The following is a 1,153,433-nucleotide window of genomic DNA, read 5'->3' as shown; positions in this document are numbered from 1 at the left end:
TCTTCCTTATTCTGATGTTTGGTCTGAACAACAACCGAAACTCTTGACCGTGTCTGCGTGCTTCTCTACATTGAGTTGCTGCCAGATGATTGGTTGATTAGATGTTTACATTAACGAGCAGGTGTACAGGTATAGTTGATAAAGTGACCACAGAGGGGATGCATCATTTCATCCTTTCTGCTTTAGCAGATGGATTCGATATGACGGGTTGGCTCCCAACTCCGGAACAACATGCTGTTTTGAATTATGCAACAGAGAGCTAATTACAAAATAATTCTCAGAACTTAAAGTTGCTATTAGGTGTAATATAGACTCCATGTCACCATTCAAAGGAGCTGTATGTATGTAGTGAAATAGTTGCATTCCTCAGTAAAGGATGAGCAGTAGTGATTTTGAGTGTGTACCTGTCCCACCCCGTGAGACAAATGAACAAATCTCTGTTAGACTAACCGGAATGGCGGCTCTTTACTTGTCACAAGCTGTGGGGCTCTGCGGCGTACTGTAAAGTGTTGGACTTCTGAGTTTCTCGAGCACCTGTAGGTATTAATTGTTGTCTTAACTAGAATCATTAAGCTCTGGAGATTTCTGTGGAATCTTGCCAGGTTAATTGTGATGGGCAGAGACTTTTTGCTTTCTATGATTATTTAAATTGGACTCTTAATTAATGCTGATCCTTGTGTGTTGAGAGTGAATTGTCTTGTGGAGTCACTCGGCTGTGCCTCAGATGTTACGTTGGTATTCCTCTGTGGAACCTACTGCTTACTTCTCTACATCAGAGTCTGTTGTTCCTCCACACCTGGGTCAGTCATTGTCAGTACTCACTGTGACAGAGTGTCATACCTCCACACCTGGGTCAGTCACTGTCAGTACTCACTGCGACACAGTCTGTCGCTCCTCCACACCTGGGTCAGTCACTGTCAGTACTCACTGGACGCAGTCTGTCGTTCCTCCACACCTGGGTCAGTCACTGTCAGTACTCACTGGACGCAGTCTGTCGTTCCTCCACACCTGGGTCAGTCACTGTCAGTACTCACCGTGACACAGTCTGTCGCTCCTCCACCCCTGGGTCAGTCACTGTCAGTACTCACTGTGACACAGTCTGTCGCTCCTCCACCCCTGGGTCAGTCACTGTCAGTACTCACTGCGACAGTCTGTCGTTCCTCCACACCTGGGTCAGTCACTGTCAGTACTCACCGCGACACAGTCTGTCGTTCCTCCACACCTGGGTCAGTCACTGTCAGTACTCACCGCGACACAGTCTGTCGCTCCTCCACACCTGGGTCAGTCACTGTCAGTACTCACTGGACGCAGTCTGTCGTTCCTCCACACCTGGGTCAGTCACGGTCAGTACTCACTGCGACACAGTCTGTCGTACCTCCACACCTGGGTCAGTCACTGTCAGTACTCACTGTGACAGAGATTGCCATTCCTCCGGACCAGATTTCAGTCATTGCCAGTGCACACTGTGACTTTATTCCTCTCCATAGATGCTGCCTGACCTGTTGAGTTCCTCCACCTGTTGTGTTACTCTGAATTTCCAGAATCTGCAGAATCTCTTGCAGAACTTGTTTGAATGAAACAGCTTTGATAACCAATTTGCACAATCACAACTGCTACAATAAGCTCCATTTAAATTAATCTATCAATTAATCAGATATTACATACCACCGATATCTGTTTGCACAGCTTGGATAAAACAGGCAAGTAACAGGGTGGGACTAATCAGGGTTGGACTTATACTGTGATGGGTTGGGCACTGTAGAGAGTGGTAATACAGAGGGATTTGGAATTACAGATCCATAATTCTTTGAAAGTGGAATCACAGTTCATTTGTTCATACTGTGCTGTGTCATATGACATGTCTTTTCATGAATATAATTACTTTTGGCTAATTTTTCAACAAAAGTGTTTGCCGTTGCATTCTTCTGTGCAGTGTCTTTACAAGATGGATGACCTTAGCTATTATCAATACTCTTCAGAGATTGTCTGCCTGGTGCCAGTGGTCACATAATCAGGATGTGTGATATGCACCAGCTGCTCATACAACCATCCACTACCTGCTTCCATGGCTTCATATGGCCCTGATCGGGGGCTAAGCAGGTGCTGCTCCTTGCCCAAGGGTGACCTGCAGGCTATCAAAGGGAAGGAATGCCTTACACCCCCTTTAGTAGAGACACATCTCCACTCAGGCACCAAATACAGATGGAAATACAGATCTATAATTCCTTCAAAGTGGCGACACAGGTAGTTAGTGTCATAAACTTACCTTTTGGCATATTGGCCTTCATAAATCAAAGTATTGAGTACAGTAGTTGAGATGTTATGTTGAAGTTGGTGAGGCCATATTTGGAGTATTGTGTGCATTTCTGGTCACCTACATACAGGAGAGATCGATGAGCCAAAAGGCTTGTTTCTGTTTTATGACTCTAGGATAAACAACACACAGTTCTATTTTTGATCCCTGACCTTCCTTTAAATATTTTGAAACTTTTGTTTATGCATTTAACTCCAAGTTCCTAAGTAATTAGTGTATATCTCTTCCACAAATTCTAATTGATCAAATATGAACTTCCCGTTCACTCACCTCCAGTCTTCAGTCTAAACTTCACTGGAGTTCAGAAGAATGAGATGGGATCTCATTGAAATATATCAAATATTGAAAGGCCTAGATAGAGTGGAGGCGGAGAGGATGTTTCATAGTGGGGCACAGCCTCATAATAGAAAGACGTCCCATTAGCACAGAGCTGAGAAGGAATTTCTTTAGCTAGAGAGTTGTGAATTGGGAAGTAATGTTGAAATTGTACAAGGCATTGGTAAGGCCAAATTTGGAGTATTGTGTACAGTTCTGGTCACCGAATTATAGGAAAGATGTCAATAAAATTGAGAGAGTACAGAGAAGATTTACTAGAATATTCCCTGGGTTTCATCTCCTAAGTTACAGAGAAAGGTTGAACAAGTTGGGTCTTTATTCTTTGGAGCGTAGAAGGTTGAGCGGGGACTTGATAGAGGTGTTTAAAATTATGAGGGGGATAGATGGAGTTGACGTGGATAGGCTTTTTCCATTGAGAGTAGGGGAGATTCAAACAAGAGGACATGAGTTGAGAGTTAAAGGACAAAAGTTTAGGGGTAACACGAAGGGGAACTTCTTTACTCAGAGAGTGGTAGCTGTGTGGAACAAGCTTCTAGCAGAAGTGGTTGAGGCAGGTTCGATGTTCTCATTTAAAGTTAAATTGGATAGATATATGAACAGGAAAGGAATTGAGGGTTATGGGCTGAGTGCAGGTCGGTGGGACTAGGTGAGAATAAAAGTTCAGCACAGACTAGAAGGGCTGAGATGGCCTGTTTCCATTCTGTAATTGTTATATGGTTATATAATTTGTGGAATTTATGGCCAGAGACAGATATGGAGACCAAGTCATTGGGTATACTTAAAATAGAGGTTGATAGGTTCCTCATTAGCAAGACCGTCAAAAGTTATAGGGAGAAGGCAGGAGAATGGGGTTGAGAAGGATAATAAATCAGCCATGATGGAATAACAGAGCAGTCTCAATGGGCAAACGGGACTAATTCTGTTCCTACATCTTATGGCCTTATGGTCTTACATATTGAACTCATTCACCGTTCAAACTCAAAGATCTGTGGGCTTGTGGTCTTGGTCATAACTTCTTACCTGAGTTCAGTGGTCCCCAACCACTGAGCCGCAAAGCATATGCTACCAGGTCGCGAGGAAATGATATGATTTGGCGATATGAAACAATATGAGTCAGCTGCACCTTTCCTCATTCCCTGTCACGCACTGTTGAACTTGAACACCCCCCCCCCACCCCCCACTTTGGCCGGTCCGCAAGAATATCGTCAATATTAAACCGGTCCACGGTGCAAAAAAGGGTTGGGGATCCCTGGCCTAGTTCACTGCTACCAGAGTATGGTGCTGGAATCCTGTGTCCTGGACAAGGTTTAATCAACACGATTTGTGGATTGGACTCTGCAGTTCATGCTATATGGGTTTCTGGTTTCTGGTTACTTTTTTTATCTGGACTATTCCTCTTCTCACCCTGTCTCTTGCAAAAATGCCATCCCCTTCTCGCAATTCCTCTGTCTCTGCTGCATGTGCTTTCTGGATGAGGCTTTTCATTCCAGGACGAGGGAGATGTCCTCCTCTTTTAAAGAAAGGGGCTTCCCTTCTTCCACCATCAACTCTGCTCTCAAACGCATCTCCCCCATTTCACGTACATCTGCTCTCACTCCATCCTCCCGCCACCCCACTAGGAATAGGGTTCCCCTGGTCCTCACCTACCACCCCTCCAGCCTCCGGGTCCAACATATTATTGTCCGTAACTTCCGCCACCTCCAACGGGATCCCACCACTAATCACATCTTTCCCTCCCCCCACCTCTGCTTTCCACAGGGATCGCTCCCTAAGTGACTCCCTTGTCCATTCGTCCCCCCCCATCCCTCCCCACTGATCTCCCTCCTGGCACTTATCCTTGTAAGTGGAACAAGTGCTACATATGCCCTTACACTTCCTCCCTCACCACCATTCAGGGCCCCAAACAGTCCTTCCAGGTGAGGCGACACTTCACCTGTGAGTCGGCTGTGGTGATATACTGTGTCCGGAACTCCCGATGTGGCCTTCTATATATTGGCGAGACCTGACGCAGACTGGGAGACCGCTTTGCTGAACACCTACGCTCTGTCCGCCAGAGAAAGCAGGATCTCCCAGTGGCCACACATTTTAATTCCACATCCCATTCCCATTCTGATATGTCTATACATGGCCTTCTCTACTGTAAAGATGAAGCCACACTCAGGTTGGAGGAACAACACCTTATATTCTGTCTGGGTAGCCTCCAACCTGATGGCATGAACATTGACTTCTCAAACTTCCACTAATGCCCCACCTCCCCCTCGTACCCCATCCGTTATTTATTTATATACACACGTTCTTTCTCTCTCTCTCCTTTTTCTCCCTCTGTCCCTCTGACTATACCCCTTGCCCATCTTCTGAGTTTTTCCCCCCCTCCCCCTTTTTCTTCTCCCTGGGCCTCCTGTCCCATGATCCTCTCATATCCCTTTTGCCAATCAACTGTCCAGCTCTTGGCTCCATCCCTCCCCCTCCTGTCTTCTCCTATCATTTTGGATCTCCCCCTCCTCCTCCCACTTTCAAATCTCTTATTAGCTCTTCTTTCAGTTAGTCCTGACGAAGGGTCTCGGCCCGAAACGTCGACTGTACCTCTTCCTAGAGATGCTGCCTGGCCTGCTGCGTTCACCAGCAACTTTGATGTGTGTTACTCTTTTTTTATTGCTATTTTGAGAGGGGCAGACTGGCTTTGCAGCCTGTAGTCAACGAACAACAGAGTGCTGAATTGAACTGAACTGCACTAAACAGAATATTCCTAGCGTGTTTCAATGGCTCTGCAGTTTGAAAAGTTATGCTCTGCATGTTTTTTGCTCATTTACTGATGTTTGAGCGATTTGTGCTTTTTTTTGCGGTTGGGTGTCTGATGGTTCTTTGTACAGATTCCACGGTGTTTCTTTGCTTCATGGCTGTCGGAGGAAAGATGAATCTCAGTCTACAATATATGTAGTGTGCATACATTGATAAAAAATATAATTTGAATCTTTGGAAAGTCTTGGATTCAAAGCTAAAGTTCATCAAAGGAGAAACTCTTTCTCCCAATTGTTCTAATAAACTTCTCTGGTGCTGGGGGATTTGGAAGCAACCACATATTGATTAGCTCAGAGAGAGTGACACTAAATATCTGGCCTGCAAATCCATGAGGCTGCTGCAGGCGAACGAAGGCGACCTGTTCTGGGTTTAGAAGACTGTGCATGTGTGTGGGTGGACAGGTGGGAGGGGAGGAGGAATGAGGCTTGCTTTGCTGTTGTTGCTTTATCCATTAGTATGTTCTGTTTTGACATGTTCTGTGTTGTTCTACCAAATGTGCTGGGGATGCTTTGTTTGTGCTGTGATGTGCAGTGACACCTGTGGCTGCCCCAGAACCTCCTTAGGTGTGTTGGTCATTAACACAAATGAAACATTTCACTGTATGTTTCAATGTACATGTGATAAATAAATCTAAGCCTAAAATCTAAATCTGACCTCATGATACATTAATACAACACTGGATGAGATCAGATTGCGTGTTTTTGTTCCTTTTGATGGGGGAGGTATCTGGTCAGGACACCAAGGATAATCATCTTGTTTTCCTTCAGAATAATACCAAGAGAGTTATTTTTTCCCTGGCTTTAACAGTAACGGAACTAGAGTTCCTCCAAGAGGTGTCACAGCCACGGATTCGGCAGTGCAGTAGATACGGCAGCTGAACTTGTGAATATGCACGTGTCAGCTAATTATTATTTAATTGTGGTAGTATTAAACTCCATACTTGTTGTCGTAGTGCTTGTCGAGACTTGGACAGAGCACAGAAACGCTTCGCTGCCTGTTTGCTTTCAGCCTTCCCTGAGAAATTGGACTGTCGAGTCAACTGACTCTGAAGACTAGTGGTATTCTTTAATGTTTAGATTTTCTTTCAGCCGCAGTGTAGGCTTCATTTTCCATTTGAGAGTTTTAGTTAACGGCCCTATTTGGCCTAGCATTTATTGTTTATTTTCCCTTTAACACAGCTCGCATTAAAGTTTGTGAACTATCGACCTGCTTCAGTGTCTGTTACTCAGCACTTGGGCCATATTCGAACCGGGTGACAAGAGGACCACAACCTTGTCATAGGGTTTGAAGTCATGTGTGTCTCAAGGACCCAGAGAGCTATGTTGTCTAGATTCAGGGCTTTATACTTTGGCTCTTGATATATGCCAAGCAGATCAAAGGCTAGTGGCCAGACTAAGAGTGGGCCCACCAGTCCTCTAGGTTTGGGGGTTCAGCTCAGGGCTAACAACCCTGACTGGTAAAACAAAATTGTTACAGAAACAGCAGTGAACAATCCTTCTCCATCTGAGTGTGACGGTATTCCTGAGTCTCCACCTGGGACTTGCATGACTGACAGTAGTGAAAACTGAGAGGAAGCTACTGACATGATGAAAGAAGCCCTGAGCACCACCAGAGATGAAGGATCTTCATTGCTGCCTTAAATGCCAGCAGCATAACAGGCAGTAATAAGTAAGTAAACCAGAGTTAAGATGAGGGGAAGTTGAAAACAGAGCCTTAAATCTGATCCTTTTAGCAGCGAATAGTTCTATTGGCAGTAATAATGTTGTTTCTTGTTACCCAGGCACTCAAGTAGCCTTGGCATTATGCTTCCATGTATAATCCTGCATCTAGTATAAAACCTTCGCTGATTATTCATGATTTCATAACTCAGCATGCTATAATGTCACTTGAGCACATGTTAGTCATCTTTCAAACACTGACCTCTTGTGAGAGATCATTTTTTGCATAATAAAGCATTTTAATTTGGATTCACTCGCAGCATGAGTGATGTTATGTTTTATAAATTCTGATCCGTATGTAAAATTTCTCGTCAAACTCGGAACTCCACGAGGACACTACAAATATAATTTAAGATGAGAATTTGCTTTTGTGCAGCCCATTAAACATATAACTGTCTAAAGATACGAGGGCACATTGTCGAGATCACAAGCCTTGTCTCATTGATGTATGGACTGTTGATCTCACAATCTACTTCAATATGATCTTCTACCTTATTGTCTCCCTGCACTGTAATGTGTAGTATATGCACTTCATTCTGCACTTTATCATTTTACCTTCTTCTATCTCACAGCACTGTGTAATGATTTGATCTGGATGAACAATATGGAATACATCTTTTTCAGTGTACCTATGCTCATTTCTGGTCACCTTTTACTCTAATATTAATCTTGCCCCTCTCTCCCACATAGCCCTCCAGTTTTCAGTCATCCATGTGCCCATCTAAGAGTCTTTTAAAGTCTCTGATGTATCTGCCTCTACCATCACTCCTGGCCACGTGTTCTGTGCACTCACCTCTCTCAGTGTGAAGATCTTAACCTCTGAAACCCCCCTACACTTTCTTCCAATCAGCTTAAAATCATTGTTTTAGCCATTTCTGCCCTGGGAAAAGGTCTCCAATGTGCCTCTGATCATCTTGTGAAAAGTCCCTTCTCACAATATATTGAGATATTTAGTTACTGACAAGTTGACCTGCTGCCCCTTTTTTGGCAAGCTGATGAACCTATGTTATGCTTGGAAAAGTGCCACCTTTCGTCAGTCGTCAGTCGTCAGCACCTCTCCAACAAACGCAACACTCTAAGACATGTGCACCTATTCAATGCGGCCACAGATGTTTGTGCCAACCCTCTGAGTGGATGGAACACCATCAATTCGAGAGGTAGTTATTAATCCCATACTGTACACAACCTGCCTGTTATACGTTGCCAAATGAAATTTGCTCCTTTTTTAAAGTCATTATGGATTTGAGCATTATTGATACACTGGCTATAAATAATAGAAAAATCTTCAGTTCCTTTTGGAAAATTACAGGCAGCAGATGTGGGCCTATGGCAACTGTTTGATGTGCTGGTAGTCTCTGCTGCTTGATTTCACTGTTCTGGGGTTTTTTTCTGACCTTTTTTCTTTAATCTCAGCTAATTTAATTGACTCATCAGATTATTTTTTTAAACAGAAAAGGTTTTCCCAGGTGGATGCTGAAAGTGCGTCAGTAAAAGTGCATGGCTACAGGAAACCTACGGCATTCATAATTACTGAGGCAGAACGTGCAGTCTACACGGAGCTGTGTGCATACACTCTGAATCTCTAAGGTAAATGCACAATTGTCTAGTGCGATTCTCCCCCCAGCACGGAGATGCTAGAAAATGTTGGGCATAATTCTTGAATCACTTTGTTTGATGCTATGCGCTGTGTTGTATGAATTTCTAGTAAGATGGCAGAGCGTATACATGCAGTGGCCAGTCGGTGGCCAACCAACGGTGTTTTTTCCTTGTTAAATGTGTTTTATATACAGTAAGACTATCCTTGACTCCAATAACTACCTGTACAACAGGTCCATTGCAAAGGTGAGTTGCTCATTGTTTGGAGTCGCTGGCCGGGGTGTCACAAGAGCCAGCTGGCAGTTCGGAGAAGGTGAGCCGGCTTGTTGGACCGGGGAGGTCTAGATGGGCTGTTGGGCCAGGAGGGTCGGGTCGGGGCATCGGTCCACAGGAGAAGCTGGATAGGGTTTGGAAGAGCTGACCCGGGTGGCAACTGGACTGCTGTGTGCTGCTCGGAGGCACCGGAGTTGGCGTAAAGGCAGCGTGCAGTGAAATCGTGAGTCTTGGACGTTTCTCTTGCAACTGCAGGACCCTGCTGGACATTGATTGCTGCAGGCCTGCTTCCACCTTTTTGGTGGGCGGGCAGGCAGCGAGGCAGCAGTGTCACCTCAGTTGTAGCTAGGACTATACCTCAGTCTTCGGGCTTGCGTTGTAGCATGGCATCTGGGCTGGGTTGGAGGGAGGGGGTGGTTTCTCCTGTAGGTGCTGCCCTCCTGTGTTGGACCAGTGGAATTACAGGCTAGACTGCCGGGAACCATCAATTGGTGGGACTTGGCACTCAGGGGCTTGGACAAAAGATTTATTTGCTTGCGTGACTATTTTTTTTTCTTTTCTCATTATTTTGAATGCACGCATATGCTTTTGCACCGTGGCCCCAGAGGAATGCCGTCTCATTCAGCTGAATCCATGTATGGTTTGATTGACAATTAAACTTGATTTGATTTGATATGGGCGGTCATGGTCTTGACCATGATTTTTCAGGTAAATTTTTCTATGGAAGTTGCTTGACATTGCCTTCTTCTGGGCAGTGTCTTTACAATAGACAATAGACAATAGATGCAGGAGTAGGCCATTCGGCCCTTCGAGCCAGCACCGCCATTCACTGTGATCATGGCTGATCATCCACAATCAGTATCCAGTTCCTGCCTTCTCCCCATAACCTTTGATTCCGCTATCTTTAAGAGCTCTAGCCATCTCTTTCTTGAAAGCATCCAGAGACTTGGCCTCCACAGCCTTCTGGGGCAGAGCATTCCATATATCCACCACTCTCTGGGTGAAAAAGTTTTTCCTCAGCTCCATTCTAAATGGCCTACCCCTAATTCTTAAACTGTGGCCTCTGGTTCTGGACTCACCCATCAGCAGGAACATGCTTCCTGCCTGCAGCGTGTCCAATCCCTTAATAATCATATATATTTCAATAAGATCCCCTCTCAGCCTTCTAAATTCCAGAGTATACAAGCCCAGTCGCTCCAATCTTTCGACATATGACAGTCCCGCCATCCCGGGAATTAACCTTGTGAACCAACGCTGCACTCTCTTGATAGCAAGAATGTCCTTCCTCAAATCTGGAGACCAAAACTGCACACAGTACTCTAGGTGTGGTCTCACCAGGGCCCTGTACAGCTGCAGAAGGACCTCTTTGCTCTTATACTCAATTCCCCTTGTTATGAAGGCCAGCATGCCATTAGCTTTCTTCACTGCCTGCTGTACTTGCATGCTTGCTTTCAGTGACTGATATACAAGAACACCTAGATCTCGTTGTGCTTCCCCTTTTCCTAACTTGGTTCCATTTTGATAATAATCTGCCTTCCCGTTCTTACCACCAAAATGGATAACCTCAGATTTATCCACAAGACAGGTGACCGTGGCCATTGTCAATACTCTTCAGAGATTTTCTGCCTGGTGTCAGTAGTTGCATACCCAGGACTTGTGATGTGCATCAGCTGCTCATACGGCCATCCACCACCTGCTTCCATTGGCTTCACGTGACCCTGATTAGGGAGCTAAGCAGGCGCTACACCTTGGCCAAGGGTGACCTGCAGGCTAGTGGAGAGAAGGAGCACCTTACACCTCCTTAGGCAGAGATGTATCTCCACTTTGCCACCCAAGCACTTGGGGCACTGCTCATCAGAATTGTTTTCTGTAACATTACAGAATGGAGGGTGTGGTCGGTCAAGGTAGGGGAGGATTTTGGGGCAGGTGCTGGGGATGCAAAGAGGTAAAACAAATGGAGCTACGGAAAGGAGAAGCAGCTGGCTTGGCACCACACACAAAGAGCTGGGTGGATGCAGCAAGTCAGCACAGTAATGTAATGGTTAGCACATCGTTTTCTCGTGTAGTGTAGTGTAGTGGCTAGCACATTGCTTTCTGGTGCCAGCTGTAAGGGGTGTTGATTCCTGTCATTGTTTAAAGGAGTTTATACATTCTTTCTGTGACCTTATCGGTTTCGTCTGGGTGCTTTGGTTTCAAAGGATTCAAAGTACTTTTATTATCAAAGTTTGTCTACAGAACACAGCTCTGAGATTTGTCCTCCCACAGGCAGCCATGAAGCAAAGAAACTCCATGGAACAAGAAAACATCAAACACCCAACACGTGAAAAACAGAACAAACTGCGCAAATGGCAAAAAGAGAGCGAACGACACTCAGAATAGCAAACGTCAAACCAGGAGTCCAGTAGTTTTCGGTTTAGTTCAGCTCAGTGACAGGCTGTTAGCCCTTCGCATGCCGCAGGTTCATTCTTCGCCAAAGCACCTCAGTCCACATTGAGAAAACTACTCAATAACAGAAAAATAAAAAGTCACCAGAATCCAGAAGCATGGGCAACATGAATCTCAAAGTCCCCTCAAATGAGTTCACAGCCCCGCCAATCAATCCTTGCAGTGTGGACCCTAAGACTCCTGTACTTCCCAGAGCTAGCACGAGGGAGAGGAAGTCGGATCAATAGCAGGCGGACGAGGCCGACCATTCGCCTGTCCTCTACTGTCATCCTCGTTGACTTCAACCTTGCTGGATGCCTCAATTGAAGAGACGTAATGGAGCTCACACCCCCGTCTCCAGGCTGCACACTCTGCTCTAAACTTCTCCGAACTCCCTTGGAGATGGCAAAGCACCAGATTGCTCAATCAGCCCAAAAACACCATTGAAATGTAAACCACAGCGCGCAGATTGGAAAAGCTTTTACCTGGCCTAATCCATTTAGACCAGACTGGATTTATTCAACAAAGACAAACACAGGACAACATAAGGAGAACTCTGCACATATTAGAACAGGTTAATAAGAACGAGACAGAGATAATGGTAGTAGGATTGGACGCTGAGAAAGCTTTTGATTCGGTTAGTTGGGCATTCCTATACAGAGTGTTAGGAAGATTCGGCTTTCAAGAAAGGTTTATTAAAGTAATTCAGACTCTGTATGACAGCCCAACAGCCCGAATTAAGATAAATGGGGACCTCTCTGACTCCTTCATTTTAGAGAGAGGCACTAGACAGGGATGCCCAATTTCTCCTCTCCTTTTTGCGCTATATATTGAACCACATGCCCAACTAATAAGACAGAGCGAAATCGTAAAAGGTATCAAGGTGGCAGGGATTGAACAGAAAGTGGCGTTATTCGCAGATGATGTTTTGGTCTATCTGAGTGAACCAGAAAAATCATTTATAGGATTGTTTACACTGTTGGATGACTTTGGGAAAATATCAGGTTATAAAATAAATGTAAAGAAAACGCAGGTTATGTCCCTAAATTATACACCATCCAAAAAATTGCAGGATACATACGATCTTAAGTGGGAAGCTAAATCATTAAAATATTTAGGAATAACCCTGCCGAAGGATCTTTCAACACTGTCACAGGTAAATTATGGGCCATTAATCTCAGAGATAAAAGCAGGTATGCATAGATGGAATCTTATCCCCTTTTTAAGTTTAAATTCAAGGATAAATACTATAAAAATGAATATTCTTCCTCGGTTATTATATCTTTTCCGTACTTTACCAGTGGAGGTGGATGATAATCAATTCAGGGAATGGGACAAATGGATTTTCCGCTTCATTTGTCAAGGAAGGAAACCTAGAATTCGATATAACACCTTACAGTTAGGGAAGGAAAGAGGAGGTATGGTTCTTCCTTGCCTGAGAAATTATTTTTATGCCTCACAGATAACCTCTCTGTTATATTGGTGTAATAGGGAATATAAGGCTAGATGGAAGGAAATAGAATTTGGATTAGTTGACAGTTTTCCTCTTCAGGCCTCAATAGCTGACAAAGGATTGATGGCCCAGTTGGAAAAATTTAATAATGCTTGGATAAATCTTACATTAAAAGTATGGCAGAAGGTGGTTAATTCATGTGGAATTAATAACATGCTAAAACTCTTTAGATGGTGTGCATATGATACCGAATTCCTTCCCAACAGAGGAGATAAAAGATTTGAGCTATGGATAAAGAAAGGTCTTACAACCTACCTCTCATTTATAGATAAAAGAGTATTACAAAGTTTCCAAATCCTGCAGGACAAACATGGCCTAGAACATAATGACTTTTTTAGGTACCTTCAAATACGAAACTATGTTAACCAGAGTTGTAGATATACAGACCTATCAACAGTAGAATTAGAATTTTTCAAGATTCTGGATTCGGCTTGCAGTTCAATACCTAGTAAATCAGTTTCTCGCCTACATAATGCACTCTCCCATGCTAAAAATGTAAATACACTGTATATTAAAGAGAAGTGGGAGAAAGAAGCGGGGTTGGTACTTTCAGAGGAGGCTTGGGGGAAAATCTGCAGCTTTCAATGGTCCTCGACTAATTCTTTGACTTGGAGAGAACATTGTTGGAAAAACATTATAAGATACTTCAAGACCCCATATTAGGAAAAATATAAAGATACAAATGTGATGTGTTGGAGAAGGTGCGGCTCCAAGGAGGCAAATCATTTTCATATTTTCTGGGATTGCCCTAAATTAAGTCTATTTTGGGAAGGTATTCATAGAACATTAGTTAAGGTACTTAGGTCCCAGATACCTCTGAACTTTGAGACGCTGTATTTGGGGCATGTATTGTTCCTTGAACAGAAGGAAGATATAAAGTTGCTGCAGGCCCTCTTAGCAGCAAGTAAGAAATCAATCACTAGAAAATGGCTAAATCCAATACCACCTACATTAGCAGATTGGTACGAAATTATCTTGGAAATATTTAAAATGGAAAAGTTGACCTACTCCCTGAGAACTCAAAAAGAAACATTTTATCAAATCTGGAATAAATGGATTGAATATATAACCCCAATGCGAGCAGACTTTAGATGACTCTCCTAATGATTTATATTGCTCTTCTCATCAACACAGTAATATTGCTAACGTAAGCACCCCTAGTCTACATGTTTGTTGTTTTTTTTTGGAAAATAGAGAATTAACACAAGTAAAGGGAAAGATTTGGGAAAGGGATAAAAAAAAATGAAAAAATTAAGTAAATAAGTACATAGGGATTGGATAATTATGTCTGCGGGCAGGAACAAGCACGAACAAATTGGGATATAAACACCTACAATGGTTGGTATATAGGCTTGTATGCAACATTTTGGACCAGTGGAAATGGTCCAGAAGGGTTGTATGGAAACTATTATTACCATTTTTCTTAACAACTAATTTCATTACTTAGCCTAATAGGTTAGATTTACCACAGTACATAATTATCTATTTAAATGTTTATTTTGCTTTTATATCATCTCAATGTGTACTTAAGAATGTATAAATAATTGTAGTTTTATACATATAAAAAAATGGAAAAGGTTATATGTGTGAAAAAAGTACATGATAATTGTGAACTCCTTATCCAAATAAAAATAAAATTAAAAAAAAAAGAAATGTAAACCACAGGTTTCAATCACAAAGGCCACATTCCAAAGTTGTATGATTAGCATCAGTAAGTTGTCGGCATGCTAAGACACAGGAGCAGAATTAGGCCACTTGGCCCATTGAGTCTGCTCCAACATTCAATCATGGCTGATCCTTTTTTCCCCTCCTCAGCCCCACTCCCTGGCCTTCTCCCAATAACCTTTGATGCCAGGGCCAATCAAGGACCTATCAATCTCCACCTTAAATACACTCATCAAACTGGCCTCCACAGCTACCTCTGGTAACAAAATCACTACCCTCTGGTGAAGAAATTTCTCCGCATCTCTGCTTTAAATGGATGCCCCTCTCTCCTGAGGCTGTGCCCTCTTGTCCTAGACTCCCCCCGCTACTGGAAACAGCCTTTCCACATCTACACTGTCAACAATCAAAAGGTTTCAGTGAGATCCCCCTCATGCTTCTAAATTCCACTGAGTACAGACCCAGAGTTATCAAACGTTCCTCGTATGATAACCCTTTCATTCCCGGAATCATCCTTCTGAACCTCCTCTGGACTCTCTCCAATGCCAGCACATCTTTTCTCAGATAAGGAGCCCAAAACTGTTCATAATACTCAAGATGAGGCCTCACCAGTGCCTTATAAAGCCTCAGCACCACATCCCTGCTCTTGTATTCTAGACCTTTTGAAATGAATGCTAACATTCACCACCAACTCAACCTGCAAGTCAACCATTAGCGTGTTCTGCACAAGGACTCCCAAGTCCCTTTACATCTCAGATTTTTGGATTTTCTCCCTTTTGGAAAAGCTGCTTTTCATATTGTTTGTCAATGATTTAGAAAAAGTAATTGATGGGTTCGTAGCAAAGTTTTCAGATGATACGAAGATAGGTGGAGGGGTAGGTAATGCTGAGGAAATCCCAAATTATGAGATACAAAGGGACATGAGGGTCCCTGTGCAGAACACCCTAATGCGTGTGCAGAACACCCTAAAGGTTAACTTGCAGGTTGACCTGTCTAAGTCCTTCTGCTGCCTTCCTGTTTCCTCAACACTACCTGCCCTCCACCAATCTTCATATCATCTGCAAACTTGGCAACAAAGCCATGTATTCCATTATCTAAATCATTGACATGCAGCATAAAAAGAAGTGGTCCCAACACTGACCCCTGTGGAACACCACTCGTCACTGGCAGCCAACCAGAAAAGGATTGTTTTATTCCCACTCGCTGCCTCCTACCAATTAGCCAATGCTCTAACCATGCTAATAACTTTCCTGTAACTTTCTTAAGCTGGTAAGCAGCCTTTACCTTATGCCCCCTATGCACATCCAGTTCAATACGTAACACCCAATCCAGTATAACTAATCCCATGGTAGGCTCAATGACAAACTGCACTAAAAAGCCATCTCATAGGCATTCAACAAACTCACTCTCTTGAGATCCATTACCAAATTGATTTTTCCAACCTATCTGCATGTTAAAATCTCCCATAACTGTCATATCATTGCCCTTTTGACTCAACTTTTCTACTTCCTGTTGTAATTTGTGGTCCACGTCCCAGCTACTTTTGGGAGGTCTGTATACAACTGCCATCAGGGTCCTTTTACCCTTGCAGTTTCTTAACTCAATCCACAAGGATTCAACATCTTCTGATCCTACGTCACATCTTCCTACTGATTTGATGCCATTCTTTACCAGCAAGCCATGCCAACCTTTCTGTCGACCTTCCTATCCCTCCGATACAATGTGTAACCTTGGACATTCAGCTCCCAACTACAACCATCCTTCAGCCACAATTCAGTGATGGTCACAACACCATACCTGGCAATCTGTAATTGTGCCACAAGATCTTCCACCTTATTTCTTATACTCCGTGCATTGAGATATCACACTTTCTGAGTGCTGTATTTGCTACCCCTTTTGATTCTGCATCCCTGATGCACTGATGCTCATCCTGCAGGCTGCAATTTTGTCTTATAATTTCCCTGCTCTTCCTGACAGTCTTTTCCATCTTTGCTTTTTTACTATGTGTCCTATCACAATTCCCTTCACTCTGATTCCGATTCTCCCAACAAATTATCTTAAACCCTCCCCAACAGCTCTAACAAAACTGCCCTCTGGGATATTGTGCAACCCATTCCTTTTGTACAGGATCCCAATGATCCAAGAACCTGAAGCCCTGCCCCCAACACCAGCTTCTCAGCTACACATTTGTCTGCCAAATCATCCTGTTTCTACCCTCGCTGGTGCTTGGCACAGGCAGCAATCCAGAAACTACTGCCCAGGAGGTCCTGCTTCTCAGCTTTCTACCTAGCTCTCTAAATTCTCTTTTCAGGACCTCTTTGCTTTTCCTTCTTATGTCATTGGTACCAGTATGTACCAAGATATCTGGCTGCTCTCCCCCCCCCTCCAAAATGTTGTGGATGGGATCTAAGATGCCCCTGACCCTGGCATCTTGGAGGCAACATACCATTCGGGTGTCCTGTTCACATCCACAGAATATCCTGTCTGTTCCCTTGACTATTGAGTCTTCTATCTCTAATGTTCCCTTCTCCCTCTTTCCCTTCTGCACCACGAACCCATGCTCAGTGCCAGTAACCTGGTCATCCCCCACAACTGTACCCAAAACAGTATATTTATTATTAAGGCGAATCACCACAGGGGAGCTCTGTGCTAACTGCCTGTTCAGCTTCCCATTCCTTCTCCTGCCTGTCACCTGCAACTTCGGGGTGACTACTTCCCTGTGACTCTGGTCGATGATCTCCTCACTCTTCCGTACAAGCCAAATGCCATCCAGCTGCTGCTCCAGATCCCTAACACGGTCTTCAAGGAGCTGCAGTCAGATGCACTTCACACCGATGTAGTTCCCTGGAAGACTCTCCGACCTCCGGCATGAAGAACACACAATGGCTATTTAAACTACACTACGTATCCCTGATGCAGTAAGAAAAAAGAGAAACTTAACAGAAACTCATCTGGACAACTTACCCAGAGCCAACGTCTCTTCCAAGCTGAAGCCTCCTTTGAGCCAAAGCCCGACTCTCCCGCTCTCACCACTGGCTCACTCCCAACAATGGCCACTCTGCTTGTCCCTTCTGTACTTTTACTTACTCCTCCCTGTGCTGTCTCACCACTGACTGGGCCACTGGAATGACACTGAACGCCCGTGAAGCTCTCCCTTTAAACAAGCACGACCAACCCGCGAGAAACCTCCTCGTTGTGCTCTGGTGACTGGGCCACTGGCATTTCACTGGGTGTTTGATTGTACATATGACAAATAAAACTAATCTTCATAAGGCATCATCTATGGAGAGAAATGAAGAGTTGACATTTCAGGCCTCAACCCTTCAACAAAGCCTAGTACATTTACAGTTTATTCCTCTCCATAGATGCTGTCTGACCTGCTGAGTTCCTCCAGTGTTGTTTGTGTGTTGCTCAAGATCTGCAGAATCTCATATGCCACTGGCTAAGCGATACTCCCAAGTGGAACAGACAAGACATTGAAACACTCTGCATGTTGTGGAATATTTTGCAGACTTAACACCTTACTAAAAGAAAGAAAAGAATGTATTCAAGTGAGCTGAATGTAGAACGTTTGAGAAAGCCCTAATCACTTGTGAACATATTTAATTACTCAAAAAATCTAAATTAAGAATCTTTCGGTGATTCCAAAGAAAAGGAAGATTAAAAGTACATTTTAAAATTATATTATATCTGAAAAGCAGAAGAGATTCTGCAGATTCTGGAAATTTAGAACAATACACACAAAAGTGCTGGAGGTCATACAGCAGCCCAGTTGCTTGACTTGCTGAGTTCCTCCAGCATTTTGTGTATATTGCCTGTCTGAATCTTTATACACGTTAAAAAATCTTTATACATGTTAAAAAATATCAACATCCTGAACACTTACAATCATTCCCTTCCTTTGAATCCAAGCAGAATCAACTATTGGTACGATTTTGCAACTGGTACAGAGTTCAGGGTAAACACTGAAAGTCAGGTTTATTATCTTAGGTTCAAGAACAAAATCAGAATCAGGTTTAATATCATCGGTGTGTGTCATGAAAATTGTTTACTTAGTGGCAGCAGTACAATGCAATACATGATAATATAGAAGGAAAAAAATAAGGAAATCAATTACAGTAAGTATATGTATGTGTTGGCGCGTGGCCAAGTGGTTAAGGCGTTCGTCTAATGATCTGAAGATCGTTAGTTCGAGCCTTGGCTGAGGCAACGTGTTGTGTCCTCGAGCAAGGCACTTAACCACACATTGCTCTGCGACGACACCGGTGCCAAGCTGTATGGGAACTAATGCCCTTCCCTTGGACAACATCAGTGGCGTGGAGAGGGGAGACCTGCAGCATGGGCAACTGCTGGCTTTCCATGCAACCTTGCCCAAGCCTTAGAAACATTCCAAGGCGCAAATCCATGTAACTACGCCTAACGGATGCCTATATAAATTACAGATGCCTATATAATTAAGTATATGTATATTAAATAGTTAAATTAAAAATAGTGCAAAAACAGAAATAATTTTAAAAAAGTGAGATGGTGCTCATGGGTTCATGGTCCGTTTAGGAACCGTATGGCAGAGAGGAAGAAGCTATTCCTGAATTGCTGAGTGTTTTCCTCAGGCTTCTGTATCTCCTTCCTGATCGTAACATTGAGAAGATGGTAACATGATGGGGGTCTTTAATAGAGGATGTTGCCTTTCTGAGGCACCGCTCCTTGAAGGTGTCTTGGATACCGTGGAGGCTAGTACCCAAGATGGATCTGACTAATTTTACAACTTTTTGTTGCTTCTTTTGATCCGGTGCAGTAGCCCCCCCCACCTCCCACCCCCCATACCAGGCAGTGATGCAGCCAGTTAGGATGCTCTCCACAGTACATCTATAGACGTTTTGGTGACAAGCCAAATCTCCTCAAACTCCTCATGAAATATAGTTGCTGTCTTGCCTTTTTTACAGCTGCATTGATATGTTAGGACCAGGTTAGATCCTCAGAGATCTTGACACTCAGGAACTTAAAATTGCTCACTCTCCCTATTTCTGATCCTTCTATGAGGATTGGTTCGTGTTTCCTCGTCCCACCCTTTCTGAAGTTCACAACCAGCTCTTCTGTCTTACTGACACTGAGAGCAAGGTCATTGCTACACTAGCCGGTATATCTCGCTCCCATACACCCTCTCATCTCCATCTGGAACTCTGCCGAAAATGGTTGCAAATTTATAGATGGCATTTGAGCTATGCCTAGCTAGACAGTCATGGGCGTAGAGAGTAGAGCAGTGGGCTAAGCACACATCCTTGAGGTGTGCCAGTGTTGATAATCAGCGAGGAGGACATATTATCACTAAACCACACAGGTTGTGGTCTTCTGATCAGGAAGTCAAGGATCCAATTGCAGAAGGAGGCCCAGTTTCTGTAGCTTATCAATCAGGACCTTGGGAACGATGGTGTTAAATGCTGAGCCATACTCAATGAACAGCATCCTAACATAGGTGTGTGTGTGTGCTGTCCAGGTGATCTAAGGCCGTGTGAAGAGCCAGTGAGATTGCGTTCTGCCATAGATCTATTGTGGAGATTGGCAAATTGTAGTGGGTCCAGGCCCTTGCTGAGGCAATGAAAATTCTCAACGCAGCAGTTTCACAGGCACCTGGCATGATATAAGCAGCATTCACAAGAAAAATAAAGAGTAAATTAAACATAAATCATGCACAAGTTTTACCAGAGAAAACACGATGAGAACTTTGAACTTCAAAGAAAATGTCCATTGTATGCAAAGTGGTCATTGTGTTTCCATCCCTAGAAAGTGATTGGGAAAAGCAGTCCTGACGAAGGGTCTCGGCCTGAAACGTCGACTGCGCCTCTTCCTATAGATGCTGCTTGGCCTGCTGCGTTCACCAGCAACTTTGATGTGTGTTGGGAAAAGCAGGTTGGTTCAAGAACCGAATGGTTGAAGAGAAGCTGTTGTATGTGAACCTGGGTGTAGGACATCAGGCTTCTGAACTTCTTGCCCATTGGTAGCTGTGAGAAGCTGGCATGGCCCAGCATGGTGGGAATTTTTGATACTATCTGTTGCCTTCTTTACACAATGCCTCCTATAGATCCCACTGGTGGTGGGCATTGAGGTGAGACTTCTACTCTCAGCAGCTTCTACTATTCCTGTCCACACCAACTGCCATACCAGACCACCATGCAACCAGTCAGGATAGTTTCACCGGTCATCTGTAACAGTTTTGTTAGTATGTTCCATAACACGCCAAACCTCCTTAACCTTTTAAGAGAGTAAAAATGCTGGTGTGCCTTCTATACAGTTTCATCAGCGTTCTGGGCCCAGCACAGGCCATTCAATAAGTTCATATGCACCTTCTATATGATTTCACTGGTGTTCTGGGCCTAGCACAGGCCACTTGATTTGTTCATTCCCAGTAGGAGAAATGGAAGATGTCCTGCTGAGAAATAATTTATTGGCTCCTGTTACCTGGGTTGAATGAGCTGCAAGCAGGAACACAGATGTGAAATAGTTAAATAGGGTGAAGAAACAAAGAGAAAAGCAATCAGAAGCAAATGGGGGGAGGAGAGAAGGGATCAGAATCAAGTTCGTTATCACCGACATATATTGTGAAACTTGTTTTGTGGCAGTTGTACACTGCCATACATAAAATATAATTAAATTGCAATAAGAAATATAAATATAAAATAAGTAATGCAAAAGTACTGTGGTAGTGGTCATGGGTTCATTGCCCATTCAGAAATCTGATGATAGTGCGGAAGAAGCTGTTCCTAACATGTAGGGTGTGTGTCTTCAGGCTCCTGTACTTCCTCTCTGACGATAGCAATGAGGAAAGGGCAGGTCTTGGGTGGTGGGGGTGTTTCACTGGATTCATGGGTGCATGGTTCATTCAGAAATCTGTTGGCAGAGTGGAAGAACCTATTCCTGAAACACTGAGAGTGCGCCTTAGAACATGGAACATAGAATAGTACAGCACAGTACAGGCCCTTCGGCCCACAATGTTGTGCCGACCCTCAAACTCTGCCTCCCATATAAGCCCCCACCTTAGATTCCTCCATATACCTGTCTAGTAGTCTCTTAAACTTCACTAGTGTATCTGCCTCCACCACTGACTCAGGCAGTGCATTCCATGCACCAACCACTCTCTGAGTAAAAAACCTTCCTCTAATATCCCCCTTGAACTTCCCACCCCTTACCTTAAAGCCATGTCCTCTTGTATTGAGCAGTAGTGCCCTGGGGAAGAGGCGCTGGCTATCCACTCTATCTGTTCCTCTTATTATCTTGTACACCTCTATCATGTCTCCTCTCATCCTCCTTCTCTCCAAAGAGTAAAGCCCTAGCTCCCTTAATCTCTGATCATAATGCATACTGTCTAAACCAGGCAGCATCCTGGTAAATCTCCTCTGTACCCTTTCCAATGCTTCCATATCCTTCCTATAGTGAGGTGACCAGAACCGGACACAATACTCCAAGTGTGGCTCCTGTTCCTGAAACGTTGAGTGTGTGTCTTTAGGCTCCTGACCCTCCTTCCTGATGACAGCAATGAGAAGAGGGCAGGTCCTCGGCTGGATTCCATCCCATTTCATTCATTCTCTGACGTGCTGTGCTACTTGCAGGATCGTTCAATGTTCACCATGTTTCCCTGCTCTGAAGTCACTTATTGGCCGGGTAAGAAAGGTAGATTTCTGACATGAAAAGCTATTTTATGATCAACATTATTGACTATCCCTATTAGTTCAGATTATTTAATGAATCGGATTTAAATCCCTCGGTGTTTTGGTAATACACTCATGTCCTCGATTAGTTCGCCCAGGAATCTGGGTCAATGGCATAATGACTCAAGAATCAGGTTGTTACTCCTGTACATTGAGTTGCATCATATGCAAATACATTCAGCCCATCTGCTATCCTTCTGAAAGTGCTATCCACTTATAAACATACCTTCCAGCACCTGCTCCCCTCCCAATGCCTGAAATGCTCTCCAAAAAGATCAAATTTCCCTTTGGAGTATGTTTTTCAATTTGCTTCAACAACAATGTCAAGCAGAGTATTCCAGCTGACAACAACAATATGTTTAAAAATGCCCTCCTTATCTTGGCAATCAAAGTCAAAGTAACTTTATTATCAAAGTGAAGACTGCAAGTCCGTGTCTTTATTGATGCTTTGCTGCACGCTTGAGTGCTCGGTGGAGGGGTCAATGTTTTGTTGCTGGTGGAGGAGGGGGATCGTTGTTTTGCTTCTACTTGTGCCTGGGAGGGGGAGCTGGGGGGGGGCTTTGGGGTTCTAATATTTAACTGTCATTCATTCTTTGGGGCACTCCTCTGTTTTCATGAATGTTTGCGAAGCAAAAGAATTTCAGGATGTATATTGTATACATTTCTCTGACATTAAATGTACATTTGAAACCTATTGAAAAGTACATGTAGTGTATGTCACCATACACTGTACTACCCTGAGATTCGTTTTTTTGCTGGCATCAACATAGAATAAAATTTAAATAATACGATAGAATTTATAAAGAAAAACTATACTGCACATAAATAAATTTTTCATTTCAAAGCTATGATCTGAGTCATCAAACATCCTGTTTCTCTCTCTCAAACACCGTTATCCTTGCTGAAGTGTGGTGTTCACAAATCAACACATTCTTGAGATTAGCAATTTACAAACGTATTAAATGACTGTGCAGAGGTCTTAGGCACATGTAAAAAATTTCTGTAAAGCAACGATGCTTTCAAAAATAATGAAATGAAAAGTTTCTACGTATCAAAAATACTGCTATAAAGAGCAGTCTGAGGCCCCTGTTGGTCAGGGTTGACCATGAACGTTGTATCCTAGCTGTCTAGACACTCAAGCCTGGGCAGTATGATATGGAGAGCAAGCTGTTCCCATGCAGGCTCCCCTTCTGCACACATCTGCTGAACCCAAAGGAACGGCCGAGACTAATACAGTTTGCTACCAGCAGTGTTGCAGGAGTTGCCAGTCAGCTTTGAACTCAATGTAAGACTGCCTTAGGGACTCCAGCTCTGGATTTTTCTCTTGGGGTTTACTCCTGAAGCCTTCCTGTCAGGACGCTGGAGCAGGGATCCAATCGCAGACCCAGCGCTGTGCACACAGTGATATTAATTGAGTAACAAATCCTGAGGTGTGAACAAAGTTGGCGTCAAAGTTCAGGCAAAGATCAAAACATCCAGAGAAATCCAAAAACCAGACTCGGGAAACAGGTAGAGTCAATATTTGGATGGACAGAGTACAGGCACAAATGCTAAAAGGCTCAGGAAAACTCACTGGCACAATCTGGCAACAAACAGGTGAAAACACGGGACTGAAATACACTGAGCAATAAACAGAGAGGCAGATGATAGGTGGAGCACGATGAGACACAGGTGGCAGCAAAGGTAATAATGAGAAGCAGGTGAGAGACGGAGAACTCAGTAATACAGGGGCCGGAGTAGAGCAGGAGCAGGGACAGGAGCACATGGGGCACAAAAACAAACAAGAGCACATGACAATACAAACCACAGACTGACAGCTCGGGGGAAAACACACAAAAAGACAAAGTTCAACTGGAGGTACTGACACTTCCCCATGAGTGGCTATGGGTGCAAGTGAGCAGAGGTTTGAGATCAGAGTTTTCCTTCTCCTAGATGAGCTGCCAACCACGGCTGATGACCCCCATCTGCTCACAGCAATTGGTTTTAAGGAGCCAGTAACCTGTCTTTGCCCCTTCTCCTGTCAGTAGAAATGGTTTTGCTGGGCTTAGTAGCTAAGCCACACGTGAAGGCCAGGAGCTGGACTTGGTTGTCAGAGGCTATTTGAGACGCAGGACATTGGGAACATTTAATAGGTAATGGGAGCTTGTCCCCATTACCGCCAGCTATAACAATCTCAAGGAACTATAAATACAGTAAACAGTAAAAAACTGAATCAAATCAATATTTGGTGTGACTACCCCTTGTCTTTAAAACTGCATTAGAAACTGCCATGCAATTTTATAAGAAAATCAGCTGTTAGGTTGTGCCAAGCATCTTAGAGAACTTGCCACAGTTCTTTTGTATGACTTTGGCTGTCTTGTTTGCTTCTGTCTCTCCAGATAATCCCAGACATCCTCGATGGTATCGAGACCAGGACTCTGTGGAGGACATACCATCTGAAACCAGATAAAAAATCAAGGGTGCCTAAGAATTTAGCACAGTACTGTCGGTGTATCTCCTTCGTTGATCAGGAAAACCAACCTTTATGCAACATCTTCATTAATTTTATATGTTACCTTGAAACATATGTGAATGTGAATCCTTTTGTTTCCCTGTCACTGTCTATCTCCTCGTGTCCATTGTGAAACACTGCTTCATTCACTTCTATATTAAATTACATCTGGTGTGAATCTACCCATTGACTCACCCTGTCTCTGTTGTCTTGTGGTGTCTGCTATTATCTTTCAAATTACAGTTTCAAGCTTTGTGTCTTCTGCAAACATGGAATGTGCTCTATATATCCTGCTACAGACTATTAATATGCACTCAGTGACCACTTTATTAGCTACACCTGTACACCTGCTCGTTAATGCAAATACCTAATCACCCAATCATGTAGCAGTAACTTAATGGATAAAAACATGCAGATGTGGTCAAGAGGTCCAGATGTTGTTCAGACCAAACAACAGAATGGGGAAGAAATGTCATCCCCATTTTGACTGTGAAATGATTGCTGCTGCTAGATGGTGTGCTTTGGGCAGCTGGGAAACTGCTGATCTCCTGGGATTTTGATGCATGACAGTCTCTGAAGTTTACAGAGAGTGGTGTGAAGAGCATAGCAACATCCACTGAGCAGCAGTTCTGCGGGTGAAAATGCCTTTTTAATGAGAGAGGTCAGGGGAGAATGGCAAGACTGGTTCAAGGCGATCTTCTCTGAATGTACAAAATGTCACGGCAGCATAATAGTCAGCACAACGCTTTACGGTACCAGCAACCTGAGTCCAAATCCTGCTGTTGTCTGTAAGAAATTTGTACGTTCTCCCCGTGAACCCCAGGGTCTCCTCCGACAGTCCAAAGACATACTAGTGGGTAGGTTAATTGGTCATTGTAAATTGCCCCGTGATTAGGCTGTGGTTAAGTCAGGAGATGCTGAGTGGCATGGCTCGAAGAGTCAAAAGGGCCTATCTTGTGCTACATCTCAATAAATAAACCAACAAATAAACCTTGTAGTGTATGGGGTAGAGCAGCAGAAGTCAATGAGCATATACAGTACTCATTGGCCGCAGTATTAGCTAAAGGAGGTACCTGGGCCAGGCCACTGATACAGATTGCTCTTTCAGACAGATTGTCTGAAAGAGCAATGGTCTTAGTACCAATGTCGGTCAGAATCAGGATCAAGTTTATTATCACTGACCTATGTCCTGAAATATGTTGTTTTGCAGCAGTGGTACAGTGCAATATATATTAAAAAAGAGATTAAAGAAAACTATTTATCATACTTTCATCTAAACATCAAAACATACAATGAAATGCAATTTTTTGCATTAATGACCAACACAATTTGAGGATATGCTGGACCTAGCCCCCAATAATCACCAGATTTAGATTAGATTAGATTATGAGAACACTCAGTCCTCTTTTATTGTCATTTAGAAGTGCATACATGCATTAAGAAATGATACAATGTTTCTCCGGAGTGATATCACAGAAAACAGGACAAACCAAAGACTAACACCGACAGAACCACATAATTATAACATATAGTTACAGCAGTGCAAGGCAATACCATAATTTGATGAAGAACAAACCATGGGCACGGTAAAAAAAAGTCTCAAAGTCCCCGAGTCGATTGACTCCCGAGTCCCCGATAGCGGCAGCAAAAGGGAAAAACTCTTTGCCATAAACCTCCAGGCACCGACAACTGCCAGTGCCTTGGAAGCAGCCAACCACAGCTGACCCTGAGTCCGTCCGTCCGAAAACTTTGAGCCTCCGACCAGCCCCTCCAATACAGTCTCCTGAGTGCCACCCTCTGCCGAGCGCCTTCGACCTCGCCCCGGCCACTGAAACAAGCAAAGCCGAGGATTCGGGGCCTTCTGCTCTGGAGATTCCGGTTACAAAGTGGGCATTTCAGAAGTTTTCCAGGTGTTCCTCCGTACTCTCATGTCCGTCTCCATCAAATCAGAATTGTGCACAGTCCCCTTCTTGACAGATTACAGATATCATTCACCGGAGAGGCCGCGCGCGCTGCTTTCGAGCCGCCATCTTCTCTTCCTCCATAACTAGAAAAGAGTTCTTTCAGCGCCAACATAGCATGCCCACAATTTACTAACTGTCCTGGATGATGGGAATCCTTAATGATAGATGCCGCACCCTTTTGAATACGTCCTCGTTGGTGCAGAGGCTAGGGCCTGAGAAGAATTCGGCTCAGTTTACGACCCTCTGCAGCTTTTTCCAATCCGGTGCATTGGATCCCCCACACCAGATGGTGTTGCAACTGGTCAGAAAGCTCCTCATGGCACATCTGTAGAAATTGGTTAGAATCTTTGCTGACATATCAGAACTTCTCAAACTCCTAATGAAATATAACCACTAGTGTGCCTTCTTTGTAACAGGTCAATATGTTGGGCTCAGGATAGATCTTCTGAAAAACACCCAGGAAGTTGAAGCTGCTCACCCTTTCCACTGCTGATCACTTGCTGAGGACTGAAGTGCGTTCTCCCAACTTCCCCTTCCTGAAGTCCATAAGCAGTTCTTTGGTCTTATTACTGTTGTGTTACGGCACCACTCAATCAACTGATGTATCTCACTCCTGCACACCATCTCAGAATCTGAGATTCTGCCAACAATGGTTGTCTCATCAGCAAATTTATCAATGGCATTTGAGCTCTGGTCAAACACAGCTCTATGTAGTGCTATGTGACCACACACCCCTCCAATTAAAAAAAAAAACAGCTTTTTCTACTTCTGTCTGTGCAAGGTTTTGCACGTCAGTAGGACCAGCCAGGGTAGTTCTTACATAGTGCATAGTAGGGCACTGAGGAGCGTGGTAGAAGACAAGGATCTGGGAATAGAGGTCCATAATTCGTTGTAAGTGGCGACACTGGTAGATAGGGCTCTAAAGCAAGCTTTTGGCACATTGGCATCATAAATTAAAGTATCGAGTACAGAAGGCAGGATGTTATGTTGAAGTTGTGTAAGATGATGGTGAGGCCTAATTTGTGTGCAGTTTTGGTCACCAACCTACAGGAAAGATGTAAACAAGGTTGAAAGCATGCTGAGAAAATTTACAAGGATGTCGCTGGGTCTGGATGACCTGAGTAATAAGGGAAGATTGAATAGATTAGAACTGCATTCAGAATGAGAATCAGAATCAGGTTTATTATTACTGGCATGTGATGTGGAATTTGTTCACTTAGCAGCAGCAGTTCAATGCAATACATAATATAGCAGAGAGAGAGAGAAAAAAATAAAATAAAACATAATAAATGGAGGAGGGAGGAGGAGAAGATGGGAGCGTGACGCAGCGCACAGCAGCCACTCCGGTGAATGATATCTTTTATCTGTCAAGTAGGCTGCCGTGCACAATCCTGATTTGATGGAGACAGACGTGAGAGCACGGAGGAACATCTGGTGAAACTTCTGAAATGCCTTTTTCGCTTCCGCTGCTACTGTGTGATCCAGAATCTCCGGAGGAGAAAGCCCCGAGTCCTTGGCTTTGCTTGCTGCTCGGCGGCCGGGATGGGGTTGAAGCGCTCGGCAGAGATGGTGCTCAATGCTCAGTGTCGGCGAGCTGGTTGGAGGCTCGAAGTTTTCAGACGGACTCAGAGTTGGCTGTGGTTGTTTGCTTCCAATGCATCGGCAGTTGTCGGTGCCTGGAGGTTTATGGCAGGGAGAGTTTCTCCCTTTTGCCGCCTGCTATCGGGGACTATCAAGAGTTGATCGGAACTTTGAGACTTTTTTTTACCGTGCCCATGGTCTGCTCTTTATCAGATTATGGTATTGCTTTGCACTGCTGTATCTATATGTTATAATTACGTGGTCTTGTCAGTGTAAGTCTTTGGTTTGTCCTGTTTTTTTTGTGATATCACTCTGGAGGAACATTGTATCGTTTCTTAATGCATGCATTTCTAAATGACAATAAATGAGGACTGAATGTCCTCACAATCTAATCTAAATCTAAATAAACAAGTAAATCAATTACGTATATTGCATAGTTTAAAAAAAATGTGCATAAACAGAAATACCATATATTAAAAAAAAGCGAGGTCGTGCCCAAGGATTCAATGTCCATTTAGGAATTGGATGGCAGAGGGGAGGAAGCTGTTCTTGAATGGCTGAGTGTGTGCCTTCAGGCTTCTGTACCTCCTACCCAATGGTAACAGTGAGAAAAGGGCATGCCCTGGGTGCTGGGTGACTTTCTGAGACACCGCTCCCTAAAGATGTCCTGGGCACTTTGTAGACTAGTGCCCAAGATGGAGCTGACTAGATTTACAACCTTCTGCAGATTCTTTCGGTCCTGTGCAGTAGCTCTTCCATACCAGCCAGTGATGCAGCCTGTCAGAATGCTCTCCACAGTACTGCTATAGAAGCTTTTGAGTGTATTTGTTGACATGCCAAATCTCTTCAAACTCCTAATAAGGTATAGCCACTGCCTTGCCTTCTCTATAACTACATCGATATGTTGGGACGAGGTTAGATCCTCAGAGATCTTGACACCGAAGAACTTGAAGCTGCTCACTCTCTCCACTTCTGATCCCTCTATGAGGATTGGTATGTGTTCCTTCATCTTACCCTTCCTGAAGTCCACAATCAGCTCTTTCGTCTTACTGACGTTGAGTGACAAGTTGTTGCTGTGGCACCACTCCACTAGTTGGCATATCTCACTCCTGTATGCCCTCTCGTCACCACCTGAGATTCTACCAACAATGGTTGTATTGTCAGCAAATTTATAGATGGTATTTGAACTATGCCTAGCCACACAGGCATGTGCATATCGAGAGTAGAACAGTGGGCTAAGCACACACCCCTGAGGTGCGCCAGTGTTGATCACCAGTGAGGAGGAGATGTTATCACCAATCTGCACAGACTGTGGTCTTCCGGTTAGGAAATCGAGGATCCACTTGCAGAGGGAGGTACAGAGGCCCAGGTTCTGCAACTTCTCAATCAAGATTGTGGGAATGACGGTATTAAATGCTGAGTTATAGTCAATGAGCAGCATCCTGACATAGGAGTTTGTGTTGTCTAGGTCTAGGCATTCCTTAAATCATAGAAAATTGAGAGGAGATTTGACAGAGGTATACAAAATTATGAGGGGTATAGATAAGGTAAATGCAAGCAGGCTTTCTGCACTGAGGTTGGGTGGGACTACAACCAGAGGTCATTGTTAAAGGTGAGAGGTGAGAAGTTTTAGGATAACTTAAGGGGAAACTCCTTCACTCAGAGGGTTGTGAGAGTGTGGAATGAACTGCCAGCACAAGTGGTGATGCAACCTCAATTGAAAGGACAGGCAGGAAGGCAGAGGGGGTGGCATTGCTCTGTTGGTAAAAAATTAAATCAAATCATTAGAAAGAGGTGACATAGGGTTGGAAGGTGTTGAATCACTGTGGATAGAGCTAAGGAACTGCAAGGGTAAAAAGATCATGAAGGGAGTTGTATACAGATCCCCAAACAGTAGTAAGGATGTGGCCTACAAATTACAACAGGAGGTAGAAAATGTATGCCAAAAGGTCAATGTTACAATAGTCATGGGGGATTTCAATATTCAGGTAGATTGGTAAAATCAAGTTGGTGTTGGATTGCATGAGGGGGAATTTCTAGAACCCCTACAAGATGTCTTTTTAGAACAGCTCATGACTGAACCCACTTGAAGATCAACTATTCTGGATTGAATGTTGCGCATTGATACAGAATTAATTAGAGAGTTTAAGGTAGACTTCGAGTAAGTGAACATAATATGATCGAATTCACCCTGAAATTTGAGAAGGAGAAGCTGAAGTCAGATGTATCAAGATTACAGTGGAGTAAAGTGGAGTGAGGATTTGGCCAGAATTGATTGGAAAAGAACACTGGCAGGGATGACAACTGAGCAGGAATGGCTGAAATTTCTGGAAGCAATTCGGAAGCCACAGGATATATATATCCCAAAGAAAAAGAAGTTTCTAAAGGAATGATAACATAACCGTGACTAACAAGAGAAATCAAAACCAGAGAGAAGGAATAGAATGAAGCAAAAACTAGTGGGAAGTTAGTGGATTGGGAAACTTTTAAGAACCAACAGAAGGCAACTAAAAAAGTCATTAAGAAGGTAAAAATGGAATACAAAAATAAGCTAGCCAATAATATTAAAGAGGGTACCAATAGTTTCTTCAGATACAAAAAGTGTAAAAGAGAGGTGACAGTGGATATCGGACCACTGGAAAATGATGCTGGAGAGGTAGTAATGGGGTACAATGAAATGGTGGTTGAAATGAATAAGTATTTTGCCTCAGTCTGCACTGTGGAAGACACTAACAGTATGGTGCAAGCTCCAGGCGTCAGGGGGCATGAAGTGTGTGAAGTTACCGTAACTAGAGAGAAGGTTCTAAGTCACCCAGACCAAATGGTGTATACCCCAGAATTCTGAAAGATATGGCTGAAGAGATTATGGGGCATTTGTAATGATCTTTCAATAATCACTAGATTGAGGAATGGATCCGGAAGATTGGAAAATTGCAAAAGTCCCTCCACTCTTCAAGAAGGGAGAGAGGCAGAAGAAAGGACAGGCCAGTTAGTCTGACCTTAGTGATTGGGAATATTTTGGAATTGATTGTTGAGGTCTCAAGATACTTGGAGGTACACAATAAAATAGGCTGTAGTCAGCATGGTTTCCTGAAGGGAAAATCTTGCCACACAAATCTGTTGGAATTCTTTGAAGACAGACAAAGGAGAATAGGTTGCGTACTTGGAGTTTCAGGGAGCCTTTAACAAGGTGCCACACATAAGACAATTATTGCAGAATTAAGCCATTCAGCCCATCAGATCTGCTCCACCATTCCAACATAGCTGATCCCAGATCCACTCAAACCCAATACACCTGCTTTCTCGCTGTATCCTTTGATGCTCTGACTGATCAGGAAACGATCAGTTTCTACCTTAAATATAAGCATGGACTTGACATCTACCGCAGTCTGTGGCAGAGCATTCCACACATTTACTACTCTCTGGCTACAGGAGTTCCTACTTATCTCTATTCTAAAGGGTCACCCCTCAGTTCCGAGGCTGTGCCCTCTACGTCTGAATCCCCTACCATAGGAAACATCATCTCCACATCTACCTTATCTAGTCCTTTCAACATTTGGTAGGTTTCAATGAGATCCCTCCACGTTCTTCTAAATTCCAGTGAGTACAGGCCCAAAGCTGCCAAACGCTCCTCATTTGTTAACCCCTTCATTCCTAGAATTATCCTCGTGAAACTCCTCTGGACTGTCTTCAATGATAACATATCCTTTCTGAGATATGGTGCCCAAAACTGTTGATAATACTCCAAGTGCAGCCTAACTAGTGTCTTATAAAGGCTCAGCATTATCTCCTTGCTTTTATATTCTATTCCACTTGAAATAAATGCCAACATTGCATTTGCCTTCTTTACCACAGTCTCAATATATAAACTAACCTTCTGGGAGTCTTGCACGAGGACTCCTAAGTCCTTTTGCACTCTGATATTGGAAACGTCTCCCTATTAGGTAATAGTCTGCACTATTGTTAATTTTACCAAAGTGCATTATCGTACATTTCTCAGGTAGAGTGGATGTGGGGAGGATGTTTCCTATGGTGGGCGAGTCTAAGACCAGAGGACAGAGCCTCAGAATAGAGAGGTGTTCTTTGAGATCGGAGATGAGGTGAAGCAAACTCGATGGGTCCAATGGCCCAATTCTGCTCCTATATCTTATGGTCTTATTTCAACATTGAAACCATAGAAACCATAGAAACTACAGCACAGAAACAGGCCTTTTGGCCCTTCTTGGCTGTGCCGAACCATTTTCTGCCTAGTCCCACTGACCTGCACATGGACCATATCCCTCCATACACCTCCCATCCATGTATCTGTCCAATTTATTCTTAAATGTTAAAAAAGAACCCGCATTTACCACCTCGTCTGGCAGCTCATTCCATACTCCCACCACTCTCTGTGTGAAGAAGCCCCTCCAATGTTCCCTTTAAACTTTTCCCCCCTCACCCTAAACCCATGTCCTCTAGTTTTTTTCTCCCCTTGCCTCAGTGGAAAAAGCCTGCTTGCATTCACTCTGTCTATACCCATCATAATTTTATATACCTATATCAAATCTCCCCTCATTCTTCTACGCTCCAGGGAATAAAGTCCCAACCTATTCAACCTTTCTCTGTAACTGAGTTTCTCAAGTCCCGGCAACATCCTTGTAAACCTTCTCTGCACTCTTTCAACCTTATTTATATCCTTCCTGTAATTTGGTGACCAAAACTGAACACAATACTCCAGATTCGGCCTCACCAATGCCTTATACAACCTCATCATAACTTTCCAGCTCTTATACTCAATACTTTGATTAATAAAGACCAATGTACCAAACGCTCTCTTTACGACCCTATCTACCTGTGACGCCACTTTTAGGGAATTTTGTATCTATATTCTCAGATCCCTCTGTTCCACTGCACTCCTCAGTGCCTTACCATTAACCCTGTATGTTCTACCTTGGTTTGTCCTTCCAACGTGCAATACCTCACACTTGTCAGTATTAAACTCCATCTGCCATTTTTTAGCCCATTTTTCCAGCTGGTCCAAGTCCCTCTGCAGGCTCTGAAAACCTTCCTCACTGTCTACTACACCTCCAATCTTTGTATCATCAGCAAACTTGCTGATCCAATTTACCACATTGTCATCCAGATCATTGATATAGATGACAAATAACAATGGACCCAGCACTGATCCCTGTGGCACACCACTAGTCACAGGCCTCCACTCAGAGAAGCAATTCTCTACCAGCACTCTCTGGCTTCTTCCATCGAGAAGAGAAGCATTGAAGAGAAGTTGGGTCAGGTACATGGATGGTAGGGATATGAAGGTCTTTGGTCCCAGTCAGATTGATAAGAGTAGGCTGCTTAAATAGTTTTGTCATGGACTAGTGGGGAGAAGGGCCTGTTTTTGTGCACTCAATCTCCTTTCTGTATCATAGCCAAGTTCATATCATTTTCCCATGTGGTTCAATATTGTTATTTTAAAAGCATTTCTATGTCAATGCATCAAAAAATTGTGTTCTATCTGCTCTGTGATGTATCCTAGTTGGAATTACTCAAGATGTATAGGTTGGTTGACAACATCAGAAGTTTTCTGTGGGCTGCACAATTCTTCTTTTCTAGATACAGTGGATTAGTAGAGAATAAATTCAGCACTAAGATATGTTGCAATTTATTGGAACTTTAAGAGTTGTTTTTACTTGGATAAGTTCCTTTCGCAGATTTTAATGGATAGCAGATTGATGTCCCTGCTTAGAGAGAAGATGAAGATGAAGATGAAGATGAAGATGAAGATGAAGAATTTTAAATCCAGTATGCGCCAGCAGAAGGTAATACAGCCATATCTATCTGTAGAAATTTCCAGGTATCGTTGGGGTCTCTTTTCCAACCATCCAAGATATTTATCAGTTGCGCTGAGTACACAGTGCTTTTAGCATTGTCAATGTTCCCCCCTATCCATTCAACAATCTCTTTGACCCCCTACCATCCTGCAGGAGATACCATAGAATTAGGGCAAGGACTGTTAGGATTGAAAACAGTTTCTTCTCCCAGGCCATAAGACTACTGAACTCCCTGCCACCACCCAGGTCTCATTATGTATGGAGCCCCAGTAGTGTTATACAGGTTACTTTTTAACTTGTGTCATAAATGCACTTTATTATTTGTTAATTTATTTGTGGGAATATTGCCTTTGCCTTGTGTGTGAGTTATATGTACTGTGTTGTGCATCTCGGTCCAGAGGAATGTTATTTCTTTTGGCTGTAAACATGTGCATGGTTGAATGACATTTAACTTGAACTTGAACTTGAAGGTTTCCTGAGTTGAAACCTGAACTAGCGCCTCTTTCCACAAATGCTGCTTTATTTATTATGTTCTCTTGGCCACATGTTGGCACGTGGCCAAGTGGTTAAGGCGTTCATCTAGCGATCTGAAGGTCGCTAGTTCGAGCCTTGGCAGAGGCAATATGTTGTGTCCTTGAGCAAGGCACTTAACCACACATTGCTCTGCGACGACACCGGTGCCAAGCTGTGGTCGCTAATGCCCTTCCCTTGGACAATATCAGTGCTGTGGAGAGGGGAGACTTGCAGCATGGGCAACTGCTGGTCTTCCATACAACCTTGCCCAGGCCTGCGCCCTGGAAACCTTCCAAGGAACAAATCCATGGTCTCTTTTCTACTCCAGGTAGTTCCAGGTGTATTTCTGTTTCAGTCAGAGTATACAGTAAAAACTTGTGGAACATCATTGGTATTTAATTTTCACAGGGTATGGCCACTGTTAGACTGTCTTCTCAAGAAAAGGAACTTGTAGAATGCATATGCGATGGTTTTTTTAGAGCAGCTTGTGTATGAGTCTGATTAAGGAGCTTATGGTAAAGAAACCCTCAGGAGAAAGTGATCATAATGTGATAGAATTCACTCTGCAGCTTGAGGGGGAGATGCTAATATTAGATGTATCAGTATCACAGTGGCATAAGGGAATTACAGAGGGTCACATGGGCACAGCCTCAGAATAGAGGGACGTCCATGAAGAACAGAGATGAGATTGAATTTCATTAGCCAGAGGATGGTGAATCTGTGGAATTCATTGCCACAGATGACTGTGGAGGCCAAGTCACAAGTGTATATTTAAAGTGGAGGTTGATAGGTTCTTGATTAATAAGGGCGTCAAAGTTTATGGGGAGAAGGCAGGAGAATAGGTTTGAGAGGAATAATAACTCAGCCACAATGGAATGGCGGAGCAGACTTGATGGGTCAAATGGCTAAATCATGCTCCAATGTCTTACTGTTGTATGGTCTACCATTGATTGCCCACCTTTGGCACCATTCAAACAAAATGGAGGAACTCTTCTTTCTGCAAGGTTGAAAGAGTACAGAAAAAAATTTCAAGGATTTAGCTGGTCTGGAGAACCTGAGTTATTAGGAAATAATTGAATAGGTTAAGACTTCATTCCTTGGAATGTAGAAGACTGAGAGGAGAATGGAGAGGTGTACAAAATTATGAGGGGTATAGATAGGGTAAATGCAAGCAGGCTTTTTTCACCGAGTGTGGATGCGACTACAACCAGAAGTCACAGGTTAAGGGTGAAAGGTGAAAAGTTTAAGGAGAAAATGAGGGGAAATTTCTTAACGTAGAAGGTCACGAGAGTGCGGAATGAACTGCCGACACAAGTGGTGCATGTGAGCTTTGATTTCAACGTTTAAGAGAAGTTTGGATAGGTACATGGGTGGTTGGGGAATGGAAGGTTATGGTTCTATTGCAGTTCTATGGGAGTAGGCAGTTTAAACGGTTCAGCATGGACTGGATGGGTCGAAGGGCCTATTTCTGTGTTGTACTTTTCTATGACTCTTTGACTGTATGTAACATTGCCATTTGTCTAGTGAAGGAACCACTTATAATGTTGTTTAGTAAGGAATTCAAATTTTGGTTCTTTGCAGCAAAGGGACATGCTCCCAGAACTCACAAACCAGCTGTTTTTTGGGATATCAGGGTTCCAAGGTTTTGCGGCCTTGGGGATGAGCAGATTCTAAGCTGGTGCTACCGAATGAAATATCGTGGGAGAAAACGGAATATTGAGAACAGCGGATCAGCTGTCAGACTTCTCTGTACACAGCGAACTGATCTCTCATTCTCTCTGTATCTTATTGGTGGAGGAGTGTCTACTATTGATTCTCGAGTTGGAAAACTCGGGAAAAAAAAGGTGGATGCGGCAGACTTCAACATTGAAATTAGAGATTATGTTTTGGTCTTGTTACTCTCCCTTCTCACTGTGTGACACCTATGTGACACCTCTCTGTCCCTTTATTAGGGAGAGAGAGAGAGAGCCTGTCATATGTTGAATTGTTGAGTTTTTGTTGTACTGCAGATCATGGTCTTTTTTGGTGGCTTTGCTTTTGTTTGCTTGGTGGGTAGAGGGTGCTGATGCTTTTTTGCTGAATTAAGTGTGGGAGGGGTGAGAATCGGTCTGCTGTTGCTTGTGCATGTGAGTGGTGGAGCAGGGGAGCTTTAGGATTCCAATGTTTTTACTGACACAATCTCTGGGGCACTCTTCTGTTTTACGGATGTCTGTGAAGAACAAGAATTTCAGGTCGTATATTGTATACATTCTCTGATAGTAAATGGAACTATTAAGCTATTGTATGACCGCAGTATGACCATACAGGAATGGAGATGCAAGTCCCAGTTGTGTTGTACTTTGAAATACTATGTTCCCATCCATTTACTGATCTTCGCATTCTTTGATGGAAATTGTATGTTTGGGAGGTTTTGCTGAAGATTAGAAAAGGGACATACTTTGTCCTTTCTTTGTTTTAGAGCATTATAAATTTTATCTGTGACAGTTGGTCACTGATGGAATGACCACGTTATCCAAAATAATTTAAATTAGTTATTAAGATTTGTTTAAGCTGTTATTGTAAAATAATGTCCATATTATTCTCCATATGTCCATATTCTCTAATTGGGATTGGGATTGGGATTTTGAAAGACCACCTTCCCTCCCTCCACTCAATGTACGAATCAATGCAGAATTATTTTAATTTTGTTTCTAGGCACAAGAGTGGACAGAACAGATAAGCATCTGATCAAGGTTAAATTAGAAATTTAATGCTAATTTGCATTAGTTAATTAATGTTAGGCCACACTTGCCAGATTTTGTAAAATGTGTTATACATCATTATGAAGGAGCCAGCCCAAAGAACTGAACTCTGCAGCCACAAGAGATCTGTGCAAAAGCTGTGAAAGTTCTTGAGAGTATGATTCTCTTTTACCTGTCAATCCTTGCCTATAGCAATTAAACAGAGAAAGCAGTAACTACATGTTAAAGGACACAGTCTACTGTGGCGAAATAAAAGGAAAGATTAATAAAGTTCTGACAAGTAGTTGTCTGAGAACTCTGAACTGTGCATTGTAGATTGCTCCCTCTCCCCCTTCCCTCTTCTTCCACAATAGCTAAAAGTTCTCAGTAATTAAATAAATGTGGAATAAATGGCTAACATCTGTAATGATGACCACAAAACCATAAGATGGTAGTTAAGTCCATTTGGCTTATTAACGTACATCAGAGAAGTAAATTATCACTTTTTATGGTCTGACCTCTTTGTGACTCAGATGTGGTTGAATCTTAAAAGTTCTTCTAGAATGAGAGGGCAAATCCCATAGTTCTAAACCAAGTAGAAATGTTCGATCAATACTGGTCCTATCTCATTCCATGGATGATATCTAAGATCAAGGTGCACAATTCACCCTCCTGCTTTTCCCATTTCCATTCCACATTCTTGCATCCACCTTCTCAATTCAAGTTTTAATTGTCCTTCAGGCATAAATGGATATCCATGAATGCAACCAAATGGGACCCTGTTATTCTGGGCCAAGGTGTGAAACACAGTACCAGCAGTATCACAAAGCACACATAGCACATACAAGATAGAAAACACATGGAAGATATCAGTAAAATACAGCCATGGGAAAAAAAGTAGTCCAGACCCTGTGTCCACGAATGCTGCAGAGATCTGCAGTCAACCACAATCCAACTTGCCTTCTGCCGAGTGAGCACAGGGGAGGCGGCACTGACTTCAACCTGGATGTCTGGATGTTGTTCTGCAGCACACCGCCCCTAGTCGAGCACAATGGTCTTGACACCTCTCTCCAGGCAGCTGTAAGCAGCTTGAGGCCTGGTCCTCGCTATGAGTGAGATCACACAGCTCTCCGCCGTCTGACCCTGCCTTCTATCAATAAATCAGTGAATTGGACTTGCAGCATTCCACACTAACATAGTCCAAAAGGATCATGTGATCACAGGAAATGAGGCTAAGATGGTCATTCGCTATTAAGCTGCAGCCTGCTCCGTGCACTGGCTCCCCCAAAGCCCTTCTGAAGCAAACAGCATCACAATCCGCACCAAGACCAGCTCCTTCAGCTTCTCGAGCAAAGAGCAACTCGCTGATGGGGTAGACCTGCAGAACTCTAAGCTCTTAATGTCTAGCACGATCCCGTCATAATAAAAAGTACATTTTTAAAGGACGGTAGCACTCTTTCTTGCCCCGTAGAAGCTGCTGTGATTGAACACACTGCCATCTTACCGGAATTCTCCTCACTTGACTATCACCTCCCTCTGTTGCCCCTCCTCCTGCCCTTTCTGCCATGGTCCACTCTCCTCTCCTGCTAGATTCCTTCTTCTTCAGCCCTTTACCTTCCCCACCTATCACCTTCCAGCTTCTCTCTTCACCTTCCTCCCTCACCTGGTCTCACCCGTCACCTGCCAGCTTGTACACCTTCACCATCCCCTACCCTCTTATTCTGTCTTCTTCCTCCTTCCTTTCCAGTACAAATGCAGGTTTTCAGCCCGAAATGTGATCTGTTTATTCCTCTACATAGATGTTGCCCGGATTTCCAGAGCGAAGGCATTTTACTGCTCGGGGTAAAGAGAGGCAAGACTGCGCAGGCACATGACGTCAGCTAGTAGAGCAGGAAAAGTTTAAAAAGAAGCCCGCCATATCCAGCGGGACGAGGTGAGGTAAGTTTACCTGTGTTAATTGCAGAAAGGATGTATGTGTGTGAGGCCAGTGTTCTGTGCTCGGTGTCATATGTGGGAGGTCTTGGAGTCTTCCAGCCTCCCGGATGGCCATATCTGTACCCGGTGTGTCGAGCTGCAGCTCCTAAGGGACCACGTTAGGGAACTGGAGATGCAGCTGGATGACCATCGTCTGGTCAGGGAGAGCGAGGAGGTGACAGAAAGGAGTTATAGGCAGGTGGTCACACTAGGGCCACGGGAGACAGAGAAGTAGGTAGGGAAGTGGAAGAGTCAGGTACTAGAGAGTACCCCAGTGGCTGTCCCCCTGAACAATAAGTACTTCTGTTTGAGTACTGTTGGTGGGGACAGCCTACCTGGGGGAAGCGACAGTGGATGTACCTCTGCCACAGAGTCCAGCCCTGTAGCTCAGAAGGGTAGAGAAAGGAAGCGAAAGGCAGTAGTGATAGGGGACTCTATAGTTAGGGGATCAGACAGGTGATTATTTGGACGCAGGAAAGAAACTCGGTTGATAGTTTGCCTCCCAGGTGCCAGGGTCTGGGATGTTTCTAATCGTGTCCATGATATCCTGCAGTGGGAGGGAGAACAGCCAGAGGTTGTGGTACATATTAGTACCAATGACATAGGTAGGAAAAGGGAGGAAGTCCTGAAAACAGACTACAGGAAGTTAGGAAGGAAGTTGCGAAGCAGGACCACAAAGGTAGTAATCTCGGGATTACTGCCTGTACCATGCAACAGGGAGAATAGGAATAGAATGAGGTGCAGGATAAATACGTGACTGAGGGATTGGAGCAGGGGGCAGGGATTCAGATTTCTGGAGCATTGGGACCTATTTTGGGGCAGGCGTGACCTGTATAAAAAGGACGGGATGCACTTGAATCCCGGGGGACCAATATCCTGGCTGGGAGGTTTGCTAAGGCTACTGGAGAGAGTCAGGTCAGGTGTCAGATCTGTCAGTGGGAGAACATTTTGGAGATAGTGATCACAATTCTATCTCCTTTACAATAGCATTGGAGAGAGATAGGGACAGATAGCTTAGAAAGACATTTAATTGGAGTAAGGGGAATTATGAGGCTATCAGGCAGGAACTTGTTAGCTTAAATTGGGAACAAATGTTCTCAGGGAAAGGTACGGAAGAAATGTGGCAAATGTTCGGGGGATATTTGTGTGGAGTTCTGCATAGGTGCTTTCCAATCACACAGGGAAATTATGGTAGGGTACAGGAACAGTGGTGTACAAAGGCTGTAGTAAATCTCGTCAAGAAGAAAAGAAAAGCTTATGAAAGGTTCAGAGAGCTAGGTGATGTTAGAGATCTAGAAGATTATAAGACTAATAGGAAGGAACTTAAGAAGGAAATTAGGGGAGACTGAAGGGCCCATGAGAAGGCCTTGGCGGGCAGGATTAAGGAAAACCCCAAGGCATTCTACAAGTATGTGAAGAGCAAGAGGATAAGACGTGAAAGAATAGGACCTATCAGGTATGACAGTGGGAAAGTGTGTATGGAACTGGAGGAAATAGCAGAGGTACTTAATTAATACTTTACTTCAGTATTCACTACAGAAAAGGAACTTGGTGATTGTAGAGATGACTAGCAGTAGACTGAAAAGCTTGAGCATGTAGATATTAAAAAAGAGGATGTGCTGGAGCTTTTGGAAAGCATCAAGTTGGATAAGTCAGCAGGACCAGATGAGATGTACCCCAGGCAACTGTGAGAGGTGAGGAAGGAGATTGCTGAGCCTCTGGCGATGATCTTTGCATCATCAATGGGGACGGAAGAGGTTCCGGAGGATTGGAGGGTTGCAGATGTTGTTCCTTTATTCAAGAAAGGGCGTAGAGATAGCCCAGGAAATTATAGACCAGTGAGTCTTACTTCAGTGGTTGGTAAATTGATGGAGAAGATCCTGAGAGGCAGGATTTATGAAGATTTGGAGAGGCATAATATGATTAGCAATAGTCAGCATGGCTTTTTCAAGGGCAGGTCATGCCTTATGACCCCAATTGAATTTTTTGAGGATGTAACTAAACACATTGATGAAGGAAGAGCAGTAGATGTAGTGTATATGGATTTCAGCAAGGTATTTGATAAGGTATCCCATGCAAGGCTTATTGAGAAAGTAAGGAGGCATGGGATTCAAGGGACATTGCTTTGTGGATCCAGAAATGGTTTGCCCACAGAAGGCAAAGCGTGGTTGTGGACTGGTCATATTCTGCATGGAGGCCGGTGACCAGTGGTGTGCCTCAGGGATCCGTTCTGGGACCCTTACTCTTCGTGATTTTTATAAGTGACTTGGATGAGGAAGTGGAGGGATGGATTAGTAAATTTGCTGATGACACAATGGTTGGGGATGTTGTGGATAGTGTGGAGGGCTGTCAGAGGATACAGTGGGACATAGATAGGATGCAAAACTGGGCTGAGAAGTGGCAGATGGAGTTCAACCCAGATAAGTGTGAAGTGGTTCATTTTGGTAGGTCAAATATGATGGCAGAATATAGTATTCATGGTAAGACTCTTGGAAGTGTGGAGGATCAGAGGGATCTTGGGGTCCAAGTCCATAGGACGCTCAAAGCAGCTGCGCAGGTTGACTCCGTGGTTAAGAAGGCATACAGTGTATTGGCCTTTATCAATCATGAATTGAATTTAGGAGCCGAGAGGTAATGTTACAGCTATATAGGACCCTGGTCAGACCCCACTTGTAGTACTGTGCTCAATTCTGGTCGCCTCACTACAGGAAGGATGTGGAATCAATAGAAAGGGTGCAGAGGAGATTTACAAGGATGTTGCCTGAATTGGGGAGCATGCCTTATGAGAATAGGTTGAGTGAACTCGGCCTTTTCTCCTTGGAGCGACAGAGGATGAGAGGTGACCTGATAGAGGTGTATAAGACGATGAGAGGCATTGATCATGTGGATAGTCAGAGGCTTTTTCCCAGGGCTGAAATGGCTGCCACAAGATGGCACAGGTTTAAGGTGCTGGGAAGTAGGTACAGAGGAGATGGCAGGGGTAGGTTTTTTACTCAGAGAGTGGTGAGTGCGTGGAATGGGCTGCCAGCAACAGTGGTGGAGGTGGATACGATAGGGTCTTTTAAGAGACTTTAGGATAGGTACATGGAGCTTAGAAAAATAGAGGGCTATGGATAACCCTAGTAATTTCTAAGGTAGGGACATGTTCAGCACAACTTTGTGGGCTGAAGGGCCTGTATTGTGCTGTAGGTTTTCTATGTTTCTGTGTTTTTATGACCTGCTGAGTTCCTCCAGCACTTGTGTGGGTTACATTGTAGGTTGTTAATACCTTCTCAGAGTTCTCCTGATGCTCTCAAAATACTAAAAAATATGAAGGTTAAGGGTACCAAGTGACATATTTAAGGGGAACGCAGGAAGGAATATGTTCACTCAGAGGGTAGTGTGAGTGTGGTTGAAGCTGCCGGTGGAGGTGATGGATTTAGGATCAATCTCAACATTTAAGAGAAGTCTGGGTAAATGTATGGATGGGAGAGGTTCCAAACAATTGGTTTATTGATTATTACAGAATAATGTGTCTATTGTGCTTCCCGCTCCTTCCCCTTTTCCCAATCATGATTCCCCTCTCCCTGCCCCCTTCCCATTCTCAGTCCACAACAGAGACCCATATCAGAATCAGGTTTATCATCACTCACATATGTCATGAAATTTGTTTTTTTTGCAGCAGTAGTGCAATGTAATACATAAAATTACTGCAGTGCTGTGCAGAGATCTCAAACAGCCTGGGACTCTTACACAATACGGTTCATACAGAAGCCTTAAAGTTTTTTCTCTATAAGATGCCTATTGATTCTTGTATTTGACAGGCAAATGAATCAATCAGGTGTCACCCCCTGGGAAGAAGAAAGAAAATATAAAATTAACTTGTTAAGGAAGTGCTCTCTGCAATTCTCCCTCAGTTTGGCCAAATAAAAACTGTATTCCTCTGTTAATGTGAAGCTATCCACTGTGCAGTTTTACATCCAGAAGGACAGGACATGGACTCTGTTGGTAGGCCTGACCCTGAAAATGAAGCTGGAATTATTTATATTCGTTTATTGTTCATACGTTGTCATGTTCCAGAGTTGGAGTTCTGCGAGGGCAAGACGAACAAGTTCCAATGACCACCTGGATTCATAAATCGGTAGTACTGGAATTTGAGGCCTAATGTTCAGGGTTGCACTTATCGGTGAGTCTGGAATTTGAAGCCTAACATCTGGCGATCAGTGTCTCCTGGGATCGAGACTTATGGGTCTAATCAAAAGTCCAGAGGTCCAGGCCCATTGGTTAGAGCAGAGTTTGCAAACCTTTGTGAGTCTGCATGTGGGGTCGAAGCCTGGTGTCTGCAGAGCTGAGCACATGTCCGCTGGATGCTGGAGGCAAAAGAACCCTTAAGAACTGTGCATGTGCAAAGATGGTAGGAAGGAGTGGGGCTTGTTTTTGCTGTTGTTTTGTTATTTGCTGTGTTTGGTCTTGTTCTGCCAAGCATTGTGGGGATGTTATGTTGGTGCCAGAAAGAGTGACGACACCTGCCCTCAGCACACCTCGATTGTTATGCTTGTTATCGTGAATGATGTATTTCACTGTGTGTTTGATGTCCATATGACAAATAAACTTGAATCTTGAATCTTATTTTTTAATCCATCCAGATACAGTATGAAGAATGTACGAAGCATTTTGTTCATTTGAAAGCTATGGCTACCAATTTTGTTTTTATTTTCTAGTAGTTTAAATTAAGCAATTTGTACACTGTTGCCCTGTAGGTGATTTCACACAATTTACAGGACCCACACCACCAGGTTCAGGAACAAGTTACCGGTAAAGAAAACTGACAAAAGTGACCTGGTGTACCGGATCACCTGTGGAGACTGCAACGAAAGCTACGTTGTCCAGACAGGACGTAAACTCTCAACTCGTTCACGGGAATACAGACCGGTGGTACGGAGACATGATCCACTGTTGCTGATCTTGGTACATGAATGCCAAGAAGGACTCCGCTTTAACTGGGACACCCACAGAGGTTCTGCCGCAGACGGACACGAGGATTTTTAAAAGTGTGGTTCTCTTCTGATAACCCTGAACACAGGCATATTGAAGTAGACTCCATCTATAAACCCCTAATGCAATCCAATAGAATTTTCAAAGGTCAACTGAAGAGGTAACCAATCAGTGTCATGTGAACGTGGGTGGGGGTGCGGTGGGCTATAGAAAAGCGAGCAGTTCCAGAGGGAAACACAAACAACTGCGCACAGCGGATGTCACCTCGGCTGGTGATGAAAGGTCTGTAAGCTATTTGCCGAGCTTGGCAGATACCACACCTCAAACAGTTATTGCCCCTCAACTGTCAGATTCTTGAACCACTGGGGATAACTTCACTCAAATTCACTCGCTCCATCACTGAACTGTTCCCACAACCTATTAACTCACTTTCAAGCACTCTTCATCTCCTGTTCCTGATAATCCTGCCTTATTTATTTATTATTATTATTTATTTGTTTTTTTCTTTTGTATTTGCGCAGATTGTTTGTCCACCCTGTTGGGTGCAGTATTTCATTGATTCTATTATGGTTCTTAGATTTACTGAGTATGCCCGCAAGAAATCAAATCTCAGGGTTGTATGTGATCATGATAATAACTTTACCTTAAACTTCGGTATGGTTTACACCGGTACGGTGGCTTAGTGGTTAGCACAATCAGGTGACCTGGGTTCATTTCCTGCCACTGTCTGTAAGGAGTTTGCATGTTCTTCCTGTGACCATGTGGGTTTGCTCCGGGTGCTCCATTTTCCTCCCGCAGTTCAAAGACATACTGGTTGGGAGGTTAATTGGTCCTTGTAAATTGTCCCGTGATCAGGAGATTGCTGAGTGGCACGGCTCGAAAGGCTGGAAGGCCTATTCTGCGCTGTCTTAATAAATAAAAACAAATAAAAACTTTGAACTTTGAACAATTTCATTTAGAATTAATATAATTACAATGAAATAACTCCACATTAAGAACAGTAGGCTGAACTATAAATGTCCTGCAGCAGCTCTGCTGGTGCGTTGAAACCATGATTAATTCATGAAAATATCACCTGACTTTTGTAGCCTTGTTACCCCATTTCTGGTTACAAATAAGACTGTAATAGCTACAATCTGCAAAGGATAATTTGTCTCATACAAGGCTTTGGTGAGGCCAAATTTTGGAGTACTGGTCACCTACCTACAGGAAAGCTATCAATAACATTGAAAGAGTACAAAGAAAATTTGCAATTATGTTGGCAAGACTTAAGGACCTGAGTGAAAGGGAAAGGCTGAATAGATTTGGATTTCATTCCGTGGAACGTAGGGCAATGAAGGGAGACTTGACAGAAGTGTACATAATTATGAGGGATATAGATAGGGTAAATGCAAGCAAGTTCTTCCCCACTGAGGTTGGGTGAGACTAGAACTAGAGGTCACGTGTTAAGGGTGAAAGGTGAAATGATTAAGCGGAACCTGAAGGGAAAACTTCTTCACTCAGAGACTTGTGTAGGTGTGGATGAGCTGCCGGTGGAAGAGGTGGATTCAGGTTCAATTTCAGCACTTAAGAGAAATTTAGATAGGTATATGGATGGGAGGGGTATGGAGGGCTATGGTCTGGGTGCAGGTCGATGAGACTAGGCATGAACTAGATGGGCTGAAGGGCCTGTTTCTGTGTTGTAGTGTTCTATGATAAAGGACTGAATTTTGATTTTTTTCTTACTGATTAGTCCTTCCAGTGAAAGAGTTCTGAATACAGTTCAGGTCTTCCACAATGCCCTATGCATCATAGTTTTGTTTTCCTCTTTGTTGGTACAATTAATACTGGTTTTCACAAAATGGTCTGAATTGTGCACTGGCTTATCAATTCGGATCACCGGCATGATTAAGATTTCCTGCGCATCTTCAATTGCAATTCCGAAGGATTAGTTGCCGATTTATTGTGTCCTTAATATTTAATGTTTTAAGAGGATTGTGAACATTTCAAATGTGGGAGGGAAGTGTTAGATTGATCTTGAAGTAGTTTAACAGGCCAGAACTGTGATAATTTTACATATTACACTGTTCTGCTGCTGCAAAAAAAAATTACATATGTGAGTGATGATAAACCTGATTCTGATACGGGTCTCTATTGTGGACTGAGAGTGGGAAGTGAGCAGGGAAAGGGGAATCATGATTAGGAAAAGGGGACGGAAGAGGGGAGGAGCAGAAAGCACCAGCGAGACATTCTGTAATGACCAACAGACCAGTTGTTTGGAATCAAATGACCTTGCTGATGTCTCACGGCTGGATGTGTCTGCGCCCACATGCGCCCGACATGCTCTGGGACCTACAAATAAGTGTTATTACAAAGAAGGCAGAACAACAGTACTACTTTCTTAGATGTTTGTGCAGGTTCAGCATGTCATCTAAAAGTCTGACCTGCTATTGAAGCACAGTAAAGAGCATCCTGACTGGTTGCTTCACGGACTGGTATGGTCAAGAATGAAAAAGCCTCCAGAAAGTGGTGGTTACATCCCAGTGCCATACAGGAAATGCCCTCCCCACCACAGAACACATCTACAAGGAGCATTGGCGCAAGAAAGCATCATCCATCATCAAAGACTTCCACTATTCAAGCTGTGCTCCCTGCTTGATGCTGCCATTGGGAAGGAGGTACAGGAGTCTGAGGTCCCACAGCAGCAGGTTCAGGAACAGTAATTACCCCTCAACCATCGGGCTCCTGAACCAGCGTGGACAGCTTCACTCACCTCAACTCTGAACTGACTCCACAACCTACGGACTCACTTTCAAGTATTCTATCACTCTTGTTCTTAGTATTATTTAATAACTTATTTGTTATTATTATTATTGTATCTGCACAGTTTATCTTCTTTAACTCATTGGTTGCCTGTCAGTCTTTGTCATTAGTTTTTCATTGATTCTATTGTATTTCTTTGTTCTACCATGAATGCATGAGAGATAATGAATCTCATGCTTTGTTAAAAAAGTGACTGAACTTTGAACTTTGTAGTACAATATCCAACACAAAACCTTCAATGTCAAGCTAGTAAAGGTTTAAGCGCCCCAAAGTTATCCACCTGGAAGGGAGATGACCCCAGACCTGTGCTCCACTCTGTGTAAAAGTGTGTCTAGTGGTCTCATTTCTGAATAATAAACTGTTATTTTACAGCACTGCTCCCATGTTCCGGATTTGCCTACATCAATCATATTGAATTCTTTGCCAACGTGACTTTCAGAAAGCTTCTCAATTCTCTGCAGAGAGACACATGTGTCATAATTATGCATGAATTTATAGGACTCTGGTGATGAAAGACAAGGGATATACACTCAGTTGCCACTTTATTAGGTACACCTACTCACTAATTCAAATATCTAATTGGCCAATCATGTGGCAGTGACTCAGTGCATAAAAGCAAGAAGCAAGTCAAGAAGTTCAGTTATTCAGACCAAACATCAGAATAGGGAAGAAATGCAATCTAATTGACTTTGACTGTGGAATGATTGTTGGTGCCAAATGGGGTGGTTTGATTATTCCAGAAACTGCCGATCTTGTGGGATTTTGCACACATAACAGTCTCTAATGTTTACAAAGAATGGTGTAAAAACAACAAAAAGCATCCTGTGAGCAGCAGTTCTTTGGGTGAAAACACCTTGTTAATGAGAAAGGTCAGAGGGGAATGGCCAGACTGGTTCAAGCTGAGAGGAAGGTGACATAACCTTGACTCTGTGGTTAAGAAGGTATATGGTGCATTGGTCTTCGTCAATCGTGGGACTGAGTTTAAGAGCCGGGAGGTAATGCTACAGCTATATCGGACCCTGGTCAGGCCCCCACTTGGAGTACTGTGCTCGATTCTGCTCACCTCACTGCAAGAAGGATGTGGAAACCATAGAAGGGTGAAGAGGAGATTTACAAGCATGTTGTCTGGACTGGGGAGCATGCCTTATGAGAACAGGTTGAGTGAACTCAGCCTTTTCTCCTTGGAGCGACGGAGGATGAGAGGTGACCTGATAGAGGTGTAAAAGATAATGAGATGTATTGATCGTGTGGATAGTCAGAGGCTTTTTCCCAGGGCTGAAATGGCTAGCACGAGAGGGCACAGTTTTAAGGTGCTTGGGGGTAGGTACAGAAGAGATGTCGGGGTAAGTTTTTTACGCAGAGAGTGGTGAGTGCGTGGAATGGGCTGCCGGCAGCAGTGGTGGAGGTGGAAATGATAGGGTCATTTAACAGACTCCTGGATGGATACATGGAGCTTAGAAAAATAGAGGGCTGTGGGTAAGCCTAAGTAGTTCTATGGTAAGGGCATGTTCAGCACAGCTTTGTGGGCTGAAGGGCCTGTATTGTGCTGTAGGTTTTCTATGTTTCTATGTAACTCAAATAACCACACGATACAGTGGTGTGAAAAAGAAAATCTTTGAATGCACATGTTGAAATTTGAGAGGTGAAGGACCATGAAGCTAAGTTTTATGTTGGGATTGGCTTTGTCTTGCTGGTGACAGAGGTCAGAAGATGCTGAAATGCAATTGAAAAGGGAGAGTATAATAAATTTTTCACACTGCATAAAATTCTTAAGAATGCCTGAATGTGGACTGCAGTTCACTGTCTTGATTGCAATGAGATCCAAGGATATGCATGCCTTTTGTCATTTTGCAGTAGGATCATTACCTGCATCCATTAGGAGTTTGAAAAGTAGCCTTACTCAATTTCATACCCAGTGTGTTTTAATTAGGTACTGAATTTTGCTGTTAATATGTGAATGTGGGATATTATTCTGAATAAAATTCGATCTAACTATGTGTGAAATTTTCTTTGAGAGTGAGCTTTACACTCCAGGCAGCTTTTTCTTTTATTCTACTGTCTCTCATTATTTCCTTCACGTGTCTATACTTTCCAAATATTCTTCATACAAATTAATGTAAAGTTTCTTTTTGTCAAAGTTCCCTGTACAATTCTCAGTAAAAAAAAATCAAGACCCTAAAGGAATTGCTTAAAATTTACGAGATTCCAATTTTACATATATTCTCGAGGCGTAATTAAAAAGGACTGACATTAAGTTGAATGGGATTTCAAATATGTTTCATTTTAAAACCATGGAATCACAACAAATTCATTAATATTTCTAAATTTGACAATTATTTTCAATAGAATTTAGTGATAGAAATATAATTATTTCAAAGAATACAGAAATGTCTGCTTTGTTAACTTTTGCACATTGCAGCCAATTTTCATCTTGCTGAATTGAAAAAAATCAGGCCCATGAAAACCTTCAATTAGTTAAAAAGAACTTACAGAGCAACACACAAAATAAGACCATAAGACCATACGACATAGGAGCAGAATTAGGCTATTTGGCCCATTGAGTCTACACTGTCATTCCATTATGGTCAGTTAATTATCACCTCACAGTCCCATTCTCCTGTTTTCTTCCCGTAACCTTTGACACCCTGATTAATCAAGAACCTATCAACCTCCACCTTAAATATACCCAGTGACTTTGCTTCCACAGAATTCCACAGATTCACCACCATCTGACTAAAGACATTTTTCCACCCCTCTGTTCTAAATGGATGTTCTCCTATTCTGAGGCTGAGCCCTCTGATTATAGGCTACCCCATATTAGGAAACATCCTCTCTACATCTACAGTATCTTGGCCTTTCAACATTCGATAGGTTTCAATACGATCCCCCTTATTCTTCTAAACTCCAGAGAAAACAGGCCCAGAGCCATCAAATTCTCTACCCTTTCATTTCTGGGATCATTCTCATGAACAACTCTGAACTTTCTCCAATCCCAGCCCTTATTTTCCTAGGTAAGGGGCCCAAAGCTGCTCTCAATACTCCAAGTCGGGCTTCACTAGTGCTTTATAAAGGCTCAGTGTTACATCCTTGCTTTTATATTTTAGTCTTCTGGAAAAGAATGCTAACATCGCAGTTGCCTTCCTCACCACCAACTCAACCTGCAAATTAACCTTTAGGGATTCCTGCACAAGGACTCTCACTCAAGTCCCTTTGTACCTCGGATGTTTGATTTTTATCTCCATTTAGAAAATAGTCCATGCCTTTATTCCTTTTACCAAAGTGCATGATCATACACTTCCCCACACTATATTCCTCCTGCCACTCCTCTGCCCATTCTCCAAATCTGTCTAAGTCCTTCAGCAGACACCCTGCTTCCTCAACACTTCAATTCCCCTCTACTTATCTTTGTATTGTCTGCAAACCTGGCCACAAAGCCAGTAATTCCTCATCCAAATTATTGGAAAGAGGCAGTCCCAACACAGACCCCTGTGGAACATCACTAGTCACTGGCAACCAATCAGAAAAGGTTCCCTTTATTCCCACTCTTTTTCTCTTGAACTGGTCGGCTGTGGTTGTTTGCTCATTTAGGTCTCAAACCTCTGCTGACTTGAGGCTATACCCACTCATGGGGAAGGCTTCCAGAGTAAATTCCAAGGGAAAAACCTGGAGCTGGAGTCCCTAAGGCAACTCCTGCGATGCAGCTGGTGCCAAACTGTATTGGTCTCTGCTGTTCATTTGGGTTCATCAGATGTGTGGGGAGGAGAGACTGCTACATGAGCAATAGCTTGCTCTCCACATCACACTGCTTGCGTTTCCAGACAGCTAGGACGCATCATCCATAGCTGACCCTGACCAACTCTCTCCTCCTGCCAATCATCCAATAATCTACCCATGCTGGTATCTTTCCTGTAATAACCTGGGTTCTTATCTTTTTAAGCAGCCTCATGTGTGGCACCTTGTCAAAATCCTTCAGAACATCCACTGACTTTCCTTTATCTGTCCTGCCTGTTATTTTCTCAAAGACTTTCAACAGAGTTGCAAGGAAAGATTTCCCCTTAAGGAAACCATGCTGACATTGGCCTATTTTGTCTCCTGCCTCCAAGTACACATGACAGACGCTAGTTAGAAACTTCAGCAGCATAGTGTCAAAGGAAATCCATTTAATTTCTTGATTAGTTTTTGTTCTTTAACAGTTTTCCCAATTAAATGCCTTCCCCAATTAATTGAAGGCCCAATTAACTGGAATGCACTGAATTCAGCAAATGTGAACAATTTTATATAGCAGAGGATATGTGTTCTGTCGAGCCGTCAGTATCACTTCCTGCGTGAAGCTGGTGAAAATTAAGCAGAGGTGAAGGTTTGTTACTGTTGCACCTTCAGAGGATCGCAATATGGATGTACAGACAATCTGGAAGGCAACAGGAATCACAGAGGGTGATAAACCTGCAGATGAAGCATATAGTATGCCAGTGAAAAGGCTTTGATTGAGCCCCCCAAAAAACCCTCAAAATATCCAGCGGTTGTGCTTTTCTTATATATAAAAACATAGAAACATAGAAAATAGGTGCAGGAGTAGGCCATTCGGCCCTTCGAGCCTGCACCGCCATTTATTATGATCATGGCTGATCCTCCAACTCAGAACCCTGCCCCAGCCTTCCCTCCATACCCCCTGACCCCTGTAGCCACAAGGGCCATATCTAACTCCCAAAAATCACTGCTTTTTGAACACAAACACATGCAACTGACCCTATTTACCAACTGTTTGCTCTAAGCATGGTGTAGTGTTTAACGTCCATACAAGTGACTGACACTAGTTAGACACTTCAGCAAGTCTCCTGTCCCCAGTTAAGCAGCATACTGACCCAAGTAAATGATGGGAATCCCAGCTCTTTCTCAATTAGTTTTTTTTTCTTTAAGATTTGGTACAAATGAGTGGCCCTCCTGACCGATGGTCCAATTAACTGGAATCCTCTGTATGTACATATGCAGTGTCTTATGTGCATGTAAAAAAAAATCTGTAAAGCAAATACTTTTTCAAAAATAACGAAATGAAAAGTTTCTAAATGTCAATAAATTTACTATAAAGAGGAGTAAACAGTAAAAAGCTAAATCAAATCAATATTTCAACCATGAAAACATCGGCAGATGCTGGATATCCAAAGCAACACACATGAAATACTGAAGGAACTCAGCAGGCCAGGCAGCATCTATGGAAAAGAGTAAACAGTCAACATTTCAGGCCACGACCCTTCATCAGGACTGGAAGGGAATACGGAAGGACTCAGATTAAGAAGGTAGGGGGAGTGGAGGAAGAAATTCAAGGTGGTAGGTGATAGGTGAAACTAGGAGAGGGGGAGGGGGTGAAGTAAAGAGCTGGGAAGTTGATTGGTAAAATAAATAAAGGACTGGAGAAAGGGGATTCTGATAGGAGATGATAAAAGACCATGGAAGAAAGGGAAGGGGGAGGCATACCAGAGGGAGGTGATGGGCAGGGAAGAAGAGTGTGGCTTCCTCATTGCAATAGAGGAGGGCATTGCCTGACATGTCAGAATGCGAATTGGAAGGAGAATTGAAATGGGTGGTTACTGGGAAATCCCGGTTTTTGTGATGGACAGAGAGAAGGCGCTCGATGAAGCAGTTTCCTAATCTACGTTGGATGTCACCGATATCTAGGAGGTCACACGGGGAGCACCAAACATTGTAGATAACCCCAACAGATTTGCAGGTGAAATATCACCTCACCTGGAAGGACTGTTTGGGACCTGAATGGTAGTGAGGAAGGAGACGCAGGAGCAAGTGTGGCACTTGTTCCCCTTGCAAGGATAAGCACTAAGAGGGAGATCACTAAGGAGCGACAAGTGTCAAATATTGATCAAATCAATATTTGATGTGACCACCCTTTGCCTTTAAATGCATCAGTTTTCTTCAGTACACAGTCATACAGTTTTATAAGAAAATCCGTCGGTAGGTTGTTCCAAGCATTCTTGGAGAACTTGCCATTGCTGTTCTGCAGACTTTGGCTGTCTCGCTTAGTTCTGTGTCTCCAGGTAATCCCAGTCAGCTTCAATGATGTTGAGATCTGAGGTGGCCATACCATCTGATACCATCAAGATAAAAAATCTTGGGTGCCTAAGAATTTTGCCCCGTACTGTAAACACACACACATATAGATATATATAAACATCTCAGTGCTTAAAAGTAATACTCCTCAACTCCCTTGACTTCAACCAATTACCTTAAGTCTGAACCTTTTCAATATTGACTTCTCCTGCAGATGGAATCATTTTCTGAATACTTACAATATCACGTGGCATGTGGCCAAGTGGTTAAGGCGCTCGTCTAGTGATTTGAAGGTCACTGGTTCGAGCCTCAGCTGTGGCAGCATGTTTGCGTCCTTGAGCAAGGCACTTAATCACACATTGCTCTAGTCTGTGCGAGGAGTGGCGCCCCACACAGACTTCCAATCTGCGCCTTGCAAGGCATGAAAGTGCCCGATGCAGGCCCCTCATGGTCTGAGTCGACGTTCCCTCCCTCCCTACAATATCAAAATTACTTACAATGTGGTACAATTTGGCTTTCCCAGAATATCATTTCCTGTAGATAAGTAATGAGGAGTGAATGAAATTTTGATATTTGGGTGGAAACATCAAAATAAACCAATCCTATTGCGACCTGATGGGATTCACACATACATCACTTCAATTTTTTGCTTCTCTCTAACTTTGGAGACCAAGACTATCGTGACATTCTGACAAATGGCCTGGGAGAATCCCGGGAACCAGGCTTTCCTGGCTTAAAGTTCTCAGCTTAACAAATGGAAGCATTGAAGAGCTTGACACAGAACTTCAATCAAAATCTTTGCAGAACTTTTTCATGAATTGGAATGCACACATTTGAAGAGAAAAATAATGAGAGTGGGTACAATAATGAGATGAATGTGCCTTGAGTATCATTACTCAAAGTGACGACCATCCATCATTTGACTGAATTTATTCTGGGAGCCTTCTGCAGAATGGCACTGCACAATCATCAGTGTTAACAAATAACCAGAGGGGAGTAACTGCTTAGAGCTTGTCTATTTAATTCTGAAGATTATATATTGTATTATGTGCTTTCATGGTCCGTACTCTACGGTCTAATTCTGACTTTTCCTGGAGCAGACTGTACTTGTAAATGAAATCACTTAAGATCCAAAACTGCACTATTCATTTTAACGTGCTTGACATTTTCCTAGCATCAGGTGTGCATCAAATGACACTATTATCTAAGTAATGGGCATTTCCATCTTTAGAGACATAAATTTAAACTGTCTCAGAAGATCTTGGAGTTCATATTAATTTGTTGCTTTTCTGGCTATTTAAAGAGACGCACTGGTGAAGATGGAAGAACTGACTTGGCTCTTTCAGAAGGCACTGAAACTGAAAAGATACCTTTCTCAGATGTACAACAGATGAGCACAGTTTTTGTTTAGTTATCATATAGCTGCTGATGCCAGTTGCTCTGTGTGTGACTTCAAAAAGCTGCAGAGAGCTGTGGTCGCAGATTAGCTAATCATATAGCAAGTATTTCCGTTATGCACTCTGTCTATCCTTCTCTTTTACCTCAGTAAAGCAGCCAGCATAATCAAAGACCCCACCTACCTCGGACGATTTCTCTTCTCCCCTCTTCCATTAGGGACCATCATTATGTGGCATGTTGTATGACATGGGCGGTCACAGTCACATGATCATGATTGTCCTTAGTAAATTTTTCTACAACTTTTTCGACAACATCTTTCGCTAAACAGCATTTAACCAACTGAGGTGTTCTAAAATCCCTGCACGGGCCAGAAGAACTCATTAGAGTGCATGATGGGGTAGACACAATGAGAGATGAAACAACTCAAGTGGTGACAGTGTCAGATGAGAGAGGAAGGGAAGGTTTGTTAATCAGAGTTGAAGGATAATATCAGAGTTGAGAAGAAAGAAAATTTTAAAAAATTACAAGAAATATGAGATATAGTGTGACTTGTAATTCCTCATTCAGGAGTCCTTAAAGGTTAATTTGCAGGTCAAGTCAGTGGTGAGGAAGGCAAATGCGATGTTAGCATTCATTTCAAGAGGATTAGATTATGAGGACACGCAGTCCTCTTTTATTGTCATTTAGTAATGCATACATTAAGAAATGATACAATGTACCTCCAGTGTGATATCACAGAAACACAAGACAAACCAAGACTGAAAACCTGACAAAAACCACATAATTATAACATATAGTTACAACAGTGCAAAGCAATACCGTAATTTGATAAAGAACAGACCATGGGCACGGTAAAAAAGAAGTCTCAAAGTCTCTTGAAGGACGAGAATATAATAAAAAAGATGTAATGTTGAGGCTTTATTAGGCACTGTTAAGTCCTCAGTTGGAGTACTGTGAGCTGTTTTGGGTCCCTTATCTAAGAAAGGATTTGTTGATATTTGGAGAGAGGAAGTTGACAGAGGAAGTTCATGAGAATGATACCGGGATTGAAAGGGTTACCATAAGAAGACTGATTGGTAGCTCTGGGCCTGTATCCACTGGAATTCAGAAGAATGAGAGGGGAACTCATTGAAAACTATCTAATATTGAAAGGCCTCAACAGAGTGGATGTGGAGAGGATGTTTCCAATGATTGGGGAATCTGAGACCAGAGGGCACAGCCTCAGAATAGAAGGAAGTCCATTTAGGCTGAATTTCTTTAGCCAAAGTCATAGTCATAGTCATAGTCATAGTCATACTTTATTGATCCTAGGGGAAACTGGCTTTCGTTACAGTTGCACCATAAATAATTAGTAATAAAACCATAAATAGTTAAATAGTAATATGTAAATTATGCCAGTAAATTATGAAATATGAAATAAGTCCAGGACCTATTGGCTCAGGGTGTCTGACCCTCCAAGGGAGGAGTTGTAAAGTTTGTTGGCCACAGGCAGGAATGACTTCCTATGACGCTCTGTGTTGCATCTCGGTGGAATGAGTCTCTGGCTGAATGTACTTCTGTGCCCACCCAGTACATTATGTAGTGGATGGGAGACATTGTCCAAGATGGCATGCAACTTAGACAGCATCCTCTTTTCAGACACCACCGTCAGAGAGTCCAGTTCCATCCCCACAACATCACTGGCCTTACAAATACGTTTGTTGATTCTGTTGGTGTCTGGTACCCTCAGCCTGCTGCCCCAGCACACAACAGCAAACATGATAGCACTGGCCACCACAGACTCGTAGAACATCCTCAGCATCGTCCGGCAGATGTTAAAGGACCTCAGTCTCCTCAGGAAATAGAGACGGCTCTGACCCTTCTTGTAGACAGCCTCAGTGTTCTTTGACCAGTCCGGTTTATTGTCAATTCGTATCCCCAGGTATTTGTAATCCTCCACCATGTCCACACTGACCCCCTGGATGGAAACAGGAGTCACCAGTACCTTAGCACTCCTCAGGTCTACCACCAGCTCCTTAGTCTTTTTCACATTAAGCTGCAGGTAATTCTGCTCGCACCATGTGACAAAGTTTCCTACCGTAGCCCTGTACTCAGTCTCATCTCCGTTGCTGATGCATCCATCTATGGCAGAGTCATCAAAAAACTTCTGAAGATGACAAGACTCTGTGCAGTAGTTGAAGTCCGAGGTGTAAATGGTGAAGAGAAAGGGAGACAAGACAGTCCCCTGTGGAGGCCCAGTGCTGCTGATCACTCTGTCGGACACACAGTGTTGCAAGCACATGTACTGTGGTCTGCCAGTCAGGTAATCAAGAATCCATGACACCAGGAAATTATCCACCTGCATCACTGTCAGCTTCTCCCCTAGCAAAGCAGGGTGGATGGTGTTGAACGCACTGGAGAAGTCAAAAAACGTGACCCTCACAGTGCTCGCTGGCTTGTCCAAGTGGGCGTAGACACGATTCAGCAGGTAGACGATGGCATCCTCAACTCCTAGTCGGGGCTGGTAGGTGAACTGGAGGGGATCTAAGTGTGGCCTGACCATAGGCCGGAGCAGCTCCAGAACAAGTCTCTCCAGGGTCTTCATGATGTGGGAATGGTGAGTCTGTGGAATTCGTTGCCATAGAAGGTTGTGGAGACCACGTCATTGCAGATATTTAAAGCAGAGTTTGATATTTTCTTCATGATGGGCTATGGGTAGAAGGCAGGGCTGAGAGGGAAAATGGGCCGGCCATGATGAAATGACAGAGCAGACTCAATGGGCCAAATATCCTAATTCTGCCCCTATTTCTGTGGTCTTATGGTCTTATAATGCATTGTAATTGTTAGAAAAATGAAATAAAATGCTGGGAAGACTCAAGAGATGGTGTAACAACTGTGGGAATAATAAGTTAATATTATAGGTTGGTGACCTGTTACCAGAACAATCCTGTTGTGATACAAATGAGAAAGTCTGCTTTCTGTCTGAAATTGTTTAATTGACTGTATGTCAATCATGTACTAACTTAAACAATGAGGTGATCTTCCTCATTCACCATGACTTTCTTTGGGTAGGAAAGTTGAAGTGAGAGCAAGATGGAGAATTAAAATGAGGGCAGGAAGGCTTATTGGCTGAACAGAGGTAGTCTGAAAAGTGGTCACCCAATATGAGTTTGGTATCCGCAACGCAAGGAAACCACCAGACAATCAGCTCGAAGAACTCAACAGGTTGTGGGAGGAAAGGAGGTGTCAGCATTCGGTTTTCACTTGAAGCATCAATATTTCCTCTTACAGCTGCCACAATCGTATAGCAGTTGGTGTAACACTAAACAGCGCCAGCGATTGGGGTTAATTTCCCACCACTGTCTGTAAAGAGTTTGTACATTCTCCCTGTAATTGTGTGGGTTTCCTCCCACATTCCAGGCATACCAGTTGTACCAGACGTACAAGTTGTGGGCATGCTATGTTGGCGCAGGAAGCGTGGCGACACTTGTGGGCTGCAGCCACTCAGCACATCCTTGGATTGCGTTGCTCATTGAATTGAATGATGCAGGTGTATGTTTTGATGTGCAGAAATCCTTTTCTTGAATCTCCCTGAAGTTTCTGCCACAAAACAATAAATTTCACGATAATAAACCAGATTCTGATTCTGATCCAAGTTCAGCTATAATTATCATCCAACTATACAGCTGGACGAATCAGTGTTCCTCTGGGGCCAAGGTGCAAAAAACATTACCAGCAGCACACAGCACAAATGGCACATACAGTATGGTTACAATTTCAGATAAACATAGTCACAAATTACAGAAAAATACGGCCCTAGTCCCTGAGTAATCCTGGTCTAGCATGTTCTTTCACCAAGTGAACACCAGTGAGCAACAGTGAGCAAGCACTCGAGAGCAGCACCAACAGGTGGGGGCCAGGCCTCAACTCAGTGCAGATTCCAATGCACCCCAAAGAGCCTCTACCACACCGCCTCGACGTATCCTATCCTGGGCAGCTCCAACAGGTGAGCCCACGGCTTTGGCCTAGTCCTTGCCACAACCAAGGCAATATAGCTCCCTCACAGATGGTCTTGCCAATGAATTAGTGAATCGGACTTACAGTATACTACATTAACAACGTCCAACAGAGTCTTGTGATCCCATTAAATTCTGATTCTGACCTGTTGAACTGTTCCAGCAGGTTGTCTCTTGCTCCAAGTTCCAGTATCTCGCAGCTCTGTAGACAAGATCAAATTATGAAAACTGGATGTCATCCATTAGACTGGAATGAGCAAAGGTGAATTCCTGCTTCACCTGTAAAGACTGTTCGCTTCCCTCGCTGGTGAGAAGAGAAGATATAAAGTGGTAGGTGTTTTAGCTCCTAAATGATGTTCCCGATGTTGGGGAAGTCCAGAACGAGGGGTCACAGTTTGAGGATAAAGGGGAAGCCTTTTAGGACTGAGATTAGGAAAAACTTCTTCACACAGAGAGTGGTGAATCTGTGGAATTCTCTGCCACAGGAAACAGTTGAGGCCAGTTCATTGGCTATATTTAAGAGGGAGTTAAATATGGCCCTTGTGGCTACGGGGATCAGGGGGTATGGAGGGAAGGCTGGTGCAGGGTTCTGAGTTGGATGATCAGCCATGATCATAATAAATGGCGGTGCAGGCTCGAAGGGCCGAATGGCCTACTCCTGCACCTATTTTCTATGTTTCTATGTTTCTAAAGGATATAGTGTGATTTATGAGGAAAATAATGATTCTTGTCTCATTGATTGTCAGTAACTAATGCTACTAGGAAAAAAGTACAGGAGCACAAATTAGTTTAATGATTTCTCCTTTCTCAATACAAACTACATGCAGTGACCACTTTATTAGTACAGTCGTGGAACCCCCTGTGGCTGTAGCCCATACACTTCAAGGTTTGGCGTGTTGTGTGTTCAGAAATGCTCTTCTGCACACCACTGTTGTAACACTTGGTTATTTGAGTTACTGTCACCTTCCTGTCAGCTTGAACCTGTCTGCCCATTCTTGTTGTGTCTGTACAAATACATACCAATTAAATAAAAGCACACACTCAGAGGTGAGATTAACTGGTATATTTACTTTGCAGAGAGAGAGAGCAACAGATCAATGCACATGGGGAAGTTATCAGTCAAAGTAATGCTCAGGGGAGTCAGTGCGCAAAAAGCAATTGATCCATGCATTACACTTCCTTCCCCTATAGATTAATGTAACGTAAAACTGTATATGCAGCAAAACACTCAAAATTGTATATGTAACAGAAGATTCAACTTCCATTTAACAAACCATATTCAAATAAACATGTTTTCACATTAACAGTCCACAAGTAGCTTCACAGTTGTAAAGTTTCAGTCTTTTGGGTGGTGCACTGTTTCTTTCAGGATAGCACCCTTGGACCTGTGGAGGGGCACCAAGCCTGGCAGGTGCCTTGTCTAAGACAACTTTCTCTGTTGCTGGAGTCATGTTGCTGTCGGTAACATGATCATCACCATGAGGCAAGTCCAGTGGCTGTAATGTGTCCGTCTTGATGGATGCAGTCAATTCAGGTGTATTCGTTGGCTGAGCATCCATTATCTGGTCCACATGATGTCTCCCTGTCTGATCTCCAACATCCACTGTGTACATCAGTGGTCTGGTTCTTGTAGTTATCCTACCGGGTATCCACTTGTCTTCTCGGTAATCATGTGTTAGGACTTCCTGTCCAATCACGAAGCTCCTTGCTGCTTCACTTGGCAACTGGCTGAACTGTTTATTCCGTACTTCCCTCCGTAGATTTGGTTTCAGGGGGTCAATGCAAGATCTCAGGTTTTGTTCATGAACAGCATTGCAGGTGTTTGATGTGTCATCGCATGAACAGAGTTCCAATACACTAAAAGGAAGTTGTCCACCTTGTGCTGTAGTAGAGAAATGTCTTCCTTGTCCATTACTTTAATGGATTTCTTGAAGGCTTGGATAAACCTTTCAGCTAACCCATTCGCTGCTGGGCGGTGAGCAGCTGACTTGAAATGTCAGATGCCATTTTTTTTCCATGAATACTCTGAACTCTTGTGACATGTATTGTGGTCCATTGTCACTCAAAGTTTGTTCAGGTAAGCCATTTCTGGAGAAACTGTCCTCAAAGCGGAAGCAGTCTTTTCTGATGTGGTTGACTTCATTGGTCTGACCTCCAGCCACTTTGAATGAGCATCCACAGAAATCAGAAACATGGAGTTCATGAATGGGTCAGCAAAGTCAATATGTACTCTTTACCATGGTGAGGACAGCCACTCCTGTGGGTGTAATGGTACTCATGGGGGGGCGCATTTGAACTTTGTGGCATGTCGAACATTTGGTCAAGTCTTTAATCTTTTCTATCTGCTCCTGGCCATTGCACGTTGCTCTGGGTGAAAGTCTTCATCTTGACTGTACCCAGGTGTCCTTCATGCAGATTTTCCAACACTCCGGTGTGCAGTTTAGAGGGAACCACAACATGAGATCCACACATCAGTGTTTTTTGACATACCGACGATTGGACTTGTCTCGCTGTGAACCCTGGAAACAAAGGGTTACCATGAGTTGGCCGTCCTTGCATGGTGATTTCATAGACTTTTGATGTCTGCTCATCCTTGTTTTCCTTTGTATTTCGGAATTTGTTACCGGTAGCTGGTCTACCAATGTGTTGTGGAACACTTCTGCTGGGTCACAGTATGAAGACTTTTCTTCTTCAGTTGCCAACAGTGGAAGACGTGACAAACCATCGGCATTGCTGTGTTGTCTGGTACCCTTGAACTATGCATCATGAGAGTGGGCTCCTAGGAACAGTGCCCAACGTTGTAACAGGGTAGCAGACATCAATGGAATTCCCTTCCTGGGATTGAAAATAGACACAAGGGGCTGGTGATCTGTCACTAGTGTAAACTTTTGTCCGTAGAAGTAGTGGTGGAACTTCTTTATTTCCCATACCAGACTAAGGGCCTCTCGGTTGATCTGTGCTTAGTTGCATTCTGTACTTGTCAATGATCTTGAAGCAAATGCAATCAAATGTTCGGGTCCATCTTTCATAGTGTGTGACAAAATGACTCCAATGCCATAAGGGAACACATTGCACACCGGTGTGAGGGGCAGAGATTGGTCATAATGGGTGAGCAGTTCATCAGATGTTATTGGACGCTTTGCTTCCTTGAATGCTCTTTCATCTTTCTGACCATTCTCACTTTGCTCCTGTCTGTAACAGTGTGTTCGATGGATGCAGCACTCTAACGGTGTTTGGAAGAAACCCATGATAATAGCTTACAAGGCCCAAGTATGACCTGAGTTGTGACACATTTTCCAGTTTGGGTGCCTGCAGCACTGCTTCAATCTTCTTGTGAATTATGTAATCCAATGGCACGTCTACAATATGAGATCTCATTCTTGAAAAACTCACATTTCTCTCTCTTTATGCTCAGACCGTACTCACTCAGCCTGGTAAGCACGTTACCAAGGATCCAGGGATGCTCTTCATCACTCTTGCCAGTCACGAGGATGTCATCAGGGTAACACTGTATCCCTGGGATATCTTGGAGTACTTGGTCCATTGCTCTTTGCCAAATTGCTGGAACTGATGCGATGCCAAAGATGAGACGATTCTACTGGAACAGACCCTTGTGAGTGTTGATTGTGAGGAACTTCCTGCTTGACTCCTCAATCTCCATTTGCAGATAGGCTTGTGACAAGTCAATCTTTGAAAACCTCTCCCTGTCTGACAAAGATGCAAAAATGTCTTCTATTCATGGTAGAGGATACTGCAAAGTACACAACGCCGGGTTGACGGTCACCTTGAAATCCTCACATATGCGAGCAGCTCTGGCCTTCCCTTTCTTGATCATTGGGACAATGGGCATGGCCTTGGAGAGAATGCCAGATGCCTCCAAGCTCTGAAGTTCAGCATTCGCTTTAGGACATAGTACATAAGGCACTGGACATCTTGCTTTTGCAACTTCAACCAGTTCAACTCAGGCTTTCATGCCTTTGAGTTTACCTATACCCTTCTCAGACAGCTTCTCATTAGCATTAAGCAGTTGTGCCGGTCTCTGGTTAGTGCTAGCATTTGGGCTGCTGTTGCCTGTTGATGCCACACTGAGAGCTTTGATTGTGTGCCAGTCTAGTTAGACTTTTCTCAACCATTCATGTCCAAAAAGTACTGGCCCTCCACTTTTCAACACATAAAGCTCTAACTGCTGTATTTTGCCTCTGTATGTCACATTTACTTTCAGTTTGCCTTTGGGAGACACTTTTTCACCTGTGTAGATCTTTAGCATCACTGAGGTATTTTCTAATAGCAGCTTAGCAAAGAGTCTGTTGTCGTCAGCCTCTGTAATTACAGACAAAGCTGACCCTGTATTCAGCTCCATTTTCAGTTTTACACAAGGCATATCTATTGTGATCTATGTGATTTGGCAATCTGCTTCAATAATGCTATGCAGTTCCAGGCATGACAGTTCATCTTTGGCAGACTCTGCATTGTCTGATTCAGTTCTTCATTCAGACACTTTGTGCATTTTCTTAGTTTTGTGTTTGAAACTATTCACTCTGTGTGGTTTTTCTCTTTGGTTGTGCTTTTTGAATGACTTGCACATTATCTATATGTGACCTTGTCTCTGGCACTTTTTCGTTGAACCAACAGGTCATTTACAGGTCGGATTTGCCACATCGATAACATTTTTGGCTTTTTTCACCATTCAGGGACATTTTGTGCATTTCACATTCTAAACTCTTTTTCTGTAATTCTGCTGCATCCTTTCCTGTTGCCTCCATTGATATTGCAATGCGCAATGCCCATTCTAAGGTTACGTCTTTTACTGACTGTCAGTTTTGAGTGCCTTGTCTATGCATGCCACATAAAAGCCTGTCCCATAATGCACCCTTTTGTAAAATCTAAATCTCTGAGCTATTTCTAGCCATTTAGGGCTCAAGTGATTTTGTAAAATTGTAACAATTTCGTCAAACATCTTGCTTGCTGGCTTTTCAGGAGTTACTAGGTTGCGTAAGTCCCTGTAGATTTTAGCACCCATTAGGCTAAGAAGTGTGGATTCTTTCTTTTCCTCTTCCACGCCATTGTGTGACAATACAGTTCAACCCTCTTGATATACGAATCCCAGTCCTTATCAGATTCGTCAACATTTCCAACTAAGGCCCTCATCATGTTACTTACACTTTAACTTTGCTCACTGTGCGTCTCTCACTGTTACACACACATCCCTTTGTAAGGTGTCCAAGATGGCTTTCTCCATACTGATTCACTCTTTCCTCTTGTTGTCTCTCTCCCGTCCTCCAAATTCTGTCATCTCATAACTGTCGGTGCATTTGGTGATGTTCAATAAAAAGAAGCACACACGTGGAGGTGTGGTTAACTGGTATATTCAGTTTGCAGAGAGTGAGAGGGCAACAAATCAATGTGCATGGCAATAATTAGTGCTAAGGAGAGTCCTTGTGCTAAAAGAAATAGATCCATGCATTACAATTCTCCTCTAATCTCTCTCAATAAGAAGGCATTTTCACCCACAGAATTGCCGCTCACCGGTTTTTGTTTTTCACGCCATTCTCTGTAAACTCTAGAAACTGTTGTGCATGAAAATCCCAGGAGATCAGCAGTTTATGAGATACGCAAACCTCCCCATCTGGTACCAACAAGCATTCCACGGTCAAAGTCACTGAGATCCCTTTCTTCCCCGTTCTTGTTAAATGATAATAATCTTCACTTGACTTGATTCTGATGTTTGGTCTGAGCAACAACTGAACCTCTGGACCACATCGGCATGTTTTTATACATTGAGCTGCTGCCTCATGATTGGCTGACTAGATATTTGCATTCTCGAGCAGGTGTACAGGTGTAACTAATAAAGTGGCCACTAAGTGTAGAGTGTGAATTATTGGGAAAGAATGATACTTGCCTCATTGATTGTTGATAAATATTGTTACTCAGAGCAAATATCGGAGGACAAATTAGTGAAAAAAGTTCATTAATGATTTCTCCTTTCTCAATGCAAAGGATGTCTCTTGCAGTGCTGAAGAACAGATCGATAGGGAACATTGCCTTCAAAAATAACTCCTGCTCTCGGATAGGTGCTAATGGTCTCACTCTTAAATGTTGACTGTTTATTCCCCTCCACGGATGCAGCCTGACCTACAGAGTTCCTCTAGCACATTGTGTGTTTGTTACTCTCGCTATTTCCAGCAGTTTCTGTTTTACACTACTTTCCCCTTTCCTCTTTGCTTTTTCTTACCCGCCTATCACCTCCTCCTGAGTCCCCTCCTCCTTCCCTTTCTCCTATGGTCCACTCTCCTCTCTTACCAGATCCCTTCCTCTCCAGTTCTTTACCTTTCCTACCCCCCTGGCTTCAGCTATCGCCCTCCAGCTATCCTCCTTCCCCTTCCCCCACCTTTTTATTCTGGCATCTTCCCCCTTCCTTCCCAGTCCTGAAGAAGAGGCTCGGCCATTGACTGTTTATTCATTTCCACAGGCCCTGCCCGACCTGCTGAGTTCCTCCAGCATTTTGTGTGTGTTGCTCAATACAATGTTTAATGATTTGATCTGCGTAAACTGTGTGCAGAGCAAGCTTTTCACTGTATATTGGTGCAGCTGACAATAATAAACCAATGCTAATACTTGAACTCCAAAGGCCTATAATAGTAATACAGGCCCATGAGATCAAATAATTAATTAAATCTGGATTATCAAACACAGAGGCAGTAATACTACAGAAAAACACACACAACTTGATTGTTATAAAAGCTAATGTTTCAAAGGGAATATTATTTCTTCCACTTATCACTTCCCAGCTTCTTATAACATCCCCTTCCCCACCCTTACCTGGTCTCACCTATCGCCTGCCAGCTTGTGCTCCTTCCTCTCCTCCCCACCTTCTTATTCTGGCTTCTTCCATCTTCCTTGTCAGTTCTGATGAAGGATCTCAGCCTGAAACGTTGACTTTTCTACAGATGCTGCCTGACCTGCTGAGTTCCTCCAATATATTGTGTGTGTTGATCTGGATTTCCAGCATCTACAGAAAATTTTGTGTTTATGACTCTTCCATTCTGAGCTGTATTTTCCCTGGCCCTCTACTTTAACTTAGGCAGTGTTTGCTTTCCAGAACCACCTTATTCATTCTGTATGGGTGACCTTGGGCTTCCAGTTGTTGTCAACTTAATTCTCCATCTATGCTCGTCATGACCTCTCTGCATTTGGGCTCCTATATTGCCCTCCCTCTTCGACTGTTTCATCTCGCACAAAAAAAAAGAGAAAGATTGAAGGACATGACCAGGAGTTTAGGTTCCTGCTTGACCACCCGTCCAGGACAACTGAAATAAAAAGCCTTGTGATTAATTAACATCTGCATCCACTCTTAAAAACAGTCAACTCGCAAAGAGATGGAAAGGGTTAACAGACCACAGAGACAAAGAAATAGTCAATAACATGAGGAAAGGTAGAGTGTGAACCTGCAGAGTGGGATCGGACTCAATACAGAATATGAGACAAAGAAATTAACTCACTGGATAACCTTTTAAATTCAAAGATTCAAAGAACATTTACTATCAAAGTATGTATACAGAATACCACTCTGAGATTTGTCCTCCCGGACGGGCAGCCACAAAACAAAGAAACACCATGGAACCCATTTAAGAAAATATCAAACACCCAACGTTATTAAAAATTCAAACACAAATTGTGCAAAAAGCAAAAAGCTAGCGGACAACACATCAAATCCCAGTGCGGAGTTGTTGGTGTTTCTTCCTGTGCCGTGGGAGTGCTCAGGTGCTCAAGTTTATATAGCTTCCCCCTGCACCCATCTCACCCCCCCACCCCGCCACCATTGCTCGTCCCAGTGCTGACTGGCTACTCCTTCAGATGACTTTTGAATTCTATTGTGTTGCATTTTTTGGTAAGCAAGCAGATGCCTGATGTAAATGTGAGCAACAACCCTGATGAAGGGTCTCAGCCCGAAACGCCAACTGTAATTTTTTCCATAGATGCTGCATGGCCTGCTGAGTTCCTCCAGCATTTTGTGTGTGTTGCTTTCAATTTTGAGCATCTGCAGACTTCTCATGTTTATGAAACATCTGGAAGCTAGTTGCCAAGCTTGGATAACATTGCAACATCAAACACCTCAACCTGAGCTTCCAATATTCACCACCATCCTAAAAACATGAAATATCAAACATCAAACCAGAAGTCCAGTAGTATTTGGTTTAATTCAGTTCAGTGCCATCCCACTAGCCCACTGCAAGCTGCATGCAGAGACATTCTTCACTGAAGCGCCCCAGTCCATATCGATCGCCCCATCAAATAAATGTGGACTTGCAGGCGATACATTGGCATAGTCTAATTGTCCACCATATGGTGTGTGTAGTTGCAATTCTGCTAGTCTATTAGTTAGTGCCATGCTATTACAGGGCTAGCATGTACTTACTTCCTCCCATTGGTGTTTAGGGCAGCAATGAAGGTCCTCCATCTCTGGTGGTGTTTAGGGCTTCCTTCATCGTGTCAGTAGCTTCCTTCATCATGTCAGTGGCTTCCTCTTGGTTTTCACTACTGTCAGTCATGCAGGTCCCAGGTGGAGACTCAGGGATACCATCACATTCAGATGTAGAATGATACTTCATTGCTCTTTCTGTACCATTTTTTTTAATGAGTCAGGATTGTTAGTCCTGAGCTGAACCCTCAAACCTGGAGGACCAGTGGACCACTCTCAGTCTGTCCTCTACCCTTTGATTTATTTTGGCATGAGTGATCCTACTAAGAGCCAAAGCACAAAGCCCTAACTCCAGCCAACATAGATCGCTGGGTTACTGAGGCACATAAGCCTCCAAACCCTACAACAAGATTGTGGTCCTCTTGCAGGAACAGCGGCAACAACTGATCACTGTAAGGAGTTTGTATGTTCTCCCCGTGACGCTGTGTGTTTTTTCTGGTTCCTCCAGTTTCCTCCCCCATTCCATAACACATGTGGGTTAGTTGGTTACTTGGTCACAGGGGTGTAATTGGGCAGCTCATGGTCATTGGACTGCAAGGGCCTGTGATTGACGAAGGCCAATACACCGTATGCCTTCTTAACCACAGAGTCAAGCTGCACAGCTGCTTTGAGTGTCCTATGGACTCGGACCCCAAGATCCCCCTGATCCTCCACACTGCCAAGAGTCTTACCATTAGTACTATATTCTGCCATCATATTTGACCTACCAAAGTGAACTATCTCACATTTATGTTGAACTCCATCTGCCACTTCTCAGTCCAGTTTCTCAATCCCATCAGTGTCCCGCTGTAACCACTGACATCCCTCCACACTATCCACAATACCCCCAACCTTGTGTCATCATTTCCTGTCAGAGTCACCTTGTGTATAGACACTCCTATACATATCATGACTTTATGGACATACAATCAATTTATCTATAGAAGCTACTTTATGTATTTATATTTATTGTGTTTTTTATAATTATTATTTTGAGCAGATGGGGCTCATCAATTGTGGTTTGCAGCTCATCTAGGAGAAGGAAACCTCTGATCTAAAACTTCCACTGACTTACGGCTATACCCACTCATGGGAAAGGCTTTGGGAGTAAAACCCAAGGGAAGAATTTGGAGCTGGAATTCCTGAGGCAGGCCTACATTGAATTCAATGCTGATTGGAAATTCCTGTGTCACCACTGGTGACAATCTGTATCAATCTCTGCCTTTCCTTTGGATTCATCAGATTTGTAAAGATGGGGAGCTTGCTACATGGGCAATATTTGCTCTCTGTATTGTACTGTCCTGACTTGTGTATCTAGACAGCTAGGACGCACCCTCAGTGGTTGACCCTGAGCGACGGAGGCCTCATTATTATTATTGTGTTCCCTATCTTTCATGGGATCAGGAGTAGCAATTATTTTGTTCTCTTTTACTCATGTGTACTGGAAATTACATTAAACAGTTTAGAATCTGGAGTTCTGAATTCAAGATCCGGGGTTGTTTATTGTCAATCTTCAGTATATGGATAGAAAGGACAACAAAATGATTGTTACTTCAGATCTGATGCAGAATAAAAAAAACGCAAAAAGCATAATGAACACAATAAAAAAAAACAATAAATATAGGTATAAAAATAATCATATTCAACACAAAGTACATGTAACTGTTATATACAAAGACTGATTGTACATACATAAAGTGATGCTAGGTGACGTATATGTAGGATGGTGGGATGGATAACTGGGTGGAGGTGTTGATTAGCTTGACATCTTGGGGGAAATGTGAGTCTCATAGCCCTGGTGTGGATGCTGCGTAGCCTCCTCCCTGATGGAGTCTTGAATCTGGAAAAATGTATGCTTGGTTACCAGGTGCCTTTACGCAAACTCTCTGTTAATGGCCCTGGTTCTCATGTAGTTTATTAAAATGTTTTATTCAGAATCACTAGCTATGGTTTTAAAGTTCTTCTCGTTACTAAGGATGCTTAAAACAGTATATCCCTTCAAGCGAGGCCCTTTCTTAACCTGCTGTCCAATTGTGACATGCGAAAGTGAAATCGTCGTGATGACAGCAGTTTGACAGAGGAACGACACAAGGTGCAATTTTTCAAAGTCTGAAGTTTTCCCTGGAGTATAAAAAAAAGCTATCTGAAGGCTGCACTAATTTGAAGTGAGTCATGAGGTGATGCTTCTGACGAAGAAGTTGAGGTTGACTGTTGCTGTTTAAGAGGACTTAAAGGGTACAGCAGAACTGGGAACTAAATCAGGCCGGATTTGTTCTTGGTATTATTCAACGGTCATTGATGCCCCATTGGGGAAGGTTAAAGCTATAATTGGCCCTTGTCTGAAACCACTCAAGCTGTAGAATATGTGAAGGTTAGTAGGAGACTTCAGACTAATTACTCCCCTGAGAGTTAATCATGAAATGATACATATTCGCACAGCAGTAGGCCACGTCTCATTTACTTCTTTTGCAGTGACATTTCCAAGAGATGATTAGTATGTCATTTTCTGCCACTACCTCATTGTCATTCAGACGTACACTTGCTAGATGTCTTATTCGCTGCCTTAGAATACAACATGAAAATACATTTGTATTTCCCAAAGTCTATGGCAAAAAAAGAAAAATCTTCAGTTGCTATTCTGTTGACTCCTTGCAACGACTCATTGTTTCTGTAGAACTAATGTATTCAAATGATAGATATATTAGAAAATGTGCAGCGGGATTATCACAGAGTAATAGACCATGACAGCATATCTCTCACATGTTCTACTTTAAAGAAGATGCTCTATGCTTAGAATCATTTATCAGTAACTTCAGGGGCCTCAGGACCTTCCTGAACAATCAATATCGTTTATTATGCTCTTGTTTGACTTTAACATACACAAAATGCTGCAGGAATTCAGCAGGTCAGGCAGCATCAAAGGAACAGAATACAGAGTCGATGTTTCAGGCCGAGCCCCTTCACCAAGATAGGAAAGGAAAGGGTTTCCAGCATCTGTGATTCTCTTGTGTTTATGATTTGCTGCTCCACTGCAAAGACTCTTCGAGGGATGCCTACCCTGAAGGAGTTAAATCTTCTCTATGACAGTACTGCGAGTCTCACTGCTCCCCTGCTTTGTGATCTCTGCTAGCTTATATTCCTTTCCCTTCCCCTCACATTATTATTATGGCTTCTACTCCCCCTTCCTTTTAAACCCTGACGAAGGGTTTCAGCCAGAAAAATCAACTTGCCATAGATGCTGCCTGACCTGAAGAGTTTCTCCAGCATTTTGTGTGTGTTACCCTGGATTCCCAGCAAGTGTAGAATCTCTTGCCTTTATCTTAAACTTCTAATAACATATTCAATTACTTCAGTTGTCATAAACATGTGACACATGCTCGGAGTGATACGGTAGTGAGGCAGTTAGTGTATCACTGTAACAACGCCAGCGACCTGTGTTCAATTCCACCACTGTCTATATGGAGTTGTATGTTCTCCCAACTGACCATGAGGGTTTCCTCCCGGTTCTCCAGTTTCCTCCCACAGTCCAAAGACGTATAGTTTATTAGGTTAATTGGTCACGTGGGTTTAATTGGTCAGCGTGGGCTCGTTGGTCCAGAAGGGTCTACTACTGTGCTGTATCTCCACATGAGGAATAAAATTTCACAATTGGCTAAATCAGTGTTTCAGAGCATATTTCCCAAAATATTTCACATTCAAATACAATTTTCTACGAAATTACTTAGACTACTGGACAGATTATTTAGGGATAAATTCATCTGCTGGAATGCTTATTTTCTGAGCTTTAATTTTAAATGATGAAAATGGAATTATAAAAATTAAGGAGTTCTGATGGTCCTGGCCCAAAATATCAACCGTTTATTCACCTCCATACCAGCTGAGTTCCTCTGCAATTTTGTGTGTTTTGCACTGTTCCTTCAGCATCTGCAGAATCTCTTGTTTCTATGGGATTATTCTATGGAATCATTACTGCCTGCTTCATGTTTCTTCTAAAGATTTTCATTTGCATGATCAGTGCCATCATAGGTCACATTTTCCTTGTTAATGCTTTAAGCGGGTGGCGAGGTGGGGATACATCTCTACCAAAGGAGGAGTAAGGTATTTTCCCTCCTTTACCCTGCTGGTCACCATTGGAGAAGGTGTGGCACCTGCTTAGCCCCCCCGCATCCCGATCAGGGTCATGTGAAGCCGTGGGAGCAGGTGGCGGGTGGTTGTGTGAGCAGCTGGTGCATACCACAAGTCCGGGTTATGCGATCGTTGACCCCCAGGCAGGCAATCTCTGAAGAGTATTGATAATAACTGGTGTCACCCAACTTGAAAAGACACTGGCCAGAAGAAGCCAATGGCAAACCACTTCTGCAAAGAACATTCATGGTCATGGAAAGACCACGATCACCCATATCATACGGCATGGCACATGACAGACGAATGAACAAACGGTTGAAGGAAAACTCATTAAGTGGTAACTTCCAGAATCTTTAACTTTGTGGAAGCAGTGCACTTCTACAATGTAAGGAATAACAAAATATGTTGACAGAATTAGCAAAAGAAGTCCTCACCAGTCATAAAGAACCTTTCCTTGTTTATTAGCCTTTTCAATGCAATTGATAGATGATAATCTCTGCAAGCTGTAGATAAGGATAAGGTAGATAAAGGAACGCTTCCAACTGTACTATGAAAAGTTGACAAATAGAAGTATGGTCGTAAAAGGACCATAATTAAGTAAGTCAAATTTCAAATCAGCATTTAAAAGTTGCCCAGGAAGTAAGTTGTGCAGAGGGTAAGTAAAAGCCAAAATTGTAAAGGTAATTTCAGAGGCATAAGAGTGTATTTTAGTTTTTTTTAAATATATTCTGCGTTTTCATCCATTCTTTCTTGTTGCTGTTTGGCGTGATTTGTTAGTTTTATGTTGTGTTGGGGGGTTTTGATATTCTTGCCGCTTGTTTTTCCTTGTGGGAGGTGGATGATTGTGCTGCAAGGTTTGCTTTTCTGTACCATGGTGGGGGGTGGGGGCGGTGTTGATGTTTTTCTTTAAATGACGTCCATGGTTTACTTTGTTTTGTGGCCATCTGAAGACAAATCTCTGAGTTGTATTCTGCATACATACCTTGATAATAAATGAACCTTTGTGTTGGCGCGTTGCCAAGTGGTTAAGGCGTGGGTCTAGTGATCTGAAGGTCGCTAGTTCGAGCCTTGGCTGAGGCAGCGTGTGTGTCCTTGAGCAAGGCACTTAACCACACGTTGCTCTGCGACAACACCGGTGCCAAGCTGTATGGGTCCTAGTGCCCCTCCCTTGGACAACATCGGTGGCGTGGAGAGGGGAGACTTGCAGCATGGGCAACTGCCGGTCTTCCATACAACCTTGACCAGTCCTCTGCCCTGGAAACTTTCCAAGGTGCAAATCCATGGTCTCATGAGACTAACGGATGCCTATATGAAAATGAACCTTTGAACCTTTGAAATCACAGGAATTTGGAGTGAGGCAGATATGATGCTCTTATCCATTTTAAATCAGTAATTTTAACTTCTGCACTGGGACAATTAATGAATTAATCAGAGAATTACACACAGGCTTATAGAAACTCAACATAATGATAGAGAACTGAGTTCATTAACTGAATTTTATCCAGGTTTTTTTTTGTAAAGAAGTCTTTGAAGCTGGCAGATCATGCTTGTAATTCATACTCTGATTCCTCCAGAACCTGATACTTTGACTCCTACAGAGGCATCTTTCTGAGCTGATGATTTCTTGAATTAACATAAGTGATGGGCCCAGCATGTATGTGCAATTACAAAAAAAGCATGGCAGTGACTCTCCTTCCTTAAGGGTTTGCAAAGATTCAGCAAAAACTTTGAAAAATTTATATAGATGTGTAGTGGGGAGTACATTGAATGGCTGCATCACAGATTGATATGGAAGAATCAATGCCCTGGAACGGAAAATCCTACAAAAGTAGTGAATATGGCCCTGCCCATCACAGGTAAAGCCCTCCTAACTATTGAGCACATCTACATGTAACACAGTTGCAGGAAAGCAGCATCCATCATCAGGGACCCCCACTATGTAGGACAAAGTCTTTTCTTACCGCTGTCATCAGGAAGAAGGTATGTGAACCTCAGGACTCACACCATCAGCTTCAGGAAAAGCTATTATCCCTCAACCATCAGGCTCTTCATCTCAAGTTCTTGATATTTATCGCTTATTTTGTTGTTATTATTTTTCTTTTTGTATTTGCACAGTTTCTCGTCTTCTGCATTCTGGTTGAACGCCCAAGTTGGACAGTCTTTCATTGATTCTGTTATGGTTATTATTCTATAGATTTATTGAGTATACCCATAAGAAAATAATTTCAGGTTTGTATATGGAGACATATATGTACTTTGGTGTTGGCGCGTGGCCAAGTGGTTAAGGCGACGGTCTAGTGATCTGAAGGTCGCTAGTTCGAACCTCAGCTGAGGCAGCGTGTTGTGTCCTTGAGCAAGGCACTTAACCACACATTGCTCTGCGATGACACTGGTGCCAAGCTCTATCAGCCCTAGTGACCTTCCCTTGGACAACATCAGTGGCGTGGAGAGGGGAGACTTGCAGCATGGGCAACTGCCGGTCTTCCATACAACCTTGCCCAGGCCTGTGCCCTGAAAGCCTACCAAGGCGCAAATCCATGGGTTCAAGAGACTAACGGATGCCTATATGTACTTTGATAATAAATTTACTTTGATTTACTTTCAACTTTTAGAGATGCAATGTGCTGTTGGCTAACTTCTATGCTGAGGGTCCCTGTTTTGAAATTAGATAATGAAACATAGAAGAGTACAGCACAGTACAGGTCCTTCAGCCTACAATGTTTTGCCGACCTTTTACTCAAAGATCAATCTGACGGTACCTTTCCCTACCACATGGCCTTCAATGTCCATCATGCAAGCGCCTATCTAAGAGTCTCTTAAACATCCCTAATTCCATTTCTACCAAACACCCTGGCAGTGCGTTTCATGCACCTGTCACTCTATAAAAAAAACTTGCCTCTGGCATCCTCTTACACTTCCCTCCAAACACCTTAAAGTTAAGACCTCTTAAATTAGCCAGTTCACCCTGGGAAAATTTATCTGGCTGCCCACTCTATCCAAACCTCTTATCATCTTGTACACCTCAACCGAAATACCTCTCGTCCTCCTTCTCTTCAAGGAGAAAAGCCCTTGCACACTCAGACTATCCTCATCCAGGCAGAATCCTGGTAAATCTCCCCTGGACCCTCTCTAAAACCTTCCAGAATTTAAATCAGGTTTATCATCATTGACATACGTTGTGAAATTTGTTATTTCTGAATCCAGATCCATCTTATAATGAGGCAACACTATCCGCCAATTGTTGTCTAACTAGAGTTTTATGGTGCTGCAACATTAACTTGCAGGAATTCAGGCCTATTAATTAAAAAAGTCAGTACAATCCATGCCTGTGAACCCTGACTCTAATCACTCAAGGGCCATGTGGTTGCTGGGATTTCCACACACAGCAGTCTCTAGAGTTTACAGAGAATAGGGCAAAAAACTCGCAAAAAAACATCCAGTGAGTGGCAGTTCTGTGGGCATAAACACCTTGTTAATGAGAGAGATCAGAGGAGAATGGCCAGACTGGTTCAAGCTGACAGGAAGGTAACAGTAACTCAAATAACCGCACGTTACAACAGTGGTGCGCGGAAGAGCATCTCTGAATGTATAACACAGTGAACTTTAAAGCGGATGGGCTACAGCAGTCAAAGACCATGACTATAGACTCAGCGCTACTTTATTAGGTTCATCCTTGGGTGTGTTGGTTGTTAAAGAAAACAATGTATTTCACTGTATGCTCTCAGGTAACATGTTTGTTCATTATCTTTCCATGACCATGATTGTTTTAGGTAAATGTATCTATGGAAATGGTTTGCCATTGCCTTCTTCTGGGCAGTGTCTTTACAAGACAGGTGACCCCAGCCATTATCAATACTCTTCTCTGCCTGGCGTCCGTGGTCACATAATCAGGACTTGTGATCTGCACCAGCAGCTCATACGACCATCCACCACCCGCTCTCATGGATTCACGTGACCCTGATCGGGGGGTGAAGCAAGTGCTACACCTTGCCCCCAAGGGTGACCTGTAGGCTAGAGGATGGAAGGAATGCCTTACACCTCCTTTGGTAGAGACATATCTCCATACTACCACCCAAGTTTCAATGAACATGTGACAAATAAAGCTAACCTTTAAAATACTTGTCTTTATCTGTAGATAATTACCTGAATAATAAGGAAGCATCAGGGCTTCAGGGAGCCTCTTCCAGTTTAAAAAAAAAATCAACTGATCTCAGAGCCTGAGTGAGATGATTGTGATGTTTTGCAGTTTTTAACCACTTCCAAATGCAGGTTTGATCACATATTTCTGACATAGTTCACATGTAAAACTAAACTTTCCTTCACCTACGGAGATAGATTGACCTCTTTGGGGAGGTCGTTTCTGAGTTGCAGTAATCTTCCATGTTGATTACCTGCTTTTAAAATCTCAAGTTCCAGCCCATATTTGCATATGAGTCAATAGATTAATTAGTTGCATGGGTGTAATTGGGCTGTGCGTCTCTCTGGGCTGGAAAGGGCTTTATTACATAAAATGAGACAATCTCCATTCGATACTTTCCATCCCCCATCATTCCACCCTTGTATATATGGTGCGACACTCCATTTTACATTGTAAACTTATTACCTCTTTTATTCTTTCAGAGCTCTTGCAGGATTTTATTTTTCTTTTTGCAGTTTGCTATTTTACAATCTAAAAGCCCATTTGAAAGTGTTTGCTATTTCAAATTGACCTTCTGAAACTAGAAGTTTGACCTGGCAATGCTATAATACAATCGTTGACAGGGTTGTCTCCGTCATAAAACCTGAATCAACACAAGAGAATACCTTGTCCGGCTCTCTTTACGTTCTCAATTCTGACTCCCTTCTTAGCTCTTACCTCTTCTTCTCACCTGCCTGTCACCTCCCCCGGGTCCCCTCCACCTTCCCTTTCTCCCTGAGTCCACTCTCCTCTCCTAACAGATTCCTTCTTCTTCAGTCTTTTACCTTTTCCACTTATCACCTCCCAGCTTCTCACTTCATTCTTCCCCCCCCACACACCCACCCACCTTCCCCCTCACCTGACTTCAACCTGCTGGCTTGTACACGTTTCCCTCCCTCCATCTTCTTATTTTGCCTCTTCCCTTCCAGTCCTGATGAGGGGTCTCTGCCCATAATATCAACATTTTTCCCTTCATAGTTGCTGCCTGACCAGTTCACTTCCTTCAGAATTTTGTGCATGTTGCTCTGGACTTCCGCTATCTTCAGAAGCTCTTGTGGTTATGATTTGCTGCAGAGAAGTTTTGAATCTTTAAGAGCACTAAAGTCAACTTGGACACTTACTGTCATAGAGGGGGCGGCGCTGGGAGTGGACCCAAATGCAAGACACAGACACTGAAGTACTAGGAACTGGACTGGACTAGAGTTAGGGACGGGACAGGACACAGACTAGGAGCTGGGACTTTGGGTGGGAAAGCGGGACCAGGACAAGGAACTTGGAACTAGCAGCCTGGGATCGGACTCCGAGCCAGAGATCGGGCAAGGACCCAGAACCTGGGTCTTGACTCGGGCTCGGACCCCGGAACTAGTTGAGGACATAATAAGGCTTGGGTTCTTCAGAAGGAAGGGAAGGGAACAGTCCAGCCAAGCATAGACCCAGCGACACAGACACCGTCATGTTATTCTCGCCATCCTGGGTTCTCACGTTTTGAATGCCCCCCCTCCTGCCCATGTCGTCCATAGTCTGGGGAAGCCTTTTGGGTCGCCAGGAGGCTCCCATAGCGGGGAGGGGGTGGGGTGGTACTGTCACGGTCCGGTCCGTGAAGTCCGCATTCCAGTTCACGGTCCGGTCCATCGTTCCTTATTCCAGGTTTTCCGGTTTTCCCTTGTTCTGTTGGGTGCTCTAATTGAGGCACCTGATTCTCATTTTGGGCTGGACTGTTCTGTCATAGAGGGGGCAGTGCTGGGAGCGGACCCAAATGCAAGACACAGACACTGAAATACCAGGAACTGGACTGGACTAGAGTTAGGGACGGGACAGGGCACAGACTCAAGCTGGGATTTTGGCTGGGAAAGCGGGACCAGGACAAGGAACTTGGAACTAGGAGCCTGGGCTTGGACTCTGAACCAAAGACTGGGCAAGCACCCAGAACCTGGGTCTTGGCTCGGGCTCAGACACCGGAACTAGGCGAGGACAGTCTCATCTTGTTCAGCATTCTGTGTATGAGTCCCAGCCCTACGTCTTGTTCCCAAGGAGGGGTCCCAGCTCCGTGTTCCATGTTCCTATCTCTCAAGTCCAAGGCTCTGTGTTCCCATGCTCTAGACCAAGGCTCTGAGCGTCCAGTCCTTGTCCAAGGCTCCAAGATTCCTGTCTTCCAAGACCACGTCATGTCTTTGTCTAGTTCTGGAGTCCAAGCCCGAGTCAAGACCCAGGTTCTGGGTCCTTGCCCAGTCTTTGGCCTGGAATCCATACCCAAGCCTTGAAGGACCCAAGCCTCGTCATGTCCTCGCCTAGCTCGGGGGTCCATGCCCGAGTCAAGACCCAGGTTCTCTGGCTCGGAGTCCAAGCCCAGGCTCCTAGTTCCAAGTTCCTTGTCCTGGTCCCATTTTCCCAGCCAAAGTCCCAGCTCCTAGTCTGTGCCCTGTCCCGTCCCTAGCTCTAGTCCAGTCCAGTTCCTCGTATTTCAGTGTCTGTGTCTTGCATTTGGGTCCGCTCCCAGCACTGCCCCCTCTATGACAGAACAGTCCAGCCCAAAATGAGAATCAGGTGCCTCAATTAGAGCACCCAACAGAACAAGGGAAAACCGGAAAACCTGGAATAAGGAACGATGGACCGGACCGTGAACCGGAATGCAGACTTCACAAACCGGACCATGACACTTATGAATTAATAATTATATGACATCGATCAATGAATGTTCAAAACATCTGAGGTGAAATGCAGGCAACAATCTAACCGAATGGAATGGCTAGCATTGATTTCCACCAGTTAATACCGTGCAATTGTGTCACAACTGTGCAGACCCATGACTAGCTGCATCACAGTCTGGTATGGGAATTGCAAGGCATCTGACAGTAAGACCTTATAAAGGATTGCTATCATGAAGAGGGAGGTACAGAAACCTGAAGACACACACCACACACTCAGCATTTTAGGAACAGCTCCTTCCCCTCCACCATAGGATTTCTGAATAGACAATGAACCCATGTACACGACTTCAGTACTTTTGTTTTGATCTCTAGTTGCACTACTTATTTAATTATGTTTTTATACAGACAGTGTTTCTTATTTTAATTTATAGTATTTTTACTATTATGTACTGCACTGTACTGCTGCCACAAAACAACAATTTTCATGACATATGCCAGTGATTCTGAGGATCATCGGACATTTCTTTTTCTCATCTGAGATATGGTAGACCTGAGGAGAGCTAAGGTACCGGTGACCCCTGTTTCCATCCAGGGGGTCAGTGTGGACATGGTGGAGGATTACAAATACCTGGGCATACGAATTGACAATAAACTGGACTGGTCAAAGAACACTGAGGCTGTCTACAAGAAGGGTCAGAGCCGTCTCTATTTCCTGAGGAGAATGAGGTCCTTTAACATCTGCCAGACGATGCTGAGGATGTTCTACAAGTCTGTGGTGGCCAGTGCTATCATGTTTGCTGTTGTGTGCTGGGGCAGCAGGCTGAGGGTACCAGACACCAACAGAATCAACAAACTTATTCGTAAGGCCAGTGATGTTGTGGGGATGGAACTGGACTCTCTGACGGTGGTGTCTGAAAAGAGGATGTTGTCTAAGTTGCATGCCATCTTGGACAATGTCTCCCATCCACTACGTAATGTACTGGTTGGGCACAGGAGTACATTCAGCCAGAGACTCATTCCACCGAGATGCAACACAGAGCGTCATAGGAAGTCATTCCTGCCTGTGGCCATCAAACTTTACAACTCCTCCCTTGGAGGGTCAGACCCTGAGCCAATAGGCTGGTCCTGGACTTATTTCCTGGCATAATTTACATATTACTATTTAACTATTTATGGTTTTATTACTATTTATTATTTATGGTGCAACGCTAACGAAAACCAATTTCCCCCGGGATCAATAAAGTATGACTATGACTATGACTATATTTATCAGGAGTCCTGTGTACACAAGGCCCTACGTATTATCAATGATCTTTCCCATCTGTCCAACAATCTCTTTGACCCCTTACCATCAGACAGGAGATACCATAGCATTAGGACAAGGACTGTTAGGATGGGAAGCAGTTTCTTCTCCCAGGCCACGAGAGAACTGAACTCCCTCCCTGCCACCACCCAGGTCTCATCACATATGGTACGCCGGTAGTGTTGTACTGTTTACTTTTTAACTTGTTGCTGCAAATGCACCTTATGCTAAATATTAATCTTCTGGAAAATATTTTATTGCTTGCTAATTTATTTGTGGCAATACTACTTTATGCGCTGTGTGTCAGTTATGTATATCGTATTTTGCACCTTGGTCTGGAGGGACATTGTTTTGTTTGGCAGTATACATGTGTACTTTTGAATGACAATAAACTTGAACAGCTTTCAGTTGTGACGGGAATCAGATGATTCTGAAAGCCAAGGGACTGAATACAGCACACTGCATCAACAACACTCGCTAATTTTGAGCCAACTTTGAAAACTGCAAAGAGTGTTTTGCCATGAACAGCGACTAATAAATTTGTATTACCTGTGATATTGCATTACATGCTTTTTAATTGCTCTTTTATAAAAAGGCCATTATGTTTTGCTTCAATAATAGATATCAGACTGAAGGACCTATAATTATTAATTTGTATTTCTGACCTTCTGTGCAAAATGGAACATTGGCCATTTTTGATTCATTTTATCACTGCCAATGTACTTAATGAGCCACAGCTCCCAGAATTTCTAATTGTCATTTTGTTAAATACTTCTGGATAAATTCCATCTGGTTCTGTTTCCTTATGAATATTCAAATAACCCAGATTATCTTAATGGTCATCTCATTATTAATTCCCTGTGCAACTGTTGGCTCTAATAGATTCCTTACTCCTCTGACTATGAAAAGTTTTGTAGTTGAGCTTTTTTAAAAATAAACTCTACTTCACTTTTTTCTTGTTCTGTTGTTTCATTGTCACTGAAGTGTCAGGTTTGTGCTGTACAGACATCCCTTTCTTATTCTTGCAAGTCTTTGGGAGAATTTTCGACTTATTTTTAGCATTTTCTCATTACATTTTCTGTGTTCTCAAAATATTGCTTTTCTTCCGACCTTCACAGATTAGTGCTTTGGTTTTCCTGTTCTCAAACATCCTTGAGTTCAGGTCCATACTGGGCCCTGCACCTCCCCAACAAACACTTTGGAACCCATCAAAGAAAGTTAATCACTTGCTGCACAGAGAGGAGTGGAAGGGTGGAGATACTGCACGTCTCCAGCAAAGGAGGTGTTAGGCTCTCCTTCCCTCCGTTAGCCTTGGGCAAAAGGTAGCGGCTGCTTAGTTCTCCCCCCCGACCGATCAAGGTCGCTGAAGCCACGGGTCCAAGGACAACCATAGTCAAAGACCATGATTGCCCAAGCCCTATGACCCCGTGCATAATGATGATAATGCCATTGAATCATACAGTGAAAAGTGTTGTTTGTATCAATGATCTGTACAGGCTGAGGATGTGCTGGGGGCATCTTGCAAGTGTCACCGTGCTTCAGGTTCCAACACAACAAGCCCACAACCTACCTATAGTCACCCAGCACTCTGTGGCGATGTGCCACACATTCCAAAGGCCGATACATCATTGGAATGTGGGAGGAAACCAGAGCATGCTAAGGTCACGGGAGCACGTACAAACTCCTTACGGACAACGGCTGGTATTGAACTCTGATTACTGGCACTGCAAAGCATCGTGCTCTCTGCTATACCGCTGTGCTGCTCCACATGGTTATAGTACCTCAGCTTTTTACAGAAATAGAACAAACATTAGTAACATGCATGAATTAATATGCACTAGTGAAACACTGCCTTTAAGAATAATTGGTTGTCAAAACTGTCTTCTAATTACATAATTACATATAAGCGGTGTGCTAGTGCCCAGTGACATAATATTGATTTTATAAATTCATCTTAATGAGCCTCAGCCACTCAATGAAAAAGAGAAAAGAATATCTGAGTAAAATATTTCAGTAGATCCAAAGTTCAAAGTACAAAATAATGTTATTATCAAAGTGCATACAGTATGTCTCAGCCTTGAGATTCATTGTCGTTGTAATGAGCCCTTCGGGCCTGTGTGTGGTGCCAGAGAGCATTGAGTGCCAGGGTTTTTAACAGCGCCTGAATCGGTTAAGTGTTGTTTAATAAGGGTCGCTGATCATTTAGAGTTCCTTGTGTTTTTTCTCGAGCGACTCACTCTTTGTAATGTGGTCTCCTGGTGCTTTCTGTTTAAACTTGTTCAGTTTATATTGATAGGCTTAGGGATTCTGTGTTATTTGTGTTATTTAAGTGGATGCCTGATTAGCATTTATCGCGGGATCCTAGCTTTGAGAATTTTACTTCTCATGGTGTTGTTCGGCCCAGTCACCCAAGTTCTTTGGGATTATTATGAATAAACTATTATGGGTGGTGGGATGGAGATTCATCTCTACCAGAGGAGGTGTAAGGCACTCCTTTCCTCCACTAGACTGCAGGTCACCCTCAGGCACCTGCATAGCCCCACCCCATCCCGATCAGGGTCACATGATACCATGGAGCAGGTGGTGGGTGGTCGTATAAGCAGCCAGTGTATATTACAAATCCTGGTTTTGCGACCACTGACACCAGACAGACAATCTCTGAAGAGTATTGGTAATGGCTGCAGTCACCCATCTTGTAAAGACACTGCTCATAGTCATAATCATAGTCATACTTTATTGATACGGGGGAAATTGGTTTTCGATACAGTTGCTCCATAAATAATAAATAGTAATAAAACCATAAATAGTTAAATAGTAATACGTAAATTATGCCAGTAAATTATGAAATAAGTCCAGGACCAGCCTATAGGCTCAGGGTGTCTGATCCTCCAAGGGAGGAGTTGTAAAGTTTGATGGCCACGGGCAGGAATGACTTCCTATGACGCTCTGTGTTGCATCTCGGTGGAATGAGTCTCTGGCTGAGAAGGCAATAGCAAACTACTTTTATGGAAAAATTTGCCTAGAGCAAGCAAGGTCATGGAAGGACCATGGTTGCCTATGTCATGCGACACAGCACATTAAAAATGAACAATGACTAACCTCTGATCGCCGTCTCTATATGAGCGTCTGTCTGTTCTCCACACATTGTGACAGTCTTGCAGACATTCACAGTAGAACAAAAATACAATAGAATCAATAAAAAAACTACACAGAAACAAAAGAAGACAAACTGTGTAAACACAAAAAATAAGAAATAATTAAGCAAATAAATATTTATTTTTGAGACTTTGGTCAGTATATTATTGATATTCGCAAACAACAGGAATTCTGCAGATGCTGGAAATTCAAGCAACACACATAAAAGTTGCTGGTGAACGCAGCAGGCCAGTCAGCATCTCTAGGAAGAGGTGCAGTCACCTCTTCCTAGAGATGCTGCCTGGCCTGCTGTGTTCACCAGCAACTTTTATGTGTGTTGCTTGATATTATTGTTATTGACAGGACTGAAGCAGAATGGAAAAGTGTCTGGATCCCGAACAAAACAGAGCTGCAGTGTTTTTGTGGTTTGAAAAGCATATTCTTCACATACAGGCGATTACTAACAAGGAAGCTTCCTGATTTATGCACTAAATATACAAGATGTTATCATGGATGTACTGTATTTGTCAGATTTTGTGATAGTTCACCACCTAGTTATCTGTTGCAGAGAAATCGAATGAAAAACATGATCAAACCATTCCATTTTAATGGACAATAGACAATAGACAATAGATGCAGGAGTAGGCCATTTGGCCCTTCGAGCCAGCACCGCCATTCACTGTGATCATGGCTGATCATCCACAATCAGTATCCAGTTCCTGCCTTATCCCCGTAACCTTTGATTCTGCTATCTTTAAGAGCTCTATCCATCTCTTTTTTGAAAGCATCCAAAGACTTGGCCTCCACAGCCTTCTGGGGAAGAGCATTCCATATATCCACCACTCTCTGGGTGAAAAAGTTTTTCCTCAACTCCGTTCTAAACGGCCTACCCCTAATTCTTAAACTGTGGCCTCTGGTTCTGGACTCACCCATCAGCAGGAACATGCTTCCTGCCTCCAGCGTGCCCAATCCCTTAATAACCTTATATGTTTCAATAAGATCCCCTCTCAGCCTTCTAAATTCCAGGGCTTACAAGCCCAGTCGCTCCAATCTTTTGACATATGACAGTCCCGCCATCCCGGGAATTAACCTTGTGAACCTACGCTGCACTCCTTCAATATCAAGAATGTCCTTCCTCAAATTTGGAGACCAAAACTGCACATAGTACTCCAGGTGTGGTCTCACCAGGGTCCTGTACAGCTGCAGAAGGACCTCTTTGCTCTTATACTCAATTCCCCTTGTTATGAAGGCCAGCATGCCATTAGCTTTCTTCACTGCCTGCTGTACTTGCATGCTTGCTTTCAGTGACTGATACACAAGAACACCTAGATCTCGTTGTGCTTCCCCTTTTCCTAACTTGGCTCCATTTAGATAATAATCTGCCTTCCCGTTCTTACCACCAAAGTGGATAAACTCACATTTATCCACATTAAACTGCATCTGCCATGCATCTGCCCACTCACCTAGCCTGTCCAAGTCACCCTGCATTCTTATAACATCCTCCTCACATTTCACACTGCCACCCAAGTTTGTGTCATCTGCAAATTTGCTAATGTTACTTTTAATTCCCTCATCTAAATCATTAATATATATTGTAAACAGCTGCAGTCCCAGCACTGAACCCTGCGGTACCCCACGTGTCACCACCTGCCATTCCGAAAGGGACCCGTTAATCGCTACCGTTTGTTTTTTGTCAGCCAGCCAATTTTTAATCCGTGTCAGTACTCTTCCCCCAATACCATGTGCCCTAATTTTGCTCACTAATCTCCTATGTGGGACTTTATCAAAGGCTTTCTGAAAGTCCAGGTACACTACATCCACTGGCTCTCCCTTGTCCATTTTCATAGTTACATCCTCAAAAAATTCCAGAAGATTAGTCAAGCACGATTTCCCCTTCGTAAATCCATGCTGACTCGGACCAATCCTGTTACTGCTATGAAGATGTGTCATAATTTCATCTTTTAAAATTGACCCCAGCATCTTTCCCACCACCGACATCAGGCTAACCGGTCTATAATTCCCTGTTTTCTCTCTTCCTCCCTTCTTGAAGAGAGGGACGACATTAGCCACCCTCCAATCCACAGGAACTGATCCTGAATCTATAGAACATTGGAAAATGATTACCAATGCGTCCACGATTTCTAAAGCCACCTCCTTAAGTACCCTGGGATGCAGACCATCAGGTCCCAGGGACTTATCAGCCTTCAGACCCAACAGTCTATCCAATTTCCTGCCTAATATAAATTTCCTGCCTAATATAAATTTCCTTCAGTTCATCCATTACCCTAGGTCCTTTAGCCACTATTATATCTGGGAGATTGTTTGTGTCTTCCCTAGTGAAGACAGATCCAAAGTACCTGTTCAACTCATCTGCCATTTCCTTGTTCCCATAATAAATTCACCCGTTTCTGTCTTCAAGGGCCCAGTTCTGGTCTTAACTATTTTTTTCCTTTTCACATACCTAAAGAAGCTTTTACTATCCTCCTTTATATTCTTGGCTAGTTTACCTTCGTACCTCATTTTTCTCCGCATAGTGCCTTTTTAGTTACCTTCTGTTGCTCTTTAAAAGTTTCCCAATCCTCCGGCTTCCCACTCGTCTTTGCTATGTTATACTTCTTCTCTTTTATTTTTATACTGTCCATTACCTCCCTTGTCAGCCACGGCATCTCCGTACTCCCCTTAGGATCTTTCTTCCTCTTTGGAGAGAACTGATTCTGCACCTTCCGCATTATTCCCAGAAAAACTTGCCATTGCTGTTCTACTGTCATCCCTGCTAGGGTATTGTTCCACTGAACTTTGTCCAGCTCCTCCCTCATAGCACCATAGTTCCCTTTGTTCAACTGTAATACTGAGATTTTCCCTTCTCCCTCTCATATTGAAGATTAAAACTTATCATTTTATGGTCACTACCTCCTAATGGCTCTTTTACCTCAAGGTCCCTGATCAAATCCGGTTCATTGTGCAACACTAAATCTAGAATTACGTTCTCTCTGGTAGGCTCCAGTACAAGCTGTTCTAAGAATCCATCTCGGAGGGAGTCCACAAACTCCCTTTCTTGGGGTCCAGTACCAATCTGATTCCTCCAGTCTCTTTTTACTCTTTACTTAAGAGTAAAAGATTAAAAATATAGTGGCTTTAGGGCTGTGCAGAATTTTAAAGATAAGCTTTATAAGACTATATGACCATAAGATACGTACGAGCTGATTAGCTTTGCCTGTCTTATATCAAAGCATACATTGAATTACATCATGCGTGTTAATGACCAATACAGTCTGATATTAGGGACCAGGACACCTTTTCCCTTCTGCACCCATCCTGTTGACATCAATAATATACTGAGTCATACAAAATGCTGGAGGAACTCCGGACTGAAGAAGGGTCTTGGTGCAAAACGTTGACTTTTCATTCATTGCCAATGATGGGCGTGACCTGCTGTGTTCCTCCAGCATTTTGGTGTGTGGTGCTTAGAACTTCCAGCATTGGCAATCTTCCTCATGTCCTCAATAATATATTGAGAAAGGTCTTTAAGGCTTGTCAGATCAATGGTTAACTGTTGAAAAATTGTAAAATTATAGAAAAGTATTCACTGTCAATCTAAGTGACAGGTGTGAGAACATCCCAAAACACACTCGATGGCCATTTTGTTAGGTACCTCCTCTATTTAATACTGAATGTACATCTCTGGTCTTCTGTTGCTGTAGCCCATCCACTTCAGGGTTCGACATTTTGTGCATTCAGAAAAGATCTTCTACACACCACTATTGTAACATTTGGTTCTTTTGAGCTACTGTTGCCTTCCTGTCAGCTTGAACCAGTCTGGTCATTCTCCTCTGACCTCTCTCATTAACAAGCCATTTTCACCCACAGAAGTGTCCTCACTGGATGTGTTTTGTTTTTCACACCTTGCCTTGTAACCTCTAGACACTGTGCATGAAAATCCCAGGAGATCAACAGTTGCTAAGATAGTCAAACTATCCTGTCTGGCACCAATGATCATTCCACAGTCCAAGCCACAACAACAACCTCTTACTCAATGTCAATAAGACCAAGGAGCTGATTATGGACTTCAGAAGGTCCATGAGCCAAGTCTCATTGGGAGATCAGAGGTGGAGAGAGTCAGCAACTTTAAATTTTTCAATGTTATCATTTCAGAGGATTTGTACTGTGTCTAGCACGTAAGTACAATTATGAGGAAAGCATGGCAGCACCTCTACTTCCTTAGCAGTTTGTGAAAATTTGGCAAACTTTGATAAATGTTGTCAGGTATGCAGTGGAGAGTATATTGACTGGTTGCGCAGTGGTCTTCTATGGAAATACCAATGTACTTGAATGGAAAATCCTACAAAAAGTAGAGGTTATGGCTCAGTCCAGCGCGGGCAAAGACCTCAACACAATTGAGCACATCTACACGGAGCGCTGTTGCAGGAAAGCAACATCTATCATCAACGATCCTCACCACCAGGCCATGCTCTCATCTCGCTGTTGCCATCAGGAAGAAGTACAGGAGCCTCTGGACTCACACCACCAGGTTCAGGGACAGCTATTACCTCTCAACCATCAGGCTCTTGAACCAGAGGGGAAACTTCACTCAACTTCACCTGCCCCATTACTGAACTGTTCCCACAACCTATGGACTCACTTTCAAGAACTATTTATCTTACTACTATTTGTTTTTTTCTTTTCTATTTGAGCTGTTTTATTTTTCTTTTTGCACATTTGCTGTATGTCCTGTGGGTATGTGGTCTTTCATTGATTCTGTTGTGTTTCTTGGATTTACTGTGTATGCCTGCAAGAAAATGAATCTTAGTGTTATATATGGTGACATAAACGTACTTTGATCATAAATTTACTTCATACTTCGTCATTTAGATTGCATTTCTTCCCCTTTCTGATGTTTGGACTGAAGTACAATTGAATCTCTTGACCATGGCTGCATGCTTTTATGCATTGAGTCACTATCACGTGATTGGCTGATTGGTTGTTTGACTTCTTCCACTGAGGTTGGGTGGGACCAACCAGAGGTCATGGGTTAAGGGTGAAAGGCCAAAAAGTATAAGGGGAAACATCTCCACTCAGAAGGTCAAGGGAGCATCGAACAAGCTGCCATCAAAAGTGGAGCTTGATTTCAACATTAAAAAGGAGTTTGGACAGGTACATAGATGGTAGGGGTATGGAGTGCTATGGTCCAGGTGCAGGTCGAAGGGAGTAGGATGTTTGAATAGTTCAGCATGGACTAGATAGGCCAAAGGCCCTGTTTCTGTGCTGTACTTTTCTATGACGTAATAAAGTGGCCACTGAATGTAAATTTAACGACATATTTTCTAATGCAGTTAAAAAATTTGAAACAGGTATTTTAATTAGGTAATAATCTAATTAAATAATTACCTTGTATTATTGAACACATCAAGATAGCGATCAAATGTTTTGGTTTCAAATAATGGTTTTAAGTACAGGTTTGGGAATGTGTAGAAAGTGATTATGTAGCAGGGAGAATTAAGTTTTCAACAATAATATAAGGTGCATGTTGTACCTCCAATCAATGAGACACTATCCTAGAATTTAATACACGTCTTTGTAAATATGATTTAAAAATCCCATTTTGTTGTGCTGTTCTATTTACTATAATCCTCTCTAGATTTATTAAATGTAGATTAGATTTATTTTGCAAGATTACATTTCAAAAATTTCATCATTATTTATTAATCAGCCATCAAAAATAATTGAATTTACTAAACAAAAGCAGAGATTTACTTCTGCTGTTTTGAGATGTAAAGACATTGAGATTCTCCACAAGTATCGAGACTAACCAAGATTACTTTTTTCCCATTTCAGTTCTATTCACTCCTGTTTTGTCTGATCTTTTCCAAAGATTCATTTTCTGAAGATTAAATCTATATTGTAGGCATGTGATCTATGTCTCTCTGCATCTGCCCGGTTCAGTATGACCTGGAAGAAAAATTCTTATTGTCACCGAATGTATTCAATATTGATATGTGTTATATGTAACATCAATAATGCAATGTGTTCCAGCTGGCCAATATCAGTTGCCATCTTTCATATTTTGCAGTAGAATGATGTTTTTATTTATTTCGAGCTACAGTGTGGAACTGGTCCTTCCAGCCCAATGAGCCATTCTGTTCAGTAACCTGCTCATTTAACCCTAGAACAACCTACGAACATTCAATTAACCTATATGGTGATATCACGTGTTACATGTAAGAACATGATTGGACAGACTTCTAAGCATGCGCAGAAATGAGAGAATGATCTAGAAAGCATGGCTGTAGGAAATGTGGTTGCTGTTTGCTGTTGTAAATAGAAGTTCTAGTTCTTATTCTCCCAGAATATGGTTTGTTCTTAGTAACCCACGGTACGTATAAAGAACATAACATGGTGTCAGAAGTGGGATACAACACCTAGTCCATTTTTCCCTCAGTCCAATGGATTGGTTGAGAAGTCAGTAGGAATTATCAAGAAACTGATGCACAAAGCGAAAGATAGTGGAGGTGATTTTTACAAAGCTCTGTTAGCCTATCATAGTACTCCAGTTGAATGTGGATTTTCACCTGCTCAGCTCTTGATGGGACGCCGTTTGAGATCCAATCTACCAATAAATGAGAGCCTTCTGAGAACAGGGGGAGGTGAACAAGTGAAAAGATGGAAAGATGAACACAAAGCAAAGCAGAAAACATACTTTGACAGATGTTCTCATCTATTACCTGAACTGGACCAAGGGCATGAAGTGAGGATACAAGACAAAATGAACACATGGACACAGAAAGCTACAGTACTTGAAGAACTGCAACCCAGATCATACATGGTCCAAACAGAAGAAGGAACAGTGTTAAGAAGAAATCGCAAAGACCCCAAGAAAGAGCCAATTTCAGAATTTCAGTTAATTGATGCAGACCAGACAAAACATGAAAATAACAACGAAACACAAGAACTGTGAAGTTCTACTCGTGTTCGTAAACCCCCAGAGAGACTGATAGAGACATGTTAAATTATGCATTTGTTTGTTTAATGTTGCTAATTGTTTTTCTTTTTAAAGAACGGAAGATGTGGTGATATCAGGTGCCACGTGTAAGAACATGATTGGACAGAGTTCTGAGCATACGCAGAAATGAGAGAATGATCTAGAAAGCATGGCTGTAGGAAATGTGGTTGCTGTTTGCTGTTGTAACTAGAAGTTCTAGTTCTTATTCTCCCAGAATATGGTTTGTTCTTAGTAACCCACGTTACGTATAAAGAATATAACAACTTACTAATTGGTCAGCCTTTGGACTGTGGGAGGAAACCCACTTGCTCAATCGAAGGACGTACACACTTATTACAGGGGACACTAGAATTGAACTCGGAACTCCAACATCGCGAGCTGTAATGGTGTCGCGTTAACTGCTGCGCTGCCGTGGCACCCTAATGTGATGAAGTTGTAATTCCGGTGCAGTCTCAGTTCAATGTGGATGAAGGGACTGAAGAAAAGTGCGGCACACGGTAGCATAGTGGTTAGCACAACGCTTTACAGAACCGGTGACCCGGGTTCAATTCCTGCCACTGCCTGTAAGGAGTGTATACGTTCTCCCCATGACTGCATGGTGCTCCAGTTTCCTCCCAATGTCCAAAGGCCTACCAGTTGGTAGATTAATTGGTCTTTGTAAATTGTCCTGCGATTAGACAAGTGTTAGATAGGGTGATTGCTGGGAGGGACAGCTTAAAGGACCAGAAGGTTCTGCTCTGCACTCTATCCCAATAAATAATGTTTTAAAAAACTCTGATGTTCCTTTTAAATGTGTAAATGGAGTATGAAATGTTTCACGTGTCTGAAAGTTCAAATATTGACATGCTAGAGATTGGATTTGGGATGAGCTTACGCAATTCATCGAGGACACTTGTACATACCACACAAGAGTCCTGATGAAGGGTCTTGGCCTTCATCATGTCCACCCTATCGTGGTCTCTCAGTATTCAATAGGTTTCAATGATATCCCCCCCACTCCATTCTTTTAAACTCCAGCAAGTGCAGGCCCAGAGCCATCAAACACTCCTTATGCATTAATCTTTTCATTCTCAGGATCATTTCAGAAAAGTCTTCTGGAACACTCAATGCCAACTCATCCTAAAGTCCATGTAGGTGATTGGTGCCTATCGCACTCACCTCAATTATAAACAAATGCTTTGAGAGGCTGGTTAAAGACTACATCTGCAGCATGCTACCACCCACACTGGACTCCCTACAATTCACCTACCGACGGAACCGGTCTACCAATGATGCCATAGCCTCAACACTACACACCGTCCTCACTCATCTGGAGAAGAGGGATGCATGGAAAGGGTAGAGAGTTGGAATCTTTTCCCCAAGAATGTAGTGTCAAACAGGACATTGGAGTGGGATGTTTAAAGGCAAAGTGTGGTGTAAGCGTTCATGCAGAGAGTGATAGGTAGCTGGAATGGATTATCAGGGTTAGTCATGGAAGCAGGCAGTCAAGTGGTATCTAAGAGGTGTTTAGGCATGAATATGAAGGGCATGGAAGGATGTGGGTGATACACATGAGAAAGATATTGAGTATAAATTCATGTTCAGATCAACACAACATACATTAGCATACTGTTCCTGGACTACAGTTCAGCATTTAACACCATAATTCCCTCCAGACTTGACAGGAAGCTCAGAGACCTCGGCCTGCACCCCACCTTGTGCAGTTGGATGCTAGACTTCCTATCAGATTGCTGACAGGTGGTTAGGATGGGCTCCCTCACCTCTTCCCCTCTGCCCTTCAACACAGGTACCCCCAGGGTTGTGTCCTGAGTCCCCTTCTCTACTCCCTTTACACGCACGACTATCCTGCCACACACAGCTCCAATCTGCTGATCAAATTCACAGATGACACAACTTTGATCAGCCTTATTTCTAGTGGTGGTGAGACAGCCTACAGAGGAGAGGTTAACACCCTGACACAGTGATGCCAAGATAACAACCTCTCCCACAATGTCCAAAAAAAACAAAAGAGCTGGTTGTGGATTACAGGAGGAACGGAGACAGGCTCGGCCTGATCAACATCAGTGTGTCTGCATTTGAGAGAGTGAAAAGTTTCACGTTCCTCAGTGCACATATCACCGATAATCTCACCTGGATTGCACACACCGGCTTTGTGGCAAAAAAAGCCCAACAGCATCTCTTCCACCTCAGGTGACTGAAGAAGTTCCACATGGGCCCCAAATCCTCAAGATCTTCTACAGGGGCAACTTTGAGAGCCTATTGACTGGCTGTCTCACTGCCTGATAGGGGATCTACACCAATCTTGAACGCTGGGCACTGCAGAGAGTGGTACAGACAGCCCAGCGCATCTCTGGATGTGAACTTCCCTCCACTGAGGACATTTATAACAGCAGGTGCAGAAAGGCGGCCTGGACACCAGTCACCCCAACCATAAACTGCTTCAGCAGCTTCCATCTGGCAAATGATACCGCAGCATTAAAGCCAGGACCAACAGGCTATCAGACAGCTTGTTTCTACACGCCATTAGGCTTATAAATTCACATGTCTGTACATTGCAACTGAGTCACAATGCAAAGATTTTTACTCCCTCGCATTGTGGGATGGATGTAAGATTTTAAGTAATTTCAAATTCAATGCCACCACATTTCTGGGACAGGATTTTCCCTGCTCGAAGCGATGCTGACTACTTCAATTAAATCTACACATCTAAATGCAGATAAGTTCTGTCCTTAAGAATCTTCTTCAATAATTGTGGCACAGCAGCACAATTCCAACACTTTCAAACACAGGACAGAAACACCTGAATGACAACATTTTAATAAAACTACTAAATCCTGATGAAGGGTCTCAGCCTGAACCATAGAACCATAGAACACTACAGCACAGTACAGGCCCTTTGGCCCTTGATGTTCTGCCGACCCATATATTCCTTAAAAAATTACTAAACCCACACTACCCCATAACCCTCTATTTTTCTTTCATCCATGTGCCTGTCCAAGAGGCTCTTAAATACCTCTAATGTTTTAGCCTCCACCACCATCCCTGGCAAGTTATTCCAGGCACCTATAACCCTCTGTGCTGGGTGTGTTCTGCCTACCACTGCACTCCTGCATGCTTCGCGGCCCGGTATTGGTTGGCGGCCTGGAGGTTGGGGACCATTGGCATAGATAATGCCCGACTTGCTGAGTTCCTCCAGCATTTTGTGTGCGTGCTCTGGATTTGCAGTTCTCGTGTTTAGTACACTCTGCATTTGGCCTCATCATCCAAAGGCAAGACAAGGGGAAGGAACCTCTCATCAGCATCTTGATATCAATTTCAGAATCAGAATCAGCTTTATCATCACTGACATACAGTATGTCATGAAATTTCTTGTTTTTCAGTAGCAGTACAGTGCAAGCTGTGAAAAATTACTATAACTTACAATAAGAATATATAAAAAGTAAATAAATAGTACAAAAACGAGAGCAAAATAGCAATGTAGTGTTCATGGGTTCATGGACTGTTCAGAAATCTGCTGGCAGAGAGAAAGAGCTGATTGTGGACTTCAGGAAGGGAAGGGAAAGATCCTCATAGAGGGATCAGAAGTGGAGAGAGTGAGCATGGGGTGGTAAATTGGATTAGTAAATATGATCTGGATTAGTAAATCTGATCTGGATGATGGGGTGGTAAATTGGATTAGTAAGTATGCAGATGATGCTAAGACAGGTGTCATTATGGATAATGAAGTAGGTTTTCAAAGCTTGCAGAGAGATTTAGGCCAGTTAGAAGAATGGGATGAAAGATGGCAGATGGAGTCTAATGAGAAAAAATGTGAGGTGCTACATTTTGGTAGGACTAATCAAAATAGGACATACATGGTAACTGGTAGGGCATTGAAGAATGTTGTAGAACAGAGGGATCTAGGAATAATGGTGCATAGTTCCCTGAAGGTGGAATCTCATGTGGCTAGGGTGGTGAAGAAAGCTTTTGGTATGCTGGCCTTTATAAATCAGAGCATTGAGTATAGGAGTTGGGATGTAATGTTGAAATTGTATAAGGCATTGGTAAGGTCAAATTTGGAGTATTGTGTACAGTTCTTGTCACCGAATTATAGGAAAGATGTCATTTCCTGAAGTCCAGTACATTATGTAGTGGATGGGAGACATGCCATCTTGGTCAATGTCTCCCATCCACTACATAATGTACTGGGTGGGCACAGGAGTACATTCAGCCAGAGACTCATTCCACCGAGATGCAACACAGAGCGTCATAGGAAGTCATTCCTGCCCGTGGCCATCAAAGTTTACAACTCCTCCCTTGGAGGGTCAGACACCCCGAGCCAATAGGCTGGTCCTGGACTTATTTCATAATTTACTGGCATAATTTACATACTACTATTTAACTATTTATGTTTTATTACTATTTATTATTTATGGTGCAACTGTAACAAAAACCAATTTCCCCAGGGATCAATAAAGTATGACTATGACTAAAATTGAGAGAGTACAGAGGAGGTTTACTAAAATGTTGCCTGGATTTCATCTCCTAAGTTACAGAGAAAGGTTGAACAAGTTGGGTCTTTATTCTTTGGAGCGTAGAAGGTTGAGAAGGGACTTGATAGAGGTGTTTAAATTTATGAGGGGGATAGATAGAGTTGACGTGGATAGGCTTTTTCCATTGAGAGTGGGGGAGATTCAAACAAGAGGACATGAGTTGAGAGTTAAAGGGCAAAAGTTTAGGGGTAACATGAGGGGGAACTTCTTTACTCAGAGAGTGGTAGCTGTGTGGTACGAGCTTCCAGCAGAAGTGGTTGAGGCAGGTTTGATGTTGTCATTTAAAGTTAAATTGGATAGATATATGGACAGGAAGGGAATGGAGGGTTATGGGCTGAGTGCAGGTCGGTGTTCGGCATGGACTAGAAGGGCTGAGTTAGCCTGTTTCCATGCTGTAATTGTTATATTGTTATATGGTTATAAGTCCCTGGGTGTCAAGATCCTTAGGGATCTAACCTGGTCCCAACATATCGATGTAGCTATAAAGAAGGCAAGACAGCGGCTATACTTTATTAGGAGTTTGAAGAGCTTTGGCATGTCAACAAATACACTCAAAAACGTCTATAGTTGTACCATAGAGAGCAATCTGACAGGCTGCATCACTGTCTGGTATGGAGGGACTACTGCACAGGACTGAAAGAATCTGCAGAAGGTTATAAATTTAGTCAGCTCCATCTTGGGCACTAGCCTACAAAGTACCCAGGACATCTTCAAGGAGCGGTGTCTCAGAAAGGCAGTGTTCATTATTAAGGACCTCCAGCACCCAGGGCATACCCTTTTCTCACTGTCACCATCAGGTAGGAGGTACAGAAGTCTGAAGATACACACTCAGTGATTCAGGAACAGCTTCTTCCCCTCTGCCATCCGATTTCTAAATGGACATTGAAGATTTGGACACTACCTCACTTTTTTTAAATTTACAGTATTTCTGTTTTTGCACATTTTTAAAAAAACTATTCAATAAACATAATTGATTTGCTTGTATATTATTATTTTTGTTTTATTTATTATTATTATTTTTTTCTCTGCTAAATTATGTATTGCATTAAACTGCTGCTGCTAAGTTAACAAATTTCACGTCACATGCCGGTGATAATGAACCTGATTCTGATCCTGAAGCAGTTGCTAAAATGTTGATAGTGTGTTCATGGCTGAAATGAGAGGAGGTCAGGACGCAAGTCCTGGAAGGTTTGGGTCCTTCACGATGGATGCCGCTTTCTTGAGGCATAGTTTTCTGAAGGCGTTCTCAATGCTGGAGATGCCAGTGGCATTGATGGAGCTGGTTGAGCTTACATCTTTCTGCAGCTCTTTCTGATCCGTGCAGTGGCCCCTCCATAGCAAACGATAATGCAACCAGTCAGAATGCTCTCCATGGTACGTCTGTGGACATTTGCCAGCATCTTCAATGACATACAAAATCTCTTGAAATCAGGGTGGATAAATCCCTAGGGCCTGAGAAGGTGTTCCTTTGAACCCAATGGGAGACAAGTGCAGAAATTGTTGGGATCCTAGCAGAGATGTTTAAAACATCCTTAGCATCAGGAGACATATCAGAGGATTGGAGCATCAGCAATATTGTTCTGCTCTTTAAAAAAAAGGCTCCAAGTATAACCAGGAAATTATAGGCCAGTGAGTCTGACATCAGTTGTGAGAAAGTTATTGGGAGGTATTCTAAGGGGCCAGATATATAAGTATTTGGATAGACAAAAGACTGAGTTAGGGTAGTCGGTATGGCTTTGTGCATGGCAGGTCACGTTTAAGCAATCTTATAGAGTTTTTCAAGGAAGTTACCAGTCAATGGATGTTGTCTGCGTGACAAGGCATTTGACAAGGTGCTGCATGGGAGGCTGGTCAGGAAGGTCCTGTTGCTTGGCATTCAGGGTGAGGTAGTAAATTGGATTAAACACTGGCTTTGTGGGAGAAGCCAGAGAGTAGAAGCCTGTGACTAGTAGTGTGCCACAGGGATCTGTATTGGGTCTTTTGTTATTTGACGTCTAAAGCAATAATCTAGGTGATAATGTGGATCAGCAAATTTGCAACGAACACCAAGATTGGGGGTGTAGTGGGCAGTGAGGAAGACTATTCTGGCTTGCAGAGGGATCTGCATCAGCTAGAAAAATGGCAGATGGAATTTAATGAAGACAAGTGCGAGGTTTTGCACTCCAGTAGGACCAAGCTGGGTAGGTCTTACACAGTGAATGGTAGGGAAAAGGGATCTGTGAATACAGGTCCAAAATTCGTTGAAAGTGGTGTCTCAGGTAGACAGGGTCATAAAAATAATTTTGGTACATAGGCCTTCATAAATCAAAGTATTGAGTACAGAAGGTGGGATTGAAGTTGTATAAAATATTTGTGAGGGCTGGTGTGGACTACAGTGTGCAGTTTTGGTCACTACCTGCAGGAAAGATGTAAACAAGTTTTAAAAAATACAGAGAAAATTTACAACGATGTTGCCAGGTCTGGAGGACCTGAGTTATAAGGAAAGATTGAATAGGTTAGGACTGTATTCTTTAGAATGTAGAAGATTGAGATGAAACTTGATAGAGGTATACAAAATTATGAGGGGTATAGATAGGGTAAATGCTGTTAGGCTTTTTCCACTCCTAAAAGAAACAAGAGAAAATCTGCAGATGCTGGAAATCCAGAGCAACACACACAAAATGCTGAAGGAACTCAGCAGGCCAGGCAGCTTCTATGGAAAAAAGCAAACAATCGATATTTTGGGCCGAGACCCTTCACCTGGACCTGATGTACTGTCTCAGCTCGAAACATCGACTGTTTACTCTTTTCCATAGATGCTGCCTGGCCTGCTGATTTCCTCCAGCATTTTGTGTGTATTTTTCCACTGAGGTTGGGTGGGACATGGGTTAAGGGTGAAAGGTGAAAAGTTTAATGGGGTCATGAGGAGAAACTTCTTCACTCAGAGAGCCATGAGGCAAGCTCGATTTCAACATTTAGAAGAAGTTTGGATAGTCACATGAATAGTAGGGTTATGGAGAGATGGTCCAGATGCAGATCAATGAGAATAGGCAATTTAAATGGTTTCAGCATGGACTAGATGGGCTGAAGGGCCTGTTTCTGTGCTGTACTTCTGACTCTATGACTCTTACTGAAATATAACTGCTGGCTTACCTTATTCATAGTTGCATCGACATGCCGGGCCCAGAATATAGTGCCAGTGATGCTAACACTCTCGAACTTGAAGCATTCTAACAACTTGTCCAAATTATCAATTGTCCTCCATTTACTGAGTGAATGATGAAACAAACAGATGAGTGTAACTACACGAAGAAGACACACCATCAATATATTAGAACAATATAATTGGTAGTTCTCTTCACAGACGTGTCCTGATCTTCTGACGTTGGTGGCAGTTTCACTTCCTGTTTCAGATTTCCAACATATTTTCAGAGTGATCAATGGGGTGTGAGCAATGCAGGCAAGACCTGCAGGTGTGGATATCCCTTGAGAAGGTGGTGAGACTTGCTTCAGCATTTCTGAGGGATATTTACCAAGTTAACAGTATACTACCTTCATTTAGGATTCATCCATTAACTTTACCTGCAGGTAATCCAAGCTTTCCAGAATTCTAATACCATGCAGCCATCTGCAGGCATCACCAGCTCTCCAACCTGCGGACGCTGTAGAGAGCTGGACTGTGCACATCTATACTCAGGTCATTCTGCAGATGAGCAGTGGAGAGCATCATGACAAGATGCATCACTGCGTGGTCTGGAAAGTGCACTGCAGGCTCCACAACGGGAAGTCAAAACTTCCCAATGCATCACTGACACCAGCCTATCCAACATCAAGGACGTATGTACAGAAAGGTACCGGAAAAGGGCCAGTAACATCGTGAAGGATCCCACCCACCCTGCTCATGGACTGGTGTCCCCTTCTCATCCACACCAGGGCCACTGGACTCAAAAACAGTTACTTTCCCCAAGCACTGAGGCACCTTTACCCACTAACTCACCCCTCCACTACTATACATATTAGATTAGATTATGAGGACACGCAGTCCTCTTTTATTGTCATTTAGTAACGCATGCATTAAAAAATGATACAATGTTTTTCCAGAATGATATCACAGAAACACATGACAAACCGACTTAAAAACTAACAAAAACCACATAATTATAACATATAGTTACAACAGTGCAAAGCAATACCGTAACTTGATAAGAACAGACCATGGCACGGTAAAAGTCTCAAAGTCTATCGAAAGTCCCATCATCTCACGCAGACGGTAAACCTCCAGCGCCGCCAACTTGCTGATGCAGCATACTGGAAGCATCCGACCACAGTCCAACACCGACTCCGTCCGAAAAACTTGGAGCCTCCAACCAGCTCTTCGACACCGAGCACCGAGCACCATCTCTGCTGAGCGCTTCGACCCCGGCCCTGGCAACAGGCGATAGACAAAGCCGAGGATTTGGGGCCTTCGTCTCTGTAGATTCTCGATCGCACAGTAACAGCGGCAGCAAAGCAGGCATTTCAGAAGTTTCTCCAGATGTTCCTCCGTGCTTCACACGGCTGTCTCCATTAAATCTGGATTGTGCACGGCCCCAAGTTAACACATACGATATCATTCGGAACGGCCACGCACGCTGTGTCGCATCGCCATCTTCTCCTCCCTCCTATACAGACATGCCTATGCCAAGTGTCACTTTATGGACATAACAATCAATTTGTATACATATAGGCTATCATTTACATTTATGGTAATTGGGTAATTTATGGTAAAACTTCCACTACCTATTACGTACCTCCAATGGTGTGCCTCTCAAATAGGCTTTGACAATCAAGTCCAGCTCCTGGGCTTTGCGTGTGGCTTAGCTACTTAGCCCAGCGGAGCTGTTTCTACTATCAGAAGGAGCAAAGGCGGGTCACTGGTGCCTTAAAACCAGTCACTTCGGGCAGATGGGACTCATCAGATGTGGCTGGCAGCTCATCTTGCAGAGGAAAACTCTAAACTCAAACCTCTGCTGCCTTGTGGTTTTATGCACTCACGGGGAAGGCTTCAGGAATAAACATAAACCCTGGGGAAAATCCAGAGCTGGAGTCTCGAAGGCAGACCAACAGTGAGTTGAGACCGCCCTGACACAGGTGTCAAGAAAACAATCTCCCCCTCAATGTTGCAAAAACAAGGAGCTGGTTGTGGACTGCAGGAGGACTGGAGGCTATTGATATCAATGGATCTGGGGTTGAGAGGGTGAACAGCATTAGGTTCCTCGGCAAACACATTGCCGAGGATCTCACTTGGTCTGTACATACCAGCTGTGTGGTGAGAAAAGCACAATAGTGCCTCTTTCATCTCAGATGGTTGAAGAAGTTTGGCATGAGTCCCCAGATCCTAAGGACTTTCTACAGGGGCACAATTGAGAGCATCCTGACTGACTGCATCACTGCCTGGTATGGGAACTGTACTTCCCTCAATCGCAGGACTCTGCAGAGAGTGGTGCGGACAGCCCAGCGCATCTGTAGATGTGAACTTCCCATGATTCAGGACGTTTACAGAGACAGGTGTGTAAAAAGGGTCTGAAGTATCATTGGGGACCTGAGTCACCCCAACCACAAACTGCTACCATCTGGGAAACAGTACCGCAACATAAAAGCCAGGACTAACAGACTGTAGGACAGCTTCTTCCACCAGACCACCACACTGATACAATTATATTTCTATGTTATATTGACTGTCCTGTTGTACATACTATTTATTATAAATTACCTTAAATTGCACATTGCACATTTAGACGGGGACATAACATAATGTAAAGATTTTTACTCTTCATGTATGTGAAGGATGTAAGAAATAAAGTCAATTCAATTCAATTCAACGCTGACTGGGAACTCTGACAGCGGTGGTGTCAAACTGTATCGGTTTCTGCCGTTCCTTTGGGTTGATCAGATGTGTGGAGAGGGGGATTCTGCTACATGGCCAACAGCTTGCTCTCCGTATTGTACTGCCCTGCTTGTATATCTAAACAGCTAGGACACAACATCCATGGTTGACCATGGCCCCATGTATTTATATTTATTCTCTTTTTATTATTGTGTTTTTTATCTTAGTGATTTTTTTTGTGCTGCATGGAGTAATAATTATTTTGTTCTTCTTTACACCTATGTACTGAAAGTGACATTAAAAAATCTTGGATCTTGAATCAATCTTGAATCATTCTCGGCTCTTAGTCAAGAGTTTGGACATATTTAAAGTCATTAAAACTTTCAAATGATGCACAACAAATCTAAACACTGCCTAGGATGAAACTCTCTTCAGCTTTGATTTGACCATGCTAACATTTCGTGAGCTGGCAGAGGTTCTGAAGTGACCATCAATTATAACACGACAAACAAAAAGGACTGATACTTTCACTTTGTTCTAACTGTGCTTTCATTATGAAATGATATTTCATACATCTGCTTGTAGTTCAGTGACATGAAGGCAGGAAGTGTTCCTCCATGAACTCCTTTTATCTGCCAATTATGAGAAGTTTTATAAATAAATACTGTAGTTGTTTGTATTTTTTCAAAAGGGCAAAATATTCATTCAGTCAAACTCCTTTGTAGTTCTGATGGAGAGTCAAGTTTAATATGTTCACAAGGAAAGACAGTTATCACAGCTAGTGAAAATGTAAATTAATAACAAAAGAATGGTAGTTGGCAATGGGTAGTTTGTACTGAATTATTCTAGATCTTTTTGCATTCCTTAGTTTAAGCTAAAACTGTGTTGGGTTTAGAGGACTGTGTATGTGTGTGGGTATTGATTTCCCCTTCCAGTAAAAAAGAAATGCCCTCTCCTTCCCCTCTTACTCTATTCCCTACTCTGACCTTTAACCTCTTCCCACCTGCCTATCATTTCGCCCCTGGCATCGTTCTTCCTTCCCTTTCTCCTTTGGTCAACTCTCCTCCCTATCCGATTCTTTCTTCTCCAGCCCTCAACCCTTCCCACTCACCTGGTTTCACCTATCACCTTCCAGCTTCCCTCCCCCTAACTTTTTATTCAGACATCTTTCTCCTTCCTTCTTCACACTGGAGAACAGTCTCGGCACGAAATGGTGACTGTTTCTTCATTTCCATAGGTGCTGCCTGGTCTGCTGAATTCCTCCAGCATTTTGTGTGTATTGCTTTGTCTTGATGTTGTTGTTTTGTTGCTTGTTGTGTTCTGTGTTGTTCTGCTGAGCATGTTACGTTGGTGCTGGAATGTTGTGTCCAGCACACCCTTGGGTCTGATCTTTGCCCTCACAGACGTCACATTTCATGTATGTCTCAATGATAAATAAATCTGAATCTTAATATGATCTGTCGTGCCAGTGATTATTAATGTTCTAAACAGCCGATTATGCAGGGAACAATATTCAGGAGAAGCATTAAGCAGCCAGTAACAATTCCATAGAATAATCCCATAGATACGAGAGATTCTATATTCCATAAAGAATATTTACACTTGTTGCTACACACAAAATGCTGGAGGAACTCAGCAGGTCAGGCAGCTTCTATGGAAATGAACAGACAGTCGATGCTTCGAGCTGAGACCCTTATTCTTTTTAAAAGAGTGGTGTCATGTATCGAACACAAGTGTCTCAGTTTATTTCAGCTATTGATTTATTCGTGTTTTTTTGACAGACCTCTTGTTTTTGGAAGACTACAGAATAACAACACCAGATTTTAACTAAATCTTTAAATGCCAAACAATGCAGTTCACCATTATAATGCACTGCCAGATAGTTTGTATTTTCACTGAAGTCTCTGCTCTCTGATCCCTAAAATGGATCAATCCTACATCATTGCCTTGTGATGGTTTACTGATATTAAATTCTGCCCCAGCAAACTCCAAAGTAAATTTATTTTCAAAGTAGATACATGTCACTATATACAACCCTGAAAATCATTTTCTTGTGGGTGTTCACAGTAAATACAAAGGAACGCAATAGGATCTATGGAAAAACTGCACACAAGGTAGACAAACAACCAATGTGCAAATGACAACAAACTGTGCAAATACAGAAAGAAAAACAAAATTATATAAAAACAAGTAGTAAGTATTGAGATCTTGAGATGAAGAGTCCTTGAAAGTGAATCCATAGGTTGTGGAATCTGGCTTTAAGATTCTCACCCTTATACACTCAACCTGGAGATTTGTCTCCTTACAAGCAACCACAAAATAAATGAACCCATTCAGAAAAGAAGGCCATCAAACACCCATTGTACAACAAAGAGAACCAAGTCATGCAGACAATAGGAGGTACGCAAGAGTTCAGATCTGCCGCCTCGAATCAGCCTCGAGAGTGAGGAACGAACCCAGCTTTGGCCAATTTAAGAGCCGGGCCAGATTGGTAATGTTAGGGTGTTGGACCAGAAGCAAAGGACAGGCCGGTGTTCAGCTCACTGCTCGACGAGGTTTACTCATCTCTGCACTGAACTGAGGCTGTGGTCTGCAACTGCCGGGCTCCTGGACAGGCTGCAGTGATGAACTGGCTTCATGGCGGTGAAGGCATTTTTGCCATTTGAAGATGTCCTGGATACCGTGGATGCCCGTCCATTTCAAGGTTCAACATACTGTGCATTCAGAGATATTCTTCTCCACACCATTGTTGTAAATCATGGTTACTTGAGTTACTGCCGCCTTCCTTTCAGATTGAACCAGTCTGGTTATTCTCCTCTGACCTCTCAAGGCATTTTCACCCACAGAACTGCTGCTTACTGGTTGATTTTTGTTTTTTGCACCATTTTCTGTGAACTCTAGAACAGGGGTTCCCAACTTTTTTATGCCGTGTACTAATACCATTTAGCAAGGTGCCCATGGACACCAGGTTGGGAACCCTTGCTGTATGTGGAAATACCAGGAGATCATCAGATTCTGAGATACTCAAACCACCCCATCTGGCACCATCTATCATTCCATAGTCAAAGTTGCTTAGATCCCATGTCTTCCCATTCTGATGTTTTGTCATAGTGGAGGCATTGGGAGCAGACCCAAATGCAAGACACAGACACTGAAGAACAAGGAACAGGACAGGACTAGAGTTAAGCAAGAGAAGTGGGGAAGAAAGGACACTGGACATGACACAGGCCCTGGATGAGACAAGGATACAGGGCTTGGGCTAGGACTCGACTAGGGTAGCGGAACCAGGACACGGAACTTGGAACTAGGAGTCTGGGCTTGGGCTCCGAGCCAGAGACTGGATAAGGACCCAGAACCTGGGTCTTGACTTGGGCTCGGACGCCGGAACTAGGCGAGGACATGATGTGGTTACAGGACTGGACGTGAGACTCCCGGATAGGGCAAGGATACCCCAGCACAGGACGAGGGAACCCCAGCACTGGGCTGGGCAAGGTACTCCTGGGCTGGACAAGATGCATGGACAAGACAGGAACACAAAGCCGTGGCTTGGACAGGGCAAGGTTCTTGGACCGCGGGTCGGACTGGACGAGACCCCGAAGCCCTGACTTGGTCGAGTGAGAGACAACAACGCAGAGCCTTGGTCAAGGGAAAGACAGGAACATGGAACACAGAGCCGGGACCCCGCCTTGGAAACAGGACGTAGGGTTGGGACTCATACACAGAACACAGAGCCGGGACCCCTCCTTGGGTACAGGATGTAGGGCCAGGACTCATTACACAGAATGCAGAATAAGACGAGACGGTTCTCACCACAATGTAGCGGCAGATGGCCAGACCTACCTAGCCAAGGCGTGGATACAGAGACAGTTCAAAACAACAATAGGCAGTTCCTTATCTTGCTCTGGTGATGGAACTTGACAGCAGTGCAGGCGAGGGTTTCAGGCATGGCTTCTAACTTCAGGCAGGGCTCGGGGGGAAGGGGAAGGGGAAGGGTTGGGTCTTTCCCAGTCTCTCCTCACATTGAAGTTGCTTAGTCTCAGCAGCATGGTGGAGGTATTCTTTGAGCTGTGCAGTCCCCTCATAGACAGTCCTTTTCCAGCTTTCCCTATCCCGTGCTGATTTCTCCCATCCATTCAGGTTGATGTGACACTTCCTCAGGTGGGTCTTGATATTCTTCTTGAAATGTTTTTTCTGCCCTCCAGGAGTGCACTTTGCATCTTTGAGTTGATCGAACAGGAGTTGTTTAGGGAGGCAGGAGTCAGGCATATGGATGATGTGGCTGACCCATTGCAATTGGTGTTGAGTCACAACTGTGGCTATGAAGTTAGTGTTAGCTTCCTTCAGGATGCTGGAGTTAGTACGCATGTTCTTCCAGCTAACACTCAGAATCTTTTGGAAGCATCTTTGATGGTAAGTTTCTAGGGATTTTTTGTGCTTGCTCTATGTTGTCCATGACATATAGCAAGGAGGGGAGGACCATAGCTTTATAGACCAGAAGCTTACTGTCGGTCTTGATATCCTGAACTTCGGAAACCCTCTTTCTCAGCCTGGCAAAAGCTCCACTCGCACTGTCTATTCTGCAATTCAGTTCAAGGTCAATGGTGGTTCTTGAAGAAAAAAGGCTGACAAGGCATGGGAAATGATCACTGTTCTCCAGAGGGATGTTGTCAGTTTGGATGGTTGGAGGTTTAGGAGCTTGATCTGGAGCAGGTTGGTGCAGGACTTGGGTTTTCTTGATGTTTAGATCAAGTCCCTGGAGCTTGTGTGCTCTGACAAAAGCTGCATTATGCACTGCAGATCCTCCTCTGACTGAGCTGCGATGGTGTTGTTGTCTGCATATTGGAGCTCCATGATGGAAATCGTTGACACCTTGCTCTTTGTCTTGAATCTGTTAAGGTTAAAGAACTCCCCCCCCCCCCCATCTGACCTATAGAGAATCTGGTCTCCTTGTGGGAGGTTTTGGCCTGTGAGGTGAGCAATGGTTGCAAGAAGAATGGCAAACAGAGCTGTGGAAATGATGCACACCTGTTTGACCCCGGTCTCACCTTTAAAAGGTGCTGTTTCAGAGCCTCTGTTGCACTCATATCATTGTGTAAGAGCTGCGGGATCTTGAGGTATTTCTCCAGGCACCCAATTTTGGACAGTACCTGCCAAAGGGCAGGAATATTTAGAGTCAAATGTTTTTGTTCCTGGGCTTTCTCCTGCAATTGATGTGCTGTAAAAATCATGTCAGATGTCCCTCTGGCTGGACGGAAGCCACACTGAAAATCAGGCAGGAGATCTTCCGCCAGAGGTGAAAGTCCGTCACATAAAATTCCGGTGAGTACCTTTCCTGTTGTAGAGAGGAGGGAGATGCCTCTAGGAATCTCCTCTTGGTCCCAGATCTTGACAAGCAGGTCATGGATATGATTTAGAAGATCTGTGCCACCTTCCTTGAGGATTTCTGCTGGAATACCATCAGACCCAGTGGCTCTGTTGTTTCTTAATTTCTTGCAAGCTGTCTGCAACGCTTTAACACTAGGAGACTTACTCATGTCCTCCTTCATGTGTCGTTGTGGGGGCTGATTGATGACTTCAATGTCAACAGTGGTGTTACGATTAAGTAGTTCCTGAAAGTTCCTTCCATCGAGAATTGAATGCATCATTATCCTTTAGTAGCCTTTGTCCATCTTTGGAGCGAAGGGGATTGAGGCCATGATGGTTTGGGCCATACACTGCCTTGGTGGCAATAAAGAAACCCTGATATCAACAGATTCAGCAAGCTGCTGTATTTCTAGGACCTTCTCAGTCCACCACTGATTCTTTATTTCTCTTACTCTATACTGGACTGGAGCCTTAGCTTCAGAGTGGGCTTCTCTTTTTTGTCGTGCAGTTGATATCCTTCTGCCAGGCACGGAAAGTTCTCCTTTTGTTGTTGATTAGCTTTTCTATTTCATTGTCATTTTCATCAAACCAGTCTTAGTTTTCCCTGAAGTTGTATCTGTTTTCTTCACTGTGGTCCATGTGTTTCAATGTCCGCTGGATACTGCTTTGGGAGCCTTTCAGAAAGGGCAGCCTGGAGATGTTGTACCTTCACTGTGTCTTTTGGGCCGGGACAGCTCAGCTTCTTTTGCACTCGACTCTTCCGCTTGATTTTGATGGTTGTTTGTGAGTGAATAAGCCCATGGTCCATCCAGTCATCATCAGCACTGATCATGGCTCTTGTATTCTTTACATCTCTGCGGTCCCTCCTTTGAACAATGACACAATCTATAAGATGCCAAGTCTTTGAATAGAGATGCATCCACAAAGTTTTCATCTCATTTCCCTGGTGGAACAGGGTGTTGGTGATGGTCAGGTCATGTTCAGCACACTTGGAGAGTAAGAGCACTCCATTGGAGTTGATGCTGCCAACACCTTCCTTCCCAATTGTGGCTTTCCAGGAGTCACTGTCCCTGCCAACTCTAGCACTGAAGTCTCCAAGAAGAATGACCCTAGCTTCCTTGGGAACATCTGATAGAATGCAGTCTAGGTCAGTGTAGAAAGTCTCCTTAATGTTGTCTGGTGAGTCTAGAATCAGAGCATAGGCACTCATAGCTGTGGCCATTTGGCTATTAGTGAGCTGAAGGTGCATGGTCATTGTTGCCAACTGGCAATTCGGAGAAGTGACTGATGGTATTCCTTATGGCGAGTCTGTGGATTCTGGATTCATCTGCTAATTTCCCATTCCAGAAGAAGGTACATCCACCCTTCCCCTCCTGCAATTGTCCTTCCTCAGCCAATCACGTTTCAGAGAGGGTGGCAAGGTCAATTTGGAATCCTCTCAGCTCTCTTGAGATGATGGCAGTACGTCCTTCAGGACACTCCCTAGTTTCATTGTCCATGAATGTCCGTCCATTCCAGGTTCCAACATTCATAAGCTTTTTGTTTCAGACTGCAGTTTGGTCATGCCATTGGACACGCTAATCCAGTCAGGAGTGAAGAGGCAGTCTGTTTTTAGGGCACCTTTCCAGCCCCTTCCCCATGTGGGGTGAGCAGAACAGGTCCCGAATAGGGCTGCTGATTCTTGGGGGCAGCTACCGAAAAGCTCCATCTGCCTTAGTCCAAGAGCAAGACACTGTATCTAACACACACCACCTGTGTGAAGATCCCAGCCTTCACTGCCCTGCTCCTGTCTCACTTCCTGATGACCACAGGGCTTTGTCCAAGTTGGCTAATTGGACTTTCAATGTGGGGAGACATGTCACAAGCAGCCATCACATGGTCCTGGACAAAGAAAGGGCCAAATTCCCATGGCATGGAGACCAAGACGATTGGGGGCCCTCTTTTGCTGCAGTCTTCCTCCCTCTTTGCAGCCATTGTGGTGGTCCTCATAGTTCTCAGATTACAAAGACACTAATTTAGCATCATCTTCCATCTGCACCACTGTTGAGGTCCTGGTTGGACCGCGCTTCGTCTGGATCCTCCCCCGCATGGGAGACCCTAGCAGGAGCTAAGCTCCATACGGCATCAGTCCAACGTTCTCGTGATCACACAATCCTCTCTACCACGACAAGCTGGCGGTACCCTGGAGAGGGATATTTGCATTAACAAGCAGGTGTACAGGTCTAGCTAATAAAGTGGCAACTGAGTGTATGTGACAATTGCTGAGGAACCATATAACATATAACATAGAACAGCAAGCATTACAGAACAGTGCTGGCCCTTTGGCCAATGGTGTTGTGCTGACCTTTTAACCTTCTCTAAGATCAATCTAATCCTTCCCTCTACATAGCTCTCCATTGTTCATAGTCCTAGTCATACTTTATTAATCCCGGGGGGAATTGGTTTTCGTTACAGTTGCTCCATAAATAGTAATAGTAATAGAACCATAAATAGTTAAATAGTAATATGTAAACTATGCCAGGAAATTATGAAATAAATCCAGGACCAGCCTATTGGCTCAGGGTGTCTGACCCTCCAAGGGAGGAGTTGTAAAGTTTGATGGCCACAGGCAGGAATGACTTCCTATGACGCTCTGTGCTGCATCTCGGTAGAATGAGTCTCTGGCTGAATGTACTCCTGTGCCCACCCAGTACATTATGTAGTGGATGGGAGACATTGACCAAGATGGCATGCAACTTGGACAGCATCGTCTTTTCAGACACCACCGTGAGAGAGTTCAGTTCCATCCCCACAACATCACTGGCCTTACGAATGAGATTGTTGATTCTGTTGGTGTCTGCTACCCTCATCCTGCTGCCCCAGCACACAACAGCAAACATGATCGCACTGGCCACCACAGACTCGTAGAACATCCTCAGCATCGTCTGGCAAATGTTAAAGGACCTCAGTCTCCTCAGGAAATAGAGACGGTTCTGACCCTTCTTGTAGACAGCCTCAGTGTTCTTTGACCAGTCCAGTTTATTGTCAATTCGTATCGTTCTATCGTCCATGTGCCTATCTAAGAGTCTCTTAAATGTCCCGAATGTATCTGCCTCTACCACCACTCCTGGAATGGCGTTCCGTGCAGACCACCGTGTGTGAATACTTACCTTTGGCATCCGCGCTATACTTTCCTCCGATCACCTTAAAATTATGTTCTCTTGTGTTAGACTCTTCCATTCTAGGAAAAAGTCTCTGGCTGTCCATTCTAATCATACCTCTTATCTTTCTTGTACACCTCTGTCAAGTTACCTCCCATCCTCGTTCACTCCAAAGAGAAAAGCACTAGTGGGATCAACCTTTCTTCATAAGATACGCCCTCTGGTCCAGGCAGCATCGAGGCAAATCTCTCCACCTTTTGTAAATCTTTCACATCCTTCCTATAATAAGGTGACCACATCTGAACACAATATTCCTTGTGAGGTATAACTCTCCTCTATGTTCAAGGACAAAGCGGAAATTGTCCTGAGCTTGTATCCTTTCCCAGTCATCAATTTAACAAAAGAGAATATAATTATGGAACTTTTCTGGGATGATCTCATAATGTCACTAAAACAAGAAGGATTATTGTAAATTTATAAACATAAAAACTCTTCATTCATATGTCTATGATATAGCAGGTAAAATGTTATAAAGATTATTCAACAACAAATACAATATGAGCACAATATTGTTAGCCTTGTGTTGGAAAGCACTGTGTTTTTAATACCTAGATGAATTAATGTAAGTCTAAAGCTATAATTTAGTCAATTTTACCTTTTAACAAACTCATGTATTTTTCACAATATGTGGTGGTCATTCTAACTTACTTCAGAAAGTGATATAATAGTTAAACTAATGGGTTATCACCTTGCTCATTTTTTATTGGCTAAGTGTTGGCACATTACACAGGTGATATAATTGTGCAACCAGTGATTGGTTTATTGTATCTAAGGAATTCCTCTTATCTCTATTATAAAAGAGACGGGTTTTTCAGAAGCACCATCTTATTCTCTTCACTTCTTTTATCTTTACCTGCTTTGCTGATCTTCCATCTTAGCTACATTTCTCAGCTTTTTATTTAGTATTTGTATGTTTGTTTGTACTTTAAATAAACGATCATTAAGAATTAAGACTGCTCACCATTCTTGACTCCCGGAAGAACCCTACGGATCAGAAAATAAACAAAGATTGAACAATGAAAGAGAATATAATTATGATCTCATAATGTCACTAAAACATGAATCATTCCTCAGAAACTGATTGGAAAGCTGAGCCTGCTGGGCCTGAACACATCCCTCTGCAACTGGATCCTAGACTTCCTGACTGGGAGACCTCAGTCAATCCGGATTGGAAGCAGCTTCTCCAACACCATCACACTGAGCACGGGGGCCCCCCAGGGCTGTGTGCTCAGTCCACTGCTGTTCACTCTGCTGACCCACGACTGTGCTACAACATACAGCTCGAACCACATCATCAAGTTCGCCGATGACACGACTGTGGTGGGTCTCATCAGCAAGAACGATGAGTCAGCATAGAGAGAGGAGGTGCAGCGGCTAACGGACTGGTGCAGAGCCAACAACCTGTCTCTGAATGTGAACAAAACAAAAGAGATGGTTGTTGACTTCAGGAGCGACCACTTTCCGCTGAACATTGATGACTCCTCCATAGGGGTCGTTAAGAGCCCCAATTTTCTTGGTGTTCGCCTGGCGGAGAATCTCACCTGGTCCCTCAACACCAGCTCCATAGCAAAGAAAGCCCAACAGCGTCTCTACTTTCTGCGAAGGCTGAGAAAAGTCCATCTCCCACCCCCCATCCTCACCACATTCGACAGAGGTTGTATTGAGAGCATCCTGAGCAGCTGCATCATTGACTGGTTCGGGAATTTCACCATCTCAGATCGCAAGACCCTGCAGCGAATAGTGAGGTTAGCTGAGAAGATCATCAGGGTCTCTCTTCCTGCCATTACAGACATTTACACCACATGCTGCATCCGCAAAGCAAACAGCATTATGAAGGACCCCACGCACCCCTCATACAAACTCTTCACCCTCCTGCCATCTGGAAAAAGGCAGAGAAGCATTTGGGCTCTCACAACCAGACTATGTAACAGTTTCTTCCCCCAAGCCATCAGACTCCTCAATACCCAGAGCCTGCACTGACACCAACCTACTGCCCTCTACTGTGCCTATTGTCTTGTTTATTATTTATTGTAATGCCTGCACTGTTTTGTGCACTTTATGCAGTCCTGGGTAGATCTGTAGTCTAGTGTAGTTTTTGTGTTGTTTTATGTAGTCATTGTTTTGTTTTTACTGTGTACTCTACCAGCAGTTATGGTCAAAATGACAATAAAAAGTGACTTGACTTGATTATTGTAAATCTATAATCATAATAACTTTTCATTTATTTTTCTACAATATAGTGGGTAAAATGAAAAGATTATTCAACAACCAATACAGTATGAACACAATGATATCTTCTAGAATGCTTCTAATACCATTCAATACCAAAAGGATTCCTATTCCCAGAAAAATTGAACTACTCATAATGCCTTAATAAAATAGACACCTTTCACCACCTTCTTTAGCCAGCGTGTGGTGGATCTGTGGAATTCACATTGCTGTAGATGGCTGTCATTAGTTATCCTTTAAACAGAGGTTGAAACATTCTTGATTAGTCAAGGTGTCAAAGGTTACAGGAGGAAGGCAAAGGACTGGGGTTGAAATGGGATAATAAATCAACTATGATGGAATGGCGGAGCAGACTTGATAGGGCGAATGGCTTAATTCTCCTTCTGTGTCTTATAATCTATGGATTTATAATGTAAAATAGAATATAATTATGGAATCCAGCTGGGATGAATTGTAATGTCAATAAAACTTGAAGGATTATTGCATACCTATAATCATAAATATTCATATTTCTACAATTTAAAATGGCATATTTATTATCCAACAACCAACACATTATGACCAGAATGTTACCAGCCTTTCTTGCTTTTAATACAATTCACTGCCAAGATGATTCCTATTACTAAAGCAGGGATCTTCAGTCTCATGTAGGATAAGGAAATTAAAGTTTAGTAAAATAGAATCCAGATAGGGAATTGAATCTAGAATGGTCTACTTTATTGACTGGGCCAGGTGACAGGAGGGCATAGGCTTGTAATATCACCAGCATATGTTGTGAAAATTGTTGTTATGTGTTGGCAATACATTGCAGTATATAATAATTAAAAAGCTGTAAATTACAGTAAATATGTATATAAACTTAATATACATAAATAGTGCAAAAAGAGAGAAAAATGTAGTGTGGTAATGTTCATGGGTTCAATGTCCATTCAGAAATTGGATTGCAGAGGGGAAGGAGCTGTTCCTGAATTGCTCAATGTGTATCTTCAGGCTCCTGTACCTCATCCTTGATTGTAGTAATGAGAACAGGGTGTGTCCTAGGTGATGGGGGTCCTTAATGATGGATGCCGCCTTTCTGAGGCATTGCTCTTTGAAGATGTCCTGGATGCTGGCTAGGCTAGTGCCCATGATGGAGCTGACTGAGTTCACAAATTTCTGCAGCTTCTTTCGAACTTGTGCAGTGTGCTGTTCTGAAGAGTGTGTTTATGACAGCTGGCAGGAAGCCCTTTTTCAGAGATATCAACATATGGAAGGGTGGCTGAGAACAGGACATGAGATTAATTTACGGAACGGCATATGTAGTAAAAGGAAGATGATAAGAGCTGATAATTTGGAAAATGCAGATGAAATGGATTGAAATGCTTTCTGTGTAACAAATCAGTCTTAGGATCTTCTGAAGTATTTCCCATAAATAATGGACATGACAGAAAACTTTTGGCAAGATTTTTCAATATATTAATGCAATATCTCAATCAGGCCCTATGATTTGAGTGTTTACATGGAAAAATAGCTCTAATTCTAAATTAATGATTTTTAAAACTTTGGAATCAGAATCAGGTTTATTATCATAGACATACACTCAGTGTCAGTATCTCCTCTATCTAATAAATTGGCCACTGAGTGTATGCTTGTGGTCTTCTGCCGTTGTAGTCTATCCACTTCAAGATTCAACATGTGCATTCAGAGATGCTCTTCTGCACACCACTGTTGCAACATGTGGTTATTTGTGTTATTGTTGCCTTCCTGTCAGCTTGAACCAGTCTGGCAATTCTCCATTAATCTTTCTCCTTCACAAGGTTTTGTTGCCCTCAGAGTTACTGCTCAATGGATTTTTTTTGTTATTTTACCAGTACCCGTAAAGCCTAGAGACTGTTTTGCATGAAAATCCCAGGAGATCAGCAGCTTCTGAGATACTCAAACCACCCCGTCTGACACCAACAATCATTCCATGGTCAAAGTCACTTAGATCTCATATCTTCCACATTTTGATGTTTGGTTTGAATAACAACTGAACTACTTGACTGTATCAGCATGCTTTTATGCATTGAGTTGCTGCCACATGATTGGCTGATTAAATATTTGCATTAATGAGGTGTACTTGTGTACCTAATAAAGTGGCCACAGAGTGCAGCTTGTATATGAACTCTATGTCAACTGTACAGTACATCTACAGAATATTTTTATTATCTGTTAATAAGATGACATTAATTTTACTTTATGAGCTGTGTGTGATATATATAATGTGTTTTACACCTTGATCCTAGAGAAAGGTTTTTTCATTTATCTGTGTACATGCAACCGAGGAGGTGTACAGGAGTGCCAAGTATAGTGGCCAATGAGGATATGTTGTGAATTTGGTGATTTGTGGCAGCAGTACAGTGCAAAATGTAAAAGTTACAAAATTAAATGAATTGTGCAATAGACAAAAAATAAGAGATGCTATTTTTTATGGGGTTCAATTTATTTTTTGTCTTGCTTCATTCTTGCCTTATGCAGGTATTAAGAATGTCAAAAGATTTGACAATTTTTGAATGTGAAAAGATTTACAATCCTTTGACTGCATCGGTTATTGATGCAGAATGATGCATTTCACTGTGCTTCAATGTTTCGATGTACATGTGGCCTTTGAAAATCTCGGGTTTAAATAGAACTCTATAAGGTCAATAAACACAATATAAATATGAGAGATTCTTCTGCAGATGCTGGCAATCCGGAGCAACACACACAAAATGCTGGAGGAACTCAGCAGGTCAGGCAGCATCTATGGAGGGGAATAAACAGTCAACGTTTCAGGCTGAGGCCCTTCATTGGGACTGAAAAGGAAGGGGGAAGACACCAGAATAAAAATGTGGGGGGAAGGGAAGGAGGATAGCTACAAGGTGACAGGCGAAGCCAGATAAAGGGCTGGAGATGAAGGAATCTGATAGAAGAGAGTAGACCATGGGATAAAGGGAAGGAGGGGAACCAGGGGGAGATGAGAAGTAGAGGCCAGAGTTGAGAACAGAAGAGGGGAAAGGTAGGGGAAACAAAATATTGCGATTTGCTTCCCCCAACTTGCTATCCCTACAATAAGCTGCACCTTATAAAAACTATAACCAGAAATGCAGAACAATTTCAGTCTCTGTATTCCATAAATTGAAAAATTCTCTCCTATCCTTAGGGAACATAATAAAATCATAGGGAGAAATAAAATGACGGCAGTACTTTTTATTCTTAACTGCCAAGCATTCTAGTTTTCAATTGCAATGCAATTATCATTTACTGCACAATATCTGAGATGGCATAGGATCATTTAGGATACCAATAAAATATTTCAAGTTTATTGGTTTGAAATATATTTATGTTGCACTGGACAACGGGGAATATGAATACAAGTAAAAAAAAAATCATCTGCTTGCAGAACCTTATAAAATTACAGGGCAGTGGGAAATGACAATGTAATGATAAGCAGAGTTGGTGCCATTAATTGCAAGTATTTAGTGTGATTGTGAGGCTAAGCACAGCTCCAATGCAGTACTCATGTGTGCTGATAACACCACTGTTGTAGGCGTAGGAGGGAGATTGAAAATCTGACTGAATGGTGTCACAACAACAGCCTCTTATTCAATGTCAGCAAGACCAAAGAGCTGATGGTTGACTTCAGGAGGAGAAATCTGAAGGACCGTGAGTCAGTCCTCACTGGGCGATTGAGAGGGTCAGCAACTTTAAATTCCTCAGTGTCATCATTGCAGAGGACCAGTCCTGCGTCCTGCACGTAACTGCAATTACAAAGAAAGCATGGTAGCACCTTTACTCCCTTTGGAGCTTTTGAAGATTTGGCATGACATTTAAAATTTTGACAAACTTCTATTGATGTGTAGTGGAAAGTGTATTGACTGGCTGCATTACAGCTTGGTATGGAAACACCAGTGCCCTTGAACGGAAAATCCGACAAAAGGTAGTCAATATGGCCCAGTCCATTAAGGGTAAAGCTCTCACTACCATTGACCACATCTACATGAAACACTGTCGTAGGAATGCTGCATCCATCATCAGGCATGCCCACCAGCCAGGTCATGCTCTCTTATTGCTGCTGGCATCAGGGAGAAGGTAAGGCGGCCTCAGGACTGTTCAGAAACAATTACTACCCCTCAACCATCAGGCTCTTGAACAAGTGGGGATAGCTTCTCTCAACTTCACTTGCCCCATCACTGAACTGCTCCCACAACATATGGACTCACTTTCAATGACTCTTCATCTCATGTTCTTGACATTTGTTGCTTACTTATTATTATTATTTCTTCTTTTTTCTTTCCTTTTGTATTTGCAGTTTGCTGCTTTTTGCACGTAAGTTGTTAGTCCTATTGGATGCAGTCTTTCATTGATTCTACTATGGTAATCGAATTTATTGAGTATGCCTACAAGAAAATGAATCTCAGGGTTGTATCTGACATACATGTACTTCAATAATAAATTGACTTTAAGCTTTGAAGTCATTTTGTGGATAGAGAGTGATAAATTACAAGATTTATCAGCCAAACTGAACTGATACAAATATCAACATGCATAATTTTAATGTATCTTTTCCTTTTCATTAAGGTAATTAATCTCAAGGTAGTGTATTGGTGACATATATGTACACCGATAATAAATTTACTTTGAATGTTAATCAGAAATCTTGCCCTTACAGAATTCACAGATCAACTTCGAGGTACAGAATGAAATTCACTCTCATGAAATCAGTGTGAAATAAAAGCAAATAATTCAAAGCAAAATCCATAAGTACAAGAGCCAATGATCAACTCCATTTCACTGATTAAAGCTTCCACTCTTTGCCAATTAATGTGATGAGGAGGACTGAAACATCCAGGCAAACGCAGAAGGTGAGCGAGTTCTCTCTGCCTTTTGATCCCTCTGTTGCTTATGGCTTATGACTTGTGTGGCCTTTTGCTGAGCGCAGAGAGAAGACCTCCATGCTCAAGCCATGTATCTCTCTTTCTGTGATGTTGGATGATGTTCCTAAGGTTCTACATTTATGGACTTGGACTATGGACTTTTTCAGATTTATGGTTTTTAGATTCTGTGTTGCCGCCCATTATTTCTCGTCGTTTTTTGTGTGGGAAGTGGGGGTTTGGGTGTTGATGTTCTTGTTGCACTTTTGTTAGTTTTACTTGTGGGGGGGGGAATCGGGGGTCAATGTTCTTAATCTGTTTTTGTACAGGGGAGGGTTTTTGGAGGCCGATGTTCTTGAAACATTTCTGTTAGCTTTTTGTACGGGGAGGGGTGGGTTTTGGTGGCTGATGTTTTTGTGCAGAGGAGCTGGGTTTGGGGGGGTTAATGATTGTGTTGCCATTCTTTTTTGTGTGGGAGGATGGGTTTGCTGTTTTTCTTTCAAATTACTTCCATAGTTTTCTGTTTCATGGCTATCTGCACAATAAATGAACCTTTGAACCTTTGAAATCTGCAGATGCTGGAAATCCAGAGCAACACACACTAAATGCTGGAGGAACTCAGCAGGTCAGGCAGCATCTAGTGAAGGGAATAAAGAGTTGACGTTTAGGGCCGAGACCCCTCATAAGAAAAATACTTTTTTCTAACTCATGTTTCTTGACACTCTTAGCACAGATGCAGATTTGTGTTGTAGAAACTCCCCATTTTCCAAGAACACAACTTTCTAGTAACACAGGAGTTTCCTGTATTAATTTCTGCATGCTAATTTTTACTAATGAAACCACCTTGGTTTCCTTGGCTGCATAAGTCTAGGAACGACAAATTCCGGTCTGCCAAACTCCGTGCGGTTGAGGCGCGCTTAATCCCAGCCCAAACCCAGTTTGTGTGGATGCTGTGTCATTTGCTACCCTGTTACAAATCACTGCCATGAAATAACAGATGATTACATTGCATATAATTAAAGGAATTATATTTATGAACCTTAACTGAAGGGTTAGTAAAGAAAAACAAAAAGAAAAGAGCCCATTCTAATTAAACAGTCAAATGTGCACAAGTTGGAGCTCATCTTGAAATTCTCTGTCACTCACATGCTGGGCCCTCGGTCAACGTGAAAGCACACACCACCTTCCGAACGTCGCTTGCAATCCATCTCGAACAAACAGGACTCCCACCGGATCATATGCTACAATCAGTTCTCCCCAGCATCTTCTCTCTCCGTCTCTTCTTGAGTGAAAGCCCCAAGCCCAACCTTAATGTCCCTCACCAAGAAAAGCTCCCTCTAATTGGATGACACACATTCCACATCATCCCTTATCTTCAACAATTACCCAAACGGGCTGAAAACAGAACAGCAGTTAAATGAAGCACCACAGCATAACAGTAAAGATATGAACCAGGGCATTACACTAATTAAAATGATACTGCAGATTGCTTGCAGAGCAAGTGTTAGATAAAGACCAACCAAAGGAAATTGGTAGGTTTCTTCTGATTTCAGTAAGTTATGTTATGTCATTCTTTAAATGCAATTGGTTAAAACTATGCAAGATTACTGCAAGAAATCCAAAATTCTATCCCAATGTATCCCAGCCCTTTTAGGCCTGGTTCCTACCTCATTCTACTTTTCCAAATGCAGCCTGGCATCCTCCTTGAGATTTGATCAGGTGACATTTGTTCACATGGTATTCAATCATGTGACTGATGACTCATCACAATATTGATAATATCTATTAAATATTTGCAAAAGTTGTTTCAAAGTTAGTTGCATGTTGCAATGTCATTGAGTTGAACAAAGTATTTGACTTGTCATTATATAACCAACATGAATGATGTCATAGACATAGAGCACTACAGTACAGAAACAGGCCCTTCAGTCCATCTTGTGAGTGTTGAACTGCTATTCTGCCGGTCCCAGCATCCCACACCTACATCACTGCCTTTCATATCCCTTCCATCCATGTACTTACCTAAATTTATCTTAAATTTTGAAATCAAACCTCCATCCACTACTTCTGCTGGCAGCATGTTCAACATTCTCACCACCCTCTAAGTGAAGAAGTTCCTCCTCAGGTTCCCCTTGAAGATTTTACCTTTCCCCTATAACCTATGAGTTCAAGTCTCACCCAACCTCTTTGGAAAACCCTGCTTGCATTTACCCTACAGGGAAAGGTAATGGGCGGCAGATGACACATATTGTTCATAAGAGAAACTGTTCTACATAATTCACTAACACCATCATTGAGTTGTTGTATTCACTTTAAGTGATGAAGTCTAATGTAAAGATGTCAGTATAGGGCAACTTATTTTGGATTTGGTCTTACTGGAATTGAAGTGCTGTGACTTTTGTTAAGCATATAAAACGACTCTCAAATGTTTTATTCGTATCAAATCTCCCCTCATTATCCTACCCTCCACTCCAGAATGGCCAGTGTTTGAAAGGATACAGGGAGAAACCAGGAGACTAGGCTGAGAGAAAAAAAATAAATCAGCCATGATGAAATGGCAGAACAGACTCGATGGGCCAAATGGCCAAATTCGGGTCCTATGTCTTATGGTTTTATGAAATAAAATCCCAATTTATTCCATCGTTCCCTATAACTCAGGTCCTCAAATCCCAGCAACATCCTTGTAAATCTCTGTACTTTCTCAATCTTATCAATATCCTTCCTGTTGGTAGGTGACCAGAACTGCACACAAAATGGCGTCAGAGGGTGACTTCTCCCAGCTCGTCGGTGGAAGAGTTTAAATTCTTCTTCTTCTAATGTCTCTATTGTCTTTTTCAACGTGGTTGGGGTCCTGTCAGAGTCCATGATCTACAGTTGCACTCAGACTGCAGTATTGCACGGTGGCGTGTTCTCATTCTTGAAGCTCGCGGCTTGGTTAAGTTTTTCTAGAAGACAGGCACCTTCGGAGTGTAGCCTAATACAGCTCTGCGGACCCGATTTCTTGCTGGTGTCACGAACTGAAGCATCACGGGGAGCCGGAACATCGAGACAGTCAGTGCGGCTGTTGGAGGCTACTGCACTTGCGTGATTGCTCGATCTCTCTCCCTCTCTCTCTCTCTCTCTCTCTGTCTGTCTCTGTCTCTCTCTCTGTCTCTGTCTCTGTCTGTCTCTCTCTGTCTCTGTCTCTGTCTCGATGGTGAGTGAGAGTATACATTCTCTGATGTTAAGTGGAACTATTGATCCATTGAATATTCCAGATTAGGCCTCACCAATGTCTAATACAACTTCAACATCACATCCCAACTCTTGAACTCAATACTTTGAGTGATGTAATTGTCAATTCAATTGATAAATTAATGCAGACAAAGAGCAGAAAACCTCAAACCTTATGCAATGTTTGAATAGATATTGTTTCTTTGATGTTTCAGCAGAATCAATGAAAACCCTGATTCAACAAAACTTCATTATAAATAGAGTCTATCTTATGCTTTTGTATGATTTTAAGATAATTTACAATCACAGTGAATTTTATAAATAATAAATAAAATAAAACTGAACCTAATTCAATTCACCTCCACTCTGAAGTCAAACCATTAAAGCTAAAGCTTTAGGGAGGTGAGGTTTAACCTTCGATTTGAACTGTTAAAGTCAAATGCAATGATAAAAGCACAAGGTATATTGTTCATCTCATTCCCACATGAACTCGCCCTCTTACATTTCTCCCTCCCCCTCCCCCTCCCTCCCTCGCTCCCTCTCAAACACATACACACAGTCTGCAATGAAAATTATTTTAAAGTCCATCCCTGTGCTTTTCTAATTCAGCAAGGGAATTTCACAAATATATTCTAAACACGAGAGAATCTGCAGATGCTGAAATCCAAAGCAGCACACACAAAATGCTGAAGGAACTCAGCATCTATGGAAATGAAATGAATAAACAGTCAATGTTTCAAGTCAAGACCTTCTTCAGGACTGGAAAGGGAGTGGAAGACATCAGAATAACAAGGTGAAGTTGAGGGAATGCAGGAAAGCTGGAAAGTAAGAGGTGATACCAGGTGGGTGGGAAAGGGAAAGGGCTGGAGAAGAAGGAATCTGGTAAGAGAGGAGAGTGGACCATAAGAGAAAGAGAAGGAGGAAGGACACCATGTGGAGGTAAGAAGCAGGTGGGGAGGGGAAGGAGGGGAGGGAGGGAGGGAACACTGACTCAGACACGGGCATTTTCATGCCTTACAAGGCGCAGATAGGAAGTCTGTGTGGGGCGCCACTCCTCATACAGACTAGAGCAATGTGTGGTTAAGTGCCTTACTCAAGGACACAAACACATTGCCACAGTTGAGGCTTGAACTAGCGACCTTCAGATCACTAGACGAACGCCTTAACCACTTGACCACGTGCCCAACACATAAGCAGGTGAGAAGAGGCCAGAGTGGGGAATAGAAGAATAGGGGAGGGTGAGGGATTTCTTTTAACCAGAAGGAGTTATCAATATTCATATCAGGTTGGATGGAATATGAGGTGTTACTCTTCCACCCTGAGGGTGGCCTCATCATTGCACATGTTGGAATGGGAATGGGAATTGGAATGAATATATTGAGACACCACGAAGTTCCGCTTTTGGGGGATAGAGCAGAGGTTCTCAACATAACGGTCCCCCAAATGGGTCTCTCCCTGTAGAGGAGGTCACATCGGGAGAACCAGATAGAATAGACAACCCCAGCAGATTCACAGGCGAAGTGCTGCCTCACCTGGAAGGACTGTTTGGGGACATGAATGGAGGTGAGGGAGGAGGTGAGTGGGCAGATGTAGCACTTCGGCCTTTGCAGGGATAAGTACCATTGTAATTGGTAACAGAGTTATGTGCTCTAAATATTGCCACCACAGCACTCCAATTCCTCTAGTTCCTCAGCACCTAGGGAAGGGGTTCCCAACCTGCGGTTTACGGACCCATAGGGGTCCGTGGCATAAAAAAGATTGGGAATGCCTTATCTAGGGGACCTATCATCCACATCTGTAGACTCCTACCTAAAATGGGAGGCTTGAGAGTCCTAGTGGAAACAAAAACCTATCAAGGAGCACAAAACTTTACTTCTGAGACAATAAACTATTCTAATTGAAACATAGGGGGGTGGGGTGGAGATATTTCTTTACCAAAGAAAGTGTAAGGTATTCCTTCCCTCTGATCGCCTGCAGGTCACCCTTGGGCAAGGTGTAGCACCTGCTTGCCACCCGCACCCTGTCAGGGTCACCTGAAGATACGTCTCTACTGAGGGAGGTCTAAGGTGTTCCTGCCCTCTATTAGCTTGCAGATCACGCTTGGGCACCTGTTCAGCCCCACCCTCCAATCAGGATCACGTGAAGCCCTGGGAGAAGGTGGTGGATGGTCGTATGAGCATCTGGTCCAGGTTATGCAACCACTGACATCAGGCACAGAATCTCTGAAGAGTATTGATAATGGATGGAGTCACCCGCCCTGTAAAGACACTTGCCCAGAAGAAGGTAATGGCAAACCACTTCAGCAGAAAAAATTGCCAGGAACATTCATGGTCAAAAGACCATGATCACCCACCCATGTCACATGACACGGTACATAACGAACAAATAAACTTGAACAGATAGAAACAGAGTCATAGACCGCTCATCATAGTCCTGGTGCTGCCTGGGTGCCCAGGCTGAGACGCTGGCTTCGATTACTGAAGAAAACTAGGGAATATTTGAGAAATAAGATGCATTCTGGGAATGGAGATTCTGAGAATGATTTGGGATGCATTAGATTCATAGACAGCTAAAGCACAGAACCAGGCTCTTTAGGCCATCTTGTCCATGCTGAGCAGTTATTCTGCTTTGCCTCATCCACCAGCACCAGGACTATAGATCTTTAAACCACCCCCCCCCCCACCTCGCATTGTCGTACTTCTCCAAATTTTTCTGAAGTGCTGAAATAATTTTCAGGAGGAGAAGGAGGGAGGAGAAGATGGCAGTGTGACGCAGAGCGTGGGGCCGTTCCCAATGAATATTGATTATGTGTAACTAGGGGGCCATGCACAATCCGGATTTGATGGAGACAGCCCAGAGAAGCACAGAGGAACACCTGAAGTAACTTCTGAAATGCCCGATTCGCTGCCGCTGCTACTGTGCGATCGAGAATCTCCAGAGACGAAGGCCCCAAATCCTCGGCTTGCTGGGGCCGGGGTCGAAACGCTCGGCAGAGATGGCGCTCGGTGTCGGAGAGCTGGTCGGAGGCTCGGAGTTTTCGGACGGACTCGGAGTCAGACTGTGGTCGGATGCTTCTGGGATGCTGCATCGGCAAGTTGGCGGCGCTGGAGGTTTACCGTCTGCGTGAGATGATGGGATTTTCGAGAGCCTTTGAGACTTTTACTGCGCCATGGTCTGTTCTTATCTAATTATGGTATTGCTTTGCACTGTTGTAACTATATAATTATGTGGTTTCTTTTAGTTTTTAAGTCGGTTTGTCATGTGTATTCGTGATATCATTCTGGAAAAACATTTTATCATTTCTTAATGCATGCATTACTAAATGACAATAAAAAGATACTGCGTGTCCTCATGATCATAAATCATTGAATCAGACAAACCTCAGATAGTCAGGATGGACAGCCACTCCTCCCTCCCATCATCCTCCACACGGTTGCCCTCAGGACAGTGTACTGCGCCCACCGCTGTACACTCTGCTCACACACAACTGTACGGCCAAACATCCAAGCAATCCTAGTGTCAAATTTGCTGATGATGCGACAGTGGTGGGGGACATCATCCATAACAATGAGATAGCCTACGGAGAGGAGGTGGAAGAACTCCAGGCCTGTTACCAGAACTCCCTCCCTCTTCCTCAATGTCATCAAGGCAACAGAGATAGTTATCAGCTTCTGGAGAATTTGCACCATTCGTCCTCCCTTTTCATCGGCGGCACGGCAGTAGAAACTGAGAGCAGTTTCAACCTCCCTGGAGTGCATATCTCACACAACCTCTCATGGTTCCAGAACACATCCTACAGAGTCAGGAAAGCTCACCAATGCCTCTATCTTCTGAGGAGATTGAGGGAGCTGGACTTTCTACATTCATACTCACGTCATTCTACAGTAGGTCCGATAAATAAACATAAACCTTGTTGTTCCTTCCCAGTTTAAAACTCTTGGGCACCGGTTTAGCAACCTCCCACCCCACCCCCCTACCCACCACCGATCAGGGTCGCGTGAAGTCATGGGACCTAGTGGTGGATGGTCATATGAGCAGCCGGTGTATGTTACAAGTTCTGGTTATGCGACCATTGACACCAAGTAGACAATCCCTGAAGAGTGTTGGTAATGGCTGGAGTCACCTGTCTTGTAAAAACACTGCCCAGAAGAAGGCAATGGCAAATCACTTCAACAGAAAAATTTGCTAAGAACAATAATTGTCATTGGAAGACCATGTTTGCCCACCCAGAAGTTAAAATTCAGCTTCCTGCATCTCCGAGGTGTCTAACAAAATTGCATGATGCTAACTGCTCCCAGTCGGCAGGCAGGCAGGATTTGAAATATTCCCTTTTATACTGTTACATAAAAATGTCCATAAGATGCTGACAATGTAGTCAAAGCATCAGAATGGTAAATCTGCTTGTAAGAGATTGCGGAGCAGAAAATTTGACTTTAATATTCAAGGATTCAAATACACAGGGATGTGGTGCACACTAATCAAACTGCAAAGTGCTTGGATATGAAAGAATGTCAGGTAATTCCCTGAGAGAGACATCTTTTCTTGTTCCAGAGCCCTGCAATGTTTGAAATATGTTATTCCTTTTAAGCAAACTTGCAGTGCTGCATGAATAGTTTGACGAGATTGTGCATAAATCAATCTATCTATGAACAGTTTCCAAAATGCCTTTGGTGTGACACTGAAGCTGCAGTAATGTACAACTGCAGTAATATACATATCACTTTCCAGGGAATAGGAGTACCATGGCATGCTTTCAATCCCAGCGCAGGTGTACTTCCCAATAAGATATTGCTTTGGCTGAGAAGCAAGTTTATTATCACTGACATATGTCGTGAAATTTGCTTGTTTTGTGGCAGTAGTGCAGTGCAACACTTAAAGAAATTGCTTTATAAGTTGCAATGAAATCAGAATCAGAATCAGGATTAATATCAACATCATTAATTAACTTAGCGGTACAAATCAATACATGATAATATAGAAAAAACTGAATTACAGTAGGTATATATATGAATATTAAATAGTTAAATTAAGTAAGTGGTGCAAAACAGAAGTAAAAGACCACTAAGCACATCTTTCCCTCCCCCCCCCCGCTTTCCACAGGGATCGCTCCCTACGCGACTCCCTTGTCCATTCGTCCCCCCCATCCCTCCCCACTGATCTCCCTCCTGGCACTTATCCGTGTAAGCAGAACAAGTGCTACACATGCCCTTACACTTCCTCCCTTACCACCATTCAGGGCTCCAAACAGTCCTGCCAGGTGAGGCATCACTTCACCTGTGAGTCGGCTGGGGTGATATACTGCGTCCGCTGCTCCCGATGTGGCCTTTTATATATTGGCGAGACCCGACGCAGACTGGGAGACCGCCTTGCTGAACACCTACGCTCTGTCCGCCAGAGAAAGCAGGATCTCCCAGTGGCCACACATTTTAATTCCACATCCCATTCCCATTCTGACATGTCTATCCACGGCCTCCTCTACTGTAAAGATGAAGCCACACTCAGGTTGGAGGAACAACACCTTATATTCCGTCTGGGTAGCCTCCACCCTGATGGCATGAACATCGACTTCTCTAACATCCGCTAATGCCCCACCTCCCCCTCATACCCCATCCGTTATTTATATACATTCTTTCTCTCTCTCTCTTTTTTCTCCCTCTGTCCCTCTGACTATACCCCTTACCCATCCTCTGGTTTCCCCCTCCCCCTTTCTTTCTCCCTGGGCCTCCTGTCCCATGATCCTCTCGTATCCCTTTTGCCTATCACCTGTCCAGCTCTTGACTCCATCCCTCCCCCTCCTGTCTTCTCCTATCATTTTGGATCTCCCCCTCCCCCTCCCACTTTCAAATCTCTTACTAGCTCTTCCTTCAGTTAGTCCTGACGAAGGGTTTCGTCCTGAAACATCGACTATACCTCTTCCTAGAGATGCTGCCTGACCTGCTGTGTTCACCAGCAACTTTGATGTGTGTTGAGTGAGGTAGGGTTTGTGGGTTTGGTGTTTATTCAGAAATTGGATGGCAGAGGACAAGAGGCAGCTCCTAATCACTGATTGTGTGCTTTCAGACTTCTGTACCTCCTTCCTGATGGTAACAGTGAGAAGCGGGCATGCCCTGGATGGCAGGGGTCATCCAGGATGATGAACTCTGCTTTTCTGAGGCAAATTGAAGATGCCTTGGAATCTGTGGAGGCTAGTATCTGATGGTGTCTGAAAAGAGGATGCTGTCCAAGATGCATGCCATCTTTGACAATGTCTCCCATCCACAACATAATGTACTGGGTGGGCACAGGAGTATATACAGCCAGAGACTCATTCCACCGAGATGCAGCACAGAGCGTCATAGGAAGTCATTCCTGCCTGTGGCCATCAAACTTTACAACTCCTCCCTTGGAGGGTCAGACACCCTGAGCCAATAGGCTGATCCTGGACTTTTTCCTGGCATAATTTACATATTACTATTTAACTATTTATGGTTTTATTACTATTTAATTATTTATGGTGCAACTGTAACGAAAACCAATTTCCCCCGGGATCAATAAAGTATGACTATGACCATGACTATGACTAGTGCCCATGATGGAGCTGACTAATTTTGCAACTCTCTGCAGCTTACTTCGATCCTGTGCAGTAGCCACACATCCCATAATATATAATAAGTACATAATGCAAAAGGAGAGCAAAACAATGAGGTAGTAATCTCTCGATTGCTGCCTGTGTCATGTGCCAGCGAGGGTAAAAACAGAATGACTTGGCAGGTGAATGCGTGGTTGAGGAACTCGTGTGGGGCAGCAGTTCAGATTTCGGGAGCATTGGGATCTCTTCTGGGGAAGATATGACCTGTACAAAATGGATGGGTTACTCCTGAACCTGAAGGGATCCAATATCCTTACATGCAGGTTTTCTGGAACTGTTGGGAAGGGTTTAAATTAATTAGAAACTGGAGTGATAGGGTTGAGGATGGGCAGTTGGTGTGCAAGTAGATGCTGTTCGTAGTGAGACTGTGTGGAAGGACAGGCAGATGATAGGGCAAAATCACAGTCAGTGGGATGAATTGCAGTGTAACATGGGTATAACGTCATAAAGGGTGATGAATATAGAACTGAAGGTGTTACATCTGAATGATCATATAATGCAGTTAGAAAGTGGGAGCTGTGCTGTTGTGGGCATCACTGAGTTGTGCCTGAAAGAAGGCCAGAGTTGGGAGTTTAGCATCCAAGGCTACACTTTGTATCAAAAGAATTGGCAGGTAGGGAGAGGGGGTGGCATAGCTCTGTTGGTAAAAGATGAAATCAATTTCTTAGAAAGGCTGAAATAGGGTCGGAAGATGTAGAATCCTTGAGCGTAGAGTTAATAAACTGCAAGGGTAAAAAGGAGATGATGGGAGTTATATGCAGCCCCTGAAGAGTAGCAAAGATGTGGTCTACAAATTACAAAGGGAGATAGAAAATGCATATAAAAAGGGCAATGTTATGATAGTCATGGGAGATTTCAAGTTTGGTAGATTGGGAAAATTAGGTTGATGCTGGATCCCAGGAGTACAGATTTGTAGAATGCCTACAAGATAGATTTTTAAAGCAGCTTGTGGTTGAGCCATTCTGGATTGGGTGTAGTGTAATGAACCAGGTTTGATTAGGGAGTTTAAGGTAAGGGAACCATTAGCAGACAGTGATCATAATATAATAAACCTCACGCTGCAATTTCAGAGGGAAAGCTAAAGTCAGATGTATTAGTATGACTGTAAAGTAAAGGGAATTACAGAGGCATGAAGGAGGAGTTGGGAAAGGTGATTGCAAGGGCACACTAGCAGGGATGACAGTAGATTGATTTGAGTTTCTGGGAGCAATTTGGAAAGTGCAGGATAGATACATCCCAAAGAGTATTCTAAAGGCAGGATGACACAATCATGGCTGACAAGAGAAGTCAAAGCAACATAAAAACAAAAGAGGACATATAATAGAGTCATAATTAGTGGGAAGTTAGAAAATTGGGAAGCTTTTAAAAATCAACAGAAGGCAGCTAAAGAAGCCATAGAGAGGGAAAACATGAAATATGAAGATAAGCTAGCCAATAATATCAAAACGTATGCCAAAAGTTTTTCAGATATATAAGAGTAAAAGAGAGGAGAGAAGATATTGAACTGCTAGAAAATAACACTGGGGAGAGGTAGTAATGGCGGAAGAACTAAGAAAGCTCTTTGCATCTGGACTACACTCCAGGGTTCTGAAAGAGGTGGCTGGGCAGATTGTGAAGGCATTAGTCAAGATCTCTCAAGATTCGTTTAGGTTCTGGCTTTATTCTGGAGGGCTGGAAAATTGCAAATGCCACTCCACCCTTCAAGAAGGGAGGGAGGCAGAAGAAAGGAAAGTATAGGCTACTTAGTCAGACATCAGTGGTTGGGAAGATGTTGGAGTTGACTGTTAAGGATGTGGTTTCGGGGTACTTGGAGGCACATCATAAAACAGGTGTAGTCAGCAAGGTTTCCTAAAGAGAAAATATTGCCTAACAAATCTGTTGGAATCCTTTGACAAGATAAAAAAAAAGGGGTAGACAAAGGAGAATTGGTTTATGTTGTGTAGTTGGATTTTCAGCAGGCCTTTGACAAAGTGACACACATGAGGCTGCTTATCAAGTTAAAAGCTAATGACAAGAGCCCATATATTACAGGAAAGATACTTGCATGGATAGAGGATGGGCTTATTGGTAAGAGGCAAAGATTCAGAATAAAGGGAGCCTTTTATGTTTGTCTGCCAGTGCCGCTGGTGTTTCACAAAGGTCAGGACTGGTTCCTTATACATTAAATGTCAATGATATAGGTGAAAGAATTGATGGCTTTGTGGCCAGTTTTGCAGATGATACAAAGATAGGTGGAGGGGCAGGTAGTGTTGAGCAAGCAGGGACTTAGGCAGATTGGAAGAATGGACAAAGAAATGGCAGATGGAATACAGTGTCAGGAACTCTATGGTCATGCACTGTGAGAGGACTAGAATATAAAAACAAGGATGTAATGCTGAGGCTTTATAAGGCAATGGTGAGGTCTCACTTGAAGTATTATGAGTTGTTTTGGGTCTCTTATGTTTGAAAAGATGTGATGACATTGGAGAGGGTTCAGAGAAGGTTTATGAGAATGATCCTGGGATTGAAAGGGTTATCATATATGGAGCTTTTGACTTTTTGGGCCTGTACTGACTGGAATTCAGAAGAATGAGGGGTGACCTCATTGAAACCTATTGAATGTTGAAAGGCCTCGATAGGGTGGATAAGGAGAGAATGATTCCTATCGTGGGGCAGTCTAAGACCAGAGGACACAGCCTCAGAAAGGAGAGATGCCCATTTAGAGTGGAGACCAAGAGGAATTTGTTTAGCCAAAGAGTTGTGGATCTGTGAAATTCATTGCCACAGGCAGCTGTGAAGTCCAGGTGATTAGGTATATTTAAGAAGGAGGTTGATAGGTTCTTGATTGGTTATGGCATATGAGGTTAGTCAGGGGAATGGGCTTGAGCCAGAAGTAGATCAGCCATGATGAATTGGCGAGCTGATTCAATGAGCTGGATGATCTAATGCTACTCCTATATTTTATAGTCTTATTTCACATTCCATTCCCTCTCTTACCCTTACCTACGCCTCTTACTTGAGCAACACACACAAAACGCTGGGGGAGCTCAGCAGGTGAGGCAGCATCTATGGAAAAAGGTACAGTCAACGTTTCAGGCTGAGACCCTTTGGCAGGACTAGAGAAAAAAAGCTGAGGAGAAGATTTAAAAGGTGGGGAGAGGGGAGAGAGGAACACAAGGTGATAGGTGAAACCTGAAGGAGGAGTGATGAAGTAAAGAGCTGGGAAGTTGATTGGTGAAAGAAATACAGGTCTGGAGAAGGGCAAGTCTGATAGAAAAGAGCAGAAGGCCATGGAAGAAAGAAGAGGGTGGAGGAGAACCAGAGGGAGGCGAAGGACAGGTAAGCAGATTAGGTGAGAGAGGGAAAAGGGGGGCATTACAGAAGTTTGAGAAATTGACGTTCATGCCAAAAGGTTGGAAGCTACCCAGATGGAATATAAGGTGTTGTTCCTCCAACCTAAACGTGGCCTCATCACGACAGTGGAGGAGGCCATGGATAGACATATTGGAATGGGAATGGGAAGAAGAATTAGAATGGGTGGCCACTGGGAGATAAACTCTTACCCCTTCTCTTCTCACCTACTCATCACTTCCCTCTGGTGACCTTTCTCCATCCTTTTCTCCTATGGCTCACTCTCTTCTCCTATCATATTCCTTCTTCTTCAGACCTTTGCCTTTTCCACCTATCACCTCCCAACTTCTTATTTCATTCCTCCTCCCTACCCAACTACCATCCCACTCACTGGCTTCACCCATCATCTGCCAGCTTTTATGCTTTCCCTTCCCCCCTCCTTCTTATTCTGGCTTCTTTCCTGTTCCGTTTCAGTCCTCATGCCTGAGACGGCAACTGTTTATTCCTCTCCATAGATGCTGCCTGTCCTGCTGCTGTTGATTTTGAGAGTATTTGAGAGTTAGTATTCATGGGTTCATATATTCATAGTCATATATTCATATGTTCATATATTCATGCTGAAGATCCTGAAAGCTTGCTGAGTGCCAGACCATCTACTGAGAGCAATAGAGTCCAGCTATACCAAAACCATGGCGAAAGTTGTATCACCAGACGGAAAAACAGCAGTGTTCGAGCTCCTAGCTGGTGTGCTGCAAGAAGACACTCCGGCACCCTACATCTTTATAATCGTCCTTGATTACGCTCTGCGTCAAGCTACCAAAAGACCAGGGCAAACCAAAAGGGTCAGACCAGTTACACTCACAGATCTCGATTTTGCAGATGACATAGTCCTGCTCTCTGACCAGATGGAGGAAGCACAGCAGCCACTGACAAAAGTGGAAATTGAGTACAATAAAGTTGAACTTCACCTAAACGCTAAAAAGACAAAGTACATGGCATTTAACTGCGATGAAGGTACTCTCAAGACCGTAAAGAATGATACCATTAGGAAAGTCTTTGACTACAAGTACCTCGGGTCAAGAATGATGAGTTCGGAGAAGGATATAAAGGTACGGAAGGCGCTGGCGTGGAGGGCTATGAACGACATGAAGGAAATCTGGAAGTCGAACCTGACCAGAGGACTTAAAAAGAGGATCTCCATAGCAGTCATAGAGTCCATTCTCACATACGGATGCAAGACGTGGACACTCACAAAGACGATGCGAAAGTCTCTAGATGGTTGCTATACACGAATGCTCCGGATGGCTCTTGACGTGAGTTGGCAACAGCACATGACGAACGTCGAATTCTATGACGACCTACAGATGCTCACCACTAAAATCGAGGGGAGAAGACTGCAACTAGCGGGGCACTGTCTACGCCACCCTGAGCTACCTGCCAGCCTAGTCATCATATGGGAGCCCAAGCACGGGAGGATGAACCCTGGGCGCCCTCCCAAAACTATGGTCAACACGCTCCTAGAAGACAGCGGCGTGGCTAATGTAGATGAACTGAACACACTGGTGAGGGAGAGGGAGAAGTGGAGAGTCCGTCATCATGCCCGACGCCGGCCCCCTAGGCCTGAGTCGACGTAATAGTAACTGTTTAGAAATCTGATGATGGAGGGGAAGATGCTGTCCCTAGAACATTAAGAGTTCATTTTCAGACTCCTGCACCTCCTCCCTACCAAGGTCTAGAGTGGTGCTAGTTGCTTCTTTGATTTTGCATTTTTGCACTGCAGCATGGAAGCCAACAAGAAACTGAAGTTCAGTGACGGAGCAGAATACCAGATAAATGTAGCGACTATGCCACACTTGACTCCCGTTCGTCTAGGGTAAACTGGCGTTGACCCCACCAACTCTGTAATCACATTGGTGTAGATACTGTGTGATTGCCCACGACATGAAATATCAGACAGTACACGATAGGCAAGTAAATGATTACACTTTATGATTATTTCACGGTGATTGGTTAGTAGAAACAAATAAAATAAAGGCACCAAATCAGTAAATTTATCAGTTTTGTGCACAGTAGTACGTTGGAGCTCACGAAATCCGGTATCCTTTCCTCCCATCGATCTCCTCCGAACTCTGTCGACCCTTGGCTGGGATCACTCCCAGTGATCTACCAGAGCGCTCAACTCACGTCCCACCTCTTCTCTTCTCCTCCACCAAAAGCCCGCACTTCTCCTCTGGTTCCCGCACATACAGATAGAATAACATGACTTCCATTGGCTAGCAAATGAACACAAACATGTTATAACCCAAACACGCTGCTACAGAGAGCCCCTTACTCAGCACAGTACAGAGAAGCCATTTTGTCAGCCTTAACAATTAACATTACGATGAGTATTTCTGAGAACCCTACATAAACATGATGTTATAAAGGTAAGAGATTTTACAGATGCCGGAAATCCAGAGCCACACGTACAAAATTGAGGAGGAACTCAGCAGCTTAGGCAGCATCTATTGAGGGGAATAAATAGTCAATGTTTTGGGCCAAGAAACTTCATCAGGAACAGACACTTTTGCTTTGGTCGCCTGAATATATGTGACTTTTGGTTCATTTCTCTCAATGGCACAGAGGAGATCCAACATGGGTGTTGAACACACAGTAATTCTATTCACGTAAACAGAGTCACCGACCTTCAACAGAGTAATGCCAGCTAAATGTTTCTTTTTTTAAAATTTTGCTTTGTATTAATATTATTTATTAATTTTAGCATGCATGTGGCTGTCTCTGAAGAGCGTTGATAATGACTGGCGTGTCCTGTCTTGTAAAGACGTTGCAAAGGAGAAGACAATGACAAACCATTTTTGTAGAAAAATTTGCCAAGAACAATCATGGTCATGAAAGACCATGATTGCCCAGATGATGTGGCACGGCACATAATGACGATGAATTTAAGAATGTGTACTATAGTATTCACAAAATGCACTGTTTTCTATTTTCCTACTTCTTTCAATTCTTTTATTTTTAAATTAACTGAATAACATAAATATTTAGAAACTGAGAAAGAAGGCATGGGTATGGATTATCTGTCAAATGCTATAAAGTTTTTACTGAAAATGAAACCAGCTTCCCCTGTCTGAGAGTTGGTGGTCACTCAATTCCCCCTTTGCTTCATGTCCCACTCCATCTTCTGACTTGTGGGAGGGCTATTGATTCAACAACAACACCTTTTTTTTGCACAGATACATTTTAGCATTTATGTCAAGAGGACTAGAATATAAAATAGTGAATATAAAAGGGAGGATATAATACTGGGGCTTTACAGTGTAAGGCATTGGTCATATCACAGTTGAATTGACTTTATTTCTTACTTCCTTCACATACATGAAGAGTAAAAATCTTTACATTATGTCTCCATCTAAATGTGCAATGTGCAATCATAGTAATTTATAATAATTTATAATAAATAGAACAGTCTATGTAATATAGGGTGTTGTGTTCTTTATATTTATACATACTGTGGGTTACTAATACAAAATCATATTCTGCAAGACATAGAACTTTTATTTATAGCAACAACCAAACCACATTTTTACAGTACCATGTTCTTGATCATTTTATCATTTCTGCGTATGGTCAGAACTCTCTCCAATCACGTTCTGACACGTCATACCACCACATCTTCTTTTCCTTAAAAAGAAAAACAATTAGCAACATTGACCAGAGCAAATGCATAATTTAACGTGTCTCTATCAGTCTCTCCGGGGGTTTACGAACACGAGTAGAACTTCATAGTTCTTGTGTTTCATTGTTATTTCCATGTTTTGTCTGGTCTGCATCAGTTAACTGAAACTCTGAAGTTGGCTCTTTTTTGAGGTCTTTGCAATTTCTTCTTAACACTGTTCCTTCTTCTGTTTGGACCATGTATGATCTGGGTTGCAGTTCTTCAAGTATTGTAGCTTTCTGTGTCCAAGTGTTCATTTTGTCTTGTATCCTCACTTCATGCCCTTGGTGCAGTTCAGGTAATGGACGAGAACATCTGTCAAAGTATATTTTCTGCTTTGCTTTGTGTTCATCTTTCCATCTTTTCACCTGTTCACCTCCCTCTGTTCTCAGAAGGCTCTCATCCATTGGCAGATTGGATCTCAAATGGCATCCCATCAAGAGCTGAGCAGGTGAAAATCTACATTCAAGTGGAGTACTGCGATAGGCTAACAAAGTTTTATAAAATCACCTCCACTATCCTTTGCTTTGTGCATCAGTTTCTTGATAATTCCTACCGACTTCTCAACCAATCCATTGGACTGAGGAAAAAATGGACTAGATGTTGTATGAACAAAGCCCCACTCATGAGCAAAATGTCTTATGCATTCACCATTGAAATGTGGACCATTGTCTGTGAAAACTTCATCAGGTACACCATGTCTGGAAAAAACTGATTTCATGCATGTAATTACGTTCTCTGCAGTTGTTCTGCTCAGACCACACACTTCAGGATACAATGAGTAGTAATCTGTTATTAATAGATAATCTTTGTTGTCAGTTACAAAAAGATCAATGCCTACCTTCTGATAAGGTCTCTGAGGACTAGGATGTGGATTCAGTGGCTCCTTAGGGTTGCTAGGTTGGTACTTAAGGCATATTTGACAAGAAGACACCAATTCTGCAATTTTGTGATTCATCCTGGGCCAAAACATCACTTCCCATGCCCTTCTCTTACATTTTTCAATACCTAGGTGGCCTTCATGAATTTTCCCAAGCAATTCTTTTCGGAGACTTTTAGGAATCACAATTCTGCTATCTTAGGACAATAACTCATCCACAACAGAAAGTTCTAATCTGTGGTTCCAATATTCTTGTACTTCTGAGATACAGTCATGCCTATTATCTGGCCATGCATCCATCACCACTTGTATAACCTGACTGAGAATTTTGTCCTCTCTGTCTCAAGACACAGCAGTTCCAACTTTTCAGCAACAACAGGTACAGTCTCTATGATCACATCAACAAATGCCTGAACATCAACAGTGTCCCTGTGACTGTTTTTTGTTGTTGAATCCACAGCGCTGGAAAGTGTGTCAGCTGTGTACATGAATTTTCCAGATGCGTGTGACACATTCAATGCATAACTTTGCAATTTGATCATCATTCACTGAATTCGCAAAGGACAGTCGCTTAAAGATTTGTGAAACCATGCAATCAGAGGCTTATGATCAGTTTCAACATCAATAGATCGCCCTGACACAAACTGATGAAATCTCTTGCATGCAAACATAATGCTGAGAAATTCTTTTTCAATTTGGGCATACCTTGTTTCTGGATCAGGTAATGAACGAGATGTGTATGGCACTGGTAGCCATTCCTGATCATGTTTCTGGAGTAATACTGCCCCTAAGCCTGCTTGAGATGCATCACATGAGATTTTGATGGGTTTCCCAGCATCACAGAATTTCAAAACAGGTTCTTTAGTGAGCATTTTCTTGCGATTTTGCCGTGCCTTCTTCCGTTCATGATTCCAGCTCCATTTGTTTCTCTTTTCTGTTATCTGCCTCAATGGAGCAAGCTGTTCCGAAAGATTGGGTATGAATTTTCCCATGTAGTGGATCATTCCCATAAACCTTTGAACATCCTCTTCACATTGCGGTCTTGGCATGTTCTCAATAGCAGAAACCTTCAATGGATCAGGACGCACGCCCTCATTGCTGAAGATATCACCCACAAAGGTAAGTTCAGTCACTCCTAGCTGACATTTGTCTTTATTCAACTTCAGGTTTTCCTTGCGTGTTGCCTCAAAGACTTGTCTGAGTCTGGCGTCATGCTCTTGTTTAGATGATCCCCAAAAAATAATATCGTCCATGGATGTATCCACACCCTCGATGTGCTCATATAGCATGTGATTGGTTTTATGGTGCACTTCAGGAGCTGATGCAATTCCAAATGGAAGCCTAAGAAAATAGTATCTGGCAAAAGGCGTGTAAAAGGTACACAACTTTGAACTCGGTTCATCTAGTTTAAGTTGCCAGAATCCAGAGGATGCATCTAATTTGCTAAAGTACTTTGCATTAACAAACTGTGACATAATTTCTTCATGAGTAGGCAATTTGAAATGCTCTCTTTTAATGGCTCATTTCAAGTCTCTTGGATCTAAGCAAATCCTCAGTTTTCCATTTTTCTTATCAACAATGACAAGCGAATTGACCCACTCAGTCGGTTCATTGATTTTTTTTAATGACTCCTAGCCGTTCCATTCTGTCAAGCTCTGTTTTCAGTAGATAACATAATGCAAAAGGTACTTTTCTACATGGATGTACTATGGGTTGCACTGTGTTGTCAATTTTAATCGTGTGCTCTGCTGGAAGACAACCAAGCCCTTTGAACAAGTCTTCATACTCTTTCATCAAGTCACTGTATTCTGACTCTGTGTCGCTGTCCAGAATTAAAATTCTTTTCACCAAATTCAGTCTTTCACAGGCAGATAAACCCAGTATTGACTGTATACTATTTGGCACCATGACAAATGAAAGTGTGTGCACAATATTTTTGTGTGATACTTTTGCCACACGTTTCTTTAATTGGAATGTCTGCACCTGAATACCCAGTCACTTTTATATTTGTCTTATGTAACTTTGGTCAGGCTTTAATGCATTAAACTGAGTTTCTGCAAGAACATTTACTTGTGCTCCGGTATCAAGTTTAAACAGAACATTGTTTTGGTTCACTTGCAATGGAATAGTCCAGTCATTCTTACTTTGCTTTTTTTTTTCACAATGCACATCTATATAAAACTCCTCAAGTAAATGCAGTGCTTGAAAATTCAAGCACTGCATTTACTCGTTTTATTTTCTTTCTACTTCCATAACAGCGTGAAAAATGATCACTCTTACCGCTGTCGTTGCTCATTTTCCCATACGCTGGAAGAAGCTGTCCTGGAGCCTGTTGGTCCTGGCTTTTATGCTGCAGTACCATTTCCCAGATGGTAGCAGCTGGAATAGATTGTGGTTGGGGTGACTCAGGTCCCCAATGATCCTTCGGGCCCTTTTAACACACTTGTCCTTGTAAATGTCCCGAATCATAAGAAGTTCACAACTACAGATGCTCCGGGCTGTCCGTACCACACTCTGCAGAATCCTGCAATTAAGGGAGGTACAGTTCCCATACCAGGCAGTAATGCAGCCAGTCAGGATGCTCTCAATTGTGCCCCTGTAGAAAGTTCTTAGGATTTGGGGGCCCATACCAAACTTCTTCAACCGTCTGAGGTGAAAGAGGGGCTGCTGTGCCTTTTTCATCATACAACTGGTGCATACAGACCAGGTGAGGTCCTCAGTGATGTGTATACTGAGGAACTTAAAGCTATTTACCCTCTCAACACCAGATCCATTGATGTCGATAGGGGTTATCCCGTCTCCATTTCTCCTGTAATCCACAAGCAGCTCCTTTGTTTTTGCGACTTGGAGTATTGTGAGCGGTTTTGGACCCCTCATTTAAGAAAAGAGGTGCTGGAATTGAAGAGGGCCCAGAGCAGGTTTATAACAATGATCCTGGGAATGAAAGGGTTAACGTATGAGAAGCATTTGATATCTCTGGGCCTATTCTCGCTGGACCTTAGATTCTCATTGAAACCTAGAGTCGAGGACCTGAGGGCACAGCCTTAGAATAACGGGACATCCCTTTCGAAAAGAGATGAAGAGGAATTTCTTCAGCCAGAGGGAGATGAATCTGTGGAACTCATTGCCATAAACGGGTGTGGAGAACAAGTATTTGGGAATATTTAAAGTAAAGGTTGATAGGTTGTTGATTAGATTAGATTAGATTATGAAGACATGCAGTCCTCTTTTATTGTCATTTAGTAATGCATGCATTAAGAAATGATACATTGTTTCTCCAGTATGATATCACAGAAACACATGACAAACCGACTGAAAAACTGACAAAAGCCACATAATTATAACATATAGTTACAACAGTGCAAAGCAATACTGTAATTTGATAAAGAGCAGACCATGGGCACGGTAAAGAAAAGTCTCAAAGTCTCTTGAAAGTCCCATCAACTCACACAGACGGTAGAAGGAAGAAAAACTCTCCCTGCCATGAGCTTCTAGCGCCGCAAACTTGCCGATGCTGCACCCTGGAAGCACCCGACCACAGCCGACTCCTGAGTCTGTCTGAAAACTTCGAGCCTCTGACCATCCCTCCGACACCGAGCACCGAGCATCATCTCTGCTGAGCGCTTCGACCCCGGCCTTGGCAACAGGCAAAAGGCAACACCGAGGATTTGGGGCCTTCCCCTCCGGAGATTCTGGATCACACAGTAGCAGCGGCAACGAAGCAGGCATTTCAGAAGTTTCTCCAGTTGTTCCTCTGTGCTTCTCATGTCTGTCTCCATCAAATCAGGATTGTGCACGGTACCTACTTACAAATACAATATCATTTCAGAGCGGCCGCGTGCGCTGCGTCTCGCCAACATCTTCTCCTCCCCTTTCTCAGTGAGGTGGTCAGTGGTTAGGAGGTAGGAGAATGGGCTGGGAGGGTTAATAAATCAGCCATGATTGAATGGTGGAGCAGATTTGATGGACTGAACAGTCTAATTTTGTTCCTGTGCCTTATGGCCTTATTCCCAGATGGGAAGTGGTGAGTTAAGATGCCCCTTCAGAGCACATGATCTCAAATCATCAGTGCTGTATAATGGGAGGACTGAGCAGCAGAAATGGAGGACATTGAGTGTGCTTTGAGATTCAAATCCTCCTGAACGTACAACGAAGTGGCAGAAAAGGGCCAATAATGTCACAAGAGATCCCTCCCACCCTGCTCGTGTTCTGTCCATTCTGCTCCCGTCAGGGTAGGAGGCTAAGTAGCATCCACATTAGGCCCACCAGATTCCCAAACAGTTACTTTCCCCACGCACTAAGGCTGATCGACAACAACACCCACTAACCCACCCTGTCACCACTACATACATTTCACTTCCCTGGATTTTCAGAAAGCACTTGATAAGGTGCCACACATGAGGCTGCTTAAACAAGATAAAATACTGTGGCATTACAGGAAAGGTACTGGCATGGATAGTGACAGGTAGGAGTTAGTGAGTGGGAATAAAAGGGGTTTTCTCTGGTTGGCTGCCAGTGACTAGTGGTGTTCCTCAGGGGTCAGTATTGGGACAACTACTTTTCACATCGTTTGTCAGTGATTTACATAATGGAGTAAATGGCCTTGTGACAAAGTTTGCAGCTGATACTGTCACGTGTCCAGCAACAAAGGATATGAAACGAGTCAGGTTATATAAACAAACAATGATATTTATTAACCTCTACTCAAAACATCGAAAAGTAAAGGAATGAATAACTTAACCGGAAGTTAACAGGCGACTATATCGAACAAACAGTCAAATTTATAAACTGTTCTTAACGAGTTCTCATCCAAGCACAGACTTCAAGTGGTAAATTCAAAAGGCCATGTGATTTATACAGTCATTAAGGAGAGACTTCCCCAAAACAACGATTTCTTCGAAGCGATGATGAATCTGTCGATCTCAGCCGAGAGATGCCTTGTCCAAAGGAATCACGAAGAAATAAAGGAACTGACCTTTTGACTGGAGGGTGGTCACTGCACAAAACTGTCCCGCCCTGGCAGGGGTTTTTCTCAAACATGCATGCCACAATTCCCGAACGAAGATTAAAAAGGTCGATCATTCCCAAGAAGCTGAACGACATTAACTTTACCCAATCCTTTGAACTCGGATAACTCTGGTAATGCCTTCTCTCTCTGATAGTGGACCGTAAGGGAAAAATAAATGTGCAGCAAAAACCGGTGGTGTTCCAAATATCCGACCAACAACAACAGCAACGTTGCACTCAAAATAAAAGTGAGAACTGCATCACCGTGGCTGGCCTTTTCTTTTATACCGTGCCATCACGTGACATCACATCACCCCACGATCATGAGACAACTACATCATGCCCATCACGAGATAATGACATAATGCTCACAAGACAATTACATCATGCTCATGGGATATGCAACAATACGAAGATAGGTGGAGGGGTAGGTAGTGCTGAGGAAGCAATGTGATTGCAGCAGCGCTTAGACAAGTTGGAAGAATGGCAGATGGAATACAGTGTTGGGAAATGTATGATAACGCATCTTGGTAAAAGGAATAATAGTGTGGACTATAATCTAAATGGGGACAAGGTGCAGAGGGACTTTTAGCTACTATTTAGAGGCCTACATATGAGTCCCATAATGGTTTTTCACCCACCCACAAAGATTCAACATTCCGTCACCTCTTTCTAAAGATGTAATTCCATCTCTTACCAACAGATCCACACCACCGTCTATACCTTGCTGTCTGTCCTTTGGATACAAAGTATATCCTTTGACGTTAAGCTCCCAACTATGGCCTTCTTTCAGCCACAACTCGGTGATGCCCACTATGTCATACCGACCAATCTCTAATTGTGCCACAAGTTTGCCCACCTTATTCTGAAAGATATGAGCATTTAAATACAGCACCTGCAGTCCTGCATTCTTCACCCTTTTGAATTTTGCCTCTGTGGTACAATTTATCTCTTTGCTCTGTTGGCATTTGTACCCAATCATTGGCTTCTCCTTCTTTACATTCATGTTACAACCACCATCTACTTCCTTACATTCATGTTACACCACCATCTACTGCTAGGTCTTCCTCAGCTCTATCATACTGGTTCCCAGATCCCTGCCATATTAGTTTAAACCACTCCCAACAGCTCTAGTCAATCTGCCCCTCAGATGCAAGTGCAACCTATCACTTTTTACAGGTCATACCTGCCCCAGCGAGGTCCCAATTCCAGAAATCTAAATCCCTGCCCCTGTTCCAATTCCTCAGCTGCACATTTATCTGCCATTTCATTCTAGTCCTACCCTCACTGTTGCGTGGCACAGGCAGCAATCCCAAGATTACTACCTTTGAGGTACTGCTTCTCAGCTTTATTCTAATCTCCTGGTATTCTTTTTTCAGGACTTCCTCCTTTTTTCTTCCTATGTCGTTGGTATCAATATTTACCATGACTTCTGGCTGCTCACCCTCCCTTTTCAGGATATCATGGATGTGTCCAGAAACATCTCAGACCTTGGCTCCTGGGAGGAAAACTACCATCTGTATTTCCTTCTGGTGCCCACAGAATCACTTATCTGTCCCCCTGACTATAGAGTGACTTTTCTCCAAATAGGTCCCTCCCCAATAGTGCTCAAAATGGAGTACATATTGTTGAGGGGGATAGCCACAGGGATGCTCTCCACTGATATTCTCCCTTCCCTCTCCTGACAGTTACTCATTTATCTGTCTCCTGTAGCTTTGGGGTGACCACCTCTCTGTAGCTCCTGTCTATCACCTCTTCACTTTCCCTAACAAGCTGGAGGGCATCGAGCTGCAGCTTCAGTTCCCTAACATGGTCTCTAAGGAGATGCATCTTGATGCATCTGGCACAGATGTGGCCATCGGGGAGGCTGGGAGTCTCCCGGAAATCCCACATCTGACACCCTGAACAGAACACTGGCTCTGTAGATATAACCTCTATTCTCTCTGGAGTTGAATAAGAAATAAGGAATGAACTTACCTAGTGTCCACCTGTTCTTGCCGAAGCCCTGTTTGAGCCAAAGCCTTACTACTCTGACTCAAGACTACTCCAATGATGACAGCTCCCACAATAACCGCTCCGCTCTTTCGTAAAGATGGGGATTTTAAAAGCTCTTTGTCAGACTTGTGCAGGAACGTTGCTGTTGCATCTGCACAGTACTCCAATCAATGTCTCCCATGGAAAACTTGCTCCTTTGTATACCGTTACATCTGAGTGCGATGGTGTTCCTGAATCTCGGCCTGGGACTTGCGTGAAAACTGAGACGAAGCTACTGACATGATGAAGGAAGCTATGAGTGCTGTAAGAGATGGAGGACCCTTTGTTGCTGCCCTAAACACCAGCGGCGTAACGGGCAGTAATAATAAAAATAATTAATCTTGTCGATTTGAGAGTGCGCATGGTGTCGTGCCCAAATCTATTTCTTCAATCAAAACAAACAATTTAGTCATTCACCCTTTTTCCGTTTGGCGAGTCCTCTGTGGAAATTGATCAGTGTATCTGCTGACAATCTGCGCACTTCAAAAATAATGTATTGATTGTCGAATGCTTTCCATGAGCAGCCTGCTAGTTGTGAACAAAGGCAGCATAAATACATGTTCTTCCTTTCAACAGATCTATGCTCCATAAGAATATCATCTTGAAGTATCCAAAAGCACACCCCTGGGCATCAAAAATCATTTAAGAGCAGCTTTAATCAGTGGAGTGTGTTCTGGGTTTACATTAATGTGTTTAAACATCTATAATGTACTGAGTTAGTGAGGATTAGGATTGCAGAGTGGCGGTGAAGACCCGCAGTTCGCTGCTTTCAAACTGCCTTTGTTTATCTCTGCTGCATTGGACTTCCTTTATCATGTAAATTCCAATCTAATACAGACACTTTCTGCAAATTATACCACCATTACAGTCACCATGGTATTGTTGATTACTGACAACATCATATCACCTTCTGAGAAAGCACATTACTGCAGATATAATTTGGTTGTTTTCATTACAGGAAATGATTTAGGTCATTCTGATTCGAGGCATTATGCAATCAGCAGAAATGGCTTGTAGAATGCCACAGGGTACACAGTCTCACTTCTCAGACACTTACACGAGAGAAGACTGTTAAACAGTGCTTACGCAGGGTCCTTGGTATTATCAGGGATCCCACCTGTTGTGTTCTTTATACGTACCGTGAGTTACTAAGAACAAACCATATTCTGGAAGAATTGAAACTAGAACTTTTATTTACAACAGCAAACAGCAACCACATTTTCACCATACAAGTTTCTAGATCATTCAGTCATTTCTGCGCCTGCTCCAAACTCTGTCTAATCACGCTCTTACAGGTGACATGTGATATCACCACATCTTCCTTTCCTTAAAAAGAAAAACAATTAGCAACATTGATCAGAACAAAAACATAATTTAACAAGTCTCTATCAGTCTCTCTGAGGGTTTACGGACACGAGTAGTCCTTCTAAGTGGTTCACATAGTTCTTGTGTTTCGTTGTTGCATGGATGAACTACAACAATTGTTAGTAGGGAAGTGGTGTTAGGTAAATTGAAGGGATTGAAGGCAGATAAATCCCCAGGGCCAGATGGTCTGCATCCCAGAGTGCTTAAGGAAGTAGCCCAAGAAATAGTGGATGCATTAGTGATAATTTTTCAAAACTCGTTAGATTCTGGACTAGTTCCTGAGGATTGGAGGGTGGCTAATGTAACCCCACTTTTTAAAAAAGGAGGGAGAGAGAAACCGGGGAATTATAGGCCGGTTAGCCTAACGTCGGTGGTGGGGAACCTGCTGGAGTCAGTTATCAAGGATGTGATAACAGCACATTTGGAAAGTGGTGAAATGATCGGACAAAGTCAGCATGGATTTGTGAAAGGAAAATCATGTCTGACGAATCTGATAGAATTTTTTGAGGATGTAACTAGTAGAGTGGATAGGGGAGAACCAGTGGATGTGGTATATTTGGATTTTCAAAAGGCTTTTGACAAGGTCCCACACAGGAGATTAGTGTGCAAACTTAAAGCACACGGTATTGGGGGTAAGGTATTGGTGTGGGTGGAGAATTGGTTAGCAGACAGGAAGCAAAGAGTGGGAATAAACGGGACCTTTTCAGAATGGCAGGCGGTGACTAGTGGGGTACCGCAAGGCTCAGTGCTGGGACCCCAGTTGTTTACAATATATATTAATGACTTGGATGAGGGAATTAAATGCAGCATCTCCAAGTTTGCGGATGACACGAAGCTGGGTGGCAGTGTTAGCAGTGAGGAGGATGCTAAGAGGATGCAGGGTGACTTGGATAGGTTGGGTGAGTGGGCAAACTCGTGGCAGATGCAATTTAATGTGGATAAATGTGAAGTTATCCACTTTGGTGGCAAAAATAGGAAAACAGATTATTATCTGAATGGTGGCCGATTAGGAAAAGGGGAGGTGCAACGAGACCTGGGTGTCATTATACACCAGTCATTGAAAGTGGGCATGCAGGTACAGCAGGCGGTGAAAAAGGCGAACGGTATGCTGGCATTTATAGCGAGAGGATTCGAGTACAGGAGCAGGGAGGTACTACTGCAGTTGTACAAGGCCTTGGTGAGACCACACCTGGAGTACTGTGTGCAGTTTTGGTCCCCTAATCTGAGGAAAGACATCTTTGCCATAGAGGGAGTACAAAGAAGGTTCACCAGATTGATTCCTGGGATGGCAGGTCTTTCATATGAAGAAAGACTGGATGAACTGGGCTTGTACTCGTTGGAATTTAGAAGATTGAGGGGGGATCTGATTGAAACGTATAAGATCCTAAAGGGATTGGACAGGCTAGATGCGGGAAGATTGTTCCCGATGTTGGGGAGGTCCAGAACGAGGGGTCACAGTTTGAGAATAGAGGGGAAGCCTTTTAGGACCGAGATTAGGAAAAACTTCTTCACACAGAGAGTGGTGAATCTGTGGAATTCTCTGCCACAGCAAACTGTTGAGGCCAGTTCATTAGCTATGTTTAAAAGGAAGTTAGATATGGCCCTTGTGGCTACAGGGGTCAGGGGGTATGGAGGGAAGGCTGGGTTCTGAGTTGGATGATCAGCCATGATCATAATAAATGGCGGTGCAGGCTCGAAGGGCCGAATGGCCTACTCCTGCACCTATTTTCTATGTTTCTATGTTTCTATGTCGTTATTTCCATGTTTTGTCTGGTCTGCATCAGTTAACTGAAACTCTGAAGTTGGCTCTTTCTTAAGGTCTTTGCAATTTCTTCTTGACACTGCCCCTTCTTCAGTTTGGACCATGTGTGATCTGGTTGTACTTCTTCAAGTGCTGTAGCTTTCTTAATTCTTCCACTTCCAATTGTAATGAAATACGAATCTTCTTCATCTAATTCAATCATTAACTGTGTAATCTCTTTTTTATGCTGAGACTTCATCATTTCAATAAAACTTCTCAATTCCTTCGTGCTTTCACTTCTTCAATTTGATCCTGATTCTTGTCACTCTTTGGCTTCAGATCAGCATCGTACTGTACCTGCAAGTTTGGTCTCTGTATGACTTCATACTCTTTCATCAAGCCACTGTATTCTGACTCTGTGTCACTGTCCAGGACTAAGACTCTTTTCACCAAATTCAGTCTGTCACAGGCAGATAAACCCAGTATTGACTGTACATTTTTTGGCACGATGACAAATGAAAGCGTGTGCACAATATTTTTGTGTGATACTTTTGCCACACATGTTCCTTTAACTGGAATGTCTGCACCTGAATACCCAGTCACTTTTATATTTGTCTGATGTAACTTTGGTCTTGGCTTTAATGCATTAAACTCTGATTCTGCAAGAACATTTACTTGTGCTCCAGTATCAAGTTTAAACAGAATAATGTTTTGGTTCACTTGCAATGGAATAGTCCAGTCATTCTTACTTTGTTTTTCTTTCACAAAGCACATCTATATAAAACTCCACAAGTTCATTTTCCAGCACTGCATTTACTTGTTTTATTTTCTGTCTACTTCTGCAACAGCGTGAAAAATGATCACTCTTACCACAGTCGTTGCACATTTTCCGATACACTGGACTCATTTCTGGTCGGTGCTGCCACCCACAGCGATCACATAATTTTTTTCTTTCAGGTGATGTCTTACTCTCTGTTAGATTTGTTGTAGCTTCATTATTTTTTCTAATATGTTCAAGCTTGACAGTGTCTACGTTGCAGTTCTGAATGAATGTTTAGTGCAGTGAGAATGCCAGGCAGGATGTTGGAATGCTCCTTTTGCAGGATGTGGGAAGTCAGGGAGCCCTCCGGTGTCCCTGACAATGACACCTGCAAGAAGTGCATCCAGCTGCAGCTCCTGACAAACCGCGTTAGGGAACTGGAGCAGGAGCTGGATGACCTGTGGATCATTCGGGAGAATGAGGAGATTATAGATCGTAGCTACAGGGAGGTAGTTACGCCAAAGGAGCAGAGGACAGGAAATTGGGTCACTGTCAGGCGAGGGAAGAGGAAAGGGCAAGCAGAGCAGGGTTCCCCTGTGGCCATTCCCCTCAATAACAAGTATACCGCATTGGATACTGTTGGGGGGGTTGACTTACCTGGGACTAGCTGCAGTAGCCGGATCTCTGGCACTGGGTCTGGCTCTGCAGTGCAGAAAGGAGGGGGGAAAAGAGGAGAGCAGTAGTGATAGGGGACTTGATAGTTAGAGGTACAGATAGAAGGTTCTGTGGTCGTGACAGAGAATCCAGGATAGTTTGTTGCCTCCCGGGTGCCAGGGTCAAGGATGTCTCTGATCGATTGCATGACATTCTGAAGTGGGAGGGTGATCAGCCAGATGTCGTGGTGCACATCGGTACCAATGACATAGCAAGGAAGAGTGAAGAGGTCCTGGACAGTGAGTATAGAGAGCTTGGTAGGAAGTTGAAAAGCAGGACCTCCAGGGTGGTAATCTCAGGATTGCTACCTGTGCTAGGTGCCAGTGAGGGTAGGAATAGGATGCTCTGGAGGAGGAACAAGTGGCTGAGGAACTGGTGTAGGGGGCAGGGTTTCAGATTTCAGGATCATTGGGACCTCTTCTGGGGCAGGTGGGACCTGTACAAGAGAGACGGGTTACACTTGAACCACAGGGGGACCAATATCCTTTCAGGGAGGTTTGTTAGTGCTATTGGGGAGGCTTTAAACTAGATTTACAGGGGTATGGGAACCAGAGTGCCAGAGCTGACAGTGTGACTGGGGTGAAAATAAATGATGTTGAAAGTTTAAGCAAATCTGCTGATAGAAAGGTTGTGAGTGGTGGTAAAAATCTTCTGAGGTGTATATATTTCAATGCTAGGAGTATTGAGGGGAAGGCGGATGAGTTGAGGGCGTGGATTGACACGTGGAATTATGATGTTGTAGCAATTAGTGAAACTTGGCTACAGGAGGGGCAGGACTGGCAGCTTAATATTCCAGGGTTCCGATGTTTCAGATGTGAACGAGGCAGAGGAATGAAAGGTGGGGGAGTAGCATTGCTTGTTAGGGAAAATATTACAGCAGTGCTCAGGCAGGACAGATTAGAGGGCTTGTCTACTGAGTCCTTATGGGTGGAGCTGAGAAACAGGAAAGGTATGGCCACATTAGTGGGATTGTATTACAGACCACCCAATAGTCAACGAGACTTGGAAGAGCAAATCTGCAGAGAGATAGCAGACAACTGCAGGAAACATAAAGTTGTGGTGGTAGGGGATTTTAATTTTCCATTCATTGATTGGGACTCCCATACTGTTAGGGGTCTAGATGGTTTAGAGTTTGTAAAATGTGTTCAGGAAAGTTTTCTAAATCAATAGACAGAGGGACCAACTAGAGGGGATGCAATATTGGATCTCCTGTTAGGAAACGAATTAGGGCAAGTGACAGAAGTTTGTGTAGGGGAGCACTTTGGTTCCAGTGATCATAACACCATTAGTTTCAATTTGATCATGGACAAGGATAGATCTGGTCCTAGGGTTGAGGTTCTGAACTGGAAGAAGGCCAAATTTGAAGAAATGAGAAAGGATCTAAAAAGCGTGGATTGGGACAGGTTGTTCTCTGGCAAAGATGTGATTGGTAGGTGGGAAGCCTTCAAAGGGGAAATTTTGAGAGTGCAGAGTTTGTATGTTCCTGTCAGGATTAAAGGCAAATTGAATAGGAATAAGGAACCTTGGTTCTCAAGGGATATTGCAACTCTGATAAAGAAGAAGGGGGAGTTGTATGAAATGTATAGGAAACAGGGGGTAAATCAGGTGCTTGAGGAGTATAAGAAGTGCAAGAAAATACTTAAGAAAGAAATCAGGAGGGCTAAAAGAAGACATGAGGTTGCCTTGGCAGTCAAAGTGAAGGATAATCCAAAGAGCTTTTACAAGTATATTAAGAGCAAAAGGATTGTAAGGGATAAAATTGGTCATCTTGAAGATCAGAGTGGTCGGCTTTGTGCGGAACCAAAGGAAATGGGGGAGATCTTAAATAGGTTTTTTGCGTCTGTATTTACTAAGGAAGCTGGCATGAAATCTATGGAATTGAGGGAATCAAGTAGTGAGACCATGAAAACTGTACAGATTGAAAAGGAGGAGGTGCTTGCTGTCTTGAGGAAAATTAAAGTGGATAAATCCCCAGGACCTGACAGAGTGTTCCCTTGGACCTTGAAGGAGACTAGTGTTGAAATTGCGGGGGCCCTGGCAGAAATATTTAAAATGTCGCTGTCTACGGGTGAAGTGCCGGAGGATTGGAGAGTGGCTCATGTTGTTCTGTTGTTTAAAAAAGGATCGAAAAGTAATCCGGGAAATTATAGGCCGGTGAGTTTAACGTCAGTAGTAGGTAAGTTATTGGAGGGAGTACTAAGAGACAGAATCTACAAGCATTTGGATAGACAGGGGCTTATTAGGGAGAGTTAACATGGCTTTGTGCGTAGTAGATCATGTTTGATCAATCTGTTGGAGTTTTTCGAGGAGGTTACCAGGAAAGTGGATGAAGAGAAGGGAGTGGATATTGTCTACATGGACTTCAGTAAGGCCTTTGACAAGGTCCCACATGGGAGGTTAGTTAGGAAAATTCAGTCGCTAGGTATACATGGAGAGGTGGTAAATTGGATTAGACATTGTCTCGATGGAAGAAGCCAGAGAGTGGTGATAGAGAATTGCTTCTCTGAGTGGAGGCCTGTGACTAGTGGTGTGCCACAGGGATCAGTGCTGGGTCCATTGTTATTTGTCATCTATATCAATGATCTGGATGATAATGTGGTAAATTGGATCAGCAAGTTTGCTGATGATACAAAGATTGGAGGTGTAATAGACAGTGAGGAAGGTTTTCAGAGCCTGCAGAGGGACTTGGACCAGCTGGAAAAATGGGCTGAAAAATGGCAGATGGAGTTTAATACTGACAAGTGTGAGGTATTGCACGTTGGAAGGACAAACCAACATAGAACATACACGGTTAATGGTAAGGCACTGAGGAGTGCAGTGGAACAGAGGGATCTGGGAATACAGATACAAAATTCCCTAAAAGTGTTGTCACAGGTAGATAGGGTCGTAAAGAGAGCTTTTGGTACATTGGCCTTTATTAATCGAAGTATTGAGTATCAGAGCTGGAATGTTATGATGAGGTTGTATAAGGCATTGGTGAGGCCGAATCTGGAGTATTGTGTTCAGTTTTGGTCACCAAATTACAGGAAGGATATAAATAAGGTTGAAAGAGTGCAGAGGAGGTTTACAAGGATGTTGCCGGGACTTGAGAAACTGAGTTACAGAGAAGGGTTGAATAGGTTAGGACTTTATTCCCTGGAGCGTAGAATGAGGGGAGTATAGATAGAGTGAATGCAAGCAGGCTTTTTCCACTGAGGCAAGGGGAGAAAAAAACCAGAGGACATGGGTTAAGGGTGAGGGGGGAAAAGTTTAAAGGGAACATTAGTGGGGGCTTCTTCACACAGAGAGTGGTGGGAGTATGGAATGAGCTGCTGGACGAGGTGGTAAATGCGGGTTCTTTTTTAACATTTAAGAATAAATTGGACAGATACATGGATGGGAGGTGTATGGAGGGATATGGTCCGTGTGCAGGTCAGTGGGACTAGGCAGAAAATGGTTCGGCACAGCCAAGAAGGGCCAAAGGCCTGTTTCTGTGCTGTATTCTCTATGGTTTCTATGGAAAAGCTCTTTAGCCTGCGAGGTCATGGTTTCCGAAGCTTTTCAGAGAATCAAAGCTTTTTCCAAATTCACATCTTGTTCTCTTAACAGTCTTTCTCTCAGACCATTATCCCGAATGCCACAAACAATTCCGTCTTTAATGAGAGAATCTGTCAGTTCTGCAAACTCGCATTTTTACTCTGGTTTCTCAACTCTGTAACAAATTGATCAATCGTTTGACCCGCTTTCTGCTTAGATGTGAAAAATTTAATTGCTCATATGTTACATTGTGCTTCGGTATACAAAATGCATCAAATTTATCCATTATTGCTTTTAGATTCAAATTATCTCCATTTTCAAAAGTAAAATGGTTATATACCTCAACTGTGTCGTCACCCATTATGTGGAGTAGGATTGCAGATTCTGTTTTATTATCTGCTCCGATCGCCGATAAATAAATTTCAAAACGCTGTTTAAATCTTTTCCAGTTTGCAGCTGCGTTTCCAGTCAGCTGAAGGGTCAATAGGGGTTACAAAATTTCCATTTTTAAAGCCGTTAGCAAACAACGAAAAAGATTGCGCTCTTTTTTTCCGATTATCTTCGTCTCTCCCGTGTTAGCGGAACGTATTATTCTTCCAGAATGACTTCTGACACCATGTTGGGTTCTTTATACGTTCCGTGGGTTACTAAGAACAAACCATATTCTGGAAGAATTAAAACTAGAACTTTTATTTACAACAGCAAATAGCAACCACGTTTTCACCATACAAGTTTCTAGATCATTCTGTCACTTCTGCGTATGCTCTGAACTCTGTCCAATCATGTTCTTAGACGTGACACGTGATATCACCACACCACCCATCCACCCACAATCCTCTTTGACATTCCACCAGCAGGAAGGGGACTCCGATGCAAAACGACAAGAACGGTCAGGATGGGAAACAGGCCATTGGTCTTTTGAGCTCCATGCTGCATTGCATTTGAAGTCTCAGTGGTTAATCTGCACCAATAATAATTATTTTATGCACTTTACTTTATTTATTTAGGCAGCTTTCATCTGTAGATGTTATCCTTACTTTGGTAAGTTATTGTGTGTTACGTATACTACTGTGCTTTACACCCTGGTCCGGAGAAAGGTCTCGTTTGACAGTATATGTGTATGTAGCTGAATGGCAATAAACTTGACTTGACTTGAAGAATATTGTGTTCAGTTCTGGGTGCCTCATTATTGGAAGGATGTGGAATTTTTAAAGTGTAAATTTACCAGGATGCTACCTGTATTAGAGAGCATGTCTTATGAGGAATGGCTGAGTGTGAGGTAGGCCTTTACTTGAAGGAGGATGAAGACGACGATATAGCTGTACAAGACAATAAGCCGCATAGGTCGAGTGGACAGACAGAGACATTTTCCTAGGGTGGAAATGGCTAATATGGGGGTCATAATTTTAGGGTGATTGGAGGAAAATATAGTGGGGGGATGTCAGAGGGAAGTTTATACAGAGAGAGAGGTGCATGAGTGGTCCACCCTGCCAGAAGATGTGGTAGAGTTGAACATATTCAGGACATTTAAGAGACCTTTAGATAGGCACATAAGTGATAGAAAAATGGCGAGCTGTGTGGGAGGGAAGGGTTACAGTGAGGGTTACTCTATCTTAAAGTAGGTGTAAAATTGGCATAACATTGTGGGCTGAAGGGCCTTTACCGTTTTTCATGTTTTGTGTTCCATAGCCAATCGATACTTCTGCTCTTTACCCTCTTCAAGAACAGGTGCCCTGCCTTGTTTCTATATGCTTTATCATTCACTCCTTTAATTCCTTATCTAAACTCTTTTTAAAGGTTAATACTGTTTTTGCTCCAGTCATTAATTTCACAATCTGACATCCATCCAGGTAAGAAAAGAATTCTTTGTTACTGGTGGCAGGGCTGTGCATGTTGTACTCAGACCGAAGTGATTACGTGGGGAGGTTGTGGCAACCTCTGGCATTTCCTCACCTCTCTGCAAAGCGCTTTGGGATTTCTTTGAGCACACTTGCATGGACTTGCAAGTCCCAAACTTCCTGATAGCTGTTAGCTGATGCTGTGCTGACAGGGCTCAGCAGAAGAGCCAATAATGTGTTCCTGCCCCTGAACCTGTTTGGGGCAGCCTCTGTCAGGCCGGACTGGTGAATGTTGACAGATTAATATAACTGTCATCCTCTGTAGAGTTTTCAACCTAGAACATCAAACATAACAGAACAAACCCTGGTCTTCCTCTGACGATGTTGTGCCGACCTTTTAACCTAACCCTTCCCTCCCTTTAAAGTTGTTTTGCTCAAATGCTTGGAAATACTTTAAGCTGTTACAGTAATAGTTTTTAAAAGGCTTTTAAGTCTGTATGCAATTTTGAATGTTTTTGAATGTTTATTCAAAAGTGTGAGGTAAAAAACCCATATATTCCAAAGTGTCGAACGATGACCTCTGGCAGACTAGTCTAATTTCTCCTGTGGAACATAGAACATAGAACGTTACAGCACAGTACCGGCCCATGATGTTGTGCTGACCTCTTAACCTATGCTAAGATCAATCTAACTCTTTACACCCACAAAGCCCTTCATATTCCCTTCATCCTCCCTTCATCCATGTGCCCATCTAAGAATCTCTTAAATGTCTCTATCACCACCCATGACAGCACATTCCAAGCATCCACCACTTTGTGGGTAAAAATGCTGCCTCTGATGTCCCCCCTGTACTCTCCTCCAAAGATCTTAAAAGTTATGCTCTCTTGAACTGGCCATTTCCATCTTGTAATGTCAAGAATGTAATGCTGAGGCTTTACAAGGCACTGGTAAGATTGCACTTGGCGTATTGTGAACAGTACTGGGTCCCTTAACTGAGAAAAAGTATGCTGGCATTGGTGATGGCTCAGAGGATGTTCATGAGATTACTTCTGGGAGTGAGGTTGTTAATGGATGAGGAGCGTTTGATGGCTCTGGGCCTGTACGCCTGTACTCAGTCGAGTTTTGAGGAATGAGGGAGGAATGCCAGGACAAATAGGTACAAAAACAGTTTCTTTCCGTATGCCATCAGTCTTATGAACACTTGAATTTTAGTCTATTATAAACCAAGTCCACCTGTACATACACAGATATACCTCATTGTATATAGTTCACGATTATTTGCACAATTGTTTGCTTTTTGATTCTGTACAGCGAGAGCTCAGGGAAACTGACATCAAATTCCCTGTATGTGTTCACATACTTGGCGATAATAAAGGATTCTGATTCTGATCTCATCAAAGCTATCAAATATCGAAAGGCTTAGATAGAGTGGGTGTGGAGAAGATGTTGGGAGAAATCTAGGAGCAGAAGGCACATAGAACAGACTCAGAGGGACGTCCATCTAGAACAGAAATGAGGAGGAATTTCTTCAGCCAGAAGATGTTAACTCTGTGGAATTCATTGTCACAGACAATTCTGAAGGACAAGTCATTGGGTATACTTAAAGTGGAGGTTGACAGTTTCTTGATTTGTAAATGTGCCAAAGGTATGGGGCGAAGGCAGGAGAGTGGGGTTGAGAGAGATCAGAAATCACATTGAGGATTGGCAGAGCAGACTCAATGGGCCAAGTGGCCTAATTCTGTTCCTGTCTTATGCTCTTATCATAATGCTGCAAAGGAATATGGGACAGGACTTGACATCAACGTGTGTAGTAAGGTATTTGACAAGGTCCGCCACGAGAGATTCATCCAGAAAGTCATGAGGCATGGGATCAGTGGAACCTTGGCTGTTTGGATGAAAAATTGGCTTAAAGGAAGAAAGCAGAGGGTGGTAGTGGAAGGAAAGTATTCTACCTGGAGGTCGGTGACTAGTGGAGTGCCGCAAGGATCTGTCCTGGGACCCCTGCTCTTTGTGATTTTTATAAATGACCTGGATGAAGAGGCAGAAGGATGGGTGAGTAAGTTTGCAGATGACAGGAAGATTGGAGGAGTTGTGGATGGAGCTATAGGCTGTCAAAGGTTACAAGAGGATATAGACAGGATGCAGAGTCGGGCAGAAAAGTGGCAGATGGAGTTCAATCCGGATAAGTGTGAGGTGATGCATTTTGGAAGGACAAACCAAAAGGCTGAGTACAGAGTTAATGGTCAGTTACTTAAGAGTGTGGATGAAGCTTGGGGTTCAAATCCATACATCCCCCAACGTCGCGCACAGGTTGCTAGGATAGTTAAGAAGGCCTATGGGATGCTAGGCTTCATTAATAGAGCGACTGAGTTCAAGAGTAGAGAGGTCATGTTGCAACTCTACAAATCTCTGGTGAGACCACACTTAGAGTATTGTATTCAGTTTTGGTCACCTCATTATAGGAAGGATGTGGAAGCTATGGAGAGGGTGCAGAGGAGATTTACCAGGATGTTGCCTGGATTGGAAAACAAGTCTTATGAGGCAAGTTTAGCAGAGCTGGGACTTTTCTTTTTGGAGCGTAGAAGGATGAGAGGGGACTTAATAGAGGTCTACAAGATTATGAGAGGCATAGATAGGGTGGATAGCCAGTACCTGTTTCCCAGGGCACGAATAGCAAACACCAGAGGGCATATGTACAAAGTTAAGGGAGGGAGGTTTAGGGGAGACATCAGGGATAAGTTTTTCACACAGAGGGTTGTGGGTGCCTGGAATGACTTGCCAGGGATGGTGGTGGAGGCTAAAACTTTAGGGATATTTAAGAGCCTCTTGGACAGGCACATGGGTGAAAGAAAAATATATGGTTACAGGGTAGTGTGGGTTTAGTATGTCTTTTTTAAGGAATATCTGGGTCGGCACAACATCGAGGGCCGAAGGGCCTGTACTGTGCTGTAGTATTCTAGCGTCTAGTGTGTAACTGATGTAGAAATCACACCAGAAGCTGCAGGGTGATAATCAGTCATATTTAGGGACTGATATGGCTATTGTTCACTCTGAGCAAAATTGATATTTGAAGTCCAACAATGGAAAGTATACTGGTGTGGAATGTTGCAAGTCTAATTCATTGGTTTATTGGCGATTGACGGGGGTGGACAGTGGGGGAGCTGCACAGCCTCAGGCGACTAGGCCTCAAGCTGTGGAGTCGCCTGTTTGCAGCTGCCCAGTGGGAGGCATTGGAGTCGGGCACTGCGTTGGAATGCCGGAGTCGGTGTAGTACGGCATCCAAGCTGGAGTTGGTGCTGCCCCACAGTGTGTGCTCTGCAGAGGACAAGCTGTATTGTGTTCAGCTGCAGATTTCTGCAACATTCATGGACTCAGGGTCCCGGACTATATATCTTTGTGTGTGACTGCTATTTACTGATAACTTGCATGTGTTTGCTAACTTATATGTGCTATGTGACTGTTGGTACTGTGTTTTGCAACTAGGCTCCAGAGTAATGGTGTTTATTTGGCCGCATTCATGGGTATTTAAGTGTGATTGTATGACAATTAAACTTGAACTTGAACTACAGACTCAATGCCACTTTATTAGGTGCAGGAATGGAACCCAGTGTGTTCATCTACTGCTGTAGCGCATCCACTTCAAGTTTGATGCGTTGTGCATTCTTGACCATGTCTGCATGCTTTTATGCATTGAGTTGCTGCCACATGATTGGCTGATTAGATATTTGCATTCACGAGCAAGTGTACAGGAGTACGTACTTAACTGGCTTTATAGAACTTAGAAATCTACAGCACATTACTGGCCCTTCAGCCCACAATGTTGTGCCAACCAGGTAGCCTACTCTAGAAACTGCCTAGAATTTCCCTACCGTATAGCCCTCTATTTTTCTAAGATCCATGTACCTATCTAAGAGGTTCTTAAAAGACACAATTGTATCTGCCTCTACCACCTACACTGGCAGTGCATTCCACGCACTCACCATTCTCTGCATGAAAAATTCACCTCTGACGTGTCCTCTGATGTTGAATCCTTGTGGGATGAGTTAAGAAACTTAAAGGGTAAAAGGGTCCTGATGGCAGTTATATACAGGCCTCCCAACAGTGGCTGGGATATGGACTACAGATGACAATGGGAAATAGAAAAGGCGTGTCAAAAGGGCAATGTTATTAAAGTCATGGGAGATTTTAACATGCAAGTAGATTGGGAAAATCAGGTTGGTAATGGACCCCAAGAAAATGAATTTGTTGAATGCTATGAAATGGATTTTTAGACCAGTTTGTCATTGAGACTACTAGGGGATCAGCTATACTGGATTGGGTGTTATATAATGAGCCAGAGGTGATTAGGGAGCTTAAAATAAAAAAAAACACTTAGGAGGCAGTAATCAGAATATGATTGAGTTCAGCCTGAAATTTGATAGGGAAAAAGTGAAGTCTTTTGTAGCAATATTTCTGTGATGTAAAGGACATTACAGTGGTATGAGAGAGGAGTTGGCTAAGCTAAGTTGGAAGGAGATCCTGGCAGGGATGTCAGCAGAGCAGCAATGGCTTGAGTTTCTAGGAAAAATGAGGAAGGTGCCACATAGATGTATTCCAAAACAAAAAAATACTCAAAGAAAAATAGTACAATTGTGGCTGACAAGGGAAGTCAAAGCTACTGTAAAAGTGAAAGGAAGGGCATACAACAAATCAAAAAATTAGTGGGAATATAGAAGATTAGGAAGCTTTTAAAAAAACTACAGAAAACAACTAAAAGAATCATTCGAAGGGAAAAGATAAAATATGAGGGGTGATTGATAAGTTTGTGGCCTAAGTTAGAAGGAGATGAGTTATTAACTTAAAACTTTCTGCATTATCACTCAAAGAGTTGAACTGAGTGTGTAATGAGAGCGTCTTGGACCTCCAGGTGGTCCACAGCAGGGATGATTGATAAGTTTGTGGCCTTGGGTAGAAGGAGATGAGCTATACAGCTCTCGTTACATGCACTTGCAGTTCAACTCTTTGAGTGAAAATGCAGAAAGTTTCAAGTTAATAACTCATCTCCTTCTACCTTAGGCCACAAACTTATCAACCACCCCTGCTGTGGACCACTTCCTGGGGGTCCAAGAAGATGCCGAATTCTACAAAGAAGGGATCCGTATGCTCCACGACACTGGACTAAGTGTGTAAATGTAGGAAAAATAAATATGCTAGGATTTCTAAAATTGACTCCTTCTACTTGAAACCACAAACTTTTCAATCACCCCTCGTATAAAAGCAAACTAGGAAACAATATCAAGGTGGATGGAAAATGCTTTTTCAAGTATATGGAAAATGAAAGAGAAAAGAGAGTGGATATAGGATTGCAAGAAAATGAGGACGGAGAAAATACAACGGGGGACAAGGAGATGACAGATGAACTAAGTGAGTATTTTGCATCAGTCTTCACTGTGGAAGACATGAGCAGTGTGTTGGATGTTGAAGGGTGTGAGGGAAGAGAAGTTGCGCAGTTACAAGGAAGAAGGTTCTCACAAAGCTGAAAGAGCAGATGAACTGCACCCTAGGGTTCAGAAGGAGGTAGCGGTGGAGATTATGGAGGCATTAGTAATGATCTTTTAAGAATCATTAGACTCTGACGTGGTTCTGGAGAGCTGGAAAATTACATATGTCACTCCGCTCTTTAAGAAAGGAGGGAGGCAGCAGAAAGGAAATTATAGAACAGTTAGCCTGATCTGTGTTTGGGAATGTGTCGGGGTCAGTTGTTAAGGATGAGATGATGGAGTACTTGATAACTCGGACAAGATAAGACAAAGTCAGCATGGTTTCCTTAAGGGAAAATCTTACCTGACGAACCTGTTGGAATACTTTAAGGAGATTACAAGTTGGATAGATAAAGAGGGTGCAGTGGATTATGTATATTTGGACTTTCAGAAAGCCTTTGTCAAGTATACACACATGACGCTGCTTACCAAGTTAAGAGCCCATGGTAGTACAGGAAAGTTTCTGACAGATTTGTGAAGGAAAAGGTTATCAATTGAGGAACATTTGATGGATCTGGATCTGTATTCGCTGGAATTTAGAAGGATAAGAGGGGATCTCATTGAAATCTTTCAAATGTTCAAAGACCTAGACAGAGTAGATATGGAAAGGATGTTTCCCATGGTGGAGGAGTCTAGGACAAGAGGGCACAGCCTCAGGATAGAGGGACATCCATTTGAAAAAGAGATTCAGAGAAATTTCTTTAGCCAGAGGGTGGTGAATTTGTGGAATTTGTTACCACAGGCAGCTGTGGAGGCCGGGTCATTGGGTGTGTCTAAGGCAAAGATTGATTTGTTCTTGATTAGCCAGGGCATCAAAGGTTACGGGGAGAAGACCAGGGAGTGAGGCTGAGGAGAACAGAAGAAAGGATCTTCCATGATTTAATGGTGGAGCAGACTTGATGGGCGAAATGACGTAATTCTGCTCTTATGTCTCATGGGCTTATATACTAACGAGGAACTGACATTCTAATGAGGAAGCAACATCAATTTTTTTAACATAACTACAAGAAGAAATTTAACCAATGCAAAACAGCCTTCTGTTTTGTAGCAACATGCACAAAGGAGGAACTCAGCAGGTCAGGCAGCAGCTGTGGAAAGGAATAAGCAGTTGATGTTTTGGGCCGAGACTCTTCTTCAGGACCGAAAAGGAAGGGGGAAGATGCCAGAAGAAAAAGGTGGGGTGGGGAGGGGAAGGAGGATAGCCAGGAGGTGATAGGTGAAGCCAGGTGTGCTGGAGTGAGGAAAGAATCTGATGGGAGAGGAGAGTGAATCACAGGAGAAAGGGAAGGAGAAAAGGACCCAGGGGAAATTAATTGGCAGGTGAGAACAAATAAGAGGACAGATTAGGGAATAGAAGAAGAGGGGAGGGGAGGGAAAAATTGTTTTGTAGGAATGGATTTGGTTGTGCAAATAAATATCATAATAAAAATAATTTACCAGTGGAGGAGCAGGAAGCATTAGATCCAGTTAGACTTATGGAAAAATGTACATTCAGGCAAGGCTGAATTCTCTGGAACCATTTGAGGAGCTGTGCATCAGTTATTAATGCTCTGTGGAGGGAATTAATGTCTAAAGTTATCAATTTATTTCACACGATGTGGGAGGACCATCAATGATTCAAAATGCTCTGCCTGTGAAATTGACGACAACAATTGATTTCCAGAGTGTGGATTCATTGTAGGTATGAATTAATTGTTGCCAACACTCTGTGCACAATGCTCCTGTACTTTTAGCAGTGACTGATGACCTGTTCTAGAAACTAGCAGTTTACCCACTGTGAAAGTCTGCTCACTGGGTTTTTATCCATAATATTTCACTAACCCTTAGTATGAAATAGGATAGCAAATTGATGTGTTTGTGACTAAGCTCATTAACGACTGATTATAAATTTTGGTCTAAAATTTGCACTTTTCTTTTGAAATGAAAAGCATTTTTCATTTTTAAGCTGGTTTTCCACTGAAATTCAAGTTTTAATTTACGTGGTTGGCTTCCCATTTTGTTCTCGTGCCAGCCAATGAACAGGTACCTGTTTCTGCCTCCTTGACCATTAATTCCTTTTGAACACTTGGACATATGATCCATATGTTTAACGCGGTCCATAAATAGAAATCAAAATAAAACTGCCTTACCCACCCCGGAACATCCAGCAGTCAAGTGTCATCCATGTTATCTGCCGAGCCAAGTTTCTGCCAACATCCTGGTAGCAGTGTACATTCCACATCTGACACTGGGCCAGCTGAATACCATGATTAGCAGGCATGAAACAATGCACTCGAATGCCTTCCTTATCATTGAGGGGGATTTCAACCAGGCCAGATTGAAGAAGTCTCTTACCAATGACCATCATGGGCACTAGCCTCCCCAGCATTGAGGACTTCTTCAAAAAAACTATGCATCTAAATGATGGCATCCATCATTGAGGAGTCCCATCAACCCAGGACATGCTCTCTTCTCATTGCTACCATTGAGAAGGAGGTACGTGTTGTACATTTAATATTTCAACAATATTTGACTAATATTGTAAGTATACTGTTTGATTAAGCATTCTTTGTTTGTTTAAATAAATTAAGATGGGCTATATGTAAAAGTACGTGAATGGCCTACATCATCACACCACCACGAAAAAATATTCCCAGCTCCGAGATTTTCTTTCAGTTAGCTTTATGCTCTGGAGTTACAAAATGTAACAGCGGCAATAAGGAATATTTAAGCTAATCTGAAACAACTACTTAGCATTTGAAGCACATCAAGATGTTCGAGATTAAAAAAAGCGCAGCAAAAAAATGGCTAATTAAAGAAAACAATATGTGCTTCTTTGGGAAGGGACAGAGATTGTTGAGATAAAAAAAGGTAGAAAATGAACCAATTCATGGGTTCATAAATGATGAGTACTGAGTGATAATAATTATAAAAAAGTAGAAATGGCTGGCTACATCAGAAATATAGACACACTTGATTTGCACAAGAGATAACTAATTGATGTATACTGAGTGAATTATGTAGTATTTTGAAGCAAATGAAATACCTAAGGAAAAACGAATGGCAGTTTTGCTGAGTGTAATAGGTGGAAGAGCATACAGTTTGCTTAGAAGTTTGACTGCTACAACCAAATGTGATGAAAACATGAATTGTAACTTTGGGGGACTCGTTGACACAAACGGCTGTGAAGGGTATATTTAAGGTAGAGGTTGATAGATTCTTGATTAGTCATGATGGGATATGGGGAAATGGCAGGAGATTGGGGCTGAGAGGGAAATGGATCAGCCATGATGAAATAGTGGAGCACACTCGGTGGGACAAATGGACTAATTCTGCTCCTGTATCTCGTGTCCTTATGGAAATTAGCTCTGCTGATATAGTGAAAGTAATGCAAGAACATTTAGAATGGAAGCCATTCTTGATTGCAGAAAGCTTTAGGTTTCATAAGCAGAGTGAAAATGAAGGGGAGACCATTTCAGAGTATGTAGGTGAATTGAAGAGATTGCCTAAGCATTTTCAATTCAGTTAAGGGCTTAATGATGCACTGAGAGATTGGTTACTTTGCGGAATCTTACAAGAAAGCATTCAAAAGCAGTTGAAATCATTGTGTCAATGGAAACAACGGACAGTGAAGCAATTGAGTTGCATTCAAGAATGAAAGTGAAGACGAACAAAATTGTGATGCCTAAACAGAAACGGGCCTGGCCAAACAAATTGTGTTACCATTGTAACAGAGGCTCATATACACCAGATTACTGCAAGTTTAAAGGCAAAATTTGCAGAAAATCAAACAAAATGGGAGCCATACCGAGACAGAAATATAAAACATCAAGTTGCAGTTTCAAAAAGAGCACTAATCTGCATGTTACTGATGAAATATCTGATAATGATGAGAATGGCAGAGGACTGGCTATCCTTGAGATTTGAAAACTAACAATAGATAAGCCATATGTCTTACACCAGAGGTGAACAGTAAATTAATTAAAATGGAATTGGACACTGGGTTGGCTGTTCCTGTTATAAAAACAAAATGTCTTTGAATGGCATTTCAAAGATACTGAACTGAAGCCTGCAGATATCCAACGAAGAACTTACACTGGTGAAAAGATAACTCCAGTGGGAATGACATTCATAACAGTCAAATACAGCAACCAATAAGCCACATTTGGCTTGTATGTGGTAAAAACAGGAGGGCCAGCATTTTGCAGTGGTGAGTGGCTGGGACAACCACAACTAGATTGGAGATCATCCATCATTTGTATGCCGCACCTCCTGAAAAAGAGTCAGCTGAAAGCATTTTAAGGTTCCACATGATGCCACATCAGTGTCCAAGGATGGCATAGGAAAACCCAAATATATTAAGGGTAAAACAGTGCTAAATGAAAATGCCATACCCTCAGTTTAACAAAGCCTAACTGGTTCCTTATACCATCCATGATAAAGTAGCCAGTGAGCTAGGTCGCATGAAGGCTGGAGGAGTTCTTAGCAAGGTTGAGTGGAGCCCATGGGCAATGCCAGTGGTCCCAGTAGCCATGAAGAATGAATTGGCTACTTTGAATTGGCTTTGTGAAGGGCAGATCGTGTCTAACAAGCCTGATAGAGTTCTTTGAGGTGGTGACTAGGCATATAGATGAGGGTAGTGCAGCGGATGTGATCTGTATGGATTTTAGTAAGGCATTTGACAAGGTTCCATACGGTAGGCTTATTCAGAAAGTCAGAAGGCATGGGATCCAGGGAAGTTTGGGCAGGTGGATTCAGAAATGGCTTGCCTGCAGAAGGCAGAGGGTTGTGGTGGAGGGAGTACATTCGGATTGGAGGGTTGTGACTAGTAGTGTCCCGCAAGGATCGGTCTGGGGCCTCTACTTTTCGTGATTTTTATTAACGACCTGGATGTGGGGGTAGAAGGGTGGGTTGGCAAGTTTGCAGACGACACAAAGTTTGATGGTGTTGTCGATAGTATAGAGGATTGTCAAAGATTGCAGAGAGACATTGATAGGATGCAGAAGTGGGCTGAGAAGTGGCAGATGGAGTTCAATCCAGAGAAGTGTGAGGTGGTATACTTTGGAAGGACAAAATCCAAGACAGAGTACAAAGTAAATGGCAGGATACTTGGAAGCGTGGAGGAGCAGAGGGATCTGGGGTTACATGTCCACAGATCCCTGAAAGTTGCCTCACAGGTAGACAGGATAGTTAAGAAATCTTATGGAGAGTTAGCTCTCATGTCGAGGGATAGAGTTTACGAGTCGCGGGGTAATGATGCAGCTCTATAAAACTTTGGTTAGACCACACTTGGAGTACTGTGTCCAGTTCTGGTTGCCTCACTATAGGAAGGATGTGGAAGCATTGGAAAGGGTACAGAGGAGATTTACCAGGATGCTGTCTGGTTTAGAGCGTATGCATTATGATCAGAGATCAAAGGGAGCTAGGGCTTTACTCTCTTGAGAGAAGGAGGATGAGAGGAGACATGATATAAGTATACAAGATATTAAGAGGAATAGATAGAGTGGACAGCCAGCACCTCTTCCCCAGGGCACCACTGCTCAGTACAAGAGGACATGGCTTTAAGGTAAGGGGTGGGAAGTTCAAGGGGGATATTAGAGGAAGGTTTTCTACTCAGAGAGTGGTTGGTGCGTGGAATGCACTGCCTGAGTCAGTGGTGGAGGAAGATACACTAGTGAAGTTTAAGAGACTGCTAGACAGGTATATGGAGGAATTTAAGGTGGGGGGTTATACGGGAGGCAGGGTTTAAGGGTCGACACAACATTGTGGGCTGAAGGGCCTGTAATGTACTGTTCTATGTTCTATGTTCTAATCTGTAAGGATCAGTGGTGATTTTAAGGTTACTATCAACTCAGTACTGAAATAGATCAGTACCCTCTTCCTGGGATAGAGGATATATTTGCAAACCTTTCTGGAACAAATCACTTCAGCAAAGTGTACTCATTTGAGGTCTACATAAGGATGGAGATGGAAGAAGAGTCCAAAGTGTTTCTCACCGTAAATATTCATAAAGGGCTCTATCACTATAATAGGTTTATTTTTGCAGTATCGTCTGCACCTGCACCCTGGTAGAGATTTATGGACCAGGTGCTGAAAGGCTGCCCAGGCACTCAGTGTCACCTGGATGACATTGTTTTTATCGGCGAAGATGACAAGGAACATCTCCAAAATCTCAAGACGGAATTAATAAAATTTGAATATTGTGGGGTCAGAGCCCAATGTGACAAATGTGATTTTTTTTGTGCTTACTCAACGAGATGCACAAGAATTACGCAAGAGTACTGTGGAAATTCGAGCATTGGTGGTTACCCCAAAGTCAAAAGCTGTGTCACAGTTGAGTTCCTTTTTAGGATTTGTTAATTACAAAACAGGTTCCTGCTAAACCTGGCTACTGTGCTCCACCCCTTGAACTCATTACTACAGATCAGGAAGAAATGTCAATGGACAAAGCAGTGTGAGGAGGCTTTCCAAAGAAGAAAGGAAGGTGTGATACCAGACACCGTACTCACACATTATGATCCACATTGTCCAGTGAAACTTGCCTCTGATACCTCGCCTTATGGCATAGGTGCAGTCATGTCACATGTTATGAGTGATGGAGTGAATGCTTCATAGCCTTTTGCATCATGTTCTCTTATTGCAGCAGCAGGGAAAAATTATGCAGAGGTTGATGGAAAGGCTTCTCCTCATAACTGATCTCTGACTCCTCATCTTTTTTTTTCTCCAGTCCTGATGAAGGGTCTCAGCCCGAAACTTCAACTGTTTACTATTGTCCATAGGTGCTGCCTGGCCCGCTGAGTTCCTCCAACATTTTGTGTGAGTTGATTGGATTTCCAGCATCTGCAGACTTTCTCTTGTTTGGAAGGGCTTTGAGTCTGGTGTGGGGTATAAAATGCTTCAGCCAGTACTTATACGATTATCAACCCTGACCATTTTCAATCCACAAAAGCGTGGATTTAGAGATACAGTACAGTAATAGGATTTATGGCCTCTGCCACCCATTTACACCCCTGTGACCAATCAATCTACTAACCAATGTGTCTCTGGACTGTGGGAGGAAAATGGCACACCTCCAGGAAACCCATGCAGATACGGGGAGAACAAAACTTAAAGACAACAGCAAAGTGAAACTGAATGTAGTATACAGTGACATGCACATACTTTGATAACAAATTTTTACTTTGAACTTTGAGAACATAAGAGGTCATCGTCACCAATTCCAATGCAATTGTAAATGAGTTTGCTATCTGCCCATCTTGCCCACTTTGTGATTTCCTTTTAAATCTTCAAAGGCAGCTCTTGCAATTTCCCCCTGCGTACTCTTTTAAGTTTGTGTTTAATCTTGTGCAATATCTGAACTCCTAAACGCTGGCCTCAGCATAGTCAACATTCAAGTGGAACTTGCAAATGGATTTCACTGCCCGGCAAATTTCTCTTAGATCAAAAAACATTGATCTCCAGGCTGATCTTTGTGTTCAAATAAATCATATTTTGCAAGTTCAATGTTGAGAAATAATTGCAGTTTGTGGACTGCATCAGAAAAGCAGATCAGAACATCATTACAGAATGCCAAAATAGCCACACGCTTTCAATAACAGTTGAAAAACTAATCTGATTTCCACCAGTAACCCACTAAGCTCTAATGACTAAAGCTTGCCTAACTTTATGAAAACAACAAGGACTTAATAGTTTGCCCTGATTAAGTCCCATGGGCTAACTCAAAGTCTATCTAAGATGAGGTTATCAAGTTAATGGCTAATAATCATCCTTTCCACATTTGGTTGAGGAACATCCCCAGTTAGAACTTGTGTTTTCTCTCCTCAGGGTGAAATGCCGATTTTCTCGAAAGGCAGGTATGATTCCTTGGGGACGATAGTTATCAGCTGAGAGTGAAAGCTAGTGCAATAAGCACTGTGGAAGTGTTCATTTCATTTAAATTAAACATCTTCATGAATTGGCCAACACTTTCCTTAACTGCGTAAACCAGTGACAGCGTTAAAGAAGCCAGACGCTAATTAAAAGTAATTAAAAAAATAAGGAAACAGTTGAAGAGATAAAAGAGCAACCTTTCTATTTTTGAAGAATTCCATTAAATCCAATGAGGTAAATAGTGATTAACTTTGATTTAATTCCAGAGCCTCAGATTCGTTTATTGAGATCACATTAATCACACTTCATAAGAAGATGGGAAGTTAACATATGCACTCAGTGACCACTTTATTAGGTAGACCTGTACACCTGCTCATTAATGCAGATATCTAATCAGCCAATCACGTGGCAGCAACTCAATGCATAAAAGCATGCAGACACTGTCAAGAGGTTCAGTTGTTGCTCAGACCAAATATCAGCATGGGGAAGAAATGTGATTTGAGTGACTTTGACTGTGGAATGATTGCTGGTGCCAGATAGGATGGTTTGAGTATTACAGAAATTGTCAATCTCCTGGGATTTTCACACTCAAAAGTCACTAGGGGTTGCAGTGAATGGTGCAAAAAACAAAATAGAAATCCAGTGAGCAGCTGTTCTGTGTGGGAAAATGCCTTGTTAGTGGGAAAGGTCAGTAGAGAATGGCCAAACTGGTTCAATTTGATAGGAAGGTGACAGTAATTCAAATAACCACAAGTTTTAACAGTGGTATTCAGAAGAGCATCTCTGAATGCACATTTTGAACCTTGAAGTGGATGGGCTACAGCAGCAGAAGACCATGAACATGCACTTAGCACAGGAGATACGTAATAAAATGGCCATTGAGTGTAAAGTTCCCAAACAGATACTTACCTACCTCAGGATGATCAGATGTGGTATTGAGCATAAGACAAGTTGGTCTCCTACAGCCTTTACCAAGACTGTGGCAGACTCACAGTCTGTTCATCACAGGTAAAGCATTGCAGCAAATCGACAAGGAGTGCTGCAACAAGAAAGCAGCATCCATCATCAAGGATGCGTATTGCCCAGGCCGTGCTTTCTTTGCACTGCTGCCATTGGGAGGGAGGTGAGGGAGCCTCAGGTCCCACACTACTGGGTTCAGGAACAGTTATTACCCTTCAACCATCAGCCTCTCGAACCAGTGGGGACAACCACTCACCTCAGCACTGAACAGATTACTGAACACAATCTATGGGCTCATTTTTAAGAACTCCACAACTTATCTTCTCAGTATTATTTATTTACTTATTATAATTATTATTTGCTTTTTTGTATTAGTACACTTTGTCTTCTGTTACCAATGCATCCACGATTTCTAAAGCCACCTCCTTAAGTACCCTGGGATGCAGACCATCAGGTCCCGGGGACTTATCAGCCTTCAGACCCAACAGCCTATCCAACACCATTTCCTGCCTAATATAAATTTCCTTCAATTCATCCATTACCCTAGGTCTTTTAGCCACTATTACATCTGGGAGATTGTTTGTGTCTTCCCTGGTGAAGACAGATCCAAAGTACCTGTTCAACTCGTCTGCCATTTCCTTGTTCCCCATAATAAATTCACCCGCTTCTGTCTTCAAGGGCCCAATTTTGGTCGTAACTATTTTTTTCCTTTTCACATACCTAAAGAAGCTTTTACTATCCTCCTTTATATTCTTGGCTAGTTTACCTTCGTACCTCATTTTTTCTCCACGTATTACCTTTTTAGTTACCTTCTGTTGCTCTTTAAAAGTTTCCCATTCCTCCGGCTTCCCACTCGTCTTTGCTATGTTATACTTCTTCTCTTTAATTTTTATGCTGTCCATTACTTCCCTTGTCAGCCACGGCCTTCCCTTACTCCCCTTAGGATCTTTCTTTCTCTTTGGAACGAACTGATCCTGCACCTTCCACATTATTCCCAGAAACACTTGCCATTGCTGTTCCACTGTCATCCCTGCCACGGTATTGTTCCATTGAACTTTGGCCAGCTCCTCCCTCATAACACCATAGTTCCCTTTGTTCAACTGTAATACTGACACTTCCGAATTTCCCTTCTCCCTCTCAAATTTTAGTTGTATCAATATGTGAAACAGCAGCAATGAAAGATGAAAAGTAGCCACGGAGAGTGTGTCTGTGAGTTGGGAATTGGGGAGGGCAGGGCGTTTAGACAGGGAGTATTGGGGGGGTAGCAGGGTGTTAAGAAGTCTAACATCCTGGGGGGAAAGGCTATTACCCTGCCTGGCAATCTGGTTCATGTGCTGCTGTACCTTCTGCTGGATGGCAGGAGGTCAAGGAGATTATGGGAAGGGTGGGAAGGGTCTTTGACAACGCTGGGGGCATTGGGTATGTAACAATCCTGGTATATAGTATGTCCTGAGATTGTGCATTTGAGATCTTAGAAACACAGAAACATAGAAAACCTGCAGCACAATACAGACCCTTCAGCCCACAATGCTGTGCCGAACATGTACTTATTTTAGAGATTACTTAGGGTAACCCATAACCCTCTATGTGGAAGGATGTGGAAGCATTGGAAAGGGTACAGAGGAGATTTACCAGGATGCTGCCTGGTTTAGAAAGTATGCATTATGATCAGAGATTAAGGGAGCTAGGGCTTTACTCTTTGGAGAGAAGGAGACATGATAGAGGTGTACACGATAATAAGGGGAATAGATAGAGTGGATAGCCAGCGCCTCTTCCCCAGGGCACCACTGCTCAATATAAGAAGACATGGCTTTAAGGTAAGGAGTGGGAAGTTCAAGGGGGATATTAGAGGAACGTTTTTTACTCAGAGAGTGGTTGGTGCGTGGAATGCACTGCCCGAGTCAGTGGTGGAGGCAGATAAACTAGTGAAGTTTAAGAGACTACTAGACAGGTATATGGAAGAATCGAAGGTGGGGGCTTATATGGGAGGCAGGGTTTGAGGGTCGGCACAACATTGTGGGCCGAAGGGCCTGTACTGTGCTGTACTATTCTATGTTCTATGTTCTACGTTCTATTTTCCTAAACTCCCTGTACCTATCCAGGAGTCTCTTAAAAGACCCTATCGTTTTCGCCTTCACCACCGTCGCTGGCAGCCTATTCCACACACTCACCACTCTCTGCGTAAAAAATTTACCCCGACATGTCCTCTGCACCTTCTTCCAAGCACCTTAAAACTGCCCTCTCGTGTTAGCCATTTCAGCCCTGGGAAAACGCCTCTGACTATCCACACGATCAATGCGTCTCATTATCTTATACACTTCAATCAAGTCACCTCTCATCCTCCGCCGCTCCAAGGAGAAAAGGCCGAGTTTCTTCTGACTCCCAAGACAAGCTCTCAATCTCTCCCTTTAGTAAACTCTTTCTCCCTCCTTCTCTTTCCATTCCCATCTTACCACTTCTCAAAGTTCAAAGTAAATTTATTATCAAAGTACATATACAGGTACTTCAACATACACTATGCTGAGATTCATTTTCTTGGAGGCATTTACAAGAAATAAATACAGAAGAATTTATGAAAAACAATAAATAACAAAGACTGGCTCTTATACTGACCTTCTGCCTGACAACAGGAGGTCAGGGAGATTGTGGGAAGGATGGGAAGATCCTTTAACAATGCTGGGGGCACTGTGTATGCAGCGCTTCAGATATATGTCTGCAAATCTTTGAGAGGTTGATGATGGTAAAGAGAATTCACCTCATAATAACTTCCCTGTAGTTTTCAACGTAGGTAAGGGCTTTCTCCAAGGACATTGTTGGAGCTAGTGGAGGATCATTAACATTAACACTAATGTCAATTTTGATAACGTAAATGACTAAATACATTTGGCAGAAGGCCATCATTTCCTGTACAACCACGACCTCTATGCATAATTGATTATGAACTAAGTACATATTCTCCTTTGTTATAAGTAATTTAGAAGTGAGCATAGTCCTGTTCCTAACAAGAAACTTCTACTGGAACCTCTCTGAAGCATGTTCCTGGGATGTTTGATGTCACCTCTTAGGTGATCTGAGGGGGAAAACCAAGTGCCTGAGCTGTGAAATAACAGTTTCAAGCAGCCTAACATCCAGCACTATCATATTCCACAATTGCTGGAAATCCAGAGCAACATGCACAAAATGCTGAAGGTCAGACAGCATCTGTGGAAATGAATAAACAGTCAACATTTAGAGCTGAGACACTTCATCAAGACTGGAAAGGAAGGGAGAAGATGCCAGAATAAAAAGGAGGGAAGAGGGGAAGGAGGATAAGCTGGAAGGTGATGGGTAAAGCCAGGCGGGTGGGGGAGAAGGATGAAGTAAGAAGCTGGGAGGTGATAGGTGAAAGAGGTAAAGGGCTGAAGAAGAAGGAATCTGATAGGAGAGGAAATCAGTCCATGGGAGAAAGGAAAGGAGGAGAGGACCCGGGGAGGTGATAGGCAGGTGAGAAAAGAGGTAAGAGCTAAGAAGGGAGCTAGAATGGGGAAATGAAGAGAAGGGGAAATAATTCTGTTGTTCTGTTTTTCTGTTGCTTTTCTTTGGGGTTCTTTTCTGGTTTTGTGGATGTCTGCAAAGAGTAAGAATTTCAGGTTGTATATTGTATACATACTCTGATATTAAAATGGAACCATTTGAATCATTTGGAAAAAAAATTAATTAAGTAGGGCAAAAAAGAGAGCGGAAAATACTGAGGTGGTGTTCATGGGTTTATTGTCTGTTCAGAAGTCTGATGGCGGAGGGGAAGGAGCTCTTCCTGAATCATTGAGTGTATGGCTTCAGGCTCCTGTACCTCCTCTTTGGTGGTAGCAATGAGAAAATGGAATGCCCTGAATGATGGACGCCGTCTTTGTGAGGCATCGCCTTTTAAAGGTGTCCTGGATGATGGGGAGGCTGGTGCCCATGATGGAGCTGGCTGAGTTTACAACTTTCTGCAGCTTTTTCCGATCCTGTACAGTGTCCCCACCCCCATACCAGATGGTGATGCAACCAGTTAGAATGCTCTCCATGGTACATCTGTAGGAATTTGTGAATGTCTTTGGCGACATATCAATTTTGCTCCATCTCCTATTGAAATATAACCACTGTTATGCCTTCTTTGTAACTGCTAGCATGATTCTTCAGAGATGTTAACCCCCGGGAACTTGAAATTTCTCACTCTTTCCATGTCTGATTGCTCTTTGATGGCTGGTGTCTGTTACATTGACTTCCCCTTCCTGAAGCCCACAATCGATTCTTTGATCCTACTAATGTTGAGAGTAAGGTTGTTGTTGCAATACTATTCAACCATCTGACCTATCTCACTTGTCACCATCTGAAATCTGCCAACATAATAATAATAATAATAATAAGGCATCCATTAGTCTTGTGAGACCATGGATCTGTGCCTGGAAAGTCTTCACTCTCCAGGGCACAGGCCTGGGCAAGGTTGTACGGAAGACCAGCAGTTGCCCATGCTGCAAGTCTCCCCTCTCCACAACACCAATGTTGTCCAAGGGAAGGGCATTAGGACCCATACAGCTTGGCACCAGTGTCATCGCAGAGCAATGTGTGATTAAGTGCCTTGCTCAGGGACATAACACGTTGCCTTGGCTGGGGCTCGAACTCACGACCTTCAGGTCACTAGTCCAATGCCTTAACCACTTGGCCACGTGCCCACAATAGCAAATTTATAGAAGACTTTTGAGCTGTGCCTAGCCACACAGTTGTGGGTGTAGAGAGAATAGAGCAGTGGGCTAAGCATGCATCCTTGAGGTTTGCCAGTATTGATAGCCAGCTGGGGGGGATGTTATCTCTAATCCGCACAGACTGAGGTCTCCCAATGAGGAAGTCAAGGATCCGGTTGCAGAGGGAGGTACAGAGGCCCAGGCTTTGGAGCTTTTTGATTAGAACTGAAAGTATGATGGTGTTGAATGCTGAGCTGTAGTCAATAAATAGCAGCCTGGTATATGTATTACTATTTTTCAGGTGATCCAAGACTAAGTGGACAGCCAGTGAGTTTGCATCTGCTGCAGACTTATTGTGGTAATAGGAAAGTTGCAGTGGGTCCAGGTCCTTGCTTAGACAGGAATTGATTCTAACCACGACCAACTTCTCGAAGCGTTTCATCACCAGAAGCAGCAGTGCATAATAAGGCCACGCTGACCAATTAAACCCATGTGACCAATTACCCTAGTCACCCATATGTCTTCAGAATATGGGGGGAAAGCAGAGCACCCGGAGGAAATAAATGCAGTAGCAGGAAAATAACATAAGAATATAAGAAATAGGAGCAGGAGTAGGCCATTCAATAAGATCATGGCTGATCTGTCCATAAACTCAGCTCCATCTACCTGCCTTTTCTCCATAGCCCTTATGTCCCCTACTATGTAAAAATCTATCTAACTGTATCTTAAATATATTTAGTGCCGAAGCCTCAACTGCATCCCTGGGCACAGAATTCCACAGATTCACCACTCTCTGGGAAAAACAGTTTCTCATCATCTCCATCCTAAATCTTCTCCTCTGAATCTTGAGGCAATGTCCCCTAGTTCTAGTCTCACCTACCAATGGAAACAACTTTCCTACTTCTATCTTATCTATCTCTTTCAAAATTTTATATGTTGCTATAAGATCCCCTCTCATTCTCCTGAACTCCAGAGAGTATAGTCCCAGGCGACTCAATCTCTCCTCATAGGTTAACCCCTTCATCCCTGGAATCAACCTGGTGAACCTCCTCTGCACTGCCTCCAAAGCCAGTATATCTTTCCTCAAGTATGGAGACCAGAACTCCAGGTGTGGCCTCACCAGTACTCTGTATAGTTGCAACATGAACTCCCTGCTCTTGAATTCAATCCCTCTAGCAATGAAGGCCAACATTCCGTTTGCCTTCTTAATAACCTGTTGTACCTGCAAGCCAACTTTTTGCAATTCATGCACAAGCATTCCCAAGTCCCTCTGCACAACAGCATGCTGCAATCTTTTACCATTTAAATAATAATCTGCTCTTCTATTATTCCTTCCAAAGTGGATGATCTCGCATTTATCAATGTTGTATTCCATCTGCCAATCCTTGGCCCACTCACTTAACCTATCTATATCCCTCTGCAGACTCTCCACATCCTCTGTTCAATTTGCTTTTCCACTCAGTTTAGTGTCATCAGCAAAATTTTGCTACGCTACACTCAGTCCCCTCTTCCAAATCATCAATGTAAATGGTAAACAACTGCGGGCCCAGCACCGACCCCTGCAGCACCCCACTCACCACTGACTGCCAACCGGAGAAACACCCATTTATACCAACTCTCCGTCTTCTATCGGTTAACCAATCCACTATCCATGCCAATACACTTCCTCCAACTCCATGCAAATTCCTTACAAATATACAAATATATAAAAATATACAAATTCCTTACGGGCTGCGGCAGGAATTGATCCCCTGTCACTGATGCTGTAACAACATTGCACTTATTGCTACGTTACCGTGCCACCAACCAAACACTGGACTTCTTCCAGAATTTTGTGTGTATATTGCTAGGACCAGGTTTGAAAAAGACAATATGTTCTGTAGGCGATAAAAACTAAAAGGAAATTTAATAACACTTTTGAATGAGTTGAAAGATAGTGACAAATTGCAAGGAAACACTTGTTTTACAGTAAGAGACAGACTTGGAGGCAACTCTTCCTGTAGAAGTTTGTTGTAATGTATATTGTTGTGTTATACATGATACATTCAGTGGCCACTTTATTAGGTACATCTGTACACCTGCTCATCAGTGCAAATATCTAATCAGCTAATCATGTGGCATCAACTCAATGCATAAAAACAAGCATGCAGACATGGTCAAGAGGTTCAGATGCTGTTCAGATGAAAATCAGAATGGGGAAGAATGTGAATTTGACCGTGGAAAGATTGTTGGTGCCAGATGGGGTAGTTTGAGTATCTCAGAAACTGCTGATCCATTGTTATTTGTCATCTATATCAATGATCTGAATGATAATGTGGTAAATTGGATCAGCAAATTTGCTGATGATACAAAGATTGGAGGTGTAGTAGACAGTGAGGAAGGTTTTCAGAGCCTGCAGAGGGACTTGGACCAGCTGGAAAAATGGGCTGAAAAATGGCAGATGGAGTTTAATACAGACAAGTGTGAGGTATTGCACGTTGGAAGGACAAACCAAGGTAGAACATACAGGGTTAATGTTAAGGCACTGAGGAGTGCAGTGGAACAGAGGGATCTGGGAATACAGATACAAAATTCCCTAAAAGTGGCATCACAGGTAGATAGGGTCGTAAAGAGAGCTTTTGGTACATTGGCCTTTATTAATCAAAGTATTGAGTTAAGAGCTGGAATGTTATGATGAGGTTGTATAAGGCATTGGTGAGGCCGAATCTGGAGTATTGTGTTCAGTTTTGGTCACCAAATTACAGGAAGGATATAAATAAGGTTGAAAGAGTGCAGAGAAGGTTTACAAGGATGTTACTGGGACTTGAGAAACTCAATTACAGAAAAAGGTTGAATAGGTTAGGACTTTATTCCCTGGAGCGTAGAAGAATGAGGGGAGATTTGATAGAGGTATATAAAATTATGCTGGGTATAGATAGAGTGAATGCAAGCAGGCTTTTTCCACTGAGGCAAGGGGAGAAAAAAAACAGAGGACATGGGTTAAGGGTGAGGGGGGAAAAGGTTAAAGGGAACATTAATGGGGGCTTCTTCACACAGAGAGTGGTGGGAGTATGGAATTAGCTGCCAGACGAGGTGGTAAATGCGGTTCTTTTTTAACATTTAAGAATAAATTGGACAGATACATGGATGGGAGGTGTATGGAGGGATATGGTCCGTGTGCAGGTCAGTGGGACTAGGCAGAAAATGGTTCGGCACAGCCAAGAAGGGCCAAAGGGCCTCTTTCTGTGCTGTAGTTTCTATGGTTCTATGGTTCCTGGGATTTTTAGGCACAGCATTCTCTAGAATTTACGGAGAATAGCGTGAAAAGCCAAAAAAAAACAAAATCCAGTGAAAGGCAATTTGGTGGGCAATGAGAGAGGTCAGAGGAGAGTGACCAGAATGGTTTAAGCTGACAAGGAGGTGACAGTAACTAAAATAAACTCATATTCCACCAGTGATATGCAGAAGAACCTTGATGTGAATGGGTTACAGTAGCAGAAGGCCATGAACATATACTCAGTGGTTACTTTATTAGGTACAGGAGGTAACTAATAAAGTGTGCACTAGATGTAATTTAAGATTAATACATTTCTTTAAGACTATAAGACCATAGATATAGAACTATAAGATATAGGAGCAGAATTAGGCCAGTTGGCCCATTGAGTCTACTCCACCGTCTCAGCATGGCTTTCCTATTCAATCGGACAAAATCAATTGGACATGGCTCTGCCCCAGTCTGCTGCCTTCTCACCGCACCCATTCATGCCCAGACCAATCAAAAATCTATCAACTTCTGCCTTAGAGATACATAAAGACTTGGCCTCTACAGCTGCCTGTGGCAAAAATTCCAGATTCACCACTCTTTGGCTGGAGAAATTACTCCTCATCTCTGTTCCAAAAGGACACCCCTCTATTCAATTTGAAGGAAATTCAGAGGAACACTTCTGTGCTGAAATCAATCGGACATTTAGATTTATGTTTACACAAACAGACTAAGTGGTTGGGTGCCACTTTCTGTACAGAGTACAGACAATGACTGGAGGCCCAGTGGCAGCCAGTCCTGGGGTTGGAGCCTTGGCCGGGTGTGACTGTGGGTGAGAGGTTGTCTGGGTGTGAGCGTGGGTGAGCAGTTGTCTGGGTGAGAGGTTGTCCGGGTGTGAGTGTGGGTGAGTGGTTGTCTGGGTGTGAACGTGGGTGAGCGGTTGTCTGGGTGTGAGTGTTGGTGAGCGGTTGTCCGGATGTGAGCGTGGGTGAGCGGTTGGGTGGATGTGAGTGTGGGTGAGCGGCTGTCCGGGTGTGAGCGTGGGTGAGCGGTTGTCTGGGTGAGTGGTTGTCTGGGTGAGTGGTTGTCCGGGTGTGAGTGTGGGTGAGCGGTTGTCTGGGTGTGAGTGTGGGTGAGCGGTTGTCTGGGTGAGTGGTTGTCTGGGTGTGAACGTGGGTGAGCGGTTGTCTGGGTGTGAGTGTTGGTGAGCGGTTGTCTGGGTGTGAGCGTGGGTGAGCGGTTGTCTGGGTGAGTGGTTGTCTGGGTGTGAACGTGGGTGAGCGGTTGTCTGGGTGTGAGTGTTGGTGAGCGGTTGTCTGGGTGTGAGTGTTGGTGAGCGGTTGTCTGGGTGTGAGCGTGGGTGAGCGGTTGGGTGGGAAAGATGGGAAAGAGACTTTGGCACGGTACTGTATTTGTCAACATGGAGTTGAGAGCGAATTTATAAGCCTGGTGGGAGCAAGCAATGTTGGAAATGACGTGGGTGGAGTGCACAGGAAGGGTGTGGGATAGGTGGCAGAAAAGGAATGTTGGGGGAGAGGGTGGTGAGGGTGCAGACACCATATTGGTTTATAGATCACTGCAGAATGTCTCTCTGGTGCTTCCCGCTCCCTCCCCTCTGTCTTCTCCTTTTCCCTACCATGAATCCCCTCTCCCTGCCCCCTTCCCACTCTCAGTCCACAACAGAGACCCATATCAGAATCAGGTTTATCATCACTCAGCTGTCATGAAATTTTTTTACAACACCAGTACAGTGCAGTACATAAAATTACTACAGCACTGTGCAAATGTCTCAGGAACGCTAGCTGTATACTGTCAATGCGTCTAAGATGTTTGCACAGTATCGTATGTGTAATAAATAATCTGAATCTGCATACTGGAGAAACTCACAAAGCTGTCAGTGGATCATAAATACAAGAGATTCTGCAGATGCTGGAAATACAGTGCAATGCACACAAACTGCTGGAGGAAATCAGCAAGTCAGGCAGCATCTATGGAGGAGAATAAACAGTCGTTATTTCGGGACAAGACCCTTCATCAACACAAGCTGTCAGTGGAGACCTTTTTACATGTTTTAGCACATATGAATAGTGCAGACGTGCTAAAATATTTATGTGTGTAGGAATAATCTACTTAAAAATGCAAGAAGCATCCAGCAAGTAAAACGTCCAATGGATCATACCATTGAACCAGGCTCCAGAAAATCAGTTCTCTGCATGGAGTGCAGCATTCTTACCAGACCAAATGGCTCAGCAGAACAGACATTGTGGTATCGGAGACATTGTGCTGCAGCTGGCAGAGCCACTGCCTCACCACGCCAGAGACCCACGTTCAGTCCTGAGCACTGCCGCTGTGCGTGTGAGGTTTTCATGTTCTCCCAGTGACGGCTTGTGTTTCCTCTGTATGAGCAGAGAACATTACAGCACTGTATGAGTCCTCTTGGGACAATGTTGTGAGGTACGAGCAGGAACATTTCAATAGCTAGAATAACCTCACAAGAATCAATGGCTTTTCACTGAATGGACCTAATTTTTAAGCTGTACTGTTCAATGTTCTAAAGGCAGAAGAGATTAGTTAGCAGTTTGATTACTAATATAATTAGTTCAGCACAACTTTACAGGCCAAATGGCCTGTTCCGGTGCTGTACTATTCTTTGTTGTTTATTTATTATTGATTTATCAGGATATAGCGAGGAGTAGACCCTTCCGGTCCTTCGAGCCGCACAGGCCAGCAATTCCCCAATTCAATCCGAGCCTAATCACAGGATAACTTACAATGACTAATTAACTTACCAACTGGTACGCCTTTGGAGTGTGGGAGGAAACCCATGCGAACACGGGGAGAACACACGAACCCCTCACAGACAATGTTAGAATGGAACTCCAGACTCTGATGACCTGAGTTGTAAGAGTGTTGCGCTAACCACTACGTTACAACGGTGACCCTAAAAAGAAAGATCTACCTCCAGATTATACTCCCTACTTAAAATTAGTAAAACAGTTTCCCAATGGAAATGAGTAGGTACAACTCCTTAGGGACCGCGTTGGGGAACTGGAGATGCAGCTCGATGACCTTTGTCTGGTCAGGGAGAGTGAGGAGGTGATAGAGAGGAGCTATAGGCAGGTGGTCACACCGGGGCCTCAGGAGACAGACAAGTGGGTAACAGTCAGGAGAGGGAAAAGCAAGAGTCAGATGCTAGAGAGTACCCCAGTGGCTGTCCCCCTTAACAATAAGTTTGAGTACTGTTGGGGGGGAAACCTACCTGGGGGAAGCAACAGTGGCTGTGCCTCTGACACAGAGTCTGGCCCTGTGGCTCAGAAGGGTAGGGAAAGGCAGCAGTGATAGGGGACTCTATAGTTAGGGGGTTAGACAGGCGATTCTGTGGACGCAGGAAAGAAGCACAGATGGTAGTTTGCCTCCCAGGTGCCAGGGTCCAGGATGCTTCTGACTGCATCCACGATATCCTGCAGTGGGAGGGAGAACAGCCAGTGGAGATGGTACATATTGATACCAATGACATAAGTAGGAAAAGGGAGGAGGTCCTGAAAACAGACTACAGGGAGTTAGGAAGGAAGTTGAGAAGCAGGACCTCAAAGGTAGTAATCTCAGGATTACTGCCTGTGCCATGCAACAGTGAGTATAGCAATAGAATGAGGTGGAGGATGAATGTGTGGCTAAGAGATTGGAGCAGGGGGCAGGGATTCAGATTTCTGGATCATTGGGACCTCTTTTGGGGTAAGTGTGACCTGTATAAAAAGGACAGGTTGCACTTGAATCAGAGGGGGACCAATATCCTGGCTGGGAGGTTTGCAAAGGCCATTAAACTAGAATTGTTGGGGGGTGAGAACCGAGGTAAAGAGATGGAGGAAGAGGCAGTTGGCTCACAAATAGCGAAAGCTTGGAGGCAGTGCAAGAGGGAGGATAGGCAGGTGATCAAGAAGGGATGTGCTCAGACCAATAGATTGAGATGTGTCTATTTTAATGCAAGGAGTATTATGAACAAAGCGAACGAGCTTAGAGTGTGGATCAGTACTTGGAGCTATGATGTTGTGGCCATTACAGAGACTTGGATGGCTCAGGGGCAGGAATGGTTACTTCGAGTGCCAGGCTTTAGATGTTTCAGAAAGGACAAGGAGGGAGGCAAAAGAGGTTGGGGTGTGGCACTGATGATCAGAGATAGTGTTACGGCTAAGAAAAGGAGAAAGATGTGGAGGAATTGTGTACGGAGTCTCTGTGGGTGGAAGCTAGGACCAGGAAGGGCTTAGTAACTCTACTGGGCATTTTTTATAGACCACTCAATAGTAACAGGGACACCGAGGAGCAGATAGGGAGACAATTCTGGAAAGGTGTAATAATAATATGGTTGTTGTGGTGGGAGATTTTAATTTCCCAAATATCAAGTCAAGTCAAGTCAAGTCACTTTTTATTGTCATTTCGACCATAACTGCTGGTACAGTACACAATAAAAATGAGACAACGTTTTTCAGGACCATGGTGCTACATGAAACGATACAAAAACTACACTGAACTACGTAAAACAAAACAAAACTACACTAGACTACAGACCTACCCAGGACTGCATTATGTGAACAAAACACTGCAGGCACTATAATAAATAATAAACAAGACAATAGACACAGTAGAGGGCAGTAGGTTGGTGTCAGTCCAGGCTCTGGGTATTGAGGAGTCTGATGGCTTGGGGGAAGAAACGGTTACATAGTCTGGTCATGAGAACCCGAATGCTTTGGTGCCTTTTGCCAGATGGCAGGAGGGAGAAGAGTTTATATGAGGGGTGTGTGGGATCCTTCATAATGCTGTTTGCTTTACGGATGCAGCGTCCGGTGTAAATGTCTGTAATGGCGGGAAGAGAGGCCCCGCTGATCTTCTCAGCTGACCTCACTATCCGCTGCAGGGTCTTGAGATCTAAGATGGTGCAATTTCTGAACCAGGCAGTGATGCAGCTGCTCAGGATGCTCTCAATACAACCTCTGTAGAATGTGGTGAGGATGGAGGGTGGGAGATTGACATCTCCATATAGTGAGGGGTTTAGATGGGGTGGAGTTTGTTAGGTGAGTTCAGGAAGTTTTCTTGACACAATATGTAGATAAGCCTACAAGCGGAGAGGCTGTACTTGATCTGGTATTGGGAAATGACCCTGGTCAGGTTTCATGTCTCTCAGTGGGAGAGCATTTTGGAGATAGTGATCACAATTCTATCTCCTTTACCATAGCATTGGAGAGGGATAGGAACAGACAAGTTAGGAAAATGTTTAATTGGAGTAAGGGGAGATATGAGGCTATCAGGCAGGAACTTGGAAGCATAAATTGGAAACAGATTTTCTCAGGGAAACGTATGAAAGAAATGTGGCAAATGTTCACAGGATATTTGCATGGAGTTCTGCATAGGTATGTTCCAATGAGACAGGGTAGGGTACAGGAACCGTGGTGTACAAAGGCTGTTGTAAATCTAGTCAAGAAAAAAAGAAGAGATTACAACAGGTTCAAAAAACTAGGTAATGATAGAGATCTAGAAGATTATAAGGCTAGCAGGAAGGAGTTTAAGAATGAAATTAGGAGAGCCAGAAGGGGCCATGAGATGGTTTTGGCGGACAGGATTAAGGAAAACCCCAAGGCATTCTGCAAGTGTGTAAAGAGCAAGAGGATAAGATACGAGTGATTAGGATCAATCAAGAGAGAGATGTGGAAACGTGTATGGAACTGACGGAGATAGCAGAGGTACTTAATGAATACAGTTCTTTTGTATTCACTACGAAAAAGGATCTTGGCAATTGTAAGGATGACATACAATGGACTGAAAAGCTTGAGCATATAGACATTAAGAAAGAGGATGTGTTGGAGCTTTAGGAAAACATCAAGTTGGATAAGTCACCGGGACCGGATGAGATGTAATCCATGTTACTGTGGGAGGCGAGGGAGGAGACTGCTGAGCTTCTGGCGATGATCTTTGCATCATCAATGGGGATGGAAGAGGTTCCGGAGGACTGGAGGGTTGCAAGTATTCTTTCTTATTCAAGAAAGGGAGTCGAGATAGCCCAGGAAATTATAGATCAGTGAGTCTTACTTCAGTAGTTGGTAAGTTGATGGAGAAGATCCTGAGAAGCAGGATCTATGAATGGGCCGAAGGACCTATATTGTGCTGTAAGTTTTCTGTGTTTCTATGTTTTAATTCTTGGTGTGGCATGGTAGCCTAGAGATTAGCACAAAGCCTTACAGTACAGGCAACCTGAGTTCAATTCCCATCGCTGCCCAAAAGGGGTTTGTAAGTTTTCCCTGTGACTGTGTGGGTTTCCTGACACAGTCCAAAGACATATCAGTTAGTAGGTGAGTTGTCCATTGTAAATTGTTTTGTAGTTCGGGAAGGTTTAGGTAAGTGGGTTGCTTGGCAGTGCGGCTCATTGGGCTGAAAGGCCTATGCCGCAATGTACCGCTAAATAAACAAACAAACAAACAAGCAAACAAATAAATAAATAGACAGATATTTTCTCTTCAGAATTCTTCTATACAATTTCGGAGGGACAAGTGGAATTTTCTCCCATATTCCAAAGACATACTGGTTGGTAGACTAATTGGTCATTATAAATTGTCCCATTGTTAGGCTTGGATTAAATCAAGGGATTGCTGGGTGGTGAGCTCAAAGGGCAGGAAATAAATAAATATACTCCATTCAAATATAATGTGAAATAGAGTAAATATGAATAAATACAACATGATTTTCCAGTTTATTCATTACATAAGGACAATTAGCAAATCAAACTTATGATTCAAACTTATGATCAATTGAATAATTACTTTGGTTCTGTCTTCACTAAGGAGGACATAAATAATCTTCCAGAAATAGTAAGGGACAGAGGGTCCAGTGAGATGGAGGAACTGAGTGAAATACATGTTAGTAGGGAAGTGGTGTTAGGTAAATTGAAGGGATTGAAGGCAGATAAATCCCCAGGGCCAGATGGTCTGCATCCTAGAGTGCTTAAGGAAGTAGCCCAAGAAATAGTGGATGCATTAGTGATAATTTTTCAAAACTCGTTAGATTCTGGACTAGTTCCTGAGGATTGGAGGGTGGCTAATGTAACCCCAATTTTTAAAAAAGGAGGGAGAGAGAAACCAGGGAATTATAGACCGGTTAGCCTAACGTCGGTGGTGGGGAAACTGCTGGAGTCAGTTATCAAGGATGTGATAACAGCACATTTGGAAAGCGGAGAAATGATCGGACAAAGTCAGCATGGATTTGTGAAAGGAAAATCATGTCTGACGAATCTCATAGAATTTTTTGAGGATGTAACTAGTAGAGTGGATAGGGGAGAACCAGTGGATGTGGTATATTTGGATTTTCAAAAGGCTTTTGACAAGGTCCCACACAGGAGATTAGTGTGCAAACTTAAAGCACACGGTATTGGGGGTAAGGTATTGGTGTGGGTGGAGAATTGGTTAGCAGACAGGAAGCAAAGAGTGGGAATAAACGGGATCTTTTCAGAATGGCAGGCGGTGACTAGTGGGGTACCGCAAGGCTCAGTGCTGGGACCCCAGTTGTTTACAATATATATTAATGACTTGGATGAGGGAATTAAATGCAGCATCTCCAAGTTTGCGGATGACACGAAGCTGGGCGGCAGTGTTAGCAGTGAGGAGGATGCTAAGAGGATGCAGGGTGACTTGGATAGGTTGGGTGAGCGGGCAAACTCATGGCAGATGCAATTTAATGTGGATAAATGTGAAGTTATCCACTTTGGTGGCAAAAATAGGAAAACAGATTATTATCTGAATGGTGGCCGATTAGGAAAAGGGGAGGTGCAACGAGACCTGGGTGTCATTATACACCAGTCATTGAAAGTGGGCATGGAGGTACAGCAGGCGGTGAAAAAGGCGAATGGTATGCTGGCATTTATAGTGAGAGGATTCGAGTACAGGAGCAGGGAGGTACTACTGCAGTTGTACAAGGCCTTGGTGAGACCACACCTGGATTATTGTGTGCAGTTTTGGTCCCCTAATCTGAGGAAAGACATCTTTGCCATAGAGGGAGTACAAAGAAGGTTCACCAGATTGATTCCTGGGATGGCAGGACTTTCATATGAAGAAAGACTGGATGAACTGGGCTTGTACTCGTTGGAATTTAGAAGATTGAGGGGGGATCTGATTGAAACGTATAAGATCCTAAAGGGATTGGACAGGCTAGATGCAGGAAGATTGTTCCCGATGTTGGGGAAGTCCAGAACGAGGGGTCACAGTTTGAGGATAGAGGGGAAGCCTTTTAGGACCGAGATTAGGAAAAACTTCTTCACACAGAGAGTGGTGAATCTGTGGAATTCTCTGCCACAGCAAACTGTTGAGGCCAGTTCATTGGCTATGTTTAAGAGGGAGTTAGATATGGCCCGTGTGGCTACAGGGGTCAGGGGGTATGGAGGGAAGGCTGGGGCGGGGTTCTGAGTTGGATGATCAGCCATGATCATAATAAATGGCGTTGCAGGCTCGAAGGGCCGAATGGCCTACTCCTGCACCTATTTTCTATGTTTCTATGTTTCTATGTAAACAGACCTTGACAATTTTTCCCCTTTATGTTGATATAGATTTATTTGGTTGCATTAATATGACCAAAGGAGCGCCTGAAGTTAATGACTGTGTCAACTGATGCTAATTCAGCTTCAGTGCATTGATAGATTCAGTAATTTCATAAATCTATGCCACCTTTATACAGTTTTAATATGAACATTTTTATTAAAATGTCAACAGAAGTGTAGAATAATATTCATATGTACTGCATAGTACCCAATTTATTGTTTGAATGAGGAAAGATTTACAAATATTGGATGATAACTGGAGATATTTTTTATGATTGAAATAATTTTTTATTGAATCACTTGACATGTCAAATGTTAATTGGTTGAATACACAATTGCTTCCTCTATGAACTTAAACACCTAATTTGTACATTTTGTGTATTGCCAAATGCTCCTCCAATGCCCAATCACAAGATTTTGTCAACTCAAGTAGAATTCTTGAATTCTAGATGTCGGCGCGACGCAGCGCGCAGCGGCCACTCTGGTGAATGCTATCTGTAATCTGTCAAGTAGTGTGCCGTGCACAATCCTGATTTGATGGAGATGGATGTGAGAACACAGAGGAACATCTGGAGAAACTTCTGAAATGTCTTCTTTGCTGCCACTGCTACTGTGTGATCCAGAATCTCCGGAGGAGAAGGCCCTGAGTCCTCGGCTTTGCTTGTTGCTTGGTGGCCGGGGCGAGGTCGAAGTGCTTGGCAGAGGATGGTGCTTGGGAGGCTGTATCGGAGGGGCTGGTCAGAGGCTCGAATTTTTCCGTTGGACTCAGAGTCGGCTGTGGTCGGGTGCTTCTAATGCATTGGCAGTTGTCGGTGCCTGGAAGTTTATGGCAGGGAGAGTTTCTCCCTTTTGCCGCCTGCTATTGGGACTATTGGAAGTCAATCAGAACTTTGAGACTTTTTTTACCGTGCCCATGGTCTGCTCTTTATCAAACTATGGTATTGCTTTGCACTGCTGTAACTATATGTTATAATTATGTGGTCTTGTCAGTGTTAGTCTTTGGTTTATCCTGTTTTTTTTGTGATATCACTTTGGAGGAACATTGTATCATTTCTTAACGCATGCATTTCTAAATGACAATAAGCGAGGACTGAGTGTCCTCATAATCTAAAATCTAATTCTGGAGTGCAGAAGAATCTGCCTTCCGTGAGGTCAATTATGATTCAGTCATATCATCATCTCTTGCCTCAGCTTTCTTCACCATGTTGCAGTCTTCTTCACACCAATGACCCATTCCCTCGGTCTGAAAATTGATATAGTTCTAACTTGCTTCATTTCATTGACCAGGAAGTCTAACTCCCCACATGCGGTATCTGACCCGTTCATTATGTCAAACATTTATTTTCATTTCAGACTTCCAGCAACATAGTTGTCATGTTTTGTAAATTCAAAACATTAAACTAATTCAAAGTAAGACACGGGAGTCCAGGAATGCTGGTCTAACTTTTTGTTTACCTATTAGTGAGGCACACACGTGTCACGTGGTAGTGTGGTGACATATTTAGTTCACATATTTATACATATAACCGATAATGAATTATTTATACAAACAAGAATGCTTAATCAAAAAATATATACACAAGATCACTGAAATATTAAGTACACACTAGTCATGGAAACATAGAAAACATACAGCACATTACAGGTTCTTCGGCCCACAAAGCTGTGCCTAACATGTCCCTACCTGAGAACTACAATGGACAATAGACAATAGATAATAGGTGCAGGAGTAGGCCATTCAGCCCTTCGAGACAGCACCACCATTCACTGCGATCATGGCTGATCATCCACAATCAGTACTCTGTTCCTGCCTTCTCCCCATATCCCTTCACTCCGCTATCTTTAAGGGCACTATCTAACTCTTTCTTGAAAGCATCCAGAGAATTGGCCTCCACTGCCTCCACTACCTAGGCTTTACCCATAGCCCTCTATTTTTCAAAGCTCCATGTAGCCATCCAGGAGTCTCTTGAAAGACCCTATCGTTTCCATCTCCACCGCTGCCGCCGGCAGCCCATTCCATGCACTCACCACTCTCTGCATAAAAAAACTTACCCCTGACATCTCCTCTGTACCTACTTCCAAGCACCTTAAAACTATGTCCTCTCGTGCTAGCCATTTCAGCCCTGGGGAAAGGCCTTTGGCTATCCACACGATCAGTGCCTCTCATTATCTTGTACACCCCTATCAGGTCACCTCTCATCCTCCGTCGCTCCAAGGAGAAAAGGCTGAGTTCACTCAACCTATTCTCAGAAAGCATGCTCCCCAATCCAGGCAACATCCTCGCAAAGCACCCCAGCATGTGGTGAAAACTTCCCAGCGGATTACTGGCACCCAATTGCCCACCATTGAGAACACCTACCATAAACGCTGCCTGGGCAGAGCGAAAAACATTATCAAGGATGCATCTCACCCTAACCATAGATCTTTTACTCTCCTCCCATCCGGTAGGTACTACAGGAGCCTCCGCTCCCGCACCAGCAGGCACAGGAAGAGCTTCTTCCCTGAGGCTGTGACCCTGCTGAACCTCACATCACAGCGCTGAGCAGTATTGCACCCATATTGTACTGTCTCAGTACTTCTATATTTGTGTGCTGTAGCACTTTTTATTCACAGTTATTTTGTAAATAACACTATTCCTTGCATTTCTGGTCAGATGCTAAATGAATTTCATTGGCTTTGTATCTGTACTTGGCACAATTACAATAAAGTTTAATCTAATCTAATCTAAATCTCCTCTGCACCCTTTCTATGGTTTCCACAACCTTCTGTAGTGAGGCGACCAGAACTGAGCACAGTACTCCAAGTGAGGTCTGACTAGGGTCCTATATAGCTGCAACATTACCTCTCAGCTCTTAAACTGTCAGCCTTGCATGGGATACCTTATCAAACACCTTGCTAAAATCCATATACACTACAAATATGGCTCTACCTTCATCAATGTTTTATTATTTCTCCCAAAGTAGTCTCATTTTCACGTATTTTATTTAGAGATACAGCACAGTAACGGGCTCTTCCGGCCCCTCAAGTCGCACTGCCCAGCAACCACCGATTTAACTCCAGCCTTATCACAGGGCAGTTTACAATGGCCAATTAACCTACCAACTGGTACATCTTTGGACTGTGGGAGGAAACTGGAGCACCCGGAGGAATCTCATGTGCGCATCGAGGGAACGTATAAATTCCTTACAGACAGCGGCGAGGATTTGGATTGTGGGAGGAAACCCACATGGTCACAGGGAGAATGTACAAACTCCTTATAGACAGCGGCGGGAATTTGAAACATGGGAGGAAACTGGAGCACCTGGAGAAACCCACAGAATTATGGAGAGAATGTATAAACTCCCTAAAGACAGCGACAGGAATTGAACTGGGATTTCTGGCACCATAAAGCATCATGGTACCGTGCTGCCTATGGTAGAGGTCATTTACGTTAATATGACTCATAACTAGTCAGTCAGCAAACTTTCTAACGGCGTCTTCTTTTATGTTGCATACTTATCTCCCCACATTCGCGGTCTGATCTGCTCAGCAGTTCCTACAGCTCTGACTTGCATTTCACAACTGTTACACGATAACTGCCCTCATTACCGTGGGCACCACGGGTACTCTTGTTTCCTCAAAGATGTACCGGGTAGATAAGTCATAAATGGAAATGCAAAGTAACACACACACACACACACACACACACACACACACACAATGCTGTAGGGCCTCTTTAGGTCAGGCAACACCTATGGAAATGAATAAGCAGTCAATGTTTCAGGTAAAGACCTTCTTCGGGTCTGGTGCTTGAAAGATAATAAAGGGTAGGTTAACTGATCATTGTAAATTGTCTCGTGACAAATTAGATTAGGGTAAATTGGGGTTGTGGGGTTGCTGAGGTGATGTGATTTGAAGAGCCGGAAGGGTCGCCTCTGTGCTGTATTGCTAAATAAATAAGGAAATAAACAAATAACCTTGCCAGCCAGATGCTTTCGTCACCAAATTGCTCCCATAATAACCATGATGTCACCTTCACAGAGATATTCTCTTTGGATACATTTCTATCACCAACATTTCGGCAACTTAAGCAATCATGTTTATACACTTTACCTCTTTCAGGCTGAAAGCACTTAGATCATTAACTTTGAACTTTGAACTCTGTTTCTCCTTCCACCTATGCTGCCTGATCATCCAAGCGTTTTGAGAATTTTCTATTTTTAGTTCAGATTTCTAGTGTTTGCAGTTAATCATCTTTCATTTAACCATTGCGAAAGTAGGTCTAAATATTTAAATACCTGTAATTCTGTCAATCCTGGCCATGCTGTCACCTTACTGCTGCCATTCAGAAAAAGGTCCCACCCCACCAGGTTCAGGAACAGCGTGGATAACTTCACTCACCTCAACACTGAACTGATTCCACAACCTATAGACTCACTTTCAAGGCCTCTATCACCTACCACCTTGTAATTCTTCCTCCCCTCCCCCCGCCTTCTTGAATTATCTTCTCATCCGTTTTTCTAGTCCTGATGAAAGGGTTTCAGCCTGAAACGACGACTGTTTACTCTTTCCCATAGATGCTGCCTGGCCTGCTGAGTTCCTCCAGCATCTTATGTATGAATCCTGGACAGGTGCGTGGAGCTCATAAAAATAAAGGGCTCTGGGTAACCCTAGGTAATTTCTAAGGTAAGGACATGTTCGGCGCAGCATTGTGGGCTGAAGGGCCTGTATTCTGCTGTAGATTTTCTAAGTTTCTATGCGTTGCTTGGATTTCTAGCATCTGCAGATATTTTTCATCTTCTCTACAACACAAGTTCTCAGTATTATTCATTTAATTTTTTTTTGTATTTGGACATTCATTCTTTGTCAATCTTTGTTCGTGTGTAGTTTTTCATTGATTCTGTTGTAAAGTATTTCTTTGTTCTATTGCGATTTCCTGCAACAGAATCTCAAGGTAGGATATGTTGACATATACACATTTTGAAAACAAAGTTACCTTGAACTGTGAACTACACAATTTATCCATTCATTACAGAGATGACAGAACACAGAATAATACCGTACAGGAAAAGATCATTCCTCCCATCGTGTCTGTGCACATGGCCTACATCTCTCCATGAATTGCCTATTCGTATGCCAGTGCAAATGCTTTGGAAGTATTGATTTTGTATGTGTTTCAGCACCACCTCTGGTAGTGTGTTCCAGGTGGCTACCACTCTGTGTTAAAAGCTTGCCTTGTATACTTCCTTTAAACCTTCACACCTTCACCTTAAACACATGCCCTCTAGTAGCTAATATTTCTAGCCTCAAAATTGGGTTGTGAGGTGGAGGTGTAAGGAGCTCCTCCCCTCTATTAACCTGCAGGTCACCCTTGGGCAAGGTGTAGCACCTGCTTAGTAACCGGCCCTACCTCCCCCCCCCCCCCCACAAAATCAGGGTCATGTGAAACTCGTATGAGCAGCTGGTGCATATCACAAGTCCTGGTTATGCCACCACCAAAGCCAGGCAGACAATCTCTGAAGAGTATTGATATTGGCTTGGGTCACCCATCGCGCAAAGACAAAGACACTGCCCGGAAGAAAAAAATGGCAAACCACTTCTGTAGGAAAATTTGCCAAGAACAATCATGGTCATGGAACGATTATGTCCCAGGTCATATAACACATCACATAATGAACAAGTTCTTAAGTGAACTACATAGAGGTCATTATTGTCACAGAAAGGCAGCGTCCATTGTCTCAGAAAGGCAGCGTCCATTATGAAAGACCTCCAGCACCCAAGGCATGCCCTTTTCTCACTGTTGCCATCAGGTAGGAGGTACAGAAGCCTATAGACACACACTCAGCGATTCAGGAACAGCTTCTTCCCCTCTGCCATCCGATTCCTAAATGGACATTGAGACCTAGGACATTACCTCACTTTTTAGAAAATATATAGTATTTCTGTTATTTGCACGATTTTTGATCTATTCAGCATGCATATACTGTTTAAAGTTCCATGACGCTTGCAGAGACCGCCTTCTTGACCGTTGGACCTTCCGCTGGTCTCGTCCGCTCAATCCGCCGGAGTCTGTCTTCACATGCTGGGATAGACAACTCCCTATCACACCGAGGGTTTCAGACCTGTCGGCTACCCTCACCTGGTTTAGCCGGCTTGTCGAAGCCGTTGCCCGGGGTGTGGCCGCTGTCGCATGCAAACAGCTACGGGGAGCCACAGGGAGAGCTGAGTGCCAGGTGGGGACCAAAGGTGGACTAACTGCCCTGAAAAGGACGTGACATGTTCCCCCACCAGAGGTGCTACCCCTCCCTGACACCCCATATACCCCTGGTCATCCACTGCGCCTAGTCCCATCTCCAGCCGTCTAGACTCTGTCTTGCCATTGGACCCAGATGGGAATTGGGAAGAGAGAGTGAGGCTGACACTGCGCAACTCTCCCTCACTTAAATCCAAATCACGCGCTAGTCTCGACACCATCATTATGGTGTCGAGGTCCTCTTCGACGTCAACGATGGACGAACAACAACAACTGTTTAAATATACTGAATAAGATTTATTTATTTATTTATTTGTTTGTTTGTTTATTATTACTATTTTATTTTTTTCCTTCTAGATTATGTATTGCATTGAACTGCTGCTACTAAGTTAACAAATTTCACGTAACATGCTGGTGATAATAAACCTGATTCTGATTATTATAAAGTAGACCCCACTGTAAACAGAAGAGTCCGAAAGTTGCTAGAAATATTGAGCCACACACACACACACACACACACACACACACACACACACACACACACACACACACAATACTTCAGCTTTTTAATACTTTGGTCAGACTTGAAAGATGGTGTTCAGTTCTGGTCACCTCATTATAGGAAGGATGTGGAAGATTTAGCGAGAGTACAGACGAGATTTACCAGGATGCTGCCTGGATTAGAGAGCATGCCTAATGAGGATAGGTTGAGTGAGTGAGGGTTTTTCTCCTTGGAGTAAAGGATGATGAGAGATGACTTGATAGAGGAGTATTAGATCATATGAGCAATAGATAGAGTGGACAGTCAGAGACTTCTTCCCAGGGCTAATATGAAGCAACATAATTTCAAGGTGATCGGAGGAAAGTATAAAGGAGGTGGCGGGGGGTGGATGTCAGAGGTAGTCTACTCACACAGAGAGTGGTGAGTGTGTGGAATGCCCTGCCAGAGGTGCTGATAGAGGCAGGGTAGATTAAAAAGTTAGCACAAAATTTTGGGCCAAAGATCATGCGCTGTAATATTCTACGCTACGTTTTCTGTAAACAGTCAAAGATTCCAGCCAAGATCCTTCTTTAGAACTCCTACTGTAGGTGCATAGGCTCGTATATATGCATATTGCAACAAAATAAATAGAAAGGTTCTGAAATCTGCTCATATCTTGAAAAGTTGGGAGATGGCGTGTACTCATGAAAGTCAAACCTTTCACTCTTTCAATCTGCATATAGATGACTTTCTGAATTCTTCAAAGTGTCTAGTGCATATCTGTGTGCTTCTGTTCCTTCCTGAAATGTCTTTCCAGAAATGTCATTGTCATATCTGGATCACTGCACATTCCTATTCTCACAATAAACTTTAAAAATAGAATATCTAGATTTTTTGAGACACTCTTTGCTTAAGGAGACACGATTTCTGTAATTGAGCTTTGCATTATGCGGCCTACATCCTGACAGTGTAGATTTTTGACCTTCCCTATACTAATGCGAGACAAATAATGCAGTGGGATTAAAGGAAATACCAACGGCAAAATTCCCACTTCAAACATGAAGCATAAACTGAAACTGGTTCACACAAGGGGGTTTTCCTAATCATGGTTGTAAAAGCAAAGAATGTTTTTCTTTTAACTGTTCCAACTTTCAAAAGGAAGCATTTTAAGTAGAGATTGAGGTAGAGGCATTTTAGAAGAGTTAATCTATAAACTAGGTCCCTGGTTATGCCTTTAATATTAATTTGTTACTGTTGTTACTGTGAACAAAATCACCAGACTGACAGTGAAGTTGGTGAAGGTAGAAACCATTATTCCAGCAAAATGAGAAAACAGGCATCACATTGGAGACATTCTTGGAAGTAGAGGCCTTCCTGACCCACTGTCACATGACATTTTTATATCCTAAAGATCAAAAGTAAATAGAACAATTGTATAGGAACATGTATTTACAATGCCTCTCTGAATTATGTATGACTTTCAAACTCCTCCATCTTCGCACAAACACCTGAGACACCCAAAATGAATGTTAATCAGCATCGTCTCTCTCTCTCTTTGAATTCATGCAAATGTAGGCACCAAGTGAATGGGTGTTTTGGTTTGTAATCAACCCCAATCTGAAGCTCCAGGGAACATAGAAACATAGAAACATCGAAAACCTACAGCACAATACGGGCCATTTGGCCCACAAAGCTGTGCCGAACATGTACTTACTTTAGAAATTACCTAGGGTTACCCATAGCCCTCTATTCTTCTAAGCTCAATGTACCTAACCAGCAGTCTCTTAAAAAACCCTATCCTATCCGCTTCCACCACAGTCTCTGGCAGCCCATTCCAAGCACTCACCACTCTCTGCTTAAAAAACTTACCCTTGACACCTCCTCTGTACCTACTTCCAAGCACCTTAAAACTGTGCCCTTTTGTGTTAGCCATTTCACCCCTGAGAAAAAGCCTCTGACTATCAACACGATCAGTGCATCTCATCAATTTGTGCACCTCTATCAGGTCACCTCTCATCCTCTATCGCTCCAAGGAGAAAAGGCCAAGTTCACTCAACCTATTCTCGTAAGGCCTGCTCCTTAATCCAGGCCACATCCTTGTAAATCTCCTGTGCACCCTTTCTATAGTTTCCACATCCTTCCTGTAGTGAGGTGACCAGAACTGAGCATGGTACTCCAAGTGGGGTCTGACAAGGGTCCTATATAGCTGTAACATTACCTCTTGGCTCTTAAACTCAATCCCATGATTGATGAAGGCCAATGCACCGTATGCCTTCTTAACCACAGAGTCAACCTGCACAGCAGCTTTGAGTGCTCTATGGACTCGAACCCCAAGATCCCTCTGATCCTCCACACAGCCAAGAGTCTTACCATTAATACGATATCCTGCCATCATATTTGACCTACCAAATGAACCACCTCCCACTTACTTGGGTTGAACTCCATCTGCCACTTCTCAGCCCAGATTTGCATCTTATCAAAGTCCCACTGAAACCTCTGACAGCACTCCACCCTATCCACAACACCCTCAATATTTGTGTCATCAGCAAATTTACTAACCCATCCCTCCACTTCTTCATCCAGGTTATTTATAAAAGTCACAGAGTAGGGGTACCAGAACAGATCCCTGAGGCACTCCACTGGTCACCGACCTCCATGCAGAATATGACCTGTCTACAACCACTCTTTGCCTTCTGTGGGCAAGCCAGTTCTGAATCCACAAAGCAATGTCCCCTTGGATCCCATGCCTCCTTACTTTCTCAATAAGCCTTGCATGGGCTACCTTATCAGATGTCTTGCTGAAATCCATATACACTACATCTATTACTCTACCTTGAACAATGTGTTTAGTCACATCCTCAAAAAATTCAATCAGGCTTGTAAGGCATTACCTGCCTTTGACAAAGCCATGCTGACGATTCCTAATCATATTATGCCTCTCCAAATGTTCATAAATCCTGCCTCTCAGGATCTTCTCCATCAACTTACCAGCCACTGAAGTAAGACTCACTGGCCTATAATTTCCTGGGCTATCCCTACTTCCTTTCTTGAATAAGGAACAACATCCGCAACCCTAAAATCCTTCAGAACCTCTCCCGTCCTCATTGATGATGCAAAGGTCATCACCAAAGGCTCCTCAATCTGTCCCCTTGCTTCCCACAGTAGCCTGGGGTACATCCCATCCAGTCCCTGACATCCAACTAGATGCTGTCCAAAAGCTCCAGCACATCCTCTTCCTTAATATCTACACACTCAAGCTTTTAAGTCTACTCTAAGTAATCCATACCATCGCCAAGATCCTTTTCCGTAGTGAATACTGAAGCAAACTACTCAATAAGTACCTCTTCTATCTCTTCCGGTTCCATACACTCTTTTCTACTGTCACATTTGGTTGGTCCTATTCTCTCACTGTTGTTCTTCATATACTTGTAGAATTCCTTGGGGTTTTCCTTAATCTTCCTCACCATGGCCTCTCCTGGCTCTCCTAATTTTATTTTTAACTTCTTCCTGCTAGCATTGTAATTTTCTAGATCTGTATCATTATCTAGTTTTTTGAACCTTTGGTAAGCTTTTCTTTTCTTCTTGACTAGATTTTCAACAGCTTTTGTACACCACAGTTCCTGTACCTGACCATCATTTCACTGATTCATTGGAACGTACCTGTGCAGAACGCCATACAAATATCCCCTGAACATTTGCCACATTTCTGCCGTACATCTCCCTCTGAACATCTGTTTCCAATTCATGCTTCCAAATTCCTGCCTGATAGCTTCATATTTCCCCTTACTCTGATTAAATGTTTTCCTAACTTGACTGCTCCAATGCTATGGTAAAGGAGATAGAATTGTGATCACTATCTCCTAAATGCTCTCCCACTGAGAGACTTGACACCTGACCAGGTTCATTTTCCAATACCACATCAAGTATAACCTCTCCTCTTGTAGGCTTATCTACATATTGTGTCAGGAAACCTTGCTGAACACACCTAACAAACTCCAACCCTTCTAAACCCATTGCTCTGGGGAGATGCCAATCAATAATGGGGAAGTTAAAATCACCCATCACGACAACCCTGTTATTATTACATCTGTCTCCCTGTCTGCTCCTTGATGTCTCTGTTACTATTGGGTGGTCTATAAAAAACACCCAGTAGAGTTATTGACTCATTCCTGTTCCTAACTTCCTCCCATAGAGACTCAGTAGACAATCCCTCCCTCCATGACTTCCTCCTTTTCTGCAGCCATGACACTTTCTCTGATCAGCAGTGACACACACCCACCGGTTTTTCCTCCCTCCTTGTCCTTTCTGAAACATCTAAAGCCTGGTACTCTAAGTAGTCATTCCTGCCCCTGCACCATCCAAGTCTCTGTAATGGCCACAATATCTTAGCTCCAAGTACTTTAATGCAAGGAGTATTAGGTGCATGATGAACAAAGCGGGTGAGCTTAGAGCGTGGATCAATACTTGGAGCTATAATCTTGTGGCCATTACAGAGACTTGGATGGCTCAGAGGCAGGAATGGTTACTTCAAGTGCCAGGCTTTAGATGTTTCAGAAAGGATAGGGAGTGAGGCAAAAGAGGTGGGGACGTGGCACTGTTGATCAGAGATAGTGTCACGGCTGCAGAAAAGGATGAAGACATGAAGGGATTGTTTATGGAGTCTCTGTGGGTGGAAGTTAGGAACAGGAAGGGGTCAATAACTTTTCTGTTTTTTTTCGACCACCCAATAGTAACAGGGACATCGAGGAACAGATAGGGAGACAGATTCTGGAAAGGTGTAATAATAACAGGGTTCTTGTGGTGGGAGATATTAATTTCCCAAATATTGATTGGCATTTCCCTTGAGCGAGGGGTTTAGATGGCGTGAAGTTTGTTAGAAGTGTTCAAGAAGGTTTCTTGACACAATCTGTAGATAAGCCTACAAGAGGAGAGGCTGTACTTGATCTAGTAATGGGAAATGAACCTGGTCATGTGTCAGATCTCTCAGTGGGAGAGCATTTTGGAGATAGTGATCACAAGTCTATCTCTTTTATCGGAGCATTGGCAAGGGATAGGAACAGACAAGTTAGGAAAACATTTAATTGGTGTAAGGGGAAATATGAGGCTATCAGGTAGGAACTTGGAAGCATAAATTGGGAACAGATGTTCTCAGGGAAATGTATTGAAGAAATGTGGCAAATGTTCAGGGGATATTGGCGTGGAGTTCTGCATAGATATGTTTCAATGAGACAAGGAAGGGATGGTAGGGTACAGGGACCATGGTGCACAAAGGCTGTTGTAACTGCAGTCAAGAAGAAAAGAAGAGCTTACGAAAGGTTCAAAACGCTAGGTAATAGTAGAGATATAGAAGATTGTAAGGCTAGCAGGAAGGTACATGGTTCGGTCAGTGAAGTCTGCATTCCAGTTCATGGTCCGGTCCATCGATCCTTATTCCAGGTTTCCCGGTATCCCTTTTCCTGTGTGTGCCTTAATTGAGGCACATGATTCTCATTTTGGGCTGGCTACATAAACAGCTCCTGGGTTCAGCTTCAGTTGCTGGACTGTTCCCTCCCCTTCCCCTTCTTTCTGAAGCCTCACCTGCTACCTTCACCTGTGTCCTACCTGCTACCTTCGCCTGTGTCCTCACCTGCTACCTTCACCTGTGTCCTTGTCTATAACGCTGTCAGGTTCAACCGCCAGGGCAATACCAGGGCCTTGCTGTGTCTAGATAAGGACCTATCTTTCATTGTTTGGAACTGTCTCTTTGTGTCGTCGCCTTCACTAGATAGGGCCGGCTCTTTGCCACTACCTTGTGTTGTGAACCATCTGTGTCCACGCCTTTGCTAGGTAGGTCCAGCCGTTTGCTGCTACCTTGTGTTGGGAACTGTCTCTCTGTGTTCTGTATATGAGTCCCGGCCCTATGTCCTGTTCCCAAGGAGAGGTCCTGACTCTGTGTTCCATGTTCCTGTCCCTCAAGACCAAGGCTCTGTGTTCTGCATTCCTGTCTCCCAAGACCAAGGATCTGCGTTCCTAGGCTACTGTCGGAGGCAAAGGAGGAGGTTGCTGAGCCTCTGGCAATGATCTTTGCATCATCAATGGGGACTAGAGAGGTTCAGAAGGATTGGAAGATTGCTGATGTTGTTTTATTATTCAAAAAAGAGAGTAGAGATAGCCCAGGAAATTGTAGACCAGTGAGTGTTACTTCAGTGGTTGGTAATTTGATGGAGAAGATCCTGAGAGGCAGGATTTATTAACATGAGCCTGATTGAAGTTTTTGAGGATGTGACTAAACTTATTGCTGATGGTAGAGCAGTATATGGATTTCAGTGATCTGAAGGTTGCTAGTTTGAACCTCATCTGAGGCAACATGTTGTATTCTTGAGCAAGGCATTTAACCACACATTGCTCTGCGATGACACCGGTGCCAAGCTGTATCGGCCCTAGTGCCCTTCCCTTGGACAACATTGGTGGCATGGAGAGGGGAGACTTGCGGCATGGGCAACTGCCGGTCTTCCATACGACCTTGCCTAGGCCTGCACCCTGGAAACCTTCCAAGGCGCAAATCCATTGTCTCACGAGACTAATGAATGCCAATATATATGGATTTCAGTAAGGCATTTGACAAGGTACCCCATGCAATACTTCTTGAGATAGTAAGGAGGCATGGGATCAAAGGAGACATTGCTTTGAGAATCCAGAACTGGCTTGCCAGCAAAAGGCAAAGAGTGGTCGTAGAAGGGTCATATTCTGCATGGAGGTCGGTCACCAGTGGTGTGCCTCGGGGATCTGTTCTGGGACCCCTTCTCTTCGTGATTTTTATAAATGACCTGGATGAGGAAGTGGAGGGATGGGTTAGTAAATTTGCTGATGCCACAGATGTTGGGGGTGTTGTGGATAGTGTGGAGGGCTAACAGAGGTTACAGCGGGACATTAACAGGTTGCAAAACTGGGTTGAGAAGTGGCAGATGGAGTTCAACCCAGATAAGTGTGAAGTGGTTCATTTTGATAGGTCAAATATGATGACAGAATATAGTATTAATGGTCAGACTCTTGGCAGTGTGGAGGATCAGAGGGATCTTGGTGTCCGTGTCCATTGGGTACTCAAAACTGCTGCGCAGGTTGACATTGTGGTTAAGAGAGCATACAGTGTATTGGCCTTCATCAATCGTGGGATTGAGTTTAGGAGCTGACAGGTAATGTTACAGCTAGATAGGACCCTGGTCAGACCCCACTTGGAGTACTGTGCTCAGTTCTGGTTGCCTTACTACAGGAAGGATGTGGAAACCATAGAAAGGGTGCAGAGGAGATTTACAAGGATGTTGCCTGGATCGGGGAGCATTCGGAATGAGAATAGGTTGAGTGAACTTGGCTTTTTTTCCTTGGAGCGATAGAGGATGAGATGTGATCTCATAAAGGTGTATAAGATGATGAGAGACATTGATCGTGTGGTTAGTCAGAGGCTTTTTCCAAAGGCTGAAGTAGCTAGCATGAGAAGGGACAGTTTTAAGGTGCTTGGAAGTGGGTACAGAGGAGATGTCAGGGGTAAGTTTTTAATGCAGAGTGTGATGAGTGTGTGGAATGGGCTGCTGACGACAGTGGTGGAGCTGGATACAATAGGGTCTTTTAAGAGTCTCCTGTCCAGGTACATGTAGCTTAGAAAAATAGAGGACTGTGGGTAATCCTAGGAAATTTCTCAGGTAAGGACATGTTTAGCATAGTGTTGTGGGCTAAAGGGCCTGTATTGTGCTGTAGGTTTTCTATGTTTCTATGTTCTACTGGTGCCCTCTCTAAGCTCATCCTCTTTGTTTATGATACCCCTTGCATTAAAATAGACACATCTCAAACCATTGGTCCGAGCGCATTCCCTCTCTATCATCTGCCTATCCTCACTCTCGCACTATCTACAAGCTTTCTCTATTTGAGAGCCAACCAACCCTTCTTCTGTCTCTTCAGTTTGGTTCCCATCCCCTCGGAATCCTAGTTTAAACTCTCCCCAACAGCCTTAGCAAACCTCCCTGCCAGGATATTGGTCCCCCTGGGATTCAAGTGCAACCCGTCCTTTTTGTACAGGTCACGTCTGCCCCAAAAGAGGTCCCAATGATCCAGAATTCTGAATCCCTGACCCCTGCTCCAATCCCTCAGCCACGCAATTATCCACTACCCCACTCTATTCCTATACTCACTGTCGTGTGGCACAGGCAGTAATCCCGAGATTGCTACCCTTGAGGTCCTGCTTCTCACCTTCCTTCCTAACTCCCCGTAATCTGTTTTCAGGACCTCCTCCCTTTTCATACCTATGTCGTTGGTATGAATGTGTACCACGACCTCTGGCTGTTCTCCTTCCACTTCAGGATATCGTGGACACGATCAGAAGCATCCCACACCCTGGCACCTAGGAGGCAAACTACCATTCGTGTTTCTTTTCTGCATCCACAGAATCACCTGTCTGACCCCCTAACGATAGAGTCCCCTATCACTACTGCCTTCTTCTTCCTTTCCCTACCATTCTGAGCCACAGGACAAGACTCTGTGTCAGAGGCGTGGCCACTGTTGCTTCCCCCAGATAGGTCGTCCTTCCCCAATAGTACTCAATCAGGAGTACTTATTGTTAAGGTGGACAGCCACACAGGTGCTCTCTCGTATCTGACTCTTGCCCTTCCTTCTCTTGACCATTACCCACTTATCTGTTTCCTGAGGCCCTGGTATGTCTACTTGCCTAAAGGTCCTCTCTATCACCTCCACAGTTTCCCTGACCAGATGAAGGTCATCGAACTGAATTTCCAGTTCCCTAACCCAGTCCCTAAGGAGCTGCAGCTCAACGCACTGGCACAGACGTGGCCATCTGGGAGGCTTGGTGTCTCCCGGACATCCCACATCAGACACTCAGTACAGAACACCGGCCTCACAGACGCTTCCTATTCCTCAAAAGTAACTTACCTCGCCTCAACCCGATATCGGCTAGCCCCATTGAGCCAAAGCCCTCCTACGCTGACTTCCTCTACTCTGACACCTGCTTTATAAAGCTGTCTTTTTAAAAAAATCCTCCCCGCCAGTCTAACTCGCAGACGCCTACGCATTTGCACAGTCTTGCCATGATAGTCGTGCTTGATAGAAAGACTATTGTCCAGAGTTGCATTTTAAACTTAATCTACAATGTGCATTCAAACCTGAAGACTGGTTGCTGCTGAAATTACTATTTACTATATACCCTAACTCCAGAATATGCCCTAACATTACCTCTACAATTTCTTTACTAAAATCCCATGATGAAATTGTTTTTTGTGCTTGCTTGTTGTGTTCTGTCTGGTGTGAAAAATATGACAGTTCTAACATTTCTTTTCTGGTAATGCTGTCAAAGACATTATTGTAAAATTATAATATTTTCTCGGTATACCATGGATCAATACCATTACTCAAAGGGTTGATAGGCACCAGTTGGGAACCCCAGTACTATGCTTAGGGAGCTTTTCCCCAATTGTTTTAAAGTTCCATTTCTAATTTCCAAAGTATTTGTGGATATTCCTTTTCTGATTGTTCAAATAAAATTAAAGTTCCGGAATATAATGTTAACACAATTCTGTAGTATGACTACATGTATGTGATGTGGAATTAAATCTAATGTCAACTAGGTTTTAATATCTGCATTGCAGATGTACAAGGTGTTACTAGGACTGCAGGACCTGAGGAAAGATTGAATAGGTTAGGACTGTATTCTTCAGAGTATAGAAGATTGAGAGGAAATTTGATAGAGGTATACAAAATTATGAGGGGTATAGTTAGGGTAAATGCAAGCAGGCCTTTTCCTCTGAGGTTGTGTGGGACAACAACCAGAGGTCATGGTTTCAAGGTGAAAGGTGAATTGTTTAAGGGGAACATGAGGGGAAACTTCTTCACTCAAAGGGTCATGAGAGTGTTGAATCTGTTAGCGCAGTAGGGCATGTGAGCTCGATTTCAATGTTTAAGACATGTTTGGATAAGTACATGGATAGTAGAGGTATGTATGGCTCTGGTCCTGGTACAGGTCAATGGGACTAAGCAGTTTAAGTAGTTTTGGCACAGACTAGATGGGCTGAAGAGCCTGTTTCTGTGCTGCAATTTTCTATGACTCTATGACTCACTGCTCTTTAAGAGGTCAACAAGTGCAATCTAACAAGTGCAACAACAATCTAAGTTATAAATTTAGATTCATGATATAACGTATTCTATAATGCTATCTTTTCATTAGGAAAAAGCTACAAAGGTAAACTAATTCTCTTATTCTTTACAAAGCTAAATTTCATAGCATCAATTTTATATGCTTAGTTTTTTCTGCTATACTATAAATAATTATCATTGCAAAATGTGCATGTAGATATTAATTGATATGATAAATAATTTATATTTAATCACATTATTATTTCAATTAAGATAAGGGCAGATTGCGTGTGACAGACAATTTGAGTGTCTGCAGAAACTGAGCATATTATCATTTCTGAAGCTAATGCGTTGCCCTTAACGGTGAAAAATATTCATTAAGGTTATGAACAAAGGCTGATAGCAGAGAAGTTAGTTCTTGTATTTCAAAAATAGCTTCAATTAGGAATATTTTCATCTTGCACAATGATTCTCAATGTATTGAATAAGCCAGTTTTGGGGACAACCTGGTAGCATAGAGATTAGCGTAGGACTAGCAGAGTGCCAGAAACCCGAGTTCAATTTTGCTGCTGATATAAGGAGTTGGTATGTTCTCCCCATGAATCTGTGGGTTTCCCCCAGGTGCTCCAGGTTGTTAGGTTAGTTGGTCACATGGGTGTAACTGGGCAGCATGGGCTAACTGGGCTGGATGGCCCCGTTACCCTGCTGAAAGTCCAACTGAAATAAGAATGAACCAACATCACTAAATCTTGCTTTTGTTAAATATTGCTTTTCCTGTCAAAACACAAAGTATTTTGACATTGAGAAGTGTTTTTAGATTAGATTGAATTTCATTGTCATTGTGCCGAGTACAGAGCCAATGAAATGCATTTAGCATCTGACCAGAAATGCAAAGAATAGTGTCATTTACAAAATAACTGTGAATAAAAAAGTGCTACAGCAGATAAATATAAAAGTACTGAGACAGTACAATACGGATGCAATATTGCTTAGCGCTGTGATGAGAGGTTCAGCAGGGTCACAGCCTCAGGGAAGAAGCTCTTCCTGAGCCTGCTGGTGCGGGAATGGAGGCTCCTGTAGCGACTACCGGATGGGAGGAGAGTAAAAAGTCCATGGTTAGAGTGAGATGCTTTGATACTGCATTGTTTAAAAAAATCCTTTATAAGGTCATGATCCTGGTTAGTACATAGGATTTCAATTTTGCTCCAGTAATTTATCAGACAGAACTCTCACAGAAATCTGGCATCTTCTAGGTATCTAAATGGTCCAATTAATATAATCCAGAAGAAATTATCAAAACCAAAGAAAAAATCTGGTGGATTGTAGTTCAGGAGCCTCAACTTATATTGAAAAATTTACTTGTTTAGTTTATCCAGGGTAGACAAAAATGCAATGAGGAAAGAGCTCATAATTTTAATTAGTGTCACCTTTTAAATAAATCATTAAATTGAATTTCCTGTCTGCATATCCCATTGGACAAGTCGAGTCTCTCAAAATTTAGAAGAATTATCTTTAAAGCATATTCCTCCTTATAGACCAGAAAGAAAACAAGATTAACCAATCCTGATAAAGGGTCTCAGCCCGAAAGGTCGGCTTATTATTCCTTTTCATAGATGCTACCTAACCTGCTAAGTTCCTCCAGCATTTTATGTGTGTTACTCTGGATTTTCAGTATCTACTGAATCTCCTGTGTTTACCACTGGCCTGTCATTCTGTGTGAGAGACCTTATTGTACTCCAACTGTGCGTTACAATTGTCACACAATAGGATTCTTGTTTCTTGTTAAAATGCCGTAGGAAGTCTTGAACATTTGATATATATACTTGTAACTATTTCTCCTTCTGGTGAAATAAAAATTCCCTATCCCTTCCCTCTATTGCCCCTTCTGACCTCTTACTTCTTCTCTCCTGCCTATCACCTCCCCCCAGTGTCCCTCCTCCTTCCCTTTCTCCTATGGTCCACTCTCCTCTCCTATCAGATTCCTTCTTTTCCAGCCCTTTAGCTGGCTTCAACACTCAACCTCCAGCTAGCCTTCTTCCCCTCTCCCCAACTTTTTATTCTGGTGTCTTGCCCATTCCTCTACAGTCCTGAAGAAGGGTTCTGGCACAAAATGTCCATAGATCCTGCCTGACCTGCTGAGTTCCTCCAGCATTTTGTGTGTTGCCCTGGATTTCCAGCATCTGCAGAATTTCTGTTTTTTTTTGATATATATTCTTCTGTGCTTTCCTCCAATTTAAATTTTCTTTTCATCTTTTTCTTCTATTGCCAAGCCCTTGTTTCTTTCACAGCACAAACCTCTCTTTGGTTAGAAAATCAAAGTCCTAAAGTTTTAATCTTTACTCTGTTTGGAGAAGAGTTGGCATTTTACCCTATGAAACAAAACTTCAAATTATCTTGACAGTTCAAGTGTGTGGAATTGAAGTGTTGCAGTGTGTTAACTCAGCTGCCTTCTCCAAAGGACACATGCTGATTGGTATTGAATCATTTCCAAAAGGTGACACTGCTCCAGTTGTGTGTTCCTTGTCTGAGTTATGCAAACTGAAAGCTAGAAGCTGAGCAAGATTCAATACATATTTCATTCAAGATTGCAGTAAGAATTTGAAGTGACTTTCTAATACTGAGTGGCTTAAACCTTAAAAGTAACTGCATGTCAGGTTAGCTGCAGAATGCATGCTGATGTTGAAATATGTGATGATGAAAGTTTATTTCAAGAGAGGACATTGATCTGGATCCAGGTTAGATTTGAACATATTGGATTTTGATTATGATGTGTATATATGGGAAAAAACATGGGGAATTATTCATCATTTTACAGATCAGTATTTGCAAAATCTAGGTATCTAAAAATGGAAGGCACGTGGGAGAGTTAAAGGGTATCTGAGGACATTTTCTCCCAGAGGGTGATTGTAATCTGGAGCACACTGGCTGAGTGGTTGATGAAGGCAGGAATTCTCATCATACAGTACTGTACAAAAATCTTAGACACACATGTATAGCTAGGGTGCCTAAGACTTGCTCAGAACTATTGTCACAGTGTGTGCTGACAGACGACTGAACCCAAGTGCTGAGATACCACAGACTCCCATGTACAGACAATAGCAAGAGTTTATTCAAAGAAATTCTAATAAAACATCGGTGGCTTGAATGAGTGACAATCATTCTCAAAACAAAGGGATCCCGCGATAAGCGCTAGTCAAGACTCCACTTTAAATAATCTCTGCATTTTGAATACCCGTGCCGGTCAAAAAATAAACATGACTAGATTAAACAGAAAGCACCATGGTTTAACAACTCCCGATATAACAACAATTAACAGTTACCGGTGCACAGGCCCATAGGGCTTATGACAACTGTATCTGTCAATGTGGAGCAGAGAGAGTTTCTAAATCTGGCAGAAGTACAAGATATTGAGAATAGCAAGGGTGGATCACCACGGGAGGGGTGCGGCCATGCAGGACAGGTGACAGAGAAGGAGTACCAGGTGCGGGGAGTGTTGTGGGTGCAGACACACCCAGCTCTGAGACACCAGGCAAGGTCATTTGATTCTGAACAACTGGTTTGTTAATCATTACAGAATGTCTGTCTGCTGCTTCCCACTCCCTTCCCTCTCCTTTCCCCTTTTCCCAACCATGATTCCTCTCTTATTCCTCTCCTCCAGCTCCTTTTCCACTCTAAGTCCATAATAGAGACCCCATATCAAGTAAAGGTTTATCATTCTCATATATGTCATGAAATTAGTTTTTTTGGTGGCAGTAGTACAGTGTAATACATAAAATTACTACAGTATTGCGCAAGGATCTTATGTACCCTAGATATATGTGTGCCTAGGAATTTTGTACACTACTTACTTAGATAGACACATGAACCAGCAATGGTCTAAACCCTAAGCTTGGGTCAAATATGGTAAATGGAAGGAGTGTTAATAGAAAGCATGCAAGTGATGGTCCGAAGGGCCAGTTTTGTGTGGGATGACTGAAAGAATCCATACATTAGACAATTGTCTAGCTTTTTATTCCATCAGAAATTCAATTTATCTATCCATGGTTGAAAAATTTGAAATTAGCACATGCATCGACTTTGCTGACAATTGATAGAATGTTTTTCTAATGGTGTTTTTGTATTTTCTTTCAGAATCAGAATCAGGTTTAATATCACCGGTGTATGTCATGAAATTTGTTATGTGGCAGCAGTACATTACAAAAGTAAGAAGTATGCTGTATATATAGTTAATTTAATTAAATAATGCGAAAGGAGAGAAAAGAGGTAGCGAGGTCGTGTTCATGGGTTCAATGTCCATAAGACCATAAGACAAAGGAGCAGGTCGGCCATTCAGCCCATCAAGTCTGCTCCGCCATTTTATCATGAGCTTATCCATTCTCCCATTTAGTCCCACTCCCCCGCCTTCTCACCATAACCTTCGATGCCCTGGCTACTCAGATACCTATCAATCTCTGCCTTAAATACACCCAATGACTTGGCCTCCACTGCCGCCTGTGGCAACAAATTCCATAGATTCACCACCCTCTGACTAAAAAAATTTCTTTGCATCTCTGTTCTGAATGGGCGCCCTTCAATCCTTAAATCATGCCCTCTCGTACTAGACTCCCCCATCATGGGAAACAACTTTGCCACATCCACTCTGTCCATGCCTTTCAACATTCGAAAATCATCTAAAAGTTGTCACAAAAAAGGAACAACCAGAACTAGTACTGGAGCATGAAGACATCATAAACCTGAATTAGAGACCAAATCTACAATTGGCATCAATTAGACCTTGCTCTGCTCCCATCTGCCGACAGCATCGAGGGAGAGAGAGATCACTAGGAATCAAGGACCTACTCTCGGGATCAGTGAGCGAGAGAGGGCAGGAGGATCCATACAGCAGAACAAAGAAATGCAATAGAATCAATGAAAAACTCCAAAAAAAAGACCAAGAGACAACCTATGAGCAAAAGAAGATAAACGGTACAAATATAAAATAAAGTAAATATAAATAAGGAAATAGACAAAACTGAATATTATCTCAGTAATAGGTTGGCTGGTGATGTAGTGGCATCAGCACTGGACTTCAAGGCATATGGTCCTGACTTGGAATCCCAACCTGGGCAGCAGGAGTGTCTGGATGGAAGAAAGTTCTGGAAACCTACGTCCATATCTTGCCACGAAAACCCTATCAATAACTACATTACCCATAGGGTCGCCATGAGTCGACGATGACTCAACGGCACTCAACAACAACAACAATAGGTTATAGAAAGTAATTGTGAAAATATGCTCATTGGATTATAGAGAAACTCTGGAGTTCACTTGGACTACTGCTTTCCATAGAAAATCTTAATAGCTTGGACTTGGGTGTGCAGGGCAGAATTTTCAAATCCGTAGAAGAAACCTGGAGGCCCAGTAATGCCATAGATAAGGTAATATTTTGCATGGTTTGATCAAAAAAGCTGGGGATATACACTGGGCTTCTGCTCAAGATGCCATCTGTGTACCATGCTCCTTCAGTTGACACCTTCTGGATAGATCATGAAACCATATATTTCACTTCTTTTATGTCTGTCACCTTTGTTTTTTGCCTTGAGTCTGATTCTGGAACTATTGGAGCCTGTGAGTTGTAATTTGGAGATTGTTTGGGTGCTTTAAGTGCTTTGCAGTCTCTGACAGGATTCCAGGAGGCAGAGGCAGCGTGTGGAAACCTCGTGGTAAGAAGACAGCAAGCTGATATTCGATTCCATTTCCCCAATTAAAGCTTCCATTGTTTGCCGATTAAAGTGACTTTAATCAACTTTGAAATATCGATGTAAATGCGAAGGGTGAGTGCAGGTTGCCTGCCTTTATATTGCTGGGGATCACTCTACTACAAAGATAGGAGGCTGCCTTTTTGATTGCTAGTGAAATCATTCTGCTACAGTGAGGGAAAGGCCTGCTGCTGGGACCAGAGAATGTTATCCAGGGTTTCTCCATTTTGGATATGGTCTTGAACTATAGACTTTATTTCAGTCTTACAGTTTTTTATATTCTGTGTTCTTTCCCTACCTTTCTTGTTTTTTTTTGTGTGCTAGGGAGGGGGATTTGAGGGTGAATGGGCCTGTTCCATTTTTGTTTGTTTTTGTGTGGGGAGGAGGGATTTGGGGGTTGATGATCATGCTACCATTCTTTTCTTTTTTGTTTCGTAGCTATCTGGAGAAGAAGAATTTCAGAGTTGTGTACCTTGGTAATAAAATAAATCTTTGAACCTTTGGTTGTGAAGACCAAAAATGTTTAATCCTTCCAAAATATGAGCTGGAAAGCTTCTGAATTTCATCAGTGAGTTCCAAGCAGTGCATGAATACGCTGTTTAAATTTCATAATGGGTTTGTGACATAAGCAGAGTAATTTATTTTTTTTCTTGAAGAAAACTATTAAGAGAGTTTTTAACCATATTAATAAAATAATTTACTGTTACTAGTTATAAAGCAGTAGAAAATTTAAAAGGTTGCTGCCAGAAGATGTTATAAAAAAAACTTTCAGCCATAACATTCACATTATCAAATTTATCACATTGTCTTTTTTCTTACCTTTAAAATTTTGATCTTTAAATCACCAAGTAGTAAGAATTATTCTCTGAAATGGAAACACAATTATCTGTACTGAATACATTTGTTTGACCTTTATCCATCTAAAACCTGAAAAATGTTTACATACACCGTGTTGTTTTCATTTCCAATTGACGCAGTTCTCTCTGTCCTTCCCTTTCACATCCTACATTTAAATATTTCATTTGTACATATCCTCAGTTTTTATATTTGTTTATGCTTTATATACCAGGTTCTGCTGAAAGGAAAATAATAAAAGGAAAAATAAATACCACAATAAACTAGAGATGTCATAATCATGGAAATCTGCAAAGTAGGGATGGAGCCAGCGAACATTGCTCTCAAGGGCAACATCCTGAAAACTGGTCACAAAGCAATTCTTTTCAACGTTTTTACATTTTCTTTGTATTTCAGATGTGGTTCTCCTGTTATTGGACCCTGTTATGTACATTCTGACAGTGCGATTTCGGGTTGATTGGTTGATCTGGCGCTTTGCTGTCTCTGAGAGGGTACCAGGAGGCCGTGAACAAAGTGTGCAGCGTGGAGGCCGGGAAGCCTGGAGACGAGGCAAACCCATCTCTCGCCAATCTCACCGACTAAAGCACCGAGGAAGACAGAAGCTTGAAGATGGGGCAAACCCATCTCTCGCCAATCTCGCCGATTAAAGTGCCAAGGAAGACAGGAGCCATTGTGGTAGATGCAAAAGAGAGTGAGTGTTTAGCACCATCTACTAGCCTCTCACTCTCTGCTCCTGAGGGAAAGTCCTTGTGTGTGGTTGAATGATCTCTCCTTCTCCCGTGCCGGAGCAAGGTTTAACCGATACGGTTTGTGGATTGTGAACTCCAATTCACATACGATGTGTTTCTAGTTTTTCTGGCTGCTCCTTTCTCTTTGTTGCTAGTTTGGCTGATTATGAATTAGGGCAGCCTGTAAATATTGAACACTGAGCTGGGCTAAAATATGCCTTCTGATTTTATGTTTTATATTCTGTGTTTTCACCTATTTTTGATGCTGTTTGTGTTATTTGTTTTTTTTTTGCACTGGGGTTGGTTGATATGTTTTCTTTGAATAGGCTCTATGGTTCTTTGTTCCATGGCTGTCTGTGGGAAGATGATTCTTAGAGCTGCATACTGTATACATACTTTGATTATAAATGTACCTTGAATCCTTTGGGAAGACAAGTCCATCTGTGGTAACTATCGAGGAGGCTCGCTGTGATCAGCATAAGGAAAGGTCCATCTAGGCTACCTCAACTGACAGTATCTTATCCCTGGCATTTCAAGTTTTATTCTTTATTAGTTCATTTCTTCTTTAGCAGGTTCAACTTTTCATTTCCAGCATCCAGAATCGCTTGGCTTTATTATCCTGCCTGCGCTCTTGTAATTCAAGCTGTTCTTGAATGGGATCCTCCTACTTACCTGCTGGAATTCTGTTGTAAATAAGGTTTGCCGCCATACATAGCCATTTGAATGTTTCGTCCCTTCCTTAAAAAACTACATGAAGGAGTTGGAGCTGGAACTGGGTGAACTCTGGATCATTTGGGAGGCGGAGGGGATGATAGACAAGACATATGGAGAGGCAGTTACACCCAAGATGCAGGACACAGGAAACTGGGTGACAGTCAGAAAGGGGAAAGAGGTTAAGGAGCCAGTGTAGAGTACATATGTGGCCATCCCTCTGTATCACTTTGGATGGTGTTGGCAGGGGGTGCGGTGGATGACCTAACAGGGGAAAATTGTAGTGATCAGGTCTCTGGTACGAGTCTGCCTCTGTGACTCAGAAGGGAGCAGAAGAGGCACCCTGTAGTGCTAGGGGATTCATTAGGTAGGGGAATGGACAGGAGGTTCTTTGGGCAAGAATGAGGTTCCCAGATGCCACGTTACCTCCTGGGTGCCAAGGTCTGGGATATCTCGGATTGAGTCCTCATCATTCTTAAGTGGGAGGGCAAACAGCCAGAAGTCATGGTCCATGTAGGTACCAATGACATGAGTAGGCCAAGTGATGAGGTTCTGCAAAGGAAGTTCAGGGATTTAGGTACTAAGATAAAGGGCAGGACCTCCAGAGTTATGGTCTCAAAATTGCTACCCATGCCACGTGCAAGTGAGTCCAGAACTGGGAAGATTATACAGTTTAATACATGGCTAAGGAGCTGGTGTACGAGGGAGGGCATAAGATTTTTGGATCATTGGATTCTCTTCCAGGGAACATGAGACTTGTATAGAAGGGATGGCTTGTACCTGAACTGGAGGGGGACTAATATCCTGGCAGGAAAGTTCGTTAATGCTGCATGGTGGGGTTTAAACTAGAGTTGCAGGGGGCTGGGAACCAGAGTGCCAGAACAATGAGTGGTGAGGTTGTGGAGGCAGATGTTGGTAAGACCTTGATGAAGTTAGGAATCAAAAGGTTGAGAATGGTGTGACTGGTGTCCTGAGCTGCATATATTTCAATGCAAAAAGTATTGTAAGAAAGGTGGATAACAGTGCTGACGATGTAGTAGCTGGTTTACAAACAGATGCAATGTGTAGTGATGAGAGGGTGATGATAGTGCAAAATTGCAGTCAACAGGATGAGTTGCAACGTAAAAGATCGACCAAATCGAAAAGAGTGAATACAGGACTGAAGGTGTTGTATTTAAATGTGTGCAGTATACGGAATAAGGTAGAAGAACTCGCAGCACAGTTGCGGATTGGCATGTATGATGCTGTAAGCATGACTGAAATATGGCTGAAAGATTATACCTGGGAGCTTAATGTCCACGGATACACATTGTATCAAAAAGATAGGCAGGAAGGTAGACGAGGTGGCGTTGCTCTGTTGGTCAAAAATGAAATCGAATCATTAGAAAGAGAATACATAGGGTCAAAAGGTGTTGAATCATTGTGGATAGAGGTAAGGAACTACAAGGATAAAAAGACCCTGATGGGAGTTGTATACAGACCCCCAAACATTAGTAAGGATGTGGCCTACAAATTATAATGGGACATCAAAATGCATGCCATAAGGGCAAAATACAGTAGTCTCGGGGGACTACAATATGCAGATAGATTGGAAAAATCAGGTTGGTGCTGGATTACTGGAGAGGGAATTTCTAGAGTGAATACAAAATGGCTTTTTTGAGCAGTTCATTGTTGAGGCCACCAGAGGATCAGCTATTCTCGATTGGGTGTTATGCAATGAACCAGAATTATTTAGGGAGCTTAAGGTAAAAGAACCCAAAGAGACAAGTGATCATAATATGATCAAATTCTCCCTAAAATTTGAGAAGGAGAAACTAAAGTCAGATGTATCAGTATTACAGTGGAGTGAAGGGAATTACAGAGGCATGAGAGAGGAGTTTAGACCATAAAAGCATAAGATATAGGAGTAGAAGTAGGATATTCAGCCCATCGATTCTGCTCCACCATTCAATCATAGGCTGATTCAGTTCTTCCAGTCATCCCCACTGTCTTGCCTTCACCCCATACCTTTTGATGCCCTGGTTAATCAAGAATCTATCTATCTCTGGCCTAAGCACATACAATGATTTGGCCTCCACAGCCGCTCATGTCAACAAATTCTACAGATTTACTACCCTTTGACTAAAGTAATTTCTCCACATCTCTGTTCTAAATGGACGTCCTTGAATCCTGAAGTCATGCCCCCTTGTCCTAGACTCCCCTACCATGGGAAGTAGCTTTGCCATATCTAATCTGTCCAGGCCTTTTAACATTTGGAATGTTTCTAGAGATCCCCCTTCTTTCTCCTGAAATCCAGGGAATACAACCCAAGAGCTGCCAGATGTTCCTTATACGGTAACCCTTTCATTCCTGGAATCAATCTTGTGAATCCTCTCTGAACCCTCTCCAATGTAAGTAAATCTTTTCTAAAATAAGGAGACCAAAACTGCACACTATACTCCAGGTGTGGTCTCACGAGTGCCTTATGGAGTCTCAACATCACATCCATGCTCTTATGTTCTCTATCTCTAGAAATGAATACCAACTTTGCATTTGCCTCCTTCACCAGCAATTCAACCTGGAGGTTAACCTTTAGGGTATCCTGCACATGGACTCCCAAGTCCCTTTGCACCTCTGCATTTTGAATTCTCTCCCCATCTAAATAATAGTCTGCTCATTTATTTCTTCCACCAAAGTGCATGACCATACACTTTCCAACATTGTATTTCATTTGCCACTTCTTTGCCCACTCCCCAAAACTATCTAAGTCTCTCTGCAGGCTCTCTGTTTCCTCAACACTAAGCACTCCTCCACCTATCTTTGTATCATCAGCAAATTTAGCCACAAATCCATTAATCCCATTAGTCCACATCATTGACATATATCATAAAAAGCAGTGGTACCAACACCAACCCCTGTGGAATTCCACTGGTAACCTGTAGCCAGCCAGAATAGAATCTCTTTATTCCCACTCTCTGTTTTCACCCATTCAGTCAATACTCCATCCATGCTATATAGAAACACAGAAAAACCTACAACACAATACAGGCCTTTGAGTCCACAATGCTGTGTTGAACATGTACTTACTTTAGAAATTACCTTGGGTTACCAATAGCCCTCTATTTTTCTAAGCTCCATGTACCTATCTAGGAGTCTCTTAAAAGACCCTATCGTATCCACCTCCACCACTGTCACCAGCAGCTCATTCCATGCACTCACCACTCTCTGCCTAAAATACTTACCCCTGACATCTCCTCTGTACCTACTTCCAAGCACCTTAAAACTGTGTCCGCTCGTGTTACTCATTTCAGCCCTGGGAAAAAGCCTCTGACTATCCACGTGATCAATGCCTCTCATCATCTTATGATCCACTATCAGGTCACCTCTCATCCTCTGTTGCTCCAGGGAGAAAAGGCCAAGTTCACTCAACCTATACTCATAAGGTATGCTTGCTAATCCAGGCAACATCCCTGTAAATCTCCTTTGAATCCTTTCTATTGTTTCCACATCCTTCCTGTAGTGAGGTGACCAGAACTGAGCACAATACTCCAAGTGGTGTCTGACCAGGGTCTTATATAGCTGCAACATTACCTCTCGGCTCTTGAACTCAATTCCACTGTTGATGAAGGCTAATACACCGTATGCCTTTTTAACCAGATAGTCAACTTGCACAGCAGCTAAGAGTGTCCTTGGACACCAAGAACCCTCTGATCCTCCACACTGCCAACAGTCTTACCATTAATACTATATTCTGTCATCATATTTGACCTACCAAAATGAACCACCTCACACTTATCCGCCACTTCTCAGCCCAGTTTTGCATCCTATCGATGTCCCACTGTAACCTTAGACAGCCCTCCACACTATTCACAGCACCCCCAATCTTTGTATCATCAGCAAATTTACTAACCCATCCCTCCACTTCCTCATCCAGGTCATTTATAAAAATCACAAAGAGAAGGGGTCCCAGAACAGATTCCCGAGGCACACCACTGGTCACCAACTTCCATGCAGAATATGACCTATCTACAACCACTCTTTGCTTTCTGTGGGCAAGCCAATTCTGGATCCACTAAGCAAGGTCCCTTGGATCCCTTGCCTCCTTACTTTTTCAATAAGCCTTACATGGGGTATCTTAATTGAATGCATTGATAAAATCCATATACACTACATCTACGGCTCTACCTTCATCAACGTGTTTAGTCACATCCTCAAAAAATTCAATCAGGCTCATAAGGCATGACCTGCCTTTGAAAAGGCCATGCTGACTACTCCTAATCATATTAGGCCTCTCCAAATGTTCATAAATCCTGCCTCTCAGGATCTTCTCCATCAACTTACCAACCACTGAAGTAAGACTCACTGGTCTATAATTTTCTGGGCTATCTCTACTCTCTTTCTTGAATAAGGGAACAACATCTGCAACACTCCAATCCTCCGGAACCTCTTCCTTCCCCATTGATGACAAAAAGATCGTTGACGGAGATGTAGCAATCTCCTCCCTCGCTTCCCAAGTTCTTTCCTGATAGCTTCATATTTCCCCTTACCCCAATTAAATGCTTCCTAACTTGTCTGTACCTATCCCTCTTCAATGAGAGGAGATAAGGAGATAGAGTTGTGATTAACTATCTCCAAAATGCTCTCCCAACTGAGAGACTTGACACCTGACCAGGTTCATTTCCCAATACTAGATCATATACATCCTCTCCTCTTGCAGATCTATCTACAAACTGTGTCAGGAAACCTTCCTGAATACACCTAACAAACTCCACCCCATCTAAACCCCTCGCTCTAGGGAGATGGCAATCCATATTGGGGAAAATTAAAATCCCCCATCACAACAACCCTGTTATTACTGCACCATTCCAGAATCTGTCTCCCTATTTTCTCCTTGATGTCCCGGTTACTATTGGGTGGTCCATAAAAAACACTCAGTAGAGCTATTGACCCCTTCCTGTTTCTAACTTCCACCCACAGAGACTCAGTAGACAATCTTGCCTTGACTTCCTCTTTTTCTGCAATCATGACACTTTCTGTGATCAGCAGTGCCACGCCTCCACCTCTTTTGCCTCCCTTCCTATCCTTTCTGAAACATCTAAAGCCTGGCACTCTAGTAGCCATTCCTGCCCCTGAGCGATCCAAGTCTCTGTAATGGCCACATCATCATAGCTCCAAGTACTGATCCATGCTCTAAGCTCCTCTGCTTTGTTCATGATACTCCTCGCATTAAAATAGACACATCTCAAACCATCAGTCTGAGCGCATCCCTGTTCTGCCTCAGAGGGCAGTGGAGGCCAATTCTCTGGATGCTTTCAAGGAAGAGTTAGATAGATCGCTTAATGATCGTGGAGTCAAGGGATATGGGGAGAAGGCAGGAAAAGGGTACTGATTGTGGATGATCAGCCATGATCACAGTGAATGGTGGTGCTGGCTCAAAGGGCCAAATGGCCTACTCCTGCACCTATTGTCTATTGTCTATTGTCTATCACCTGCCTATCCTCCCTCACACACTGCCTACATAGTAGCAACTTCCCTGTAATTCCATGGGCTCTTATCTTGCTAAGCAGCCTCATGTGTGGCACTTTGTCAAAGGCCTTCTGAAAATCCAAGTACACCACATCTACTGCATCTCCTTTGTCAACTCTGCTTGTAGAGTTCGCCAGAACTAATTGGAAAAGAACACTGGCAGGGATGACAGCAGAGAGCAATGGCTGGAATTTCATGAAGCAGTTCAGAAGGCACATCTCAAAGAGGAAGAAGTATTCTTATGGAAAGATGACACAACCATGGCTAACAAGAGACATTGAAACCAACATAAAAGCCAAAGAGAGGGTATTTAATGGTATATAATAGCGTAAAAAATAGTAGGAGGATTGGGAAACTTTTAAAAAGAGAGGTGAGAGTGGATATCAGACTGCTGGAAAATGATGCTGGAGAGGTTGTAATGGGGGACAACGAAAGGCGGACGAAGTGAATAAGTATTTTGCATCAGTCTTCACTGTGGAAGACACTAGCAATATGGTGGGAGCTCCATGTGTCGGGGGCATGTAGTGTGTAAAGTTGTCATAACTAGAGAGAAGGTTTTTGGGAAACTGAAAGGTCTGAAGATAGACAAGTCATCTATACCAGATGCTGTACACCCCAGAGTTCTGAAAGAGCTGGCTGAAGAGATTGTGGAGGTATTAGTAATGATCTTTCAAGAATCACTAGATTCTGGAATTGTTCCGGAAGACTGGAGAATTGCAAATAACCTTCTACTCTTCAAGAAAGGAGAGAAGCAGAAGAAAAGAAACTATAGGCTACCTAATCTGACCTTAGTGGTTGGGAAGATGTTGGAGTCGATTATTAAGGATGAGGTCTCTGGTACTTGGAGGCAGATGATAAAAAAGGCCAGTCAGCTTAGTTCCCCCGGGAAAACCTTGCCTGACAAATCTGTTGAAATTCTTTGAAGGAATAACAAAGAATAGACTAAGTAGAATCAGTTGGGTTTTCAGAAGGCCTTTGTCAAGGTGTCACACATGAGGCTTCTTAACAAGCTATGAGCCCATGGTATTACAGGAAAGATTCTAGCATGGATAAAGCATGGCTGATTGGCAGGAAGGAAAGAGTGGGACTAAAGGGAGCCCTTTCTTTCTGTCTGCCAGTGACTAGTGGTGTTCCAGAGTGGTCTGTATTAGGACTGACTCTTCTCACATTATATGTCAATGATTTGGATGATAGAATTGATGGTTTTGTTGAAAAGTTTGCAGATGACATGAAGATAGGTGGAGGACAGGTCGTTTTAAGGAACTAGAGAGTCTAAAGAAGGACTTAGATAGATTCAGAGAATGGACAAAGAAATGGCAGATGGGATACAATGGGGGGAAGTGTATGGTCACGTTCTTTGGTAGAAGAAATGAAAGGGTTAACTACTTCCTAAAAGGAGAGAAAATACAAAAAAACCGATGTGCAAAGAGATTTAGGAGACCTTGTGTAGGTTTCCCTAAAGGTTAATTGGCAGGTTGAGTCTCTGGTGAGGAAGTCAAACGCAATGTTAGCATTCATTTCAAGAAGACTAGAATATAAAAACAAGAATGTAATGTTGAGATTTCGTGAAGCATTAGTGAGGCCTCATTTGGAGTATTGTGAGCTGTTTTGGGTCCCATATCCTAGAAAGAATGTGCTGAAATTGGAGACAATCCAAAGGAGGTTCATGGAAATGATACCTGGATTGAATTGCTTGTCATATGAAAAACATTTGATGGCTCTGGACCTGTATTCATTAAAATTCAGTAAAATGAGGGGTGACATTATTGAAACTATGGAATGGTGAAAGGCCTTGATAGAGTGGAGATGGGGAGGATGTTTCTTATGGTGGGAAAGTCTAAGACCAGAGGACGCACCCTCAAAATGCAAGTGCGTCCTTTTAGAATGGAGATGAGAAGGAATTTCTTTAGCCAGAGAGTGGTGAATCTATAGAATTCCTTGCCATAGGCAGCTGTGGAGGCCAAGTCTTGATGTATATTTATTGCAGAGGTTGGCAGATACTTGATTGGTCAGGGCATGAAGGGATTCAGGGAGAAGACAGGAGATTGAGGCCAAGAGGAAAATTGGATCTGCCATGATTAAATGACAGCACTGACTCGATGGGCCAAATGGCATAATTCTGCTTCTTTATCTTATGGTCTTAATCAGTGTAATATCCCTAATGTACTTGCTTCAAGAACGATACTTCTTTTCTAAGCTCCATGTACCTATCCAAAGTCTCTTAAAAGACCTTTTGGATAGGCACATGGCGCTTAGAAAAATAGAGGGCTATGGGTAAGCCAGCAATTTCTAAGGTAGGGACATGTTCGGCACAACTTTGTGGGCCAAAGGGCCTGATTGTGTAGTAGGTTTCCTATGATTCTATGACATAGCTCCCCAAAACGGTGGGGGTCACACTCTGTTCCCCCAATGCTACGTAGGTCAGTCTATCTGGTGGTCTCCTAATTCTCTGAAAACTCTGTTCCCTCTCACCTAACTCTTCAGGTTCAGACACTGCTGGGGATACTTCCAATCTACCTGGCGAGGCCTATCACTCATGCCCACCTGAAACTTGGACCACTCTGTCCCATGGCCAAACCCTGCTTCATCTTTTGCAGGGTCCCGCTGCAAACCAGGCTGTCCACAGAGAGTCATCCCCCCACTTCACCTGACTCAGCGGGAGAAGGGTTGGAGGTCTCTTCCTCAATCAATGGGGAGTTAGCAAGAGGCAGAATATACCACACATCCAGGTCCCCAACCTCCGAATCAGTATCCCTCTCAGGGGTGGGGGCCGGCTTAACCTCTGTTGACCCTGCAGTCGCCCCGCATTTCCACAGAGGTGTAGGCTCCAAGTCGGGCTCTGGGTCTACCTGCACCATGCTCCTGGTAGGGTCACCCATGGCGGTAAGATCGAGGGTGAGGTCCCTGACAAAGAACAATCCAACCAAGACCTTAACGGTGGAACAGGCGGATGAAGTTACTTCGAACTCAATGGCTGTGAAGGCGGATGAAGGCTGCAACAAATCCATCAGTCCAATCGTCGTGGTTTTTATTCCATTGGAATCAGTTGGTTGATTTGTGAAGTATCGTGTGCTTCTTGGAGTGCAACATCAAGTACACGTTAAACAAATACACGCACAGGCGTCTTCACTCCGTGGGCCACTTCTTCAGTACGAAGACCATCATCCTTGACCTCGAGGGATAGTCACGACAACTACCTGCACTTCTTGTCCCGGGGCAGCAGGTGGTTCCAGTGAAGAATCTTGGCAGGCCCATTCCCATACTCTGGTTTCACCGGAAAACTGGTAGGTTTGGTGACTCTCCACCAGATAGGGCTTAGCCAGCCAGTGGTCATCCAACTTATGTTTTCCCGGTAGCCCCAAATTCCCTATGAGGACTCTGTCTCCCGGCCGGAGCTGGGACAACCTCACCTTTTGATCATACCTCCTCTTATTTCCTTGACTCTGCTTGGCAGCCACGACCCGAACTAATTCATAAGCCTTTTTCAGCTCTCTTCTCATGTCAGACATATACTTCAGCCAAGTCTTTGGTGGTCAATTGCCCTCGTCAGTCCCAAAACAAAGGTCAATGGGCAAACTTGCCTCGTGCCCAAACATCAGATAGTATGGCGTGTACCCAGTAGCTTCATTTTGATCCAGATGTCCAATATGTTGACTCCACCGGCCCTTCTTGCTGATCTCCAGGGTCCCGAGTATGTCTAGCAAGGTCTGATTAAACCTCTCGGGCTGGGGATCACCCTGTAGATGTTAGGGTGTGGTCCTTGAGGCTTGTCCAGTAACTCATGGATGAGCCTGCTCTCGAAATCCCATCCCTGATCACTATGTATCCGCCTTGGAAGGCCGTCATAGATGAAATCCTTCTCCCATAACACTTTGGCCACTGTGGATGCCCTCTGGTCCTTGGTAGGAAAAGCCTGAGCATATCTGGTATAGTGGTCCGTGATGACTAAGACGTTCACCATGTTGCTGGCATTGGGTTCTATGGACAGGAAATCCATACACACCAGGTCCAGGAGCACCACACTCTACAAGTGGGACAAGGGAGCTGCCCACGTAGGCAGTGTCTTCCGCCGTATGCATCAAATGCACGACTTGCAGTATTCTTCAACCTCTGACTTCATTCGGGGCCAGTAAAACCGGTCTCTGAGGAATCCATAGGTCTTGTCCACCCCGAAATGTCCAGAATCATCATGAAGTGACCTCAACACAATCCTCCGATACTTCTCAGGCAGAACCAGCTGGCAACGCCGAGGTTGGTCCGGGGCTGACGTGACCCGATGTAGGATCTGGTTCCACAACTCCATCCGAGGCCATTCTTTCAGTAATGGAGGCACGCCGCGTGTTTTGTCTTCTCTGCCTGAGCCACGTCTCACTTTTCAACCTCTGATCAAATGGTACTGATGTCTGGGTCGTCTCGCTGAGCAGCTGCCACTTCGCCAGAACTCAATTCCGGCAGCTGGTTTGTCTTCAGAGCAGTCAGGTTACAGTAAACTTGGGGAATGGCGTCATCAGAAGCTCCCAGTTGATCCTGCCTCCTCACAAGAGGAGTGTTGGTCCCCACTGATGTATCAAGGATCTCAGACACTCCTACATCAGCCTCCGAGAACTCCAATTTCACTGACAAATAACCGTCATGTGGATAATCACTAGCACTAAGCCCCCAGATCTCCAGTGCCCTGAATGGTGTCAATGGTAAATGCTTCAGATACTGGTTGTAAAATGAATGATACAACAATATTACCTGCAATCCGGTGTCGAGTATGGCGTTAGCATAAATACCCTCTATCAATAGCGACACACTGGAGCGTGGTCCTACTAAGCCTTCAGGAATTCGGCTTTTTGCTTCTCGGGGTTCCTTGGTACATTGCTGGGAACGTGTTCCCCCAGAGACACCAGGCCCTTCCCTCACTGGGTCTCCGCTAAGTTTTCCCAACGACTCTCTCTGCTTAGGTACCCGGGGTTCACTCTCCTTCTCACGTGATACCTGCTGCCAACAGCCCTCCACGTTGATCGTCCCCTTAAGGGATCTGCTCCCCAGCAGCTCCATCATAGGGGGGGGTCACACCCATTGATAACAGCCAACATATCTCTGTTCTGAACTCTGCCACAATCTCCTCTACAAAAGAGTGGGGGTGTGTGTCTTACGAGACATTTGGAGATCCCAAGCAATCAGGTCCTGGGACTGGGCGCCCCTGGCTATCTGGTCCATTCTTAGCTGATCCATATAAGCAGAAAGCTTCTCCCCCTTCTTCTGAAACCCCACCATGAGCTCCATTGGGCTTCCTGTTGTACCAAAAGCATTCTTCAATGCTCGCATGTAACCACTCACGGTTGCAAGGGGATACCGTAACCTGACGACTCTCACAACGTCAGCAGTCCGCCCACTCAAACTCTCAACCAATCTCTGTCACTTTACGTCATCAGAGCACTGCCACTCATCTAACAACTGAGAGGTCTGCCCCACCCAAGTCTCAAACTCCTCCTCGCCTTTAAGGGTGGCCGTTATTCCAGAGAATACACGCAGCCTACCGTAGCTGGGACTTTGAACCTGGGCATTTTTCCATTTATTCGCCAAAGAGGTAAGGGTGGATACTAACTGAGAATTCTCACTCTTCCCTGGGGGACGGGGACTAATCTGACATTCCAAATCCGACCACTCCTTCCCCTCACCTCTCAGAAACAATAGAACCCTGTCTTTGAACTCTCCACCCCCCGGCTACGGAAAACTCAGCTTGTGATACGGCCTGCTCCGCTGCTGCTACATCAGCACTAGTCTGGTGATGTAGCAGCTGTGCCCGCGCTTTTATCAAACCTTCCAACCCCACATTTGTAACTTTAACAGTATTTAACAGGCGAATCAACAATTCATCCGGAGTACGAATATCTACCCTGCTGGTTCAATGCTCAGAATGATCACACAGCATCCAACAAAATCAATACTGGAAGGATACATCCACAATTGTAAACCTCAGGTTTGGCTAGCGGCGTAATCTAGGTGAAGACAGCCTCCAGGCCAGCCAAACTTGAGAAGAACAACAGGAATTCGGCAGATGCTGGAAATTCAAGCAACACACATCAAAGTTGCTGGTGAACGCAGCAGGCCAGGCAGCATCTGTAGGAAGAGGTACAGTCGACGTTTCAGGCCGAGACCCTTCGTCAGGACTAACTGAAGGAAGAGTGAGTAAGGGATTTGAAAGTTGGAGGGGGAGGGGGAGATCCAAAATGATAGGAGAAGACGGGGGGGGGGGGGAGGGATGGAGCCAAGAGCTGGACAGGTGACAGGCAAAAGGGGATACGAGAGGATCACGGTACAGGAGGTCCGGGAAGAAAGGCAAGGAGGGGACAAACTTGAGAAATGCTGTTTGTGTGGATGCTGCGTGATGTGTTGTCCTGTTACCAATCAGTACCACGAAATAACAAACAGTACACAATATGCAGCTTTATAATTCTTAATTTGACTATCAGTTAGTAAATAAACGAAAAAAGAGAAAGGGCCCACTGTAAAGAAACAGTCTAATGCGCAATGTTGGAGCTCACGCTTCCATCCATTTGTTCCCCATCAACCTCCTCCGAGTGTCTCAGACCCTTGGACCCTCGCTCCTCATTCCACTCTGTCTGGCGACCTACCAACTCTCTCCACTCGTGTCTTCTCTTTTCATCTCTCACTGCCAAAAGACCACAATATCCCTTCTCTCAGACCCACAAGAAAGAACAACATGCCTCTCATTGGATAGCGCACATTGCAAAGCTCCCGTTATCTCTAGTCATAATCCAAACATTGCTGCTACAGAGAAACCATTACGCTATCAGTGAAACATTACAGTGCGTTACATATGGTTTTCTGTATTATGGCTATCCGGAGATGACAAATATCAGAGTTGTATCCTGCGTGCATACTTCGATAATAAAATGAACCTTTGAATCTTAGTATACTATTCAGAATCCTGTGAAATATAATTTTGATTAATAACCCGTGTTGCATCTTATCGCAGGTCTTCTGGAAGTCCAAATATGGCATGTCCATGTTACTCCTTAACTATTGTACCAGTTTCAACCTTTAAAAGAATTATATTTGTCAGACTGAGCTCCATTTCATAAATTCACCTTAACTGCTAGAGCTATTATGAGTATTTACGTGTCCTGTGAAGATTCACTCATATATACTTTTATACAGTTCCCCTGCTGTCACTTGCTTCCTTTCCATCTGTGGGTATGTTTTATTTATTTATCTAATGCTTACTTTGAGATACGGCGCAGTAACAAGCCAATCCAGCCCAATGTGCCCAGCCACCTATTGGTAACCGGTATCTTCATTGTGACGACTTGCTTGAGACTTGCAAGCTGCAAGTTAAAAGGTTAGCTTTATTTGTCACATTGACAGTACTGTGCAGGAGTCTTACACAGACTTATATATATAGCTAGGGCACTTAAGATTTTTGCACAGTCCTGTATTTGCTAATGTTGGGTGGAGAGCAAGTTTGTAAATCTAGCAGGAGCAAAGGATGTTGGGAATGGTGAGGGTGGAGTGCCATGGGGGGGGGGGCGGTGGATGTGGGACAGGTGGCGGAGAAGGAATGCCAGAAGACAGAGATGACACACGTACCAAAACACCCTGAAACACCAAGAAAGGTAATTTGATTCCAAACAATTGGTTTATTGATCATTACAGAATCTCTTGCTGGTGCTTCCCACTCCCTCCACTCTCCCTTCTCCTTTCTCCAACCATGATTTCTCTCCCCCTGCCCCCTTCCCTCTCTCAGTCCACAATAGAGTCAGGTTTAGCATCACTCACATATGTCATAATTTTTTTTCACACTAACTGCTGCACTACCATGCCAACTTTTAAGGGCTCATGTGGATATCAATGGGTGACCACACAAGATGCTGGAGGAGCACAACAGATTTGGCAGCATCTACTGAGCGAAATAAACAGTCAAAATTTCTGAGAACCTTCATCTGGACTGGGCTGGCTAGGTGGGGGAGAGGTGAACTGTCAGGTAGGAGCTCTGCACTGCGAGAGGTAAATATGAAACCATAGTGCAATGCAGCTTTCCTTTGTGAAGATCCAGTTGTCATCCAAGTACCTGATAATGGTTGGTTCCAGAGGAATGGATCATAATATGGGGAGTAACGTCCCGTTGCTATAGAAATTATATCAAGCAACTGTGATTAGAGATGGAAGACCTGGTCAGATTTCCTGAGTGGTGTGATTCCCAACTGAAAATTGGTCACAATTGACCTCTACTTGAGCTGTACAGTCATAGAGCCAAACAGCACAAAAATAGGCCCTGAGGCCCATCTTATCCATACTGACTGTATTGTCTAACTGACCTGCTCCCACTTAGCTGCATTCAGCAAATACAAAACAAAAAAACTCTGTCTTTAAATTTGTTTTGAAAACACAGGATAGAAGTTGAAATTACTCAACTTATTCATGGCTCCGTCTGTCTAAATAGACAATGGATGGGCCCAGTTCTGGGGCGCAGACCTGGGCGATGAATATAGAAACATAGAAAATAGGTGCAGGAGTAGGCCATTCGGCCCTTCGAGCCTGCACCGCCATTTATTATGATCATGGCTGATCATCCAACTCAGAACCCAGCCTTCCCTCCATACCCCCTGACCCCTGTAGCCACAAGGGCCATATCTAACTTCCTCTTAAACACAGCCAATGAACCGGCCTCAACAGTTTGCTGTGGCAGAGAATTCCACAGATTCACCACTCTCTGTGTGTCTCTCTGTATGGAGATCCTGGGCTGCCCAGACATCAAGATCCCCCTCTCGGCCTTGTGGATGTGGTCCAAATGAATGCAAAGCAGTACATTTGGCATCAGCTTGGCTGCAGGAGCTGCTGAGAGGTGACGTGATATGTCATCCAATCGCCTTCGGGGCTCCACTCCGGATTTGTGCAGGGTTTACTCCTTTGCCTTCTCTTCTCCTGAAGATACCCACAAGGCAGTGGGATCCGTAACCCTGGATAGGGGCCCATACCGGGTACTGTCAGCCGGAGCCAACTGAGCCCGGGACTCGAGTAAGGCAGGGTCGTCACGCCCTGTGGTAGTGACATATGGAGCCACTACACACAACTTATTATTTTTAAATAAATTTGAAAAATTTTCATGAACCTCAAGCCTTCAAAAATGGAATTCAAAAAATAAACCAATCAGAATACTGACTGGAAAAAAATAACTGTCATGCTTATGGTGATGGGTTCAATGTTTTATAGTTAGGTAGTTTCCCTGCCTAGTTTCACATACATTGCTGAATGCTTTTGAATTTAAATACCATTTTATGACACATTTCTGTCTCTAGGCGAAGTCAGCTCTTAATACTTTAAAGTCAGTCAGAAGTTTAATATCTCTGTGAACATACAGGTCAAATTTCACCATGCTTCGTGAAATCAATTGATTCAATTGTATGACATTAATAACTTTCTCCCTCCAAGATGACCACAACTTTGTCATAGGAGTTGGAGGCCTGTTTGCCTCAGTGACTCAGAGAGATAGATATTGACTGGAGTCAGTGCCTTGTGCTTTGGCTCCTGGTAGGATCACCCATGCCAAACAGGTCAAAGGGTAGAAGCTAAGAGTGGTCCACCTGTACTCCAGATTTGAGAGTTTAGCTCAGAGCTGACAAACCTGACTGGTCAATTTTTTTTTATATGGAAAGAGCAAAGAAAATTCCTTCTTTGCAGACATCCCACCTCTCCCGGAAGTTCCTGGAGTCTCCCGCATATTAATAGTGGCTCCCTGATGCCTGTAAATTGTATACAATGTCTTGGAAATTGATTTTTTTTGAGAGCGAGCGTGAGAGAGTGTGCGAGAGAGAGCGAGAGCAAGAACGAGACAGTGAGCGTGAATGAGAGTGACCATGAACGAGAGAGTGCGAGCGAGAGAGAGAGCGAGAGCAAGAGCGCGAGTGAGAGAGAGAGCGAGAGAGAGAGCGAGAGCAAGAGCACGAGCGAGAGAGAGAGCGAGAGAGAGAGAGCACGAGCGAGAGAGAGAGCGAGAGAGAGAGTGAGAGAGAGAGCAAGAGAGAGCACGAGCGAGAGAGAGAGCACAAGCGAGAGCAAGAGCGCGAGCGAGAGAGAGAGCACGAGCGAGAGAGAGAGCGAGAGAAAGAGCGAGAGAGAGAGCACGAGCGAGAGAGAGAGCGAGAGAGAGAGCGAGAGAGAGAGCGAGCGAGAGCAAGAGCACGAGCGAGAGCAAGAGCATGAGCGAGAGCGAGAGAGAGAGTGAGAGCAAGAGCACGAGCGAGAGCGAGAGAGAGACAGCGAGAGCAAGAGAGTTCCAAAAAAAGTCAGAGTGGCAGCGTGTTCCAAAAAAGGGAAATATAAAACGTACGTCACCCCAGACTACACTGAAGTGTACCCCTGCCTAATAGGGGTCAAAAATAATGACAGTGTTGCTCGCTGCACTGTTTGCAACAGTGACTTTTCTATTGCCCATGGTGGGTTAAGATTGTAAAAGACATGTTGAGGTGAGTTTAACAGGTGTCATTCATTCATTAGCATAGTTAACGTTATTTAAACTAGCTGGCCAGCTGCTAAGGAGCTACTCTATTGCAGACATCCCACCTCTCCCGGAAGTCTCCCGCAAATTGATGGTGCTACCTCCCTGAAATGAGTGGCATGTCTGTCTTTGTGGCCAAGGTCATACAAAGATGGAGGACCTTCATTGCTGCCTTAAATGCCAGCAGTGTAAAGAACAAGTAATTAAAATAATAATTTTGTCAATGCTAAGTGTTTCTAACCAAAATAAGAAAATATGAGTGAGGGGTAATACATAGATAAAGAAAAATACACCTAAAATAACATGACATTCAATTATATAAAATTAGGTTAAAAATATATCTTCACATTTCAGGACAAGAAAACCAGAATACATAACACAACGTAGATCTCACATGATGAATGGCAGGGCACCGAGCAGTGTGGTAAAATGGAGGATCTGAGAATATAGATCCATATTTCCTTGAAAGTGGCATCATAGGTAGATAGGATTATAAAGAAAGCCTTTGGCACTTTGGCCTTCATAAATTAATGTCTTGAGTACAGGAGATATGATGTTATGTTGTAGCCATGTTAGTGATTGGTGAGGCCTAATTTGGAGTATTGTGTGAAGTTTTGATCACCTATCTACAGGAGAGGTGTAAATAAGATTGAAAGAGTGCAGAGAAATTTACAAGGATGTTGCCAGGACTTGTAGACCTGAGTTGTAGGGAAGGGTTGAATAGATTAGAACATTATTCCCTGGAATGTAGAAGATTGAGGGGAGATTTAACAGAGGTATACAAAATTATAAGAGGTATAGATAGGGTAAACATGAGTAGGCTTTTTCCACTGAGTTTGGGTGAGACTAGAACTAGAAGCCATGGGTTAAAGGTGAAAGATGAAATGTTTAAGGGGAACATGAAGGGGATCCTCTTCATTCAGAGAGTAGTGAGAGTGTGGATTGAGCTGCCAGTGCCAGTTGTGGATGTGAGGTTGATTTCAACATTTAAGAGAAATTTGGATAGGTACATGGATGGGAGTGTTCTGTTGGCTATGGTCCGGGTACAGGTCAATGGGACTAGGCAGATTAATGGTTCAGTACAGACTAGATGGGCAGAAGGGCATCCTTCTGTTCCGTGACATTCTATGAACCTAATGATTAAAGTAAACGATCTGCTCATGAGATGTATTAGCTAGCAGTCCGAAATCAGAAGTGCTCCTGTGCACATTCAGAAGTTACCAGCCTTCCAAGTAACTTGACCTCCCCATTTCCCCTCAGGCTCCTCGAAGAAAATTTATGCAATATATAATGTCAGAAATGAAATTGATTCTTGCTACAGAAATGCAAATGGATTGTGTACATGTGTACTTCCGTGAAACCCACCTGTGTCCCTGTGTTTCTGCTTTCCCTGGACTGTGCTGACCAACATTATGATCACTTTATGTCAGCCAATTGCTTTCAAATACACGGCCGCTCGAGAGTCTTGACCTTGAGAGACACTGTTAGAACGTCATTCATTAATTTTAATAAAGTACTCATTCAAAAATACATTTTTATATCTGCTGACTGCAAAGTTACTAAATTAAACAATCCATCCACAAATTGTGATATTTGAACAGCGTCTTTTTTTCCACTGTTTATCAAAGCATCATCCCTGAAAATTATTAATACTGTGATTTCACATTTACATCATGAATATTATAATTCTGCCATCAAAGAGCAGATACATAAGAATATTAATTCCCAACAGAAGAATACTTCTGCTACCTCACTGATCCATGTCGGCATGCTGAATTGGTTATACTTGCATGTGGGCTCAGCTCATCTCAAAACTGTTCACAGAGACAAACCGATCAGTTCCAATGTAAGATGATCCACCTGAAATCACGTGTGGTATTTTTTCTTCAATAGTTGCCGTAAGGCGGCTACTCTTATTCCCTCCCTGACTGCCCTCATTCTTTTATTAGCTAGATAATTCCAAAGGCAGTATGTCAACTGGACAACCCACACAATTATAGTAAATCCACTTGTTCTTTTTTTCTCATTTAGAGATACTACTATTATGCTGACTCAGGCATCGGGCACGATGACGGACTTCCGGAACAAGGTAACAGGCCCTTCCGGAACAACATGCACGTGCTGCCCAATATCACCCATGTGACTAATTAACCTTCTAACCTGTATGTCCCTGGGATGTGGAGAAAATCAGACACCCGGAGGAAACCCACGCAGTCACAGGGAGAGCGTACAATCTTCTTATGGACAGTGGTGGAAACATCAAAGGCACACTTACAAAGAGCATTGCTACGAGAAAGCAGCATCCATCATCAATTGTCGCCACCTTCCAGGCCTTGATCTTGTCTCAGGTAGGAGATCCAGGAGCCTGGGGTCCAACACCACCCAGATCAGGTTTAATATCATCGAAATGTGTTGTGAAATTTTTGTTTTTTGCAGCAGCAGTACAATGCAATACATAATAATAGAAAAAAACGGTGTAAGTATATATTAGTAAATAGTTAAATTAAATAAGTATGCAAAAGATGGAGTGAGGTACATTTTTTGTCCATTCAGAAATCTGATGACAGAGGGGAGGAAGCTATTTCTAAATTGTTGAGTGGGTGCTTTCAGGATCTTGTACGTTTTCTCTGATGGTAATCAACCAGGTACGTTTCTGAATGTATTGACCTGAGTGTGGAGCAATGGAAAAAGTAATTTAAATTTCTGACCAGTGTGGTTATTGTTGCTAACCTTCATGAATGGTAGGGCTGCTCTCTACTCCATTGTAAGGAAATGCATCACTTGACCTCCTCTCAGTCACCTGTAACATTAACAGTTGAAGATCTCTCCTTGTCTTTCTACCCCTGGAGCCTGCACTACAGAATTGTTCTAAAATCTTCTATTTTTGTTCATTTTAGATTTCCACCATAGGCATTTTCTTTGTCTTCATTTTTAGGGGAGGGTGTATCAAAGATACTTTTCAGGAATTCCAATCTGTCCTGCTAAAGTGTCTCAGCTCAAAACGTCGACTGTTTATTCCTCTTCATAGATGCTGCTATGTGACCTGCTGAGTTAATACAGCATTTTGTGTGTATTGCTCTGGATTTCCAGCATCTGCAGAGTCTCTTGTGTATACATATTCCAATTCTTTGCCAAAAAATCCATACATGCTGATTACATTGGACAGCAATTTTTTTCAAAAGTGTTGCTTCCTCAGAATTTTTTTTGTGGTTATGATAGACCGTTTGAAGCTGAACACAAATATAATTTCAGGCTACTTGAATCACATTCATAATTGCTCAGTCGGATAAATAAAAATTTCACTTGAAACATCTGAATGCAAATGATTTTAAATGAAATCCAAATTATAATGGCATATTCCAATCCTCATCTTCTACAGTCTTGATCCTAGCTATAGTGTTGTGTGAGAGCATTAAGCAGAAACCATTCTCCTGCAGAGACCAAGGAGGAAGCAAATGAACTATTTTGAATCTAGCAGTAGGAATCTGGGAGTAGGTTTTGCTCACTGCCTATCAGAACCTTGGGACAACTGGGGGAAGAAATATGAGGAAAGTAATTACCTTAAAATATGGCTGCTTAAATGAACGCAATAAAGGGTAATGGAATGAGACTCATTTCTCTGGGAGATACAGTGTTTCACTTCAGGGCCATGTTGGGCTCCAAATCCAGATCTAGACTGATTTAAAATTATACAAGAATGAAGCAAATCCTCTTAGTGCTGACATTATGTATGGAATACACACACACCCCTGACTAAGGGTTGGCTTCAGTGAAATGTTTTAAACTATTGTGAGAACGCATAAAGAGGAGAGATTCTGCAGATGCTGGAAATCCAAAGCAACACATACAAGATACCGGAGGGAGCATCTGTGGAAATGAGTACGTGGTCAACGTTTTGGGTCAAGACTCTTCTTCAGGACTGAGAAGGAAGGGGGATAACATCAGAATAAAAAGGAGGAGGGGGGAGAAGGAGGTTACCTGGAAGGTGATAGGTGAAGCCAGGTGGGTGGGAAAGGTGAAGGGTTGAGGAGGAAGAATCTGATAGGAGAGGAGGGGGGGAAGAGGGAGGGGATCCAGGGGGAAGTAGTAGGCAGGTGAGATGAAGTAAAAGGTCAAAGTAGGGAATAGAGGGTGGGGAGGAGGGGCGGGGATATTTGTGTAGCAGAAGAAAAAATCGATATTCATGCCATCGGTTTGGAGGCTACCCAGAAGGAATGTAAGATGTTGCTCCTCCTTAATTAAAGTGATAACTTTAATTCGGACTGTAACTGTATTACGAACTTCTCCATATAATTGAATAATGATTTCAGAACCAGAACAAGAATAATCACATCTGGACCACGGAATATGGTCCTGGTGAGAGGTTTTGGACTGAAATGTCGACTGTTTATTCACTTCCATTCATGCTGTCTGACCTGCTGAGTTCCTCGAGCGTATTGTCTGTTTTACTCTCAATTTCCAGCATCTGCAGAATCCCTTGTGTTTACAATAATATGCATATTTGTCTCAAAAAATTTGATAGGGCAGTCAAACAAACCATTGATCTTTCTTTTTTTTTGCACACTGCATTGCCTTGAACGTTCAGCGATGCCCTTTAGAGAGAATCAAATATCTGTCTACAGTGTAGTTCAAACGATATACTAATCATGGCTATAAAGATAGTGTATTTGTCACTGTTCTCTCCTGAGTTAGTTGTGAATGGACTGTAATCAGATTTCTTTCTAATTTGTAGGGAACTAAGTGCTAATATGGGTCTGTACTCACTGCAGTTTTAGAGTGAGGGGGTAATCTCATTGAAAGGACTAGATAGAGTGGATGTGAGGAGGGTGTTTCCTATTGAAGGAGAGTCTAGGACCATAGGGCACGGACTCAGAATACAAGGACATCCCTTTAGTACCGAAATGAAGAGGAATTCATTTAGCATGGTGAAATTATAGAACTTGTCGGCACAGCCAACTGTGGAGGCCAAGTACAGGATCTTGATTCGTAAGGTCATCACAGGTTGCACAGAGAAGGCAAAAGAATAGATTAGATTAGATTCATTTTATTGTCATCGTGCCGAGTACAGATACAAAGCCAATGAAATGCAGTTAGCATCTGACCAGAAATGCAAAGAATAGTGTTATTTACAAAATAACTGCGAATAAAAAGTAAGTGCTACAGCACACAAATATAAAAGTACTGAGACAGCACAATATGGGTGCAATACTGCTTAGTGCTGTGTTGTGAGGTTCAGCAGGGTCACAGCCCGAGTGAAGAAGCTCTTCCTGTGCCTGCTGGTGCGGGAGTGGAGGCTCCTGTAGCACCTACTGGATGGGGGGAGAGTAAAAAGTCCACGGTTAGGGTGAGATGCATCCTTGAATGCTTTTCGCCCTGCCCAGGCAGCGTTTATGGTAGACGTTCTCGATGGTGGGCAATTGGGTGCCGATAATCCGCTGGACAGTTTTCACCACACAGGAGTACTTTGTGGTCCAATACGGGGCAATTGCCACACCACACTGAGATGCAGTTGGTGAGTATGCTCTCAATGGTACAGCGGTAAAAGTCCGTCAGTATCCTGGGACAGAGGTGAGCTTTCTTGATGCTCTACAGGCAATAAAGATACTGTTGCACCTTTTTGATCAGGATGGTCGGGTTCAGGGACCAGGTGAGATCCTTGGAAATGTGAACACCAAGGAATTTGAAGGTTGATACACGCTCCACTACAGCTCCGTTGATGTCGATGGGGATGTGAATGTGGCTCCTAGCATGCCTGAAGTCTTCAATGATCTCCTTAGTCTTTTGGGTGTTAAGGGCCAGGTTGTTGTCGGCACACCACGGGACCAGATGCTTGACCTTGTCTCTGTAGGCCATCTCGTCATCCCCTCTGATCAGACCAACCACCATGGTGTCATCTGCGAACTTGATTATGGAGTTAGAACCACGTACAGGAACGCAGTCATAGGTGAAAAGGGAGTACAGAAGAGGGCTCAGCACACAGCCCTGAGGCATGCCGGTGTTCAGGGTAAGAGTGGAGGAGGAGAGGTTGTCTAACTTAACTGATTGGGATCTGCTAGTCAGAAAGTCCAAGGTCCAATTGCAGAGGGATGAGCTAATACCAAGCTGGCGAAGTTTGGTGATCAGCTTGGAGGGGATCACAGTATTGAATGCTGAACTAAAGTCAATGAACAGCATTCTGACGTAAGAGTTGGGGCTGTCCAGGTGGGTCAGGGCAGAGTGAAGTGCCGTGGAGATGGCGTCCTCTGTTGACCTGTTGGTGCGATAGGCAAATTGATGTGGGTCCAGGGTAGTGGGCAGACAGGATTTCAGATGTGATAGAACCAGTCTCTCAAAGCACTTTGCAATGATGGGGGTGAGTGCAACTGGGCGGAAGTCATTCAGGCCTGTGGCATTGGAATGCTTCGGCAATGGCACAATGGTGGTAATCTTGAAGTTAGTGAGGACAACTGCCTGGGCCAGGGACAGATTAAAAATGTCTGTGAAGACCCCGGCCAACTGCCCTGCACAGACTCTGAGCACGCGGCCAGGTATTCCATCCAGACCAGCTGCCTTCCGTACATTCACCCTGCTCAGGGTGGCACAAACATCGGAGGTGGAAAGTGAGAGAGGCAGTTCACCAGGTGGTAGATCTGATTTGAGGGTGATCTCCTTGTTCTCTCGGTCAAAGCGAGTGTAGAAGTAATTGAGCTCATCAGGGAGGGAAGCAGAACTGGAAGGGGGCACAGTACTAGGTGATTTGAAGTCTGTAATGACCTGTATGCCATGCCACGTGGGACAGGGGTCCGAGGAGTTGAAATACTCCTCGATTCTCTGTTTGCATATGTGTTTAGCCTGAGAGATTCTCCTCCTCAGGTTGGCCCTGGCTGAGCTGTAAGCTCCCAGTCTTCAGACCTGAAGGCTGAATCTCTGGCTTTGAGCAGGAGGTGAACCTCTCTGTTCATCCATGGTTTCTGATTGGGGAAAACTTTTCTTTGTTTTTGTGATGTTGAGAGGGTTGACAGGAATAATAAATCAGCCATGATGGAATGGTGGAGCAGACTTGATGGGCTGAATGGACCATTAGACCAATAGATGTAAGAGCAGAATTAGACTATTTGGTCCCAATACTGACCCCTGCAGAACATCACTAATCACCGGCAGTCAAGCAGAAAAGGCCCCCTTTATTCCCACTCTTTGCCTCCTGACAATCAACCAGTCTTCTATCTATGCAAGCACTTTTCCTGTAATATCATGGGCTCTTATCTTCTTAAACAGTCTCATGTGCAGCACCAAGTCAAAGGCATTCTGAAAATCAAAGTACACAACATCCACCAGTTTCCTTTCTTCTGCTTCTCTCCCTTCTTAAAAATTTGAGTGTCATTTGCAATTTTCCAGCCCTCTGGGACCATTCCACAATCTCTGCAGCCACTTCTTTCAGAACCCTGGGGTGCATTCCATCTGGTCCAGGTGATATATCTATCTTCAGATTTTTCATCTTCCCATGCACTTTCTCCTTAGCACAACACTTACTTCTACCCCTGCTAGTGTCTTCCATAGTGAAGACTGATGCAAAAAACTTATTAAGTTTCGCTGCAATTTTTTTGTCCTCCAATACTATTGCACCAGCATCATTTTTCACCGGTCCAACATCTTGCCTCTCTTTTACTCTTTATATATTTGAAAAATCTTTTCATAGTCATAGTCATAGTCATAGTCATACTTTATTAATCCCGGGGGAAACTGGTTTTCGTTACAGTTGCTCCATAAATAATAAATAGTAATAGAACCATAAATAGTTAAATAGTGATATGTAAATTATGCCAGTAAATTATGAAATAAGTCCAGGACCAGCCTATTGGCTCAGGGTGTCTGACCCTCCAAGGGAGGAGTTGTAAAGTTTGATGGCCACAGGCAGGAATGACTTCCTATGACGCTCTGCGCTGCATCTCAGTGGAATGAGTCTCTGGCTGAATGTACTCCTGTGCCCACCCAGTACATTATGTAGTGGATGGGAGACATTGACCAAGATGGCATGCAACTTGGACAGCATCCTCTTTTCAGACACCACCGTGAGAGAGTCCAGTTCCATCCCCACAACATCACTGGCCTTACAAATGAGTTTGTTGATTCTGTTGGTGTCTGCCACCCTCAGCCTGCTGCCCCAGCACACAACAGCAAACATTTTGGTATCCTCTTTGATATTATTGGCTAGCTTTCCTTCATATTTCATCTTTTCTCTCTTTATTGCTTTTTTAGTTGTCTTCTGTTGGTTTTTAAAAGCTTCCCAATTCACGAGAGTGACGTAGTTAATTCAGAAACAAAGGTTCTGAACTTAAAGAGGGGTAACTTTGAAGGTATGAGACATGAATTAGCTAAGATAGACTGGCAAATGACACTTCAAGGATTGACGGTGGATATGCAATGGCAGGCATTTAAAGGTTGCATGGATGAACTACAACAATTGTTCATCCCAGTTTGGCAAAAGAATAAATCAAGGAAGGTAGTGCACCCGTGGCTGACAAGAGAAATTAGGGATAGTATCAATTCCAAAGAAGTAGCATACAAATTAGCCAGAGAAAGTGGCTCACCTGAGGACTGGGAGAAATTCAGAGTTCAGCAGAGGAGGACAAAGGGCTTAATTAGGAAGGGGAAAAAAGATTATGAGAGAAAACTGGCAGAGAACATAAAAACGGACTGTAAAAGCTTTTATAGATATGTAAAAAGGAAAAGACTGATAAAGACAAATGTAGGTCCCCTGCAAACAGAAACAGGTGAATTGATTATGGGGAGCAAGGACATGGCAGACCAATTGAATAATTACTTTGGTTCTGTCTTCACTAAGGAGGACATAAATAATCTTCCAGAAATAGTAAGGGACAGAGGGTCCAGTGAGATGGAGGAACTGAGCGAAATACATGTTAGTAGGGAAGTGGTGTTAGGTAAATTGAAGGGATTGAAGGCAGATAAATCCCCAGGGCCAGATGGTCTGCATCCCAGAGTGCTTAAGGAAGTGGCCCAAGAAATAGTGGATGCATTAGTGATAATTTTTCAAAACTCGTTAGATTCTGGACTAGTTCCTGAGGATTGGAGGGTGGCTAATGTAACCCCACTTTTTAAAAAAGGAGGGAGAGAGAAACCGGGGAATTATAGGCCGGTTAGCCTAACGTCGGTGGTGGGGAAACTGCTGGAGTCAGTTATCAAGGATGTGATAACAGCACATTTGGAAAGCGGTGAAATGATCGGACAAAGTCAGCATGGATTTGTGAAAGGAAAATCATGTCTGACGAATCTCATAGAATTTTTTGAGGATGTAACTAGTAGAGTGGATAGGGGAGAACCAGTGGATGTGGTATATTTGGATTTTCAAAAGGCTTTTGACAAGGTCCCACATAGGAGATTAGTGTGCAAACTTAAAGCACACGGTATTGGGGGTAAGGTATTGGTGTGGGTGGAGAATTGGTTAGCAGACAGGAAGCAAAGAGTGGGAATAAACGGGACCTTTTCAGAATGGCAGGCGGTGACTAGTGGGGTACCGCAAGGCTCAGTGCTGGGACCCCAGTTGTTTACAATATATATTAATGACTTGGATGAGGGAATTAAATGCAGCATCTCCAAGTTTGCGGATGACACGAAGCTGGGTGGCAGTGTTAGCAGTGAGGAGGATGCTAAGAGGATGCAGGGTGACTTGGATAGGTTGGGTGAGTGGGCAAACTCATGGCAGATGCAATTTAATGTGGATAAATGTGAAGTTATCCACTTTGGTGGCAAAAATAGGAAAACAGATTATTATCTGAATGGTGGCCGATTAGGAAAAGGGGAGGTGCAAGGAGACCTGGGTGTCATTATACACCAGTCATTGAAAGTGGGCATGCAGGTACAGCAGGCGGTGAAAAAGGCGAACGGTATGCTGGCATTTATAGCGAGAGGATTCGAGTACAGGAGCAGGGAGGTACTACTGCAGTTGTACAAGGCCTTGGTGAGACCACACCTGGAGTATTGTGTGCAGTTTTGGTCCCCTAATCTGAGGAAAGACATCTTTGCCATAGAGGGAGTACAAAGAAGGTTCACCAGATTGATTCCTGGGATGGCAGGTCTTTCATATGAAGAAAGACTGGATGAACTGGGCTTGTACTCGTTGGAATTTAGAAGATTGAGGGGGGATCTGATTGAAACGTATAAGATCCTAAAGGGATTGGACAGGCTAGATGCAGGAAGATTGTTCCCGATGTTGGGGAGGTCTAGAACGAGGGGTCACAGTTTGAGGATAGAGGGGAAGCCTTTTAGGACCGAGGTTAGGAAAAACTTCTTCACACAGAGAGTGGTGAATCTGTGGAATTCTCTGCCACAGCAAACTGTTGAGGCCAGTTCATTAGCTATGTTTAAAAGGAAGTTAGATATGGCCCTTGTGGCTACAGGGGTCAGGGGGTATGGAGGGAAGGCTGGGTTCTGAGTTGGATGATCAGCCATGATCATAATAAATGGCGGTGCAGGCTCAAAGGGCCGAATGGCCTACTCCTGCACCTATTTTCTATGTTTCTATGTTTCTATGTTAATTCTCTAATTTCCCATTAATTTTTACTCTACTACATTCCCTCTCTTTTATGTTGTCTTTGACTTCCCTTGTCAGTCATGGATGCCTCATCCTTCCTTCAGAGTGCTTCTTCATCTTTGGGATATATCTATCCGACTCCTTTTGAATTGTTCGCAGAAACTCCAGCGAATGTTGATCTGCTGTCAGTTCTGCTGGTGCACCCTTCCAATCAATTCTGGCCAGCTCCTCTCTCACGCCTCTGTAATTCCCTTTACTCTACTGTAATACTGATACAGACTTTATCTTCTCCCTCTCAAAATGCAGGGTGATTTCCATAATATTATGATCACTAAGGGTTTCTTTACCTTAAGATCCCTAATTAAATTTGGTCCTTTATCTATTATTTATTTATTTATTGGGATACAGTGGGGAAGAAGCCCTTCCAGCCCTTTGAACCACGCTGCCCAGCAATCCCATGATTTAATCCTAGCCTAATCACGGGACAATTTACAATGGCCAATTAGTCTACTAACCAGTATGTCTTTGAACAGAGGGAAGGAACCCATGCAGTCACTAGTAAAACATACAAGCTCCTTACAGGCAGTGGCAGCAATTGAACCCAGGTTACCTGTTCTGCAGAGTGTTGTGCTAACCACTACACTGCCATGCCACCAATAACACCAAATCCTGAGTGAGCTCAAACACAAGCTGCTCTGGAAAGGCATCTTGTAGGCATCTTGCAAGTACTCTCTCTTGGGGCTAATCTAATTTTCCCAATCTACCTGCATATTGGAATCCCCCATGACTATAGCAACACCTACCCTGTTACCTACCTTTTCTGACTCCCATTGTAAGTTGTAGCCCACATTCTGGCTACTGTTCAGAGGCCTAAATATAACTTCCATCAGGGTAATTTTCCCTTTCAATTTCTTGACTCTTCCCACAAGGACTCCGCATTTTCCAGTCCTATGTCACCTCTTTCAAAGGATTTGATTTCATATTTTACCCACAAAGCCCCACCAATCGCTCTGCCTACCTGTCTATCCTTTCAATACAATGTGTATCCTTGGATATTAAAGTCCCAGCTGTAATCTTCACTTAGCCACAACTCAGTGATGCCCACAACACCATATTTACGAATCTCTAACTGTGTTACAAGATCATCTACCTTATTCTGTATACCATAATGCATTTGAATACAACGCCTTCAATATTATGGCCTTAGGGTCTTATGATTTGTACATTGTGCATTACAGCACAAAGAAATTCTTTCTAATTGGAGATAGAAAGTCATTACCTACATTAAATCATTAAATATAGAAATAAATGCAGAACTGAGTATCGTTGGCCAGAAACTTTAACTCGATTACTCTCTCCTCCAATGCAGTTTGTCCTGACAACTTCTTCCAGTGTTCTCTATACATTTCAGAACCCAATTGTTTTCATTAGTTTTTGAAATAAATCCAAGCTTATTCTGCTCTAGATGTAACCCAGATGTACCCCCCATTTAAAAGAATGATATATTATCACCACGACAACTTTAAAATGATATTTGACTTCAATTTATGAAAGCCCTGAATAATTAGTGCTCTGTACATTTTGAAACCATGATTATTTTAGCACATGCCTCCTATATTCCCTGAAGGGCAGAATTGGAGAAATATCAACTGACAGCAACTTCAGGAACCTTGAACTACTGTTGACAGATGGTAAACCAGCATCTGCTACTATACTGGATTAATTTCCTCTGTGTACTATTTTTAGTATAGTGATTAACCAGTCCCTTTTAAGAATCTCTCTGTGCTATTTTGGCACTGTAATTAAGTCATAATAGGATTTTGGTATTGGCAATTGAGAATATTGAATCGCCCTTCTAAAAACCAAGATGCCATTGAATAGATATGAATATCTTTGTTTTTATCAGTCCATTTATTTAAATCCTCATGGTAATCAGAATTAGAATCAGAACCAGAATCCGGATCAGATTTAGAAAAAGAGTCAGCGTCAGCACCAGAATCTGACCAGAATCAGAATCACTTTAATCAAAATCATAATCTGGTTTAATATCACTGGCATAAGTCATGAAATTTGTTGTTATGCAGCAGAAGTACATTGCAATACGTGTAGCCCCCCCGGCCGCCCTCAGGGTCGCTCGGCTCGCTGTCGTCTAGGGAAACAGCCTCGGCCCTGCCAAACTGGGTAATTCGTTTGTGTGGATGCTGTGTGATGCACCCCACCCCGCCCAAATAACAGACAATACACCAGATACAATTAAATGATTTACAGTTTATAGATATTACTGGAACTATATAATTAAGAGAGAATAAAATATAAAAGGAAAATAAAAGGCACCACACTTATCAAAGTTCAATCTTTTCATGCACAAAACCGTTGGAGCTCAAGGACCTTCTTCACCCTGCGACCCCCTCAGACCACCTCGACCGGCCGCCTGGGACCAACAACGGTGGTCGACCAGACGCTCCACACGAGTCCGTCTCCGTCTCCTCGCCGAATGCCCTCCTCGGGGTCCGACCCCGTTAGCGGACATCACAGCACCTCGTCCATCCTCTGTCTCGCTCTCCCACCTTCTGCTCCAAAACCCCGCGCATACAGTATCTTCAAATACACCAAAACCATAACAACTATCCCAATTGGTTAATAGCGCTCTCTTATCACACTCTAAAGAAAAACAAGCTGCTAGCCCAAACTTTCTCAGCGTTTAACACAACAAAGCCACATTCCCCAGATTAACATAACAAAGACGCCATTTCAATTAGCCTCCGCAGTAATATAAAAGTCGAAACCCCCTTACATACGTAATAATAGAAACTGTAAATTATAGTAGGAGGTGTGTGTATATACATATATAGATAGATAGTTTTATATATATATATATAGAGAGAGAGAGAGAGATAGATAGATAGATAGATATAGATATAGATATACACACATACGCACACACAAAATAAGCAGTGCAAGAAGAGAAGAAAGTGAGGTAGTGTTCATAGATACAATGTCCGTTCAGGGTTCTGCTGGTGGAGGATGACGCTATTCCTGAATCATTGAACGTGTGCCTTCAGGCTCCTGGCCTCCTCCCTGATGTCAGAGGGCATGTTCAAAGTGATGGGAATCCTTAATGATAGATGTCGTCTTTTTGAGGCATTGCTCCTTGAAGATTTCCTGGATGCTAAGGAGGCTATCGTTCCTGATGGAGCTGACTGAGCTCACAACTTTCTGCAGGTTATTTTGATCCTGTGTGTTCCAAGTACCACCCTTGCCCCCACACAGACGGTGATTCAATTCAGCCAGTTAGAATGCTTTCCATTGTACATCTGTATACATTTGTGAGTGTCTTTGGTGGCGTACCAACCTCCTCAAACTGCTAACTTGGTGAGTAGGTTTCCACTTACACCTGTTATCAAACGGGTGAACCAGAATCAGTTTAATATCACCGGCACGTCGGGAAATTCGTTGACTTTGTGGCAACTGTATAATGCAATACAGAATAATCGAAAAATTGTGAATTACACTAAATAGAAATTAATAAAGTATGAGGTAGTGTTCATGGGTTCAATGTCCATTCAGAAATCTGATGGCAGAGGGATGGAAGCTGTTCCTGAACCATTGAGTGTGCGCCTTCAGACTTCTGTACCTCCTCCCTGATGGTAGCAATGACAACAAAGCATGACCTGGGTGACGGATGCTGCCTTTTTGAAGCATTGCTCCTTGAAGATGTCTTGGATACTATGGAGGGTAGTGCCCATGATAGAGATGACAAAGTTTACAACTCTTTGCAGCTTATTTCAGTCCTATGCCATAGCCCCAGTATACCAGACAGTGATGCAGCCAGTCAGAATGCTCTCCATGGTATATCTGTAGAAATGTCTCAGTGTTTTTGCTGACATACCAAATCTCCTCAAACACCAAATGAATTATAGGCAGTGTCTTGCCTACTTTATAGCTGCATTGATATGTTGGGACCAGGTTAGATCCTCAGAGATCTTGACACCCAGGAACTTGAAATTGCTCACTTTTTCCTCTTCTGATCCCTCTATGAGGATTGGTGTGTATACCCTCATCTTACCCTTTCTGAAGTCCACAGTCAGCTCTTTCGTCTTACTGCCTTTGAGTTCAAGGTTGTTGCTGCGACACCACTCCACTAGCTGATCTATCTCGCTCCTGTACGCCCTCTCGACACCATCTGGAATTCTGCCAACAATAGTTGTATCAGCAAATTTGTAGATGGCATTTGAGCTATGCCTAGCCACACAGTCATGGCTGTAGAAGGTAGAGCAGTGGGTTAAGCACAGACCCTAAGGTGTGCCAGTATTGATTGTTAGTGAGGTGGAGATGTTATTTCCTTTCCATAAAGATTATGTCCTTCCAGTTAGGAAGTCGAGGATCCAGTAGCAGAGGGAGGTATAGAGGCCCAAGTACTGGAGCTTTTTGATCAGAACTGTATAAATGACTGTGTTAAACGCTGAGCTGTAGTCAATAAACAGCAGCCTGATATACGTAGGCATTTGTATCGTCCAGATGACCCAAGGCCTTGTGAAGAGCCAATGAGATCGCATTCGCTTAAGGCAAATTGCAGTGGGTCCAGGTTCTTGCTGAGATAGGAGTTAAATCTAGCCATTATGGAATAGATAACTTTGTGGCTAAGTTTGCTGACGATACGAAGATAGGTGGAGGGGCTGGCAGTGCTGAGGAAACGGACAGTCTGCAGAGAGGCTTGGATAGATTGGAAGAATGGGCAGAGAAGTGGCAAATGAAGTACAATGTTGGAAAGTGTATGGTTATGCACTTTGGCAGAAAAAATAAATGGGCAGACTATTATTTAAATAGGGAAAGAATTCAAAGTTCTGAGATGCAACGGGACTTGGGAGTCCTCGTACAGGATTCCCTTAAAGTTAACCTCCAGGTTGAGTCAGTAGTGAAGAAGGCGAATGCAATGTTGGCATTCATTTCTAGAGGAATAGAGTATAGGAGCAGGGATGTGATGTTGAGGATCTATAAGGCACTGGTGAGACCTCACTTGGAGTACTGTGGGCAGTTTTGGCCTCCTTATTTAAGAAAGGATGTGCTGACGTTGGAGAGGGTACAGAGAAGATTCACTAGAATGATTCCGGGAATGAGAGGGTTAACATATGAGGAACGTTTGTCCACTCTTGGATTGTATTCCTTGGAGTTTAGAAGAATGAGGGGAGACCTCATAGAAACATTTCGAATGTTAAAAGGCATGGACAGAGTGGATGTGGCAAAGTTGTTTCCCATGATGGGGGAGTCTAGTACGAGAGGGCATGACTTCAGGATTGAAGGGCGCCCTTTCAGAACAGAAATGCGAAGAAATTTTTTTAGTCAGAGGGTGGTGAATCTATGGAATTTGTTGCCACGGGCAGCAGTGGAGGCCAAGTCATTGGGTGTATTTAAGGCAGAGGTTGATAGGTATCTGAGTAGCCAGGGCATCAAAAGTTATGGAGAGAAGGCGGGGCAGTGGGACTAAATAGGATAAAATGGATCAGCTCATGATAAAATGACGGAGCAGACTCGATGGGCCAAATGGCCTACTTCTGCTCCTTTGTCTTATGGTCTTATGGTCTTATAACCAAACTCTCAAAGCACTTCATCGCCATAGATGTGAGTTCTGCTGGTCGATAGTCATTAAGTCAACACACACTGCTCTTCTTGGGCACTGGTATAATTGTTGCCGTTCTGAAGCAGGTGAGAACTTTTGACAGGTAGCAATAAGAGATCAAAAATGTCTCTGAACACCCCTGCTAGTTGGTTGGCACAGGTTTCCAGAGCCTTTGTGGGCTTACTCAGCAAATCTATAGAATAGTTGCTATAGCAGGATCAGTGAAAGATCAGCTGGAGTGCAAAAGGCAATGAACTGTGCAAATGTAAATATAAATAAACAGCAATAATTAACAAGAACATGAAATAAAGAGTCTCTGAAAGCGAGATCATTGGTTGTGGGAACATTTCAATGATGAGGCAAGTGAAGTTGAATGAAGTTATCCCCTTTGATTCAAGAGCCTGATGGAGATTAAATCCGAATTTATCTGATCAATGTTTTCGGTGTAATCAAGAAATTGGTACTTTCTTATGTTCTGCTTGGTCTTGTTTCAAAATTCAACCTTTTTGGATAAATTTAAGAGTTTTATTGGAACACAACTTCCACATAACCCAATATTATTTTTATTAGGTGACATTGAAGGGATAAAACCAAAACTTAAATTGAATAAATATCAGAAAGAATTTATAAGAATTGCTTTGGCAGTAGCCAAAAGGGCTATTGCAGTTACTTGGAAATCGGATTCGTATTTAAGTATGGATCGTTGGAATAATGAAATCTTTAGCTGTATTCCACTTGAAAAAATTACTTATAATTTAAGGAATAAATATACATTTTTGAGTATTTAGCACCCTTATTTATAAAGGATAGGGTTGTATATATAGATGCTCCAACGATAAAGATGTTGGTCCTCTGGGGAAAGAAACAAATGCATATATTAAACTTATTTTGAATCTCATGGAGCATGTGGAGACCTTCCAATATCCAGGCAGTCTTTCTTTCTTTTTCTGTTTTTTTTTTAGGTAGGGGTATGTTACGGGGCGAAGGGTTAAGGGGAGGGAGGAGGGTAGATATTATACTATGTAATTATATTTGAAAATTGAATTAAAAAAAAATTTTTTTTTAAGAGCCTGATGGTTAAGGGGTAGCAGCAGCTCTTGAACCTGGTGGTGTGAGTCCTGAGACTCTTGTACCTTCTTCCTGATGGCAGCAGTGAGTAGAGAGTATGACCTGATGTATAAAGAAAGAATAGCCATGATCAAATAACAATTTCACTTTATTGGATGTGTTTTTTTTAAACCTATTCACATCAAACCCAATGTTTCAGGGGTAGCTTCTTCCCCTCTGCCATCAGATTTCTGAATGGACATTGAACCATGAACACTACATCAGTATTACAGGCATTCAGGAGCAGGTGTAGCGATGTCTGAATAAAGTGGCTACTGAGAGCAGGGATACAGCTAGAGAGAGAGACAGTGCAGTGCAGGCAGTCAAAGAAGTTGCAAGGGTCATTTTGAGATTGATTGAAAGAGTAGGAGGTACTTATTGCACAAGGCATCTATTCCATAGTCTTAATTTTGAAAAGATAAAATAAAAACTCACCAAAGCTACAGTATGTAATTCTTTTCTGCTATAAATTTCTGTAAAAAATGCACAAGATGCTTAATAAAAGTTAACAACGTGCCATTTTGAAATCATTTTAAAGATTTAAAGATGTAAGACTTAAACATTTAAAGAATAGCTTGATTTGTCGTATGTGCATTGAAACATCAAACATCCAGTTGCATGCGTCATTTGTGTAAACGTCCAGCGCTGTCTGAGGGTGTGTTGGAGGCAGCCTGCAAGTGTCTCCATGTTTCCGGGCCAACATTCCATGCTCACAATTTACTAACCCTAACTCGCATATCCTTGGAACGTGGGAGGAAACCAGAGGACACAAAAGAAACCCACATGGTCAGGGGGTTCATTTGTTATGTGCCGTGTCGTATGACATGGGTGATCTTCCATGACCATGATTGTTCTTGGCCAATTTTTCTGCAGAAGTGGTTTGCCTTTGCCTTTTTCTGGGCAGTACCTTTACAAGATGGGTGACCCCAGTCATTATCAATACTCTTCAGAGATTGTCTGCCTGGCGTCAGACTAGGACTTGTGATATGCACCATCCCCCACCTGCTCCCATGGCTTCACGTGACCATGATCAGGTGGGGGCAGGGAGGGGGCTAAGCAGGTGCAACTCCTTGCTCAAGGGTTGCCTGTAGACTAGCAGTGAGGAGGAGTGCCTTACACCTCCCTTTGGTTGAGACATATCTCCACCCAGCCACCCAAAGGTCAGGGGGAGAATGTACAAACTTCTTACAGACAGTGGCATGAATTTTCATTTTACTGAAAGATGACATCTTTATGTAAGTTAGAAAAGTGATCTCATCTCCAATCTGCTGTTGAATACTTGAATAGTTGTTTGAAGATCTATGTTCATTTTCGGGTAAAAGGGCAAATCCATTGGTTAGAATTTAGAAAGTTATTGCACCAACTTTCAAAGATAATGCTGAATTCACTACATGGAGAATTATGCTTATGATGTGTTAAGCCTTGATTTTGAACCATCAGCTTCTACATCTATATTCTATTAAGTAAATCAATGTTAACATATGAAATGACATGAAGAGCCCACATAGAGACATTCACGGCGTGGTAGTGTTTTGGCTTTTGGCAATCGCATCCATAACAGATTGGGGTTTGACTCCTGCCACTGTCTATAAGGGACTTACTTGTACGTTCTCTCTGTGACTGTGTGGGAGTCCTTTGTGTGTCCCAGTTTCCTTCCACATTCCCTAGATGTACAGCTCGAGTTAGTGATAGAGTTAGTGAAATGGAAACATGCTGGGTTGGCACTGTAAGTGTGGCCACGCCTGCGAGCTGCCCACAGCACAATCCCCAGACCGTGTTGGTCATTGAAGCAAAAATGACACATTTCACTATAGTAATACGCACAAAATGACAGAGGAACTCAACGGGTCAGGCAGCATCTATGGAAAGGAATAAGCAGTTGATGTTTTGGGTCAATACACTTCAATGGGACTGATGAAAGATTTTGGCCAAAACATCAACTGTTTGTTCCACTCCATAGATACTGCCTGACCCGTGGAGTTCATCCAGTATTTTGTGTGAGTTATTCTGGATTTCCAGCGTCTGCAGAACCTCTTGTGATTAGCATTTCACTATGTTTCAATTTTTGGTGTTAGTGTGACAAATAAAGCCAAATCCAATTTTTGTCTCTTTTAACAACTGTCAAGAATAATTTTAATTTTATTAGTTCCCTTCTTGATCTTTTGCTGTATATATATTAAAGTGAGATACTTCAGCAACTTTGGACAGAGTAACTTCCTACACTTCAGTCTGTGGTAGAATGAAGCATTCTCAGACTATACAAGATATAATTAGATATAAAACTCCTACAGTGTATCTCACCTCACAACAGCCTCAGTGAAGAATCCTGGATCTGACACCAACAATCCCAATTCTTCCTCTCATTCAAAGCTTTCTAACAATTTTTTACCAACCCATTGAGTCAAGGCACATTAAAAAAAGATTCAAATTCAAAGATTCAGAGTATGTTTATTCTCAAAGTATATGTGCAGTATACTGTTGTGACTATGAACAAAGTCACTGGAGAGACTCTGGAGATATAGAAGTGTTTATTTAGCAAAAGAGCATACTGCAGACAGTTTTGGAAGAAGAGGCCTGTTTGACCCAATATTACATGAGATTTTATATGCTAAGGATCAAAGGTAACAGCAGGACAATTCTATAGTTGCAATGTGTCTACAATGCCTCCTTTGAATTACATATAATTTTCATACCTCCTTCTTCACACCCAAAACCAGACACCCAAAATGAATGTTAATCAACATTTCCTCTTTCTCTGAATTCATGCATATGCAGACATTAAGTGAATGTGTGTCTCCTGGTTTGCAATCAACCCTAGTCTGCAGCTGCAGGAAGACTATCGTTCAGACCTGCATTTAAATTCAATTTATCATCCACATTCAGATCTGCAAACTGGTTTCTGTTGAAATTACTATTTGCTATATACCCTAACACAAGAATACACCCTAACATGCACTACCTGAGATTTGTGCTCCCACAGACAGCCACGGAGCAAAGAAAACCAGCATAGCTTGTTCAAAGAAAAACATCAAATCCCCAACGCCCAAAGAACAAATGGCACAAAAATTGAGTGAAAAACATCAAACCATAAGTCATCAAAACAGTTCAGAAATATTCATTGCAGCTCATTTCAGTTCAATCCAGTGTCGCATCATTCATTGACTGCAGGCCACACATAGAAACAAAAGAATTTATTGTGAGAAGTGTTTTATTGCTTTAGGTCTATTAGATATGAATAATCCAGAACTAATAATTTGACTCACCGTGTAACAAGGTATCCGGAATAATGTCAAATAATAAACTAGTTTATTTTCTACTTTGCAGATGACAAAATTCTCATTGCAGAATAAGTTAAATTTTTTTCAAACTGTTAAAAGTTCCCACACAACTTTTGCACAAGTGGGTTTAAATAGTAATAGAAGAGAGGGAGTTAGATATGGCCCTTGTGGCTACGGGGGTCGGGGGTATGGAGGGAAGGCTGGGGCAGGGTTCTGAGTTGGATGATCAGCCATGATCATAATAAATGGCGGTGCAGGCTCGAAGGGCCGAATGGCCTACTCCTGCACCTATTTTCTATGTTTCTATGTTTCTAAGATGCTGTATTGTACATGAATAGCAATACAAAGAATTACTGCCATCAACTCAGGGTCACACAAGCTCTTGATGTGAAGAGAGGTATCCGTCTTCACTTCTGTGTGATTTCTTTGAGAGTGCTGCCAAGGGGCCAATACATGGCAACTCGGATCAATATTGATTTCAAATATCAAGACAAGGCAATTTCAACAAGAGCTCGATCATGTCATCCAAAGAAGAAAAGAAAAAGGCTGAAAATGAGGACAATAAAAAGGGAGACAAAATCTCCTATTGTATAACACACACACAAAATACTGAAGGATCTCAGCAGGACAGGCTGCATCTACGGAGCGGAATAAATAGCTGACATTTCAGGCTGAGACCTTTTATCAGGTCTGATATAGACTGGTTGAAGCTGCAAAAGAAGAGATGAACTAATAAAGAATAAAACCTGAAGGAACAGATGAGCTGAGATAAGATAGTTCAATGTACTGTTAGTTGAAGTAGCCAAGGCGGACTTTGGCAATGACAGTCCCTCAGGCTGATCACAGGGAAAATCCTCGATAATGATCACAGATGGACTTGTCTTCTGCCTTGCAGATTTTCATCATTAAAATATCCCTAACTTACTGTGGTATTTATTTTTTCTTGTATTATTTTTCTTTTGGCAGAATCTGGTCTATAAAGCCTAAACAAATATAAAAAATGAAGAAATGAACAAATAAAATATTTAAGTGTACAATGTGAAAACAACAAGGTGTATGAAAGCATTTTGCAGGATTTAGATGGGTAAAGGTCAGACAAATGTATTCAGTGCAGATAATTCATTGAATTCTGGGTTTATGCATAAGCTACTGCAATAGGTGCTGCGAACACAAGGAATTCTGCAGATGCTGGAAATTCAAGCAACACACATCAAAGTTGCTGGTGAACGCAGCAGGCCAGGCAGCATCTCTAGGAAGAGGTACAGTCGACGTTTCGGGCCGACACCCTTCATCAGGACTAACTGAAAGAAGAGCTAATAAGAGATTTGAAAGTGGGAGGAGGAGGGGGAGATCCAAAATGATAGGAGAAGACAGGAGGGGGAGGGATGGAGCCAAGAGCTGGACAGGTGATTGGCAAAAGGGATACTAGAGGATCATGGGACAGGAGGCCCAGGGAGAAGGAAAAGGGGGGGGGGAACCCAGAGGATGGGCAAGGGGTATAGTCAGAGGGACAGAGGGAGAAAAAGGAGAGAGAAAGAAAGAATGTGTATATAAATACATAACAGATGGGGTATGAGGGGGAGGTGGGGCATTAGCAGAAGTTAGAGAAGTCAATGTTCATGTCATCTGGTTGGAGGCTACCCAGACGGAATATAAGGTGTTGTTCCTCCAACCTGTGTGGCTTCATCTTTACAGTAGAGGAGGCCGTGGATAGACATGTCAGAACGGGAATGGGACGTGGAATTGAAATGTGTGGCCACTGGGAGATCCTGCTTTCTCTGGCGGACAGAGTGAAGGTGTTGAGGGAAATGATCTCCTGCCTCTCATTCCCTAATTTGGCAGGGGGATGGGAAGAGGAGTGAAGAGACTCGGGATAGGACAGATGGTTAAAAAAGTAAAGATAGCATGCAGTCAGACTGTCAGGAAGGACAGGCAGGTGACGGGACTTAGTTGCAGCCAACTGTGGGTTGAGTTAAGAATTTGCAAGGGTAAAAGGATATTGCTGGCCGTAAAAGTTTTTTCAAGTATGCTAGAAGTAACAGAGAAATGAGAGTGGACATAGGACCACTAGAAAATGAGGCAGGAGAAATAATAATGGGGGACAAGGAGATGGCTGATGTACTTTGCATCAGTCTTCACTGTGGAAGACACTAGCAGTATGCCTGATGTTGTAGTGTGTGAAGGAAGGGTGCTGTTATTATTATAAGAGAGAAGGTGATCAAAAAGCTCAAAGACCTAAAAGTACATAAGTCACCTGGACCAGATGAACTGCACCCTTGGGTTCTGAAAGAGGTAGCATTAGAAATTGCGGTGGCTTTAGAAATGTTCTTTCAAAAATCATTGGACTCTGACATGGTGCCAGAGGAATGGAAAATTGCAAATGTCACCCCACTCTTAAAGAAAGGAGGAAGGCAGCAGAAAGGAAATTATAGACCAGTTAGCCTGAACTTAGTGGTTGGGAAGATGTTAGAGTCAATTATTAAGGATGAGGTGATGGAGAACTTGGTGACACAGGACAAGATAATACAAAGTCAGCATAGCTTCCTTCAGGGAAAAGCCTGCCTGACGAACCTGTTGGAATTCTTTGAGGAGATTACAAGTCTGATAGAAACATAGAAACATAGAAAATAGGTGCAGGAGTAGGCCATTCGGCCCTTCGAGCCTGCACCGCCATTTATTATGATCATGGCTGATCATCCAACTCAGAACCCAGCCTTCCCTCCATACCCCCTGACCCCTGTAGCCACAAGGGCCATATCTAACTTCCTTTTAAACATAGCTAATGAACTGGCCTCAACAGTTTGCTGTGGCAGAGAATTCCACAGATTCACCACTCTCTGTGTGAAGAAGTTTTTCCTAACCTCGGTCCTAAAAGGCTTCCCCTCTATCCTCAAACTGTGACCCCTCGTTCTAGACCTCCCCAACATCGGGAACAATCTTCCTGCATCTAGCCTGTCCAATCCCTTTAGGATCTTATACGTTTCAATCAGATCCCCCCTCAATCTTCTAAATTCCAACGAGTACAAGCCCAGTTCATCCAGTCTTTCTTCATATGAAAGACCTGCCATCCCAGGAATCAATCTGGTGAACCTTCTTTGTACTCCCTCTATGGCAAAGATGTCTTTCCTCAGATTAGGGGACCAAAACTGCACACAATACTCCAGGTGTGGTCTCACCAAGGCCTTGTACAACTGCAGTAGTACCTCCCTGCTCCTGTACTCGAATCCTCTCGCTATAAATGCCAGCATACCGTTCGCCTTTTTCACCGCCTGCTGTACCTGCATGCCCACTTTCAATGACTGGTGTATAATGACACCCAGGTCTCCTTGCACCTCCCCTTTTCCTAATCGGCCACCATTCAGATAATAATCTGTTTTCCTATTTTTGCCACCAAAGTGGATAACTTCACATTTATCCACATTAAATTGCATCTGCCATGAGTTTGCCCACTCACCCAACCTATCCAAGTCACCCTGCATCCTCTTAGCATCCTCCTCACTGCTAACACTGCCACCCAGCTTCGTGTCATCCGCAAACTTGGAGATGCTGCATTTAATTCCCTCATCCAAGTCATTAATATATATTGTAAACAACTGGGGTCCCAGCACTGAGCCTTGCGGTACCCCACTAGTCACCGCCTGCCATTCTGAAAAGGTCCCGTTTATTCCCACTCTTTGCTTCCTGTCTGCTAACCAATTCTCCACCCACACCAATACCTTACCCCCAATACCGTGTGCTTTAAGTTTGCACACTAATCTCCTATGTGGGACCTTGTCAAAAGCCTTTTGAAAATCCAAATATACCACATCCACTGGTTCTCCCCTATCCACTCTACTAGTTACATCCTCAAAAAATTCTATGAGATTCGTCAGACATGATTTTCCTTTCACAAATCCATGCTGACTTTGTCCGATCATTTCACCGCTTTCCAAATGTGCTGTTATCACATCCTTGATAACTGACTCCAGCAGTTTCCCCACCACCGACGTTAGGCTAACCGGCCTATAATTCCCCGGTTTCTCTCTCCCTCCTTTTTTAAAAAGTGGGGTTACATTAGCCACCCTCCAATCCTCAGGAACTAGTCCAGAATCTAACGAGTTTTGAAAAATTATCACTAATGCATCCACTATTTCTTGGGCCACTTCCTTAAGCACTCTGGGATGCAGACCATCTGGCCCTGGGGATTTATCTGCCTTCAATCCCTTCAATTTACCTAACACCACTTCCCTACTAACATGTATTTCGCTCAGTTCCTCCATCTCACTGGACCCTCTGTCCCTTACTATTTCTGGAAGATTATTTATGTCCTCCTTAGTGAAGACAGAACCAAAGTAATTATTCAATTGGTCTGCCATGTCCTTGCTCCCCATAATCAATTCATCTGTTTCTGTTTGCAGGGGACCTACATTTGTCTTTATCAGTCTTTTCCTTTTTACATATCTATAAAAGCTTTTACAGTCCGTTTTTATGTTCTCTGCCAGTTTTCTCTCATAATCTTTTTTCCCCTTCCTAATTAAGCCCTTTGTCCTCCTCTGCTGAACTCTGAATTTCTCCCAGTCCTCAGGTGAGCCACTTTCTCTGGCTAATTTGTATGCTACTTCTTTGGAATTGATACTATCCCTAATTTCTCTTGTCAGCCACGGGTGCACTACCTTCCTTGATTTATTCTTTTGCCAAATAAAAGGGATGTAGTGGATGTTGTATATTTGGACTTGCAGAAAGCCTTTGACAAGGTGCCACACATGAGGCTGCTTACCAAGATAAGAGCCTATGGTATTTCAGGAAAACTACTAACATGGTTAGAACATTGGCTGATTGGTAGGAGGCAGTGAGTGGGAATAAAAGGATCCTTTTCTGGTTGGCTGCCAGTGACTAGTGGTGTTCCGCAGGGGTCGGTGTTGGTACCGCTTCATTTTATGCTGTATATAAATTTAGATGATGGAATAGATGGCTTTGTTGCCAAGTCTGCAGATGATACAAAGATTGGTGGAGGGGCAGGTAGTGTTGAGGAAACAGGAAGGATGCGGAAGGACTTAGACTGATTAGGAAAATGGTCAAGAAAGTGGCAAATAAAATACAATGTTGGAAAATGCATGGTCGTGCACGTTGGTAGTATAAATAAATGTGTGGAGTATTTTTCTAAATGGGGAGAAAATCCAGGAATCTGAGATGTAGAAGGACTTGGGAGTCCTTGCAGAGTATGCCTTAAAGGTTAACTTGCAGGTCGAGTCGGTGGTGAGGAAGGTAAATGCCATGTTAGCATTCATTTCAAGAGGTCTAGAATACAAGAGCAGGGATGTGATGCTGAGGCTTTATAAGGCACTGATGAGGCCTCACCTTGAGTATTGTGAAAACGTTTGGCTCCCTCATTGTAGAAAAGATGGGCTGGCATTAGAGAGAGCCCAGAGGAGGTTCACAAAGATGATTCCAGGAACGAAAGCGCTGTCATACGAGGAATGTTTGATGGCTCTGGGTCTGTACTCACTGGAATCCTTTTGAGTGTTGAATCCTTTTGAGTGTTGAAGGGATTAGACAGTGTAGATGCGGAAAGGATGTTTCCCATGGTGGGAGAGTTTAGGACAAGAGGGCACAGCCTCAAGATGGAGGGGCGCCCTTTCAAAACAGAGGTGCAGAGAAATTTCTTTAGCCAAAGGGTGGTGAATTTGTGGAATTGTTTGCCACATGCAGCTGTGGAGGTCAGGTAGTTGGGTGTATATAAGGCAAAGACTGATAGGTTCTTGATTGGACATGGCATCAAAAGTTACAGTGAGAAGGCCGGGAACTGGGGTTGAGGAGGAGAAGAGAAAGGATCAGCCATGATTGAATGGTGGAGCAGACTCGATGGGTGAGATGGCCTAATTCTGCTCCTCTGACTTATGGCCTTATGTCCTCTAATTCAGGCAACATCTGGTAAAACTCATCTCCACCCTCTTCCTTCCTATAGTTAGGTGACCAGAACTGCATGCAATGTTCTGGATGCGTCTCTATTGTGACTAATTCCAGCCTGTTCCAGGCACCTGTCATGCTCTGCATAAAAATATACGATGGACTTCCCCTTTAAACTTTCCTCTCCCCCACCTTAAACCTATGCTTTCTGGTATTTGACTTTTCTGCACAGGAAATTACTCCACCCTAAGCCTCTCTTAATTTTATGAACTTTTGTCAGGTAAACATTTCCTCTCAGCCTCTAATGCTCCCAAAATAATAATCAAAGTTTTTTTTCTAACATCTCTTTATAACTAATACCATCTAATCCAGACAGTATCCTGCTAATCTTCTCAGAGTTATGGAAGACTACAGCTCAGAAATAGGTCCTGTGGCCCATCTAGTCCATGCTAAAATGTTATTCTGCCTGGCCCCATCAACCTGCACCAGGACCATAGCCCTCCCTCCTCCTCCCATCCCTGTACCTATTCAAAAATCTCTGAAGTGTTAGAATCAAACCTGCATCTATCAGTGCTGCTGGCAGCTCGTTCCACATTCTCACCACCCTCTGAGTGAAGAAGCTCCCTCCTCATGTTCCCCTTAAATATTTCACCTTTCACCCTCAACTTTTAACCTTTAATTCTAGCCTTAACCTCTGCCTTATTACATCACTTATAATTTTATGAGACACTTGCCCAGCAGATCACAAAATAAAACAATGACACCACACCATCAGCGTGTTTCATTGGGTGTTTTGATGTTTCAATGTACATGTGACAAATAAAACTAATCCTAGTCTCAATCGTACTTTGGAGAGAAAGCAGCAACAGGAATGCCAAAATTCCAGATATAGCCGTTAGGAATTAATCAAATTTTCTTTAATTGGTAAAAAGTCGGAAAGAGCACATATCAGCTCGACATGGACTCTCTAATTATTCTCTCTTCAAATGTTGCCTGATGTGTTGTTTTTTGCACTGACTTCTATTACCTGTATTGACTCTATCAGTGATCCTGTGCACCAGCGGGTGGGTTGACTAACTGGCTTTGACTGAATACTGAGCTGCATTGTTTCAATAACTTGGTAATGAGTGAACTGAAGTGTTTGCATCCATGTTATGTCCTGAGTAACATGGAAACACACCCAAATGAGCTTCCAGCTTGGTTTAGTTGCACTTATGTCAGGTTTTATTTTTGCTTTTTATGTCACATCAATTGGAACTGGAGCCTCAGAAAGAACTCAAGCACTTTTATATTTTGTTTGGGGATTTTGACTGTGCTTATTTCCGTACTGTGCTCTGTAACCCTGTTGTTAAAGAATCTGCCTGTATTTACACACTTGGTGGCCACTTTATAAGGTCGCTCCTATGCCTAATAAAGTGACTACTGTGTGTATGTTCAAAGTTCAAAGTAAATTTATTCTCAAATTACATATAAATAGCCATATAGAACCCTTGGATTCACTTTGTTACGTACATACTCAATACGTCTATAAAATAATAACTATAACAGAATCAATGAAACACAGCACAACTGGGATGTTGGTAGTCTTCGGCTGCTGCATCCCATTCACTTCAAGGTTCAACATGTTGTGCATTCAGAGATGCCCTTCTGCACACCACTGTTGTAACATGTGGTTATTTGAGTTACTGTCACCTTCCTGTCAGCTTGAAACAGTCTGGCCATTCTCCTTTCCAAACAAACACTCACAACATGCTGGAGGAACTCAGCAGGTCGGGCAGCATCCATGGAAAAGATCAGTCGACGAAGGGTTCCGGGCCGGAACGTCGACCGATCTTTTCCACGGATGCTGCCCGACCTGCTGAGTTCCTCCAGCGTGTTGTGAGTGTTGATTTGACCCCAGCATCTGCAGATTATTTTGTGTCTCCTTTCCAAACAACAAGGCATTTTCACCAACAGAACTGCTACTCACAGGATTTTTTTTTTTGTTTCTCGCACAAGTTACTGTAAACTCCAGAGACTATTGTGCGTGAAAATCTCAGGAGATGAGCAGTTTCTGAGATACTCAAACTACCTCATCTGGCACCAAAGATCATTCTATGGTCAAAGTCACTTAGGTCACATTTCTTTCCTATTCTTATGTTTGATCTGAACAACAACTGAACCTCTTGACCGTGTCTGCATGCTTTTATGCATCGAGTTGCTGCCACATGATCTGCGAATGGGATATTTGCATTAACGAGCAGGTGTACATGCGTACCTAATAAACCGGCTACTGAGTGCATATGCATCTTTTATGAGCATTGTATACACCAAAGCACTTCACAGCTAACAAAAATGACCGCTATAATCTTACAAAATGGCACAACTATATCCTGTGTGCAGTCACATTCCAGAAACTGCATTCAGATAAATAATGAGATAATGTGATTTGTAATTATTGTGATGAACAAATCTCACCTGAGAGTCCAGATGAGGTCTTTGTGTGCACTCCCTCTGAGATGTGCTCAGTTCCCTGGAGCAGAACTTGTCAACATCTCCATCCGAAGGCAGACTATTTTTTTTTATTTTCTGGGAAAATGCTTTTTATTTCTTAATACAAAATTGTTTTTCTGGATCTGGAAAACATTATTGAAGCAACACTTTGGTTTTGTGGTTTTTCTAATGGAAAGTTTTGTTTTTCTTTCAGATTCTTCAAATGCTTCAAAAAAGTGAGTGTGAACTCCCCGAGGGCCAAACAGTGCCTAATGTTATTGCAGGTGTAACAAGATAAGAGTTGTTGACTACCCAGGTCATGCTGTTTTCTCACTGCTGCCATCAGGAAGAAGGTACAGGAGCCTTAGGACTCACACAACCAGTTTACGAACAGAACTTCACTTGTTCCATCACTGAACTGGACTCACTTTCAAGGACTCTTCATCTCATGTTCTGAATAATTATTTCTTATCTATTTATTATTAGTTTTATTTTTTTTGTATTTACACAGTTTGTTGTCTTTTGAACACTGGTCACCCACCCTGTTGGGTGCGGTCTTTAATTGATTCTATTATGATCATTAGATTTACTGAACGTAACTGTAAGAAAACAAATCATAGGGTTGCATATGGTGACATATATTTGATAATAAATTTACTTTGAATAGGAAACACTTAATAGTATTCTTCGGGAAGAATATGATATTGCAGAGGTTGGACAAATTTATTGAGCAGATAATTGAGCAGCAGTTTGTTCATTTTGAGCCGTGTCATTAAATGTGGATGATCATGGTTGTTCTTGGCCTTGACCATGACTGCTCTTGGCAAGTTTTTCAATAGAATTGCTATTGTATCAACAAAATAGCAGATTTGCTATTACGTTCTTCTGGGCATTGTCTTCACAAGACGGGTGACCCCAGCCATTACCAATAATTGTCAGAGATTGTCTGCCTGGCATCAGTGATCGCAGAACCAAAATTTGTGATGTGCACCAGCTACTCAAACAACCATCCACTACCTGCTCCCTTGGCTTCATGTGACCCTGATCCAGGGCCGGGGGTGGGCGTGGGGGGAGGAGCGTCTACGCGGGTGCTTCTGCTTGTTCAAGGTAGGACAGTTAGAATATCAAAAGGAACGACTGTGCAGGCACATGGATGTCAGTGAGTTAGACCAGCAGGAGGAGTATAAAAGGCGACCATTTTTTCTTTGATCAAGGAACGACTGCGCAAGCGTGTGGACGTCTGCGAATTAGACCGGTGGTAAGAGTTTAAAAAGAGCTGTATAGAGCAGGTAATATATAATTATAGATCAATTAAAGACTGCACCCAGCAGGGCGACCAGTGTTCAATAGACAACAAATTGTGCAAATACAAAAGAAAAGCTTACGAAATATTCAAAAAACTAGGTAATGATAGAGATCTAGAAGATTATAAGACTCGCAGGAAGGAGTTTAAGAAGGAAATTAGGAGAGCCAGAAGGGGCCATGAGAAGGCCTTGGCGGGCAGGATTAAGGAAAACCCCAAGGCATTCTACAAGTATGTGAAGAGCAAGAGGATAAGATGTGAGAGAATAGGACCAATCAAGCGTGACAGTGCAAAAGTGTGTATGGAACTGGAGGAGATAGCAGAAGTATTTAATGAATACTTTGCTTCAGTATTCACTATGGAAAAGGATCTTGGCGATTGTAGGGATGACTTACAGCGGATTGAAAAGCTTGAGCATATGGACATTAAGAAAAGGGATGTGCTGAAACTATTGGATAACATCAAGTTGGATAAGTCTCCGGGATGGATGAGATGTACCCCAGGCTACTGTGGGAAGCGAGGAGGAGATTGCTGAGGCTCTGGCACTGACCTTTGCATCATCAATGGGGATGGGAGAGGTTCTAGAGGATTAGAGGGTTGCAGATGTTGTTCCCTTAGTCAAGAAAGGGAGTAAGGATAGTCCAGGAAATTATAGACCAGTGAGTCTTACTTCAGTGGTTGGTAAGTTGATGGAAAAGATCCTGAGAGTCTTGGCAGTGTGAAAGATCAGAGGGATCTTAGGGTGTGAGTCCATAGGACACTCAAAGCTGCTGTGCAGGTTGACTCTGTGGTTAAGAAGGCATACGGTACAATGACCTTCATCAACCCTGGGATTGAGTTCAAGAGCCGGGAGGTAATGTTGCAGCTATATAGGACCCTGTTCGGACCCCACTTGGAGCACTGTGCTCAGTTCTGGTCACCTCACTACAGGAAGGATATGGAAACCATGGAAAGGATGCAGAGGAGATTTTCAAGATGTTGCCAGGGTTGGGGAGCATGCCTTATGAGAATAGATTGAGTGTACTCGGCCTTTTCTCCTTGGAGCGGCAGAGGCTGAGAGGTGACCTGGTAAAGGTGTATAAGATGATGAGGGGCATTGATCGTGTGGATAGTCAGAGGCTTTTTCCCAGGGCTGAAATGTCTAACACGAGTGGGCACAGTTTTAAGGTGCTTGGAAGTTGGTACAGTGGAGAAGTTTTTTACGTAGAGAGTGGTGAGTGCGTGGAATGGGCTGCCAGCAATGGTTGTGGAGGCACATACGATTGGGTCTTTTAAGAGACTCCTGTATAGGTACATGAGTTTACGAAAATATTGGGCTCTGGGTAACCCTAGGTAATTTTTAAAGTAAGTACATGTTCGGCACAGCATTATGGGCTGTAGTGTGCTGTAGGCTTTCTGTGTTTCTATGTTTCTATGTTTATTGAAGGGATTAACAAATGTCTACAGATATACAATGGTGGGCATACTGACTCATTGCATCACTTCCTGCTACATTGCCTCCAATGCACAGGATTGAAAGTGGCTGCAGAAGATTACAGAATCAAACAGCTTCAACATGGGCGCAATCTTCCTCAACATCAAGACATTTGTGAATCAGTTAGCTTAAGCAACATTAGAAAATTTTTCATCAAAACTATGGTCACCATGCTACCTCGTTCAGGTCCTCTAAACATCTCAAGCCAGTTTAGTTGGAAGAGCAACCTCTCTGATTGCATAACAACATAGAAAATAAGAACAGAGTTGGCATTCAGCCCTCATGCCTGCTTTCCCCGCTCTTCCAATCTTACATTCAATATTTAGAAAAGCTTCTTGTCTCCATTATCTGATTTCTCTACAGTCCATGAATCTATGAACACGACCTTATTCGCTGTTTGCACTATTTTAAAAATTTGTAACTCGTAGTAACTTTCACGCAAATTTCTACAGATGCACGATGGAGAGCTTTCTGACTAGTATGGAAGCTCCAAATTGCAGGGTTGAAAGTGGCTGCAAAGGTTTGTTTTCTCAGCCAGCTCTGCCATGGCCACAATGTTCACCACTATCAAGGGCATCTTCAATAGGCAGTGCCTCAAGAAGGTGGCATCCATCATTAAGAACTCTCACCATCCCACCCCCTTCTCATTGCTACCATCAAGGAGGAGATACAGGAGCTTGGGACCCCTACTCAATGTTTTGGGTACAGTCATCAGCTTTCTCAACGGCCCAGGAACCTATGAAAACCACCTCAGGCTTCGTCTTTTGGTCTGTTTACTCATTGTATTTCTTATAGGCACATGAATGATAGAGGACTAGAGGACTAGAGAAGTAAAGGGCTATGGAGGTTAAATTGATCTTCGAGTAGGTTAAAAGGTTGGCACAACATTGTGAGCCAAAAGCCCTGTAGTGTTCTAATTTGTTACAGGTAGATAGTCTTAAAGAAAGCTTTTGGCACATGGGTCTTCTTAGATAAATGTATCGAGCACAGGAGCTGGGATGCTATGTTGAAGTTGTTTAAGACACTGGTGAGGCCGAGTTTAGAGTATTGTGAGCAGTTTTGGTCACCTACCCACTGCAAAGATGTAAATACGGGTGAAGGAGTACAGAAAAAGTTTACAAAGATGTTGCAGGGGCTGGAGGACCTGAGTTATAAGGAAAGATTGAGTAGTTTAGAAATTTATTCCCTGGAATGTTGATGATTGAGGGGAGATTTGATAGAGGTATACAAAATTATGAGAGGAATAGATAGGGTAAATGCAAGCAGGCATTTTTCCATTGAGGTTGGGTGGGAGGTTAAGGGTGAAAGGTGAATAGTTTAAGGGGAACAACAGGGGAATCTTCTTCACTCAGATAGTCGTGGGAGTGTAGAACGAGCTGCCAGTGCAAGTGGTGGAATCTATTCCAATTTCAACATTCAAGAGAAGTTTGGGTAAGTACATGGATGGGGGGGGCGCGTATGGAGGGTTATGGTCTGGGTGCACATGGATGGCACTAGGCAGTTTGAATGGTTCAGCAAAGACTGGATGGCCAAAGCCCCTGTTTCTGTTCTGCAGTTTACTATGACTCCACATTCTTTGTTCTATCTAAATTAGAGCAAATTTTATGTCTTGCACTGTACCCTTGCCATAAAACAACACATCTCACAACACACTGTTTGCCACTGATTCTGATCCTGACGATCTCCATGAAGTGATGCTCAACATAGTATTGACCCATAAAACCCATTACTTGGTGCTACGTGTGATGGATCACTGATGCAGAGTTCACAGCAAACTGCAGAGTGATTGCTCAGAGGGCCACTTAGCTCCAGGTCCTCTCCAATTCTTTTCCGATATCCCTAAACACAAAGAATGAAAACATTTTAAAAATCCATATCAATCTGAAAGTCGTACACACATATCTTCTAAAGATCCATAACATGCCAAATACATAATTGTTGGCCTGTTTTCTCAAGCACTGCTCTAAAGTTCAATACTGTCAAATCTTCCCAGGCTGGATGTCAAATCTTCTTCCATTCCTGTGGAATGACCTACAAGCATGAATTAGGGAAGTGTTTTGAGCTGCTGGTCAACGAAATCAAGTAAGCATCCTATGGATGGGGCATCTTGGTTCGTGCAATGCTTTACAGCATCACCTGTAAGATTGAGGCTCAATTCCCACCGCTGCTGTCTGTAAGGAGTTTGCATGTTCTCCCCATGACCACATGGGGTCCCTCGAGGTGCTCCAAAAGGTTAGTGCATTGTGGGCCTGCCTTGTTGGCTCAGAGAACAAGGCCACACTTGTGGATCTCTTCCAGCATCTGTTCAGATTGTGTTGGTTGTTGACACAAACAATACATCTCACTGTGTGTTCTGATGTTTCAATGTTCATGTGACAAATAAAGCTAATAAGACCATAAGACATAGGAGCAGAATTAGGCTATCCAGCCCTTCGAGTATGCTTCACCATTCCTTAATGGCTGATTTATTGTCCTTCTCAACCTCATTCTCCTGCCTTCTCTCCATAACTTTCCAAGCCCTGACTAACTAATAATCTATCAACCTCTGCTTTAAATGTATATTCAATGATGTGGCCTCCATAGCTGCCCGTGGCAAAGAATCCCTAAGATTCACAACCCTCTGGCTAAAGAAATTCCTTCTCAGCTCTATTCTGAGGCTGTGCCCAACTGGTCCTAGACTCACCCACTATTGAAAACATCCTCTCCACATCCACTATGTCTAGGCCTTTCAATATTCAATAGGTATCAGTGAGATCCCCCGCTAATTCTTCTAAAGTCCAGCGGGTACAGGCCCGGAGCCAACACACACTCATATGTTAAACTTTCATTTCAGGAATCGTTCTTGTGAACCTCCTCTGGATCCTCTCCAGTGCCAGTAGATCTTTTATTAGTTAGGGGACCCAAAACTGCTTACAATATACTAAGTGCGGTCTGACCAGTGCCTTATAAAGCCTCAGCATCACATCTTATATTCCTGTCCACTCAAAATGAATGCTATACATTGTATTTGTCTTCCTTATCAGTGTCAACCTGCAAGTTAATCTCCAGGGAATCCTGTACCAGTCCCTTTGCACCTCTGATTTTTGTATTTTCTCCTCATTTAGAAAATAAAACACACCTTTATTCCTTCTACCATGGTCCTGGAAAACGTTGTCTCATTTTTACTATGTTCTGTACCAGCAGTTATGGTTGAAGTGATATTGTAAGTGATTTTAACTTTCATAGAAACATAGATAATAGGTGCAGGAGTAGGCCATTTGGCCCTTCGAGCCTGCACCGCCATTCAGTATGATCATGGCTGATCATCCAACTCAGAACCCTGTACCTGCCTTCTCTCCATACCCCCTGATCCCTTTAGCCACAAGGGCCATATCTAACTCCCTCTTAAATATAACCAATGAACTGGCCTCAACTGTTTCCTGTGGCAGAGAATTCCACAGATTCACCACTCTCTGTGTGAAGAAGTTTTTCCCAACATCGGGAACAATTTTCCTGCATCTAGCCTGTGCAATCCCTTTAGAATTTTATATGTTTCAATAAGATCCCCCCTCAATCTTCTAAATTCCAGTGAGTATAAGCCTAGTCGATCCAGTCTTTCATCATATGAAAATCCTGCCATCCCAGGAATCAATCTGGTGAACCTTCTTTGTACTCCCTCTATGGCAAGAATGTCTTTCCTCAGATTAGGGGACCAGAGCTGCACGCAATATTCCAGGTGTGGTCTCACCAAGGCCTTGTACAACTGCAGTAGTACCTCCCTGCTCCTGTACTTGAATCCTCTTGCTATGAATGCCAGCATACCATTCACCTTTTTCACCGCCTGCTATACCTGCATGCCCACTTTCAATGACTGGTGTATAATGACACTCAGGTCTCATTGCACCTCCCCTTTTCCTAATTGGCTACCATTCAGATAATAATCTGTTTTCCTGTTTTTGCCACCAAAGTGGATAACCTCACATTTATCCACGTTAAATTGCATCTGCCATGAATCTGCCCACTCACCTAACCTATCCAAGTCACCCTGCATCCTCTTACCATCCTCTTCACAGCTAACCCTGCCGCCCAGCTTTGTGTCGTCCGCAAACTTGGAGATGCTGCATTTAATTCCCTCGTCTAAGTCATTTATATATATTGTAAAAAGTGGGGTCCCAGCACTGAGCCTACAGTACCCCACTAGTCACTGCCTGCCACTCTGAAAAGGTCCCATTTATTCCCACTCGTTGCTTCCTGTCTGCCAACCAATTCTCTATCCACATCAATACCATGTGCTTTAAGTTTGCACACTAATCTCCTGTGTGGGACCTTGTCAAAAGCCTTCTGAAAATCCAAATATAGCACATCCACTGGTTCTCCCCTATCCACTCTACTAGTTACATCCTCACAAAACTCTATGAGATTCGTCGGACATGATTTTCCTATCACAAATCCATGCTGACTTTGTCCGATGATTTCACCACTTTCCAAATGTGCTGTTATCACATCTTTGATAACTGACTCTAGCATTTTCCCCACCACCGATGTTTGGCTAACCGGTCTATAATTCTCCAGTTTCTCTCTCCTTCCGTTTTTAAAAAGTGGAGTCACATTAGCCACCCTCCAATCCTCAGGAACGAGTCCAGAATCTAAAGAGTTTTGAAAAATTATCACAAATGCATCCACTATTTCTTGGGCTACTTCCCTAAGCACTCTGGGATGCAGACCATCTGGCCCTTTCCACATATTGACTGGGAAATCCCACACTGTAAAAGGACTAGATGGGTTAGAGTTTGTCAAACGTGTTCAGGAAAGTTTCATTCATCAGTATGTAGAGGTCTCAACAAGGGAGCCTGCGATACTGGATCTACTATTAGGGAATAAGATAGGATAGGTGACAGAAGTTTGTGTAGGAGAACACTTGGCATGCAGTGACCACAATGCCATCAGTCACAAGGTAAATATGCAAGAATATAGGTCTGGTCCGTGGGCTGAGATTCTAAATTGGAGAAAGATCAATTTTGATGGCATCGGAAATGTTCTGGCAAGTTGGATTGGAACAGACTGTTTTCTGGCAAAGGTGTACTTGGAGAGTGGGAGGCCTTCAGAAACGAAATTTTGCAAGTACAAAGCTTGTATGTGCCTGTCAAAATAGAAGGCAAAGATAACAATGTAGGGAACCTTGGTTTTTAAGAGATCTTGAGATCTTGGTTACTGGAGAGAAGGAGGTGCTTGGCAGGTATAGGCAAGAAGGAACAAATTAATTGCTTATGGAGTGCAAGAAATGCAGGAGAACACATAACAAAGAAATCAGGAAGGCCAAAAGAAAGCATGAAGTTGCTCTAGCAGACAAGGTGAAGGAGAATCCTAAGGGATTCTTCAGATGTATATGAGCCAAACAATTGCAAGGGACAAAATTAGTCTGCTGGATGACCAGAATGATAATCCGTGTGTGGAGCCAAAGGGGGAGATCTTAAATGAACTCTTTGCCTCAGTATTTACTCAGAAGATAGGTACAGAGTCTATAGATGTAAGGCAAAGTGGCATCAACTTCATGGACCCAGTACAGATTACTGAGGAGGAGGAGTTTACAATGCTGAGGCAAATAAAAGTGAATAAATCATCAGGGCCTGATAAGGTGTTTCATTGGACCCCATGACAGGCAAGTGTGGACATTGCCAGGGCCTGAGCCAATATACTTAAGACATCCTTAGCAACCGGAGAGGTACCAAAGGATTGGAGAATAGCCAATGTTGTTCTGCTGTTTAAAAAGGCCTCTAAAAATAAACCAGGAAATTATTGGTTGGTGAGCCTGACATCAGCTGTGGGAAAGTTATTGGAAGGTATTCTAAGCGACTGGATATATAAGTATTTACTGATTAAGGATAGTCATCATGGCTTTGTGCATGGTAGGACATGTCTAACCAATCTTATAGAGTCTTTTGAGGCTCTGTAAGATTGGTTAGACATAAAGTCGATGAAGGTGAGGTGTCTTCATGCACTTTAGCAAGGCATTTGTCAAGCTCCTGTATGGGAGGCTGGTCAAGAGGATTCAGTCGCTTGGCATTCAGGATGAGGTGGTAAATTGGTTTTGACGTTGGCTTTGTGTGAGAAGTCAGAGAGTGGTAGTAGAGGGTTGCCTCTCTGACTGGAGGCCTGTGACTATTAGTGTGGCGCAGGGATCGGAGCTGAATCCTTTGTGGTTTGTCATCTATATCTGGATGATAATGTATTTGACTGGATCAGCAAATTTGTGGATGGCACCAAGATTGGGGGGTGTAGCGAGCAGTGAGGAAGGCTATTATGGCTTGCAGAGGGATCTGCATTGGCTGGAAAAATGGCAGATGGAATTTAATGGAGGCAAGGATGAGGTTTTGCGCTTCATTAGGACCAACCAGGGTAGGCTACTGAGGAGTGTGCTAGAACAAAGGGATCTTGGAATGCAGGTCCATAGCTTGTTGAAAGTGGTGTCACAGGTAGATAGGGTCATAAAGAATGCTTTCAGTTCATAGGCCTACATAAATCAATATATTCAGTACAGGAGAGACAATGGTGTGTTGAAGTTGTGTATGGTTAGGCCACACTTAGATCTCCTCCAGTTTGCCTACCAGCCCTGACTAGGAGTTGAGGATGCCATCGTCTACCTGCTGAACCATGTCTATGCCCACCAGGACAAGCCAGCGAGCACTGTGAGGGTCACGTTTTTTGACTTCTCCAGTGCGTTCAACACCATCCGCCCTGCTCTGCTGGGGGAGAAGCTGACAGCCATGCAGGTGGATGCTTTCCTGGTGTCATGGATTCTTGATTACCTGACTGGCAGACCACAGTACATGTGCTTGCAATACTGTGTGTCCGACAGAGTGATCAGCAGCACTGGGTCTCCAAGGGGACTGTCTTATCTCCCTTTCTCTTCACCATTTACACCTCGGACTTCAACTACTGCACAGAGTCTTGTCACCTTCAGAAGTTTTCGGATAACTCTGCCATAGCTGGATGTATCAGCAAGGGAGATGAGGCTGAGTACAGAGCTATGGTAGGAAACTTTGTCACATGGTGTGAGCAGAATTATCTGCAGCTTAATGTGAAAAAGACAAAGTTGCTGGTGGTAGACCTAAGGAGGGCTAAGGCACTGGTGACCCCTGTTTCCATCCAGGGGGTCAGTGTGGACATGGTGGAGGATTACAAATACCTGGGGATACAAATTGACAATAAACTGGACTGGTCAAAGAACACTGAGGCTGTCTACAAGAAGGGTCAGAGCCGTCTCTATTTCCTGAGGAGACTGAGGTCCTTCAACATCTGCTGGACGATGCTGAGGATGTTCTACGAGTCTGTGGTGGCCAGTGCGATCATGTTTGCTGTTGTGTGCTGGGGCAGCAGGCTGAGGGTAGCAGACACCAACAGAATCAACAACCTCATTCGTAAGGCCAGTGATGTTGTGGGGATGGAACTGGACTCTCTGACGGTGGTGTCTGAAAAGAGGATGCTGTCTAAGTTGCAAGCCATCTTGGACAATGTCTCCCATCCACTACACAATGTACTGGTTGGGCACAGGAGTACATTCAGCCAGAGACTCATTCCACCGAGATGCAGCACAGAGCGTCATAGGAAGTCATTCCTGCCTGTGGCCATCAAACTTTACAACTCCTCCCTTGGAGGGTCAGACACCCTGAGCCAATAGGCTGGTCCTGGACTTACTTCCTGGCATAATTTACGTATTACTATTTAATTATTTATGGTACAACTGTAACGAAAACCAATTTCCCCCGGGATTAATAAAGTATGACTATGACTATGACTATGGTGAGGCCTAATTTGGAGCATTATGTGCAGTTTTGGCCATTTTACCTGTGGGAAAGATGTAAATAAGGTTGAAAAATTACAGAGACTGAGTTATAAGAAAAGATTGAATAGTTTAGGACTGTATGCTTTAGAACATAGAAAATAGAGAGAAGGTTTAATAGAGGTATATAATGTTATGAGGGGTTAGATGAGATAAATGCAACCAAGCATTTTTTCACTAAAGTTCGATGGGAACTACAACCAGAGGTCATGGGTTAAGGGTGAAAGGTGAGATGTTTAAAGGAAACATGAGGGGAAATTTCTTCACTCAGAGTGGTGAGAGTGTGCAATGACCTGTCAGCATAAGTGGGGAAGTGGGGCATGTGAGCTCGATTTCAATGTTTAGGAGAATTCTGGATGAGTACATAGAAGGCAGGGGAATGGAGGGCTATGTCTGGATACAGGTCAATGGAACTAGGCAGTTTAAATAGTTCAGCATGAACTAGATGGGCTGAAGGGCCTGTTTCTGTGCTGTACATTTCTATGACTCTATATGTCACCATATACTAGCCTGAGATTTGCTCTCTTGTAGGCATTCACTTCTTCACTCAGAGAGTTGTGAGAGTGTGGAACGAGCTGCCAATACGACTGGTGCACGTGAGCTCGATTTCAGCATTTAAGATCTGGATGGTACATGGGTAGTAGGAATATGGAGAGTTACGAACTCAGTGCAGGTTGATGGGAGTGGGCAGTTTGCATGGTTTTGGCATGGATTAAATAGGCTAAAGGGCCTGATTCTGTGATGTACTTCTCTAGGACTCTGTGACTCTACACCAGCGGTTTTTCCCCTCAATACTAAGTATATAACTTTGGATACTATTGAGGATATGACCTACCGGGGGTAGTCATCTCTCTGTAATGTATTGTGTGAGTATTCGTAGCGTCAGAGTGCGTATGATGTCAGGACATGGAGAAGTAAAAATGGAAGTCTGGTGAATAAACGTGGTTGTTCAATCTACAGTGGTGTCTGAGTCACATCAACATTACATGGTGTCAGAAGTGGGATCCAGGCAACGTCCTTGTAAATCTCCTCTGCACTCTCTCTATAGTATCCACATCCTTCAGACCAGAACTGAACACAGTACTCCAAGTGGTATATCTAAGGTCTTGTATAGCTGTAACATTGCCTCACGGCTCTTGAACTCAATCCCACAGTTGATGAAGGCCAACACACCATGTTCCTTCTTAACGACACTGTCAACCTGCGCAGCAGTTTTGAGTGTCTTGTGGACATGGACCCCAAGACCTCTCTGATCCTCCATAGTGCCAAGAGTCTTACCATCGATATCATATTCTGTCTTCAAATTTGACCTTGAAGATTCTACTCTTCGGCCTTTTCCCCACTTCCGTATACTCTCTCTATATATATATCCATATAACAATTACAGCACGGAAACAGGCCATTTCGGCCCTTCTAGTTCGTGCCGAACTCTTACTCTCTCCTAGTCCCACCGACATGCACTCGGCCCATAACCCTCCATTCCTTTCCTGTCCATATAGCTATCCAATTTAACTTCAAATGACAACATCGAACCTGCCTCAACCACTTCTGCTGGAAGCTCGTACCACACAGCTACCACTCTCTGAGTAAAGAAATTCCCCTCATGTTACCTCTAAACTTCTGCCCTTTAACTCTTAACTCATGTCCTCTTGTTTGAATCTCCACAACTCTCAATGGAAAAAGCCTATCCAGGTCAACTCTATCTATCTCCCTCATAATTTTAAATACCTCTATCGTCCCCCCCTCAACCTTCTACGTTCCAAAGAATAAAGACTTAACTTGTTCAACCTTTCTCTGTAACTTAGGAGATGAAACCCAGGTAACATTCTAGTAAATCTTCTCTGTACTCTCTCAATTTTGTTGACATCTTTCCTATAATTCGGTGACCAGAACTGTACACAACACTCCAAATTTGGTCTTACCAATGCCTCGTACAATTTTAACATTACATCCCAACTCCTATACTCAATGCTCTGATTAATAAAGCATACCAAAAGCTTTCTTCACCACCCCATCCACATGAGATTCCACCTTCAGGGAACTATGCACCATTATTCCTAGATCCCTCTGTTCTACTGCGTTCTTCAATGCCCTGCCATTTACCCTGTATGTCCTATTTTGATTAGTCCTACCAAAATGTAGCACCTCACATTTATCAGCATTAAACTCCATCTGCCAACTTTCAGCCCACTCTTCTAACTGGCCTAAATCTCTCTGCAAGCTTTGAAAACCTATTTCATTATCCACAACACCATCTATCTTAGTATCATCTGCATACTTAATAATCCAATTTACCACCCCATCATCCAGATCATTAATATATATGACAAACAACATTGGACCCAGTACGGATCCCCGAGGCACACCACTAGTCACTGGCCTCCAATCTGACAAATGGTTATCCACCACTACTCTCTGACGTCTCCCATCCAGCCACTGCTGAATCCATCTTACTACTTCAATATTAATACCTAATGATTGAACCTTCCTAACTAACCTTCCATGTGGAACCTTGTCAAAGGCCTTACTGACGTTCATATAGACAACATCCACTGCTTTACCCTCGTCAACTTTCCTAGTAACCTCTTCAAAAAATTCAGTAAGATTTGTCAAACATGACCTTCCACGCACAAATCCATGTTGACTGTTCCTAATCAGACCCTGTCTATCCAGATAATTATATATACCATCTCTAAGAATACTTTCCATCAATTTACTCACCACTGACGTCAAACTCACAGGCCGATAATTGCTAGGTTTACTCTTAGAACCCTTTTTAAACAATGGAACAACATGAGCAATACACCAATCCTCCGGCACCATCCCCGTTTCTATGCAAGAACTGTTCCCTATTTTTACTGATGTTATTTTGGGCACTGTGCACCGTGATCTCTGGCTCTTCGCCCTCCCTCTTGCGAATCTTCTGCGGCCATTGACGGACTTACCCTCCAGATTCAGAGGAGTAGATTTGGGATGGAGATGAGGAGGAAGTACTTTTCCCAGAGAGTAGTGAATTTGTGGAATTCTCTGCCCAATGAAACACTAGAGACTAGAGGGTAAATATATTTAAGACAAGGTTGGATAGCTTTTTCATAGTAAGGGAATTAAGGATTATGGAAAAAATGCAGGTAGGTGGAGATGAGTCCATGGTCAGATCAGCCAGGCTCCTGGAAGGCAATACACCATCCTGGCTTTTGCGGCCATAGAATTTGTTTTCCATAAGATCATAAGACATGGGAGCAGAATTAGGCCATTCAGCCCATCAAGTCTAATCCTGGAGCTGATCCATTATAGCTGACCTGAATCCCACTCATCCGCATACACTTGCCTTCTTGCCATATCCTTTGATACCCTGACCAATAAGGAAATAGTCAACTTCCACCTTAAATCCACCCATGGACATAGCCTCTACCAGAATCTGTGGCAGAGCATTCCACAGATACTCTCTGGCTAAAAACATTTCTCCTTACCTCAGTTATAAAAGTTTGTCCCTCAATTTCGAGACTGTGCCCTCTAGTTCTGAATATCCCCACTATAGGAATCATCCTTTGCACATCCTCCCTATCCAGTCCTTTCAACATTTGATAAGCTTCAATAAGATCCCCCTGCATTCTTCTAAATCTCATGAGTACAGGGTCAAAACTGCCAAACGCTCCTCATATGTTAACCCTCTCACTCCTGTAGTCATCCTCGTGAACCTCCTTTGGGCTTTCTCCAATGACAACACATCCTTTCTGAAATTTGGGGCTCAGAACAGTTGACAATACTCCAAATGCAGTTTGACTAGTGTCTTATAAAGGCTCAGCATTATCTCCTTGTTTTTATATTCTATTCCCCTTGAAATAAATGACAACATTGCACTTGCCTCCTTTACCACAGTCTCAACCTGTAAATTAACCTTCTGGGAGACTTGGATGAGGATTCCTAAGTCTGTCTGAAACTTTGATGTTTGAGGCTTCTCCCCATTTAGATAATTTTGCACAATATTATTCTTTTTACCATAATGCATTATCATACATTTCCCAACACTGTATTTCATCTCACTTTTTTGCCAATTCTTCCAGTTTATCTAAATCCTCCTGCAATCGCACTGCTTCCTCAGCACTACCTACCCTTCCACCTATCTTCGTATCATCCGCAAACTTTGCCACAAAGCCATCAATTCCATTATCCAAATCACTGACAAACAATGTGAAAAGTAATGGTCCCAATACTGACCCTAAGGAACATCACTAGTCACCTGCAACCACCCACAGAAGGCTCCTTTTATTCGCACTCACTGCCTCCTGCTTGTCAGCCATTTCGCTATCGATGCAAGTATCTTTCCTCTAACACCATAGGATTTTATCTTGTTAAACAGCCTTATGTGTGGCACCTTATCAAACGCCTTCTGAAAATCCAAGTAAGTGACATCCACTACCTCTCCTTTGTCCACCCTGCTTGCTACTTCCTCGAAGAACTCTAATAGATTTGTCAGGCAAGATTTCCCTTCACAGAAACCATGCCGACTTGGACTTATTTTATCATTAGTCTCCAAGTACCTCAAAACTTCTTTGTTAGTAATAGACTCCAACATTTTTCCAACCACTGAGATTAGGCTAACTGGCCTATAATTTCCTTTCTTTTGCTTTCCTCCCTTCTTAACAAGAGGAATTTTGAAATTTTCCGCTCTCCTGGGACCATGCCAGAATCAAATGATTCTTGAAAGATCATGACCAATGCATCTGTTATCTCTTCAGCAACCTCTGGGATGTAGTTTATGTGGTTCAGGTGACTTATCCACCTTAAGATCTTTGAGTTTGCCCAGCAATTTTTCCTTTCTAATAGCAATGGCACTCATTCCTTCTCCTTGACTCTCACAGACGCACACTGCTAGTGTCTTCCATAGTGAAGACAGATGCAAAGTACCTATTAATTTCATCTGCCATTTCTTTGTTCCCCCATTACTACCTCATCAGCATCATTTTCCAGTGGTCCAACATTAACTCTCACCTTGCTTTTACTCTTCATATAACTGAAAACAACTTTGGTATCCTGCTTTATATTATTGGTTGGTCTGCCCTCATATTTCATCTTTTCCCTTCGTATAGCTTTCTTAGTTGCCTTTTGTTGGTTTTTAAAAGCTTCCCAATCATCCAACTTCCCATGCACTTTTGCTACCTTATATGCCCTTTCCTTGGCTCTTATGCAGTCCTGAACTTCCTTTGTCAGCCAATGTTGCCTACATTTGCCATTTAAGAACAACTTCCTCTGTGGGATACATCTATCCTGCGCCTTGTGAACTATTCCCAGAAACTTCAGCCATCTCTGCTCTGCCATCATCCTTGCTAGTATCCTCCTCCAATCCACCTGGACAAGCTCCTCTCTCATGTCTCTGTAATTCCCTTTATTCCATTGCAATACTGATACATGTGACTTATGCTTCTCCCTCTCAAATTGCAGTGTGAATTCAATCATATTATGATCACTGTCTCCTCAGGGTTCCTTTACACTAAGCTCCTTAATAAGATTTGGGTTATTACACAACACCCAACCTGAGATAGCCTTTCCCTGAGTAGCTCAAGCACAAGCTGCTCTAAAAAGCTATCTTGTAGGCATTCAACAAATTCCCTCTCTTGCGATCCGACATCAACCTGATTTTCCCAATCCCCTTGCATACTGAAGTACCTCATTACAATTGTGACAATACCCTTTTTACATGCCTTTTCCAGATCCCTTTGCAATCTCAACTCTATATCTTGGCTACTATTTGGAGGCCTATATATGATTCCCACCATGGTATTCTTACCCTTGCAGTTTCTTCACCCACATAGATTCAACCTTCTCTGACCCTATGCCACCTCTTTCTAAAGCTGGAATTCCATCTCTTATCAACAGAGCCACATCACCACCTATACATTCCTACCTGACTTTCGATAGAAAGTATATCCTTTGATGTTAAGCTCCCAGCTCTGGCCTTCTTTCAGCCACGGTTCAGTGATGCCCACAACGTTATATCGACCAATTTCTAATTGTGCCGCGAGTTTGTCCACCTAATTCCGAATGCTATGCGCATTTAAATACAACACCTTCAGCCCTGCTTTCTTCACCCTTCTGAATTTTGCCTCTGTGGTATAATTTAACTCTTTGCTCTGCCTGTATTTGTATCCAATCGTTGGCTTGTCCTTCCTTACATTCATGTTACACCCATCACCTACTTGTAAACCTGCTGGCTCATCCTCAGCTCTGTCATACTGGTTCCCATTCCCCTGTCATAATTATTGAGTCTCCTATCACTACTACTCTGCCAGACTTTACCCTTCCCTGCTGAGCCTCGGAACTGGCCACAGGGCCTGACAGGGCCTGGCTGATGTTACTGATCCGTGATAGACCATTCCCCCTCCCCCAACCCCAGCACTATCCAAGGGGGTATATTTGTTACAAAGGGGAATGGCCACTGGCGAACCTTACACTGTACTGGGTACTCCCTTACCTCTCCATATGGTCACCCATCTGCTATCTGAAGTCTACATTTTATCTTTAATTATTCTGTGGCATTCTCTGCCAGCTATGACAAATAGTTGGCTGTTGTAGTTTTCTGTGATCTTGTGAACAAAAGTGCCTCTCATCCTGCCACGTCCTCTACTAACCCTCCAAAACGTCTTGAAAAAAATCAAAAACACAAGAGATTCTGCAAATGCTGGAAATCTTGAGCAACACACACAAAATGCTGGAGGAGCTCAGTGAGTCAGTCAGCATCTATGGAGAAGAATAAACAGCTGATGCTTCTGGGTGAGACCCTTTATCAGAATTAAGTCCTGATGAAGAGTTTTGACTGAAATGTTGACTGGTTATTGCTCCCTGTAGATGTTGCCTAAATTTAAAAATCATCCTCTTGGAGTCTTCAGCAACTTCATTAAGTTGCTTTCAAACAAAGCTGTCATTACTTTAAGGAGCACTGATTCTTTAAGATATGAATGTAATCATTAAATGGAAGAAGTTATCCTTCAGGTGATGCCAATACCCCACTAACTGAGATGTTAAAGAACAGACACGGAGCCCTGGCAACTCATCATCTCCACTTTAATCGGATGTGGAATCTGAAACATTTATTTTATTGCTCTGACTGGTTACTTTCTAATCCATTGTCTGCCATCCTTATGAAAGGAGTTTTGGATCTGAATCTAAGGGGTGATCGCCCAAACTAAAAGCTACAGGGTCTCCCCAAGACTAAACTCTCCTGGGGAAGGTTGACATTTGGTGCTTCGAATCTGTTTGTAAATTCAGGATTTCTATTCTTTACAACACATTTTTGAACATTCCAGATTTGTTTCCATTTATATAGAAACATAAAACATAGAAACATAGAAAACTTACAGCACAATACAGGCCCTTCGGCCCACAAAGCTGTGCCGAATATGTCCTTACCTTAAAACTACCTAGGCTTACCGATAGCCCTCTATTTTTCTAAGCTCCATGTAGCCACCCAGGAGTCTCTTAAAAGACCCTATCGTTTCCGCCTCCACCACCGCCGCCGGCAGCCCATTCCACGCACTCACCACTCTCTGCGTAAAAAAGACATCTCCTCTGTACCTACTTCCTATATGTAGATAATACAGTACTGTGCAAACGTCTTTGGCACACAAACTGTACATATAGCTCAGGTAAATGGTAGAACTTTTCCACTGCAGTGAGTTTACGATGTGAAATTGTCTTTTGCCGTACATTAAATTGATCAGGTGAGATACTGTTCTCAAAATATTAGAAGGTGTCAGATACTGTGCATGATCTGGAGACTGATATAAACCTGAAAGTTCCAAGTAAATTTATTATTAAAGTACATAAAATGTAAGTCTCCCTGAGAATCGTTTTCATGTAGGCATTCACAAGAGATGCAAAGGAACACAACAATCCCAAGGAGACATTGGATTGCTTCGAGGAAGAGAGAGTTTAAATGCAGTGCGTGGGGATAGTCCTGAGGAGATAATGGATTGTGCATTACTAGCCACTGAGCAAGATCCAATAAAAAGAAATTAGATTTAAGTGGCGTGGCAATTGTATGAATGGTCCAGTCCTGAAGTGGAGAGTTAAGGCTTTAGCTCATCGAGGATTTAGTGAGGAGAGGCTAGGGAGTAGGTAGATTTTTTCCATTATTTATTCTTTCTTTGTTTCTTATTGTACAAAGGATGTACATTTAGATCAGTGGTTTTGCCAGGTGAATAGCTAAATGCTCCTCTTGCAGGATCTGGGAAGGCAAGGAGACCTCCAGTGTCCCTGACGACTACACCTGCAAGAATTTCATCCAGCTGCAGCTTCTAACAGACTCTGATAAGGCTTTGTAGCTGGAACCGGATGAACTCCAGATCATTCAGGAAGCTGAGAAGTTGATAGACAGGACATACAGGGAGGTAGTCACACCCAACGTACCTGGCTGACCTTCAGGATGGGGAATGGGGATAGGCAGCCAGTCAGCATACCCTTATATTTATACCTCTTAAGACGTGGGATACTGTTGGGGGGGAATGACCTAGCAGAGTAAAGCCACTGTCGTCTGGTCTCTGGCATTATGTCTGGCCCTGTGGCTCAGAAGTGAAGGGAAGTGGGGGTAGAAGTGGCAAGCTGTAGTGATAGGGGATTCTTTGGTTAGGGGAACACAAAAAGAGGTCCTGCGGACAAGAATGTGATTCCCAGATGGTTTGTTACCTCCCGGGTGACAGAGTCAGGAAGAATGAAGTTCACAACATTCTTAAATCAAAGGGTGATCAGCCAGAGGTCATGGTTTACATCGGTACCAATAACTTGGGTGACGAGGTTTTGCAAAGTGAGTTCAGGGAGTGAGGTGCTAAGTTAAAGGGCAGGACCTCCGAGGTTGTGATTGCAGGATTGCTACCCATAGCACATGCCAGAAATGGGAAGATTATACAGTTTAACATGTGGCTAAGGAGTTGGTGCAGAAGGAAGGCTTCAGGTATTTGGATCATTGGACCCTTTTCCAGGGAAGATGAGACCTCTACAGAAAGGATTGTTTGTACCTGAACTGGAGGGGGACTAATATCCTAGAGGGAAGGTTTGTTAGTGCTGCATGGTGGGGTTTAAGCTAGAGTTGCACTGGAGATGGGAACTAGGGTGCCAGATCAGGGAGTGGAGAGGTTGTGGAGCCACATTGTTAAGATCTCAGACAAAGTTAGGAAACAAAAAATTGAGCACGATGGGACTAATGTTCTGAGCTGTGTATATTTCAATGCAAGGAGTATTGTAGGAAAGGTGGATGAACTTAGGGCATGGATCATCATGTGGAACTATGACATTGTAGCTGTTATTGCAAGAGCAGCGGGACTGGCAGCTCAATGTTCCAGGGTTCTGTTGTTTTAAACGTGATAGAGCGGTAGGGTTTAAAGGGATAAGGGTACATTACTAGTCAGGGAAAATGACACGACCATGATCAGTCAAGACAGACTGGAGAGCTCATCTTGAGAGGATTTATAGGTAAAAGTGAAGAATAAGAAAAGTACAGTTAAACCATGTTAATGGGATTATATTATAAACACAGGATTATGTTACATTATATCCACAGGATTTAGAGGAACAAATATGTTGGGTGATCGCAGACTGTTGTAAGAAACATAAGGTTTTTGATAATAGGTGGTTTTAGCTTTCCACATATTGACTGGGACTTCCATACCGTAAAAGGGCTGGATGGGAAGGAGTTTGTTAAATGTGTTCAGTAAAGTTTCCTTAATCTGTACATTGAAGTCAAACTAGAGAGAGTGTCATACCAGGGAATGAGAGAGGGCAGGTGACAGAAGTTCATGTAAGGGAACACGTTGCATCTAGTGATCATAATGCCATTAGATTGAAGGTAATTATGAAAAAAGGATAGATCTGGTCAGCAGGTTGCGATTCTAAATTGGAGAAAGGTCAATTTTGATGGTATCAGAAAGGATTTGGCAAGTGTGAATTGGGACAGGCTATATTCTGGCAAAGGTGTTTTTGTTAAGTGGGAGGCCTTCAAAAGTGAAATTTTGAGAATGCAGAATTCTTATGTTCCTGTCAGGCGAAGATAAAAGGGTTAAAGAAACCTTGGTGTTCAAAAGATATTGAGGCACCTACCTGCAGAAAAGATGAAAATAAGATTGATAGAGTGCAGAGAAGATTTTCAAGGATGGTGCCAGGATTTGAGGACCTGAGACATAGGGAAAGGTTGCATAGTTTAGAACTTTATTCCCTAGAATATAGAGGATCGAGGGGAGATTTGACAGAGGTATACAAAATGATGAGGGGTATAGATATGGTAAATGCAAGCAGGCTTTTTGCACTGAAGTTGGGTGAGACTAGAACAAGAGGACATGGGTTAAGGGTGAAAGGTGAAATACTTAAGGGGGAACTTGGGGGTGGTGAGAGTGTGTAATGAGCTGCCAGGGCAAATGTTGGATGCGTAGTCGATTTTAACACTTAAGTGAAATTTGGATAGGTACATGGATGGTAGGGGTATGGAGGACTATGGTCCACATGCTGGTCAGGGGGTCTTGGCAGATTAATGGTCTGGCATGGACTAAATAGACCAAAGGGTCTGTTTCTGTGCTACTGTGTTCTGTGTCCCTATGTCTCTATGACTCAAATGAGAAGCTACACACAAATACAGACAAACAACCAATGTACAAAAGACCACAAATTGTGCAAATGCTAAAAGAGAAATAAATAATAACTATAAGAAATCAATATTTATTATATACAATATTATATTTATTATATCAACTATAGTATCTGCAGCTTAATGTGAAAAAGACTAAGGAGCTGGTGGTAGACCTGAGGAGAGCTAAGGTACCAATGACCTCCTGTTTCTATCCAGGGGGTCAGTGTGGACATGGTGGAGGATTACAAATACCTGGGGATACGAATTGACAATAAACTGGACTGGTCAAAGAACACTGAGGCTGTCTACAAGAAGGGTCAGAGCCGTCTCTATTTCCTGAGGAGACTGAGGCCCTTTAACATCTGTCGGACGATGCTGAGGATGTTCTAAGAGTCTGAGGTGGCCAGTGCTATCATGTTTGCTGTTGTGTGCTGGGGCAGCAGGCTGAGGGTGGCAGAGACCAACAGAATCAACAAACTCATTCGTAAGGCCAGTGATGCTGTGGGGATGGAACTGGACTCTCTCACGGTGGGGTCTGAAGAGAGGATGCTGTCTAAGTTGCATGCCATCTTGGTCAATGTCTCCCATCCACTACATAATGTACTGGGTGGGCACAGGAGTACATTCAGCCAGAGACTCATTCCACCGAGATGCAACACAGAGCGTCATAGGAAGTCATTCCTGCCTGTGGCCATCAAACTTTACAACTCCTCCCTTGGAGGGTCAGACACCCAGAGCCAATAGGCTGGTCCTGGATTTATTTCCTGGCATAATTTACATATTATTATTTAATTATTTAAGGTTTTATATTGCTATATTTATACTCTATTCTTGGTTGGAGCAACTGTAACGAAAGTCGATTTCCCTGAGGATCAATGAAGTATGACTATGACTATGACTATGTATAAATACTATTGAGAACACGAGTTGTAGAGTACTTAAAGGTGAGTCTGTAGGTTGTGGAAGCATTTCAATGTTGAGTGAAGTGCTCAGTCCCCGAGATTTTCCCAGAGATTATATAATAATGATCCATTAAGGGGGCAAATTCATTTCTTACAATGAGTCCAAGATGGTTTGGCTGTGGAATCCACTCTTTGGTTTAAGCAGATTGTTGTTGGGAGTCAATTTGAATTGAAACAGAGTATGATGACGAGGATACTGAAGATCACAAGAACGACCTGAGGCTATAAGAGAGCTCTTCTTTTTGATGTTTAAGTGCACTTTTGAAGATTGTATCCCGTCAGATGGAATGCATTAGACTGCAAAACAAAATGGCTTCTTACCTCATCGTGATCTACATCGAAACTATTTTTGCATTAACCTTAATTATCTACAAGGACAAATGACATCACGAATCCAGAAATTATTTCCGAGATGTTAGAAGAAACCATCAGTGTTAGTGTATAGGAACAGAAGGAGCTGTCTTCTCATCTGAGAAGAATGACAGAATCATCATTTAATCTGTTTTTTCAAATATTCCATAGTTAGTCCTTCAAAGATAATCAATAGTTTGATTAATTTTAGATCAGAGTTTACTGAGATGTTGACACAGACAGTCAGCTCTAAAAACCCATTACCGATTTTCAGTTAAAGCTCACGACTGGTGCTTGTACAGTACACAGAGCAAACAGGGAAATCAAGCAAGCACGCACACGTGCCACTATGTATACCCATGTGCATGTTTACACACAGACACATACACTCACACGCACACATACACACGCACACACACACAAACACACAGAATCACACATGTGCACACACATGCACACATACACAATCACACACACACAAACATGTACAATCTCACACACAGAGAATCACACACACAATCTCACACACATAGGATCACAAACAAAAAATTACACACATAACCACACACACACACACACACATGCACACACAAACACACACACTCTCACACCCTCTCTCACACACACACACACATACACACACACATGCACACACACACACACACACACACACACACACACGCGCGCACACACACACACACACACACACACACACACACACACACACACGCGCACACACACGCTTATACAGGTGACTGTAGGGGTTGTCTACTGGTGGGTCCTTAGCTGGCTGTAGAGGTCATTTTGGGGCCCACATATGCTGGTGCAGTGTGGGCAAGAGTGAGTGGTGTCTGTGATCAGTGGTTGGGTCTTTTGTTTGTTCAGTCTCCCCTTTTGCAGGCGTTGGTTGTTCTCTGTGGCACAAAGGAGGTCTCTCTCATGTAACGCAGCTCCCTCTTGAACAGATTTCCTCCAAGCGTATTTATTGAGTGCAATATTTTCCCAGTTTTTCGATGTCATGTTGAATTTCTTCAGGCTGATTTTCATGTTATCATTGAAGTGTTTCCTTCATCCACCAGGGGCTTGCTGACCTTCCTTCAAATGGGAGTGAAGGATCTGTTTGGGGAGACGTGAGTTAGGCATCTGGATGACATGACCAATCTGTCGGAGTTGGTGTTGCTTTATCGTGGTGGAAATGCTGTCCGTGTTGGCCTGCTCCAGTATGCTGGTGTTGGTGCATCAGCTGATTCTCAAATCTTTCATACGGCTCTCAGTGGTATTGTTCCAGGGCTTTCTGGTGAGGCCTCACTTGGAGTATTGTCAGCAGTTTTGGGCCCCTTCCCTTAGAAAGGATGTGCTGAAACTGGAGAGGGTTCAAAGGAGGTTCACAAAAATGATTCCAGGATTGAATGGCTTGACATATGAAAAGTGTTTGATGGCTCTGGGCCTGTATTCACTAGAATTCAGAAAAATGGGGGGTGACTTCATTGAAACCTATTGAATAGATGTGGAAATGTCTGTAATAAATCAATATTTATTATACACAATATTACGACACAATATTTATTATATCAACCATAGTATAAATACTATTGAGAACACGAGTTGTAGAGTTCTCAAAGGTGAGTCCGTAGGTTGTGGAATCATTTCAGTGTTGAGTGGAAGTGCTCAGTCCCCGAGATTTTCCCAGAGATTATATAATGATGATCCAGAGGACACAGCCTCAGAATAGAAGGACATCCTGTTAGAATGGGGATGAGGAGGAATTTCTCAGCCAGAGGGTGGTAAAGCTGTGGAACTCGTTGCCACAGGCTTTACGTATATTTAAGGCAAAGGTTGATTGATTCTTGATTAGTCAGGGCATGAAGGGATATGGGGAGAAGGCAGGAGATTGCGGCTGAGAGAGAATATGAATCAATCGTAATGAAATAGTGGAACGGACTTGATGGGCCAAATGGCCTAATTCTGCTCCTATATCCTATGTTTTGGGTGCCCTGTATAGGTGGTCCATGATTCAGCTCCATGCCGTTAAAGTTGAAGTTAAAGTCTTAGAAATGCAACCGTCTCTCCAGCTGTGACTGAAGATTCTTGGAAACGTAGCCATAATTGCAGTGGGGAGATAATTTTATTGTTCATGGCAAGCATTTATCATTCTGATAAAACTAGTCTGACCTCCTCTCGATTTGTTCTTCCACAAGGTCATCTTTCAAAAGCATTTTTGAAAATGCTTATCAGCACAGTAAGATAAACAACAATGTGGCTGTCAGCCTGTTGAAAATCCAATGCCAGAGCTGAACGTTTTCGAGACTCATTTTGGTCCTTATCAGAGCAACTTGCATAAAAGTTATTCTGTATCCACGGGAGATATTTCTACTTGCGTTTGTTTGTTTATAGGGATATTGGCAGACCTGAACTCACACTCTCTCTATCTCATACATACGCACACACACACACAACCACACACACACACACACACACACACACACACACACACACACACACACATGCACAATCTCAATGTAGTCTTAAGCAAAGTTGTGTCATTCCCCTGAATTTTTATCTTTTCTTAAGCTTTTTGGTCAGCATGCTTTCTTAGTTCTGATGAACCTCCCACTGGAGTGAAAAGTATCTTCAGGACAAATGGGAAACAGTTCACGGTACGTAATCTGCACTCCAGAACCACAATCAGTCCAGTGCATAAGCTGAGCTGTGGTTTGGGTTGGCTCCTATGCTCCAAACTCTGTGCAAGCATCCATTAAAGTACATGGGAAGACATGCCTTATTCTCACATGCACAAGAGAAACTTTACCAGCCAACATCCCCCGGCTGCAGCTCACCACCCACCAACCCTCTGACCATAAAGGTTCACAGTGAGACTCGAGCAAATGTGGACTCATCATCACGATGTGTCGTGTCATAGGGCCTGGGTGATTGTGGTGACGACTGCCCTTGGCAAACTTTTCTAAAGAAGTGGTTTGCCATTGCCTTTCTGGGTAACCCCGACCATTGTCAATATTCTTCAGAGGTTGTCTGCTTGGCGTCAGTGGCCACATAACTAGGACTTGAGATATCCACTGCCTGCTCCTGTGGCTTCACATGACCTTGGTCAGGGGAGAGAGCTAAGCAGGTCTTACACCTTGCCCAAGGGTGACCCGAAGGCTAGTGGAGAGGATTGAGTGCCTTATGCATCCTTTGATAGGAATGCATCTCCACTCTGCCACCCAGGTTAATAGAAAAGATTAAAATAAACCTTTAGGTACGCCAAGCAACATGTGCACTAACTTCTGTCAGTCATTTTCTCACGACTGTTCAAAGCAGCGAGGGAGTGGTAGGAATGATGCTGAGAAAGTAGAGTCCATTCAGCAGAAGATTTTCAGACATAGGAGCAGAACAAGGTCATTTGGCATATCGCGTCTGCCCTACCACTCCATCACGGTTGATTTATTATCCCTTCAATCCCATTCATCAGGTGTACATGGAGCTAAACCTAAAACCCAGAAGAAGTAGCCCACCTTACAACCTATCCACTTGTCTGACCTGTTCAGATTGCCTTACCTCAACTGTGCGAGAAACAGAGAGAGCCTGCGTTTGCCTCCCATTCTCACATATGAAAGAGGGATTGCTTTAGCCGATCAGGAGATAGGGAAGGGTGTAACTGATTTGGCAGCTTTAGTGTATTCCATTATTCAATAAATATTATACTTTATACTTTATTGTCGCCAAACAATTGATACTAGAACGTACAATCATCACAGCGATATTTGATTCTGTGCTTCGCCCTCCCTGGAGTACAAATTGATAGTAAATATTAAAAATTTAAATTATAAATCATAAATAGAAAATAGAAAAGGGAAAGTAAGGTAGTGCAAAAAAAGCAAGAGGTTTTAGTGATATTAATGATCTAACTATTCCCGTATTTGTTTTTAAAATTAATTTAATGCATCATTGGAAAGAAGAGCACTAATCTTCTATCCTTTATTGCCCTTGAAAAGGTGATTGTGAGCCACTGTCACTGTATAATTTTGATTGGCTAAATATTTATCAATCAATAAAAATTGATTTCCATCAATTTACTTTTGTTGAACTATATTCCAAGTTCTACTACCATTTCAGTGCTGAAGTGTTTCCTAATGTTGTTCCTGAAAAGAAATTTCTTGAGATTTTTGATCGGGATTCCACAGGGTCTATGGAATAAAAAAATGTTGGGAGCCCCTGCTTTAGGTACCAAAAATAATCAATTCTTCCTTTTTACACAATAGGTTCTCTTTAATATTGTGAACCAGCAAAGAAAATAGACTTTAACTTTCTAAATTCCAGAGAATATAAGCTTAGTCTGAAAAGTTCTCTGTTGTAAAAATAATGTTCAGGGCCCAAGCATTATTTGGAGTATTGTGAGCAGTTTTGGGTCCCATATCCAAGAAGTGACGTACTGGTATTGGAGAGGGTCCAGGAGAGGTTTCAGAAAATAATCCTGGCAATAAAAGGGTTAATGTATGAGGAGCATTTGATGGATCTGTGGCTGTACTCACTGGAGTTTAGAAGAATGGAGAAGATCTCATTGAAATATCAAGTATTGAGAGGCCTTGTTCGAGTGAATTTGGAGTGGATATGGACTTTGTGTCGGCAGAAGGGATTAGTTCAGTTAGGCATTTAATTGCTAGTTTAATTAGTAAGACAGAACATTGTGGACCTAAGGGTCTGTCCCTGTTCTATGTTCTACACATGTTAACCATCTTTGTCCATACTCCCCCAGTTCTATTTTTATTGCCTCAGGTTGTAGGTCTGTGAGTTTTCACTGTTTGTACATTTTGATCATTTTTACCTTAATAGTGAATGGCCTTGTATCTGTTCACATTGATTTTCATTCACCCCTGTCATTCCAGTCATTTTTTTTTTGCAATTTAATAGATTTACTAACTTTGCTTGCAGAGTTGCTTATCTTTGCTTCATTAGGAGATCTGGATTATAAGTTTTACCCCACAGTTGAGTTGTGGTTCTAATTTAGTTGTAGTTCCAATGGTCATGTGCAGACTACCTGCACGTTATTCCTTTCACTTGTCTGTCACTGCTCAGCCAGGTAGCTAGACAGTTCAATAAACTGCGAGCAAACCATCCACGCCTATCCTCTTCTCATTGCTACTATCGAGCAGGAGGTACAGAAGTTTTAGTTTCTATACCATCAAGTTCAGGAACAATGCTTACCATACAATCATCAGTGTGGATAACTTCAATCACCACCACTTTGAATTGATTCTACAGCCTACAGACTCACTTTCAAGGACTTTCTACATCTTCTCAGTATTATTTTTTATTTGCACAGTTTGTCTTCTTTTGAACTATGTTGTTTGTCAGTCTTTGTTTATATATAGTTTTGTCATAATCTCAGGTAGTATATGGTAACATAGACATACTTTTATAATGACTGAATTTTGGGCTAACTTTACCCAATGGCACTGTATAAGGGCTTTTGTTGAATGTCTACTATAGGCATCCGTTAGTCTTGCGAGACCATGGATCTGCGCCTGGGAAGTCTTCACTCTTCAGGGCGCGGGCCTGGGCAAGGTTGTATGGAAGACCGGCAGTTGCCCATGCTGCAAGTCTCCCCTCTCCACGACACTGATGTTTGTCCAAGGGAAGGGCATTAGGACCCATTCAGATTGGCACCAGTGTCGTTGCAGAGCAATGTGTGATTAAGTATCTTGCTCAAGGACACAACACATTGCCTCGGCTGGGGCTCGAACTCACGACCTTCAGGTAGCCAGTCCAATGCCTTAACTATTTGGCCATGTGTCTACTGGAAATTCATAAACAGTCAATTCCAGTTAATTGGGACACATCGGGACCAGTGCATTTTGGCTCAATTAAGTGGTTCCCCAATTAGCTGAAGTTCATGGAAGTAGTTGAAAAGGTGGAGTGCAGATAATGGACTGTCTTCATACAATGCTATCAACGACTGCATCCTCCCAATCTTTACTTCAGTTTTAACATTTAAGATGCTTGTTCATACCTTCAAAACTTTTTTTAGATTAGATTATGAGGACACGCAGTCCTCTTTTATTGTCATTTAGTATTGCATGCATTAAGAAATGATACAATGTTCCTCCAGTATGATATCACAGAAACACAAGACAAACCAAGACTGAAAAACTGACAAAAACCATAATAATTATAACATATAGTTACAACAGTGCAAAGCAATACAGTAATTTGATAAAGAACAGACCATGGGCACGGTAAAAAAAAGTCTCAAAGTCTCTCAAAAGTCCCATCATCTCATGCAGACGGTAGAAGGAAGTAAAACTCTCCCTGCCATGGACCTCCAGCACCGCAAACTTGCCGATGCAGCACCCTGGAAGCACCCGACCACAGCCGACTCTTGAGTCCGTCCAAAAACTTCGAGCCTCCGACCAGCTCTCCGACACCGAGTACCGAGCACCATCTCTGCCGAGCACTTCGACCCCAGCCCCGGCAACAGGCAATAGGAAAAGCCGAGGATTTGGGGCCTTCCCCTCCGGAGATTCTCGATCGCACAGTAGCAGCGGCAGCGAAGCAGGCATTTCAGAAGTTTCTCCAGATGTTCCTCCGTGTTTCTCACGTCTGTCTCCATTAAATCAGGATTGTGCACGGTACCTACTTACAAATACAATATCATTTCAGAGCGGCCACGTGCGCTGCATTGCGCCACCATCTTCTCCTCCACTTCATCATAGTTCCTAATTTGTTGAAGGAGTGAAATTGTTTCATTTTCACTCTTGGCTGTTCCTGGCATCTCCAAGCCTGTATGCTTGAAACCACAGTGATCAAAACAGCTTGGAATTGAATACTGCTTATTTCTCAGCAACTGTCAGTGACCAAAATCATTTCCTTTGAACACAAACACACGCAACTGATGCTATTTAAAAACTGTTCACTCTAAGCATGGTGTATCGCCTAATGGTGACTGATTCTAGATAGAAATTGTTTGGCAACAACCTTCTGTCCCAATTAAGTTACATAGTGTCAAATGATCAAAGGGAATTCCAGCTATTTTCTTGATCATTTTTGTTCTTTAAGAGTTGGTCCAAATAAACTGTTGCCCCAATTAACTGGAATCCACTGTATAATTTATTTGCCAATCCAAAAGTAATTTATAGTGATTTGATATACATGTTCTCCTCTTTACAAATCTATTATCATTTTCTGAAATAGTGGTGAAAGAACAGAGATACAGGGCAACAGATGAAGCTATGGTGTAAGTGCAGCTTAACCTTGCTTGAATAGACCACAGGTCTAGGAGCAGAATTAGGCCATTCACCCATCAAGTTTGCTCTGCAAGAACATCCTAGTATATGCATCTTCACTGTCCAAATGTCCCGGGGATGAATGAAAAGCCAATGAAATGGCATTCGCCATTGACCCGTTGTGACGGAAAGCAGATTGAAATGGATCCAAGTTACTCCTTAGAAAGGAGTTGATATACTCCATGCTAAACCTCTCAAAACACTCCATCACTGTGGATGTAGGTGCTATTGAATGATAATCATTGAAGCAGGTTCTCGGGCACTGGGATGATTGAAGCCTGCTTGATGCAGGTGCTGAAGCAGGAGGTTAAAGATGTCATTAAACACTCCAGCCAGTTGGGCTGCACAGGTCTTCATGAGGGGTCATATCATTCTTGTTCTGTGGATGTAAAGACACCTTTCCTTTCCCAGGCTCAGTCTGGAATGTAAGCCAAAATTGTTTTCTGATCTGAATCCCTATGTCACTGAACACAATTGGCTGCTTCAAACTTAAATATTTATTTTACTTTTCAAACTTAAAATAACACCATCAAAGTATTAACATTGAAAAAAATGGTTTCACATACTTCCTTATCTTGCTTCAGAGGAACTTGTCAGTGCATTCTGCACATTATTAATTACTCAGAGAATTGCACAAACTAATGTCCTGGAGATAATTCCAGCAATCATGTTCCAGATACCAAACCAGACAAGCATTTTGATACTTTGCTGTAGACTGAGGGATGCATTTCCGGTGTTCCTCTGGTAATGCCAAGGGATTTCAACAGTTTGAAGTTAGTGGAATAAGAGATAGGAACGATGTGTGATCCAATCTTGGCTGCTGTTATGCTTTATTGTCCAGTGTTGATTTTACCTCCCAGAATGGATATAATTGCTGTTTGTATCAGTTTAACTGCTTGTAAATTAGTTTATAGTTCAATGTAAAGTTATTATCAAATTGCAAATATATCACCAAATATTATCCTAAGATTCATTTTCTTACAGTTGTTTACAATAGGACAAAGAAATACAATAGAATCAATGAAAAACTACACACAAGGACTGAGAAATTGTGCAAATACAAAAAGAAACAAGTAATAGTAAGGATAAATAAATAAATAATAAACAGAGAACATGAGTTGCCCAGTCTTTCAAAATGAATACAAAGTTCAGTGTTGAGATGTGTGAAGTTATCCACACTGGTTCAGGAGTCTGATGGTTGTAGGGTAATAATTGTTCCTGAACCTGGGGGTGTGGGACCTGAGTAACCTCTACCACCTTTTCAATGGCAGCGGTAAGAAGAGAGCATGGACTGAATTCTGGGATTTCATTCACAAAATCAAAATTTTGAAAGAAAACATTTCATTTTTAATTTCAAGGAAAATCAAAGGCAGGCATTATAATCTGGCATTTAAATTAAAATGCCATAACAGTGGCCAATCTATTGATATGATGTACATTTAGTGGCCACTCTATTAGATACCTCCTGTACCTAATAAAGTGGGCACTGAGTGTAAGTTTGTGGTCTTGTGCTGTTGTAACCCACCCACTTCAAGTTTGACAAGTTGTGCATTCAGAGATGCTCTTCTGCACACCACTGTTGTAATACACACACTGTAATGCAGAGTTTCTTGAGTTGCTGTCACCTTTCTGTCAGCTTGGACTAGTCTGGCCATTCTCCTCTCTGGCGGCGCGATGACAGCGTGCACGACCTCTCCAGTGATGAATATCTGTTATCTGTCAAGTAGGGGACCGTGCACAATCCTGATTTGATGGAGATGGATGTGAGAGCATAGCGGAACATCTGGAAAACTTCTGAAATGTCTGCTTTGCTACCGCTGCTACTGTGTGGTAACCGTAATCTCTGGAGCTGAAGGCCTCGAAATCCTCGGCTTTGCGTGTTTCAGCGGCTGGGGAGAGGTCGAAGGCGCTCGGGAGGCTGTATCGGAGAGGCTGCTCGGAAGCTCGGAGTTTTCGGACGGATGGACTCAGTGTCGGCTGTGGTCGGCTGCTTCCAAGGTATCGGCAAGTTGACGGTGCCTGGAGGTTTATGACAGCGAGTTTCTCCCTTTTGCTGCCGCTATCATGGACTCGGGAGTCGATCGACTTGGGGACTCTGAGACTATTTTTTTTTACTGTGCCTATGGACTGTTCTTCATCAAATTATGGTATTACTTTGCACTGCTGTAACTATATGTTATAATTATGTGGTTCTGTCAGTGTTAGTCTTTAGTTTCTCTTGTTTTCTGTGATATCACGCCGGAGAAACATTGTATCATTTCTTAATGCATGTATGCATTTCTAAATGACAATAAAAGAGGACTGAGTGTTCTCATAACCTAACAAGACATTTTTGCCCACAAAATTGCTGCCCACTGGATGTATTTTTTTAGTTTATCGCACCATTCTCGATAAACTCTAGAGACTGCTATACGTGAAAATCCCAGAAGGTCAGCAATTTCTGAGATTCTCAAAGCAGCCCATCTGGCACCAACGGTCATTCCACAGTCAAAGTCGTATTTCTTCCCTATTCTGATGTTTGGTCTCAGCAACAACTGAACCTCTTGATCTTGCTTTATGGCACAACCACAGACTCTGCCACAGGGTCCGTGCGGTGCTCCCTCACAGGCGGGCTGTGGAATGGGCTTCGCAATCACGTTCGTGGGTATGCGTGTTCAGCTGATTAGTGTTTCACAGTTGTGGTGTTTACCTCTCTTCCCCTCCTTCCAGTCTTGGTGAGACTTGACTAAAACCACAACAATGTCTATGCTTCCTGCTTACCTCCGTGCTTGTTCTGGGAAAGAAAACTACTCTTTAAGTTCAAAGTTCAAAGTAAAATTTATTACCAGGGTACGTTTATGTCAAAACCCTGAGATTGTTCTTCCTGTGGGCATACTTAGCAAATCTATAGAACAGTAACTGTAATAGGATCAATGAACAACAAACTGCAAATGCAAATATACACAAATAGCAGGAACAGCAGAAGTAGATTGAGTGTAGCTATCCCCTTTCGTTCAAGAGCCTGGTGGTTGAGGGGTAGTAACTGTTCTTGAACCCGGTGGTGTGAATCGTGAGGTATTTGTACCAATGGCAGCACGGACTGGGTGGTGAGGATCTTTGATGACGGATGCTGCTTTCCTGTAGCAACATTTCACGTAGATGTGCTAAATGGTGTTTTGTATAGTAGGGGAATTAAGGGTTATGGGGAAAAGGCAGGTGGGTGGAGATGAGTCCATGGCCAAATTAGCCAGTAACTTATTAAATAGCAGAGCAGGCTCGAAGGGCCAGATGGCCTACTCCTGCTCTTATTTCTTATGTTCTTATATGATTGGGAGGGTTTTGCTTGTGATGTACTGGGCCATATCCGCTACCTTTTGTAGGATTTTATGCTCAAAGGCATTTGGTGTTCCAGGCCATAATGTAGCCAGGTAGCACACTTTCCAGCACACATCTACAGAAGTCTGCCAAGGTTTTTGATGACATGCCAGACCTTCACAGACTCCTGGGGAAGTAGAGGCATTGCTGTACTTCCTTCGCAATAATATTTATATGATGGGTCCAGGACAGGTCCTCTGAGATAGTGACGCCCAGGAAACTAAAGTTACTGACCCTCTCCACCTCTGATCCTCCGATGATTACTGGCTCATGGACCTCTGGTTTCCCTCTCCTGAAGTCTACAATAATTTCCTTTGTCTTATTGACATTGAGTGAGAGGTTGTTGTTATTACACCTCTTAACTGAATTTTCAATCTCCCTCCTCTATGCTGATTCATCTCCACTTTTGATACGGCCCACAACAGTGGTGTCATCAGAATACTTGAATATGGTGTTGGAGCTGTGCTTAGCCACACAGTCATAGTGTGTAACGTAAGGAGAGCAGAGGGCTAAGCACACATCCCTGTGGTGCTCCTGTGCTGATGGAATTTGTGGAGGAGATGTTTTGGCCAATCCAAACTGAGTAGGGTCTGCAAGTAAGGAAATCCGGGATCCAATTGCACAAGGCGGTATCCAGGCCCAAGTCTAATGATTTTGGAGGGATTTATGGTATTAAATGCTGAGCTGTAATTGACGAAGCGCATCCTGATGTATGCATATTTGTGCTGTAGATTTTCCAGGGTTGTGTGACGAGCCAATGAGAAGACATCCACTGTAGACCTGTTGCTACAGTAGGCAAGTTGGAGTGGATCCAAGTTTCCACTTAGACAGGAGCTGATAAGCTTCAACACCAGCCTCTCTGAACAGTTCATCACTGTGGGTGTAAGTGCCACAGGGCATTGAAGCTCATCTGGAAATAAAGCTCTCCTGTCCCCAATGCCACAAGATTTAACTTTGTTGTAAGTTGCGGCACCCAAACCCTGCCACAGCTGTCGAGCATCCCTTGTTGATTCCAGTTTATCTAGAATTTCCACTTTGCCCGGGAGATAGCTTTCCAGAGATTATACCTGCACCTCTTGTAGCATTCTTGATCTCCAAACTTGAATACCTCTGATGTAGGGAACTGAGAACTTCTGGCTGTTAAGGAGGCCCTGGAAGCATGGTGACACTGGATGGAGCGGGGAGGGTGCCCCTTTTTTGGTATGGATAGATCACAAGAACCCCTCCTACATTCAGGACACCGAGAGACTCAACTCACATAAAGCCCGTTGGCCTCTCCTTCACCTGGTTTGGTTTCACTTTCACCTACAGTCCTGGCAGCAAGAATACCAAAGTTGATGCTCTCTTCTGGCAGCTGGGCGTGTCTGAGGACACTACCAGTACAGAGCTCATCCCTCCTCACTTGTGCATAGCTGCTCTGCTGATTTGGGGATTAAAACACAAAGGTGAGGGCTACCCAACAGTTGAATCCAGGCCTCGGTGGGTGACCTGAAACCAACTGTTCATCCCTGCCAAAGTGTGGCCAGGTGCTGGAATGGGGTCATTTCTCCCATCTGGTTGGAATTCAAGAGATGATTTTGGTGGCCACCTATGTCTCAGGAGGTCCATGACCTCATCTCGGCCGGTGCCACTTTTGACCAGAACAAGACATCACACCAGCACTCTGTGGGTCTGCTATGTCCGCTGCCTGTGCCTCACCACTCCTGGTCTCACCTCCCGGTGGATTTCATTACACTTTGCCCATGTCGGATAGAAGCACTAGCATTCTTGTGGTTGTGGAACCATTCTCCAAGGCTGCCCACTTCATTGCTCTCCAGGCTCCCTTCAGCTCATGCCACCCCCAAGGTACAACAAGTGTTCAGGCTGCATGGCTTCCCTCAGGATGTAGTGTCAGATCAAAGACGACTGCTCATATCCTGTACTTGGAAAACCTTCTGTTCTCTTGTTGGTGCCACAGCCAGGTTCTCATCTGGTTTCCAGTCCCAATCTAAAGGCCAGACTGAGGGAGTGAATCAGGAGCTAGTGACAACCCTGTGGTGCCTTGTCTCTTCCAACCCCAGATCCTGGAGCTTCCAATTGATTTTGTCCAGAATAACCTTCAGCTGTCCTTCACTGGCATGTCCCCCTTTGGATGCACCACTCTTTCCTGACCCGGAGATTGAATTGGGAGTTCCTGCTACTGAAGGAGGGGCTTTGGAGTGTTAATGGCACCTTACAGCAACTCCTTTGCTTGCATTTTCGGAAACAGCTCTATTTCCATCTTTAATATCTCTATTTCAGGGTTCCTTTGAAGACCGTGACCTGGAGTTACATGCTGACTACGGTTCTTTGCAGGAATGGGACCCGCTCTCAGGGTTTCACAATTGGCACACCAAGGGCTCAGCCTAAGAGCTCAGCTCACCTGTTGGGGGCCAAGATCTCATTGCTTTGGAGATGGGCGGATCGAAGGTCGGTTTCATGGCAGGAGATCAGTGTGTTGTCAGGGGAGTCGGAAGATCCACTGTGTGCACAGACACCCTAGATCTTTGGGCACAGAGCTTGGAAAAAGTAATGCAATGGACTTTTAACGTCGTAAACCAGTGAGCTGTTTGTTATGTCTCCCCTCTCGCTGTGAAATGGAGACATCTCTTTCTCCCTTATTAAGGAGAGGGAGAGCCTGTGGTGTGTTGAATACCGAGTGAACAATGTAGTCTTTGGGGTACTGCAAGTCTGTGTCTTTGCTGTTGCTTTGCTCATGCTTGAGTGCTCGGTGACGGGTGCCGATGCTTTTATTGCTAGTGGGGGTGGGGGGATTGTTGCTCACTGCCGCTTACGCGCAGGAGGGAGGGGAGCTGAGGGGGGAGTTTGGTGTTCTCATATTTAATTTTCGTTCATTCTTTGGGGGCACTCCTCTGTTTTTGTGGATGGTTGTGAAGCAAAAGCATTTCAGGATTATATTATATACATTTCTCTGACACTAAATGTACCTTTGAAACCGTTGAACAAATGGTCCAATACTATAAGCTGATGTGGACATGAGCCAAGGCTCTGTCACAATCACAGACGTTGTTACGAGGTCCACGCACCCTCGCAGACGGTCTGCAGAACGGGTTCGGCAAATATGTTCTTGAGTTTGCGTATTTCATTGTGGTGGTCTTTAACTCCTTTCTTCTCATTCCCGTCTTGTCCAGACTTGACTTACTTGTTCCAGGAAAGAAAACTACCATTTAGATTGACGTTGTCAAGTAATGGTAATCACTTACTATTGAGTTACTGCTTCCTATCCACAGGGTCGGCATTAGCTTTCAGTTTAAAAATTTTAGTTAAGGGGCTTGTTGGGCTGGCATTTTACTGTTTTTCCTTTTGCCTGCACACTTCTTATTAAAAATCAGTGAATCGTTCACCCGCTTCAGTTTTTCTCCCTCTGCACTTGCGCCAAAACCACACATTTGTGTCACTTTTATGTGCTGAGTTGCTACTACATGATTGTCTAATTAGATATTTGCATTAATGAGCAAGTGTGCAGGTGTACCTAATAAAGTGGCCACTGGGTGTATTTGTTGTAATCTGATGTAGGATCATTTATCTCTGACTGGGGGAGGCTTCTAAACTCACAACGAGATCTTTGTCATCCTTCAGATAAACACATTACAGCTTCGTTATCTCAGATGTCTTTGATGCATTACTTCCAACCCTAGTTCACAGTTAGGTGATGGATGATAAAGGACTGGACAATATAAAAATTGAGACTACAAAGCTTTAGCTTTCACTAAATCATTTCATCTTTATTAGCTGAAACAGCTATTGTACGGCATGACAGGGATGGGAAATCTTTCAACGTCTTCCATACCCCAGGAGCTTCACTAAAATATTTAGACTGTGTTCTCAAGAATTTATTCTGTCTTGGCAGATTATTAATATCATGCATTACATAATGTTTAAAAAAGCACAAACTAAAGAGACGCCTTTTCAGATAACGACATCACTTCAATGTATTTTACTGTGTCTACTGCTTGTGTCATTGGTTTAAAACTCACGGGTAATGCTCTCCCCACCATGGGTAGGAAGCTGTGCAGAGGAGGTTCACCAGGTTGATTCCAGAGATGAGGGGGTTAGACTATGAGGAGAGGTTGAGTCACCTGGGACTGTACTCGCTGGAATTCAGAAGAATGAGAGGAGACCGTATAGAAATATATAAAGTTATGAAAGGGGTAGATAAGATCGAAGCAGGAAAGTTGTTTTCACTGGTAGGTGAGACTAGAACTAGGGGACATCACCTCAAGATTCGGGGGAGTAGATTTAGGATGGAGCTGAGGAGGACCTGCTTTTCCCAGAGAGTGGAATTCTCTGCTTAATGAAGCAGTGGAGGCTACCTCAGTAAATATATTTAAGATAAGGTTGGATAGATTTTTGCATAGTAGGGGAGTTAAGGGTTATGGGTGAAAAACAGGCAGGTGGAGATGAGTCCATGGCCAGATCAGCCATGATCTTATTGAATGGTGGAGCAGGCTTGATGGGCCCGATGATAACTCCTGCTCCTATTTCTTATGTTCTCACATACATGAAGCATTGTCGCAGAAAAGCAGCATCCATCATCAGGGACTCCCACCACCCAGGACATGCTTTCTTCTCACTGTTGCCATCAGGAAGAAGGTACAGGAGCCTCAGTACCTACACCATCAGTTTCAGAAACAGTTACTACTTCTCAGCCATCAGGCTCTTCAACCAGAGGGGATAACTTCACTCAACAGAACTGTTCCCACAAACTATGGACTCACTTTTCAGGACTCTTCAGCACATGTTCTCAATACTTATTACTCATTTATTTATTATTATCTTGCATGTTTGTTTTTCTTTTTATCATTGCACTGTTTGTTGTCTTTTACGTACCGATCGTCAGTCTGTCCTGTTGTGTACAGTCTTTCACTGATTCTTTTGTGTTTCTTCACATTTACTGTGAATGCCCACAAGAAGATGAATCTCAGGGTTGTATATGGTGACACACATGCACTTTGATAATAAATTTATTTTGAACGTTTTGAACTTTTGAACTTTAAGGTTTGAAGTGGTTCCGTTGGAGAGAAAAATCTTAATTTTATTTATTTATTTATCCAGTGATACAGTGCAGGGTATGACCTTCCGGCCCTTTGACCCAGGCTGTCCCAGCAACCCCGACAACCCCCATGGTAGCGTGATGACGTATGCAGTTTACGTATTTATACATATAACCCGTAATTAATTATTTAAACCAAAGAGAATGCTTAATCAACCAATATATATATAAAAGATTACTCAGATATTACTGAAATATTAAATACACAGCAATGATCAATTAATCTACTAACCAGCACGTCTTTGGTCTGTGGGAGAAAACGGGAGCACCCAGAGAAAACTGACGTGAATGTACAAACTCTTTACAGACGGCACTGGAATTGAACAACGAGCTCTGGAATGTATCAAGCTGTAATACACTATTGTAGTGCCCTTTATTTAAAAAAATATTTATTGGAATATGTGTTCTATTGAAAGATAGGGTTGAGGGGTGGAGATATGTTTCTATCAAACAGGTGTAAGTCACTCCTTTCCTCAGCTAACCTGCAGGTCACCCTTGGGCAATATGTAGCACCTGCTTAGCCCCCCGATCAGGTCATGTGAAGCCATGGAAGCAGGTGGTGGATGGTCATTTGAGCAGCTGGTGCATATCACAAGTCCTGGTTATGCGACCACTGATGCCAGGCAGACAATCTGAAGAGTATTGATAATGGCTGTGGTCACCCGTCTTGTAAAGACACTGCCCAGAAGAAGGGAATAGCAAATTACTTCTGTAGAAACATTTGCCAAGAACAATCAAGGTCATGGAAAGACCATGTTTACCCACATCCTACAAAATGGCACATAACAAACGAATGATTGAAAGATATTCAGAATTTTTCTACCATCCTCAATTGCCTTTCAGAAGTTGGAGAGCCACCTACTTGAATCATTGAGAAAGTTCTAGAAAGCTGCTAAACAGGAAATGACGCAAGTCTGATCAAAGAATAATGAAGAAAGGGCAATTTATTCTCATTCAGAACATGTCCTGTTTGGAGGAGAACTTGATGTTCTTATGCTGCATTTGACAAGCTTCTGACAAGATGAAGAGAATTGTCACAATCACATTGAAACATTGAAATATCGAAATAGCGAAACATGGAAATATTGGAATATACAGTGTCGCGAACACAAGAGATCCTGCAGATGCTAGGAATCCAGTAACACACACAAAATGCTGGAGGAACGCAGCAGCATCGACAGAGAGGAATAAACAATTGACGTGCTAGGCCGAGACCCTTCGTCATGTGTCATTTGTGTCAATGACTGTACAAGGATGTAGTGGGGACAGCCTGCAAGTCTTGTCATGCTCTTGGCACCAACGTAGCATGCCTGAAACTTACTAACCCTAACCCATAAGTGTTTGGAATGTGGGAGGAAAATGAAGAACACAGAGGAAACCCACATGGTCATGGGGCAAATGTACAAACTCCTTCCCGGACAGCAGTGGAAACTGGACCCTAATCGGCGAGTGTTGGCACTATAAAGTCCTCAGCTTTACTGCTTTACCTCACAAACCCAACGTTCACAACTTCTCACATTTTCCTCTCTGATAGCAAGCAATCCATCAGCTTCATACCCTTGCATCTCCACCTTAGTCTGCCATGCCTGTGCAAAAATTCTCTTGTTATGAAGGTCAACACACCTTTAGTCTTCCAGCTGTGTGCTAAACAGGAGTCATGTGATAAATGTGATGAAATGTTTGACTGATAGGGAATGGAGAGCAAGTTGTTCAGCGTTGGAGAGAATGTATGTGGCTTTAGTAAGATCTGTGTTGGACTATGGAAATATAGCATATGGATCAGCAGCTAGGTCTCTTATAATGAAACTGGATGTGATTCAGTCTCAGGCTTTGAGAGTGTGCAGTGGGGCTTTTAAAACATCACCAGTATCAGCCCTACAGGTGGAAATGGGAGTAATGCCTTTGGAACTAAGAAGGATGCAATTGATGGCAAACTACTGGGCTAATTTGCAGGGACACAGTGATTCTCAGCCTGCAAAAGGAGTGTTGCAGGAGTGCTGGGAAAATGGGAGGTTTCGGAGGGATAACCTTAGTCAGGTAAGGAATGATATTGCTAAAGAACGTGGAGTGTTTGTTCTAAGGATAAGTCCTTCAGTAGTTTATCCAATTGTAGCTCCATGGAAGCTTGTATGGCCTGACATAGACTGGCATTTGTTAGAGGTAAAAAGGAAAGGAAAATATAAAACTGATTTAGTAAGTGCATTTAACTGTCATGTGATGGAAAAATATAGTGATTATACTCAGATTTATACGGATGGTGCTAAGGAACCTGAAACAGGAATGACAGGGTGTGGGTGGCTATACCAGCAAAAGAAATTGGAATCAGCAGAAGAACATTTAATAAATTAGGGGTGTATACAGTGGAGATGCTGGCAGTGTTGGTTGTGTTGCGATGGGTGGAGAAAGCTAGACAGGTCAAAGTGTTGATATGTTCAGATTCATCCTCAGTTTTAGCAAGTTTAAGGTCTTTTCACACAAACAGTCAGCAAGATGTACTATAGGAAGTCCTTCAGTCAGTCACAAGAATTGCAAATCAGGGAGGTCAGGTAAAATTTCTATGGGTTCCAGCACATGGAGGGGTGAAGGGGAATGAGAGGGTGGATGAGTTGGCAAAGAGGGCGTTAGAGAAAGAAAATATAGAAATGCACATTAGTATCAGTAAAGCAGAGGTTAAGTGTGTAATCTGGGAAAAAATCAACCAAATGTGGCAAGAAAGATGGGACAGGGAGGGGTAATGGAGGAATTTATATCAAATACAAAATAGTGTTGCAGGTACTAGGGTAGGCAGTGGATACAGAAGAGAGGAGACTGTGTGGACTAGGTTAAGGGTGGGACACTGTGCATTAAACAAAACATTGAAAATGATAGGGAAACACCGGACAGGATTGTGTGAGGAACATCAGGAAGAGGAGTCAGTAGAACATGTAGATCTGAGTTGCAGAAAATATGGGATACAGAGAGAGATGATGAGAATTAATCTAAGGGAATTGGGAGTGCAGAATTTCACATTAAAAGGGTTGCTGGGCATGGGTGAGAGAGCACAGGTCAGGGTATTTTTAGCTTTCTTACGGGGTACAGGGTTTTTTTATAGGATATGATGGATAAGCAGGAATAGGGTACTAGGGTGGCCAAAAACGGGAGGATAAAGTGTAGGTTAGGGTGTGTGTGTGTGTGTGTGTGTGTGTGTGTGTGTGTGTGTGTGAGATTGGGTAAAGGGATTTAGAATGTAAGTCTATTGCACACTCTGGAGCAGAAGGTGGTGGTAATGCACCATTAAGCTGGGTGCCAACCGCCGTAAAACAAGAAGAAGAAGAAGCAGAATTATGTGACCAGTAACTGTTTGTGCATCAATATTTCCCTACCTATACAAGTTAAACAATATACCAACTTTTCTCCAGTGAGGTCAATAATTTCACATTGGCCTCCATCCTCGGCAGTGGACTCTCAGAAACACAGACATCAGGCCTCCAACTGCAGACTTTGCCCTAGGAATCACCCACTCACAGGTTTGACCTTTGTGCCTCATCTTCTGGACTTGCACAGATCTCCAACCCTGGTGATCCAGGCCCTCATGACTCCACTTGGCCTCCACCTCAAAATGACAAAGTACATTTATTATCAAAGTATGTACACAGAATACAACTCTGAGATCTGTCCTCCTGCAGGCAGCCACGAAAAGAACCCATTCAAGAAAATAGCCAAGGCACAAAAAACAAATTGTGCAAACAGCAAAACAGTGCAAACAACACATAGAGTCTCAAACGTCGATCAGGAGTCCAGTTGTATTCAGTCTGGTTCAGATCAGCATTGTTCCACTGCAAGCTGCAGGGCAAAGAATTCTTCGCTGTAGTGCCCCATACCATTGATCGCCCTGAGCAAACCGCTCAAAACCAGCAAAAGAAGAGTAACCAGAATCCAGAAATGCATGCACCAAGAACCTGAAAGTCCCCCCAAATGAGGCTACAGCCTCGTTGATCTATCCTTGCAGCATGGATCCTGCACTTTCCTCTGACAGCAGCTAGCGAGAGGGAAAGGAAGACTGGTCAAACACAGGCAGATGGCAATGAACGCCTGCCTGTCCTCCGTTCTCATCCTCGTCGACTTCAACCTTGCTCTTTACCCCTCAATCAGAGAGAAGCAATGGAGTTGATCATCTGGTTTCTTGGCTCCAGGCTGCACACTGCATTCCAAACCTCGCTGAATCCCTCGGAGACAGCAAAGTGCCAGATCACGCAATCAGCCCGAAAACAAACCATCGGAACGTAACTTGCAGATTCCAGTCGCACACAGCTTAGAAGCAGAATTATGTTTGAAAGAAGAAGAAGTAAAAGAAGGGGTATTATGAACTGTTGGTCAAATGTTCATTGGCACCATTTTGCTCCAAAATTTAATCGTATTGCACTTTCAAAACCTTCACTTATCAGATAAACTTGAAATCATAAATATGGCAAGGTCAGAGTATTTCATAATCATGGTTTTGTAATTCATTGTATCAAAAACTAGAGGCTGAAAACTGCTTTAAATCTTCTGTCTCCATCAATCCAGAGTGCATCTTCTTAGGAGTTTGTGTGTCCTCTTTCTGACTATGTTGGTTTCTGCTGGATACCCTAGACTCTCATTTTCCAAAGATGTGAGCGTAGGCTAAATATGTTCTGAAATTTATTCCTTGTTATCTTTATGATGCAAAAGGAACAAAAGGGAATTAAAAAATGCTTGAGAGAGAACAAGTTGCCAAGTACAAGATAATAAGGAAAGCGTGAGTGGGACTGGCGGGATTGCTCTTTGGAAGCTGCCAGGAGCCAAACCTTTAAAGTCAAAGTTCAAAGTTCAAAATAAATATATGTCACCATATACCACCATGAGATTCATTTTCTTGCAGGCATTCACAGTAGATACGAAAAATAGAATACATTCAATGAAAAACTACACAATTTAGACTGGGGTGCTTACATTAGCAATATTACTGTGTTGATGAGAAGAGCAGTATAAATCATTAGGAGGGTCATCTAAAGTCTGCTCGCATTGGGGTTATATATTCAATCCATTTATTCCAGATTTGATAAAATTTTTCTTTTTGAATTCTCAGGGAGTAAGTCAACTTTTCCATTTTAAATATTTCCAAGATAATTTCGTACCAATCTTCTAATGTAGGTGGTATTGGATTTAGCCATTTTCTAGTGATTGATTTCTTACTTGCCGCTAAGAGGGCCTGCAGCAACTTTATATCTTCCATCTTTTATGTCTTTTTTTTTGTTTTCTTTTGGAAAATAGAGAATTAACACAAGTAAAGGGAAAGATTTGGGAAAGGGATAAAAAAATGAAAAAATTAAGTAATTAAGTACATAGGGATTGGATAATTATGTCTGCGGGCAGGAACAAGCATGAACAAATTAGGATATAAACACCTACAATGGTTGTTACATAGGCTTATATACAACATTTTGGACCAGTGGAAATGGTCCAGAAGGGTTATATAGAAACTATTATTACCATTTTCTTAACAACTAATACCATTACTTAGCCTAATAGGTTAGATTTACCACAGTACATAATTATCTATTTAAGTGTTTATTTTCCTTTTATATCATCTCAATGTGTACTTAAGAATGTATAAATAATTGTAGTTTTATACATATAAAAAAATGGAAAAGGTTATATGTGTGAAAAAAGTACATGATATTTGTGAATTCCTTATCCAAATAAAAATAAAACTAAAAAAAAAGAAAAACTACACAAAAAGACTGGCAATCAACCAATATGCAAAAGAAGACAAACTGTGCAAAAAAAAAACAAACAAACAATAAAGTAAATAAATAATACTGAGAACATGAGTTGTAGAGCCTTGAAAGTGAGTCCATAGGTTGTGGAATCTGTTTGGAGTTGGGGCGAGTGAAGTTATCCCCTCTGGTTCAAGAGCCTGATGGTTGAGGAGTAATAACTTCCTTAACCTGGTGGCGTGAGTCCTGAGGCTCCTGTACCTCCTGCCCAGTGGCAGCAGTGAGAAGTGGGCATGCCCTGGATGGTGAGGGTTGTAGTAGGCAATTACTTTCTGTTCTCTGTTGGGTGATTAGAGATCCAGGAGCAGGTTACTGCTTTCCTGTGGGGCAGATAAAGGCAGAATAATGGAGACCATCGTGGTACAGCAATCTGATCCTTACAATCACATTGAAAAGCTGTGCTGACTTCAAACATTTTGCTTCTCTGAGGCTTTGTTCGTCAGGTCGACCAAGGGTGTTGTGTCCCAGCCGTCTTCGTGATACATAAGCCAGGGCAGTACGCTATAAGATCAGAAGAGCAGAAGATATAGGAACAGAATTAGGCCATTTGGCTCATTGACTCTGTTCTGCCATTCCGTCATGACTGATTCACTTCCCTCTCAACCTCATTCTCTTGCCTTCTCCCTGTAACTTCTCACTCCCTGACTAATCAAGAACCTATCAACTTCCACCTTAAATATACCCAGTGACCTAACCTCCACAGAAGCCTGTGGCAACAAGTTCCACAGTTTCACCACACTCTGACTAAAGAAATTCCTCCTTGTCTCCTGCCTAAATGAACGTCCTTCTATTCTGAGGCTGTGACTCTGGTCCTAGACTCCCCCATCATCGGAATCATCCTCTCCACATCCACTCTATCCAGACCTTTCAATTTTCAATACGTTTTGTAATGTATGGATCTATTTCTTTTAGAGCAATAATTCGCCTCCCCCCCACCCAGTTTAGCACTAGGTATTGACCTATTGTCTATGCATGCACATTATTCTCTCTCTCTCTCTCTCTCTCTCTCTCTCTCTCATTGTAATTTGAATACACCAGTTAAAGTCATCTCCCATGTGTGTGCTCTTGTTTGATTGATATGTAGTTGTGCACAGACACAACAAATTGGCGACGTGTATGAACCTGAATGTCAGAAAATATCATGAACTGCGCCAACAGTTACAGTATGATTACAGGATGAAACAGTGAGAACTAAACAGTACAGAGCTGGCCATCATGGACACTAACAAACGTGTGAGTACAGTACGTAGTAACAGTGAAAGACGTGCTGAATTTAAAGTAAAAATAATGTGGCGATGGCTTCAGTCGGATGACTATGATAGTGCTAAAGGAAGGCTGGGAAACATATACCAAGAGGGTGGAACTGTATTGTAGCGCGAACAATGTGGAGGAGCAAAAGAAGGCCCCTATGCCTCTTAGCTACATGGACACAAGAACATAGAGTCTCTCCTGCAACTTAGTAACCCCTGCAAAGACAGCAAGCAAGATGTTGGATGAAATTGTTACAATTTTACAAAATCATTGAGCCCTAAGCCACTGGCAAAAGCTGAGAGATTCAGATTTTACATAAAGAACCAGTCAAAAGATGAACGCATTTCTGAACACATTGCAGAATTGCGCAAACTTACCCAGTACTGTGACTTTAGAGCTGGACTTTCTGATGCATTAAGGGACAAGCTTGTATGTGGCATGCATAGTCAAAGGACTCAAACGAGGCTACTGGCAAAAAGAGACCAATCCGAAGAACGGGCATTGTCCATTGCAATATCATCAGGAACTGCAGCAAAGGATGCAGCAGAATTACAGAAAAGAAGCTTAGAAGGTGAAATGCTCAAAATGTCCCTGAATGGTGCAAAAAGCCAATCTTGCTATTGATGTGGCAAATTCTCCTATGATGTAAATTACTGTTGGTTCAAAGAAAAAGTCTGTAGAAAGTGTCACAGACAAGGTCAGATAGAGAGAGTGCATAAGGGCGAAAAACATTATCAAGGATGCATCTCACCCTAACCATGGACCTTTTACTCTCCTCCCATCCGGTAGGCGCTACAGGAGCCTCCGCTCCCGCACCAGCAGGCGCAGGAAGAGCTTCTTCCCTGAGGCTGTGACCTTGCTGAACCTCACATCACAACGCTAAGCAGTATTGCGCCCATATTGTACTGTCTCAGTACTTTTATATTTGTGTGCTGTAGCACTTACTTTTTATTCACTGTTATTTTTAATCCCAGGAAGGGAATTCCAGTGATGACTGCTACTGGGTTACAACATTAGGCACTATTCCTAGGAGTCCACTCTTATGACAGGATGTTCATTCAAAGTGGCTGGAGGTTATGCCAATGAAATTAACCATCTCAGCAAAGACTGTCTGCACTCTGAGGACTGCCTTCACCCGAAACAGCTTACTAGAACAAAATGGGAGAGACAAAAGACCACAATACATGTCAGAAGAATTCAGGCTGTTCATGAAGAAAAATGGAATCAGACATTGCAAGTCTCATCACCCAGCAATGAATGAGTTAGCTGAAAGGTTTATCCAAATCTTCAAGAAGTCAATTAAAGCACTGGACAAGGAGGATATTTCCCTACAGCACAAGGTGGACAACTTCCTTTTTGTGTATCGGAACTCTGCTCATATGATGAAAAATCAAACACCTGCAATGCTGTTCATGAGCAGGAATCTGAGATCTCGCATAGACCTCCTGAAACCAGATCTACGGAGGGAAGTGCAGAATAAACAGCTCAGCCAGTTGCCAACTGAAGCAGCAAGGAGCTTTGAGATTGGACGGGAAGTCCTAGTGCGTGATTACCCGGTAGGATAGCTGCAAGAACTAGACCACTGATGTACACAGTGGATGCTGGGGATCAGACATTGAGATATCATATGGACCAGATACTTAATGTTCAACCGAAGAACACACGTGAATCGACTGCATCCAACAAGGCAGACGCATTATAGTTACCAGACTTGTCTCTCAGTGATGACATCACTGACAGCGACATGACATCGGAAACCAAGAATGTTGTCTTAAACAAGACACCTGCCAAACCTGATGCCACTCCACAGGTCCAGAGGTGCTATCCCGAAAGAAACAGAGGCCACCCAAAAGACTGAATCTTTAGAACTGCGAAGTTAGTTATGGACTGTTATTGTGAATGTGTAGCGGTGTGCTACACACAGCGCTAGAATAACCACACGGAGTCGGTGAGTTAGAGTTGCGATGAAAGAGATTTATTCAAACTTCGCGGCCTGCTTTAAAGCCTCCCCGTTCCCGCCCTCCCTGGGGCGGGACTGCTGTGGGGAATGCATATTCCCAGACCCTTTCCGCGCGCGGGATTTTCCCCCTGCTGGTGAAGATGGCCTGGTGCCCTTTTTGGGGCCGGCCCTCTGCCTGCGCGCGCTGTTGTGAGCCGGTTCGTGGGTGCTAGAAAGTGGTTCGCCACATAACCCCCCCCCCAGAACTGGCGATACCTCCCCCAATGTCCACAGTCTGGATCGGCCTCTGTTTGGGAGGTCTGCCCCTGTGCCGCGGTGCCTGAGCCTGGATTGGTTGCGCCAAGTCCACATGGGCCGGTGTGAGTCGGTCCACCGTGAAAACCTCCTCTCTCCCCCCAATGTCCAGCACGAACATGGACCCATTGTTCCTGATCACCTTAAACGGCCCCTCGTAGGGCCGCTGTAGCGGTGCCCGGTGTCCGCCTCGTCGTACAAAAAGAAACTTACGGTTCTGCAGGTCTTTGGGTACGCAGGTCGGGCTCTGTCCGTGCTGTGAAGTGGGGATGGGGGCCAGGTTACCGAGCCTCTCCCGTAGTCTGTCCAGGACTGCTGTGGGTTCTTCCTCTTGCCCCCTTGGGGCTGGTATGAACTCTCCTGGGACTACCAGGGGTGCGCCGTACACCAACTCGGCCGACGAGGTGTGCAGATCCTCCTTGGGCGCCGTGTGGATTCCGAGCAGGACCCAGGGAAGCTCGTCCACCCAGTTAGGCCCCTCCAGGCAGGCCATGAGAGCCAACTTCAGGTGACGGTGGAAGCGCTCCGCTAGTCCGTTCGACTGTGGGTGGTAGGCAGTTGTGTGGTGTAGCTGCGATCCTAAAAGGTTGGCCATAGCCGACCACAGGCTGGAGGTGAACTGGGCGCCCCTGTCGGAGGTAATGTGGGCCGGTACCCCGAAGCGGGCTACCCAGGTTGCGATCAGTGCTCGGGCGCAGGATTCGGAGGTGGTGTCAGTGAGCGGGACTGCCTCTGGCCATCTGGTGAACCGGTCTATCATAGTTAGGAGGTACCGCGCTCCTCGTGACACTGGCAGGGGCCCCACAATATCCACATGGATGTGGTCAAACCTCCGGCGGGTGGGTTCGAACCGCTGTGGCGGAGCCTTGGTGTGCCGCTGCACCTTGGCCGTTTGGCACTGCGTGCACGTTTTGGCCCATTCACTGACCTGTTTACACAATCCATGCCACACGAACCTGTTGGAGACCAGCCGGACGGTTGTCCTGATGGAGAGGTGCGCTAAGTTGTGAATGGACTCGAAAACCCGCCGGCGCCAGGCTGCTGGGACGACGGGGTGGGGTTGGCCGGTAGCTACGTCACATAGTAGGGTCCTCTCACCTGGGCCTACGGGGAGTTCTTGGAGCTGCAAACCGGAGACTGCAGTCCTGTAACTGGGGATCTCAGCGTCTGCCTGCTGTGCCTCTGCCAGCGCTGCGTAGTCCACCCCCTGGGACATGGCCTGTATGGTCGGTCTGGAAAGTGCGTCCGCCACGACGTTGCCCTTTCCAGAGACATGCCGGATGTCCGTCGTGTACTCGGAGATGTAGGACAGATGTCGCTGCTGGTGGGACGACCAGGGGTCAGACGCCTTCATGAATGCAAAGGTAAGCGGTTTGTGGTCTGTGACGCGGTAAAGAGCCTACTTTCTAAGAAGTACCTGAAATGCCGGATTGCCAGGTATAGTGCCAATAGCTCCCGGTCGAAAGCACTGTATTTGAGTTCAGGTGGTCGTAGGTGTTTGCTGAAGAATGCCAGGATGCCAGGCGTTGCCAGCGACCTTCGATGAGTTGTTCCAGCACTCCACCGACTGCTGTGTTGGATGCGTCCACTGTGAGGGCAGTAGGAACGTCCGTTCTGGGGTGCACTAGCATCGCGGCGTTTGCCAAGGCTTCTTTGGTTTTAACGAAAGCGATTGCGGCCTCTTCGTCCCAGGTAATGTCCTTGCCCTTACCCGACATCAGGGTGAACAGGGGGTGCATGGTTCGGGCTGCTGAGGGGAGGAAACGGTGGTAGAAATTCACCATACCCACGAATTCCTGCAGGCCTTTGATTGTGTTGGGTCGGGGGAAGTTGCGGACCGCGTCTACCTTGGCGGGCAGCGGGGTTGCCCCGTCTTTAGTAATCCTGTGGCCCAGGAAGTCGATGGTGTCGAGTCCGAACTGGCATTTGGCTGGATTGATTGTAAGGCCGAATTCACTCAGGCGGGAGTAGAGCTGGCGGAGGTGGGACAGATGCTCCTGCCGACTACTGCTGGCTATGACGATGTCGTCCAAATAGATGAATGCAAAGTCCAGGTCGCGTCCCACCGCGTCCATCAGCCGCTGGAAAGTCTGTGCGGCATTCTTTAGACCAAACGGCATTCGGAGGAATTCGAAAAGTCCGAACGGGGTGATAAGTGCTGTTTTGGGGATGTCGTCCGGATGTACAGGGATTTGATGGTATGGACTGTCGTATGATCCCTAATTCCTCCATCTTCTTGAACTCCTCCTTCGCCAGTCGGGGCTTGTCCGGGGGAAGCCTTCGAGCACGGGCGTGGAGGGGTGGTCCCTGGGTCGGGATGTGGTGCTGTACTCCGTGTCTGGGCATGGCTGCCGTGAACTGCGGTGTCAGTACTGATGGGAAATCCGCCAGGACCCTGGTGAATTCATCGTCGGACAGCGTGATGGAGTCCAGGTGTGGGGCTGGCAACTGTGCTTCACCCAGGGAGAAAGTTTGAAAAGTCTTGGCGTGGACTAGTCGCTTCCCTTGCAAGTCAACCAGCAGGCACAAAATCCGCCCCCAGGAGTGGTTGGGCCACGGCGGCCAGTGTGAAGTCCCACGTGAACCGGCTGGAGCTGAACTGTAGCCGCACCGTGCGGGTGCCGTAGGTTCGTATTGTGCTGCCATTAGCGGGCCTCAGGGTGGGTCCCGGTTCTCTGTTGCGGGTGTCGTAACTCGTTGGAGGTAAGACGCTGATCTCCGCTCCGGTGTCGACCAAAAAGCGACGTCCCGACTGCTTGTCCCAGACGTACAGGAGGCTGTCCTGATGGCCAGCCGCCGTAACCATCGTTTCCCGGGAACTTGCAGGGTGGTCTGCAGCGGCAGGCCTCTGTGCCCCACCGCTGGTGGTAGAAACACCATTGTTCGTTGGGCTCCTCACTCCCGTCGCCGGGTTTTGTAGGCTCTGCTGCCAGGCCTGGTCTGGTCTGTCGTTAGGCACGCGGCTTGGTGATCTGTGCGACGGATGCCCCTCTCTCTTTCCTGGCATTCCACAGCACATCTGCTCGGGCCGCCACCTCCCGGGGGTTGCTGAAATCTGCGTCGGACAGCAGCAGGCATATGTCCTCGGGCAGTTGCTCTAGGAACACCTGCTCAAACATGAGGCAGGGTTTGTGTCCTTCAGCCAGGGCCAGCATCTCGTTCATTAATGCTGACGGCGACCTGTCTCCCAAACCATCCAGGTACATTAAGCGGCGTGCTCGTTCGCGCCGTGAGAGTCTGAAAGACCTTATGAGCAGGGCTTTGAATGCTGTGTATTTGCCGTCCTCCGGGGGCGACTGTATAAACTCCTCAACTTGTGCAGCAGTCTCCTGGTCGAGTGAGCTCAGCACATAGTAGTAGCGAGTGGACTCTGAGGTTATCTGCCGAATGTGGAATTGTGCTTCTGCTTGTTCGAACCATAAATGGGGTCGCAGCGTCCAGAAGCTTGGCAGTTTTAACGAAACTGCGTGAACAGGTGCGGCGTCGGTCATCTCTGGTCCAAATATCGTTTGGGCCGTCGGGGTCACCAATTGTAGCGGTGTGCTACACACAGCGCTAGAATAACCACACGGAGTCGGTGAGTTAGAGTTGCGATGAAAGAGGTTTATTCAAACTTCGCGGCCCGCTTTAAAGCCTCCCCGTTCCCGCCCTCCCTGTGGCGGGACTGCCGTGGGGAATGCATATTCCCTGACCCTTTCCGCGCGCGGGGTTTTCCCCCTGCTGGTGAAGATGGCCTGGCGCCCTTTTTGGGGCCGGCCCTCTGCCTGCGCGCGCTGTTGTGAGCCGGTTCGTGTGTGCCAGAAAGTGGGTCGTCACAAATGCATGTTTATTTGGAATATGGGTTTATGAAAGGGAAATTTAATATATTGTATATATACAGGTTATGTTGCATTAATCTAAAGGGGGAGGAACTGTAATGTATGAATTTTAGAGCACGACGCCCCCCAGCACTACATATTGATCTGTTGTCAGCGCATGTGCTGTTTTCTACACACATGCATTGTTCTCTCTCTCTCTCTCTCTCTCTCGCTGTAATGTTAATACACCAGTTAAAGCCATCTCCTTCATGCATGCTTTTATTTAATTGATATGTATTTGTGCACAAGCACAACAGGATTCAAAGAGATTCCCCTCATTCTTCTGTTCCAGCGAGTGAAGGCCTGATGTTGCCAATCACTCCTCATAACCCTTTCATTCCTGGAATTATTCTCATGAACCTCCTCTGAACCCTCTCAAATGTCAACAAATCCTTTCTTAAATAAGGGGCCCAAGACTGCAAGTGAAGCCTCAGTATTACATCCCTGCTTTCATATTCTAGTCCTCTTGAAATGAACGCTATCATTGCATTTGCCTTCTTCACCACAGACTCAACCTGCAAATCAACCTTTAGGATATCCTGCAGGAGGACGCCCAAGTCCTTTTGTACCTCAGATTCTTGATATGGAGAGCAAGCTATTCCCTAGGCAGCAGGAATCTGATGAACCCAAAGGAATGGCGAAGGCTGATACAGCAGTAGAGTCGCCGGAGTTGCCTGTCAGAGCTGAACTCAACGTAGGACTGCCCTGTGGCCTCCAGCTCCAGGTTTTTCCACAAGTTTACTCCTGAAGCCTTCCCCATGAGTGGGTACAGCTGCAAGGCAGCAGAGGTTTGAAATCAGAGTTTTCCTTCTCCTAGATGAACTGCCAACCATGGCCAACAATCGTAAGACCATAAGACATAGGAGTAGAATTTGGCCATTCAGCCCATCGAGTCCACTCTGCCATTTCATCATGGCTGATCCCAGATCCCATTCAACCCCATTACACCTGCCCTCTCACTGTATTCCCTGATGCCATAACAAATCAGGAATCTATCAACTTCCACTTTGACTATACCCATGGACTTGGCCTCCACCGTAGTTTGTGGCAGAGCTTAAAATGTCGCCCCTCAGCTTTGATGCTGTGCCCTCTAGTTCTGGATACCCTCCACCAGAGGAAACAACCTCTCCACATCCACCTTATCCAGTCCTTTCAACATTCAGTAGGTTAAAATAAGATTCCCCCACATTCTTCTAAATTCCAGTGAATACAGGCCTAAAGCTGCCAAACTCTCCTTATATGTTAACCCCTTCATTCCCACAATCATCTTCATGAACCTCCTCTGGACTCTCTCCAATGACAATGTACCCTTTCTGAGAAACGTTTGGGCCCAAAACTGTTGACAATACTCCAAGTGCGACCTGACAAATGTCTTATTAAGCTTCACCATTTAGATACTCCAGCATTCAGCATTCAGCTTCAGACGAGCCCCATCTGCCCAAAGCAATTGATTTTAAGGCATCAGTAACCAACCTTTGCCCCTTCTCCTGTCAGTAGAAATAGTTCCGTCGGGCTTAGTAGTGAAGTAACATGTGAGGGCTAGGGGCTGAACTTAGTTGTCAGAGGCTATTTGAGGTGCACACCATTGGGAGTATTTAATATGCAGTGGGAGCTTGTCTCCTTTACCACCCTTGGCTATAACAGCCTTGGAACATATTTTCCCTGACAAAATTGAGAGTTGAAAAGTTTACAAGTTCATTTTCATCCTAGGGAATGCCTCAAAGTTGATGTGTATTTTAAAGTTCAAATTTCAAAGTAAACTTATTATCAAAGTATGGATATCAAATAAAACCTTGAGATTCATCTGCTTGCATGCACTGATAGGAAAACAAAGAGGTACAACAGAAGCGACAAAAAATCTACACATCACAAAGACGGACAAACACCTCACGTGCAAAAGGAGAGAGGTCAGGCAAATAATAAAGAACAAATAAATAATATTGAGAAGATGATCTACAGAGTCTCCGGAAGGGAGTCCACAGGCTGCAAGGTCACCTTAGTGCTCGGGTGAGTCAAGATAGTCCAGGAGCCCAATGGCTGCAGGCAGCAACACTCCGGAACCTGGGTGGTGTGGGACCCAAGACTCCTGCACCTCCCACACAATGGTAGCAGTGAGAGGAGAGGGAGATGGTCAAATGCAGGTAGACGGGACATGCTCAGGTGGGGAATCTTGGCTAGTACAGAGCACTGAGGCTGAATACTGGTTCCTTTTTGTGCTTTTAGGCCTCCTGGACATGTAAACACAAGAGTGTACATTTGCCAAATGAATGCATGCAGTTCAAGAAGTTTGGGGAAATAATAGGAGTTGGGACCAATTATTGGCACCTTACGGATTATAATTCGATCAAGAACTTATGAAACTTCTGCAGGAGTGCCTGTCAGCACGCGGGAGAAAACAATTTCATACAGAACTGCATTAGAGAACTAGAACAGTTCAAGGACACTGCTGAAGCCTCTCTGGAATCAAGGGTCAAATTGCGACTGCAACATCATTAATGCAATATCCTTACCTTAACCTGTTGGGTAACAAGAACTACAATTTTGAATGCAGTTACAATATTTAAAACACAAATAACATCCACAGTTTAAATGGGACAATTCATCCTTGGATCGGTTCCTTTGGATAATCAAGTATCAGACATTCTAACTGATGAAAAAAGAGTATTTTCTTGTTTTAACATGCAAGTAATTCCATGAAAAATGAAAACTAAATTAATCGCACTTGACATTGACACCCATACAGTACTGTGCAAAAAGTCTTAGGCACATATATAGAGCTAGTGTGCCTTGGACTTTTGCACAGTACTGCATTTGTCAATTTGGAGTGGAGAGTGAGTTTGTAAAGTGGGCAGAATTGTACATCTGGCAGAAGTGTGACATGGTTGAAATCTGTTCAATTTAGTCATAAATAATTGTTCAAATAATTTTTAAAATAAGTTAAAATAATTTGTTTAATGTGAATATCATTTCATGTTAAGAAAAAAAGAGATATTACTTTAAAAACATGCAAATGTGTTTAGTTGAAAATCCGAAGAAGCTGTGTGCAAGGTATTGTTTTATAGCATTGAGCACTGAATCTGCCATTGACTTGAAAAGTCTTGCATTCGATCTTCAGCACATGATTAATTGTTCATCCCTGCTAGGATGCCTCGGGTGGGTTGTGACAGTATATGTTGTATCCCTCATTCACCATAAAATTACTGAGGAATGAACAGTGCAATGTAAATTCCTCTCCCTTCTCACAGGACTACAGAAGCAAAGGATGTTGGGAATGGCGAGGGTGGAGTGCTGGGGAAGGGGTGTGGGACAGGTGGCAGAGAAGGAGTGCAGGGGTGGGGGAGGCACGGGTACAGACACACCAACCCTGAGACACCAGGTAAGGTCATTTGATTCCAAACAATTGGCTTACTGATGATTACACAATGTCTCTCTGGTGCTTCCCACTCACTCCCATCTGCCTTCCCCTTTTCCCAACCATGATTCCCCTCTCCCTGCCCCCTTCCCACTCTCAGTCCACAACAAAAGACCCATATCAGAACTAGGTTTATCATCACTCACATATGTCATGAAGTTTGTGTTTTTTTTGTGGCAGCAGTACAGTGCAATACATAAAATTACTACAGTACTGTGCATGGAGGATGTTTTATAGTCTTGCCTCATTGAGCATTCAAATTTTGACATGTTAATTTCCTATTGGGTCTGGTCTTCTCAATATCTCTCAGTAGAGGTGTCTCCAGTCTGGTGATGAAGAAGACAGAAAAGCTATTCAAGAAACCTTATCATTCAATAAATTATAAATGGGCACAACTGTCTCCACATCTTGTGAGGCATTAAAAGGCCATTAGTCAGCTCACAAGGGATTTTGTAAATTGAAATTCACATAAAATCTGTCACAACTGGACAATAATATTAAACCCAGCAACTGCTGTAAAGAAAATTACAGTTTGCAAGGGTTTTGAATATGTCTCCAGGTTAGAGTAGCTTCCTGAATGCCATAATTCCATACCAATAACTGCTATCATTTCATCTTTTAACACCTTGTGATTAGAGCCTGAATGCCTCTTTTGCTGTTGGGTTAGTGTCAGAGTGAAAACTGATTGTAGCTAAACTGGTGGCCAGAGAGTGGGGAGACTCAAAAATTGAACAGAATCTGAATCAGAATCGGGTTTATTATCACTGTTGCATATTTTTGATTTATTTTATTCAGAGATACAGAATGGTAACTGGCCATTCAGGTCCAGCAAAGCAATGCCACCCAATTACATCCACGTGACCAACTAACCTACTAACCCCCACGTCTATTAAGTAATGTGAAACTTGTTGTTCTGCAGGAGCAGTACAATGCAAAGGTATAAAATTAATAATAAACAGTGCCAAAAAAACAGGAATAATAGGAATAATGAGGGATTGTTCATGAGCTTATGGGTGGTCCAGAAATCTGATGACAGAAGCTGTTTCTGAATCATTGGGTGTAGGTTTTGAGGCTCTTGTACCTCTTTCCTGATGGTGATAATGAGATGAGGGCATATCCCAGATGGTAACAGTCCTTAATGATTGGTGCTGCGTTTTGAAGGTGTCCTCAGTGGTGCGAAGGTTGGTGAGAAGATGAAGCTGACTGAGTGTTTAACACTCTACACTATGGCATACAGATACAGCCTCTTGTGACCCTTTGCATTAGAGACTGCAAGCCAGGCTACGATACAAATAGATTCCCCTCCAGCATAAATACATAGAAATTTGCAAGAGTCTTTGGTGACAATGCCAATTTTCGAAGTCAAAGCTCTGGGAACATTTATTTGTTTATTTTTTTGGAGCTACATCATGGTAATAAGCCCTTCTGGCCCACGTACACCCATGTGACCAATTAACCCATTAATGCATACACCTTTGGGATGTGGGATGAAACCGGAGCACCCAGAGGAAATCCATGGGGTCACAAGCAGAAGCTAACAGCAGTGGGAAATGAACTCAGATCGCTAGTACTGTAAAGTGTTACAGTAACTGCTACACTGCTGTGCTGCCCCAGCACAAGATTATGAAGGAAAATAAAGGAAAATAAAGGAAGGCCCCTGTATTTCTCTTTCTCTCTCTTTCTTGCTCACACACAAACACACATACACACACCCTCTCTCTCTCCCTCTCCCTCACTCCCCTCTCTCCCTCTCCCTCCTGTCGGTCCGCAAGTTGGGGGCTTGGAGAAGTAATATGGAATTTGTAACATCAGAATAGCGAGCTGCTGGTCTCCACTCTCATTGTTAAAGGGGCAACCTCTCTTTCCCCCGATGGAGAGGGACAGTCTGTCTGAGACACCAAAGTGCTGGGTTATGGACTGTAGTCTCTAGATCAAGGTCTCTCTGGGGGCTTTTCCTGTTGCTTGCATGAAGGGTGGGGGGGGTCAGTGCTTTTGATGGTGCAAGTGGGGGAGGGCTGAGGTTTCTGCTGCTGCTTGTGCGTGGGAGGGGGAGCGTTGGCTTTGGGGTTCTGTTGTTACTATCATTCATTTTTTAGTGTTTCTTGTTTCATGGATGTCTGTGAAGAGTAAGAATTTCAGGTTGTATACTGTATACATTCCCTGATATTAAATTGAAACATTTGAAAATATTCATGGTCAGTATATGAATACGAAACACAATCAAGTTGATTGCAAGGACAAGTGGAACTCAAGGGGAATGGGAAGCCTTCAAAAGAAGCAATGAGGCTCAAACAAGTCATGTGACCTGCAAGAAGTGAAGGCAAAAGAAAACTTGCAATACTAATTGCAAAGGCATTTAGAAATATATTAAGAGGAAATGACTGGTAAGGGGGAATGAGAACCTGTTAAAGGCAGATGAAAATGTGCCTGCAATTAACATAAAAGAAGTAGTTAGATGAAGGTATTTAGTCTGAATTTTTACAGGGAGGGGAGTGAACAAATTATCAACAATGCAAGCAAACCTAAATGCAAATGATCAGAAAAAAAACTTAGTTGACTTAGTGTAGGCTTTTCATTAAAAAAAATCATTGCAAATAAATTATACTGGGACTTTATACCATTACCTTTTTCTTTATAATTCCCAGATAGGTTGTTGAAAGGAATGGGTGCAAAATTATGAAAACAGTGTTCATGTGCGATCTTTTCCCAGACCTTACCCGCTGGATTTTCTCACTTGGGCTTTTGACTATCAGATTTCTCCTTGTGATCCTCTGCATTAGAATGAAAAGTTCAAAGTAAATTTATTATCAAAGTACATATATGTCACCATATACAACCCTGAGATTCGTTTCCTTGAAGGGAGTCACAGTAAATCCAAAAAACCAGATAGAGTCTTTCATTGCCATCCAACAGGACAGACAACCAGCCAATATGCAAAAGACAGCAAGTACAATAGAAAAAGAAAAGAGATAATATAATAATAAATAAATAAGCAATAAAAATGAAATGAGAACTATCTTTTGCACTATTTATTTCTGTTCGTAACTTTCAGTAATTTTCAAAGTTCAAAGTAAATTTATTATCAAATTACTTATGGGATCTGGACCAGCTGAAAAATTGGCTGAAAAATGGCAAATGGAATTTAATGCAGACAAGTGTGAGGTGTTTGCACTTTGGCAGGACCAAACAGGGTAGGTATTACACAGGGAATGGTAGGGCACTGAGGAGTGTGGTAGAACAAACAGATCTGGTAATACACATCTATAATTCATTGAAAGTGACATCACAGGAAGACAAGGTTATAAAGCAAGCTTTTGATACATTGATCTTCATAAATCAATGTATTTAGTACAGGAGATGAGATGATATATTGAAGTTGTATAAGACATTGGTAAGGAATAATGCATGCAGTTTTAGTCACCTACCTGCAGGAAAGATGTAAATAAAGTTGAAAGAGTACAGAGAAAATTTCCAAGGACGTTGCCAGGACTGGATGATCTGATTTATAAGGAAAGATTGAATAGTTTAGGACTTCATTCCTTGGAATGTAGAAGATTGAAGGAAGATTTCACAGAGATATACAAAATTATGAGAGGTATAGCTAGGGTAAATGCAGGCTTTTTCCACTGAGGTTGGTTGAGATTACAATTAGAGGTCATGGTGTAGAAGTCAAAGGTAAAATGTTTAAGGGGAACACGAGGGAGAAATGTCTTCGCTCAGAGAGTGGTCAGACTGTGGAATGAGCTGCCAGCGCAAATGGGGCACGTGAGCTACATTTCAACATTTAAGAGAATTTTGGATAGGTGCATAGATAGCAGGGGAATAGGGGACTATGTCTGGATACAGGTCAATGGAACTGGGCAGATTAAATAGTTCAGCATGAACTAGATGGGTTGAAGGGCCTGTTTCTGTGCTGTACATTTCTATGATTCTATATGTCACCATATATTAGCCTGAGGTTCGCTTTCTTGTGGACATTCACATGCAACACTCGCTTTGCCTAGCTGCATGATCTCGGGGTGATGACCTCCTGCCCGGCCAAACCTTAGAACTCTCGTTTGGGCGAATGCTGTGCGATGTGTCCCTTGTTTCACATCAGTACCCGGTAATGACAAGCCGTACACAGGATATGGCAAAATAATTAAGATTTTATAATTCTTACTTGAACTATGGGATTAGTAGAGAACCAAAATATAAAATAAAAAGGCGCCAAGAATAATAATCAGACAGTTCGTGCACAAATAACTCGTTGGAGCTCACGCAGTATCCTCGGTCCACCATTCGATTTCCTCCGAACTCCGCAGGTCCCGAGCCCCTGCTCGGGGTCTGGTCCACCAGCCAGCTGAGAGCATCTCTTTGTGTGCATCTTTTCTCTTCATCCCCATGGCGCGTTCTGACCAATTCCCGCGCAAACAACAGCTTTCAGATACACACAAGAAAGAATAACATCTGTCCCAATTGGTTAGCAAATGAATACAAGTCCCTTTATCACTAATTATAACCCAAACACACTGCTATAGAGAACCCCTTACATCAGCAGTTAACATTACAGAGAAGCCATTTTATTAGCCTTAGCAAGTAACCTGAAAGAAGAACCCCTTACACACAGTTGAACAAAAAAGTACAGTGGAATCAATAAAAATCTACACACAAATTGACTAACAACCAATGTGCAAAAGAAGGCAAATAGAACATAGAACATAGAGATCTACAGCACATTACAGATGCTTCGGCCCACAAAGTTGTGCTGACCATGTAACCTACTCTAGAAACTGCCTGGAATTTCCCTACTGCATAGCGTTCTATCTTTTTAAGCTCCATGTACCTATCTAAGAATCTCTTAAAAGAACCTATTGTACCTGCCTCTACCATCTTCACTTGCAATGCATTCCACGCACTCACCACTCTCTGAGTGGAAAAACTTACCCCTGACGTCCCCTCTCTACCAACTTCCAAGCACCTTAAAACTATGCCCCCTCATGTTAGCCATTTCAGCCCTGGGAAAAACCTCTGGTGATCCACACGATCAATGCCTCTCATATCTTAAATAAATAAACTAACAAACAAACAAAATAAATATGTCATGGTCCAGTCCGTGAAGCCTGTATTCCGGTTCACAGTCTGGTCCATCAACCTTTATTCCAGGTTTTCCAGTTTTCCCTTGTCCTGTTATGTGCCTTAATTGAGGCACATGATTCCCATTTTGGGCTGACTACATAAACAGCTCCTGGGTTCAGCTTCAGTGGCTGGACTGTTCCCTTCCCCTTCCTCTTCCTTCTGAAGCCTTGCCTGCTACCTTCACCTGTGTCCTCGCCTGTAATACCGTCAGGTTCAACTGCCAGGGCGAGATCAGGGCCTTGCTGTGTCTAGATAAGGAACTGTCTTTCGTTGTTTGGAACTGTCTCTTTCCTCGCCTTCGCTAGGTAGGTCTGGCTATTTGCCGCTACCTAGAGTGGAAAACGGTCTCTCAGTGTTCTGTGTATGAATCCCGGTCCTACGTACTGCTCCCTACGAGGGGTCCTGACTCTATGTAGAGCCCTGGCCCCAAGTCCTGTTCCCAAGGAGGGGTCCCAACTCTGTGCTCCTGTCTCTCCCAAGACCATGGCTCTGTGTTCCATGTTCCTGTTCTGCCAAGACCAAGTCAAGGCTTCGTGTTCTCGTCCTGTCCACGTGCCTTGTCCTGTGCAGGAATTCTATGTCCAGTCCTGTTACCACTCCTCGTCCTGTAGCCATGTCCTGTCCTTGCCTAGATCCTAGTCCCGAGTCCTAGCCTAGACTTGGGGTCCGGTTCCAAATCAAGACCCAGGTTCTGAGTCCCTGTCCAGGGTTTGGTTCCAGAGTTCCGTGTCACTGGTCCAGGCTCTTTGTTCCTGGTTCCTTGTCCAGGTTCCTTGTTTCTTGTCCATGTCCTAGCCCAGGCCCTGCATCCTAGTCTTGTCCAGGGCCTGTGTCAATGTCCAGTGTCCCTTCTTCCCCACTTCCCTTGTTTTCTTGTCAAACCTAGTCCTGTTCCTAGTACTTCAGTGTCTGTGTCTTGCATTTGGGTCTGCCATGAATGCCCCCCTTGTGACAAAATAGATAATTAGATGTATAGATAGATAAATAGATAGAAAGATAGAGAGAGAGATAAAGAGAGAGCTAGTACCAAGATCATGCATTTTAGAGTCCTTGAGAATGTGTCCATAGGTTGTGGAATCAGTTCAAAGTAGAGGCGAGTAAAATTCTCCGCGCCGGATGAGGAGCCTAATTGTTGAATGGTAATAACTGCCCAGGAGGGCCTGCTACCTTGCTGTGACTCTGAATAAATAAACTCTTCTTTGGTGCATTTACACTGATTCATTATTCAAGATTGTTTAATGCCGTTTCTGGTACACAAGTTTATAGGAGGATGAAATAATTGATCTGATTTGCAACAAAAACAACCAATCAGATAAAGAACATAATAATGAAAATACTATAAATATAAATACATAAGATAGCTTATATATATTGATTACATGCCCATAATCACTCTTACTGGCATAGTTACTAACATGGTTAGAGCATTGGCTGATTGGTAGGAGGCAGCAGATATGAATAAAAGGATCCTTTTCTGGTTGGCTGCCAGTGACTAGTGGTGTTCCGCAGGGGTCGGTGTTGGGATCACTTCTTTTTATGCTGTACATCAATGATTTAGGCAATGGAATAGATGGTTTTTTTGCCAAGTTTGCAGATGATAAGAAGATTGGTGGAGGGGCAGGTAGTGTTGAAGAAACAGGTAATCTGCAGAAGGACTTAGACAGATGAGAAGAATGGGCAAAAAAGTGGCAAATGAAATACAATGTTGGAAAATGTATTGTTAGTAGAAATAAATGTTTTGGCTATTTTCTAAACAGGGGGAAAATCAAAAAACCTGAGATGCTTAGGGACTTGGGAGTCCTTGTGCAGAACACCTTAAAGGTTAACCGGCAGATAGATTCAGTGGTGAGGAAGGCAAATGCCATGTTAGCATTCATTTCAAGAGGTTTGGAACACAAACGCAGGGATGAGATGCTGAGGCTTTATAAGACACTGCTGACCCCTCACCTTGAGTATTATGAACAATTCTGGTCTCCTCATCCAAGAAAAGATGTGCTGGCATTCGAGAAACTTCAGAGGAGGTTCATAAGGAAAATTCTGGGAATGGAAGGATTATCATACGAAGAAAATTTGATAGCTCTTGGTCTGTATTCATTGGAATTTAGAAAGATGACGGGGGATCTCATTGAAACCTTTTAAATGTTGAAAGGCCCAGACAGAGTAGATGTGGAAAGGATGTTTCCCATGATGGAGGAGTCTAGGACAAAGGGACACAGCCTCAGGATAAAAGAGCATCCATTTAAAACAGAGTTGCGAAGAATTTTTTTTAGCCAGAGGGTTGTGAATTTGTGGATTTTATTACCACAGGCAGCTGTGAAGGCCAGTTCATTGAGTATATTTAAGGAAAAGCTTGATAGGTTCTTGATTGGACATGGCATCAAAGGTTATGGGGAAAAGGCTGGGGAGTGGGGCTATGAAGGGAAAAAATGATTGGCCAGGACTGAATGGTGGTGCAGACTCAATGAGCCAAATAGCCTAATTCTACTCCTATGATGTTTGGTCATAAAGTGCCATCGGGCACAGGAGAGTCTGTACATAAGGTAACTGACAGGAAATGATAAAGTAGTGGTGGTTGGGGGTGTGGAGGTTTGGTCAGCCTTACTACTTGAAGAAAGTAAAGTTTTTGAGTCTGATAGTCCTGGTGTGGATGCTATATAGCCTCTTCCCTGATGGGAGTGGGACAAGCAGCCCATGGGCAGTGTCCTTCACGATGTAACTGCCACAACCACAGACTGCGCAGCAGATTTGGCAATTGTACTCGTGGGCATGCATGTTCCAGCTAATTACTGTTTCCTTATAGCAGTACTAAATTCCCTTCTTTTCACTGTAGCCTTGTCAAAACTTGAGCAAGAACAGAGCAACATTATGCTTCCTGCTTACCCTCGTCCTTGTCCAGCAAAGAGGACTACCACTTTGACTGATGAAGGAAACAAATGGTGTTTATTTAGTAATTAGATATTGCTTCCAGCCACAATGTTGGAATTTAACTTTCAGTTGAGAATTTAAGTTAATGGCCCTGTATAGCCCAGTGTTTATTGTTTTCCCGTCCCTTTAGATTCTGCAACAGTTCTTGTTAAAGTCTGTGAACTGTTGACCTTCTTCAGAGTTTCCCCCTCTCCCCTCTTAGGCCATATCTGAATGCTTTGACAGTTACTGGCACTTTTCTGGTAATCTTTCAGCTCAGATGGCATGTAGGAAAATTTGAGCAGGGAAGCTGAGGAGAAAAAAGCAAGTATTGAAACAAAGAGGTAGAAAATGAAAAGGCAAAATTAAAAGCAGAGAAATGATACTGTGAAATGTGATCATAGTGTGGAATCAAAAGGCAAGGTTGAAGGGTGATCACTGAAAGCAATTAATGCCAAATCCTTAAATATATTCAAGAAGATAGATATTGCTGTTCGAGTGAAACAGAAAGAAATATTGGGAGAAAGCTGGATCAGGGTACAGCATTTGGACGGTCAGTTCAGCTATATCATCGGTGATACTTGTTGTTTTATGGCAGCAGTGCAGTGCAAGATATAAAAATTACTGAAAGTTACGAAAAAAACAATCAGTGCAAAAAAGAGGAATGGCAAGCTAGTATTCATGAGCTCATGGACCTTTCAAAAACCTTATGGCAGAGGAGAAGAAGCCGCCTCTAAATCTTTGAATTTGTATCTTTAGGCTCGTGTACCTCCTCTCCAATGGTTTTAAAGAAAAGAGAGAATACCCCAAGTGGTGAGGATCCTTTATGATGGATAGTGACTTTTTGAGGTAATGCATCTTGAAGATTTCCTCAGTGAGGGACAGGGTTGTGATGGTGAAGCAGCTCTCTGCAGCCTCTTTCAACCAGGCACCTTGGAGCCTCCATAACAGCCGTAATGCTCTCCACTGTACAAGTTACAACATAAATAAATAATGTAAAAAGGTAGTGTTCATGGATCCATGATTCAAAGATTCAAAGTATGTATGCAGTATACAACCCAGAGATTCATCTTCTTCTCAGACAACCATGAAACAAAGATTCACCATGGAACCATATTCAAAGAAAAACATCAAACCCTCTCTCTTGCAACACACACACACACACAAAAAATACAAATCACACAGATGGGAAAAAAGGAGCAAAACACAGAATATAAAAACGCAAAATTGAAAGAGTCCAGGCATATTCATTTCAGTTCAGTTCAGTATATAGGATGATGAGGGGCATTGATTGTGTGGATAGCCAGAGGCTTTTTCCCAGGGCTGAAATCGCTGACACGAGGGGGCGTAGTTTTAATGTGCTTGGAAATAGGTATCGAGGGGATGTCAGGGGTAGGTTTTTCACACAGGGAGTGGTGGGTGTGTGGAATGCACTGCCAGCGCTGGTGGTGGTGAAAGCGGATAGAACAAGGTCTTTTAAGAGACTCTTAGATACAGTAGTGTGGCACATGGCCAAGTGGTTAAGGCATTGGACTAGCGACCTGAAGGTCATGAGTTCGAGCCCCAGCCGAGGCAACGTGTTGTTTCCTTGAGCAAGGCACTTAATCACACATTGCTCTGTGACGACACTGGTACCAAGCTGTATGGGTCCTAATGCCCTTCCCTTGGACAACATCAGTGTGGTGGAGAGGGGAGACTTGCAGCATGGGCAACTGCTGGTCTTCCACACAACCTTGCCCAGGCCTGCACCCTGGAGAGTGAAGATTTTCCAGGCGCAGATCCATGGTCTTGCAAGACTAACGGATGCCTTAAAAAGATGCAGTAGGTACATAGAGCTTAGAAAAATAGAGGGCTGTGCAGTAGGGAAATTCTAGACAGTTTCTTGAGTAGGTTACATGGTTGGCACAACATTGTGGGATGAGGGGCCTGTCATGTGCTGTAGATTCCTATGTTCCAGTTGAAACCCGCCACCGCCCCGATCAAAATTGCACAAAATAGTAACAAGTATTAGGAGCGATCAAAAACTAGAAACACATAATGTGAACAACAGAGTCCGAACCACAACTGCGTCGACTCATGGACTGTAGAGAAATCTGTTGGCAGAGGAAAGAAGCTGTTGTTACTTTTGAATGGATGATTGGAAGAGCAGGGACAGCAGGCATGAAGGGCTGAATGGCCATCTCTGTTGCTATTGTTCTATGTTTCTATATCACCACAGAGATTACTAAACTGACTAAGAATGTTCAGAGGACTGGAACGAGATAGCAAATTACTGTTGTTTTGACAAATAATCCTCTAATGTGGCTAAACTAACTGATTAGTGAATATCTCTTCAAAACTGAACTTTAATTTCAACATTCCATCTCAAGATTGAGGATCTGGAGTACTCTCACCAGCGATTCCTGTGGTAAACTGCTTCCTTTGCCTTCAGGGCAGCATTTGAGTGTGTGATTAAAAATATTTCTATCTGTACTCACTTCCTCTGCTAAGTGCTCTGAAATGCTTATCTGCAAATTTAATCTATGCCTAGTTGCACAAAATGACCTTGGGAGTTAAAGTATATATTCATTACTTCCAAACCAGTATTGACTCAATCATTTGTTCTAAATCCATTAACATGACTGAAGTAATCAATCAACATTTTTCAGAAAAAACTTCCACTATTTCCATAAGACCGTGGAGCAGAATTTGGCCTTTTGGCCCCTTGCATCTGCTCTGCCATTCCTCGTGGTTGAGTTACCATCCCTCTCAACCCAGTCTCCTGCCTTCTCCCGGTAACCGTTGATGTCCTGACTGATCAAGAACCCGTCAACCTCCGCTTTAAATATAAAGACTTGACTTCCACAGCCGTCCGTTTTGAAGGAATTCCACGGTTTCGCTAGCCTCTGGCAAAATAAATTCTTCTCCACCTCTGTTCTAAATGGACGTCCCTCTATTCTGAGGCTCTGCCCTCTGGTCCTAGACTCACTCACTATCCCTTCCACATCCACTCTGTCAAGACTTTTCAATATTCGATAGGTTTCAATGAGATCCTCCCCCTCCCCATGCTTCTAAACTCCAACGAGTACAAGTCCAGAGCCATCAAACGCGCCTCCTATATTAACCCTTTCATTGCCAGAATCATTTTATGAGCCTCCTCCGGACCCTCACCAATACCAGCACGTCTTTTCTTAGATAAGGGGCCCAAAAGTGCTCGCAATACCCCAGTGTGGTCTGACCAATGCCTTATAAAATTTCAGCCTCACATCCCTGCTCTTATATTCTTGTCCTCTTGAAATGAATGCTAACATTGCGCTCGCCTTTCTTACCACCGACGGAAGTGAAGTTTCCCAGTTAAAATAGTAAATGATATTGCATTGTACAGTATATTCTCGGTAATGATGTATCCTTACAGATCTGTCTGTGCAACTGTCATGGAAGGTATAGAAACATAGAAACATAGAAAATAGGTGCAGGAGTAGGCCATTCGGCCCTTCGAGCCTGCACCGCCATTTATTATGATCATGGCTGATCATCCAACTCAGAACCCAGCCTTCCCTCCATACCCCGTGACCCCTGTAGCCACAAGGGCCATATCTAACTTCCTTTTAAACATAGCTAATGAACTGGCCTCAACAGTTTGCTGTGGCAGAGAATTCCACAGATTCACCACTCTCTGTGTGAAGAAGTTTTTCCTAACCTCGGTCCTAAAAGGCTTCCCCTCTATCCTCAAACTGTGACCCCTCGTTCTAGACCTCCCCAACATCGGGAACAATCTTCCCGCATCTAGCCTGTCCAATCCCTTTAGGATCTTATACGTTTCAATCAGATCCCCCCTCAATCTTCTAAATTCCAACGAGTACAAGCCCAGTTCATCCAGTCTTTCTTCATATGAAAGACCTGCCATCCCAGGAATCAATCTGGTGAACCTTCTTTGTACTCCCTCTATGGCAAGGATGTCTTTCCTCAGATTAGGGGACCAAAACTGCACACAATACTCCAGGTGTGGTCTCACCAAGGCCTTGTACAACTGCAGTAGTACCTCCCTGCTCCTGTACTCGAATCCTCTCGCTATAAATGCCAGCATACCGTTCGCCTTTTTCACCGCCTGCTGTACCTGCATGCCCACTTTCAATGACTGGTGTATAATGACACCCAGGTCTCGTTGCACCTCCCCTTTTCCTAATCGGCCACCATTCAGATAATAATCTGTTTTCCTATTTTTGCCACCAAAGTGGATAACTTCACATTTATCCACATTAAATTGCATCTGCCATGAGTTTGCCCACTCACCCAACCTATCCAAGTCACCCTGCATCCTCTTAGCATCCTCCTCACTGCTAACACTGCCACCCAGCTTCGTGTCATCCGCAAACTTGGAGATGCTGCATTTAATTCCCTCATCCAAGTCATTAATATATATTGTAAACAACTGGGGTCCCAGCACTGAGCCTTGCGGTACCCCACTAGTCACCGCCTGCCATTCTGAAAAGGTCCCGTTTATTCCCACTCTTTGCTTCCTGTCTGCTAACCAATTCTCCACCCACACCAATACCTTACCCCCAATACCATGTGCTTTAAGTTTGCACACTAATCTCCTGTGTGGGACCTTGTCAAAAGCCTTTTGAAAATCCAAATATACCACATCCACTGGTTCTCCCCTATCCACTCTACTAGTTACATCCTCAAAAAATTCTATGAGATTCGTCAGACATGATTTTCCTTTCACAAATCCATGCTGACTTTGTCCGATCATTTCACCGCTTTCCAAATGTGCTGTTATCACATCCTTGATAACTGACTCCAGCAGTTTCCCCACCACCGACGTTAGGCTAACCGGCCTATAATTCCCCGGTTTCTCTCTCCCTCCTTTTTTAAAAAGTGGGGTTACATTAGCCACCCTCCAATCCTCAGGAACTAGTCCAGAATCTAACGAGTTTTGAAAAATTATCACTAATGCATCCACTATTTCTTGGGCCACTTCCTTAAGCACTCTGGGATGCAGACCATCTGGCCCTGGGGATTTATCTGCCTTCAATCCCTTCAATTTACCTAACACCACTTCCCTACTAACATGTATTTCGCTCAGTTCCTCCATCTCACTGGACCCTCTGTCCCTTACTATTTCTGGAAGATTATTTATGTCCTCCTTAGTGAAGACAGAACCAAAGTAATTATTCAATTGGTCTGCCATGTCCTTGCTCCCCATAATCAATTCACCTGTTTCTGTTTGCAGGGGACCTACATTTGTCTTTATCAGTCTTTTCCTTTTTACATATCTATAAAAGCTTTTACAGTCCGTTTTTATGTTCTCTGCCAGTTTTCTCTCATAATCTTTTTTCCCCTTCCTAATTAAGCCCTTTGTCCTCCTCTGCTGAACTCTGAATTTCTCCCAGTCCTCAGGTGAGCCACTTTCTCTGGCTAATTTGTATGCTACTTCTTTGGAATTGATACTATCCCTAATTTCTCTTGTCAGCCACGGGTGCACTACCTTCCTTGATTTATTCTTTTGCCAAACTGGGATGAACAATTGTTGTAGTTCATCCATGCAACCTTTAAATGCCTGCCATTGCATATCCACCGTCAATCCTTGAAGTGTCATTTGCCAGTCTATCTTAGCTAATTCATGTCTCATACCTTCAAAGTTACCCCTCTTTAAGTTCAGAACCTTTGTTTCTGAATTAACTACGTCACTCTCCATGTTAATGAAGAATTCCACCATATTATGGTCACTCTTACCCAAGGGGCCTCTCACGACAAGATCGCTAATTAACCCTTCCTCATTGCTCAAAACCCAGTCCAGAATAGCCTGCTCTCTAGTCGGTTCCTCGACATGTTGGTTCAAAAAACCATCCCGCATACATTCCAAGAAATCCTCTTCCTCAGCACCTTTACCAATTTGGTTCACCCAGTCTACATGTAGATTGAAGTCACCCATTATAACTGCTGTTCCTTTATTGCACACATTTCTAATTTCCTGTTTAATACCATCTCCGACCTCACTACTACTGTTAGGTGGCCTGTACACAACTCCCAGCAGCGTCTTCTGCCCCTTAGTGTTACGCAGCTCTACCCATATCGATTCCACATCTTCCCGGCTTATGTCCTTCCTTTCTATTGCGTTAATCTCTTTTTTAACCAGCAACGCCACCCCACCTCCCCTTCCTTCGTGTCTATCCCTCCTGAATATTGAATATCCCTGAACGTTGAGCTCCCATCCCTTTAATACATCCAAGTATTAATACTTGGCCAGTAATTAAACTCTTTAAGCATGTTTTTAATGTGAAAATCATGCACTGAATCAAATTTGCATTTATTGGACCATATGAGCAATCAGTCCTGAGTTAACTAAAATTGGTCGAGACATTCTTCATCTTAAAGCATTTAACATTAACTCAGTATTAGAATGAACATCTAATGCCATGGTATGTGTTACACAGAGCCCATTTCCACAATTAGCAACAGAAATTGAATTTTAAAGGGTGTGATCTATACCCTATAGTTGGGGTTCCTAACTTTTTTTATGCCATGGACCTCTACCATTAACCGAGGGGGCTCTGGACCCCAGGTTGGGAACTCTTGTTTTACAGTTATCAGTGATAAAGACAATGTCAACTGATCCACATTACTTTGCAGACTGTAAAGAAGTGTGACTTAGTTCCTCGAAGTCCTTGCAATGTATTGGCAAACAGGTGAGGGAATATGCAGGGAAGGAGGTGCCCACGTTTACAAAACTTATGGCTCATTGCCTACCTCCCCACCCTGTCTCCACACACCACACCCATCATCTGAGCAGATCCGAGCTTCGTTGAACAGCTGGCTTTAGTGACCAATAATAGCAAAATTTTCAGACAAATCACAACAGTTTAACAATTTGTTTCACTTTATTTTTGGCTAATTTCCTGATATTTATAGATTAATTATTAGCATTATTTGTCACATAGATTCAAAGAAAACTACAGCCCTTCAGCCCATCTAGTTTGTGACAAACCATTTAAACTGCCTAGTCCCGTCAAGCTGCTCCTGGACCATCGACTAGGGCGTCCTGATGAAGGGTCTTGGCCCAAAACATTGACTGTACTCTTTTCCATAGATGCTGCCTGGCCTGCTGAGTTCCTCCAGTATTTTGTGTGTGTTGCTTGGATTTCCAACGTCTGCAGATTTTCTCTTGTTTGTCTGTATCTTACTCTGATTTTTACCCTGCATCAGATCCGGAGTAACAACTATTTTGTTCTCCTTTACATTCACATACTGAAGAATAATGATAAACAATCGTGAATCTTGAATCTTGAATATATTGCCTCCCGCTTCAGATTTTGCTGTTTAGCACATCCCATTTGGCATTGCAGGCATTTCCACAGCATGCTGTAACCTTCATTCCTGAAGCACTGCAGAATTAGCTGGTGTGCTCTCTGTCCTGGCACTAGCTCAGATGATGACTGTAGTGTGTGGAGTCAGTGCGAGATAGGGATTGAGGAAGGGGTGCTGGTAGGGTAATGGGTTAGACATTCTGAAAATGTGTGCACCTCCTCCTCTGCACTTCCGCTCTTCTGCTTGGCAGTTTCTTCTGCCCTGCTCCCTTCATTATCTTACTGCTTTCAAAAGCATCCTGCAGCAGTGACTCAGTGGTACTGACCAAGCAAGTAAAATTTTCATACAGTAATCAGTTACAATACCCTAATAACACTAAACAACAATCTTTTTCAAAAGTGTTGCTCCCTCAGAATTTTTTTTTTGGTTTATGATAGACTGCTTCAAGCTGAACAGGATATAATTTCAGATGACTTTGTATCACAGAGGAGTTTGGAGAAACAAGAAATTAACTTGCGCTGTTCTGTGCAGCACAACTTACCTCATGCCCCATGCTGCACAGAACATCGCATATCATTTGTGAAAGAAGGCTCCAAGTCAAGGGTGTACAGTGCAGGCTCATGATCAAGCGTACTTTCTTCAGCCAATGATTGGTGTGTCAAGGCTGACCTGGACAGGAAAGGCAGTTTCCCGGAGGAAATAGCTTTCACCACATTGCGTCCAGATATAATAGTATGGTCTGACACCAGTAGAGAAGTGGTTATTGGTGAACTCACAGTCCCCTGGGAAGACAACATCGATGAAGCCCATGAGCGCAAGTTAACCAAGTATGCAGAATTAAGATCAGAGTGCAGAGACAGAGGGTGGAAGGTCTCATGCTATCCATTCGAAGTAGGCTGCCGTGGGTTTATTGCGTTCACTTTCCAGAAGTGGCTGCGTGACCTTGGCTTCACTAGAAGAGAGATCAAGTCAACCAGCAGGGCTGTAGCTGAGGCAGCAGAGAAAGGATCAGCGTGGGTGTGGACCAAGTACGTCCAGAGGGGCAGATAGCCAGACAGTGTATACATATCTTGCAAACCCTGCAGTAGTTGCATAGACACCTGAAGAGCAGACTATCTGTTGGATGGAGGCAACCAACAACTCTGATAGAGGCAGATGCCAAGTTTTTAAGCTCACCAGTGGGAGGTGGTGCTTTAGCACTGCTGGCCCACCACCTCGTGGGAGTCTTGATCATAAGCGAGCCGAAACTCCTGAAGACAGGTGGCAGATCAACTGATGATTCCACTGCTGATAGCACAGGACAGTTAACGTCTTAGTCCATGTGTATTTTCAATTCTATTGAATATAATGCATTTAATTGCATTATGGTGCTGATGCTTTGTAATAGTTCATCTACGCTAAAAATGTTTTGTGGACAATTTTCATTTGTACTCAGTGTCTGAGGTTTTTAGCTTAAGTGTCCAACAATAATCAGCCAGCATTGATGGATTCCAGTTGCCCTGATACCGTTTTTCCATGGCCACAATGTCCTGGTAAAACCTTTCACTGCGATTGTCACTGACGGCACCAATATTTGCAGGGAAGAAGTCTAAATGGGAAGGCAGTGGTTTGCTGCATGTGGTTTGGTGCTCTATAGTTGCCAAAAAAAAATTTTCAACAACATCCTTGAAAGCGTTCCATGCAATTTTCTCTGGTCCCACTAGAAGTTTTTCAAATTGCCTGTGATTGATAACCTGTTTGATTTGTGGACAAACAAAAATGGCTTCCTTAATCTTGGCATCAGTTATTTTTACTTGAATTTTGAATAGAAATAACAAGAAATGGCAATATGAAACAAAAGTGCGTGATCAGGAAATCTCATGGTGATATTCATGATAGCTGCACAAATACACCTAACAGTATTCAAGAAGGAACACCTTTGTTGTTCAGTGTAGTTTGTTTAACATTAATTTTTTCTAGTTTTGTGATGTTTAAAGATTAAAGATAAAAGATTGATTTTATTTGTCACATGTACATCAAAACATAGACTTACTGGCCACTTTATTGGGTATCTCTTGTTCCCGGTCTTCGACTGTTGTAGCCCATCCACTTCAAGGATTGATGTGCTGTGTGTTCAGATGCTCTTCTGCACCCCACTGTTGTAACGTGTGGTTATTTGAGTTACTGTCACCCTCCTGTCAGCTCGAGCCAGTTTGGTCATTCTCCTCTGACCTCTCTCATTAACAAGCCGTCTTGGCCCACAGAACTGCAACTCACCAGATGTTTTTTTCTGTTTTTCGCACCATTCTCTGTAGAAACATAGAAACATAGAAACCTAGTGCACAATACAGGCCCTTCAGCCCTTCTGTGCTGAATGTGTACTTACTTTAGAAATTACCTAGGGTTACCCATAGTCCTCTATTTTTCTAAGCTCCATATACCTATTCAGGAGTCTCTTAAAGGATCCTATTGTATCTGCTTCACTGCCAGACCGTTCCACGCACTCACCATTACACAGCCATTAGAAAGACTTGGATGGCTCAGGGGCAGGAATGGATACCTCAAGTAACAGGCTTTAGATGTTTCAGAGAGGACAGGGAGGGAGGCAAAAGAGGTGGGGGTGTGGCACTGTTGATCAGAGATAATGTCACAGCTACAGAAAAGGAGGAAGACATGGAGGGATTGTCTACGGAGTCACTGTGTGTGGAAGTTAGGAAGAGGAAGGGGTCAATAACTCTTCTGGGTGTTTTTTACAGACCACCCAAGGAGCAGATACGGAGACAGATTCTGGAAAGGTGTAAAAGTAACAGGGTTGTTGTGGTGGTAGATTTTAATTTCTCAATTATTGATTGACATGTCCCTAAAGCAAGGGGTTTAGATGGGGTGGAGTTTGTTAGGTGTGTTCAAGAAGGTTTTTTGACACAATATGTAGATAAGCCTACAAGAGGAGAGGCTGTACTTGATCTGGTATTAGGAAATGAACTTGGTCAGGTGTCAGATCCTTCAGTGGGAGAATATTTTGGAGATAGTGATCACAATTCTATATCCTTTAACATAGCATTGGAGAGGGATAGGAACAGGCAAGTTAGGAAAGCATTTAATTGGAATAAGGGGAAATATGAGGCTATCAGGCAGGAACTTGGAAGCATAAACTGGGACTGGATGTTCTCAGGGAAATGTATGGAAGAAATGTGGCAAATGTTCAGGGGATATTTGCGTGGAGTTCTGCATAGGTACATTCCAATGAGACAGGGAAAGGATGGTAGGGTACAGGAACCATGGTGTACAAAGGCTGTTGTAAATCTAGTCAAGAAGAAAAGAAGAGCTTACGAAAGGTTCAAAAAACTAGGTAATGATAGAGATCTAGAAGATTATAAGGCAAGCAGGAAGGAGCTTAGGAAGGAAATTAGGAGAGCCAGAAGGGGCATGTAAAGGCCTTGGCGGACCGTATTAAGGAAAACGCCAAGGCAATCTTCAAATATGTGAAGAACAAGAGGATAAGACGTGAGAGAACAGGACAATCAAGTGTGACAGTGGAAAAGTGTGTATGGAACTGGAGGAGATAGCAGAGGTACTTAATGAATACGTAGCTTCAGTATTCACTACGGAAAAGGATCTTGGTGATTGTAGGGATGACTTACAATGGACTGAAAAGCTTGAGCATATAGATATTAAGAAAGAGGATGTGCTGGAGCTTTTGTAAAGCATCTAGTTGGATAAGTCACTGGGACTGGACAAGATGTACCCCAGGCTACTATGGGAGGCAAGGAGATTGCTGAGCCTCTGGCAATGATCTTTGCATCATCAATGGGGACAGGAGAGGTTCCAGAAAATTGCAGAGTTGCGGATGTTGTTCCATTATTCAAGAAAGGGAGTAGGGATAGCCCAGGAAATTATAGACCAGTGAGTGTTACATCAGTGGTTGGTAAGTTGATGGAGAATATCCTGAGAGGCAGGATTTATGAACATTTGGAGAGGCATAATATGATTAGGAATAGTCAGCATGGCTTTTTCAAAACACATTGATGAAGGTAGAGCCATAGATGTAGTGTAAATGGATTTCAGCAAGGCATTTGATAAGGTAACCCATGCAAGGCTTATTGGGAAAGTAAGGAGACATGGGATCCAAGGGGACCTTGCTTTGTTGGTCCAAAACTGGCTTGCCCACAGAAGGCAAAGAGTGGTTGTAGATGGGTCATATACTTCATGGAGGTCAGTGACCAGTGGTGTGCCTCAGGGATCTTTTCTGGGACCCCTTCTCTTTGTGATTTTTATAAATGACCTGGATGAGGAAGTGGAGGAATGGGTTAGTGAATTTGCTGATGATACAAAGGTTGGAGGTGTTGTGGATAGTGTGGAGGGCTAATTCTCGATTCACCCAGCAAAGTCCCCTTGGATCCCATGCCTCCTTACTTTCTCAATAATCCTTGCATGGGGTACCTTATCAAATGCCCCTGTAAACTCTAGAGACTATTGTACGTGAAAATCCCAGGAGATCAGCAGTTTCTGAGCTACTCAAAGTTCAAAGTATATTTATTATCGAAGTATGTATACAATATATGTATTATCATAGTATGTATATGTCACAAAAAACCGTGGGTCAGTTGTTTAAGAAAAATAACCAAATGGCTTGACCAGACAAAAACTGGAAAAAAAACTATATATATATATATATATATAGGCACCCTCAGGCTAAACACAAAAGAAAACTAACACCAAAGCCTTGGTGACCTGAGGCTTATGTCCTTCCCCCTAGACCAACCAAAAGCTAATTAACTCAATTATCCAATTAAAGATGGTATCCTCCACCATCAGCACACCTGTGCAGGTTGCTGCTGCCTCTGTTTGAGACCCAGTCACAAGTACTGCTGGGGATGTGTGTTTTACCGAGTGCGCCATGTGCCATCCATCCATAGTTAGTGATGGGCCTTCGTCACAGTATTCAATATATGTATTCTTCTCTCACTTCCAGTTTAAGATGATGCTACTGAAGGTAAATGGTAGTTTACTGCTAGTTCGAAAGGCAAGGAATGTGACTAAAAACATTAGTAATAACATATTTTCTGAAATAAATTGTGGTAAACAATCACCACAAACAATGAAAAGATGAGTGAAGGTGAAGAGAATTCGTGGAATGAGCCTTGCTTGGTGTTACAAAATTGACGCAGACAGAGGTAGAGTGAGTGACTTAGAGAGGAGTAGTCAAGGCAGAGGCGTTTCAATGCCTGTCGAACTAACCCGGGTGTCAAGTTGGATTGTTCTAAGCGCTAAGCCGATTTCAGGCAAGGCGGCAAGATCTGGGTCCAGTGCGTATCGTTGGGTGGTGTAGTCTAGGCCTGGAGCATTTCTTTGCGGCGGGGCCCCGAGTGCTAAGAGGCACGATCTGCTGCTTGGATAATTTAAATGCCAGACCAGATAGACTGGAAAAGCAGGGTATCAGGACCGGAGGTGAGGGTCGGGCCAATTTTGCTCGCTCTCCCGCGATTATCAGTCCTCTCTCTGCAATGCTGAGGCTGAGAGACTGCCCTCGCAGCTGTGCTTCGTGTCTGCGAGCTTCACCCTGCTAATATGACGAACTGAGACCGAGGCTTGGGCCCACTCCAGGATGCTCCAGACCTAAGGAGTCAATCTGGTTCGGAATACTATTGCTCGCTGCTAGTGTTTGCATGATTTCTGTTTACTTTCCACTTCCTCTGCGCATCAGATGTTGTGTCTTTATTTTTTAAAAATTGGGTTCTTTTGGCTTTTTTGCTTTGAGGCTGCCTGTAAGCAGACAAATCTCAAGGTTGTATAATTTATACCCTCTTTGATGATAAATGTACCTTGAATCAGTGAATCTTTGTACATTCAAACCACCCTATTGGGCTTGTCCGGGGTGATGGGGGTCCTTAATGATGGATGCTGCCTTTTTGAGGCATCGTCTTTTGAAGGTGTCCTTGATGCTGGGGAGGCGAGTGCTCGGGTCAAACCGACTGATGGAAGGTGTCCTCAGTGTGGATATGGTGCTTTGAAGAAAACATTCAGTGTAAGAGTTAATTTGAAGCCTGTGCTGAATGTTGATTGCAGTGGAGTACGCTGGAAAAATATAACATAGGCCACAGGAAGGAATTAGTAGCTGTCTTCATTACAATCTCTCCCTGGTAATCTAGGAGATATTTGCAGTATAAATGTATAAATGATTCAGTACTCAACTGTTGGCTGTTCAATGGGCACAAGACTTCCAACTGTTTTGGACAAGATCATACATGTGACTCAATTATCCACATTCCCTATAACATACTCAACTGGAGTGTTTGATTGTATAGTGCTTTTTTGAAAGTGACTTCAAAGAAGAAAAAGTCAGGTTTAACTCTAGCTTGGTTAGCGCTGTTGTAAGTTTCTAACTTTGATTTGACATTTTGACGCAAACAGGAATTCTGCCGATGCTGGAAATTCAAGCAACACACTTCAGAGTTGCTGGTGAACGCAGCAGGCCAGGCAGCATCTGTAGGAAGAGGTGCAGTCAACGCTTCAGGCCGAGACCCTTCGTCAGGACTAACATTTTGACATTTTGATGTAGATTTCATTTGTGGAATGTAAAGACAGTGCTATTCTGTCATGAAACCCTGATCTCTTTATGTTTCCAAAAGCCCTAATGAGGCAGTGAGCGTGCATAAATTAAATGCGTGTACACATTCCAGTTCAGAGATTCAATATTGTAGTCAGAAATGACCAAACAACAACATCATAAAGCAATTCCATGAACTCAACTCCACAGGTGTTCTAGCTAATGGCATCACAGCAAAATATAAACATATTTGATAGTAGGAAAGTTCATTCCCATAAATATAACCCTACAAATATGTCACCCTGAGTAAATACTCATCCATTGACTCAGGCCCACCAGGACAATTGGAGGACAATTGCCTGAAGATTCATTAGTGCCTGGAAGCAGGAATTAAAATGTGTGAGACCATAATATTTTTTCTGCTGCCACTGGAGAAGGTTTTTCATTGGTAATAGTGAGCAAAGCTTTACATATTGTTAATGATCTTTTGTGTGCATAATAACTGTGTCAAATTTCGGGCCACACAACTGTGAATACACCCTCACTACGTGTGCTATGCAGAGCATGATGTGTTAAAGTGACGGTGCTATAAATCAGAGAATGCCTTTGGGTGAATTGATGTAGAAAGTGTGCTCTATATATTATTTACTTACACTTTTTAACTATCTGGGCGACTTGAACCATTGCATGTTGGTTGTTTGTCGGTCTGTTGTGTATGGCTTTACATGGGTTCTGTTGTGTTTGTTGCTTTTTTGGCTGCCTGCAAGAAGACAAATCTCAGGGTTGTATATGGTATGCATACTTAGACAATAAATTTGAATCTTCAACTTTGAAATCTGTTGATCTCTGTTCTGTACATACTCAGTGCCTAAACCTCAGGGCAGTACCATAGCATAGTGGTTAGCACAACATTTCACTGTACCAGTGACCCGTGTTCAATTCCCACCACAGCCCCTAAGGAGTGTGTACATTCTCCCCATAACCAATGGGTTTCCTCCAGGTGCTCCCGTTTCCTTCCACAGACCAAAGGCGTACTAGTTGGCAGATTAATTGGGTATTGTAAATTGTCCTGTGATTAGGCTCGGACTAAATTGGGGGATTGATAAATAAATAAACCTCAATAGCTCACTCGATAGAGAATTCCAAAAATTCACTTTTGCTGGTTGAAGATACTTATTTTTGTCTTTATCCAGAATGACAAATCCCTTATTTTGAGTTTCAGACCTTGGCTCCAGACACTGTGCCAGGAAACAGATCAGATTAACATCTATTCTGACAAGCCCCTTAGAAAGTTTGCATGTTTCAGTTCTGTTCTGTCATCACAACTGACCTGGGCATATAAGCATCAATTACAATGGATTTAACAATACGAGTATAAGTAATGTGTCGCTTTGGGTCTCACAAGACTATTGGGTTTTCTTCTCTTTATTTGGTTTTTCTATACGTGGCACTTTCTGGTAAAGATAAAGGAAATAAGGAGAAATTATTGCGTATTTTGGAAGCTGCAAGGCGTTAGACTGCAAGACGCTATAGAGAATAGTTAACCACTGCCAAGAGAATCACCAGTGTCTCCTTCCTCCCTATTTGTGCTGGACCTGAAACTTTGTTGATCCCTACCACCCATCCCACTATATCTTTGACCCACTACAGTCAGGGAGGAGGTATAGGATCATCAGGACTAGGACTGCCAGACTGGGTAACAGCTTCTTCCCTCAGGCCGTGCGACTAATGAATACCTTGCCTCCACCAAGATCTTGTCACGAGGACAGCGAGCTGTTTACCATGTTGTTTACTGTTTACTTGTGTTGCACACATCATTTTGAATTATATTTTATTAACTTATCTGTGGTAATATTTTTATTTATGCTGTGTGTGATATGTTCTGTGGGCGCATCGTGGTCCAGAGGAACATCGTTTCATTTATTTTAATTTATATATATATTTACAGTCATATGACAAGTAACTTGAACTTTAAATTAACTTTATTTGTCACATGTACAGCAAAGCATCAAAATATACAGCGATGTATGTTTTAGATATTAAAATTACTATATTTTTTAAAAATGTAGCTATAATTTCTATTTTCATAACTATATGAATTCTGGTGCTGAATTACAGGAGGAGGAATTCCTAGAATGCCTACGAGATGGCTTTTTAGAGCAACTTGTGGTTGACCCCATGACAGGAACAGCTATTCTGGACTGGGTGTTGTGCAATGAACCAGAATTGATTAGAGAGCTTAAGGTAAAAGAACCCTTCAGGGAAAGTGATCATTATATGATCAATTACACCCTGAAATTTTTGAGAAGAAGAAGCTAAAGTCAGATGTATCAGTATTACAGTGGAGTAAAGAGGATTACAGAGACACGAGAGAGGAGTTGGCCAGAATTGATTGGAAAAGAACACTGGCAGAGATGATGGCAGAGCAGCAAAGGCTAGAGCTTTTGGAAGCAATTTAGAAGGCACATGATATATACACTTCTCAACATGGAATAAATATTCTACAGGAAAGATGACACAACCATAGATAACAAGAGAAGTCAAAGCCAACATAAAACTAAAGAGAGGGCATACAATAGAACAAGGATTAGATGGAAGTTATATGATTGGGAAGCTTTAAAGCACCAAGAGAAAGCAATTAAAAAGAACAATATGAAAGTAAACAGCAGGAATTCTGCAGATGCTGGAAATTCAAGCAACACACACAAAAGTTGCTGGTGAACTACAGTTAGTCCTGATGAAGGGTCTCGGCCTGAAACGTCGACTGCACCTCTTCCTAGAGATGCTGCCTGGCCTGCTGCGTTCACCAGCAACTTTTGAATATGAAAGTAAAGATGGAATACAAAAGTAAGCTAGCCAATAATATTTCACTGGCCAATACACTATCATGCCAACCCAAAAGTTAGTTATGGTACATTTACCTTATCTATGCGATATTATGTTGAAGTTGTATAAAGCATTGCTGAGCCTAATTTAGAGTATAGTGTGCAGTTCTGGTCACTGACCTACAAGAAATACTATATATCAGTAAGATTGAAAGCGTACAGAGAAAATTTACAAGGATATTGCCAGGACTGCAATAAAATGTAAGAGAGGTGAAACTGGATATTGGACAATGATGCTGGAAAAATAGAAATGGGGACAATGAAATGGCGGATGAACTGAATAAGTATTTTGCATTAGTCTTCACTGTGGAAGACACTAGCAGTATGGTGGAAGTTCCAGGTGTCAGGGGTCATGAAGTGTGTGAAGTTACCTTAACTAGAGAGAAGGTTCTTGGGAAACTGAAAGGTCACCTGGACCAGATTCTGTACACCCCAAGGTTCAGAAGGAAGTGGCTGAAGAGATCGTGGAGGCTTAGTATTGATCTTTCAAGAAACACTAGATTCTGGAATGGTTCTGGAAGATTGGAAAATTGCAAATGTCACTCCACTCTTCAAGAAGGGAGAGAGGAAGAAGAAAGGGAACTACAGGCCAGTTAGTCTGACCCCAGTGGTTGGGAAGATATCGCAGAAACTCCAGAGGATTGTAAATCTAGTCAGCTCCATCTTGGGTACTAGCCTACAAAGTACCCAGGACATCTTCAGGGAGCGGTGTCTCAGAAAGGAAGCGTCCATTATTAAGGACCTCCAGCACCCAGGGCATGCCCTTTTTTCACTGTTACCATCAGGGAGGAGGTACAGAAGCCTGAAGGCACACACTCAGTGATTCAGGAACAGTTTCTTCCCCTCCGCCACCCGATTCCTAAATAGACGTTGAAGCTTTGGACGCTACCTCACTTTTTTAATATACAATATTTTTGTTTTTTGCACTTTTTAAAATCTATTCACTATAGAAGAAGAAGAAAGCCCTTAATTCCGAGTGGAGTCATCAGGACGCTGTCATGACGGCTTTTTTTTAGCATGCTTTCTTATTTTTACGAGGCCGAGTTGCTAGCTCGACGCTCAACCCAGCATGGATGGAAAGCGTGCAAGTGAGCTGGCTGGATTCGAACTTGGGAGCCTTTGCTCCGAAGTCTGGTGCTGATGCTGCTACACCACCAGCCAGCATATTCCCTATATGTATACTGTAATTTATTTATTTATTATTTTTTAAAAAATTATTTATTTGTTTTTTTCTCTTCTATATTATGTATTGCATTGAAGTGCTACTACTAAGTTAACAAATTTCACGTCACGTGCCGGTGATAATAAATCTGATTCTGATTCTGCAATAGATTATTAAGGATGAGGTCTCAGGGTGCTTGGATGTACATGATAAAATAGTCAGCTGTCAGCATGGTTTCGTCAAGCGAAAATCTTGCCTGACAAATCTGTTGGAATTCTTTGAAGAATTAACAATCTGGACTGACAAAAAAAGAATTAGTTGAGATGTACTTGGATTTTCAGAGGGCCTTTGACAAGGTGTCACTCATAAGGCTGCCTAACAAGATGAGAGCCCATGGTATTAAAGGAAAGGTACTAGCATGGATAAATCAGTGGCCGGTTGGCAGGAGGCAAAGGGTGTGAATAAAGGGAGCCTTTTCTGTCTGACTGCCGGTGACTAGCGATGTTCCACAGGGGTCTGTGTTGGGACCGATTCTTTTTACATTATACATCAATGATTTGGATAATGGAATTGATGGCTTTGTTGCAAATGTTGCAAGATAGGTGAAGGAGCAGGTAGCTTTGAGGAAATAGAGAGGCTACAGAAGGGCTTAGACAGATTAGGAGAATGGTCAAAGAAATAGCAGAGAGAATACAGTGTCTGGTCATGCACTTTGAGTTCGTTATCTTAGAAAGTATGTGCTGAAGCTGGAGAAAGTTCAAAGGAGGTTCACGAAAATGATCCCAGGATTGAATGGCTTGTCATATGAAGAGCGTTTGATGGCTCTCGACCTGTATTCATTGGAATTCAGAAGAATGAGGGGTGACCTTATTGACCTTATCAAATGGTAAAAGGCCTTGATAGAGTGGATGTGGAGAGGATTTTTCCTGTGTTGGGAGAGTCTAAGGCAAGAGGACACAGCCTCAGAATAGAGGATCATCCTTTTAGAATGAAGATGAGGAGGAATTTCTTTAGCCAATTAATCTGTGGAATTCTTTGCCATAGGCAGCTGTGGAGACCAAGTCCTTGTGCAGGCAGAGGTTGGTAGATTCCTGACTGGTCAGAGCATCAAGGGAATCAGGGGGAAAGCCAGGAGCTTGGGGTTGAGAGGAAAAATAGACGAGTCATGATAAAATGACAGAGCACAAATGGCCTGATTCTGCTCCTATATCTCGAGGAGCTGAGTCATAGGAAAAGGTTGAATAAGCTCGGACTTTATTTGCTGGAATGTAGGAGAATGAGTGGAGATTTGATAGAGTTATACAAAATTTATGAAGGATATAGATAGGGTAAATGTAAGCAGGCATTTTCCACTGTGATTGTGTGAGACAGAAACTAGAGGTTATGGGTTAAAGGTGAAATGTGAAATATTTGGGTGAAAACTGAGGGTGACTTTCTTCACTCAGAGGATGGTTCGAGTGTGGAACAAGCTGTCAGTGGAACTGGTGATGTGGGTTCAAAGTAAAGATTGGAGAAATACTTAAATGGAGAGGTATGGAGGGTTAGATTAACTGGTTAGAATGGACTAGTTGGGCTGAGTGGCCTGGTTCTGTGATGTTGTGATGACTCCAAGTAAATTCCACAGCCTAGATGCTACAGTGCAGCCAAATACGCTTGGTAAGTCGTAACAGCAATGCATCAAGCCCCATTTAGTTCACGTCTCTGCTGCAACGCATCTTAATTATGCCCAGTGTTTAAGACGTTCATGTGGTTGGGGGTTGCTTGGACTGTAAACACAGACTCCGTGGTGAAAGCGGGTCTCAGAATGTTGAAGCATGAACCCTTTGGGCCTGCGGAGCAACATCTTGGGGCCAGTACCTGGATCGGAAGCAAGATCTGTGGTGCTGACAGAAAGAGTGGAGGGTGTTCTGTGTCATGTGGACTGGGGATGGGGACGAGGACTGAAACTAGGTAAGGAATTTACCTTGTATTGCTTCCAGTGCAATTCTGCATTGTGGAAATATATTTGTCCTAACAGTAGCCATCATGAGTTAAGTCAAGTTTATTGTCATTTAACTATATACATGTATATAATGTATTTAGCCATATAATGTATATAGAAATGAACAACACAACCCTTGTACCCCATCTGCTATTTATTTATATACACATATTCTTTCTCTCTTTCTCCTTTTTCTCCCTCTGTTCCTCTGACTGTACCCCTTGCCCATCCTCTGCGTTTTCCCCCCTCCCCCTTTTCCTTCCGCCTGGGCCTCCAGTCCCATGATCCTCTCATATACCTTTTGCCAATCACCTGTCCAGCTCCTGGCTCCATCCCTCCCCCTCCTGTCTTCTCCTATCATTTTGGATCTCTCCCTCCCCCCACTTTCAAATCTGTTACAGCTCTTCCTTCAGTTAGTCCTGACGAAGGGTCTCGGTCCGAAAAGTCGACTGTACCTCTTCCTAGAGATGCTGCCTGGCCTGCTGCGTTCACCAGCAACTTTGATGTGTGTTGCTTGAACACACACAAAGTGCTGGAGGACCTCAGCAGGCCAGGCCCGAAACGCCGACTGTACTTTTTTCCCTCAGTGCTGCCTGGCCTGCTGAATTCCTCCAGCATTTTGTGTGTGTTGTTCAGATTTCCAGCACCTGTAGATTTTATCTTCGTTATATAGAAACAAAACAACATTTCTCCAAATCAGGGTGTAAAGCACAGTAGTACACATAACACACAATAACTGTTGGAGGTGTGGATAACATTTACAGATGAATGACAGGTAAATAACAAACTAAAGTGCCTTAATATTAAATATTGTAAAGCATGGAACAGATGAAAAAGGGACATTTTGACTGCAGTGTTGCTGGGAGTTCAGTAACCTAATGACTTGGGGGAAGACACTGTTTTTCGTCCTGATGATTGCTGTTTTTATGCCTTGTAGTCTCCTGCCTGATAGTAGAAAGTCAAAGAGGATGCTGGATGGACGGGAGGGATCCTTAATAATACTAAGGGCCCTGTGTATGCAGCACTCTGATAAATGTCCTGATGGATGGTAGGGAAGCCCCTATGATCCTCTCAGCTGTCCTCACAGTCCTTTGTAAGGACTTCCGCTCCGTTGCTCGACTGCTCCCGTACCAGACAGAGATGGAAATTGTCAGGACGCTCTCAATGGTGTTCTTGGAGGGGTGGAGCCTTGCTTACCTCAGTCTTCTTGGGAAGTGGAGGAGCTGTTGTTCTTTCTTATTCAGGGAGGTGATATTAAGGGATCAAGTCATCTGAAGTCATTTGTGATGTGAACTCCAAGAGCTTGGTGCACATAACTCTCTCAACGGAGAAACCATGTATTCACAGAGGGGGATGGTTTGTTTGCACCTTCCTGAAGGCCACAATGTGTTTCTTTGTCTTCTCCACATTCAGGTTTAGGTTGTTCTTCTCACACTAATCCACCAGCTGCTCCACTTCCTCCCTGTACTCCGTCTCATCATCGTTCTTGGTAAGGCTAACGACTGTAGAGTCATCTGTAAATTTGATGACAGCTTGAGCTGGATTCTGCAACACAGTCGTGTGCCAGCAGTGTGAACAACAACGGGCTGAACACGCAGCCTTGAGGGGCACCAGTGTTCAGCGTAAAGGGGCTGAGAGGCATTGCAGCCCACACGGACTGACTGTGGCCTTACTGTTAAGAAGTCCAGTATCGAATTGCAGAGGGAGGTGTTGAGACACAGTGAGGACAATTGCTGCACCCTTTTCGGGGGTATGATGGTATTGCAACACAGAAACATAGAAAATCTACAACACAATACAGGCCTTTCAGCACACAATGCTGTGCTGAACATGTCCTTCAGAAACTCCTTTTAGGCAGCGATGGGAGTTGAACTCAGGTTGCCTGTACTGTAAAGCCTGGTGCTAACCTCCAGTCTACCAAGCCACCCCAAGAGTTAAAACATTTAGAAACATAGAAAACCTACAGCACAATACAGGCCCTTCGGCTCACAAAGCTGTGCTGAATATGTCTTTACCTTAGAAATTAATTAGGGTTACTCAAAGCCCTCTATTTTTCTAAGTTCCATGTACCTATCAAAGAGTCCCTTAAAAGATCCCATTGTATCCACCTCCACTACCATCGCCGGCAGTCCATTCCATGTATTCACAACTCTCTGTGTAAAAATTTACCCCTGACATCTCCTCTGTACCTGCTTCCAAGAACCTTAAAACTGTGCCTCTTGTGTTAGTCATTTCAGCCCTGGGAAAAAGCCTCTGACTATCCACACGATCAATGCCTCTCATCATCTTATACACCTCTATCAGGTTACCTCTCATCCTCCATCGCTCCAAGGAGAAAAGCCCACGTTCACTCAACCTATTCTCAGAAGACATCCTCCCCAATCCAGGCAATATCCTTGTAAATCTCCTCTGCACCCTTTTTATAGTTTTCACATCCTTCCTGTAGTGAGGTGACCAGAACTGAGCACAGTACTCCAAGTGGGTTCTGACCAAGGTCCTATACAGCTGTAACGTTACCTCTCAGCTCTTGAACTCAATCCCACGATTGATGAAGGCCCATACACTGTACGCCTTCTTAACCACAGAGTCAACCTGCGCAGCAGCTTTGCGTGTCCTATGGACTTGGACCCCAAGATCCCTCTGATCCTCCACACTGCCAAGAGTATTACCATTAATACTATATTCTGCCATCATATTTGACCAACCAAAATGAACCACTTCGACTTGGATGAGGGAATTAAATGCAGCATCTCCAAGTTTGCAGATGACACAAAGCTGGGTGGCAGTGTTAGCAGTGAGGAGGATGCTAAGAGGATGCAGGGTGACTTGGATAGGTTGGGTGAGTGGGCAAACTCATGGCAGATGCAATTTAATGTGGATAAATGTGAAGTTATCCACTTTGGTGGCAAAAATAGGAAAACAGATTATTATCTGAATGGTGGCCGATTAGGAAAAGGGGAGGTGCAACGAGACCTGGGTGTCATTATACACCAGTCATTGAAAGTGGGCATGCAGGTACAGCAGGCGGTGAAAAAGGCGAATGGTATGCTGGCATTTATAGCGAGAGGATTCGAGTACAGGAGCAGGGAGGTACTACTGCAGTTGTACAAGGCCTTGGTGAGACCACACCTGGAGTATTGTGTGCAGTTTTGGTCCCCTAATCTGAGGAAAGACATCTTTGCCATAGAGGGAGTACAAAGAAGGTTCACCAGATTGATTCCTGGGATGGCAGGTCTTTCATATGAAGAAAGACTGGATGAACTGGGCTTGTACTCGTTGGAATTTAGAAGATTGAGGGGGGATCTGATTGAAACGTATAAGATCCTAAAGGGATTGGACAGGCTAGATGCGGGAAGATTGTTCCCGATGTTGGGGAGGTCTAGAACGAGGGGTCACAGTTTGAGGATAGAGGGGAAGCCTTTTAGGACCGAGGTTAGGAAAAACTTCTTCACACAGAGAGTGGTGAATCTGTGGAATTCTCTGCCACAGCAAACTGTTGAGGCCAGTTCATTAGCTATGTTTAAAAGGAAGTTAGATATGGCCCTTGTGGCTACAGGGGTCAGGGGGTATGGAGGGAAGGCTGGGTTCTGAGTTGGATGATCAGCCATGATCATAATAAATGGCGGTGCAGGCTCGAAGGGCCGAATGGCCTACTCCTGCACCTATTTTCTATGTTTCTATGTTTCTATTATCTGGGTTGAACTCCATCTGCCACTTCTCAGCCCAGTTTTGCATCCTATCAATGTCCCGCTGTAACCTCTGACAGCCCTCCACACTATCCACATCACCCCCAACCTTTGCGTCATCAGTAAATTTACTAACCCATTCCTCCACTTCCTCATTGAATACTGAATTGAAGTCAATAAACAACAGTATGGCATATGAGACCCCATTTTCTAGGTGGGACAGGACAGAATGGAGAAAAGCTTTAATGTGCTCCGTGACCATCCACTCAAAGCATTTCATAATGGTTAATGTTAATGCCGCCAGACAATAATCACTAAGGCAGGTTACTGCCACCTCCTTTGACACTGGAATGATGGTTGCCACCTTGAAAACTGAGGGGACAATGAGAGGTGTTGAATATACCCTTCAGCACATCTGTCAGCTGGGCTGCGCAGTCGGTCAGAACCCATCCTGGTATATTATTGGTCCCCGCAGCTTAGTGTGGGTTGACTCTGGCCATGATGTTCCTCATCTCAGCTCCAGCCTGCTCCCCTTGCTTTCCTTATCAGCAATTTGGTCTGCGTATCACACCGAACATTAAGCCTCTCAGGGAGTGAAGACCATAAGACCAGTATTCGATCATTCGGTCCATTGAGTCTGATCTGCTATTTGATCATGGCTGATTTATTTTCCTTCTCCATCCCATTCTCCTACTTTCTCCCAGTAAACATTGATTCACTCATTCCTTTATAATATGCTGTGTTGTGTGATGTAGGCAATCATCGTCTTTCCATGACCATGATTGTCCTTGGCAATTTTTTCTTGGGAAGTGGTTGTCAATTTCTTTTTCTGGGCCAACTGGAAGACTCCAATCATCATCAGAAATTGTCTGCCTGGCATCAACGGTCACATAAGCAGGACTTGTGATATACACCAGCTGCTCATACGACCATCCACCACCTGCTCCCATAGCTTCACATGACCTTAACTGGGGGGACTAAGCAGGTGCTACACCTTGCCCAAGGGCAACCTGAAGGCTAGTAGAGGGAAGGAGCACCTTACACCTCCTTTGGTAGAGATGTATCTCCACCCTGCCATGCAAAATCTTTGATGCCCCTACTAATCAAAGACCTGTCAACCTCTGCCTTAAATATACCTAAAGACTTGGCCTCCACAGCCGCCTGTGGCAGTGAATTCCACAGGTTCACCACCTCCATTCTGTGGTCTCAGGACAATCCTGGCATTTTTTTCTCTTTCAGCAATGTTTCAGAAGTATAATTGAACAAGGATTGATGCTCTCCTGTGTGTGACATCAATCAACTAACATCAACGAACTTGTGTCAGGTGTGGAAAGTGAGATGAATCCAGAAATGCCCAGTGGGATTTCTGGAGTGAAGGGAAATAGCATTTACTGCACTTTGCTCTGGGAAAGTCTCAATGTTTTCATGGCACAATGCTAGAAAGAAAAAAAATGTTAAATGATAAAAATTTCAGGCCAGCTTGTTCAACATGCAGTTTAGTCATGCGGAGTGCTTTTTGAACTCACCTATCAACCATGTATCATATCAACATTGAGACCGCAATTTTAGTTTTGCCTCAGGAGTGACTTTGGAAAAATGTAATGCAGTTATATTCATCTATATTGCATTAAGTAATCCTTGATGCTGAACTTCAAACAAAAAACATGTATAAATATTAAATGTTGTTCAGCTATTTTCACATCTATAGGGGTTAAGATCCAATTGGTCAAAGCACTGAATACCGATCTGTCTCAAAACTGGCACAAATGGATTGTCATCTGTTAGGCAGTCTCATTTGAATGCATGTCATATAAAATCATTGAGTGATAAGGAGCACTCACGGCAGAAGACCGGGAACATACACTCAGTGGCCACTCTATTAGGTAAAGGAGGGAGCCAATAAAGAAGCCACTGAGTCTAAATATCCCAATCAGAATCAGATTCAGGTTTAATATCACTGCCAGATGTTGGGAAAATTGTTGACCCTGCAACCTTTCAGCCATGAAGACACAACTGATTTGGATTCACATGGAAGGAAAGTATTTGATGGACAGAAATTTGATCTTTCTGGCGATTGTTCCTTGGTGTCCATTTTGCAGAGGTCCTTGGCAATATAAACAAATATCATCTTCTTCTTCGGCTGTCCATCAATTTCGATGTTGACGGAGGCCTGGGCAAGGTTGTATGGAAGACCGGCAGTTGCCCATGCTGCTAGTCTCCCCTCTCCATGCCACTGATGTTGTCCAAGGGAAGGGTACTAGGACCCATACAGCCTGGCACCGGTGTTGTCGCAGAGCAATGTGTGGTTAAGTGCCTTGCTCAAGGACACAACACGTTGCCCCGGATGGGGCTCAAACTCACGACCTTCAGATCACTAGACCGATGCCTTAACTACTTGGCCACGCACCAACACAAGCTATATTTAAGGCATAGGTTGACAGATTCTTGATTGGTCAGGGCATGAAGGGGTATGAGGAGAAGGCAGGGGATTGGAGATGAGAGGGAAATTGGATCAACCATAATGAAATGGTGGAGCAGACTTGATGGGCCAAATGGCCTGATTCAGTTCCTACATCCTATCGTCTTATGACCTTAAATATACATAAAGACTTGGCATCCACAGCTGCCTTTGGCAAAAAATTTCACAGATTCAGCACTCTCTGGGTAAGGAAATTCCTCCTCATCTCCGTTCTAAAAGGACACTCCTCTATTCTGAGGCTGTGTCCTCTGGTCTTAGACTCTCACACCATAGGAAACATCACATCCATTTTATCAAGTCCTTTCACCATTCAATAGGTTTCAATGAGGTCACCCCTTATTCTTCTAAATTCTAGGGAATACAGGACCTGAGACATCAAACATTCTTCATATGACAACCCATTTAACCATGGAATCATTTATGTGAATCTCTTTTGAACCGTCTCCAGTTTCAGCACATCCTTTATAAGATAAGAGGCCCAAAACTGCTCACTATACGCCCTTGTCTCAACATTTCATCCTTGCTTTTATACTCTAGTGCAACATCGATGCTGCTCCAACATTTTAAGTGGGCTCTACTCAGTAAAGCCAAAAGTAATTGGTGCCATAGGAAAGTTTCACCAGAGGAATATGCATGATATCGTCTGAATTTGTGACCATAAGGAGAATTGGTGTTTACATAATGCATTCAATGTAAGGTTTTTTATTCATCTTATTATTTATTTGATTAGAATCAAGAATGAAAAAAAGTAGCTACTCTCAGGGCCACTTTGTTAGCTACCTCCTGTACCTGATAAGGTGGCCATGAGTGCATCTTCTGCCACTGCAACCCGACCACTTCTAGGTTCGACATGAGCATTCAGGGACGCTTTTTTGCATTTCACTGTTCTAACATGTGGTTATTTGAGTTACTGTTGCTTTCCTGTCAGCTTGAACCAGTCTGGACATTTTTCGCTGACCTCTCTTGTTAACAAGGTGTTTTTGCCCACAGAACTGCCGCTCACTAGATTTTTTTTTTGTTTCTCACACCATTCAAAGTCACTCAGATCACATTTCTTCCCCATTCTGATGTTTGGTCTGAACAACAACTGAACCTCTTGCCATGTCAGCATACCTTTATGCATTGAGTTGCCGCTACGTGACTGGCTGATTAGATATTTGTAAGAATGAGCAAGTTTGCAGATGTACATAATAAAGTGGTGACTGAATGTATTGTGTAATATTTCTCCATTGTAGAGGTACACACATTGCCAACAATTCCATGAGAAAAGGAGGAAGTGTTTTTCAGAAAAAAATTGGAATAATTAAACTGAGCAGCAATTCGATGCAGCTGGAAGGAAGGAGAGGACTAGGCATAAGAAATGCTAACTCGCATTATAATCTGCTTTGTGACACCATGCAGAACATCATCACAGCAGCAAAAGGAACCTAGCCCAGTCCGGTGGGACAAATACATCTTATTTTAGATCTAGGAGGAGACAGGAAAGGTGCTGAAGATCTTTCTGGAGAACATGATCAAAGATGTTGTGACTTTCCAGGCTGAGTTGGTAGTAAGGAAGTCAAATGTAATAGTAGCATTCATTTTCAGTGGAATAGAATATACAAGCAAGATTGTACTGCTGGGGCTATATAAGGCATTGGTCAGACCACACTTGGAAAATGGTGAGCAGTTTTAGGCCCCTTATCTAAGAAAGGATGTTCTGGCATGGGAGAAGGTCCAGAGTAGATTCACAAGAATGATCCTGGGAATGAAAGGGATAAAATATAAGGAGCATTTGACATCTTTGGGCCTGTACTCATTGGTGTTTGGAAGAATGAGGGGGAAGGAATCTCATTGGAAGATCAAATATTGAAAGGCATAGATGGAGTGGGTGTGGAGAAGGTAGAGTGGGTGCTTCGTACAGTGGGGAAGAATAAGACTAGAGGGCACCGCCTCTGAATAGAAGGACATCCTTTAGAACAGAGATGAGGAGAAATTCTTTATCCAAAGGGAGGTGAATCTGTGGAATTCATTGGCCTAGATGGCTGTGGAGGCCATGTCATTGGGTGGAAGTTGGTGGGATCTTATCACAAACAAGAGAAAATCTGCAGATGCTGGAAATCTGAGCAACACACACAAATGCTGGAGGAACTCAGCAAACCAGGCAGCATCTAGGAAAAGAATACAATCGACGTTTTGGGCCAAAACCCTTCAGCAGGACTCCGCTTTGAATACACCCAATGACATCATGGCCTCCAGACCCACCTGGGCCAAATACCAGTGTCACCACCCTCTGGATAAAGAATTTCTCCTCATCTCTGTTCTAAAGGATGTCCTTCTAATTGGCAGGGCTCCAAAAGGTTTCGTCCCGAAACGTCGACTGTACTCTTTTTCTAGATGCCGCCTGGCCTGCTGAGTTCCTCCAGCATTTTGTGTGTGTTGGTGGGATCTTGATTAGTAAGAGTGTGGAAGGTTATGGGGAGAAGGAAGGAGAATGGGGTAGAGGGGGATAATAAATCTGCCATGATGGAATGGCAGGGCAGAGTCAATGGTTTGAGTGGCTTAATTCTGCTCCTAGCAGAAGATCGTGAACATGCATTCAGTGGCTACTTTATGAGGTACAGGAAGTTCCTAATAAAGTGGCCACTAAGTGCATAATTTAGAATCAGGCAAGCTTAGTGTTTGGAACATATTGGTTATTAATTATAAAAATTTTGTGAGGAAACTTTGTTAGCCGCCTGCTGCATGAAAATATTCCAGAGAGGAAGAAGCAGATGGTCTCCGAAGATAAAAGGACATCACAGAAGGGTACGTTTACCCGAAGCTCTTTGAATGCAGACTGGGAGAAAAAAGGCACTCATATCATACACAGATGAAATCTGAATAAAGAATTTCCATAGGGTACAAAAACACAGAGATAACAAAGACAAGAGGTTCTGCAGATACTGGAAATCCAGAGTAACAAACAGAAAATGCTGGAGAGCTCAAAGTTCAAAGTAAATTTTCTTATCAAAGTACATATATGTCACTGTATATAACCCTTGAGATTTATTTTCCTAAGGGCATACTCAGCAAATATATAAAATAGTAACTATAACAGGATCAATGAAAGATCTACCAGAGAGCAGAAGACAGCAAACTGAGCAAATGCAAATATAAATAAATAGCAATAAATAACGTGAACATGAGATAATGAGATAAAGAGTCCTTAAAGTGAGATCTTTGAATGTAGGAGCATTTCAATGATCGGCAACTCAGCAGGTCAGGCAGCATCTACGGAGAGGAATAAACAGGTGACATTTCAGGCCTAGATCCTTCATCAGGATTCATCAGTCCTGATGAAGGGTCCCAGCCTGAAACATTGAAGGTTTATTCCCCTCCACAGATATTACCTGACCTGCTGAGTTCCTCCAGCATTTTGCGTGTGTTACTCCAAACATTAAAAAAAAGTAAATTTCAAGTAGTTGATAACCAGTATATGATCAAATAAATAATTTGTATTTTCTTCAGACAAGTGGAGTGGGCTCGCGTTTATAATTCTCTTGAAAGTCATTCACATGGTGGAAATTTTTTTTAATGCTTGTAATCCATATGGGAAATTTAAATGCAACATTCTGCACATTTGAATTCCCCACATGCATTGTGAGCACTCATGAATTGCAATGTGTCAGCAGGAATGAATTCACCAACATTATTATCACATTCTGGACATCTATATCTGAGTATGAGAACAGTGCAGATAGAATTTGTAATAACAGCCTGCAAGGCAGCAAGATTAAGTTTCATAATTATGCTGAAAGGCATCCTAGCCAATGAGAAATGTAGGACTAGAGTGCCAGGTTCGGTACACATTCACAAAGAAAATGCAAGAGCTTTTCCCAGAAATTTAAATCAGCTGTGTGCATTGTATGATTGAGTACGCTCATCCATAAAAGGAGCAGATTTAATGGTCTGAATATTCTGTTTCCTTGTGTTTTCGATGTATTGTTACCAGCTTCACACCAGAAAGCTTCACATAAACAGTCGAGTTTTTTTTATATATCAATTTAACTGGTTGCCACAGTGACACAGCCAGGCAAATTGTTGCTTCTCAGCTGCTACTGCCAGAATTAGGACACTCTCAGGTTGGAGGAGCAAGACCTCATATTCTGTCTGAGTATTTTCCAACCCAATGGCATGAAATTTCATTTCTCTAACTTCTAGTTATTTCTCCCTCCTTTCTGTTCTCGCTTTTTCCCACTCCCCTGTTCTGGTTTCCCTCTTACCCATTCTCTTCTCCTTACCTGCCCATCACCTCTCTCTGGTGCTCCTTCTCCTTTCTTTACTCCCATGGTCCACTCTCCTCTCCTATCAGATTCCTTCTTCTTCAGCCCTTTACCACTTCCACCTATCAGCTCCCAGTTTCTTACTTCATCTCCCACTCCCCTTTCCCCTTCACCTACCTTCCCCTTCACCTGTCACTTGCAGATTGTGTTCCTTCCAGTCTCCTCACCTTCATATTCTGACTTCTTCTTCCTTTCTTTTAAATCCTGGTGAGGGATCTCGGTCTGAAACATCGATTCTTTATTCCTCTCCATAGATGCTGCCTGACCTGCTGAGTTCCTCCATCATTTTGAGTGTGTTGATCTGGATTGGGGAGCACTTCGGGTCCAGTGATCAGAATACCATTAGTTTCAATATAATTATGGAGAAGGATAGGACTGGACCCAGGGTTGAAATTCTTGTTTGGAGAAAGGCTAACTTTGAGGAGATGCGAAAGAATTTAGGAATGGATTGGGACAATTTGTTTCATGGGAAGGATGTAATAGAGAAATGGAGGTCATTTAAAGGTGAAATTTTGAGGGTACAGGATATTTATGTTCCTGTTAGGTTGAAAGGAAAGGTTAAAAGTTTGAGAGAGCCATGGTTTTCAAGGGATATAGAAAACCTGGGTGCTACATTTTGGTAGGACTAATCAAAATAGGACATACATGGTAAATGGCAGGGCATTGAAGAATGCTGTAGAACAGAGGGATCTAGGAATATTGGTGCATAGTTCCCTCAAGGTGGAACCTCATGTGGATAGGGTGGTGAAGAAAGCTTTTGGTATGCTGGCCTTTATTAATCAGAGCATTAAGTACAGGAGTTGGGATGTAATGTTGAAATTGTATAAGGCATTGGTAAGGCCAAATTTGGAGTATTGTGTACAGTTCTGGTCACCGAATTATAGGAAAGATGTCAATAAAATTGAGAGAGTACAGAGGAGATTTACTAAAATGTTGCCTGGGTTTCATCTCCTAAGTTGCAGAGAAAGGTTGAACAAGTTAGGTCTTTATTCTTTGGAGCATAGGAGGTTGAGGGGGGACTTGATAGAGGTGTTTAAATTTATGAGGGGGATTGATAGATTTGACATGGATAGGCTTTTTCCATTGAGAGTGGGGGAGATTCAAACAAGAGGACATGAGTTGAGAGTTAAAGGGCAAAGGTTTAGGGGTAACATGAGGGGGAACTTCTTTACTCAGAGAGTGGTAGCTGTGTGGAACGAGCTTCCAGCAGAAGTGGTTGAGGCAGGTTCGATGTTGTCGTTTAAAGTTAAATTGGATAGATATATGGACAGGAAAGGAATGGAGGGTTATGGGCTGAGTGCAGGTCAGTGGGGCTAGGTGAGAGTAAGAGTTCGGCACGGACTAGAAGGGCCGAGATGGCCTGTTTCCGTGCTGTAATTGTTATATGGTTATATGGATTTTCAGCATCCGCAGAATCTCTTGTGCTTGTGACCAGCAGTTGGTGCTGTCTGTTTAGAACTTGCCCATTTTCCTGTGAAGGCGTGTTTACCCCAGGTGCCCTGATGCTCTCCCACATCACCAAAATGAGTGTGCATGTGTGTGCATGTGTGTGTGTGTGTGTGTGTGTGTGTCTGTGTGTGTGTGTGTGTGTGTATGTCTGTGTGTGTGTGTGTGTGTGTGTGTCTGTGTGTGTGTGTGTGTGTGTGAGTGTGTGTTTATGCGTCTGTGTGTGTGTGTGTGTGTGTGTGTACAGATAGAGTGACGACTACAAATTGGCCCTAGTCTGTGGATGAGTGACATAATTTAGGGAAAAGGGTGAGTTAATCGTAATGAGGGAAGAATCCGGAACCTGCTGAAATCTGGAGGAAAACACACAGAGGATGCAGAGGGGGATCACAAAGTTGAGGAAAAAGGATCGGGTCGAGACGACAGAGACTTATGGAGAAGAGGAGTTCGGTGGGTAATAAAATGGACGAGTTGACTGCGCTAGCCAGGAGTCAGAGAACATTTCGGGAGTGCAGTGTTATGTGTTTTACTGAAATGGGGCTGCACGAGGACATGCCCGACAAAAACTTTTCCATGGACGGCTTCCAGACTGTTCGGGCTGACCGGAAGTGCACTGAGAGCGGTAAGCATAAAGGAGTTGGGGGCTTGCTGTTCTGGTTAACAGCGGATGGTGCAATCCTGGTCATATTACGATCGAGGAACGTGTTTGTAGACCGGATATTGAACTTTTTGCTCTTGGACTCCGGCCATATTCCACCGAGATACAACACTGGGTGTCATGGGAGGTTGTTCCTGCCTGTGGCCATCGAACTTTGCAGCTCCTCCTGTGGAGACCAGAACGAGAGCATCTTGGACGTCCAGATGGTCCAGAGCAGGGGTGATTGATAAGTTCGTGGCCTAAGGTAGACGGAGATGAGTTGCACAGGTCTTGTTACATGCACGTGTAGTTCAACTCTTTGAATGAAAGTGCAGAGTTTGAAGTTAATATCTCATCTCCTTCTACCTTAGGCCACCAACTTATCAATCACCCCATGCTGTGGACCATGCTGGAGGTCCAAGATGCTGACTTCTACAAAGAAGGGAACTGTATGCTCCACGACCGCTGGACTAAGTGTGTAAATGTAAGAAAAATAAATGTGCTAGGTTTTCTAAAGTTGACTTCTTCTACCTTAGGCCACAAAGTTATCAATCACCCCTCGTAGTAATCGGTTCTTCCATTCTTCCTTCCAAAGTGGATGACCTCACATTTACAAACATTATGCTCCATCTGCCAGACCCTTGGCCACTCATTTAGCCTATCTATATCTCTCTACAGATTCTCTGTATCTTCTGCACAATTTGCTTTTCCAGTCAATTTAGTGTCATCAGCAAACTTAAATACACTACACTCTATCCTCTCTTCCAGATCATTAATATATATCGTGAACAGTTGTGGGCCCTGCACTGACCTCTGTGGCACACCGCTCACCACTGATTGTCAACCAGAGTAACACCCATGTATCCCAACTCCCTGCTTTCTATTAGTTAACCAATCCTCTATCCATGCTAATAATAGTAGTAGGCAGCTGTCAATCCCAGGGGATCATGGGTTTGCACCTCTGGTGGACTGTGTCTCCTCCAGGGCGCAAGCCTGGGTGGAAAGATTTCAAGAACTGGCTGTTACCCATGCAACAGGCTCCTCCTCTCCACGTCACTGATGTAGCCCAAGGGAAGGGCAAGTGCCGATACAGCTTGGCATCAGTGTTGTGAGAGAGGTTGCCGGAATGAAGTTGTAAGCAACATCAAACTGCCTTAGGGACCCCAGCTCTGGTTTTCTTCCTCAGGGTTTTCTCCTGAAGCCTTTCTCATGGGTGGTTATGGCTGTAAGGCAGTGGAGGTACCATGCTAATACATCACCCCCTTATAGATAGGTCTTTTCTGTGGCACCTTATCGAAGGCTTTCTGGAAATCCAAGTAAATAACGTCCATCTGTTCCCCATTATCCGCTGCGTTCATCATATCCTCAAAGAACTGCAGTAAGTTTGTCAAACGGGAGCTGCTTTTGCTGAATCCATGCTGAATCTGCCTGATGGATCCATTTCTTTCCAATGCCTCACTATTTCTTCTTTAATGATAGCTTCAAGCACTTTCCCAACTACAGATATTAAACTAACTGGCCTCTCTCCTCACTACCTTTCACTTCCCTGGTTCTGACTGCCTCATTTTCACCATGGATGTCCGGTCCCTATACACTGCCATCCTCCACCATGAAGGCCTTAAACCCCTCTGATTCTTTCTCAGTAAAAGAACCAACCAATTCTCCTCACCACGACCCTTCTCCGTGTGGCAGAACTGGTCCTCACCCTCAACGATTTCTCTTTTGTCTCCTGTCACTTTCTCCAGACTCGAAGGTATCCATGGACATCCACGTCGGTCCCAGCTATGCCTGCCTTTTCATTGGTTACGTGGAACAGTCCGTGTTCCAAGCCTACACTGGCATCACTCCCCAGTGTTTCCTCTGCTACATTGATGACTGCACTGGCACTGCTTCATGCACCCACACTGAACTCAATTTCATCAACTTTGCTTCCAAATTCCACCCTGTCCTTAAACTCACTTGGTTGATTTCTGACACCACCCTCCACTTTCTCCATCTCTCTGTCTCCATCTCTGGAGACAAACTGTCAACCAACATTTTTAAACACCTATTGATTCCCATGGCTATCTTGACTGGACCTCGTCCCACCTGATCTCTGGTAAAAATGCTATTCCCATTTCCAGTTCCTTTGTCTTGACTGCATCTGTTCCCCGGATGAAGCTTTCCTTTTCAGGATAGCAGAGATCTCCTCTTTCTTCAAAGAATTGGGTTTCCCTTCCTTTACCATTGATGCTGCCCTCGCTCGCATCTCCTCCATTTCCAAACATCCATGCTCTCCCTTCTTTCCACCTCTTTATCAGAAATAAATTTCCTCTTGTCCTTACCTACCACATTAACACATCATTCTCCACAACTTCCAGCATCTCCAAGAGGATCTTACAATCAAACTTATCTTTATCTCATGCCCCGACTCACCGGTTCCCACAGGGATTGTTTCCTCCATGACTCCCTTGCCTGTTCTTCCCTCCCGGTACTTATCCTTGCAAACGGTCAAAGTCCTACACCTGCCCATTCTCCTCCTCCTCCCTCATCTCCATTCAGGACCCCAAATAGTCCTTCCAGGTGAGGCAACACTACACCTGCAAATATGCTGGGGTCGTCAATTATGTTCGATTCCCCTGACACGCCATCTCTCTATTGGTGAGTCCTGTCGAAACTGGGGGATCACGTTGTCGAGCACTTCTGGCTGTGGATGAGGATTATCTGAAAATTTGGTGAGAGGGGCAAACAGGCTTAGTTTCTGGTGTGATTCTTTCATTTGTCACTCATTCCTGAAGTATGGGGAGTGTCTTCATATCTGCATAAACATGCTCACCTCTGACATCCGTCCAAGATGAATTACATGAACTCTTCCGTTGAATTATTTTGGATCTGAAGCATTGACTTCTTTTCCATTCCATAGTTTCTGGTCACCTAGTTCCAGCATTTTCTGCTGTTATTTCAGATTTCCAGCATCTGCAGGTTGGATTTTCAGAAGATAAATACATCTTTCTTCATGTCCCCTACAGTGCATTCCAATTCCACTTGTGTATTGTGAGAGCATACAACAAATGGCTGATCTGATTGCAAATATTTGTAGCATCACCCAGAAGTCTCTTTCTAGTGAGCAGGGAAACCATCTGGTGGTCTGGTCCCCATCATCTCATCACTGGTTGTTCTGTTGTACATCCTCCAGCTGGGCCCTCTCAGTGCTTCAGTACAGAGCCGAAACTTCAAAAGTTATGATAAATAGCCCCAGCAAAGCCAGTTATTTCTGAATAATCAATAAGTACTCCAGGCTCTCCATATGGATCGCAACACTAGGTTCCATATCTGGAGGACAGCTCAGTCCATCTGTACAGTTTGCTGGGGTATCATTGCTTGTAAATAGATTTAAAAAATACTGCATTTTAACTGTCTTATTTTCTAATTGTTAAAATATGCTATTATTGAGGAGAGGCAGACTGATGCAAAAGAATGAAGTCTGAGGCACCACATGTTTCGAGACAGGGGTTCCCAACCTGGGGTCCATGGAATTAAAAATGGTTGGGAACCCCTGCCCTGAGAATTGCTTGATGATTTTCGATAAATTCATGGTTTTCTCCTAACATTAATGGTTAATTGCTGGGTGGGTTATGAGCGTTGGGAGGGGTGGTGATGGATAGAACCCTGCATGTGGAGACTCCGTTTCTGCTTGAGAGCGGACGTTGTTGCTGCTGGCTCTCGGTGATGGCCACCACAAGCATGGATTGCATTAACAGCATAATGAAGAGCAAGTTGTATGGATTTTATGTCTAAATTGTTCCAAAATGAAGAAATAAAACATTAACCTGTAACTGAGAAAATCTTACAATAAAGCAAGAAAACCGGAAATCGATGGCAAATATCTAATCTCTCCTCACTAAACATGGTGAAATGCATTAATGAACTTTCAAATTCGTATGAGGATTTGAAATTCTGTCTCATAAGCAGCTTCTTTTCTTTAATGTATTTCCCTGTTTATCTTTAATCAAGGCAATGAATAGTATCAATAGACCCATGAATTGGCACGTGCTCAACAACAATATACTCACTCCTCACAAACACTAGATAATCTGCAGATACTCACTGATGTTCAGTTTGTTTTTCTCTAGAAACTACTTGGCATCAAGTACTCTGATAACGTCACTCATCTCAACGCTGAACTAACTCAACAACCTACAGGTCAGGCAGCTTCGATGGAAAGGAATAAAGAGTTGACATGTCGGGCCAAGTCTTACTGGGTGGCACAATACTCCACAGTACATCTATCGAAACTTGCTGGAATGTTTGTTAACATACCAAATCTCCTCAAAATTCCAATGGAATATAGCCACTGGCATGTCTATTCATGATTGCATCAAAATGTTGGAGCAAGGATAGATCTTCAGAGATGTTGACACCCACAAACTTGAAATTGCTCACCTTTTCCATCACTGACGAGGACTGGATAGACAGGTAGATATCACAGGTAGATAGAGAAGTTAAGAAAGCCTATGGGGTGTTAGCTCTCATAGGTCGAGGGACAGAGTTTAAGATTCGTGAGGTAATGATTTAGCTCTATAAAACTCTGGTTAGGCCACACTTGGAGTACTGTGTTCAGTTCTGGTTGCCTCACTATAGGAAGGATGTGGAAGCATTGGAAAGGGTACAGAGGAGATTTACCAGAATGCTGCCTGGTATGGAGAGTATGTATTATGATCAGAGATTAAGGGAGCTAGGGCTTTACTCTTTGGAGAGAAGGAGGATGAGAGGAGACATGATAGAAGTGTACAAGATATTAAGAGGAATAGATAGAGTGGACAGCCAGCGCCTCTTCCCCAGAGCAACACTGCTCAATACAAGAGGACATGGCTTTAAGGTAAGGGGTGGGAAGTTCAAGGGGGATATTAGAGGAAGGTTTTTTACTCAGAGAGTGGTTAGTGCGTGGAATGCACTGCCTGAGTCAGTGGTGGAGGCAGATACACTAGTGAAGTTTAAGAGACTACTAGACAGGTATATGAAAGAATTTGTGGGGGGTTATATGGGAGGCAGGGATTAAGGGTCAGCACAACATTGTGGGCCAAAGGGCCTGTACTGTGCTGTACTATTCTATGTTCTATGTTGTTCCCTTGACTTCCCCTGCCTGAAGTTCACAATCAATTCCTTGGTTCACTGACATTGAGCGCAAGGTAGTTGATAAGACAGCACTCACCCAGCTGTTCTACCTCACTCTTATACATCTCCTTGTCACCATTTGAAACTTGGCCAGTAATAGTTGTTTCATTGGCAAGTGTATCGATGGGATTTGAGCTGCACCTGGTCACACACCCACGGACGTAGAGAGAGTAGAGCTGTGGGCTGAGCACACAACCTTGAGGAGCTCCAATGTTCGTCAGGTACAAGTGGTACTTGATAAGGTGAACACTGAGTAGATACAGTGAAAAAAGTGGACCGTCCTTGCAATCCTTAAAATTGTTTGAGACAACTCAAGCAGATAAGAGCGGGAAAAGGTTAACCTACGAGCCTTTTGTCTACACTATTTCCCCAGATATCCCAGTGTACCACGTTCAGATGGTTCCATTTAATATCAGAGAATGGATAAAATATAGAACCTGAAGTTCTTACTCTTCACAGAGAACAAAACAAGAACCCCAAAGAATGAATGTTGGTAACATCAGAAACCGAAAGCCCCCTCCCCCTCCCAAACACAAGCAGCAGCCGAAGCATCAGCTCTCCCGATCACCCTCCCCTCGTGCACCAGCAGATGCACCAACCCTCCTCCTCCCACCATGCACACCATGGCAAAGTCCCCAAAGAGACCTTGATCTAGAGTCCATCAAAAACTACCGTCCGTAACCCAGCACTTCAGATCTCAGACAGGCCCTCTGTCACCAGCGAGGGAGAGCGAGATTGCTCCTGCAATAACAAGGGGGAAGACCAGCAACTCATTGTTCCAATGTTACAATCTTCCTCATGGCTTCTCTAAGCCCCCTGATTTGAGGACCGACAAGCTTTCACTAATCATCGAGAGAGAGAGAGTGAGAGAGGGATCGCTTGAGTATGGGGCTGCTTCCCAAAGGCGCTCATCTTCCAGGCCGTTCCAGGAGATAGTGAAACACCAGGACACACAGCCGCTTTGAAAGCCCGCCGTATGCGAAGAGCCACAGCTTGAGCTGTAGATCACATGTAACTTAATTTAAACATTTTTTAAAACTGTTAGTTGGCTAATACACATAAATGTGGATGGCCATTCATCCAGAACATCGTTGGTACCACTCAACTATACTACTTGTAGAAGCATATCCAAGTCTAATGAGAGTAGTTTTTCAAAAGCTGACACATTAAGTGAAGAATTTTTACTGTATGCTGCTTTTCAGTGATTCACCACCTCAGGTAGACTTTCTATTTGATAACACAGCAGTAAATCTGTCACCTGGTGACTGTCCAACAAATATTCATCATCTTTACCATCTGTTTTACTGTTTTAGTGCTCGCTAGGAATAATATCATTAATTAAAAAATAATATATGTTAATGAATGAAGTACTTTCTTCACATTCCGCCTTGGGCCAGGTCAAAGTGCACATTCTCTATCCGAATTGCCCAATCAATCTGCGTGTGTCTTTTCTTATTTCTATTTTTCATGCTTATTAAAACTGATGGTTTTGAGGACTGCTGAACTAATCCAGGCTGCTTCTTCTGTCTCCTCAGTAAGCCTCACATTTGGCATGACTCCGAGAGTACACCGTGCAGGAATGCAAGAAAGGAAATGAAAAAGGTTTTCATTTGTGTAGCAACCTGTCTCATAGGAACTATTTGTCAAAAGTTAAAAGTACGGGTATAACAATTGTTGCTCTGGAAGGTCAGACATTGGCCTGACAGTGGGTGCTTTTGGGGTGTTGACAGAGAAGAAATCAGTCTATCTGATGTATTTACCATACTGTTAAAAACATTATGATTATTATTATGATTATGAGGACACACAGTCCCCTTTTATTGTCATTTAGTAATGCATGCATTAAGAAATGATAAAAATGTTTTTCCAGAATGATATCACGAAAACACATGACAAACCGACTTAAAAACTAACAAAAACCACATAATTATAACATATAGTTACAACGATGCAAAGCAAAACCGTAATTTGATAAGAACAGACCATGGCTCAGTAAAAATCTCAAAGTCTTTCGAAAGTCACATCATCTCACGCAGATGGTGAACCTCTAGCGCCACCAATTTGCCGATGCAGCATTCTGGAAACATCCGACTCCGAGTCCATCCGAAAAACTCCGAGCCTCCGACCACCTATTTGACACTGAGCACCGAGCACCATCTCGACCGAGCGTTTCGACCCCGGCCCTGGCAATGGGCGATACGCAAAGCCGAGGATTTGGGGCCTTCGTCTCCGGAGATTCTCGATCGCACAGTAGCAGCGGCAGTGAAGCGGGCATTTCAGAAGTTCCTCCAGAAGTTCCTCTGTGCTTCGCGGCTGTCCGGATTGTGCACGGCACCCCTAGTTACACAAATCGATATTCATTCAGAACAGCCGCACGCAGTGCGTCGCGCCGCCATCTTCTCCTCCCTCCTAACATAGGTTATGACCTTGAATTTTACCAAAGGAAAAATGGCTGGAGTTGCTTAGCACTTTAGTGCAAGGGTGCTAATTAAGTGTGTCAAAAACGAAACACAAAAATTAGTGAATATAGTGGAAAGAATGTCAATATTTATAAAAAGGTATCTACAAGAAAACGCAATAATAGCTCTGTGCTTAGCCGTGTCCTGTGGGATCTCCCGGCAGACCCGATCTCTCTCTCATCCTGAGGGCAACAAGCCCCATTTATCAGGCACCAGAACATACCATCTTTAATTATCCACAAAGTTAGCTTAAAACTACATGTGAATTAGAATACGATGCACTCTACAATGTAATTACAATCATATTACACAATAAACAGAAGTATGTACCTTAAATACAGTAAACATACAGCATATACACATTGACACATCCCCATTACTAAAGAAGTGAAATATTCCACTGTGTATGGTGGGAAAGGCACCAGAAAGCCAACGTGAACACATCAGCTTTGTTTAGGACCCAGAGGATGCCATAGAATTGCTGGGAGACGGCAGCATGAAATAGTGAAATACTCAACACAATCGCACAGCTATAGTTAAATACAAATAAAAAATGAAATTTAACTAAACCTTTGCAAGCAAGAGAAAAGCTGAAGATGCTGGAAATCCAGAGCAACACACACAGAATGCTGGAGGAACTCAGCAGGCCAGGCAGCACCTATGGAAAAGAGTACAGCCGACATTTCGGGCAGGACTGGAGGAAAAACGGTGAGGAGTCAGAGTTAGAAGAGGGGGAGAGGGGAGCTGGTCAGGGTAGGATTAGTGTAGGGAGAGTGGAGAGCAGAGCGTTCAGAAAGAGTGAGGCTGGAATTGGAAAGAGAAGTGGTGAGGTTGAGATGGTAGTCGTCCTGTCGGCAGTTAGCGATGTAAAGGTCCGGAGCGGGTGGAAGACCAAGGCGGGCCAGGAACAGGAAGAGGGTTGAAGATGGGAGAAGGGGTCATTGGTGTGGGGTGGAGAGTCCTTGCCAAAGAAGTAGGCACAGAGATGGAGGCAGCGGAAGAAGAGCTCAGCGTCATGGCGGACATGGAACTCGCTGAGGTGTGGATGCAAGGGGACAAAGGAGAAGCTCTTACTGAGGACAGCACATTCTGCCTCAGAGAGGGGAAGGTTAGAGGGGATGGTGAAGACCCTGCACGGATGAGAGCTGGCAGGAGGGAGGGGTTTGGTAGTGTCAGGGGAAGAAGGTTGGTAATAGAACAATAGAACAAAACCAAATTTCCCTCTGGATAAATAAAGTATATCTATCTATCTATCTATCTGTCTATCTATAAACAATAGGTGCAGGAGTAGGCCATTCAGCCCTTTGAGCCAGCACCGCCATTCACTGTGATCATGGCTGATCATCCACAATCAGTACCCTTTTCCTGCCTTCTCTCCATATCCTTCACTCCACTATCTTTAAAAGCTCTATCTAACTCTTTCTTGAAAGAATCCAAAGAATATGGCCTCTACTGCCTTCTGAGGCAGAGCATTCCACAGATCCACAACCCTCTTTGTGAAAATGTTTTTCCTCAACTCCGTTCCAAATTGTCTACCCCTTATTCTTAAACTGTGGCCTCTGGTTCTGGATTCTCCCAACAATGGGAACATGTTTCCTGCCTCTAGCATGTCCAATCCCTTAATAATCTTATATGTTTCAATCAGATCCCCTCTAAATTCCATTATATACAACCTCAGTCACTCCGATCTTTCAACATATGACGGAGGAGAGGGGAGGGTTGGGGTGTTCAGGAAAGATGGTGTGAGAAGGAGATGGAGTCCAAAGACCCAAGAGCTGGCGGTGGGACTTGAGAGAGACAGGATTGTAGAGTGGTGGTGGGGGAAGGGGAGATGGGGTTTCCAGTGGCAACATGTGGTCCCAGCCTGGAGTACTGTTGGCCAAGGCTGGAGTTAGAGTTGGAAGTTGTGCAGTTGGCACTTTTGAAGGCGTGCAAAGTTGTCAGAAGCCGCATTGATGTCATGGCAGAAAGTGTGGCGTGTAGAATATGCGGGAGAAGCATTCAGTTGAATATGAGTACCTGGGGTCCTCAGGGGTCTGAATCGAGAAGCTTGAAAACAAATCTGGAAACTGTGTGCTATGAGCTGGTGCTGAGGACGTGTTCCCAGGAAGGATACATGGCTGTAGTAGCGGGACTGGGTAAGCATGTGGTCAAAGACTGGAGGGCCACAGAGATCACAAAGGGGGTGCAGTGAGAGAGACTTTCACTGAACTCCCATTGAAGGGAAGATTTAAACTTCGTCAGGTAGGCATCCCTGGAAGAGAGTTCTCAGTGTAGTAAACCGATCACAAACATGAGAAAATATGCAGAAGCTGGAAATCCAAGCAACACACTCAAAATACTGGAGAAACTCAGTAGGCCAGGCAGCATCTATGGAAAAGAGTTGATGGTCCTGATGAAGAGTTTGGCCCGAAATGTCTTCTGTACTCTTTCCCATAGATGCCGCCTGAGTTCCTCCAGCATTTTGTGTGTGTGTTGACATTGAAGAACGTACACTCAGTGCAATGAGAGCAGAACGATAAGGCAACGTGTGTGTGTGTGTGTGTAAGGAGTGTGTTTACCATGTACTCTCAATCACACATACCAATACCTATCTAGCAGATGCCGATGACTCTTCCTGTATTTTTGGACCCTTGATGCCTTCATTTGTGATATCTGCCATCATCTGGCATGTAACATAGAACATAGAACAGAGATCTTGGAGTAGGTTAAGAGATTGGCACAACATCATGGGCCAAAGTGCCTGTATTTTGCTATAATGTTCTATATTCTATATTCTAAGCAGAGCATACGCATTGAAGTTGCAGTTCTGGTTAGATCCCACTTGGTGTATTCTGATCGCCTCACGATAGGAAGATGTGTAAGCTTTAGTGAAGGTGCTGCCTGGTTTAGAGAGCGTGGCTTATGTGAAAGGTTGAATGAGCTACAGCTTTTCTCTTTGGAGTGAAGGAAGATGAGAGGTGATGAGAGAGGTGTACAAAACTATAAGAGGCACAAAATTCAATGGGATGGCAGGTTGGAGATATGTCTCTAATAACAGAGGTGTAAGGCTCTTCTTCCCTCCACTAGCCTGCAGGTCACCCTTGGGCAAGGAGTAGCACCTACTTGATCCCTGATCAGGGTCACGTGAAGCCATGGAAGCAGGTAGTGGATTCATGTGAGCAGCTGGTGCATATCACAAGCTCTGGTTATGTGACCACTGACACCAGGCAGACAATCTCTGAAGAGTGTTGATAATGGCTGGGGTCACCTGTCTTGTAAAGACACTGCCCAGAAGAAGGCAATGACAAACCACTTGTGAAGAAAAATTTGTCAAGAACAATTATGGTCATGGAAAGACCATGATCGTCCATGTCATACAACACGGCACATAGTGATGATGATGATAATGAAAATTGAGTGGACAGCCAGAGACTTTTTCCCAGGGCACCAACGTCTTTTACCTGAGGACATACTTTTAAGGTGATTGGAGGAAGGTTAGGCGAGATGCCAGAGGTAGTTGCCACAAAGATTGGCGGGTGCCTGGAGTGAACTGCTGGGGGTGGAGGTAGTGAGAGATACATAAAGGACTCTTATATAGGCACATGGTTGAAAGTAAAATGGAGGGTTATGGGTTAGATTGACGATAGAGTAGGTTTATATAAGTCAGGACAACATTGCGGGCTGAATGGCCTTTATTGTGCTGAACTGTTCTATGGTCTATTGTCTATACCTTTTCCTGACTTGCTAGAATGCATGCAGTGGAAGCTTAGGGCCTTCTAGTGAGGCCCATCCTTCCTAAACCTGAAAAGATATAGCTTACACTGATGATAGGATGTCAAAGGTTATGGGGAGAATGCAGGAGAATGGGGCTGAGTGGGTGGCTCGGTAGAATAAATGCTTTACAGTACCAGTGACCCAGGTTCAATTCCTGCCACTGCCTGTAAGGAGTTTGTACATTCTACCCGTAACCGTGTGGATTTTCTCTGGGTGTTCCAATTCCCTCCAGCAATCCAAAGACATACCTGTTGGTAGGTTAATTGGTCGTTGTAAATTGTCCTGTGATTAGGTTAGGGTTAAATCGGGGATTGCTGGGTGGTGTGGCTCGAAGGGCTAGAAGGGCCTATTCCATGTTACATCTCAATAAATAAATATTCAGCCATGATGGAATGGCAGAACAGATCTCGATGGGCCAAATGGCTTATGGTCTTATGGTGGAGGAATGGCCTTTATTAATGGAGCATGGGAAGGAATAATGATCAAAGGAAAAGTGACAATACTCTCAAAAAGATATCAGAATATTTCAAACTGTAACGAGCTGGACCTCTTTGGCATAAGATTTATCCTTTGGCAGCTTTCCCGGGGCAGCTTGGCAGACAGGTAGGACACAGAGCTTGTGGCCCAAATGGCACAATCAGGCCCTAAGGTTTGGCTATTGATGAACTCTTGAAGTTCCAGTGCGACGTGAACAGATGGAGCACTGGCCTGCCAGACTTTACACCTAAAGCTCCCTTTTCACATCAGGATTAAAACTGGTTCTGTGCATCCAAGTACAGAGTCTGTACTTTAACCTTAAAGGTACAGAATGGCACAGCACATAAAGAGGCCATTCAGCCTTTCACATCTGTGCTAGATCCCACAGAGAGACCGCATTAAAGAAAACCGCAGATGTTGAAAAGCTGAAATAAAAGCTGAAAATACAGGGAATACTCAGTAGGGCAGCTGATCTGCAAGAAAGAAAACAAAGCTAACATTTCAGACCAGCTGACAGATTTCCAGCATAAACACAAGTCCTAGTGAAGGGTCTTGGCCTGAAACACTGACTGTTTATTCCTTTCCTTGAATGCTGCCTGACCTGCTTAGTTCCTCCAGCATTTTGCAAGTGTTACTCTCTTTACTTCCAGCATTTTGCTGTTTTACACCAATTGATTGCTGCTTACTGCCTGTTACACTACTGGCGTTTACGGCAGTAATGAAGGCCCTCCTTCTCTGGTGGTGTTCCGGACTTCCTTCATCACGTCAGTCGCTTCCTCTTGGTTTTCACTATGGTAGTCAGGTAGAGACTGAGGAGCACCATCGTACTCAGATGAAGAAAGATTTTTCACTGCTGTTTCCATAATAATTTTCTTTTCCCGGTCAGGGTTTGAACCCTGAACTGAACCACCGAACCTGGAGGACTGGTGAACCACCGTTAGTCTAGCCTCTATCCTTTGACCAATTGATTGCAGTCTAATATAATTTCCTCATTTGTTTTAATACCTACTTCTTTAATTATTTCCCCAATTCCCTTTCACAGATAATTACTGACTATCCATGCACTGCCCCATTTAACCACTCTCTCTATTGAAAGATTATTCTTTTATTTTGCCCCTGGTTCTTTTGCCAATCATTGGCTATCAACCCATCAGACACTGAAATTAAACTCTTTTCCTTTACTATTACCATCTTCATGATTCATGATTTTAATTATTTCTATAAAATTTCTGTCAATAATAAACTCCTGCTCGAAAGAGAACAATTCCAGCTTCTCCCAGTACCTCAACTCCCTCATCCCTGACATCTCTGAATTCCCGCTTCAACACCTTCATACCTTTATTAAGATCTTGACTCTCGTCTTACTGCTGCCATCAGGAAGAAGGTACAGGAGCCTGAGGCCTCACCACCACCAGGCTGAGGAACAGCTACTACCCTTCAACTATCAGGCTCTTGAACCAGAGGGGATAACTTCACACAACTTCACTCATCCCATCACAGAGCTGTTCCCACAACCTACGAACTCACTTTCAAGGACTCTTCATCTCATGTTCTCCATATTTATTTCTTTTACATTATTATTATTATCATTTATTTTTTTCTCAGCTCAAGCTGGTAAAACCTGAGGTATGGGCATAGCCAAGCACACTAATTTCTCAATTGCTAGGAATTTTCAGACTAATCTAGTGGTGTTTACTGTTGAGGCTTTCTGAAGATATGCATACATTTTGTTGTGCAGGCTTAATTGTTTAATGTTTGTTATTTCTTCTCCCTCTCTTTCGTTTTGTATTTGCAGTTTGTTGTCTTTTGCACATTGTGTGTCCACCTTGTTAGTGCAGCCTTTCATAGATCCTATTATGGTTATTTGATTTATTGATTCTGCCTGTGGGGCGGCACTGTAGCGTAGTAGTTAACACAACGCTTTACAGTACAAGTGACCTGGGTTCAATTCCCACTACTGCCTGAAAGGAGTTTGTACGTTCTCCCCATGACCACATCGGTTTCATCCGAGTGCTCTGGTTTCCTCCCACAGTCCAAAGACATACCAGTTGGTAGGTTAATTGGTCATTGTAAATTGTCCTGTGATTAGGCTCAGATTAAATCGGGGTACTGCTGGGTGGCGCGGCCAATCCCACTCTGTATCTCAATAAATAAATAAGTAAAATCAATCACTAGGTTGAAAATGGTGACATATATGTACTTTCATAATACGTTTACTGTGAACTTTGAATTTTCATTACAGTGTTCCATTTAGGGCAAAATCATTACTCTGCATTCTATTTCCTTAATGTTAACCTGCAGAATTCCATATGTGACATTGCTATCTGTCTAAGCATGTTCAGAAATTAGTGTACAAATCCTCCCAGATCCACAATTTTCCTCTTATGAAAATGTAATTGTGACGATCTATTAAAGAAAGCATTTGTTTAGATCAGGGCTTGCCAATCATTTTTTATGCCATGACCTGGTGCCATTAAGCAAGAGTTCCGTGGACCCAGGATGTGAAGCCCTGGTTAAGGAATGTCTCCAATGGTGATAGGGGTGGGAGGATCCATGCGAGGTTGGAATACAAATTTGGAAAATGCATGGTCATGCATTTTGGTAGTAGAAATAAATGTGCAGACTATTTTCTAAACAGGGAGAAAATTCAGGAATCTGAGATGCAGAGGAACTTGCGAGTCCTTGTGCAGAACACCCTAAAGGTTAACTTGCAGGTTGAGACGGTGGTGAGGAAGGCAAATGCTTTGGTAGCATTAATTTCAAGAGGTCTAGAATACAGGAACAAGGATGTGATGCTGAGGCTTTATAAGACACTGGCAAGGCCTCACCTTGAGTATTGTGAACAGTTTTAGACCCCCCATATTAGAAAAGATGTGCTGGCATTGCAAAGGGTCCAGAAGTGGTTTACAAGGATGATTCTAGAAATGAAAGTACGAGTAATGTTTGATGGTTCTGGGTCTGTTCTTCTGGCATTTATAAGGATGAGGTGGTATCTCATTGAAACCTTTTGAATGTTGAAAGGTCTAGGCAGAGAGTAGATGTGGAAAGGATGTTTCCCATGGTGGAAGAGTCTAGGACAAGTAAGCCTCAGGAAAAGTGTCCTTTCAAAACAGAGATCCGGAGAAATTTCTTTAGCCACAGTGTGGTGAATTTGTGGAATTTGCTGCCACATGCAGCTGTGGAGGTCAGGTTGTTGGGTGTACTAAGGCAGAGATTGACATGTTTTTGTTTGGATGTGGCATCAAAGGTTATGGGGAGAAGGCCAGGAACTGGGGTTGAGGAGGAGATTAAAAAAAAGGATCAGCCATGATTGAATGGCGGAGCAGACTCGATAAACAATAGACAATTGGTGCAGGAGTAGGCCATTTGGCCCTTCGAGCCAGCACCGCCATTCACTGTGATCATGGCTGATCATCCACTATTCGTATCCAGTTCCTGTCTTATCCCCATAACCTTTGATTCCACTATCTTTAAGAGCTCTATCCATCCCTTTTTTGAAAGCATCCAGAGACTTGGCCTCCACTGCCTTCTGGGGCAAAGCATTCCATATATCCACCATTCTCTGGGTGAAAAAGTTTTTCCTCAACTCCGTTCTAAATGGCCTACCCCTAATTCTTAAACTGTGGCCTCTGGTTCTGGACTCACCCATCAGCGGGAACATGCTTCCTGCCTGCGGCGTGTCCAATCCCTTAATAATCTTATATGTTTCAATAAGATCCCCTCTCAGCCTTCTAAATTCCAGAGTGTACAAGCCCAGTCGCTCCAATCTTTTGACATATGACAGTCCCGCCATCCCAGGAATTAACCTTGTGAACCTACGCTGCACTCCCTCAATAGCAAGAATGTCCTTCCTCAAATTTGGAGACCAAAACTGCACACAGTACTCCAGGTGTGGTCTCACCAGGGCCCTGTACAGCTGCAGAAGGACCTCTTTGCTCTTGTACTCAATTCCCCTTGTTATGAAGGCCAGCATGCCATTAGCTTTCTTCACTGCCTGCTGTACTTGCATGCTTGCTTTCAGTGACTGATGTACAAGAACACCTAGATCTCGTTGTGCTTCCCCTTTTCCTAACTTGACTCGATAGGCTAGTTGGCCTAATTCTGCTCCTATGTCTTATGATTTTCTGGTGTTATGCTGTCTCAATTCAGTGAACCCGTCCTGGTACAGACTGGGGACAAGGGGACAAGGGACTGGCTGTATTTGAGTTTCTGTCAAATACTAAGGCACCATTTTAGGACTAGATCTGTTGGAATGCCTGGAAACTGTAACAAAGGCAGGTGCAAGGGACATAGTTTAGTTTAGAGATTCAGGACTTGAGACCCAATGAGCCTGTGTCACCCAACCATATCTCTGTGACCAATTTACCCACCAATCTGTACATTTTAGGAATGTGGTAGGAAATCAGATTAGCCAGAAAAACTCCCACTGAAACGGGGAGAGTGTATAAACCCCTTACAGAGAGTGATGGAACCCAAGCTGCTGGCGCTGTAATAATTTTGTACTAACCACTACACTACGGTGCCATCCTGAGTAGAGTGATAATGGCAACAAATTAGACATGCCTACAGAGAAGACTGCAAACCAATAAGTATTTGAATAACATTCTTGAAGTGTTAAAACTGCATTCATCACATTAAAACTTCTGCATGAAGGCAGCACTTCTGCATGAGCAGAATTATTAAACTATACATTATTAAAAGCAAATACAATGCATTTGTTGTGTGGGAAATTCTGCTGATAATTGGTGAGAAATTCAATCATGTGGAAATGCGTCCTGGCATTACAGTTCACTCGTAGTTCCTGCTGCTTTGGCCCAAGTTTGATTGCACCTAAAATTTGTATTCACCGATTGATTATCCTGTTTGGGCCAAGCAAAGGAGTTTATCATGTTGCTGCCTATCCATGAGTCACTATTAAATGATGACTTATAATAACTTAGGGTGGTGGGGTAGAGATATGTATGGTCAAGATGGCACCTGTGTACAATGCTCCTTTGGTCGACATCTGCTGGATAGATCATGGAACCTTTTTTTCTCTTCTTTTATGTTTTTTACATTTATTTCTCATCTTGAATGTAATTCTGGAACTGTTGGAGACTGTGTTTTGCTGTTTGGAAATACATTTAGGTGCACCAGCACTCTGCAGTCTCTGAGATTCCAGGAGACAGAGGCAACGTGAGCGAATCTCGTGGCGAGAAGCCCGAAGGATGGCATGCAATTCAATGTTTGACCCCATTTTGCTGATTATAGTTTCCATTGTTCGCCAGTTAAAGTGCCGAGGGTGATCGAAACGTCAGGACGAGTGTGGAAGTTTGGAGATCGTTTGTGTGTTCCAGTCTCCGAGAGGATTCCAGGCAAAGCTCGTGGTGGGCAGTCTGCAGGATGCCATGCAAGCCGATGTGTGGCTCCATTTCGCTGATCAAAGCTCCCATTGTTCCCTGACTAAAGTAATGGAAGGTGAGTGCAGAAGGTCAGCCTGTTGATTGATTGCTCTGCTATTGAGACGGGAGAGTCTGCTGTTGCGGGGAGAGTTGCTCAGCTTTTTTCTGCATTTTGGATGTGGACTTGGATGAAAAAGTCTTTTTTTCAGTCTTATAGTTTTTATATTGTGTTACCTCGCCCGATCTTCTCATTTTTTTTTGTGCGTGAAATACATATCTGCCCATGCCACCCCCACCCACCAGCTAGCCTGCAGATCACCCTTGGACAAGGGGTAGCACCTGCTTAGCCCCTCGATAGGGTCACATGAAGTCATGGGAGCAGGTGGTGGATGGTCATAAGAGAAGCTGGTGCATATCACAAGTCCTGGTTATGAAACCACTGACACCAGGCAATCTCTAAAGAGTATTAATAATGGCTGGTGTCTTCCATCTTGTAAAAACACTCCCAGGAGAAAGCAATGGCAAATCACTTCTGTAGAAAAATTGCCAAGAACTATCAAGGTCATGGGAAGACCATAATTGCCCACATCATACAACATGGTGCATAATGAATGAATCAGTTTACTGGGAGAAGGTAGGAGAATGGGGTTGAGAAGGAAAATAAATCAGCCATGATGGAATAGCAGATCAGACTCAATGGACCGAATGACCGAATACTGGTCTTATGGTCTTCACCCCCTGAGAGGCTGAATATCTTCTACGTCCGATCTGATGTGCAGAACAAAGTGCTGGTAAGGAATGTAACCCTCTCTCCATGGGAGAAGACACTTTGTCTGGCTGAAGTTGAGACGACGAAGACTTGTGGTTGAGCCCATTGGAGGATCAGCTATTCTGGATTGGGTTTTGTGCAATGATCCAGAATTCATTAGAGAACCTAAGATAAAAGAATCCTTAGGGGCAAATGATCATAATATGATCAAATTCACCCTGAAATTTGAGAAGGAGAAGCCAGAGTTAAATGTATCAGTATTTCAGAGGAGTAAAGGGAATTTCAGAGGTATGAGAGAAGAACTGATTGGAAAAGAACTTTGGCAGGGATGACAGCAGAGCAGCAATGGCTGGAATTTGTGGAAGCAATTTGGAAGGCAAGAGATATGTACAAAACAAAGAGGAAGAAATATTCTAAAGGAAAGATGACACAACCATGGCTAATAAGAGAAATCAAAGCCAACAAAAAGCCATATACAGGGCATATAATAAAGCAAAACTTAGTGGGAAGTTAGAGAATTGAGGAGCTTTTAAAAATCAACAAAAAGCAACTAAAAGCTTGCCAATAATATTAAAGAAGATGCCAAAAATTTCTTCAGAGACATAAACTGTAAAAGAGAGGCAAAAGTAGATATCTGATCGCTGGAAAATGATGCTGGAGAGGTAGTAATGGAGCACAACGAAATGGAGGAAGAACGGAATAAGTATTTTGCGTCAGTCTTCATGGTGGAAGACACTAGCAGTATGGTGGAAGTTCCAAGTGTCAGGGGTCATGGTGTGTGAAGTTACCTTAACTAGAGAGAAGTTTTTGAAAGAGATGTTTGAAGAGATTATAGAGGCATTAGTCATAGTCAGAGTCATACTCATACGTTATTGATCCCGGGGGAAATTGGTTTTCGTTACAGTTGCACCATAAATAATAAATAGTAATAGAACCATAAATAGTTAAATAGTAATATGCAAATATTGCCAGTAAATTATGAAATAAGTCCAGGACCAGCCTATCAGCTCAGGTGTCTGACCCTCCAAGGGAGGAGTTGTAAAGTTTGATGGCCACAGGCAGGAATGACTTCCTATGACGCTCTGCGCTGCATCTCGGTGGAATGAGTCTCTGGCTGAATGTAGTCCTGTGCCCACCCAGTACATTTATGTAGTGGATGGGAGACATTGACCAAGATGGCATGCAACTTAGACAGCATCCTCTTTTCAGACACCACCATCAGAGAGTCCAGTTCCATCCCCACAACATCACTGGCCTTACGAATGAGTCTATTGATTCTGTTGGTGTCTGCTACCCTCAGCCTGCTGCTCCAGCACACAACAGCAAACATGATAGCACTGGCCACCACAGACTCGTAGAACATCCTCAGCATTGTCCGGCAGATGTTAAAGGACCTCAGTCTCCTCAGGAAATAGAGACGCCTCTGATCCTTCTTGTAGACAGCCTCAGTGTTCTTTGACCAGTCCAGTTTATTGTCAATTCGTATTCCCAGGTATTTGTAATCCTCCACCATGTCCACACTGACCCCCTGGATTGAAACAGGGGTCACCGGTACCTTAGCTCTCCTCAGGTCTACCACCAGCTCCTTAGTCTTTTTCACATTAAGCTGCAGATAATTCTGCTCACACCATGTGACAAAGTTTCCTACCATGGTACTGTACTCAGCCTCATCTCCCTTGCTGATGCATCCAACTATGGAAGAGTCATCCAAAAACTTCTGAAGATGACAAGACTCTGTGCAGTAGTTGAAGTCCAAGGTGTAAATGGTGAAGAGAAAGGGAGACAAGACAGTCCCCTGTGGAGTCCCAGTGCTGCTGATCACTCTGTCGCACATACAGTGTTGCAAGCACACGTACTGTGGTCTGCCAGTCAGGTAATCAAGAGTCCATGATACCAGGGAAGCATCCAATTAGTAAAGATCTTTCAAAAATCACTAGATTCTGGAATGGTTCCAGAGACTGAAAAATTGCAAATGTCACTTCATTCTTCAAGAAGGGTGAAAGGCAGAAGAAAGGAAACTGTAGGCCAGTTAGTCTGACCTCAGTGGTTGGGAAGATGTTGAAGTTAATTATTAAGGATGAGGTCTCCATGCCCTTGGAGGCACATGATAAAATAGTCTGTAGTCAGCATGGTTTCCTCAAGGGAAAATCATGCCTGACAAATCTGTTGGAATTCTTTGAAGAAATAGCAAGCAGGATAGACAAAGGAGAATTGGTTGATGTTGTGTACTTGGATTTTCAGAAGGCCTTTGACAAGGTGCCACATGCGAGGCTGCTTAACAAGCTATGAGCAATGGTATTACAGGAAAGATTCTAATATGGATAAAGCAGTAGCTGATTGGCAGGAGGCAAAGAATGGGAATAAAGGGATCCTTTTCTGGATGGCTGCCAGTAACTAATGATGTTTCAATGGAGACTGTGTTGGGACCTAATCTTAGTTTTAGGCATCTTAGAAAGGATGTGCTGAAACTGGAGAGGGTTCAAGGGAGGTTTACAAAAATGATTCCAGGCTTGAATGGTTTGTCATATGAAGAATATTTGATGCTCTGGACCCGTATTCACTAGAATACAGAAGAATGAGGGGTGACCTGATTGAAACCTTTCAAACAGTGAAAGGCCTTGATAGCGTGGATGTGGAGAGGAAGTTTCCTATGGTGCGAGGTCCATATCGCACCTGCCATCTGATGTCATCCAGCTTCCGAAGTAGCAAGAGTTCTGTACTTGTTTTATGTCTTCCCCATTTATTCTCAGCCTGCAGATAGAATTCTCCTTCTTTTTGGATATCACCATACATTCTGTCTTTTCGCAATTGATAGATAGACCCATTTTTCCACTTTCTTCATCAATTATATCAATTAAGTTTCGTAGTTCTTCCTCCGTAATTGCAATTAACACAGTGCCATCTGCATATCTGAAATTATTGATGTTTTCACCGCCAACCTTGTTTCCCAAGATGTCTCTTATTTTTTGTAATATTATTTCACTGTACACATTAAATAAGTCAGGGGAGAAAACATACCCTTGTCTAACTCCTCTCTTGATTTCCGTAAACTGACTCACTTCTCCATCTATTCTTACAACAGCAGTTTGTTCCCAGTACAGATTTCTGGTTAGGCAGAGGTCTTTCAAATCTAGATCTAAAGTTTTCTGTAAAATTTTAAAGAACTTATTGTACTTCACTTTATCAAATGCTTTTGTGTAGTGAATGTAGCCCCCCTGGCCAGCCTCAGGGTCGCTCAGCTCGCTGTCGTCTAGGGAAACAGCCGTTGGTCCCGCCAAACTGGGTAATAAGTTTTGTGTGGATGCTGTGTGATGTACCCCACCCTGCCCAAATAACAGACAATACACCAGATACGATTAAATGATTTACAGTTTATAGATATTACTGGAACTATATAATTAACAGAGAATAAAATAAAAAAGGAAAATAAAAGGCGCCACATTTATCAAAGTTCAATCTCTTCGTGCACAAACAGTTGGAGCTCGGGACCCTCCTTCTTCACCCTGCGACCCCTCGGACCACCTCGACCTGCCACCTGGGACCAACAACGGTGGTCGACCAGACGCTCCACACAAGTCTGTCTCTGTCTCCTCTCCTGGAGGAGACCCTGGACCTCAGACTCCTGCTCGGGGTCCGACCCCGTTAGCAGACTCACAACACCTGGTCCATTCTCTCTCTCTCTCTCTTCCGCCTTCTCCCCAAAAACCCGCGCATCAGACTAACTTACAGACACACTAGAAAAAAATATTATGGACACCCATTGGCTCATTTGCCCTCTTATCAAAACAAACTGCTAGCGGGAGGACTTTCTCAGCATTTAACATAACAAAGAAGCCAGTTTAATTATTACATAACAAAGAAGCCATTTTAATTAGCCTACGCAGTTAAGGTAAAAGAAGAAACCCCTTACATGGATAAAACAAAAAAACAAATCTTTTTGCACTTGAATAGCTCATTCTGATAGTACCCTTAACATCAATATTGCGTTTCTTGTACCTTTGTCTTTCACAAAACCACATTGTTCTTTGCCTATTTCAGCTTGTATCTTACTTTTAGCTCTTGTCATCAAAATTCTTAGAAGTATCTTGGTGATATGACTCATTAAACTTATGATCCTATGTAATTCACATTCTATTGCTCCAGATTTCTTAGGAAGAGTGATAAATACTGATTTCTTTCATCTCTTCTGGTATTATTCCAGTCTCATAAATGTCATTGATTAAATCAGTAAGTTTTTCAAGTCCATAATCTTCAAGGGTGATAATTTGTTCTATTACTAATTCATCAGGACCTGCTGCCTTTCCTTTCTTCATCTTATTTATTGCATTACGAACTTCAGATTTTAAAATACTTGGACCTTCAATGTTTTTCTTAATTTCTGGTTTTACATCTTGATCGTCTTCAAACAATTCCTTGAATATACTCAGTCCATCTGTTCATAATCTCATCTTTTTCCATTATAATGGTACCGTCCTTTGCTTTCAAATATCCGCCTGAAGAACAGAGGAGCTTTTTACCAGTGATATTCTTGATTTGTTGATGTAACCTTTTTGGATCAGTAATAGGGATTTTTTCTATTTGCTCACATTCCTGGTTTAACCATTCTTCTTTGGCTTTTTGACATAAGCTTTTAACTTTTTTATCTAAGGACTTATATTCTATAGAATTTGCTCTCTTCAGTCTCCTTTCTTCCATTAGATTTTTGATTTCATCTGTCATCCATTTATTCTCTGTGTGTTTTTTCTTTTTTAGGAATCACTAACTTTGCTGATTCTACCAAGGCATTCTTTAGAGAGTTAAATTTCATTTCTACATGATTGCTATCATCTTCAACCGATTATATTTCTAGACTTTGAAATCTATTCCTTACTTCAATTGTAAATTTTTGTCCTAAGTTTTCTTCTTTAATTAATTGCAAGTAGTCAAGGGATTGTTCAGGTTTATGCTTCTTTAGTTTTTTAAGTTTTACTTTTACATGACATATTACTGGGTTATGGTCACTATTACAGTCTGCACCTGGATATGTTTTGCATTGAGTCACTGAGTTTCTAATTCTTTGGTTTACAGTAATAAAGTCAATTTGATTTCTAGTGTTATCACCTGGACTTTTCTAGGTCCACAAGCGTCTTGGATGGTTTTTAAAGTAGGTATTCATAATGACCTGATTATTCATCTTGCACCATTCTACCCATTTAATATATGGTCCAATAAAGAAGTTTATAGTTGAGAGAGAAGTTGATTAAGTTGTGGATATTGATGAAGATTGTTGAAGGATGCAGCAGCATATAGAACTGTTGGAAAAATGGCAGATAAACTGTATTCACAGATAATGCAAGAGGATATTATTTTAAGGTGCTTGGCAGAAAATAAAGTGGAGATGCCAGAGGCAGGAGTTGTGAGTGCAAGTAACGCCCTACTGGGGTGGTGGTAGTTGTAGATACATTAGGGGACAGAGGGTCCAGTGAGATGGAGGAACTGAGCGAAATACATGTTAGTAGGGAAGTGGTGTTAGGTAAATTGAAGGGATTGAAGGCAGATAAATCCCCAGGGCCAGATGGTCTGCATCCCAGAGTGCTTAAGGAAGTGGCCCAAGAAATAGTGGATGCATTAGTGATAATTTTTCAAAACTCGTTAGATTCTGGACTAGTTCCTGAGGATTGGAGGGTGGCTAATGTAACCCCACTTTTTAAAAAAGGAGGGAGAGAGAAACCGGGGAATTATAGGCCGGTTAGCCTAACGTCGGTGGTGGGGAAACTGCTGGAGTCAGTTATCAAGGATGTGATAACAGCACATTTGGAAAGCGGTGAAATGATCGGACAAAGTCAGCATGGATTTGTGAAAGGAAAATCATGTCTGACGAATCTCATAGAATTTTTTGAGGATGTAACTAGTAGAGTGGATAGGGGAGAACCAGTGGATGTGGTATATTTGGATTTTCAAAAGGCTTTTGACAAGGTCCCACACAGGAGATTAGTGTGCAAACTTAAAGCACATGGTATTGGGGGTAAGGTATTGGTGTGGGTGGAGAATTGGTTAGCAGACAGGAAGCAAAGAGTGGGAATAAACGGGACCTTTTCAGAATGGCAGGCGGTGACTAGTGGGGTACCGCAAGGCTCAGTGCTGGGACCCCAGTTGTTTACAATATATATTAATGACTTGGATGAGGGAATTAAATGCAGCATCTCCAAGTTTGCGGATGACACGAAGCTGGGTGGCAGTGTTAGCAGTGAGGAGGATGCTAAGAGGATGCAGGGTGACTTGGATAGGTTGGGTGAGTGGGCAAACTCATGGCAGATGCAATTTAATGTGGATAAATGTGAAGTTATCCACTTTGGTGGCAAAAATAGGAAAACAGATTATTATCTGAATGGTGGCCGATTAGGAAAAGGGGAGGTGCAACGAGACCTGGGTGTCATTATACACCAGTCATTGAAAGTGGGCATGCAGGTACAGCAGGCGGTGAAAAAGGCGAACGGTATGCTGGCATTTATAGCGAGAGGATTCGAGTACAGGAGCAGGGAGGTACTACTGCAGTTGTACAAGGCCTTGGTGAGACCACACCTGGAGTATTGTGTGCAGTTTTGGTCCCCTAATCTGAGGAAAGACATCCTTGCCATAGAGGGAGTACAAAGAAGGTTCACCAGATTGATTCCTGGGATGGCAGGTCTTTCATATGAAGAAAGACTGGATGAACTGGGCTTGTACTCGTTGGAATTTAGAAGATTGAGGGGGGATCTGATTGAAACGTATAAGATCCTAAAGGGATTGGACAGGCTAGATGCGGGAAGATTGTTCCCGATGTTGGGGAGGTCTAGAACGAGGGGTCACAGTTTGAGGATAGAGGGGAAGCCTTTTAGGACCGAGGTTAGGAAAAACTTCTTCACACAGAGAGTGGTGAATCTGTGGAATTCTCTGCCACAGCAAACTGTTGAGGCCAGTTCATTAGCTATGTTTAAAAGGAAGTTAGATATGGCCCTTGTGGCTACAGGGGTCACGGGGTATGGAGGGAAGGCTGGGTTCTGAGTTGGATGATCAGCCATGATCATAATAAATGGCGGTGCAGGCTCGAAGGGCCGAATGGCCTACTCCTGCACCTATTTTCTATGTTTCTATGTTTCTATGTTTCTATTATGAGAACACTCACTCCTCGTTTATTGTCATTTAGAACTCCATGCATACATTCAGAAATGATACAATGTTCCTCCAGAGTGATATCACAGAAAAACAGGACAAACAATAGACTAACACTGACAGAACCACATAATTATAACATATAGTTACAGCAGTGCAAAACAATACCGTAATTTGATGAAGAGCAGACCATGGGCACGGTAAAAAAAAGTCTCAAAGTCCCGATCGACTCCCCAGTCCCCGATAGCAGGCGGCAAAAGGGAGAAACTCCCTGCCATAAACCTCCAGGCACCGACAACTGCCGATGCATTGGAAACACCCAACAACAGCCGACACTGAGTCCGTCCATAAGAAAACTTTGAGCCTCCGACCAGACCCTCCGATACAGCCTCCTGAGCGCCATCCTCTGCTGAGTGCATTCGACCTCGTCCTGGCCGTCAAAACAAACAAAGCCGAGGATTCCGGACCACACAGTAGCAGCGGCAGCAAAAAAGGCATTTCAGAAGTTTCTCCAGATGTTCGTCCATACTCTCACATCTGTCTCCATCAAATCAGAATTGTGCACGGTACCCTACTTGACAGATTACAGATATCATTCACCGGAGTGGCTGCGTGCACTGCGTCACACTGCCATCTTCTCCTCCTCTTCCTTTAGGGATATTTAACACCCTGTCAAGGTGGTGGTGGTGGTGGATACATTAGGGACATTTAACACCCTACCGGGGTGGTGGTGAGGTAGATACATTAGGTAAATTTAAGTGACTCTTAGAAAGGAACATAAAGGGCTATGTGGGAAGGAAGGGTAACATTGATCTTGGAGTAGGTAAAGAAAAGCTGGCATGACATCGTGGGTTGAAGGGCCTGAAGTGTTCTATGTTCTATAGCTCTCTTTGTAAAGACCTCGCTCACTGTACTCAGATTCCACTGGTAAACATGGACCCAGCATTCCCACATCTACACCCCACAATTCACAATACAGGAGCAAGACAGATTGGAACATGTTGACAAGGAGAGTTCCTTCAAAGACGAATTCTCTGTGTGAGGTTTTGTCATCACATTGCACTGATTAAAGTGACAAGCCAGTTATCAGCAGCATGTTAACTCTATTAAGGAAATATTACTGTTTTGTCTGGCTGAGTTCTATCTGAACCAGATGCTGAAATACAGAAATACAAAACCAGAACAGAAAAAACCTGTATTTCCAAATCAGATATTGCAGAACGCCTATTTTGAGATTATGTAGTGCTGATACCTCAGTGGCTATAGTTCATTAGGAGATGTCACCAAACACTCTAGCAAATCTGCACAGATGCATTTGAACTGGTTGTATCACTGTTTGGTTATAGAGGGGCTGCTACACAAGATCGGAAAAAGCTGCAGAAGATTACAGCTCCATCAGAATCAGGTTTGATATCACCAGCATATGTCATGAAGTTTGTTGGTATGTGGCAGCAGTACATTGCAATGCAAAATCATAAAATCTGGAAATTTTTATGTAGATTTCTTTGAAAGTTAAATTAAGTAAGTAGTGTAAAAAGAGAAAAAAGAAGTAGAGGTAGTGTTCATGGGTTGAATGTCCATTCAGAAATCTGATGGTGGAGGGGAAAAAGCTGTTCCCGAATTATCAAGCAAAGGCATCCCCAACACCTTCAGAGGAGGCCCATAAGGATGATTCTGGGAATGAAAGGGTTATCATACGAGAAACGTTTGATGGCTCTGGATCTGTACTCGCTGGAATTTAGAAGGATGAGGCTGGATCTCATTGAAACCTTTTGGATGTTGAAAGGCCTAGACAGAGTAGATGTAGAAAGGATGTTTCCCATGGTGGGGGAGTCTAGGACAAGAGGGCACAGCCTCACTTTAGAGGGGTGTCCATTCAAAACAGAGATGTGAAGAAATTTCTTCAGCCAGAGGGTGGTGAGTTGTGGAATTAGATACCGAGGGCAGCTGTGGAGGCTAGGTCATTGGGTGTACTGTATTTAAGGCAGAGCCTGATAGGTTCTTGATTGGACATGACATCAAATGTTACGGGGAGAAGGCCAGGGAGTGGGGCTGAGGAGGGGAACAAAAGGATTAGAAATGATTGAATGGTGGTGTAAATCTGATAAGCGAAAAGGATGTTGTGAATGGTAAGGGTGAAGTGCCACAGGAGGGGTGTGAGGCACGTGGCAGAGGAGGAGTGCCAGGGGTGCGGGGAGGTGTCGATACAGACACACCCAGATCTGAGACACCAGGCAAGAGCTTTTGATTCCAAACAATTGTTTTATTGATCATTACAGAAAGGCTCTTAGGTGGCTTCCACTCCCTCCCCTCTCCCTTCCCCTTTTCTCAAACCCTTGCCCTGCCCCCTTCTCACTCTCAATCCACAATAGAGACCCGTATCAGAATCAGGCTTATCATCACTCACGTATGTCACGAAATTTGTTTTTTGTGCCAGCAGTGCAGTGCACCATATAAAATTGGGTCATGGCCCAGAATGCTGACTCGTTCATTTCCGTAGATGCTGTATGACCAGCTGAGTTCCTCCAGCATTTTGTGTGTGTTGCTCTAGATTTCCAACAATTGCAGATTTTCTCATGTTTATAAATTTCTACAGTATTGTGCAAAATTTTGGGAACCCAATCTGTATATATATATATATACATATATGTGCCCACGATTTTTGCACAGCACTGTATGTATATGGTTCTATATCCATCAGTAAGGACCCCCATCATCCAGGATATGTCCTCTTCTCATGGCTAGCATCAGGGAAGAGGTACAGGAGCCCAGTGAATGTTAACGAGTTAGACCGGTGGGAAGACGTTAAAAAGAGACATTTTTTCTTCAGCAGTTTGATTGAGGCACGACTGTACAGTGAGTTAGACCGAAGGAAGAATTTAAAAAGAAGGCAGCTTTATAGAGCGGGCAATTAAGTAGAGGGTGCCAGAATAGGAGGGCTTTGGCTCAACGGGGTTTCAGCGATAACGGGTCGAGGCGAAGTAAGTTACTTGTGAAGAATAGGAATAGGAAGTATGTGTGTGAGGCCGGTGTTCTGTGCTGAGCGTCAGATGTGCGATGTCTGAGGAGGCGATAGTTAGGAGCTATAGGCAAGTAGTCACACCGGGGCCTTGGGAGACAGATAAGTGGGTAACAGGCAGGAGAGGGTAGGGAAAGAGGCAGATACTAGGGAGTATCCCTGTGGCTGTCCCCCTTAACAATAAGTATTCCTGCTTGAGTATTGCTGGGTGGGGGAATGACCTACCTGGGGGAAGCAACAATGGTCGCGCCTCTGGCACAGAGCCTGGCCCTGTGGTTCAGAAGGGTAGGAAAAGGAAGAGGATTGCAGCAGTAATAGGGGACTCTATAGTTAGGGGGTCAGACAGGCGATTCTGTGGATGCAGAAAAGAAACATGGATGGTAGTTTGCCTCCCAGGTGCCAAGGTAAAGGATGTTTCTGATGGCGTCCACGATATCCTGACGTGGGAGGTCGTAGGACATATTGGTACCAATGACATAGGTAGTAAAAGAGACTACAGGGAGTTAGGAAAGAAACTGAGAAGCTGGACCACAAGGGTAGTAATCTCAAGATTACTGCCTTTGCCACGTGACAGTGAGTATAGGAATAGAGTGAGGTGGAGGATAAATGCGTGGCTGAGGGATTGGAGCAGGGGGAAGGGATTCAGATTTCTGGATCATTGGGACCTCTTTTCGGCAGGCATGATCTGTACGATAAGGATGGTTTGCACTTGAATCTGAGGGGACCAATATCCTGGCAGGGAGGCTTTCTAATTCTGTTGGGGAGAGTTTAAAGTAGAATTGCTGGAGGATGGGAACTGAACTGAAGTGACTGAGGAAAGGGAGGTTGGCTCACAGATAGAGAAAGCTTGGAGACAGTGAGAAAGGGAGGATAGGCAGGTGATGGAGAAGGGATGCACTCAGGATGATGGTTTCAGATGTGTGTATTTTAATGCAAGGAGTATCATGAACAAAGCGGATGAGCTTAGAGCGTGGATCAGTACTTGGAGCTATGATGTTGTGGCCATTACAGAGACTTGGATGGCTCAGAGGCAGGAATGGTTACTTAGAGTGCCAGGGTTTAGAAGTTTCAGAAAGGACAGGGAGGGAGGCAAAAGAGGTGGGGGCGTGGCACTGCTGATCAGAGATAGTGTCACGGCTGCAGAAAAGGAGGAAGTTATGGAGGGATTGTCGATTGATTCTCTATGGGTGGAAGTTAGAAACAGGAAGGAGTCAATAATTCTACTGGGTGTATTTTAAAGACCACCCAGTAATAACAGGGACATCTGGGAGCAGATAGGGAGACAGATTCTGGAACAGTGCAATAATAACAGGGCTGTCATGATGGGATATTTTAATTTCCCCAATATTGATTGGTATCTCCCGAGAGCAAGGGGTTTAGATGGGGTCGAATTTATTCGGTGTGTTCAGGAAGGTTTCCTGACACAATTTGTAGATAAGCTTACAAGAGAAGAGGCTGTACTTGATCTGATATTGGGAAACGAACCTAGTCAAGTGTCAGGTCTCCAGTGAAAGAGCGTTTTGGAGATAGTGATCACAATTATTGGGAATAGATGTTCTCATGGAAATGTACAGTAGAAATGTGACAAATGTTCAGGGGATATTTGCGTGGCGTTCTGCAAAGGTACGTTCCAATGGGACGGAAAGGATGGTGGAGTTCAGGAATCATTGTGCACAAAGGCTGCTGAAAATCTAGTCAAGAAGAAAACAAGAGCTTACAAAAGGTTCAAAAAACTAGGTAATGATAGAGATCTAGAAGATTATAAGGCTGGCAGGAAGGAGCTTAAGAATAAAATTAGCAGAGCCAGAAGGGGCCATGAGAAGGCCTTGGTGATCAGGATTAAAGAAAACCCCAAGGCATCCTGCAAGTATTTGAAAAGCAAGAGGATAAGATGTGAGAGAATAGGACCAATCAAGTGTGACAGTCGAAAAGTGTGTATGGAACTGCAGGAGATAGCAAAGATACTTAATGAATACCTTGCTTCAGTATTCAGTATGGAAAAGGACCTTGGCATTTGTCAGGATGACTTGCAGCAGACTGAAAAGCTTGAGCATATAGCCATTAAGAAAGAGGATGTGCTGGAGCTTTTGGGAATGATCATGTTGGATAAGTCACTGGGACCAGACGAGATATACCCCAGGCTACTGTGGGAGGCATGGGAGGAGATTGCTGAGCCTCTGGTGATGATCTTTGCATCATCAATGGGGACAGGAGAGGTTCCAGAGGATTGGAGGGTTGCATATAGAAACATAGAAACATAGAAAATAGGTGCAGGAGTAGGCCATTCGGCCCTTCGAGCCTGCACCGCCATTTATTATGATCATGGCTGATCATCCAACTCAGAACCCAGCCTTCCCTCCATACCCCCTGACCCCTGTAGCCACAAGGGCCATATCTAACTTCCTTTTAAACATAGCTAATGAACTGGCCTCAACAGTTTGCTGTGGCAGAGAATTCCACAGATTCACCACTCTCTGTGTGAAGAAGTTTTTCCTAATCTCGGTCCTAAAAGGCTTCCCCTCTATCCTCAAACTGTGACCCCTCGTTCTGGACCTCCCCAACATCGGGAACAATCTTCCCGCATCTAGCCTGTCCAATCCCTTTAGGATCTTATACGTTTCAATCAGATCCCCCCTCAATCTTCTAAATTCCAACGAGTACAAGCCCAGTTCATCCAGTCTTTCTTCATATGAAAGACCTGCCATCCCAGGAATCAATCTGGTGAACCTTCTTTGTACTCCCTCTATGGCAAAGATGTCTTTCCTCAGATTAGGGGACCAAAACTGCACACAATACTCCAGGTGTGGTCTCACCAAGGCCTTGTACAACTGCAGTAGTACCTCCCTGCTCCTGTACTCGAATCCTCTCGCTATAAATGCCAGCATACCGTTCGCCTTTTTCACCGCCTGCTGTACCTGCATGCCCACTTTCAATGACTGGTGTATAATGACACCCAGGTCTCGTTGCACCTCCCCTTTTCCTAATTGGCCCAGGAAATTATAGTCCATTGAGTCTTACTTTAGTGGTTGGTAAGTTGATGGAGAAGATCCTGACAGGCAGGATTTATGAACATTTGGAGAGGTATAATATGATTAAGATTAGTCAGCATGGTTTTGTCAAAGGCAGGTCGTGCCTTATGAGCCTGATAGAATTTTTTGAGTATGTGACTAATCATGTTTATGAAGGTAGAGCAGTAGATGTAGTGTCTATGGATTTCAGCAAGGCACTTGATAAGGTACTCCATGCATGACTTATTAAGAAAGTAAGGAAGAACTGGCTTGCCCACATAAGGCAAAGAATGGTTGTAAACGGGTCATATTCTGCATGGAAGTCGTGACCAGTATTGTGCCTCAGGGATCTGTTCTGGGAACCCTTCTCTTCATTTTTAAAAAAATAACCTGGATGAGGAAGTGGAGGGATGGGTTAGTAAATTTGCTGATGACACAAAGGTTGAGGGTGTTGTGGATAATGTGGAGTTCTGTCAGACTTTACAGCGGGATCTGAATAGGATGCAAAACTGGGCTGAGATGTGGCAGATGGAGTTCAATACAAATAAGTGTGAGGTGGTTCATTTTGGTAGGTCAAATATGATATCAGAATATAGAATTAATGGTAAGGCTCTGGCAGTGTTGAGGATCAGAGGGATCTTGGGCTGCGAGTCCGTAGGACACTCAAAGCTGCTGTGGTGTATTGGCCTTCATCAACAATGGGATTTGAGTTCAAGAGCCAAGAGATAATGTTACAGCTGTAAGGGACCTTCGTCAGAACCCATTTGGTGTAGTGTGCTCAGTTCTGGTCACCTCACTACAGGAAGGATGTGGAAACTATAGAAAGGGTACAGAGGAGATTTACAAGGATGCTGCCTGGATTGGGGAGCATGCCTTATGAGAATATGTTGAGTGAACTTGACCTTTTCCCTTTTCTCCTTGGAGCGACGGAGGATGAAAGGTGGCCTGATAGAGGTGTACAAGATGATGAGCCGTATTGCTTGTGTGGATAGTTAGAGGCTTTTCCCAGGGCTGAAATAGCTATCACCAGAGGCACAGTTTTAAGGTTCTTGAAAGTAGTTACAAAGGTGATGTCAGTGGTAGGTTTTTTACGTAGAGAGTCTTTTAAGAGACTCTTAGATAGGTACGTGGAGCTGAGAGAAATGGAGGACTACGGGTAACCCTAGGTAATTTCTAAAATAAGTACATGTTTGGTACAGCATTGTGGGCAAAAGGGCCTGTATTGTGCTGTAGGTTTTAGATGTTCTTATGTTTCTGAAGACACACAGTCAACGATTCGGGAACAGCTTCTTCTCCTAAATGGACATTATCCATGAGCTACCTCACTACTTGTTTTTCCCCTTTTTGCACCACCTGGTTTAAATTTTAAGATACAGTGTCTATAAATATTATTCAACAGCCCCTCCCCGTAAGCTTTCCTGCTTTATTGTTTTGCAATGTTGAATCACAATGGATTTAATTTGGGTTTTTTGACATTGATCAACAGAAAAAATACCCTTTCATGCCAAAGTGTAAACAAATTGATCAAAATTAATTACAAATATAAAACACAAAATAATTGATTGCATATGTATTCACCCCCCCCCCCCTTTAATATGACACACCAAATCATCACTGGTGCAGCCAGTTGGTTTATGAGTCACATAATTAATTAAATGGAGATCACTGTGTGCAGTCAAGGTGTTTTAATTTAATGTAGTAAAAATACACCTGTATCTGGAAGGTCCAACTGCTGGTGAGTCAGTATTCCGGCAAAAACTACACCATGAAGACAAAAGAACACTCCAAACAACTCAGGATCATTGAAAAGCACATATCAGGAGGCGGATACAAGGAAATTTGAAAGTCTCTGAATATCCCTTGGAGTACAGTTAAGGCAATCATCAAGAAATTTAAATACATGACGCAGCTGTAAGTTGCCTACAGCAGGCCGGCCTCAAAAACTGAGTGATTGTGCAAGAGGGGACAAGTGAGAGAGGCCACCAAGATGCCCATGACAACTCTGGAGGAGTTACAAGCTTCAGTGGCTGAGATGGAAGAGACTGCACATACAACTGTTGCCCGGGTGCTTCACCAGTTACAGCTTTAAGGGAGAGTGGCAAAGAGAAAGCCACTGTTGGAAAGAAACTAACATTGAAATCTCAGCTTGAAATTGCCAGAAGGCATGTGGGAGACTCTAAAGACAGCTGGAGGAAGGTTTTATGATCTGATGAAACCAAAATTGAGATTTTTGGCCATCGGACTAAATGCTAGGTTTGGCGTAAGTCAAACACCACACATCATCAAAAATACACTGTCCCTTCCATGAAGTATAGTGGTGGCTGCACCATGCTGTGGGGATGCTTCACTGCAGCAGGCCCTGAAAGGCTTGTGAAGGTAGAGGGTAAAATGAATGCAGCAAAATACAGGGAAATCCTGGAGGAAAACCTGATGCAGTCTGCAAGAGAACTGTGACTTGGAGGAGATTTGTTTTCCAACAAGACAATGACCCCAGGCATAGAGCCAAAACTACACAGGAATGACTTTAAAGGTTAAACTTTAAACTTTAAAGGTTTCCGAGGTATATATAATTGCAGAGAAATATATATAATTTTCTTCGCAACCATCCACGAAAACAGAAGCGTGCCCCAAAGAATGAATGACAGTTAAATGTAAGAACGCCAAAGCCCCCTCAGCTCCCCCTCCCATGCATTAGCAGCTTCAAAGCAACGATCCTCCCACCCCCCACCGAGCACTCAAGCATGTGGCAAAGCATCAATAAAGACGCAGACTTGCAGTACCCCAAAGACTACTCATTCACCTGGTAATTCAGCATACCACAGGCTCTCACTCTCCTCCTAATAAGGGAAAAAGGGGTGTCCCCATTTCACAGTGAGAGGGGAGACATAACAAACAACTCGTTAATTTACAATGTTAAAGGTCCGTTGCATCGCTTTTTCCGAGCTCTGCGCCCAATGAACTCGGGTCTCTGGGCACACAGCCAGCAGCCAGCTCGCTGCTTTCGATCTTAGTCATAGTCATAATCATAGTCATACTTTATTGATCCCAGGGGAAATTGGTTTTCGTTAGTTGCACCATAAATAATAAATAGTAATAGAACCATAAATAGTTAAATAGTAATATGTAAATTATGCCAGTAAATTATGAAATAGGTCCAGGACCAGCCTATTGGCTCAGGGTGTCTGACCCTCCAAGGGAGGAGTTGTACAGTTTGATGGCCACAGGCAGGAATGACTTCCTATGACGCTCTGTGCTGCATCTCGGTGGAATGAGTCTCTGGCTGAATGTACGCCTGTGCCCACCCAGTACATTATGTAGTGGATGGGAGACATTGATCAAGATCGCATGCAACTTAGACAGCATCCTCTTTTCAGACACCACCGTCAGAGAGTCCAGTTCCATCCCCATAACATCACTGGCTTTACGAATGAGTTTGTTGATTCTGTTGGTGTCTGCTACCTCAGCCTGCTGCCCCAGAACACAACAGCAAACATGATAGCATTGGCCACCACAGACTTGTAGAACATCCTCAGCATCGTCTGGCAGATGTTAAAGGACTTCATTCTCCTCAGGAAATAGAGACGGCTCTGACCCTTCTTGTAGACAGCCTCAGTGTTCTTTGACCAGTCCAGTTTATTGTCAATTCGTATCCCCCGGTATTTGTAATTCTCCACCATGTCCACACTGACCCCTGGATGGAAACAGGGGTCACCGGTACCTTAGCTCTCCTCAGGTCTACCACCAGCTCCTTAGTCTTTTTCACATTAAGCTGCAGATAATTCTGCTCACACCATGTGACACCATTGTGACATGTGATTGTGTCTTCTTGCGTATTCCATGACACGCCGATTTCCTGCTGAGGCACAGACCTTGAATCCACCTGCCTCCAGAGCCATGAAATCCCGTCACCCCAAAGACGCACTAGTCTCCTAGGCTGTATCCTTGGTATATTGAATAGCAGCCAGTCGTGAGACCCCGAGAGCGGGTCCCATTCCTGCAAAGAACCAAAGTCAGTATGTAACTCCAAACCAGGGTCTTCAAAAAAACCCTGAAAGGGAAAACTAGAGATATTAAAGATAGAAATAGAGCCGTTTCCAAAGATGCAAGCAGAGGAGTTGCCGCTTAGCGCCATTGTCTCCTCCTAAGCTCCACTTGGAATGTCCTGGAATGGCCAAGTCAGAGTCCAGACCTCAATTTAATTGAGAATTTGTGGCTGAACATGAAAAGTACTGTTCATGCACGATCCCTATGCAATCTGACAGAGCTTGAGCGGTTTTGTAAAGAAAAATAGGGAAAAGCTGCAGTGTCCAAATATGCAAAGCTGATAGAGCCCTATCCAGACAGACTCAAGGCTGTAATTGCTGCCAAAGGTGCATCTACTGAATACTGACTTGAAGGGGGTGAGTAATTATGCAATCAATTATTTTGTGTTTAATAATTGTAATAAATTTAGACCAATTTGTAGAAACTTGTTTTCACTTTGACTTGGAGTCTTTTCTGTTGATCAGTGTCAAAAAAGCCAAAGTAAATCCTCTGTGATTCAGTAATGTAAAGCAATAAAACATTAAAACTTCCAAGGGGGGTGTTGAATACTTTTTACATGGACTGTATATATACTCACTGTAATTTAGTTTTTATTATGTATTGCAAGGTACTGAAATATATATTTATTTCCTATCATAATTTCAGTTAGTTTTTTTTATGAGTGGTATTGTACTGATGCAGCAAAATAATAAATATTTTAACATTTTTCGTGATATTAAACCTGATTCTGATATATATGCTAAATTAATATATATTTCTTTGTTTATTTCCAATTGTAACTTTTAGGTTTTTTTGGTATGCATTGTACCGCTGCCACAAAACAACAAATTTCATGGCATATGCCAATGATAATAAAGCTGGTTCCGGGTCTGATTCTGAGACCATCTGTTTGCAAACACATGATGGTGCCATAAAACTACAATTAGTAAATGAAACGTGCACCATTTTATCATTGCTGCTAAAAATCAAAGCTCCCTGAGTGTGAGTCAGTGTATTGAATGAAAGAAAAGCGACTGTCCTTTGAGGACAGCATGCCTTCAGCAAGAACACATCAAAGCTTCTCAACCTCCAAGGATTAGTTCATTGACGGGGCCCTGTCCTACTGTTGGATCATCCGTCAGTTGTCCTTGTACATGCGGCACAGGACAGTTGCTGATTTCAGATATAAATTAAGAAAATATAGTCTAACTCTCACTCAGCTCTCCGCCCATCCCCTCCCCTTAACCTCGTCTTCACCCCACATTGATCCGTTGAGTTGTCAGCAACTTGTAACACAAGCTAACACGCTTTATAAAGGTTCCTTCTCAAAGTTGTTGAAAACTACTCTATTATTATATAAGCTAAAGTGCAAAATAGACTATTCCTTTGCCTCTCCTCATTGCTACCATCAGGGGAAAGGTACTGGAGTCTTGAGATGCACATTCGTTGCTTACGGACAGTATCTTCCCCACTCCTCCACCATCAGGTTTCTGAATGGACAATGAACCGACCCATGAACACTACCTCATTATTTTTCCTCTCTTTTTGCAGTACATATTTGATTTAAATTTGCTTTATGTACTATACTGTACAGTATATAATCCTAATTTATAGTACTTTTGGATGTGTTGCAATGTACTGCTATCGCAAAACAATAAATTTCATGACATATGTCAGTGATGATAAACCTGATTCTGATCTGGTTCCACGGCATGACTAATCCTCCAATTATGCTTTAAACAGAGTAATTACTAATATTATTGGCACTTGAGTAAGATTATGAGTAACTTCAAAGCTCGGAAAACAGGCAACTCTTGGAATATACACAATAAACTAACACTCTGACTTTATTGACCCTAAAGGAGAGGATTTTTTTCCTAGTGTAACACTTAATAAATTGCACAAAAAGCAGATTTCTAACCCAGTATTTCCCACCGAGCCACTGAAACCTGAGTTTCTTGGCAACACAATCCTGTTTCACGGTGCAGAGCAGTGACGGCTCTATTAAACATTCAAGTACTTTGAGCCAAGCTGAATAAATAGATGCTACGGAGCAGGGATAAGCTCTGTGGGTTAAATCCGGCCCTGTAGATTGTCTGTACAAGCCTGCCATGATTCATTAATTATATGGCAACAGAAACTGTTGTCAGGTCTTGCGTAGGCAGAAATGAATAAAAATATGAAAAAGGGAGGATTAACAAAATGGGAATTGAAGTAAATCAAGTGAAAAGAATGATGAGAAACCAGCTACATTTAAATAAAAAGGACAATGGAAAGAAAACATTCAAAGTATAATTATCTATGTATGTATTGATTTATTGAGATACAGCACAATGCGGAATAGGCCCTTCCAGCCCTTCAAAATACACTGCCCAGCAACCTCTGATTTAACCTGAGCCTAATTACAGGACAACCTGTAATTACTGGTACGTCTTTGGACTGTGGGAGGAAACTAAAGCACCCAGAGGAAACCCACACAGTCACGAGGAGAACATACGATCCTTCCAGGCAGTAGCGGCGGGAATTAAACCCAGGTCTCTGGCACCATAAAGCATCGCGCTAACCACTAGGCTACTGTGGTGTCCGTGTTGTAAATAGTATACAACCTTGAAACCTAGAGGGGAGAAGATGGCAGTGCGACGACAGCACGCGCGGCCTCTCCAGTGATGAATATCTGTTACCTGGCAAGTAGGGGACTGTGCACAATCCTGATTTGATGGAGAGGTCGAAGGCGCTCAGCAGAGGATGGCGCTCGGGAGGCTGTATCGGAGAGGCTACTCGGAAGCTCGGAGTTTTCGGACGGAAGGACTCAGTGTCGGCTGTGGTCGGCTGCTTCCAAGGTATTGGCAAGTTGATGGTGCCTGAAGGTTTATGGCAGGGAGTTTCTCCCTTTTGCCGCCACTATCGGGGACTTGAGTACTCCATAGTATCCAGCACACCTTCAAGGAGTAATGCTTCGAAGAGCAATGCATTGCCCATCATTAAGGACCCCCATCACCCAGGTCATGCCTTGTTCTCATTGTCACCATCAGGAACAGGTACTAAAGCCTGAAGGCACACACTCAATGATTCAGGAACAGCTTCTTCCCCTCTGCCATCCAATTTCTGAATGGACATTGAACGCATGAGAACTACCTCACTACCTTTTTATCTTCATATTTGCACTACTTATTTACTTTAACGATTATATCTATATATTTACTGTCATTCATGGTTTTACTCACTGTGATTTATGGCTTTATTATTATGTATTGCATTGTACTACAGCCGCCCAGTCAACAAATTTCACAACATACTCCACTGGTATTAAACCTTCTTCTGAAAACTCCACTCCCTTGCAGCTATATCCACTCATGGCGAAGGTTTCAAGAGTAACCACCAAGGAAAAAGTCCAGAGCAGACTGCCCTAAGGCGGTCCTACATTGAGTTCATCGCTGACTAGCAACTCCTGTGACTCTGCTGGTGCAAACTCTATTTGTCTCTGCCGTACCTTTGGGTTCATCAGATGCGTGGAGAGGGGGATCTTGCTACATGGGCAACAGCCTGCTCTCCATATCATACTGTCCTGGTTTGTGTATCTAGACACTAGGATGCAATATCCATGATCGACCCTGACCCACGGAGGCCTCAGAGACCATGCAATGCATTAAATATACTATAAATTACAATAAGAAATAATTTTATACGACTACAACTGTAAAGTCAAAGTAAAATTTATCATCAAAGTACACGTATGTCACCAGATAGTACCTTGAAGTTCATTTCCTTGCAGGCATTTACAGGAGAATAAAAAAATACACCAGAATTTATGAAAAACTATTCATAAACGAAGACTGTCAAACAACTGTGCAAAGGAAGACAATTTGTGCAAATACAGTAATAATAATAATAATTTGCAGTCATTATTCATAGCCCATTTGTTACACAAAAATTAACTATTATTTCAACATTTGCCTCTGGGGAGTCATTTATTGAAGGATATTGGAGTTACTGTCAGGTTAAATCAAAGGCTAATGTAAAGGGGCATAATTTGAAGGTTATTGGAGGAAAGCACAGGGGAATCCCCTGCCTATCACCTCCCCCTGGGCCCCATTCCTCCTTCCCTTTCTCTCATGGTGCACTCTCCTGCCCTGTCAGATTCCTTCCTCTCCAGCCCTTTACCTTTCCCACCCACCTGGCTTCACCTGTCACCATCCAGCTCCTCTCCTTCCCCTTTCCTCACCTTTTTATTCAGGCATCTTCCCGAAGAAGGGTCTTAGCTTGAAACGTTGACTGTTTATCCTTTTCCATGGATGCTGCCTGACCTGCTGAGTTCCTCCAGCATTTTGTGTGTGTTGCATAGGGGGGGATGTCAGAGGTAGGTTTTGCATGGGGTGGGCACGGATCTCAGAGGTAGATTTTTTACACTGAGAGTGTGAGGTGCATGGAACGTGCTGCCAGGGGCTGTGGACCCCAGGGGTTACATCAGGAACATTGAAGAGACACTTAGATGGGCAGATGGGTGATAAAAAATGGAGAGACATGTGCGAGTGAAGGGTTAGGTTGATCTTGGAGTAAATTAAAATGCTGGCACAACATCTTGGGACAAAGGGCCTATATTGAGCTGTAATGTTCTCTGTTCTATAGTCAAAGATTCAAAGTACATTTATTATCAAAGTATGCATGCAGTGTACAGCCCTAAGATTTGTCTTCTCACAGACAGCCATGAAACAATGAAGGAAAGCTATGGAATCCGTTCAACGGAAAACACCAAACCGGCGATGCGCAAACAGAGGAATAAACCATGTAGAAGAGAAAATGAGTGAAGTACACAGAATATAAAACAGCAAAGAGCAAATCATCGAACCTGTCCTGGTGTATTTAGTTCAGTTCAATCTAGCGTAGTGGAATTCATTAACCTCTACATTCCATGTCCTGACGCCCAGCCTCAGCTCCGCTGCCTTACCTCTGAGGTGCATTTTAATCTCCTCTTCTTGCCTCAGTCAATGGAAAGGTTGAGCAGCCCAAGGCTCTGCTCTTCAGAGTGAAGGAAGATGAGAGGTGACGAGACAGAGGTGCACAAGACAATAAGTAAAAATTGAATGGGTGTAGACCCCAGGCACGAATGGCTCTGACAAGAGGGCATAATTTTACCGTGATTGGAAGAAAGTAAAGAGAGAGAGATTCCAGAGGTAAGTTCTTCACACAGATGTGGTGGGTGCATAGAGCGCCCTGTCAGGTGAGGGGGTAGAGATATTAGTGACATTTAAGAGATTCTTAGGTGGCACATGGATGAAGGAAATATAGATAGATAGATATACTTTATTAATCCCGAGGGAAATTGGGTTTCGTTACAGCCGCACCAACCAAGAATAGAGCGTAAATATAGCAATACAAAAACCGAAAACAATCAAACAACAAAATGCAAACTATGCCAGATGGAAAATAAGTCCAGGACCAGTCTATTGACTCAGGGTGTCTGACCTTCCACGGGAGGAGCTGCACGTTCAATGGCCACAGGCAGGAACGACCTCCTGCGCCGCCCAGTGTTGTATCACGGTGGAATGTGGCCGAAGTCCAACAGTAAAAATTTCAATATCCAGTCTACAAACACGTTCCTCGATCGTAATATGACCCAGATTTCACCATCTGTTGTTAACCAGAACAGTAAGCACCCAACTCCTTTACGCTTACCGCTCTCAGTGCACTTCCGGTCAGCCGGAACGGTCTGGAAGCCGTCCATGGAGAAGTTTTGATCGGGAATGTCCTCGTGCAGCCTCATTCCAGTGAAACACATAACACTGCACTCCTGAAATGTTCTCTGACGCCTGGCTAGCGCCGTGAATTTGCCCATTTTATTACCCACCGAACTCCTCTTCTCCATAAGTCTCTGTTGTCTCGACCCGGTCCTCTCTCCTCGACGGATATGAAGGGCTACGTGGAAGGAAAGAATTAGCTTGATCTTGGTTAAGAGGTCGGCACGGCACTGTGGGGAGGTCGGTGGGGGACAGGCCTGTACTGTTCTATGTTGCATGTTGTATGTTCTGTCCTAAGTTTCATGTTCTATGTTCTATGCTCTAGATGGGCATCTTGGTTGGCAGGGACCAGTTGCACAGCACGGTAGCGTTGTGGTTAGCAGAATACAGAATCAGGATCCGGTTTAATATCACTGGCATATGTTGTGAAATTTGTTGTCTTTGCAGCAGCGGTACAATGCAATACATAATAATATGGAAAAAACTGAGAATTGCAGTAAGTATAAATATCTATAATAGTTAAATTAAATAAGTAGAGCAAAAACAGAAATAATAGTGAGGTAGTGTTCATGGGTTCTATGTCCATTCAGAAATCGATGGCAACGGGGAAGAGCTGTTCCTGAATCATTGAGGTTGTGCCTACAGGCTTCTGTACCTCCTTCCTGATGGTAACAATGAAAAGAACTCATCTCCTGGATGACGCAAACAACAGGAATTCTGCAGATGCTGGAAATTCAAGCAACACACATCAAAGTTGCTGGTGAACGCAGCAGGCCAGGCAGGACTCTGACGAAGGGTCTCGGCCTGAAACGTCGACTGCACCTCTTCCTAGAGATGCTGCCTGGCCTGCTGCGTTCACCAGCAACTTTGATGTGTGTTGCTTGAATCTCCTGGATGACTGGGGTTTTTAATGATGGATGCCAACTTTTTGGGGCACCATTCCTTGAAGATGTCTTGGATATTATGGGAAAAGACTCCAACCTGATGGCATGAGCATCGATTTCTCAAACCTCCGGTAATGCCCGCCAAACCGCCCTCCCCTTCTCTATTTCCCATCTTCTTTACCCTCTGTCACCTCATATCCCTGCCCGCCCATCGCCTCCCTCTAGTGCTCCTTCCCCCTCTTTCTTTATTCCATGGCCTTCTGTCTCTTTCACCAATCAACTTCTTTACTTCACCCCTTCCCCTCCAGGTTTCACCTTTCACCTCGTGCTTCTTTCTCCCCTCCCCCCACGTTATAAATCTACTCTTCGTTTTCTTTTCTCCAGTCCTGCCGAAGGGTTTAGGCCCTAAACACAGACTATACTCTTTTCCCTAAATGCTGCCTGGCTTGCTGAGTTCTTCCAGCATTTTGTGTGTGTTGCTTAGATACTACAGAAGCCAGTGCCCATGATGGAGCTGCCTAATTTTACAACTCTCTGCAATTTACTTTGATCCTGTATAGTTGCCCACCACCCTGCCCATACCAGACAGTGATGCAGCCAGTCAGAATGCTCTCCACCATACATCTGTAGAAATTTGTGAGGGCTTTAGGTGACAAACCAAATCTCTTCAAACTCCTAACGTATTATATCCGCTGTCTTGGCTTCTTTATAGCTGCATCGATATGTTGAGATCAGCTTAACTCCTCGGAGATATTAAAAGCCAGGAACCTGAAATTGCTCACTCTCTCCACTTCTGATCCCTCTATGAGGACTGGTGTGTGTTTCCTTGCCCTACTCTTTCTGACATCCACAATCAGCTCTTTGGTCTTATTAATGCTGAAGGCAAAGTTGTTGCTGTGATACCACTCCACTAATTACGTAAGAACACAAGAAATAGGAGCAGGAGTAGGCCATTTGGCCCATCAAACCTGCCCCGCCATTCAATAAGATCATGGCTGATCTGTCCGTAAACTCAGCTCCATCTACCTGCCTTTTCCCCATAACCCTTACTTCTCTTACTATGTAAAAACCTATCTGTTTCTTAAATATATTTAGTGAAGAAGCCTTAACTGCTTCCCTGGGCAGAGAATTCCACAGATTAACCACTCTCTGGGAAAACCAGTTTCTCCTCATCTCCGTCCTAAATCTTCTCCCATGAATCTTGAAGCAATGTCCTCTAGATCGAGTCTCACCTACCAATGGAAACAACTTTCCTACTTCTATTTTATCTATTCCTTTCAAAATTTTGTATGTTTCTGTAAGATCCCCTCTCATTCTTCTGAACTCCAGAGAGTATAGTCCCAGGCGACTCAATCTCTCCTCATAGATTAACCCCTTCATCCCTGTAATCAACCTGGTGAACCTCCTCTGCACTGCCTCCAAAGCCAGTATATCCTTCCTCAAGTATGGAGACCAGAACTACACACAGTACTCCAGGTGCAGTCTCACCAGTACCCTGTATAGCTGCAGCATGACCTCCCTGCTCTTGAATTCAATCCCTCTAGCAGTGAAGGCCAACATACCATTTGCCTTCTTAATAACCTGTTGTACCTGCAAGCCAACTTTTTGCAATTCATGAACAAGCACTCCCAAATCCCCCTGCACAACAGCATGCTGCAATCTTTCACTATTTAAATAATAATCTGCTCTTCTATTATTCCTTCCAAAGTGGATGATCTCGCATTTACCAACGTTGTATTCCATCTGCCAGACCTTGGCCCATTCACTTAACCTATCTATATCCCTCTGCAGACTCTCTGCATCCTCTGTACATTTTGCTTTTCCACTCAGTTTAGTGTCATCAGCAAATTTTGCTACGCTACACTCAGTCCCCTCTTCCAAATCATCAAAGTAAATGGTAAACAGCTGCGGGCCCAGAACTAACCCCTACGGCACCCCACTCACCACTGACTGGCATATCTGAGATTCTGCTAATAATGGTTGTATCCTCAGCAAATTTATAGATGGTATTTGAGCTGTGCCTAGCCACACAGTCATGGGTGTAGAGAGAGTAAAGCAGTGGGCTAAGCACACACCCCTGAGGTATGCCCATGTTGATCGTCAGTGATGTGGGTATGTTATTTCCACTCCACATAGATTGTGGTCTTCCAGTTAGGAAGTCAAGGAGGCCCAGATTTTGTAGTTTTTTGATCAAGACTGTAGGAATGATGATATTAGATGCTCAGCTGTAGACAGTAAGTAGCAACCTGACCTACGTACGTGTAAAGCCCAGGTGATCCAAGCACTGTGATCTTTGACTTGGAGGCTGACATCAAGCTCTCAGGTGGCAGGCCTTGATGGAGTACCCAGGGATCACTGCTGCTGTCTGTTGTGCGGCACATCATTGTGGGCTGAAGGTCTCGTACTTTATTTTACTGTACTACGGTCTATGTTCTTGTCGGGTGCAGAATAAGTTTTAAACACAAGAGATTCTGCAGATGCTGGAAATCCAAAGTAACACACACAAAATCCTGGAGGAACTCAGCTGGTCAGGCAGCATCAATGGAAATGAATAAACAGTCAATATTTCAGGCTGAGATGCTCCTCAGGACTTAATAATAAAACAGAATAAGTTTACTGAAACACAACTGTATGAATTAAACAGAATGCACACTACATAGAGCTGTAATGAGAAGCAGTACTTCTTTAAAGATATTACTTCAACAGGCTTCCTGCCCCTAGCCAATCAACCCGCTGAGCAGGATTATTTAATCTACATTTCACATGAATACAGCTGATTAAAACCAATATGAAGGGGTGGAATGCAACATTTAACAATAATATCGAAAGTCACCTTCAGCACCTGGAAATGACAAACTCAGAATAGGTAATTACCTCATCAGGGCATCATGTGCAAAGGGATCAGGAAGACCTTTAAATACTGCATCAGGGTAAGCAAATATGACATTCACAATTACCTAACCTTCTCATTTTTAAAGAACTTTCTGACTTTCTGCATGATCTTACACAGTGCACTTCACACTCTCAGTTCACCTCGGGAAGTGTTTCGGGACTCATATCCCGACATATTCATCTCCCTGTGTATCTTATTATCTCCTCCTGCTGAATTTTGCACATCCACAAAGGTTAGTGCAATGTTGTCAGGGTTAACAGAAGTCCCCACTTACTGTTCTCTTCTTCACCAGATTCAGTTCATGACAACTGAGAAACATGACCTGCAGGAGGGAGAAATACCCCTCAGATGCAAGCGTTTCTGCAGAGGCTGGAAATACTGAGCACAAAGTGCCAGAGGAAATTGATTTGCCAGGCAGATGAATGAACTGTTGTTTCGTGCTGTGATCCTCCAATGTTTCTCTCCATGGACGCTGCCAGACCTGCTGGCTTTCTCCAGTATTTTCAGTGTGTTGCTCAACACTCCTTGGGTTCTGGAAAGAGAACAGTTGAGCTTAGGTGATTAGAGATGGAAGAAGTAAGAAACGTCTCTACTTTGGGATTCGTTTCAAACATTGTTGAAATTTCTGTTTTCCCCATAAAGGAAGGATGTGGAGGCTTCCAGTAAGATGGCAGCAGTTTCAACATGCTCAGCCAAAGGAGTTATTGTCTTTTTTAAAAAGTATTTTTTCTGATTTCAAGACCCTGCGAGACATTAAGACTTAAAGTATCTCAAAGGCATCTCTCCCATTTCACGCACATCTGCTCTCACACCAACCTCCTGCCACCCCACTAGGAATAGGGTTCCCTTTGCCCTTACCTAACACCCCACCAGCCTCCGGGTCCAACATATAATTCTCCGTAACTTCCGCCACCTCCAACGTGATCCCACCACCAAGCATGTCTTTCCCTCCCCCTCCCTTTCTGCTTTCCACAGGGATCACTCCCTACGCGACTCCCTTGTCCATTCGTTCCCCACCCCCCCACTTCCCTTCCCACCGATCTCCCTCCCAGCACTTATCCTTGTAAACAGAACAAGTGCTACACATGTCCTTACGCTTCCTCCCTCACTACCATTCACCACACTTAGGTTGGAGGAACAACACCTTATATTCCATCTGAGTAGCCTCCAACCTGATGGCATGAATATTGACTTCTCTAACTTCCGTTAATGCCCTTCCTCCCCTACACACCCCATCCCTTATTTATTTATTTAACATATTTTTTATTTCCTCCCCTTTTTTCTCTCGCTCTCTTTTTTCTCCCTCTGTCCCTCTCACTATAACTCCTTGCCTGCTCTCCACCCTCCAGGCTCCCCTCCCCACTTCTCTCTCTCCCCAGGCTTCCTGTCACATGATCCTCTCCCTTCTCCAGTCTGGTATCCCTTTTGCTAATCAACTGTCCAGCTGTTAGATCCACCCCTCCCCTCCTGTCTTCTCCTATCATTTCAGATCTCCCCCTCCTCCTCCTACTTTCAAATCTCTTACTATCTCTTCTTTCAGTTAGTCCTGACAAAGAGTCTCGGCCCGAAATGTCTACTGTACCTCTTCCTATAGATGCTGCCTGGCCTGCTGCATTCACCAGCATTTATTGTGTGTGTTGCTTGAATTTCTAACATCTGCAAATTTCCTCGTGTCTGCGAAGACTTAAAGTACTGCAGGTCTCTGCCATCAGTGCTCATTGTAGGGAAAGTGAAGGATCTGGATTTGGTGTGGACCATGATGCTGCCCGCATCTGAGAGGCATTGAAGGAATCTAACTGTGCAGTCTAACAGCGAGTGATCATCTTAATCTCTATTCTTGTACTCGCAAGACCCTGTTAGAAATTGTTAACATGGAATGTTGCAAGCTTGATTCCTGATTTATTGGTAGATCACAGGGGAGCTGTGTGACCTAGGTCTTAGCAATGACTAGGCCTCAAACCATGGTGTTGCCTGTTCACAGCTGCCAAGGAGAGAGGTGTTGAGTTGGTGCGCAGTGTGAAGCAGCATCCAGGCTAGAGTTGGTGCTACTCTCCAGTGTTCGCTCAGCAGCAGATGATACTAAGATAGGTGGAGTTGTGGATAATGAAGTAGGTTTTCAAAGCTTGCAGAGAGATTTAGGCCAGTTAGAAGAGTAGTCTGAAAGATGGCAGATGGAGTTTAATGCTGATAAATGTGAGGTGCTATATTTTGGTAGGACTAATCAAAATGGGATATACATGGTAAATGGTAGGGCATTGAAGAATGCAGTAGAACAGAGGGATCTAGGAATAATGGTGCATAGTTCCCTGAAGGTGGAATCTCATGTGGATAGGGTGGTGAAGAAAGCTTTTGGTATGCTGGTCTTTATAAATCAGAGCATTGAGTATAGGAGTTAGGAGGTAATGTTAAAATTGTACAAGGCATTGGTGAGGCCAAATTTGGAGTATTGTGTACAGTTCTGGTCACTGAATTATAGGAAAGATGTCAACAAAATAGAGAGAGTACAGAGAAGATTTACTAGAATGTAACCTGGGTTTCATCACCTAAATTACAGAGAAAGGTTGAACAAGTTGGGTCTCTATTCTTCAGAGCGTAGAAGGTTGAGGGGGGGACTTGATAGAGGTATTTAAGATTATGAGGGGGATAGATAGGGTTGACGTGGATAGGCTTTTTCCATTGAGAGTGGGGGAGATTCAAACAAGAGGACATGAGTTGAGAGTTAAAGGGCAAAAGTTTAGGGGTAACACGAGGGGGAACTTCTTTACCCAGAGAGCGGTAGCTGTGTGGAACTAGCTTCCAGTAGAAGTGGTAGAGGCAGGTCTGATATTGTCATTTAAAGTAAAATTGGATAGGTATATGGACCGGAAAGGAATGGAGGGTTATGGACTGTGTGCAGGTCAGTGGGACTAGGTGAGAGTAAGCGTTCGGCACGGACTAGAAGGGCCAAGATGGCCTGTTTCTGTTTTGTTTGGCTGTATTCATGTATGGTTGAATGACAATTAAACTTGAACTTGGAGCTTTGGAAAGGGTGCAGAAAAAAATTACACTGCCTGGATTAGGGGGCATGAGCTATAAGGAGAGATTGGACAAACTAGGGATGTTTTCCCTGGAGCAGCAGAGACCAGAAGGAGACCTGAATAGAAATTTATAAGATTAGAAGAAGTACAGCACAGAAGCAGGCCCTTCATTCCATCTAGTCCATGCCAACACCATTTAAACTGCTTACTCCCAATGACTTGCATCAGGGCCATTGCTCTCCATATCCCTATGATCCATATACCATCTATGTTCCCCTACCATCCATGTATCTAACCAAACTTCACTTAAATGTTGAAATCGAGCTCCATGCACCACTTGCACTGGAAGCTTGTTCCACACTCTCACCACCCTCTGAGTGTAGAAGTTTCCCCTCATGTTCCCCTTAAACTTTCCAACTTTCACCCTTAACCCATGACCTTTGGTTGTAGTCCCACCCAAACTCAGTGGAAAAATCCTGCTTGCATTTATCCTATCTGTACCCCTCACAAACGTATATACCTCTATCAAATCTCCTCTCAATATTCTATATTATGAAGTATACAGTTCTAACCTATTCAATCTTTCCTTATAACTCAGGTCCTCCAAACCTGGCAACATTCTTGTAAATTTTCTCTGTACTCTTTCAACCTTGTTTACATCTTTCGTGTAGGTAGGTGACCGAAACTGCACACAGCACTCCAAATTAGGCCTCACCAGCATCTGATACTTCAACATAACATCCCATCTCCTTGCTCAATATATTGATTTATGAAAGCCAACATGCCAAAAGCTTTCTTTATGACCCTGTCTACCTGTGATGCCACAACAGGGGGAAAGGAGATGTTTATTTCATAGAGTAATAGGCGTGTGGTGGTGTGGGGATCCGTCTTTGCCAAAAGAGGTGTAAGGTGCTTCTTCCCTCCGCTAGTCTAAAGGTCACCCATGGACAAGTTGTAGCACCTGCTTAGCTAATCCCCCCCTCTCCCGGGTCAAGGTCATGTGAAGCCATGGGAGCAGGTGGTGAATGGTCATGAGCAGCTGGTGCAGGTCACAAGTCCTCGTTATGTGACCACTGACATCAGGCAGACAATCGCTGAAGGGTATTGATAATGGCTGGGGTCACTAGTCTTGTAAAGACACTGCCCAGAAAAAGGTAATGGAAAACTACTCCTGTAGAAAAATTTGCCAAGCACGATTACAGTCAAGACTATGATGGCCTACATCATATGAAACAGCACATAATGAATGAATGCATTTGGATTTCCAGTATCTTCAGAATCTCTTTTGTTTAACATTTCACTACATTTCAATTTCAATGTAAATGTGACAAATACACCTAACATTTAGCTCTTATTAAACTTTCAAGAATAATTTCAAAAGTATTAATTTCCTTCTTGATACTTTTGCTGTGGATTTATTAATGTGAGATACTTTGGTAACCTGGGACAGAGTAAAGGTTGATTTACACTTGTGCATCAACTCGACGCCGTAACCTACGCAAGTGGCCGATGCGCATTGTGAACATTTATACTTGTGCATTGGTGTGTTTGCGTCGCTCTGCAATTTGGGCACGTTGCACGTGCGCACACACCTGCCCGTGCAAGGCTTCATGGTCATGGTAGTCTTTCTCGGGGTAAAGGTTAAAGCGAGCGTCTTTTTTTCGTAAAAGGGAAATGTGTCCCCCATAATTTTGGAGGGTCTGTAAAGCTTTATGGAAAGCATTGCAGCCCGAGTTCCTTCCCTGCCCTTCAGTCGCCCAAAGGGAAGCTATTGCAGCGTAGGAGGGAAAGCGATGCTACCAGGCGGACCAATCACAGATGTTACGGTCTGCGTTGCCGCCACGCCTAGTTGCATTTTGGGAGAGGTGCACGTCAGGCTATGGCGTAGGGATCCGCGTAGGATTCGTGGCTACGCCATACCTACGGCGTTGAGTTGACGCAGAAGTATAAATCAGCCTTTACTCTCCTAAACTTTGCCAGGAACAATCGTAGTCACAGAAAGACCATGATCGCCCATATCATACAACTCGGCACATAATGATGATGATGATGGTGTCTGGAATGGGCTATGGTTATTGGATGAAACACACAGAGTATGCTGGAGGAGCTCAAAAGGTCAGGCAGCATCGATGGAAAGGAACAAAGGGTCAATATTTTGGGCTGAGACCCTTAATCAGGACTACTGAACTTCCAGCAATGGCAGAATCTCTCGTGTTTGGGTTATTAGAGAGATGCATGAATGTGAAGGGAATGGTGGGATATGAATCGTGTACAGGCAAGCAAAAATTTGGTAATTTGGCATCATATTTGGCGCAGCCATTGTAGATTGAGGGCCTGTTCCTTGGTTGTACTGTTCTGTGCTTTATTTTCGATGTTCTGCTCTCTGTCTTCACACTGTCACATGCATTGAGAGATATGCAGCAGCTTTGAGTGTCCTGTGGACGCGGACCCCAAGATCTCTCTGATCCTCCAAACTGCCAAAATTCATACCGTTAATATTAAACTCTGTCTTTAAACTGGATCTACCGAAATGAACTACTTCATACTTAACTGGGTTCAACTCCATCTGCCACTTCTCAACCCAGTTCTGCATCCTATCGATGTCCCTCTGTAACATCTGACAACCCTCTAGACTATCCTTTGTGTCAAATAGAGTTGGTGATTGAGGACTAAACCTCAGTTCAGCTCTTTAAATATTAAAATCTTGGTGCCAGCTATACACATTCTGGAGAGTTGGGGTGGGGGGGTCGGGTGTGTGTCCCCTCCCCTATGTCTGTCTCCTGACGGCCCTGGCAGCACAGAGAGACGATGATTGTAGTCGTGGATCCAAGATGTCTCTTTCAGGAATCCAGCATCATTGCTCTGGTCTGAATCCTTCCCAGTCTACAAGAAACTGCTAAACATCCTGAATAGTTTGTGAATCCAGAATTCTCTTTATATTGAAAACCTGGTTCAATCGACAAACCCGGGTGTGGGTAAGGCTAAAGACCATAAGACCATAAGATATAGGAGCAGAAGTAGGCTATTCGGCCCATCAAGTCTAGTCTAGTAATAAAGGACCAGTAATTACAGACAAGAGAAAATCTGCAGATACTGGAAATCCAAGCAACACACAGGAACAGGAACCATGGTGTACAAAGGCTGTTGTAAATCTAGTCAAGAAGAAAAGAAAAGCTTACAAAAGGTTCAAAAAACTAGGTGATGATAGAGATCTAGAAGATTACAAGGCTAGCAGGATAAGACATGAGAGAATAAGACCAATCAAGTGTGACAGTGGAAAAGTATGTATGGAGCTGGAGGAGGGAGCAGGGGTACTTAATGAGCACTTTGCTTCAGTATTCACTATGGAAAAGGTTCTTGGTGATTGTAGGGATGATTTACAGTGGACTGAAAAGCTTGAACATATAGATATTAAGATATTAATGTGCTGGAGCATTTGGAAAGCATCATGTTGGATAAGTCACTGGGACCGGACAAGATGCACCCCAGCTACTGTGGGAGGTGAGGAAGGAAATTGCTGAGCCTCTGGTGATGATCTTTGCATTATCAATGAGGACGGGAGAGGTTCCAGAGGATTGGAGGGTTGCGGATGTTGTTCCCTTATCCAAGAAAATGAGTAGAGGTAGCCCAGGAAATTATAGACCAGTGAGTCTTACTTCAGTGGTTGGTAAGTTGATGGAAAAGATCCTGAGAGGCAGGATTTATGAACATTTGGAGAGGTATAATATGATTAGGAATAGTCAGCATGGCTTTGTCAAGGGCAGGTTGTGCCTTATGAGCCCCATTGAATTTTTTGAGGATGTGACTGGACACATTGATGGAGGTCGAGCAGTAGTTGTAGTGTATATAGGTTTCAGCAAGGCATTTGATAAGGTACCCCATGCAAGGCTTATTGAGAAAGTAAGGAGGCATGGGATCCAAGGGGGCATTGCTTTGTGGATCCAGAACTAACTTGCCCACAGAAGGCAAAGAGTGGTTATAGATGAGTCATATTCTGCTTGGAGGTCAGTGACCAGTGGTGTGTCTCAGGGACCTATTCTGGGACCCCTTCTCTTTGTGATTTTATAAGTGACCTGGATGAGGAAGTGGAGGGATGTGTTAGTTTTTGCTGATGGCACAAAAGTTGGCGGTTTGTACACCACGGTTCCTGTACCCTACCATCCTTTCCCTGTCTCATTGGAATGTACCTATGCAGAACTCGACGCAAATATCCCCTGAGCATTTGTCACATTTCTTCCGTACATTTCCCTGAGAACATCTGTTCCCAATTTATGCTATGCTACCGTGCCACTGGATAACACACAATGTTGGCGAAGTTCTTTTAAATGAGAGATAGAAAATCTCATTCCTTCTTGTGGGATACAGATGGGAGCAGCTCTTGTCTTCAATCACGTGGGCAACATTGCACTGAAATTAGCCATGGCTACCTTGTGAATCTTTCACTTATTGGAAATCAAGACTCAAGGAGTAAAAAAGTACCAAAACTGAGGTGAATGAGTTTGTCTGATAATATCAACAGATAGGAACAGCAAGTGGCAGCATGATAGCATTGTCACTGCTGTTTCTGGTGGGAATTAAAAGGAATACAGTTATTAATGGAGCTGAAAAGTGAGTTACTTTATATATCATTGAAACTCTAGAAAGAAATCACAGTAACAAAAATTTACAACTGGATTAAGCTGATAACTGGCATTTCTATAGTGCCTGTCGTAAAAGTATGATGTCATCTAGCACCTTGCACCCAATGTATCTCTGAATTTCAGTGCCTATTGTAATGTAGGAAATACAGCAGTCAAAATGCAGACTGCAGCGGCTATATTCAACAAACATAAAGAAACATACAAATCTCTGATAGAGGTATATAAACTTATAAGGAGTATATAGAATAGTACAGCACATTACAGGCTCTTCGGCCCACAATGTTGTGCCGACCCTCAAACCCTACCTCCCATATAACCCCCCACCTTAAATTCCTCCATATACCTGCCTAGTAGTTTCTTAAACTTCACTAGTGTATCTGCCTCCACCACTGACTCAGGCAGTGCATTCCACGCACCAACCACTCTCTGAGTAAAAAACCTTCCTCTAATATCCCCCTTGAACTTCCCACCCCTTACCTTAAAGCCATGTCCCTTTGTATTCAGCAGTGGTGCCCTGGGGAAGAGACGCTGGCTATCCACTCTATCTATTCCTCTTAATATCTTGTACACCTCTATCATGTCTCCTCTCATCCTCCTTCTCTCCAAAGAGTAAAGCCCTAGCTCCCTTAATCTCTGGTCATAATCCATGCTCTCTAAACCAGGCAGCATCCTGGTAAATCTCCTCTGTACCCTTTCCAATGCTTCCACATCCTTCCTGTAGCGAGGCGACCAGAACTGGACATGGTACTCCAAGTGTGGCCGAACCAGAGTTTTATAGAGCGTCATTACATCGCGACCCTTAAACTCTATCCCTCGACTTAAGAAAGCTAACACCCCATAAGTTTTCTTAACTACCCTATTCACCTGTGAGGCAACTTTCAGGGATCTGTTGACATGTATCCCCAGGTCCCTCTGCTCCTCCACAGCACCAAGTATCCTCCAATGTATAGATTGGGTAAGTACAAAGTAGGGTGAGCCTAGAATTAGATATCATAGTTTAATTGTGAAAGATGAAATATTCAAGGAAAACCTGGGAGGAGTTTCTTCACTTAGAGAGTGGTGAGAGTGTGGAATGAACTGCCAGCAGAAGTTGTGCATGTGGGTCCGATTTCAACATTTAAGAGAAATTTGGATAGATACATGGATGGGAAGGGTATTGATGGTTATAGTCTGGGTGCAGGTTGATGTCCTGGGTATGACTCTAAACTGCAACCGATTATGAGGCTTTGAGTGGGGTCTTTCAGAGCTTTGGGGAAAGTGGAGTTGCCCGTTAGTCATTCATTGTTCCCAGGGCCGCTCTGACCCGGAATGGTAGCACCTGCAAGGGTTCCTGCTCAGGATACGAGCGAAGGCCAATGGCAGATCCGGCAGGTTCAGTAACTGAACTTATGACGGAGAAGGCGAATGAGCTAGGACCTTAAATGTCAACGGCTATAGTGCAGGCGGATGAGCATTTGGGAAGAGAAATAGCGATTTCTTTAGTTTGCCCAATGGTAGGCAATAGCAATCACCGTTGCTATTTGCTAAGAAAACCATGGTCAAACTCACAAAATGTATCACACAACAGCGTCAAGAGGATCTTCGAGACAATTCTGAAGATGCTTCTCTCGGTAGGGTTGATTCTGGTCAGCAGGGGATCCCCGACCGTCATCAAGCTCCTGCTCATAAAATTCAAGTAACACAAAAGAAAATTATTGCCACTTGGAATATAAGAACCTTATATCAAGCAGGAAGATTGGACAATGTGATAATTTATTCTTGTGGAACATCCCATACTAATGGAGCAGGAATTCTTATGGATGAAAACATGGCAAAAAGTGTTTTAGGACATTGGGCAACATCAGAAAGAGTGCTCCTTGTTAGATTCAGAGGACAACCATTTGATTTAGCAATTATACAGATATATGCACCAACAGCAGACAGAACAAATGAAGATATAGATTAATTCTATGAAGAGCTTGAACAAGCAAAGAATGGTTGCAAATCTCAAGATATTGTTAGTGTCATGGGAGATCTAAATGCTAAAGTAGGACAAGGTGCTGATGGAAATAGCATAGGAAAATTTGGACTGGGGGAAAAAATGAAAGAGGTGAGAAATGGGTAGAATGGTGCAAGATGAATAATCAGGTCATTATGAATACCTACTTTAAAAACCATCCAAGACGCTTGTGGACCTGGAAAAGTCCAGGTGATGACAGTAGAAATCAAATTGACTTAATTACTATAAACAAAAGATTTAGAAACTCAGTGACTCAATGCAAAACATATCCAGGTGCAGACTGTAATAGTGACCATAACCCAATAGTATGTCATGTAGAAGTAAAACTTAAAAAAACTGAAGAAGCAAAAACCTGAACAATCCCTTGACTACTTGCAATTAATTACAGAAGAAAACTTAAGACAAAGATTTACAATTAAAGTAAGGAATAGATTTCAAAGTTTAGAAATAGAATCTGTTGAAGATGATAGCAATCATGTAGAAATAAAATTTAACTCTCTAAAGGATGCCTTGGTAGAAACAGCAAAGTCAGTGATTCCTAAAAAAGAAAAAAAGCACCAGGAATAAATGCATGACAAATGAAATCAATAATCTAATGGAAGAAAGGAGACGGAAGAAAGCAAATCCTATAGTATTTAAGTCCTTAGATAAAAAAAGTTTATGTCAAGAATCCAAAGAAGAATGGTTAAACCAGAAATGTGAGCAAATAGAAAAAATCCAAAAAAGATACATCAACAAATCAAGACTATCACTGGTAAAAAGCTCCTCTGTTCTTCAGGTGGATGTTTAAAAGCAAAGGACGGTACCATTATCATGGAAAAAGATGAGATTATGAACAGATGGACTGAGTATATTCAGGAATTGTTTGAAGCCGATCGAGGCGAAAAAACAGAAATTTTGAAAAACATTGAAGGTCCAAGTATTTTAAAATCTGAAGTTTGTAATGCAATAAATAAGATGAAGAAAGGAAAGGCAGTAGGCCCTGATGAATTAGTAATAGAACAAATTATCGCCCTTAAAAATTATGGAATTGAAAAACACTGCTTTAATCAATGACATTTATGAGACTGGAATAATACCAGAAGAGATGAAAAAATCAGTATTTATCACTCTTCCAAAGAAACCTGGAGCAATAGAATGTGAATTACATAGAACCATAAGTTTAATGAGTCATATCACCAAGATACTTCTCAGAATTTTGATGACAAGAGCTAAAAGTAAGATACAAGCTGAAATAAGTAAAGAATAATATGGTTTTGTGAAAGACAAAGGTACAAGAAATGCAATATTGATGTTGAGGATACTATCAGAGCGAGCTATTCAATTGCAAAAATATTTGTTTGTTTGTTTTATCGACTACACAAAAGCATTTGATAAAGTGAAGCACAATAAGTTATTTGAAATATTACAGAAAACTCCAGATCTAGATTCGAAAGACCTCCGCCTAATCAGAAATCTGTACTGGGAACAAACTGCCGCTGTAAGAATAGATGGAGAAGTGAGTCAGTTTACGAAAATCAGGAGAGGCGTTGGACAAGGGTGTGTTTTCTCCCCTGATTTATTTAATGTGTATAGTGAAACAATATTACAAAAAATAAGAGACATCTTGGTAATCAAAGTTGGCGATGAAAACATCAGTAGTTTCAGATATGCAAATGACACTGTGTTAATTGCAAGTACAGAGGAAGAACTACAAAACTTAATTGATATAATTGCTGAAGACAGTGCTAAAATGGGTCTATCTATCAATTGCAAAAAGACAGAATGTATAGTGATATCCAAGAAGAAGGAGAATCCTATCTGCAGGCTGAGAATAAATGGGGAAGACATAAAACAAGTACAGAACTCTTGCTACTTAGGACGCTGGGTGACATCAGATGGCAGGTGCGACATGGACATCAAAAGAAGAATAGGGATGGCAAAAGACACCTTTACGAGAATGAAGAGTATAATGACCAGTACTAAACTAGGCATGACAACCTGCCTCAGAGTACTGAAATGTTATGTTTATCCAGTTATGTTATATGGCTCCAAATGTTGGACAATATCTAGTAACATGAGGAAATGCATTGTAGCAGCAGAGATGTGGTTTTTAAGGAGGATGCAAAGAATATCATGGAAAAAACAAATATCTAACGAGGATGTCATGAACAGAGCAAACACAGAAAGAGAAATAATGTATGAGATCATGAGAAGGCAACATAGCTTCATTGGGCATGTGATTAGGAAAGAGGAGTTAGAATGCACGGTAATTTTGGGAAAGATTGAAGGGAAGAAAGCAAGAGGAAGACAAAGACAAATGATGATGGAGACAGCAACCAGAGAACTGGAAATGAATACCAATGAATTGATGCACTTGACCCGAAACAGGAGTGTGTGGGCCATGGCAGTCAAAGCTCAAACTGGACACGGCACCTGATGATGATGATGATGATGATGATGATTCTGGTTGATGGGACTAGACAGAAGACCAGGCTGGCACAGAATGGATGGATCAAAGGGTCAGTTTTTGCACTGTTGTGCTCTATGACCAAGAGATGGAAGGAAATAAAAAGGAACGGGACAGAGGAAAAAGGAGAAGGAAAGAAAGAGGAAGGAAGAAAAGAGAAGATAAAAGGATGACAAAGGAAAGAGAAAAGGATGGGTAAGGAACAGGAGGGAAAAAGAGAAGAAAGAAGAGGAAAGAGAAAAAGAGAAGGAAAAAGCCAGGAAGGAAGAAAAGAGTGAAGAAAAATAGATGAAAGGAAATATATACTGAGCTCACTGTCGAGGGGCAGGGAAAGGAAACCAGAAGGAGAAATGTAAATTACTAATTTAAAAACAGGTGAAGAGCATTGGCTTGACAAGATCTGATGCAAGAGATGGGCTGGTCATTGTCTGGGGTTGGGAAGTGGAACTGTGATGCGTTGAGGCTGGTCTTTGGCTATCCTCCTTCAACCTCCTGAGATAGACCTGCTTATGCTCCGCCAGTGATTAAAGAGGCAGATAGACTAATCAATCAGAGTCCTCTTCCCAAGGCAAGGGCATCCTTTTAATTTGCCTCGGAGTCTGCAGCCCTACAGAATGACTTTCTCCTTTCAGCCACACTCCTCAGCCAAAGTCCGAAACTCAAAGCTGCGGTCAGTGGCTGGCTGACTACCCTGATGCACCTTCATCAGATGGTCCGAGGTCCTGTTTGCTCCGAATCCAAGCAAACCTCTGACCAGAATCCGCTGCCCAAGACTTTGTACCGATGAATCGGGTTTCCTCCAGCTCCTCTGGTTTCCTCCCACATTCCTAGGACATATGAGTGAGTGAATGGTCACATGGGTATAATTGGGTGGTATGGGTTTGTTAGGCTGGTTACCATTCTGTGCCTCTAATTAATAAACAATAAATAAATTTTAAATTGATAGTTCAAAGTAAATTCATGATCAAAGTACACATATGTCACTATTCACTACCCTGAGGTTCATCTTCTAGCAGGAATTCAATAGAATCAATGAATAACTGTACACAAAGACAGACAAACAACTAGTGTACAAAAGAAGACAACTTGTCCAAGTATTAAATAAATAAATGACTACATAATACTGAGAACCTGAGTTGCACACTCCTTGAAAGAGAGTCCACTGACTGTGCAATTAGTTCAGAGCTGAGGTGAGTGAGGTTTCTACACTGGTTCAGGAGCCTGATGCTTGAAGGGTAATAACTGTTCCTGAACGTATTATTCTTTCTCAGTATCTCTATTTAAGCCGCCAGAGGATAGTTTGAACAAACTAAGACAAGTAATTTGTAAAAGACCATATATTTTGCAAGACAGCATTTATTACAGTCGCATCTTCTGCTGAACCAGACAGATTTCTCCCAGGGGCATTAAGACTGTGCTGGCCTTTACAGTGAAGCACGCATCAACAGAAAATAGTTGCTCGCATGGTACAATTCTTAAAGTGGTACCACCTGATATTACACAAGCTGGAGATTTCTCCTGTGCATTTATTTCTGTTTACAGCAGGACTTAAAACAAAGAACACTACATGCCCTTTGGCCCACAATGTTGTTCCAACCTTCTAACCTAACCTAAATTCAATCTAACCCACCCCTCCTCCATGTTTTCTATCATCCACGTGCCTGTCTAAGAGTTTCTTAAATGCCCCGAAGTATCTGCCTCTGTCATCACCCCTGACAAGGTGTTCCATGCACCCACCACTCTCTGTGTAAAGAACGTACCTCTGACATGACCTTCCCCCTGTACTTTCCTCCAATCACTTTAAAATTATGGCCCTCGTGTTAGCCATCACTGTCCTGGGAAAAAGTCTCTGGCTGTCCACTTGATCTATGCCTCTTGACATCTTGTACATCTCTATCAAGTGACCTCTCATCCTCTTCTGCCGCATATTTTCGATATTCTGCTTGGAATTTCGTTACCGGAAAGCTACCAGGTTTAATGGACAATGGGCTGAAGTTTATATCTGATGGTCCACTGTCCATGATACCACCGACCTACGGAACGTGCCCACGTTTACATTGTCCAGTTCGCTGGCAGAAACGCCCACACGAAGTATCAGATTGATTGCAAGATTATCAAGTGCACATCTGGCTGATTGATCCTGCGGTGAACCATTTGGGCCTCCTTTGCACAGGAGGCACTCCTCTTGATGCGGGCTTTTGAGCGCCTAGATTTTGTCTCGGCGGCTCAGTGTGTACCGTTGTTAACATAACCCAATAAAAACATTTAATTATACTGCTTAATTGTCATTCTTGCTCTACACATACGTAACACAGAGACTCACCTGATCTTCATTGGTGAGGTGGCAGGCACTTATAGATCATCACGTGCAGGTGTCAAACATCTGGGTGCCTCGTATCAACTGAGAAAGTTTGAAGTGTGTAAGCCATTCTCCCAGACACAGCAAAGTTATCAAAATATAATATGTGATTTGGAGTGGCTCTGCTATTTAGTATTAATTACATACCAATCCTCATGGGGGTGGGGGTAGGGTTGGGGGTCAGAACAGGAGAGAGTGAGTAGTTTCAAATTCCTGGGTGTCAAGATCTCTGAGGATCTAATCTGGTCCTAACACATCGATGCAGTTATAAAAAAGGCAAGACAGAGACTATACTTCATTAGGAGTTTGAAGAGATTTGGTATGTCAACAAAGACACTTAAATACTTCTATAGATGTACCACGGAGAGCATTCTGGCAGGCTGCATCACTGTCTGGTATGGAGGGGGGGCTACTGCTGCTAGAGGGTTGTAAATTTAGTCAGCTCCATCTTGGGTACTAGCCTGCAAAGGACCCAGGACACCTTCAAGGAGTGGTGTCTCAGAAAGGCAGCATCCATTACTAAGGACCTCCAGCACCCAGGGCATGCCCTTTTCTCACAGTTACCATCAGGTAGGAGATACAGAAGCCTGAAGGCACACACTCAGCAATTCAGGAACAGCTTCTTCCCCTCTGCCATCCGATTCCTAAATGGACATTGAACCCTTGGATACTACCTCACTTTTTTTTAACATATAGTATTTCTGTTTTTTTGCACAATTTTTAATCTATTCAATATAAGTATGTTGTAATTGATTTACATTTTTATTTATTATTATTATTTTATTTTGTTTTTTTTCTTTCGATATTATCATACATTGCATTGAACTGCGGCTGCTAAGTTAACAAATTTTACATCACACCCGGTGACAATAAACCTGATTTTGATTCTGATTTATTTAGGGATCCAACATGGAACAGATCTTTCCAGCCCAACGAGCTGAGCTGCACTGCCCAGCAAACCTCCAATTTAATCAGAATCAGTCAGGTTTATTATCACCTGCATGTGTCCTGAAATTTGTTAACTTAGCAGCAGCAGCACAATACATAATAATATAGAAAGAAAATATACGTACTCAATTACAGTAAATATATATATAATATATTACATTGTACTGTGTTGCTGCTAAGTTAACAAATTTCACAGCATATGCCTGTGATAATTTTTAATCTATTCAATGTACATACATATATATATATATATATATATATATATATACACGAATATACATAGAATAGATCAAAAATAATGCAAAAACAGAAATAATATATGTGTTTTAACAAGTCAGGTAGTGTTCATGGGTTCAATGTCCACTTAGAAATTGGATGATAGTCGGGAAGAGACTGTCCCTGAGTGTGTACCTTCAGGCTTCTGTACCACCTTCCTGACAGTAACAATGCGAAGAGGACATGTCTTGGATGATGGGGGTCCTTAATAATGAACGTTGCCTTTCCGAGACACTGCTCCTTGAAGATCTCTTGAAAACTACGGAGTCTAGTGCCCATGATGGAGCGGGCTAATTTTACAACTTTCTGTAAAATTCTGTGTTTAATCCTAGACTAATCACAGGACAATTTACAATGACCAGTTAATCTACTAATCTGAATGTCTTTGGACTGTGAGAGGAAACCAGAGCACCCGGAGGAAACCTATGCAGTCATGAAGAGAACGTGCAAAATCCTTACAGGCAGTGGTGGGAATTGAACCCGGGTCACTGGCGCTGTAAAGCGATGCACTAACTGCTACGCCACTGTGCCAAGCATTCTAAGACCTTTGAGGTCTATTAAAATCTTCAAATATTACAAATTCCATTCAAAGTTTAGTAAAGCAGCTGACATAATTACTTCCAGACTTATTTTCTTCTCCCCTCTCCTATCGGACAGAAGATGCAAAAGCCTGAAAGTACAGTATATACCACGGGTTCAAGGACAGATATTACCCTGTTCATGTCAGACTATTAAGTACTTCCCTGGTACAATAAATAGGACCCTTGAGCTCACTATCTACCTTGTATGATCTTGTTTCTTCTTGCTCATCCAGACTGCACTTTCCCTGTAGCTGTTACACTGCATTTTGCATTGTTACTGCTTTACCTTGTCCTTCCTCAATGCACTGTGTAGAACACTACACTACAGAAACAGGCCTTTCGACCCAATTAGATCATACTGAAATATTAATCTGCCTAACCCCATCGACCTGCATCCAGCCCATAATTCTCCATACCTCTCCCATCCAGGTATCCATCATAATTTCTCTTACACGTTGAAATTGAAATCGCATCCACCACTTCCACTGGCAGTTCGATCAACACTCTCACCACCCTCTGAGTGAAAATCTTCCCCGTCAGGTTCCCCCAAGCATTTCACCTTTCACCCTTAAAGCATGACCTCCAGTTGTAGTCTCATCTGAACTCTGCGGAAAAAATTACTTGTAATGAATTCAAGCAACATGCACAAAATGTTGCAGGAATTCAGCAGGCCAGGTAGCATCTATGGAAAAGAGTAAACAGTTGATGTTTCAGGCCGAGACCCTTCATCAGGACAAGTCGTATTTGTAACGAATTGATCTGTATGAACGGTATGCAAGGTAAGCTTTTCACTGTATGTGACAACACTAAACCAATTCTAATTCCAATTCTGAAACCAAATCTGATTCTAATTCCCAATGCAAATAAAAACTAAAACTTTGAAAAATATGAACCAAATAATTTAATCTCTGACAAATTCAGAATTTCTTCTGGGGAAGATATGATCTGTACAAAAGTGACAGGTTGCACCTGAACCTGAGGGGAACCAATATTCTCACGGGCAGGTTTGTTAGAGCTGTTGGGGAGGGTTTAAACTAATTTGAAAGTGAGGTGGGAAACAGATTGAAGGGACTCAGGGTAGGTCGGATGCTAAAAAAGCAAAGATAGCATGCAGACAGTCTGTCATGAAGGGCAGGCAAATGATAGGACATAACTGCAGCCAGCAGGGTGAGTATCAGTGTATTAGGGATGCAGAATCAAAAAGGGTAGCAAATAGACAATAGACAATAGACAATAGGTGCAGGAGTAGGCAATTTCGGCCCTTCGAGCCAGCACCGCCATTCACTGTGATCATGGCTGATCAACCACAATCAGTATCCAGTTCTTGCCTTCTCCCCATATCCCTTGACTCCGCTATCTTTAAGAGCTCTATCTAACTCTTTCTAGAAAGAATCCAGAGAATTGGCCTCCACTGCCTTCTGAGGCAGAGCATTCCACAGAACCACAACTCTCTGGGTGAAAAAGTTTTTCCTCAACTCTGTTCTAAATGGTCTACCCCTTATTCTTAAACTGTGGCCTCTGGTTCTGGACTCCCCCAACATCAGGAACATGTTTCCTGCCTCTAACGTGTCCAATCCCTTAATAATCTTATGTGTTTCAATCAGATACCCTCTCATCTTTCTAAATTCCAGTGTATAAAGCCCAGTTGCTCCAATCTTTCAACATATGACATTCCCACCATCCTTGGAATTAACCCAGTGAACCTAAGCTGCACACCTTCCATAGCAAGAATGTCCTTCCTCAAATTTGGAGACCAAAACTGCACACAGTACTCCAGGTGGGGTCTCACCAGGGCCTTGTACAACTGCAGAAGGACCTCTTTGCTCTTATACTCAACTCCCTTGTTATGAAGGCCAACATGCCATTAGCTTTCTTCACTGCCTGCTGTATTTATATGCTTACTTTCAGAAATTGATGAACAAGGGCACCCAGATCTTGTTGTACTTCTCCTTTTCCTAACTTGACACCATTCAGATAGTAAACTGCCTTCCCATTTTTACCACCAAAGCGGATGACCTCATATTTATCCACATTAAACTGCATCTGCCATGCATCTGCCCACTCACCCAACCTGTCGAAGTCACCTTGTATTCTCATAACATCCTCCTCACATTTCACACTGTCACCCAGTTTTGTGCCATCTGCAAATTTGCTAATGTTACTTTTAATCTTTTCATCTAAATCATTAATGTATATTGTAAATAGCTGCGGTCCCAGCACCGAGCCTTGCAGTACCCCTTGCGAGCCTGCCATTCTGAAAAGGACCCGTTAACTCTTTGTTTCCTGTCTGCCAACCCATTTTCTATCCATGTCAGTACCCTACCCCCAATACCCTGTGCCCTAATTTTGCCCACTAACCTCCTATGTGGGACCTTATCAAAGGTTTCTGGAAGTCCAGGTACACTACATCCACTGGCTTTCCCATGTCCATTTTAATATTTACATCCTCAAAAAATTCCAGAAGCTTAGTCAAGAATGATTTCCCCTTCATAAATCCATGCTGACTCGCACCTATCCTGCTACTGCTATCCAAATATGCTGCTCAATACAGTACTCAAAGTGTTATATCTCAATGCACAGAGTATAAGAAATAAGGTGGATGATCTTGTGGCACTATAACAGATTATCAGGTATAGTGTTGTGACCATCACTGAATCGTGGCTGAAGGATCGTTGCAGTTGGGAGCTGAATGCCCAAGGTTACATGCTATATCAGAGGAATAGGAAGGTAGGCAGAGGGGGTGGTGTGGCTCTGTTGGTAAAGACTGGCATCATATCATTAGAAAGATGTGACATAGGATCAGAGAATATTGAATCCTTGTGGGTTAAGTTAAGAAACTGCAAGAGTAATAGGACCCTGATAGCGGTTATATACATGCCTCCCAACTGTAGCACGAGGGTGGACCACAGGTTGCAATGGGTAATAGAAAAGGCGTGTCAAAGGGGCAATGTTATGTTAGTCATGGTAGATTTCAAAATGCAGGTAGATTAGGAAACTCGAATTGGTAATGGATCTCAAGAGAGTGAGTTTGTTGAATGCCTACGAGATGGCTTTTTTGAGCAGTTTGTTGTTGAGCCTACTAGGGGATCAGCTATACTGGATTGGGTGTGATGTAATGAACCAGAGATGATTAGGGAGCTTAAGGTAAAAGAACCCTTAGGGTACAGTGATGACAATATGATTGAGTTTGAATTGGAATTTGATAAGGAAAATGTAAAGATTGAGGTAGTAAAATTTCAGTGGAATAAAGGAAATTATAGTGATATGAGTGAGGAGTCGGCTAAAGTAAATTGGAAGGAGATGCTGGCAGGGATGGCAGAGCAGAAATGGTGTGCATTTCTGGGAAAAATGAGGAAAATGCAAGATGGATGTATTCCAAAACAAAGAAATAGACAAATGGCAAAAGAGTACAACCGTGGCTGACAAGGGAAGTGAAAGCTAATATAAAAACAAAAGACAGGGCATACAACAAAACAAAAATTAGCAGGAAGACAGATGATTGAGAAGCTTTTAAAAACTTACAGAGAGCAAGTAAAAGTTTAATCAGGAGGAGAAGATGGCGGTGCGACGCAGTGCACAGCGGCCACTCTGGTGAATGATATCTGTGTGCCAGGGTCCGGGATCTCTCTGACCGGGTGCATGACATCCTGGTATGAGAGGGAAAGCAACCAGAAGTTGTGATACCTGTTGTGACCAACGACATAGGCAGGAAGAGGGATGAGGTCCTGAAGTGCGAGTTTCGGGAACTAGGCAGAAGGCTGAAGAACAGGACCTCAAGGGTGACATTCTCAGGATTGCTGCCAGTGCTACGTGACAGTGATGGTAAGAATTGGAGGAGATGGCAGTTGAATGCATGGCTGAGGAGTTGGTGCAGGGAGCAGGGTTTTAGATTTTTAGATCATTGGGATCTCTTCTGGGGAAGGTGGGACCTGTACAGATTGGATGGGTTGCACCTGAACTCGAGGGGAAGCAATATCCTTGCAGGTAGGTTTGCTAGATTGGTTCGGGAGGGTTTAAACTAATTTGCAAGGGGGATGGGACCCAGAGCGATAGAGCAGTGAAAGAAGTGCATGGAGTAAAGCCAGATCTAACATACAGAGAGGCTTTGAGGAAAGAGAAGCAGAATAAACGGTGTAAAGACAGTAAGGCAGAAGGGCTGAAATGTGTGTACCTCAATGCAAGAAGCATCAGGAACAAAGGTGATGAACTGAGAGCTTGGATACATACATGGAATTATCATGTAGTGGCCATTACGGAGACTTGGCTGGTACCAGGGCAGGAATGGATTCTCAATATTCCTGGATTTCAGCGCTTAAAAAGGGATAGGGAGGGCAGAAAAAGGGGAGGAAGGGTGGCATTACTGGTCAGGGATACTATTACAGCTACAGAAAGGGTGGCTAATGTAGCAGGATCCTCTTTTGAGTCAATATGGGTGGAAGTCAGGAACAGGAAGGGAGCAGTTACTCTATTGGGGGTATTTTATAGGCCCCCTGGTAGCAGCAGAGATACAGAGGAGCAGATTGGGAGGCAGATTTTGGAAAGGTGCAAAAATAACAGGGTTGTTATCACGGGTGTCTTTAACTTCCCTAATATTGATTGGTACCTGATTAGTTCCAAGGGTTTAGATGGGGCAGAGTTTGTTAAGTGTGTCCAGGATGGATTCCTGTCACAGTATGTGGACAGGCCGACCGGGGGAATGCCATACTAGATCTAGTACTAGGTAATGAACCGGGTCAGGTCACAGATCTCTCAGTGAGTGAGCATCTGGGGGACAGTGACCACCGCTCCCTGGCCTTTATAATTATCATGAAAAAGGATAGAATCAAAGAGGACTGGAAAATTTTTAATTGGGGAAAGGCAAATTATGAGGCTATAAGGCTAGAACTTGCGGGTGTGAATTGGGATGATGTTTTTGCAGGGAAATGTACTATGGACATGTGGTCGATGTTTAGAGATCTCTTGCGGGATGTAAGGGATAATTTTGTCCCAGTGAGGAAGATAAAGAATGGTAGGGTGAAAGAACCATGGGTAACAAGTGAGGTGGAAAATCTAGTCAGGTGGAAGAAGGCAGCATACATGAGGTTTAGGAAGCAAGGATCAGATGGGTCTATTGAGGAATATAGGGAAGTAAGAAAGGAGCTTAAGAAGGGGCTGAGAAGAGCAAGAAGGGGGCATGAGAAGGCCTTGGCGAGTAGGGTAAAGGAAAACCCCAAGGCATTCTTCAATTATGTGAAGAAAAAAAGGATGACAGAAGTGCAGGTAGGACCGATTAGAGATAAAGGTGGGAAGATGTGCCTGGAGGCTGTGGAAGTGAGCGAGGTCCTCAATGAATACTTCTCTTCGGTATTCACCAATGAGAGGGAACTTGATGATGGTGAGGACAATATGAGTGAGGTTGATGTTCTGGAGCATGTTGATATTAAGGGAGAGGAGGTGTTGGAGTTGTTAAAATACATTAGGACAGATAAGTCCCTGGGGCCTGATGGAATATTCCCCAGGCTGCTCCACGAGGCGAGACAAGAGATTGCTGAGCCTCTGGCTAGGATCTTTATGTCCTCGTTGTCCACGGGAATGGTACCGGAGGATTGGAGGGAGGTGAATGTTGTTCCTTTGTTCAAAAAAGGTAGTAGGGATAGTCCGGGTAATTATAGACCAGTGAGCCTTACGTCTGTGGTGGGAAAGCTGTTGGAAAAGATTCTTAGAGATAGGATCTATAGGCCTTTAGAGAATCATGGTCTGATCAGGGACAGTCAGCAGATCGTGTCTAACAAGCCTGATAGAGTTCTTTGAGGAGGTGACCAGGCATATAGATGAGGGTAGTGCAGTGGATGTGATCCATATGGATTTTAGTAAGGCATTTGACAAGGTTCCACACGGTAGGCTTATTCAGAAAGTTAGAAGGCATGGGATCCAGGGAAGTTTGGCCAGGTGGATTCAGAACTGGCTTGCCTGCAGAAGGCAGAGGGTGGTGGTGGAGGGAGTACATTCAGATTGGAGGATTGTGACTAGTGGTGTCCCACAAGGATCTGTTCTGGGACCTCTACTTTTCATGATTTTTATTAATGACCTGGATGTGGGGGTAGAAGGGTGGGTTGGCAAGTTTGCAGACAACACAAAGGTTGGTGGTGTTGTAGATAGTGTAGAGGATTGTCAAAGATTGCAGAGAGACATCGATAGGATGCAGAAGTGGGCTGAGAAGTGGTAGTTGGAGTTCAACCTGGAGAAGTGTGTGGTGGTACACTTTGGAAGGACAAACTCCAAGGCAGAGTGCAAAGTAAATGGCAGGATACTTGGTAGTGTGGAGGAGCAGAGGGATCTCGGAGTACATGTCCACAGATCGCTGAAAGTTGCCTCACAGGTGGATAGGGTAGTTAAGAAAGCTTATGGAGTGTTAGTTTTCATAAGTCAAGGGATAGAGTTTAAGAGTCGCGATGTAATGATGCAGCTCTATAAAACTCTGGTTAGGCCACACTTGGAGTACTGTGTCCAGTTCTGGTCACCTCACTATAGGAAGGATGTGGAAGCATTGGAAAGGGTGCAGAGGAGATTTACCAGGATGCTGCCTGGTTTAGAAAGTATGGATTATGATCAGAGATTAAGGGAGCTAGGGCCTTACTGTTTGGAGAGAAGGAGGATGAGAGGAGACATGATAGAGGTGTAAAAGATAATTAGAGGAATAGATAGAGTGGATAGCCAGCACCTCTTCCCCAGGGCACCACTGTTCAATACAAGAGAACATGGCTTTAAGGTAAGGGGTGGGAAGTTCAAGGGGGATATTAGAGGAAGGTTTTTTACTCAGAGAGTGGTTGATGCGTGGAATGCACTGACTGAGTCAGTAGTGGAGGCAGATACACTAGTGAAGTTTAAGAGACTACTAGACAGGTATATGGAGGAATTTAAGGTGGGGGGCTTATATGGGAGGCAGGGTTTGAGGGTCGGCACAACATTGTGGGCCGAAGGGCCTGTACTGTGCTGTACTATTCTATGTTCTATGTTCTATGTAATCTGTCAAGTAGGGTGCTGTGCACAATCCTGATTTGATGGAGGCAGACATGAGAGAACGAAGGAAATTCTAGAGAAACTTCTGAAATGCCTTTTTCGCTGCCGCTGCTACTGTGTGATCCAGAATCTCTGGAGGAGAAGGCCCCGAGTCCTTGGCTTTGCTTGTTGCTCAACGGCCGGGATAGGGTTGAAGCGCTCGGCAGAGATTGTGCTCGGTGCTTGGTGTTGGAGGGCTGGTCGGAGGCTCGAAGTTTTCGGACGGACAGAGTCGGCTGTGGTCGGGTGCTTCCAATGCATCGGCAGTTGTCAGCGCTTGGAGGTTTATGGCAGAGAGAGTTTCTCCCTTATGCTGCCTGCTATCGGGACTATTGGGAGTCGATCGGAACTTTGAGACTTTTTTTTTATCGTGCCCATGGTCTGCTCTTTATCAAATTATGGTATTGCTTTGCACTGCTGTAACTATATGTTATAATTCTTTCCAACTGTGATAAGACTGCTGAACGGATCCTGACCCGAATCTGGGCCATACCCTCCGGACCTGCCTCCCGGATTTTTTGCACTACCTTACTTTCCGTTTTCTATTTTGTTTTTATGATTTATAATTTAAAATTTTAATATTTACTATCAATTTGTACTCCAGGGAGCACGAAGAGCAGAATCAAATATCGCTGTGATGATTGTACGCTCTAGTATCAATTATTTGGCGACAATAAAGTATAAAGTATAATTATGTGGTCTTGTCAGTGTTAGTCTTTGGTTTGTCCTGTTTTTCTGTGATATCACTCTGGAGGAACATTGTATCATTTCTTAATGCATGTATTTCTAAATGACAATAAACAAGGACTGAGTGTCCTCATAATCTAATCTAAAGATTAGGCGGGAGGAAAAGATGGCAGCGCGCCGCACGTGCGCAGCTCCCCGGTGAAAATGATATCGTATCTGTTACATAGGGGCCGTAGACAATTCTGATTTGATGGAGAATGGATGTGAAAGCACAGAGGAACATCTGGAGAAATTTCTGAAACGCCCGTTCACTGCTGTCGTTACTGTGTGGTTATGAACCTTTCGGAGGGTAGGCCTCAAAATCCCCGGTCTTGCCTGCTTTTGGCTGCTTTTGGTGACTGAGAAGGAGGTCGAATCATTCGGACAGAGATGGCGCTCAGTACTCGGTGTCGGAGAGCTGATCAGAGCTCGAAGTCATCGGATGACTCAGAGTCGGATTGTGGGCGGATATGGCAGGGAGAGTTTTTCTTCCTTCTTCCGTCTGCGTGAGATGTGGGACACTTGAGAGACTTTGAACTTTACTGTGCTCACGGACTTCTTCATCAAGTTATGGTATCATTACACTGTTTGTAACTATATGTTATAATTATGTGGTTTTGTCAGTATTTTCAGTCTTGGTTTGTCCTGTGTTTTGTGATATCACACCGGAGGAAATAATGTATCATTTCTTAATGCATGCATTACTAAATGACAATAAAAGAGGACTACATGTCTTCATAATCACCATCATCAAATATGAAAGCAAGCTTTTCAAATAATATCAAAAGCTTTTTCAAATATGTAAAAAATAAAAGAGAGTTGAGAATGGATATAAGACCATTAAAAAATGAAGCCGGAGAAATAATAACGAGGGGCAAAGAGATGGCAGATGAATTAAATGAGTATTTTGCATCAGTCTCCACTATGGAAGATGGTAGCAGTTTGCCAGATGTTGCAGGGCGTGAGGGAAGAGAAGTGAGTGCAGTTTACTACTACAAGGGAGAAGTGTTCAAAATATTGAAAGACCTAAGGGTACTTAAGTCACCCAGACCAGATGAACTGCACCCTAGGGTTCTGAAAGGGGTAATGATAGAAATTGTAGTGCTATTAGAAATGATCTTTCAAAAATCATTGTACTCTGGCAAGGACCAGAGGACTGGAAAATTGCAAATGTCACGCCACTCTTTAAAAAAAGAGGAAGGCAGCAGGAAGGAAATTATAGACCAATTAGCCCGACCTCAGTGGCTGGGGAGATGTTGGAGACAATTGCTAAAGATGAAGTTCTGGAGTATTTGGTGACACATGACAAGATAAGACAAAGTCAGCATGGTTTCTTTCAGAGGAAATCTTGCCTGATGAACCTGTTAGAATTCGTTGAGGAGATTACAAGCAGGATAGATAAAGGAGATGTTTATTTTGACTTTCTGAAGGCCTTTAACAAGATGTCAGTCATGAGGCTGTTTATCAAGTTAGGAGTCCATGGTATTACAGGAAAGTTACTAGCATGGTTAGAGCATTGGCTAATTGGTAGGAGGCTGTCATAGTCCGGTCCAAACTCCGCATTCCTGTTCACTGTCCGGTCCGCAGACTCCGGGTCTTCTGGCTGTCCCTTGTTTCGGTTGGACTTAACCATAAGCACTTGATGCTCATCCTAGGGCTGGGAATATAAGTGGCCCTGGGATCGAGTGTGGGGGCTGGGTTGTCTCATCAGTCTTCCCTTGGAGCAGCCCACTGATGGAAGGCTGGTGCAGTCATTGAGATATGGATTTGGCTGTTCTGTAGCCTGCCGAGCTTACTGGCCGCCCCGAGTCTTGGAGCCACCCTGGACCTAGCTCCCTTCCTGTCCCTTGCCTCCGTTGGGTAAGCCAGGCTGATTGCTGTCACCCTGTGGTTGGTTCTGCCTTTTTCTGTCCCTTGCATCTGTCGGGTAAGTCAGGCCATTTGCCATTACCCTGCAGCTGGTTCTGTTCCTTCCTGTCCTGTGCCTCTGTCGGGTAAGTCAGGCCGTTTGCCATTACCCTCTGGTTGGGTCTATCCCTCCCCGTCCTTGTCTCTGTGGGGTGGATTCCCGTGTCCTGCCCAGGAGTTGCCTCGAGGCACCCTTGCCCCGTCATGTCCTCGTCTAGTCTCCAAGAACCCGAACCTCGTCATGTCTTTGCCTGATCTCCAGGAACCCAAGCCTTGTCACGTCTTCACGTGGTCTCCAAGAACCCGAGCCTCATCATGCCTTTGCCTGGTTTTGGGGTCTCAATCCAAGTCAAGACCCAGGTTCCTTGTTCCCAGTCCCTCATCCTGGTCCTGCTTCTCTAGCCTAGTCTGTGTTCCTGTCCTGTCATTTAGTTTTGTCCGTTCCTGTTCCTAGTACTTCAGTGTCTGTGTCTTGCATTTGGGTCCGTTCCCAGCGCCCCCCGCCCCCCCATATGACAGAGGCAGTGAGTGGGAATAAAAGAATCCTTTTCTGTTTGGCTGCCAGAGATACTGGTGTTCTGCAGGGATCGATGTTGGGACTGCTTTTTATGCTGCATATCAATGATTTAGATGATTTTGTTGTCAAGTTTGCAGATGATACAAAGATTGGTGGAGGAGCAGGTACTATCGAGGGAAAAGGAAAGCTGCAGAAGGACTTAAACAGATTAGGAGAATGGGCAAGAAAGTGGCAAATAAAATACAATTGTAACACCCTGGAAAAGGTTTCACTGCTAACGTAATGGTTTATCTGTAGAAGCAGTGTTTGGGTTATGACTAGAGATAACAGATGCAAAGGAATGTGAGCTGTGAATGTGATGGGAGTGTGTTTTCATGTTGTGTGCCTGACACCGGGGTGAGCTGGGTCTTTTTTTTCTGCGGGAGACGAAGGGAGAAGAGGTTGTAGGACTCGACCTGGAGTGGGGCCATGATTCGATGAAGCTTGGGGAGATTGAAGGAGGATCGTCGAAGGAGAAAGCGTGAGCTCCAACTTGTGCACATTCGACTATTTCATTAAAATGAGCCCTATTCTCTTTACTTGCTTTTTCTTTGCTAACCCTTTACTCAATTTCCCTCGGGATCAATAAAGTACGTCTATTTCTATGTCTATGTCTAGACAAATTAATAATTGTAAAGCTAAATTGTTTGATAGTACGCAGTGAACTGTCTGTTATTTCACGGTGCTGATTTGTAACGGGGTAACAAACCATGCAGCATCCACACAAACAGGAGGTTTTGCACCTCAATCTCACCCGTTTGGCGGGGCCAGAGGTGGTCTTCCCTAGACGTACGGAGCCAACAGAATCAGAGTGTTTCACAATGTTGGAAAGTGCATGGTCATGCATTTTGTAGTAGAAATAAATGTGAAAACTGTTTTCTAAACGGGGAGAAAATCCTTGTGCAGAACACCCTGAAGGTTAACTTGCAGGCTGAGTCGGTGGTGAGGAAGGCAAATGCCATGTTAGCATTCATTTCAAGAGGTCTAGAATACAAGAGTAGGGCTGTGAATCTGAGGCTTTATAAGACACTGGTGAGGCCTCACCTTGAATATTGTGAACAGGTTTGGGGTCCTCATCTAAAAAAGATGTGCCGACATAGTAGTGAGGTTGGGGATGGTATTAAACAGGAAATTAGAAATGTGTGCAATAAAGGAACAGCAGTTATAATAGGTGACTTCAATCCACATATAGATTGGGTGAACCAAATTGGTAAAGGTGCTGAGGAAGAGGAATTCTTGGAATGTATGCGGGATGGTTTTCTGAACCAACATGTCGAGGAACCAACTAGAGAGCAGGCTATTCTGGACTGGGTTTTGAGCAATGAGGAAGGGTTAGTTAGCAATCTTGTTGTGCGAGGCCCCTTGGGTAAGAGTGACCATAATGTGGTGGAATTCTTCATTAGGATGGAGAGTGACATAGTTAATTCAGAAACAAAGGTTCTGAACTTAAAGAAGGGTAACTTTGAAGGTATGAGACGTGAATTAGCTAAGATAGACTGGCAAATGATACTTAAAGGGTTGACGGTGGATATACAATGGCAAGCATTTAAAGATTATATGGAAGAACTACAACAATTGTTCATCCCAGTTTGGCAAAAGAGTAAACCAGGGAAGGTAGTGTACCCGTGGCTGACAAGGGAAATTAGGGATAGTATCAATTCCAAAGAAGAAACATACAAATTAGCCAGAAAAAGTGGCTCATCTGAGGACTGGGAGAAATTCAGAGTTCAGCAGAGGAGGACAAGGGGCTTAATTAGGAAGGGAAAAAAGATTATGAGAGAAAGCTGGCAGGGAACATAAAAACTGACTGTAAAAGCTTTTATAGATATGTGAAAAGAAAAAGATTGGTTAAGACAAATGTAGGTCCCCTGCAGACAGAAACAGGTGAATTGATCATAGGGAACAGGGACATGGCAGACCAATTGAATAATTACTTTGGTTCTGTCTTCACTAAGGAGGACATAAATAATCTTCCGGAAATAGTAGGGGACCGAGGGTCTAGTGAGATGGAGGAAATAAGGGAAATACATGTTAGTAGGGAAGTGGTGTTAGGTAAATTGAAGGGATTAAAGGCAGATAAATTCCCAGGGCCAGATGGTCTGCATCCCAGTGTGCTTAAGGAAGTAGCCCAAGAAATAGTGGATGCATTGGTGATAGTTTTTCAAAACTCTTTAGACACTGGATTAGTTCCTGAGGATTGGAGGGTGGCTAATGTAACCCTGCTTTTTAAAAATGGAGGGAGAGAGAAACCGGGGAATTATAGACCGGTTAGCCTGACATCGGTGGTGGGGAAAATGCTAGAGTCAGTTATCAAAGATGTGATAACATTTTGGAAATTTAGAAAGCGGTGAAATCATCAGACAAAGTCAGCATTGATTTGTGAAAGGAAAATAATGTCTGACGAATCTCATAGAATTTTTTGAGGATGTAACTAGTAGAGTGGATAGGGGAGAACCAGTGGATGTGGTATGTTTAGATTTTCAAAAGGCTTTTGACAAGGTCCCGCATAGGAGATTAGTGTGCAAACTTAAAACACACGGTATTGAGGGTATGGTATTGATGTGGATAGAGAACTGGTTAGCAGACAGGAAGCAAAGAGTGGGAATAAACGGGACCTTTTCAGAATGGCAGGCAGTGACCAGTGGGGTACCGCAAGGCTCAGTGCTGGGACCCCAGTTGTTTACAATATATATAAATGACTTAGACGAGGGAATTTAATGCAGCATCTCCAAGTTTGCGGATGACACAAAACTGCGCGGCAGTGTTAGCTGTGAGGAGGATGCTAAGAGGATGCAGGGTGACTTAGATAGGTTAGGTGAGTGGGCAAATTCATGGCAGATGCAATTTAATGTGGATAAATGTGAGGTTATCCACTTTGGTGGCAAGAGCAGGAAAACAGATTATTATCTGAATGGTGGTGGATTAGGAAAAGGGGAGGTGCAATGAGACCTGAATGTCATTGTACACCAGTCATTGAAAGTGGGCATGCAGGTACAGCAGGTAGTGAAAAAATGCGAATGGTATGCTGGCATTTATAGCGAGAGGGTTCGAGTACAGGAGCAGGGAGGTACTACTGCAGTTGTACAAGGCCTTGATGAGACCACACCCGGAGCATTGTGTGCAGTTTTGGTCCCCTAATCTGAGGAAAGACATTCTTGCCATAGAGGGAGCACAAAGAAGATTCACCAGATTGATTCTTGGGACGGCAAGACTTTCATATGATGAAAGACTGGATCGACTAGGCTTATACTCTCTGGAATTTAGAAGATTGAGGGGGGGATCTTATTGAAATGTATAAAATTCTAAAGGGATTGGACAGTGTAGATGCAGGAAGATTGTTCCCGATGTTGGGGAAGTTCAGAACAAGGAGTCACAGTTTGAGGATAAAGGGGAAGCCTTTTAGGACCGAGATGAGGAAAAACTTCTTTGCACAGAGAGTGGTGAATCTGTGGAATTCTCTGCCACAGGAAACAGTTGCGGCCAGTTCATTGGCTATATTTAAGAGGGAGTTAGATATGGCCCTCGTGACTAAAGGGATCAGGGGTTATGTAGAGAAGGCAGGTACAGGGTTCTGAGTTGGATGATCAGCCATGATCGTACTGAATGGCGGTGCAGGCTCAAAGGGCCGAATGGCCTACTCCTGCACCTATCTTCTATGTTTCTATGTTTCTATAGGAGAGGGTTCAGGGGAGGTTCAAAGGATGATTCTGGGATTGAAAGAGTTATCAGATGAGGAACATTTGATGGCTCTGGGTCTGTACTCACTGGAATTTGGAAGATTGAGGTGGGATCTCATTGAAACCTTTTGAATGGCGAAAGGCCTAGATGTGGAAGTGATGTCTCCCATGGTGGGGGAATCCAGGACAAGAGGGCACAGCCTCAGTATAGAGAGGCGTCCATTTAATGTAGAGATGTGGAGAAATTTCTTTAGCCTGACAATAGTGAATTTGTGGAGTCTGTTGCCACATGCAGCCGTGGAGGCCAGGTCATTGGATGTATGTAAGACAAGTTCTTGATTGGACACGGCATCAAAGGTAAAGGGGGTGAAGACCGGGAGAGGGGCTGAGGAGGGGAAAAAGAATCCGCCATGATTGAATGGCAGAGCAGACTCGATGGGCCGAATGGCCTAATACTGCTTCTATGTCTTACGGTCTTATGGACAAGCCATTGTCCTGAAGCATTAAATCTATTTTGCTTTCCTTTATGTTGTCTGACGCAACGCAGGTTTCCTACAGTTTTGTTCTGAGTTAGTTACCTAAGTTTATGGCAATTTTTCCCCAGATACATTTCTGGGAACTTTTGCCCTGTGCTAACTTTAACCTCATGAAGGTTATCTGGATGGATTCTTTATGTGGAGTACGTCTGAAATGACCCAACTCAACACTCTTGGACTTCATGAACCTTGGTAAAAGAATTTTGAAATGCTATGCTTTACTTTGGGATTAGTTCAATATATTTTTGTTCATGTATCTCATATATTTTGTCCATAGACTATTGTGCAAAAGTCTTAGGCACAAATATATAGCAAGGGTGCCTAAGACTTCTTCATGGTACTGTAGTAATTTTATGTTTTGTACTGTACTGCTTCCACAATAAAAAAACAAGTCCTATGACATATGTGAGTGATGATAAACCTGATTCTGTTATGAGTCTCTATAGTAGATTGAGACTGGGAAGGGAGCAGGGACAGGGGAATCACGGTTGAGAAAAGGGGAAAGGAAACACCAGAGAGACATTCTGTAATGATCAATTAACCAATTGATTGGAATCAAATTACCTTGCCTGATGTGTCAGGGCTGGGTGTGTCTGCACCCACGTTACCTCCCACCCCAGGCACTGCCACCTGTCCCACGCCCCACGTTCCCAACATTCCACCCTCATTCTCGCCATTCCCAACATCCTTTTCTCTCGCCGGATTTAAAAACTCGCTATCCTTCCTCATGTCGACAAATACAGTACTCTGTAAATGTCTTAGAGGCCCTAACTATATATACGTGATTAAGGTCTTTGCACAACTATGTGATCAGGTGTCAGCTGTTAGGTGTGTACACCTGGGAATGTGCCTTTGGCAGTCGTTCGGCTTTTCCCAGCTGTATTTCTTCTAGCTGAGCTTGTTTTGATCCTTGCAAGTACCGGATTTGTGATGCAGAAAGCCCTGCCTCCTCACCATTAAGCTTCAAAGTGCCTTGGGAATTCAAGGGTACAGGAAGGAATCAGACTATCGAGTACAGGCATGGTGTAGATGTCCATGTTCTGAGAAACCACGTGTCTTTAGGTATGTTGTTTCATTTTACTGTACATTGCTGCATGCTTTTTGTTTACTCTTCACAATTTTCTGTTAACCTTACCAGATTAGTTATGACGTTGAATTTGTTCTCAGAAGAACATTTAATATTGTTTATTGTCCGTCTTCAATACACGAGTGTAAAGGAGAATGAAATAATTGTTACTCCGGATCTAACGCAGCATATAAAAAACACAGTATGCATAAAGAGCCAATAAAAGAACAAAAATAAAACACAATAAATGTAAATATAAAAGCAATCCAATAAAACAGAATGTACTAGTATGCAGGGGAAAAGGTGATGAGGGTCTGAAGAGAATTTTAGGGATCGAGGTAGGAAGCTAAAAAACAGGAATTCCAGGATAGTAATCTCTGGATTACTGCCCCTGCCATGTGCCAGTAAGGGAAACAACAGGGTAATCTGGCAGCTGAATGCACGGCTGAGGAACAGGGACAGGGGGCAGGGGTTCAGATTTATGGATCACGGAGATCTCTCGTACAACTTGTACAAAAGGGATAGGTTACAACTGAACCCAAGGGTCTCTTAATCACATTAGGAAAATTCAAGGTCAGCTTATTGCTCATGGTTTTTAATTTGTTATTTTGTTTCTATTGCTTTTATTCTTATTTCTCCATATGTAGCTGCTGAGGCTTCATAAGGCATTGATCAGAGTGCACTTCGAGTATTGTGAACAGTTTAGAGGTCCCTGTTTAAAACAGGATGCTCTGGTATTGGAGAGAGTCCAGAGGAGGTTCACGAGAGTGATCCCAGGCATGAAACGGTTAATGTATAATGAGAATTTGATGGCTGTGGTCCTGTACTCACTGAAGTTTAGGAGAATGGGGGGTTCTTACTGAAACCTATTGAATATTGAAAGGCAAAGAGAGCGTAAATATGTTTACTATGGCAGGCGAGTCTGGGGCTAGAGGGAACAGCCTCAGAATAGAGGAACGTCCCTTTAGTACAGAGGTGGGGAGGAATTTCAGAGGGTGGTGAATCTGTGGAATTCATTGCCATGGGCAGCTATGGAAGCCATGTCACTGGGTATATTTAAAGCAGTGGTTGATATGTTCTTGATTAGTCAGCACATCAAAGGTCACGGGGAGAAAGTGGGCCAATGTGTTTGAGAGGGATGAAATGGTGGAGCAGAATCAATGTGCCGCATTGTCTAATTCTACTCCTATGTCTTACTGTCTTATAGTGATTTCTATTTAGACCCTTTCTGTTATGATTACTTCAAACTTAATGAGCCTTTGATTTCTCACGTACAGAGATATAAATTATCAATCAATTTCGCTTAAATTTCATGTAATACTGAATAGAAAAGCATGTGGCTGTGAGATATATTTGGCAAGGTCCCGGGAGATACGTGGCCTGTTATTTGTGCACATTCTAAATTATTTATGTCAGTTTGGAGGAGTGTTATTTTGCAAATGGAATCACTAAAATCTCTATTATAACAATTTGGAAATAAATCAAAATCACAATTCAGCCCTGTCACCCTTGCGGCACGGGGACTATATTCCTGAACAAAAATCAAATGAAAACTGCCAAAGCCTCACTAATTGTCAGCTCCACCATCTTGAGTAATCAAAGTTTGACTTCAGAGACCTTAATTGTCGATGCTGACACCGGGTTTCCAGAAGATGTTGTGTCAGCTCTCAGATTACCAATGATACGTACCTGAGGAAGGCTGCTGGTAATTTTTGCATCTTGGTAAATAATTGTGATTACCAGCCCAGCTTGTGCAGAGAATCTGGTGGCTCCTTAGCTGCTTGTTGTTCTTGTGATACGTTTCACCGTGAAAATTGGGGCTGATGTTGCATCGCATTTAAGCTATCAGAAATGTCCAAGCTAAAGCTTCAAGTCAGCAAATAGCATTCAACTTGTCATGAATTAATTTACATTTCTAGCTGTTTGACTCATTGATGCCATAAATCTTATAATAATAATCTGCATGCTGGAATTGGCAGTTTGTAAAATTTTCTCAATTGAGCAACATATTTACATCATATTCAGCGCTAATATAATTTATGCATTGTCCTTGAATATTAAACTATTATGAATTGCTATCTCAGGAAAATTCTGTTTTAGGCCCAAACGTACCATAAGACCATAAGACGTAGGAGCAGAATTAGGCCATTCAGCCCATTAGGCCATGGCTGATCCCGGATCCCACTCTACCCCATACACTTGCCTTCTCATCATATCCTTCAATGACCTGACCGATCAGGAAAGAATCCAACAGCCGCCTTAAATATACCCACAGACTTGGCCTTCCCGCAGTCTGTGGCAGAGCATTCCACACATTTACTTCACTCTGCCTAAAAACAAATTCCTCTTTATTTCTGTTCGAAAGAGTCGCCCCTCAATTTTGGGGCTGTACCCTCTAGTTCTAGTTAGCTCCACTATAGGGAACATCCTCTCTACATGCACCTTATCTTGTCCTTTCAACATTTGGTAGGTTTCAATGAATTCCCCTCATTCTTCTAAATACCAGTAAGTACAGACCCAAAGCTGCCAAACGCTCCTCATATGGTAACCCCTTTATTCCTGGAATCATCCTCATGAACTTTCTCTGGACTCTGTCCAATGACAGCATATCCTTTCTGAGATTTGGGGCCCAAAGCTGTTGATAATACTTCAAGTGCAGCCTAACTAGAGTCTAATAAAGGCTCAACATTATCTCCTTGCTTTTATATTCTATTTCCCTTGAAATAAAAGCCAACATTGCATTTGCCTTCATCACCACAGACTCAACCTGTAAATTAACCTTCTGGGAGTCTTGCACAAGAACTCCTAAGTCCCTCTGCGCCTCTGATGTTTGAATCTTCTCCCCATTTAGATAATAGTCACAGCTTGCGCGGCCACTCCGGTGAATGATATCTGTAATCTGTCAAGTAGGGTGCCGTGCACAATCCTGATTTGATGGAGACAGACGTGAGAGAATGGAGGAACATCTGGAGAAATTTCTGAAATGCCTTTTTCGCTGCCACTGTTACTGTGTGGTCCAGAATCTCCGGAGGAGAAGGCCCTGAGTCCTGGTCTTTGCTTGTTGCTCGGCAGCCGGGATGGGGTCGAAGTGCTCGGCAAAGATGGTGCTCAGTGCTCGGTGTCAAAGGGATGGTCGGAGGCTTGAAGTTTTCAGATGGACTCAGAGTTGGCTGTGGTCAGGTGCTTCCAATGCATCAACAGTTGTTGGTGCCTGGAGGTTTATGGCAGGGAGAGTTTCTCCCTTCTGCTGCTTGCTATCGGGACTATCAGGAGTCAATCGGAACTTTGAGACTTTTTTTACTGTGCCCATGGTCTGCTCTTTATCAAATTATGGCATTGCTTTGCACTTCTGTAACTATATGTTATAATTATGTGATCTTGTCAGTGTTAGTCTTTGGTTTGTCCTGTTTTTTTGTGATATCACTCTGGAGGAACATCATATCATTTCTTAATGCATGCATGCATTCCTAAATGACAATAAACGAGGACTGAGTGTCCTCATAATCTAATCTAATAATCTAATAGTGTGCACTATTGTTCCTTTTACCAAAATGCATTATCATATATTTCCCAACATTGTATTCCATCTGACACTTTCTTGCCCATTCTTCCAATTTGTCCAAGTCCTGCTGTAATTGTATTGCTTCCTCAGCACTACCTACCCCTCTAACTATCTTCATATCATCCGCAAACTTTGCCACAAAGCCATCAATTCCATTATCTAAGTCATTAACAAACAATGTGAAGAGCAGCTTTCCCAATTCTGATCCCTGAGGAATACCACTAGTCACCGGCAGCCAACCAGAAAAGGCCACTTTTATTCCCACTCGCTGTTCCCTGCCTGTCAGCCATTCCTCTATCCATGCCATAGGATCTTATCTTGTTAAATAGCCTCATATGTGGCACCTTATCCACCACCTTCTGAAAATCCAAGTAAATGACATCCACTCCCTCTCCTTTGTCCACTCTGCTTGTTACTTCCTTGAAGAACTCTAACAGATTTGTCAGGCAAGATTTCCCTTCACAGAAACCATGCTGACTTTGACTTATTTTATTATTAACCTCCAAGTACCTCGAAACCTCATCCTTAATAATGGACTCCAACACTTTCCCAACCACTGAGGTTATGCTAACTGGCCTATAATGTCCTTTCTTTTGCCTTCTTCCCTTCTTAAAGAGTGGAGTGACATTTGCAATCTCCCAGTCCTCCGGAACCATGCCAGAATCAAGTGATTCTCGAAAGATCATGACCAATGCATTCGTAGTCTCTTCAGCAACTTCTCTCAGGACCCTGGGATGTAATCCATCTTGTCCAGGTGACTTATCCACTTTAAGAACGTTGAGTTTGCCTCACCCATTTTCCTTTGTAATAGAATAACACTCACTCCTTCTCCCTGACACTCACAGACCTCTGGCACACTGCTAGTTTCTTCCACAGTGAAGACAGATGCAAAGTACCCATTAAGTTCATCTGCCATTTCTTTGTCCCCCATTACTATCTCACCAGCATCACTTTCCAATAGTCTGATATTAACTCTCACTTCCTTTTTAATCTTTATATAACTGAAAAAAACTTTTGGTAACCTTATATTATTGGCTAGCCTGCCCTCATATTTTATCTTTTCCCTGCTTATAGCTATTTTAGTTACCTTTACCCTTCCCCATACAGATTTCATTGCTGAATCTCCAATTTAAAGATTCAAAGGACATTCATTATCAAAGTATTTATGCAGTATACAACATTGAGATTCGGATTGCCTACTAATTAGCCAAATAATTAGTCTAATTATTGCTGTTTCTGGATGTCAGTTCAGTATTCAACAGAATCGTTAGACCTACTCCTCAGTCTAAATACTCCACTCTGCAGCTGTGTGCATTTCCTAAACAACAGGCCTCAGATAGTCAGGATGCACAACTGCTCTTCCCTCCCCTTCATCCTTAACACGAGTGCCCCTCAGGGCTCTGGGCTGAGCCCACTGCTGTACACTCTGATCACACATGACTGCACTACCAAACACGTGTAACGGTAGAGCAGACTCGATGGGTAAACGGCCTAATTCTGCTCCTATATCTTATGGTTTAATTACACTGTCAACTTTGCTGATGACACGTCTAATAATAAGATGGCCTGCAGACAGAAGGTGGAAGAGCTCGAGGCCTGTTGTCAGGCAAATAACCTTTTTCTGAATGTCATCAAGACAAACAAGATGGTTACCGATTTCAGGAGAGCTTGCACAGCTCACAGCCCTCTTTACATCTGCAGCACAGCAGTTTCAACCTCCTGGGAGAGCACATCTTGCACGACCTTTCATGGTCCTAAAACACATCCTACATGAATGACTACCATCCAGTGGCCCTGACCTCACACATCATGAAGACCCTGGAGAAGCTGGTCTTGGCTCAGCTCTGAGTCCTGGTCAGATCTGGCCTCGACCACCTTCAGTTTGCCTACCAGGTGCACATTGGAGTCGACGATGCTGTCATCTTCCGACTGAACAGAGCCTACTGCCATTTGGATAAGCAGGGCAACACTGTGAGGATCATGTTTTTTGATTTCTCAGATGCCTTCAATACCATAGAGCCCTCACTGCTGGGGAAAAGCTCTGTTCAATGCAGGATGGCACTTCCGTTGTGTCTTGGATAACGGACAACCTGACTGGCAGACCACAGTTTGTGTCAGACGTGGCTATAAGTAGCACTCACAATGCGCTGGAGGAACTCAGCAGGTCAGTCAGCATCAGTTGAAAAGAATAGTCGACGTTTCGGGCCGAAACCCTTCGTCAGGACTGAAGGAAGAACTTTGGGGAGGGTTTGAAGAATGCTGGTAGTTGGAAAAAACAGTAATTTGAAAGACAAAGGGGTAGGGAGGGGTAGCAGGGAGGTGATTGGCAGGAGAACAATGCGCAGTAGTAGAAGGAGGCGGAACTATGAGTAAGCACTGGGGCCCCACAGGGGACTACATTGGCTCCCTTCCTGTTTACCATTATACTCGGACTTTAGATACAACGCCGAGTCATGTCACCTGTGGAAATTCTCTGATGACTCAGCAATAGTTGGGTGTATAAAGGGATGACGGGGGGATGAATACAGAGCCCTGGTGGAGGACTTTGTCAAATGGTCGAAGCTGCAGATCAACATTAGTAAGACACAGGAGATGTTTATGGGTTTCAGGAAGACTAAACCTGCATTGCTCCCTGTTAATATTGATGGTGAGGACGTGGATACAGTGAGGATCTAAAGGTACTTGGTGTGCACCAAGATGATAGATTGAGTGGAGCACCGACACAGAGGCTGTGTTAACAAGAAGGGTCAGAGTTGCCTCTACTTCCTGAGGAGACTGAGGTCCTTTGGAGAATGCAGGCCTCTCCTTCACATGTTCTACCAGACTGTTGTCACCAGTACAATCTTCTAAGCAGTAGTGTGTTGGGGCAATGACATCAACACAGTTGATGCCAGCAGGCTCAATAAACTGATTAGAAACACACATCAAAGTTGCTGGTGAAAGCAGCAGGCCAGGCAGCATCTCTAGGAAGAGGTACAGTCGACATTTCGGGCCGAGACCCTTCGTCAAGAGTCCTGTTTACGTTTTTAAACTGATTAGAAAGGCTGGTTCTGTTCTAGGAATCAAACTGAACACACTGGAGGCTGTGGTAGAACAAAGCACGAAACAGAAATTCCTGGCAGTTCTAGACAATATTTCTCACCCTCTGCATGCCACCTTAGCTGAACAGAGGAGCACTTTTAGTGATAGACTTAGACAACTGCGCGGATCCAAAGAGTGCTATATGAGGTCATTCTTACCCTCGGCCATTAGGCGCTATAGTGAGCCCAACCTACAGCTTGGAAGTGATAATCCCCTCCTGTTACACACATAAAAGTTGCTGGTGAACCCTAGAGATGCTGCCTGGCCTGCTGCGTTCACCAACAACTTTTATGTGTGTTGCTTGAATTTCCAGCATCTGCAGAATTCCTGTTGTTTGCGTTTTTAAATCCCCTCATGTTAGACTGTAATTTCCTTTGGGTTCAAAGAATCTATCTATCTATACTCACATCCTTCTACAGATGCACAGCGGGGAGCAGCTTAACGTGCTGCATCAGTGCCTGGTCCAGAAACTGCAGTGTGCTGGATTGAAAAGCTCTAAAACAGGTAGTTAAAACTGCCCAATACATCACTGGTACCAGCCTACCTATCATCAAGGACAAGTGCTGGAATAGGGCCAGTAACATCATGAAAAATCCCACCCACCCTGCTCATGGACTGTTTGTCCCACCTCCATTAGGGAGGACGTTACATTGTGTCTACGTCAGGACCACCAGACTCAAAAACAGTTACTTTCCAAGCAGTGAGGTTGATCAACACCTCCACCCACTAACCCACAACCTCCACACCCACACAGATTGAGAGGGTGCAGAGAAAATTTATAAGGATGTTCCCAGGATTTGAGGACCTGAATTTTCAGGAAAGGATGAATAGATTTGGACTCTATTCCCTGGAGCGTATGAGAATGAGGGGAGATTTGATAGAGATATACAAAATTATGATGGGTACAGATAGAGCAAATACAAGCAGACTTTTTCCACTGAGGTTGTGTGGAACTGCAACCAGGTTTTCTGATAGTGGATGATCAGCCATGATCAAAGTGAATGGCGGTGCTGGATTGAAGGGCGGAATGGCCTACCCCTGCACCTATTGTCTATTGTCCATTGTCTATAATTCAGCATGGACTAGATGGGCCAATAGACCTGTTTTTGTGCTGCTGTGTTCTATGACTCTATAAGCTCAAAAAACTGGTTCAAATGAGGACTGACTTACTTGATTTCATTCTGCTGGAATATTCTGGCTCCCTTCTGCTCATTATTCTAACTAGCTGCTTCCTAAATGAGCCCAGCGAGCAGGTCGCAGGGACTGCCCATTCTATCAGGAGATCTCCAGCTGTGCCTGGAAATGATTGCTGCTGTCTAAAACAAAATTGGCTTTCACAACCTTGAACCTGTGCTGTTTAATTCTGCTGCCTAGGGATATCCAAAAAATGCTGTTTCCTGTTCGCCGGTAACTATCCCATTAAACGTCAGATATAACGCTGTAAATTCACCTCCAAGAAGTTTCTTTTTGAGGTTGGCTAATCTTAACCTGTAGGGTATTTGGGGTGTCCAGGGAGGGGTAGCACCTCTAGTGAAGGGGCTTGTTGTGTCCAGTCTGGGGCAGTTCACTCACCTTCGATTGCCACTGGACACCCAGCTCTCACCTGCAGCTCCAAGTAGCTGTTTGCTACCACTCAGTACACCACTTGGACAGGGGGCTAAACCAGGAGAGGGTCGCTGGCAGACTTACACCCTGGTGAAATAGGGACATGCCTGTCCTAGCATGCAAAGGCAGCTCAGGCGGACTGGGCAGATGAGGTCTACAGTGAGACCCAACAGCCAGGAAGACGATACTGGAATGCTCTGAGGAGAGTAAACTGCGTGACAAGGCACTGAAGACATCACATTCATCAGTATAATGATGAAGTTCCCAGTTTGTGATACTTGTTCGTACCTCTGGACCCAGACTTCTGATGTGTACAGAAAGGAACTGCCCCAGTATTACAGTAAAAACTCTCCCACAGAGGTTTCCTGTCATCATCAGACTATTGGACAACCACCACAATCTTAACCTGAATAGCAGACAACATATTTCCAGTGTAGAATTAGAATGAGCACATTGTCCACTATAACTTAGACCTCAAGTCCACAGAACATCGGAACTGAATGAGGACATTCGGCCCATTGCGTCTGTTCCACCATTCCATCATGGCTAATATATAATCCCACTCAACCCCACTGTCCTATTTCTAGCTTGTTAGAATGCTACACAAATTTGCAGGATCAATAACTAAAAAGCTCACATAATGTATCATACCAGGAAATATCTTCACCTCGAAGACATCGCTGCAATCAGCTGTGAAGAAAATAAACCTTCACCTAAAACAGTGGATGCGCAGGTCTTAGAAAAATCTCTTGTACAAAAGTAAGATGTTTCTTTTTAAGCTGTGATGCAACACGTTGTCAGATATACTCGGTAGCTCTAAATAATCAGTATTAATGACTGAAAATGACCAGTGTGAAACAGTTGTAACACACACAAAATGCAGGAGTATCTCAAGTAGGTCAGGCATGATTTCAATGGAAATTCATAAACAGTCAATGTTTCAGGCTGAAACCCATCTTCAGATGGGGGAAGGCACCAGAATAAAAAGGTGGGGGAAGGAGAAGGATAGCCAGAAGGTGGTAGGTGAAGCCAGATGGGTGGGAAAGGTAAAAGGCTGGAGAGGAAGGAATCTGATAGGAGAGGAGAGTAGATCATAGGAGAAAGGGAAGGAGGAAGGATACCGGAGGAAGTGATAGGCAGGTAGAGGAGAGGTAAATGTCCAGAGTATAGAATAGAAGAGGGAATTGGGAGGGAAAAAAATTATGTTATGTGATGGATATCGCTGTCCGGGGCCCGGGGGACCTTTCTGCCATGTTCAGCTGTGTAACACAGCAGCTGGCTCTTCAGGAGTCATTGGGTTGGCTTTGAGTAAGTTAAATTTCTAACCAATATTCCTTGCTCAGCCTCATGTCATAAACTAATGAAGAAGGCATCTCAATAGTGTAGCAGTTAGTGAGACACTATTACAGCTCAGGGTGTTCCAGAGTCGGACTCCGAATCTGTAAGGGATCTCTGTACGTTCTCCCCGAGGAATGCGTGGGGTTTCTCCAGGTGCTACAGTTTCATAAGATCATAACATACAGGAGCAGAATTAGGCCATTTGGCCCAATGAGTCTGCTCCACCGTTTCATCATGCCTCTCATCCCCAATCTCCTTCCTTCTCCCTGTATCCCTTCATGGCCTGACTAATCAGCAACCTACCACCCTCTGCCATAAATATACATAAAGACTTGGCCTTCACAATTGCCTGTGGCAACAAATCCCATAGATTCCCCAGTTTCTGGCTAAAGAAATTCCTCCTCATCTCCGTTCAAAAGAACACCCCTCTGTTCTGAGGGTAGATCCTCTATTCTTAGACTCTCCCACCATAGGACACATCCTCTCCACATCCACTTTATCAAGGCCTTTCACCATTTAATACGTTTCAGTTAGGTTACACCTCATTCCTCTGAATTCTGGTGAATACAGGTCCAGAGCCATCAAACACTCTGCATTTGGCAAGCCATTCAATTTGTGAACCTCCTCTGGAACTTCTCAAATGCCAGCACATCTATTCCTTATAAAGCCTTAACATTACATCCTTGGTTTTATATCCTAGCCCTCTTGAAATGAATTTATATATAGGCATCCGCTAGTATCGTGAGACCATGGATTTGCACCTTGGAAGGTTTCCAGGGTGCAGGCCTGGGCAAGGTTGTATAGAAGACCAGCAGTTGCCCATGCTGCAAGTCTCCCCTCTCCACGACCCCAATGTTGTCCAAGGGAAGGGCACTAGGGTCGATACAGCTTGGCACCAGTGTCGTCGCAGAGCAATGTGTGGTTAAGTGCCTTGCTCAAGGAGACAACATGCTGCCTCAGCTGAGGCTTGAACTAGCGACCTTCAGGTCACTAGACTGATGCCTTAACCACTTGGCCATGCGTCAACACCTTAACCACGGCCACGTGCCAACACATGAAAGGAATGCTAAAGTTGCATTTGCCTCCCTCACTACGGACTCACTCTGCAAATTAACCTTTAGGGAATCCTGTACAAGGACTCCAAAGACCCTTTGTGTGTCAGTGTTTTGTATCCACCCACAGTCTAAAGACATATTTAGTTGGTTAATTGGACATTCTAAATTGTCCTGTGATTAGGTTAGGGTTAAATCAAGGTTGTTTGGGGTTGTTGGGGCAGTGTGGCTTGAAGGGTCAGAAGGGCCTACTTTGTGCTGTATCAATAAATTATCTAATTCATTAATAAATAGGATCCTCATTCGCCCATTATTTTATCAAGAGAAAACAATAGGGTTTGCCTCGGCTTAATTAAACAATGTATTCTCCTCCCACTGATGAATGTAACAGACCATAGAATAGTACAGCACAGTACAGAATGACAGAAAGACGGGGTGACTAGAATCCATTCCTCTGCCTTTGATCTCTGTGACAAATGACCGCACCTTACTAGTGTGTCATTTTAGCGTATATGAATTGTATCTATCTGTGTTTTGGAAATTCTTTGTGTTTTAGAAATCATTTGTAATTTGGAAATCTTTTATAAAATATAGCCCTCTGTGAATTTTAAATGTGTTTTAATAATTTTATCTAAATTTAAATGTGTATCACTAAAAATAAATGAACAGTGTTTAAACTACTTTCCTAGCTGGAAGTATCACCTCCTTGGTAGTGAGGTGGACCCACTTCTCAAATAGTGGGTAATGACAGCCAAACTTGCCATGGGCGTTAAACAGGGAAGTGAACCAGCCTTTCAGGAGTAGGTGGCTACAGCATCGTTCATTTGTTATATGGCATGGGCGATCATGGTCTTTCCATGACCATGATTGATCTTGACAAACTTTTCTTAAGAAGTAGTTTGCCATTGCCTTCTTCTCAGCAGTGACTTTACAAGATGGGTGATCCCAGCCATTGTCAATACTCTTCAGAGATTGTCTGCCTGGTGTCCGTGGTCATACAACCAGGACTTGTGATCTGTACCAGCTGCTCATCCGACCATCCACCACCTGCTCCCATGGCTCCCTTAAGCAGGTGCTACATCTTGCCCAAGGGTGACTTATAGGCTAGCAGAGGGAAGGAGCATTGTACACCTCCTTTGGTAGAAACAGATCTCCACCTCACCCAAGGCTGCAGTATAACCTCCCTTTAGTGTGGTTACCTGTTCATATGAGATCAGAACTTCACAGAGAGCAAGCCCAATACCATCATGGTCAATACAAATGATGCATTTCCTTCTATGTTTTAATGTATACTTGATAAATAACCTTTAATTTTGAAACATTATTTGTTTATCTTTAGATTTCACTGTGTCTGGTTCACAGAACGACTTAATAACTCATGTCCATTCTGAAGAATTAACTCCTTTCAATTTCCCCTAAACACTTTAAACCCAGACCAGTCCAGTCCAGTTCCTCATGCTCCCTCTTTCAGAGCCTTACTCTTTGTCTGTCCCATCACATTGAGGCAAACGATCAGATCACCATGGAAATACATACCGCATTTACTGGGAGTCTTCAACTCTCTCCTTCCTTTTGGTAATGCCTATCTTCATTTCAGGGATAGGTTAACAACCAATATCCATTGCAACGCTACAGGGTCTCTCATCAATTTTCAGTACATCATTTTGCAGTGGGATGTAGAAATGCTATTTTTCAGTATTTTCTAGTAATTATAGTACAGTTGCTTCTGTAATTTTCCATAAATTTCTTGGTTTTCAGTAATGGTTGTCAAATGAATTTGACTGTTTTATAGATTGGTTGTTATCAATGGAACTTTGTTATCTCTAGTCTGAGTATGAGAAGACCATGAATACTTTAAGTCTGGTCTTTTCTTTTTCTCTCGACACATCTGATTCAAGTACAAGTTGAAGTTTATTGTCATTCACCCATATGCATGCATATAACCAAATGAAACAGCGTTCCTCCAGACCAAGGTGCACAACTCTGTACATATAACATATAACTCACACACAACATTATCACCTCCCTCTGGGTCCCCTCTTCCTTCACTATCTCTCACAGTCCACTCTCCTCTTTTACAGATTCCTTCCTCTCCAGCCCTTTATTTTTCCTACCTACCTGGCTTCACCTATCGCCTTCTAGCTACCCTCCTTCCCCTCTCCTGAGCTTTTTATTTTGGCATCTTCCCTCTCCCTTTACAGTCCTGTCCTGATGAAGGGTCTCAGCCTGAAACATTGACTGTTTATTCATTTCCATAGAAGCTGCCTGACCTGCTGAGATCCTCCGACATTTTGTGTGTGATGCTTTGGATTTCCAGCATCTGCAGAAGCTCTTGTTTTTATGAAATTCTACAATCAGCTGCTATTCTCCATCGTTCATTTTACCTTCAAAATGATGCTAACAGCAGATAGGGCATCTCTTGCAGCTCTATAAAAGCCTGGTTAGATAACACCTGGCAAAACACAGTAAGTGCTGGAGGAACTCAGCAGTCCAGGCAGCATCTGGGAAAAGAGTACAGGCGACGTTTCAAACTAAAACACTTCAGCGGGATTCTTCTGGCCCGAAATGTCGACTGTACTCTTTTCCTAGATGCTGCCTGGTCTGCTGAGTTTGTGTGCGTTGCTTGGATTTCCAGCACCGGCAGATTTTCTCTTGTTTTAGATCACACTTAGAGTATTCTGTTCAGTTCAAGTCACCTCATTATAGGGAGTATGTGGAAGCTTTAGAGAGGGTGCAGAGGAGATCTACCAGGATGCTACTTGGATTAGAGAGTATGTCTTTTGAGTTAGGTTGAGTGAGATAAGGCTTTTCTCTCTGGAGAAAAGGAGAATTAGATGTGACTTAATAGAGGTGTACAAGAAGCATAGATTGAGTGCTTACGTAGAGACACTTTCTCAGGATGGAAATGACGAATATGATGTGGCATCATTTTAAGATGTTTGGAGGAAAGTATAGTGGAAATGTCAGCAGTAAGCCTTTTACAGCGAGAGTGGTGGGTGTTAGAACGTGCTCCCAGGGGTGATATTAGTCCCCAGGGGAGGCTTTTCCTAGGGAGTGGTGAATCTGTGGAATTCTCTGCCTAATGAAGCAGTGGAGGCTACCTCAGTAAATATATTTAAGACAAGGTTGGATAGATTTTTGCATGTTGTTGTTGTTCAGTTGTTTAGTCAAGTCTGACTTTTCGTGACCTCATGGACCATGGGGTCCATAGAGTTTTCATGGAAAGATACAGAAGTAGATATCTTCCAAGCAGATACTGCTGCCTGGGTCGAGACCGGCTGGGTTTGAACTCAGGACCCATCTGCCTTGAAGTCCAGTGCTGATACCACTATACCATCAGCTGGTCCTACCATTTTTGCATAGTAAGGGTTATGGGGAAAAGGCAGGTAGGTGGAGATGAATCCATGGCCAGGTCAGCCATGATCTTATCGAATGAGGAGCAGGCTCGATGGACCAGATGTCCGGCTCCTGCTCTTATTTCTTATGTTGTTATGCAGTAGAGGCAGACACATTTGGGATATTTAGGATAATCTTAGATAAGCATGTGAACGAAAGGATAACAGAGGGCTATTGTATATAGGAGGGAACGGTTAGATTGAAGTTGGAGTAGGTTAAAGGGTCAGCACAACATTATGGGCTGAAGAGCCTGTACTGTTCTGTATTTCTCTATGTTCTATGTTCTCCTTTTCTCCTGGTTTAGCATTATGAAGACATCATTTCTTCACGACTTCCTGATTTGCTCTTCCATTTTTGCCAACTCCTGGTCCTTTTCTCAAGGTATGCAGCTGTAGGAGGAACAACATCTGGTTTTTATCTTTTGATCTTCCCACATTTCTGCGAATGAATCTTGGACTTTGGTTACTCCTCCTTTCCTATTTCTGAGAGGTTTGATCAGTGCAGTCTGGGGTGCTTCAACGAAGAATGCTTTACGCTGTGGCCTGCAGTGGGCGAGCAGCACGATGCTGAACTGAGCCAAACTGGGCACTATTGGACTCCTGGTTTGATGTCTGATATTCTGTTTGTTGTCCCCTTGCCCTTTGCTTTTCAGTAATTTGTTCTTTTTTTGTGCCTTGGTTGTTTGAAGTTATCTTGAACGGGTTCCATGGCGTTTCTTTGTTTCGTGGCTACCTGTGGGAGGACGGACCTCAGAGTCGTATCCTGTATATATCCCGACTGCCCATTACGCACTGGCGTTTAGGGCAGCAATGAAGGTCCTCCATCTCTGGTGGTGTTCAGGGATTCCTTCATTCTGTCAGTAGCTCAGTTTTCACTACTGTCATTCATGCAACTCCCGGGTGGAGACTCAGGAATACCATCGCACTCAGATATAGAAGGACTCTTCATCGCTGTTTCCGTAACAGTTTTGTTTGACCAGTCAGGGTTGTTAGCCCTGAGCTGAATGCCCAAACCTGGAGGACCGGTGGGCCACTCTTAGTCTGGCCTCTACCCTTTGACCTGTTGGGCATGGGTGACCCTACCAAGAGCCAGAGCATAAATCCCTGACTCCAGCCAGCACAGCTCTCCGGGTCATTGAGGCACACAAGCCTTCAAACCATGACAAGGTTGTGGTCCTCCTGGAAGGTTCTGTATACTGTACATACTTTGATAATAAGTGTACTTTGAATCGTTGAATCATTGAATCCTTGAATGAAATGCTGCTCCCATGAATTCATTTGTACCTCATCCAATCCAGAACATTGCATTCAGTACCGTGGCCTCTTTCACATCGCAGGAACCAAGCAAAGGTTGGATGGTCACTTTGTAGAACATCATTAAACTCTCACCATAATTCTCCATCTGGCTTCTTCGGTAGTGAGATCCAGGTCTGAAGTGAATCAATGGATGGCATATTCAAGGTGCAGAGTGACTCGCAGCAGCAGAGACCAAGGGGAGACCTGATCAAAGTTTATAAGATTATTACATCACAGAGAAGTATAGCATAGAAAAAGGCCCTTCATTCTATCTAGTCCATGTCAAGACCATATTAACTGCCTACCTACTCCCATCGACCTGCACCCAAACCATAGGCCTCCATACCCCTACTATCCATGTACTTTCAAAACTTCTCTTAAATGCTGAACTCGAGCTCACATGCTTCACTTGTGCTGGCAGCTCATTCCACACTCTCACAACTCTTTAAGTGAAGAAGTTTCCCCTCATGTTCCCCTGAAACTTTTCATCTTTCACCCTTAACCTGTGACCTCTGGTTCCACCCAACTCAGTGGAAAAAGCCTGCTTGAACTTACCCTATCTATAGCCCTCATAATTTTGTATACCTCTATTGAACCTCCCCTCAATCTTCTAATGCAGTTTATAAACCTCAAGCACAAGTCAAGACTCCTTTTTGTGTCATAGAATTATAGAAATATAAATAATAGAAAAAATAAGTTCATCTTTATCATGCCTGGATTGGATATTTGAATCGCCTTGTCTAACTTATCCCATTCCTTATTTTCCCCTCTTATACGGTTCTTTAACATTTACTTCTTCAGTTGTCTTGTCAGACACACATCAAAATAACTTGATGCAAAAAGAAATCGTTTCCTCATGTCACCTCTGGTCCTCACAACCTGCTCAGGTCTCCAAATCTTGCTACTGTAAACCATTTCTCTGTATTTACTCTATCAAAAATCACTCATGGCTTTGAAGACCTCTATCATGTTCACTGCTGCTTTTAGGAACAAAATCTCAACATCATATGTCCTCACGTAATTGAGGTCTCTATTCCTGTTACTGTTCTAGTAAATTAGTTCCATGACATCCCCGAAGCTTTAACATCTCTCCAAAAGGGCAATGCCTAGAACTAAATGCAGTATTTCAGCTGAGGTCGAACCAGTGTCTGATGAGCAGGTGGAGACACAGCACATACAGTGTTTGTCCAAAAAGGGAAAAGCAAGGCAGATCACAAGCTCAGAATCGGATCAGAATCAAATATCTCCGCCATATTTGTTGTCGCCAACGCCGGTGGACTGGGCAGATGAGATCTGTAGATAAGAGCAATGGCCCAGAAGGTGGCTCTGTAACCCTCCACCGAGAGTGAAGGGCATGACAAGGTACAGAAGAAGTCGTGGTCATCCACTACAACCAAGAAAGACTCAGTTTGCTCATACGACTGAAACTGGGCCTCTGTGGTCAAGAGGGTGGAAATGCCCCAGTTCAAAAGCTTTTCCATCTTATAAACTCTCCTGCATGGGTTTCCTGTCATTATTGGATACGATGGACAACCAACACTTGATCATGGTAACATCTCCGTGGCAGTCCGGAAAGAGGCAGTGGTCACGACAGACTGTCACCATATATATATTTAGAAAGTTAAATTAAATGAGTAGTGCAAAAAGAAGAAAAATAGATTGTGAGTTGGTGTTATTGAATGTCCGTTCAGAAAGCGGATGGCAGAGGGGAAGAAGCTGTTACTAAGTCGTTGAACAACACACACAAAATGCTGGAGAAACTCAGCACGCAAGGCAGCATCTACGGAAAAGAACACAGCTGGTGTTTCAGGCCGAAACCCTTCAGCAGGCTTCATGCCTGCTGAGTTCCTCCAGCATTTTGTGTGTGATGCTCGGATTTCCAGCATCTGCAAATTTTCTCTTAGTTTCAAAGATTCAAGATTCAAAGATTCAAAAAACTTTATTGTCATTCTAACCATACATCAGCAGAATGAGACAGCATTTCTCAGGAGCAGTGCAATCATAACATAACAAACGCAACACTAAATAATAAACATAACAATAAATAGTAAAACACAACAGCCACATGTGTCAGTTAAATCAGTTATAAGTGTCCAGTGCAAGTTAAAAGTGTCCAAAGCAGAGTCAGGTAGAGCAGCTATTTAGCAGTCTGACTGCCTGTGGGAGGAAGCTGTTTAGTAGCCTTGTGGTTTTAGTTTTGATGCTCCTGTAACGTTTGCCTGATGGCAGAAGAACAAACAGTTCATGGAGAGGGTGTGAGGGGTCTTTAATGATGTACCGTGTCTTCTGGAGGCATCGACTCTGAAAGAGAGCTTGGGCAGAAGGTAGGGAGACCCCAATAACCTTCTCTGCTCCCCTAACCACCCTCTGCAAAGCTCCTTTGTCGACAGCACTGCAGCTGGAGTACCAGGTTGTGATGCAAAAAAGTCAGTTTGTGACTTAATCAGTGAGTGTATGTGTAACCCTGAGGTTCGGCCAGCATACGTTTGTCTAGGGTGAGACAGCCTGTGGCCCAGCCAAACTGAGAAATATCGTTTGTGTGGATGCTACGTGATGTGTTGCCCGGTTACAAATCCGAACCGCAAAATATCAGTAATATCAAAATACACCTTATGCAATTAAACGATTGATCTTTATAAATCTTAATCTGAATATAGGGTTAGTAAAGAAAATAAAAAGAAAAAGGGCCCATTTTAATGAAACAGTCTAAAGTGCACGTTGGAGCTCACGGAATTGTCCTTTTGTCCCCCATCTACCTCCTCCAAGTGTCGCTGACTGTCGGACCCCCCTCGCTCCAAGTCCACGCTGTCCAGCGGCCTACCAATTCTTTCCATTCGCGTCTTCTCTCTTCATCTCTCACCGACAAAAGACCGCAAAATCCCTTCTCCCAGACCCACAAGAAAGAATAACATGCCTCTCATTGGTTAGCATAAATTCCAAAGCCCCCGTTATCCCTAGTCATAACCCAAACATTGCTGATACAGAGAAACCATTACATTAACAGTGGAACATTACAGAGAGCCCATTATATTAGCAGAGAAACCTTACAGTGTATTACACTCTTCCCCCACCAAATTTAGTTATGTCCTCATGACATTGAGATAATTCGCCAACCCTTCCTGCAAAACACATAGTCCAATCCAGGTGCAAAAGGCAGTGACAAAGCTCCCCAAAACAGTAGGGGTCACACTCTGTTGCCGCCGGTGCTACATAGGCCAGCCTATCCAGTGGTTTCCTAATTCTCTGAGACCTCCGCACCCCCTCACTTAACTCTTCATGTTCAGACACTAATGGGGATACTTCTGGTCTACCTGGCAAGGCCTCCCCCGACCAATCACTCATGCCCACTTGCAAGTCAGACCGCTCTGTCCCTTGGCCAAGCCCCACTTCATCCCTTGCAGGGTCCCGCTGAAACCCAGGCTGTCCCCCTACTTCACCTGACTCAGCGGGAGAAAGGCTGGAAGTCTCTTCCTCAATCATTGGGGAGTTAGCGAAAGGCAGCATGTACCACACATCCAGATCCTCATCCTCTGAATCAGTATCCCTCTCAGGGATGGGTGCCGGCCTAACCTCTCAAGCTGTGGGCCCTGCAGCCGCCCCGCGTTTCCACAGAGTCCCCTTATTATTTGTAGTCTCCAAGTCGGGCTCTGGGTCTACAAGCACTTCTTGTCCCAGGGGCAGTAGGTGGCTCTGATGGAAAATCTTAACAGGCCCATTCCCCTCCTGTGGTTTCACCTGGAAAACTGGTAGATTTGGCATCTGACTCTCCATCACATGGGGCTTAGCCACCCAGCGGTCAGCCAATTTATGTTTCCCAGGTAGCCCCAAATTCCTTATGAGGTCTCGGTCTCCTTGCAGGAGTTGGGAGAACCTCACCTTTTGATCGTATCTCCTCTTATTCTCTTGATTCTGCCTGGCAGCCATGACCCCAGCTAATTCATAAGCCTTTTTCAATTCTCGTCTCATATCAGACACATACTTCAGATAAGTCTTTGGTGGTAAGTCACCCTCGTCAGTCCCAAAACAAAGGTCTTTGGGCAACTTCGCCTCACGCCCAGACATTAGATCAGTGATCCCCAGGTATCGGGCCGCAAAGCATGTGCTACCAGGCCGCGAGGAAATGATATGATTTGGCGATATGAAACGATATGAGTCAGCTGCACCTTTCCTCATTCCCTGTCATGCCCAGTGTTGAACTTTAACACACGTGAGGTCATCAGTGACCCAAGATGCAAATGACCCACGATGTGTAAAGGAATGGGTATGTGACCCATTTGTTAATGTCCCCGGTGAATCATCCGTGTCAGCGCGGGAAAAAGATCGACTCCTCGAGCTTGCAAATGATGGTGGGCTGAAAAGTATGTTTGACATAACATCTCTTGCTGGCATTCTGGATCAAAGTCAAGACTGAATATCCTGAGATAGCCACGAAAGCACTGAAAACGTTGCTTCCATTTCCAACACCATATCCCTGCGAAGCGGAGTTTTCTGCAATGAATGCAATGAAAACTAAATCACGGAATAGACTGGACCTAAGGAACCCCCTTCGAGTATCGCTGTCTCCCATCACCCCTCGATGGGACCGTCTTGTTGCAGGAAAACAAGCCCAGGGCTCCCACTGATTCAGCGATATTGGTGTGTTGCAATGATTTTATATGTTCATACGAGGAAAATATGCGCTGTGTGTTTAATAGCCAAACGTTACTTAAAATGTTATGATGCTATTGACTTATAAGTGACTTATAATTCAGTGGTCTCAACCTCCGGGCCGCAAAGAATGCAGCGGTACAGCGGTAGCCAGAACGCACTCAACACATCTTTAAGATAAAAGCCAAAATAAACAAGCTAATTGATTACGTAACACACAAAAAAGTTGCTGGTGAATGCAGCAGGCCAAGCAGCATCTCCAGGAAGAGGTACAGTCGACGATTCGGGCCGAGACCCTTCGTCAGGACTAACTGAAAGAAGAGCTAGTAAGAGATTTTCGTTTGACTTCTCAAACTTCCGCTAATGCCCCACCTCCCTCCGTACTCCAGCCGTTATTTATTTATTTATTCATATACACACATTCTTTTTCTCTCTCTCCTTTTTCTCCCTCTGTCCCTCTCACTATACCCCTTGCCCACCCTCTGGGTCCCCCCACTCCCCTTTTTCTTTCTCCCTGGGCCTCCCGTCCCATGATCTTCTCATATCCCTTTTGCCAATCACCTGTCCAGCTCTTGGCTCCATCCCTCCCCCTCCTGTCTTCTCCTATCATTTTGGATCTCCCCCTCCCCCTCCCACTTTCAAATCTCTTACTAGCTCTTCCTTTAGTTAGTCCTGACGAAAGGTCTCAGCCTGAAACGTCGACTGTACCTCTTCCTAGAGATGCTGCCTGACTTGCTGCGTTCACCAGCAACTTTGATGTGTGTTGCTTGAAATTCCAGCTCTGCAGATTTCCTTGTGTTTGCGTTTTTAATTGATTAGGTACCGCCCAGCACTAATCAATTAGCTTGTTTATTTCGGCTTTTTTCTTAAAGATATGCTGGGTGTGTTCCGGCCACCGCTGTACCAGTGCATTCTTCACGGCCCGGAGGTTTGAGACAACTGTTATAATTGACTTACCACTATATTCATGCGAGGAAAATATGCGCTGTGTGTTTAATGTTAAATTCATTAGATAAACCCCTTTAGAAATGAAATTGAGTGTATTAGCCACTTATAAGTGACTTATACTTGACTTATCACCTATATTCCGGTCATGATTAACACCACCTCCCCCTGCACCGGTCGGCCGGTTCGCAAGAATATTGTCAATATTAAACCGGTCCACAGTGCATAAAAAGGTTGGGGACCTCTGCATTAGATAATATAGCGAGTACCCAGTAGCTTCATTTTGGGTACAGTTGTAACTGTGAACCAGATGTCCAATATGTTGACTCCACCTGCTCTTCTTGCTGATCTCCAGGGTCCCGAGCATGTCTAGCAAGGTCCGATTAAACCTCTCAGGCTGGGGATCACCCTGCGGATGAGAGGGAGTAGCCCTCGACTTTTCAACCCCAAGCATGCCCAGTAACTCAAGGATGAGCCTGCTCTCGAAATCCCATCCCTGATCACTATGTATCCGCCTTGGAAGGCTGTCATAGATGAAATCCTTCTCCCATAACACTTTGGCCACCGTGGAAACCCTCTGATCGTTGGTAGGAAAAGCCTGAGCATACCTGGTGTAGTGGTCTGTGATGACTAAGACATTCGCCGTGTTGCTGGTATCGGGTCCTATTGACAGGAAATCCACACGCACCAGGTACAGGGGCCCTGCACTCTGCAAGCGGGACAAGGGAGCTGCCTGTGTAGGCAGTGTCTTCCGCCGTATGCATCAAGTGCACGACTTGCAGTATTCTTCGACCTCCGACTTCATTCGGGGCCAGTAAAACCGGTCTCTGAGCAATCCATAGGTCTTTTCCACCCCCAAATATCCAGAATCATCATGAAGTGACTTCAACGCAATCTTCCGATACTTCTCGGCAGAACCAGCCGGCAACGCCAAGGTTGGTCTGGGGGTGGCGTGACACAGTATAGGATCTGGGTCCGCAACTCCAGTCGAGGTCATTCTCACAGTAATGGAGGCAATGACGCGTGTTTCGTCTTCTCCCCCTGAGCCATGTCTCCCTTTTTGACTGCTGACCAAATGGTGCCAATGCCCGGATCATCTCGCTGAGCAGCTGCCACTTCTCCAGAACTCAATTCTGATTTGTCTTCAGAGAGGTCAGGTTACAGTAAACTTGGGGGATGGCACCATCAGAAGCCCCCAATTGATCCACAGCTCGATCCTGCCCCTCTTTTTCCTCTGCCTTCACAGTAATGGCAAAATTAGAGCCCATGGTATTGGGGGTAGGGTACTGACATGGATAGAAAATTGATTGGCAGACAGGAAACAAAGAGTAGGGATTAACGGGTCCTTTTCAGAACGGCAGGTGGTGACTAGTGGGGTACCGCAAGGCTCAGTGCTGGGACCGCAGCTGTTTACAATATAAATGATTTAGATGAGGGAATTAAAAGTAACATTAGCAATTTTGTAGGTGACACAAAGCTGGGTGGCAGTGTGAAATGTGTGGAGGATGTTGAGATAATGCAGGACAGGTTGGGTGAGTGGGCAGATGCATGGCAGATGCAGTTTAATATGGATAAATGTGAGGTTATCCACTTTGGTAACAAGAACAGGAAGGCAGATTGCTATTTGAATGGTGTCAAGTTAGGAAAAGGGGAAGTACAACAAGACCTTGGTGTCCTTGTTCATCAGTCACTGAAAGTAAGCATGCAGATACAGCAGGCAGTGAAGAAAGCTAATGGCATGTTGGCCTTCATAAAAAGGGGAGTTGAGTATAGGAGCAAAGAGGTCCTTCTGCAGTTGTACAGGGCCCTGGTGAGACCACACCTGGGGTACTGTGTGCAGTTTTGGTCTCCAAATTTGAGGAAGGACATTCTTGCTATTGAGGGAGTGCAGTGGAGGTTTCATGAGGTTAATTCCCGGGATGGCGGGGCTGTCATATGTTGAAAGATTGGAGCGACTAGGCTTGTACACTCTGGAATTTAGAAGGATGAGAGGGGATCTGATTGAAACATATCAGATTATTAAGGGATTGGACACGCTGGAGACAGGAAGCATGTTCCCGCTGATGGCTGAGTCCAGAACCAGAGGCCACAATTTGAGAATAAGGGGTAGGCCATTTAGAACAGAGTTGAGGAAAAACTTTTTCACCCAGAGAGTTGTGGATCTGTGGAATGCTCTACCTCAGAAGGCAGTGGAGGCCAATTCTCTGGATGCTTTCAAGAAGGAGTTAGATAGATCTCTTAATGATGCGGAGTCAAGGGATATGGGGATAAGGCAGGAATGGGGTACTGATTGTGGATGATCAGCCATGATCACAGTGAATGGCGGTGCTGGCTCGAAGGGCTGAATGGCCTACTCCTGCTCCTATTGTCTATTGTCTACAACAATATCAATTCCAATACCAATACCAATATCAATATCAATTCCCAGGAGGGGGGAGAAGATGGCGGCGCGACAACAGCGCGCGCGGCTGCTTCAGTGATGAATATCTGTAATCTGTCAAGTAGGGGACCGTGCACAATTCTGATTTGATGGAGACAGACGTGAGAGCACAGCGGAACATCTGGAAAACTTCTCAAATGCCTGCTTTGCTGCCGCTGCTACTGTGTGGTAACCGGAATCTCCGGAGCTGAAGGCCCCGAAATCCTCGGCTTTGCGTGTTTCAGCGGCCGGGGAGAGGTTGAAGGCGCTCGGCAGAGGATGGCGCTCGGGAGGCTGGTCGGAAGCTCTGAGTTTTCGGACGGATGGACTCAGTGTCGGCTGGGGTCGGCTGCTTCCAAGGTATCGGCAAGTTGACGGTGTCTGGAGGTTTATGGCAGGGAGTTTCTCCCTTTTGCCGCCACTATCGGGGACTCGGAAGTCGATCGACTCGGGACTTTGAGACTTTTTTTTTACTGTGCCCATGGTCTGTTCTTCATCAAATTATGGTATTGCTTTGCACTGCTGTAACTATATGTTATAATTATGTGGTTTTGTCAGTGTTAGTCTTTGGTCTGTCTTGTTTTCTGTGATATCACACCGGGGAAACATTGTATCATTTCTTAATGCATGTATGCATTTCTAAATGACAATAAAAGAGGACTGAGTGTTCTCATAATCTAAAAAAATCCACTATAAATACCAATATCAATATCAATACCAATACCAATATGAATGCCCTTGCCAGAATCAATATCAATAAAAATGTCAAGGATAAAATATCAAGGAGTGCCAGGATGGGGGATGGTACTGGTGCTGACATATCTAGCCCTCAGACACCAGGCAAGGTCATCTGATTCCAAACAACCGGTATATTGATCATCACAGAATGTCTCTCTGGTGCTTCCCACTCCCTCATCTCTCCCTTCCCCTTTTCCCAACCATGATTCCCCTCTCCCTGTCCCCTTCTGACTCTCAGTCCACAACAGAGACCCAAATCAGAATCAAGTTTATCATCACTCACATTGGTCATGAAATGTGTTTATTTGCAGCAGCAGTACAGTGCAATACAGAAAATAACTACAGTACTGTGTAAAAATCTCAGGCAGCCTTGCGATACTGTATGTGTCTAAAACTTTTTCCAATGCTAATTAGTTTTGTCTCAGATGATTGGAGGAGGAGAATTTAAAGCCAATGGAGAAGAATGCAGCTATGAGCTGCTAATGCCTTCCCTGTTACTCTATGACAGAGTGAAGATAGCTGCAAGATACTCACATGATCTCAGCCACGCCCTCAACTATCACTGTGGTTCTCCCTTGATCTATAAATTCACTTTTGATGTATTTATTAGAGAAAGCTTCTGAGCTATCAGCAGATCCTGTTCACATATTCTCTCCTTGGGCCTCTTATTTCCCTTTTCAGATCTTCCTTACGCTTTCTAAATTCAGCTTGGTTCTCTAATGTATTAGGAACCTTACATTTGTCATAAGGATCCTTTTCTGTCTCATTTTAACCTCAATATCTTTACTCATCGAGTTTCCAATGCCCTTCTTTTTCAGCTCAGGGGAATGTGCCTTGTCTGTGGACAGAAGTTCTCCACTTTGAAAATCTGAAGCTATTCAGTTCATGAACCATATTCTTTTCCAGACATGAAGACATTCTTTTCAAATTGTCATATTAGATTATACTAATATGACATATCTAGACTATTTTTAAATTATTATTCCACTTTGAACTTTAATAATCATTGGATACGAAATTCATCTCTTTAAGAGAATTAATACTTTATTATAACACCTTTCTTATAACCTACCAAATAGCCAGATTCAAGTGCAGTGAAGCTTCTAAATAAATACAGAAGCCACTGCACCATATTTATTGGAAAATTCACTGAATCGTTATATGTATCTCAGTGATTATATAAAAATACAAGCAGGTATAGGAAAGTTAAACTACTAGAAAAATAACAACTCTGTATCAATCCAACACTCGTTGGAAAGGGTTAGGTTCAGAGCTCCACGGTGTTGTGATCACAGTTTAACATGCATGCTCCAAGTGTTTGAACCTTTGAAAATTGTTGTACTGAAGATCTGTGGTCCTAAATTCTGTCCAGAAATTTCTCTGGTCGGTAACAACAGTGGTACTTAATCTGACACAGTGAGAAATGTCCAGGTACGGTCAGTTACCTGACACTGTGAGAAATGTCCAGGTGCGGTCATTTACCTGACACTGTGAGAAATATCCAGATACGGACATTTACCTGACACTGTGAGAAATGTCCAGGTACGGACATTTACCTGACACTGTGAGCAATGTCCAGGTACGGTCATTTATCTGACAATGTGAGAAATATCCAGGTAAGGACATTTACCTGACACAGTGAGCAATGTCCAGGTACGGACATTTACCTGACACTGTGAGAAATGTCCAGTTATGGACATTTACCTGACACTGTAAGCAATGCCCAGGTATGGACATTTACCTGATGCTGTGAGAAATGTCTAGGTACGGACATTTACCTGACACAGTGAGAAATGTCCAGGTATGGACATTTACCTGACACTGTGAGAAATGTCCAGATATGGACATTTACCTGACAGAAATTTTTCTGCAGAAGTAGTTTGCCATTGCCTTCTTCAGTACACTGTTTTTACAAGACAGGTGACCCCAGCCATTATCAATACTCTTCAGAGTTTGTCTGCCTGGTGTCAGTGGTCACATAACCAGTTCTTGTGATATGCATCAGCTGCTCATACGACCATCCACCACCTGCTCCCAAAGATTCATGTGACCCTGATTGGGGACTAAGCAGGTGCTACACCTTGCCCAAGGGTGACCAGTGGGCTAGTGGAGGTGAGGAGCACCTTAAATCTCCTTTGGTAGAGACGTATCTCCGCCCCGTCACTGAGCACCATGGACAGCTAAAGCAATTTGAATGCACGGGAATGTACAAGATTGTAGAGATTTTGCCTGATACATCATGAACACATACTCCCACCATCAAGAATATTAAGGGAGGCAAATTGCTGGGGCCCTTGCAGAGATATTTAAATCATCCTTAGCAACAGGAAAGGTACCAGAGGATTGGAGGATAGCTAATGTTGTTCGGCTGTTTCAAAAAGGCTCTGAACAAATACCAGGAAATTGTAGGCCAGTAAGTCTGACATCAGCTATGGGAAAGTTATTGGAAGTTATTCTAAGGGATGGGTACATAAGTATTTGGATATACATGGACTGATTAAGTAAATACAGATGCAAAAAATTATTTAAGGTCACGTCATCTGTTTTGGGTCCACATACGGATTACCATTCTGGTCTTCCAAAGGAGGAATTTTCTCCCTTGCAATCTTTTTGCTCTTAACATATCTGTAGTGTAACTTAGGATTCTTCTTCACATTGTCTGCTAGAGTAACTTCATGCCTTCTTTTAGTCCTCCTGATTTCATTCTTAAGTGTCCTCTTGCATTTCTTATACTCCATAAGCACCTTATTTGTTACTACCTATTATGGTAGGTTCCCTAAACCTGTTATTCTTGCCTGACAGGAACATACAAATTCTATATTCCCAAAATTTCATGTGAAGGCCTCCCACTTCTCCATGGATTGTCACCTTGTCATGGTGGAGAGGCTTGTGTGGTCCTGTGATCCCGAGAGCGATGCCATCTGGAGCTACGCTCCTGGTAGGGTTACTCATGGCGGTAAGGTTGAGGGTGAGGTCCCTGACAAAGAACAATCCAAACAAGACCTCAACGGTGGAACAGGCGGATGAAGTTACTTCGAACTCAACAGCTGTGAAGGTGGATGAAGGCTGCAACAAATCCATCAGCTCCAATCGTCGTGGTTTCCATGCCATTGGAATCAGTTGGTTGATTTGTGAAGTATTGTGTGCTTCTTGGAGTGCAACATCAAGTACACGTTAAAGAAATACATGCATAGGCATCTTCACTCTGTGGGACACTTCTTCAGCATGAAGACCTTCATCCTCGACCTTGAAGGATAGCCACGACGACGACGACTTACCAAGTACACCTTTGCCAGAAAACAGCCGGTCTGATCCACACTTGCCAGATTATTTCTGTTACCATCAAAATTGGCCTTACTCCAATTTAGAATCTCCAATTTTGAAATGTTTTGAGAGGTTGGTCATGACTAGACTGAACTCCTGCCTCAGCAAGGACCTGGACCCATTGCAGTTTGCCTATCGGCACAATAGGTCAACACCAGATGCAATCTCAATGGCTCTCCACACGACTTTAGACCACCTCGACACAACAAACATCAACGTCTGGATGTTGTTCATCAACTATAGCTCAGCAAACACACACAGAGGATGCAGAGGGGGATCACAAAGGCGAGGAAAGAGGATCGGGTCGAGACAACAGAGACTTATGGAGAAGAGGAGTTCGGTGGGTAATAAAATGGACGAGCTCACTGTGCTAGCCAGGCGTCAGAGAACATTTCTGGAGTGCAGTGTTATGTGTTTTACTGGGGCTGCACGAGGACATGCCCGATCAAAACTTTTCCATGGACGGCTTCCAGACCGTTCGGGCTGACCGGAAGTGCACTGAGAGCGGTAGGCGTAAAGGAGTTGGGGGCTTTCTATTCTGGCTAACAACAGTTGGTGCAATCTGGGTCATATTACGATCGAGGAACGTGTTTGTAGACCGGATATTGAACTTTTTGCTGTTGGACTCCGGCCATATTCCACCGAGATACAACACTGGGTGTCATGGGAGGTTGTTCCTGCCTGTGGCCATCGAACTTTGCAGCTCCTCCTGTGGAGACCAGAACGAGAGCATCTTGGACGTCCAGATGGTCCATAGCAGATTTTTATATGTTTCAATAAGATCGCCCATCAATCTTCTAAATTCCAACGAGTATAAGCCTAGTCGATCCAATCTTTCATCATATGAAAGTCCTGTCATCCCAGGAATCAATCTGGTGAACCTTCTTTGTACTCCCTCTATGGCAAGGATGTCTTTCCTCAGATTGGGGGACCAAAACTGCACACAATACTCCAGGTGTGGTCTCACCAAGCCTTGTACAACTGCAGTAGTACCTCCCTGCTCCTGTACTCGAATCCTCTTGCTATGAATGCCAGCATACCATTACATTTCTTCCCCATTCTGATAATTGGTCTGAACAACAAATAAACCTCTTGACCATGTCTGCGTGCTTTTATGCATTGAGTTGCTGATTAAATATTTGCGGTAACAAGCAAATGTACCTAATAAAGTGACCACATACTGTATGTCTTGACAGATTAAAATTACTTCAAGTTGTTACTGAAATTAAATAAGTCCATTCCTTTGGTTAATTTTAAATTACTTTCCACTGCAGTAAGATCACAAAGATGGGAAAAGTGTAAATCAAAGTTTTCAGAGTAATCCCCTGCCCCTTCTCTCTTTTTCCATCCTCCATTCTGGTTCCCTTCCTTCCCCTTCTCATTCCTTATTCCATCCCCTACTCTGGATCCCTTCTCACCTTACCTCTCCTCTTCTCCTCTCCTTAGGAGCCTATCACCTCCCCCTAGTGCCCTCTGCTTCCCCTTTCTCCCATGAGCCACTCTTCTTTCCTTTCAGTTCATTGGGTAATAAAATGGACGAGTTGACGGCGCTAGCCAGGAGGCAGAGAACATTTCAGGAGAGCAGTGTGATGTGTTTTACGGAAACATGGCTGCACGAGGACATACCCAACCAAAACGTTTTCATGGAGGGCTTCCAGACCATTCGGACTAACCAGAAGTGCACTGAGAGCGGTAAGCGTGAAGGAGTTGGGGGCTTGCTGTTCTGGTTAACAACAGATGGTGCAATCCTGGTCATATTACGATCGAGGAACGTGTTTGTAGCCTGGATATTAAACTTTTTGTTGTTGGACTCTGGCCATATTCCACCGAGATACAACACTGGGCGTCACGGGAGGTTGTTCCTGCCTGTGGCCATTGAACTTTGCAGCTCCTCCTGTGGAGGGTCAGACACCCTGAGCCAATAGGCTGGTCCTGGACTTACTTCCATCTGGCATAGTTTGCATATTGTTGTTTGATTGTTTGTGGTTTTTGTATTGCTATATTTATGCTCTATTCTTGGTTGGTGCGGCTGTAACGAAACCCAATTTCCCTCAGGATCAATGAAGTATTTTTATCTATCTATCTATTTAATACCATCATTCACACAATCCTGATTGAGGAGTTCCAGAACCTGGGCCTCTGTACTTTCCTCCGCACTTCCTAACTGGACAACCACTATTTGTGTGGATTGGTGATAACATATTCTCCTCACTGACGATCAACACTGGCGCACCTCAGGGGTGTGTGCTTAGCCCACTGCTCTACTCTCTATATACAGATGACTGTGTGGTTAGGCACAGCTCAAATATCAACTATAAATTTGCTGATGATACAACCATTGTTGGTAGAATCTCAGGTGGTGATGAGAGGGTGTACTGGAGTGAGATAAGCCAACTAGTAGAGTGGTGCCACAGCAACAACCTGGCACTCAGCATCAGTAAGACCAAGGAACACATACCAATCCTCACAGAGGGATCAAAAGTGGAGAGAGTGAGCAGTTTCAAGTTCATGGGTGTCAAGATCTCTGAGCATCTAACCTGGCCCAACATATAGGTATAGTTATAAAGAAGGCAAGACAGCGGCTATACTTCATTAGGAGTTTGAGGAGATTTGGCATGGTCAACAAATACACTCAAAAGCTTCTCTAGATGTACCATGGAGAGCATTCTGACAGGCTGCATCACTGTCTGGTATGAAGGGGCTACAGCACAGGACCGAAAGAAGCTGCAGAGGGTTGTAAATCTAGTCAGCTCCATCTTGTATGCTAGCCTACAAAGTACACAGGACATCTTCAGGGAGCGGTGTCTCAGAAAGGCAGCATCCATTATTAAGGACCTCCAGCACCCAGGGCATGCCCTTTTCTCACTGTTACCATCAGGTAGGAGGTACAGAATCCTGAAGACACACATTCAGTGATCCAGGAACAACTTCTTCCCCTCTACCATCCAATTCCTAAATGGATATTGAACCCTTGGACACTAACTCACTTTTGTAATACACAGTATTTCTGATTTTTGCACATGTTTTAATCTATTCAATATGCATATTCTGTAATTGATTGATTGATTGATTGATTTATTCTTTCTCTTCTAGCTTATGTATTGCATTGAACTGCTGCTGCTAAGTTAACAAATTTCATGTCACGTGCCGGTGATAATCAACCTGATTCTGAGATAATGCTGAGCCTTTATAAGACACCAGTCAGGCCACACTTGGAGTATTGTCAACAGTTTTGGGCCCCATATCTCTGTAGGAATGTGTTGTCATGAAAAGAACCCAGAGGAGATTCATGAGTGTGATTCTGGGAATGAAGGGTTTAACATCTGAGGTGTGTTTGGCAACTTTGGCCCTGACCTCACTGGAATTTAAAATAATACGGGGGGATCTCAATAAAACTTACCAAATGTTGAATGGACTAAATAGGATGCACGTGGAGAGGATATTTCCTCTGGTGGGAGCATCCAGAACTAGAAGGCATAGCCTCAAAATTAAGGGGCGACCTTTAAGAAAGGAAAGAAGGAGGAATTTTTTAGCCAAAGAGTGGTGAATCTGTGGAATGCTCTGTCACAGACTGTGGTGGTGACCAAGCCCGTGGGTATATTCAAAACAGGATAGATTCCTGATTGTTTGGGGCATCAAAGGATATGGTGGTATGGGGTTGAATGGGATCCCAGATCAACCATGATGAAATGGTGGAGTGGATTCAATGGTCTGGATGGTCTATATCTGCTCCTTTGTCTTATGATTTTATGGACTTATGAATATTGTAGAGCTGGGTGACAGAGTGGAGATACGTCTCTACCAAAGGAGATGTAAGGTGCTTCTTCCTTCCACTAACCTATATGTCACCCTTGGGTAAGGTGTAGCACCTGACCCCCATCAGGGTCCCGTGAAGCCATGAGAGTAGGTGGTGGATGGTTGTATGAGCAGTTGGTGCATGTCACAAGTTATGTGACCACTGACGCCAGGCAGACAACCTCTGAAGAGTATTGCTAATGGCTGGGGTCATCTGTCTTGTAAAGACACTGCCCAGAAGAAGGCAATGGCAAACCACTTCTGCAGAAAAATTTTCCAAGAGCAATTGTGGTCATGGAAAGACCATGAACACCCACGTTATACGATTCCATAAAACCAAAAGAGATAGGAGCAGTATAGGTAGCACACACCAACAGAATCAACAAACTCATTCGTAAGGCCAGTGATGTTGTGGGGATGGATCTGGACTCTCTGACTGTGATGTCTGAAAAGGGAATACTGTCCAAGTTGCATGCCATCTTGGACAATGTCTCCCATCCACTACATAATGTACTGGTTGGGCACAGGTGTACATTCAGCCAGAGATTCATTCCACCGAGATGCAACACTGAGCGTCATAGGAAGTCATTCCTGCCTGTGGCCATCAAACTTTACAACTCCTTCTTTGGAGGGTCAGACACCCTGCACCAATAGGCTGGTCCTGGACTTATTTCCTGGCATAATTTACATATTACTATTTAACTATTTATGGTTTTATTACTATTTAATTATTAATGATGCAACTGTAACGAAAACCAATATCCCCCGGGATCAATAAAGTATGACTATGACTATTTGGCCCATCAAATCTGCTCCACCATTGCATCATGACTGATCCAATTTTCCTCTCAGCCCCGATCAGCACATAACAAACGATTATAGAGCAGATCTGTCTGATGTTGATGTTGGGCCTTATGCCTCCTTTAAAGTTTGGGTAAACGGGGCATGACTATTTACGACACAGAATTACTTCAGTTAGAGAAAAGAGTACAGTGTCTTATGGGTTAACATTCACACACCTTTAAAGACAGCAAATCACGTTGATATGGCTGTTTATAGGAACAGAACCTTTAACTTCACAAAGAAATGGGTAAATACAAAGAAAGAACAACACGCACAAAATGATGCAGAATCTCAGCAGGTCAGGCAGCATCTGTGGAAATGAATAAACAGTCACAGTCTGAGACTCTTCACTAGGACTGGAAAGGAAAGGGGAAGAAGCCCAAATAGGAAGGTGGGGAAGGTGGGGGGTATAGGCTGGTGGGCGGTAGGTGAGACCAGGTGAGTGGTAGGTGAGACCAGGTGAGTGGGAAGGTGAGACCAGATGAGTGGGAAGGCGAGACCAGGTGAGTGGGAAGGTAGGATGAACTGAGAAGCAGAAAGGTGATAGGTGGAAAAGTTAAAGGGCTGAAGAAGGAATCTGATAGGAGAGGAGAGTTGATCATGGGAGATAGGAAAGGAGGTGGGGCACCAGAGGAAGGTGATGAGCAGCTGAGGAGAAGGGAAGGGATAAGAGGGGAGCTAGAATATAGAATGGGAAAGAGAGAATCTGGAGGGGGAGATCATCAAAAGAGTGATAAATCAATGTTCATGACATCAAGCTGGAGGTTACACAGACGGAATTTGAGCTGCTAGTCTTCCAGTCAGAGAGTGGTGTCTTTGTGACTGTATGAACAACTGTAGAAAATCCCATTGCAAACTATACTTCCTTTTATATCAGTGCTGGAGTTTGCACAGACCTTTAGGAGAGAGTTTAGAGGAGAACAAGCAAGATTTATCTGCAATATTCCAGCAAAATGTGATGGTTCTCCTTAGAGCACAGAAGATTAAGGTGAATCAGCTAGAGCTGTTGGAAAGTCATGAATGCTTGTGGTGGAATAAATGAGAATGAACTATTTTAACTAGCAGAAGGTTTGATAAGAGGACACAAATGCCAGATAATTGGCATTAAAACCAAGGGGAGATTAGAAGAATATTTTAGGTAGCAATCTGTTGCAGTGTGCTGTGGATTGTTTGAAATGATTCAGTATAAACTCACAAGGGCGAAATGTAAAAGAAGAATTTTCAGGATTATGAGCTAAGTGCTTGGGGACTGAATCTAGTTAGAAAGGTTTTACAAAGGACGATTAGTAACAGTATGGTCTGAAAATCAAGAGGACTTGAACACAGATGCAAGGATGTAATGCTGAGGCTTTATAAGTGTCAGATCACACTTGGAGTGTTAGGAGCAGATTTGGCCCCCTTATCTAAGAAATTATGTGCTGGCATTGGAGAGGGTGCCGAGGAGGTTCACAAGAATGATTTCTGGAATGAAAGTGTTAACATATGAGAAGCATTTGATGGCTTTGGGCCTGAACACGCTAAAGTTTAGAATAATGGGGGGGGGGGATCTCATTGAAACATATTAAATCTGAAAAGGGCTCGATAGAGTGGATGTGGAAAGGATGCTTCTTATGACTGGGGAGTCTCGGACCAGAGGGCACATCCTCAGAATACAAGGTTACCGATTTAGAACAGAAATGAGGAAAAACTTTATTAGCCAGAGGGTAGTGAATCTGTGGAATTCAGTGCCACAGTAGGTTGTGGAAGCCAAGTCATTAGGTATTTTTAAAGCAGAGATTGATAGGTTCTTGATCAGTAAGAGCATCAAAGGTTATGGGTGGAAGGCTAGAGTATGGGGTTGAGAAGGATAATAAATCAGCCATGACGAAACGGTGGAGCAGACTCGATGTACCAAATGGTCCAATTCTGCTCCTATGTCTTATGGCCGTCTGGTCTTACTGTCTGTCTGTGTGACTGTAAGCAGATGCGCATCTGTGGAGATAGTTTGTGTGGAGGTGATTCTTATGAACGATTACACAGACCTTTTCCTCAGTGACATATTTACATTGAGTCAATACAGGAACAGTGCTATTTATTCCAATATCTCCGTAATGATCAGCACAACATAATTGATTTGATTCTTTTTACAATCTCTTTGCATAATGAACGAGCTTATTACTCCAGAGTATTAATTTGTAGCGCTTACAGTGATTCTAACTTGACTTAATAGCTCCCTTACCACATCATTAATGCGATGAGCGGTGCCATTTATCAGCGGTCCCTCACTGACCCAATCCAGTACTTATTCGGATTGCTAATTATTACCGAATTATTAACCCTTGTTTATATTTATTTGTTCTCCATTCTGAATTTTACTTCTAATTTATTTACTTTTTATCATCTGCTCTTCCAAGGTGATGTAGTCTACGAGTGAGAAGCCAGGTATAAAAATTATTTTTCCAGGAAGCCGGTGCCACCCTTAAGCTTGCTTCCAGATGTACACAGGAACTGCAGAGAGGCTCCTCCATTTTTCTCCTATGAAAGGAAATTCGTGAAAATTACTCTTAGACATAGGAGTTAGTGGCCGATTGGTGGTGTAGTGGCATCAGCGCCAGACTTCGATGCAAGTGGTCCCATTTAGAAATCTGCTCGTGCTGGCTAGCATGTCTGACCTCGTAAAAATGAGACAAATGCTAAAGTGGCAAGGTTGTCACCCAGTACACCACAAGGTGCAGAGAGGAATAAAAGTTAGAAGCTAAACACAACGGAAGAATCTTATATGTTTGATAAACATTCAGTTTCAATCAGGAAGTCTCGTGCATTCAACCCTAATTTAATTCACAAGCCTTTTGGCCAAATGAATCTATGCCAGACTTTGAGCATCCTCTTACACTTACCTGGCACTAATCTCCTTTCATATACAACCCTGAGATTCATTTTCCTATGAGCATACTCAGTAAATCCATAATAGAATAATGACCATAACAATATCAAAGACCACACCAACTTGGATGTTCAACCAGTATCCAGAAGACAACAAATTGTGCAAATGCAAAAATAAATAATAATAATAATAATAATAAATAAACAATAGATATTGAGAACATGTGAGAAGAGGGTATGTCATGGGTGGTGTTCCAAAGAGCCGCTCAGTGAAGACATCCACACTGCAGCACCTAATGGTAATATCAGGGGTATGCATGGTGACATCAAGAAAACCTTCGGCCCCTCTCAGAGCAAGATGGCTCCCATCATTTCCATCAATGGGGAAGTAATAGGAGGCAGGGGCAAACAGATGGGTAAAATATTACTCTAACCTCTGCTCCAGAGTGAACACTGTCACTACCCCAGACCCGGAAGCCATTGAGTGTCTGCTGACAATGGAAGAGCTGGACGCAGAGCCATCCTCAGAGGAGCTCAGCAAGGTCGACGCCTTGGCCTTAGGGAAGACACCAGGCAATGGTGGAATTCCCCAAGACCTGTTCAAGCATGACTCCCATTCTGCTCCCACTTCATGAAGTAGTCTGTCAATACTGGCAGGAAGGAGCATATGAGGGATGCCAAGATCATTATCCCCTACAAGAACAAAGGCGAGAGAAGCAACTGCAACTACGGGGGCTTCTCCCTCTTGAGTGCTGTTGACAAAGTCTTCTTGGCTTGCCTAGAGACGTTGGCTGAACATGTCCGCCCAGAGTCACTGTGGCTTTCCTGCTGTAAGGCCAACTGAGGACATGATTTTCTTTCTCCACCAACTCCAGAAGTGCAGAGAACGAAAGAAGCCCCTCTACTTTGCGTTTATTGACCTCACTGAGTTATTTGACTTTGTCAGCAGAGATAGGCTCGTTCAGATCCTCTCTAAGGTAAGCTGCCAAGACTAAAATGCATGATCAAACCCTTCCACAACAGCACGAAAAGGACAATGAGATACAATGCTTCTCTGGAGCCCTTTGACATAAGCAGTGGTGTTAAGCAAGGCTGTGTTCTTGCCCCAACACTCTCTGGGATCTTCTTTGCCTTTCTCCCGGGGCACTCAATTGGCACTGCAGCAGAGGGGATCTACTTGCACACTTGGTCGGATGGTAGGCCTTTTAACCTCGTCTGCCTAAGAGCAAAAACCAAAGTGCCTGAGACTATGATCAAAGAGCCCATGCTGTTTGTTGATGATGCCACAGTCATAACCCATTTTCCACAGAACCCACAGAAAGTGATGATCACTTCCCCAGGCCCACAAGGAATTTGGTCTGACTATCAGCCTGAAAAAGACAGAAGTCTTGGGACAAGGCTTGGAGGCACCATTGCCATCATCATTACATTTGATAACTACAAACTAGATGTTTTTCCATCTGTTCACATACCTGGGGTCCATGATCAGTGCCAACCTCTCAGATTGGGCATCTCATGGAGAGGCAGAGTGCCCCAATGCTGAAGTTCTCTCTTTTGCCAGACTAGTATCTCAGAAGCTGCTGATTTCCTGCACTTTCAAGCACAGCAGTCTCTAGAATTTATACAGAATAGTGTGAAAACAAAAAAAAAAAAATCCAGTGTGCGGCAGTTCTGTGGGTGAAAATGCTTTTTTCATGGTGGAAGCCAGGGCAGAATAGCCAGACTGGTTAAAGCTGACAGGAAGGTGACAGTAACTCAAATAACCATGTGTTATAACAGTGGTGTGCAGAAGAGCACTCTGAATGCACAGCACATTGGATTTAGATGGATGGGCAACAGCGGCAGAAGACCATGAACACACATTAGGTGATAACTAATAAATTGGTTTTTGAATATATCGTTTTTCACACTAATGTGTCAATTATTTTGATGAACTCAGTACTACAAGCTCTTACAACATGGTAATCATTTTTCCCTGGGATGAAAGAGTTGCCTTAGATACAAAGACTAAAGAAGATTACTTTATTCTCACTGGAGGTTAGAAGAATAAAAGGTTATCCCAATGAAACAGCCTATCTGTGTGTGATTGACAGTCAGGGACTGGGAGGTCAAGCTGGAGAGCTTGGGTCTAGAAAGCATAATCACCGGATAAGAGACTAGCGATTTAGGAGTGAAATTAGAGGATAGGTTTTGTTCTCAGAAATACTGACTTCAGAAAGTACCAGATGCTCAGTCATTGATCAAGATTGAAATTGATGGATTTTTGATCACAAAGGGAATTAGGGACGAGGTGGGAAAGAGGAAGAGGTAAAAGATAAAACAAGAGATTCTGCCGATCAACTCACATGAAATGTTGGAGGAACTCAGAAGGTCAGGCCGCACTCTTAGAAATGAATAAACAATCAGCGTTTCAGGTCGAGACCCTTCTTCAGGACTGGAAAGGAAGGGGAAGATGCCAAAATAAGCAGGGAGGAGGGGGAAGGAGGATAGCTAGAAGGTGGTAGGTGAGGTCAGTATTGAGTCGGAGAGCAGCAGAGATCACAGAGGTGGGGAGTAGTGAGAGAGAATTTAATCTTCTTCAGGGTCAGCATCCCTCGAAGAGACCGCAGTGGAGCTGCAAATTATGAACATGAAAGGTGCTGCAGATGTTGAAATGCCAGAACAACACACAAAGAGTTTTAAGGGAACTCAGCTGGTTATAGAGAGGAAAAATGAGGTACAACTTTGGGCTGAAAACTTTCAACAGGGCTGGAACGGAAGGGGAAGAAGGTGGGGGCAGGGGAAGGAGAACCAGCTGGCTGGTGATAGGTGAGATCTGTGAGGGTGAGGTATGTGTCACTGTCAGGAGAAGGAGAGAGAATGCACAGCCAGTGCAGAGTATACTTGTAGTTGTTCCCCTTAATAAAAAGCGAATAGCTTTAGATACTATTGACGGAACAACCTACCAGAAGGGAGTGACCATGACCAGATCTCTGGCACTGAATCTGGTGCTGTGGCTCAGAAATACAGAGAGGTGAAGATGACTCTGGTGCTGATAGGAGATTCCTTAGTCAGAAGAACAGAGACAAGATTCAGTGGGTACGAATGAGCCACCTGGATGGTGTGTTGCCCCCTTGTGCCAGGATCAGGGATGATTCCAGGTATGATGTTGCAGATATCACTGAATCATGGCTGAAAGATTATAGCTGGGAGATTAATGTCCAAGGATAGGCCAGAAGGTAGAGGGAGTGCTGTTCCTTTTTTGATAAAAAATGAAATCATATCTCATGTGGATAGGGTGGTGAAGAAAGCTTTTGCTATGCTGGCCTTTATAAATCAGAGCATTGAGTATAGGAGTTGGGATGTAATGTTGAAATTGTATAAGGCATTGGTAAGGCCAAATTTGGTGTATTGTGTACAGTTCTGGTCACCAAATTATAGGAAAGATGTCAATAAAATTGAGAGAGTACAGAGGAGGTTTACTAAAATGTTGCCTGGGTTTCATCTCCTAAGTTACAGAGAAAGGCTGAACAAGTTAGGTCTTTATTCTTTGGAGCGTAGAAGGTTGAGGGGTGACTTGATAGAGGTATTTAAAATTATGAGGGGGATAGATAGAGTTGACGTGCATAGGCTTTTTCCATTGAGAGTTGGGGAGATTCAAACAAGAGGACATGAGTTGAGAGTTAAAGGGCAAAAGTTTAGGGGTAACATGAGGAGGAACTTCTTTACTCAGAGAGTGGTAGCTGTGTGGAACGAGCTTCCAGCAGAAGTGGTAGAGGCAGGTTCGATATTGTCGTTTAAAGTTAAATTGGATAGATATATGGACAGGAAAGGAATGGAGGGTTATGGGCTGAGTGCAGGTCAGTGGGACTAGGTGAGAGTAAAAGTTCGGCACGGACTAGAAGGGCCGAGATGGCCTGTTTCCGTTCTGTAATTGTTGTATGGTTGTACGGTTATATGGTTATATCATTAAAAAGGAGTAGCATGGGCTGGTAGATTTTGAATCATTGTGCATAGAGCTAAGGAACTGCAAGGGTAAAAAGACCATGATGGGAGTTGTCAATAGACTCCCAAACAGTACTAAGCATGTGGCCTACAGATTACAAAGGGAGATAGAAATACATGTCAAAAGATGCCTGGAAAGAGAGGAGGTGGGCATTGAATTATCTGAAGCTGCCTGGGACAAGACTTTGTGTATGAGACAGGCTTGCTCTGTTAACAGCAGACACCAACTGCTCCAGTTTAAAGTTGTTCACCGTCTCCACTACTCTAAACTTAGGTTGCACAGGATTTACCCTTCTGTCTCGCCACTGTGTGATAGGTGCCAAGGGACGGAGGTGTCACACACCTTTTGGCTTTGCCCATTACTGACTGGATTTTGGTCCAAAATATTCGACTGGTACTCAAAGGCCTATAAAAGATCCTTCCCCTTGGAAGCTGGTCTCGCTATATTTGGCTGCTCGCAATCTACTATTTGTTTCCTTGCAGCCATACAACAGTCTCTGATGCTGGGGATGTTTGTCGCCAAATGACATACCTTGGGGGAATGGAAATCACCCTCTCCCACTTCCTTTCAGAGATGGATGGCTGATATGATCTCAGTCATACAGATGGAGAAACTTAGCTTCTTGAGAACCAATTCAGTTAAAAAAAAAATCGGCTATCTGGGATCCATTTCTTGCCTACCTGAATGAGGCTAGGGGAGGATGAACAATTTTCCCCCAGCTGATTTCTCACGACCCTCATTTGAGATTTAGTGTTTAGTATTTTTGAGCACTTTGTACAATAGGCATCCCTCTAATGTTTGTCCCTTTTTCCTTTTGCTTATTTCATTTTTACACATGTCTGAGCTGGTAATTTTCTTGTTGATTTCATTGTCTTTTATTAAAAAATTTTGAAAGTAAAGTATTTAAAAAAAGGGCAATGTTACAATAGTCATGGGGGACTTCAAGATGCAGGTAGTTTGGGAAAATCAGGTTGGTGCTGGATTCCAGGAGGGGGAGTAGCTAGAGTGCCTATGAGATAGTTTTTTTAAAGGTTTCAAAGGTACATTTAATGTCAGAGAAATGCATACAATATACATTCTGAAATGCTTTTTCTTCATAACCATCCACGAAAACAGAGGAGTTCCCCAAAGAATGAATGAGAGTTAAATGTTAGAACCCCAAAGTCCCCTCAGCTCCCCCTCCCTCCCGCGCGTAAGCGGCAGCAAGCAACAATTCCCTGTCCCCCACCACCAGAAAAAAAGCATCGGCACCCGTCACTGAGCACTCAAGCGTGAACGAAGCAACAGCAAAGTCACAGACTTGCAGTTAGCCCAAAGACTTTGCGTTTCACCTGGTATTCGACATACCACAGGCTCTCTCCCTAATAAGGAAGCAAGAGATGTCTCCATTTTCACCGTGAGCAGGGAGACATAACAAACAACTCGCTGGTTTACGATGTTAAAAGTCTGTTACATCGCTTTTTTTTATCTCTTTGTCCAAAGAATTGGGCACACAGCCGTAGATATTCTGACTCCCCCCGATGACACACAGGTCTCCTGCTATGACACCGAACTGTGATCCCCACCCGTCTCCAGAGCCCGGAGATCCTAGGCCTCCAAAGCCAAGCCAGACTCTTAGGCCAAACGCTTGGTGTGCCGAACAATAACGGCCGGTTATGAGACCCTGAGAGCAGATTCCCTTCCGGCAAAGAACTATCGTCAGCATGTAACTCCAGGGCATGGGTCTTCAAAAGAACCCTGAACGGGAAAAATAAAGATATTAAAGATGGAAATAGAGTTGTTTCTGAAGATGCAAGCAAAGGAGTTGCCGTTTAGCGCCATCTTCACTGCGCTCTGCCTCCAGCTTTTTAGTGCTTGTGGTTGAACCCACTAGAGGAACAGCTATTCAGGATTGGGTGCTATGCAATGAGCCAAAACTGATTACAGAGCTTAAGGTAAAAGAACCCTTAGGAGAAAGTGATCATAATAGGATTGAATTCACCCTGAAATTTGAGAAGAAGAAGCTAAAGTCAGATGTATCAGTATTACAGTGGAGTTATGGGAATTTCAGAGGCATGAGAGAGGAGATGGCCAGAATAGATTGGAAAAGAACACTGGCAGGGATGACAGCTGAGCAACAATGACTGGAATTTCTGGAAACAATTTGGAAGTCACTGGATATATACATCCCAAAGAGGAACAAGTATTCTAAAAGAAAGATGACACAACTATGGGTAAGAAGAGAAGTCAAAACCAACATAAAAACCAAAGAAAGTGCAGACGTTAGAGCAACATTTAGTGCGAAGTTGGAGGATTGGGAAGCTTTTAACTGCCAATAGAAGGCAACAAAAAAAAAGTAATTAAGAAGGCAAAGATAGAATATAAAAGTAAGCTAGCCAATCATATTAAAGAGGATATCAAAAGTTTCTTCAAATACATACAGCGTAAAAGAGAGGAAAGAGTGGATATTGGACTGCTAGAAAATAATGCTGCCGAGGTAGTAATGGGGACGAGGAAATAGCAGAAAAACTGAATGAGTATTTTGCATCAGTTTTCACTGTGGAAGACACTAGCAGTATGGTGGAAGTTCCAGGTGTCAGGGGGTATGAAGTGTGTGCAGTTACCATAACTAGAGAGAAGGTTCTTGGGAAACTGAAAGGTCTGGAGGTGGATAAGTCACCTGGACCAGATGGTGCATACCCCAGGGTTCTGAAAGAGGTGGCTAAAGATATCGTGGAACCATTGGTAATGATCTTTCAAGAATCACTAGATTCTTGCATGGTTCCAGAAAAGTGGAGAATTTTAGATGTCTTTCCACTCTTCAAGAAGGGAGAGAGGCAGAAGAAAGGAAACTATATGCCGGTTAGTTAGATCTCAGTGGTTGGGAAGATGTTAAAGTCGATTATTAAGGATGAAGTCTCAGGAAACTTGGAGGCACATGATAAAATAGGCCACAGTCAGTATGGTTTCCTCAAGGGAAAATTTTGCCTGACAAATCTGTTGGAATCCTTTGAAGAAATAACAAGCAGGATAGACAAAGGAGAATTGGTTGATCTTGTTTACTTGGAACGTCAGAAGGCCTTTGTTAAGGTGCCACACATGAGGCTGCTTAACAAGATATGAGCCCATTGTATTACAGGAAAGGATCTAGCATGGATAAAACAGTGGCTGATTGGCAGGAGGCAAAGAATGGAAATAAAGGGAGCTTCTTCTGTCTGGCTGCCAGTGACTAGTGGTGTTCCACAGGGGTCTGTGTGGAGACTGAATATTTTTACATTATATGTCAATGATTTGGATGATGGAATTGACGGTTTTCTTGCAAAGTTTGTAGGCAATATGAAGATAGGTGGAGGGACAGGTAGTTTTGAGGAAGTAGAGAGGCTACAGAAGGACTTAGACCGATTAGGAGAATGGGCAAAGAAAGGCAGATGGAGCACAATGTCAGGAAGTGTATGGTCTTCCACTTTGGGCGAAGAAATGAAAGGGTAACTATTTTCTAAATGAAGAGAAAACACAAAAAACTGGGTTGGTGGGAGAATGGTGGTGGGGGTGGGGTGGGAAGTGTGAAGCTGGAAGTTGAAAGGTGGAGAGGTACTGAACTCCTTTCCCTCCACCGACCTTTTCAGTCCTGATGAAGGGTCTCAGCCTGAAACTTCGACTGTTATTTCTCTCTAGATGTAAAGGATAACCATGATCTTATTCAATGTTGGAACAAGATTAAAAACACCATTTGGTCTATTTATCCTTCTACTTCTTGGACATTTCTTGTAACTTAAAGTATATTCTTCAGAAATGTATAACCCTCACCTGAGAAATAATGTTTCAAATTCAAATTTTCAAGGTTTAGAAGATTCGAAGAGTCACCATTTTGGGCTGAGACCCTCCATCAGGACTGGAAAGGAAGGGGAAGAATATGGAGGGAGAGGAAGGAGTACAAGCTGGCTGGTGCCTCAAGAAGGGGACATCGATCATTGAGACCCTCACAATCCAGCACATGTTCTCTTCACATTACGACCATCAGAGACGAGGTATATATAACCTGAGGATGCATGCTCTGCATTTTAGGAACAGCTTTATCCCCTCCATCATCATATTTCTGATGTCCCTAAATGCACGAGCAATAATATTTTGCCCTTTTTTTCACTTTTAAAAATACTTCTTATTGTAACACAGTAAGTTTTTTTGTATTGCACTGAATTCCACAATATACAGTATGTCCATGAGAATGAGCCTGATTCTGCATATGATTACGTTGAATTAATTGCCAGCAAACAAAGAGGCCTTAAGCTCTTTTGCATCTGTCCTGTAATAAGATTGAAAATCCATTTGATTTGATCTAGTATTATTTATTGAATATAATTCAGTTTAATTTTAAGAACAATACAATTTATTTTGAGTTATCAATCATGTTGTGATTGTACCTAACTCATTTTATGGCTCCCAAAATTATCAGCACAGTCATAGTTGACGAATTATTTTTACTTTGATATTTGAATAATTGTTTCGTTCCTTTAATGAAAAAAATAAGAACTCTTTCTGCTAGATGCGGTTTGATATTACTGCATTATTGTAATTATCTATCTCGTTATCTTGATCTCACCCTCTAACTGCTCATCCATCCAAAGTCTCATTTACAATAATACCCTGGCAACAATACAATTATTGCAATGAAAACGCAAAGGAAGATAACAACAAGAGAAACCTTCTCACTTAGTAGCTTCATTAAATGCCAAAATTACACAGAAAAGTGAAATTATACCTGCAGGATCTTTCTTCCTGTTTCAGTGGTAATGATTCCAGTTGCATAAATTTGATCAAACTCTGTAATGATGAACTTGAAACAACAGAGACGGCATGTCATTTAAAACTTTGACAAAGTTCTATAGATGCAGGGAGGAGAGCATCCTGACTGGTTGCATCTTGGCCTGGTACGGAAACACCAGTGCCCTTGAATCAGAATCAGATTTAATATCACCGGCATATGTCATGAAATTTGTTGTCCTTGCAGCAACAGTACAAAACAATACATAATAATCAAGAAAAAATGTGAATTACAGTAAGTATAATTAAATAGTTAAATCAAATAGGTAGTACATTAGTCCAATAAAAAGTAGTGAGGTAGTATTCATGGGTTCAATGTCCATTCAGAAACCTGATGGCAGAGGGGAAGAAACTATTCCTGAATCATTGGTTGTGTGGCTTCAAGTCTCTGTACTTCCTTCTTGATAGTAGCAATGAGGAGAGGGCATGTCTGGGGTGATGGGGGACCTTAATGAAATGCCGACAAAAAGTAATGGATACAGTCCCGTCCATCATGGATAAAGCTCTCCCCACCATTGAGCACATCTACGCAGAGTGGTGTCACAGGAAAGAGGCATCTAACATAAAGAATGCCCACCATCCAGGCCATGCTCTCTTCTCGATGTTACCATCAGGAAGAAGGTACAGGCGTCTCAGGACCCACAGCACTAGATTTGGAAACACTTATTCATTCTCAACTACCAGGCTCCTGAACCAACGTGGATAGCTTCACTCACCCCAACACTGAACTGATTTCACAACCTATGGACTCACTTTCAAGGAATCTACCACTCATGTCCCAAATATTATTTATTTTTATTATTATTATTATTTTGTTTTTCTTTTTGTTTTTGTATAATTTGTTATCTTTTGCACATTCGTTGTTTTCCTTCTTTGTGTGCAGTTTTCAGTGATTTTATAGTGTTTATTACTGAGCACAGGAATGCCTTCAAAGAAACGGTCTACAGCGCTGCCCAGGACACCTCGGGGAAAGTCAAGCGCGAGCATCAGGACTGGTTTGATTTAGAGCAACCAATCTGTGCAAGACCTTCTAAGAGCTAAGGCAGCTGCACATCAGCCTCTTCTTCGACTCCCAAACTCAAGTTCCAAAAAAATGTGCCTTTTTGAGTGCAAAATTAACTTTGCAGAGGCAGCTCAGAGCTACGAAAGACCAGTGGTGGGTGAACAAGGCCAAAGAATTACAAGCCTTCGCTGACTGTAATGACTCAAGAAGCTTCTATGAAGCAATCAAGGTTGTGTATGGACCATCGAAACGAGGTACCTCACAACTCCTGAGCAAGGACAGTACATCCATCTTCACTGAGAAGTTAGAGCACATGAAAAGATGGCAAGAACACTTCCACGAGCTGCTGAACAGACCAGGAACCATCACCGATGAAGCACTGGGCAGATTACACCCTCGACCCATACTGTTCGAGCTAGATGCTCCCCCTACTCTTCACGAGGTCATCAAAACCATCAAACAGATAAACCCAACAAAGCACCAGGGCCTGACAGTATCACAGCCGAGATCTACCCATATGGTGGTCACACACTGACATCATGCCTGCACCAGCTGTTCACAAAGTTGTGGGGAGCTGCAGAACTACCACAAGACTTCAAAGACGCATCAATCATGACCATCTACAAGAACAAGGGAGACAAGAGAGACTGCAATAATTACTGTGCCATCTCTCTTCTGTCAGTTGTGGGAAAATGCCTTGTGAAGATCATTCTTTGACGCTTGGTGTCCAACATCAGTGACAACATCCTTCCAGAAAGCCAGTGTAGTTTTCGAACAGGCTGTAGTACAGTGGACATGATCTTTTCACCGAGGCAGCTGCAAGAGAAATGTGTTGAGCAGCAGAGAAGTCTCTATGTCATATTTGTTGATCTAACCAAAACGTTTAACACTGTTGGTAGAAATGGCCTGTGAAAGCTCCTACCAAAATTCGGTTGCCCTCCACGCCTACCCAACATCACCCATTGGTTCCACAAAGGCACGGAAGGCCTCATCAACATGTGTGGTGAGTTGTCAAACCCATTTTCCATCAGCAACAGTGTAAAACAGGGTTGTGTTCTGGCTCCTACTCTGTTTGGACTATTCTTCGCTGCTGTTCTTCAGGATGCCACATCAGACTGGTTGCCCACTCTCTCAAAGACTTACGGGCGATCATCAGTCGCTTTGCCAGTGCAGCTAAAAGCTTCGGACTGACAATCAACCTGAAAAAGACGGAAGTTTTGTACCAACCGGCTCCTGGCTCAAGCTACGAAGAACCAACTGTCCTCATTGATGACACTCAATGCTGTCAACAAGTTTTGCTACCTGGGCAGCATAATAACATCGTCAGCTTCTCTGGATGTAGAGATTGAGTCAAGAACTAGAAAAGCCTACTTTGCCCTTGGTCAGCTGAAAGATCGAGTTTTGTCACAGAACATCAGGTTGGCCACCAAGTGCAAGGTATACAAGGCCGTTGTCATATCAACCTTGTTATACGGATGTGAGATATGGTGCCCATATCAGAGACACTTACGCCAGCTTGACCAACTGCAGCAGCGTCACCTACATTCTTCGATGAAGATCACCTGGCGAGACAAGGTCTCCAATACAGAGGTCCTCCCTCGAGCCGGAATGCCAGCAGTTTCAACCTTGGTGATGTCAGCCCAACTGCACTGGGCAGGACATGTTGTCAGAATGCCTGACGGAAGACTGCCCAAGGACATCTTGTATGGCCAACTGTCCAGTGGTACCCGAAAATGAGGAGGCCGCGACTATGGTACGAGGATGTTCTGCACAGGAGCATCAAGAAAGCTGACATTGCCCCATCACCATGGGAGATTCTGGCTCAAGATCGCTCACAGTGGAGGAACACCATCAGAAAAGGTGTGGACGCTGCTGAGAACAAGCTCAACGAGGCAACAGAGGAAAGGCACAGGAAACACTACAAAAGAGCCTCTGCCCTGATGCCCCTCCAGGCCTCACCTGCCAAGTATGTGGCAAGCAGTGCCTGTCAAGGATTGGCCTGTACAGCCACTCCAGGATGCACATATCAAACCCCACTAACTGACTGAAAGGAACCATCATCATCCTATGGGATGGATAGCCAGAGAGTGTTTCTTTGCATCTACTGTGAAGGTCTGCAAGAAAATGAATCTCAGGGTAGTATATGGTGACATATTTGTACATTGATGATAACCTTACTTTGAACTTTGAACTTAACAAAATGAGTCATGAACTATTGTTGGCCTGCTAACACGCCTGAACAACTGGGCGCCCTGTTGCACTCACCTCAATACCTTCTTTACTACCCTATCAACCTGTTTTGCTACTTTCAGGGAAGTATAAACTTGAACGTGTCGAGAGCCTTGCCATTAACAATGTACCGTGTCTCTACATTTGTGTATAAGGTGCACAATGTGAAATACTTCACATTTGTCCAGATTAAACTTCATCTGCCTTTGCTCTGCCCATATGTCCAAATGCAGAGTGAGAGGTCATGCAGTGTTGGAGACAGTTCCTTCTGGACTTTATATGCCAGTTTTAAAAAGCGAACATGGCTTGTCAAGGCTTGTCTATGGAGTAGGAAATTGCTAGGGAGAGAGAGCCTGTGGTATATCGAATTAACAGGTGAATGAGTAGTCTTCGGGGTACTGCAGGTCTGTATCTTTATTGATGCTTTGCTGCATGCCTGAGTGCTCAGTGGAGGGGGGGTGTTGATGCTTTTTTTGCTGGTGGGGGAGAGGGAGGATCGTTGCTTTGCTGCTGCTTATGCGTGGGAGGAGGGAGCTGGGGGGGGAGCTTTGGGGTTCTAACATTTAACTGTCATTCATTCTTTGGGGCACTCCTCTGTTTTCCTGGATGTTTGTGAAGAAAAATAATATTAGGATGTATATTGTATACATTCCTCCGACATTAAATGTACCTATTGAACTTTAGCTCCTGACTGACAAGGTCAAGGGACAGTAGCTGGAGCTGGATGCATTCAGCACCATCTAGGAGGCTGAAAGCCTCATAGGTGAGACTTATACTCAGGTGGTCAAACCTGAGTGTCGGCTCCAGATGGTAGATGTGTGACCACCAGGAGCAGTAAGGAGAATAAGAAGCCATTGCGGGGTTCTCCTGAGCAACAAGTATTCCTCTTCGAATGATCTATTGGGACAGCAGCCAGGCCAGTGGCACTGTGGCGAGGTCTGACACTCAGCACGGAAAGGTAAAGTCAAGTAGAGGTGTAGTGATGAGAGAGGGTGAGCAGCTGGAGGTCGTGGTGCACATTGGCACCATTGACGAGGTAGAAAGGGGGAAAGATGTCCTGTGCAGTGAGTATAGGGACCTGGGAATAGGCTGAAGAGTAGGATCTCCAAGATAGTAATCTCTGGATTACTCGCAGTACCTCATGCAAGTCAGCACAGGAATAGGGTGAATGGGCATTGTAGAGGGCAGGATTTCAGATTTCTGGGTCATTGGGATCTTTTCCAGGGAAGGTATAACCTATATAAAAAGAACGGATTACACTTGAACCCGACGGGGACCAATATCCTTACTGGCAGGTTTGCTCGAGCTGTTGCGGAGAGCTTAAACTCAAGTGGCAGAGGGATGGGAAATGGAATAATAGATTGTTGGTTTACAAGTAGATGTAGTATGGAGTGAGACTGTGAAGAAGGCCAGGCAGGTGATAGGGCAAAATTGCAGTCAGCAGGATGAGCAGAATTGTAAATGGGAGTAAAATCAAAACAGGTAATGAATAAAGGACTGAAAGTGTTATATTTGAAAGCATGCAGTATACAGAATAAGGTAGACGATCTTGTAGCAGAGTTAGAGATTGACAGGTACGACATTGTGGGCATCACTAACTCGTGGGGCTAAAAGAGGATCTTATGTGATGAACCTCTAGGTTTATCTTGTTGTGGACTGTCATTTTTAAGAGAGAGTGTCTGAGTGACGTTAGCCGCCGGATTTTATGGCTCCTGTTTGATTCTTACTGAGAGAGAGAGAGAGAGAGAGAGGGGCAGAGCTATGGGACTCTGCAGCTTGTTTTGATTTAAGCAACGACACTCACTCACACACAGTCCGTTGCAGTTGGAGTCGGACAATGGAAGGCTGGACAATGCAACGACACTGTGATAAGCTACTATTGGTGATAATTCGTAAGTGGATTCGGAACGACGATGGGTAAAACCTACGGTGATTGTTATCCTGTTTACCACCGTGGAACCTGTGGAACACGACATAAAGTTCTTCTCTCGACATTCACCTTGGATTACAAATATCTCTCTCACATCATTTAATCTGTGGATGAACTGAACTTTCATACCTTACCATCTCAAGACTTTAAGCCTGGTGCCCCCCCTGGTGCCCCCGCTCCACGAGCTCAATAGTTTGGGAGTTATATTTACTCATATGTATACTCAAAACACTGTAAACTTTTGATTATTCTTGTTTAAATTGCTATATTAAGTAGATACTAATAAAGGTAGTTGTTTTAACACCAAAACCAGACTCCAGATGTAGTCTGGTTCACTTAAACCGTTACGGGTACGTAACACTTACCATCTTGTATCGAAAGGAGAGGCAGGTAGGCGGGGTGGGGTGGGGTAGTTTCATTGGTAAAAAATGAAATCAAAGAATTAAAAAGAAGTGACATGTGATCAGAAGATATCAAATCATTGTGGCTAGACGTAAGGGTAGAAAGAACCTGATAGAACTAATATACAGGCCCCCGAACAGTAGCCAGGATGTAGGATATAGAAAAGGCTTGTACCAAGGGCAATGCTATGATATTCATAGGGGATTTCAATATGCAGGTAGATTAGGAAAATTAGTTTGGAACTGGATCACAATATAGGGAATTTGTAGAATGCCTATAAGATGGCTTTTTAGAGCAGTTTGTGGTTGAGCCCACTAGGAGAAAGGCAATTCTGGACTGAGTGTAGTGTAATGAATCCAATTTGATTAGGGAGCTTAAGATAAAGGAACTCCTGGGAGTCCATGATGATAATATGATGGAATTTATGCTGCAGTTTGAGAGGGAGAAGATAATATCAGATGTATCAGTAAAACAGTGGAGTAAAGGGATTTACAGAGGCATGAGAGAGGAGCTGGCCGAAAACTGATTGGAAGGAGACAGACAGTAGCAGGGATGAAGGCAGAACAACGATGGCTGAAGTTCCTAGGGGTTAAGTCGGAAGGTGCAGGATGATAGATCTCTAAGCTGATGAAGCATTCCAAAGACAGGATGAGGCAACCTTGGCTGCAAAGGAAGTCAGAGAGAGTATAAAACAGAAGGCAACTAAAAAATCTACAAGAAGAGAAAAGATGAAATTTGAAGGCTGGTTATCCAAAATTATCAAAGAGAATACCAAGATTTTTTTTCAGATAAAGGCATCCGTTAGTTTGCGAGACCATGGATCTGCGCCTGGAAAGTCTTCACTCTCCAGGGCGCAGGCCTGGGCAAGGTTGTATGGAAGACCAGCAGTTGCCCATGCTGCAAGTCTCCCCTCTCCACGACACCGATGTTGTCCAAGGGAAGGGCATTAGGACCCATACAGCTTGGCACCGGTGTCATGCCTTGCTCAAGGACACAACACGTTTCCTCAGCAGGGGCTCAAACTCACCACCTTCAGATCGCTAGTCGAACACCTTAACCACTTGGCCACATGCCCACACAGATACATAAAGAGTAAAAGAAAGGTGAGTCTGAATGTTGGAAAATTATGGTGGATAGATAGTAATGAGGGACAAAGAAATGGCTGATAATAAGTTGTGCCAGTCTTCACTGTGGAAGACACCAGCAGTATGGCAGAAATGTGAGAGTGTTAGGGGCAGAAGTGAGTGTAGTTGCCATGAAAGAGGAGAAGGTACTTGGGAAGCTGAAAAGTCTGAATGTAGATAAGTTACCTGGAACAGATGGACTATACTTCAGTGTTCTGAAAGAGGTAGCTGAAGAGATTGTGAAGGCATTAGTAATGATCTTTCAAGAATCACTAGATTCTGGAATGGTTCCAGAGGACTGGAAAATTGCAAATGATAGTCTGCTCTTTAAGTAGGGAGGGAGGCAGATTAAAAAGCAATTATAGGCCAGTTAACCAGACATCAGTGATTGAAAAGATATTGGAGTCTATTATTAAGGACAAAGTTTCAGGGCACACAATAAAATAGGCGAAAGTCTGAATGGTTTCCTGAGGGGGAAATCTTGCCTGACAAATCTGTTGGAATTCTTTGAGGAAATAATAGGCAGGTTAGACAAAGGAGAGTCAGTGGACGTTGCTAGTTTTGGATTTTCAAAAGGCCTTTAACAAGGTGCCACACATGATACTGCTTAACTAGATAACAGTCTTGGTATTACAGGAAAGGTGCTAGCATGGACAGAAGATTGGCTAACTGGCAGGAGGCAAAGAGTGGGAATAAATGGGGACATATTCTGGTTGGCTGCTGGTGACAAGTGGTCTTCCACGGGGATTGGTGTTGGGACTGATTCTTTTCACGTTATTTATCAATGATTTGGATGATGAAATTGATGGCTGTGTGGCCAAGTTCACAGCTGAGACAAAGATAGGTGGTGCAGCAGGTAGTTTTGAGGAAGCAGAAAGTCTGCAGGACTTGGATAGATTGGGAGAATGTGCAAAGAAGTGGCAGATAAATATAGTGTAGGGAAATATATGTTCATGCACTTTGGTAGAAAGAATAAAGGCATGGACTGTTTTCTAAATGGGAGGAAATTCAAAAATCTGCAGTGCAAAGGGACACGGTGGTCCTTGTGTAGGATTCTCTAAAGGTTAATTTGCAAGTTGAGTTGCTCGTGTGGAAGGCAAATGCAATTTTAGCATTCATTTCAAGAGGACTAGTATATAACAGCAAGGCCGAGACTTTGTAAGGCATTGGTCAGACTGTATTTTGAATATTGTGAGCAGTTTTTGGCACCTTATCTAAGAATAGATTTGCTACCATTGGAGTGGGTCCAGAAGAGGATCGAAAATGATTCTGAGAATGAATGGTCTAAAGTACTAGGGAAGTTTGATGGGTCTGGGCCTGTATTCACTGAAGTTTAGAAAAATGAGGCGGGATCTTACTGAAAACTGTCAAATGTTGAAAGACCTAGATGGAGTGGATCTGGAGAGGATGTTTCCTATTGTGGGAAGAGTCTAGACCGGAGGGAGATGCCTCAGAATAGAGGGACATCCATTTTGAATGGATAGGAGATGGAATTTCTTTAGCTAGAGGATGAAGAATCTGTAGAATTTGTTGCCACAGACAGCTATGGTGGCCAAGTCATCAAGTACATTTAAGAACATAAGACCATAAGACATAGGAGCAGAATTAGGCCATTCAGCCCATTGAGCCTGCTCCGCCATTCTGTCATTGCTGATCCTGAATCCCACTCAACCCCATGCACCTGCCTTCTCGCCATATCCTTTGACGCCCTGATCGATCAGGAAACGATCAGCTTCTGCCTTAAGTATACCCAAAGACTTGGCCTTATAGCAGAGGTTGATAGGTTCTTGGTTAGTCAGGGCATCGAGATTATGGGGGAAAGGCAGGGGAATGGGGTTGGGGTTGAGAAGGATAACAAACCAGACATGATTGAATTGCGGAATATACTTGATGGGCCAAGTGGCCTAATTCTGCTCCTATGACCTATGACTAATCTATCCCACTGCGTTCTTTGCCAGTCATGTGTGCTATGCACAACACCACCAATTTTCATATCATCTGCAGACTTACTTCCCCATCCATCTTCGTTTTACTCCAGATCATTTATATACATCACAAGGAGAAAAATTCCCAGTACAGATCCTGCGGAACACCACTTATCACAAGACCTCCAGCTAGCATAATTCCTTTTGACCATTATCCTCTGTCTTCAATGGTAAGCCGGTTCTGAATGCAAATGGTCAAGTCACTATGGATCCCATGCATCTTAATCTTCTGGATGAACCTCCCATGAGGAACCTTGACAAATTCCATACTAAAATCCATGTAAACAACATCCATAGCTCTGTCTTTATCAATAACCCTCATGACCCTCATCAATAACCCTCAATAACCCTCATCATGACATACATGTGACAAATAAAGCTAAATCGATATTTTAATAACCAGGATTAAATAATTTTACATCATGGGCAAGATATAATTACGAAATACATCTTTCAATGTAGTGTTACTTGAAGTGAGCAGATTTCCTCCTTGCAAATTTTCAGGATGAATGAATTGATGGGTGGGTTATTCATTGGCTGTGAATTTAAATGTAGAAGGTAAGGGTATAAATAAACAATTATGCGAAAACACCAGAAATCGGAGCAGAAGTCAACCAAAGTATTTCAGGAGCCTAATCTGTCATTCAACATCACCATTGCTGAATTTCTGCATAATTTCCTTTGTGTTTCCTTCGAGTTAGCAACTGAACATCTATATTCCTCTGAAGGAAAGAAGTCAAAGATTTACAATCCCAGCATTTTCGTTCTTTGTTGTTATTATTCAAGTTCCAAGTTCAAGTTTAATTGTCATTTAACCAGATATGAACACTCATGAATATAGCCAAACAAGACAGTGTTACTCTGGGGCCAAGTTGCAAAATACAGTACTAACAGTCACATACAGCACAAAGCACGTATAAGATATATGCAAACACAGTCACACAAAAAAATATAGTTCAGGTCCCTGATTCCATGAAAGTTGCAGCAGTCTGCAGTCGAACACAATACAGTTTGTCTTCTGCCGAGTGAACACCGGGGGGGGCAGCACCAACTCCAGCTCGCACAATGAACCACACCACCTCCAGTATTGCATACCGACTTTGCCACCTCTCTCTTGGGTGGCTGTGAACAGGCCACACCACAGCATGAAGCCCAGCCCATGCTACAACCAAACTCACACAGCTCCCCCACTGTCCGCCAGTAAATCAGTGAATCAGTCTTGAAGCATTCCACATAAGCAATGTGGAATTGCGCTCACAAGAAAAGAGACTAGGACAATCAATCTCTGATAGACTGCCCAATGCCTGGACACTTCGACTCCCCCAGTGCCTCTGTGACGCAGACAGCAGCATAATCCGCACCAAGTCCAGCTTCTTCAGTCTCTCTGCCAACAAGCAGCGTACAGGAGTATAGGAGTTGGAATGTTATGATGAGGTTGTATAAGACATTGGTGAGCCCGAATTTGGAGTATTGTGTGCAGTTTTGGTCACCAAATTACAGGAAGGATATTAATAAGGTTGAAAGAGTGCAGATAAGGTTTACAAGGATGTTACCAGGACTTGAGAAGCTGAGTTACAGAGAAAGGTTGAATAGGTTAGGACTTTACTCCCTGGAGCGTAGAAGAATGAGGGGAGATTTGATAGAGGTATATAAAATTATGATGGTTATAGATAGAGTGAATGCAAGCAGGCTTTTTCCACTGAGGCAAGGGGAGAAAAAAACCCAGAGGACATGGGTTAAGGGTAAGGGGGGAAAAGTTTAAAGGGAACATTAGGGGGGGCTTCTTCACACAGAGAGTGGTGGGAGTGTGGAATGAGCTGCTAGATGAAGTGGTAAATGTGGGCTCACTTTTAACATTTAAGAAAAACTTGGACAGGTACATGGATGAGAGGTGTATGGAGGGATATGGTCCAGGTGCAGGTCAGTGGGACTAGGCAGAAAAATGGTTTGGCACAGCCAAGAGGGGCCAAAAGGCCTGTTTCTGCGCTGTAATGTTTCTATGGTTTCTAAGCATCTTGCTATCGAGGTAGACCTGCAGTTGATGTGTCTTTCTTCTTGGTAATGCTTGGTTTTGTTTTTGGCATGGAAACTGGATTATAAACTAGTTCTGTGCTGCATTAATTTTTGCATGAATTTAGCTACTAAATTATTTTCTTATGTTTCAGTGGACAGCCTTAAATTAAGTGCACTGAGTTTGGCCTTACTGAATTTAGAAAGCTACTAAGTATTTTGCATTTTTTTCTTTCACCTACATTCAAAGACATAATGACTCTTTGAGATGTTTAGACTCAATCACATGGTTTTTACATACTTTTTTATTTAACTATCTATCTGTCAGAACCATGTATTTTGTGTTGTGCATTTATTACGTTTATTATGGTAACTAGTTTCGTCAGTGGGCGCGTGGTAAAAGCAAAGGGAATAAGTTAAGTATTCTTGCTTATTTCGTGGCAGTCTGTGGCTTGGGAACGGAGGAGGTCACGTCTTTGCTAACCACTTTAATATTGTTCAATAATGCTTAATTGTATGTTCGTTAATAGGTAATAAAGGATTGAAATAAGGAATTCAACTCTTTGTAACAATCATTTCATTGGAGGTGAGGGTGAGTCATGCAAGTATAACAACTCTCTGGCGGTCGCAGGCTGGAGGCAATAGTTTTGATTTTGGATTAGTTTTTGGAGCTGCACTATCTATATACAGTATCCATCTATTTACTCAGAGATACAGTGCAGAATAGGCCCTTCTGTCTCTTTGAGCTGTGCAACCCAGCAACCTCTGACAATCCTTGTAGAACCCTAACCCAATCACAGGTCAATTCATAACAAACAATTAATCTACTAACCGGTACGTCTTTGGAATGTGGGAGAAAACCAGGGAAAATCATACATTCCATGGGGAGGGCGTACAAACTCCTTACAGAGAATGCAGCTTTGAACTCTGTACTCCAACACCCTGAGCTGTAATTGTGTCGTACCAACTGCTACACCACTGTGGCCTCCAATTGTGATCATTAATAAATATTTGCTTACCTACTTCACCTTTTTGATTATTATATTTAATATAGCGTATGCTTTTTGTGGTTCTGTAACATAATGCAAAGCATTATCCTGGATATATTCAACAAATTTGCTTTCATTTGGACATGTGCTCATCTGCTTATCCCAAACCGTGTGAAAGCCAAAATCTCCCACTGAAGCCATTCACAGACTACTACAGTGCAGAGGTAGGCCCATCTAGTCTGTGCTAAACTATTATTCTGCCTAGTCCCATCGATCTGCACCTGGACCTTGACCCTCCATATACTTGTCTTAATTTCCCTTAAATGTTGAAATTAAGCCCTCATACACCACTTGCACTGGCAGCTTGTTCCTCACTCTAAGTGAAGAAGTGCCCCCTCATTTTCCCCTTAACCTTTTCGCCTTTCACCCTTAACCCATTCCAACTTTACTGAATGCTATAATGCAAAATGCTGCAACTCTGTAAATAAAAACGACAGAAGAACTGCAAATAATTATCAAGCCAGTCAGCATCTATGAAAACAGAAATAGAATTAATGTTTCAGGTTGATGGCCTGATATCAAAACTAACAATAATTCATTGGGTTTCCTCCAGGTGCTCTGGTTTCCTCCCACATTCTAAAGACATATGGGCTGAGTGAGTTGTGGGAGTGCTGTGTTGGTGTCAGAAGTGTGACGACACTTGAGGGCTACCTGTCACCTACTCAGGCTGAGCGGATCATTGACACATTTCACTGTTTTGATATGAAAATGACAAATAAAGCTGATCTTTGAATCTTTGATCTGAAGCATTAATTCCTCATCATGGTTCAAAGTTCAAAATAAATGTTATTATTAAAGTACAGATGTGTCACCTGAGATTCATTTTCATTTTCTTGTGGACATACTCAACAAATCTATGGAATAATAATTATAACAGAATCAGTGAAAGATCACTCAACTAGGGAATTCAACCAGAGTGCAGAAGACAACCAACTGTACAAATACAAAAAGAAGAAACAATAATAATAAATACATAAACAACAAATATTTACCAAAATTAATACATATGGATCAAACAGGATTTATTAAAAATAGACAATTGGCAGATAATGTAACTCGGCTACTCAGTATAATTCATTTGGCACAAAAAAGGGATGAGAAGAGTATAGTAGTAGCTTTGGATGCAGAAAAAGCATTTGATAGATTAGAATGGGATTTTTTATTTAAAGTACTAGAAAAATATGGGTTAGGAACATCTTTTATAAATTGGATTAAAACTTTAAATTCTAACCCTAAAGTTAAAGTGGTGACAAACTCTCATATTTCAACACCATTCCAGTTAAAAAGGTCAACTAGACAAGGTTGTCCACTATCACCTGCTGTATTTGTATTGGCGATAGAGCCATTAGCAGAACTAATTAGAATTGATCCAGATATTATGGGTTTTAGAGTTAATCAGGAGGAATATAAAATTAATCTTTTTGCCGATGATGTTTTGATCTATTTAACAAATCCACAACATTTGTTACATAAATTATCTTCTAGATTGGATGAATATGGGAAGGTATCAGGTTACAAAATAAATTGGGATAAAAGTGAAATTTTACCTCTTACTAAAGGAGACTATAGTCAATGTCGATTAGTAACCCAATTTAGATGGCCGGTAAATGGTATAAAGTATTTAGGTATAAGACTTGATAATGATCTAAAGAATTTATATAAATTTAATTATTTACCACTATTGAAAAAAATTCAAGAAGATCTTGACAAATGGCTGATATTACCAATAACATTAGTAGGTAGAGTCAATGTTGTAAAAATGAATATATTTCCTAGATTACAGTATTTGATTCAAACATTACCAATACAATTGCCACAGAAATTTTTTCAAGGGTTAAATAAATGTGTGAGAAAATTTCTTTGGAAAGGTAAAATGTCAAGAATATCATTGGAAAAATTGACATGTAAATTTGGGTTAGGAGGGTTACAACTTCCAAACTTTAAAAACTATTATAAAGCAAATCAACTTAGATTTATTGCATCTTTCTTCGATGATCAAAAACCAGCATGGATTAAAATAGAGCTAGACAAGATAGGAGAAAATAGACCTGAAGATTTTATATATAAATGGGAATCTAAATCGATACGGGAAAAGAAAGCATCTCCTATATTAACACATTTGATTGATCTATGGAATAAGATAAATGTTGATAATGAAACACAGAAATCTCTATTAGCAAGGAGACCTTTGTTCCAAAACAGACTTATTCCTTTTACGATGGACAATCAACTTTTATATAATTGGTACCAAAAAGGGATTAAATTCATAGGAGATTGTTTTGAACGAGGTATATTGATGTCATTTGAACAATTAAAGGATAAATATAAAATATCTAATAATACTTTCTTTTGTTACTTTCAATTAAGGGCTTACTTAAAAGGTAAGCTGGGTCAAACAATGTTTTTGTCAAAACCTAATGAAATTGAAATTTTAATTCAAAAAGGGAAAATTAAAAAATTTATTTCTTGTATGTATAATTTGATTCAAGAACAGACAATTAAACAAGGAACCCATAAGTCAAAGCAAAAATGGGAAACAGATCTGAATATTATTATTGATGAAACAAATCGGTCAAGACTTTGTCTTGACAGTATGACAAATACAATAAATGTTCGACTTAGATTAGTACAATATAATTTTTTACACCAATTATATATTACACGGCAAAAAATAAATAGATTAAATTCAAATCTATCTGTCAAATGTTTTCGGTGTAATCAAGAAATTGGTACTTTTTTACATTCTACTTGGTCTTGTTTTAAAATTCAACCCTTTTGGATAAATTTAAGAATCAAATTACTGCAACTCAACTTCCGCATAACCTTGTATTATTTTTATTAGGTGATATTGAAGGGATAAAACCGAAACTTAAATTGAATAAATATCAGAAAGAATTTATAAAAATTGCATTGGCAGTAGCTAAGAAGACTATAGCAGTTACTTGGAAATCTGATTCGTATTTAAGTATGGATTGTTGGAATAATGAAATGGCTAGTTCTATTCCACTCAAAAAAATTACTTATAATTTAAGAGATAAATATGTAACATTTTTGAATATTTGGCGCCCTTATTTACAAAAGATAGGATGGCATATTTAAGTGCTCCGATAAAGACTTTGGTCACTTGGGGAAAGTAATGAATAATTATACCAAATTTATTTTGAATCCCATGGAGCATGTGGAAACCTTCCAATACCCAGGCGGTTCTTTTCTTTTTTTCTTTTTAGGTAGGACTATATATGGGGGGGGGGGAGGGTTAAGGAGAGGGGGGAGGGTAGATTCTTTTTTTCATGTATTCTTTTTGAAAATTCAATAAAAATTATATTACAAAAAAAAACAACAAATGTCGAGAACATGATTTGAGGAGTCCTTGAAAGTGAGTCCATTGGTAGTGAGAACTTTTCAATGATGGGGCCAGTGAAGTTGAGTGAAATTCTCCCCTTTGGTTCAAGAGCCTGATGATTGAGGTGTATTAATTGTACCTGATCCTGTTGGTGGGAGTCTGAGGCTCTTGTACCTTCTTCTTGATGGCAGTAGCGAGCGGAGAACGTGACCTTTCTACTGAGGTTCCCTGTTGATGGGTGTCGTGTTCCTGCAACAGTTTTTCATATAGATGGGCTCAATGGTTGGAAGCACTTACCATGATATTAAGAGTGAGAGCTGAAGCTAGTGACAATTTCATTGTCACTCATTGAACCAGGACAGAAGTGAATCCAAGCTAATCTCAGTTAGGACCTTTACACCAAAGTGAGTGGGGATTGAAAAGGTGAAGTAGGCAGATGTGAGGAGGCACTTAATGAAATATGGTGTTTCTTCCATTATGAAGACTGAAATTTCAGGATAGAAAATCCTGTTGCAGACGCACATGATATTTCTTGCATAATATGACCTTTTCAAGATTCAAGATTCAAGCTTCAAATTTACTTATCACACGTATAACATATAGCGAAATGCATCTGTATAACATAAATTCCTTTGATGCAGAAAAGAGAATGACGTTCCTTGTTGTTGTATGTTGAATAAGTAATAAAGTAATTTGAGTTTTTTTGTGGTTTTCAAAGTCCATTGAGCCTGCTTAGTATCTGAGTTTCCCAGACCAGAAACGAAGTCCAAACACAAATGACATTTTGAGCACAAGTGAAATATTTGGAGCGTGATTTGAATATTGAAATAGTTTTCATGCTCAATAAAGGCAAATGTTTTGCACACTTAGGTGTAACTCCCTTCTTTCTAAAGGGAGACATTTGCATTGACTGAACTAATGGGCAGGAGAAAACATTGACCCCACCTTTGAGAACATTACTTTCTCATCAAAGCAAGAAAAATTGACTCCCAAGTGCCCAAGATTCAATTTGCGGTACAAATATGTTCACATACCACAAAAGTCTTGAGGGAGTGAAGAACGTGGTATTTCCGAGAAAATTACGTATCACTGATTAAGTAGCTTGGATGCAATTTACTGTAAGTTGACAAATAAATAACATTAGTAATCTTCAGATTCCAGCTTCTGCAATAAAATAATATATCTCCTTACTAAACCAATTAAAAAGACCTTTGAGTGTGAATGTTTATTACAGGTATTAGGTAAAGCTGGGCTTTGTAGAATTCATAAAATAAAACTTTAATAAAAGCATTTAAAAATGTATTGAAAGAGTAAGAAAAGAAATAAGAGCTTGTTCATTTGTAGGACCTACACTATTAAATAAAGGCTTCCGTTTTACCTGCCTTAATATTAAAATGACCTGCCACACTCTATATGGATTAATAATGTCATAACATACTGTCACAATGAATTGTTTTTTAAAAATTGATCAAAAGCTGAATGTGTAATGAGATGTTTCTCTGAATTTCCTGTATTTTTGTTCAGAACTAAATTCTATGCAGGTACGCTGAATAGGAAGGGGATTTTCACCTTCAGAGCACCAATGCTTCCTGCCGGTGCATGGCAATGGACATTGAAGATTCAATAAGTAGGCTGCTTTCTACATTTTGGAGTATTGTGAGCAGCTTTGGGCCCCTTATCCAAGAAAGGATGTGGGGACATTGGACAGGGTTCCAAGGAAGTTCATGGAAATAATTCTGGCATTGAAAGGCTAATCATATGAGAAGCATTTGATGGCTCTGAGCTTGTATTCACTGGAATTCAGAAGAATGAGTGGTGACCTTATTGAAGCCTATTGAATGTTAAAAGGCCCCGAGTGTTGAGTGGATATGGAGAGGATATGATTCCAATTGTGGAGGAGTCTAGGACCAGAGGACACAGCCTCAGAATAGAGGGGCTTCCATTTAGAACAGAGCTGAAGAGAAGCTTCTTTGTCCAGAAGGTGCTGAATCTGGAATTCTTTGCCACAGGCAGCTGTGGAAGCCAAGCCATTGGGTATATTTAAGGTATAGGCTGATAGATTCTTGATTAGTCAGGGCATGAAGGGATATTGGGAGAAGGCAGGAGATTGGTACTGAGAGGAAAAATGGATCAGCTATGAGAAAATGGTGGAGAAGACTTGATGGGCCAAATGGCCCAATTCTGCTCCTGTATCTTCTGGTCGTATTGTCTTTTTACCGAAAAAAAAGCATAGGACATACAAAAGTACAACACAGAAACAGACCCTTTTGTCCATGATGTTGTGTTGAACTAATCTGACTGGTAATTAAAAGCCGACTAAACTATCCCTTTTTCCTGTACAAGTCTATATCCCTCCATTCTCTGCATATTCAAAGTTCAAAGTAAATTTATTATCAGAGTACATATATTTCATCATATATTAACCATGAGATTCATGTTCTTACAGGTGTTCACAGTAGAACTAACAAATACAATAGAATAAATGAAAAACTGTTCCTCAAGATGGCGCCAGCGAACAACATGACTAATGACGACGTCCGGCAGATAGTTCATGAAACTATTTATTTTACTTCTTTTTTCAAATATGATTGTACTACTAAGCTGTGTGTGGTTGGAACCTGTAATTTACAGTTTGATGGTGTGTTTCTGGACTGATTGAGCAATCTGGCATTGTGCTGTCTCTGAGGATGTTCACTGAGATCTGAAGTGGATTGTGCTGCGTGGAGCCCTGGAAGCCTGGGGGCAGGGTGCAAGCCCATGATCAACGCCATTGCTTCTCTCCAACTGAGGCATTGGAGCAATGTTAGAGTCGATGAGGATGAAAGTGGAGGGTGGCTGGGTGCTCGACCTGTCTTCCTCTCGCTCTCGCTAGCTTCTGCCTGAGAAAAGTGCAGAAATCTTGTGGTCTGCATTGCAAGGAATGATCAGAAAAGCTATGGACTCATTTGGGGGACTTTGAGGTTCATGGTGCATGTGTTCCTCGATTCTGTTCACTCTTTTCTCATGCTGTTTTTGAGTGGTTGGATCGGTGTGATCAATAAGGTCCATAGAAACCATAGAAACCATAGAAACTACAGCACAGAAACAGGCCTTTTGGCCCTTCTTGGCTGTGCCAAACCATTTTCTGCTTAGTCCTACTGACCTGCACATGGACCATATCCCTCCATACACCTCCCATCCATGTATCTGCCCAATTTATTCTTAAATGTTAAAAAAGAATCCACATTTACCACCTCGTCTGGCAGCTCATTCCATACTCCCACCACTCTCTGTGTGAAGAAGCCCCCTCTAATGTTCCCTTTAAACTTTTCCCCCCTCACCCTTAACCCATGTCCTCTGGTTTTTTTCTCCACTTGCCTCAGTGGAAAAAGCCTGCTTGCATTCACTCTATCTATACCCATCATAATTTTATATACCTCTATCAAATCTCCCCTCATTCTTCTACACTCCAGGGAATAAAGTCCTAACCTATTCAACCTTTCTCTGTAACTGAGTTTCTCAAGTCCCGGCAACGTCCAGACCACATCGTCTGTGGTGCATCAGCAAAGAATGCTTTGCCCTTTGGCCTGCATTGGCTAACAGTGCGACACAGAACTAAACTAAACTGAATACTACCTGGTTTGATGCTCGATATCCCTTGTTTTGCCTGCTTGCTTTTTGCCATTTGTGCAATTTGTTCTTTTATCGCACATTGGGTGCTTGCTGTTTTCCTGAACAGGTTCTGTGGTGTTCCTTTGTTCTGCAGCAGCCTCCGGGAGGACAAACCTCAGAGTTGCATTCCCTATGCATACTTCGATAATAAATGTACATTGGACCTTTGGATCTTTGAAACTGCACACAAAGACTGAAAAGCAAAAACCCAAAAAAGAAGAGAGACTGAGGAAATACAGTAAGTAAATAAATATATAAACAACAGTGGAGACATGAATTGCAGAGTCTTTGGAAGTGAGCTCACAGGTTGTGGAATCAGTTCAGTATTGAGGTGAGTGAAGTTATCCACGCCGGTTCAGGAACCGAGTGGTTGTAGGGTAAGAACTGTTCCTGAACCTGGTGATGTGGCCCCAAGGCTCCTGTACCTCCTTGCCGATGGCAGCAGTGAGAAGAGAGTGTGGCCTGTCGAAGAGTCACCAGAATCCCTCTGTTGTATTTGTCTGCACTCCCACCCAAGGTAGTTCATACGAGGAACCTACCACACTCTGTGTAAAAAATCAGCTGCCAATGCACATCTTTGAACTTACTCCCTCTCACATAAGTGCAAGCCCTTTAGTATTTGACATTTCAACCCTGAGAAAAAAGATGCTAGCTGCTTGATCTATCTACACCTCTCATTACCTTAGTAACTTCTCAGCCTCCACTCCTCCAGAGAAAACAACCCAAATTTGTCTCGTTATAACACATGGCCTCTAATCCAGGCAGCATCCTGGTAAACCTCCTCTGTACCTTCTCCAAGGCCTCCACCTCTTTCCAATAACAGGATGACCAGGTTTGAATGCAATACTCCAGGTAAGACCATAAGGTAGAGGAGCAGAATTAGGCAATTTGGCCCATCGAGTCTTCTCCACCATTTCACTATGGCTCATTTATTTTCCCTCTCAGCCCCAATCTCCTGCCTTCTCCCTGTATCCTTTTATGCTCTGACCAATCAAGAGTCTATCAACTTCTGATTTAAATATATTTAAAGACTTGGCCTTCACAGTCGCCTGTAGCAATGAATTCCACAGATTCCCCACCCTCTGGCTAAAGAAATTCCTCCTCATCTCCAATCTAAAAGGATGCCCCTCAGTTCTGAGGTTGTGTCCTCTGGTCTTAGACTCTCCTACCATAGGAAACATCCTTTCCACATCCACTTAATGCCTTTCAATGTTCAATAGGTGTCAATTAGGTCACCCCTCATTCATCTGAATTCTAGTGAATACAGGTCCAGAGCCATCAATGCTCTTCCTATGATATACTAATCAATCCTGGAACCATTTTTGCGAACCTCCTTTGAATCCTTTCCATTTCAGCACATCCCTTCTCAGATAAGAGGCCCAAAATTGCTCACAATGCTCCAAGTGAGGCTTCACCAGTGTTTTATAAAGCCTCAACGTAACACCCTTGCTTTTGTATTCCAGTCCTCTTGAAATGAATGCCAACAGCACATTTGCCTTAGTGACCAGTGCCTGAACTTAGACATAGAATAGTACAGCACAGTACAGGCCCTTCGGCCCACAATGTTGTGCCGACCCTCAAACCCTGCCTCCCATATAAGCCCCCACCTTAGATTCCTCCATATACCTGTCTAGTAGTCTCTTAAACTTCACTAGTGTATCTGCCTCCACCACTGACTCAGGCAGTGCATTCCACGCACCAACCACTCTCTGAGTAAAAAACCTTCCTCTAATATCCCCCTTGAACTTCCCACCCCTTACATTGAAGCCATGTCCTCTTGTATTGAGCAGTGGTGCCTTGGGGAAGAGGCGCTGGCTATCCACTCTATCTATTCCTTTTATTATCTTGTACACCTCTATCATGTCTCCTCTCATCCTCCTTCTCTCCAAACAGTAAAGCCCTAGCTCCCTTAATCTCTGATCATAATGCATACTTTCTAAACCAAGCAGCATCCTGGTAAATCTCTGTACCCTTTCCAATGCTTCCACATCCTTCCTATAGTGAGGTGACCAGAACTGGACACAGTACTCCAAGTGTGGCCTAACCAGAGTTTTATAGAGCTGCATCATTACATCGCGACTCTTAAATTCTATCCCTCGACTTATGAAAGCTAACACCTCATAAGCTTTCTTAACTACCCTGTGAGGCAACCTGTGAGGAAACTTTCAGGGATGTGTGGACATGTACCCTGAGATCCCTCTGCTCCTCCACACTACCAAATATCCTGCCATTTACTTTGTACTCTGCCTTGGAGTTTGTCCTTCCAAAGTGTACCACCACACACTTCTCAGGGTTGAACTCCATCTGCCACTTCTCAGCCCACTTCCGCATCCTATCAATGTCTCTCTGCAATCTTTGACAATCCTCTACACTATCTACAACACCACCAACCTTTGTGTCGTCTGCAAACTTGCCAACCCACCCTTCTACCCCCACATCCAGGTCGTTAATAAAAATCACAAAAAGTAGAGGTCCCAGAACAGATCCTTGTGGGACACCACTAGTCACAATCCTCCAATCTGAATGTACTCCCTCCACCACCACCCTCTGCCTTCTGCAGGCAAGCCAATTCTGAATCCACCTGGCCAAACTTCCCTGGATCCCATGCCTTCTGACTTTCTGAATAAGCCTACCATGTGGAACCTTGCCAAATGCCTTACTAAAATCTATATAGATCACATCCACTGCACTACACTCATCTATATGCCTGGTCACCTCCTCAAAGAACTCTATCAGGCTTGTTAGACACGATCTGCCCTTCACAAAGCCATGCTGACTGTCCCTGATCAGACCATGATTCTCTAAATGCCTATAGGTCCTATCTCTAAGAATCTTTTCCAACAGCTTTCCCACCACAGACGTAAGGCTCACTGGTCTATAATTACCCGGACTATCCCTACTACCTTTTTTGAACAAGGGAACAACATTCACCTCCCTCCAATCCTCCGGTACCATTAATTTACAAATTAATCCTTTAGGGAATCCTGCACAAGGACTCCCAAGTCCCATTGCAAATCAGATACGTTAATTGGTTCTCCATTTAGAAAATGCACTGGCTTTTATTTTTTCTAACAAAGTGCATAACCATACATTTCCCGACACTGTATTCCATCTGCCAGTTCTTTGTCCGTAAGACAACAACTTAGACTAAGACAAGACTGAAGAACAGAATTAGGCCATTCGGCCAATTGAGTCTGCTCCGCCATTCCATCATGGCTGATCCCAGATCCCACTCTACCCCATACATCTACCTTCTCGCCATAACCTTTGATTCTCTGACCAATCAGGAAACTATCAACTTCCACTTTAAATATACCCATGACTTGGCCTCCACTACAATCTGTGGCAGAGCATTCCACAGATTCACTTCTCTCTGGCTAAAAAAATTCCTCCCTACCTCTGTTCTAAAAGGTCGCCTCTAGTTCTGGATACCTCCACCATTGGAAGCATTCTCTCCACATCCTCCTTATCTAGTCCTTGCAACATTCAGTAGGTTTCAATGAAATTCCCGCCCTACTCATCTAAATTCCAATGAGCACAGGCCCAAAGCTGCCAAACGCTCCTCATATGTTAACCCCTTCATTCCAGGAATCACCATTGTGAACATCCCTTGGATTTTCTGCAATGACAACACAGCATTTCTGAGATATGGAGCCCAAAACTGTTGACAATACTCCAAGTGCGGCCTGATTAGTGTCTTATAAAGGCTCAGGATTATCTCCTTGCTTTTACATTCGATTCCCCTTGAAATAAATGCCAACATTGCATTTGCCTTCTTTACCACAGACTCAACCTGTAAATTAACCTCGTGGGTGTCTTACGTGAGGACTCTGAAGTCCCTCTGTACCTCTGATGTTTGAATTCTCTACCTATTTAGATAATAGTCCACACTATTGTTCCTTTTACCAAAATGCATTATCATACATTTCCCAACATTGTATTCCATCTGCCACTTTTTTGCCCATTCTTCCAATTTGTCTAATTCCTGCTGCAATCACAATGCTTCCTCAGCACCACCAACTCCTCCACCTATTTTCGTATCATCCACAAATTTTACCACAAGGCCATTAATTCCATTATCTAAATCACTGACAAGCAATGTGAAAATTAGCAGTTCCAATACTGACCCCTGAGGAACAGCACTAGTCACTGGCAGCCAACCAGAAAAGGCCCCTTTTATTCCCACTTGCTACCTCCTGCCTGTCAGCCATTCCTCTATCCATGCCAGTGTCTTTCCTAAAATGTCACAGGATTTTATCTTATTAAGCAGCCTCAAGTATGGCACCTTATAAAATGCCTTCTGAAAATTCAGGTAAATGACACCTACTGCCTCTCCTTGCTACTTCCTCGAAGAACTCTAACAGATTTGTCAGGCAAGATATCTCTTTACAGAAACCATGCTGACTTTGACTTATTTTATCACTTAGTCTCCAAGTACCCTGAAACCTCATCCTTAACACTTTCCCAACCACTGAGGTTGAACTAACTGGCCTATAATTTCCTTTCTTTTGCCTTCCTCCTTTCTTAAAGAGTGGAGTGACATTTTTAATCTTCCAAAACTATAACAGAATCAAGTGATTCTTGAAAGATCATGACCAATGCATACGTTATCTCTTCAGCAACCTCTCTCAGAACTCTGGGATGTAGTTCACCTGGTCCAGGTGACTTATCCACCTTTCCAGATTGCCTAGCATTTTATCCTTTATAATAGCAATGGCACTTGTTTCTGCTCACTGACATTCACGGACCTCTGACACATTGCAAGTGTTTTCCACAGTGAAGACAAATGCAAAGTACTCATTAATTTAATCTGCCATTTCTTTATCCCCTATTACTACCTCACCAGTATCATTTTCCAGTGGTCCTATATTAACTCCTACCTCCCTTTTACTCATTGCATTACTGGAAAAAAACTTATTATTGGTTAGTTTGACCTTATATTTGATCTTTGCCCTCCTTATAGCTTTTTTGGTTGCCTTTTGTTGGATTTTAAAAGCTTCCCAACCATCCAACTTCCCACTCACTTTTCCTACCTTATATGCCCTTTCTTTGGTTTTTATGAGGTCCTTAACTTCCCTGTCAGCTGTGTTTGCCTACCCCTGCCATTTGAGAACTTCTTGTTCTGTGGGACATAACTATCTTGCATCTCGTGAACTATTCCCAGAAACTTCAACCGCCTTGGCTCCGGTCGGGTCTTTTTACACTTACATTTTCTTAGCTCTTTCCACAATGATTCAATATCATCTGAACCTATGACACCTCTTTTTAATGACTTAATTTCATTTTTTACCAACAGAGCCACATCTCTCCCTCTTCCTGCCTGTTTGTCCTTTGGTACAATGTGTATCCTTGAATATTATGCTCTCTGCTATAATCTTCTTTCAGCCTTGATTCAGTGATGCCTACAACATCATGCCTGTGTTTTGCGGTCTAACTTGAAGTTTATAAATCTGCAACATAACTTCCCAACTCTTGAACTCAGTGACTCAAATAATAAAGGCAAGCCTGTCATATTGCTTTTTTACTGTCATAACCAATTCAAGTCATAGAGTTGTAGATTAGTACAGCACAGGAAGTGCCCTTTTACCCATAGAGTTTGTACCAGACCATTTAAACTGCCTACTCTGATCGACCTGAACTAGGAACATAGCCCTTCATACATTTTGCATCCTTGTACCTATACACTCTTAAATGTTGCAGTCAAGCTCACATGCACCACTTGTGCTGGCAGCTCATTCCACACTCTTATGACTCTCTGAGTGAAGAAGTTTCCCCTCAGGTTTCCTTTAAACATCTCACCTTTCACCCTTAACCTCTGACCTCCAGTTATACTTCCACCCAACCTCAATGAAAAATGCCGGCTTGCATTTACCCTTTTTATACCTCTCATAATTTTGTATCATCATCATCATTATCATCATCAGGTGCCATGCCCAGTTTGAGCTTTGACTGCCATGGCCCACACACTCCTGTTTCAGGTCAAGTCATCAATTCATTGGTATTCATTTCCAGTTCTCTGGCTGCTGTCTCCATCATCATTTGTCTTTGTCTTCCTCTTGCTTTCTTCCCTTCAATCTTTCCCATAATTACCGTGCATTCTAACTCCTCTTTCCTAATCACATGCCCAATGAAGCTATGTTGCCTTCTCATGATCTCATACATTATTTCTCTTTCTGTGTTTGCTCTGTTCATGACATCCTCGTTAGATATTCATTTTGTCCATGATATTCTTTGCATCCTCCACAAAAACTACATCTCTGCTGCTACAATTCATTTCCTCATGTTATTAGATATTGTCCAACATTCTGAGCCATATAACATAACTGGATAAACGAAGCATTTCAGTACTCTGAAGCAGGTTGTCATGCCTAGTTTATTCAATTATGTGAAGAAAAAAAGGATGTCAGGAGTGAAGGTAGGACCGATTAGAGATAAAGGTGGGAAGATGTGCCTGGAGGCTGTGGAAGTGAGCGAGGTCCTCAATGAATACTTCTCTTCGGTATTCACCAATGAGAGGGAACTTGATGATGGTGAGGACAATATGAGTGAGGTTGATGTTCTGGAGCATGTTGATATTAAGGGAGAGGAGGTGTTGGAGCTGTTAAAATACATTAAGACAGATAAGTCCCCGGGACCTGACGGAATATTCCCCAGGCTGCTCCACGAGGTGAGAGAAGAGATTGCTGAGCCTCTGGCTAGGATGTTTATGTCCTCTTTGTCCACAGGAATGGTACCAGAGGATTGGAGGGAGACGAATGTTGTCCCCTTGTTCAAAAAAGGTAGTAGGGATAGTCCGGGTAATTACAGACCAGTGAGCCTTATGTCTGCGGTGGGAGAACTGTTGGAAAAGATTCTTAGAGATAGGATCTATAGGCATTTAGAGAATCATGGTCTGATCAGGGACAGTCAGCATGGCTTTGTGAAGGACAGATCGTGTCTAACAAGCCTGATAGAGTTCTTTGAGGAGGTGACCAGGCATATAAATGATGGTAGTGCAGTGGATGTGATCTATATAGATTTTAGTAAGGCATTTGACAAGGTTCCACACGGTAGGCTTATTCAGAAAGTTAGAAGGCATGGGATCCAGGGACGTTTGGCCAGGTGGATTCAGAATTGACTTGCCTGCAGAAGGCAGAGGGTGGTGGTGGAGGGAGTACATTCCGATTGGAGGATTGTGACTAGTGGTGTCCCACAAGGATCTGTTCTGGGACCTCTACTTTTTGTGATTTTCATTAACGACCTGGATGTGGGGGTAGAAGGGTGGGTTGGCAAGTTTGCAGACGACACAAAGGTTGGTGGTGTTGTAGATAGTGTAGAGGATTGTCAAAGATTGCAGAGAGACATTGATAGGATGCAGAAGTGGGCTGAGAAGTGGCAGATGGAGTTCAACCCTGAGAAGTGTGTGGTGGTACACTTTGGAAGGACAAACTCCAAGGCAGAGTACAAAGTAAATGGCAGGATACTTGGTAGTGTGGAGGAGGAGAGGGATCTCGGGGTATGCGTCCACAGATCCCTGAAAGTTGCCTCACAGGTGGATAGGGTAGTTAAGAAAGCTTATGAGGTGTTAGCTTTCATAAGTCAAGGGATAGAGTTTAAGAGTCGCGATGTAATGATGCAGCTCTATAAAACTCTCATTAGGCCACACTTGGAGTACTGTGTCCACTTCTGGTCACCTCACTATAGGAAGGATGTGGAAGCATTGGAAAGGGTACAGAGGAGATTTACCAGGATGCTGCCTGGTTTAGAAAGTATGCATTATGATCAGAGATTAGGGGAGCTAGGGCTTTACTCTTTGGAGAGAAGGAGGATGAGAGGAGACATGATAGAGGTGTACAAGATAATAAGAGGAATAGATAGAGTGGATAGCCAGCGCCTCTTCCCCAGGGCACCACTGCTTAGTACAAGAGGACATGGTTTTAAGGTAAGGGGTGGGAAGTTCAAGGGGGATATTAGAGGAAGGTTTTTTACTCAGAGAGTGGTTGGTGCGTGGAATGCACTGCCTGAGTCAGTAGTGGAGGCAGATACACTAGTGAAGGTTAAGAGACTACTAGACAGGTATATGGAGGAATTTAAGGTGGGGGCTTATATGGGAGGCAGGGTTTGAAGGTCGGCACAGCATTGTGGGCCGAAGGGCCTGTACTGTGCTGTACTATTCTATGTTCTATGTTCTATGTTCTATGTTAGTATTGGTCAGTATACTGTTCATTCTCATAAAGGTGTCTTTTGCCATCCCTATTCTTCTTTTGTATACCTCTATCAAATTTCCTCTCTATTTTCTACTTTCAAAAGAATACAGTCCTAACCTATTTAATCTCTCCATCTACTCTTTCAACCTTATTTGCATCTTTCCTGTAGGTAACCAAATCTGCACACAATACTCCAAATTAAGACTTACTAGTGTCTTTTACAACTTCAACATGATTCTGCAGAGACTTTCAGGGAGTTAGTTACTTGGAGCCCAAGATACTGTTGCTTTACAGATCAGTGCTGTTAAGACCCTGCAATTAACTATGTATGTGCCCTTTACAATTGATCTCCCAAACTGCAACAGTTCACATTTGGTCAGATTAAACTTTGTCTGCACTTTCTCCTTGCATATTAAGAAGGCAGACAGTGTACTGGCCTTCATCAACCGTGGGATGAGTTCAAGAGCAGAGAGGTAATGTTACAGCTATATAGGACCCTGGTCAGACCCCACTTGGAGTACTGTGCTCAGTACTGGTCACCTCACTACAGGAAGGACGTAGAAACTATAGAAAGGGTAGCACAGGAGATTTACAAGGATGTTGCCTGGATTGAGGAGCATGTCTTATGAGAATAAGTTGAATGAACTTGGCCTTTTCTCCTTGGAGTGATGGAGGATGAGAGGTGACCTGATAGAGGTGTACAAGATAATGAGAGTCATTGATCATGTGGATAGTCAGAGGCTGTTTCCCAGGGCTGAAATGACAAATACGAGAGGGCACAGTTTTAAGGTGCTTTGAAGCAGGTACAGAGGAGATGTCAGGGTTAAGTTTTTTACATAGAGAGTGGTGAGTGTGTGGAATGGGCTGCCAGTGACGGTGGTGGAGGCGGATATGATAGGGTCTTTTAAGAGACTCCTGGACAGGTACTGTATGACATTCATGAATCAATTCCAAATCCAATTCCAATTCCCATAGTCTGGAAAGACTTCAAATGCATTTTCCTATTTTTAATGGGACAGCACATTAATGGATTGACACATGGAATTATGACGTTATAGCAATTAGTGAAACTTGTCTGCAGGAGGGGCAGGGCTGGCAGTTTAATATTCCAGGGTTCCGATGTTTCAGATGTGATAAAGGCAGAGGAATGAAAGGTGGTGGGGGGAGGGGTTAGCATTGCTTGTCAGGGAAAATGTTACAGCAGTGCTAAGGCAGCACAGATTAGAGGGCTCACCACAAAACCAGTACCAGCCCACTGACAGTGCTTTTACAATCCCTCCATAACAGATAACGTACTCAAGCTATCATAAAGACTGAGGTGACAATCAATCGGCATTAATGCTCAGTCCTCTGAGGTCAGTCCAAAGAGCAGGTGTGAGCTGTCATTCTAGGCAAGGCCAGGTTGTCATTACTGTTTCCAAACCACCACAGTCTGAGTATCTCAACTGGAAAAGACCATTATTCCAGACAACAATCAAAGGATTAAGAATATCTGAATGTGAAACAAACCATGTGGATTTCAAATAGGAAATACCGATGGGTGTTGTTGTTTAAATAGGCTTGTTCAGACTTTAAAGACTAGAAGTCATGGGTTAAGGGTGAAATGTGAACAATTTAAGGGGAACATGGGAGGACACTACACTCTGAGGCTGGTGAGTGTGTGGAATGAACCCTCAGAGCAAGTGCTGTGTGCGAGCTTGAATTCAACGTTGAAGAGAAGTTTGCATGGACACATGGAGCCTATGCTCCTGGTGCAATTCGAAGGGAGGAGGCAATTTAAATGATTCAGCGTGGACTAGATGGGCCGAAGGGCCTGTTTCTGTGCTGTACTTTTCTATGACTCTTTGATTGTATAAAGAAAGATTTTTGAAGTATTATTTTGTCCATTCATGCGGGAGTTATATCATCACCACTTCCCCTGAATCAGCCCTTATAGTTTTATTGTTAGTCAGCTACATTCACTGCTTTTCATTACATCTCAGAGGTTTATTTATTTTTCTATTGTTTTCATGCAGCAGTTTTTCTGACAGTCTCTGGGCCATGGTCATTACAGGGAGTAATTTTCACAAGTTCTTCATGTTGTGTATTTAATATTTCAATAATATTTGAGAAATCTTGGTTGATAAAGCATTCCTGTTCATTTAAATAATTAATTACAGGTTATAGGTATAAATACATGAATTGCATAAGTCATCACGCTACCACGACACGTGCGCTCCTCACTTAAAGTAAACACGAAGTTAGACCTGCATTTCAGACTCTCATGCCTTCCTTTGAATTTATTTAATGTTTTGAAGTTACAGAACTTAACAGTTCACATTTCTATCAACCAGAAAACACAAGAAATCCCTTCACCTCTTTTGGTCTCCTTCTCCATTCCTATCTCAAACATCAGTTCACCTCATGCTTGTGTAATCCCTCCCTTCATTATCATTAACAGAGTCTTCTTCCCAGCCAATAGCTCCATCCGTTTCTTTTATAACTATCCGGATCTGAATAAAGCTGTTTGGAATCTTGCAATCGAAGCAACAGGGCCCAGGTATGAGAGTGGGAAACGAACAAAGGTTTGGATGATTTAAACACCGGGCAAGATTGCAAAGGTCAGGGTGTTGGGGCTGAAGGTGAGGGAGGGGCCAGTTCAGCTCGCTGCTCCACGAGGTTTACCAGTCTCTGCGTTGAACTGAGACTATGGCCTGCAACTAACAGGCTACTGAATCAGCTGCAGTGACAAACTAGCTTCATAGCTGTGAAATCGCTTCCGTGAACTTCAGTTCTGAATGTCATTTGCTTACTTTTATTGTTTGCACAATTTGTTTTTTTTCTGTACATTGTGTGTTTGATGGTCTTTCTTTAGTGGGTTCTGTTGGGTTTCTCCGTTTTGTGGCCATTATAAGGAGACGAATCTCAAGGTGGTGCATTGCATACATACTTTGATAATAAATGTACTTTGAACTTTGAAACACTGGATACAGGACAAACTTTAAATTACACAATTATCCATTGAAATAAATGCCCATTTCTCCCATCGAAGTTGCCAGTGCAGCCTATGCAAGTGGGGGAACTCAGCAGGTGAGGTAGCATCTATGAAAAGGAATTAAGAGTTGATGTTTCAGGCCCAGAGCCTTTATCAGAACCAGGTTATATAACTCCAAGTTATAGAGCTGCAATATCACCTCACAGCTCTTGAATTCAATTCCCACAACTGATAAAGGCCAACACACCATATGCCTGCTTAATCACCCTATCAACTCAGTGACTTTGAGGATCTATGGGCATGGATGCCAAGATCCCTCTTTTCCTCCACGCTGCTAAGAATCCTGTGTGGAGTTTGCACACTCTTCCTGTGACAATATGGATTTCCTCTGAGTGCTCTGCTTTCCTGCCCTGTCCTGAAGGGATGCTGGTTAGCAGCTTAATTGGCTATTGTACACTCAGTGGCCACTTTATTAGGTACACCTGCTCATCAATGTAAACATCTAACCAGCAACTCATTGCATAAAAGCATGCAGACATGGTCAAGAGGTTTTGTTGTTGTTCACACCAGACGGGGATGAAATGTGACCTAAGTAACTTTGGCAGTGAGTTGATGGTTGGTGCTAGACAGGGTGGCCTGATATCTCATAAATACAACACTAAATTGAACTGAACATTCCTAGACTGCTTCAAAGTTTGATGTTTAATATTCTGTGTGTTATTCACTCTTTTTTTGCTGTTTGCATGATTTGTTTTTTTTTGTGTGTGTATTGGGTGTTTGATATTTTCCTTGAACAGGTTACATGGTGGTTCTTTCTTTCATGGCTGCCTGAGGGGAGACCAACTTCAGGGTTGTATACTGCATACATATTTTGATAACTGCACTTTGAATCTTTGAACTTTGATTTTCGCACACAACATAAGAGTTTACAGAGATTGGTGGAAAACAAAAAAAAAATCCAGTGAGCAGCAATTCTGTGGGCAAAACATCTTGTTAATGAGAGAGATGAAGGGAAATGGCCAGACTGGTTCAAGCTGACAGGAAGGTGACAATAACTCAAATAACCACGCGTTACAACAGTGGTGTGCAGGAGAGCATCTCAGAATGCACAGCACATCGAACCCTGAAGTGGACGGGCTATGGCACGAACATACACTCAGTGTATATTGAGCGCACATTGTCCAAAGTGAAGTCTGGGGAGGGTTGATGGAACTCCGGTGAGAATACAATGTAATTGACACAGGATTAATGTAAATGTGAGCCATATATCAGTGCAGACTCAGTGGACTGGGGACCAGTTTACTCTGTGTCTGACATTGCAACTCGTTCTGCTCCACTTGCTTTACCTCAGGTGGGAAATCATATCCATCACTTCAAATTACGTGTGTGATCTGAACTAAGGAAAGAAGAGATGCAACATCACAGGAAACAAAAAAAAACAAATTGGGACAATTTGAATTAATTCACAGCCTAATTTAATTCATCTCAGTCTTGCTCACACGTGAATGCACTTATCCTATTAATAAACTAAAGATGTGATGTAATGTATGCTGAGGGGAATACTCTTCATTTCTTCCGTGCTTGCATATGCCACTTCCTTATTGCTTCAAAGCCAAGTGTCAGCAATTAGAATAACAATGATCATTTGCATTGAAATAATGGCATTTAAATGAATCACTGTTTTCAATGTTAGAGTAATTTATTTTTGTGACAGTGAACTGGGGCATAAAATATCTCAGCTCATTTTCTCTCCAGAAGGTGAGGTGTCACGGTTTGGGAGAACGCTTTGACCTCTTTCCATGGTGAAAAGAAGAAATATTCACCTCTTTTCATGGTGAAAAGAAGAAATATTCACCTCTATTCATGTTGAAAAGAAGAAAAGAAGAAATATAAAAAAGGTGAAAACAGAGAAATATTTCATGTTCCTGAAATGGTAATTGAAACGACCTTGTATGGGATATATATGTATGTATGTGACCACTTTATTAGGTACACCTGCACACTTGCTCATTAATGTAAATATTTAATCAGCCAATCATGTGGCAGCAACTCAATGCATATAAGTATGTAGACATGGTCAAGCAGTTCAGTTGTTGTTCAGATCAAACATCAGACTGGGGAAGAAATGTGATCTAAATGACTTTGACCATGGAATGATTGTTGGTGCCCAGATGGGTTGGTATATATATCTCAGAAACATCTCATCTCCTGGGATTTTTATGCACAACAGTCTCTGAAGCACAGGTTCCCAACCTGAGTTCTACAGACACCTTGGTTAAATGTATTGGTCCATTGCATAAAAAAGGTAGAGAACCCTCTTGTAGTGTGAAAAACCATTGCAGCTCTGTGGGTGAAAATGCCTTTTTAATAAGAGATGTCAGAGGAGAATGATTCAAGCTGACAGGAAGGTGAACATACACATAGAACATATAACATAGAACATAGAACATAGAACATAGAATAGTACAGCACAGTACAGGCCCTTCAGCCCACAATGTTGTGCCAACCCTCAAACCCTGCCTCCCATATAAGTCCCCAACTTAAATTCCTCCATATACCTGTCTAGTAGTCTCTTAAACTTCACTAGTGTATCTGCCTCCACCACTGACTCAGGCAGTGCATTCCATGCACCAACCACTCTCCGAGTTAAAAACATTCCTCTAATATCCCCCTTGAACTTCCCACCCCTTACCTTAAAGCCATGTCCTCTTGTATTGAGCAGTGGTGCCCTGGGGAAGAGGCGCTGGCTATCCACTCTATCTATTCCTCTTAATATCTTGTACACCTCTATCATGTCTCCTCTCATCCTCCTTCTCTCCAAAGAGTAAAGCCCTAGCTCCCTTAATCTCTGATCATGATGCATACTCTCTAAACTAGACAGCATCCTGGTAAATCTCCTCTGTACCCTTTCCAATGTTTCCACATCCTTCCTATAGTGAGGTGATCAGAACTGGACACAGTACTCCAAGTGTGGCCTAACCATAGTTTTATAGAGCTGCATCATTACATCGCGACTCTTAAACTCTATCCCTTGACTTATGAAAGCTAACACCCCATAAGCTTTCTTAACTACCCTATCTACCTCTGAGGCAACTTTCAGGGATCTGTTGACATGTATCCCCAGGTCCCTCTGCTCCTCCACAGCACCAAATATCCTACCATGTATAGATTGTGCTAGTGCAAAGTAGGGTGAGCCTAGAATTAGATATCATAGTTTAATTGTGAAAGATGAAATATTCAAGGAAAACCTGGAAGGAGTTTCTTCACTTAGAGAGTGGTGAGAGTGTGGAATGAACTGCCAGCAGAAGTTGTGCATGTGGGTCCAATTTCAACATTTAAGAGAAATTTGGATAGATACATGGATGGGAAGGGTATTGATGGTTATAGTCTGGGTGCAGGTTGATGTCCTGGGTATGACTCTAAACTGCAACCGATGATGAGGCTTTGAGTGGGGTCTTTCAGAGCTTTGGGGAAAGTGGAGTTGCCCGTTAGTCATTCATTGCTCCCAGGGCCGCTCTGACCCGGAACGGTAGCACCTGCAAGGGTTCCTGCTCAGGATACGAGCGAAGGCCAACGGCAGATCCGGGAGGTTCAGTAACTGAACTTATGTCGGAGAAGGCGAATGAGCTAGGACCTTAAATGTCAACGGCTATAGAATAGGCGGATGAAAATTTGGGAAGAGAAATGGCGATTTCTTTAGTTCGCCCAATGGTAGGCAATAGCAAACCACTGTTGCTATTTGCTAAGAAAACCATGGTCAAACTCACAAAATGTATCACACAACAGCGTCAAGAGGATCTTCGAGACAATTCCGAAGATGCTTCTCTCGGTAGGGTTGATTCTGGTCAGCAGGGGATCCCCAACCATCATCAAGCTACTGCTCATAAAATTCAAGTAACACAAAAGAAAATTATTGCCACTTGGAATATAAGAACCTTATATCAAGCAGGAAGATTGGACAATGTGATAAATGAAATGGAAAGACTAAAGATTAACATCATGGGAATTAGCAAAGTTCATTGGATAGGTGCTGGAAAATGTCAGAATAGAAATAAAATGTTAATTTATTCTTGCAGAACATCCTATACTAATGTAGCAGGAATTCTTATGGATGAAAACATGGCAAAAAGTGTTTTAGGACATTGGGCAACATCAGAAAGAGTGCTCCTTGTTAGATTCAGAGGACAACCATTTGATTTAGCAATTATACAGATATATGCACCAACAACAGATGGAACAAATGAAGATATAGATAAATTCTATGAAGAGCTTGAACAAGCAAAGAATGGATGCAAATCTCACGATATTGTTATCGTCATGGGAGATTTAAATGCTAAAGTAGGACAAGGCGCTGATGGAAATAGCATAGGAAAATTTGGACTAGGGAAAAAAATGAAAGAGGTGAGAAATGGGTAGAATGGTGCAAGATGAATAATCAGGTCATTATGAATACCTACTTTAAAAACCATCCAAGACGGTTGTGGACCTGGAAAAGTCCAGGTGATAACACTAGAAATCAAATTGACTTAATTACTATAAACGAAAGATTTAGAAACTCAGTGACTCAATGCAAAACATATCCAGGTGCAGACTGTAATAGTGACCATAACCCAGTAATATGTCATGTAAAAGTAAAACTTAAAAAAACTGAAGAAGCAAAAACCTGAACAATCCCTTGACTACTTGCAATTAATTACAGAAGAAAATTTAAGACAAAAATTTACAATTAAAGTAAGGAATAGATTTCAAAGTCCAGAGATAGAATCTGTTGAAGATGATAGCAATCATGTAGAAATAAAATTTAACGCTCTAAAGGATGACTTGGTAGAATCAGCAAAGTCAGTGATTCCTAAAAAAGAAAAAAGCACAAAGAATAAAGGGATGACAAATGAAATCAATAATCTAATGGAAGAAAGGAGACGGAAGAAAGCAAATCCTATAGTATTTAAGTCCTTAGATAAAAAAATGTTTATGTCAAAAAGCCAAAGAAGAACGGTTAAACCAGAAATGTGAGCAAATAGAAAAAAATCCAAAAAAGATACATCAACAAATCAAGAATATCACTGGTAAAAAGCTCCTCTGTTCTTCAGGTGGATGTTTAAAAGCAAAGGATATTATCATGGAAAAAGATGAGATTATGAACAGATGGACTGAGTATATTCAGGAACTGTTTGAAGCCGATCGATGAAGAAAGGAAAGGCAGTAGGCCCTGATGAATTAGTAATAGAACAAGTTATTGCCCTTAAAAATTATGGAATTGAAAAACACTGCTTTAATCAATGACATTTATGAGACTGGAATAATACCAGAAGAGATGAAAAAATCAGTATTTATCACTCTTCCAAAGAAACCTGGAGCAATAGAATGTGAATTACATAGGATCATAAGTTTAATGAGTCATATCACCTAGATACTTCAAAGAATTTTGATGACAAGATCTAAAAGTAAGATACAAGCTGAAATAAGTAAAGAACATTGTGGTTTTGTGAAAGACAAAGGTACAAGAAATGCAATATTGATGTTGAGGATACTATCAGAACGAGCCATTCAAGTGCAAAAATATTTGTTTGTTTGTTTTATCGACTACGCAAAAGCATTTGATAAAGTGAAGCACAATAAGTTATTTGAAATATTACAGAAAACTCTAGATCTAGATTCGAAAGACCTCCACCTAATCAGAAATCTGTATTGGGAACAAACTGCCGCTGTAAGAATAGATGGAGAAGTGAGTCAGTTTACGAAAATCAGGAGAGGCGTTGGACAAGGGTGTGTTTTCTCCCCTGATTTATTTAATGTGTATAGTGAAACAATATTACAAAAAATAAGAGACATCTTGGTAATCAAAGTTGGCGATGAAAACATCAGTAGTTTCAGATATGTAAATGACACTGTGTTAATTGCAAATACGGAGGAAGAACTACAAAACTTAATTGATATAATTGCTGAAGACAGTGCTAAAATGGGTCTATCTATCAATTGCAAAAAGACAGAATGTATGGTGATATCCAAAAAGAAGGAGAATCCTATCTGCAGGCTGAGAATAAATGGGGAAGACATAAAACAAGTACAGAACTCTTGCTACTTAGGAAGCTGGGTGACATCAGATGGCAGGTGCGACATGGACATCAAAAGAAGAATAGGGATGGCAAAAGACACCTTTACGAGAATGAAGAGTATAATGACCAGTACTAAACTAGGCATGATAACCTGCCTCAGAGTACTGAAATGTTATGTTTATCCAGTTATGTTATATGGCTCCAAATGTTGGACAATATCTAGTAACATGAGGAAATGCATTGTAGCAGCAGAGATGTGGTTTTTAAGGAGGATGCAAAGAATATCATGGAAAAAACAAATATCTAACGAGGATGTCATGAACAGAGCAAACACAGAAAGAGAAATAATGTATGAGATCATGAGAAGGCAACATAGCTTCATTGGGCATGTGATTAGGAAAGAGGAGTTAGAATGCATGGTAATTTTGGGAAAGATTGAAGGGAAGAAAGCAAGAGGAAGACAAAGACAAATGATGATGGAGACAGCAGCCAAAGAACTGGAAATGAATACCAATGCACAAAACCAGTATGTATTTACAATGTAAACAATATTATATAAGGTGGTTTATATTTTTTACAGTGCAGTGCAGGTACAGGGGTAATAGGTAGAGGGCTTGGGGGGAAAACTTGAATGGTTGATCAGATTATTTGCCTGGGAGAAGAAACTTTGCTGATGGCATGATTTTTTTTTGTTTTAATACTGTACTCCTTCAGTGCTTTCCAGAGGGAGCTTTTGGAAAAGTCAGTGTGCTTAAAAACCAGAAAAGAAAATAAATTTTGAGCTGAAATGATGGCAGGCAAAATAGTCAATGCTCATAAAAACGGAAAGTAAGAGTGAGTGATCTGGAATTGGGGTCCAGCAGTTCATGAAAGGTATTAGCGATAAGTCTTGGAGTGGGGGGGCAGGGGTGGAATATATGTCAGCACAAGAACATGGCAGATGGGGTGCAATGTGGGAAATCTGAATGTATCCACAATGGTACACGAAGAAAAATGCAAAATACTTCTTAAATGATAAAAGGCTGGGTGATAAGTATGCTGGAAGAATGTAAAGGGTCAAGGGACATCTGAGGTGACAGAAGGATAATCAACATAAATTTACAAAAAATTCCGCAGTTGCTGAAAATTCAGAGCAACACCCACAAAATGCTCCAACAGGTCGGGGAGAAGAACTTAAATAAAAAGCATTTTGCGGGGCTCGGCGCATTAGCGGCAGATCAATCGATTTGCGATTCATTAGCAGGAGCAAATAAAAGTAAAGCAGGGTCAAAGCGGAGCGGCCACTGTGTGAGTGGACAAGTGTAGGAGTGGGAACTTGAGGTTTTGGCTCAAGAGGCTTCAGCGAGGAGGCACAAGTAAGTAGCAGGTAAGGCTTTTGTAGTGGTTGAATAAAAAGTCACTAAATTAAAGCTAATTAAATAAAGGAGGGATGATGCAGGATCAGGTGATGTGCTGCAGCTGCATAATCTGGGAGCTGGTGGACCTCATTGCAGCTCCTGGTGACCACATCTGCAGCAAGTGTTGGCTGCTCGAGGAACTCAGGCTCAAAGCTGATGACCTGGACTCTGAGCTTCAAACATTGTGACACGTCAGGGAGAGAGAGAGTTATCTGGATTCTCTGTTTCAGGAGGCGGTCACAGATTAGCTGCCTGAATTTTGGTCTGTGGTCAGAGACAAGAGAGTGTGACTGTGAGTGAGGCGGGTAGTGGGATCCAAGAGACAGTGCTGGAGGAGCCTCAGCCCTTGAGCTGGTCCAACAGGTCTGAGATTCTTGCTCCCTGTGTGGATGAGAGAGGTGGCTGTAGGAAGGATGAGCAACCTAACTGTGGCACCGTAGTTCAGGGAGCCATTCGGGGAGGGAGGGAAGAAAAATGTAGTGGTAATTGGAAATAATATAGTCAAGGGAATAGAGAGAGATCTCTGTGGCAAAGATAGAGAGTCCCAAAGACTGTGTTGCCTGCTTGGCACCTGGGTTTGGGACATGTTATCTGACCTGCAGAGGAGTTTGCAGTGGGAGGGGAAAGATCCAGTTGTTGTGGTCCATGTGGGTACCAACAACATAGGCAGAAGGTGGAAGGAGGTTCTTCTGAGGGAATTAGAGCAGCTAGGGACTAAATTAAAAAGCAGAATCAAAAAGGTGGTAATCTCTGGATTACTACCTGAGCCACGTGCAAATTGGCATAGAGTCAAGAAGATTAGAGAGTTAAATGCGTGGCTCAAGGATTGGTGTGGGAGAAGTGGGTTTGATTTCATGGGAAATTGGCACCAGTATTGGGGAAGGATGGAGCTGCACCAATGGTATGGGGTCTACCTGAACCGTGATGGGACCTGGATCCTGACGAATTCGATGAATAGGGCTGTGGATAGGGCTTTAAACTAAATAGCAGGGGGGTGGGTTCAACAGATTGGAGAAGTAAAATAAAAAATTAAAATGTAGATAATGCAACAGATAAAAAAGAAAAAAGTAAGAGTCGAGTGAAAAAGTCAAATGCAAAAGAGTAAAAGATTACAGGTTTGAAAAGCACATTTTATTTGTATGTCCGTAGTATTTGAAACAAGGTCAGTTAACTTGTGGTACAAGTCAGTACAAGGTGATATGATTTAGTGGCCATTACAGAGACGTGGTTGCAGGGTGGAGAGGATTGGGAATTAAATATCCAAGGATATCAGGTAATACGGAAGGATAGACAGGAAGGTAAGGGAGGTGGGGTAGTGCTCTTAACTAAAGGTGAGATCAGGGTGATAGTGAGAGATGATATAAGATCTAAGGAGCAGAATGCTGAATCCATCTGGATAGAGATTAAGAATAGTAAAGGGAAAAAAATCACTGGTGGGCGTTGTCTATCGGTCACCGAATAATAACATTAGAGTGGCACAGGCAATAAACTGAGAAATATCTGAGGCATGTAAGAATAGAACAGCAGTTATTGTGGGGGACTTTAATTGCACATCGATTGGGTGAATCAAGCTGGTCGAGGCAGTCTTGAGGAGGACTTCATAGAATGCATCCATGACAGCTTTCTTGAACAGCATGCTACTAGACCTACAAGGGAATGTGTTATCTTAGATCTAGTCCTCTGCAATGAGACAGGTAAAATTAGTGATCTTGTAGTCAGGGATCCTCTTGGAAAGAGTGATCACAGTACGAGTGAGTTTCTCATACAAATGGAGGGTGCAATAGTCTGATCGAAAACTAGTGTATTATACCTGAACAATTGAGATCACAATGGGATGAGGGAGGATTTGGCTAATGTAGACTGGGAACACAGGCTGTATGGTGGAATGGTTGAGGAACAGTGGAAGGCTTTCAAAGAGGTTTTTCACAGTCTTCAACAAAAGTATATTCCACTTAAAGCAAGGGCAGTAAGGGTGGGGAGAGACAGCTTTGGATACCAAAGCAAATAAAAGAAGGCATCAAACTAAAAGCTCATGCTAACAAAGTCACCAAGACTAATAGGAAACTGTAAGATTGGAAAAACTTAAAAAAAAATAAAGAACCACTAAGCTAGCAGTAAAGAAAAGGAAGCTAGATTATGAAAATAAGCTAGAACAAAATATAAGAATGGATAGTAAAGGTTAATATAATTATATAAAGCAGAAAAGGGTGGCTAAAGTGAACATAGGTCGCTTGGAGAACGAGAAGGGAGATTGATATTGGGTAATGAGGAAATGACCGAGGCTTTCAATGACTATTTTGTGTTGGTTTTCATGGTGGAGGACACGTCTAACATGCCAAAGAGAGATGTTAAGGATGCGATGGGAGGTGAGGACCTTGATACAATAGCTATCATTAAAGAGGTAGTGCTGAGAAAACTTGTGGGCCTGACGATAGATAAGTCCCCTGGTCCTGATGGAATGCAGGGTACTGAAAGAAATGGCAGAAGTTATAGTGGAGGCTTTGGTGATAATGTACCAAAATTCTCTGGACTCTGGGCAGGTCCCAGTGGATTGAAAAACAGCAAATATCACACCACTGTTCAAAAAAGGATGTAGGCAAAAGGCAGGTAACTATAGGTCAGTTAGTTTAACATCCGTAGTTGGGAAAACGCTTGAAGCTATCATTAAAGAAGAAATAGCGAGGCATCTGGAAAGAAATGGATCCATCAGGTAGACACAGCATGGATTCAACAAAGACAGGTCCTGTTTGACAAACTTATTGGAGTTCTTTGAGGATATAATGAGCACAGTGGTTAGAGGGGAACAGATGGATGTTACTTACGTGGATTTCCAGAAGGTGTTCGATAAGGTGCCACATAAAAGACATCCATAAGATAAGGATGCATCTGTACGGATGGGTGATGTATTAGCATGGATAGAGGATTGGTTATCCAATAGAAAGCAGAGAGTTGGGATACATGGGTGTTACTCTGGTTGGCAATCAGTGGTGAGTGTTGTGCTGTAGGGGTGGATGCAGCTGTTCACCATCTACATTAATAGTCTAGAAAAGTGCACCGCGTGTAATGTATCTAAATTTGCTGATGACACTAAATTGAGTGGAAAAGCAAATTGTGCAGAAGATATGGAGAGTCTGCAGAGGGATATAGATATATTAAGTGAGTGGGCAAGGGTCTGGCAGGTGGAGTACAATGTTAGTAAATGTGATGTCATCCACTTTGGAAGGAAAAATGGAAGAGCAGATTATTATTTAAATGGTAAAAAATTTCAGCATGCTGCTGTTCTGAGGGACTTGGGAGTCCTTGTGCATGAATCAGAAAAGGTTGGTTTGCAGGTGCAGCAGGCTATCAAGAAGGCAAATGGGATGTTGGCCTTCATTGCTCGAGGGATTAAATTTCAGAGCAGGGAGATTATGCTGCAACTCTCCAAGGTACTGGTGAGGCCGCACATGGAGTACTGCGAGCAGTTCTGGTCTCCCTCCCTGAAGAAGGGTATACTGGCTTTGGAGGCAGTGCAGAGAAGGTTCACCAGGCTGATTTCAGAGATGAGGGGGGGTTAGACAATCAGGAGAGATTGAGTCACCTGGGACTGTACCTGCTGGAATTCAGAAGAATGAGAGGAGATCTTATAGAAACATATAAAATTATGAAAAGGATCAATAAGATAGAGACAGGAAAGTTGTTTCCACTGCTAGGTAAGATTAGAACTGGGGGACATAGCCTCAAGATTCGGGGGAGTAGATTCAAAGGTTTCAGAGGTACATTTAATGTCGGAGAAATGTATACAATATATACACAAACAGAAGGAAATCTGCAGATGCTGGAAATTCAAGCAACACACATAAAATGCTGGTGAATGCAGCAGGCCAGACAGCATCCATAGGAAGAAGTGCAGTCGACGTTTCAGGCCGAGACCGTTTGTCCACTGTGCTTCTTCCTATGGATGCTGTCTGGCCTGCTGTGTTCCACCAGCATTTTGTATGCATTTGTTGTATACAATATACATCCTGAAATGATTTTTCTTTGCAACCATCCACGAAAACAGAAGAGTGCCCCGAAGAATGAATGACAGTTAAATGTTAGAACCCCAAGCCCCCCCCCAGCTACCCTCCCTCCCGTGCGTAAGCGGCAACAATTCCCCCTCCCCCACCAGTAAAAAAAAGTATCGGCGCCTCCCACTGAGAACTCAAGTGTGCAGCAAAGCATCAATAAAGACACAGACTTGCAGTACTCCAAAGACTACTTGTTCACCTGGTATTCAACATACCACAGGCTCACTCTCTCCCTAATAAGGGAGAAAGAGATGTCTCAGTTTCATAGCGAGAAGGGAGACATAACAAACATTCACTGGTTTACGATGTTAAAAGTCCGTTGCATCGCTTTTTCCAAGCTCTGTGCCCAAGGACCTCATGTCTCTGGGCTTACAGCCGTGGTTCTTCTGACTCCCCCAATGACATACCGATCTCCTGCTGTGACATCGCCCTTTCATCGGTGATGATCGAAGATGAGCAGGAACTGCTTTTCCCAGAGAATGGTGAATCAGTGGAATTCTCTGCCCAATGAAGCAGTGGAGGCTACCTCAGTAAATATATTTAAGGCAAGGTTGGATAGATTTTTGCATAGTAGGGGAATTAATCTTTACGGGGAAAAGGCAGGTAGGTGGAGATGAGTCCATAGCCAGATCAGCCATGATCTTATCGAATGGCGGAGCAGGCTCAAGGGGCCAGATGGCTGACTCCTGCTCCTATTTCTTATGTTCTTATGTTGCATGAAATAAGCAAATCAGGCAGGCATCTATGGAGAGGGATAATGAGTTGATGTTTCAGTCCCTTCATCAGGATATAAAAAAAGGGAAGAAGGGGAAGATGCCAGAATAAAAAGGTGGGTGTGGGGGAAGGGAAGGAGAACAAGATAGAAGTTGACAGGTGAGGCCAGGTGATGGGCAAGCTGGGTGGGTAGAGAAGGGGGGATGAAGTGTGAAGTTGGGAGGTGAAAAGTAGAAAAGGTAAACGATTACTCTGAAATACTCTGGTGAGGACAGATATGGGAGAAAGGAAAGGAGAAGGGGCATTGCCCATCACCACGAAGGGCAAAAGAGGAGAAAAGAAGGGGTAGGGGGTAAGGAGAAGGAGAATGAGGAATTGAAAGAAGAGAGAAGAGGAAGGGGGAGACATTACCAGAAGTTAGAGAAATCAATGTTCATGCCATCAGGTGGAGGCTACACAGATGGTAGCAGAACTCTGACCAGCAGCCAGTCCGGACATTGGATGTTTGGAGAGGAGGGGGCTTCAATCAGGTCCACTCCTTGAGGATAAAAGGCAGGAGCAGGTCGCAGCAGTATAATAGAACTTTGACCAGTGTTTGGAATTGATTAGTAGGAACAAATTAAAGGGTGGCAGGGGCAAGTGCAGCGGACATTGTGGGAGTGGATATAGTTAGAGTGGTGGTCTTAAGGTTTTAGCTTTTTGAAAACGCAAAGGAAAGAAAAACATTTTCCCTTCTCTACTTTACATCCGCTCAGTTAGGACAGCAGGGATGCCAGGCAGGATAGTGAAATGTTCCTTTTGCAGGATGTGGAAAGGCACGAGGACCTCCAGTGTCCCTGACGACTACAACTGCGAGATGTGCATCCAGCTGTAGCTTTTAACAAACAGCGTTAACAAGTTGGAGCTGGAACTGGATGGACTCCAGATGATTTGGGAGGCTGAAGGTAATCCTAGGACATACAGAGAGATAGTTACAGCCAATGTGCAGGAAATTGGAAACTAAGGGCAGTCAAAAAGGAGAAGGGAAACAGTGCAGTGTACCCCAGTGGCCAACTCCTTCAACAACAGGTATATCACTTTGGATGCCAGTGGGAGGGTTGACCTAACAGAGGAAAGTCACAGTGGTTGGATCTCTGGCACTGAGTCTGCCTCTGTGACTCAGAAGGAAGCAGGGAGAACAGGTGATAGGGGATTTGTTAGTTAGGGGAATGGACAGGGGATTCTGTAGGCGAGAATGAGATTTCCGGAGTGCATGTTGCCTCCTGGATTCCAGGGTCTGCGATAGCTCATATCGAGTCCTCAGCATTCTTAAGTGGGAAGGTGAACAGCCAGAAGTTGTGGTCTATGTAGGTACCAATGACATGGGTAGGATGAGGGACTACATAGGGAGTTAGGTGCTAAGTTAAAGTACAGAACATCCAGGGTTGTGATCTCAGGATTGCTACCCGTGTCACGTGCTAATGAGGTCAGAACTAGGAAGATTATACAATTTAACATGTGGCTGAGGAGTTGGTGCAGGAGGGAGGGAAGAAGGTTTTTGGATCATTGGGCTCTCTTCCAGGGAAGGTGGGACCTGTACAGAAGGGATGGTTTGCACCTGAACCTGAGGGGTACTAATACCCCAGCTGGAAGGTGGGTTTTAAACTAGAGTTGGAGGAGGATGGGAACCAGAGTGCCAGAATGGTTGGTGGAGAGTTTGTGGAGGCATATTTTGGCAAGAGCTCAGACAAAGATGGGAATCAAAAGTTGAGCACGGTGCAACTAGAGTTCTGAACTGCCTCTATTTCAATGTAAGAAGTATCATAGGAAAGGCAGATAATAGTGCTGAACAAGGGGTAACTGGTTTACAAAGAGAGGCAATGAATAATGAGGAGAGGCTGTTCATAGGGCATTGCAGTCAACAGGATGAGTTGCAACGTAAAAGGTGGACGAAATCGAGAAGAGTGAATACAGGATGAAAGTGCTGTATCTGAATACGCGCTGTGTATGGGATAAGGTAGATGAACTTCCACCAGTCCTGCAGATTGGCAGGAGTGTTGGGACTGATTCTTTTTACGTTATATGTAAATGATTTCATCGATGGAAATGATGGTTTTGTTGCATAGTGTGCAGATGATATGAAAATAGGTGGAGGGGCAGGTAGGTTTGAGGAAGTAGAGAGGTTACAGAAAGGCTTGGACAGATTTGGAGAATGAGCAAAGAAATGACAGATCGAATACAGTGTCAGAAAATGTGTGGTCATGCACTTTTGTCGAAGAGATAAAAGAGCAAAATACTTTCTAAATAGAGAGAAAATGCAAAAAAAAACTGAGACACAAAGGGACTTGGCAGCCCCTATGCAGGATGCAAAGTTAATTTGCTGGTTGAGACTGTAAAAAGGAAGGCAAATGCAATGTTAGCATTCACTTCAAGAGGGCTAGAATATAAAAGCAAGGATGTAATGTTGAGAATTTATAAAGCACTGTTGAGGCCTTGCTTGGAGTATCGTGAGCAGGTTTGGGCCCCTTATCTTAGAAAGGATGTACTGAAGCTTGAGAGGTTTCAAAGAAGGTTCACGAAAATGATTCCAGTATTGAATGGCTTGTCATATGAAGAGCGTTTGATGGCTCTGGGCCTGTGTTCACTGGAATTCAGAAGAATGAGGGGTGATCTCAATGACCCCGATCAAATGGAGAAAGGCCTTGATAGAGTGGTTGTGGAGAAGAGTGTCTGAGACCAGAGGACACAGCCTCAGAATAGAAGAGTGTCCTTTTTGAACAGTGATGAGGAGGTATTTCTTTAGCCAGACAGTGATGAATCTGTGGAATACTTTGCCACAGGCAGCTGTGGTGGCCACATCTATATGTATATTTAAAGCAGACATAGATAGATTCTTGATTGGTCAGGACAAGAAGGGATATGGGGAGAAGGGGAGAAGGCAGGAGATTGGAGCTGAGAGGAAAATTGGATCAGCCATGATCAAATGGCGGAGTAGACTTGATGGGCCAAAAGGCCTAATTCTTCTCCTATATCTAATGGTCTTATGGTCTAATGAAGTATTGCTCCTCCAACCTGAGAGTGGCCTCATTGTGACAGTAGAGGAAGCCATGGACAGACATGTTGGAATGGAATTAAAATGTTTGGCCACCATGAAATCTTGCTTGATGCGGATGGAGCAAAGGTGTTCGGCAAAGCGACCCCCCCATCTATGTTGTGTCTCACTGATGCAGAGGAGGCCCCCTTGGGAGCACTCGATACAGTCGGTGACTCCGACTCTTACAGCTGAAGTGTTGCCTCAACTGGAAGGACTGTTCTGTGCCCTGAATGGAAGTGAGGGAAGAGGTGAGGATGGGTGAGGTAATTGATGTATCATGATTATGATGTAGAAGGCATTACTCCAGTGGTTTACATACTTTTTTCCAACAAATACATATAATCTTGGATCATTTTTCTCAACAAATAAATGAACAAGCATAATGTTTTTTGTGTTATTTATTTAATTGGGTTCTCTTTATCTAATTTTAGGCCTTGTGTGAAGATCTGATCATATTTTAAATCACTGTAATGCAGAAATAGAGAAAATCCTACAGGGTTCACAAACCTACTCGCACCACTGTACATAATGATAATGAACTTAATAATAAACTTTGATAATGAACTTAAAATCTAGCCATTCTCCTCTGACCTCTCTCATTAACAAGGCATTATCACCCATACTACGCACTGGATGTGTTTTTACACTACTGTACTTAAAATTCCAGGAGATCAGCAGTTTCTGAGATACTCCTGTCTGACACCAACAATAATTTCATATTCAAAGTCACTTAGATCACATTTCTTCCCCATTCTGATGTTTGGTCTGAACAACAATTGACCCTCTTGACCGTGTCTGCATGCTTTTATGCATCGAGTTGCTGCTATATGATTGGCTGATTAGATATTTGCATTCACAAACAGGTGTACAGGTGTACCTAATGAAATGGCCACCAATGTACTTTCATACTGAGGAAATGAACAGTCCTTTGTTTGGGTCTTCACTTCTCTTCTTCCTCAAAAAACAACATGTAGCAGGCAGTCATCACCATCATCATTATCTGCTGTGTCATATTGATGTAGGTGATCTTGATCTTCCATTTGTCTTGATTGTTCTTGGCAATTTCTTCTGCAGAAGTGGTTTGCCATTGCCTTCTTCTGGGCAGTGTATTTACAAGATGGGTGACCCCAGCCATTATCAATACTCTTCAGAGATTGTCTGCCTGGTGTCAGTGGTCACATAACCAGGACTTGTGATCTGCACCAGCTGCTCATATGACCATCCACCACCTGCTCCTATGGCTTCATGTGACCCTGATCAGGGGGTCTAAGCAGGAGCAACACCTCGCCCAAGGGTGACCTGCAGGCTAGCAGAGGGAAGGACTGAGCCTTGTGAGAGAGCAGGTCTGCCACCCACCCCCCCACCCCACAGTAGCCCTGTATTTCTCATTATCCCTGTCTGGCAGTGCTGACGTTACGATTATCAGGTGCACACGCAATGATGAGGCACAATATCGGCACTTTTGTTTGTACTTGTACACTCCGGTTCTTTGACACATCCTGTTTGCTGTTGCTTCCATTTTCGGGAAGGGGACCTGAGCGATGGGTGAGGTGTCTTAACAGGTGCCTGTTTGTGGTGGCACACGCTCGGTGCTGGCTCAGTGGGAGAGTTCATTTTGGGGGATGGAAGAGAGTACTGTCCCTGGAAGATGGTCAGTTGTTGATTGATTTTGCTGTGCAATGCCACCGTGATCTCATTCCGAGGAATGTATATGTGAACATTTGTGATCGTGAAGAAGGATGCGAATCCCTGTGTTTTGTTTTTGTGTAATTGTTCAGGCTCATAGCAACGACTCATCCACATTCCAAAGGACGGACTATCCCTTTTCTCCTAGAGTAATAGTCCATGAGCCAGGAACCCAAATTTGGGCCACCGGTACCATCTGGGGGGAATAATTCTTATAGTGATTTTTGGCAAGGTATACACCCCTAGTGCTAGAAAATATGTGATAGCATTGCAGCGGTGGTAGCTTTCTGTGAGGGGGACTGGGAGTTGCGCCCCCATGCTATAAGAACCATGATCCCATGGTGCTTTGCCTATGATAAGATGAATTACGCCAGGTACCTGTCCCCTCACGTGATGAACCTCCCAGAGAAGAATCCTTCTGTGTATGAGGCCTTCAAGACAGGTCAATTCTCAGCGCAATTGTCAAGTAACAACCCCTTTGGGCAGATCCCTGTGGACCAGGCTATTGAAGCCACAGTGAACAAAGACACACAAACTCCTGGAGGCACATCATGGTTCAGCCTGAATGCTGGAGCTATCAAGCGTTACTACATAACAGCTGGGCACTGCAGTGCATTCCTGGGACAGTTAAGGGAGATGGTGCAAGGCAACAAATCAGAGCTTTGTCATGTGGAGCTACGGCGGCCAAGAATCCAGAAAGATGAGGAAGCAGTTTCAGCAGTGGTTAGCCTCATACATGAATGGGTCAACCCACTTGCAGAGAAGCGGGACCTCATTAGCATCTCTATGGCAAAGGCAGCCCCCAAGGACATTGCCTTGGACCTGATGAAGGCATATGAGATTTTTGAGTATCAAACCTTCAAGGATGAGAGACTAGAGGAAGACCCACCAGCAAAGAAATTCCATGACCCAATGAAAACCAACAAGCTGAAAACATTCAGGGATATGTGTAAGAAGAGAGAAGTGAAGTCAAATGCCAGGGCGATCACCTTGAAAGCAGGCAGGTCTTTGGTTGGACGCATCATAGTGATGGCACAAGGGCACAGTCTACGTATGGAGGATATCCTTTCTCATCCCCTTGGAATATTGCCCTGGGCCCTATCCACACCAGAAGGATTGCTGAGAAAGGCAGATAAAGCTACTTTAGCCACAACCTTGCAGAAAAATGTAGCAGTAAAAGAGCAACTCCTAGGAAACTCTGCTACAGTGGTTGATGGAATGAACTTGGTCCAAAGTGTGAAAGGTGATCAAGTTACTTTCAGGGATGATGCCACAACAATTCTGGGTATTGCTCTGAGGGAAGGCAGTCAGAGTAGCAGAACAGATGTTGAGTTCGACACATACAAGGAGAACTCTATCAAGAATAGATTGATAGAGTTGACGTGGTTAGACTTTTCCATTGAGAGTGGGGAAGATTCAAACAAGAGGGTATGGGTTGAGAATTAGAGGACAAAAATTTAGGGGTAACATGAGGGGGAACTTCTTTACTCAGAGAGTGGTAGCTGTGTGGAATGAGCTTCCAGCAGAAGTGGTTGAGGCAGGTTTGATGTTGTCGTTTAAAGTTAAATTGGATAGATAGGTGGACAGGAAAGGAATGGAGGGTTATGGGCTGAGTGCGGGTCGGTGGGACTAGGATAGGGTAAGAGTTCGGCATGGACTAGAAGGGCCGAGATGGCCTGTTTCCGTGCTGTAATTGTTATATGGTTATAATAGTGAACGATCTCTATGGGGTGAAGAGACTGGTCATGAGTTGCAAGGTATCACAGGCACACAGATGGTGAGGCAGTGGAGGAGCTTCCTGATCAAAGTCAGTAACAAAAATAGTCTCATTAGCTTCATAGTCCATGAATGGTGGAAGGCGGAGTACAGAGCAAAGCTACAGGAGAAGATTCTGTATGCAGCTGTGAATGAGAAATGTTACAGAATCACATCTCAAGACAGTGAGGAGGTGTCAGCTCTTCAGTGTCAACAAGAAGAAGCAGATGGCCGTCTACTTTCTCCATGCTGCCCATGCCACAAGAGAGGGATACCAATCTGTAGCGATCTGCTCAGAAGACACAGATGTCTTTATCATGTCTTTAGTATTTTGTGACAAGATTAAAGCCACATTGCTCCAGAAGTATGGCATTAGAAGCTGTACAAGGCTTGTAAACAGCAGGAAGGTTGCTGCCACTGTTGGCATAGAGTAGGGCTCTCATCGGGTTGTACATACATACAGGATGTGACCCTGTAAGTGCTTTTGCAGGTAAAGGGAAGCCAAGTGCCCTAAAACTTCTGACTAGCAACAGGGAAACTCAGGACAAATTTTTAGAGTTGGGTCAGGAATGGGACCTCTTCCCAGAACTGGAGGACAAACTGGAGGCATTTACATGTCTCCAGTGTGCCCCAAAAGCATTGACCACCAAGGTAAATGAATTCAGGTATCACCTTTTCTGTGCCAAAAAAGGTGAAATCGAAAGTCATTACATAAGGTACTTAAGTCATTACATAGAGTACTTAAGGAGGTGGCTTTAGAAATCGTGGACGCATTGGTAATCATTTTCCAATGTTCTATAGATTCAGGATCAGTTCCTGTGGATTGGAAGGTGGCTAATGTTGTCCCTCTCTTCAAGAAGGGAGGAAGAGAGTAAACAGGGAATTATAGACCGGTTAGCCTGATGTCAGTGGTGGGAAATAGACAATGGAGAGCCAATGAATGTAGTGTACCTGGACTTACAGAAATCCTTTGATAAAGTCCCACATAGGAGATTAGTGGGCAAAATTAGGGCACATGGTATTGGGGGCAGAGTACTGACATGGATTGAAAATTGGCTGCCTGACAGAAAACAAAGAGTAGCGATTAACGGGTCCCTTTCGGAATGGCAGGCGGTGACCAGTGGGGTACTGCAGGGTTCAGTGCTGGGACCGCATCTGTTTACAATATATATTAATAATTTAGATGAGGGAATTAAAAGTAACATTAACAAATCTGCCGATGACACAAAGCTGGGTGGCAGTGTGAAATGTGAGGAGGATGTTATGAGAATGCAGGGTGACTTGTACAGGCTGGGTGAATGGGCAGATGCAGTTTAATGTGGATAAATGTGAGGTTATCCACTTTGGTGGTAAGAACAGGAAGGCAGATTATTATCTAAATGGAGTCAAGTTAGGAAAAGTGGAAGTACAACGAGATCTAGGTGTTCTTGTGCATCAGTCGCTGAAAGCAAGCATGTAAGTACAGCAGGCAGTGAAGAAAGCTAATGGTACGCTGGCCTTCATAACAAGGGGAATTGAGTATAAGAGCAAAGAGGTCCTTCTGCAGCTGTACAGGGCCCTGGTGAGACCACACCTGGAGTACTGTGTGCAGTTTTGGTCTCCAAATTTGAGGAAGGACATTCTTGCTATTGAGGGAGTGCAGTGTAGGTTCACAAGGTTAATTCCCGGGATGGCGGGACTGTCATATGTTGAAAGATTGGAGCGACTGGGCTTGTATACTCTGGAATTTAGAAGGCTGAGAGGGGATCTTATTGAAACATATAAGATTATTAAGGGATTGGACACGCCGCAGGCAGGAAGCATGTTCCCGCTGATGGGTGAGTCCAGAACCAGAGACACAGTTTAAGAATAAGGGGTAGGCCATTTAGAACGGAGTTGAGGAAAAACTTTTTCACCCAGAGAGTGGTGGATATATGGAATGCTCTGCCCCAGAATGCTGTGGAGGCCAAGTCTCTGGATACTTTCAAGAAAGAGATGGATAGAGCTCTTAAAGATAGCGGAATCAAAGGTTATGGGGATAAGGCAGGAACTGGATACTGATCGTGGATGATCAGCCATGATCACAGTGAATGGCGGTGCTGGCTCGAAGGGCCGAATGGCCTACTCCTGCACCTATTGTCTATTATCATCAACTCCCACCATGCAAGGACTGCTTAACAAAACATGCACAGTGAGCCAACTACCAGGCTGGTACATGCAGATGTTTGGAGAAGAGAAGGATCCACAAGCGCCAAGCCCTGTTGGCAGAGGATGGAAGATGGAGAGAGAAGAGGAAGCTGAACAGTTGGTGGTGCACTGGATGGAAGGCCAGCCAGCACCCGATGCCATCCTGGATCTACTGGCCTGTAACTGTCCAAAAAAATGTTCACTCCCAAGATGTATGTGAGTTGCAAATGGCCTCAGATGTACTGACATGTGTAGACTGGCAGACTGTGAGAACCAGGCATCCACCTCAGAGAGTGTAGAAAGTTCAGATGAAGATGTGGAAGATGTGGAAGACTTGGAAAATTATTATGATTATTAATAGGTTATGAAAGTATGGAAAACAAAGTATGGAAAGCAGTCTTTGATATTCCCCTCTGGGTTGCCTCCAAACTGATGGCATGAACATTGATTTCTCTAACTTCCGTTAATGCCCCTCCTCAACTTCTTACCCCATCCCTAATTTTTTTCTCTCTTTCCCTCTCACAATAACTCCTTGCCTGTTCTCCATCTTCCTCTGGTGCTCCCATTCCCCTTTCTTTCTTCCAAGGCCTTCCGTCCTATGATACTTTCCCTTCGCCAGCCTTGTATCCCTTTTGCCAATCAACTTCCCAGCTCTTGGCTTCATCCCTCCCCCTCCTGTCTTCGCCTATCATTTCAGGTCTCCCCTCCCCCTCCCACTTTCAAGTCTCTTACTAACTCTTCTTTCAGTTAGTCCTGACGGAGGGCCTCGACCCGAAGCGTCGACTGTGCTTCTTTCTATGGATGCTGCCTGGCCTGCTGCGTTCCACCAGCATTTTGTATGTGTTGCTTGAATTTCCAGCATCTGCAGATTTCCTCGTGTTTGATTAAATATATTCATTTTACAACCAAATGGGGCCTAGGTTATGGCCGTGTGGAACCCCACATTTGAATTATTGTACTGTAATTCTATATGCTATGACAAAAACTTAAGATTGTTTTGATTTGATATAACAATATGGAAAATATCGTAACATTGATAAAGCTCCAGAAGTCTCTCCAAATGAGGTTTTTTTTACCTTTTGGGAGGTGGGATAACATTTTCTGCTGTACTGAGAGATGTATACTTTGCCAAAAATCACTATGAGCATTATTCCCCTCAGATGGTATCGACCAACCCTACTGGCTCACGGACTGTTAAGAGATCCTTACTGAAAGGTTTGTTTTGATGTAAGTCGGGAAGGGAGTGAGGGCAAGTTGAGGTGGGGTGAGGCAGGATGGGGCGGTGTGGGGTGGGGTTAGGTGACTTCCCCAGCTATAGGTTGACTCATTATAGAGTTTAATGGCCAAGGGTAAGAATGACCTCATATAGTGTTCTTTGGAGCAGCGTTGTCGCCTAGGTCTATCACAAAAAGTGCTCCTCTGTTCAGCCAAGGTGAAATGCGGAGGGTGAGAAATATTGTCCAGAATTGCCAGGATTTTGCAGATGGTCCTTTGTTCTACTAAGGTCTCCAGTGTGGCCAGTTTGACTCCTATAACAGAGCCAGCCTTTCTAATCAGTTTATTGAGTCTGTTGGCATCACCTGTGTTGATGCCATTGCCCCAGCACACCACAGTATAGAAGATCGTACTGACAACAACAGACTGGTAGAACATGGGAAGGAGAGGCCTGCATTCTCCAAAGGATCTCGGTCTCCTCAAGAAGTAGATGCAACTCTGACTCTTCTTGTACTCAACATCTGTGTTGGTGCTTTACTCAAGTCTGTCACCCAGGTGTACCCCTAGGTACTTGTAGGTCCCCAGCACATCCACATCCTCACTATCAATAGTAACAGTGAACAGTGAAGGCTTAATGGATTTTAGTAAGGCATTTGACAAGGTTCCACACGGTAGGCACATTCAGAAAGTTAGAAGGCATGGGATCCAGGGAAGTTTGGCCAAGTGGATTCAGAATTGGCTTGCCTGCAGAAGGCAGAGGGTCGTGGTGGAGGGAGTACATTCAGATTGGAGGATTGTGACTAGTGGTGTCCCACAAGGATCTGTTCTGGGACCTCTACTTTTCGTGATTTTTATTAATGACCTGGATGTGGGGGTAGAAGGGTGGGTTGGCAAGTTTGCAGACGACACAAAGGTTGGTGGTATTGTAGATAGTGTAGAGGATTGTCAAAGATTGCAGAGAGACATCGATAGGATGCAGAAGTGGGCTGAGAAGTGGCAGATGGAGTTCAACCCAGAGAAGTGTGAGGTGGTACACTTTGGAAGGACAAACTCCAAGGCAGAGTACAAAGTAAATGGCAGGATACTTGGTAGTGTGGAGGAGCAGAAGGATCTCGGGGTACATGTCCACAGATCCCTGAAAGTTGCCTCACAGGTGGATAGGGTAGTTAAGAAAGCTTATGGGGTGTTAGCTTTCATAAGTCGAGGGATAGAGTTTAAGAGTCGTGATGTAATGATGCAGCTCTATAAAACTCTGGTTAGGCCACACTTGGAGTACTGTGTACAGTTCTGGTTGCCTCACTATATGAAGGATGTGGAAGCATTGGAAAGGGTACAGAGGAGATTTACCAGGATGCTGCCTGGTTTAGAAAGTATGCATTATGATCAGAGATTAAGGGAGCTAGGGCTTTACTCTTTGGAGAGAAGGAGGATGAGAAGAGACATGATAGAGGTGTACAAGATAATAAGAGGAATAGATAGAGTGGATAGCCAGCACCTCTTCCCCAGGGCACCAGTGCTCAATAAAAGAGGACATGGCTTTAAGGTAAGGGGTGGGAAGTTCAAGGGGGATATTAGAGGAAGGTTTTTCACTCAGAGAGTGGTTGGTGCGTGGAATGCACTGCCTGAATCAGTGGTGGAGGCAGATACACTAGTGAAGTTTAAGAGAATACTAGACAGGTATATGGAGGAATTTAAGGTATTTTACCATTTGTTATTTTGCCATTTTTTTGCATCCTTTCTAAAAGTTTTTCATCTCTGGCACATAATGAACAGCTTTGCAAATGAATGTGCCTGCTGTCTGATTCTTATAGTCCACACCTTCATAAAGGCACATGACCCTCAACAAAACCCAGCAGTGTGACACAGCTCCTTTGGCAGAGAGGTATCTCCACCCCAGCGCCCAAACAGGGCACTAAGGACAGTTATATTTGGAGCAGCTGGCTTAAAAATGGATCTACAACCCAACCATGATGTAAAAAAGTTTGCACATTTGTAATTTTCATGAAAGGAAGGACATGAGAAACGGAATGATTTAGTAGTGTATTCTGTTTATTGTTTTGCATTGGGAGAACTATATGCAGCCAATTATTAACTTGAAGATGGGTGGCACGATAGCCTAGCGGCTAGCGCAACACTTCACAGCACCAGCGATCTGGGTTCAGTTCCTGCTGCTGCCTGTAAGGAGTTCTACCCATGACCACGTGGGTTTCCTCCTGGTGCTCCGATTTCCTCCCATGTTCCAAATTGATACGGGTTAGGTTTAGTAAGTTGTGTGCGCACTTTGTTGGTGCCAGAAGCATGGTGAATCTTGCGGTCACAATTCTCAGACTGTGTTTGTCGTTGATGCAAATTTTATATTTCATGTACTTTTTGAAGTTTTGATGTACATGTGACAAGTAAAGCTAATCTTTTATACCATTACATCAAGGAATAGGCACAAATTATATTCCATAGTTCATGCTATAATAATGCTGAACACTTCAGATTTTATGGGACATACATTCTTTTTATAGCAATGATTGCTTTTGCTCTGTCTGAGCAAGCATTTGTTCATATCCCTGAATGCTGTCAGTGAAATGATCCACTCGAGTCCAACAGAAATGATTTAGCATAAGTGGAATCTGTAACTGCTTGCCACAATCCTCTTTCTGTCATAATGCAACTATTGTCCAAAATGTTCAAAATCAAAACTCTCTACCATCCAAATTCCCATGTCGGGGGAAAAAGGAAGACTTGCCTCCTTACATACACAGTGCTGTTCTTGATGTCACAACACTAAAGGTGCCCAATTAAGAGTACTTGGAATATTATTGGTGTTTGTTTGATGGAAAGTAACACTTTGCCTGCAGGAAGCTAAGACCATAGTTAGTTAAGTCAGCAATGCTGAACCATGTGGGAAGCAGGTGAGTGCGTATGTGAGTGAAAGAAAGAAGGAAAGGAGTAAAGAAAGCTAGAAAAAAGAAAGGATGAAAGGAAGAATCACTTTACTTGCCACATGTACATGAAATACACAGTGAAATGCATCGTTTTGCATCAGTAACCAGCACAGTCTGAGGATTGTGCCTACAAGTGTATGGATATGGATTTTAGTAAGGCATTTGACAAGGTTCCACACGGTAGACTTATTCAGAAAGTTAGAAGGCATGGGATCCACGGAAGTTTGGCCAGGTGGATTCAGAATTGGCTTGCCTGCAGAAGGCAGAGGGTGGTGGTGGAGGGAGTACATTCAGATTGGAGGATTGTGACTAGTGGTGTCCCACAAGGATCTGTTCTGGGACCTCTACTTTTCGTGATTTTTATTAACAACCTGGATGTGGGGGTAGAAGGGTTGCAAGTTTGCAGACAACACAAAGGTTGGTGGTGTTGTAGATGGTGTAGAGGATTGTCGAAGATTGCAGAGAGACATTGATAGGATGCAGAAGTGGGCTGAGAAGTGGCAGATGGAGTTCAACCCAGAGAAGTGTGAGGTGGTGCACTTTGGAAGGACAAACTCCAAGGCAGAGTACAAAGTAAATGGCAGGATACTTGGTAGTGTGGAGGAGCAGAGGGATCTCGGGGTACATGTCCACAGATTCCTGAAAGTTGCCTCACAGGTGGATAGGGTAGTTAAGAAAGCTTATGGAGTGCTAGCTTTCATAAGTCGAGGGATAGAGTTTAAGAGTCGCGAAGTAATGATGCAGCTCTATAAAACTCTGGTTAGGCCACACTTGGAGTACTGTGTCCAGTTCTGGTCACCTCACTATAGGAAGGATGTGGAAGCATTGGAAAGGGTACAGAGGAGATTTACCAGGATGCTGCCTGGTTTAGAAAGTATGCATTATGATCAGAGATTAAGGGAGCTAGGGCTTTACTCTTTGGAGAGAAGGAGGATGAGAGGAGACATGATAGAGGTGTACAAAATAATAATAGATAGAGTGGATAGCCAGCGCCTCTTCCCCAGGGCACCAGTGCTCAATACAAGAGGAAATGGCTTTAAGGTAAGGGGTGGGAAGTTCAAGGGGGATATTAGAGGAAAGTTTTTTACTCAGAGAGTGGTTGGTGCGTGGAATGCACTGCCTGAGTCAGTGGTGGAGGCAGATACACTAGTGAAGTTTAAGAGACTACTAGACAGGTATATGGAGGAATCTAAGGTGGGGCTTATATGGGAGGCAGGGTTTGAGGGTCGGCACAACATTGTGGGCCGAAGGGCCTGTACTGTGCTGTACTATTCTATGTTCTATGTTCTAAGTGTTGCCGTGATTCTGGTGCCAACAAAACATGCCCACAATGTCCTAACCCCAGCTGTACATCTTTGTAATGCAGGAGGAAACCAGAGCAACTGGAGTAAACCCAAGTGGTCATTAGGAGAATGTACAATCCTCTTACAGACAACAGTGGGAATGGAACCCCAATCGGAGATTGTTGGTAGTGTATATGGCTGTGCTCACTGCTTTGCAGTTGTGTGCCCTGCTTCCACTATCCCACTTTACAAGTTTCTGACTACACCTAAAAACTCATATCAGGTCTGAGCCTTTTGAGAGAACCAAGTATCCAAGTCCCAAGTACGTCAAGATACAACCTCTAGTTTCTCAATGAGAATATTAAAAACAGAATCTTTCATTTTGGCTGTTGAGGACATCTGACTGGTTGAGATTGACTATAATTTTATATTAATGTCTCAGAGAAGCATCTCCACTATAAATGGACTATATGCCCTAAATATTAAAATTTCCCTACATCTTGAGATTGGAGTAGGTTTGGTAGTGTGAACGCTAATTCCAGCCACAGTAATTATGATCCTGTATATATTCACAAATGACCTGACTTGGTCCAACCAAGCAGAGTCCACTGCCAAGAAGGCCCACCAGCCCCTTTACTTCCTAAGAAAACTAAAGAAATTTGGCCTGACCCCTAAAACCCTCACTAATTTTTATAGCTGCACTGTAGAAAGCATTCTTCCAGGGTCCATCACAACCTGGTATGGAAGCTGTCCTGTCCAAGAGTGGAAGAAGCTGCAGAAGATCGTGAACACGGCGCAGCACATCACACAAACCAATCTTCTGTCCTTGGACTCACTTTACACCGCACGCTGTCAGAGCAGTGCTACCAGGATAATCAAGGACATGACCCACCCAGCCAGCACACTTTTCGTCCCTCTTCCCTTCGGGAGAAGGCTCAGGAGCTTGAAGACTCATACGGCCAGATTTGGGAACAGCTTCTTTCCAGCTGTGATAAGACTGCTGAACAGATCTTGACCCGGATCTGGGCCGCACCCTCCAAATATCCAGACCTGCCTCTCAGTTTTTTTGCACTATCTTACTTCCCATTTTTCTATTTTCTATTTATGATTTATAATTTAAATTTTTAATATTTACTATGAATCTGTAATCCAGGGAGCAGGAAGCGCAGAATCAAATATCGCTGTTATGATTGTACGTTCTAGTATCAATTGTTTGGCAACAATAAAGTATAAAGTATATTCACCAATGGGGCACTCTACCATTCAATTCTACCTGGTTCATCACCAAATGGACAATTGCTTTCTACAGGTGATAGTCTCAGTAGCTATGGTATCCTGTTCTCTGTAATCTACTTGTTAGTGCAGAGCTTTACAGCACCAGCAATCACAGATTGGAGTTCAATTCCCGCCGCTGTCTGTAAGGAGTTTGTACGTTTTCCCTGTTACTGCGCAGGTTTCTTCTGGGAGCTTCAGTTTCCTCCCATAGTCCAAAGATGTACAATTTTATAAGGGTTGGTAAATTACGGTCATCCTATGCTGATATCGAAAGCATGGCGACACTGTGGGCTGTCCCCAAGCACAATTCTCAAACTGTGTTGATCGTTGGCACAAATGATGCAGTTCATCTGCAAGTTGCAATGTTTTGAGGTACATTTGACAAATAAAACTAATCTTTAATATTGATCTAATACAATCTTAATTTCAGTTTGATTTCTGATCAGTTAATTACCCAGCAGGATGTGAAAGAATTAACTGAGATGACAGTTGTTTCTCTGTTGTTGAGTCCACACCAGTTATTCACTCTACTTTGGAAATGAAACCACTCTCTCAGCTTGCCTGAGGCACGTAATGTCTTAACTTGTGTGGTCTGGCACTGCAATCAATCTCCAAATTAAGAAAGGTTTTTTGATTTCGAACTCTCGTCCCGACAGTACAAAAACAATGCCTCTGCACATATTTTCATTTTTGTGGCTAGTCAGAAGGTAATCACCTTCCTGCTCATGTCTGGTGGAAAGCTGAGTTAACCCTTTCTCCTCCTGCTGCATAAAACTGAGTAACAACAGCTGAAAAATAGAGATAAATCGAGCTACGGGGTGTTCTGTATAAATCTGCTTCAAACCATGTTGCTGTGTTTCTCCCAGAAATTATTGAAGGTCACCCATTATATAATCCAAAGCAATTTGTCAGTTCCCTTTGGCGTTCCGATGGAGCTACTGAATTGTCTTTTTGGATTGTAAGTGGTGGTTGTCATTGTCCTCTGCACCCTCTCTAAAGCATCCACATCCTTCCTATAATGAGGCAACAAGAACTGCACTTGGACTTGGGATTTCAATTCAGTGATAGAGCTTCAAATGGGATTCCAAAACCTTGTAGTGTAGCGGTAAGCACAATCACTTTACAGTGCCAGAGACCAGGGTACTATTTCTACTGCTGTCTGTAAAGAGTTTGTACATTCTCCCTGTGACCACATGGATTTTTTCTGTGTTCTCCGGTTCCCTGCCACATTCCAAAGGTGTATGGTTTATTAGGTTAGTTGGTTACATAGGTGTATTAAGTATAGAGTGGTCTCGTTGGGCCAGAAGGGCCAGGTACCATCTTGTATCTCTAAATAAAATAATTAAAAAGCCCTGAATAAAAAAAAAATTCCACAGAACAGAGCCCAACAAAATTATTACTTACCTGGTTGGAAAATGTACTTTGTGGTGCCATTTTCATACATGACCATTCATAGTTGAAAGTATTTTCTGTCAGAAGTCTATCTTGAGAAATTGGGTGTCTGCTGCAAGCAATTTTCAGTTCATGAACTTTCATAGTGGGAGAATTATGAAAATCCCATCCAGAATTCCCGAAAAAATGTGCTCCCAATAAGTTCAGGTCGCCAAAGGGAACAAAGGTTGAACTGAGTATAAGGCAAATGCTTTCATTCAACGGGAAGAGACATTGGTCTGAACATACCCTACAAAGGAGTTAGCATCATTTCTTCTGACTTGATTAAAACAGTCTATGATTAGATTAACAAAGGTGTTTTGAGAATTTGAGCTATGGGGAGAGATCAGATCTACTGACATGAGTGATACTTCCAGGTTTAACATTACAATGTTGGGAAGTGCTCCATTACAATTCTGAACTGAAGGTAGACTTTTTAAGAAAGGTTTATTTGACTTCTTTAAGATTTATACAGCCATGACATATGACACTGCTTATTATTTAAGTTTTCTTCCAATTTTTCACTTATGTCATCTATTTTAACATACCTTGCCCTCTGATGAAGCCGAAGATGGATTTTCTGTGATGATTGACATGTTTTGCAATTTTTCTAGAGTTAACAATGAGCCCAGAATAAATATTGTCTCTTACCTCGGAGACGTAATTTATTCAGAAATTTGGCTGTGATATTTGAAGAAGTGAAATTGTGAACAATTTAAATTGCCATTTTATAGAAAATTGTTTAAAAGGTAATTGTTTTGGCTTTATATTTTGAATATGAAAGAACTTTTTTGGATTTCTGCTGTAATTTAAAGGGACATTTCTGAAATACAGTAATGATATAATTTAAAATTCATATTGATGTGCAATACAGACTAATAAACACTTCATGACAATTGAAAATGGTGGCTTGTATAAGATCTGGTTAATGGGAGAAGTATATTGCCTAAAAATATATTCCTGGTTGGTAGCCTATTTTCTTCAGTGCATTGAAATCCCAAAACCAGTGTAAGTTTTCATTTCCTCATATTCAGCTACAGTATTGGTTCTTGATGCGGATGACACATTTCATTGTATATTTAGAATTTTTGATGTACATGTGAAAAATAAAGCTAGTCTTAAACTTACTATAGTCATCCAGTAGAGGTAATTAGTGTTCTCAGCAGAAGCTCCGAAGCAATAAACACGGGAGCTAAAAAGGCACAGATTAGCAACAAAATGCTGAAGGAACTCAGCAGGTCAGGCAGCATCCATGGAAAGGAAAAACAGTCGACATTTTGGGTCAAGATGCTTGAAAGGTCGTTGAAGAGTCTCGGCGTAAAACGGCGACTGTTTGTGTGCATTGCTCTGGATTTCCAGCATCTGCAGAATCTCTTGTGTTTATAATAAGCTCAGATACCACAAATACACACAAAATGCTGGAGGAGCTCAGTAGGCCAGGCAGCATCTATGGAAGAGAGTATAGTCGACATTTCAGGCTAAAACCTTTCCGCAGGACGTGTTGCTCAGATTTCCAGCATCTGCAGATTTTCTCTTGTTAGAGATACCACAAATAGTTTATTTCATAATTTAGGAAGTGAGCCACTAGACAAACATCATTTAAGTTTTTAATGAAGAATTCATTCTCAATTTAACATGAAGTATTATTTAGTGAAGAGATGGGAGGGAACATAAAACTGGACTGCTGCTTGTCCAATGAAAGTGTCAGGGAATCTTGGTGAGCCCCTGCTCCATTCCTGGACTTCATTAGGACTGTGTCAGACATCCCACCTCTCCCGGAAGTTCCGGGACTCTCCCGCATATGAATAGTGGCTCCCTGATGCCCGCAAATTATATACAATATCACGGAAATCAATTTTTTTGAGAGCGAGCGAGCGAGAGAAAGCAAGAGAGAGAGCGAGAGCGATCACGAGAGAGCGCACGCGCAAAGAAGAGCAAGAGCACACAAACGAGAGAGAGAGCGCGGAAGAGAAAGCAAGTGAGAGCGAAAGCAAGCGAGAGAGAGAGAGCGCAAGAGCGAAAGCAAGTGAGAGAGAGCACAAGAGCGAAAGCAAGTGAGAGAGAGCGCGAGAGAACAAGAGAGAAGGCAAGCAAGAGCGCGAGTGAGCGAGAGAGAGTGCGAGAGCAAGCAAGCGAGAGAGAGAGAGCGCAAGAGCAAGCAAGTGAGAGAGAAAGCGAGAGCGCGCCATGGCAGAGTGTTCCAAAAAAATATAAAATGTACATTGCCCCAGACTACACTAAAGTGTACCCCTGCCTAATAGGGGTCAAAATAATGACAGTGTTGCTCGCTGCACTGTTTGCAACAGTGACTTTTCTATTGCCCATGGTGGGTTAAGACTGTAAAAGACGTTTTGAGGTGAGTTTAACAGGTGTCATTCGTTCATTAGCATAGTTAACGTTATTTAAACTAGCTGGCCAGCTGCTAAGGAGCTACTCTATTGCAGATATCCCACCTCTCCTGGAAGTCTCCCGCAAATTGATGGTGCTACCTCCCTGAAATGAGTTTTTGCAGGGTGGGATGTCTGCTGTGTACAGATGACAGACAATTCTGGGGGGAGATGTGCAGCTACAATAGTCTCCAATCTATTCACCAAGAGTTTCAGGACTGCTGATTCACCGGGTTCTTTCTCTTCTCTCTCACGCAGGACATATTCCAGAAGTGCTGCATGTACAGAGTCCTCAGAATTGTCAAGGACTCCTCCCATCCATCCCAAAATCTCTTGGCGCCACAGCAGTATCGTAGTTAGCGCAACTCTATTAGAGCTCAGGGTGAAGTGGCATTCAGAGTAAATTTCTGGCGCTGGTCTGTTAGGAGTCTCTGTACGTCCATCCTGTGGAATGTGGTGGGTTTTCTCCAGATCCTCTGGTTCCCGCCCCCCCCCCCCCCCAGTCCAAAGACGTACTGGTTAGGTTAATTGGTCATTGTGAATTGTTTCTGTGATTAGGCCTGGATTAAATGGGGTTGTGGGGTTACTGGAACAGCATGACTCATAGGGCCCGAAGGGCTGACTCCACACTGCATTGCTAAATAAATCAATAAATAAAATATTTGTCTGCATACTTGTCAGCTCTTGGTGATCAGAATATTTTTCAGTCTTTTGAACTCCTTGAAACTCTTGTGAACTTTGACAATAATCAAACTGATATTGGAACTTAAAAGCATTTTTATTGGACCCTATTAAGCCAATATCCATGTGTTGTTTTAGTGATAGTTTGTCCCAATAAATGTAATAAGGCTGAAGGAGAAGGTTGGTTACATGGCACCACATAATATCAAAGTGCAATAATGCAAAAAAAAAACACCATTAAAATACCTCCATAAATTTAGTTCTGCACTTTTACCCCATGTTGCCTTTCTCCCCCTTCACTGCTGGACTGTAAGAGTTGTGTCAGCCAGATGGTTGAAGCCTCCTGTGTTTAAATTGGCAGCTTACTTTTAAAAAAATGCTTTTCATCGGAGATTCAGCTGTCAGGGAACCATAAAGTATAACAGGATGTAAGTTAAAGACAACCATAAATCTGAATGTGATGTAATAGGAAGCCAAAATTACCACTAAGTAATTGTGGAGTCTAGATGCAACAAAAGTACTGTACAACCAGTTCTGTTTTTTTTAATTATCTGCCAAATTCATATTCTAGATCATTCAAACAGGAATTTAAATTGATTATTGTGAAACACCCCGGTTTCCTTGGCCGTGTAAGTCTAGGATAGACAACCTCTGGCCCTGCGAAACTTTAGAGATTACGGCGCACTAAATCCCACCCAAACCCCGGTTTGTGTGGATGCTGTGTCATTTGCTACCCTGTTACAAAATAATGCCGTGAAATAACAGACAGAACACTGCATGTGTTTAAGGGAATTATATTTATGAATCTTAACTGAAGGATTAGTAAAGAATAACAAAAAGAAAATAGTCAACTCTAATCAAATGTGTACCAGTTGGAACTCATCTTGAAGTTCTCTGTCACTTGTACTGAGCCCTTGGTCAACATGAAAGCACTCACCACCTTCTGAACGTTGCTTGCAGTCCATCTCGAACAAACCGGTCTCCCACTGGATCGTATGCCATGACTGGTTCTCCCTAGCGTCTTCTCTCTTCATCTCCTCTCGAACAAGAGCCTGAAACCAAACTTATTGTCCCTCACCAAGAAAAAAACCTCCCGCTAATTGGATGGCACACATTCCACATCATCCTCATCTTCAACAATTACCCAAACAGGATGAAAGCAGAAGAGAGCTGCTAACAATTTTCAAGGTCTTACCAGATTCTGGGAAGCAGTATATGGTTTTTTAGAAAATTTTTGCATTGCTAGATTTAACATACATCTGTTTCACCTTAATTCCAGAGCTGATGCCACCTTAATACCATAAGACATAGAGGCAGGATTAGGATATTCAGCCCATCGAATGTTATCCACCACTTCATTATTTCCTTCTTATATGTGTTGTAACTTCAAAACATTAAACTTATTCCACTAAAGCTGTTGGAAGTCTGAAATATAGGTTTAACTTTGAGTTTACTTTAAACTGCAAAACATTAAATTAATGCAAAGGAACACATGGGGAGGCTGGGACTGCAGGTATAACTTTGAATTTACTTTAAGAGAGGCATGTACATATCATGCCATAACATGATGCTGTATGCAATTTATGTATTTTTACATATAACCTGTAATTAATTACTTAAATGAACAGGAATGCTTAATCAAAGTACATATATACTTTGCAGTTTTGGTCCCCTAATCTGAGGAAAGACATCTTTGCCATAGAGGGAGTACAAAGAAGGTTCACCAGATTGATTCCTGGGATGGCAGGTCTTTCATATGAAGAAAGACTGGATGAACTGGGCTTGTACTCGTTGGAATTTAGAAGATTGAGGGGGGATCTGATTGAAACGTATAAGATCCTAAAGGGATTGGACAGGCTAGATGCAGGAAGATTGTTCCCGATGTTGGGGAGGTCTAGAACGAGGGGTCACAGTTTGAGGATAGAGGGGAAGCCTTTTAGGACCGAGGTTAGGAAAAACTTCTTCACACAGAGAGTGGTGAATCTGTGGAATTCTCTGCCACAGCAAACTGTTGAGGCCAGTTCATTAGCTATGTTTAAAAGGAAGTTAGATATGGCCCTTGGGGCTACAGGGGTCAGGGGGTATGGAGGGAAGGCTGGGTTCTGAGTTGGATGATCAGCCATGATCATAATAAATGGCGGTGCAGGCTCGAAGGGCCGAATGGCCTACTCCTGCACCTATTTTCTATGTTTCTATGTTTCTATACACACACACAATATTATTGAGATATTAAATACACAACACCTTGAATGAATGAATGAATGAAATTTATTTCAGTCAGTACAAACATAACAAAAAGCATCATTTTCAACGATGATTTCGTAAAGATGATTTCATCAGAGAAAATTACAACAAAAAACATAAGTGTTCTTTAAAACAGACCGAAAGGGTGTGGGCTGAAGCTACACTTATTACGCCTACCCCTCTTACTTATACAACAATATATTTGGCATCAATCATTACATCAAAACAAAAAATTTCATAATCTTTTAACACAAAATCCAACTCCAAGTATCATTTATTTACATTACTCCCATTCATTTTAAATCATGTATTTTATATTTGTTCATTAAATTATTTTTAAATAATTTTTTAAACTTGTTAAGAGTGGCGCATGTTTTTAAATTCTCACAACTGTTCCATAGATTCACTCCTCTGACTGAAAATAATGATTCTTTACATTTGTTCTTATCCTTTGGTTTTGAAACATACATGTTCCTCTCAAATCATGTTGACTTTCTCTCATTTTAAACAACCTTTGCATACTTTGTGGTAGCTGTCCATTTTTTACTTTATACATAATTTGTGTTATTTTAAAATCTACGAAATCTCTGAATTTTAAAGTGTTTAGTTGAATAAATAGTGGATTGGTTGGCTCATAATAAGTTGTCTTATTTACAATTCGTATGACTTTCTTTTGGAGTAGAAAAATTGAGTTAGTATTTGTTTTGTATGTATTTCCCCATACCGCTACACAGTAAGTCATGTATGGAACTATAAATCAACAGTATAATGTATACGAAGATTCCTGATTTAAGAAATCTTGCACTTTGTACAGTATTGTAATAGATGTTGACATTTTTGCTTTGACATAATTTATATGTGGCTTCCAGCTTAATTTATTATCTATTACCACTCCTAAAAATTTAGTTTCAAATACCTTATCAATTTCAACATCATTTATTCTAAGTTTACTATATGAGTTTGGTACATGGTTTCCAAATATTATGAATTTAGTTTTACTTAGATTCAGTGATAATTTGTTAGTATCAAACCAGTTCTTTATAATTTTTAGTTCTTTCTCCACTGTATCCAAAAGTTGTTTCAGATGTTCCCCACTACAAAATATAGTTGTATCATCAGCAAATAATATACATTTCAATGTCTCAGAGACCATACATATATCGTTTATATACAAAATGAACAGCAATGGACCAAGCACTGAACCTTGTGGAACCCCACAAGTTACCCTCAAAAGTTTTGAATTCGAGTTGTTTATATGTACATACTAATACCTGTCTTCCAAATAACTACTTAACCAGTCATGTGCCACCCCTCTAATACCATATCGTTCTAATTTTGTTAATAATAATTTATGGTCAATAGTGCCAAATGCTTTTTTTTAGATCAAGGAATATTCCCACTGTGTATTCACTTCTCTCTATAACATTTGATATTTCTTCTACAAAATCTATTAATGCTACTGTAGTGGTTCTGTTTTTTTTCTGAAACTATATTGCTGTTCATAGAGTATATTATGTTTCGTTATGAAATCATTTACTCTTCTTACAAATATTTTTCCAATATTTTGGAAAACTGTGAGAGCAAAGAAACTGGTCTATAATTCGAAAATACATGTTTATCTCCAGCTTTGTATATTGGAATGACCTTGGCTATTTTCATTTTATTGGGACATTTTCCAGCAATCAAAGACTGATTACAGATATGAATCAGTGGTTTCACAAAATAGTCAATGATGTTTTTAATTAAATACATATCATATCCATTCCAATCTGTTGATTTCTTGCTCTTTGATTTATATACTATATCAATTATTTCTTTTTCCTCAGCTGCTCTAATAAACCTTCACTCTGTAACCCTTGACACCCTTACTAATTAAAAACCTATCAACCTCTGCTTTAGTTATACACAAAGACTTGGTCTCCACAGCCATCTGTAGCAATAAATTCCACAGATTCATTTCCCTCTGGATAAGGAAATTCTTCCTCATCTTCACTATAAATGGATATCCCTCTATTCTGAGGCTGTACCTGGTCTTACTCTTCCCCCACCGTAGGAAGCATCCTCTCCACATCCACTCAATCTAGACTTTTCAACATTCGATAGGTTTCAATGAGATCATCCCTCATTCTTCTAAACTCCGGTGAGCACAGGCCCAGACCTGTTGGCTTGTCACAATGAATTGAATCATAATTGTTCATCATAAACAGAAAATCTGGTAGAAATCGTGCAGGAAGAATTAGATGATATTACTACAACCTCAAAGAGCGTACAATTTGTGATCACTGTAGTGGCATGAACCTTCAGTAATGTAAAAAATTAGCCCTTTAAAATCATCAGAATCAAATTTGCTTGCATGAACAAAGAGCAAACTGTATTCAAAACGCATATCACTGGAGCAATGTTAGACTAACCTTTGGAATTATATCCATAAGAGCTGAAACCAGCTGATATATATTTGTCTCTTGGCTCAAGGCTCACCCAAGATGAGCGCCTTACAATGCTCTACTTACTGGTAATACTGCCTCATGTTCGGTACAGAGAGACATAGGAAGCAAATGTGCTTCAAAATGAGCGGCATTAGCCATCATTCAGGTTCCCTTGGTGATTCTAATCTCACACCAGCCTGATACAGGATTGTCACATCAGCTCAGGGATTGCCTGTGTGGGCCGTGACGGGGGACAGTGACTGGGATGAGTGGGAGGCTTCAGCAGGAAGCGGATAACCCAGCTAGAACATTACAGTGGAGAAACAGGCCTCTTGGCCCATCTAGCCCATGCTGTACTGTTACTCTGCCGAGTCCCATCAACTAGTACCCGGATTATCACGCTCCATACCCCTCCAATCCATTGATCTATTCAAACTTCTTTTCAGTGTTGCAATCAAACTCGCATCCACCAGCTCTGCTGGCAGCTTGTTCCAGACTCATATTACAATTTACATATTACTATTTAACTATTTATGGTTTTATTACTATTTATTATTTACAGTGCAATTGTAACAAAAACAATTTCCCCCAGGATCAATAAAGTACATTTCACCTTTCATCCTTAACCTCTAATTCTAATCTCACCCAACCTCAATTGGAAAAAAGCTGCTTGCATTAAGCCTAACCACATCCCTCATAATTTTATTACCTCTATCAAATCTCCCCTCAATTTTCTGCACTCTAGGAGTAAGGTCTTAACCTGTTCAGCCTTTCCCTAAAACTTAGGTCCTCAAATCCCAGCAACACCTTTGTACATTTTCTCTGTACTCTCGCAATCTTATCGATATCTTTTCTGTAGGTAGGTCACCAGAACTACACACAAGTCTCCAAATTTTTCTCAAATTCATTTTCTTGCAGGCATTCACCATAGAACAAAGCAACGAATCGGAGTCAAATGGAGTTTCTCTTTGATTCTATTCAGTCTCTGTAATTGGATCCCTGACTTCCTAACCGGAAGACCATAATCTGTGCGGACTGGTGATAACATCTCCTCCTCGCTGACAATCAGTATTGGTGCGCCTCAGGTGTGGGTGCTTAGCCCACTGCTCTATTTTCTATATACCCATGACTGTGTGGCTAGGCATAGCTCAAATACCATTTATAAATTTGCTGATGATACAACCATTGTTGGTGGAATCTCAAATAGAGACGAGAGCGTGTAAAGGAGTGAGATATACCAACTAGTGGAGTGGTGTCGCAGCAACAACCTTGGACTCAGCGTCAGTAAGACGAAAGAGCTAATTGTGGAGTTCAGGAAGGGTAAGACGAAGGAATATGTACCAATCCTCATAGGGAGATCAGAAGTGGAGAGAGTGAGCAGTTTCAGTTCCTGGGTGAAAAGATCTCTGAGGACCTAACCTGGTCCCAAAATATTGATGGAGTTATAAAGAAGGCAAGACAGTGCTATACTTCATTAGGAGTTTGAAGAGATTTGGTATATCACAGGCTGCATCACTGTCTGGTATGGAGGGGCTACAGCACAGGATCAAAAGAAGCTGCAGAAGGTTGTAAATCTAGTCAACTCCATCTTGGGTACTAACCTACAAAGTACCCAGAACATCTTCAGGGAGCAGTGACTCAGAAAGGCAGCATCCATTATTAAGGACCTCGAGCACCCAGGGCATGCCCTTTCCTCACCGTTACCATCAGGTAGGAGGTACAGAAACCTGAAGGCACACACTCAGAGATTCATCTGCCATCCGATTCCTAAATGGACATTGAACCCGTGAACACTACCTTATTTTTTTAATATACATTATTTCTGTTTTTTGCATGATTTTTTAATCTATTCATAGAAACATAGAAACATAGAAAATAGGTGCAGGAGTAGGCCATTCGGCCCTTCGAGCCTGCATCGCCATTTATTATGATCATGGCTGATCATCCAACTCAGAACCCCGCCCCAGTCTTCCCTCCATACCCCCTGACCCCCGTAGCCACAAGGGCCATATCTAACTCCCTCTTAAATATAGCTAATGAACTGGCCTCAACTGTTTCCTGTGGCAGAGAATTCCACAGATTCACCACTCCCTGTGTGAAGAAGTTTTTCCTAATCTCGGTCCTAAAAGGCTTCCCCTCTATCCTCAAACTGTGGCCCCTCGTTCTGGACTTCCCCAACATCGGGAACAACCTTCCTGCATCTAGCCTGTCCAATCCCTTTAGGATCTTATACGTTTCAATCAGATCCCCCCTCAATCTTCTAAATTCCAACGAGTACAAGCCCAGTTCATCCAGTCTTTCTTCATATGAAAGTCCTGCCATCCCAGGAATCAATCTGGTGAACCTTCTTTGTACTCCCTCTATGGCAAGGATGTCTTTCCTCAGATTAGGGGACCAAAACTGCACACAATACTCCAGGTGTGGTCTCACCAAGGCCTTGTACAACTGCAGTAGTACCTCCCTGCTCCTGTACTCGAATCCTCTCGCTATAAATGCCAGCATACCATTCGCCTTTTTCACCGCCTGCTGTACCTGCATGCCCACTTTCAATGACTGGTGTATAATGACACCCAGGTCTCGTTGCACCTCCCTTTTTCCTAATCGGCCACCATTCAGATAATAATCTGTTTTCCTATTTTTGCCACCAAAGTGGATAACTTCACATTTATCCACATTAAATTACATCTGCCATGAATTTGCCCACTCACCCAACCTATCCAAGTCACCCTGCATTCTCTTAGCATCCTCCTCACAGCTAACACTGCCACCCAGCTTCGTGTCATCCGCAAACTTGGAGATGCTGCATTTAATTCCCTCATCCAAGTCATTAATATATATTGTAAACGACTGGGGTCCCAGCACTGAGCCTTGCGGTACCCCACTAGTCACCGCCTGCCATTCTGAAAAGATCCCGTTTATTCCCACTCTTTACTTCCTGTCTGCTAACCAATTCTCCACCCACACCAATACCTTACCCCCAATACCGTGTGCCTTAAGTTTGCACACTAATCTCCTGTGTGGGACCTTGTCAAAAGCCTTTTGAAAATCCAAATATACCACATCCACTGGTTCTCCCCTATCCACTCTACTAGTTACATCCTCAAAAAATTCTATCAGATTCGTCAGACATGATTTTCCTTTCACAAATCCATGCTGACTTTGTCCAATCATTTCACTACTTTCCAAATGTGCTGTTATCACATCCTTGATAACTGACTCCAGCAGTTTCCCCACCACCGACGTTAAGCTAACTGGTCAATAATTCCCCGGTTTCTCTCTCCCTCCTTTTTTAAAAAGTGGAGTTACATTAGCCACCCTCCAATCCTCAGAAACTAGTCCAGAATCAAACGAGTTTTGAAAAATTATCACTAATGCATCCACTATTTCTTGGGCTACTTCCTTAAGCACTCTAGGATGCAGACCATCTGGCCCTGGGGATTTATCTGCCTTCAATCCCTTCAATTTACCTAACACCACTTCCCTACTAACATGTATTTCGCTCAGTTCCTCCATCTCACTGGACCCTCTGTCCCCTATTCAATATACATATACAGTCATTGATTTATTATTATTATATTTCTTCTATATTAAGTATTGCATTGAACTGCTGTTGCTAAGTTAACAAATTTCACGACACATGCCGGTGATAATAAATCTAATTCTGATTTCACTGTCAATGCCTGCAAGAAAATGAATCTCACGTGACATATTCTTACAAAAGGTCGGAGATCCAGCCCAGTGTATCATGGGTAAAGCCCACACTGGCATGAAGTGTTGCTGTAGAAAACAGCATCTATCATCAGAGATCCTCACCACTCAGTTCGTGCTCTATTCCTGCCACTGCCATCAGGTAGATGGTACAAGAGCATTAGGACTCACACCACCAGGTTTAGGGTCTGCTGCTACCCCGCAACCATCGGAATCATAAACAAAAGTGGATAGCTACAGTTACTTGCCTATCCATTGAGATGTTCCCACAACCAATGATCTCACTTTAAGGGCTCATTACCTTGTTATCTCATGTTCATGATATTTATTGCTTTTTTTAAAATATCTGCAATTGCACAGTTTGTTGTCTTTTGCACTCTGGTTGATCTTTCATCGGTTCTGTTATAGTTACTATTTTATAGATTTGATGGGTATGCCAGCAGGAAATTGAATCTCAGCACTGTATATGGTGACATAAATGTACTTTGATAATAAATGTACTTTAAATTTTGAAATTGAAATTTGGCTCAGCAACGTCTTTCCAACTTCATAACATCTGTACTCCTGTACTCAATGATCTGATTTATGAAGCATTCTTTACAACCCTATCTACTTGTAATACCTGTGGGAGTGCACGACTTTTCAGATATAAGAGCAGAGTCAAAGGTGATGTTATATTTCAGCTACACAGCAGGGGAAGCTGTTGATTGGTAAGTAAGGGCAGGTGAAGATTTTCAGTACTTTCACAACTGATTAGTTTCAGCTAAAGTAATGACAGGTTGACTGGTAATGTGATTGGCCTTCTTTAATTAGGGAAGGCTGTGTAAGAGCTTAATTCAAAGGGAAGCTCATAGCTCCCTACACAGGTTGATAGGGTGGTTAAGAAGGCATAGGGTATGCTTGCCTTCATTAGTTCAAAAGTCAGGAAGTTGTGTTGTAGCTTTTATAAAACTCCAGTTAGACCACATATGGAGTACAGTCTGGCTGCCTATGACAAAAAAGATGTTGAGGCTTTGGAGAAGGACCGGAGGTTCACCACAATGCTGCCTGGGGCATGTGCTATAACTCGAAGTTGGGTGTACCTGAGTTGTTTTCTCTGGAGTGGTGAAGGCTGAGGAGAGATCTGATAGAGGTTTAGAAGGTTATGAGTACCATCGGTAGAGTAGACAGCTATCTTTTTTCCCAGGGTTGAAGAAGTATTCTAAAAACAGGATGACACAACTATGGCTGACAAGGGAAGTCAAAGACAACATTAAAACAAAAATGAGGGCATATAATAGAGCAAACATTTCATGGGAAGTTAGAGGACTGGGAAGCTTTAAAAACCAGTAAAAACAACTAAAAGCCATAAGGAACGAAAAGATGAAATATGAAGGACAATAATATCAAAGAGGATACCAAAACTTTTTCAGATATATAAAATAAAAGAGAAGCAAGAGTGTATACAGAATTGACCAGCGGCTAATCCGAGCATTGGAAGTTTAGAGAGGAGGAGACTTTAATCGATTCTACTGCCTGAGGATAAAAGACAGGAGTGGGTCGCGGCAGCATAACAGAGCTTTGACCAGTGACCAACTGGCAATGGGATTGATTAGTAAGAGCAAATGAAAAGAAGACGGGGGCAAGTGCAGCAGCCATCATCACAGCGATTGTCATCGGACTGGACATGGTCAGGGTGGTGATCTTAAGACTTTAGCTTTTCAAGTCTTCACTCAGAGAAAGCAAAAGAAAGAAAAGCTATTCTGACTTGATGGGCCAAATGGTCTAATTCTTCTCCTATATCTTATTGTCTTATGGGTATTGGAACATTGGAAAATGAAGCTGGAGAGGAAGCAGTCGTGGACAAGAAAATGGCAGACAAACTGAATAAGTGTTTTGCATCAGTCTTGGCTGTGAAAGACACTAACAGTGTGCTACAGGTTCAATGGTGCCAGGTGTAGAAATAAGTGCAGTTAATATTACACTAGGGAGAAGGTGCTTGGGAAGCTGAAAGATCTGAAGGTAGATAAGTCACCTGGACCAGATGGACGACATCTCAGGGTTTTGAAAGAAATTGTGGAGGCATTAGTAATGATCTTTAAAGAATCACTAGATTCTGGCATGGTTCCAAAGAACTAAAAAACTGCAAATGTCAATTCATTCTTCAAGAAGGAAGGGAGGCAGAAGAAAGGAAATTATAGGTCAGTCAGCCTGACCTGAATGGTTGGGAAGATGTTGGAGATGATTGTTAAAGATGTGGTCTCAGGGTACTTGGAGGCACATAATATAACAAGCCAAAGTTGTTATTGTTTCCAGAAGGTAAACTTGCCTGACAAATCTGTTGGAATTCCTTGAAGAAATAGCAAGCAGGATAGAGCAAGGAGATCTGGTGGATATTGAAGGCCTTTGACAAGGTGCCGCACATGAGGCTGCTTGACAAGATAAGAGTCCATGGTATTACAGGAAAGATACTAGCATGGATAGAGCATTGACTAATTGACTAGAAGCAAAGAGTGGGAATAAAGGAAGTCTTTTTGGCTTGGTTGCTGGTGACAAGCAGTGTTTCCCGCAGTGGTCGGTGTTGGGACTGCTGTTTTTTATGTGCTTATGCCAATGAAGATGGAATTGATGGTTTTGTGACCAGGCTTGTGGATGATACGAAGACAGGTGGAGGGGCAGGTACTGGGAAGGCACCAGAAGAACTTGGACAGTTTGGGAGAATGGGCAAAGAAGTGGCAAATGGAATACAGTATCAGGAAGTGTATGCTCATGTACTTTGGTAGAAGGAATAAAAGCATGGACTATTTTCTAAACAGGAAGACAATTCAGAAACTGGAGGTGCAAAGAGTTTGAGTCCTCATACAGGATTCCCTAAAGGTTAACTTGCAAGTTAAGTTAGTGGTGAGGAAAGCAAATGTGATAGTGCATTCACTCCAAGAGGACTTGAATATAAAAGCAAGGATGCAATGCTGAAGCTTCAAATGGAGTACTGTGAGTAGATTTGGGCCCCCTAAGGGAGGATGTGCTGACATTGGAGAGGGTTCAGAGGAGGATCATGAGAATGACTACCGGAATGAAAGGCTTCTCACATGAGGAGCATCTGATGACTCCAAGCCTGTATTCACTGGGATTTAGAAGAATAGGGAGGGGGGGGCGGGGGATCTCATTGAAATATGTTGAATATTGAAAGGCCTCAATAGAGTAGATAAGCAAAGGATGTTGCCAATAGTGGGTGTGTCTAGGACCAGAGGGCAGAGCCTCAGAATGGAGCGACGTAAAAACATAAGAACATAAGAAATAGGAGCAGGAGTCGGCCATCTGGCCCATCAAGCCTGCGCCGCCATTCAATAAGATCATGGCTGATCTGTCCGTAAATTCACCTCCATCTACCTGCCTTTTCCCCATAACCCTTAATTCCCATACAATATACCTATTTAACTGTTTCTTAAATATATTTAGCGAAGAAGCCTCAACTGCTTCCCTGGGCAGAGAATTCCACAGATTCACCACTCTCTGGGAAAAGCAGTTTCTCCTCATCTTCATCCTAAATCTTCTCCCCTGAATCTTGAGACAATGTACCCTAGTTCTAGTCTCACCTACCAATGGAAACAACTTTCCTACTTCTATCATACCTGTCCCTTTCAAAATTTTGTATGTATCTATAAGATGCCCTCTCATTCTTCTGAACTCCAGAGAGTATAGTCCCAGGCGACTCAAACTCTCCTCATAGGTTAACCCCTTTATCTCTGGAATCAACCTGGTGAACCTTCTCTGCACTGCCTCCAAAGCCAGTATATCCTTCCTCAAGTATGGAGACCAGAACTGCACACAGTACTCCAGGTGGGGCCTCACCAGTACCCTCAGTTGTAGCATAACCCCCCTGCTCTTGAATTCAATCCCTCTAGCAATGAAGGTCAACATTCCGTTTGCCTTCTTAATAACCTGCTGTACCTGCAAGCCATTTTTGCAATTCATGAACAAGCACTCCCAAGACCCTCTATACAACAGCATGCTGCAGTCTTTCACAATTGAAATAATAATTTGCTCTTCTGTTATTCCTTCTAAAGTGGATGATATCGCATTTACCACCATTGTATTCCACCTGCCAGACCTTGGCCCACTCACTTAATCTATCTATATCCCTCTGCAGACTCTCCACATCCTCTGTACAATTTGCTTTTCCACTCAGTTTAGTGTCGTCAGCAAATTTTGCTACTCTACACTCAGTTCCCTCTTCCAAATCATCAATGTAAATGATGAACAGCTGCGGGCCCAGCTCCGACCCCTGCGGCACCCCACTCACCACTGACTGCCAACCGGAGCAACACCCATTTATACCAACTCTCTGCCTTCTATCGGTTAACCAATCCACTATCCATGCCAATACACTTCCTCCGACTCCATGCATCCGTATCTTATTTATAAGTCTCTTGTACGGCACCTTATCGAACGCCTTCTAGAAATCCAAGTATACAACATCCACCTGTTCCCCTCTATCCACTTCACTTATTATGTCCTCAAGGAACTCCAGTAAGCTTGTCAAACAGGACCTTCCCTTTCAGAATCCATGCTGCCTCTGTCTAATGGAACCACTCCTTTCTAAATGTTTCGTTATTTCTTCCTTTATGACAGCTTCAAGCATTTTCCCAACTACAGACCTATAGTTGCCCATCTTTTGCCTACATCCTTTTTAAAAAAAGTGGCGTGACATTTGCTGTCTTACAATCCGCCGTAACCTGCCCAGAGTCTAGAGAGTTTTGATAAATGATTACCAAGGCATCTACTATAACCTCCGTCAGTTCCTTCAGAACCCTGTGATGCATCCCATCAGGACCAGGGGACTTATCTACCTTCAGACCCTCTAGTTTGCTCATCACTATCTCTTTAGTGACAGTGATTTTATCAAGGTCCTCACCTCCCATTTCATCCATAACATCCTTCTTTGGCATATTAGACGAGTCCTCCACTGTGAAGACCGACACAAAATAGTCGTTCAATGCCTCAGCCATTTCCTTATCACGCAATATTAATTTCCCCTTATTGTCTTCCAAGGGACATCCATTTAGAATGGAGATGAGGAGGAATTTCTCCAACCAGAGAGCAGTGAATCTATAGATGTGGAATTTATTGCCACAGGCTGCTGTGGAGGCCGGGTCACTGGGTGTATTTAAGGCGGAGGTTGATAGGTTCTTGATTAGTCAGGGCATGAAAGGTTATAGGGAGAGGGCAGGAGACAGGTTGACAGGGAAAATGGATCAGCCATGATGAACTGATGGAGCAGGCTTGATGAATTGAATGGCATAATTCTATTCCTATGTTTTATGGTCTTGTTGGCTAAACGTCCAATATTGGGTGAGAGTGGATAAATTCAAAGGTGACATGAGAGGCAATGTTTTTACACAGAGAGTAATGGGTGCCTGAAATGTACTGTCTGGGATGGTGTTAGGGGTATATACATTAGGGACTTTGATAGAATATGAGGAAAATGGAATAATATGGACATTTTGTAGGCAGAAGAGACTAGTTTATTTGGCCTGTTGACTACTAATTGGTTCTGCGCAACACTGTGGGCCCAAGAGCCTGCTCCTGTACTGCTCAGTTCTATGTTCTATGTTCTAATTCCCTTCAGCCAGGATTTCCCTGGGAGTGCAGACAGAACAGTTGATAGCTCAGCTGAAGAAGGGGAGGAGCAGGAGTCCAAGCTGATTCAGTCATGAGGGGAGTGGACAACATGTGTTGCCTCCCAAGTGTGAGGCTCACTGATAGCACAAAACGATTGCACAGTTTTTTAAAGAGGTGAACAGTCAGAAATTGTAGTTCATTTTGGCACGAATAATACAGTTCAAATGAGTGATGTGATCCTGCAATCTGAATTGTGAACCTAGGTTGGGCAGCAGTTAGCGTGGCACCAATACAGCTTCAGTTGAAAGACTGGGGTTCAATTCATAGAACATAGAATAGTACAGCACAGTACAGGCCCTTCGGCCCACAATGTTGTGCCGACCCTCAAACCTTGCCTCCCATATAAGCCCCCACCTTAAATCCCTCCATATACCTGTCTAGTAGTCTCTAAAATTTCACTAGTGTATCTGCCTCCACCACGGACTCAGGCAGTGCATTCCACGCACCAACCACTCTCTGAGTAAAAAACCTTCCTCTAATATCCCCCTTGAACTTCCCACCCCTTACCTTAAAGCCATGTCCTCTTGTATTGAGCAGTGGTGCCCTGGGGAAGAGGCGCTGGCTATCCACTCTATTTATTCCTCTTATTGCTGTTAATCCTGCTGTTAATCTGCAAGGAGTTTGTACATTCTCCCCGTTTCCTCCAGTTGCTCCAGTTTCCTCCCACATTCCAACAAAGTACGGGTTAGAATTAGTGAGTTGTGGGCTTACTATGTTGGCACTAAATGTTTGCCCCGAGCACAATCCTCGCTGATTTCAGCTCTGCATTTTTATTTAATCCATGTGCCCGTCTAAGAGTTTCTTAAATTTCCTTAACGTATCTGCCCCTACCATCACCCCCGGCAGTGCGTTCTTGCACCCATCACACTCTGTGTAAACAACCAACTTCTCTCACCCCTCCCCCCATACTTTCCTCCAATCACATTAAAGTTACGACCTCTTGTATTAGCTGTTGCTGCCTGGGAACAAAGCACTGGCTGTCCCCACGATCTGTGCCTCTCCTTGTCCTGTATACCTCTATCAAATCGCCTCTCATCCTGCTTCACTCCAAAGCAAAAAGGCCTGGCTTACGCAACCTTTTAAAAGCTCCCCCATCCTCTAACTTCCCACTAATTTGCTCTGCCATGTCGTGAAATCTGTTGTTGTGTGGCAGCAGTACAGTGCAACACATAAAATACACTATAAATTACAATAATTAAAATACTCAGTATAGTTTTTAATTTGTTAAAAAGTAAGTACAATAAAAGAGAGCAGAAGTAGTGGGTTAGTTTTCATGGGATGGTTAATTGTCTATTCAGAAATCCGATTGCAAAGCCGGAGGAGCTGTTCCTGAATCGTTGAATGTGTGCCTCCGGGCTCCTGTACCTTTTCCTTGATGATGGCAATGAGGAGTGGGCATGTCTTGGGTGGTGGGAGTCCTTAATGATTCATGCCGCCTTTCTGAGGCATAACCGGAACCATCGAGAGGCACATTGTGGATCTAATACACCGTTCCGAAACAATTCTTCCAGGAGATCTACCAAGTGGTAGCGATGACCTGGATTTCTACCCTGCTTCATTTTTGATGGTGAGACAGAATTGTCAGAATCTCTTCATTTTGCCAAGGCCAGTGTTGCCTGCTGAAACTAATCAGTTGCCGACAGAATTTTTACTGGAGTTCAGAGTCAGTGCCAAGGTTTAAGAATGCACTTATTGAATTTTTATAGTTATGCACCCTATCAAATAATGAAAACAATAAAATCTGACCTGCTACACTCTGGGATGTTGGGTTGTATTTTCTGCTTGGTTGATTAATGTATTTTAAGGACATCATACTCCTGTCCCCTGAGGCAGCCTGCAGTCAGCCAAAGGCAAGGAATTCTAGGGCTGAGCATCTATTTTTGAAACTAAAAATCAAATGCACTAACATTCATTTATTTCTCATTTCCCTCAATACTCTTTGAATGTGATCCCATACTTTTCAAATTGGATATCGATTCTAACACTTTACAATACCAGTGACCCGGGTTCATTTCCATCACTGCCTGTAAGGAGGTCGTATGCACTCCCCACGGCTTCGCATGTTTCCTCCAGGTGCTCCGGTTTCCTCCCACAGTCCAAAGACGTTGGTAGGTTAATTTGTCATTGTAAATTGTCCCATGATTAGGCTAGGATTAAATTGGGGAACTGCTGGGCAGCCTGTCTCGAAAGGCTTGAAGGGCCTATTCCACACAGTTTCTCAATCTATCAATCAATCAGTAAGCATATTGATTGGGAAAATTAGTAGTGTTAAATTACCAAAGAATAAATTAATTTCTAATAATAAGCAGAGATTCAATCAACTCAGGTCAACATTTAACAGCAAGACAGACTATTTCTCCCTCCACGTTATTAACATATTTACCCATCATTATCATCATTATCATCAAGAGCTGATTGTGGACTTCTGGAAGGGTAAGACAAAGGAACACATACCAATCCTCATAGAGCACGGGTCCCCAACCTTTTATGCACTGCGAACCGGTTTAATATTGACAATATTCTTGCGGACCGGCCGACAGGGTGGTGTTAATCATGACCAGCATATAGGTGATAAGTCAACTATATCACTTATAAGTGGCTAATATACTTAATTTCAATTCTAAAAGGGTTTATCTAGTGTGTTTAATATTAAACACACAGCGCATATTTTCCTTGCAGGAGGAGGAGAAGATGGCGGCGTGACACAGCGCGCGCGGCCTCTCCGGTGAATGATGTCTGCAATCTGTTAAGTACGGTACCGTGCACAATTCTGATCTGATGGAGACAGACGTGAGAGTACGGAGGAACATCTGGAGAAACTTCTGAAATAGCCGCTTCGCTGCCACTGCTACAGTGTGGTAACCGGAATCTCCGGAGCAGAAGGCCCTAAGTCCTCGGCTTTGCTTGTCTCGGCTGCCGGGGAGAGGTCGAAGGCGCTCGGCAGAGGATGGCGCTCGGGAGTCTGTATCGGAGGGGCTGGTCGGAGGCTTGAAGTTTTCGGATGGATGGACTCAGTGCCGACTATGGTTGGCTGCTTCCAATGCATCAGCAGTTGTCAGTGTCTGGAGGTTTATGGCAGGGAGTTTCTCCCTTTTGTTGCCTGCTATCGGGGACTCAGGAGTCGATCGGGACTTGAGACATTTTTTTACCATGCCCATCGTCTGCTCTTTATCAAATTATGGTATTGCTTTGCACTGCTGTAACTGTATGTTATAATTATGTGGTTCTAACAGTGTTAGTCTTTGGTTCGTCCTGTTTTTCTGTGATATCACTCTGGAGGAACATTGTATCATTTCTTAATGCATGTATGCATTTTTAAATGACAATAAAAGAGGACTGAGTGTTCTTATAATCTAATATAGTGATATGTAAATTATAAGTCACTTATAAATCAATAGCATCATAACATTTTAAATAACTTTTGGATATTAAACACACAGAGCATATTTTCCTCGTATGAATGTATAAAATCATTGCAACACACTAATATCGCTGAATCAGTGGGAGACCTGGGCTTGTTTTCCTACAGTAAGACAGTCCTATCGAGGGATGATGGGAGATGTTATGTCAAAAATACTTTTCAGCCCGCTGTCATTTGCAAGCTCAAGGAGTTGATCTTCTTCCTGTGCTGACGTGGACGATTCACCGGGGACATTAGTAAATGGGTCGTGGACTCATTCCTTTGCACGTCTTAGGTCATTTGCAGTTGGGAAGTAGCACTCGAATTCTGTCGATAGCGAAGATAGGTGATCGCGAACCAGCTGTGTGAAGAATGGTGCAGCCTCAGTCTCTCCCAAAATCCCAGCTAATGTTGGGAACATGTCAAATATGCCCCTGTCCACTCGCTGACCAACAGTTCCAGTTTGGCTGTGAAAGCAGACATTTTATCTGCCAACTTGAAGACAGTTGTCATTCTGCCCTGAAGTGACAAATTGAGTTCATTGAGCAGGTTGAAGATGTCACACAGATAAGCGAGTTTTGCTGTCCACTCCTCGTCACTGAAGTGTGCTGCCAGAGGTGACTTTTCTCCTGAAAGAAATCTCTGTAGCTGCTCTCTTAACTCAAAAACCCTGGCCAGGGCTCTCCCCCTTGACTTCAGAAGACGTTTGTGCTCTGCATCCATTTCCTTGCAGTGCTGCTCAAACAGATGTGAATTAAGGACTTCTGCTTTGATGTGATTGATAACTTCAACAACGTCACTCTATACGCTGTTAAGATCGGGTGACATTTTTCGGCTAGCCAGCATTTCCCTGTGTGTGACACAGTGTGTAGACTGGCATTCAGGGGCAACCTCTGACTCGGATAGTGAAACCAGCCAGCCATCCAGTCATAGCTGCAGCCCCGTCTCTGCATATTCCAACACAGAATGACCAGTCCAGTTTGCCTGACATGTAGTCATTCAAAGACTTGAATAGTTCTGCCCCAGTTGTGTTAGTTGGCAGCGGCAGTGCACACTACATATCTTCGTGCACATTGTCTTGAAATATATATTGCACATAAACCAGCAGCATTGCCTTGTTGTCGACATCGGTAGACTCGTCAACCTGGATAGCATACCATGGTGACTTGTTAAGCCGTTCCAGCAGCTGTGCTTCGATGTCCTCCGCTATGTCATCGATTCTCCTTGAAACTGTGGTAGCTGAAAGAGAAATCTGTACCATCTTGTTAGATGCAGCTTCTCCCAACAGTTCACGGCACATGTCCTTGGCAGCAGGCAGAATCAATTCTTCACCAACAGTGAAAGGCTTCTTAGCCTTAGCAATACGGCTAGACACTAAGTACGACGCTCTCAGAGCAGCAGCATTTGTGGAGATGGTGCCTCTCAGCACTTGCTTCCATCTCGCTTGCTCACGTTTTTTCCGCTCAAAAAACTCAACGGGTTTGTCTTTAAGTGCAGGGTGCTTGGACTCAAGGTGCCGAAGCAGATTTGAGGGCTTCCGTTCCTCATTAGACAGCTTGTCTCCACATATCACACACAGGGGGACTTGGAGTGTGAGAGTCACCAGTCGCAATAAAGCCGTATTTCATCGTATTTTCTGCTGAAGGAAGCTGTCTTTTTTTTTGCAGTCTCGGCCTCAGCTGTCTCTGCATTATCATCATTATTAGGCATTTTATGTCCCCTACCACCTCTTCCAAAGAAACTCTCAAGCGACATTTGTTTTTTACTCATCGAGTAGTTGTAGGTTAATGACCGACTGATGACCTCGCGTGGGTAATGACCTTGTGTGCGTTCAAGTTCAACAGTGGGCGTGACAGGGAATGAGGAAAGGTGCAGCTAACTCATACTATTTCATACCGCCAAATCATATCGCTTCCTCGCAGCCCGGTAGCACATGCTTTGCGGCCTGGTGGTTGGGGACCACTGTCATAGAGGGATCAGAAGTGGAGAGAGTGGGAAGTTTCAAAATCCTGGGTGTCAAGATCTCTGAGGATCTAACCTGGTCCCAACATATTGATGTAGTCATAAAGAAGGCAAGATATTGGCTATACTTTATTAGGAGTTTGAAGAGATTCGGCATGTCAACAAATATGCTCAAAAACTTCTATAGTTGTACTGTGGAGAGCATTCTGACAGGCTGCATCACTGTCTGGTGTGGAGGGACTACAACACAGGACCGAAAGAAGCTGCAGATAGTTGTAAATCTAGTCAGCTCCATCTTGGGCATTAGCCTACAAAGTACCCAGGACATGTTTAGGGAGCGGTGTCTCAGAAAGGCAGCATCCATTATAAAGGATCTCCAGCACCCAGGGCATGCCCTTTTCTCACTGTTACCATCAGGTAGGAGATACAGAAGCCTGAAGGCACACACTCAGCGATTCAGGAACAGCTTCTTCCCCTTTGCCATCCGATTCCTAAATGGATATTGAAGCTTTGGACACTAACTCACTTTGTCCAAGGGTGACCTGCACTGCTGGGGATGTTGGTGAAGAATGAAACAATAGCGCATTTAGAAGTCTCACAGATTAGCACATGGATGTAGGGAAAATGAGGGTTATGGGCTATGTAGGAGGAAAGGGTAACCATTAGATAGATCATAGAGTAGATCGACATAATATCATGATCTGAAATACAGTATTTCTGTTTTTGCACATTTTTTAAAAATCAATTTAATATATGAAACTGATTTATTCTGCTAGATTATGTATTGCATTGAACCACTGTTGTCAAGTTAACAAATTTCATGTCACGTGCCAGTGATAATAAACCTGATTCTGATTCTGATTCTGATCATCATATTGTTATGTGCTGTGTCTTATGACATGGGTGATCATGGTGACAATGATTCTTCTTGGCTTTTTTTTCTACAGAAGTGGTTTTCCATTTATGTCTCCTGGGAAGTGTCTTTACAAGACGGGTGATCCCAGCCATTATCATATTCTTCAGAGATTGTCTGCCTGGCGTCGGCGGTCGCATAACCAGGACTTGTGATAGCACCAGTGCATATACGACCATCCACCATCTGCTCCCATGGCTTCACATGACCTTGATCGGGGGCCAAACAGGTGCTACACCTTGTCCAAGGGTGACCTGCACTGCTGGGGATGTTGGTGAAGAATGAAACAATAGCGCATTTAGAAGTCTCACAGATTAGCACATGGATGTAGGGAAAATGAGGGTTATGGGCTATGTAGGAGGAAAGGGTAACCATTAGATAGATCATGGAGTAGATCGACATAATATCATGATCTGAATGGCCTGTACAGTTCGATGTTCTGTTCTGGTGCTGTGCTGTTATGGTAATAATGTTACAAATATTTAACCTAAATTTCTTAGTTCTTGCACTGCGATGTACATGTTACATTCATTGATTTTAAAGTTATTACTGTTAGGTATAGATGGTGGGGTGGAGATATGTTCCTCCCAAAGAAGGTGTAAGTCACTCCTTCCCTCCGCTAGCCTGCCAAAAGAGAAGTTATTGAGTGTGAGAACCAGTTCTGCCAACCAGAGGAGAGTAGTGGTGGTGGGGAACTGGTGAGGTCTATTGTCCAGAAAGTAGCGGAGGGCTTTGAGGTCTTCTTGATGGGGAATGGAGGTGTATAAGGATTGGACATCCATAGTGAAAATGAAGCGGTTGGGACTGGGGAACTGCAAGTTATTGAAGAGGTGGAGGACATGGGATGCATCCCCCCCCTCGGATCTCCCACTCGGCACTTATCCCCGTAAGCGTAAGTGATACACCTGTCCCTACACCTCCTCTCTTGCCACCATTCAAGGCCCCAAACAATCCTTCCAAGTGAGGCAACACTTCACTTGTGAGTCTGTTGAGGTCATCTATTGCATCCAGTGCTCCCGGTGTGGCCTCCTCTACATCGGTGAAACCCGACGCAGATTGGGGACCGCTTCGTCGAGCACCTCCGCTCCGTCCGCCACAACAGACAGGATCTCCCGGTAGCCACTCACTTCAACTCTGCTTCCCATTCCCATTCAGATATGTCCATACATGGCCTCCTCTACTGCTATGATGAGGCTAAACTCAGGTTGGAGGAGCAACACCTCATATACCGTCTAGGTAGTCTCCAGCCCCTTGGTATGAACATAGAATTCTCCAACTTCTGGTAATTCCCTCCCCCTCCCTTCCCCTATCCCTATGTCACTCTGCCCCCTCCCCCAGCTGCCTACCACCTCCCTCTTGGTTCCGCCTCCTTCTACTACCCATTGTGTTTTCCCCTATTCCTTCTTCACCTTTCCTGCCTATCCCCCCCGCTTCCCCTCCCCCACCCTTTTGTCTTTCCCCTTACTGGTTTTTCACCTGGAACCTACCAGCCTTCTCCTTCCCACCCTCCCCCCACCTTCTTTATAGGGCCTCTGCCCCTTCCCTCTACAGTCCTGACGAAGGGTTCCGGCCTGAAACGTCGACTCATCATTTCCACGGATGCTGCCCGACCTGCTGAGTTCCTCCAACGTGTTGTGAGTATTGTTTTGATCCCAGCATCTGCAGTTTATTTTGTATTTTTTGTACTTAATAAGTACTTTGCTTCAGTATTCACTATGGAAAATGATCTTGGCGATTCTAGGGATGACTTATAGCGGACTGAAAAGCTTGAGCATGTAGATATTAAGGAAGAGGATGTGCTGGAGCTTTTGGAAAGCTTCAAGTTGGATAAGTCACTGGGACAGAATGGGATGTATCCCAGACTACTGTGGGAAGCGAGGAGGAGATTTCTGAGCCTCTGGCGATGACCTTTGCATCATCAATGAGGATGGGAGAGGTTCTGGAGGATTGGAGGGTTGCGGATGTTGTTCCATTATTCAAGAAAGGCAGTAAATTATAGACCAGTGAGTCTTACTTCAATGGTTGGTAAGTTGATGGAGAAAATCCCAAGTGGCAGGATTTGTGAACATTTGGAGAGGTATAATATGATTAGGAATAGTCAGCATGGCTTTGTCAAAGGCAGGTCTTGCCTTACGAGCCTGATTGAATTTTTTGAGGATGTGACTAAACACATTGATGAAGGTAGAGCTGTAGATGTAGTGTATATGGATTTCAGCAAGGCATTTGATAGGGTACATCATGCAAGGCTTGTTGAGAAAGTAAGGAGGCATGGGATCCAAGGGGATATTGCTTTGTGGATCCAGAACTGGCTTGCTCACAGAAGGCAAAGAGTGGTTGTAGACAGGTCATATTCTGCATGGAGGTCTGTTCTGGGACCCCTACTCTTCGTGATTTTTATAAATGACTTGGATGAAGAAGTGGAAGGATGAGTTAGTAAATTTGCTGATGACACAAAGTTTGAGTGTGTTGTGGATAGTGTGGAGGGCTGTCAGAGGTTACAACGGGACATTGATAGGATGCAAATCTGGGTTGAGAAGTGGCAGATGGAGTACAACCCAGATAAGTGTAAGGTGGTTCATTTTGGTAGGTCAAATATGTTAGCAGAATATAGCATTAATGGTATGACTCTTGGCAGTGTGGAGGATCAGAGGGATCTTGGGGTCCGAGTCCATGGGACACTCAAAGCTGCTACACAAGTTGACCCTGTGCTTAAGAAGGCATACGGTGTATTGGCCTTCATCAACTGTGGGATCGAATTTAAGAGCCGAGAGGTAATGTTGCAGCTATATCGGACCCTGGTCAGACCCCACTTGGAGTACCATGCTTAGTTCTGGTCGCCTCGGAAGGATGTGGAAACCATAGAAAGAGTGCAGAGGATATTTACAAGGATGTTGCCTGGATTGGGGAGCATGCCTTATGAGAATAGGTTGAGTGAACTTGGCCTTTTATACTTTATATTTTATCGTCGCCAAATAATTGGTACTAGAACGTACAATCATCACAGCGATATTTGATTCTGCGCTTCACACTCCCTGGAATACAAATATTAAATATTAAAAATATTTAAAAGTTAATATTAGTAAATATTAAAAATTTAAATTATAATTCATAAATAGAAAATAGGAAAATGGGAAGTAAGGTAGTGCAAAAAAACCGAGAGGCAGGTCCGGATATTTGGAGGGTACGGCCAAGATCCGGGTCAGGATCCCTTCAGCAGTCTTATCACAGTTGGAAAGAAGCTGTTCCCAAATCTGGCTGTACGAGACTTCAAGCTCCTGAGCCTTCTCCCGGAGGGAAGAGGGACGAAAAGTGTGTTGGCTGGGTGGGTCGTGTCTTTGATTATCCTGGCAGCACTGCTCCGACAGCATGCGGTGTAAAGTGAGTCCAAGGACGGAAGATTGGTTTGTGTGATGTGCTGCGCCATGTTCATGATCTTCTGCAGCTTCTTTTGGTCTTGGACAGGACAACTTCCATACCAGGTTATGATGAATGCTTTCTACGGTGCAGCTATAAAAACTAGTGAGGGTTTTAGGGGACAGGCCAAATTTCTTTAGTTTTCTCAGGAAGTAAAGGTGCTGGTGGGCCTTCTAGGCAGTGGACTCTGCTTGGTTGGACCAAGTCAGGTCATTTATGATATTGACCCCGAGGAACTTAAAGCTTTTGACCTGTTCCACTTGCGCACCACCGATGTAAACTTGGTCGTGCGGTCCGCTACTCCTTCTGAAGTCAACAACCAATTCCTTCGTCTTGCTGACATTGAGGGATAGGTTATTGTTTTCGCACCATGCCACCAAGATCTTAATTTCTTTTTTCCTTGGAGCGATGGAGGATGAGAGGTGACCTGATAGAGGTGTACAAGGTGATGAGAGACATTGATCGTGTGGATAGTCAGATGCTTTTTCCCAGGGCTGAAATGGCTAGCACGAGAAGGCATAGTTTTAAGGTGCTTGGAAGTAGGTACAGAGGAGCTATCAGGGGTAAGTTTTTTTGTGCAGAGAGCGGTGAGTGTGTAGAATGGGCTGCAACAGTGGTGGGGGAGGCAGAAACAATAGGGTCTTTTAAGAGACTCCTGGATAGGTACATGGAGCTTAGAAAAATAGAGGCCTAGGCAGTTCTAAGGTAAGGACATGGTTGGCACAGCTTTGTGGGCCAAAGGGCCTGTGCTATAGCTTTTCTATGTTTCTATTTTACTAAATGAAAGGCTTGACTATTTTTTTAAATGGAGAGTAAAATAGGCTGAGATGGAAAGGGATTTGGGAGTCTTTGTACTGGATTCTCTAAAGGTTAATTTGCAGGTTGTGTCTGTGGAGAGTCAGGCAAATGCAATGTTCACATTCATTTCAAGAAGACTGGAATACAAAAGCAAGGGTGTTACGTTGAGGCTTTTTAAAGCACAGGTGAGGCCTCACTTGGAGTATTGTGAGCAATTTCGGGCTCCTTATCTTAGAAAGGATGTGCTGAAACTGGAGAGGCTTCAAAATAGTTTCACAAAAATGACTCCAGGTTTAAATGGCTTGATATGTGGAGAGTGTCTGATGGCTCTGGGCCTGTATTCATTGGAATTCAGTAGAATGAGAGGTAAACTAATTGAAACCTATCTAATGGTGAAGGGTCTTGATCGAGTGGATGTGGAGAGGATGTTTCCCACTGTGGGAGAGTCTAACACCAGAGGATACTGCCGCCAAATAAAGAGGCATCTTTTTAGAATGGAGATGAAGAAGAATTTCTTTAGCCAGAGATTAATGAATTTGTGGTATTTATTGCCACAGGCAGCTGTGGTGGCCAAGCCTTCATGTATACTTAATGCAGAGGTTGATACTTTTTTGATTGGTCAGGGCATGAAGGGATACGGGGAGACAGCAGGAGGCTGGGGCTGAGAGGAAATATGGATCAGCCATGATGAAATGGCAGACGAGACTTGATGGGACAAATTTCCTAATCCTGCTCCTGTATCTTATGGTCTTACAGCCTTATGCTTGGTGAGCTTTCAGCTGCTCTCTTTATGAATGGTCACATACAGACCAAGTACATGAGACGATAGTGAAGCTCTGACGTCTCAGCCTTTATCCTCAGAAACATACAACAAGGATATTATGATTTGACGTCTGACTGCATTCTTGCTCACTGCCAATTATGCCACTGACCTTTAGGGCAACAATCAAGGTCCTCCATCTCATCGGCCCTAGCCACGCCCAGATGTAGAAGGATTCTTTATCGCTGTTTCCGTAACAATTTTGCTTTACCAGTCAGGGTTGTTAGCCCTGAGCTGAACCCCTGAACCTGGAGGACCAGTGTACCTTTCTTAGTCTGGCCTTTACCCTTTGACCTGTTTCGCATGGAAGACCCAAGCAGCAACCAAAGCATAAACCCCTGACTCTAGCCAGCATAGCTCTCTGGGTCATTGAGACACACAAGCCTCCAAGCCCTACGATAAGGTCCCAGTCCTCTTGGAGGTCTGACTGCTTACACCATACCAAAATTAGACCATCCGTATACATTTCATACAGGTGCCACAAAGTCAGAGTAAGCATTTATTATCTTTCACTGGATCTTGTATGCATCCTTGTGGTTACAAGCTAAGCATTGGGCTATCATCATGCAAGCTTTAAAATTTTAAAAAGTGACCATACAAAGAGATTAATAAATTCAAATGTCCTTGAGAAGATGGTGGAGAAAAATAACTATTTTTTTCCTTTTAATTATCATGAAAATATAAAGTAATCCAGAAAGTAAGTTAAAATGTCCGTTAAAAACTATTGATTTTTTGAAGTATCCATTAATGCATGAAGGAATGTATCAATCTGAAGATTAATCTTCTTACTTCTTCAAAAGCATGATCTACTGGAGCACCGATCTATTTACATAATGAATTCTGTTAATTTGGAATTAATAGCAGTGGACTGCCAATGTGAATTAGTATGATGCCTCAGAAAAATAGGAGAGTGCAACCTTATGAAAATGGATTAAATCAAACTGGAAAAGTGAGCAATGTTCACAAAAAAAGACAAAATACAAGGAGCACTGCTGAAATGCTCTCCCAACGTTATACGCTTCTTGATTTTGCAACACATTTCTGCCCCATATTTCAACTTTTGTCTGACATTTCTCGGTTTGTCTACCTAATATAGTCATTGAGGGAGAAATTTATCCTTGATTTGCCCATTTTCTCATGCAGAAAACAGGGAGAAACTCTGCACAGCAAGGTCACCATTGCACCACACAGCATTTGCACGTGTATAAAGATCATATCAGTTGAGCGGAGTTCTAGTTACCAGTAGCATGGAATATGGTAACATCTGGGTAAAAGAAAGATCTTAATTACAATATGTAATTAATTGAATTTGTTATACAGATTGTATGCAATATTATGGCCAAAAAACATCTAAGTCGTTTATCCGAAATCTGCTCAGCATGTTGTGCTGACAATTGTCTAAGATGTGCATATGTTTTCCTTTGTCAATTTCATTGTTTTTATTTTGACCATGAGATCATAAGACATCAGAGCAGAATAGGCCATTCAGCCCATTGAGTCTGCTCCACCATTTCGTCATGACTGTTTCTTTTTCCTCCTAACTCATATTCTCCAGCCATCTCCCCAAAACTTTTGGCAACCCAAATAATCAAGAATCTATCCACCTTCGCCTTAAATATACCCTGTGACTTTACCTCCAAAGCTGTCTGTGGTGATAAATTCAACAGATTCACCACCCTCTGGATTTTCTGTAGATGCTTACAAAAAAAAGAATCTCAGGGTAGTATATGGTAGCATGTACAGTACTGTGCAAAAGTCTCACACACATATGCAGTATGTAGCCTGGGGGCCTCAGACTTCCACGCAGTACTGTATTTGTCAAAGCGGGGCGGACAGCAAGTTTGTAAATCTGGTGGGAAGAAAGGATATTGGGAATGGTGACGGTTGAGCGCTGTGGGAGGGTTGTGGGACAGGTGGCAGAGAAGGTTTACCAGGAGTGGTGGGGGGGGGGGGTGGCATGTTTTTTTCAGCAACAATGCATAACGCCAAAATCTTATGCACCCTAGCTATACCTATATATATATATATATATATGTGCCTAAGACTTTTGCAAGGTACAGTACTGCATATACTTTCATAATAAATCTACTTTGAATGTTGAACTTTGATCTAAGATCCTCATATCTCAAGTTAGCTTTATTCTCTGTTTCAGCTGCTCTCTCACTAGAGGTAAGACTTGAAGGACGTATTTGGAACATTATTGTGATCTTTGTGAGGACTGATTTCTGCACAAGATTGGAAGTTACTTTAAATAATTCAAAGTCAAAGTCAAGTTCACTGGCATATGCACAAGTACATGTTTGCATAGCTGCGATGAAAATGTTACTTACAGTGCATCACAGGCACCTAACAGGTACCTGGATTTGTCGTCGTCATCGCGGCTATCCCTCGAGGTCGAGGATGATGGTCTTCGTTCTGTTGATCTATTTATGGGCTCTCAAGTGGCTTATGAGCCCAATCTTGACTTTGAAAGTTCTTCCACATTCAGGACAGGTAGTTCCAGATGGCAGATCGGGCTTTGGTTGTTGCTGCCTCTTTTTTCCATTTTCTTCTCTTTTCTTCTAATTCTGCACATCTGTTGGCTTCGAAAGTTGCTGTTCCTTCTCGGATGATGACTTGCCAGTTTTTCCTGTCCTTGGCATTGGTTTCCCAATTGTTGATGTCGATGTTCTTCATGTTGGCTTTTAAGACGTCTTTGAATCTCTTCTGTTGTCCACCTCTTTTACGTAGAGAGCATGTCTCATGAGGGTAGTCTGGGGGGTTTTCTCTTTGAACTGAAGGAGGATGATGGGGGTGTACAAGAGGCATAGATTCAGTGAACTGAACAGCCAGAGTTTTCTCTCTGGGGCCTGCATAGCTAATACGATGGGTGCATCATTTTAAGGTGATTGGAGGAACATATAGGGAGGATGTCAGAGGTAGGTTATTTTACCCAAAGAGTGGTGGGTGTGTGGAACACCGTGCCAGGAGTGGCGGTAGATGCAGATACATTAGGGACATTTAAGAAACTCTTAGATAAGCATATGGATGATAAAAAATGGAGGACTATGTAGGAGAGAAGGTTTAGATTGATTTTGGAATAGGTTAAAAAGTCTGTACAAGGGATTCCCAATCTTTTCTATGCTACGGGCCCCGACCATTAACAGTGGACCTCAGGTCTGGAACCCCTGGTCTGTACTATGCTGCACTGTCTATGATCTTTCACATTGTATAAGACAAACAAAACATCAGAATCAGGTTTAATATCACTGAGATTTGTTGTTATGAAGCAACAGTGTATTGCAATACGACCATAGGACTATAAGACATAGGAGCAGAATTAGGCCATTTGACCCATCGAGTCTGCTTTGCCAGTCAATGATGATCGATACTTTTTCCCCTCCTCAGCCCCACTCACTGGTTTCTCCTCGTAACCTTTGATGCCCTGTTCAATCAATTCAATATTTCATTGAGATCTCCCCTCATCCTTCTAAGTTCCATGAGTACAGATCCAGAGCCATCCAACGTTCCTTGCATGAGAAATCTTTCAGTCCCAGAGTCATCCTTGTAAATCTCCTCTGGACCCTCTCCAATGCCAGCACATCTCTTTTAAGATGAGGAGACCAAAACTGTTCACAATATTCAAGATGAGGCCTCACCAGTGCCTTATAAAGCCTCAGCATCACATCCCTGCTCTTGTATTCTAGACCTCTGGAAACAAATGCTAACATTGCATTTGCCTTCTTCATCACCAACTCAACCTGAAAGTTTTGGCTGTTCTGCACAAGGACTCCCAAGTTTTTTTGCATCTCAGATTTTTGGATTTTCTCCCTATTTAGAAAATAGCCTGCACATTTATTTCTACTACCAAAGTGCGTGTCCATTCATTTTCGAACATTCCATTTCATTTGCCACTCTCTTGCCCATTCTCCCAATCTGTTTAAGTCCTTCTGCAGCCTTCCTGTTTCCACAACACTTCCTGATCCTCCCCCAGTCTTGTATCACCTGCAAACTTGGCAACAAAGCCATCTATTCCATCATCTAAAACATTGATATACAGCATAAAAAGAAGTGGTCCCAACACTGACACCTGCAGAACACCACTAGTCACTGGCAGCCAACCAGAAAAGGATCCTTTTATTCCCACTCGCTGCCTCCTACCAATCAGCCAATGCCCTTACCATGCGAGCAATGATACATAATAATAAAAGCTGCAAATATATATATAAAGCTAATTTAAATATATAGTGCAAAAAGAGAAAAAAAACTAGTGAGGTAGTGTTCAATCAGAATTCTAATGACAGAAGGGAAGAAACTGTTCCTGAATCATTGAGTGTGTGTCTTCAGGCTCCTGTACCTCTGTCCTGATGGTATCAATGAGAAGAGGGCATGTCCTGGGTGATGGGGATTCTAGCTAAAGGATGCCGTTTTTTTCAGGCATCACTCCTTGAGACGTCCTGGATGCTGGAGAGGCTAGTGCCCATGATGCAGCTGACCGAGTTTACAAATTACCGAAGCTCATTTTGATCTTGTTGCCTTCTTGGCCTCTCCATACCAGACGGTGATGCAGCCAGTTAGAATGTATCCATAGTACATCTGTAGAAATTCGTGATTGTCTTTGATAACTTATCAAGTCTCTTCGAACTCCTAATGAAATATAGCTCCATCAGTTAAATATAAATTATAAACAATTTTTACAAGAAAACACTAAAGAGTATATTATAGTGCAAAGTGATCAAAATGGTCCTGGTATTGCTAAGCTACAGTGATTAGGGTCCTCTGGTTGGTTCAAGAACCGAATGGTTGAAGGGAAGAAGCTGTTCTAGAACCTGATGGTGTGTGACTTCAGGCTTTTGTACCTCCTATCCAATGGTAGTTGTGAAGATGTCATGGGCCAGGTGGTGGAGATCTTTGATGATGGGTTGCCTCCTTGAGGCAGTGCTTCCTGCAGATACTACTAAAGTGGTGGAGAGGGGTGTGCCCGTGGGCAGAGTCCACTAATTACTGGAATGCTAAGCTCCTTCGCATTTTAGGTTGCCCTCCCAGAATATCTCATTTACATGAAGTTGTTTGTTTGTGAGGATGGAACATGAAATAGAGCACTGTGACTGCACGAGAGTTGGCGTAGGCCACATTTGATTGGTGACATTGATGTTTTTTTTTTAGTCTCTCCCAATCTGTAACTTGTCAATGAACTATGTGATTCTAAGTCCATAAAACCAGCAGAATTTGGCTGGTTTACCCATCGAGTCTACTCCGCCATTTCATCATGGCTGGTCCATTTCCTTCTCAGCCCCAATCTCCTGCCTTTTCCCTATATACCATCTTGCCCGGATTAATCAAAGATCAACAAAACCCTGCCTTAAGTATACTCAATGACTTGGCCTCCACAGCCACCTGCAACAACAACTTCCAAGATTCACCACTCTCTGGCTGCAGGAAGACAACAGTGACAGACTTCCACTTTCGACTACCCTGCCGGTGAATGTACGGTCTCTGGAAAAAAAAAACTGAAGACCTCAAAGCAAAATCACTGTACCAGAAAGACATCAGGAACTGTTATGTACTTTGCTTCATGGAAATGTGGCTCACGCCTGCCATTTCAAGTGCAGTGCTGCAGTCAATGGCTTCACCATTTTCCACAAAAACAGGACTATTCAGTCTTTGAAAAGTAGAGTTAAGCTCCAATATCAGCAGTCATCCTAATGCCTTCCCTGTCACTGTGGGAGATTTCAACCAGACCAACTTGAAGAAGTCAAGTCAAGAACCTGTAAAATCAGAGCAGCCAACACAGTGGACCACTGTTATACCACTATCAAGAACCCTTACCGTGTTGCCCCTCACCCATACTTCTGAAAGTCCGATAACCTGGCTGTACATCTACTCCCAGCACAGAAGCAGAAACTACAGACCATAGCTCTAGTGGTGAGGATCAAGGAGGTATAAGCAAGGGAGGTGGAGGGGTGCTTGCAGGACGCTTTGAGTCAGTGGATTGGAGAATATTCAGGGACTCATCTTCGAGGTTGAATGAACATGCCACATTTGTCACCAACTTCATAAAAACCCATGTGGATGAGTGTGTGCCTTCGAGAATATAGTAGACAGCCATGGATGAACAGCAGATTCATAGTCTGCAGGGGACATATGTGGTCTTCAAAACCAGTGATCCAGAATTATTCAGGAAGTCCAGGTACAACATGGCTATCTTACTGTAAGAGCAAATAACCAATTCCGCTTGAAGTTAGAGATGGAATCGCATGCACGTCAGCGCTGGTAGGGTTTGCAGACCATTGCTTCCTACAAAGCGAAACCCAACATCATGAATGGCTGTCATCCTTCACTCCCAGATGAGCTTAGGGCCTTTTATGCAGCTTTGAAAAGGAGAATAAAATCACATCTGTGCGAACCCCTGCAGCATCCAGTGACCCTGTGACCTCTGTCTCAAAGGCCAACGTCAGAACATCTCTCAAGAGGGTGAACTTGCCCAAGGCCTAAGGCCCTGATGGTATACCTGGGAGGCTCAGAAAACCTGTGCCAACCAAATGGTGGGAGTGCTCAAGGACATCTTCAATCTCGCACTACCGCAATCTGGTTCCTGAGTTAAAAGGGCAACAAACATACCAGTGACCAGGAAGAGCAGTGTGAACTGTGTCAATGACTATTGCCCACTGGCACTCACATCTACTGTGATGAAATGCTTTGAGAAATACAGTCAACTTCTACGTAAGCAAGGATTGAGACCCACTATGATATCTTTACAGTGGATACAACCTCACTGACTCTCCTCGACCTTGTGTTACTTGGACAATAGTAATTCTTACGTCAAGCTGCTGTTTATTGACAACAGCTCAGCATTCAACACAATCATACCCAGTTTCTGCCGTCTCCCATCAGATTTCTGAAAGGACAATGAGCTCTCATGAACGCTACCTCAGCATTTTTCCTTCTCTTTTTTTGCTCTACATATTTAATTTATATTTTATATACATTCTTACTGTAATTTACAGCTTTTATTAGTAAGTATTGCAATATATTGTTGTCGCATAACAACAAACTTCATGACGTATGCCAGTGATATTAAACCTGATTCTAATTCTGACGGGAACAGCATGTTACAACAGATATGTGCAAAAGAGCATTTCTGGACACAGCGAAGTGGATGGGCTATAGCAGAAGAAGACCATGAGCATACAGAGGAGGTACGTAAGGAAATGGACACCAAGTGTATGTTCCTAGTAGAGTGAGGCATTAGCTCTGACTAACTCCAATCCAAATATCAATTTAGCCCCATTATCCCTTTGACTTTTTTACGTTCTGTTTTAGCATCAAGTGGGATTTGTTGCCAGCACAGTAACTAAAGTGTTAGGGATTTTGCAAAACTAATCTTGAAATGTAATTGGAAGAATAATTAGGAGGGGTATAGATAGGTTAAATGCAAGCAGGCTTTTGCAATTGAGGTTGGGTGAGACTATAACGAGAGGTCGGAGGTTAAGGGTGAAAGGTGAAATCTTTAAGGGGAACCTGAAGGGGAACTTCTTCACTTAGAGGCTGGTGCGGGTAAGGAATGAGCAGTCAGTAGAAGTGGTGGATACGTTTAATGGCAACATCTAAGAGAAGTTTGGATGAGTACATGGGTGGCAAGGGCATAAGGGCTGAGGTTTGAGTGCAGATCAACGGGACCAGGCAGAAAGACAATTTGGCATGGACTAGATGGGCCAAATGTCTTGTTTCTGTGTGGTAGTGTTTTTTGACTCTATTAGTTTGCAGCTGGTTGATAATGTCGAGCATCCCACACACCCTGGTACTTTGTCAAGAAATACAGGGAAGTGGTTTTGGTTGCGTTTACACCTACAGGAATCAGAGCAAGGCATACCACTCTGAAGTGTGTTCAATCAGACAACCTGGAGATAACATCTGGATGATCGAGAGATTCACCATCAGATAAAATGAAACAGGAATATGGCTTCCTCCAACATTTCAAAGACATATGGTAGGATAATTGGTTACATAGGTGTAATTGGGTGGAGCAGCCTCATTGGGCCAGAAGGGCCTTGAACTGTGGAATTCAATACCTAAAACTATAAGGGATGCAGACTCAGTCAACAGTTTTAAACACCAGCTCAAAACCAATTCATTTACCCTTCCTTTTAAATAACATCTTTTTATGTTTTATTTTCCTATTTGTACTTTGTAAAGTACTTTGAACTACATCATCTGTATGCAAAGTGCTCTATAAATTAGCTATGATTATTTTGATATTTTCTCAGCTCAAGCTGGTAAAATCTGAGGTGCAGGCATAGTCAAGCATGCTTATTTGTCAATTGCTAGGAACTTTCGGACTATTCTAGTGGAGTTTAGTATTGTGGCTTTCTGAAGATTTACATAGATATGGATGTGAAGCCCGAATTGTTTAATACTATAGTGGGATGATACCAGTTGTAGATATTATTATCGGGACAATGTATACCCTGTTCATGTTCCAAAGTCTTTCAATTTCCTCTTTTAATTCAGCATTCATTCTGGTGTTTTTCACTTAATGGTTTCTGTATGTTATTGTGTTTAAATGGCTATATCTATTAAATAATTTGTTTATCCTATATTTTTACATCTGGATGGTTATCATAGATTTTCTGATCCATAATATAATCTGAGGTATTCTGACTCTAAAACTCAATCAGGCTTGTATTTATAGTAAGTTGTGATTTCATTTATGGGTTTGTATTTTAAAGAAGAAGTTTAAATCTTCCCTTCGAGAGAGTTCAGGGAAACCCTCTCTCACTGCTCCCTCTCTGTGGATCTCTGCTGCCCTTTGACTCTTCGGACATGTACTTACCCAGACCCACTGCCACAGCCACGTATCCTTCCCGGAAACTCGTCTTGGCTGCCATTGTGTTCCACATGACTTCCAACCACCTATCAGATTCCTTTTTCTCTAGCTCTTCACCTTTCCCACCCACCTGGCTTCTACCATCACCCTCTAGCTAGCTTCCTTCCCCTCCTCACACTCCTCTATTCTGGCATCTTTCCCCTTCTTTTCCAGTCCTTAAGACGGGTCTTGGCTCAAAATGTCAACTGTTTATTCACTTCCATTGAAGCTGCCTGAGTTCCTCCAGTGTTTTGTGTGTGTTGCTGTGGTGAAGTGGAAGACGAACCAGCAGGCTAAAATGTTAAAACTCTTCATTATAAAGATAACCACATCTTCCTTGTTTTCAAATCAGATCCATATGATAGAATGTTCCATGATATATTGGTTGGTGGTATTCAGTTGTGAAACCTGACAGCTAGGATATTGTGTTTCTTCATATCAGATGGCCACTCATGGTGGAATACCATTGACTGCCTCTTTCTGAAACTGCAGACTGATTCAAGAATATCTGAATGATCAGAATTTGAGTTATAGCTGAAGGCTGAATAGCTTAGGGCTTTATTCCCTGTAAGGAGATAAAATATAGAAGGAAACATCAAAATCAAATGAGTCAAGGACAGTGGAAGTAGCCAAACTAGATATCTTTGTTCTTGCCATATGATTGGAGGCATAGAGGCTGCCATTTTATGAAGCTGCTCTGTAACCTCCACTTTGTGAATGGCTTGATGAACTGATTCTTGCTCTGAGGTAACTTAATCAGAGCAATTGATCGTGAACATAAGGTATTTCTGCTAATGATCTGCTAAACCTGCCACCATTCTCAGATGAATTGTTTATTGTGTATAATGGCAGGTTTGCAGAAGTAATTTTGTTGGATTGGTACATGGGAGGGAGGGCTATGGAGGGATATGGTCTGGGTACAGGTAGATGGAACTAGGTAGAAAATCTGGTCAGCATGGATTAGATGGGCTGAAAGGTCTGTTTCTGTGCTGCAGACTCTATGACTGTTGTAAATATAGCTGATCAATGGCAGGCATTTAATTGATAGATTCATTGTGTTAAGTGAGAGTAATTATCTAAGAGAAGAATAGAGTTTAGCCACAGGATGGTGAACCTGTGGAATTCATTGCAACAGGGGGCTGTGGAGGCCAAGTCATTTGGAATAGTTAAAGCAGAGTTAGATAGATTCTTGGTTAGTCAGAGCATGAAGCGATAAGGGGAGAAGGCAGGAGACTGGATCTGAGAGGGAAATGGATCAGCTGTGAGCTTTGAGCAGTAGCCAATCAAAGAGATCAAAGCCTGAGAAGACGTAATTCACTCAGGTTCACTGTTTGAGTGGAAAAGGCAGCGACCCGTGACAGGTTTGGAGCTTTGAGCATTGAAATTATTAGTATGCAGCTCAGGACACCAGTTGCACCATGCTCAACCTTTTGATTCCTGACTTTATCTGAGGTCTTACCAACATCTGCCTCCACAACCTCTCCACTAACTGCTCTGGCACTCTGGTTCCCATCCCCCTGCAACTCTTATTTAAATCCTACCGTGCGGCGTTAACAAACCTAACCACAAGGATATTTGTCCCCCGCCTGTTCAGGTGCAAATCGTCCCTTCAGTACAGGTTCCACCTTCCCTGGAAGAGAGACCAGTAATCCAAAAATCTTATGACTTCCCTCCGACACCAGCAGCTTAACCAAATGTTAAACTGTATAACCTTCCTATTTCTGGTCTCACTAGTATGTGCCAGAGCCAGACAGTGCCAGAGATCTGAGCACTGTGGTGGAATCGGTTCAGTGTTGAGGTGAGTGGTGATATCTGCACTGATTCAAGAGCCTGTTGGTTGTTGGGTAATAACTGTTCCTGAACCTGGAGGTGTAGTAACTAAGGCTCCAGTGCCTCCTTTCCGATGGCAGCAGTGGTGGGGAGGGACATCGACACGGAGCACTGCCACAGGAAAGCAGCATCCATCAATATGAACTCCCACCAGCTGGCTCATGTTCTCTTCTCTCTGCTTTGACTCAGTAGTACGTGGCAATAGAACTGTTCCTCAATGATTGATTGTGTCTACAGCAAAATTCCAAGGTCAAATTATTAGCAACATTCATGTTAATAAATATGATTGCTTCAAGGAAGTTTAAATTTAAAATTAAAATACAGCTCTTTTCCCCAAATTTTGGGGGTTGAATCTTCATTTCATGTCATATTTACATATGAACTGCTCTTTCTCTCAAGCACTATGGTTTGCGGACGTACTAAGAATTTTAAGCCCAGTTTAATTTACTTTAATTTAAAACAATCCGGTTAAGAGTCAATGATTTTTGAATTATTTATCACTGAACATAAAAAGGCAACAAAAGAAAATTATGTGGAAAATCTATTCGGAACTGTATATCCTTTGATAATAGTTTTTTTCCCTTGTTTTTTAGTTTATTATTTTAGAGCAGTGAGCTTTTTGCTACTAGGAATGTGTCATATGTCACCAAGCAAGTATAATATACATTCAGGTCTATTATGCTTGAAGCTCAATAAGTCAAAAACAATAAATTTGAACTCAGTTAAAAATAGGTTTTGTAGTTTATAGCATTCTAATTTAACTCGGGCAGATGGGGCTCGTCAGCCATGGTTGGCAGCTCATCTAGGAGAAGCAAAACTCAGGTCTCAAACTTCCGCTGCTGGCCAGTGGCTTGGTGGCATTCACACCGGACTTCGAGACGAGTGGTCCCGGGTTCGAATCCGGCTGGCTCCTCGTTGATTTTCCTTCCGTGCTCGGTTGAGCGCTGAGCTAAAAAACAGACGAAATGCTACAGAAACAGCTGATGCAGCACAAGGCACAGGAAGGAACAGAAGTAAAAACTTCCACTGCCTTGTGGCTATACCAACCCACGGGGAAGGCTTCGGGATTAAACCCTGAGGAAAAATCTGGAGTTAGAATCCCTAAATCAATCCTATGTTGAGTTCAATGCTGACAGGCAACTCCTCTGCTGCTGCTTTCATGTGTGGCACAGCTACTAAGCCCTGCGGAAACATTTGTCCTGACAGGAGGAGGGACAAAGGCTGAAAAACACCAGGAAATCTGCAGATGCTGGAAATTCAAGCAACACACATAAAAGTAGCTGGTGAACGCAGTAGGCCAGGCAGCATCTCTAGGAAGAGGTACAGTCGACGTTTCGGGCCGAGACCCTTCGTCAGGACTAACTGAAGGAAGAGCTAGTAAGAGATTTGAAAGTGGGAGGGGGAAGGGGAGATCCAAAATGATAGGAGAAGACAGGAGGGGGAGGGATAGAGCCGAGAGCTGGACAGGTGATTGGCAAAAGGGATACGAGAGGATCATGGGACAGGAGGCCCAGGGAGAAGGAAAAAGGGGGAGGTGGGGAAAAACCCAGAGGATGGGCAAGGGGTATAGTGAGAGGGACAGAGGGAGAAAAAGGAGAGAGAGAAAAAGTATGTGTGTATATAAATAAATAATGGATGGGGTACGAGGGGGAGGTGGGGCATTAGTGGGTTTGAGAAGTCAATGTTCATGCCATCAGGTTGGAGGCTACCCAGACGGAATATAAGGTGTTGTTCCTCCAACCTGAGTGTGGCTTCATCCTTACAGTAGAGGAGGCCATGGATAGACATATCAGAATGGGAATGGGATGTGGAATTGCCACTGGGAGATCCTGCTTTCTCTGGTGGACAGAGCGTAGGTGTTCAGTGAAACATTCTCCCAGTCTGCGTCAGGTCGGGCCACATTGGGAGCACCGGATGCAGTATATCACCCCAGCCGACTCACAGGTGAAGTGTCGCCTCACCTGGAAGGACTGTCTGGGGCCCTGAATGGTGGTAAGGGAGGAAGTGTAAGGGCATGTGTAGCACTTGTTCCGCTTACAAGGATAAGTGCCAGGAGGGAGATAGGTGGGGAGGGATGGGGGGGATGAATGGACAAGGGAGTCGCGTAGGGAGCGATCCCTGCGGAAAGCGGGGGGGGGAGGGAAAGATGTGCTTAGTTGTGGGATCCTGTTGGAGGTGGCGGACGTTGCAGAGAATAATATGTTCTGCCCAGTCACTTTGGGCAGATGACGCTTGTCAGCCGTGGTTATCATCTTATCTAGGAGGATGAAAACTCTGATCTCAAACCTCTGCGGCCTTGCTGCTGTAGCTCCTCATAGGAAGATTTGGGGAGTAAACTCTGAGGAAAAGTTTGGAGCGGGAGTCCCGAAGGCAGTCCTATGTTGAGTTCAGTGCTGGTGCCAAACTGTATCAATCTCTGCTGTTCCTTTGGATTCATCAGATGCGTGGAGAGGGGCAGCCTGCTACATGGGCAGCAGCTTGCTCTCCATATCGTACTGCCCTGACTTGCATATCACTTAGGTAGCTGGGACACAATGTCCATTGTCGCCCCTGACCAATGGGGGGGGGCCTCAAATTTATAGTGGATTTCTGTTGCTTTAATTTTCTATCGGAAAACAGCACCACTATTCTCCGAAAGGCCGGAGGTAAAAGAATTGTCTCAGGATGTGGAGAAGAGGTTAAGCTACTTGAAGAGCAGCCAGAATTCTGACCATTGATTGTTGATATTTTGCAATAATTAAATAAATCTGGAATTAAAACCAAAATAATTAAATAAATCTAGAATCTAACAAAGAAAACAGCCTTAACAACTAGTAGGGTGCCTTTGAGACCAAAGCTTAATGTTCAAAGTAAATTTATTATCAAAGTACATATAAAGGTCACCCTGAGATTCATTTTCTTGTGGGCATTCATAGTAAGTACAAAGAAACACAATAGAATCAATGAAAAGCTACACCCCGACAAACAACTAATGTGCAAAAGAAGACAAACTGTGCAAGCTCTAAAAGAAAAACAAAATAATAATGATAATGATTAAATAAGTAATAAATAATATGGAGAACTTAAGTTGTAAAGCCCTTGAAAGTGAGTCCATAGGTTGTGGAATCAGTTCAGTGTTAGAGTGAGTGATGTTACCCATGCTGGTTCAGGAGCCTAATGGTTGAAGGGCAATAATGGTTCCTGAAGCTGGTGGTGTGGGACCTGGTGTTGCTCGCTGCTGCTTATGTGGGGGAGAGAAGGGAGCTGAGGGGGGGGACTTTGGGGTTCTTACCTGTTGTTCATTCTTTGGGCACTCCTCTGTTTTTGTGGATGTTTGTGAAGAAAAAGCATTTCAGGATGTATATTATATACATTTCTCTGACATTAAATTGGAGCTTTGAACCTTCGAGGCTCCTGTAACTCTCTCCTGATGGCAGCAGTGAGAAGGGAGCATGACCTGGATGGCGGGGTCCTTGATGATGGATGCTGCTTTCTTGTAGCAGTGCTCCTTGTAGATGAGGTCAATGGTGGGGAGGGCATTGCCTGTGATGGACTCAGATGTTTCCACCACTTTTTCTAGGCTTTTCTGTTCTTGGGCATTGGTGTTTCCTTACTAGGACCACAGGATGCTTGGAGAATAGAAATATTCACGAGTGTCCTTAGAAACTGACTACAGAGGAAGGAAATAAGGAAGGAGGAGGGAGATTTATAAGACACTAGTCACACCACACTTAGAATATTGTCAGCAATTTTGGGCCTCATATCTCAGAAAGGATGTGTTGTCATTGGAGAGAGTCCAGAGGACGTACACGAGGATGATTTGTCAGCTTTGGGCCTGTGCTCACTGGAATATAGAAGAATGCAGGGGGATCTCATTGAAACCTACCGAATGACTGGATAGGGTGGATGTGGAAAGGATGTTTCCTATGGTGGGGGTATCCAGGACTAGAGGGCACAGCCTTAAAATTGAGGGGTGACCCTTTAGAACAGAGGTAAGGAGGAATTTTCTTAGACAGAGAGTAGTGAATCTGTGGAATGCTCTGCCACGGACTGCGGTGAAGGCCAAGCCTGTGCATATATTTAATGTGGAAGTTGATTGTTTTCTGATCAATCAGGGCATCAAAGGATACGGTGTAAGGGGTTGAGTGGGATTCATGAAGGAATAGTGGAGCAGACTCGATGGACTGAATGGCCTCATTCTGCTCCTGTGGTCTTCAGGTCTTAACGATGTTATGCTGAAAAGTAATAATTTACATGTCATTATCCATACAGTTACGGTGGCTCCACTGGCTTCATAGTAGACCTTCTGTTTAGGGTAATAACAGTTCCTGAACCTGATGGTGTGGGACCTAAGGCTCCTCCACCTCCTTCAGTGCTTGGGCTGTAGCCTTTTACATTTTTATAAGACTTAGTTACATTTTACTTAGTTCATTCATCGAAGTTTGCTGATGATACAAGAATAGGTGAAGGTAAGTTTTAAGGGGGACATTAGAGGTGGCAGTGATATATCAGGTGACCTGAGAGTTGATCTTCTTGAAACATTAGTTTCTGTGGAGATTTGACAAGGTAGACATTGGAAGGATGTTTCTACTGGCTAGGGAACTGGGGCAAATAAACTCAGAGTAAGGGTTGACTACTTAAAACTGAGATAAGGAGGTACTTCTCTCAAAGGTTGTGACTCTTTGAAATTCCCTTCCCCAAACATCAGTGGATGCTGCATTATTATGTATATTCAAAGCTGATCGAGATTCTCATTTCACTTCTGAGAAATGTAAGGTCAAAGAAATAGTGCAGAAGAAGAATATTCGGACAAAGATCAGACTAGGCATCATCCCATTGACTGGCTGAGCAGACTTATAGGGCAGTAAAGACAACTGCTGCTTCCATTTTCAACGTCCCTTTGATAAAATTCCTAACAATTAGAGCAAACATCAGCACAGAAGAGAATTCACCTCTATGCTTTAATAAAAATATGCTTGCTATGAAATTCATCAGCAGATGAATGTACTAAGCATGTTGTGTGGTAAAGTCAGTGAGGTATACTCTACAAAATCATTCCAGTGAAGTCAATGGAATAAATTCCAGAGCAGAACACATCAAACGACTGCAGTTGCAGAGCACATTTAAGACCAGCGAGGGGAAAGAATACCTCAGCTGTTTATTCTTATGTTAGCAGTCTAAAAGACTAACTATAGTTTCCTTTCATGTTAAGACCTGGAGCTTGGAAAAGAATGGGGAATTGGACCTCGGAGAATGGTTTAAAATTTCCTGACCTTTGGTATGTGCCATTCTGATCTGGGTTCTGTCCGTCAGTACCCCAGATGACGGAGGTCAAGTGGGGCTCTTTATTTTATGATTTCCCTTCAGCCTGAATGAAATCAAATTGAAAATCATTGCTTTACTCATTTAAAGGTCAATTATTTCAGGAAAGTACCCTCAATATTTGCTGCCTCCTGTATATAATAAACTAACTACTGAGTGTATGTTGGTGGTCCTGTGCTGCTGTAGCCCATTCACTTCAATGTTCCATGTGTTTTGCATTCAGAGATGCTCTTCTGCACGCCACTACTGTAATACATGATTACTGTCACTGTCCTGCTGGCTTGAACCAGTCTGGCCATTCTCCTCTGATCTTTCTCATTAACAAGGCACTTTCACCCACAGAACCTTTGCTCACTTTTGTTTTGTTTTTCACACCATTCTCTGTAAACCCTAGAGACTGTTGTGCATAAAAATCACAGGAGATCAGCAGTTTCTGAGATACTCAAACCACCCTGTCTGGCACCAACAATCATTCCACAGTTAAAGTCATTTAGATCACCTTTCTGATACTTGGTATGAACAGCAAATGAATCTCAGCTATGTCTGCATATTTTATGCATTGAGTTGCTGCAATATGATTGGCTGTTTAGATATTTGCATTAATGAGCTGGTGTGCAGAAGTATCTAATAAAGTGTCCTCTGATTGTATAGCTCCTGCCTGTTATGTCACTGGTGTATAGGATTAGCCTTTGAATTTATATTCAATATAAAATAAAACTTCACATTATTCCTAGTTATTGTTAGTTTATTAGCAACATCAGTTTCTGACTAAGAAAATTATTTCCAAGCTAATAGCACATGCAAATGCATCGGCCTCTCGGGGGCCAAGCAAAGGTGCGCTTTGTTTTGTTAAATGTGTATTTTTTATGAGCGTAAGACTACACTGGACTCCAATGACTGGGTACAGCAAGTCTACCGCATCAGTGAGCTGCTTGTTGTTCAGAGTAGCTGGCCGTGGTGTTGTAGGAGGGAGGGTGGCCAGCGGGCTGTCAGGGAACAGGAGGGAGACCCAGACTGAGTGTGGAGAAGCTGACCTGGGTGCAGACCATGTTGCTGCCTGCTGCTCGATGGCAGCGTGCAGTGAAATTGTGAGTGATTGTCTTGGATGTTCCTCTTGCGATCGTAAGACGCGGTTGGACATTGATTGCTTCTGGCCTGTTTCCCTTGTTTGGTGGGGAGATTAGCGGTGAGGCGGCAGCATAGCCTTGGTTGTAGCGAGGGCCAGGCCACAAGCCATGGGCTTGCCTGCTGCTGAGTCCAGGTGAGGGGTTGCCGGAGGCTGGGGTGGTGTAGTGTCCGTGCTCGACTGGGGGGGGCTGGCCTCATCTGTTGGTGCTGCCCTCCACTGTTTGTTCGGCAGAATGACAGGATGGATTACAGAGGACCATCAATATAAGGGACTTATCACTCAGGGTCTCAGACTAAAATACCTGTTTTCTTACATGTTGATTTCTTTTTTCTTCTCCTTTTCTCATTACTTTAAATGTTCTTGTGTGTGTTTTCCCACCTTGGCTCTAGAGGTACACTGTCTCATTTGGCTGTATAGTTTGAATGATAATTACACTTGATTTGATTTATTGCAATTTTAGACTTTACAATTTATAATTACTGAACATATTCATGGAGAGCTGTCGCAACAAAATAGCATCCATCTTCAGGGACCCCCAATACCCAGATCACTGGTGCCATCGGGAAGAAGGTACAGAAGCCTCAGGACCCATACCACCAGCTTCAGGAACAGTTATTACCCCTTAACCATCAGAGCCTTGAACCAGAGTGGATAACTTCACACAACTTAATTGGCCCACTAATGAAGAGCTCCCACAGCTTACGGACTCACATTCAAGGACTCTTCGTCTCATGTTCTTGATATTTATTGATTATTTATTATTTTTTTTCTTTTGTATTTGCAGAGTTTGTTGACCTTTGCACCCTGGTTGTTTGTCCTGTTTACAGCAGTCTTTTATTGATCCTGTTATGGTTCTTGGACTGACTGAGTATTCCCACAGGCAAATGAAACAAATCTCAGGGTTGCATACGGTGATATATACAGCATGTACTTTGATAATATATTTACTTTGAACTTTAAACTTGTTAGGTATCTGTCTACCACAAACTACAAAACTACAAAACCGTGGGGCGCCACAGTAACCTAGCAGATAACACAACGCTATTACAGCTTGGGGTGCTGGAGTTTAATTCAGGCACCATCTGTAAAAAATTTTGTACGTCCTTCCTGTGACTGCGTGGGGTCCGGTTCCCCCCACATTCCAAAGATTTACCCGTTAGTGGCCTAATTGTTCATTATAAATTGTTCTGTGATTATGCTCGGCAGCGCAGCTCAGTGGGCTGGAACAGCCTGTTTTGCACTGGATCACTGAGTAAATAAAGAAAGAAATGAACTGGATGTTGTGGGCCAGTTGAAAAAAAGATTCCACTTTTGAAACTTATGGCAGAGTCAACAACCAACTGATAGCCAGAGCTTCCAAATAACCACTGTGATTGAGTGAACATATTACTGCACTTATGCCAAACACTTTGATGGGTTATTTTGACAACTTATTAATAGACCGTGTACAATAAAGCACCGAGGAACTTGAGCATCTTGACACCACAACACAAATAGGCGGGAGGAGAAGATGGCGACGCGACGCAGCACGCACAGCTCTCCAGTGAAATGATGTCATATTTGTAAGTAGGATGCCGTGCACAATTCTGATTTGATGGAGACAGACGTAAGAGGGCACAGAGGAACATCTGGAGAAATTTCTGAAATGCCCGGTTCGCTGGCACTGCTACTGTGCGATCGAGAATCTCCGGAGGGAAGGCCCCATAATCCCCAGCTTTGCCTGCTGCTGGTGACCGAGGCTGAGGTCGAAGTGTTCGGCAGAGATGGTACTCGGTGTCGGAGGGATGATCGGAGCTCGAGGTCTTTGGACGACTCAGAGTCGGACTGTGGTCAGGCATGGCAGGGAGAGTTTTCTTCCTTCTCCTGTTTACGTGAGATGTGGGACTTTTGAGAGACTTTGAACTTTTTTACTGTGACCATAGCCCGTTCTTCATCAAGTTATGGTATTGTTGCACTGTTGTAACTATATGTTATAATTGTGTGTTTTTTGTTGGTTTTTCGGTCTTGGTCTGTCCTGTGTTTTGTGATATCACACCGGAGGAATATTGTATCATTTCTTAATGCATGAATTACTAAATGACAATAAGAGAGGACCGTGTGTCCTCATAATCTAAAAAAAAATACAGTAAGGAATCAGTAAGAATCGGAAGGATGAAACCACAATTACCACCTTAATTTTAAGACTGTAGACTATAAGGCACAGGAGCAAAGTTAAGGTTCTCGGCCCATCGAGTCTGCTCTGTCATTCCATCACTGCTGATTTATTTTTCCTCTCAACTCCACTGTCACTTCTTCTCCATTTAACCTTTGATGCCCTTAATAATCAAAAACCTGTCAACCCCCACATTAATATATTTTTAAAAATTTCTTTAGCTAGAGGGTGATGAATCTGTGTTCAATGAATTCCACAGATTCACCACCCTCTGGCTAAAGAAATTCCTTCTCATTTCTGTTCTAAATGGGTGTCCTATTCTGAGGCTGTGCCCTCTGGTCCTATTCTCTCCCACTATAGGAAACATCCTCCCTATATACATTCTGTCCAGCCCTTTCAATATTCTTTAAGCTTCATTGAGATCTCCCCTCATTATACCAAACTGCAGCAAGTACAGGCCCAGAGCTGTCCAATGGTCCTCATATGTTAACCCTTTCATTCCCGGAATAACTTTTGTTGACTTCCTCTGGACCATCTCCAACGCCAGCACATCCTTTCTTGGATAAGGGGCGCAAATCTGATCACAAAACTCCAAGTGCAGTCTGACCACTGCTTTATAAAGCCCTTACATCCTTGCTTTCATATTCTAGTCCTCTCGAAATGGATGCAAACATTATATTTGCTACAGACTTAACCTGCAAGTTAACCTTTAGGGAATCCTGCACAAAGACTCCAAAGTCCCTTGCACCCCGCTGCTTAGAAAATAGTCTATGCCTTTATTCCTTCTACCACAGTGCATGATCATACACTTCCTTATGCTATATTCCATCTGCCACTTGTTGCCTGTTCTCCCAATATTTATTCTATTTATTTAGTGATTAAGTGCAGAGTAGACCCTTCTACCCCTTCAAGCCACACAGCCCTAGGAACCCTACAACCCCGATTAACCCTAATCCGATCAAGGGACAATTAAACAGCCCGGTACATCTTTAGACTATAGGAGGAAATCAGAGCACCTGGAGAAAACCCACAAGTCCACATGGAGCATGTACAGAGACTCATAGAACATAGAACATAAAACATAGAAACTTACAGCACATTACAGGCCCTTCGGCCCACAACGTTGTGCCGACCATGTAACCGACCCTAGAAACTTTCTAGAATTTTTCCGAGTGCATAGCCCTCTATTTTTCTAAGTTCTATGTACCATCTAAACTCGGGGTTCGACCTGAAACATCGACTGTACTTTTTTCCATAGGTGCTGCCTGGCCTGCGGAGTTCCTCCAGCACTTTGTGTGTGTTGTTCTAACTATGATGGTATTGTAGCGATGTGCTACACACAGCACCAGAATAACCACACGGAGTCGGTGAGTTGGAGTTGCGATGAAAGAGGTTTATTCAAACTTCGCGGCCCACTTTAAAGCCTTCCCGTTCCCGCCCTTTTTGCTGCCGTCCCTCTGCCTGCGCGCGCTGTTTCGTGAGCCGGTTCGTGGGTGTCAGAAAGTGGGTCGCCACATAACCCCCCCCCAGAACCGGCGATACCTCCCCCAATGTCCACAGTCTGGATCGGCCTCTGTTTGCGAGGTCTGCCCCTGCACCGTGGTGCCTGAGCCTGGACCGGTTGCGCCAAGTCCACATGGGCCGGTGTGAGTCGGTCCACCGTGAAAACCTCCTCTCTCCCCCCAATGTCCAGCACGAACGTGGACCCGTTGTTCCTGATCACCTTAAACGGCCCCTCGTAGGGCCGCTGTAGCGGTGCCCGGTGTCCGCCCCGTCGTACAAAAAGAAACTTACAGTTCTGCAGGTCTTTGGGTACGCAGGTCGGGCTCTGTCCGTGCTGTGAAGTGGGTATGGGGGCCAGGTTACCGAGCCTCTCCTGTAGTCTGTCCAGGACTGCTGTGGGTTCTTCCTCTTGCCCCCTTGGGGCTGGTATGAACTCTCCTGGGACGACCAGGGGTGCGCCGTACACCAACTCGGCCGACGAGGTGTGTAGATCCTCTTTGGGCGCCGTGCGGATTCCGAGCAGGACCCAGGGAAGCTCGTCCATCCAGTTAGGCCCCTCCAGGCGGGCCATGAGAGCCGATTTCAGGTGACGGTGGAAGCGCTCCACTAGTCCGTTCGACTGTGGGTGGTAGGCAGTTGTGTGGTGTAGCTGCGATCCTAAAAGTCTGGCCATAGCCGACCACAGGCTGGAGGTGAACTGGGCGCCCCTGTCGGAGGTAATGTGGGCCGGTACCCCAAAGCGTGCTACCCAGGTTGCGATCAGTGCTCGGGCGCAGGATTCGGAGGTGGTGTCGGTGAGCGGGACTGCCTCTGGCCATCTGGTGAACCGGTCTATCATAGTTAGGAGGTACCGCGCTCCTCGTGACACTGGCAGGGGCCCCACGATATCCACATGGATGTGGTCGAACCTCCGGCGGGTGGGTTCGAACCGCTGCGGTGGAGCCTTGGTGTGCCGCTGCACCTTGGCCGTTTGGCACTGCATACACGTTTTGGCCCATTCACTGACCTGTTTACGAAGTCCATGCCACACGAACCTGTTGGAGACCAGCCGGACAGTTGTCCTGATGGAGGGGTGCGCTAAGTTGTGAATGGATTCGAACACCCGCCGGCGCCAGGCTGTTGGGACGACGGGGCGGGGTTGGCCGGTAGCTACGTCACATAGTAGGGTCCTCTCACCTGGGCCTACGGGGAGGTCTTGGAGCTGCAAACCGGAGACTGCAGTCCTGTGACTGGGGATCTCAGTGTCTGCCTGCTGTGCCTCTGCCAGCGCTGCATAGTCCACCCCCTGGGACAGGGCCTGTATGGTAGGTCTGGAAAGTGCGTCTGCCACGACATTGTTCTTTCCAGAGACATGCCGGATGTCCGTCGTGTACTCGGAGATGTAGGACAGATGTCGCTGCTGGCGGGACGACCAGGGGTCGGACACCTCAGTGAACGCAAATGTAAGCGGTTTGTGGTCCGTGAACGCGGTGAAGGGCCTACCTTCTAAGAAGTACCTGAAATGCCGGATTGCCAGGTATAATGCCAATAGCTCCCGGTCGAAAGCACTGTATTTGAGTTCGGGTGGTCGTAGGTGTTTGCTGAAGAACGCCAGGGGTTGCCAGCGTCCCTCGATGAGTTGTTCCAGCACTCCACCGACTGCTGTGTTGGATGCGTCCACTGTGAGGGCAGTAGGAACGTCCGTTCCGGGGTGCACTAGCATCGCGGCGTTTGCCAAGGCTTCTTTGGTTTTAACGAAAGCGGTTGCGGCCTCTTCGTTCCAGGTAATGTCCTTGCCCTTACCCGACATTAGAGTGAACAAGGGGCGCATGGTTCGGGCTGCTGAGGGGAGGAAACGGTGGTAGATATTCACCATACCCACGAATTCCTGCAAGCCTTTGATTGTGTTGGGTCGGGGGAAGTGGCGGACCGCGTCTACCTTGGCGGGCAGCGGGGTTGCCCCGTCTTTAGTAATCCTGCGGCCCAGGAAGTCGATGGTGTCGAGTCGGAACTGGCATTTGGCTGGATTGATTGTAAGGCCGAATTCACTCAGGCGGGAGTAGAGCTGGCGGAGGTGGGACAGATGCTCCTGCCGACTACTGCTGGCTATGAGGATGTCGTCCAAATAGATGAATGCAAAGTCCAGGTCGCGTCCCACCGTGTCCATTAGCCGCTGGAAAGTCTGTGCGGCGTTCTTTAGACCAAACGGCATTCGGAGGAATTCGAAAAGTCCGAACGGGGTGATAAGTGCTGTTTTGGGGATGTCGTCCGGATGTACAGGGATTTGATGGTATGGACTGTCGTATGATCCCTAATTCCTCCATCTTCTTGAACTCCTCCTTCGCCAGTCGGAGCTTGTCCGGGGGAAGCCTTCGAGCACGGGCGTGGAGGGGTGGTCCCTGGGTCGGGATGTGGTGCTGTACTCCGTGTCTGGGCATGGCTGCCGTGAACTGCGGTGTCAGTACTGATGGGAAATCCGCCAGGACCCTGGTGAATTCATCGTCGGACAGCGTGATGGAGTCCAGGTGTGGGGCTGGCAACTGTGCTTCACCCAGGAAGAACGTTTGAAAAGTCTTGGCGTGGACTAATCGCTTCCCGTGCAAGTCGACCAGCAGGCTGTGGGCTCGTAGAAAATCTGCCCCCAGCAGTGGTTGGGCCACGGCGGCCAGTGTGAAGTCCCACGTGAACCGGCTGGAGCTGAACTGTAGCCGCACCGTGCAGGTGCCGTAGGTTCATATTGTGCTGCCATTAGTGGCCCTCAGGGTGGGTCCCGGTTCTCTGTTGCGGGTGTCGTAACTCGTTGGAGGTAAGACGCTGATCTCCGCTCCGGTGTCGACCAAAAAGCGGCGTCCCGACTGCTTGTCCCAGACGTACAGGAGGCTGTCTTGATGGCCAGCCGCCGTAGCCATCAGCGGCGGCTGGGCCCTGGCATTTCCCGGGAATTTGCAGGGCGGTCTGCAGCGGCGGGCCTCCGTGCCCCACCGCTGGTGGTAGAAACACCATTGTTCGTTGGGCTCCTCACTCCCGTCGCTGGGTTTTGTAGGCTCTGCTGCCGGGCCTGGTCTGGTCTGTCGTTGGGCCCGCGGCTTGGTGATCTGTGCGACGGATGCCCCTCTCTCTTTCCTGGCATTCCACAGCACATCTGCTCGGGCCGCCACCTCCCGGGGGTTGCTGAAATCTGCGTCGGACAGCAGCAGGCATATGTCCTCAGGCAGTTGCTCCAGGAACGCCTGCTCAAACATGAGGCAGGGTTTGTGTCCTTCAGCCAGGGCCAGCATCTTGTTCATTAATGCTGACGGCGGCCTGTCTCCCAAACCATCCAGGTGCATTAAGCGGTGTGCTCGTTCGCGCCGTGAGAGTCCGAAAGTCCTTATGAGCAGGGCTTTGAATGCTGTGTATTTGCCGTCCTCCGGGGGCGACTGTATAAACTCCTCAACTTGTGCAGCAGTCTCCTGGTCGAGTGAGCTCAGCACGTAGTAGTAGCGAGTGGACTCCGAGGTTATGTGCCGAATGTGGAATTGTGCTTCTGCTTGTTCGAACCATAAATGGGGTCGCAGCATCCAGAAGCCCGGCAGTTCTAACGAAACTGCGTGAACAGATGCAGCATCGGTCATCTCTGGTCCAAATATCGTTTGGGCCGTCGGGGTCACCAATTGTAGTGATGTGCTACACACAGCGCTAGAATAACCACACGGAGTCGGTGAGTTAGAGTTGCGATGAAAGAGGTTTATTCAAACTTCGCGGCCCGCTTTAAAGCCTCCCCGTTCCCGCCCTTTGACTGCGCGCGCTGTTTCGTGAGCCGGTTCATGGGTGTCAGAAAGTGGGTCGCCACAGTATCTTCCCTATAATACCATTGTTCAGCAGCCTCACATGTGGCACATTGACCAAAGCCTGAAAATTCAAGTATGCAACATCCACTGACTGTCCTTTGTCTATTCTGCCCGTCTATCCTGCTAAAGAATTCATGCTGACTTTGACCTACTTTATCATGCACCTCCAAACACCCCAAAACACCATCCTTAATATTGGACTCCAACATCTTCCCAGCCACTGAAGTCAGGATAACTGGTCTATAATTTCCTTTCTTCTGCTCCCCCTCCCTTCTTAAAGTGTGCAGTGATTTTTACAATTCTCCATACTGCTAATGTCTTCCGTAGTGAAGACTAACACAAAATACTTACTAAGTTTGTCAGCCATTTATTTGACCCCATTACGAGCACTCCTGTACCATTTTCCATTGTCCAATATCCACTCTCATCTCTCTTTTACTCTTTCACATATCTGAAGAAACTTTTAGTATTCTCTTTAATATTTTTGGCTGGCTTACCTTCATGTTTCAACTTTTCTCTCCTTATAGTTTTTTAGCTACTTTTTAAATGGTTTTTCGAATCCTCTAACTTCCCATTAATTTTTACTACACTGTGGTACTGATACAGCTGACCTTAGCTTCACCTTCTCAAACTTGAATGAGAATTGTGTCATATTATAAGAACTTTCACCAGCGATCAATCTTACATTAGAAAAAGGGGATTTCACTCAGGTCTACTGCGCCAGTCAAAAAACCAGCAGCGGTCACCACAGCAAAACAAGGAGTTCTGACCAGCATACAATCAGCGTACAGTGTACAATTGCTAATTGGAATTGATTAGCAAGAGTAAATTAAAGGCAGGCAGGCACACGCACAGTGGCCACTGTCACAGCAGCCATCATCTGCATGGACAGAGTCAGAGTGGTGATCTTGAGGCTTTAGATCGGAAGGTGCAGAATCTTTATGGGTTGAACTAAGAAATAGCAGGGGTAAAAGGACCCTGATGGCAGTTATACACAGGCCTCCAAACAGCTGCCATAATGTGGACTACAAATTACAACTGGAAATAGAAAAGGCTTGTCAGAAGGGCAGTGTTATGATAATTGTGGGGGATTTTAACATGGAAGTGGATTGGGAAAATTAGGTCAGCACTGGATCTCAAGAGAGAGAATTTGTAGAATGTCTGCGAGATGGCTTTTTAGAACAGCTTGTTGTTGTGCCCACTAGGGGATCGGCTGTACTGGATTGGCTATTGTGTAATGAACCGGAGGTGATTAGAGAGATTGAGGTGAAGGAACATTTAGGAGACAGTGATCATAACATGAATGAGTTCACTGTGAAATTTGAAAAAGAGAAGCTGAAATCTGATGTGTCGGTTTTTCAGTGGAGTAAAGGAAATTACAGTGGCATGAGAGAGGAACTGGCCAAAGTTGACTGGAAAGGGACACTGGTGGGAAGGACGGCAGAGCAGCAGTGGCTGGAGTTTATGCGAGAAGTGAGGAAGGTGCAAGGCAGATATATTCCAAAAAAGAAGAAATTTTCTAGTGGAAAAAGGATGCAACAGTGGCTGACAAGAGAAGTCAAAGCCAAAGTTAAAGCAAAGGAGAGGACATACAAGGAAGCAAAAATTAGTGGGAAGGCAGAGAATTAGGAAGATTTTAAAAGCTTACAAAGGGAAACTAAGAAGGTCATTAAGAGGGAAAAGATGAAATATGAAAGGAAGCGAGCAAATAATATCAAAGAGGATACTAAAAGCGTTTTCAAGTATATAAAGAGTAAAAGACAGGTGAGAGTAGATATAGGACTGATAGAAAATGATGCTGGAGAAATTGTAATGGGAGATAAAGAGATAGCAGAGGAACTGAACGAGTATTTTGCATCAGTCTTCACTGAGGAAGACATCAGCAGTATACCGGACACTCAAGGGTGGCAGGGAAGAGAAGTGTGTGCAGTCACAATTACGACAGAGAAAGTACTTCAGGAAGCTGAAGAGTCTAAAGGTAGATAAATCTCCCGGACCAGATGGAATGCACCCGTGTGTTCTGAAGGAAGTAGCTGTGGAGATTGCGGATGCATTAGCAATGATCTTTCAAAAATAGATTCTGACATGGTTCCGGAGGACTGGAAGATTGCAACTGTCTCCGCTATTTAAGAAGGGGGCAGGGAAGCAAATAGGAAATTATAGACCTGTTAGCTTGACATCTGTGGTTGGGAAGTTGTTGGAGTCGATTGTCAAGGATGAGATTACGGAGTACCTGGAGGCATATGACAAGATAGGCAGAACTCAGCATGGATTCCTTAAAGGAAAATCCTGCCTGACAAACCTATTACAATTTTTTGAGGAAATTACAAGTAGACTAGACAAGGGAGATGCAGTAGATGTTGTGTATTTGGATTTTCAGAAGGCCTTTGACAAGGTGCCACACATGAGGCTGCTTAACAAGATAAGAGCCCATGGAATTACGGGAAAGTTACATACGTGGATAGAGCATTGGCTGATTGGCAGGAAACCAAAAGGGATTCTATTCTGGTTGGTGTTCCACAGGGGTCCGTGTTGGGGCCGCTTCTTTTTACTTTGTACATCAACGATTTGGATTATGGAATAGATGGCTTTGTGGCTAAGTTTGCTGATGATACGAAGATAGGTGGAGGGGCCGGTAGTGCTGAGGAAACAGAGAGTCTTGCAGAGAGGCTTGGATAGATTGGGAGGATGGGCAAAGAAGTGGCAAATGAAATACAATGTTGGAAAGTGTATGGTTATGCACTTTGGTAGAAGAAATAAACAGGCAGACTATTATTTAAATGGGGAGAGAATTCAAAGTTCTGAGATGCAACGGGACTTGGGAGTCCTCGTACAGGATACCCTTAAGGTTAACCTCCAGGTTGAGTCAGTAGTGAAGAAGGCGAATGCAATGTTGGCATTCATTTCCAGAGGAATAGAGTATAGGAGCAGGGATGTGATGTTGAGGCACTGGTGAGACCTCACTTGGAGTACTGTGTGCAGTTTTGTTCTCCTTATTTAAGAAAGGATGTGCTGACGTTGGAGAGGGTACAAAGAAGATTCACTAGAATGATTCCTGGAATACAGGGTTAACATATGAGGAATGTTTGTCCGCTCTTGGACTGTATTCCATGGAGTTTAGAAGAATGAGGGGGAGACCTCATAGAAACATTTCGGGTGTTGAAAGGCATGAACAGAGTGGATGTGGCAAAGTTGTTTCCCATGGTGGAGGAGTCTAGTACCAGAGGGCATGACTTAAGGATTGAAGGGCGCTCATTCAGATCAGAGATGCAAAGAAATTTTTTCAGCCAGAGGGTGGTGAATTTGTGGAATTTGTTGCCACGGGCAGCAGTGGATGTCAAGTCATTGGGTGTATTTAAGGCAGAGATTGATAGGTATCTGAGTAGCCAGGGCATCAAAGGTTATGGTGAGAAGACGGGGGAGTGGGACTAAATGGTAGAATGGATCACCTCATGATAGAATGGCAGAGCAGACTCGACGGGCCGAATGGCCGACTTCTGCTCCTTTGTCTTATGGTCTTATGGACTTTTAATGTTACATGTCAATAATCTAGATGATGGAATTGATAGCTTTGTTGTAGTGTTTGCAGACAATCTGAAGACAGGTGGATAGGCCGGCAGTTTGAGGAAGTAGAGAGGCTGCAGAAGGACTCAGACGGATTCAGAAAATGGGCAAAGAAATAACAAGTGGAATACAGTGTCAGGAAACAACAGGAATTCTGCAGATGCTGGAAATTCAAGCAACACACATCAAAGTTGCTGGTGAACGCAGCAGGCCAGGCAGCATCTATAGGAAGAGGCGCAGTCGACGTTTCAGGCCGAGACCCTTCGTCAGGACTAACTGAAGGAAGAGTGAGTAAGGGATTTGAAAGCTGGAGGGGGAGGGGGAGATCCAAAATGATAGGAGAAGACAGGAGGGGGGAGGGATGGAGCCGAGAGCTGGACAGGTGATAGGCAAAAGGGGATACGAGAGGATCATGGGACAGGAGGTCCGGGAAGAAAGACGGGGGGGGGTGACCCAGGGGATGGGCAAGAGGTATATTCAGAGGGACAGAGGGAGAAAAAGGAGAGTGAGAGAAAGAATGTGTGTATAAAAATAAGTAACAGCTGGGGTACGAGGGGGAGGTGGGGCCTAGCGGAAGTAAACACCTTATATTCCGTCTGGGTAGCCTCCAACCTGATGGCATGAACATTGACTTCTCTAACTTCCGCTAGGCCCCACCTCCCCCTCGTACCCCATCTGTTACTCATTTTTATACACACATTCTTTCTCTCACTCTCCTTTTTCTCCCTCTGTCCCTCTGAATATACCTCTTGCCCATCCTCTGGGTCACCCCCCCCCCGTCTTTCTTCCCGGACCTCCTGTCCCATGTTCCTCTCGTATCCCCTTTTGCCTATCACCTGTCCAGCTCTCGGCTCTATCCCTCCCCCTCCTGTCTTCTCCTATCATTTTGCATCTTCCCCTCCCCCTCCAGCTTTCAAATCCCTTACTCACTCTTCCTTCAGTTAGTCCTGACGAAGGGTCTCGGCCTGAAACGTCGACTGCGCCTCTTCCTATAGATGCTGCCTGGCCTGCTGCGTTCACCAGCAACTTTGATGTGTGTTACAGTGTCAGGAACTGTATGATCATGCACTTTGTTGAATTGAAAGGGTTTGCTGTTTTCTAAGTGGAGAGAAAATACAAATAACGGAGGTGAAATGCGATTTAGGATTCCCTGTACAGGATTCACTAAAGGTTAATTTTCAAGTTGAGTCTGTGGTGAGGAAGCAAATGCAATGTTAGTATTCATTTCAGGAGGACTAGAATATAAAAGCAAGGATGTAAAGTTGAGATTTCATAAGGAACTGGTGAGGCTTCACTTGGTGTATTCTGAGCAGGTTTGGGCCCCTTATCTTATAAAGATGTGCTGAAACTGGAGGAGGTTCAAAGGAGGTTCACGAAAATGATTCCAGTATTGAATGGTTTGTCATATGAAGAGTATTTTTATGGCTCTGGGCTGTTTTCCTAGAATTCAAAGGAATGAAGGGTGACCTCATTCAAACAAGGAGCGTCTGTCAGCTCTTGGATTGTATTCATTAGAGTATGGAAGAATGAGAGGGGATCTCATAGAAACATTTCGAAAGTTGAAAGGGTTGGACAGAGTAGACGTGGAAAGGTTGTTTCCCTTGGTGGGCGAGTCCAGGACAAGAGGCCATAGTCTTAGAATTAGGGGGTACTCAGTTAAAACAGAGATGAGGAGAAATTTTTTTAGCCAGAGGGTCGTGGATTTGTGGAATTCGTTGCCACATACAGCTGTGGAGGCCCGATCATTGAGGGTGTTTAAGGAGGAGATTGGCAGGTATCTAATTAGTCAGGGTATCAAGGGATATGGGGAAAAAGCCAGAAATTGGAACTAGATGGGTGAATAGTTTAGCTCATGGGGGAGCTGCTGAGCAGACTCGATAGGCTGAATGGCGTATTTCTGCTCCTTTGTCTTGTGATCTTGTGAAACATATGGAATGTGGAGAGGATATTTCCACAGTCTAAGATCAGAGGACACAGCCTCAGAAGAGAAAAGTGTCCTTTTAGAACAGAAATGAGGAGCAACTTTCTTTAGCCAGAGAGTGGCGAATCTGTGGAATTTATTGCCACGGATAGCTGTGGAGGCCAAGTCTCTATGTATATTTAAGGAAGAGGTTGATAGATTCCTGATTGGCATGAAGGGACATGGGGAGAAGGCAGGAGATTGGAGCTGAGAGGAAAATTGGATCAGCCGTGATGACATGCTGACACAGACTCAAATTGCCAGATGATTAATTCTTCTCCTATATCTTACGGTCTTATGGTCTATATTATGATCATTGTCTTCCAAAGGTTCCTTTCAAGTCTGATTCACCATTCTATCATGACTGATGTATTAGCCTGTCATGTTGACTCCATTCCTCTTCATTGTTGCCTGACTTTGTGAGTTCCCCTGGTACTTTTATTTATTTAGGTGCGCAGCTCAGTAAGCGGCCCTTCCTGCCAATGTGCCTGTGCCACAGAATTGCGCCCCAGTAATGAGGACAGAGTAATAAATGAGGAAGAGTTGTGAAAAGCCAGAATAAGCAGTGAGATGATATCATCAATCAGGAATCGGCAGCTGCAATTTCTGCAACATCTGCTGAGCAAAGGATGCGCGAGCGTCTTGCAGTGACGGGAAAAACTGATGGAGGAAAAAGCCGCGGTCGACAGCGCATGACATTCACGAGTTACATCAGGGGATGGACCGGCAAAAGTTTTGAGGAGCTTATTGGAACTTCTCAGATTAAAGACAGATGGAAGACCGTGATCACCCATGTCATACAACACAGCACATAATGATGATGAAGATGAGTAATTAACCGACTAAATAGTACCAGTTTGGAACGTGGGAGGAAACCAGATCACCCAGAGGAAGCCCACACAGTGACAGGGAGAGCGTACAAACTCCTTACAGACAGTGGTGGGAATTGAAGCCGTGACGCTGGCACTGTGATAATATTATGCTGACTGCTTTTGTCAGTGTTGCAAAAACCTAATGGCGTTTGATGTGGGGTTTAAACTTGCAATACTGTTAGGTTCGCAAATTTCCTCTGGTATTGTAAAATTGAATCCTTGAAATGCAAATCAGATTTAATGTATTGCTTAGATGTTACTTAAGAATATTAATTTACACCTTGAGCACTTGTTTCCTATGTATTAAAAGGGAGACCTGCTAACATCTTCCAGTATACATGTAAACATTATATAACGCGGTTAATATCCTGAGTCTAAAAATAGGCAGATTATGACAAATTACCTAATTCATACAGAAACTCATAAGTTTGGAAATCCGTATCAAGGGAAATTACAAACAAATTCAAATGTGATTAAGAAGGAACATTTCAGTCATTAGTATCATGAGTAACACAATTGCTGTTAATGGTTTTCAGTGGGGCACTGCTATCCTGTTGAGGAGAGTGGGTCGGTGAGCAATTTCAGTTCAACATCCTGCCAGCCACGAGGCAGTACACTGTCCATACCCCTTGGAAGGAGAAGGACAATGGGCAGTCTGGCAGGCTAAAATATGTGGAATAATTATGTAAAGAGACAGTGCAAATGAAAGTGAAAGCTAATCCAGTGGCACTAGTTCAATGAAGGGGGTGTGTAAAAAGTAGGCTGCAGTGAGTTGTAACATTAGTCAGCAGAGAGCTGTAAAATTAGTCAACTCCATCACGGGTACTAGCCTCCGCAGTATTCAGGACAGCTTCAAGGAGCGGTGCCTCCGAAAAGCAGCTTCCATCATCAAGGACCCCCCCCCCACCCGCACGACGTGCCCTGAACTCATTGCTACCATCAGGGAGGAGGTACAGAAGCCTGAAGACACACACTCAGCGATTCAGAAACAGCCTCTTCCCCTCTGCCATCCGATTTTGAATGGACATTGAACCCATGAACACTACCTCACTACTTTTTTAAAATTACTTATCTTAATTTAAATATTTAATATACATATATATGCAGGGTAATTCAGTCTTTTTCCTATATTTATCATGTATTGCATTGTACTGCGGCTGCAAAGTTAAAAAAATTCACGACATAGAAACATAGAAACATAGAAAATAGGTGCAGGAGTAGGCCATTCGGCCCTTCGAGCCTGCACCGCCATTTATTATGATCATGGCTGATCATCCAACTCAGAACCCCACCCCAGCCTTCCCTCCATACCCCCTGACCCCCGTAGCCACAAGGGCCATATCTAACTCTGGTGTGCTTTCTTTTTGGGAACAAGGCACTCTAGCAAAAGACAAATAGCTTTCCACACACACCTCCAAGATATTTACTCACTCATGATAAAAGCCTTAACTCACTGGAACAGCAGCAGTTCAGAACCTGAACACCTTCTCCTTACTGACTGAGGCAGCACAATAGTGTAGCAATTAATCAGGATCAGAGTCAGGTTTAAAATCACTGACGTACAGTACGTTGTGAAGTTTCTTAATTTTGCGGCAGCAGTACAATGCAATACATGATAAAAGTTATGCAAATAATAGGAAATAAAAAATGGAGTGAACTGGTGTTCATGGGAAAAATGTCCATTCAGAAATTGGAAGAAGCTGTTCCTGAATTGCTGAGTGTATGCCTTCAGGATTTTGTACCTCCTACCTGATGATTGCAATGAGAAGAGGGCATGTCCTGGGTGGTGTGGGTCCTTGATGGTGGACAACGCTACTCAAAGATAACCTGGATACTCTGGAGGCTAGTGCCTATGATGGAGCTGGCTAATTTTACCGCTCTCTGCAACTTACTTCAATTCTGTGCTATAGCGGCCCCCGCCCCCATACTAGACGGTGATGCACCCATGGTACATCTGTAGAAAAATGTAAGTGTTTTTGATGACATACCAAACCTCCTCAAACCGCTAATGAAATATAGCTGCTGTCTTGCCTTCTTTATAACCGCATCGGTACAGTGGCATGCAAAAGTTTGGGCACCCCTGGTCAAAATTTCTGTTACTGTGAATAGCTAAGCGAGTAAAAGATGAACTGAATTTCAAAAGGCATAAAGTTAAAGATGACTAATTTCTTTAATATTTTAAGCAAGATTACTTTTTTTAATTCCATCTTTTACAGTTTCAAAATAACAAAAAAGGAAAAGGGCCCAAAGCAAAAGTTTGGGCACCCTGCCTGGCAGTACGTAGTAACACCCTCTTTGGCAAGTATCACAGCTTGTAAACGCTTTTTGTAGCCAGCCAAGAGTCTTTCAATTCTTTTTGAGGGATTTTCGCCCATTCTTCCTTGCAAAAGGCTTCTAGTTCTGTGAGATTCTTGGGCCGTCTTGCATGCACTGCTCTTTTGAGGTCTATCCACAGATTCTCGATGATGTTTATGTCAGGGGACTGTGAGGGCCACAGCAAAATCTTCAGTTTGCGCCTCTTGAGGTAGTCCATTGTGGATTTTGAGGTGTGTTTAGGATTATTATCCTATTGTAGAAGCCATCCTCTTTTCATCTTCAGCTTTTTTACAGATGGTGTGATGTTTGCTTCCAGAATTTGCTGGTATTTAATTGAATTCATTCTTCCCTCTACCAGTAAATGTTCCCCGTGCCACTGGCTGCAACACAAGCCCCAAGTATGATTGATCCACCCCTGTGCTTAACAGTTGGAGTAGGGTTCTTTTCATGAAATTCTGCACCCTTTTTTCTCCGAAAATCCCTTTGCTCATTACGGCCAATAAGTTCTATTTTAACTTCATCAGTCCACAGGACTTGTTTCCAAAATGCATCAGGCTTGTTTAGATGTTCCTTTGAACTTTTCGATCTACCCATGTTGGTCCTATCAAAGTGCAACACCTTGCACTTGGCTGCATTAAATTCAATCTGCCATTTTTCAGCCCATTTCTCTAGCTGGTACAGACCCCACTGCAAGCTTTGATTATTTTCATTGTTGTCCACTACACACCCAATCTTGTTGTCATCCATAGATTTGCTGATTCAGCTAACTACATTACCATCCAAGTTGTTGATATAGATGACAAACAGCAGTGGACCCAGCACTGATCCCTGCGGCACTCCACTAGACACAGGCCTCCATTCAGAAAGGCAACCATCTACTATCACTCTCTGGTTTCTCTCACAAAGCCATATCGAATTCAATTTACTACCTCATCTTGAATATCAAGTGAATGAACCTTCTTGACCAACCTCCCTCCTATGTGGGACCTTGTAAAATGCCTTGCTAAAGTCCATGTAGACAACATCCACTACCTTGCCTACATCAGCATTCCTGGTAAATTCCTCAAAAATCTCTATAAGATTAGTTGAACACAGCCAGCCATTCATGAAGCCATGCTGGCTGTCCCTAATCAGTCCATATCTCTCCAAATACTCATATATCAGGTCTCTTAGAATACCTTCCAATAGCTTTCCACTACTGATGTCAAGCTCACTGGCTTATGATTTCCTGGCTTACTTTTAAAGCCTTTCTTAAAATAGAACAACATTACCTATTCTCCAATCCTCTAGTACCTCACTTGTTACTAAGGATGATTTAAATATCTCGGCTAAGGCTCCTGCAATTTCTGCACTTGCCTCCCACAAGGTCTGAGGGAACACCTTGTCAGGCCCTGGGGATTTATCCACCCTAAATTGCCTCAAGACAGCAAACACCTCCTCCTCTCTATCCTGTACTGGGTCCATGTAGTTGTTGCCACTTTGCCTCACTTCCATACACTTTGTGTCCATCTCCTGAGTAAGTAGAGATGCAAAAAAATCATTTAAGATCTCTCCATCTCTTTTGGCTCCATGAATGGATCACCATTCTGATCTTCCAGAGGACCAATTTTGTCCCTTGCAATCCTTTTGCTGTTAACATATCTTTAGAATATTTTAGGATTCTCTTTCACCTTGTGTGCTAGGGCAACATCATATCTTCTTTTAGCCCCCCTGATTTCTTCCTTAAGTGTTCTCTTACATTTCGTATGTTCCATAAGGACGTTATTTGTTCCTACCCACCTATACCTGCTATGTACCTGCTTTTTTTTCCTTTGGAGACTCAATATCTCTTGAAAACCAAGGTTCCCTAGACCTGTTATACTTACATTTTATTCTGACAGGCACATACAAGCGTTGTACTCTCAAAATTTCACTTTTGAAGGATTCCCTCTTACCAAGTACAATTTTGCCGGAATACAGCCTAACTCAATCCACACTTGCCAGGTCCTTTCTGATACCATCAAAATTGGCCTTTCTCCAATTTAAAATCTCAACCCATGGACCAGGCATATCTTTTTCCATGTTTACTTTGAAACTAAAGCATTATGATCACTAGATATAAAGTGTTCCCCTGCATCAGTTGCCCAATCTTATTCCTTAACAGCAGATCAAGTAACTCACACTCACTCGTTGGGAGTTACACATTTTCCTGAGCATATTTGACAACCTGTCCCCCACTTAGTCCTTTTACAGTATGGGAGTCCCAGTCAATATGTTGAACATTAAAAATCAAAAAATTAAGTAAATAAGTACATAGGGATTGGATAATTATGTCTGCGGGCAGGAACAAGCACGAACAAATTGGAATATAAACACCTACAATGGTTGGTATATAGGCTTGTATGCAACATTTTGGACCAGTGGAAATGGTCCAGAAGGGTTGTATGGATACTATTATTACCATTTTTCTTAACAACTAATTTCATTACTTAGCCTAATAGGTTAGATTTACCACAGTACATAATTATCTATTTAAATGTTTATTTTGCTTTTATTTCATCTCAATGTGTACTTAAGAATGTATAAATAATTGTAGTTTTATACATATAAAAAAATGGAGAAGGTTATATGTGTGAAAAAAGTACATGATAATTGTGAACTCCTTATCCAAATAAAAATAAAATTTAAAAAAAAAATCACTTACTATAACTTATGCTTCCTGCAACAGTTTGTGATCTCTAGAAATTTGGACCTCTAAATCCCTCAAACCTTTGGGTGATCTGTAATATAGCTCCATTAATGTGGGCATACCTTTCTTCAGTTCCATCCATAACGGCTCACAAGATGAGTTCTCCAGTCTATCCTGCAGACATTCATGAAATGGAGTAACACCACTGAATCTGTTCAAATAAACCATCAAACACTCATTGTGCAAAAATGAACAGATTGCACAAATGACGAAAAATGAGCAAATAACACGCAGAATATTAAACAGCAAACCGCAGAGTCCTTGAAACTGTCCAGGAATTTTCAGAGGTGAAGGGCAAATTAATTGAAATAGAATTGGACACTGGCTTGGCTGTTTCAGTCAATCCACAAAATGTGTTTGAATGGCATTTCAAAGATACTGAACTGAAGCCTGCAGATATCCATCTAAAAACTTACACTGGAGAAAAGATAACTCCTGTGAGAATGACATTTGTAACAGTGAGTTACCACAGCCAGCAAGCCACGTTGGGCTTTTATGTGGTAAAACAGGAAGACCGGCATGTTGGGGGACATGAGTTGCTGAGACAACTACAGTTTAATTGGAAGAGAATTAAGAAAGGTATTCCATGATGCCACAGCATCAAGGATGGCATTGGAAAGCTCAAACATATTAAGGGTAAAGTAGTGTTAAATGAAAATGCCACACACAAATTTTACAAAGCTCATCTTGTTTCTTATACCATCTGCGATAAAGTAGCCAGTGAGCTAGATTTCATGAAGTCTGAAGGAATTCTTTGCAAGGTTGAGTGGAGCCCGTGAACAAAGCCAGTAGTCCAAGTAACCAAAAAGAATGGGCCTGTCAGGATCTGTGGTAATTTTAAGGTCACCGTCAAACCAGTACTGGAAGTAGACCATTACCCTCTGCCCAGGATAGAGGATACCTTTGCACACCTTTCGGGAGGAATATACTTCAACAAATCAGACTTAACTGAGACCTATCTTTGGTCGGCTGGTGGCGCAGTGAGATCCCGAAGTTCCCGAGTTCCATCCAGTGACACACCGTCCCTGTGCACGGTCTCCATCCGCGCCAAGTTGATGTTGAGCTCGCAACTCGGCCTCATAAAATAATACTGCAAAATGTCTGTGCGAGGAGTGGCACCCCACACGGCCTTTCGAGCTGCGCCTTGTAAGGCATGAAAGTGCCTGACGCTGGCCTCCCAGGTCTGAGTCGACATCATCATCATCATCATCATCATCATCATCATCATCACCATCATCATCATCATCATCATCATCATCACAATCATCATCATCACCATCATCATCATCATCATCATCACCATCATCATCATCAACATCATCATCATCATCATCATCATCATACCTACAGATGGGGATGGATGAAGAATCCAAAGTGTTTCTCACCATAAACAGAAATGGTTTGATCGCTATAACAGTCTTACTTTTGCTTAATATAATCTGCACCTGGTGTCTGGCAGGTCGCTACAGACCAGCTGCTCAAAGACTGCCCAGGCACTCAGTGTTACCTGGATGTCATCATTGTTACTGGTGAGGATGACAAGGAACATCTCCAAAATCTTAAGACAGTGTTAAAAAGATGAGAAGATTGTGGGTTCAGAGCACAGTGCAATAGTGCAAATTCTTTAAGCCAAGCATCAGTTACTGTGGTCTGATGCATAATGGTGCGACCCCCACTGTCATGATGAGACTGCACTCAGGATGGAGGAGTAACACCTTACATTCTGCCTGTGTAGCCTCCAATGTGATGGCATAAGCATCAATTCCTGAACTTCCGGTAATGCTGCCCCCTTCACCATTCCCATTTCCCTCTCTCACCTTATCTCCTTACCTGCCCATCATCTCCCTCTGGTGCTCCTCCCCTTTTCTTTCTTTTATGGCCTTCTGTCCTTTCCTATTAGATTTCCCTTTCTCTAGCCCCGTATGTCTTTCACCAATCAACTTCCCAGCTCTTTACTTCATCTTCCCCTCTTCTTGGTTTCACCTATCACCCCGTGTCTCTTCCTCCCTCCCCCCCCACCTTCTTTCTCTGACCCCTCATCTTTTTTCTCCAGTTCTGATGAAGGGTCTCAGCCTGAAATGTCAACGATTCTCTTTTCCTTAGATGCAGCCTGGCCTGCTGAGTTCTGCCAGCAATATATGTATCTTTCCTGCAGTCTCAGAGTCAACTGCTACAACCACCATGGAGGCGGTCCCGGAACATGAGATCGTTTCATAGCCACAAGTCTCACCTGCCAAGCAGCATGACACCCCCTCTAACCCCCGGTCAGGTAAGACGTTAATGGACAGGAGTAAGAAACTCTGCACAGTGATTAAATCTTTAGGCTTGAATAGGAAAATTAGAAATTTACTATGCTGTGGATGTCTGTATATAGTAGTTGTATTATATAGTATACTGTGAAGATGCATTCTATATTGAGTTGAATGTCTCACTAATGTAAAACATAACTAACGTACATGAGTTGTCCTGGCTCCATGTATTTTCTTTCAATTTGTTTTATGTTTTTCCATTACAAAACATAACACATTGGTTTGCAGATGTTGGCTTAGCTGATTTGCAGTGTATTCTCAGCAGATTCTCAGTTATTTAGATTATGTTGTGAGCTTACTTATAAATTTAAATTTTTGTACTAGCTTTAAATTCTTATGATGCTGTTCCCTGTCATTATTTGTAGAACAGTTGCATTAATTTCTCTTGTCACAATATTGTGACATTTATTCTCTTTACAACACCTTGCTAAAGTTGAGATGAGTTCTGAAAAAATAGTATTCCCTCCATCAACGTGAAATGTTGCTAAATAGATCTTTTACTGTTCAAAGTTCAAAGTTCAAAGTACATTTATTATCAAAGTTTGAGTTGTCTCATTATTCCTCGATGCTGTCAGAGGATGTTACTGAAATTCTGTGATTATGGATTTACGGATTGTGGAATGTAGTTCAAATTGATCACTTTCTGCTTTATGAATTTTATATTCTGTGTTTTGCCTGTTCTTGCCTGTTGCCATTTATCATGATTTGTTGTTTCTTTTTGAGTTGGGGTTGTGGTTTGATGTCTTTTCCATTTCCATGACTTGTTTTTCTGCATGGGGGGAGGGTTTGCGCAATTTTTTTAAACGTGTGGGGGAGTTCAATGATCGTGTTGCTATTTGTGTGATTTTTTTTTTGTGTGCGGTGTTGGGGGGTGGGGTTGATGTTTTTCTTCGAGTGTCTTCCATGGTCTTCTTTGTTTTGTGCCTATCTAGAGAAGACAACTCTCAGAGCTGTGTAACTTTAACAATAAATGAACCTTTGAACATTTGTTCTATATACTACCTTAAGATTCGTCTAGTTTCTTAAGGTTACTATAGCTGCAAGTAGTAATGGAGACAAGCTCCCACTACCTATTAATTTTTCCCACTGGCATGCGACTCAGATAGTCTCTGACAATCAAGTTCAGCTCCTGGCCTTTTCACGTGTGGCTTAGCACCATACAACACCTCTTCACAACTGTCCAGCACCTTCGAGATTTCAGTTAACATCGCAAAAATGCCAGGTCACACAGGTGACACAGAAGAAGCATTTCAGGATGCATATTGTATACATTTCTCCAACATTAAATTCGACCTTTGAACCTTTGATGCAAAAGCTCAACTCTGAAAGGGAAGTTACAGACTGTTGATTGCAGTGATCATTTTCCAGAAAAAGGTGATTAATAAAGTAATTAATAGTTGTTTTAGCTACCAGCAAGTTATCGCTGTGCTTCACCAGCACCTTCTTAAACCTTACATACAATACAAGCTGCTACTAATAATTCTAATCCGAGTTACCTCTGTTTCTTTGAATAAGTGGAAATATGCTGTGATCAGCTTTTGTTTGATATCCTAATGAAAGGGTTGGACACACCCAAGGTAATGCAGAAATCATTGAGTAAATCCACAGAGCTTGGTAGTATGAGTACTCAATGAGCAACTTCATTTGCTAGGTACATTTACTCGTATTAGGAAATTTGTTGCAGTATGTTGGTGGGACATGCAATAGAAATAACACGTACTGTGGTTTCATCTGTTGTGAGCCATCCGTGAATGCCAGTGCCATCCAAAATCTCTCAGTAACTGTTCGGGAACAGATCTTACACTTCAACCATCAGGATCCTGAACCAGCATAGATAAATTCACTCGCCTCAACTCAAACTGATTCCACAACCTATGTGTAACCCAGGTTATTTAAACCCAAAGGTGTAACTTTAGAAAGCTTCACCTGTGGAGGGATGAAAACGAAGTTTACCAATTTTTTTAAAAAAGAGAGAACTTGGGGGAGAAAAATGCTATGCGAGAATGATGCATGGCTGATGCAGGCACAGACAAGCGATAGAAATGCAGCAAACTATTTGACACTAAAGATATAAAAACTGTTAAAAGTGGAGTATCTCTACCCTACTTACTTGAAAACCTCAGGGCGAAACCCGTGGAGGAGAGCTGATAGCGATAAAAGATCTACTGAAGCTGCAGCTATAATAAGCAGCAGTTATAATGAGACAGTATCGGCAGAGATGAGTGTCCAAGATCTCTATCGGGAAACTGGTAATTAATTCTGTTAAATCATATCAAGAGATTTGGTCAGAATTTTTTTCTGTAAGTTTTCTGAATTGACTTTTCATAGATGACTCACTATTTCATCCAATGAACCAAGACACAAGATGGCAAGCCACCCAAGTTCGAGGACCCAGCATGGGAATGAAATGTTTAAATACATATTTAATACGGTTGGATGTATGTTTATTTTTCATTCAAAGGATCTGAGTTTGATTTTCTGCAAGAACTGAATATTGTTGCAAAGACTTTGATAAGTTATTGAATGAGATTTACTTTCGTTTAAAAGTTGTGATGTTGAAGAATTTGTCATAAAAGGAGTTAATACATAATGTGTATAAATATATATATATATATATTTGGTGTTGAATTTGAATTTGTAAACATACTGACCTGGAACTGAAACTGAAGTTAACCATAATACTTAAGAATAGGAATTCAATTAGTTTTCTAACTAACTAGGGATGAATAAAAAGACAAATCTTAGTCCGTAAACCTTTAGATAGGGAAAATAGATCTAATTAGTTAGAGAAATTAGAGTAATAAAGATTATTCTAATGAATTTCACTGAGTCTGACTAAACAGGAATTTAGTTTGCATTTGATATCTGAAATTTGGAACCCAAACAGAATGTTGGATTTTTGAATTGTTCTTACTCATGTAAATATTTTGTATATAATGATACTTTTATAAACTTACCTCCAGAAGTGTGTGTTTTCTATTCACTGACTCCTTTCAATACATAAAGATTCTGATGGCTTACTAGCACCTAGTGCAGTACTATGTAAGTAGATTTTCTCATTAAGAGTGCGGTGACCAGTCACACGAGATAAGACAAATGCTACGCAGATGTTGCATATGGACTCACTTTCAAGGGCTCTATAACTTGCGATTTCAGTTTCATTTATTATTTTTTTATTCAGTTTTATTGTTATTTGTTTGTTTTGTATTTGCATAGTGTGTCTTCTTTTGCCAATTGGTTGCTTGTCCATTTTTGTGTGTAGCTTTTCATTGATTGCATTATGCTTCTTACTCATAGAAACATAGAAACATAGAAAATAGGTGCAGGAGTAGGCCATTTGGCCCTTCGAGCCTGCACCGCCATTTATTATGATCATGGCTGATCATCCAACTCAGAACCCCGCCCCAGCCTTCCCTCCATACCCCCTGACCCCCGTAGCCACAAGGGCCATATCTAACTCCCTCTTAAACATAGCTGTGACGAGAATACACATAAAATTAAGATGTTTGCTGGCCTGGGCCAGCATCAGTGGCATCAGCAGTTGGTCTGCCACCTGCCCTCAGGGGAAGGAGAGATAAGGAACAATGGAGCAGCGTCTGGAGATGTGTAATGAAGGGACGTGGGAGAGAGAGCTGTCGGGAGCGGCTTCCCCTTTGAACCCTGAACTGTTTGAAGTGGTGGACAGGCGATGCCCCAGCAGGGGGATAAAAAAGGGACAGGTTCGCTAAGACACACACACGCCACCCGAGGTAACGAGACCCTGGAAGCGGTACGCCTCTCACGAGTTGGTGAGAAGTATCGGACAACGCACAGGGTGGAAAGGTACGATCAGCGGGAACCCGGTGTGTGTCCGCCCTTGCCTGGGTGCCGGGTTCACTGCAGAGGATCGACCGCATCTGGAGGAGGGGTCACAGTCGGTGACCTCAGGTGACATCACCAAGGACCCACCCAAAAGCTGCTTGTGAGCCATCTCGCCGGTCTGTGAGTGAAGCAGTGTCTGAATGATCAGTTGTTCCTGTTCTATCTCTCTCTTCCCCCATGTTGTCCATCGCCATGGCAACGATTACTGCGAACTGAACTACTAAACTGGACTGAACTTTGAGTCACTTTGAAATTTGGTCATTTACCCCTAGACAACGATAGAGCTTGATTGATGCTGTTATCTTAATTCTGTGCACATGTGTGTTTATCATCGCTGAACTGTTGCATTTATTATCCTTTCGATTACTGTGTTGCTTGTTTCTTAAATAAAACTTTCTTAGTTCTAGTACTCCAGACTCCAACCGAGTGATCCATTTCTGCTGGTTTGGCAACCCAGTTACGGGGTACGTAACATAGCCAATGAACTGGCCTCAACAGTTTGCTGTGGCAGAGAATTCCACAGATTCACCACTCTCTGTGTGAAGAAGTTTTTCCTAATCTCGGTCCTAAAAGGCTTCCCCTCTATCCTCAAACTGTGACCCCTCGTTCTGGACTTCCCCAACATCGGGAACAATCTTCCTGCATCTAGCCTGTCCAATCCCTTTAGGATCTTATACGTTTCAATCAGATCCCCCCTCAATCTTCTAAATTCTAACGAGTACAAGCCCAGTTCATCCAGTCTTTCTTCATATGAAAGTCCTGCCATCCCATGAATCAATCTGGTGAACCTTCTTTGTACTCCCTCTATGGCAAAGATGTCTTTCCTCAGATTAGGGGACCAAAACTGCACACAATACTCCAGGTGTGGTCTCACCAAGGCCTTGTACAACTGCAGTAGTACCTCCCTGCTCCTGTACTCGAATCCTCTCGCTATAAATGCCAGCATACCATTCGCCTTTTTCACCGCCTGCTGTACCTGCATGCCCACTTTCAATGACTGGTGTACAATGACACCCAGGTCTCGTTGCACCTCCCCTTTTCCTAATCGGCCACCATTCAGATAATAATCTGTTTTCCTATTTTTGCCACCAAAGTGGATAACTTCACATTTATCCACATTAAATTGCATCTGCCATGAGTTTGCCCACTCACCCAACCTATCCAAGTCACCCTGCATCCTCTTAGCATCCTCCTCACAGCTAACACTGCCACCCAGCTTCGTGTCATCCGCAAACTTGGAGATGCTGCATTTAATTCCCTCATCCAAGTCATTAATATATATTGTAAACAACTGGGGTCCCAGCACTGAGCCTTGCGGTACCCCACTAGTCACTGCCTGCCATTCTGAAAAGGTCCCGTTTATTCCCACTCTTTGCTTCCTGTCTGCTAACCAATTCTACAATAGATAATTGTACTCATACAGTGATGCAACAGGGTCTTTTTTAAAAATCCTTTTATTAATTATTATCGAAAATCAACAACAGAAAAATATATCAAAATAATCAAGACAACATATCCATATGTAGAATAAGAGTTAAACTATCAACCAGGCTGAACAGCATATCAATAATAATCAAAAAACAAAGTGTTAAAGCTTATTTTTTAATGGAAAAAAGAAAGAAAGAAAAAAGGAACCCCTACTAACTAAAACAGAAGAAAACCCCTAATAACCAAAGAAAAATGGGAAAAAAAACACCCATTTGGAGCACAAACCGGGAGCTAGATGCCATACAAGCTTCCATTAAAAAAAAAGGCATCAAACCGCCCACCAAATCCATATACCCAAGCATCAGAAAAGGACCATCTTTATTGACTCAAGTCAAATGATAATAACGGGCAAAAGAACCCCACCTTTTCTCGAAGTCAATTCTAGGATCAAAAGATCGACTTCTAATTTTTTGCAAACTAAGACATAACATCACCTGAGAGAACCATTGTATCAAAGTAGGAGCAGAGGAATCTTTCCATTTCAATAAAATAACCCTTCTGGCCAATAATGTGACAAATGCAATTACATATTGGTCAGATATAGAAATACCGGGTCTTTTAACAGACTCTTAGATAGGTCCATGGAGCTTAGAAAAATAGAGGGCTATACAGAAGAGAAATTCTAGGCAGCTTCTAGAGTAGGATTCCTGGTCGGCAGCACCTACAACACACACCATTCTCCTGGCAAAGTTAACTTCTGGAATAATAATGCATCAAATGCGGTAACGGTGACCCCAGTAATGACCCTCATTTCTATTATTTCCCCATCTGCAGTTTAATCTCATGAACTTAATCTCTTCCCTCCTGCTATTGTAATGTTAAAGTTGCAATTCCGCTGTAATGCGTTTTACAGGAGCATTTTATTTGTGGGCCCTGAAATGCACGCTATTTGAATCATATTGCTATTATGACATCATTAAACAATCTCATCATCAAGCTAATTGCTACCAGAAAGGTATCCCAAAGCAGTTGATCATCAGGAAAAAAACTAACTTGTATTTAACTACTTGATTACAAAAGTCTTTAAAAACTCATTACTTTTCGTGCTTTCATTTCAAAACCATTTCAATATTGCAGTTCCCTGCTTTAATTATGGTTTCTAGGATGCTTCTCTTTTCAATTATTTATTTCTTCCTGAGGGAAATCATATCTGACTGTAACCAGTACATTTATCTAACGGAACAACTGAGTCAATTGGACATGCAAACTTCTTTCATCCCTCCTTCTGGCAAATCATGCTTACAGACAACCATCACAGGGCCCTCACTGCCACTTTTTAATAAATACCATCACATTTTGCATTATAAATAATAGATTAGAAAAAAGCATTTTCAGTGTTATTTGACTATTGTTTCAATTGCTGGGTGCTCGTAACAAATTCTTATCTTCACTATTTTTCAAGCGTTTTTAAAGATGAGTATGATTTGAGTTTTTTTTAGGAAAAGCAGTTAAGGATCGTCATCATCATCATGACGTGGACAATCATGGTCTTTTGATCATGACTGTTCGTGGCAAATCTCCCTACAGATGTGGTTTGCCTTCTTCTGGCCAGTGTCTTAACAAGACAGATGACCCCAGCCATTGTCAATACTCTTCAGAGACTGTCTGCCTGGTGTCAGTGGTCACATAATCAGGATGTGTGATATGCACCAGCTGCTCATACGACCATCCACCACCTGCTCCTGTAGATTCACATGACCCCAGTTGAGGGGTATGTGGGTTCTACACCCTTCCCAAGGGTGACCTGCAGGCTTGTCGAGGGAAGCAGCGCCTTACACCTCCCTTGCTAGAGACGTTTCTCCACCCCACCACCCAAGGATAACGTGATAGAAATCCATAATTAAAGCATATAAGACTTTAAGACTGCTAAGTCTCTGCACAAATACATATATATTGAATAAAAGCACACACACGAGAGATGGCTTTAATGGGTGTATTCACATTGTAGCAAGAGAGAGAGAGAACAATGCGCATGGGTAGACAACAGTGTATGGACAGACAACAGATAAATACATAGTATTAAGAGGAGGTGATTGTTCTAAAAGATATAGATCTATACATTGCTCTTACCTCCTCCCCCTTAGATTAATGCAGCAGAAAACTGCCTATGTACAAAACATACGATTTCCCTTTCATAAACTCGTATTTCAAATAAACATGCTTTCACTATAACAGTCCATAACTAACTTCACAGATCTAAAAGTTCAGTCTTTTGGGGGTGGTGCTCTGTTCCTTTCAGGACAGCGCCTCTGGATCTATGGAGTGGCAGCAGGTTTAGCAGGTGTCCTGTCATGATAATTTCTCATCACACCTCTAGACCTGTGGAGTAGGATCAGGTTTGGTGGTGTCTTGTCTAAGACAACGTTCTCTGTTTCTGATGTCACGCTGCTGTCAGTAATGTCATCACTGACAGGTAAGTCCGGTGACTGTATTGTGTCCATCTTGTTGCATGCAGTCAACTCAGGTGTGTTCTTCATTTGAGCATCCAATATCTGGTCCACATGATGTCCCCGCGTCTGATCTCCAACATCCACTGTTTACATCGGTGGTCCAGTTCTTGTAGTTATCCTACTGGGTATCCACTTGTCTTCTTGGTAATCACACGGTAGGACTTCCTGTCCAATCTCAAAGCTCCTTGCTACTTCACTTGGCAACTGGCTGAACTGTTTATTCTGCACTTCCTTCCACAGATCTATGTGAGATCTCAGATTCCTGTTCATGAACAGCATTGCAGGTGTTTGATTTGTCATTGTATGAACAGCGTTCTGATACACAAAAAGGAAGTTGTCCACCTTGTGCTGTAAAGAAATGTCCTCCTTGTCCATTGCTTTAATGGACTTCTTGAATGTTTGAATAAACCTTTCGGCTAACCTGTTCGTTGCTGGGTGGTGAGGAGCTGACTTGAAATGTCGGATGCCATTTTTCTTGACGAACAGTCCAAATTGTTCAGATGTGTATTGTGGTCTGCTGTCACTCACAATTTGTTCTGGTCAGCCATTTCTGCCAAATGTAGTCCTCAGAGTGGAGACAGTCTTTGCTGAGGTGGTTGACTTCATTGGTATAACCTCCAGTCACCTTGAATATACTCTTTGCAATGGTGATGACAACTGCTCCCACAGGTGTAATGATGCCTATGGAGATGTATTTTGAACTTATTGGCATCCCAAACAGCTCTTGGCTGAGTATTCAATCTGTTCCCGGCTACCACATGTAGCTCCAGGCGAGATTCTTCATCTTGACTGTACCCAGATGTCCTTCATGCAGATTTCCAACACTCTGGTGTGCAGTTTAAAGGGAACCACAACTCGAGATCCACACATCAGTGTGCTTTGACATACCAACAGTTGGTCTTGTCTCACTGAGAACTCTCGAAACAAAGGGCTACCATGTGCTGCCCATCTTTGCATGGTGATGTCATAGATTTTTGACAATGTCGGGTCATTCCTTGTTTCCCTTTGTACTTCAGGATTTATTATCAGCAGCTGGTCCACCAATGTGGTGTGGAACTCTTCTGCTGGGTCACAATATGAAGACTTTTCTTCTTTAGTTGCCAATAGTTGAAGGCGTGACAAGCCATCAGCTTTGCTGTGTCGTTTGGTACCATTGAACTCATAAGAGTGGGCTCCTCGGAACAGTGCGCAACATTGTAACTGGGTAGTGGTCATCACTGGAATTCCTTTCCTGGGATTGAAAATAGACACAAAGGGCTGGTGATCTGTCACCAGTGTAAACCTTTGTCCGTAGAGGTAGTGGTAGAACTTCTAGATTCCCCATACCAGACTAAGCTCAACCCGTGCGTAGGGGTGTTCTGTGCCTGTCAGTGATCTTGAAGCAAACACAATCGGGGATTCAGATCGATCTTTCATAATATGTAACAAAACGGTTTCAATGTCATAAGGGGATGCATCACATGCCAGTCGAATGGGCGGAGATGGATCATAATGGGTGAGCAGTTCATCAGATGCTATCAGTCTCTTTGCTTCCTTGAATACATTTTTACATCTTTCTGACCATTCCCACTTGGCTCCTGTCTATAACCATGCATTCAATGGATGCAGTACTGTAGCAATGTCTGGGGGAAACCAATGGTAGTAGTTTACCATTATCGGTGCCTGTAGCACTGCTTCCATCCTCTCCTGTGCTTACGGAAGCCCTGCTTGTCAATGACATGTCCACAGTATGAGATTTCATTCTTGAAAAACTCACATTTCTCTCTCTTTGCACACAGACCACACTCACTCAGCCTGGTAAGCACCTTACCAAGGTTCTGGAGATGCTTGTCACTATTTTTGCCAGTCACAATGTGTCATTGAAGTAACATTGTGTTTTTGGGATATCTTGGAGCACTTCTTCCATTGCCCTTCGCTAAATTGCTGGAGCTGATGTGGCGCCAAAGACAAGATGGATATACTGGAACAGTCCCTTGTGAGTGTTGATAGTGAGGAACTTCCTGCTTGACTCCTCAACCTCCATTTGCAGATAGGCCTGTGACAAGTCAATCTTTGAAAACCTATCCCTGCTAGTCAATGATGCAAAAAAGTCTTCTATTCATGGCGAGGATACTGCACAGTACGCCCCACCGGGTTGATGCTCACCTTGAAATCCTCACATATGCAAATGGATCCAGTCTTCCCTTTCCTTATCACTGAGACAATGGGCACGGCCTCATCGCTACTCTACCTTGGAGAGAATTCCAGATGCCTCCAAGCTCTGCAGTTCAACGTCCACGTTAGGATGTAGGGCGTAAGACACTGGACACGCTTTATGGAATCTTGGTGTTGCTGTTTCAGCCAGTTCGATTCAGGCTTTCATGCCTCTGAGTTTACCAATCCCCTTCTCAAACATCTTCTCATTAGCATTAAGCGGCTGAGCCAGTCTCTGGTTAGTGCTACCATTTGGGCTGCTGCTGCCTGTTGATGTCACACTAAGAGCTTTGATTGATTGCTAGTCTAGCTGGATTTTTCTCAACCATTCACGTCCAAAAAGTGCTGGCCCTTCACTTTTCAATACATAAACCCACTCCCCCCCTTCACCATTTCCCATCCCCTTTTCCCTCCCTCACCTTATCTTCTTGCCTGCTCATCACCTCCCTCTGGTGTTCCTCTGCCCTTTTCTTTCTTCCATAGCCTCCTGTCTCTTTTACCAATCAACTTCCCAGCTCTTTACTTCATCCTTCTCACTTCAGGTTTCACCTATCACCTTGTCGTTCTCTTTCCCCTCCCCCCACCTTTTAAATCTACTCCTCAGCTTTTTTCTCCAGTCCTGCCAAAGGGTTTTGGCCTAAAATATTGACTGTGCTCTTTTCCTAGATGCTGCCTGGTCTGCTGAGTTCCTCCAGCATTTTGTGTGTAAAGCTCTAATTGCTGTGTTTGGCCTCCTTACGTCACATTCAGTTTCAGTTTGCCTTTGGGGGACACTTTTTCCCCTGTGTAGCTCTTCAGTATCGCTGAGGTCTTCTCTAATGGTATTTCAGAAAACAGTCTGTTGTAATCAGCCTCTGGAATCATGGACAAACCTGACCCTGTATCCAGCTCCATTTTCAGTTTTAAACCGGACACATCTATTGTGATCCAGGTGAATCAGACATACAATGCAGTTATAGGCATGACAGTTCACCTTGTCGGACTCTATGTTGTCTGAATCTGTTTTACATTTGATAACTTTATGCATTTGCTTAGTTTTGTGTTTAAGACTTTTTACTTCGTTGTGCTTTTAGTCTGCCTTGCACACTCTATCTCTATGTGACCTTGTCTGTGACACTTTCTGCAGACTTTTTCTTTGAATCAACAGTCATTTGCATCATAGGAAGACTTGCCACATCGATAACATCTTTGGCTTTTTGCACCATTCAGGGACATTTTGTGCATCTCACAGCCTAAACTCCCCCTCTGTAGTTCTGCTGCATCCTTTTCTCGAATGATATTGCAATGGTCAATGTCCATTCTAAGGTTAGATCTCCTTCTGCCAGTAGCCTCATTTGATTCCATTGACCTTGCATGCCACATACAAGTCTGTCCTTTAATGCTTCAGAAAGTCAATCTCTAAAGTCAAGGTGCTAGGGAGGTTTGCGCAGTTCTGATATGTATACAGAAATGTTTTCACCTTTTGACTGATTCTCTTAATAAAATCCAAATCTCTCAGCCAATACCAACAGTTTAGGGCTCAAGTGATTTTGTAAAATTGTAACAATTTCATCGAATATATTGCTTGCTGGCTTTTCAGCGGTTACTAGTTTTCGTAAGATACTGTACATTCTTGGGCCCATTAAGCTAAGAAGTGTTGCGACTCTCTTTTGCTCCTCCACATTGTTCGTGCTACAATACAGTTCTACCCTCTCAATATACGACTCCCAGCCTTCATTAGCACTATCATATTCATCCACTTTCTCGACTAAAGCCATCACAACATTATTTTTACTTTAAGTTCAGCGCATCTTTCACTGTTACTATGCACTGTACTCACATCTCTGTTAGTGTCTGTGACAGCCTTCTCAGTACTGTTTAACTCTCGCCGTTTCATCCTGTAATCATGCCGTAACTGTCAGTGCAGTTCATGTATTCTCTGACATTCAGGTTCATGCACGTCGCCAATTTGTTGTGTGTATGCACAACTACATACTAATTAAACAAAAGTTCGCACATGGGAGATGGTTTTAACATTGCAGTGAGAGAGCAAGAAAGAACAAAGCACATGTGTAGATAACAGATCATTATGTAATGCTAAGGGGAGGGGGCATGTCATTGCTATAAAAAAATAGATCCATACATTACAAATACCATAAGATAGAGGACCATTTCATTATGGCTGATCCAATTTTCCTCTCAGCCCCAGTCTCCTTCCTTTTCCCCATATAAGACCATAAGACATAGAAGCAGAATTAGGCCATCTGGCCCATCGATCCTGCTCCACCATTCAATCATGGCTGATCCTTTTTTCTATCTCCTCCTCAACCCTAGTTCCTGGCCGGCTCCCCGTAACCTTTGATGCCATGTCCAATCAAGAACCTATCAATCTCTGCCTTAAATACACCCAACAACCTGGCCTACACAGTTACATGTGGTAACAAATTCCACAAATTCACCATTGACTAAAGAAATTTCTGCGAATCACTGTTTTGAAAGGGTGCCCCTCTATCCTGAGGCTGTGCCCTCTTGTCTTAGACTCCCACCGTGGGAAACATCCTTTCCACTTCTACTCTGTCTAGGCCTTTGAACATTCAAAATGTCTCAATGAGATCCCCCCTCATCCTTCTGAATTCCAGCAGTACAGACCCAGAGCCATCTAACGTTTTTCGTATGATAACCTTTCCATTCGTGGAATCATCCTTGTGAACCTCCTCTGGACCCTCTCCAATGCCAGCACATCTTTTCTAAGATGAAGGGCCCAAAACTGTTCACAATACTCAAGGTGACGCCTGACCAGTGCCTTATAAAACCTCAGCATCACATCCTTGTTTTTGTCTTCTAGATCTCTTGAAATGAATGCTAACATGGCATTTGCCTTCCTCACCACTGACTCAACCTGCAAATTCACCTTCAGAGTGTTCTGCACAAGGACTCTCAAGTCCCTTTGCACCTCAGATTCCTGGATTTTCTCCCTGTTTAGAAAATAGTCTGCACATTTATTTCTACTACCAAAGTGCATGACCATGCATTTTCCAATATTGTATTTCATTAGCCACTTTCTTGCCCATTCTCCTAATCTGTCTAAATCCTTCTGCATCCTACCTGTTTCCTCAACACTACCTGCCCCTCCAACCAATCTTTGTATCATCTGCAAACCTGGCAACAAAGCCATCTATTCCATCATCTAAATTTACATACAGCATAAAAAGAAGTGGTCCCAACATCGACCCCTGCGGAACACCACTAGTCACTGGCAGCCAACCAGAAAAGGATCCTTTTATTCCCACTCATTGCCTCTTACCAATCAGCCAATGTTCTAACCATGTTAATAACTTTCCCGTAATACCATGGGTTCTTAACTTGGTAAGCAGCATCATGTGTGGCACCTTGTCAAAGGCCTTTTGTACATCCAAATATACAACATCCACTACATCCCCTTTATCTATCGTAATCTCTTCAAAGAATTCCAACAGGTCCATCAGGCAGGATTTTCCCTGACTTTGCACTATTTTGTCCTGTGTCACCAAGTACTCCATCACCTCATCCTTTACAATTAACTCTAACATCTTCCCAGCCACTGAGGTCAGGCTAACTGGTCTATAATTTCCATTCTCCTGCCTTCCTCCTTCTTAAACAGTGGAGCAACATTTGCAATTTTCCAGTTCTCTGGCACCATTCCAGAGTCCAATGATTTTTGAAAGATAATTTCTAATGCCACCACAATCTCTAACACTACCTCTTTCAGAAACCTAGGGTGCAGTTCATCTGGTCCAGGATTTTTCAATTTTTTGAGCATCTTCTCTCTTGTAACAGTAACTGCACCCACTTCTCTCCCTTCACACACTATAACATCAGGCAGACTGCTAGTGTTTTCCACAGTGAAGACTGATACAAAATACTCATTTAGTTCAGCAGCCATCCCCTTGTCCACCGTTATTATTTTTCCTGCCTCATCTTCTAACGGCCCTATACCCACTCTCATTTCTCTTTTATTTTTAACATACTTGAAAAAAATTTTTACTATCCATTTTGATATTATTGGCTAGCTTGCTTTCATATTTCATCTTTTCTTTTCTAATGATTTTTTAGTTGCTCTCTGTAGGTTTTTAAAATCTTCCCAATCCTCTATCTTCCCAGTAATTTTTGCTTTGTTGTGTGCCCTTTCTTTTGCTTTAACAATAGCTTTGACTTGGCTTGTCAGCCATGGTTGTACTATTTTACGATTTGAATATTTCTTCATTTTTGGGATACACGTGTCCTGCACTTTCCTCATTTTTCCCAGAAACGCACGCCATTGCTGCTTTGCTGACATCGCTACCAGCAGCTCCTTCCAATTTACTTTGGCCAACTCCTCTCTCGTACCACTGTAATTTCCCTTACTCCACTGAAACACTGCTACATCAGACTTTACTTTCTCCCTATCAAATTTCAGGTTGAACACAATCATATTGTGAACACTAGTTCATAAGGGTTCTTTTACTTTAAGCTCCCTAATCACCTCTGTTTCATTACATAACGTCCAATCCAGTATAGCTGATCCCTGAGTAGACTCAACAACAAACTGCTCTAAAAAGCTATCTCTTAGCCATTCAACAAACTCACTCGCTTGAGATCCATTCCCAACCTGATTTTTCTAATCAACCTGCATGTTAAAATCCCTCATGACTACCATAACATTACCCTTTTGACTTGCCTTTTCTCATTCTTGTTGTAACCTGTGGTCCACCTCCCAGCCACTGTTGGGAGGCCTGTATATAACTGCCTTCAACGTCCTCTTACCCTTGCAGTTTCTTAACTCAACCCACAAGGATTCAACCTCTTCCTATCCAATGACTCATCTTTCGGCTGATTTGATGCCATTCTTTACCAGTAGAGCCACAGCACCCCCTCTGTTTCATGGATGATCTGGAAAAAGTCACCTGGGTCTACAGAATTCATTGGTGCCATCTTCCCTCGCTCCTCCCCATTCCACTGCCTTCTCTCTGCCTGTTTGTACGCCTTATTGGGTATGGTCTTTCATTGATTTAGAGTCAGAATCAGGTTTAGTAACACCGAAATGTGACGTGAAATTTGTTAACTTAGCAGCAGCAGTTCAATGCAATACATAATCTAGCAGAGAAAAAAAAATAAAATAGAACATAATAATGATAAATAAACAAGTAAATCAATTACGTACATTGAATAGATTTAAGAAAGTGCAAAAAACAGTAATTCTCTATATTAAAAAATGTGAGGCTGTGTCCAAGGATTCAATATCTACTTAGGAGTCAGATGGCAAAGGGAAGGAGCTGTTCCTGAATCACTGAGTGTGTGCCTTCAGGCTTCTGTACCTCCTACCTGATGGTAGCAGTGAGAAAAGGGCATGTCCTGGGTGCTGGAGGTCCTTAATAATGGACGTTGCCTTTCTGAGACACCACTCCCTAAAGATGTCCTGGATACTTTGTAGGCTAGTACCCAAGATGCAGCTGACTAGATTTACAACTTATCTATTATGGTTCTTGGATTTATTGAGTATGCCCACAAGAAAATGAATCTCAGGTTTGTATATGGTGATAATAACATACGTAGATAATAAATTAATTTTGACTTTGTACTGCTACAGCAAAACAATAAATTTCATGTCCTATCTCAGTGATAATGAAACTGATTCTGAACCATTCATTTCCAGAAAGGAAAATCAAGCAGGTTCTGTCACACACACGAGATTCTCCAGTCTCAATTTGCCTCGCCTGAAATATTGAAGAGAAGCAGGAGTAGGCTATTTGGTCCCTCATGACTACTTGGTCAAACAGTAAGGTCAAGTCTGATCTTTTACCTCTGTAGTAAGTGCATAATACACTTTTAAGTCCCCAATCTTGAATATATTCAATAACTTAGCTTCCACAAGCTCTTGGGTAGGGAATTTCAAAAGTTCACCAGTGGCAGTGAAGTTTCTTTTCACCTCTGCCTAAAATTCATTATCAAAGTACACATGTACTGCCTTGGAATTCATTTTTTTGTAGGTGTTTACAGAGGAATAAAGAAATACAACAGAATTTATGAAAAGTTATACATAAATCACCGTCTCATCTGGGGGGGGGCGGGGGGGCGGAACTGCACAGGGTCAAAATAAGCTGCAGAAAGTTGTGAAATCAGTCAGCTCCATCGTGAGCACCGGCCTCCCCAGCAATCAGGACATCTTCAAGGAGCGATGCCTCAAAAAGCCAGCACCCGTTATTCAGGACCCCCATCACCCAGGACATGCCCTCTTCTCATTGCTACCATCAGGGAGGAGGTACAGAAGCCTGAAGGTGCACACTTAACGATTCAAGAACAGCCATTACCTCTGCTACTTTTTTCTCTTTCTGCACTAATTATTTAATTTAATTTTTTAAATTTATAGGTTTACTTACTGTAATTTGCAGTTTTTTATTATTATGAATTGCATTGTACTGCTGCCACAAAACAACAGATTTCACAACATATGCTTGCGATATTAAACCTGATTCTGATTTTGATTCTGACTAACAAGCAATTGTCAGTGGCTATAAGTTGATGCCTTGGAGACAGTGGCCTTGGTGCTAGACTCCCCAACCAGGGGAAATACCATCAAGTCCTGCAGAAATCTTGCTGACTGCAGTAAGATCAACTCTGGAGAAGGAAGGTTCAGTTTGCTCTTTCTCTAGTCAGGGAGCAAACTGCCATCCCCTCCCTTATCCGACCCCTTCGCCAGGCAATCTGTTCACACACCTTTGCATTTTGTCGGCCTCCATATTTCTCTCTTCAGGTAGGTAGATAAGATTTCAATTTTTCATCCAGCCACAATGTACTCTGTATAGACGCAGGAGGTTCTGCAAATGCTGGAAATTCAGAGTAACACATCAAAATGCTGGAGGAACTCAGCAGGTTGGGAAGCATCTTATTTTTATTTTATTTTATTCATTTCGAGATACAGCAAGGAACAGACCTTTCTGGCCCAGCAAGCCACACTGCCCAGAAGGGAAGAAGCTATTCCTGAATCACTGAATGTATGTGTACCTCCTCCCTGATGGTACCAATGAGAAGAGGGCATATCCTGGCTGATGGGTGTCCTCAATGATGGATGCTGACTTTATGAGGCATTGCTCCTTAAAGATGCCCTGAATGCTGGAGAGGCCAGTGCCCATGATGGAGCTGATTTTCGATCCTGCGCAGTGCCCCTGCCACCCATGGTAGAATCACATGACCATCATTGGACGATGTGCAATAACCAAGTAACCTACTAACCAGTATGTCTTCGGAGTATGGGAGGAAACCGGAGCACTTGGAGGAAACCCACACAGTCACGGGAAGGTAACTACAACTTACAGACAACATCATAAATGAACTCCGAACTCCATCACCACCACCCCCCGCCGATCTGTAATAGCGTCACGCTAACCACAATGTTACTGTGAATGAAGAGGAATCTATGTATATAGCTATTCCCTGCCTCATTTTACAGAGAGAAAGGGGGGTAAAGAAAAGACATTATCTTGAATTTCTGTTGATAAAAGGACACTGGCAAATGCTGAGAGTTGGGCTCTGTTAGCAATTCTTCTTACAGGTGATTCATGCAAGGTTGGGTCAGATGTATGGTGGGAGGTGGGGATGAATCAACACATAGCTGTAAAATGGAAATGGAATAAAATAAACACTGAATCATTTCAGTAATGTGTTGCATCTGACTCATAAATGTCAATGACATTTACACTCAGTGGCTGCTTTATGAGATACCTCCTGTACCTAATAAAGTGGCCACTGAGTGTATGTCTGAGGTCTTCTACTCCTGTAGCCCATCCGCTTCAAGATTTGACATATTGTGCATTCCGAGATGCTCTTCTGCACACACGTTTGTAACATGTGGTTATTTGAGTTACTGTCGCCTTCCTGTCAGCTTGAACCAGTCTGGCCATTCTCCTCTTAACAAAGTGTTCTCACCCACAAAACAGCCACTCACTGGATATTTTTTGTTTCTCGCACTATTCTCTGTAAACTCTAGAAACAGTAGCATGTGAAAATCTCAGGAGATCAAAGGTTTCTGAGATACTCAAATCGCCCTGTCTTGAACCAACAATCTTTCCAAGGTTGAAGTCACTTATGTCACTTTTCTTCCCCATTCTGATGTTTGGTCTGAACAACAAATGACTCCCTTGACCATGTCTGCATGCTTTTATGCATTGAGTTGCTGCCACACAATTGGCTGATTAGATATTTGCATTAACCAGCAGGTATACGGGTGTACCTAATGAAATGAGTGCATGTCCTAATAATAAAATAGACACATGAAAATAATCTGTTTAGTATGTGATTATTTTGTAAGTCACGAAGTTAAATGTTAAAGATCTAACTGAAATTTATATTGAAAAAGGTATTTGTTGCACCATGTTATCCTTGCTGAAGGTTCATTCAACAGCTGTCTGGTTGACAATCATACGTTTATTCACCAGCCAAGTTCCAGTTTTGGTGCCTCCTTTACACATGATTAGATTTCCATCTCATTGAAACTGTCTATTTAGGAGCAATACAATGATGGACCAGCTTGTACTGCACACAATTACAGAAGGGAAAGTTAAAGAGGTCAGTTGTCTGCACATGATCAAGAAGCATTTCATTTTCCCCGTCCACTTACGACAGTTTCTTAACAGTGTTATTAAAATCAAAGTACGTTTTATTTGAATTCTCCACAGATCAAGCAAAATTCACGCTGTTCACGTCAAGATAATAGCTCTATTGTCGATAAGATGAAAGTCAGATTGATGTCGTTGTGGCTTCTTGCAAAGATGAAAGCCACAGGTCTTGTCCACACAGGAAAAAGACTGCATAATGACAAAATGTGTTTGTTGATGGTTGATGAAAGTAAGTTAGCCCCTGAAAATTGCTGCAAGATGTGGAGAGGGGAGGATAAGTGGGTGCACATACAGGGTGTCCAAGGGCACTCTGGCAGCAGTCTAATGTGTCCAAGGTCTAAGCATGTGCACAGCGTTTTTCTCCACAAACCCTTAACTTTGTAGAACTCCTGTTGGAATATTTTAGCAGCTGCTTGTGTGGTGGTGATAAGAATCAGAATCAAGTTTAATATCACTGACATATGTCATGAAATTTGTAGTTTTGCGGCAGCAGTACAGTGCAATACATTAAAAAATTATGATGGTGAGATACATTCCAGGCTGCGCTGGGACACATCATCAGTGAGGTAACCTGGATTGCCTGGTATTTCAATATCAGACAATCTTGCCCAGGCGACCCAGCCAGGGTTGATCAGGCCATAGCTCGTGTCCCAGCAGCATTGGTCCATGGGTCATATCCCTTGATCTGTATTCACGTGGAGGCTCGCAAAGCCGGTCCTGATGCCTCTTTCCTCTGCAGGCCCCGTGATGCCAAGGAGAGGGTAGGTTCCAGCAAAACCTCTCCGAGTGGAGGCCTGTGACTAGTGGTGTGCCACAGGGATCAGTGCTGGGTCCATTGTTATTTGTCAACTATATCAATGATCTGGATGATAATGTGGTAAATTGGATCAGAAAATTTGCTGATGATACAAAGATTGGAGGTGTAGTAGACAGTGAGGAAGGTTTTCAGAGCCTGCAGAGGGACTTGGACCAGCTGGAAAAATGGGCTGAAAAATGGCAGATGGAATTTAATATTGACAAGTGTGAGGTATTGCACGTTGGAAGGACAAACCAACGTAGAACATACAGGGTTAATGGTAAGGCACTAAGGAGTGCAGTAAAACAGAGGGATCTGGGAATACAGATACAAAATTCCCTAAAAGTGGCGTCACAGGTAGATAGGGTCGTAAAGAGAGCTTTTGGTACATTGGCCTTTATTAATCAAAGTATTTAGTATAAGAGCTGGAATGTTATGATGAGGTTGTATAAGGCATTGGTGAGGCCGAATCTGGAGTATTGTATTCAGTTTTAGTCACCAAATTACAGGAAGGATATAAATAAGGTAGAAAGAGTGCAGAGAAGGTTTACGAGGATGTTGCCGGGACTTTGAGAAACTCAGTTACAGAGAAAGGTTGAATAGGTTAGGATTTTATTCCCTGGATTTGATAGAGGTATATCAAATTATGATGGGTATATATAGAGTGAATGCAAGCAGGCTTTTTCCACTGAGGCAAGGGGAGAAAAAAACCAGAGGATATGGGTTAAAAGTGAGGGGGGAAATGTTTAAAGGGAACATTAGGGGGGGCTTCTTCACACAGAAAGTGGTGGGAGTATGGAATGAGCTGCCAGACGAGGTGGGTTCTTTTTTAACATTTAAGAATAAATTGGACAGATACATGGATGGGAGGTGTATGGAGGGATATGGTCCGTGTGTAGGTCAGTGGGACTAGGCAGAAAATGGTTCGGCACAGCCAAGAAGGGCCAAAAGGCCTGTTTCTGTGCTGTAGTTTTTCTATGGTTTCTATGGTTTCTAACCTCTGTAGGCTCACATTGTGCGTTACACTCCTTTCACTGGCACGGCTCTACCAGTCTCTGGCATTTGAGGAGGCACAAACACCTCCTCAATCTGGTTTTCCCAAGACACTGTCAGTTCATGGAGGGAAGGCTGGGGCGGGGTTCTGAGTTGGATGATCAGCCATGATCATAATAAATGGCGGTGCAGGCTCGAAGGGCCGAATGGCCTACTCCTGCACCTATTTTCTATGTTTCTATGTTTCTACCATGACCACCTGCTCTGAGGTTTCTGACAGAATGACCACGACAAGCCTCAGGGATCATAACTATATATTTCATCAGAAATACATACAATAAATTACTCAGTAAGTAGTGCAAAAATATAGCAAAAACAGTGAGGTAGTGTTAATGGGTTGGTTCATGGAAAGATGGCGGCAGAAGACGAATATCTTGTTCGTCCATCGTCGACACCGATGAGGACCTCGACACCATTATTGATGGTGTCGAGGCTAGCGCGTGACTTGGATTTAAGTGAGGGAGAGTTGCGCAGCGTCAGCCTCACTCTCTCTTCCCAAACGAATAACTACTACTACTACTATTACGTTGACTCAGGCCTAGGGGGCCGGCATCGGGCACAATGACAGACTCTCCACTTCTCCCTCTCCCTCATCAGTGTGTTCAGTTCATCTACATTAGCCGCGCTGCTGAATTCTAGGAGCGTGTTGACCATAGTCTTGGGAGGGCGCCCAGGGTTTACCCTCCCATGTTTGGGCTCCCATATGATGACTAGGCTGGCAGGTAGCTCGGGGTGGCGTAGACAGTGCCCCGCTAGTTGCAGTCTTCTCGCCTCGATTTTAGTGGTGAGCATCGGTAGGTTGTTATAGAGCTCGACGTTCGTCATGTGCTGTTGCCAACTCACATCAAGAGCCATCCGGAGCATTCGTGTATAGAGACGAATAAGCTGTTCCTAAACCGTTGGATCATGGAGCAGACAGATGTAATAAAATTAATTTATTATTGTCATATTTACAGTGAAAAACACATTTTGCATTGGGTGGTACAGTAGTGTTGTGGTTAGTGCAGCCATTTTACAGCATCAGTGCTCACTGCCCAGAGTTCGATTCCCACTGCTCTCTGTAATGAGTTTGTGTTTTCTCCCTGTGACCGCGTGGGTTACCTCCAGAAGCTCCGTTTACTTCCCATAGTCCAAATGTGTATGGATGGTGGGGGTTATATTTACTCTGATGTTAAATTTACTTTGAACTTTAAATTGTGAGCATACTATGTTGTTGCTGGAAGCATGGCCAGACTTGCGGGCTGCCTCCAGCACAGTCCTCGCTGATTAGACTTGATACAAAATGATGTATTTCACTGTATGCTTCCATGTTTCGATGAGTATGTAAAGCTAATCCCATACAGACCACTTCATTATAAAGAGGCACTGAGGCAGAACAAGTTAAAACAATAATAGAATGCAGGGTGAAGTATAACAACAAAAGAAAAAGTGCCGTACAGATAGGCGTTAAGGTGCAAGATTATAACAAGGTAAAGACACTCTACCTGGTGTAGATGTATAACCATGATCTGGTTAGCCTACCCCACCCCCGCTCTATCTATGAGTACCATCACTGCACTGTAAACACCTTAAACCACTACTTATGATGCTGTTTACAGCGTAAATACATGTTCGTGTTTATGTATATTTTATTCTATCTCTGTACTTTCACTTTACTTTTAATTCTTATTTTTTTTAATTTTTGATCATTGTTAAATATTTTTTTATTGCATGTCACATCCTGACCAGCACACTACAGCTATTTCTAAATACATGCAGATAAACAACACTGTGCAAAATTCTGAACGAGGGGCTGATGAGGCAGGATAGATATGTCCCACAGAGGAGGAAGTTCTCAAATGGTAGCGGTAGACAACCGTGGCTGACAGGTGAAGTTAAGGACTCCATAAAAGCCAAGGAAAGGGCATATAATGTAGCAAAGTGAGTGGGAAGTTTTTAAAATCCAACAAAAGGCAACTAAAAAAGCTATATGAAGGAAAAAGATTAAATATGATGGCAAACTAGCCAGCATTATAAATCAAACACGAGGAAATCAGATACCAGAAGTACTTCAGTTATATAAAGAGTAAAAAGGAGGTGGGGGTTGATATTGGACCACTGTAAAGTGACGCTGGTGTGGTAGTAATGGGGGACAAAGAAATGGCAGATGAACAGAGTATCAGGGAGCAGGAGTAAGTGCCCTTGCTATTACAAAGGAAAAAATGCTAGGCAAAATCAAAAATCCTGAAGTGGGTAAGTCACCTGAACCAGATGGACTACATCCCAGATTTCTGAGAGAGGTTGCTGAAGATAATGGATGCATTGGTCATGATCTTTCAAGAATCTGGTTCTGGCATAGTCTCCGAGGACTGGAAGATTACAAATATCACTCCACTCTTTAAGAAGGGAGAAAACCAAAAGAAAGGAATTCATAGATCAGTTAGCCTAACCTCAGTGGTTGGGAGACCGTTGGAGTCTATTATTAAGGATGAGGTTTCAAGGTACTTGGAGACTAATTATAAAATAAGTCAAAGTCAGCATGGTCTCTGTAAAGGGAAAGCATGCCTGACAAATCTGTTAGAGTTCTTAGAGGAAGTAACAAACAGGGTGGACAAAGAGAGGTAGTGGATGTCATTTACTTGGATTTTCAGAAGGCATTTGATAAGGTGCCACAAATGAGGCTGCTTAACAAGATAAAATTTTATGGTGTTACAGGAAAGATACTGGCATGGATAGAGGAATGTCTGATGTGCAGGAGCAGCGAGTGCGAATAAAAGGGGCTTTTTCTGGTTGGCTGCCAGTGACTAGTGGTGTTCCTTAGGGGTCAGTATTGGGACCGCTACTTTTCACATTGTTTGTCAATGATTTAGATAATGGAACTGACAGCATTGTGACAAAGTTTGCGGATGATATAAAGATCAGTGGAGGGGTAGGTAGTGCTGAGGAAGCAATGCGATTACATCAGAACTTAGACAAATGGAAAAATGGACAAAAAAGTGGCAGATGGAATACAGTGTAGGGAAATCTATGATAATGCATTGTGGTAAAAGGAACAATAACGTGGGCTATTATCTGAATGGGGAGAAGGTTCAAATATCAGAAGCGCAGAGGGACTTAGGAGTCCTCATGCAAGACTCCCAGAATGTTAATTTACAGATTGAGCCTGGGGTAGAGAAGGTAAATGCAATGTTGACGGTTATTTTAAGGGGAGTAAAATTTAAAAGCAAGGAGATAATACTGAGCCGTTATAAGACGCTAGTCAGGCCGCGCTTGGTGTATTGTCAACAGTTTTGGCTCTCATATCTCAGAAAGGGTGTATTGTCATTGGAGAGGCCAGCAGAAGTTCACGAGGATGATTCCAGGAATGAAGGGGTTAAAATATGAGAAGTGTTTGGCAACTTTGGGCCTGTACTCACTGGAATTTAGAAGCATGGTGGGGTGGAATCTCATTGAAACCTACCAAATGTTGAAAGAACTAGATAAGGTGAACTTGGAGAAGATGTTTCTGATGGTGAGAGTATCCAGAACTAAAGGACACAGCCTTCAAAGTGAGGAGCGACCTTTGGGAATAGAATTAAGGAGGAATTTTTTAGCTAGAGAGTAGTGACCCTACGGAATGTTCCACCACATACTGTGGTGGAGGCCAAGTCCGTGAGTATACTTAAAGCAGAAATTAATAGTTTCCTGTTGGTCAGGGCATCGAGGGCTATTTTGAGAAGGCAGGTGTAGAGGGTTGAGTGGGTGCCAGTATCAGCCATGATGGAATGGCGGAGCAGACTTGATGGGCTGAATGGTGTAATTCTGCTACTACGTCTTATAGTGTTATGGCCTAAAGGGAGCATTTTACATCTGGCTGCTGTGACTAGTGGTGTTCCACAGGAGTCTGTGTTGGGATTGATTTTTTTTTACGTTGTATGTCAATGATTTGGATGACGGAATTGATGGCTTTGTTGCAGAGTTTACAGACAATATGAAGATAGGTTGAGGGTGGGTGGATTTGAGAAAGTAGAGAGGCTACAGAAGGAATTAAACAGATTAGGAGAAAGGGCAAATAAATGGCAGATGGAATACAGAGTCAGCAAGTGTATGTTCATGCACTTTGGTAGAAGAAATGAAAGGATTGACTATTTTCTAAATGGAGAGAAAATACAAAAACCTGAGATGCAGAGGGACTTGGGAGCCCTTGTGCAGGATTCCTTAAGGCTTAATTTGCAGACTGAGTCAGTGATTAGGAAGGCAAATGCAGTGTTAGCATTCATTTCAAGTGGACTTGAATATCAAAGCAGGGATGTAATGTTGAGGCCCACTTGGAGTATTGTGAAGTTTTCGGACCCTTATCTGAGAATGGATGTGCTGACAATGCGGAGGGTTCAAAAGAAGTTCACGAAAATGATTCCAAGATTAAATGGCTTATCATATGAAAAGTGTTTGAAGCCTGTATTCTCTGGAATTCGATGGTGAATAGTCTTGAACGAATGGATGTGGAGAGGATGTTTCCTATGGCGGGAGAGTCTGACACCAGGCTCAGAATAGAGGACGTCCTTGTAGAACGGAGATGAGGAGGAATTTCTTTAGCCAGGAAGTGGTGAATCTGTGGAATTCTTGCCACAGGTGACTGTGGAGGCCAAGTCTTTATGCATATTTAAGACAGAGGTTGATAGGTTTTTGACTGGTCAGAGCATGAAGGTATATGTGGAGAAGGCCAGAGATTGGTGCTGATAGGAAAATTGGACTCGATCGGCCAAATCACTTAATTCTACTCCTCTATCTTTAATCTTACTTATAAATTCTCTTACAAATAGCAAATAGAAGCTGTCCTCCTGTCTAATGATATGTTTGTATCTTCTGTCCGATGGAACAATGGAGAAAAGAAATGTCCAGGATGGAATGGGCTGTTGAGTATAGGGGCTTGTTTACCAAGGCGGTGAGAAATGAACAGAATCCATGAAAGAAAGGCTTGTTTCTGTAATGTGCTACAGAATGTCCAAAACTCTCCGCAATTTCCTGTGATCAAAGGCAGAGCCGTTGCCCTAACAAGCCATTGTGCATCTAGATAGGAGGCTTTCTATGGCAATTCAATAAAAATTGGTATGGGTTTAATCACAAACACAAAACCAATATGAATAAATAATATGCTGATTGTCATTTAGCGTTGCTGCCTCTGCATTCTGTTTTCTGTGCACAAGTACATCACATGCACAAGGCAGAGGTACAAACAAAAATCCAGTGATGAGCTGCCAGGGCCTAATTATATGCTCACAAAACACAAACAAGGTTCCATTTCCAAATATGCTCTCTGATAACATTTCTGAACCAATAACCACTGAATAAAACACACAAAATGACAATAATTTGTAAACATGAGGAGTTCTGCAGATGCTGGAAATTCAAGCAACACACATAAAAGTTGCTGGTGAACGCAGCAGGCCAGGCAGCATCTCTAGGAAGAGGTGCAGTCGACGTTTCGGGCCGAGACCCTTTGTCAGGACTAACTGAAGGAAGAGCTAGTAAGAGATTTGAAACTTTTACAATTATTTACAGTTGGAAGGAGCATAGTTCATAAGGTTGTGATATTTATAATTTGTTCTGTCTAGAAGTTGTGAATTCAAAACGGAGGTTAGGAACGAATGGGGCACATCAGCTTCAGACTAGAGTCAGAATTGGAATCAGAATTAGATTTATTGTCACTGAAATATGTTGTGAAATTTGTTGTTTTGTGGCAGCATTGGTTCAATGGGGTTGAGAAGGTGAGCAACGTTAGTTTCTCGGCATAGACATCATTGAGGATCTCACGTGGTCTGTACAAACAGACAATGTAGTGAAAAAAGCACAACAGCGCCTTTTTCACCTCAGACGGTTGAAGAAGTTTGGTGTGGTCCCCAAATCCTTTCTTTCTTTCTTTCTTTCTTTCTTTCTTTTTAAATCTTTTTATTGAATAAGTATACAAAAGGATAAGCCATATAGGCACTAATACACTGTAATATAATAAAATTACAGGAGATATTAATACAGAAAAAAAAGTGATACAAACAATGTAATTTAAACATAACATACTAAGGTAACAAAATAGTATACTAATTTTTATATATATATATATCAATAGAGAAAAGAAACAAAAGGGTACAATTGAGAGCATCCTGACTGGCTGCATCACTGCCTGGTACGGGAACTGTACTTCCCTCAATCGCAGGACTCTGCAGAGAGTGGTGCGGTCAGCCCAGCGCAACTGTAGATGTGAACTTCCACTATTCAGGACACTTACAAAGACAGGTGTGTAAAAAGGGCCCAAAGAATCTTTGTGGACCTGAGACACCCCAACCACAAACTGTTCCAGCTGCAACCATGCGGGAAATGGTACCGCAGCATAAAAGCCAGGACCAACAGGCTCCGGGACAGCTTCTTCCACTAGGCCATCAGACTGATGAACTCACGTTGACACAACTATATTTCTATGTTATATTGACTATCCTGTTGTACATACTGTTTATTATAAATTACTCTAAAATGCACATTGAACATTTAGATGGAGATGTAACGAAAGATTTTTACTCCTCATTTATAGGAAGGATGTAAGTAATAAAGTCAATTCAATGGTTCTATTTAATATCAGAGAATGTATACAGAGAGTGGTGAATCTATGGAATTCTCTGCCACAGGAAACAGTTGAGGCCAGTTCATTGGCTATATTTAAGAGGCAGTTAGATATGGCCCTTGTGGCTAAAGGGATCAGGGGGTATGGAGGGAAGACTGGTGCAGGGTTCTGAGTTGGATGATCAGCCATGATCATACTGAATGGCGGTGCAGGCTCGAAGGCCCGAATGGCCTACTCCTGCACCTGTTTTCTGTGTTTGTATGTTTCGATGTATACAATATACAACCTGAAATTCTTACTCTTCACAGACATCCATGAAACAGAAGAAAAACCCCAAAGAATAAAGACAGGAAAAAGTTAGAACTAACAAAACCTCCCACTCTCCCCTCCCATGCACAGTACAGTGTAATAATAAAAATATTATAAATTAAAATAATAAAAAAAATATACATAAATTTAGTAAGTAGTTCAAAGAGAACAAAAGTAGTGGGTTGATCCATGTTCCATTCATAATCTGGTGGCAGAGGGGAATATGCTGTTCCTAAGATGTTGAGTGTGTGTCTTCAGGCTCCTGTACCTCCTCCCTTATGTTAGCAATGAGAAGACAGCATGTCCTGGATGACGGGGGTCTTTAATGATGGATTGTGCCTTTCTAAGGCATCGCCTTTTGAAGATGTCCTTGATGCTGAGGAGACTTCTGCACGTGAGAGAGCTGACTGAGTTTACAACTTCCTGCAGCTTTGGTTTGGTTAATTTAGTTGTGCTGAAACTGACTGTGAGCCCTTGTTCAAATTAAAAGTGTCCTCAATATCAAAAGGTTCACAGTGAGAACAAGCAATAACAGTTAATATTTTCAGTGATACTTCCTTGCCCTCATGTCAGAATGGTGACAGATAATCGGTGATGACGGAAAATAAAAAAGTAAAATAGTCACATCACAGTATATCCATGCAGAAAGGTCAAGAGAACTCCTGAAAAATACTGAGGCCAACATTTTCTGAAATGTTTGATGTAATCATTTGTGAAAACAGATCAGAGGTGTGCCATCTGTTCTGGGGAAAGTCAAAATCATATTAAGCTGTACATGTTAATACAGTGGTATTGTTCCTGTCTGACCCTCTATTGGCAAACACTCAGTGGCCACTGTACTTATCACCTCCTGTACCTAATAAAGTGGCCTCTGAGTGTCTGTTCGTGATCTTCAGCTGCTGTAGCCCATTCACTACAACGGTTGACATGCTGTGTGTTCAGACATGCTCTTCTGCACACCACTGCTGTAATGTGTGGTTATTTGAGTTACTGTCGCCTTCCTGTCAGCTTGAACCAGTCTGGCCATTCTCCTCTGTCCTCTCTCATTAACAAGGTGTTTTCACCCACCTAACTGCCACTGGATGTGTTTTCTTTTTTGCACCATTTTTTGTAAGCTCTAGAGATGGGGTCCTCTGACTCCTTGCTCAGTGGAATCAGTCCATGGCATAAAAAAGGTTAAGAAACTCTTCTCTAGAGACTGCTTTGCATGGAAGTCTCAGGAGGTCATCAGTTTCTGATACCTCAAACCATCCCGTCTGGCACCTACAATCATTCCATGGTCAAAGACACTTGGATCACATTTCTTCTCCATTCTGATGTTTGGTCTGAACAACTGAACCTCTTAACCATGTCTGCATGCTTTAATGGATTGAGTTGGTGCCACATGATTGGCTGATTAGATATTTGCATGAACAAGTAGGTGTACAGGTGTACCAAATAAAGTGGCCACTCTGTGTAGTGGCCTAACTTTGGCCCCATCTAAAAGAGCAAAAAATGTTCAGAGCAAACATTCTGAATTCTTAGACATGGTGAGTCCAAAGTTGCTTAGCACCAAGAGCAGCTGTTGTGTCAGAAGCCAAAAAGTTTGTCCAGTACTCCATCCTGACATCTAAAGATCCACTGATTTCTGTTTTGATTATTCTCAGGGCCTCTTGAGCAGGGAATTCCGAAGATTTATCACCCTCTGGGGGAAGAAATTTCTCCACATCCGTATGTACGTAGGCAACCTCTTACTTTAAAACTATGGCCAAGTGTCTGAGACATTCTAGTCAGGAGATACATCAACCTCACATCAACCCCATCAAACTCTGGACTTACAAATTCAGATTCAGATCCAGATTTATTTATCACGTGTATAAACATCAAAACGTGCAGTGAAATACCTCGTAGCAACCGACACACCCAGGGACGCACCGGTGGCAGCCTGCAGGTGTCCCAAACACATTCCAGCACCAGCTTAGCATGTCCACAGTGTTCAACGCAGCACAACACAGCAGCTGCAACAACAATAAAACAAGTCAAAACGGCAGAGCAAACCCCTCCTCAGCCTCTCACTTTCTCTCACACACACACACTCACACACGCACACACACACACACACACACTCACACTCTCACACTCACACACACACACTCACACACACACTCACACACACACACTCACACACACACACACACACACACACACACACACACACACACACACACACACACACACACACACACACACACTCACACACACACACACACACACACACACACACACTCAGGCCTTCAATCCCAGGACGAGCGGCCTCCAGGACTCCAGTCCTTCGCTCCAAACTCTAAACAGGAGATCATCAACAGGTATTGCTTGATCCGCTGAATATTTCCAGCATTTTCTGTCTTTAATTCAGTTTCCACAGAGCATGGACAGTACTGTACACATATCTTAGGCACACATATATAAAGTGAAGGTGCCCAAGACCTTTGCACAGTACTGTATTTGTCAATGTGGAGCGAACAGTGAGTTTGTAAATATAGAAACATAGAAACATAGAAAATAGGTGCAGGAGTAGGCCATTCGGCCCTTCGAGCCTGCATTGCCATTCAGTATGATCATGGCTGATCATCCAACTCAGAACCCTATACCAGCCTTCCCTCCATACCCCCTGACCCCTTTAGCCACAAGGGCCATATCTAACTCCCTCTTAAATACAGCCAATGAACTGGCCTCAACTGTTTCCTGTGGCAGAGAATTCCACAGATTCACCACTCTCTGTGTGAAGAAGTTTTTCCTCATCTCGGTCCTAAAAGGCTTCCCCTTTATCCTCAAACTGTGACCCCTCGTTCTGTACTTCCCCAACATCGGGAACAATCTTCCTGCATCTAGCCTGTCCAATCCCTGGTGGGAGAAAAGAATATTGGGAATGATGAGGATGGAGCACTGTGGGAGAGGTGTGGCAGGGAACGAGCGCCAGGGGTGAGAGGTAGCCTCGGTGCAAACACATTCAGCCCTGAGACACCAGGCAAGGCCATCTGATTCTAAACAATTGGTTCATTGATCATTACAGAATGGAGTCTCGCGACTGGTCATTATTCAATATGCCATGGACGCAGCCTAGAAGATTAGCTGGCCTTCGGAGTTTCGGGATTTCGTGGCTCGGAAAGCGGGCAGACTCGTGGTCGGTGCCTCTGCAGGAAATCGGGGTGGTGCGGGAGACGGAAGATCAAAAGCAGCGAGCTGGCTGCTGGCTGTGCGCCCAGAGACGCACTTTTAACATCGTAAATCAGCGAGTTGTTTGTTATGTCGCCGCTCTCACTGTGAAATAGAAACACCTCCTTTTCCCTTATTAGGAAGAGAAAGAGCCTGTGGTATGTCAAATTACCAGGTGAACAAGTAGTCTTTGGGGTACTGCAAGTCTGTGTCTTTATTGATGCTTTGCTGCACACTTGAGTGCTCAGTGGGGGGTGCTGATGCTTTTTTTGCCGCTTACACGTGGGGGGGGATCTGGAGGGACTTTGGGTTATAACATTTAACTGTCATTCCTCCTTTGGGGCACTCCTCTGTTTTCGATAGATGGTTGCGAAGCAAAAGCATTTCAGGATGTATATTGGATACATTTCTCTGACATTAAATGCACCTTTGAAACCTTTGAGTGTGTGGTTATGCACTTCAATAAGAGGGAACTAGAGGCAGACATTGACGTTTACAGTACTGGACGAAAGACTTAGGCACCCCAGCTGTATATATGCAAAGCAGTCAAGTGAAAGTAACCCAGAAACAGCTGACAACTCCCAAACCATCCACAACAGCTTTTCCAAAGGTGTAGTCGTCATTCGGCCATTATTATCTATGTGACAGATTACTGGCTTAAACCCTCCAGCTGAGGACTTCTGCACTTGAGATCAAAACGTTTCCTGTAAGCATAATAAAAAGGAAGATCAAAGGGAGGTGCGAATGGGAGTTAATAACACGATAGTTGCTCCTGTCTAGTTATTGATGTAGGCTCAGCTTTTCAATTGGATCTTGACTAGTTATAAGATAGCAATGATTTTTGAAATTTATTTTACAAATCACTGCTCCTAACAAAACGGCTTCATTCATTTAATCAATTTTTACTCGGTTGCAACTTAGTACTTCTGTGTTGAAAACAGCTCAAAATAAGATTTTGGAGATACAGAAAAAATATTATGATTTCAAACTGTGAAAACTCTGGTTTCTTATCAACCAACTTCATCTAACAGTGAGATTGTGCGTGTCAATAATTTTAATGAAAAAATCATTGTGGCTGCAATGAAGGGTTTTTCCTTTGCTGCTCAGGCTGAATTTTCAAAGATATTTATGATGTCTTTACCCAACATATTGAACATTTATGTAATGCAGCCAGTGCCTCAGGAGATCAAGTTAACAAAGACTACTTTCACAATTGCTTTGTTTAATATTAAGCTGATCTTCTTGTAAATTGGCAGTGGTAGAGGGTACATGTCGCACATTTGGGTATCTGCAAATTAATAACGCTGTAAGAATCACCATCAAAATGTAATGGTGCTGCAGTAAATTTCCTTGTCTCTAATAAGACTTTTCAGAAAATGAGGTGTATGTGGTAAAGGCCACCAGCTGCGGAAGAAAGGCAGTGGCTAACGAATGGAATAGAAACGCTATAATGAGATCCTTGCAGAGTGGCATATCATGAACTTAATCACTCACTTAAAAAAGACCAATTTGCAACACAATGCAACTAAAAGAACTAAATGCTTCAAATACGATTTTGCAATGGCAATAGCTAGCTCCTCTTATGACTCAGTAAATAAAGGTACACTCCACCGTCACTTTAGAGGATTCAAAGGAAACTCACGGAAATGATTCCAGGATTGAATGGCTTGTCATATGAAGAATGTTTGATGGCTCTAGGCCTGTATTCGCTGGAATTCAGAAGAATTGAAACCTATTGAATGGTGAAAGGCATTGACAGAGTGGATGTGGAGAGGATGTTTCCTACGGTGGGAGAGTCTTGGACCAGAGGACACGCGTCAGAATAGGGGTGCGTCCTTTTAGAATGGAGATGAGGAGGAATTTATTTATCCAGAGAGTGGTGAATCTGTGGAATTTCTGCCACAGGCAGCTGTGGAAGCCAAGTCTTTATGTATATTTAAGGCAGAGGTTGATAGGGTCTTGATTGGTTTAGGGCATGAAGGGATACAGGGAGAAGGCAGAAAACTGGGGCTGTGAGGAAAAAATCGATCAGCCATGATGAAATGGCGGAACAGACTCGAAGGGCCAAATGGTCTGATACTGCTCCTATATCCTATAGTTTTTATGGTCTTTATAAGGTACCGCCTGCACATTATAAAGTGGCGCTGTGTATGTTTGTGATCTTCTGCTGCTCTAGACTATCCACTTCAAGGTTTGACATGCCGTGTGCATTTAGAGACGCTCTTCTGCACCCCAGTGTTGTAAAGTGTGGTTTTCTGAGTTACTGTCACCTTCCTGTCAGCTTGAACCAGTCTGGCCTTTCTCCTCTCACCTCTCTCATTAACAAGGCATTTTCACCCACATAACTGCCACTCCCTGGATTTTTTTTTTGTTTTTTGCAACAACATTCTCTGCAAACTCTAGAGACTTCAAAGATTTAATTAGCAAAGTACGTATGCAGCATAGAGCCCTGAGATTTGTCTTCCCACAGACAGCCACAAAACAAAGAAACACTCTGGATCCTGTTCCAATCCACTAAATGTGTTGACTAAACCTTGCCCAAGGCCCAGGACTCCAGCACCATCCTCAGGGAGCAGCAAGTGAGAGAGAGAGAGACCGATATGTGATGTAAACCAGAAGGCAATGGATTTATTTCATGATGCCTGTTAAATTAACTGATATAAGCTTGAATACTAAAACTAATTAGTATTGCTCTAAGATGAAAATTGCTGCATATTTTGATGAAGCAATTTTTGTTCTGGTAGATTAGCTTTTCCTCCTTTGGAGTGCCATAGAGCTGCTCAGTTGATTGTTGTGATTACCATGGTTACAGATGATGCCAGGTGGCATTAAGAGTGAATGGCGTGACTGTTTAAAGTTTACCTCATGCTATTTAGTAGCATCAAAGTGCTTGCATATGATCTGTAAATTTGTTGCACAGAGTAAATTTTATCATTTTTGCCTGCAGGTATCACAGGTTGATAGGGTGGTTAAGGAGGCATATGATATGCTTGCCTTTAATCATTGAGCTCAAAGGTAGGAAGTGATGTTGCAGCTTTACAAAAATCTGGTTAGGCTGTATCTGGAGTATTGCATTCAGTTTGGGTCACCCCATTGTACGGATGATCTTTAGGATTTGGAGAGGGTGCAGAAGAGGGTCACCAGGATGCTGCCTGGATTAGAGGGCATGAACTATAACGCGAAGTTGGATGAACTTGGGTTGTTTACCCTGGAGTGGCAAAGACTGAAGGGAGATCTGACAGAGGTTTACAAGATTACAAGAGGTATGGATGGAGTGGAAAGACAATGCCAATTTATTTATATTCACTTATCCGTGTAAGCGGAACAAGTGCTACACATGCCCTTACACTTCCTCCCTTACCACCATTCAGGGCCCCAAACAGTCCTTCCAGGTGAGGCATCACTTCACCTGTGAGTCGACTGGGGTGATATACTGCGTCCGGTGCTCCCAATGTGGCCTTTTATATATTGGTGAGACCCGATGCAGGCTGGGAGACCGCTTTGCTGAACATCTACGCTCTGTCCGCCAGAGAAAGCAGGATCTCCCAGTGGCCACACATTTTAATTCCACATCCCATTCCCATTCTGACATGTCTATCCACAGCCTCCTCTACTGTAAAGATGAAGCCACACTCAGGTTGGAGGAACAACACCTTATATTCCGTCTGGGTAGCCTCCAACCTGATGGCATGAACATTGACTTCTCTAACTTCCGCTAGGCCCCACCTCCCCCTTGTACCCCATCTGTTACTCATTTTTATGCACACATTCTTTCTCTCACTCTCCTTTTTCTCCCTCTGTCCCTCTGAATATACCTCTTGCCCATCCTCTGGGTCACCCCCCCCCCACTGTCTTTCTTCCCGGACCTCCTGTCCCATGATCCTCTCGTATCCCCTTTTGCCAATCACCTGTCCAGCTCTTGGCTCCATCCCTCCCCCTCCTGTCTTCTCCTATCATTTTGCATCTCCCCCTCCCCCTCCAGCTTTCCAATCCCTTACTCACTCTTCCTTCAGTTAGTCCTGACGAAGGGTCTCGGCCTGAAACGTCGACTGTACCTCTTCCTACAGATGCTGCCTGGCCTGCTGCGTTCACCAGCAACTTTGATGTGTGTTGCTTATTTATTTGCCTGTTTGTTTGCTTATCAATTGATTAATTGAGATACAGCGCAGAATAGGCCCTTCCAGTCCATTGAACTGTGCTATCCAGCAATCGCCTGATTTAATCCTGGCCTCATCATGAGACAATTACAATGACCAATTAATCTATAACTGGTACATCTTTGGACACTGAGAGGAAACCAGAGAACCCAGAGGAAACCCAAGCAGTCACAGAGAATGTACAACCTCCTAACAAGCAGCGGCAAGAATTGAACCTGGGTCGACTCTGCTGTAAAGCTTTATGCTAACAGCAAGGGTTGAAATGTCTCATACCGGAGGGCATACATTTAAGGTGGGGGGGTGGGGTATTTCAAGGAGACACGAGGGGCAAGTTGTTTTTACGCAGAGTGTGTTGGCTGCCTGGAACTCACTGGCCAGGGTGGTAGAAACGTTTGGGACTTTTAAAAGATGTTTACATAGGGACATGAATGTGAGGAAAATGGAAGGACATAGAGATTGTGTAGGGAGAAGCGATCAGTTTTGTTGGCACAACGTTGTGGGCCAAAGCGCCTGTTTCTTTGCTGTACAGGTCTATGTTCTATGTCAGTAATCCCTTTCCACTTCCTCCTCTATGGCTCATCTCATTTTACTGTGTTCAATATCAATGTATGACTTTTGCTAAAGCCCAGCTTTAATTTTTCTGATTTGTTCACTCATTCTAACCTTCTCCCTTTCATTTCACTCACTGAGAGCCAGTCCTGACATCCTTATTTGACCTTTATTAAAGCCCAGGAAAAAGAGAAGATTGCAGTTCAGATATACTGGCTAGGATGTAGTGGTTGTGATTAGGAAAGCAGATGTTGGGAAGATAGATGGTTTTACAGAGGACACCCATGAAAGAACATGCCCTTCCATTTGATGCAGTAAAGTACAGCTGCGTAACTAACAGCCAATATGGCAGTACAGTGTCCAGCCTCATTGTGCTTTCCTTTGATAACAAACCCTTCTACTCTTTCATTTCACTATGCATTTTTAAAATGTATTTATTCACAAGCATCCTTTGCTTTTTCAGCTCCCTCCTAAGTGGCTAATCCTCTTATTTTAGCACTGTGATTCCTGGAATAGAGTCATAGAAAAGTACAGCACAGAAATAGTCCCTTCAACCCATTTAGTTCATGCTGAACAATTTAAACTGCCTACTCCCATTGACCTGCGGGACCATACCCGTTCATACTCCTACAATTCATGTACCTATCCAAACTTCTCTAAAACTTTAAAATCAAAGCTGCATCATCCACTTGTGCTGGCAGCTCATTTCACATTCTCATGAACCTACGAGTGAAGACGTTTCCCCTTATTTTCCCTTTAAACCTTTCACCTTTTACCCTTAACCCATGACCTCTGGTTGTAGTCTCAGCCAACCTCAGTGGAAAAACCCTGCTTTCCCTATCTATACCCTTCATTGTTTTGTATGCCTCAATCAAATCTCCCCTCAGTCTTCTGCATTCCAGGGAATGAAGTCCAAACTTATTCAACCTTTGCCTATAACTCAGGGCCCCCAGTCCTGGCACGTTCCTTGTATATTTCCTCTGTACTCTTTCAATATTATTTACATCTTTTCTGTAGGTTAGTGATCAAAACTGCATACAATACTCCAAATTAGGCCTCACCAATGTCTCATGCAACTTCAACATAACATCCCATTTCCTGTACTCAATACTTTGACCTATAAAAGCCAATGTGCCAAAAGCTATTTTTAATAATGTTATCTAACTGTGATGTTTATTTCAATGAATCATGCACCTATATTCCCAGATCCATTTGTTCTGCCACAGTCCTCGGTCTCCTACCATTCCCTGTAAGACCTATCCTGAATGGTCTTTCTAAAGAGCAACACTTCACACTTGACTGCATTAAATTCCATCTGCCATTTTTCCAGCTGATCCATATCCCCCTGTAAATTTTGATAACTTCCTCACTGTCAACTAAATCCCCCTACCTTGGTGTCATCTGCAAATTTGCTGATCCAGTTAACCACATTATCATCCAGATCATTGATAAAGATAGTAACAGCACTTACTGTGAAACTCCACTAGTTATAGGCCTCCAGTCAGAAAGGCAACTGACAACTACCACTCTTTGTCTTCTCTCATAAAGCTAATGTCTAATCCAATTTACTACCTCATCTCGATGCCAAGTGTTTGAACCTTCTTGACCAACCTCCCATACGGGACCTTGTCAAATGCCTTCCTGACCTCCATGTAGACAGCATCCACTGCCTTGTGTTCACCAACATCCATGAAAAACTCTATAAGATTAGTTAGACATGACTTACCACACACAAAGCCATGCTGACTATCCTTAATCTGTCCCTATCTATCCAAATACTCATATATCCGGTCTGTTAGAATGACTTCCAATAACTTTCCCATTACTAATGTCTACCTCACCAGCCAATAATTTCCTGTTTTTTTCCTAGAGTCTTTCATAAGATACTGATCTAAATGTACTGTACTTAAATGCACGCAGCGTTAGAAATAAAGTGGATGACCCTGCTGCACAGCTGCAGGTTAAAAGATATGACATTGTGGCCATCATCGAGTCATGGCTAAATGATGGATGTGATTGGGGGATGAATATCCAATAATACACAGTGTATAGGAAAGATAGGAAGGTAGGTAAAGGGGGTGGCGTGGCCCTGATGGTAAGTAACGATATCAAATCAATAGAAAGAAGGGACATAGGATCAGAAGAGGTAGAATCCTTATGGGTAGAATTAAGAAATGGCAAGGGTAAAAAGACACTAATAGTAGTTATATACAGGCCTCCAAACAGCAGCCGGGATGTGGACCACAAGTTGCAGCTGGAAATAGAAAAAGCGTTTCAGAAGGAAAATGTCAAGATAATTATGGGGGATTTTAATATGAAAGTGGATTGGGAAAGTCAGAAAGGTAATGGATCTCAGGAGAGGGAGTTTGTAGAATGCCTACAGGATGGCTTTTTGGAGCAACTTGTCCAGAAGCCCACCAGGGGACCGGCTGTTTTGGATTGGGTGCTGTGTAACGAACCTGAGGCGATTAGGGAGCTGGAGGTAAAGGAACCCCTTGGAAGTAGTGATCATAATATGATTGAGTTCAGTTTCAAATTTGAAAAGGAGAAGCTGGTATCAGGTGTATCGATATTTCAGTGGAACAGGGGAAATTACAGTGGTATGAGAGAGGAACTGGCCCAAGTCGATTGGAAAAGTAAACTAAATGGAGGGACGGCAGAGCAGAATTGGCTGAAATTCCTACGAGAAATAAGGAAAATACAGGAAAAATATATTCCAAGAACAAAGAAAATCACTAATGGAAAAATGGCACAAATGTGGCTAACGAGAGAGGTTAAGGCAAAATTAAAAGCAAAAGAAACGGCGTACAAGGAAGCAAAAATTAATGGGAAAAATGAGGACTGGAAGACTTTTAAAAACTTACAGAAAGAAACTAAGAAAGTCATTAGGAAAGAAAAGATGAATTATGAAAGGAAGTTGGCGATTAGCATAAAAAAGGATTCTAAGAGTTTTTTTAAATATATGAAGAGTAAAATTGTGACAAGGGTAGATACGGGACCAATTGAAAATGATGCTGGAGAAATTATAATGGATAACAAAGAGATGGCGGAGGAACTGATTGAGTATTTTGCATCAGTCTTCACAGTGGAAGACATGAGCAATATACCTGATAGCCAGAGGTATCTGGGAATAGAATTGGGTACAGTCAAGATTACTAGAGAGAAAGTGCTTGGGAAGCTAAGTGGACTAAGAATAGATAAGTCCCCTGGTCTGGATGAGGTGCACCCAAGGGTTCTGAAGGAGGTGGCTTTGGAGATTGTGGAAGCATTGGAAATGATCTTCCAGGAATCAATAGACTCTGGCATGGTTCCAGAGGACTGGAAGGTCGCAAATGTAGTTCCGTTATTTAAGAAAGGAAGGAGGCAGCAAAAAGAAAATTACAGACCAATTAGTCTGACATCGGTAGTTGGAAAGATATTGGAGTCAATCATCAAGGATGAGGTTATGAAATACCTCGAGGTGCAGGACAAGATAGGCCGAAGCCAGCATGGTTTCATGAAGGGAAGATCCTGTCTCATCAACCTATTGGAATTTATTGAGGTAATCTCGAATAAGATTGACAAGGGAGAGGCTATGGATGTTGTGTATTTGGATTTTCAAGGCCTTCGATAAGGTGCCGCATATGAGGCTGCTTAATAAGATGAGAGTCCATGGAATTGTAGGAAAGATATTGAAATGGGTGCAGAAAGCAAAGGGTGGGAATAAAGGGATCCTATTCTGATTGGTTGCCGGTTACTAGTGGTGTTCCGCAGGGGTCGGTGTTGGGGCCGCTTCTTTTTATGATGTATATCGATGATTTGGATTATGGATTAAATGGTTTTGTGGCTAAGTTTGTGGATGACACCAAGATAGGTGGAGGAGCAGGAAATGTTGAAGAAATGGAAAGGTTGCAGAGAGACTTAGTCAGTTTAGGAGAGTGGGCAAAGAAATGGCAGATGAGATACAACGTTGACAAATGTACGGTTGTACATTTTGGAAGAAGTGTTAGCTGTGAGGAGGATGCTAAGAGGATGCAGGGTGACTTGGCTAGGTTAGGTGAGTGGGCAAATTCATGGCAGATGCAATTTAACGTGGATAAATGTGAGGTTATCCACTTTGGTGGCAAAAACAGGAAAATGGATTATTATCTGAATGGTGGCCGATTAGGAAAAGGGGAGGTGCAACGAGACCTGGGTGTCATTATACACCAGTAATTGAAATTGGGCATGCAGGTACAGCAGATGGTGAAAAAGGCGAATGGTATGCTGGCATTTATAGCAAGAGGATTCGAGTACAGGAGCAGGGAGGTACTACTACAGTTGTACAAAACCTTGGTGAGACCATATCTGGAGTATTGTGTGCAGTTTTGGTCCCCTAATCTGAGGAAAGACATCCTTGCCATAGAGGGAGTATAAAGAAGGTTCACCAGATTGATTCCTGGGATGGCAGGACTTTCATATGATGAAAGACTGGATGAACTAGGCTTATACTCGTTGGAATTTAGAGGATTGAGGGGGGATCTTATTGAAACGTATAAAATCCTAAAGGGATTGGACAGGCTAAATGCAGGAAGATTGTTCCCGATGTTGGGGAAGTCCAGAATGAGGGGTCACAGTCTGAGGATAAAGGGGAAACCTTTTAGGACCGAGATTAGGAAAAACTTCTTCACACAGAGAGTGGTGAATCTGTGGAATTCTCTGCCACAGGAAACAGTTGAGGCCAGTTCATTGGCTATATTTAAGAGGGAGTTAGATATGGCCCTTGTGGCTAAAGGGATCAGGGGGTATGGAGGGAAGGCTGGTACGGGGTTCTGAGTTGGATGATCAGCCATGATCATACTGAATGGCGGTGCAGGCTCGAAGGGCCACATGGCCTACTCCTGCACCTATTTTCTATGTTTCTACGTTTCTAAGAAATAATTGGGCAGATTATTATTTAGGTGGGGAGAAAATTCAAAAATCGGAAGTGCAAAGGGACTTGGGGGTCCTCATGCAGGATACCCTAAAGGTTAACCACCAAGTTGGATCGGCGGTAAGGAAAGCGAATGCTATGTTGGCATTCATTTCAAGAGGAACAGTGTATAAGAGTAAGGAGTTGTTGATGAGGCTCTATGGGGCATTAGTGAGACCTCATTTGGAATACTGTGTGCAGTTTTGGGCACCCTATCTTAGAAAAGATGTACTGATGTTGGAGAGAGTTCAGAGAAGGTTTTCGAGGATGATTCCTGGAATGCAGGGGCTAACATATGAGGAGCGTCTGTCGGCTCTTGGATTGTATTCATTAGAATATAGAAGAATGAGAGGGGATATCACAGAAACATTTTGAATGCTGAAAGGGTTGGATAGAGTAGATGTGGAAAGGTTGTTTCCCTTGGAGGGCGAGTCCAGGACAAGAGGCCATAGTCTTAGAATTAGAGGATACCCAGTTAAAACAGAGATGAGGAGAAATTTTTTTAGCCAGAGGGTCGTGGATTTGTGGAATTCGTTGCCACATACAGCTGTAGAGGCCCAATCATTGAGGGTATTTAAGGAGGAGATTGACAGGTATCTAATTAGTCAGGGTATCAAGGGATATGGGGAAAAAGCCGGAAATTGGAACTAGATGGGTGAATAGTTTAGCTCATGGGGAAGCTGTGGAGCAGACTCGATGGGCCGAATGGCCTACCTCTGCTCCTTTGTCTTGTGATCTTGTGATAAGCAGCAGAACAACATTTGCTATCCTCCAATCCTCCAGTACCTCACCTGTTGCTAAGGATGATTTAAATATTCCCCAAAATTCCTGCACTTGCCAGCCACTGGGTCCAAGGGAATGCCTTGATACTTGCCTCAAGGCAGCCAACACCTCTTCCTCTGTATACTGTATAGGACCCATGACCTCGCTTCTGCTTTGTCTCACTTCTATACGCTCTCTGTCCGTCTCCTGAGTAAACAAAGATGCAAAAAGTCCACTTAAGATCTCCTCCATCTCTTTCGAATCCACACATGAATTACCATTCTGGTCTTCCAGAGGGCCAATTGTAATCATTTTGCGCTTGACATATCCGTAGAGTCCCTTAGGATTTTCCTTGACTTTGTCTGCGAGAGAAACCTTGTGCCTTCTTTTAGCCCTCCTGATTATTTCTTGTGTTCTTGTACGTTTCTTATATCTGTCAGGTGCCTCATCTTTTCTTTCCTGCCTATGCCTGTTATCTTCTTAACCAGGGCCTCAATATGTCTTGAAAACCACAGTTCCCTAAACCTGCCATCTTTACATTTTTTCCCCAACAGGCACATACAAGCTTTGTACTCTGAAAATTTCACTTTTGAAGGCCTCCCACTTACCAGTACACATTTGCCAGAAACAGCCTGTCCCAATCCATACTTGCCAGATAATTTCTGATACCATCAAGATTGGCCTTTCTCCAACTGAGAATCTCAACCCAATCATTTTCCATAATTATCTTGAAACTAATGGCATTGTGATCACTAGATGCAAAGCATTCCCTGCACAAACTTCTGTCACTTGCCCTGCCTCGTTCCCTAACAGGAGATCAAGTATTACACACTCTCTTGTTGAGGCTTCTATTATTGGACTGGCTTGCCCATAGAAGGCAAAGAGTAGTTGTAGACGGGTCATATTCTGCATGGAGGTTGGTCATCAGTGGTGTGACTCAGGGATCTGTTCTGGGACCCCTACTCTTCGTGATTTTTATAAATGACCTGGATGAGGAAGTGGAGGGATGGGTTAGTAAATTTGCTGATGACACAAAGGTTGGGGGTGTTGTGGATGGTGTGGAGGGCTGTCAGAGGTTACAATGGGACATTGATAGGATGCAAAACCGGGCTGAGAAGTGGCAGATGGAGTTCAACCCCAGATAAGTGTGAGGTGGTTCATTTTGGTAGGACAAATACGATGGCAGATCATAGTATTAATGGTAAGACTCTCGGCAGTGTGGAGGATCAGAAGGATCTTGGGATCCGAGTCCATAGGACACTCAAAGCTGCTGCGCAGGTTGACTCTGTGGTTAAGAAGGCATACGGTGCATTGGCCTTCATCAATCGTAGGATTGAGTTTAGGAGCTGAGAGGTAATGTTGCAGCTATATAGGACCCCGGTCAGACCCCACTTGGAGTACTGTGCTCAGTTCTGGTCACCTCACTATAGGAAGGACATGGAAACCATAGAAAGGGTGCAGAGGAGATTTACAAGGATGTTGCCTGGATTGAGGAGCATGCTTTATGAGAATAGGTTGAGTGAACTCGGTCTTTTCTCCTTGGAGTGACAGAGGATGAGGGGTGACCTGATAAAGGTGTACAAGATAATGAGAGGCATTGATCGTGTGGATAGTGAGAATAGAAACATAGAAACATAGAAAATAGGTGCAGGAGTAGGCCATTCGGCCCTACGAGCCTGCACCGCCATTTATTATGATCATGACTGATCATCCAACTCAGAACCCAGCCTTCCCTCCATACCCCCTGACCCCTGTAGCCACAAGGGCCATATCTAACTCCCTCTTAAACATAGCCAATGAACTGGCCTCAACAGTTTGCTGTGGCAGAGAATTCCACAGATTCACCACTCTCTGTGTGAAGAAGTTTTTCCTAATCTCGGTCCTAAAAGGCTTCCCCTCTATCCTCAAACTGTGACCCCTCGTTCTGGACCTCCCCAACATCGGGAACAATCTTCCCGCATCTAGCTTGTCCAATCCCTTTAGGATCTTATACGTTTCAATCAGATCCCCCCTCAATCTTCTAAATTCCAACGAGTACAAGCCCAGTTCATCCAGTCTTTCTTCATATGAAAGACCTGCCATCCCAGGAATCAATCTGGTGAACCTTCTTTGTACTCCCTCTATGGCAAAGATGTCTTTCCTCAGATTAGGGGACCAAAACTGCACACAATACTCCAGGTGTGGTCTCACCAAGGCCTTGTACAACTGCAGTAGTACCTCCCTGCTCCTGTACTCGAAATCTCTTGCTATGAGTGCCAGCATACCATTCGCCATTTTCACCGCCTGCTGTACCTGCATGCCCACTTTCAATGACTGGTGTATAATGACACCCAGGTCTCGTTGCACCTCCCCTTTTCCTAATCGGCCACCATTCAGATAATAATCTGTTTTCCTATTTTTGCCACCAAAGTGGATAACTTCACATTTATCCACATTAAATTGCATCTGCCATGAATTTGCCCACTCACCCAACCTATCCAAGTCACCCTGCATCCTCTTAGCATCCTCCTCACTGCTAACACTGCCACCCAGCTTCGTGTCATCCGCAAACTTGGAGATGCTGCATTTAATTCCCTCATCCAAGTCATTAATATATATTGTAAACAACTGGGGTCCCAGCACTGAGCCTTGCGGTACCCCACTAGTCACCGCCTGCCATTCTGAAAAGGTCCCGTTTATTCCCACTCTTTGCTTCCTGTCTGCTAACCAATTCTCCACCCACACCAATACCTTACCCCCAATACCGTGTGCTTTAAGTTTGCACACTAATCTCCTGTGTGGGACCTTGTCAAAAGCCTTTTGAAAATCCAAATATACCACATCCACTGGTTCTCCCCTATCCACTCTACTAGTTACATCCTCAAAAAATTCTATGAGATTCGTCAGACATGATTTTCCTTCCACAAATCCATGCTGACTTTGTCCGATCATTTCACCGCTTTCCAAATGTGCTGTTATCACATCCTTGATAACTGACTCCAGCAGTTTCCCCACCACCGACGTTAGGCTAACCGGCCTATAATTCCCCGGTTTCTCTCTCCCTCCTTTTTTAAAAAGTGGGGTTACATTAGCCACCCTCCAATCCTCAGGAACTAGTCCAGAATCTAATGAGTTTTGAAAAATTATCACTAATGCATCCACTATTTCTTGGGCTACTTCCTTAAGCACTCTGGGATGCAGACCATCTGGCCCTGGGGATTTATCTACCTTCAATCCCTTCAATTTACCTAACACCACTTCCCTACTAACATGTATTTCACTCAGTTCCTCCATCTCACTGGACCCTCTGTCCCTTACTATTTCTGGAAGATTATTTATGTCCTCCTTAGTGAAGACAGAACCAAAGTAATTATTCAATTGGTCTGCCATGTCCTTGCTCCCCATAATCAATTCACCTGTTTCTGTCTGCAGGGGACCTACATTTGTCTTTATCAGTCTTTTCCTTTTTACATATCTATAAAAGCTTTTACAGTCCGTTTTTATGTTCTCTGCCAGTTTTCTCTCATTATCTTTTTTCCCCTTCCTATTAAGCCCTTTGTCCTCCTCTGCTGAACTCTGAATTTCTCCCAGTCCTCAGGTGAGCCACTTTCTCTGGCTAATTTGTATGCTACTTCTTTGGAATTGATACTATCCCTAATTTCTCTTGTCCCCAGGGCTGACTTGGCTAGTACGAGAGGGCATAGTTTTAAGTTGCTTGGAAGTAGGTACAGAGGAGATGTCAGGGGTAAGTTTTTTATGCAGAGAGTGGTGAGTGCATGGAATGGGCTGCCGGCGGCGGTGGTGGAGGCGAAAACGATAGGGTCTTTTAAGAGACTCCTGGATGGCTACATGGAGCTTAGAAAAATAGAGGGCTGTAGGTAAAGCCTAGGTAGTTTTAAGGTAGGGACATGTTCGGCACAGCTTTGTGGGCCGAAGGGCCTGTATTGCGCTGTAGGTTTTCTATGTTTCTATGTTTCTATTAAGGAAACTTTCCTGAACGTATTTGACAAACTCTATCCGAACTAGTCCTTTTACAGTATGGAAGTCCCGGTCAATCGGTGGAAAGTTAAAATCACCTGTTACAACAACCTTATTTCTTGCAACAGTCTGCAATCTCTCTGCAAATTTGTTCTTCTAAATCCCACGGACTGTTGGGTAGTCTATAACATAGCCCCATTAACTGGACACCATCTACCCTGTTAAGTATTTTATAGACTTTTACTGGACGCTATCTACCTTGTCAAGAATTTTATATTGTTTTGCAAGATCACCTCTCATTCTCCCGACTTCAAGAGAGGTCAGAATAAAGTACAGGCTTTATTTATTTAAACTCACTTCATACAACAAACGCAATACCATGTAGCATATTACACTATCCCACCACAGTAAATTCCTAATACTTGTAACAGTATACAGCAAATAAAATAAATGCTTGATCCTTAAAAGGTTGACACAACATTACGGGTCGAAGGGCTTGTACTGTGTAATTGATTTATGTGTCAACATTGCCTAAACCTCACTGTAACACTGTAGTCCGTACCTTCCCTCCACTCCCATATCCCATTCTAAACCCATTACATTTTCCCTTCAAAATGCTTCTGTGAAAAAGATCTTCCAATGCCCCTGCTCCTTTTGGTAATATAAAATTAAGTAATGGCTCCTTGCCACTGCCCTGCCAACTAATCTATTCCAACCTATCAAAAAGATTTCATAATTTTATAAACCTTTTAAAATTAGTTTTGTCTGCTGTGGTAGAAGTATTTAAATTATTAATTTTCAGTTCTCTATATTTCTCTAATTTCATCAGAAAATCGACGCTCCAGGCGATTCGTTTAGAACCTCGTTTATGTTGATATGACTATAAGACATAGCAGAAGAATTGTTCCTTTCGGCTCATCAAATTTCTTCTGCTATTCCATCATGGATTATTTATTATCTCTTTCAGCCTTATTCTCCTGCCTTCTCCCCTCTTACACCCTGATTAATCAAGAACCTATCATCCTCTGCTTTAAGTATACCCAATGACTCGGCCTGCACAGCTGCCTGTGGCAATGACTTCCATGGATTCACCACCCTCTGGCTAAAGAAATTGCTCCTCATTTCTGTTCTAAATGGACCTTCTGTTCTGAGGCTGTGCCCTCAGGTACTAAACTCCCTCTCTGTCTCCTCTCCACATCCACTTTATCCAGACCTTTCAATATGAGATAGGTTACAATGAGATTCCTCCTCCCCCGCCCCCCACGGCCCCATTCTTCTAAACTCAGAGAATACAGGCCCAGAGCCATCAAATGCGCCTCAGACATTAACCCTTTCATTCCCAGATCATTCTAGACACTCTCCAATGCCAACGCAGCTTTTCTTAGATAAGGTGCCCATATCTGCTCACAATATTCCAAATAAATACATGTTTAAATAATCTAAAATTTAGTATTTTTAATACTTATAAATTTCCTCAAGGGTTCACTGGTTGTACACCATAAAGCATCAGAGGAAAATCTGATTATAATTAACCCCAGGCTTCCAAGGTATGGTGCAATTCTACCTAATTTATGGTAGTATTGAGTATTTGGCACCTGAATGTGTGACAACATCGTAGGCTGCCCCAGCACAGTCCCTGGTTGTGTGGGTTATAAACTCAAACAGTGCATTTCACTGCGTGTTTCAAATTACGTGAAATACCCACCACTGTCTGTGAGGGGAATGAATGTTCTCCCTGTGATTGCGTGGGTTTCCTCCAGGTACTTCAATACCACACAGGTTTCTTTCAGATGCTCTGGTTTCCTCCCACAGTCCAGTTGGTAGGTTAATTGGGCACAGTAAATTGGCCCATGATTAGGCTAGGGCTAAATTGGAGGTTGGTGGCCAGCCTGGCTCGAAGGGTAGAATGGCCTACTCCACACTGTATCCAAATAAATAAATATTTTGAATCTTGACAAATAGGCTGTATCCAAAGTTCAAAGTTAAAAGTAAATTTTATTATCAAAGTACATATATGTCACCACATACAACCCTGAGATTCATTTCCTGTGGACAAACTCAGCAAATCTATAGAAATAAAACTATAACTTGATCAATGAAAGATCAACCAGAGTGCAGAAGACAACAAACTGCACAAATGCAAATATAAATAAATAGCAATAATGACGAGAGCATGAGATAATGTGATAAAGAGTCCTTAAAGTGAGCTCATTGGTTGTGGGAACATTTCAATGATGGGGCAAGTGAAGTTAAGCGTAGTTATCCACTTTTGTTCAGGAGCCTGATGGATCAGGGGTAGTAATTGTTCTTGAATCTGGTATTGCAAGTCATGAGGCTCTTGTACCTTCTACCTGATGGTAACAGCGAGAAGAGAGCATGACCTGGGTGGTGGGGATCTCTGATGATGGATGCTGTTTTCATCTGACCGTTTTTCATGTAGATACGCTCAATGGTGGGGAGGGCTTTACCCCTGAGATACTGGGCTGAACCCACTACCCTTTGTAGGATTTTCCGTTCAATGGCATTTTCCATCCCAGGCTGTGATGCAGCCACATATAAGTTAGAGTGATAATGCAACACTTTCGATCTGGAAGCCAAAGGCTTATTTGAAGAAATTCGATAATATGACACAATATGTCATGTGTGACAAGCTCAAATTAGCATATCAGTATAAATCTGCATTAATATTTACTTCAAAATCTTATCCAACATCAGCGAAACCGTCTTTCAAAACAGAGGGGAAAATATCTAGATGCCATACGCAACAAAAATGAAGTACTATAGTGGTGTTGTGATGTATTAAATTTGGTAACAATATTAGATGAAAGTCTGAACAACTCCAAGTGACACAAACACGAGAAAATCTGCAGATGCTGGAATTTGAGGGTCTCAGACGAAACGTCGACTGTACCTCTTCCTATAGATGCTGCCTGGCCTGCTGCGTTCACCAGCATTTTTTATGTGTGTAACTCCAAGTGACACTTTAGTTCTTTGTGAGCTCACAGCATGTAAGGTGTCTGTACAAATTAAACACAGTAGGCTTATTAAATTACAACTCCCTTGTCCATTCGTCCCCCCCCCATCCCTCCCCACTGATATCCCTCCTGGCACTTATCCGTGTAAGCGGAACAAGTGCTACACATGCCCTTACACTTCCTCCCTTACCACCATTCAGGGCCCCAAACAGTCCTTCCAGGTGAGGCATCACTTCACCTGTGAGTCGACTGGGGTGATATACTGCGTCCGGTGTTCCCAATGTGGCCTTTTATATATTGGTGAGACCCGACGCAGACTGGGAGACCGCTTTGCTGAACATCTACGCTCTGTCCGCCAGAGAAAGCAGGATCTCCCAGTGGCCACACATTTTAATTCCACATCCCATTCCCATTCTGACATGTCTATCCACGGCCTCCTCTACTGTAAAGATGAAGCCACACTCAGGTTGGAGGAACAACACCTTATATTCCGTCTGGGTAGCCTCCAACCTGATGGCATGAACATCGACTTCTCTAACTTCCGCTAAGGCCCCACCTCCCCCTCGTACCCCAGCTGTTACTCATTTTTATGCACACATTCTTTCTCTCACTCTCCTTTTTCTCCCTCTGTCCCTCTGAATATACCTCTTGCCCATCCTCTGGGTCACCCCCCACCCCTTGTCTTTCTTCCCGGACCTCCTGTCCCATGATCCTCTCGTATCCCTTTTGCCTATCACCTGTCCAGCTCTTGGCTCTATCCCTCCCCCTCCTGTCTTCTCCTATCATTTTGGATCTCCCCCTCCCCCTCCCCCTCCCCCTCCAGCTTTCAAATCCCTTACTCACTCTTCCTTCAGTTAGTCCTGACGAAGGGTCTCAGCCTGAAACGTCGACTGCACCTCCTCCTATAGATGCTGCTTGGCCTGCTGCGTTCACCAGCAACTTTGATGTATGAGGCTTATTAAATGTTTGTTGATAGTAGTTGTATTCTTACACTGAAAGTTTGCTAATAGCCCCTGAATTCTTTCTTAGCATCAAGCACTAGTGGCATGAAAGCAAAACACCAAAGAATTAAATTTTGGTTACAGGACTTGGATGCAATTTCAAGTCCACGTTGGGTAAATCTTGAATGTAATTCATTACAAGGGTTTTCACTGGGTTCTGTTTTAGGGACTTTGCTTCCTTTCATTCTTTCTAAATTGTATAAACAAATGAATAACCCAATAGTTAAACATACTTTATGTATATGGTTTCAATTTCAAAAATTTTTCGGGTTGAACCAATTTATTTTCGCAAGTCCTATTATATCTAATTTCTTTTTTCAACCTTCCACTATGGATCAAGCTCATTTAGATTGGAAAATCAAAGGTATAGTACGATTTTGTGATTTATTTTTGGATAATTGTTTTATGTCCCGTGAACAGTTATCTAATAAATATAATTTACCTAGATCTCACTTCTTTAGATATTTACAGGTTAGAAACATTTTAATTACTGTTTCTCCTAATTTTCCACATTTAAATCCAATGGATATTTTGGAAAAAATTTTAGATTTAAATCTTTCTCAGAAAAGTGTAGTAGCAATTATTTATAATATAATTATGAATTTATGTCCTGATATATCTAATAAAGTTAAAACTGATTGGGAAAGAGAACTCAAGATTACTGTACCGATTGAAAAATGGGAAAAAATTCAATTAGTTAACTCATCCTCTATATGTGCTAAACATGTGTTGATACAGTTTAAAGCTAGGGCTTTACTCTTTGGAGAGAAGGAGGATGAGAGGAGACATGACAGAGGTGTACAAGATAATAAGAGGAATAGATAGAGTGGATAGCCAGCGCCTCTTCCCCAGGGCACCACTGCTCAATACAAGAGGGCATGGCTTTAAGGTAAGGGGTGGGAAGTTCAAGGGGGATATTAGAGGAAGGTTTTTTACTCAGAGAGTGGTTGGTGCGTGGAATGCACTGCCTGAGTCAGTGGTGGAGGCAGATACACTAGTGAAGTTTAAGAGACTACTAGACAGGTATATGGAGGAATCTAAGGTGGGGGCTTATATGGGAGACAGGGTTTGAGGGTCAGCACAACATTGTGGGGCGAAGGGCCTGTACTGTGCTGTACTATTCTATGTTCTATGTTCTAAAGTAGTGCACAGGGCTCCTATGTCCAAAGATAAATTATCTCATTATTACTCTTATATTAATCCTATATGTGATTGATGTCATTCCGAGATAGCTTCTTTAACTCACATGTTTTGGTCATGTCCTTTGTTGAAAAAATATTGGAAAGATATTTTTGATATTATTTCAACAGTTTTGAATATAGGCGTACAACCTCACCCAATTACTGCTATTTTTGGGTTACCAATGATAGAATCAAATCACTTAACCTCTTCAGCTCGTCGGATGATTGCATTTTTTACTTTAATGGCTAGAAGATCCATTTTGCTGAATTTATCTGTCTCTGCGTTGTCTCTCAGTGCTTGAGGATTGGACCCCTATTTACTGAGGCACCTTTTACAAGGTTCTTGGGACTTCACCTCAACCAAGGATCACGATCAATAGCTGCCTAGGATGAAACAAGAGTGATTTCATGAGTCAGAATCCTGACAATGGCAACAATTAAGTGGAGGCTGAGAATCGTGAGCCCTGAATTCCTGTGGAAATTTTGTAAGTTACTCCATGGCATTTAGTGTGGTTTATTTGTGTTTTCTGTTTTATGATAATAAATTAATCTTGGGTTACTTTGTTGTGCTTGTACGCTTATTACCACATCTCCTGGACACTCAAATTGATTTGAATCTAATCAACCCAGCCCAATAATTATCTTTTGTGTCACTAAATGATACAACATAATTATGTCACTGGAGAAAAATATTACCACATAAGGTGCAAGATCTTGTCTGAAGACCCTACTAATATGTTAAAGAAAAGCCTATTCTAAATTTCTGAACTTGCTCTATGACATGTTCAAGGTATGATATAAATTATAACTGCTGAATATTTACTCGTTTCACATATACTTACATAAATAGCATGCTATATTGGCACCGGAAGTATGACGACACTTGCGGGCATCCCCCAGCACACCATTGGACAGTGCTGGTTGTTAGTGTAAATAATACACTTCACTGTATGTTTCAATGTTTTGCTGTACAATCTAATCTTATCTTACAAATTCAAAGCCTTTTGTAGTCCTCTAGATTCAGACTGAAGATTCAAGTTTATTTGTAAATGGATTCAGCAGATGTTAGTAATCTGGAGTAACACACGCAAAATGCTGCAGGATAGGGAGCAACTATGGATAGGAATGGGACTGGGACAGTCATTAGGACAGGATCTAGTCCGGAAGAATGTTTCAGTACAAAATGTTTAGTCCTTTCCGTAGATGCTGCCTGACCTGCCGAGTTCCTCCAGTGTTTTGTGTGCCACGGCATCGGCCACTGATATGAAACCTGATTTGTATTCTGTTACTCCAGTTTATTTGTCACATGCACATCGTTTCTTGCATTGACAATCTCTTTCCTCCTTTTCAGAAAGATTTGACAGAAAAGAAAAGCTCTTCGCTTTTTCACTCTTCAAACAGGGAATGTCAGAGAATTCAAAATCTCCACAGATCACTGATTAGAGGTGGGCCATTGACTCTTTCAGAACTTTCAATTTGTCCCTGTGTCCTTGCTCAGTAGGGTAACCTGTGCTATCAGTTTCTGTCAGGCAGTAAATCTTGGTGCCTGCACCCTGGAGACCTTCGACACACCACACTTCTCACACTAAACAACTACTTTACAGATTATTGACTGATGTGTGGTGTAATACACCATGTCCTTCAACAGATCAAAGAGATCATGAAGACATGACTTTGCAGTGGGGATTTTAAGAAGTAACTTAGCCAATCATTTAATTTGTAGAGTTCTCTATCCAGGATAGGTACCTGTGGCTTTTGCCCACAGAAAATATCGCAGGAAAACTTTACATTCATAAAGTCTACATTTTAAGAGCTGGAATTAAAAAAGATATAAACGTGGCAATTTTTACCTTGCAGTTACGAATTTCCTTTGGAAGGTTATTTTTTTGTTTTTCAGATTAAGATCACATTTTTCATCTCTTACGTCTTAAATCTACTGAACTGAGTAGGTGTTGATTTTGCTGTTTGCTTTTGTGATTAATATACAATTCTTCATAACGCTATAAACACAAGAAATTCTGCAGATGCTGGAAATCCAAAGCAACAAACAAAATGTTGGAAGAACTCAGCAGGTCTGGCATCATCTATGGAAATGAGTAAAGAGACACTGTTTTGGGCCAAGACCCTTCTTCAGGGCTGGAAAGGAAAGGGTTAGTTGCCACAATGAAAAGGCGGTGGGAGGGGAAGGAGGGTAGCTAGAAGGTGATCGGTGAAACCAGGTAGGTGGGAAAGGTAAAGGGCAAGAGACAAAGGAATCTGATTGGAAAGGAGAGTGGACCATAGGAGAAAGGGAAAGAGGAGGGGACACAGGGAGAGGGGATAGGCAGGTGAGAAGAGGTAAAAGGCCATGGGGGAGGGGGGATAGAAGAAGAGGGAGGGGGAGGGAAAAGCTTTTTTACTGGAAGGAGAAATTGATATAATTGATATTCATGCCATCAGGTTTGTGGCTAGTGTCTAGCATAAAGCCCCAGACATGGAAGCACGTATACTGGGTAACTGAGATCAATAAATAAGGAATAATTTTTTTGAATTTATTCAGAGATGCAGCAGAGTAACAGGACCCTCCAGCCCAACAAGTCTGTACCACCCTATTATACCCATTTGACCAGTTAACGTGCTAACCCAAATACTGTTGAAACGTAGGGTGACACTGGCGCACCTGGAGGAAACCCATACAGTCACAGGGACAACGTACAAACAGCAGCAGGAATTCAACCTGTGTCAAATGTACTGAAGTAATGTAACCTGCTACTTTCAATTGAACATTTTTTTGCCACAAAAACTACTTCTTTATGCAACCTGCATGGTTTAAACTAACAATAGAAAATGTTATGTTATGAAGCCCCCTCTGCACTGGTGAGACCCTTCGTAGATTGGCAGGGGGGGGCAGCTACATCGAGCACATCTGCTCCATCTGCTTAACCTGGAACTTCCTGGTGGCCCTACCATTTTTATCCCCATTCCCTGCCCATTCTGACGTGTCAATACACGGCCTCCTCTTGTGCCATAATGAGGCGCACTCAGGATGGAGGAGCAACACGTCATGTTCCGTCTGGGTAGCCTCCAACCTGATGACATGAACAACAATTATCCCTTCTGGTTAAAAAAATCTCCCCCCTCCCCCTTTTCAGTCCTGAAGGAGCGTCTTGGTCTTAAGTGTCAATATTTATTTCCCTCTAGATAAAGGATTTTAATGTCAAATGTTTATTCCCCTCCACAGAAGCTGCCTGACCTGATGAGTTCTTGTGCATGTAGGGACACAAACAAGTTTATAAGGCAGAACACAAAAGGCCCACTGGACCAGGATATCTGTGCTGAACACAAACTGAGATATGGTTCAGAAACATACATTAAAGTCAAAAAAAATCGTTTGTCACCATTCTCAATAAAACCAAATAATTCAATTACCAAATATAGTGACTTTATTAACACAGCGTTAACAGTGTCTTCAACAAGGCAGATTCAAAGTATATTCATTATCAAATCATGTATACAGTATAAAACCCTGAACTTCATCTTCACGCAGACAGCCATGAAACAAAGAAAAACATGGATTTCTGTTCAAAGAAAAACATCAAACCCTAATGTGCAAAAAAAGAACAAATCGTGCAAAACGCAAAAAAATGTGTGAAAAGCACAGAATATAAAACATCAAACCACAAATTCATCAAACTAGTCCAGGAATGTTCAGTTCAGGCCAATTCAGTTCAATCTAACACTGTGTTACTTGTTGACAGCAGGCCACAGAACTAGTACACACCAATCAAAATTGCACAAAATAGCAAAATAAAAGGAGCAATCAATAAACAGAAACACGTCATAATGTAATCTACAGACTCCAATCCACAAACCACATGTGAAAAGTCTGCAAAATGTCTCCTGCTAATATCTCCAATAATAATTTCAAAGTATTGTTTCTGTTTCACATATTGCAAAGGACACATATAACATAACTTCACAAAAATCTTTTCATTCCAAGGTCCTTAATGAAAGTCACTTTTTTTTGTTAAAGTCCAATTGCTGAGAACACAAAATGCTCCTTAAAATGGAAGTTCAAAGTTCAAAATAAATTTTATTATCGAAGTACCTATATATCACCATATACAACTCTGAGATAAATAAGCAATAAATAAATAAATAAGCAATGAATATTGAGAACATGAGAAGAAGAATCCTTCAAAGTGTGTCCATTGATTATGTATACATTTCAATGATGGAACAAGTGATGTTGAGTGAAGTCTTCCCCTTTGGAGATTGATAGTTGAGGTGTAATAACTGTTCCTGAACCTGGTGGTGTGAGTCTAGATGATCCTATACTTTCTTCCTGATGGCAGCAGTAAGAAGAGAGCATGAACTGGGTGGTGGGGGTCCCTGATGATGGATTCTGCTTTCCTGCAAAAGCATTTCATGTAGATGTGCTCAATGCAATGAAGGGTTTAACCCAATAGACTGGGCCATATCCATTACTTTTTGTAGGAATTCATAAACATAAAAGATCCTGTAGATGATAGAAATCCAAAGCAATACACACTTGAAGTTTCAGGCCAAGACCCTACATTGTAAATTCTGATGAAGAGTATCGGCCTGAAACATCAACTGTTTATTCCTCTCCAAAGACGATGCCCAAGCTGCTCAGTTCATCCAGCATTTTGTGTGTGTTAGTCTTAAAATTGAAGTTGTTGTTTGCTTGTTAATGCAAATATCCAATCAGCCAATCATGTGGCAGCAACTCAATGCATAAAAGCATGCAGACATGGTCAAGGCGTTCTGTTGTGTAGACTAAATATCAGAATGGGGAAGAAATGTGATCTAAGTGACTTTGACTGTGGAATGATTGTTGGTGCCTGACGTGGTGGTTTGATTATTTCGGAAACTGCTTATTTTCTGGGATTTTCATGCAGAACAATCCCTAGAGTTTACAGAGAACGGTGTGGAAAAATAACAAAAAGCATCCAGTGAGCAGCAGTTCTGTGGGAGAAATGACCTTGTTAACGAGAGAGGTCAGAGGAGAAATATCAGACTGATTCAAGCAGAGAGCAAGATGACAGTAACTCAAGTAATTACATGTTGTAATAGTGATGTCCTCCAATGTGCTGTAAATTTCGATGTTCTATGTTCTAAGAGGACCACAACCTTGTCATTGTTTGGAGGCTTGAATGCCTCAGTGACCCGGAGAGCGATGCTGGCTGGAGTCAGGGCTTTATGCTTTGGCTCTTGGTAGGGTCACCCATGCCAACAGGTCAAAGGGCAGAGGACAAACTAAGAGTGGTCCACCGGTCCTCCAAGTTCGGGGATTCAGCTCAGGGCTAACAATCCTGACTTGTAAAACAAAATTGTGACGGAAACAGCATTCTACATCTGAGTGTGACAGTATTCCCGAGTATCCACGCGGAACACACATGACTGACAGGAGTGAAAACCGGGAGAAGCTACCGACACGATGAACCAAGAACACCACCAGAAATAGAGGACCTTCATTGCTGTCCTAAATGTCAGTGGCATAATGGACATTTAAAAAAACCGACAGCTAATTGCAGAAGAGCATCTCTGAACGCACAACACATCAAACCTTGAAGTGGATGGTCTGCAGCAGCAGAATTCCTCAAACAGACATTCAGAGATCACTTTATTTGGTACAGGAGTTCCCCAGTCACATGGCCATTGAATGTATATCACAGTGGACTGAGCTCTTCAGTTCCCTTTGTTCCTTATCTCATTTGCATGTGCACAGTACAAATATCTAATGAAGCCACACTAATGAGCCAAAAAGAAAGCAGGGGGATGCAAAGAATTATTTTTTAATGCAGTGTATTAATGATCTACCATTCAATCCCTGTAGGGGTAAAGGAAGCAAAATTAATCAGAGCCTGCAAAAGGGCGATGCGAGATACTTGGGTGAGATCAGCTGGTAGGACATGGGAGGAAAAGCAGTGGTACAGGACTGGTGAACTGAAGACATAAGGAGCCTGCACGGACTCAGTAAGTTACACCAGCTCTTTCTATGCCGTGACAACTTTTTCATTGAAGTTCATTTCATTTCATGGCTTGACTTTGCGAACGAAGATTAAGGAAGGGAGCTGCCCACGTCTTCGGCAGGCTCGCTGGTGGCTGACAAGACCAATGCGGGACAGGCAGGTCTGGCCACAGAGGCTGCAAGGGAAATTCTGTTCTGGGTTTGGTGCTGCTGTGTCACGGTTCTTCCTCCTTCTCCTTTTGTCCTCAATGCCAGCCCTGCGAGCGTTCTCAAAGAGGGAGAGAGACTGGTGAATGGTGTGTCACCAGGCCTCGCAATCGGAGGCTAGATTAGACCACTGGCGATGGACAATGTGATAGGCACCAAGGGATTTCTTCAGGGAGTCCTTGTACCTCTTCTTCGGTGCCCTTCTGTCACAGTGGCCAGTGAAGAGTTCGGCATACAGCACAATCCTGGAGACGTGCCCTGCCCAACGCAGCTGCGTCTTCAACAGCATGGCCTTGATGCCGGTGACCTCCGTCTCTTCGAGGACTTCGATGTTGGTGACGAGGTCACTCCAGTGGATGTTGAGGATGGTGCGGAGGCAGCGCTGGAGGAAACGCTCAAGGAGTCGTAGGTGGTGACAGTAGGTGACCCACGACTCGGAGCTGTACAGGAGGGTGGTCAGTACAATGGCTCTGTACACGCTGATCTTTGTGCCTTCTTCAAATGCTTGTTGTTCCAGACTTTTGTACAGCCTGCCGAATGTGCTGTTTGACTTTCCCACTCTGTTGTCAATCCCTTTGTCGATCTTGGTATCTGACGAGATGGTGCACCCCAGGTAGCCGAACTGGTGGACTATCTTCAGCTTTACCTCACCAATGGAGATGCAGGGAGGGTGGTAATCTTCCTGAGGTGCGGACTGATGGAGAACTTCTGTCTTCTTCAAGCTGACTTCCAGTCTGAAGAGCTCGGCAGCCTCTGCGAGGCAGGATGTTAAACGCTGCAGGGCTGTCTCTGTGTGGGCGACAAGGGCAGCATCGTCGGTGAAGAGAAGCTCTCGGATGAGTTGCTCCAATGTCCTGGTGTAGGACTGTAATCGCCTTGGATTGAACAGGCTGCCATCGGTGCGATATTGGATGTAGACACCATCCTTGTCATCAAGGTCTTCTGTGGCTTTTTCGAGCATCATGCTGAAGAAGATGGTGAAGAGAGTCGGTGCAAGGATGCAGCTTTGCTTAACTCCGTTGCCTATTGGGAAGGGTTCTGAGAGGTCGTTGTTGTGTCTGACTCAGCCACGCTGATCTTCATGTAGCTGGGTGACCATGCTGAGGAACTCTGGGGGGCATCCCAGTTGTTCCATGATTTGTCACAGACCTTCCCTGCTCACAGTGTCGAACGTTTTGGTAAGGTCGACAAACGTCACGTACAATCCCTTGTTCTGTTCCCTACATTTCTCTTGGAGCTGCCTGAGAACAAATACCATGTCGGTGGTGCTCCTGTTGGTTCTGAAGCCACACTGGCTCTCTGGGAAGTGTTCTTCTGCAATGATGGGCTCCAATCTGTTCAGGAATACTCTTGTGAGGATTTTTCCTGCGATAGAGAGCAGAGTTATCCCCCGGTAGTTGTAGCAGTCGGACTTTTAGAAACATAGAAACATAGAAACATAGAAAATAGGTGCAGGAGTAGGCCATTCGGCCCTTCGAGCCTGCACAGCCATTTATTATGATCATGGCTGATCATCCAACTCAGAACCCTGCCCCAGCCTTCCCTCCATACCCCCTGACCCCTGTAGCCACAAGGGCCATATCTAACTCCCTCTTAAACATAGCCAATGAACTGGCCTCAACAGTTTCCTGTGGCAGAGAATTCCACAGATTCACCACTCTCTGTGTGAAGAAGTTTTTCCTAATCTCGGTCCTAAAAGGCTTCCCCTCTATCCTCAAACTGTGACCCCTCGTTCTGGACTTCCCCAACATCGGGAACAATCTTCCTGCATCTAGCCTGTCCAATCCCTTTAGGATCTTATACGTTTCAATCAGATCCCCCCTCAATCTTCTAAATTCCAACGAGTACAAGCCCAGTTCATCCAGTCTTTCTTCATATGAAAGTCCTGCCATCCCAGGAATCAATCTGGTGAACCTTCTTTGTACTCTCTCTATGGCAAAGATGTCTTTCCTCAGATTAGGGGACCAAAACTGCACACAATACTCCAGGTGTGGTCTCACCAAGGCCTTGTACAACTGCAGTAGTACCTCCCTGCTCCTGTACTCGAATCCTCTCGCTATAAATGCCAGCATACCATTCGCCTTTATCACCGCCTGCTGTACCTGCATGCCCACTTTCAATGACTGGTGTATAATGACACCCAGGTCTCGTTGCACCTCCCCTTTTCCTAATCGGCCACCATTCAGATAATAATCTGTTTTCCTATTTTTGCCACCAAAGTGGATAACTTCACATTTATCCACATTAAATTGCATCTGCCATGAGTTTGCCCACTCACCCAACCTATCCAAGTCACCCTGCATCCTCTTAGCATCCTCCTCACTGCTAACACTGCCGCCCAGCTTCGTGTCATCTGCAAACTTGGAGATGCTGCATTTAATTCCCTCATCCAAGTCATTAATATATATTGTAAACAACTGGGGTCCCAGCACTGAGCCTTGCGGTACCCCACTAGTCACCGCCTGCCATTCTGAAAAGGTCCCGTTTATTCCCACTCTTTGCTTCCTGTCTGCTAACCAATTCTCCACCCACACCAATACCTTACCCCCAATACCGTGTGCTTTAAGTTTGCACACTAATCTCCTGTGTGGGACCTTGTCAAAAGCCTTTTGAAAATCCAAATATACCACATCCACTGGTTCTCCCCTATCCACTCTACTAGTTACATCCTCAAAAAATTCTATGAGATTCGTCAGACATGATTTTCCTTTCACAAATCCATGCTGACTTTGTCCGATCATTTCTCCGCTTTCCAAATGTGCTGTTATCACATCCTTGATAACTGACTCCAGCAGTTTCCCCACCACCGACGTTAGGCTAACCGGTCTATAATTCCCCGGTTTCTCTCTCCCTCCTTTTTTAAAAAGTGGGGTTACATTAGCCACCCTCCAATCCTCAGGAACTAGTCCAGAATCTAACGAGTTTTGAAAAATTATCACTAATGCATCCACTATTTCTTGGGCTACTTCCTTAAGCACTCTAGGATGCAGACCATCTGGCCCTGGGGATTTATCTGCCTTCAATCCCTTCAATTTACCTAACACCACTTCCCTACTAACATGTATTTCACTCAGTTCCTCCATCTCACTGGACCCTCTGTCCCTACTATTTCTGGAAGATTATTTATGTCCTCCTTAGTGAAGACAGAACCAAAGTAATTATTCAATTGGTCTGCCATGTCCTTGCTCCCCATAATCAATTCACCTGTTTCTGTCTGCAGGGGACCTACATTTGTCTTTACCAGTCTTTTCCTTTTTACATATCTATAAAAGCTTTTACAGTCCGTTTTTATGTTCTCTGCCAGTTTTCTCTCATAATCTTTTTTCCCCTTCCTAATTAAGCCCTTTGTCCTCCTCTGCTGAACTCTGAATTTCTCCCAGTCCTCAGGTGAGCCACTTTCTCTGGCTAATTTGTATGCTACTTCTTTGGAATTGATACTATCCCTAATTTCTCTTGTCAGCCACGGGTGCACTACCTTCCTTGATTTATTCTTTTGCCAAACTGGGATGAACAATTGTTGTAGTTCATCCATGCAACCTTTAAATGCTTGCCATTGCATATCCACCATCAATCCTTTAAGTGTCATTTGCCAGTCTATCTTAGCTAATTCACGTCTCATACCTTCAAAGTTACCCCTCTTTAAGTTCAGAACCTTTGTTTCTGAATTAACTACGTCACTCTCCATATTAATGAAGAATTCCACCATATTATGGTCACTCTTACCCAAGGGGCCTCTCACGACAAGATTTTCCCCCTTGTTCTTATACAGGGCGATGATGACTGCATCACGGAGGTCCTGTGGTAGTTTACCTTGTTCCCAGCAGCAGACAAAGAACTCATGGAGTTTGGTGTGCAATGCTGGGCCCCCATGTTTCCAAATCTCAGGTGGGATTCGATCAATTCCATGCTGTCTTGCCACTTTTCAGCTGCTCTATGGCCTTGGCTGTCTATTCTAGGGTTGGAATCTTGTCCAGTTCTGTTTTCTCTGGACGTTGTGGGATGCGATGAATTGCTGAGTCTTGGACCATGCGGCTGGCGCTGAAGAAAGTCTGGAAATGTTCTGACCACCGGTTCAGGATGGACGCCTTGTCTGTGAAGAGCGCCTGACCGTCTGTACTGCACAAGGGACTCTGGATCTGGTGCGAAGGGCCGTACACCGCTCTCAGGGCTTCATAAAACCCTCTGTAGTCACTGGTGTCTGCGCAAAGCTGAGTTCTCTTTGCACGGATAGTCCACCACATGTTCTGAATCTCTCGAAACTTGCGCTGGAGGTTGCTGCATAAAGGGTGGAAGGCTGCTTTCTTATCAGGACAAGACGGCTGAGCAAGGTGCGCCTGGTGGGCAGTTCTCTTCTTCGCCAGCAATTCTTGGATCTCCTGGTTGTTTTCATCAAACTAGTCCTTGTTCTTCTTTGTGGAAAATTCTGGGACTTCTTCAGAGGTTTGCAGGATGGTGGTTTTTAGGTGTTCCTAAAGCACTTCTGGAGAGGAGTCTGTAGGGAAACTGGGATCCTGAAGCCTCGACTGAAGATTCGTCTGGAAGTCAGCTTTCACTTTAGCTGACTGGAGGTTGCCAACCTGAAACTTCTTCCTTGGAGCGCCTCCTCTCTTTGGCTTGCGTTTGAAATGGAAACTGAGTTTACAGCGGACAAGACGATGGTCCGTATGACACTCTGCGCTGGGCATCACTCGGGTGAGTGAGGTCTCTCTGGCGCATCAAGATGTAGTCTATGAGGTGCCAGTGCTTGGACCGAGGATGCATCCAGGTTGTCTTCAGACTGTCTTTCTGCTGGAAAATGGTGTTCGTGATGGTGAGTTGCTGCTCCGCGCAAAAATCTAACAGAAGGCGCCCGTTGTCGTTGCAGTTTCCAACACCATGTTTGCCAAGTAATCCTTTCGAGGCTTCTGAATCTTGGCCCGAAGACCTCGCTGTCACAGTCCCAGCTTGCCAGGCTATGGCAGATGAACCCTGGGTGTAAAGGGTGTGGCCAGTATTGCGCACACTGCACTCTACCTAAAATACCATTGCACAGGCCAAAGGACACGCCCACGTCTACGACCATCCTCCCTGATTATTCATCAAGCCCCGCAGCAATGGGAAAGGAGCGAAAACAGCAGATGGAAGATGACACTGGAAGCCTCATTTCCGATCCTGCGTGCAGGCGGTTCAGGTGTATGGATCGTCTGATGTGACCCCGGAGATGACAATATCATTCGGCAGCACCCTGAACGGCCAAGCAGCCTTCTCCAGGGACTGCACTGCTTGCTCCACATGGAGGGGGGCCTAGAAAAGGTGGCCTAACCAAAGCTCGTTCCCATTTCCCCCAGTTGGCTAGCCGCGGTCAACGGGTATCCTCAAACGCGGTCGAACAGCAACAAAAAAGAAAAGGTACACACCTGCCTCGCAAGGAGTGCAAGGACTAAAGCTCGCATGCTGGAACATCAGAACCATGCTCGATACAGCAGACAGTGATCGCCCAGAACGACGATCCGCTCTAGTTGCGCATGAACTTTCAAGACTGAATGTCTATAACGCTGCTCTCAGTGAAGTCTGCTTCCCAGAGGAAGGCAACCTTCAAGAACATGATGCCAGCTACACCCGCTACTGATCAGGCAAGCCAGAGACTGAGAAACACCGTTCTGGTGTTGGCTTTATGGTTAGGAACTCAATTGATTCCAAACTTGAAAAATTGCCAATGGGTCACTTCAACCATATCATCTCCATGAGCCTCCCACTTCAAACCAAGCAGCACGTCACACTCTTCAGCGTGTACGCCCCCATTCTTCAAGCAGATCCCGAAGAAGAGGACAAGTTTTACACTGATCTGTGCAACCTCGTGCGGAACTCCCCTGCAGACGACAAGGTCTTCATCCTTGGAGACTTCAACGCCATTGAGGTAGATCTTAAAATAATAGGCAGGTTAACATCAGTGAGGCCTCACACACACAGAATGTTGGAGGAACTCAACAGGCCTATAGAAAAGAGAACTGTCGACAGTGAGTACAGTGAGGCCTCTGTTGGTCAGGGTCAATCATGGATATTGCATCCTAGTTGTCTAGATACACAAGCCTGGGCAGTGCAACATGGAGAGCAAGCTGTTCCCATGTAACAAGCTCTTCCTCTCCAAGCTTCTGATGAACCCAAAGGAACAGCAGAGATTGAACAGTTTGACACCAGCAACATCACAGGAGTTGCCAGTCAGCATAGAACTCAACGTGGGACTGCCTTAGGGACTTCAGCTCCGGATTTTTCCTTGGAGTTTACTCCTGAAACCTTCCCCATGAGAGGGCATAGCTGCAAGGCAGTGGAGGTTTGAGATCAGAGTTTTCCTTCTAGATCAGCTGCCAGCCCCATCTGCCTGGTGACTGGTTTTAAGGAGCCAGTAACCCACCTTTGCCCCTTCTCCTGTCAATAGAAACAGTTCCACTGGGCTTCGTAGCTAAGCCACATGTGAGGGCCAGGAGCTGGACTTGGTTGTCAGAGGCTATTTGAGGTGCATGCCATTGGAAGCATTGAATAGGTAGTGGGATCTTAACCCCATTACCAGCACCACCCTCCAGCTATAACAAACTTAAGGAACTGTTAACACCAGTACAAAAATATTATTAGACACAAGGAATTCTGCAGATGTTAGAAACCTTGAGCAACACACACACAGAATGCAGGAGGAACTCAGCAGGTCAGGCAGCAGGTCAGGAGGGAAATAAGTGGTCAACATTTTGGGCCAAATCCTCCTCCCCCACACTCCTCTGTCTATTACCTGTCTTTGCACTGCCCTAGTAACACTTTAAACCACTGTTTATAATGCTGTTTACATTGTAAATACCGTATTTATGTATTATGCACATTAGGCCAGAATGGAGTACAGTAGACTGTCATAAGGCAGGTGGCTGGGAATGGACCCAAGTGCAAGACACAAACACTGAAGTACTAGGGACAGGACTAGGATACAGGGTGAGGGCTAGGACATGGACACGAAAACCGGGAACCCGGAACAGGACCGGACAAGAGAGCTAGGAGCCCGAGCTTGGACTCCGAGCCAGAGACTGGACAAAGACCCAGAACCTGGGTCTTGCCTCTGGCTCGGACCCCAGAACTAGGCAAGGACATGATTTGGCTGGCAGGCAGAACGAGGCTGGAGTCTTCAGGCTTGAGGCAAGGCTGGAGGCTTGATGCGAGGCTTGGGGTCTTGAGGCGAGGCTCAAGGCTTGGGGTCTTGAAGCTCCTCCTGGGCAGGGAGCAGATCTCCACCCGACGGAGACAAGGGACAGGAAGGGACAGAATCAACCGCAGGGTAATGGCAATACGGCCTGGCTTACCCGACGGAGGCAAGGGACAGGAGGGACAGAACCAACCGTAGGGTAACAGCAAGACAGCCTGGCTTACCCGACAGAGGCAAGGGACAGGAAGGGACAGAACCAACCGCAGGTAACGGCAAAACGGCCTGGCTTACCCGACAGAGGCAAGGGACAGGAGGGGAGCTAGGTATAGGGTGGCTCCAGGACAAGATTTCAGTCAAGACCAGGTGACAGTTACCAGCAAGACAAGGTAAGGCTTCAGGCAATGCAAGGCGAGACAAGAACTTCAGGCAAGGTGAGGGTTACCAGCAAGACAAGACAGGGCTTCAGGCGAGGAAACAGAATGCAGGGGAAAGGATACAAAGAGTAAGAACAAGAACAATCCAGCAGCCGCACCCTGGTCTCTGGAGGTATTTATGCAGCCAGCCCCAACGAGCATCAGCTGCCTCAATTAGTGCTCAACAGGAACAGAAACAGGGTAGACAGGAAAACCTGGAGCAAGGGTCGATGGACCGGACCAGGAACTGGAATGCGGACTTCACGGACCGGACCATGACATAGACATGATATTTGCTGTGTGGCAAGTCCAAAAGTGCATCGAGCTGAACAAGCCTCTTTACTCTGTCTTTGTTGACCTGACAAAGGCATTTGACACTGTAAACAGGGAGGCTCTCTGGATCATCCTGAGATGTTACGGATGCCCGAGGAAATTCGTGAAGATGATTCAACTGCTCCAGGATGGAATGACAGGACAGGTCCTTTGCAGTGGTGATACATCAGCTGCATTTGCCATTTCCAGTGGGGTGAAGCAGGGCTGTGTACTAGCCCCAGTCCTGTTCAATCTGTTCTTCACTTGCATGTTGCCATGTGCTGTCCAAGGTCTGAGGGAGGGAGTGTACATCAGGTACCGATTGGACGGCTCTCTCTTTGACCTTGGTCGCTTGAATGCACGGACGAAGTGCCTCCATACAGTCATTCAAGAAACCCTCTTTGCTGATGACTGAGCGCTCCTGGCGCACAAAGACAGTGATCTACAGTTGATGTTGAACAAATTCTCAGACGCTGCTATGCCCTTTGGCCTGACTATCAGCCTGAACAAGACTGAAGTACTTCACCAGCCTGTGCCAAACACCAACCCCATAGAACCGAAAATCACTGTTGACGACACCCAGCTGACAAATGTAAACAGCTTCAAATACTTGGGAAGCATCATCTTGAGTGATGGGCCTTTAGACAAAGAGATGGACTCCAGGATCAGCGAGGCCAGCCAGGCTCTGGGGAGGCTGCGTACCAGAGTGCTCAGTCAACACAATGTCCGCATCTCCACAAAGCTGTAGGTCTACAGAGCTGTGGTCATCCCTTCTCTCCTATGTGGATGTGAGACATAGACTCTGTACCGACGACACATCAAACAACTGGAGAAATTTCACATCCGCGCCCTCCGCTCCATCCTTGGCAAGACCGTGTCTCCAACCTGGAGGTCTTGGATGGCGCAGAGTCCCCTAGCATTGATTCCCTGATCATTGGAGCCCAGATGCAGTGGATGGGACACGTCATCAGAATGGACGACCACCGTATGCCTCGCCAGCTGCTCTATGGTGAACTGGAGTCCTCAAGGTCGTCCACACAAGTGCTACATAGACACTGTGAAGGAAACCCTGCACTACTGTGACATCCAGCCAAGGGAACTAGAAGCTGCGGCTGATGGCAGAACCCGCTGACGAGCCCTGTGCTGTGAAGCCTACACCAGCTTTGAATACAGGCGCTGCCAAAAACTGATGGAAAACCGCGAATGGCGTCACAGAACAGCAGCCACAATTATTACAACCACGGACTTCCAGTGCCGCCATGAGCCAGACTCTACGCTTTCAGAGTGGGACTGTGGAGCAACCTCCGTGTCCACAGATGAACTGCACAACAGCGTGTCTTCTTCCAATCCACAGGACTACCACCACATTTAACTCCATATCTGCATTTTAACCTCTAACGTTACTTTTTATATAAATATTTATTTACAGGTTGAGTCAGTGATGAGGAAGGCAAATGTTAGCATTCATTTCAAGAGGACTAGCACAGAAAAGCAAGGATGTAATGCTGAGGCTTTGCAAAGCACTGGCGAGGCCTCACTTGGAGTATTGTGAGTAGATATCTAAGGATGGATTGCTGACATTGGAGAGGGCTAAGGAAATTTCACAGAAGTGATTTCAGATTGAAAGGCTTATCATATGAGCCATCATTGTAGACGGTTCTGGGCTTCTGCTCACTAGAATCCAGAAGAATGAAGAGTGAGCTCATTGAAGCCTATTGAATATTGTAAGGTCTTGATAGAGTGGAAGTGGACAGGATGTATCCTATGGTGGGGGAGTCTAAGACATGAGGACACAGCCTCAGAATAGAGGCACGTCGATTTTGAATGGAGATGAGGAGGAATTTCATTTGCCAGAGAGTGGCAAATCTGTGGAATTCATTGCCAGACATCTGTGAAGGCCAAGTCATTGAGTATATTTAAGACAGAAGTTAATAGATTCTTGATTAGTCAGGGCATGAAGGGATACGGGGAGAAGGCTGGAGACTGGGGCTGAGAGGAAAATAGATCAGCCATGGTGAAATGGCAGAGCAGATTCGATGGGCCAAATGGCCTATTTATGCCCCCATATCTTATGGCTTAAAGTTGAGCCCTGATTCTTGATCTTTGACCCTTCAACAAGACATCCTCATGAAGGGTCTCAGCCTGAGATGTCGACTGTTCATTTCCTTCCATAGATACTGTCTGTTGATCTGAGCTCCTCCAGTGTTTTTTATGTGTGGTTCTCCAAATATTTTAGATGAGATGTTGACAATGCTCGATACAGCATTGTTCTCAACACAACTTCATTTCTAATTTGACCTTCTTGTCAGCTTTGTTTCAAATTTAATTTATTGAGTTTATTTTTGCTCATTGTAATTTATGAGCAGAAACACACCAAAGGATCCAATAATTGGGCAACAGTGTTATACTATATTACTTGATTAGACCTGTCCAAATGAAAAATATTCCCAGGCAGTGGTTTCACTGATGTGTATCTAAGTCTCATCCCTTCAGAGAAATCGATGAATCACTTGTAAAGTTACTCCTCCTTATATCGAGAGTAACACACACAAAATAGAAGAGTCATAGAGCACTAAAGCACAAAAACAGGCCCTTCAGCCCATCAAGTCTGTGTTGAACGTTTAATCTGCCTAGTTCAATCAACCTATACAGAACATAGCCCTCCAAACCTCTCCAATCCATGTATCTATCCAAACTTCTCTTAAATGTTGAAATCAATTCTGCATCCACCATTTCTGCTGCAAACTCATTCCACAATCTCACCAACCTCTGGGTGAAGAAGTTCCCCTTCATGATCCCCTTAACCATTTCAGTTTTCACTCTCAAACTTTGATCTCTAATTGTAGAAACATAGAAAACATGCAGCACAATACAGGCCCTTTGGCCCCCAAAGCTGTGCCAACCATGTCCTTACCTTAGAACTACCTAGGCTTACCCATAGCCCTTTATTTTTCTAAGCTCCATGTATCCATCCAGGAGTCTCTTAAAAGACCTTATTGCTTTCGCCTCCACCACCGCCACTGGCAGCCCATTCCACGCACTCACCACTCTCTGTGCAAAAAGCTTACCCCTGATATCTGCAACACACATCAAAGTTGCTGGTGAACACAGCAGGCCAGGCAGCATCTCTAGGAAGAGGTACAGTCGACGTTTCAGGCCGAGACCCTTCGTCAGGACCCCTGATATCTCCTCTGTACCTACTTGTAGGAACTCATCAGCAGGTAGCTGATGAAAGGAATAAACAGTCAACATTTCAGGCTGAGACTTTTTACCAGAATAAAAGGAAGGAGGAAGAAACCAGAATAAGCTGGGAGGTGACAGGTGAGGCCACGTGAGGGGGAAGATGGGTAGGAGAGGGGTTAAGAAGTGAGAAACTGGGAGGTAATAGATGGAAAAGGTAAAGAGCTGAAGAGGAAAGAATCTGATGGAAGAGGAGAGAGGACAGGAGAAAGGGAAGGAAGAGGGGCACTGGAGGGATGTGATGGGAAAATGTGGAGATGAGAAGAGGTAAGAGGGGAGCCGGAATGGGGAATGGACATTGGGCTGTCATTCCAAAGACCCAATCAGTGGCAGGAATAGCACACGGAGAGGAGGCTACTCACAGATCAGTAGCGCTCATTTGAAAAGGAGAGTTTGTAGGTATTTGGTGTCATTTCCGGTGACCGAATCAGCAGCAGGAGCAGTGCAGAGAGGAGTAAATGAAAGTACAGAAGGGACAAGTGGATTGGCCATTGTTGGGAGTAGGCCAGCGGTGAGAGTGGGAGTGCCAGTTTTGGCTCAAAGGAGGCTTCACTGCGGAAGAGGCGTTGGCTCTGGGTAAGTTCTCCAGGTTTCTGTTACGTTTCCTTTTTCTCATGTGTCAGTGGCATTTAGTGCAGTTTTAATGGTCGTTGTGTGTTCTTCATGCTGGATGTTGGAGTTCAGGGAGATCCAGAATTTCCCAAGGAAGTAAAGTGCATCCAGCTGTAGCTCCTTGAAGACCGTGTTAGTGATCTGGAGTAGCAGCTCGATGACCTTCATCTTGTAAGGTAAAGTGAGGAGATAATCAATCAGAGTTACAGGAAAGTAGTCACCCGTAAGTTGCAGGAGGCGGGTAGCGGGTTGTCTGTCAGGAGCAGGAATGGGATGGTGAATAGGCAGTTAGCACAGAGCACCCCTGTGGCCACTCCCCTCAATAATAAGTATACAGTTCTGGATACTGTTGTGGGGGATGACCTCCCAGGGGAATGCCATGGAGACAAGTTACTGGCACTGAGCATGGATGTGTGGTGCAGAAGGGAAAGAGGGAGAAGAGGGGAACAAAAGTGATAGGGGACTCAATAGACAGAGGAATAGAGAAGAGATTTTGTGGATGTGAACAGGACACCCAGATGGAATGTTGCCTCCCGGGTGCCAGGGTCAGGGATGTCTTGGATCGTGTCCACAGCATTTTGGAGAGGGAGGGAGAGCAGCCAGATGTCTTGATGCATATTGGTACCAATGACACAGGAAGCAAAAGCAAAGAGGTCCTGAAGAGAGAATTTAGAGGGCAAAGTAGAAAGCTGAGAAGCAGGACCTCCCGGATAGTAATTTCTGGATTGCTACCTGTGCTACACACCAGTGAGGGTAGAAGCAGGATGACTTAGAAGATTAATACGTACCTGAGAAGCTGATGCGGGGGCAAGTTAGGAAAAGGGGAAGTACAATGAGCTCTAGGTGTTCTTGTACATCAGTCACTGAAAGCAAGTATGCAAGTACAGCAGGCAGTGAAGAAAGCTAATGGCATGCTGGCCTTCATAACAAGGGGAATTGAGTATAAGAGCAAAGAGGTCCTTCTGCAGTTGTACAGGGCCCTGGTGAGACCACATCTGGAGTATTGTGTGCAGTTTTGTCTCCAAATTTGAGGAAGGACATTCTTGCTATTGAGCAAGTGCAGCGTAGGTTCACAAGGTTAATTCCCGGGATGGTGGGACTGCCATATGTCGAAAGATTGGAGCGACTGAGCTTGTATACACTGGAATTTAGAAGGATGAGAGGGGATCTGATTGAAACATATAAGATTATTAAGGGATTGGACACGCTGGAGGCAGGAAGCATGTTCCCGCTGATGGGTGAGTCCAGAACCAGAGGCCATAGTTTAAGAATAAAGGGTAGGCCATTTAGAACAGAGTTGAGGAAAAACTTTTTCACCCAGAGAGTGGTGGATATATGGAATGCTCTGCCCCAGAAGGCAGTGGAGGCCAAGTCTTTGGATGCTTTCAAGAAAGAGATGGCTAGAACTCTTAAAGATAGCGGAATCAAAGGTTATGGGGATAAGGCAGGAACTGGATACTGATTGTGGATGATCAGCCATGATCACAGTGAATGGCGGTGCTGGCTCGAAGGGCTGAATGGCCTACTCCTGCACCCATTGTCTATTGTTTGTTAGAGCTGTTGCGGAAGTGTTAAGCTAATCTGGCAGGGGTATGGGAACCAGACTGAAGGGACTCAGGATAAGACTGGTGGTGAAAAAGCAAAGATAGCATGCAGTCAGACTGTCAGGAAGGACAGGCCGATGACAGGACAACATTGCAACTAATCGGGTGAGTATCAGTGTATTAAGGATGCAGAATCAAAAATGGTAGCACATATAATACTTTAAAGTGTTATATCTTTCTACATGAAGTACAGTATAAGAAATAAGGTGGATGAACTTGTTGCACTTTTACAAATTGTTGGGTATGATGTTGTGGCCATTACTGAATTGTTACTGAAGGATGGTTGTAGCTGGTTGAAAGGTGCTTGGTCTGAGGTTACATGTTGGTATTGGAGGGATAGGAGGCAGGCAAAGGGGATGGCGTGGCTCTGCTGGTAAAGAATAGCATCAAATTGGTAGAAAGATATGACACAGGATTCGAAGATCTTGGTTTCTTGTAGTTTGAGATAAGAAACTGCAAAGGTAAAAGGATCCTGATGGCAGTTATGTAAAGGTTTGCAACAGTAGTTGGGATGTGGACTACAGATTACGAAGGGAAATAGAAATGATGTGTCAAAAGGACAATGATATGGGAGATTTTAACATTCAGGTAGATTGGGAAAATTAGGTTGGTAATGGATCTCAAGAGACTGAATTTGTGGAATGCTTATGAAATGACTTTTTAGTTTGTCGTTGAGCCTACTACGGGATCACCTACACTTAACTGGGCGTTCTATAATGAACCGGAGGCAATAACAGAGTTTAAGGTAAAAGAACCCTTAGTAGGGATTGATCACAATACGATTGAGGTCAACGTGATATTTGATACGGAGAAAGTACAGTCTGCCATATCAGTATTTCAGTGCAGTAAAGGAAATTACAATGGTATGAGAGAGGATTTGCCAGTGGAAATTGGAAGAAGGTGCTAGCAGGGATGACAGCAGAGCAGTAATCTGAGAAAAATGAGGAAGGTGCATATCTTACATCAGTCTTCACTGTGGAAGACACAAGCAGTGTGCCAGATGTTGAAGTGTGTGAGGGAAGAGAAGTGAGTGCAGTTACTGTTACAGGAAGAAGCTGCTCTAAAAGCTGGAAGACCTGAGGGTACATCAGTCACCTGGACCAAATGAACTGCATCCTGGGGTTCTGAAGCAATAGCTGTAAGACTTTGGAGGCATTAGCAATGATCTTTCAAGAATCATTGGACTCTGGCATGGTTCCAGAGGAATGCAAAATTGCAAATGTCACTCTACTCTTTAAGAAAGGAGGAAGACAGCAGAAAGGAAATTATAGACCAGTTAGCCTGACCTCAGTGGTTGGGAAGATGTTGGAGTCAATAATTAAGGATAAAGTTAAGGAGTATTTGGTGACACAGGTCAAAATAGGACAGAGTCAGCATGGTTTCCTTAAGGGAAAATCTTGCCTGACACACCTATTGGAATTCTTTGAGGTGATTAAACGTCAGATAGAAAAAGGGGATGCAGTGGATGTTGTATATTTGGATTTTCAGAAGCATTTGACAAGGTGCCACACATCAGGTTGCTTACCAAGTTAAAAGCCTATGGTATCACAGGAAACTTACTCACATGGTTAGAGCATTGGCTAATAGGCAGCAAGTGGGAATAAAAGGATCCTTTTCTTGTAGGCTGCCAGTGACAGGTGGTGTTCCGCAGGGGTTGGTGTTGGGACCGTTTCTTTTTACGCTGTATAGCATTGATTTTGATGATAGAACCGATGGCTTTGCTGCAAGTTTGCAGATGATATGAAGATTTGTGGAGGAGCAGGTATCATTGAGGAAACAGATAGGTGGCAGAAGGACTTAGGCAGATTAAGAGAATGGGCAAAATATTAGCAAATGAAATCCAAAGTTTGAAAATGCAGGGTCATGCACTTTGTCAGAAGAAATAAATGTGCGGACTATTTTCTAAATGGAGAAAATTGAACAAGTATGAGATGCCAAGGGGCTCGGGAGTCCTTGTGCAGAACACCCTAACTTCACCAGTCAGTGGTGAAGAAGGAAAATACATTCAAGAGGTCTAGAATACAACATCAGGGATGTGATGCTGAGGCTTTATAAGGCTCTGGTGAGGCCTCACCTTGAGTATTGTGAACAGTTTTGGGCTCCTCATCTTAGAAGAGATGTGCTGGCATTGGAGAGGGTTTAGATGAGGTTCACAACGATGATTCCGGGAATGAAAGGGTTATCATATGAAGAACATTTGATGGCTCTGGGCCTGTACTTGCTGGAATTTAGAAAGATGATAGAGGATATCTTTGAAACATTTCGAAGCTTGAAATGTCAATAAAGAGTAGATGTGGAAAGGACTTTTCCCATGGTAGGGGAGTCTAGGACAAGAGGGCACAGCCTCAGGATAGAAGGGGGGTCCATTTAAAACAGAGATGTTGAGAAATTTCTTTAGCCAGAGGGTGGTATATTTGTGGAATTTGTTGTCACAGGCAGTTGTGGAAGATGGGTTGCTGTGTGTATCTAAGGTGGAGATTGATAGGTTCTTGATTGGGCATGGCATCAAAGGTTAAGGGGATAAGGCTGGGGAGTGGGGCTGAGGAGGAGAAAAAAAGGATCAGGCATGATTGAATGGTGGAACAGGGCCAAATTGCCTAATTCTACTCCTATGTCTTATGGTCTAGAAGAGAGAAGGAGAGAGCGTAGAAATTACTGGAAGCTACAGAGATCAATGTTCCTGCTGCCAGCACTGCCTGGATGGAATTTAGGTTTAACACAAACAAAATGCTGGAGGAACTCAGCAGGTCAGGCAGCGTCTATGGTAGTGAAAACACAGTCGACATTTTGGGCTGAGACCTTTGATGAGGACTTCATCGGATTATGATGTGTAACTCCTCCAAACTGAATGCAGCCTCTGAGGAAGCCATGGACTGACATATTGAGCTTATATCCAGCTTGGCTCACAAGGGGGTACTATTGTTACACTCGGGCCGACACATAGTGCATACTTGGAGACTGGCCAGAAAGAACAGTTTCAAAATTGAGTACTCAGCTTAAAGGACTGACAATCATCCGAGGATTCAAAAGAATATGTACCTAAGGCAAAACTCTAAACCTTTAACACCCAACTATCCTCTATACTGAATGCAATAGTGTCAAAGTACAAATGGCAGGAGCAGACTACAGTGCAAGATCAATTATTAGAAAGTTGATTCCTTTCAACTGCGGGATCTAAGTGTGTCAGTGGTACTTTCTATTTCAAGATCAGATTTACAGTCTTTGCAGTTTAAGTTGTCCTTGTGAAGTATCATCCTGCTGTACACCTCGAAACCAAAGTCTTGAAAAAGCATACTCCTCTTTCTTACAATTCCATCTTTAAGGTCTTCTCAGAATCCGAATCAAAATCAGGTGTAGGTCCTGACGAAGGGTCTCGGCCTGAAACGTCGACTGCGCCTCTTCCTATAGATGCTGCCTGGCCTGCTGCGTTCACCAGCAACTTTGATGTGTGTTGTTTCAGGTGTAATATCATTGGCATATGTTGTAAAACTTGTTATGCGGCAGCAGTACATCGAAATATATAGAACATAGAATAGTACAGCACAGTACAGGCCCTTCGGCCCACAATGTTGTGCCGACCCTCAAACCCTGCCTCCCATATAACCCCCCACCTTAAATTCCTCCATATACCTGTCTAGTAGTCTCTTAAATTTCACTAGTTTATCTGTCTCTACCACTGACTCAGGCAGGATATTCCACGCACCAACCACTCTCTGAGTAAAAAACCTTCCTCTAATATCCCCCTTGAACTTCCCACCCCTTACCTTAAAGCCACGTCCTCTTGTGTTGAGCAGTGGTGCCCTGGGGAAGAGGCGCTGGCTATCCACTCTATCTATTCCTCTTATTATCTTGTACACCTCTATCATGTCTCCTCTCATCCTCTTTCTCTCCAAAGAGTAAAGCCCTAGCTCCCTTAATCTCTGATCATAATGAATACTCTCTAAACCAGACAGCATCCTGGTAAATCTCCTCTGTATCCTTTCCAGTGCTTCCACATCCTTCCTATAGTGAGGTGACCAGAACTGGACACAGTACTCCAGGTGTGGCCTAACCAGAGTTTTATAGAGCTGCATCATTACCTCACAACTCTTAAACTAATAAAAGACTAATAAATCTTTCAGATAATGTCTTTTTTGAGACATTGTAAGTGTTGTTACTTCAATGTAATCTTGTTTTTTTGGTATAATATAACAATAAAAAGATTTGAAAAGAAAGAAACTAATAAAAGACTAATTTACAATAGGACAGATATATACACAAAAGTACATATATACAATAAGTACTTATTTACAATAAATACATATAAAATAAATTAAATAAATAGCGCAAAAACCAGGCTAAACCAGGAGAGGGTAGCTGGTGGGCCTTATAGCCCAGTGAGGTAAAGCTTGCATGTGGGTTCAATATCCACTCAGAAATTTAACGGAGGAGGGAAAGAAGCTGTTTCTAAAACATTGAGTGTGTGTCTTTAGGGTCCTCTACCTACTCCTTGGTGGCAGCAATGAGAAGAGAGCATGTCCTGGGTGATGGGGGTCCTTAATGATGAATGCCACCTTTTTGAAGCATCCCTCTTTGAAGCTGTTCTGGATGCTGGGGAGGCTTGTGCCCAGCATTCGCAACTTTCTGCAGCTTATTTCGATCCTGATTAGGTTCCAGCTCATGCAAGAGCAACGCGGCAGTCTTATCCAAGTTACAGTGATATGATTGGTTGTCCCCTCATACATGATGCTGATGCAGTTCTTCATTAGAAGATATGAACTGCATGAAGAAAGCTGTGCAGGAGAGTTTTAAAAGTGGAAAAGCATGGCACTGAGACAGTTGCACCCTCGGAACCCGCGAATCTGGGTCTAATGGTACTTCCGCTAAGGCCCCACCTCCCCCTCGTACCCCATCTGTTACTTATTTTTATGTACACATTCTTTCTCTCACTCTCCTTTTTCTCCCTCTGTCCCTCTGAATATACCTCTTGCCCATCCTCTGGGTCACCCCCCCCCCCCTTGTCCTTCTCCCTGGGCCTCCTGTCCCATGATCCTCTCATATTCCTTTTGCCTATCACCTGTCCAGCTCTTGGCTCCATCCCTCCCCCTCCTCTCTTCTCCTATCATTTTGGATCTCCCCCTCCCCCTCCAACTTTCAAATCCCTTACTCACTCTTCCTTCAGTTAGTCCTGACGAAGGGTCTCGGCCTGAAACGTCGACAGCACTTCTTCCTAGAGATGCTGCCTAGCCTGCTGCGTTCACCAGCAACTTTTATGTGTGTTGCTTGAATTTCCAGCATCTGCAGAATTCCTGTTGTTTGCGTTCTAATGGTACAAGTTGTGATTACAAGTGGGATCTTCACTGGTTACAGTGGTGACCATGACGTCTTCTGTGCCTTGCCATGTCCTTTGCTCTCCAGGAAGCATTGCAGAACCACCTTCCTGGCCATTGGATCTCACTGTGGATCGCATCCACGGAGTCCGCTGTGACCTTGCATGCTAGGACAGGCTGGTTCCCTATTGCACTGGGGTATGAGGCCCACCAGCTCCCCTCTCCTGGTTTAGCCTACCTGTGAAGTGGTATACCAGGGTGTAACTCCTGCTACATACAAACAGCTACTTGGAGCCACAGGTGAGAGCTGAATGTCTTGGCAAACTTCTGCAGGTGTGTGGCAGAAAGTGTGTTGACTGGCTGCATCATGGCTTGGTATGGGAACACCAATGCCTTTGCGCAGAAAATCCAACAAAGGGTAATGGATTTGGCCAAATACATTTTGGATAAAACCTCCCAACCATCGGGCACATGTTCATGAAATGTTACTGTAGAAAAGCAGCATCCATCATCAAAGATCCTCACCACCCAGGCCATGCTCTTTTCTTGCTGCTGCCGTCAGGTAGAAGGTATAGGAGCCCCAGGGCTCCAACCACCAGGTTCAAGAACAGTTACCACCCCTCAATCATCAGGCTCTGGAACAAAAGGAGTTAACGACACTCATTCTCATTTATTATTGATCCTTTTTCATCACTGAAAGTTATGGATGGTACATTCTAGTATCCAGAACCAGGTGATGAACTTCGAGAAGCCGTCACAACTCCATGGGGATGGTGGTCCCTCTAGTTAATGCACATTTAAAGTTCCAAGTTGCAAGTAAATTTATTATCAAAGGACATACAGTATATTTTACCATACGCAACCCTGAAGTCATTTTCTTGAAGACATTCACTGTAAGTGAAAACAAATAATAGAATCAATAAAAAACTGCACATATAGATGTACAAGCAACCAATGTGCAAAAAAAAACCAAATTGTTGCAAATACAAAGGGCATGTGTAAAGCACACCGTCAGGTTGTCTGCTCAGGGGCGATTACTCTGACATAATGTGGATGGCTCAGTATATACCCTTAGTGTAACACACATCAAAGTTGCTGGTGAACGCAGCAGGCCAGGCAGCATCTCTAGGAAGAGGTACAGTCGACGTTTCTGGCCGAGACCCTTTGTCAGGACTAAATGAAGGAAGAGCTAGTAAGAGATTTGAAAGTGGGAGGGGGAGGGGGAGATCCAAAATGATAGGAGAAGACAGGAGGGGGAGGAATGGAGCCAAGAGCTGGACAGGTGATTGGCAAAAGGGATACGAAAGGATCATGGGACAGGAGGCCTAGGGAGAAAGAAAAGGGGGAGGGGGGAAAACCCAGAGGATGGGCAAGGGGTATAGTGAGAGGGACAGAGGGAGAAAAAGGAGAGAGAGAAAAAGAACGTGTGTATATAAATAAATAACGGATGGGGCACGAGGGGGAGGTGAGGCATTAGCGGAAGTTTGAGAAGTCAATGTTCATGCCATCAGGTTGGAGGCTACACCCAGGATGACACACTCAGGCTGGAGGAACAACACCTTATATTCTGTCTGGGTAGCCACTGAGTTTACATCGGCAAATGTTATTGGCTATACTTAAGAAGGAGTTAGATATGGCCCTTGTGGCTAAAGGGATCAGGGTGTATGGGGGGAAGGCTGGTACAGGGTTCTGAGTTGGATGATCAGCCATGATCATACTGAATGGCGGTGCAGGCTTGAAGGGCCGAATGGCCTACTCCTGCACCTATTTTCTATGTTTCTATGAATATCGACTTCTCAAACTTCCGCTAATGCCCCACCTCCCCCTCGTACCCCATCTGTTATTTATTTATACACACACATTCTTTCTCTCTCTCTCTCCTTTTTCTCCATCTGTCCCTCTGAATATACGCCTTGCCCATCCCCTGGGTTTTCTCCCCCTCCATGTCTTTCTTCCCGGACCTCCTGTCCCATGATCCTCTCATATCCCTTTTGCCTATCACCTGTCCAGCTCTTGGCTCTATCCCTCCCCCTCCTGTCTTCTCCTATCATTTTGGATCTCCCCCTCCCCCTCCCACTTTCAAATCTCTTACTAGCTCTTCTTTTAGTTAGTCCTGACGAAGGGTCTCAGTCCAAAATGTCAACTGTACCTCTTCCTAGAGATGCTGCCTGGCCTGCTTTGTTCACCAGCAACTTTGATGTGTGTTGCTTGAATTTCCAGCATCTGCAGAATTCCTCGTGTTTGCATATACCCTTAGTGGCCACTTTAAGTACAGGAAGTAAGTACATAATGAAGTGCCATTGAGTTTACATTGGCAAATGTTATTAGTGAAGAGAATGATGAAAAATGATGAAAAATGTCTAATAGATTGTATGTGAGTGATTCTTATGTCATACTAATTATCTTACGTTGTAAAAACTTTTCTGCTCTGACATGTGAAAACATTGTCATCAATCCAGTAAATACAAGAAATGCAATAGAATCGGGCGCTACGGTAGCGTGATGGTTAGCGCAACGTTTTACAGTACCAGCAACCCAGGTTCAATTGCTGTTACTGTTAGTACTTTCTCCATGTGAGCGTGTGGGTTTCCTCCGAGAGCTCCGGTTTCCTCCCACCGTCCAACTACGAACCGGTTGGTAGGTTACTTGGTCATTGTAAATTGTCCTGTGATTCGGCCAGGATTATTTTGGGTGTTGCTGGGGCGGTACTGCTCAAAGGGTTGGATGGGCCTATATCACAATAAATAAATAAATACTTGGGGACAGATTTCTTCAAACCCAGTGCTGGGTACTGCCACATTGTCCCTCCACAGCTGACTGCAAGATCCAGGCCAGTGCTTTGCTTGCTTTTTGTGACCTTTTAACCTTCCGCCAGCAGTTCTTTCATGGAGAAGTGAGAGGTTATAAAAGCAAGGACATTTTTATTCATCCCTTGTCACAGATCTATTGTAGCTGTCACCACCTACACTTATCTTTCTCAAAACCCCAAAGCATGTCTTGACGTGAAGAACACAGTCATTCCAGTTGCTCAATAAGGTTCAAAGGTTCATTTACTATGAAAGCATGTATCTATACAAAACTCTGAAATTTGTCTTCTCCAGATAGACACAAAACAAAGAAAGAACACAGAGGTCATTCAGAGAGAAAAATTAATTCCACAACCCCCGCCCCCCTAGAAAAAAGATTAGCACCCCAATCATCAACCTCCAAAACTCCTCTCTCCAACGGAACAAGAACATCGACCCCCCCCAACCCCCCTCCCCCACACAAATAACTAACAGAACATCAACCTCCAAACACCCTCCCATCACAGAACAAAACGGAAAAGAAATGGGTGATTTAAAAAAAATCACACACACAGAATATAAAAACCCTACAGGTCAGGCAGCATCCGTGGAAAGATCGGTCAATGTTTCGGGCCGGAGCCCTTCATGACGAAGTGTTCCGGCCCGAAACGTCGACCGATCTTTTCCACGGATGCTGCCCGACCTGCTGAGTTCCTCCAGCGTGTTGTGAGTGTTGCTTTGACCCCAGCATCTGCAGATTATTTTGTGTTTATATAAAAACCCTAAATCTGAGAAAGTCTACAGTCCAGAAAGGCAGTAGTCTAATCCATAAACGCAGAGCCATGATACCATCCTCCAATATCTCCAACATACACTGAAAGAGAGAGACCGCACACAAGGCAGAGAGGGAAACCCGCCTGCCACAGTGAGCCACACAGCGATAGTCTGCTCACAGAATCCTTCCTCCGGCAGCGATCAAAAGGAAAGCAGTCGGCCCTGAAATTCTTGCTCACTTCAGTTTTCACCTTGATGTCTCAATCTTCCTTGATGTCTCAATCTTCCTTGATGCCTCAATCTTCCTTGATGCTTTAATTGGCGATTAATGGACACTTTAACCAGTGAAGTGGAGTCGAACATTGGCTCACGCCCCATCTCGAAGGTTCTTTGCCTTGAGGCCATCCGAGTATACACTTGCTTCCCGAAATTTTCTTGGAGTCATCAAGGTGCTGGGTCACTCAAACAATCACTAAACTGTAAATCGTAGGCTCTATCAATCCCAGAAACACATTTAGGGTGCTAAACAGATGCAAGAGAAGTAAAAAAGACTTTCTTGTGAGCTATCTGGAAGATGTCGACTGGGGGAGTGTTGTTCACTGGTGCCATCTGCTACAATTATACTTAGTCCACTTCATTAGTTTACAACGTTGTCAGTAAAAACCTAGAAGGAAAAAGTAATGTACTTTTTCTGCATTCACAAGCCCGTAATATGATTAGGAATAGTCAGCATGGCTTTGTCAAACGCAGGTCGTGCCTTACGAGCCTGATTGAACTTTTTGAGGATGTGACTAAACACATTGATGAAGGTAGAGCAGTAGATGTAGCGTATATGGATTTCAGCAAGGCATTTGACAAGGTACCCCAAGCAAAGCTTATTGAGAAAGTAAGGAGGCAAGGGATATGAAGGGACATTGCTTTGTGGATCCAGAACTGGCTTGCCCACAGAAGTCAAAGAGTGGTTGTGGTTGGGTCATATTCTGCATGGAGGTCGGTCACCAGTGGTGTGCCTCAGTGATCTGCTCTGGGACCCCTACTCTTCGTGATTTTTATAAATGACCTGGATGAGGAAGTGGAGGAATGGGTTAATAAGTTTTCTGATGACACAAAGGTTAGGAGTGCTGTATATAGTGTGGATGGTTGTCAGAGGTTACAGCAGGACATTGATAGGATGCAAAACTGGGCTGAGAAGTGGCAGACGGAATTCAACTCAGATAAGTGTGAGGTGGTTCATTTTGGTAGGTCAAATATTATGGCAGAATATAGTATTAATGGTTAGACTCTTGGCATTGTGGAGGATCAGCTGGATCTTGGGATCTGAGTCCATAGGACACTCAAAGCTGCTGCGCAGGTTGACTCTGTGGTTAAGAAGGCATTCGGTGCATTGGCCTTCATCGATCATGGGATTGAGTTTAGGAGCTGTGAGGTAATGTTGCAGCTATATGGGTCCCTGGTCAGACCCGACGTAGAGTACTGTGCTCAGTTCTGGTTGCCTCACCATAGGAAGGATATAGAGACCATAGGAAGGGTGTAGAGGAGATTTGCAAGGATTTTGCCTGAATTGGGGAGCATGCCTCATGAGAATCGGTTGAATGAACTCGGCCTTTTTTCCTTGGAGTGATGGAGGATGAGAGCTGACCTGATAGAGGTGTATAAGGTGATGAGAGGCCTTGATCGTGTGGATAGTCAGAGGCTTTTCCCCGGGCTGAAATGGCTAGTATGAAAGGGCACAGTTTTAAGGTGCTTGGAAGTAGGTACAGAGGAGATGTCAGGGGTAAGTTTTTTATGCAGAGAGTGGTGAGTGCGTGGAATGGGCTGCCTGCGACGGTGGTGGAGGCAGATACAAAAGGATCTTTTAAGAGACTCCTGGACAGGTATATGGTGCTCAAAAAAATAGAGGGCTATGGGTACCCCTAGTTAATTTCTAAGGTAAGAACATGTTCGGCACAGCTTTGTGGGCCAAAGGGCCTGTATTGTGCTGTAGGTTTTCTTTGTTTCTATGTTTCTTTGAGCAGAAAGAACACTTTAGGGGCAATGGGAGCTTTGAAGTAGATGTATCAAATTTTAGTTGCTGGTTTCATTTAGTTTTGTTTATTCATACGAGTTATTTTTAAATAATCTATGCTGATATGTTAAACAATTGTGAAATCCAAATTGTACTGGCACTGAAGTGGGTCCGGAGGAGATTCATAAATCCAGGAATGAAAGGATTAATGTATGAGGAGCGTTTGATGGCTTTGAGTATGAACTCACTGGAGTTTAGAAGAATCGGGGTGGGGGATCTCATTGAACCCTATTGATATTAAAAGGCCCAGATAGAGTGGACATGGAGAGGATGTTCTCTACAGTGTTGGAGTCTCGGACCAAAGGGCACTGCCTCAGTAGGGTATCTCTTTAGAAGAGGGATGAGGAGGAATTTCTTTAGCCAGCGGAGTGTACATCCGTGGACTTCATTGCCACAGACTGGGAATTCCTTGGCAAATCACTGAGTATATTTAAAGCAGAAATTGATAGGTTCTTGATTAATGAGGATGTCAAAGGCTATGGGAAGAAGGAAAGAGCGTGGGGTTGAGGGGGGATAATACGTCAGCCATGATGAAGTGGTGGAGCTGAAAGGCTTAACTCTACTCCTCCGCCTTATGAAGTTATAACGCAAAGGCTCTCTGCTGGTAATAACAACAGTAAGTGGGCTACATGAAGTTATAACGCAAAGGCTCTCTGCTGGTAATGACAACAGTAAGTGGGCTACATGAAGAGTTTCTGGTGATTAGGAAAGTGAGACATTGTTAAACAGATACAGTCTTCAAACCTGAGAAGGGGTTCTTCATACATACTTGTTGATCCCCTAAGGAAAGAATAAAATATCTGTGCTCCAGTATTCAACCTGGATCTGGTGTCTTCTGCGATTAACCTCCCAGCTTCTGCCAATTGGTGTGGCAATTGGTGTCACTAGTTAATGCATAGTCTTCTCTCTACACCTCCACCTCCTAGTACAGAGGTGGCATACCTTCTTGAGAGCAATGGCAATAATTTTCTAAAGAAAATTATCTTGTGCACCATGGTAATTTTAGACAGATTATAGAAACATAGAAAATAGGTGCAGGAATAGGCCATTCGGACCTTCGTGCCTTCACCGCCATTTACTATGATCATGGCTGATCATCCAACTCAGAACCCCACCCCAGCCTTCCCTCCATACCCCCTGACCCCCATAGCCACAAGGGCCATATCTAACTCCCTCTTAAATATAGCCAATGAACTGGCCTCAACTGTTTCCTGTGGCAGAGAATTCCACAGATTCACCACTCTCTGTGTGAAGAAGTTTTTCCTAATCTTGGTCCTAAAAGGCTTCCCCTCTATCCTCAAACTGTGGCGCCTCGTTCTGGACTTCCCCAACATCGGGAACAATCTTCCTGCATCTAGCCTGTCCAATCCCTTTAGGATTTTATACGTTTCAATCAGATCCCCCCTCAATCTTCTCAATTCCAGCAAGTGCAAGCCCAGTTCATCCAGTCTTTCTTCATATGAAAGTCCTGCCATCCCAGGAATCAATCTGGTGAACCTTCTTTGTACTCCCTCTATGGCAAGGATGTCTTTCCTCAGATTAGGGGACCAAAACTGCACACAATACTCCAGGTGTGGTCTCACCAAGGCCTTGTGCAACTGCAGTAGTACCTCCCTGCTCCTGTACTCGAATCCTCTCGCCATAAATGCCAGCATACCATTCGCCTTTTTCACCGCCTGCTGTACCTGCATGCCCACTTTCAATGACTGGTGTATAATGACACCCAGGTCTCGTTGCACCTCCCCTTTTCTTAATCGGCCACCATTCAGATAATAATCTGTTTTCCTATTTTTGCCACCAAAGTGGATAACTTCACATTTATCCACATTAAATTGCATCTGCCATGAATTTGCCCATTCACCCAACCTATCCAAGTCACCCTGCATCCTCTTAGCATCCTCCTCACAGCTAACACTGCCGCCCAGCTTCGTGTCATCCGCAAACTTGGAGATGCTGCATTTAATTCCCTCATCCAAGTCATTAATATATATTGTAAACAACTGGAGTCCCAGCACTGAGCCTTGTGGTACCCCACTAGTCACCGCCTGCCATTCTGAAAAGGTCCCGTTTATTCCCACTCTTTGCTTCCTGTCTGCTAACCAATTCTCCATCCACATCAATACCTTACCCCCAATACCATGTGCTTTAAGTTTTCACACTAATCTCCTGTGTGGGACCTTGTCAAATGCCTTTTGAAAATCCAAATATACCACATCCACTGGTTCTCCCCTATCCACTCTACTAGTTACATCCTCAAAAAATTCTATGAGATTCGTCAGACATGATTTTCCTTTCATAAATCCATGCTGACTTTGTCCGATGATTTCACCACTTTCCAAATGTGCTGTTATCACATCTTCGATAACTGACTCCAGCAGTTTCCCCACCTCCGACATTAGGCTAACTGGTCTATAATTCCCCGGTTTCTCTCTCCCTCCTTTTTTAAAAAGTGGGGTTACATTAGCCACCCTCCAATCCTCAGGAACTAGACCAGAATCTAACGAGTTTTGAAAAATTATCACTAATGCATCCACTATTTCTTGGGCTACTTCCTTAAGCACTCTAGGATGCAGACGATCTGGCCCTAGGGATTTATCTGCCTTCAATCCCTTCAATTTAACTAACACCACTTCCCAACTAACATGTATTTCGCTCAGTTCCTCCATCTCACTGGACCCTCTGTCCCCTACTATTTCTGGAAGATTATTTATGTCCTCCTTAGTGAAGGCAGAACCAAAGTAATTACTCAATTGGTCTGCTATGTCCTTGCTCCCCATAATCAATTCACCTGTTTCTGTCTGCAGGGGACCTACATTTGTCTTTACCAGTCTTTTCCTTTTTACATATCTATAAAAGCTTTTACAGTCCGTTTTTATGCTCCCTGCCAGTTTTCTCTCATAATCTTTTTTCCCCTTCCTAATTAAGCCCTTTGTCCTCCTCTGCTGAACTCTGAATTTCTCCCAGTCCTCAGGTGAGCCACTTTCTCTGGCTAATTTGTATGCTTCTTCTTTGGAATTGATACTATCCCTAATTTCTCTTGTCAGCCACGGGTGCACTACCTTCCTTGATTTATTTTTTTGCCAAACTGGGATGAACAATTGTTGTAGTTCATCCATGCAACCTTTAAATGCTTGCCATTGCATATCCACCATCAATCCTTTAAGTGTCATTTGCCAGTCTATCTTAGCTAATTCATGTCTCATACCTTCAAAGTTACCCCTCTTTAAGTTCAGAACCTTTGTTTCTGAATTAACTATGTCACTCTCCATCTTAATGAAGAATTCCACCATATTATGGTCACTCTTACCCAAGGGGCCTCTCACGACAAGATCACTAATTAACCCTTCCTCATTGCTCAAAACCCAGTCCAGAATAGCCTGCTCTCTAGTTGGTTCCTCGACATGTTGGTTCAAAAAACCATCCCGCATACATTCCAAGAAATCCTCTTCCTCAGCACCTTTACCAATTTGGTTCACCCAATCTACATGTAGATTGAAGTCACCCATTATAACTGCTGTTCCTTTATTGCACACATTTCTAATTTCCTGTTTAATACCATCTCCGACCTCACTACTACTGTTAGGTGGCCTGTACACAACTCCCACCAGCGTCTTCTACCCCTTAGTGTTACGCAGCTCTACCCATATCGATTCCACATCTTCCCGGCTTATGTCCTTCCTTTCTATTGCGTTAATCTCTTCTTTAACCAGCAACGCCACCCCACCTCCCCTTCCTTCATGTCTATCCCTCCTGAATATTGAATATCCCTGAACGTTGAGCTCCCATCCCTGGTCACCCTGCAGCCATGTCTCTGTGATCCCAACTATATCATAATCATTAATAACAATCTGCACCTTCAATTCATCCACCTTATTACAAATGCTCCTTGCATTGACACACAAAGCCTTCAGGCGCTCTTTTACAACTCTCTTAGCCCTTATACAATTATGTTGAAAAGTGGCCCTTTTTAATTCATTGATTAATGAATTGATAGCAATAATTATGGACATTTTTAAGGAAAATTGATGAGTCTGGTTGCTTATTTATGAGAAGTCATTGTTTTACTATTAATAAATATCTAACAAAGGCAAATTAAAATAAATTAAGCATTTGAGATTTCAAAAATTATGAATATTAATATTTTAAAAAAACAATCGAAAAATAACAATTTTTAAATAGTATTGTTGTAATTATTTACTATCCAAATACTGTCACTCAAGCTCTCACCTGTGGCTCCAAGTAGCGGTTTGCAAGTGACGGCAGCCACCCCTGGTACACCACTTCAAAAGGTGGGTAAATCATGTGAGAGCAGCTGGTGGCCTCATCGCCCAGACAGGGCCATGCAGAGTCTGCTCTGGGGGATTGGGTGGAGAAGATCTACAGTGAGATCTAACAGCCAGGAAGATGGTTCTACAACGCTTCATGGAGAGCGAAGGGTACGACAAGGCACAGAAGACATCATGGTCATCCACTGTAACCAAGGAAGACCCCAGTTTGTGACACTTGTTTGTACCACTGGACCTGGATTTCTGTGGCTGAGAGAGTGGAACTGCCCCAGTATAATCGCTTTTCCAATCTAAAAAACTCTTCTCCAGCACAGGTTTCCTGTCATCTTCAGACACAATGGACAACCACCATATCAGCTTGCTCATCACTTGCTACAATGTGCCATATTATCAAAGGCCTTCACAAATTTCTCAAACATGCTTTCTCTTCCATAAAAACATGTGGTCACTGCTTGACCATGATAGAAACAGAGAAACATAGAAAACCTACAGCACAATACAGGCCCTTTGGCCCATAAAGTTGTGCTGAACATGTCTCTACCTTAGAAATTACTAGGGTTACATGGAGTCCTCTATTTTTCTAAGCTTCATGTACCTATCCAAAAGTCTCTTAAAAGACCCTATCGTATCCGCCTCCACCACCATTGCTGGCAGCCTATTCCACACACTCACCACTCTCTGAGTAAAAAACTTACCCCTGACATTTCCTCTGTACCTACTCCCCAGCACCTTAAACCTGTGTCCTCTTGTGGCAGCCATTTCAGCCCTGGGAAAAAGCCTCTGACTATCCACACAATCAATGCCTCTCACCATCTTGTACACATCTAACAGGTCACCTCTCATCCTCTGACACTCCCTCCTACCTGATTCTTCCCCTTCCCTCTCCTGACTGTTACCTACTTGTCTGTTTCCCGTGGCCCCGGTGTGACCACCTGCCTGTAACTCCTTTCTATCACCTCCTCACTCTCCCTGACCAGACGAAGGTCATCAAGCCGCAACTTCCGTTCCTTAATGTGGTCCCTCAGGAGCTGCAGCTCGACACACCGGGTGCAGATCATAGATAATAGCTAACAGAACATAGAAACATACAATGGAGAAGACAGAAGATAGAACAGTATAACACAGTACAAGATGTTGCAACATTTTAATCTGCTTCAAGATCAATCTAACACTTCAATCAAAAAAACATCAAAATCAAATCAAGCTTAACTGTCTTTCAAACCATACATGGATACAGCCATATGAGAAAGCATTGCTCTGGGGCCAGGGTGCAAAGGCATACACATTCATTCAAAATCATAGAAGGGCAAAAAAATATATAGCCAGGTAAGAAAACAAAGTTTTAGTCCAAGACCCTGAGCGACAAGTCCCACAAATTGATGGTTCTCGGCAGTCCATAAGACATAGTAGCAGAATTAGGCCATTCAGCCCATCGAGTCTGATCTGCCGTTCCATCATGGCTGATTCTGGATCCCATTCAGACCCATACACCCGCCTTCTCACCATATCTTTTGATGCCCTGACCTTGATGCCCTGACCTATCAGGAAACTATCAAATTCTGCCTTATATGTAGCCACAGAATTGGCCTTCACTGCAGTCTGTGGCAAAGCATTCCACAGACTCACCAATCTCTGGCTAAAAGAATTCCTCTTTACCTCTGATGCCCCCACCACAGGAAACATTCCCTCCACATCAACCCTTTCTAGTCCTTTCAACATTCAGTAGGTTTCAATGAGATCTCCCCCGCATTCTTCTAAATTCCAGCGAGCACAGGCCTAAAGCTGCCTAACACTCCTCATATTAACCTCTTCATTCCCGGAATCATCCTCATGAACCTCCTCTGGACTCTCTCCATTGACAACACATCCTTTCTGAGATATGGGGCCCAAAACTGTTGACAATACTCCAAGTGCAGCCTGACCTGTGTCTTATAAAGCCTCAGCATTATCTCCTTGCTTTTATATTCTATTTCCCTTGAAATAAATGTCAACATTACATTTGCTTTCTTTATCACAAACTCAAACTGTAAATTAACCTTCTGGGAGTATTGCACAAGGATTCCTAAGTCCTTCAGCACCTCTGATGTTTGAACCTTCTCCCCATTTAGATAATAGTCTGCACTATTGTACTTTATACCAAATCCTGTTGCAATGCCTTGCATCTTCAGCACTACCTACCCCTCTACCTATCTTCATATCATCCACAAACTTTGCCTCAAAGCCATTAACTTATTTATCCAAATCATTGACAAACAATGTGAAAAGCAACGGTTTCAATACTGACCCCTGAGGAACATCACTCGTCACTGGCAGCCAAGCAGAAAAGGTCCTTTTTACTCCCACCTACTGTCTCCTGTCTGTCAGCAATTTCTTGATCCATGAGGGTATCTTTCCTGTACCGTCCTAAGATTTTACCTTGTTAAGCAATCTCATCTGTGGCACCTTATCAAATGTCCTCTGCAAATCCAAGTAAATGACATCTACTGCCTCTCTTCTTGTCCACCCTGCTTCTTACTTCCTCGAAGAATTCTAACAGATTTGTTAGACAAGATTTTCCTTAACAGAAACCATGCTGACTTTGACTTATTTTATCATTAGTCTCCAAGTACCTCAAAACCTCATCCTTAATAATAGACTCCAACACTTTCCCAACCATTGAGGTTAGGCTAACTGGCCTATAATTTCTTTTTTTTCGCCTTCCTCCCTTCTTAAAGAGTGGAATGACATTTGCAATCTTCCAGTCCTCTGGGACAATGCCAGAATCAAGTGATTCTTGAAAGATCATAACCAATGCATTTGTTATCTCTTCAGCAACCTCTCTCAGAAGTCTAGGGTGTAGTTCATCTGGTCCAGGTGACTTATCCACTTCAAGAAATTTCAGTTTGCCTAGTACTTTGTAATACCAATGGAATTCACTCATGCTCCCTGACCGTCACAAACCTCTGGCACACTGCTGATGTCTTCCACAGTGAAGACTGATGCAAAGTACTCATTAAGTTTATCTGCCATTTCTTGCATATTGAAGTTAACTATTACAGTTGTGATATTACCCTTATTACATGCCTTTTACAGCTCCCTTTACAATCTCAGCTCACATCTTGGCTTCTATTTGGAGGCCTATATATGCTTCCCATAGTGTCTTTTTATCCTTGTAGCTTCTTAACTCCACTCAGAACATTGGTCCCCCTCAAATTCCAGTGCAACCCATCCATTTTGTACAGGTCACACCTGCCCCAGAAGTGTTCCCAATGATCCAGAAATCTGAATCCCTGCTTCCTGCTCCAATTCTTCAGCCACACATTCATCTGCCACCTCATTCTATTCTTATCCTCACTGTCGCGTGGTACAGGCAGCAATCCCGAGCTTACTACTCTTGAGGTCCTGCTTTTCAACTTCCTTCCTTACTCCCTGTATTCTGTTTTCAGGACCTCCTCCCTTTTTCTACCTACGTCATTGGTTCCCTTATGTACCAAGACTTCTAGCTGCTCACCTTCCCATTTCAGGGTATTGCAGATGCGTCCAGAACCTAGCACCTCAGAGCCAAACTAGCACCCATGTTTCCTTTTCGTGCTCACAGAATCACCTATCTGTTCCCCCAGCTATAGAGTCCCCTGTTACTGCTGCCATCCTCTTCAGGGCCCTATCCTTCGAGCCACAGGGCCAGAGTCAGTGCCAGAGGCAGGACTGCTGTTGCTTCCCCCAGATAGGTCATTCTCCCCCCCTCCCAGTAGTACTCAAAAAGTTCAGCTTGTAATTCTACTGATCTAAAACTGGAGCACAGCAACAACGGAAGAGGCCACCCGTAACTAAGCCCGGACGCCACACCACAACGCAAGCCCAAGGACCGAGGTCGAGCCCCAGCTACTGTGACACTGCTGCTTCGCTACCTGTCTCACCACCAAACAAGGGAAGCAGGCCTGCAGCAATCAATGTCCAACGGGTCTTGCAATCACAAAACAAATGTCCAAGACAGTCACTCGCAGTCTCCCCGCACGCAGCCTTCCCGCCAACCTGAAGGCACCAAGTCTGGCCCTTCTGAGTAGCATGCAGCAACATGGTCTGCTCTTCCAAACCCAATCCAGCTTCTCCTGTGGCTCGACTGCCCGACTTGAATCCCCAGGCTCGACAGCCCAGTTCAAATCCCCAGGCTCGACAGCCCGTGTTGACAAACCCAGCCTGAAGGTCCGTCTCAATGTCCCCGGCCTGACAGTCCAATTCGACCTCCTCAGCCCAACAGACCAATTCGCCTTCTCCGAACCACTTCACCTCGTACATAGTTGTCCATATTTCTACCATCCATGTGCCTATCTAAGAGTTTCTTAAATGTCCCTAAAGTGGCTGCATCTACCACCACCCCTGGTAGGGTATTCCCATGCTCCCACCACTTACTGCATTCAAAAACTACCTTTGAGACATTCCCCATACATTCCTCCTAGAACCACAAAATAATGCCTCCTCCCCATATTAGCCATTTCTGTCTCGGTAAAAAGTCTCTGGCTGTCCACTTGATCGATGCCTCTTATCACCTTGTACATCTCTATCAAGTTATCTCTCATCCTCCTTCACTCCAAAGGAAAAAACCCAAGCTTGCTCAACTTATCCTGACAAGACATGCTCTCTAATCCAGACAGCATTGTGGTAGAACTCCTCTGTACCCTCTCTAAAACTTCAACATCCGTCCTTTAATGAGCTGAACACAATGCTCCAAATGTGGTTTAATTAGGGTTTTATAGAGCAGCAACATTATCTCGCTGCTCTTGAACTCTTTCCCCCGACTAATGAAGCACAGCATACTGAACACTGTCTTAATCACCTTATGAACTTGCCTAATGATCTACCAAATATTTTCCTTTCACCTTCTTAATAATAAATTCCAAAGATGGATATTGACAGGACTATTGCTCCCTGCCTGTCAGTGCTCTCCTTTCTCAACTTGTGACGTTACATTTGTGGTTTCACACATACAGAGCTACCTGATCAGTTAAGAAAGACTTCCTATTAAATTGTTTTGACTTCAGATAATCTTGATTGAATTCTCACAGAGAAGTTTCTAATTTTAGAATCTGAGCTTGCTCTCTTTGAAATCTGCTGTCAAGAAAAACATTTATTAAACTTCAAAGTATTCTGGAACCTGCTGGTAATGGAACTTTTAATTACGAACAGAGGGAATTGGAACTCCAACCTGCTTTATGCTGTTCACACATATTAACATGATTCCTCTGTCCGCTGGGGAGATTCAGGGCTAAAATTTGTCTCCTGCAGTGGCACAAACACGTTATAACTGACTGGACGTTGAAATCAGCCTGAAGAAATTCAAACATTACATCTAAAAACTGGGAAGACTTTGCACTCAGTGAATATTCCCTGAGGAAATCTGTTCAAGAGGGAGCTGCACTACATTGAGATCGACCTGTGTTGTGCCACAGAGAACAGGCAGCAGCTGCAATAGGAGAGACCGAAAACCGAAAGACCCAGCTGCTAACCACAGTCACTACTTTTGTCCACAGTGTCCACCAGACTCAAAAAAATAAAGTTCCCCAAACAATAAATCTGGTCAACACCTTCACACATTAACCCACCCCTTCACACCCTTTGTCATTTCCCGTCAGCAGGATACGTACAGACTCTCCTGTGCCTAGTGTCACTTTATGGGCATACAATTAATCTATGTACTCTATATAAGCTATCTTACGTATTTATATTTATTGTGTTTCTTCAATATTATAGTTTTTTGTATATTGTATCTTACTGTATATCTTCAATATTGTATCTTATTTTGTTTTTTTTTTGTCCTGCAGTGGATCCAGAGTAACAATTATTTTGTTCTTCTTTACACTTGTGTACTGGAAATGACATTAAACATCTTGAATATGTGCATCCTGGATTGGCCTTTTCTGCCACCTGCGGACCTACCGACAGACAACTGTTTAGGAGAACATCAGACTCGACTCGAATGATCACATCACCATCTGAATGGGCACCCATCATAGGCTTGATCGTCAAGTCCATTTATTGGTTTGTGTCATTATCTAAGACACAGATCAGACAAATTATTCCTGAAGTATAATTGCACAGATCTGCCTTCTTTACTATCCTCTCGGTTGTTTTCAAAACATTTTTGAAAAGTTTCAAAACTTCAAACTCCTCACATTCATTTTCAAGCACTGCATTTACTCGTTTTATTTTCTTTCTATTTCTGCAATTGTGTGAAAAATGATCACTCTTAGCGCAGTCGTTGCACATTTTCTGATACGTTGGACACATTTTTGGTCGGTGCTGCCACCCACAGCGATCACATAATTTTTATCTTTCAGATGATGTCTTGCTCTCTGTCAGTTTTGTTGTCGCTTCATTATTTTTTCTAATATGTTTGCGCTTTACAGCGTCTACGTTGCAGTTCTGAATGAAAAGCTCTTTAGCCTGCGAGGTCATGGTTTCCGAAGCTTGGCAGAGAATCAAAGCTTTTTCCAAATTTTCGTCTTGTTCTCTTAACAGTCTATCTCTCAGACCATTATCCCGAATGCCACAAACGATTCTGTCCTTAATGCGAGAGTCTGTCAGTTCTGCAAACTCACATGTTTTACTGTGGTTTCTCAACTCCGTGACAAATTGATTGACCCACTTTCTGCTTAGAAGTGAAAAATTTATATTGCTCATATGTCACATTGCGCTTCGGCATACAAAATGCGTCAAATTTATCCATTATCGCTTTTAGATTCAAATTATCTCCATTTTCAAAAGTAAAATGGTTATGTACCTCAATTGCGTCATCACCCATTACGTGGAGTAGAATTGCAGCTTTCGTTTCTTCCGATTTTTCATCTGCTTCGATCGCCGATAAATAAATTTCAAAGTGCTGTTTAAATCGTTTCCAGTTTTCAGCTACGTTTCCGGTCAGCTGAAGCATCGATGGGGGGTTGCAAAACATCAAGTTTTTAAACTGTTACCACACCAAAACAATTTGCGCTCTTTTTTTCCCCGATTATCTTCGCTTCTCCCATATTATTCTTCCAGACCGACTTCTGACACCATGTTGTATTCTTTATACGTACCGTGGGTTTCTACTAATGAAATATATTCTGGAAGAATAGAACTTTTATTTACAATAGCAACAAAACCACACGAGTCTTACAGCGCATTGCTTCTCGATGTTTCTAGATCTTTCACTCATTTCTGTGCATGCTCCAAACTCTATTCAATCATGTTATTACACGTGACACATGATATCATCACAAGACTGTGATGGTTCAATTTTGCACATCGGACTGTGATGGTTTCACTTTCCATATTAGTCCGTGATGGTTTCATTTTTTTATTGGACCCTGATGGTTCCATATTCCATATTGGACTGTGATGGTTTCATTTTCCATATCGGACAGTGATGGTTTCATTTTCCATATCAAACTGTGATGGTTTCATTTTCCATATCAGACTGTGATGGTTTCGTTTTCCATATCCAACCATGATGCTTTCTTTTTCCATATCGGACAGTGATGGTTTCATTTTCCATATCGGACAGTGATGTTTTCATTTTCCATATCGGACCATGATTCTTTCATTTTCCATCTCAGACTGTGATGGTTCCATTTTCCACATCCGACCATGATGGTTTCATTTTCCAAATCGGACTGTGATGATTTCATTTTGTATATTGGACTGTGATGGTCTGATATCAGACCTTGGTTTCTTCTATTTTCCTCGTTTCCTGTGAACCACAATAAGGGATTCTACAGCCCTTTGCTTTGTGCTCTCCTGTTTAAGGCAGAAAGATGTTTCATTCTCTTTTCCCATGCTGCACTCAGGGCTGGTAAATCTGTAACTTCACTTGTAACATGTCTGGTGATATGATGACGTACACTGTACAGAGTTCTCTTCAGAAATAGCAACCACAGAACTGTCGCATCTAAACAGAAAGTCTAGCATTAATCTACTGGAGCCACCGGAACTGTCAGATAATGATACCTAATTTCCTTCAGCATAACATCTTTTCTATTCTCCAAGCATCCCATGGGCCTGGGATAGAAACATCATTGCTGAGGAATAGAAAACCCTGAAAAAAGTGGTGGACACAGCCCAGTCCATCACAGGCAATGCCTTCCCAACCACTGAGCTCGTGAACAAGGAACGCTGCCACAAGAAAGCAGCATCTACCCTTAAAGACCACCACCAGACAAGCCACGCTTTCTTCTCACTGCTGCCATTGGGACTGAGATACAGCAGCCATAGGTCACACACATCAGGTTCAGGAACACTTATTACCCCTCAACCATCAGGCCCCTGAACCAGAGTAGATAACTTCACACACCTCACATCAAAACTGATCCCACAACTGTCAGACTCACTTTCAAAGTCTCTTCAACTTGTGTTCTCAGTATTTATATATCTATATATTCATCTCTTTATCTACCCATCTATTTAGTTGTTTGTTAGTTTATTTATTGTTTGCACCTTTGATCTTTTTTTGTACAATGTCTGTCAATCTTTGTGTGTAGCTTTCATTGATTTTATTGTATTTCTTTCTCCTACTATGAATTCCTGCAAGAAAATGAATCTCAAGTTAGCACGTGTATTTTGATAATAAATTTACTTTAAACTTTGAACTTGAACATGAACTATATTCATAAAGTTCAAATCAATGAGCCTTTCAAAAGTTAATGCACAATGTGTTACTCTGACGCAAAATGCAAACCAGAAAATCCAGCCTGTGTAAAAGGATCATTCTGACGTTCGGTAGGTTAGAGATTAATTCCTTGGTTGTGAGGGAAGTAAGTGTTTGCAGATTTGTAGCTCCAGGTCACACACGACAGGAGGAATAAATTATGTTTTCATTGTGTTTTTATCATTTGAACAATTGAAGTGTGTCAGGTATGATATCTGAAGTTTGATTGACAAGCTTGATGCCTTTTTAAAGTACGGATTTGTCATTTCACAGTCAGTTTGCAATTTATTTTAAGATGAACCCTTTCTCTAATGTGAAACAGTCATAATACTTCCATGAATTCCATGGCGAAATTTGATTCACCAATCAATAACACAGATAATAATTTCTTTACAAGTTCAAGTTTATTGTCATCAGATGACATATTTATAACTAAATGAAAGTATGATCCTCCAGACCCACAAAACACACATCACACACTACAAAATATTACCTCAAGTAAACAAGTAGAACATAATTCAAAATACCCGTGAAGTATGCTGCATAGGTAAACAGTAAAGAGCTCGTTGTCCTAGTTCAAATTCAAGTATTTTAATGTCAAAGAATGTATGCAATATACAGCCCTGAGTTTCATCTTCCCACAGGCAGCCATAAAACAAGAGACACCATTTAACCCATCCAAAGAAAATGTCAGAAAACCTAACGCTAAAAAAGAGCAAATTGTGCAAACAGCAAAAAGCAAGCCAACAACACACAGAATATTAAACATCAAACTGCAAAGTCCTTGAGACAGTCTAAGAATATTCAGTGTAGTTTAGTTCAGTTCAGTTTAGTGCTGAGGTATTTATTGACTGTAGGCCTCAGAGCGAGTCTGCGTCGAGGTGTCCAACTCAAAATAGTGTAAAATAGCAATTTCAAAAAGGTGAAAGCAGAAACACATATAACATGTTGGGTGTTTATTAGTCTCACAACCTGAAGGAGAAGGCTGTTATCCATTCTGGTAGTCCTGGTCATAATGCTCCTGTACCTCCTCTCTGATAGCAATGGATCAAAGGGATTGTGGATTGGCTGGTAGGGATCCTGCTCTTGATATGGTTAATGCCAGCCTTTTTCTAAATTTCAAATTTAGAGACATACAGCAAGGAAACAGCTCTCCCGGCCCAATGAGCCTGCACTGCCTAATTACACCCATGTGACTAATTAAACTAACCCGTATAAGGCCATAAGATACAGGAGCAAAATTGGGCTATTGGGCCCATTGAATCTGCTGCGCCATTTCATCATGGCTGTTCCGTTTTACCTCTCAACCTCAGTCTCCTGCCTGTGTTCTTTCTACTCATAGAAACATAGAAACAAAGAAAACCTACAGCACAATACAGGCCCTTCAGCCCACAAAGCTGTGCCGAACATGTTCTTACTTTAGAAATTAACTAGGGGAAGCCACAGCCCTCTATTTTTTTGAGCACCATGTACCTGTCCAGGAGTCTCTTAAAAGACCCTTTTGTATCGCCCCCACCACCGTCGCAGGCAGCCCATTCCATGCACTCACCACTCTCTGCATAAAATACTTACCCCTGACACCTCCTCTGTACCTACTTCCAAGCACCTTAAACCTGTGCCCAACCATTGAGGTCAGACCAACTGGCCTATAGTTTTGTAGCGATGTGCTACACACAGCGCTAGAATAACCACACGGAGTCGGTGAGTTAGAGTTGCGATGAAAGAGGTTTATTCAAACTTCGCGGCCCGCTTTAAAGCCTTCCCGTTCCCGCCCTCCCTGGGCGGGACTACTGTGGGGAATGCATATTCCCAGACCCTTTCCGCGCGGGATTTTCCCCCTGCTGGTGAAGATGGCCTGGCGCCCTTTTTGCTGCCGGCCCTCTGCCTGCGCGCGCTGTTTCGTGAGCCGGTTCGTGGGTGCCAGAAAGTGGGTCGCTACATAAACCCCCCCCCAGAACCGGCGATACCTCCCCCAATGTCCACAGTCTGGATCGGCCTCTGTTTGGGAGGTCTGCCCCTGCGCCACGGTGCCTGAGCCTGGACCGGTTGCGCCAAGTCCACATGGGCCGGTTTGAGTCGGTCCACCGTGAAAACCTCCTCTCTCCCCCCAATGTCCAGCATGAACGTGGACCCGTTGTTCCTGATCACCTTAAACGGCCCCTCGTAGGGCCGCTGTAGCGGTGCCCGGTGTCCGCCCCGTCGTACAAAAAGAAACTTACAGTTCTGCAGGTCTTTGGGTACGCAGGTCGGGCTCTGTCTGTGCTGTGAAGTGGGGATGGGGGCCAGGTTACTGAGCCTCTCGCGTAGTCTGTCCAGGACTGCTGCGGGTTCTTCCTCTTGCCCCCTTGGGGCTGGTATGAACTCTCCTGGGACGACCAGGGGCGCGCCGTACACCAACTCGGCCGACGATCCTCTTTGGGCGCCGTGCGGATTCCGAGCAGGACCCAGGGAAGTTCGTCCACCCAGTTAGGCCCCTCCAGGCGGGCCATGAGAGCCGATTTCAGGTGACGGTGGAAGCGCTCCACTAGTCCGTTCGACTGTGGGTGGTAGGCAGTTGTGTGGTGTAGCTGTGTTCCTAAAAGTCTGGCCATAGCCGACCACAGGCTGGAGGTGAACTGGGCGCCCCTGTCGGAGGTAATGTGGGCCGGTACCCCAAAGCGTGCTACCCAGGTTGCGATCAGTGCTCGGGCGCAGGATTCGGAGGTGGTGTCGCTGAGCGGGACTGCCTCTGCCCATCTGGTGAACCGGTCTATCATAGTTAGGAGGTACCGTGCTCCTCGTGACACTGGCAGGAGCCCCACGATATCCACATGGATGTGGTCGAACCTCCGGCGGGTGGGTTCGAACCGCTGCGGCGGAGCCTTGGTGTGCCGCTGCACCTTGGCCATTTGGCACTGCATACACGTTTTGGCCCATTCACTGACCTGTTTACGAAGTCCATGCCACACGAACCTGTTGGAGACCAGCCGGACGGTTGTCCTGATGGAGGGGTGCGCTAAGTTGTGAATGGATTCGAACACCTGCCGGCGCCAGGCTGCTGGGACGACGGGGTGGGGTTGGCCGGTAGCTACGTCACATAGTAGGGTCCTCTCACCTGGGCCTACGGGGAGATCTTGGAGCTGCAAACCGGAGACTGCAGTCCTGTAACTGGGGATCTCAGCGTCTGCCTGCTGTGCCTCTGCCAGCGCTGCGTAGTCCACCCCCTGGGACAGGGCCTGTATGGTACGTCTGGAAAGTGCGTCTGCCACGACATTGTTCTTTCCAGAGACATGCCGGATGTCCGTCGTGTACTCGGAGATGTAGGACAGATGTCGCTGCTGGCGGGACAACCAGGGGTCGGACACCTTAGTGAACGCAAAGGTAAGCGGTTTGTGGTCTGTGAACGCGGTGAAGGGCCTACCTTCTAAGAAGTACCTGAAATGCCGGATTGCCAGGTATAGTGCCAATAGCTCCCGGTCGAAAGCACTGTATTTGAGTTCAGGTGGTCGTAGATGTTTGCTGAAGAACGCCAGGGGTTGCCAGTGACCCTCGATGAGTTGTTCCAGCACTCCACCGACTGCTGTGTTGGATGCGGTCACCGTGAGGGCAGTAGGAACGTCCGTTCTGGGGTGCACTAGCATCGCGGCGTTTGCCAAGGCTTCTTTGGTTTTAACGAAAGCGGTTGCGGCCTCTTCGTTCCAGTTAATGTCCTTGCCCTTACCCGACATCAGCGTGAACAGGGGGCGCATGTTTTGGGCTGCTGAGGGGAGGAAACGGTGGTAGAAATTCACCATACCCACGAATTCCTGCAAGCCTTTGATTGTGTTGGGTCGGGGAAAGTGGCGGACCGCGTCTACCTTGGCGGGCAGCGGGGTTGCCCCGTCTTTAGTAATCCTGTGGCCCAGGAAGTTGATGGTGTCGAGTCCGAACTGGCATTTGGCTGGATTGATTGTAAGGCCGAATTCACTCAGGCGGGAGTAGAGCTGGCGGAGGTGGGACAGATGCTCCTGCCGACTACTGCTGGCTATGAGGATGTCGTCCAAATAGATGAATGCAAAGTCCAGGTCGCGTCCCACCACGTCCATCAGCCGCTGGAAAGTCTGTGCGGCATTCTTTAGACCAAACGGCATTCGGAGGAATTCGAAAAGTCCGAACGGGGTGATAAGTGCTGTTTTGGGGATGTTGTCCAGATGTACAGGGATTTGATGGTATCCCCGGACGAGGTCTACCTTGGAATAGATCCTTGCGCCATGTAGGTTTGCTGCGAAGTCTTGAATGTGCGGCACAGGGTAGCGGTCTGGCGTTGTAGCCTCGTTCAGTCTGCGGTAGTCACCGCATGGTCTCCAGCCCCCCGTTGCCTTGGGCACCATGTGAAGGGGGGAGGCCCATGGGCTGTCGGACCATCGTATGATCCCTAATTCCTCCATCTTCTTGAACTCCTCCTTCGCCAGTCGGAGCTTGTCCGGTGGAAGCCTTCAAGCACGGGCGTGGAGGGGTGGTCCCTGGGTCGGGATGTGGTGCTGTACTCCGTGTCTGGGCATGGCTGCCGTGAACTGCGGTGTCAGTACTGATGGGAAATCCGCCAGGACCCTGGTGAATTCATCGTCGGACAGCGTGATGGAGTCCAGGTGTGGGGCTGGCAACTGTGCTTCACCCAGGGAGAACGTTTGAAAAGTCTTGGCGTGGACTAATCACTTCCCTTGCAAGTCGACCAGCAGGCTGTGGGCCCGTAGAAAATCTGCCCCCAGCAGTGGTTGGGCCACGGCGGCCAGTGTGAAGTCCCACGTGAACCGGCTGGAGCTGAACTGTAGCCGCACCGTGCGGGTGCCGTAGGTTCGTATTGTGCTGCCATTAGCGGCCCTCAGGGTGGGTCCCGGTTTTCTGTTGCGGGTGTCGTAACTCGTTGGAAGTAAGACGCTGATCTCCGCTCCGGTGTCGACCAAAAAGCGGCGTCCCGACTGCTTGTCCCAGACGTACAGGAGGCTGTCCTGATGGCCAGCCGCCGTAGCCATCAGTGGCGGCTGGGCCCTGGCGTTTCCCGGGAATTTGCAGGGCGGTCTGCAGCGGCGGGCCTCCGTGCCCCACTGCTGGTGGTAGAAACACCATTGTTCGTTAGACTCTTCACTCCCATCGCCGGGTTTTGTAGGCTCTGCTGCCGGGCCTGGTCTGGTCTGTCGTTGGGCACGCGGCTTGGTGATCTGTGCGACGGATGCCCCTCTCTCTTTCCTGGCATTCCACAGCACATCTGCTCGGGCCGCCACCTCCCGGGGGTTGCTGAAATCTGCGTCGGACAGCAGCAGGCATATGTCCTCGGGCAGTTGCTCTAGGAACGCCTGCTCAAACATGAGGCAGGGTTTGTGTTCCCTCAGCCAGGGCCAGCATCTCGTTCATTAATGCTGACGGCGGCCTGTCTCCCAAACCATCCAGGTGCATTAAGCGGCGTGCTCGTTCGCGCCGTGAGAGTCCGAAAGTCCTTATGAGCAGGGCTTTGAATGCTGTGTATTTGCCGTCCTCCGGGGGCGACTGTATAAACTCCTCAACTTGTGCAGCAGTCTCCTGGTCGAGTGAGCTCAGCACGTAGTAGTAGCAAGTGGACTCCGAGGTTATCTGCCGAATGTGGAATTGTGCTTCTGCTTGTTCGAACCATAAATGGAGTCGCAGCGTCCAGAAGCTTGGCAGTTTTAACGAAACTGCGTGAACAGATGCAGCGTTGGTCATCTCTGGTCCAAATATCGTTTGGGCCGTCGGGGTCACCAATTGTAGCGGTGTGCTACACACAGCGCTAGAATAACCACACGGAGTTAGAGTTGCGATGAAAGACGTTTATTCAAACTTCGCGGCCCGCTTTAAAGCCTTCCCGTTCCCGCCCTCCCTGGGCGGGAGTACTGTGGGGAATGCATATTCCCAGACCCTTTCCGCGCGGGATTTTCCCCCTGCTGGTGAAGATGGCCTGGCGCCCTTTTTGCTGCCGGCCCTCTGCCTGCGCGCGCTGTTTCGTGAGCCGGTTCGTGGGTGCCAGAAAGTGGGTCGCCACAGTTTCCTTTTTTCTGCCTCTCTCCCTTCTTCAAGAGCGGATTGACATTTGCAATTTTCCTGTCTTCCGGAACCAATTCAGAATGGCCAACACCTCTCTCATGCCTCTGTAATTCCCTTTACTCCACTGTAACACTGATATGTCTGATTTAAAAAGAAGAAGAAAGAAGAAAGCCCTTAACTCTGGGTGGAGTCATCGGGACGCCATAATGACGGCGTGTTTTTTAGCAGGCTTCTTATTTTTATGAGGCCGAGTTACTAGCTCGACACTCAACCCAGCACAGATGGAAAGCTTGCAAGGGAGCTGGCTAGATTTGAACTCACGAGCTTTCCGAAGTCCGGCGCTGATGCCACTACGCCACCAGCCAGCTATCCGACTTTAGCTTCTTCTCTAATTTCAGTGTGAATCTCAATCATACTATGATCACTTGGCCCTCAAGGTTCTTTCACCTTAAGCTCTCTAATCAATTCTGGTTGATTGCACAACACCCAATCCATAATTGCTAATCCCCTGGAGGGTTCAAGCACAAGCTGCTCTAAAAAGCCATCTCGTAGGCACTCCAGAAACTCCCCCTACTGTAATCCACCACAAAGGTGATTTCCCCAGTCTACCTGCATTTTGAAGTCCCCCATGGCGATTATAACCTTGCCCTTTTGGTATGCCTTATCTATCTCTCGTTGTAATTTGTAGGCCACATCCTTACTATTGTTTGGGGGTCTGTATACAACTCCCATCAGGGTCTTTTTACCTTGCAGTTGCTTAGCTCTATCCACAATGATTCAACACCTTCCAACCCAATGTCACCTCTTTCTAATGATTTGATTTCATTGTTTTACCAGCAGAGCAATGACACCCCCTCTGCCTTCCTGCCTGTCCTTTTGATACAATGTGTATCCTTGGACATTAATCTCCCAGCTATAATCTTTCAGCCATGATTCAGTGATGCCTTCAACATTATACCTGCCAATATGCAACTGTACTGCAAGTTCATCTACCTTATTCCGTATACCGTATGCATTCAGATACAACACTATCAGTCCTCTATTCACCCTTTTTGATTTTGTCACACCATGCTCAACTTTTTGATTCCTGACTTTGTCTGACATCTTATCAACATCTGCCTCCACCTCTCAACAAACTGTTATGGCACTCTGTTTCCCAACCCCCTGCAATTCTAGTTTAAACCCCAACATGCAACATTAACAAACCTTCCTGCTCGGATATTAGCTCCCTGCCCCCCCCCCCCCCCACCCTGCAGTTCCGGTGCAAACTCTCCTTTCTGTACAGGTCCTGCCTTCCCTGGAAGAGAGCCCAATGATCCAAAAATCTTATGCCCTGCTTCCTATACCAATTCCTTAGCCACGTATTAAACTGTATAATCTTCCTAGTTCTAGCCTTATGTACATTGAAATATCAAAACATACAGTGAAACGCATTACTTGCATCAACACAATCCAAGGATGTGCTGGGTACAAGCTGAAAGTGTTGTCAACACTTCCAACCATCTGGAGAGCTGATTGGAACAAACAGAATAATCCTTCCAGATTGTTTAAGGCCCTTACACCATGTAACTTTCATTTTTGCATGATTGAAATGGATCCCTTGATCTAATGTAGTATTTTTAAATTGCTGTGCTCCAAAAAAATCTGCATTACAGCTTCCACAAATAAGGAGTCCAATTTTTTTTTATAAAACAGATTCTATTTCATTTGTGCCTCTGGCAGCACTTAACACAGGAGAAGGGATTATGTAGATGAATCCTAGCCTCCAGACTGTGACCTGAACTGCTCCTGCTTCAAATCATCAAAGGATATGGTCAGAGCCATATAAAAGAAAGCTTTTTTGCATATTGGCCTTTGTAAATCAAACTATTGAGTAAATAAATAAAGGCATCCGTTAGTCTTGCGAGACCATGGATCTGCGCCTGGAAAGTCTTCACTCTCCAGGGCGTAGGCCTGGGCAAGGTTGTATGGAAGACCAGCAGCTGCCCATGTTGCAAGTCTCCCCTCTCTACAACACCAATGTTGTCCAAGGGAAGGATATTAGGACCCATACAGCTTGGCACCAGTGTCGTCTCAGAGCAACGTGTGGTTAAGTGCCTTGCTCAAGGACACAACATGTTGCCTCAGCTGGGGCTCAAACTCACAACCTTCAGGTAGCTAGTCCAATGCCTTAACCACTTGGCCGCGTGCCCACACTGAATTATTGAGTACATGAGATGAAATGTTATGTTCATATTATGTAAGATGTTGGTGGGGCCTAAATTGGAGTATTGTGTGCAGTTTTGGTCATCTACCTACAGGAAAGATGTAAATATGGTTGAAAGAGTACACATAAAATTCACAAGGATGTTGCCAGGACTGGAGGACCTGAAGTATAAGGAAAGATTGAATAGGTGAAGACTTTATACCTTGGCATGTACAAGATTGAAGGGAAATTTGATAAGTATACAAAATTATGAGGGGTAAATGCAAGCAGGCTTTTTCCATTGAGGGTGGATGATACTACAAATAGAGGTCATGGGTTAAGTGTGAAAGGTGAAATGTTTAAGGAGAACTCGAGGAGAAACTTCTTCAATCAGAGGGTCGTGTGTGGAATGAGCAGCCAGTACAAGTGGTGCATGCAAGCTTGATTTCAACATTTAAGAGAAGTTTGGGTAGGCACATGGATGGAAATTATGGAGGGCTATGGTCCCAGTATACGTTGCTGGGATTAGGCAGGTTAAATGGTTTAGTATAGACCAGATGAGCCAAAGGATCTCTTTCTGTGCTATAGTGTTCTATGACTCTGTGCCCCTACCACAAACTGCAAAGCCCTACAAAGCTGTTGGACGTAGATGACAATGCTTAAAATGATTTTAAATTCTTTACAGGAGAAGCTGGATTGGGTTTGGAAGTGCTGACCTGGGTACAGACATCATCATCATCATCACGTTCCTTGTCATATGACGTGGGTGATCATGGTCTTCCGCCTGTCTTTAATCTGAGAAGCTCTAATAAGCTCTTCAAACCTTCTGCCTGTTCATCCCTTAGCGTAACTTATGACTGTCACATGCAGTTGACCACGACTTTTTCTTCCATCAATTTTTCCCATCACTGCAAGTTGTTGAAGCTTCCCTTTCCTCAGTATAGGTCCCAGAATTTCCACCTGCCATTTCCTGGTTGATGATATAATCTTGCTTCTTATTCCAGCTTTTCACAACACTTCCTCATTTGGTACTCTGTCCTCCTACAATATTTTCATCATTCTTCTCAAAAACCATATTTCTGCAGCCACAAACCTAGAGTAACACACACAAAAAACTGTAGGTTTTCAGCAGATCAGGCAGCAGTAATGGGGGAGTGGAATAAACCATTATGGACTGATATCCTTCACCAAGACTGGAAAGGGAAGGGAAGAAGCTGGAATAAGGTGTGGGAGGAGAAAGAGTGCGAGCTAGAAAATGGTGGTTGGGTAGGTGGTTTGCACTTGAACTGGAGGGACAGCAATATCCTAGCAGGAAATGCTGCGTGGTGGGGTTTAAACTAGAGTTGCAGGGGGATGGGAACCAGGGTGCCAGAACAGGGAGTGGAGATGTTGGTAAGATCTCGGACAAAGTCAGGAATCATAAGGCTGTGCGTGGTGCAACTAGTGTCCTGAGCTGCCTATATTTCAATGCAGGTATTGTAGGAAGGGCAGATAATAGTGCTGAAAATGAGGTAGCTGCTCAGGGTCTATCTAAACCAGAAACTCTGGATAACAGTTCTGAGCGAGTAGCACTCATTGTGCGACACAGAGCTGACATTGCCAGTAATCAGCAGGACCTCAAAAAATACAGCCACCATCTCCGCAAAGTCATCAAGGTAGCAAAATGACAATACAGGGACAAGATCCTGTCACAACTCTCCACCAACAACACACACAGCTTATGGCAAGGTCTGCACACCATCGCAGACTTCAAAGCTAAACGCGATGGCGTTGCCAACATCACTGCCTCTCTCCCAGGTGAGCTAAATCTTTTCTACACTCAGTTTGACGTCACCAACACTGGGTCCCTGAGGAGAGCCGCTGAAGTGACCTGCACCCTGGTCATCTCTGAGGCTGAAGTACGCAGGTGTTTCCAACAGGTGGACAGTCGCAAGGCTGCGGGACCGGTCGGCATCCCAGGTACTCAGAGTGTGTGCGGCACAACTGGCAGGTGTGTTTACAAATATTTTAAATCTCTCCCTCTCCCAGTGTAGAGTGCCCTCCTGCTTCAAAACATCCATCATTGTTCCTGCACCTAAAAAGACCAAGGTAACATGTCTGAACAACTGGTGTCCTGTCGCATTCACCTCAATAGTAAGAAAATGCTTTGAGAGGCTGGTCAAGGACTACATCTGCAGCTTGCTACCACCCACATGGACCCCCTACAATTCACCTACCAACACAACCGATTGACAAATGACACAATAGCCACAGCTCTACACACCATCCTTACATATTTGGAGTAGAAGAATGCTTACGTGAGAATGCTGTTCTTGGACTACAGTTCAGCATTCAACACCATAATTCCCTCCAGGCCTGACAAGAAGCTCAGAGACCTCGGGCTTCACCCTGCCTTGTGTAGCTGGATCCTGGACTTCCTGTCAGATCTCCAGCAGGTGGAAGAGTGAGCTCCCTCACCTCCTTCCCCTCCTCTGACCCTCAACACAGGTGCCCCTCAGGGCTACATCCTAAGCCCCCTCTTTTACTCCATGTATACCCATGATTGTGTCACCACCCACAGCTCCAGCCTGCTAACTAAGTTTGCTGACAACACTACATTGATTGGCCTAATCTCAAATAATAATGAGGCAGCCTATAGAGAAGAAGTCAACACCGACACAGAGGTGTCAAGAAAACAACCTCTCCCTCAATGTTGCAAAAACAAAGGAGCTGGTTAGGGACTGCAGGAGGAATGGAGACAGGCTCACCCCTGTTGACATCAATGGATCTGGGGTTGAGAGGGTGAACAGCTTTAAGATCCTCGGCATCCACATCACTGAGGATCTCACGTGGTCTGTACATACTGGCTGTTTGGTGAAAAAAGCACAACAGCGCCTCTTTCACCTCAGATGGTTGAAGAAGTTTGGCATGAGTCCCCAAATCCTAAGAACTTTCTACAGGGGCACAATTGAGATCATCCAGATTGGCTGCATCACTATCTGGTATGGGAACTGTACTTCCCTCAATCGCAGGGCTCTGCACAGAGTGGTGCAGACAGCCCAGCACTTCCCACTATTCAGGACATTTACAAAGACAGGTGTGTAAAAGGAGCCCGGAGGATCATTGAGTACCCGAGTTAATATCTGAGAGCTTAATCTCCAAGGACACGCATTGTATTGAAATGATAGGCAGGGAAGCAGAAAGGGTGACAATGCTCAGTCTGTAAAAAAATAAAATCAAATCATTAGAAAGAAGTGACGTGGGGCGGAAGGTGTTGAATCATTGTGGATAGAGCTAAGGAACTGTAAGAGTAAAAAGACCCTGATGGGAGTTGTATACAGACTCCCAAACAGTAGTATGGATGTGGCTTAAAAATTAAAACGGGATATAGAAAATGCATGCTAAAAGGGCAATGTTTTTTTCACCAGTGGCTTTTTCTTTGCCGCTCTCCCATGGCGAAGCACCCGGCCAACAGTTGCTGTATGCACAGTCACTCCCATCTCAGCCACTGAAGCTTGTAACAGAGTTGTCACAGATGTCTTGTTGGCCTCCCTCACTAGTCCCCTCTTGTACGGTCACTCAACTTTTGAGGACGGCCTGCACTAAGTAGATTTACAGCTGTACCAAATTCTTCCCATTTCTTTATAACTGACGTAACTGTACTTCCAAGGGATATTCAGTGACTTGAAAAGTTTCTTGTATCCATTTTCTGATTTGTGCTTTTCAATAACCTTTTTGTGGAGTTGCTTGGAGTGTTCTTTTGTCTTCATGGTGTAGTTTTGCTAGGATACTGACACACCAGCAGTTGGAACTTCCAGATACAGATATATTTTTACTACAATCAATCGAAAAACATTGACTACGCACAGGTTTATATATAACTAGGTCTCCTTAACTAATTCTGTGATTTCTAAAACCAATTGGCTGCACCAGTGATGATTTGGTGTGTCATATTAAAATGAGTGTATACTGATGCAATCAATTATTTTGTGTTTTATATTTGTTATTAATTTAGATCACTTTGTAGTGATGTTTTCACTTTGACACAAAAACAAGTCTTTTTCTGTTGATCAGTGTAAAAAAAAAAGCCAAATTAAATCCATTGCTATTCAATGTTGTCAAACAATACAACATGAAAAATTCCACAGGAGTGAATACTTTTTATAGGCACTGTAGTTCCGGAAAACTGGAAAATTGCAACTGTCACTCCACTCCTCAAGAAGGGAGAGAGGCAGAAGTAAGGAAACTATAGCCCAGTTAATCTGACTTTGGTGATTGAGAAGACGTTGGAGTCAATTATTAATTCTGAGGTCTCAGGGTACTTGGAGGCACATGATAAAATAGGCCGTAGTCAGCATGGTTTCCTCAAGCGAGAAACTTGCCTGACAAATCTGTTGGAATTCTTTGAAGAAACAACAAACAGAATAGACAAAGGAGAATTGGCTGATGTTGCATACTTGGATTTTCAGAAGGCCTTTGACAAGGTGCCACACATAAGGATACTTAACAGCTAACTGGCCTATAGATTCCTTTCTTTTGCCTCCCTCCCTTCTTAAAGAGTGGAGTAATATTTGCAATTTTCCAGTACTCTGGAACCATTCTAGTGATTCTTGAAAGATCATAACTAATACCGCACAGTCTCTTCGGCCAGCTCTTTCAGAACTGTGTGGTGTACACCATCCGGTCCAGGTGACTTATTTACCTTCAGAGCTTTCAGCTTCCCAAGAACCTTCTCTCTAATTATGGTAACTTCAGACACTTCATTACCCTTGACACCTGGAACTTCCACTATTCTGCTAGTGTCTACCACAGTGAGGACTGATGCAAAATATTTATTCAGTTCATCGGCTATTTCATTGTCCCCAACTGCTACCTCTCCAGCATCATTTTCCAGTGGTCCAAAATCCACTTTCACCTCTCTTTTACATTTTTTTATCCGTAGAAACTTTTGGTATCCTCTTTAATATTATAGGCTAGCTTACTTCTATATTCCATGTTTACCTTCTTAGCCTCAAGACATAGCCTCAAGATTTGGGAGGATAGATTTAGGACAGAGATGAGGAGGAATTGCTTTTCCCAGAGGGTGGTGAATCTGTGGAATTTTCTGTCCAATGAAGCAGTGGAGGCTACCTCGGTAAATATATTTAAGACAAGGTTGGATAGATTTTTGCATAGTAGGGGAATTAAGGGTTATGAGGAAAAGGCAGGTAGATGAAGGCGAGTCCATGGCTGAATCAGCCACGATCTTATTGAATAGCGGAGCAGGTTCAACGGGCCAGATGACCTACTCCTGCTCCTATTTCTTATGTTCTTGTGACATTTTTTAGTGTCTTCTGTTGGTTTTTAAAAGCTTCCCAATCCCCTAACTTTCCACTAATCTTTGCTCTATTATCTGCACTCTCTTTGGCTTATATGCCGGCTTTGTCTTTTCTTGTAAGCCACGGTTGTGTCATCTTTCTTTTAGAATACTTCTTCCTCTTCGGGAAAAATACATATCCCGTGCCTTCCAAATTGCTTCCAGAAATTCCAGCCATTGCTGCTCTGCGGTCATCCCTGCCAGTGTTCTTTTCCAATCAATTCTGGCCAACTCCTCTCTCATGCCTCTGTAATTTTCTTCACTCCACTGTAATACTGATACATCTGACTTTAGCTTCTTCTCAAATTTCAGAGTAAATTTGATCATATTACGATCACTTGAGCCTCAGGGTGCTTTTCCTTATGCTCTCTAATCAATTCTGGTTCATTACACAACACCCAATCCAGAATAGCTGATCTCCTGGAAGGTTCACCATCTCATAGACACTCTAGAAATTCCCCCTCCTGTAATCCAGCACCAACCTGATTTTCCCAATCTACCTGCATATCAAAGTCCCCCATGACCACTGTAACATTGCCCTTTTGGCATGCATTTTCTACCTCCTGCTATAATTTGTAGACCATATCCTGATTGCTGTTTGGGGGTCTGTATACAACTCCCATCATACTCTTTTTATGTTTGCAGATCCTTACCTTTATCCACAATGATTCAACAACTTCCAACCTTAATGCACCTTTTTCTAATGATTTGATTTCATTTTTTACCAACAGAGCAATTCTGCCCCCTCTGCCTTCCTGCCTATTCTTTTGATACAATGTGTATCCTTGGATATTAAGCTCCCAGCTGTCATCTTCTTTCAGCCATGATTCAGTGATGCCTGCCAATCTGCAACATTGCTACAAGTTCATCTACCTTTTTCCGTATACTGTTACATTTGAATGCGCACATGTTCAGTTCTGTATTCACCCTTTTCTGTTTTGTCTGCCTTTTACATTGCAACTCATCCTGTTGACTGCAATTTTCCCAATCAACGGGCTCTCCTCACTACACATTGCCTCTGTTTGTAAATCTCCTACCTCATCTCCAGCACTATTACCCGCTTTTCCTTCTCGCATCGAAATATATACAGCTCAGAACACTCGTCGCACCATGCTGACCTTTTGATTCCTGACTTTGAGGTCTTATGAACATCTGCCACCACAACCACTCCACCAGCTTTGGTTCCTATCCCCTGACAACTAGTTTAACCCCCACTGTGAAGCATCAACAAAACTTCCCACTAGCATATTAGTTCACCCTCCCACCCCAGTTGAGGTGCAAACCATCCCTCCGTACAGGTCCCACCTTCCCTGGATGAGAATCCAATGATCTAAAAACTTATGCCGTCCCTCCAACACCAACTGCTTAACCACATATTAAACTGTATAATCTTTCTAGTTCTAGTCTCACTAGCACATGGCACGGGTAGAAATCCTGAGATCACAACCCTGGAGGTCCTGGCCTTTAACTTAGCACCTAACTCCCTGAACTCCTCATGCAGAACCTCGTCACTCATCCTAACCACATCATTGGTACCTACATGGACCACGATTCTGGCTTTTCACCCTTCCAATTAAGAATGCTGAAGGCTTGATCCAGCTCCCGCCTGGGAGGCATCTCCAAGTTTGCGGATGACACCAAGCTGGGTGGCAGTGTTAGCTGTGAGGAGGATGCTAAGAGGATGCAGGGTGACTTGGATAGGTTGGGTGAGTGGGCAAATTCATGGCAGATGCAATTTAATGTGGATCAATGTGAAGTTATCCACTTTGGTGGCAAAGACAGGAAAACAGATTATTATCTGAATGGTGGCCGATTAGGAAAAGGGGAGGTGCAACGAGACCTGGGTGTCATTATACACCAGTCATTAAAAGTGGGCATGCAGGTACAGCAGGCGGTGAAAAAGGCGAATGGTATGCTGGCATTTATAGCAAGAAGATTCAAGTACAGGAGCAGGGAGGTACTACTGCAGTTGTACAAGGCCTTGGTGAGACCACACCTGGAGTATTGTGTGCAGTTTTGGTCCCCTAATCCGAGGAAAGATATTCTTGCCATAGAGGGAGTACAAAGAAGGTTCACCAGATTGATTCATGGGTTGGCAGGACTTTCATATGAAGAAAGACTGGATGAACTGGGCTTGTACTCGTTGGAATTTAGAAGATTGAAGGGGGATCTGATTGAAACGTATAAATTCCTAAAGGGATTGAACAGGCTAGATGTAGGAAGATTGTTCCCATTGTTGGGGAAGTCCAGAACGAGGGGTCACAGTTTGAGGATAAAGGGGAAGCCGTTTAGGACCGAGATGAGGAAAAACTTCTTCACACAGAGAGTGGTGAATCTGTGGAATTCTCTGCCACAGGAAACAGTTGAGGCCAGTTCATTGGCTATATTTAAGGGGGAGTTAGATATGGCCCTTGTGGCTAAAGGGACCAGGGGTTATGGAGAGAAGGCAGGTACAGGGTTCTGAGTTGGATGATCAGCCATGATCGTACTGAATGGTGGTGCAGGCTCGAAGGGCCGAATGGCCTACTCCTGCACCTATTTTTCTATGTTTCTATTTACAACTCCTCCCTTGGAGGGTCAGACACCCTGAGCCAATAGGCTGGTCCTGGAATTATTTCCTGGCATAATTTACATATTACTATTTAACTATTTATGGTTTTATTACTATTTAATTATTTATGGTGCAACTGTAACGAAAACCAATTTCCCTCGGTATCAATAAAGTATGACTATGACTATACCATTCCGGTGTCTCGTTCTTACCTACACCACCTCCTGTCAGTTCCCCTAACTAACAAATCCCCTCTTGCCATTCTGTGCCTCTTCTCCCCAGTTTCTTTCTGAGTCACAGAGGCAGACTCAGTGCCAGAGACACGACCACTGTGACTTTCCTCTGTTAGTTCATCCCCCTGACAGCATCCAAAGTGATATACTGTCGTTGAGGGGTTGGCCACAGGTGTACTCTGATCTGGCTCCTTAACCCCTTTCCCCTTCTTAACTGTCACCCAGTTTCCTGTGTCCTGCACCTTGGGTGTAACTACCTCTCCATATGTCCTGTCTATCACCCCCTCAGCCTCCCGAATGATCCAGAGTTTATCCAGTTCCAGTTCCAACTCTTTAATGCGGTTTGTTAGAAGCTGCAGCTGGATGTATTTCTCACAGTTGTAGTCATCAGGGATTCTGGAGTTCTCCTTGCCTTCCCACATTCGACTGTTTTACCTGGCATCTCTACTGAGCTTACTGTGCAGTAATAAGGAAGGGAAGGAAAGAAAAAAAACTTAACCAGGAGCTTTACTTTTCCTTTCTCTCGCTGACTGAAGCCACTCTTCACTGAAGCCTCAAAGAGCTAAACCCTCAAGATCACCACTCTGACGACAGCCACTGCGATTGCCCCTGCCTTCCTTGAATTTGATCTTTCTAATCCATCCCAAATACTGATTGGTCACTGGTCAAAGCTCTTCTTCGCTGTCGTGATCTGCTGCTGCCTTTCCTACTCGGGTAGTGGACCTGATAGAAGTCCCCTCCTCTCAAAACTTCTGATCTCTGGATTGGTCACTGGTCAAAGCTCCTGTTGAAGTTTGCCAGAGTCTTTGGTTACAGACCAAGTATCCTCAGATTCCTAATGTAGTATATCCACTGCCATACCTCTTCTTGATTGGATGAATGTGTTCGGTCCAGAATTGATCCTCTGAGATGTCTGGGATGATTACTGACATTTGTATATTTACACAGATAGATGTTGGTTTTAACAAGTGGATGTAAAGAAGATTCTTCAAATAAACCTGTAGAAGGCATACGGTGCATTGGCCTTCATCAATCGTGGAATTGAATTTGGGAGCAGAGAGGTAATGTTGCAACTATATAGGATCCTGGTCAGACCCCAGTTGGAGTACTGTGCTCAATTCTGGTTGCCTCACTACAGGAAGGACGTGGAAACCATAGAAAGGGTGCAGAGGAGTTTTACAAGGATGTTGCCTGGATTGGGGAGCATGCCTTATGAGAATAATGAGACCTCTTCTGGGGCAGGTGGGACCTGTACAAGAGAGACGGGTTACACTTGAACTACAGGGGGACCAATATCCTTTCAGGGAGGTTTGTTAGTGCTATTGGGGAGGCTTTAAACTAGATTTGCAGAGGGATGGGAACCAGAGTGCCAGAGCTGGGGTGAAAATAAATGATGTTAAAAGTTCAAGCAAATCCGCTGATAGAAAGGTTGTGAGTGGTGGTAAAAATCTTCTGAGGTGTATATATTTCAATGCTAGGAGTATTGCGGGGAAGGCGGATGAGTTGAGGGCGTGGATTGACATGTGGAATTATGACGTTATAGCAATTAGTGAAACTTGGCTACAGGAGGGGCAGGACTGGCAGCTTAATATTCCAGGGTTCCGATGTTTCAGATGTGATCGAGGCAGAGGAATGAAAGGTGGGGGAGTAGCATTACTTGTTAGGGAAAATATTACAGCAGTGCTCAGGCAGGACAGATTAGAGGGCTTGTCTACTGAGTCCTTATGGGTGGAGCTGAGAAACAGGAAAGGTATGACCACATTAGTGGGATTGTATTACAGACCACCCAATAGTCAACGAGACTTGGAAGAGCAAATCTGCAGAGAGATAGCAGGCAACTGCAGGAAACATAAAGTTGTGGTGGTAGGGGATTTTAATTTTCCATACATTGATTGGGATTCCCATACTGTTAGGGGTCTAGATGGTTTAGAGTTTGTAAAATGTATTCAGGAAAGTTTTCTAAATCAATATATAGAGGGACTAACTAGAGGGGATGCAATATTGGATCTCCTGTTAGGAAACTTGTTAGGACAAGTGACGGAAGTCTGTGTAGGGGAACACTTTGGTTCCAGTGATCATAACACCATTAGTTTCAACTTGATCATGGACAAGGATAGATCTGGTCCTAGGGTTGAGGTTCTGAACTGGCAGAAGGCCAATTTTGAAGAAATGAGAAAGGATCTAAAAAGTGTGGATTGGGACAGGTTGTTCTCTGGCAAGGATGTGATCGGTAGGTGGGAAGCCTTCAAGGAGAAATTTTGAGAGTGCAGAGTTTGTACGTTCCTGTCAGGATTAAAGGCAAATTGAATAGGAATAAGGAACCTTGGTTCTCAAGGTTTGCAACTCTGATAAAGAAGAAGAGGGAGTTGTATGAAATGTATAGGAAACAGGGGGTAAATCAGGTGCTTGAGGAGTATAAGAAGTGCAAGAAAATACTTAAGAAAGAAATCAGGAGGGCTAAAAGAAGACATGAGGTTGCCTTGGCAGTCAAAGTGAAGGATAATCCAAAGAGCTTTTACAGGTATATAAAGAGAATAAGGATTGTAAGGGATAAAATTGGTCCTCTTGAAGATCAGAGTGGTCGGCTATGTGCGGAACCAAAGGAAATGGGGGAGATCTTAAATAGGTTTTTTGCGTCTGTATTTACTAAGGAAGCTGGCATGAAATCTATGGAATTAAGGGAAACAAGTAGTGAGATCATGGAAACTGTACAGATCGAAAAGGAGGAGGTGCTTGCTGTCTTGAGGAAAATTAAAGTGGATAAATCCCCGGGACCTGACAGGGTGTTCCCTCGGACCTTGAAGGAGACTAGTGTTGAAATTGCAGGGGCCCTGGCAGAAATATTTAAAATGTCGCTGTCTACAGGTGAGGTGCCGGAGGATTGGAGAGTGGCTCATATTGTTCCGTTGTTTAAAAAAGGATTGAAAAGTAACCCGGGAAATTATAGGCCGGTATGTTTAACGTCAGTAGTAGGTAAGTTATTGGAAGGAGTACTAAGAGACAGAATCTACAAGCATTTGGATAGACAGGGACTTATTAGGGAGAGTCAACATGGCTTTGTGCGTGGCAGGTCATGTTTGACCAATCTATTGGAGTTTTTCGACGAGGTTACCAGGAAAATGGATGAAGGGAAGGCAGTGGATATTGTCTACATGGACGTCATTAAGGCCTTTGACAAGGTCCCGCATGGGAGGTTAGTTAGGAAAATTCAGTCACTAGGTATACATGGAGAGGTGGTAAATTGGATTAGACATTGGCTCAATGGAAGAAGCCAGAGAGTGGTGGTAGAGAATTGCTTTTCCGAGTGGAGGCCTGTGACTAGTGGTGTGCCACAGGGATCAGTGCTGGGTCCATTGTTATTAGTCATCTATATCAATGATCTGGATGATAATGTGGTAAATTGGATCAGCAAATTTGCTAATGATACAAAGATTGGAGGTGTAGTAGACAGTGAGGAAGGTTTTCAGAGCCTGCAGAGGGACTTGGACCAGCTGGAAAAAATGGGCTGAAAAGTGGCAGATGGAGTTTAATACAGATAAGTGTGAGGTATTGCACGTTGGAAGGACAAACCAAGGTAGAACATACAGGGTTAAAGGTAAGGCACTGGGGAGTGCAGTAGAACAGAGGGATCTGGGAATACAGATACAAAATTCCCTAAAAGTGGCATCACAGGTAGATAGGGCCGTAAAGAGAGCTTTTGGTACATTGGCCTTTATTAATCAAAGTATTGAGTATAAGAGCTGGAATGTTATGATGCGGTTGTATAAGGCATTGGTGAGGCCGAATCTGGAGTATTGTGTTCAGTTTTGGTCACCAAATTACAGGAAGGACATTAATAAGGTTGAAAGAGTGCAGAGAAGGTTTACAAGGATGTTACCGGGACTTGAGAAACTCAGTTACAGAGAAAGGTTGAATAGGTTAGGACTTTATTCCCTGGAGCGTAGAAGAATGAGGGGAGATTTGATAGAGGTATATAAAATTATGATGGGTATAGATAGAGTGAATGCAAGCAGGCTTTTTCCACTGAGGCAAGGGGAGAAAAAAAACAGAGGACATGGGTTTAGGGTGAGGGGGGAAAAGTTTAAAGGGAACATTAGGGGGGGCTTCTTCACACAGGGAGTGGTGGGAGTATGGAATGAGCTGCCAGACGAGGTGGTAAATGCGGGTTCTTTTTTAACATTTAAGAATAAATTGGACAGACACATGGATGGGAGGTGTATGGAGGGATATGGTCCGTGTGCAGGTCAGTGGGACTAGGCAGAAAATGGTTCAGCACAGCCAAGAAGGGCCAAAAGACCTGTTTCTGTGCTGTAGTTTCTATGGCTTCTATGGTTTCTAATAAGTTGAGTGAACTCGGGATTTTCTCCTTGGAACAATGGAGGATGAGAGGTGACCTGTTAGAGGTGTACAAGATGATGAGAGGCATTGATCGTGTGGATAGTCAGAGGCTTTTTCCCCAGGGCTGAAATGGTTAGCACAAGAGAGTACAGTTTTAAGGTGCTTGGAAGTAGGTACAAAGGAGATGTCAGGGGTAAGTTTTTTTACGCAGAGAGTGTTGAGTGCATGGAATGGGCTGCCAGCGACAGTGGTGGAGGCCAAAACGATAGGGTCTTTTAAGAGACTCCTGGATGGCTACATGGAGCTTAGAAAAATAGAGGGCTATGGGTTAAAGCCTAGATAGTTCTAAGGTAGGGACATGCTTGACACAGCTTTGTGGGCCGAAGGGCCTGTATTGTGCTGTAGATTTTCTATGTTTCTATGTAAATTAATCATCTTATCAAGCTCAGCTCTCTGGAATGAATTGGAGGGCCTAGGACAAACATTTTCCCGGAAGGAGTTTGTTGTACCCATACCAGGTGTCATGTATGAAGTTCCATGCTGTGTAGGGTATTTTCAAGTGGCCCTTCACATTTCAGTGGAATCAGTGTAACTGAACTTTCAGACTTATTGGCTTAATAAAGTAGGAGGTTTGATTTTAGATGTGCATGCAGCTGTTGGAGAAAGTTGTACATCAGCAATCACACTGATATATCTGCTCTTTGCTTTATCCCTACAGCCGCAGGATAGAGGGGCATCCAATGGACTTTACGAAGACTAAGCCTACACTGCTCCTTGTTACTACTCATGGTGATGATGCGGATGTAGTAAGGACCTATATGTTTCTGGGGGTGCACCTGGATGACAGAACTCAGTGGAGCACCAACACAGATGCTGAGTCGCCTCTACTTCCTGAGGAGACTGAGGTCCTTTGGAATATATAGTCCTCTCCTTTGCAGATTCTACCAGTCTGTTTTCACTAGGACAAAATTCTATGCAGTGGTGTGCAGGGGCAATGCAACAAACGGGTGATGTCAACAGACTCAATAATACCGTGAGACCATAAGACATTGGGTCAGAATTAGGCTTCTTGTCCCATCGAGTCTGCTCTGCCATTCAATTATGGCTGATATTTTTGTCCCCACCTCAGTCCCACTCCCAAGTTTTATCCCCATAACCTTTGATGCCATGTCCAGTCAAGAACACATAAAACTCTGCTTTAAATTCACCTAAGGTCCTGGACTCCACAGCTGCTGTGGTAATAACTTTCACAAACTCACCATCCTTTGGCTAGAGAAATTTCTCCACATCTGTTTTAAATGATACCCTCTATTCTGAGGCTGTGCCTTCTTGTCTTAAACTCCCCAACCATGGGAAACATCCTTTACACATCTACTCCCCGACCATGGGAAACATCATTTACACATCTACTCCCCGACCATGGGAAACATCCTTTACACATCTACTCTATCTAAGCCTTTCAAGGATCAAAAGGATTCAATGACATCCCCTCTCATGCTTCTAAATTCCAGCGAGTACAGACCCAGAGCCATCAAACGTTCCTCGTATGATAACCCTTTCATTCCCAGATTCATCCTTGTGAACCTCCTCCAAACCCGCTCCATTGCCAACACATCCTAGGTGAAGAGCCCAAAACTGTTCACATACTCAAGGTGAGGCCTCACCAGTGCCTTAAAAAAGCCTCAGCATCACATCCCTGCTATTGTATTCTAAACCTCTTGAAATGAGTGCTAATATTGCATTTGCCTTCCTCACCACCGACTCCACCCACAAGTTAACTTTTAGGAATCCCAACTCAGATTTTTAGATTTTCTCCCTGTTTAGAAAATAGTCTGCACATTTATTTCTACTTCCAAAGTGTGTAACTATGCATTTTCCAACATTGTATTTCATTTGCCACTCTCATGCCCATTCTCCTAATCTATCTAAATCTTTCTGCATTTTACCTGTTTCCTCAATACTACCTGTCCATCCACCAATCTTTGTATCATATGCAAACTTGGCACCAAAGCCATCTATTTTATCATCTAAATCATTAATATACGGCATAAAAAGAAGCGCTCCCAACACTGGCCCCTGCAGAACACTACTTGCCAGTGGCAGCCAACCAGAAAAAGATTCCCACTCGCTGCCTCCTACCAATCAGCCAATGCTCTAACCATGCAAGTAACTTTCCTGTAACACCATGGGCTCTTAACTTTGTAAGCCGCCTCATGTGTGGCACCTTGTCAAAGACCATCTGAAAGTCCAAATATACAACATCCACTGCATGCCCTTTATCTATCCTACGTGTAATCTCAAAGAATTCCAACAGGTTTGTCAGGCATGATTTTCTCTTAAGGAAGCCATGCTGACTTTGTCCTGTCTTGTCCTTTGTCACCAAGTTCTCCATAATCTCATCCTTAGCAACTGAATCTAACATCTTCCCAACCACTGAGGTCCAGCTAACTGGTCTATAATTTTCTTTCTGCTGCTTTCCTCCTTTCTTAAAGAGTGGAGTGACATTTGCAATTTTCCAGTCCTCTGGCACCATACCAGAGTTCAATGATTTTCAGAAGATCATTACTAATGTCTCCACAACCTCTACTGCTACCTCTTTCAATGTATCTCCCTCAATGCAACAAAAGCACCCTGACACAGTGGTGTCAAGAAAACAACCTTTTCCTCAATGTCACAAAAACAAAGGAGCTGGTTGTGGATCACAGGAGGAATGGAGACAGGCTAACCCCTATTGATCAATGGATCTGGGGTTGAGAGGTTGAACAGCTTTAAGTTCCACTGCCTACACCAAAGACGTCAAGTGGTATGTACATACTGGATGTGTAGTCAAAAAGGCACAATAGTCCTCTTTCACCTCAGACAGTTGAAAAAGTTTGGTATGACCCCCCAAATTCGAGGAACTTTCTATAGGGACACAACTGTACAGGGCCCTGGTGAGACCACACCTGGAGTACTGTGTGCAGTTTTGGTCTCCAAATTTGAGGAAGGACACTCTTGCTATTGAGGGAGTGCAGCGTAGGTTCACAAGGTTAATTCCCGGGATGGTGGGACTGTCATATGTCAAAACATTGGAGCGACTGGGCTTGTATACTCTGGAATTTAGAAGGCTGAGAGGGGATCTTATTGAAACATATAAGATTATTAAGGGATTGGACATGCTGGAGGCAGGAAGCATGTTCCCGCTGATGGGTGAGTCCAGAACTAGAGGCCACAGTTTAAGAATTAGGGTAGGCCAATTAGAACCGAGTTAAAGAAAAACTTTTTCACCCAGAGAGTGGTGGATATATGGAATGCTCTGCCCCAGAAGGCTGTGGAGGCCAAGTCTCTGGATGCTTTCAAGAAAGATGGATAGAGCTCTTAAAGATAGTGGAATCAAAGGTTATGGGGATAAGGCAGGAACTGGATACTGATAGTGGATGATCAGCCATGATCACAGTGAATGGTGGTGCTGGCTCGAAGGGCTGAATGGCCTACTCCTGCACCTATTGTCTATTGTCTATAACTAAGAGCATCCTGACTGGCTGCATCACTGCCTGGTATGGTATCAATCGCAGGTCTCTGCAGAGGGTGGTGCGGACAGCCCAGCACATCTGTAGGTGTGAACTTCTCGCTACTCAGGACAATTACAGAGGCAGGTGCGTAAAAAGGGCCCGAATGTACATACTATTTATAATATTACATTGCACATTTAGATGGAGTTGTAACATAAAGATTTTTACTTCTCATGTATATGAAGGATGTAAGTAATAAAATCAATTCAATTCAATTGAATTCAATTTCAGAACCCTAGGGTGCAGTTCATCTGGTCTCTCAGCTTTCTGAACACCTTCTCCCTTCTAACAGTAACTGCACTCACTTATCTTCCCTCACACCCTTCAACATCTGGCACATTGCTAGTGACTGAAGCAAAATACTCATTTAGCTAATCTGCCATCTCCTTGGCCCCTGTTATTATTTCTACGGCCTCATTTACTAGTGGTCCTATATCCACTCTCATCTCTCATTTATTTTTTGCATACTTGAAAAAGCTTTTACTGTCCAATTTGATATTGTTTACTAGCTTGTTTTCAAATTTCATCTTTTCCCTCCAAATAATTCTATTGGTACTCTTTGTAGGTTTTTAAAAGCTTCCCAATCCTCTATTTTCCTGTTAATTTTTGCTTTGTTGAATCCGCTCTCTTTTGCTTTTATATTAGCTATGCTTTCCCTAGTCAGCCACAGTTGTACTATTTTGCCAATTGAGAATTTCTTCATTTTTGGAATACATTGATCCTGCACCTTCCTCATTTTTCCCAGAAACTCATGTCATTACTGATCTGCTGTCATCCCTGCCAACATCTCCTTCCAATTTACTTTGGCTAATTCCTCTCTCGTACCACTGTAATTTTCTTTACTCCACTGAAATCCTGCTACATCGAACTATACTTTTTCCCTATCAAATTTCAAATTGAACTCAATCATATTGTGATCACTATCTCCATTGAGTTCTTTTACCTTAAGCTCCCTAATCACCTTAGGTTCATTACATAACACCCAATCCAGTATAGCAGATCCCCTAGTAGGCTCAATGACAAACTGCTCTAAAAAGCAATTTCTTAGGCATTCAACAAACTCACTCTCTTGGGATCTATTTCCAACCTGATTTTCCCAGTTGACTTGCACGTTGAAATCACCCATGACGATCCTAACATTGCCTTTTTAACACTCCTTTTCTATTTCCTGTTGTAATCTGTGGTCCACATCCCAGCTACTGTTGGGAGGCCAGTATATAACTGCCATCAGGTACCTTCTTAACTCACCTGACAAGGATTTAACATCTTCCAATCCTATGTCACATCTTTCTACTGATTTGATGCCATTCCTTACCAGCAGAGCCATGGCAACCTCTGTCGACCTTCCTATCCCTTCAACACAACATGTAACCTTGGACATTCAGCTCCCAACTGCAACCATTCTTCAGCCATGATTCAGAGATGGCCACAATATCATACCTAGTGCAACAAGATCACCCACCTTATATCTTATACTCTGTTGACACTTTGAGCACTATATTTGCTACCCTTTTTGATTCTGCATCCTTAATGCAATAATAACTCACCCTGCTGGCTGCAATTTTGTCCTATCATCTGCCTGCCCTTCCTACAGTCTGACTTAATATTATATTTGCTTTTTCACCATCCGGCTAACCCTGAGTCCCTTCAATCTGGTTCCCACCTCACTGCCAAATTAGCTTAAACCCTCCCCAACGGCTCTAACAAACCTGTCCGTAAGAATATTGGTTCCCCTCAGGTTCAGGTGCAACCCGTCACTTTTGAACAGGTCATACCTCCCCCAGAAGAGATCCCAGTGATCCAAGAACCTGAAGCCCTGTCCCCTGCACCTTCATGTGTATCTACCGAGTGCAATAGAAACATAGAAAATAGGTGCAGGAGTAGGCCATTCGGCCCTTCGAGCCTGCACCGCCATTCAGTATGATCATGGCTGATCATCCAACTCAGAACCCTGTACCAGCCTTCTCTCCATACCCCCGATCCCTTTAGCCACAAGGGCCATATCTAACTCCCTCTTAAAAATAGCCAATGAACTGGCCTCAACTGTTTCCTGTGGCAGAGAATTCCACAGATTCACCACTCTGTGTGAAGAAGTTTTTACTCATCTCGGTCCTAATAACCCTCCCCTTTATCCTCAAACTGTGACCTCTCATTCTGGACTTCCCCAACTTCGGGAACAATCTTCCTGCATCTAGCCTGTCCAATCCATTTAGGATTTTATATGTTTCAATCAGATCCCCCCTCAATCTTCTAAATTCCAACCTAGTTGATCCAGTCTTTCATCATATGAAAGTCCTCCCATCCCAGGAATCAATCTGGTGAACCTTCTTTGTACTCCCTCTATGGCAAGGATGTCTTTCCTCAGATTAGGGGACCAAAACTGCACACAATACTCCAGGTGTGGTCTCACCAAGGCCTTGTACAACTGCAGTAGGACCTCCCTGCTCCTGTACTCGAATCCTCTTGCTATGAATGCCAGCATGCCATTTGCCTTTTTCACTGCCTGCTACCTGAACACCCACTTTCATTGACTGGTGTATAATGACACCCAGGTCGCGTTACACCTCCCCTTTTCCTAATCGGCCACCATTCAGATAATAATCTGTTTTCCTGTCTTTGCCACCAAAGTGGATAACCTCACATTTATCCACATTAAATTGCATCTGCCATGAATTTGCCCACTCACCTAACCTATCCAAGTCACCCTGCATCCTCTTAGCATCCTCCTCACAGCTAACACTGCCACCCAGCTTCGTGTCATCCGCAAACTTGAAGATGCTGCATTTAATTCCCTCATCCAAGTCATTAATATATATTGTAAACAACTGGGGTCCCAGCACTGAACCTTGCGGTACCCCACTAGTCACTGTCTGCCATTCTGAAAAAGTCCCGTTTATTCCCACTCTTTGCTTCCTGTCTGCCAACCAATTCTCTATCCAAATCAATACCTTACCCCCAATACTGTGTGCTTTAAGTTTGCACACTAACCTCCTGTGTGGGACCTTGTCAAAAGCCTTTTGAAAATCCAAATATATCACATCCACTGGTTCTCCCCTATCCACTCTACTAGTTACATCCTCAAAAAATTCTGTGAGATTCGTCAGACATGATTTTCCTTTCACAAATCCATGCTGACTTTGTCCGATCATTTCTCCGCTTTCCAAATGTGCTGTTATCACATCCTTGATAACTGACTCCAGCAGTTTCCCCACCACCGACGCCGTTTTTTGATGGAGCGTTGAATTCCTTCAGACTGGGTTCTCTTGGGGCACTAGGTGGGGTAAGCTGCACTTTGGCTTTGCTCCATTCATTTTTCAATCTTTTTACCACCCTTTTACTGTCTATATTAAAGTGTTTATAACACTTTTATATGCTTGAACTTTAATTTTTAGTCGTTGGAAATGGATACCAGAGGGAAAAAAGCATTAATCGAAGGCAAGGAAGCTGATAATGGAAATGGACAGAAGGCGATTCTAAACAGCCTAAACAGGCTCAACTTACTTTGGAGGCTATGTTGAAGCTCCTGGATGATAAATTTGATAAAAGATTTTCTACTTTGGAAGTATTGTTAAAGGAGATTGAAGGTAGACTGGGAGCACTTAAGCGCGAGAGTGAAAAACAACAACGGCAAATTTCTGAACTCAATGAAGCTGGTAGACAGAGAGATCGTAGACTAGATTTGTTGGAAAAGAAATTAACTTCGACCACTCAAGCATTGGAACAGTATAAAGTCAAGATTATTGACCTGGAAAGTCGCAGTCGTAGACAGAATTTGCGAATAATAGGACTCCATGAAGACGTTGAGAGTGGTGATCTTACGAAATTCTTTTCTCAATTTCTAATGGACGTGTTCAGCTCTGAAGTTTTTTCTACTCTCCTCATACTTGATCATGCTCGCTGGGCTTTAAGAGCAAAACTTCTTAAGAGTTGAAACCTGGACCGGTTATACTTCGATTCCACTATGTGCATAGCAAGGAGCATTTAATTCGAATTGCCCATCGGAAAAGGATGATTGAATATGGAGACCTCAAGTTTTGTCTAGTTGAAGACAACAGTCCGGAGGTAATGCGAGAAAGATCGCTTTTTAAACCGGTGATGTCCGAGCTCTATCAAAGAAAGTTCCAACAAGCTCTGCTATTTCCAGCTCACCTAAGAGTTGTTCCGCCTGATAAATCACGCAAATTGTTTAAATCCATGGACGAAGCTCATCAATTCCTTGAGGATCAACGTTCAATCTCAGTTCTCTAATAAATTTACTGTTTCTTCATATCTCTACTCATTTGGTTTATAAGTTAATAACTAGTTCATAAAAGTTTGAAGAACTTTGTCCTTGGTTTGATAACACTTGTACTTTGTTTTAGAGTATGGATGTTTGTCATGCTTTTATGTTAAAGTTCCTTTTTTCTTTATTATTTTATTTTATTATTTTCAATTGTTTGTTTTTAAAAATAATTAAGAATCTGATTAGGTGATTGATTGTTTTTTTCCTGAAATATTAATAAGATTGTATTCTGTTTCACTTTTCAGGAACTCGCCTTTCAAAATGTTTTGCAAACAGCGGTTTTTTTAACATTTGTTTGGTGTTTTTTATGGCATTCTTCTCTAAATGTTTTGACTCTGGGTGGTATTTTGCATTCTTTTCAATTTTGGAGATTTGCCTTCAAGAGGCAAATCAACAGAAGGCAACTAAAGATCAAATCTGTCAGAATTGAGTAAATTGGTACTTCCAGCCACAAATTTCCAGTTCAATAATACATATCTTGTAAGAAGACACACCTTCCGTTTTAAAAATTAAACTACGTCACAAAAACAAACATGCAACAGAAACAGAGATACAGCACGTTCTACCTGGAAATCCACAAACTCAAAAACTAACTGCGTCATCTGGGTCAACCCTTATATAGTCACTGGGCACATGCAATCACGTGACCTCACATCGGCATGATAGACAGGACAAGGTTCTTGGATGTGGCTTGGACAAGACAAGGTTCTAGGACATGGCTTGGACAGGACAAAAGACTCCTGGACAGGATGAGGGAACCCCTGCACCGGGCTGGGCATGGTACTCCTGGGCTGGGCAAGGCACATGGACAGGATGAGAACACGAAGCCTTGACTAGGTCGAGGGAGACAGGAACGCAGAGCCTTGGTCTTGGAAGACAGGAACATAGAACCTTGGTCTTGAGAGAACAGGAACACAGAGACATAGAACACAGAGCCAGGACCCCTCCTTGGGAACAGGACTTAGGGCTGGGACTCTACACAGAGACAGGGCCCCTCCTAGAGAGCAGGACATGGGGCCAGGACTCAAACACAGAACACAGAGAAACAGTTCCCAGCACAAGGTAGCGGCAAATGGCCAGACCTACTCAGTGAAGGCGTGGACACAGAGACAATTCTCAACACTATGTAGTGGCAAACAGACAGACCTACCTAGTGAAGGCATGGACACAGAGAGACAGTTCCAAACAATAACAGACAGTTTCTTATCCTGACACAGCAAGGCTCCAGTCTTGCTCCAAAGGTTGAACTTGACAGTGGTGCAGGCAAAGGTTGCAGGGAAGGCGAGGTGAGGCAATGCAAGGTTACAGACACTGGTTGCAGGACAAGGCTTCAGGAGGAAGGGGCCAAGAAGGGATTCAGACAGGAGGTTTTGACAGGAACAATCCAGCAACTGAAGCTGAACCAAGGAGCTATTTATGTAGCCAGCCCAAAATGTGAATCAGCTGCCTCAATTAGAGCACCCAACAGAAAAAAGAGAAAACCAGAAAACCTGGAATAAGGAACATGGACCGGACCACGAACCGGAATCCGGACATATTCTGCTGGATTGAAAAAACAAATTAATAATGAAATACATACATCGGTTGATAAGATTAAAGAAATTGATAAAATATATTCTGTTGCTCCTAATCTGGAGCTTTATAAAAAGAGAGTTGAACTTCAGATGCAACACAGTTTGTTATTAACATCCCCGAATGAAAATTTATTACTTAAAACTAAGATTCAATTTTATATATATGGTGATAAATCGGGTAATTACTAGCCAACCAATTGAAAGCTACTTCGGCTAAATGTCAGATTATTAAAATACGTAAACAGGATGGTATTTTGATGGTTGACCATGACAAAATTAACAAATCTTTTCAAGAATCCTATACCTCTTTATACCAGTCAGAATTTCCTGATGACTCTAACATAATGCATGAATTTTTAAGGATATTGAATATTCCAAAATTACAACTTAATGAACGTTTAGCACTAGATGCAGCCATTACGGTAGACGAAATAAAGGAAACAATTTCTTCGATGAATTCTGGTAAAGCACCCGGTCTGGATGGGTATACAGTAGAATTTTTAAAATCTTTTTCAAATCTACTTTCTCCTTGGTTATGTAGAATCTTTAAGGATGCCTTGTTTGTAGGTAAATTACCACAGTCCTTTTATGAAGCATCTATTTCTTTAATTCCTAAAAAAGATAAAGACCCCACTGAATGTGCATCATATAGACCTATATCCTTGTTGAATGTGGACTCCAAAATCTTTTCCAGAATACTAGCAATTAGATTGGAAAATATATTGCCACAAATTGTCTCTGACGACCAGACAGGATTTATTAAAAATCGTTATTTGTATTTTAATGTTAGGAGGTTAATGAACTTTGTATATACTTCATCTAAAACTCTAGAATGTGTTATTTCGCTTGACGCCAAGAAGGCGTTTGATGGAGTTGAATTGGAATATATATCTAACACGCTTGAGAAATTTAATTTTAGCCCAAAATTTATATCTTGGATTAAATGGATATGTCATACACCTTCGGCTTCTGTACTTACTAATGATCAGAGATTCCCTTTTTTAGGCTTTTTCGAGGTACTAGACAAGGCTGTCCTTTAAGCCTTTTACTATTTAATATTGCCTTGGAGCCCTTGGCAATCGCTCTTCGTGATTCACCCAATATATTTGGTATTATTCGTGGGAATGGGACGCATAAAGTATCAATATATGCAGATGACCTGTTACTATATATCTCTAACCCAGAGAAATCCATCCCTGCAGTAATATCAATACTTGCTCAGTTTAGTAGTTTCTCTGGTTATTAATTGAATCTTAATAAGAGTGAGCTTTTCCAATTAAATATGCATGTCCCAATCTATAGACAATCACCATTTAGACTGGTTACTGATTATTTTACTTATTTGGGTGTTAAAATTACCAAGAAGCATAAGGATCTATTTAAAGTTAACTGTTTACCCTTAATTGACCATGTTAAACAATTGCTTACTAAATGGTTCCCGTTGTCCTTATCATTAATTGGCTGGATTAACGCTATTAAGATGTTTATTTTACCTAAATTTCTGAATCTATTTCAGGCAGTACCATACTTCATCTCTAAATCTTTTTTTGATTTTATTGATTCTAAAATTTCTTCATATATAATGGCAGAATAAAAATCCTAGGTTAAATAATAAATATTTACAGAAATCAAAAAAGGATGGTGGTTTGGCATTGCCAAACTTTAGATTCTATTATTAGGGAATTAATATTCGATATCTAACGTTTTGGATACAAGATTTGGATGAAATTCAATGTCCACGATGGGTGAACCTCGAGTGTGAGTCTGTACAGGGGTTCTCATTGGCTTCTATTTTAGGGACTTCGCTTCCCTTTGCACTTACTAAACTGAATAAACAAATGATTAATCCAATAATTAAACATATAATACAAATAGAGTTTCAATTTCATAAATTTTTTGGATTGAATAAATTTATCCGATCAAGTCCTATTATATCCAATTTTTTTTCCCAACCATCCAGAATTGATCAAACTTTTCTTTTATGGAAAACGAACATGTTTTCGTGATTTATTCATGGATAATTGCCTCATGTCTTTTGAACAGTTGTCTAATAAATATAATTTGCCTAGGTCTCATTTTTTCAGATATTTACAGATTAGAAACTTTTTGAATGTTATTTTACCTACTTTTCCGATACCACATCAAACTGAAATTACAGAAAAAAATTTAGGTTTAAATTCCTATCAGAAGAGCTTAATAGCAATTATTTATGATTTAATTATGAAAATACATCTAGGTACATCTGATAAAATTAAGAATGAATGGGAAAGAGAAATTCAGGTATCGTTACCCATAGAGAAATGGGAGAAAATTCTCCAACTAGTTAACACTTCTTCAATGTGTGCTAGACACGCTTTGATACAATTTAAGGTGGGTCATAGGGCTCATATGTCCAAGGATAAGTTAGCTCGTTTTTATGGTCATATAAATCCTGTCTGTGACAGAAGTAATTCTGAGGTAGCTTCCTTGACACATATGTTCTGGTCTTGCCCTCTTTTGGAAAAATATTGGAAAGACATTTTTGATATTATTTCAGTAGTTTTGCATATTGATTTACAACCTCATCCTATTACTGCAATTTTTGGATTACCAGCGATGGACTCTAATCATTTATCCCCTTCAGCTTGACGTTTGATTGCATTTGTTACACTAATAGCCAGAAGATCCATTTTATTTAAATGGAAAGATTCTAATGTCATCTGTGACGCCAAGCAGAGCTACCGGACGGATGATGCTAATGAGAGAGATAATGGAAGACAATGGAGAAACATTCAAAATGCTAATAAGAGAGAAGAGAGAGATTAACGAGAAAGAAACATAATTCAGATATTGACAGACCAGTTGCTTTGAACTTGAACTATTTGAAGTTTGATGGACAGGTGATATCCCAGCATGGGGGATAAAAATAGCAGGTTTGCTGAGGCACGAGACACGCCATGAACCCTGGAAAGAGCAGTGTGCCCCCACAAGTTGGTGGAAGTTTGGAGGACTGGTTCATGGGAAACGATCAGAGGCTCACAGGGTGTAAAGGTACGATCGGTGGGAACCTGGGGTGTGTGTCCGCCCTTGCCTGGTTCACCGCGGAAGAATGATGTTAAGCTAACTGGCCTATAGTTGCCCGTCTTCTGCCTACATCCTTTTTTAAAGAGTGGCATGACATTTGCTGTCTTCCAATCCGCAGTGACCTGCCCAGAGTCTAGAGAGTTTTGATAAATGATTACCAACACGTCTACTATAACCTCCGCCAATTCCTTCAGCACCCTGGGATGCATCCCATCAGGACCAGGGGACTTAGCTACCTTCAGGCCCTCTAGTTTTCTCATCATTACCTCTTTAGTGACAGTGATTTTATCGAGGTCCTCACCTCCAATTTCGTCCATAACGTCCTCCTTTGGCATATTAGATGTGTCTTCCACCGTGAAAACCGACACAAAATAGTCGTTCAATGCCTTGGCGATTTCTTTATCACTCAATATCAATTTCCCCTTCTCGTCTTCCAAGGGACCTACGTTGACTTTAGCCATCCTCTTCTGCTTTATATATTTATAAAAACTTTTGCTATCTGTTTTTATATTTGTGCTAATTTACTTCCATACTCCATCTTCCCTTTCCTTATTTCTTGTTTAGTTGTTCCCTGGTGCTTTTTAAACTTTTCCTAATCCTCCAGTCTCCCACTACTCTTTGCAACTTCGTACACAAAAGCTTTTAATTTGATACTGTCTTTTATTTCCTTAGTTATTTAAGGCTGGCTCTCCCTACACTTACTGTCCTTACTTTTGACTGGAATATACTTTTGTTGAGCACTGTGAAAAATCTCTTTGAAAGTATTCCACTGTTCTTCAACTGTCCTATCAAATAGCCTGTGCTCCCAATCCACATTAGCCAACTCCTCCCTCATCCCTTCATCCCATTGTAGTCCTCCTTGTTCAAGCATAATACACTAGTTTTGGATCTAAATATTTCATCCTCCATCTGAATGAGAAATTCAATCATACTGTGATCACTCTTTCCAAGAGGAACCCTGACTACAAGATTATTAATCTTACCTGTCTCATTGCACTAGACTAGATCTAAGATAATATCTTCCCTTGTAGGTTCACTAACATGCTGCTCAGGAAAGCCATCACGGATGCATTCTATGAAGTCCTTTCCAAGACTTCCTTGACCAACCTGATTCACCCAAACCTATGTGGAAGTTAAAATCCCCCATGACAACTGCTGTTCTGTTCTTACAAGCCTCAGTAATTTCTTGGTTAATCGCCTCTGCCACTGCAATATATTTATTAGGTGGCCTATAGACAACTCCCACCAGTGATTTTTTTCCTTTACGATTCTTAACCTCTACCCAGATGGATTCAACATTCTGCTCCGTAGATATTATATCGTCTCTCACAATCGCCCTGATCTCAACTCTAACCAAGAGCATACCCCACCTCCTCTGCCTTCCTGCCTATCTTTCCGTATTACCTGATACCCTTGGATATTTGGGGTACAAAGAAATAGCAGATGAACTTAATGTGTACTTTGCATGTCTTCACTGCGGAAAACACTAGCAATGCGCCAAAGGGTAACAAGAGTTAGGGCACAGGATTGAGTGCCATTGCTAAGGAAAAGGTACTTGGCAAACTCAAAGGTTTTAACGTGGCTAAATTACATGGACCAGATGGACTACATCCCAGAGTCCGGAGAGAGGTTGCTGTGGAGATAACAGATGCATTGGTCATGATCTTTCAAGAATCACTTGATTCTGGCATGGTCCTGGAGGAATGGAAAATTGGAAATTTCACTCCACTCTTTCGGAAGGGAGGAAGCCAAAAGAAAAGAAATTATAGGCCAGTTAACCTAACCTCAGTGGTTTGGAAAGTGTTGGAGTCTATTATTAAGGATGAGGTTTTGAGATACTTGGAGACTAATGATAAAATAAATCAAAGTTAGCATGGTTTCTGTAAAGGGAAATTTTGCCAGACAAATCTGTCAGAGTTCTCTGAAGAAGTAACAAGCAGGGTGGATATGGGACAGGCAGTGGATATCATTTATTTGTCATTTTCAGAAGGTATTGATAAGGTGCCACACACAAGGTGTTAACAAGATAAAATCCTGTGGCGTTACAGGAAAGATACTGGCATGGATGGAGGAATGGCTGGCAGGCAGGAGGCAGCGAGTGGGAATAAAAGGAGTCTTTTCTAGTTGGCTGCCAGTAACTAGTGGTGTTCCTCAGGGGTCAGTATTGGGTCGGCTACTTTTCACATTATTTGTTAATGATTTGGATAATGGAATTGATGGTTTTGTGACAAAGTGTGTGGCTCATATGAAGGTAGGTGGAGGGGGTAGAGGTAGGGATGGAATGAAGGGGTTAACATATGAGGATCTCCCAGTGCCCACACATTTTAATTCTACATCCCATTCCCATTCTGATGTGTCTATCCACGGTCTCTTCTACTGTCAAGATGAAGGCACACTCAGGTTGAAGGAACAACACCTTATATTCCGTCTGGGTAGCCTCCAACCTGATGGCATGAACATTGACTTTTCAAACTTCTGCTAATGCCCCACCTCCCGTTCTTACCCCATCCCTTATTTATTTATTTATTTATTTACTTACTTATTTTTACTTTTTTTCTCTCTCTCTGTCCCTCTCACAATAACCCCTTGCTTGCTCTCCATCTTCCTCTGGTGCTCCCTTCAACTTTTCTTTCTCCCTAGGCCTCCCGTTCCATGATCCTCTACCTTCTCCAGCCTTATGACCCTTTTGCCAATCAACTTTCCAACTTTTAGCTCTGTCCCTCCCCCTCCTGTCGTCTCCTATCATTTCGGATCTCCCCCTCCCCCTCCCACTTTCAAATCTCTTACTGTCTCTTCTTTCAGTTAGTCTTGACGAAGGGTCTCAGCCCGAAACGTCGACTGTGCTTCTTCCTATGGATGCTGTCTGGCCTGCTGCATTCCACCAGCATTTTGTGTGTGTTGCCTGAATTTCAAGCATCTGCAGATTTCCTCGTGTTAACACTTGAGGAGTGTTTGGCAGGTTTGGGCCTCACTGGAATTTAGAAGAATGCACAGGGATCTCTAGCTGGCTGGTGGCCTAGTGGTATCAGCGCTGGACTTTGGTGCGAATACTCCCGAATTCTAATCCAGCTGGCTCCCTTGCACGCTTTCCATCCATGCTGGGTTGAGCGTCAAGCTAGCAACTCGACCTTGTAAAATAAGAAAACGCCGTCATGATGGCATCCCAATGACTCCACTCGGAGTTAAGGGCTAAAGAAAAGAAAGAAAGAAAGAAACAGGGATCTCAATGAAACTTTCCGAATGTTGAAAGGACTAGATATAGTAGATGTGGAGAGATACTTCCGATGGTGGGGGTAACCAGAACTAGAGGTTTGAACTCAAAATTCAGGGGTGACCCTTTAGAACAGAAGTAAGGAGGATTTTTTTTTTAGCCAGAGAGTGGAAAGCTTGACCACAGACTGCGGTGGAGGCCAAGTCCGTGGGTATATTTAAGGTGGAAGCTGACCGAGACCTGAGATCTTTGGGCACAGAACTCAGAAAAAGCGACACAATGGACTTTTAACATTGTAAACCAGCGAGTTGTTTGTTATGTCTCCCCTCTCGCTGTGAAACAGAGACACCTCTTTCCCCCTTATTAGGGAGAGAGAGAACCCGTGGTATGTCGAAAACCGGGTGAACGCTTAGTCTTTGGAGTACTACAAGTCTGTGTCTTTGCTCTTGCTTTTGCTGCATGCTTGAGTGCTTGGTGGTAGATGCCGATACTTTTTCTGCCTGTGAGGGGAGGAGGGATCGTTGCTTTGCTGCCGCTTACGTGCAGGAGGGAGGGGAGCTGGGGGAGACTTTGGGGTTCTAACATTTAACTGTCATTCATTCTTTGGGGCACTCCTCTGTTTTCATGAATAGTTGTGAAAAAAAGCATTTCAGGGTGTATATTGTATACATTTCTCTGACATATAATGTACCTTTGATACCTTATGGCTTATGGTCTTAAGGTCTATTATTCTAATGTGGGTTTGAGCTAATAATTGTTCAGTTCTTGCTGAGATGGAAGATAGAACGTTACAGCATAGTACAGACTCTCAGATTACAATGTTGTGCCAACCTTTTAACTTTTTCTAAGATCAATCTAATCCTTTTTTTTGGCTATTTCGCTATAAACATCAGTGCATTGTGACAATTACTCACTCTATACCTTGAAATCAATCAATAGATCAAAAATAATTCATATCCACTGTAAAATTATTTTTCTGTAATAATTGTTAAAACTTTTTCTTGTGTCTTAACAGCTCGTATCAAAATTCTTCTTCACTGCCCTGTCAAATCCCATTGGCATAATTTGCTCAGGAAAATTATGAATTCCACTATGGAGTAGAGGATTCAAGAGCATGGAAGATATAAAATCAAAGAAGAACTTTTAATCAAGGCGTTAATCTTTTACATGTTGGACAACCAGTAACAGAGTTTATATTAACTTCAGGATTACAACAAAAAGACCAGATCGTGTATTGTATAAAATCTCTAAAAAGAGGATACATCAATTTAAGATTGATAAAAGCCTTGTATTTGAGGTGGTTAGGCTAGGTAACCAACATTACTGTCGGAACTTGAGGACCTGAGCAAGAGTGAAAGAATGAATAGGTTAGGATTTTATTTCCTGGAGCGTCGAACAATGATGGGAGATTTGAGAAAAGTGTACAAAATTTTGTGGGGTGTAGGTAGGGTAAATGCAAGCAGGCTTTTTCCACTGAGGTTAGGTGTGAGAAGAACTAGAGGTTATATCATAAAGGTGTAATGTGAAATATTTAAAGGGAACTTGAAAAGAAACTTCTTCAGTCACAGAGTGGTATAAGTGTGGAATGAGCTGCCAGCAGAAGTGGTGATTATGAGTTCAAGCTAAACATCTAAGAGAAATTGGATAAGTTGTATGTGGCTGAGAGAGGTCTGAACTTTCAATTGTATTCCCAGATCCCTTATCTTAATGGTTATATTAATAGACTATTTCCCTTGCAGGTGAGATGGAATAGTCATTACTGAAATAAATCAAGCAATATTTTTACCATATATTATAAGGATAGGTTATCATATATTATACATGTCAATGCTCATCTCCCTTCCAAAATTTCTTCTGTGAAGTTTTCCTCTTTAAAAGATCAAAATATTAGCTTGGCTGCAATGTTCCCCTTCCCCAATAGAGACATTGACAGTGAAGAGTCATATCTGGATGGAAATGACAGCTGTGCCAGAATTAAAGCACAATTCATGTCACCTGGAAAAATGGAGAGCAGCCAAACTGCTTTGAAGAATACAAGGGTCCACAAAGTAAATCAGTCAGCAAGAGTTCAGGATGCAAATCACCTGGTTAAAAATAACTCAGTGAAGGTGAGTACCAGAATACATAAAAAATATAGGCTTAGCCAGAGGTAGAATTCACAATCAGTGAAGGAATAGATAATTTGTCAAATGAAGACAAAGTAGCTAATCAACATGATGAGACAGATTATTGGATTTGCTAATAGATTTTAGTACTAGAGCTCTGAAATATTTATTGAAGTGGTTATTTTCCCACTGATTAGAATTTTCTTCATTTTTTTTACTCCTCCTTGATTTTCCTACTGTCAGTGATATCTTTGTAGAGTTTACTCGGCAGCCACTTTTTAGACCATAAGACCATAAGACAAAGGAGCAGAAGTCAGCCACTCGGCCCATCGAGTCTGCTCTGCCATTTTATCATGAGCTGATCCATTCACCCGTTTAGTCCCACTCCCCTCCATTCTCACCATAATCTTTGATGCCCTGGCTACTCAGATACCTATCATTCTCTGCCTTAAATACACCCAATGACTTGGCCTCCACTGCCGCCCGTGGCAACAAATTCCATAGATTCACCACCCTCTGGCTAAAAAATTTCTTTGCATCTCTGTTCTGATTGGGCGCCCTTCAATCCTTAATCATGCCTTCTCGTACTAGAGTCCGCCATCATGGCAAACAATTTTGCCACATCCACTCTGTCCATGCCTTTCAATATTCAAAATGTTTCTATGAGGTCTCCCGTCATTCTTCTAAACTCCAAGGAATACAGTCCAAGAGCGGACAAACGTTCCTCATATGTTAACCCTCTCATTCCCAGAATCATTCCAGTGAATCTTCTCTGAACCCTCTCAAATGTCAGCACATCCTTCTTAAATAAGGAGCCCAAAACTGCACACAGTACTTCAAGTGAAGTCTTACCAGCGCCTTATAGAGCCTCAACATCACATCCCTGCTCCTATACTCTATTCCTCTAGAAATGAATGCCAACATTGCATTCGCCTTCTTCACTACCGACTCAACCTGGAGGTTAACCTTAAGGGTATCCTGTACAAGGACTCCCAAGTCCCGTTGCATCTCAGAACTTTGAATTCTCTCCTCATTTAAATAATAGTCCACCCATTTATTTCTTCTGCCAAAGTGCATAACCATACCACTTTCCAACATTGTATTTCATTTGCCAGTTCTTTGCCCATTCTTCCGATCTATCCAAGTCTCTCTGTTTCCTCAGCACTACCGGCCCCTCCACCTATCTTTGTATCATCAACAAACTTAGCCACAAAGCCATCTATTCCATAATCCAAATTGTTGATGTACAACGTAAAAAGAAGCGGCCCCAACACAGACTGTGAGTGTCCAGTATACTGCTGATGTCTTCCTCAGTGAAGACTGATGCAAAATACTCGTTCAGTTCCTCCACCACCTCCTTATCTCCCATTACAATTTCTCCAGCATCATTTTCTATCAGTCCTATATCTACTCTCACCCGTCTTTTACTCTTTATATACTTGAAAATAACTCAAAGAAAGTCTTGTGATAAAAGATGCTCATGGAGAAAAGGCTGGGCTGAGGAAACTCTTCAGAGCTTTCATTTTCCGTGCCTGAGAATTCGCTGGAGGTGTTGTAGAGAACCTCACCTGTGAATTTCAATGTTAGCTGAGCTCTAGTTTCCTTTGTACTTTTACATGGAGACAGTACGGTAGAATAGCCACTAGCACAGTGCTTTACAGTTCCACCAAAACGGGTTCAATTCCAGCAGCTGCCTGTAAGACATTGGTACATTTACCCCATGACCACATGGGTTTCCTCTGGTTGGGAGGTTAATTGGTCATTGTAAATTGTCCCATGGTTAGGCTCGATTAAACCAGGGGCTACTGGGAGGTGTGACTGGAAGGGCCGGAAGGAATGGAAGGGCCTATTCTGCTCTGTATGCCATAAATAAATAATAAATAAAAATACATTTCCTTATTCACAAGATGAGTCTATGGAATTCGTTGCCACAGACAGCTTTGGAGGCCAAGTCATTGGGTATATTTAAAGCAGAGTTTGATAGATTCTTTATTAGCGAAGCTGTCAAAAGTTACCAGGAGAAGGCAGGAAGGCAGTGCTGAGAGGGATAATAAATCAGCCATGACTGAATGGAGGAGCAGCTTCAATTAGGTAAAATAGCCTGATTCTACATCTGGTGTCTTATGGAAAGCATCATATTTGACTCCAACCATGTTTCACCAAATATCTGCTTTCTTTTTTCAGATGGTCTTTGATAAAAAAGATCATCCTTATTTTCAGGTTTCAGAAGTTATCTGTTATCTGTTAGTTTGCTGTTATCAAAAATAAGCATTCAAATTTTCAACAAGAGAGATTCTGCAGATGCTGGAAATCCAGAGCAACACACACAAACAGCTGGAGGAACTCAGCAGGTCCGGCAGCATCTATGGAGGGGAATAAACAGTTAATGTTTCAGACCAAGACCCTTCATCGGCACTGGAAAGAGAGGGGGAAGAAGCCAGAATAAGACGGTGGGGGAGGAGGGGAAGGAGTACTAGCTGGCAGGTGACAGATGAGACCAGTTGAAGGGGATGGTTGGTGGGTGGCAAAGGGGTGATGAAGTGAGAAGCTGGAAGGAGATAGGTGGAAGAGGTAAAGGACTGATGAAGAAAGGATCTGATAGGAGAGGAGAGTGGACCATGGGAAAAAGGGAAGAAGGAGGGACACTACAGGGAGGTGAGGAGCAGGTGAGGAGAAGAGGAAGGGTGAGAGGAAAGCCAGAATGCAGAATAGAAGAAGAGAAAATCTAGACAATGCACAGAAGCGATTAGGAAGGCTAATAAAATGTTGGACTATTAATGCACTCAGTGGAATTCAAGTCTAGAGATGCTCTCCTTAAGCTGTGTAATGCTCTTGTGAGGCCACACCTTCAGTACTGTGTACAATTTTGGTCTCCTTATTTTGTGAGGGATGTGAAGGCACTGGAGAGTCCAGAGAAGGGCGAATAGACTCGTTCCAGGTCTGCAGGGTATGAGCTATGAAGATAGATTGTAAGAATTAAATCTTTTTAGCCTAAGTAGATAAGAGGAGACATGACAGAGGTGTTCAAAATCATTAAGGGTATAGGTAAAGTGGATGCCAGCTGTTACTTCAAAATTAATCCATCATCAAGGACATGGGGCCATAGGTGGAGACTGTTTAAAGGGAGACATCAGGAAGCATTTCTTTGCACAGCAAGTTGTGGACACATGGAACAAACCACCTAGTTGTCTAGTTGAGAGTAGTACCTTAGGGACTTCCAAATCTGAACTCAATAGTTATTTCAACACACTACGTGATTAGGAACTTGACAAGCTTTGCTGGGCCTGTTGTTCTCAAACACTTTCTAATGTTCTAATGTTCCAACATTCTAATGTTCTAAAGAGAAAAGGGGAAGTGGGGGGGGGGGGAGTACCAGAAGTTAGGAAAATAAACGTTCAAACAATGTTAACTCCATTCTCCCTATTCAGCTCACCCTAGCCATAAGTAAAACACTGTACCATATTTGGTTTAGTTGCTTGTCTATCATGTCCAATGAGGACAGGAAACCTGTGCCAGAGAATTTTTGAAGTGGAAGAGCCATTGCACTGGAATAGTTCCACTCTATTGACCTCAGAAGTCTAGTTCCAGTCGTATGGATGAGTGTCACAAACTGGACACTTCCTTGGCTGCAGTGGATGACCATGACATCTTCTGTGCCTTGCCAGGCCCTTCACTACTCTCAGAATATTCTTTCTGTAAAGAAGAGAAATTGAGAACTGGGGGAGTGACGTTTGCTGTACTAAGGAGAGTTTAAATAGAGTAGGCCCATACTCACTGTCTCCTCTAAGCTGCACAGGTGCACAGTCACACAGTAACTGAAATGCTCCCACACACATAGCCTTTGTTGCCATGCAGCAGGCAACTTTTATATCATGGTCATATAATTTTGAAAGAATGTTAATATCATTTTGAAATCTGTGTTACTATAATTGTGAAATACCAGGTAATTATTTATATGCTAATTAGTCAGGGCATCAAAGGGTACAGGGAGAAGGCAGAAGAATGGGGTTGACAGCGATAATGAATCAGCCATGGTGGATTGGCAGAGCAGACTCAGTGGGCCAAATGGCTTAACTCTGCTCTTATGTTTTTTGGACATGTGGTCCAACCTGTTCAACTTGCCTTCCACATCAATTTAACAAAGCCTTTCTTGAATCACCTTCAGTGCAAACGTATACTACTATTAGTGAAAAGTCCAAAACTGTCCCTTAGCTCTGACACCAGCCTCACTAATGTCATGCACCAAAGCTTCCTTACATTTTTAATCCAGCTGGCCTTCTTCTGTGCTGTTCATTCATTTGTTATGTGTCACATCGTATGACATAGATAATCATGGTCTATTCATGATCAGGATTGTTGAGAACGTAAGAACATAAGAAAACGGAGCAGGAGTCTGCCATCTGGCCCATCGAGCCTGCTCTGCCATTCAATAAGATCATGGCTGATCTGGTCATAGACTCATCTTCATCTACTTGCCTTGTCCCCATAACCCTTAATTCCCCTGCCATTCAAAAATCTATCCAATCTTGTCTTAAATATATTTACTGAGGTAGGGTTAGGTTTAGGATTAGTTGTGTTATTGTTCATGGCAAAATTTTCCACAGAAGTACTTTGCCTTTGCCTTCTTCTAAGCAGTGTCTTCACAAGATGGGAGACTCCTGCCATTATCAATACTTTTCAGAGATTGTCTGCCTGGCATCAATGGTTGCATAACCTGATTTGTGATATACGCCATCTGCTGATACGACCATTCATCACTTGTTCCCGTGGCCTCACATGACCCTGATCGGGGGGTTATGCAGTGCTACTCCTTGCCTAAGGGTGGCCTGCAGTCTAGTGGAGGGAAGGAGAGTCTTACACCTCCTGTGGTAGAAAAGTATCTCCACTTCACCATCCCTTCTATCCTGTAAGTTTCTATAAGTCTCCAGAGTAGCAAAGCCATGCATGTCATCCTTTGATGAACCATCTTAATTTACTTTTATAAAATAAGTATTTAGAACAACTTACAATTCACAACATGTCTACACAATTCTGGTACAAGGTTGGAACTTGTTTCCATTTGGAGTCCAGCTTTTGTTTTGATCTTCTTCACAATGTTGGCAGGATCACATTGACTGATCATTTTTAACATATAATCAATGTTTGTGTCATTGTTGATGATGCAGGATAATGGATTCAACAATATTATACCTTCAGTCATCAAATTGATATCTTTTGCATGATGGGTTGAAATTAAAAAATATATCAATATGGATAAAATCTTATCTGCGTGCTTTGCTCTCAAGGGTTAGTATTGCTCCAATGTTCTGGACACGTAAGCGTGATCATGAAACGCAAGCAGAAAAAAAGCTAATTATCAGAGCACAAGACAATCTGTATAAAGGAGAACAGGGTGATTCTGGAGGTGAGATTGGCTTTGTTAATCTCAGAGGAACAGTTAAGTTCAAGTCCAAGTTTGTCATTCGTCCATACGCAGGTATAGTGCCAAATGAAATTATGTTCATTCGGACCAAGGTGTACAGCACGGTACATACAGCACTAGGCAAAAGTCTTAGGTTTGTATACAGGGGGGGAAAATGGTTAGCATAATGTTTTACAGTACAAACTTCCATGGCTGTGTGGGTTTCCTCTGGGTGCTCCGGTTTCCTCCATAGTCCAAAGATGTACCGGTTGGTAGGTTAATTGTCCCAAGGTTAGGTTAAGATTAATCGAGTGATTGCTGGGCAGCACTGTTTGAAGGGCCAGAAGGGTCTATTCTGTGCTGTATCTCAATTAATAAATCAAAATGTATTTAGCTGGAGTGCCTGAGACTCTTGCACAGTACTGTATTTGTCAACGTGGCGCTCAGAGCGAATTTGTAAATCTGGTGGGAGCAAACAATGTTGGGGAAGGCAAGTGTGGAATGCCATGGGAGGGGTTTGTGATAGGTGGCAGAGAAGGAGTGCCAGGGACAGGAGATGGTGCGGGTGCAGTAAACACCCAACCCTGAGACATTGGTGTGGTCATTTGATTCCAAACAATTAGCTTATTGATCATTACTGAATGTCTCTCACGGCTCCTGCTCCCTCCCCTCTCCCTGTCCCCTTCCCACTTTCAGTCCACAACAGAGAGCCATATCAGAATCAAAAGCCTTAGTCACCCAAGCTCTTTACATGTGCCTAAGATTTTTGCCCAGTACTTATACTCATGGCAGATGCAATTTAATGTGGATAAATGTGAAGTTATCCACTTTGGTGGCAAAAATAGGAAAACAGATTATTATCTGAATGGTGGCCGATTAGGAAAAGGGGAGGTGCAACGAGACCTGGGTGTCATTATACACCAGTCATTGAAAGTGGGCATGCAGGTACAGCAGGCGGTGAAAAAGGCGAACGGTATGCTGGCATTTATAGCGAGAGGATTCGAGTACAGGAGCAGGGAGGTACTACTGCAGTTGTACAAGGCCTTGGTGAGACCACACCTGGAGTATTGTGTGCAGTTTTGGTCCCCTAATCTGAGGAAAGACATCTTTGCCATAGAGGGAGTACAAAGAAGGTTCACCAGATTGATTCCTGGGATGGCAGGTCTTTCATATGAAGAAAGACTGGATGAACTGGGCTTGTACTCGTTGGAATTTAGAAGATTGAGGGGGGATCTGATTGAAACGTATAAGATCCTAAAGGGATTGGACAGGCTAGATGCAGGAAGATTGTTCCCGATGTTGGGGAGGTCTAGAACGAGGGGTCACAGTTTGAGGATAGAGGGGAAGCCTTTTAGGACCGAGGTTAGGAAAAACTTCTTCACACAGAGAGTGGTGAATCTGTGGAATTCTCTGCCACAGCAAACTGTTGAGGCCAGTTCATTAGCTATGTTTAAAAGGAAGTTAGATATGGCCCTTGTGGCTACAGGGGTCAGGGGGTATGGAGGGAAGGCTGGGTTCTGAGTTGGATGATCAGCCATGATCATAATAAATGGCGGTGCAGGCTCGAAGGGCCGAATGGCCTACTCCTGCACCTATTTTCTATGTTTCTATGTTTCTAATACATAAACTAATACAGTGAATTCCTATTAATTGGGCCATTGCTGAATCTTAGCAGTCACTTATTTGGGACAACTCTAAAAGAAAAAAAAACTAACTGAGGAAGTAGGCTGGAATCCCTTCATTTATTTAGGACACTACGCCACTTACTTGGGACAGGAGACTGCTGCCGAACAGATTTTAACTAGCGTCAGTTGTGTGCATGACGTGTGGCCACGAGACACGACACCCTGCTTAAAGCAAACAGATTTTAAATAGAGGAATTCTGCAGATGCTGGAAATTCAAGCAACACACATAAACGTTGCTGGTGAACGCAGCAGGCCAGGCAGCATCTCTAGGAAGCACCTCTAGCACCTCTTCCTTTAAATAGTGTAACTTGCATGTCTTCTTTCTTTCTTTATTAATCGTTTTATTGATTTAAAAGGAACATAAATACAAACAAGAGGAGAATTATCTCAGAAATATATATCAATAACAATACCAACCGAGATTGATATAGACATTATCAACGTCGTACATAGTGTTAAGCTAGTATATAATATATAAAAAAGAAAACAGCAATTCTCCTCTTATCAGTTCATAAAGAGGAAAGAAAAAACTTTGGACTTTAGATGAAGGAAAAAAACCCACTACCCTATACAAAATAAAAGAAACAAAAAAAAGGACTGGACAGTCCAGTTTGAGGATACGACCCAAAAAAAAGAAAAACTTTCTGATCGAATCAAAAACTTTGAAAAAAAAATTGGAAGTGTAATCAATCAAATTAAATGAAACTATTGAAAAAAAGTTCGCCAGATTTGCTCAAATTTAAAGGATGTTTCAAATGTCTGACTTCTTATTTTCTCTAAACTTAAACAGGACATAATGGAGGAGAGCCAATAAAAGACCGTAGGTGGATTAGAATCCTTCCACTTCAATAAAATGGCTCTCCTAGCCAATAAAGTCAAAAAGGCTATCATATGTTGAGCAGAAACAGGAATGTTTCCTGCTTCCGATGGGATAATCCCAAAAATTGCCGTAAGCAAATTAGGTTGTAAATCCAGATCCAAGACTTTTGAGAATGTTTTAAAAACATCTCTCCAAAAGTTATCTACAAACGGTTTGTAGCTTTATACAAGACCAATACATATGAGTTAAAGTGGCCACCTCAACATTACATCTGTGACAAATAGGATTGATATTGGAAAAAATGCGCACTAGCTTATCCTTTGACATATGGGATGCAACTTGCATGTTAATGTGCTCAAAAAGCATTGATTTTTGTCACTGATAGTTGGTAAGAAATAAGCAGTAAAACAATTCTGAACTCTTTTCACAAACCAGAGAAAATCTGCAGAAGCTGGAAATCCAAGCAACACACAGAAAATGCTGGAGGAACTCAGCAGGCCAGGCAGCATCTATGAAAAAAAGTACAGTCGACGTTTTAGTCCTGCTGAAGGGTTTCAGCCCAAAACATTGACTGTACTTTTTTACATAGATGCTCCCTGGCCTGCTGAGTTCCTCCAGCGTTTTGTGTCTGTTGCTCTGAACTCTTTTGCTCACTGTGGTTTCAAGCACTCAGGCTTGGAAATGCCAGAAGTGGCGAGGAGTGAAAATGAAATAATTTCACTTTTTCAACATGTTAGGATCCTTAAAGTTCCTCAAGGAATATTTTTCCTGGTTCATTCATTAGATGCCATGTTGTATGACATGGGCAATCATGATCTTTCATGACCATAATTGTTCTTGGCAAATTTTTCTACATAAGTGGTTTACTATTGCCTTCTTCTGGGCAGTGTCTTTACAAGACAGGAGATCCCAATCATTATCAATACTCTTCAGAGATTGTCTGCCTGGCATCTGTGGTTGCATAACATGACATTGTGATATTCACCAGCTGCTCATACAAACCACCTCATACGACTATCCAGCACCTGTTCCCATAGCTTCACATGGCCCTGATTTGGGGGGGAGTGGGAGCTGGGAGTTGGGGGCTAAGCAGGTGCCACACCTTGCTCAAGGACGATCTGCAGGCTGGCAGAGGGAACAAATGCCTTACATTTCGTTTGGTAGAGATGTATCTCCACACTGCTAAGGGAACAGTATAAAGGTGGTATGGTAGCATAACTCTATTACAGTGCCAGTAAACCCAAGTTCAATTCTACCATTGTCTTTAAGGGGTTTGTACATTCTCCATGATAAAATGGGTTTCCTGCAGGTGCTCTGCTTTCCTCCCACATTCAAAAGCCATACAAGTTAGTATGTTAATTCTTCAAATGGATCCTTTAAGAGGACCACAACCTTGTCGTGGTTTGGAGGCTTGCGTGCCTCAATGATCCAGAGAGCTATGTTGGCTGGAGTCAGGGCTTTATGCTTTAGGGTCACCCATTCTAAGTAGGTCAAAGGGTAGAAAATAGCTCACCCGTCCTCCAGCTTCAGGGGTTCAGCTCAGGGCTAACAACCCTGACTGGGCAAACAAAACTGTTATGGAATCAGGAATGAAGAATCCTTCTACATCTGAGTCTCCACCCAGGACTTGCATGACTAACCGTAGTGAAAACCGACAGGAAGCTACCGACATGATGAAGGAAACCTGAACATCGTCAGAGATGGAGGACCTTCATTTCTGCCTTAACCGTCAGCAGTGTAACAGGCAGTAAGCAAGCAATCTTTACATGGATTTAATAGGGTGGCATGTGCCCATCGTACTGGAAGAGCTTGCTGCCAGGTGTACCTGCAAATAAAATAAAATAATGTTTGCAAAACGTTATTTAATTGAACAATATTAACATGTTAATTTTTTTCTTTGTTGCTGTGAACAAAACCTCAAACTTAGCACTCTCCTGTTCCATTAATAGACTGTTTTGAAACATAGAAACATAGAAACATTGAAAATAGGTGCAGGAGTAGGCCATTCGGCCCTTCGAGCCTGCACCGCCATTCAGTACGATCATGGCTGATCATCCAACTCAGAACCCTGCACCAGCCTTCCCTCTATACCCCCAGATCCCTTTAGCCACAAGGGCCATATCTAACTCCCTCTTAAATATAGCCAATGAACTGGCCTCAACTGTTTCCTGTGGCAGAGAATTCCACAGATTCACCACTCTCTGTGTGAAGAAGTTTTTCCTAATCTCGGTCCTAAAAGGCTTCCCCTTTAACCTCAAACTGTGACCCGTCGTTCTGGACTTCCTCAACATCAGGAACAATCTTCCTGCATCTAGCCTGTCCAATCCCTTTAGGATCTTATACGTTTCAATCAGATCCCCCCTCAATCTTCTAAATTCCAATGAGTATAAGCCTAGTTCATCCAGTCTTTCATCATATGAAAGTCCTGCCATCCCAGGAATCAATCTGGTGAACCTTCTTTGCACTCCCTCTATGGCAAGGATGTCTTTCCTCAGATTAGGGGACCAAAACATCACACAATACTCCAGGTGTGGTCTCACCAAGGCCTTGTACAACTGCAGTAGTACCTCCCTGCTCCTGTACTCGAATCCTCTCGCTATAAATGCCAGCATACCATTCGCCTTTTTCACCACCTGCTGTACCTGCATGCCCACTTTCAATGACTGGTGTATAATGACACCCAAGTCTCATTGCACCTCCCCTTTTCCTAATCGGCCACCATTCAGATAATAATCTGTTTTCCTGTCTTTGCCACCAAAGTGGATAACCTCACATTTATCCACATTAAATTACATCTGCCATGATCTTCCCCACTCACCTAACCTATCCAAATCACCCTGCATCCTCTTAGCATCCTCCTCACAGCTAACACTGCCGCCCAGCTTCGTGTCATCTGCAAACTTGGAGATGCTGCATTTAATTCCCTCATCCAAGTCATTAATATATATTGTAAACAACTGGGGTCCCAGCACTGAGCCTTGTGGTACCCCACTAGTCACTGCCTGCCATTCTGAAAAGGTCCCGTTTATTCCCACTCTTTGCTTCCTGTCTGCCAACCAATTCTCTATCCACATCAATACCTTACCCCCAATACCGTGTGCTTTAAGTTTGCACACTAATCTCCTGTGTGGGACCTTGTCAAAAGCCTTTTGAAAATCCAGATATACCACATCCACTGGTTCTCCCCTATCCACTCTACTAGTTACATCCTCAAAAAATTCTATGAGATTTGTCAGACATGATTTTCCTTTCACAAATCCATGCTGACTTTGTCCGATGATTTCACCGCTTTCCAAATGTGCTGTTATCACATCTTTGATAAGTGACTCTAGCAGTTTCCCCACCACTGATGTTAGGCTAACCGGTCTATAATTCCCTGGTTGCTCTCCCCCTGCTTTTTTAAAAAGTAGGGTTATATTAGCCACCCTCCAATCCTCAGAAACTAGTCCAGAATCTAAAGAGTTTTGAAAAATTATCACTAATGCATCCACTATTTCTTGGGCTACTTCCTTAAGCACTCTGGGATGCAGACCATCTGGCCCTGGGGATTTATCTGCCTTCAATCCCTTCAATTTACCTAACACCACTTCCCTACTAACATGTATTTCCCTCAGTTCCTCCATCTCACTGGACCCTCTGTCCCCTACTATTTCCGGAAGATTATTTATGTCCTCCTTAGTGAAGACAGAACCAAAGTAATTATTCAATTGGTCTGCCATGTCCTTGCTCCCCATAATCAATTCACCTGTTTCTGCCTGCAGGGGACCTACATTTGTCTTAACCAATCTTTTTCTTTTCACATATCTATAAAAGCTTTTACAGTCAGTTTTTATGTTCTCTGCCAGTTTTCTCTAATAATCTTTTTTTCCCTTCCTAATTAAGCCCTTTGTCCTCCTCTGCTGAACTCTGAATTTCTCCCAGTCCTCAGGTGAGCCACTTTTTCTGGCTAATTTGTATGCTTCTTCTTTGGAATTGATACTATCCCTAATTTCTCTTGTCAGCCATCGGTGCACTACCTTCCTTGATTTATTCTTTTGCCAAACTGGGATGAACAATTGTTGTAGTTAGCATACTCAATGGGCTGAATGGCCTAATTTGCTCCTATCAGATGTGGTCTTATGATAATTAGGTGGGAAAGCAAAGTGGTAGTGTTCCCATTATAGTAATGCTATTACTTAAGTTGAGTATGAAGTGTGGGTCCTCAGGTGGCAGTAGAATTTGATCTGTGATCCAGATATTCTGGTGCAGTGTGGGCACGAGGAAGTGGAGGTTATGGTCACTGGCTGGATCTTTTGGTTCTTCACTCTCCCCTTTTGTAGCTGCCACTTGTCCTCTGTGGCACAGCAGAGATCACTCTTGTGTAGTGCAGCTCCCTCTTGAACAGATTTCTTCCAGGTGTATCTAGTGAGTGCAATGTCTTCCCAGTTTTTAGCTGTAATGTTGAATTTCTTCAGGCTGAGTCTGACGTTACCTTTGAAGCGTTTCCTTTGCCCACCAGGGGCTCGTTGACCTTCCTTCGACTGGGAGTGAAGGATCAACTGGGGACACACAAGTTACACATCCGGATGGCGTGACCTGTCCGTGGGAGAGGGTATTGCCTTGCTGTTCACCTTGGCCTCCCCCTGTACACAGAATATTTCCACAGCCATTACGAACTGTCATTGCCTCACTGCCTTGTGACACATATAATTCTACACAGTTTTGACAGTCATGATGGGTCTAGGAGAAAGTTTTAATGAAAGTAGGAAGGGCATTGCTGTTAAAAGTGTAATAAACTGTGACTGTCTGATTTTTACCCTAATATAAATTGCAGCTACTTTAAATAAAATATTAACTTGCCCTTCTTTGAATGTTTAAAGGATTTCTAATTAAATGACAATTATTTGTTGGTGCCTCCAGCATAAACACAAACAGAGGAAAAGTGGAATTCTTTAAGGTTGCAAAGGTATTATTCCCTGATAAAGTGAAAATTTAACCAGTTCTAAATGGAGTCATTTAAAGTGATGTGATAACATCATTATACAAGTGATTTGTTCACCACAACATTTTAGAAAATCAATGAACAGGAAAATAGAAATAGTACAAATGCATTACAGTGTTTTATGCAATTGTCTCATACAGTAAGATCTTATGACAGGCAACAAGGTAACATTTGATTTAAATATATGCCTTATCACAACAACAAACTCATTTTCTGTAAAACATCTATTAGATTGCGCTCCCCAGTTTTACACAAAACAATTTTAGATTAACATGCATTTTTTATGGCTTCAATGCCATTATTGGAAATTAATTTCTTTCATTTACAGTACATGCCTTTGAATGGGAAATCCTACAAAATGTAGTGGAGTCAGCCCAGTAGATCGGGGTAAAGTCCCCCCAACCATTGAGCACACCTATATGAAACACTGTCATAGGAAAGCAGCATCAATTATCAGAGATTCTCACTATCCAGGGCCTGCTCTCTTCTCACTGTTGCCGTCAGGAGCCGCAGGACCTGCACCACCAGGTTCAGGAACAGTTACTATCCCTCAACCATCAGACCCTTGAATAAAAGAGGATAACTACATTCACTTGCCCATCCATTGAGATGTTCCCACAAACAATTTTGATTGGGTAGTATCCGTCTGTCTCAAAGGACAATGGGTGACGATCATCATCATCACAGGCCTGGGTGGAAGATATGGAGATCCTGAGATGCCCAGTTTTCAAGATCCCCCTCTCAGCCTCACCAGTGTAGTCCAAAGGAAAGCTGATGAAGCAATACGTTTGGCACCAGCTTGGCTGCAGGAGCTGCCAGAAGGATGTTCAATGACATCTAGATGCCTCAGGGTCTCCACTCCAGATCTGCTGTCTGGATTTACTCCTGTAACCTTCGTCTCTCCCAAGGCTGCCCACAAGACAGTGGGACTATTTACCCATAGCTGGGGATCTGGTTCAGGAGCACCAGGGCATATCCACACACTGGTGGGTCTGCGTGCTACATTTGCAGGGGCCAGACCTCCTCCACGTCCTCTGTAGTTCAGCTTGAATCCAAAATGGAGTTCCATTTCAGTGTGATGCCCCTGAATGAGGCTTGCTGTTGGAGAGGCTATGTAATATCAGGGAGAGACTTACACATTCAGCTCCCCTTTTCGCAAGTCTGCTAGCCAGCAGTGGAAGCTAAAAGTGAGAAGGACAAGCACTACCCACTATACTAGGTACATCACAACAACCATTTTGACTCATCTTAAGGTCTCTATCTCATTATCTCATGTTCTTCTATTTATTGCTATTTGTTTATACTTGCATTTTGCACAGTTTGTTGTCTTCAGCACTTTGGTTGATCTTTCATTGATCCTGTTATAGTTACTATTCTGTAGATTTTCTGAGTATGCCCACAGGAAAAAGAATCTCAGGGTTGTATGTGGTGACATACATGTACTTTGATAATAAATTTACTTTGCACTTTGAAATTTTGAAATTTACTGTACAATATCTGAAAATCTTGTCCACTTATAGAAGATGAGGTCAACGTCAGTAGAATTCTGGAGACATCTTGGTTAAAGTTGAAAGCAATTTAATGATATTAAGAGGGCTTTTAATTCTTTCATGTTTCAAAGAAGTGATTACAAGCATGACCCATGTCCAAAACTATTTCAATGAGTTTAGAACGAGGAATAACATTGAACTTATAATTATTCCCATTAGTATTATCTGTAAACCTTCTGAAATAGTCCATGATCAATTTGGTTTGATGCCAAATAGACTTTGAAGTTTGTAAACTTCCACAAGCTTTTAAAACCGCAATGAAACATCAGAGGACCAATGGACCGAATATTAATGAGATGGAAAATAAACATGTTTAACTGGAAGATTATCCCAGTATTTTTTTGTGCCTGTGATGGTCTGGATTTTAAAAAGAAGTCTCACTCAGAGGAAGGGGCATACACTCAGTGGCCACTTTATTATTATCCCTGTACACCTGTCTGTTAATACAAATATCTAATCAGCTAATCACGTGGTAGTAACTCAATGCATAAAACACGCAGACACGGTCAAGAGATTCAGTTGTGGTTCAGACCAAACATCAGAATGAGGAAGAAATGTGATCTACGTGACTTTGACTGTGGAATGATTGTTGATGCCAGACGGGGTAGTTTGAGTATCTCGTAAACGGCAGATTTCCTGGGATTTAACACACAAGAGTCTCTAGAGTTTACAGAGAATAGTGCAAAAAAAACCAAAGAAACATCCAATGAGTGGTGGTTCTGTGGGTGAAAAATACCTTGTTAATGAGAGATGTCAGAGGAAGATGATCAGACTAGTTCAAGTTGACAGGAAGGTGACAGTAACTCAACAACCACGCGTTATAAGAGTGGTCTGTAAAGGAGCATCTCTGAACATACAACAATTCAAACCTTGAAATGGAAGGGCTACAACAGCCGAAGACCACAAACGTACAGTCTGATCCTAACACTTGCACTCTCTCTGCAATTCTCAGTCCCACGCCCACCCAGTCTCAATCCAATTGTCACTCCCACTCTCACTCCAATTCTTATGCCCACTCCCAGTCCCAAACTAATTCTCACTCCCACTCTCAGTCTCAATCCAACTCTTACTCCCACTCCTTTTGATTTCACTCTCTCTCTTCTGTTATTCATCTGTTCCTTGATTTTTTTTTCTCCCCACCAGTAGGTTTTGGGACTCCACAGAGAGCAGGAGCTACCATTTACCTCTGATTCCTAGCCTTACTCTGTATAGAAGTGGAAAATACCATATAATTTTTAATCTGTGCTCCAAGCTCTTGGAATCATTATTTTAAAAGTTGTGTGAGCTAATTCAGTTCAGACCAGAATTAGAATTAATTTAACTGAGTCTGCAACTCATTCTTCACTTTTAGTTTGTAACATGCTTACTCACAGTATTCAGTAAATAATTTGAACTGCACACTGCAATATGCCCATTTACAGTATTCAGTAAATTCAAACTGTACACTGCAACCTGCCTGTTTACAGTATTCAGTAAATAATTTGAACTGTACACTATAACCAACACATTTACAATATTCAGTAAATAATTTGAACTCTATACTATAAACTACACGTTTACAGTATTCTGTAAATAATTTGACTGTACACTGTAACCTGTATGTTAACAGTATTCTGTACTATTCATGTTCTTATTTATTTTGTTATCAAATTAGGATATAAAGTGCTGAAAAACAGTTTTTCTATTTCATACTCAATAACTCTTTTTACCTATCTTGTTGACATTTTTGACATTAAAATAATGAAGTGCAGCTTTGGTAAAAGGACCAATCAGTCCGAACAATTAGATTCCCATCAAATTCCCATCCAGTTTTCCCTGAACATTTCCCACATTATCTGTCTATCTTCTCTTCCTGGCAGTTGAACAGAGAGCATTCCATCCCTGGATTGTGCTCTGTATCTCTGCCCATAGGTATTAGCTGTGGTTAATTGTTCTTACTTAATTTGTTGTCAGATAACTCTAAACTGCACATCTGCCCTCCTCACAACATATGTTCGGAAGAATATGAGCCCATCTGCACACTTGCTCGCACTGACAAGCACCACACATGCCACATGAGAAAGTGCACACATGCAGAACATGCCACACGCATACTGTAGACGTACACACGAAAAACATTGCACACAAGTTCCCACATCGCTCTCCACATAAGCACACAATTTGCGCACATACACCCACATACATATGCACAGACAGAACATCACATGCATACTGACAAATCAATCATTAACTGCTGGTCAAAGCTTTCTAATGACTGCCAATTATGGCGTGATGCCATTTCTAAATAAATATCTGCCACGATCATAAATGGAGTGCCTTTACTGAACTTTTCAGGCTGGTGCCAGTGGCTTTGGAAAGTTTTCCCCAGCTGGCTACTGATCTCACGAAATCCAGTTTTCGTTTATCTCTTTTCCTTTATCTGAGTGGCCGAGTGGGGATGTATCTCTACCTAAGGAGGTGTAAGTCACTCCTTCCCAATGCTAGCCTGCAGGTCATCCTTGGTCAGTATGTAGCACCCGCATAGCCCACTGATCAGGGTCACGTGGAGCCACGGGAGCAGGTGGTGCATATCACAAATCCTGGTTATGTGACCACTGACGCCAGGTATACACTCTCTGATGACTACTGCCAATTGCTAGGGTCACTCGTCTTGCAAAGACACTGCCCAGAAGGCAGCAATGGCAAACCACTTCCGTAGACTACTTTGCGAAGAACATTCATGGTTATGGAAAGACCACAATCACTTACGTCATATGACATGGCACATAAAGAACAAACAATTTCCCTTTACTAGACAGATCTTGAAAGCCCTGTTAATTATAGGTTTTGATTAGAGGAGACTCCTCTATACTGTGATGTATGCAGTGGGAAGGTCATTCACACATAACATAATAAGTCTGGGTCAGCTCGTGGTTGAAGCGTGCAAGAGCCATACAATGCTGGAGGAACTCTGAAGATCAGACAGCATCTACAGAGAGGAATAAAGAGTCGGCTTTATCACCAAAAACCTTCATCAGGCCATTGGGAATTCTTCATTCAAAAGAAATTTATCTCTAAGCTTAGGAATAATAGTCCGGATGAAGTGTCTTGGCCCAAAGCATTGACTCTTTATTGCCCTCTATAAATGCTGCCTACCTGCTGAGTTCCTCCAGCAATTTGTGTGTGTGTGTGTGTTCCTCTGGATTTCCAACATCTACAGAACCGTTTGTGGTTATGAAGTGTCAGAGAGCAGTTGAAATCTGTATGTCCTCAGCCTGACTTGCTACCACAGCCGTGTGCACCCAGCTATCACCTGTCAGCTTATACTCTTCCCTCTCCCTCCACCATTCTGTTCTGGCTTCTACCCGCTTCCTTTCCAGTTGTATTTCCTTCCATAGAGGCTGCCTTGAGCACTCTGTGTGTGTGTATGTGTGTGTGTGTGTGTGTGTGTGTGTGTGTGTGTGTGTTGCTCAAGATTTCTAGCACCTGCAGAATCACCTATGGCTCAAAAATTTGAAAGTGCACACAAAATGACTTAACATTTCCTTAAGTTATCAACTATACTTTATGCACTAGTAGTTTTAAAACAGATTGAGAACTTCACCCCAACATGGTACTGGGAGATTAGTATGGGAAGATGTCAGAGGTATGAGTTAGGGTTAGTAAATTGTGGGCATGCTATGTGGGCTCCAGAAATGCGGTGAAACTTGCTGGTCATCACTTTCATTGCATCGGCAACAGGGTGTTTATAGAACAACATTTCAAACCTGACACAGAATCTGTTGTCCAGCAGGCAGCATTGATCCAGATTTCCTCCGTATCTTCAGCAGACTCATAAGACTTTGGAAAATTAAAGATTAACATGATTTGTCACATCGAAAAATTGAAACGTATCATGTGCAAGCTCAAGGCACAAAACATCTGGTGGAGGAACTCAGCTGGTCAAGCAACTTCTGGGGGAGAAAAGGAATCTGTGGAGGCCAAGTCCTTGGGTATATTTTAAGCAAAGGTAGAGAAGGCAGTAGAATAGGATTGAGAGAGATAATAAATCTGTCATGGTGGAAAGGCTAAGCAGACTCAGTGGGCTGAATAACCTAATTCTGCTCTTCTGTCATGTGGTCTTGGGAATGGCTGGCCCAATACAACTGAAAGTGCAGAAGGATTATTCAGGATGTTATTGAGAATTAGTTGAATTGATGAATTGAAAGCAGACAGAATCCCTGCTTAAACAACAGAAGGAGTTTACTATCTCACATTCTGTTCATCCTCCTGTCCTGTTGTCCACTTGCCCCATCTGTGCAAACCTGTGGTTCCCACATTGGCCTCACCTGTTACCATGAAATCCTGCTGGAGTGGATGTAAACTTCAAAATTCAAAAGTTAAACTTCTGAACTTTGATTTGTCACTATTCTTGCTACTCACACCAGATTGCCCATAAAGCAAACAGGTCTACGGAGGATGCCATCTCATTAGCTCTTCACTCTGTCCTGACACACCTGGAGGGACAGGGCACACACGTGAGGATATTGTTTGTAGATTATAGCTCTGCTTTTCATACTGTCGTCCCCAGCAAGCTCATCTCCAAACTCTACCAGCTAGGCCTCAGCTCATCACTCTGCAACTGGGTCCTGAATTTCTTGTCAGAGCGCTCACAGGCAGTGAGACTGGGCCCTCACCTGTCCTCCACTACTACCCTGAACCCTGGTACACCACAAGGTTGTGTACTGAGTCCCATACTCTACTCCCTCTTCACTTACCACTGTGTACCTGCATTCAACACCAATACCATCGTCAAATTCACAGACGACACAACAGTGATCGGGTTGATTTTCAACAGAGTGAATCAGCGTACAGAGCGGAGGTACAGAACTTAGTGAGCTGGTACTCTGAGAACAATATGTCTCTTAATACAGCAGAGACTAAGGAGCTAATTATCAACTTTGGAAAGTCACGGGATGATGAGTACGCTCCAGTCTACATTAACGGAGACATAGTGGAGAGAGTGTCCAGTTTCAGGTTCTGGGAATGCACATCTCAGAAGACCTTACATGGTCCACTAACACCACTACAATAGTTAAGAAAGCACAGCAACACTTGCTTTTCCTCAGGACGCTGAAGAAAGCTGGTCTCCCTGAACAGATGCTGGTGACCTTTTACCGCTGCACCATAGAGAGCATCTTAACATACTGCATCTCTGTGTGGTATCTCAGTTGTACAGCAGCTGATAGGAAAACACTTCAGCAGGTCATCTGTAGCACACGGAAGATCATCGGGACACAGCTCCCAGCCCTGGAGGGACACCTACAGCTCTCGCTGCCTAAGGAAAGCTACAAGCATCTGTAAGGACAATACACACCCATGCAATCATCTGTTTGAACTTCTTCCATCTGACAGATGTTATGAGACTTTCTATGCCCGCACTTCCAGACTGAAAAATAGCTTTTTCCCCAGAGCTATAATTGCTCTGAACCAATCGATCAAGCATCATCCATAAATTTGCTATATTGCTACTTTAATACTGGTTTTATGGTTGTCATGCATCTGAGTTGTGATTTTGTACTGCTAGACATGGCTTGTACTGGCTGGTTACTTGATTTTATTTATTGTTTATTTATTTTATTTGTTGTTTTATAGCATTGAGTATGAGAGTTGCAAACTCATTTTCGCTGTATTGGTGCATGACAAATTGTACTATGCAATGACAATAAAGATACTTCAATTTTCAATGTCACCGTATCAACCTTGAGATTCATTTTCTTCCCTCAGTCCCCAAGAAGCAAATGATTCCCAGTGCAAATGGTTGCCTGTGAAGAAAAAGACATTAATACACGAAGTTCAAATAACATAAACTTGGCTACAAATTCATTCCCAGTTAGTCATGCTAAACGCACCAGAGCTCTGCTCCAGTGCTTCCTACTTAGCCGCCTAACTTCATTTCAAATGGAATAAATTTGGAGGCAAGATAAAATGTTATAATACAGCTATAAAGCACATTTAGAGCTGCCAGACAGATAAGTTTCAGGCTAAATATTTGTGTGTCATTTTTAATCAGAAGATTTAATAAATTTAATGAAGGTAGATTATGTTCAAAGCTCATCCTTCAAGCATTTTATTCAATAGTGCGCTCTTGCTGAGTATGAATTACCCTGCTTTCAAGAATCTTTAGCATCATGGCATATACAAACCATTTGTATGTAAAAGTCTCCTGACTCTGCATATGATGACTTATAAAGCCAAGCGCATTTCTCTAACAATATTCTTTTAACAAATTGAGGCATATGACAAGGAAAAATAAGAGCGGTAACTGTCTGAACCGCATGAACAGCAGGGAACGTGATCCCCACTATTGATGACACCTTCAAAACACGATGCTGCAAAAAGGCAGCGTTCATCGTTAAGGACAGCCGTCACCCAGGACCCAGGAAAACCTCTTCTCATTTCTTCCATGAGGGAGGAGGTACAGAAACCTGAAGGCACACACTCAATGTTTCAATAACAGTTTCTTCCTCTCTGCCTTCAGATTTCTGAACGGACAAGGAACCCACGAACACTGCCTCACTATTTTTGCTTTATTGTTCTTTTGCACTTCTTATAGTATTTAATTAAATAAATTGAATAATTTAATTCTGATCTTTCCAAAAGGCCATGAGACCATAAGACATATGAGTACTGTTAGCCCATTTGGCTAACAGATCTGCTCCTCCATTCCATCAAGGCTGATTTATTATTCCTCTCAACATGATACTCTTGTCCTCTTCCCATAACTCTTCATTCCCTCACAAAGAACTTATCAGACTCTGCTTTATTGCATGTACATTGTAATTTATAAGTTTTTTATTATGTATTTCAATGTACTGCTGCCAAAAACAACATATTTCATGACTTATGCCAGTGATATCAAACCTGATTCTGATACTGAAATGCACAGCAAGACTATCATCAAATATAAAGATTATTCCTTTGCTGCTCAGGACAAAGTTGAAGACTCAAAAACCGAAACCTGTCCTCTACTTGTATTGTGTTGTGTTTTGGAAAGTAGCCCATGCAGTTAGACAACTTCTTGAGTATGAATAATCTTCATAATATATGTACTCCCCTTGCAGCTGACCATTCTGACAAAGCTCAACACACATCACTACAAGTGCCTGATTTCTCTTTAAAAATCCCAATGCAACCCTTTTATGCCTCAGTTCCAGAGTTTAGATATCGGCACCAGCCGCTGTCTTTCCACACGCGTCCCGCCCCAGATACAGAGATTTTGGGACTGGCGTGGATAACCTCACTCACTTCATCTCTGAACCGATGTCTGTGAACTATTGACCCACTTCGCAGTCTCTCTCCCCACACTTGGACCATATCCAAATGTACAGACAGCAAGTCTCGACCACACGAAGATAGTCCCAACAGAGGGAGCAGCTGGCATTGGCCCTGGAAGAGGCAAACTACAGGCAATTGAATTGCTTTTGAGTGAAGTTACTGAAGCGATGAGGCAGATAACCTGGTGTTGATCTAGAGCCTGGTCTCATCTCAAGGAACAGGTATCACCCCTCGCAGCAACTGTTCTGCAGCTCACCACAGACAATCGGAGTCAGGTGTCTGAGATTTCCGCTCTCACAGCCGCCATCCACAGACTCAATGCGGACAACCAGCATCAGGAGACAGCAATTAGCGCTCTTGCCAAAGCAATTCAGCAGCCTCTGACCGCCTCAGTCCCACTCCCAGCATCTCGCTGATTCTCCTTTCCTGCCCTGACAACCCCTGCCACTACTGTTCCCACTCGTGCACTCTGACTCATGCTTTTGGACCATCACAGACACCCGCGTCCATACAGGATCCGAGTATTTCACCACCGAGCAGATACTCTGGCGATTCTGATGCCTGCCGAATGTTTATTACCTAATACGAGCTGGCATTTCAAACCCAGATTGGTCGTTTTGGTGCTGATGCATAAAAACTTCCGTATGTGGTCAATCTCCAAGAAGGACCTCCGCTCAGCCTCTTCAACACTTTACAGGCTGGAGGATATCCCGCAGCCCACTTGCTCAAAGAAGCCAGGGCTTCTCTGCTGCGCACCCAGAAACAACATGCTCGACAGGCTGATCGGCTTCGTCGACAGGTGAGGACTTTCAAGCCAGGAGTCTGGTTGACATCAACGAATCTTCCCTTGAAAGTCGAAAGCCGCAAATTGGATTCGCACTATGTGGGACCATGCGTAGTGGAAACGGACGTCTAGAAGGTCTCGTATAGAATGCGTCTGCCAGCATCAATGAAGATCCACTCATGTTTCCCAGTTCAAGCTAGTCCCGGTCACCCACCTCCCGCTCCTGCCCGCTTGGTAGATGGTTCTTTGGTCTGTACAGTGCGGCGCTCTTGTCAGGTATGTGGAAGGTCCAGAACCTTGCGGATTAGGAGAGAGATGGTCCTGGAGGATGATCTTGGATCCGGAAGGATGTCTTGGACAAGTCTCTCAGCCAGACTTCCAGCGGTCACAGGTCTGCGGTGCCAAGAGAAGGGGGACCCTGTCCCAACCATGGACTCGGCTGAGCTGCAGATTCGGCAACTGCGCTCGTGAATATGTACGTGTCAGCTAATTATCATGACTGAATTTAACTCCCTTTTCGTTGCGGCGCTGGTGGAGTCTTGAGCAAAGTAACCGACTTGTCTTCCGCCTTGCCTGGGGAAAAGTGGATTGTGGAGTCGACTAATGCTGAAGACTGGCAGCACTCGTTTTATATCGATATTCCTTTCAGCCGTGGTGTTATCATCTAGCTTTCCATTTGCGAGTTAACGGCTTTGTTTAGCTAGCCTTTATTGTTTTCTTTTCCTTTAAAATACTGTTGGCATTAAAGTCTGAACTATCGACCTGCTTCAGCTTCTCTCTCTCTGCACTTGGGTCATACCCAAACATACTGACACTATTCAAGGACTTGAAACATACGTTGTACAAAAGCAAGGATGTAACGTTAAGCTTTGTAAGGCACCTGTGAGGCCTCACTTGGAGCATTGTGAGCAATTGCAGGCCCCTTATCTAAGAAAGGATGTGCTCCTATTGGAGAGGCTTCAAAGAAGTTCAAATGATTCTGGGATTGAAAGGCTGAGGAGTGTTTGATGGATCTGAGCTTCACTCACTGGAATTCAGAAGAATGGGAGAGGGGGATATCAACGAAACCTATAGCAGTGAAAGGCCTTGGTAGAGTGGATGTGGAGAGTATGTTTCATGTGGTGGAGGAGTCTAAGAGCAGGTGACACAGCCTCTGAGTCAAGGTACTGCCATTTAGAATGGAGATGAGGAACTTTAGCCAGAGTGTGGTGAATCTGTGGAATTTATTGCCACAGGCAGCTGTGGAGACCAAGTCATTGGGTATATTTATGGCAGAGGTTGGGAGATTCTTGATTTGTCAGGGTGTGAAAGGATATGGGGCGAAGGCTGAGAGAAAAAATGGATCATCCATGATAAAATGGTGGACAAATGGGTCAAATTTCCTAATCTTCTCATATCTTGTCTTCTCAGCATTAAATATTGTTATTTGTATTTTGTACTGTATTTGCACAGTTTGTCATCTTTTGCACATTGGCTACTCATAATTCTTATTGTGCAGTTCTTCAATTCTATTGTATGTCTTTATTTACTGTGAATGCCTGCAAGAAGATTTCAGGTGGCATATGGTGACATATAATACTTCGATAAATTCACTTTGAATGATCGATTTATTCTTGGACTAAAAAAACTGATATCGAAATTAAAAAAAGGTATGTTTAAATATCAACATAGTTCTGTTTGAGGTGACAATTTTTCTCTTAAAACAATGTTCTACTCCCACACAGCGTGTATTTATTCTGTGAAGATAGTCAAATAGATAAAGGACAAGGGGTGAGTAATTATTACCATTATAGTGTGTGAAATTTGCCGTGAGTGGGCAGTAATGAATATTGTGCAGTGTTTCTGTGTATGTAATGGATTTTTCTTGCGATATAACAGATGTTACTGGTGGGTTCCTGCAAATGATAGTTGAGCACAGAGACTGAACATTATCATTTGTCACTGTTAGAGTTAACTGAATATTGCTGCAGACCAGGACAGCTAATTTTTTTTGTGTTATTTGTGACTTAACACCCCAAGATGGATCAAATAGATACATTCAATGGCCACTTTATTAGGTACACCTGTGCACCTGCTTAATGCAAATGTCTAATCAGCCAATCATGTGCAGCAACTCTATGCATTTAAAGCATGCGGGCATGGTCAAGAGGTTCTGTTGTTCAGATTAATCAGAATGGGGAAGAAATGTGATCCAAGTAATTTTGACCATGGAATCATTGGTGCCAGACAGGGTGGTGTGAGTATCTCTGGGATTTTCACACACAACAGACTCTATAGAGTTTACAGAGAATGGAGCGAAAAACAAAAAACTTCCAGTAAGAAGCAGTTCTGTGGGTGAAAATACTTTGTTAATAAACAGAATGACTAGACTGGTTCAAGCTGACAGTAACTCAAATAACAATGACTTATAAAAATGTTGCGCAGAAGATCATCACTGAATGCATAGTAAAGTAGATGGGTAACAGCATCAGAAGACCACAGCGGCTTCCACTCCTTTATGTACTGTCTGTATGTCCTTGTCACATGACTGTTACAGATTAGCTTGGCAATGGGGTAGAGCAGAATAAACATCGGTCTTCATGTTCTTTACAGAGAATGAGTTAGACCAGCGTGGGAGTTTAAAGTGAGACAAAAGGAATCTCTGGTGGGCAATTCATTGGATGTATTTAAATTGGAGGTTATGTTCTTATTTAGTTAGTTCATCATGGAGAAGACAGGAGAATGGGGTTGAGAAGAATAATATCTCAGCCATGATGGATTGGCAGAGCAGATTCGATGTGCCAAATGACCTTATTAATTCTGTTCCAATGTGTTATGGAATTAACAACAATTTGGGTCACAATCCTGAGTCAGTACTAGGGTCTCTCCCTACACTATTATTTGTTGCTCTGACACCTGCAGTCTCACTTCTCCATGTGTCAATTCAATGTTTGTCATGGGTGAGGTGGGATAGGGAGTGAATACATGTCTGAAAGGCCATTGGACAATTGTGTTTATATAATTGACAGCAGGAACTCACTGAGAAATTGGACTCATTCTGTAGTGCGCACTTTTGTTGGCCTTGGATGAGAAGTGAATGAGAGCCCACTACATTTGGCAATGTGATTACAATCTCCTGACATATATTAAATTACATAATAAAATATGAAAATGCTCAATATCTTTTATCAAGATTGTTGCTCCACTCTGTTGAATACTGAGTCTGTTAAGGATTCTTGAGTCCCTTCTAGCCCCATCCATGTGATCTAAATTCAATCTACAATCACCTTTCATTCCATGTTTTAAACACAAGAGATTCTGCAGATCGGGGAAATCCAGGGTAACACGCAGATGCCATTTCATTGGTTCTTCACTCAACTCTGGAAAAGCCAGGCAGCAAAGATGCATACATTTATTACCACTGCTCAGCATTCAGTGCCATAATCCCCTCAAATCTAATCTATAAACTTCAAGAATTTGGACTCAATACCTTGTGCAGTTGGATCCTCAAGTTCTTCACTTGTAGACCACAGTCAATTCAAATTGTGGAGGAGATTGGCCTAATCTCAAATAATAATGAGGCAGCCTACAGAGAAGAAGTCATCACCCTGACACAGTGGTGTCAAGAAAAAAACCTCTTCCTCAACATCTCAAAAACAAAGGAGCTGATTGTGAATTATAGGAGGAATGGAGACAGGCTAACCCCTATTGACATCAATGGATCGGGGGTTGAGAAGGTAAACAGCTTTAAGTTCCTTGGCATACCCATCAACAAGGATCTCACGTGGTTTGTACATACCAGCTGTGTGGTGTAAATGCACAACAGCCCCTCTTTCACTTCAGAAGGCTGAAAAAGTTTGCTATTGGCCCCCAAATCCCAAGATCTTTCTACAGGGGCAGAACTGAGAGCATCCTGACTGGCTGCATCACTGCCTGGTACGGGAACTGTACTTCCCTCAATCGCAGGACTCTGCAGAGAGTGGTGCTGACAGCTCAGCGCATCTGTAGATGTGAACTTCCCACTATTCAGGACATTTACAAAGACAGGTGTGTAAAAAGGTCCCAAAGGATCATTGAGGACCTGAGTCACCCCAATCACAAACTGTTCCAGCTGCTACCATCTGGGAAACAGTACCACAGCATAAAACTGGAACCAACAGACTCCGGGACAGCTTCTTCCACCAGGCCATCAGACTGATTAATTCACACTAATACAATTGTATTTCTATGTTATATTGACTGTCCTGTTGTACATACTATTTATTACAAATTTCTATAAATTGCACATTGCACATTCAGACGAAGACATAACATAGATTTTTACTCGTATGTGAAGGATGTAAGTGTTAAAGCCAATTCAATTCAATTCAGATGTCGCCAATCTCCATCAGCACAAATGCACCACAATTCTGCATGCTTAGTTCCCTACTCAAGTTAACCCTTCTAGTTCAAGAACCTGAAGGTTGAGGGGTAATACCTGTTTGTGAACCTGGTGGTGTGATTCCTGATATTCCTGTACCTTCCTGATGGTAGCACTGACAGTGTATGATTTGCATGGTGGAGGTCCTTAATGTTGGATGGTGCTTTCTTGTGACAGCAGAGGAAAAGATGCACTCAGTGGTGGGGATAGCTTAACCCATGACGCACTGGGCCATGGTCACTGCTCTTTGTAGGATTTCCATACCAGGCCATGATACAACCAGTCAATATAATCTCCACCACACATCAATGGAATTTTGTCAAAATTTTTGATGTCTTGATAAATATCCACAAATTTCTAAGGAAGTGGAGGTGCTGTCATGCTTTCTTTATCATGAATATCAGGGCTGTATATGGTGACATGGTATGTACTTTAATAAATTTACTTGGAACATTAATTACACTTGTGTGCAGGGCAGATCCTCTGAAATGATAAAACCAAGGCATTTAAAGTTGCTGACCCTCTCCAACTCTAACCTCTCAATGACGACTGGCTCATGGACTTCTGGCTCTCCTCCCTGAAATCAATAATCAGCTCTTCGTTCTTGCTGACATTGAGTGGGAGTTTGTTGTTGTGGCATCACTCAGCCAGATTTTCAATCTTCCTTCATGCTGATTCCTTGTCACCTTTGATGCAGTCTACACCAGTGGTGTCATCAGCAAACTTGAATATGGCATTGGAGCTGTGTTTAGCCTCTTTTACAAGTATAAAGTGAGTTGAGCAGGGATCTAATCACATAGAATTGTGGTGGACCTATGCTAATGGAGATTGGCAACATCTGGTCCACAATTTGAATTGACTGTGGTCCGCAAGTGAGGAACTTGAGAATACAATTGCACGATGTATTGAGTCCAATATCTTAAAGCTTGTAGGTTAGATTTGAGGGGTTTATGGTATTGAATGCTGAGCAGTAGTAATAAAGCACATCTTGATGTAAGCATCTTTGCTGTCCAGCTGTTCCAGAGTTGAGTGAAGAACCAAAGAAATGGCATCTGCTGTGGACCTCTTGTGCTGATAGGCAAAATGGAATGCATCAAGAGACGTCTCAGGAAGTTGATATGTTTCATCACCAACTTCTCAAAACACTTCATCACTCCTAACGTAATTGCTTCTGGACGATAGTCAGTGAGGTAGTTTACAACAGATTTTCTTAGGCACCGGAATAATTGAAGCCTGCTTGAAGCACGTGTGTCTCAGACAGCTGAAGCGAGGGGTTAAAGATATCGGTGAACACTCCAGCCAGTTGATCAGCACAGGTCTTTAGTACTTGGCCAGTTGCTTTCTGTGGGTTCACCTGAAAGAAGCTCTCACATTTGCCTCTGTCACAATGGGGGGGGGGGGGCATTGGGAACAGTCTCAAATGCAGTGTCTGTGTCTTGCATTTGTGTCCGCCACCAGCGTCCCCCATTGTGACAGCCTCAGACTGAAATCACATGGTCAGCAGGGACCGAGAGTCCTAGAAGTTCCCTCCATGTGTTGGTCAAGGTAAGCATAGAAGGCGCTGAGCTCAGCTGGCAGTGAAGCATTGTTGGGAGTTCCTCCAGTACTTTGTATGTGTTGCTCATCCATGTGCAATGGTTTTACATTACAAAAGCTTCTAAACCCCTCTAAGGACTCTATCTGTACATCTTGCTGCCTCAGGAAAGCAGCCAGCGTAATCAAAAACCCCACCCACCCTTGGCATTCTCTTATTGGGTAGAAGATATGGAAACCTGAAAGGACGTACCACCAAATCTTAAGGACAACTTCTATAAAACTCCAGAACAGACATCTTGTACAATAAAATGGATTGTTGGCCTCACAATCAAACTCATTATAATCTTACACTTTTCATTTACCTGTGCTGCACTCTTTCCGTAGCTTTCACACTTTATTCTGCATTGTTAATGGTTTACCTTATTCTTAATGCGCTCTGTAATGATCTGATCTGTGTGAACGGTAGGCAAGACATGTTTTCCTCTGTATCTTGGTGCATGTGAAAATAATAAACTGCTTCCGTTTATAATTCCACTTTGCACTTGCCATGGAAATTTGAATTTAGCCCCTTACCCCTAATGGCACAAGGGCCCATCAAAGTGTTTAATTTGCATGACCTCTGACCCCACCCTCCCAAGTGGATTGATTTGTGTTGCTCGCGAGAGCCTAATGAGTCCTAATGTTCAGCTGACATCAGGTGTTTTATATAGATTAGCTAGTTGAATTATCTGGATGGACCTTTGCAGACTCGGTGGTTCTAAGGCTTAATGCACTTACACCTGAATTATTTGAATTCAGATAAATTATTCCTGAACACGTAGGAACAGTATGTTTGCTAACGTGCCTAAATAATGTGCCTTATACAGTACATAATTATTTGTTATGGACAGAAGTTTCACACTTGAAGTGGACTGGTAAAATATACTAAAGGTTAAGCCATTAAATCAGCTGTAGTGGACGCTGAAGGAGATTAAATCTCTGCAATGGTGTATAATGGTGAGACGAGGAGGTTTTACATGAAGAATGGACCGTTCACATCTAACCACGCATGTTAAAGGTACAATCCAACTGGAAACAGGGGAATATGATATTCCAAGTATTCGTGGTAGACCAGAGGAATGTGGAACGATGAGAAACAAGCACAGACTACTACCACAAACAATGAAGAGGTGAGAGGGGGCAAAGTGAACTGGAGAGACGTGCCCTGCTGGTGTGCTGCAAAGCTGACGCACTTGGAGGAGGAGCTGTCCTGATTGGAGTGAGAGATTCGGAGGGGAGAAGGTGGGACAAAGGAGCTCCAATGCCAGATCAACTTGCCCGTGTGCGAGGCTGGATCACTGTCAACACCAAGCCGATTTGGTGAGGTCAAGCACGAGTCGGATCAGGCAGATGAATACGGGGCTGAGAGACTGGTGTAGGGGGCAGGGCTTCAGATTCTTGGATAATTGGGATCTCTTCTGGGGGAAGTATGACCTGTTCAAAAAGGACAGGTTACACCTGAACCCGAAGGGGACCAATATCCTAGCGGGAAAGTTTAATAGAGCTGTTAGGGAGGGTTTAAACTAATTTGGCAGGGGGATGGGAACCGGAATGATAGAGCGGAGGAAGGGGAAAACAGAAATAAATCTAAGATAGTGAGCAGTAAAGATGTCAGGTGATGGGGCAAGTTTGCAGCCATTGGGATGAGTTGCAGTGCAATAAAGTTGCAATGAAATCAAAGCGAAAAGTATCAAATACTGGTCTTATGGTGTTGTACTTAAATGCACGGAGCATAAGAAATAAGATGGATGATCTTGTTGTACAGCTACAGATTGGCAGGTATGATATTGTGGCCATCATTGAGACCTGGCTAAAGGATGTATGTCTCTGGGAGCTGAATGTCCAAGGATACACGGTGTATCGGAAGGATAGGAAGGTAGGCAGAGGGGGAGGCGTGGCTTTATTGGTAAGAAATGGTATTAGATCATTAGAAAGACGTGATATAGGATCGGAAGGTGCAGAATCTTTATGGGTTGAGCTAAGAAATAGCAGGGGTAAAAGGACCCAGATGGCAGTTATTTATAGGCCTCCAAACAGCTGCAGGGATATGGACTACAAATTAAAACTGGAAATAGAAAAGGCTTGTCAGAAGGGCACTGTTATGATAATTGTGGGGGATTTTAACATACGAGTAGATTGGGAAAATCAGGTCGGCACTGGATCTCAAGAGAGAGAATTTGTAGAACGTCTGCGAGATGGCTTTTTAGAACAACTTGTTGTTGAGCCCACTAGGGGATCGGCTGTACTGGATTGGGTATTGTGTAATGAACCGGAGGTGATTAGAGAGATTGAGGTGAAGGAACCCTTAGGAGACAGTGATCATAACATGATTGAGTTCACTGTAAAATTAGAAAAAGAGAAGCCGAAATCTGATGTGTCGGTGTTTCAGTGGAGTAAAGGAAATTACAGTGGCATGAGAGAGGAACTGGCCAAAGTTGACTGGAAAGGGACACTAGTGGGAAAGACAGCAGAGCAGCAGTGGCTGGAGTTTATGCGAGAAATGAGGAATGTGCAAGACAGGTATATTCCAAAAAAGAAGAAATTTTCGAGTGGAAAAAGGAATCAACCGTGGTTGACAAGAGAAGTCAAAGCCAAAGTTAAAGCAAAGAAGAGGGCATACAAGGAAACAAAAATTAGCGGGAAGACAGAGGATTGGGAAGTTTTTAAAACCTTACAAAAGGAAACCAAGAAGGTCATTAAGAGGGAAAAGATTAACTATGAAAGGAAGCTAGCAAATAATATCAAAGAGGATACTAAAAGCTTTTTCAAGTATATAAAGAGTAAAGGACAGGTGAGAGTAGATATAGGACCGATAGAAAATGATGCTGGAGAAATTGTAATGGGTGATAAGGAGATGGCAGAGGAACTGAACGAGTATTTTGCATCAGTCTTCACTGAGGAAGACACCAACAGTATACCGGACACTCAAGGGTGGCAGGGAAGAGAAGTGTGCGCAGTCACAATTATGACAGAGAAAGTACTCAGGAAGCTGAATAGGCTAAAGGTAGATAAATCTCCTGGACCAGATGGAATGCACCCTTGTGTTCTGAAGGAAGTAGCTGTGGAGATTGCGGAGGCATTAGCGATGATCTTTCAAAAGTCGATAGATTCTGGCATGGTTCTGGAAGACTGGAAGATTGCAACTGTTTCCGCTATTTAAGAAGGGGGCAAGGAAGCAAAAAGGAAATTATAGACCTGTTATCTTGACATCAGTGGTTGGGAAGTTGTTGGAGTCAATTGTCAAGGATGAGGTTACGGAGTACCTGGAGGAATATGACAAGATAGGCAGAGCTCAGCATGGATTCCTTAAAGGAAAATCCTGCCTGACGAACCTATTACAATTTTTTTGAGGAAATTACTAGTAGGCTAGACAAGGGAGATGCAGTGGATGTTGTATATTTGGATTTTCAGAAGGCCTTTGACAAGGTGCCACACATGAGGCTACTTAACAAGATAAGAGCCCATGGAATTACGGGAAAGTTACATACGTGGACAGAGCGTTAGCTGATTGGCAGGAAACAGAGAGTGGGAATAAAAGGATTCTATTCTGGTTGGCTGCCGGTTACCAGTGGTGTTCCACAGGGATCAGTGTTGGGGCTGCTTCTTTTTACATTGTACATCAACGATTTGGATTATGGAATAGATGGCTTTGTGGCTAAGTTTGCTGACAGTACGAAGATAGGTGGAGGGGCCGGTAGTGCTGAGGAAACGGAGAGTCTGCAGAGAGACTTGGATAGATTGGAAGAATGGGCAGAGAAGTGGCAAATGAAGTACAATGTTGGAAAGTGTATGGTTATGCACTTTGGCAGAAAAAATAAACAAGAAGACTATTATTTAAATAGGGAAAGAATTCAAAGTTCTGAGATGCAACAGGACTTGGGAGTCCTCGTACAGGATACCCTTAAAGTTAACCTCCAGGTTGAGTCAGTGGTGAAGAAGGCGAATGCAATGTTGGCATTCATTTCTAGAGGAATAGAGTATAGGACCAGGGATGTGATGTTGAGGCTCTACAAGGCGCTGGTGAGACCTCACTTGGAGTACTGTGGGCAGTTTTGGTCTCCTTATTTAAGAAAGGATGTGCAGATGTTGGAGAGGGTACAGAGAAGATTCACTAGAATGATTCCGGGAATGAGAGGGTTAACATATGAGGAACGTTTGTCCGCTCTTGGACTGTATTCCTTGGAGTTTAGAAGAATGAGGGGAAACCTCATAGAAACATTTCGAATGTTAAAAGGCATGGACAGAGTGGATGTGGCAAAGTTGTTTCCCATGATAGGGGAGTCTAGTACGAGAGGACAAAACTTAAGGATTGAAGGGCGCCCATTCAGAACATAAATGCGAAGAAAGTTTTTTAGTCAGAGGGTGGTGAATCTATGGAATTTGTTGCCACGGGCAGCAGTGGAGGCCAAGTCATTGGGTGTATTTAAGGCAGAGATTGATAGGTATCTGAGTAGCCAGGGCATCAAAGGTTATGGTGAGAAGGGGGGGGGGGAGTGGGACTAAATAGGAGAACGGATCAGCTCATGATAAAATGGCGGAGCAGACTCAATGGGCTGAATGGCCTACTTCTGCTCCTTTGTCTTATGGTCTTATGGAATTCTGCAGATGCTGGAAATTCAAGCAACACACATCAAAGTTGCTGGTGAATGCAGCAGGCCAGGCAGCATCTCTAGGAAGAGGTACAGTCGACGTTTCGGGCCGAGACCCTTCTTCAGGACTAACTGAAGGAAGAGCTAGTAAGAGATCTGAAAGTGGGAGGGGGAGTGGGAGATCCAAAATGATAGGAGAAGACAGGAGGAGGAGGGATGGAGCCAGGAGCTGGACAGTTGATTGGCAAAAGAGATATGAGAGGATCATGGGACAGGAGGCCTAGGGAGAAAGAAAAGGGGGGAGGGGAAACCCAGAAGATGAACAAGGGATATAGTCAGAGGGGCAGAGGGAGAAAAAGGAGAGAGAGAGAAAGAATGTGTGTATATAAATAAATAACGGATGGGGTATGAGGGGGAGGTGAGGCATTAGCGGAAGTTTGAGAAGTCACTGTTCATGCCATCATGTTAGAGGCTACCCAGATGGAATACAGGGTGTTATTCCTCCAACCTGAGTGTGGCTTCATCTTTACAGTAGAGGAGGCCGTGGATAGACATATCAGAATGGGAACGGGAACACCTACGCTCTGTCCGCCAGAGAAAGCAGGATCTCCCAGAGGCCACACATTTTAATTCCACATCCTATTCCCATTCTGATTCCTATTCCCATTCCCATGCTTTGTATCCTGATGCTTGTATTTTCTCATGAGGCCAGGCAGCATCTGTAGGGAGAGGTGCAGTCGACGTTTCAGGCCGAGACCCTTCATCAGGACTAACTGAATGAAGAGTGAGTAAGGGATTTGTAAGTTGGAGGGGGAGGGGGAGATCCAAAATGATAGGAGAAGACAGGAGGGGGTGGGATAGAGCCAAGAGCTGGACAGGTGATAGGCAAAAGGGGATACGAGACCCGGACCTCCTGTCCCATGATCCTCTCATATCCCCTTTTGCCTATCACCTGTCCAGCTCTTGGCTCTATCCCTCCCCCTCCTGTCTTCTCCTATCATTTTGGATCTCCCCCTCCCCCTCCAACTTTCAAATCCCTTACTCACTCTTCCTTCAGTTAGTCCTGACGAAGGGTCTCGGCCTGAAACCTCGACTGCACCTCTTCCTACAGATGCTGCCTGGCCTGCTGCGTTCACCAGCAACTTTGATGTGTGTTGCTTGAATTTCCAGCATCTGCAGAATTCCTGTTGCTTGTATTTTCTGCTCATTTAGAAAATAGTCTACTCTTCTGTTCCTTCTACCAAAGTGTATGACCATAGATTCCAGGCTCTGTATTCAATCACCTTGTCATAATCTGTCCAATTCCTTCTGCAGCCTCCCTGTTTCCTCAGTACTATCTGCCATCCACCTATCTCCTTTACAAAACGGGTGACCCCAGCCATTATCAATGCTCTTGATAATGGTGTCAGTGGTCACATAACCAGGACTTGTGATATACACCTGCTGCTCATACACAACCTGCTCTCATGGGTTCACATGACCTTGATCTGGGAGCTAAGCAGGTGCTACACCTTGCCCAAGGGTAGCCTGCAGCTTGCAAAGGGAAGGAATGCCTTACACCTCTTTTGGTAGAGACATATCTCCACCCCACCACCCACTACTGTGCTGTATTTATGAATAAGTTCCCAGGGAATGACTGCAGAGACTGTTGATGTCTTGCTCATAAGCTTCCGAAGTTACCTTGTTTCTGGAGCATTCTCAAAGGATTGATTATCCAGAATTGTATCATTACTATTCAAGAAAAGATGGGGACAAAGACTAGTTATTGGAAAAATACTGAAGTCTATAATGAATATGTAACAGCAGGAATTTCAGAAAGCTAATAGACAGACAGGCCGAGTCGACGAGGTTTATTAAAAGGAGTGACAGGATTCAAGATTCAAGATTTTGATTGATTGAATACCTCAGCTTCCTCTGCCAAAAGTGGAACTTCATGGTGCTCAAGCATTTTAATTCCAATTCCCGTTCCCATTCCATCATGTTGGGTCATTACCTTCTCTTGTGCCACGACGAGGCCACTCTCGGGGTGAAGGAGCAACACCTTATATTCTATCTGGGTACCCTCCAACCTGAAGGCATTAATATCAATTTCTCCTTCTGGTATTTTTCCTCCCCCTCCCCCCTTTCTGTTCCCCGCTCTGACCTTTCACCTCTCCTCATCTGCCCTTCACCCCCCCCCCCGGGTCCCCTCCTCCTTCCCTTTCTCCTCTGGTGCACTTCCCTCTTCCCTCAGATTCCTCCTTCTCCAGCCCTTCATCTTTCCCACCCACCTTGCTTCCATCCTCCTTCCCCTCCCTCCACCCTCTTATTCTGGCATCTTCCCCCTTCCGTTCCAGTCCTGATGAAGGGTCCCAGCCTGAAATGTTGACCATTTATTCACTTACACAGATGCTGCCTGATCTGTTGAGTTCCTCACACATCTTGTGTGTGTTACTCTAGATTCAAAATGGTTTCTCATCTTTCAGTACCTGTGTGTAAAGGAGATTGAAATGATAGTGCCATTGACCAAATATGTTGTTTTGTGTCAGCAGTATTGTGCAATATAATACAAATAATAAGAAATATATAAAACAGTAGTACAAAAAGAGAGAAAAAATAGTGAGGTAATTCATGGTTCATTCAGAAATCTGACGGTGGAGTGGAAGGAACAGCTCATGAAACATTGGAAGTGTGTCATCATAGAAACATAAAAAACCTACAGCACAATACAGGCCCTGCGGCCCACAAAGCTGTGCTGAACATGTCCCTACCTTAGAACTACCTAGGCTTACCCATAGTCCTCTATTTTTCTAAGCTCCATTTATCCATCCGGGAGTCTCTTAAAAGACCCTATTGCTTCTGCCTTGGCCGCCGCCGCCAGCAGCCCTTTCCACGCACTCACCACTCTCTGTGTAAAAAAAACTTACCCTTGATATCTCCTCTGTACCTGCTTCCAAGCACCTTAAAACTATGCCCTCTTGTGATAGCCATTTCAGCTCTGGGAAAAAGCCTCTGACTATCCACACGATCAATGCATCTCATCATCTTATACACCTCTATCAGGTCAACTTTCATCCTCCGTCACTCAAAGGAGAAAAGGCTCCACCTATTCTCATAAGGCATGCTCCCCAATCCAGGCAACATCCTTGCAAATCTCCTCTGCACCTTTTCAATGGTTTCCACTTCAGGCTCCTGTACCTTCTCTCTGATGGTGAGAATGAGAAGAGGGCATGTCTTGGGTTGTGGAGTCCTTAAGAAGAATTTAGCAGCATCAAGGACCTGGTCAATAAATTCCTTGTCTTCCTGGCACCTGATGAATAGCTTGTGATTTGGCCTCACCCAGTCCCGTATACACTGACCATATGTCAGGGCATGTTATCAACCTCAAATCAAGAACTTGAAGAAACATACCCACAATTCCTTGCTATGAATATGGCTGTAGGGACAACCAAGGTCTACTTGATTCTGGAATTGGAGCCACCAAAGTGGGGATGGAGATGTTCCAATGACAGTAGTTGTTCCTTTTTCTACTGGGAAAAACTTCTACTGTTCATAGAAGTAGTAATCCCTCTACTATAGTATTGACCTTGTAACCTGTACAGGATCATGGATAGGGAAGTTTCTTTTTACAATACCTCTGGAATTTTTAACTGCACTTGACCATAAAGAACCGCAAACTCTGGAATTGCTCTGACATTGGTTTGTGGTCTGGGCACATCACGGGGAAGCAGGCCGGGGATTAACAAGGTGGTATCGTAGTTATCAACAACCCAGGTTCAAATCCACTGCTGTCTCTTCCACTTGTAATCATATGGGTTTCCTTTGGCAGCTCCAGTTTCCTTCCAAATACCTACAGTTTAGAAGGGTAATTAGTCACGTGGATGTAATTTGGCAGTGTAAGCTCAATGGGCTGGAAGGGCTTGTTACTGTGTTGTCTCTCTAAGTAAATTGAAGGTAACAAAAGCAAATGCTGGTGAAAATGATGCATGAAAAAGATACAATAAATCTGTACCCTGCTTCTAAAACAATGTTGACATTGGATTATCTTGAGGACAGCTAACAGAATGGGTCAGTGGGAATTGACACCCATTTGACGGCACTTATCTCTCTGTCCAGCATGTAACTGTTTTCCTTTAGCTTGGTCCTTTGTACAAAGCTCTATTTTCTTGCTCAGTTAAACTCTCAATAAAACTTCTGACCTTACGAACTACTCTCTTGGTTCCAAATAAGCAGAAAACAAAACTTTGCTGATCACACTGAGAACTGAAGGAAGCAGCAGGGAACACATGAACAACCTAAAACAGATGTTATATTCCAGACCAACGTTTAATAGCATACTCTATCTTGGCATTGAACACAGCATCTCAAAGCTGTATATAAAATACTGTATGTTCAGTTGCCAAAGGGAAACAATATTCTAATTTGTCCCCACATTCTCTAAATATTCTGGAATGCACATCTTTTTGAAGCTGCTCAAATCCTGAAGAGCATTATAGCACTATTCAAATACCCCTTTCGATTGCAAGGTTTCCAATACAGTGGATTCCAGTTGACTGGGACACATTGGGGCCAATTAGCCAAAATTTAATGGAAATAGTTAAAAAAGTATAAAAGACAGTAAATGAGCACAAATTATAAGACCATAAAATATAGGAGCAGAATTAGGCCATTTGGCCCATTGAGTCTGCACCGCCATTTCATCATGGCTGATTCAATTTTCCTCTCAGCCCCAATATCCTGCCTTCTCCTTTATCCCTTCATGCCCCGACCAATCAAGAATCTATCAACCTCTGCCTTAAATACACCTAATGGCTTGGCCTGCACAGCTGCCTGTGACCAAGAATTCCAGAGGTTCACTGCTCTCTGGCTAAAGAAATTCCTGCTCTATTCTGAGGCTGTGTCCTCTGGTCTTAGACTCTCCCACCATAGTGATTCTTGAAAGTTCATTACTAATGCCTTCACGATAGCTTCAGCCGCCTCTTTCAGAATTCTGGAGTGTATACCATCTGGTCCAGGAAATTTATCTACCTTCAGAACTTTCAGTTTCCCAATAAATGGCAACTTCACACACTTCATGATCTATGACTCCTGACCCCTGGAAGTTTCACCATTTTGCTAGTGTCTTCCACACTGAAGACAGATGCAAAATACTTATTCAGTTGATCTGCCATTTCCTTGTCCCCCTTTTACCACCTCTCCCACATCATTTTCCAGCACTCTACTATCCACTCTCACCTCTCCTTTACACTTTATGTATCTAATGAAACTTTAGGTATCTCCTTTAATATTATTGGCTAGCTTACTTTTGTTTTCCAACTTTGCCGCCTTTATGACTTTTCTTTAGTTGTTTTCTGTTGGTTTTTAAATCCTGTAACTTCCCACTAATCTTTGCTCTATTATCTGCCCTCTCTTTGGCTTCTCTTGTTAGCTTCAGTTGTGTTATTTTGCCTTTAGAATACTTCTTCCTCTTTGGGATGTAAATATCCTGTTCCTTTCAAATTGTTTCCAAAAATTACAGCCATTGCTGCTCCGTTATCATCCCTGCCAGTGTTCTTTTCCAAACAGTTCTAGCCAACTCCTCTCTTAGGTCTTTACGCCACTGTAATACTGAAACATCTGACTTTAGCTTCTCATTCTAAAAAAATTCAGGGTGAAATTGATCATATTATGATCACTTGTCCCCATGAGTTCTTTTACCTTAAGCTCTCTAATCAATTCCCATTCATTGCACAACACCCACTCCAGAATATCTGATCCCCTCGTGGGCTCAGCCACCAGCTGCTCGAAAAAAACATTTCCAAGGCATTCTAGAAATTCCCCCTCTTGGAATCGAGCACCAACTTCTCCCTACACCTACCTGGAGAAGACATATTTCAGAGTTGTATATGGATACATGTTTTGATAATAAACAGACCTTTGAAACTTTGATATTGAAATCCCCCATGACTATTGTAACATTGCCCCTTTAGCATGCATTTTCTACCTCCTGTTGTAATTTGTAGACCACATCCTTGCTACTGTTTGGGAGTCTGTATACAACTTCCATCAGGGTCTTTTTACCTTTGCAGTTCCTTAGCTCTATCCACAAGGATTCAACACCTTCTAACTCTTTGACTCCTCTTTCTAATGATTTGATTTCATATTTTATCAACAGAGCAATGCTGCCCCCTCTGCCTTCCAGCCTGTCCTTTCAATACAATGTGTATCCTTGAGCATTAATCTCCCAGCTATAATCTTCACTGAGCTATATAAAATATAACTATAATTCTATATTTAAATGAAATGCAAAATAATTTAGAACACTGCCAGTCCCTCTACAGTACAATAAAACTATGTGCTAATTATCAATGGAGAAATTTGTCCAGTGCACACTGCCATATTCTTTTGATTGATGGTAAATGAGCAAAATCAGTGCAAACTCCTTGTGCAGATAATGGACTTCCTTCATATAATACTTTTGCTGATTGCATCCTTCTAATCTTTCTTGTCACTGTAACATTAAAAGTGATTGCCGATACCTTCAAATTCTTTGTAGTCCCTAACATGTTGAAGTAGTGAAATCATTTCATTTTCACTCCCAGCCATTTCTGGCATCCCCAAGCCTTGAATGCTTCAAGCCGCAGTGAGCAAAACAGTTCTGAATGGTCCTACTGCTTATTTCTCACCGACTATTAGTGACAAAAATCACTGCTTTTTAAACACAAATACACGCAACTGATGCTGTTTTAAAGTTTTGAAGCTATTCACTTTAAGCATAGCGCAGTGACCAATGACCACAGAGTGCACGCAACTAATGTTAGATAGAACCTGTTCGGCTCAATAAAGTGACTGAGTGTTTTAAATAAGCAAAGTGAATCCTAGTAATTTTCTTGATTAGTTTGTGTTCTTTAAGAGTAGTCCCAAATAAACAAAGTTAAGATTTAAGTGATCGATGGCCCAATTAACCAGAATCCACTGTGATCCCTGCCTTCCTTACTTCCTGTGCCATGGACTGTTCTTCATCAAGTTATGGTATTGTTGCACTGTTGTAACTATATGTTATAATTATGTGGTTTTGTTCGTTTTTCAGTCTTGGTCTGTCCTGTGCTTTTGTGATATCACACCGGAGGAATATTGTATCATTTCTTAATGCATGCATTATTAAATGACAATAAAAGAGGACTGCGTGTCCTCATAATCTAATCTAATCTAGTCCTTTCTTTCTTCCATCCTTTTTTTTCTTCATTTGTTTCTTTCTTTAATTCTCCACAGGCTTATCTGGAACAAGCCAATGCTTGTACCTTGCACTGTGGTAATGAACACAATATCACAAAGCCACATATCCCTTTGAAGTTGCTAATTTATGAAGAACATATCAGCAATATTGAAATATCTCTTTACACTGTAAGGTTTTCATTATATTTTGTTTAAGCCTTGTTGCATTTGAAATAAATTATACATTTTAATCTCTTGAAGCAATCTAACAGTTCATACTTAGTTCAATGTCAATAGAGAAATATTTTCCGCTGAATTTCATGCACATTTATATATTCACAGAGAGAACCAGAAGACAGGCGTAAAGTGTTAAATATCAAAGCAGTTTCAACATTTCCCTACTCTAATCTAACCCCAAAACTGAATTGATTCCACAACCCATGGACCCATTTTTAAGGACACTGTAACACATGTTCTCAATATCTATTATTTTGTTATTTAGTATCTTTTTAAAATCTTTTTGTTTGCACGAATTGTTGTTTTTTGCACATTGGTTGTTTGTCCATCTTTATGTTGCAGTTTTTCATTGATTCTGTCATGTTTCTTTGTATTTACTGTGAATGTTCCCAGTAAAATGAATCTCAGGGTAGTGTATGGTGACATAAATGTAGTTTGATAACAAGTTTAGTTTGAACTTTGATAGCTCTATCACTGAAAAGAATAGGATCTCAAGGCCATGGAAGAATAAAATCTGACCCATTTTCACTGAAACATATTATTATTCTTTCATTGATGCTGATTCAGAATCAGGTTTATTATCACCAGCATGTGTCATGAAATTTGTTAGCTTAGCAGCAGCAGTTCAATACAATACATAATATAGAAGAAGAAGCAGAATAATAAATAAATAAGTCAATCAATTGCAGCAGGGGTCCCCAACCTCTTTTGCAACACGGACCGGCCGACCCAGGGGTGGGGGGGGGTAGGGTTGCCAACGGACAAGAGTAGCAGTCAAATACGTTGTGTTTACCCCGAAAAGACTACCACGACCATGCAGCCTTGCGCGGGAACCAGTGGGCATGCGTGACTTGCTCATGTGTGTACGTGCCGATTTTTTTTCTACAAATCGTTTTTGGCGATTCTGTTCGGCGGGGGGGGGGGTGTTAATCACAACCGGAATATAGGTAATAAGTGGCTAATACACTCAATTTCGTTTCTAAAAGGGTTTATCTAACGAATTTAATATTAAACACACAGCGCATATTTTCCTCGCATGAAATTTCCCCTGGTATCAATAAAGTATGAGTATGACTATAAGTCAATTATCAGGAGAGGACAGGGGAGCTTGAAGTAAGTGTTGAACGAACTTCCAGTAGAAGTGGTTGAGGCAGGTTCGATATTATCATTTAAAGAAAAATTGGATAGCTATATGGACAGGAAAGGAATGGAGGGTTATGGGCTGAGTGCAGGTCGATGGGACTAGGTGAGAGTAGTGTTCGGCACGGACTAGAGGGGCCGAGATGGCCTGTTTCCGTGCTGTAATTGTTATACGGTTATATAAGTCACTTATAAGAAAATAGCATCATAACGTTTTAAGTAACATTTGGATATTAAACACACAGCACATATTTTCCTCATATGAACATATAAAATCATTGCAACACACCAATATCGCTGAATCAGTAGGAACCCTGGGCTTGTTTTCCTGCAACAAGACGGTGCCATTGAGGGGTGATGGAAGGCAGCGATACTCGAAGGGGGTTCCTTATGCCCAGTATATTCCGCAGTTTAGTTTTCGTTGCATTCATTCCAGAGATATGTTGGAAATGGAAGCAACGTTTTCAGTGCTTTCGTGGCTATCTCAGGATATTTAACTTTGACTTTGATCCAGAATGCCGGCAGAGATGTTATGTCAAACATACTTTTCAGCCCGCCGTCATTTGCAAGCTCGAGAAATTGATCTCCTTCCCGCGTTGACATGGATGACGCGTGCGCAATGACCTCGCGTGTGTTCAAGCTCAGGCCGTGATAGGGAATGAGGAAAGGTGCAGCTGACTCTCATATCGTTTCCTTGCAGCCCGGTAGCACAAACTTTGCGGCCTGGTACTGGTTCGCGGCCCGGTGTTTGGGGATCGCTGAATTACGGTATACGTATATTGAATAGATTAAAAGTCATGCAAAAAAGCAGAAATAGTAATAGAAATAGTTTAAAATGTGACATAGTGTTCAAGGGTTCAATGTCCATTTAGGAATTGAATGGCAGAGGGGAAGAAGCTGTTCCTGAATCACTGAGTGTGTGCCTTCAGGCTCCTGTACCTCCTACCTGATGGTAACAGTGAGAAAAGGGCATGCCCTGGGTGCTGGAGGTCCTTAATAATGGACGCTGCCTTTCTGAGACACTGCTCCCTGAAGGTGCCCTGGGTACTTTGTAAGCTAGTACCCAGATGGAGCCAACCAAATTTACAACGTTCTGCAGCTTCTTTTGGTCCTGTGCAGTAGACCCTTCAAACCAGACAGTGATGCAGCCTGTCAGAATACTTGCCACTGTACATCTATAGAAGTTTTTGAGTGTATTTGTTGATATACCAAATCTCTTCAAACTCCTAATCAAGTATAGTCGCTGTCTTGCCTTCTTTATAACTGCATTGATATGTTGGGACCAGGTTAGGTCCTCAGACATCTTGACACCCAGGAACTTGAAACTGTTCACTCTTTCCACTTCTGATCACTTTATGAGGATTGATATGTGTTCCTTCGTCTTACCCTTCCTGAAGTCCACAATCAGCTCTTTCGTCTTATTGATGTTGAGTGCCAGGTTGTTGCTGCGACACCTCTCCACTAGTTGGCATATCTCACTCCTGTGTGCCCTCTCATCACCACCTGAGATTCTACCAACAATGGTTGTATCATCAGCAAATTTATAAATGGCATTTGAGCTATGCCTAGCCATACAGTCATGGGTATAGAGAGAGTAGAGTAGTTGGCTAAGAACACACCCCTGAGGTGCACCAGTGTTGATTGTCAGCGAGGAGAAGATGTTATCACCAATCCGCACAGACTGTGGTCTTCCAGTTAGGAAGTCAAGGATCCAATTGCAGAGGGAGGTACAGAGGCCCAAGTTCTGTCACTCCTCAATTAAGATTGTGGGAGTGATAGTGTTAAATGCTGATCTATAGTTGATGAACAGCATCCTGACATAGGTGTTTGTGTTGTCCAGGTGGTCTAAAGCTGTGTGAAGAGCCGTTAAGATCACATATGCTGTTGACCTATTGTGGCAATAGGCAAATTGCAATGGGTCCAGGTCCTTGCTGAGGCAGGAGTTCGGTCTAGTCATGACCAACCTCTCGAAGCATTTCATCACTGTAGATGTGAGTGTTACTGGGTGTTAGTCATTAAGGCATCTCACATTATTCTTCTTAGGCACTGGTATAATTATTGCCTTTTTGAAGCAGGTGGGAACTTCCGCCCATAGTAGTGAGAAGTTGAAAATGTCCTTGATTACTCCCAGTAGTGGGTTGGCACAGGTTTTCAGAGCCTTATCAGGTATTCCATTGGGACCTTCTGCCTTGCAAGGGTTCACTCTCTTTAAAGACAGCCTAACATCGAACTCTGAGACAGAGATTACAGGGTCATCAGGTGCAGCAGGGATCATCACAGCTGCAGTTATATTCTCCCTTTCAAAGCGGGCATAGAAGGCATTGAGTTCATCTGGTAGTGAAGCATCACTGTTGTTCGTCCATCATTGACGTAGATGAGGACCTCGACACCATAATGATGGTGTCGAGACTAGCGCGTGATTTGGATTTAAGTGAGGGAGAGTTGCGTAGCGTCAGCCTCACTCTCTCTTCCCAATTCCCATCTGGATCCAGTGGCAAGACAGAGTCTAGACGGCTGGAGATGGGACTAGGCGCAGTGGATGACCAGGACGTCTTCTGTGTCTTGCCCTGCTCTACACGTTCCACGACGCTTGCAGAGACCGCCTTCTTGACCGTTGGACCTTCCATTGGTCTCATCCGCTCAATCAGCCGGAGTCTGTCTTCACATGCTGGGATAGACAACTCCCTATCTCACCGAGGGTTTGAGACCCGTCGGCTACCCTCACCTGGTTTAGCCAGCTTGTCGAAGCCGTCGCCCGGGGTGTGGCCGCTGTCGCATGCAAACAGCTACGGGGAGCCACAGGTGAGAGCTGAGTGCCAGGTGGGGACCAAAGGTGGACTAGCCACCCTGAAAAGGATGCGAGTGAAGCATCACTACCATTCATACTATTGGGTTTCGCTCTGTAGGAAGTAATGTCTTGCAAACCCTGCCAGAGTTGTTGTACATCCGATGTTGCCTCCAACCTCATTTGAAATTGTGTCTTCACACTTGAAATAGCCCTCCGTAAATCATACCTGGTTTTCCGGTACAGGCCCGGGTCGCCAGACATGAATGCCACAAATCTAGCCTTCAGCAGATGACAAACCTCCTGGTTCATCCATGGCTTTTAGTTTGGGAATGTCCAGTAAGTCTTTATAGGTACACACTTATCCACATGGGTTTTAATGAAGTCATCAACAACTGCAGCATGCTCATCCAGGTTTGAAGATGAATCCTTGAATACAGACCAGTCCACTGATTCAAAGCAGTCCCGTAAGCACTCCTGTGTCTCCCTTGTCCATACCTTCTTGGTCCTTGTTCAGGAATTCCCTACCTAACAAGATTCACAATATATAGAATATAAAAGCAAGGGAGAAATGTAGAGGCTTTATAAAGCACTGGTGAGGCCTTGCTTGGAGTATTGTGAGCAGTTTTGCGCCCCTTATCTTAGAAAGGGTGTGCTGAAACTGGAGAGGACACAAAGGAGGTTCACAAAAATGTTTCCAGAATTTAACAATTTGTCATATTAAGAGCATTTGATGGCTTTGGGCTTGTATTCACTGGAATTCAGAAGAATGAGGGGTGACCTCATTGAAACCTATCAGGTGGTGAAAGGCCTTGATTGAGTGGATGTGAAGAGAATGCTTCCTATGCAGGGAGTGCTGAACCAGAGGACAGAGGCTCAGAATAGAGTAGCATCCTTTTAGAATGGAGATGAGGAGGAATTTTTTTTAGCTGGAGACTGGTGAATCGATTGAATTCATTGTGCCACAGCAGTTGTGGAGGCCATTTTTATGTATATTTAAAGTAGAGGTTATACTTTATATACTTTATACTTTATTGTCGCCAAACAATTGATACTAGAACGTACAATCTTCATAGCGATATTTGATTCTGCGCTTCCCGCTCCCTGGATTACAAAATCGATAGTAAATATTAAAAATTTAAATTATAAATCATAAATAGAAAATAAAAAAATTTTAAAGTAAGGTCGTGCAAAAAAACTGAGATGCAGGTCCAGATATTTGGAGGGTACGGCCCAGATCCGGGTCAGGATCCGTTCAGCAGTCTTATCACAGTTGGAAGGAAGCTGTTCCCAAATCTGGCCGTACGAGTCTTCAAGCTCCTGTGCCTTCTCCCAGAGGGAAGAGGGACGAAAAGTGTGTTGGCTGGGTGGGTCGTGTCCTTGATTATCCTGGTAGCACTGCTCCGACAGCGTGCGGTGTAAAGTGAGTCCACGGACAGAAGATTGGTTTGTGTGATGTGCTGCGCCGTGTTCACGATCTTCTGCAGCTTCTTCCGGTCTTAGACAGGATAACTTCCATACCAGGTTGTGATGCACCGCAGAAGAATGCTTTCTACGGTGCATCTATAAAAATTAGTGAGGGTTTTAGGTTGATAGATTCTTGATCGGTCTGGGCATGAAGGGGTACAGTGAGAAGGCAGGAGATTGGAGGTGAGAGGGAAAATGGATTAGCCATGATGAAATGGCAGAGCAGACTCGATGGGCCAAATGGCCTAATTCTACTCCTATATCTTGTGATCATATGATCTTATATAACTTCATATTTCACCTGTTCATTGAAACCTACACCAAGAGAGCACTGGGTGTAAGTATTGCCACATATCCCAGCGCCAACATAGCACGCCCACAATACTCAGCAGAACAACACAGAACACAGCAAGCAGGACACAACAAGCAACAAAACAAGTCTCCAATTCTATCTCCCACTCACGTATATTCAAAAATCTCAACATCAAGGCCACCAGCCTTGAGCAGATGAGTATTGGACTCCAATTTGGATGTGGACAATGGGCCTTTAACTATCCCGACAGACTCACAGAGCTTCTTGGACTCAAGAGTTCTGGCTAACTGGCCTCGACTTTCCGATTTGACCCTAGGGCCTCGATCCTCAGCATCAATCCCAGAAACCACTGATCACTGAACACTAGGCCTTGAACTCTGGGCCTGCTGATGTCAGGACCCCAAACACTCGGCCTCAGACTCTGGCCTCTCTAATCCATAAACCCAGGGGGCTATCAGCTGTTGTTGCTCCTGCCCGCATGGCAGTCCGATTCCAGAACTCGCCAATAACTTGCTGACATTGGGGAGGCCATCCACCTTCATCCACACAGATCTGTTGGACTGACATCCCAGTTCAGTCCACAGATCTCCCATGTCTGCATATTGTTCTTCATATGCTTTTCTTAAGGCTTTGGCCTTCCCTCTAATTCCCCCTCACCCCTGTCCCTGAAACTTTGACCTGACCCCTAATACCCCTCTCTGTCCCCAAATCTATCCCCACAAAGCCAAAATCCTACTAAAAAAACAGCTAAAACTGAGCCAAAACCTCAATGGAGGCTGTGGCTCGGCGCCATTTTGAAAACACTACAATATCCACATCATGGGAGCACGACTCAGTAGCTGAAGAACAACAACAAATTTCGCTTCATGAAGGCATCTAGGAATAAATAATAAATGCAGCCAAACCACCACAATCCACACATTCCATGTGTAAATCACAAAAACGTTACACTGAAGCCCTCAAGATTAATTAGCCGGGGCTCTAGTATCGTTCATTTTGAATTGGGAGCCCAGCTGTCAGTATTGATGCCATTTTATCCAGAAAACACAGCAAGGAAACACATTTGCAGCACATCAGCAAAATTCTCGATTACAAGCTGAACTTTTTCACAGTACAGTCCTATAGATCAGAGCATTTTGCTTGGATCATCACTTTTTTAAAAACAGTAAAGAGAAATAATAGACAGAAAATCAGTCTTCTTGGCCTTGATTACCAAGTATGCAATCCCTGCAAGCATTGTTCCCCCTTGGTAATGTAGTGCCAGATCAAAAAATAGCAGATTCCTGAGGAGTTCTACAGAGATACAGGAATTACTTTTAGCAACCACCCTTTCTCACTTAAACTCTGTCCAGAAACCTCTGTTGATGCTTAAGGCTTTTCACAGAAGTTATTTCCCCACATTATGTATGATGGCAGTAAGCTTTCCTAGAACAAAGGGATCATTGCAGTAGCTTTTCGGTCCATATCCAGAAATGAGCATTAGAATCGCTGGACTGAAATAAGGAATTGAATCCTTTCCTGGCTTTTAGATCATAGAAACCATAGAAACTACAGCACAGAAACAGGCCTTTTGGCCCTTCTTGGCTGTGTCAAACCATTTTCTACCTAGTCCCACTGACCTGCACACGGACCATATCCCTCCATACACTTTCCATCCATGTATCTGTCCAATTTATTCTTAAATGTTAAAAAAGAACCCACATTTACCACCTCATCTGGCAGCTCATTCCATACTCCCACCACTCTCTGTGTGAAGAAGCCTCCCCTAATGTTTCCTTTAAACTATTCCCCCCTCACCCTTAACCCATGTCCTCTGGTTTTTTTCTCCCCTTGCCTCAGTGGAAAAAACCTGCTTGCATTCACTCTATCTATACCCATCATAATTTTATTTACCTCTATCAAATCTCCCTTCATTCTTCTACGCTCCAGGGAATAAAGTCCTAATCTATTCAACCTTTCTCTGTAACTCAGTTTCTCAAGTCCCGGCAACATCCTTGTAAACCTTCTCTGCACTCTTTCAACCTTATTTATATCCTTCCTGTAATTTGGTGACCAAAACTGAACACAATACTCCAGATTCAGCCTCACCAATGCCTTATACAACTTCATCATAACATTCCAGCTCTTATACTCAATACTTTGATTAATAAAGGCCAATGTACCAAAAGCTCTCTTTACGACCCTATCTACCTGTGACACCACTTTTAGAGAATGTTGTATCTGTATTCCCAGATCCCTCTGTTCTACTGCACTCCTCAGTGCCTTACCATTAACCCTATATGTTCTATGTTGGTTTGTCCTTCCAATGTGCAATACCTCACACTTGTCAGTATTAAACTCCATCTGCCATTTTTCAGCCCATTTTTCCAGCTGGTCCAAGTGCCTCTGCAGGCTCTGAAAACCTTCCTCACTGTCTACTACACCTCCAATCTTTGTATCATCAGCAAACTTGCTGATCCAATTTACCACATTATCATAGATGACAAATAACAATGGACCCAGCACTGATCCCTGTGGCACACCACTAGTCACAGGCCTCCACTCAGAGAAGCAATTCTCTATCACTACTCTCTGGCTTCTTCCATCGAGACAATGTCTAATCCAATTTACCACCTCTCCATGTATACCTAGCGACTGAATTTTCCTAACTAACCTCCCATGCGGGACCTTGTCAAAGGCCTTTCTGAAGTCCATGTAGACAATATCCACTGCCTTCCCTTCATCCACTTTCCTGGTAACCTCCTCGAAAAACTCCAACAGATTGGTCAAACATGACCTACCACACACAAAGCCATGTTGACTCTCCTTAATAAGCCCCTGTCTATCCAAATGCTTGTAGATTCTGTCTCTTAGTACTCCCTCCAATAACTTACCTACTACTGACGTTAAACTCACCAGCCTATAATTTCCCAAATTACTTTTCGATCCTTTTTTAAACAACGGAACAACATGAGCCACTCTCCAATCCTCCGGCACCTCACCCGTAGACAGCGACATTTTAAGTATTTCTGCCAGGGCCCTCACAATTTCAACGCAGAGGGAATTTGCCAACAGAGGGAAACTACTAGGAATGATTTTTGTAAAAGCTGACAATTCAAAAAACATTTTAGGAACAGTTTCTTCCTCTCCGCCGAATTATGAATGGTCCATGAATATTAACTCTTTAGGTTGCTCTTCTTTTGCACTATTTATCTATCTATCAATGAGTCATAAGACATAAGAGCAGAATTAGGCCATTCAGCCCATTCAATCTGCTCTGCCAGTTCATCATAGCTAATCCTGGATCCTGTTCAACCCCATACACCTGCCCTCTCACCTTGATGCCCCGACCAATCCGGAATCTATCAACTTCCACTTTAAATATACCCACGGACAGCCTCCACCGCAGTCTGTGGCACAGCATTCCACAGGTTCACTACACTTCAGCTAAAAAAGTTCTAAAAGTTCGCCCCTCAGTTCTGAGGCTGTGCCCTCTAGTTCTAGATACCCCCACCAGAGGAAACACCCTCTCCACACGTGCTTTATCTAATCCTTTCAACATTCCGTAGGTTTCAAAGCGATCCCCCCCCCCCCACATTCTTCTAAATTCCAGTGAGTACAGGCCCAAAACAGCCAAACGCTCCTCATATGTTAACCCCTTCATTCCCAGGATCATCCTTGTGAATCTCCTCTGGACTCTCTCCAGTGACAACACATGCTTTCTGAGGTGTGGCCCAAAACTGTCGACAATACTCCAAGTGCGGCCTGACTAGTGTCATACAAAGCTTCAGCATTATCTCTTTGCTTTTTAATTCTACTCCCCTTGAAATAAATGCCAACATTGTATTTGCCTCCTTTACCATAGACTCAATCCTGTGAATTAACCTTCTGGAAGTCTTGCACAAGGACTCCTTAGTCCCTTTGCATCTCTGATGTTTGAGTTTTTCCCCATTTAGGTAATAGTCTACACTATTGTTCCTTTTACCAAAATGCATTATCATACATTTCCCAACACTGTATTCCATCTGCCACTTTTTGTCCATTGTTCCAATTTGACTATGTCCTGCTGCAAATGCATTGCTTCCTCAGCACTACCTACCCCTCCACAAACTTTGCCACAAAGCCATCAATTCCAATATTTAAATCATTGACAAACAACGTGAAAAGTAGCAGTCTCAATACTGACCCCTGAGGAACACCACTAGTCACTGGCAGCCAACAAGAAGAGGCCCCTTTTATTCCCACCTGCTGCCTCCTACTTGTTAGCCATTCCTCTATGCATGCCAGTATATTTCCTGTAACACCAGAGGATTTCATCTTGTTAACCAGCCTTATGTGAGGCACCTTATTAAATGTGTCTATATGTCTATCTATCAATCTATCTGTCTATTTACTTATTATTTTCTATATACTTCATGTGATTATAGTAATGTTCATGTATTGCAAAGCGCGGCTGCTGCAAATCAGCAAAATTCACAACATATGTCAGTGATAATAACCCTGATTCTGATTCTGAAAGCAAATTAGCCCAGGTGAAGAACAGACGCACAAATTCAAGACGATGACGTAAGTCTTTCTTTTTGGGAGGCTTGAAGTTCAAAGTAAAATTTAATATCAGAGTACGTACACGTCACCACGTACAACCCTGAGGTTTCTGGAGAATTTGCTACATAATTGACAAACAGTAAAAGCTGAGTTTTCCAGAAATTTCCTCCCCAACACCATAAGATGAATTTTGACCTCATAATCTACCTCGTTGTGATCTTGCACTTCACTGTTTGCTTTCTCTGTAGCTGTTACACTTCATTCTTCATTCTGTCGCTGATTGACTTTGGACTACCTCAATAAACTGTGTTAGCATTTGTCTGCATGGACAGTACGCAAGGCAAGCTTTGCACTCTTCTCGGTACACTTGACAATAATAAACCAATTCCAATTCCAATTTATTCACTGTTTTCAGATAATTATTTAGAAATTACATCTCCTTGAGAGCAGGGGTTCCCAACCTGGGGTCCACTAACCCCTTGCTTAATGATATTGGGGCAAAAAAACCCTGCTCTAGGCCCTTACTTTCTTTTATCATTTATCTCTCCTATGTTCCACCACATCAGAGACATTTCCTTTTAATTCTCTCCTGAAATCTTTTCCTTCCTTCTTTGCTTTCTTCCTTTATTTCTTGCTTTCTTGTTTTCTTCCATCCTTTCTTTTCTTTTGTCCCGCACAGGCCTATATGGTTCAAGCCAATGCTTGTATCTTGCAAGGTGACAATGAGTATACTATCACAAATCTACACATCTTTTTGAGGTTGCTAATTTATGAAAAACATTATAGTAACGTTCAAATACCTCTTTACATTGCAAGTTTTCCCATAATTTTTGTTAAAGCCATTAAAGTGTGCAAGAGCAATGAAGACTGTTGAATATCACAGCAGTTGCAACATCTCCCTATTCTGATATCTTTGCCAGAGAAGATGGCGGCACGCCTGCGTGTGCGCAGCCCTCCGGTGAAAAATGATATCGTATCTGTTAAATAGGGGCCGTGGACAATTCTGATTTGATGGAGAATGGACGTGAAAGCACAGAGGAACATCTGGAGAAATTTCTGAAACGCCCGTTCGCTGCTGTCGTTACTGCGTGGTCGGGAATCTTTCGGAGGGTAGGCCTCAAAATCCCCAGCCTTGCCTGCTTTTGGCGACCAAGAAGGAGGTCAAATCATTCAGACAGAGATGGCGCTCAGTACTCGGTGTCGGAGAGCTGATCAGAGCTCGAAGTTTTCGGCTGACTCAGAGTCGGATTGTGGTCGGCATGGCAGGGAGAGTTTTTCTTCCTTCTCCCGTCTGCGTGAGATGTGGGACATTTGAGAAACTATGAACTTTACTGTGCTCATGGACTTCTTCATCAAGTTATGGTATTATTGCACTGTTGTAACTATATGTTATCATTATGTGGTTTTGTTAGTTTTTTCAGTCTTGGTTTGTCCTGTGTTTTGTGATATCACACCGGAGGAAATAATGTATCATTTCTTAATGCATGCATTACTAAATGGCAATAAAAGAGGACTACGTGTCTTCATAATGATTATCACTGATAAGGATAGGTGTTTAATGTTATTGGAAAATAAAATCGCTTAGATGATCTGTACATTATCATTCTTTTATTGATGTTGCTTCCATGTTCTGTGCAGGTATACATGAAACAAGCCAATACTTTATCTTTCAAAGTCACCCAAGTTAGAAAATGTGACCAGGTACAAATGCAATTGCCTCCAATGTATCCACTACTTTTTGTAGGATTTTCTATCCAAGGGCATTGGTATTTCCATACCAGGATGTGATGCATCCAGTCAACATACTCTCCACCACACATCTATAGAACTTTGTCAAAGTGATGGTTGTCACGCCGAATCTTTGCAAACTTCTCAGGAAGTAGTGCTGCTGTACTTTCTTCATAATTGCTTCTACATGCAGGGTGCATGACAGGTCCTCCAACATAACAACACTGAGGAAATTTAAAGTAGCTGACTCTCTCTACCTCCAATCCTCTAAAGAGGACTGGCACATGGATCTCTAGTTTCCTCCTCCTGAAGTACATAATCTAGCAACCCCAGACTGGGCATCTATGAGGCGCTGTGGGCCATCAGCATCAGCAGAGTTGTACTCAACTACAACCTGTATCCTCATGGTCTGGCATATCCCCCACTCTAACATTACCAGCAGGCCAGGGGATCAATGAAGAGTGCAGGAGGGCATGCCGAGAACCACACCAGGCATACCTCAGTACCTCAAACCAGGTGAAGCTGCAATACGGGACTACTTGCAAGCCAAACACCATCAGCAGCAAGTAACAGGCAGAGCTACGTGGTCCCTTAAATAGCAGATCAGATCTAAGCTCTGTAGTCCTGCCACATCCAGCCGTGAATGGTGGTTGACAATCAGACAACCCACTGGAGGAGGAGGCTCCACAAATATCCCCATCCTCGATGATGGAGGAGCCCAGCACACCTGCACAAAAGGTAAGGCTGAGGCATTTACAGCAATCTTCAGTCAGAAGTGCAGAGTAGATGTTCCAGCTTGGCCTCCTCCAGAAGTCCCCAGCATCCCACATGTCAGTATGCAGCCAACCGGACTGTAATAACAAGAAACGGCTGAAAGCTCTGGATACTGGGAAGGCGATGGGCCCAGACAAAATCCCGGCAATAGTCCTGAAGACTTTTGCTCCGGAACTTGTCACGCCACAAGCCAAGCTGTTCCATTACAGCTACAACACCGGCATCCACCCAGCAATGTAGAAAATTGCCCAGGTATGTCCTGTACTCAAGAAACAGGACAAGTCCAACTCAGCCAATTACCGCCCTATCAGCCTACTCTCAATCATCAGCAGAGTAATGGAAGGGTCACCAACAGTGCCATCATGCAGCACCTGCTCGGCAATAACCTGCTCATGGATGCCCAGTTTGGGTTTCATCAAGACCACTCAGCTCCTGACCACATCACCCCCTTGGTCCAAACATGGTCCAAAGAGCTAAGTACCAGAGGTGAGATGAGAGTGATAGCCCTCAATATCAAGGCAACATTTGACTGAGTATGGCATCGAGGTGCCTGAGCTAAAATGGAGTCAATGGGAATTAGGGGGAAACCCTCTGCTGATCCGGGGTTGAGCCAATGAACTGGCATCTGTTGTGGACTTGTTGCTCCGTTGGGTAAACTGGAGCAGATCCACGTTGCTTTCCAAGCAGGAGTTGATATGTTTCCTCATTAAACTTTGAAAACACTTCATCACTGGATGTAAGTACGTCTGGATGCTGGTCATTGAGGCAGGTTTCCATGCTATTCCTAGGCACCGGTATAGGTACATCAGACTGCCAAAGCAAGAGGTTAAAGATCTCAGTGAACACTCCAGTCAGTTGATCAGCACAGGTCTTTATTTTCAGCCAAATACCCCATTATGCTTTCTGCTGGTTCACCCTTCTGAAGGATGGTCTCACGTTGGCCTCAGAGACTTAAATCACAGAGTTATTGGGGCCTCAGATCAGAATCAGGTTTAACCAAGTTCGTACAGCCAGATTTGGGAACAGCTTCTTTCCAACTGTGATAAGACTGCTGAACGGATCCTGACCCGGATCTGGGCCGTACCCTCCAAATATCCGGACCTGCCTCTCAGTTTTTTTGCACTACCTTACTTTCCATTTTTCTATTTTCTATTTATGATTTATAATTTAAATTTTTAATATTTACGATCAACTTGTAATCCAGGGAGCGGGAAGCGCAGAATCAAATATCGCTGTGGTGATTGTACGCTCTAGTATCAATTGTTTGGCGACAATAAAGTATAAAGTATAAAGTATATTACTGGTATATGTCATGAAATTTGTTGTTATATGGTAGCAATATATTGCAATACATAATAATAAAACCTAAAAAAAATGTTTAGAAAGTTGAATTAAGTAAGTAGTGCAAAAAGAGAACGAAAAAAGTGAGGTAGTGTTCATGGGTTCAATGTCCACTTAGCAATCGGATGGAAGAAGGGAAGAAGCTGTCCTGATGGCAGCAATGAGAAGAGGGCGTGTCTTGTATGATGGGGGTCCTTAATGACAGACACTGCCTTTTCGAGGCATTTCTCCTTAAAGATGTCCTGGATGCTGGGGATGCTGGTGCCCATGATGGAGCTGACTGAGTTAACAACTTTCTGCAGCTTATTTCAATCCTGTGCAGTGGCCGCTCCAGACCAGATGGGACTTTGTGATGCTTGTTCCATAGAAAGGGTGCAGAGGAGATTGACAAGGATGTTGCCTAGATTGGGGAGCATGCCCAGGTTGAGTAAATGGCCTTTTTTACTTGGAGTGAAAGAGGATAAAAGATGACCTGATAGAGGTGTATAAGATGATGAGAGGCATTGATCCTGTGGATAGTCAGAGGCTTTTTCCAAGGGCTGAAATGGCAAATATGAGAGGGCACAGTTTTAAGGTGCTTGGAAGTAGGTACAGAGGAGATGTCAGGGGCAAGTTTTTTACGCAGACTAGTGAGTGCGTGGAATGGGCTGCCGGCGACGGTGGTGGAAGCAAATACGATAGTGGCTTTTAAGAGACTCCTGGACAGATACATGGAGCTCAGCAAAATAGAGCGATATGGGTAACCCTAGGTAATTTCCAAGGTAAGGAGATTTTTGGCACAGTTTTGTGGGCCAAAGGGCCTGTATTGTGCTGTAGGTTTTCTATGTTTCCATGTGTCCATGTTTTGACAGCCAAAGCAAGATAGAAGGCATTGAGCTAATCTGGAAGTGAAACCCTGTTGTGGGCTACGTTGTTTAATTTTACTTTGCAAGCCCTGCCACAACTGTTGAGCATCCTTCATTGATTCATTTAGTCCAGAATTGTCACTTTGCCTGAGTGATGGCTTTCTGGAGATCTTACCTGGACCTCTTGTAACTTTCTTGGTTGCCAGACTTGAATAACTCTGAACTGGCCCTCAGCAGATTTCGGATCCCATGTTTCATTCAGGGCTTCTGGTTAGGGAAGATTCTAAATCACAGAACACAACAATCTCTCATTTCCCTTCGATACACCAATCTTGCCCTCAGGTCCTCAGTTTTGTTGTCCAGCAAATGCACGTTTGCCAGCAAGATGCTGGATAGAGGGGGTCTCATCCCTTTGCATTTCAGCCTGACTTGAGTACCCCACCTTCTGCCTCACTTCCAGCGATGGCGATGAACCTTTGTCCACTTCAGAGTGCCGTATCTGACTGAACCACCGAGTTCCTCAGGATTATGGAGGAGAACTCCCTAGAATGGACACAGATCTCCACCTCTCATCTTTTCTCAGTCTGTAGTTCAGTCCATTTGGTATATCAAGAAGACTTCCCATTTGATCGCTGTATCTGGCGTGCAGGGAGACATCCAAGTTTCACTCAGAGACAGAATATAACAGTTACTTATTTCCCTTTGACACAGCAATCTAAATAACACTACATCTGACTTGGCTTGATTTATTATTTTGGAGGACCTGTTCTGTGACCTGTACTTCCTTAGAAGTTTGCAGAGACTCGGAATGACATTGATCACTTTGTCAAACTTCTATAGATATGTAGTGGAGAGTGTATTGACTGGTTGTACCACGGCCTGGTATGGGAACACCAAAATGCCTTTGGATGGAAAATCCTACAAAATGTAGTGGATTTGGCCCAGTATATCATGGATAAAGCCTTCCCAACCATTGAGCACATTTACATGAAATGCTGTCACAGGAAAACAGCATTGATCATCAGAAATCACCACCACCCAGGCCATGCTCTCTTCTTGCTGCTGCCGTCAGGTAGGAGGTACAGGAGCCTCAGGACTCGCACCACCAGGTTCAGGAACAGTTACTACCCTTCAACCATCAGGGTCTTGAACAAAGGGAGATAACTACTCTCACTTGCCCATCCACTGAGATGTTCCCACAATGAATGATCTCACTTTAAGGACTCTTTATCTCAATATTTCATGTTCTGATTATTTATTGCTTTTTATTTATATTTACATTTGCACAGTGTGTTGTCTTCTGCACTCTAGTTGATCTTTCATTGATCCTGTTATAGTTACTATTCTATAGATTTGCTGAGTATACCCAAAGGGAAAGAATTTCAGGGTTGTATGTGGTGACATATTATATATGAGCTTTGAAAATAAATTCACTTTGTACTCGGTTGTGTGATGGTCAAGTGTAAGGCAAAAACTGCTTACCAGTAGAGATAGCAAATAAGTTCAGAGTCGGAAATGATAGCAATCCCAGGCTCTCTTATTATATATTTGAAATTCCGAAATATGAAAAACTTCTAGTTCCAAGTGTTTCGGATAAGGGATACTCAGCCTGTACAAGGAATTTTAATGGAGTTAAGCAGAACTACATAACATTATATGCTTGTTACGTGTATCTGCTCTGGCACTAAAATGCTTTCTTATGTTCTAGCACACATTTCCTCCTTAGTATTTGTACTGGAAACTATCTGAATAACATATTTGTGTTTGCTCTGGATATTCTCTTGGGTTAATTGTCACTCCTATGAACAAGAATCCCATACTCCTGATGCTTGTAAATAGCTAGTCACATGGTCAGATGAATTATGGGTGAAGACAGTAAAATCTGTTGTGTGAACTGAATACTATCATCCCAAGGCAATCCTCCAGATGTGTTTCTTCAGACTTTCAGGATGACAAACTGATTAATGTTTTAATAAGTTGACAGAGAATGTAGATCTGGATTTTGAACAATCAACATCATTTGACGAAAGGCAGAGGAAAACATGCTGGGAACAGCACCTAGTATATATCACTGAGTTGCTAACACAGTAAGGGTGCTGTTTGCTTAGCCGGTCAGAGCATGGTGCTTATAATGCTGAGGTCGTGTGTTCGATCCCTATACGGGCCAGTGCTTTGGGGGTGTTTCAGTGGTATAGTCATTAGTGTAATGCTTTACAAAACCAGCAACCTGGCTTCAACTCTGCCACTGGCCGAGAGGAGTCTGTATGTTCTCCCCAATAGCTTGTGGGTTTCATACTACCTCACCTTTTTTTTCTATTTTGCACTATTCTTGCACTACTTATTTAATTTAACTTTTAAAATAAATGTTTCTTTCTCTAAATTTATAGCTTTTTGACTATTATGTATTGCAATGTACCGCTGTGGCAAAACAAGAACTTTCACGGTGTATGCCAGAGGTATTAAACCTGCTTTTGTTTCTAATTATGAAGTTCAAAGGTCAAAATAAACTTATATTCAAAGTACATATATGTCACCATATACAACCTTGAGATTCATTTTTCTTGCGTGCATACTCAATAATCCAATAACTATAATAGAATCAATGAAAGACCACGCCAACTTGGGCACTAACGAGAGTGCAGAAGACAACAAACTGTGCAAATACAAAAAGAATGAAATGATAATAATAAATAAATAAACAATAGGTATCAAGAATATCGGATGATGAGTCATTTAAAGTGAATCCATTGGTTGTGGGAAGATTGCAATAATGGGGCAAATGAAGTAATTCTGTTTGTTTCAAGAACCTGATAGTTAAGGGGTAATAACTGTTTCTGAACTTGGTTCTGTGAGTCTTGAGGCTCCTCTACCTTCTTCTGATGGCAGCAGTGAAAAGGGGGCATGACCTGGGTGGTGGGGGCCTCTGTCGATGGATGCTGTTTCCCTATGACTACATTTCATGTAGGTGTGCTCAATGGTGGGGAGGGCTTTGTCCGTGATGGACTGGGCTGTATCCACTCCTTTTGGCAGGATTTTCCATTCAAGGACATTGGTGTTTCCATACCAGGCCGTGATGCAGGTAGTCAATACACTCTCCACTGCACATCTACAGAAGTTTGTCAGAGTTTTAGATGTCATTGCTGAATCTCAACTCCTAAGGAAGTAGAGGCACTGGCAATGAAAAAGCAACTTGATTCATGAATTTAGGAGTCTAACAAAGCTGAGTTTGGCATCAGCCGGGGAAAAATACTTTCTTGAATAATGACATTACATTAGGATTATCTAAGTGAGTTTGTTGTGGGAGCACTTTGGGCCCCTGTTCAATGCCTGCATTCCTATACTTCATTAATCAGATTGAGTTAACCGAGTCCGAATCAATGTTCCCCAATCAATGATCTGATCATTAGGGAAGAACTCAACAAAGGGATCATGTTGAACAACTTATTAAATAATTGTAACTGACAGCAGACACACAGAAAGGAAAGTTAATTAATTAATGAAAAAATTGTTAATTTTATTGATTGTGTTGCCAGCTTACAATGATTCCTCAGACCAGTGACTCATTACTTTCTTCCATATGAAAGGCCAATTTATTACTTTTAGCAAACCTTTGTTACCCTGACTGCGCACTAGGAATACAGAAGTGCTGCTCCAAACTACTTATCCATTAATTTCAAAGTCCAAAGTAAATTTTATTATCAAAGTACATATATGTTACCATATATAACCTCTTCATCTCTTTATCTCTATTGTCTTTATTTCATGTTCTTATTATTTGTTGCTATTGATCTATATTTGCATTTTGACAGTTTGTTGTCTGCTATGCTCTGCTTGATCTTTCATTGAACCTAATACAGTTACTGTTCTATAGATTTACTGAGTATGCCCACAGGGAAAAGAATTTCAGGGTTGTATGTGGTGACAGGCAATAAATAAATTTTACTTTGATCATTAAGCTCTTAAATAGGTGAGTTGCTGGGCAACGTGCCTCATTGGGCCAGAAGGGATAGTTTGGTGCTGTACTGCAAAATAATATAAAAAGAAAATAAAATATCCTAGAATGGAAAGCCTCGTCCTGAGAAAACAGGCGACAGAATCAGAGGAACTGTGAAGAAGAAATACCATTTTTACTAGTGACAGAGCGGAAGGTATAGGTATAAAAGGTTTTTCTTCAGCTAGACTCCTTTATAGATCACCTCGGTTCTTAATGACAATTGACAACATTAGTCACTGAAACGTAGCAAAGTTCACTTGCCGTTGTTTTGCATGTTAATTGAAAAGGGTCTTAATGCATCTGGGATAAAATGGTTGACAGACACATTGAAGCAGCAGCCAAATGGTATTTTGGAGAAAAAAATCAGTATCAGAATCAAATTTATTATCATTGGCATATGTCGTGAAATTTGTTGTTTTGTGGCAGTAGTACGTTGTAATACTTAATGAAACTATAATTACAATACCAAGCATTGCACTGTACTGCTGCCACAAAAAAAAACAAATTTCATGATATATGTGAGTGATGATAAACCTGATTCTGATATGGGTCTCTATTGTGGACTGAGAGTAGGAAGGGGGTAGGGAATCATGCTTAGGAAAAGGGGAAGGGAGAGAGGAGAGAGCAGGAAGCAACAGAGAGACATTCTGTAATGATCAATAAACCAATTGTTTGGAATCAAATGACCTTGCCTGGTGTCTCAGGGCTGGGTGTGTCTGCACCTCCTGACCCTGGTTCTCCTTCTCCTCCACCTGTTCCACAACCCTCCCGCAATGCTCCACCCTCCAAATTCCCAACATCCATCCTTTGTTCCTGACAGGTTTACAAACTCGTTCTCTGCTCCATGTTCATAAAGACAATATTCTGCAAAGGTCTTGGGGACCCTTATTGCATAGATGTACCTGAGACTTTTACACAGTACTGTACAAAAAGAAATATATAAAAATAATTTAAGTCAATAAATCAGGTGGGAGGAGAAGATGGCGGTGCGACGCAGCGTGTGCAGCTCTCCGGTGAAACGATATCGTATTTGTTAAACAGGGGCCGTGCACAATTCTGATTTGATGGAGACAGATGTGAGAGGGCACAGAGGAACATCTGGAGAAATTTCTGAAATGCCCGGTTCGCTGCCGCTGCTACTGTGCGATCGAGAATCTTCGGAGGGAAGACCCCAAAATCCCTGGCTTTGGCTGCTGCTGGCGACCGAGGCCGAGGTCAAAGCATTCAGCAAAGATGGTACTCGGTACTCGGTGTCGGAGGGCTGATCAGAGCTCGAAGTTTTCGGACTTCTCAGAGTCGGTCTGTGGTCGGGCATGGCAGGGAGAGTTTTCTTCCTTCTCCCGTCTGTGTGAGATGTGGGACTTTCGAGAGACTTTGAACTTTTTTACTGTGCCCATGGCCTGTTCTTCATCAAGCTATGGTATTGTTGCATTGTTGTAACTATATGTTATAATGATGTGGTATTTGTTAGTTTTTCAGTCTTGGTGTGTCCTGTGTTTCTGTGATATCACACTGGAGGAATATTGTATCATTTCTTAATGTATGCATTACTAAATGACAATAAAAGAGGACTGCGTGTCCTCATAATCTAAGTATTCCAAAAATATACATACAGTATATTATATTAAAAGAATAAATAATACATGCATATATAGTATATTTACTTATTGAAAAATACATTCAATTCCATTTTCAACCACAAAGCTGAAATAAGTAGTTTGATAATTGTACTTCAACATTAATTTTGGCATCTTTAGTCTGCAATGTGGAAGAGTATTTCTCCTACACCACCAACCAGTGATCAGTGGATAATATGCATGAACTTTCTTCAAAATGGAAAGAATTGAATTTGGCAGTTAGTGTACCAATTTTCATTAACTTGTCTATTAATATTCAACACAGCTTGTGGTACTTTGTCTTGCAATGGAAGAAAGAATTCTCCAATGAGAAAACACTTCTTATGTGATGGAAAGCAATGATATAGAAGGGGCTAGAATGGAAGTCTTGTAAACTTACAGTAAGCCATTGCTCAAGGCATATTAGATTCTGCAGATGCTGGAAATCCAAAGCAACACTCACAAAATGCTGGAGGAACTTAGCAGGCCAGGTAGCATCTAAGGAAATGAATGAACAGTTGAATTTTTAGGCCAAGTCCCTTCATCAGGATTGATAAAGTGTCTCGGCCCGAGTCATTCCCATGGATGCTGCCTGATCTGCTGAGTTCCTCCAGAATTTTGTGCGTGTTGCTCAAGAAAATATTATAAAGATTTAAAGATGAGCTTTATTTGTCACATGTACAATCGTTACTGTGTGGTCGGGAATCTTTTGGAGGGTAGGCCTCAAAATCCCCGGCCTTGCCTGCTTTTGGCGACCGAGAAGGAGGTTGGATCGTTCGGACAGAGATGGCGCTCAGTACTCGGTGTCGGAGAGCTGATCAGAGCTCGAAGTTTTCGGATGACTCAGAGTCGGATTGTGGTCGGTATGACAGGGAGAGTTTTTCTTCCTTCTCCCGTCTGTGTGAGATGTGGGACATTTGAAAGACTTTGAACTTTACTGTGCTCATGGACTTCTTCATCAAGTTATGGTATTGTTACACTGTGTTTTGTGATATCACACTGGAGGAAATAATGTATCATTTCTTAATGCATGCGTTACTAAATGACAATAAAAGAGGACTACGTGTCTTCATAATCACACATCAGAACATCGAAATATATGGCGAAATGTGTCAGTAACTATCACAATGAACCAGTTTTGTAGTTGCCATTGAAGGCACAATTGTTTCATTACTGGTTTACTTAATTAGCTGAATTAAATTTCCTGGATTCTCTGGATCGATACCAAACTGGTAACTTTACCTTACACTGCCATGTTTGAGAACATTATCAGAATGGAAAATAGGTGAGAAACTAGACCTAGTCACCACTAGGCAAGGAATGGTAAATAAAGCCTCACTTCAAATGTGCCCATTGTCTATTCCCCTCACACAATGTCCTCGTAGTTTTTGAAATGGTGGCAGTAGGTTAACTTGTGAGGGTAATGGTCTTGGAGAAGAAATCAAGAAAGAAGCATGCTTTTCTGGGATTTTTGCTGCCTCTTCCCACTTTCTCGAAAAGCATGGGAAACCATGCAAGAAATCAAGCCCTTCATCTTCTGAACAGTTAAATTTTTTACAAGTTCTAGATGTAAAGAATCACCTGAGCCTGCTGAAGCAACTGCACAGGTTGTTAGTTTAAAGAGTAACACACACAAAACACTGGAGAAATTCAGCGAGACAGGCAGCAGTTGGCTTTTCTAGCTGAAATCCTTCATCAGGATTCATGAATCCTGAAACATCACCAGTTTATTCCTCTCCATAGACACCAGCTGACTTGCTGAGTACAAAGTTCAAAGTAAACTGATGATCAAAGAAATACAATAGAGCCAGAGAAAAACTACACGCAAAGACTGACGAACAACCAATGTGTAACAGGAGATAGATAGGTGACTAAAACAAAGAAGACGAGTTGCAGAGTCCTTGAAAGTGAGTCTTTTCAATGATCATTTCAGTGTTGAGGTGAGTGAAGTTATCCACATTTGTTCAGGAGCCTAATGGTTAAAGGATAATAAGACCATAAGACATAGGAGCAAAATTAGGCCATTTGGTTCATTGAATCTGCTCCGCAATTTCATCATGACTGATCCTTTTCGCTCTCAGCCCCAATCTCCTGCCTTCTCCCTGTATTCCTTCATGCCCTGACCAATCAAGAATTCATAAAACTTAGCCTTAAATATACATAAAGTTCAGGCCTCCACAGCTGCCTGTGGCAACAAATTCCATAGATTCTGGCTAAAGAAATACCTCTTCACTTCAGTTCCAAAAGGATGTCCCTCTGTTCTGAGGCTGTGTTCTCTGGTCTTAGACTCTCCCACCACAGGACTCTCTCCACATTCACTATATCGAGGCCTTTCCACATTCAATAGGGTTCAATGAGGTAACCCCTTATTCTTGTAAATTCTAGAGAATACAGGCTCAGAGCCATCAAGCACTCTTCATAGGACAAGCCATTCAAAACTGGAACCTTTTTCATGAAGCTCCTTTGAAACCCCTCCAGTATCAGCACATCTTTCTTAAATAAGGGCCCACACTTCTCACAATACCCCAAGCGAGGCCTCACCAGTGCTTCAAAAGCTTTAACATTACATCCTTGCTTTTATATTCTAGTCCACACTTGCCTTCCTCACCACTGACTTAACCTGCAAACTAACCTTTAGGGAATCCAAGTCCCTCTGCACCTCAGATTTTTGAATTTTCTGTCCATTTAGAAAATAGTCATTTGCATGACCATACACTTCCTGACACAGTATTCCATCTGCCACTGCTTTGCCCATTCTCTTAATCTGTCTCAGTCCTTCTGCAGCTGTTCTGCTACCTGCCCCTCCACATATCTTCATATAGACACCAGGAGCCAATCAGAAAAAGCTCACTTTATTCCCACCCTTTGCCTTCTGCCAATCAGCTAGAAACTTTCCTGTAATACTATGGGCTTGTACCATGGGTTTTAAGCCTTCTGAAAATCCAAGTACACACTATCAACCAATTTGCCTTTGTCTACACTGCTTGTTTTTCTTCAATGAATTCCTGAACCTAATTGCTAATAACAGTTGCTGAACCTGTGGCCTGGGCCCTAAGGCTGCTGAACCTGTGGCCTGGGCCCTAAGGCTATTGTACTTCCTGCACATTGACCACCAAGTTTTCCAGCATCTTCAAAATCTGGTGCTAGTTTACTGGATCAAATTGAACCAGAGAAGTCTAAATACTCTTTTTTCAGCTCACAAGCTGCTTCTGATTATTTTTAGCAAGATATACTTGGTTACAGAGGTTAAAGAGATTTTTAAAGACACTGTTGAAAGAGATTTTAATAAGATGGAGCTTCTACCCACCCTGCTCATGGGCTGTTTATCTGACTCCCATCAGGGAGGAGGTTATGTAGCATCCACGCCAGAAACACCAAACTCAAAAGCAGTTCCTTTCCCCAAGCAGTAAGGATGATCAACACCTCCACCCACTGACCCAGCCCTCCACACCCCCAGCCATTACTACTTTATCATTTCCTGTTGGAGTCACCTTGTAAACAGATGCTCCTGTGCCTATCGTCACTTTATGGACATACAGTCAATCTATGAATATATTTTATGTATTTATATTGATTGTATGTTTATTATTATTGTGTTCTTTATCTTATTGTGTTTTTTTTGGTGCTGCATTGGATCTGGAGTAACCATTATTTGTTCTCCTTTATTGCTTGTGTACTGGAAATGACATTAAACAATGTCTTGAACCTTGAACCTTGCAGCTCCTCATTCTCACAGCTACTGATTATATGGAGAATAACTCCTGTTTATATGTTCTATTATGAACTCCACCATGGACAGTTCCGACCCTGGCTGCAAAAGGAGGAGGGTTGGACGTGGGGCTAGCAACCCCATCGCATAAGAAATCAGAGCTACAAAAACGTCAACAGAAGCTCTGGAGACATTATCCCAGGGAGAGGAAAGATTCACCAAAAAGATCATTTATACATGAAAGAATACCCAAGGACAGAGGATTCTGGTGAACTGCTGTCAGCGGCCTTTGCCCCAGTAGGGGCAATGGGCTTAACAAGAAGATATGTCATAATATTAGTTGTGATGCACCATCAATAACTCCAAAAGACTGGAAGTAGAGTAAATACTGAAAGGCTTTTATTAGCAGTAAAATGTGACCTCCATCATGCTGAGTATCTGCCCCTGGACTGAGAGGAGGAGCCATGGCCCAATGGCCTTTATTCGGGGGTCTGTGGGAGGAGCCACAGAGGCAGTCAGCAGAGGGGCGTGTCCGGACAGGTAACCCAGTTACAACATATATATATGGTTTACCACAAGTTGTTGATGCCTAGGACATGAGCACAAAAGGACGGGTCAAACCTTTTATACTGCACAAACACAGAAAGCCAACTCTTACACCCGTATCACAGTAGCATAGCGGTTAGCACAAAGCTTTACAGTACCAGTGACCCGGGTTCAATTCCCACCACTGCCTGTAAGACGCTTGTACACTCTCCCTGTGACCGCGTGGGTTTCCTCCGGCGCTCTGGTCCCCTCCCACAGTCCAAAGACGTACCGACTGGTACATTAAATGGTCATTGCCAATTGTCATGTGTTTAGTCTAGGGTTAAATTGGGGATTGCTGGCAGCGTGGCTTGAAAGGCTGGAAGGACCTATTTCACATTGTATCTCAATAAGTACATAAATATAAACATTTGTGGTAAATTTATATCTTTTATATATTCACTGCGGGGGAAAATGCTTCCTTTATAATTACAGCTCATATTGGTGTGACAAAAATGGTCAGAAGGCTATACACAGCTTGAAAAGCTTTATAAAATACCATAAAGGTTCAGGGCATCAATTCTGAGGCTCACAATATTGCGAGTGGATTCTATCATACACAAGTGTTAAAGGTCAACGTCTTATTAAATAGCAACTGAATTACTCTGTATCCTGATATAATTTACTTCCTTGTCTGCATATTTTGATATAATTTTATCTTGTATTGTCAGACTTTTTTCAAAATAATTCATCCTCTTGATAACCTCATCAAAAAAAAACTACACTGGGGCTCAACTTATTGAACTTTGTAATTTAGAGACAGAAAAATTGTTTTTCAGACCAAAGCTACTTGGCTCAGTATATCCATCACAACCCCCATCCCTCCCCTGATCTGGGCTACGCACAGCTGTCAATCCCAGTCCCTTCCCTTCCTCTCGCATCTACAGTGTACTCTGGCTATCTTCCTTCTATATATTTTTAAAGATGGCACTGAACTGCAGTCTCTTGTGAAATCATGGCTCAGACTCAATCATTTTTTAAGTTTGTAGGGAGATGGTTTTGAGGACAGAGAGGAGACTTTTTAGATTAGATTATGAGAACACTCAGTCCTCGTTTATTGTCATTTAGAAATGCATGCATGTATTAATAAATGATACAATGTTCCTCCAGAGTGATATCACAGAAAAACAGGACAAATGAAAGACTAACACTGACAGAACCACATAATTATAACATATAGTTACAGCAGTGCAAAATAATACCATAATTTGATAAAGAACAGACCATGGGCACGGTTAAAAAAAAGTCTCAAAGTCCCGAGTCAATCGGCTCCCGAGTCCCCGATAGCAGACAGCAAAGGGAGAAACTCCCTGCCATAAACCTCCAGGCACTGACAACTGCAGATGCATTGGAAGCACCCGACCACAGCCGACACTGAGTCCGTCCATCCGAAAACTTCGAGCCTCCGACCAGCCCCTCCGATACAGCCTCCCGAGAGCCATCCTCTACCGAGTGCCTTCGACCTCGCCCGGCCGCAGAAACAAGCAAAGCCGAGGATTCGGAGCATTCTCCTCCGGAGATTCCGGACCACACAGTAACAGCGGCAGCGAAGCGGGCATTTCAGAAGTTTCTCCAGATGTTCCTCCATACTCTCACGTCTGTCTCCATCGAATCAGAATTGTGCACGGTCCCCTACTTGACAAATAGCAGACTTCACCACCGAAGTGGTCGTGCGCGCTGTGTCGCGCCGCCATCTTCTCCTCCTCCTTAGGGATCAGTTTAGGGCTTAGGGTCAGTGATGTGGGGAAGATAGAGTTTTGATTACGGTTTACGGACAGAGATTTGGAGGAGATCTAGGCCTTGCCTGCGCTATACGCTCCACTTTCCATGTTTGAAGACCAGTGACCTGGACAGGTAATGACGGTTATCCGCAGTCCGAGCCACTGCACTGCCTTTGAGGGCCAGTGCGGTGGATGAGTGATCTGCAGACCTGGCCTCAGCACCCTGCTCGAAGGCCAGTGACCAGGAACATGAGGGCTGGTTAGTCGGCACTCCGAGAGCTGGTCTGGAGTTTGGGATCCTATTATCAGCTAGTCCAGGGGTCGATACTGAAGGTTGATCGAAAGCCTAGGAGTGGAGGCCCGATAGCCAAAACATGAAGGCTGGAGGCCTGTGCTGGATTTGGAGCTCGGTTTATGTGTGCGGCTGGCTGGGAAGGACAGAGGAACGGGGTTTGTTTTGCTGCTGTCATTCTGTCGCCTGGTGGGTTTGCTTTGTTTTACTCTGTGTTTTACTGCCATGCACTGTGGCATGCTGCATTGTTGCTGGAATGTGTGGTGGCTCCTCAGGGCTGCACCCAGAACATCCTTAAATTGTGGTGGTTATTAATGCAAGTGACACATTTCACTGTTAATCTTAATATTCATGTGATAAATAAATAATTTTGTATTTAAATCTTTACCTTCAGCCCTGATGCAGGGTCCTAAGCTGAAACATCAATCATTCCTTTGCCTCTCCAGTTGCTGCTTGACGAATGAGCCCTTCCAGAAAAGCTTCCCTTGATTTTTCCATTCAATTATGTTCAAAGTACATTGATTTCAAAGTGTGTATGCACTGTACAACCCTAAGGTTCATCCTCAGTCATGATACAAAGAAAGCAATGGAATCTGTTCAAAGAAAAACATCACCCCATCCCCCCCATGCACAAAAAAGCAAATCACACAAACAGCACAAGAAAGAGCAAGGAAACACAGAAAATAAATGCAAAGTTGAAGGCTCAGCTCAGCTGAGTGTTCATTACCTGCAGGCCTCCAACAGCATCGAGGGAGGGAGAGAGATCATTCGAACACAGGGGCCTTCCTTCAGGAGCAATGAGCGAGAGGGAGGGAGAGGTGGTCACACGCCGACAGTTTCCTCCGGAAGCAGTGAGCAGGAGGCTGGTAGATGGTATTCAACAGCTGCTCGGCTTTCAGCGAGATCCCTGAGAAATGGAGTCAATTACTGGCTCACTAGGAATCTTCGCCTCAAAGGCCACTCACCTCCTGGAACCCTCTCGGGGACAGAAAAGCACCAGGTTGCTCAGTCGACCTGAGAGCACACCATCAAACTGTACCAGAGAACATTTAAAAGAAAAAGACAATGTAAAAGCAGTGAAAGAACCAGTTTTGTGGACAGTCTGGAAGAGGTAGTGCTGTTCATTGTGCCATCTTCTTCTGGGTTAATTGGTTTATTGACGGCCTTAGACTCATTCTGGAAAGAATCAGGCTCTTTGGCACATTGAGTCTGTGACAGCCATTAGACATTCATTTACACTAATCCGAATGTATACCCCCTTTTTCCAATAACTCTCTCCAGATTTTGCCATAGTGACCTGGGTTCAATTTCATCGCTGTCCATAAGGAGTTTGTATCTTCTCCCTGTGTCCACCCGGACTTTCAGGCTGCTGCGTTTTCCTCCCACATTCCAAAGACACACGGGTTAGGAGGTTAATTGGTCAGAGGGGTGTAATCGGGCAGCGTGGGATCGTGGGGCCGGGAAGGGCCTGTTATTATGCTGTATCTCTAAGAATACTAATTAAAGAAGATTCCCTCTCCTGGAATTAGCGAGAGATTCTGAACTCATATACTTAAACGTTTTCTCAAATTCCTTTGATTATTTTGACTCGTGGTCAGCAATTCACGAGAAGGCATATCCTTAATTGTGATTTAAGTAAAAAGTGCAGCACTGTTTGCCTTGTGTTTGAACTCGTACAGTGAGCTCAGTGGCCTAAATCCATTGTCCAAACACTTCTCTTCCATTTGACAGGAAAATGTAATTTCCAGACTACCACAAATAAGATCTGACATCCTGATGCATGACTCTGAGCCTAACCCCAACACAGGCAATTATCTCTAGAACTTACATTGTCTTTGTGAATGCTTGTGAGTGCAGGGGGCATTCAACTAAATTTGACGCACTTAATTGCATCATTTGGTTCTTTCCAGACAACTTCTGAATAAATTTGATGTTGTGCACAGAAACAAGAAAATCTCATCTGTAAGCATAAGGCAACTCACTTTATCTAATCTACCTGACAATGTAATTTCTGGAAAAGTTAAATTAAAGTAATAATATACAGATTCATTATAAACATTTAGGATTCACAGATTTGATTTCAAGATTCAAGATTACAGATTTTATGACGTCATTGTATTCGGTTACTGATATTCTATATTGGTTTGTATGTGAAAGGTCTGGGCTTCAAGCAGTGGAGGGAGGGGACCTTTTATTCCATGAATGTGTTCTTGAGTGTGACTGTTGGTACTGCATTTTTAGCACCTCAGCCCCAGAGTAATGCTGTCTTGTTTAGCTGTATTCACGAGTATTCCTGTACGGTTGAATGACAATGAAACTTGAATTGAATTGATTTGAATTAGAGTCATTCGTCAGTCATCATCATTACTTGTCATGTCATATGACATGGGTGACCATGGTCTTTCCAGGACCATGATTATTCTTGGCAATTTTTGCCTTCTCCTTGGCAGTGTCTTTACAAGACAGGTGACCCCAGCCATTATAAGATATAGGAGCAGAATTAGGCCATTTGCCCCATCGAGTCTGCTGCACTATTTCGTTATGGCTGATACAATTTTCCTCTCAACACCAATCTCCTGCCTTCCCCCCATATCCCTTCATGCTCTGACCAATCAAGAATTCATCAACCTCTGCCTTAAATATACATAAAGTCTCAACCTTCACAGCCAACTGTGGCAAAGACTTCCACAGATTCGCCACTCTCTGGTCAAGTACACACACAGTACAAAGCACTGCCCCCAGAGGCACTGTCATTAATCTACTATGCCCTAACAGATCTGGAGTGAACACCTAAAGACAGAGAGAGAGCAACTTACAAGACAATGTACCTCAACCAAGCCTGATGAGCCAAAGCATGATCACGCTCCGGGTGAATGTCCACTCCAAGAACAGCCGCTCGGCTTGCTCTTGAATTATTCTGATTGGCCCTTTCTAATCGATCCTTCTTGCAGACTGGTTGTTCTTCAAATCAGTAAAACTGCCACAAAACTCTGCCGTCAAAATCTCGATCATCGCCCTGATTGAAAAGTAGCTATTTTCACGCACCCCTTGTGTGGATTGTCCAACTCAGAGAAAACTGGCTCGAAGCTCTGCTTTTTAAACCTTGAACGCGGACCTGACTGAAAGGCAGCTCTTTTTACGTACAGCTGTTTGCTGATTGGTCACTCCTCAAATCAGAAAAACTGCCACGAAACTCTGCCTTCATAACGTCGATCGGCACCCTGATCAAGAAGGGTAAGACGAAAGAGCACATATCAATCCTCACAGAGGGATCAGAAGTGGGGAGGGTGAGCAGCTTCAAGTTCCTGAGTGACAAGATCTCTGAGGATCTAACCTGGTCCCAAAATATCGATGTAGAAACCATAGAAACCATAGAAAAACTACAGCACAGAAACAGGCCTTTTGGCCCTTCTTGGCTGTGCTGTACCATTTTCTGCCTAGTCCCACTGACCTGCACACGGACCATATCCCTCCATACACCTCCCATCCATGTATCTGTCCAATTTATTCTTAAATGTTAAAAAAGAACTCGCATTTACCACCTCGTCTGGCAGCTCATTCCACACTCCCACCACTCTCTGCATGAAGAAGCCCCCCCTAATGTTCCCTTTAAACTTTTCCCCCCCTCACCCTTAACCCATGTCCTCTGGTTTTTTTCTCCCCTTGCCTCAGTGGAAAAAGCCTGCTTGCATGTAGTCATAAAGAAGGCAAGACAGCGGCTATACTTCATTAGGAGTTTAAAGAGATTTGGTATGTCAACAAATACGCTCAAAAACTTCTATAGTTGTACCATGGAGAGCATTCTGACAGGCTGCATCACTGTCTGGTACAGAGGGGCTACTGCACAGGACCGAAAGAAGCTGCAGAAGGTTGTAAATCTAGTCAGCTCCATCTTGGGTACTAGCCTACAAAGTACCCAGGACATCTTTAGGGAGCGGTGTCTCAGAAAGTCAGCGTCCATTATTAAGGACCTCCAGCACCCAGGGTATGCCCTTTTCTCACTGTTACCATCAGGTAGGAGGTACAGAAGGCACACACTCAGTGATTCAGGTACAGCTTCTTCCCTTCTGCCATCCGATTCCTAAACAGACATTGAAGCTTTGGACACTACCTCACTTTTTTTTTTGATACACAGTATTTCTATTTTTGCACATTTTAAAAAATCTATTCAATATACATAATGATTTACTTGTTTATTTATTATTATTTTTTTTCTCTGCTAGATTATGTATTGCGTTGAACTGCTGCTTCTAAGTTAACAAACTTCACGTCACATGCCAGTGATAATAAACCTGATTCTGATTAAAAGGTAGTTGTTCTCACGCACCCCTACTGTGGATTGTCCAACTCAGTACACAAGTGTAAAGAGAAAGAAATGTTACTCTGGATCCAATGTAGCATAAAAATAAAACATAATCTTAAAATAAAACACAATAGATATGAATACATATAACAGCTTATATACAAAGAATGATTGTACATCCACAGAAGTGGGGCTAGGCACAGGAGTGTCGGTACATAAGGTGATGACAGAAAATGATACAGTAATGGTGGTTGGGGGTGTGGAGGGTGGGTTAGTGGGTGGAGGTGTTTATCAGCTTTATTGCTTGGGGAAATTAATTGTTTTTGAGTTTGGTGCTCCTGGTGTGGATGCTACTTAGCCTCCTCCCTGATAAGATTGGAAGAACCAGTCCATGAACAGAATGGGTGGGTCCTTCATGATGCTACTAGTCCTTTCCTTTCACATGTCTGTATATATGGCTTCTGCCGGTGAAGCGTTGGGCAGTTTTGACTACCTGTTGTAGAGTTTTCCTGTCTGCCACTGTGCAGTTTCCATACAAAGCAGCGATGCAGTTTGTTAGGATGCTCTCTACTGCGCATCTATAGAATGATGTGAGCATAGATGTGCAGCTCAGCCCTCGTCAGCCTCCTCAGAAAGTAGAGGCATTGGTGAGCTTTCTTGATTGCGTACAATAGGACGTATTTTGGGACCATGAGAGGTTGTGCATGATGTGCATACCCAGGAGTCTGACACTGCTTGCAGTTTCCCCTGCTGTGCTGCTGACGTAAAGAGGGGTGTGAATGGGGTGAGTTACCTTGAAGCTGATAACCATCTCTGTTGTCTTGTTGGCATTGAGGAAGAGGTTATTTGCCTGCACCAGGCCTCGAGCTCTTCTACCTCCTCTTTGTAGGTCATCTCATCATTGTTGGTGATGAGCCCCACCACTGTCTTACTGTCGGTGAACTTGATGTGATTGCTTGGCCGTGCAGTCGTGTGTAAGCCAAGTGTACAGCAACGTTCTCAGCGCACAGCCCTGGGGGGCACCTGTGATGAGAAAGATGGGGAAGGAGGAACGGCTGTGCATCCTGTCTATCTGAGGCCTGTTGGTCAGGAAATCCAAAATCCAGAAACAGCATTGTGGCATAAGTGGAATTCACGCAGGAGTGTAGTCAGGGTGGGGGGGCGGGGGGCGGTGGGTGGAGGACCCTTTATGATATTACTGGCCTTTTACCAGCACTTTTCTGTGTGTATGTCCTTGATGCGTTGGGCAGTTTTGATTTCCCGTTGTAGAGCCTTCCTGTCCACCACAATAAAGCTTTTGTTCCCAGCAGTGACACAGTGATACAGCATGCTAGGATTCTCACATCTGCACATCTCTAGAAAGTCATATTGATGTGTACGTGGGTATAGATAGGCTAAGCCTACTCAGAAATCTTTCCCACTGTGTAGAATGTGTTCTGGGATTATGAGGTCGTGCATGATGTGCACTCCCAAAATTTCGAAGCTGTTTATAGTTTCCACTCCTGTGCAATCGATTAACACAAAACAATGTGTTTTACAATAAGTGCTATATGCATTTCACTGTATGTTTTTTATATATTGACGTCCATGGAGTACTAGAGGACCTGAGTTATAAGGAAATATTGAATAGGTCAAGACTGTATTCCTTAGAACGTAGAAGATTGAGAGGAAATTTGATACAGGTGTAAGGGAGTTTAGTCTCTTATGTTACTGCGTAGGCTAATTAAAATGGCTTCTTTGTTATGTTATACTTGGGAATGCTTCTTTGCTATGTTAAACGCTGAGAAAGTTTTTGCGTTAGCAGCTTGTTTTGGGTTAGGAGTGTGATAAGAATATGTTACAAACCAATTAGGATATTTGTTATGTTCTTGGTGTATTTGAAGATACTGTATGCGCGGGGTTTTGGGGCAGAAGGCGGGAGAGAGAGACAGAGGATGGAGCAGGTGCTGTGAGTCCGCTAATGGGGTCGGACCCCGAGCGGGGCATTCGGCGAGGAGGGGAGACGGAGACGGACTCGTGTGGAGCATCTGGTTGACCACTGTTGTTGGTCCCAGGCGGCCGGTTGAGGTGGTCCGGGGGTCGCAGGGTGAAGAAGAAAGGTCCCGAGCTCCAACGGTTTGTGCGCAAAAAGATTGAACTTTGATAAGTGTGGCACCTTTTATTTTCCTTTTATATTTTATTCTCTATTAATTATATAGTTCCAGTAATATCTATAAACTGTAAATCATTTAATCGTATCTGGTGTATTGTCTGTTATTTGGGCGGGGTGGGGTACATCACACAGCATCCACACAAACTAATTACCCAGTTTGCCAGGGCCAAGGGCTGTTTCCCCAGACGACAGCGAGCCGAGCGACCCTAAGGCTGGCCGGGGGGCTACACAGGTATACAAAATTATAAGGGGTATAGATAGGGTAAATGCAAGAAGTCATTTTTCACTGAGGTTGGGTGGGACTACAACCAGAAGTCATGGGCTATGGGTGAAAGGTGAATAGTTTAAGGGGAACATGGGGGGGGGGGAGCTTGTTCACTCAGAGGCTAGCGAGAGTGTAGAATGATTTGTCAGCACAAGTGGTGCATGCAAGCTCGATTTCAACATTTAAGGGAAGCTTGGATAGATACATGGATGGTAGGAGTATGGAGGGCTATGGTCCCAGTGAGGATTGATGGGTGTAGGCAGTTTAAATAATTTGGCATGGACTAGATAGACCAAAGGCACTGGTTATGTGCTGTACTTTTCTATGGTTCCATGTGACCAATAAAGCTAATCTTTTAATCTGTAAAATACAGGGGTTGCCGATGATATCTCGCAGCTTCAGAGAACACACTGCCTGCTCCACAGCTGCGTTGGCTGCCCACTTGCACCCAGATCTGGTTGTAACGCCTGCTTGCTTTACCAAGATGTCTTTGGAATCTCTCAAGCTTAATAAGTCTCTGCATTTTGCCACCTTGAATTCCTCCACAACAGATGACAGGGGAAGCTGCAGTTGCCCAGATCGAATACAGAGCCCCACTGAAGAGAAGCTTGGGGGAACTCCCAACCATCTCCGCAGGTGCTTGTTGGTTTTCCTCTCGATGCCCTCTACGGCAGTCATGGGGAACTCATAAAGTGTGAAGAGCCAGAGAAGCCTGGGCAGAATGCTGAATTGGTCTTGAATTTACCCGGAAGTCCGGATTTGTCAATCTTCTTCAGCCATTCATCTGTCTGCTTCACAGCATTGGTGACATTGGCCCCATCTGTCAGTGACACATTAAACCACTTCCCCAAGCATTTTATCGAGTTATCTTTGATGGAAGGGATGACCTCACCCTGAACTTAGAGGCTAAACTTGCTAGTAACTTTGCCCTTTCTGATCACCATGCACCTGGATTTCTTGGCCTTGAAGGACATCCTCACCCAAGTGGCTACATTGTCCAGGGTTTCCAATACCATCTTGCTTGGACATGTGACACAGTTGTTATAGTGATGTCATCCATGAACCCTCGTAGAGCCGGCTGAACAACATCTCCTGCTGCTGATATTAGGAGGTTCATTCCCATAATAGATAGGGTGGGGGATATGGTGCACCCTGTTGGAATCCCCTTCTGGAGGTCCTGCTAACTAGTTGTGAAATGGGCTGATGTAAATCTGAGTTTGAATCCTCCTAGGTAGCTGGTGATCATGTATCGATTAGCCACTGGGATGTAGTAGTGGTCAAGTCCTTCTAGGATGAGGTCATGTGGAATAGACCCGTAGGCGATCGCGAGGTCTAACCAGACAACTGTTAGGTCATCATTTTTCTGCTTAGCCTCACGGATCAAATGGCTAACCATTGAGGTGTGTTCCAGACACCTCGAAAAGCCTGGAATACTGTCTTTCTGGATGGATGTGTTGATATAGCGGTCCTGCGTCATGTAAGAAGTCAGCCTTCTTGCGAGCACAGAAAAGAAAATTTTACATTACACATCCAGGAGAGAAATTGTCCTAAACTGGGCAATAGTGGAAGAAACCTCTTCCTTTGGAATAAAGCATCCCTCTGCCAATTTCCAACTTGATGGAATAGTACCTTTGGCCCAGTTCTTCCTCATGACCTTCCACAGCCTCCGAAGAAGTTTTGGTCATTTCTTATACACCATACAAGGTACGCCGCTTGGACCTGGGGCAGCTGATGCTTTAGCTTTCTGGATGATGTCCTGGATTTCCTGCCATGTAGGCTCCTTCACATTCAGCTCAATTGATGGTTTTTCCGGTCCACGCACAGCCTGATTGGTTCCCAGTCCCTGACCCCTCCGTGGGTCACTGTGTGCCTCCCGCAGGAACTCCTCTACCTCTGGCTTCGAGCTGGATAGTATACCAGATTTTTGTTGGCCAAGAAGAGTCCTGGTGAAACTGAATGGATCTCTCATAAACTGCGCTCGCCTTTTCTCTTTCTTCTTTCTTTGCTGTCGTAGATGTTCCGCCTTCTGGAGTTTGCATAGCTTTTTCCGCAGCATACAGGTTAAGCCCTCGATACCTCCTTTTCTGCCGGTGAGCTGGTTTTAAACCTCTTGTTGAGCGTCTTTAATTCGCCTCTCAAACGACGAACCTCCCTTTCCCTCCTATTTGGTTGTCGCGGTAACTCAGGTTGGCTTCTCCACTCCATTGGGCCAAATCGTTCCTTAGCTAGATTGTACGCTGGCTGTAAGTGAGTCGATCTTTCTGTGTACTGGACCTGCTAAGGCAACTTCCAGGATGCTGTCTAAATCATCATTGAACTGCATCCAGGCGATGTTGTCTGATGATCTAGGCCATCTGATCCCATCTTTCCTTGACGAATGGATTGGGGTAGCCGAAGAGGAACTCACCTGGTCTGTTGTTGGGTGCTGAGATAACTCAAGTGCGGAGAGATCTTCAGCTCTGTGGGGTGCTTCCTGGCTGGAATTCTCCTTCGTCTCACCGGACACAAAGTCCGTGGCTGGTACTTGGGTCACCATTGATCCACATCTAGACCTGCTCTGGTGTATCTTGAACCCTCTGAAGTTTTTGCAGACTTCCCCGCAATGACACCTTACCGTGAATTCAGTGTTGTTTGCTTTAGCTTCCTCATAGTCGTGCTTCCTGTCCTGGACGTTGCCGGTACGACCATCCCGATGAGTCTCTCATCCTCCCCCCCTCTCGGGAGACTCTGAGGGTATTGCTCTTCGTGTTCAATTGTACCTAGAATGGTGCCCTCTTGTGAGGTTGCTATCCTTGTGAGCCGATGCCAGTTTTTCTTGGAGGTCATCTGTCTCTCCAGCACCACCATCCAGTCTTTCCTGGAAGCCACTGGTACAAACCAGAGATTACTTGTTACATACACCTGTTAGGGTGCATTCTTCAGATAAACGATGTCAACAAAAGCTTAGCTTGCAAGAAAAAACTTTATAATGGAGTGAACCGTAAATTCTATACCAAAATTAGATTAGATCGATCCAGACTAAGGTCCACCAACAATCTCAATGTCAGACTTCTGATTGTAAATATACTTACTGATTCCAGCATTTTCTGTTGTTATACTCAAATGTTCAACTCCTGGGATTCTTTTCCCTTGCAAAATAACTGTCTGAGATAATATGGAACTATCAAGACCTGAGGAAATGGAGATTTCCCACCACCCAGGACATCAAGAAGGAGGTACAGGAGCCTACAGACATGCACTCAATGTTTCAGGAACAGCTTCTTCACCTCTGCCATCAGATTTCTGAATGGACAATGAACACTACCTCATGTCCTTATCTATGCTATCTCACGTGAACCAATGTTGTGCAAAATGTTAGGCACAGTACTGTCATAATTTTATGTATTACACTGTACTGCTATCACAAAAAACAAAACACATTTCATTGTATATGTAAGTGATTATCGATAAACTGTTTCTGATATGGTTTCAAAGGTTTCAAAGGTACATTTAATGTCAGAGAAATGTATACAATATTCATCCTGAAATTCTTTTTCTTCACAACCATCCACAAAAACAGAGGAGTGCCCAAAATGGGTCTCTATTGTGGATTGATAGTGGAGAGCGAGAGGGGAGTCATGGTTGGGAAAAGGAGAAGGGAGATGGGAGGAAGTAGGAAGCATCAGGGACACATTCTGTACTGATTAATAAACCAATTGTTCGTAATCAAATGACCTTGCCTGGTGTCTCAGGGTTGGATGTGTCTGCACCTGTTTCACCTCCCCCCTCTTCTGGCAATCCTTCTCTGCCTCCTGACCCACTCTCTCTCTCTGGCTACCCATCCCATAGGATGATGATGGTTCCTTTCAGTCAGTTAGTGGGGTTTGATATGTGCATCCTGGAGTGGCTATGCAGGCCAATCCTTGACAGTCACTGCTTGCCACATACTTGGCAGGTGAGGCCTGGAGGGGCATCGGGTCAGAAGCTCTGTTGTGGTGTTTCCTGTGCCTTTTCTCTGTTGCCTCGTTGAGCTTGTTCTCAGCAGCGTCCACACCTTTTCTGATGGCCTCTCTCCACTGTGAGCGATCTTGAGCCAGACTCTCCCATGTTGATAGGGCAATGTCAGCTTTCTTGAGGCTCCTGTGCAGAACATCCTTGTACCGTAGTCGCAGCCTCCTCGTTTTTGGGTACCACTGGACAGTTGGCCGTACAAGATGTCCTTGGACAGTCTTCCGTTAGGCATTCTGACAACATGTCCTGCCCGGCGCAGTTGGGCTGACATCACCAAGGTTGAAACGGCTGGCATTCCGGCTCGAGGGAGGACCTCAGTATTGGAGACCTTGTCTCGCCAGGTGATCTTCATCAGAGAACGTAGGTGACGCTGCTGCAGTTGGTCAAGCTGGCGTAAGTGTCTCTGATATAGGCAGCATGTCTCACATCCGTATAACAAGGTTGATATGACAACGGCCCTGTATACCTTGCACTTGGTGGCCAACCTGACGTTCTGTGACCAAACTCGATCTTTCAGCTGACCAAAGGCAAAGCAGGCTTTTCTGGTTCTTGACTCAATCTCTACATCTAGAGAAGCTGAAGATGTTATTATGCAAATCTTATTGACAGCATTGAGACGAGTGTCATCAATGAGGACAGTTGGTTCTTCGTAGCTTGAGCCAGGAGCCGGTTGGTACAAAACCACCATCTTTTTCAGGCTGATTGTCAGTCCGAAGCTTTTGGCTGCACTGGCAAAGCGACTGATGATCACCTGTAAGTCTTCGAGAGTGTGGGCAACCGGTGCATAGTCCCCCCAACCTCTAGCAGTCCTTCTCTGCCACCTGTCCCACACCCTTCCCGCAGCACTCCACCCTCGCAATTCCCAACATTGTTTGCTCCCGCCAGATTCCCAAACTCTCTCTATGCTCCACATAGTCAAATACAGTACTGTGTAAAAATCTTAAAGCACCTTAGCTATATACGTGCCTAAAACTTTTGCCCGGTACAGTATAAATGTTTCTTATTGTAATTTATAGTTTTTTATTATTATGTATTTCCCTGTACTGCTGCTGCATAACAACAAAATGGCTGATGTTTGCCAGTGATATCAAACCTAATTCTGATACTAATTTGACAGCAAAAATGCAGAATGTATTTTTCCCAGTTCCTTGCACCAGCAAGTTTTTGATATCTGCATTGCTCATAATTCGTATCAGGCTTACGGCCAGTACAACCTTTAACACTCTAACTTTTCCAATATTTTGCACATTCTTACAATTGTAGTTTGTTTCCCATTTCTGCAAAATTCACACGTTGTGCTTTCATAAACCCTTTTATTGAGAGGTGCTTCATTTTATAATATTGCTCACCCAGAGGAAGTACCGACATATTTTACAATTCAAACAAAAAGTGATTTGGTTAGAACTTGCAAGAGTTCAAAGGGGAAAAAACTAAAGCTAAAGACATAAACAGAATTATTTATCATCCATGTTCTCAACACACAGCAATCAAATTACCCCTGCAACAGAGCATTTATTCACTTGTAGTGTAAAGCCGTGGCCTGAAACATATTTCTCTGAAATCAAATCTCCAATTGTGTTTCATATCTCATTCCAGCGACAGAGTCAAATGTGTTTGGAGTACTTGTAATGAAATCGGCATGTCGTACAGAGATTCACAGAACAGAGAGAACTGAAATAACAGGCAGGTAATTAAGCTGTTAAAGTGGCATTGCTTTCAAGAGGCAATGTTGGGCAAATCATTTGCTGTTCATTTACAAATACGCAGTTTGATGAGGTAAACCATCGTCTGTGAATAATTAGGATGACATTCTTCTTGGGTGGTAGCATCAAATGGAGGATGGAAAATTGGCAGCCCGCTTTAAACATTAAAGTTAATGGAAAAGATAATCAGGCAGGGAGTAAAAAGGGATGCTGATTTACTACCCCCCATTTAGCACTGCTGCCTGAGGCAAAAATTTCACCCTCAATATCTTCCGGATCAAAAGAAATTCGGCTCCTTTGCATTTCCCTTCCACTTTACAAAAACGTAGTTCCACCTCTCTCTGGTGCCCCTCCTCCATCCTTTCCTCCCATGGTCTACAGTGAATGGAGAGTCGTGCAGAGGTGAGGCTAAGCAAGTGGAGGAAGAGGCAAAGGAGAGGCATGGTGGAGGCAAATGGAGGCGAGAGCAAGTGAAGTCCCAATGTCTGATTAATTTAAGTGCCAGGCTGGGTACGTGCTGAATCATACTGGTGGGGCGGGAAGCTCGAGAGCATATCTATGTGGCAGGGCCAGGTCTAAGACTAAGAAAAGTCCCGATGTCTCATCGATTTAAGTGCTGGGCCGAATTGGAAAGGTCGTTTTAGGCTGAATCATGGCTGCAGGGTTCTGGTGCAAGAGATGTCCGAAAGTGAGGAATAACCGAATGTTTGGATGATTTAAGCCCCCAGCCAGATTGAAAAGGTCAGGATGCCGGGACCAGAGGTGAGGGGAGGGACAGGCTGATCCTGCTCTGTTCAGCTCATTGCTCCATGGTGATTCCTCAGCTCTGTGATGAAGCGAGGCTGTGACTTCCTCCAGCCACAATACTCTCTGGCTTTGCGTCTTTCGTTAAACTTCAGCTGTGAATGCTATTTGCTTACTTTTATTGTGTGCACGATTTTCTTTCCCTCTGCGCATTGGGTGGTTTGATTTTTTTTTGCTGGGTTTGTTTCAGGATTCCTTGTTTTGTGGCTGCCTATAAGGAGATGAATTTCAAGATTGTATAATACGTACATACTTTGATAATACATCGACTTTTGAACTCTACTATCAGCCCTCTACCTTTTTCACCTATCACCTTCCAGCTTCTCACTTCATCCCACCCAGGAGATGAACCGCCCAACTCCCTCTCCTCCCCTCACCTGGCTTCACGCACCACCTCCCAGCTCGTACTCCTTCCCCTTGCCCCACTTCTTATCCGAGCTTACTTACTGGAAATTCATCCGCAGCTGATACCTAGTGGCATAATATTACCGTACCTACTCTTACTACTGTCATCTTTATCTTTTAAACACAGAATGTTTAAGTATCAACTGGGAATAAATTTCCAGTCAATGAGTTCTATTATAAATAGAGTGACAGAATGGACACATGGAATAGTCAGGTCACGTCAAGTCAAGTTTATTGTCATTTAACTATGTACATGTAGACTATTAAATGTCGTTTCTCTGAACCCGGGTGTAAAGCACACATAACTTTCATAAATTTGACTTTCATATGAAGAAAGACTGGATGAACTGGGCTTGTACTCGTTGGAATTTAGAAGATTGAGGGGGGATCTGATTGAAACGTATAAGATCCTAAAGGGATTGGACAGGCTAGATGCAGGAAGATTGTTCCCGATGTTGGGGAAGTCCAGAACGAGGGGCCACAATTTGAGGATAGAGGGGAAGCCTTTTAGGACCGAGATGAGGAAAAACTTCTTCACACAGAGAGTGGTGAATCTGTGGAATTCTCTGCCACAGGAAACAGTTGAGGCCAGTTCATTGGCTATATTTAAGAGGGAGTTAGATATGGCCCTTGTGGCTATGGGGGTCAGGGGGTATGGAGGGAAGGCTGGGGCGGGGTTCTGAGTTGGATGATCAGCCATGATCATACTGAATGGCGGTGCAGGCTCGAAGGGCCGAATGGCCTACTCCTGCACCTATTTTCTATGTTTCTATGTTTCTATAACAGACCTAACACACAATAACTTAGGAAAGTAGGAGGAAAATCTACAAGTGAGTTATGCATAAGTAAACACAGTCAAGAGCATAAATTAAATATTGTAAGAGATAGAACAAATGAGTAGGAATACAATGCTGCAGGGATTTCTGAAGCCTGATGGCCTGAGGGAAGAAACTGTTTCTCATCCTGACTGCTCTTGTCTTTATGCATCAGAGGCTCCTGCCTGATGGTAGGAAGTCAAAGAGGACGCTGGGTGGATGGGTGGGATCCTTAATAATACTAAGGGCCCTGTGTCCACAGCGCTCCTGATAAATGTCCCCGAAGGATGGTAGGGAGACCCCTAATGATCCTTCCAGCCATTTTTACAGTCCTTTGTAGGGACTTCCAGTCCGATGCTCGGCTGCTCCCAGACCAGACAGAGCTGCAGCTTGTCCGGACACTCTCAATGGTGCTCCTGTAAAATTCAGTCAAGATAGGGGGTGGGGGAGCAGCCTCACTCAGGAAGGGGAGAATCCACTGTGCCTCCCTATTTAGGGGGTGATATTGAGGGACCAAGTGAGGTCACCCCTGATGTGTACTCCCAGGAACTTGGTGCACTTAGATATATATAGCTAGGGTGCCTAAGACTTTGTAGAGTACTGTATTTGTCAACAAGAAGCAGAGAGCAAGTTTGAAAATCTGGCGGGAGCAAAGGATGTTAGGAATGATGAGGGTGGAGCCCTGTGGGAGGGGTGTTGTGCGGGTGCAGACACAGCCAGCCCTGAGACCCCACGTAAGGTAATTTGATTCTAAACTATTAGTTTATTGATCATTACAGAATATCTCTCTGGTGCTTCCTGCTCCCTCCCCTCTCCCTGCTCACTTCCCACTGTCAATCCACAAAAGAAACCCATATCAGAATCAGGTTTATCATCATTCACGTGTCATCCAATTTGTTTTTTTGTGCTAGCAATACAGTGCAATACACAAAATGTCTACAGTACTGTGCAAAAGACTTAGGGCTCCCTAGCTCGCACACATATATATATCTAAGACATTTCCACAGTACTGTGTGTATGCATATATATATATATTTTTCTTTTTTGTAATATTTTAATTATCTATTGCCTGCTGCAAAACAACAAATTTCACAGCATATTAAATCTGATTCTAATTCCGATTCAATGAACTGGTCTCCATATTTGGTTACATGGATCTGAAGGTAATTTTTTAAAAAGTATTTTAATTACAGTACAAACATATCGAATAGTTCAATGGGAAAAAATGGATGGTCTTAGATAATGGATAGAAGGTGAATATTATATATTGAAAAGAACTTCAAGCTTTAAGATTTCTCCTGGCACTCCCACTGCACCAGTTTGCCATTTGGATAACCTACCCATCAATCTAGTCTCTGTTAGGATTAAGCTGGATGACTTTTTTGTACAGCTTTGTGGGAAAAAAAACCACAGTGGAAATGTTTGTGATGGCATTGGGTCATCTTCCATTTTAAATAATGCTCCATATAAGATCTGTGGCATTCCTAGGCAGAGGTGAGATGATTATGTGAAACCACAGTCAATGTGTTGCTGTGAGTGAGAGAGACTGCTATAATGAACATATTTATATGTGACTCTGCTCTTCTCATGAATTTCCTGCTGAAATTACCAAATTTTAGTCAGGGGAAGTTAATGTATTTTCTATCATAATTTCTGTTTCTTTCACTTTTCTTCAGTCATGACTGTTTACTGAGTAAATTAACTTTATTGCATGATCAAATGTTTACTGTGAACCCAGACATATGCCCCAGAGTGTTGTCAACAGATGCTCTGCATAATTAAAGGAATGTTGTTAGAAGGTGTAAGAATTCACCACTAGAATTGAATTGAAAATACACTTGGACTAAGATGTTAACTGTCCTGTGCTATCACCAGTGGGATCATCAGTTGATCTGCCACCTGTCTTCAGGAGTTTCTGCCCACTTATGATCAAGACTCCCTCGAGGTGGTGGGCCAGCAGTGCTAAAGCACCACCTCCCACTGGGGAGCTGAAAAACTTGGCATCTGCCTCTATCAGAGTTGTTGGTCACTTCCATCCAACAGATAGTCTGCTCTTCAGATGTCTATGCAACTACTGAAGGGTTTGCAAGATATGTATACACTGTCTGACTATTTTCCCCTCTGGACGTACTTGGTCCACACCCATGCTGATCCTTTCTCTGCTGCGTCAGCTACAGCCCTGCTGGTTGACTTGATCTCTCTTCTAGTGAAGCCAAGGTCACGCAGCCACTTCTGGAAAGTGAATGCAATAAAGCCACGGCAACCTGCTTTGAATAGATAGCATAAGACCTTCCACCCTCTGTCTCTGCACTCTGATCTTAATTCTGCATACTTGGTTAACTTGCGATCACGGGCTTCATCGATGTTGTCTTCCTGGGGGGCTGGGAGTTCACTAATAACCACTTCTCTACTGATGTCAGACCATACGATTATATCTGGACGCTATGTGGTGAAAGCTATTTGCTCCGGGAAACTGCCTTTCCCATTCAGGTCGGCCTTAACACACCAATCATTGGCTGAAGAAAGTATGCTTGATGGTGGGCTTGCACTGTACGCCCTTGACTTGGAGTCTTCTTTCACAAATGATATGCGAAAAAAGCTTACATCATTAAGGACCCTCACTGTCCAAGGCGCATGCCCCACTTTGCCTTTGTCACATTTTGTACAAAACAAAGTTTCATCCTTAAGTTCACATTTTGCCAAGTCAGATTCAGAATCAGGGTTAATATCCCTGGGATATGTTGTGAAATTTGTTGTTTTATGATAGCGGTATATTGCAATTGTTACTCTTCTCCACGCATCGGGCAGCAACCATGGTGATCCTTTAGCATTTGCCTGCTTTTTATGAGGCCATGTTGTTCGCTTGACGCTCAACCCGGCATGGATGGAAAGCCTGCAAGCAGCAGGCCGGATTCGAACCTGGGACCACTCACCTGGAAGTCCAGTGCTGATGCCACTACACCACTGGCCAGCAGTACACAGCAATATATAGATAACAGAGCAAGTCGTGCAATAAGAGTAATGAGGCAGTGTTCACGGGTTCAATGTCTATTCAGAAGTCAGATGGCAGAGCAGAGGAAGCTGTTCCTGAATCATTAAGTGTGTACCTTCAGGCTTCTGTACCTCCTCCCTGATGGTAACAATGAGAAGAGGGTATGATGATGATAGGGACCCTTAATGATGGTACTGCCTTTTTGAAACATTGCGACATGAAGACGTCCTGAATACTATGGAGGCTAGTGCCTATGGTGGAGCTGACTGAGTTTACAACTTTCTGCAGCCTTTTCTGATCACATGCAGTGCCCCTACCCCATACTAGATCATGACGCAGCCAGTCTGAATGATCCCCATGGCGTATCTGTAGTAATTTATGAGTGTCTTTAGTGACATACCAAATCTCCTCAAACTCCTAATAAAATAGAGCCGCTGCGGTGCCTTCTTTGTAACTGGTGTGACAGCGTTTATATTTCATTAGGAGTCACGAACAATAAGTGGAATAGCTCAGCTTGACAGCCTCTGGCGGTCAAATCAAATCCCATTGTTGGTCTTCTCATTACTAGAGGCATGCGCAGGAGAGGTCAGGTTCAGAATCAGGTTTACTATCACAGACACAAACGATTCTGCAGATGCTGGACATCCAGAGCAGCGCACACAACATGCGTGAAGAACTCAGCAAGTTAGGCAGCATCTACGGAAAACAATAAACGGTTAATGTTTTGGGCCAAGTGCCTTCACCAGGATTGAAAAGGAAGGGGATGAAACCAGAGTAAGTAGGTGGGGGAAGCAGCTCAAGCTGGCAGGACCCCTTCCTTTTCAGTTCTGATGAAGGTTCTCAGCCTGAAATGAGGGGGCAGCATGGGCCGAAGGGCCGAAGGGCTTGTTCTGTGTTGCGTCTCAATAAAATTATTTTTTTAAATTAATGTGTGTGTGTAGTGTATATGTATGTATAACTATATATATATAGCTGAACATAGTTTATATATACAGTATATGTGGGTACATATAAAATATAAATTACAATAATATATATAAATTGTAAATAAACTATAAATGATAATACTCATACAAGTATAAATTAAATAAATAGTTCAAACTGAGTGAGGAATTGTGTATTGACATAATAAAGACTGATTAGAAGGGGCTGCTCTGTGCGAAAAGGGAAATGTTTACATGTTTATAATTGACCGTGAGACCCATGTACTTCGAGCCATTGCAGTCAATATCGGCACATCATTTTGTGGTGCAGTCTGTCCTTGGCCCGGTTCTTCCTCCACTCTACTTCACTAATTGCCACAATATTTGTGCCAAACTGAGCTGTATATTACTTTTATTAAAAAAGCACATCAGATTAGACAGTACCCCAATCACATTGGTTGCTCCTGATATCCTCTCAAGTGAAATATGTCCAATTTCCTCATGACAACCTCATTTTTCCTCCCACTTAACCTTGAGAAAACAAAATCTTTTTGATTGTCCTCAGTAAAGGAAACAGCTCCTCGATAATACATTATCTATTTATTTGATGGTGATATCCTTGATTGTCCAGTTTCCATTCAATGTCACAGCACGCCGTCTGACAGTTCCAAGATGTGTTGCTAAACTGGGTCACACTAGTTAATTATTTTCATACAGACTGATAGGATTCATTGTCAAGCTTGCCTGTCTGCCTGAGTATCATTTTATCTGTAATAAGGTTTCCCACATACATAGCTAATTATATTTACCTTCTCCTGTTGTAGGATTCATCTGCTCCTTTTTATAATTGAACTAATGTACACACCAGAATTGATGCTGTGATTGGGTGGAAGATAGAAGATTTATTCCTCAAAAGCAAAAAAAAAAACAATTCCTCACAAATATTCCTTAATTTTCCATGCCCAATGAATGAATAGATAAGTTGTAGAAATTTGAAATATGCAGCATTTTTTTTGATTTAAGATTCAAGAGTGTTTATTGTCAAGGGGAACAAAATGATCATTACTCTGGATCCACTGCAGCATAAAAAACAATAGCCACAATCTGCACAGATCAGAAATAACATCTCCACCTCGCTGACGATCAACGCTGGCGCACCTCAAGGGGGTGTGTTCTTGCCCTACTTCTCTACTCTCTCTATACCCATGACTGTGTGACTAGGCACAGCTCAATTTCTATCAATACATTTGCTGACGTACAACCATTGTGGCTGATGAGAAGGTGTACAGGAGTGAGATATAGCAGCTAGTTGAGTGGTGTCACTGCAACAACCTTGCACTCAACGTCAGTAAGACCAAAGAACTGATTGTGGGCTTCAGAAAGGGTAAGATGAGGGAACACACACCAGTCCTTATCAAGGGATCAGTAGTGGAAAGAGTGAGCAATTTCAAGTTCCTGGGTGACAATGTCTCTGAGGATCTTACCTGACCCAACATATCGATGTAGCTACAAAAAAGGCACGACAGCGGCTATATTTCATTAGGAGTTTGAGGGCATTTGGTATATCACCAAAGACACTTGCACATTTCTATAGATATACCGTGGAGAGCATTCTAACTGGCTTCATCGCCATCTGGTGAGGGGGGAGGGTCACAGGATCAAAATAATCTGCAGAGAGTTGTAAACTTAGTCAGCTCCATCATTGGCACTAGACTCCGTAGTATCCAGGAGCGGGGCCTCAGAAAGGCAGCATAAATCATTACGGACTCCCCTCACCCAGGACATGCCCTCTTCTCATTGCTCCCAGCTGGGAGGAGGTACAGGAGCCTGAAGGCACACATTCAATGTTACAGGAACACCTTCTTCTCTCTGCCATACTATTTCCATATGGACATTCAACTCATGAACAGTACACCACTGCTTTTCTATTGCTATTTTTGCACTACTTATTTAATTTATCTATTGTGTGTGCGTATATATATAAAATATTATAAGACATATCGCTCACTTTAGGTCGCATCTGGAAATTCCAGTTGGCAGAGAATTTCCCTCCACGCTGCTCTGACATATTGGGAAATCATGTACTCGACCGGTTACAGCAGTGGTTTAACTTTGCCTACTGCCGGGTGAGTTTAAAGAGATCACCACCTCTTATAAGACATATGCTGGTGATATTAAACCTAATTCTGATAAAGAACTCAATTAAAATATAATAGATGTAAATATAAAAGCAATCCTATGAAACGCCATGTAATCCTATTTTAAGGGAGGATGCAATGTGTGCTTAATTCACAAAGAATCATGTCAAAAGCCACATTGGACAGAGCATCTTGCTATCCTATGAAAGATGTTTTTCATACTTTGGACAATTGGAAGCTGAGAGAAGAGAACAGAAGACCAGAATGCACTGACGATGAGCCATTGGTTCTAGTCTGCTCGGTGTTCAATGGGAGTTACTGCTAAGATTAGCACAGGGAAAATGAGAACACTTCACTTGGGACGATGTCAGAGTACTTGATAATAAGAGTGTCTCCGCGACTAATGCAGTGTGCACACCAGTATACCTTCAGTACGGCCGTTCTCCATGCTGGCACGTAGTAGCTGTATGACTAATGACTACTCAAGCTGAGTATGATGCTCTCCTAAGGAGTTGGCTATTGGTGGGTCCTCAGGTGGCTGTAGAGACCAGTCCGGGATCCACATATTAATCCAGTATGTTAGGGTGGATTCCCTTAATGGAGAACGCCTGTGCAAACCTATGTTTAATGTAGGGAAGCAGATGCATGGACAGCTCCAAGTGGTCCTTGACAGATGAGGCTCAGGGACCAGTGGAATGGAATAGAACATAGAATAGTACAGCACAGTACAGGCCCTTCGGCCCACAATGTTGTGCCGACCCTCAAACCCTGCCTCCCATATAAGCCCCCAACTTAAGTTCCCCCATATACCTGTCTAGTAGTCTCTTAAACTTCACTAGTGTATCTGCCTCCACCACTGACTCAGGCAGTGCATTCCACACACCAACCACTCTCTGAGTAAAAAACCCTCCCCCTTGAACTTCTCACCCCTTACCTTAAAGCCATGTCCACTCGTATTGAGCAGTGGTGCCCTGGGGAAGAGGCGCTGGCTATCCACTCTATCTATTCCTCTTAATGCAAGATGACTGAGGACCCTTCACTGCTGCAGTTCTCTTCACCCTCACTGCCAGTATGATGTATCATCACTTTCACCAGCTCCACCATTGAGGTCGCTGTTTGTGTTAAACTTTCTCCTTGACCTTACTGCCATGGGTGGCCCTACCAGGAGCTGAGCGCCAGATGGCCAAACTCCAGATAGCATCGCCTTCTGGACCTCAGGATCTCACAGGACTCTGTACCTCCACAAGGAGAGGCTAGCACATGACTATGAATATCGCTATGGCCTGGAGACACAGACGGCGTTCAGATTGACCCATGCCTTGCTGTCATTCTCATCACTGTTTTCATTACATGGTCATGCTAAACCTTTTGTAATTTAAGGATTTGCCAAAATTCCTCTGTCAGTCATCCCACAAGGTACGATAGGCCATAAGGGATGTACGTAACCACTGTATAAGGCCCTGCCCACATCCAGACAGTGTTGTCATAACACACACAAAATACTGGAGGAACTCTGCAAGTCAGGTAGCATCTGTGGAGGTGAATAAACAGTCAATGTTTTGGGCTCAGACCTTTCAACTGTTTATTCCGCCTGACCACCTGAGTTCCTCCAGCATTTTGAGTATGCTGCTCTGGAATTTTAGCATCTGCAGAATCTCTTGTGCTGAGGGTTAGCAGGTAAATTGGTGACATGAGTGTAATCGGGCAGCGGAGGCTCACTGGGCCAGAAGGGCCTGTTACTGTGCTGTATCTCTGAAATTTAAAAAATACTAAAAACAGAAATATCAATTTAATCACAAGATTCACGGGCCCTGAATAGTGGTGTAGGGGCAGGTGTAACAGTTGCCCCACTTGCAGAGGTAAATGCTGGGAGGGAGATCAGTAGAGAAAGACAAGTGGAAAAGTGAGTCACGTAGAGTGTGATCACTACAGAAAGTGAAGAGTGTGGGGGAGGGAAAGACGTGCTGACTAGTGAGATCCCGTTCAAGATGTCAGAAGTTACAGAAAATGATGTGCTGGATATGGAGGTTCTTAGGATGGTAGTTTAGGATAAGGGAACCAAGCCCCTGGAGGAAGGATGGGGTGAGATCTGATATTGGTCTGTAACCTTGATGAATTGGGATGGTAATAGAAAGAACAAAATCATGATTTAATCTTACAATTATTTCCTTGAAAAAAAAACTGAATTCAGCAAAAGTCTTACCAAATGTAGATGTTATGAAACATCTCCGGAATTGGTCCATGATCATGACAATGGTTTTCCCAGGATGTGGTTTGCTCGATATGTCTGGGTGTGCACATCATCCTGCACTGTCACAGATTTAGAATGTTCAGTGGCATGTTTTGTGACAATCAGGGACTTTATTTGTCCTTTGTCCTTTCTCTTTCTACAGGTATATCTGTAAGAGCAAATATTTCCATTTTTCTTTTTGATCCTAAAGGACATGGTATTTTCTCCTTCAGCCAAGAATCAAGCGGATGTATTCTGGCTCTTTACACACACACACACACACACACACACGCACGCACGCACACGCACGCACACACACACGCGCACGCACGCACACACACACACGCACACACACGCGTGCGAATGAAAACATACTCACAAACACATACATGTAGACAATCATACACAGACACACACACAAAGACAGACATAGACAGACAGACAGACACACACACACACACACACACACACACACACACACACACACGCGTGCGAATGAAAACATACTCACAAACACATACATGTAGGCAATCATGCACAGACACACACACAAAGACAGACATAGACAGACAGACAGACACACACACACACATGTAACAAGAGGTTGTCTTGATACAATTCTTCATACAGGAAGAAGAACAAGATAAGAAACTGGTGTTTAACCTCATGGGGGAGAACATGAAAACAAGTACAGATTTCACCAAAAATTCAGCATAAAATAAATTATTCTGAAAAATTTCCAAACTCGCTTTTGAGAGAGGAATGACTATCTGATTTTCCTGCAGCAATGTATCATTACTCTCCGCAGGTGTTTGTGGTGGCTGCTGCTCCCTGTGACTGAGCCTTTTGGCTTGCCATTGTGCTCCTCAAAGACAAGTTCTGATTACTCCCAGTCAGCAGAGCAGCATGAGATTCATATATCTACAACAAAGGAAAGTGAGAACGAGATATTCTCAAATTTTCAATGAAATTAAGCAGGAATTTGATAAAGGAGTTTAAAAAAAACACCTTAAATTGACATTCAATTACATTGTCACATAATAGTGCATAGATATCTTTCACAATCAAGAGAAAATCGGCAGATGCTGGAAATCCAAGCAACACACACAAAATGCTGGAGGAACTCAGCGGGCCAGGCAGCATCTTTGCAAAAGAGTACAGTCGACCTTTTGGGCTGAGGCTCTTTGGCAAGAAACAAATTATCAGTGCATGATAATTGCATTAAAACAATGGAATTGCTGGAGATGGTAGGAGTTATGGATAATGATGTGCTGGCTACTGAGGCTCGTGGGAGGGTAGGTAAGGACAAGGGGAGCCCTAACCTTGTGGCGGGAGGATGGCGTGAGGCCAGATGTTAGTCTGCAACTTTGATGAAGTGGAATGGTAATTAAACCAAAAAAAATTATGTAATCTCATAATATTTTGAAAGATTTCAATAAAAGTCTCGTCCTCTCTAAATGAAACATCTCTGGAATCTGGAATTTGAACTGGCAGTGGTTTTCGCAGGATGCCATTTGCTTGATATGTCTGAGTGTGTACATTATCCTGCACTGTCCCAGATCTAGGATGCTTAGTGAAAATCAGGGACTTTATTTGTCCTTTGTCCCTTTGGTATTTGCAAAGAGCAAATATTTCCATTTTCCTTTTAATCCTAAGGGACATTATATTTTCTTCTTTGCCCAAGTATCAAGTGCATGTTTCCAGCTCTATTTAATGGCATTGAACCTGAGTTGGGTTCCTTAAGGTTGTCGTTGCTGGTAGGGGTAAGTTCTCAGCGCCTATTAAATGCTCCAAGTGACATGCATCTCCATAGCCGCTGACAACCAAGCACAGCTCCTGGCTTAGCATGTGGCTTAGCTATAAGCCCGGCCGAACCGTTTCAACTGACAGGAGAAGGGGAAAAGGCAGGTTGCTAGAGCCTTAAACCAGTCGCTTTGGGCAGATGAGGCTTGTAAGCCGTGGTTGGCAGCTCATATAGAAGGAAAACTCTGATCTCAAACCTCCGCTGCCTTGCGGCTATACCCACTCATGGGGAAGGCTTCGGGTGTAAATCCCTAGGAAAAAATCCAGAGTCGGATCCCTAAGGCAATCCTGTGCTGAGTTCAACACTGACTGACAACTTCTGTGATGCTACTGGTGCCAAACTGTATTGGTCTCTGCCGTACCTTGGGGTTCATCAGCTGCGTGGGGAGGGGGAGCTTGCTACTTGGGCAACAGCTCGCTCTCCATATCACACTGCCCTAGCTTGCGTAACAGTTTTGACAGCTAGGAAGCAACTTTCATGGTCGACCCTGACCAACAGAGGCCACCAAACCTTAATTGAATTGCTGAAAAGTTTACTAAACTCCTCAAGTGAAAAGCTAACCATTTCAGAATTCGGAGATTGGTGTCCAAAGTACTTGCAACACCTGCGGCACAAATAAAATATCCCTTTTCATTCCTGCAATGGCCATACATAATTGATATCTATTGCTACATTATTTATGTGAGGAATGGTGTGATAGATTATGTCTGCTGTTCTGCATGGACTTCTAAAATATTCAAGGTTACAACATTTTTCTTTCATCCTGCAGGGGAAAGAGTATTCAGTGCTTTGGGATATCCTTGCACTGGTCAATAATGTTCAAAGCAGGAACAAGTATTGACACAACATTTAATTGTAATTTTCCTAATTAAAATCATTGGAATGGTCAGAATTCCTTGAGCTTTTTGGATGACATTACATACAATATTAGCCTGGCATGAAAGGATAGGCGGTATCACACAAAGCAAAGACAAACTTTACAGATGCCTCCAATTATTACTGAGCTTTGTGTCACAAGTATTTTATGTTCATTGGAGAACAAGTTTCATTCTTTTCTGCTTTGATTCATAAATTCTGCTGAGAAAGCTGGAAACTGGAGAATGTCACCTTCTCAGTGAAACCTCTCAATCCAACTGTTTAGGATGCTTAAATATCACGATTTCTATACTGCCATGCGTTTGTAGAGTTCCTTCCAGTTTCACGCAATGTAATTGAGTAAGTTGGTTTATTATTGCCTCATCCAGGGATTTTTTTCTGTCTGCATTTAATCTCCTCTACAACACACACACCCACAGACAAACACCCACACACACACACACACACACACACACACAGACACAAATACATGCACACACAGACACACACATATACACATAAACACAGATACACACAAATAGAACACACACAAACACAGACACACAAGCGCACACACACTGAAAAATACACAGGAAACTGTTGAGGCCAGTTCATTGGCTATATTTAAGAGGGAGTTAGATATGGCCCTTGTGGCTACAGGGATCAGGGGGTATGGAGGGAAGGCTGGGGCGGGGTTCTGAGTTGGATGATCAGCCATGATCATAATAAATGGCGGTGCAGGCTCGAAGGGCCGAATGGCCTACTCCTGCACCTATTTTCTATGTTTCTATGTTTCTATACACGCAAAACACACACACAGACCACCCCCACACACACACACATACACACGTGCACACAGACACATACACACACGTAACGCTCAGCTATATTGGCTCGTATATGTCTAGGGGAAATCCTGCCCGGCACAGGCCTGGACGCTTCCCACGAAGTCGGTTGCTGCCCGAATCAAGCCCAACCATCAATCATCAGCCAACACAAACAGTACGTTTTACCAAATACACTTTATAGATATTACTAAGTCTATGAAATTAATATAAATTCGATACCAAAAATGAAGTAATGGGGAAAAAAAGGCCCCAGACTTATCAAAGTCCAAGTTTTTTGCGTGCTACCGTTGGAGCTCAATCGATTCCTGACGACTACCCGAATCCTGTCGACTCCCAGCTCGGAATCACCCGGAGTGATCGACCAGAGCCTTTCCACATGTCCACCATCCTCCTCGTCTCCACTCCGACTCCCCGTCTCTCCACCGTCCTCCCCGTCTCCCCTCCGACTTCCCGTCTCTCCTCCGACTCTCCGTTTCTCCTCCGACTCCCCGTCTCTCCTCCGACTCCTCATCTCTCCTCCGTCCTCCCTGTCTCTCCTCTGACTCCCTGTCTCTCCTCCGACTCCCCGTCTCTCCTGACTCCCTGTCTCTCCTCCATCCTTCTTGTCTCTCCACCGACTCCCCGTCTCTCCTCCGACTCCCCGTCTCCCCTCCGACTCCCCGTCTCTCCTCCGACTCTCCGTTTCTCCTCCGACTCCCCGTCTCTCCTCCGTCCTCCCCGTCTCTCTCCTGACTCCCTGTCTCTCCTCCATCCTTCTCGTCTCTCCACCGACTCCCCATCTCTCCTCCAACTCCTCGTCTCTCCTCCGACTCCTCGTCAAAAACCCCGCCTCTCCTCCGACCCCCAGTCTCTCCACCGACTCCCCGTCTGTCCACCATCCTCCCCGTCTCTCCACCGACTCCCTGTCTCTCCGCTGTCCTCCCCGTCTCTCCTCCGCCTCCCCGTCTCTCCGCCGTTCTCCCCGTCTCTCCTCCGACTCCCTGCCAAAAACCCGGTCCACCATCCTCCCCGTCTCTCCTCCGACTCACCGTCTCTCCTCCGTCTCCCTGTCTCTCCACCGTCCTACTCGTCTTTCCTCCGACCTCCCCGTCTCTCCTCCGTCTCCCCGTCTCTCCTCCAACTCCCCGTCTCTCCACCGACTCCCCGTCTCTCCACCATCCTCCCCGTCTCTCCACCGACTCCCTGTCTCTCCGCCGTCCTCCCCATCTCTCCGCCGTCCTCCCCGTCTCTACTCCGCCTCCCCGCCAAAAACCCCGTCCACCATCCTCCCCGTCTCTCCTCCGACTGACTGTCTCTCCTCCGTCTCCCTGTCTCTCCACCGTCCTACTCGTCTCTCCTCCGACCTCCCCATCTCTCCTCCGTCTCCCCGTCTCTCCGCCATCCTCCCCGTTTCTCCTCCGACTCTCTCCCAAAACTCCTGCACATCCGCCATCTTCCCCGTCTCTCCTCCGACTCCTCGTCTCTCCTCTGACTCCCCGTCTCTCCTCCGACTCCCCGTCAAAACTCCGACTCCCTGTCTCACCTCCGACTCCCCCCCAAAACCCCCGCATGTCCGCCGTCGTCCCCGTCTCTCCTCTGACTCCCCGTCTCTTCTCCAACTCCCCGTCTCCCCTCCGTCCTCCCCGTCTCTCCTCCGAATCCCTGTCTCTCCCCCGACTCCCCGTCTTTCCTCCGACTCCGCGTCTCTCCACCGTCCTCCTCGTCTCTCCTCCGACTCCCCGTCTCTCCTCCAACTCCCCGTCTCTCCACCGTCCTCACCGTCTCTCCTCCGACTCCCGCCAAAAACCCTGTCCACCATCCTCCCCGTCTCTCCTCCAACTCCCCGTCTCTCCGTCGTCCTCCCCGTCAAAACTCCGACTCCCCATCTCACCTCCGACTCTCCCCCAAAACCCCCGCACGTCCGCCGTCCTCCCCGTCTCTCCTCCATCATCTCCGTCTCTCCTCCGACTCCCTACCAAAACCCCGTCCACCGTCCTCCCTGTCTCTCCTCCGACTCCCCGCCAAAAACATCTGTTCCCAGTCATATGATACAGCATTATCACCTGAAGAAACGATACACGACCACCCATTGGCTAGTAGCACCCTGCTGTCTGTATTAACCCAAGCAACTGTCTAGTTGGAGACTTTCTCAGCATTTAACATAACAAAGAAGCCACTTTAAATTTAACATACAAAGAAGAGACCCCGCACACACACAAACACATATACAGACACACATGCACATACACATACCCACACACACACACACACACACACACACACAGACACACACGATTCTATCTCCCTTACCATAGCATTGGAGAGGGATAGGAACAGACCAGTTAGGAAAGCGTTTAGTTGGAGTAAAGGGAAATATGAGGCTATCAGGCAGGAACTTGGAAGCACATATTGGGAAGAGATGTCCTCAGGGAGACCGATAGGGAGACAGACAAGTGGGTCACGGTCAGGAGGGGGAAGGGAAAGAGTCAGGTACGAGAGAGTACCCCTGTGGCTGTGCCCCTTGACAATAAGTACTCCTGTTTGAGTACTGTTGGGGGGGAGGGAACGGCCTACCTGGGGGGAAGCAACGGTGGCCGTACCTCTGGCACAGAGTCTGGCCCTGTGGCTCAGAAGGGTAGGGAAAGGAAGGGGAAAGCAGTAGTGATACGGGACTCTATAGTCAGGGGGTCAGACAGGCGATTCTGTGGACACAGGAAAGAAACTTGGATGATAGTTTGCCTCCTAGGTGCCAGGGTCTGCGATGTTTCAGATCGCGTCCAAGATATCCTGCAGTGGGAGGGAAAACAGCCAGAGGTCGTGGTACATATTGGTACCAATGACATAGGTACGAAAAGGGAAGGGATCCCGAAAAAAGACTACAGGGAGTTAAGAAGGAAGTTGAGAAGCAGGACCCCAAAGGTAGTAATCTCGGGATTACTGTCTGTGCCACGTGACAGTGAGTATAGGAATAGAGTGAGATGGAGGATAAATGTGTGGCTGAGGGATTGGAGCAGGGGGCAGGGATTCAGATTTCTGGATCATTGGGACCTCTTTTGGGGCAGGTGTGACCTGTACAATAAGGATGGGTTGCACTTGAATCCCAGGGGGACCAATATCCTGACAGGGAGGTTTGCTAAGGCTGCTGGGGAGAGTTTAAACTAGAATTGTTGGGGGATGGGAACCGAACTGAAGAGACTGGGAAAGAGGAGGTTGGCTCACAAATAGGGAAAGCTTGGAGACAGTGCGAGAGGGAGGTTAGGCAGGTGATAGGGAAGGGTTGTGCTCAGACATGCAGACAGGCACACAAGTACTTGTGCGTACACACTCACACACAGTTACACACACACACACACTCACACACACTCACGTATACACACACAGACTTACACTCACACACTCACAAACTGTACAAAGAGAACCATGATACTAGGAAACACACAATTTTCTGGAGGAACAGACAAATCAGGCAGCATCTGTGGAGTGGAATAAACAGGCAACACTTTGGACGGTGACTCGTTGCGAGGACTGGGAAGGAAGGAGGCAGAAAGCGGATGAGGAATTTAGAGAGGGGTGGGCTAACCTGATCGCATGAACATTGATTTCTCTAACTTCTGGTAATTTCTCTTCTGCTCTCCATTCTCTCTTTTTCCACTCATCATTCTGGCTGCATCTTACTCCTTCTCTTCTCCTCACCTGCCCTTCTCTTCCCTCTGCTTCTCCCCCTCCTTCCCTTTTTCCTGTGGTCCACTCTTTTCTCCTATCAGATTCGTTCTTTGCAGCCCTTTGCCTTTACCAGCTATCACCTCCCAGCTTCTGACTTCACCACCCACCCCCACCCACTCACCTGCTTTGACTCACCACCTCCCAGCGTACTCCTTCCCTTCCCCCCCTTCTTATTCTGGCTTCTTCCCCCTTCCTTTCCAGTCGTGGGCCAGCATGTCGACTGCTTGTTCTCCTCCATAGATGCTGCCTGACCTGCTGAGCTCCTCCACAATCTCCATCAGAAGACTGTGTCCTTAGCCCTCCACTCCATTCAATTTCGACTTATGTCTGTGTGGCTAAGCACAGCTCCCATGCCATAGTTAATAGGCATCCATTACTCTCGTGAGAGCATGGATTTGCACCTTGGAAGGATTCCAGGGCACAGGCCTGGGCAAGGTTGTATGGAAGACCGGCAGTTGCCCATGCTGCAAGTCTCCCTTCTCCACGCCACTGATGTTGTCCAAGGGAAGGGCACTAGGGCCGATACAGCTTGGCACCGGTGTCGTCACAGAGCAATGTGTGGTTAAGTGCCTTGCTCAAGGACACAACACACTGCCTCAGCTGAGGCTCGAAATAGCGACCTTCAGATCACTAGACGAACGCCTTAACCACTTGGCCATGCACCAACATGCCACAGTTAAGGTCACTGACAACACCACTGTCATTGGCCAATCAGCATATAGGAAGGAGTTTGAAAGTCTAGCTGAGTGGAGCAACAACAATTTCTTACTCAATGTCGGCAAGACCAAGAAGCTGATTATTGACTTCAGGAGTAGAAGCCGGAAGTCCATGAGCTTGTCCTCATCAGGAGATCAGAGCTGGAGAGGGTCTTCAACTTCTCGATGTTATTGTTCCAGAGGACTTGTCCTGTGTCCAGTATCTAAGTGCAATAACAAAGAATGCACGACAGCACCTCTACTTCCTTACGAGTTTATGAAGATTCAGCATGCCATCTAAAACTTTGACATACTTCGATAGGTGTGTGGAGGAGAGTATATTTACTGGCTGTATCACAATCTGGTATGGAAGCACCAAAATCCTCGAATGAAAATCCCACACAGTGTAGTGCATACGCGTCAGGGCTCTGGAACAGGGGCACAACCACAGACCAAGTACTGAGCACACTGTGATAGTTATTGAGTAACAAATCCAGAGAGGCAACAAAGTCAGTGTCAAAGTTCAAGCAGAGATCAAAAAATCCAGAGACATCCAAAAATGAGAATCAGGAAACAGGCGGAGTCAAAAACCAGAACATTCAAGATAAACCGGCGAAATCAGGGTCAGCAAACAAGCAGAGTCGATACTCAGGAGGACAGAGTTTAGATATGAATGCTGGAAAGGCTCAGGAAAACTCACCGACACAATCTGGCAAAACACAGGACTGAAATACACTGAGCAATAAACAGAGAGGCAGATGATAGGTGGAGCACAATGAGACACAGGTGGCAGAAATACAGGTAATACAGGTGTCCCCCGCTTTTCGAACGTTCGCTTTACGAAACCTCACTGTTATGAAAGACCTACATTAGTACCCCGTTTTCACTTTCAGAAGGTGTTTTCACTGTTATGGAAAAAAAACAGGGCGCAATAAAAAATAAGCGTACGATAAAAGGCAGGGCGTGCCCCAAGCAGCCACTCTCCCCCGGATTCTGGCCGGCATTGCTTAAACACGTGCCTGTGAGCAGCCATTTGCAAGATGAGTTCTAAGGTATCGGAAAAGCCTAAAAGAGCTCATAAGGGTGTTACACTTAGTTTAAAACTAGACATGATTAAGCGTTTCGATCGTGGTGAAGGAAGGAAGGACAACATGAGTTTGGCTTGTGGAAGCTGATGAAGATGATGTTGAAGAGGTTTTGGCATCCCATGACCAACAACTGACAGATGAAGAGCTGATGCAATTGGAAGAAAAAGGATAACAATCGAAACCGAATGAGTAATGATAAAGTACAACTTTAATTTTGAAAGGGTACGTCAGTTTAGGGGATATTTGCAAGATGGTTTGAGTCCTTACAAAGAACTGTGTGATAGAAAAATGCGCGAGGCTCAGCAATCAAGCAAGCCTTTCACATCAGCCACAGCAGACGACAAACCTCGACCTTCGACATCGAGGTGGGCAGAGACAGAAGAAAATGAGCTGTCTGCTCCAATGGAAACAGACAATGACGAGATGACACCCCAGTGTCCCATCACCTCAACCCCCAGGCCACGGACTGACACCAATTCGCGGAGATTGCAATGGTAGCTGGGAGGCACACAGCACATCTTTAAGAAAAAAGCCGAAATAAACAGGCTAATTAATTAGGTGCCGCCCGACACGTAATTGTCGGCCCAGATCAGAGACGACGCAATCAGAAATCGGCACTGATCTGGGGCAACAATTACGTGCCGGGCGGCACCTAATTAATTAGCATGTTTGTTTCAACTTTTTTCAAGATGTGCTGTGTGCCTCCCAGCTACCGCTGCACCCCTGCTGTTTCGTGGCAATGTATCACTCGACGGCCTGGAGGGTAGGGGCCACTGCACCACCCAAACTCTGACTCAGCCTAACACACCATCATCAGTGTGCTCGGTGCTGTCTTCCCGATTCCTGTAAGTGATACTACACTGTACATACATTATTTCTACCTTATATAGGCTGTGTATTTTTACGTGTTATTTGGTATGATTTGGCAGCTTCATAGCTTAAAGGTTACTGGAGAGCGCTGGCGCCGTGTTTTTGCCAACAGCGCTTGCGTGAGATTTTCTGCCAATGGCGCTTGCGTGAGATTTTCACTACGGAGAACAGTGCGGCAATGATTGTAGAAAAGTATTACTACTTTATATAGGCTGTGTATTTATCATATCATTCCTGCTTTTACTATATGTTACTATTATTTTAGGTTTTATGTGTTATTTGGCATGATTTGGTAGGTTATTCTTGGGTCTGCGAACGCTCACATAATTTTCCCATATAAATAAATGGTAATTGCTTCTTCGCTTTACGACATTTCAGCTTACGAACCATTTCATAGGAACGTTCTACCTTCTGATGGCGGGGGAAACCTGTAATGGGAAACAGGTGAGAGGCGGAGTACTCAGTAATACAGGGGCCGGGGTAGAGCAGGAGTGGGGACAGGAGCACATGGGGCATGAAAACAAAGAAGAGTACATGGCAATACAAAGACCACAGAATGGCAGCTGGGGGTAAACACACAAAAAGACAGAGTTCAACTGGAGGTACTGACGCAATCTGGGTGGTTAAAGAACACTGAGGCAGTCTACAAGAAGAGTCAGAGGATACTGAGGTCCTTTAACATCTGCCGTACGATGCTGAGGATGTTCTACAAGTCTGTGGTGGCCAATGCTATCATGTTTGCTGTTGTGTGCTGGGGCAGCAGGCTGAGGGTAGCAGACACCAACAGAATCAACAAACTCATTCGTAAGGCCAGTGATGTTGTGGGGATGGAACTGGACTCTCTCACGGTGGTGTCTGAAAAGAGGATGTTGTCTAAGTTGCATGCCATCTTGGACAATGTCTCCCATCCACTACATAATGTACTGGGTGGGCACAGCAGTACATTCAGCCAGAGATTCATTCCACCGAGATGCAACACAGAGCGTCATAGGAAGTCATTCCTGCCTGTGGCCATCAAACTTTACAACTCCTCCCTTGGAGGGTCAGACACCCTGAGCCAATAGGCTGGTCCTGGACTTATTTCATAATTTACTGGCATAATTTACATATTACAATTTGACTATTTATGGTTCTATTACTATTTATTATTTATGGTGCAACTGTAACGAAAACCAATTTCCCCCGGGATCAATAAAGTATGACTATGAGTATGACTATGACTATGACTATATGGCCCTGTCCATCAGGATAAAGCCCTCCCCATTATTGGGCACATCTACACAGAGTGCTGTCACAGGAAAGCGATGACCATCATTAGGAACCCCTAACACCCAGGAGGAGTTTGTTCAGTTTTATAAAGAGTAAAAGGGAGGTGAGAGTTGATAATGGACCGCTGGAAAGTGATGTTGGTGAGGTAGTAATGGGGGACAACAAAATGGCAGATGAACCTAATGGGTACTTTGCATCTCTCTTCACTATGAAAGAAACTAGCAGTGCCAGAGGTCCGTGAGTGTCAGGGAGCAGGAGTGAGTGTCATTGCTATTACAAAGGAAAAAAGTGATAGGCAAACTCAAAGGTCTTAACGTGAATAAGTCATTTGGACCAGATGGACTACATCCCAGAGTCCTGAGAGAGGTTGCTAAAGAGATAATAGATGCATAGCTCAAGATCTTTCAAGAATCACTTGATTCTGCCATGGTCCCAGAGGACTGAAAGATTGCAAATGTCACTCCACTCTTTAAGAAGGGAAGAAGGCAAAAAAAAAGGTAAATGATCGGCCAGTTAGCCTAACCTCAGTGGCTGGGAAACTGTTGGAGTCTGTTTTTAAGGATGCGCTTTCAAGGTACTTGGAGACTAATGGTAAACTAAGTCAAAGTCAGCATGGTTTCTGAAAAGGGAAACCTTGCCTGACAAATCTGTTAGAGTTCTTTGAGGAAGTAACAAGCAGGAGGAACAAAGGAGAGGCAGTGGATGTCATTTATTTGGGTTTTCAGAAGGCATTCAATAAGTTGCCACACATGATGCTGCTTAACAAGATAAAATGTATGGTCTTACAGGAAGGCAACTGGCATGGATAGAGGAATGGCTGACAGGCAAGAGGTAGCAAGTGGGAATAAAGGGGGCCTTTTCTGATTTGCTGCCAGAGACTAGTGCTGTTCCTCAGGGGTCAGTATTGGGACCGTTACACTTCACATTATTTGTCAGTGATTTAGATAATGGAATTGATGGCTTTGTGGCAAAGTTCGCAGGTGAAATGAAGATAGGTGGAGTGGTAGGTAGTGCAGATGAAGCAATGCGATTGCAAATGAACATAGACAAATTGACATAGGAAAGAAAAACAGATGGTAGTTTGCCTCCCAGGTGCCAGACCCTGGGATGATTCTGATCACGTCCACGATATCCTGAAGTGGGAATGAGAACAGCCAGAGGTCGAGGTATATAGTGGTACCAATGATATAGATAGGAAAAGGGAGGAGGTGCTGAAAAAAGACTATAGGGAGTTAGGAAAGAAGTTGAGAAGCAGGACCTCAAAGGTAGTAATCTCGGGATTACTGCCTGTGCCATGCAACAGTGAGTATAGGAATAGAATGAGGTGGAGGATAAATGTGTGGTTGAGGGATTGGAGCAGGGGGCAGGGATTCAGATTTCTGGATCATTGGGACCTCTTTTGGGGCAGGTGTGATCTGTACAAAAAGGATGGGTTGCACTTGAATCCCAGGGGGACCAATATCCTGACAGGGAGGTTTGCTAAGGCTGCTGGGGAGAGGTTAAACTAGAATTGTTGGGGGATGGGAACCGAACTGAAGAGACTGGGGAAGAGGTGGTTGGTTCACAAATAGAGAAAGCTTGGAGACAGTGCGAGAGGGAGAAAAGGCAGGTGATAGAGAAGGGATGTGCTCAGATCGACGGTTTGAGATGTGTCTATTCTAATGCAAGGAGAATGATGAACAAGGCGGATGAGCTTAGGGTGTGGGTCAGTAACTGTTACAGAGTCTTGGATGGTTCAGGGGCAGAATGGTTACTTAGAGCGCCGGGCTTTAGATGTTTCAGAAAGAACAGGGAGGGAGGCAAAACAGGTGGGGTTGTAGCACTGCTGATCAGAGATAGTGTCATGGCTTCAGAAAAGGAGGATGTCATGGGGGGAATTGTCTACTGAGTCCCTGTGGGTGGAAGTTAGGAACAGGAAGGGGTCAATAACTCTACTGGGTATTTTTTATAGACCACCCAGTAGTAACAGGGACACCGAGGAGCAAATAGGGAATCAGATTCTGGAAAGGTGTAATAATAACAGGGATGTAGTGGTGGGAGATACTAATTTCCCAAATATTGATTGGCATCTCCCTAGAGCAAAAGGCTTAGATGGGGTAGAGTTTGTTAGGTGTGTTCAAGAAGGTTTCTTGACACAATATGGAGCTAAGCCTACACAAGGAGAGGCTGTACTTGATTTGGTATTGGAAAATGAACCTGGTCAGTTGTCAGATCTCTCAGTGGGAGAACATTTTGGCGATAGTGATCACAATTTTATCTCCTTTACCATAGCATTGGAGAGGGATAGGGACAGACAAGTTAGGAAAGTGTTTCATTGGAGTAAGGGGAAATATGAGGCTATCAGGCAGAAACTTGGAAGCATAAATTGGGAACAGGTGTTCTCAGGAAAATGTATGGAAGAAATGTGGCAAATCTTCAGGGGATATTAGCATGACACTCTGCGTAGGTACGTTCCAATGAGACGGAAAGGATGGTAGGGTACAGGAACCATGTGTACAAAGGCTGTTGTAAATCTAGTGTATGGGGTTTCTTCTTTGTTATGTTAAATTTAAAATGGTTTCTTTGATATGTCAATCTTCTAAACTGCTGCGTATGTGGATTAAAACAGATAGCAGGATTATTAAGGACCCCCAGACCTTTTCTCATTGTTGCCATCAGGTAGGAGGTACAGAAGCCTGAAGGCACACTCTCTCAGCAATTCAGGAACAGCTTCTTCCGCTCTGCCATCTGATTCCTAAATGGATATTGAACCTTTGAACACTATCTCACCTTTTTTTAATATATAGTATTTCTGTTTCTTGCACGATTTTTAATCTATTCAATATACCTATATTGTAATTGATTTACTTATTCATTTATTATTATTATTTTATTTTGTGTTTTTTTCTAGATTATGTATTGCATTGAACTGCTGTTGCTAAATTCACAAATTTCATGTCACATGCCGGTGATAATAAACCTGATTCCAGAGGAGGTTCATGAGGATGATTCTGAGACTGAATGGGGTTAACATATGAGAAGCACTTGGCAGCTTTGGGCCTGTACTCACTGGAATTTAGAAGTATGTGGGCGTTCTTGTTGAAACATATTGAATGTTGAAAGGATTAGATATGGTGGATGTGGAGAGGATGTTTCCTATGGTGGGGATATCCAGAACTAGAAGGCACAGCCTCAAGATTGAAGGCTGACCCTTTATAATCGAGGTAAGGAGGATTTTTTTTTTCGCCAGAGTGTAGTAAATCTGTGAAAGGCTCTGCCACATACTGCATTGGAGGCCATGTCTATGGGTATGTTTAAGGCAGAAGCTGATCGTTGCCTGATCAGCCAGGGCATCAAAGGATATGGCCAGAAACAAGTGTATGGGGTTGAGTGGGATCCAGGATCAGCCATGATAGAATGGCGGAGCAGACTTGATGGGCTGAATGGCCTAATTCTGCTCCTGTGTCTTATAGTCCTATCTACGTGCTCTTGCTGCTGCCATCGGGAAGGAGGTATAGAAGCCTCAGGACTCTCACCACCAGGCTCAGGAACAGTTGCCATCAGGCTCTTGAAGAAGAGGGGACAACTTCACTCATCCCATCACTGAAATATTCCCACCACCTATGGACTCACTTTCAAGGAGCCTCATCTCAAGTTCCTGATATTTATTGATTATTTATTAATTTTTTTTTTTTCCTTTGCACAGTTTGTTGTCTCTTGTACACACTGGTTGCCCCCCCCCCCGCCTCCCAGTGGTGTGGTCTTTCATTGATTCTATTATGGTTATTGGATTTATTGAGTATGCCTGCAAGTAAACAAATCTCAGGGTTGTAGCTGGTGCATACGTGTACTTTAAAAGACTTATTTAATTTAATTTAAAGTAATTACATTTTTAAATGTTTAAATTAATTCTTAATCAATTTATTTTAATATGAATTTCTGATTTGCGATTAATAGTAATTGTTGTGTATTGCACTGTAATGTTGCCGAGAAACAACATATTTCATGACATAGAGTGTGCCAGTGATATTAAACATGATTCTGGCTCTATCCTGCTCGCACACAGCTTTTGAAGACAATGTGAAAACATAGCACAGGAACAGGCCCTGCGGTCCACAATGTTGTGCCAAACCAGCTAAGGAGCAAATCGCACAACACCCAAACACTAATCTCTTCTTCCTACACCATGTCCATATCCCTCATCTTCCTCACATCCATGTGCCTATCCAAACGACTCTTAAAAGTCTCTTATGTGTTTGCCTCTACCACCACACCAGGCAGCACATTCCAGGCATCCACCACTCTCCGAGTGAAAAACTTAACCCTCACATCCCCTTTGAACCTACCCCCTCTCACCTTCAATGCATGCCCTCTGGTATTAGATGTTTCAACCCTGGGAAACGGGTATTCTCTGTCCATTGTCTATGCCTCTCATAATCTTATAAACCTCTATCAGATCTCCTCCAATGCTGAGAAAATAACCCAAGTTTATCTAGCCCCTCATGACAGCACATGGTCTCTAAACCAGGTAGCTTCCTGGTAAACCTCTTCTGCACCCTCTCCAAAGCTTGATATTCTTCCTATGGTGGGGCTACTGGAACTGGATGCAATACTCCAGATGTGGCCTAACCGGAGTTTTATAAAGTTGCAACATAACCTCTTGACTTTTGAACTCAGTGCCTCGTCTAATAAAAGCAAGTATTCCATAAACCTTCCTAACCACCTTATCAACCTGTGTAGTCACTTTCAAGGAACTATGTACTTGGATCCCAATATCCCTCTGCCCAGTAACACTGTTAAGGGTCTTGCCCTGAACAGTATATTTTCTACTTGCATTTGCCCTACCAAGGTGCAAAACCTTACATTTATCTGGGTTAGACTCCATCTGCCATTTCTTTGTCCATATCTGTAACTGAGGTTGCAATATCCATTCAAAATTGCAATATCCAAAAAAAACTGAGAGTCAGATTAGGGTGATTGAAAATATTAAAAAGTAAGGCTGTAAATGATCCAAATGTAGCCATTCAACTCTATCAATTTAAATCCAAAATGTTGAATTTAATTTTAATTTTATTCTGCTGTAATGGATCCGGCCTGAACACTGGGTCGAAGGGCCTCTGCTGGTAGCTCTGGATCACGACAGTCTTTAATTTCTGTTTTCTTTCACCTGGCCATGTGGGTTCTGGCCCAACCCCTTTCCTTTTTGGACTTCCTCCAATTACCTGCTTGTCTCCTCATTTGCACCTACCTGTTTCTAATTTTCACTCATTACCCTGTCCATTTAAACCCTGCCTTGACTAGCATTCTCTGCCAGTTTGTCCTAGTTCTGCTCTCTGTTGTCCTAGCCTGTCATTGTGACTTCTGCCAACTGATTTTGCCTGATTCTGTGTTTTGGATTTTGCCTGTTCTTGGACCTGATTTTTGCCTGTGTGCTCTGGATTGTCTGCCCTTGCCTGACTGCCTTTCCTGGTAAGACCTTGGCCTGCCATTTCAGATTTGTGCCTGCCTTCTGTTTTTGAAAGACTGTTGCCTTTGTGCTCCCTAATAATCCTGGTGAAAAGTATTTGTTGGTCTGCACTTGAGTCCCACTGAAACCTGACATCTGTGTTGCTGATCTTCAACTTAGAACATAGGCAATTAAGCTCAAGGAAATCAAAGCTCAAAGTAAATTTATTATCAAGGTACATTTATACTACCATATACTGTCTTGGGATTCATTTTCTTGCAGACATTCATATTAGAAGAAAACACAATAGAATCAAAGAAAAGCTGCACAAAAAGACTGACAAACAACCAAAGTGCAAAAGAAGACAAACTGTATGAATAAAAAGCAATGATAATAAATAATAGTAAGGATGTGGAGGGCTATGGTCCTAGTGCAGGTTGATGGGAGAAGGTTTTGGCATGGACTAGATGAGTTGAAGGGCCTGTTTCTGTGCTGTACTTCTCTATGACTCTATAACATGAGTTGAAGAGTCCTTCAAAGTAAGTGCATAGTTTGTGGAATCAGCTCGAAGTTTTGGTGAGTGATATTATCCATTCAGGTTCAGGAACCTGATGCTTGAAGGGTAATAATTGTTCTTGAACCTGGTGGCATTGAACCTAAGGCTCTTGTACCTTCCTGGTGGTAACTTTTTTAAAAAAAAAGCATATCCTGGATGGTGGAGGTCCTTGATGATGGAAGTTCAAAGTACAAAGTAGATTTAACATCAAAGTATATATATGTCACCATATACTACCTTGTGGGGCAAATTCTGATATAACAACAATGAGGAATTTAAAGTTGCTGACTCTTTTCTCCTCTGATTAAACCAGTGAGCCTGGCTTATGCATATCCAGTATATTCTCGTCAAGTCAATAATCAGCTCCTTGGACCTGCTGACAATTGAGTAAGAGGTTGTTGTGGTGCCACTCAGCCAGATTTTCAATCTCCCTCCTGAATACTGCTTTTTGTGGCCGTGCTCCTTGTAGAAGTGAGTTTCCAGTGATGGACAGGATGCTGTCCACCACACAGGAGATCCTTGTACCAAGCACTTTACATCTTGGCATACTGTACTATCAGCTCTGAAGATATTTATTCTCACAACCACGGATTTTGGTCAATGGCATACTACAATTGAGGTAGGTCAATTTTTTTTTACTTTCTACATAATTAATGAGCAAGCTTTTACATAATTAAAGTTAAGCAAGCAGTGGAAATAAAGGTGATTTGGTCCAAAGAATTGAATCTCAAATGAAGGAAAACAATACATACATTTTCCATTTGATTTTTAAAAAGAACATATTTGCTAGCTAAGATAACACTCATCAAAATTATTGTCACATACACTCAGTGGCCACTATTTTAGGTATACCTGACACTTGCTCGATAATGCAAATATCTAATCAGCCAATGACATGGCAGCAACTCAATGTATAAAAGCATGCAGACATGGTCAAGAGCTGTTGTTCAGACCAAACATCAGAATGGGGGAAGAAATGTGATTGAAGTGACTTTGAATGTGGAATGATTGGTGTTGTCAGATGAGGTGGTTTGAGAACTTCAGAAACTGCTGATATCCTGGGATTTTCAGACACACAACAGTCCTAGAGTTCACAGAGAATAGTGTGAAAAGTAAGAAACATACAGTTAATGAGAGAGGTCAGAGGAGAATGGCCAGATTAGTTCAAGCTGACTAACTTGAATAACCATGTGTTACCACAGTGGTGTGCAGAAGAGCATCTCTGAATGCACAACATGTCAAACCTAGAAGTGGATAGACTACGGCAGCAGAAGTCCATGAACATGCACACAGTCGTACGTGAGGTACCTAACAAAGTGGTCATTGAGTGTATGTAGTTCCATGTTATCTTGACTATAAGCTGTGTACTGCCTGTAAACCTAGGCTTCAGCTACTCAAGAAGGTTGGATAGAGAGGCATGTGTCTGGGAGTGTTGCAGAATGATTCCCAAGATCCATGCTGGTTTCACCGTTTATCCACAATAGATATAACATTGGGAGCTGGCAGGATCTGATTGTAATCCTTCTCGAGAGTTTTATGGGCTTTCCAGCAAATGAGTGAAGATTCAGTTTCAGAATCAGATTCATTTATTTACCACATTTACATCAAAACATGCAGTGACATGCCTCATTTGCATTAATAACCAACAGAACCTGTGTTGTGCTGGGGACAGCCCGCAAGTGTTACCACAAATCCTGCTGTCAACGTAGCAAGCCCACAATTATCTCCACATGTTCTGTAGAACAACACAAGCAACAACCAGAAAGGAACAACAGCACCAAAAGAAGCCCATATCCTCCCTCCCACCTACTCACTCACTCACTCACGCACACACGCATACTGACCTCCAACCCTGGGGCAGCCCACCTCCTGGTCTCCAGCCTCTAGTGGACTCAAAGATTTATGGTCATCAGGCCTTCAACCTCCCTGGTTTTCTCAGTGACTCGCAGACCCAGGATATTCACCATCAGGGTTCAACTTCTGAACTCAATCAGAATCAGGTTTATTATCAGCGGCATGTGACGTGAAATTTGTTAACTTAGCAGCAGCAGTTCTATGCCATACATAACGTAGAAGAGAAAAAAAATTAAATTAAATTAAAATAATTAAAAATTCAATCAATTACAGTATATGTATATTGAATAGATTTTAAAGTGCAAAAATCAGAAATACTGTATATTTAAAGTGATAGTGTCCAAGGGTTCAATGTTCATTTGGGAATCGGATAGCAGAGGCGAGGAAGCTGTTCCTGAATCGCTGAGTGTGTGCCTTTAGGCTTCTGTATCTCCTTATCTGATGGTAACAGTGAGAAAAGGACATGACCTGGGTGCTGGAGGTCCTTAATAATGGACGCTGCCTTTCTGAGACACTGCTCCCTGAAGATGTCCTGGGTACTTTGTAGGCTAGTGCCCAATATACAACCCTCTGCAGCTTCTTTTGGTCCTGTGCAGTAGACCCTCTTTCCCCCCCCCCCCCCCGCCACCCCCCATACCAGACAGTGATGCAGCCTGTCAGAATGCTCTCCATGGTACATCTGGAGAAGTTCTTGAGTGTATTTGTTGACATGCCAAATCTCTTCAAACTCCCAATGCAGTATAGCTGCTGTCTTGTCTTCTTTATAACTACATTGATATGTTGGGACCAGGTTAGATCCTCAGAGATCTTGACACCCAGGAACTTGAAGCTGCTCACTCTCTCCACTTCTGATCCTGCTATGAGACTCACTAGAACTTGAACTCTGAACTGCACTGACCGTGGTAACTATAGACCAGTAAGGTTAATGTGTATCATAGGTAAGGTAATGGAAACTTTAATAAAGAATGATAAGAACAGGCACGTTAGCAGAAAGCCAGCATGTGTTCAGAAAGGGGAAATCATGTTTTACTAATGTGCTGAAGTTCTATGAAGAGGCAATTAAAATTTACAATAATAATTTAGATTATTAGATTGAGGATATGCAGTCCTCTTTTATTGTCATTTAGTAATGCATGCATTAAGAAATGATACAATATTTCCTCTGGTGTGATATCACAGAAACAGAGGACAGACCAAGACTGAAAAACTAACAAAAACCACATAATTATAACATATAGTTACAACAGTGCAACAATACCATAACTTGATGAAGAACTGGCTAAAGTTCAAAGTCTCTCAAAAGTCTCACATCTCACGCAGATGGGAGAAGGAAAAAAACTCTTCCTGCCATGCCCAACCACAGTCCGACTCTGAGTCGTCCGAAAACTTCGAGCTCTAATCAGCCCTCTGACACCGAGTACCGAGCACCTTCTCTATCCGAATGCTTTGACCCCAGCCTCGGCCACCAGCAGCAGGCAAAGCCAGGGATTTTGAGGCCTTCCCTCCGGAGATTCTCGGTCGCGCAGTGGCAGTGAACCGGGCATTTCAGAAGTTCTCTGCAGATGTTGCTCTGCTTCTCACATCTGTCTCCATCAAATCGGAATTGTGCACAGCATCCTTCTTACAAGTACAATATCATTTCACCGGAGAGCTGCGTGCACTGCGTTGTGCTGCCATCTTCTCCTTCCGCCAACAGTGGTTGATATCATTTACTTGGACTTTCAGAAGGCTTTTGACAAGGTACCTGATGAGAGGTTAATAATCAAATTACAGGAGATGGGGATTCAGGGTAAGGAGCACGAATAGGTGCAGCATTGACTCGAAAACAGTGAGTTATGGTGAGAGGAATATTTTCACACCAAGAAGTTGTTCAAAGTGGGATTCTGCAGGAATCAGTTCTGTGGTCACTCCTGTTTTAAATTTACATTAAGGATTTGGATAAGCACATAACGAATAAACTAGTAAAGTTTGACGATGACACAAAAGTAGGGGGACGGGCTGATACCATTGAGACAGCAGAATCAACAGTTGGGTCGAAACAAAATCCAGATGTGGGCAGATAAATGGCAGATGTAATGTAAATGTAAAATATTACATAAGAAGTTGAAGTATTATATATAAATATACAATAGTGGTCTTTAGTTAGAAAGTGCACTGAGAAGGATTTGGTCGTCCCAGTAGACTCATCACTATCAGTATCTAGACGATGCACAGAAGTGATTAGGAAGGCTAATGGAATGTTTGACTCTATAATGCGCTCAGTGGAGTTCAAGTCTAGAGACGTTCTTGTTAAGCTTTATAATGTGCTTGTGAGGCCACACCTTGAGTACTGTATACCATTTGGGTCTCCATATCGTGTGAGGGATGTGAAGGGACTGGGGAGTCCAGAGGAGGGCAATGAGACTCATTCCAGGTCTGCAGGGTATAAGCTGCGAAGAAAGATTGAAAGAATTAAATCTTTTTAGCCAAAGTAGATGTAGAATGAGAGGAGACACAATAGAAATTTTCAGAATTATTAAGGGTATAGGTGCAGTGGATGCCAGCTACTACTTCAAAATTAATCCAACATCAAGGACATGGGGCCATAGGTGGAGACTGTTTAAAGGGAGACATCAGGAAGCATTTATTTACAGTGAGTTGTGGACTCATGGAACAAACTACCTAGTTGTGTAGTTGAGAGTAGTACCTTAGGGACTTTCAGATCTAAACTCAATAATTACTTCAACACACTACGTGATTAGGAATTTGGCAAGCTTTGTTGGGCTGAATGGCCTGTTCTTGTCAAGGAGTTTCTAATGTTTGAATGTTCAAAGGACAGGGACATCCATTTAGAGTAGCAAAACAGAGAAACATAGAAAATAGGTGCAGGAGTAGGCCATTTGGCCCTTCGAGCCTGCACCACCATTCAGTATGATCATGGCTGATCTTCCAACTCAGAACCCTGTACCTGCCCTCTCTCCATACCCCCTGAACCCGTTAGCCACAAGGGCCATATCTAACTCCCCCTTAAATATAGCCAATGAACTGGCCTCAACTGTTTACTGTGGCAGAGAATTCACAGATTCACCACTCTGTGTAAAGAAGTTTTTCCTCATCTCGGTCCTAAAAGGCTTCCCCTTTATCTTCAAACTGTGACCCCCTCGTTCTGGACTTCCCCAACATCGGGAACAATCTTCCTGCATCTAGCCTGTCCAATCCCTTTAGAATATTATACGTTTCAATAAGATCCCCCCTCAATCTTCTAAATTCCAACGAGTATAAGCCTAGGCGATCCAGTCTTTCATCATATGAAAGTCCTGCCATCCCAGGAGTCAATCTGGTGAAACTACTTTGTACTCCCTCTATGGCAAGAATATCTCCCCTCAGATTAGGGGACCAAAACTGCATACAATACTCCAGGTGTGGTCTCACCAAGGCCTTGTACAACTGCAGTAGTACCTCCCTGCTCCTGTACTCGAATCCTCTTGCTATGAATGCCAGCATACCATTCACCTTTTTCACCGCCTGCTGTACCTGCACGTCCACTTTCAATAACTGGTGTACAATGACATCCAGGTCTTGTTGCACCTCCCCTTTCCTACTAGTTACATCCTCAAAAAATTGAGATTCGTCAGACATGATTTTCCTTTCACAAATCCATGCTGACTTTGTCCGATGATTTCACCGCTTTCCAAATGTGCTGTTATCACATCTTTGTTAACTGACTCTGGCAGTTTCCCCACCACTGATGTTAGGCTAACCGGTCTATAATTCCCTGGTTTCTCTCTCCCTCCTTTTTTAAAAAGCGGGGTTACATTAGCCACCCTCCAATCCTCAGGAACTAATCCAGAATCTAAAGAGTTTTGAAAAATTATCACTAATGCATCCACTATTTCTTGGGCTTCTTCCTTGAGCACTCTGCCATTCCATCAAAGATGAGGAGGAATTTCTTTAGCCAGTGCATGGTGAATCTGTGGAATTCATTGCACATATTGCTGGGGAGGCCAAGTCATTAGGTACATACATTTTTGTGCTACTATATGTTAACTTCCTTTGTGCTGTGCATGACTGCTGATACTGTGCTTTGCACCTTGGCCCTGGAATAATCCTGTTTTGTTTGGCTGCATTCATGAGTTTTCATGTTTGGTTGAATAACAATTAAACTTGTACTATTAAATCTGACCTATATTTAAAGCAGAGGTCAATAGGTTCTTGTTTAGTCAGGGCATCAAAAGTTTTGCGGTGCAGGCAGGAGAATGGGGCTGAGATGGGTAATAAATCAGCCATGATGGAATGGCAGAGCAGACGCAATGGGGAAAAATAGCCTAATTCTGCTCCTATGCCTTGTAGTGGTAGTTGAGAGTTATTCCTGTCACTCGGTTAGCCACTCCCACACAGGAGGAGTTCACATACTGTACAAGTAGGGTTGTCAATAAAGTTTTGTTGAATATCCTGCATGCTGCTGTCCTGGTGTGCTCTGCACCATCCCTCAATAACTAACACAATAAACTTTATGGTCTTCTGTTCTTAAATCCTTCCAGAGATTCTCATACCAAAAAAAAACCATAAACTTTTCATGAGGAATCAAGGCACAATTTGTTGGGGAATGGGACAAAGAAGTGGAAGAAATTCCTTTAGTGGAAGCTTTGATTTGTTTTTTTTGTAACAGGTAGACACATCTACCTTGTTGTTAAAATTAGTTGCTCCTTCTACGGCCCCACTTAATTACTATGATTACATCCCGGTGTTTCTTGTCAGTAGCATGGCAGTTAGCACAGCTTTACAGTGTCTGCTGTATTATAAGATTAAGTTTTGATTCCCACCACCATCTCTAAAGAATTTACAGGTTCTTCCTGTGGCTGTTTGGATTTCCTCTGGTTTACTCCCATATTCCAAAGATATACGATTAGGGATAGTGAGTTGTGGGCCTGCTATGTTGATGCCAGAAATGTGGGCTGCCCAGCACAATCCTCGCTGATTTGATTTAATGCAAACAACACACTTCACTGTAGGTTTCGACGTACATGCAACCAAGAACACTACAGCACAGTTCAGGCCCTTCAATCAACAATGTTGTGCCAACCTTACAACCAACTCTAAGATCAATCTAATCGTTCCCTCCCACATACCATTTTATATCATCTTAAATACCCCTAATGTATCTGCTTCTATCACCACCCCTAGCAAGCATTCTATGCAGCCACCACTCTGAGTAACATCTCCCAGATACTTTCTTCCATTCACCTGAAAATTACGCATGTTGTATTAGCCACTCCTGCCCTGGGATAAAGTCTTTGTCCATAGACATGTGATAAATAAAACTGTAGGATATAGGAGCAGAATTAGGCCATTTTCCCATTGAGCCTGCTCCACCATTTCATCACGGCTGATCCCAATCTCCTGGCTTCTCCCTCAATCCCTTCACGCCTTGACTACTCAAGAATCTATCAACCTCTGCTTAAATATACCCAATGATTGGCCTCCACAGCTGCCTGTGGCAACGAATTCCACAACTCTCACCACAGATTCATCGCCCCCTGGCTAAAGAAATTTCTCCTCATCTCCCAAACAAGAGAAAATATGCAGGTGCTGGAAATCCCAGCAACACACTCAAAATCCTGGGGGAACTCACAGGCCAGGCAACATCTATGGAAAAGAGTACAGCCAAAGTTTCAGGCTGAAACCCTTCTGCAGGACTAAAGAAAAGAAGCTGAGGAGTAGCTTTAAAAGGTGGTGGGGGGGTGGGAAGAGGGGAGAGAGAGAGAAACACCAGGTGATAGGTGAAACTGAGAGGTGGAGGGATGAAGTAAAGAGCTGGGAAGTTAATTGGTGAAAGAGACAGAAGGCCATGGAAGAAAGGAAAAGGGGGAGCAGGAAGGAGCACCAGAGGGAGGTGGGCAAGGTGAGAGGGAAAACAGGATGGAAAGTGGTGAAGGAGGGGGTGGGGGGAATTACTGGAATTTTGAGAAATTGATGTTCATGCCATCATGTTGAAGGCTACCCAAACAGAGCAAGGCACTTAACCACACATTGCTCTATGACAAAACTGGTGCCAAGCTGTATCGGCCCTAGTGCCCTTCCCTTGGACAACATCGGTGGCGTGGAGAGGGGAGACTTGCAGCATGGGCAACTGCCAGTCCATACAACCTGGACCAGGCCTGCGCCCTGGAAACCTTCCAAGGTGCAAATCCATGGTCTCACGAGACTAATGGATGCCTATTATTATTATTATTATTATTAAACAGATTTTAAGGTGCTGTTCTTCCAACCTCAGTGTGGCCTCATCATGTGAAGCACCTTCAATTACTCCAAAAGACTGAGGTTTGGTTAAAAATACTGAAAGGCTTTTATTCGCTGTACAATACGACCTCCACAGTGAGTGTCTGCCCCCGGACTGAGGGGGAGGGGCAAGGCGAACACCTTTATACAGGACTCTGTGGGAGGAGCCACAGGGGCAGTCAGCAGAGGGGTGTGTCCAGACAGGTAACCGAGTTACAACATATATACATGGTTTATCACATTCACCCCTCCTTTTTTAAAAAAAAGAGTCCCGTGGGGTGAAGTGACTGACAATATTTACAAGAAGTATATTTACAGGTTAAGTCTATCAGGCAGTCGAGTCCGTCGCTGTGATCTACGTAGCACCAGCGGTGATTGCACCGGCGATGGCGGTTGTGCTGGCTCCGGCCTGACTTCAGGTGCCAGCACGTTAGGCGTCGGTAATCCCTCGTGCATGTGCGTCGCGCCCGGTATGGGAGTGTCGTGTGGTGTCTGTATAGGGTTTGGGGTGCATGGTGTCTCATAGGTACATACATTGGTGGGTACGGGGTCAATAGTCACCACGGAGTGTTCAGGGTAGGGGCCCGGAGCTCCTGCGAGCGCCAGGTCGCGGATGGAGATCGTGTCCTCCCGCCCATCAGGTAAAACCACGTAGGCATACTGGGGGTTTGCATGAAGTAAGTGAACCCTCTCGACTATCGGGGAGTATTTATTGCTCCTCGCATGTTTCCGGAGCAGCACTGGCCCCGGGGACGTCAGCCAAGTTGGTAGGGTGGTTCCAGTGGTCGATTTTCGGGGAAAAGAAAAGAGCCGCTCATGAGGGGTGGCATTGGTGGCTGTGCATAACAGGGAGCGGATGGAGTGGAGTGCCTCGGGAAGGACCTCCTGCCAGCGGGAGACCGGCAGTCCCTTTGACCTGAGGGCTAAGAGTGTGGCTTTCCACACTGTGCCATTCTCCTTCTCTACCTGTCCATTCCCCCGGGGATTAGAGCTCGTGGTCCTACTGGTTGCAATACCCCTGGCCAGTAGATATTGGCGCAGCTCGTCACTCATAAACGAGGACGCTCTGTCACTGTGGATATAGCATGGGTATCCGAACAGAGTGAAGAGCTTGCGCAGGGCTTTTATAACTGACGTGGTAGTGGTGTCGGGGCAGAGGATGGCGAAGGGGAACTGCGAGTACTTGTCAATTACGTTAGGAAAGTACACATTGCGGTCGGTGGAGGGAAGGGGGCCCTTAAAGTCAACACTCAGTTGCTCAAAGGGGCGGGTGGCCTTGATGAGTGGTGCCTTTTCGGGTCGGTAGAAGTGCGGTTTGCACTCTGCGCAGACTTGGCAGTCCCTGGTCATCATCCTGATCTCCTCAAGGGAGTAAGGCAGGTTCCGGGCTTTCACGAAGTGGAAAAGCCGGGTGACTCCCGGGTGGCAAAGGTCTACATGTAGGGCGTATAGCCGGTCGATCTGCGCGCTGGTGCATGTTCCCCGGGACAGGGCATCGGAGGGCTCATTGAGCTTCCCAGGCCTGTACATGATGTCATAGTTGTAGGTGGAGAGTTCGATTCTCCACCTCAGAATTTTATCATTTTTGATTTTGCTCCGCTGCTGATTATTAAACATGAATGCGACTGAGCGCTGGTCAGTTAGCAGGGTGAACCTTTTGCCGGCAAGATAGTGCCTCCAGTGCCTTATAGCTTCCACTATGGCCTGGGCCTCTTTCTCTACCGCAGAGTGCCAAATTTCAGGGCCTTGAAGGGTATGGGAGAAGAACGCCACTGGTCTTCCTGCCTGGTTGAGGGTAGCAGCCAGCGCAAAGTCGGAGGCGTTACTCTCCACTTGGAAGAGAATGGCTTCATCCACCGCATGCATTGTTGCTTTGGCAATGTCCCCTTTTATGCAGTTGAAGGCTGCGTGGGCCTCGGCAGAGAGGGGGAATGTGGTGGACTTGACCAGGGGGCGGGCCTTGTCTGCATAGTTAGAGACCCATTGGGCGTAATATGAAAAGAAGCCCAGGCACCTTTTGAGGGCTCTGAGGGTATTGGGAAGAGGGAGTTCCAACAGGGGGCGCATACGGTCGGGGTCAGGGCCAATGACTCCATTCTCCACGACACACCCAAGGATAGCAAGTCGGGTGGTCCCAAATACACACTTGTCCTTGTTATAGAAACATAGAAAATAGGTGCAGGATTTGGCTGCTTGGAGAAATTTTTGGAGGTTGTTGTCGTGATCCTGCTGGTCGTGACCGCAGATGGTGATGTTATCCAGATATGGGAACGTGGCCTTCAGTTGGCACTGGTCCACCATCTGGTCCATTGCCCTCTGGAAGACAGATACACCATTAGTGACACCAAAGAGGACGCGCAGGAATTGATAAAGCCTGCCGTCCGCCTCGAAGGCAGTGTAAGGGCGGTCCTCCCGGCGGATGGGGAGCTGATGGTAAGCGGATTTTAGGACTATGGGCGAGTACACCTTGTACTGTGCTATCTGATTGACCATATCCGCGATGTGGGGTAGAGGGTACGTGTCAAGCTGCGTGAACCTATTGATGATCTGGCTATAGTCCACGGCCATCCTATTCTTCTCCCCGCTCTGAACAACCACCACCTGCGCCCTCCAAGGACTTGTGCTAGCCTCAGTGACCCCCTCCCTGAGCAGCCGCTGCACCTCCGACTTAATGAAAGCTCGGTCCCCCACGCTGTACCTTCTGCTTTTAGTTGCCACAGGTTTACAGTCGGGGGTCAGGTTGGCGAATAGTGGTGAGGGAGGGATCCTGAGGGTGGAGAGGCCGCAAGTGGTGTTGGTAGTGTGGCAGTTGGCATGATGTTGGGTGGGATGCGCGGGTCGGTGTGTGTGTGGTCAGTAGTGGGGTACGTGACATATCTCTACAAAACAGGGGATTTATGACAGTAATTGGCAGGAGGGGCCCATCATACTTCATTGTCATGCTTTTCAGGTGGCTCTGGAAGTCCAACCCCATCAGCACAGGGGCACACAGTTGATGCAAGACCAGTAACATGAAGTCCCGATATTCTGTGCCCTGCACCACTTGTGTCGCTACACAACCCCCCCCCCCCCGGATGTCTGTTGTATGCGACCTGGAGGCCATGGTGACCCTCTGACTTACCGGCCGTATCATGAGTCCACAATGCTGCACCGTGGCTGGGTGGATAAAACTCTCCGTGCTGCCTGTGTCAAACAGGCAGCTTGTCCTGTGCCCCTCCACCAGGATGTCCATCATTGACCTTGCGAGCTGGTGGGGAGCGCTTTGGTCGAGGGTCACGGAAGCCAGGGTGGGGTCGCTGTCTTGATCCGGCGTGGTGGGGTGCCCCGTGAGCACCCATTGGTCGTAGGCGGTGGGAGGTGGCGCCGACCAAGATGGCCGCCCCCATGTCTCGCACGTGGTGGTGGCGTGCAGGGAAGATGGCGGCAGGCAAGATGGCGACCCCCATGTCTCACACGTGGTGGCATTGTGCAGGGAAGATGGCGACCCCCACATCTCGCACACAGCGCTGCTCGATCCCGCTCGCGGTTTTGACTTACAGACCTTGGCGAAGTGGCCCTTCTTTCCGCAGCTGGAACAGGTAGCTTGTCAGGCCGGGCAGCGTTTCCGGGGGTGCTTCTCCAGTCCGCAGAAGTAGCACTTCGCGGACTCACGACTGGCTGCAGCCGAGGCCGATTCGCTGGCGGGTTGCGGGGTCTGCGGCGCCCACGAGGCCATCGGGGGATCGCATGCCTGGAGAGCCTCGGAGTTATGCAGAGCGGCCTCCAACGTATCAGCCAGCTTGATCGCCGAACTTAGGGTAAGATCAGCTTTTTCCAGCAGCCGCTGGCGCACGTACACTGACCTGGTCCCCGTAACGAAGGCGTCTCTCACTAGGAGTTCTGCATGCTGCGCCACCGTCAGCTCCTGGCAATTGCAGGCCCGCACGAGTGTCTGTAGGGCCCGGACAAACTCAGCACTCGATTCCCCGGACCGTTGTTGCCGTGTCGCTAAGCGATGCCGAGCATAGACGCTGTTTATCGGCCGCAGGTATTGTCTTTTGAGTGCGATCATCGCGCCGTCGTAGTTCGGCTGGTCTCTGATCAGCGAATAGACCCGTGGACTGACCCTGGAGAGTAGAACTCTGCGCTTTGCTACGGGGCGGGGTGTTTTAAAATGTACAGCGAATAAAATTAAAGCACCTTCAATTACTCCAGAAGACTGAGGTTTGGTAAAAATACTGAAAGGCTTTTATTCGCTGTACAATACGACCTCCACAGTGAGTGTCTGCCCCTGGACTGAGGGGGAGGGGCAAGACGAACACCTTTATACAGGACTCTGGGAGGAGCCACGGGCAGTCAGCAGAGGGGTGTGTCCAGACAGGTAACAGAGTTACAACATGTATACATGGTTTACCACATCATGACATTGGAGGAGGCCATGCATAGGCATATTGGAATGGGAGTGGAATTAAAATGGCCGCCTCATCGCCATTCTAAATGGAGCTCCCTCTATTTTGAGGTTATGTCGTTGGATCCTAGACTCCCTCACCATAGGAAACATCTTCTCCGCATCCACTTAGTTGAGGCTTTTCAATATTCGATGGGCTTCAATGAGATGCCCCCCCCCCTTCCTCTGGACTCCAGTTAGTACAGGCCATCAAATGCTCGTCATATGATAAGCCTTTCAATACCAGAATCATTTTCGGTCACCTCCTTTGAGGCTTCTCCCGTGTCAGCACATCCCTTTCTTAGATAAAGGGTCCAAAACTGCTCACAATACTCCAAGTGAGGCCTCACCAGTGCTTTATAAAGCCTCAACATTACGTCCTTGCTTTTATATTCTAGTCCTCTAAAAATAAATACCAAAATCACATTTTTCTTCCTCACCACTGCCTCAACCTGCAAATTAACCTTTAGGGAATCCTGCACAAGGACTCCCAAATCCCTTTGCATCTCAGATTTTTGAATTTTCTCTCTATTTAGGAAATAGTCAACCCTTTCATTTCTTCCACCAAAGTGCATGACCATACATTTCCTGACACTATTCCATCTGCTATATTTTTTGTTCTTTAAAATCTATGATTTACCTTTACCAGTAGAGGTAATAGAGGGCTGCTGGAATTTGTGCAAAGAGTGTAATCTTGCCAACAAACTTTAGTCTTGGCTCAGGTACTGTTGAAGTCCGGCAGTTGATTAATGACCTCTGCCAAGTACACCCCGAAGAATTGTGTGCCTGAATTGGATTACAAATAACTGTGCATGCATTAGCAGCAATATTTAGCTGACCTCTGTGCAGATCCTGTAATACCTATGAGAAATCGCAAGAAAAATAAACACTAAAAATCAATAGCAACAAGTAGAAAAGATATATTTCCTCACCAGGTCTGCATTGTAACTCAGATAAATAAATCATGAAGTGTAACAAGGTGCACTGTGTACCCATTCTTTCCAATTGACTTGAGAGATTTTTAAACCAGTGTTTCAGAGGAAAGTTGTGATGGTGCCATCTCACCGATCATGGTCTTTTCAATGATTCTACCAATTCTATACACTAATGTCTATTTTGCAGACATTTCTGTTTTGGCTGAGCTTTGTCTGTAGGAGTCTCCTCCTGTTAAACTGTGATCTTACCCATGGCAGTAAGGTCTAGGGGAAGGTTCCAGACGAAGAGCGATCCCAGCAATCGGAGCTGGCGAAAGATGACGACAGGTCACAGTGGCAGTGAAGGCGGAGGGAGGATCCCCAGCGGTCTTGCATTCCATGTCCCTGACCCCTGACCCCAGACTGTCGAGGACTGTGTGGTGACATCAGGTTGCCACATGAACAGTTATTCTCCATTAGGGGAATCCATAAGGCCATATTACAGATTGTCAGCTATGATGTTGTGGCCATCACTGTATCATGGCTGGAAGATGGTTGTAGTTGGGAGCTGAATGTCCAAGGTTACACATTGTATTGGAGGAATAGGACGGTCAGCAGAGGGGATGACGTGGCTCTACTGGTAAAGATTGGCATCAAGTCAGCAGAAAGATGTGACGTAGGCTAGGAAGATAATGAATCCTTCTGGGTTGAGGTCAGAAACTGCAAGGGTAAAAGGACCATGAAGGCAGTTGTATACAGGCTTCCCAACAGTGGCTAGGATGTGGACCACAGATTGCAGCAGGAAATAGAAAAGGCATGGCAGAAGGGCAATGTTGTGATAGTCATGGGAGATTTCAACATGTATGCAATTGAGAAAATCAGATTGGTAACAGTTTATTGAAAGCCTATGAGATGGCTTTTTAGAGCAGTTGGTCGGTGAGCCTACTGGGGAATCAGCTGTACTGGATTGGGTGTTATGCAATGTACTGGAGGTGATTAGGGGGGCTTAAGATAAAAGAACTTTAGGAACCAGTGATCACAGTATGATTGTGTTCAACTTGAAATCTGATAGGGAGAAAGTAAAATCTGATGTAGCAGTACTTCAGTGGAGTAAAGGAAATCACAGTGGTATGAAAGAGGAGTAAGAAGTTTAAAACTTTGATGGGAGTTCAGTGAAGCCCTCTCTTACTGCTCCCCTGCTGTGATCCCTGCTACCAATACCTGCAGATTTTTGCTTGTTTAAGAGAGGGGAGTTGACCAAAGCAAATTAGAAGGAGATGCTGGCAGGGATGACAGCAGAGCAGCAATGGTGTGAGTTTCTGGGGAAATGTGGAAGGTGCAGGATAGATGTATTCCAAAAACGAATAAAAACTCAAATGGCAAAATAGTACAACCGTAGCTGACAAGGGAATTGAAAGCTAATGTAAAAACAAAAAAAGAGAGCATACAACAAAGGAAAAATTAGCAAGAAGATAAAGGTTAGGAATGCTTTTTAAAAACCTACAAAAATTTGAATTTCTAAAATAAATACAAGTTCAGCATGGCACAGTTGTAGGTTTTCTATTTCTATAAAGCAAAAAAAAAATCATTCGAAGGGAAAAGATGAAATATGAAAGCAAACCAGCAACCAATATCAAAATAAAAGATTTTTGAAATATGTTTATAAAAAAAGATGAACTAAATGAGTATTTTGCATCACTCTTCACAGTGGAAGATGTAAGATGTGTGCCAGATGTTGAAGGGTGTGAGAGAAGAGAAGTGAGTACAGTTACTATTAGAAGGGGGGGGGAGAGGGGAGAGGGGAGGGGGAGAGAGGGGGAGAGAGGTATGACATCGCCACTCTACTGACTCCCCAGCACCTTAAACCTGTGTCTCCTTGTGGCAACCATTCCATCCCTGGGGAAAAAGCCTCTGACTATCCACACGATCAATGCCTCTCATCATCTTGTATACCTCTGTCAGGTCACCTCTCATCTGCTGTTGCTCCAAGGAAAAAAGCCCTTGTTCACTCATCCTGTTTTCATAAGGCATGCTCCCCAATCCAGGCAACATTCTTGTAAATCTCCTCTGCACCCTTTCTATGGCTTCCAAATCCTTCCTGTAGTGATGCGACCAGAACTGAACACAGTACTCCAAGTGTGTCTGACCAGGGTCCTATATAGCTGCAACATTACCTCTCGGCTCCTAAATTCAATTCCACGATTGATGAAGGCCACCGTATGCCTTCTTAACCAGAGTCAACCTGCGCAGCTGCTTTGAGTGTCTTATGGACTCGGACCCCAACATCCCGCTGATCCTCCACACTGCCAAGAGTCTTGCCATTAATACTATATTCTGCCATCATATTTGACCTACCAAAATGAACCACCTCACACTTATCTGAGTTGAACTCCATCTGCTGCTTCTCAGCCCAGTTTTGTATGCAATCTATGTCCCACTGTAACCTCTGACAACTCTCCACACTATCCACAACACACCCAAACTTTGTGTCATCAGCAAACTTACTAACCCATCCCTCCACTTCCTCATCCAGGTCATTTATAAAAATCACGAAGAGTAAGGGTCCCAGAACAGATCCCTGAGGCACACCGCTGGTGACTGACCTCCATGCAGAATATGACTCTTTGCCTTCTGTGGGCAAGCCAGTTCTAAATCCGAAAAGCAATGCCCCTTGAATCCCATGCCTCCTTACTTTCTCAATAAGCCTTGCATAGGGTACCTTATCAAATGTCTTGCTAAAATCCATATACACTATATCTACTGCTCTACCTTCATCAATGTGTTTAGTCACATCCTCAAAAAGTTCAATCTGGCTTGTAAGGCATGACCTGCCCTTGACAAAGCCATGCTGACTATTCCTAATCATATTATACCTCTCCAAATGTTCATCAATCCTGCCTCTCAGGATCTTCTCCGTCAATTTACCAACCACTGAGGTAAGACTCACTGGTCTACAATTTCTTGGGTTATCTCTACTCCGTTTCTTGAATAAAGGAACAACACCCGCAATCCTCCGGAACCTCTCCTGTCCCCATTGATGATGCAAAGATCATTGCTAGAGGCTCAGCAATCTTCTCCTTTGCCTCCCACAGTAGCCTGGGGTACATCTCATCCAGTCACAGCGATTTATCCAACTTGATGCTTTCCAAAAGCTCCAGCACAACCTCTTTCTTAATATCTACATGCTCAAGCTTTTCAGTCTGCTGCAAGTCATCACTACAATCACCAAAATCCTTTTCAATAGTGGTCTCCAAATTTGAGGAAGGACATTCTTGCTATTGAGGGAGTGCAGCGTAGGTTCACAAGGTTAATTCCCGGGATGGCGGAACTGTCGTATGTCGAAAGATTGGAGCGACTGGGCTTGTATACACTGGAATTTAGAAGGATGAGAGGTGATCTGATTGAAACATATAAGATTATTAAGGGGTTGGACATGCTAGAGGCAGCAAACATGTTCCTGATGTTGGGGGAGTCCAGAACCAGAGGCCACAGTTTAAGGATAAGGGGTAAGCCATTTAGAATGGAGTTGAGGAAAAACTTTTTCACCCAGAGAGCTGTGGAATGCTCTGCTTCAGAAGGTAGTGGAGGCCAATTCTCTGTATGCTTTCAAGAAAGAGTTGGATAGAGCTCTTAAAGATAGTGGAGTCAAGGGATACAGGGAGAAATCAGGAACGGGGTACTGATTGTGGATGATCAGCCATGATCACAGTGAATGGCGGTGCTGGCTCAAAAGGCCGAATAGCCTACTCCTGCACCTATTGTCTATTGAATACTGAAGTAAAGTATTCATTAAGTACCTCTGCTCTTTCCTCCGGTTCCATACATGCTTTCCCACTGTCATACTTGATAGTCACTCCACTCTTTAAGAAAGGAGGAAGGCAGCAGAAAGGAAATTATAGACCAGCTAGCCTGACCTCAGTGGTTGGGAAGATGTTGGAGTCAATAATTAAGGAAGAAGTTACGGAGTATTTGGTGACACAGGACAAGATAGGACAAAGTCAGCATGGTTTTCTTAAGGGAAAATCTTGCCTGGCACACCAATTGGAATTCTTTGAGTTGATTACAAGTCAGGTCGAAAAAAGGGGATGCAGTGGATGTTGTATATTTGGACTTCCAGAAGGCCTTTGACAAGGTGCCACACATGAGGCTGCTTACCAAGTTAAGAGCCCATGGTATTACAGGAAAGTTACTGGCATAGTTAGAGCATTGGCTGATTGGTAGGTGGTAGCATGTGTGAATAAAAGGATCCTTCTCTAGTTGTCTGCTAGTGGTGTTCCACAGGGGTTGGTTTTGGAAGCAGTTCTTCTGCTGTATATCAATGATTTTGATGATGGAGTAGGTGGCTTTGTTGCCAAGTTTACAGATGATACAAAGATTGATGGAAGGGCACGTATTATTGAGGAAACAGGAAGGCTGCAGAAGGACATACACAGATTAGGAGAATGGACAAGAAAGTGGCAAATGAAATACAATGTTGGACAATGCATGGTCATGCACTTTGGTACTAGAAATAAATGTGCAGACTATTTTCTAAATGGGGATAAAATCCAGAAATCTGAGATGCAAAGGGACTTGGGAGTCCTTGTGCAGAACACCATAATGTCAACACCTTTCAACATATGATAGATTTCAATGAGATTCCCCCCCCCCCTCTTTTTGTTCTAATAGCCAGTAAGTACAGGCCCAGAGCCATGAAACACTCCTCAGATGATAACCTTTTCATTCCCAGAATCATGATTCTTTTTTCTCTTTCTCTGTGCATAGGGTGTTGGTCTTTCTTTTTAAATTGGGTTCTTTTGAGTTTCTTGTTTTGTGGCTGCCAGTAAGCAAACAAATCTCAAGGTTGTATAATTGACATGTACTTTGATAATAAATGTACTTTGAACTTTGAACTATTAGCTTTAACTAATAGTCTGCCTTGGTCTTGCTGCTACACTTAAGACTGAGATATTGTTCTGGATTTGCCTGGTACATCAAAGATGTTCACTTTGAAATGCGTTCACAGATCAATGGATTTAAGCACCTATTTAAGTCAATAGAATCAAATTTCAGAAGTACTTTGCAATATACAGACAGTATTAAATCATCCATTTAGTGTCACTGAACTGAGGAGAAATTTATTTTCTATTAGCTATTAGATATGTTTTTGAATGAGATAACAAATGGTTCTAAGCCAGCAGCAGATCGCAAGTCAATATTCAATAAAATCACTGGAGCTTGAGGATGAAGTTTATCTTTGCGATGGTGGAAACTGGTCGCCAGAAGCAACAGACAAACTTACTGAAGGAACTCGGTAGGTCAGACAGTATCTATATAAACCCATCACCCCTATTAGGGTATAGTTAGAGTTCAATATTTCCATTTAATATCAGAGAATGTATACAATATACAGCCTGAAATTCTTGTTCTTTACAGACATCTGCGAAAACAGAAGAGTGCCCCAAATAGTGAATGACAGTAAAAACATTAGAATCCCAAAGCCCCCTACCTCGCACAAGCAGCAGCAAAGCAACGGCCTTCCCCCTACCCTATTTACTTCAGCAAAAAGTATCAGCACCCTCCACCTACCAAGCATGGAATAGCAAAGCCCCCAAGAAAGACCATGATCCGCAGTGCAACAAAAAAATAATCATTCACCTGACAATTCAACAAACCACAGGCCGTCTCTATCTCTCCCCAATAAAGGGATAGAGAGATCTCTTTTCACAGAGAAAGAGGGAGATATAAACAAAACAACTCACTGATTTACAATGATAAAGTTTGCTGCATTGCTTTTTTTCTCCCAATTCTCTGACTCATGAATCTGCAACAAACTCTCCCCCACCAACAAGAGAAAGCAGGAGAGCCTCGCGATTCACCAAGTACAGAGCCCCCTACAACCGATCAGCTGTCCCCAATGCTCCATTTTCTCTCATGACCCTTCAGCCAGTGGCACCAGCTTAGAACTGGCACATCCACAGGGCCATAAAGCCTCAGAACCCCAAAGGCACACCAGACTTCTAGGCTGCATCCTTGGGATATGGAAAAACACTCAGTCGTGAGCCCCTGGAGCAGGTCCCTCTGCCGCAAAGAACTGAAGTCTGAGTATAACTCCAGGTCAGGGTCACCGCAGAACCCTGTCCACCTTGAAAAGGAAGAGGAGCCGACATTAAAGGTAGAAATTAAGCTGTTTCCACAGATGAGCTTGAAGGAGTCGCTGTCAAGCGCCATCATAACTTTACACCCCTCATCTTAGCTCTGCCCCCCAACTCCATAGTAACTCTGTCCTCCTGACAGGCTTGTGAAAGCAGCTCAACAAAGTTTTCTGCCCAAGCTTTCAAACTGTCCCTAGGTGTAACCAGGATTTTTTGGGGGGTTTTGCACAATTCTCTGTAAAATCTCAAGAATTTTCTGCATGAAATTACCAGTTTCTGAGATACTCAAACCACCCTGTCAGCAAAAACAATCATTTATATAACCATATAACCACATAACAATTACAGCAGGGAAACAGGCCATCTCTGCCCTTCTAGTCCATGCCAAACTCTTACTCTCACCTAGTCCCACTGACCTGCACTCAGCCCATAACCCTCCATTCCTTTCCTGTCCATATATCTATTCAATTTAACCGTAAACGACAACATCTATGCTCTGTCCGCCAGAGAAAGCAGGATCTCCCAGTGGCCATACATTTTAATTCCACATCCCATTCCCATTCTGACATGTCTATCCACAGCCTCCTCTGCTGTAAAGATGAAGCCACACTCAGGTTGGAGGAACAACACCCTTGTATTCTGTCTGGGTAGCCTCCAACCTGATGGCATGAACATCGACTTCTCTAACTTTCGTTAATGCCCCACCTCCCCCTCGTACCCCATCTGTTACTCATTTTTATGCACACATTCTTTCTCTCAATCTCCTTTTTCTCTCTCTGTCCCTCTGAATATACCTCTTGCCCATCCTCTGGGTGCCCCCCCCTTGTCTTTCTTCCCAGACCTCCTGTCCCATGATCCTCTCTTATCCCCTTTTGCCTATCACCTGTCCAGCTCTTGGCTCTATCCCTCCCCGTCCTGTCTTCTCCTATCATTTTGGATCTCCCCCTCCCTCTCCAACTTTCAAATCCCTTACTCACTCTTCCTTCAGTTAGTCCTGACGAAGGGTCTCGGCCTGAAACGTCAACTGCAACTCTTCCTACAGATGCTGCTTGGCCTGCTGTGTTCACCAGCAACTTTGATGTGTGTTGCTTGAATTTCCAGCATCTGCAGAATTCCTGTTGTTTACACAGTTATTCACCACTACTCTCTAGCGTCTCACATTTAGCCACTGCTGAATCCATTTTACTACTTCCGTATTAATGCCTAACGATTGAACCTTCCTAACTGACCTTCCGTGTGGAACCTTGTCAAAGGCCTTACTGAAGTCCATATAGACAACATCCACTGCTTTACCCTCCTCAACTTTCTTAGTGACCTCATCAAAAAATTCAATAAGATTTGTCAAACATGACCTTCCACGCACAAATCCATGTTGACTGTTCCTAATCAGACCCTGTCTATCCAGATAATTATATATACCATCTTTAAGAATACTTTCCATCAATTTATCCACACTGACGTCAAACTCACAGGCCGATAATTGCTAGGTTTACTCTTAGAACCCTTTTTAAACAATGGAACCACATCAGCAATACGCCAATCCTCCGGCATCATCCCCGTTTCTTATGACATTTGAAATATTTCTGTCAGAGCCCCTGCTATTTCTACACTAACTTCCCTTAAGGTCCTAGAGAATATCTTGTCCAGACCCGGAGACTTATCCACTTTTACATTCCTTAAAAGCATCAGTACTTCCTCTTCTTTAATTGTCATACTTTCCATAACTACCCTTGTTTCCTTTACCCTACACAATTCAATATCCTTCTCCTTAGTGAAGACCCACAGTTTAGCCATTAGGCACCAGATATTTCAGAGGAGGACTAGACTAGGATTACTGGACCAAGAGCAACTTTCCCATCCCCATTCTGGTGTGTGGTGGCTGGTTCAGTTTTATTATTTCTGCATTCATGTAGTTGTCTAGAAACAACTGTGCCTCACTCAGTCAGCTCGGGTAGAATCAGCAAATTATCCCTCCTGAATGAAGCCATGTGTAATCAGTAGTTGATTTAATTTACAGATTATGAACTATATGCTGTATGGGTGTATGGGGTGTCCAGTGAGTGGTGTCACCTCTGGTGAAGGAAATTGTGATATCCAGTCTAGGGCAGCTCACTCAGCTTTGATCTCCACTGGACACTCAGCTCTCCCCTGCGGCTCCAAGTAGCTGTCTGCGTGCGACAATGATCAGACCGCTTCGACAGGTGGGCTAAACCGGGCGAGGGTAGCTGGCTGCCTCGTATCCCGGTGAGATAGGGCATTCCTGTCCTACACGCCGGTACATCGGTAAACGACTGGTTTGAGGCGTGCTGGATCCAGTGAGGGTAGCCAGTGGTCTCATACCCCAGTGAGATACGGATGTGGTTCTCCTTGCAGGCAAGTCAGCTCCAGCAGACTGGTCTGATGAGATCCAACAGCCAGGAAGGCAGCACTGCAGCACTCCATGGAGACCGAAGGGCAGGACAAGGCACAGAATATGCAGCCAGGAAAGACCCCAGTTTGTGATGTTTGTTCCTACCACTGGTCCTGGACTTCTGAGGTTGAGAGAGTGGAACTTTCCCAGTGCAACAGCTTTTCCACTTTAAAAACACTCCTACCCAGGATTCCAGTCATTGTCGGACATGACGTACAACCATCACCATAATTAGCTATATTTAAACTTCACGGCTGCTATGGTGAGGCTTGATCTTTACACTCTGCATGGTTTATCCAGGTCTCAGGGTACTGGACTGGTACCTTAACAGATGAACCATATCACCATAGCCATATTGAGAGAACTCAAATTCCTCCACTCCTTGTGTCTATTTTAGAACATTCCACTCAAGGATGGTGCTGCCACAATAGGGAATTTAGCGGCACTTGGCGTTTGCATTTGTTTGTGGCCCTTCAAGGGTTTTCCAAGCTGTTGGATTTTGATTTTATTCTTGTTCCCAACCACAGTTCTGCTGCTAATTAATTTAAGCCTGCATGCTTGAGTTGTTGACCTTAACTCAGTGGAAACTGCTTTGAATTAATAAGGAATTCAGATTTAGATTTGTTTCATTTTCACATAAGAAGGAAAGTGTGGCGGAGGGGTTAGTCAGAGGTAAGTTTTTTATACATGGAATGGTGGGTACATAGAACGCTCAGTTAGGGGGGATGGTAGAGGGAGATACATTAGGGATGTTTACAAATCTCTTAGATAGGCACATGGATGAAAGAAAAGTAAGACCATAAAATATAAGAGCAGAATTAAACAATTTGGCCCATCGAGTCTGTTTCACCATTCCATCATGGCTGATCCATTTCCCTCTCAACCCAAATCTCCTGCCTTCTCCCCGTATCCCTTCATGCCCTGACAAGTCAAGAACCCATCAAGCTCTGTCTTAAGTATACCCAATGACTTGGCCTCTCTCTTGCTGGTGCTGCCCTCCAGAGTTCCATCGGTGGAATGACAGGCTGGACTGTGTGTGTCTGCACACTGCTGGGACACTCTAACAACAATTTGTGGGACATCTTGCTCAGGTTCTTGCACGAGATGTGCGTTGGGTTTTTTGCGTGACTATGCCTTTTTTCTCACTATTTTTAATATGCTGTGTATGTTTTTCATCCTGCCCCCAGATGAATACTGTTTTGTTTGGCTGTATCTATGTATGTTTGAACATTAATTAAACTTAATTAGATATAATTTGACTGTTTTGATTTGGTATTCAAGTTACTGTTGCCTTCCTGTCAGCTTGAACCAGTCTAGCCATTCTCCTCTGTCTTCTCTCATTAACAATCCATTTTTGCCCACAGTACTGGGCAAAACACTCACTGGGTGTGTTTTTTTAAATTTTTCGTACAATTCTCTGCAATCTCTAGAGACTGTTGTGTGTGAAAATCCCAGGAGATCCGCAGTTTGAGATACTCAAACCAACCCATCTGGCACCAACAATCATTTCACAGTCAAGGGTACTTGGATCACATTTCCTCCCCATTCTGACTTTTGGTCTGAACACAGCTGAACCTCTTGACCATGTCTGCATACTTTTATACATTGAGTTGTTGCTGCAAGATTGGCTTATTAGATATTTGCTATTATTATTGGATACTGAGTGTATATTAGCCAGGACCTCTGGAATTCTCACCTACCTATTTTTTTTTTAGAAATTTGGAGAGGGCAGATTCACTTTAACTTTATTTGAAAGGCAACACTTCCCTCAGCACTTGACAGGAGTTCCAGACATTCTGCCTTGGGAACTGTATGCTGCTACTGACACCACACACGAGCCAAAACAAGGATTTTATTCAGCCTGCAGAAGAAAATATGTGTGCAGTGGGTTTACACAAAAAACTATATGCTTAATAATGAGTTTAGTATTTAATATACAAAATGTCTGCATGCAACACCACTGAATGATGTAGCACTTTATCTTCTAACTAAACTCTGAAGAACCTCATTTCGCAAGGGATGATGAGATTCGGTGATTCAAAAGGACTCAAAAATCTATGATCCATGTAATGGAGATTTCACTGCTTTTTAAATTTAAATGTGAAAGGAAATCATGGAAGTGCCATTATTTATATATACAATAGATAGCAATTGAGTAAAAATATGATATGATTTGAAGCTCTTGCTTGGACATTATCTTTCCACAGAAGATGAGCCCTTTGCCACATGCTGTGATAATGTGCAATCTCAGCAAGTCCCTTTTTCAATGTTAATTCTAATCGATAACCAAAGGATCAGAGTGGAATAACTGTGTTCTGTATCTGTCATTTTCTTCATTGCTACATGTTTGTAGAAAGCATTTTAAACAGATGTTAATTCTGTGCAGATGTTTCTAATCAATTGCCCCATTGGGATTTGATCACATTTTCATTGGGTCTTTTAAAGGTCTTATAAAAGTGAAAAGAAGGTCTGATATTTTTCATCATCAAAAAGATCCTTTTATGTTAATGACCTATTTATTAATTTGGTGCACAGTACTGTGTATTTTCTTACCTCAATCTCTGTTGCCAAATAGAATGCTCTGTTCCAAGCAAAGCACAAAATAATATTCCAGTCAGAGCATTGCAAATGGGAAGAGAATTGCAGCAAAATAATCTCTGAAAGACTCAGATAGTGGTGTGCTTCTCATTACTTTGCCTTGCACTCTTTATCTATTTATTTATTTGTTTATTTATTGGCATACGGCTCAGAATAGGTCCCGCTGGCCCTTCCAGTTATGCCAGACAGCAATCCCCCAATTTAACCCTAGCCTGACGATGGGACAATTTACAATGACAAATTAATCTACCAACCAGTCCATCTTTGGACGCTGGGAGTAAACCGGGGCACCCAGAAAGAACTCATGCGGTCGCAGGGAGAATGTGAGAACTCTTTACAGACAGTGGCAGGAACTGAACCTTAATCACTGGTACTGTAAATTGTTATGCTAACCACTATGCTACCATGCCACCCTAAAAATAATGTGTGTATGCGTCTAATATATATACTCACTCACTCTTAGTGTGGGCAAGTGGTTAAGGCATTTGACTAGCGATCTGAAGATCATGAGTTCGAGCTCCAGCCAAGGCAACATGTGTCTTTGAGCAAGGCACTTAACCACACATTGCTCTGCGACGACACTGGTGCCAAGCTGTATGGGTCCTAATGCCCTTCCCTTGGACAACATCGGTGTGGTGGAGAGGGGAGACTTGCAGCATAGGCAACTGCCTGTCTTCCATACAACTTTGCCCAGGCCTGCACCCTGGAGAGTTAAGACTTTCTGGGCACAGATCCATGGTCTCGCAAGACTAATGGATGCCTTTATTTCTTAGGACATAACAGCTTTATTATTATGTATTACTACATGCTTACTTACTGCCCATTTCATTGCTGGTATTTAGGGCAGCATCGAAGGTCCTCCATCTCTGTTTGTCCTTAGCCGCACTCAGGAGTAGAAGGATTCTGCATTGCTGTTTCCGTAACAATTTTTTTCTCACCAGTCAGGGTTGATGGCCCTGAGCTGAACCCCCAAACCTGGAGGACTAGGGGACCACTAATAGTTCAGCCTCTGCCCTTTGACCTGTTTGGCATGGGTGACCCTACCAAGAGTCTGACACAGCCCCTGCCTCCATCCAACACCACTCTATGGGTCATTGAGGTATGCAAGCCTCCAAACCCAACAGCAAGGTTGCAGTCCTCTTGGAGGATTGCATTGTACGGCTCACAACATATGCCGGTGATATTAAACCTGATTCTGTTTTGTGCTGGGATCAAATTGCTTCAGATGACATCACTTTGCAGTGGGCATCAACTTCTAGAAATGCAACTATTTCATACAGCTGTACCCAACACCAAATACAATATACAACAATTAATTACTTTGAGTATCAAAATAGAGAATAAATCGTCTCCTCTACAAAGAGAATCAGAGTCTGGTTTAATAACTTCCACTGGGAGAAGGCTCAGGAGCTTGAAGACTCATACGGCCAGATTTGGGAACAACTTCTTTCCAGCTGTGATAAGTCTGCTGAACGGATCCTGACCTGGATCTGGGCTGTACCCTCCAAATATCCAGACCTGCCTCTCGATTTTTTTGCACTACCTTACTTCCCATTTTACTATTTTCTATTTATGATTTAGTTTAAATTTTTAATATTTACTAATTTTAACTAGTTTAATATTTTAATATTTGTAATCCAGGGAGTGTGAAGCACAATCAAATATCGCTGTGATGGCTGTATGTTCTAGTAACAATTGTTTGGCAACTATAAAGTATATCACAGGCATACATCGTGAAGTTTGTTGCCTTTGCTGCAGCAGCACATAGTAATACACAAGAATAGAAACATATGCAAATTACAGTAAGTATATATACTGTAATTTGCTGTAATAGTTAATTTAAGTAAGCAGCATGAAAATAGAATTAAAAAATTGAGCAACATACATCAAAGTTGCTGGTGAACGCAGCAGGCCAAGCAGCATCTATAGGAAGAGGCGCAGTTGGCGTTTCAGGCCGAGACCCTTCGTCAGGACTAACTGAAGGAAGAGTGAGTAAGGGATTTGAAAGTGGGAGGGGGAGATCCAAAATGATAGGAGAAGACAGGAGGGGGAGGGATAGAGCCGAGAGCTGGACAGGTGATAGGCAAAAGGGGATACGAGAAGATCATGGGACAGGAGGTCCGGGAAGAAAGACGGGGGGGGGGGGGTGACCCAGAGGATGGGCAAGAGGTATATTCAGAGGGACAGAGGGAGAAAAAGGAGAGTGAGAGAAAGAATGTGTGCATAAAAATAAGTAACAGATGGTACGAGGGGGAGGTGGGGCCTTAGCGGAAGTTAGAGAAGTCGATGTTCATGCCATCAGGTTGGAGGCTACCCAGATGGAATATAAGGTGTTTCTTCCTTCAGTTAGTCCTGACGAAGGGTCTCGGCCTGAAACGTCGACTGCACCTCTTCCTATAGATGCTGCTTGGCCTGCTGCGTTCACCAGCAACTTTGATGTACGTTGCTTGAATTTCCAGCATCTGCAGAATTCCTGTTGTTTGTTTTAAAAAATTGAGGTAGTGTTCATGGGTTCAATGTCCATTTAGAAATATGATGGCAGAGAGGAAGAGGCTGTTCCTGAATCATCAAATGTGTGCCTTCAGGCTCTTGTACCTCCTCCCTGATGGTAGCAATGAGAACGAGGTATGGCCTGCGTGATGGGGTCCTTAATGATGGCTGCCATCTTTTTGAGGCATCGCTCCTTGAAGATATCCTGGATACTACAGAGGCTGGTGCCCATGATGGAGCTGAATAAGCTAACAACTCTTTGCAGTTTATCTAGATTTCACCCCACCCCCCGACCACACCAGATGGTGATGCAGCCAGTTAGAATGCTCTCCACGGTACATCTGTAGAAATTTGTGACTGACTTTGGTGACATACCAAATCTCATCAGACTCCTAATGAAGAACTCCTTATTTTTCATTAGGAATGGAATTCACTCCTATTTGAAGACTTTTTTAGATTTCATTTTGCCTAAAGGTATTATTCCCAGACCCTACAGAATGCACACACACAAACAAACAAGTAACTATTCATCATCATCATCATTGTGTGCTGTGTTGTACGATGTGGACCATCATGGTCTTTGACCATGATTGTTCTTCGAAAATCTTTCTACAAAAGCGGTTTGCCATTGCAGGTAATGTTCCTTCTAGTCATAGTCATACTTTATTGATCCCGAGGGAAATTGGTTCTAAGGTGTGTGCGTGAGCGCATCTTTAGCTACTAGCACATAAAGGAATTTAAACTGTGCACAAAAGGTTGTCACCATCTACCTCGTTAGCATGTTAAGTATATTTCACGATCATATGCAATCACATTTCCTTTTCCGGTTTTTGATGTGGACAGTGTTGTCAATGTGGAGTGTGCGATGATTTGTCTACAGCTTTTAGAACTGGCTTACTTATACTCTTTTTGTTGAAGAAATTGCTTAGTGCACACATGTTGTTGTCACAGGGCAAAAGATGCTCAGCACAAGATTTTTGTGCACATTGGTCAATATAAATTAGAGGGAACATTGCCTGCAGGCTAGCGGAGAGGAGTGTCTTACACGTCCATTGGTAGCGACGTGTCTGCACCCCGTCACCCAAAATAACTATTGCTACAGGTTAAAAGAGTTTCTTTTATGACTTGATAAATTAACACGAGTTCAGCACAGTTTGAGACCTTTGACCCACAGTGTTATGTCAACCTTTTAACCTATTCCAAGATAAATCTAAATCTTTCTTCCTTCCTACATAGAGCTTCATTTCTCTTCATCCATGTGCCTGTCTAAAAGTCTCTTAAATGTCCCTAATGTATCTGCCTCTACCACCCTCGGCAGTGCATTCCAGGCACCCACTGCCCTGTGTTTTTTTTAAAAAAAAAACAAAACCTACATCTGATATCTCCCCTCAACTTTCCTTCACTCGTTTTAATTGGATATCCACTGGCACTGGCCATCAATGTCCTGGGAAAAAGTGATCCATGCTTCTCATCTTGTAACAAGCCAACTCTCGTCTTCCGTCTCTCCAAAAAGAAAAGCCCTAGAATGCTCAACCTATCCTCATAAACATGCTCTCTAATCCAGGCAGCATCCTGGTAAGTCTCCTCTGTGCTCTCCTGGTAAGTTTCCATATCCTTTCTATAATAAGGCAAACAGAACTGAGCACTATGTTCCAAGTGGGTGACCAGAACTGAATGCAATACTCTAATTGCAGTCTGTTCTAGCTTTCGGCTGCCTGAAAGCTGATTGATGCTAAGATCAAAATTACAATGGAAGGGATAATTGCATAATGAGATATTTCCAGTTATGACACAGTGCTGACAGAGAACTGGAATGTGCCAGCCTGCGTTACTTAATCAGGAACGTCATATGGGAGAGTTTAGACCTGTTAAAAAAGTATTGTAAGACAAAGGCAGAAATTAATTTTCCTTTCTGCAGCATTAGAGTAAGCTAAAATACTTGCGAAATTAATGGGTAAAATCCATTAGTTAATGAATAATGAACTGCTTTAAGGAATGACTCACTTTGGCAAATAATTTTCAGTCTCATTTGAAAAGGTGAGACCAAACCATTATGTAGCTGCTTCAGTGAGAATGGAGCCTACAAAACTGATTCACTTTAAAAGGACAAGCTTGTCAAGTTTAAAGAAAATTCAATGTATGCTTTCACACATTTAAATCAGTGGTAAAAAATGTTTAAACCGGCCACATTAATTCAGTCAGAAATAATTCACTTCAAAAGTTTTCTAATTTTATCTCAAAAAGTTTATTAATTTATTTATTTTATAAGTTTATTATTAATCCCTTGCATAAATAATGAAATCAATACAAGTAAACAGAAATGCCTTGCTGATTGCAAGAGAAATTGTACTGGAACTAATGAAATGTGCTATGAATGGGTATGACAATCTGTGTGCAATTGCTAACTAATTTTCTTTGAAGTCACATCCACTTTATTTTCGCAAACAACAGGAATTCTGCAGATGCTGGAAATTCAAGCAACACACATAAAAGTTGCTGGTGAACGCAGCAGGCTAGGCAGCATCTCTAGGAAGAGGTGCTGTCGACGTTTCAGGCCGAGACCCTTCGTCAGGACTAACTGAAGGAAGAGTTAGTAAGAGATTTGAAAGGGGGAGGGGGAGATCCAAAATGATAGGAGAAGACAGGAGGGGGAGGGATAGAGCCAAGAGCTGGACAGGTGATAGGCAAAAGGGATACGAGAGGATCATGGGACAGGAGGTCCGGGAAGAAAGACAAGGGGGGGGGCGGGCGAACCCAGAGGATGGGCAAGGGGTCTATTCAGAGGGACAGAGGGAGAAAAAGGAGAGTGAGAGAAAGAATGTGTGTATAATAATAAGTAACAGATGGGGTACGAGGGGGAGGTGGGGCATCAGCGGAAGTTAGAGAAGTCGATGTTCATGCCATCAGGTTGGTGGCTACCCAGACGGAATATAAGGTGTTGTTCCTCCAACCTGAGTGTGGCTTCATCTTTACAGTAGAGGAGGCCGTGGATAGACATGTCAGAATGGGAATGGGATGTGGAATTAAAATGTACGGCCACTGGGAGATCCTGCTTTCTCTGGCGGACAGAGCGTAGATGTTCAGCAAAGCGGTCTCCCAGTCTGCGTCGGGTCTCGCCAATTTTTAAAGGGCCACATCGGGAGCACCGGACACAGTATATCACCCCAGTCGACTCACAGGTGAAGTGTTGCCTCACCTGGAAGGACTGTTTGGGGTCCTGAATGGTGGTAAGGGAGGAAGTGTAAGGGCATGTGTAGCACTTGTCTGTCCAGCTCTTGGCTCCATCCCTCCCCCTGCTGTCTTCTCCTATCATTTTGGATCTCCCCCTCCCCCTTCCACTTTCAAATCTCTTACTAACTCTTCCTTCAGTTAGTCCTGATGAAGGGTCTCGGCCTGAAACGTCGACTGCACCTCTTCCTAGAGATGCTGCCTGGCCTGCTGCGTTCACCAGCAACTTTTATGTGTGTTACTTTATTTTCGCCATGCCTTTTAAAGTTTTCCTGCACCTCACGCCAACATGGAGGTAATCCTAGGGAGAGAGCTGCTGTTAGAGAAATGAGAAGAACTAATTTTATAGAACTTTGAAAACTTATACCACAGTAAGTTTTTATTCAGGGAAACTAGCCTCCCCTCCATGGACTAACTCTGTCTGCACTTCTCACTGCCTCAGTAAAGCAGCTAGTTTTTTATCAAAGACCTCTCCCACCTCAGGCATTCTCCCCTCTCCCATCAGGCAGAAGACACTAAAGCCTGAAAGTGTGTAATCTGAAAGGTCGGCAGAGTATCAAGGGCCAAATGGACTGTATTGTGCTGTAATATTCTCTGTTCTATGTTCTAATATATGTGATTCTGAATAAATTATTCCTTTCCCTTCCAAAATGTTCTCCTTTTTCTCTTCCTTTTCCAATGTCTATGCACAGTTGATACTATCCACCTGATCCTAATTTTGTTGCTAGGGACTGATGGGTTATTCCTGCCAAACAAGAAAACTTTAAATAAAAATCCTGTTCCAGTGCAGACACGTGCAGTTGACTGATAAGGAATTGGGAGCAGGACAACTCACAGATGTTGAACTTAAACTCTGTTGTGCCACAGACACTTGGACTGAGATCAGTTGACATGACTCAGGCTACTTTATAAACATTAAACTTTCTTGTCTTTTGAGGTTAAAATTGAGCCTTTATGAAGACAAGAGAGATTCTGCAGATTCTTTAAGACTGAAAAAACACACACAAAATGCTGGAGGAACACAGCAGGTCAGGCAAAAGAGATTCTACAAATTCTGTAAATCTAGAAAAACATACAAAATGCTGGAGGAACTCAGCAGGTGAGGTAGCATCTATGGAAGGGAATAGAGTTATAGAAAAGTACAGCACAGAAACAGGAATTTTAGACCACCTAGTCCATGCCAAAATCATTTGAACAGCCTGCTCTCATCGACCTGCACCCAGACCATAGCCTTCCATACCCCTATCAATGTACCTATTCAAACTTCTCTTAAATGTTGAAATTGAGCTCACATGCAACACTTGGGCTGGTAGCTCGTTGCACATTCTCATGGTCCTTGGAATGAAGAAGTTCCCCTCATAGTTCCCTTAAACTTTTCACCTTTCACCCTTAACTCATGACCTCTGGTTCTAGTCGCACCCAACCTCAGTGGAAAAAGCCTGCTTGCATTTACCCTATCTATACCTCGCATGCTTTTGTAGTGGATGGCAGGGTGGAGATACGTCTCTACCTAAGGAGGTGTAAGGTGCTCCTTCCCTCCATTAGCCTGTAGGTCAGCCTTGGGCAAGGAGTAGCATCTGCTTAGCTCCTCAGAGCGGGGTCACTTGAAGCCATGGTAGCAGGTTGTATGAGCAGCTGGTGCAGATCACAAGTCCTGGTTGTGTGACCACTGATGCCAGGCAGACAATCTCTGAAGAGTGTTGTCCTGGAAAGACCATGATCACTCACTTCACATGAAATGACACGTAATGATGATGAGATATGGTAATGCCAAGAATTCAGAGGACACACCATAAATTAACAGTGCACTGATGATGGCTCCTTGTATGGTGATGAACTGCCAAGATCAGAGAACAACTGAACCCAACCATCTCACAGATTGTTGCGCACCATTATCCAAGCACTGTCTAGCATGTAGGCCCACACTCAACAAGAACACCCACTTCTTCCACTCCACCATCAGGTTTCTGAATGGTCCATGACCCCATGAGCACTACCTCATCATCTTGCTCTCAGTTTGCATTACTGATTTATTACATTCACTGTCCACTTTATTAGGTACATCTGTACACCTGCTCATTAATGCCAAATATCTAATCATCCAATCATGTGGCAGGAACTCATTGCATAAAAGCATGCAGACATGATCAAGAGATTCAGTTGTTGCTCAGACAAAACATCAGAATGGAGAAGAAATGTGATCTAAATGACTTTGGCTGTGGAATGATTGTTGGTGCCAGAGGGGGTGGTTTGAGTATCTCAGAAACTACTGACCTCCTGAGATTATCATGTGCAACAGTCTCCAGAGTTTACAGGGAATGGTACAAAAAAAAAACATCCAGTGAGTGGCAGTTTTATGGGTAAAAAAATGTTTTGTTAATGAGAAAAGTCAACTGGTTCAAGCTGACAAGAAAGTGACAGTAACTCAAATACCCACACGTTTCAACAGAGGTGTGCAGAAGAGCATCTCTGAATACACAACATGTCGAATCTTGAGGGAGATGGGCTACCCCAGCAGAAGACCACAAACATATACTCGATGGCCACTTTATTAGGTACAGAAGGTACCGAATAAAATGACCACTGGGTGTATATATTCTTACAGCAATTATTATGTCTTGCACTGTTCTGCTGCTGGAAAACAACAAATTTCACAACACACACAAAATGCTGGAGGAACTCGGCAGGCCAAGCAGCATCTATTGAGAAGAGTAAAGAGTCAACGTTATGGACTGAGACCCTTCATCAGGACTGCTGGATCTCATTGAAACTTAACAAATGTTAACTACATAGGGTAGATGTGGAGAAAATGTTTCCTTTTGTGGGGGTATCCAGAACCAGAGGGCACAGCCTCAAAATTGAAGGGCAACCTTTTAGAACAGAGGTAACAAGAGAGTAGTAAATCTATGGGATGCAGTGCCACAGACTGGTGGAGGCTTCGTCGTGCTTATATTTAAGGCAGAAGTTGACCATTTCCCGATCAGTCAGGCCATCAAAGGATTTGGTGAGAAGGCAGGTGTATGGGATTGAGTGGGATCCGGGATCAGCCATGATGGAATGGCAGAGCAGACTCCATGGGCGGAATGGCCTAATTCTGCTCCTATGTCTTATGGTCTTCATGTCTTATGGAGTCTGCTCTATGATTTCATTGTGGCTGATCCATTTTCCCTCTCAGCCCCCAGTCTCTTGCCTTGTCCCCATACCCCTTCATGCCCTGACCAATCACAACTCTATTAACCTTTGCCTTAAAAAATACATAAAGACTTGGCTTCCATAGCAGCCAATGGCAAAGAATTCCACAGATTCACCACTTTCTGGCTGAAGGAGTCCCTCCTCATCATTCTAAAAGGATGTCCCTCTAATCCGAGGCTGTGCCCTCTGGTCATTGACTTTTCCAACATAGGGGCCTTCCTCTCCACACCCGGTCTATCTGCGTGTGGTAGGTTTCAATGAGGTCACCCCTCATTCTCCTGAATCCCAGTGAATACAGGCCCAGAGCCATCAAACGTTCTTCATATGGCAAGCCATTCAATCCTGGAATCATTTTTGTGAATCTCCTTTGAACCCTCTCCAGCGTCAACACATCCTTTCTTCATTAAGAGGTCCAAAACTGCTGACAATACTCCAAGTGAGGCATCAACAGTGCTTTATAAAGCCTCAACGTTACAACACTTATTCTCCCTGTTGAAGGATATATTGCTAGGCGGCTGAGAAACCCTGCAATCTTTGTGCACTGTCATCCCCAGTTATGACAGCAACAGCATGAGCTCATATGGATAAGAGTCAGTCTTGCTGTATCTGAGAACAATCTTATTTCTCTTGATTGCTGTTTTCTAATAGCAGCAGTAGGTAGAATAATGGTTAATTTACTAGGCTAGTGATCCATCAGACTGGCTTATCCAAACTATACTCATTATCATTGACGAAGGTGGTGAAATTTGTTGTTCTGTGGCAGCTGTACATGTAGAATAGATATATATAAAATTAAATCTAAAAAGGTACAACAAAAAAGAGTAATAGTAAGTTAGTGTTCATAGGTTCGATGTCCAATCACATACCCCTTGAAACCACACCCTCACCTTTAATGCATGCCCTCTAGAATTAGATATTTCAACCCTGGGAAAAAGATGCCCTCTGTCCACTCTACTGAGGCCTCAAATAACCTTTTAAATCTCTATCATGTTTCTCCTTAGTGACCTTGTATAACATTGTGGACATCCTTTTTGGAGACGCAGCCCGCTTTAACTGGAACTGGTTATTCTAGGTATTCCCATTCCCCTGATGGCTTGGGCAGTTAGCAGTGGCTGCATATTGAACTAATTTAACTAAGTAAGCAGCATGAAGTTGGCAAAATACCTGCACTCCAGTTAACTATTGTGAGTTATACTGTGCATATCTCTATAGCCTACCCCTCACTCTAGAGCAGGTAATACATTACGTTATCTGACGGGTGGTGAAAACAATATTATCTATCTTAGCCATTTATCTTGATCTTGCAAGCAGCAGACTGGTACACAACAGGTTAATGACAGCCTCTCTGGGTGAGGTTTCAGTTCGCAAACTGTGACATCGAATGTTCACTTAACCACTAATATTATGCGATTAGCAGTCTGATTGCTTTAATATTAACATTATAGGACTAATATGTATGCAAAGGCACCATCTTAATTAAAAATAAAACTAATTAAATGCTTTAAATACTGCTTTCCTGAGCATTCAAATTCTTTCCATTTATTTTCTCCTTCCTACCCTGATTTATTTTCTAATTTTAATTGCACAACTTTCCCTGTTTAACAAATGCCATACAATATTTTCTCACCTTCAAGCCTCTAATGAAAATAATTGCTGAATGTGCCCTCCTCACTTCTTTCTGTGTGTTATATTTGATATGTTAGCTTACCCCATTTATCTATAGCTTAAAGTGACTTCATAAAGTCTTTTTTCTTCAAGTGCTTAAAATCAGAAATCAAAATCAGGTTTAGTACCACCGGCATAAGTTGGTTGGGGCAGCACAGTAGCAGAGTGGTTAACACAACGATTTATAATGCAGACAACCTGGGTTCAATTCGTGGTTGCACGATGGAATCAATGAAAAACTACACACAAATGACTGAAAAACAACCAGTGTGCAAAAGAGGACAAACCGTGCAATTACAAGCAAAACCAATAATGATACTAATTAATGATGTTACGGTGCACTCATAACGTCACGAAAGACCCGCTCCTTCCTGGACAATGTCTGCTCAATCTCCTGCTGTCTGGTTGGAGATACAAAGACAACTTAGCCAAGACAGTAAGATGGAAAAACAGCTTTTTCCCGAGGCTTGTTGTGCAGCTGAATAATATATACCCTGGCTTGCCAATGGACCTTGAGTGTTATGGACCATCAAAGTCACTTGTTCATGTAAATATGGAATTATTTTAGTTAAACCATACCACATGCATTGTAAACATCTGTTTTGCATGGACTGGAGTAGCAGCACAATCTCATTGTCTTGAACAATGATAATAAATTTCTGTTCCATTCTGTTCTATACAAGTAATAAATAATATTGAGATCATGAGTTGTAGAGTCCTTGAAAGACAGTCTGTAGGAGCCATATATCTGTTCTCTATCAGCATTGTATTCTGTGTTGCATGTTTATTATTTTTATTTTGGTCACCAGTCACATGAGTGGGAGTATGGTAAAAGCAAAGGAAATAAGTCACGTATTTGTGCTTTGTTCGTCACAGTTTGTCTGGGACCGGTGGAGATCGTATCATTTGCTGACTGCTCAATAACTTCCAGTTATGCTTTGCTTACACTTAGGTGATTGCTTTGGTTTTCATTTGGTTTGGTTTTGCTGCTACAGAGTCCATAGGTTATGGAATCAGTTGAGTGAGGTTATTCATGCTGGTTTTGGAGCCTGCAGGGTGTTGGGGGTCCTTAATGATGAATGCTGATTTCTAGTGACAGCGCTCCATGTAGATGTTCTCACAGTTGGGGAGGGCTTATCCCGTGACGGACTGGGCTGTATCTGTCACTTTTTGATGGCTTTTCTGGTCCTTGACATTCGTGTTTCTGTATGTGGAGAAAACCTAAAATAATTGGAAAAATCTTCTTCTTCTTCATGTACCTTTTTTTTACACGCTTGGGCGATCATGGCTCTCCACATTGAATGATCCCTCGCAGCGTCAATGATATCTCGCAAACTTAGATCTGTTAGTTCTTTCACAGTGTCCATATATTTTCTTCTTTGCCTTCCTCTACCAAGTTTCCCAGGCATACAGCCTTGTAATGTAAGGGATTCTATTTCTCCCTTTCTGATGACATGGCCCAGGAATTTAAGTTTCCTCTCATTTGATGTTCTCATTAAAGATCTTTTTTGTATGGGCACATTGGAGTACTGTCTCATTAGTTACTCTATCTCTAAATGATATTTTCAGCATTCTTCTAAGAAACCACATTTCTGTTGCTTCTAAGTTTGGATTTCCGGTGTTATAGTCCATGTTTTGGAAGCATACAGCAAGATTGACCAGATGTAACATTTTAGTAGCCTAAGCCTTGTTGTCATAGAAAATGTGTCTGTTGGTAAAATTGTTGTGCCTGTTGGCAACATCTTTCATGTTGCACTTTGTCGAATGCTTTAATTAAATCAATAAATTATAAAAAGACATCATTCTGATATTCAATTGCCCTTTCTGAAAGTATTCGTAGTATGAAAATTGTGTTCCTAGTTCCTCTATCCTCAATAAACCCATATTGCAGTTTAGAAATTTCTGGGCTTAACTTGTTTTTAATTTGACTCAGAACAATTCTCATCAAAATCTTTATTACATGACTCATAAGACTGATTGTTCTATAATTTTTGCAGTCAATATTTCCAGGAATTTTTGGCAGAGTTATAAACACTGATTTCAAGAGATTGTCAGGCAATACACCAGACCCATATATGCCATTAAACAGTTCAAAAAGAATATCTATGCCCAGGTCTTCTAGAGCTTGTATCACTTCAGGAGGAGGGAGGAGAAGATGGCGGCGCAATGCAGCGCGTGCGGCCGTTCCGAGTGATATCGTATGTGTTCACTGGGGGCTGTGCACAATCCTGATTAGATGGAGACAGCCATGAGAAGCACGGAGGAACACCTGGAGAAACTTCTGAAATGTCCACTTCGCTGCCGCTGCTACTGTGCGATCGAGAATCTCTGGAGGGGAAGGCCCCAAGTCCTCGACTTTGCCTATTGCCTGTTGCCGGGGCTGGGGTCGAAGCATTCGGCAGAGATGGTGCTCGGTGTCGGAGAGCTGGTCGGAGGCTGGGAGTTTTCAGATGGACTCGGAGTCGGACTGTGGTCGGGTGCTTCCAGGATGCTGCATCGGCAAGTTTGTGATGCTGGAGGTTCACCGTCTGCGTGAGGTGATGAGACTTTCAAGAGACTTTGAGACTTTTTACCATGCCCATGGTCTGTTCTTTATCAAATTACAGTATTGCTTTGCACTGTTGTAACTATATGTTATAATTATGTGGTTTTTGTCAGTTTTTCAGTCGGTTTGTTTTGTGTTTCCGTGATATCATTCTGGAGAAACATTGTATCATTTCTTAATGCATGCATTACTAAATGACAATAAAAGAGGACTGCATGTCTTCATAATCTAATCTAATCTAATTCCCACTGAAATTTCATCAGGTCCAGTGGCTTTACCATGTTTCATGCTTTTCATTGCTTTAGTTATTTCTTCTTTGGTAATAGCTGGGCCAGAATTAGGGTGTTTAATATCTGGGGGTTCCCCTCTATTATCTTCAAAAAGCTGCTCTATATACTTAATCCACCCTCACATACCTTATCTGGATCTGTTAGTATGGATCCGTCTGCTGATTTTATGCATCCTGTAGAGGAGGTTTTCTTTTCTTTTTCAATCCCTTATTAGTTTCATAAAATATAAACATAACATAGCAATAATACAAAATTGTTGGAAATACATTGTTATATTTAAGATGAGTAATTATAAAACCAAATAGTATAAATTGACAAAACTCCCAGTCATGGATACATGGATGGGAGGTGTATGGAGGGATATGGTCCGTGTGCAGGTCAGTGGGACTAGGCAGAAAATGGTTCGGCACAGCCAAGAAGGGCCAAAAGGCCTGTTTCTGTGCTGTAGTTTCTATGGTTTTCTATGGTATGTAGGATAACAATGAATAATACAGGACAAAAAAAAAATAACTGGATAAAAATCATGAAAAAGAAAAAAAAATTTAAAAAAAAACAAACCCCACCCCAAAAAAAACTAATCTAAACAGAATTAGTCAACTAAACTAAAAAGACTTGGGCAATTTTAACAACGTAAAAATGGAAGAAAAGAAAACCTTAGTGTCTTAATTCCAGTAATTTCCTTAATTTTCTTGTGCATTTCTTTGTTGTTGTTAATATGACTTCCTACTTCATTGCATTTTTGATTCAGCCATTCTTCCTTTGCAATATTGCACAATTGTCTGGTCCTTCTGTCTAGCTGTCTGTATTGTACTTCATTATTCCTCACTAACCTTCTTTGTTCCATCAGATCTAAAATTTCTTGGGTTATCCACCCCTTGTTGGTGTGTTGGATTTCTTGTACTGGGATTATCTCCTCTGCTGATTGCTGCATGGCATATTTAAATCTGTCCCAAACAGGTGGTGTTATGTTTTCATTGAGGTGCTCTTCTACAGCTGTTTTGAATTGTTGCTTAAGTATGCTATCATTTTTAAGTTCTCCCAACATATACTACTTCCTCTTTCTTCCACGTTTCAGTTTCTTTAATTTTGTTTTAATGGTAGCTATTACTGGATGGTGATTTGAACCACAGTCTGCTCCTGGGTAGCTTTAGAATTTGTGATATTATTTCTAAAGCATTCATTGATGGTAATGAAATCTATTTGATTCCTTGTTCTATCTCCAGGGCTAATCCAAGGACACAATCTATGTGGATGGTTTTTATACCACGTATTGGTGATGACTTGGTTGTTTCTGACACACCAATCAGTAAACCTTTCTCCATTTTCATTTTTCTCCCCTAATCCAAAAGGTCCTATAATGTTATCAACCCTTTCCTGTCCAACTTTGGAGTTAAAATCTCCCATGACTAGTTTTATATCCTGAGATTTACATTGCTCATAAGCACTGTCGAGATCTTCATAAAACTTGTTGATATCCTCTTCATCCGCATCATTTGTTGGCGCGTAGGGTTGGATTATGTTAATGTTAAAAGGGTTACCCCTTAATTTAACTAAAAGCAGCCAGTCGGATAGCGCCCTTTATCCCATAAGACATTTTGATACTTGTTTGTTTAAAATAATTCCAACTCCATACATAAGCTGTTGACCTCCAGAATACATTATCAGAGAACTATTCTTAGTGAATTTGCCACTGTCAGTCCATCTAATTTCTGAAAGGCCTAAGATATCAACTTCCAACCTTTTCATTTCATTTAATGTATTGTCCAACTTTCCTTTCCGGTGAAGTGTACGGATGTTCCATATTGCTACCCTTATCCTTTCCCTATTGCTTACAGTAGTGGTTGCCAACCCGCCGATCGCGATCGACCAGTTGATCTTTAAGACCTTCCTAGTAGCTCCCGAAAAAAATCAAAAATAAATGCAAAAATACTGTTGTAATGTGAGCATTATAAAAATAAGTAATACTAATTAGAATAATAGTAATATAACAATACTTTCGCTACTGAATTGTTTCCGGGTTGCGGGGTTTTGTTCCCAGTGCGCATGTGTGTATCTCCCTCGCCATGCACCGCATTTTCAGTGTAGCTTGTGCTGCATCAAAGTGAATAGGTAGATTAGATAAGAGTACAGACTGTCACGAACATCAATATACGGCACTCACTCGTGATATCCTGATGGCATGGCGGATGCTCCATGAAAGAAGGCGAAAACGTACAAATTCCATCCACAGTGGGAAGAGGAATTTCTATTTACCTTGGTGAAAGACAAGTGTGTATGTATGTTGTGCCACCAAACACAAGCACTGACTAAAAGAGGGAATCTGGAGCAGCACCACAAAACCAATCACCAGAAATATAAAGACACCTCCCCCCAAAGAGCGCAATTCGTGCCAGGAAAGTTGAGGAGCTGAAATCGGGGTTGAAGGGCCAGCAGTCATTTTTCACAAAACATGCTGCTGAAAATAAGGCTGCTATTGAAGCATCATTTTGTGTAAGTCACCTTTTGGCTAAACACAAGAAGCCTTTTACAAATGGCGATTTATTCAAGGAAGCAACGGCCATTACCGCGGAGACTGGCATGGTTCCGGAAGACTGGAAGATTGCAAATGTCACTCTACTATTTAAGAAGGGGGCAAGGAAGCCAAAAGGAAATTATAGACCTGTTAGCTTGACATCAGTGGTTGGGAAGTTCTTGGAGTCGATTGTCAAGGATGAGGTTACGGAGTACCTGGAGGCATATGACAAGATAGGCAGAACTCAGCATGGATTCCTTAAAGGAAAATCCTGCCTGACAAACAAATTGCAATTTTTTGAGGAAATTACAAGTAGGCTAGACAAGGGAGTTGGATGTTGTGTATTTAGATTTTCAGAAGGCCTTTGACAAGGTGCCACACATGAGGCTGCTAAACAAGATAGGAGCCCATGGAATTACAGGATAGTTACATACGTGGATAGAGCGTTGGCTGATTGGCAGGAAACAGAGAGTGGGAATAAAGGGATCCTATTCTGGTTGGCTGCCGGTTATCAGTGGTGTTCCACAGGGGTCCGTGTTGGGGCCGCTTCTTTTTACGTTGTACATCAACAATTTGGATTATGGAATAGATGGCTTTGTGGCTAAGTTTGCTGATGATGCAAAGATAGGTGGAGGGGCCGGTAGTACTGAGGGAACAGAGAGACTACAGAGAGACTTGGATAGATCGGGAGAATGTGCAGAGAAGTGGCAAATGAAATACAATGTTGGAAAGTGTATGGCTATGCACTTTGGTAGAAGAAATAAACGGGCAGACTATTATTTAGATGGGGAGAGAATTCAAAGTTCTGAGATGCAACGGGACTTGGGAGTCCTCGTACAGGATACCCTTAAGGTTAACCTCCAGATTGAGTCGGTAGTGAAGAAGGCGAATGCAATGTTGGCATTTATTTCTAGAGGAACAGAGTATAGGAGCAGGGATGTGATGCTGAGGCTCTATAAGGTACTGGTGAGACCTCACTTGGAGTACTGTGGGCAGTTTTGGTCTCCTTATTTAAGAAAGGATGTGCTGACATTGGAGAGGGTACAGAGAAGATTCACAAGAATGATTCCGAGAATGAGAGGGTTAACATATGAGGGACGTTTGTCCGCTCTTGGACTGTACTTCCTGGAGTTTAGAAGAATGAAGGGGGACCTCATAGAAACATTTCGAATGTTGAAAGGCATGGACAGAGTGGATGTGGCAAAGTTGTTTCCCATGGTGGGGGGAGTCTAGTATGAGAGGGCATGACTTACAGTCCTGACGAAGGGTTCCAGCCCGAAACGTCGACCGATCTTTTCCACGGATGCTGCCCGACCTGCTGAGTTCCTCCAGCGTGTTGTGAGTGATGCCTTAAGGATTGAAGGGCGCCCATTCAGAACAGAGATGCAAAGGAATTTTTTCAGCCAGAGGGTGGTGAATCTGTGGAATTTGTTGCCATAGGTGGCAGTGAAGGTCAAATCATTGGGTGTATTTAAGGCAGAGATTGATAGGTATCTGAGTAGCCAGAGCATCAAAGGTTATGGTGAGAAGGCGGGGGAGTGGGACTAAATGGGAGATTGGATCAGTTCATGATAAAATGGCAGAGTAGACTCGATGTGCCGAATGGCCGACTTCTGCTCCTTTGTCTTATGGGCTGTTTTTAATGACTTTAAAAACAAAAACGACATCACAACTGCAATACATAATATACTGCTTGGCCCTGCAACAGTGACAAGGAGGGTAGAGTCACTGACAGAGTTCATAGATCGACTTGTCACTCTGTGAATATTTTTCACAACAGTTCGATGAATCCCTGAATGTAATGCAAACAGCTCAGCTTGTTGTATTTGTTAGAATTGCTTTCCAGGATTTTACAACAAAGGAGGACTTCCTCACTCTTTTGCAATTAAAGGAGAGAATGAGGTGAGGATATTTACAATGAGTTTAAAAAATATGTCCGTGAAAATGTCATCCCCATTCATAAATTGGTTGCAATTACTACTGATGGGGCCCCAGCAATGTGTGGTGTGCGCGTTGGTTTTATAGCACTAAAAGTCTGTGCCTACTTCGGGTCAACTTATCTACCTTCTAACCAATTTCCCCCGGGATCAATGAAGTATGACTATGATCTATGTGAAATTGTATTTTCACAGATGAAAATTATTAAATCTAAGTACAGGAGCTGTCTTACTGACAGACTCCTCGCAGACTGTCTCAGACTGGCTGTCTGTAGTTATGAGCCAAATTTCAGGGAACTAGCGGAAAGTATTCATTCCCAGTCATCACACGGAGTGAAACAATCAAGTTTTATTCATTTGTTTTTAGTGTTGAAATAAAATTAAATAATGAAACTTAGAATTAAAGGTGTGAAGTATTGTAATATTCTTAAAGAAAGACAGCTATGGCCTGTTTGATATGCTAGTTACAGTGTTTTCCTGTTTGAATTAAATTGAAAGTTTGACAAACGAATTTTAGTGTAATTCAAATACAATTAGCTCAAATAAAAGGCCTCAAATTGGAAGTACAATCTAAGCTGTTCTCTAAACGATTTAGTAGGTAGATCTTGCCTTTCACTAAGGTCGAGATGGGGGTTGGGCTTAAAAAGGTTGGTGACCACTAGCTTACAGTCTCCGGATGACGGTCTGGTGTCACCTGCAGCCCATGACTACCCCTACCGAGCGAGGTGTTGTTCTTGTTGTTTAGAATCAACCCCGTTCATGCTGTTGTCTGGTTTCCTTCTTTTGTTTCTTTCCATGATTGACTAGGCAGAAATTACAACAGTGGTTTGCCGTTGCCTTCTGTTGCCGCAGTGCTCATCTAACTAGAGCATTTAACCTCTACTGGTGTTCCCAGTTGGGAATCATACACTAGACATCGCCCAACCTTTGCTGTTGTACAAAGACAATCCTCCACCAAAGCTTGGAGTCCACCTCCCTGCTGCCGGAGACCTCAGTGATTTTAGGTGACACCACCACCATTGGTCTGGTTATTTTTCTGGCGCCGAACATTCGCCGTAGACAGAGCTCCTTCAGCGAGTCAGGGTGCACGCGGACCTAAGTCCTACGTAAAGGCGGAGTTGTCTTGGGTGATAGAAGCTATATAATTGCTTTTGGCATTTCCTGATGCTTAGTCAGGACCCAACCACCCCATGCACCCTAATTGGAAAAATAAGAGATGAAAATGCAACAAGAATGTGTGGATAGATGGATGGATATTAGATAAATGATACTGAGAACATGAGTTATAGAGTCCTTGGATGAGTTCCAGAGTCTATAGGATGAGGTGAGTGAAATTATCCACATTGGTTCAGTAGCCCAATGGTTGAAAGGTAACAACTGTCCCTGAAGCTGGTGGTATAAATCTATAGGTTGCATTGAGTGAAGTTTTTCATGTTGGTTCAGGAGCCAAGTGGTTAAGGTGTCAGTCTAGTGATCTAAAGGTCCTGAGTTCGAGCCTCAGCTGAGGCAGCGTGTTGTGTCCTTGAGCAAGGCACTTAACCACACAATGCTCTGCGACGACACTGGTGCCAAGCTGTATCAGCTCTATTGCCCTTCACTTGGACAACATCGGTGGCGTGGAGAGGGGAGACTTGCAGCATGGGCAACTGCCGGTCTTCCATACAACGTTTCCCGGGCCTGCGCCCTGGAAACCTTCCAAGGCGCAAATTCATGGTCTCACGAGACTAACGGATGCCTATTATTATGGTTGTAGGTTAATAACTGTTCCTGAACCTAGTGGGCACTTTACAGAAAGGAAAATACATGATTTGCAATCATGATATGGCTTCAAAGTTAACAGCTTCAGACAGATTCCAAAAGCAATTATCTAGTGACTAAATGTCTTTAATTCAGTGGAAGGGTATCGCAGCTTGAAATTAAAATAAAATTGACAAACAGAAGGACGTTTGTCTCCACTAGTGTGGGGCAGGCAAAGCAAGTAAACTAATTAGGTAGAATTAACTGGAACAAATTGAGGAAATCTAACCTATCGTTTGGCTTTCCACATTGTAGAAAAATACTGTCAGGGAAGTAAAGCTACCATGAATATCTTCAAATAGAGCTCAGAGCCATCAGTGTGGGTGAACAGCGTTTCTGCCAGTCAATGTCAAACAAGATTTTCCTGAGTGTTGAGAGAATGATAACGTGATAATTTATGTGCTGATAATGTCTTTAGGAGCTGATTTTTCCACTTAATTTTTTTATTGTAGTCTGCCTAATAGCTTCTCAGCCCACCCCAAATATCTTCTGTCAGGTACTGTAAATACCCTGCTGAGGGCTGACACTTTCCAGAGACCCCCACAGCAGCCCGCAGTCTGACACAGGAAGAGTACCAACACTCCTCACATTCCACCTGCCAGAAGTCAGGAGGAACTGCAGAGGCAGTTCACTTTCAATTTTCACACACTCTGATGACTGAATAATCCCTGGTAATGCAAAAACAACTAGAAGGCAGGCTGGAGGCTGAAGGAGAAGGCCTGACTTGGGGTTCAAGGACTAGGTGTGTGCATAGGCAGTAGAGAGGAACGGAGTTTTATGATTATTCTATAGATTTATTGAGTATGCCCACAAGAAAATGAATCACAGGGTTGTATATGGTAACATGTATATACTTTGATAATATATTTACTTTGAACTTTGAAAGTTGAACTATGGTCTTTTAAATATTTTGCTATACAAGCAAACCATATCTCCAGACAAGGACAGACTGTCTATACTTGCTTGTTATTCACAAATATTGATGACATTCAAAATATTTTAAAACTAATTGGATTAAAAACAAATATTAGTATTTAACATTAAAAGATTAAAATGTAATACAATGGAAAATATTAAAAGCATAGTATCAAATTAAATAAGAATATAAAACTTAGGTGCATCACAGCGAGGAATTTAGGGACAGAGAGGGAAGTCGGGAGTCAGGTTTGGGTTTAGGGACTGGAATATGGAGGAGTCTGAGGTCAGGCCATTAGTCTAGGCCTCCATTCTGAGCTCCATGTTCAAGGGTCAACAACGTAGATGTGGGTTGAAGCACATCTGTGATCGGATATCAGGCCAGCAGACTAGCTAGGGCAAGGGCTGGTATCCATCCAGATCACTGGAGGTTCTGGGGTTCAAGGTCCCATCACCACCAAGTAGAGAGTTCAAGGCCTAGAGCTTGGGTTTCTCATTCATCGTCATTGTTGAGCCTGAGGGTTGTTACCGAAGATCGAAGCCTGAAGGTTGATCGGAATTCCAGCAATCAAGGCCTGGTGACCAGAGCCCTGTGTCTGTGAGTCAAAGGTCCACTGTCTGTGTGTCCATGAGTGTACTGGAGGCTGAGGTTGTGTTGGTTTTTAACACAAACAACACATTTCACTGTAGGTTTCAATGTACGTGATAAATTAACGAACCTGAATTGGAGCTGTTCCCAACCATTGACCTGAATGGAATCGTTGAATTTGGACCTCATTTGACAGTGTAAGTGATGGGAAAATGGTGATTATCAGCCATGGTTGCAGGTCACCTGGGAGAAAGAAAACTCTGATCACAAACCTCCGCCTCCTTGCAGCTACACCCACTCATGGGAAAGGCTTTGGGAGTAAACCCTGAGGAAAAATCTGGAGTTGGAGTCCCTAAGGCAGTCCGACATTGAGTTTAACACTGGCTGGCAACTCCTGCAATGCCATTGGTGCCAAACTGTGTTAGTCTTTGCCATTCCTTTGGATTCATCAGCTGTGTGGAGATGGGCAGCCTGCTGCATTGGCAACAGCTTGCTCTCCATATTGTCCTGCCCTGGCTTTTGTACCAGCTTGTGTATCGTGTAGAGAGCTAGGATGCAGCATCCATGGTCAACCTCAACAAACCGAGGGTCTTAGTGGTGGGAGCATGTGGTAGGTTATCTTGTTACATAACCGGCAACAATTAATATCAGTCGAGTCAGGTTATATAAAAACAACCAAACATTTATTGAACATGGATAAACAATAAAAAACAAACGAAAACCTTAACTGGAAGTTAAGCGCTATGTGGCCGTTCAACAAATCGTCACTCGGTACTGGTTCTTAAAGCAATAAATGCGAAAACAGTTCTTAAAGCGGTAAAGTCATACACAGTTCTTAAAATGGTAAATTTGAAAGTCCAACAGATTTATACATTCAATTGGGAGAGACTTCTCTGGAGAAGGATTTCTTCATAGATGCAACTTTCCTGCTGGTTCTGTCCACAGGATTCACAATGAAGGAAATAAACGGCTTAAAAGCAACTGACCTTTCTTCTGGCGAGCAAATCCTGCATGAACTACCTTTCTCTTTTTGCAGGAGTTATCTACGATGCAGGTCGCTACTTCTTCAATGAAGACTCAGTAAGGTCAATCCTTTGTTAAACTGCCGAACGATACCAACTTCTCTTAATCCTTCAGGTCCTGTACTTCGATAAAGTCTTCATTCTCCAATACTACTGGAAAGGTACATCAACAAATCTGGCAGAAAGGGTGAACTGCCAATCCAGCATTATTGTACCTTACAATAGAATGTAAAACTCCGTTTTAAAAATGAAACTGTGTTATAAAACAAATACGCAACAGAACGGAGACATTGATAAACGTTCTAGCTGGAAAACTAACTGCATCACTGGAGGTCTTCCCTTTTATACCTGTGGTGAACATGTCATCACGTGACCTCACATCGGTGGGAAAATTACATCAGGTGACCTCCAAAAGACCATTACATCATTCTCACAAGAAAGTCACAAGATCTCCTTGAGGTCTGTGACAATCTGTACGACACTGTGTCTCAAGAAGAGTCCCACATTGAGTCACACGCAGTAAAAGAATATCAGGGTTGTATGTGGTGACATGTATGTGCTCTAATAGTAAATTTTACTTCGAAGTTTGAACGTTGAACTTTGAAGTGCAGTTCAAATGAACAGTGAGGTCCTCTTGGAGAAATTGAGCACCACTTCTTGTAGAACTGATTTGAGTTGTCATGCTGGCCTTCAGTGGAAAGAATTCAAGTGCTGCTGCTGTAGTTGGTAAATAGTAATATGATTTTCTCTCCACTGAATGTCCCTGATGTCTTTTTAGTCACTTTTGTCTAACTTTGTCAGAAGAAGATGATTGAGGATGTGAGATGACTTGACAGAGATGCACAAAATAATAAAAGGCATAGATCGAGTGGACAGCCAGAGACTTTTTCCCAGGGCAGAAATAACTAATACGTGGGACTTAATTTTAAGGTGATTAGAGGAAAGTAGATGGGGGGAAGTCAGAGATCGGTTTTCTTTACATGGACTACTGAGGCTACTGAAGGTGCTTGGCCACCTGAGAGCAGAAGGGTTAACACTTTTACTGGATAGGTGCCAGTTCTGCAAAATGTCTATTAGCTATGTTGGACACATAATCTCACGGCGGAGTAGCTATAGACCCGGCTAAGATAGAAGCAGTGACCACTTGGCCAAGGCCCCAGACTGGGCGCTCTGCGCTCATTCCTCGGGTTCTGTGGTTACTATCGGAGATTCATGAAGGGCTACGCCAAAGTGAGTCACCCCTTCTGTGTGGTTACCCTCCCTCGGGGAAGAAAAGAAGGGGGAGAAAAGGACAGGAGGGTGGAGAATATCTAAACCCGTCGGAGCCCTTTGGACCGAGGTGGGATGTAAAATGTGAGGAGACTTTTCAGTCACTGAAGGAGCTGCTGACCCAGGCACCGGTGTTGGCTTTTGCGGACCACCGATTGCCGTATGTACTGCACACAGATGCCAGCCGAGAGGGTTTAGGGGGCATCCTGTATCAGGATCAGGGCACTGGGTTGAGGCCTATGGCATGTGTCAGCCGGAGTCTGTCGTCCTCCGAGAGAAACTATCCCACTCTCAAGTTGGAATTCCTGGCGTTGAAATGGGCGGTGGTGGAGAAGCTGAGTGACTATCTCTACGGGGCCACGTTTGAGGTGAGGACAGACAACAACCCCCTAACTTTTATCCTGACCTCGGCGAGACTGGATGCCACAGGCCATCGGTGGTTGGCAGCGTTGTCTGTCTATGATTTCAGCCTGAAGTACCGGCCGGGGAGCCGGAACATCGATGTGGATGCTTTGTCCCGACGGGTGCATGAGGGACTGGACAGAGACGATTACTAGGAGAGCGTTCCTGCCCCTGGGGTGAAGACCATGTGTCAGCTTGCTATCACTGTGAAGGCAGAGGAAAAGGAGGGGCAGGATCGAGCGGTAGATCAACTGGGAGCTTCTGATGAAGCCAAATCACAAGTTTACTGTAACCTGACTGCTCTGAAGACAAATCAGCTGCTGGAATTGAGTCCTGGGGAAGTGGCAGCTACGCAGCGAGCTGATCCGGGCATTGGCACTATTTGGTCCGTGGTTGAAAAGGGAGACATGGCTCAGGTGGAGAAGACGAAACACGCTTTGGTGCCTCCATTACTGAAAGAATGGCCTCGGTTGGATTTGAAGAACCAGAACTTTTACCAGGTCATCCCACCCCCGGACCGACCTCGGCGTTGCCAGATGGTTCTGCCCAAGAAGTATCGGAAGATTGCATTGAAGTCACTTCATGATGATTCTGGACGTTTAGGGATGGAAAAGACCTATGGATTGCTCAGAGACCGGTTTTACTGGTCCCGAATGAAGTTGAAGGTCGAAGAATACTGTAAGTCGTGCATCGCTGCATATGGCGGAAGACACTGCCTACGCGGGCAGCTCCTTTGTCCCACTTGCAGAGTGTGGGGCCCCTGGACCTGGTGTGTGTGGATTTCCTGTCCATAGAACCCGATGCCAGCAACACAGCAGATGTCTTAGTCATCACGGACCACTACACCAGATATGCTCAGGCTTTTCCTAATAAGGACCAGAGGGCGACTACAGTGGCAAAAGTGTTATGGGTGAAGTATTTCATCCATTATGGCCTTCCCAGGCAGATACATAGTGATCAGGGATGGGACTTCAAGAGCAGACTCATCTATGTGTTACTGGGCATGCTTGATGTTGAGAAGTCGAGGACCACATCCTATCACCCACGAGGCGATCCCCACCCTGAGAGGTTTAATCGGACCTTGCTAGACATGCTTGGGACCCTGGAGATCAGCAAGAAGAACAGATGGAGTCAACATATTGGGCATCTGGTTCACTGTTACAACTGTACACGACATGAAGCTACCGGGTACTCACCATGTTATCTGATGTTTGGGCGCGAGGCCAGGTTGCCCATTGACTTTTGTTTTGGAACTGACAAGGGTAACTTACATAGAACATAGAATAGTACAGCACAGTACAAGCCCTTCGGCCCACAATGTTGTGCCGACCCTCAAACCCTGCCTCCCATATAAGCCCCCACCTTAAATTCCTCTATATACCTGTTTAGTAGTCTCTTAAACTTCACTAGTGTATCTGCCTCCACCACTGACTCAGGCAGTGCATTCCACACACCAACCACTCTCTGAGTAAAAAGCCTTCCTCTAATATCCCCCTTGAACTTCCCACCCCTCACATTAAAGCCATGTCCTCTTGTATTGAGCAGTGGTGCCCTGGGGAAGAGGCGCTGGCTATCCACTCTATCTATTCCTCTTATTATCTTGTCACCTCTATCATGTCTCCTCTCATCCTCCTTCTCTCCAAAGAGTAAAGCCCTAGCTCCCTTAATCTCTCATCATAATGCATACTTGCTAAACTAGGCAGCATCCTGGTAAATCTCCTCTGTACCCTTTCCAGTGCTTCCACATCCTTCCTATAGTGAGGCGACCAGAACTGGACACAATACTCCAAGTGTGGCCTAACCAGAGTTTTATAGAGCTGCATCATTACATCACGACTCTTAAACTCTATCCCTCGACTTATGAAAGCTAACACCCCATAAGCTTTCTTAACTACCCTATCAACCTGTGAGGCAACTTTCAAGAATCTGTGGACATGTACCCCCAGATTCCTCTGCTCCTCCACACTACCAAGTATCCTGCCATTTACTTTGTACTCTGCCTTGGAGTTTGTCCTTCCAAAGTGTACCACCTCACACTTCTCCAGGTTGACCTCCATCTGCCACTTCTCAGCCCACTTCTGCATCCTATCAATGTCTCTCTGCAATCTTTGACAATCCTCTACACTATCTACAACACCACCAACCTTTTACCACCGAAGCCTTATCTGAAGTAAGTGTCTGATATGAGGAGAGAGTTGAAAAGGGCCACGGCCGCCAAGCAGAATCAAGGAAATAAGAGGAGGTATGATCAAAAAGTGAAGTTCTCCCAACTCCTGCCAGGAGGTAGAGTCCTCATCAGGAATTTGGGGCTACCTCGAAGGCACAAGTTGGCTGACCGCTGGGCAGCCACACCCTACGTGGTGGAGAGTCAGATGTCAAACCTCTCGGTTTTCCGGGTGAAACCAGAGGAGGGGAATGGGCCTGTCAAGATTCTCCATCGGAACCACCTGTTGCCCCGGGACAAGATGTGCAGGTAGACCCAGAGCCCGACTTGGAACCTACACCTAGTAAGAGGACTCTGCGAAAGTGCGGGGCAACTGCAGGTCTCCCAGTGGGAGAGGCTGGGCTGGGGCCTGCCCATGAGAGGGATACTGATTCGGAGGATGATGATCTGGATGTGTGGTACATGCTGCCTGTCGCTAACTCCCCATTGATTGAGGAAGAGACTCCTGGCCCTTCTCCCACTGAGTCAGGTGAAGTTGCAGGGGAGTGTGCTATCTGTGGGCAGCCTAGGTTACAGCAGGACCCTGAGGGAGAGGAAGCGGGGCCTGGACACGGGACAGAGGGCTCCGAGTTGCAGGGGGACGTGAGTGATAGTTCGAGGGAGGACTCGCCACATAGAGCCAGTATCCCCAGTAGCGTCTGAGCCTGATGAGTTAGTTGAGGGGGTATGGAGGTCTCAGAGAATTAGGATCCTCCCGGATAGGTTGGCCTACGTAGCGCCTGGGGAACAAGGCATGATTTCGACTGTTTTGGGGAGTTATGTCACTGCCTTTTGCACCTGGATTGGGCTTTGCGTTTTGCAGGAAGGGTTGGCAAATTATCTCAACGTTATGAGGACATGACTAAATTTGGTGGGGGGAGAGTGTAACGCGCTGTAAGGTTTCATGGTTAATGTAATGGCTTCCTTGTAATGTTCACTGCTGAGGTAACGGTTTCTCTGTAGCAGCAATGTTTGGGTTATGGCTGGAGATAACAGGATGCATGTTAGCCAATAAGAGATTGTTGCTGTGTCTTGTGAGTCTGGAAAGATGTTTTCTCGCGGTCTTTGTCAAGGAGAGATGAAGAGGGAAGTGTGTGTGGAGAGAGCTGGTAGACCACCGGACGGAGTGGACTGAGATCTGAGGGTCCGAAGATCGGCGACGTTCGGAGGAGATCAATGGTGGAAGAATGACGACTGAGTGAGCTCCAACGGGGACTTTGACTTGACTTGGGTCTTTTTTTTAATTTTCATTACTAACCCTATATTCAGATTAAGATTCATAAAGTTCAACCATTTAATTACATATGGTGTACTGTCTGACATTTTGTGTTGTGGGATTGTAACTGTGGATACATTACACAGCATCCACTCAAACGTGATTTCCCAGTTTGGCAGGGCCGAAGGCTGTTTCCCCTAGACGAACGTGAGCTGGGTGAGCCTGAGGGTTACATTTATATTCTAGTCCTCTTGAAATGAATGCTAACATTGCATTTGCCTTCCTCACCGCAGACTCAACCTGCAAATTAACCTTTAGGGAATCCTGCACAAGGACTCCCAAATCTCAGGTTTTTGTCCGCTGGCAACGGTGCTCCTGTAAAATTCAGTTGAAATAGGGGTTGGGGGGTTGCCTCGCTTGCCTCAGTCTTCTCAGGAAGTGGAGGTGTCCCTGTGCCTTCTTGTTCAGGGGGGTAATATTGAGGGAGCGGGTGAGGTCATCATGATGTGAACTCCCAGGAACTTGGCACACTTAGCTCTCTCTAGAGAGAAGCCATGTCTGCCCTGGGCCCGTCTCTCAAGTCCAGGTGCAGCCCATCTATACATCTTCCATGCGAAGATCCTTCATCTCCCAGGGACAAGAGACCTTTGGAGCTTTTATTCTCATTTCTGGGTTTTTACAGGATCGTGTTGCTAGCCCCATGCTCAGCTATCCTCCTTTCACAGCCGAGCTTGGAACTGTCCATGGAAGAGTAGATCAGAGTGGATTAAAAGGTCAGCAAAACATTGTGGCCAAAGGACCTGCACTTGCTGTATTGTTCTATGTTCTACAAGGATGCAGTCATGGAATTTTCAGGCAAACGATTGTCATCGAACTTCCAAGTTCAAATTAAATTTTTTATCAAAATATATATATTTTTGTCACCATTTTACTACCTCAATATTCATTTTCTTGCAGGCGTTCACAGTAGAACAGAGAAATACAATACAATCAATGAAAAACTACTCACAAAGATGGACAAACAACAAACCTGCAAAGGAAAGCACACAGTGCAAATAAAAAGATAAACAAATAAATAAATAAATAAATACTGAGAACATGAGTTGGGAGTCCTTGAAAGCAAGTCTGTAGGTTTTGGAATCAGTTCAGTGTTGAGGTGAGTGAAGTTATCCTCACTGGTTCAGGAGTCTGATGGTTGTAGGGTAATAACTGTTCCTGCACCTGGTGGTGTGGGACCTAAGGCTCCTGTACCTCCTGCCCGATAGCAGCAGCGACAAAAGAGCATGGGCCGGATGGTTGGGATCTTCGATGGTGAATGTTGCTTTCTTGTGACAGAACACTATTGGATGTTCTCAATGGAGGAGAGGGCACTTTCTGTGAAGGACTGTGCTGTATCCAACACATTTTGTAGGCTTTTCTGTTCATGTGCTTTGGCCATGATGCAATCAGTCTGAATGATCTCCACTGTGCACCTATAGAAGTTTGTCAAAGTTTTAGATGACATGCCAAATCTGCATAAACTTTTTAAGTTAGTAGCCTTGATGCTCAACCATGCTTGAATAGCTGCGGGTAAACCTGAGGGACAAATTAAAAGCGTTTGAAAGAGCCTGGTGTTTCTGATTCCAGAGGTGTAATGCTAATACTTTCAAGAGATTGGGATTAGTTTATTGTAAAATACAGCAGGGTGCATTAAATTTTGCTTGCTTGTGTGAAGCTAGCAGAACAAATGCTGTACATAGTATCAATAAGGGTGACATGGTGGTGTAGCAGTTTGCATAATGCTTTACAATGGTTAAATTCCCACGACAAAACTACTTTATTAGTTACACTTTTTCTGGTAAACCATCACTGCCTATAACTTCCCTTTCTGACCTGAGTTGTTGAACCACCTGTACGACCTGGCACTTTCGCAGTGTGAACTGAAGTCTCGAAGGTGCAGGATGTTTGAGGCTTGGAGTGTACGGATCGAGGTGGTGGGGCAGGCATGACAGTGGGGAATAAGTCAATGTTTATCCATTGTTGGAGCAGACTTGAGAGGTGATTCAATGCAGCAGGACCCAGGCGAAGTGAGCAGAGGTGGAGAGGCACAGTGGTGGACCCAAGACTAAGGAAATACCTGAGACGTCAGTGGTCACACAACCAGGACTTGTGATATGCACCAGCTGCTCATACAACCATCCACCACCTTCATGTGACCCTAATCGGGAGGACTAAGCAGCTGCCAGACCTTACCCAGGGGTGACCTGCAGGCTAGCAGAGGGAAGGAACATCTTACACCCCTTTGGCCAAGTGGCAGGCAGGCCTGGCAATACCTGCAGCCTTCCTGATGGTGAAGATGGACTGGATGGAAGGATGTGATGAGCCTGTGATGGACTAGGCTGTATTTGCAGGTACTGATGGTCCAAGCGGAGGGGTTGCCATACCAGGCTGAAACGCAATCTGTTTCTATTGCACATCTCTAGAAGTTAGAGAGGATCCTGAAGACGCAAGTGATGAGCTTAATGACCCCATAAGCATTTAATTGAGGATACCTAAATTGTACTTGTTTCTTGCTATGCTTATTACTTTCTACCTAATGATGGAATGAATAGTCAGCATTGCATCATCTGTGCTTTGCTCTTACTTCGAATCAGAGGAAGTCACGGAAACACGAGTCCCTTGGTAACTGGTGAAGGATGAAACAACTTCTTGGTTCCTTATTCGTCTCTTGTGTCCAGTGCTCCCGATGCAGCCTCCTGAGGCTGTCCAATTTCCGTTGTAAATTGGAGGACTGCTTCGTAGAGCACCTCCAGTCCATCCACCGAAAGCAGAAACTCCCAGTGACCAAACATTTCAATTCTGATTCCCACTCCATTCCAACATGTGCCAAGGTGAAGCCACCCTCAAGGTAGAGAACCATACAACCATATAACAATTACAGCATGGAAACAGGCCATCTCAGCCCTTCTAGTCCGAGCCGAACTCTTACTCTCACCTAGTCCCACCGACCTGCACTCAGCCCATAACCCTCCATTCCTTTCCTGGGTCCATATATCTATTCAATTTAACTTTAAATGACAACATCGAACCTGCCTCAACCACTTCTGCTGGAAGCTCGTTCCACACAGCTACCACTCTCTGAGTAAAGAAGTTCCCCCTCATGTTACCCCTAAACTTCTGCCCTTTAACCCTCAACTCATGTCCTCTTGTTTGAATCTCCCCCACTCTCAATGGAAAAAGCCTATCCACGTCAACTCTATCTATCCCCCTCAATTTTAAATACCTCTATCAAGTCCCCCCCTCAACCTTCTACACTCCAAAGAATAAAAACCCAACTTGTTCAACCTTTCTCTGTATCTTAGGAAATGAAACCCAGTCAACATTTTATTAAATCTCCTCTGTACTCTCTCAATTTTATTGACATCTTTCCTATAATTTGATGACCAGAACTGTACACAATACTCCAAATTTGGCCTTACCAATGCCTTATACAATTTCAACATCACATCTCAACTCCTATACTCAATGCTCTGATTTATAAAGGCCAGCATACCAAAAGCTTTCTTTACCACCCTATCCACATGATATTCCACCTTCAGGGAACTATGCACCATTATTCCTAGATCCCTCTGTTCTGCTGCATTCATTATATTCTGTTTGGGTAGTCTCCAAACTGCTGGCATGAATATCGATTTCTCCTTCCAGTAAAAAAAATTCCTTCCCCCTCCTCTTTTCTTCTATTCTCCACTTTGGCCTTTTACCTCTTTCCCCTAAAACTTCGCCCTGTCTCCCCTCTTCTTTCCCTATCTCTTATCGTCCACACTTCCCTCCCTCCGCTTTTTTTTATTCTGACATCTTCCCCCTTCCATTTCAGTTGTAAAGAAGGGTCTCGGCTGAAACATCAACTGTTTATTCATTTCTATAGATGATGCACAGCCTGCTGAGTTCCTCCAGCATTTTGTGTGTTATCCTGGTCCCCAACCTGCTCTGAACAGGCAAACATTCAACACACTCTCATTACCAGGGACAAAAATTTTAAAATAATCCTACAGTCTGCCATCATGCCAATCACAATCAATCCAAGCTTGGTGTATAGTATTCACATTTCCAAAGGAATTGGCAACTTTTAGCCATTCCAACAAATTAAGAACTGGACTAAACCCTTTGTGCTGTGAGACTGGGACCTACTGAGCAACAGATGGTGTGGCATCTGTCAGTGTGCCTCATTGTGGCAGCCCACATGGATACTAGAGATGTAATCCAGACTCATTGCAATTCCTTCACATTGAGGAGACCAAAATGACCTGGCACAAGGTCTGAAGTCAATTGTTTTCAATGGGGATTCAAGGCTTGCAGATTAGGGGACGACGGGGAGAGATGCTTTAATTACTTAGGCTACTTATTTTGATTATTTTACATGTTTTAATTAACTTAATATTCTTAATTACTTTTATAATAAAAATGCTTATTTTTTATATTTCTCAGATATCAAGGTATACCTAATATGTGTCATTTATCTTTGACAGAAGACAAAACTTCAGCTTTGGATTTTCCTTCTGTCGAAGACTGCAGCAGAACACAGTTCCATGAGTTATAGCAAAAGATTGGGTCTGACTAGAACACAAGGCCATGGGTTAAAGGTGAAAGGGGAACTTCTTCACTCAGAGGCTGGTGAGAGTGTGGAATGAGATGCCAGCAGAAGTGGTGGATCCAGGTTTGGTTTCAACATTTAAGAAAAATTTGGATAGGTACATGGATGGGGAAGGGGTATGGAGGGTTATGGTCTTGGTATAAGTTGATGGAACTAGGCAGAATAACAGTCTGGCATGGACATGATGGGCTGAAGGGCCTGTTTCTGTTCTGTAGTGTTCCAGGACTCTATGACTATCTACACGAGATTCTGCAGGTGGTGGAAATCCTGGATAACACACACAAAATGCTGGAGGAACTCAGTAAGTCAGGCAGCCTCTATGGAGGGAAATGAACAGTCAGCATTTTGGACACTTTATTTCCCTGCATAGGTGCTGCTTGACCTGCTAAACTTCTCACACATTTTATGTGCATCACAAATTGTGCCATCTGAGGTCAAATGATTCTCCAACAGAGATAAACTACTGCATAGAAACAAGCATTTTGGCCCATCTAGTTCATGCCAAAACCATTTAAACTGCCTACTCCCATTGACCTGCACCTGGACCATAGCCTTCCATATCACTACTATCCACGTGCTTTTCTTAAACATTGAAATCGAGCTGGTATTGGAGCTCGTATTGTCCAATCACTGGGTATGACCATTACTCAATCACCATTTGGTCTTGCCATCTTGGACTCCTGCATCTCGCGAAGCGCTCCTTGCAATACCGTCTCCCTGTCGGACCGAATCCTACGGGAAATCTGCTGGCAGCTCATTCCACACTCCCACAATCCTCGGAGTGAAGAAATTTCCCCTCATATTCCCCTTAAACTTTTCACCCTTCAGTTGTAATGCCCTGATTGAGATTTTACCTTAGTGCTGTAAGGTAGTTCATTTAGTTGTTTTAGAAACATAGAAACATAGAAAATAGGTGCAGGAGTAGGCCATTCGGCCCTTCGAGCCTGCACCGCCATTTATTATAGAAACATAGAAACATAGAAAATAGGTGCAGGAGTAGGCCATTCGGCCCTTCGAGCCTGCACCGCCATTTATTATGATCATGGCTGATCATCCAACTCAGAACCCAGCCTTCCCTCCATACCCCCTGACCCCTGTAGCCACAAGGGCCATATCTAACTTCCTTTTAAACATAGCTAATGAACTGGCCTCAACAGTTTGCTGTGGCAGAGAATTCCACAGATTCACCACTCTCTGTGTGAAGAAGTTTTTCCTAACCTCGGTCCTAAAAGGCTTCCCCTCTATCCTCAAACTGTGACCCCTCGTTCTAGACCTCCCCAACATCGGGAACAATCTTCCTGCATCTAGCCTGTCCAATCCCTTTAGGATCTTATACGTTTCAATCAGATCCCCCCTCAATCTTCTAAATTCCAACGAGTACAAGCCCAGTTCATCCAGTCTTTCTTCATATGAAAGACCTGCCATCCCAGGAATCAATCTGGTGAACCTTCTTTGTACTCCCTCTATGGCAAAGATGTCTTTTTCTGTAAAAGCAGTGTGTCCTGCTGGTAGAATGTGTTGTTTCGGCTAAAGATAAAGGGCAATAATGTTCAACTTCGGAATGTTGTGTCGGCCAATCAGGATGGTGGAATTGGGAGAAGGTTCTAGAGAGAGCTGGGTGGAGAGAGATTTGTGACGAACACTGTTTGGGTTCGTGGTCTTTTGGTGGGAGATGCAGAGAAGATCGGGAGAAATGGCCGTAGGATTCGGTCCGACAGGGAGACGGTATTGCAAGAAGCGCTTCGCGAGATGCAGGAGTCCAAGATGGCAAGTCCAAATGGTGATTGAGTAATGGTCATACCCAGTGATTGGACAATACGAGCTCCAATGCATGTGCAAATTTAGACTGGTTTAGCTGTAGTGGGCCCTTTTATTTCTTTCTTTTCTTTCCCTTTTTTTTCCTCATTATAAGCTGAAATTAGTAAATTCACTTTCTTTGTGATTGTATGTGGTGTACGATCTGCTATTTCTTGCCGGATGATAATTGTATATGGGCAGTATCTACTCAGCATTCGCTCAAATCGAGATTCCGTTAATTGAAACATTATCAACTGTTCTGTTTGCTTGAATCCAAATCATTCCAACCCAAGACGTATATTGTTTATGAAAGGTGGACCGCTGGGTCACGTGGCTGTTAGCAGAGGCCGCTAATGAGCCTAGCTGCATACAAGTTCGGTGAGGAGGTTACACACCCTTAACCCATAACCTTTGGTTGTAGTCTCCACCCAGCTTCAGTGGAAAAAGCCTGCTTGCATTAACCTTATTTACACACCTCATAATTTTGTACACTTCTATCAAGTCTCCCCTCAATCTTCTACATTCCAAGGAATAAAGTTCTAACCTATTCAATCTTTCCTTATAACTCAAACCCTCCAGACCCAGCAACATCCTTGCAAGTTTTCTCTGTACTCTTTCAACCTGGCTTGTTAGTTTATTTATAGATGCAGCCCATGCCACCCAATTACACACATGTGACCAATTAACCTTGTAACACCTATGTCTTTGGAAAATGGGAGGAAACAGGAGCATATGGCGGAAACCCATGTCCCCACGGGGAGGTCATACAAATTCCTTACAGACTGCAGCAGGAATCGAAGACGGGTCACTGGCACTATACTGTAATAGTGTCACACTGACCACTGCATTACCATGCCACATCCTCATCCAGGGGTCAGAAGTGGACAGAGTTAGCAATTTCATATCGATTCAGCTACAAAGAAGACATGACATTGGCTATATTTCATTCGGAGTGTGAGGAGATTTGGTGCGTCACTCGCCAATTTCTACAGAAGGCATTCTAACTGGCTGCAACACTGTCTGGTATGGGGGAGGGTGCACCACACAGGATTGAAATAAGCTGCAGGATGTTGTAAAATTAGTCAGCTCCATCGTGGGCACAAGCCTTTATAGCATCTAAGACATCTTCAAGGAGCGATACCGCAAAATGGTGGCATCCATCATTAAGGACACCATCAACCAAGCCATGCCCTCTTCTCATTGCTACCATCAGGGAGAAGGTACAGAAGCCTGAAGGCACACACGCAATGATTCGGGAACAAATTCTTCCCCTCTGCCATCAGATTTCTGAATGGACAATGAACCCATGAACGCTACCTTATTACTTTTATCATCCTTTTTGCACTATTTATTTAATTTTATTTTATTAATGTATATATTTTTCTCACCCCGTATGTATATTTTTCCCTCAATCTTGGGTCCTCTACCAGAGGTTGGGATCTTGAGGGTTTGCCACAGTATCCTTGCTGTTCCTAGTGCACTCTTCTGGTCTGAGATCTCAGATGTTGTTCCTAGGTTTTGTTGGAGCCACTCTCCCAGTTCAGATGTCACAGCTCCAAGTGCTCCTATCACCACAGGGATTACTCTGGCTTTAAGCTTCCACATGCTTTTTATCTGCTCTTTCAAGCCCTGGCATTTCTCCAGCTTCTCATATTCTTTCTTCCTGATGTTTCTGTTATTCAGGATTGCCATATATATTACTATTGCTTTTTTCTTCTGTTTTTTGTCCAGTATTATTATGTCTAGTTGTTTGGCCGGTACCTGCTTATCAGTCTGTATTTGGAAGCCCCACAGGACCTTTTTGGGTGATTCCCATTTGGACTTGGGAGCGTCCAATCCATACTCAGCACAAATGTTCCTGTACACAGTTTCTGCAAGTTGGTTGTCCTGCATCTTGCACCCTGCTACTATGTGCTGGATGCTTTCAGTGGATCCCTTGCACAGTCTACATCTTGGGTCTTGTCTGCTGTGATAGACCCCTGCTTCTACTGCTCTTGTGCTCAACTCCGGATCTTGTGCCTCCATGAACAGTGCCTCTGTGCTGTACCCATATCCACTCTTTGAGATGATCTGGCTGAGGGGGTTCAAGCCTATGCAGGACAGCAGTGGGGATAGTGCATCATCCTGGTATATTCCACATCTGATGGGATAGTCACTTGTGCTATTGACTTTGAGTTAACTTCTGACATTGTTCTTGATGAAGGTTCTTAGCGTCTTGTTGACCTTATACAGAGGCTGGCATTCCAAGATTCATGTGTGGGGCATTGAGTTGTATGCTTTCTGGTAGTTGATCCAGGCTGTGCTTAGGTTGGTTTGTCTGGTCTTGGAGTCTCACATGACTGCTTTGTCTACCAGTAGTTGGTGCTTGGAGCACAAGGTTCCATTACCAATCCCCCTTTGAACAGGGCTCTGGAACTTACACACATGTTCCTTCAGCTTTGTGGCTATGATACCTGATAGGAGCTTCAATATTGTTGACAGGTGGGTTACAGGCGGGTACTCTGACGGCGTTGTTCCCTTGTGAGGATCCTTTATTATGAGTACTGTCCTTCCTTGAGTTAACCACTCAGGGCGAGAGCCTGCTTCAAGCAGCGGATTCATTTGAGCTGCCAGCATGTATGTAATGCTGTTCGTTTCTTCAGCCAATAGGTGTGGATCATGTCAGGCCCTGGTGATGTCCAGTTCTTCATACTTGCTACCCGTTGCTGGACATCTGCTGCTGTGATGGTGACAGGGTCTTCCTCTGGGAGATTGCACAGGCTCGCTAGTAGGTCTTTCAGCCACAGGGCACTGGCGTTGTGTGATGCTGCTTTTTCCCATATACTCTTCCTGTACTGCTCTGTTGCTGTCTCGGTTGGTTCAGTTACTGGTATGTTGTTGCTCTGTAACTATGCAAATACTTTTTGTGGTATATATAACAACAATTTTCATGACATATGTAAGTGATATTAAATCTGATTCTGATTTTGATTCTAATCTACTTGCATAGTTTTGAAAAGAAAGCAGAGCTCCCAGAGGAAAAGCAACATAGCCAGAGGAAGAACATGCAGAAAGCACTCAAGATCAAGATTGAAACTGGGCTCGTGGAGTTACAAGGGAGCAACACATACGACTGAACCACCTTCTGCCTTCCTTTTGATTGCCGCTGAGAAAGAGTCTGTCATTGGCTTATCGCTGTATAGCTCGCTGTTGTTGGCGGGTAGGACTCTGCGTTCATGTGGTGACTCTCTCTTCATTGGCAAAGGAAGATGTTACCATGGTTCTGCATTTTGGATTGGGCTATTGCTTTTATGGGCTGTGGACCTTCTCTGAATTTTAGATTTTATATACTGTGTTTTTCACAGATCTCTTCCTGTTTTGTTGTGAGAGGGGTGGAGATTTGGGGTTGATTTTCTTGTCCTGTTTTGTTTAGGGGGAGGGGGGTTTGAAGGTTGATATTCTTGTTCCATTTTGTATGGGGGGTGGAATTTCCGTTCTGTGCAGGGGTGGTTTTGATGTTTTTCTCTGAATGATTTTTATGTTTTTTCTTTGTGGCTATCTGGAGAAGACAAATCTCAGAGTTGTATATGGATACATACTTCAATAATAAATGAACCTTTGAACCTTTGATCCTTTGCTCTAATTCTAGTCTCATACAACCTCTGCGGAAAAGGCCTGCTTGCATTAACCCTATCTATATCCCCCATAATTTTGTATCTTCTTCTTCTTGTGCCTTGCGTGCTACAAGCTTGGGCGATCATGGCTCTCCGCATGGAATGATCCCATGCAGCGTCAATGATATCTTGCACACTTAGATCTGTTAGTTCTTTCACAGTGTCCATATATTTTCTTCTTTGCCTTCCTCTTCCGCGTTTCCCATCCTTATAATGTAAGGCATTCTATTTCTCCCTTTCTGATGACATGGCCCAGGGACTTAAGTTTCTTCTCATTTAATGTTCTCATTAAGGATCTAAATTTTGTAATTTTGTATACCTCCATCAAATCTCCTTTCACTCTCTTACACTCCAGGGAATCGAGTCCTCATTGCCTGTTGAACATTTCACACAAAGTACAACAACCACTTTTAACAAGCATGCAGAAGTGTAGTTTGATCATGGTTAGATTATTTACACAGTTTCACTGTTTTTGAGGATCGGTTGAGATTGATGTCTTCTCTGGTGTGCAAAGTTGTTCCATGTTTTAATTACTCAGTTAATTGTTTTCCTTAATTGTGAATGCAAAAGAGGTCATCTTAATCTAAATATCTAGAATCCCTAAGATCCCGAATACATTGGAAAGGAATTTTCAATTAAACTACTTAATCAAAGCTATTGATCGTGATTTGAGAGATCTGCACAAATTGATAACGTGCTCAATATTATTCATGTTTTCTTTGTGTATGCTCTTTTTGCCAATTTGAACCAATAAAAATCCTGCTCCAGTACAGGGCCATCACTTTTCCTATCCAAACTGATCACCTACATTGTGTAACTTCCGTTGAGATGCCTACACTATCTCCTGTGAAATGGGAGTCAGGAGTCAGGCTGATCATCGCAATGCTCCTGGCAAAATTTGCTTACTCACTAGAATTAATTAGAAATCTGCTTTTAGCATGTTTACTCTTGAATTCAAATGGCAGTTAACTCTTAATTAGCTTTTCAAAGTGAGTAAATTGGACGTTAATTTCAGAAGAAAAATACGACTTTGTAGACCAACCCTGAACACCTCCTCACTATCTTTGTTCTCTTTTTACACAAGTTATTTAATTTAATTCAAGGATGTCCCTTTAAACAGGGGCTCCCTACCATGGACCCTTAACCATCAACCAAGTGGACTATGAACCCCAGGTTGGGAACCCATGCTTCAAAACAAAAATAGGAGGAATTTCTTTAGCTAGAGGATAGCGAGTCTGTGGAATCCGTTGTTAAGGATGGCGGTGGAGGCCAAGTCATTTAAAGTGGAGGTTGATAGTTTCTTGATTAGTAAGGGCATTGGATAAGTGTGGTGCCTTTTATTTTCCTTTTATATTTTATTCTCTATTAATTATATAGTTCCAGTAATATCTATAAACTGTTAATCATTTAATCGTATCTGGTGTATTGTCTGTTATTTGGGCGGGGTGGGGTACATCACACAGCATCCACACAAACTAATTACCCAGTTTAGCGGGGCTGAGGGCTGTTTCCCTAGACGACAGTGAGCCGAGCGACCCTGAGGGTGGCCGGGGGGCTACAAAGGTTATGGGGAGAAGGCAGGAGAATGGGTTTGAGAGAGATAATAAATCAGCATGATAGAATGGCGGAGCAGACTTGATGGGCTGAATGGCCTAATTCTGCTCCTATGTCTATTGATCTTATAGTCTTAATTTTTTTATATGTCTTTCTTGGAGACATCATAAAGGGGTTCATCAGCATGATACCTGAGACCTGGGATGAGGAGCTTCAGCTGATGAAAATCTGAAAGCATTCTCCTTCGTATAGAGAACATTAAGGGGGAATATAATAGAAGTATTCAAAAGTGCAGGAAGTTATGGTACTTCAAGGAAGAGGAAAATTTATACCATGTTTATCATAATAACTTAAACTTATATGTAATGTTGAGACTTTATAAAGCACTGTTGAGGCCTCACTTAGAGTATTGTGAATAGTTTTAGGCCTCTTATCTTAGAAAGGATGAGCTGAAACTGAAGAGGATTCAAAGGAGATTCATGAAAATGATTCCAGGATTGAATGGCTTGTCATATGAGGAGCACTTGATAACTCTGGGACCGTACTCACTGGAATTTAGATGAGTGAGAAGCCTCACTGAAACCTATGAATGGTGAAAAGCCTTGCTGGAGTGGATGTGGAGAAGATGTTTCCTGTGGTGGGAGAGTCTAAGACCAGAGGACACAGCCTCAGAATAGAGGGGTATCCTTTTGGAATGGAGATGTGAGGGAATTTCTTTAGCCAGAGAGAGGAGAATCTGTGGAATTCATTGCCACAGGCAGCTGTGGAGGCCAAGTCTTTGTGTATATTTAAGGAAAAGATAGATAGGTTCTTGACTGGTCAGGGCATGAAGGGACACCCGGGGGAAAGGAAGGAGACTGGGGCTGAGAGGAAAATTGGATCTGCCATGATGAAATTGCGGAGCAGATTTGATGGGCCAAATGGCCTAATTCTGCTACTATATCTTATGGTCTTATGTGAAAACTTAGTGAAGGGGAAATTAAAATGCGGAAATCTAATGACCATTTCATTTTGTCCCTCCGTCAGAAATGGATATGTTATCCCTGTGTGACAGCTTTGACTAAACCCAGAGCTAATAGAGACATAATAAAGAGTTAGTTACATCTGGGATCTATTTACACTAGAATAAATTACCAGTATCTGAATTTGACTATTTCAAGTAATTGAAAATATAATAAATTCTAACTTAGTGAATTGAAGGGTGAGATCATGGCAGTGTCTGTTATCCGAACTGTTAGGCACTGCGGGGAAAAACTAGAATTTAGTTTTCACTTACAGGCAGCCCTGTGGACAATAAAGTGCTTTACTTGTATAGAATTTCCATTTATCTTGAACCAACCTCTCAAAGCTATGATAGATGTGAAAAAGGCATTATCTCTTCTTCACCTGATACCCTGGCAGTTGAGAAATAGCCATTTACCTCCACCACATCCCACACAGGGCGACGACTCGTCAGCAGACAGTTGCTGAAATAAGCAGGCATTCTTGGTTTTAAGAGCTCAATAATTTCATTCCCTCTAACTGTTCCTGGATTTTTGCTGGCCTGCCTTAAACTCATAGCCCAGACTTCATGTTTCTGCAGTCAGAATTGAATCCGGTTTAATGTTACTGGCATATGTCATGAAATTTGATGTTTTGTGGCAATAGTACATTGCAATACATAATAATAAAAAAACTATAAATTACAATGAGACCATAAAATCTTAAGATAGAATTAGGCCATTCAGCCCGTCCAGTCTGCTCTGCCATTTCACCATGGCTGATCCCTGTTCCAACTCAACCCCATACACATGCCTTCTCACCATATCCTCTGATGCCCTGACTGATCAGGGAACGATCAACTTCCACCTTAAATGTACCCATGGACCTGGCCTCCACCACAGTCTCTTGCAGAGCATTCCACAGATTCACTATTCTCTGCCAAAAAAAAATTTCCTTGTATCTCTGTTCTAAAAGGTCAGCCCTCAATTTTGAGGCTGCGCTCTCTAGTTCTGGATACCCCACCACAGGAAACACCCTCTCCACATCCACCCTATCTAGTCCTTCCAACAATTGGTAGGTTTCAATTTGGTGCCCCATATTCTTCTAAATTCCAGTGAGTACATGCCCAAAGCTGCCAAATGCTCTTCATATGTTAACCCCTACATTACCAGAATCATCCTTGTGAACCTCCTCTGGACTTTCTCCAAGGACAACACATCTTTTTTTGAGATATAGGGCCCAAAACCGTTGACAATACTCCAAGTGCTGCCTAACTAGTGTCTTATAAAGGATCAGCATTAGATCCTTGCTTTCATATTCTATTCTCCTTGAAATAAATGCCAATATTGCATTTGCCTCCTTTACCACAGATATACGCGACTTCAAAATGTTGCAATGCTAGTATGATGGCCAGTAACTCCTTTTCCACAGTGGAATAATTTCTCTGATGGATATTAAATTTCTTGGAAAAGTAAGCGACCGGGTGCTCAACCCCCTCTTTGTCGGTCTGCAACAGCACTGCCCCGGCAGCTTCGTCGCTAGCATCTGTTGATGGTGACACAGAATCGCCTTCAGACTCTGGAAGGCTTGTTGGCAAAGGTCGTTCCACACAAACTTCGCATTCTTTGGCAAAAGCTTAGTGAGCGGGAGGGAAATATCCGCAAAGTTTTTGCAAAACCTCCTATAGTACCCCACCATCCCCAAGAACCTTCTCAGGGCTCTCTTGTCTGTCGGGGTGGGGACCTCCGAGATAGCCCGCACCTTAGCCTGCATCGGAGCCAGCTGCCCCTGTCCTACCACAAATCCCAGACAAGTCACCTTCGCGTGGCCGAACTCACTTTTTGCGAGGTTCACTGTCAGGTTGGCTTCGGACAGCCGTTTAAACAGCTCCTCTACCGCCACAATGTGCTCCTCCCACGTGTCACTCCAGACCACTAAATCATCAATATATGCTTCTGTGTTCCTGAGTCCCTTTATTACTGAATTAATCATCCTCTGGAAGGTCCCTGGGGCGTTTTTCATGCCAAAAGGTAGAACATTATACTCATATAAACCGGAGGGAGTGACAAATGCCGAGATTTCTCTAGCCCGGTCGGTTAAAGGAACCCTGTCAGCAAATCGATCTTGGTGATGTACGTAGCTCTCCCCACTTTATCGATGCAATCGTCTACCCTTGGGATGGGGTAAGCATCAGTTTTCGTGATAGCATTCAACTTTCTGTAATCTGTATAGAATCGGATGCTCCCATCGGCTTTCGGGACAACCACACAGGGGGACGCCCATTCCGACTTGGATGGCCTAATAATATCTGTGGCTAGCATGTGTTAAATTTCTTTCTCCACGAGCTTGCCCTTCTCCAAGTTCATCCTATGGGGGTGTTGTTTAATAGGCTGGTCTGAGGTGACCGCAACATCATGCACCGTCCCTTTGCATCGCCTCGGGACATCGGGACATACATCTGCGTCCCGGTGAATTAGCTTTATAAGCGGCCCGCTTTGTTCGGGGGTTAGGTGAGAGACCTTATCAGCAAACTTAGCCAGAACAATAGAGTTCTCCAATCGGGTCGGCACCATATTCATCTTCTCGAGATGGGTTTTCCCCGTCTCAATCGACACCCCAGTCTCATTAATTTCCGTGATAACACCAACGGGTTTTCTTTCTGATCGTGGTAGGCTTTTAACATGTTAATGTGTACCAATTGTGTGGGTTTGCGCCTGTCCGGCGTTTCGATAACATAATTCAAAGGGTCTATCTTTTTAATTACCTTGTACGGACCGTGGAATCTCGCCTGGAGGGGGTTGGCTACCACTGGGAACAGAACTAAGACCCGATCGCCCACTTGGAACACTTTTTCGCGGGCACGCCTATCATACCATTTTTTTTCATTTTAGTCTGTGAGTGTCGCAGATTTTCTTTTGCAAAGTCACAGATCCTTTCAAGCCTCTCACGAAATTTTAAAACGTTATCAATCACAGTAACCTGGACGGCCGGGCTGGACCATTGCTCTTTTAGTGAGGTCAGGGGTCCTCTGGGCCGATGACCAAAGATGAGCTCGAATGGGCTGAACCCCAATGACTCTTGAACCGTGTCCCTCACGGCAAATAAGAGGAGGGGCAAAGCATCATCCCAGCTCCTAGCGTTTTCTTGACAGTAAATTTTAATCATGGTCTTTAATGTGGCGTGGAATCGTTCCAACGCCCCTTGTGACTCAGGGTGGTACGCGGAGGCCAAAATCTGCTTTGCTCCCATCTCATCCAACATCCGTCGGAAGGTGTGAGATGTGAAGACACTCCCCTGATCCGACTGGATTTCCCTGGGCAGCCCCACCGTAGTGAAACATTTCACAAGCGCCTTTACCACTGCGGGAGCCTTTACGCTGGCCAGGGGCACAGCCTCTGGAAACCTGGTGGCAGCGCACATCATAGTCATCACATATTCTCGCCCACTCGCAGTTCTGGGCAGGGGACCGACAAAATCCACAATTACTCGAGAGCAAGGTTCCCCGAAAGCGGGTATCGGTCGAAGGGGCGCCTTAGGCAGGACCAGATTTGGTTTTCCCACCACCTGACATAAATGACATCGCCTACAATATTCAACAATATCTTTCCTCATATTCGGCCAGTAAAACTCTTTCATAATTCTGTCGACTGTCTTCCTCACCCCAAAATGTCCACCGAGGGGTACTTTGTGGGCCAGGTTAATAATCTCACCCCTATAAATTTTTGGCACTACCACCTGGTGTACAACTCCCCACTCCTCATCTGCTGGCACAGTACGTGGTCTCCATTTCCTCATTAGTACTCCCTCCCTTACATAATAGCCCACTGGCTCCCTTTTTAATTCTGCTTCAGAGAAAGCTGTCTTCGCCAAATCCATCAGCTCCTTGTCTCGCTCTTGTGCCTGTATAAAGTCCTTCCTGGCTAATGCTAAGTCTGCCTCAGCCCCGTCACCTCCTCTTGTTCCACCACGCTCCTCCTTTTCACTTTCTACCCCCTCCTCGTACAAGGCTGGCAGAAACGTCTCAGCTAGCTGTATCTCAGCCTCTTCAGCCTTCCTCGACATCCGTCGAGTTACTGCGCAAACGGGATAAACCTGCGAGTCCATGGGCGGGGCCTCAATGCTGGCAGGCTGACTTCTCAATCTCACGGCTGGGAACACGATTCCCCCGGTGAGGTCATTACCGAGCAAGACTTCCACGCCTTTCATCGGTAATTCAGGCCTCACCCTGATCGTGACTAGTCCAGAGACCAAATTGCTTTGTAGGTGTATCTGGTGCAAAGGCACGGCTTCCGTCCCCTTTCCAATGCCTTTGATCACACTGACCTCCCCAGTCTCGGTCTCTGAACTAAAGTCTAAAACACTCCTCAAGATCAGTGACTGACAAGCTCCCGTGTCTCTCCAGATCCGTACTGGAACTGGGTTTAACCCCTCCTTCACCGACACCAATCCGGCCGAGATAAACCTCTCGCGCCCTTCCTGAACTTTATCTGACCTCCTCTCTCCTGGAGGTTGGTTTGCCGGCTCAATACAGCCATTCGGAACCCCCGTTTTTCCTTTTCCCGTCTCCTTCTTTGGGGCAAAGCACCTGGACGCAAAGTGTCCGACTTTCCCACAATTATAACAGACGACCCCAGGAGACTTCCTACCAAACTGTTCCCGGTCTATCTTATCCTTTTCACGAGTCCCCGGCTTACTTACTGACTTTTCTGGCGGACTCTCCCCGCTGTCCTGACGACCCTTCTGGTAGCCTTTACTCGGGGCAAACTTCATTTTATGTGTCAACGCGTACTCATCCGCCAACTTAGCAGTTGCGGCTAACATGGCTGCCTCTTTCTCATCTATGTAGGGTCTCATACCCTCAGGGACACAACCTTTAAACTGCTCAATCAGGATCAGCTGTAGCAGTCTGTCATAATCCCCCTCTACCCCCTTCGAGGCACACCAACGCTCACAATACATCTGCATCTCACGGGCAAACTCTAAATACGTGCGGTCCCACTGCTTCCTCGCATTCCGGAACCTCTGCCGGTATGCCTCCGGGACCAACTATTAAATCCTGAGGATGGCCTCTTTCACCATCTCATACCTCTGGGCATCTTCCGCGGACAAAGCTGAGTAAGCTTGTTGGGCTTTCCCTTTCAGTACACTCTGAAGCAAAACAGCCCACTTATCCCTCGGCCAGTCCTGACTGGTAGCAACTTTTTCGAAATGGAGAGAGTACCAATCCACGTCGGTATCGTCAAATAGGGGAACCAGCCTAACCTCCTGGGTCGCCCGGAACCCTCCACCTTGGTTCGGCACGGGCCCCTGCTCTGCCCTTATCTTTAACTTCTCCAGCTCGAATTCCCTTTCCCTCTGTTTCTCCTCTCGCTCCAACTGTCTCTCTCTCTCTCTCTCCTGCCTTTCTAACTCTCTCTCCTGCCTTTCTAACTGCTTCTCTTCGTGTTCTAACTACCGTACTCGGAACTCATGCTCAAGTCTCAGTTTTTCAAGCTGCACCTGTACCGCGTCTCCAGCAGGTTTTTCAATAGACACCACCTCCAACTCCCCTTGGGGAAACACACCTTTAGATACATTGTGCTCTACGACAGCTCTGTGTATCTCCTCTCTCCTCATTGTCAACTTCCCCTTAGCAAGATTCAACTGTTTGGCCACAGCTACGAATTCCGCTTTCCTGGCATCCTCTAATGCCTCCAAGGTTGGCACTTTTATAAATTCCTCAACCTTCATTTCTGCTGTTTGTCTTTTCTTTCTTTCGGGAATTTTAACCCAATCAATTTACTCCGTCCCAAATTTAGCGTTCAAAATCACGGATGAGAACCCCACTTATGTTACGTACCCCGTAACTGGGTTGCCAAACCAGCAGAAATGGATCACTCAGTTGGAGTCTGGATTACTAGAACTAAGGAAGTTTTATTAAAGAAACAAACAACGCAGTATTCTAATCAAAAGGATAATAAATGCAACAGTTCAGCAATGATAAACACACATGTACACAGAATTAGGATAACAGGATCAATCAAGTTCTATCATCGTCTAGGGGTAAATGACCAGTTTCAAAGTGACGCAAAGTTCAGTTCAATTGAATTCAGTTCAGTTCGCAGTAATCACTGCTGTGGGAGATGGACAGTGGGGGGAAGGAGAGAGAGAGCAAAACGAATGAATATTCAAACGGCTTCCACACAGACGTTCGATATTCTTCGCAGTCAGCTTTCGGGCGAGCCCTTTGTGATGTCTTCTGAGGTCACCGACCATGACCCCTCCGTTTCCAGATACAATCATTTCTCTGCAGTGAACCTGGCACCCAGGCAAGGGCGGACACACACCAGGTTCCCACTGATCGTGCCTTTCCACCCTATGCGTCTATGGCTTGGTCCCGTGACCAGCCTTCCAAAACTTCCCACCGACTTGTAGGAGACGCACCGCTTCCAGGGTCTCGTTACCTCGGGGAGTCGTGGGTGTCCTGCCTTAGCGAACCTGTCCCTTTTTATCCCCCTGCTGGGGTATCACCTGTCCATCACTTCAAACAGTTCGGGGTTCAAAGGGGGAGCTGGTCTTGACAGCTCTCCTTCCATTAAACTCTCCCGTCCCTTCATTAACATCTCCAAATGCTGCTCCATTGTTTCCCTTATCTCTCTTTCTCCTGAAGCGACCACTAACGCCAGGCAGACAATCTCTGAAGAGTATTGATTATGGCTGGGGTCACCTGTCTTGAAAAGACACCGCCCAGAAGAAGGCAGTGACAAACTACTTCTGTAGAAAAATTTGCCAAGAATAATCATAGTCTTGGAAAGACCATGATTGCCCACGTCATAAGACATGGCACTTAACTAATGATTTCAGAACTATTTTAGAAATAGCTATCAAAACACCCAAACAGTACATGCTCCCAGATCAAGCTAATCGCTGTTTGCCATTTCAACTAATTCTGCATATTTATAGGCCTCGAGGAGACTGTATAGATTCATGCTGATTTTCTATGGCACACGGGCACCCTGTGGCACCTTTTAAAATTGAGAAACTTACAACTACTTGCAATATAACTAACAAATTGTTCTGAGCAATTTTTGAAGTAATTTTCAGTTCATCAAAATCAGCTTATTTGCTGATGCTTGATTAGATATTGAACAGAGTGCTTATTTTCTGTGATCAACCTTTTGTCAGCCATATTAATCAACATAACTGTTGCCCCTCTTTACAGGTGTCAATCAGAACATTTTGAAAGATTTTATTTCCGAGGGGCACCATGACAGCATAGCAGTTTGCACGCTGCTGTTACAGCTTGGGCTGTCGGAGTTTGGATTTCAATTCTGGCGTACTCAGTCAGATGTTTAAATGGCGCAGCATGGACTGGATGGGCCGAAGGGCCTGTTTCTGTACTGTACACTTCTATGACTGCATGACTCTATGTTCATATGTCCTTCCCATGAGAGCGTGGGTTTCCACTGGGAGCTCTGCTTTCCTCCCACAGTCCTAGATGCACCAGTTAACAGGTTAGTTAGTAACAGGTTAGCAGGTTAGTTAGTAAATTGTCCCGTGATTGCACTGGGGTTAAGTAGGTTGGCTGCTGCACAGTGCAGCTTGTTGGGCTGGAAGGGTCTGTCCATGTTGTATCTCCAAATAAAATAAAATAAATAAATTATTACCTAAAAGGCTAAAAGGTCAGCACAACGCTTTGGTCAGTAATGAACTGATTCCACTACCCATGGTCACACGGTCAATCTCATGTTCTCAGTGTTATTTATTATTATTTTTACATTTGTATAGTTTGTTGTCTTTTGCACATTGATTGTTTGCCAGTCTTTGTTCTTGTGCAGTTTTTTGTATTGATTGTGTTGTATTCCTTTGTTCTACAGTGAATGCCTGCAGCTAAATGAATTTCCGAGGAGTACAATACCTTGCAAATGGCTTAAGCACATACAAATAGTTATGGTTAGGCTTTGCTGGAATATGAAGTCCTTAAGCAGTGTGTTCTTTTTAAATTTATTGTAGTTTTCAGCATATAATCCTTCAAACAGTCCTTCCGGGTAAGGTGACGTTTCACCTGCGAGCCTGTGGGAGTCATCTACTACATCTGGTGCTCCTGGTGTGGCCTCCTCTACATCGGAGGGTTCTGTCACAGATTGGGGGACTGGTTCATCGAGCACCTTCACTCGATCCGCTAGAAAAGGCAGAATATCCCAGTGACTACCCACTTCAGTTCAACTCCACATTCCCGTTCTGACATGTCACCTCTGCTGCCGCTGAAGTTGGAGGATCAACACATCATATTCCATCTGTGCAGCCTCTGACTTCGATTTCTGTAACCCTCAGCAATTCCTCTTCCTTTCCTCCTCCTTTCCTCCCTGGTTCCCCTCTTTCCCCTTCTATTCTCACCTGCCCATCATAGTCCTCCAGTTCCCTTCCTCTTTCCTACACTAGCACGGAGCCTACTTGAAGCACAATTAAAATTACTGAAGGGATACACTCTGTGGCTACTTTATAAGATCCTTCCTGTGCCCAATAAAGTTGCACCAAGTGTACATTCATGGTCTGCTGCTGCTGTAGCCCGTCCACTTCATGATTCGACAAGATGTGCATTCAGAAGTGCTCTTTCACACATCACTCTTGTAATGCGTGGTTATAGAAACATAGAAACATAGAAAATAGGTGCAGGAGTAGGCCATTCGGCCCTTCGAGCCTGCACCGCCATTTATTATGATCATGGCTGATCATCCAACTCAGAACCCCGCCCCAGCCTTCCCTCCATACCCCCTGACCCCTGTAGCCACAAGGGCCATATCTAACTCCCTCTTAAATATAGCCAATGAACTGGCCTCAACAGTTTCCTGTGGCAGAGAATTCCACAGAGTCACCACTCTCTGTGTGAAGAAGTTTTTCCTAATCTCGGTCCTAAAAGGCTTCCCCTCTATCCTCAAACTGTGACCCCTCGTTCTGGACTTCCCCAACATCGGGAACAATCTTCCTGCATCTAGCCTGTCCAATCCCTTTAGGATCTTATACGTTTCAATCAGATCCCCCCTCAATCTTCTAAATTCCAACGAGTACAAGCCCAGTTCATCCAGTCTTTCTTCATATGAAAGTCCTGCCATCCCAGGAATCAATCTGGTGAACCTTCTTTGTACTCCCTCTATGGCAAAGATGTCTTTCCTCAGATTAGGGGACCAAAACTGCACACAATACTCCAGGTGTGGTCTCACCAAGGCCTTGTACAACTGCAGTAGTACCTCCCTGCTCCTGTATTCGAATCCTCTCGCTATAAATGCCAGCATACCATTCGCCTTTTTCACCGCCTGCTGTACCTGCATGCCCACTTTCAATGACTGGTGTATAATGACATCCAGGTCTCGTTGCACCTCCCCTTTTCCTAATCGGCCACCATTCAGATAATAATCTGTTTTCCTATTTTTGCCACCAAAGTGGATAACTTCACATTTATCCACATTAAATTGCATCTGCCATGAGTTTGCCCACTCACCCAACCTATCCAAGTCACCCTGTATCCTCTTAGCATCCTCCTCCCTGCTAACACTGCCACCCAGCTTCGTGTCATCCGCAAACTTGGAGATGCTGCATTTAATTCCCTCATCCAAGTCATTAATACATATTGTAAACAACTGGGGTCCCAGCACTGAGCCTTGCGGTACCCCACTAGTCACCGCCTGCCATTCTGAAAAGGTCCCGTTTATTCCCACTCTTTGCTTCCTGTCTGCTAACCAATTCTCCACCCACACCAATACCTTACCCCCAATACCATGTGCTTTAAGTTTGCACACTAATCTCCTGTGTGGGACCTTGTCAAAAGCCTTTTGAAAATCCAAATATACCACATCCACTAGTTCTCCCCTATCCACTCTACTAGTTACATCCTCAAAAAATTCTATGAGATTCGTCAGACATGATTTTCCTTTCACAAATCCATGCTGACTTTGTCCGATGATTTCACCGCTTTCCAAATGTGCTGTTATCACATCCTTGATAACTGACTCCAGCAGTTTCCCCACCACCGACGTTAGGCTAACCGGTCTATAATTCCCCAGTTTCTCTCTCCCTCCTTTTTTAAAAAGTGGGGTTACATTAGCCACCCTCCAATCCTCAGGAACTAGTCCAGAATCTAATGAGTTTTGAAAAATTATCACTGATGCATCCACTATTTCTTGGGCTACTTCCTTAAGCACTCTAGGATGCAGACCATCTGGCCCTGGGGATTTATCTGCCTTCAATCCCTTCAATTTACCTAACACCACTTCCCTACTAACATGTATTTCACTCAGTTCCTCCATCTCACTGGACCCTCTGTCCCTTACTATTTCTGGAAGATGATTTATGTCCTCCTTAGTGAAGACAGAACCAAAGTAATTATTCAATTGGTCTGCCATGTCCTTGCTCCCCATAATCAATTCACCTGTTTCTGTCTGCAGGGGACCTACATTTGTCTTTACCAGTCTTTTCCTTTTTACATATCTATAAAAGCTTTTACAGTCTGTTTTTATGTTCCCCGCCAGTTTTCTCTCATAATCTTTTTTCCCCTTCCTAATTAAGCCCTTTGTCCTCCTCTGCTGAACTCTGAATTTCTCCCAGTCCTCAGGTGAGCCACTTTCTCTGGCTAATTTGTATGCTACTTCTTTGGAATTGATACTATCCCTAATTTCTCTTGTCAGCCACGGGTGCACTACCTTCCTTGATTTATTCTTTTGCCAAACTGGGATGAACAATTGTTGTAGTTCATCCATGCAACCTTTAAATGCTTGCCATTGCATATCCACCGTCAATCCTTTAAGTGTCATTTGCCAGTCTATCTTAGCTAATTCACGTCTCATACCTTCAAAGTTACCCCTCTTTAAGTTCAGAACCTTTGTTTCTGAATTAACTATCTCACTCTCCGTCTTAATGAAGAATTCCACCATATTATGGTCACTCTTACCCAAGGGGCCTCTCACGACAAGATCGCTAATTAACCCTTCCTCATTGCTCAAAACCCAGTCCAGAATAGCCTGCTCTCTAGTTGGTTCCTCGACATGTTGGTTCAAAAGACCATCCCGCATACATTCCAAGAAATCCTCTTCCTCAGCACCTTTACCAATTTGGTTCACCCAGTCTACATGTAGATTGAAGTCACCCATTATAACTGCTGTTCCTTTATTGCACACATTTTTAATTTCCTGTTTAATACCATCTCCGACCTCACTACTACTGTTAGGTGGCCTGTACACAACTCCCACCAGCGTCTTCTGCCCCTTAGTGTTACGCAGCTCTACCCATATCGATTCCACATCTTCCCGGCTTAGTCCTTCCTTTCTATTGCGTTAATCTCTTCTTTAACCAGCAACGCCACCCCACCTCCCCTTCCAACGCCACCCCACCTCCCCATCCCTCCTGAATATTGAATATCCCTGAACGTTGAGCTCCCATCCCTGGTCACCCTGGAGCCATGTCTCTGTGATCCCAACTATATCATAATCATTAATAACAATCTGCACTTTCAATTCATCCACCTTATTACGAATGCTCCTTGCATTGACACATAAAGCCTTCAGGCGCTCTTTTACAACTCTCTTAGCCCTTATACAATTATGTTGAAAAGTGGCCCTTTTTAATGCTTGCTCTGGATTTATCGGCCTGCCACTTTTACTTTTCTCCTTTGTACTTTTTGCTTCTACGCTCACTTTACACCCCTCTGTCTCTCTGCACTGGTTCCCATCCCTCTGTTGTGAACAAACCTCCTCACGCCTAGCCTCTTTAATTTGATTCCCACCCCCCAACCATTCTAGTTTAAAGTCACCTCAGTAGCCCCCGGTAATCTCCCTGCCAGGATATTGGTCCCCCTAGGATTCAAGTGTAACCCGTCCTTTTTGTACAGGTCACGCCTGCGCCAAAAGAGGTCCCAATGATCCAAAAACTTGAATCCCTGCCCCCTGCTCCAATCCCTCAGCCACGCATTTATCCTCCACCTCATCGCATTCCTACTCTCACTGTCGCGTGGCACAGGCAGTAATCCCGAGATTACTACCTTTGCGGTCCTTTTTCTCAACTCCCTTCCCAGCTCCCTATATTCTCCTTTCAGGACCTCATCCCTTTTCCTACCTATATCATTGGTACCTATATGTACCACGACCTCTGGCTCCTCACCCTCCCACTTCAGGATATCTTGGACACGATCAGAAATATCTCGGACCCTGGCACCAGGGAGGCAAACTACCATCCGGGTCTCTGGACTGCGTCCACAGAATCGCCTATCTGACCCCCTTACTATCGAGTCCCCTATCACAACTGCCCTCCTCTTCCTTGCCCTACCCTTCTGAGCTACAGGGCCAGACTCTGTGCCGGAGGCACGGCCACTGTCGCTTCCCCCGGGTAAGCTGTCCCCCCCAACAGTACTCAAACAGGAGTACCTGTTGTTAAGGGGCACAGCCACCGGGGTACTCCCCATCACCTGACTTTTCCCCTTCCCCCTCCTAACCATGACCCACTTGTCTGCCTCCCGTGGCCCCGGCGTGACCACCTGCCTTCCACTCCTCTCTATCACCTCCTCGCTCTCCCTGACCAGACGAAGGTCATCGAGCTGCAGCTCCAGTTCCGTAACGCGGTCCCTTAGGAGCTGCATCTCAATGCACTTGGCGCAGATGTAGACGTCCGGGAGGCATGGAGACTCCAGGGCCTCCCACATCCGACACCGAGAACAGCAAACTGCCCTCACAGTCATAATGCCCCTCTCCTCAAATAGCAACAGAAAATGAATGTCAAACCTTCCTCGCCTCGCCCGCTTCCGCCTAAGCCCGTTGAGCCGAAGCCCTTAAGTCTTCACTCTGCTCCCGGCTCACTCCGCCGCTCGCAAACTACGCTGCCCGCTCTATGAGGCTTTGTTCCTTTTAAATCTGCTGCGCTGCACTGCCCGACATCACACGCCTGCGCAGTCCCGCCTCTCAGAAAGCCGTTGGAGAAAAAAAATAACGAAAATTTCAAAAATCTCTTGCTCGGCACTCCCACTCAGACTCTCAGACTCCTTCTTCGAATCAAACCTGAAGCAGGATGTCAGCCCTTTTAAATCTGCCGCGCTGCACTGCCCGATCTGAGTTACTGTTACATTCCTGTCAGCTTGAACCAGTCTAGCCATTCTCCTCTGGTCACCCTCAATCACAAGGTGTTTTCATCCACAGAACTGCTATTTACTGGATTTTTTTTGTGTGTTTTTCACACCAGTCTGTTTTGCATTAAAATCACAGGAGATTAGCAGTTTCTGAGTTATGCAAACCACCCCATCTGACACCATCTATCATTCCACGGTCAAAGTCAGTTAGATCACACTTCTTTCCATTTTGATGTTTGGTCTGAACAACAATTCAACCCTTTGACCATGTTTGCATGCTCTTATGCATTGAGTTGCTGCCACTTGATTGGCTGATTAGATATTTCCATTAACAAGCAGGAGTACAAATGTACCTAATAACGTAGCCACCGAGTGTAAAGCCCAATTAAAATAAAGAGGATCAGCAAGGTTATGAACAAACAGAGGAGTTCTACGCAGTGATTGTTCTATTCTGTTATGATCAAACAAGAATATTGTGATCTTAACTTCATAGAATGTAAAAGTGTGACCATAACACCAGGTAATGCAGATATTTTACTGCTCTGGGCACTCATCGTGATAAGATGTTTCTGTGCAACGCTATTCATTTTTAAAAGAAAATTCTGTCACATTTCCATGTAGAATTTTACATATTTCCCAAAGGAAAATTTCTTAGCACAAGTGCGAACTACTGATGTTTTGTTATATCAGATAAATAACCATCAGCTTTTTGAAAATTAAAATTTCAGGCAGAAAATAAAAGGCAATAAATTAATAACCTAAAACTCTATTAAATGAAAAGCCAGCAAAATCTGACTTCATTTCCTCTTGAGACAAGCCTTTGAAATGAAAGACAGATAACCTTGACAGTATTGCCCCTCATAAAACTCTGCAATTCCACAAAGCATTCGGTCTGCAGTGCAACAGAAAACTGTGAACGTTGATGAGAGTTCAATAGTATCTGAATTCTCTTGTCTGGTTATTAGATTTATAATTGTTTCTAAAGAATCATTATATGTCTTAATTTATGAGAGCTATTAATTAGATTAACAGAGAAATGAAAACTCCTATGATTGTTATAAATATGTTTTCTCGTTGCTAACTTTTATATATGAAAAACCAAAGAAATTCCCTCCTTATATTTTCCCGTCAATCATGCAATAGTTTGCTGTGAGAACATCAAAATAACCTCTCACTGTTTCCACTGAACACAATTCCCATAATCCCTTCAATCATGATCACGTTAAAGATGGGTCAGTTTTGCTGAGGAGATATTTTCAATTACACTAAGAATTCCTTAATACTTTATTTTTTGTAAAATTGTTTTAATTCACAGAAAAGAAGAAAGAGGACTTTCAGCAAATTGCCTGTGCCAATATCAGAGCAAGCCACCAGGAGTGGTCAATGGGGGAAAGAGTGAACAGCTTCAAGTTCTTGGGCATCAACATCTCAGAGGATCTAACACAGGAGAAGGCACCTCAGCAGCTACACCTCAATAGGAGTTTGAGAAGACTTAATATGTCACCAAAGACTCCAACAGATGTTAGTGTTTGTAATGCCAATTCCTGAATACCACCAGTAGATCTAATTCCTTCATGACCTGATGTCGTGACATTGAATAAACTGCACAGAGATCAAGCTCTAGATCTAATGGGTCTTCATTCAGAGTTACAGGGGCACCTTTTAGTAGAATCTCGCTGAAGGATCTTTTGAACGCAAGGTGCATCAAGTTTTATATACTCTATTAGCACAATAGTACAGCACTGCACAAAAGTCTTAGGTATATAGGCCAGGCAGCATCTATGAAAAAAAAGTACAGTCGACATTTTGGGCCAAGACTCTTCAGCAGGACTGGAGAAAAAATGCTGAGGAGTAGATTTAAAAGGTGGGTGGAGGGGAGAGAGAATCTCAAGGTGTTAGGTGAAATCCGGAGAGGGAGAGATGAAGCAAAGAGCTGGGAATTTGATTGGTGAAAGAGATATGGCTCTAGAAGGGGGAAGAAAAGGGAGAAAGAGCACCAGAGGAAGGTGATGGGCAAGCAAGGTGACAAGGTGAGAGAGGGAAAAGGGGATGGGGAATAGTGGAGAGGGGAGGTATTACTGGAAGTTTGAGAAATCGATGTCCATGCAATCAGGTTGGAGGCTACCCAGATGGAATATAAGATGTTGTTCCTCCAGCCTGAGTGTGGCCTTATTGCGACAGTAGAGAAGGCCATGGACTGACATGTCAGAATGAGGGAGGAGATGTAGGGGCAGGTGTAACACACATTCTGCTTGCAAGGGAGGGAGATCAGTGGGGAGGGACAAATGGACAAGGGAGTCGACTGGGGAGCGATCCCTGCAGAAAGCAGAAAGTTGGGGGGGTGGTGGGATCCCATTGGAGATGGAGGAAGTCCTGGAGAATCTCCCGGTGTGGACTCCCGTGTATCAGTGTCTCGAAGTAGATTGGGAGACCGCTTTGCCATGCACCTATGCTCCATTCACCAGAAGAACCAGGATCTCCCAGTGGCCACCCATTTTAATTCCACTTCCCTTTCCCATTCTGATATGTCTATCCACGGCCTCCTCTAATGTCGCGATGAGGCCACACTCAGGTTGGAGGAACAACACCTTCTATTCCATCTGGGTATCCTCCACCCTGATGGCATGAACATCACTTTCTCAAACTTCTGGTAATGTCTCCCCCCACCTTCACCATTCCCCATCCCCTTTCCCCTCTCTCACCTCATCTCCTTGCCTGCCCATCACCTCCCTCTGGTGCACATCGGCCCCAGCCTCTTTTTCTTCCATGGCCTTCCCTGGTCTCCTGTCAGACACTGCTTCTCCAGTCCTGTATCTCTTTCACCAATCAACTTCCCAATTCTTTACTTCATCCCTTCCCCTCCCGGTTTCACCTATTACCTTGTGTTTCTCCCTCCCCTCACTCCACCTTTTAAATCTTCTCCTCATCTTTTCTCCTCCAGTACTGCTGTAGGGTCTTGACTCGAAATGTTGTGTGACGGCGTCCTAAATTACCTCTATGAACTGTGCTCGATTACCCTTATGAACTGTGCTCTTGAAAGAGAGAGAGAGAGAGGGAGAGTTATTTAACACTGACATGTTGTTTTGAAAAGAGAGAGAGAAATGAAGACTAACTTTTAAACTGTCACTTTAAGGCACGAGGAGGAACTGAGAATAACTTTTAGATTTCTGCTGAGTTGGAGAGAGAGAGGGCACCGAGCAGCTCGTAAATCACTATGGTGCCCGAGGGCGGCGTTATTTGATGGACAATCAATGTTATAGTTTCTCTGGAGTATGTTTATACTTTCTCCAAGGACATTGCCTGCTAGTACACTCTTACACAGACAAAGAGATGGGAGGAGTTATTTGAATGACAGTTGGTACCCAGTACGGTGAGATAAATAGGAGGTCAGATGATAAACCTCAGGTACATGTTTTTGGACACTGAATGAGCTTTGTTGTGCCCGCAGAAAAAGTGGGCTTTTAGAGGATCGATCAGTGGCTCTTACAGTGTGAAAAGGGAGTGACTGGTGGGGAGTTGTTTGTGTGGCCAACCCTCGTCTGGGTTGATGATTCCACCACAGAAAAACAGTCCCCTTTGTTGAAGTCATAGTCGGTGATCTTTAAAGAATTTCGGAGGACAACGGGAAGATCAACGGCGTCAACTCACCTGAAGGCTCAAATCTCTCCCTCTCTCTCTCTCCATCACTACTCAACTCAAAACCACAAACTGACCTGAACTTTATTCATCATCGTAAGACTATCTATTCACCCCTAGACTTGAAGAAGCTTGGTTTTTCATATATATTTCCACACTTACTGATTTACTTACTTATATATAATCATTGCTAACCTGTTTTATATATCTGATTTTATATTACTGTATTGTGTAGTTACTAATAAACAATATTAGTTAATAGCAATACTGGACTCCAAAGTGTTTCCCATTTCTGCTGGTTCTTTATTCCCATCACGGGGTTCGTGACAGTTGACTGTACTCGTTTCCACAGATGCTGCCTGGCCTGCTGAGTTCCTCCAGCATTTTGTGTGTGCTGTTTGGATTTCCAGGATCTGTCGATTTTCTCTTGTTTGTAATTTTATGTATTACACTGTACTGCTGCTGCTGAAAATAATCATGACCTATGTGAGTGATGATAAACCTGATTCCGATATGGGTCTCTATTGTGGACCGAGAGTGGGAAGGGGGCAGGGCGAGGGGAATCATGGCTGGGAAAAGGGGAAGGGAGAGGGGAGGGAGCGGGAAGCAGCAGAGAGACATTTTGTAATGACCAATTGTTTGAAATTAAATGACCTTGCCTGGTGTCTCAGGGCTGGGTGTGTCTGCACCCGTGCCATGCCCCCTGCCCACAGTACTCCTTCTCTGTGACCCGTCCCACACCCCTCCCATGGTGCTCCATCCTCGCCATTTCCAACATCCTTTGTTCCTGCCAGATTTACTAACTCGCTCTCTGCTCCATGTTGACAAAGGTCTTAGGCACCCTACCTTTATATATGTGTGCCTGAGACTTTTACCCAGTACTGTATCAGCAGCGATACTGTTCGATAGTTACTGTTGCATAATTGATCTCAGCATTTACAGGTGGAGATATCTGGTTCGACAGAAGTACATGCTTACAGTGCGAGCACATCTCAGTTGACAAGTATATCTGGGATGAAGCCACTCTCAAGTTGGAGGAGCAACACATATTCCATCAGGGTAGCCTCCACCCTGAAGCATGAACATCGATTTCTCTAACCTGCCAATGTCTCACCCCTCCCCCTTCTTTTTTTTTCCTTTCTCCATTCTGCTTCCCCTCTCACATGAATTCTTCTCCTTATCTTCCTCTGGTGCTCTCCTTTTCCTCTTTTTTCCATGGCTCACTTTCTTCTCCAATCAGATTCCTTCCTCTTCGGCCCTTTACCTCTTCCACCTAGCACCTTCCAGCTTCCCACCTGCCCCCTGTCCTGGTCTCACCTGTCACTTCCCAGCTTGGGCCCCAACCTTTTTATTCTGGCTTCTTACCTCTTCCTTTCCTGTCCTGATAAAGAGCATTGGCCAAAATGCCAGCTCTTTATTCCTCTCTGTAGATGCTGCCCGACCTGCTGAACTCCCCCAGCATTTAGTGTGTGCTGCCCTGAATATTTAAACAGCTCTGTTGGCAATTTAGACGCTCAACGCAGGTTACTTTTATCACTGTACTGAGAAACAAAAATACCCCAAATACACATATCTATCCAAATTTCTCTTAAATGTTGAAATCGAACCAGTAAACAACTTAAAATGCCTTGTTGTCAATACCTCTGAGATCCATCCTGAATCCAACATATCAATGCAGCCACAAAGAAGACACAACAGTGGCCACATTTCATCAGGAATTTGAGGAGATTTGGTATGTCATCAAAGACACTTACAAATTTCTATAGATGTACCGTGGAGAGCTTTCTAACTGATTGCATCTCTGTCTGCTATGGGGGCGCACTGCACAGGATCGAAACAGGCTGCAGAGAGATGTAAAGTCAGTCAGCTCCATCATTGGCACTGGCCTCCATAGTATCCAGGACATCTTCAAGGAAGAATGCCTCAAAAAGGCAGCATCCATCATTAAGGACCCCCATCACCCAGGACATGACTTGTTCTCACTGCTGCCATCGGGGAGGAGGTACAGAAGCCTGAAGGCACACACTCAACGATTCAGGAACAGCTTCTTCCCCTCTGCCACCAGATTTCTAATTGGACAATGAACCCATGAACACCACCTCACTGCTTTATTATTTTTAATTTTGTACTACTTATTTACCTTAACTCTATAATCTATATATACTTACTGTAATTCAGGTATGTATTGTAATGTCCTAACATAAAATTTCATGACATATCCCGATGATATTAAACCTGAGTCTGATATCCACCACTTCCACTGGCAGCTCATTCCACACTCTCATCACCCTGAGTGAAGAAGATCCCCCTCAGGTTCCCCAAATCATTTCATCTTTCACCCTTAACCAGTAACCTATAGTTCTCATCTCACCCAACCTCAGAGGGAAGTTGCAATTCTTTCATTGATTCCTGGGAATCTCTGGCACACGGACATTCAAAGTGGAGGGGAGTGCACAGGAGCATGTCAGAAATGGTAGAAGGGACACACCAACAACATACCTTCCCCATCTATGGAAGAGTCTGACTTCCAAAGACATGGTTGATGCGCTAAGGGCAAGGGACAGAAGAGAAGGCTTGGAACTTTTATGGACCTTGGTCACAAGTGGTGCCAAATGTCTGATGCTTAGGTTTGATAAAGGCCGATTAATATGGCCTTAGTGTCTGTTAATTTGATCAATGCATATGAGAATGTATCAGTTTCCAAACCATATCTCTTAAGTGGCATGCAGGTGTGAGCTGATACTCAGCTCTCTTCATGGGCATTGCTATTTGTTTGCACAACTTTTCTTATAATTTCGTAACTTATTACAGTGTAGGTTACATTTGAAATAATTTGAAGTCTCTTTGTCACTTGTGTTAATGACTATTACCTCATCACTTTTCATTATAGGTGCTTCTCCTAAATCTAGCACAGTGTTGTAGTGGCTAGTGTAACATTATAGCAGCACTAGATGTAAGATCGAAGTTCAATTCCCACAACTGTCTGTTTGGAGTCTATGTCTTCTCCCTGGGAACTTGTGAGTTTCTTCAAGGTACTCCATTAGGCTCCCTCATCCCTAAGGTATACTGTTAGGGATAGTGAGTATTGGACATGCTTTGATGGAACTGGAGGCATGGCGACACTTGTGGGCTGTCGAGCGCAATCCTCGCTGATTTGATTTGACACAACGACGCATTTCGCTGCATGTTTTAGTGTCCATGTGATGGTGATGAAGAGCACTCTGTAAACACAATCCAAACATGCACACAAACATTGCCTTTTCGTTCTGCTGTCGTTGTGCTGAGTGTACTCACTTCAATGTCTTCCGCAGTATATCCTCATTTTTTGAGGATGTAACTAGTAGAGTGGATAGGGGAGAACCAGTGGATGTGGTATATTTGGATTTTCAAAAGGCTTTTGACAAGGTCCCACACAGGAGATTAGTGTGCAAACTTAAAGCACACGGTATTGGGGGTAAGGTATTGGTGTGGGTGGAGAATTGGTTAGCAGACAGGAAGCAAAGAGTGGGAATAAACGGGACCTTTTCAGAATGGCAGGCGGTGACTAGTGGGGTACCGCAAGGCTCAGTGCTGGGACCCCAGTTGTTTACAATATATATTAATGACTTGGATGAGGGAATTAAATGCAGCATCTCCAAGTTTGCGGATGACACAAAGCTGGGTGGCAGTGTTAGCAGTGAGGAGGATGCTAAGAGGATGCAGGGTGACTTGGATAGGTTGGGTGAGTGGGCAAACTCATGGCAGATGCAATTTAATGTGGATAAATGTGAAGTTATCCACTTTGGTGGCAAAAATAGGAAAACAGATTATTATCTGAATGGTGGCCGATTAGGAAAAGGGGAGGTGCAACGAGACCTGGGTGTCATTATACACCAGTCATTGAAAGTGGGCATGCAGGTACAGCAGGCGGTGAAAAAGGCGAATGGTATGCTGGCATTTATAGTGAGAGGATTCGAGTACAGGAGCAGGGAGGTACTACTGCAGTTGTACAAGGCCTTGGTGAGACCACACCTGGAGTATTGTGTGCAGTTTTGGTCCCCTAATCTGAGGAAAGACATCCTTGCCATAGTGGGAGTACAAAGAAGGTTCACCAGATTGATTCCTTGGATGGCAGGACTTTCATATGAAGAAAGACTGGATGAACTGGGCTTGTACTCGTTGGAATTTAGAAGATTGAGGGGGGATCTGATTGAAACGTATAAGATCCTAAAGGGATTGGACAGGCTAGATGCAGGAAGATTGTTCCCGATGTTGGGGAAGTCCAGAACGAGGGGTCACAGTTTGAGCATAGAGGGGAAGCCTTTTAGGACCGAGATTAGGAAAAACTTCTTCACACAGAGAGTGGTGAATCTGTGGAATTCTCTGCCACAGGAAACTGTTGAGGCCAGTTCATTGGCTATATTTAAGAGGGAGTTAGATATGGCCCTTGTGGCTACGGGGGTCAGGGGGTATGGAGGGAAGGCTGGGGTGGGGTTCTGAGTTGGATGATCAGCCATGATCATAATAAATGGCGGTGCAGGCTCGAAGGGCTGAATGGCCTACTCCTGCACCTATTTTCTATGTTTCTATGTTTCTATAAAGGATCCTCAACTGTGCTGGCGCTCTCGGGTATGCTTTATGGTGCCTTTCCCATCATAGGCGGTGTAATATTCCATTTTTTAGTAATAGGGATGTGTAAATGTGTATATATTGTTTGCATACTCTCTTTAAGGTAGATACCTCTATTTATTGTGTCATATGATTATAAATACATTGTGGGGTGCATCAGATTATGATTCATGTGTATCATGCACATGGAGGAGAAGATGGCAGTGCGCCGTGCGTGCGCAGCCCTCCAGTGAAAAATGATATTGTATCTGTTAAATAGGGGCCGTGGACAATTCTGATTTGATGGAGAATGGACGTGAAAGCACAGAGGAACATCTGGAGAAATTTCTGAAATGCCCGTTCGCTGCTGTTGTTACTACGTGGTCGGGAATCTTTCAGAGGGTAGGCCTCAAAATCCCCAGCCTTGCCTGCTCTTGGCGACCGAGAAGGAGGTCGAATCGTTCGGACAGAGATGGCGCTCAGTACTCGGTGTCGGAGAGCTGGTCAGAGCTCAAAGTCATCGGATGACTCAGAGTCGGACTGTGGTCGGGTATGGGAGGGATAGTTTTTCTTCCTTCTCCCGTCTGCGTGAGATGTGGGACATTTGAGAAACTTTGAACTTTACTGTGCTCAATGACTTCTTCATCAAGTTATGGTATTGTTGCACTGTTGTAACTATATGTATAGTTATGTGGTTTTGTCAGTTTTTCCAGTCTTGGTTTGTCCTGTGTTTTGTGATATCACACCGGAGGAAATATTGTATCATTTCTTAATGCATGCATTACTAAATGACAATAAAAGAGGACTACATGTCTTCATAATCATCATATGATTTTAGCTACATTGTGGGGTGCATCGGATTGTGATTCATGTGTAATCTTAAGTTAATTTGATGATAATTAAAGATGAAATGTCCTAGTGCCAAGTAAAAAGGAGTCCTTCAGCCTCAGTGGGAGAGAACGATAGGGGCTGCCAGGAGTTTTCACTAGACAAAAATAGTACGGACCTAATATCTGTGTTGTCTAGTAGATATCTTTGGTAAATATTTGCAGTTTTCTTTTCACAATTTTCGTTACTTTTTGTAAGTTTCATTTTTAATGCACTTAATAAACACCCCTCCACTAAAGTGCTAAGCGTCTCCAAACTCTTTCTTCTTTGGTCATAAACGAAGGAGCTAAAGATGGCAGCAGAGGGTGACTTCCTCCAGTACATTCGCGAAACAGTTTAATTTATTATCTATTCTGTCCTTTTCAAGGTGTCTGGGGTCCTGTTGGGGTCTGTGATCTACAGCTGCACTCAACCCAAAGTTTTCCACGGCAGAGGGTTCCCTCTCCTGGAGCTTACCGAGCCACCTAGCATCTTCGATATCTTCAGGAGCAGCCTGGAAGATGTGGACCTTCGGGGTGCGACCCTGCGGCCCTGAGGACAACCCGATTCCTGGCCAGTGGTGCTGACTGAGGTGTCGTGGAAGTTCGGAACAACAGTGTTCACTGCTGTTAAAATGAGCGGCGCTGAGGACGGCAGCAGCGAAACAGCGAGCTGGAGGCCTCCTCTCTCCTTACGGCAGGAGCCATATCTCTTTCTCTCTCGCCAGTCAGAGAGAGAGAGAGAGAGCCTGTGGGATGTCAAAGTGTTTGGATGGACAGTGGGTTTTTTTGACGGACTTTTGATCGGCGCCTCCAGGGGCTTTGCTTGTATGGTGGCTGGTGGAGGCTGATGCTTTTGCTGAAACAAGTGGGGGGTGGAAGGGAAGGATCGATGCCTTTGTTGCTGTTTGTGCGTGGGAGGGGGAAGGGGGACTTTGGGTTTCTAATGTTTTCTGTCATTCACTCTTTGGGGCTTTTCATGGATGTCTGCAAAGAGTAAGAATTTCAAGTTGTATACTGTTTACAATCTCTGATATTAAATGGATCCATTGAATCCACGTATCTAACAGTGACAAATAAATGTTACTCTATAAACTTATAAGTGCTATTTTGTTGATACAGCTTTCCTAATAATTTCAAAACATACCTCTATGTCAGTACATTCAAAATAATTTGAAGTTTTTTTATAACTTGTATTGATGGCTATTGTTTTATCACTTTTGATTATAGGTTGTTCTCCTTAATCTCACTGAAATCTGGTTTCGTTAAAGTATATCCATCTACCTATCTATCTCTTGAATATTGAAAGGCCTCTGCATGTCCACTCTATCTAGGCCTTTCAATATTCAGGAGATAGATAGATATATTTTAAGGAAACCAAATTTCCCTCAGGATTAATAAAGTTTATCTATCTATCTATCTATCTCCTGAATATTGAAAGGCCTAGATAGAGTGGACATGCAGAGGATATTTCCTATAGTGGGGAAGTCTAGGACCAGGGGGCACAACTCAGAATAGAGGAGCGTCCATTTGGAACAGAGATAAACGGGAATTTCTTTAGCCAGAGGTGGTGAATCTGTGGAATTCATTGCCACGTTTAGCTGTGGGAGTTATTGAGTATATTTAAAGCAGAGGTTTTTAGGTTCTTGATTAGTAAGAGTGTCAAAGGTTAGGAGTAGAAGGGAAGAGATTGGGGTTGAGAAGGAAAATGTATCAGTCATGATCAAATGGTGGAGCTGAATCGATGGGCTGAATGGCCTAATTCTAATGGTCTTATGGTCTTAGCATGGTGGTTAGCACATGGCTTTACAGTACCAGTGACTGGTCGATTCCCACTGCTGCCTGCAAGGAGTTTGTACGCTCTCCCCATGACCACGTGGGTTTCCTGCGGGTGCTCCAGTTTCCTCCTGCATTCCAAAGGCATACTGGCTGTTAGGTTAATTGATCATTGTAAATTGTTCCGTGATTAGGCCAGGGTTAATAACCAGGGGATTGCAGGGCGGCGTGGCTCGAAGGCCTGGAAAGGCCTGTTCCACGTTGCATGTCAATAAATTTTTTTAAATTAACTCTCCAGTTGGACTTCCATGTGCATTGCGATTTATTTAGAATCAGCATATCTAAATACATATAAGTAGCCGTGAGACTAATATTAATCCCTCTATTCTTTGCTATGAGGTATATTATGCATCATTATATTTGCATATGTTGATGTATAATTGACCTCACGGCAGAAAACAGTGGGATTATATTTGTATAATTGACCTCTGTCATGAGGTCAATTATACGCCAATATATTTTAAATATATGTAATACTGTGAAATTCTATTCCAGTGATAGAATTAGTAGGTGAGCTTTTCACTTCCATGCATGATATTATTCAGGATGTTTCATTATATTAAATCAAAGAAAGTTCACACTAAAGTCTTTTCCCCCAGGCTGCATATAAATTGCAGTTTAAACTGACAAAATGTAGCCACTAAGGTCAACTGTGAGACAATGCTAAGTGTACAGCCACATTTAGAAACTGTAGAGCAATTCAGCAGAGTACATCCTGTAAAAAATTATCTGAATTCTGCACAGGTAATTATTTTTCCATTTGTGAACCACAGTCATGTTGATAGGTTCATCCATCAAGGGATCTCACAGTTTTACTCGATCCAATTCTCACCCAGTTTCCACAGGTATGTTTACAAGAAGATTGCTACACAGTGGGGAAAGCTCACAAATGCCTCTACTTGCTGAGGAGGCTGAAAGAGAGCTGGACTTTGCACATCTATACTCCGGTCATTCTATAGATGTGCAGTGGAGAGCATTCTGACAAGCTGCACCACTGCTTGGTACGGAGACCGCACTGCAGTGGACAGGAAGGCTCTGCAACGGATAGTCAAAGCTCCCCATTGCATCCCCGGCACCAGCCTACATTCATCAAGGACACATATACAGAAAGGTGCCAGAAAAAGGCTAATATCATCATGAACTCATCATGATCGTGGACTGTTTATCCCTTTTCCATCAAGGACGAGGCTACGTAGCATCCACAGCAGAATCACCAAACTCAAAACAAGTTACTTTCCCCAAGCATCAGACCAATCAGCACCTCCACCCACTAACCCACCCCTCCTCACCCCCAACCACCACTACCTTATCACTTCCTGTCAGAGTCACCTTATGTACGGACACTCCAGTGCCTGGTTTCACTTTATGGATAAACAGTCAATCTACATATATAAGCTAACTTACTCATAGTTATAGTCATACTTTATTGATCCCGGGGGAAAGTGGTTTTCGTTACAGTGGTACCATAAATAATTAAATAGTAATAAAACCTTAAATAATTAAATAGTAATATGTAAATTATGCCAGGAAATAAGTCTAGGACCAGCCTATTGCCTCAGGGTGTCTGACCCTCCAAGGGAGGAGTTGTAAAGTTTGATGGCCACAGGCAGGAATGACTTCCTATGACGCTCAGTGTTGCATCTCGGTGGAATGAGTCTCTGGCTGAATGTACTCCTGTGCCCAATCAGTACGTTATGTAGTGGATGGGAGACATTGTCCAAGATGGCATGCAACTTGGATAGCATCCTCGTTTCAGACACCACTGTCAGAGAGTCCAGTTCCATCCCCAGTGGTGTCTGCTACCCTCAGCCTGCTGCCCCAGCACACAACAGCAAACATGATAGCACTGGCCACCACAGACTCGTAGAACATCCTCAGCATCGTGATCATGATGATATTATATATTCATATTTATTGTGTTTTTAAAATTATTATTGTGTTCTTTTCGTGTTTTTTGGTGCTGTAGTAATAATTATTTTGTTCTCTTTACATTTGTGTACTGGAAATGACATTAAACAATCTGCAGCATTCATGGACTCAGGGTTTGGAAAGTAAAGTACTTTTTATGTGTGTGGTTGTATTTTGCTGATCTTATATGTGCAAGGACTAGGCCTCAAGCTGCAGTGTCACCTGCTTACTGCTGCCAGGACACCGGGGGGCAGTGTGGCACAGCATCCAGGCTGGAGTCAGTGCTGCCCCAGTGTTCACTTGGTAGAAGGCAAGTTGTATTGTGGTCGACTTTATATTGCATGGCTGTAACTTACTGTTATCTTTATGTGCTTGCTATCTTGTATGTGGTACATGTGCTTTGTGCTGTGTGACTGTTGGTACTGCATTTTTCACCTTGGCTCCCGAGTAATACAGTTTTTTCTTGGCTGTATTCATGTATGGTTGAATGATAACTATACCTGAATTGAATTGAATTTAATCTTGAATCTTGAATACAAAATGGGAACCTTGGTTTATTTTCTCTTTCTCCAGACCACATTAACATTGGAACCAATTGCAGAGTTCCTATCCTCACCCAAGTTGAGATTGGCAAGTTTAACACAGTCTGCAGAACAACCGGAGGGCCTGACTGTCTAGTCATTTGCAGCACACCAGGCAACACATTTACATAATTATTGATGCAGACCCCCAAATTAATTATTACTGAAACTGGATTGCTTCCCAGTTCGGTCTCTTTCTCATGTGCTATTTCTGCCCTCTTGGAGCCCATCTGCAGAATTTAATGATCGAATGTGTTAAAGTTGGCTCTTTGCTGTTGTTTCTGCTTGAGGTTATTTCATTAAAAACAGAAAGTGTATTGGCTCACCCACCCCACATTAACCAAAGTGACTAAACATGGAGACAAGTCTGGAGCTTTTTATCAAAGTTTTACGCAACATTCACTCAATGGCCACTTTATTAGGTATGGGGTGGAACCTAGTGTGTTCATCTGTTGCTGTAGCCCATCCACTTTAAGGTTTAATGTGAGCTCTCCTGCACACCACTGTTGTATTGTGTGGTTATCTAAGTTACTGTCACCTTCCTATTAGCTTAAACCAGTCTGGTCATTCTCCTCTGACCTCTCTCATTAACAAGCCATTCCCATCCACAGAACTACTACTCTTTTTCTTTTTCACACCATTCTCTGTAAGAACTCCAGAGAGTGCTGTGCATAAAACTACCAGGCGATCAGCAGTTTCTGAGATACTCAAACCACCCTGTCTGGCACCAACAATCATTCTACGATCAAAGTCACTTAAATGACATTTCTTCCCTTTCTGATGTTTGGGCTGAATAACACCTGAACCTCAAACACAAGAAAATCTGCAGATGCTGGAAATTGAAGCAACACGCACAAAGTGTGGAAGAACTCAGCAGGTCAGGCAGCATCTGTGAAAAAGAGTACAGTCCACACTTCAGGCCGAGACCCCTCTTCAGGACTGGTAAAAAAGATCAGGTCAGAATAAGAAGGTGGAGAAGGTAAGGGAATCTCTGGATCATGCATTGAGTTGCTGCCACATGATTAGCTGATTAGATATTTGCATTAATGGACAGGTGTACCTAATAAGGTGGCCACTTGTTGTAATTTACTACGGCCATAAGCAGGAATTTCCAGTGGCCAAACATTTTAGTTCATTCCCATTCCAATATGTCGTCTCTTTTTGTGCCAAGATGAGGCCACCCTTAGGTGAAGGAGAAACACTTTATATTCTATCTGGGTAGCCTCCAACCTGATGGCATGAAATCTGGTTTCTCCTTCCAGTGAACAAATTTCACCCCGTTTCTCTATGCCCCATTCTTACCTGCCTATAATACTCCCTGGGCCCCCTCCTCCTTCCCTTTCTCCCATGTTCCACTCTCATCTCCAATCAGATACCTTCCTCTCCAGCCCTTTACCTTTCCCACCCCATGGCTTCACCCATCACCTTCCAGCTAACTTCCTTCTTCTCCCCACCTTTTTATTCTGTTTTTACCCCTTCCTTTCCAGTCCTGATGAGGGGTTTTGGCCTGAAATGTTGACTGTTTATGCATTTCTATAGATGCTGCCTGACCTGCCGAGTTCCTCCAGCATCTTGTGTGTGTTGCTATGGTTGAAAAAAAAATTTAACAATATTTTCCTTATATTTTAAATACTCCAATGCTTCTTCTTAAAATTTTATGCTCTAGTGTTACAGAGGTAAAAAAGGTTCATCAGAATCAGGTTTAATATCACTGACATATGTTGTAAAATTCATTTAATTTGTGGCAGCAGAACAATGCCACACATAATAGTAGAGGAAAAAACTGAAATATAGTAAGTATATATATATTTTTTAAATAGTTAGACTAAATAAGTAGTACAAAAATAGAAATAAAAAAGTACTGAGGTAGTGTCCAAGGGTTCAATGTCCATTCAGAAATCAGATGGCAGAGGGGAAGAAGCTGTTCCCGAATAATTAAGTGTGTGCCTTCAGGCTTCTGTACCTCTTCCTTGATGGTACCCCGGGTGGTGGGGGTCCTTAATGATGGACACCGCCTTTTTGAAGCATTGCTCCTTGAAGTTGTCCTGGAGGCAAGTGCCAATGATGGAGCTGACTAAGTTTACAATTTTCTGCAGCTTATTTCTGTCCTGTGCAGTAGCCCCTCCCCTCTATGTGGAATGGTGACGCAGCCAATCAGAATGCTCCCCACAGTACATCTGTAGAATTTTTCATGTTTTATGTGACATACGAAATCTTGTCAAACACTAAATTAAAGATAGCCCTTCTCGTGCTTTCTTTATAGAAGTATTGACTCCCAGAAGCTCGAAGCTGCTCACTCGAAACTGCTCACTCAAAACAGCTCACTCTTTCTACTTCTGATCCCTCTATGAGGAATTGTTTATGTTCCTTCACCTTACCCTTTCTGAAGTCCACAATCAGCTCTTTAGTGCCAGGTTGTTGCTGTGACATAACAACACCACTGATGATATTGAATATAGAAACATAGAAAATAGGTGCAGGAGTAGGCCATTCGGCCCTTCGAGCCTGCACCGCCATTTATTATGATCATGGCTGATCATCCAACTCAGAACCCCACCCCAGCCTTCCCTCCATACCCCCTGATCCCCGTAGCCACCCGTAATATGTGCCTTTATTACACTCAATAAAATACTTCTCACAGGAGGGTTTCTGCAAAGGCTATCAGGCTCTGTTCTGTTTCTCTAAGTTACTGCCAAATTACTCCACCTCCGCTGCTTTGAAGTAGTCTGTCCTAATTAATGACACTAAATGCCACTTTCCAATTCCAAGTAAATATCAAAGAACTGATTCAAATGAATTTCTGTTAACATGCAACATAGCAGAATACAGCACAGTACAAACTCTTCAGAACATGATGTTTTAACCCACTCTAAGATCAATTTAACCCACTCTGAGATCAATTTAACCCTTCTCTCCTACATAGCACTCCATTTTTCTATCAATCATGTGCTTACCTAACAGTTTCTTAAATGTGCCTAATGTATCTGCCTGTCTCAATTTCTCTGGGAGTACATTCCAAGCACCCATCTGCAAAAAGCTTATCTCTGAGATTCACCCTTTACGGCATTGTGCAAAAGTCTTTGGCACATAGTAATAACTAGACTTTTGCACGGTGATATATTTGCCAATGTGGAGTGGAGAGCAAGTTTGTAAATCTGGCAGGAGCAAAGGATGTTGGGAATGGCGAGGTGGAGCACCGCGAGAGGGGTATGGGACAGGAGGCCCAGGGGTATCAGGGGCAGAGAGAGATGCAGGTGCAGTCACCTTCAGCCCTAAGACACCAGGCAAGGTCATTTGATTACAAACAATTGGTTTGGAATCAATTGGTTTAATTGGTTTATTGATCATTACAGAATGTCTCTCTGGTGCTTCCCCTCTCCCTCCCCTCTCCCTTTCCCTTTTCCCAACCATGATTCCCCTTCCCCTGCCCCCTTCCCACTCTCAGTCCACAACAAAAACCCATATTAGAATCAGATTTATCATCACTCACATATGGCTTGAAATTTGCTTTTTTTTTGCAAGTAGCAGTATAATGCAATACATAAAATTACTACGGTACTGTGCAAAACTCTTAGGCACCCGAGCTGTATACACTTCCGTACAGTTTTGTACTTCTCTTCTGACTACCTTTAGATTATGCCTACTTGTATTAGTCATTTCCACCCTGGGATAAAGTCTCTAGCTGTTTACTCATCCCATGCCTCCTATCATCTTCTGCACATAACATTTTTTTTGCATTGACATCTCAAAATAAGATATTTTTTCCAAAATACAAAGCTCAGTAGAGAAGTTTTTTTCTGCAAATGTCAATGTTCATTTCTAAGTAAGGATAAAACAGCCTCATTTCCTGATTATTCATGTTGAATCTATAATGAATATTCAGTAATTTCATTCCTACTTCTAAAAAGGCACAGAGACAAAAATTAACTGTGCACCATGTGTTTAAGGGGAGTTATTGGGCAGTTGGTCAAATGCAGAGTTCTACTGCCAAATTTTTACAACTTTAGGCATTCCGCTTCTTGCAAAAGAAGTATTTTATATTCTACAAAAGGTGCAGAAACCTCTTCATTTTTATGATAAATATGTATTTTCCTTGATATAAATTGAATCAAGCGCTTTATACAGTATCATCTTTGTGTTCCTTATGAGTATACTGTACATTTCCCAAGCTGGTCTCTTTCCTCGTTTACTGATGACCTGGGTTAGTTTAGTTCCTTTTTTAAAGCTTCCATTGAGACAGCAGTTTGCAACATAATCTGACCACCCAGTAGAAAAGGTACAGGCTGAGAGGCTGAAGGATAAAATGATTTCTGGACAGAATTCACTGTGCTCGGTGCCTCTCTGATTTTAACCCCCAGGGCCTGTGGATACATGAAGGTGGCAGACAGCTTAAAATCTCGTAAAAGCCCTGAAAACGTGGAATCCAGAGATGTAATTCAGAGCATGTTGAAATTTTAACTACGCGTCGAGCAATTCACACACAGTCTCCGATATACCAATAAAAAACTTACTGCAAGCAATTTCATGTTAGAGGAGTCCCAAGGCAATTATTTCATTTTAGGGTTTTGTTAAGATTTTTAATGGTTCCTTGGGAGATCAATGCGGAAATCCACTGTTTAAGTGCTAAGCAGGGAAAATGGTGATCAGAGGTGAGGAGGAATCAGTTTGCAAAGTAGATTTGTGGATTAGCAATTATCTCATTGAAAGGTGAACAGGCGTGTGTGTGGTCTGATCTGCTTCTCAGAATCAGCTTTATTATCGCTGACAATGCTGTGAAATATGTAGTTTCATAGCAGTAGTATAGGAAGTCATGGAAATTATTTTACTTCTTCATTTTTAGAGACACTGCATAGTGACTGTCCCTTCCAGCCCAACGAGCCCACGCCATATGATTACATCCATGTGACCATTTAACCTTCTAACCTATATGCCTTTGGAATGCAGGAGGAAAGCAGAGGGCCCAGAGGAAGTTCAGGCGGGGTACAGAGAGCACGTACAAGCTCCTTACGGGCAGTGGCAGAAACTGAGCCCAGGTCTCTGGAGTTACAATAGCATTACGTTACCATGCTGCCCAATTACTGTAGGTTACAGGCTGAATAAGTAGTGCAAAAGATAAATCATGAGGTAGTGTTCATGGGACAGCGAGAAACCTAATGGTGGAAGGGAAGAAGCAGTTCTTAAAACATTGAGTATGGGTTGCTGGGCTCCCGTACCCCCTTCCCAAAGAGATACAATGACGAAAGGGCATGTCCAATCTTTAATAATGGAAGACACCTTAATGTACCATCTTTTGAAGATCACGGAGAAAATGTTGGATCAACTCAGCAGTGATGAAGGATCTTAGCCCAAAATGTCAGCTGTTCATTCCCCTTCGCAGATGCTGTCTGACCTGCTGTGTTCCTCAAGATTTTCAGCGTCTATCTCCAGTCTCTCTTGTGCCTCTTGAAGCTGTGCTTGATGGTGGGGAGGGTTGTGCCTGTGATAGAGTTGGCTGTATCCACAACCATCTGCAGTCCCTTCCAATCCTGTCCTTTCCACTGTACAGCTACAGAAATTTGTACGAGTCATTGTTGCCACACCAAACTGGTGTAAATCACCTCATTTCTACATCTTACATTCTTCCATTCCTAATGGATTTCAAAGTTTAAAGTTCAAAGTGAATTTTATTATCAAAGAATAATAACTATAACAAGTTCAATGTAAGCTTTTTTAAGTATATAAAGGGTGAAAGAGAGTCGAGGGTAGATATAGGACCAATACAAAATGACGCTGGAGTTATTATAATGAGAGATGCAGAGATGGCAGTGGAACTCAATGCATATATTGCATCAGTCTTCACAGTGGAAGACATCTGCAGTATACTGGATACTCAAGGGTGACAGGGAAGTGAAGTTTGTGCAGTGAAAATTACGACTGAGAAGGTGCTCAGGGAGCTTAATGGTCTGAGGGTGGATAAATCTCCTGGACCTGATGGAATGCACCCTTGGAAGAAAGTAGCTGGAGAGATTGCGGAGGCATTAACAATGATCTTTCAAGAATCAATAGATTCTGGCATTGTATTGGATGACTGGAAAATTGCAAATGTTTCTCCGCTATTTAAGAAGGGTGGGAGGCAGCAGAAAGGAAACTATAGACCTGTTAGCCTGACATCAGTGGTTGGGAAGTTGCTGGAAAAGATTGTTAGGGATGAGATTATGGAGTACCTGAAGGCACATGACAAGATAGGCCAAAGCCAGCATGATTTCCTGAAAGGAAAATCCTGCTTGGCAAACCTACTGCAATTCTTTGAGGAAATTAAGGTAATTTGAGGTAAACAAAGGAGATGCAGTAGACATGGTGTACTTGGATTTTCAGAAGGCCTTTGGCAAGGTGTTGCCCATGAGGCTGCTTAGCAAGATAAGAGGCCACAGAATTACAGGGGAGTTACTAACATGGGTGGAGCATTGGCTGATCGGCAGAAAACAAAGGGATCCTATTCTGGATGGCTGCTGGTTACCAGTAGCGTTCCACAGGGTTCGGTGTTGGGATGCTGCTTTTTACGATGTATATCATGATTTGGACTACGATATTAATGGATTTGTGGCTAAATTTGCCGATAATACAAAGATAGGTGGAGGAGCGAGTAGTGATGAGGAAACAGAGAGACTTAGATAGTTCAGGGGAATGGGCAAAGAAGTGACAAATGATATACAATGTTGGAAAGTGTATTGTCATGCACTTTGGTGGAAGAAATAAACTGGCAGTCTATTATTTAAATGGGGAGAGAATTTAAAATGCAGAGATGCAAAGGTACTTGGGAGTCCTTGTGTAAGATACCCTGAAGTTTAACCTCCGGGTTGAGTCAGTTGTGAAGAAGGCGAATGCTTTCTAGAGGTACAGAATATAAAAGGAAGGATGTAATGTTGAGGGTCTATAAGGCACTTGTGAGACCACGCTTGGAGTATTGTGTACAGTTTTGGGCTCCTTATTTTAGAAAGGATACACTGACATTGGAGAGGGTTCAGAGAAAAGTCACAAGAATGATTCCAGGAATGAAAGGGTTACCGTATGAGGAATGTCTGGCAGCTCTTGGGCTGTATTCCCTGGAGTTCAGGAGAAGGAGTGGGGAATCTCATAGACGCAATCTGAATGTTACAAGACCTGAACAGATTAGATATGGCAAAGTTATTTCCCATAGAGTCATAGAGAAGTACAGCACAGAAACAGGCCCTTTGGCCCTTCTAGTCCATGCTGAGACCATTTAAACTGCCTACTCTCATTGAACCTCCACTATCTATGTATCTACCCAAACTTCTCTTAAACATTGAAATCGAGCTCGCATGGACCACATGTACTGGTAGCTCAATCCACACTCTCATGACTGGCTGAGTGAAGAAGTTTCCCCTCATGTTCCCCTTAAACTTTTCACCTTTCACCCTTAACCCATAACCGCTAGTTGTCATCCCATCCAACCTTGGTAGAAAAAGGCTTCCTGCATTTACCCTATCTATACTTCTCATAATGTTGTCCTGTATACCTCTATAATATCTCCTCTCAATCTTCTCCGTTTGAAAGAATACAGTCCTAACTTATTCAATCTTTCCTTATAACTCAGTTCTGGCAACATCCTTGTAAATTTTCTCTGCGCTCTTTGAATCTTGTCTACATCTTTCCTGTGGGTAGGTAACTGAAACTGCACACAATACTCCAAATTAGCCTCACCAACATCTTATCCAATCTCAACATAACATTCCATCTTCTGTACTCTAGACATTGATTTATGAAGGCCAATGTGTCAAAAACTAACTTTATGAACCCATCTACCTGTGTCACCACTTCCAATGAATTATGCACTTGTATTTCCAGACCCTTTTATTCTACCACACTCTTCAGTGCCCTACCATTCTCTGTGTAATACCTAACCTGGCTGGTTCTACCAAAGTGCAAAACCTCACACTTTTCTGCATTAAATTCCACCTGCCATCTTTCAGCCCATTTTTTCAGCTGATGTAGATCCCTCTGCAAGCCATGATAGCCTTCCTCATTGTCCACTGCACACCGAATCTTGGTGTCATCCGTAAATCTGCTGATCCAGTTAACCACATTATTATCTAGATCATTGATATAGATGACAAACAATCAAGGACCCAGCACCCATCCCTGCGGGCACGCCACTAGTCACAGGCCTCCGGTAAGAGAGGCAACCTCCTATTACCTCTAGTAGGGGATTCTAGGACAAGAGGGCACAATTTTAGGATTGAAGGATGTCCATTTAAAACAGAGATGCAGAGAAATTACTTTAGTCAGAGGGTGGTAAATCTGTGGAATTTTGTTGCCACGAGTGGCTGTGGAGGCCAAGTCATTGGGTGTATTTAAGGCAGAGATAGATAGGTTCTTGATTAGCCAGGGCATCAAAGGGTTTGGGGAGAAGGCAGGGGAGTGGGGATGACTGGAAGAATTGGATCAGCCCATGACAGAATGGTAGAGCAGACTCGATGGGCCGAATGGCCTACTTCTGCTCCTATATCTTACGGTTTTATAGTCTACGATCAACCAGAGAGCAGAAGTCAACGAACTGTGTAAATGCAAATATAAATAAATAGCAATAAATAATGAGAACATGGGATAATAAGATAAAGAGTACTTAAAGTGAGATCATTGGTTGTGGGAACATTTCAATATTGGAGCAAGTGAGTGTAGTTATCCCCTTTTATTGCCGGATCTGCACCAGTCTGTGATTTAATATAGCAAGAGTATTTTAAGCAGAAAAAAGACAAAAAAATGGCAGCTAAAATATTTAATTTTAGATACATTTGGTCTTGAGTTTTCATTTCAATTCTGCTTTATTTCAGTTAATATAATTGTCAAAAAACAATGTCTAATATTAAGGTTTGTGAATGGAAAACATCAAAGACCCGGACTTTGCAAGGAAGTAGAATTCCCTGAGGCTATTGAAAGTCAAGGAAAAATGTTGCTTGGCAGGACTTTTTTTCCTTAGAGGAAATTGAATTTAAATTTCATTTTATACAATGGTGACAGTGAAACAGGATATTCCAATATTCAATCACATTGGATATTGAACATTTTTTTTACCTCAGCGTTATTGCTGTGTTCTGAGTTGTCACTGGTGACACAGAGCAATGAAAATAGTTACTAAATCGGGCCTAGAGTAGATCATCTGAGATCATCCAGGAAAGCATAGATGAGTCAGCAGTATCCTTCTCCAACACCATGATCCATAGCCGTTGTACACCATGCCAGCAGCTGTGCATCATTATGAGTTGGGGGAGATTTGGTATGTCACTGAATACTTTTGCCAATTTGTGTAGATGTGCAGTGGGGAGCATTGACTCTCCACCGAGGTGACTGAAGTCAATTTAGGCGCAGGGCCAGATTGTCAGGGCCCGAGGTGAGGGACGGGCCAGTTCAGCTCGCAGCTCTGCAACGTTTACTTATCTCTGTGCTGAGCTATTTTCCCCAGACTCTGTGCTGGATTTCAGTTCATAACGCTCTCTGCTTACGGTCACTGTTTACATGATTTGTTTTTTTTTTCTCTCTGCACGTTGGGGTGTTCGCCGGTTTTCTTCTTTTATGGGTTCTTTTGCGTTTCTTTGGTTCATGGCTGCCTGTTAGGGGACAAATCTCAAGGTTATATAATGAATTATTAGTTTGATAATTTTTTTTTAGATTATGAAGACACACAGTCCTCTTTTATTGTCATTTAGTAATGCATGAATGAAGAAATGATACAATATTTCCTCCAGTGTGATATCACAAAACACAGGACAGACCAAGACTGAAAAAACTAACAAAACCACATAATTGTAACAAATAGTTACAACAGTGCAACAATACCATAACCCGATGAAGAACAGGCCATAGCACAGTAAAAAGTTCAAAGTCTCTCAAATGTCCCACATCTCACGCAGACGGGAGAAGGAAGAAAAACTCTCCCTGCCATGCCCGACCACAGTCCGACTCTGAGTCATCCGAAAACTTCGAGCCTCCGATCAGCTCTCCGACACCGAGTACCGAGCACCATCTCTATCCGAACAATTCGACCTCAATCTCAGTCGCCAACAGCAGGCAAAGCTGGGGATTTTGAGGCCTTCCCTCCGGAAGATTCCCGACCGCGCAGTAACAGCGGCAGCGAACCTGCGTTTCAGAAATTTCTCCAGATGTTCCTCTGTGCTTTCACGTCTGTCTCCATCAAATCAGAATTGTCCACGGCCCCTATTTAACGGATACGATATCATTTTCACCGGATGGTGGTGCGCTGCTATCTCTCTCCTCCCACGTAATAAATGTACTTTGAACTTTGAGGTGCCAATGCGTAGGCTTGAAAGAGGCTACAAAGGACCGGAGCCTCAGCCACCTCCATCACGGGAACAACCCTCCCCAGCATCGACCGATATCTTCAAGGGGCACGAGAGAGACTGTAACAGAAGTCCATGAATATACCTTCATTGGCTACTTTTTTAGGAACAGGATATAGTGGCCACTGAATGTAGGCATTTATGTTATTGAATCAAGGTGCAAATTTAGTCCCAAGAGGCAGCTTTGCACTCTCGGGATTTTTTTTTTCTCAAAACTCTGGTGAAGTGGTTAACTAATTTTAAAGAAGAATGGTTTCAGAAGAAAAACAGAAAATGCTGGAGGTGCTCAGCAGGTCAGGTAGCATCTATGGGGGGGAGGGAATAAAGAGCCAATGTTTCAGAATGAGACCCTTCATCAGGACTGGCAACTCCAGAGTCTGCAGCATCTCTTTCTGCAGATTTTCAGCATCTGCGGAATCTTCTGTGTTTGTTTTTTTTAAGAAATGTGCTGCGTCCATTTGTTACAGTCTGCACTGTTTCTGTGAAACAACTCAATTAACGAAAATGCAACCGTACTCAGCAGTCATTAAGTACTAATGAGGCATTTGTCGAATTTAGGACCTGGCTTCAGATCTCATTGCTTTTAACTACAGGTGTACTGTAATACAAATACCATGCAAATTGCAAGAGAGGTGCTGGTTAGCTCAGTTGGTTAAAGCGCAGTGCTTATTACTCCAAGGTCGCAGGTTCAATCCCCATTTAGGCCTCTGTTTTGGGTGTGGCATGTGAGTGTGCTCATTCTAGGTTCAATTCTGCTACTGTCTATGGGACATTTTGAGGTGACAAGCGGGTCACGTAAAGCTCGGTGGTGTTGATGTTCAGCGAAGCGCTCTATAAGAAAGTTTGCACATCCTTCCCGTGACCACATGGGTATCCTCTGGGTTCTGCGGTTTCCTCCCACAGGTGTACCGGTTAGGAGATTAATTGGTTATTATAAATTGTCCCATGATTAGGCTGGTTAAATAAATTGGTTGCTAGGCAGCAGGGTTCATTGGGTTAGAATGGCCTGGTCCTCCATTTATAAATAAATAAATATTGTGGTTGCCTGTGACATCCTGCATGTCATGATAAGTTTTGGTACCAGAGGTTCCTTTCCTTTGATACAGCCAATATAAGCACTCAAAAGACACCTTGGGAGGTAATTAACCATCTTTGTTATCCGAAAGCCAACCTAGAACCAGCTGCCAAATACAATTGTGTCTAGTCACTGAAACTATTTCATGTGAAAACTAATTCTCAGGCTCTTAATTATTTTTTCATTACAGCTGATGTTTGGAATAGATTGGAATTGGACAGTAATTGCCAGGTCTGTGTGATGTGAACAATTTCTATGTATCAGTTTAAATGAAGTGTGATGGGGAGTATGTCTCTGCTTTACATAGACTCTCTTAAACATTTTCCTTGTTGGTGATCGTGTAACATCGCACAGAATATGGTCATACAAGGTCATGATAATGTCTTGTTGGTTTATTTAGTTATTTCACGACACAGCATGGAGCAGACCAGCATTGAGCCACACCACCCCAGCAACACCTGGCAAACCCGATGACCCCTAACTTAATCACAGGTCAAATAACAATGACCAATTAACCTACAGGTGGGAGGAAACCAGAGCACCCAGAGAAAACCTCATGCATCCCATGGAGAGAACATACAAACTCCTTACAGAGTGCACTGGAATTGAACTCCAAACTCCGGAACACCCCAACCTCATGCACGCCCAGTACTGGAGGAAGTCATTGGTCCTTGTCAAGGTCTCTCTCACACACACACACACACACACACACACACACACACACACACTCACCGACACACACTTTGCTCACAGAACATCTATGAAATGCTGTGGAAATGAATAAACAGCTGGCACCCTTCATGGGTTTGTTTGTAAGTCTTCGTTATGAGTAGCTCTTCATAAGTTTTGTTGTATTTTATGTTACTGAGACACAGCACAAATAGGCCCTTCCGGCCCTTCGAGCCACACCACCCAGCAATCCCCCAATTTAATCAGGGCCTAATCACGGGGACAATTTACAATGATTGTTTGACCTTCCCACAAGTACATCTTTGGACTGTGGGAAGTAAAAGCAAGTGAAAACCGAAGCACCTGGAAGAAACCTGCGTGGTCACAGGGAGAACGTACAAACTCCTTACAGACAGCAGTGGGAATTGAACGGGGGTTGCCTGTACTGTGAAGTGGTGTGCTAACCACCGTACTATCGTGCCACTCTTTAGTCTCAAGTAAATGCCTGCAAAGAAACGAATCTCAAGATGGTGATATACATATACTTTGAATTTGTACTTTTTTTTCTTGCTTTTACTTCTCGTGACATAGTCTGACCTCTTTGTTCCAATTTGCAGATACAGATGTTCCATCAACCCACTCCACATGTCTGGGAAAGGGAGATCAGGCAAGATGAAAGAACTGTTCAGGGAACTCATCATTTTCCTACCAACCCTGTTTCCACATGTTTGACAGAAAATGTTGAGGAACTAGCTGACCAGTTTCTTTCAGTCCTCGTCTTCATATATCAGATGTTTAACGTTTGCTTTGGCCCCAGTTGCTTTGAAGACTCATATGAAAGAGACGGGGCTGGGGGTGGAGCAAAGGAGTTGGGGCAATGATGAGAGAGGAAACCTTTTAAAATTCAGAGAATGAGAAACGGATCAAAGGTTACAATCAAATGACGATTTACAGGGATGCCACAATGACATTATGGAAGCATAGCTAGTAATCGAACACTTACAAGATGACATCAACATCATGACCGCTAACAGAAGGTATTTCCTTGTAACCTAGTCTCTCCCACCCACTAGGGGAAACTCATAGTGTTCAAAGTTCAAAGGCCAAAATAAATTTATTATCGAAGTATGAGATTCATTTTCTTGCAAGTATTGACAGAAGAACAGAGACATACAATAGAATCAATGAGAAGCTGCACACAAAGACAAAATAAACAATGTGCAAAAGACAATAAAATGCAGAAATACAAAAAAAAGTTTAATAAATAAATAATACAAAGAACATAACTAGCATTGAGCAGTTTTTTGGGGAGGGGGGATGTGGAAGTTAGCCAGACACCCGGGGGAAAACTTATACATTCAGAGAAAAGGTTGGTGCAGACCATACAAAGTGCATGTTCTAATTCTCCCTCATTCAATGTAGAAGATGCACAAGACTGCTGAAACAGTTATAAATTGCTCAGAGGATCATAAAAATACAGTGGGTCCAAAATAAAAAGGAAAGTAGTTATTCCCTTGGGGTGGACGATATTATAACATGAAAAGGAATCAGGTTGAGGAAAGGCGAAACTTCCTCAGAGTGACATCAAATGGCAGTCAAAGCAGGGTGGCGATCCGAACTTACAACCCCTTCCACCGGAGTTTAATGTTTCACAGATGGAGCTAGTCAACTTCCCCAAAATAAAGTCAATAATTGAATTAAAACCGAATCTCACTGCGATCTTTGGATCACTGCGACGAAACGTTTGCGTGATAAAGCACCTCGATTCCGAGCCAACACAACATGCAGCCTTTGAAATATATTGCAGCCATTTTACAAGCAGCTCAATACATCACCCTCTGAAGTTATTGTTTCACCCGTTGCAAATTAGTTCAACAGAAACTTTGCATAATACATTTTTCTACAGTTTGATGTTGCAAGCTGGTTTAACACCAGAGGCAAACTGTATAAAACAGTCAGTCAAATTGATGCACCTCAAACAAATTTTTCTTATTATGTCCAGAATTTAAACTTCTAATTATTGTCCTTTCCACCTGAAACACTTTCTGACAGCTGTTACCTTTACACTAGAAAAAGCCATCCTTCACTTTAATGTTCAGATCATTAACAGCCATTCATTTCAGTCAGTTTTAAGTGGCCATCAATATTAACAACTTTACCTGCCCCCTGAGGACCATTTTATCTCAAAAAGAGTTACGATCTTTCTATGCACATTATATCCATCGGGACGATATGAGAACTAGAGTGGCTTTGAACTGCAGTAGATCATTCCTTTGATGAGGAATAAGGGAAGGGTAAACACGAGGAATTCTGCAGATGCTGGAAATTCAAGCAACGCACATCAAAGTTGCTGGTGAACGCAGCAGGCCAGGCAGCATCTCTAGGAAGAGGTACAGTCGACATTTCGGGCCGAGACCCTTCGTCAGGACTAACTGAAGGAAGAGCTAGTAAGAGATTTGGAAGTGGGAGGGGGAGGGGGAGATCCAAAATGATAGGAGAAGTCAGGAGGGGGAGGGATGGAGCCAAGAGCTGGACAGGTGATAGGCAAAAGGGATATGAGAGGATCATGGGACAGGAGGTCCAGGAAGAAAGAAAAGGGGGGGGGAAACTCAGAGGATGGGCAAGGGGTATAGTGAGAGAGACAGAGGGAGAAAAAGGAGCGAGAGAGAAAGAATGTGTGTATATAAATAAATAACAGATGGAGTTTGAGGGGGAGGTGGGGCATTTGGTGAGACCACACCTGGAGTATTGTGTGCAGTTTTGGTCCCCTAATCTGAGGAAAGACATCTTTGCCATAGAGGGAGTACAAAGAAGGTTCACCAGATTGATTCCTTGGATGGCAGGTCTTTCATATGAAGAAAGACTGGATGAACTGGGCTTGTACTCGTTGGAATTTAGAAGATTGAGGGGGGATCTGATTGAAACGTATAAGATCCTAAAGGGATTGGACAGGCTAGATGCAGGAAGGTTGTTCCCGATGTTGGGGAGGTCTAGAACGAGGGGTCACAGTTTGAGGATAGAGGGGAAGCCTTTTAGGACCGAGGTTAGGAAAAACTTCTTCACACAGAGAGTGGTGAATCTGTGGAATTCTCTGCCACAGCAAACTGTTGAGGCCAGTTCATTAGCTATGTTTAAAAGGAAGTTAGATATGGCCCTTGTGGCTACAGGGGTCAGGGGGTATGGAGGGAAGGCTGGGTTCTGAGTTGGATGATCAGCCATGATCATAATAAATGGCGGTGCAGGCTCGAAGGGCCGAATGGCCTACTCCTGCACCTATTTTCTATGTTTCTATGTTTCTATTAGCAGAAGTTAGAGAAGTCAATGTTCATGCCATCAGGTTGGAGGCTACCCAGACGGAATATAAGGTGTTGTTCCTCCAACCTGAGTGTGGCTTCATCTTGACAATAGAGGAGGCCGTGGATAGACATATCAGAATGGGAATGGGATGTGGAATTAAAATGTGGAAATAAAATAAGGGAAGGGTTTCAGTCTTATTGGATTGGAGAGAGGCAAGGTGCATTATTACTTCTGTCTACTGTTTGTGACAGGAAGAAGGTCATGTCTAACTACCTAACAAGTCAAACTAAAATATTATTAAAGTGTGTACACTGTATGTTACCATATACTACCTTGAGATTCATTTTCTGGCAGGCATTTACAGTAAAAGAAATAAAATAGAATTTATAGCAAACCAATGTGCGATATACAGTGCCTGTAAAAAGTATTCACCCCTCTTGGAAGTGTTCTTGTTTTATTGGAAGAAGCTTCGCAGTAGTGAATTTAAAAACGCAAACACGAGGAATTCTGCAGATGCTGGAAATTCAAGCAACACACATGTTTTATTGTTTTTTTTACACCAATAAATCACTGTTGATTTAATTTGGCTTTTTTTTTGGACACTAATCAACAGAAAAAGGCTTTTTCATGTCAGAGTGAAAACATATCTACAAAGTGATCTAAATTAATTACAAATATAAAACACAGAGTAATTGCATAAATGTTCACTTTCAATTCAGTATTTAGTAGATGCACCTTTAGCAGCAATTACAGCCTTGAGTCTGTATGGATAGGTCTCTATCAGCTTTGCACATCTAGACACTGCAATTTTTTTCCCTATTATTCTTTACAAAATTGCTCAAGCTCTGTCAGATTGCATGGGGTTCATGAGTGAACAGCCCTTTTCAAGGCAAGCTACAAATTTTCAATCGGACTGGGGTCTGGACTCTGGCTTGGCCACTCCACATTAACTTTGTTGTTTTTAAGCCATTCCTGTGTAGCTTTGGCTTTATGGTTGGGGTCTTGATGGAAAACTAATCTTCTCCCAAGTTGCAGTTCTCCTGTAGACTGCATCAGGTTTTCCTCCAGGATTTCCCAGTATTTTGCCACATTCATTTTACCCTCTACCTTCACAAGTCCTCCAGGGCCTGCTGCAGTGAAGCATCCCCACAGCATGATGCAGCTTCCACCATGCTTCATGGTAGGAATGGTGTGTTTTTGATGATGTGTGGTTTTTAGCTTACATCAAACATAGCATTTAATCTAATAGCCAAAAAGCTCAATTTTGGTTTCTTCAGACCATAGAACCTTCATCCAGCTGACTTCAGAGCCTCACACATGCCTTCTTGCAAACTCTAGCTGAGATTCCATGTGTGTTTTTTTTTCCAACATTGGCTTTCTCTTTGCCACTCTCCCATAAAGCTGGTGAAGCGCCCGGCCAACAGTTGTTGCATGCACAGTCTCTCCCATCTCAGCCACTGAAGCTTGTAGCTCCTCCAGAGTTGTCACAGGTCTCTTGGCGGCCTCCCTCACTAGTCCCCTTCTTGCACAGTCAGTTTCTGAGGACAGCCTATTCTAAGGAGATTTACAGTTGTGTGCCATATTCTTTCCATTTCTTGATGATTGACTTAACTGTACTCCAAGGGATATTCAGTGACTTGTATCCACCTCCTGACTTGTGCTTTTCAATAACCGTTTTGCAGAGTTGTTTGGAGTGCTCTTTTTGTCTTCATAGTGTAGCTTTTGCCAGAATACTGACTCACCAGCAGTTGGACCTTCTTCTTCTTCTTTTTTTTCTATTTCCAGCAGGTCAGACGTATCTAGGCGTATTACAACCCTCCGCAGGATGTATAATTAATTATAGAACTTCAAGGAACTCAAATTCTCGAATACAACCTAGTCTCACGTATAAACTGAATAATAGATTCTTCAATCAGATATTGATTCTTTTGATGGCCAAACAAAGATTGAATAGAAAACCAAAATAAATTTAAGCCAGATAGCCTCTTGAACAACATGCTTCTTTCAATTTTGTATCGATTACAGCTCAGCAAAACATGCTGGACTGTCTCTGGACTACCACAGTCACATAATCCAGTAGGATGTTTTCCTATTATCTTTAAATAATAGTTTAGCCCACAATGCCCCAACCTAAGTCTTGTAAATTTCACCATAAGCAGTTGGACCTTCTAGATACAGGTGTATTTTTACTACAATCAATTGAAACACTTTGATTCCACACAAGTGATCTCCATTTAACTAATTATGTGACTTCTAAAGCAATTGGCTGCACCAGTGATGATTTGGTGTGTCACATTAAAGGGGTTGAATACCGATGCAATCATTTATTTTGTGTTTTATATTTGTAATTAATTCAGATCACTTTGTAGCGATCTGTTTTCACTTTGACACAAAAGAGTCTTTTTCTGTCAATTGGTGTCAAAAAAGCCAAATTAAATCCACTGTGATTCAATGTTGTAAAACAAAACATGAATACTTCCAAGGGGGTGAATATTTTTTATAGGCACTGTGCATAGCTAGGAAGCCTAAGATATTTTGCGCAGTACTGTAGTGATTTTATGTATTGAACTATACTGCTGCAAAAATAACAAATTTTGTGACACATGTGAGTGATGATAAACCTGATTCTGATATGGACCTCTATTGTGGACTGAGAGTGGGAAGGGGCCAGGGAGAGGGGAATCATGGTTGGGAAAAGGGGAAGGGAGAGGGAAGCACCAAAGAGATATTCTGTAATGATCAATAAACATTTTGTTTGCAATCAAATGACCTTGCCTGGCGTCTCAGGGCTGGGTGTGTCTGCACCCCCACCACAACCGCCCACCCCTGCACTACTTCTCTGCCACCTGTCCCACACCGCCCCCCCCCACCCTCGTGGCACTCCACCCTCACTATTTCCAACATCCTTCAGTCCCATCATATTTATAAACTCGCTTGCCACTCAACATTGATAAATACTGTCCAAAAGTCTTAGGAACCCTTGTGGTAAAGACTCTTGCACAGTACTGTATATAAATTCTGAACCTGGTAAAGTAGCCACTGAGCATATCTTCGTGGTCTTCTGTTGCTGTAGTCCATCTATGTCAAGGTTTGACGTGTTGTGCGTTCAGAGAAGCTGTTCTGTACACCACTGCTGTAACAAGGTTTCAAGGTTTTAAAGTTTCAAAACTGTTTAATGTCATTTCCAGCACAAGTGTAAAGCAGAACAAAACAACTGTTGCTCCAGATCCGATGCAACACAAAAAATATGAAACATAAAGAACAGAGTCATAGTAATAACACAATAAATTTAGATACACAAGATAGCTTATGTACATACAGTAGATTAATTGTCTGCCCATAAAGTGCCACTAGTCTAGGCAGCACTGTGGGTTTCATGTTTTTTTGATTTCTCGAGTGCTTTCAACACCATAGAGCCCTCATTACTGGGGGAAAAGCTCCGTTCAGTGCAGGTTGGCACTTCCACTGTATCCTGGATAATGGACGACCTGACTGGCAGACCACAGTTTGTGCAGGTTCAGTGCTGTGGGTCAGACATGGCTCTAAGCAGCACTGGGGCTCCAAAGGAGACTGTATTGGCTCCCTTCCTGTTTACCCTGCATACTTTGGACATAATATACCATACTGAGTCATGTCATCAGCAGAAATTCTCTGGTAACTTAGCAACAGTTGGGTGTATTAAGGGAGGACGGGAGGATGAATACAAAGCCCTGGTGGAGGACATTGTCAAATGGTGCAACCTGTAGCTCAACACCAGTAAGACAAAGGAGGTGGTGATGGACTTTAGGAAGACTAAGCCTGCACTGCTGTCTGTTACTATTGATGGTGAGGACGTGGATGTGGTGAGGACCTACCAGTATTTGGGGGTGCACCTGGATAACAGACTTGATGCAGCACCTACACAGCGGTTGTGTACAAAAAGGACCAGAGTCGACTCTACTTCCTGAGGAGACTGAGGTCCTTTGGAGTATGCAGGCCTCTCCTCCACATGTTCTACCAGACTGTTGTCACAAGTACAGTCTTCTATGTGGTGGTGTGCTGGGGCAAAGGCATCAAGACAAGTTATGCCAACGGGCTCAATAAATTGATTAGAAAAGCAAGCTCTGTAATAAGAGTCAAACTGGACACACTGGAGGCTGTGGTAGAACAAAGGACCCTCCAGAAAATCCTGGCAATTCTGGACAATGTTTCTCACCCTCTGCACTCCACCTTGGCTGAACAGAGGAGCACCTTTAGTGATAGACTAAGACAATTGTGCTGCTCCAAAGAGTGCTATATGAGGTCACTCTTAACCTCGGCTATTAGGCTCTATAATGAGTCAACCTATAGCCAGGAGTGATGACCCCCTCCTGTTGGACTGATTGAGGTAACATATTTTTCATTCTTTCTTATTTCTCTTCTAATATTTATACCTGTGCACTTGTAATGCTACTGTGACACCGTAATTTCCTTTGCAATCAATAAAGTATCTATCTCTCTATCTAGTTACAGGAGTGTCTGTACATAAGGTGACTCTGACAGGAAATGATAAAGTAGTGGTGGTGGAGGGATGTGTTGTTGTGTGGTAAGTGGGCAGAGATGCTGATCAGCCTTCTTGGTTGTGGCATGTAATTGTTTTTGAGACTGCTGATCCTGGTGTTAATGTTATGTTACCTCCTTCCTGATGGGAGTGGGACAAACAGCCTACAAGCAGGGTGGGTGGGATCTTTCATTTTATAATTTGAGTTACTGTCACCTTCCTTTCAGTTTGAACCAGTCTGGCCATTCTCCTCCAACCTCTCTCATTAACAATGCATTTGCACCCACAGAACTGCCTCTCACAGGATGTGTTTGTGAATCATACTATTCTCTGTAAATTCTGGAGACTGTAGTGCATGAATATCCCAAAACAGCAGTTTCAGAGATACTCAAGCCACCCTATCTGGCACCACCAAACCAAGTCACTTAGATCACATTTCTTCACCATTTTGATGTTTGGTCTTTTAAGCATTGAGCTTATTTTCCGTTCAGAAATCTGATGGTGGAGTGGAAGAAGCTGTTTCTTAAATATTGAGTGTGTGCCTTCAGGCTTTTTTTACCTTCTCTCTGATGGAAGTAATGAGAAGAGGGCACGCCCTGGGTGATGAGGGTCTTCAATGATGGATGCCGCCTTTCTGAGGCATCGCGCTTTGAAGATATCCTCGATGCAGTGCTCATGATGTTTATAATCAAGTCATGAACCTTGAGGCATCAGTCTCAACCTGGGGCTTTCTTTAAAAGGGCCAAGAGAAGTTGAGCCACCGGCTTTTCAAGATCAGTTTCAAGCATTTAGAATCCACTTCCTTCTACACCACATGATGCTTTTTAATCTTATAATGGTTCACAGCAAACGATAATTCAGAAGATTTAGGATTTTATTCCTTGAACATCGAAGATTAGATTAGAGTAGATTATGAGGACACACAGTCCTCTTTTATTGTCATTTAATAATACATGCATTAAGAAATGATACAATGTTTCTCCAGAATGATATCACAGAAACACATGACAAACCGACTGAAAAACTGACAAAAACCACATAATTATAACATATAGTTACAACAGTGCAAAGCAATACCGTAATTTGATAAGAACAGACCATGGGCACGGTAAGAAGTCTCAAAGTCTCTTGAAAGTCCCATCATCTCACCCAGATGGTGAACCTCCAGCGCTGCCAACTTGCCGATGGAGCATCCTGGAAGCATCCGACCACAGTCCGACTCTGAGTCCATCCGAAAACTCCGAGCTTCCGACCAGCCCTCCAACACTGAGCACCATCTCTGCCGAGCGCTTCGACCCCGGCCCCAGCAACAGGCAATAGGCAAAACCGAAGATTTGGGGCCTTCCCCTCCGGAGATTCTCGATTGCACAGTAGCAGCGACAGCAAAGCGAGCATTCAGAAGTTTCTCCAGTTGTTCCTCTGTGCTTCTCGCGGCTGTCTCCATCAAATCAGGATTGTGCACGGCCCCTAGTTACACATATGATATTCATTCGGAGCGGCCGCGCGTGCTGCGTCGAGCCGCCATCTTCTCCTCCCTCCTCCTTGAGGGAAGATTGAGGGGAGATTTGATAGAGGTACACAAAACCATGAGGGATACAGACAGGGAAAATGCAAGGAGACTTTTTCCACCGAGGCATGATGGGACTACGACCAAAAGTCATAGTTTAAGGATGAAAGGTGATAAGTTTAAGGGGAACATGAGGGGAAACTTCTTCACTCAGAGGGTTGTGAGAGTGTGGAGTGAGCTGCCAGCACAAGTGATGCATGTGAACTGAATTTCAACATTTAAGGAAAGTTTGGATAGGTACATGGATGGTAAGGGTATGGAGGGCTATGGTCCCGGTGCAAGTCGATGGGAGTAAGCATTTTAAATGGTTCAGCACAGACTAGATGGGCTGAAGGGCCTGTTTCTGTGCTGTACTTTTCTATGACTCTAAGATTTGTGACATTTAAGCAGTGACCACTGAGAGTTAATGTTCTTTGTTATCGGATTGGTTGAGCTCAGTGCCATTTCAAACACCCTAGTGTGACGATTTATAACCTGCTGTGATTTTTTTATATGTGTATAAATTCTTTGAGAGAAAAACTGAAATTTACAAGTGCAGGCAAAGCCAGGCATGCTTCACAATGCAACAGTAAGCCATTGTAAGCTGAAAAATCGATAAGCTGGGTTGAGGAAACACGAAGGTGGTCTGGAAGTACACTGAATTCCTGATATATTTTCATTGGGATGCAGGTCACACAGTTCTGTTTGGACTGCTCCTCTATCAACCCAAGAAGATACATCATCGGCAGGGTGGTTCTTCAATCCTCTGAGTTCAAATGTTTTTTTGTTCAGAGAAACAGGTTTTCTATTTAAAGTATTTTAATTGTTTTGAACTTCACCCTAACATACCACATGTTAGGTGCTTTCAATTCAACCTATAAACATGAGATGCTGGAAATCCAGAGCAGCACACACAAAGAGCTGCAGAAACTCGGGAGGTCAGGCAGGTCTCAGGTAAAAGTGAATTTTGATCAAGCACGCTAGATGCCATCAAAATAAATTGAGCAATACACACAAAATACTGGAGGAACTCAGTGAGCCAGACAGCTTTTATGGAGGGGAATAAACAGCAGATGTTTTGGGCTGACACCCTTCACCAAGTCTGGAAAGGAAGGAGGGAGAATGAATGAAATAGTCAACACCCAGAACAGACGCGTGTACTATTAGCATAGCAGTTAAGTAAAAATTAATGGAAACAGCTAGTCTGATCGACCAGAAATAACAGGAGAAATTAATAGTGCTATCAGCAGCAAAACAACTAATTGTTTCAAGGAACAAAAATATAGTAATTACTGATGAAGTTGTGTTAGTTCAGAGAGAATAAAAGTTATGACACATTTAAGATAACATTTAAACATTGAAAGGTACAACTCCTATGGGCTTCCTACATCACAAGAAGTCTAAAAGGACACTAGGGAAAAAGGAAGGAGGTTCCTGTTTTTAAGTCATAAAATTACACATAAAAAGTCATAAAAGTATGTCCTGTACCTAATAAGGTGGCCACTCTGTTAATGTCCTGGTCTTCTGCTGCTGTAGCCCATCTACATCAAGGTTCAATGTGTTGTCTGTACAAAGGTGAATCTTCTGTATGCCACTATTGTAACGTGTGGTTATTTGAGTTACTGTTGCTTTCCTGTCAGCTTGAACCTGTCTGGCCATTCTCCTCTGATCTCTCTCATTAACAAGGCTTTTTCACGCACAGAACTGCCGCTCACTGGATGTTTGCTTCTGGTATGTCTATCCACGTCCTCCTCTACGGTCTAGATGAAGCCACACTCAGGTTGGAGGAACAACACCTTATATTCCGTCTGGGTAGCCTCCAACCTGATGGCATGAACATTAACTTCTCTAACTTCCTTTAATGCCCCACCTCCCCTTCGTACCCCATCTGTTATTTATTTATTTATTATTACTATTAATTTTTTTTCTCTCTCTCTCCTTTTTCGCCCTCCGTCCTTCTGTCCCTCTCACTATACTCCTTGCCCATCCTCTGGGCTTCCCCCCTCCCCCTTTCTTTCTCCCTGGGCCTCCTGTCCCATGATCCTCTCATATCCCTTTTGCCAATCACCTGTCCAGCTCTTGGCTCCATCCCTCCCCCTCCTGTCTTCTCCTATCATTTCGGATCTCCCCCTCCTCCTCCCACTTTCAAATTTCTTACTAGCTCTTCTTTCAGTTAGTCCTGACGAAGGGTCTTGGCCCAAAACTTCAACTGTACCTCTTCCTATAGATGCTGCCTGGCCTGCTGCGTCCCACCAGCAATTTTTATGTGTGTTGCTGGATGTTGGCTTTGTTTCTCGCACCATTCTCTGTAAACTCTGCATGAAAACCCCAGGAGATCCTCGGTATAACCAGGGGCTGAGGAAATGGCCGTGTCTAGGGCATTGTCCTAAGGAGATCCTCAGTACAATTCAGAGGCTGAGGTGACTGATCTTAGCAGCCATTTCAATTTCCTCCAATTACCTATGCAAGTAGCCATCCCTTATCAGAGTGGATATTCCCAAGGCATTCCGGAATAAGTAGACAGAGCAAGTAATTGTGTATTTGAAGCACTTCACTTTTTTTTAATTGGCCAAGCTGCTGAATATTGCAACTTGCTAAAAGGACAGAGAAATTTTATTGACCCAAATTCCAATGTGACACTGGATATTTTGCTCATAGATCACAAAAGGAAATTAGCATCAAATGGTTGTTGTTCTCGCTGGATGTGAGTGGGGAGAAATCTATGGGGACACTATTTATGCTGCAGTGTTGGCTGTAAATTTGCTGATGCCATCAGGCCCCAGTGTATACTTCTCAAAGAGCTGATTAAATCCCTGAGGAAATATGTTGTCTTTAGAGTGACTATTTGTTAGATAGCAGTAAATGGGACAATCACAGTACGATAGCAAGTAAAAGCGCCTTCAGTTGACATCTAGTGACTAATCTATGGGCTGACCATTTCCAAATGAAACTAGTGTTGTTCAAACGTGAACACCAATCTGTCTGTCTGTCTGTTTATCTATTTGTTTGTTTGTTTACTGTTTTTTTAGGGCAGGTTAATAGTATTGGTTGATGGCGTAAAAAAAGTTAGGAACCCCTGATTTGAAGGTATGGCCTTTCTGGCCATCGAGCCCACACCACCCATTTATACCCATGTTACTAATTAATCTACTAACCTAGGGTCTTTGGACAGTGGAAGGAAATGGAGCACATGCGGGAAACTGCCACTGTAAGAGTATTACGTTAACCACTGAAATACCATGCTGCCCAGGGAGCATATTAATATTTTCTTTGTCAGTAAGTCCAGGACATGCAGACGGACTTAAACCATCTCAGAAATCAAATCACATATAGATTATGAGGACATGCAGTCCTCTTTTATTGTCATTTAGTAATGCATGCATTAAGAAATGATACAATATTCCTTCGGTGTGATATCACAGAAACACAGGACAGACCAAGACTGAAAAACTAACAAAACCACATAATTATAACATATAGTTACAACAGTGCAACAATACCATAACTTGATGAAAAACAGGCCATGGCACAGTAAAAAAGTTCAAAAGTTTCTCGAAAGTCCCACATCTCATGCAGACAGGAGAAGGAAGAAAACTCTCCCTGCCATGCCCGACCACAGTCCGACTCTGAGTCATCCGAAAACTTTGAGCTCTGATCAGCCCTCCGACACCGAGTACCGAGTACCATCTCTATCCGAACGTTTCGACCTCAGCCTCGGTCGCCAGCAGCAGGCAAAGCCGGGGATTTTGGGGCCTACCCTTCGGAGATTCTTGATCGCACATTAACAACAGCAGCAAACCAGGCATTCCAGAAATTTCTCCAGACGTTCCTCTGCTTCTTACGTCTGTCATCAAATCAGAATTGTCCACGGCCCCTATTTGACCGATACGATATCATTTCACTGGCGAGCTGAGTGCGCTGCGTCGCGCTGCCATCTTCTCTTCCCGCCAGGGCTGTATTGCTGAAGTTACTTGGAATTTAACCAGAGGGATCATCTCCTCTTGGGATTCTTCAATGCCACCGAGGAATCACCTTCAGTCATAGTGTCATAGAGTCATAGAACACTACAGCACAGAAGCAGGCATCTTTGGCCTATCTGGTCTGTGCCGAACCACTTAAATTGCTTACCCCTAATGACCTTGAAGCACCTTCAATTACTCCAAAAGACTGAGGTTTGGTAAAATACTGAAAGGCTTTTATTCGCTGTACAATACGACCTCCACAGTGAGTGTCTGCCCCCGGACTGAGGGAGAGGGGCAAGGCGAACACCTTTATACAGGACTCTGTGGCAGGAGCCACAGGGGCAGTCAGCAGAGGGGTGTGTCCAGACAGGTAACCGAGTTACAACATATATACATGGTTTACCACAGACCTGCACCAGGAACATCGTCTTCTATACCCCTACTATCCATCTAGTTATCCAAACTTCTCTTAAATGGATAGTCAGCTCTCACCTGCGGCTCCAAGTCGCTGTTTGCATGTGATAGCTGCCATACCCTGCTACAGCACTTGGACAGGTGAGGGTAGCCGGCAGCCTCACACTCCAGTGATATAGGCACGTACCTGTCCTAGCAGGTGAAGTCAACTCCAGCAGACTGGGTGGATGAGACTTAGAGTGAAATCCAATGGTCAGGGAGGTGTTACTGCAATGCTCCATGGAGAGCAAGGGCCACGACAAGGCACAGAAGACGTCATGATCATCCACTGCAACCGAGGAAGACCCCAGTTTGTGATGCCTGTTTGTACCACTGGACCTGGACTTCTGAGTTGGAACTGCCCCAGTGCAACAGCTCTTCCACTTTAAAAACTCGCCTGTCATTGTCGGACCTGATGGACAACCACCATATACAGTATATGTCACCATACACCACCCTGAGATTCATGTTCTTGTGGGCATTCACAGTAATTGGAAAGAAACACAATAAGATCAATGAAGTATTTGCACAAAACAAATAACCAATGTGCAAAAGACAACAAATTGTGTAAATGCAAAAATGAAAAAAACTAAATAATAATAAATACGTAATAAATATTAAGAATGCAAACACGAGAAAATCTGCAGATGCTGGAAATTCAAGCAATACACACAAAATGCTGGTGGAACGCAGCAGGCCACATTGAGAACATGAGTTATAGAGTCCATAGTTCCGAATTCTCCAGTATTAAGTTCAAAAGCATGACACATGCCAAATATAACCATCTCAAATGATTGAGAGGCTAAGAGGTGACAGTGACCTTCCATTCCACTGGCAGGTTGGACAAGGTACAGCTGTGTTGCTGGAATTTGACTTAAAGAAACACCCAAAGCTCTGTAATAGAAAATCTCAGTTTCACTGTGTAGTGCCCCTCAGATAGATGCAGAAAGGAGCATGCTCCTGAAAGATTCTCAAGAAACAAGCTTTCTTGCCCAAGGTCTTTCTCCTCCTTCAATAAGACCATAAGACATAGGAGCAGAGTTAAGCCATATGGCCCATCGGTTGGCTCTGCCATTCAACATGGCTGATTTATTATTCCTCTCAACCCCATTCTCTTGCCCTCTCCCCATAGCCTTTGATGCCCTTACAAATCAAGAAACTATCAGCCTCCGCTTTAAATGTACCCAATGACTTGGCCTCCACAGCCTTCTGTGGCAATGAATTCCAATTCACCACCCTCTGGCTAAAAAAAATTCTTCCACATCCCTGTTCTAAAGGAACAACCTTCTATTCTGAGGCTGTGCCCTCTGGTCCTAGTCTCCCTCACTATAGGAAACATTCTCTCCACGTTTACTCTATTGAGGCCTTTCAATATTCAATAGGTTTCATTGAGATCCCACCAACCGCATTCTTCTAAACTCCAGCGAGTTCAGGCCCACGGCCTGTAAACTTTCCTCATGCGTTAACCCTTCCATTCCCGGGATCAATCTCATGAACCTCCCCTAGACCTATTCCAATTCCAGCACATCAAAACTGCTCATAATATTCCAAGTATTATGTCCATCTAGACATGCCAAGTGTTTGGCATGAGAGTCTTGCTTGTGTTTGGAAGCCTATGATCTCGGGGCTCTGGAGACGGGCAGATCGAAGATCGAGGGTTGGTGTCACAGCAGGAGACTCGTGTGTCGTTGGGGAGGCTGGAAAATCTTTCGCTGTGAGCCCAAAGACCCGAGGTCTTGGCGATCTTCAGACACAGAGCTCGAAAAAAGCGATGGAACGGACTTTTAACATTGTAAACCAGTGGGTTGTGGTTATGTCTCCTGCTCGCTGTGGAAATGGGGGACACCTCCCTCTCCCTTATTAGGGAGAGAGAGAACCTGTGGTTTGTCGAATGTCAGATGAAATGTGAAGCATTTGGGGTAACTTTGGTCTGTACCTTTGCTATTGCTTTGCTCACACTTGGGCTCGATGACAGTACTGATGCGCTTCTTTTTGCCGGTGGGGGGAGGGGGCATCATTGCTTGCCGCCGCTTACACGCAGGAGGGGAGAACTGGGGATGGACTTCTGGGTTCTCACGTTTAACTGTCATTCATTCTTTGGGGTACTTCTCTGTTTTCATGGATGGCTGCGAAGAAAAAGCATTTCAGGATTAGATTAGATTATGAGGACACGCAGTCCTCTTTTATTGTCATTTAGAAATGCATGCATTAAGAAATGATACAATGTTCCTCCAGAATGATATCACAGAAACACAAGACAAACCAAGACTGAAAAACTGACAAAAAACACATAATTATAACATATAGTTACAACAGTGCAAAGCAATACCGTAATTTGATAAAGAACAGACCATGGGCACGGTAAAAAAAAGTCTCAGTCTCTCGAAAGTCGCATCATCTCACGCAGACGGTAGAAGGAAGAAAAACTCTTCCTGCCATGAGCTTCCAGCGCCGCAAACTTGCCGATGCAGCACCCTGGAAGCACCTGACCACAGGCGACTCTTGAGCCCATCCAAAAACTTTGAGCTTCTGACCAGCCCCCCGACGCTGAGCACCGAGCACCATCTCTGCCGAGCGCTTTGACCTCGGCCCCGGCAACAGGTAATAGGCAAAACAGAGGATTTGGGGCCTTCCCCTCCGGAGATTCTTGATTGCACAGTAGCAGCGGCAGCGAAGTTGGCATTTCGGAAGTTTCTCCAGATGTTCCTCCATGCTTCTCACAGCTGCCTCCATCAAATCAGGATTGTGCACGGTACCTGCTTCACAAATACAATATCATTTTGGAGCGGCCGCGCGCGCTGTGTCGCGTTGCCATCTTCTCCTCCCCTCCATCTGTGATGTATATTGTATACATTTCTCTGACATTAAATTTGACCCTTGAACCTTTAAAGTGCAATCTGAACCATGTGAACTATCGTGATCTTATTCCTTCTCCACCTGTTCAACCTGGTCAAATCTTAGGCTCAATGAGACCATACTAGCAATATCTTCACCTTACAAATGACTAGAAATATCACCTGTTGTTCTGCAGCTCATATTTCTGATGCAGTGAACCGTCTTTGGAAGTGATTGGCATTGCTTTTAATTACCATAGGTATACGTGGCTTCTTTACGTTGATGCCTTGTGCATTAATTATGATGGAGTAAAAGAATTTAGCTGGACAGGCATGAAATATGCACTGAACAATGATTGATTCAATCTCGAGTGCTTACAATGTGCGTAAAAAACAGATGGGACGCCGTGAATGAATCTTCCAGCAAGAATGTGCAAAAATCTTTTTGCTTGAATATCCAGTTAATGGAATTTATGCACCATGGGCAGGCAGAATGGATTTCTTTAATTAGGAATCATTAGCTTAATTAGTTTGTCATAACGTCACAGGCCAAAGGTCCTATTCCAGCTCTGTACACTCCTGTATCGATGCTTAAGCTCAATGCACATTATAAAGACTCTTTTATTTATTATACAATGTCATAGAGTCATAGAAAAGTACAGCACAGAGACAAGACGTTCAGCCCATCTAGTCCATTCCAAAACCATTTAAACTGCCTACTCTCATCAATCTGCATCCGGACCATAGCCCTTCATACCCCTACCATCTATGTATCCATCCAAACCTGGCTTAAGCATTGAAATTGAGTTCGCATGCACCACTTGTGCTGGCATTTAATTCCACTCTCTTATGACCCTCGGAGTGAAGAGGTTTCTCCCCATGTCCCCTTAAACTTTTCACCTTTCACCCCTAACCCATGACCTCTAGGTTGTAGTCCCACCCAATCTCAGAGAAAAACTTTGCCTACATTTATCCTATCTATACTCCTCACAATTTTGTATAACTCCTATCAATCTTCTGTGTTCTAAAGAATACAGTCCTAGTCTATTCAATCTTTCCTTATAACTCAGATCCTCCAGAACCAGCAACATCCTTACCAACTGTCTCTGTACTCTTTCAACCTTGTTTCATCTTTCCTGTAGGTAGATGACTTTTATGTTCTATGTTTAAGCTCAATGCACATTATAACCACTATGTGATTTGTGAGTGAGGCCTCCATCAGTCAGTGGACAACTGATGTTGCGTCTTTGCTGTCTAGATATGCAAGCCAGGGTAGTATGAGCAAGCTGTTGCCCATGTAGCAAGCTCCCCCTCTCCCCGCATCTGATGAACCCAAAGGAACGGCAGAGACCTGATACAGTTTGGTACCAACAGCATTGCCGGAGTTGCCAGTCAGCATTGAACTCAATGTAGGGCTGCCTTGTGGACTCCAGCTCCAGACTTTTCCCTCATGGTTTACTCCTGAAGCCTTCCCCATGAGTGGGTACAGCTGCAAGGTAGCAGAGGTTTGAGATCAGAGTTTTCCTTTCCTCGATAAGCAGCCAACCACGGCTGATGAGCCTCATCTGCCCAAAGTGACTGGTTTAAGGCACCAATAACTTGCCTTTGCTCCTTCTCCTGTCAGTAGAAATGGTTCCACTGGGCTTAGTACCAAAGTTATATGTGAAGGCCAGGAACTGGACTTGGTTGTCAGACGTAAACACGAGGAATTCTGCAGATGCTGGAAATTCAAGCAATAGACATCAAAGTTGCTGGTGAACGCAGCAGGCCAGGCAGCATCTCTAGGAAGAGGTACAGTCGACGTTTCGGGCTGAGTCTCGGCCTGAAATGTCGACTGTACCTCATCCTAGAGATGCTGCCTGGCCTGTTGCGTTCACCAGCAACTTTGATGTGTGTTGCTTGGTTGTCAGAGGTTATTTGAGGTGCACGCCATTGGTGGCATTTAATAGGTAGTGGGAGCTTGTTCCCATTACCACCCCGGGCTACAACAACCTTAAGGAATGAACTCTGTATTTTTTATTTATTGAACACCATGGCAACATAGCGATTAGAATGATGCTATTATAGTTTGGGGCTCCGGAGTTCAGAGTTCAATTCTGGCGCTGTCTGTAGGGAGGCCATGCGTTCTTCCCGTGACCAAGTCGGTTTCCTCAAGTTGTCCTGCGAAAGTACAAAGATGTACAGGTTAGGAGGTTAACTGGGCATGATTAATTGTTCTGTGATTTAGGCTGAGCTTAAATAGGCGGGGTGCTGGGCAGTGTGGCTCATTGCGCTGGAATAGCCTGTTCTGCACTGTTATCTCTAAATAAAATAAAATAAAAATATTTTTAGAGACACAGTCTGGTAACAGACCATCCGAACCAATGAGCCACACAACCCACTTAACCTACTGACCTGTACGTTTTTGGAATGTAGGAGGAAACACACACGGTCACAGGGAGAAACAAATTCCTTATAGTCAGCGGCGGAACTGAACCCGGATCATCAGCGCTGTGATGACGTTAGTCCAACCACTATTTTACTGCACCCCCCACAATCCTGTTTGTGAATTAAGATCATTTTATAGAGGAACAATGCCAATGTCATATAAAAAACATGCCACTGTGGAAATAATCTTTTACATTACTACTTGATGCAAATATAGGTTCACCTCAAACCTGGTAACCATTCTCATCTCAAAAAGTCATAGAGCACTACAGCTCTGAAACAGGCCTTCTCACCCTTCTAGCCTGAGCCAAACTATTTTTCTACCTCGACTGATTGGCTCACACCTGGTCCAATGCCCTCCATACCCCTCCCATCTGTGTACGTTTCCTTAGTTTTATTAACTATTCTGATCGAACCCGCATCCACAACGCCCTCTGGCAGCTCGTTCTACATTCGCACCACACTCTCAGTTTTCATACGTCAGAGAGGATAACATTCTTGGAAGGTGCGGTCTCAATCAGAATCAGGTTCATTATCCCTAAAAAATGTCATGAAATTTGGAGCTTTGCACGACAGTACAGTGCAAAATATAGAGAAAAAATTACTAAAGGTTACAAGAAGAAATGGGGTGGCGGGGTGGAAGTTCATCTTTACCACAGGAGGTGTAAGAAACTCTTTCCCTCCGCTATGCCTGCAAGTTACCCTTGGGCAAGGTGTAGCACCTGCTTAGCCCCCGATCAGGGTCACATGAAGCCATGGGAGCAGGTGGTGGACAGTCGTACGAGCAGCCGGTGCAGATCACATGTCCTGGTTGTGCAGCCACTGATGCCAGACGGACAATCTCTGAAGAGTATTGATAATGGCTGGGGTCACCTGTCTTGTAAAGACACTGTCCAGAAGAAAGCAATAAGAAATACAAAAATAAATACAGTACTGTGCAAAAAATGAGAAGGAGTTGCTCCTAAATGTTGAATGTGTGTCTTCAGGTGCTTGTACTTCCTGTCTGATGGTAGCAATGAGAAGGCGGCATGTCCTGGATGGTGAGGGCCCTTCCTGCGGGATGTCATCTTCCTGAGCCACTGCCTTTTGAAGATCTCCTTGATGGCGGGGAGGCCTGTGCCCATGTTGGAACTGGCTGTCTACACTTCCCACAGTTTTTTTTATCCTGTGCTGTGGCCCTTCCATACCAGACAGTGATATAAACAATTAAAATGTTCTCCTGCGTACACCTGCGGAAATGTGCTGTAGTCTTTGGTGACACGTGGCCAGGTGGTTAAGGCATTCGTCTAGTGATCTGAAGGTTGCAAGTTCGAGCCTCAGCTGTGGCAGCGTGTTTGTGCCCTTGAGCAAGGCACTTAACCACACGTCTATGCGGGGAGTGGCGCTCCACACAGACGTCCAATCTGCGCCTTGTAAGGCATGAAAATGCCCGATGCAGGCCTCTTGTGGTCTGAGTCGACGTTCCCTCCTTCCCTTTGGTGGCAGATCAAAATTCCTCAAACTCCTAATGAAGTATATCTGGTGACCTGTGACATAAAGCCTTGTTACAGCAACTTTCTCAGAGCATGTCCCAGAACTTCTGTGTGGTCCATGATATCTAGGGAAAAGCACCATGAAATGACATATTGCAAATGCTTTGTAATTAAATAGATACAAGATTGGGCAATGGGGGCTGGTCTGACAACTCTGTTGGAATTCTTTGAGGAAGTAACAGGCAATATAAACAAAGGAGAGTCTGGCATGGATAGAAGACTGGCTGAGTGGCTGGAGGCAAAGGGTGGGAATGAAGGGGGCCTTTTCTGGTTGGCTGCCAGTGATTAGAAGTGTCCCCAGGGGTCAGCGTTGAGGCTGCTTCTTTTCATGTTATGTGTTAATGATTTGGATGATGGAATTGATGGCTTTGTAGCCATGTTTGTGGACAATATGAAGATAAGGTGTGGGGGCAGGTAGAGTTGAGGAAACAGGGTGTCTGCAGAAGGACGACAGATTGGGAGAATGGGCAAAAACAGTGACAGATGGAACTTGGTGTAGGGAAATATATGGTCATACACTTTGGCTGTAGGAATAAAGGCATAGACTATTTTCTGAATGGGGAGGAAATTCAAAATGCAGAGATGCAACAGGGCTTGGGAGTCCTCATACAGGATTCCCTAAAGGTTACCTTGTAGGAACCTTGTGGTGAAGAAGGCAAAGACAAATTCATGTTGAGAGAACTAGAGTACAAAAGCAGGGAGGTTATGCTGAGGCTTTATAAGGCATTGGTCAGACTGCACTTGGTGTATTATTAGTAGTTTTGGGCCCCTTTTTTTAGAAAGGATGTGTTGACCTCGGAGAAGGTCCAGAGCAGGTTCGCGAGAATAATCCCAGGAATTAAAGGGATTAACATAAGAGCGGTGTTTGATCCCTCTGGGCCTGTACTCATTGGTGTTCAGAACAATGAGGAGGGGATCTCACTGAAACCTATTGAATATGAAAAGGCCTCAACAGAGTGGATGTGGAGAGGATGTTTCCTACATCGGGGGAGTCTAGGACCAGAGGGCACAACCTCAGAATTTGGGGGTGTCCATTTAGAACAGGGATGAGGAGGAATTTCTTTAGCCAGAGGGTTGTTAATCTGCGGAATTCGTTGCCACAGACAGCTGTGTGGGCTAAATCATTCGATATATTTAAAGTGGAAGTTGATAGGCTCTTGATTAGTCAGGACATCAAAGGTTACGGGTAGAAGGTGGGAGAATGGAGTTGAGAGGGATAATTAATCAGCCATGATGGAATGGCTGATGTGATGGGCTGAATGGCCTAATTCTGTTCCTGTGTCTTATGGTTTTATGGTCAGTGGACTATGAAGCTTCCATTGATTCTCCAGAGATACGCTAACTAGGTTACATCTAATCCAAATCAATTTAACTTTATCTAGATCAGGGTTTAGTTCTGTGAAGGTTGTGTTGAAACCACAACTGTGTAGTTTTAAGAGCTGCTGGTGATAACACCAATCTGTTACATAATGAAATTTAAATGTACATAATAATAGCTTCATGTGCAAACATGCGAGCTCTAATGAAATAGTCCCTGGTCTTTAATACAATGCTTTATCTCATATTCAAGTCAACAACAAAGAATAAGCTTTTTAGGCACAATAGACTAGTTTTTAATTGCTATAGCAACTGTCATCAGTATCGGGAGAGCTTGATTTGACAGACCAAAGGAGGCGGAGGAAGATTAATGACTCTGTGGTTACCATTCCCCTCTCACACCAATGTCTCTATGCCGGTAACTGAATGTGTTTATTTGCCTTTGATGTTGGTGGTATATTTTGATTCATCAGGCAGTCGAATGAAGAGAAGATGTGGAATAGCTGTGGGATGGCATCGCTTCTCCCAGCAACAGTCCTCACTTAAGCAGCATGACCACTAAATGCTGCAAAGCTCTTTACCCTCCAGAGACCAAGGCTAAGTCGGTCGGCCCTCAAGTTCAAAAGCACACGAGAACTAAAGTTCAAAGTTCAAAGTAAGTTTATTATCAAAATATGTATATGTCACAAATATATATGTATTTGTCACAAAAATGACCAATTAACTTACCAGCTGATACGTCTTTAGAATGTGGGAGGAAACCGGATCACCCGGAGGAAACCCACGCAGTCACGGGGAGAACATATAAATGCCTTCTCGACACCACTGGAATTGACATCTGAACTCTGGATCCCCCGATCTGTAATAGCATTGCACTAACCACTCCGCTATACCATGGTATAGTTTCAATGTTCATCTGAAAGCAAAATAACAATCTAAAGTTCAAGTAAATACACTGAGCAAGGATGTAAATTTGTCTACCTGTGGTACTAAATTCTAACCCAATGATAACTGTAGGGTTGTTCGCTAGGCCTGGAAGTCAGACCACAAACACTTTGTCGCCATTCGAGGTGACATCTTCAGTCAGGCAATCGAGTGTTGCTTTTGCCGAGTGCTCGCGTTATTATTGGTCCGACTCCATTGTTTTGATTGCTTTGATGTCGGGCAGGTCGCCAGACTTCGCTGGTTCCCCAGGTGCGGCAGCAAGCAACAATCCCCCCAGCAAAAAATCCATCAGCACCCGCCACCGGGCACTCAAGCGTGAGCAAAGCAACAGTAAAGACACAGACTTGCAGTTACATTGTTCACTCGGCATTCGACATACCACAGGCTCGCTCTCTTCCTAATACATTTCACAGTGAGAGGGGAGACATAACAAACACCTCGCTGGTTTACGATGTTAAAAGTCCATTGCGTCGCTTTTTCGAGCTCTGTGCCCGAAGGACTCAGGTCTCTGGACACACAGCCAAGGATGGTGGATGTAATTTCAATTCTAGAGTTTAAGAGAAATTTGGATAGTTATATGGATAGTAGGGTTATGAAGGGCTATAGTTGGGGTGCAGGTTGATGGGAGATGGCAAGTTAAATGGTTTGGCATGCACTGGATGGGACAAAAGGCCTGTTTCTGTGCTGTACTTTTCTATGGCTCGATGACTCTATGATGGAAGTCCGGTATCTCGGTCTTGCATCGTCTTGCCTAATATCACTAGTGGATTGAAGCAAAGAGCAAGACTTCAGCAGATGCAGATAACCCTTTCTGGACTGAACTTTATCCTTCAGATTCTCTTGGTAGCAGGTAATCCAGCCAATATTTTTCTCGGTGAAGATGACCCTTGTAAATGTTGATATTTGTAGATCTTTTTCCTGTGATTATTTCAAATGCTGCAAAGGTAAATTATTTCTTACATTTGGATTGTTCTTTAGGTTATGATGCATTTTTTTATTTTAAACTAATTCTGACTTATGATATCGGAATGAATGGATTTGTTGGTGTAAATCATAAGACCATAAGCCATAGGAGCAGAATTAGGCCAGTTGGTCTATCGCATCTGCTCGGCAATTCCATCATGGCTGATTTATTATTCTTCTCAACCCCATTCTCCTGACTTCTCATTGTAACCTTTAACATCCTGACGAAGCCAGAACCTGTCAACCTCTGCTTTAAACATACTCAATGTTCTCCACAGCTCTCTGGGGCAGATTCCACAGATTCGCCACCCTCTGTCTAAAGAAATTCCTCCTCATCTCAGTTCTAAATGAACATCCTTCTATTCTGTGGCTGTGCCCTCTGGTCTAAGACTCCCCCACTTTAGAAAATATCCTCTCCGCATCCACTCTATTTAGGCCTTTCAATATTTGAAAGGTTTCAATGAGATCCCTCCCCATTCATTTGTACTCCGGTGAGTACAGACCCAGAATCATATGTTAACCCTTTTAGTCATAGTCATACTTCATTGATCCCACGGGAAATTGGTTTTCGTTACAGTTGTACCATAAATAGTAAATAGTAATAAAACCATAAATAGTTAAATAGTATTATGTAAATTATTTCCAGATTTATTCTCATGAACCTCTTCTACATTCTCTCCAAAGCCACCACATCCTTTCATAGATAAGGGGCTCAAAGCATTTCCTAATACTCCAAGTGCGGTGTGACCAATGCTTTTTAAAGCTTCAGATTTAGGGAGCTAGGGCTTTACTCTTTGGAGAGAAGGAGGATGAGAGGAGATATGATAGAGGTGTACAAGATAATAAGAGGAATAGATAGAGTGGATAGCCAGCGCCTCTTCCCCAGGGCACCACTGCTCAATACAAGAGGACATGGCTTTAAGGTAAGGGGTGGGAAGTTCAAGGGGGATATTAGAGGAAGGTTTTTTACTCAGAGAGTGGTTGGTGCGGGGAATGCACTGCCTGAGTCAGTGGTGGAGGCAGATACACCAGTGAAATTTAAGGGACTACTAGACAGGTATATGGAGGAATTTAAGATGGGGGGTTTATATGGGAGGCAGGGTTTGAGGGTCAGCACAACATTGTGGGCCGAAGGGCCTGTACTGTGCTGGACTATTCTATGTTCTATTTGTCACATTAGTCACATGTACTTCGAAACACACAGTGAAATGTTTCACTTGCATCAAATCAAATAAGCGAGGATGGAGATGGGCAGCCCACGAGTCGCCAGACTTCTGCTGCCATGATAGCATGCCCAAAGCTCACGAATCCTAATCGCATCTCTTTGAGTGTCAGCAGAGAATACAGGGTTGCCCACATGGTCACAGGGAAAAAGTACAAACTCCTGACGGTGGTGGGTGGAGATCGAACTCTGATCTCAAGGCTGGCATTGTGAGGCGTTGAGTTCACTGTTACATCCTCTGCCACTACCATAATCAGATTGGTCTGTAACTGAGTATCATGCTGAAGAGAGAAAATCTTTGAAAGCCACAAAACAATTATATGAGATCTTTATAACAATCTTGGGATGTATTACATAACAACTGGTCTCTGTTAATTTCCTTGGCTTAGGTCGAAGCTGATGCAGTCATGGAAAAAGTGGAAGCATTATCAGAACTCTCCTAATTGATTCCTTTGTGATACAAAATTAATTTGGATGCAATTATTTCAGACTATTTTCTTCTATCAATTAAAACAGATGCGACCTACTTATTGTGAATGAGTATTCTCCATTGGATAAAGGTGTTCAGGAAATATATTAATTACATCACAAATATTAGTAAAATAAAACTGCTCAATGTATTCAAGATAATATGTATATAATTCATGTTGAAAATAATATCAATTGATCAGTCATTTTTGGTAATTTTTCTTGCAACAATTTACCGTCGTTTAACGATATTGGCTGAGAAGGTCACTTCTTAAGACTTGTTCATACATCTGCCATTAAGGTGCTGGAAAAGGGCCAGTAATATCATGATAGATCCCTCTAACCCTGCTCATGGACTGTTTGTCCCACTCCCATTAGAGAAGAAGCTTTGTAGCATCCACGCCAGGACTAACCTAATCAAAATACAGTTACTTTCCCAAGAAGGAAGGCTGATTCACACCTCCACCTCTCTACACCCACAATCACCACTACTTTATCACTTCCTGGCAGAGTCACTTTATGTACAAAAAGTGTCTAGCATCACTTTATGGACATACACTGTATATAAGCTATCTTATGTATTTATAGTTATGTGTAACTATAAATCTTATACATAAATATAAATGTGTAATTATGCACAAATCTCCTCCAAGAGGACCACAACCTTGTTGTGGTTTGAAGGCCTATGTAGCTCAATGACACAGAGAGTCAGGGCTTTATGCTTTGGCTCTTGGTAGGGTCACTGATGCACTAACAATTACTCCAAAAGACTGGAAGTAGAGTAAATACTGAAAGGCTTTTATTAACAGTAAATGCTGGTAATAACATCCACATCCATGCTGAATATCTGTCCTGGACTGACGGAGGAGCAGTGGCACAATCGCCTTCATTCAGGGGTCTGTGGGAGGAGCCACAGGAGCAGTCAGCAGAGTGGTGCGTCCAGACATGTCCAGACAGGTAACCCAGTTACAACATATATGCATGGTTTACCACAGTCACCCATGCCAAACAAGTTGAAGGGTAAAGGACAGACTAAGAGTGGTCCAATGGTCTTCCAGGTTTGGGGGTTCAGTTCAGAGCTAACAATCCTGACTGGTAAAGCAAAACTGTTATGGAATCAGCAATGAGATTCTGCATACTGGAAATATAGTAACACACGCAAAATGCTTGAGGAACCCAGCAGGTCAGGCAGCATCTATGGAGGGAAATAAACAGTCGTTGTTTTGGGCCAAGACCTCTGAGTCCTGATGAAGGATTTTTGCCTTTTCCACTTATCACCACCCAGCTTCTTACTTCATCTCCCTCCCTCGCCCAGCTGGCTTCACCTGGCAGATTCTAGCTTGTATTCCTTCTCCTTCCCCTGCCCCTGCCCATCACCACCTCTTATTCCAGTCCTGATGAAGATCTTGGCCTGAAATGTTGGGGAAGAACCATAGACCGACTCCAGAATCAGAATAATCAGAATCAGAATAATCTTTGATTCAGAATCAGACGTGGGCCAGAACCATATACCCATATCAGAATCAGGTTTATTTTCGCTCACATGATTTGTGAACTTTATTGTTTTAATTATAAATCTCACTTGCAACTGGCAAGTGTCACCTCCCTCAGTGCCAAAATACCGTAGCATGCTCACAGCTCACTAATCCTAACCTGAATGTCTTTATCATGGGTAAAGCCCTCTCCACCATTGACCAAATTGTTAAGGAACATTGTCACAGGAAATCTTATTAGTCTAATTTTATTTGTTTTTTTCATTTTATATTTGCAGAGTTTATTGCCTTTTGCGCATTGGTTGTCTGTCTCGTAGTGTTTGATGTTTCATTGATTCTGTGATGTATATTTATGCTTACTGTGAATGCCCACAAGAAAATGAATCTCAGGTAGTATATGGTGACATATATGGACTTTGATAATAAATGTACCTTTAATTTTGAACTTTGAAATGTGGAAGGAAAATGGAACCCCCAAAGGAAACCATGTGGTCGGGGGGGAACATACAAACTCTTTGTAGACAGCAGTGTGAAATGATGCCCAATTGCTGGCACTGCAAAGTATTACGCTAACCACTCTGGTTCTGGGTATTACTGCTGTTGAGTGAGGAATGGCACCTTTGTCCACATAATGTTAGCTTTGCTCTCCAAGTTGCATTTGCCATTCCTGCCCCAGATCCGGTAATATTATTGAAAGTACAAGATGGGTGAGGGCAAAGTTAAACCAAATATAGCATTCCACAATATAGGCACATTTGCAAACAGTCAGAGGAATGTTTAAACCTGAGGGAAGATTGAGTAAATCAGGTGGAGCAGGAAATGCAAATTTCCAAATTCACAAACTCAATCCCAACTGGATTCTGACAGGTACACGCAGAGGATACAATCCTGAGTCAGTGGTTAAATTGCTAAATTAGTAAAACATCTGTTCTGTTATTCAAGTATCTGTTAGTGGTGAAAGTACTGGATTAATAATTTAACCACTAACAGATGTTTGACTAACAATCCAAATACACAGTAGATATGGAATTTAAATGAAATGTGTAATCTGGAAATGAAAATAATAGTCTTAGTCACAATGATCTTAATAGGAGTACAACCACATCCTTAAACTTAACTAATTTGGTGTATTATGTGCAGTTTGGTCACCGACTTACAGGAAAGATGCAAATAAGGTTGAAAGAGTACAGAGAAAATTTACAATGATCTTGCCAGTTCTGAAGGACCTACGTGATACATAAATGAGGATGGGGAGCTGATGAGCTGACTTTGAGGCTTTGGATCTACTTCAGTTTGTTCCGGAGTTTGGATCTAAGAACTCACTTGGTTCTAAATGTTGCTGCTTGCTTCTATTCTTTGCATGATCTGTGTTTTTCCTTCACTTTCTTTGTACATCGGGTGTTGTTTATATTAGGTCCTTTCAGATTTCTTGCTTTGCTGTTGCCTGTGAGCAAACAAATCTCAAGATTGTATAATTTATATATTCTTTCATAATAAATGTACTTGAATCTTGAACTTTGAAGATTGAATAGGTTAGGACTTTATTTCTTGGACCATAGAAGATTGAGAGAAGATTTGACAGAGGTATACAAAATCATGAAGGGCACAGATAGGGTGAATGTAAGAGACTTTTTCCACTGAGGTCATGAGTTAAGGGTGAAATGTTTAAAGAGAACATGAGAGGAAAATTCTTCACTCAGGGGGTCATGCTAGTGTGGAACGAGCTGTCGGTGCATGTGAGCTTAATTTCAAAGTTTCTGAGAAGTTTGCATAGATACACGGACGGTAGAGCGATGGAGGCCTATGGTCCGGGTGCAGGTCGATGGGAGTAGGTAGTTTAAATGGCTTGGCATGGACTAGATCCACAGGGCCTGTTTCTGGTGCTGTACATTTCTGTAACTCTATAACATCGCTCTGGAGAGGAAGCCTGCCAACTATACTCCAATCTGACCCATGTGCCATTGCAATAATGCAATAATGTAGATGACTTGTAAATATATCTTTGAAATTTCCTGAACAGCTCACCTATGTTCTATTATGATCATCATGGTGAGGCAGAAAAAAAAACAAGAATATAACACACACAAAACGCTGGAGGAATGCAGCAAGTCAGGCAGTATCTATAGAGAGATCAAAACAGTTGACGTTTCGGGCTAAGATCCTTCATCAGTACTCTGGACCAAGAGTTAGAAAGCTGTTGGTAACAGTACAGACTATTTAATATTGAATCAGAACCTGGTTTGTTATCACTAACATATATCATGAAATTTGATGTTTTGCAACAGCAGTACAGTGCAAGACATTAAAAAAGTATTCATTAATCAATTTACAGTAAGAAATATTTCAAGAGATATAAGTAGTGCAAAAAGAGGATAAAAAATAGTGAGGTGGTGTACATTGTGCAATCAGAAATCTGACTGTGGAGGGGAAGTGCCTGTTGAGTGTGTATCTTCAGGCTCGTGTAGCTCTCCCAGATTGAAGCAACGATAAGAGAGCACGTCTTGGGTGGTGGGGGTCCTTAATGATGGATGCCATCTTTTTGAGGCATCATCTGTTAGAAGGTGTCCTCGGTGGTGAGGAGGCTAGTGTGCATGATTCAGCTGACCAAGTTTACAATCGCCTGCAGCTTTTTTCCCACCCTGTACATGTCTTGGCACCTCTGTACATACCGGGCGGTGATGTAACCAGTTAAAATAAAGTGCATGGTACAGCTGCAGAAATTTGCTTTGGAGTCTTTGGGGGGCCAAATATCATTGACCAAAGCTCCGAGGCTGGACACGGCAAAGCTGGGGTTTGCTGTTTACATGAAATGTATTGTTCGTAGCCAGTCAGAAGTCAGTATAGTTAAAAATGACGGAAACATGGCTTTTAGACAACATGCTGGACAGATCCCCTATGATCACTGAGTACATCCCATGTATCACTAGCAAAGACCATAAGACATAGGAGTAGAATTAGGCCATTCAGCCCATCAAGTCCGCTCCACTATTCGATCATGGCTGATTTATTATCCCTTTCAAATCCGTTCTCCTGCCTTCTCCCCATAACCTTTGAAACCTTGACTAATCAAGAATTTATCAACTTTCTCTTTGAATATACTCATTGGCTCTATAGCTGTCATTTTCAATATTTTTATTAATTTTCTACATAGGAGAATACACAGTTCAAGAAAAAGGAAATATATCAAATGTATTATACTGAATCGCACATACAAACTCCTTACTCTATATTCATACAAATTGCTTAATTCATAATATTGAAATATAGTAAATTTATTATATGGAAAAAAATCTAACCCACTACCAAGATCGAAGCTGATTAGTAAAGAAGGAAAAAGAAAATAAGTGTATTATTAGCCATCATCTGTGCTTTAACGGCAAATCAAAGGTTTTGAAAATAGTTCAAAAAAGGTTCCCACAATGTTTGAAAGTCTTGATTAGATTCAGAAATTGAACACCGAATCTTCTCCAAATTTAAACATGACGTGACATCACGCAGCCACTGAGCATGAATAGGAGGGACCGCATCCTTCCATTTAAGCAAGAGCGTCCTCCTAGCTATAAGGGAAATAAAAACCAAAATGTGCAAATCAGATCTCTCCAAAATAATATCCTTTCCTCCAACAATACCAAATAAAGGAGTCAAAGGATTAGGCTTAAAATTTACTTTAAAAAGTATCGAGAAGTTTTGAAATACTTCTTTCCAATATTTTTCAAGACTTGGACATGTCCAAGACATATGAATGAGTGAAGTTTCTACATTTTTACATTTATCACAATAAGGAGATATATCCAAATAAAAGTGAGGCAACTTATCCTTGGTCATGTGGGCCCTATGGACCACCTTAAATTGTAGGAGAGAGTGGTGAGCGCATAACGATGAAGTGTTAACCAACTTAAAAATTTTATTCCAAGTTTCCTCAGAAATTGAAGTCTGTAAGTCTTGTTCCCAAAGGTTTTTAATTTTATCTTAAGGAACACTTCTCATTCCCAGCAACATATTATAAATATTAGATATAGATCCATTATAAAAAGGCTTCAAATTAAAAATTACATCTAGTATATTTTTATCAGGACTTTTAGGAAATGTACATATTTGAGACCTTAAAAAGTCTCTTATTTATAGGTATCGAAAAAAGTGAGTTTTGGGTAAGCTATATTTAGCTGACAGTTGCTCAAACGAAAGGAGACTTCCCTCCACAAATAAGTCCTGGAAACATTTAGTACTTAATCTATCCCATTCTTTAAAAGCCACATCTATCATAGAAGAAATGGAACTTGAAAGAGGAAATCTCAATAAGCCGAAGTATTTTTGGAATTGTACCCAAATTCTCATAGTATGTTGAAATACCAAATTGTCAGTTAACTTACTCAGGGATAAAGAAGTGAGGATCCAAGAGACAAAATAGAAAATTGATTAACAGAGTTAGCTTCTAAACAAACCCACATCGGACAATCTTCATGATTAATGTAATGTAACCAAAATGTAAGATTACGTATATTAACTTCCCAATAATAAAACCTAAAGTTTGGTAAAGCTAGCCCTTCATTCTTTTTAGCTTTCTGAAGATGAATTTTGTTTAGTCTAGAATGCTTATTTTTCCATATATAGGAGGATATAATAGAATCAAGAGAATCAATAAAAGATATAGGGATAAAAACAGGTAATGCCTGAAAAAGATATTATAGCTGTCATAGCAATGAATTCCACAAATTCACTACCCTGGTTAAAGAAACTCTTCCTCATCTCTGTTCCAAAGTTCTTATCTCCATTCTCCCTCCTATTCCACTGAGCCTTCTGGTCATAGCTCGCCCACTATAGGAAACATTCCCTCCACATCCTCTCTGACTAGGCTTTCCAATATTCAATAGGTTTCAATGAGATCTCCCCCGCATTCTTCTAAACTCTAGTGACTACAGGCCCAGAATCTACAAACGCTCCTCAGATGTTAACCTTTTTATTCCCAGAATGATTCTTGTGAACATCCAATGCCAGCACATCTTATCTTAGTTAAGGGGCCCAGGACTGCTCAGAATACTCCAAGTGGGGTCTGACTAATGTCTTGTAAAGCCTCAGCATAAATCTCTGCTCTTATATACTAGTCCTCTTGAAATGAATGCTATCATTGCATTTGCTTTCCTCACCACCAGCTTAACCTGCAAATTAACCTTTAGGGAATCCTGCACAAGGACTCCAAAGTCCCTTTGCACCTCAGATTTTTGAATTCTGCTTCTTCATTCTTTCTACTAAAGTGCATGACCGTACTCTTCCTTACACTATATTCCATCTGCTACTTCATTGCCAATTCTCCCATTCTGCAGGAACCTTCCTGAACAAATACTGATGAGCAGTAGAGGATCTGCAGTATGGTGGGAAGAAGCAGTCCTGGGAATCCTCAACATTGACCTCATTTTGCTAACAGATGTACATGAAATTATGCAGATGCTGAAGTTCTTGATTAGATTACACTAGATTCAACTTTATTGTCCTTGTGTCGAGTACAGATACAAAGCCAATGAAATGCATTTAGCGTCTGACCAGAAATGCAAAGAATAGTGTTATTTACAAAATAACTGCGAATAAAAGAAGTGCTACAGCACACAAATATAAAAGTACCAAGACAGTACAATATGGGTGCAATACTGCTTAGTGCTGTGATGTGAGGTTCAGCAGTGTCACAGCCTCAGGGAAGAAGCTCTTCCTGTGCCTGCTGGTGCGGGAGCGGAGGCTCCTGTAGCGCCTACCGGATGGGAGGAGAGCAAAGTGTCCATGGTTAGGGTGAGATGCATCCCTGATAATGTTTTTCACCCTGCCCAGGCAGTGTTTATGGTAGACGTTCTCAATGGTGGGCAATTGGCTGCCGATAATCCACTGGGCAGCTTTCACCACACGCTGGAGTGCTTTGCGGTCCGATACGGGACAATTGAGCAACATGCACAAAATTCTGAAGGAGCTCAACAGGGCAGGCAGCATCTATTGAGGGACACAAAATTTGAGATTCTGGTCTGAAACTCTTCATCCTGATTTGATCACTGTATATATTCAATGTTTTGTTGTGTAATCAGCAAATAAAACTATTTCCTCTTCTTTTTTTTAAAGTACTGAAATCTGAGGACATTTGTTCACTCAAAGGGTGATCATGGGACAGTGCTCAAATGAAACAGGGCAGGTGATGGGAGTGTTGTATGGGGAACACTTTGGGGACAGTGACCATAATTCTGTAAGTTTCAAAGGCAAAGAGTAAAGATATTAAAGATTAGTTTTATTTGTCTCATGAACATTGAAACACGCAGTGAAATGCATTGATTGTGTCAAATAATGTCAGTGAGGATTGTGCTGAGGAGCCCAAAGAGTGTCGCTGTGTTTCCGGTGCAAATGTAGCATGTGAAGAACTCAATAACTCCAACCCAGAGGCTCCCAAACCTCTTTATACCATGGACCAGTACCACTAGGCAAGGGGTCCATGACCTCAGGTTGAGAACCCCTTCTCTAACCATTCATCTTTGGAGTGTGGGAGGAAACTGGATTACCTGGAGGAAACCTACACAATCAAGGGCAGAACGTACAGCAGTGGAAAACAAACATTCACCTTACCACTGGTGTGTTGTAAAGCATCGTACGAACCGCTACACCACTGTACCACCCCTAGTTAAGCAGGTTAACGATGCTCCCCAAGTTAGTGCCTTGAATAAGGGGAAAGCTGATTTGAATAGCATAAGAGAGGACTTTGCAAAAGTAGATTGGGAGTGGATGCTTGTAGGTAAAATGGCAGCTGACAAGTAGGAATCTTTTTAAAAAGATTCAGTAAGAGTTGTGGACCATCATGGTTCTGTAAGGGTGAAGGGGAAAAGATGGCATAAACAATAGACAATAGACAATAGGTGCAGGAGTAGGCCATTCGGCCCTTCGAGCCCAGCACCGCCATTCACTGTGATCATGGCTGATCATCCACAATCAGTATCCAGTTCCTGCCTTATCCTCATAACCTTTGATTCCGCTATCTTTAAGAGCTCTATCCATCTCTTTCTTGAAAGCATCCAGAGTCTTGGCTTCCACAGCCTTCTGGGGCAGAGCATTCCACATATCCACCACTCTCTGGGTGAAAAAGTTTTTCCTCAACTCCGTTCTAAATGGCCTACCCCTAATTCTTAAACTGTGGCCTCTGGTTCTGGACTCACCCATCAGCGGGAACATGCTTCCTGCCTGTAGCATGTCCAATCCCTCAATAATTTTATCTGTTTCAATAAGATCCCCTCTCATCCTTCTAAATTCCAGAGTATACAAGCCCAGTCGCTCCAATCTTTCGACATATGACAGTCCCGCCATCCCAGGAATTAACCTTGTGAACCTACGCTGCACTCCCTCAATAGCAAGAATGTCCTTCCTCAAATTTGGAGACCAAAACTGCACACAGTACTCTAGGTGTGGTCTCACCAGGGCCCTGTACAGCTGCAGAAGGACCTCTTTGCTCTTATACTCAATTCCCCTTGTTATGAAGGCCAGCATGCCATTAGCTTTCTTCACTGCCTGCTGTACTTGCGTGCTTGCTTTCAGTGACTGATACACAAGAACACCTAGATCTCGTTGTGCTTCCCCTTTTCCTAACTTGACTCCATTTAGATAATAATCTGCCTTCCCGTTCTTACCACCAAAGTGGATAACCTCACATTTATGATTTGGTAATCTTGATTGACAAAGGATATTGATGGACGTGCTTTCGTAAGGAGGCACAGTAGAGTAGTGATTAGCCAGTGACCTGGATTCCATTCCCAGCACTGTCTGTAAGGCAGTTAGTACCTTCTCACCGTGACTGCATGGTGCTCAGGTTTCCTTCCACATTCCAAAGACGTGCTGGTTAACTGGTCACATCGGGGTAGTTGTACAGTCTGGCTGCAAGGGCCTGTTTCCATGTTGTAACTCTGAATAAAAAATAAAAATAATAGATAATGAAAATTTGATCAGGTATAAAAAAAAGAAACAGAACAGGTATAGAATATACCCGTGACTCTTTAAACCACCGCTGTGCTTAGCAGATGGGAGAAGCCAAGTGGGAGATGTCCAGGATGTCCCGTTTGGGGGTAAAAGAAGTTTAGAGAGGTGTGACCAGCGGTGTCCCACTCAAGGTGAAAAGAACAGTTCAAAGTTCAAAGAACATTTATTATCAAAGTATGTATACATTACATAACCATGAGATTCATATCCTTACAGGCAGTCACAAAACAAAGAAATCCAATAGAACCCATTAAAAAAAACCATCAAACACCCAAAGTACAGAAAAAAGCACAAATCGTGCAAACAATAGAAGTAAGCAACTAGCATACAGAAGTGACATTTTACAAAAGACACAAAGCCAAGCATCACCACAGCTGGAACAGGCCGCTGCCTCAGCTGAGCGCAGAGCTCAGTAATCGTCACAGAGGTGAGTAAACGTCACAGAAGTGAGTGAACGTCCCAGAGCTGAGTAATCGTCCCAGAGCTGAGTAACCATTGCTGAGCTGAGTAAACATCGCAGAGCTGAATAATGGTCACAGAGGTGAGTAAACATCGTAAACATCGCAGAGCTGAGTAATCGTCGCAGAGGTGAGTAATCGTCACAGAGCTGAGTAAACATCGTAAACATCGCAGAGCTGAGTAATCGTCGCAGAGGTGAGTAATCGTCACAGAGTTGAGTAATTGTCACAGAGGTGAGTAATCGTCACAGAGCTGAGTAAACATCGTAAACATCGCAGAGCTGAGTAATCGTCGCAGAGGTGAGTAATCGTCACAGAGTTGAGTAATTGTCACAGAGGTGAGTAATCGTCACAGAGGTGAGTAACCATTGCTGAGCTGAGTAAACATCGCAGAGCTGAATAATCGTCGCAGAGGTGAGTAATCGTCACAGAGCTGAGTAAACATCGTAAACATCGCAGAGCTGAGTAATCGTCGCAGAGGTGAGTAATCGTCACAGAGTTGAGTAATTGTCACAGAGGTGAGTAACCGTCACAGAGGTGAGTAACCGTCGCTGAGCTGAGTAATCGTCACAGAGGTGAGTAATTGTCACAGAGGTGAGTAATTGTCACAGAGCTGAGTGAATGTCCCAGAGCTGAGTAATCATCACAGAGCTGAGTAATCGTCGCAAAGCTGAGTAATCGTCACAGACCTGAGTAACTATTGCTGAGCTGAGCAATCGTTGCAGAGGTGAGTAAATGTCCCAGAGCTGAGTAATCATTGCATAACAGCGTGCAGAACAGTGCTTAGTATTGTGAATGGAAGATGGTATGTCTGATTTCAAAATAGCCAGGAAAGCCAATGTGCAGAGTTCAGGGTGCATTAAGTGTTTGCAATGCAAACTGTATTGTGTGCTATTTAGTACAGTGTTTGACATTCTTAACTTTCCACTTCTAAATACTTGTGTGTTGCCAAATAAGACATCTTGCATGAGTCAGCACAATCAGGCATCTTTCTGAAATGTATTTTGTTTCGAGACAAATACTTCAGGTAAAACAACTGCGCATGCACACCAGCTTTAATCGTCTGCTCACGAGTGCATGTACAAGTATATCATAACATCCTCCTTTTTATCAAAACAAAGAAAAGTAACAATTGTATTAACAATTAAATTTAATTTTTCTGGTCTGCTTTCCAGCGTATTTTCATGGAATTAACTTTTAAAGGATTCATTGATCATGCCTTATGTCTCTTATGGTGTTGGCGTGTGGCCAAGTGGTTAAGGCATTCGTCTAGTGATCTGAAGGTCGCTAGTTTGAGTCTTGGCTGAGGTAACGTGTTGTGTCCTTGAGCAAGGCACTTAACCACACATTGCTCTGCGATGACACTGGTGCCAAGCTGTATGGGTCCTAATGCCCTTCCCTTGGACAATATCGGTGTCGTGGAGAGGGGAGACTTGCAGCATGGGCAACTGCCGGTCTTCCATACAACCTTGCCCAGGCCTACGCCCTGGAAACCTTGCAAGGTGCAAATCCATGATCTCATGAGACTAACGGATGCCTATTATTATGTCTCTTATGCCTATCACAAATACTCATTATTTCCGTTTGTATGAGCATATATACAAAATATAAAACATACTAAAATTCGACTTTAACTTCAACTACAAACTACACAACCTCAGATAGGACACAGTCCTTCTTTGGGTATAAACATGACATTAAAATGCCAAATAGTGTCATAGACTTAGTGTTCAATTGTTCATGCAATTATTCAATGTGGGACAAAGTCTTCTAGACATTGTGGCTTTTTCACTGTGCGGCCAGAACGAGTTTTTACTGTTTTGTCTGAATCCTGTTGTTTGTTACTTGCATGTTTCAACGTTTGTGTTGTGTCATTAGCTTCTGCTAGTGTTTGGCTGTGTGCATTTGATGCCCTAGGCACATTGTGGTCATTGATCTCGGTTGGTTGACCTAGTCTTGCCTGTTCATATGTGATTAGCTTTCTAGGCAGTTCCTCAGCCGTCTTTCGTAGATGTGTGCGATTACGGCGGTAGATCCCAGAAGGGGTTTGAACTACATATGAACGCTCATCAAGGCGCCGACACACAATCGCTTTCTCCCAGTTCTTCTGACCTTGCACCAGGGGCTGCATGTGCACGGTATCCCCTTCGTCGAGTGGGGCAAGATCTTTGGCTGATTTGTTGTCGTTGTCGGCCTGCCGCTGGACGCGTTGTTTCATCCGCCCGCGTTCGCGTACAACTCTGGGTTCCAGTAAGCTCGCTGTTGTAGGCAGGAGCGTCCGTGTGCGGCGATTCATCAGCCGCTGGGCAGGACCCGTGCTGAGCCCTTGCCAAGGTGTGTTGCCACGGTCTAGAAGTGCGAGGCAGGGATCTGCTCGCGATTTGTTGCTCTTTGTGAGGATCCGCTTAGCTGTTTTAACTGCCGATTCCGCTTTTCCATTCGTTCTGGGGCTGCTCAAAATCCCATTCTCGTGCAAATCTGTGAAACTCTGCTGACGTGTATTGTGGCCCATTATCACTAACCACTTGTGTTGGGCTACCATATCTCGCAAAATGAGCCGTCAATTTGCAAATAACGGCTGTGCTGGTTGTATAAATAAAGAAGATCTACCTCGAAGAAATTGCTGTAGTAATCAACGGTGACGAGGTACTCTTTTCCTTCGAATGTAAACAGGTCAGTACCTATCTTTTCCCACGGCCGAGCAGGTACCTCATGACTCGTAAGCGATTCTTTCTGCTGACTCATTTCCTATGTGCGACAAACATCACATGTAGCAATATATTGCTCGATGTCGCCGCTCATGCCCGGCCAAAAAAGACATTCGCGTGCGCATCTGAGGCATCCTTCTACGCCCAAGTGTGACAAATGAATTCTTTCCTTTATTTGCTTTCACTCACTTTGCGGTATGGTGACATGCACGCCTTTGAAGATTAAGCCGTCTTGGACTGCGAGCTCAGCCCTATAGCTATAGTAAGGTCTGAGTTGCTCTGGTAGCGTGTCACGTTCGCTCGGCCATCCACTGATGATAACGCGTTTCAACATCTGTAGTGTGTGTCATCTTTCGCTGTTTCTGTGCGAATCTGCTCTGGACGCTCATCGCGGATTTGCAGGTGCGATAGCATGTTGACTTCATCGAAGCTGCTCTCCTGACCTGGAGTACGGCTAACTGCTCACCATAGCGTATCCGCGAGGTACATGAGCCTTCCTTGACAGTAGGTGATGTCGGAGTCATAGCTCTGCGGGCGAAGAAGCTGTAGGCGCTTTGGTGCCTTCACCAATGGTTTCTTAACTTATCATTTCGAGCGGCTTGTGATCACTGAGTACTCTTGTGAAGCGGCCAAAAGTGTACTGATGAAAATGCTCAGTGCGAAAATGATTGCGAGCATTTCCTTTTCGATCGCTGCGTAATGTGTTTCTGTGTCCGTTAGCGCTCTGCTTGCGTATGCGATCGGACGTCCATTCTGGGGGAGTGCTGCCCCTAGGCCTTTGTTCGCTGGCGTCAGATTGGATGGTTAGCTCTTCCTTAGAATTGTAGTATGCTAACACCGGTGATTCGGATACCATCTGCTTGATCTTGGAGAGAGCGTTTTGCTGCTCAGCTGACCACTCCCGTGCTACATCTGGTTTTGTCAGCTGTCTTATTGGCTCAAGGGTATCTGAGAGACTTGGTAGAAAACAGCTCAGGTAGTTGACAGATCCGATCAATCGCGGTACTCCCTGCACATCTGTGGGTGCTGACATGTTGAGAACGTCAGGGACCTTTTTAGGATCAGACTGAAGTCCCTCATTTGTGATGAGATGCCCCAAAAAGGGTATCTCTGTCGCTCTGAAGACAGATTTGTTTTGGTTGAGCCTGATATGCTGCCCTGCACAAGGGCTGTAATAGCTGCTCAAGTTTCACATCGTGATTGGTGATCGCCTTTTCCTGCGTTTCCCCTTTTCCGTACATCAGAATGTCGTCTGCGACACAGATCACTCCCGATAATCTTTCCAGCACCCGATGCAGCCTGCGCTGGAAGATCTCTGCTGAAACACTGGTTCCAAACGGAAGTCTGAGCCATCTATACTGCCCGAAAGGTGTGTTGAAAGTGGTGAGCATGCTTGATTCACTGTCCAATTTCACTTGCCAGAATGCAAAACTCTTATCAAGCTTGCTGAAAACCTTAGCCCGGTCAAGATCTGACAAAATATCCTCTATCACCGGAAGGGGGTAGTGTTCTCTCCTCAGCGCTTTGTCCAGTGGTCGAGGGTCGATGCATATACGAAGATTGCCATTCTTCTCTGCAAACACTCACTGGCTAACCCACCTTGTAGGTTCATGGACTGGAGCCATCACCTTGCTGTCTACCAGTTGATCAAGCTCAGCTTTCACTTTCCGCTTCATAGTGTGAGGTAGACGTCGTGGGTGTGACACTGTGGGTTGACCTTCCTCATCAATCTGCAGGTGGGCTGCACTCGGAAGCTCCGAGTGCATCATCGAACACCTCTGCATAATGTTCTTCTGGTGTGCATTGTTTTTCTTTAAGTGTAGATGCATGCACCCTGCGAAAGTTGTCATCGATGACCGTAATCAGCTTCATTTGCTGGCTGGCCCTGCTCCCCAGCAATGGTGTAAAGTCATTGGTGACCACGACAAATTCGACAGAATACTTGCTGTTCTCAATTTCACTCTGCACATCCCTTCCGCATTCATGGTGGTCTTGTTCCACATCATTGGCTTTTTCGTGCATTGTATTAGTGTGTGGTCTACTCCCTCCAAGTATTTGTGGGGTAAAATTGAAAGTGCAGATTGATAAAGCACACGGTATTGGGGGTAAGGTATTGATGTGGATAGAGAATTGGTTAGCAGACAGGAAGCAAAGAGTGGGAATAAACGGGACCTTTTCAGAATGACAGGCGGTGACTAGTGGGGTACCGCAAGGCTCAGTGCTGGGACCCCAGTTGTTTACAATATATATTAATGACTTGGATGAGGGAATTAAATGCAGCATCTCCAAGTTTGCGGATGACACGAAGCTGGGTGGCAGTGTTAGCAGTGAGGAGGATGCTAAGAGGATGCAGGGTGACTTGGATAGGTTGGGTGAGTGGGCAAACTCATGGCAGATGCAATTTAATGTGGATAAATGTGAAGTTATCCACTTTGGTGGCAAAAATAGGAAAACAGATTATTATCTGAATGGTGGCCGATTAGGAAAAGGGGAGGTGCAACGAGATCTGGGTGTCATTATACACCAGTCATTGAAAGTGGGCATGCAGGTACAGCAGGCGGTGAAAAAGGCGAATGGTATGCTGGCATTTATAGCGAGAGGATTCGAGTACAGGAGCAGGGAGGTACTACTGCAGTTGTACAAGGCCTTGGTGAGACCACACCTGGAGTATTGTGTGCAGTTTTGGTCCCCTAATCTGAGGAAAGACATCTTTGCCATAGAGGGAGTACAAAGAAGGTTCACCTGATTGATTCCTGGGATGGCAGGACTTTCATATGAAGAAAGACTGGATGAACTGGGCTTGTACTCGTTGGAATTTAGAAGATTGAGGGGGGATCTGATTGAAACGTATAAGATCCTAAAGGGATTGGACAGGCTAGATGCAGGAAGGTTGTTCCCGATGTTGGGGAAGTCCAGAACGAGGGGTCACAGTTTGAGGATAGAGGGGAAGCCTTTTAGGACCGAGATTAGGAAAAACTTCTTCACACAGAGAGTGGTGAATCTGTGGAATTCTTTGCCACAGGAAACTGTTGAGGCCAGTTCATTGGCTATGTTTAAGAGGGAGTTAGATATGGCCCTTGTGGCTACAGGGGTCAGGGGGTATGGAGGGAAGGCTGGGGTGGGGTTCTGAGTTGGATGATCAGCCATGATCATAATAAATGGCAGTGCAGGCTCGAAGGGCCGAATGGCCTACTCCTGCACCTATTTTCTATGTTTCTAAAATGTTAATGCTCATCCCGCTGTCAACTTGGAAGTCTGTTGGCTTTCCAGTGATGAGCGTCTGTGCGAATACGTCATCCTTTGTCTTCAGACTGTTGACCACCAGTATGACATTGTCCATAAACTCAGTGTGGCTGTTCAAGGTGCCTTTTACTCTGGCTCCACCACTAGCACTAGCCGACTGTCCAGGATGCTTTGAGCCTTTCTTGTTAGTGCGAGGTTTAATCCCATGGACAGTAGTGGACCTGCTCTCTGCAGCTGTACTGAATGCCTGTAGGTGTGATTCAGCCATTTCTGTGCTTTTACAGATGTTTTACAGTCATTGAACGATAGCTTTCTCTCTTGTAACAGACGTTTTCTGGTTTGGGAGTCGTTAATGCCCAGTACGATCTTGTCTCTCAGCAGACTGTCTGAGAAACACGAGCAAAAATTACATGTCTTTGCAAGAGATCTAAGGCTGGCAAGAAACGATTCAAAGGTCTCACCTTGTTCTTGTTGCTGCTTGTTGAACAAGTACTGTTCGTATGTCTCATTTTTCTCACCGATAGCATATCTGTCAAATGCAGCTAAAATCTTTGTGAGGTCTTGGCCTTCAGCCTCATCTGCGAACACAAAACTGTTGTAGGCCTCAAGTCCTGATGGTCCAATTGTCTGTAAAAACAATGCCGTCTGGTATGCTGGAACTGGTTCGTGTGGTTGTGCTACGACACTGTAGTGAGTCCACATCTGCCGCCATGTCTTCCATCCGTCTATCACTCCACAGTTGACCATCACGGCCGGTGGCGGGCGGATGCCGCTGACTGCGGGAGGACTTCCGCCCCGACCATGGTCCCCCGGCACGGGGTCACCCGCGGGTGCTGGGTGCCACTGAGATTCTGCTGTCTCACCTCCAGGCACTGCTGCTGCACCCGTCTCTATTTGTGGCTGGTTGCTCCTCTCAGTCAACATTGTTCTACTCTTACACTCACCCTCCGATGTTTCAGAGTTGCGCTATTATTACGCTGCCAACTGCAAGTTGAAAAAATCGGGCACTGCGGTTGAAAAAAGCAATTTTCCGAGACCCACCGCTGCCAACATGTTTCGAGACAGATATTTCAGATAAAAACAACAGCGCATGTGCACCAACTTTAATTGTCTGCTCATGAGTGGATGTACAAGTAAATCATAACCTTTTTTTTGGAGGTGAACTGAAATAATAATTCCTCAATGTACCTCAAAAATGCCGAAATTGGTCTCATCAGCAAAATATGCAGCTCTGTTTACTGCCCGAGAATAATCTGATTGTGAAGAAACTAAGAATAAAACACTTCAGAAGAATGTACAAAAAGACTTTTGCAGTGTCATTTTGGTCTGCTGTTCTGTTTCCCAGTAAATTAAGTAAAAATTACGTTTCAGTTTTTTATGTCTGCGCTCAGAATTTAATCTGCCGAGCTTCCTCAGAGACCCACAAATGAGCATAATTAGTGGAAATTTGCACTGGTGATTAATTCAATCTGGTTGGAACTAGTTTTGTGGGTGGAAGCAGTGTCTAACGCGTTTTAAAAAAAATTAGTGCACAGCATATCTGAAACTTGTTTATTTTTGTACTAATTTCAGGTGAATAACACCGATAAAGAACGCACATTGCGAAAGCTACAGGTTGCAATGTTTACACTTGGCTTCTTGGTTCCTTTAAGCAAGTAATTTGCTGCAGAAACCTCTGGAATTTGGCCAAGGAGACAATCATCTCCCACAGCAACCTTGTAGTGCGGGTCTGGAATGTGCGGATGATGTAAGAGATGATGAGAAACACCAAAGATGCACCATAAGGAAGAAATTTCTATCAGGTCTTTCTCCTTCAGCCCTTTACCTTTTCCACCTATCACCTCCCAGCTTCTTACTTCATTCCCCTTCTCCCACCCACCCGTCTTCCCCCTCAGCTGGTGCCACCTGCCACCTGCCAGTTTCCACAGCTTCCCCTCCCCTACCTTCTTCTTCTCGATTCTCACCCTTTCCTTTCCAGTCCTGATGAAGGGCCTCAGCGTGAAATGTCGACTCTTAACTCGTCTCCATAGATGCTGCCTGACCTGCTGAGTTCCTCCAGCATTTTGTGTGTGTTGCTCGGATTTCCAGCATCTGCAGAATCTCTTGTGTTTATGATCTCTATAAACATGGTTGCTTTTCAGAAAGCAGTCACATGACATCCTTCTTAAAAAGGCCCCTTGACCCTCACCTGGTCTCTGCCACAGGAAACAGTTGAGGCCAGTTCATTGGCTATATTTAAGAGGGAGTTCGATATGGCCCTTGTGGCTAGGGGCATCAGAGGGTATGGAGGGAAGGCTGGTGCAGGGTTCTGAGTTGGATGATCAGCCATGATCATAATAAATGGCGGTGCAGGCTCGAAGGGCCGAATGGCCTACTCCTGCACCTATTTTCTATGTTTTTTTTCTGTTACCCGCCAGCATGTACACCTCTCCTCCACCCCACCCCATCCTTCTTATTCTATCTTCTACCCCCGTCCTGTCAAGTTCTGATTGAGGATCATGGTCTGAAACGTTGACTATTTATTCCCCTCCATAGATGCTACCTGACACGCTGAGTTCCTCCAGCATTTTGTGCATCCACATCACCAAGAGTTCATCCACAAAATGAAAAAGCAGTGAGGATTTCTTTCTCTATAATGACATGAAGGTTAATGTCTTTCATCTTCTCTTTGTTGGTCTGGAACTCTTATTGTAAATTGGATTACCAATTATTTTCAGGTGAAGTTGCACCAGTTCTGAAGTTAGCCTGGGCAACTAATAAATATTTTCCTTGTTTCAGATCTGAATCTCATAACATCAATAACCTTGCATGTTTGATGCTGTCTCAACATTACTTGGAGCTCCCACATCCGGGTTCTTTGGAAGTTCCAAAAAAAGTGAAGCACTTGTATTTTATTGCAGCAAATGGAATGACGATGTTCTTCTCAGGATAAACACCAAGAAGATAATTCTCCTCATGGGGAGTGCAGAAGTAAGGCAAGTTATTTCATAATTCATTCATTCGTGATGTGCTATGTCATATGACGTGGGTGATCAGTCTTTCCACGACCGTGACTGTGCTTGGCAAAACCTTCTACAGAAGTGGTTTGCTATTGCCTTCTTCTGGGCAGTGTCTTCACAAGATGGGTGACCCCAGCCATTATCAATGCTCTTCGGAGATTTTCTGCCGGCATCAGTGGTCGCATAACCAGCTTGTGATATGCACCAGTTGCCCATATGACCATCCACCACCTGTTCCCATGGCTTCATGTGACACTCATCGGTTGGGTGGGGTGGGAAAGGCTAAGCTGTTCGCCCAAGGGTGACCTGCAGGCCAACAAAGGAACGGAGGGCCTTACACCTCATTTGGTAGCGACACCACCCAAATAGTAATACACACAAAATGCTGGAGGAACTCAGCAGGTCAGGCAGCATCTATGGAAATTGAATAAACAGTCGACATTTTAGGCCAAGAATCAAGATCAGGTTCAATATCATTGGTAAATGTTGCGAAATCTGTTGTTTAGCTGCAGCAGAACATAATAATATAACAAACTATAAATTACAATAAGAAATATAAATAGAAAAATAAATTAAATAAGCAGTGCAAAAAGAACGCAAAAAAAGAAAAAATAAGTGATATAGAAACATAGAAAATAGGTGCAGGAGTAGGCCATTCGGCCCTTCGAGCCTGCACCGCCATTTATTATGATCATGGCTGATCATCCAACTCAGAACCCCACCCCAGCCTTCCCTCCAGACCCCCTGACCCCCGTAGCCACAAGGGCCATATCTAACTCATATGAGAGGATCACGGGACAGGCGGCCTAGAGAGAAAGAAAAGGGGGAGGGGGGATAACCAGACTTGACAGTAGAGGAGGCCATGGATAGACATGTCAGAACGTGGAATGGGACGTGGAATTAAAATGTGTGGCCACTGGGAGATCCTGCTCTCTCTGGCGGACAGAGCGTAGGTGTTCAGACAGCATCCATGAGTTCATTGTCTATTCAGCTATCTGATGGCAGAGAGGAAGCAGCTGTTCCTCAAACACTGAGTGTTTCTCTTCAGGCTTCTGTTCCTCTTCCTAGTGGTAGCAACGAGAAGAGGGCACGTCCTGGGTGATGAATGTCCTTAATGATTGATGTCACCTTTTTCAAACATAACCTTTTGAAGATGTCCTGGATGGTGGGGAAGCTAATGTCCATGATGGAGGAAGCAAAGTTTACAAATTTCTGCAGCTTTTTCTGATTCTGTGTAGTGGCCCCTCCATATGAAACGGTGATGCAACCAGTTAGAATGTTCTCCATGTTACATCAGTAGAAACTTGCAAGATTCATTGGTGAAATACAAAGTCTCCTCAAACTCTCAGAGATATATAGCTGTTGCCGTGCCTTCTTTGTAATTGCATCAATATGTTGGGCCAAGGATAGATTTTCAGAGATGTTCACATCCAGGAGATCTGCTGAGTTCTTCCTGCATTTTGTGTTTGTGTGTTACTTTGGAATTCTAGCATATGCAGAATCCCCCCTCCCCCCACCTTTTTATTCTGTCACCTTCCTCCTTCCTTTCCAGTCCTGAAGAAGGGTCTTGGCCTGAAACGTCGACTGTTCAATCATTTCCACTGATGCTGTTTGGCCTCCTGAGTTCCTCCAGCATTTTGTGTGTGTTATTCTGGATTTCCAGAATCTGCAGAATCTCTTGTGTTTATAATCTGCAATGTTTATGTCATTTCATAATCATTTTGTGGAGGAATTCTTCTTTCAGAGGCCATGATTCTTTCAAATTTTTTTCCCATGAAGACTGGAGACTCATCGTATTTATTCGAAGCTGTGATGGGCTACATGGGACTTTCTCAGTATGAGATTAGACAGAAAAATGGAATTGAGGCCTGGCTCAGATTGGTCTTTATATTATTGATCTTACTGTTCAGGTCTGAAGGATTATAGAGCCTTGTGTCTTATTACATTCTTAACTAGAGTCTCGATATTTAAGAAATAATATTTCTATTCATTCTATAAATGTGAATAACTTCATAATTTCTCCATTTTGTATTCTATTTCTTGCCTGCTTATCTAACCCATCTTTATTGATTTGCAATCAGTACCATCAGCAGACTTCGTACATGCTGTTCATCTGTCACTGATAACTCAGTGTCCTCACTAATCAGATGAAGGTTTATTTACTCATTTCTTGTTTTCTAACTTTTAACTTCAGTAGCAGTAATATGCTTCACTCAGATACACGAGCCTTCGTTATCACCTTCATTAACAAAAAGGCTTGGCCAAGGATGTACTGGTAAAATTCCACCTTACTGAGAGCATCCTGGTGAAATTCTCCACTGCCATCACGGACAGCATCCTCACATCAGCCATTACTGTCTGGTTTGGTGCAGCATTCTCTCACAATACACAGAAACCACAGAGAACTGTCAGGTCAGCATTGTCCGCAGTCACACACCTCCACAACGTCCACCACAGGCGGGACTTCCTACTGGCCAAACATTTTAATTCCCATTCCGAGGTGTCGATCAACGACCTCCTCTTGTGCCCAGATGAGGCCACACTCAGAGTGAGGAGACACACTCAGGGTGGAGGAGTCACACTCAGAGTGAGGAGACACACTCAGGATGGAGGAGTCACACTCAGGGTGGAGGAGACACACTCAGGGTGGAGGAGACGACACACTCAGGGTGGAGGAGTCACACTCAGGGTGGAGAAGTCACACTCAGAGTGAGGAGACACACTCAGGGTGGACGAGGAGTCACACTCACGGTGGAGGAGTCACACTCAGAGTGAGCAGACACACTCAGGGTGGAGGAGTCACACTCAGAGTGAGCAGACACACTCAGGGTGGAGGAGACACACTCAGGGTGGAGGAGAAGACACACTCAGGGTGGAGGAGTCACACTCAGAGTGGAGGAGTCACACTCAGAGTGAGGAGACACAATCAGGGTGGAGGAGTCACACTCAGAGTGAGGAGTCACACTAAGGGTGGAGGAGACACACTCAGAGTGAGCAGACACACTCAGGGTGGAGGAGTCACACTCAGAGTGTGGAGTCACATTCGTGGTGGAGGAGTCACACTCAGAGTGAGCAGACACACTCAGGGTGGAGGAGACACACTCAGGGTGGAGGAGGAGACACACTCAGAGTGAGGAGACACACTCAGGGTGGAGGAGTCACACTCAGAGTGAGGAGACACACTCAGGGTGGAGGAGGAGACACACTCAGTGTGGAGGAGTCACACTCAGAGAGAGCAGACACACTCAGGGTGGAGGAGGAACACAGGGTGGAGGAGGAGTCACACTCAGAGTGAGCAGACACACTCAGGGTGGAGAAGACACACTCAGAGTGAGCAGACACACTCTGGGTGGAGAAGTCACACTCAAAGTGAGGAGACACACTCAGGGTGGAGGAGGAGACACACTCAGGGTGGAGGAGACACACTCAGGGTGGAGGAGGAACACTCAGGGTGGAGGAGTCACACTCAGGGTGGAGGAGGAACACTCAGGGTGGAGGAGACACACTCAGTGTGGAGGAGACACACTCAGGGTGGAGGAGGAACACTCAGGGTGGAGGAGGAGTCACACTCAGGGTGGAGGAGACACACTCAGGGTGGAGGAGTCACACTCAGTGTGGAGGAGACACACAGGGTGGAGGAGACACACTCAGGGTGGAGGAGTCACACTCAGGGTGGAGGAGACACAGTCAGGGTGGAGGAGACACACTCAGTGTGGAGGAGGAACACTCAGGGTGGAGGAGACACACTCAGGGCGGAGGAGTCACACTCAGGGTGGAGGAGACACAGTCAGGGTGGAGGAGACACACTCAGTGTGGAGGAGGAACACTCAGGGTGGAGGAGACACACTCAGGGTGGAGGAGACACACTCAGGGTGGAGGAGTCACACTCAGGGTGGAGGAGACACACTCAGGGTGGAGAAGTCACACTCAGAGTGAGGAGACACACTCAGGGTGGAGGTCACACTCAGAGTGAGGAGACACACTCAGGGTGGAGGAGGAACACTCAGGGTGGAGGAGTCACACTCAGGGTGGAGGAGTCACACTCAGAGTGGAGGAGGAACACTCAGTGTGGAGGAGGAACACTCAGGGTGGAGGAGACACACTCAGTGTGGAGGAGACACTCAGGGTGGAGGAGGAGACACACTCAGGGTGGAGGAGACACACTCAGAGTGAGGAGTCACACTAAGGGTGGAGGAGACACACTCAGAGTGAGCAGACACACTCAGGGTGGAGGAGTCACACTCAGAGTGTGGAGTCACACTCGTGGTGGAGGAGTCACACTCAGAGTGAGCAGACACACTCAGGGTGGAGGAGACACACTCAGGGTGGAGGAGGAGACACACTCAGGGTGGAGGAGACACACTCAGAGTGAGGAGACACACTCAGGGTGGAGGAGTCACACTCAGAGTGAGGAGACACACTCAGGGTGGAGGAGGAGTCACACTCAGGGTGGAGGAGTCACACTCAGGGTGGAGGAGACACACTCAGGGTGGAGGAGTCACACTCAGGGTGGAGGAGACACACTCAGGGTGGAGGAGTCACACTCAGGGTGGAGGAGGAACACTCAGGGTGGAGGAGTCACACTCAGTGTGGAGACACACTCAGGGTGGAGGAGACACACTCAGGGTGGGGGAGGAACACTCAGGGTGGAGGAGACACACTCAGGGTGGAGGAGTCACACTCAGGGAGGAGGAGACACACTCAGGGTGGAGGAGGAACACTCAGGGTGGAGGAGACACACTCAGGGTGGAGGAGTCACACTCAGTGTGGAGGAGTCACACTCAGAGTGAGCAGACACACTCAGGGTGGAGAAGTCACACTCAGAGTGAGGAGACACACTCAGGGTGGAGGAGGAGACACACTCAGGGTGGAGGAGACACACTCAGGGTGGAGGAGGAACACTCAGGGTGGAGGAGGAGTCACACTCAGGGTGGAGGAGGAACACTCAGGGTGGAGGAGACACACTCAGTGTGGAGGAGACACACTCAGGGTGGAGGAGGAACACTCAGGGTGGAGGAGGAGTCACACTCAGGGTGGAGGAGACACACTCAGGGTGGAGGAGTCACACTCAGTGTGGAGGAGACACACAGGGTGGAGGAGACACACTCAGGGTGGAGGAGTCACACTCAGGGTGGAGGAGTCACACTCAGAGTGGAGGAGGAACACTCAGTGTGGAGGAGGAACACTCAGGGTGGAGGAGACACACTCAGTGTGGAGGAGACACTCAGGGTGGAGGAGGAGACACACTCAGGGTGGAGGAGACACACTCAGGGTGGAGGAGACACACTCAGGGTGGAGGAGGAGACACACTCAGGGTGGAGGAGACACACTCAGGGTGGAGGAGACACACTCAGGGTGGAGGAGGAGACACACTCAGGGTGGAGGAGACACACTCAGGGTGGAGGAGACACACTCAGGGTGGAGGAGACACACTCAGGGTGGAGGAGGAACACTCAGGGTGGAGGAGTCACACTCAGAGTGAGGAGACACACTCAGTGTGGAGGACGAACACTCAGGGTGGAGGAGTCACACTCAGGGTGGAGGAGTCACACTCAGTGTGGAGGAGACACACTCAGTGTGGAGGAGGAACACTCAGGGTGGAGGAGTCACACTCAGTGTTGAGGAGTCACACTCAGGGTGGAGGAGGAACACTCAGGGTGGAGGAGTCACACTCAGGGTGGAGGAGACACACAGGGTGGAGGAGTCACACTCAGGGTGGAGGAGGAACACTCAGGGTGGAGGAGTCACACTCAGGGTGGAGGAGACACACTCAGGGTGGAGGAGGAGACACACTCAGGGTGGAGGAGTCACACTCAGGGTGGAGGAGACACACTCAGGGTGGAGGAGGAGACACACTCAGGGTGGAGGAGACACACTCAGGGTGGAGGAGTCACACTCAGGGTGGAGGAGGAACACTCAAGGTGGAGGAGTCACACTCAGGGTGGATGAGACACACTCAGGGTGGAGGAGGAACACACAGGGTGGAGGAGTCACACTCAGGGTGGAGGAGTCACACTCAGGGTGGAGGAGTCACACTCAGAGTGGAGGAGACACACTCAGGGTGGAGGAGACACACTCAGGGTGGAGGAGTCACACTCAGTGTGGAGGAGACACACTCAGGGTGGAGGAGGAACACTCAGGGTGGAGGAGACACACTCAGGGTGGAGGAGTCACATTCAGTGTGGAGGAGACACACTCAGGGTGGAGGAGGAACACTCAGGGTGGAGGAGACACACTCAGGGTGGAGGAGGAACACTCAGGGTGGAGGAGTCACACTCAGGGTGGAGGAGACACACTCAGGGTGGAGGAGTCACACTCAGGGTGGAGGAGACACACTCAGGGTGGAGGAGTCACACTCGGTGGAGGAGGAACACTCAGGGTGGAGGAGTCACACTCAGTGTGGAGACACACTCAGGGTGGAGGAGACACACTCAGGGTGGGGGAGGAACACTCAGGGTGGAGGAGACACACTCAGGGTGGAGGAGTCACACTCAGGGAGGAGGAGACACACTCAGGGTGGAGGAGGAACACTCAGGGTGGAGGAGACACACTCAGGGTGGAGGAGTCACACTCAGTGTGGAGGAGTCACACTCAGGGTGGAGGAGAAACACCTTGCATTCCTTCTGGGTGGACTCCAACCCAATGACATTAATATCAATTTCTCCTTCACATGAACAAATTCCCCCTCCACCTTTCTCTGTTCTCCACTCTGATCTTTCACTTCGTCTCCCCTGCCTATTACATCCCCCTGGGTCTTCTCCTCCTTCCCTTTCTCCTGTGGTCCACTCTCCTCTCGTATCAGATTCCCTCATCTCCAGCCTTTGACCTTTCCCACCCTCCTGGCTTCACCTCTCACCTTCCAGCTGGCCTCCTCCCCCTCCCCCACCTTTTTATTCTGACATCTTTCCCCTTCCTTCTCATTCCTGAAGGAGGGCCTCGCCCTGAAACGTCGACTGTTTACTCTTTTCCACAGATGCCGACTAACCTGCAGAGTCTTTCTGACATTTTGTGTGTATTGGTTTGGATTTCCAGCATCTGCAGACTTTTTAGTGTTTGTGATTGTCTGTGGCCGACCATCACTGCAGGAGAGGTACGTGTCCAGCACAAAGAAGTGGGTGTTGTGCCTGTACAACTACATATCAAATAAATAAAGAGGGTAAAGTTAACTTGCAAATTCACTTTGCAGAGGGAGCAACAAATCATTGCGTATGGCTCACCTCCCCCTCGTACTAATGCCCCACCTCCCCCTCGTAGACTTTTCTAACTTCCGCTAATGTCCCACCTCCCCCTCGTACCCCATCTGTTATTTATTTTTATACACACATTCTTTCTCTCACTCTCCTTTTTCTCCCTCTGTCCCTCTGACTATACCCCTTGCCCATCCTCTGGTTTCCCCCCCAACCTTGTCTTTCTCCCCGGTCCTCCTGTCCCATGATCCTCTCATATCCCTTTTGCCAATCACCTGTCCAGCTCTTGGCTCCATCCCTCCCCCTCCTGTCTTCTCCTATCATTTTGGATCTCCCCCTCTCCCTCCCACTTTCAAATCTCTTACTAACTCTTCCTTCAGTTAGTCCTGACGAAGGGTCTCGGCCTGAAACGTCGACTGTACCTCTTCCTAGAGATGCTGCCTGGCCTGCTGTGTTCACCAGCAACTTTGATGTGTGTTGCTTGAATTTCCAGCATCTGCAGAATTCTTGTTGATTGCGTATGGCTAAGTTGTCAGTCAATAATTAATGCTAAGGGGAGTTATTGTACTCAAAGAAATAGATCCATACATTACTCTTCCTCCCCCTCTAGATTAATGTAACATAAAACTGTATATGTATAAAACGTTCAATTTCCCTTCAACAGACCATGTCCAAATAAACATGCTTTCATAATAGCACTGTTTGATTTACTTTTTTAAATAACAGTCCATAACTAACTTTACTATACTAAAGATTCAGTCTTTTGGGTGGCACTCTGTTTCTTTCAGGATTGCACATCTGGGCCTATGGAGAGGCATCAATTTTGGCAGGTGTCTTGTCAAAGACAACTTTCTCTACTGCCAGAGTCACGTTGCTGTCAGTAACTGGATCATCACTGAGAGGTAAGTCCAGTGACTGCAATGTGTCCATTTGATTAATGCAGTCGACTCAGGTGTGTTCTTTGCTTGAACATCCAGTATCTGGTCCACATGATGTCTCCACGTCTGATCTCCAGCATCCACTGTGGTCCGGTTCTTGTAGCTATCCAGTTGGGTGTCCACTATTCTCGATAATCACACGCTAGGATTTTCTGTCCAAACTCGAAGCTCCTTGATGATTTACGTTGCAACTGTTTATTCTGCACTTCCCTCTGTAGATCTGGTGTCAGGAGGTCTCTGCGAGATCTCAGGTTCCTGCTCACGAACGGCACAGCAGCTGTTTGATTTGTCATCACATGGACAGAATTCTGACAGTTGTCTACTTTGTTCCTCCTGGCCATCCTTTAATGAACTTCTTGAAGGTTTGGATAAACCTTTCAGCTAATCCATTTGTTGCTGGTGGCGGTGAGGGGGGGGGGTGTGAGGAGCTGACTTGAAATGTCTGATGCCATTTCTCTTGATGAACAGTCTGAACCCTTCTGACATGTATTGGGGTCCATTGCAAACTCACAATTTGTTTGGGTAACCCATTTCTGGAGAAAATAGCCCTCAGAGTGGAAACGGTCTTTTCTGATGTGGTTGGCTTCATTGGTATGACCTCAGGCCACATCCAATGAGCATCTACAGCAATCAGAAACATGGAGTTCATGAATGGGCCAGCAAAGTCAATAGGCACTCTTTGTTATGGTGTAACAGTGCATGTGGGGGTGCATTTTGATCTTGGTGGCATCCCCAATAGCTTTTGTTCAAGTCTTCAACCTGTTTATCTATTCCCGGCCACCACATGTAGCTCCGGGCGAGACTTTTCATCTTGACTGCACCCAGGAGTCCTCCACGCAGATTCTCTAACACTCTGGTGTACAAGTTAGAGGGAACCACAACATGAGATCCACACATCAGGGTTCTTTGACATACCAACAATTTGTTGAATGCCTATGAGATGGTTTTTTAGAGCAGCTTGTGCTCAAGGCTATCGGGGAAAGGCTACCTTAGACTGAGTGCTGTGTAATAACCCAGATATTATAAACGTAAACATGAGGAATTCTGCAGATGCTGGAAATTCAAGCAACACACATCAAATTTGATGGTGAACACAGCAGGCCAGGCAGCATCTCTAGGAAGAGGTACAGTTGACGTTTCAGGCCAAGACCCTTCATCAGGACTAACTGAAAGAAGAGCTAGTAAAGATCTGAAAGTGGGAGGGGGAGGGGGAGATCCAAAATGATAGGAGAAGACAGGAGGGGGAGGGATGGAGCCAAGAGCTGGACAGTTGATTGGCAAAAGGGATATGAGAGGCTCATGGGACAGGAGGCCCAGGGAGAAGGAAAAGGGGGAGGGGTGGAAAAGCCCAAAGGATGGGCAAGGGGTATAGTGAGAGGGACAGAGGGACAAAAAGGAGAGAGAGAGAAAGAATGTGTGTATATAAATAAATAACGGATGGGGTACGAGGGGGAGGTGGGGCATTAGCAGAAGTTTGAGAAGTCAGTGTTCATGCCATCAGGTTGGAGGCTACCAGACAGAATATAAGGTGTTGTTCCTCCAACCTGAGTGAGGCTTCATCTTGACAGTAGAGGAGGCCGTGGATGGACATATTAGAATGGGAATGGGACGTGAAATTAAAATGTGTGGCCACGAGGAGATCCTGCTTTCTCTGGCGGACAGAGCGTTCAGCAAAATGATCTCCCAGTCTGCATCGGGTCTCGCCAATATATAGAAGGTTACATCGGAAGCACCGGACGCAGTATATCGTCCTTTCAGGTGAGGCGACACTTCACCTGTGAGTCAGCTGGCGTGATATACTGCGTCCGGTGCTCCCAATGTGGCCTTCTATATATTGGCGAGATCTGACACAGACTGGGAGACTGCTTTGCTGAACACCTACGCTCTGTCCGCCAGAGAAAGCAGGATCTCCCAGTGGCCACACATTTTAATTCCACATCCCAATCCCATTCTGACATGTCTATCCACGGCCTCCTCTACTGTCAAGATGAAGCCACGCCCAGGTTGAAGGAACAACACTTTATATTCCGTCTGGGTAGCCTCCAACCTGATGGCATGAACATTGACTTCTCAAACTTCCGCTAATGCCCCACCTCCCCCTCATACCCCATCCGTTACTTATTTATATACACACATTCTTTCTCTCTCTCTCCTTTTTCTCCCTCTGTCCCTCTCACTATACCCCTTGCCCATCCTCTGGGCTTCACCCCTCCCCCTTTTCCTTCTCCCTGGGCCCTCCTGTCCCATGATCCTCTCATATCCCTTTTGCCAATCACCTGTCCAGCTCTTGGCTCCATCCTTCCTCCTCCTGTCTTCTCCTATCATTTTGGATCTCCCCCTCCCCCTCCCACTTTCAAATCTCTTACTAGCTCTTCCTTCAGTTAGTCCTGACATCGACTGTACCAGATAATATGAGTTGGGTTAATGTAAAGGAACATTTAGGAGACAGTGATCATAATATGATTGAATTCATACTGCAATTTGAGAGGGAGAAGCATAAGTCACATGTATCAGTATCACAATGGAATAAAGGGGATTACAGATTTGTGAGCGAGGAGCTTGCCCAGGTGGATTAGAGGGGGATACTGGTGGGGATGACGGCGGAACAGAGATGGCTGAAGTTTCTGGGAATAGTTCACAATAGGCAGGATAGATATGTCTCACTGAAGAAAAAGTTTTCAAATGACAGGGCCAGGCAACCATGGCTGACAAGGGAAGTTAAGGACTGCATAAAAGTCAAAGAAAGGGCATATAATGTAGCAAAAGCAAGTGGGAAATTGGATGATTGGGAAGTTTTTAAAATCCAATAAAAGGCAACTAAAAAAAAAGCCATAAGAAGGGAAAAGATTAAATATGAGGGTAAAGTGGCTGATAATATAAAACAGGATACTGAAAGATTTTTCAGTTATATAAAGAATGAAAGGGAGGTAAGGGTTGATATTGGACCACTGGAAAATGATGCTGGTGTGGTAGTAATGGGGGACAAAGAAATGACAGATGAACTTAACAGGTATTTTGCATCAGTCTTCACTGCGGAAGACATTAGCAGTGTGCCAGAGCTCTGCCAGTGTCAGAGAGCAGGAGTGAATACCATTGCTATTAAAAAGGAAAACCTGCTAGGCAAACTGAAAGGTCTGAAGGTGGATAAGTCACCTGGACCAGTTGGACTATATCCCAGAGCCTGGGAGAGGTTGCTGAAAAGATAGTGGATGCATTGGTCATGATCTTTCAAGAATTACTTGATTCTGGCATGGCCCCAGAGGACTGGAAAATATCAAATGTCACTCCACTCTTTAAGAAGGAAGGAAGACAAAGGAGAGGAAATTATAAGCCAGTTAGCCTAACCTCAGTGGTTGGGAAAGTGTTAGTGCCCATTATTAAGGACAAGGTTTCAATGGGTACATTTAATGTCAGAGAAATGTATACAATATACATCTTGAAATTCTTTTTCTTGGCAAACATCCATGAAAACAATTAAATGTTAGAACCCCAAAGCCCCCCCAACTCCCCCCTCCCACGCACAAGCAGCAGCAAAGCGACACCCCCCCAACCCTACCAGCAAAAAACATCAGCGCCCTCCACCGCGCACTCAAGCATGCAGTGAAATCAATAAAGACACAGTCTTGCAGTACCCCAAAGACTACTTGTTCTCCCGGTAATTCAACATATCACAGGCTCTCTTTCTCTCCCTAACAAGGGAAAAAGAGATGTCCACATTTCACAGCGAGAGGGGAAACATAACAAACACCTCGCTGATTCAAGATGTTAAAAGTCTGTTGCGTCTCATTCTCTGAGCTCTGCGCCCAAAGAGTCGGAAACGATTAAATGACTTAGCTTTACAATTCCTAATTTGACTACAGGGCTAGTGAAGAAACACTGAAAAAAAAGAAAAGGGCCCATTTTAATGAAACGGTCTAATGTACACAAGTTGGAGCTCATGGTTTCCCCTTCACCGATCCTCCTTCGATCTCACCGGCCTTCGTCGGACCATGCCTCCGCTCTGGATCGAATCCTATGATCTCTTCCCTCCGGTGTCCTTGCTCTTCATCTTCCTCCGAACAAAAAACCCAGATCACCCTGATGTCAGGCACATGGCATGAAAACACAGTCCCATCACTGGACGGCTCACATTCCAAAGCCCCCGTTATCTCTAACCATAACCCAAATACCACTTCTACAGAAAGACCATTACATTAACAGTGAAACCTTTCCAAGGGTGTTACACTTGGGTAAGCCATGCTTGTCAATGACATGAGATTTCTCTCTCTTTGCACACAGACCATACTCACTCAGTTTCATAAGCACTTTACCAAGTTTCTGGAGGTGCTCTTCGTCATTCTTACCAGGCACAATGATTCCACCAAGGTAGCATTGTGTTCCTGGGATGCCTTGGAGCACTTGATCCATTGTTCTTTGCCAAATTGCTGGAGCAGATGTGATGCCAAAGACGAGACGAGATAAGATGCCAAAGACTGGACCAGTTGCTAGTGTGAGGAATTTTGGTGTTGACACCTCAATCTCCATTTGCAGATAGGCTTATGACAAGTCAATCTTTGAGAACCTCCCCTTGCCGGCCAAAGATGCAAAGATGTTTTCTTTTCAGGGCAGGGGATACTACACAGTGCACAGCACTGGGTTGATGTTTACTTTGAAGTCCCCACATATGCAGACAGCTCTGGCCTTCCCCTTCTTGATCACCAGGACTATGGGTGTTGCCCACCGCTCCACTCAACCTTGGAGAGAATACCAGACACCTCCAAGCTCTGAAGTTCAGCATCCACTTTAGAACATGGTGCACAAGGCACTAGATGTGCTTCATGGAACCTTGGTGTTGCTGCTTCATCAAGTTCAATTCTAGCCTTCTTGCCTTCGAGTTTACCAATACCCTTCTCAAGTAGCTCCTCGTTAGCATTAAGCAGCCATGACAATCTCTGGTTAGCGCTACTATTTGGGCTGCAGTTGCCTGTTGATGTCACACTGAGAGCTTTGATTGCATTCCAGTCTAATTGGACTTTTTCTCAACCATTCATATCTGAAAAGTGCTGGCCCTCACTTTTCAATGCGTAAAGCTTCAACTTCTGTGTTTGGCTTCCATTCATAACCTTCACTTTCATTTTGCTTTTGGGAGACAGTTTTTTCCCTGTGTAGGTCTTCAGAATCACTGATATCTTTTCTAATGTTAACTTAGAAACATGATGTAGTCAGCCTCTGAAATTATAGACAAGCTGATCCTGTATCCAGCTCCATTTTCAGTTTTACAACAGATACATCTTTTGTGATCCATATGAGTTTGCAGTCTGCTTCAGCAATGCTATGGAGTCCTTGGGATGACAGCTCACCTTTTTCAGACTCTGTGTTGCCTGATTCAGTCATTTTATGCACTTGTTTAGATCTGTGTCTGAAACTTTCACTCTGTGTGATTTTTCTCTTTGGCTGTGCTTTTTCTTGGATTTGCACATTCTCTCTCTCTGACTTTGTCTATGACACTTTCTGCAAACTTTTTCTTTGAACCAACTGCCATTTGCATCATGGGATGATTTGCCACATCAAAGACATTTTTGGCTTTTTGCATCATCCAGGCACATTTTGTGCATTTCACATTCTAATTTTTTTCTGTAGTTCTGACACATCCTTTGCTGCTGTCTCCATTGATATTGCAATGGTTCTAAGGTTAGGTCTCCTTCTGACAGTAGCCTCTTTTGAGTGCTTTGACAGTGCATGCCACATTGAAGCCTCTCTCTTAAAATCTATTTCCAAAGTCACAGTATTGGGAAAGTTTCTGCAATGTATTCAGAAAAGCTTTTATATTTTGACTGGTTCTTTTGGTGAAATCTGAATCTCTCAGCTACACCTACTGGCTTTGGGCCAAGTGATTTTGTAAAATTGCAACAATTTTGTTGAATGTCTTGCTTGCTGGCTTTTCAGAAGTTACTAAGTTGCGTAAGAGACTGTATGTTTTGGCACCTATTAAGCTAGGACGTGTGGAGACTTTCTTTTTCTCATCGACATGGTTAGCATTACAATGCAATTCAACCCTCTCAATGTACAATTTCCAGTCCTCATTAGAGCTATCAAATTCATCAACTTTCCTGATGAAGGCCATCAGCACATTATTTTCACTTTATATTTGCTGGTTGTGCATCTCTCACTGTGTACTGTGCACTGTCATTCATGCATCCCTGTGCTAGCGTCCGTGACTGCCTTCTCCATACTGGTTCACTCTTCCTCTCACTGCCTCTCTCCCTTCCTCCGAGCTCTGTCACCTCGTAGCTGTTGGCGCAGTTGCTGATATTCACTGATATTCGGGTTCGTACTCATCGCCAATTTGTTGTGTCTGTACATATTAAATAAGGTCTCACACTCAGAGTGAAGTTAACCTGTATGTTCACTTTACAAAGAGAGCAACAAATCAATGTGCACGGGTAAGTTATCAGTCAATGGTTAGTGCTAAGGGGAGTCATTACACTCAAAGAAATAAATCCATACCCCACAACAGGCAGCATAAATCATCACGGACATTACCCACTCTGCAAACTGCCTTTTCCAAAACCTCCATTCTTGAAAGCGCTATTGGGCTGTTAAAACAAAAACTTCACTCTATCTTAAAAGTTTCTTCCAATGGGCAGTTAATCTAATCAACCACTCTAGTTATACCTCCCCGTCCACCTCTACCTATTACCCCCATCACTGTACTGTAAAACCTTTAAACCAGTTCTTATAAAAATGTTTACAATTGTGAGTACATGCTGATATTTATGTATTTATTCACACTTTATTCTATATCCAGATTTTAACCTTTAACTTTGTTTCATAAAATTCTTTACTCTTTATAATTGTTGAATGTTGCTGTTTCTGTTGCATATCACACCCTGACCAGCACACCACAGCAAATTCATAATAGATGTAAATTTACACTACTGTGGAAGCCTTAGGTGCATATACTGTATACAGCTAGGGTACCCAAGTCTTTTCCACAGTGCTGTATTTATTAATATGGAATGGAAAGCAAGTTTGTAAATCTTCACAGTGTAGTAAAAGATTTAAACTTGTTCTTTGTAATTCTGATTTGGTGGAGAATGGACGTGAAAGCACAGAGGAACATCTGGAGAAATTTCTGAAACGCCTGTCGTTGCTGCGTGGTTGGGAATCTTTCAGAGGGTAGGCCTCAAAATCCCCGGCCTTGCCTGCTTTTGGCGACCGAGAAGGAGGTCGAATCGTTCGGACAGAGATGGCACTCAGTACTCAGTGTCACAGAGCTGATCAGAGCTCGAAGTTTTTGGATGACTCAGAGTCGGATTGTGGTCGGGCATGGCAGGGAGAGTTTTCCTTCCTTCTCCTGTCTGCGTGAGATGTGGGACGTTTCAGAAACTTTGAACTTTACTGTGCTCATGGACTTCTTCATCAAGTTATGGTATTGTTACACTGTTTGTAACTATATGTTATAATTATGTGGTTTTGTCAGTTTTTTCAGTCTTGGTCTGTCCTGTGTTTTTGTGATATCACACCGGAGGAAATATTGTATCATTTCTTAATACATGCATTACTAAATGACAATAAAAGAGGACTAGGTGTCTTCATAATCTAAATCTTGCAGGAGCAAAGGATGTTGGGAATGATGAGGGTGGAGCACTGCAGGAAAGGTGTGGGACAGATGGCAGAGAAGGGTATGGGACAGGTGGCAGAGAAGGAATGCCAGGAGTGAGGTGGGGGAGAGTGACACAAGTGCAGACACACACAACCCTGTGACACCAGGCAAGTTCATTCAATTCCAAACAATTGCTTTCTGATCTTTACAGAATGCCTCTCTGATACATCCCACTCCCTACCCTCCCCATTCCCCTTTTCCCAACCACAATTCCCCTCTTCGCACTCTCAGTCCACATTAGAGACCCATATCAGAATCAGGTTTATCATCGCTCACATATGTCATGAAATTTGCTTTTTTTTGCTGTCAGTAGTACAGTGCAATACATATAATAAAGTATATGGTGAGAAGGCAGGTGCATGGTGTTGAGTGAGATCCGGGATCAGCCATGATGGAATATCAGAGCAGACTTGATGGGTTGAATGGTCTCGTTCTGCTCCTATGTCTTATGTTCCTATATAATTACTACAGTATTAGACATGCGAGCTCTGTATTTAAGTGTGTATGTGTGTGTGTATGTGTGCACCTAAGACTTGTACACAGTATTGTATATGGCAAATAAAGCTGGTAAAGTTGATGAGCCCTTTTTCCATATAACGATCTTTTGTGCTGTACCTTATCAATCCCAGATGTACAAGTTCTCTCTTATCTTTTTATTTACTTTTTAACTTATTTACTTCAATTTATTATTAAAGTACATAGATGTCACCATAGACAACGCTGAGATTCATTTTCTTGTGGGCATTCACAGTAAATACAAAGAAACACCCTAGAATCAATGAAAAAATAACCAAACCTCAAGGATTAAGTCAATATTTACCATATACATTTACATGTATTATATATATTTATCTACAAACATTTGTATATTAGGAATTTGCCTGTGTGTTGGCCTGACCCAAAAAAAAAACATTCAGCCATTATAATGAATAAAGAACTATATAAAGTTAAAGTACATACATGGAATAAAATGTGCATAAATACATAAATACCAGCTTATATTTACAATGTATACAGCATTTATAAAATTAATCACTTTCAAATCGTATTTCAAGGACTAAGGATAATCTTCATTCGCCATATACATTTATATGTATTAACGATTTGCTGGGATGGGTTGCCGTGACATGCAAGACAAATAGCAACATTCATCAATTAGAAAGAATAATTATATAAAATGAGTTTTTAGTTTGCTACTGTATCATTTAAATGTGCATGTAGCTGCTAACATCTTCAGATTTCTTATGCTGGCTTTGCTTCAGGTTGTTATTCCTTTACAATGGCCCTGGTCTCGGGTGTGTAATAATGAATTTTGACATTTCATTAACAGTGGATTAGACTCACCGGCCAGTGGTTCTCTACTACCTTACTCCCTCCATTCTGAAACAAGTGTGTCACTCGTGCTATCTTTCAATTAGCTGTGACCATTCCAAAACCATAGCAATGTTTAAAGATCTTATTTTCTCTGATTTTGTTTTATGCAATTTTGCACAATTTCCTGTTAAAATGGTTGAAAAGTAATCTTGGGTTCACCACCCAGGAAAGCCCTCTTCCCATTGCTACCATCAAGGAGGAAGTATAGGAACCTGAAGGCACACACTCGATGGTTCAGAAACAGCTTCTTCTCCTCTGCCATCAGGTTTCTGAACGGACATTGAACCCATGAACACTAGCGCACTATGTTCTTTTCTTTTACTTGCTGTACTTTTTTAGTACATACAGAATTCTTACTGGGATGGAGATATTATTAAATGAATAATTATTTTGTGTGTGTTACTTATTAAATGAATATCAGCTAATTCTCAGACTGGTTTTTATAGGAGTTTACTGTACAATGGGTGCCAGGGGAGCTACGTCTCTACCAAAGGAGGTGTAAGGCATTCCCTCCCTCCACTAGCCTGCAGGTCACCCGTGGGCAGGGTGTAGCACCTGCTTAGTCCCTCGCGATCAGGATCATGTGACTCCATAGGAGCAGGTGGTGGATGGTCGTATGAGCAGCGGGTGCAGATCACAAGTCCTGGTTATGTGACCACTGACAACCTCAGAAGAGTATTGATAATGGCTGGGGTCACCCAACTAATAAAGACACTGCCCAGAAGAAGGCAACGGCAAACTACGTCTGCAGAATCACTTATTAAAAACAATCATGGTCACGGAGACCATGATTACCGATGTCATACAACATGGCACATAACGATGACTGTAATTTACAGTTTTTGTTATGTACTGCATTGCAATGCTGCCGTATAACAACAAATTTCTGGACATATGCCAATGATATTAAGCAATACAGACCAGATGGTGGAGGAGCTCAGCAGGCCAGCATCATCCATAGAAAGGAGGAAACAGTCGATGTTTCAGGCCGAACCCTTCTCCAGGTCTGGAAATGAAGGGGAGATGTCAGAATAAGAAGGTTGGGGGAGGGGAGGAGAGGAAGAATATGATGGGTAAAACTGGGAGGGGGAGAGCTGGGATATTGATTGGTGAAAGAGATAAAGGGCTGGAGAAGGGAGAATCTGATAGGAGGCTACCCAGACAGAATACAAGCAGTTGCTCCTCCAACCTGAGTGTGGCCTCATCATGGTCTGATGGCATGAACATCGATTTCTCAGACTTCCGGTACTGTAGCTGACTCTTTAGATTTCCTGCTTCTGCAGACTTTTTCGTGCTGGTGATATCAAACCGGGTTCTGATTCTGTACGTGTTCATTATCAGCATCTTTATTATTACATGCTGCTAACTCCCTGACTGTCATTTTCCAAACAGCACAACCTACAAAACGTTTCCCTACCCCTCCAGATGAATCCAGCTCAGATTTAGATGTTTTAAATTTAAGTTTGAGGTACAATTGCATGACTGGCAGCTGACTGTTGGAATGTTTGCTGATTATCATTAATTTTTACACTGGGTTCATGTTCTCCAATTCATTGCCTGTTTTGTGTTTGCATTGCTGAAGATAAGCTTGCGGAGAATATTCCTGTCTCGGGAGGAACACGCTGTGGAAAGATGACATTACCAGCCAAGGGGGATAAATACAATAAGGTGACTCAATACACAAAACAATAAACTTGACTCAACTGAGTGTATGCAATAGTGTTCTGAGCTGTACTGAGGATCTCCCTAGGACAATGTCCAAGACACAGCCATCTCCTCAGCCCCTCGATTGTACTGTCACAGCCACAGATTTGGCAGCGTAGTAGATACGGAAATTGCGCTTGTGAATATGCACGTGTTAGCTAGTTATTAACACCTCTAATAGCCACTATTAATACCTGGTGATGCCTTTTGGTCTGGCCATCGTCCCTGCTGTACTCCAAGCCTTGGCTAATGATGTGCTCAGGGAAATGTTGAACGAGCTTGTGTTTGTATATTCAGATGACATTCTTATCTATTCCCGCTCTCATCAGCAGCATGTCCAGCATGTCCGGAGGGTACTCAGACGCCCTCTTGAAAACAACCTGTACGCCAAGCCTGAAAAACGTGAATTCCATAAAGACCAGGTGTCGTGCTTGGGCTATATACTTACCCCATTCTGTGTTCAAATGGACCCCAGTAAGGTTCAGGCACTTGTGCAATGGCCCAAAGCATCTACAGTCAAATAGGTATGGTGCTTCATGGGGTTTGCGAACCTTTATCGCCGCTTCATCCAGAATTTTGGCTCAATCACAGCTCCAATTAATGCACTCACCAAGAAGACCTCAGCAGGATTACATTGGACAGACGATGCCGACCGAGCATTTATGATTATGAAGACACGTAATCCTCTTTTATTGTCATTTAGTAATGCATGCATTAAGAAATGATACATTATTCCCTCCGGTGTGATATCACAAAACACAGGACAGACCAAGACTGAAAAAACTGACAAAACCACTTAATTATAGACAATAGGTGCAGGAGTAGGCCATTCGGCCCTTTGAGCCAGCACCGCCATTCACTGTGATCATGGCTGATCATCCACAATCAGTATCCAGTTCCTGCCTTATCTCCATAACCTTTGATTCCACTATCTTTAAGAGCTCTATCCATCTCTTTTTTGAAAGCATCCAGAGACTTGGCCTCCACTGCCTTCTGGGGCAGAGCATTCCATATATCCACCACTCTCTGGGTGAAAAAGTTTTTCCTCGACTCCGTTCTAAATGGCCTACCCCTTATTCTTAAACTGTGGCCTCTGGTTCTGGACTCACCCATCAATGGGAACATGCTTCCTGCCTTCAGCGTGTCCAATCCCTTAATAATCTTATATGTTTCAATAAGATCCCCTCTCAGCCTTCTAAATTCCAGTGTGTACAAGCCCAGTCGCTCCAATCTTTCGATAACGTCCCACATAGGAGATTAGTGGGCAAAGTTAGGGCACATGGTATTGGGAGCAGAGTCCTGACATGGATTGAAAATTGGCTGGCTGACAGAAAACAAAGAGTAGCGATTAACGGGTCCCTTTCGGAATGGCAGGTGGTGACCAGTACCGCAGGGTTCAGTGCTGGGACCGCAGCTGTTTACAATATATATTAATGATTTGGATGAGGGAATTAAAAGTAATATTAGCAAATTTGCCAATGACACAAAGCTGGGTGGCAGTGTGAAATGTGAGGAGGATGTTATGAGAATGCAGGGTGACTTGGACAGGCTGGGTGAGTGACAGTCCCATCATCCCGAGAATTAACCTCGTGAACCTATGCTGCACTCCCTCAATAGCAAGAATGTCCTTCCTCAAATTTGGAGACCAAAACTGCACACAGTACTCCAGGTGTGGTCTCATCAGGGCCCTGTACAGCTGCAGAAGGACCTCTTTGCTCTTGTACTCAATTCCCCTTGTTATAAAGGCCAGCATGCCATTAGCTTTCTTCACTGCCTGCTGTACTTGCATGCTTGCTTTCAGTGACTGATACACAAGAACACCTAGATCTCGTTGTACTTCCCCTTTTCCTAACTTGACTCCATTTAGATAATAATCTGCCTTCCTGTTCTTACCACCAAAGTGGATAACCTCACACTTATCCACATTAAACTGCATCTGCCATGCATCTGCCCACTCACCCAACCTGTCCAAGTCACCCTGCATTCTCATAACATCCTCCTCACATTTCACACTGCCACCCAGCTTTGTGTCGTTGGCAAATTTGCTAATGTTACTTTTAATTCCCTCATCTAAATCATTAATATATATTGTAAACAGCTGCGGTCCCAGCACTGAACCCTGCGGTACCCCACTGGTCACCGCCTGCCATTCCAAAAGGGACCCGTTAATCGCTACTCTTTGTTTTCTGTCAGCCAGCCAATTTTCAATCCATGTCAGTACTCTGCCCCCAATATCACGTGCCCCAACTTTGCCCACTAATCTCATATGTGGGACTTTATCAAAGGCTTTCTGAAAGTCCAGGTACACTACATCCACTGGCTCTCCCTTGTCCATTTTCATAGTTACATCCTCAAAAAATTCCAGAAGATTAGTCAAGCACAATTTCCCCTTCGTAAATCCATGCTGACTCGGACCAATCCTGTTACTGCCTTCCAGATGTGTCGTAATTTTATCTTTTATAATTGACTCCAGCATCTTTCCCACCACCAACATCAGGCTAACCGGTCTATAATTCCCTGTTTTCTCTCTTCCTCCCTTCTTGAAGAGAGCGACAACATTAGCCACCCTCCACCACAGGAACTGATCCTGAATCTATAGAACATTGGAAAATGATTACCAAAGCATCCACAATTTCTAAAGCCACCTCCTTAAGTATCCTGGGATGCAGACCATCAGGTCCCAGGGACTTATCAGCCTTCAGACCCAACAGTCTATCCAACACCATTTCCTGCCTAATATAAATTTCCTTCAGTTCATCCATTACCCTAGGTCCTTTGGCCACTATTACATCTGGAAGATTGTTTGTGTCTTCCCTAGTGAAGACAGATCCAAAGTACCTGTTCAACTCGTCTGCCATTTCTTTGGTCCCCATAATAAATTCACCCGTTTCTGTCTTCAAGGGCCCAATTTTGGTGTTATCTATTTTTTTCCTTTTCACATACCTAAAGAAGCTTTCACTATCTTCCTTTATATTCCTGGCTAGTTTACCTTCGTACCTCAGTTTTTCTCCACATGTTGCCTTTTTAGTTACCTTATGTTGCTCTTTAAAAGTTTCCCAATCCTGCGGCTTCCCACTCGTCTTTGCTATGTTATACTCCTTCTCTTTTATTTTTATACTGTCCATTACTTCTCTTGTCAGCCACGGCCTCCCCTTACTCCCCTTAGGATCTTTCTTCCGCTTTAGAATGAACTGATCCTGCACCTTCCGCATTATTCCCATAATTATAACATATCGTTACAACAGTGCAACAATACCATAACTTGATGAAGAAGTCCATGAGCACAGTAAAGTTCAAAGATTCTCAAATGTCCCACATCTCACGCAGATGGGAGAAGAAAGAAAAACTCTCCCTGCCGTGCCGACCACAATCTGACTTTCAGAGCTAAAGTGACGTTTCACCACTGCCCCACTGCTGCAGCACCCAGACCCATCACAGCCATTCGTAGTCGAGTTGGATGCATCTGATGTCGGCATTGGAGCTGTCCTCTCTCAACACTCGTCTGCGGACAGCCGGCTGCACCCTTGTGCCTTTCTTTCCTGTCACTTGACTCCAGCCGAGAGGAATTACGACGTTGGGAACCGGGAGCTTCTGGCTGTCAAGGAGGACTTGGAGGAATGGCAACACTGGCTGGAGGGAGCAGGGCATCCATTCTTGGTCTGGACAGATCACAAGAACCTCTCCTATATTCAGGATGCTAAGAGACTCAACTCTCGTCAAGCCCGGTGGGCTCTCTTCTTCACACCGTTCAATTTCATCCTCACTTATTGTCCCGGCAGCAAGAACACAAGAGCTGACACTCTCTCCCGGCAGTTTGACAGATCTGAGGACAATGCCGAGCACATTCTTCCTTGCTCGTGTATCGCTGCTCCGGTGATCTGGGGAATGGAAGCAGAGCTGAGGGCTGTCCAACAATCAGATCCAGGCCTGGATGGGGGACCTCCCAACCAGTTGTTTGTCCCTGCTGCGGTGCGTTCCGAAGTGTTGGAATGGGGTCACTCCTCCCGACTGGCTGGACATCTGGGAACTCAACAGACTTAGGAGTTTATAAAGAGTCAATTTTGGTGGCCATCTATGTTTCAGGATGTCCACGACTTTGTGTCTGCCTGTCCCATCTGCACTCGGAACAAGACATCACGCCAGTGTTGAGCAGGTCTGGTACGTCCACTGCCTGTGCCCCACCGCCCCTGGTCCACATGGTCTGCCCTGTCTAATGGAAACACTACCATTTTGGTCGTTGTGGATCGATTTTCCAAAGCTGCCCACTTCATTGCCCTCCCCGAGCTCCCATCGCCTCGCGTGACTGCCACACTGATGGTTCAACATGTGTTCAGGCTCCATTGCTTTACTCAAGACATAGTGTTTGATCATGGACCACAGTTCACTTCCTGCTTTTGGAAGGCTTTCTGCCTTGTAGGAGCCATGGCCAGCCTCTCGTCTGGCTTCCACCCCCAATCTAATGCCAGACTGAGAGAGTGAACCAGGAGTCCAACCCAGCGCTATCTTGCCTCTTCCAACCCCGTGTCCTGGAGCTCCTAATTGGTTTGGGCAGAGATCACCCACAATAGCCTCCAGTCGTCCTCCACCGGTATGTCTCCCTTTGAATGCCAGAAGGGATTCCAGCCCCCGCTCTTCCCTGATCAGGAGATCGATGTAGGCGTTCCTGCTACTGAACAGCTGATCCAGCGCTACAAGCGCACCTGGAGATAAGCCAGGGCGTCTCTGCTGCGCGCCTAGAAACAGCATTCCCAGCAGGCTGATGAACTCCATCGACAGGTGAGGCCATTCAAGCCAGGAGAGAAGGTCTAGTTGGCATCAAGTTGAGAACCAGAAATTGGCACCGGGCTACGTGGGATTGTTTGTAGTGGAAAAGGCTGTCAACAAGGTGTCTTATAGATTGCATTGACCAGCATCTCTGAAGATTCACCCAGTATTCCATGTTTCCCAGCTCAAGCCAGTTGCTATCTCTCCCCCTCCTCCCCACTTGGTAGATGGTTCCCTTGTCTATACTATGTGTCGCCTCCTGGCATCTCGCCGGGTACATGGTAAGGTCCAGTACCTTGTGGACTGGGAAGGGTATGGCCCAGAATAACGTACTTGAACCCCAGCGAAGGACATCTTGGACAAGTCGTTGATCTGGGACTCCAGCAGACACAGGTCTGTGGCACCTCAGGGGTTGTGCTTAGAGAGGAGGGCCCTGTCACAGCCACGGATTTGGCAGTGCAGTAGATACGTCAATTGCGCTTGTAAATATGCACGTGTCAATTATTATTTAATTGTGATAGTATTTAACTCCATACTTGTCATCATAGTGCTTGTCGAGACTTGGACGGGACACAGCAATGCATTGTTGCCTGTTTGCATTTGGCCTTGCCTGAGAAATTGGACTGTCGAGTCAACTGACTCTGAAGACTAGCAGTATTCGTTTAATATTTAGATGTTCTTTTCAGCCACAGTGTAGGCTTTGTTTCCCATTTGAAAGTTTTAGCTCATGGCCCTTTTTGGCCTAGTGTTTATTGTTTTATTTTCCCTGTAACACTGTTCACATTAAAGTTTTGTGAACTATCGACCAGCTTCAGTGTCTCCCACTCCGCACTTGGGCCATGTCCGAACTTGGTGACATGTACTGAAGATTTCCTTAGGGCAGTATCCTGGACACGGCCATTTCCTCAGCCCTGAGTTGTACTGAGGATCTCCCTAGGACAATGTCCTAGACTTGGCCATTTCCTCAGCACCTGGTGGTACTGAGAATCTCCTTAGGACAATGTCCTAGACATGGCCATTTCCTCAGTCCCTGGTGGTTCTGAGGATCTCCTTAGGACAATGTCCTGGACACGGCCATTTCCTCAGCCCCTGGTGGTACTGAGGAGATTTTTAGGGCAATGTCCTCATAAAATGAAATAGTCCAAACCTGATCGACATTCAGGCATGGCTGAAAAATGACAAGGAACATTTATGACACATACTTTCATGTATAGTTGGAGTACAGCACAGTACAGGCACTTTAGCTCCCAATGTTGTGCCTAATATTTACTCCAAGATCAATCTAACACCTCCCTCCCACATAGACCTCCAATTTTCTTTCAGCCATGTACCCTTCTGGAGTCTCTCAAATGTTGACAATGTATTTGTCTCTACAGCTACCGCTGGCAGTACATTCCATGCACCCACCACTCTCTGTGTAAAAAGCCTACCTAATACTTTCCTCAAATCACCTTAAAATTATACCCTCTCATATTAGTCATTGCTGTTCTAGGAAAAACACACTGGCTGGCCACTCTATCCATGTTTTTGTCACTTTATACACCTTTATCGTTATCTCTCATCCTATTTTGCTTTAAAGAGAAAAGCCTAGCTCACTCAATCTTTCAAAGTTAAAAGTTCAAAGTATATTTATTATTAAAGTATGTATACATCATAAAACCTTGAGATATGCCTCCTAATAGGCAGTCGCGAAATAAAGACACTCAAAAAAAGAACCCTCATATATAAAAAAGACTAATATTCAATGTAGAGAATAAAGACCACATCATGCCCATAAAAAAACAGAAGAATAATATAACCCATAAAAGAGAAAACCTTCAAACACCCAATGTGTAATGAAAATAAACTTCATGCAAACAAGTCACCGCAAGCAAATAGTGTTTCTGAACTGAAGTTCGTAAGAGAGTCCCATAGTTCAGTGCAAAGCTGAGTAAACGGCTTGGAACAGCGATCTGAATGACCTCTTCCTCTCCTTGGGACCCTACACCCTGACATTTTCAATCTGCCTGGTGCTTAATTCTCCATCCAAACAATAGGTTCTGCTGCTTCAAGCAGCGATCTGAACCAGCCCATATCTCTCCTCAGGTCTTGACGCCCTGACCTTTACAGCTTGGCGTGGCACTTAAATCTCCATCCAAACAGCAGTTCCTGCCACTTGGAAATGCCAGAGTTCACTGGCTTAATTCAGCCTGTAAATCTCTGCCTGAACATCGTGTTTAATAGCATCGACACGCTCTCAGGCCTGGACCCTGCGGCTTTGAATCAGCCTGTGCCCGACCTTTCGCACTCTCCCATGCTCTCGCCGATGGGCCTGGCCCTCACCTTGCCTTGGGAATGCCACATCGAGTTGCCTCCAGGTCCAAAGGGAAGTTACAGACAATTACTTGTGGTGATCGTTTGCCAGAAAAAGTGTGGTTAATGAAGTATTTAGTTGCTTTCCTTATTTCGTTAGTCACCAGCCAGAAGTTGCTGAGACATCCTCATAAGACATGCTGTGTAATCCAGACGGCATCCTGGTAATTCTTCTCTGCACCCTCTCTAAAGCTTTCACGTCCTTCTTATAGAGAGGCGACAAAAACTGAACACAATTCTCCATCTGCTATCTAACTAAAGTTTTTTAGAGCTGCAATATTACCTCACAGTTCTTGAATTGAAGAACAAATCCTCGCTCCTTTACTATGATGACTAGCCCTACATCCAGGCTCTCATGAACCTGACATGACCCACTCAGGCCACTGTATCTCCTCCCAGTTTCTCTCTAGCCTCAGTCACTGGCTCCTCCACTGTCATCTCCAGCAAGAGAAGGTATAACTGCCTGCCCTTGGCATTGAAAATCTTTACCACCAGTGAATACCCCGCCATTAGTACCTTGGTGGACACTTCAGACTGCTCCCATGAACACAACGGCTGCAAGAGGAGATTTAAGGCTGCGTATCTTGTGGGGAGTGACTCAACGCCTGACATCAAGGATCAAGGATGAAGGACCAGCTTTACTTTGTCCCACTACCATCAGGGAGGAGGCTACATAGCATCAACGTCAGGACCACCAGACTCAAAAACAGTTATTTTCCCAAAGCAGTAATGCTGATTAACAGCTCCACCCACCACAACTTTATTATTTCCTGTCGGTCACCTTAGGTACGGTCTAGTGTCACTTTATGGACATAAAAATCTATCTGTGTATATAAACTACATTATGTATTTATATTTATTGCGTTTTAGAAACATAGAAAACCTACAGCACAATACAGACCCTTCGGCTCACAAAGTTGTGCCGAACATGTCCCTACCTTAGAAATCACTAGGGTTACCCATAGCCCTCTATTTTTCTAAGCTCCATGTACCTATCCAAAAGTCTCTTAAAAGACCCTTTCGTATCCACCTCCACCACCATTGCCGGCAGCCCATTCCACGCACTCACCACTCTCTGTGTAAAAAAACCTACCCCTGCCATCTCCTCTGTACCTACTCCCCAGCACCTTAAACCTGTGTCATAGAAACATAGAAAATAGGTGCAGGAGTCGGCCATTCGGCCCTTCGAGACTGCACCGCCATTCAGTATGATCATGGCTGATCATCCAACTCAGAACCCTGTACCTGCCTTCTCTCCATACCCCCTGATCTCTTTAGCCACAAGGGCCATATCTAACTCCCTCTTAAATATAGCCAATGAACTGGCCTCTTGTGGTAACCATTTCAGCCCTGGGAAAAAGCCTCTGACTATCCACACGATCAATGCCTCTCATCATCTTATACACCTCTATCAGGTCACCTCTCATCCTCCGTTGCTCCAAGGAGAAAAGGTCGAGTTCGCTCAACCTGTTTTCATAAAGCATGCTCCCCAATCCAGGCAGCATCCTTGTAAATCTCCTCTACACCCTTTCTATGGTTTCCACATCCTTCCCGTAGTGAGGTGACCAGAACTGAGCACAGTACTCCAAGTGGGGTCTGAGCAGGGTCCTATATAGCTGCAACATTACCTCTCGGCTCCCAAATTCAATTCCACAATTGATGAAGGCCAATGCAACGTCTGCCTTCTTAATCACAGAGTCAACCTGCGCAGCTGCTTTGAGCATCTATGAACTCGGACCCCAAGATTCCTCTGATCCTCCACACTGCCAAGAGCCTCACCATTAATACTATATTCTGCCATCGTATTTGACCTACCAAAATGAACCACTTCATACTTATCTGGGTTGATCTCCATGAAGAAACATTGGTTACACAAGAGATTCTACAGATGCTGGAAATTTTGAGCACAAACACAGACGACTGGAGGCCTACCCTGGAGTTAGAGGACTGTCCATGCGTGGGTGGGGGAGGAGGTTGGTGAGGGAAGAAAGGGGCTTGTTTTGTTGTTGTTTTTCTAAAAAAAGCCGTTGCCTCTGACCTCCTCTCAATACTTTCCTTCAATTTGCTTAAAATTATGCCCTCTCGTATTAGCCCATTTTCTCAGCCAGAAGAAAAGTCCACTTGATTTATGCCTTGTATCATCTTGTACGCCTCTGTCAAGTCACCTCTCATCCTGCTTCACTCCAGAGATAAAAGCCTTAGCTCACTCAACCATTGCTCAAAAGACGTGCTCTCTAATCTGGGTAGCATCCTGGTGAATCTCCTCTGCATCCTCTTTAAAACTTCCTTCCTTTTGTGAGGTAATCAGAAATCTCTGTCTTTTGCCATGGAGTTTTGTTGGTTCTGCTGTGGTATCCAATTCCTCCTGTTTGTATGCAGATATGGATCATTTCATATTTATAGCAACACTCACAACATGCTGGAGGAGCTCAGCAGGTCGGGCAGCATCTGTGGAAACGATCAGTCGACGTTTCGGGCTGGAACCCTTCGTCAGGACTGAAGAGGGAAGGAACAGAGACCCTATAAAGAAGATGGGGGGAGGATGGGAAGGAGAAGGCTAGTAGGTTCCAGGTGATATCTATTTTGAAAATCATAAAGCAAGATCTGTTTCTTCCGGAGCAAGTGCCCCAGCCCAAAACATTGACTGTTTCTTCCTCTCTGTAGATACTGCCTGATCTGCTCAATTCCTGCAGCATTTCAGATTCCGATTTAAATTTTATGCAAGATACAAGTTTATTTTTTCACATGTACATTGAAACGTGACGTGAAACTTGACATCTGCATTAGCAAGCGTTACATCTGAGGATGTGCTGAGATCAGCCTGCAAATGTTGCCATACGTTCCAACACCAACAGAGCATACCCACGACGCTCAGCAGAACAACACAAAACACAACAAGCAACGAGATGGCAAAGGCAAAACAAAAAACACAAGACATTCTGCAAATGCTGGAAATCCAGAGCAACACACATGAAATACTGAAGGAACTCAGCAGGTCAGGCAGAATCTATGGAAATGAATAAACAATGATAAACAGTTGACATTTCAGACCGAGACCCTTCAACAGTAAACCAAGTCCCCATTCCTCCCTTCCACTCATGAACATACACAGTCCACCAATCCCCGGACAGGCTATTTTCTTCGGCTTCCAGTCTCCAGCTATCTCTAGACTCGGACTTGGACTTGACCTTGCGCTCACAGACAATGGGCTTCAAGTCCACCAATGGACTCACACTGTGCAATGAATAAATTAGTATGAACAATATGCAAGACAAGCTTTTCATTCTACCTTAGTTCCTTCTTTCATTACCGGCTGTATTGTAAGATGTTGTTGGCAAATTTTTCTACCAAAGTGGTTTACCATTGCCTTTTTCTGGACAGTGGCTTTAGAAGTCAGTGAACCCATCCATTATCAACGCTCTTCAGAGATTGTCTGCCTGGTGTCAGTGGTCACATAACCAGGACTTGCGATATGCATCAGCTGCTCATACGACCATCCACCACCTGCACCCATGGCTTCATGTGACACTGATCAGGGGGCTATGCAGGTGCTCCACCTTGCCCAAGGGTGACCTGCAGGCTATAAGAGATAAGGAGTGCCTTACACCTCCTTTGGTCGAGATGCATCTCCACCCCACATGTATTTTGTGCATGTGACAATAATATTCCGATAAACAATAATGAATAATACCAGCGAAATGTCATCACGTAGGAACATGGAAAAGTAGGAGAAGATTATATGTTCAGTGTTCTATGTAAGAGATAGACTAGTCAGCCACTCATTATTGGTCAGGTATCCAATCTGTGTCTTCACTTCATTTGGAAGTTTGATAAATTTCTTCTACAAAATAAATCACTGACTAAAGGTTGAGGTAGCATCTGCTATGCTGAGTGGGAAACTGCTTTTACACTTTCATCACATTTTGAGAGAGGACATACACTCACAAGATGCTTTATTAAGGACACCTGCTTGTGAGGTTCTTGATCTGTAAGGATGTAACAGGTCAGAGGGAGAAGGCAGGAGAATGGGTTTGAGAAGGATAATAGATCAGCTGTGATGAAATGGTGGAGCTACTCAATGGGCTGAATCTTATGTCTTATACGGCTCCTATGACCTATGGTCTTACTGCAAATATCTAATCAGCCAATCATGTGGCAGCAACTCAATGAATAGAAGTATGCAAAGTTAAGAGTTTCAGTTCATAAATAACAAGAAATCCTGCAGATGCTGGAAATCAAAAGCAACACACACACACAATGCTCAAGGAAGTCAACAGGTCAGGTAGCATCTGTAGAAATGATAAAACAGCCAAGATCATTCTTCAGGATGGGAAGAACCTTCCTCAAGAGCTTCAGCTGTTGTTCAGACCAAAGATCAGAATGGGGAAGAAATGTGATCCAAGTGATTTTGACTTTGGAATGATTATTGGAGCTGAGCAGGGTGGTTTGAGTATCTCAGAAACTGCGTTTCTCCTGGGATTTTCATGCAGAAAAGTCTGTAGAGTTTACAGGGAATGGTGTGAAAAACAAAAAGAGATCCAGTGAGCAGCAGTTCTGTGGATGAAAAAGTTTTGTTAAGGAGAGAGGTCAGAAGAGAAAGGCCAGACTGGTTCAAGTTGACTGGAAGGCGACAGTAACTCAAAAAAACCACACGTTACAACAATGGTGCATCTCTAAACCCACAAGGCATTGAACCTTGAAGTGGATGGACTACAGCAGCAAACAACCATGAACGTACGTTCAGTGGCCACTTTATTACGTATCAGATGTGGCAAACAAAGTGCCGCTGAGGGCAATCCTAATCCCTAGCTCAGATTCTCTCAGTCTTTTTTCCCTCAAACTACACCTTCAATATCTTAAAACAAAACAAATCATTAACCACCATATATCTTAGGGAATTCAAGACGAGAGTCATAGAGTCGTAGAAAAGTACCGCACAGAAACAGACCCTTCAGCTCATCTACCCATGCCAAACTGCCTACTCCCTTCAACCTGCACTGGGACCACATATACCATCCATATACCTATCCAAACCTTGGCTGAATGTTGAAATTGAAATTGCATGCACCACTTCCACAGGCAGCTCCTTATACCTTCTCACAACCCTCTGAGTGAAGAAGTTTCCCCTTAAGTTCCCCTAAAGCTTTTCACCTTTCACCCTTTACCCACGATCAATAATTGCAGGTTATTTATTCTCCCTTGATCTCTCTTGCAGAGCGTTGCTTATATTCTAGTTAACTTTGCTATCACCTTCCTTCTCCCATTCCCCTCGCCATGGATACCCTACTTCCCAAGGTGCATTGCTGCTGCCCAATGAATCCAGGGCTTTGCACAGCTTCAGTTTAACAAAAAGAATTCAAACTGGCTTTAAACTTTCCAGATGGATAAAGCTAAATATATCTCATATAATACTTCACTAATGCTCATCTGATGAGGAAAGAAATTAGAGGAATATCTGTACTGCCTTAATTGGCAATCAGTGAAAGAACTCAAGGGCAACAAAGGAAATTTTACCTGTCCAAATTAATGTAATTCCTTAAAAGCATTTCAACTGAGCACAGCAGGAGACTATAAACAAATGGCTCGCATTTTCACAACCTCAGCAAGTGCCAAAGCATCATTGAATCAGATTGCCCAATGTGCCTGCAAACTGGTACACAATTGGTGTGATACAATGTTGTGTGCATCTTTGGTTACCTACCGCCAGGAAAGATGTAAATAAGGTTAAAACAGCACAGAGAAAATTTACAATATTGTTGCTGGCTCTGGAGGACCTAAGTTATAAGAAAAGATTGAATAGGTTAGGAATTTATTCCTTGGAATATAGAAGATTGAGAGGAGATCTGATAGAGGTGTCCAAAATTATGACGGGTATAGATTGGGTAAATGCAGGCAGGTTTTTTCCACTGAGGTGGGGAGGGACTACAACTAGAGGTCATGGGTTAAAGGTGAAAGGTGAAAAGTTTTAGAAGCACATGAGGGGAAACCATCACTTAGAGGGTCATAAGAGTGTGGAATGAGCTGGCAGCGCAAGTGGTGCTTGCAAAATGGAGAAAGTGATTTCAGGATGGCACTGAGAACCTTGAATCCTTTCATTGGGAACATGAAGACAGCTGATCAAGAGCACTAGACTGTAGATACTCGGTGAACAAGATGCTGGAGGAATTCAGCGGGTCTGACAGTTTCTGTGGAGGGACCCACACACAAAATGCCGGAGGTACTGCGTGTGCCGCTGAGCTCCTCTAGCATTTTTGTGCGTTTCTCTGCATTTCCAACACCTGTAGAATCGTTCTGTTTTATGGTCTGTAGAGGGAAATGGACAGAGAAAAATATTATGCGAACACTCTTTATCTATATAGACGAACGGTCTTGATCTGAAATGTCCACTGTCCATTTCATTCCACTGAATGAGAGTACTCCCTTCCAAATACTCAGCCACCAACCTTGTGAAGAGCGTTCTGCCCCACCTGTGGCAGAATCATGTGCCGCCTATAAACCTACAAAACAGAAATGGAAGCAATTCATCTTCAATTCCACTAGAACACTAAGGGACATGATAAGACAATAGACCTAAAGCCTGTGGTGTAACACAAAAAATAGGGCAATTATTGTACTATCACTGTCATCATTACTACGTGTCATGGGTGATCATGGTTTTTTTCCATGACTGTGATTGTTCTTGGCAAATTCTTCCACATGTAATCCTCAGGTTCTGTTGGCCAGCGGCGTTAGTCCAGGGAAGACAATCTCTGGCCCCGCCAAGCGTGTGAAATCTGAGGTGCAAATCCTCTTGCTTGTGTGGATGCTGTGTGATCTGTTCCCCCCGTCACAAATCAGTGCCACAAAATAGCAGAGAGTACACCATATGCAATTAAACAATTTAGCTTTATAATTCTTAATTTGACTAAAGGGTTGGTAAAGTAAAACAAAAAGAAAAGGGCCCATTTTAATGAAACAGTCTAACATGCACAAGTTGGAGCTCATGGTTTCCCTTCCACTGGTCCTCCATTGATTTACCCGGGCTTCGTCAACTCTCGGCTCCACTCCAAATCCATTCCTTTCTGGTGTCTACAATCTCTCATTCTGGCATCTTTTCTCTTCATCTTCCGCCAAACAAAAGACCCAGATCCCCTCGGTCTCGGGCACACAACAAGAAAACACACTCCCTCCATTGGACGGCGCACATTCCAAAGCCCCCGTTATCTCTAGCCATAACCCAAACACTGCTGCTACGGAAAAACCATTACATTTTCAGTGCTCTACAGAAAGACCATTACATTAGCAGTGAAACCTTTCCCAGGGTGTTACATACAAAAGTGGTTAACCATTGCCTTCTTCTGGGCACTATCTTTACAAGGCGGGTGACTCCAGCCATTATCAACACTCCTCAGAGGTTATCTGCCTGGCACCAGTGGTCCCATAAACAGGACTTCCGATATGCAGCAGCTGCTCCTGTGGCTTCATGTGACCCTGATCGGGGAGCGAAGCAGGTGCTACACCTTGCCCAAGGATGACTTGCAGGCTAGTGGAAGGAAGGAGCACCTTACACCTCCTTTGGTAGAGATATATCTCCACCCCACCACCTATTGTACAGTAAGCTCCCAGAAAGACCAATCTGAGAATTAGCTGATATTCACTTAGTAAGACTATAAGACAAAGGAGCAGAAGTCGGCCATTCGGCCCATCAATTCTGCTCTGCCATTTTATCATGAGCTGATCCATTCTCCTATTTAGTCCCACTCCCCCGCCTTCTCACCATAACCTTTGATGCCCTGGCTACTCAGATATCTATCAATCTCTGCCTTAAATACACCCAATGACTTGACCTCACTGCCACCCGTGGCAATAAATTCCATAGATTCACCACCCTCTGGCTAATAAGTGCTGATTCAAGGTTGTACATTAACATCCCTGAACTTTTTCAGATAGTTTCACACAATCTCCTCTGTACAACAGGGTTCTGAAAGAAGATTATAAATCCAGGCCATGCCCTCTCCTCATTACTTTCATGAGAGGTGAGGTATAGGAACCTGAAGACTCACGCTCCTGGTTTCAGGAATAGCTTCTTCCTCTCCGTCAGCATATTTCAGAAAAGACAAAGAAATCATGTATAATACCTCTCTATTTTTGTGGGGCTCTGAGGCTTCGCATCCCTGTGAATGAGCTAATTCTATCTGATGCTGCCAACCAAAGCATCGCGGGAGAAAATAGAACATTAGAAACAGCTGGCGGAGGCTCTGTACTCGGTAAATCTCAATCTCATTCTCTCAGTCTCTCTCTCTCTCTCTCTCTCCCCCTCTCCATTGGTGGGGGAGAATTTGTTGCCGATTCTTGAGTTACAGAACTTGGAAAAAAGCGACGTGACAGACTATCACCGCAAATCAGCGAGTTGTTTTGTTATGTCTCCCCTCGCTCTGTGAAAAGGGGCACCTCCCTTTCCCAGTATTAGAGAAAGAGAGAGAGAGAGCCTGTGATATGTCAAATTGTCGGGTGAGTGATTAGTTTTTGTTGTCGTGCAAATCATGGTCTTTCTTGGGGGCTTGCTTGGTGGGTGGAGGGTGCTGCTGGTTTTTTTGCTGAGGTAAGTGGGGGAGGGGGAGGCTCATTGCTTTACTGCTGCTTGTGCATGGGGGAGTGGGGGAGGCTTTTGGGGTTCTAACATTTCTATTGTCACTCATTCTTTGGGGCAATCTTCTGTTTTCGTGGATGTCTGTGAAGAACAAAAATTTCAGGAAAACTACAAATTTCACAACATCTGTCAGTGACAATAAACCTGATTCTGATTCTGATCTTCAGAAGCGGAAGCAGTGAGAATATCTCAAAGTTCAACAGTTCAGCGTTCAAAGTAAATTTATTACCAAAGTACATATATGTTATATGCTACCCTGAGGTTCATTTTTTTGCAGGCATTTACATCTTTGACTTGTGTCAGAATATTTTTGCCTCGGTTACTCAGAGTGTTAGCTTTCCAGATAGTACGCAAATACCTATATCTATCAAGGGATAAATGGGGTGTCCATGGAGGGATAGCATCTCTGGTGAAGGGGTTTGTCATGCCCATCCCTAGGCATCTCACTCACTTCTGGACTTCACTTGACACTCAGCTCTCACGTGTTGCTCCAAGTAGCTGGTTGCATGCAAAAGTGGCCAAACCCCACTTCAACAGGCAGGTTAAAGCAGTTGAGGACAGTTGGCATGATGAGATAGAGACTTGCCTGTCCCAGTCTGTGAAGTCAGCTCTGGCAGACCAGGTGTGTGCGACCAACAGCGGGATCCAGTGGCCAGGAAGCCAGTCCTGCAACTGCATGGAGAACGAACAGCACGACAAGGCACAGAAGACGTCATGGTCATCCACTGCAACTAAGGAAGACTCCAGCTGTGATGACTACTTGTACCTCTGGACTCAGACTTCCAAGGTCGAGAGAGTGGAACTGCCCGAGTGCAATGGCTTTTCCACTTTAAAAACAAGGTAAAAAGACTGATGAATAGCACTTTCACATCTCAAAGCTGTAGGTAGACCGACTCTACTGGTAATGATAGATTGTCAGTGAGACAGCAGTTCACTGACATCGCCTGTGCCTCTGCATAAACATTGCGTTCATCGGGCCACGCTGAGCGATTTGTGCCAGTAATGTCAACAGCCACAAATATCGGAGGGAAAAAATATTGCACACAGTGGTAAATTAATAATCCAGCCATGTTGACTGGCAAACACATTTGCCCGCTTAATCAGATGTCACCTTTGACAAATTGATTATGAGGCAGCTTTTAGCATCATGGAAATATTTAGTACAATTTCATGATGCAACTGTATTTTTGATGAGTTATGCATACAGTTGTGATAGATAGATAGTTAGATATACTTTATTGATCCCGAGGGAAATTGGGTGTATTGGGTGAAGCCTGTATTATAAGTTGCTTGTATGGATAATGTTCATAATACGTGCCCAAAAGGGAAAACAAGCTAGAATAGACAATTATGAATGTGCTCAGATAATGTTGGTAGTAAAAATAAGGAAAATTTGTTTTTTATATCACATTCATGTCTTCAGTATATGACAGATCACATTATAGTGTCAGAAAATCAGAGAGTTCACCAATGGATTGAGTGATTGAGCTATAGCACAGAATAGGCTCTTCGATCCGCACTGCCCAGCAACTCCCAATTTAACCCTAGCCTAATCAACTGACAATTTACAATGACCAATTAACCCACCAACTGGTACGTCTTTGGACTGCGGGGGGGGGGCGGGTGGTGGGGGAGAACCCACGCGATCATGGGCAGAACGTACAAACTCCTTACAGTTGGCGGCAGGAATTGAACCCGGGTCGCTGGTACTGTAGCGTTGTGCTAACCAATACACTACCATGCCACAGGGGGGCATGAAGCATTAGTAATGATATTTCAAGAATCACTTGGAGATTCACAACAATAACCCCAAGACTGAAAGGGTTAACGTATAAGGAGCATTTGACATCTCTGGGCCTGTACTCACTGGAGTTTAGAAGAATGAGGGATCTCATTGAAACCTATTGAATGTTGAAAAGACTAGATAGAATGGATGTGAAGAGGATGTTTCCTATAGTGGGGGAGTCTAAAACCAGTGGGCACAACCTCAGAATAGATTTCTTTAGCCTGAGGGTGGTGAATCTGTGGAATTCATTGCCACAGGCAGCTGTGCAGGTCAAGTTATGATGTATATACAAGGCGGAGGCTGATAAGTTTATGATTAATCAGGTCATAAAAGGTTACGGGGAGAAGGCAAGAGAATGGGATTTAGAGGGATAATAAATCGGCCTTGATGGAATGGCAGAGCAGACTCAATGGGTTGAATGGCCCAGTTCTGCTCCTCTGTTTTATGGATAAATTTTGGGCAGAACACCATGAAAATTCTCCAGGTTTTGTTCTTTGCGAGAGCTGTTGGGACTTTGGTTTAACACAAGGCTGAACACACAACCTCTGCTCAAGACTTTATTGACCCTGGCCTGACGGTAGAGCTGGTCTGGAAATGAGCATAAGCATGAAGCATGCTGTGAGTACAGCTGATCCATACCACATGCCAGCAGTGACGAGTCAGGACACGGCCACTTTATTAGCTACCTCCTGCATTAGCAAAGTAGCCCCTGAACGTATGTTTATGGTCTTCTGCCCATCCACATCAAGGTCTGTCGTGTTGTGCATTCAGAGATGCTCTTCAGCACACCACTGTTGTAATATATGATTATTTGAGATACTGTTGCCTTCCTGTCAGCTTGAACCAGTCCGGCATTCTCCTCTGACCTCTCTCATTAACAAGGCATTTTGCCCACATACATGCCACTCAGTGTGTGTTTTTTTTTTGTTTTTCCCACCATTCTCTGCAAACTCAAGAGATTACTGTGTGCAAAAATCTGAGATACTTAAACCACCCTGTCTGACACAAAAAAATCATTTCCAGTCAAAGTCACTTAGATCACATTTCTTCCCCATTCTGACAACTGAGCCTCTTAGCCCTGTCTGCAGCTTTTATGCATTGAGTTGCTGCCACATGATCGGCTGATTAGATATTTTGCATGAACGAGGTGCATAGATGTACCTAATAAAGTGGCCTCTGCGTGTGAGAAGCACTCATCACAGAGAACGAACTTATCTTTAAAATAATGCACAGCTTCATATTGCTCCAATTTTGCGATGAAATGAGTGTTTTCCTGCCATTTTTTTCCTCAAATTTTTGACAATAAATTACTGATGTGTGAAATATTTTGCTGGAAAGATATGAACTTTGTCACATTTCCTTTAAAACCAGTCAATTCGGAGATAAATTTTCACACATCCTCTGCAGGTTGAATAAGTGAGTTCAGTGTGGACTGGATTAGCCACGATTCTTCCAGAGGAAGCAAACTTACTGTATGTTTTTCATAATTCTTCTCCTTTTTGGGCAGATGTTCTGTGTCATTGGTGGCTTGCTTCCAATCCATAGGATTAGAATAGTCTGAGAAGGCCAACGGGACATCGCCGAACTTTGCCGAAGTTGGAGCCCGAGCAGCTTGGTGGCCATTAGGGTGTAGTTTTCTCATGCTTATACGAGACATGTGTGCACTCAACACATGGACTGAATCTGGGTTAAGCACTTGCATGCCAGGGGTTATTTCACTTTTCAAGGAGGTTTTAAGAACATCCTTGAATGTTCTTCCTCAGTATATGTGGCGATCTTTACTTGTGTCAAACTTGAAATAGAGAATCTGCAAATGTGCAGGAGATTTGATAGAGCAGGGGTCCCCAACCTTTTTTTTTCCCACCGCCGACCGGTTTAATATTGACAATATTCTTTCGGACTGGCCGACCGGGGGGGGGGGGAGGTGGATGTGTTCAAGTGGGGTTGCCAACTTTCTCACTCCCAAATAAGGGACAAAAGTAGCAGTCAAATCCGGGGCACTTGTATTTACCCCCAAGAAAGACTACCATGATGCCTTGCACGGGCACCTGTGTGCGCAAGCATGACATGGACATACATGACTTGCGCATGCGTGTACGTATCACTTTTATTTCTACAAATCAGGTTTGGCTTAATCTTCCCAATTCTGTTAAGTGAGACTACACTGTACATACATTATTTCTACTTTATATAGGCTCTGTATTTATCATATCATTCCTGCTTTTACTATATGTTAGTGTTATTTTAGGTTTTATGTGTTACTTGGTATGATTTGGTAGGTTATTTCAAGTTCAACAGTGCGTGACAGGGAATGAGGAAAGGTGCAGCTGACTCATATCGTTTCATATCACCAAATCATATCATTTCCTGGCAGCCTAGTAGCACGTGCTTTGTGGCCTGGTACCGGTCCAGGGCCCGGTATTTGGGGACCACTGTGATAAAGATATACAAAATTATGGGGGATATAGACAGGGTAAGTACAAACAGACTTTTTTGCATTGAGGTTGGGTGGGACTACAATTAGAGGTCATGGGCTAAGGGTGAAAGGTGGAAAGTTCAAGGGGAACATGAGGGGAAACTTCTTCACTCAGAGTGAGGTGTGAAATTAGCTGCCAGCACAATTGTTGCATGTGAGCTCAATTTCAATGTTTTAGAGAAGTTTGTTTAGGTACATAGGTGGTAGGAGTATGGAGGACTATAAACCCGGTGCAGGTCAATTAGAGTTGGCAGTTTCAATGGTTCACCATGGACTAGATGGACCAAAAGGCCTGCCTCTGTGCTCGACTCTTCTCTGACTCTACTACGACTCTGCTCATGTTGGTGAGACATTTCTCATGCTGTTTCAAGGTCAAATATAGAGACAACAGAGATAATTGTCTTCCTCCATGTGCTTCAAAATGAGATCCAATTATCCCAACAATACGGTATTAAAAAAGCTTATACACAGGAAGAAATGTTTTACAAAATGAACTGCATAGAAAACGAACTCGGCCTTTAGCGGTCAGAACAGTCAGAGAACAACACAGAAACAGGCTATTTGGCCCACCTAGCTAATGCTGATGGGATCATCTACCTCGTCCCATTGACCTGCATCCAGACCGTAGCCCTCCAAAGCCTTCTCATCCATGTACTTATCCAAACTACTCCTAAAAGTTACAATTAAACTTGTACCCACCACTTCTGCAAGCAGCTCGTTCTACAGTCCCAGCACCCTCTGACTGATCACAAAATAATCTGCAGATGCTGGGGTCAAAGCAATTCCTCCAGCATGTTTGTGACCCTCTGATTGAAGAAGCTCCCCCTTGGGTTCCCTTTAAATGCTTCACCTTGCACACTAAACCTAGAACCTGGAGGCCGAGTTTTATCCAACCTCAGGGCTGAGTGAATTCTGATATAGTACTCCAACCTGGTGAATAGTACTGTGTACATCAAAATTATTTTACAGTCAAATGGCAGAGGAGTCATTATAAGCTCAATTAGAAACATAGAAAACCTTCAGCACAATACAGGCCCTTCAGCCCACAAGGCTGTGCCGAACATGTCCTTACCTGAGAAATTACCTAGGGTTACCCATAACCCTCTATTTTTCTGAGCTCCATGTACCTGTCCAGGAGTCTCTTAAAAGACCCTATCCTATCCACCTCTACCAGCATCGCTGGTAGCCCATTCCACGCATTCACCACTCTCTGTGTAAAAAAAAACTTACCCGACATCTCCTCTGTACCTACTTCCAAGCACCTTAAAACTGTGCCCTTGCGTGCTAGCCATTTTAACCCTGGGAAAAAGCCTCTGATTATCCACACAATCAATGCCTCTCATCATCTTATATACCTCTACCAGGTCACCTCTCATCCTCCATTGCTGCAAGGAGAAAAGGCCAAATTCACTCAATCTATTCTCGTAAGGCATGCTCCCCAATCCAGGCAACATCCTTGTAAATCTCCTCTTGGCCCTTTCTATGGTTTCCACATCCTTCCTGTAGTGACGCGACCAGAACTGAGCACAGTACTCCAAGTGGGGTCCTATATAGCTGCAACATTACCTCTCAGCTCCTAAGCTCAATCCCATGATTGAAGGCCAATGCACCATATGCCTTCTTAACCACAGAGCTAACCTGTGCAGCAGCTTTGAGTGTCTGATAGAAACATAGAAAATAGGTGCAAGAGTAGATCATTCGGCCCTTCGAGCCTGCAGCACCATTCAGTACGATCATGACTGATCATCCCAACTCGGAACACCATACCTGCCTTCTCTCCATACCCCCTGATCCAGTTAGCCACAAGGGCCATATCTAACTCCCTCTTAAATATAGCCAATGAACTGGCCTCAACTGTTTCCTGTGGCAGAGAATTCCACAGATTCACCGCTGTGTGTGTGAAGATGTTTTTCCTCATCTCAGTCCTAAAAGGCTTCTCCTTTATCTTTAAACTGTGACCCCTCGTTCTGGACTTCCCCAACATTGGGAACAATCTTCCTGCATCTAGCCTGTTCAATCCCTTTAGGATTTTATACATTTCAATAAGATCCCTCCCCAATCTTCTATGGACTCTGACCCCAAGATCCCTCTGATCTTTCACACTGCCAAGAGTCTTACCATTAATACTATATTCTGCCATATTTGACCTACCAAAATGAAGCACCTCACACTTATCTGGGTTGAGTACCATTTGCCACTACTCAGCTCAGTTTTTCATCCTATCAATGTCTCACTGTAACCTCTGACAACCCTCCACACTATCCACAACACCCCCAACCCTTGTGTCATCAGCAAATTTACTAACCCATCCCTCCACTTCTTCATCCAGGTCATTTATAAAAATCATAAAGGGGTCCCAGAACAAATCCCTGAGGCACACCACTGTTCACTGACCTCTATGCAGAATATGATTCTAGGCTTTTTTCCTTATATGCCCTAAATTATCAAAATCTAGATTGTCACATTTGAGTTTATGCTCTGCAAGGAAAGAGGACATGTAGTGTCATTATAGCTGCCACTTGCTTGATGCATTGAGTGGATGCTGATTTAAGGCTGTCTGGAATCTTTGACACAAGAGATTTTGGAAATCCAGAGCAACACACACAGTACTGGAGGAACTCAGCAGGTCAGACAGCATCTATGAAGCAATATAACGAGTCAATGCTGCTATAAAACAAGACCATAAGACCTAGGAGCAGAATTAGGCCATTTAGCCCATTGAGTCTGCTCTGCCTTTCCATCATGGCTGATTTATTATCCCTCTCAACTCCATTCACCTGCCTACTCCCTGAATTAGTGATGCCCTGACTAATCAAGAACTGATCAACCTCCATTTTAGATATACCTAATAACTTGCCTTCCACAGCCATCTGTGGCAACAAATTCCACAAATTCACCACCCTCTGGTTAAAGAAATTCCTCTGCATCTCTGTTTTAAGGGACATCCCTCTATACTGAGGCTGTGCCCTCTGGTCCTAGACTCCCCCACTATAGGAAACATCCTCTTCATGTGCATCCTTCAACTAGACAAGTCCTGTTACAGTGCACACTTGTCAGACTGGACTCAAGAACAGAAGAATGGTAGACTCTCTGTCATGGTGGTCACTGGCACCAGCTCCTACTATATCACAGTGAACTTTGGTAACAACTTAACCCAAGGTCATCGTCATCGTGGCTATCCCTCGAGGTCGAGGATGATGGTCTTCGTTCTGTTGATCTACTTATGGGCTCTCAAGTGGCTTATGAGTCCAATCTTGGCTTTGAAAGTTCTTCCACATTCAGGACAGGTAGTTCCAGATGGTAGATCGGGCTTTGGTTGTTGCTGCCTCTTTTTTCCATTTTCTTCTCTTTTCTTCTAATTCTGCACATCTATTGGCTTCAAAAGTTGCTGTTTCTTAGATGATGGCTTGCCAGAGTTTCCTGTCCTTGGCATTGGTTTCCCAATTGTTGATGTCGATGTTACATTTCTTCATGTTGACTTTTAAGACATGTTTGAATCTCTTCTGTTGTCCGCCTCCTTTACATTTGCCTTCTTTAAGCTGGGAATAGAAGATTTGTTTCAGCAGGCATTCATCTTTAATCCAAACAACATGACCACTCCATCTTAGTTGGTTCTTGATGACGTAGGCTTCAATGCTTGTTGTTTTTGCTTCATTTAGCACACTGACGTTGGTTCTTCTATCTTCCCAGCTGATACTTAAGATGTTTCAAAGACAGCATTGATGCAACTCTTCAAGTGCCTTCAGTAAGTTGTCCAGGTTTCTTCTTTACATTTAGATGTAAATCGGGCTTTGGTTGTTGCTGCCTCTTTTTTCCATTTTCTTCTCTTTTCTTCTAATTCTGCACATCTATTGGCTTCAAAAGTTGCTGTTTCTTAGATGATGGCTTGCCAGAGTTTCCTGTCCTTGGCATTGGTTTCCCAATTGTTGATGTTGATGTTACATTTCTTCATGTTGACTTTTAAGACATGTTTGAATCATCTACCATGACCCGATCTACCATCTGGTCAAAGCCAGAATAAGGAAATGGGCGCAGGTAAGGCGTACAAACTTAAAGGTGAAAGGTGAAACCAGGTGAGGGGAAAGGCAAGTGACTGGGAGGGGGGGTGGGTGTGAAGCATAAAAATCTGGGAGGTGATAGGTGGAAAAGTAGATAGATAGAAATACTTTATTGATCCCGTGGGAAATTGGGTTTCGTTACAGCTGCACCAACCAGGAATAGAGCATAAATATAGCAATACAAAAACCACAAACAATCAAACAACAATATGCAAACTATGCCAGACGGAAGTAAGTCCATGACCAGCCTATTGGCTCAGGGTGTCTGACCCTCCACGGGAGGAGCTGCAAAGTTCAATGGCCACAGGCAGGAACAACCTCCCGTGACGCCCAGTGTTGTATCTCGGTGGAATATGGCCGGAGTCTAACAGCAAAAAGTTTAATATCCAGGCTACAAACACGTTCCTCGATCGTAATATGACCAGGATTGCACCATCTGTTGTTAACCAGAACAGCAAGCCCCCAACTCCTTCACGCTTACCGCTCTCAGTGCACTTCTGGTTAGCCCGAATGGTCTGGAAGCCCTCCATGAAAAAGTTTTGGTTGGGTATGTCCTCGTGCAGCCATGTTTCCGTAAAACACATCACACTGCTCTCCTGAAATGTTCTCTGCCTCCTGGCTAGCGCCGTCAACTCGTCCATTTTATTACCCAATGAACTGAAAGGAAAGAAGAGTGGCTCATGGGAGAAAGGGGAAGCAGAGGGCACTAGGGGGAGGTGATAGGCTCCTAAGGAGAGGAGAAGAGGAGAGGTAAGGTGAGAAGGGATCCAGAGTAGGGGATGGAATAAGGAATGAGAAGGGGAAGGAAGGGAACCAGAATGGAGGATGGAAAAAGAGAGAAGGGGCAGGGGATTACTCTGAAAACTTTGATTTACACTTTTCCCATCTTTGTGATCTTACTGCAGTGGAAAGTAATTTAAAATTAACCAAAGGAATGACTTATTTAATTTCAGTAACAACTTGAAGTAATTTTAATCTGTCAAGACATACAGTATGTGGTCACTTTATTAGGTACATTTGCTTGTTACTGCAAATATTTAATCAGCAACTCAATGCATAAAAGCATGCAGACATGGTCAAGAGGTTTATTTGTTGTTCAGACCAATTATCAGAATGGGGAAGAAATGTAATGGTATGCTGGCATTCATAGCAAGAGGATTCGAGTACAGGAGCAGGGAGGTACTACTGCAGTTGTACAAGGCTTGGTGAGACCACACCTGGAGTATTGTGTGCAGTTTTGGTCCCCCAATCTGAGGAAAGACATCCTTGCCATAGAGGGAGTACAAAGAAGGTTCACCAGATTGATTCCTGGGATGACAGGACTTTCATATGATGAAAGACTGGATCGACTAGGCTTATACTCGTTGGAATTTAGAAGATTGATGGGCGATCTTATTGAAACATATAAAATCCTGAAGGGATTAGACAGGCTAGATGCAGGAAGATTGTTCCCGATGTTGGGGAAGTCCAGAACGAGGGGTCACAGTTTGAAGCCTTTTAGGACCGAGATTAGGAAAAACTTCTTCACACAGAGAGTGGTGAATCTGTGGAATTCTCTGCCACAGGAAACAGTTGAGGCCAGTTCATTGGCTATACTTAAGAGGGAGTTAGATATGGCCCTTGTGGCTACGGGGATCAGGGGGTATGGAGGGAAGACTGGGGCAGGGTTCTGAGGTGGATGATCAGCCATGATCATACTGAATGGCGGTGCAGGCTCGAAGGGCCAAACGGCCTACTCCTGCACCTATTTTCTATGTTTCTAATCTAAGTGATTTTGACCATGGAATGACAGGTGGTGTCAGACTGGGTGGTTTGAGTATTTCAGAAACTCTGATCTCCTGGGATTTTTACACACAACAGTCTCTAGAGTTTACAGAGAATGGTGTGAAAACAAACAAAAAATCCAGTGAGCAGCAATTCTGTGAGCAAAAACACCTTGTTAATGAGAGAGGTCAGAGGAGAATGGCCAGACTAGTTCAAGGTGACGGGAAGGCAACAGTAACTCGGGTAACCTTGGGTTACAACAGTGATGTACAGAAAAATATCTCTGAACACACAACATGTCAAACCTTGAAGTGGTTGAGCTACAGCAGCAGAAGACGACGAACACACCGTCAGTGGCCATTTTATTATGTCAAGAAAATGTAAAAACATAAGAAATCGGAGCAGGAATAGGTCATCTGGCCCATCAAGCCTGCTCCACCATTCAATAAAATCGTGGCTGATCTGGCCATACCTGCCTTTTCCCCATAACCTTTACTTCCTCTACTATGCAAAAATCTATCCAACCTTGATGTGCATGAGAGGTGCATAATAAAGCAGCCAGTGAATATATATGTTAAGACATGGAACTTAAAAATGTTGTTCTCTCGTCACTGTAACCTTGCTGAGTCTGTGGTTGGTGATCAGACCTGCAAATTCACATACTGAAGATCATGTTTTCTTGGTGTAAATAGATCCCAAATATAATAGCAAGGTTACACAAAATAGAAGAGATGGTATCATATCAAAAAAAATGCTTTATGCACATTTTGGGGCCTTAACCAGGAGAATTGTTGACCAGAGTTAACATTTCCCTTTTTACCACTGGGAATATTTCTCGATTTCACTATTTTTGTTCAGAAATAATGCCAGAGAGGAACTGGAACATGGGACACGAGATTGCAAGCAAAACTCTACACGTGCCAGCACACTGGTGGATTTAGGAACACAATGAACACTTTGACAGCAGCAGCCAATGTAAATCAAATAATTCTTTTCCTGCTGCTTTGTCCATATGCGTAAGAGGCAGCATTTTTAGATCATCCAGGCTACAATATTAACAAGATATAAAGTGCAAGATATTGGTTAGAGTGCAATTATAAAGAGGAAGAAGCAGACAGAAAGAGCAGATTATTTCCATGAAGAACACAAAAAAATTAACAGCATATATTTCTAATCTGTATATACAGTGGCCCCATACATAAAAGTTGCTGGTGAACGCAGCAGGCCAGGCAGCATCTCTAGGAGGAGGTACAGTCAACGTTTCGGGCCGAGACCCTTCGTCAGGACTCAGTGGCTACTTTATTAGCCACCGTCAGTACCTAACAAAGTGGCCCTTGAGTGTATGTTTGAGGTCTTCTGCTACTATAGACCATTCATTTCAAAGTTCAACGTGCTGTGCATTCAGAGATGCTCTTCTGCACACCATCATTGTAACGCGCGGTTATTTGAGTTACTGTTGCCTTCCTGTCAGCTTAAACCACTCTGGGCATTCTCCTCTGACCTCTCTTATTAACAAGACATTTTCATCCACAGAACTGCCTTTCCCTGAATGTTTTTTTTCCTCACCATTCTCTGTAAGTTCTAGAGCAGAGGTTCCTACCTTGTTTACTGTTAGGAGTCCATGGCATAAAGAGGTTTGGGAACCCCTGCTCTGTAGACTGTTGTGTGTGAAAATGTCAGGAGATCAGCAGCTCCTGGGATGCTCAAACTACCCTATCTGGCACCAACAATCATTTTATGATCAAAGTCACTTCCAGGTAACAGAGCCATATATTCTTTCGGGAAACTTGTCTTCTTTGCTCGATTGTGCCACATGACTTCCAGATCCATTTTCAGGATTCTCGGTTTAGACCCACCGAGGACACCAGGTACCCACATTCAACTGACTGCAACTTCCCAGCTCTTTACTTCAGCTGCTGTCCCCTCCCAGTTTCACCTATCACCTGCCACCCTCAACTTCTTCCTCCCCTCCATTCACCATCTTAGTCTGACTCCCTCTCCCTTCCTTTTCAGTCCTGATGAAGAGTCTTGGCCTGAAATACCAGAAATTCATTTCCATAGATGTTCCATGCATTTTGTGTGTGTGTTGGACCATGTCAGCATGCTTTTATACGTGCTACATGCTCGGCTGATTAAATATTTTCATTAATGAGCAGGTGTACAAGTGTACCTAACAAAGTGGCCACTGAGGGTAATCTAATGTACTTAAGTAGGAAACAAAATCTCCCCAGCTTTTGGATGCTTGTCTTTTTTTTATTCTCCGGTTTTGTTTTAATGTAAAATAGTGGGATGTTCATAAAGTCAACATTATATGTATGGAATCACATGCTTTGAAAACTTAAAAAAAAACGATTGTTTTGCATTATGCCTGCAGCAACATAGAAACATAGAAACATAGAAAATAGGTGCAGGAGTAGGCCATTCGGCCCTTCGAGCCTGCACCGCCATTTATTATGATCATGGCTGATCATCCAACTCAGAACCCCGCCCCAGCCTTCCCTCCATACCCCATGACCCCCGTAGCCACAAGGGCCATATCTAACTCCCTCATAAATATAGCCAATGAACTGGCCTCAACTGTTTCCTGTGGCAGAGAACTCCACAGATTCACCACTCTCTGTGTGAAGAAGTTTTTCCTAATCTCGGTCCTAAAAGGCTTCCCCTTTATCCTCAAACTGTGGCCCCTCGTTCTGGACTTCCCCAACATCGGGAACAATCTTCCTGCATCTAGCCTGTCCAATCCCTTTAGGATTTTATACGTTTCAATCAGATCCCCCCTCAATCTTCTAAATTCCAACGAGTACAAGCCCAGTTCATCCAGTCTTTCTTCATATGAAAGTCCTGCCATCCCAGGAATCAATCTGGTGAACCTTCTTTGTACTCCCTCTATGGCAAGGATGTCTTTCCTCAGATTAGGGGACCAAAACTGCACACAATACTCCAGGTGTGGTCTCACCAAGCCTTGTACAACTGCAGTAGTACCTCCCTGCTCCTGTACTCGAATCCTCTCGCTATAAATGCCAGCATACCATTCGTCTTTTTCACCGCCTGCTGTACCTGCATGCCCACTTTCAATGACTGGTGTATAATGACACCCAGGTCTCGTTGCACCTCCCCTTTTCCTAATCGGCCACCATTCAGATAATAATCTGTTTTCCTATTTTTGCCACCAAAGTGGATAACTTCACATTTATCCACATTAAGTTGCATCTGCCATAAATTTGCCCACTCACCCAACCTATCCAAGTCACCCTGCATCCTCTTAGCATCCTCCTCACAGCTAACACTGCCACCCAGCTTCGTGTCATCCGCAAACTTGGAGATGCTGCATTTAATTCCCTCATCCAAGTCATTAATATATATTGTAAACAACTGGGGTCCCAGCACTGAGCCTTGCGGTACCCCACTAGTCACCGCCTGCCATTCTGAAAAGGTCCCGTTTATTCCCACTCTTTGCTTCCTGTCTGCTAACCAATTCTCCACCCACACCAATACCTTACCCCCAATACCGTGTGCTTTAAGTTTGTACACTAATCTTCTGTGTGGGACCTTGTCAAAAGCCTTTTGAAAATCCAAATATACCACATCCACTGGTTCTCCCCTATTGACTCTACTAGTTACATCCTCAAAAAATTCTATGAGATTCGTCAGACATGATTTTCCTTTCACAAATCCATGCTGACTTTGTCCGATCATTTCACCGCTTTCCAAATGTGCTGTTATCACATCCTTGATAACTGACTCCAGCAGTTTCCCCACCACCGACATTAGGCTAACCGGTCTATAATTCCCCGGTTTCTCTCTCCCTCCTTTTTTAAAAAGTGGGGTTACATTAGCCACCCTCCAATCCTCAGGAACTAGTCCAGAATCTAACGAGTTATCACTATTAACAAATTATCACTAATGCATCCACTATATCTTGGGCTACTTCCTTAAGCACTCTAGGATGCAGACCATCTGGCCCTGGGGATTTATCTGCCTTCAATTCCTTCAATTTACCTAACACCACTTCCCTACTAACATGTATTTCGCTCAGTTCCTCCATCTCACTGGACTCTCTGTCCCCTACTATTTCCGGAAGATTATTTATGTCCTCCTTAGTGAAGACAGAACCAAAGTAATTATTCAATTGGTCTGCCATGTCCTTGCTCCCCATAATCAATTCACCTGTTTCTGACTGTAAGGGACCTACATTTGTCTTTACCAGTCTTTTCCTTTTTACATATCTATAAAAGCTTTTACAGTCCATTTTTATGTTCCCTGCCAATTTTCTCTCATAATCTTTTTTCCCCTTCCTAATTAAGCCCTTTGTCCTCCTCTGCTGAACTCTGAATTTCTCCCAGTCCTCAGGTGAGCCACTTTCTCTGGCTAATTTGTATGCTTCTTCTTTGGAATTGATACTATCCCTAATTTCTCTTGTCAGCCACGGGTGCACTACCTTCCTTGATTTATTCTTTTGCCAAACTGGGATGAACAATTGTTGTAGTTCATCCATGCAACCTTTAAATGCTTGCCATTGCATATCCACCGTCAATCCTTTAAGTGTCATTTGCCAGTCTATCTTAGCTAATTCACGTCTCATACCTTCAAAGTTACCCCTCTTTAAGTTCAGAACCTTTGTTTCTGAATTAACTATCTCACTCTCCATATTAATGAAGAATTCCACCATATTATGGTCACTCTTACGCAAGGGGCCTCTCACGACAAGATCGCTAATTAACCCTTCCTCATTGCTCAAAACCCAGTCCAGAATAGCCTGCTCTCGTTGGTTCCTCGACATGTTGGTTCAAAAAAAAACAATCTGCACTTTCAATTCATCCACCTTATTACGAATGCTCCTTGCATCGACACACAAAGCCTTCAGGCGCTCTTTTACAACTCTCTTAGCCCTTATACAATTATGTTGAAAAGTGGCCCTTTTTAATGCTTGCCCTGGATTTGTTGGCCTGCCACTTTTACTTTTCACCTTACTACTTTTTGCTTCTACCCTCACTTTACACCCCTCTGTCTCTCTGCACTGGTTCCCATTCCCCTGTTGTGAACTAACCTCCTCACGCCTAGCCTCTTTAATTTGATTCCCACCCCCCAACCATTCTAGTTTAAAGTCACCTCAGTAGCCCCCGCTAATCTCCCTGCCAGGATATTGGTCCCCCTAGGATTCAAGTGTAACCCGTCCTTTTTGTACAGGTCACGCCTGCGCCAAAAGAGGTCCCAATGATCCAAAAACTTGAATCCCTGCCCCCTGCTCCAATCCCTCAGCCACGCATTTATCCTCCACCTCATCGCATTCCTACTCTCACTGTCGCGTGGCACAGGCAGTAATCCCGAGATTACTACCTTTGCGGTCCTTTTTCTCAACTCCCTTCCTAGCTCCCTATATTCTCCTTTCAGGACCAACAGACTTGGCACCAACATAAGTAGCGTAAAATTTAGCGTACTCCCAATAAAATGAATTGGCCAGTAATGTCATTAGAAGAAAACATACCAGCAGCATAATGCAGTAGTATATTCTTAATTACCTGTTTTTTATGGAATCAGGATTTAGTTAAGTACATTAAATTAAGTGCTATACCTTTTATTTCACTTATAAGTAAGTAAAATTTCCCTGCCACTATATAAAAAAACAATTGTTTAGTTGCCAGTTCCCAGAATTCTTCAAGGTATGATATGGAAACTGATTAAACAAGGACAGTCTATATTATAAACACGAGATTCCGCAGGTGCTGGAAATCCAGAGCAACACCCACAAAGTGTTGGAAGAACTCAGCAGGTCAGGCAGCATTTATGGAGAGGAATAAACTGTCGACATTTCGGGTTGAGACTATTCTTAAGAAATGGAAAGTAAAGGGTAAGAAACCAGAATAAGAAGGTGGTTGGAGGGGAAGGAAGGGAAGGGAAATAATCAATAATCAGGGTAAGAACCGCTTTAAAGACATGACTATACTCTACAAGCACTCTACATGGTTAAGTACAATTTATTGAGAAAGGAAAGCACAATCTATTGACCAAGATTACATTTGCTACCTCAGGCAAAAGAAGGTAATGCCTATTTTTCACTTTGTGAAATATTCCTTGTGATAATCAGATAGATATACATTTATGGTCGATTGCATTAAATAAGCTTTTTAATCCTGTTTGCACACTAGGCATTACCTCCAAGATTTGATTATCACCAAAGCAATGAAAATGTTCAAGTATTTTGTGTGGTTTATGCCTTTTATGAAACTTTTAGCTGTGTTTTTGATCATTGTACTTGGGTGACAGTCTTGCTCTTAACTCCAGTCTTATTATAATAAAAACAGAACATTCCAGGACCATCTGTGGTGAAAGAAAGAGAATGAATTTTTAAAACTGATAACCTCTGATTAGAGTTAACATTGTAAGATGACAACAACTGGTTGAAGGAATACAATAAATGCTCTAATAAGGGTGTGGAGGTAAGCTCCTAATGAACTCTGGTCGAGTCTCTCACTGGTGTGCCTTCTACAGGATTAACATAGAAACATAGAAAATAGGTGCAGGAGTAGGCCATTCGGCCCTTCGAGCCTGCACCGCCATTTATTATGATCATGGCTGATCATCCAACTCAGAACCCCGCCCCAGCCTTCCCTCCATACCCCCTGACCCCCGTAGCCACAAGGGCCATATCTAACTCCCTCTTAAACATAGCCAATGAACTGGCCTCAACAGTTTGCTGTGGCAGAGAATTCCACAGATTCACCACTCTCTGTGTGAAGAAGTTTTTCCTAATCTCGGTCCTAAAAGGCTTCCCCTCTATCCTCAAACTGTGACCCCTCGTTCTGGACTTCCCCAACATCGGGAACAATCTTCCTGCATCTAGCCTGTCCAATCCCTTTAGGATCTTATACATTTCAATCAGATCCCCCCTCAATCTTCTAAATTCCAACGAGTACAAGCCCAGTTCATCCAGTCTTTCTTCATATGAAAGTCCTGCCATCCCAGGAATCAATCTGGTGAACCTTCTTTGTACTCCCTCTATGGCAAAGATGTCTTTCCTCAGATTAGGGGACCAAAACTGCACACAATACTCCAGGTGTGGTCTCACCAAGGCCTTGTACAACTGCAGTAGTACCTCCCTGCTCCTGTACTCGAATCCTCTCGCTATAAATGCCAGCATACCATTCGCCTTTTTCACCGCCTGCTGTACCTGCATGCCCACTTTCAATGACTGGTGTATAATGACACCCAGGTCTCGTTGCACCTCCCCTTTTCCTAATCGGCCACCATTCAGATAATAATCTGTTTTCCTATTTTTGCCACCAAAGTGGATAACTTCACATTTATCCACATTAAATTGCATCTGCCATGAATTTGCCCACTCACCCAACCTATCCAAGTCACCCTGCATCCTCTTAGCATCCTCCTCACTGCTAACACTGCCACCCAGCTTCGTGTCATCCGCAAACTTGGAGATGCTGCATTTAATTCCCTCATCCAAGTCATTAATATATATTGTAAACAACTGGGGTCCCAGCACTGAGCCTTGCGGTACCCCACTAGTCACCGCCTGCCATTCTGAAAAGGTCCCGTTTATTCCCACTCTTTGCTTCCTGTCTGCTAACCAATTCTCCACCCACACCAATACCTTACCCCCAATACTGTGTGCTTTAAGTTTGTACACTAATCTCCTGTGTGGGACCTTGTCAAAAGCCTTTTGAAAATCCAAATATACCACATCCACTGGTTCTCCCCTATCCACTCTACTAGTGACATCCTCAAAAAATTCTATGAGATTCGTCAGACATGATTTTCCTTTCACAAATCCATGCTGACTTTGTCCGATCATTTCACCGCTTTCCAAATGTACTGTTATCACATCCTTGATAACTGACTCCAGTAGTTTCCCCACCACCGACGTTAGGCTAACTGGTCTATAATTCCCCGGTTTCTCTCTCCCTCCTTTTTTAAAAAGTGGGGTTACATTAGCCACCCTCCAATCCTCAGGAACTAGTCCAGAATCTAACCAGTTTTGAAAAATTGTATGAGTGTGCTGGACCCACAACAGATCTTCTCAGATGTTGACACCCAGCAACTTAAAGCTTTTTAGGTTCTTCCAACCTCACCTTCCTGAAGCCCATTCAGGCCTAGATACAGACCAATTCATCAAAGACAAAGCCCCCTGCCCCACCATTGAGCACATCTACACGAGACTGTTACCACAAGAAAGCAGCATCTATCATCAAGGAACCCCACCATCCAAACCATGCTCTCTTCTCATTGCTGCCATCAGGCAGGAGGTACAGGAGCCTCAGGATTTACACCACCAGGTTCAGGAACAGTTCTTACCCCTCAGTATTCAGGCACCTGAACCAGCGTGGATAACTTCACTCACCTCAACACTGAACTGAATCCACAACCCACAGAGTCACTCTCAAGGACTCTACAAGCCATGTTCTCGGTATTATTTATTTATTTGTTTTTAATCACACCGTTTGTCTTCTTTTACACATTTATTATCATTGACCTAATGTATGTCATGAAATTTGTTAGTTTCTGGCAGCAATACAGTGCAATACATAAAATTAATTTGTCACGATAAGAAATATATTGCAAATATAAATAAATAGTGCAGAAATGAGCAAGAATACTCAGCTGGTACTCCTGGGTTCGTGGACCATTCAGGACTCTGATGGTGGAGGGGAAGAAGCTGTTCCCAAAGTGTTGAGAATACATCTTCAGGTTCCTGTCATCCTCCCTGATGGTAGTAATGAGAAGAGGGCATGTCCCAGATGGTGAGGCTCTTTAATATCTGGCATAGTTTGCATATTGTTGTTTGATTGTTTGTGGTTTTTGTATTACTATATTTGTGCTCTATTCTTGGTTGGTGCATCTGTAATGAAACCCAATTTCCCTCGGGATCAATAAAGTATGTCTGTCTATCTATCTATCTATCTATTGGATGCCACCTTCTTCAGGCACTGCCTTTTGAAGTTGTCCTTGATGTTTGGGCGGGGTTTGTGCCCGTCCATGATGGGCTTGGCAGAGTCCTGTACTGTGGGCAGTTTTGGTCTCCTTATTTAAGAAAGGACGTGCTGACGTTGGAGAGGGTACAGAGAAAATTCACTAGAATGATTCCGGGAATGAGAGGGTTAACATATGAGGAACGTTTGTCCACTCTCGGACTGTATTCCTTGGAGTTTAGAAGAATGAGGGGAGACCTCATAGAAACATTTCGAATGTTGAAAGGCGTGGACAGAGTGGATGTGGCAAAGTTGTTTCCCATGATGGGGGAGTCTAGTACGAGAGGGCATGACTTAAGGATTGAAGGGCGCCCTTTCAGAAGAGAAACGCGAAGAAATTTTTTTAGTCAGAGGGTGGTGAATCTATGGAATTTGTTGCCACAGGCAACAGTGGAGGCCAAGTCATTGGGTGTATTTAAGGCAGAGATTGATAGGTATCTGAGTAGCCAGGGCATCAAAGGTTATGGTGAGAAGGCGGGGGAGTGGGACTAAATGGGAGAATGGATCAGCTCATGATAAAATGGCAGAGCAGATTCGATGGGCCAAATAGCCGACTTCCGCTCCTTTGTCTTATGGTCTTATGGTCTAGTCTACAACCCTCTGCAAATCTTTTTCGATCTAGTGCCTTAGTGCCTCCATACCAGACAGTAATGCTACCAGCTAGAATGCTCTCCACAGTCCATCTCCAGAAACTTGCTCAAGTCTGTGGTGACATACCAAATTTCCTCCAGCTCCTAAATGAAAATCACCCGAACCTCCTACTCTCCAGGGAAAACTATCCAGTCTCTACCCATAAGTAAAATCCTCCCATCCAGGAAAAGCTCTGATGAATCTGATCTGAATTCTCTCAAGTGCAGATGCATCCTTTCTCTAGTATGGTGACCAGAACTGCATAGTGTACTCCGTGTGGTTTAAACCTGTGTTTATAAAGGTCCACCATAACACCTCAACGTTAATATTGTATGCCCCATCTAATGAATGTAAGGACCCTTTCTCCCCCTGTCCACCTGTGTTGCTATTTTCAGGGATCTATTTGACCTCCCAAAATGCATCACTTCACACTTGTTAACGATAGTTTCCATCAGCCAACACTCTGACCAGTTATTCATCGTATAAAAAGGGATGTCAAAGGTAGTTTTTTTTTAACACAGAGAGTGGTGACTACATAGAAAGCTCTGTCAGGGATGTATCTGCCTCTGCCAGGGGTGATGGTAGAGGCAGATACATGATGGGACATTTAAGAAACTCTTTGATAGGCTCATGACGATAGAAAAATGGAAGCCCATGAGGGATGGAAGGGTTCGATTAATCTTAGAGTAGGTTAAAGTTCATCACAAGCACTTACATTGAGTTTCAACAATTTAATTTCGAAATCTGATGATTTATGGGTCGAAGGGCTTGTACTATGCTTCACAGTTGAATGTTCTACGTTCTATTTTTATGCACATCCTGTTGTATAACCTTCTTTGAAGTCCACAGCATCACCAATGTTTGTGTCATCCACAAACTTACTAATCGATATCTTTGGCATTTACACCCTTTGCAAACAGATTACTATTGTGTTTCAGCAACTGGCCCCCTGCCAGAATCTCACTGTTCACAATGGCTAGAAGGACTGTAGCATTTCATCGTCAATAGGGACACCCACTATTCAGGACATGCTCTCTTCTCACTGCTGCCATCAGGAAGGAGCGATAGGAGCCTCAGGACTCACACCACCAGGTTCAGCAATAATTATTACCTTTCAACCATCAGGATCTTGAACCAGAGGGGACATCACTTTCCCCATCACTGAATTGTTCCTACAACCAATGGACACACTTTCAAGGACCCTTCATCTCATGTTCTTGATATTTATTGCTTATTTATTTATTATTATTATTTCTTTCTTTTTGTATTTGCACAGTTTGTTGTCTTTTGCACATTGGATGATTGCCCAAGTTGGTGTAGTCTTCTTTCCTCCAGTCCTGCCGAAGGGTTTCGGCCTGAAACATCAACTGTTCTTTTTTCCATAGATGCTACCTGAACTGCTGGGTTCCTCCAGCATTTTATGTTGCTCTGATTTCCAGCGTCGGCAGATTTTCTCTTGTTGGTGTAGTCTTTCACTGGTTCTATTATGGATATTATTCTAGTATGTATTTATTGAGTCTGTTTGCAAGAAAATGAATCTGAGGGTTGTATATTGTGGTATGTATATATATACTTTATGGCCTCATAGTCTAATATCATTTGTCGAGGGAAGCAAGCACATACATTTTAATACATTTTTGTGGTCAATGGCCCGGGAAGTATTTACATGCCTGAAACATGTTGAAATGGTTAATGTAGCGGGAGTTTTGACAACAGCTTTGCAAAGTTTGGAACAACCAACAGAAGGAGACAGTAAATAAATCAGGTCCCATAACTATTTTTGTTGTAAAATAAGCAGTGTATTCCGTTAAAAAATGTACGCCACTTCAAAAAGGCCTATAAGTGATCACTTTAACATGTACATCATTCTTTTATGGAATTTTTTTCCTCAAGTTTGATATAACAACATAATTGTCGATGTTCAGGCCAAAGCAAACAACAAAGGCACCAATGTGGAACGGTGTATTAAGAGTTCATTTTGAGTCACCAGGAAAGTAAGAGATACTATCGTATAAATAATCAGATTTGCTAATTAAATTACCAAACCTCGATGTAAGTGTTTGCAGCTCCAAAGAGAGGTATTCAATATCATGTTCTGCTATTATTACATTAAGGATAAGTTTCCTAAAAGGTTCTTAAGTAGAGCCTACACTCTGTGATGTTGATCTGTGTGTGTGTGTGTGTGTGTGTATTCATGTAAATGTGTGAACATAAACGTGTGTGTGTATGTGTGTGTGACAATGTGTTTATGTGTGTGTACATGTGAGCGTGTCCGTGTGTGTGTGAGATAGAGTGTGTGTGTTTGTGTGTGTGTCTGTACGTGCGTGTGAGTGTATCTGTGTGTGAGAGAGAGAGTGTATATATATATATATGTATTTGTGTGTGTGTATTCATATGTATGTTTATAAGAGATTGTGTTGAAAAACTTGCTGTGTGCTATGATTTAAATTTATTTCTTTTAAAATTAATCTTGGAAAGTCAATTGAAGTAAATAAAAATAAAACTGATTTGGTTACCATTATGGACCTACGTTGGATCCCTGTGAGCTGGTACCATTAAAATGCTGACGACTGGGGATTTGCTTATGGTTATCACCCACTATTCCTTCTAGTTCCATTGAAGAGGAATTTTGTCAAACACACACTTCAAACTATTTTATTAAATGATTACCATAATATATTACCATAATCATGGTTGGGAAAGAATATACATGTTTCTGGAATAAGTCATTAATATATGACTGAAAATTAATTATTTTGAGAAAATATGCCCTATTCCCCAAATAAATTCTATAGTAATCTTCCAAGAAGAAGTTCTTTACCGCTGTTATAAAACTTGAATGGTCAGTAAAGATGTTACTTTTGATCTTTCAATCTACCTCATCATGCACCTTGCACTTTATTTGTCTCCCTGCATGGTACCTGCTCTGTTCTTCAGAGCATAAAAAATAAATGTTGTAATCACCTCAAGTTAATCACCTTTGCATGATCACATCCCTCAGTTCCACACTCATGTCAAAAAAATCTATCAATGTTTTGTCATGTTTTGGTCAGATCACCAGGTGGCGCTAGAGTCCTCCAGGCTCCAATGCTCTTCCTCTCCGACTATTAGTTGAATATTTTCTACTGTAGCTTGTTTTAGTTAACAGTGCACCTGTGCCTTGTTTTGGTTCTCTAATTAAATTCCCTCTGTCTTCAGCTTACCTATCATGTGGGTAGTGATTCTTGAGTGCCAGTCTGTGTTCTGTACAAACCAATCCTGTAATAAAGATTCCTTGTTCAACTCCATCCTCATCTCTGGTCTCCTCTGCACTTGGGTCCACCTAATCTATGTCCCTCATAGTTGTCCATGGGTTAATGATATGGAACTTCACCATAACAATCCTGATTCAACCGTCCTGGCAAACACCTTTGTTGCAAGTTTGTCCGTAGTATCAACCACAAGGATTGTTACTTGGATCCCTTCTGTTTGTTGCTGGATGGCAGGGTGGAGATACGCCTCTACCAAAGGAGGTGTAAGGTGCTCCTTCCCTCCGCTATCCTTCAGGTCACCCTTGGGCAAGGTGTGGCACCTGCTAAGTCCCCCGATCAGGGTCACGTGAAGCCATGTGGGCAGGTTGTTTTAACAGCTGGGGCACATCACAAGTCCTGGTTATGTGACCACTGACACCAGGCAGACAACCTCTGAAGAATATTGATAATGGCTGGGCTCACCCATTTTGTAAAGACACTGCCCAGAAGATGGCAATGGCAAACAACTTTTGTACAAGAACAATCACTGTCACAGACCATGATCGCCTGCGTTATATGACATGGCACACAATGATGATGATGCCCTATGTTCACAAGATCACAAGACAAAGGAGCAGAAGTAGGCCATTCGGCCCATCGAGTCTGCTCTGCCACACCACCATGAGCTAAACTATTCTCCTGTCTAGTTCCAATTTCCGGCTTTACGAGATCACAAGACAAAGGTTACAAGATCACAAGATTACATTCATTAATGTCACAGATGATAATCAGGGAAGTGTGATTCGAAAGTTTGAAGACAACACAAAAATTAGTGATGCTCTGGTTCGTGGGAAACTATCAGTGCTATGCTGGAAGCAAAAATTGACGGTCTGGAACTGGTTACCTTGTCTCTTGGCATAATAAATTGATGTCTATACCATATCTGCCTGTAAGTAGTTTGTACATTCCCCCGTGACCATGTGGGTTTCCTCTGGGTACTCCAATTCCCTCCCACATTCCAAAGATGTTCCGGTTGGTAGGTTAATTGGTCATTGTAAATTGTCCGGTGATTTAGGTTAATCTTAAATCGGGGGATTGCAGCTCAAAGGGCTGATAGTACTTATTTCATGGGCCCTTTCCCATTATACCTCAATCAATCAGTAAATAAATAACAATATATAAATGAAAAGCATGTGAAAATATGCAGGTGCTGGAAATCCAAAGCAACACATAAAATGCTGGAGGAACTCAGCAGGTCAGGCAGCGTCCTATTAATCCATGTTTTTTATCACGGCACTTTTGAAATTATGTAATTTAACAGAAGTTTTATTTCAAAATTGAATCTTTCTCTACCAGTTTGGCTGGTGTGAAGTGTTCCAAAGCACTAAAAGACAAAACATAAGCAATCTGCTATATTACAGATGGATTCAATTAGTTAAAGAGAAGATCTCTGATATTCTGCAGCTTTTATGGATACATTTTAACATAACTCAGATCCTTACCACCTTTATGTTCATAATTAAATTCAAATGATTAGATATTAGCAATATCGAATATCATTCACTTTAACGTGAACAGCTGTTCTTTGTTCCTTTCTTAGAGACTCAAGAGCAACGATATTTCTCACGGACAAAAATACATCCAAGCAATTTGTGAGTTTGCTGCAGTTTAAAAGAAGGAGAAGACGTGTGATTGAAAGGTTTGCAGGGGCCTTGAAGGGTGGATGCAGAGAAGATGGTTTCCCTCGTGCAGGGGTTTCCAACGTGAGGTCCACGGACCACTCAGTTAATGGTAGGAGTCCAGGGCATAGCAAAGGCTGGAAACCCCTGCTCTAATGGGAGAATCTAGAACCAGAGGTCACAATTTCTAAATAAGGTGCACTCATACATAACAGAGGGAAGTTGATTTTCTTTTATTTACTTTATTTTAATTTGAGACCCTTCTTCTCCAATAGATGTGCATTGCCCACTTACACCTGTGTTACTAATTAACCTACTTTGGAATGTATGAAGCAGTCGGAGGAAACGCATGCAGTCACAGGGAGAATATACGAGCTCCTTACAGACAGTGGCGAGAATTAAGCCTGGGTTGCTGGCACAGAAATAGCACTATGCTAACAGCTATACTACTGTGCTACCCGAAAGTCACCTGTGCTCTCGGTGAGACTTGAACTCAGAGTCGCGGAATTTCCCCACCGGATACGACCATGTACCACGCACTAACTGACTGTGCTATTAGAGCCCTCAGCTGGTCATGAATTGTAGAAAGGCAGAAGAAGCAAAGGATTTGAGTACTTTTAATGCTCAAGGAGAAGGACACTTGAAATGTTATTGCAGGCAATAGAGACGTAGAGCACAACAAAACAGAAACAGGCACTTCAACACATCACGTCTGTGAAAAATTCACATTGTTCCAAGTCCCATCAACCTGCACCTGTATCATAGGCCCCTATGCTCCTCCCATCTGTGTACTAATCAAAACTTTTCTTCAAACTTGAAACCTATCTCGTATTCACCACTTCTGCTGGCAGCTCGTTCCACACTCACGCCAGCCTCTGAGTAAAGGTGGCCCCCGCAGAATCCCTTTAAATATTTCACCTTTCACCCTTAAACCATGACCTCTAATTCTACTCTCCCCTAACTTCAGCGGAAAACTATGGGAATGTGCAGTACTGTGAAAAAGTCTTCGGCACATATATTGTATACTGTATAGCTAGGGTGCCTAAGACTTCAACACAGTATTTTAGTAATTTTATTTAGTGTACTGTACTGCTGCCACAAAAAAACTAATTTTGTGAAATGTAAGACCATAAGATATAGAAGTAGAATTAGGCCATTTGGCCCAGCAAGTCTAATAAGGCATTTCATCATGGCTGATCTAATTTCCTCTCAGCCCCCATCTCCTGCCTTCTCCCCTATCCCCTTCATGCCCTGACCTATCAAGAATCTATCAACCTCTGCCTTAAGTATACATGCAGACTTGGTCTCCACAGCTGCCTGTGGCAATGAATTCCACAGATTCACCACTCTCTGGCTAAAGAAATTCCTCCTCATCTCACTTCCTAAAAGATATCCCTCTATTCTGACGATGTGTTCTCTGGTCTTAGACTCTCCTACCATTGGATGCATCCTCTCCACATCCACTCTATCAAGGCCTTCCACCATTCAATAAGTTTCAATTAGTTCACCCTTCATTCTTCTGAATTCTAGTGAATACAGGCCCACAACTATCAGAGCCATATGGCAAGCCATTCAACCCTGGAATCATTTTCATAAACCTCCTTTGAACCCTCTTCAGCTTCAGCCCAGCCTTTCTAAGATAAGGGCCTCAACCTGCTCACATTACCCCAAGTAAGGCCTCACCAGTGCTTTGTAAAGTCTCAACATTATATTCTTGCTTATATCCAAGTTTGCGGATGACACGAAGCTGGGTGGCAGTGTTAGCAGTGAGGAGGATGCTAAGAGGATGCAGGGTGACTTGGATAGGTTGGGTGAGTGGGCAAACTCATGGCAGATGCAATTTAATGTGGATAAATGTGAAGTTATCCACTTTGGTGGCAAAAATAGGAAAACAGATTATTATCTGAATGGTGGCCGATTAGGAAAAGGGGAGGTGCAACGATACCTGGGTGTCATTATACACCAGTCATTGAAAGTGGGCATGCAGGTACAGCAGGCGGTGAAAAAGGCGAACGGTATGCTGGCATTTATAGCGAGAGGATTCGAGTACAGGAGCAGGGAGGTACTACTGCAGTTGTACAAGGCCTTGGTGAGACCACACCTGGAGTATTGTGTGCAGTTTTGGTCCCCTAATCTGAGGAAAGACATCTTTGCCATAGAGGGAGTACAAAGAAGGTTCACCAGATTGATTCCTTGGATGGCAGGTCTTTCATATGAAGAAAGACTGGATGAACTGGGCTTGTACTCGTTGGAATTTAGAAGATTGAGGGGGGATCTGATTGAAACGTATAAGATCCTAAAGGGATTGGACAGGCTAGATGCAGGAAGATTGTTCCCGATGTTGGGGAGGTCTAGAACGAGGGGTCACAGTTTGAGGATAGAGGGGAAGCCTTTTAGGACCGAGGTTAGGAAAAACTTCTTCACACAGAGAGTGGTGAATCTGTGGAATTCTCTGCCACAGCAAACTGTTGAGGCCAGTTCATTAGCTATGTTTAAAAGGAAGTTAGATATGGCCCTTGTGGCTACAGGGGTCAGGGGGTATGGAGGGAAGGCTGGGTTCTGAGTTGGATGATCAGCCATGATCATAATAAATGGCGGTGCAGGCTCGAAGGGCCGAATGGCCTACTCCTGCACCTATTTTCTATGTTTCTATGTTTCTATCCTCTTGAAATGAATGCTAAGATTGTATATGCCTTCCTCATCACAGACTCAACCTGTAAATTAACCTTTAGGGGATCCTGCCCAAGAACTCCCAAGTCCCTTTGTGCCTCGGTGTTTTGTATTTTCTCTCCATTTAGAAAATAGTCAACTCTTTCATTTCTTCTATCAAAGTGAATGACCATACACTTCCCAACTCTGTATTCCATCCGCCTCTTCTTTGATCATGCTGCAAATTTGTCTGAGTCCTTCTGTAGCCTCTCTAATTCATGAAAACTACCTGCTCCTCCACCGAGAAGCACAACGAGATCTAGGTGTTCTTGTATATCAGTCACTGAAAGCAAGCACGCAAGTACAGCAGGCAGTGAAGAAAGCTAATGGCATGCTGGCCTTCATAACAAGGGGAATTGAATATAAGAGCAAAGAGGTCCTTCTGCAGCTGTACAGGGCCCTGGTGAGACCACACCTGGAGTACTGTGTGCAGTTTTGGTCTCCAAATTTGAGGAAGGACATTCTTGCTATTGAGGGAGTGCAGCGGAGGTTCACAAGGTTAATTCCCGGGATGGCGGGACTGTCATATGATGAAAGATTGGAGTGACTGGGCATGTATACACTAGAATTTAGAAGGATGAGAAGGGATCTGATTGAAACATATAAGATTATTAAGGGATTGGACACGCTGGAGGCAGGAAGTATGTTCCCGCTGATGGGTGAGTCCAGAACCAGAGGCCACAGTTTAAGAATAAGGGGTAAGGCATTTAGAATGGAGTTGAGGAAAAACTTTTTCACCCAGAGAGTGGTGGATATATGGAATGCTCTGCCCCAGAAGGCTGTGGAGGCCAAGTCTCTGGATGCTTTCAAAAAAGAGATGGATAGACCTCTTAAAGATAGCGGAATCAAAGGTTATGGGGATAAGGCAGGAACTGGATACTGACTGGGGATGATAAGCCATGATCACAGTGAATGGTGGTGCTGGCTCGAAGAGCCAAATGGCCTACTTCTGCACCTATTGTCTATTGTCTATTGTCAATTCCATCATCCAAATCTTTGACATATAATGTACAAAGAATTGGTTCGAACATACAGCCTCATGGAACACCACTAGTCACCGGCAGCCAATCAGAAAAGGCTCTCTTTATTCCCACTCTTTGTCTCCTGCCAATCAGCCACTGCTTCATCCATCCGAAAATCTTTCCTGTCATAACGGGCTTGTAGCTTGTTAAGCAGCCTCATGTGTGGCACCTTGTCAAAGGCCTTCTGAACATCCAAGTACACGATATCAACCACTTCGCTGTTTTGTCTATCCTGCTTGTTGTTTCTTCAAAGAATTCAAACAGATTTGTCAGGCAAGATTTTCTCTTGAGGAAGCCATGCTGACTGTGGCCTATTTTATCATGTGCCTCCAAGTACCTCAAAACCACATCCTTATCAATCTACCTCAGCATCTTCCCAAACACTGAAGTCAGACTAACTGGCCTATAATTTCCTTTCTTCATCTGCAATTTTCCAGTCTTCTGGATCCATTCCAGAATCTAGTAATTCTTGAAAGATCATTATTAATGCCTCCGCAATCTCTTCAGTCACCTCATTCAGAACCCTGGGGTGTACACCATCTGGTCCAGGTGACTAATATACTTCAGACCTTTCAGATCCCCAAGAACATTCTTACTAGTAATGGTAGCTTCATGTACTTCTTGACCCTTGGAGTGCTGAAGTATTTGGATGCAATACTCCATCACACTTGTAGTATTGTCAACAGTTTTGGGAACCATGTCTCAGAGAGGATGTGTTGTCATTGGAGAGAGTCCAGAGGAGGTTCTGGGAATGAAGGGGTTAACGTACGAGAATCATTTGGCACACTTGGGCCCGTACTCACTGGAATTTAGAAGAATGTGTGGTGATCTCATTGAAACCTACTGAATGTTGAAAGGACTCGATAGAGTGGATGTGGAGTGGATATTTCCTATAGTGGGGGAGTCTAGGACCAGTGGGCACAGCTTCAGAATAAAGGGACGTCCACTTAGAACAGAGATGAGGAAACATTTCTTTAACTTGAGTGTAGTGAATCGGTGGAATTCATTGCCACAGACAGCTGTGCAGGCCAAGTCATTATGTATATGCAAGGCAGAGGTTGGTAAGTTCTTGATTAATCAGGCATTCAAAGGTTACAGGGAGAAGGCAAGAGAATGGGATTTAGAGGGATAATAAATCGGTCGTGATGGAATGGCAGAGCAGACTCGATGGGTTGAATGGCCTAATTTTACTCCTCTGTTTTACGGATAAATTTTGGGCAGAACACCATGAAAAATCTCCTGGTTTTGTTTGATTATACGTTTAGTTCTTTGAGAGAGCTGTTAGGACTTTGCTTTTAACACAAGGGTGAATACACAACTTCTGAGTGTATGGTCATAGTCCTCTGCTGCTGTAGTCCATCCACTTCAAGGTTCGATGTGTTGTGTATTCAGACACGCTCTTCTGCACACCACTGTTGTAATGTGCAGTTATTTGAGATACTGTTGCCTTCCTGTCAGCTTGAATTAATCTGGCCATTCTCATTAACAATGCACTTTTACCCACAGTCTGCAGGGGAGGCCAAGTCCAAGGGTATTTTTAAGGTGGAAGTTGATAATTTCCTCATCTGTCAGGCATCAAAGGATATGGTGAGAAAGCAGGTCTATGGGGTTGGGTTGGATCTGGGATCAGACGTGATTCAATAGCAGAGCAGACATCATGTGCTGAGTGGCCTAATTTTGCTCCTACGTCTTATGGTCTTATGGTTTCATGGATCCCTGACACATGGAACTTCAACCATACTGCTAGTGAAGAACATATTCAGTTCGTCCACCATTTCATTGTTCCCCATTACTACCTCTCCAGCATTGTTTTCCAATGGTCTGATATCCACTCTCACACTGTATGTATCTGAAGAAACTTTTGGTATCCTCTTTAATATGATTGGCTAGCTTACTTTTGTACTCCATCTTGAGGTGTCTTTTTTAGTTGCCTTCTGTTGGTTTTAAAAACTTCCCAGTCCTCTAACTTCCCACTAATTTTTGCTCTATTATATATTATAATTTTTATATACTCTATTATAATTTTTGCTCTCTTTTGCTTTTGTGTTGGCTTTGACTTCTCACATTAGCCACAATTATATCATCTTGCCCTTGGAATACTTCTTCCTCTTTGAGATGCATATATCCTGTGTCTTCTGCATTTCTTCCAGAAATTCCAGCCACTGCTGCTCTGCCATAATCCCTACCAGTGTTCTTTTCCAATCAATTCTGTCCAACTCCTCTCTCATACCTCTGTAATTCCCATCACTCCATTGTAATGCTGATATAACTGATTTTTGCTTCTCTGTTTCAGATTTCACAATCTACTTGCATATTGAAGGCCCCCATGACTATTGCAACTTTGCTCTTTTGGCATGCATCTTCTATCTCCCATTGTAATTTGTAGCCCACATCCTTACTACTGTTTGGGGGTCTGTATATAACTCACTTCATGGTCTTTTTACCCTTGCAGTTCCTTAGCTCTATCCACAATGATTCAACACCTTCCAACCCTATGTCACCTCTTTCTAATGATTTGCGTTTTCCATTTTTTACCAACAGAACAATCCCACCCTCTCTACCTTTCTGCTTGTCCTTTCAATACAATATGCACCCCTGGACATTAAGCTCTCAGCTACAGACTTCTTTCAGGCAGGATTCTGTAACTGTGGTACAAGTTCATCTACTTTATTCCGTATACGTGAGTGATGCTAAACCTGATTCTGATATGGGTCTTTATTGTAGACTGAGAGTGGGAAGGGGGCAGGGAGAGGGAAATCATGGTTAGGAAAAGGGGAAGGGAGAAGGGAGGGAGCAGGAACCACTAGAGAGCCATTCTATAATGATCAATAAATCAATAGTTTGGAATCAAATAAGCTTGCTTGGTGTCTCAGGGCTGGGTGTGTCTGCACCAGCGCCAACCCTCGCCACTGGCACTCCTCTGCCACACACCTGTCACAGCACTCCACCATCGTCATTCCCAACCTCCTTTGCTCGCACCAGATTTACAAGCTCTCTCTCTGTTCCACGTTGATAAATACAGAACTGAGTAAAATCTTAGGCGCCTTAGCTGTAACTATACGTGCCTAAGACTTTTACCCAGTGCAGTAAGCTGAGGTTACATTCAGAACAGCTCTGATCTTATTAAATAACTCAGCTGGCTTGAGTGGCGTCTATAAAATGACTTGTGCATGAGGTTGTCAGTATGTGTTCATTCATGTTGGGTGTTAATATGTTTTGGAGATCAGAATCATTTGCATCATTTGGTTTAACGAGAGTCGGTGAAATATTAAAGACAAAGCTGAGTGAAGTGCAACCTTACATAATTGTTTTCCTGTGCAAAACACCAGGAACTCAATTAAATAAGGAATCCATGCTGCCTTGTGACTTCATTCTCAGCTGACTTTTTCTCGCCTGAGGAGTTGTACAAAGGCAAAGAAAATGTTCCAGACTGATTGATATCTCGTGATTTCTAAATTGTTGCTAGTAAATTTAGTTACCTAAGACTTACTAACTAAACAGCTTGAAGAGCACAACCTCTCTTGGTCCCAGTGCACATCGTGCATTGCTGTATTGCAGAGGGTCTCGAGGAGGTTCATGAGACTGATCCCAGGAATATAAGGATTAATATATGTGGAGCATTTGATGGCTCTATGCATGTACTCACTGGAGGCTAGAAGAATGAGGAACCTCATTGAGAGCTACTGAATATTGATAGCATGGATGTGGAGAGGATGTTACTTGGAGAGGGGGAGTCTAGGACCACAGGGCACAGCCTCAGAATTGAGGGACACCCATTTCGAACAGAGATGACGAAAATTTCTTTAACCAGAGGGGATGAATCTGTGAAAATCATTGCCACAAGCAGCTGTGGAGGCCATGTCATTGAGTATATTTAAAGCAGAGGTTGATAGGTTCTTGATTAATCAGAATGTCACAGGGTATGAGGAGGAGACAGGACAATGGGGTTGAGAGGCATAATTCTGACCCTGTGTCTTATAGTTTCATCTCCACAATCAAGGAAGCTCGCCGACACCTCTACTTTCTAAGGAGGCTGAAGAGAGCTGGTCTGTGCACACGAATACCCATGACCTTCTACATTTGCACATCCTAACATGCTTTTTTAATGATTTTTTTAATTGTGTTCTCTACGCTCATTTTTTATGCTCCGTCAGATCCAAAGTAACAATTATTTCATTCTCCTTCACACAGAAGAATGAGAATTTAAAAAATCACGAATCTTGAATCTTAATCGCAATTTAGGGAAATGGTATATGGTGTGAGGGTGCTTCTTAAGGATAAAATGTGAAAAATCATTAATTTTAGCCGTATCGCTAGCTATCGGCTGTGACAGGAGGGCAGGAAGTGACTCTGGAAGAGAAAAGGTGAAAGGTGAAAGGAAACAACAGGTGAAAGGATGTGGTCAATATCTGGATGGTGCAATTTGCTCACTGTTGGGAGAATGAAGCCCATGAAGGGGAGCAGGTAAAAGGATAATGACTCTCCATGAAGCATCGGAGGCATAGTGTGCTGACAAGTCATTTGAAATGGCTGACCATGGCCTAAGGTTGGAATGTCTCCCCTGTTTGTGAATGAGGTGGAACATCAGAAGAACATACTCTGAACAGGGACTGTTAGATAGATTAAAGACAAATGGAGAGCAGTGTGGGAGGGAAGGGCCTGTACTCCTCCATGATCTATGTTCTATGACCTACCAACATTAATACTGTCTATTAGTTTATTATTTTTACAAAAGATTAGACTAGATTGGATTATGGAGGGAGGAGAAGATGGCAGCGCGACGCAGTGCGTGCAGCCGCTCCGAATGAATATCGTATGTGTAACTAGGGGGCCGTGCACAATCCTGATTTGATGGAGACAGCCGTGAGAAGCACAGAGGAACACCTGGAGAAACTTCTGAATGCTCGCTTTGCTGTCGCTGCTACTGTGCGATCGAGAATCTCCAGAGACAAAGGCCCCAAATCTTCAGCTTTGCGTATTGCCTGTTGCCGGGGCTGGGGTCGAAGCGCTCAGCAGAGATGGTGCTCGGCGCTCGCTGTCAGAGAGCTGGTCAGAGGCTCGGAGTTTTCGGACTGACTTGGAGTCAGACTGTGGTCGGGTGCTTCCAGGATGCTGCATCGGCAAGTTTGCGGCGCTGGAGGTTCACCATCTGCGTGAGATGATGAGACTTTCGAGAGACTTTGAGACTTTTACCATGCCCATGGTCTGTTCTTTATCAAATTACAGTATTGTTTTGCACTGCTGTAACTATATGTTATAATTATGTGGTTTTTGTCAGTTTTTCAGTCGGTTTGTCATGTGTTTCTGCGATATCATTTTGGAAAAACATTGTATCATTTCTTAATGCATGCATTACAAAATGACAATAAAAGAGGACTGTGTGTCCTCATAATCTAATAATCTAATCTATTATTTGTCACATGTACATCAAAACATAGTAAAATGTATAGTTTTGCAGTAACAGCCAACAAGGTCTGGGGTGGGCAGCCCGCAAATGTTGCCATGCTTCAGGCACCAACATGGCATACACACAGCTGAATTACCTTGACCCTAGCACGTACATCTCCGAACTGTCGGAGGAAACCGGAGCACCCAGGCAGAGAGCATACAGTTGCAGCAGGAATCCCGGGAAGGGGGAGAAGATGGCGGCGCGACTTCGGTGATGAATATCTGTTATTTGTCAAGTAGGGGACCGTGCACAATCCTGATTTGATGGAGATGGATGTGAGAGCACAGCAGAATATCTGGAAAACTCCTGAAATGCCTGCTTTGCTACCGCTGCTACTGTGTGGTAACCGGAATCTCCGGAGCTGAAGGTCCTGAAATCCTTGGCTTTGCGTGTTTCAGCAGCCAGGGAGAGGTCAAAGGCGCTCGGCAGAGGATGGCGCTCAGGAGGCTGTATTGGAGAGGCTGGTCGGAAGCTCGGAGTTTTCGGACGGATGGACTCAGGGTCTGCTGGGGTTGGCTGCTTCCAAGGTATCGGCAAGTTGACGGTGCCTGGAGGTTTATGGCAGGGAGTTTCTCCCTTTTGCCGCCTGCTATCGGGGACTCGGGAGTCAATCGACTCGGGACTTTGTGACTTTTTTTTTACTGTGACTATGGTCTGTTCTTTATCAAATTATGGTATTGCTTTGCACTGCTGTAACTATATGTTATAATTATGTGGTTCTGTCGGTGTTAGTCTTTGGTCTGTCTTGTTTTCTGTGATATCACTCTGGAGAAATATTTCTTAATGCATGTATGCATTTCTAAATGACAATAAAAGAGGACTGAGTGTTTTCATAATCTAAATCGAACCCGGATCTGTGGTTGCTGTAAAACGATGGTGCTAACCGCTACACTACTCTATTGCCCTGCCATTTCAGACCCAGATTTCAGACCAAGAGACCCTGCAGATGCTGGAAATCTTGAACAACACACACGAAGGAAAGTATTGTCCTTTAAATGTAAGTGTACCTTTATTATACTGAGAGCTATCATGTTTGATCCACTATTGTACCAGCCATTCCCATTTATTCAAATTGACTGCCTTCAATTAAAGTCATTCTTTGCCATTATTTACCTGAGTAACAATAACCTCAGAGTTTACAGGAAAAACATGAAAGAGATGATACTGCCTCAGGGAAAGGCAGAACAATGATTCAGCACGAGTAGATTGAAAACAAGCTGTCTGGGTAGAAAAGTGAATCATGGTAAACAGTGGTTGCAGTAAATACTTCTGAGGAGCTCATGAAATATCACCAGCTTGTACACTCAGTGGCCACTTTATTCGGTACACCTGTACACCTGCTCGGGAATGCAAATATCTAACTGGCCATTCATGTGGCAGCAACTCAATGCATAAAAACATCTAGACACGGTCAAGAGGTTCAGTTGTTGTTCGGACCAAATATCAGAATGGGGAAGAAATGAAATCTAACTGATGTAGACCATGGGATGATTGTTGGGGTAGTTTGGGTATCTCAGAAGCTGCTGATCTCCTGGGATTTTTGCGCACAACAGTCTCGAGAGTTTACAGAGAATGGTGTGAGACACAAAAAGCATCCAGTGAGTGGGTGAAAATGTCTTGTTAATGAGAGAGTTCAGAGCACAGCCGAACTGGTTCAAACTGAGAGAAAGGCAACAGTAACTCAAATAACCACACATTACAACAGTGGTGTGCAGAAGATCTTCTCTGAATGTATAACAAGTCCAACCTTGAAGTGGATGGGCTACAGCAGCAGAAGACCACGAGCATACACTGAGTGGCCATTTATTACATACGGGAGGTGCCAAATATAGTGCCTATTCAGTATATAAAGCATTAATATATAAATTATGTCATATTTAAAGCCTTTAATGCATTATAAACATTATGTAGTTTACAGTCAACATCACCGTTATATGCCATGCCGTATAAAGTGGGCAGTCATGGTCTTTCCATGACTATGATTGTTCTTGGCAAATTTTTCTACAGAAGTTGTTTGCCATTGCCTTCTCCTGGGCAGTGTCTTTACAAGACGGATGTTCCCAGCCACTATCAATACTCTTCAGAGATTGTCTGCCTGGTGTCAGTGGTCACATAACCAGGACTTGTGATATGCCCCAGCTGCTCGTACGACCATCCACCACCTGCCCCAGTTGCTCCATGTGACCCTGACTTGGGGGGAGGCTAAGCAGGTGCTCCACCTTGCCCAAGGGTGACCTGCAGGCTAGCGGAGGGAAGAAACGCCTTGGTAGAAATGTATCTCCACCCACCACACAAGGTATAATGCATTATAACACTTATATGTTATTTATTTATTGGGATACAGAGTGGAATAGGGCCTTCCAGCCCTTTAAGCCATACAACCCAGCAATCCCCCAATTTTTCATCCCAGCCGAATCACGGGACAATTTACAATAACCAATTGACTTACTGACCGGTACATCTTTGGACTGTAGGAGGAAACTCATGTAGTCACAGAGAGAACATACAAACTCCTTACAGACAGGGGCGGGAATTGAACCCAAGTTACCTGTACTTGTAAAGCATTGTGCTAGCCACTAGGCTACTGGGCCACCCCTTTATAAAGCATGCCATTGTAGGAATTATGAATAAAAGTATGCTTTTAATGAAAATATTCATTAAAATGATCATTTTAATGTTTCATTATCTTAAGTCATCATTTCCTGTTCAGTATTTGGGACATTAATGTAGCCATGCAACAAAGTGTAGCCTTGTTTTAAAATGGTTAAAAATAAGACACTGAACGGTTTGCCAAGTTGATATACCACACAGCAGTTGTCCTGGATTTGGGGCGTGTGCCCCACATACTCAGTTTTCCACCTGTGTAAATTAAAAGAGGTGCAGCCAAATTCAGCGTCCTCCTGGAGACTGCGCCTCAGGGATGGAGTTACTGTGTCGTGAAACAGCTCGTGCAGTGTGCAATACTCCATTACCTTTGGAAGCATGGCAATCCTAAAGGGATTGGACAAGCTAGATGCAGGAAGATTGTTCCCGATGTTGGGGAAGTCCAGAACGAGGGGTCACAGTTTGAGGATAAAGGGGAAGCCTTTTAGGACTGAGATTAGGAAAAACTTCTTCACACAGAGAGTGGTGAATCTGTGGAATTCTCTGCCACAGGAAACAGTTGAGGCCAGTTCATTGGCTATGTTTAAGAGGGAGTTAGATATGGCCCTTGTGGCTACAGGGGTCAGGGGGTATGGAGGGAAGGCTGGGGCGGGGTTCTGAGTTGGATGATCAGCCATGATCATACTGAATGGCGGTGCAGGCTCGAAGGGCCAAATGGCCTACTCCTGCACCTATTTTCTAAGTTTCTATGTTTCTATGTCTGCCCATTCCTCTGAGCTGAAGGTGGATTTCTAAGAAAAATAAAGACATTTCATGTAGACTGAACTAAAAAATCGAGGAAAACTGGGAATTTCTGAAAGAGAAAATATGTTATTGATAAGGCCTAATTAATGTCTGAGATGCCTTGTATAGAAAATGAACTTTTAAAAATTGTATTTATTTTATTTAGAGATACAGTACAGAACAGACTCTTCCAGCCCAAACGAGCCAAGCCACCCGACAACTCACCTATTAACTCACCCTAGCCTAATCGCAGAACAATTTAAATGACCAACTAGCTTACCAATTGGTTGGTCTTTGGACTGTGGGAGGACACTGGAAGGAAATCCAATGATACAAACTTCTTACAGACAGTGTCAGAATTGAACTCTGAACTCTGACATAACAGTATCGCGCGAATCGCTACACTACCATAGGTGGCGTTCTGTTCCTCAGCATCTCACCACCGAGTGCTTTCAGTGAGGAGGTTGCACCAATGTCAAGAACAACACAGCACAGTAGAATAGTGGTTAGCACATTTGCTTCATCGCCCCAGTGATCACCGAGTGGGGGTTCAATTCCTGCCTCTCCCTGTATAGAGTTGTATGTTCTCCCTGTGACTGTGTGGGTTTCCTCGAGATGTTCCAGTTTCTCAGACTCACAGACATTGGTCTTGCAACCTCCAGTTGTTGGCCCGGGCTCCAAGACCCGATCTTTGGGCCTCTACCACCAGAATCGCAGACTTCCCAGCACAATCATCTCTGATACGATTTGAAACCAATGATACATTTCACTGAATGTTTCAATGTACATATGGCAAATAAAAGTTAAGCTTTAAAATAATTGTGGAGTTCCTGTTATTTTTAAATTCTGTCTGTTACTAATGGATGTGGCGTTTGCCTACTCTGGACTTCTCCTGGGTCAGACATGCATGGAATACTGCCATTCATCAAGCCAAGGGAAATTGGACCTTGGTTGATTTGCCTAGATTTATCAAGGCCATGTTCAAGAAAATGCATTCTTTTTACTGCAACCCTACAATTGACAGGTTCCTTCAAGTTGTTACAACCGGGGGTGGTAATGGGGACAAGCCCCCACTGCCTGTTAAATGCTCCCAGAAGTGTACTTATAGACAATAGACAATAGGTGCAGAAGTAGACCATTCGGCCCTTCGAGCCTGCACCACCATTCTGAGATCATGGCTAATCATCTACTATCAATACCCGGTTCCTGCCTTGTCCCCATAACCCTTGATTCCCCTATCCATAAGATACCTATCTGACTCCTTCTTGAAAGCATCCAGAGAATTGGCCTCCACTGCCTTCTGAGGCAGTGCGTTCCACACCTCCACAACTCTCTGGGAGAAGTTCCTCCTCAACTCTGTCCTAAATGACCTACCCCTTATTCTTAAACCACGCCCTCTGGTACTGGACTCTCCCAGCATCTGGAACATATTTCCTGCCTCTATCTTGTCCAATCCCTTAATAATCTTATATGTCTCAATCAGATCCCCCCTCAATCTCCTTAATTCCAGCGTGTACAAGCCCAGTCTCTCTAACCTCTCTGCGTAAGACAGTCCGGACATCCCAGGAATTAACCTAGTGAACCTACGCTGCACCTCCTCCACAGCCAGGATGTCCTTCCTTAACCCTGGAGACCAAAACTGCACACAATACTCTCAAACAGCTTCTGATAAACAATTCCAGCTCCTGGGCTTCCACATGGGGCTTAGCTACGAAACCTGGCTGAACCGTATCTACTAATATCAGGGCAAAGAGGGGTTTCTGGCACCTTAAAACCAGTTGCTTCAGGTGCTCATCAGCTGTGGTTGGCAGCTCATCCAGGAGAAGAAAAACTCTGATCTCAAACCTGCGCTGCCTTCCAACTACACCTGTCCATGGGGCAGGCTTCAGGAGTAAACTCCGAATAAAAATCCGGAGTGGGAATCACTACATTGGTGCCAAAATGTATCGGTCTCTGTCGTTCCTTTAGATTCATCAGTTGCATGGAGAGAGGAAGCCTGCTACATGGGCAACAGTTCCAGATTGTACTACCCAGGCTTGTGCACCAGCTTATCACGTAGATAGCGAGGAAGCAACATCCATGGTCGACCCAGACCAATGGAGGTCCTCATATACTGTATATGTATATATACAGTACTGTGCAAAAGTCTTAACCATATACTGTACAGTATATATCGCTAGGGTGGCTAAGACTTCTGCACAGCACTGTAAATGTCAATAAGGAGAGGAAAGAGGCAGTTTGTTAATCTAGCAGGAGCAAAAGATGTTGGGAATGGCGAGGGTGGACTGCCATGGGAGGGCTGTGGGACAGGTGGTAGAGAGGAGTGCCAGGGGCGGAATTTGGCACGGGTGCAGACACACCCAGCCCTGAGACACCAGACAATGTCACTTGATTCCAAATAAGTTTATTGATCACTACAGAATGTCTCTGTTGCTTCCTGTTCCCTCCCTTCTCCCTTCCCCTTTTCCCAACCTAGTTTCCCCTCTCCCTGCCCCCTTCCCACTCTCAGTCCACAATAGAGACCCATATCAGAATCAGGCTTATCATCACTCACATATGTCATGAAATGTGTTTTTATTTTGGCAACAGTTGAATGCAATACATAAAATTACTACACTACTGTGCAAATGTCTTGAGCACCCTGGCTGTATATAGTTTAAGACTTTTTCACAATACTGTAAATGTCCGGAGTTCAAAGTCAAAATACATTTATTATCAAAGTACATACACCATTAACAGCCTTGAGATCAATCTACTTGCATGCAGCCACAATAGAACCCAACACAACAAAGACAATCAAACACCCAATGTGTGAAAAAAGGAAGAACAAATCGTCAAACAGTGAATAAAGAAGTAAAACACAGAACATTAAACATCAAACCGCAGAACCCAAAAGTGAGTCTGCGGGCACAGAGCCAATGAGGTGAGTGAAACAGGTCCAGGAGCCCAGAGTCAGTTCAGTGCTGAAGTGCCTTGATTAAGTCGTGCAAATAATGGGTAACGTGTGTGAGTGTGTGTGTGAGTGTGTGTGCCCACGTGCGCACTCTATATATTCGGATAATAAATGCTTTCTACATTACAGAGCTACTAATGCTTTATAAACTTTGTTAATAATCGCTATAATGCCATGTTTTATAATTTTTTGAGGGACTGTGCAATAATGACACCAGTCATTGAAAGTGGGCATGCAGGTACAGCAGGCGGTGAAAAAGGCGAACGGTATGCTGGCATTTATAGCGAGAGGATTCGAGTACAGGAGCAGGGAGGTACTACTGCAGTTGTACAAGGCCTTGGTGAGACCACACCTGGAGTATTGTGTGCAGTTTTGGTCCCCTAATCTGAGGAAAGACATCTTTGCCATAGAGGGAGTACAAAGAAGGTTCACCAGATTGATTCCTGGGATGGCAGGTCTTTCATATGAAGAAAGACTGGATGAACTGGGCTTGTACTCGTTGGAATTTAGAAGATTGAGGGGGGATCTGATTGAAACGTATAAGATCCTAAAGGGATTGGACAGGCTAGATGCAGGAAGATTGTTCCCGATGTTGGGGAGGTCTAGAACGAGGGGTCACAGTTTAAGGATAGAGGGGAAGCCTTTTAGGACCGAGGTTAGGAAAAACTTCTTCACACAGAGAGTGGTGAATCTGTGGAATTCTCTGCCACAGCAAACTGTTGAGGCCAGTTCATTAGCTATGTTTAAAAGGAAGTTAGATATGGTCCTTGTGGCTACGGGGGTCAGGGGGTATGGAGGGAAGGCTGGGGTGGGGTTCTGAGTTGGATGATCAGCCATGATCATAATAAATGGCGGTGCAGGCTCGAAGGGCCGAATGGCCTACTCCTGCACCTATTTTCTATGTTTCTATGTTTCTATGTAATGCGGAGGAATAATTTGGTTGGATTATGAAATGATTTTGTGGAACTGAAATCGCCTCGGTTCTCCGCTGAACCACTGAGACATCGTTTACATAACAATGTAACAATTTACAGTGGCAGCAGAGATTTCCCAATGCTGGGGAAATTAGGCACCCTACTGTTCTTGATGTTGATTGCTTTAACTAATAGCAGCAATCTTCCCAGCCAACACAAATCCTTCAGCTCTCCCCATCTCCCTTCCCTGTGCCACTGTTGTTCGTACATGAAATGACACCGATTCCCGATTCCCGTTACAGAATACACATACTGTGACAGCTTTGCAGAAGCTTTCTGCAGAAAACAAATCACAATAGCATAGGGCAGATGCACTGATCCTGATGTTCAACAGAATTAGAAGGTTGTGCTTCAGGCAGATTCAGGACTATGTTCACATTCAAATTTAATTGTTATTCAACAATACACATGTATACAGCTAAATGAAACAGTGTTTCTCCCAGGCCAAGCTGCAAAGTACAGTACATACAGTCACTTACAACGCATACAGCCATCACAGCAGTTGTACTTCATTAGGAGTTGGAAGAGATTTGGTATGACCCCAAAGACATCTGCAAATTTCTACAGATGTACTGTGGAGAGCATTTTAACTGTTTGTATCACCATCTGCTGTGGGTGTGAGGGGCACTGCCCAGGATCGAAGGATAATTTGTAATCAAAGTCAGCTCCATCATGGGCACTAGTCTCCCCAGCATCAAGGACATCTTCGAGGAGCAACGTCTCAAAAAGACGGCACCCATCATTAACGACCATCCCCTCTTCTCGTTACCATCCGGAAGGAGGTACAGAAGCCTGAAGGCACACACTCAATGATTCAGGTATAGCTTTTTCCTCTCTACCATCAGATTTCTAGTTCATAGTTTTTATTTCTGCTGAAGGATCTCGGCCTGAAATGTCGACAGTACTCTTTTCCATAGATGCTTCCTGGCCTTCCTCCAGCATTTTGTGTGTGTTGCTCGGATTTCCAGCATCTGCAGATTTTCTCTTGTTTGTTAGAGTTTTCATTATTAGGTATTGCTGCATAACAACAAATATCATGACCTATGCCAGTGATATTAAACCTGATTCTGATACAGGTGTCCACCGCTTTTTGAACGTTCGCTTTACGACACCTCACTGTTACGAAAGACCTACATTAGTTACCTGTTTTCGCTAACAGAAGGTGTTTTCACTGTTACGAAAGAAGGCAGCTCCGAGCAGCCAAGCTCCTCCCCCGGAACTGCATTCTAGCCGGCATTGCTTAAACACGTGCCTGTGAGCATCTGTGCTTTATGTCGATTTATTTTGAGCATCCATTTGCAAGATGAGTTCTAAGGTATCAGAAAAGCCTAAAAGAGCTCGTAAGGGTGTTACACTTAGCGTAAAATTAGACATAATTAAGCATATCGATCGTGGTGAACGAAGTAAGGACAAAGTGAGTTTGGCTTGTGGAAGTTGATGAAGATGATGTTGAAGAGGTTTTGGCATCCCATGACCAAGAACTGATAGATGAAGAGCTGATGCAATTGGAAGAGGAAAAGATAACAATCGAAACCGAATGCAGTAGCGAACAGACCGAAAGTGAAGTCATCCAGGAACTGAACGTGAAGCAACTGCCTGAGATTTTCGCTGCAATGATTGCAGAAAAGTACGACTTTAATTTTGAAAGGGTACATAGGTTTAGGGCATATTTGCAGGATGGTTTGAATGCTTACAAAGAACTGTATGATAGAAAAATGTGTGAGGCCAAGCAGTCAAGCATATTGTCGTTTGTCAAGATTTCCACATCAGCCACAGCAGATGACGAACCTTGATCTTCGACATCGAGGCAGGCAGACATAGAAGAAGATGACCTGCCTGCCCTGAAGGAAACAGACGACAATGAGATGACACCCCAGTGTCCCACCACCCCAATGTTCCCCAACTTCCGACACATTGTCATGAAGAATGCAGTGGTGCAGCAGTGGCTGGGACACACCCAGCACATCTTTAAGAAAAAAAGCCGAAATAAACAAGCTAATTAATTAGGTGCCGCCTGGCATGTAAAGGTCGGCCCAGATCAGAGGCGATTGCCGATTGGGAGGCACCTAATTAATTAGCTTGTTTATTTCGGTTTTTTTCTTAAAGATGTGCTGGGTGCATCCCGGCCACCGCTGTACCCCTGCATCCTTCGCGGATCACTATTGATTGGCGGCCTGGAGGTTGGGGACCACTGCACCACCCCAACCTCCGACGACTCAGCCTAACACACCATCATCAGTGTGCTCGGCGCTGTCTTCCCAATTCCAGTAAGTGATACTACACTGTACATCAGGGGTCCCCAACCTTTTTTGCACTGCGGACCGGTTTAATATTGACAATATTCTTGCGGACTGGCCGACCCGGGGCGGGGGGGCGGGGGGGGAGTAGAGTTGCCAATGGACAAGAGTAGCAGTCAAATATGTTGTATTTACCCCGAGAAAGACTACAATGACCATGAAGCCTTGTGCGGGCACCTGTGTACGCATGCACAACTGGCGCATGTGTGTACCTGCCAATTTTTTTCAAAAAATCATTTTTGGCGTTTCTGTTCAGGGGGCTGTTAATCACGAACAGAATATAGGTGATAAGTGGCTAATACAATCAATTTCGTTTCTAAAAGGGTTTATCCAACGAATTTAATATTAAACACACAGCGCATATTTTCCTCGCATGAATATAGTGATAAGTCAATTATCAGGGGAGGACAGGGGAGCTTGAAGTAAGTGTTGAATGAACTTCCAGTAGAAGTGGCAGAAACAGGTTTGATATTATCATTTAAAGAAAAATTGGATAGGTATATGGACAGGAAAGGAATGGAGGGTTATGGGCTGAGTGCAGGTTGGTGGGACTAGGTGAGAGTAGCGTTCGGCACGGACTAGAAGGGCAGAGATGGCCTGTTCCCGTGCTGTAATTGTTATATGGTTATGTAAGTCAATAGCATCAAAACACTTTAAGCAGATAGATAGATAGATAGATAGATAAATAGATATACTTTATTAATCCCGAGGGAAATTTGGTTTCGTTACAGCCGCACCAACCAAGAATAGAGCGTAAATATAGCAATACAAAACCCCTCAACAATCAAACAACAAAATGCAAACTATGTCAGATGGAAAATAAGTCCAGGACCAGTCTATTGGCTCAGGGTGTCTGACCCTCCACGGGAGGAGCTGCATGTTCGATGGCCACAGGCAGGATATTTTTTCCTGTCTTGGCAAAATAACGTTTGGCTATTAAACACACAGCACATATTTCCCCATATGAACATATAAAATCATTGCAACACACCAATATCGTTGAATCAGTAGGAGCCCTGGGCTTGTTTTCCTACAACGAGGTGGTCCTATCAAAGGGTGATGGGAGACAGCGATATTCGAAGGGGGTTCTTATGTCCAGTCTATTCCGCAATTTAGTTTTCACTGCATTCATCGCAGAGATATGTTGGAAATGGAAGCAACGTTTTCAGTGCTTTCATGGCTATCTCATGATATTTAGCCTTGAATTTGATCCAGAATGCCCGCCGTCATTTGCAAGCTCGAGGAGTTGATCTCCTTCCCGCGCTGACATGGATGATGCGCGGGTAATGACCTTGCATGCATTCAAGCTCAAAAGTGCGCGTTACAGGGAATGAGGAAAGGTGCAGCTGACTCATATCGCCAAATCATATCATTTCCTCGTGGCCCGGTAGCGCATGCTTTGCGGCCCGGTGGTTGGGGACCACTGCTGTACATACATTATTTCTACTTTATATAGGCTGTGTATTTTTATGTGTTATTCGGTATGATTTGGCAGCTTCATAGCTTAAAGGTTACCGGAGAGCGTGTTTCTGCTGAGAGTGCTTGCATGAGATTTTCGCTACAGTGGACAGTGCGGCAATGATTGTAGAAAAGTATTTCTACTTTATATAGGCTGTGTATTTGTCATATCATTCCTGCTTTTACTATATGTTACTGTTATTTTAGGTTTGATGTGTTATTTGACATGATCTGGTAGGTTATTTTTTGGGTCTGCGAACGCTCACAAAATTTTTCCATATAAATAGATGGTAATTGCTTCTTCACTTTACGACATTCCGGCTTACGAACTGTTTCATAGGAACGCTCTACCTTCAGATGGCAGGGGAAACCTGTATAATTATGATCGCACATATAGTCACAAAAATAACATTAGCAGAAGTCCCTGAGTGGAATGGCCGAAAGTCTGATGGTGCATGGGATGTTGGCCTGGAGCCACACCTTGTGCTCATTCAGCAGATGCAGGCAAACCATTTTGTCTCATGCTGGCTCTGCCAAGGGCAATCCAGATTGTCTACCAGGGAGAGAACACTGGGGAAGCAGCAACAACCAGAGAGCTGGCCAGAATCCATCGCGCCCACTGCGTCTCTGTTCTATCCCATACTGCCTTGAGCACCCTAGGTGGCTGTGACAGGTGCCACCATGTCACGAGAGCCTGAACTGTGCAATGACTGAGGCCATGCAGCACCCCCTCCCCCCCACAGTTGGTCTCTCCAATGACCAATGAACCAGACTTGAGGTACCTTGTATTACCAATGTTCAATGGTGTCTTGCTAGTTATAATTATCCTGTCGACAAATCTGAATACATCATAGCAAAAAATTTACCCCAGTGTTACCGCCCATGTTCAAGCATGTTTGAAACTTCCATGCGATGCAGTCAATATACTCATGCATTTGAAAAAGATAGGATTGGAGTAGGTCACTCACTCACACGGGCCTATGACTGCATTGAATTGCAATCACAATCACTGCCATACTGTATGTCATGAAATTCGTTGTTTTGCAGCAGTGATATGGTACAATACATAAAATATACTTCAGTCTCCTGAACCTCCTATCTAATGGCAGAATTGAGACAAGGGCATGTCCTCTTCTATGTCCTTGAAGTAATAGGTGATCTGACAGCATATCTCTGATGGTCACAGTAATGTTGCTCTCATATTTCCTATCAAGAATCTATCTACTTCAGCCTTAAACAACTAACAAAGTCATTTCTACGCACAAGGTGCATGGCCATGCATTTCCTAATACTGTATTCCATCTGCCATTTCTTTGCCCATTCTCCTAATCTGTCTAAGTCCTTCTGTAGTCTCTCGACTTCCTCAAAACTACCTGCCCCTCCACCTATCTTCATATTGTCTGCAAACTTTGCAACAAAACCATCAATTCCATCATTCGAATCATTGATATATAATGTGAAAAATCAGTCCTAACACCAACCTCTGGAACACCATTAGTCATCTGCAGCCAACCAGAAAAGGCTCCCTTTATTCCCACTCTTGGCCTCCTGCCAATCAGCCACTGCTCTATTCTTGCTAGAATCTTTTCTGTAATATCATGGGCTCGTAGCTTGTTATACAGTCTCATGTGTTACATCTTGTCAAAGGCCTTCTGAAAATCCAAGTACACAACATCAACTGATTCTTCTTTGTATATCCTGCTCGTCAGGCAAGACTTTCCCTTCAGGAAACTATGCTGGCTATGGCATTTTTTCATTTGTCTCCATGTATCCTGAGACTTCATCCTTAATAATCGACTCCAACATCTTCCCAACTATTGAGGTCAGACCAACTGCCCTATAGTTTCCCTCTTCTGCTTCTCTCCCTTCTTAAAGAGTGGAGTGACATTTACAATTCTCCAGTCTTCTGGAACCATTCCAGAATCTAGTGATTCTTGAAAGATCAATACTAGTGCCTCCTCTTGGTCCACCTCTTTCAGAACCCAGGGGTGTACACCATCTGGTCCCAGTGATTTACCTACCTCCAGAGCTTTAAATTTCCCAAGAACCTTCTCTCTAGTAATGGTAACTTCACGCACTTCATGACCCCTGACACCTGGAAATTCCACCATACTGCTAGTGTCTTCCACAGTGAAGACTGATACAAAATACTTATTCAGTTCATCCACCATTTCCTTATCCCCCACTACTACCTCTCCAGCATCGATTTTCAGTGGTCCAAGTCCACTTTCACCTCTCTTTTACACTTTATGTATCTGAAGAAACTTTTGGTATCCTCTTTAATATTACTGGTTAGCTTGCTTTCGTATTCCCTCTTTACCTTCTTAGTGACTTTTTTAGTTGCCTTTTTTGGTTTTTAAAAGCTTCCCAATCCTCTAACTTCCCACTAATCTTTGCTCTATTATATGCTGCCTCTTTTGTTATGATGTTAGCTTTGACTTCTCTTGTTAGCCATGGTTGTGTCATCTTACCTTTAAAACACTTCTTCCTCTTTGAGATGTATACATCCTATGCTTTCCAAATTGCCTCCAGAAATTTCAGCCACTGCTGCTCTGCCATCATCCCTGCCAGTGTTCTTTTCCAATGAATTATGGCCAACTCCTCTCTCATGTCTCTGTAATTCCCTTTCCTCAGTGTAATACCGATACATATAACTTTAGCTTCTCCTTCTCAAAGTTCAGTGTGAAATTTGACCCCTCACAAGTTGGACAGTAGTTGGATTTTGACCTAAGTTATTGGAGAGCTGTTTGGCGGGGAGGAGATACAGTAAGTCTCTACCAAAGGAGGTGTAAGGTACTTCTTCCATCTGCTAGCCTGCATGGGCAAGGTGTAGCACCTGTTAGAAGCCAAGGAAACAGGTGGTGGGTGGTCGTACGAGCAGCTGGTGTATATCTCAAGTCCTACTTCTGTGAACACTGACACCATGCAGACAATCTCTGAACAGTATTGATAATGGCTGGGGTCACCCATCTTGCAAGGACACTGCCCAGAAGAAGGCAATGGCAAAACATTTCTACAGAAAAATTTGCCAAGAACAATCATTGTAATAGAAAGATTATGGCCGCCCATGAATCGGAGAGTCCTCAAAGCGGAAGCACATCCAATGGGTGAAAATGACAAAAATCATCAAACCCCAAGTACTTATGCACTAGAGCTAATTATCTTGCTGCAGCCCATGGTCAATTATCTGCAAAACGTGGGAGTGTTTGTCATAGGGGCAGCACAGTAACGTAGTGGCCAGCACAACGTTTTACAGTGCCAGAAATCTGGGTCCAATTCCTGCTGCAGCCGGTGAGGAATTTGCCCACTCTTCCCACAAACATGTAGATTTCCTCTGGGTGCTCCAGTTTCCTTGCACAGTCGAAAAAGCGCACCAGTTGGTGCGTTACTTGGTCATTGTAACTTGTCCCGTGATTAGGGTAGGATTAAATTGGGGGTATTACGAGGCAGCATGGGTCGAAGGACTGAGAGGGCCTATTTTGTGCTGTATTTCAATAAATCTTGGGCTTCTGTACAAAGTTTACCACACCAATGGGAGGAATAAATGAGGAAGGAATGCTTTTCAAAGCCTGACAGATTAATTTCACAGAATGACAAGTGGCCCAACCTTTTCAGCAGACAGAGTACTGTCGAAGGATCAGAATATTTTAATCAACCTGCAGGGAAGATGATATATTAAACCAGAGGGATTACAATTTACTGATGCTCAGGGGACAATCTCTATTGATTTACTGGAGTCAAAAATCAATAATGTTTTGAAGATTAGATAGTTCTTAACGGCTACAGAAGAGATATCATTAACTTATAATCAGAAAACACATCCAAAAAAAATTCTCATGCATGGTTAGAAGATCTGGTATCAAATTGATTTGGTTTATTTTGTTTCTTATTTGACTTCATAAAAGGTTTCGGTAAAAATTCAGCAAGACTAACAGATATGATGCAAATGGCAGTTTCTATAGGAACTGATATGATTGTCATTGATGGCTCAGATATTGATATGAAATTTTAATATAATTAGTGCAGAATTATGATTCAAATACATGGCATATCGATCCTATCTCAGATAGTTTAGTTAGTTCACTTTTAATTAAATTTGGCCCCAATAGAAAGTTCACCAAAAATAGATTCTAATACTTCCATATATGTATGCCATTAGTAATGTTCCGTGACTCAGGGGAAAAAGGTCAGAAAACTATTTATTAGGATGTCGTTGAGGAAATGAAATCATCCCATTTATCAGATTGTCGCCATTAAGCAAAATCATATCAATACTAATTTCAAAAGCTCTGTTTTATAATTCTTTCATTGGTAGCAATATGAAGCTCATATCATTAATGTACATTCTTTCTGATGCCTCCGCCGGTCAGGGTCAACCATGGATGTTGCATCCTAGTTGCTTAGATACACAAGCCAGGGCACTACAATATGGAGAACAAACTGAAGCCCATGTAACAGGCTCCCCCTCTCCACGCAGCTGATGAATCCATAGGGACAGCAGAGGCTCATATAGTTTTGCACCAGAGGTCTCACAGGACTTGCCAGTCAGTGTTGAACACAATGTCAGACTGCCTTAGGGTCTCCAGCTCTGGAATTCTCCCTCGGGGTTTACTCCCGAAGCCTTTCCCATGACAGCATATAGCCACAAGGCAATGGAAGTTTGCAACCAGAGTTTTTCTTCTCCTAGATGAGCTGGCAACCATGTCCAAAGAGCCCCCTCTGACCAAAGTGACTGGTTTTAGGGAATCAATAACCCACCTTTGCCCCTTCTCCTGTCAGTAGAAACGGTTCTGCTGGGCTTAGTAGTTAAGCCACACGTGAAGGCCAGGAGCTGGACTTGGTTGTCAGAGACTATTTGAGACACATACCATTGGGTGTATTTCATAGGGAGTGGGAATTTATCCCCATTACCACACCCAGCTATAACAACCTTGAGGAACCAGGTGTACATTATTAACAAGCAAATGATAAACAATATTGATTATATAAGGGCCATAGTATAATCAGGCAGTACTGTAGCAATTGATTGCAGTATATCAGGAATAAATTACAACCATGAAAATATCTCAAGCAACATGCATCTGAATTCTATTTTCCTTTTACAGATTTTAACTATGGCTCACTTCCTTCTAATATCAATATAGCTTTTTCCGATGTATGTACTTAAAGATCTTAGCTGGAATCCAGCTTCCAAGTTTTCCTGCAGCTTTTACTGTATCTTACAGGCTGTTACAATAATAAATACAAGGATGAAACAGATTGTTGTGTGTTCATTCTGAACAGCGATGCTAAAGAAAATAGTTTCCAACACTGAAACAATTCTCTCAGTTGTTGATTGAGTATACCGAAGAAGAACCAAAGATCCTGTGTGAGAATGTGTATGCACGAGTTGAATATAAATGTGCGTGACGAAATGGATCTTCTTGCCATCTATCCCCTGTGACTACGGAATGAGATTGCACAAAGAAATCATTTGCAAAATGACATACTTAGAATGAGATGAAATTTGGAAATACATGGGCTGACATCAAAAAATTGAAAAATAAGAGGTGAAAATGGTACAAAGTTAAAATTAAATTTATTATTAAAATACATATGTCACTTCATACTACACTGATATTTATTTCCTTTCAGGAATTCATAGTAGAGCAAAGAAATACAATTGAATCAATGAAAATCTACACACAAAGACTGACAAGCTACCAACATACAAAAATAGATAAACCACAGTTGGCATCCATCTGTCTCGAAGGACAGTGGGTCATGATGATCATCATCACAGGCCTGGGCAGAAGGTATGGAGATCCTGAGATCCCCAGTCATCAAGTTCCCCCTCTCTGCCTCACCAGTGTAGTCCAAAGGAAAGCTTATGAAGCAATACATTTGGCACCAGCTTGGCTGCAGAAGCTGCCGGAAGGATGTTCAAAAACGTCTAGATATCTCCGGGTCTCCACTCCAGATCTGCTGTCTGGATTTACTCCTGTAACCTTCATCTCTCCCGAGGCTGTCCGTAAGGCAATGGGGCTATTTTCCCATAGCTGGGGATCTGGTTCGCGAGCACCAGGGTGTGTCCACACGCTGGTGGGCTTGCTTGCTATGTGTGTAGGGGCCAGACCTCCTCCCTGTCCTCTGTAGTTCAGCCTGTCTGAAAGGAGTTCCATTTCCGTGTGTCACCAGAGAGGAGGCACTGCATGAGGCTGGCTGTTGCAGAGGCTATGTTCTAGCAGGGAGTGTCTTACACATTCAGCTCGCCTTTTCGCAAGATTGCTAGCCAATGGTGGAAGCTGTCACTACCTACGCATCACAACCATTTTGAAACCGGGCAAATTGTACAAAAAATAACAAATAATAAATAAATTAAATAATATGTAGCCCCCCTGGTCACCCTCAAGGTCGCTCGGCTCGCTGTCGTCTGGGGAAACAGCCCTCGGCCCCGCCAAACGGGGTAATTAGTTTGTGTGGATGCTGTGTGAGGTACCCCACCCCGCCCAAATAACAGACAATATACCAGATGCAATTAAATGATATACAGTTTATAGATATTACTGGAACTATATAATTGATAGAGAATAAAATATAAAAGGAAAATAAAAGGTGCCACACTTATCAAAGTTCAATCTCTTCGTGCACAAGCAGTTGGAGCTCAGGACCCTCCTTCTTCACCCTGCGACCCCTCGGACCACCTCGACCGGCCGCCTGGGACCAACAACAGTGGTCAACCAGATGCTCCACACGAGTCCGTCTCTGTCTCCTCTCCTTGCCGAATGCCCTGCTCGGTGTCCGACCCCATTAGCGGACTCACAGCACCTCGTCCATCCTCTGTCTCTCTCTCTCCTGCCTTCTGCCCGCAAAACCCCGCGCATACAATATCTTCAGATACACCAAAACCATAACAACTATCCCAATTGGTTCGTAACATATTCTTATCACACTCTAACCCAAGAACTTTCTCAGCGTTTAACATAACAAAGAAGCATTCCCAAGTATAACATAACAAAGAAGCCATTTTAATTAGCCTACACAGTAACATAAAAGACGAAACCCCCTTACAATATATAAAATAACCCGATGAGAGAGTGTGTGATACTTGATCTGCTATTAGGGAATGAGACAGCACAAGTGACAAAAGTTTGTGTCGGGCAACACTTGGCATCCAGTGACCACAATGCCATTATTTTCAAAGTAATATGCAAAAAGATAGGTCTGGTCCGTGGGTTGAGATAAGTTGGAGAAAGGCCAGTGGTATCAGAAAAGATGTGGCAAGTGTGGATTGGGACAAACTGTTTTCTGGCAAAGGTGCACTTGGTAAGTGGGAGGCCTTAAAAAAGTGAAATTTTGGGAGTGAAAGTTTGTCAGAATGTTATTTTGGATAGCAGGTGTTCTTCTCTTCACACTTCTAATTGGTTTTTCTCAAGCCACTCATCCATGATGAAGTGTGCCCAGGAGGGGGCAGACACTAGTCTGTCTGTGCGGGAGCCAGGGTTGGATAAAAGAATAAAAGATAAAGATACAGGTGTCGGGAGCCAAGTGATACTGAGGTCCACATTAAGAAAAGCAAAAGCAGGTGTATAGCAGGTATAGGCAGGCAGGCAGAGGTGCTTATGGAGTATAACAAATGCAAAAGAACACTTAAGAAAGAAATCAGGAAGGCTAAAAGAAGACACAAGGTTGCCATAGCAGACAAGGTGAAGGACAATCCTATGGATTCAACAGATATGTTAAGAGTAAAAGAATTGCAAAGGACAAAATTGGTCCTCCGGAAAATCAGAATGGTAATCCATGCATAGAGCCAAAAGAGATAGGGAAGATCTTAAATGAATATTTTGCATCTGTATTTACTCAGGAGGTGGACACAGAGTCTAAAGAATTGAGACAAAGCTGCATCAACTTTATGGACTCTACACAGATTAAAGAGGAGAAGGTGTTTGCTGTCTTGAGGCAGATTAGGGTGAATCCCCAGGGCCTGACCAGGCGTTCCCTCGGACCTGCAGGAGGCAAGTGCAGAAATTGCTGGGGTCTGAGCAGAGATACTTAAATCATACTTAGTGATAGGTGAGGATAGACAATGTTGTTCCGTTGTTTAAGAAAGGCTCTAAAAATAAACCAGGAAATTATAGGTCGGTGAGCCTGACATCAATGGTGGGGAAGCTATTGGAAGGTATTCTAAGAAGACCTGATATATAAGTATTTAGATGGACATAGACTGATTAGGGATGGTCAGCCAGAGAGTGGTAGTAGATAGAGACCAGTGACTAGTCGTGTGCTGTAGGGATCGGTGCTGGGTCTTTTGTTGTTCGTTATCTATATCAATGATCTGGAGAATAATGTGGTTAACTGGATCACCAGATTTATAGATGACACTAAGACTGGGGGTGTAGTGGACATTGAGGAAGACTATCCTGGCTTGCAGTGGGATCTGGACTAGCTAATAAATGGCGAACGGAATTTAATACAAACGAGTGTGGCACGTTGCATTTCAGTAAGACCAGCCATGGTAGGTCTTACATAGTGAACGAGAAAGCACTGAGGAGTGTGGTAAAACAAGGTGATCTTGGAGTACTGGTCCATTTTCATTGAAGGTGGTGTCACAAGTAGATAGGGTTGTAAAGAAAGCTTTTAGCACTTTGACCTTCATATATCAATTTATTGAGTACAGTAGATGGGATGTTATGTTGAAATTGTATAAGATGTTGATGAGGCCTAACTTGTAGTACTCCGTGCAATTTTGGTCACCTACCTACAGGAAGGGTGTAAATAAGGTTGTAAGAGTACCAAGAACATTTTGCTGCGTTTGGAGGACCTGAGTGATAAGGAAACATTGAATAGGTTAGGATTTTATTCCTTAGAATATAGAAGATTGAGAGGAGATTTGATTGAGGGATACAACGTTATGAGGGGTATAGATAAGGTAAATGTAAGCAGGCTTTTTCTGCTGAGGTTGAGGTGGGACGTTTAGATGATGGAATAGATGGCTTCGCTGCTAAGCTTGCAGATATTACAAAGGTTGCCGGGGGACAGGTAATGTTGAGGAAGCAGGTAGGATGCAGAAGGATTTAGACAGATTAGGAGAATAAATGTGTGAACTACTTTCTAAACGGGGAGAATCTGAGATGCAAAGGGACTTAGGAGTCCTTGTGCAAAACACCCTAAAGGTGAACTTGCCAGTGGAGTCTGTGGTGAGGAAGGCAAATGCCATGTTAGCATACATTTCAAGAGGTCTACAATATAAGAGCAGGGATGTGATGCTGAGGCTTTATAAGGCACTGATGAGGCCTCACTTCGAGTATTGTGAACAGTTTTGGGCTACTCATCTAAGAAAGCTGTGCTGACATTGGAGAGGGTTCAGATGAGGTTCACAAGGATGATTCCGGGAATGAAAGGGTTATCATATGAGGAATGTTTGATAGCTCGGGATCTGTACTCACTGGAATTTAGAAGGATGATGGGGGGATCTCATTGAAACCTTTTGAATGTTCAAAGGCCCAGACAGAGTAGATGTGGAAAGGATGTTTCCCATGGTGGGAGAGTCTAGGACAAGAGGACACAGCCTCAGGATAGAGGGGCGTCCATTTAAAACAGAGATGCGGAGAAATTTGTTTAACCAGAGGGTGGTGAATTTATAGAATTTGTTGCCACAGGCGGCTATGGAGCCCATATCATTGGGTGTATTTAAGGTTGAGATTGATAGGTTCTTGTTTGGACATATCATCAAAGGTTACAGGGAGAAGCCCGGGGTGTGAGGCTGTGGAGGGGAAAGAAGGATCATTCATGACTGAAGGGTGGAGCAGACTTGATGGGCCAAATGGCCTAATTCTGCTTCTATGTCTTATGTCTTATATGTAAGAGTACACGAATGGTGAATGTCATTACACCACCTTTTCATAAGTGTCCATCTTACTAAAGTAAAAATCAAAATGTACATGTTCTTCCGGGCTCCCATCTTTTTCTTTCAATTGGTTTCATGTTTTGGAGTTAGAAAACGTATCAGTGGTGCTGAGGTAGTTTTACATCCAGCTGAACACGATCTGATGTTGAAGCACAGCAAGACATTTCAGCTTTAAAAAAAAGCACAGCGAGGCGTTCGAGTTAATAAAATCAAAAATTGGACAAATTCACAGTTTCATAAACAGTGAGTTCCAGGTAGTAATAACTACAAATAAAAATAAGAGCAGAAACCGCTGGTTACATAGGAAAGATAGGCTCATTCGATCACTCAACAGAGAACCCGCTGATGATACAGAGCAAACTGAGCAGTAGTTTGAAGCAAATGAAATAGCCAACGAAAGCTGTTCTGCTGAGTGTAATTGGTGGAAGTGTACACAGTTTGCTTAGAAGTTTAATTGTTCCAACCAAACCAGCCAAAATGAGCTTTGCTGACATCATGAAAGCAATTCAGGAAAATTTCAGACAAAACCATTGTTGATTGAAGAATGCCTTAGGTTTCATAAGCAGAATCAAAAGGAAGCAGAGTCCTTTTCAGTTTACATGGCGGAATTGAATAGATTGTCCAAGCATTATCAATTCAGAGATGGGCTTGATGCACTGACAGATTATTTAGTTTGTGGAATCTTACAAGAAGGTATTTATAAAATCCTCCTAACTGAAGAACAACTCACATTTAAGAGAGCAGTTGAAATCTCTGTATCAATAAAAACAGCAGACAGAGTTGCAATCAGGAATGAATGTGAGTGTGAACAAAATTGCAATGAGCAAATTATGTTACCATTGTGGCAGGGACCCACATACACTAGAGCAAAGCAGGGTTAAAGGTGAAACTTGCAGAAAATGCAACAAAGTAGGATACATACAAAGAGCATGCCAGCAGACAATAATAAACAAACTGCACAGGGAAGAGAATAAGAAAAAAAGTCAAGTTGCAGTTTCAAAAAGAGCACTGTTCTGCACGCTGTTGATGAAAACTTTGATAAAGGACTGAGTAGCCTTACAACTTACATTATGAAAACTCACAGGAGACAGGCAACATGGCTTACACCAGAAGTGAATAGCTAATTAATTAAAATAGAATTGAACTCTGGCTCGACTGTTTCAGTCGTTCCACAAAGTGAGTCTGAGAGGCATTTCAAGGATACTAAACTGCAGATATCTGACTAAGATCTTGTACTGAAGAAAAGACAACCCCTGTAGGAATGACATTCATAACAGTGAAATACAACAACCAACAAGCCACATTGGGCTTATATGTGGTAAAAACAGGAAGGCCAGCATTGTGGGGCCATGAGTGGCTGAGCCAACTACAACTTGATAGGAGATGCATCCACCATTTGCATGGCACATCCTGTGCAATAGAGTCGACTGAAAGGTAATTAAGAAAAGTACTGGATGATACCACAGCAGTGTTCAATAATGGCATCAGAAAACTGAAATATATCAAGGGTAAAATAGTGTTAAACGAAAATGCCACAACCAAGTTTTACAAAGCCCCTCTGTTTCTTTATCCTATCCATAATAACATAGCCAGTGAGCTAGATCTCATGGAGGCTGAAGGAATTCTTTCCATGGTTGAGTGGAGCCCGTGGACAATGCCCACGGTTCCTGTAGCCAAGAAGAATGGGTCTGCCAGAATCTGTGGTGATTTTAAGATTACCATCAACCCGGATCTGAAAGTAGATCAATGCTCGCTGCCCAGGATAGAGGACATCTTTGCAAATCTTTCTGGAGGGAAACACTTCAGTAAAGTGGACTTAGCTGAGGCCTACCTACAAAAAGAAATGGAAGAAGTGTCCAAATTGCTTCTCAGCAGAAACACTTACAAATGGCCTTATTGCTATAATAGGGTTATTTTTGGAGTAGCATGTGCACCTGCTTTCTGGCAGAAAACTAAGGACCAGGTGCTCAGTGTTACCCGAATGATATATTTGTTACTGGTAAGGGTAACTAGGAACATCTCCAAAATCTAAAGACGGTGTTGAAAAGACTGGAAGATTATGGGCTCAGAGCATGACGCACCAAGTGTGAATTCTGTAAACCAAGCATCACTTACCCTGGTCACACCATTGCCACTTTACACATGTGTGCTGAGAAAGGACATGTTACAGTTGTGGTCCTTTTTAGGATTTGTCAGTTACAATAACAGGTTCCTACTGTGCTCCACCCCTTGAGCTCATTACTACAGACTGGGAAGAAATGGCAATGGATAAAGCAGTGTAAGGTGGCTTTAAAAAGGCGAAACACTGTACTCACACATTACGATCCACATTGTCCAGTGAAGCTTGCCTCTGATGGTGTAGGTGCAGTCATGTCACATGTTATGAGTGATGGAAGTAAATGCCCCACAGTCTTTGCATCATGTTCCCTTATGGCTGCAGAGAAAAGATATGCGCAGATTGATAGAGGGGCCTTGAGTCTAGTTTGGGGTGTAAAGTGCTTCAACCAGTAGGTACATGGCGGAGAATTTATCCTCATTACTGATCATCAACCACTGGTGTCCATTTTCAGTCCACAGAAGGGTGCTCTACCAACAGCACGAATGCAAAGATGGGCTCAAATTCATGAGGACAACTAAGTATGGAAATGCTGATGAATTGTCCCATTTACCCATCGAAAAGGAAATACAGTACCTCAAATATTTTCAAAGAGAACCACTCCTCCTGATGTATTCTCTCAAATGCAAATTGAAAATCTCTCTATTATGTCAGGAATGATCCAAAGAAAACCAGAAAAGACCCCACACAGTCTCAAATTACATGCCTGCCCAAAATAGCTGGAATGTGCAACAGAATCACCTATTTTTCCCAGTGCCTGGATGAACTTGCCCTTGATGGAGGTCGCTATATATGGGGATTGAGAGTTGTTGCACCATCAACGCTCAGAGCTTAAGTGTTGGAGGGGCTACATGCTGGTCATCTAGGCCTGGTCAAGATAAACGCGTTGGCTAAGAGCATTGTCTGGTGGCTTGGGATAGATCAGCAGGTCGAGCAGCTCGCCATGCACTGATTGGGATGCCCGTACGCCCAGAAGAAAGGAGCCCAGAGCTGTCAGAACCACTTCGCGCAGCCCCAGTGTCAACTCCTATACCCAGTGTGGAGGGGACCCCAGAACCTGAGATTATTTCACAGTCACAAGTCTCGCCTGACAAGCAGAACAATCCCACCACCCCACCACCACCATCAGGAAAGACGTTATCCCTCTAGAATAAGAAATTCTCCACAGCAATTGAATATTTAGCTATGAATGTGACAATTTAAAATTTACCATGCTGTGAGTGTCCATATAGCAGTTGTATTATATAGTACACCGTGCATATAGTTGAGATGCATTTTATACTGAGTTGGAGTTTACAGTTAAGCAGGGAGGAGTGCTAGGTAGTTAATATTTCAATAACATTTGAGTAATCTTGTAAATATATTGTTTAATTAAGCATTCTTTATTCTTCCCATAAATCATTATGGGTTATATGTAAAAGTACATGAATGGCACACGTCATCATGTCACCAAGTGCACCAAATGCCATTCGGCTCACTACATTATGCCGAACCTACTGAAAAGCAAATCAAAAACATCCAAACATGAACACCCCCTATCTAAATGCCTCTTAAAAGCCTCTGATGTACTTGCCTCTACCACAATACCAGGCAGCGCATTCCAGTCATCCACCACTCTCTGAGTAACAAGCTTAGCCCTCACATCCCCCTTGAACCTACCCCCTCTCACCTTCAATGCATGCCCTCTGGTAGTAGGCATTTCAACTCTGGGAAACAGATGTTCTCTGTCCACTCTGTCTATCCCTTGATAGGTGCTGCTTGACCTAATGAGTCCTTCCAGCATTCTGCGTTTGTTGATTTCCAGTCCCAGCGAACCTCTTGAATTTAAAATAAAAAGGATTTGGTTACCATTATGGACTTACATTGGGTCCCTGCGTGTTTGCTCAATTAAAATGCTGATGACTGGGAATTTGTCTATGGCCATCACCCACTGTTCCTTCTGGTTTTGTAGAAGAGGATTTTTTGTCAAACACACACTTCATGCTATTTTACTAAATGTTTACCATAAAATATTCCCATAATCATGACTTGGAAAGAAAGTATATAAGCCTCTGTAATAAGTTATTAATATGCCACCAAAAATTATGTAATTTGGATTAACTATGCCCTATTCCCCAAGTAAATTCAACAGCAATGTTCCATGCATAGATTCCATGACTGATCGGTATCTGACCATAACAGTTAGATTTGTGCAATTTTGTTGTGTGTGCATAGGTGGCTGCTGAATCCATGCTATAAAACTTCAGAATAAAAAATAAAGATGAATGTTCGGTCTTTCTATCAACTCATCATGGTCTTGCTGTAATGGGACTCACCCAACTGCGCCAGCCTCCGCCATTTACATGCTCTGATTTCTCAGAGGTTGACCAGCTGTTCTACATTATGTTCTCTTTTGTTATAATACCTCAGTGTTCTATCTGTCTGAATGGCATGCAAAACTAAAGCTTTTATTATACACTCAGTGGCCAACTTATTAGGTACATCTGTACGCCTGTTCATTAATGTAAATATCTAATCAGCCAATCATGTGGAAGCAACTCAATACATAAAAGCATGCAGACATGGTCAAGAGGTTCAGTTGTTGTTCAGACCAAACATCAGATTGGGGAAGAAATGTCATCTAACTGTCTTTGACTGTGGAATGATTGCTGATCTCCTGGGATTTTCGCACGCAGTAATCTCTTGAGTTTGCAGAGAATGGTGCAAAAAACAAGTAGTGAGTAACGGTTCTGTGGGTTAATGAGAAAGGTCAAAAGAAAATGGCCAAACTGGTTCAAGCTGGCAGGAAGGCAACAGTAACTCAAATAACCACACATTACAACAGTGGTGTGCAGAAGGGCATCTCTGAATGCACAACACGTCGAACTTGGAAGTGGATAGGTTGCAACAGCAGAAGATCAGGAGTTACCAAATAAACTGGCCACTTAATGTACTTATTGCATCCACTGCCTACTGCGATTCATTTTTCTACCTGTGTACCTATGGCAATCATAAGCCAATTACCATTTGCCAATTAGAAGGAATCTAAAGAAGAATGTTCTCACCTGGATGATGGTTGCTATTTGAAAAGTAGTTCCTGAGTCGGTGTTGGAGGCAGGTACTTCCAAAATAATCACCTTGATTAGCACATGGATTATCTAGTTAGAAAAGGCTTTTGATCGAGGGCCAGAGAATAGTCATCATACAAATAAAGGGCTGAAGAGCCTTCTATGTTGTGTAATTCTAAAATCTTTCATATGACGTCTCAGACAGCAGAGTTCATAACGCAGTGGGTACCTTTTCATCTGGAAGAGCAATTTCTTGGGATGAAGTAGTAACAATCTGGGCAAGTCAACTGCAGGCATAGAAATTATTTAGGATGTACATTGGACATAGAGGTGCGTACAATTACAATGTTTAAAAGACATGAGGACAAACGAGGAAAGGGTTAGGAAAGACTAAGGTCCCACACTACCAGGTTCGGGAAAAGTTATTATCCTTCAACTATCAGGCTCCTAACCAGTGTAGGTAACTTCACTCATCTCAAATCTGAACTGATTCCACAACCTGTGGACTCACTTTCAAGGACTCCACAACTCAAGTTCTCAGTGTGTGTTTATTTATTTATTTTGCACAATTTGTCGCCTTTTGCACATTGGTTGTTCGTCTGACTTTGCTGTGTACAATTTGCCATTGAATCTATTGTGTTTCTTTGTATTTACTTTGAATGCCCAGAAGAAAATTAATCTTAGGGTTGTTCATGATGAGGTATATCTACATAGTTTGAACTTGAAAGGGTTATAGAAGATTCTACAGCTCATATTCTCACTATTATTTATATTTATTTATTTACCTATTTATTATTATTATCGTATTTGCAGTTTGACTTCTTTTGAACATTGAATGTTTATCAGCCATTGTGTGTAGTTTTCCAATAATTCTATTGTATTTCCATGTTCTACTGAGAATGCCTGCAGGAAAATAAATCTCAGGGTAGTATATGGTGACATATAGGTACTTGGATAATAAATTTACTTTGAACTTTTTGAACTTTGAAATGTTGACCAAGTGCAGGCAAAAGGGACCATTCATGGATGTGTTAGTCCAAAGGGCTTGTTTCTGTGCTGTATCACTCTATGACTCTATGAATTTACTGGTCACCATGGTAGTGTACAGTTAGTACAATGCTATTACAGCTCGGGGCATCAGATTTCGGAATCCAATTCCGGCACTTTCTGTAAGGGGTCTCTGTATATTCTCCCTGTGGAATGTGTGAGTTTTCTCCGGGTGCTCCAGTTTCCCCCCACAGTCCAAAGACATACCGGGTAGGTTAATTGATCATTGTAAGTTGTCCCGTGACTAGGTTATGGTAAATTGTGTTTGTCGGGGGTTGCTGGGGCAGTGCGGTTCGAAGAGCCTATTCTGCACTGTATCTCGAAATAGATAAAACCAGCAATCCCTTAAATGCAGTGTTAAGAAAACATGATGTGAAATGATACACTCTGATGCACCTTCCACCTAAACCCACAGCCAACGTAAGGTAAATATAAACAGGTGTTCCTAGTCAACTTTGCAAATCCCATCAGATGACCAATCTCATTTACTTATTTATTTATTTAGCAATACAGCGTGAAGTAAGTAAATATAATACTTATATTGTGCTACAGTAAATATAATAGTAGTAGGCAGCTGTCGATCGCAGGGGATCATGGGTTTGTGCGTCTGGTGGACTCTGTCCTCTCCAGGGCGGGAAGATTTGAAGAACCGGCTGTTGCCCATGTGGCAGGACCCCCTCTCCACGTCACTGATGTAATCCAAGGGAAGGGCAAGTATTGATACAGCTTGGCACCAGTGCCGTCGCAGAGGTTGCCAGAGTGAAGTTGTAAACAACATCAAACTGCCTTAGGGAGCCCAGCTCCGGATTTCTTCCTTGGGGTTTACTCCTGAAGCCTTTCCCATGGGTGGGTATGGCCGCAAGGCAGCAGAGGTTTAAAATCAGAGTTTTCCTTCTCAGATGAGCCCCACGTACCTGAAGTAACTGGTTTTGAGGCGTCAGTGGTCCACCTTTGACCCTTCTCTTGTCAATAGAAACAGTTCCGCTGGGTCTAGTAGCTAGGCCAAGAAGTTGGACTTGGTTGACAGAGGCTGTTAGAGACTCCTGCCATTGGAGCACTTTATAGATAGTGGCAGCTTATCCCCACTACCACCCCCGGTTCTGACAGCCTTAGGAACCAGTAAATATAACACCTAATTAGTGATACAGCGCAGAGTAGGTCTTTCCGGCCCATCAACCCCCAACAAACCCGTTTATTCTCCAACTTCTCCAACTTCTGGTAATTCCCTCCCCCTCCCTTCCTCTATCCCTATGTCACTCTGCCCCCTCCCCCAGCTGCCTATCACCTCCCTCATGGTTCCGCCTCCTTCTACTACCCATTGTGTTTCCCCTATTCTTTCTTCACCTCCCTGCCTCCCCTCCCCACCCCTTTATCTTTCCCCTTACTGGTTCTTCACCTGGAACCTACCAGCCTTCTCCTTCCCACCCTCCCCCCACCTTCTTTATAGGGCCTCTGCCCCCTCCCTCTTCAGTCCTGACGAAGGGTTCCGGCCCGAAACGTCGACTCATCGTTTCCACGGATGCTGCCCGACCTGCTGTGTTGTGAGTGTTGCTTTGATCCCAGCATCTGCAGATTGTTTTGTGTTTATAAAACCCGTTTAACCCTAATCTAATTGTGGGACAATTTGCGATCACTACTAACTCATACCTCCTTAGACTGTGGTAGGAAACCAGGGCACCCAGAGAAAACACGCACATCCCACGGGGAGAATGTTCAAACCCATTACAGACGATGCCAGAATTGAACTCGGAACTTGCATCATGCTAACCTCTATGCCTCTGTGGTGCTGAGTTAGGCACACAGTGCATTCTTAAATCTTCTTTGGAAATTCCAAGATCTTTTTTATACTATATGTGAGGAAAGAATAGCCCCTGAGGAGATTGATGACTTTTGCAAGAGTGTATTAATTATTCCTTTCCAGAATTAATTACTGTTCTGCCGACGTCACCATCATCCAAACGTGAGCCTCTGTTTGTCACCTCAGATGGCTATGGTGCCGACCCCAATCCAAGGAATGGAGGCGTGGAGGCTGGGAGTCTGTGTGTGAGACTTTGTGGGTGGGAAAAGGGCTTGTTTTCCTATTGTCTCGTCTTGTTCCATTGCTGTTGTTGCCTGCTTTGTTCTGCTGAATATTGTGGGCATGCTCTGTCACCACCAGAATGTACGACGATACCTGCGGGTGGCCCCAAACTTTTTTCTTGATGTGCAGGTTGTTAACACAAACGAAGCATTTCACTGTGTGTTTCGATGTACATGTGATAAATAAATCTAAATCTGAAACTGAAATTAGCACCTGGTTCCTAAAGAAGGCATTCAGCATATTCCAACAAGAATTTAAAACACCATCATTTCCAAATTTGGAACAGAATTAACATTTAGAATAATCAGCACTGGGAGGCAACTTCATCTTTTTCCTATTAACGATAATTCCTTATTTTCCATTATTATACGGAAAGACTTGATGTAACTTGCGATCAATAAATTAAAGATAAAATGCTTTTGAACTAGAATTGTCAAGTTTGCTGATAACATGACAGTGGTGAGTCTCAGCACCAACAATGATGTGACTTTCTCCCTGTGACTGCATGGGTTTCCTCCCGATGCTCCTGTTTCCGACCACATTCCAAAGACGTGGGTTGGGGTTGGGTTAGTAAGTAGTGGGCATGCTATGTCAGTGCCAGAAGCATGGCGACACTTGCGGTCTGCACATCCTCAGTCTGTGAAAGAGTGAGCAACTTTAAATTCCTGGGTATCTAGATCTCTGAGGATCTGTCTTGGACCCAACATATCAATGCAGATATAAAGAAGATTTGACAGTGGCTAAATTTCATTAGGAGTTTGAGGAAATTTAGTCTGTCACCAAAGACTCTCGCAAATTTCTACAAATATATCCTGGAGAACATTCTAACTGGCTGCATCATCATTTGCTATGTGGTGGTATTCTGATTCCTGAATGGACATTGAACCCACACACAGGCAGCAACTCGAGGATTGGCAGCAGACTCTCCCCCACTGAAAGAATGAGCGTGAGCGTGCGATTTGCCAAGTACACAGCCCCCGATAACTGTTCCATGTTCTCCTGCGACGCTTCAGTCAGCAGAACTGGCATAGAATCAGCTCATCCACAGGCTTGTGAAACCTTGGAACCCGAAGGTGTGCTCGTCTTCCAGACCATGTCCGTGGAATATCGAAAAATGGCCGGTCGATGAGCCCGGAAGCAGGTCTCACCGCTGTAAAGAACTGAAGTCTCGGAGACACTTTTTAATTTCTAATTTTGCAGTACTTATTTAATTTAGCTATTTAATATATAATATTAAGCTCACCAGTGGGAGGTGGTGCTTTAACACTGCTGGCCCACCACCTCGAGGGAGTCCTGATCATAAGCGGGCCGAAACTCCTGAAGACAGGTGGCAGATCAACTGATGATCCCACTGGTGATAGCACAGGACAGTTAACATCTTAGTTCACATGTTTTTTCAATTCTATACAATATATATATTTACTGTAATTCATAGCAACACTTTCAGTACGCTGGATGAACTCAGCAGGTCGGGCAGCATCAGTCAGAAACGATGAGTCGACGTTTCAGGCCGGAACCCTTCGTCAGGACTGAAGAATGAAAGATGGGGAAGGATTTGAAGAATGCTTGTAGCTTCAGTTGAAAGACCAGTAATTTGAAAGACAAAGGGGTGGGGAGGGGAAGCATTGACGTCATAGCCCTGAAAACTGTGGGTAGTAGAAGAAGGAGGCGGAACCATGAGGGATCTGAGGGAGGGGGTAGAGTGAAATAGGGATAGAGGAAGGGAGGGGGAGGGAATTACTAGAAGTTGGAGAGTTCTATGTTCACACCAACTATCAACTGAGGCTAGAAGCATTCTTCAAATCCTTCCCCATCTTTCATTCTTCAGTCCTGACGAAGGGTTCTGGCCCGAAACGTCGACTCATCATTTCAGACTGATGCTGCCCGACCTGCTGAGTTCATCCAGCGTACTGAAAGTGTTGCTTTGATCTTTTACAGCATCTGCAGATTATTTTGTGTTTACTGTAATTCATAGTTTTTTTTCCCATTATTATGTATTGCATTGTACTGCTGCCACAAGAACAACTAATCTTATGGCATATGCTGGTGACATTAAATCTGATTCTGATTCTTTTAGTCATTGGCGCCATTCACTGTGTTGAATCCTAGTGTTTTTGTGATCCAGATCCAGATCTCTGGAAATCAAGAATGAAGCACAAAACTTGTTGCTTACAATCATTTTATTAGGTATTTCAAGAAAGTAGAATAAAAAAAGTGAACAAAGAAAATAAACAAAAGAAAAGAAGCCGTGGTTCTGTCAGACTCAGACTAGCAATGGACAGCATTCCACTGATAGCAATTAACCTATAAAATAGCCAGATTCAAGAGGCGTGACACTTGATACAGAAAACTAAGAAGCTTCTAGAAAAAATTATAGTACTGGAAAATCCAATGAGCAGTTACAGATACAAAACGTAGGTAATTATACAAAAGTACAAGCAAGCTTGGGAAAGTTAATCTACAAGAAAAAATACAAAGGCAACAACAATTCCACACCCCAATCGAACAACTGTATGTTTCAATGTGTCCATGTACATGTGACAAATAAAACCAAACTAATCTAATCTATGGGCAGTGGGGTAGAGATATATCTCTACCAAACGAGGTATAAGATGCTCCTTCCCTCCGCTAGCTTGCAGATCAAGTGCAAGGTGTAGCACCCGCGTAGCCCCCTCTCTCTCCGATCAGGGTCTCATGAAGCCATGGGAGCAGGTGGTGGATGGTCATATGAGCACCTGGTGCAAATCACAAATCCTGGTTATATGACCACTGATACCAGGCAGACAATCTCTGAAGAGTATTGATAATAGCTGGGGTGACCCGTCTTGTAAAGACACTGCCCAGAAGAAGACAATGGCAAACCACTTGTGTAGAAAAATTGCCAAGAACAACCGTGGTCACCATGATTGCCCACACCTTATGACATGATGTATAATGATGATGATGATGGTGAATCTAATCTAGTATTTTCTATGAATTTGAGATGAAACACTTCTGGACTAGAACAAACAAGCTATAGCAAACTGAGGTTTAAACCGGAGCCATTCTCATGTTGATTAGAAGATGCAAAATTAGTTTCAATGAGAGAAGAATATACAGAATGTATAATGAGTAGCTGATTCCCTGGACACCTACCAATGTAATGACAGCTTTATGTCCAATAGTCAGTAGCTAATCTATCCAAATGTGCAAATTCTAAAAAGGCTCTCATCAGATCACCACCAACCTAGAATCAATTTTGTAAATTAGCCCTTTTCAAAGAAGCGGTTTTTATTTAAATTTCTAATTATTGGACAAAGCCTACTTAAAATGTTATTTTTGTGAAAATCCCAAATACAGTAATTGGAGTCTCAAAAAGATAACTTGCTTAAATTATAGGGAAAATTAACTTTCAATTAACTTGTTGTGAATATTCAGAGTGGTGGTTGTCACTGGAAGTCATCTATGATGTGGTTAATTATGTAATTGGATTTTGATCATGTTTAAGACAGTAATTAAAGGGGAATTTCCCACTGCCTGGCATAATATTTGAATGGCTGTACGTGACATCTAAAGAGATGGCAGGTGCTGCCATGAAAATGGAAAGAAAAAAACTATATTTTCATGCAACTGGTATGCATCTGATGTGGCTTGATTGTGCTGTGCACTGAGATAGAGTGAAGAACTTTGTTTACAGATGATGTCACACGTCACTGCATTCTGGTCACAAATAGAAAACAAAATGGGGAGTGCAGCTATACAGGGAGTTCAAAGGTCAAAGTAAATTTATGATCAAAGTATGTATATGTTACCATTTGCAACCCCGAGCTTCATTTTTATTTAACGATGAAGTGTGGAGTAGGCCCTTCTGGTCCTACGGGCCATGCCGTCCCAGCAACCCGACAACCCCAATTAAACCTAACCTATCCACAAGACAATTTACAATGATCCATTACTGTACCTGGTACCGCTCTGGACTGCTGGAGGAAACTGGAGAACCCAGAGAAAACCCACAGGGAGGACACACACAGAATCCATACATTCTTGCCAGCATTCAAGGTAAAGCAGAGAAATACAATAGAATCAATAAACAATTACACACAAAGACTGACAATCAATCAGCAAAAGAAGGCAACCTGTGCAAATATTATTTTTTAGAAAGGCATCCGTTGGTCTTGCGAGACCATGGATCTGCGCCTGGAAAGTCTTCACTCTCCAGGGCGCAGGCCTGGGAAAGGTTGTATGGAAGACTGGCAGTTGCCCATGCTGCAAGTCTCCCCTCTCGAAGACACCAATGTTGTCCAAGGGAAGGGCAAGGGCCGATACAGCTTGGTACCAGTGTCATCGCAGAGCAATGTGTGATTAAGTGCCTTGTTCAACGACACAACACACTGTCTCGGCTGGGACTCGAACTCACGACCTTCAGATCGTTAGTCAAATGCCTTAACCACTTTTTTCTTAGATTATGAGAACACTCAGTCCTCTTTTATTGTCATTTAGAAATGTATACATGCATTAAGAAATGATACAATGATTCTCTGGCGTGATATGACAGAAAACAAGACAGACCAAAGACTAACACTGACAGAACCACATGATTATAACATATAGTTACAGCAGTGTAAAGCAATACCATAATTTGATGAAGAACAATCCATAGGCATGGTAAAAAAAATAGTCTCAAAGTCCCGGAGTCGATTGACTCCTGAGTCCTTGATAGCGGCGGCAAAAAGAGAGAAACTCCCTGCCATAAACCTCCAGGCACCGTCAACTTGCCGATACCTTGGAAGCAGCCGACCACAGCCGACCCTGAGTCCATCCGTCTGAAAACTCTGAGCTTCCGAGCAGCCTCCCGAGCGCCATCCTCTGCCGAGCGCCGTCGACCTCTCCCCGGCCGTTGAAACACACAAAGCCGAGGATTTCGAGGCCTTCAGCTCCAGAGATTCCGGTTACCACACAGTAGCAGTGGTAGCAAAGCAGACATTTCAGAAGTTTTCCAGATGTTCAGCTATGCACTCACGTCTGTCTCCATCAAATCAGGATTGTGCACGGTCCCCTGCTTGACAGATAACAGATATTCATTATCAGAGAGGCCGCGCACGCTGTCGTCATGTCGTCATCTCCACTTGGCCACGTGCCCACAATATGATAATAAATGAATAAATAGACAGACAGACAGAAAGAGTAGATAGATAAATAAGTTAATGAATTAATTAATTATTAATGCAGTGCAAGTAAACCAACAAAGTACAAGGTCTAAAAGTCTGTGACAAGGCTCATTGGGAGATCAAGAGTTTAACGTTAGTGAAGGAGAGGTCCATTCAAAAACTTAACTTTATTTATCACAGGTACCTGTAGTAAATGATTTATGGTTAGTTTAATGAAGATTGAGGTTCGAGGACCACTGGGTTCATGAATTGATGATACTGGAGTTCGAGGGCTAGTATTCAGCAATTGGCAAGTCCTTGGAGTCGATGCTGAGGACCGAGGCCAAAGGCCCACAAGTCAAATTGAAAATCTGGAAGTCAAGGCCCGTTGGCCATTGTCCCATGTCTGTAAATCTCTGCCAGTCTGCTGTGGATGTCAAAGACCAACGTTTGCATGTCTGAGTTGGACTCCAAGTTCACTGGAGGCTAGAAGCTGAGGAAGACGGCCTCTCTTGGGTTGAGGGGATTGTGTATGAATGTGATGGGCTTGGTTGGGAGTGATGCATGGGGTTTGCGTTGCTATTTTTGTTTTGTTGCTTGTTGTCTTCTGTGCATGATTGTCATGCTATGTTGGTGCAAGACTGTGTGCTGACACTTGTGCGCTCTCCCCAGCACATCCAGGGTGAGCTGGTTGTTAATGCAAACGACACATTTAACTATATTTTGATGTTCAAGTCAAATTCAAATTCAAAGTAGATTTGTTGTCAAAGTATGTATGCAGTATACAACCCTGAGATTTGTCTTCCCAGAGACAGCCACAAAACAAAGAAAACTATGGAAGCTGTCAAAGAAAAACATGAAACCCCCAGTGCACAAAACCAAAAAATGTGCAAATGGGAAAAAAGCGGAAAAAACATAAAATATAGAACACCAACCTACAAAGTCATTGAAATAATCCAGGAATATTCAGTTCAGTTCCACCTAGCACTGTGTTTTTTCATTAAATTCAGGTTGCGGAGCCAAATCATCCCAATCAATATCTCACAAAATAGCAACCAGAAACCAGAAACACATCATGACCAAAAGTGCAGAATCTAATCCACAGAGTATGCTGAATAAACCTTGTCCAGGACCCAGGGCTCCTGCACCATCCCCTGACTGCATCAGTTGTCTCTCTGACCATTTGAACACAGACTGCATTCTCCGGGAGCAGAAAGTGAGAGGGTGAGCGAGACTGTCGCAAGTAGATACCATACTGTGGCAGCAGGTTCACATGATTAATGCATTTGAATCTTGAATCTTGTTTTTCTATGGACACAGAAACACGCCTGTCTTTTCACAAAAATTGTACTGAAGAAATAATCCAAAAGGCAAAACATTTTTAAATTTTCAGGTGGTGACACAGGACAATATAGGACAAAGTTAGCATGGTCTTCTTAAGGGGAAATCCTGCTTGCCAAACCTGTTGGAATTCTTTGAAGAGATTACACATAGGAGAAATAAAGGGGATGCAATAGATGTTATATATTTGAACTTTCAGAAGGCCTTTGACAAGGTGCCACACATGAGACTGCTTACGAAATTAAGAACCCATGGAATTACAGGGAAGTTACTGGCATGGTTAGAGCATTCGCTGATTGGGAGTGGGAGTAAAAGGATCCTTTTATGTTTGGCTGCTAGTGCCTAGTGATATTCCACAGGGATCAGTGTTGGGACTGTTTCTTTTTATACTGTATATCAATGATTTAGATGATGAAATAGATGGCTTTGTTGCCAAGTTTGCAGATATTACGAAGATTGCTGGAGGGGCAGGTACTGTTGAGGAAACAGGCAGGCAGCAGAAGGACTTAGACAGATTAGAAGAATCAGCAAGATAGTGGCTACAGGTTAACTTGCAGGTCGAGTTGGTGGTGAGGAAGGCAAATGCTATGTTAGCATTCATTTCAAGAGGTCTTGAATACAAGAGCAGGGATGTGATGCTGAGGCTTTATACGGCACTGGTGAGGCCTCACCTTGAATATTGTGAACAGTTTTGGGCTCCTCATCGAAGAAAAGATGTACTGGCACTGGTTCAGAGGAGGTTCATAGGGATGATGCTGGGTATGAAAGAGTTTTCATACGAGGAACTTTTAATGGCTCTGGGTCTGTACTCCCTGGAACTTAGGAGGATGAGGGAAGATCTCATTGAAACCTTTCAAATGTTGAAAGACCTAAATCCCAGAAGGTGGTGAATTTGTAGAATTTATTACTACAAGCAGCTGTGGAGGCCAGATCATTGGGTGTACTTAAGGCAGAGCTTGATCGGCTCTTGTTTGGACACGACATCGAAGGTTACGGGGAGAAGGCCAGGGAGTGAGGCTGAGGAAGGGAAAAAAGGATGAGCCATGATTGAATGGTGGAGTAGACTTGTTGGGCCAAATGGACTAATTCTGCTCCTATGTCTTATGGTCTTATGGTCTTATTAAACAAAAAATATGAAGCAAGGTCACCTATTCTGGAATTAATGGTAAATCCTGCATTTCAAAGAGTGGCAAATACTGCACATCTGGAATAAAACCAGAGATGTAATGTTGAGACTTTATACAGCACTGGTGAGGCCTCATTTGAGGAATTGTGAGTAAGTTTGGGTTCCTTATCTGAGAAAGGATGTGCTGACGCTGGAGAGCACTGGGACACTGGAGAAACGGGAAAAGGAGGTTCATAAAAATGATTCCAGGGTTGAATGGCTTGTCATATGAAGAGCGTTTGATGGCTCAGGGCCTGTACTCACTAGAACTCAGAAAAATGAGGGGTGACCTCATTGAAGCTCATCGAACAGTTAAAAACCTTGATAGAGTGGATGTGGAGAGGATGTTCCTAATGATGAAAGCGTCGAAGTCCAGAGGACACAGCCTCAGAATAGAAGGTGTCCTTTTAGAATGGAGATGAGGAAGAATATCTTTAGCCAGAGAGTGCTGAATCTGTGGAATTCTTTGCCACAGTCGGTCGTGGAGGCCAAGTATCTATGTATATTTAAGGCAGAGGTTGATAGATTCTTGATTGGTCAGGGCACAGTGGCATATTTGGAGAAGGAAGGAGATTGGAGATGAGAGGAAAATGGATCAGCCATGATGTAATGGCAGAACAGGCATGATGGGTGAAATGGCCAAATTCTGCTCCAGTATCTTGTGGTCTTATGGTCTAAAAGCAGAACATGCTCAAAAGACTTAATGGCTCAGGGAGCATCTATGGATGAAGAAATTGAATGTTTCAGGTCAAAGGCTCTGATAAAGGATCTGTGACTTTTAAAAAAAAGCAACACTATATCTTCTTCCACAGATACTCCCTTAAAACATTTTCTGTTTTCAGTTGTAAATGTGTTCGGCAAAGAACACATTTTGGTCTCTGTAGTAGAACTGGCTAAGTCTGCAGCCTTTGATGAAGCAGTGCATTAGAGTATCCTTACCAGGCAGTAATGCAACCAGTGATAGAAAAATACAGCACAAAACTGGCCCTTTGGCCCATCTAGTCTGTGCCAAATAACTTAAACTGCCTACTCCCATTGACCTGCACCTGGACCATAGCCCTCCATACTCCTCCATACCCCTACCACCCATGTACCTATCTAAGCTCCTCTTACATGTTTAAATTAAACCCACATCCACTGGCAGCTCGGTCCACACTCTCACCACCCACTGACTGAAGAAGTTTCCACTCATGTTCCCTTTAAACTTTTCACCTTTCACCCTTAACCCATGCCCCCTACTTGTAGTCCCACCCATCTTCAGTGGAAAAAGACCTGCAGTCAGAATGCTCTCTGCTGAAATTTCCTGTAGACTTTGGAGGTGTACCAAATCTCTTCAATTGTTTTCTGCTAAACATGGTCAGAACTGATTGCTCTAAGCACAGTGTTGTGTCTAATGGCCTCTCAGGTGGCTGTGGAGGCCAAGTCATTGGGTATATTTAAGGCAAAAGTTGATAGATTCTTGATTAGTCAGGGCATGGGGGATAAAGGAGAAGGCAGGAGATTGGGGCTGAGAGGGAAATGGATCCGCCATCATGAAATAGTGGAGCAGACTCGAAGGTCCTAAAGGCCTAATTTTGCTCCTACATCTTACGGTTTTATGGTGTTATGTGCATGTGACTGACGCTAGTTAGACACTGTTCAGCAATACAAATAAACTCCTCTTGTGTTTCCAGCCAGGTGAAGGTATCAAATATAACCGGCATTTCAATGACAAACTCTGCCATCTTCTTCAGGGATGATGACGGGGCAAGTCTAGTCCAGTGGTATTTTGTACCCCCATAATCTGGATTGGTTAGACCTCATCAAATCAGGTTCCGCTCTCCTACCTTGTTGACAAACAAATTCCAGTTCTTAATTAGAGTGAGACCTTCACCTTTGTTAAAATTCTTTTCCTCTAGTTTCATTTCAAGGGCTTCTTTCACCAGCCGGTCTCAAAAGCCATTGGCACAGCGCAGTAGTTTTGTGCCATTAAAATCAATCCCATGGCCATTGTGAATGCAAGGTTCTGCTACCGCCAATCTCTCTGGGTGACCCAGACCGATGCTCCTCCTGTGCTCCTTGTTGCGGGTTTCCACCATGCACCCATCTGGCCAATATACTTTGCTCTCCTCTGCATTCACAGGGAATCCTGCAAATGCCAGTCAACCTAAGTCCCAGGCCATCTTTGATTTGAGCTTTCTTACGGGTTTGTGGATGCTATTAATCCAGTATTTCTTCAGGATGCTGGCGATCCTTCCAGAACAGTGGAAATATAGGGAAGACAGGCAGTAGCGACGGGTTCCTTCAAGTTGTTAGGTTTCCTGGTTTTTCCGTCGGCCTTTTTAAAGGCCCCGATTGATTTCCTTCACCTTGTAGCCATTCTGTAGGAACGTCATGCGTAATCGTCTTAGTTCCTCAGGGAGACTCTCTGAGTTCAAAATAACTTCCACACGGTTAATCGAAGTACAAAGAACCGCTGTACGTTGGGAGGTGTATTGGTGGCTGTTACTGTTGGTATATCAGTCTGTGTGAGTGGATTTCCAATAGACGCCATGTCCGAGGCTACCGTCTGGTTTCTGTTATATTAGAATGTCCAGGAATGGGAGGCAACCATTCTCCTCCATCTCCACTTAAATTGAATGTTTGGATGTTTAGTGTTCAGGTGGCCGTGGAACTGTTGGAGTTCCTGGAATCCATCAGGCCACACTACGAAGGTGCCATCTACATATCTGAAGAAGCATCTGGGGCATAAAGGTGATGAACTCAGAGTCCTCTCCTCAAAGTCCCCTACGTAGAAATTAGCCATAGCTGGCAACAAAGGCAATCCCAGGGCCACTCCATCCGTGTGTTCACAGTAGGGCCCCTTATAGAGAAAGTACGTTAATGTAAGGGTATGTTCAAAAAGGTCAGTGGTACCCTTATCAAACCCTGACCGTAGGAGAACCAAGCTGCCCTGAATGGGAACTCTTGTGAACGTCCCAAATAAATGGCTGCCCGGATTAACCAGAACTCACTGTACTTAGTTTCCTTCTTGTGCATTTGTAAGGGCAACCAGTGCAACAGTTTGCTGTTGTTGTAAAATTTTGTGAATTAACCATAACTGAGCAACACCATAATTGGTGGAACTGCATATTATCTATGCAGCCATATTGAAACCTTAATATCCATTTCTCCAATCACTTTCATTGGCTAAACACATCTAAAAAAATTAGAAACACTCTACTGTTAATTTCTGAGTGACAGGGTGGAGATACGTCTCTACCAAAGGAGGTGTAAGGCACTCCATCTCTCCACTGGCCTGCAGGTCACCCTTGGGCAAGGTGTAGCACCCGCTTAGGTGTAGCACCCCATAACCTTTGCCACCCTGTCTAATCAAGAACATATCAACCTGTGCTTTAAATATGCTGAACTTGGTATCCACAACCATTTGTGGCAATGAATGTCATAGATTCACTACCCTCTGGCTAAATAAATTCCTCCTCACCTCTGTTCTAAAGGTACGTTCTGAGTCTGTGACCTCTGACCCGAGACTCTACCACTATTGGAAACACCTTCTCTACGTTTACCTTATCTAGACCTTTCCATAGTCATAGTCATAGTCATACTGCATCGATCCAGAGGGAAATTGGTTTTTGTTACAGTTGCACCAACCAAGAATGGAGTATAAATATACCAATTTAAAACCATAAATAATTAAATAGTAATATGTAAATTATGCCAGTAAATTACGAAATAAGTCCAGGACCAGCCTATTGGCTCAGGTTGTCTGACCGTCCAAGGGAGAAGTTGTCAAGTTTGATGGCCACAGGCAGGAATGACTTCCTACGTGCTCAGAGCTGCATCTCGGTGGAAAGAGTTCACCGAGAATGAGTCTCGGTGAATATTTGGTAGGTTTCAATTAGATTCCCCCCCACACCCCAATTTTTCTAAACTCCAGTGAAGACAGGCTCAGAGCCATCAAATGCTCCTTGTATGTTAACCCTTTCATTCCCTGGATCATTCTCACGAAGCCGTTCTGGACCCTGAATGTTTTCAATTTATATGCAGCGTGTTTTTCTGTTAAAGGTGAAAATGTAGATGATGAAGGAATACTGAATCAGCAACCTGATTTTCATTTTGATTATCATTTCTATTGCTTCTATTTTCCTTCTGTCTAAATTGCATTTTCAAAAGCCAAAATTAGGTTTGTCATGCAGAAGGAAGTATGACTGAGAACAGTATGTGGTATGGCTCTATTGTTTCCATCTGTGTGTTCATACCTTTGCCAATATTGTGTATGAATCGACATACATTGCCAAGATCCTGCTAATCCAAAATAGAAACAGAAACTGCTGTCAACCCTCAGTAAACGAGGTGGCATCTGTGATGAGAAAAATGGAACTTACTGACGACATCTGTACAACTGCCCAGTTGTGGCTCATTTTGTAGTATTCTCACATGAGGAGTTTGAGGAGTTTTGCTGTGTCACCGAAGACTTGAACACATTTCTACAGGGCTGCAGTGGAGAGCATTCTGATTGTCCACATCACAGCCTCGAATGGAGGCTCCAATGTGCACAGGATGACAAGAGGCTACACATGGTTGTAGACACATCTAGCTTCTTCACGGGCACGACACCTGTCCCACAGCCTATGGATTCACCTTCAAGGACTCCTCATTTCATGCTCTCTTTATTTATTGCTTATTTATTTATTATCGTAGTTTTTCTCTTTTGTATGTTGTCTTTTTCACATTGATTATTGTCCGTCCTGTGGGTCCAGTCTTTCATTGATTGGTTCTTGGATTTACTGAGTATGCCTACAAGAAAATGAATCTCAGGGTTGTATATAGTGACATATTCTGTATGTACTTGGATAATAAATTTAGTTTGAACTTTGAACCCTCCCCACCAAGGACATCTTCAAAAGGTAGCACCCGTCATTAAGGACCCCTACCACTCTTCTCATTACTCCCATCAGGGAGGAGGTACAGGAGGACAAAGCCCCACACTCAATGTTTTAGGACCTTCTTCCGTTTTACCATCAGACTTTTTCTACAGAAGTGGTTTGTCACTGCCTTCTTCTGGGCAGTGCCTTTACAAGACGGATGACCTCAGCCATTATCAATACCTTTCAGAGATTGTCTGCCTGGCGTCAGTGGTTGTAAAACCAGGACTTGTGATATTCACCAGCTGCTCAAATGACCATGCACCATCTACTCCCATGGTTTCATATGACTCTGATTGGGTGGTGGACGTGGCCAAGTGGTTAAGGCATTGGACTAACAACCTGAAGGTCGCTAGTTCGAGCCCCAGCTGAGGCAACATTTTACGTCCTTGAGCAAGGCACTTAACCACACATTGCTCTGCTACGACACTGGTGCCAAGCTATATGGGTCCTAATGCCTTTCCCTTGGACAACATTGGTGTCATGGAGAGGGGAGACTTGCAGCATGGGCAACTGCTGGTCTTCCATACAACCTTGCCCAGGCCTGCGCCCTGGAGAGTGAAGACTTTCCAGGCACAGATCCATGGTCTCGCAAGACTAACGGATGCCTTTACTGGGTGGTCTACACCTTACCCAAGGGTGACCTGCAGGCAGAGGGAAGGAACGCCTTGCACCTCCTTTGGTAGAAACGTATCTCCACCCCACCACCCAGCTGTAATTTATAGTGATTTTTTTAGGCATTGAACTGCACTGCTGCTACAAAACAACAAATTTCATGACAGGTATCAGTGATAATAAACCTGATTGTGAACTCTCAGTTGAGAAACCTTTTGGCAAGGTCAAGGCCCAGAACATATCGATGTGACTGTGTTCGGTTCCAAGTGTGAGGAAGGACCTGCTGCTTGGATGACTTAGATACTGGGTCTGATACATTGAACAGGCAGGGTGTCGGGACAAGAGACAAGGGTCAGCCAGTTCTGCTCGCTGCTCTACTAGACTCACTCTCATTCTGAATTCTATTTGCTTACTTTTATTGTTTGCATGATTTGGTTGTCTTCTCTCTGCACATTGTGTTTCTGACTGTCTTCTGTACTTTAACCGTTTCCTCTGGGTTTCTTTGTTTTGTGGCTGTCTGTAAGGAGACAAATCTCAAGGTTGCATATAGTACACGTACTTTGATAATGAATATGCCTAGAACTTTGAAGCCCTGCTCCTGACACCAAACACTACTGCGCTACCTACTGACGGAGTATCTAAGCGTTCAGTTAAGGCGTTACACCAAGGTCCTGTCCGGCCTTCCGGGTGGATGTAAAAGATCTACAACACAATTTCAGCGGGAGATTTATTCCGTTCTTTTCTCAATCAGTCTCCGATGACCATTGTTAAATAAATGTCGGTATCTTTTTATTCTGTGCTCTTCACCCATGAGGTTTTTCTCTCTCCCCCTGGAGATGCACATAAATAAATCATTTCACCACTGAACAGAATTGAAATGTTGTTCCAACTTCGCTTGCTCTGTTTGAATCAATCAGCAGAAAAATGAATACTTCAACCCATTTTTACAACCTTATATTAAATAAATTTTTATCTGCACTTGATTCTATCAGTAGAAGTGATAGCAGTCTAAATTGTGCAATTCCTAAACCCATTTTCTTCTGGTTCACTGCCGAGAATAATGCTTTAAAATCACTCTTGATTTTGCATGATATCGTATTATTGATGTGTTTTTAAGGTCATAGCACTTTCAGTGTGTTGATATATTTGTTATTGGATGTGCAATGAACAAGTCATCAATTTTGTTGCTGCTTTCTGAAGGCTCTGTTTTGGTAGTGTAGTGGTTAGCATGACGATTTATAGTACAGGTGACCTGGGTTCAATTCCCACTGCTGCCCATAAGAAGATCATAGCAGAGCTACAAAGACACCAACAGAAGCTCCAGAGTTCTCATCCCTGGGAGAGAAAGGATACACCTAGAAGATGGGCTATACTGGGGAGAACTTGCAGACTGGCTGAGACCAGAGGATTCTGGTAAGCTGCTGTCGGCAGACCACACTGCAGTAAGGGTGACAGGTTTAGGGAAGGAATGACTTGATCACATTCTTTCAGTCATTTTAGCAGATTTAATCTATCTGGTATAGAACACAGGTGCTTAGTCTGAAGAGTTCAGCACAGCAACTGTAACATGTGACAAAAGGGAGGAGAAGATGGCAGCGCGACGCAGCGCGTGCGGCCGTTCCGAATGATATCGATTATGTGTAACTTGGGGCCGTGCACAATCCGGATTTGATGGAGACAACCGTGAGAAGCGCAGAGGAACACCTGGAGTAACTTCTGAAATGCCCGCTTCGCTGCCGCTGCTACTGTGCGATCGAGAATCTCCGGAGACGAAGGCCCCAAATCCTCGGCTTTGCCTATTGCCTATTGCCGGGGCTGGGGTCGAAGCGCTCAGCAGAGATGGTGCTCGGTGCTCGGTGTTGGAGAGCTGGTCAGAGGCTCGGAGTTTTCGGACGGACTCGGAGTCGGACTGTGGTCGGATGCTTCCAGTATGCTGCATCAGCAAGTTGGCGGCGCTGGAGGTTCACCGTCTGCATGAGATGATGGGACTTTTGAGAGACTTTGAGACTATTACTGTGCCATGATCTGTTCTTATCAAACTACAGTATTGTTTTGCACTGTTGTAACTATATGTTATAATTATGTGGTTTTTGTCAGTTTTTAAGTCGGTTTGTCTTGTGTTTCCGTGATATCATTCTGGAAAAACATTGAATCATTTCTTAGTGCATGCATTACTAAATGACTATAAAAGAGGACTTTGTGTCCTCATAATATAACCTAATATAATATTAATACCAGAATACAATAACTGCCAAAGCATACTAAAACTGTACAGTGGTATAGCGGTTAGCACAATACGTTACAGTATTGGCGACCCAAGTTCATTTCCCACCACTGCCAGTACGGACTTTGTATGTTCTCCCTGTGACCGCAGGGGTTTCCTCTGGCTGGTCTGCTTTCCTCTCACTGTCCAAAGACATACCAGTTGGTAGGTTAATTGGCCATTGTAAATTTCCCATGATTAGGCTAGGAATAAATTGGAGGATTGCTGGGTGGTGTGGCTCGAAAAGCCAGAAGGGGCAATTCCATGATGTATCACAATAAAATGAATAAAATAAAATTCTCTCTGAGATGCTGTTCAGTTGGAACCAGATAGCTTCTGGAATAGAATCTCTGGCCAGAACCCCTGCATCATCAGAATCACAATCAGAACCAGGTTTAACACCATTGGCATATGTCATGAAATTTGTTAACTTTACAGCAGCAGTACAATGCAATACATGATAATATGGAGAAGAAACTGTGATTGACAGTAAATATATATATATATAGTTAAATTAATTAAGTAGTGCAAAAAGTAGGAAATTAGAAAAGTAGTGAGATAGTGTTCATGGGTTCAATGTCCATTCTGAAATTGATGGCAGAGGGGAAGAAGCTGTTCCTGGATATTATTCTTAACATCCATTATACAGATTAAGAAAAAACACAGCTTCCTTTTATAAAGTACCTGTCACAAAATAAAACAACCTAAGCTGAAGGTGAATACTGGCTGCCTGACCTTTGTTCACTCTGCGACCAGAGAGGGGAGTCTGCTTTCTGATCACCGGTGGGATTGCTCAACTGGAGAGCGGAGAGGCTGTCGCTGTGCCTGGAGAATGCTACCTCGGTTTTCTGCATCTTGGATATGGACTTGGACTTATAGTTTTTATATTTTGTGTTTTTCACCTGATCTTTCTCATTTTTTAGTATGCGGGGAGGGGGATTTGGGTGGGGGGAGGGAGATGACTGTGCTGTTGTTCTTTTCTTTCTTGGTTTCATGGCTATCTGGAGGAGAAGAATTTCACAGTTGTATACTTTGACAATAAATGGACCTTTAATAAGTTTGTTAAGAGGTGTACAGTAATTTGGCTTCATTAGCCGGAGTATTGAGTTGGAGAGCCACAAGGTAATGTTGCAGCTCTATCAAACTTTGGTTAGATCCGAGGCTGAGGCCTCCACTGGTCTGGGTCAACCACGGATGTTGCGTTTTAGCGGTCTAGATATGCAAGCCAGGGCAGTACGATATGGAGAGCCCATTCAACAAGCTCGCCATCTCCACACATCTGCTGAATCCAAGGGAACAGCAGAGACCAATACAGTTTGGCACCAGCAGTGTCACAAGAGTTGACAGTCAGCAGTGAACTCAATTTAGGACTGCCGTAGTGACTCCAGCTCCGTATTTTTCTCTCGGGGTTTACTCCAGAAGCCCTCTCCAAGAGTAGGTACAGCCGCAAGACGACAGAGGTTTGAGATCAGAATTTTCCTTTCCCTGGATGAGCTACTAACCAAGGCTGACAAGCCCCATCTGCCTGAAGCCACTAGTTTAAAGGCACCAGTAACCCGCCTTTGCCCCTTCTCCTATCAACAGAAATAGTTCCACCAGGCTTAGTTCCTAAGCCACACGCAAAGGCCATGAGCTGGACTTGGTTGTCAGAGGCTACAATATTTGAGATGCATGCCATTTGGAACATTTACTAGGTGGTGGGAACTTGTCCCCACTACCACCCCCGGCTATAACAACCTTAAGGAACCTTTAGTTAAACTACACTAGGAATATTGTGTTCAATTCTAGTCACCTCATTATAGGAAGGATGTGAAAGCTTTAGTGAGCTTTAGTGCAGAGGAGATTTATCACTATGCTGCCTGGACATGTCTTATGAAGCCCAGGTTGAGCAAGCTGGAGTCTTTCTCTTTGTAGCAAAGGGGGATGAGAGGTGACTCGAATATTGCAGAACATGTGATGCTTCCAGAATTAAGCATGGTCAGTGAAAACCAGAAGTTGATTGCTGGACCAAGTGCAATATTGAAGTTGTAAACTGTGAGCTAAAGCCTGAAGCAATGACCGAGGAGAAAGATGGAGCAAGTGACAAGGAACCAGTGCTTGTGTTCAAAGTTCAAAGTACATTTATTATCAAAGTCTGTACAACAACGTGATCTGTCTCCTTACTGACAGCCGCAAAAACAAAGAAACACAATAAAATCCATCAAAAAAGACTGTCAAACACCCAATGTGCAGAGAAAAAAGCAAATCGTGCAAACAATAACATTCTGAACTGAAGTTGAAAAATGTGAATGTACAGCTACGAACCAGTCACAGCCAAAGCAGGAGCCCATCAGTTGCAGGCCACCGCCTCAGGTCAGCACAAAGACAGGTAAACCTCGTGAGCAGTGAGCTGGGCACCAGCCTGTGGTTAAGTTTGTCAGAACAATCATGGTCAGGACCATGATCAATCACATCGTATGACACGGAACTTAAACGAACGAACGAGAATATAAAAGCAAGGATGCAATGCTGATGCTTTATAAGGCATTGTCAGAATGCATTTGGAGTATTGTGAGCAGTTTTGGACCCATATCGAAGAAAGGATGTGCTGTCATTGGAGAGGGTCAAGAGGAAGTTCACACGAGAATGATCTCAGGAATTAATAGGCTAATATATTGAGGAGCGTTTCATGGCTTTAGTCTTTTCTGACTGGAGTTTAGAGGAATGAAGGCGCTTCTCATTGAAACATACCAAATATTTAAAGGCCTAGTGGACAGTAGATGTGGAGAGGTGGTTACAATATTTGCCGAGCCTAGGGACAGAGGGAACAGCTTCAGAATACAAGGAAATGCCCTTAGCCGGAGGGTGGTGAATCAGTGGAATTCATTGCCACAGTGGGCTATTGTGGCCAAGTCATTGGGTATATTTGAAGTGGAGTTTGATTGGTTCTTGATCAGCAAAGGAATCAAAGATTATGGGAGGAGGCATGGGAATAGGGTTGTGAGGGATATCAATTTCTCCTTCCAGTGAACAAATTCCCCCTCCCCCCCATTTCCCACTTTGACCTTATACTGTCCTTCTTCTCACCAGCTTACTACTTCTTCCGGGTCCTCTCCTCTTTCCCTTTCTCCTGTCATCCACTCTCCTCTTGTATGAGATTCTTTCTTCTCCAGCCCTTGACCTTTCCCAATCACTTGGCTTCACCTATCACCTTCCAGCTAGCCCCTGTCCCCTCCCCCCGCCTTTTTATTCTGGCATCTTCCTCCTTTCTTCTCAGTCTTGAAGATGGGTCTCAGCCCAAAATGTCAACCATCTATTCATTTCCATAGTTGCTGCCTGACTTGCTGAGTTCCTCCAGCATTCGGTGTGTGTTGCCCTGGATTTCCAGCATCAGCAAACCTTCTCATGCCTATAAAGGTTAAGCCCTGATCTCTCAATTTATCTTCTCATGGCCCTTCCATCTTACTTGTCTTCCTGCACTGCACATTCTCTGTAAATGTAGCACAATATTCTAACAAAAACTTTTCATTGTGTCTTGGTATTTGTGACTGTAACAAACAATTTCCTAATTGCCAATTACCTAGTAAAGGCTGCTGAGGCTTTTTTATTAAGTGAATTTGAACAGAAGTGTTTCTATGTATTCTTAAATAATTCAAAGAAAATAATACACATTTCAAAGTTACTTTAGTTACTTTCATTCATTTCTAGCCTAATCTTTATTTATTTATTTGGAGAAACAATATGGTGTTCCTTCAGGTTGTTATAGCCAGGAGTGGTTCTGGAGGTAAACTCCCACTACCAATTAACTGCTCCCAAAGGCATGCATCTCAAATAATCTCTTAGATAGATCCAGCTCCTGGCTATCACATGTGGCTTAACTACCAAGCCTAGCAGAACCATTTCTATTGACAGGAGAAGGGGCAAAGACAGATTACTGGTGCTTTAAAACCAGTGGCTTTGGACAGATGGGGCTCATTAGCTGTGGTTGAAAGTTCATACAGGAGAAGGAGAATTCTTGGAACCTCCGCTGCCTTGAAGCCTCACCACTCATGTGGAAGGCTTTGGGAGTAAACTCTGAGGATGAATCTGGAGCTGGAATCCCTAAGGCAGTCCTACGTTGAGTTTAAGGTTGACTGGTGACTCCTGCGATACCACTGGTGCCAAACTGTATCAGTCTCTGCCATTTTTTTGGATTCATCAGCTGTGTAGAGACGGGGAGCCTGCTGCACGGGCATCAGCTTGCTCTCCATATCGTACTGCCGTGGCTTGAATACTGGCTTATGTATGACGGCGAGGACACATTGACCAACGGAGGTTCTCACTGTGTGAAACAGACCCTTCTGGCCTAATGAGACACAGCACCAAGCAACCCTAGCCACCATGACAGGACAATTTACAATGACCAATTAACCTTCTACCCGGTTTGTCTTTGGACTGTGGGAGGGATCTGGAGCAGTCGGAGGAAACCCATGCATATGATGGGTAGAACGTACAAACTCCTTACAGACGACGTCAAAATTGAATTCCAAACTCCAGCCCTCTGAGCTGGAATACCATCGTACTAATCGTTATTCTACCATGACGCCCAACGTCAATCATCAGTCATTGTAAATAAATGCATTAGTTATTAACTACTCCCCATATTGTTTACAAATTGCTGGTGTTTATGTGGATTATTAATTCCAGCTGATTAGTTCCTTCAGACGTTTGGCAGGATCAAGGATAAGAGTTACTAAAATTAGTTTGCATTTGGCTGCCTGACACTCTGAGTGTCATAGAAAATTTCAAGCTAAAATCTATTTAGATCTGACAGTTATAAAGCAATTAGCTTAACTGAGCCAAGATAGTCACCCTTCTGTCCTTGTAATAGACTTGCCAAGAACAGCAATTAAGGAATCTTGAAGCATTCAGGCCGCTTTCCACAACTCAATGAATTTTGAAGTTTAAACTTTTCAACTAAATGACTTGAAACTATTAGTTAATGATGCGATTGTCTCTAAACCGATCTGGTGTTGATGTTTCACTTTCGGGGTTTACCACCTTCACCAAAGACATTTAAAACATTACCTCTCTCCAAATTTACTGCATTCACTTCCTGCAGTGGATATCTTGGATTACTAATTGTGAAAATCACTGATTCTCCGGGAGCAAAGTTTACAGGAGTCGAATAAGAATCGGGTTTGTTTTCACTGCCATACAGAACTGTGCCAATGTCTAGGGCACATACATACACTTTTGCATATTAACATAGAACATAGAACATAGGATAGTACAGCACAGTACAGGCCCTTCGGCCCACAATGTTGTGCCGACCCTCAAACTCTGCCTCCCATATAAGCCCCCACCTTAAATTCCTCCATATACCTGTCTAGTAGTCTCTTATACTTCACTAGTGTATCTGCCTCCACCACTGACTCAGGCAGTGCATTCCACGCACCAACCACTCTCTGAGTAAAAAACCTTCCTCTAATATCCCCCTTGAACTTCCCATCCTTTACCTTAAAGCCCTGCCCTCTTGTATTGAGCAGTGGTGCCCTGGGGAAGAGGCGCTGGCTATCCACTCTATCTATTCCTCTTATTATCTTGTACACCTCTATCATGTCTCCTCTCATCCTCCTTCTCTCCAAAGAGTAAAGCCCCTAGCTCCCTTAATCTCTGATCATAATGCATACTCTCTAAACCAGGCAGCATCCTGTTAATTCTCCTCTGTACCCTTTCCAATGCTTCCACATCCTTCCTATAGTGAGGCGACCAGTACTGGATGCAGTACTCCAAGTGTGGCCTAACCAGAGTTTTATAGAGCTGCATCATTACATCGCGATTCTTAAACTCTATCGCTCGACTTATGAAAGCTAACACCCCATAAGCTTTCTTAACTACCCTATCCACCTGTGAGGCAACTTTCAGGGATCTGTGGACATGTACCCCGAGATCCCTCTGCTCCTCCACACTACCAAGTATCCTGCCACTTACTTTGTACCCTGCCTTGGAGATTGTCCTTCCAAAGTGTACCACCTCACACTTCTCCAGGTTGAACTCCATCTGCCACTTCTCAGCCCACTTCTGCATCCTATCAATGTCTCTCTGCAATCTTTGACAATCCTCTACACTATCTACAACACCACCAACCTTTGTGTTGTCTGCAAACTTGCCAACCCACCTTTCTACCCCCACATCCAGGTCGTTAATAAAAATCACGAAAAGTAGAGGTCCCAGAGCAGATCTTTGTGGAACACCACTAGTCACAATCCTCCAATCTGAATGTACTCCCTCCACCACCACCCTCTGCCTTCTGCAGGCAAGCCAATTCTGAATCCACCTGGCCAAACTTCCCTGGATCCCATGCCTTCTGACTTTCTGAATAAGCCTGCCATGTGGAACCTTGTCAAATGCCTTACTAAAATCCATATAGATCACATCCACAGCACTACCCTCATCTATATGCCTGGACACCTCCTCAAAGAACTCTATCAGGCTTGTTAGACATGATCTGCCCTTCACAAAGCCATGCTGACTGTCCCTGATCAGACCATGATTCTCTAAATGCCTATAGATCCTATCTCTAAGAATCTTTTCCAACAGTTTTCCCACCACAGACGTAAGGCTCACTGGTCTGTAATTACCCGGACTATCCCTACTACTTTTTACTACCTACAGTGTAACTTTATGTTACACTGTGCTGCTGAGACACACAAAAAAATTTTTTTATGACATATGTGAGTGATGATAAACCTGATTCTGATATGGGTCTCTATTGTGGGCTGAGAGTGGGAGGGGGATCATGGTTGGGAAAAGGAGAAGGGAGAGGGGAGGGAGTGGGAAGCTCTAGAAAGGCATACTCTAATGATCAATAATCCATTTATTTGGGATCAAATGACCTTGTCTGATGTCTCAGGACTGAATATATCCTCACCTGTGCCACACCCAGCCCCTGGCATTCCTTCTCTGCCACCTGTATCATGCCCTTCCCACAGCGCTCCATCCCAGCATTCTGTGCTCCTCCTGGATTTACATAGAAACATAGAAACATAGAAAATAGGTGCAGGAGTAGGCCATTCGGCCCTTCGAGCCTGCACCGCCATTCATTATGATCATGGCTGATCATCCAACTCAGAACCCAGCCTTCCCTCCATACCCCCTGACCCCTGTAGCCACAAGGGCCATATCTAACTTCCTTTTAAACATAGCTAATGAACTGGCCTCAACAGTTTGCTGTGGCAGAGAATTCCACAGATTCACCACTCTCTGTGTGAAGAAGTTTTTCCTAACCTCGGTCCTAAAAGGCTTCCCCTCTATCCTCAAACTGTGACCCCTCGTTCTAGACCTCCCCAACATCGGGAACAATCTTCCCGCATCTAGCCTGTCCAATCCCTTTAGGATCTTATACGTTTCAATCAGATCCCCCCTCAATCTTCTAAATTCCAACGAGTACAAGCCCAGTTCATCCAGTCTTTCTTCATATGAAAGACCTGCCATCCCAGGAATCAATCTGGTGAACCTTCTTTGTACTCCCTCTATGGCAAAGATGTCTTTGCTCAGATTAGGGGACCAAAACTGCACACAATACTCCAGGTGTGGTCTCACCAAGGCCTTGTACAACTGCAGTAGTACCTCCCTGCTCCTGTACTCGAATCCTCTCGCTATAAATGCCAGCATACCGTTCGCCTTTTTCACCGCCTGCTGTACCTGCATGCCCACCACTCTCCACTCCACGTTGACAACTACAGTACTTTGCAAAAGTCTTCAGCACCCAAACTATAGATGTGTGCCTAAGACCTTTGCACAGTGACATATGTCATGAAATGTGTAGTTTTGTGGCAGCAATACATCAAAAAAAACTACTATAAAATACAATAAGAAAATATGCCCAATATATTATTGCAATTACAAAGAAGGCATGACAGTGGCTATAATTCATTAGGAGTTTGAGGAGATTTGGTATGCCATCAAAGACTAACAAATTTCTACAGATATCAGAATCAGAATCGGAATCAGGTTTATTATCAGTGGCAAGTGTCATGAAATTTGTTAACTTAGCAACAGCTGTACAATGCAATACATGATAATGTAGAACAAAAAATAAATAACTAAATTAATAACAGACAGTATATATATATATGTTTATTAAATAGCTAAATTTAAAATAGTGCAAAAAACAGAAATAGTATATTTTTTAAAAGTAAGATAGCGTTCATGGGTCTAATGTCCATTTAGGAATTGGATGACAGAAAAGAATAAACTGTTTCTGAATTGCTGAGTGTGAGACTTCAGGCATCTGTACCTCCCGCCTGACGGTAACAATGTCCTGCGTGATGGGGGTCCTTAATAATGGGTACCACCTTTCTGAGGCATTGCTCCTTGAAGAGGCTAGTACCCAAAATGGCACTGACTAATCTTACAAATTTTTATAGCTTCTTCTGATCCTGTGCAGTAGACCAAACCACCCCCCTCCCAACAGTGATGCAGCCTGTCAGAATGATCTCCACAGTACATCTGTAGAAGTTTTCAAGTGTTTCAGCTGACAACCAAACCTGCTCAAGCTCCTAATGACATATACAGAACTAATGAGATATTCCATGTAGAGCATTCTAACTGGTTGAAATCACCTTCTAGTATAGAGGGTCCCACTTCACAGGGAAAGCTGCAGAAAGTTGTAAACTCAGCCCCATCATGGGCATTAGCCTCCCCATCATCAACGCTATCTTCAAAAGGCAATTTCTCAAAAAGGCAGCATCCATCATTAAGCATCCCCATCACCCAAAACATTCCCTCTTCTCATTGCTGCCATCATGGAGAAGGTAAGAGCCTGAAGACACATTAGGAACAGCTTTTTCCCCTCTGCCATCAGATTTCTGAAAAGGCAATGAATCCACTTACAACACTTCGCAATTTTGTTTGTTCTCTTTTTGCACTGCTTATTTAATTTAATTGTATATATGTCAAGAGAGAGCACTTCCCCAGTCATGGGGAATCCTTAGTCATGGATGCTGCCTTTTGAAGATGCCCTTGATGCTGGGTTGCTAATTTTATTCAGTAGCTTTCATCAGTAATATGTTGGCCATTGCCAATGACATGTTGGACACAGCCAATCAGAGATCTAAATGCTGCATCTCAGCTTCCCCCAAGATCCCAGTCTCAAATCTCTACCTTCAATAGGGAACAGGTTAGTGGACACTGTGTTTTTGGGAATTTTGAAGGGAAAGTTCTTCCCTTCCTGTGTTTTGGTGAACTAATAGGTCAAAGCTGACAGTTTTCCCTGTCTCTGCATACAAATATAAATACTGCCTGAAATCTACAGCTCGTTTTTATCCGCAGTTCGACCACTGAGGAAAGATGAAGTTTTGTTCAATCAAAGTTCATATATTTCACTATATACTACCTGAGGTTCATTTCCTTGAAGGTATTTACAGGAAAACAAAGAAATACTATAGAATCACTGAAAAATAACACACAAAAACTGAGAAGCAACCAAAGTCAAGTCAAGTTAATGAAGGTACAGTACATATACTGTATGTCACCTTACACTACCTTGAGGTTCATTTTCTTGCAGACAGTTACAAAAAATGAGAACGACAATAGAATTTATGAAAAGTGATACATAAACCAAGACCGACAATCATTCAAAGTGCAAAAGAAGACAAATCATGCAAATAATAAAAAAATAATAATTACTGAGAACCTGAGTTTTAGATTCCTTGGAAGTGAGTCTATAGGTTGTGGAATCAATTTAGTGTGGTGGTGAGTGACATTGCCCACAATGGTTCAAGACCCTGATGTTGCTGAGCCTGTAGGTATGGGACTTAAGGCTCCTGCACCTTCTGTCTGATGGTAATAGTGAGAGGAAAGCATGTTCTGGATGGTGGAAGTCCTTGATGATGGATGCAACTTCCTTGTGGCAATGCTCCTTGTACAAGTGTTCAATGATATGGAGGGCTTTGCCTGTGATGGACTGGGCTGTATCCATCACTTTTTGTAGACTTTTCCATTCTTGGGCATTGGTGTTTCTATACCAGGTCATGATACATCTAATTAGGATCATCACAATTGTGCATCTATAGAAGTGTTAGATGACACGTCAAATCTGTACAGACATGAAATAAGTCCTCCAGCACACTGACAATCACCAGGTTGATTCCTGGGATGGCAGGACTTTCATATGAAGAAAGACTGGATCGGCTAGGCTTATACTCTCTGGAATTTAGAAGGTTGAGGGGGGATCTTATTGAAATGTATAAAATTCTAAAGGGATTGGACAGGCTAGATGTAGGAAGATTGTTCCCGATGTCGGGGAAGTCCAGAACGTGTGGTCACAGTCTGAGGATAAACGGGAAGCCTTTTAGGACCGAGATGAGGAAAAACTTCTTCATACCAAGAGTGGTGAATCTGTGGAATTCTCTGCCACAGGAAACAGTTGAGGCCAGTTCATTGGCTATATTTAAGAGGGAGTTAGATATGGCCCTTGTGGCTAAAGGGATCGGGGGTATGGAGAGAAGGCAGGTACAGGGTTCTGAGTTGGATGATCAGCCATGATCGTACTGAATGGCGGTGCAGGCTCGAAGGGCCGAATGGCCTACTCCTGCACCTATTTTCTATGTTTCTATGTTTCTATGATCAACACTGGTGCACATCAGGGACGTGTGCTTAGCTGACTGCTCTACTCCTTCTATACCCATGACTGTGTGGCTAAGCATAGCTCAAATGCCTTCTATAAATTTGCTGATAATACAACCGTTGTTGGCAGAATCTCAGATGGTGACGAGAGGGTGAACAGGAGTGAGATAGACCAGCGAGTTGAGTGGTGTCGCATCAATAACTTTGCATTCAGCGTCAGCAAGACCAAAGAGCTGATTGTGAACTTGAGAAAGGGTAAGATGAGGGAGCATACACCAATCCTCATAGAGGGATCAGAAGTGGAAAAAGTGAGCAATTTCAATTTCCAGGGTGTCAATATCTCTGAGGATCTAACCTGGACCCAACATATCAATGTAGTAACAAAGAAGGCACAACAGTGGCTATATTTCATTATGAGTTTGGGGAGATCTGGTATGTCAACTAAAGCACTCACAAATTTCTATAGATGCACTGTGGAGAACATTCTAACAAGCTTCATCACCACCTACTATGGGCGAGGGGGCCACTGAATGGGATTGAAATGAGCTACAGATATTTGTAGACTTTGTCAGCTCCATCATGGGCACTAGCCTCCATAGTATCCAGGACATCTTCAAGGAGTGATACTTCAGAAAGGCGGCATCCGTCATTAACAATCCCCATCGCCCAGGACATGCTCTTTTCTCACTAGTTCGTGTGTGTTTGTCCATCGTCAACGTCAATGAGGACCTCGACACCATTATGATGGTGTTGAGACTAGCGCGTGATTTGAATTTAAGTGAGGGAGAGTTGCGCAGCGTCAGCCTCACTCTCTCTTCCCAATTCCCATCTGGATCCAGTGGCAAGACAAGAGTCGAGTTGGCTGGAGATGGGACTAGGCGCAATGGATGACCAGAACGTCTTCCGTGTCTTGTCGTGCTCTACATGTTCCACGACGCTTGCAGAGACCGCCTTCTTGACCGTTGGACCTTCCATTGGTCTCGTCCACTCAATCCGCCGGAGTCTGTCTTCACATGCTGGGATAGACAACTCCTTATCTCACTGAGGGTTTCAGACCTGTCGGCTACCCTCTCCTGGTTTAGCCGGCTTGTCGAAGCCGTTACCCGGGGTGTGGCCGCTGTCGCATGCAAACAGCTACGGGGAGCCACAGGTGAGAGCTGAGTGCCAGGTGGGGACCAAAGGTGGACCAACAGCCCTGAAAAGGACGCGACATGTTCCCCCACCAGAGGTGGTACCCCTCCCTGACACCCCATACACCCAATCTCACTGGTACCATAAGGAAGGAGGTATCGAAGCCTGAAGGGATACATTCAATGATTCAGGAGCAGCTCCTTCCTGTCAGCTTGAGCCAGTCTGGCCATTCTCCTTTGAACTCTCTCATTAACAAGATATTTTTGCCCACAGCACTGTGGCTCGCTGAATATTTTTGTTTTTTTTATACCATTCTCTATAAATTGTACAGACTGGTGAAAATTCCAGGAGATCAGCATTTTCTGAGATACTCAAAACACTCTGTCTGGCACCAACAATCATTACATAGTCAAAGACATTTAGATCACATTTCTACCCTATTCTGATGTTTGTTCTGGGCAATAACTGAACCTTGTGACCATGCCTACATGCTTTTATGCATTGAGTTGCTGCCACATGATTGGCTGATTAGATATTTGCATTAAATAGATGATCTTACAGCGCATTTGGGGGTTGGAAGGTATGATGTGTGGGCATCACTGAGCTCCAGCTGAAAGAAGATCATAGCTGGGAGGCTAAAGTCCAAGGATAAACGTTGTATCAAAATGATACACAGGTAGGCAGAGGGGATTCAGCTGTCTCTATTGGTAAAATATAGAATCAAATCCTTAGAAAGAGTTGATGTAGGATGAGAAGATTTAGAATTCATGTGGGTCGAGTTAAGGAATTGCAAGGGTGAAAAACCCTGATTTGAGTTATATACAGATCCCCAAACAGTATTAAAGATGTGATCTACAAGTTACAATGGGAGATAGAATACACATGCCAAAAGGGCTATGTTACAATAGTCATGGGGGATTTCAGTTTGCAGATAGATTGGGAAAATCCAGTTGGTGCTGGATATCAAGATAAAGAATTTGTCAAATGCCTGTGAGATGGCTTTTTAGAGTAGCTTGTGGTTGAGCCTGCTCAGGAAAGGTAATTCTGGATTGGCTGTTGTGTAATGAACCAGACTTGATGAGGAAGCTTAAAGTAAAGGAACCCTTAGGAGTCAGTGACCATACTAAGATAGAATTCACTTCACAGTTTAAGAGGGAGGAGCTAAAGTCAGATGGATCAGTATCACAGTGGAGTAAAGCAAATTATAAAGGCATGAGAGAGAAGCTGACAGCCTTGATTGGAAGGAGACACTAGCAGGGATGATGGCAGAGCAGCAAAGGCTGGAGTTTCTCGGGGCGATTTGGAAGTTGCAGGATGGATACATCCCAAAGATGAAGTTCAAGAGTATCAGAGGGCAGAAGTGGATGCAGTTGCTATTACTCGGGAGAAGGAACTTGGCAAGCAGAAAGGTCTGAAGGTAGATAAGTCACTAGATTCCAGAACGGTTCTGGAGGGCTGAAAAATTGCAAATGTCACTCCACTCTTTAAGAAGGGAGGGAGGCAAAAGAAAGAAAACTGTAGGCCAGTTAGCCTGACTTCAGTGGTTGGGGAGTTGTTCAAGTCCATTATTAAGGATAAGGCTTCAGGTACTTGGAGGCACTTGGAGCAGGGAGATGGGAATTGGAGGGACAGTGCAAAATTGCAGTCAACATGATGAGTTGCAATGTTAAAGGGGGACAAAATTGAAGCGGGTGAATACAGGACTGAAGGTGTTATATTTGAATGCACGTAGTATACAGAGAAAGAAGGTGAAATTGCAGCACAGTTACAGGTTGGCATGGATGATGGTGTGGGCATTAATGAATTGTGGCTGAAAGAAAATAATAGCTGGGAGCTTAACATCCAAGGATACACAAGTACAGGCAGGTAGGCAGAGGGGATGGTGTGGCTCTGTTGGTAAAAAAATTAAATCATATCCTTAGAAAGAAGAACCTTTGTGGGTAAAGCTAAGGAACTGCAAGGGTTTAAAAAAAATCCCTAATAGGAGATACTGTATATACAGACCCTGGAACAGTAATAAAAATGTGTCCACAAATTACAATGGGAGATAGAAAATGCAGTCAAAATGGCAGAGTTACAATAGTCATGGAGGATTTCAATATGCACAGAAACTGTGAAAATCAAGTTAGTGCTGGATCACAAGAGAGGGAATTTCTGGCATACCTGCGAGATGTTTGTTTTAAATCAGTTCATGTCTTATTTCATGAGGGGATCAGCTATTCTGGATTGGGTGTTGTGCAATGAACTGGAATTGATTAGAGAGCTTAAGGTAAATGAATCCTTAGGAGTCATAATATGATGGAATTCACCCTGAAATTTGAGAAGAAGCTGAAATCAGATGTGTCAATATTACAGTGGAGTAAAGGGAATTAGAAAGGCGTGAGAGAGCAGCTAGCCAAATTTGACTGGAAGGGAACACTAGCAGAGATGACAGCAGAACAGCTTTTTGGAAGGCACAGGATATATACATCCCAAAGAAGAAGAAATATTCTAAAGATAAGTCAAAGCCAACATAAAATCCAAAAAGAGGGCATATAATAGAGCAGAAAATAAAGGGATGTTGGAGGATTAGGAACTGCAATGAAAACCAATTTCCCCCAGGAACAATAAAGTCTGACCATGACTATGACTAAAAGAGAGTCGAGAATAGATATTGGATCACTGGAAAGTGATGCTGGTTGGTAGTAATAGGGGACAAGGAAATGGTGGACAAAATGAATAAGTATTTTACATCAGTCTTCACTGTGGAAGACACTAGCAGTATTCCGGCAGTTTAAGACTGTTATGGGACAGAAGTGAGTGAAGTTGCCATTACTATCGAGAAGGTACTTGGAAAACTGAAAGGTCTGAAGGTAGATAAGTCACCGGGACCAGATGGATTACACCCCAGGCTTCTAAAAGAGGTGGCTGAAGACATTGTGGAGGCATTGGTAATGATCTTTAAAGAATCAATTGACATTGGCATGATTCTAGAGGACTGGAAAATTGCAAATGTCACTCCGCTGTTCAAGAAGGGAGAGAGAGAAAAGAAAGGAAATAATAGGCCAGTTAGTCTGACTTCAGTTGTTGGTAAGGTGTTGGCGTCAATTGTTAAGGATATGGTTTGAAGGACTTGGAGGCACATGATAAAATAGGCCGTAGTCTACTCAAGGTTTACTCAAGAGAAAATCTTGCCTGACAAATCTGTTGGAATATTTTGAGGAAATAACAAACAAGATAAAAACAGAGAGTCAATGTACACTGTATAATTGCTTTTTTAGAAGACCTTTGATAAGATAAGAGCCCATTGAATTACAGGGAAAATACTAGCATGGATAGAAGATTGACTGACTGGCAAGAGGCAGAGAGTGGGAATAAAGTGTCAGTGAAGGCAAATGGGATGTTAGCATTCATTTCAAGAGCACAGACGGAATGCTAAGGCGTTATAAGAAACACACATAAAAGTTGTTGGTGAACGCAGCAGGCCAGGCAGCATCTCTAGGAAGAGGTACAGTCGACGCTTCAGGCGGAGACCCTTCGTCAGGACTAACTGAAGGAAGAGTGAGTAAGGGATTTGAAAGTTGGAGGGGGAGGGGGAGATCCAAAATGATAGGAGAAGACAGGAGGGGGAGGGATAGAGCCAAGAGCTGGATAGGTGATTGGCAAAAGGGATACGAGAGGATCATGGGACAGGAGGTCCGGGAAGAAAGACAAGGGGGGGGACCCAGAGGATGGGCAAGGGGTATATTCAGAGGGACAGAGGGAGAAAAAGGAGAGTGAGAGAAAGAATGTGTGTATAAAAGTAAGTAACAGATGGGGTACGAGGGGGAGGTGGGGCATTAGCGGAAGTTAGAGAAGTCGATGTTCATGCCATCAGGTTGGAGGCTACCCAGACGGAATATAAGGTGTTGTTCCTCCAACCTGAGTGTGGCTTCATCTTTACAGTAGAGGAGGTCGTGGATAGACATGTCAGAATGGGAATGGGATGTGGAATTAAAATGTGTGGCCACTGGGAGATCCTGCTTTCTCTGGCGGACAGAGCGTAGGTGTTCAGCAAAGCGGTCTCCCAGTCTGTGTTGGGTCTCGCCAATATATAAAGGGCCACATCGGGAGCACCGGGCGCAGTATATCACCCCAGCCGACTCACAGGTGAAGTGTTGCCTCACCTGGAAGGACTGTTTGGGGCCCTGAATGGTGGTAAGGGAGGAAGTGTAAGGGCATGTGTAGCACTTGTTCCACTTACACGGATAAGTGCCAGGAGAGAGATCAGTGAGGAGGGATGGGGGGGGACGAATGGACAAGGGAGTTGCGTAGGGAGCGATCCCTGCGGAATGCAGAGAGAGGCGGGGAGGGAAAGATGTGCTTAGTGGTGGGATCCCGTTGGAGGTGGCGGAAGTTACGGAGAATAATATGTTGGACCCGGAGGCTGGTGGGGTGGTAGGTGAGGACCAGGGGAACCCTATTCCTAGTGGGGTGGCGGGAGGATGGAGTGAGAGCAGATGTACATGAAATGGGGGAGATGCGTTTAAGAGCAGAGTTGATAGTGGAGGAAGGGAAGCCCCTTTCTTTAAAAAAGGAAGACATCTCCCTCGTCCTAGAATGAAAAACTTCATCCTAAGAGCAGATGCGGCGGAGACGGAGGAATTGCGAGAAGGGGATGGCGTTTTTGCAAGAGACAGGGTGAGAAGAGGAATAGTCCAGATAGCTGTGAGAGTCAGTAGGCTTATAGTAGACATCAGTGGATAAGCTGTCTCCAGAGACAGAGACAGAAAGATCTAGAAAGGGGAGGGAGTTGTCGGAAATGGACCAGGTAAACTTGAGGGCAGGGTGAAAGTTGGAGGCAAAGTTAATAAAGTCAACGAGCTCTGCATGCGCCAATGCAGTCGTCGATGTAGCGAAGGAAAAGTGGGGGACAGATACCAGAATAGGCACGGAACATAGATTGTTCCACAAAGCCAACAAAAGGGCAGGCATAGCTAGGACCCATACGGATGCCCATAGCTACACTTTTAGTTTGGAGGAAGTGGGAGGAGCCAAAGGAGAAATTATTAAGAGTAAGGACTAATTCCGCTAGACGGAGCAGAGTGGTGGTAGAGGGGAACTGATTAGGTCTGGAATCCAAGGCGTTATAAGACACTGGTCAGACAGTATTACGAATATTGCCAAAAGTTTTGGGCCCTTTATCTAATTAAAGATGTGATGGCATTGGAGAGGGCCCAGAGGAGGTACATGTGAATGATTCTGGGAATGTAAAGATTAATGTACAAGGAACTTTTGAGTTTCTTGGCCTGTAAACTCTGGAGCGAATGAGGGGAGATCTCATTGAAACCTATCAAAAAGTGAAAGGCCTGGACAGAGTGGATGTGGAGAGGGTGTCTCCTATAGTGGGTGAGCCTAGGACCAGAGAGCACAGGCTCAAGATAGAGGGGCATCCATTTAGAATTTCTTTAGCCAGAGGGTGGTGAATCTGTGGAGCTCGTTGCCATAGACGGCTGTGGAAGCCAAGTCATTGAGTATATTTAAAGTTGAAATTGATAGGTTCTTGATTAACCAGGACATCAAAGGTTCCGGTGAGAAGGGAGGAGAATGTGGTTGAGAGGGAAAATAAATCAGCCATGTTGGAATGACAAAGCAGACTTAAAGGGCTGCATGGCCTAATTCTGTTCCTATGTCTTATGGTCTTAACGACCATATGTACAGTTGTACCTAATTGTCGTGGCTATCCCTCGGGTCGAGGATGATGGTCTTCGTTCTGAAGAAGTGGCCCGCAGAGTGAAGATGCCTGTGCGTGTATTTGTTTAACGTGTACGTGATGTTGCACTCCAAGAAGCACACGATACTTCACAAATCAACCAACTGATTCCAATGGCATGGAAACCACGACGATTGGAGCTGATGGATTTGTTGCAGCCTTCATCCGCCTTCACAGCCGTTGAGTTCGAAGTAACTTCGTCCGCCTGTTCCACCGTTGAGGTCTTGGTTGAGGTACCTAATAAGGTGGCCACTGAGTGTATGGAGTTCATATGGGTTATTCAGATATAAGCAGACTTTCACCTCAAATTTCGGTGAAATTGAAGAGGATCCTGCCTAAATTTGAGGGTATGAAGTTGAGCACGGAAGTATCTGCAAGTATCTGCCCCTTTAGGTCCCTCACCACAGTACCTGAGTGATTCTGGGATACTACCTCCCCACCTCAATGACCCACATATTGATTCTATTATGATTCTTGGATTTATTGAGAATACCCATAGGAAAACAAATCTCAAGTTTGTAAATGGTGACAAAGATAATAAATTTACTTTTAACTTTGAACTTTAAGCACATCACAAACCCAATCCCTCTCAAAGCAGCTAACCACAACAACCTAACGCAGTCCTGTGACACCTCCAGGTAACCTTGACTGATCTCCCGAACTCAGTCCCATCTCCACAACTCATGATCCACAACTACTATAGTTTGTCTACGTGCTGTATGGGGCCATTATACCTGTTCTACACTGCACAATACATTTGGCTTCGGGTGCAATGGGATTTTGCAAATGACATGCCCTTACAAAATACATGTAGTTATGTCGGAACTTTCTTGTCAGGAAGAAGCTGTAGATTTATTATCATTTGGTGTTAATAATGTGCAGTCAGTAATATAACTCAGCACCACAATACACTCTGAAACAGACTCCAATTCTCGGAGAGGAGAACCAAGAGCAAAATGCTATTAACTTCAAATTAATGACTCGCTATTCATAGATCAATGCCACTGATCTGAATCCCTTCCTTTTCTGGGAACAGATCCAATTGTCTCCTGAAAGATTTAATGTGGTCTTTACTGATAACATGGGATGAACTGAACTCTTTGGAAAACAAATGATTAGAATCAGAATCAGGTTTACCATCGCCGGCATGTGTCGTGAAATTTGTTAACTTAGCAGCAGCAGTTCAATGCAGTACATAATACAGAAGAAGAAAGAAAGAAAGAAATCACGGTATACATGTATTGAATAGGTTTTAAAAATGTGCAAAAACAGAAATAATATATATTTTAAAAAGTATGGTAGTGTCCAAGGGTTCAATGTCCATTAAGGAATTGGATGGCAGGGGGAAGCAGCTGTTCCTGAATCACTCAGTGTGTGCCTTCAGACTTCTGTACCCCTACTTGATGGTAACAATAAGAAAAGGGCATGTCCTGGGTGCTGGGTTCCTTAATAATAGACTCTCCTTGAAGATGCCCTGGGTACTTTGAAGGCTTGTACCCAAGATGGAGCCAACTAAATTTATGTCCCTCTGCAGCTTCTTTCGGTCCTGTGCAGTTATGCTCACCGCTCCCCCGCCCCCATACCAGACAGTAATGCAGTCTGTCAGAATGTTCTCCACAATACATCTATAAAAGTTTTTGAATGTTTTTGTTAACGTACCAAATCTCTTCAAATTCCTAATGAAGTCCAGTCTTGCCTTCTTTATAGCTGCATTGATCTGTTTGGACCAGGTTAGGTCCTAAGAAATCTTGACACCCAGGAACTTGAAACTGCTCACTCTCTCCACTTCTGATCCCTCTATGACCATTGGTATGTGTTCCTTCGTCTTACCCTTCCTGAATTCCACAATCAGCTCTTTCATCTTACTGACGTTGAGTGCCAGGTTGTTGCTGCGACACCACTCCACTAGTTGGCATATCTCACTCCTGTACACCCTCTCGTCACCACCTGAGATGCTACTAACATTGGTTGTATCGTCAGCAAATTTATAGATGGTATTTGAGCTATACATAGCCACACAGTCATGGGTATATAGAGAGTAGAGCAGGGGGCTAAGCACACACCCCTGAGGTGCACCAGTGTCCAGCGTCAGCGAGGATAAGATGTTATCACCAATCTGCACGATTGCGGTCTTCTGGTTAGGAAATCAAGGATCCAATTGCAGAGGGAGGTACAGAGGCCCAAGTTCAGCCACTTCTCAATCAGGATTGTGGGAATGATGATGTTAAATGCTGAGCTATAGTCGATGAGCAGCATCCTGACGTAGGTGTTTGTGTTGTCCAGGTGGTCTAAAGCCGTGTGAAGAGCCATTGAGATTGAGTCTGCCATTGACCTATTGTGGCGATAGGCAAACTGCAATGGGTCCAGGTCTTTGCTGAGGCAGGAGTTCAGTCTAGTCATGACCAACCTCTCAAAGCATTTCATCACTGTAGATGTGAGTGCTACTGGGTGATAGTCATTAATGCAGCTCACATTATTCCTTATAGGCACTGGTATGATTGTTGCCTTATTGAAGCAAGTGGGAACTTCCACCAGTGGCAGTGAGAGGTTGAAAATGTCCTTGAACACTCCTGCCAGTTGGTTGGCACAAGTTTTCAGCGCCTCACCAGGTACTCCATCGGGACCTTCTGCCTTGTGAGGGTTCACTCTTTAAAGACAGCCTACACACTCACAAACACACTCACAAACACACAAACACACACACACACACACACACACACACACACTCACAAACACACAAACACACACACACACACACACACTCACAAACACACACACACATACACACACACACATGAGGGGTGATTGACAAGTTCGTGGCTTAAGATAGAAAGAGTCAATTTTAGAAAACCTGGCACATTTATTTTTCCTGCATTTACACACTTAGTCCAGCGGTCGTGGAGCATACGGATCTCTTCTTTGTAGAAGTCGGTGTCTCGGACCTCCAAAAGTGGTCCACAGCAGGGGTGATTGATAAGTTTGTGGCCTAAGGTAGAAGGAGATGAGTTACACAGCTCTCATTACATGCACGCCAAGTTCAACTCTTTGAGTGATAATGCAGAAAGTTTGAAGTTAATAACTCATCTCCTTCTACCTTAGGCCACGAACTTATCAATCACTGTGTGTGTGTGTGTGTGTGTGTGTGTGTGTGTGTGTGTGTGTGTGTGTGTGTGTATTTTACTGTAATTTACAGCTTTTATTAATATGTATTGCAATGTACCACTACCGCAAAACAACTTATTTCACAGCAGATGTGGGTGATATTAAACCTGATTCTGATTCTAAAGCATGACTATAATTCTCTCTATATCCTTTGATGCCCTTTGCATTGACAAATCACACTATATCCTCACATGTAGAGCATAGAACATACAGTGCAAGGAAGGTCCTTCAGCCCAAGGGATATGTGCTGTACTAGTTAAGGTAATAACACATAACCCCTTGCACATGGTCCGTATCCCTTCATTCTCTGCACATTCCCGTGCCTATCCGGAGCTAATTGAAATCCTCTGTTGTATCTGTTTCCACCACCACCCCAGGTGATACTCACAGAGGACATGCTCTCCAAACAGAGGTTTGGATTTGACTGTTTTGCACAGACATCAGGAATAAAGTTGTTGAGTTCTCCACTGGCCAGTGTCAACCATGGATGTTGTGTCCTAACTGTCCAGATCTGTAAAGCTAGGGCACTATAACATGAAGCACAAGCTGTTGTCCATGTAGCGAGCTGCTCCTCTCTACACATCTGATCAATCCAAAGAAAAGCAGAGACTGAAACACTTTAACACCAGCAGCAGTGCCCAACTTGCCAGACAGCATTGAACTCAATGTAGTACTACCTTAAGGACTCCAGCTCCAAATTTTTCCCTCTGGAATTACCCCCAAAGCCTTCCCCATGAGTGGGTATAGCTGGAAGGCTGCGGTGGTTTGAGATCAGAGTTTTTCTTCTCCGAGATGAGCTGCTAACCACGGCTGACAAGCCCATCTGCCCGAAGTGACTAGTTTTCAGGTGCCAGAAGCCCACCTTCACCCCTTCTCCTGTCAGGAGAAACAGTTCCACCAGGAATCAAAGGTTATGGGGATAAGGCAGGAATTGGATAGTGATTGTGGATGATCGGCCATGATCACGGTGAATGGCGGTGCTGGCTTGAAGGGCTACTCCTGCACCTATTGTCTATTGCTTAGTAGTTAAGACACACGCGAAGGGCAAGAGCTGGACTTGGTTGTCAGAGGCTATCTGAGATGCACGCCACTGGGAGCATTTAACAGGTAGTAGGAGCTCGTCCCCATTACCATCCACCACCCTCCCCCACTTCCCTGGCTATGACAACCTTAAGGAACTTCAAGAATTCGAACTCAATCAATGTTTGGAAAACAGATTGTTTCTGGATCAAATCTAGACTTAAATAAGATTATGAGCACAAAATGATTCTGCAGATGCTGGAAATCCAGAGCAGCACACACAAAACGCTGGAGGAACTCAGCAGGTCGGGTAGCATCTATGGAAATAAACAAACAGTTGGAGACCTGTGCCGAGACCCTTCATCAGGACTGGAAAGGAACAGGGAAAAAAACCAGAATAAGGAAGTGGGGGGAGGGGAAGGAGGAAAAGCCCGAAATATAGGTGAAGCCAGGTGGGTGGAGGAGGGGGAGATGAGGAGAGAAGCTGGGAAGTGATGGGTGGAAAAGGTAAAGGACTGAAGAAAAAGGGGTGATCAGAGGGGAGGGTGCACCAAAGCAGAAAGGGCGGAGGAGGGACATAGGGAGGAGGTGATAGGCAGGTGAAGAGGGAAGAGGGGAGCCAGAGTGTGGAATGGAAGAAGAGTGAAGAGAGGGGTAAAACTTACCAGCAGTCAGAGAATACAATGCTGTTGCTTAAATAAGATTATCTCCTCTTCTATCCTTTTCACTGCATATCCAGCCCTTTACAGAGCCCATCAGGAGCGAGGAGAGTATTAGAGAGCTGAGAATCTCTCCGTCTGCTCGGATCCACTGTCAGCCAGCAGTCTGATGAGCACCGGACACCAGTTTCAGCTCAAATACCAACGGCCGATGAAAACTCCCAACTCAGAGAAAGAGGTACTTTGGACTCCGGTGTGTTCGAGTACTGAAAGTGAAATCTAGCATGATCCAATGACCAGGACCATACTGAAGTTTGGGTGGCTCACGCAAAGCTCTCCTTCAGGGTTTCCTGGCCTGGGGTCCACAGACCCCTGTTAATAGTAAAGTTGGGAACTCCTGTCCTACGAGGAAAACAGTACAGTTTAAGAATCTTTGTAAAACTCCCAGACCATATCACTCATGGAATGAATGTGAAAGAAAAGTACTGACACATTGGCACCGTGGTAGCATCGTGGTTGGTGTGACACTATTGGAGCTCAGGATGATCAGAATTCAGTTCCAGCTCCGTACCTTCTCCCTGTAGTGGCATGGGTTTACTCCCACAGATCATAGACGTACCAGATAGTAGATTAATTGGTCATTGTAAATTGTCCTGTACTTGGGGCAGGGGGGCGGCCGGGGAGGGAACGTCAACTCAGACCATGAGAGGCCTGCGTCGGGCATTTTCATGCCTTACAAGGCGCAGATTGGAAGTCTGTGTGGGGCGCCACTCGTACAGACACTAGAGCAATGTGTGGTGAAGTGCCTTGCTCAAGGGCACAAACACACTGCCACAGCTGAGGCTCGAACTAGCGACCTTCAAATCACTAGACGAACACCTTAACCACTTGGTCCCGTGCCCAACACAAAGCCTTAGGCTAGTGTTAAATAGGTGTGCTGCTGGGCATTGTGACTCGTTGGATTGGAGAAGCCTGTTCTACACTGTATCTCTAACTGATGAATGGAATGACATGGCTTGTATTGAGGTCAGCGATACCTGAATGTCCTGTATTTTATATTTGGTAATATTAATAATGTCATATTTTTGAAATGACAGGTAATGTCGTGGCTAGTATAACTCTTTACAGTGCCAGCTGTAAGATCAGGATTCAATTCCTGCCTGTGCCTGTTCCGAGCTTGTAAGTTCGCCCTGTGACCACAATTGCTTCCTCTGGGTGTTCCGGTTTCCTTCCACATTCCAAAAACATATGGGAGAGGATTTATGAGTTGTGAGCATGCCGTGTAGGCACTAGAATTCATGGGGACAACTGCAGGCTCAAGGGATTCTGCAGATACTGGAAATCAAGAGTAATATATACGAAATGCTAGAGGAACTCAGCAGGTCAGGAAGCATCTATGGGGTGGAATAGGAAAGGAAGATGTCATGGTAGTATGGTGGTTGGCACGATGCTATTTCAATTCTGTCGCTGCCTGTTAGGAGTTTGTACGTTCTTCTCTTATGTGTGTGGGTTTCCTCTGAATGCTCTGGTTTCCACCACATTCCAAAGACACACAGGTTAGCAGGTTAATTGGTCATGGTAAATTGTCCTACGATTAGGCTAATGTTAATTTGGTTGGCCGCCGGGCAGTGTAGCTCGGTGGGCCAGAAGGACCTGCTCCTAGCTATATTTCTAAATAAATAAAATAAATAAAAAATAAGTAACTTAACAGTCATCGTTTTGCTCTGAGACCCTTCGTGCAGGCTGCCGACAGCACATTTGGGACTGCGTTGGTTAATGATGCAAAAGAACAGATTTCACGAAATGTTTCGATATACACATGAGAAATACAGCTCGTCTTTCGCTTTTAAAACATCTGCAAATATCACTTCATGGGTGTTGTGAAGCAATGTAATTGAAAGGCCAGGGAATCTGATACGGAGTGCGTTCTCTACATCAACAATGCTCTGCTATTTTGCATTACAATGTCACCGAGGCTGTGTCAGCTCCGTTTGTTTAGCAAGCCGCAGGAGGAGATCGCTGTCCCAATGTCAATTTGCAATAGCTGCCTTCCTCTTTGTGGGGGTAAGGTCACTGATGGCGTGAGACCCGTGTCTTGACAGTGAAAAGAACTTTAGCAACATTAAATTGCTCTTCGTTTCATTATCCACTGCAATTTACTGGGGACATGCTCTAACTATTGGCAGAAGCTTATTCTTCCTGTCTCTCCCCCACCCCATACCTCTTTAATATTTGGTAAATACTCCTCTCTTTGAACTACTTTTGGCTACCTGTGTTATTATCTCTTTATATGATTCATTCTTAGTTTTCAGTCTTATGTTGTTCATGCTGTGGGAGGCTAATAGCTTCAAACCACCTGTAATCCAATTAAGGTTAATAGCAGACTGGTTCCTTCAGGTTGTTATAGTGTGGGGGTGGTAATGGGGAAAATTTCCCACTACCTATTAAATACTCCCAATGGTGTAGCCTCTGACAACCAAGTCCAGCTCCTGGCCTTCGCATGTGGCTTAGCTACTAAATTCAGTGGAATCATTTCTACTGACAGGAGGAGGGCTAAACATGGGTTACTGGCACCTTAAAAACGATTGCTTCGGGCAGGATGGGGTTCATTGGCCATGGGAGAAGCTCTTCTAGGAGAAGGAAAATTCTGATCTCAAACCTCCACTGCATTGTGACTATACCCACTCATGGGGAAGGCTTCAGGAATAAACCCCAAGGGGAAAATCTGGAGCTGGAGTCCCTAAGGCTGTCCTACATTGAGTTCCAAGCTAACTAGCAACTCCTGCAATGCTTCCAGTCTCTGCCGTTCCTTTGGGTTCGTCAGATTTGCGAGACAGGAAGCCTGCTTCGTGGGAAATAATTTGCTCTCCATATTGTACTGCCCTGGCTTGTGTATCTAGGCAGCTAGGATGCAATATCCATGGTTTACCCTGATCCACGAAGGCCTCAGAATAGCAAACTGGTGGTTTCTAAAGATCTGGTCAATAACAGGAATGCCCACTCACATTTTAGACATTTTTTAATACACTTAAAGGTTTCTCCCACAAACCGTTGGAGGAACTCAGCAGGTCAGGCAGCATCTATGGAGAGGAATTAAACAGTGGATGTTTCAGGCTGAGACCCTTCAACAGGACTTGATGAAGACTGTTGGCCCGAAACACCAACGGTTAAGTCCTCTCTGTAGAAACTGCCTGACCAGTCCGGAGTTTGTGTGTGTTGCTCTGGGTTACCAGCATCTGCAGAATCTCTTGTGTTTATCTAAGGTACTCTCCAGTTACTGATACCCATCCACTGAAGAATATTGGAATAGTCTGCATTCATTTTGTGCTGATAAATCTTACTTATTTATTTCTCTAGTGATACAGCATGGAGTAAGTCCTTCCAGACCTTCGAGCCACTCCTTCCTAGCAACCCTCAACAAACCTGATTAACCCTAACCTAACCACAGGACAGTTTACAATGACCAATTAACCTTCTACCCAGTACATCTCTGGACTGTGGGAGAAAACGAAAGCACCCAGGGAAAACCCACGCTTTTCACAGGAAAGACGAACGGACTCAGAACAGCATCAGAAATGAACTCCAGAATCTCCCAAGCTGTAATAGCATAGCTTGCTTTTACTGTCCACAAAACTATGGCATCATTAGCATATATTTATCAATAATTAATTATTTGGGAAATCTCAATCATCGTCGTCGGCATTATGAGCTGTGTCATATGACATGGGCGATCATGGTCTTCCATCTGTATTTAATAAGCTAATAAGCTCTTCAAAACAGAAAAAAAAGGATAGATGAAGCTATCTGAGTGGGGAAGGGGCGATGACAAACTGGGAACCTGGGAGGTGAGAGCTGGAAATACCAGACGGTTGGGGAGGTTGATTTAGATATTTAATATATTTTTAGTATAATCAGAATCACATTTATTCTCCCTGACGTATAACCTGAAATCTGTTGTTTCACAGCAGAGTTACAGGGTAACAACGTAACAATCTATAGATTACAACAAATAATAAACAGAACAAAGTAGTAGAAAATGAGGAAGGATTCATGGCTTCATGGACCGTTCAGGAATCTGATGGTAACAAAGAAGAAACTATTACTAAAACATCGAGCTTGGGTCTTCAGGCTCTTGAACCTCTCCCTGATGGTAGTAACGAGAAGAGAGCATGTTTCAGATGGTGACATGTTTCTTCATTTTCCTGTAAATGCCTTTGAGAAACCGAATTGCAAGGGAATACATAGATGGTGACATATCCACCAAGTGGCCACTTTATTAGATACACCTGTGGCACCTGCTCGTTAATGTAAATATCTAATCAGCCAATCACGTGGCAGCACCTCAATGCATAAAAACATGGAGACATTCTCAAGAGACTCAGTTGTTGTTCAGATCAAACATTAGGATGGAGAAGAAATGTGATCTAAGTGACTTTGACCATGGACGGGTGGCTTGAGTATCTCAGAAACTACTGATCTCCTGGGATTTTCACACACAACAGTTTCTAGAGTTTACAGAGAATGGTTTGAAAAACAGAAAAAAAAACATCTAGTGAGTGGTAGTTCTGTGGGGAAAAATGCCTTGTTAATGAGAGAGGTCAGAGGAGAATGTCCAGACTGGTTTAAGCTAACAGGAAGGTAAAAGTAACTCAAATAACCATGCGTTACATTGATGGCGTGCAGAAGAGCTTCTCCGAATACGCAGCATGTCGAACCGTGAAGTGGATGGGCCACTGCAGCAAAAGACCACAAACATACATTCAATGTAAACAACAGGAATTCTGCAGATGCTGGAAATTCAAGCAACACACATCAAAGTTGCTGGTGAACGCAGCAGGCCAGGCAGCATCTGTAGGAAGAGGTGCAGTCGACGTTTCAGGCCGAGAACTTCGTCAGGACTCAGGGTCAGTCCTGACAAAGGGTCTCGGCCTGAAACGTCGACTGCACCTCTTCCTACAGATACATTCAATGTTTTGTTTTTCACGTCACTTCATTAGATACACCTGTACACCTTCTCATTAATGCCAATATCTAATCAGCTAATCACATAGCAGCAACCCAATGCATAAAAACACGCAGACATGGTCAGGAGATTCAGTTGCTGCTCAGACCAAATATCAGAATGGGGAAGAAATGTGATTTTGACCGTGAAATATTTGTTGGTGCCAGACAGGGTGGTTTGAGTATCTGAGAAACTAATCTCCTGGGGTTTTCATGCACAACAGTCTCTAGGTTTTATAGAGAATACTATGAAAAGGTGTGGGCATGCAGACAAGTGGATAAGGCATTGGACTAGTGACCTGAAGGTTGTGAGTTCGAGCCCCAGCCGAGGGAACGTGTTGTGTCCTTGAGCAAGGCACTTAATCACACATTGCTCTGCGACGACACTGATGCCAAGCTGTATGAGTCCTAATGCCCTTCCCTTGGACAACATTGGTGTCGTGGAGAGGTGAGACTTGCAGCATGGGCAACTGCTGGTCTTCCATACAACCTTGCCCAGGCCTGCACCCTGGAGAGTGAAGACTTTCCAGGCGCAGATCCATGGTCTCGCAAGACTAATGGATGCCTTTACTTAGTATGAAATACAAAAAAAAAACATTCAGTGAGTGGTAGTTCTATGGTCGAAAATACCTTGTGAATGAGAAAGGTCAAAGTTGAATGGAAGATGGGTTCAAGTTGACAGGAAGACGACAGTAATTTAAATAAACATGGGTTACAACAGTGGTGTACAGAATAACATCTCTGAGTGCACAACACTTCAAACTTTGAAGTTTGGCAGCACCATACACTCTCAGGCTATTTTACTAGGTACAGGAGGTAACTAATAAAGTGGCCAATGATTGTACATTAGTCATAGTCATAGTCATAGTCATACTTTATTGATCCCAGGGGGAAATTGGTTTTCGTTACAGTTGCACCATAAATAATAAATAGTAATAGAACCATAAATAGTTAAATAGTAATATGTAACTTATGCCAGTAAATTATGAAATAAGTCCAGGACCAGCCTATCGGCACAGGGTGTCTGACCCTCCAAGGGAGGAGCTGTAAAGTTTGATGGCCACAGGCAGGAATGACTTCCTATGACGCTCAGTGTTGCATCTCAGTGGAATGAGTCTCTGGTTGAATGTACTCCTGTGCCCACCCAGTACATTATGTAGTGGATGGGAGACATTGACCAAGATGGCATGCAACTTAGACAGCATCCTCTTTTCAGACACCACCGTCAGAGAGTCCAGTTCCATCCCCACAACATCACTGGCCTTACGAATGAGTTTGTTGATTCTGTTGGTGTCTGCTACCCTCAGCCCGCTGCCCCAGCACACAACAGCAAAAATGATAGCACTGGCCACCTCAGACTCGTAGAACATCCTCAGCATCGTCCGGCAGATGTCATCGTCCTACATACTTCGATAAGTACGTTGACTGACTGATAGTAGAATTCTCACTTCCCTAGCCTTGACTGAATAGGTTCTCTGTTATTCAACTCTTGATTATTTATAACAACCCTCCTTTTCTCCCTTTGTGTTATGGAAGGCCTACCATACGTCTCAATGTAAAGGACCCTGCTGATTGTCAACTGTCCTTTGGTCCCTTTCAATATAAACAATGTTAACACTCAGTTTTCTAGGCAATCTAGAATTCTACCAAAAATTCCATGTTAATGTGCACTAAAATGGTATTTTTGGCAATCATTATGAATGAAAAAATCCTTCTCAATTTGAGAAGTGGATTTTGAGGGAATCTCAGAAACGTCATTCATCATCGTTATGTGCCATGTTGTGTAACGGGGTGATCATGGTCTTCCATTTATTTTTAATCTGAGAAGTTCAAATAAGCTCTTCAAAACTTTTGCCTGTCCATCCCTTGATGTAACATATGAATATAATGCATGCGTTGTCGACTGCGACATTTTGTTCCATCTATTTTCCCCGATACTGCAAGACTTTCAAGCTTCTCCTTCCTCAGTACATTTCCTAGAAATTCCAGCTGCTTTTTCCTGTTTGATGATGCCAGTTCTCTTCTTATTCCGGCCTTTCACAACACTTCCTCAGCTTGTTACTCCGTCCTTCCATGATATCTTCACCATTCCTCCCAAAAACCTCTTTCTGCAGCCTCAGATCTTCCCTCATTTTGATTTGATATTGTCCAACATGTGCTCCCATATGTTAGTGTAGAATGACCGTAGCACTGCAACACTCCAACGCTGTCACCCATAGAAGCTATATTATTCCACAGTACCTTGTTCAAATGCTCGAACGTGCATTTAGCTATTCCAATCCTGACATCTGCCCTACCATCAGATGTTCTCATGCTCCCCAAGCAGTTGAACTTCCATGTTTGTTCAATTGTTTTGTTGCCCTCTTTCAGTTTGCATTTCTGTATTTCTATCTTCTTTGTGATAACCATCCAATCGGTCTTCTTGCAGTTGATGGTCAATCCTCTCTGCACGTTCTTCAATGACTTCAACATCTTTCCTGAAGCCCCTCTTTAGAAGTAACTATCAGCACTGTGTTGTCTGCATATCATAGATTGCTCAGATTGTATCCACCAACTATCAAATCTGGAATACTGTTAATTTCTCTTAGAATCTTCCTACCATAAAGGTTGAGTGGGTTGGGCAAGAGAACACAACCTCGCCTGACTCCGCAACACACTTAAAAATTGCTGGTGGAACACAGCAGGCCAGGCAGCATCTATTGGAAGAGGTACAGTCGACGTTTCGGGCCGAGACCCTTCATCAGGACTAACTGAAAGGAGAGCTAGTAAGAGATTTGAAAGTGGGAGGGGGAGGGCGCCTGACTCCCCTTCTAACCTGGACAAAATCGTTTGTCTCATCTAGGGTTGCCAAATCAGAAAGCTAGACTTGCAAGTGACCAGAGGAAACAAATTTCTCTACTCCAGGAGCATAACATGCACATAGGAGATTCGCAGATGCTGGAAATTCAGAGTAACACACACAAAATGCTGGAGGAACTCAGTAGGTAAGGCAGTGTCTATGGAAACGAATAAACAATTGACATTTTGATCCTGTCATTAACTGTTTATTTGTTTACATGGATGCTGCCTGACCTACTGAGTTTCTCCAGCATTTTGTGTGTATTGTTTCAGAAGGACAACCTGCTTTCTTTCCCTTGTCCAGTCTCCTTACAATTAATCAACCTCTTAGTAAATCACATATGAAGAGACAGCATGATAGCATCATAGTTAGTGCAATGCTTTATAGGACCAGCTGAAAGACTGGGGTTCCGTTCTCACTGCTGCCTGTAAGGAGTTCATACATTCTCCCCATGACTGTGTGAGCCATCTCTGAGTGCTCCATTTTCCTGCAACATTCCAAAGAGACACGAGTTAGAGTTAGTAAGTTGTTGGCATGTAAGGCATCCGTTAGTCTTGCGAGACCATGGATCTGCGCCTGGAAAGTCTTCACTCTCCAGGGTGCAAGCCTGGGCAAGGTTGTATGGAAGACTGGCAGTTGCCCATGCTGTAAGTCTCCCCTCTCCACGACACCGATATTGTCCAAGGGAAGGGCAAGGCCCGATACAGCTTGGCACTGGTGTTGTCGCAGAGCAAAGTGTGGTTAAGTGCCTTGCTCAAGGACACAACACACTGCCTCGGCTGGGGCTCGAACTCACGACCTTCAGGTGGCTAGTCGAATGCCTTAACCACTTGGCCACATGCCCTCAAAAATTCGAGAATTTTGTGTGGGCATGTTATGTTGGCACTGGAAGTGTGGAGGCAATTGTAAGCTGTTCCAGCACATCTTTGGTGCAAACAATGTGTGTTCGAATGTTTCAATATACGTGTGACAAATAAAGTTAATCATCATAGTTGAATGATGAAGTGAAGTCAAGAGGGGTAATAACTGTTCTTGAACCTGGTGGCATGAGCCCTGAAGCTCCTGTACCGTCCTGATAGCAGCAGTGAGAAGAGAGAGTCACCTGAGTGGAAGGAGTCCTTGATGATCTTCATCTTCATCTTAATATTAAACCTTTCAGATATCACACAGGGCATATCCTCTAATTCATCTGCTCATATTTATGATTTCTTCACTTTTTCGGTGTCTTCATTGGATGATTTCATTTTTCAAAATTTAGTAAAACATTTTTTGGTCTTATCAGTTTGAAAACCATCAGCAGTGTGGGATATTAAAGAGAATCTCATTAGCAGACTGTCCATCAGCATTTCATACTCTCAGTACAGCAGTAACAGTACTGCAATTGTCTCTTCTGTTCCCTTCCACAGCATACAATGTAATATTTTTCTACATTAAAAACTATCCCGCACAGGTTCCAAATGTTATCATCAGATACGACGAACACCCAATCATCATGACAGCACTGACTTTCCCACATCACCCACAAGATTTAGAAAAAAAGAAAGATTCACAGTTTTTGTCACATGTACATCAAAACATCGAAATGTACAGTGGAATAAATTGTTTGCATCAAGGACCAACACAGTTTCAGAACTATATTAGGTCAGCTGCAAGTGTCACCACGCCTCTGGTGCCAACATAGAATGCCTACAGAGAAGGTACAATCTGCTTAGAGAGCCTCGTGAATTGAAGCACAATCAGTAATCGCCGGGGCCGTCAAGCACTGCGTAAATTGCTGGGCTTTCATGCTGCCAGCTTGACACTAACCCATCCTGAGCTTTCAGGTGATTTGAGGCAATAAGAAATAAACTAAGAAGAAGACACTATAGCACAAATTTCACGGAGGAATGGTTTAGAGGGGGAGTGGATTCTTAAGATCATTGGGAGAGGAATGAGGCCGCTCAGCACGTTGACCCTGCTCCACCAGAGGGCGCGGCGTCAGAAGTGTGGGACATCCCTTTAGAAAGAGATGAGGAGGAATTTCTTTAGCCAGAGGGTGGTGAATCTGTAGAATTCACTGCCATGGACGGCTGTGGAGGCCACATCATTGGGCATATTTAAAGTGGAGATTGATAGATTCTTGATTTATCAGGACATCAAAGGTTACAGGGAGAAGGCAGAGAATGGTTTTGAGAGGGATAACAAGTCTATCAGATGGAATGATGGAGCAGACTAGATGGGATGAATGGCCTAATTCTGCTTTTAGGTCTTATGGTTTTATGTTCTTATGGTCATTTGATTTTGACTGATTATTTAAGAGAAGTTGCTTCCCCAGCATGGTCTGCTCCGGTGGAGACAATTTCTGTCTGCTCAAATACAGTACTGTGCTAAAGACTTAAGCATACACACACAAACATGTATAGCTAGGGTGCCTCAGACTTTAGCACTGTACTGTAGTAATTTTACATATTGCACTGTACTGCTGCTGTGAAAAATAAATTCATGACATATTTGGGTGATGATAAACCTGATTCTGATATGGGTCTCCATTGTGGACTGAGAGTGGGAAAGGGGCAGGGAGAGGGGAATCATATTCTAGATTGTTCTCTTATTCTTGTTAAAGGCTATTGTTTGTTCACACTATCTTCCTGTCAAGGCATAAAGCTACTTTTTTAAACATCACATTTTGTTGAATATATTTGGATTTGAACACTGTAATATTGTTACAAAAAGCCAACAAGTTTGGTTATAATCTGAGAACATGTACTCAGTTAACTTTAGAGACAACGATCGTGAAAGATTTCTTTTTGTGTTCAGGTCCTGGGTATTTTAACCAGCTTTTGTTACTTGCAGTGTTACTTGACATTCACTGGTTAACCCAGTTTAATCTTGTCTGACATCAAATTAATTCTGTTTGAACACCAACAAGGATCTCTAAGATGCCAGCAAGTGTTTACAGTGCAGCAAAGTCTACATCAGAATGAATCAGTCACCCAAGAATTCACATAACAGAGTGCTGGGTGCGCGGTATTCAATAAAGGAATCCATTGCCACTGTGGCAAACAATCTCACAGAACTAAATCCTCCTCTATGCTGACACAAAAGAGTTATCACTTCAGGAATCTTGCTTTGATTTCCAACAGAATAAGACGTCACCTAAGGCCAGAGTTGACTGGCTGATCATCTAATGAAATTACGACCAGAGATTTTAGTTGAGTTACATTCTGAATTTTGTTCCAAACCATTAAATGCCTGGTAGAATTATCCAGAAAGTAATGATCCCTTGGATTCTGATGATTACTGAGCAGACTGATTTTTGCAAGTTCCTATCAGGGAAGTATAAATCAGGAACATTGGCTGTGAAACGGCTTGCCTTAACTGTGTTTTTTTTTGTGCAATCGTTTTTTTACCTGTTCCGAAGAACAGCAGCAATGTACAGGTTTTAAGTGTCTGATGGCACTGAGTATGACTTCGTTACTGAGAACGAAAGAAAAGCAGCAATCTCAACTTGCTTTTACAAATCATCCTTTGAACCTCCTCAAAAGGGCTGAGTAGCGATACTAATGGCAGAGCTTAGCCCGTTCCTGTGGGACTGCCTTTCTTTTCTTTAGAGCAAATGGACTGTATCCTACTTTTGCCGGCTCTTTCTGTTTCAGTTTCTGATATGATCTACAGGCTGCAGATCTATTCTTCGGTTACCTCACACTGCTTTCGTGACTCACAGGGCTTTGTTCCTCTCTTGGCTTTAATTTCCACCCCATATCAACCCACTCATCTTTGCCTCTTGTGTTTCTTAACCAGGTTACATAAGACGTCGCTCTGCCCCACCATCTGCACCCTTTGTTCCCATTCGATTAAAGAGCTTGTTCATCTTTCATCTTTTCTTTTCCAGTTCCAATGACGTCCTTTGCTCCTAAAACATTCACTTATCCATTGGATTCAAATCGTTCTTCTGTGTGTTTCTAGTGTTCAAAAGTTCAAAGTAAATTTATTATCAAAGTACATATACAGTACTGCACAAATATCTTAGGCACATATGTATGTGTGTATATATATATATATATATACAGTAGCTTGGGTTCCTAAGACTTTTGCACAGTATTGTAATAATTTTATGTATTGCACTAGTCATAGTCATAGTCATAGTCATACTTTATTGATCCCGGGGGAAATTGTTTTTCGTTACAGTTGCACCATAAATAATTAAATAGTAATAAAACCATAAATAGTTAAATAGTAATATGTAAATTATGCCAAGAATCTCACCCATCCATGTACTTATCCAAACTTCCCTTAGTTTACGGTGAGAGGGGAGACGGTACAACGCAGATGTGTGGGGCAAGTTTTTTTATGCAGAGAATGGTAAATAGATAGATAGATATACCTTATTGATCCCGAGGGAAATTGGGTTTCTTTACAGCCGCACCAACCAAGAATAGAGCATAAATATAGCAATACAAAAAACCCCAACAATCAAACAACAAAATGCAAAACTATGCCAGATGGAAAATAAGTCCAGGACCAGTCTATTGGCTCAGGGTGTCTGACCCTCCACGGGAGGAGCTGCAAGTTCGATGGCCACAGGCAGGAACGACCTCCCGTGCCGTCCGGTGTTGTATCACGGTGGGTGCCTGGATTGCAATTCTGGGCTGACAGTGGAGAAAAATACAACAGAAGCATTTAAGAGTCTTGTTGATAGGCACATGGATATGGAGATAATGAAGGGCGATGGACTTAGGAAGGAAGGTTAGTTTGTTCTGCATAATATTGTGGGCTGAAGGGCCTGTTGCAGTGTTGTGATGGTCTATGTTTTATGCTAGTCACATAACATCATAGATTTTAATCCAGGGGTTCCCCTCCTGAGGTCCAAGGACCCTTTGCATAATGTTATTGCTCTATAGCATAAAAAAGGTTGGGAACTCCTGCTTTAATCTCATTTTAAGTGCCAAGCCAGCAATATCCACAACCTTGCAGTGGGGTGCATTCTAACTGGTTGAGTCACTGTCAGGTGTGGAGGCTCCAACAAAGAGGATCGAGCGAGACGGCGGAAGGTTATCGACTCAGTGTGCTCCATCTCCGCAGAACTGAGGACATCTTCAAAAGGCGGTGCCTCAGATAAGTGGCACCCATCACCACAGACCCTCACTATCTGGGATGTGACCTCCTCTCATTACTACCATCAGGGAGGAAGTGCAAGAAAACACAGCTGTCAACTCAAAACCGCCATGGGATCAGCAGCTCTGCAACCTGCAGGACATTCCTCATTCCACCATTACCAGAAGATCATAAACTAAACAGGCTTCAAAGGAAAGCTGAGCTGGAACACCCTTGGTTTCTGTGAAGAGTAAGAATTTCAGGTTGTACGCTGTACACATTCTCTGATATTAAATTGAACAATTTGAACCGTTTGGTATGGTCTAAAATGGTCTGTTGAATGAGCAAAGGTGCAATCCAGGTAACACCCATGTTAAACAATATAAACAAGAACTATATGGACGTCCAGTTGGTCCGTGTACATAAACGACTGAGGAATAGCAACACACGCATAATGCTGGAGGAAATCAGCAGGTCAGGCAGCATCTATGGAAATGACCAAACAGTCAACATTTTAGGCTGAGACGCTTCATCAGGACTGGAAAGGAAGGGGGAAGATGATCGTTGTGTCAAACACCTCTGCTCCAGAATTTCCTGGTGGCTAACCAGACTAATTCCTATCCCCATTCCTGTTCTGACATGTCGGTCCATGACACACTGATGTCGCCCTCAGGGTGGAGGAGCAACATCTCATATTCCATCTTGGTAGCCTCTAAGTTGGTTTGTACATTGATTTCTCCTTCCAGTAAGCTTTTCTTCTCTCCCCCACCCCACTTCTTCTATTCCCCACTCTGACCTTTCACCTCTTCGCAGTACTTCCCCCATGACCCTCCTTCCCTTTCTCCTATACTCCACTCTCCTCTCCTATCAGATTCCTTCCTCTCCAGTGCTCCTTTCCAACCCTCCTGGCTTCACCTGTCACCTTCTATCTATCCCCTTTCCCCAGTCCCCAGCTGGCCTCGTTTATCATCTTCTAGCTAGCCTCCTTCCCTTCCCTTCCCCCAACCTTTTTATTCTGACATCTTCCCCTGTCCTTTCCAGTCCTGATGAATGGTCTTGGTCTGAAACATCAACTGTTTATTCATTTCAATAGGTGCTGCCCAACCTGCTGAGTTCCTCCAACATTTATGTGTGTTTCTCTGGATTTCCAGCACCTGCAGAATCTCTTGCATTTGTGATTGAGGAAGAGAAAGTGAGACACGAGCGGCGAAGATGTCAGCACATGTCCCACTCATTCCTCCTGAGAAAATTCACTTTATCAACCAATACGTTGAGAATTGTGATTAAAAACCAAAAACTGCAGATACTAAAGATGTCAAATTAAAAGCAGATAAGGCTTGAAATATTACGAGAGGCAGAGTCAATATTTTGACAGTTTTCACAATCAAACTGTGAACACCAAATAAAGACTAGTTTTATTTTGTCACACGCACATTGAAATATTGAAACATACAGTGAAATATGCCATTTTGCATCAACGACCAACGCAGTCCGAGGGTCTGCTGGGTGCAGCCAGGAAGGCTCGCCATGCTTTCAGTGCCAACATAGAATGCCCACAGTTTACTAATCCCAACCTGTACATCTTTACAATGCAGGGGGAAACCGGGGTCTCAGAGGAAATTCATACCCCACGGGGAGAAAGGGTATGCTCCTTGCAGACGGCGGCGGGAATTGAATTCCAAGCGGTAATTGCTGACGCTGAAAAGTGATTGCAACAGCTGCGATGTTACAGTACCACTTGCAAAAGAGTAGCTTTATTTGTCACATGTATGCACACTGAAACATTGGAACAGGCAGTGAAATGTGTCATTTGTGTCAAAGCAAATCTGTCAGCATTGTGCTGGGGGGCAGACCCCAAGAGTCACCACACTTCCAGCACGAACATTCGGAGGAAACCAGAGTGCGCAAAGGAAACTCATGCAGTCACGAGGAGAGTGTACGAGCTCCTGACAGACAGCAGTGGGAATTGAACCCTGATCAGCGATCGCTGGTGCTGTATTAATGCTATGCTAACGGCTATGCGACCTTGCTGGCCTGAGTGAAAGAAATGCATCTGGAAGGAGTTTCTATGTTGCGGGACGGAGGGAAGGGAAAAGATTAATAGGCAGCTGTAATATTCTCTACAATTGCATGAGGAGATGCAGTGAAAGAGGAGTGAATTAGAGAGTAGATTGAAACTCAAGTAGGAAACTATTCCTTCACTGTGCAGGAAGAGGAGGAAAGAATGTTTCTGCTGGTTAGAAGGACATCGACCCAAATTGTTAACTCTTCTTCTTTTCTCGCAGGTACTAAGTGTCCTGGTGAAAGGTATCTGCCTGAAACGTTAATTGTCCTCTCCTTTATTGCTGCCTGGCTGGCTGAGTTGTCCAGCATTTTGTGTTTCTTCTTTTGCAAAATCTCTTGTGTTTATGAGCCTGCAAGTGTCGCCATGCTTCTGCCCACAACGCACGAACCCTGCCCTGTACACCTTTGGAATGCGGAAGGAAACCGGAACACCCAGAGGAAACACGTGGTCACTGGGAGAACCTACAAACTCCTTACAGGTGGAGGCATTGTAAAGTGTTATACTGGCCACAACACTACCACGCTGCCCTGTCATATCACCTTATTATTAAAATTACCAAGTGTAAAATACAGCACATTCAGGTGTTGCCAATCTCAGTACAAGCCATGTCATTCCATCCATCAGCTAGAGATACAGAGTGGAACAGGTTTCTCCAGTCCAAAGAGTCGCAACGCCCAGAACACTCCGGTTTATTTATTTATTGAGATACACTGTGGAACAGGGCACACCACTCAACAGTACCTTGATTTAATCCTAGCCCAGTCACGGGATCATTTACAAATGGCATTTAACCTATTAACTGGTACGTCTTTGGACTGTGGATGGAAACCAGAGCGAACCCACACAGCCATGGAGAGGACGTACAAATTCCTTTCAGGCAGTGACGGGAATTGAACACAGGTCGCCGGTCCTGTAAAGCATTGTGCTAACCACTATGCTACTGTGCCCCCTCCTACCATGATTTAGGCTATTTAATCCTAACAAGACAATTTTCAATGGCCAATTAACTTACTAACTGGTACACCTTTGGACTGTGGGAGGGAAATAAAGCACCCAGAGGAAACCCACGTGGTTCAAGGGAAGAATGTACAAGCTCCTTACAGGTGACTAACTGACCTATTGAGCATTTTCTGCCAGAAGTATGATCCACCCACAACACAGCAAAGAGAAAGTGAGAACAAAAATAGTAACAGTATAATTCAAAAAGCCAAAAGGAAAACAAATGGTTTAAAAAAGGAAAGAAATCCACTTTTGGTTGCAAGCTTAAAGTTGATGCAAGGATATCGACTATCAGTTCAAAGTCAATGTAAGATTTATCATCAAAGTCGATATGTGTTACCATATACTACCCTGAGATTCATTTCCTTGCAGGCATTTTCGGGGAAATAAGGAAATACAAGGGTCAAGAATCATATACACACAAAGTACTGGAGGAACTCAGAATGAGAATCAGGTTTAATGCCATGGGAATATAAAAACATAGAAAACCTACAGCACAATACAGGCCCTTCAGCCCACAAAGCTGTGCTGAACATGTCCTTACCTTAGAACTACCTAGGCTTTACTGACAGCCCTTTATATTTCAAAGCTCCATGTAGCCATCCACGAGTCTCTTAAAAGACCCTATCATTTCTGCCCCCACCACCGCCGCCGGCAGCCCATCCCACGCACTCACCACTCTCTGCATAAAAAACTTACCCCTGACATCTCCTCTGTACCTACTTCCAATCACCTTAAGACTATACCCTCTCGTGCTAGCCATTTCAGCCCTGGGGAAAAGCCTCTGACTATCCACACGGTCAATGCCTCTCATTGTCTTGAACACCTCTACCAAGTCACCTGTCATCCTCTGTCGCTCCAAGGAGAAAAGGCCGAGTTCCAGGCAACATCCTTGTAAATCTCCTCTGCACCCTTTCTATGGTTTCCATGTCCTTCCTGTAGTGAGGCGACCAGAATTGAGCACAATACTCCAAGTGGGGTTTGACCAGGGTCCTATATAGCTGCAACATTACCTCTCAGCTCCTAAACTCAATCCCACGATTGATGAAAGCCAATACACCGTATGCCTTCTTAACCACAGAGTCAACCTGCGTAGCCGCTTTGAGTGTCTTATGGACTCGGACCCCAAGATCCCTCTGATCCTCCACACTGCCAAGAGTCTTACCATTAATACACCATTAATACTATATTCTGCCATCATATTTGACCTACCAAAATGAACCACCTCACACTTATCTGGGTTGAACTTCATCTGTCACTTCTCAGCCCAGTTTTGCATCCTATCAATGTCCCGCTGTAACCTCTGACAGCCCTCCACACTATCCACAACACCCCCAACCTTTGTATCATCAGCAAACTTACAAACCCATCCCTCCACTTCCTCATCCAGGTCATTTATAAAAATCACGAAGAGAAGGGATCCCAGAACAGATCCCTGAGGCACACTACTGGTTACCGGCCTCCATGCAGAATATGACCCGTCTATCACCACTCTTTGCCTTCTGTGGACAAGCCAGTTCTGGATCCACAAAAAATATCATGAAATTTGTTGTCTCTGCAGCAGCAGCAAAATGCAATATATGATAATAGAAAAAACACTGAATTACAGTAAGTATTTATACACTAAGCTATTAAATTAAATAAGTAGTGCAAAAATAAACAAAAAGTGGTGAGGCAGTGTTCATGGGTTTAATGTCCATTCAGAAATCCGATGGCAGAGGGGAGGCAGCTAATCCTGAATCGTTAAGTTCATGTCTTCAGGCTTCTGTACTACTCCCTGATGGTAGTAATGAGAAGAGGGTATGTCCTGGGTGATGGGGGTCCTTAATGATGGATGCTGCCTTCTTGAGGCATCGCTCCTTGAAGCTTCTCTGGCTACTACAGAGGCTAGTGCCCATGATGGAGCTGAATAAGTTTACAACTCCCTGCAGCTTATTGTGATCCTGTGATATAGCAACCCCGCCACCTCCCGCCTCCCCATGCCAGACTGTGATGCAGCCAGTTAGAATGCTCTCCATGTACATCTGTAGAAGTTTGTGAAAAACTAAATCTCCTCAAACTGCTAAAGAAATATAACCTCAGCAGGTCAGGCGGCATTAATGGAGAGCAATAAACATAAAAAATTCTGCAGATACTGGCAATCCAAAGCTATCTACATTTACATGTATTAGGAATTTGCTGTGGTGTGTTGGTATGACATGCAACAAAAGATTATTTTTGTTTTTTAGAGATGCAGCACGGTAACAGGCCCTTCTAGACAGTAAACCTCTGCTGTCTAATTACAAACACGTGCCCAATTAACCTACTAAACTCATTACCTTTTGAAAGCAGGACGAAACCGGGAGAAGGCTCAGGAGCTTGAAGACTCGTACGGCCAGATTTGGGAACAGCTTCTTTCCAACTGTGATAAGACTGCCGAAGGGATCCTGACCCGGATCTGGGCCGTACCTTCCAAATATCCGGACCTGCATCTCGGTTTTTTTGTACTACCTTACTTTCCATTTTTCTATTTTCTATTTATGATTTATAATTTAAATTTTTAATATTTACTATCAATTTGTAATCCAGGGAGCGTGAAGCGCAGAATCAAATATCACTATGATGATTGTACATTCTAGTATCAATTGTTTGGCGACAATAAAGTATAAAAGTATAAAGTATAAACTGGAGGACCCAGATGAAACACATGCAATCAGTGGGAGAAAGTACAACTCCTTATAGACAGTGACGGGATTTAAATCCAAGTCACTGGTGCTGTAATAGCATTATTATGCTGTAATCACTACAATACCATGCCACCCCAACAACAGCATTCAACATTGGTAAATAAAAACAAAAAGGTATCTCAAAATAAGCTGGAGGTTGAACCATGGATAAGTATAAGATGCACATAAATACATAATACAGTATACTTGGGGCAGCACGGTAGTGTAGTGGTTAGCACAGTGGTTTACTGTACAAGCGGCGTGGGTTCAATTCCCTCCACTGCCTGTAAGGAGTTTGTACATTCTCCCTGTGCCAGCATGGGTTTGCTCCGGGTGCTCTGGTTTCCTCCCACAGTCCACAGATGTACCAGTTGGTAGGTTAACTGGTCATTATAAATTGTCTTGTGATTAGGCTCGGTGTGACCTGTACAAAATGAATGAGTTGCACTTGCATCCAAGGGAGACCAATATTCTTGCTGGCAAAAACCTACCGAATGTTAAAAACTCTAGATGGGGAGGATATGGTGAGGATATTTCCTATGGTGCGGGTATCCAGAACTAAAGGGCACAGTCTCAAAAATGAGAGGCGACCTTTGAGAACAGAGTTAAGAAGGATTTTTTTCCCCCAGAGAGCACTGAATCTGTGGAATGGTCTGCCACAGACTGCAGTGGAGGCCAAGTCCGTGAGTATATTTAAAGCAGAAGTTGTTCATTTCCTGCTCGGTCAGGGCATCACGAGATATGGCGAAAAGGCAGCTGTATGGGGTTGAATGGGATCTGGGGTCAGCCATGATGGAATGGCGGAGCAGACTCGATGGGCTGAATGGCCTAATCCTGCTCCTGTGTCTCATGGTCTTGTGGTCATAAATCAGGGGATTGCTCGATGGCACGGCTTGAAGAGCTATTCCGGGCTGTATTTGAAGAAATAACTAAATACAACAGAATTTATGGAAAAATTCTATGCATATACAAAACTGACAAAAACACCAGTTTGCTTACTTTTGCTCAAAATGGGTCCATTAGGTACATTATAGTGAAAAAATAATTATAATCTTAACAGTCCTGTGGACCTAATGGATGACAATATGTTCCACACTAATGTGGTGCATCGCATAATAGACCCATTATAACCTGGAATTGGCCTTCTTAAGGGGAGAATGGAGAACTGAGAAACTTAATGTTCATCATAGATAAGCCTGTGTCATTTAGAGCCATATGTGTCACTGCAAAATGAAACATATTGAAGGGGTAGACTTCTCATATTGTGATTAAAATGGTGCCACAGTGTGTCGAAGTTGCTTTTGGTGTCTAGTACAGCGTGTGTCTTACTTAATCAACATTAACACCATTATCCATCACTTATTCAGCTGATTAGGTTTTCAAGTGTGAAGTAGTTTTACTCCAAATGCTATCTACAGCTTCTTCTACATCCAAACTGCCCTGAAGCATACAAGTAATAGTTATTTAAATTTGTGTGGACTGGCAATTGGAATGGTTACAGAGTGTGAACATCCTGTAAATCTCAGTACATGCATTAAGGGCCATGATAGCATACCAAGTTCAAAGTGAATTTATTATCAAAGTACATATATTCATCCTATACAACCCTGAGATTCATTTTCTTGTGGGTATGTTCAGCAAATCTAGAGAATAGTAACTATAACAGGATTAATGAAAGATCAACCAGAGTGCAGAAGACAGCAAACTTTGCAAATGCAAATATAAATAAATAGCAATAAATAACAAGAACATGAGATAAAGAGATAAAGAGTCCTTAAAGTGAGATCATTGGTTGTAGGAGCGTCTCACTGTTGGGGCAAGTGAGTGTGCTTATCCCCTTTTGTTCAAGGGCCTGATGGTTGAGGATGGCACCAGCTGGTGCAATGTTATTACATCCTGAGTTCAATCCCGGCAGCCTCTGTAAGCAGTTTGTACCTTCTCTCCAGGGAATGCATGGGTTTTCTCCAGGTGCTCTGGTCTTCTCCCACAATCCAAAGAACTACCGGAGAAGTGAATTACTCATTGTAAATCATCTCAAGATCAGGTTAGAGTGTTGTTAGGTGGTGCAGCTCAAACGACTATAAAGGCTTATTCCAATGCTGTATCTCTACTCAGCTCTCACCTGTGGCTCCCCGTAGCTGTTTGCATGAGACAGCGGCCACACCCCGGGCAATGGCTTCGACAAGCCGGCTAAACCAGGTGAGGGTAGCGGACGGGTCTCAAACCCTCGGTGAGATAGAGAGTTGTCTATCCCAGCCTGTGAAGACAGACTCTGGCAGATTGAGTGGACGAGACCAATGGAAGGTCCAACGGTCAAGAAGGCGGTCTCTGCAAGCGTCGTGGAACGTGTAGAGCAGGACAAGACACAGAAGACATCCTGGTCATCCACTGTGCCTAGTCCCATCTCCAGTCGTCTCAACTCTTGTCTTGCCACTGGACCCAGATGGGAATTGGGAAGAGAGAGTGAGGCTGACGCTGCGCAACTCTCCCTCACTTAAATCCAAATCACACGCTAGTCTGGACACCATCATCAACATAATGGTGTCGAGGTCTTCATCGACGACGACGATGGACGAACAATATCTCTACATTAAAAAATCAATTCTTAATGTAAACATTAGCTTTAAAGATAAGGATTAGCTTTTTTGTCTCATAAACTGACTCAATCAGTCACAGGATGTACTGGGGGCAGCTTATCAGTGTCATCACACTTCCAGCACCATAGCATGTCTGCACACATACCCTACTCAAAATGCCGGAGGAACTCAGCAGGACAGGCTGCATCGATGGAAAAGAGTGAACTGTCGACGTTTCGATCCAAGACCCTTCTTCAGGACTGAGAAGGAAGGAGGCTAGCTGGCAGGTGATAGGTGAGGGAAGGAGGATGGGAGAGGGAAAGGGCTGGCAGGTGATAGGTGAGGGAAGGAGGGTGGGAGAGGGAAAGGGCTGGCAGGTGATAGGTGAGGGAAGGAGGGTGGGAGAGGGAAAGGGCTGGCAGGTGATAGGTGAGGGCAGGTGGGTGGGTGAGGGAAAGGGCTGGCAGGTGATAGGTGAGGGAAGGAGGGTGGGAGAGGGAAAGGGCTGGCAGGTGATAGGTAAGGGCAGGTGAGTGGGAGAGGGAAAGGGCTGGCAGGTGATAGGTGAGGGCAGGTGGGTGGGTGAGGGAAAGGGCTGGCAGGTGATAGGTGAGGGAAGGAGGGTGGGAGAGGGAAAGGGCTGGCAGGTGATAGGTGAGGGAAGGAGGGTGGGAGAGGGAAAGGGCTGGCAGGTGATAGGTGAGGGAAGGAGGGTGGGAGAGGGAAAGGGCTGGCAGGTGATAGGTGAGGGCAGGTGGGTGGGTGAGGGAAAGGGCTGGCAGGTGAAGGGTAAGGGCAGGTGAGTGGGAGAGGGAAAGGGCTGGCAGGTGAAGGGTAAGGGCAGGTGAGTGGGAGAGGGAAAGGGCTGGCAGGTGATAGGTGAGGGAAGGAGGGTGGGAGAGGGAAAGGGCTGGCAGGTGATAGGTGAGGGAAGGAGGGTGGGAGAGAGAAAGGGCTGGCAGGTGATAGGTGAGGGCAGGTGGGTGGGTGAGGGAAAGGGCTGGCAGGTGATAGGTGAGGGAAGGAGGGTGGGAGAGGGAAAGGGCTGGCAGGTGATAGGTGAGGGCAGGTGGGTGGGTGAGGGAAAGTGCTGGCAGGTGATAGGTGAGGGCAGGTGGGTGGGTGAGGGAAAGGGCTGGCAGGTGATAGGTGAGGGAAGGAGGGTGGGAGAGGGAAAGGGCTGGCAGGTGATAGGTGAGGGAAGGAGGGTGGGAGAGGGAAAGGGCTGGCAGGTGATAGGTGAGGGCAGGTGGGTGGGAGAGGGAAAGGGCTGGCAGGTGATAGGTGAGGGAAGGAGGGTGGGAGAGGGAAAGTGCTGGCAGGTGATAGGTGAGGGAAGGAGGGTGGGAGAGGGAAAGGGCTGGCAGGTGAAGGGTAAGGGCAGGTGAGTGGGAGAGGGAAAGGGCTGGCAGGTGATAGGTGAGGGCAGGTGGGTGGGTGAGGGAAAGGGCTGGCAGGTGATAGGTGAGGGAAGGAGGGTGGGAGAGGAAAAGGGCTGGCAGGTGATAGGTGAGGGCAGGTGGGTGGGAGAGGGAAAGGGCTGGCAGGTGATAGGTGAGGGCAGGAGGGTGGGAGAGGGAAAGGGCTGGCAGGTGATAGGTGAGGGCAGGAGGGTAGGAGAGGGAAAGGGCTGGCAGGTGATAGGTGAGGGAAGGAGGGTGGGAGAGGGAAAGGGCTGGCAGGTGATAGGTAAGGGCAGGTGAGTGGGAGAGGGAAAGGGCTGGCAGGTGATAGGTGAGGGCAGGTGGGTGGGTGAGGGAAAGGGCTGGCAGGTGATAGGTGAGGGAAGGAGGGTGGGAGAGGGAAAGGGCTGGCAGGTGATAGGTGAGGGCAGGTGGGTGGGAGAGGGAAAGGGCTGACAGGTGATAGGTGAGAGAAGGAGGGTGGGAGAGGGAAAGGGCTGGCAGGTGATAGGTGAGGGCAGGTGGGTGGGAGAGGGAAAGGGCTGGCAGGTGATAGGTGAAGGCGGGTGGGTGGGAGAGGGAAAGGGCTGGCAGGTGATAGGTGAAGGCGGGTGGGTGGGAGAGGGAAAGGGCTGGAGAAGAACGCATTTGATAGGAGAGGAGAGTGCACAAGATGGCGGCGTAGACTAGCTACCGGAAAGTGTAGGTGGCTGTGCTAACAGGTCTGGGTGAGCATGTGGTCGAAACATCCGCTGCAGTCTTTCTCATGTTTGAGATCCCTAATCCCAACTGCGCATCTTTGGAATGTAGGAGCAAACCGGAGAATCCAGAGGAAACTAACGTGGTTATAGGGAGAGAATGCTCAAACTCCTTACAGATAGCAGTGGGAATTGTCCTATCAGTGATTGCTGGTGTTATAGAGTGATCGCACTATCCACTGTGCTACTGTGCCACCCCCCACGAAAGCTCATTATCCCAGGAGAGAGTAGTCCTCTACAACAAATAATCTAACAGCTCTCTCAAACTTCTGCTTTGCTCCCCTGTAACAAGAAAACAGAATTAAGGTTAGCCTTTAAAAGGAAAGGTAAACATTGTCAGGATGCAAAAGAAAACAGATAAGCCCCTTCAGACAATAGGCCTTCTCCTCCCTGGCTCCAAATGCCATTCAAAGTTCTTGAGTGCATTTGCTGTCTAGGTTCTTCCCACAGCCGGAGCTGGGAGTTATGAATGAGCCGCAGAAACTCCTCTAATTATGTCAACCTTTGACGGATCTGAAGACGGGCCGGGGATGTTCTCGTTTACTTTCTTCAGCTTCCTGGCATGCTAGTCAGTAAAGCCAGGATTAGATTAAAAGGAGAGGTCCCCAGAAATAGATTGAGCTCTGGCCTCAACAAGTCCGATGTGACTGCGCATTATCTCCAACTGAATGGAGATTCCTGGCATAATGTCTCGCCGTAATAAGCAAAAAAGCCCAGTTAGTGGCCACCCATTGTCTGACTTTTGTTGTAGGAAATAAGAGAATGCAGTCTTTCAGTTTAGGTTTATCAAGCGGGCTGAAGGGGAATGCGGCTCGAATCCAGCTGAGGTTTTGATGTCTTCATTTTCCTCTCTTTCTTATTCTTATTCAGTTAAAGAAGCAAAATCTCCTCAGCAGACCCATGGGGCGCTGGTGGATTTGAAAACAGCACACATTAAAGCAAAACTAAACGTTATATTTTTTCCTCTTCCCCCACAGCCTTATCATCCACTTAAATCTTAAGTAGCTTTTGATAGAAAAAATGCCAGTCATATCACAATGGTTAGCAGCTAGTATTTAATTACTGAATTAAACCATCTCTTTTGCAGCATTCAGTGACATTTCAGACTAAGTAACATTACAAATCCTTATGTAAGACCGAAATAAGGGAAGTACAAACAACTGCATTTTGATAGCTGTGGCTTCTCAACTACAGTCTCATTATTCCATTAAAGACTAGATAGCAATTACAGCAATGTATTAAAATTAACCGCAGACTTTATTTCACACAAATGAGAATAGCAATATCACTGTATCTGTTTAATTGACTTTCATTACCATGGCAAAGCGAATAGCTGTGTGATAACCTCACACCTGCAGCCACAGAACAGAAAGCCACCATGAAATCTCCCAGTGGGCTGTAGGTGTCCGCAGATGTAACCAGCGCACTGTGGAGCTGATAGATAAAGCATTTGACAGTGATATATTGCTTCAGGTCCGAAATAAATGACTGGAATTTCAAAGCGTGCTCTTTCTTTCCTCTGGAAGAAATTATATCTTTAGAAAATGATTTACAAAGAGATTAGAGTATTTGTATCCTGCTTCCCCTTTTGTTTGCTGATAAAAGAATGTCAGCTATCTCTTTAGACACACCTCCCTGGATACTGATGTTTCCGCAAGAAATTAATGTCTGCCCTACACAGTTGATGATCCCTTAGGGTTGTGGAACAGAAAGAGAATGCTTGGTCAACTCATGACACATGCTGAATTTAGTTAAAAGTTTGTCGCTTATGGAATCAAAAATATTGGATTTGAGTCATGAAAGATTTGGGAAACACTTCATCCTAACTCAAGATTCATGTTTTTTCAGTGATTCCTAACTCGTCAATATCTCCTTTACATTAAACTTTATATAAATGAAAATGGCTGAAAGTCAAAGTTCAACGTATTAGTTTGGAGTATTGTGTGCAGTTCTGGTCATCTACCGACAGGAAAGATGTAAGTGAAATTGAAAAAGTCTAAGGATTGCTGTTGAGTCTGGAGGACTTGAGTTGAAGGAAAGATTGAATAGGTGAGGACTTTATTACTTGGAACGTAGAAGATTGAGAGGAGATTTGATAGAGGTATACAAAATTATAAGGGGTATAGATAGGGTAAATGCAAGCAGGCTTTCTCCACTGCAGTTGGGTGGGACTCTGGCTGCACGCTCCGCTGTGTGATGAACTGAAGCTGGGTGTCTGCCCCGGGCTGCATGTCTATGGACTCACTTTCGTTCTGAATGCTGTTTGCTTGCTTTTACTGTTTGCATGATTTGTGGGTTTTTTTCTCTCTGCACATTGGGTGTCAATTGGTCTTTTTTAATGGGCTCTTTTGGGTCTCTTGTGGCTGCCTGCAAGGAGACAAATCTCTAGGCCATATAATTTATACAAACTTCGATAATAAACGTATTTTGAATTTTTTTTGAACTTTGACTGCAATTAGAAGTCATGTGTTAAGGGTGAAAGGTGAAAATTTTAAGGGGAAACTTACAAGGATGTTGCCTGGATAGGAGAGCATGCCTTGTGACAATAGGTTGAGTGAACTCGGCCTTTTCTCCTTGGAGTGACGGAGGATGAGAGGTGACCTGATAGAGGTGTATAAGATGATGAGAGGCACTGATCACGTGGATTAGTGGTCACCAACCTTTTTAAGCCCAAGATCCCCAACCTCGACCTTAGTGAAAGGCAAGATCTACCTACTAAATTGTTTAGAGAAAAAACAGCTCAGATTGTACTTCTAATCTGAGGCCTTTTATTTGGGCTACTTGTACTTGAATTACACAAAATACTTTTGGCAAACTTTCAAATTAATTCAAACAAGAAAACACTGTAACTAGCATATCAAACAGGCCATAGCTGTCCTTCTTTAAGAATATTACAATACTTCACACCTGTAATTCTAAGTTTCATTATTTAATTTTATTTCAACACGAAAAATAAATGAATAAAACTTGACTGTTGCACTCAGTGTGATGACTGGGGCTGAATACTTTCTGCTAGTTCCCTGAAATTTGGCTCATAACTACAGACAGCCAGTCTGAGACAGTCTGTGAGGTGTCTGTCAGTAAGACAGCTCCTGTACTTAGATTTAATAATTTTCATCTGTGAAAATGCAATTTCACACAGATAAGTTGACCCAAAGTAAGCACTGCCTTTTAGTGCTCTAAAACCACAGCGTACACTGCACATTGCTGGAGCCCCATCAGTAGTAATTGCCACCAGTTTATAAATGGGGTTGTCATTTTCACTAACATATTTTTTAAACTCATTGTAAATATCCTCACCTCTTGTTCTCTCCTTTAATTGCAAAAGAGTGAGGAAGTCCTCCTTTGTTGTAAAATCCTGGAAAGCCATTCTGACAAATACAACAAGCTGAGCTGTTTGCATTACATTCAGGGATTCGTCAAACTGTAGTGAAAAATATTCACACCACATCCTCCGACAGTGACTCTACCCTCCTTATCACTGTTGCAGGGCCAAGCGGTATATTATGTATTGCGGTTTTGATGTCGTTTTTGTTTTTAAAGTCATTAAAAACAGTCTCTGCGGTAATGGCCATTGCTTCCTTGAATAAATCGCCATCTGTAAAAGGCTTCTTGTGTTTAGCCAAAAGGTGACTTACACGAAATGATGCTTCAATAGCAGCCTTATTTTAAGCAGCGTGTTTTGTGAAAAACAACTGCTGGGTCTTCAACCCGATTTCAGCTCAACTTTCCAGGCACGAATTGCGCTCTTTGGGGGGTAGGTGTCTTTATATTTCTGGAGGTTGGTGTTGTGGTGCTGCTCCAGATTCCCTCTTTTAGTCAGTGCTTGTGTTTGGTGGCACAACATACATACACACTTGTCTTTCACCAAGGTAAATAGAAATTCCTCTTCCCACTGTGAATGGAATTTGTATGTTTTCCCTTTCTTTCATGGAGTCTCCACCATGCCATCAGGATATCACGAGTGAGTGCCGTATATTGATGTTTGTGACAGTCTGTACTCTTATCTAATCTAATTGGTCACTTTGATGCAGCACAAGCTACATTGAAAATGCGGTGCATGGCGAGGGAGATACACACATGCGCACTGGGAATAAAAACCCCGCAACCCGGAAACAATCTCTCTTTACAAACAGCTTTCAGTAGCGAAAGTATTGCTATATTACCATTATCCTAATTAGTATTACTTATTTTTGTAATGCTCACATTAGAACAGTATTTGTGTATTTATGTTTGATTTTTTTCGGGATCTACTGGGAAAGTCTCAAAGATCGACTGGTCGATCGCGATCGATGGGTTGGTGACCACTAGTGTGGATAGTCAGAGGCTTTTTCCCAGGGCTGAAATGGCTAGCACGAGAGGGCATAGTTTTAAGGTGCTTGGAAATAGGTACAGAGGAGATGTCAGGGGTAATTTTTTACACAGAGAGTGGTGAGTGCGTGGAATGGGCTGCCGGCAGCGGTGGTGGAGGCGGAAACGATAGGGTCTTTTAAGAGACTCCTGGACGGATACGTGGAGCTTAGAAAAATAGAGGGCTGTAGGTAAGCCTAGATAGTTCTAAGGTAAGGACATGTTTGGCACAGCTTGGTGGGCCGACGGGCCTGTATTGTGCTGTAGGTTTTCTATGTTTCTACGTTTCGTCACTCAGAGGGCCATGAGAGTGCGGAACGTGCTGCCAGCACAAGGGGTGCATGCGAGCTCGACTTCAATGTTTAAGAGAAGTTTGGATAGGTATATAGATGGTAGGGGTATGGGTGGCTATAGTCCGGGTGAATGCCAATAGGAGAAGACAATTTAAATTGTTTGGCATGGACTAGATGGGCTGAAGGGCTTGTTTCTGTGCTGAACTTCTCTATGATTCTATTCTCATTTATTGAGGTTAACGTAAAGGAGACTTATTGAGAAGTTAGGAACCACTGTAGTCACACGATTTTCTGCATCTCTGACAAGATCACTTTGCATTTCTCTGGAATTGCAGTTTCAAAGGGATCATGCAAAATTGTTTTCAATGAATTATAAAGTCTTTTTAAAATAAACAGGCTAACAATGGTAGATTTGATGGGTGTGTTTGGCACTTTTGGAATTCAAAGCTCTGATTCTTGCAGTAATGCTTTAATTCATACTGAAGCAAAAACAGATAGCTACACTTTTATCCAAATTGTTATAATGTGAGAGATGCAGCTGGTAGGTACGAGCTTTATTTGACAAAATGAAGCAGAGCAGGCCTCATATTGTGACCCTTTCAGAGGAACAGGCCTGTTTGACCCAATATTGCATGACGTTTTATATGGTCAAAATCAAAGGGCAATTCTACATTTACAACATATCTACAATGCTTCCTTTGAATTACATACAACTTTCACACCTCCTTCTGCACAGCCACAATCCAGGCAGACTAAATGAATGTTAACCCATGTGACTGCTTTTTCAATTAACAGCTCTAGGAACCCATTGTCCAGAGCTGCATCTTAAATTTAATCTGCAGTCGATGTCCAGGTCTAAAGATTGGTGGCTAAAGTTAGTTGTTGAAGTTAATATTTTATGCCTGAATCCCATAAACCCCCTAACACAAATCACTTAAAAAGATTTCACCTATAATTTAGTGGAAAGTGTAAATTATAATGTAAAATAAACACTGATCTATACTTTTAAAGTAAACAGCAGTTCATCAACAAGCCTGATAGGTTTAACACCATCATGCATTCCATTAAAACTAACACTGTGAGGGATTTATAATGTGGGTGAGCGCATGTGTGTGGGTTCATCTGTGTGTTAAGCCGTAGATAATTGTAGGAGTGTCAGGAATTCAAATCCAACAGGCCAACATCCTCTTTCAACAACACTACATGTGGAAAAACCCCACGAGAGAGACAGGTTGTCAGTTCCAATATCTTAATTGCTCAATTACAACAAAATTAATTTGGCATTTGGACTCACCAGGGAGAGTAAGAACCTAATGGTAACATGACCATTTAGAACAGAAATGAAGAGGATTGTCTTCTGCAAGAAGATGGTGAATCTGTGGAATTCATTGCCACTGGCAGCTGTGGAGGCCAGGTCACTGGGTGCATTTAAGATGGAGATTCACAGATTCATCATTAGTCAGGGCATGAAGGAGTACGGGGAGAAGGCAGGAGATTGGGGCTGAGAGGGAAATGGATCAGACATGATGAAATAGAGAGCAGGCTTGGTGGGCTGAATGGCATATTTCTGCTTTTTACAGAAATTATATTACTTTTTAATTGTGCAATTTGCTTTCTGTTACACAATAGTTGTCCTTTTTTTATGTCTGATCTTTCATAAATCCGATTGTATTTATTTTTCTATATATGTCTGCAAGAAAATAAATCTAAAGGAAGTGCATGGTGACATATATACTATGTTTGAAATTTGATCTGTATGTTTGATCTGCACTTTGTTGCTAAGACTGTACATCAGATGGGAACAAAGGTAACTAACGTTGACAAGCTACAGTAACTCAGCCATTAGTGGAAAGGGCCAGATTCACACTGCTGAGATCATTGGCAAAGCCCATCTCTGTCTATTTTGTGAGATTTTGATTGCGACAGACTTGCTCTGCAGCCTGTAGTCAACAAACAACACAGAACTAAACTGGACATTTCTACACTGTTTCAAAGACTCTATGGTTTGATGCTTGTATTCTGTGTATTTTCCCTTGTTTTTATGCCACTTGCATGATTTGTTCTTTTTTTGGAACGAGTTTCATGGTGGTTCTTTGTTTTATGCCTGTCTACAGGATCACAAATCTCAGGGTTGTACACTGCATACATACTTCGATAATAAATGTACTTTGAATCTTTGAATCTTTCAACCTTTGGATGATGAAGGGATTTGGTCCAAAACTTTAACTGTTCATTTCCCTCCATAGATGTTGCCTGACCTGTTGAGTTTCACCAGCATTCTGCATGTGGTTTCCAGATTTCCGGCATTTACAGTCTCCCTCATATTTATATCTTCGCTGTATCATGCACAGGTTCATTCATGGAGTCATAGAACACTCCAGCACAGAAACAGGCCCTTCAGCCCATCTGGCCTATGTCGAACTATTAGTCTGCCTAGACCCATTGACTAGCACCCAGACCACAGCCCTCCATACCCTTCTATCCATGCACTTATCCAAATTACTCTTAAATATTGAAGTTGAACTTGCATCCACCATCTCCGCTGGCAGAATGTCCCATGCTCTACCCACCTCTGAAAATGTTCCCCTACATGTTCACCTTAAATATTTCACCTTTCACCTTTAATTCATGATCTCTGGTTCCAGTTTCACCCAATCCAAGCCTGGATATATTTAGAAACGTAGAAAATCTACAGCACATTATAGGCCCTTCAGCCCACAATGTTGTGCCAACCTTGTAACCTACTCTAGAAGCTGCCTAGAATTTCCCTACCACATAGCCCTTTGTTTTTCTACGCTCCATCTATACCCCTCATAATTTTGCATACTTCTATCAAATCTACCTTCATTCTCCTACACTCTACAGAATAAACTCCTAACCTATTCAACCTTTCCCCATAACACAGGTCCTCAAGCCCCAGCAACAGTTTTGTAAAACTATTATTCCTCTGAGCAGTATGGAAGAGTAATTCCTGAATAAACCTTATGGCCCTAAAGCAGCTCAAGCAAAGCAGCATGATGAGGAAGCTTGTCTTTCTCATGGTGCTGGACCTTTCCGCTGCAGACACAGGAATTTAGAATCAAAACTTCTTTTTTATTTCCACAATACAATAAAAATCATGTGCCATTGTGGAAATACATCTCGACCAAAGGAGGTGTAAGGTGCTCCTTCCCTCCGGTAGCCTGCAGGTCACCATTGGGCAAGGTGTAGCACCTGCTTAGTCCCCAGTCAGGGTCATATGAAGCCATGGGAGCAGGTGGTGGATGGTCGAATCAGCAGCTGGTGCATATCACAAGTTCTGGTTATGTGACCACTGACACCAGGCAGGGAATCTCTGAAGAGTATTTATAATGGCTGGGATCATCCGTCTTGTAAAGACACTGCCCAGAAGAAGACAATGGCAAACCAATTCTGCAGAAAAATTTGCCAAGAACAATCAATGTCATGGAAATACTATGATCCCCCACATCATACAACATAGCACAAAATGATGATGTCATAGAACACAGCACATAATGATGATGTCATACAACACAGCACATAATGATGATGCTGATGACAATAAAAAAATTTAAGTAGCTCTGTTTAGAAAGAAGTCTGGTTCATTATTTTAAACATAAGTGTGGATGATTCACCAAGGTCAAAACCCGAAAGCCAAAGTTCAGTTGCTTGTGATCTGTGTCATTCTGCCGAGCACTGTGGGTACACTGTGCTGACACTGGAATGTGTGGCTACACTTGTGGGCTGCCCCCAGCACGTCCTTAGGTTGTGTTGGCTATTGAAACAAATGACACATTTCACTGCATGCTTCGATGTATTGAGATAAATAATTGAATCTGTATCTGAGTCTGAATATTAGCATTGGCTCTGTCTCTAACAACGAGATCAACCAGGGAGTGGAGGAGAAGATGGTGGCATGACGACAGCGCGCGCGGCCACTTCGATGATGAACATCTGTTATCTGTCAAGTAGGGGACCGTGCACAATCCTGATTTGATGACAGACGTGAGAGCACAGCGGAACATCTGGAAAACTTCTGAAATGCCTGTTTTGCTACCGCTGCTACTGTGTGGTAACCGGAATCTCCAGAGCAGAAGGCCCCGAAATCCTCGGCTTTGCATGTTTCAGCGGCCGGGGAGAGGTAGAAGGCACCCGGCAGAGGATGGCGCTCGGGATGCTGTATCAGAGAGGCTGCTCGGAAACTCGGAGTTTTCAGACAGATGGACTCAGGGTTGGTTTGGGTTGGCTGCTTCCAAGGTATCAGCAAGTTGACGGTGCCTGGAGTTTCTCCCTTTTGCTGCCGCTATCGGGGACTCGGGAGTCGATCGACTCGGGGACTTTGAGACTTTTTTTACCATGCCCATGGTCTGTTCTTCATCAAATTATGGTATTGCTTTGCACTGCTGTAACTATATGTTATAATTATGTGGTTCTGTCAGTGTTAGTCTTTGGTCTGTCTTGATTTCTGTAATATCACTCCGGAGAAACATTGTATCATTTCTTAATGCATGTATGCATTTCTAAATGACAATAAAAGAGGACTGAGTGTTCTCACAATCTAAAAAAAATCTAAGCATGCTTAGTCCGTATTAGTTTTGATTATCGAGTATTCTCCCCTCCTTTCTACATTAGTGATTAAGGTGCTGCTCAAAATCAGATAATCATTCTTGGGGGAGAATATAGGGTTTGATAAATTACACCGAGCAACTCAGACAAAATGCTGGAGGAAGTCAGCAGGTTAGGAAGCATCTATGATGGGAAATAAAGAGTCGGTGCTTTAGGCCGGTTTAAAAATGTGTCACAGGTACATTGACACATAGAGTGAATTGCATTTTTTGTACCAATGACCAACATAGTTCGAGGTTGTGCTGGGGGCAGCCCATAAGTGTTGCCATGCTTCCAGTGCCAACATAGAATTCCCACAAACTAATAACCCGTACGTCTTTAGAATGTCGGAGGAAACGGTTGGGGGGGAATGCCCATGCAGTGATGGGGAGGGCAAACAAACTTCTTACAGGAGATGAGAACAGAACCCAGACTGCTGGTGTTCTAAAGCATTAAGCTAACTGTTACACTACCACAGGTGGTATGCAGCTTATGATGGTGGGGGGAGGGAAGTGAAGGGTGAGAGTATCTCAGCCCAAAATATCGACTATTTATCCCTCTCCCTGACCTGCTGAGTTCCTCCAGCATGTTGTGTGTGTTGTTCTGGATTTTCAGCATTTTCAGGAAGTAATTATCTCGAAGTCTTCATATTGGGGCCTGCTCTGGTTCCCAGCAGCTCCTCTCTGTTCCTTCCTGAGGAAATTCAATGCGTGATGCCTGCAATTAGCTTCTGAATAGGGTAATGAAGCAAAAGGCTTGATCATGCTCATAATGCCAGAGATCACTGGCTTCGTTGGGAAAATTAACTAACGTTATAAAGAGATGTTTACTTGGAACACTGACAACAGCAATCTTAACTATAATTTAGTAGTTAAAAGGCACAGTTGCAGTACATATGTCAAATAAAAAAATAAATCTTTCACTTTGCAACATAATCTATTCTTAGAAAAACATGTCCTGAAAATTCATATGCCAACCATTATAACAATTAGACCAGAATCATTCTTGTATGGAAATCTCTTCCATATATCTCTTGAGACTTCCTAAAACTGGACCACCAAGGAAAACTAAAGAGAAAGGCAACTTTTCTTGACGGAGAATGGATTGGGCTTTATAATTGAGTTGTATGCGATACTCTCACTTCTCAACTTGACTACTGATTAGTAATGGTGTTCCCGTAACCTGCCCAATACCCATCCCACCAGCAATATCACTATAAAAAGAATCTGATATTGCTGTTTGTGAGAGATTGTTTTGCAGAGATTGACTGCTGCATTTTCCATGTAGGAGATTACGCTACAGATATATTTAATTTTCTGTAAAGCCCTTTGGAAGATTCCTCAGGTCTTGAAAAATCTCTGCGGGTTTAAAGCTCTTTCACCACATGCTTTTTCTGTCCTACATATAATCTCACACAGCGCTCTGTGAACCTGCCTCATTTGCTTCCTTTCAAACCAAAACAAGTTTTATACATTTTCCTCATAACTCAGTCTCTATCACAGAGATGAGCCTCATTATCTACATTTTGGTCACTTTTGAAGCTTGGAATTACACTCAGTGAACTGGTGAGCGGACGGTATGGATTTAGCATTCATCTTCAGTCCGCATTGCACAAATATTCCAGTCCGATTATTATTTTCTATTACTTTAATCTGAATCAGAACCAGGTTTCACATCACTAGCACACGTCATGAAATTTGTTGTATGCGGCAGCAGTACATTTCAATACATATTAATAAAAAAGCAATAAATTACAATAAGAAAAGAAATATAACTTAAATAAGTAGTGCTAAAAGAAAGCAAAAAAAGTAATAATGAGGTAGTGTACGTGGGTTCATTGTCCATTCACAAATCTAATGGTAGAGGCAAAGAAGCTGTTCCTAAAATGTTAAATGTGTGTCTTCAGGCTCCTGTACCTCCTCTTTGATAGTAGAAATAAGAAGAGGGTATATCCTGGGTGGTGGAGGTCCTTAATGATGGATATCGTCTTCTTGAAGCATCCCCTCAAAAATATCTTAACTGTATTTTTGCAAAGTGAATGATTAGAAATGAATGAGAAAAAGGCATGTGACTTAAAAATGATGTTAGAAAACTGGAACAAGCTGAATATTAGACATTTAAGGCAGATGAGGAAACTATTCCAGACAAAATTGGGACATTCAAAGTCAAAGTAGAAACATAAAAACATAGAAAACCTACAGCACAATACAGGCCCTTCGGCCCACAGAGTTGTGCCGAACATGTCCTGACCTTAGAAATTACCTGGGGTTACCCATAGCTCGCTATTTTTCCAAGCTCCAAAGTAAGTTTCTAATCAAGGAACATATATGTCACCATATACTACATTGTGATTCAATTTCTTGCAGGCTTTTAGAGGAATATAAAGAAATACAACAGAATTTATGAAAATGATATGTCTACAAAGACTGGCAAACAACCAATATGCAAGTGAAGAAAAAGTGTGTAAATATCAAAGAGTAAATAACTTGAGTTGTGGAGTCCTTGCAAGTCACTCTATAGATTGTGGAATCAGTTCAGAGTTGAAATGAGTAAAGTTACCCGTGCCAGTTCAGGAGCCTGATAGTCGAGAAGTAATAACAGTTCCTGACCTGGTGGTGTGGGATCTGAGGCTCCTGTACCTCCTTCCTGATGGAAGCAGCAAGGAGCGAACACGGCTGGATGATGGTGATTCTTGATGATGGATACCACTTTCTTGTAACAGTAATTGAATGGCTTGCCATATGAAGAGCGTCGGATAGCTCTGGGCCTGAGTTCACTAGAATTCAGAAGAATGAGGAGTGACCTCATTGAAACCTATCGAATGGTGAAAGGATTTGATAGAGTGGATGTGGAGAGGACGTTTCCTGTGGTGGGAGAGACTAAGGCCAGAGGACACAACCTCAGAATAGAGAGGCATCCTTTTAGAACAGAGATGAGGAGGAATTTCTTTAGCCAAAGAGTGGTGAATTTGTGGAATTTGTTGCCACAGGCAGCTGTGAAGGCCAAGTATATTTAAGGCAGAGGTTGATAGATTCTTGATTGATCAGGGCATGAAGGAATACGGGGAGAAGGCAGGAGATTTGGGCTGAGAGGAAAATTGGATCAACAATGATGAAATGGTGGAGCAGAGGCGATGGACCAAGTGGCCTAATTTTGCTCCTATATCTTATGGTCTTATGGTCTGTGCTACTTGCAGATGTGTTCAGTGGTGGGTAGGGCTTTGCTGGTGATGGAGTGGGCTGTGTCCATTACTTTTTGCAGGCTTTTCCTGAACATGGTACAGCCTAATAAGTCATTCAACTTTGTTCCACTTTACTGCCCTTGGCCTTTACCCTCTTGGGTCATCTGGGCAGGCAAGTTCTCTATGTGATAAGCTTCCATCATTCTCCCAACTAGCCATGTTCTAGCTCCCACAAACAACTTTGTCAGAATCATTTCCCTTTAGTTCACATAGGCCTATAGTACAATCACATCAGCATGAGTGTACCTATTCTATTTCTGAGCTCCTCCCAAACTTTCTCCGTGGGTGAGCTTTCCAGTGTTTCCTCTCTGGGTGCTGAGTCTTATGAGGGGTATAGACAGGGTAAATGCAAGCAGGCATATTTCCACTGAAATTAGGTAAGACTTCTTCAAGCACCTCCACTCCATCCACCATAAGTGGGACTTCCCAGTGGCCAACCATTTTTATTCACATTTCGACGTGTCGATCCATGGCCTCCTCTTGTGCCATGATGAGGCCACCCTCAAGGTGGAGGAGTAACACCTTGTATTCCATCTGGGTACCCTCCTTTCTCCTTCTGGTGAACATATTCCCCACTCTGACCTTCTACCTCTTCTCACCTACCTATTAGATCCCCCCTGGGTCCCCTCCTCCTTTCCTTTCTCCTATTGTCCACTCTCCTCTCCTATCAGATTCTTTCTTCTCCAACCCTTGACCTTTCCCACCCACCTGGCTTTGCCTATTATCTTCCAGCTATCCTCTTTCCATCCCTCCACCTTTTTATTCTGGCATCTTCCTCTTTCCATCTCAGCCTGGAAGAAGGGTCTTGGCCTGAACCATCAACTGTTTATTCTTTTCCATACATCCTGCCTGACCTGCTGAGTTCCTCCAGCTTTGGGTACGACTAAAACTAGAGATCAGAGTAAAGCGTGAAAAGTGAAACACTTAAAGGGAACATGAGGTGGAATTTCTTCACGCAGAGGATGGTGAAAGTGTGGAATGAGTTGCCAGTGAAAGTGGTGCATTTGAGTTCAATTTCAACATTTCAGAGAAATCTGGACAGGTATATGGATGGGCGAGGAATGGAGGGCTCTAGGCCAGGTCAGGTCAGTGGGTCAAGCAGATTAATAGTCTTGCATGGAATAGATGGGCCAAAGGGCTAGCTTTTGTGCTGTAGTGTTCTATGATTCCATGCTGTAACACTCTCCCATATCAGTTGATCTACCCCTGCACTCCCTCCCCCATCATATCAAAAACAACAAATTCCAGGTACATCGTGCTACCAATCCTGTCATTCCCTACCTGAAAACCCTATCTAGTCCTTTCAATAATCGATAGGTTTCAATGAGATCCCAACTCATTCTTCTAGATTCTAGTAAGCACAGGCCCAAAGCTGACAAACGCTCCTCATATGTTAACCCCTTCACTCCCAGAATCATCCTCATGAACCACCTCTCGACTCTGCAATGACAACACATTCTTTATGACAATATTCCAAGTGCGACCTGACTAGTGTCTTATAAAGCCTCAGCAGTTTCTCCTTGCTTTTATATTCTATTCCCCTTGAAATAAATGCCAACATTACATTTGCCTTCTTTACCACAGACTCATCTGTAAATTAACCTCGTGGGAGTCTTGCACGAGGACTCCAAGTCCCTCTGCACCTGTTTGAACCTTCTCCACATTTAAATAACAGTTCACACTATTGTTCCTTTGATGCTGCATGAGTTTTTCCAGCAATTTTTCTGTGTTATCGTGCTTTTTAGTTCACCCAAATTTCAAAACCAAAGACTGAGAGTAACCAAGCAATGATTTACACCTACAGCTGGCAGGATCACTCATTATCAGCTTATTGGGGGAGTATTTAACAAATTTGAAGTAAATTAGTCACTGTAAAGGATTCCATGAGCAGATGTGGGCAATTGGAAGCTTTTCTGAGCTGCTTTCGCCAATTAAGGTTATAATTGAACTATTAGTAATTCCACTTTCCTATTCTCAGCCCTGATCGTTTCATACTGATCACCAAAATAAATCACAAACAAGAGAAAATCTGCAGATGTTTGAAATACAGGCAACACACTCAAGTTGCTGGAGGAACTCAGCAGCCAGGCAGCATCTATAGAAAGAAGTACAGTCGACATTTCGGGCTGAGCTCCTCGGTCCAACGTATTTTTTTCCCATAGATGTTGCCTGGCCTGTTGAGTTCCTCCTGTATTTCAAGTACGTAACCAAAAGAAATCAGTGCTGTTGAGCACCCCTCATCAGTACTTCTAAAATCCAAAAGCCTCCATAGTCCAAATTCTTTTGAGCGCTGTCACAATATCACAAAGGGAAAATTCTACAAGGTTCTGAGAAGGTTCCTAGGCGATGCAAAGGTCTCGATGCACCACGGACAGTTCAAGCAAGTGACCTCACTTTGCAATGAACAGAATTTAATAAAAAATAGAAAAAACACAGACAAATGAGCAGGCTGGTTAAAAATGGCACAGTACTAAATTTTTTAAAGATTTGTGATGATAAAGCATCTGCTGATCAGGAAGGAGCAGAGGAATTTACTGATGAGTTTGGCAAGATCGTCGCTGAGGAAAATCTAACATGCTGAATGGCTGTACTAGGGCATATGTGTGATGAAAAAGGTGAAGGCAGAGACTGCCTATCAGTGGCACATAAATTCAGAGTCGGAAACGTAGGCAATGCCGAACAGCCACTGGCTGTCAAGCAGGGCAGCCAAGGTAGTGATAGCTTACCTTTCTGATGGTTCAAAATACACATTATTGTTTCATGCACAAAATTATTAAAGCTATCCCCTCCTGTTGTAGTTGCTGTGGAATGGATGGCTGAGCGAAATCGATGGCAGATATGCGGTCAATCACAGTATTAGATCTCAGTAATAAATGCAGTTGGGGGCCGTCATTCAACTCCAACAGTCCAATGAACCCAGCTCTATCATATCAGGCTACGCTTTGACTGCGGACTGTTCACTCTGTGAGCTTCACATCAGCTGAATATGTATGCAATATAAATGGATTTTGTGCTCACGATTGGATCCCAGCCCCAACGTATATCATTATTGTTAATTTGTTATGTGCTGTGTCATTTGATGTGGACAATCATGGTCTTTCCAGAACCATGATTGTTTTTGTCAAATTTTGTACAGAAGTGGTTTGCCGTTGCCTTCTTCTGGGCAGTGCCTTTTTAAGTTGGGTGACCCCAGCCATTGTCAATACTCTTCAGAGGTTGTCTGCCTGGCGTCAGTGATCACATAACCAGGACTTGTGATATGCACCAGTGCTTATACGACCATGTGCCAATTGATCACATAACTTCACAAGACCCTGATCGGGATGGGGGGCTAAGCAGGAGCTAAACCTTGCCCAAGGGGGACCTGCAGGCTAGCGGAGGGAAGGAGCACCTTACACCCCCACTCCCAGTACAGACGTACCTTCGCCCCTCCACCCCACTAAATAGATGCAAATATTCCAAAATCCAAAACACTTCCAACCCCGAGCACTTTGAATAAACATGCTGAGAAAACAGATGGCCCTGGTTCCTATTCTGCTATCTTCTCCCTTCCTTTAGAGTCCTGACGAAGGGTCTCAGCTAGAAACATCGACTGTTTATTCCTTTCCATAGATGTTGTCTGACCCGCTGAGTTCATCCAGCATTTTGTGTGTGTCCTGTCATTAAATCTATCTCCCCCATCTATCCCAGCCAACTTTCCTCTCTAATTGGGTCGTCTCATTACATAGTTCCAGATCCAAGATATCCCCAACACATACTTATGTCACCTCCAGCTGCCTATTTACTGTTGAAGGTTCAAAGAGGACATTTTAAACAGGGAAAT

This window comes from Mobula hypostoma, chromosome 2 (genome assembly GCF_963921235.1).
Source record: "Mobula hypostoma chromosome 2, sMobHyp1.1, whole genome shotgun sequence".
Taxonomy (NCBI): Eukaryota; Metazoa; Chordata; class Chondrichthyes; order Myliobatiformes; family Myliobatidae; genus Mobula; species Mobula hypostoma.
The sequence above is the reverse complement of the archived record's forward strand: the minus strand, read 5'-3'. Positions refer to the sequence as shown.